General features: G+C 42.2%; 35 protein-coding genes and 2 long non-coding RNA genes across 102 annotated transcripts; 20 read left to right on the top strand and 17 right to left on the bottom strand.

The window, feature by feature from the left end:
- Positions 1 to 3,481: 3,481 nt before the first annotated feature.
- On the top strand, positions 3,482 to 18,901 carry VPS37B (VPS37B subunit of ESCRT-I). Of its 2 annotated transcripts, XM_049805987.1 has the most exons (5): positions 3,508 to 3,618; positions 9,752 to 10,040; positions 12,540 to 12,711; positions 13,362 to 13,444; positions 14,585 to 18,901. In XM_049805987.1, the coding sequence occupies exons 2-5, from the start codon at positions 10,026 to 10,028 to the stop codon at positions 15,083 to 15,085; spliced, it is 771 nt and encodes a 256-aa protein (XP_049661944.1). In that variant the 5' UTR covers positions 3,508 to 3,618; positions 9,752 to 10,025; the 3' UTR covers positions 15,086 to 18,901. The 2 variants fall into 2 exon arrangements, with proteins under 2 accessions (XP_049661943.1, XP_049661944.1); XM_049805986.1 differs by lacking the exon at positions 9,752 to 10,040 and having other exon boundaries at positions 3,482 to 3,618.
- A 5,080-nt stretch (positions 18,902 to 23,981) lies between these two features.
- HIP1R (huntingtin interacting protein 1 related) lies at positions 23,982 to 61,306 on the bottom strand. Of its 3 annotated transcripts, XM_049804950.1 has the most exons (43): positions 61,264 to 61,306; positions 60,833 to 61,006; positions 60,394 to 60,586; positions 59,637 to 59,800; positions 58,775 to 58,876; positions 58,270 to 58,441; positions 58,083 to 58,184; positions 56,848 to 56,936; positions 55,789 to 55,889; positions 54,444 to 55,193; positions 50,428 to 50,605; positions 49,665 to 49,796; positions 37,824 to 37,887; positions 37,252 to 37,394; positions 36,849 to 36,905; positions 36,507 to 36,587; positions 36,295 to 36,371; positions 35,928 to 35,989; positions 34,650 to 34,790; positions 34,109 to 34,166; positions 33,935 to 34,010; positions 33,576 to 33,713; positions 33,426 to 33,484; positions 33,282 to 33,354; positions 32,731 to 32,914; positions 32,568 to 32,656; positions 32,150 to 32,266; positions 31,580 to 31,681; positions 31,146 to 31,340; positions 30,744 to 30,891; positions 30,335 to 30,421; positions 29,917 to 30,027; positions 29,398 to 29,534; positions 28,513 to 28,623; positions 28,329 to 28,387; positions 27,973 to 28,003; positions 27,778 to 27,840; positions 27,226 to 27,326; positions 26,488 to 26,593; positions 25,519 to 25,642; positions 25,299 to 25,360; positions 24,922 to 25,110; positions 23,982 to 24,831 (listed from the first exon to the last, which is right to left on the bottom strand). In XM_049804950.1, exons 2-43 carry the CDS (start codon positions 60,866 to 60,868, stop codon positions 24,808 to 24,810), a joined length of 5,088 nt encoding a protein of 1,695 aa, XP_049660907.1. In that variant the 5' UTR covers positions 60,869 to 61,006; positions 61,264 to 61,306; the 3' UTR covers positions 23,982 to 24,807. The 3 variants fall into 3 exon arrangements, with proteins under 3 accessions (XP_049660907.1, XP_049660908.1, XP_049660910.1); XM_049804951.1 differs by lacking the exons at positions 49,665 to 49,796; positions 50,428 to 50,605; positions 54,444 to 55,193; ... (7 more) ...; positions 60,833 to 61,006; positions 61,264 to 61,306 and adding an exon at positions 43,070 to 43,225; XM_049804953.1 differs by lacking the exons at positions 49,665 to 49,796; positions 50,428 to 50,605; positions 54,444 to 55,193; ... (7 more) ...; positions 60,833 to 61,006; positions 61,264 to 61,306 and adding an exon at positions 43,070 to 43,225 and having other exon boundaries at positions 29,917 to 30,024.
- Positions 61,307 to 62,191: 885 nt separating this feature from the next.
- Positions 62,192 to 70,346, bottom strand: DENR (density regulated re-initiation and release factor). 2 transcript variants are annotated; one of them, XM_049806370.1, is made up of 8 exons: positions 70,178 to 70,346; positions 68,769 to 68,883; positions 67,748 to 67,767; positions 67,402 to 67,486; positions 66,655 to 66,738; positions 64,436 to 64,552; positions 63,256 to 63,395; positions 62,192 to 62,470 (listed from the first exon to the last, which is right to left on the bottom strand). In XM_049806370.1, the coding sequence occupies exons 2-8, from the start codon at positions 68,872 to 68,874 to the stop codon at positions 62,426 to 62,428; spliced, it is 597 nt and encodes a 198-aa protein (XP_049662327.1). In that variant the 5' UTR covers positions 68,875 to 68,883; positions 70,178 to 70,346; the 3' UTR covers positions 62,192 to 62,425. The 2 variants fall into 2 exon arrangements, with proteins under 2 accessions (XP_049662327.1, XP_049662326.1); XM_049806369.1 differs by lacking the exon at positions 70,178 to 70,346 and adding an exon at positions 69,903 to 70,167.
- A 159-nt stretch (positions 70,347 to 70,505) lies between these two features.
- On the top strand, positions 70,506 to 74,913 carry GPN3 (GPN-loop GTPase 3). Of its 2 annotated transcripts, none has more exons than XM_049805680.1 (8): positions 70,506 to 70,656; positions 70,759 to 70,867; positions 70,948 to 71,115; positions 71,576 to 71,700; positions 72,379 to 72,494; positions 73,150 to 73,246; positions 73,781 to 73,909; positions 74,656 to 74,913. In XM_049805680.1, exons 1-8 carry the CDS (start codon positions 70,609 to 70,611, stop codon positions 74,716 to 74,718), a joined length of 855 nt encoding a protein of 284 aa, XP_049661637.1. In that variant the 5' UTR covers positions 70,506 to 70,608; the 3' UTR covers positions 74,719 to 74,913. The 2 variants fall into 2 exon arrangements, with proteins under 2 accessions (XP_049661637.1, XP_049661638.1); XM_049805681.1 differs by having other exon boundaries at positions 70,537 to 70,616.
- Positions 74,914 to 77,048: 2,135 nt separating this feature from the next.
- ARPC3 (actin related protein 2/3 complex subunit 3) lies at positions 77,049 to 82,776 on the top strand. The gene is made up of 8 exons (XM_049806924.1): positions 77,049 to 77,166; positions 77,425 to 77,630; positions 78,782 to 78,881; positions 79,969 to 80,045; positions 80,329 to 80,397; positions 80,683 to 80,809; positions 81,358 to 81,452; positions 82,257 to 82,776. Exons 1-8 carry the CDS (start codon positions 77,049 to 77,051, stop codon positions 82,317 to 82,319), a joined length of 855 nt encoding a protein of 284 aa, XP_049662881.1. The 3' UTR covers positions 82,320 to 82,776.
- Positions 82,777 to 83,859: 1,083 nt separating this feature from the next.
- ANAPC7 (anaphase promoting complex subunit 7) lies at positions 83,860 to 93,385 on the top strand. 5 transcript variants are annotated; one of them, XM_049806077.1, is made up of 11 exons: positions 83,860 to 84,076; positions 84,999 to 85,185; positions 85,690 to 85,809; positions 87,608 to 87,719; positions 87,960 to 88,113; positions 88,222 to 88,364; positions 88,630 to 88,747; positions 89,205 to 89,401; positions 90,711 to 90,935; positions 91,364 to 91,514; positions 92,340 to 93,385. In XM_049806077.1, the coding sequence occupies exons 1-11, from the start codon at positions 83,976 to 83,978 to the stop codon at positions 92,527 to 92,529; spliced, it is 1,698 nt and encodes a 565-aa protein (XP_049662034.1). In that variant the 5' UTR covers positions 83,860 to 83,975; the 3' UTR covers positions 92,530 to 93,385. The 5 variants fall into 5 exon arrangements, with proteins under 5 accessions (XP_049662034.1, XP_049662036.1, XP_049662035.1 ...); XM_049806082.1 differs by lacking the exon at positions 83,860 to 84,076 and adding an exon at positions 84,114 to 84,148; XM_049806079.1 differs by lacking the exon at positions 92,340 to 93,385 and having other exon boundaries at positions 91,348 to 91,453.
- Positions 93,386 to 103,543: 10,158 nt separating this feature from the next.
- On the bottom strand, positions 103,544 to 151,970 carry ATP2A2 (ATPase sarcoplasmic/endoplasmic reticulum Ca2+ transporting 2). Of its 3 annotated transcripts, none has more exons than XR_007506651.1 (21): positions 151,009 to 151,969; positions 149,907 to 149,924; positions 149,734 to 149,816; positions 142,579 to 142,683; positions 139,416 to 139,554; positions 127,528 to 127,608; positions 125,642 to 125,727; positions 124,256 to 124,720; positions 121,431 to 121,519; positions 118,031 to 118,133; positions 117,481 to 117,612; positions 117,267 to 117,389; positions 116,859 to 117,077; positions 115,250 to 115,585; positions 114,719 to 114,939; positions 113,454 to 113,656; positions 112,080 to 112,165; positions 111,551 to 111,684; positions 110,374 to 110,491; positions 108,706 to 110,256; positions 103,544 to 104,668 (listed from the first exon to the last, which is right to left on the bottom strand). XR_007506651.1 is itself a non-coding variant. In XM_049804922.1 (21 exons), exons 1-21 carry the CDS (start codon positions 151,124 to 151,126, stop codon positions 104,655 to 104,657), a joined length of 2,994 nt encoding a protein of 997 aa, XP_049660879.1. In that variant the 5' UTR covers positions 151,127 to 151,970; the 3' UTR covers positions 103,544 to 104,654. The 3 variants fall into 3 exon arrangements, 2 of the variants coding, with proteins under 2 accessions (XP_049660879.1, XP_049660877.1); XM_049804922.1 differs by having other exon boundaries at positions 110,136 to 110,256; positions 151,009 to 151,970; XM_049804920.1 differs by having other exon boundaries at positions 103,544 to 110,256.
- A 6,012-nt stretch (positions 151,971 to 157,982) lies between these two features.
- Positions 157,983 to 229,271, bottom strand: IFT81 (intraflagellar transport 81). The gene is made up of 23 exons (XM_049805848.1): positions 229,182 to 229,271; positions 228,656 to 228,820; positions 227,767 to 227,870; positions 226,943 to 227,123; positions 224,201 to 224,290; positions 223,063 to 223,128; positions 222,634 to 222,744; positions 221,290 to 221,374; positions 212,544 to 212,707; positions 209,757 to 209,852; positions 207,575 to 207,721; positions 198,936 to 199,085; positions 196,909 to 197,037; positions 195,698 to 195,787; positions 194,608 to 194,694; positions 192,947 to 193,018; positions 192,773 to 192,858; positions 187,920 to 187,965; positions 185,055 to 186,976; positions 179,002 to 179,159; positions 171,949 to 172,050; positions 161,944 to 161,996; positions 157,983 to 160,089 (listed from the first exon to the last, which is right to left on the bottom strand). The coding sequence occupies exons 2-19, from the start codon at positions 228,797 to 228,799 to the stop codon at positions 186,794 to 186,796; spliced, it is 2,031 nt and encodes a 676-aa protein (XP_049661805.1). The 5' UTR covers positions 228,800 to 228,820; positions 229,182 to 229,271; the 3' UTR covers positions 157,983 to 160,089; positions 161,944 to 161,996; positions 171,949 to 172,050; positions 179,002 to 179,159; positions 185,055 to 186,793.
- A 4,201-nt stretch (positions 229,272 to 233,472) lies between these two features.
- On the top strand, positions 233,473 to 249,370 carry P2RX7 (purinergic receptor P2X 7). Its single transcript, XM_049806922.1, is given in 19 exon segments — positions 233,473 to 233,489; positions 233,989 to 234,039; positions 235,776 to 235,909; positions 236,448 to 236,515; positions 237,369 to 237,401; positions 237,403 to 237,442; positions 238,386 to 238,482; positions 241,573 to 241,653; positions 242,227 to 242,356; positions 243,303 to 243,409; positions 246,826 to 246,919; positions 247,381 to 247,408; positions 247,411 to 247,440; positions 247,575 to 247,657; positions 248,252 to 248,290; positions 248,293 to 248,355; positions 248,832 to 248,878; positions 248,924 to 249,201; positions 249,204 to 249,370. Coding segments are annotated over 19 exon segments (1,587 nt in total).
- A 2,257-nt stretch (positions 249,371 to 251,627) lies between these two features.
- P2RX4 (purinergic receptor P2X 4) lies at positions 251,628 to 258,811 on the top strand. 3 transcript variants are annotated; one of them, XM_049806477.1, is made up of 12 exons: positions 251,628 to 251,828; positions 252,544 to 252,691; positions 253,716 to 253,787; positions 253,882 to 253,954; positions 254,442 to 254,538; positions 254,718 to 254,798; positions 254,901 to 255,042; positions 255,369 to 255,505; positions 256,945 to 257,038; positions 257,125 to 257,190; positions 257,323 to 257,376; positions 258,094 to 258,811. In XM_049806477.1, the coding sequence occupies exons 1-12, from the start codon at positions 251,698 to 251,700 to the stop codon at positions 258,124 to 258,126; spliced, it is 1,128 nt and encodes a 375-aa protein (XP_049662434.1). In that variant the 5' UTR covers positions 251,628 to 251,697; the 3' UTR covers positions 258,127 to 258,811. The 3 variants fall into 3 exon arrangements, with proteins under 3 accessions (XP_049662434.1, XP_049662433.1, XP_049662432.1); XM_049806476.1 differs by having other exon boundaries at positions 257,281 to 257,376; XM_049806475.1 differs by having other exon boundaries at positions 257,281 to 258,811.
- An 896-nt stretch (positions 258,812 to 259,707) lies between these two features.
- On the bottom strand, positions 259,708 to 278,799 carry CAMKK2 (calcium/calmodulin dependent protein kinase kinase 2). 9 transcript variants are annotated; one of them, XR_007506711.1, is made up of 19 exons: positions 278,036 to 278,148; positions 273,467 to 273,593; positions 272,567 to 273,056; positions 271,765 to 271,812; positions 271,288 to 271,341; positions 271,078 to 271,129; positions 270,853 to 270,986; positions 270,176 to 270,212; positions 269,340 to 269,361; positions 268,964 to 269,052; positions 268,523 to 268,722; positions 268,379 to 268,432; positions 267,839 to 267,912; positions 267,179 to 267,266; positions 266,837 to 266,932; positions 266,169 to 266,297; positions 263,474 to 263,574; positions 262,772 to 263,101; positions 259,708 to 261,672 (listed from the first exon to the last, which is right to left on the bottom strand). XR_007506711.1 is itself a non-coding variant. In XM_049805631.1 (18 exons), exons 3-18 carry the CDS (start codon positions 273,005 to 273,007, stop codon positions 263,026 to 263,028), a joined length of 1,695 nt encoding a protein of 564 aa, XP_049661588.1. In that variant the 5' UTR covers positions 273,008 to 273,056; positions 273,467 to 273,593; positions 278,671 to 278,799; the 3' UTR covers positions 259,708 to 263,025. The 9 variants fall into 9 exon arrangements, 6 of the variants coding, with proteins under 6 accessions (XP_049661588.1, XP_049661589.1, XP_049661587.1 ...); XM_049805631.1 differs by lacking the exon at positions 278,036 to 278,148 and adding an exon at positions 278,671 to 278,799 and having other exon boundaries at positions 259,708 to 263,101; XM_049805632.1 differs by lacking the exon at positions 278,036 to 278,148 and adding an exon at positions 278,434 to 278,657 and having other exon boundaries at positions 259,708 to 263,101.
- Positions 278,800 to 280,371: 1,572 nt separating this feature from the next.
- ANAPC5 (anaphase promoting complex subunit 5) lies at positions 280,372 to 295,136 on the bottom strand. 3 transcript variants are annotated; one of them, XM_049806232.1, is made up of 17 exons: positions 294,863 to 295,136; positions 294,694 to 294,773; positions 293,733 to 293,842; positions 293,137 to 293,332; positions 291,870 to 291,936; positions 289,983 to 290,084; positions 288,636 to 288,826; positions 287,644 to 287,725; positions 286,797 to 286,886; positions 285,668 to 285,849; positions 285,052 to 285,187; positions 284,740 to 284,814; positions 283,820 to 283,941; positions 282,537 to 282,644; positions 281,862 to 282,009; positions 281,094 to 281,256; positions 280,372 to 280,693 (listed from the first exon to the last, which is right to left on the bottom strand). In XM_049806232.1, the coding sequence occupies exons 1-17, from the start codon at positions 295,064 to 295,066 to the stop codon at positions 280,479 to 280,481; spliced, it is 2,271 nt and encodes a 756-aa protein (XP_049662189.1). In that variant the 5' UTR covers positions 295,067 to 295,136; the 3' UTR covers positions 280,372 to 280,478. The 3 variants fall into 3 exon arrangements, with proteins under 3 accessions (XP_049662189.1, XP_049662190.1, XP_049662191.1); XM_049806233.1 differs by lacking the exons at positions 294,694 to 294,773; positions 294,863 to 295,136 and adding an exon at positions 294,402 to 294,669; XM_049806234.1 differs by lacking the exons at positions 293,137 to 293,332; positions 293,733 to 293,842.
- A 3,613-nt stretch (positions 295,137 to 298,749) lies between these two features.
- On the top strand, positions 298,750 to 308,679 carry RNF34 (ring finger protein 34). 5 transcript variants are annotated; one of them, XM_049805975.1, is made up of 6 exons: positions 298,750 to 298,772; positions 302,599 to 302,817; positions 304,193 to 304,582; positions 304,906 to 304,962; positions 305,209 to 305,410; positions 306,852 to 308,679. In XM_049805975.1, the coding sequence occupies exons 2-6, from the start codon at positions 302,614 to 302,616 to the stop codon at positions 307,037 to 307,039; spliced, it is 1,041 nt and encodes a 346-aa protein (XP_049661932.1). In that variant the 5' UTR covers positions 298,750 to 298,772; positions 302,599 to 302,613; the 3' UTR covers positions 307,040 to 308,679. The 5 variants fall into 5 exon arrangements, with proteins under 5 accessions (XP_049661932.1, XP_049661929.1, XP_049661933.1 ...); XM_049805972.1 differs by lacking the exon at positions 298,750 to 298,772 and adding an exon at positions 298,814 to 298,893; XM_049805973.1 differs by lacking the exon at positions 298,750 to 298,772 and adding an exon at positions 298,948 to 299,254.
- A 429-nt stretch (positions 308,680 to 309,108) lies between these two features.
- KDM2B (lysine demethylase 2B) lies at positions 309,109 to 434,992 on the bottom strand. 11 transcript variants are annotated; one of them, XM_049806146.1, is made up of 23 exons: positions 434,772 to 434,992; positions 427,191 to 427,335; positions 423,751 to 423,829; positions 416,290 to 416,336; positions 398,474 to 398,652; positions 395,426 to 395,532; positions 385,777 to 385,870; positions 384,712 to 384,865; positions 373,131 to 373,246; positions 366,617 to 366,743; positions 358,088 to 358,542; positions 349,935 to 350,021; positions 326,910 to 327,134; positions 323,103 to 323,246; positions 318,249 to 318,335; positions 317,452 to 317,721; positions 316,410 to 316,448; positions 314,090 to 314,763; positions 312,464 to 312,627; positions 311,815 to 311,976; positions 311,447 to 311,548; positions 310,903 to 311,121; positions 309,109 to 310,369 (listed from the first exon to the last, which is right to left on the bottom strand). In XM_049806146.1, the coding sequence occupies exons 1-23, from the start codon at positions 434,790 to 434,792 to the stop codon at positions 310,188 to 310,190; spliced, it is 3,879 nt and encodes a 1,292-aa protein (XP_049662103.1). In that variant the 5' UTR covers positions 434,793 to 434,992; the 3' UTR covers positions 309,109 to 310,187. The 11 variants fall into 11 exon arrangements, with proteins under 11 accessions (XP_049662103.1, XP_049662100.1, XP_049662101.1 ...); XM_049806143.1 differs by lacking the exon at positions 434,772 to 434,992 and adding an exon at positions 428,628 to 428,721; XM_049806144.1 differs by lacking the exon at positions 434,772 to 434,992 and adding an exon at positions 428,628 to 428,721 and having other exon boundaries at positions 317,452 to 317,712.
- On the top strand, positions 428,671 to 452,102 carry ORAI1 (ORAI calcium release-activated calcium modulator 1). 6 transcript variants are annotated; one of them, XR_007506746.1, is made up of 3 exons: positions 428,671 to 428,751; positions 432,716 to 432,846; positions 433,173 to 434,778. XR_007506746.1 is itself a non-coding variant. In XM_049806161.1 (3 exons), exon 3 carries the CDS (start codon positions 448,757 to 448,759, stop codon positions 449,315 to 449,317), a length of 561 nt encoding a protein of 186 aa, XP_049662118.1. In that variant the 5' UTR covers positions 428,688 to 428,751; positions 432,763 to 434,127; positions 448,751 to 448,756; the 3' UTR covers positions 449,318 to 452,102. The 6 variants fall into 6 exon arrangements, 5 of the variants coding, with proteins under 5 accessions (XP_049662118.1, XP_049662119.1, XP_049662115.1 ...); XM_049806161.1 differs by adding an exon at positions 448,751 to 452,102 and having other exon boundaries at positions 428,688 to 428,751; positions 432,763 to 434,127; XM_049806162.1 differs by lacking the exon at positions 428,671 to 428,751 and adding exons at positions 430,975 to 431,027; positions 448,751 to 452,102 and having other exon boundaries at positions 432,763 to 434,127.
- A 668-nt stretch (positions 452,103 to 452,770) lies between these two features.
- MORN3 (MORN repeat containing 3) lies at positions 452,771 to 463,918 on the bottom strand. The gene is made up of 6 exons (XM_049806166.1): positions 463,831 to 463,918; positions 461,830 to 461,985; positions 460,995 to 461,152; positions 458,719 to 458,914; positions 455,842 to 456,026; positions 452,771 to 453,364 (listed from the first exon to the last, which is right to left on the bottom strand). The coding sequence occupies exons 1-6, from the start codon at positions 463,838 to 463,840 to the stop codon at positions 453,296 to 453,298; spliced, it is 774 nt and encodes a 257-aa protein (XP_049662123.1). The 5' UTR covers positions 463,841 to 463,918; the 3' UTR covers positions 452,771 to 453,295.
- A 2,558-nt stretch (positions 463,919 to 466,476) lies between these two features.
- On the top strand, positions 466,477 to 468,970 carry LOC126040995 (uncharacterized). The gene is made up of 3 exons (XR_007506749.1): positions 466,477 to 466,565; positions 467,468 to 467,626; positions 468,218 to 468,970. It is a non-coding gene; the product is annotated as an uncharacterized LOC126040995 (long non-coding RNA).
- A 3-nt stretch (positions 468,971 to 468,973) lies between these two features.
- TMEM120B (transmembrane protein 120B) lies at positions 468,974 to 490,080 on the top strand. 2 transcript variants are annotated; one of them, XM_049806157.1, is made up of 13 exons: positions 468,974 to 471,451; positions 472,637 to 472,736; positions 479,046 to 479,164; positions 480,136 to 480,252; positions 481,080 to 481,139; positions 481,714 to 481,809; positions 482,875 to 482,964; positions 485,066 to 485,131; positions 486,099 to 486,160; positions 486,397 to 486,489; positions 486,914 to 486,978; positions 487,166 to 487,234; positions 488,192 to 490,080. In XM_049806157.1, exons 2-13 carry the CDS (start codon positions 472,707 to 472,709, stop codon positions 488,303 to 488,305), a joined length of 981 nt encoding a protein of 326 aa, XP_049662114.1. In that variant the 5' UTR covers positions 468,974 to 471,451; positions 472,637 to 472,706; the 3' UTR covers positions 488,306 to 490,080. The 2 variants fall into 2 exon arrangements, with proteins under 2 accessions (XP_049662114.1, XP_049662113.1); XM_049806156.1 differs by lacking the exons at positions 468,974 to 471,451; positions 472,637 to 472,736 and adding an exon at positions 474,567 to 474,690.
- Positions 490,081 to 490,764: 684 nt separating this feature from the next.
- RHOF (ras homolog family member F, filopodia associated) lies at positions 490,765 to 503,309 on the bottom strand. Of its 4 annotated transcripts, none has more exons than XR_007506748.1 (6): positions 503,075 to 503,309; positions 502,855 to 502,942; positions 495,414 to 495,523; positions 494,509 to 494,643; positions 492,382 to 493,099; positions 491,616 to 491,728 (listed from the first exon to the last, which is right to left on the bottom strand). XR_007506748.1 is itself a non-coding variant. In XM_049806164.1 (5 exons), the coding sequence occupies exons 1-5, from the start codon at positions 503,237 to 503,239 to the stop codon at positions 491,564 to 491,566; spliced, it is 663 nt and encodes a 220-aa protein (XP_049662121.1). In that variant the 5' UTR covers positions 503,240 to 503,309; the 3' UTR covers positions 490,765 to 491,563. The 4 variants fall into 4 exon arrangements, 2 of the variants coding, with proteins under 2 accessions (XP_049662121.1, XP_049662122.1); XR_007506747.1 differs by having other exon boundaries at positions 492,382 to 492,695; XM_049806164.1 differs by lacking the exon at positions 492,382 to 493,099 and having other exon boundaries at positions 490,765 to 491,728.
- Positions 503,310 to 506,176: 2,867 nt separating this feature from the next.
- LOC126040997 (uncharacterized) lies at positions 506,177 to 514,719 on the top strand. Its single transcript, XR_007506750.1, has 2 exons — positions 506,177 to 510,258; positions 510,351 to 514,719. It is a non-coding gene; the product is annotated as an uncharacterized LOC126040997 (long non-coding RNA).
- Positions 514,720 to 521,127: 6,408 nt separating this feature from the next.
- SETD1B (SET domain containing 1B, histone lysine methyltransferase) lies at positions 521,128 to 578,335 on the top strand. 5 transcript variants are annotated; one of them, XR_007506745.1, is made up of 19 exons: positions 521,128 to 521,751; positions 522,064 to 522,218; positions 522,691 to 522,789; positions 523,292 to 523,562; positions 526,752 to 526,864; positions 529,672 to 530,847; positions 553,578 to 554,348; positions 559,494 to 559,664; positions 560,610 to 560,697; positions 561,610 to 561,827; positions 562,077 to 562,227; positions 562,967 to 563,419; positions 565,211 to 566,761; positions 569,106 to 569,272; positions 569,559 to 569,690; positions 570,335 to 570,454; positions 570,832 to 570,969; positions 571,717 to 572,197; positions 576,803 to 578,335. XR_007506745.1 is itself a non-coding variant. In XM_049806141.1 (18 exons), exons 1-18 carry the CDS (start codon positions 521,679 to 521,681, stop codon positions 571,888 to 571,890), a joined length of 6,021 nt encoding a protein of 2,006 aa, XP_049662098.1. In that variant the 5' UTR covers positions 521,128 to 521,678; the 3' UTR covers positions 571,891 to 572,346. The 5 variants fall into 5 exon arrangements, 2 of the variants coding, with proteins under 2 accessions (XP_049662098.1, XP_049662099.1); XR_007506744.1 differs by having other exon boundaries at positions 573,348 to 578,335; XR_007506743.1 differs by having other exon boundaries at positions 573,076 to 578,335.
- Positions 578,029 to 584,107, bottom strand: HPD (4-hydroxyphenylpyruvate dioxygenase). The gene is made up of 14 exons (XM_049806155.1): positions 584,050 to 584,107; positions 583,775 to 583,801; positions 582,912 to 582,974; positions 582,052 to 582,156; positions 581,808 to 581,850; positions 581,633 to 581,715; positions 581,413 to 581,502; positions 581,184 to 581,287; positions 580,943 to 581,020; positions 580,615 to 580,777; positions 580,197 to 580,268; positions 579,329 to 579,451; positions 579,069 to 579,185; positions 578,029 to 578,913 (listed from the first exon to the last, which is right to left on the bottom strand). The coding sequence occupies exons 1-14, from the start codon at positions 584,050 to 584,052 to the stop codon at positions 578,803 to 578,805; spliced, it is 1,182 nt and encodes a 393-aa protein (XP_049662112.1). The 5' UTR covers positions 584,053 to 584,107; the 3' UTR covers positions 578,029 to 578,802.
- A 1,027-nt stretch (positions 584,108 to 585,134) lies between these two features.
- PSMD9 (proteasome 26S subunit, non-ATPase 9) lies at positions 585,135 to 588,923 on the top strand. The gene is made up of 6 exons (XM_049805989.1): positions 585,135 to 585,301; positions 585,409 to 585,511; positions 586,336 to 586,529; positions 587,009 to 587,110; positions 587,644 to 587,732; positions 588,088 to 588,923. Exons 1-6 carry the CDS (start codon positions 585,188 to 585,190, stop codon positions 588,113 to 588,115), a joined length of 630 nt encoding a protein of 209 aa, XP_049661946.1. The 5' UTR covers positions 585,135 to 585,187; the 3' UTR covers positions 588,116 to 588,923.
- Positions 588,924 to 591,466: 2,543 nt separating this feature from the next.
- On the top strand, positions 591,467 to 613,402 carry CFAP251 (cilia and flagella associated protein 251). The gene is made up of 22 exons (XM_049805988.1): positions 591,467 to 591,545; positions 592,121 to 592,285; positions 593,968 to 594,363; positions 594,517 to 594,657; positions 595,127 to 595,236; positions 595,718 to 595,826; positions 596,254 to 596,334; positions 596,841 to 596,918; positions 597,444 to 597,488; positions 597,811 to 598,028; positions 598,629 to 598,823; positions 600,666 to 600,913; positions 601,006 to 601,154; positions 601,944 to 602,117; positions 602,429 to 602,613; positions 603,133 to 603,247; positions 603,456 to 603,619; positions 606,469 to 606,559; positions 606,769 to 606,912; positions 609,610 to 609,838; positions 611,666 to 611,767; positions 612,720 to 613,402. Exons 1-22 carry the CDS (start codon positions 591,516 to 591,518, stop codon positions 612,869 to 612,871), a joined length of 3,321 nt encoding a protein of 1,106 aa, XP_049661945.1. The 5' UTR covers positions 591,467 to 591,515; the 3' UTR covers positions 612,872 to 613,402.
- A 1,286-nt stretch (positions 613,403 to 614,688) lies between these two features.
- Positions 614,689 to 635,596, top strand: BCL7A (BAF chromatin remodeling complex subunit BCL7A). Of its 2 annotated transcripts, XM_049805963.1 has the most exons (7): positions 614,920 to 614,989; positions 618,914 to 619,022; positions 622,649 to 622,730; positions 626,118 to 626,214; positions 628,197 to 628,364; positions 631,321 to 631,442; positions 632,435 to 635,596. In XM_049805963.1, exons 2-7 carry the CDS (start codon positions 618,988 to 618,990, stop codon positions 632,504 to 632,506), a joined length of 576 nt encoding a protein of 191 aa, XP_049661920.1. In that variant the 5' UTR covers positions 614,920 to 614,989; positions 618,914 to 618,987; the 3' UTR covers positions 632,507 to 635,596. The 2 variants fall into 2 exon arrangements, with proteins under 2 accessions (XP_049661919.1, XP_049661920.1); XM_049805962.1 differs by lacking the exon at positions 618,914 to 619,022 and having other exon boundaries at positions 614,689 to 614,989.
- Positions 635,597 to 639,909: 4,313 nt separating this feature from the next.
- Positions 639,910 to 693,742, top strand: MLXIP (MLX interacting protein). Of its 3 annotated transcripts, XR_007506598.1 has the most exons (18): positions 639,910 to 640,321; positions 667,379 to 667,485; positions 667,843 to 667,928; positions 669,181 to 669,270; positions 669,547 to 669,588; positions 670,877 to 671,048; positions 672,029 to 672,118; positions 673,008 to 673,099; positions 673,253 to 673,916; positions 677,351 to 677,472; positions 678,192 to 678,378; positions 679,192 to 679,316; positions 681,260 to 681,358; positions 683,215 to 683,342; positions 684,394 to 684,517; positions 687,367 to 687,496; positions 688,203 to 688,560; positions 691,341 to 693,742. XR_007506598.1 is itself a non-coding variant. In XM_049804218.1 (17 exons), the coding sequence occupies exons 1-17, from the start codon at positions 639,951 to 639,953 to the stop codon at positions 688,322 to 688,324; spliced, it is 2,751 nt and encodes a 916-aa protein (XP_049660175.1). In that variant the 5' UTR covers positions 639,910 to 639,950; the 3' UTR covers positions 688,325 to 693,742. The 3 variants fall into 3 exon arrangements, 2 of the variants coding, with proteins under 2 accessions (XP_049660175.1, XP_049660176.1); XM_049804218.1 differs by having other exon boundaries at positions 688,203 to 693,742; XM_049804219.1 differs by lacking the exons at positions 677,351 to 677,472; positions 678,192 to 678,378 and having other exon boundaries at positions 688,203 to 693,742.
- On the top strand, positions 691,394 to 711,832 carry LRRC43 (leucine rich repeat containing 43). Its single transcript, XM_049804220.1, has 12 exons — positions 691,394 to 691,461; positions 704,433 to 704,708; positions 704,991 to 705,101; positions 705,240 to 705,379; positions 705,993 to 706,231; positions 706,998 to 707,164; positions 707,565 to 707,688; positions 707,908 to 708,047; positions 708,206 to 708,295; positions 708,582 to 708,782; positions 709,320 to 709,401; positions 711,672 to 711,832. The coding sequence occupies exons 2-12, from the start codon at positions 704,550 to 704,552 to the stop codon at positions 711,830 to 711,832; spliced, it is 1,614 nt and encodes a 537-aa protein (XP_049660177.1). The 5' UTR covers positions 691,394 to 691,461; positions 704,433 to 704,549.
- A 792-nt stretch (positions 711,833 to 712,624) lies between these two features.
- Positions 712,625 to 714,535, top strand: B3GNT4 (UDP-GlcNAc:betaGal beta-1,3-N-acetylglucosaminyltransferase 4). The gene has a single exon (XM_049804221.1). The coding sequence runs from the start codon at positions 712,625 to 712,627 to the stop codon at positions 713,741 to 713,743; it is 1,119 nt and encodes a 372-aa protein (XP_049660178.1). The 3' UTR covers positions 713,744 to 714,535.
- A 2,742-nt stretch (positions 714,536 to 717,277) lies between these two features.
- DIABLO (diablo IAP-binding mitochondrial protein) lies at positions 717,278 to 721,571 on the bottom strand. Its single transcript, XM_049806541.1, has 6 exons — positions 721,501 to 721,571; positions 720,524 to 720,644; positions 720,036 to 720,167; positions 719,204 to 719,314; positions 718,952 to 719,048; positions 717,278 to 717,944 (listed from the first exon to the last, which is right to left on the bottom strand). Exons 1-6 carry the CDS (start codon positions 721,545 to 721,547, stop codon positions 717,730 to 717,732), a joined length of 723 nt encoding a protein of 240 aa, XP_049662498.1. The 5' UTR covers positions 721,548 to 721,571; the 3' UTR covers positions 717,278 to 717,729.
- A 4,737-nt stretch (positions 721,572 to 726,308) lies between these two features.
- VPS33A (VPS33A core subunit of CORVET and HOPS complexes) lies at positions 726,309 to 736,676 on the bottom strand. 2 transcript variants are annotated; one of them, XM_049806073.1, is made up of 13 exons: positions 736,545 to 736,676; positions 736,392 to 736,457; positions 736,161 to 736,288; positions 735,411 to 735,600; positions 734,460 to 734,576; positions 733,579 to 733,753; positions 732,668 to 732,861; positions 730,766 to 730,892; positions 730,517 to 730,584; positions 729,795 to 729,932; positions 729,261 to 729,398; positions 728,931 to 729,099; positions 726,309 to 728,350 (listed from the first exon to the last, which is right to left on the bottom strand). In XM_049806073.1, the coding sequence occupies exons 1-13, from the start codon at positions 736,644 to 736,646 to the stop codon at positions 728,157 to 728,159; spliced, it is 1,806 nt and encodes a 601-aa protein (XP_049662030.1). In that variant the 5' UTR covers positions 736,647 to 736,676; the 3' UTR covers positions 726,309 to 728,156. The 2 variants fall into 2 exon arrangements, with proteins under 2 accessions (XP_049662030.1, XP_049662031.1); XM_049806074.1 differs by lacking the exon at positions 734,460 to 734,576.
- Positions 736,677 to 737,025: 349 nt separating this feature from the next.
- CLIP1 (CAP-Gly domain containing linker protein 1) lies at positions 737,026 to 810,748 on the bottom strand. 4 transcript variants are annotated; one of them, XM_049805444.1, is made up of 28 exons: positions 810,649 to 810,748; positions 797,363 to 797,558; positions 796,340 to 796,908; positions 782,678 to 782,802; positions 781,380 to 781,596; positions 777,991 to 778,188; positions 777,512 to 777,615; positions 775,293 to 775,353; positions 774,098 to 774,130; positions 769,797 to 769,901; positions 767,333 to 768,277; positions 765,878 to 765,994; positions 764,808 to 764,865; positions 764,484 to 764,567; positions 763,275 to 763,431; positions 762,462 to 762,627; positions 762,152 to 762,367; positions 758,812 to 761,097; positions 757,439 to 757,576; positions 755,604 to 755,710; positions 752,382 to 752,502; positions 747,020 to 747,072; positions 744,582 to 744,602; positions 741,573 to 741,690; positions 741,135 to 741,294; positions 740,293 to 740,342; positions 738,758 to 738,882; positions 737,026 to 738,039 (listed from the first exon to the last, which is right to left on the bottom strand). In XM_049805444.1, the coding sequence occupies exons 2-28, from the start codon at positions 797,454 to 797,456 to the stop codon at positions 737,817 to 737,819; spliced, it is 6,651 nt and encodes a 2,216-aa protein (XP_049661401.1). In that variant the 5' UTR covers positions 797,457 to 797,558; positions 810,649 to 810,748; the 3' UTR covers positions 737,026 to 737,816. The 4 variants fall into 4 exon arrangements, with proteins under 4 accessions (XP_049661401.1, XP_049661402.1, XP_049661403.1 ...); XM_049805445.1 differs by lacking the exons at positions 744,582 to 744,602; positions 758,812 to 761,097; positions 774,098 to 774,130 and having other exon boundaries at positions 737,031 to 738,039; XM_049805446.1 differs by lacking the exons at positions 744,582 to 744,602; positions 758,812 to 761,097; positions 774,098 to 774,130 and having other exon boundaries at positions 737,031 to 738,039; positions 781,410 to 781,596.
- A 7,349-nt stretch (positions 810,749 to 818,097) lies between these two features.
- On the bottom strand, positions 818,098 to 832,730 carry ZCCHC8 (zinc finger CCHC-type containing 8). 5 transcript variants are annotated; one of them, XM_049805400.1, is made up of 14 exons: positions 832,505 to 832,730; positions 831,383 to 831,425; positions 830,680 to 830,754; positions 830,071 to 830,176; positions 829,245 to 829,322; positions 828,824 to 828,927; positions 826,988 to 827,053; positions 824,971 to 825,034; positions 824,360 to 824,502; positions 823,438 to 823,580; positions 822,545 to 822,660; positions 821,330 to 821,413; positions 820,367 to 820,481; positions 818,098 to 819,609 (listed from the first exon to the last, which is right to left on the bottom strand). In XM_049805400.1, exons 1-14 carry the CDS (start codon positions 832,686 to 832,688, stop codon positions 818,801 to 818,803), a joined length of 2,130 nt encoding a protein of 709 aa, XP_049661357.1. In that variant the 5' UTR covers positions 832,689 to 832,730; the 3' UTR covers positions 818,098 to 818,800. The 5 variants fall into 5 exon arrangements, with proteins under 5 accessions (XP_049661357.1, XP_049661358.1, XP_049661359.1 ...); XM_049805401.1 differs by having other exon boundaries at positions 824,971 to 825,031; XM_049805402.1 differs by lacking the exon at positions 832,505 to 832,730 and adding an exon at positions 831,971 to 832,494 and having other exon boundaries at positions 831,383 to 831,587.
- An 894-nt stretch (positions 832,731 to 833,624) lies between these two features.
- On the bottom strand, positions 833,625 to 849,094 carry RSRC2 (arginine and serine rich coiled-coil 2). Of its 3 annotated transcripts, none has more exons than XM_049804411.1 (10): positions 848,968 to 849,094; positions 845,747 to 845,903; positions 845,093 to 845,136; positions 842,252 to 842,442; positions 840,980 to 841,123; positions 837,141 to 837,263; positions 836,961 to 837,040; positions 836,109 to 836,341; positions 834,799 to 834,888; positions 833,625 to 834,270 (listed from the first exon to the last, which is right to left on the bottom strand). In XM_049804411.1, the coding sequence occupies exons 1-10, from the start codon at positions 848,971 to 848,973 to the stop codon at positions 834,091 to 834,093; spliced, it is 1,248 nt and encodes a 415-aa protein (XP_049660368.1). In that variant the 5' UTR covers positions 848,974 to 849,094; the 3' UTR covers positions 833,625 to 834,090. The 3 variants fall into 3 exon arrangements, with proteins under 3 accessions (XP_049660368.1, XP_049660369.1, XP_049660370.1); XM_049804412.1 differs by lacking the exon at positions 848,968 to 849,094 and adding an exon at positions 844,090 to 844,167 and having other exon boundaries at positions 842,252 to 842,464; positions 845,747 to 845,814; XM_049804413.1 differs by lacking the exon at positions 848,968 to 849,094 and adding an exon at positions 844,090 to 844,809 and having other exon boundaries at positions 842,252 to 842,464; positions 845,747 to 845,792.
- Positions 849,095 to 849,185: 91 nt separating this feature from the next.
- Positions 849,186 to 890,822, top strand: KNTC1 (kinetochore associated 1). Its single transcript, XM_049804410.1, is given in 65 exon segments — positions 849,186 to 849,309; positions 849,674 to 849,811; positions 849,923 to 850,043; positions 850,455 to 850,570; positions 850,912 to 850,984; positions 851,605 to 851,682; positions 852,202 to 852,236; positions 852,471 to 852,581; positions 853,485 to 853,578; positions 853,931 to 853,983; positions 854,263 to 854,375; positions 855,088 to 855,142; positions 855,789 to 855,887; positions 856,974 to 857,017; positions 857,131 to 857,196; positions 857,295 to 857,370; positions 858,041 to 858,166; positions 858,260 to 858,349; positions 858,901 to 858,966; positions 859,457 to 859,518; positions 859,955 to 860,066; positions 861,389 to 861,532; positions 861,742 to 861,798; positions 861,881 to 861,982; positions 863,135 to 863,251; positions 863,747 to 863,890; positions 864,188 to 864,286; positions 864,738 to 864,841; positions 865,000 to 865,105; positions 865,412 to 865,546; positions 866,649 to 866,768; positions 867,569 to 867,638; positions 867,714 to 867,781; positions 868,380 to 868,672; positions 869,353 to 869,525; positions 869,719 to 869,816; positions 870,752 to 870,893; positions 871,838 to 871,894; positions 872,394 to 872,557; positions 873,106 to 873,210; positions 874,094 to 874,222; positions 874,865 to 874,981; positions 875,398 to 875,507; positions 875,741 to 875,951; positions 876,626 to 876,715; positions 877,073 to 877,244; positions 877,672 to 877,730; positions 877,860 to 878,076; positions 878,601 to 878,674; positions 879,618 to 879,828; positions 879,936 to 880,045; positions 880,711 to 880,760; positions 881,139 to 881,217; positions 881,901 to 882,019; positions 882,872 to 883,007; positions 883,983 to 884,078; positions 884,965 to 885,021; positions 885,486 to 885,540; positions 885,620 to 885,683; positions 886,726 to 886,855; positions 887,843 to 887,932; positions 888,480 to 888,625; positions 889,454 to 889,544; positions 889,815 to 889,850; positions 889,852 to 890,822. Coding segments are annotated over 65 exon segments (6,693 nt in total). The 5' UTR covers positions 849,186 to 849,306; the 3' UTR covers positions 889,867 to 890,822.
- Positions 890,823 to 891,429: 607 nt separating this feature from the next.
- VPS29 (VPS29 retromer complex component) lies at positions 891,430 to 895,739 on the bottom strand. Of its 3 annotated transcripts, none has more exons than XM_049804414.1 (5): positions 895,603 to 895,690; positions 893,432 to 893,506; positions 892,811 to 893,002; positions 892,108 to 892,343; positions 891,430 to 891,803 (listed from the first exon to the last, which is right to left on the bottom strand). In XM_049804414.1, the coding sequence occupies exons 2-5, from the start codon at positions 893,468 to 893,470 to the stop codon at positions 891,686 to 891,688; spliced, it is 585 nt and encodes a 194-aa protein (XP_049660371.1). In that variant the 5' UTR covers positions 893,471 to 893,506; positions 895,603 to 895,690; the 3' UTR covers positions 891,430 to 891,685. The 3 variants fall into 3 exon arrangements, with proteins under 3 accessions (XP_049660371.1, XP_049660372.1, XP_049660373.1); XM_049804415.1 differs by lacking the exon at positions 893,432 to 893,506 and adding an exon at positions 895,030 to 895,041 and having other exon boundaries at positions 895,603 to 895,682; XM_049804416.1 differs by lacking the exon at positions 893,432 to 893,506 and having other exon boundaries at positions 895,603 to 895,739.
- A 108-nt stretch (positions 895,740 to 895,847) lies between these two features.
- On the top strand, positions 895,848 to 905,967 carry RAD9B (RAD9 checkpoint clamp component B). Its single transcript, XM_049805184.1, has 11 exons — positions 895,848 to 895,894; positions 896,795 to 896,865; positions 897,792 to 897,941; positions 898,464 to 898,578; positions 899,572 to 899,671; positions 900,612 to 900,718; positions 902,682 to 902,788; positions 903,260 to 903,324; positions 903,902 to 904,024; positions 904,456 to 904,723; positions 905,046 to 905,967. The coding sequence occupies exons 1-11, from the start codon at positions 895,861 to 895,863 to the stop codon at positions 905,172 to 905,174; spliced, it is 1,269 nt and encodes a 422-aa protein (XP_049661141.1). The 5' UTR covers positions 895,848 to 895,860; the 3' UTR covers positions 905,175 to 905,967.
- An 84-nt stretch (positions 905,968 to 906,051) lies between these two features.
- On the bottom strand, positions 906,052 to 928,519 carry PPTC7 (protein phosphatase targeting COQ7). The gene is made up of 6 exons (XM_049805183.1): positions 928,151 to 928,519; positions 918,617 to 918,796; positions 915,625 to 915,823; positions 913,270 to 913,393; positions 911,112 to 911,241; positions 906,052 to 909,710 (listed from the first exon to the last, which is right to left on the bottom strand). Exons 1-6 carry the CDS (start codon positions 928,350 to 928,352, stop codon positions 909,652 to 909,654), a joined length of 894 nt encoding a protein of 297 aa, XP_049661140.1. The 5' UTR covers positions 928,353 to 928,519; the 3' UTR covers positions 906,052 to 909,651.
- Between the last annotated feature and the right edge of the window lie 3,044 nt (positions 928,520 to 931,563).

Here is a 931,563-nt window from a genome sequence, read left to right as displayed (position 1 = left end):
AACCAGTTTTTCCAGGAAAAGAAAAGAAGTTGTTTTGAAGGTGACTTGCAAAATATGTCTAAAGCTAATAAATATGCATGGGTACAGTGCTACTGACCGTAAAAGGATATGAGGTGACAGAAGGAAATCCAAGATCAAGTTTAAAAAGAAATAAAATCTAACATCTAATTTAAACTAGGCTGGATGCCAGTTCTCCCCAAGACTGAAGCCTGACTCGTTATTCACCGTGACATGGTTTCCACTGTAATCTTCCCATTTTTTTTGTTCCATTTCTCCTGTAATAAGAAATCCTGACTGTACTTTGCCTGCTTACAGTTTTAGTGTTCATGAATGCTGTCACCCTTCAAAAGGATTTCAGCAAAGGCAAATAGGAAGTGGGGCTAGGTAGCTGATAAATCTCAGTTTGCAGCACTGCAATATTTGATAATCCCTGTAGTCTAAAATCCTAGTTTATCTGCAATGCTTCATATTCTGTCCAAGTGATGTGCTGTCACAAAACCTTTATCTTTCATGAAGGCTGCTGAATGGAAAGGCACTTTCCTACCTGTCCAAATAGAATATATAATTATACAAAAGCAGCTGACCCCTCTTTTGTCTCTCAACCTCAGCTGCTTTCCTGGCCAACCTGATAACTCAATCACACGCAGATGCTGATCAAAGTACTCAAAAGCAGACCAGATGTTTAATACAGACACTTCTCTAACATCGCCAGAACCCAAACATATCTACATAGGGAGAAGTGGTATTTTCAATATATGTTGTACTTGAGCACAAATGAGTTATGTTCTCCCTGTGCATTTTGTGAGGATGTAATTGTTCTGCATTATGCAGTTCCTAACTTTAATACAGATTACTGTTGACTAATTCAAATAATCCATTCCTTGAGCAGTAAACTTCCATCAACCCCATGCAACATAGACAAAAATTAGGTAGTTACAAAAAAACTCCTTAGGTCACTGTAAACCATCTTTCCCGACAGCATATTGACAATACAATTGTTATCCTACTGTAGTGCCCTTCACCAGAGATACTCACCCAGAGCACCTCTACAAGCATTATTCAGTGTGAATTTTTCCTCTCCACCCTCACCTGGGACTGAGCAGTTGTTATTATTCCTCTTTTTAAGCAAAAGGCACTATGGTTGAAGGAAGCTGAGAACACTCAGGATCACACAGAAAGGCAGCGGTAAAACTAGATTTACAACATGAAGCTGAGTCAGACTCTTCTAAACCACGCTTCAGCCCCCCCCCAACCAAATTATTTACCTATGCTATGAAGTTAAAATCACTGACGTTCTTGGGAAGAAAGGGCTGCTTTTAATCCCTCAACTAATTCCTCTAGTTGTGTTTGTGTGTGTATGTTTGCATGTGCAGATTTACAATCCAGTTTAACACAAGGGTGTAACTCTGTCTTTTTGATGGGCATGTGCACATACGGTATATGATATCATGTTGGCATGGCAACTATCTACTGGTTTTAAATAACAAGGTCCGGCTGTAGTGGCCGTGCAAACCCATGTCACTGCCAAGGGATAGAGCTGCTTACTCATCTGTGATCCGAGCAGAGCACCCCGCACAAGCTGGAGTTCAGCACATAGCAACAGGCAGGTCCGTCAAGGTGGATGAGTGGACGCATGCCCATATCACTAATCACCTTCTCCCCACCCCAAGCAAGCTCAGCTCAGCTTCCTGACACACAAACGTCACGCTCGTACCTGCCTCTGAATACACCTGGTTTGCATCATGGTTGTACAGTGTCTCTGCACTAGGCAGCCAGAAGGCCAGGAAGCCTTCCCCTAGCAGTGTCACATTGTTGGTTTTTATTACCTGTGGCTAGTAATGATGGAGGGGGCTCTTAGGGGGGTGAGAGGCATGGAGAGCTGACTTTAGTTATAGGACAAAAGAACATATAGCTGTCATGTCTTCATTCAGTTCTGCCAGGAAGCATTAGGTCAATTCCTGAACGTGACTGTTAACATCATTACATTTTAATAGCATTACATCAGAGATTGACTCAGTTCATTATATTGATTTTATTTTTTTTTCTAGTTAGATCAAAAATGTCAACTACAGAGGAGAATGACCACGTGGCCATTCCCTACCCTGTTCCTTTGGCTCTTGTGCTGGTTCTGGTTCCCTCTCTGGTGTTACACACACGGAAACATGCACACCCACACCCACAATCCCTTAGGTACAAAAGCAGGCCAGAAAGGTGGTGCACGCCTAGGGATGCATACAACTTAAGCTATGTTAATGCAATTAATTGTTTGCAGGCATAATTTTCTTTATCAGCTATGCTAACATTGGTAGTAATTGGGGAGCTACTGCTCCAAAGTGTTACCAGAGAGTGCCTAGTCAAGTGTTGGTGACTTAACAGATACACATCAGAAGAACAAAACGTAGCTACGATGCTTTAATTGATGCAGAGCCTTTGCTACATTACATTTCAAAAGTATTTAAATTCACCATAAAATACAGCTTTGATAGCAAGATCATTTCTTGACCTTCACTCTTGAAGAAGAAAGTGCTTAAGATGGACAAAAAGACCTAGCACCAAAGCTTGGCAAGATACAATTTTTAGCTATTTTTAACCTAAATAGGTATTCAGCCTAGGCTTGAGACCAATAATGCAGTCACTCTTTTGAGATTTACTGTAGCCAAGCGCCAACCTGGTAAGGAAGTGCAAGTTAAATACTTCTACTGATTTTCCTTCCTAATTTACAGCTGTGCAGTTATAAACAAAAGGAGAACACGAGTGCCTACAATACTTCCAGGCAGGAGCATTGTAACTGGTTGCACCTGGTGCTGGTGGGAAGGCTCAGAGCTCAGCTCTCCACGTCTCCCAGGGCATAGGACAGAGTCCACTGCCCGTGCGGGTCCGCGGCCAGCAGCATTAACTGTGAAATGGAACCGCTGAGCCCCGGCCATCCCAGCGAGGCGTTTGACCTCTCCGCTATTGCGGCAGCCGCCATCCCTCGGGACACCGAGGGCCTCGAGCACCGGGCGCCATCACATGAGCGAGGCAGACAAAGCACGCTCTGTGAGGGGCTCCGCCGGCCGCCCCGAGGCCCCGAGTCCTTAGGAAATGCTACTTGGCCTCCCTCGGCCGGCAACCTTGACCAGGCCAGGCTCCGCCATCCCGGGACCCTTCTCCTGCCCTGCTTCGGGCCTGGGGGATGTGACCCCATGGAGGGCTTCATCCAACACACAGACCCCTAGACTGACTCCCCCACAGCCCCCCTCTCCCCCTCCCCACGGTCGCCTCAGGCGCCGAGCCCCCGCCGCCCCCCCCAGCCCCCTTTGGTACCGTCCACCAGGGCCCCCCGCTACCCCCCTGCCACCCAGCCCCCCCTTGGTACGCCCCGCCCTGCGCGCCGCCGCCCCGCCCCCCCGGCAGGGGGCGCCGAGGGCGGTGCCCACCCCGGGCCGGGGCGACACCTCCGCGGCACTTCCGGTTGGCGGCGGGAGCGGGAGCGGGGTCGGGGGGAGCAGGGCCGGGCCGGGCCGGGCCGGGATGGCGCTGGACGTGCGGCGCCTGGAGGCGCTGAGCCTGCAGGAGCTCAGCGCGCTGCTGGACGACGAGGAGCAGCTACAGGACATGGCCCGCGAGATGGAAGAGGTGAGGGGCGCCCGCGAACCCCCCCCCCCCCCCCGCCCGGGCCGAGGCCTCCCGTCGGGCCGCCGCTCCCCCCCGCCTCAGCTCGCCGGGGCGCTGCCCGCGGGGCCCCGCGGCTCGGGGCTCGCTGTCTCGCCGCCTCCATGACCACTTGCTATTTGGGGGGTGTTAATGACCGCCTCCCCACCACCACCACCACCACCACCCCCCCTGGCGCAGGTGACTCCCTCCTCCCGGCCCTGCTCGGCGGTCACGGCTCCGCCATGGAGTGGCCGGTAAATAAGGAGCCCCTGTGCTACGGGAAGCGCTGCCTGCCCCTCTTCCTCCCCCTCTTCCTCCCGGCCTTTTGTCTGCTGGCCCTCGGTACGGGGGGGGGGGGTCCTGTGCCCGGGCACTTCTGCCGAGCGCTGGGTGCCAGAGGAGGGGGGCTGAGGGCTCGCCGTGCTGAAAATGCTCGGTTTGTACTAAATTAGGAGACACTGACGAGCCGGAGGTGGGATCAGTTTTTCCATTAATACAGCCCTTGTTTTGTGCTTTGGCCACGATGAAGGATTTTGTCAGGGTGAAGTCGGTCCTATTTGTGGTCTCGATCTCAGCGCAACTTTAATTCAAAACAATATGAAAGAGATTTCTGTGTGCCCGAGTTGGTATGCCGGGTGCAGTGAAGGCTGTCAGGCTTTCTGGTGCTTGTTTTGCCTAGTTGAAATGTCTTTGTCAGTGTACCAGACTCTAAGCTGTGCTTTTGGACCTATGCTTATTAAAACAAAATAGAAGCTTCTTTTCTTCCTGCTGCTGTGATTGTCTTTTACTGGTTTTTCTGTATGCCAGTGGACACTGTGTGTTACAGTTCTGATAGGAGACTGTTCCAGGTTTATTTGACCACACATGTGCCTGAAAGACTCTGTGTAGTTGGCTAACAACAAATAAGATGAAACCGTTTATGTGAAAACTTTAAAAGAAAGAAATGTGCTGTACTTTTCTGGGTCTTGTGTTTATTGGTTTGGGGTCTTTTTTAAATTAGAGGACAAAACCCCAGGAAAAAGAAAAAAAAGTGTCAATATATTCTAGAGAAAGACGCTTAGTTTATTAAGTAAAATCAGTTACAATTGCTTTCCCTCAAACTAAGTATTCCTGCCCTTTTGGTACTTCAGAGGAAGTTGTTTTGTATCACCTCAAACCAAATTGTCAAAGTATTACAGAGGAAGAGGCCGAGATAAGAAGGTATCCTAGGCAATTTACATGCTGCATTATGCAAGAATTTGTATTTTGAACTTTGTGTAAATAGATTTGTGAGAGGGGGGCAGGCATAATAGCATTTCATATGAGCTTATATTTTGAGAACTTAAACTGCTGAAGAAACAGATGTTGCTGTGATAAGTAAAGCATGCAGAGATCTTAGAGGCACCGTGGTTTACTGGGGGGCAGGGGTACCCTTCTATATAAAACCTAAATATATAAGGAAAGTCAACAGGTTATAAAGGGCTTAACTTTGTAAAGATATAAATGGGTGCAGTATTGCTAGTTTCAGTGTGACCTCTGACAAGGTACATGAGCAGAAGGCCTGGGTCAGTAGGCTCTTTTTTTATTACTTATTTGTCAATACGTGCTTAAGAGTGTAGGTCAGAAGTGACAGAAAACTTCATGACCTTGGTAGAAAAGATCTTCTTTTACTGCAGAACTAGACCATATTCTCAATTTGACCCTCTGGTTTTCCTCTTTAGTTGGCAACAGAAGGCTTTTAAATTGTAGAGTGAAGTTCTCTGGGCCTGAGGGAATATTTTGTGGTGTTTGGAAAGTGTGGCTAGGTTTGAAGGTATTCAAGCTGTGTGGAAATACGGCTATGCTACTGTCTGGTATAATCCTCTTTTATTGTGTGGAGAGGGTTTTACTAGAGTCTGTTCAACTAGAAATGCATTTACCCACCTTGGAAGGAATTGGCCATGCTTGAATACTTCTTCCTCGTTCTGGTTTTGCCTCCACTGAATTGTTTACTGTTCGAGTTTGTGCTACTGGGTCCTGAGTTTTCACTGTGAAGTATGTCGCAGGAAGAGCGAGAGAGTGGTATCCTGAACATTAAGGAGGACCCATGGTGACTTCACTGCTGTTTGTGTAGGTATTTGGTTGCCAGTCTGTATGTATCTAGGTTGCAGGGTTATTCCAAAGTCCTTAGATTTGTAATTTCATTGTGGCATGCCAATTAAATCATGATTCCTGAGTCAATTCTCTGAGGTCACTTGTATTTTCAGTGGCAAAGTTGGCCAAATCTGATTATTCTGTAATTGAAAAAAAACCTTTGTTCTCCTTGTTGCAAGGGAAACCCAGCTCAAAACCCAATGTTTTGTTCACAGAGAGGAGGGTTTGGAAAACCACTTGGCTTTCTTGCAAATAGCTAAAAATAGGCACCTTCCAGCCTTAAAGGGAATGTATTCCTGTGCAGCATTTGAGCAGGATTTGTCTGTGTCATTGTGGGGGTGTATATATATATATCTGTGTGTGTGTGCTCAGGCGCACATTCATATTTCGCTGAGGTAACGTGCATATACAGTGTCCTTCACACTCTATCCCTAGGTATGTGAAAATGTGGCATCAAAGAGCTAGGCTGCTGCTTTTTCTGTCTGTACCGCTGTTTTTGAAGCCTCTGGGCTTTTAGCACTTGAACAACGAACATCTTGTCTGATAGAAAGAGGAAGGAAGCCAATTGTCTGGTACTCCTAGTCTTTTAAAATTGAGGGGGTTTTTTTATAATCTTTTGAGGTTAATATCTGTAGTTCATCTACAGTATTCATCTTCATGAAATATAAGTACATTGTTTATAAAAGTCAATCTTGGTGTGATAACTCTAAACAGCACAGATGGGAGAATTTGTGACCTGATACTGGTGGTAGCTCGATGGATTTCTCCTGTGAAAATGAGTTTTCTTTTTATCTACTGGAACATCACTTTAGTAACAGTGCAACATTGTGTTACTGCTGAAGTTCTACTGCCAAAAATTATTTGCTCTTCAAGACCTTAATTATATGAAATCAAGAAATCAGAAATGTATTGCCTTCCCCTCATTCCAGGATTTCAGAGTACACTGGCAAGCACAGAACGGGTTTTCAAGTGTAGTCCTTTTCTCAAAAGCTGATTGAAAAGATCGGGCAGTGCAGAAACTCCAAGTTAAAACTGTGTGAATGCATGCCCAGATTTCTTGGATTCCCACTCCTGTCCTAAAACCACATTGTGCAAGTGGTTATGTTCTTGTTTGCCAAACATGAAATTTAGTTACAAAGTTAGGAATTAGACTTGGTGACAACTACAGGTTTTTGTCTTCCAGCTAAGCATCAAATGAGTAACCTGCCTGTGCCTGATGAGTGCAAATTGCAGTTCTGGGTGTCTCTCTCCTCTGCAGTAAACGTTTAGGAATTGCAACTTTCCTTTTAATCTTTATTTTGTAATTTTTAAAGCTAGTACTTAGGTAGTCAGAAGATCTAAATTTAGCAAATCTAATTACTTTGGAATATGTATTAATATTTATTACAGATGTTAGAGGATGTATTATCCTTCACTAGTGCCTGATGAAAAGCACTCTTAAGTCTTCTTCCATAAAAGAAGTCTCTATTCTCCTACCCTGCACCTGTCAGCTCCTGTTTCAGGGGTTAATTTGACACTCCAAATGTGCATGGTTATACTTCCGCAGTGTAACTGTGCATTTTATTCCTAATTTACAAGTATGTTTAAGTGAAAGAATATGGGAATGATAAAGGCTAGAGCAAGACCAGAGAAACCTAAAACTAACATGGGTGTATGCTATGTATAAAGCAATTAAATGGTGTCACATAAAACTTCTTTTTTATTTATAGCTCCTTAAGAGACTTTTTCTGCAAAGTACTGAGACACTACTTGCCACGGTGCTTGCCAAAGTAAGCTTATAATTATAGCAGCACTTGATGGACTTTGTGGGTAGTTGGGATTTCAGTTGCTCAGACTGAGTCTCAGGAGGCATCTCATCTGGAATTGTTCTTCTGGGAACGTGCTTTTGGATGAACAGCAGTGACGCTTCTCAGAGACGTTTTGCCCCAATAACTCTTGCTGCAAACCGTTACTTTGGAGTAAATAAAGAGTAAAAATGTTGCTAAGCTAGTACTAACTTCTGTTTTAATTTTATGCAGCATTTTTGTTCTTTTTTTTAAAGTGGGATGAAACGAAGCTGCAGTTGGATGAAAGTAGTAGAATATCAATTCCCAAAGCAGTTGGTGCTGCCTGTTCTTGGAAGTGCTTATTAAATCCTTGAGTAAAATTGTTCAAATTATATCTGTTAAAGAAACTCGCTTTTTAAGCACCTTAAGTTCTGGAGCGCTGCTAAATCATGATTTTTGTCTTTAATAACTTCTGTGTGTCTATGGCTTCATTTTTTTGCAGTGTGCACAACTTAGAGTGGTCTACTCAGTGGTGAGCAATCCTTCTGCCATTAAAATCGTTTTATAAGCAGCTCGGTATTGTCACCCCATTTGTCCCATTCATAATTCATAGCGAGAGCTTAGCAGTTAAAGAGAACATACACTTTTTTTTTTTTTTAATATTGTGCTGTCTTATTATGTCTCGTGATTCTGACTGGTATTTCTCATCTGTTTTCAGATTAATGTTTCCTGCCTGTTGAAGTGTCCATGACCTCAATAGTCTTGTTAGCAGTTCTGCTAGAGTTGCATGCTGCTTGCTTATTTCTCTTTACTTTTTTTCACTGCACTTCAGTAGGCAGGTGAACATCTGATACAGTAGCAGTTCTCTGCTAATACACATTTTTGTCACACAACATATCTGACAACAGAATAACTTCTGTTGGATTTATTCCTTGGTTGGCTATTGTCTTAGGCTTGTGGAAAGCTGTGAATGGATGCTGAAAGCATGCTTTGTTCTGCGCTGATAATCTTAATAGACTGGTCATGCTGTACTGTGTTTTGACCCTTGGATGATTTTGCAACTATTTTTTTGTTGTTTTAAATTAGTGGGTTTTAGAAGTTTTTCTATAGGGCTTTTCAGGCTAACTTCACAGTGTTTGTTTTTCTGATTCCTTGAATTAACTTCTAAATGCAGTGGAACAGTTACAGAAAAGTTTGTGACGCGGACCTTAACATCAGTGCCAGAGATTATTCTGGTTTGTAAAATTTGACTGTATTCAAGTTGCATTGCTTTGGGCTTATATCTGTTCTGTTTGTTGTGAGATAGAATTCACTCGTTCTACAGATTTCAAACTTTTTTCAGTGACATGAAGCATTTAAATGTCCTGAACAGGTGGATGGGTCTTCATCAGCTCCTCCTTAAGTTTCATTTAACATCATTCCTAAGTTTACCTTGTATTTGAGGAACTTGTTCTTCTCATGGTTTTGAGTAAGACTCAAATTGAGTTTCTCATCTCTTCAAATGTCCATTTTTTAAAGAAATTTGACACAGACATGCTGGAAGTGAAGATTTCAAGAGTGATACTTGAATTGATCATTAAATGTCAATCATGTTTTTTGTTCAACTTCTGTAGAAAAAATGCGCCCTTCTTAGAAGTGCTATAATATGGAAAAAGTTGAGTCATTAAGTCTTGTATAATTTCAAGCCCTGTAACTTAAAGTGCAATTATGAATACCTTAACTTTTTTCAGTTTTAAAACAAGTATTTTTAAGACTTTTGCTTAAGTTTAGACTAGTCTACAGTTGCTATATATCATATACTAAGGACAGGAAAGGATGTCACTGTGTTGGATTTAGGTAGGTCATAATATTAAATTATTTTTTTTTTCTTATTTTACAAGTCAGGTACATCATGTCATGCTGATATTTATTCATCTTTACACATTTGAAATTATTTAAAAGTAAGGTTATTCAGAAAATTATTGTAGAAAGTTAGGCATTTGCTTCCTCTTTCTCTCTAGTCCTGTTGAGAGACATTATGATACTTGAGGCAGGAGAGTCATTTAAAAGTAGTGTTTAAAAACACCACAAAAGCCTCATCTGACTTAAGGAAGCTTTTTCTGTTATTCTGTCTGTTTACCTGGAGTTCTTCCTTCTCCTCTTTATTATATATGATTTCAGTAAGAGGTTCTTTTTCCTGGGATTTGTGCTCTTGAAAGGTTTACAGGTTTGTGTCCACTGGCTTTTTTTCTCTCTAGAGGAAATGTACGTGTTCTTCATCCTGAAGAAGGATCAAAGTTCACTCATAAAACTGGTCTTCCCAGACTGACTGTGCAACTGCTTTGAAATGAGAATATCAGCCTTACGAGCAGTGAAAATACAATCACCAGATCAAATTGAAGTCGCTTGAAGGAAGTACTTTCCTCATTAAAATGGTGAAAGAGGAGAGGCATCAGAAACCATGAATCTTTTTGCACGCAATCTTCTTTGGCTGGCAGTTCAGAAGACAGCTAGTTAACAAAGCTTGCGGTGATGGCAGGTGATTTGGTAAGAAGCTGGATGCCAGTAATTAAGCAATTAAATTGTGTGTATTTTAGTTCCCTTCATAACTGTTAGAAAAAAAAATGTAAAATAGGGGGACTTAGGCTTTCTGAAAGCAACTGTCTTAACAGCATTGGATCACATGAGAAGAAACAAATGGAGGCAACCAGTTTAATTAACGTTATTTTGCATTGGATTCAAAAGTGAGAAGAGAGGATTTTCTTTTTATTCTTGGAAAGGATTCAAGTTGAACGCAAGCATAGGGCTGGAAGCTTGTTTAGGCTTGATGTGAGAATCTTGAGAAGACAAAACAATATCGCGAGTACAGTTTCTCTGATTTTCACAATTTGGAATAGAATTTCATTTTGATTGAATGAATTTAGGATTCAGCATTATCCTTGACTTGATTTTTTTTTAAAGTGGTTTAGCAAGAACAGGGTGAAACAGAGTAAAACTTAGGTATTTGAAGAGCAATATCTGGTGACAAAGGTATGTTTAAGTAACATTAAGCCAATTTTGAATTTAGTAGATTAAAGTAGTGTATAAATATTTCAAAAGGAAGTAGTTGCTTTCAAAGACACTGTTGCTACGCTTGGAAAATATTTTTACTTCATGAACCCAGTTTTGTGCTCAGACTGCCAAGAACACCTGAATTCTGATCCTGTCCTTTTCTGGGTCTTTTACGTAGCTCATTTGGGTTTCCTCTTCCTGTTTCTGAGGTGTGGCTCTCCTATATCGACCCATGAGTTCGAAAGGAAGAAAGCACTGTACTCTTCATGTTTGCTCTGGATTCAGTGCAATTGTCCATAAATAAGATCTGTTACAGCTAAACAGGGATGGTGTGGCTAGAAGGGGCATATTAATGTAGGAGATCGCAAAAAATGTACCAAATGTTTCATTGATTTTGAAGGCAGCTTAATAGAATCAGGCTGTTGTGCCATGGGAAGACTATCCCACTTGTTGATTCAGACTGAAAATCTGAAATTGGATCCCTTGGTTTGTTTTCTTTTTTTCCTTTTGATGTCTGAATATTTTAATGGATCTAATGTGACATCCAGGGCAGACTTCCCCAAACACTCAGCTTTCCCAAATCTCATGAGGACTGTCTTGATAAAATTGTGTGCATGTGTGTGTATGAGCAAACTCGGAATCTTGCTGAATCTTAGTTTTGCGAAAATTGTCATTTGTTCTTTAGGAACAATGTCTTCAGGCTAGGATATGTTAAGCAGAAGGATTAAACTGAAAAACAAGCTTTTGGCATTAATCCAGGGTTGATTTAACATAGTTGGGGAAGAATATTCTGGAGAAGGAACAGTAATGATGCAGTCCTTGTTTTTTGCATTTTAATAAGATAGGGGATGACGTTCTTCTGCAGTCTTACTGCATCTTACTGCTGGGATTCAAAGATTTTTTTTTTTTTTAAGAGCAACTATTGCTTTATCTGTCAACAGTCATTATGGGGGAATAGTAAGGGTGATGTGTGAGGTGGGGATGAAGAAGCATCTATGTTAAATAATGGGTAAGAATTCATACAAAGCTCCTTCAGGTAGCAGGGTGTGAATGTAAAAATCTGATCTCACAAAGCTGTGACAGCCAACAGGTCAGACCTCACATAAATTTGTGACGGGAATTAGAAGGAATTCGGGTGACACAAACTGTGCTCCTCTGCCACTTAGCAGAAATGTCTAAGGGAGTGCCCAAAGACTGCTCTCTACACAGTAGGCACTACCGTGCTGCTGAAACCTGCCTCTTGCAGGCAGTTTAGCGCAGCAGAAACCGTGTTCCTGTTTGGAGCAGGCAAAAGCTGTTCTGCCTGCAGGAGCGTTCACGGGCATCTCTGCCCCTGCTTAAAGGAGGCGGGTTCTTTGAGTCCTTTCCCACAACACAAACTCTTTGAGTAACTGTCATTTCCAGCTTGGAGAAGAAAACTGTTTAATGAGCTCTCTGCTGCGTGTGGAAAAAAATGTGCAGGAAAGTGACTTCAGGTCAGTATTAATTCCTGTTTAGAAAGTGATTCATTCACAGGTGCTCATAGCTGAAAGAAGAGATCCTTACTCTCAGTGCAATTTCTCTGAAGGTCTTTCCCCCATGAGCTTCAACAGTCCATTGTCATTTTAGATTATTTCAGCATGCTGTTTGCGCCATAGACCTTCTTATTCCTTCTAGATGATACACTAGTAAAATAGTGTATTAGTAGAGCAGTAAAAATACAGCTTGTGAGAAAGGATTTTGTGTAGCAGAAAAAAGAGATCGTGGGAAAAGAGCGCAGCAGCTGAACCTGACCATGCCCACCAAAACAGTAAACATTCCCACTGTTCATAGAAAGTCCGAAAGTATTGTTATTAGTTGCAGGTCCAATACCACAGTACTAATTTTTAGAGACCTTACTTTTGTTGTTTATTTAGAAGTGTTGAAATTCTCATATTGTCTAAATAACCGTTAGTCTTAATATATTCACTGACATTCCATGCACCTTTATTTTTTTTATTTTTTTTTTATTTCCAGGCCCAAAATGTTCAACACAGCAAAGACATGACTCTTGCCAGCAACCGCAGTCTGGCAGAAGGCAATCTTTTGTACCAGCCAAAGTTGGAGTCTTTGAAATCAAATTTGACTGAAAAATATCAAGAGCTGCAAGTTCTTTTTGAAACATACCAGATAAAGAAAACAAAACTAGGTAACATTTTCTGTTGACAGTTATGATTTGCTGTTTTCTAAGTGAATGTAAATCTGTTGCACGTTTTTTGTTTGTTTTTTTGGTGTCTCGTTTTTAGCTGTGTGAATTGGGGTATAAAACGAAATGTCATTCTCATGTAGTTCTGAAATAGATCATGCTCTAATATTTTATTAAATATCCGTTACACCTAGTAACAGATACTGTGGATTCTTTCTATTGCTGTGTGGTTACCTACCTGTTGTTGACCTGCTCTTATCTAAATGATCAAATTTGTTTACCTTGCTAAAAAGCAAAAAATAATTTGAATTTTCAGTGATTAATCATAAATCAAACAGAATATTGCATTTAACTTTCTGATTTCATACTGAATTATGAAGTATTGTACATCTGATACTACACTTGCTGAAGTGCTTTGTCTTTCAATATTGTAAATATATCATTGTAATTAATTTTCAGCTTTTAGCACTCTGACAATATTCCTAAACTACTTAATATATTTTCTTACTGCAGATCATCCTGTCTAGTGCAATGGAGTATGCTAGTTGTACATATGTGCCTTAGAAATTTTTATGCTTGCTGTAGTTATATAGCTTCAGTTAGAAGTCACTTAGAGCCAGCTGTTATTTACTGTTCTTTTCGTGCCATTACAGACAGACAATCCAGTAATGCTTCACTGGAGACACTGCTAGCACTGCTTCAGACAGAGGGGGCTAAGATTGAGGAAGACACAGAGGTAATGACAGTACACTTCAATTCTGCCACTTACACCCATTACCGAAAACTTCCAATGTACACAGCTGCAGTGCAGCGCTGAACGTGTAATAGACTAAAGGGGTATTTTTAAGAATATGGTCTTGTCTTTGCTTTGAACTTCAGTGAACAGCCATTTGGTTTCAGTGAGAATTTTTTTATCTGAGTAATTTTTTTACTCTTAACATCTTTGAAGTTTAAGAGAGAAAACACTCCTTTTCAGAAGAGACAGCCAAACCCTCTTAGTTCCTTGGCATTGCCTTCAAACTCATAGCATATAAATCTGGAAATTTTTTTTAATGGTGTTTGCCTGGTGAATATATATTAATCCATTACAAATGTCAATTAGTAACCTAATGAAAAACTGTGCCTGCACTGTTTCTTCTCCAGCATTTCCGGTGAAGTATTCCATTATGATTTCAATGTATCTGTCTAGGTGCCAGTAGTCACCACTTGCTGTGATACAAGTGCTTGAAGGGTGGTCTGTTTTCGGAATAGTGGAAGTTTTTGGTTTTATTTGCTGATTTGCCTGTAGGACATTCTCTATAACTACATAGCATGTTAGAATCAGGGAAGAAATCTGTTTATTGGCCCTGAATTGTGATCACAAAAAGACATTCCCAGGACAAGTTGAATTTTGTAATTATATGTATGGTCACCTCTCTTAGTTATTAAACATAATTTACCTAAAGCCACAAGTAAGCATGAGTATTAAACCTGGCTTAGCAATAATCTGCCTCTCTGTACTGAGTCTTGCAGAGTTCTCGGTGTTTCTCTTGGCATTGCAAGCAGTACTGAGCTGTAACTTGGCTTAGCTGGCAATCTGGAAAGCTGTTTAACTTGATTCGTTCCCATCTCTGATGATCAGGGGAATGTTCAGAGCTAGATTCAGATGTTCTTACTGCTGTTGCTTCAGTATAAATTTAAGCAAAAATTATATTTATCTCCCAGTGCTTCTGAGTAATAACTAACTCAAAGTTCTGCTCAGAATTCCTAGTATGCCAGTCATCTTCCATATGCAAGCTGGAAAATCACAGGCAAAATTATGCTATTTTTAGGATATAAGCCATTTAGATTCTCTTGCAGTATGCCGTTTTCTGAGAGATTGTTCCATATTTGACAGAATATGGCAGAAAAATTTCTTGATGGTGAAATACCACTGGATTCCTTCATTGATGAGTACCAGAGCAAGCGTAAACTGGCTCACCTGCGACGTGTGAAAATTGAGAAGCTCCAAGAAATGGTGCTGAAGGGACAGAGACTTCCGCAGGTTCAGCCACAAGCTCAGCCCAGAGCACCTGAGACAGCACCAGCACCTCAAGATTCCTACACTTCGGATGCAAACACTCCTCCTTCAGTTGTGCCCCGACGAATACCACCCCCTCCACCTTCTTCAGTCCCAGCAGGACGCTTTCCTACTCCGTTTACTGCAGCCATGAGTTCAGGACCAGCTCTTTCTTATCCAGGTGCTCCGTATCCTCCTCTCCCGCCTCGACCAGGAGTTCAGTCTGCAAGTCAAATGCCACAGATAGGATACCCATCTCAGTTTGTACCACAGCATCCTCCAGCTCTTCCCCAAAGACCACCTCGCCTTCCACCACATCCTGGCTTTATCCTCCAGTGAATATTTTGGTGCGCCTAACTTATGTATTGGTGCTTATATTTCCTTTTCTCCCCATCAGAGACTTAATGTAGGCAATGGAAAGCCTCTGTTTTTTGCACAATAGAGTACAAAATTTGAGCTGTGGCACAGAGGTTTGCAATTGCGTTTGGTAAATGTGATTATTTTTGTTTTCAAATATCAGTGACAACTGATTTTTCTAGGAAGGTGATAAGGTCTAAATTTTGTAAATCCATCAGATTGTGAAACAACATACAGTGGATTTCCTGACGTTACAAATCGAATCACACTCTGAATTCTTTAGTGGTGGTAAATCAGCATTCTCTTCTATTCCGATGTATTCCAATTGCAGCTGAATGTATGTGTGGCAAACTAGGAGCTATTTGTGTCTCTAAAGAATTCTCTCAGTGCCGGTGTTTGGATAGTAACAACCATATCTCAATACTGGGCAAAGAGTTGCAATGGACCGCATCAGCATCCTTTGCAGTGTGCCCACACAACGGCATTTGTGGCCAGGTGCACAACATTTTCAGACCTCACTGAGCTGAAACTCTTGAAAATGTTGTATGGTTTTTAGATAGTAAAAGTTACAAGAGTTTCATTTCTACATTTCGGTTGTTACCTTAGACTTTTCATAATAAAAGTACACACTCCTCCCACTCCTAAATAGCTTGATATCCTGAAAGTCCTGGTCTCTTGAAATTAAACTAAACTGTTTGTAGAACCAGTTTAGAGTTTTATAGAAACTTTACCAGGCATTTTTATTTCTTTGCCTATTAAGACTCTTAGGTTGGGGTTTTTTTCACCCTTGGATACAGAAGTGATTTTTTTACACAGGTGCTTAGCTTTTGATATCATGTGATTCCAGGAATCTAAGCAGGGTATTTTCTTAATCAAATACTATGTTTTCACATCATGTAACTGCCCACTTGAAGCTCCACAATTTCATTTTATCCCTCAAATTCAGTCTCTTGCTTGGCAGAACTATTTTTAACTTTCCCATTTCCTTTAGTTTTGCAGGTTTTGGCGTGCGTATCTATCTGGAATTTGCAGTTAATGTTTTTCTGCAAGCAGGCAAAACAGAAAAGCTTTTTGAACTCCACGGTGGCTGTTTGTATCTTACATAATCCATTCTTGACTTCTAATGCCACTGGAGGCGAGGCTTTTTAAGGGAGCTCAGATTTCACTCTCAGTGAGACTCTTAAAGGCTAAGGTGCAGACACATGCTGGTATTTTAATCTAGCATTGGGGGAGGCAAATCTTAGCACTTTTTGCTTGTGGAGAATGTGCCCATAAATCCGTTATCAATTTTTCACATCGGCAAACAACTTTCAACTAATTCATGGTAATTTAAGAAACTCATAGTCCAGAATCTGTCACAGCCCCTGCATTATCTCAAAACATTTTCATATCATTGTCCTGGAATGCACTACATTGTTTGGAAGTCTGTACTACAAACAGCATCAGTCAAAATAGAATATCTTTTTTTTTTTCTTTACGTAAGGCTCTTGACTGTCCCTTAATCATTTCCTCTGGAGTGTGGTGGTTGCTAGCAAATACTAATCTGAAATTAAGCTCATAACAGGAAGCTCTCTATTCTGAAAATAGGGTTATTTGGCTTGTTTTGCCTTCTGAAGACAAAGAGCAGAAGGTTGGTCAGTGTTACTGGCATCTGAACCAATTCCCCAGTGTAAGTCTGGAAAGTTTCTATAGATGGGAGATTTTGTGAAGCAATGTGCATTGGATTTGTTTGCAAAGTGTGTTTTTTCTGTAATCTAGTGATGGTACAGGATGTGTTTTGTTGTTGTTTTTTTTAAATAGTGTAATATCTTTTCTTGATATTATTTTCTCACTGAAGCTTCGTATAAGCATGGTTAATTATGACTCGTTTCAAAGTAATTTTGCTGTGCTATTAGTACTGGTATTTGGATGGCAACTGTTGTATCTGAATGCTAAACGTAAGTCTGCTGTAGAAATGATTTGTGTCCTAGAAAGAATTAAAGTGGGTGGGAGCTACCAGGGTGGTGACTGAGTAAAGAAATTCGTACTTTGAGCCTGCTACACAAAAACTCTAAAACACTCTCAAATTAGTTTTGCTAACATTTAATAAAAAGAACCAGGTATATTTTACACTTATCAAGTGCCAACTTTTTTTCTGAGGGTTGAAAATCCTCAGAAGTGATGGAGGTGATAGATAAGTGTATTGTGAATTTGCACTGCATTTTATGTATCTAACTTTATTGGTATTAGTCGTCCAAAAATATTTTTATTACTTGTTAAATTTTCTGTCTTTTGGTAACTTTTGTGATAATATGACCTTTCAGGGATACTTTATCTAGAAACAAACTCTTGTGCAAACTAAATACAAAGCTAATGCAATTTTTCTGTCTGAAAGCAAAACAATGCATTATTGCATATGCATGTGGCTGATGTGCCTTAGGATCACTACTTGTGATTGTAATACTAGGATATTAGCATTTTTATCATTTGAATGGCCATTGCTTAACTCTAAGGGCTCTTCAAGAGCACTTTCTTTTACAAAAAAACTCACATATACTTCAGAAAAAACAAAGGCTGTATCTGCTATTTGTAAGCTTATAGTTGCCTTCACTGATGGGTAAGTTTGGACATAGATAATGTAACTAATGTGATGTTTCAGTTATAGCAATCTCATAACTGAAATCCAGCTGCTCATGGAAAACGTTTTGCCATTAATTGTGTGTGTGTGTGCACAACCTGTAAATATATACTTGACTGCTGGTAATGTTTAAGGGTAAAGGAGAAAGATGACTGTGGAAAGCTGTTTAAATCCTTTCAGAAACAAAAGTTACAAGACACTAGCCTGAGTGAGTCAGGCAAGAGTTACGTTGGTGCTTTTGACCTGTTGCCCTTCAACAGCTTCTCCTGTTCTGTTATAGCTAATAAATAAATTCTGCTATGGCTAGGATGTTTAGAATAATACTAATTTGCACTGTTTATAAGATAGTGAGATTAAAATGCCATAGGCAAGCTGAGAGTTGAGAGGAGGTGGCTCAGTATGCTTGCCAAAATATATATATTATAGTGTTGTCTTGAGGACTTCTAATGTCTGCTGCAAATAGCATATACTTCCCCAAAGCAATTGGAGTGGAGAAAAATCTTTTAAATAATGATGTGTAACACGGCTTTAGAGTGTTGGTAGCTTGGAAAATGCTCTCTTTGGATGGCATTACTTTTGCCAGTCTTTTGTATGCAGTTTTGTAAGTTATGACTAATTCAATTGTATGTGGTTAGGTTGTTTGATTGATGATCAGCATTGAATGGTTCTAACTCAAGGATGAGTTTCACTGCACTTCAGTGCTGTCTCCTGGCGGAGTCAGTTATTCTAGCACAGCTGGTCCACACCGGTCACCTCTGTACCGGTGACCCTGGAGGGACGATATAGAAAATAAGCTTTCCTGTGATGTCAGGAGGCAGAGCCCTGGGCACAGTCTGGTCGTGGGTAACCGTTACGTTTAGTGCCCCAACTTCCACAACCTCAGTCTCGACCTCTTTTGGGACTTCTCTGCCTTCTCAAACTGGAATAATGACTTGGATACAGAGCTCAAATCAACAATTTCTTTAGCCTGAATATAGAGCTACTTGGCAAACATTGAGTTCAGAGGAGGTAGAGTCGTCCTGCACCTGAACAGTTCCTCTGTGTAATCCTGGACAGTCTAATAAAGGGGCAGTTTTATATGCCTAGCAAGTTGTGAAACGTACAGTGGATTTGTTTGCATAATAAGTCTTTCTGTAATCTACTGTGGTCTGATTTTAAATAAAATAGCCTATCTCTCTTGGTGTCGTGTTCCTATTATGGCTTCATTTAATCATGGTGGAGTTACGTTAATGTTTTTCAATACTAGTGGTGGGTTTTATGCAGCAACATAAAAACAGTTGTGTAGGTGAATGTAGAACATGAATTTGCAAGAAAATAACTTTAATTATTCATAGTAAATCTGTTGGCCATGTTTTTAGTGACTGGATATAGTGACTCCATTTTGTATGTAGCTGATACAGTATAGGTACACTCAGAGTAGATTCTGCATGTTGCGATCATGGCAATGAGGTAGGTGAGCTGTCTTCCCAGGTGGAATCCCTTTGCTTTTTCTTTGGCTTCCAACAATTAGCTGGAATAGTGGAAGAGTTCAGAATCTTCACCTGGAAAAGCTGAAGAAAGGGGGAAAGCCACTTTTATTTGTTAAAAGAGGAAGAACATAGATTTCAGCCAAGACAAGTTAGGAGAAATGAGTCAACCAAAGTTGTTTAGGAATATGAGTCAGAGAACAGAAAAGACCTGATGTAATTCTCTGTGGTATCTGTCACTTTAATAGCAATGTGAAATAGAAGTCCTACTGCAGAATAACTAATACAATATGGAAGAAAATCCCTTTTTTAATTGTCTCTTGATACGTTCCATTTGTGGTTGCTACGGAGCTTTGATAACCTTCTGCTGATGCAGAAATGGGAAAGTACAGATGAGGAAAGCTTGCTGTGCTGACTCAGGGCAGGTGGGCGAGGGAAGGGGATGGTATTATGTAAAAGCTGCAGTTCCTCAACTTGCCTCTTCTAAGAATTTGCAGAAACACCTGTGTTTTGCAGCTTGAAGAAGGTGCATGCAAAACTTCCAAGTGCCTGTTCCGGAATGGGTTTGGATGGCCCTTCCCATGGCTCACATGCACCTGGAGATCATTCTGGATGGGACCGTTCCCTGTGCAAAGGAGAGAGAACGCAATATGGTCGGACTTTGCCAGATAGGGGATGCACATGTTGCTTGTGTAAAGGATAACAAAAAAGACAAGTGGTATGTCAGTGACACACTGGCAGTATTTCATGTGGTCTTGACCTGTCCTGTCCCTTTGGAAACTGGTTTTGGAGGCCATGCAAGCCTACACAGATCTTTCAGTAGCACTTGTTCTTGTAATTTGAGTCCTCTTCTGGTTGTATATTCATCAGCTCTGATACAAGTCTTTTACAGGTATCTCTATTTGCCTCTCCGAGACTTTGTCACTGGAAACAAGACGTGTTGCTTTGAGTTGTTTTGAGACATTTTTGTCTCAACTGAAGTTTTAGAGAAGCCTTATTGAGACACTGGTGCCCCAGCTGACATCTTGTCCCTGAAGCAGGCTGTCCCTGGGCAGCCCATGGTGGGCTCTCAACCTCACCTGAAGGCAAATCTTTTTTCTCCTTACCTGCAGGACAAATCGCAGACTGCTGAGGCTGGAAGAGTTGCTGGTGCATACCTTGAACCCTGGATCCTGCTGTAAGCTAAAGGGTATCTTTTAGTGCTACTTACCATCTCCAACCTGTTCAAGGGTGCTTTTTCTGCACTCTTGTAGATGATGAGTAGGAATTATTTTTTCCTTCAAAGCTAAAAATGTTTCTTCTCACCACATAAGCTAATTCCACACCTTGCTATGTGCCCTTAAAGTTGCACATTATTCTAGCCACCACTGCTTGGGATGGGCTAATTTCTGAGAGATTCATTACTCTTGAAAGAAGTCAACCGCATCCTATAGAGGAGGGGAGGTGACAAAGTGACTGCAGTTCTCAGCACTGGAACGAGACCACCTGGTTGAGGAAAAAATGCTGATTGTGGAGAAATGTGAAAATGTAATAATGTCCTTTGGGCTGGTGTATTAGTTGTCTCGTGCTACCAGATGTGATAGGTGGTTTGTAAGGGGAATACGTGCCATCTTTGTATTTTTCTGTTTTGATGTAAACCTGCATACCTATGAGGCATCTGTTAAATGATTGCATTAGCTGATATTTCTGTATTTCCCAAGTCATTTTTCTGATGGGGTTATTCAGGAAGTACTGTTGCTAAAAATAATACTGCCCAGATGCATGCAACTTCTGCCTTAGTCACTGCTATGGGCAGGTTAGGCACAGAAGGGAAATATCCTACCTTGCAAATGGGTGGTTGCTGCTCATGGCTTTAATTAAGGGCTCTTAAAACCATACTTCTACGGAAGCTGTTTTTACCTGACTTCCAAGAGCATGTAACAGTAGTGTTTTCTATTCGTGTGCTTGATTTCAATGGACTTTTTTTTTTCCCCAGTGATCTAAGAGAGACTTGTGTTTTGTAAACTTTGCTGTCTGTAGCAATGCTGTTACTGAACTTCGGCTGCTTTGTGTGCTCATGTTCAAACTAATTTGTGGTTACTGGAGATTTGGCTGCTTGAGGGAGCCAAAGGGTGGGGAAAGGAGGGGTTTGACAACAGGCTGTTTGAAAGCTGCTTCAAGAAAAATAAATTGTACTGTACTAACCTTGGTGGAAGGTAGCAGAACATAATATTTCACAACTTTTGCTTGGTTATTTCCCATTGCTTTTGTTACAGGTGCTGAGTAAAATTTGTTCTCAGTAGCACATCAAGTTAAACATCTTCCTCTCTCCACAGATAAAATAATGATCTTTAAAAGTCATTAACAAATTGGATCCTGTATAGCAGGATGTCTTGACAGAGTCTTAAAATAAACCTTTGCATACATAGTTTGCAGTAGTGATTATTTTTTTTTCTGCTACGAATAGCAAATACTTTCCAAAAAGTGTAGGAGTTAAGAAAATCTTAGACTGGACAGTAAACTTAATTTTGGCATAAAAATTACTTTAGCACATGGGTTATACTTTAAGTGGCCTTTGGAGCTTGTTTTTATTTTTGCTGTTATTTTTTGAGACTTTGTATGTGCTGGCCTGGGTTGTTTTACCTGCAGCCTCTGTAAGTATCCATTTAAGCAAATCATAGTGAAACAGCAGTGGTGTTCAACAAGTTACATTTACCCATAGCATCATTCTTAAAGCCACGTTTTACTTTATTTTTGAATTCTTTAAATATATCTGTGGCTAGACTTACAGTAGTGAGATTTTAAAAGTTAGCATTCTTGATTAATCAGTATTTCCATTACAAAATCTAATGCAGTGAGTGGTTAGGATGATGTCAGTCTCCCAGCAAATAGATCATCTTTATCACTATCTATAAATAGATGGCAAGCTATTGCAGAAAGTGCTTCCTTGTACCAAGAGAAAAGGTTTCTTGAAATGAAACTCAGTATGGAGCTGGGCGCCATTGCTGCTGTATCTTGATAGATATTGTCACTCGATGTGACAGCGGTCACCCAAGGGATGTGGCTGGGTAACCCTCTCCCAGCTCTCCTCTGCTGTAGATAAGAAGTTCTCTGTAGCTTAATGGAAAGGCTGAGAAGGATGTAAATCTTTGGGTTGGAGATGCTCTCAATGTAACTTGCAGGATTAGACCAGCTGCTTGCCTTGGCCAGTAATACCAGTATTAATGCCAAAGCCTTTTAATATGGTACACACCTTATACATAAAATTGGTTGGGGAATTAGAATTGTTGCTTGCTACACTGCCTGTAGCTCATAAAAACGTAGTCTGTTTTGTGACGTGTAACCTTGGAAATCTTAGGTCATCATGAGACTGCTATGTAACTAAAATAAGTAATAAAATACCTTATAAATGTGTTTTCCTGAGATAGCAACTTACAGTTCCAGTTAACTGCTTTATAGCCTATTGTTAATCATAGGAATGAAAAGTCATGGTTTTTACTGTGGCTTGTATGAAATTTGAGGAATGTTTTGGAGGATGAAAACGCTAATTCTAGACTTTTTCAAAAGGATCCTCACAAATCTCCTCTTAAATACAAGGGAGCTGTGTTCACCCTGTCATGGGCATTCTTGCTGAGCTCCAGATGCTTCAGTCTTACCGTTTCATGGGTGTATCCAACTTGCACCAAGAGGTGCAGTGACACTCAGCCCTGCAGATAGTCCCAGTTAATCACAGAGAAAATGTTGCAGGTGTGTGCCAGTGGTTATGAGGAGCAGCTGTGAGGCTGCAGGTAACAGCTGCCCTGGAAGCTGGAAGGCAGCATTGATGCTGCACTCATGCTGCTGTGGCTGGATTGCTTTTTATTTATTTAAGCTACTTACTTTCAGTAAGGCTGCCAGTCACCCTGGCTGCCAGTAAGAGCCCTGTGGTGATTATATGCTGCAGAAATTAATGTGCTACTCTGCCTTGGTGAGCTGCTTGTGCTGGGCAGGGGGCTGGTCTTGCTTTAGCACTACAGCCATACTGACAGACAACTGCATAAATAAATACAGCCATATACATATACGTAAATGCTTTTTGTTTTGGCAGGGGAATATAAATAAAATATATATATGCAGACATATATAGAGATGCACACACATATATACATAGAGATAGATGACTAGCTATATAGATGTATATCTATATATATGTGCATACATACACATATATGCCTAGATGCATATAGACATGACTATAGCACCTCTATCTAGAGTGATACATATGTGTAGATATAGATACACATGTATAGACCTAGATAGGTGTAGCTATACCATTACATAAGTACATAGAGGGAAAAGCAAGATATACACAATATAACATTTGATACGTAGCTCTGTATAGCTATAGCTAGGTAGCTATAGAGCAAGATATATATATATATTTGTGTGTCAACTTGTGCATATACATAGGGTGTGTGTGTATATATATATATACACAGACATTTGTATATGTACAAATATGTATATCCACACACCCCTCTGAATAGCTGTATCTATACATACGTGGGTGTATACACATACACACACACATCTATATATTGAGAGATATTACACCCTCCTCCCACCCCCTCCACCCATGCACTCACCTGTCAGCAGCACAGAGCCATGTCACACATCCATCTCCCACACATGCCACCACCATGGTGCTTTAGCTAATTATCTTCAAGGCACTTTATTGCTGGCCTCTGCCCTGCAATTTGGGGCTGGCTTGCTTCAACCATGGCCCTAGCAGTGGCCCCCTCCCCACCAACAAGCTGACCAAGCACCACAACACCCATTTTAAATATTGCTTCTTTAATAATCTACATCGTGGTAGTAGCTCCAAGGGAAGATACAGCTGCCCCTGTGTCTCTCCACATCAGTAATTCCTTATTGCTGCAGACTTCTCTATCCCCTGGCTCCCGCAGGCCACGGTTAGATTTAATTCTGCTAATTATTTTAAATATAAAATGTAATGCAACTGATCCTGACATTGCTGTAGTAATAAAAAATAGAAAAGAAAAAAAAAAAAGTTTGTATCATTATTGCCAGTGTGTGCCAGTAACTGCTTTTCCCCTTACAAAAGCCTTGTTCCTCGCGCCGGTTAAGGCCAACGTCTCCCTCTCTGCTGAGGGCTGATCCCAAGCCGAAACAAAGTCAAATTATTCCTCAAGCTGAAAAAGGGGAATTTAAAAAAATGGCAAGAAAAGCCCAACAGCTTCCTACTTCAAAAACAGTTCAGTTCTTTGAAAGGGTCTGAGCAGTGCAGTAGAGAGCTACATTTACTGAAAACTTCTAGTGCTGATAAAGTTTAAAAAAAAAATTTCAACCCAAACGAACTCCAAATTAAATTAAACCAGGAGAGCCAGTTGGCAGGCCAGGAGGAGGAGGGAGGGCATCCCATGCCACTTGGGGAGCAGGCAGAAGCCCCCCTGCTCTACGGATAGGAATCAAATGAAGAAAAACAAAACAAAACAAAAAAAGAAGTATTTTTTAAAAAAATATCCAGTTTTCCAGGCCGGGTGGTGAGGAGACCCCTGCGCATGAAGGCACACCAGCGCGAAGGCAACGTGATCTGTTGAAAACCCAGCCAGCCCCCGCTAGAAGGTCACCCCGTGAGGTGGCTACGGGCCGGCGTCTCGCTCAGGCTGAAAGGAGAAGGGGGAATAAAATGAAATATCAGTCACTCGTGCTGTGAACGCACCCCACCATGTACATTTACCCCCTGGGGACCCTACCTCCCCAAGGCTGGGTTTCTGGGCCAAGGGGGGCTTCTTGAGGATGCCTCGCCTCGGGGCCGGCGCCGGCTTCGCCTCCCCCTCCTCCGCCGCCTCGTAGGCCCCGGCCAGGCCGTAGTGCTGCTTCCTCAGCTCGCCCAGGCGCACCCGCTCGCCCTCCAGACGCTTCTCCAGCTCCAGAACCTTCACCTGCACCCAAACAGCCAACTTGGTTCCTGTGCACCCTGGGGGCATGATCATCCCCCCCCCCGCCCTGCCATCCCTAGCGCCATGCTGGGGAGTGGAGGGGCAGAAGGGAACCTGCCATGTGCAGGTCCGGATCAGGACCTCAGTCTGGCCCAAAGACGGCAGCACCAAATCCACCCTCATGGATGTACCTGTGTTTCCATCTCTTCCTTCTTCAGCTTGATGAGGGACATCCCCGAAAAGTCCATGGTGTCTGTGGAGAAACATGGGGGGTCCTCGCTGAGCGCACCCCTTGCAGAGGACCCTCATGTGCCAAAGCAAAGCCAGATGGGCACCTCGGGGTGTTCGTCAGGCCAGGAAGGGATTTGGGTATTTTTTTTTCCCCCTCCCCTTTCCTTGCAAAAACCTCACCTTTCTCCTCAATCTGCTCTTGCCCTGACTTGGTGGAAGCCACCACGTTGGCTGCCATCTCATTGACGTTGCGTGAACACTCCTGGAGCCGGGCCAGGTTCCTGCTGCTCTTCTCGGCTTTCACCTGCAAAGAGCACGGGGGTGGCTATGGGTCCCTGCCACGGCACCACCACACGGGTGCTCGCTGGCTTGAGGGATCCCCCAGGCAGCCATATTCTGCGTTAGAGCAGAGACACCGAGCACACCACGTCAGAATGGTCCTTAGGCGTGAAAACCTGGGGGCAGAAAGGACAGATGGACAGATGGACACATTTATTCTTGATGATCCCATCACAGTCAGACAAGGTGACCCCTGCTGCAAGGCCCTTCAGCCCCAGGACACCAAACCAGCTCTGCTCCCACCTGAGCTGAGCACACGTGGATAAGCAGAATCAGTGAAGACAGAGCTATATTTTTTTTTAACCATGCCCTTAATTTTAAAACCATGTGCTGTAAAAAGCAGTACGGGTCCTCCTCCCCCCCCATCTGCACCCACATTTGCCCACTGAAACCTCTACCCATCACTTTCACCCACACAAATAGGAAAGGTGGCAAGGACCAAAAATCCATCATTCTCAATGCTGGCTCCTGCAATTGCTTATTTGGGGTTTCTCATTAGTTATCAACATTTTCTTTACATAATCAGCTTGACAGGAGGAAGACAGGAGGTTTTACACATCTTCATTTCCAAGGCAAGCCCTGCTAGGTGTGGGAATATTAATGCAGGTGAAGACACATGGATTAAAATCACAGACTGACTTGAAAATAGTAAGAGCTTCCCTTCCTCCCTGCTCTGGGAGGAGGCTGCAGGACTGGCTGACAGGACAGCCATGCACCACTGCCCAAAAGCATCCGTGGGACAACAGTATGGGAACAAAATGACTTAAAACTTGATGAGCTGTATGCAGATGATCTTGCTGGGATACTCACCTTGGAGGCAGCCACCAGCTGGGCCGTGCTGGCAGCAATTTCATGGGAGCAGACGATCAGTTCTTCATATTTGCCCGTATGCAGGACAACTCTGTCTGCTGACTCTCTGCGTTACAGGTCAGAAGGGAGATCATGTTAGACGTACTCACCATGCACTATGAAGCAAGTGCAGAGTATTTATCTCCTGCTATATACCCTTAGAATTCAGCATCAGACCTTGAGCCAGCAGCTTTGCCTGTAATTATTTAAAGCTCATTTACAAAGCAGGTACTCAAAGCCCAGATCCAGAAGTTTTAGATGGGTGTGAAATATCAATGGAAGCAGGATTGTATTTCTGTAATGAAGTGGATGAGATTTTTTAAGCTTTGTCCAAAAAGACGCCCACATTTCCCGCACGGGCATGGGGATTCCCTGCCCTGATCCCAACCATCCCATCCGTGACCATCTGAACAGGAACCAGGACGTGGAGTATTTGATTGTAGCAACTTTCACACTTTGCAAACAGGGAAGAACTGGCAGTCCCTATTTCAGTGACTGATTTTGTAGCCGGTGGTCCAACCCAGGCTACGATGCTCTTTAAAGTACTAGCAATAATGCTCCGTGCAGACTCAGCAGCGGGACAGTTTAGGGTACAGGCTGATGGAGAAGCATGGGCCAGCCCCGGGTGCAAGCATGCAGAGCCATGCTTGGAGAGAAGCCTCCTGCAGTAGCCGTGGGAGAGGTCGCAGGGGTACCTACACAAGCTGTGTGGCTCCCCAGCCCACCGCCTTGGAGGCAGAGATCAGACCTTCGGTCCAGCGTGAGTTCTTGGCATAAAACTCCTGAGTTGTTGCTGCCCCCTGTTGTTATGAGAATATTATGGCCTGTATTAACTTGTTTCTAATATACAATATATAAATCCACAAAAAATATCCATATAAAATATAACAATATATAAATTCATATATAAGTCATAATGCAAGGGATTGGCAGCATTTCTGTGCCCTTCAGGCCGCTCTTACTGGCCTGCTTAAATACGCATCAAGAAAACTAGCTTTGGAGACCCCAGCCAGTGAATTTGGGCTGGGTTTAAAACACACAGGTTTGGGCCATCTTCTTTAGATGGACTTTGCAAAGGTGACACCGATGTGTGCAAAGAGCACAGGGCTGGGCAGCCCAACTCCAGCAAGCGAGACTGCCAGAGTACTGCTAACATGGGAAAGCACAAAATTCAGCAGGTGTTTCTGCAAATTGTGGGAAATTGTCCTGTATATCATGTTGGTGCAGAGACGAATGTAGCGGAGGACTTACCCGGCCACTTTCTACTATCTCCTTCTGTAAGTTTGTAGATGTCGTTACAAGAAGTCTAATAGCCTGCAACGAAGCAAAACAGGTTTTGGTGTTTGATAGGGATTTTATAGAGAAGGATTAATGCTGCCAATGGTGGGAAGTTACAGTTTTGCACAGTCTTTGACACCCCAGATGATAGATTTCTGCAGTACTGACCTTCATTAGGTCCGTGCAGGAGTTCAGAATCCTGTACGGAAACAAGAGATAGTGTTCAGTGACCTCTGATGCCGCATCCAGGGAAGCAGGCTTTGGCCTCAGTTAGAAAATGGGTCTTTTTTGGAGACCAGCCAGCCTGCAGGTTACTTCTAAGCAGCCCACAAAGCAGCTGTGAACAATTGGCTTAACCATGCAAGAGAAAGGTCCACCCTTTTAATGAGAATTTCATGGTCAGCATCAGGATGATGCAGCACCAGGCTGCACACGGGGCTTTGGAGCAGAGCACAGCCCAGCAGGTTATGGGCACGGGACAGAAACCTGCCTGCGGCTGTCACATGCTGCCCCTCAAAACTTACCGCTCGTTCACTTCAAGCTTAACACCGGAGCTCTCGTTTCTGGCTTGGCTCATCATCTCCTGTTGGGAAACACAAGAGGAAGGGTTGGACGCCACGTTGCTGCGAGGGCGAGCAGGGTGGAGGAGAGATGGATGCTTTGCTGCCCCAAGGCACCAAAATGTCCCATCCTGCAGCTTCGTCTCACCTCTATGCGCCTGACGGCATCCTCAATCGCCTCTGAGGTGGAGGCCATCTCCTTCTCAACCATGTCCCCCAGCTCTTCCTGCTTGATGTCTAAGCTCTTGGGCCTCAGCTCCTGCCAGAGGAGGCAACAGCCGCCAGGAGGTTTTAGGCAGAAGGAGAGAAGGGAATATTTGTAAGGAATAACACCAAACCAAGGTATCCAACTCCTTTTTTCCCCCTAAACAAATAAAGCTGCAGGAGCAGTATTCTGCAGACCATGAGGGTGAAGGCCCATGTACCACCAAGTTGCAGCAAACATGGCACAGGGACCTCAGAGGTAAGAAACGTCTCAAATCAAGGTGACAAAACTTGATCACAGGAGCAGTTTCGGCAGGGCAGGCCTCCAGAGAGCTGACAGCCTTTGAATTAACAGCAGTTTAATGGAAAAGACTAATGGGGGCTTCATGAGAAGAAATATCTTAAAGTTGGGAAGTTTTATTCTGCAGGGATTACTGGGCTGAAAGATTTCAGCTGATCTGAGGGTGACTGTCTCCATGCAGCACCAGGAAGGGTCTTTGGCACATGAAGCTCAGATGGCTCAAGGAAAGCACCGGAACCTGTGGGTATGGGTGACCAACCACCCCAAAGTGCTCACTCCAACCCAGTATCTCCAATTTCAGTTCTGGACAATGGGGAAAGCTATGGTTTGATTTTTATTTTTTAAAAAGCTGTCCATCAAGGTGCAGCCAGAAGTCTGTGAGCAAACATCCTGCCTTGACAAATGGAGGCAATGTCCTTCTACATTAACTGCCTGCTGATTTTTCGCTTACGAAATAGCAATACTGGTAGATAACCCACCCTGCCAGATGCAGGTGGGAAGGTGGGTGCACTGGGCTCCATCTCCTACCTGGGCCAGTTGCAGGACCCCCCGCAGTGCCTGCCGCACATCCCCCAGCTTGGCATGCCCCAGCTTCTGCTTGTCCTTCAGCTCACCCAGGTAGTCCAGGCTCTGCTGCCCACAGTCCCGGCATGTCTCCATCAGCCCTGGGGTGAGGATGGGTTGGTGCTGGGCCCCTCACTGGGCAAGGGGTCCCCCTTCATCCCAGCCCTGCCACCCTCCTCTCTCTCTCCTCCCCTCGGCCACGGAGATGGTGCTGAGCATCTGTGGCATCCAGCAAATTTCTTAAAGAGCATAAATCAGATTCCAGGAGCAAAGCTATGTTCCTGGCCCAGGAAGGGGCACTGGAGAGGAGGGAATGTCAGGAAGGGGAGCATGGGGAGCTGGGGGGACCATGCTAGCCCCTGTATAGATCTGCCCGATATCCAGCCCCTGGTGGCAGCGGCTTTGGCACAGCCACCCCAAAAACAAGCCCCAAGAGCATAAACCCCCCTCCCAACACCTGCTGCATCCATGCACGGCACTCACGGTCAGCATGGTCGGTGGGAGCCAGGTGGGACGTGGCGCTGCCGTTCACAATGGTGTCGGCCATCAGGTGTGCGAAGAGGGCCAGAGCCCCCACTAGCCCTGCGGCGTCTGCTGGCGAGAGGACACAGTTAGGCGCTGCCAGCCCAGGGCACTACTGGCTGTGCCCTGGGGGCTGTAACCCACCCTCGAAGGCACCCAAGGATCAGTACAAGGACTTGGAGAGGTCAGTATTGACCCCTCCAGCTTGCAGTGTGCTCCTTGAATGAGGGCACGGGGACCCTCCAACTCCATCCCCCATGTCCTCCCATCACCAGGGCATTGCATGCTTGCCAACAGCCCCCAAGCAGCCGGGGGCTGCTGGATGTATAAAAATAAAAGCAAGGTGCAAGCAATGCCACCGGTCCCCAGCCCCAGGTACCTGCCATGGAGGCCACGTACTGCGCGTGCCCGTTCTCCAGGGCGTCTGTGGACTCCAGCGCCGCCTGCGCCCGGCTGAGCAGGTAATCTGCAACAAATTTAGCTTCATTAGCATGGTCAGGCTGCCGAGTGTCTGAATGAGCATGAGTGCTGACTGCAGGAGGTACCACTGAGTGGAAGCCAAGACAGCTCAGGTCCTCGCAGCTCTGGCCAGGCAACAGCAGTAAAATCTGAGCAAAACAGTGCTGAGAGCAGAGCTAAAAATTCAATCCTGGGAAGTCTGACCCTAACCTCCTTGGGCATGATGTTTGGTAGGAAAAAACGCCTGGGGGAAGCTGAAATGCAATGTCATCTGTCTTGGAGGGAGAAGGGACTGCGGGTTGCAGCCCCCGTGGTCACGTGGGACGTACCTGGGGAGCTGGTGCAGCGGACATGCAATGGGTCGTCCAGCTTGGCCACCGCGTCACGGAGGATGTCCTCCACCTCCCGCACCGTCTCCTGCAGGATGCCAAACTGCTCATCCAAGAGCTTCTGCTGCAGGCTCTGCTCCTGGTTGCTCTGTGGGGCGGGAGAAACAGATGAGCGGCACAACTGGGACACAAGACCCCACCATCACCAGCATATCCCTCGAGAGTCCCTTTGCAGGATTAGACCCGAGCATCCCATTATTGCTGCTGCAAGTCATATCCCACCAGCTACATCAGTGATGGCTCGGCTGAGCCCCCCTGACTGCTCAGCACCCCCCAAGCCCCCCCCAACACATCTTGCCCCAGCGAGTAGAGGGGCAGTAGGCTCTCCACCCAGCACTGTACCTTCTCCAGGAGCCTGCCCTGTAGCTCGCGGATCTCCTTTGTAGCCTTGTCCACCTCCTGGCTCCGCTGCAGCTCCTTCTCCTCGATGAGGCCACGCGTGGAGAGCACCTCGCACTCCTTCTCGCTCACTGACCGCCTCAGCACCTCCTTCTCGGCATGCAGGGCCTCAACCTGGGCACTGAGCTCCACGCCTGCCTGCCAGTGGGGCCAGGAGACCCCTTGTCACCTGGTTGCGAGCCCAACAGTTACGCAGGGGGGAGCTGAGGACATGCCCAACTCATGACACTGATGGGGTGGACCCACATTCAGCCCAATGACTGCTCCCTGGGCTGCTGTTTGCACCGCTGGCTTGGCAGTGGTGGCAGGCACGCTGTCTTGCATGACAGGGATTTGTGATGGGGATTTGGGCGCATCCTGCACCTTCGGCATTGTACCTGCTTGGCGTGGCTGAGCGAGCGCTGCACCTGGTCCAGCTCATCCCGCCGGGCGTCCAGCTCCTGCCGCAGCTGCTCCATCTGCACACTCTGGTCCTCCAGCTGCAACCACACACCCATGCTGGGGACTCAGCTGCTGCAAACGTGTTCTGGCCCCACTCAGCACCGCCACACAGCCAGGATGATGGGAACGAGCCCGGCCATGTTTTGCAGAAGAGGTTTTCAGGGTCTCCGTGCGGGAGTCTCCTGAAAGGGCTCCTTTCCCCAGAGCAGGAATTTTGGGAGCAGCCCCTAGCTTGGGCCCCGGAGAACAAAAGCACCCAAACCATCAATCTGTACCATGGCATTTTCTTGGGGGACAAAATGGCAGATTTGGGCAAGAAGGAATGACGCACGCATTAAATAACACCCTCCTGAGGAGCCAGGGCAACTCCTTCTCAGACCAGGGACGGATACCAACAACCACCCCTACCCCTTGCACCCAAATTGTGCACAGCCACCACGTTCCCCAGGCTGGGAAGGGCTCAGTGCCAGGCTGGTGGGGCCAGACTTGGGACCATGGTGGCTTACCTTCATCTCGGCCTCCCGCTTGACCTGCTCCACCTGAAACGCCAGCTGTTCCTTGACACGTGCTACCTCCTCCTGGCTCTGCTGCGTGACTGTCAGCTGCTTGGCAGTGTCGGCGTTCTGCATGGGGACACGAGGATTACTGGGCACTCCGAGGAGGGACCCTCGCCACCGCCATGCTCGTTCTGCCCAAATTCTGGCTGGAAGAGTAGTTTGGAGATGCCTTTTTCACAGCATCCAAAACACTGACCATCCGTGGACATGAATTCAAGGGGTGCCCCTCACCCGGTGCTCAGAGATCCCTGGGTGCAGGACGATGGGACCAATACGAGGTGGGGCTGGGCATGCACGAGCCACACCAGCGGTGGCTGAGGAACAAAGGCAGCAGTTGGTTCCTGCCTGGCACAGGCAGCAGCGTTACCTTCCTCAGGAGCTCGGCGTGCGTGTTGATGAGCTCACTGTGCTTCTCCTTCAGCTTCGTGTAGCGGATCTCGGTGGCATTGGCTTTCTCTGAACAGGGTGAGAAAGCGTCAGCAATCGTGGCACAGGTACCCCGCAGCCGACACACGCTGTAGGGCACCTACTTTCCGCTTCGGCGCAGAGCCTCTGGGACCTGTCGCTGTCCTGCTTTGCCCTCTGCAGCCTCTCCAGCTCATCCCGCAGCTGCTCGTTGTCCACCAGCGCCTTCTGCTTCTGCTTGCGCTGCTCCTCCACTTCACCCTCCAGGCTGTTCACCTGCGCCTTGAGCTGCATGATATACCGCTGCGCCTGCGGGACACCATCAGGCACTTGGGCACCGATACCAGCAATGACTCTGCCCTCCCCAGCATCCCTATCCAGGTGCCTGGCTGTGATTTGGGCAAAGCAGCTGTGAAATGCATAGGAAAGCTCTCCCCTCGGTCCCTGCAGCCACTCTGTCCCTGCTGCTAACAGCCGGTCTGGACAGCAAGGGACAGGTCACACATGCCCCCACCCCATCTCCATCAGGAGTCAGGTCCTGGCACTGGGAGAGGCCCCAAAACACAGTGCTGGGTGCCAGGACCCCGCTCCTACTGCATCCCATCAGGGTTTCCATGCTACAGCACCAAAACCCACCCTGCTCTCCCACATTGGCTGCTCCCCGGCCAGGCTTTACCTCCAGTTTAATCTTCTCCATCTCTGCACGGAGCATGTCCACCTCCTTCTTCAGGCTCTCAATCTGCGCATCCCTGTGGAGAAAGGCAAGTTGGTCTCATGTGGCAGCGGCCACCCCACCTCTGCCACTGCTAGACCCCCATACCTGTCGTCCCGAAAGCCGTTGGGTGGCCCGAAGGTTTGCTCAAATATATCTGAGGTCACCTGGGGAAGACAGAGGGTGCAGGGCTGAGCCAGGCTGTGGGTGCCTGTCTCCCACCGTCCCAGGGTCCCAATCCCATCCCCGTGCCCCCACCTGTGGCTCCGTGGTGGAAGCCGTACTGATTTCAATGAGGTTCTCTGGCTCCTCGTCCTCAGGGGCTTCCTCAGGTATGACAACCACTGGCTTCACATGCTCGGCCAGCGCAGATGCCCGCAAGAAGTTTGGGGGGCTCTGTGGGGACAAGTAGTCATGGTGGCATCGCCTGAGGTTTTGGGGACCACTGCAGGCAGACTGCCATGGGGAGGGAGGCAGCTATCCCCATGCTGCTGAAATGGGTCGGTGGGTCCCTCCACAGTGTCCCCAGCCCCCGAACCCATCTGTGGGGACACTCTCATCCACCCTGAACTCACAGGCTCTCTAAAGCATCATGTATGACCAAAATCCCACCATACCTCTGGCAGCCGGGGGATCTGGATGAGCCGCTTGAAATACAACATGTCGGATGCTTTCTTGAAGAAGTTTTTGAGGCTGGAGAAGAGGGAAAGAAAAACCACTTGCAGGGGAGGTGGTGGAGGGGCTTGGCAGGAGGGAGGGGACCCTGCCACCCCACCTCGGCCCCAGGTTACCTGCGAAACTGCTCATGGAAACGGTCTCGGTGGCCCTGCAGCGTGTCAGCCGGCAGACCTGCGGTAATGGAGGGGGGGACAGCCATGACTGATCCGGGGCTGCAAATTTATTCACACGCACCCAGATCCCTCCAGCCGCAAAAGTCAGCGGAGTAAAAGCCAGGTGGGAGTGGGATGGGAGCGGTCAGGACAGGAGTGGCATGTCCCCATCCCCAGTGTAGGCACCAGGGATGTGACACAGGGAGAGGTGGGCGTGAGAACCCCAAAATACCCACACAAGGCCCCTGGCACAATGCTGCCCAGCAATCCCGTGCAGGGTGCTGGCAGGCCAAGGCATATCAGTTTGACTTCATCACGGACAAGTCCTTCTAATTCTTTCGTCTGGGATGTCTATGTGGGATGGAGTGGGTCCTTAGAGCCCGGCTGGGATAGAGGGACATGGCAATGGATGCATCCACTCACGCAAGCCTGATCCCCAAGAATCCAGCCAGAAGCCAGACCCAGGAAAAGACCAGCATGGGGCACATCCCCAGAGACTCACAGGAATGCAGCTTGAACATTAACTTGACAGCATAGTGGTAGAGGTGGCTGCAGTCCTGGATGACCTGGATGAGGGGGGCCAGGCGGCACTGCACTGCCGACATCTGCGAGACTGCCATCGAGGTGTTGAGCTGCCTGAAAACTGAAGGTTTGAGCGCAGTGAGGTGCCAGCACCCTGTTTGCAGAGCCGTCCTGCTCCGGGCCACTCGGCTTGATCATTAACCACGACGGATGTGGCTTTGCTGGGACATGAGGTAAATGCCAGGGTTGCTGCCCGTCCTGTCCCACTGAGCTGGGAAAAAACCCCCTCCGAGCAAGAAAAACACCCAAAGGGACCGCAGTGGCAAAGGGAAGTGGTGCTCAGCTCTGCCCCAGGTACCCCGACCCCAAAAAGGAGGGATTTAACCCCAGGCTGATGCAAAGGCAGGACGGCTGCCCTCAGGAGCTGCCGCTGCACGACGTGGCCGGGGAAGGCCAGGGGTTTTGCTCTGCTCCATTTAATTGTGCGGGGAGCTGGGAGAGGATCCCAGGTCAGGGGACGGGCCCACTGGCACCGCAGCCTCGCCTGCCCTGGCTTGGAAACAGATCCCTTCCCTTGGCAGAAATCCAGCCAGCATATCCACTCTGGCTTCTTCCCTACTCAGCTTTAAAGTATTTATGAATATAAATTCTCTGTATAACTGGGTCAGGAGGAGAAGCGGGAGGCTGATGAGAGCCAGGGGCACAGTCTCTCCCACTGTGCCTTGTTTTCCAGGGCAGCTCTGTGTTCCTGACTCGCAACGGAGGAAGAAACCACCGCATTTTTAAGCCATCTAAAAATTCCTGGAGAAGGAAGCGAGAGAAGCAAACATGGGCAGGGGCCTCCAGCCCTCCACAGAGGTATTTCAAAAAGGGGAAATGAGTATTTAGAAAGAGGTACAGCCCCATCCTTTGCTTTGGGAGGATAGAAAGGATTTGGGTAACACATATGAATAACATGGTTGTACCAAAAAAAGAATTAAAAAAAAATATTTCAGAGCAGCACTGCTCTGAAACAACAGTCTGCATTGCTCAGGTGGGCTAAAACCAGCCACGTTCCTTAAATATTTTCCTACAACCACCTCTACAGAGCATCAACAGGGGAATCCGGCTGAGAAATGCCCTCAGAAATCTCATGGGAGGAGGAGGAACGTGAGTCTCCAACCTCAGCCTCCTGAGCTGGAACTCCATTCCCGACCAAAGAGCGAAACTATTGCTCAAGAGCCTCAGGGCAAGCGGGAGGGACCTGCCGCCTCCTCACCTGACTCCGACAGCTTCAGCTCGCAGTCCAGGTAGTCAAACAGCTCGACCGTCAGCTGGAAGCTGCCAAAAAAACCAAAACCCCATCACCTGGTGGCAGACACACCTTTGCTCTAGCTGCTCATGTTCGCTGCAGGTCCCTGTGCCGGTGAGGGCTCAGATTGACAAGAATTCGGTGGTTTTCCTCCCTGCATTTACGCTCCTCACCACTCTGGGGATGCAGGAGGAATCAGGCACCATCCAACCAATTTATAAAACACTGATGGCTGCCCTGAACAGGAGCCGTTTCGATAGCAGGACGCTGCCAGCTGGGAGGCACGGAGCCAGCAACCATGCACCGCGTGCTTTACTCCTGCCAGGACACTCACATGTTGTTCACATCTGTCCCCGCAGTCTTTTCCAGCACCTCATCTGACACTTCAAGGGCCGGAGGGAACTCGGGATGCTTTGTAAAAGGGGAAAAAAAAAAGACAAAAACAAACAGCAGTTGCTGTTAATATTTTTGCTGGTGCAACACGTGCCCCGGCAAAGTCCCGTCCCTGCTAGCACGACAGGGTGGAGAGGCAGCAGAGGGTCTCACCTTGGTGTGGAAGGAGATCTTGGTGAGGAGGAGCCGTGTGTAGATGCTCACCAGCTGCCCGTACCTGTCGTGCAAATGGCCCTGCCAGAGACACAAGGGGAAACGTGGAGAATCCAGAGTGATGTGACCGGATCCAGCAGAGCCTGCATGTGCCGGTCAATCTGCACCAGCCTTACAGCTTTCACCCTCTTGCCCTTCACCATGTGCAAAACCATCACCCAGCAGGGTCAGAGATGACAGGTTATTTCAGGTGGTGCTTTGCCCTCCCTGTGCCCACAATGTTTTTCAGCACCCCCCACCAAGCCCCCTGGAAGGCACAATTCTCCGCCTTGCCCCACTCACCCACAGGTCCCCTGTCTCTCGGATGTTGCTGCGGTACCTCTGGCAGTCCTGGAGGACCTGGGGACAAAAATGGAAGGGATGTGGCATGGGGGGGCTGGCACAGAGCTGGACTAGCGCCTGCCTGCCTGTCCTGAAGCTGGGGAAGAGGATGGATCCAGCCCCTTATGCCGCTCCAGCTTTGGGAGAAGTTTTTCAAGCCCTTCAATGGCAACCAGAGGTCAGGGCTTTGCATGGGGAGGTTTCAAAGATGTGAGATAACAGAGTGCTTCACAGCCCCATGGCCTGGGGAAGGTGGCCGGGGCAGGGAAGGAAACCCACCATCTCTGCAGAGGGACGTCAGCAAGAGCCAAAAATTTCCCCCCCGTCAGCAACGCGGGAGGGACATTTCAGAGGGGACACTCACGTTGGGGTGGCCGTCACGCAGGACCTTGTGCAGGACATGGCAGAACTTCCAGCTGAGGATGGCACTGCTGGGCAGGGGCAGCCCAATGGCGTAGGACCAGAAGGTGAATGCTCCCTTCTCGTGGTGCGTCCCCAGGATGATCCCTTCCCTGTGGTCAAGGCCAATCGGACACACACAGGAGCAGGGGACATGCTGGGCTGGGCACTATTCCTGTTCAACTTTCATGAAAAAGGAGACATGCACCGAGTGTACTGCAGGCACAGAGATCACCAGCACAATGCTGCACCTGCAGATAAAACCCCCATTTATTTTTTTCTGGTGCACCCTCCCCTGCTGCAGGGTGCACTGGGGCCCTTTGCATTTTATTGCCAAAGAAATGCAATTTGATTGCACTGCTCTTCTTTGCATTTTCACTGATAGACAGACCTACATGATACCATTCCCCAACCAAGGTCTGCGTGGGTCTCCTGTCTCCCAAACCTCCCACTGCTCCAGCCCCATGGGGTGAAACCCCTCCTGCCTTGGCACCGGATCTCCTCCATGCCATCCAGGAGAGCCGAGTGAAAGGATACGGCGGGCATGTTTCTCCTTCACCGGTGCTTCTTGTGTATTTATGGCTTTGCTGATGCTGACGGCCTGCGAGAGGAGGAGAGAACAGCTGTCAGCAGTGGCACAACCCTCACAGTCCCCAGCCCACCCACCAAAACAAAGAGCTGGGTGCGCTGCCAGCTGGGAACAGCCCAGCCACCCAGTGCTTTTGGGGAATACCTTAAATTTTATAACACATTTGTCACCTCAAAGTCACTTGTGACATAGAAAACCAGATGCTTTTATCCATGATCAAAGCAGCCGGTTAAAACCCCCCATTCCCAGCGCAATCTGTCGGAGCTGGGCACTGCCGGTGCTCAGCTGCTGATGCTCCCTGCTGTCACCATCCCAGGAAACAAATGCTGGAACTCAGCGCCGTGCCCGGTGAGCGTTAAAGCACAACAGTGAGATGCCAAATTCCAGGGTTATTTGACTAATCACAAGGAGCCTTTGAACTGGGGGGTGGTGGGTTGTTTAGGTGTTTTTTTTGACGGCGTTGCTGTGTGCAAACAGCGCGTGGGGAAAATGCAGCCCCCGAGTCAGGAGGGAGCGGCAGCCACGATGCCCATTTCAACGGCGCAAAAATCGAGAGCAATGGGATTACCAGAGGAGGGTTATCTATATTTTAATGTGTTTGATCAAGCACACTTTAAACTATGAGTTTATTCCAAAAGACGACCCCAGACAGGGGTCGGTCGCATGTCCCACGTGATGACGGGCTGCAAAACCGAGTTCTTGTGATCCATGAGGCTCTTCCTCCTCCTCCCCAGGTCCCTGCAGACTCAGCCGAGCTGCTTCGCCCTCCCACAAGCGCTCGGGCTGTGCCCATCTCTGTGAGCCCTCAGTCACCAGTAGAGGAAAAAGGTCCCAGCTGGGAAGGCAGGAAGCGGCCCTGCCACTGGCGCTCATGCCGGAAGAGAAACCCGGTCCCTCCCTGCAGCCCCACAAGCCGTAAAACCTTATAAAAAAATCTTATCTCCCCTCCCAGGGAAAGCACCTGCTTTGACACGGCTGCTTGTCCAGGGGATGCCTCCGAATCGAGGCGCTTTCCTGTGGGAGGAGGAACCTGATGCCAAGTTATCGGGTGCTCCTGACTTATGCAGGAGGAACCCGATGCCATGCCAAAGGGGCGATGCCAAAGATGTCGATGTACCAAATCTGCCTCAAATGAGCCCACGAACCGGGCACGACAGCAGCAAAACCACCGTGAGTGCATTCCAAAAAGTGAGCCTGTCCTGAAACGCTGAGCCCAGCTGCTGGGAAGAGGGGCTTGTTTTGCATTTCCCACACCGGGGAAGCCCCGGTGTTACCCCGCCATGTGGGGCCATAAAGCAGCAGTGGAATTAAGCTGGCGACTTCCTGTAATCCTCTTATCCCCGAAGGTTAACGAGCCTGGAGTGCCCAGGAACAGGCTCTTGAAGTGCAAGACCTCTCCCAAAGCACCCGGCACCTCCGCAGCCACCCAAAAGCCTGGAGCCGGCAGAGGGACTGCACTCTCAACTGCAGCTTGGCCAGAGAGGAGATGTGCCATGGGTCCTCAGGGCTGCCGGCACCTGCTGGTACGACATCAAAATGATGGTTTATTGACAGAAAGCAAGCTTTATCACACACCAGAGCGCAACAAACTGACAGTTTTGCAAGGAAGGGCTTAGAAACACATCTTCCGGCAAAGAGCTGCTAAAGGGGGTTTATTGCATCTTGCTGAGGTGCTTTGCATGGCAGGGGGAGTGGGGCAGACATCTCCCAAACCTGGATTTTTACCACCCGCCGTGTGCAGGAGCAGCACAACGCACTCGTCCCAACCCATCACGCTCGTCCCAACCCATCATCGGGAGCCAGGCTCAGCCTTGACCCCTGCAGGGCTGGGAGGAGGCGCAGCCAGAGGTGGCCAATGTGCGAGACGAGGGCAGACCCCAGGGAAAGGAAATGTCGTCCCACGTCGGGAGCTCAGCCACCAAGTGCTGCCCGGCAGGACGGGGATAGGGCTGGGACCCAGCTGGCCTGCCCCAAAATAGGGCTGTCGTTCCCATTGGTGCCGGTGGTTTTATTGTGTTTATTGCCCATAATCTCATTTCCAGCCCGACCAGCCAAAATTCAGCCCGGGAGCTGCTGGGGAGGCTGGTTTCATCCTTGGTGATTCAGCGCAGTGGTTTCAACTGAGCCATTTTACGTCCAGCACAGAGGAGCAGACCCATGCAGGGGCAGCCCCCAGCCCAGCTACAGCACTGCCGCGACGGAGACACCGCGTCCAGCGTGGTCCCAAATAAACCATGGTGGCACCAAACCAATGCCAAGCCCTTGGGGCTGCCAGCTCAGGTGTGTTTTCACTGGCTCCAAACCCCGGTCTGGCCAGGAGTTCTACAAAAAGGGGATGGTGGGACCAGGGATGGGCAGAGGGCGATGCTGCAGCCTCGACACGCGTGCCTTCAGGATGTCCCTGCCGGCTGCCTGGCAAAGCCAGGCCGTGGAGGACAGCTCTGAAACAGGGAGATTCACCCTCGATCCAGCTGCTTGGGACATTGGCATATCCGGAGATGGGCAGGTCCCGGTTGTCACTGCAAGTGCGTAACCAGCCTGGCCGAAACATTCATGCCACCTGCGGATGGTTTCCCATGGCCGCCGGGGAGCGGTGCAGCCCCAGCCCTGCCGGCGGGGGGGTCCGACCCCAAAACCTGCCCAGCCGCGGGCTGTGGGAGCCCACACGTGTGCAGCCCTCACGCCTTACTCACAGCCCTCACGTACCAAGACGGTGACTAAAGCTGGGATCAAAGCACCCAAATGAAGGAGCACAGTTTACATCCACCCTTTCTTTCCAGGCTGCTTTTAATTACGGCGTGATCCTCTCCGCCCACGGCTCCCCAAAGCCCCAGCATCCCACAGGGCCGCAATCCCCACCCGGCAGGTGGATGCCGGGTCCCGGTGTGACGCCGTGGCGGGGAGTGATTTTTTGGCAGCAGGACGTCGAGCTGGAAACCTCGCCGGCTAGGCAGCGCGAGGGTTGCCAAATCAGCTGAACTGCAAACGGCTGCTCCGGAGTTCCCTTCCTAATGCTTCTCCTTCCCAAATTACACCGAAAAAGCACCACTCGGTACTCGCGTACTGTATTCCCGGCAGCTCCAGAGCTTGTTGGATTTTTAACCTTCTTGTTCAAGAAAAGCAAAAATCGGCCACAGAAAAGGGCAAGTTTTGCCTCCTGCCAGGCTGCAAAGCGAGCGCCCGCTGCAGGACAGCAGCTTCCCACCTCCCATACGTGGCAGCTCTGAGGGGGATGTCTGCACCACCCCAACACGAGACCTCAAAAAGCATTTTCAGGGAAAGCAGGTGACCTTCACATCACCTGCGAGCACCCAGGATCACACCAGGGCTGGCAACCCCCATCCATACCCATCATCCCAGCCTTCACCAGGGCAAAGGAGATGGGGTGCTTGGTTTCGGCAGCATCATTTTTCAGGGTGGTGTGAAATCCTTGGCTGGCGAAGGTGCGCAGAGGAGACATGCCACTGGTGTCCCCACGATACAAAGGCAACCGGCAGCATTGCTGCTATAATTAGACGTAAAAGGCAGATCAATACCCACGTACTGACACCGGAACATTTTTGCTCTCACCCAAAGCACTGCTACAGGAAACCACGTTAGGATAAAGCTCCTTTAGGACAGTTTTTCAGCAGTTACTGGAAAAAAAGGTGACTTCCAGGTGGTGAACGTGACCATCAGCCAGTGAGCCTGGGGTTTAGCTCTAACAGAGAGCGACCACCCACTCGCCCTGTACGCAGTGCTGCCCAAGGCACCTCTGCGACTGTGAGCAAAGTCGCACCTGCGCGGGGCACAAATTCCACCGAAAAGCCCAAAAGACCGTGGAAAGGCAGGAGGTAGGAGAGACACGCTCGTGCCCAGCCGGCGCAGGCTGCCCTTCGGCACACAAGGCAGTGCTGCTGACATGATTATTTATCAGCGGTGCCCAGCGGGACGATTGAAGGAGACACGTCCAGAAGGAACCGGAATTGCCGGTTTTCTCGTGTTGCTCCCCAAACCCAACAAGCTCTGTTTCCTACCTAGCATGGCCGAGCGGCACCGTGACCCCGCGAGTCCCAAAATCGCCACTTGCCTTCGCTTTGGCACTCTCCGGGGCCAAACCAGCCCAGGGGCTGGGGAAGGATGAGCAATGCAATGGGGCAAAGGGGAAAAATATCTGCGGTGAATCTGCAGCCTGAAAAATCAGAAAGGTCAGAGAATGCGTGCTGGGAGGTCGCTATTATTTTTGCTGGGGCAGCCGGTGAGCCCGTCCCTGCTCGTGCTGTTGGAGTAATTAATTTCCCATAAGCTGTATGCCAGCCCTATGGGTTGGCATCGTCCACCTGGCGGAGGCCACCGAAAGGGCTACCGACACCCCTGTCCGAGCCGGACACTGCAGGGCACAAACACGTCTGGGCTTTCTTTTCACTCTGCCACCCTCTCCAGGCCTGGGTGCCCCGACCCCAGCGGGAAGACCCCACATGTCCCCCGCAACTCCCGTGGGGAGTCACCCATCCCCGCTGCAAAACACCTCTCGGTTTCGTTGGGGCAGCCCGTGCCGCCACGGGGCCGGCACCGGGGGGCACCGCCGGGATGCCCGTTACCAGTGCGGTGGGCACCGGGGGGGGGACGGGACGACAGCCCCAGGCTCTTGCCAGCGGCCGCCCCCGGGCTGGGTCGCGCTCCCGCCGGCACGGCCAGGGCTATAAAACTTTCCCTGTTTGCTCTCGGCCGTGTTTACCTGCCGATAAGGCCCGGGGCTGAGGGGTGGGGGTAGCGGGAACTGCCTGCCCGGGGCTCGTGGTGCCTGCCGGCGCACAGCGCGGACCCGGCCGCGGGGGCGGCGGGGCCGGGCCGGTCCCCACGCGGGACCGTCCCGGGAGGAAGCGGTGGGGCAGGCGGGGGCGGGGGAGCGTGCGCCGCGCCGGCAGCGAGGACAGATGGACGGGAAGGCGGGCGGGCGGACAGACGGCGGCGGCACCGCGCCGCCCCACCGGGGGGGGGGGGGGGGTCCCCGGAGCCCGGCGAGGACACCCCCCCCTCCCCCCCAGTCCCCATCTCCATCCCCCGCGTGCAGCGTGCCCCGAGGCGCTGCTCAGCGGAGCGGGCGGATCCCGCAACGCGCCGGAGCCGGTACCGGAGCACCTCCACCTTCCACCTTCCACCTCCCCCCCCCCCCGCCGCCGCCGCCGCCGCCGCCTTCCTCCCCCGCCCTTGCCTGGCTCTTGTCGAACTGCTCCCGCTCCGCCTCCAGGCTGTGCCCGCCGCGGCGGCTCAGCACCCGCGCCGGCACGCTCTTGATGCTGTTCATGGCGGGCCGCGCACCGGGCTCCGCGCACCGGGCAGGCACCGACCGGCTCCTCCCGGCCGCGCACTGCGCCGCGCCGCGCCCGCGCCCGCGCACCAGGGCGCCCCTGGCGGCCGCGCCCGGCCCCGCGCGGCCCCGCCCGCCTCACGCCCAGCGGCGGGCAGGTGGGAGCAGCGGCGGGGAGCGGGGCGGAACGGAAGGTCCGAGAGCGGCCGAAGCCTCCCGGTCCCGCTTCCCCCGCGGGGGCAGAAGGCCCCGGGGCTCTTCCCCGGTTCACGAAGCAGCAGCAGCAGCAGCAGCAGCAGCCGCGGGGCAGGAAAGGCGACAGATGCGGTGTCGATCCTCCCGCCCTGCCGCGCTTGCCTATTTCTGAGTCCACCTCCTCTTTCCAAGAGCACAACAGAGCCTTTCTTCATTCGTCTCTAAATAAACGCTGCAAATACACACACGGCACATTTAGGAGACTTGGAGCTTCATTACTACCCGCTTCTCGGTCTTGCCTTTAGAAAAATCAAGCGGCGCAGAGCATATCCGCCCCTGCGGAAAGCAGGCCAGAGCTGAACAGAAGCTTTGTTTTCTTTAATAATAATTCAGTATGACAATACAATAGCAAAGGCGCTCCCTGGAGTATTTGTAATGCTTCCAGAAATAAAGCAGCCGAGTTTGAGGCGGCTTGAGTTTCGATACGAGCCTCAGAGCGTGGCAGATAATGCAGTTGCTTGGGAAGTCGCTTGGTGCCCCGTGAATTAACCCCAATATTCCCCTTCTTCCCATTCCACAAATCCAGGGCAGCCCTGACACAAAATCCTAGGGCTCTGCAGATTCTTACTGCTTCGCTTGACCTCAGTTTTCTGTATTGATTTTAAAGCCAGCAGTAGAGCATTTCAAATTCACAAGAGGTTCAGCAGCACGTTCATCCGCCAACGCTGAACACATTTAAAGTGGCAAGCACAGCTCACGCTAGGAAGTTGAACCAATTTCTCTAGGGCTTGACATACGGTTTAGTTGCTGGATGCTTCAGGGTGAGCATTGTCGTACTGCCATCGGTGGCTGGGGGGGGGGGGGGGGGGGAATTTTTGTCATACCCCCAGCCGTGGATTTTGACCATGGAGCCTGTGAAGTTGCTCTGCAGGTAGAGGAATCAAATGCGCTTTCAAGGCTTGTGGAAAACTTGGAATAAAAATGAGAAGCTGAGAAAATGAGAAGCTGAGATACCCTCTGCGGGTAATGCTTGCAGGCGGGGAAGGAAAGAGTTTGGAGGACAGCAGCTAGGATCAGAATTGGTTGACTAATTTTGAGGCCATTAGTACATGAAGGAAAGCAGGCTGTCATTTAGGTAATTAAAGAGAAAGCGGAAAATTATAGGAAAGAGTTAACAAGGGGAAACCATGGTGCAAGTGTTGTATTTCACTGCAATTAATTCATGGCAGTGGGTAGAGCCAGAAACTCCCACCCCTTTGCTGCCCCCACGCAGCGCTCAGCGGTGCAGACTTGGCACGGATGTCCCAAACTGCTCACAACCCGCACGCGACCCAGTGGCCCACTCATGTCTCTGGCAGTTGCTGTCATATGTCCCAGAGAACTATTGTAAACTAAGTACCAGATGTGTTGGGCTGTGTTAAATAGGCAAGAAATATCCTCCAGAAAGCCAGAGAGGGACTTTTTACAAGGGCATGTCATGACAGGATGAGGGGTAATGGTTTTAAACTGAAAGAGGGTGGATTTAGATTAGATGTAAGGAAGAAGCTCTTCACTGTGAGGGTGGTGAGGCACTGGAGCAGGTTGCCCAGAGAAGTTGTGGATGCCCCATCCCTGGAAGTGTTCAAGGCCAAGTTGGATGGGGCAGGGCTTTGAGCAACCTGGTCTAGTGGAAGGCGTCCCTGCCTATGGCGGGTGGGGGGTGGGTGGAACTAGATGATCTTTAAGGTCCCTTCCAACCCAAACCGTTCTGTGATTATTTGATTCAAAGATACAGCAAAGGTGTCACCTTTATTAGCTTATTTGACTTTTAGTTAAAAAATAGGTTCAAAGTGCAATAACAGAACGTCTTGCCCAATAGTCAAAGATAAAAACAGTTTAAATGCTAAAAAGCCGGTCACATTATGCTTGGCTGCTGCTGTACAGTGTTAACAGAGCCCCTACACACACCTGATCTCGTTATAAGCTTTTGTTAGAATAAATAGCTCCCGACTAGGGAAGCGTTGTTTTGCCCATCTTGTGGGTGACAGTTCTCCCATTTCAACAATGTAGGAGGCAGTTCCTGGTTACAACACTAATTGGGAACTTCCTATAAACATTATTCATCTCTCTCTACATGGCAAGAAATCCAGAACAGAAACAACAAACTAAGAAAAAAATGAATGATTGGTTGTGTCATACTCTATAAATATTTCTGAGCCACCATAAAAAAAAAAGGTAAGAAAAATAGTTACTGTGTCATGACTATTACACACTTAACAATCTTAAAAAACAAGCTAGTATTTAACCTGAGCTCTCAGTTATAAAAATAGTTTTGTTAATCTTGGCATAATTCTATGTTTTATTTCAAGATAAAATATATGCCCACATAGTCACATCTTTTTGCCACTTGTGAGTCTTTCAAACACTCAGAGAACCATGGAAAAAAAATCAGGTAACCTTCCATTGTAGCTGATGGGTTGATGATCTTCAGCTCTCAAAATTAATTCTATACTGGAAACTTCTTCATCCACTGCAGAAAATTATATTCGTATTAGAAGACAGGAAAATTTCCTCTAAAATCTATTAAGCAATCACATATGTGTCAATTTACTATATAAATTTTCACACTGCAAACAGAATAAAAACATAGACTAAAAATATAAAGAGGAGAAAGGTAAACAAAGCACTTCACAGAAAGACAACAGTCTCAGGGACACCACTGGAGTGTTATGAAATAACATCTTTCCAGTCTGTTTTGCAAAAAGGAGTGATCTTTGTGCCCTCAGCCAGCCACTGAGTCACAGTTTATGAGCAGTGGCACATGGTACAGTGTCCAAAACTTAATATATCCTTTTACTCATTGCTTTCCTCCTTTGTTCTTCAACTCTCCCCCACCCAATCTCTAAAGGAAAAACAACTGACTGATGAAAATGGCTAAACCACTGTCAGCTAGTTAGGAAATTAACCTAATGTTTGTCAGTGCACCTGCCCTCAAATAATTTCAAAGCAATTAAAAAAAAAACCAAACCAACAAGCCCAACCAAAATCAATTCAATCACTTCTCTATATTAAATTGAACAAAAGTTTAGTTATTTCTGGACCTGCTATCAACTCTGCAAAAACTGCTTTGGATTTAACTGATCATGGTGATTCAGTTCCTTTTAATAAATGAAGAAAATAAGAATTACGCAGCAGCCAGTGACTTGCACAAGTCACTAATTCTTGTCATGGATCTACAGTGAATTATAGGTACGTTTGTTTGACCAGTTCTTTCTCACTTGAAGCAAATGAGATTATTTCTGTAGGCTAAGCGTACGCTTACCGCTTTGCTGTATCAGCATGGTGCTCAGCAATTTTGGGGATTTGCTCCTGAAACCTTTCAACATCAGTAGTTTCAGGATGCAAGTCACAGTGCTGGCTTTGATCTATAAAACCTCCAGCTTCTTTTACCTTTGAGCTCTTTTTAGGAAAAGAAGAGGTCTCTACATAGGAACATTAAAGCAGCGTTAAGGTACAGCATTCCAGCTACTCAGCATCCATTTCCTGCGAGAGCCCCATTAGCGTGCACTAAGCAGACCCAACTTATTTTGAAAGAAGACTTAGTGTCTCCAAGACTTAATGCAGAAACAGCAGAACATAAGGGTGCAACAAACCAACACCATGCCCCAGGGGCACAGAGGGTTTGGCTCCACAGGAGTGAAACAGTTCAGGGACTGCAGTTTGAATATACTGAGAGAGAAGAACTGAGCACCAGCACCCCACCATATCGGAGTTGATCAACATGAGAAATCCAGTGCCATGCAGCTTCATACTCCAGCTTGCTGTGTAATAACTTCCTTTTGCAGACATGCGCTTGGGTTGTGTCAGCACTGGAAGATTTTTTTTTTCTCCTCGATTTCTCCCCCTATTGTTGCTAGTTCTTATTCAGTTTCATGTGGTGTTCAGTATTTTAACCATATCTGGTTACTCCTTTGTCCTCAGAACCAGACAACATGGTGCCTATTGCAACCATCCAATTCACATTAGGTAGAACAAATAATCAGAGAGTGAGAAATTTCCGATTCAAAAAGAAAAAACAATCTGCTATGGGCAAGGCTGTTTTTCATATTCTGAAACAGCTCTATTCAATACATTCTACTTTTGGAGCTCTGAGCCCAGGAACAATATGCTAAAACAGCCCTTGGCTGCGGCACTGAAAAACACTTCCCAATCTCTTACTCAACAATGTTCATATCCTTGATCCTGTTATCTGTAACACACAGAAGGATTTAAACTACAATAAGCAGCATGCAGGTACTTGGGAATGGAGCTGCAACATCTGACTGCCCAGAAAATGAGGAACATGCTTGAGAAAAGTTTAATTATTTGACTAAAGGAATTACTTGCTATCGTAGTATCTGTTTGCTGTTACAGTACTCACAAGAGCTTTACTGGAAATGCATTCATAGCAGCGCACTTAGAAGCTTGGGCCAGGCTCATCTCAGAAGCCCGTAACTTGTATTAATATTGCAGATGCATTTATAAAGAGGGAACCAAAAAAAAAAAATCAAGTTGAAAACACCTTCATACTCACTGAACATCATAGAGAAAAGAATGGAAGCTTAGCACCTCTTTCTTCTGCAGCAGATAACTGGGTTCTGTGAAGAGCTTCTGCAAGTTCTGCTGTCTATATTGTAATGCAAAAACACTACATGGAAATCAAAGAACTCAGATAATAAAAATTACAGAGCTGCCAGATTCAAACTGGCAAGCAGCAAGGATATACTTTTTAATTCCCTCTTCTCTTCCCTCCCTCAAGCAGGGCACAGCATCCAACAGGTACAAATACTGATTAAATTCTCAGGGTTATATTTGATATAGATGATGTTTTAAAGCACAGTTTAAAACAGCCCCAGGTAAACCTGGTTTTAAGCACAGATTAGTTGGTCTGCATAGATTAACTAAAACACGCTGGACAAGTTTTTGCCCAGAACCGCTGTGAAAGTAGATCAAAGTTCTACAGATGTGGTTCAGGAGTTACCCTCACCAGTAAACACGAGCCTGCTTTATTTTCTATCCACTCAAGCAACTGTTCCAAATGAGAAGCTAATTTCTAAGCTCAAATATGCAGTATCAGGTTATACAGCAGAGTCATGCCTGCTACTAAAGGACAGCCAGTTTAGCCAAGCTGTGACGTGCCAACCAGTAAGCAGGAGCCAGACAGCTGATGGGGCTGGGCATGAGCCACAAGCAACCACTGTTTTGTAGAGAGCTTTTCAGGAATCCCTCCCACAAGATACTCTTTGCAAAAGACTACACTGCTGCTGTCTTTCACGCTGAATGAAATCCTGCAGATGAACTTCTGAACAAAATATCCTTTCAGTTTATGCAAACACTGCCACACAGCCTTTATACATTGTCAGTCAGTCCCAGCACAGCTAAGGTTTTATGGTTCTACATGTTATAAAAATTGCTTTGTCTATTACTTACAGTAACATTGTTCTGGTCAAGTTCATCTAAGGATAAAAGGAGTGCAACATTTTTAGAGAGAGGTAATACCTTTCAGGAGAAAGCTGAGGTTTCAGCACGCAGCCTTCTCATTAGGAGTCTGCTTTAAAATCAAAAGTCTGAATTCTCCTTTTGTGATATATATCAGCAGAAGTTTACTAATTTCTTGTGACAAGTGGTACAATCTCCTTGTCAAACAAGGTAGAAATTCTTAAGGATATTTATGAAAACAAACAAGTGACCCCTTCTCCAATTACCCCTATTGCCGACATACTCAGGACAGAAACTCCCTATCAGAGTTCATGCTCATAAAATAAATTACCATGACAGCTATATACAGGTTATTTTCTTTGACCATTGACTATGTTCTCTGACCCTGCAATGAAGAAACTAAAACTATGAGCCCACAAAAACTCTAAAGTTATTTAAACTGAGAGTCTGGTTTAAATTCACATACAAAACTGTTCTATGTATCACCTATTTCCTATACTGTCCTCCTTCCACAAATATACCTAGCGTAATAAACCAGTTCTGAATGTAAGTCATACTTGTGTTCGCTTTTCTCTAGACCTCTAACAGCTTGCTCCAAAATGACTTCTTCTTTCCATCTGTTAGACACATGCAAAAGTCAAATCCTGTCCTGACCTTGAGGAGCCATAAAGAATCCTATAAAAAAATTCATGTATTTCATGCTAAGGCATGCAGGAATTTTCTCTTTAGCAAAGCGTGAGGAAGATATTGTTTATAATGTCATAGCACAAGTCAAGCGTAAGGGAAAGGATGTTCACAGTCACTATTCCTGGCCACCTAAATCTAGTCATGGGAGAGCAATATATACCGTATTAATGTTGCTGCTGTTTGGACTGCAGCGAGGGCTCGTGTGGAGGAGAGTGCTAAGCTCCAGATCAGCAACCATCTGTCGAGACTCAGCCAACACATGCTGCAGCTTACTTATGGGGGAACTGGTGTCCTGGAAGAAACAGAAAGTGAGTCAAAGTTATGAAATAATCTTTTTAGAATATGTCAAAGGATTATAACATACCAAGAATCATCACTACCATTTTGAAATGTCTCACTTCAAAATAGTACAACACTGCTCCAGACTCTAAATGCTGATATTTCTAATAAACACAGAGGTATTTCCTAGTGTCAGCTTTTTAACAGATTTTCATAAGCATGTATATGTAGCACACACAACAGCAGAACTTCAGTGATAAAGGGGAGAATAAACAAAGACATGAGAAAGAGGGAAAACCAGGCAGAACAAGAACGAAACAGAGTCCAATAGCTTCTACTAATTGTGTCCAAGTGTAGTCAGATATTGTGCTTTACTGGAATCACCAATTAGCCAGCATCCATAATGCTAAACCCTTTCATTTCAGAAGCTTATCTTTCTTTTTTTTTTTTAACTCACACTTACGCTGCCCAAGACATATTGAGACAACAAGGATTTAAAAAAAATATTTTACCACCTTTGTGTTAAGCCTGCTGTCTCATCATTCGAGTCCCTAGTTCTTCCACGCCAGCTGACATTTCTTTCCTACCATCAGTCACAATTCCACTTAAAATTAATGAAGTACATTCTGCAATAAAATACTGACTTGGTCGATGGTAGCATTGCAGCATCTATTTGTTGGCTTAGTCACTGAAAGGTTATTGATTTCCAGAGGGAGGTCTTCACCAGAGAATTTCTCACATCTTTGAGGCCTGTCTCCTTTCTGGGTGGATGTCAAACAGGGAGAATCCAAGTGAAAAGAGTTCAGATCCACATTTTCTTCGCTGTTAAAAAAAATTAAGTCATTGCCAGAAAAAGTATCACCATCCTTTTTCAACTTTCAAAGGAAAATCATGGGACAACATAAATAATTATGGGCCCTGAGCCAAGAAAACCATCAAGCCTATGAGATTACTCTGTTCCTCAGAGTGTTTCATTAGATCAGTTTCATCCTCTGAGGACAACAGTTTGACATTTAACCAGTTTCAAGATCAGCTACATTAGCATGTGCTTGAGTATCTATTTAAACACACAAAAAGCACACAAAAAGCAATACCTAGTTCCTCCCAATACTTTGGTAGTCTTTCTTCTCTCATACCCTATTCCCTACCCCCTTTTTTTTCCCCCATCAACCATTAGGCAAATTAATATTTGTAGGTGTACTTTTCAAGGGAATTTCGCAGTCTTTTAAAGTCACCATCTCATTTCAGACATCACAGAAGAGCTTTCCCAAAGAGGTTTTACTATATTTATTTTTAAATACAGCAGCAAACAGTAAAGTTCTGTTCAGACAAACTGTGATTAAACCCAAAACTCAGTTGCCTGACTACCATTTCAGTGTGGAGTTGAAGCATACGAACTATTGGCACACATCTTCCCCTAGGTTTTAAAGCAAAACAAAATACTAATTTAGCACTGGGTATATCTGAGTGTATTTAGGAGTATCTGAAAAGCAATTTAAATGACAGTAAAAGCAACAAATCATACCCTGCACATTATTACTCTCCGAACAGACTCATAGCCATCCCAAGCTTGTCCTAATACAAAAGGTCTTTAGCTTTTAATATGCATGACAAATGATTGAAACTTTTCTCTTACACCTTTCCCACACTAAAAGTTAACTTTATTATAGCCTACCCCAGAGAAAAACAGTTCTCAATTTCAATGTCTTGAATCACGATTTTATCAAAATGTACCAAATCCCTCACTCAGCTCCAGCACCAATTAATCACAAATTAAGACCAGAAATAATAAAAGCTGTAGCATGTTTGAAATTATCTTGATCATCTACTCTAGCAGTACAGGAACCCAGCAGCACCCTAACGAAGCCCTCTGTCCCCTGTGCTGTGTTTTCATACAGCGGCGAGTGCTGTCTGTGGCTTGCACAAAGATGTGCCCTGGTTTTTGTTAGCAGTTTCAAGCTATGCAGTGTTTGTTTTCAACTGCTAATTTCCACTTCATATAGTTTTTAAAAAGTAAATAAAATAGCGACCATCTCCCCAAAATAAAACATTTTTGTATTCATCACACTTCTGAACAAAACAAGCGTAGCTAGCACTGCCTGGATTGGGTAAATAATTGAAAAATTTATATAGTTTAAAGAAAATACTACCTTCAAATTTGCAACTTTTCATTAAATATTCTTCAGGTACTTATTTTGGTGGAACAACACATTCCACACCTGGCAAGACTGTTACAAAAAGGTTTATTTTTAAATGACATTCAATCTAAGAAAAAGCCCTCATGAGAGATGCCAGCTCAAAAGTGTCTGCTGTGTCTCATTTCACTTCTCTTGTAAAACACTTCGATACAACAGGCTTTCTTTTAAGAGAGAAAAGCTCATGTTTGTGTGCTTCTGACAAGGAAAGGCTCTGAAGAGATGTGAGGGAACAAGCTGTAGCAGCCTAGAACAGGGGACGTGAGGAGATGCAATGAGCACAGCCAGTTCTGAAGAACACACAGGTTGGGAGGGAGGGGAGGAAACAGGTTTGATTTTGAGGCAGGGAGACAGCTCAAGGAACGGGTGGCTTAGTCCAGCAAGAGCAGACTGAACAAGCAAGTGCTGACACTCCATCTTTAAAACCAGAACAGAGATAAAAATCCAAAGGCAGCAAACGATGGTCCAACATAAATGAAGTCACTAAGTCAGACCACACAGAAATGATTCCTGTACTACGGTATTTCACAATCACTCTTGCAGTTGGATAAGGTATTGGGCTGCGTTAATAACCTTCTTGTTGGCTGTTCCAGAATTCAAGAACTCATGTCAAAAATATTTGCTGGGCTGACAGGGAGGTGCCAGCACCCTTCCCTACACACAAAATACATCATCAGCACTACGAAGCCAGCAGTGGAAAACTGGAGGATCCAGATTCAAGTCCCAGAAAGACCGCTGTGTTTGGTCTCTGCCATTAATGTCCTAACAGCAGCCCACACTGAAGACTGCAATGCTACCACCTTCCTCCCATTTATGGGGCGAGAATTTATTCAGTGGCAAATCAGAGTCAGCAGAGGCTGGAGAGCAGACAGTCTGGGATTTGCACTGAGTCAATCTATCTCCAATTCGCAGGGCTTCTAGGACCAAATGTGGGCATCAAGAAAACTCAATAGCTCAGCAGCAAATCCCAAATGGGTAGAGCAGCCCTCCCTTACTGAAGAATCTGCTCTATCTGCATTGCCCAGGTTGAATTTGTTCCTTCCTTAAAATCCCCCTAAGGACAAGACAAAAAGTGAAAGTAGTTTTCATGAGTCAGCCTCAAAAGAGATTTGGAGGGATGGTAGTGTGTTGTTTCTGCTGCCGGGGGAGTAGATAAGAAAGGTCAGGGTAGACGTAAGGGGAATGGAGTCTTTTTAATGATTTGTGGACAGGGGAAACTAGAGATAGTCCACACACAGCATGAAGCTCAGCTAAGCTGTGTGGGAATGTGCCGGGACAGCATTCCTTTTCAATGGCTGCCCATTCACCTTGTTTCTGAACAGGTCTGTCTCACTGCAGTAACAATTTCTACAATACTTTTTTTTAGAAAGCAACACAGAATGAAAGCATCCCTACATCAGATATTTCCATAACATAACATTAATTTGTTTGGACGTTGGGCAGACCTGCCTGCTAAAATTCTTAGCAGGTTTAAACAGCTGTTCATTTACTGTACTTGTCAAACTACCAACTGAAAAGCTACTCCTCCTCTTCTCTGTCTAAAAGGCAGCTATGAAATTTCTGTAAAACTTCAGAAACCCTTCTAAAACTGAGCTGGTAAGTCAGTCAATTTTTTGAAAGGAAACAGAGGAACGAACACAACAAATCCACAGAAAGTCACAGCTCTGAATGCCCTTGCTTGAGCAGGCATAAAACCACTTCTATAAACGCAAAGGAGCATTTCTATCTCGGATACCTTCCAATACCACTAAGATACCTGAGTATTTTTACAACACTTCTCACCATTAGAAATCTCATTCTGCTCATCCCCAACCACATGTCCTTTTTCCTCCCCCAACATAAACACAGGGATTGAGTCCCATGAACAAAGATGTACTGGAGAGTGGACAGATTGCTGTCCTTTAAATCTTGCCATCTCATTTTCTTGCCCTGAGTGAGGAAAGCAGCCTGTGCGGAAGAGCCGTGTCCTACATTCTTGCCCAGCCACTGTGTGATTTCTCAACAGAAATAACACAGTTACTAAAGCATCACACAAAATCTAGGTTTGTTTCTTGCCTTACAGAAACATCACTGTAGAAGTCCAACTCTGGTTAGAACATATTTTACCCACCAGATTTACAAGCAACACCTGGGATTTCCAAAAATCAGAAGATTTATAAAAATCTGCATTTTTTTCTATTAGTTTATTTGGCAAGTTATGTGGTATTGCAGATTATCCCCAAGAGCTGCGTGGGTAGGGGAAGAGATGTGAAAAAATAAATGCATAGAAATAGAATCATGATACCTTAGAGCTATTTTAACTTATTTTAAATTTACTACTTTTCAAGTTGGTAGACTAATTTTAAAACAGCAGTTACTTTAAACATCACTTGAGATAATACAAATTATTGACAGCTTGTACACCCAAGTTTCTACGTAACTCCAGCTTGTACCTATCTATTTCTTAAATGTAACAAGCACATAACCTTTTTGAGCTGACACATTTCATCTCTTGTGCAGTCTTGAGACAGCTGCAATCTTTTCCATGCCATATACTTCCATCTCCTTTTATGGGTTTGAAAATCTTCAACCATTCCGGATCTGATACTGGCTTCCACCATGCATCTTTTTCTATGATGAAGTTATTACTACAGGAATCCGATTCAGACTTGTGAATTGCAGCAGGAGCCTCTCTACTTTTTTGGCCAAACAGAATTCCAGTTCTCTTTTCCCAGGTTTTATTTTCATTATCAGTTTTGTCAGATGTGACAGTGTTCTGGACCAAAGGACTTTGTGAATCTACAGAAGAATCGATGTTAAGCCAATGCTCATATTCAGGTAAAGATGACTCAAAGCTTTGCTGGTCTCTGCTTTCCACTCCATTCTCAGAAATTTCCCTGTTTCTCAATGGCCTTGTATTGTTTGCTTCACAAAATACTTTGCTGCCTAGCTCATCAGAGCTTGATGCAACATCCTGCTTTTCTTCTTCTTCTGTAAGGACAGCCAAGGCTTTCACAACTTTTTGACACCCGTTTAAGTATGCTGAGGTAGTTTCCTCCAAGTCTGATGCATTCAGTAACAGTCTATTATCTACTTTGCACATCTCAGAGGTGGTTTTTACCCTACTTTTTGGAACTTGTGCAGTTCCACACTCCTCACACATCCCGTGGGTACCCTCAGTCCTAACTGTGTCTGTCTTGCTGTTGCTTTCAGGGGCAGAGAATGCCATACCTATGCTACAATATCATGATAAAGAAAACAGTCAGAAATACTGCATTTAAAGAGCATACATAACTATACTCAAGGTTAAAGCTATACATTAACCAGAGGCTGTAGCCATGGTTCTGTGGTAATTCATATACCAATACACAGCTGTATCCTGCCAAAACCTGACAGAAGTCTGCTCAGATTTGGCTGTTACTTTCCAAAATCAGTCTGAGAGTTCCCGCATGTTTCATACAGTGTGGTGATTCTGTCTGAACCTCCAGGTTATGCACCAATTTCCTAATCTGAAAGCAAAATAAACTTTGATTTTTAAACAAAAGTAGTAGCGGGCCAGATTAACACCCCTACCACTAGACTACTCCATTTTTTGATAAATCATTAACTGTCTGGCCTGCATAGAACACTTTATTCTATGACTGACACTCATGGGGTCTCCTAACAAGTAAAAAAAGGTATCTGACAACTTCATTGGATGTTTGTGGTTGAGTCCAGCAAAGCCATCTTGACATGCACACACCCCTTTTAAGATGTTAGTTGTGGCTGAACAGTGAAGTCTCTCTCCAAGAATAAACTACAAAAAAAAAAGAAGGAAAAAGATTATTTTACCTCCTTTCATGTGCTGCCTTTTCATGCTTTTGCCTTGATTCCTGAGAGCTCTCCAAATTGACATGAAGAAATTGCAAGTCACGCTGCTGTTTTACGTAGATCTGTTTAAAGATAGTAAAGCGCATTATTGAAAGTCCGGAGCGCAGGAACATTGTCATCAGGCACTAACACATTGCTTGTCTTCCCAAAATATCCTTAAAACATTTTTATAAACCAATAACTGTAGTCAAACTACTGTCAAAGCCTTCCAAACCTAAGGGGCCATCTCTGCATGCATTTAAGAAAATAATGTTTTGCAGCAATAAACAGTATTTCTGTTAGAAGGCTGCACTGGTCTTCTAAAATGGAACCACACTGCACCATTAATACAGTATCATTATTTTTATTTGATATTTAATACACATTGTTATTATGTTGTTCAAAGTTATGCAGAATTACAGGACACGGAATGGTCATGGTATTTGGCTTTCACTGCAGGGGATTTTTTGTAAAGCTAACATAGAAGATAACACACTGATCAATTATTTGCAATTAAAAAAAATTGAACATGCCTTCAGAACCTCAAATGAGTGCAGGTGAAAACATTGGTTTTAAGTCTCTCTTGAAAAACAGATTTTTCAGTACATCATGCCCCTCTACATTGTGTGAGTTCACCTTGGGCACGTGTGCAAGGCAGCCTGCCCCACTCCCACACCTTTCACATGACTTCTTGAACCTAGCACTCTCTGGTTACACACATGCACGGATGAACTGTTATCTCAACAGGGTGCTCCACTTCACTGCTATGAGTGTGGTATTTACTCACTGTAGGACCAAGTAAATACAATTATACAAAAAAGTCTAAAAAGCACAGGTAAATACAAGGATTTGTAGCATGGAGTTTTAATTTTAATTAAAAAAAAAAAATCAACATTCTGTAAGGATCCCAACAAAGCAGGAACAGCAAATTTGATTATTTTTTTTTAATTAATAATAGCTAGATCTAACTTTTTTATACTATCTGATGTTACTGAAAAATGCCTTCATAATCTCAGAGTAGAAACACAATTAGGGTTGCACCTGTCGCAAACTTGATAGTTCTGTGTCAGTCCGTGCTTGTTTAGACTTGGCAAACTGAAGAAGTTGATCCTTTCTCTTTGCTTTCTCAACTGTTTCAAAACATACACAATTTTTTAATTACTTAAAGTGAATAGACACAAAGCAAGTACATTCTTTAACATGTATGTGTGTAGCAGTAGAAACAGGTACCTAACCAAAACAAAAGCACTTTCATAAGGTCAACAGGATCTGTTTCCCCTCCAAATAAAAACAGTACAAAAACCGTATGACAACCAAAGAGATCAAGTATTTTCCTTGGACTTTTCACCAGCACCTAGCTTTATTTTACTAGTAGCAATATCCTGCTTCATTGACTGATGTATTTTACTTTTTCATGTTAACATTCTTCCATGGAAAAGAAATTCAGTAATTAATTCTAATTCAGGCCTTATACTGGGAGTGCTGGGAAATACTTCCCATTACTATTGTTTTTAAAATAATGAGACATAGGATCAATATTTGGCAAAGGTAATGGCAGATAAAAAGTGACAGGCAAGTAAATAATCTCACCGCAGAGGACAACTTTGGTCACCTAATCTTTCAAGGTACATATTGCTTGTCTGTAAGAATACTGCAGCAACCATCAGCCTGCCTTTCTTAACCATCGCAGCACAGAAGAGTTCCTCTCTACCCAAAACCAAAGTGAAGATGCAAGCTGCAATTTACCCAGTCTTGCATATTAAACCAGTCTAAGCCAAAACCATCAGTTAAAGAAAAGCTAGAGAAAAAGCGAGTTTCTAAACATACTACTTCCATACAAACACCAGAGGGAGTGGATGGGCTGGTAATTTCATAGGCCCTAAGCTTTAGGTTTTGCATGTGGCTTCTTTTCAGTAGGTCACCATTTTCTATGCAACCTATGTCAGAAGGGAGAATGCCACCCCCATTTATTGTATTAATACCACAGGAGAGACGAAATTCTCAAAAATTTTCAAGAGAGAATCCTCTGAGCCATTTATGCCTCCATGTATAATCACATTGGTGAACTTTGTGCTTTTACAAAATTTTATAAACTGTCCCTGCAGAAGCCCTAGATATTGCTTTCATGAAGAATGACACACAAAGGCATATACCTTTATGAAACTGCAAGAAAGGTAGATAAGAAGCTGCCTTTCACACATATTAGTGAACCGATTGTCTAGAAGTCTCTGAGCTGTTGAAAGCCAAGGCATAAAAATCCAACTGCCCACACTTACCAATAAGTGCGAGCTCATTCCTCAAGCAGCTGTTTTCTTGTTTGAGGTGAATGATTTCTTCCTGCTGCTTATTATTTTCTTTCATCTTTTCACAGAGGTCATCTTTAAAACAAAATGTAGTATTTCCCAGAATGAAAAGGAATCATGCTGGTCTACACTAAATTAGGTGCCCAGTATAAACATTTACCTTTCAGCTTGTTTATTTCAAGTATTAGTTCTTTCAGTCTCAGTTTGAGGTCTTCCTTTTCTTTGTTGAGACTGAATTCCTCCGTCTTTGCTGCACGCAATGCACTTTCCAGCTTTTTGAATTTAGATGTAAAGTCAGTAATGTGATCAGTTGTTTCAAGTATAGCCTCGTCCTGAAATATGAAATAGAATGTATTCTCGATTATTGTTTTATCTTATGTATGGATTTTGATGAAACAACAGTACATCTTAATGCAGTAGACATAGCTACTTCACAGATTTTCTTCTGAGCTCTTGAGGAAAAAAAACAAAAATCAAAGCCAGGAAACAAGCTTGTTTATGAAAATAAACCAGTTTATTGTTTGCTGATCACTTTTCCCTTCTCAAACAAGCCTAAGAATTAAACAGCAGTGAGATCAACGGTGACTAAACCACTGTGGTACAGTCACCAATAACTGCATTGCAGTTTGACCACATTTAGTGCCTGATGAGACAACAGATGTTACCTTCAGCCTAAGCATAGTAAGAAGCTCCTGTTCTCTCGCTTGCAGCTGGCCTGTTTTAGCAGACAGTTCCAAAACTAAGCAGTGGAGACTTTGATTTTTCTCCTAGTGAACAGAAATAAGAATGTCAGCTACTACTTCAATGACTCAAAGTTACTATCTTTGTGTGCGCAACTTTATTTAAACATCATGAATGGCAATGTGGGATTCTGAGCAAGCTGTGAAGATCTGAAGAGGACTAGAGTAAAAATTGGTCCCCAGTTCATTACAGCCAAACTTGCTTGTTATCAAGGGTCTTAATAACCTCCATGTCTTAAGTCAAGCCGATCAGACAGATGAAAGTGCGCAATACTGCTTTACCGTACTGCATATGTGGGAAAAATTATCCCAATAAACACATCATTGCCAATTCACTTAAAAAAAATATCTAGGACCCTGGAATACCAATTATTTTCATATCCTTAAACCAGCTTCAGAATGTTACAGTTCATCACAGTAATCAAAGTTGTAAATAAAACCTTCTGGAACTTCCTAACCAAGTACCAGTACTGTTCTGGGGGCCAGCACTGCCTTTTGCAATCACATCGCCTGACATTTCTGGAGGCAAGCTGGTTCTGAGCAGTGTTCCCTAAAACTAGGCAAACAAACAGCAAACTCCAAATCCTAGGTTAGGAAAGTTTTTTTGCCTTTTCCCGCCCCCTGCAACAAATCAGAGCTATACCTTAATCTAACATTACTGCAGTAAAAGACAAATGCAATTCAGGAGCCTTAATATGAAATATCCATTCACTAGTGAACCTCACAGATGCCACTGGCATTCTGTACATGCCTGGACTGCAAGATCAGACCATTACTCAACTCCTACCTCCAAAGCCTGACAGTGAACAGTTGCATCTGTTACTTTTTGAGACAGCTCCTTAAACTTCTGTGGTGTATTTTCAATTGTCTTACTGTCATTCTGCTGAGATTCTAAGAACTTTAACCTTTTGGTCAGTGATTTTACAATTTCATTTCTCTTGTTCAGCTCATCTGAAAAGAAAGGAGACAAGGCATCTCTGAGAAAACAGCTCAGATACTGTCACGCAATTTTTTAAATGTCAGAAATAATTTAATCCAGTGTTTTAAAATCATGCGATTCAGAAATGAATGCTCGTGTTGCACACTCTGAAGCAGGATTCCCTAGCTACCCAGGTCAGATGGAATACAAACTCTGTGGTGACCTCTGTACTATGGCTGTCAAACAAGACTGTTCAGAGCTGCCAGGTGATTAGCTGGGTGGCTTGCGGATGATGTCAGAGCTGTGCAGCAGAACCTCAGAGCACAGGGCTCTGCAGTACACCAGCATGTTTGCAAATTGTTCTCTTCTTCCACATTGATTTAATCAGATATTTTTTTTTTTTAAATCCACAGAAGCAATTTACATATTCAAACGAAGAGGAGATATCTGATTATCATACCCCCTTCAAAATCAGATCACTTTAGTACCATCGTGGAAGTTTTGATCTCACACAACCAAATTTAAGGCTGATTTCTTATATGATGCAGAACTGTTACTGAGGGGTCTAAGCACCTGAACGTACTTAAAAGACCAGGGTCTTATTCTTTATATGCACAATACTTACTTTTTAATAAGTTGCATCGTTCTGCTAAAGTAAGTATTTTTTGCCGATCATCTTCCCAGGCTAGAAGCTGCCTCTGATGCACTGCAACCATGTCATTGAGCTCCTTATCACGATCTTTCAGTTCTGCAATTAAAAGCTGGAGTTCTCGCTTCTGCTTCTGAATGGTGCTGTCCTCAAAGCTTGAGCTAAGTTTCTATAAAAGGTAACACATGGAACACGTTTCAATTTAAAGAAGCAGTGACAAACTCTCCGATAATAAACTCGGGGCTTTAATTTGTTAAAATATTTTTATATTATAAACAGAGACTATCCCCAAAAGTTACTCATGCTTGTGGTAGGTACCACCTGTGGTCCCTGACTGAAACCATTAGCGGTACAACACACCCTTTCACCTTAAAAACAGAGCGCTCTCGTTGTTAACTGTACTTTCATTTTTTACCTGGGGCGAAGCAGAATGCGGCAGTGATGAATTCATAGGGGTCTGGGGACCACAGCGCTACCAGGCATCAGCGGATACTGGTAACTATTTATGACCGTAACATTCATCGTGGAGGCCGCCTCCGATTTAAGCACTACATGGTTACCCGCCGAGACCGCTGCTGACCTGGTAACCCTGCAGGAATGACAAACGCAAACCGTTGAGAACCGGCCGAGGTGGGGGCACGGCCCTGCGGCCTCCCACAGGCGCCGAGGCCTGAGGGCGGGGCGCCTGAGGGGCCGCCGGCTCGGGCGAGCGGCCCCCCCCCTCCGCCGACCGCTCCTGGGGCAGGCCCGCCGGCCCCCCCATGCCCCCCCGCACGGCCGGGCCCTGCCCCCTCGCCTCGGCTCCGCCGCTCCCGCCCGCCGCTCCGCGCCCCCCGCCAAACGCACCGGCGCCCTCGCCCCGACGTCGCGGCGGCGCCCCGCCCCCGCCAGCCGTTGAGTGGCCGCCGAGCGGGGCTGTTAGGCAGAAGCCCCGCCCCGCCCTCGCAGCGGCGGAGCTGCCGGTTCGAGGCCCGCGCCCGCCGGCGGCGGCCGGAGCTGCCAGGAAAAACGTGACAATTAATAATATTGTTAATAGGAGACGAGTAAGAACCCGACCGGATGTTACAGGATGAAGGTAACTACCCTGCTCAGCTTTTAAATGGAACAACTACAGAGATAGTTATCTCTTTATGAGCATACACCAATCTCCACTAAACCCATCAGCTTATAAACAAAAATCACAGAAAGAAAGAACTTTACGGTAGAGGACAGGGTGTATGATGCATCACCCCCTTGGCTTTGACCTCACCTAGGTTTTACAGTGACAGGAGAATGTCAACTCCAGGACTCTGCTGCCAGGGAGCATTTAATGTTATTAAATGGAGCAGTGAAATACAGAGCACCAAATCGATGCTTGAGGCTGTTTGCAGGAGTAGAAGACCTAGAACACCAGCAGGATTAGGAGACTGTTTGCAATTATGACAACAGGCTAAACATTTCAGACATATTCACACGTTCCTCAGTGTTTCCACTTAACAGAATAAAATTATTCAGTTGGCACGCACCTACAATGATCACCTAGTCCAACTGCCTGACCGCTTCAGGATTCATCTTCCTCTGTTAACAAACCCTTAGAACGCTTGTCCCATTCTGATTTCTAAGATTTTATGCAGGTCAATGAGAGGTATGCGTTTCTGTACATTAGCAACATGCGTTATTCACTTAAGTTTAGCAGAAGGGACAGCAAATGAAAAATAATCTGTTAACGACTTAAAGCATCATTTGCCTGTAAGATCGTTAGAGGAAAGTAGCTGTAAAGAAAACAGAAACTGTCTTCAGTGAGGAACAGTAATTTTATTTAAATCTACTTCATGCGTAAGCATGATAGAACCCCAATTTAACTTTGGCAAATATCACAACAAAAAAACCCAAGCAGCCTATACAGAACAGTGAAAATGCCAAGGATATGGGTTCTCCACAGATTCACTGCAGAGCAAATGGATTTAGAAGCCTCACTTTGGCTACATCATTTATAACCATACAATTAAATAAAGGTAGTCTTTCACTATCACTTCTTGACTTCTCCAAGATCTTCAATGCTATCATCATCCACCTAGGGAAAAAAAAAAAGCCAAAACACAGCATATTAAGTATATTTTCTTTTTACGTGTCTCACTCAATATTCACCACCGTACATGTAATGAAGCGTGAGAGAAGTACACAGCACCATTCGAGATTCCCTGCTGTAAATTCTACGTGAGTGACATGTGCCTATAGGACACAGCTGAACCTATGGGGCTCTGAATAAAGACAGGCCTAGAGAGTTATTCCAGAAAGAACGCCAATACCAGAAATACCAGAAAAAGGGAGAGTCAAAGAAACTGCTTGTGATTACAGCAGTGCGACCAAACCTTTCAACCATCAACATTTCAGTCCAACCCAAAATTAGCTAATCTCTTCTTCTGAAGCACAAGTGGTTTTTGTTTGTTTTGGGTTTTTTTCTAATTTTGCAATATTTTAAGAGATTTTGAAAAATAAGATGGCAATGTAAAAATACTTAGGCATTCATCACTAAGAGTCACAAAGAAGCCACAGATATTTGACAGCTGGACTTATTCTGCCATGCCCTCCTCACCGTAGTATCCACAGTAACAGCACTACATGTTTAGAGAGCTAATGTTTCTTGGACGACAGAAGCAACATTTGACTTCAAGTTTAATCACTCTTTAACCTAGTCATTCATAGGTGGGAAGGCAACAACTGGTCTTTTATTTTTGCACAACAATCTGTGCTGCACAACCATCTGTGCTGCCAAAGATGAAACCCTTTTTCAAAATCATTGGGAAGTCACAGGCTATTCTGGAAACTAGAGTTCTGACAGAAGAAAGGGTTTATTACCTCAGGCCACTTCTCCTGGATTACATCGATAATGTCATCTGTAAAATCCCCCTGAATGATGATTTCGTCTTCTCCTGTTACTGAGGCACCGCAGGAAAATTTCTGAGCAAAAAACCTTTGTGCTTCCTTAAGATCAATTTCTGTTGACAGGAAAATGGACAGTTTTTAAGTACAGTCATTTCATACAAGTATTTTCTCAAGTTTAAAACCAAAATCTTCTTTTAACTCTTGAAAAACTAGTGGCAGTTTACAGTTAAAGCTTTGCTACAGTTTCCATTGAAAGCAAAAGTCTGTTGTTTACATACAAAACAACTGACTACAAATCTAGCAAACTCCTCAACACAAAAATTGCTGAATGTCCTCTACACATTCTGTTTACACAGGCCTGTGCTACACACACTTACCAGAAAAGCACATGCAAAACTGACTGAAAAGACCCTCCAGTTCTGAGTAACTTCCATAGTTATTGAACAAGTTTTTCCATAGAAGTGCTTCAGTATATTCCCTTCAGAAACACATCCCAACAATTTTTGAGATTGGTTTCCAGCACGAAGATACAGTTCAGATCAAGCTAGTGTGTATTACTGATCCCTCAAGAAAACTGACAATACACTCATGCAGGAAATATGTAACATATCTTGTTAATACAATCACGGTTAAAACTTACCTTTTTAACAGAATTCATGATCAATCTGGGAAGTAAGATGTTGCTATAGGTATAAACACCAAGTGGATGTTTGCAGCTATGTAGGACAAACCAAAGCTATGCAGGACAGCATCGTTAGTGTACTTTGGTATGATTTGACTGCCGTACTAGAAAGGCAGTCAAAGCCTTTCTTACTCAGTCTCAAGAACAGGTAAAATTAATTGTCAATAACATTTACAAGTTTGATGGAAATAAGCATCTTTTTGAAAATAAATATGCTTATAACCTGTTTCAAAAACCCCTGTAACCCTATTTGTTTGCAAACACCATGGAAATAAGGATTTCAATGATTTATCACTGAGGGAAGTCAGTGTACCTTTCGCATGCTTTGGAACTGCTAAAAGCACCTTGGGACTTTCACCTCGCACAGAAGGAAGCAGATTACTCAATGTCATACAATCAGAAGAAATATCATGAGGTTAAAGGCAAGCACATCTAAAACCAAGAAAAAACACATAACAAAAGTCAACTCACCAAACGTTGCAAGGCCACATACTCTTGTGACATATTTTTTCTTTGCTCTAGGAATTTTAGCTATTGTAACTTTCTGTGGTACAGTCTTCTTTTTCTGTTTTATCTGACCCCTTCCACCTTTAAAACAGAGTATAAGGTTACATGATTAGTTAAATGATGTCACACTTAATCAAAGAAAAAAGCATGTAAGGTCAGATTTCATCCCTATAAACAAATAAACTGTTATCTCCCCATCTGTGTTGGTAAACAAAAATGTACCTTGTACATTGTCTCACATTCAGGTTTATTATTATTTAAGAAAGGTCCCATGTCATCAAAGCGCAATATTACAAGAAGTAACAATATACACATGTCAAATGTACATTCAAGTACAGCTTGCATAGCAGACCCCACTACAAGTATCAAAAAAGGGAGGGGCTTTCCCCACACTTTACTAATCACTGCATTTGGTCTACATTTAACCCCTCCTTCAGGAATTGTTCTTTGGCTGTAATCCTAGGAACAAATTGTTACTTTAATGTTTTTCATGAGTTTAACATCCTTAGGGTTTGTGTCCAAGGCAAAGCAACTTACGTCCATTTACTGAGGCCATGAGGACATGCCTACTCAGGCTGCTGGGTTAAACCGCAGATTTAAGTTCTAGACCCCAGTATGAACCATATATCTATGAACGTGCTAGCTCAAAACATCGGGCCTCTGAAACAGAAGCCAGCTACAGTAGTTGACTGCCAAACTTCCACATGATTTAACATCTTCTTTCTTACTGTCTGTTTCTAGGCCAACCTGAGGGAACACTTCACATATAAGGCATTAATCTGAGTAAAGCATGCAAAAGTTATATTCCACTCATTAGGATTCTTAAGTCAGATTAAGATCTCGGTTTTCTTTGTATACAGTCATCAAATTACTCCAGGGTAACCAAAGTTTCATGTTCTTGAGCCTTGCCAGCATGAAAACCTAAAGAATTTATGACAAGCAAACTAACCCCTTGTGACTACTTCCTTCTCTAACATGCAGAACTTTCAATTCTACATTACTATAAACTGATATCCAATAATTTAAGACAGTAAATTTCTGTCTTAAAATGTCTTCAGTAAATTTCTGCAGTGTTTTAGTAAGTTTTCGCTTGTTTTTCCTCACCCTCTCTCTTATGGTCAATCTTATAGCATCATAGTTAACACTATACCATAAGTTTTAATGAAACTTTAGATTCTAGGAAAAAAAAAAACCCTAAATATTTTAAACAGTATTATTTGAACCAAAAACCAGACTGAAAACTAACTATACCACCCCACACAATAAATTAATGTTGAAAGAAAATCTCCTAAAGTCTCTGGGAAAAGCATCCAAGCTACAGAACATAAATTACTGTTGTCACTACACATAGCCTACTGACAAGGTAAACATAACTGGTTACCAAGGCAGACACAAAAATAAAACATCTGCAGTGATATGTGGCTTAAAATCTGAATCTTACTGGGCTATTAACCATAATTTCTGAAGCACTACAGACACCACTGACACTCCACAGGCAAATGCATATTAACAACCCCAGCATTCTGATTTACAGTGGTAAGTATGTTCATTAATTAAACAGAAAGAACTCCAACAATAGAAGATAAAAATGTGTTTAAATTGTTGCATATATTTTATATCTTCCAAAGTTGGTTTTTGAAAATGTTTTTCATTAGTATTGCTGGGAGAGACATAGCTGTTAAAGGAGACATAGGTCATAGTGTTAAAAGCATAAAACCAAATCCTGTTACGTGAATACAGAGGACGGGTGGAAGGAAAAAAGGCAAAAGCAGTGTCATGAGGCATTAATGGAGGAAAGCAGTCTTTGTTCTACTCTGCAAGCAACCTATAAACTGCTGTTAAACAGGGCAGAAACAAGTATTCTGGGAGGCATGCCAGCTGATTTTAGGTCTAGAAGAATTACTCCCTGAATAAGTACAACAGCAATGACAGGAACAATGAGACACATGATGCAGGTCACCTTTCACTTGCTATTCCTACTATCCAATTCTATCATCAGCATATATCACCACACCAACTCTGCTACCACTGGAAGAAAGATATTCGGTATGTTTTGTGCAGAGTCAAAGCGTAGCTAACAACCAAAACACAAGGAATCCATGCCACAGTCCAGACCAGCAGTGAGAAAGGGATGCCCCAAACTGCTTATATGTCAGTACCGCAATCAACTATTTAGACCTTGCCTCTCTTTTGCTTCTTCTTCTCTTCTTCTTCTCCTGCAGTTCCTTGGCCTTCTCCAACCCCAGCTTCCTGTTTAGGTGAATTTTCTTAAATGCATCAGAAAGGAGTGGGGAGAGGAAAGAGAACAAAATTAGTGGTCAGACAACCACAGCCTTACAGGAACAGGAAGTAAGGTACAGTGGTATTTTGCTAAATTCGTAAATTCTGTGCTTAAGTGCAGCAGGCCCTTCACTGATGCATGTTACATCTTCATGAAATAGTACTTATGCAAATTAGACTTCAGAAAAGCCTTAGCTCAAAGATAGTTACAATTTCAATACAGCCTCTTCACATAATTTCCACAGAAAGACAGAAATTAATGATAGTGTTAGTATTGAAATTCCAAATGCAAATCAACAAGTTCCCTATTACTAATGACCTTTATTCCAGCCATTCACAGTAGACTGGACACATATAAAATCCAATAAACTAACTTTGATGGGAAACAAGTACATGGATGACTGGTTACAGCAGGAACCTTAAGAAAGCTCAAACATTATTACTAAAATTACACATTGTTCATTCAGTGTTTTCTGACACTATCAGGCATATTTTCACAGCATCCAAAAGCACAGTAGACTCCTAAGAAAATTATTAACTTTCACATTTGATACAGCAGGAAAAGGGAAGAGATGAGAACTGGACAAGCTCAAAGATTTCTGAGTATGTCTAAGGGCACATACCAGTTAGAAAATAGAAAAGATTCTTACCTACTGTGAGTTTTGCAAACTCATCTGGAAAATTCTTTTCTAACCATTGTCTGCATTTAGTCACATCAGGCATATATTCGCAGTACTAGAGAAGAAAGGTCATGTGAATTTGGTATCAATGAATCAAAATATATTTGCTATTCAGCTCAGCCACTTCTCCTTAAGACGACTGAATACGAATACTATACTAGCAACATAAGAAACCTTGTGTCATCCTAAAGATGACAGTGGCTGAAGCACAGAACTGCCACAATTAAGAAAAGCCAGAAAAGATCAGAAAGGATTATCATAGTCTGTAATCATAGGACAGAAAGAAGAAACTCGGACAACAAAAAAATTAACTCACCTCTGTTGGCAATGAACAGACTGGAGAAAGAAGGGAGGGGAAAAAAAAAAAAAAAGAAGAGATTACAAAAATAAGTTCTCCACTTACAGCCTTAGCATTAAATTCAAAATGGTATTTTAAAGTTAGGGATGACTTCTTATGTCATAACTTCTGGTTATAACCACACATTGACTCAGATTACTTCATTGATACCACTCCACATTTTAATTTTTTTCTCAGTAGTCATTTGCTCACACACTCTGCCTTAGGATAAAACTATCCCAGCAAGAGCACCCAGTCAATGAAGGAAGGGAAGGAGATGCCTACAGCTTTGGGAAAAGTTACAGAAAGAAACACCAGTTCTATCTGAGGCAAAAGATGTACCTAATAAATTACCACGTGATTTGGTTAGCTTTTCTTTTTCCAAGAGCTGCCAATGTCCAGAAGAGGGGCTGCGCCCCAGAACAGACCCAAACCAATTGTGCAGACTTTCACACACAACAGGGATTATTTCCTAATCCCCTGCAACTGTATTCAAGCCCAAAGCAAAATAACCTATCTATCTAAAAAAACATACCTGTCAAGATTACTTACTTCCCTTTAAATTTCATCCACGTAACTACAGATGTAATGAGTAAAGAATCCTAAACACAGTGTAAAAATTACTTTCATGAATTCTAACTTTATTTCTTATTGTCATACTAATGCTCAGACGCCTCTTCTGTGCTAAAGGCTTTACTTGCGTTCTGCAGGAAAAGATCTCTGCTCAACAGTTCACAGTCTGAGCACCATTCTTGCTTCTTTTACACACAGAATGCTGTCAGTACCTCCATCTCTCAGAGGGAAGACCCCTACATTTCACCAAAAATGCTTTAGGTAAAATACACAACACAAGCTATTTCAGAAAGATTATCATAAAGGTCTAGCTTCTCAATAAAAGCTGACCAAAAGAAAATCTCCGATTCTCTCATTCTTTCTGCTAGGCTGCCCTCACAAACAGCACATTGTAAGAATCGTGGACAACTGCCCCTTCAGCACTTGCCTCCACAGTAGAGAACCCGAAGAGGATAGTCGGCATCTGACCTGGCACCGCTCCTTACGTCTCCTCTGCAGTCAGGGACCACAGGCTCAGCTACATCTGTGGCCATGTCACAAGCCTGGAGATCACAGAATGAAAGAATCAGGACCTAAGTTCTGGGTTAAAGTTATTCACATCTTTCCTAACTCAACAAGGATCCCAAAGACTGATGAATCCCAGAGAAAATAGGTACAATCGTAAGAAAAGCAAGAAAAAAAAAGAAAGAAAAAAAGAGGTCAGGAAATAATGAAAAAATATGGGGAAAATGGCTGAAAAAAATACCAGGCAGCATGGAATTCTAGCACATAAGGGGAAGAATCCCAAAGTGCCACAAAATGCTGTGTGAAATGAAGAAAGATCTGCGACAACACCACGTGGAATTACAGAACACACTGGGTTAAGCAAAATGTGAAGTATCATGCTAAATCGGTGGCATATGAACAGCAGGTGCACTGGGGGAGTGGGGGGAGGTACTGCCACTATACTAGCAAAGAAAAGGGGTCATTTAAATCAGCATCTAAAGGATTACAAGCTGATCCCAGGACACTGGCAAAAAAACCCAAACACCACAAAACGAGCAAACCAAACTTGACCCACTGATACATTTAACAATGGTTTACACGCACACATTCTCGGGCAAGGGGCTTAGAAAATAGGAGTCAATAGGGAAGGAGTTTGCAACGCGTAAGTCCCCCAGGATCATGGGAGCAAGCAGGCTATGCGTGTGGAAGAGTCAGAGTCAGGACGCTGTACAAGCTGTGCCTGGGCAATGAAGAGAGCTGAGGGAAAATGCCAGAGCGCCAGCGGTGGTGGGGTTCGCGGCAGGGGGACCTCAGGGAAAAGCGGTAGACGGTCGTAGCGAGGGGAAGGATGCTGGAGATAGAGATCCCAAATGGGGGAGGAAGGGTGCTGGGCAGCAGGGGGTGAAAGCGGGGGCTGGTCGGGGGGAAAGGTGCTGGGGATGGGGATGGGGATCACAGACGTGGTGGGATGTGGGGGGCAGAGCTGAGGGAAAGGAGGGCGCCGGGTACCTGAGGAGGGGCGGGCTCGCAGTGCGGGGAGGGTGCCGGGGCTGAGGGAAAGGAGGGCGCCGGGTACCTGAGGGGGGAGGATGCTGAGGTACGAGAGGCCAAGGAGTCACTGCCAGGGGAGGCAGAGCCGCGGTACCGGAGGAGAGGGAGGGTGTCGGAGCTGAGGGAGGGATGCTGGTAGCCGGGGGAAAGGGGGGGGGGGGAAGAGGCCGCCCGCCCGCCCGCAGGCGGGACGCCGGGGCAGGCCGCCCGCCGCTGGGACGGGACGGGGCGGCGGCGGCGGGGAGCGGCTCCCACAGAAGGGGGCGGGGGAGCCCAGAGGCGGCAGCGGCGTGGCGTTACCCGGGAGGCCCCGCAGGCCGCGGCGGTGGCGGGGGGGGGGGGGGGGGCGGCGGCGGCGGCGGCGGCTCCTCCTCCTCCTCCTCCTCCTCCGGCGGCGGCGGCGGCAGCTCCCACACACCGCGCGGCACGTGCGCCTTCACCAGCGCCGCCGCCCTCTCGCGAGAACCGCGCGCCGCCGGAGACCGCGCGGCGTGACGGGGAGGGGCGTGACGGGGAGGGGCGTGACGGGGAGGGGCGTGACGGGGAGGGGCGTGACGGGGAGGGGCGTGACGGGGAGGGGCGTGACGGTGCGCGCGGTTTGAGCCCCAGCTGTCTGAAGCGTGCGAGCCATAGGCTACCCGGGGCGCGTGACTAGGCGGGCTACGGGGCGCCGGAGCGGCCAGTTACCGCCGCTTCGCCCTGGCGGGGAGGCCGCAGGCCCGCCCGCCGCCATGCCGCGGTACGCGCAGCTGGTGATGGGCCCGGCGGGCAGCGGGAAGGTGAGGCCGGGGGGGGGGGGGGCGGGAGGCGGCGGGGAGGCGACAGCGGCGCGGTCGGTCGGTCGGTCGGTCGGTGCCTGACGGCCTGCGTGTGCTTTGCAGAGCACGTACTGCGCCACCATGGTGCAGCACTGCGAGGCGCTGGGCCGCGCCGTGCAGGTGGTGAACCTGGACCCGGCGGCCGAGCTCTTCAGCTACCCCGTCATGGCAGGTGAGCGGCGGGAGGCTGCCTGCGGTCACCCTTGGGCACCGCGGTAAGCGAACGGCACTAAAACCGCCTCGTTGTTCCAGACATCCGTGAGTTAATCGAAGTGGACGACGTCATGGAAGATGAATCCTTAAGGTTTGGTCCCAATGGCGGCTTGGTGTTTTGCATGGAATACTTTGCCAATAACTTTAACTGGCTAGAGGAAAGCCTTGGGCATGTGGAGGATGACTATATATTGTTTGACTGCCCAGGTAAACAAATGTCCATGTTTTGGTATCGTTCTTCACGTGCAATGTGAAATTTGCAGTGCTTCTGTTTTGTTGATTGTAATCATTCACACGTTATTTTTTTTGCACTATTAACAGTTGTCAGAGTCGCTTTCAGATATTTCAGAAGTGAACTTGGTCCCAGGCTAGTCTGGGCGACTGCACTGTCATCTGACAGCATCATATGGTGTGGGAACGCTATGGCAACTGCTAACTAACGCTCACTGGAGGTCAAGGGAACAGGAAAACCCTTTTATTTCTTTTCCGCTTCACCACTATAAGTTCACCCAAATACAGTCAAGAGTTGTCTGAAAAGAAGGAGAATACTTTCTTTATCAGCTTTTATTTATATCAAGTGCAACAGCCCTGTCTATATAATTGATAACTGTGAACTGTTCCTGTTAGCTTCACATTTCTGCATACTAATATCCTAAGTGTGCCCTAGGTCAGATCGAACTCTATACGCATCTGCCAGTGATGAAACAGCTGGTGGAGCAGCTTCAGCAGTGGGAATTCCGCGTCTGTGGAGTTTTTCTTGTGGATTCTCAGTTTATGGTGGAATCTTTTAAGGTATCCGTTTCAAATCTGTTGTAAGAGTTAAGATTGATAAAGAAAAGGAAATCTGAGCAATTTAGGGAGCTAGGTTTGTTTAGCACAGAGGGAAGATCTCTAGGCCAGGGGAGAGCTGATTGCTGTCTTCAGCTGCCTCAGACACAGGTTGCAGCAAAGAAAATTCCAGTTGGATGTAAAGAAGAAAATCCAGCACTGGTCAGGCTGGAACAGGGGCACAGAGAGATTGTGTATTGTACGTTCTTGGAGTTGCTCAAAACTTGACAAGGCAAAAGCCCTGAGCAACCTGATCTGACTTTGACGCTGGCTCTGGTTTGAGCAGTTGTATGAACCAGATAACTTCTAAAAGTCCCTTCCAACCTAAATTCTTCTGTGATTCTGAGAGCTTTCTCAGATCTGGAGAGAGAGCAGACTGCTTTCCCTGTCTAGCAGTAAGAATTCTGAGATGGGCTTTGAGTTTTGTAATGGCCTTTTCAGTGGCAGATCCAGATTGGAAGCTCTGGAAGTAAGATGGCAGATGGGAAGCTCCGCACCTCCCTTTTCCAACAGAGATAAGGACTCCCCACTTGGCCTCGTGACCATGTTTCATATATTCACTAGATTTGGTCTGTGGTGGAGTGTGCTGCACGTTTGTATTTTTTTCTGTACTTAACTACATCATTTTTCATATTCCTTAAGTTTATCTCTGGAATTCTGGCAGCACTCAGTGCAATGATATCGTTAGAGATTCCACAGATTAACATCATGACCAAAATGGATCTGCTGAGCAAGAAGGCCAAGAAGGAAATAGAAAAGTAAGTTCCACAAAAATTACTTACTCTGTAGTTTAATATCTGGAGGTGAACTTCACTCAAAATGTTTCCCACAGTTAAAACATACTTTTGGAATACAGAAGATGCATTTGTTTTATATCGAACGTAGTCTTCAAGTCTGGACCAGATGCTTACAATTTAGTCAGAGATAGAAGGCTAGCTCCATGTTTGTACATGTCTCTGGATTTTTCTGTAAATAATTATCTTGAATCACTTATGTCATTCTGAATGACATTCCAGAGTACTGTACTTCAAAACCTAAACCGAAGGTGATCCTGTCAGTTTTTCTGATACTGAACATACTGAATTACTTATGTGTTACTTTTGCATTTGTGCTAAAATTACAAAATTAAAAGTTTTTCCCCATGGTCTTCCTCAAAGCCTTCTTGAGTATACGAGTGATTAGCAAAAAGAAAATAAAAAATGCTTCAGTTGTTTCTACTAGCAGTTGTAATCTGAGACATTCAAATACTTAAAAAACCTGTTTTTAAACATTTTAAGTTCTCCTGATAGGAAGTTAGTTTATTCAGATCACAGAATGATAAATGGTTTTGGTAGCTATCTCAAAGCACAATGATTCATTTGCTCTGTGGCCAAGGATTCTTTCAGTGTTAATGATGGCTTTATTTCTTCCCAGGTACTTGGATCCAGATATGTATTCTATGATTGAAGATTCTACAAATATATTGAAAAGCAAAATGTTTAAAAAGCTGACTAAATCTATATGTGGATTGGTAGGTATATTGTTTTTTAACGACTACCCTTAAATTCAGTCCTGTATTTATAAACCATACTGTATGGTTGCTGAGTTCATTGCTGTTATACATACTGTATGTACTATAATAATTCTCCCTTCCTCACCCCAAAACTATGTATTTACCTACCAGGCTTAATTAACAAAGCCAGGATCTCAAAGATTCTCAGGCACTCGAGCATTTTATTTGTTGCCTGTTTTAACTCAGCTTTTGATTTTTTTCAGATTAGCACAAGATTCTTGATACTAATTATTTGGATTGTAGCCAATAAGTTTCCTGTGAATTCTGTTCTGTTAGCAATTTTGGAAAGCAGCTTTAGCTACTGTGTAGAAATTAGGACTGATAGCCAGGGGTTCTGACTGGGGAATTGCCACTGATTTGCAGCAGGGATTTAAATGGTATTTTAGCAGTCCAGACAAGGAATATTTAAGTTTGGTTTAAGGAAGGGGCTTAGAGTGATTGGAACTAATTTACTGTGTTTTCTTACTAATGCCCTTTGAATCCTTTCTCTAGATTGATGACTACGGTATGGTTCGATTTCTACCTTTTGATCGCTCTGATGAGGAAAGTATAAATATAGTGCTGCAGCACATAGACTTCACCATTCAGTATGGAGAAGATCTTGAATTTAAAGAACCAAAGGTAAGGTACTTCTGATGGTAAGATGAAAATTTAAAAAGGATCCGTAATACCAGTAGTAATATGAATATGTTCTTTGCCTTGCTAATAAATTATTGTCTTAGTATGGTTCAAAATAAGCTATTGTCTTTTGGTGACAATGCTTACATTGTGTTAATTTACAATTACAAAAGTAAAATTCTTTAATATCATCTTGCATATGCAGACTGATCAAATGGTTGTGTTTAAAAGTAATGCTTTGGTTTTCAAAAATAATGGCACTTTAAACTTCAAAGGTCAGAAAGGACCATTAAGATCACTCAGATTTCTTCCTGCATGACTGTTCAAACTCCCCTGATAATTCCTATGTTGAACCCATGTGTTGTATATGAGACATAGAATTTATTCCTAATCTATCATGTAAAATACGTGATAGAAGACTGCTGTGTTAAAATCTGTTCCAAGCCTGGTCTAGTTTTATTATTCAGCTCATAAATCCTAAGGAACAAGTCCAGTGCTTTTATTACATTTTTTAATTCAGTTTTGTACTCTTAAGTATGCAGAATACCTGGATCTAGATTTTGACATATACAATTTCAATAGCTCTAGAAACAGATTGCTTTTCAGAAAGTTGTGCTGCATGTTTTATGGAACCATATTAGAGAGTGTTCCTGTTGTGGTTTCTAAAATAAAGCATCACAGAACAGACAACATACAACAGCCACTAGGGAAAAGCCAGGTTCTATCTTTTTTTGTTTTCTTTTTGGCAGGAATGCGAAGAAGATAAATCTGCTCTTGTGGATGAATACTTTCAAGATCATGTGGACGAGTAAAAGCTGTGTGTTCAAAAATGGGAGGAAAATACCCGGCTTGTGTTAAAAAAAATGTAAAAAAGAAGATTAAACATGTAAAAAAAAAAAAAATCCACACAAAGCTACTTCTGTTTTGTCTGTAAGATAACTAAAATTTATAGTGAGAAGTGAGTTATATGACCTCATAACTATTTTAATAAACATTTTTTATTCTTACGTGTGTGTGTTATAAAATACATAGGCTAGCATTAGTACATACCAAAGTTCCCCACATACAGATGTATCTCATTTAAGCATAGGAATGCTTGAACAAAATCTAGTAATTTACAAAAGAGGCAAAGGCCAATACAAGTATGTTACAGATATTTCTCTCAAGTACTGAGTAATTAATTAGTTTCATTATTAGCTGAGAGAAAGAACTGTTCTAAAGGGTGAAAATTGTATTTCATGAACTGAACCTGTATCAGGTGAAGACATTACTGGCAACTTCAAAGGGACATCTGGTCAGTGGGTGGTGTCTCACCCTTCTTAAAAAACATTAGTATTTTACATTCACTTTGGAAGAGCCCAGATTTTAGACCTTCTTAAGGCTGTGACTTTAAGTACTGATACATTGATAACATCTTGAACACAGCACCACACTTAAATAAAATAAGCTTAAATAGATTTCAGTGATGGTCTTGTGCAGTCACTTTAAAAAGTGTGTTAGTTAATGAACAGTTGAGCAACCATTAAGCAAGCTCCTTTCTTGTCCTGAATAGAGAACTCATACCCCTACTATGTGACCTATTCAGAGAAGCAAAACTTCACCCCATTATCTCCAAAGAACATAATCACCTAAGGAAATAAAGGCATGTAAAAATGGTCCTAAGAATTTTTCAGGGAAGTAGCATCAATTTTTTAATTGGATGTAGCTGTTAACAGACTGTTCATAATCAGATAATTCAAGCCATGTGTGAAAGTGTACAGCTGAATTTACCCCTCACTGTTTATAGTTCTTTTATGTATACAGGTGTTCCTGGGTCGTCTTGAGTGTTTCAAAATATGTTTTATTGCTTCTCCTAAAACATCTTAGACCAATTTATTAGCTACATTCAGCTGGATTTTAGGATGTGCTTCTCTGCTGCTCGTGTCAAAGTACGTATCAACCTTTCCTTTTCCTTAACCCTACGAAATGACATTTACTCATGGTGTCCTTGGATTAAAATATTTATCAAAAAGGGCCTCATGGTTATGAAATGCTAAACATCAGCGAACACCTATATGTAGGCATATCATGTCTATATAGAATACATAGTTCATGTATTAGAAATTAACCCCATCCTCAGAACATACGAGCAGCCAAATGTTTCAGTAGAATAAGAACAATTGATGTCATTTTGTAGGAGCAGCTTGCTTAGTTAGCTGATGTCCAAGTGCAGGGATACCCCTTAATGGAAACCAAATCAAGGATTGAATACTTGGAGGCAAATGCAGTTACCTAAAGCTGGGGTATAATAGCAGCCTGGCACCATTTTGTAGTTTCTTGCTTCTAGTCAGGAAGGTGTAATTTTTTTTTTTACTTATCAGTAGGGTTGTTCTTCATGTCTGTTTAAATAAATGGTTAAACTGTCATACCGTTGATAAGGAGCTTATTTTTGAAGTAAGGATCTGCTTTTTCCAAAGCAGAACTAGAAGAGGCAGAGGGGTTCAACAGACCAGCAAATCCTGCACATCTAGAGGAAAAGGGCTCCCCAGAATCCATATGTGGAGGTCAGGGAGGATCGCATGGGAACTTTTAAATGGGAACAAAGAAAAAATGGGTAATAAGATGTCACCCAAGAGCTATTAAAAGGGTTTTTCAAAGCCAGGTTTCCAAAAATTGCCAGCCTTATGACCTCTACAAGTCTCGTGATACTCAGCATTCCTAAAACCTTACTCCCAGCTCCAGGCAATTAGTGAATGCTGAGACCTTAGTTTCAAGATAGTCATTGCGGTCACCAGGAAGAGGTGAAAAAAAATCAGCTCTTTGGAGCTTTAAAACATGGGGCCAAAATCCCTGTATATATTTGGGTGTTAATAGTCATGGTGTAGGTTAACCTCATGATGGGGCAAGTCTTTATGCCCACACAGAGCTGATCGCATCACGGCAGGACCTGATCTGGCTGAATTAAACCACGCAAACATTGGGAAAACTTTGGTGGCTTAACTCATCTCCAGACTGGCGCATCCTTGGGACGAGTCATGCTTGTGGCGTGACAAAAGGACAAACCCCAGCCCTGCAGTTAGATTATGTTGACTCACCTTCCATAGCTCCTCATTTTTCCTCCCTGACTCATGCCGTAAGTCATTTAGCAGGGGACAAATTCAGCATGCTGGGTCACGCAAAAGGTCACGGCTTGATACTAACAGGAGCGCACACCTTAAAATACTGCATCCCTCCAAATGCAACACCTTTGGACGAACAGCTGGCCGCGCTTCGCGTGTCGGGTCAGAGCAAGCGCTGCCCAGGGCCGCTGCAAACACCCAGGAGAGAAAACCGGCTGCGAGCAAAGCATCCCCACCCGCACTCTTGTCAAGTGCTGACCCTCGCCCGGGACAGGAGCTCGCCTCTGCCAGCGAGGAAGCAAGATGCCAGGGTGGCTGGCACCCAAAAGGGCAGCACGCGGGGTCCAAGGAGGGGTTACCTGGAGTGCCGGCCGCAGCAACGGCAGAAGCGGGGGAAGAGCAAGCAAGCCCCCATCTGAGCGCGCTTTCCAGACCCCCTTGCCCGCGCTGGCAGCGCTCTCGGGGCGGTGCACGCCGCAGGCCTCGGCTCCGGCTTCCCCTCCTCGCACCGCCTCTGCTGCCTCATTTCCTGCAGCGCAGGCAGAGGAGGAAGGTTTGCTGCCAGCTTCTCTCTGCTCCCTCCCTGCCCGGCCCCGCCGAATTACAGCCTGCCCTTCGAGATGCCGGTGAGGGGGGCTTCGCGGCCGGCGCTTGGCTCTGCCCCTTAATGGCGGGGAGAGAGGGCAGCAGGGCTTGGGGCAGAGGGGCCAGGCCGGGGCGGGGGTTTAGGGGGGGGGGGGTGCGAGCCTGGGCTGAGGGAAGAGGGCTCTGCTGTCGGGGTCCGGCCACGGGCAGCTGCGTGGGGGAAGAAAAAGGGGCTGCAGAGTGTGGGGAGCCCTGCTGAGAGCAGGGAATTGCTGTGAAGGGGAGGCTGGTGGAAGGCCAGCGCCCTCCTCTTCCTCTTCCTCCTCCTGTCGGGGAGCCGCCCGCAGCCGGGAGGGTGGCAGCGCCCGGCTCCAGGGAGGGAGAGGGTGGTAAAAGCTGTGCTTTGTTCTGGTTCTGTTCACACCATCTTCCTCTGAAATAAATCGCTTTTCTGTTAGGGGATGCTTTTTACACCCACCCACCCACACACCCCATTTACATCACCCTCTCCCCTCCTGCAAAACCTCGGCTGTGAGGAGGTGAAGGATTCCCAGTGGCCTGGCACGGCACAGTGGGAATGTTTGGAAAGTGCCTAAAAGCAAACTCATCAGTTGTTAAAAGTCGGTTTCCCAGGAAGAATCTGTCATATGCAGAAAGATTATTTTTTTCCCCCCCTTAGACCAGTCTTAGAGTGCACAGAAACGTCCTTTTTTGAGTGTGTGGGTATGTGTTAAGCCTGGCTTTATTTAGTATTAGCTAATATTACTAGCTAGACATGGAAATAAAATATAATCTTTTTTAATGGCCAACTAAGTTTCAGTGAACTATGCAGCACCCCATAACTTAGGCCGGAGAGCAGGGCTGTTACCCCCTTGGTGCTGTGCAGAATGGGGTTAGGCAGCCTGGGGATGAAGCAACACCTGCAGACCAGCCATACCAATTTTATTATGTCTCCCACCACCGCGACCATAAATGGTGCGGGTGATGATACTTTCATGGTCTTCATCAGAATGGCGCTGTGATCTGGTGCTAATTAGAAAACAGCGATTGTTTGTGCAAGGAAAAATTGCTGGAAGCATCACTAACGAACTCGACTGGCTCCTCTTTCATGAAGACATGGGGGACACGTGATTGGACATGGAGAGGTCTGTTTTCAGTAGAATTAATAACCAGCCTTCCCCCCTGTCTGTAGGCTTACCACTCAACTTTAATGGACTCCGACACAAAGCTAATTGGGAACATGGCGCTGTTACCCATCAGAAGCCAGTTCAAAGGCCCAGCACCTCGGGAAAGTAAGTTTATAATAACCTCTGAAAACCTGCCTGTATATAGCTCATCATCATCTCACGGTTTGCTCCAAGCCAGCCCTAGCAAGAGTGATGAGAGGAGTCACGTGTTGGAAGTGGAGTGCTTTGCAGTTTATAGAGGAGGAAAAAAGTTCTCAAATACTTAAGTTGTGCAAATCGTAGAAAGTAATTACACACAGATAAATACGCACCATGCTCCAGCTAAGTCAGTTGTTTCAGTAATGAAAGCCTACAGTAACTGTTCTTGTGCTTTCTCCTGTGTCTCACTGTGTTCTTCAGTAGGTTTTGCGGAGGACGTGGTGGTGTGAACCCTCTGCTGTCAGAGGAAGTGGAGGTTTAGCTACAGAGAACTTAGGCTTCGGGTCTGCAGCTGAAGAGACTCAGCTGCTCTTAAGGACAGGCAGCGCTTTAGGGTATAGGGATTCGGAAATTGAAATGAAGTTATGGGTATCCCAACAGGGTCCACAGGCAGGCTGATACGGATTCCCCTTTAGCATGTGAGGTAGCACTTCCCAGGCATGTTGTCCCCCGGTAGTGTAGCAGTTCAGTTTGAGAAAGGAAATGTTTCTGGATTTAAGCAGTCTCGGATAGCAGTGAAAGCAGGTGAAAGTCACAACTAAGCTTGCCAGTGTGTGTTCTGCTTGCTCACCCTTCCTTTTTTTTGAAGCGGATAATGAAGTTTGTCTGATTGTGGTGTTGTCCTTTCTCCAAAAACATTTTTGTGTCCTGAGAAGACTTTTATGCTGTTAAAACTCTGGTGAGTTACTCAACTGGTAGAAAAGTGGGGAACTGCTGAATTGCTGCCGTTTGTGAAGTGAGAAATCATGGGGGAGGAGAAGAAGGGAGTTAAAGCTCCTGCTAAGAGTAGGAAGCTTAAATATTACGGTCTGAGCTCACCAGTGTTTCACACAGCAACAACTGTTTTCTGTTACATAGTGTTGTCGTCTGCTTTTTGTAAATGCCAAGGTTTTGCCTTTGCAATAATCCTTATTTATGTATTTCAGTGAGTAAAAGTTATGACCAAATGTAGCGTAATGGGGCACTGTTTAATTCTGTATTTCTTTTTTGTTAGCTAAGGACACAGATATTATAGATGAAGCCATCTACTACTTCAAAGCTAACGTTTTCTTCAAAAATTATGAAATTAAGGTAATTTTTTGAGATACTGTGCATATAGTAGTTTTTTGGAGGGTTGGTGCTGTGAATATACATTTATTTTCAATGAAGTAATTCTGCTAGATAACAAAAACTCCTCTTCCTCCCACTTAATTTTTAAAGTTGGGTAAATGTCATGAATTGCAAGTCCCTCTCTCCTGGGGAAATTATAGGCCAAAATGTCTTGAACTTATTCCTCTTTCAAACTTTTATCAGTTCCATAAAGTCTCCCTTAATCTAAGAGTGGCTGGGCTCTGTGCTTGCTCTTGTTTTGCAGAATGAGGCTGACAGAACGCTGATCTACGTAACCCTCTACATTTCTGAGTGCTTGAAAAAGCTGCAAAAGGTAAGAAAAGTAAATTTCTGTGCAGGAGGGACAATCAGTCTGTTCTGGGGATTGTACTCAGGAAAGGATTTGCTGATATTCTCCTCCCAGTGGCACAAATAACCCTGTTCACCCCAGTCTTAGTTGTCAGAGCCACAGATACTCCAACGCTGTGGATCTCCAAAGAGACACTGTGTTGCTATTCTTGATGGGTTTTTATGTGTTACAGATGGTAAAATATTTGAGTTTAATGCTCCATCAGGTTTTGTTATAACTGTTAATCTATTGTTTGCCTGGTTCTTGCAGTGTAACTCCAAAGGCCAAGGAGAGAAAGAAATGTACACACTAGGAATCACTAACTTCCCAATTCCTGGGGAGCCTGGCTTTCCGCTTAATGCCATTTATGCCAAACCTGCCAACAAGCAGGAGGAAGGTAAGGCTGATCCAGGACCTCTGAAGGCTTCCTTGGGCTCATTCTTTACTAGCTGCTTTTTTGTGACTGCAACTAGAAAAATTACTGTTAAAACTGAATCTTCTAAATCTGAAGTTCTGTCTTCTGAGGGCAGCAGAAGCTGGATTTTCTGGCCTCGGGGGCCCAGTGATTCCCCTGGATCCACAGATCCAACAGAACAAATTAATAGGGGTCTGAGTCTGCCTTTTGCATCAACATAATCACTAGATAAACCCTGTAATGGGGCCCAAGCCAACTGCTGCACTGGCAGAATAGGAAACCCACAATAATGAGCAAAGGTAACTGAGAGAAGAAAACAGTTTGGATGATCCTTTTTACTGGTACAAATAGCATAAAAATCCCAAGTATGGCTGTAAATTGAGCAAAGCAACTCAGCCAGCCAACAAATACCTGCAGATGTGAAAACTCACTTTCTGCTTTCAGCAGTGATATCTGATGCTTCCCTGTTAAATTCAGTTTGACTTGGTGCTGCCTCAGTTTATGCTGGTTTTTCCTGTGCTGTGTTTCAGAGGTGATGAGGGCCTACCTGCAGCAGCTGAGGCAAGAAACTGGTCTTCGCCTTTGTGAAAAAGTATTTGATCCTCAAAGTGACAAGCCTAGTAAGGTAAGGGTTTAGTGCGATCATCACAGAGTTGAGAGGCTTGGTGTGTTTTTTCAGAAATATGTGGAGAGAAATGAGATGATGGGCTAAGTGTGGGTGACTTCGGTGCAAGCTTCACTGGTTTTACGTGGCTAGTGAAATAGCAGGCTGCAAGTTATCAATAAATTTAATCTGTAATGTGGTAAGACAGCGAATGCCAATTTGGGTTACTTTAAAAAGCAGGACAGTAATAAGTGGTGTCTGGTTCAACTCTTCAAAGTATTGCACATCTGCTGTTGGCTGGGTTTTCAAATGGAAATTCACAGGCACAAGAGACGCTGTTTATCTTCCCAGGAGGTTCTGATTTGATAGCTTCTTTGAAGTAGACCATTCTGCCTCATACCCAGATTAACAAAAATAGCTAATCAATGAATGAATTGCCTCCTGACTGATCATATGTTTCATGTGCAAATGTGACTGCATTTAGTATTGAAATTACTTAGGCTAATTTAGTTTCAAAGGCATAGCTTTCTGATGCATCCCTTGTTTATAATTATACTGGAATAAGCAGTAAAAATAAAATAATAGAAATAAGAGAAGGTAGAATGTCCCGCTTTAATTCAAAGTCCTATATTATAAATTCATTGGGTCCACTCTTGTCCTCTTGTTCACCTAAATTCCAGTAGAAACCAGTGTGGAAAACTGTATGTGCAAAACTGGAGCCTTGACACTTGTTATTTGTCAGAGGTTGAATACTTTGAAGTCACTATTTGGTTTATTGCATGGAAACCGCTTTTGCGTATTTTCTGACTTTCTTTCCTTCTGCAGTGGTGGATCTGCTTTGTGAAGAGACAGTTCATGAACAAGAGTCTGTCAGGTCCTGGGCAGTGAAGAGGCAAAGTAGCAGCAACATTAAGCATTTCCACAGCAAGGTGTTTAAGTATTTTGCCTTTGTTTTGGATACATTTTGTACCAAGAAAGAATTAAGTGTTTATGAAGAAAAAAAAAAAACAAACCAGTCAATGAGGGATAGAGGGAGGGAGAGCAAACAGATAATTTGAGTAGTGTAAGCAGTAAGCAGATATTATTAAGCTGGTGCTTAATAAGTGATTTCTAACATGCTGTTTCAGATGCAAGCTGCTTTATGATCAGTGGCTACAGCTAGCATTTAAAACAGAGCTTGTATTTAAGAGAAATGGGCTTACCTGTGGGGTAGGGGGAGCTGTGTAATTGCTCTACTGGCTAGAGTCTCAGCATCGTGTATGTCAACGGAAAACATACCTCTCACGCTGTGTTGTCAAGTGCAGTGATTTTTACCTTGTTTTCAATAAACTTAGCTTGTAATTAATGTGGTAACTACTTTATGTCTTATGGATAGCCTTCAAACAAATCGGAGATATTTTTTTTGTGAAAAGACCATCATCATTGTGTAATGGTAACCAGAAGGAAGTGAATCATTCCCACTGAAGACGGGATTAATACAGGAGCTGTAGTTTGCGGCAGTGTACCTGGTTATTCAGCAGGTCTGCCTTTGCAGAGCAGCGCTCCCTTGTACCAAAATGCCTTCAAAGGGTAATGCAGGCAGATTACATACAGCTTAGTCTGAGGCTGCCTTTGTGATGGCAGATTCAGTCAAACACAACCATCACATGCTGCTGTGACTGTTTTGATCAGTCAGATGACTTCTTGAAGACCTGCAAATTCAGGTTCCATTTATTCCAAATTGTCTGTTTCCTTCGTTGCAATGCTTGTTTTGCGGTCATCACACAGTACCAACAGTGTTCAGTTACTGAAGTCCAGTGCTTGGCATGCTTGGCTTTTGAGAGGTGTATTCCTCTGCAGGCAGTAGTGATGGCGTGTTCAAACTGAAAGCTCCCACCTATTTGATTTGTAGTAGTAGTAATAGAAGGATAGGCATGTTTTGCATTCTTTCTGTAATAAAGGGGGAAAAAAAAATTCATTTCTCCTTTCAGTCTATGCCTTGTAGTTAATGGCAGCCCTAGTGAGGCGTTTCCCCTGATTGTGGCCCAGAAGAAATCTACGTTTTGAAGGGTCTTTCTTCTCAATCATCTACTTTTATAGGCAGGAGCTTCGTTATCTCCGATACCTGTCACATTTAGCTGCCGCAGCCAGCAGATAATAAAGTCTCAGAAAAAAAGGACCAGACTCAAGTGCTGCGCAGGCACAGGGAGTGCGTCTCTTCCATAAAACGACAGTGAGCCCCGAAGGGAGTGCTCCAACGCTGTGTAGAAGGCTGCCTACTCCTAACGCCTCGCTGGCTCCCTCAGCGCTCAACAACGCCTCTCCCGCCCCGACGCTGCGCAGGCGCGGGGCTGCCGGGGGCCTGGCGCGGCGCGCACCGACCCGGGCTGCCCTTCCTCCCGCCTGTCGGGCCGCTCGTCCGCCATGAAGGCAGTGTCGCGGGCGCCTGCAGGCGGCGGCGCGCGAGGACCCCCCGGTGGCGCCATTTTGGAGTGCCGGCGGGCGGCGGCGTTGTCTGTTTCTTTGCCGTCTGTTCCTTCGGCTCCGCGGTTTTCCGCCGCCGGTATGAGTGTGGTGGAGCACGTACGAGAGATGGCGTCCGCCGGGCTGCACTCTAACGTGCGGCTCCTCAGCGGGCTTCTCCTCACGATGAGCGGCAATAACCCGTGAGTGGCCCTCCCGGGAGAGGGCGCGCCGGCTGGCTGCGGGCTGACAGGACCGGTGGTGCTGAGGGAGAGGTCAGGCGGGACCTCTCAGGGTGGCGGGGGGGAAGGAAGGGGGCTCGCTTTTAGAGCTGTCCCTCCTGCCGGGCTTTGCGGTGCGGGCCCTGGGCTCCTGTCCCCGGCCCTGTCAGCCCGCCTTTGTCCGGGGTTCAGCATGAGCAGCGCAGCCCGTACCCTTCGGGGTACACGGTACAACGTGAGCGTCTTGGGAGAGGTGGAGCGGTTTTCTCCTTCCAGCGGTGCCCTGTGTAGGTCAGGGCTTTTCCCCCGACTCGAAGTGATTCCCTTTATTTTTCAGAACTTTGCTGTAAGGCGTTGTTTTACATTTTGGATGGGTTTTGATGTACTAATTGAAGCCACAATCCCTTTCTGAAACCCTTAGCTCTTCAACACTTCTGCAAACATACTGGAAGTGTTATAAAGGCGGTTTGTAAAACGTAGGAACATGTGGATTAGGACCAGGATAGCTGTATAATAAGCTGGGTTGCCTTGTAAGCTTGAGTCCATTCAAACAAAATGTCCTTTAACAGACATTGACAACTTGTGGTTTGTTATGGGGAGGATGGGGGCTGCCTCATTATGGAAAGCAGTGGCCCAGCAGCTAAACATAAGATGTTGTTACTGATGACCTGTCAGGAGTAGCTATTACATTTGTTTGTATGCAGATAAAAGAAATGGCTGAGATAATGCCTTTGTGAGGAGGTAGTACCTGTTACCCAAGGGCCCTTCCAGTGTAGTAAGGAAGCAGCAGCAGCAACTGGAAGTTGAAGCCAGAGAAACAAAAGCTGCAGATACTTTGGATCTGTAAGGCTTTCGTTCTTATGCAGTTAGCTGATCTCAGCATTTCTGTTTGCATTTCTTCTAGGGAACTGTTTTCACCATCTCAGAAATACCAGCTCCTTGTATACCATGCAGACTCTCTCTTCCATGATAAAGAGTATAGAAATGCTGTAAGTAAGTATACAATGGCCTTGCAGCAGAAAAAAGCATTAAGTAAAACTTCAAAAGTAAGACCTTCAACTGGGAATGCTGCATCAACTCCCCAAAGCCAGGTATTTAAAAATTGACTAATGTGCTGCATAAAGTGATCACGTTGCCCTTTACAATTAATGTTGCTGACTCAATATTCATAAAATCATAGAATCATTTAGGTTGGAAAAGACCTTAAGATCATCAAGTCCAACTGTTTAACCTAACACTACCAAAGTCCACCACTAAACCATGTCCCTAAGCAACACATCTACATGTCTTTTAAATACCTTAGATTGTGGATTTATCATGTCAAATAAACCTGACATTTAAGGCTAATTTGTTTTGAAAATACCAGTGTGGTTTTTTATAATGCAAAACTTAATATGTTCTTGAACATGAGATTTTTCTGTATGTGTAGTTCATGCTTTTCATTTGAAGACGGGAACATATGAGCTAGCAGTAGGTTGTGTTGTTAACTTTCTTGCACTAGATTTTTTTTTTAACATAGTGTGTTTAATGAAGAAACCTTATTCAGATTTTTTACCTGACTAAACCAACATTATACTTAAATATATTTTTTTCAGTGTTTACCATCAGAAATTGAAGTGAAATACAAAATGGCTGAATGTTACACAATGCTGAAGCAAGATAAAAATGCCATTGCTATTCTTGATGGGATTCCTTCCAGACAGAGGACCCCAAAGGTTAGTTCTGACAGATGTTCGTCACAAGTCCTTGGTCAGTCTGTCTTGAATCTGTAGGCCAGCATCTAGTCAAAAATGAATGTAGCCTGTAGGTATAATGGCATTGCATCTTGGTATTTGCTTTTGTATTAGTTAAATGTTGTTTGGAAACACTTCCTAATGTTTAAATTAGTTTAGTTTATTTGGCCTTTTTTCTTTAAAATCAGACAATTTTTTTTATTCCCTCTGTTAGAAAGAATTCAGAAATAGTGAAAAGAGTTAAATGTTTCTGTGCCTCTATTAATTCGTGTGAATTACTTGGTTAACTCTTTAGTACTGCACACAGACAGTACAGGATTTTGCTTGTGTACAAGGATGTAGAAACACTATTTTTTTATTTTATTCTAGAAGTCCATACATAAGGCTTGAAATCTGTATCATCCATTTGATAGTTCTTCTTTGCATGTTATCATGAATAGTTTTTGTGGGGCAAAGAATAATGGCTGTTCTAAACAAAAGCATCTACCAGGAGAAAAATTTATGTGATTGCAAACAGCTGAGTTACTGCGAGTTAGTAAGCAATTGCCAGACACCTGACTGAATAATATTCTGCTGTTCTGAGTCAAACATGTGAATGTGAGAGCCAAAGCAATTGTTTAAATTAATGTACTTTGCCTGGCTGTAACCACAAAGTGGAGTCCTAGTCTCTGTGGAAGAGCTATGTATCACTGGACAGGAAAGGCACGCTGTCACCTGCTCAAGCTAAAGGGGAGACTTGTAGCCTGATTGTCTCACAAGGTTGACTGTGCTGTGGTGTCTTCACTATTAGCCTGTCAACATAACTTGCTACATTGTGATTGCTCAAACTGATTAAGTGTTTTAATATACTCTTGAACTCAGAATGTGTATGGAATGGCACTTCATGTCTTATTGTATAGTTTGAGCAATGTGAGATCCTTGAATGGCTGAAGACTTTGGCAAGTAGAAGGAATGCCAGTGCTCCATCTTTTAAAATCTTTTCATCCTTTTTAGTAACAGTTTAGATAATGTTAAATATTTAGATCCCATTGTGGTCTGCAGTGTCAAATACGTTGAGTCTTTGCTTGCTGGCTTTGTTATGTCATAAGGGCTTAAAAGATTAATGAGCACATCAGGTCAATCAACTATGTTTCATGTTAACAGTATTCCTGTAGTGTGCTAACAGTGTACGTGGCTTAGACTCTATTAACATCAAAGCATTCTGTTTAAAGACCAACTTATGGAACAGAAAAAGAGGAAAAGATTGAGAAAAGCAAACTTTTTACCTATACACACTAATAAAGTATTGTAGCAGAAACCAGCTACTTTTGTTGTGTAGAGCTCAAATTATTTCTGTTCTTTTATAAATTGTGACTTCATTCAGAAGCTAAATAGAAACTTTCTCTGCCTTCCTAAGCTAATTCTCTCAAAGACTTCCATTGATATGGAGAGATCAACTGAAAGAAGGCTAATGTAATGGATATACAGGTCCCTCTTGGCATCCTATATAAACGCTTGCCCATCTTTTGACTTCTTGTGTGCAAAACAGTGAGATTTCAAGATGCACTATGCAAATACAAAAGAATGTAACTTTTATCTTTGGACTCAGCAAGGAGCAACAGTTTTAATTTTATACTATATGCTACTACAGTGTTCTCGGAAGAAGAGCAGGTAATTTTATCTCCTTCCCAGAACAGGAGGGAGGGAGGCAGGCATGCTTGAAGACAAAGTTGTGACCTTTTCTTAGTGAGGATTTCTCCTTTCTCATACTTGAATCTACCAACATTTCTGTTGCTTGTAGATCAATATGATGTTGGCCAATCTATACAAGAAAGCAGGTCAAGAACGCTCATCTGTTACGAGCTACAAAGAAGTACTAAGGCAGTGCCCTTTAGCACTTGATGCCATACTAGGTACGTGTCTGCACACTTGGTATTTCAGTATTAAACAGTATTATAATTTGAATTATGCTTGGGACTAGGTAACTGTCTTGCATTTGCATGTAATATGTAATGCCTACATTATGCAAAAGCATTGTAACAAGTTCCTTGTTTATGCTTGTCAAAGGATGGAGTTTCTTGTCTTCAGACAATTAATTTGTATTAATAGCAGTTTACGGTGGCTGAAATTGATGTATATACCATTCTGAATAGGCTTGCTCTCGCTGTCGGTGAAAGGTGCAGAAGTGGCCTCCATGACAATCAATGTAATTCAGAGTATTCCTAACTTGGATTGGCTTTCCGTGTGGATCAAGGCATATGCTTTTGTCCATACTGGAGATAATACAAGAGCAATAAACACCATTTGGTAAGAGTTCAAAGAGCATGATGTAATCAAATAATATATTAATATTTATATATAATTATACTTAAAATGGCACTCTATAAATAACAGGCATTTTTTTTCCTCTTAAAGCTCTTTAGAGAAAAAGTCATTACTGAGGGATAATGTAGACTTACTGGGGAGCTTAGCAGACCTGTATTTCAGAGCTGGAGATAATAAAAACTCTATTCTAAAATTTGAACAAGCACAAATGTTGGATCCTTACCTAATAAAAGGTGAGTAAATACTGAAAGAAAGTTTACCTAGTGTAATGATGTGATGAGTAACATTAGAGTAGCGGCTGCATGCAATCAAGCATGCAGTAGAATGTTGTATGTTGTTGTACCCGGCTTTCAATTTAGAATTTACATTCAGAAGCTGTGTATCTTGAACAGTTACTGGTAGTTGCACAGTGTAGAGTAGGTGTTTGTGGTTTTGTTTTTGTTTTTTTGTTTTGAGAATGAGCTTTCCATTTCTTGATGATTGATCTTCAAACTTTAGGAATGGATGTATATGGTTATTTATTGGCACGTGAAGGTCGACTAGAGGATGTGGAGAACTTGGGCTGCCGTCTCTTCAATATTTCTGATCAACATGCAGAACCCTGGGTGGTATCTGGGTAAGTTGTTTTCTTTCCTTTCTTACCTCAGCTCTTGATTTGCTGCATATGGTGGATTACAGTTGATACAGTGGATTCGGCTTTTTTGTTCAGAAGCTGCTTTTATATCCTATCTATTCTGTCCTTGGGGTAACTTCAATTAGCTATCCATAAATATCTATTTTGGTTATCTTCTGTATGTTTAAACCTACTAGAGTTACCACACTTCTGCAATAATAATGATATATTAAATAGCTGTAAAAGTTAATCTTCATACTGCTTTTTTTTTTAAACTCCTGAAGAGTTTTTTTCCTGAACATAAATTCTTAACTTCAAATGCAAGAAGTTCAACAGTTGCCTGTAATTTCTTTTTTTTTTTTTATTTTTTATTTACTTCCCCCCCTGCTTTTAAACCTCTATGAATGAGCACAGGCACCACAGGCAGTACTTGTTTACAATCTCTCTTGTCTTTCCATAGGTGTCACAGTTTCTACAGTAAACGATACTCTCGTGCCTTATATTTAGGAGCCAAAGCTATCCAGCTTAATAGTAACAGTGTTCAAGCTCTCCTGCTGAAAGGAGCTGCTCTTAGGAATATGGGCCGAGTACAAGAAGCAATTATACACTTTCGTGAAGCAATACGCCTTGCGCCTTGCAGGCTGGATTGCTATGAAGGTGAGTGAAGTTAAACTACTCACATGTACAGTACTGGGTTTGTGTGAAAGTTGGTGTCATGATGGTGATGGTTAGGCAAGGGAATAGGCAGGAGTTCTTTTCTCCTGCTGACTTTCTAGTAAATAAATTATTATTACCTGAAAACCTATAAAGCTCTGGTAGAAGTAGTCAGATGAAGGATACTAGAGAATGCATGTATTTCTAAGAATGATTTTCAAAAAGGACTTTTTTTGTTGTTTTTTCTTTTGTTTAATCTCTGTATAAACACACTTGGGTGTTTTGAGCAGATCACTCTTGGATGATGCCATTAACTGTATGGTTAGTTCCGCTGGGAGCGTCATTTTGTCATACTTTTGTCATGTGTATTTAAATCTTGTTGATCTTGTCAGCAGCTTCAAATAAATAGTGAGTCATGAAGAGTCCAGGTGAAGTATTAATATTTCAGTACTGGAATTGGACAAAAATCTTAGATGAGGTATACTTAGGGGGGGGGGTTTGGTGTGGTTTTTTTTTTGTATCTCCCCATAAATGAAAGTGATTAAGTCAATTATCTGTAGAATGGATATGTTAAAATGTAGGCTTATGAAAATATACAAAAGCATTTTATGAGAGGTGTTAAACCTTGCACCAGTTTGTAATATGGTGATGCGTTCTAGGGTCTATTCTCTTAGGATTTCCTGGTTCTCAGATTTTTTTTTCAGTGGTACTTGTCTGTCTTCTGTGCAATTATTGGTTAAGTAAAAGCAAACTGGTTGTGCTGTAATATTTAGCAGTGAAATTTTGAGTGTTTGTTTGTTGGGTTTTTTAAATTCAAAATGGAGAGCGCTAATCTGATTCTCCTGGCTTCTCCAGTTCCATATATTGTACTTTGTGGTGGGCACAGTGCTATAGATTCCCTGCTAAAGTGAAAGGCATGCATTTAGAAGTACTGTAATGCAGTTTTATATTTGCTTGAATAGTTTTGCTTCTCTTGCAATTAAGGAAGAATTGTGTTAACATGTCACAACTTAGTCTTTTGTCAGATGTTGGTCCTGGGAGATGGTCATCCATCTCCCTTTGTCTTAGGTTCCCTGTAGAGCTCTGTGCCATTTTAATATTTGTGTCCAAATTTCCCTATTTGCATGTTTCTTTGACATCTTTGTACTTTGAAAAATGTTGGGTATAGTGTCACTTTCTCAATTGCAATTTGTATTTGCTTATTGGAGTGTCAGGTGTTTGGAGTCTGAGTGCTACTAAGTGCAATTAATTGAGGAGGGGTGAGTGTAGTGCTAACTCAAAAACGGAAGTGTTTTCCTTTTTATATCATCAGGTCTCATCGAATGTTACCTAGCATCCAACAGCATCCGTGAAGCTATGGTTATGGCAAATAACGTGTATAAAACTCTGGGAGCAAATGCACAGACACTCACGCTATTAGCGACCGTCTGTCTCGAAGACCCAGTCACGCAGGAAAAAGCAAAAACATTATTGGACAAAGCGCTAACGCAAAGACCTGATTACATTAAAGCCGTGGTAAAGAAAGCAGAACTTCTTAGTAAGTTCCTTTTTTCTCCCATGTCGACTTACTTAAAGCATACTGTTTTACATGGAAGAGTGTTCTGCAGCCTCATTGATGTGAAGAAAGTAATAGTGATGTTACAGCCCAGGGATTTATCAGTTCTGTCCTGAAGGAAGAATCATGGGAATTAATTTCATCTAGCAACTGATATTACACCAGCACTTAAAACAATTGCAGACAAAATGTTTTGACTTCAAAGCATATATAATTGTGAGTGTAGTGGTTGTTGCAATAAAAAGCCATTGTTCAGAGTTAATCTTGCAAAAAGTATCACTACTATCCCCCATGCTGACAGTTCTGAAGAAAGAAATAGTCTTGTGTTGTGATAGCTCTTTGTGTACACTCTGACTTCTTAGAGATTTATCTAAACTATTAATTAAAACTGTAGTTTTGCATATAAACAGGTAGAGAACAAAAGTATGAAGATGGAATTGCTTTGCTGAGGAATGCACTGGCTAATCAGAGTGATTGTGTTCTGCACCGAATACTGGGAGACTTTCTTGTAGCTGTCAATGAGTATCAGGAAGCAATGGACCAGTACAGTATTGCTCTAAGGTAAAGCAGAGACTCTGAGATTGCAGTATATTAATAAGAACCAAGACTAAGTAAAAAGTTGAGCCACTAATTGATTAGGATGTGCATCAGAGGTAGCTTTATATCATTCTCCCTTCAAACAAACAAAAACATAAGAATGATGTTCTGTTAATGAATTTGTTGGTCATAAGGCTTTGAACTGAGAAGTGCAAAATTTAGGGACTGCATGAATAATAAACATGTCACTAGGCGTGTGATTCCTTGACTAGCGAAAGGATTAAGGTATGGATTTATTTATAGTTACTATATAGTCATGCATCTTTCAGACTAGAAGGTGCTATATAACAATGAGCTATTAAGTAAATTTAAACAGTGTCATTCAATTTAATGTAATCTGTTATTTTTAGGGTGTTACCACATTAAATGTTAGCATGTTTTGATTTCAACAAGTTAAACTTACCTTAAATCTAGCACACTGTGTCCACTATAAACCTATGTATCTTAAATGTCAGCTGATTTTGCTTGCATATAATGTGTTTAGTCATAGTAATTTAAATTTTTACTGCTTTTATGTTACTTTAGTATTGTCTGGAAGAGTGTGATGTTTAGATAAGTGCATTCCTGGGGATCAAAAATGTTTTATATAAACATTTAATACTCAGTGTTATGGTCAGCCTAAAGTGAAGTTGCATCATCTACTAATTGAACTTCTTGATGATGTTAAATAGGAAGTGCAGACAACAAGATGAGATTTTTTTTTTTTCCCCCTTTCCCCCCCTACCCCCCCCAATATAACAAGAAAAAAAAAGTTTTAGGACGATGGTTTCTTTTTCTTATTTTCCTCAGCTTGGATCCAAATGATCAGAAGTCACTAGAAGGAATGCAGAAAATGGAAAAAGAGGAAAGTCCAACAGATGCAACCCAGGAAGAAGATGTGGATGATATGGAGGGAAGTGGAGAAGAAGGGGACTTGGAAGGCAGTGACAGTGAAGCAGCTCAGTGGGCAGATCAAGAACAGTGGTTTGGCATGCAGTAATGGCCTCTCATCCTGCTGCTTGTTTTGGCACTTGAACATACCACTAGGGCCATTCTTTGAAGAACACAAACTATGATTTTTGCAGTAACAAAGGACTTTTTTTTTTTTATTCTTTTTTTTTTTTTTTTTTTTTTTTTGAAAAATAGACTCTGAAACCATTTAATAGTTCTATGCATCTCAATGCCATGAAGATTCTTGATGCTTCTTATTTATTAAGTGTAAGGGACTAACTGTGTTGGAGGTTATTTGCAACTTTCATTTCAAAAAAATCCTGCTAAAACTAAAAACATTAGAATCTGAAGCGTGTAATAAGCCTGTTTATGATGAAAACAATGTCTAAATTCTGTCCAAGGCTAAGTGTGCTTGATCGATTTGTAAATACAGTGGTTTGTACTCCTTTGTGGAAAAGGTCTTCCTCTCTTGTTTGTATGCTACCATTTGGGCTCACGCTCCTGTTGAAGTCTGGAGGAGTTGCTTGGGTGTGGCTGCAAGCAGCACTTTTCTCTTGCTGTGGTTGTTGAATTAATTTGTCTGTTTATAAGGCATTACATGTGCTGTAAAGGAGAAGTTTGATAAGCTAGGCAACTTTGACTTACAGGACGCTTTTGTAAGCTGACTGATTTCTATGTGTACAGAACTGAGCCAGTGTTGGAGAATTACAGTCATTTCCTCAATCCTTACTAAACCCTGTAATCACTTAAAGACTGTACATGAACATTTATTTTTAAATGCAGTTTAGTTTTATTTCAGTATGTTACTAAAAGGTTTTACAGCGGTGACTCAAAGCACTTCACATTCTGTATACAGCACTGACATTTAAAATGATATAAAAAGAATTCATGCCTTTTCACTTGCATTGCTGTAGAAATGTTAAATTATTCAAATACACATATTGTCTTGGTTTTGCCATGTTTATACACTTCATGTTTTTGTCAGGTAATATTTGAATTCATTTGTTTTCCCTCACCTTTTGAAGCAAAGTTACATTGCTTCATGTACAAATTCTCAACATCGGTCTTTGAAGGGTGAGCGTCTTTGTGTAATCTAGAAACTCTTTCAGTTCTGTGGGCTTGATGTGTGGGAAGAGGAATTACTTGCTCTTATTTTTCTTATAGTTCTGATTTCCTTACTTTTTACTAAAACATGCATTTTTATATTGGCAATTTGATTCCTTTTGTATTTATTCTGTTACAACAGGTATGCTGCAGCACACAGACTTTTTTTACAAAGCTAAAAAGTAGTTTTGAGTATCAGTTGGAGGAAAAATTTGATACAAATACATGACATGGAGAACAAGCTTCCCCCTAGTTGCAGATGTATAATGCGGATAATGGTAGAATATCTTTCTTTCTGTATGTGCATTGTATCAATTAGAAAAATGCACAACAAAAAGAATAGGCAGATTACTTCTATTATAGTCCATTTTGGAAATACTTCAGTATGTCACATCTTAGGAGGAGTCTAATAGTTTATCCATTTGAAAAAAGAAAACAGCTGGGTATCTCTTCTCTGGAATTTTGTGGGCTTTAGACTTTCCAAAATATCAAATTGAATTACAGTTATTTGAAGACTTTATGGGAAGAACAGAAAAGCATATGCTGCTGTCTTAGTTATTGAATTGGCATAAGCGATTACTGCTCTTTCATTAAACAAATACACCAAGTGGCTGTATTTCCGTAAGAGCAAACATTTTGTTAATTGCATTCTGGCAGATGAGAAGCCTGATCCTGTTCTTCTCTTGTGAAGAATCTGTTTATACCATTGCTGTGTGGTGCAGTGAATAGATTTCAGCTTATTGCACGCCTTTCAGAACAGAAGGAAATATACATGTACAAGCAAATTCAAAGCATCTCTTTTGTAAAAAAACCTGCTTTGTTTTCTCCTCACACTCGAGCATTCGTCGGCTTGTATTCTGCATCTGAAAGTTGGGTAGCTTCATTAGCTTTCTAGTTGTATTCCAAACCTCTGTTGTGGATGAAAGAATGGAGTTCTGGATGTTATTAAACTAACAAAAGGACACATTTAATTTTGCTGAGAGAAGTGTGTGAGGTATGTGATGTATATTTTGCAAGCTGCTCAGGCATTTTATTCTAATGATTCCTCTAAATAGGTCGTTAATCGCAGATGAAAACCACTGGCCTTACGCATTTCTCTGAAACATTTGCATCAGATAGGAAATTGGAGAACCGCAGTTTTACTAAAACCATTCTGTAGTATGTTTGTAGATAATCTGTTGATCTTTCCTTTTAGAACAGAAGGGAAGTTAAAACTACTTCAAGATGAGCGTGCTGTAAAGAAAACACTAGCGCGCTTATGTGCAGCTTTAGCAAACCAAGTCCAGGTACACTTAAGAACACCTAAAGGTAGCTGTCAAAATAGAGTTGTTTCCTCGCTGCTTTGTTTTTCTGAGAACTTGACTCCTTATTGAAAATGAAAAGTTCAGTTGGATCCTGCAAATAATCCCTCTGTAAGTACCTGATGTATTGGGGTTATAGAACTTGTGTATGGTCTTTGCTAATATATGTATAGTAAGCAAGTGAGGAACTTTAAGATGCCATACATGTAGAGTGCATTTGAGATTATATAGATAAATTTAGCACAAGCTTCAGAATTCTAGAAGGATTCTTGCCTATTAATGAGCTTTCATTAGTGCTCTAATTTTAGATGTGATCTCTGGTTTTGCTGAGATCTTGTACTCTCAGTTACTGGCATTCTAGTTCAGGGAATATAACAATTAGCCCATAATAAGCAGCTGACCTCATTCCATCCCTTAATCATGTGCTGTGCACCTTAGAAGAAAAGATCATAAAGGCAAAAATTGAAGTTCAGACTGTGTCAAATCCGTGATGGAAGGTCCCCAAAGTGAAGCAGTTTGTAGGTGAGGCAAGAAAGCAGTTGCCACCCAGTTGTATTGTACAGCGGTGGTGTGTCTGCAAGCGCTAGTCTCTGGGGCTGGGTAAAGATAAGTGTGCCCATGGTTGCTTGAAATCCTTGAATTTAAATCACAGATGTCATTAGTAAGTTTTAATTTTTTCCTACTTTGTGATAAGAAAGACGCAGAAGTGATGCAAAGGGACAATTTCTTTAAACCCTACATAGACTTGGGTAAGGGCTGAAAGACTTAATTTACTGGAGTCTAAAAGCAGCAGACATTCATGATGTGGCTAGGAATTATCTAAATAATACATGGTCTGTAGCAAGTGATTTGCTCACACTTTATTCTGTAAAGTGCTGATAACACCTGAAATACTGGCAGTATTTCTAATTCTGATTTTCAGATCTTGGGAATCCAAGAATTGTGAAGTAGAGATAATAGAAGGAACTGAGGACTGCTGGCCAATATAAATGTTTTCTAACTGAGGTGCTTTTTCCTTTTCTGTTACTGCTGATTATAGAGATTTTTTTTTATTAACTAGGACCCCACCCCCATGCCCCCATTCAATAGCTGTCTTCCTCATTAGGCCTGTTTTTCTGGGGTGATTCTTCCCTCCTTGCTTTTCAGGAGCTCAGTGATGTGGAAACTGATCCATCCAGGGCAGAAGCAGGGAGTATTTCTTATTCAGCAAACCTTATTTCCTCACTTAAATCTCAGCTGTAAAGAAGTCTCAAAGGCTGTGTCTGCCATTGTAATTTCAAGTTACACAAATACAATCTAACCAAATATCTTAAAAAAAAAAAAAATTAAAAAAAAAAAATCTAATTCAGTGCAGTCTCCAGGAGTCTTAAATTTAGTGACCTTAGCTGGGCTTAAACTCAGTATAAACCTGTGATTTCAAACTAAATAGCCTTAGACAGGGCTTAAAGTAGCATATTCTATCTAGGTAGTGTGTATTCAGTACTGCCCATCAGTACATTGATAAAACTTTATGTAGTACCCAGCAAAACACAAGTACATTGCAGTTGATTTCGCTGTAGTTTCTTCAGCGAAAGGATCTGGTGTGGGTCTAAAAAACGATTCCCCTACCCATTCTGTTCCTGTACTGCCAGGGTGACAGTTTGTGAACTTGATACCTGAACCTACCTCAGAAATACTCCCACTCCTCTCCCATCCTTCTTTTCCTTTTTTAACTCTGCAAACCTTTTGCTGCTTTTTTCTACTATATTTTAAAATCCTTTATCTGTTCACTGCATAGCCCTGCAAAAGGTTGGTTGTTTTAAGCATGTTGAGGAGGAGAGGGCAAGAACTGTAAAGCTGTTGTTGGATTGCTGGAGCCCTGGCCCAAGGCCTCTGTGATAATTAATGTCTTTGTGTCGGTCCAGTAACCAGAGCTCGGAGGGAAGGGTAACAGGGCAGGAGAAATGCTGGCCTGGAAAGGGGGAGGAAGGGGCTACTGCTGCAATTCCTGCTGCGTTCCTAGGACTGGCGGGCTCGTTAAGACGTCGTTTGAATGCTGGCCAAGAGGAGGCAGGGAGGTGCCCAGGGCTGGGTATTTGGGTGAAAAAAAACTTATTCTGGTGCAAACACAGCTTGGGGGAGAGTGTTACGCTGAATTTCCCTGTGTGAAAGCTTTAATTTATATGTTAAGTCAAGCCCTTTGGCTAGTCCATGTCTATCACTGACGAAGACAACAACAAAACAGAATAATCTATGTTTTCACTTACTGTCTTGAGCCTTGTGCTTACTTTGTGAACATTAATGGTTGTGTAATGCTGGGTATGGAATGTGCAGGGGAAGCCTCTGCTGCGGTGGGTCACTGATGGATGTTTAAACTGTAAAAGCCTCTATTTCAAATAGCTTCCCCAGAGAGGCCAAGGACTTGGTAAGTCTGGAGATCAGATTCCTTTTCCTCCTTTCTCTTTATCATCCCATCAAAACACCAATGTATGCAAATAGAGTGATGGTTTGGGGGTCTAACAAGAGCAGTACAGCTCCTGACTCAGGTTAAAAGAGATTAAATTTTCTACATCTGGCCTTTCACAGACAGTACCGTTTCTTAAAGGACAGCGGATGCCATCTACTGAGCTGCCTGCCCTGCGGCGTGTCCTGTCTGCAGTGTGTTTGACTGTGGCGTGGCAAGGAATACTGACCTTGCGTTCTGAACGTTTGCCTGTGGACCCTTCAGCTATCTTTTTTTTTCAGCTGTCAGGTGTGTGTTCCAGAGCACTGTGAGCCTTGTCTAGAGGACAAAGGGGAGAAAAAAAAATCCCATGTCCTGAGACTTGGACTTGATATAAATTTCTTAAATATTTACAGGGAACAAAAAGTCCAATTACCTCAAAGTGGCTGGACGGGCGGGCAGCAGCGGCAGCACACTGCTTAGCTAATGGGGGTTCAGTGATTTGGAACATATCCCGGTTGGGCTCCCTGGGCTGGGAGAGTAATGGTTGGCAGAAATGAGGTACTTACATTGGCAGTTGATCCAAGAACTTGGGTTGATCTGGAAGCACAAAAGGGCCTGTTCCAGTGCTGGAGAGGTGGCGTGTTGCCCCGTGCTTTGCTATAAAGGCTGTTAAGATGCCAGCTCTTTCCCTGAACTGTTTAACTCTTTAAAAATTCCCTGAATTTTTGTTGTTCCTGCTTTTTTCCTAACTTTTAGCGTATAATATATTGTGTTATTCCTTAACATGCAGTATGGTTTGATGAGTTGAAGGTGGTAACTTGGCCTTATCCTCTTGGAATACTAAATAGTTTTCCGGGAAACTTAAGCGTGATGACATCAGCAGAGCAAGAACAGCAATCTGTGGATATGCATCTTCCTCAGACTAGTCTGTGTAAGCTGCTGTCCATGTGGTTCTTGAGATGAATGTTTGTTGGGAAGCCAGTAAAAAGCTGTGATCTGTGACCGAGGAGCTTTTTTTCTTCCTTGTAAAACTTGACAGGGTTCTGGTTAGCCAGCGACAGACTGGGAAGGCGGTGTAACCACTGTTTCTGGTTTTCCTACTGAGGTCTGTAGTGAAAGTGAGATGGGAAGAATGTTTGTATGGATTGAATTGTCTCTGTCGATCTGGTAGTCCCATGTGGCCTGGAGCGCGGGTGTCTGTTTAACTAACACAGGGAAAGTTTGGCATTACTCTGAAAAAAACAAGAATTCTTTTATTAGCCTAAGTTCTAGCTGGCCTGGGTAGCTAGTGGATTCTCGCGTTGCTTCTGGCTGTTACAAGAGGAGGAACAGGGTATGGAGACAGACTTCAACCTTTCCTCAGCTTGCCAGGATGGCTTTTAATAGGTAGGAAAGCAGGTGGTGGCTCCAGCGAACTTTCATGTGTGTTCTGTGGAGGATAATGTCACGCTGAAACTCGGTCAATTCGAGAAGGCTAGAGGTCAAGTGTTTGCTCACCTTATGGAAATATTGGCCTCTGAGAAGTTTTAAGGACCTTCTACCCAGTAATGCTCCAGCCCTGGAAATATTTGAGTTTTTGCAAAAGGGGTTTAACCCCTCCTGTGCTGTGCTTTGATTTCTGCTTTTGTACCTGCTGCCTCTATTGCCTGAAAAGGGTGATTAGGAAATAGATGGGTTTCATCTCCCTTTGCACTGTGATTTACCATCCATGCCATGAATTCAGTGGCTTTACGTGGTGGAAAGAACATCAATCATCTGGCCTTAGATACATGTAGAGACGGATACAACTTCCTACAGGGATTCCTTGGGTCAGACACCAAGCTGCTGAGCATGCAGCCATGGCACAAAGAGAAGCATTGCCTATTGCAGGAAGAACTTGGCTATTCCTCTCACCTGCCCTGAGGGGAGGGGAAAGCCTACGACCCGTTCCTAACCCCAGTCTAGTCCCAGTGCCAATCCAGTAAGCATTGCCTTTCCACTGGGCTGTCAGCGACAAGAGGAACTGAGTAGCTTGGTGGGATGCTGCCATCGGAGCTTTCACCAAGATGGAAGTGTCTTGATAAAGACTTCAAAGACCAACGCCTGCTGTGCAGCTGGTGAAGGGAGCTCTTAATCCCATTAGGCTAGGCTTTAAGATCAGAGCATCAGCAGCTCCTTTTTGTGAAAGGTTGGATGTTGTTAGTCTTTCAAAGTACATCTGTTGGATAAAAGCCTTTCTGGTTTAGGTAGAGACCTCCCTAATGAGCACGTGGAACCTGATTAAGGTGTAGGGAAGAGCTAAATGCTGAGCTGGTCCTACAACTGCAGCTCTGAGTAGATGCAGAAAAGCGACTTCAGGAGTTAGAGCAATTTCCAAGAAGAAGAGAGAAGTATCCTGGGAAGTCTGTGTGCTCCAGGGCCAGTGTCAACTTGAGAAAGGAATTCAGGACTTCAGTTGTAGGTGCTTCAACACCTTTATTCGCTCTGTCCTTCAACCTGGAATAAAGGAATGAGCGCCTGGTTTCCCACTGCGGTAGCCAGCCACCGGCAGCAGTAGCCTTTCTCTGGTTTAGTTATATGTGCTGATATAGATCTGGTGCTGTGCAGCACGCACATTCATTCTTCAGGCTCGTTTTGGCATGTCACATACAGCTTTTTGCTGTTTTTTTGTGGAATCTGGTTGACACAATGCTGGGATGTAGGCAAAAATGTCAGCAGTGCTGCTCAGGCATCTTCTGTAAGTCCGGGAGGCAGAGGACTTGTTAAAGCAGGTTCTGTGTGCTTTGGAAACTTGGCCTTGGTTTCTGACAGGCCACCTACTGTTTGCATGCCTTGTCTGAAGGAGTGGAGATCGAGTCAACGCTACAGTGATTTCCTTCTGGTTTGGTTTATTTTTGTTTGTTTGTTTGGTTTGGGTTTTTTTTAATCTATGAGAGGCTTGGGAGCTATGAGCAGGAGCAGCGTGGAGTTTGGAAACCAGCCCATCATGAGTCCGTACTCTCCGGTTGAGGCTGAAATTTCCAGCACCTGACGGCTGGTTTGTGAGCATGCATGAGTGGCTGTGGCTTGGGTTCTTGTGCTGTCAGTTCACCGAAGGTATAAAGCCCCTTGGTGGGATGTCCCGAGAAGCTGACAGTGGCCACAAACCAGAGGCTTAGATTTTTATAATGGTACAGGATTTGGTATCCGTAACTTATAGCCAGAGGTGACCTGTGTCCACAGCAAAGTGGCCAATGTAAAAGAGGACCGGAATTGCTGATTGCAGCGTGGTGAGGTGATGAGTATTTGGCAGGAATCCCTGGAAAGCTGAAGAGCTCCACCATGAATCATTGTAGGCACGGCAGCCCCCCCACCCCGAGTCAGCCTGGCTATGGACGGTGAGGTTGTTCTTCCAGGAAAGGAAAGGACACACATTTGATGAGTTAAGGGATGGTGGGAGCTTTTCTGCCCATGGTTTGCCTGCTGCAGGTCAGTCTCGTATCTAAACTGAAGGTCCGTGTTCATGTTTAAGTCACGGCGAAGGGCAACGACAAGAGAAACTTCTTTTCAGTCACGACTTCTGTCTGGGGTGTCCTGCCTCGCTGCATGCGGGGCAGCAGCAAGCGCAAGATAAAAACGCTCGGTGTTTTGCAATCACGGTACGCTGGAGCTGCGTGACTTGGTTACGAAGGCATGAGCTGGTTGCAGCTTGATTGTTGTTAGCCGCTGATGTTATCTTACCCCGGCAGTAAAGCAGTGTTCCTTGCCTGCCTCTGTAGGAAAAATTGACTCTGCCACCTGCATAAATAGCAGCGGGTTTGTAGCAGGCTGGGCTTATCAGCTTTTGGGCATTTGTTGTTTCTGAACTTTATTTCAATTGATCTCTGCTTCAAAGAGAGGATGAATGGGACACACCAAGCAGTTTTTGGAGGCTGACCGCCATTCAGAGTCAGGGGGCCTGTCTGCAGGGACGTGGACAATCTCTTTGGGCTGAGTGATGTGCGAAGGGCAGCTCACACCACGTTGTGTTGAAAAGTCCCTGTCTCTCAGCTGCGTTCCTCAGGCTCCTGAACCTACACGTGTAAAATTGGCCTAGAAGCCCTTTCCTTTGCCATGCCTGAAGAGCCAGACTTCTTACTTCTTCTCTTAATGTTGCTGCTGTCAGCAAAATCCTGTGTCTGGCTTATGTGCAAGCTGGCACTGCCCCAAAAGCACTAATTCAAATGCAAGTGTCTAGGTGCTCCCATCATACTGCACATTCCCTGCCAGCTGCTCCAGGCGGGGGAAGGGAATAACCCTTCTAGATTCAGTTATAAGGGGATAATCCTTCTAGATTCAGTTCCCACTGTCTTTATTTAAACAAAGGGCAGGGACTTGACCTGATTAGGCAAATAGCCTCAGCCTGCTAAACTGATGGCCAAAGGCTTCTCTGCACTTCCACACGGTTAAATTGTTGGGATGAAATATTTTAGAAGAGCTCTTCAAGTGTCCAGAGCTCTGCCGACTGAGCAGAGGGTGGATTGCTGGTCTTTCTTCTGCAGTCCTGTGGCTTTTTCCTATCTGAGGTTGCGAAGAAAATTTGCCATCTCCTCCCCCAGACGCTTTTCTCATTTCTTACCCACCTTCCTGGATGTGGATGTCAGTTACAATCGTACACAAATTCACCTTAATGTAAAAACAGGGCTATTTTCTCCCCTCTGTATTTAAAGTTTGATGTAATTTGTCTGTAAAGCCCAATAACTTGAGGTATGGGGAACCGTATCCTTGCTCTGTGGCTGTCAGTGGGCTCATCCATGCACCACTTTAGAGCCAGGGGGTTGCAGTGAGAGGAGGAGGAGGAGGGAAAGATGAAGCTGTTTATCTCAGCATCTCTTACCACATACTCCTGCACTCAAGTACCTAGCAACCCACTCAACATCACGTTTTCTTCATATGGCTGTACTCCAAAGTGCTGCTTGCAGTTCATTTGGGTGACTTGTTATGAGTTAAGCTTGCAGATCATAATTTAAAGAAATGTTTAAAAATAAGTTATGAGCTTGGGCTCCGCTCACCAGCAAGGTGCTGTCTGAATGCAGAGATGCTGAAACCATCCGTGGAATGTAACAGACTGGGAGCGAGAGCCATTTTCTGAATAATGACTTCATATCATCACTAATCTTTACATCTGGTGCCAGCGCTGGTGAAAGAATTTCTGCAAGTTGAAAAAAGGGGCAGCAGATCAGCTGGGCAGCAGGAGCAACTTTCACACAGATGTGTTAGTACAACACAGGCAAGTGTAGGGCTGAGAAACCAGACTTGATCTGCCTTCTGCTGAGAAAGTGAGGCTCACTTTTCCTCTCATTGCTTCCTAATTGAAGCAAGGCTAGAGGTTATGACAAGGGAAGAGGTGCTAATGGGGCAGTTTTTTCCACTGTGTTCTGGACAAATGACTTTAATAATTTAGCTCAGGTGTCTGCATAAGCATTAATGAGAAACCTGCCACTGCCTTTGGGTGTACTGTCTGCAGTGGACGAGCTGGGACGGTTTGCTGGTGACAGGGCTGTTGGTGTGTGCTGAAGACTGGCTATAAATAAGACAGCAGGAAGAGCTGCAGCTGTAGATAACAGCCGAGTGCTGAGCTTGGTTCTGACAGCTCCAGCCCAGAGGTTAGGAGCAGAGCTCAGCTCGCTTACAACACTACCATAGTAGGAAGCAGCCACAAGCACTTCAGCCCTAGGTATTAGTGCATCCTCCACCATGCTATAGTTCACTGAACAATGGAATTCAACCCCAGTATTTTTAAACCTCACAGGATTGTGGTTGAAGGGTCTCCGACACATCACCTCATTTGGATAATGCTTTGCTAGCAAGTGTGCTGGTATCACGCACTGGAGGTTGAGAGGCATTACATTTAATTTAAAACACATTACTGAAGCTGGCTGAAGTTGAGAGGCTCCCCTTCCTCTTACTCCAAACAAAACTTAGTTTATGGGCTTTGGAGCAGAGCGTTACAGGACACTTACTTACAATATCCAGCTTTCGCCCTTGGGGTGCTTTAGTCTTGCCAAAGACTTAACACTGAGCCTGCACTCTGAGCTTGTCACAGGAGCTGCGCTGCTGCAGAAGAGCCATGGTTTGGGGAATGGAGTAAGCCGTAACATACAGAAGCACTGCCAGCAGGCTACTTGTGGTGTGTGCTTTATAGTTCTTCCTTTTGCCTATGGACAGGGGAAGAGACTAGCAGCTACTTCAGGTTGGGGCAATTTAGAAAACAGAAAAGGACAAAAAAATAAAGATGTAGTTGGGAAAGAAATGTTTATTTTAAGTTTCTCAGAGGGATTTTACAAACAATGGAGCATTTTAAAAAAACTTGAGTGATCAAAGTACTTGACAGTGTCCCTTACACACACACACACACACAAGCCCCTGGACAGAGGAAATCACACCAGCGAGGAGGTCAATACTGCCGGAAGAGCAGCTGGCATCTGCATAGTTCTAGGAGGAAAGATTGCAATGGTGTTGGTGCTATTAAGTGTCATCCTGGCATTACTATAAGAGAACGCTGAAGTATGTACGCATGTACCTGCAGAAAACAAAGTGCATAAAATAACACGCAAAGTATGTATTGTAGAATAAATTTATTTACCTGATACAAATGAAACTAGGTGTGATGCTTCTTGCTGACAGCATGTAAATAGACAATTGATCTTATTTACAACTTCTAAAGGTCATACATGCAGTTGTGGTAACTGGCTAAGTCGGTTGCTGCTTTTTAGATAAATGCATCACAATATTTTGTATTGCACCAACATCTGTCTTACTGCCTTAGATTTAAATAAGTTACATTGCAGTGCAAAAGAGGTTGATTTGCACACATGATAAAAAAATCCAAAGTTAGGAACTGGAGGCTTATGGTTTAACATTCATCTGTAATCTTTTCAATTAATTTTATAAATAGGATAGCATTGTACATAAGCTGTTCTAGAGTAGTATGTTTGGATGATACAATACAGAGAAAGATTTGTCTACAACCAAAGGCATGCATTATTTTGATATTGTACATTGTATAAACTTGACATTTTACATACAGAAATATGGAAAATTGGCTGACAGCTCCGCAATTCTTGTTCAAGGATAAACAAACTCTTCTCCATGCAGCACAGAAACCAAACTTCTCTGGAGAGAGTTTCCAATTCAGTAAGCTATATTGCACGTTTGTACATCTGTATGATGAAGTCCTAACAGTACCACACATTTCTTCCACAGAGAACACAATGAGTTTTGTTTTAGGGAAAGCAAAGAATCTTTACACATGATACATGCAGAAGTTTTGGCAGATGTGTTGCTAAAAAACACATGCACACAACAAAACAACCTTACATTTCTGCAAAATTGTTTAGGAAGCGATTACTCCAGTATTGCTGAAAAGGAAAGAAAGAAAAGGCATCAGTTAATGAAAGGATGAACGCTAAGTATCATTATACAAGCAAGACTAAGATCAACAGTGACAGAGAAAGAATGTTAAGTTTGGTAACTAGCTGCTCTGTCATTGAAGGGACACTCTCAGGTTACTTGTTCTTAAAGCCCAGAACCCTCTGGATTATGGCTCAGCTCTTCTGAATGCAGCAGAGCTCTCTATCATCAGCAAAGCCAGCACTTCCTACAGAAGACTGTAGCAAAAAATTCACACGTTTAGAGAGCTTTTGCCTTTCTCTGCCTGACTAGTGGCAATAGACAAGTCTCACTTATTTGTAATTTTTACTTTCAAGTTCCATACTACACAGTTTGAGCTCAAGTTAAGAACTGTAGGAGTGTTTTTCTAATCAAGGCATTACATTACAAGTTTGGCTCCAAAGTGACCTAACAATGTCCCTTTTCCATGTTAGGCAGCTTATTCTGGGAAGTAGTAGGAAAGCTTTGAAGAAGTCATTAAACTACACAGATGAATGCATAGGCAAAGGGTAGAGTACAACGTAATAAAGCTCCTACTGTACTTTACCCCTAAAATACAGCAAAAGGTTAGCCTTGCGTCTAGGAGAGAAGAACAGTGTACTCTCATTCCCTAGAACTTGATGGTGGCTCTTCAAAACACTGCTTCAACACTATAAAATTTAGGCTCTCCTGCTAAGATTTGAAAATGCATATTAATGTAATTAAGGATGTAATTAGCAGAGATTAGGGAAACAGTTAATGGTTAGAAGTGCAAAAAAGTAAACAAGACAGGTGCAAGAGACAGACAACTTTGTATCAGTTTTACCTCCCTTCATCTCAGCAAATTCAACCATCTTTAAGCTGTTTACCACATATATTCTGTGCATCAGCTGTGTTCTTGGAACAGTGACAGAGGACTGCTGTACTGCATTTTATCATCAGATTAAAACCTCATTTTCTTACAATTAGCCTTCTCTAAAATAGCCTCCCTACAAACATAAGCCTCATAGCATTTTGACAGACTGGCATATATTTTTCTGCAGCCTCTTACAGACTTATTTGCAATAATAGTTTGGGAAACCAAGTATGAACTATTTTTATTGCTTGGATGCCAGCACAAAGTAGCAGCTCATTGTGTAGCTCTCAACAGTACTTTGAATCACTCTGATTTGAAAACAGAGAAGGCCTGAGGCACTATGAAGATAAAAGCCCCTGTCTAAATATTTGACCTATGACTGCAGCTGCCTGACCATTTTCTTTGCTCTGATTTGGACCAGGCTACGGAACACTGAATTCAGGAGGAGCTGCTCTCATACCAAACCCCACTGGTTTCCCAGCATAAGCTGATATCCTCCCTGCTGTTCCGAGCATAAGGTAGCATCAATCACATGATTGATACTAGTCTTACATACCTCTCGCACTAGAAAATAAGTTGATATGTGAGGACACTAAAAAAAATCCAGAACACAGTGGAGATGAAAAAGCTCAGTGAGATGAGAGCAAAGGGAAACAAAAAGTATAAAGTTATTTTCTAAAAATGGTGTGGGAGATAAAGCCTGGGTAACTCTGAGTTATTTCTGCTTAAATAAGTGCTTCCATTTATATATTCACAGGGCTAACACATTAAAATAGGAGTTACCTAGTTCTATCCTCAGATGACCCTAGCACAGTGAGGAGGTTGGGGAGGAAATATGTCAGGAACAAAGAAATTAAGCGAGAATTTCAACTTTGACATCTTGGCAAGTAAGTCTATTCTAAATCGAAAAGTCCTCTCTTCTTGGCCTCCCTAGATGAGGACTGACAGCTAAAGAATGGCAGGATCTACACAATTAAGTATAATAATTTTAGTTCACGTTTTCTTGCAGTGCATTACTAACTTTGCACTGTATTTCCATAGTTTCTATAATTGAAAAGCCAAGCCATCAGTTGCCTTATGCTATTCTAATGTCAGAAATGCAATCAAGCAACTATCCACAGCCTACTCAACTGAGAAAGTTTAAGACCAGATCCACAGCACTCCAGCTCCAAGATCATAAGGAAGCTTGCAACAGACAGCAATTTCAGGGCAGGATGCTTCCCTGCCTAGGAGGAAGCTCATGGCAGGTCTTAACATTTGGCCAGCCCAGACCCCACAAGGCTGGTATTTACCAGGGAGTGGCAGGACTTGGAAAAAAGAAGAGTACTGAAAGCGTAGCAACAGCTGCCATTGAACCTGAGATAAGTAAGTGCTCATCTTAGGGAACCCTATTGCTCCATTTCTACAGGAAAATTTAGACAACAAGACTGGGACAAATAGAAGAAAAACAGGGTATATTAAGATGCCTGGGCTCTTAAGGAACACCTTCTAACACTTGACTGTTCCCATAACCTCAGGAGCCTGTAGGGATGAATGCCACTCCATTTAGCCACCAGTCATCCAGCTTTCAAAGGCAAACTCCAAGAACACAAGGCCCTAATGCAAGTGCCCCCGAGACATGCAATACAATTGAGCTCCCAGATGTCAGTAAGGAATGACGCAGTAAGATTTATCTTCAACACAGACAGAGATCCAACAAAGTAGTTGTTGAAGACTGAAATCTACTTATCATCATTTTCCCCTTCGGCTTCTTAGAGACAGGGAAAAAGGGGATGTATAGCAGGATTATTTGGCATAATAGACAGGAATAGGACTGTACAAGAAGCAGAATCGTTCATGGTGACAGTCAGATATATGGCTTTAAAAAGCCCACCAACATGGTGCTCTGGAGGTTCACTCCGAACCAGTGTTCAAAGATTCAGTGGCATTCCTGCCCTGGAAAAAGTTTGTCCATTATGTTGGGACCACATACAACTAACTTGCTAGTATTTGTTTCCAATTTGTACATATTTTGATCTCAAGGAATCCTGACTCACGTGACCTATTAGTTTCCTGTTTCAAGAAAGAGGGACAAGTCTCAGATTGCTCATTTATTATTGATACACCAAGTGGCCAGTGCTGGCCATTGATTTTGTGGTATGCAAAACCTTAGTCTGGCAAAGACAAGTTCTTCCACACTAAAGAGGGCATTCAACAGTATTTAAATGCTTACAGTTCAGCAACACATGTACTACATCAAAAGGTCCAGCTCCCCTACCCGAGTCACTTCAGTATCAACTTAAATAAGTCAAAGTCTATATAAACAGTGGGTATTCACAATGCAGTGGAATTTCAGATAGGGACTGTGTATTTTGAGGTTAGCATCTGTATTAGAAAGCTTGAAACCTAGAGAATTATCTGTGCTCACTGGATTCCAGCTGGCACCAACACAACATAGCTTTTAACTATCATTCTCCTCCATGAGGAATCAGAAAGCTGTTTGAATTTGGTTACTAAAGCAGACTGAGCCAGCACAAGATAACACAGCACCTGCTACTCTACAAAGACATAATGACCCCAGTACAATTTTCAAAGACTATCCTGTTAAGCTGACACTGTTCTTTTGTCTTTTCATATAACCATTGTACAAAGTGTTTCCACTTACTGGAAACGTTAAGCTGTTGTTGCAAAGAGGAGTGCCAGCACTTTGAGCACTGCAGATATCAGAGACCAAGGGAAGGGTGGTCAGCTCCGAGGGGCATCCCCTATTTCAGGGCAGGAAAAAGCTTTGGAGTAAACCAGCACCTGACCACAAGTACCAGAGTGTTTTGGACACTAAACATTCATGTGAACAGCTGTCACTGTCTTAAGTTACAGATTTGTCCAATTTTATCTCAAACTTAAGACCAAAAGCTTTAAGATCTTGGGGCACTAAGGTTCCTGGGTGCTATAAAACAAGACCTGAAATACACTAAACCAAAAGCAAGTGCTTTGCCTTTGAAATCAGTAATTTGAGCTTCAGACCACAAAACAAAGAGTCTAAAGTGGTGATAATAATGTAGCACAGCAGAGTTTGACAAAACACAGCATGGGAATGAAGGAAATTACTATTTATTCTTCAACATGTATACAGCATATGCTATTTTACAGCAAGTCACCACTGGCATGGTGAAATGGAAGAAAAATACTCACTTTAGTCGATGAAAGTTGGAAGGCATTGGAGAAAAACACCACAGTTAGGACTGTTAATGACTTACACATTGTTGATACAGGACTGAATTTGAAAACATGCTTTAACATTTACTGTAATAATGAAGGTGGTTAGTGCCACATTAAAATAAAAATAGTTCTATACAATATGTTCAATTTGGTCATGTGCTATTTACAGATTTTACAAAAAACACACACGAGCTTGTTACTTCAAGTCAGGCTAACAACAGGCCAGCAGAGTAACTCCATGTACACAACTCTGATTATTAGTGCCCCAAGTGTAGGAAATCCAATTTCTAACTATGCAGTGCAAGTTATTTTTCCAGGTCTCATGACAAGGTTTGATCTTAAAGCAGGGGGGTGGGGAAGAGAAAAAGAAAGGATCTGACACATGTAAATAAGGTATTAAAACCCAACTTAAACCCTCTTTTGGAATTAAAACAGATTGTGTTTGTTAAAAAGGCTTGGTTTAGATTTAAGTAGATAGAAGTAGCCCTCCCTATCCCTGCATAATGGGCAACACTGGCAAAATAAGGTCTGTTACAATAAAATACAATAGACACTTAAATAAATAATCTTAAAAAAACAACCCTATGTGTGTTGAAAGTATGGAAGAACCCCAGCAGGCTGCACCTGGAATGATATTTTCTGCACGAGCAAGATTAGGCATACCTCATACAGAAACTGGTGTAAACAAGGACAGTCAAGAACCGAGAGTGAGGAACAGGAAGAGGGGAACCCAAGAAGAAATCCTGACTGAGGTAGCAGTACTCTCTACCCAGTGCAGAAAGTTCTGCTTATGAATAAAACCTGACTTTATGACATACTAAGTTTGGATGATCATGCAGAAGACAAACAGTTACATGCTTTTTTAGTTTTACACGACACACATTCATTCCCTAAAATCTGCTGCCAATTTAGTTTGATAGTATCCGCTGGCTCAAAAAAAAATTTACTTTTTTTACATGATGAATAGACTATTGAACAGAACACTGTACATGCTTTTCATCTACAAAAAAATATTTGCATAAAATAGTGTTAGTTCTCTGTACATGTCAATGGACACTTTAACTGTGTATAAAAGAGGAATATATTGCCCCCACTGAAGTCAGAAAAAGCAAAAAACCAAAATCTAGATTATGAAACCTCCATCACCGGCAAATATGTTCATGTGAAAATTCAGCAGAAATAGACAGTTGCTCTAAACAATAAAAAAATTAAGTTAAATTTTTTCTTTTAATGTAAAACTTGTCACCATGTCAGTCAAGACCAGAACATATCACTAAAGTTAGTGTCTGTGCTGTAAAGCCAGATAACCAAGGGCATAGTAATGAACACAAACGGCCAGGAAACTCCTTCGGTGCATGCTGACAAAGAACATGGTTTGGTGGCAGGCCGCACACTATCTTTACCAGGTTCCAGGTAGTTACGGGCCACATATTTAAGTGTTTCATCCAGCAGAATGACAGGTAGTGAGATTTTCAATACCATGAGCCATTGCGTCACATTCAAAGGTGTGATCTGGAAGATAATCTGAAAGAAAAGCCAAGCATTACATCTTCTCTCCCCCTCCATCCCTTGCCTTAAGCTCCAGGCAAGTTTTTGCTCTATCTCCAAGTTCAGGGATGGGTACAAGATACATGGACTTACTGGCAGCGGTTCCACATAAAGGATAAGGAAGTGGAGTGACATGGACAAGCAAATAGCGCCCACCAGCCAGATATTTTCCCATGGGGGCATCCTCATCAAGGACTGATTTTCTGATAGACTGCAACAGAAACATGGTACACATGTACATAAGACATCAACAGAAAATTCAGTACATCAGAAAACTAGCTGGAAAGAAAACCAGCATGCCAAGTCACAATTATCCCAGTCATTAAGGAAAGAAATAGATAAACCGTATCTTGGCATCTGTGTTGCAACTTTAAACTACCATGGAAGTCTGCTTAGCAAAGCAGTCACAGTTCAGCCTCACATTTATTTTTTGAAAGCTTTTGTGTGTTCTGCTCATTGTTGATCTAGTCTACCTTTTTCACTAAGACCTGACATCCTCTCCGTGGGACGGGTAAGGCAAAGATGGGCATGGCAGCATAAGACAGAATCCTTCCCAGTCTACTGTATGCTGGGGGACCTAGTGCATCCAATTCTGAAGTTCACTTAAAGACTGGATATACAGAGGGTCAAGTACTTGCACCTTCTTAATGCTTGTTCTTTAATTCTGCTCTTCAGATTCAAGCTGCATTTAGGCTATGCTGCAGAAGAGGCTGAGATCCAGAACATCAGATGTAGAGCAATATCTTACTATGTAGGACTACTGCAGTACACTTGTATTTAAAGTTTATTTGTTTTTAAATTAACTGACCTCTAAGCTATCTGAAGAAAAATACCCTTGACATTGTGCTATTTAGTGGTTTCCATTTATAATCTAATATTAATTGGCTAAACCCACACTCCCTTAGGGCAAGAAAAACTATTTTCCATATCTTCAGCATTCTTATTTTAGTTCTCCTTGGTATCACTTTATACCGACATAGGAGGGATAATCTGATTGATTAAGCTTAGATTAGAAATAACGGAAAATATTTCAGTTGCTCATGCTTAGTACAATACCAGAGTGAACTGGCAGACTTAAAAATATACCTTATGATAACAGATCTCAAATGTTATCTAAGAGTAATTTTGTTTGCACTACCAGGATTCAGAAAGGAAGTATGACTCATTCTTCATTAGTTGAGCTGTCCATACACCAAGAAACAAATTGCACAAAAAGTAGGATTTTGGATAAGCTAGCAGAAGCTTTGCTTTCCTATTTGGATATACAAACCTGTTGAGAGCATTGCACATCTCTATGGTGACAAGTACAGAAAGAGCCATTGTCATTGGATATGGAGACTCAAAAACCACACAGTCAACACCAGAGAAATCTGGATTGTCCTCTTTGCACTGCAGAAAATGGCTCTAGAACAGAACAACGTGAACTCAGTTTTCACAGCTTGTTAACTTTTACAATGTAAAACAGGCAATTATGAAATAAGCAGCAAGTATTACAAAACCAAAACTTTCTAATATGACTCCTAAAAGCACTGGTTTTAAACTTCTGCCAGCTTTAGAAAAACTCCCTTTAGTCTTTTACTTACAAGACAACAATTAGTCCTTCAAACTGTTTAGAAGCTCAGGTATTCCACCTTTGAGCTTTATTATTAAGACTAAGTATGATGAAGTTTTACAGTAATAAGTCTGAAACCATCTCATTGTATAAATTTCTGTAACCTACTGTTTTTCTACAGTTAAGTAACTATGAAAGAAGCATGTACCTCCCCTCTCCCCCCAAAGATATTAAACTGAGCAAATACCAGCTGATAAAAGGTAACTCTTGGACCACCATCAGCAGCAATAAACCACCACGCAGCAGCACCCACTGTGGCAGCGCCAACATAACCTTAAAGAAAAAAAAAAGTGCTTTTTTCAATGTTGTGAACTGCATGCAAGATCTCACTTGCCACACTTGAACTTCTATCTCAAAACTTCCAGTAGTATAAAAAATATTGTAATTAATTTATCTCCTATGCAATAAATCTGCTCCACCAGCTGTAACTTAACCATTAAATACTGTACTGTTGGACAGATTCTATTATCTGCTTATGGAAGCCGACAGCTAGAATTTAAGGTAAACAAGGGTATCACTTGGAGTAATCAACCTGCAATTTTTCTTTTTTCCTCCCAGAACCCAATGTGTCTGTACTTACGTTAACTAATACTGAGGTTTACTCACTTCAAGATCTACGAAGTCAGTTAGGAAAATTAAGATGACAATTTCAGGCATGAAGACAGTGTACAGTAAGTACCCACATAGATACTTATTCTAGCTTTACAGTACTATAGCTATATTTAAGGTTTAAATCTATGTTCATTGATACAATAAGTTGATACTCCTTTATTTTCCCCAATTATAAGCCAGGCCAGCAAACCTGTTGTGTTGTTCTACTTAAGCACAAAAATGCTAGGTTAGATACATGACAGTAGCCATTTTCAGATTTAGAAGTAGTTCTACATACAACCTCAACAGCTAATGCAGGTGCGCATTCACTAATGGCTGGTCTTGGCTCTTCACTCCCAATCCCACAACATGCTCATCTTCCTAAGGCTGACAGTTATTGCATGGACAAGCTGAAGTCTGCTGTCTCAATGCTTTGAGCTAAAAAGTATTTCAGCCTGGAATGAGGCAAATGGGAAAAGGCAAGTAGGTGGCTTCTTGAGAACAGAGGTCAGACTTAGCCCTAAGTTCATCTATTCCTGAAGGCCTTCTCTCTTTTGAGGACAGTAACACCATCCACCATGAGACAATTTTGAAGGTCTAATCCACTACAGCAGTCATAAAATTTCTAAGGGTTTCCTAGTTGTCAAAATCAAAAGATTCTGATGAAGTGGTGAATGTCACACTGTTGTTAAACAACTAGGGCTTTTGATGCCTCAGTTGCTACCAGTGGAAAAAACCCCAAAATAAATCATAACTTTACTGTTCCTATTATGGCACTGTCTGCAAACATGCCAAGCAAAAGTGTGAATCTCAAAACAAAACATAGGAAGAATACCAGTTCCACAGAATATCTATTGCTAGCTTTCAAGATTTCAGCATAAAAGGAGATTAGACAAACTGCTTTCAAGTGGATCTCAAAAAAGAAAAAAATTACCTTCACTTAAAAAACCAAAAAGCTGTTACTACTTACATCCAATAGCTAGGTAACGGAAGAAGAGCCATCCACTGATCAGTGGCTCTTTAGGGTTGCGTGGTGGCTTATTCATGATATCAAGATCAGGAGGATTAAATCCCAGAGCAGTAGCAGGGAGACCATCCGTCACAAGGTTTACCCACAACAGCTGGACAGGAATTAGAGCTTCAGGAAAACCCAGGGCAGCAGTCAAGAAGATACTATAAAAAAACCCACCAATTATAAGCTTATTCTTGTGCATGTAAATGAGTCCTTTTAACGCTTAAGCCTAAGCCTGTAGCATCACTTCTGTTCTCTCATACAGAGTTATCCATTTAATATCAGAAGCTAAATATTCACATTCAGAAAACTGAAAACATACACAAGAGCAAACACTTCTAACCACTAGCATATAAGTTTTGAAGCATTATCTTCTTCTGGCAACTTCAGGAATTGACCAGTGTCTGCTTTAGCCTTGTTTTTTTCCCTGTTCTACTTGTCTGTATAGGTAAATGTATACATATGTGCATAAAGGCTTGTAAGCCACTTTCTAGAAGACACTAGAGCTTTTGCAGACATAATAGCATTTTAGCTCAAATGACTAAGCTTCATTTAGCTAGATTACTAGTAGTCCCTGCAAAAATTTAATGAGCATGTAACTTTCATGGCTCCAAGCCTGTGTGAATAAACAGAACAGAAACAGGGTCTGCAGCAAGAGCCATATGAAGGACAGCTTTAAAGTTTACAAGAAACAAGGGAAGACAATTGCTGCATTACATTCCACTCTGGGAGAAAGTCTGCTTTGATATAAGTAACTGTTAGGAGATCAATATTTACATTCTGTTACCAGAAATACATTCTGTGGCCTTGGGTCACCATTCCTTCCAAAGACACAGAAGACACATTCTTCTGTAACTTGACATTAAACAAACATCTTAGTTGTATATGTGACTAAGTTATCTGAAATACCAGATCTTGTAATATTTGATTAAGGTTTTTATTTGCCTATTCTAGAGAATTATTCCAATCAGAAGTGACTGTAAAGCATTTAGCCACCTACTGAACTAGAACATTATATGCAATGCAATGGGAATCTTTTGTGGTATGCTAAAATTCTCCAGTAAAGACTAGGCTAGAAGTGTGCAGACTTCTGCATAATCACAATGATCAATTACCTAGAGAACCTGTTTCTCTAGTTTTAGTGAGAAATACTGGAATTAAATGAATAACAGAAGATTCATCATTACTATGCTAGTTCAAAGAAACTAACATTTTAAACCTACCAAACAACTTCTCCAACATTGGAGGAGATCAAGTAACGGATGAACTGTTTCATGTTGTTATAAATTGCACGTCCTTCTTCCACAGCAGCTACAATAGTTGAGAAATTGTCATCTGCTAAAACCATTTCAGAAGCAGTTTTAGCCACTGCAGTACCAGAACCCATAGCAATTCCAATTTCTGCTTTCTTCAATGCAGGGGCATCATTGACACCATCACCAGTCTAAAACAAGAATTTAAAGTAAAAAAAACCCAAACAACAAACAAACAACAAAAAAACACAAAAAAACCCAACAAAACAAAAAAACAAACAAACAAAGTGGGTACTTAAATATAGGATCAGAAAGGAATTTTGCACTGGGTGTGGTTTTGGATCTTTAAAAATCACTTAAATGCAGAACTATTCTGAGGCTTTGAGTTCAGGGAAACATGGAAGCAGGTGTTTTCCAGAACAAGGTATTAGTCTGAAAAGGCATCAATGGGGTTTAAACACAGTGTGCGCCTTTCAAACAAGTAAAAGTTCAATTACTTACCATAGCTGTAATCTCATCAAAAGACTGCAGAAACTCAACAATTTTAGATTTGTGGGAAGGCTCTACACGAGCAAAGCAACGGGCATGGTGGCAAGCATCTCTTTGGGCAGCAAGTGAGAGTTCATCAAATTCACGACCAGTAAAGGCTTTTGTAGAAACATCTTCATCTTCCACAAAGATACCGATGCGACGGCAAATAGCTACTGCTGTGCCTTTATTATCACCAGTAATCATAATAACTCTAATACCAGCTTGTTTGCACAGCTTTATAGATGAAGCTACTTCAATTCTTGGGGGATCCAGCATACCCACACAGCCAACAAAGGTCAAGTTGGTCTGAAACAAGACAGCACCAAGTTTTAGTGCAAGATCCTATAGATTTCTCATCTGACATTAGTGAAACAATAATTTTGCTTGCATGCTAAATATCTCTCAGCGCAGTGACATTTGTTTTTACCCCTTGTCCACAATATTATGTGGTTCTACATTGAGCAATTAAGACAGAGGCCTATGTCATCCTACCATTTGGTCAAACCCAGGGTATTATTAACAATATAACTTGCTCTTCTGTCAGGTTTTTTTTTTTCTCCCCTGAAAGGGTTACTTCAGAAAGGTTATCTGTTTCACCATACTAAGTCTTCACAGAACTTCATCTCTGACACTGAATTCAGACAGCTGGAGAAGAGCTGAGAAGTAACAAATCTACATGCACATTAGCAAGTAAGAGGAGGTAAGTAAGAATTTATTGCTTTTGGAATCACAATGCTACATGGTACCATCTACACGATGAGCATATGGGAGGACACGGTTAATTCCCAACGCATGACCACACTCTGAAATTGGACCCTACCTTTCCAAACATATCTTGCTACAAATGCACTCATTTTATTAGTTAAAATGTGCTCTGGCTGTCAGCCTCGCAAATTCAACCTGCAAGCAGTCAAGTCTGTCTTTTTTGTAATCAGTGCCAGAAGCACTGAGCACAAGCCAAAAACTCTCATACAACCGTTGTCACCCCCCCCCCCAAATCTCAGATACAGATTTCATTGGAAAATTACAGAGTAGCTAAGATGATAATCATGGACTGAGCTTTTGCAGCTGACAGCATGGAGGCAGGGAAGTGAACTTGAGTCTTAGAGCACAGAATGGCAGGTATGTTTCATCATAAAATCCCCAAAGAGGTCTTGCAGTTGAGCAATTTCAAACTGAAAATCATTGAAGCTGAAACCACAATGCAATTTTTGGAATATTTTTCAGAGTCAGTGTCTGAGAACAGTTTAATGTGTTACGATCCCGAGGACCTTAAGTACTTATGTAAAATAATACAATTCACAGCTAGCTGTAACTGGTTTCTTCTTATACTTTTAGCCAAGCAGCAGCATCTATACCAGCCATCAAGAACACAGTTTCTTCAAAGACACAAACAGTCTCTTCTTAAACTGAACATTCCCTCCACACACATGGCTAACTATTGCATCTGACATCAAAAACACCCAGGAAGAACAAGTTTTCAGACATAACTTCCTCAAGAAATAATCAAACATAAGGAGTCACCATTCTCCAGTCTGGGAGAGAAAGAAGCATTAAAAGGATATTTTACTAAACTTACCTCATAGTTAATGAAATTTGAGGAGTCCTCAAGATTCATTTCCTCTTTTCTGGGTGGATTGTCATGGGTCGCCAAAGCCAAGCAGCGCAGTGTATCTCTACCAGTTCCCCATTCTCTAATGACAGACATTATTTTCTGTTTAATTCCTGAGGTTAATGGTATTTTAGCATTTCCAACACGGACATGTGTACATCTGTCAATTACACCTTCAGGAGCACCCTGCAGAGGCAAAAAAAACCAACCCCAAACATAGTTTAGCTTAATAAAACCCTTTGCATTACAACATTTGATCAAATTACAAAGTCCTTCCTTCAACTTCAAGCTGCAGTTAGTTGAGCCATAGTTTTTCAGTGTTGTGCTACCTTTACAGCTGTTCCACAGCTACACTTTCTCAAGGGAGGAACTGACCTTAACAAACATCTTACTCATGGATGTGCGGCTTGGTTTGTTTGGTGTACAATAGACAGACATAGACTTCCTGTCTCTTGAGAATTCCAGAGTGAATTCTTTCTTCATGAGTTGTTTTATCACCTTGTAAAAAAACAATAGTACAAAACCGCATTTAAATAATACATACTACAAAACTCACTCCCCAATGAATTCCAGGTAAAAGAGTACTGACCGAGTTGCAAGCATTTGCACGTTCAATTCTAGAAAGTCCTTTCAAGTCTGTGTCAAATACATTCATCTTTTCAACCAGACAGGTAAGTGCCGTTTCTGTGGCTTCACCGACTTTTTCATATACTCCCTTAGCCTTTAGTTAACACAAAGCAAACAAAAACACAAGACTTACTACGGCTTACGAAACAAGCAAACCTATTTTTAAAAAGCAGCTTTGCAGAGCAGAGAAGGATGTCAGCACTTTATCATATCATCAAGCATTTAAGTCATTATGAGAGGCAGCAACCTTAAGAAGGCGAGGCAAAGCAAGAAAGTAGCAGTGCATGCTACACACCAGGAGATCTCCAAGTTCCAGATTACACTTGCTGCTCGGCTTTAGTTTTCTCAGTGTTCAACAAACAAGTCACCCCCAGAATTAATACTTAAGAGGACCTAAATACACTTGCACCTTGACTTAGAAGGGTATTTACCACTGAAAGGAATTACCATAGACAGATCAGAACAAACATCCTCATTCTCACACTCTGCTCTGTTCTAGTATATGTACTTACTTCATTGTAATCCAAAGAGGAATCATTACAGAGCGCGCAGATCGTTGCAAGTTCCACAAGGCCGTCATACTGGCTACATTTAATAAGTTTGTCATCTTTATGCCTTTCCAAGGAAAGAAAAGGGGGAGATTTAAGTTAGTTATTTAGTATTAGCATCTCACCTTTTCACCTTCTTTAATCCCTTTACTGTATTTCCATATAATACAATGCTTGTTAGCTATGGACTTGGAACTACAGAACCAGAAATTGTTGAGAAGAGGTTTGATAAAGGTCAGTTCTGAAATTTAGATCAGTCATGAACAGAATGACACGATTGTCAATGAATTACAAAACCTTATTTCCTCCAGTGCCAATCACATAGCAACGTAGAAGAGAAGTGAAGAGCTCAGTGAAGAGGCAGATGAAAGCAGTGTTAGAGTATGTGCAGGACTTGGAGGGGAGTTCCAAGTAGGAAAGGCATGTTGCTGGATACCTTAGGAGTTTAGCTTCCTTAACCTTACTGCACATTCTGCAAATTTACTGCCATGCATGAAATGCATGCACTGGTCAAGCATAAAAGCAGATTTGGCTTCCTTAATTTCTTAAAAATTAATCTGTACCATATGTGAACCTCCTAAACCAATGAAAAGCTAAGTCATTTCACAATATGAATTCCACTAGAAAAGAAACACTTTTTTCTAGTAGTCTTATACACTTAATGATGAATATTTGAAGTCTCTAGAAAGAAGGAAGGTACATTTTCCTCAAGTAATGCACCATTTAGATATCACAAAAAAGAAGCACCTTCTTTGCTTTCACATTTGGAAATAGATAATAAATGAATTCATTTTCTGGAACATTAGCATACTTCTAGAGTAAGCATAAAAAAAGCAAGACAGTGTTCAATACTGTTATTTCCCCCCCACCAAAACTAGCAACACATAACTCATATACAACATCTTTCATTAAAGCTCTCAAGGAGGGAAAAAAGATCTGGTGGTAGAAAGACATGGATCACTACTCCATAAGAATTCGTAACATAGACTATGACATGTCTGATTATGTAAGCTTTTGTTCAGTCTCTTGTAGTACCGCAAACAAATTCCAGTGTTGTGTAACACAGCATGTGAACAAAATGCATATTAAGAAAACAAGTATGCTTTTAAAGTTTCATTTTGCATATAATTCTACAGCCATAAGCAGTGGCTTTAAACTCTCAACTCCTTAAACATCCCAGCAGCTCTCAGCTTGTCACCTCATCTATCACAGCTAATGCTTTCTGTTATCACCTGTTCTGAACTTGAAGGAAATCAACATATTTGAATATCCATAACTTGTTATACCAGGTTTGTTCTGTTTGGTTGTTTTTTTTCCCCTCTTGTCTGTGTGCTCCTTAACAATTTCTGAAGAATGGCAAGTGCACATGGAGTCTAAGTTGCTGGGGTCAGTTCTGGATAAAGTTGGTTTTTTTCTTGAAACTTCAGGCTTTCCAATTAGCTAAAGATGAACTCATCTGAAGGTCAAATGCAATCTGCTAGCTTTTGCTGCAGTTCTCAATTATTGTTAAGTTTTATGCTCTCAGTTTGCAAGTAAGCATGCACACTGCATGTGCTGAGACCTGACAAAACTACTCCAAACTGTTCAACAATCTCTTAACATCCCTGGGAAATCAGTCAGTATGACATTTTAGTTTTTCAGTAAGAAATATTTGTAATTTTATATTCTGAATGCATCTTAAGGAAAGTTATGTATCAAATAATTTAAGAGTAAGTGAAAAATTTTTGATTTATTGCAAAAATGCTTAATGGTTATGAAATACAGTAGTCTGCCTATACAGCTGTGGAAGACAACAGTATCCAAAGTTAAGTACAACAAAGAAACATCTGTCATGAATGGTTCATATCTAGAGCAGGTCCTGCTTTGGGTAGTGCAATGGACTAGACTGCCTCCTGAGGACCCCATAAAACTGTTCTCAGCGACAGTCTGCAATCCAAGGTGAAGTCAGTCACCTTACTTAAAATCCTTACAAAGCCACTCATTTAAAATGCAGAAATAAATCAGCCCTCAAGGTTTGAGAATTTAGCTATTTGTTTCCTTATGCTCCAATAACAGCCTTTCTATCGTAATTTCCCTTTCACAGAAAGTTCTTTAAGTACGTGAATGCAGTGCGATTAACATGCTTGTTCACATTTCCCCAATTTCAGCAAGTAAAACCAGAACATTAACATACATTGATGACTGTCTTATTATACTCGACATCTGTCACCACACTATGTTTTATTATTTTATCTAGAGCTCTTGTGAGATCAGCTAAACTATAACAGCTAGATGCTTTACAAGATCTAGAATGTCACCTTGCCATCTCCTGAAACAAAAGCATAAGCTTTTGACAACAATTAGCTTTGAAACAAAAGAGAATTGGGGAATTAAGACTTCAAGCTGCTGAGAACACCATGGTCTTGACTGGTATGAAAATTAAACAGAGATAATTACTACTGAGATCGGTGAAGATTGCATGGAGTCAGAGACATGCATGTGAAGCTCCACAAGGCTGAAATGTTTACAATAATTGAATCTCAATTGTACTTCATACATAGTAGAATTCTTTTCTGCAAGTAATACTGAAGCAATAAGATTAAAAACACCTGAAAGACTGGCCAAGTAAAAGGAGCTGTAACAATCCAGTAAGAAGCAGCTCTCCTTCTAGAAGCAGAGCCCTAAAAATTCCTGAAGTTGTCAGGATGAACCACCTATCCTACTAGAAGAGACTCACAACTGAAAAAGTAAACCAAATGTGTAATTCCTTTCCTAAGGGAGTGGGTTTAACACCAGCTCAAATACCAAAGGCTGAGACAAAACACACATCTATTCAAGTACAGATGCACCGAGTCCAATAAACTACTGAGGGTAGGGGACAGGAATTTACAGTATAAGAATTTAAGAATTAACTCCAACACATTCATAAGATGCTTTAGGAAAAAAACTCCTAACTTCTGAGGCAGGGGACTTGGAAACATTGTGTTCACAGATGAACAGAGGCTTACCTGTGCAGATTTATGCAGTTTGTTTCAAATACAAAAGTAAACCTCAGTTTGAAGCGCTGGGATAGCTAATCTCAGTCCAGTAAGATTTCAGTTAAATAAATCCTCTCAACTTACCCCTAATTTATTTTTTGATTATCAAAAGGAACATTGCAATATTGGAGACTATATTAAGTTTCATGAAAGTTTACTTTTCTAGAATTTAACTTCCTTTTACTGTTAATTACTTCCCCCCCTAGTCCTTCAGTGTGCATTCTCACTGGTTGAGCTTTCATTTATTAACAACCACTATTGTATATTACTACATGCATCACTTTTCAAACCTAAAGTAATAATCAATGCATAAACAGACAAATATTTAACTTCAACAGAACACTTACACTTCTCCCATGGGAGCATAGGTTGAACCAGTTACAGTAAATTCATTCAGAGAACAGCTATCTCCTTCTACTCTGTCCAGGACAAACATCTGAAATTAGAGTTAGAAGCATTACTATCTTTGAACAATAATTAATGCGAAAGATTTAAACAGGCCTGAAGCAAGCAGGTACAAGAGGCAAGTTCAGGTTGAATAAACAAACTAGGCAAAACCAGATACAATACTCTGCACTTCGATCCCGTATGTTTGAACAGCTCCCTATACTGAAGCTAGAAGTACAGAAAAAAGCACTTCTGCTTAACAGATCTCATTTGAAAACTAAATTGTGCCACAACTACATCAGAGTTGAAAAACACATGAACTATGTATGCTTAACTTCATCTGTGAAGACCACTCAGACATCCGCTTGACAATCCTGACTATACCCAAGATCTTCCCAGGCTTCAGAATTGTAAATTAATTCTCGTGTACAAGGTTGAAACAGCAGTTCCAATCAAAAGCAGCACAGGGGCAGCTTGGAAACTGACAATTCTTGCCAAAGTAAAAACAAAAGCATCCACAAACAGAAGAAGCTTCTAGATCTAAGAGGTGAGGTTTTAGGCAAGAGTCAGACTATAGCCAGTTTCCCTTAATACCAGCCACTAAGTGAAACTGCTTCCTGTCCTCGTTTTCTAGCTATAAGCCACTTTGCCATCCAGTAGCACGAGGTAGCTTGAAAAACATTCAGACAGCTCAAGTTCCCTTCTAGCACGGGCTGAAATGTTACTTGCAAATAAAGACATCAATTTGAAGGACGCAGTTGTATCCCATAAGACACCTGCATCTGTCTTTCCTTTGTTTGTTTCCTTTCTAGAAGAGCTGCAGGCAGAACCACATCTGGGAAGACAGAGATAAAAAAATCCCACAGTGCCTGAAGCTGTCATACTCTTATTGTGACTTGCTAAAGTGGTAGTAGCGAAGAAAAGAATTTCTCACTAATTGATAGTATATCTTAATGGAACTTCTTACCCATTAGTTAGTATAAGCCATTTTGCCATACCACATTTTAGCAATGTCTTACTTTCCCCTCACTGTGCTGCCTTATGTTTTAGGCAAGCATCTTCACAAAATACAGCCTAATAATTAGGTGTTCTGTAACTGATCTGCATCAACATCTGGAGACCCTATAATCCTCAGAGTGATTTTAAAAATCAAAAAGCTAGACAAGCTGATAAATTAAAAGCCCACAAAGCAGAGTAAGTTCATTCTCAGAGGGAGATAGCACAGGAAGACATTAAAACAATCCTTCAAGTCTCCTCCTAAAGCAGTATCATTTCTGGTTGAAACATTTTAGTATAGGGTTCCTTTGGACACTTGGGAGTTACTACTTAACACGAGAACTAAAACTCCAAGTGGAATTACTGTTGTAAACCAGTCTTCTTAGAAAGCTAAGCAATCTCTCAGAGTAAAACCAAGAATAAGCATATTGTTTACAGGTATTAGGATTTTGCTACACTTTGCAAAATCTTGCAATTAAGGTTATTCTGTAGCTGTCAGAGGTTAACAAGGAACCAAGGAAGCTGTACTGTACAAGATATAAAACATTTAGCCCTCTAAATACAAGGAGTAGAGCATTTTGAGCTTTTAAATAAACAACTTAAATGATGAGTTAACCAGGAAGTCTTCTGCTTTTTGCATCTGCATGATGAAAAATCCCTGCAAAGACTAGGGCAGTTATGCAACTCTACTGCAAGTAACCTCCTCTGGAATACTGATGAGCAGCTGCTTTGTGTCTCTTGGGTATAAATACTACAATACCTAAGGAAGTAGAACAAGTCAACCACCAGTTAGAAAGAAAAAGCCATCAATCACATGAGAATAAAGCGCTTAAGGCTTACAAACTTTTGCCACTGGTGTGCAGTGCTCAACAGTTACACATTTGGAATTCTAACCCAGTGTAATGACTTTGAACATTTGATGTCATAGAGCTCCTATGCCACTGAACGTCTACAATTATTAGAGGGAAGAACTTGTTTTATCCATAAAATTCCTACACAGAGTATCAAGTATATGGGAAGCACAGAGAACTGGCAACTGAACAAGCATTATGTTAAGTAACTAGCTATAGAAGTCCCAAATTAATCAACACCAGAAAGAATACTCGGGTAAGGGAAGAGGGGCACATAACTTATGCTTACCTAAAAAATATGCCATACATTGAAGATGACCCTGATGACAGGGTCAACCACACTTGCAAGTTGCCAGTCATGCAACATTGCACATTAAAAACACTAGTGATCTACATCAGAGCAGTAAGAGCTACTGAAGATAAGATAACCAAATAAAGGTAGAACCACTCAGTAGTGAAAACACCTTAGACTATGCAAGTTACTGTAACAGATCTTCTACCTTTTTCTCATTGCTACGTTTCTCCACCGTTGTCAACTTGCTAAATTAAAGAGGCAAGTGTTTTACACTCGCACACATCCTGTTTCTACAGTGTAACTATTATCCTGTTTCAGAAAGGTAGGAATCATACTAAATAATTATCAGTAGACTGAATGGCTTACAGACAAATCAATGGAAAGCTGCTTGCAAACAACTTTCTCTTCCATCAAATGTGGGTACAGCTATTTTTGGCCATGACTAAATAAGGGAAGAGATAAAAGGCTTAAACACTACACAGTGGAAAAATGAATTAAAAGTGGAAGCTTATCTTAGGAAAATAAAGCAAGATTTTGATGATATGAGAACCAAAAGACTTGCCATCAAAAGAATTCAAGCAATGCTGACTATTCAGAGTGGCTGAAGAGAAAAAGAAAAACAGAAGAAGTTAGTTCAACATACCCTGCAGACTGACATCTGATTCGTGGTCAGTGTACCAGTCTTGTCAGAACAAATAACTGAGGTGCAACCCAAGGTTTCCACAGAGGGAAGACTTCTAACAATAGCGTTCTTCTTGGCCATTCTCCGGGTTCCAAGAGCCAAGCAGGTGGTAATGACAGCAGGCAGACCCTCAGGAATAGCAGCAACAGCAAGAGCAACAGCAATTTTGAAGTAATAGATAGCACCTCGAATCCAGGAGCCACCATGAACTGGATCATTGAAGTGACCAATATTTATTATCCAAACAGCGATGCAGATAAGTGAGATGACTTTAGACAGCTGCTCTCCAAACTCATCCAGTTTCTGTTGGAGTGGGGTTCTCTCTTGTTCGGTAGCCACCATCTCATCACGAATTTTGCCAATTTCAGTGTTTACTCCTGTTGCAATAACCACTCCCATAGCTTTACCAGCAGCAATATTAGTACCCTAATGTAAATAAAGAAAAGGTAAGAGAACTTGTCAGTCTATAAACAGGTTTTGATGAAGAAAACAAAAACCCCCAGAACCAAAACCCTTATACAAGTCCAGACTGTGTTTCAGCTAGGACATAGAAAAAAGTAAAGAGGAAGAGAATGACATTGCCCCAGTATCTGTAAGGGAATAAGTGTAGAATTTCTGCTCACAGAATGGGCTCAAAATGAATCAATATTATCTATTATAAGCAGCATAGTCAAACCCAGCTGCTGAGTAAGCAGTATGTATTTCAATTGGAATCTCAAGTGTGTTTTTCCTTTTTTTTTTAATTAGGACTGTATTTTGCAAGACTTAATGCTATTTACTATGAGTAACAGATGTGTTCTCTGGGGCTTCCTGTGTGAACATACTTAACATGGAAAAGGACAAGATTTTCTACAAGGAGCGTACCAACAATAAAGAGAATTGTTATTTTTGTTATCTGAAAGGCATTCAATGCTTCCTTTAAACAATTTTTAATAAAATGTTTCATTCTCATATAGAAAGCTAGTTCTCAATTTTAGCAACACAATATCACAATTTGTGTGGGCATTCTTATCAGTCTTTAGAACTATTACTTTAGAAAAGTAGTATAGAAGTACTTTAAAAGTGCATGTGTTCCACCCTTCAAGACTTTCTTGTGAAGGACAAAAATCAGTTTCCTCATATAAACTGGTTTCAACAAGCATCTTGCCTGAAGACAGCTTTTATTAAAAGTTACTTCTAATTTTGAAATCTTCCAGTTCGATGTATATGGAGACATGCATACAGATGCATATAGAGAATACAGCAAAGAAGTCATACAGCTTTTAGGTGAAGTCCTGAAGTTCTGCACATTTGTTTATCAGCTTCAGTATTCTAAGAGTTTTGAAAATTTCAGAACAAATAACTTACAGAAAAAAGCATGTTCTTCTTGTCTTGGTTTACAGCACGAGGATCAGGCACAGGGTCAGTGTGCTTAATAACTGACACAGATTCACCTAAAATAAAGACAGTAGTCTTAAGAGATTATACATGTATCATCTTGAGTCCTGTAGGGAATCAAAAAGTTATAATCCTCAGTCCTAAAATTTTTTAAGATGTCAAACTTCTTTTCTCAAATTATTTTATTTAATTGTTTAAGTGAAACAGGAAGTATTTCAGCTGACCAAAAAGACTGAATGGCTGGCTTTTAATGAAAACAGGAAAGGATTTAAGTAAACATTTTACATAGTCAGCATACACATCTTTGAAGGAATAAGAAAAGTAAGCAGCTGGTACTCCACTCCTCCTTTTAATGTAGGAAGATCTACTGCATGAATTAGATGTTTTGTATGCTTCTTATGCAGAAACGAGCATTTCTATTGTCTATGCACTGTAAGAGGTATGTTCTCATTTAAATAATTAGATGTTACCACAGTTATACATCTGTGATGGTGTACATCAGTTTTACTGGCAGAATTATTTTTTTTCAAGTGTCATGCAGGCATCTGTTAGTTAACTCCTTTAGTTGGAAGTCTTCAGAGAACTCTTCCATAAAGACCTTAAATATATCAATTTCTATAAACATCTCACACAGGTATAGAAACTTTTCTTTTCTATAAAAACAGATGTTAATTACATCAGATTTCACAAGGTGGTAACTCAGTGACTGAAGTCAAGAGCACACTACTTTTTGTAAGCTCAGGAGAGCCAAAGCTTCCTACTTATAAAAGCTTTGTTAAGTAGCATCTTAGACTTCAGTCCTAATTTATTGCTTAGGAGAGACTCAAGCATCAATTTAAAATAGGCTGAAAACAGAAAAGATTTTCTTTAAAAAATAATTCTGTTAAAGACAAGGAATTATTCCCTTTATGTAGGCTTTTGGTGGATTTCTTCTACTTATTTCAGTTCTGATAGTTTGACAAACATGGAGTGCCTACATTTTCTTATGCTAAACATAAGTAAGCTTGATCAGTTCTGTGCTATTCAGGATCTGTACTGTGAAACTTTGGGGTCTGTTTCAAGACAGATTTGAGGATCAAAAATAGGTTTCTTACAAATACTTTACTGTTTTAAAATTCAGGACTAGTTAACATTAATTTATGCTACCAAAACAGGCAGACAGATCTTCATGTTCCAGCTGAGAGAAAAATATTATAGCATGCTTGGTTGATTCCTAGCTTCTTTCCTATATTCAGAAGTACTGCTACTTTATTTTGTTTTCAACAAATCTGAAAAGTGCTCTAAATATAGGTCCTGCACTTGAGAGACGGTACCAGAAAACATGAATGTGCATGCAGAGAATTTCAGCAAATAAGGCTTTAGTGTGCTGAGTCTTTAGTAACAGCAGTTTAAAAGCTGCCTGTATTTCAAAAAAGTTACTCTCTTGTGAGAGAAAATTGGTAACTGTTACAGAAGACATTTAGTAAGACTTCCATACTTTCATATTTGAGCAGTAACAAGATGTTCCAACCTAGAAGGTTGCATAAACTAGAATAGAAATTCTTCATTTTTTATTTTAGTCTCCCACAAGTTACTACTGTGTGTCTCAGGGCGGCGGAAAAGACAAACCAAAAAGGCATTACTAGTCTCACTAAGAATGTTTGTCCCACTAAAGTGAAGATGTAAAGCCAATAATGATGAAGTAACACATTCAGCCACTCTAAGAGTTAAGTTACTAGATCAGAAATTTACTGCACTTGAATGCAACATAAGGCTTGAATAGCTACAGGCTTCTTTCTAATGGATTATTCTAAACAAACAGTGAAATGGCACTTTCAATTATGCACATAATTATCCAAAATTCACAGAAATTATACCTGTGAGAATTGACTGGTCTACCCTTAGAGTTGTAGATTTGATAGAAGTAATTCTTATATCAGCAGGAACCTTGTCTCCAACTACAAAGAAATGAACAAGACAAAATTAGAATTTTGCTATTTGAGAGATTTCTAACCAAGCGTACTATTACCTCTATCAGCCAGGAAAATGATTTTCCAGTAACCTTAAGTCATCTGAACAGTTATTAACAGCTTATCACTGCTTTTGTGGTTTGCAATATTCCAGTTTTCTGACTATCTGATATACTTCAGCAATTTAGATTTGCCTTCAGGATCCCTACCCCTACCTAACCTCAAAGAAAGAAGTTGCAAATCACCGGATTTTCTAATCATGTGACTACCACTTGAGAGCAAAGAGAAAATATTCTCAAGAGAAAAATCAATTTCAGAACATGTACTTATAAACAAGCAAAACCCATAGCCTAAGGTGAATCAAGTTTCCTCTTCAGAATGACTGCTCCTGGAAAGTCTTCTAGTTGTTTTCTCTGTGCCTAAAGTCAGTCCTCTGCTCTCCAAATATCAGAGTATTATCCACATTTATTTATTTAAAAACTAAAAGAAGTTGTATTTTCCTTTTCTTTGGCACCAATTGTGAGAATAACATGCTTCTGCAAATCTGCTCTTTTAATGTTATGCTTTGAATACTGCCAGGTGTTTCAGAGTTGGAAGTTAATTTCAGATCATAAACTAGCTTTATTTTTCAGTAATGCTACTCTATTAAATATATCACAATCCTTATCCCATTTAAAGTTTTCACAAAACTCTATGCTACATTTATCTTGTCATCTGTATTTCTACTTTGCAGAAGACAACACTGGAGGGAAAAAACCCAACCAACCAACCCACAAACCAAAAAATCTCCACTAGGCCAGTGTCTGAGACACCAAGGCAGCAGATGGCAGAGAATAATGAAGTCAGTTGCCAGAGCTGTGTGGCCAGTTTAGCTCCACCATCTCTACCATCCCTGAATTAATTCTTCCACCTTCTTACTTTCTCTTATCTAGCTTTTCCTGGTTTTTAAGAAAAGAAGTAAAGCTCCACCATTTTGTGACTACTGCAAATAAATGGCTGCAAGCAAATTAACTGGCTAAAGCATATTAATCAGAGTCACGTTTCTGACTCATGGGGGGGTGTGTGTGTGTGTGTGTGTGTGTGTGTGTCTACATTCTGCGTGTCAATATTACCAAGGAATGCATATAATCAAACAATCCTAACATAATTTAGCACTGTGAGTACTCAACTGTCAACTTCCTTTTTATTATAAAATAATGCAAAGAAACAAAGAAGGGAGAATAACTAGCTAAAAAGAGCTGGTCTTCTCCCTAAATGGACTGTGTCCCTGCAGTAAAGTTAAACAAGCTGCAATTCCTGCAGGAACTGCTTATGCAACTAACAGCAATAATGCACATTAACAAATAATACCACGAAAAACTCTGCAGTGGTGTTACAGCCTTAGAACATAAAACCACTCACACAGGAAAACTGTGGAACAAAATGCTGAAGAAAAGAGAATTAAGTGCTACTTCAAATGTTAAGTAAACTTGCACCACGTCACTTTTTGTAAGGTCAAGGAAACCCCAACCAGTAAAATCAGCAAAAGATTGCTTAGTTTTGCTTGGAGACTTAGACACGTGTTTTTGTAAGCATATGTATATGAAGGGATCCAATAAATAGCCACAAATTCCCTTTTTGTATTATAGCATGTGAAAACTAATTTAAGCCACAGTGCCCTTGAGCAGCAAGAGAAAATAGCATTAGACAAACCGTGACCTAGGCCAAAAATGGCAAAACTATTCAATATGCTCTCCTGATGTCATGAGGAGGTTTGTATGCAGACATATAGTAGCAGCTGGTTTTCAGATATCACTGAACAACAGGCTAATACCTCAGTGCGATGTGGTATAACGCCTGTCAATCCGCATAAACATTTTCAAAGTACTTAAAGCAGCTGGAAAACTACAGCCAACTCAAATACATTACCACATTTGACAACGCTGTTAAAGACTTAATCACTCCATAACACAAAGAAGCAGCTGTTAAAAATATAGTCTTAACAGATTCAAGTAACTGGACAGAACATATGGCAAATTGTACAAGTAATTTTCCAACCTACTTATGAACAGCTCCAAGTTGTTCAAATTCAAACACAATATTCACAACACCTGAAGTACTAGGAGGGACCCCTGCTCTAGCAGACTATTGATATTCAAACATCAGTATTCCCATAAGAACTACTACTATCAATTGCCTGAATCACCAGAACTGAAGTGTTAAATTTATTATGATACTGCAGCTTTAAGTTTATCTCAACAATTTAAGATAAGACACATTATTCACTCACCATCTCAGTTTGAGAAGGCTGTAGCAAAATATTCAAGGCATTTCCAATAGCAAGGAAAGCTGTACATCAGGGTCAATTACAGAACTATTTTAAACAGCTCTTTGCAAAATAACAGCTATGACATTAAGTCACTTATAGTCTTGAATATACTTTCATGATCATAACTGAAACTGAATATAGGTAGGAAAACATCCTATGACAGATAGGAACCCACAGGAAATTTTCAGTGAGCAGTCTAGTGCAGATTGCATCTGCAAGTAGCAGGTTTTTTCCATACACTTTAACACTGGAAAGAAATTGGGGGTTTTGGGGAGGGCCTTTTAAATTCAATTACATTTCAGTCCACAGAACCCACTACCCAAGGCTTGAAATACAAGAAATTAGAAGGTGAGCATGCATTTGCATTGCTCAGTACAGAGCTGCTACAGTCTAAATGAATATAATCCCACAGTTATACATCTAAAACAGCAAGTCAGTTGCAGAAGTGTGTTCAATCATTATTTTAACCAAAGTTTTTAATCCCAAATACTCACCTGATTTCTACAACAGCTCTGAAGAAATAAAATAAGCTGCTTTCAAAACTGCTCAGATACATGTTCTTAAAGCACAGTTTAGAGAAGTACTTAACTACTGATTAAAACAGCCCTCTAACTGTAAAATTGACTGCTTCTGGGAAGAGCAAGAGCAGGATTTGGTTCAAATCATTACAGCTTTATTCATAGAATCCTTTTATTCACGCAAAAGATAATATTTTAGAATTTTAATACTGAACTTCAGCACATAATAAAGGAATCTATTTTAAAAACAACCTGGCCCCCATATGGGGGTAAAAAAAAAAATAATCCATTTTATTTAACTGTGGATGAGTATATACTGAGGCAGACAATTTAGTTTCCACTTTTTGATAGAAGCTGGAGTGGCATTTAGTTGCAGTACGAATTTGAAGTTTATGTCAATCATTTTAAACAAGCCATATGCTTTCACTAAAGATACAGACAATTTAATATCTGAAAATAGTGGGTTCTTCAGCTACCTATAATTAGCAATGTTATCTGGCCAAGATCCCCACTGATTATACCCAACACTCTAGCTTTTCTTCTCAAGTTCAAAGCTCCCCACATTTTATCCTACTCCTCCCAGCATTGTGGCAATATTATAGGTCAATTTCCACTCTATTATGTACAGTCATTTACATATATGTTTGATTTTAAGCATAGTACAACCCTACTTATGAACTGAGTACATCAAGCAAAACAGGTGCGCACTTGCAGAAATGACTGCAGTTCCCCACAAAGGGGCTTCCTTATGAACAAAAGTCTTTAATTCCAAGACAGCAATACTACTAAACATTTAACTTCAGAATTCTGTCAGAATATCATTTGACACACTCACTGGGAGTCCTCTACAGCCAAAATGCATTAGCATGTTGCAGGCTAGATCAGCCTGTGGTTTAAACAGCCCAGGAATATGGGTGGAAGTGATAGGGCACATGTTCTATGAACAGTGAAGCTGGAGGGAAAATAAACTATTAAAGCTGCATGGATTTCAGTCCCTGTTACATAGTTTTAGCTACATCTTGGTATCAACAAAGAACTTTAGACTACAACAGGGCCATACTTATCTTTCAAGTCTCAAATGATGTTCTAGATCTTCTAATCAACCTTGTTGGTGATGGCAGGCTCAGGAAGCGATATTAACTTTATCCCCTCAAAGCCACCATGATACACAAGAGTCCTCAAAACAAAACTACTACTTTAAACGTATACTTTGAACACAGATATCAACTCCCTTAACTGCGACTGATCCCTCCCACAACTGAAGACTTGCTAAGAGGAGGTTTACAGACAGGTACATTACAAAAAGTGAAAAGTTTTGCTTCTTTTATATGTTAATGTGCTAGAAGAACAATTCATCTTCTTAGGAAAGAAAGTGATCTGTTTGCAAAAAGCTCCTCTAAGCAATCACAGTAAGAGAGTAATTTTTCCTGTAGAAGTCAGAATGGTTGTTCATACACAACATGTACCTAACCCCTTATTTATGTTTATCATTAACCAAAGCTAGTGTTGACCTATATGTGCTATCAGCAGGTTGGGGTTGGAACTGGACTTTTGTAATAAGGATTATCAGTACAGCTCTAAACTATTCTGCCACTGTTGTCCAATTTGATAACTCTTCTTTAGGCAAGTTCTGAGGAACTGGGATACTATTTCAGTACATGGTTGAACAATTCAGAAACACAAACAGTTCCTGAAAGTAAGTAAAAACATCCCCAAAACAACTTCCATAAAACACCAAATGGAGAGGAAAAATATTTTTTTAAAGTATAAAATTGTGTTGTTTCCCCCCTTTTAAGTGTCTTAACAGATTAAGGTTCATTGTTGACACATTCCATGTATTTTCATTTTTAAGACACTATGGTCTTTCTCTTCTTTATTAGGATGCTCTAATTTCATCAGGCTAGGGTAGATACACTATCAAATCCAGCAGATATAACCTACCACGCTACTATTAGAACATCTCTGATTCAAAATACACTATGCATGAGTTTTTATCCTCAAAAGGGAAAAGGAATAAGCGTTAGCAACTATTTTCTTTAACTGTTTCAACATTACATATTATTATGTGTACAGTTATTTAAACCACTTTTCCTAATGTGATCTTTAGCCTCTTGAAGAGTTAGTTATTTTCAAGTCCCCTCTGGCCCAAAAATATGTTTCTTATCCTCTAAATTAGAGGACACACCATTGTGTGAATATTTACTAGTAAGGCAATTTAAACTTCCTACATGAAGCATGGGTATCACCTTAAAGTTTAAGAATTGAAATGAATAAGCTTAAAATAACACATACGGGATGCTACATACTTTGATCAACCAGAACTGAGTATTGTTTCTGCTGGGCAACAGTAATAGTTAAAACTTACAGAACAGACTGCTTCTATTTAGAAGTATGGCTGTTGCAGCACAACTGGTTTTTTTGTATTAAACTTCCGTAACATGAGATCAACTTAGCTCCCCTTCCCTGCCTTGCATGCACACAATCTAGTCTTCCTATTGTGTTTGATTTCCTTAGACCATTAGTAACTTAATTTTTCTTCCGTAGTAACAGGTTTTAAGTATTTAACGCTTCCTGAACAGGGTATAATAAAATGCTACCAAAAATCAGAAGCTCTACAAAACAGAAAGATTGAGTCCACCTACACTTTAATATAAGGCCAAGAGTGTCAAATTGTCAAAATTTGAAGAGTCACAGTGAAACATTAAGTCTGAGTTTCCACTGCAAAACAGTAAGATTGATTTATTTTCCAACAAGACAGATTGTAAGAGCACTGATCCATTCAGTTTTAACCATACTAGTAAAACAGCATTTGCTTTTACTGCCAAGATGACAGAACAATACATTTGAATACATTCATTCTTTGCATTTATGATGCATGCTACATATTAGAAAACATTCATTAAATAACTTTATCATATGCTATTCTGCATTCTGGACAGACAGAAAAGATCCACAGAGCTTACAGTGCAGCGTAAGCAGAAGTGTGGTTATCTTAACCTAAGAATTGTCAGAGGTAGAAGCTAAAAAAAATTTCAAACAGAACACTTACACATAGTGCAGTCTTACCAATGAAAATGAAAAAGACAGACAAAAAGCTTAGCCTTCTGAGAACAAAATATTTTGAGGTCAGAACTGAGGGTTGTATTGATAAAAATTGATATACTGTTATTAAACAGTACATAAGACTTTAATTATTCCTATTTTATTTCTTCTCATTCTGTAAAAACATAGTTTTAAGTGTCATTCACTCTGAAGAGGGCACCAGAACATTAAATAAGATGCATCAATGGACAGGTACCCTGCCTCTAAGCCTGCACTTACTTCTAATCTCAATTTGTCTAGCTTTAGCTTTTAATCAGTGAATCTATACCACTGTCTTCTAGATTGAAAACTCTTTTTATTATCAGCCTATTAAAATATCTAATAGCAGAAAGAACAAACTGCTAAGTTAACCTTCAGCTTTTGCCAGATCAGGTAGACAACACCACTGTCACACCAAAGCTGAAGTCCTGTTTCCAAGTTAGGCTGCATTTGGGTAACGGAAGAACGAACAGTAAGAACTCTGAAGTGCAGCATAGCTCCAAATGCAAGCTTTCTTTAGCCTTTAAAAAAAATGCTTGCTTTGACAGGGTGATATGGTATCAACAGAACATTATCTTGATGTTCAAGCATTTTGTTCAGTACTATTTGTGCTTATAATAAAACCCTGTTGCACTATTGGTTCTAATCAGAGTATAGAACATCAGATATGTTCTGAATTCAAACAACTAAAACAGAATTAAGTTTCACTATTTTTACTTAAAAGTTTGGCAACTCTGGAGGAAAATGCTACAAGAATTGGGAAAAAAATTGGAGATGTGTTTAAGTTTTCAAATGTGTGTTTAAAGTGACACAAGTTTAGGCTGTGCCCTGACTTGAACCTCACATAACTCCAGACTTCAGTGGAGTACAGAATGGAGTTTGGACTCCGGTTATCTCAAATCTGTCTCTGATGTGTTAAGAGTTTGACAGCCAAAATGCTCACTGAAGCTCACAGATTTGTGCACTACTCATGTGTATTTATTAACCACTCCTACTTTCATTTTTTTTCTGGTTCAAAAGCAGTACTTTACAGAAAAAGCAGAACACATGCTTCATCTTTAAAAAAACAAACCTGACAATTTGTACTAGGTAAAAAAAAACCAACCACAAAACCAAAACCACCACAAACCAACTTGCAGTCAACTTTTTTCCATATCAAGAAATGGTCTCAGCAGTATGCTTTTAGAACAGCCCCCAGCAGGTCACCATTCTGGACTTAAGTCTTACTCCATCCTTTTCACTATTTTTTTTTCCTGCATCTCTAGTACCAAGTCTGAAAATCAATTCTAGTTATTAGAAGAGTAACACAGGCACAAGGACCCAGATGTTTTGGAGCAGGATCTGCAACATCAACATTTGTTGCTTATACTATCAGAGAGAACTTGTAGCTCTTCATAACCATACTGGAGTTTGACGTAATTCACCTGAAGACTCTTCCTTCCCAATCTTCTTCACCCCAAAATTTATCTTTCCTTAATTATAAGGCATCTATGCTTTAGGAAGAGTCTTAAAAGTGCTCTACAGTTAGAATTAAAAGCCTTGGAATGTAGTTCTTGCACTCTTTATGCCAGGTATAAACTTAAAACTAAGTCTTCTGGAATACACACTAATAATAAGCAACAGCTTCTGGGAACTCTGTATTTTTAAGCTGTTGAGTACTTACAGATGTAACAACAGATCACAAGAACCATCATCTAGCACTTCAGGGAAAAGAAGAACTACTGTAACTCCAGTTTGGTCACTTACAGATTGCAACTAATGAACATTCATTTATTAAATTACAGAAAATCAGATATGCTGTATCTAAAATAGAACATTTTAGACAGGAAAATACAACGGAAGCGAACAAAGCTCATTTCTGCTCCCAGATTTGTCAGACTGGACTTCATACAAAACTTCTAAGAACTAAGGCCATGCTGGTTTAAGTTTCTCTTTAAAATGGTACTTTAACCAAGGCAAACAAGAACTCAACCAAAACAAAGGACATCTTTAATCTATTAAGACAGCCACTAGTTACAAATTTAGAGTGCATCCTCCAATAAACTTGAGCTTTTATAGCAGCGCAATAATCCATTTTAAGACAGGCAAACTGAAAAGCCATTTGAGGACAGCATCTGGATTTTTTTTTTTTCAGTTCATCAATCCTAAGAAACAAACAGTGTATCTTAGTAACCCTTACACACTACAGTTCTGAGAACTATGCCCACCAGAGGTCTGCAAGCAAATTTAAGGCATACATACCAAACCTGTAACCCCAACTTCATCCCAAAGAGTTCCTGTTGATTGTACAGTATCTTTTTCACCATCTCTGCTTAAGTGGACATGGAAGAAAGCCTTCCTAACATATACAGTTAAGAAATTAATGTCTGCACAGTCTCTGAGCAAACATGGACTACAGTGTCTGCTAGTACACCTGCAAAATTTTAGTGTAGTATTTATGTTGAATTTGTCAGCTACTAGGCATAAGGACCAGTAATTACTCATCAAGTGTTGCACAGTATCTGTATGCCCACTGATGCCCAAGAGACACATAAGACAGTATGTTATCTACCACTTGAGGGATAACCTGAATTGGATTATTCCATATTTACTGCAAGGTGACAATGCAGACCTGCAGTTTCCCCCTATTACTTCAAGTCAAATAAACCAGCATCTGTTTCCTCTGTTGACAGATCAATTAAAGAAAGTTGTCTTCCAGAAGCTTTATTTTAGAAGGCCACAAGGCAGACTGAATAGTCTATATAATGAACGCAGTCAAACTCTACAAATAGCCTACAGAGCCAGAATAAAAAGTAATAGTATAAACCATTATTGCACTGTCTTTGGGTTATGCTAAGCTGAGCAGGTTATCTTTAATGGGTTCAAAGCTACTGAAAATACCAAACGGTTTTGGTAACAGTTCAATGCTACTTATTCTCAGGGAACTCTTGCAATGTAAAGAGGCAAATATATTCCCCCAATTCCCCTGAACTGCAATATCAATCTATCAATTCCTACAACAAAGAATTATCTATGTGTCAGACCCACATACAGCTACTTCAAATTAACAAAGCGTTAAATACAACTATTTTGTAACGGAAGACCTGTAGAAAGTTGTTCCAAATTAGATATCAGCATAGGAGAGAAACCTATCACCTGGTTATTTATGCCACTCAGTTGAAAGATATTTGCCTGGACACACAAATGTCATTGGCACTTTGCCTAGAATTCCATACCCAGATATGTATCCTAGTATGAAGTGCTCTGTCACTTCCCTACATGGTCATCTTTTTGCAAACACCATGTCAAAGGCCATCGCAGCACTCTTACACTTGAGGCACAGGCATGCACACAGTCTCTCTCACCTCCAGGTCTTGACACTAATGCTGGTACACAGTGTATTGCTCTTCTCTACTTGCTCAGTAGCTTTTCTGAGTTTGATTACAATTAAACTTTCATCATTGTCTATCTACAAGTTAGAATTTATTGTTTCAAGCATCAGAGTTTGTATTATGCCCAAGCACTTATTTCTGTATTAAGTATCCACATGACTTACACTTAGTTACCTTCACTTGAAGCTGCAGTTGATTATATTTGCCAATATAATAAAAATATGAAGAGAGATTAAGACTAGCTTGGGACTGTTTGACCCACCAGTTTAAGTGAGTATTTTAACCAGCATAAGCTTCTACAGTCAGTTAACAAGCTAGACCACCTATCTTCAAGGAGAGTCATGAAAGTTGGATAATTTTTGTTTCTCCAAGTTTGTCCTTCTTAAAAAAAAAAATAAAATCAGTTCTACATGGGTTACACTATCAGACACTGTTCTACAAGCAGATTTTAAAACAATGCAATAGTAATCCTATGAAAAATAGGGTACTGTGTTAAAGACAGCCTAGTGTTATAGGTACAATAGCCAGCAGTTTATTTCCAATTCATTTCTCTCCTTCAGACATAGGCCTTTTAAAGAGATGGCACAACTAATTGATTTTATTGATAATATACAGCAAGGTAATTAAAAGCCCACACATCCCCCATGTGTTTCACATAAAAATTTAGCTTTGTCTTTTTTTTGTGAGGTGAAAATGCAACCTCCATTTCTTCTGAAATAGCAAAGAATCAGGCAGAAAGTTTTCTGTGCTCTAGACACCTGGCAGAGGAGCAAATTCCAGCATTTTTCCTTAATGAGATATCCCAAACCAGTACAAAATACATAGTCAACAACGTGCAGTTCTACCAATACTGCTTTGAAGCACCACAGAACACAACCCCAATGTACTCCCATGATGTAAACTGCTTCCAAAACGACAATTCTACTGCTGACATTTAAAAACAGGATGAAGATTTGTACTAGACATCTACTGCAGAATCTGTAATTTATACAGTTCTGTTTGCCTCAAAAGGGCGCAGAATATGTCAGCTGCTAAAACAAAATCTCATTGCAGAACTCAGGGATTTGACTGTACAGTGCAGTAATAGTGAGTCAAAACAGCAGAGTTAAGTGACACTGTACAGTGCAGTAATAGTGAGTCAAAACAGCAGAGTTAAGTGACAAGGTATCATAATTCACCCTTTATTTCAGCTATCAGCACTTTGTATTCGTACTTGTTCTTCACTAACAGATGCTAAGAGGAAACCAGCTTCAGCCTTCATGAGATTCACACTCTGAATTACCCTACCCAGAGCTGCTGTAGCTGAATCATCCTATGCACAAAACAAAGGCTTGAGACAGGGCTCAGCAAATGTTGAAGTTTCTCAAGAAATGAAAGCTGGGCAGCCAGCCAGCACCAACTTCATTTTGAGTGCATACTCCCTCTGCCTGCTAATTAAAATAAGAGGATAGTCAAGTTTAAGGGTATATATTTACCTTCTCTTGAGACAGCTATGACCTCTAAAAGCAAAGTGACCCTAGTGGAAAGAAAGTTTGATGTACACCCTAAATTGTTCCCAAAGGAACAATCACTTGGTTAACAGTTGATAATGACCTACAAAATACGAGTATGCAATCACTCCTGACACTTAACAAGAACCACCTAGTTTTATCTGGGAAGGAATAGGAAACACTAAAGTCACTGACAAGTCCAGTTTAGAGAAAAAGTTATTGGCATGGCAAAATGAAGGAGATTTAGCTATACGATACTTCTATTTTTGCACTCCTTCCAAATAAAGGTACGCCTTTTAGGGCAAATCTAAGTTATTAGAAAGCTTGATGCAAGTGTCCAATCTTTTAAGACTGGTATTTCAAATGCTTACACCAGAGATATAGGAAGATCTACTTTGTATAGTTCTCCATTTGCGGTCCCCTATACAGCAACAGGCAAAAGAAGCAATAAAGAATTATGAAAGATGAGAAAACAATGATGTCACATGGCAGTCATACTAACTGAGAGGACAGAGAAAGACATTCATGAAGAGAAGTTGAAAGGCACTGCTACTACAAGAATTGGGAAAAACCTTCAGATGAAATTATCTTTCCTTAGATAAAGAACAGAGCACGACTAAAAAAAAGAAAAATCTCTGCATTCCAGAACCTAAGGAAACTGAACATGTATAAAAGCAAGGAAGAGTATTTTGTGATACAAAACAGACAAGTTAAGACACTCTGAAACCAGACTTCAGAAAAAAATTTTAGAGTCATGTCAAGCGCTAAAACCTGTACTCCAATTAAGATGCTTTGCTTTTAGACCTACCAATTAAACTAAGCAGCAATTTGAAAAACAATCCCCTCAGTGCAAATGCACATTTAAGGTAATTACAGATGAACAGAAGCAAGATTGTTCATAAGTGAAGCATAATACTTAGGCATCTTTGAGAACTCCCCCCAGGGCCTCAAATCATTAAGACAAGGCCCCACAACAATTTTACAATAATATGCTAATACATGTATGTACTACATAAATTAGTCTTACCTGCCACTTCTACAATATCACCTGGGACAATGTCTCTTGCTTTAATCCTCTGTACACTTTTTCGGTCTTGTCGATATACTTTGCCCATTTCTGGTTCATACTCTTTAAGAGCTTCAATAGCGTTTTCAGCATTTCTTTCCTAAAAGACAGCAAAAATGTGTAATTTTAAAAGCCTTCAAGGAAAAATACATATGTCAGATCTGATTTTTCAAATGCATTATCATAGGAATACTACTGATGCATGTCAGCTACATTTACTAACACAAAAATTATGTGACGCTCCCCTTATGAGGTTGCTGACTGGAAATCATTACAAAATAATTCAGATATTAGTGGGCATTTAGAACCTAGAAGTTATTTATTCAAACCCTGCAGCATTTCCTATGAAGAATATCCACTGTGTTTTGTTACAGGGAGGCCACACAAAGAGTTCTATGTAACATATGGATGCTTTTTGACATAAAAAACCCGCACTAAGCAGAATAAAGACTCATGGATATAGTCTTGTCTTGGCTGTATCTCACTAGCTCGAACAGCGTAGACTCAGACTGGAGTGGACTAGCACTACTGAATTTCACTTACTGATAGAAATCAAGGGTCAAGTTAATACACTGTTTGAGTTTTGCCTTAACAACTTTTGTTTCAGCAAATCAAGTCACACTAAAGCAAAATTAGAGCATACAGACTAGAAACTTCCCTAGAGTCTCTTAACAGTTTACAAACTTAAATGAATTCCCGCACATGACAACCTTTTTATTTCCACTAACACCAGCACAATAGCTTTCCTATCTCCCTCAGTTAAGCACTACCAGAGACTGATTATCAACATCATGATGCCACCTAGATAAAAGACAACATAGGAAACCAATAGCTTATCAGTACTCCTTCCCCAGCTCTTGGAGAAGTAACTTATTTTCCATTTTCCAGCCTATTGACAAGTACAAACGTTATACAGTCCTGATGATTATAGATAATGGTAAGGGGGCACATGGTTTATAGAATGTCTGCCCTTCAAATATATACCAGCCTTTCCAGATAATAAAAACTTTCTCCTGTATGTATCAAAGCAGAAACCTAATCTCCAAAAATTCAAAGGCTGAGGTACTAGGTACTTCCACACAACAATGTAGCTGAAAACCAGCGTTACCAAAACTAGCTTGAAGGACCAACATTTATACGGGACAGCTCAGTGCCCGGCAGCGCAGAGATACCAGCACATACCCATAAAGTTATAATTAGTACTAGCCTCATATTCCACCAGGTAAAAGAATTCTGCTCCTCAGCACAGTAATGCTGATCTTGCTTTTCTGTGGATTAACTAAGAGTTAACATTAGGCAAAGCCTTAAAGGTCCAAAATAAAGTCCCACAAATGGAAGGTTAGTTGAACAGACTTTTCCTTCTAAAAAGGAGAAATAAGAAAAAATGAAACATGATTCAGCTAGGATAGCCAGCTCAGTGTGTTAGACTATCTTTTTGTTCCCAGTTTGCTCGAAGTTACGTTACTTAGACTATCTTGCCAACCACTGAAGCACTAGCAGATGGCACTTTGGGAAAAGTGCATGTGACAGGAAAGGTTGAGGAAGGTAGAGCTAAGGCAATGACTCAGTTGCTCACATCTAGTACCTGTAGAAACAGATACATTTATGGGTGGAGACTATGTACTGTGACTTATTTTCCATGCCCATTAAAACAAGGCAATGAGTCATTTAATCTGTACAGCGATTCTGTTTCACAATTAAGTTCACTGCATATATATAGAGATAAATATACAGGTATTTTGCACACCAGCATGTGTAAAAAAAATTGGTTATTTCCTACAACAGGGTACATAACTACACAAGAAAATCCCCAAACTATACAGATAGCTTTACCTTACATTTCATGCTTAAAATTACTACATGCAGAACCATAACTCAGTTTCAAGTTAAAGATTAATTCTCGTACAACTGTGTTACAAAGATCTGAATAAAAAATGACCCTTAAGGGGGCAATGCTGTCCTCCCTTGATCGACATTACCTCTTCCCTCCATACCAGCTCTAGCAGTTGCACAGCAAGGTGGGTAATGCTAAAAACTGGATTTTTCGATAGTTAATCTTCAGCCAGCTTACTTGGGCTAGCACAAAACAGAGCGCAGGAACGTGCAGCAATGCCACTCAATGCCACTTCTGGTGGCTTCCAGTGTGTCTACTACTCTCTAACATTTTTTAACCTGTTAAGAGGGCTCCTCCTCTATTTTTTTGGTTATTTTGGATAGGTTTGTCTGGTTTTTTTAAGCATGAAACCTAACATGCTAAGATAGCAAGTAATTATGTCACACATTAACACCATCCCTTTAAACAACAAAACCAAAACTAACCTTACAAAGAACTTAAATTACCCTAAAAATCCTAGAATACTTTTTATCTGCAGAAAAACAGTTCTAATAAACTGTGCCCTGTCTGAAGTCATCAAATTAGTAAACTGAAATTATATGAACAATTCTGTTTTGGCATCTTAAGAAGTGTTAGAATATGTTACCAATATTACTGCTGATACAATTTATAAAAAGCCATCCTATTAATCTCACAGCTGATAACATAGGAAAAATTTCATGGTATTTAAATGTTTTCAGAAGAAGCTTCTGCCTTTTGACAGACGTGCAGTCTTTAGATGTACACTTAATAGGTACTATAGTAATTGAACAGCAAGCATTAATACTGTATTAAATGTATTAATAAATGTACTAAAACATAGCATTTGTCTCAAGAGGAAACAGACAAGAAACTAGATTACAAGGGTTCTATCCTTTGTTCTTTTGTTGGGAAAAAGTCCCTTTTATTGCAAGCTGATCCAATTGATTGTTTGTTAGTTTTGCAAGATTTATTTCCTGAATTCAGGCCTTCATTCTGGACTGCCTATTTCATGTGTTTACCCGTGTGTAGCCAAACACACTGATGGGCACTTTGCCTTTTTGGCAATACTTCTGAAACTTCATTTTACCTTTAAGTCAACACTTTCTGTCCAGAAGTTTCATAGTATGTTGACTCTCAATAATCTAAAGTTAGCAACACATACTACCTGCATTGTATGAAGCACCTGACACTGCACTGTACAGTCCTTCCTGTTAAACCAAAAAAAACCCAGAACGTCTGTGATTTGATGTTGTAAAAGTATCTGCATACCTGCCACACTCCCACAATTGCATTGGCTACTAATATAAGTAAGATTACAAAAGGTTCTACAAATGCTGTGATTGTTTCTTCACCTTCTTCAAACCAGGCCAGGACCTGTAAGAGAAACAATGATTTAAATTACTAACTGATTTACACAGACACATGGCAAACTTAAGACCTGGTAAGTTTCAGCTTGAGATTCAATGCTTAAGACTTCAGCAATTTTGGAAACCCATCTATCTTCCAAGGTATAGTTTTGTAGCTCATGAATGAGTTGGCAATGTGCAATGGAAAAGGAGAAAAAGAATCTGTAATAAAGTAGTAGTACAAAGTTCGTTTCCAAGGCTGCTCCTCTTTTAAAGGAGCATGCTATTTATTTGGGAAGCATATTGCTACTTTTGCTTCCCAAATGTAGCAGAACTTGTGACAACAGCTATGGCAGTGAAAAGTTTAAAAAGAAAATAATTTTCATTATTGTATAAAACAGGATGCAGACAGATTAATTTGACTACTTAGAACACTAATAATTTGCCAGAATCTAAATTTTAACCAAGTTAGTTGTTCTTCACCAATAACTTGCACAAATGAAAACAGCTCTACAAGTTTTCAGTGAGTACATATGAAAAATAAGCATCTACCTATTTAAATCCAAGTAGTGTCTTATTGAAGCATCTAAGTCAATTGTATAGTTACATCTGAAGTTGAATTCTGAGCTGAGTAGCTGATAAAACTCAAAACTGGATTTTGAAAAGTAAGTCAAATTGAAGACCTGCATAAAAGGCTTCACATGAATTTTATTTTAATTAATTTGCTTTAGAATTACACTCTAGTTTTAGGCTTCTGCCATTCACTTGACTTGGATGAGTATGTGTCAGGGCCTCTGCACAGTTCTGTAGTTACTGAAGAAGAAAGTCAAGCTAACATGACCAGAGAGGAAGAACTTTTTCATCAACATGTTGAGCAACAGGAAGCCTGGAAAGTGACAGTAAATAGGAACAACGTGTTGAGATAATTAAGGCTGGTAGTCAGGCAACAGCACTCTGAATCACTAGAAGACTGCAGCAAGCAAACCGTTACTAAAGCAAGCACTGTAATTCCACCAACATGCTGCTCAGAGCTATTGCTCAATTGTGAAACACTCCAGGATGTTAAAAGGAAGGAGCAGCAGCATGAAAGCCTCAAGCAGAAAACAGACTGTCAAGCAAATCCAATGCAACAACAAATTTTTATTACAAAAGGATAAACTCATAAGATCCAGGTTATGATTAATAAGACTTAAACATTCCAACTGGCAACACAACATTTTGAGGGTCTGTGTAATCCCTCTGGAGAAGAGATTTAGTTGGGGTCTCTTACACTCTCTAGATTCTCAGTATTTCTTCCCTCCTCCCACACCACTAATCTCCAATCCCCAGTAGCAACTTCTGCCCTTTGACCTGCTAGAGCAGTCATAGTCTAAATTGTAGTCTTCACTCCACACATTACCCCTTATATCACAGACAGCTCTTACTCTGCACCAGCACTGTTGCCCCCAGTGGAGCTACAGAAAAGGCAAATGGTACATTTCCAGTTTTCTTAGCATATACAAGGTCACAGACCGCCATCAGAAAAGCTGCTTACTATCTGTTTCTTCCCTCCCTTTATTGGAATTCTGTAAAGCCCATTTTGCTTCCAACAAAGCAAGTAAATTCAATCATTTTGTGATGTTCTTAACAGAGCAGGTACCTACAAGGCTAACTGGAATAAAACATCTGCTTTACACAATGCTAAACCATAATCTTTTAAGATTAAAGACCACGTGTGTTGTAAAATAACATTGAGAAAGCCTGCAACTTTTAAGAGGTAAGGAAAGAGGCAAGGACAGCAAGATCCAAGTATGTCAAGGAGAACCAAAATTAAGTTTTCAAGGGATCTTTTGTTTCAAGAGGAGCAGGTGAACTCAGATTAGAGATCGTGACAGTACAGATCTGTTGTTTTAGATCTTCACTGTTCGGTTTGTGGCAAAATTATCAATCTGGGACCAGATTAAAATGAAGTATCTAGCTAATCCAGGAACCCCGCAACACACATTTCTCCCCCAAAAAGTTTCCACACAATTACTAACAGTGGAATGATCTAAGCTCTAGTTCTAGAACGTTTTAGTAAATAACAGAAAACATTGAGTTCTTGGTTTTGTTATAGCAGACTACAGCTATATTAACACCCCATTTAGGACACGTGTGATACACAACACACATTGCTATAACAGATCAGGTTGATAGTATCTTGAAGTAAAAACAAACCCACAGTAAAAACCAAAGAGAAAGTAGAACAAGGAATACAAGTATTTAACTAGGCGTTTTTAGTAATAACAGATATATGCTGAAGCCTGGTAGAGACTAGGTAATTCTTGTCGAAGGCATCTAATCCTTGTCAGGAAGTTTCCATTAGCACACTTTTAAGACCTTGGAGAGGTTTACAATGAGAGATCTTTTATCTGACTACTACTCAGAAGGGCCCCACCATGTTTCAGCCCTAATCACTTTAAGACTCACATGTAGAACAGCTTAATTTCCAGGTCATTGATCTCCAATGTACTGTTCAGGCAGTATGGTCAATAAGTAAAGTTACCATGTATTTAAGAAGCTTAAAAGAGTAGGACAAAAAAAAAAAGAGCAAGATAATGCCCCAAGAGAAATGCAAGTCTGAAAATATAAGGGCAATTAACAGCAAGACATAGAAGTCCCATACCAACAACCAATGTAAGCAGCTTAAAGGACAACTTTCATTCAGCATATTTGCTTGAGGGCTGCTAGAGCTATGGCTTGCAGAAGCTTATTTTAATCAAAGCCTAATGGGGTGGACCTGCAGGACACTAAGTCAAAAAATACACAATGACAGGCAAATAGCACTTAGTTTGAATGGTTATTTGTAAAAAGGGGGCAGAGGTACAATGCGTAAGTCAGCCAGCAGTAAGGTGACCACTGATGAAAACAGCTAGAACAGAGGTGTCCTTATAGCTTTTTGCACTTCTACAACTTAAGTATCTCTGTATTGTCAGGCAAGTCATGGAAGCAAGTTGTCTCAGATACTATTTATCATTAAGTAACAAAAAGAGAATTAAAGAATAGAAGTTTCAAGATAGAATTCTGTTGCCCAGCACGCTGTACCCACTTACTACTAACAGAGGAAAAGCAGTTTGTTGTCAGCAACCTAACAAGGTTTTTGTTTATTTTTCATTTTGACAATGGAAACTTGAAAGCAAACTGGAAGAGTACGATCTCATCCTAACAAAAAGTAGCTCTGGACTAATTAAAGCAGGTCATGTAAACTATGGACTACTTTTAAGGGAGCTTTCTTCTCACAGGATACTATGAATTAAGATTTAGTATATTTTGGATAGAGTACTGACTACTACTCAGAAAACCCTCTTTTAGCAATTTCTCTTTTCAATACATATTACCTTAAAATTAAGCAGACGCAAACTATTATATTAGTCCCGATACTGGTTCCTTGTCAGTTATACTGAACACCAGGAAATGCTAAAGAAAAACCTCCCAATTTTAGTTCCGTTATTCAGTAGATTTTTTATTTGCTACCCAAGGAAAGAGGAGGAAAAAACAAAAAAAACCCAATGGATCTTGACCACATGTATAAGTACAAAATTAAGACTTTTACTGGGTTAGCAGATTTTAAACACCCATCAGATATGCTACTCCCTATTTCTGAAAATAAACACATTCCTGTGTTTAGTGTAGTAGTAAGGAAAAAAAATACATAGCACCCACAGGTTAATTTCTACAAAGTAAAATGGAATCACAATTACTTCTCACAGTTTTATCACCCCTACCCATCAGCTGGTATCTCAGGTGCTACCGAGTAATCCGAGTTTAGGTAAAGCATGTCAGTGTGATGTTCTACAGCAATCCTTATCTTGTGCCACATACTCACTGCTACTGACCTCAGCAGGTAACTTTTGGGGTGATTTCAGGGCAAAGCCTGCAACAGTTTTACTGGCACATCTTACTTTCTCCAAGAGTAGCTTTGCTCACCTTTTAACACAGATTAGATACTCATGCTAATTTACAGGCTATAATAATCTCTGGACTAAATCACAATATATTGTTTTAATCTAAACATGGATATCCGGTATTAGAAAACATTCCCAGAACATTCACTTCTAAGTCATCTTAGGAATCAAAGAAATAAAGGGCTGGGGGAAAGAATGCTCTTAGGATGCTGTATTAATACTTAAGTTTTTAGTAGAGTTTATAGTCTGCTGCATCTTGTAGAAGAAAATTCACTATAGGTGTGATGCAAAGATAAGAGTGCGGGGTTAAGCATACATCACTGTTTAAAGCATATATACTTTACCAAAGAATTATTCTACGTCAGATGAACAGTTAACATCATGCAACTTGTCAAAGTCATTCATACAGCAAAGAAAGCTGTTCTTTATGTAAATACTGCGGATCTCAGTACATGATACACAAGTAGCAAGAATTAGAAGCCACAGCTCATGGAAAATTAAACATCCTCTTACTTGCAACCTAGAAAGTCAGGCTATGAAGGCCCTTGAACTGCTGAGATGCACTCTACAGGTTTATTTCTGCATAGGCTTCACAGATTCAACAGAACACTGAGACAAGGTCCAAGCCTATATGTAGATCCATTTACTCACCATCAGAAATTATTCATATTGTTTCTCTTCAAAAGCCATACTTAAGGCTTTTTCTAACTAGGCACATCTGTAACAGCAGTTCTGACTTGGAATGTAGGACCTACAGCCAACAAACATGCAGCATGTGACCCCTACAATCAGCTAGGGTGACACAGATTCAGCTGTTAGTCTGATTTATTTTACTGACACATACCTGACAGGGGGTGTGGGATCAGAGGACACTAAAGGCACTTTGAACACAGAGGTTTATATTGTGTGTAAGATGTGAAGTTTCTGCACAAAAATCTAATGCAGATCTCAATGTTAAAGATGGCTGTTTCTGTGCCGTCCTAATAGTAAGAATCCAATACGATTTATGATCACAACACAATCACCAGAAAAGCTTCCACAACACAGAACAACAATCTATATACCTCAAGATCCTCTCCCTCATACCTGAATCCTCAACATTTTTTTTAAATTGACAACGTACAGCTGGTAAAGAACACCAGAACTTAGGTGAAGTTAATTACATCCAATTTTTGCAGCAATACATTCTTTATATCAACATACTCAACAGTTCCTTACAGCTACTACAAAAGTCTCCAATATGCTTTCATCAAAAAAAAAGTTAAAATCCAAGAAAAACAGACAACAGATGACCACCTTCTGAGCAAGGAAAAAGCCAGAAACAAACACAAAGGGAAGTGCTTTTAAAGTACCAAAATTACAATATATTGAGTTTTTTCTTTTAATTTCATCAAAAGGAGAAAATCTTTACTACTAACATCAATTTATAGTAGGTAGCCGTAACTCTTAAAATAGGAGACAGAAAAGGCAGAGCAGTAGCCCAAGGTCATATATCATGCCGGTTGCACAGAAGCAGAGAACCCAGATCTATCCCACACTCCATTAGACTACAGTCTCCTCTTAATTAGACAGGAAAATTAAGCATACTGAAAAAAGAAACAGAACACAGTTACTAATCAAGTTTTCGAAGAGGGCTTGGCAGTGTACATTCTTCGGCCTCTGTCAGTCTGGTATTATACTTACTCAGATTCAGCAATGAAAGCTTAAAGTTCAGTCAATTTGATTTTTCACTTACTTGGTTGTAATAAAAACAAGTAACGTACCTTGGCATGAAAGGCTAACAAACTTCTGTACTGTCATTTGTCTCATGAGATGAGAGAAACACTCCTGTCTTTTCAGGAACAAAAATACATCCCCTTTTCACCCTCTGGGAGGGGAAAATGGGAAAGAGGAGGAAAAAAAGGATTTTGAATGACCTGTTTATTCAATTTTCTATAGCCAGCCTGATTTCCTCCCCAGGAAACAGAAGAGCAAGTAAGGCACATCTGTCTGCACGGTCAAGATCAATGCCACCAATCATTGCTCACCTGGTAACACTATATGCATACCAAACCCCAAAGCACTTTGAAAGGTGTCAGTGCTATAGCTGAAGCTATAGCTGTAGCTGAAGCCTCTCTTGGTGGAGGATCAGCAACACAGTATATACTGCAGCAGTCAAAACAGGGCAACCCTTCCCCCACCATACAGAAGAGCTTCAAAGTACATTCTCCTCTGCCCATCCTAATTAGCTCGCCCTTAGCTAAAGAGTCACCACAATTTCCACTCCCCCCAAGAGCTGCAGCATTTATTTTTTTTTTAAATTAGTTAATTGCAACTACCAGGGCAAAGTCTACTATAAACTTTTACTTCTGCCTAAACAGTTTAATATTCTGCACACTTTTGTGTTGTCCAGCTCCCCAAGACATACAGCCTTCATCTTCCACCTATACTTAGCCTTTGCTCAGTTTTCCAGTTTTTCAGCAAACACATACCCTTTACACATTATGTAAAAAGATTGCCTAAACATGCTTTTAAAAAAAAAGTTAAAAGTGTTCTTGTTCTTTTAATCCTGTATGCAAAGCAAGATGTCCATTTAATGACTAGACTATCCAAAGGTCAGTTACCAAATTTGGTCAACAATGGTGCCATCACAGCCGTCATCATTCTTGTCACTGTCAAAAGCAACAACTGTCACCTTGCTATTATCAGGAAGGGAAGGCAACTGGAATATTCGCCATGTAAATTCTATTTACAGTCTGCATTGCATCCAAAAATGTCTTCCAATGATTATACATTGAGCTTGATAACGATTAACTCAAAGGCAAGAAGAATGTCCAGTTAAACACTTACTCAAGGTTAGTTTTCAATGCCAACAAAAGCATTGGGAAATCCCACCTCAAAAAAGCAAACTGGGTTGAATGAGAAGCAGTTTTTAAATACCTGTCTAGTGTAGTTACGTACTCATGACTCATGCAATGAAAGATTCCCTGAGATTTTGTTTCCTAGCATACAGAAACCTCTTCACAAGGCAACTAATTTGAGAGATAGCAATTTACTCTGCATCTTATACTTCTACCTTTTGAGAAATAATAACTTCAGTATGTACAGTTCCTATACATTGTAACATGTCATTCTGTGATACAGAAGCCTATGAAATAAAAAAAATTCATACTTACAAAAGATATGCAAGCTGCCAGCAACAAAATTCTAACTAGTAAGTCTTCAAATTGCTCAATCACAAGCTCGAGTAATGTTTTTCCTGCAATATGTAACAAAGCCATTTAGTTATGCATATTTAAAAAATGATGAATTATCAACAAGAATTAGCAGATTTCATGAACATGCTTACCTTCCTCAGCCGGTAACTCTGTCAGTGAAAGATGTTTCCAGGAAGCATGTCAAAGAAAAGAAATCATTGAAGAAACACATTAGAGCACTGTAAGGCATCCACCAGATATTGTTTCTGAATTGCACACTCAACCTGGTTGGATTTGACCATACTGAAAGCCCCGTTAAGGTGGCTCTTTTCATTAGAGCATCTCAATAGCCTGGTAGTTTTGCATTTTAAGACACATACAGGTTAGCCAGAATGTGCTAAGGGTTATCATTCAGCCAAGTCATCACTCCAGCCAGCTGTGGGACTTCTGCTGTTGCTGCACACAAAGGGTCAAAGGCTCAAAACGCTTTTCAAACGATTTCTGACAAAGGTTTTCCTCCACATTCACTTCAAAAAACCAAACCACCAAACTTGGTTCAAAATACTTCAAATTCTTTCCTCCATTTTAAGGATATTTTCTTATTTCTGCTCTCCCTTTTATCTCCCCGCAACTAGATTTAGTAATTCAAGAGGCACAAAAGCACTGTTAAAGCTAAAAAAACACCCCACCGTATAATCTTCTCATAGCTTTTCATTTTTACACAACGGCATGGGAGTTCAAAAGGGACTAGGAAGGCCAAGCAATAAGGATTAAAAAAAAAAAAACCAACCACCTTACAGGCTGAATTCTGTGCCCCGACTCGAGAGAAGAATGTAAAATAAGGGACAGAAAGGCACTGAAAAGCAGGGAAAAATGAAGGTCAAGACGGACAAAAAATACACCCCACAGCGCTTCATTCCAGAATGGAAGAAGATTTCCCACCGTTAAGGTGAAAGGAAACGGAGGTGACATCCTCCTTCCCAAAGCAGCCCTGTGAGCTTGGGGTATGAAAGAAACCCACGAGGTGGAGTTCAAGTCAGCCATCTTCTCTCCCTCGCTCCTATTCCGGGTCCTGTAAGAGATGCCGGCTTTGCAAATACACACACGTTAGGCCTTGAAACAGGGCCCCGAGAAGGATGAACGAAAAAGAGAAAGGGGTGGAAAAGGGAGCAGAGAAGGGGGGAAGACGACGAGTGCCAGCGACAGCATCCCCGCGGCGGAGGGAGGCGGGCGGCGTGGGGCCGGTTCACCTACCGTTGGAACCCCATTTCTCCTTCAGCTTCTTGACTTGCTCCAGGCTGAGCCCGGTGCTTTCGTTGACGCCGAAATAAGCCAAAACTTCCTCCACAGTCTTTGTGTGCGCGTTCTCCATGGTTGGGGCAGGGAGCAGCAAATGGTGCCTCGCCTCTTCCTCCTCCTCCTCAGCGGCGGCGGGCGCGGCGGCGAGCCCCCTCCTCAGCCCCTCGCTCTTTCCCCCACCGCCCCCGTCCTATCACCATAGACGCCCTCCCGCAACAGAGAGGAGCCCCCGAGCCCACCTCAGCACCTCACTCTTCCCGAAGGAGGCAGGAGAGGAGGACAAAAAAAGAAATTAAAAAATTTTTAGGAAAAAAAAAAAGAAGGAAAAGCCGTCGGAGGGGGAAAAAAAAAAAAAGCCCCCGCCCCCCTCCCACCCCACACGCCCGCCGAGGGAGCCGAGCCGCCTCTCCGGCAGGGATGAGCCGGGCTTCAGACGCCCCCCGGCCCGGGGCGGGCAGCTGAAGAGAGGGAGGAGAGAGGCGCGGGCCCCCGGGGCCGCTGTCGCCTTAGGGGCGCGGGAGGGCGTGCGGGGGGCTCGGCGGCACCGGCTGCGGGTGCCTGCCCGGGGATGGGCCGCGTCCAGGTGGCCGAGCGGCCTCTCCGTTCGTCTCCTCAGGCTCCGAGCCGCCCCCGCGGAGGGCGATAACGGCACGCCTCACCCCGCTCGCCTCCAGAGGCGGGGGGCGGGGGGGGTGGGGGGGTGGTGGTGAAGAAAAAGGCGCAGTTGCCCCGCTGCCCGCCTCGCCTTTGCCGGGAAGGGTCGGAATCGGCCCCCTCCCTTCAGCAGCCCGATCCCCCGCCCTCGCCGGCCCAGGCCGCTGTCGCCGTCACGGCTTGGCCTCGCTCGCCCGCCCCCCGCGCCCGGCCTCGCCGCTGCCTCCCGCTCGCTCCGGTCGCGCACCGGCGGCGGCTGCTCTAATGTAACTTATGGGAGCTGGGCCGCCCGGGCCCCTCTCGCCGCCGCGGCATGTGGACGCCGCTCATTGGCGGGGCGCGCGGCGCGGGGCGGGGGAAAGGCGCGGCCCCGCCCGAGGCGATGAGGCGGTGGTAGCGGCGCCTGGCGCGGCCCTGCGCAGCGCGGTCGCTCGCTCGCCCGCCCTCGGCTCGGAGGAGGAGGAGGAGGAGGCGGAGGCGGAGGCGGGTGATGCAGGCCTCTTGCGGCGGCGGGAGTGCTTCCGCTCCGCAGTGGGAGAGGCCCCGCAGGTGGGGTGTCCGCTTTCCCGCCCCCCCCCCCGCCCCGGCGTGAACCGCCGCGGCCGCCCTCTGTCCCGGCCTCAACCCGCGCCCGGTGGTGGCTGAGGGGGGGAGCGGGGCTGCCCTGGCGGCAGCGCGCGCCGGCTGAGGGGAGCTGCCCGCCTCCCGGAGCCCGCGCTGTCGCGATAGGCGTCTCGGCGCTGGGGGGGGGGGGGGGGGGGGGGAGGGTTGGCGCGGAGCTGCCCCGGCGCATGTCGTGACAGGAGCGCCAGGCTGCCTGTGGGAGCTCCCCTCGCTTCTGACGTGAGAGGAGCCTCATCCAGCCAAAGGGGGGGCGTGGGGCTGCCCCCACCTCTGTCGTGGCAGGAGCCAGTCATGAGTGCGCCAGAGGTGAGAGAGGTGAGGACTGCGTGCCTCCATGCTGGCGCTGAGGGGGTTCATTCCCCAGAGGTCCTGCCCCTCCTCTGACGAGGCCTGCGCTGACACTGAGCAATGTGTTTTGCACAACTTCCTTCATTCCCGTTGCAGCCATCACACGCTGCCCCGCCGGCGTAACAGTGACACAGACACTCAGCCTTGGCTTGCACAGCGATAACGTAAGGAGGTATAAACTGCACAGTGTGATTTCAGCAGCGTGTGTGGTGTGAGATACCAGCTTTCCTCAGCACAGTATCTCGGTAACTGAAACAGACTTGCAAACCAATATAGAACACAGAAACTGACTGATTTAGCCATCTCACCCAATAATTCACAGAAACTTCAATGAACACAATACAAACAGAGAGCAGCGCTAACTGACGTTAATGGCACCTGTAATACCTGCACGACACATAGCAAGCAATTCAGTACGCAATATAAACACCTTCGCTTGAAAGTGCTTGGTGCCAAGCAATGTTCTTGTATATGCATGTGCAAATATAAAAGCTGAACTCTACGTGTGTGCTGGCTTACATAAATGTGATCCTACATACAATTTGCATATCCATCACTTACAAACCACCCACAAGTACCACATTATAAGAAACTGTATGTCTGATCTAGAGGGAAAATATCTTAGTCTTACCTCTGTATTAGCAAAGGAGTAAGGAGAGAGGACAGCCAATATAAACTCACAATGTTCTAGGGTATGCGTGGCCCTATATGCTTTCTAGCAAAATTACAACCTCCCTAAAAGAGACTCCTCTGTAATTAGCCAATGTCCAGATAAGGATAACTTGACAGCATGCCTACATTTGACAGTTCTGAATAAAAATTCACGAGTTAGATCTCTGATGATCTAGTTCAGGTGTGACAATGACTTATTTCATGTGTTGCCTGTATTAATTTTGTCTTGCTTATCAGCAGGATTAATCAGCATGGCCAAATGTTGCTTGAAGACAGTTAAGTTTCTTCTCATACTACTACCTCACGCTGCATGTATATAGACATACTCTAGCTGTTAAAGAGGTAAAGAATGTCAACATGACAGGTTTATATAGTTTACTGAAAGTTTCTTACCTGGTTTTAATACTTTTCTTGATACTGCATGAACACATGATCCCATCATCCCCAAAACATAACTGGTTACAAGGTGCACATACATCCAAAATTAATACTCTTACAAAACAGTATGTCTTCAAAAATATGCACTCAATGCCAACAAAACCACTGATCAATGCTTGTCACAGGCCCACCTAACCCACACCAAAGTTTTCAGCATCCTCTAACACACAAGTGTGTACGTATGCAGCTCTGTCTTCAGACACCTCTGCATGATACACTCAATGTCAGTCCCCATATTATGTGCATATGCAACATGAAAAAATATCTAATTTCCACAATCATATACAGAATAACACCAGCTACTTGAATTAACATATTTCACTAACAGCGGAGCACATCTATATGAGTAGTTCCTTCCCTTCTACCGCGTTAACACAGCCTGCATTATATGTAAGCTTTTTGTAAAAATACATTTACCACAGCAATGTTTTTACACACGAGCAAATTTTACTAGCCTTCATATACAAGAGCACCTGTAAAGGACTTGAAAGTCCTGCATTTTATTTTCTTACTATTTTTAACTATTACTTTTAAATGTTATAAAAGAGCAGTACAATTAAGCATCAGTAGCAATTTTTAAAATAAACCGGTATGAGAAAGAGCCCGGGGTCATATTTCATATTATTTCTCCCTGTGATATACTTTGTATTTCATTGTTGGTTTCCTTTTTGTGCCTGTTTCCAAAAAGGCTTATGGAAAATTATTTTAAGCGTACCAGAACCATGGCATGGGCAATTAGAGCTTGGCAGAGTGTATAATAAAGTAGATACGGTGTCCTTTCAGTCTAACTTGTTAACAGGCAGAAATGCTGCTAGGAAGGCGAACAGACTTTGCATTCTAGTGAATCCTGGGGAACTCTTGGCATTCTCTGGGATTCACTAGTTCAGTTACAGTTTGACAACTCCACTTCCATTGTTTCTCTCTCATCCATTAAGAATAGAGGACTTGATTCTTCCTCCTTTTTTCCATCTTTTGAACATAGACCCTACTTAAAATCTGGAAAGAACCTGAAAGCATAGTCCTCTGCCTGTGTTTATTTCTGTCCTGTGTTCTGTTATGGCTCAGTGAATTTTGAGAAAAGAATGACTGAATTAAGGGGTGTTCTACAGGTCTTTCCAGAGCAGAATAAAATCTGCATTTCCTTCACAGTTGCTTCCCTGTTTTTCCACAGATGTGCAAGACCAATGCTAGCTGACCAGTGGGGATTTCTTTGCAGGTGATACCCTCCAAATCATTAAAGATCTTCTGAGAGCTGCACAGTTGAAAAACATTTGCAGATACAATGCTTGGTCTGGACAGCATAGTGCAGAATGAACTACAATATCCATGTAGCTAATGCAGCAGAAGCAGTACCTGCTAATTTGGGCATCACTTGATATCATACAAATTTAGAATTGTGTATTGAAATCAGTGTTATTTCCCATTGCTATACAAGGATTCATAAGGTTGCCTATGAAATTTGTCTTGTCTCTCAGAGAAGATGGTTATCTTGACCCAAATCAGAATGATGGCACCTCAGCTCTGCCTTAAGCAACACAAGCCAGTGAAAGCTTCCAGGTGATTAATACTTCCAGCAGGTTCAGATAGCTTTACATTCTCCATCTTTAAGGAAGAAGGAAAACAATTTATTTTGCTGCTGCAAAGTGAAGTTGCAGTTTGTTTTTAGAGTGGAACACCTTAGAGTGGTACCTTGGAAAGAAACACAACAAAATGGGCCAGCTTTGGCCTTGATGAAATTCCATTCACATAATGGAAGTATACCATTCATACATTTGGCTTACCATCTTTTTTTCACTGTAATATATTAGAAGAAGCAGCCAACATGTCAGGCAGCAGCATTAAAACAGTTCCTGTAATGCTTACTAATTGAAGTAAATGGGAATTTGGCCTGAGAGAAGACTGCAGGATGCTTTCCTTCAAATTGCAATAACATTAAGTCACCCCTATTGCTGCAAAGCAGATTCACAGTAGAGTTACTGGTCATAATGTGAAGTGTCTCTTGCTGTACACAAAACCATATGTTTTGTAGCTCAATTTTCAAAGAAGATTAATAGATTTTACTGGAGCTAAATGCAGCACAGAAGGGCACTACACAAAATGCCAGTTTGTTGAGCCAATACACCTGAATGCTGACCTGCAGTAGTCTTCCTATTTCAGGCCTGGATCTCTTTCAGTGGTCATAGACAAAAGTATACTATTCTGCTTAACTGTGCCAAATTATGTCATGATTTTTGCAGACTGGCTAATTGCCTAATGGGGCTTAGGTTGAGACCACCAAAGTCATTGCTTTTATTACCCCAGCTGATTTCAAATACAAGTCTTCATGAGTGACAAATGGGGGCATTGTTTCTTCCTCCCACGGTACTATTTTATTCCTCCTAAATTGTGGTTATTAAAATGTTTCAGCCACTTGAAATCTACTAAGACATATTAAAATACTGCAAAAGTGCTGTATCAAAGTGGAAAGGTTTTAAAACTGCAGTTCTGTCATAGGATAATGCAGTTTAAATATAGTAACTGTTTTTTCCAGTCAGCTTGCTCTTTGATTTCATGGTATTATGTCAAGGTTGGTTTTTTTTCCCCCTCTCCCCCTTTAAGAAGCTTATAGCTTAAACAGCAAAATGCAAAAAATACTGAGATGAAACAGTTACACAAACCCAGTAGAAAAATCAGTGTTAAAATATGAGTTTGAATTTTGATAATTAAGATAATTTGAGTTTGTTCTGAATCATTTTTATTCCTGGGCAATATGTGTTCCTGTATCAGCAGCAGGTAGAATTTGACTTCCACTGAGACCGAGAGACTGTGAATACAAAGGATAGTGTTGCTGCTGGGAGATTTCTAGAACTGGATCACTGTTCCTGCACAAAGCAGCTGCATGCTGCTTTGGTAGTGTAAAAGAGGCAGTGAGACAGATTCTGATCTCAGTGACAGTAACTATAAGAGATCACAGTTTGGCTTGGTAGATTTCTTCTTTTATTTCTGTATCCTACTGGTAGTCACTTGGTTTGTCACTGAAGACTCCGTTAGAGTATTTGCCACAATAATCTCCATTTCCTTGTTTGGAAAAATCTTTCTGCCTATCCCATGCTGACATCAATAGGAGATCTAGAAGTATGGGAGAGAGCAACATTACATCAGAACCAAGATCCATCATGCATATCTGAAAAAATAATTTATCCTTATGTGATGGCCAAGTCATTTCTCTTAAAGGGAAATCAGCTTGACTGCTATCTTAAAAATGCACAACAACTTTAGAAATAAAGCACTGGTTGGTGCCCACGAGATTTGAATTCTTATCTCATCCTGACCTCAATTTTCCATCTAATTAAGGTCTAATTCTGATTAATTTGGCAGCTAGCTGCCATTTGTTCCTGTGTAAATATCCCTTGTGTGCTTCTGGGTCTCAATTTTGCTCTCTCTAGAAAGGATACTAACAAGCTTATAGGGGGCTGTGTGGTCTGGCACAATATTTATAAAATGGCAGAGTTTGTTGTTTTTAAGGTGTTATAAAATTGCCCTACATTTTATATCTGTAACAGGTTGATGGCTAATTGGGATGTCATAGCTGTGATCATACTATATAGTACTTACCTGTAGAATGTAATAGTGCAATGAAAGTTGAATTACTTTGCTATAGGACATGGGCCACCAATTCCTGAGCAAAGAAGTTGCTTCAGTTTTGAAGATATTGGTCAAGAGAACAGTAACAATTTGAAGTTGGACACATAAACACACAACACAGCCTTGTTTCTTACAGTGTTAAAACTTCAGTTAATTATTTTGGATAGGTTCTTTTTGTGATTCTTAAGTATGTTAGAACCAGAAATGCTAACGTGACATTTAGAGTTTACCTTGCACTCTTCAACATGTAATGCATGCTGGTTTATATTAGTCAGGTTCAGGTGAGCTAGCCTGGTACTTAGCAGGCTAATGACAAGTCCTAGAAACTACCAGCTACAAGGTAGGGCAATAATTACTGTAGATTAATAGTACTATTGTATCCCTCTCTAGGGGCACTATCAATTCAAATTCTTTTCCTGCTTCATAGGTATTTATGGGGATGGAACCAAAGTGTTGTACACTGAAAGCAAAACAGAGTGGATTGTATTCATCCACAGTGCTTTGCATGATCCTGTCTGCGATAGGATGGATGAAGTAAAGAATGTCCAAGAAAAGTCCGTAAACAGCAACACTTTTCATATGTTTTATTGGTCTGTACATGTTGATGTTTATATTCATCTGAGAGCAGCAATGACAACCAGAATGTAGCTCAGTAATGCCAGTTTTTTATCTTTTCACCTTCTATTTACTTAGGCTTTGTACAGTAAGACTCTTTGGTTATAGCAAATCATCTGAAATACTTGTTTTTAAAACTTTTTCTTTTTTCATCTCTTGACCCTCTCAGAAGATGTAATCAAGGTGGCATAAAATATATATTTCTTTTTTTCAGTGTTACAATACTGTACCATGAACAGTTCCACCATGCAGCGAATGTCTGCCATTTTATGTATTTACTGAAACACAATGAAAAGTCACACTCTCTCTGACTTTTCAAGATTGAAAGGAAGACATCCAGATGCACTCCATGTAGGTGAGTAGCAATAATGTAAGATTGAAAAGCTTTTCTTAGTCATGGAGATTACTTCATTTTCAGCCATTGTTTGGGACTAATGACACATAACTACCACTTTTATTAGACTTGTGACATTTTGTGATGTGACACAAGCTGAAGTTACTTTCTGTGTTTCTTATGGATGATTTCCTCCAAACTTATAGATAGTTATTAGTAACATAGTGAAGTAACACACTGCAGTTTTCAGACATTGATAAAATTATCGTATACCATCAAACAAGCTCTTTTACTGGTTTTGTGGTATATTAAACAGATTTTCCAAAATTCTATTTAATATAAAATTGGTTTATGTTGAATTTTTTTCTCTCATGAAATAAGACAAAATGAGGGATTGAAACCAAATGCTCTGTTTGGTTTACCAGTTAAATTCTTCCAGTCTGAACCATCAGAAATCCATGTAACCCACAATCCACATGGGTTTTGTTTTTTAAAAGTCAGTATTTCTGTGGTAAGATTAATGGGTGCAATTACACTGTGTCTGTCACCTTCCCCTATCTTTCTTAAGGTCTTCACACCTGCTTCCTAACATGGGCTGTTCAGGAGAAAAAGAGTAACTGCTGGACTGTCTTCATTCTCTATTAATGTGACTCTAACCAAATCAGAACACACTTTCCTTTAGTAAAATAAATGCTATATTGATCTTCCATGTTTCCGCTTCCTTACCTCATTTCTACCATTCAATACAATCTATATAGGTATTTCACAAAAATTATAGATTTTTTGATGGGGCTTTAACCTCCCAAATTACCCGTGATAGTTTTTGGTCACTCACAGAACAAAAATTCTTACAATTAATCTGTCAGAGCTCGAGGCTTCCAATGTGAGAGATCTGGTTTTCTCTGTTGTTCATGCATAGATTTCTTATATGTCAGTGGTGTTGCATGTGAACTCAAATTATCCTGACCTACAATACTTGTTCTGTTTCAAGGTTCTGGATTTCTAAAACATTGTTTAACTCCTGTGTGCTTTTGGGTTTTTTTGGTGTGTGTCGTTGTTATCGCCCCCCCGCCCCAGTTTTGTTAGGAAAAGAAAACCTCTCCCGAGTCATATTTTAAAACTACTGCTAAGCTCTTAAAGCTGCTTCTGCTCCTATGTCACAAAGCATTATTGAAAAGATACTCATTTTTACCACCTACAATTGCTCAGATGGAGAACTTAAAGAATTCTTTTCCACTCCCATGTTGAAACTATACCAGCAGCATTCTTATTCCTAGAAGTGAGCTACAATGATCTTCCTGCTATGTGGAGGTTGGGCTTTTTATGAGAACAATTGAACTTATAATTTAATATTAATAACATTAACAAAATAATAATAATAATAATAGTAATAGTGATGACAGTGTGATTACTGTTACTTGATTAATAATTTGCATTTGCAACTTCTAATCAGGGATCTCAAGCATTTCATAAATCTTAATGAAAATGATATTATACAATATCCCTGAGAGAACAGTAAGTATTATCATCCCTGTTTCACAAAAATGGGAGCTGAGGTTCAAAGTCATAGTCACACAGTCTGTGGCAGAACCAGAAATAGAAATAGAAATAGTCTCCTGGCTCCCAGTCCTGTTTCTTCTTCAGTCACCCTAAATAGTTTCTAGCGTAGTTTTGTAAGACATTTATCACATGATTTTCAGAAATCTTGTCCTCTTTGTTAAGGAAAACTGAAAAAAAAAAATTAAAAATTAAGAAGTGATTAAAAAAGGAAACTACCTAATTTTTGAATGAGGTTGCTAGAATGATTCTATCTGCTTCATGTGCAATGCCATCCAAGTTTCATGAGTTAATCCTGACCCTAAATACACCTAAAATAGATATCTTTGCCTCCAGCTAATCAACAGGCTTACTAAGATTGCCTAAATAATTTATGTATAACCAACTAGTGGAAACTAGATCTTCTGTGATTTCCCTAGATACATATTCTGCATGTATCATGTATATCCTTGTCTATTTCTGATATTCATTTGAAATTCAGTTGGGACATTTCAGAACATTTTTGTACTCCAGCTGTATAGCTCTAAGAAAAAGCCAGCTGGAGACATAATACAGTATCTCTGAACTGGGCAAAATAAGGTTTTAAATCCAAGTGGATAGTAGATGAAGATTCTGCATTTTCTGTTAATGAACAGTGGATTAGAATTAAAGAAACCCTCAGTTCTCACTCTAACACTGGCCCATGTGGATAAGCATTTTATCTCTCTGTGCCCTATTTGTACAATAAAAATAATGGCATTTAGCAACAACATTCAAAGACAATATAGTGATATGCAGACAGATAAAGATGAGGTATGAGAGGATGATAAAATAAAATGAAAAACGAAATAATCTGATTTTCTTGTTTATAGCACAGAAAATGTGAAAAACATGCAATACCAAGTTGTGCTTTTTGGACACAATTGTGTAATGTTCTCTTCAATGGACTAGTGAAATGAAGCTTGGATTAAAATTCACTCCACTATGGAGAAAACAGATTTTATTTTCCAGTGTTTGCAAACAGAAAGCAAAAGCATTAGCAGACATTGTCCTACCTTGTTCTGACTGCAAATTCAAGAATCTGTTTCATATCTGTAGCTGAAATGGAAGGTACAGGTACAAACTGTCTATCTGTAGTTCATAACTTTAATCCAGAATTCATAACTGGAAAATATATTCTGTCTCTTTTGGATAGCAAATGCTAAAAGACAATTCTTGCTCACGTCTGCTCCACTGTGCCAGGAATGCTTTGGACTGTTTACTGTACATGTTGAGACTAGCTGCAAAATTAGACACAGGTTGTAGCTTCAATCAGCCATGCAGGAGGTGGAGGAGGAGCACCAGGTATTCCAGGAATAATTTAGGTGTGGCAGCCAGAAATTTTGCAGCAGTCACTGAAAGAATACAGCAAGCATTGTTGCTACCCCACATTGGCTTGGCTCTGCTGTACTGGTTGGTGCTGCCTTTGTCTGGGGAGTTTATGGCAGCACTGAAGTAGAAAAATGCTTGTGTAGCTCTTTACACCTGTGCAAAACGAGTATGAAGCACCATCATTCCAAATCATATCATTTTACATGCACCTCTACCTCCCCATGCTATTGTTATCAATCCAATAGTGACCATCTATTCTCACTGTTAGTAATGTCACTATGTTCCTCGAATTTCTGTCTTTGCATATTCCATCTCTGCACAGTTGAAATTCCTTCAGGCCTGAGCCTCGGGGCAGTATGTTGAGTTCATGTACCATTCCCAAATGTGAACTTGATTACCTTGCACATACAAGAGTTTTCACATTTCAAATGTCACAGAAAAGACCAAGAAGAAAGATGAATGAAAATCTCATTGAGAATGGTAAAGACATGAATTGTTTCTGGCCTGTATTCATGTAGCACCTGTTTATGACAACTGTAGGAAGGGATAAGCAGATTTGCTAATTCATATTTGCTGTGCAGAACTCCATACTGCTCTGCAAAGCTGGAAGATCTCCACTGCTTAGACAGACCTTTAAAGGCAAGTACCACTTTTTTCAAAATGTCCACACTTACCGAGCCATGGTGATCTGGTAGGTATTCTGTCAAAGCCTGTGGATGCTCATCATCTATAAGAAAACTTGCAGCATTCAATATTCTTGTACATTGAGACAAGTTTAGGGTGGTTCTACACTGTGATACCTGTTAAGGCCTCAAATTTTAAAACTGGGCATTTTATAGCCATTTTGTGCTGAATATGATGTGCTGGAGCCATTAACAACTTCTATTGCTTCGATGTTTCTTCATTCTTTACAGACATCTTGACTGATAGGAAAGAGAAAGACCTGTATCTTTCCATATGACTAGGGATGTATGCAACTCACCTCAACTGTTACTAAATGCTATGTCCAACTTTTTGATTAAATCCCTTATCTCCTATACATTTACAATTTTGGCTTGAAAAGCAGTGGTCGCCACCTGAAACCATGACTTTCCAGTTAATCCTTTTGTTTGATCCTGGCTTACATATATAAGATTGTAATTTGTTATGGTTCTGTACATTTTAATTCCTTCTGAATCATCCAGAAAAGAGGCCTGAAGACCATTGTAAACTGAAGCAGTACCAGTAGTTTACTTTTTAGCTGTTTTGGCTCAAAGAACAATCAATTCAATTATTCTGATTAGGAAAGAGGCTCAGTTAAATTTATTCTTACTTCAGTTTGGTGAGAGGATATTCTTCCTTTCCTATGATGAAATAAAAAGCAGACATTGAAGGTGTCTTTTTTATGAAGGGAGTATACAAATCTTGGGCTATAAATTCACCATGACAGTAAAAGATGTATCAGATTTTTTGATGGGTTGGCTTTGTGCCAGTCAGTAATGTTTACGCTAGAACATGTTGCCTACATGAACCTTTTTTACTTGATGCTGCTAGAATCTTTATGTGTCTGTCCTCTCATAAGCTGAATAAATGTCATACAGTACATTCTGTCCCATTTGTCACAAGTGCTATTGTGTGTCTACCCTGGATCCATACTGAATTAGTATTGATGAGAGATCCCAGGTACTTTATACAAAGAGAGTATCAAGGAGGATGTATAGAAAATACAGATATAGAAACAAAGCTCAAGTGCTCACTTTTGGAAGTAGCTGCATTAAAACAGCCTGCTGAAACATGTTTTGGAAGGTCATTTTCTTATTTCAGAGAAGTTTGGGAGGGGTTTGACATTTTTATTAGTAATTGTTTATTCTTTGAGGTGTAAACCAGCTGTTGTGGCTTTCATGGGACTAAATATGTAAGTACCTGAGATAAAACTTCTAAGTAATATCCTTTGAGAAAATTCTAGAAAAAGCTGTACTATACATAGAAATGCCACAATCTCAGATCCTCCCAGGCCAAAAAGTAAATGATACCTAACTGGCAAGATAGGAATCTCCCTTTTCTGAAGGCATAAAGTTTCCACTTTTAGCTCTGGAGGTTCATGGCCTTCCACCTGCCACTGGGCCAGAATGATGACCATTTGTTGGCTTGCGGGGCAGTGTCATTTCAGAAAGAAATTCCACTTGAAATGGAGAAAGTGAACATTTTTGTGAGGTATATATCCAGTTACTTACATGACAGCTGTTTGAAGAAAGAAGCCAAGCACTTACAAGGATGATTTTAAATAGGCAGAAATTCTCAACAAACCATTCAGCTTTCTTTTAACTGGATTCATACAGAAGCAGCAAAAAATTAATTGAGGCCAAAATACATGTCATACTGAGTTTGCATTAGCTGGAGGGTTTGGAAATAATTAAGAGCAAAACTGTTAATACTCCATTTAAATAGCTGCTGCCTGTCTGTCCAGTATGAAAGCCCAATCTGTTGTATTCAATCAGCTTTCAGCTGCTACTTGCCAGCAGCCTAATTCCCCAGTCTTGTCTCTGTGCTGTGCTTGTGCATTCCACTACCTGCTAAGTTAAACCCTGCTGTCCTGCTTCTGCATGGAGATTTCTAGTGCTATTCAAACTATCTGCACTGGTTCAGAATATAGTCCCCAAACCTGGAGGCTGTGTGAGTATCCATACAAACATGCCTGGTTTCAGTGGAGCACCACATGGGTGAAAAGGGGAGTCAGCAGCTGTGTAGCTTATCTCACAGGATTAGGACTGGCTTGCTTCATACCATTCTCTATGCATTTATGCAGTTTTGACAAGCTGTTGATCTGCAACATTTCCACCTTAGGTCCTCTTTTTTTAAGTGATGCAACTGACAATGCAGAGTAAGTTGCTCATCCAAACTGCTATTAACCATTGTCACACTTCAGGTGATTGATAGCATATCTCAGTTTTCCTAAATTTCTGCATTTGTGTTCAATACATTGGCTAATCGTTTATATTGCAAAAGGATTCAAAAATCAATAACTGAACTCCTTATGTGCTTAGCTTGTGCTAGGTTCTGTGCAAATTGTGAATGAACACTACAGGGAATTCTCTGCTTAGGTCTGACAGTTACAAAGCTATATGGGTAGCATTAGAAATACATTGCGATGAAAGGTATTTTCAGGTTAAGAGGCATTCTAAGCCTCAAACCTGTACCACCAGTTCGTTGCTGAGAAATCTATATTAAAAATGGCAAAGTTCATTGCACAGGCATTTGGAAGGAACTAGAGAGTAGTTCATTGACCTTTGCAGATTAAGTAATGCATATTGTCATAAGGAAGTGATATTTGAGTAACAAACAGCAAATGTACACAATTATCTTTCATTAACCTCTCAATGGAGGAAATCAGGATTTCCTGATCCTAACATGTTTAGTGTTCTTGGCATCTTGAATATATGATTTCTGTGGTCTGTGGACACATTAGTTCTCTAAGCATGTCAGAGGATGCTTAGTGCATTGCCTGCCTTTTTGTTGTTGTTGTTCTGAAAGCATGCATATGCAGGAAAGAAGAAAGGAGGAAGAAGGCTAAGGAATGGATGTGCGCATGGAATACTGAAGGCTCTGTGCTTTGCTCTCAGGTTTAACTGAAGCCTCAATGCCTGACTGTGTGCCTCAGTTTTCACTGAATTAAATGGGACTGAAGTGTTTGCGTAATACACAGAGAAACTTACTTCCACTTAAAGGGCTTTGAGGTAATGAACAGTAACAGAGCAACAAAAAGCAGTTTCGCTGCTTTTGCAGAACATTTATATTACTGAAAGAGGACATCAATGAAAATGAACTATGTGTATAATTCAAAATTTGAATGCAATAAAAGTTAAATATGTTCTTTTTTCTTTTGTAATTTATTAGCTCAAAGGATTTTTTGAAAATTTATGGGAAAAATTTATAGGAACCTTTTTTTTTTTCTTTCTTCTGGAGAATGAAATAATCTGTTCAAGTGCAAATGATTATGTTACATTCTTACGTGATTTGCAAGAAGATGAATTAGTGGGTCTCCTTCTCCAGCCTTTCTTCCACTTTTCTAATTCTACATAGAGATTATTTTCAGATTCACTGTGTTGGCCTTTATGTGGCTTGTTGCACACCAAAATAAATTTGCCACGCTCTTGCTAAAGCAGTGTTTTTAAAGGTACTTCTTTTATTTAGAAATTCTTGGTACAGCATTATATATTTTTGAGAAATTACGTTAGTGAAATAGAAAAATTTTCTGTTCATCAGTCTTAATGTTTGAGCTCATAATTGTGTGGCAGATGAAGGGAAAAAAAAAAAAAAGGAGCAATCCAGAGCCCCTGGACAAGAGAATCACTTTACTTCAGGACACTGAGATAATTTATCTGGGTGGCTTAGGAAAAAGTGCTAGATAAGACTGAAATTTGGAGAGGCTGAGCACGCCCAGGCTCAGCCTTTGGATTATCAAGAAGCGAATAAATCCTGCAACGAGCATCTGAATATGTTAATGCTGTAGATTCTAGCATGGAAACAGGAAACTGTATTTATGAAGCAAAAATTTATCAGAGATTAATTCAGTTCTATATATAATATATACATTTTACATATACAAAATCTTTGCCAAAATATGAATAATTTGCAAGCACACTGAAGTTAGAAAATGCCAGAATAAAGGTTGCCTTTCCATGTATATGCCCTAAAGTAATCTTTAATTACATGATTCCTGGCTTCTTTTTCTAAGCCTGAAATTTTCTAATTTCAGTGCATGCTTGATTTTGCAGTCTTAATACTTTCTCTTTTAAATAAAGACTTTTGGGATGTACTTCCCCAAGTTTTCAAAAAAAGCATTTGAAAACAATGATGTTCCATCCTACTAACATCCAGATGGGTCATCATCAGATTGTAACCTTTATCTGTCATCCTAGGAGACTCCTGAGTGGCTATAACTGATGTTGGTGTGATGTTGAAGCCTAAGCAATGATGCCGTGTCTGTCATGTGACATAAAGCTATAGGTGTCAGACAAGAGGACTGTAAGGTAAGGGAGCACCTGAACAGAGTTTTAAATAAAGTACTTATTATTGCTCTCTCTCATCCTTTTCTATTCATTAGTACTCCATATTGTGCAACTGTTAACAACCTTGCTTAGACAGCGGTCACCTAAACTTCATCGATCTGATTCTGTATTGCCTTGTTCTATATGCATGGTCATTTCTACTTATGCAAAATGAATGTAAAATGTTGATTTCTGATTTGCTAACATTTTAAAACTACTTTGCACTCAGTTTATGCAGCTGTGAATGGTAGCACATAACACTACAGCATGCAAACCCAGGGCCCATATGCTGAGGAGGGTTACACTTTAAACTGATTTTTTCACCATGGTTGTAAGTCAGAGTAGTCTCCTCAACAGCACAGAAGTTGGATCCAGTGTGCTAAATCATTGTGCCTTGTCTACTTCTTTCTATTGTGGATTGAAGAGTTTTGATCAATAGTGGCAGCATGCAAAGCCTTAGAAAAATTGTTAATTTCCTAAAATCTATTTCCATGCTTAGGCATCCAGTCTTTTGTATTGATAACTGAGAGGGTAATATTTCAAATCCCTCTCTGTGCACAATGGAATGCTCCAAAACTAGTATTCACCTCTGCTGCACTGAAAAGGCTGTGCAGTTCCAAATTCTAAATTGTCACAGAAGATAAGCTTTCAGGACTCGGGAACCCGACTCTAATGAGATAACTTAGAGGTAGAAAAAGATCCTACCTGTGAAGATGCAGACGGGGTGTGAGAGGGTTAAATACTTCCTGTATGTTACTTTTTAGTTGGTTAATTTAAGCCAGGACTATGCACCTGGTGCTGAAACTGCAAACTGAAATTTCTCTAAGATCTGGAAACAGCAACAGGCTGGCTTCCATAAATAATACTGGAAGTTAAACAATGATTTCACAAGGTCCAGGACATAGTATAAATAAGAAAGCATAAAAATCCAGGAAATCCTTAGTTAACAAATATTTTGTTTTAAACATTATATGCTTTTCTTGAGCTTTGAGAATCATCTTCACAGTAGACACTAAACTGAGGGTAGTAAAAAAAATTTTTTCTCTGACTTGAGCAAGATATTTTGACATACTGAGAGCACAGTCTGTTCTCAAGCTTTTCAGAGTTAACCCAAAAGCTCATAGACCTGGAGAAAGGTAAGAAACCAATCTCTATTAACAAGAGACCAAGCTTGTGTCAAAAAAATGCTGCATACTGACACCAACCTTTATGGTATTTGGCAACTGCAGGAGATTGGATTCGTGCAATATTTTGAATTGAACAATCCCAAAGGACGTTCTAGGCATGTTGGGCCAAATTCAGCCAGGAGATAACTGTGTCAATTTTACTGGATTTATACCCAGGGGAATTTGGTCCTTTTTGTTGTGGCCAAAATGCTATGATCAGTTTTAAATTGAGCAGCTGTACAAAAGTTGTGACTTCTGTTTTAAAATTATTTATTTTAAAAGTCATCCAGTTATTTCAGGTAAGCACAGGTACTACTTCAGATAATTGATTTTGCTGGTTTCATATTTGGCTTCTAGAGCAAACTGGGCTGCTGAAAAGTGAAAAGGAGAGAAATGGGAGCAATTTTGAGAAAGTTTTACTACTTATGGTGTACACTGATATTTGCTGTTTCTATGCCCTGATTATCCTCAGTCCACCCCACTCTAGATTCAGGACCTGTTTAGGTCACAAGTGTTCCCGTTCTGTCTAAAGCATCTTCTCTGTCTGGTATTTATTACATGGTCCAGTGAACTGAACGACCTGTGAGCAGGCCAAATGCCAGAGGAAAACATGCACAGGCTGGAGACAGCCAAAAAAGTACTGGACAGTCATTGAGAAGCCATGAGGGTTTTTGTCCTGTTCTGCTTTGTTTGTTTTTTCGTAGCTATGTTGTTTTTGAAAACCATAAACTCTAGTCTGGAAAATACATATTTTGGCTTTATAGAGGTTTCTATATTCTGTTCAGCCCACTCAGTAGTATACTAACTTTTGTCATATGATTTGTTTTTTCTTTTACCGTCTCCATGGGAAAAAAGTGTTGGAACTGTAGTCCTTGTTGTGTGCTGTTTAGGTTTATTATTTCTATGTTTGGATTACGTGCAAATGAGGAACTACGTATTGCTTTGGAGGGAAAGGTAGCCATCGGTTCCTGAGCAAGTTCAGGAAACCTGGTGCTTGTATCGAGCTCGTGTAAAAAGTGTGGCAGTGGGTAACTATTCTGTATCAAAGGGAAGGATTTTCCTTATCCTGCTTCAGAGCAGTAGGGAGGCATTTCAGCAGCCATTACAATAATTTCTGTATCTCGGGAGGCTCAGAGTTGCTGTAGCAACCTTTTGCTAGATAGGAATTTGGCTGGTGAAGCCCCACAGGAATCTGCTCCCACTCTCAACTAACCTCTCACATCACCGGTCTCAACTGCCAGGGAGAAACCCCAGCTGCGAATCAGACGGGGTGAGGGACCTCTTTCCACAGGTTCCTCACAAAACCTTCCCCTAATTACTGGGATCAGATGCTTTTGGGCAGTTTTCCCATAGCTTTGCTATGGGTACCGAGTTCTCTGCCTGAACCCAAATTGTAAAAATGGTCATAGTAAATTTTGTGCATACAAACAAGCCCTTATTCATGCACTTGCAGATACGAAAACTGAACATGCAAAAGCAGGGAGTGCAGTTTTAGAGACCAGTGTGGGAAGTTTGACTGGGAGGCAGCAGTAGTTCTGGTGACACAAAAGAAGTATTATAAAGTCACTGAGGGGATCAGGCAGATGGGAACAGACTTGAGTAGGAAGTAATACAGGCAAGGTCCCCAAAGCCTGTTACTTAGATTTGGATAAAAAATGAAGTGTGAAGTTGGTCAGAGCATGAGGGGATGCATCGCTGCTAAACCAGTTCCTTCAAAAGTGTGAAGTAGTTTCTAGAGTAATGAAAGACAGTTTTTTGGCCTTTCAAGCTGCCGTATGGTTAAGAATAATATTTGGAAGATATTAATTTATAGATAATATTTCCCAATGGTTATAGAGAAAAGACAGTTATTTTGGACTCTTGGCATTTATTTTGAATTATACAGGTGATTGGCATTGTCAAACCACAGGACCCTGTATGTAAAGCCTAGAAAACAATAAGTTATATGATAATTAAAACAAGACTTTGAGATAATACATAGTTCAACAAACAACTTAAGCTGCCCCACATCTGATACTTCTGCCAAAAGAAGAAGTTGTGATCACACCTTATACCTTGATACTGGTTTCCTCCCCTGTATCCTCCCTCATAGTAAGGGTACAGGCACTGGAAACTCATCCAGGAAGGAAAAAGTTGATTTTAACCAGGTAGATTCAGTGTTCAGCCCTACAAGAAATTTTACCAGTACAGCTGACAGACAGGTCAGTCACACTGTGAACTGAATGCTGAACGAGGCTGTCTGCACGTTTTTTCCCTGCATTACTTTTCAGGTGGACAGCTCAGTGGCGTGGCTTGCAACTCTGCTGCATGAGCACTGGTGCCAAGAGGACTGAGGGATGGCACAGCTGCACAGGGGCACGGACAGCAGGAGCAGGGAACCGAGTTCAGTGCCTTAAACCCAGTCTGAGAGTTCAGAACGCCAGCTATAGCGTCAGTCTTTGGAGGGTTCAGTTAAGCAAGCGTGCCCAGAGCTTATCTGACAGCTTGTCAGATAAGACCGGGTCTTCCTAGGACTGTGCACTGCCTTCTGTTGTAACTCTGCTGGAGGAGGACGAGGAGATGGCATGACTATCCTTTTCCTTTTATATATTGTTTAGTGATTATTGCTTTGGAATCAGGACATGTAGGGCCAGTTCCTTCCCTGGTTTCCAGTTCCTACTCCCAGATCTGCTTCTGTAATTCATAAATAGTTTGCTTAGACTAAGACATCAAACAGTCACAGAGCAGGTACCAAAATCAGTGGTAGTTTGAATTAATATTCCGAGCTGGAGAACTAGATGGGTGAGGAGCCAGCCTACACTCATTTTTGCCAGCTGTGTTGCAGGGCAGCTTCTTCTGGTAAGCAGACAGCTAGGGAACTTAAATTTAAAATTGTCCAACAAGGATCACCAAAGCTAACCTCGAAGCACTCTGAGGGTCTTTCTGTACTAGACGTGTACCAGCTTAACATAATGGGTTGTGAGTCTATGAGGTTAAACCAGGTCGAATCCTTAATGCTAATGCAAAATTTAACTCTTGCAGATATTATTTTAAGTTGTACAGACAGGTCACTAAATACAACTAACTGTGAAAAATATTGTTTAAATTATTTTGAATTGTGAGTGTAATGATTTTTGCTGGTTTCAGGCACAAGTAAAGCAGGGTGAATTCCAGAAAAAGGCAATCTCTGGGTTTGGGGTTTTTTTTAAACCAAAAAGCCTGAAGCACTCTTTAATTATGCAAGGAATAACACAATGTATAGTGTCTTAGGCTGCAGACAGATGTTAGGTCTCAGACAGAAAGTGGGCCCATGTATGGTTATAGGCAGCTAAATGTGTCACTGAGTGGCAGTAAGAAAGGCAAGTGGGCTTTGGAAAGCTGACTGATCTCTGTGCACCAGCAAAGTAATCAAAACTGAATAGGGACTGTGCCCTAGTTAGACTTATTCTAACTATTCAAAGCTGTGTGTCATTTCATGCAATTTGGGATACAGCCTGGGCTCTGTTTCGGGGGGGTGTGTGTGTGTATGTTTTTTACTGTATATTTTTAAAAAGAGCACCCAGTTCTGAGGAATCTATTCCCAGCTAAAGCATACAAGCTCTGGAAAGGTCAGAGAGAGGCATCTCTAGCTTTGGTAAATAAACAAATCTCTTCTCTGTGGCTGGGATGTTGTATTAATAGCAGTAGATTTGGTTTCGCATTGTGGAGCTCCTCCTGTTTCATTGCTATTGAAGATAAGAGAACACAAAATGTTCTGTCACCCTCCCTATGAGAAAACAAGCCAACAGGCAGAGACTATTATGTTTAAAGATATTACTGAGGCAAAGACTTGGAGAATGCAAACACTCAGGTTTGTATTGAGTAACTACTGGATACCATAGCTGGCACACCAGTAACTTGACATTATTTAATGTCTTCCATGAAAGAGTTTGCAAGACAAAATCACTACAGTAGAAATAACCTAACAATAAGTGTTGAGCCTTAAGCAGATAGAGGTTGATTTTTCCCTTTTGCATTTTTCTTAGTGATTCAGTTGCAGCAAAAAGTAACAGGTCTTTCCTGCTTCTTAACCTATTCACCAGTCTGCTACAATCTGTTTTACTTCCGTTTGTAACCTGCAGTTATTCAGACCTTCATTACAGGATACTAGGATTGGAAAAGTTTCTCCAAACAGTTCCTGAAAGGAAAAGATTTCTTGTGAAATTGTAAAGCCCTCTAACTTGGCAGTAAGCATGTGTAAAATAAATTAACCAAGCTGTACCCTAGAGCTTCTCTACACAAGTTACCTGGGAATAATTAATTCTAAAATTCCACATGCGGAATATTTTACCCTGGAATATGTACTCCTTAGTGGAAGGCAGATTTAGCCTATGTTAGCTAGTGGATAAGAAGCATGATGGGAAGAAATGAAGAATTTATCCTTAGCTAGGTAACATATATGACGCATACAATTGGTTTTACAACACTAGGCACCTATTACATTAGCTAATACATGCTTAAGACATACCTGTTGTCCTTAGTGGCACCTTTTCTCCAAATCGGGCATCAGTCCAAAAAGGAGATAGTCTTCTCTTCTGCATATAAGCATCTTCTGTTGGAGAGCAGATTGCTAGATATAAGTAAAAATAAACATGAGCCAAATCAGATAATTCTCCTCGGAACAATTATTTTCCTTGCCCTTGAAATGTCATCAGCTACAGATTTATTTCTTTCCCTGATGCTCAGGTAGAGAATCTGTTCAGAGGGGAGTTCTTCCTGCATGTAGAAGGCATTTTGTAAAACTACACCTCTACATAGTATACATAAACAAACCAAATGACTCAACAGAAAGAAGAGTTACATGCAGTGAGATGTTTTCCTCTGGGAATATTTTTACTGAAGGAAAATAAAAATATTGGCAGAAGACAAAGACACTGAAATCACCAAAATTGTGCTCTCCCCAGTCCGAGTCTGACCGGTCTGGAACTTAATTTTTGGATAAGGTGCCTGATCTGGCCCTAAGGTAGCAGTCCACCTTTCTATCTGTAGTGGGAAAAAGACAGTCTCGGCTGAGATTAAGATGCTGCTTACATGTAAGTGTTTGTAAGTGAATATCACTTCCAGCTGCTATACTCATTGCATTTTACAAAAAAAGGATTAATTATTTCTTCTATATCAGTACCTATGCAAGTTCCTCTAAAAACTTCATAAGAAATTCTGGGCAGAGACAATGGACTTATTTGACAGCTACCCGTGACTCTTTAAGATGATTATAAATGTTCAGAGAAAGTAACAGTCTCTGTAGTTAGGAATTAAAAAAAAATGGTAATTGTTCCATATTGTAGCTTCCTTACCATTTGAGAACAACCCCAAATTTAATTCTGCCATCACAGGAATTTTGGCTGAGTTAAATGTGAGAAAAGATTTCAATTTTGAGCATGAAATTTCTTTTAACTGTGATTTCTTATACAACATATGCCATAGAAATGAGGAAAAAACCCCTGCAGTTAGTGTGAGGGCCTTCTGATCTTGTGGAAGGATCCTGTGTGCCTCAGGATGTTAGTGCTTGGAAGGATTTAATATAGATGTTTTTGGAAAGGAATGAGTTTTAGTTGTACCTGATACCAATAAGGTTTTCTTTTTCAAACAGATTTAATAGTCATCAGAGCTGTGCTGTGAATAACATATTCTAAAGAAAATTAAAATTTTTGCACGTAACATTCTAAATTTAATTACATCACAAGCTACTAAAATTGAAATATTTAATTTTACTTTAAGAGATATCATTGCAAAATTTCAAAGCCATATATAACACACTACATTTTATCTACTGACCACTGGAAAAGCTGCGCTAGAAACAGTGTACCAGTTTGGATTATTCCAAGAATATCATGATCTTAAAAGCCAATAGACATTAAACACCCAATACATGAGAATACTATGGAAATTAATTCTTTTATAACTTCAGTATTGCTCCAGGTTTTTTGCTTTCTAAAAATGGATTTGTGTAAAGAATGTCTTTGCAGCTGAACTTTTGTGTAGTGATTTTGGCAGATTGAACCTAATATTAAGAACTTAAATCTACTTGAACAGCACCTGAATTTTCCTGCAAGGTATAATAAAAGGCAGCAAGCAGACCCCCAATTATATAAGCGATAATGTAATTGCTGTTCTGCTTGACAAGGTCATAATCTGATTTCTGACTCTATATTAACAGCAACAAGTCAAGATACTTCCAAGAAGATGGATATCCAACATCATTATTTCAGTGTTCCATGTGTCTTTTAAAAATTTCTCTTTTCTTTCAAGAATGAAGTCTGTTCTCTGAGTTGCAGCTGAAGAATGAGGGCAGCTCAGGCCACCCCAAATCTCGGGAGAACAATAGTGTTAGCAGCTGATGATCTAATTATGGATTATTTGGGTCGGACTCTTTTCTCCTAGCTAGGTGTGACTTGATTGACTCAAAAGAGGTTAGTTCATTCAGTTCATAGGGGTTATAGCATGAGTGAATCATTCCCCTAATAACTGCCATCCTATTAATCATAAGGAGAGTCTAACATTTCCTATAAACAGACATTTTGATCTTGTAAGACATTTTTTATGCATATTTTAATGATATTGCATGAATTGCTGGCAGTTATGTATGTTATTATTACAGCTGTATTAGTTATGTATATTTTTAATAAAGCTTAGGATGAAAGCATTTACTCAGAAAAATACTGTTATGAATATTTCCTTTGCAATGTATCTCTCTCAATTTTGCAAAGGCATATATCCAAAACAGGCTGTTGTAGTGTGTAATCATTCATGCGCTCATACCTTAAGCTGACCATAAACAAGACACATGATGATGTAGGGTTTATTACATGTTTTAAATTTTCATTGCTTAAGAGATTGAAAAATATTGTCTACTTGAATTACATAATAACCCATAACTGGTCTCCAGTATTTTGGATTTTTCCACAGTTTCTTGCATAAGCATTTTTATAATCTCCCTATTGTTCTGTTTTACCTCATATTAGCTATCAGCCTTACAGAACATGTACAATGTGTCTGGGCATTAATGTAGCACTCAGTAAAACTCATGAAGTCCTGCCTTACAATGAGCAAGGCAGGTACATTAATGGGGTACACTAATTAGGACAGTCTATTTTCTCTTTGGTTGTTCCAAAATCCTGTTTAGGAGATCGGAAGGAATCTGTCCAAGACATTACATCAGGAAAGGGACTTAGGCTGATTTATACCATCATGTAGGCAGACAGATTTCCAGAACTTTATGTTCTAGTTTAACAGATGCATACGTTCTCTGAGGGGAGAACAATGAGTTTATGGAGGGAAAAGCATTCCCTGGAAAATCAAAAGCCAAGGCGGTCATTCTGCATCTTTGTATTTCATTTTTTGAGAATCACACAAAGGAGAGGAGCAAAGCTAATCAGAAGTCATGAGTATTAATTTCCTGCCTTCCAACACTGATTGCCTAGTAAGCATTTCTTAAATGAGAAAATATTTCTGTCTTGTTTTTTGTTATTTAACTTTGTGATTGCTCAACATCCCGTGAGGGGAGTAGGTTTTGATGAAGGGGAAATCTCGCCTTTGCTTATGAGCTTTTTAATAAAACAGTTGTTATTTTTCTAATTTGTCTTCAGACTGTCTTGAGCTGATCCCTGAAGCACATCGAGGACAGTAGGAACTGCAGACACAGGTGCAGTTCTGCAAAACATTTTCTTTGACGGCGAAGGCAGTTGAGGATGCTCCGGGCCCTTGTTCTCTGTGTCCCTGCCCACTTGCTGCCAGCTCCTTGCCTGCTGCTCTCTACCCCTTTGGTTGTGCTTTTACAATTATTTGTGGCTATGAACTGAGTAACTGAGTTAATAATCATCTTTCACCAAGAGACTGTGGTAAGCTTGACCGTACAGCCCCACAAAGAGTTGTGTCAGCACAACCGAAAAAAACATTTTCACAGTAATTGCGAGCAGGTTTAGACTATGGTACTACAGAGCAGGCCAGTCTCACTTCTTCTCTCAGGCTACCAGTTGGTTTTTTCCTAACTATTCAGTGGCGTGTGTCACTGTGCGCTAGTGTAATCCATCAATGAATACACTAACATAGAATTTTTTAAGTCATCTGGGACAGGATTCTTTTGAATGCAAAGCTGCTGTCTTTCATAGGCTTTCTCTCCAGGCAGTCTGGGTTTTCTTTACAGCCGTTTTGCTCCACAGGCACTATAAGGGGGAGTGAGTGTGCTCTGCCCGTGACTTAGCTTCTTGCGTGTTCTTTAACTAGCCCACTCATCTTAGTGTAGACCCTTCTAGATTGTTGACGGCACTTAAAATAATAATTTATTTTTAAAAAATTATGCAACAAGCATGAGCCTGTATACAGCGTCTTACACGTATCTTACACAGATACTGCATTTGTAGACCTGCTTGTCCACAATGTGTGGCTGCAGACAAGCCTTGAAAAAGGGGTTTCAGATGGGTCAGTTCTCCAAAACTCTTAACACACAGTCAGTCATACAAGCAGTTTGCTGATGAAGCACAAGGTGGTTACAACTGGAGGAACATGGGTGTAGGGACTGGTTTTTTTATCACTGGTGCAGCAATGGCTATGAAACAACAGTCCTATGCGAAAATAATTTTTGATGTAGAACATGTTTTCCGATGGCTCTGCTTTGGGCAGACTGGCTGGGATTACTGCTGGCTCTGGTCTAGTGGCAGGAGGTGTGTGCGTGTGTGGAGTGCACGTATGTGCAGCTTCTCTTTTGAAACAGTGTTTTATGAATTTTGGTTTACTGTCTGTGCCTTGTAAAGATAAATTGTACAGAATGCATTAGTATATACCAAGTAATGATTTCAGTTAAAAGCAGAGTTCTCACTACTATTTTACTGGAGGGATTTTGGTTTTGAAGGAGCTTTGGCTTAAGTTCCATACAGTCTATACAGCACCCTGCAATTAAGAAGCTCCATCTAATGTTTTTTGGCCTTCTTTTAGATTCCAGGTGCAAACTATTGCTGGATTTAATCTCCTGGAACCTACATCCTCATTGTATTCAGGGAGCAACCACAGTATGTGCAGTAAGAGGGCAGGCTTAATCCATGATTACTTACGCTGTGCTTTATCTCTAGCCAATAATCACCCCCAACTTAATTAGCTAACAATGTATTTAGGTATTCAATATTTATGCATCAGTGAAGCAATACATTGCAAACCACTCTATTTGTTGAACGCCTTTTTATAAAAACTGGATGTACCCACATGGATTGTTTCAAACAAAAATAAATTGCACCAGCACTATGTATTTGCAGGTAAAATTGGCTCTGATGCAGCTGCTGTATCAAAGACAAATTTCCCTTGTTATGAAACTCCAGGGTCCACGCCTTTCCATGGAGAATATAATACTGTAAGCATTGCTGAGCCTGCTGTGAAGAGTTCATCTGATTCTAATGAAACTACACAGTAACAGGCTGTACATCTTGTAAGTAAGGAGAACATTTCCATCAAAGCTATTTGAGTGGGTTGTATTTTTTTGTATTGACTAAACAACCTTTTTTTTGGTCCTTTTTTTTCAAAAAGTGTAAGTTTTCTTTTGAAAATTTTAACTTTGCATTAAAAAGCTGTGGATTATTTAAACATGATTTTTCAGTTTTTTTCAAGAATGAATATGAACATTTAAGGTTTTTTGTTCTCTTGAGACTGAAATTTTTCATGGGGAAAATGGTTTTACTCCCCTGTGCTTGTATATGCTCATATCAACAAAAGTTCAGTTTTTGTTTAAGGCCAAATTTATCAGACTGAACAGGAGTTATCATCATTGACCAGGCTATTTGTTAACTGAGGTTACCCTGGATTTGTTCTCACATATAAAAGAAAAATTTAGTGCTCCAGTGATAAATCTGCTGCCTTTCTATTTGAGGTCTAATTCTAACCAATTCCAGCATGCCAGTACACTGAGGAGTAGATCAAACAAGCAGAAGCAGCAGCTTTGACCACAGCTGCCTGGGGCAATAAACCAGAAGCACAAACTCTCTCGTCCCTTACCATGTTCTAAGCCAGCCAGTTTTTCTCTTGGAATGCTTTCACATTCATGCATCTTTACATTTTTTGAAGACGACATTGAATAATATTCAAAATCTATTAATTTCCTCTAGATGTTTAAGGGAAAAAAAAATAGAATTTCCTGTTATTTCTGTGCTAGGTTATATAATCAATGTGTTTCAGCTACAACACAAAGCAGACACTTGTAAAAAACTGAAAATGTACACAGAATAGGCACACAAATAAAAAGTTGCCCCAGAGTGCTGTATACTGGTTTATAACTGAGAGACCTCATCTTTGTTTGCATGCACGCACATGCACACACACAGTGGTTCTATTTAGGACTGCTTCTCCTGATATTTATCTTCTGGGGTTATAAAAAGATCTCAGGGTAAGAGGAAATCTCACGTTTAGTTTTGTTGACTCCATTAGCTCAATGAAGGTAGCTGTGATGCTTTTTACGTTTGACATTCCATGTTACAACTTAATTAAAAACTCCTTCAGGAATCGGCTTTACATTTGTCTGTATCATATTTGTTTACCTGTAGCTGTTATGACCTTTCCGTTACACATTTCAATGAATAATCTCATTGCAAATGTACAGACATTCTACTTCTGAATTACTTTTTGGGGAGTGGCAGGGGTCAGACGAGGATACTCGAAGCTAGGACACTGACTACTGCACTGGGAAATTCTGTGACATTTGCTTTATCATTCCTTTATGTTCAAATAAACCAAACCTCGGGCTAGGATGAGGTTTCAGGGGTCTGAACAACAATATAAATAGCAGCAACTTCTTTTATCTGGCTATATGGTCAACAGACTTTACTAAGAGTTGTTTGTAAATTATTTTGAGATTCTATGATGAAAGTTGTTATACCAGATAGTTTATTTTAATCTGTTTTGTCCACATGCTAATGTAGTGACGTTCACATACATATAGGTTCACAGGATCAGTTAAGAGTTGCTTCTTTTAAGCTGTCCACAACTACTTTACATGACAATGCCATAAAATCAGGGAACTGGATATTCTAAAGTTAGAATTTGAGCCATCGGTCATAGTAAGTGTAAAATAGAGCTACAAAAATATGTATTGACACTAAATGTGATCAAATGAATATAAACAATATACTCCCAAGTAGTACATTTACATCTGCATTTGCATATACTGGCAGGTCTAGATCTAGTTTCCATATTATACTTTGTATTTGATCATTAGGTAACACCAGACAACATTATTGTTGTAGAAATATTGTACAGGATAAATGACAAGAATACTGTACTCTGTCAACTCTGTTTGTATTCACAGCAGCGAAACTGCATTATCATTGCAACAAACTAATTCCATTTTGTTAGAGTGCAGTATGCCTATTAACAGAGTAACACAAATGAATTAAAATATATTGATTATATAGAAAATTAAGTGCAAACTATTTAAAACATCTTAAGTGATTAGATGTAATAAAATTTTACAGATACAATTGCACAGCTGGCAAACCAAAGTCAGAAGAAAACACTTAGATGTACCGAGAACCTGGCTCCTAACCTTGGCTTTTAAACTTGAAGCTTGACAAACAATATTTCTCCTGTGATCTGGACAGGTGGCAGTCCCATCATAGAGCATTCGCCAGCATTACCACTCTCCTCATTTAGACTTTACATCAAGTCTGTGTGAGCTCTGGCTTGAAATCAGATTCTTCGTGTCTATAAGCAAAGACAAAGGCTAACGCTTACTTATTAACACTAGTTCTAAAGAAGCAAAGGTATTACATAAAGGACCACTGTTCATTTAGATGATTACACAATATTTTTAAGGGACATGTGATACATCAGAGGACTATTTATATGTACAGTTGAAAGTAACTGTTGTTTACCTAAAATAATTCTTATCCTAAACAGATCAACACTTCGAAGAAGGTACAGAAAAACAGCTCTACAATAGCATAAAATAAAACTGTCTTATTTGTGGGTACGCAAAAGGATTAAAGAGTATAATTTTACTCTCTTAGACCAAATGAAGTCCTAAATTGGAAAAGCAGCTCCATCCAAGGTCGCCTCTGTTGTTTCCAAAAATATCTTGAAACAAACGCAAGAGGGGCACTTTGTTGGGTGTTATCTAGACATATATAGTTTCAATCAAATTCTTCAAGAAGTGTCAGAATAAAAGTCGAACATTTGTTTGACACTGCCAAGTCACTAGCAAGTGAATCCCTTCAAAGATTGAAAATAACTTTGATAACAGAATCAAGAATTATGGGATGTTTTCTTTACACTTAAAAAAAAAGCCACATTAATTTGGAATGGAATTGTAAACACTTTTTAGACATTTCGTAAAAGGATTGTATAATTCTTTCCGCTACACGGGGTGAAGTGTTACGAGGTTGTGTTAATGATCGCAGGAAAATATTTATAGTGCTTTTTCCAGTATATGAGTTCTCTCTTTCCCTCTCGTATTTTACGATCAACCTTCACTTCATTCAGTTAAATCAACAAGCAGAAAAGAACCTTCAGTGCATATAGATTTTAAAGTGATGCATTTCACATACAAATGGTTGAAGTACAGTGTAACAAAGAAGAAATACAAAAGGAATAGTAAGCACAACAGTAACAACTCACTATGAAGTATGCCACGCTCCACCTCTTAGAAGAATTTAGATTGCTTTCTAGTTATCAGCTGTGGGAGATATTTTCCTAAGGAGACTTAATTTTGAGATGATGTTGTCATTGCCCATGAAATAATAAATGCCCAATTTTCATTACTGTCTTCTGAACATTAACTAGATCTCTCACTGTTTCATGGCTCACTCATGCAGATACCTGAGCAGTCTAATCAGCCTACGTAAAATGAAAATGAAGTAGAGAAATCCTTTAGAACAAAAGATGCAACGTGAATGTAAAATATTAGTGGAACAGGTTGTCTGTGGGTGACTTCAATGTTCTGATAGAGTTCTGTTTTCTTTTTAATATGCTATAAAAATATGGCATGCTTTAAAGCACAGAATAAGGGAGATGGGTACAATGTTTTATAAATACTTAAAACAATATAAAGTTTTTGAATGCTGCAGTCCACAGAATGCAGTCTTGGAGCAAGGCATCATTTAAATAGCAGTTGACAGGCAATATGCATAATTTTCATGTGATTTTTGATTTTTAGATTTTCAGTTTTTAGAATCCCAAATTAATCACCCCTTTTGCTTTTGGTAATTCTGCACTAATGGCTCTGAGATTTCTGTGATAACTGAAAAGAAATGCTTAAACACTAATTTACTTGCCAGAAAATGCTGCAATAGTGTAAACCAAGCAAACTGCTGAATTCTTCACATTTTATAACCCTAGAAATTCAACTGCTATTTAAAAAGCAGTAATCCAGTAAAAGAAAAGCATTAAACCCCCACAAATTTTATTTTAATTGCAGAAAATCTCAATCAAGAATTTTGTGGAGTTTTCTTCAGTATGAACCAGTTGTAAAATTTATAAAGAAGAAATTGTGAAATTAATTCCTTCATTATTTCCCTTACATGGTTATAATTTGTACATGATGTATGCCTTTATGGTTTTGTTGTTGTTGCTTCCTAAGTGCCAGGCATATTTTCTATTCCATTCCAGGGGAAAGAAGTAGGGAGAGAGAGAGGAATTTGTCTTTGAAAATTGGTAAGATTCCATTTTCTATACTCCTATCAACTGCATTTTTTTCTGGTATTAGCAAAATGTGCAGGATTTGGTTTTATCCTGTTTCAAAAGTAGACCTAATTAAGTGCTTATTCTATAAATGAGTGTTTTTAAAACTTGAGCAGTTGCAATAAAATTTAGAAGCTTAAAAATGACATGTTATTCTGTAATGACAGTAAACTGAAACAGTATAATAGACATTGCCTTGAGTAGATCCATTTGCAGAAGAACTCTAGTTCTTGGCATTCAGCAAATGCTGGCTGTGTGTATCTTAATTTGCAAAACCACACTTTTTTTCAAAACTGAGGAATGGAAATGCAAAAAAAAAGGTAAAAATATACTTCTTTTTTATAATAAATATAAATAATGCCTTTAAATACAAGGTAATGCATAAAATTGTGTTTTAATGATAAACACTATAAATACTTCAGCACCAGATTTGAGCAAGACAGCCTCTCCTAGATGTCTAATAAAAATCAAACCATATTGCTAAGGACTTGTGTGTTTTGATTGTTTGTGCTGAGAAAAACTTGCACACACATTTAATTTTTGTTATAAATTAGGATGTGTATAATGGAACATTGATTTGTCTTGGATGAAAGCCATTACTTTAGATAATTACAGTTCTTTTTTATTCTGTGTGTCTTATAAATCTGATGCTGGCCCTTTAATTCCTGCTTGTTCTGTCGGGAGGAAGAATACAGAGCTAAATCCAGCAGACCTTATTTTGGCAAAACTCCCACTGAAGTCAGTGAGGGTTTTGTGAAAGTAAGGACAGCATGAGTTGTCTCACAGTTCCTGCTGATTATTTGGAACATGTTTGCTCCCCCCTCAAACACCAGAGCTCCTCACCGAGTTTGACATCACCACAGCACAGTGGCTTACAGCGGTTTTTTGTCTGTAAGCTAGAACCAGGAAAATCAGTGTAATGCAATTGTGAAAAATACCCTTTTCACCCAGTGACCTTGGAATAAAACAGACTGCTTTGGGAATTTGGAGACCGCTACTGTGGAACTAAGGCTACAGAAACAGAGACACTGAGAATTTGGAGAACCGATTTTAAATTCATGCTGAGAATTTAAAGAACTCTTTAAACAAGCTGGAAATTGGTCAAATTCTGATTGTTAAAAAACAGCTACCCCATTGGGTGTTGCCTAGACAGGTGGTACCTTGTGATAAAAACTTCTGATTCGTGTAATATTTCCTCACTGGCATGCCCATGAAAATTTCAATTCTGTTTCCACTACAAATTGCAATAGAGAAAGGCAGCTGAAGAGTTACAGCGTTCTTTCAGCAGGAAATCTACTGCTACAAATGATAACACAGGGCACACCTGCAGATTGAGTTCTTTATTTTTTTCTCTTGAGTCTGTGCAAATACAAGGCCAACGAGAAGAACCAGATCAGCAAGCATCAGCGCTCTCCTCATCTGCAGACAAGATGATGGAGTAATGGCTTCCCACACTCTGCTGTGTCAATGTGTCGTGACCTTTCTCCCAAGGGGACACCTTTCGGGTGACAGCACTTCAGTCCCCGTGGTCTTTCAGTCATACGGTGGAAGCTGGCTCCACGCTAGCCAAACACTGCCAGAGTGGTGATTTAGGAATTGGACTGATACTGCCAAATTGCTCTGCATAGATCACTTGCTGAGGACAGCCACCAGGTAGGTAGTTAGCAGGGAGCTTTCAGCTGCTGTTCATCTGGGCTAGACATGAAACAGTGATCTAAGGAGAAGCAGCTCTGTACTTTATTTCCAGTTCCTGAACCAGCAAGTCACTCAGAGAACAGATTTCATATTGCTTATTGGGTACTACACTATACATGCTTACTAATCAGAACATCCTCATTGTGAGGACATTTTCTAGGCACTGAACTGTTGCTGAATAATTCTGCTGTATTGTGTTTGGTAACAGTGAGCAGCGTCATAATGTAGGAAAGTCTTATCAAGAAAGCTTCGGAAATCAGTACATTTAAACATAATAGAATCATTTAGGTTGGAAAAGACCTTCAAGATCATCGAGTCCAACCATCATCCATGCCCACTAAACCATGTTCTGGAGTACTTTGTCTACGCGCTTTCTGAATACATCCAGGGATGGTGACTCAACCACTTCCCTGGCCAGCCTATTCCAATGTCTGACAACCCTCTCAGTAAAGAAATTTTTCCTAATATCCAACCTAAATCTCCCTTGCCGCAACTTGAGCCAATAAATACAATAGCAAGGCCTAGCTTTTATGATTGTGGGCAACTAGATGCATATGACTTCATTACTAGTAATATTCATGTGACTCAAGATATACAAGTAAGTATTCCGAGATTTGGGCTACTTAAGGAAGTCTAAGAACATTTCTTTTATTTATTATAGTTCAAATGGAAGTAAAATGGTACCACTAACATAAACAAAATCTGATATTTTGATGGTAAATATAAAATATTTGATATCCAGATGGTAAAATGGCTGGTCATATAACACGGTAGATGTACTGTTTTCTCATGCCTGTTTCTGATGCCTGTAACTATTTCATCTCTTAAGTCCATGTGGAAATTGCCTGTAGCTCTAAGGACATCTGAAGCCAACGTGACTAAGTAACGCAAAGCTGCAGAATACTCTAGTAGTTCTATAGCTGGAATACTTCCTCATCCAGTCCTTGGTAAAGACAAGGAGAAGCCTTCTGAAACAAAGTAAGCTGCTGTTCATGAGTGACTGCTCGGATCAGTGTTCTGACTGGAAGAAATTTGGTAAGAGCTGGAGCCCCAAATTTAGCTATGCACATTTTTTATTTATTTAGACCTTCACAAGGAAAAGGCAGGTATTTTTCCATATGATATGTTTAATCTTATTAGTTAATCAGCTAGGCTATTAATAATAACAAAGTTAAAAAATCAGAAGTAAGCTTTTTGTTGCAAGTTAGGAAGTAAAGATAAAACTGTGAAATTGAAAGGTTTTTGAACGCTCCCATCAAATCATGGACTAGGTGGAAAAGCCAGTGAACAGAATCCATTAAAGTTGCATTTATTAAATGTCCACTTGTATAAAAAGCTAAAAATAGCATTTGAGTTTTTCCAGTTTTCTTTTCATAACAGTTATTATGATTTTCTGCTTCATCTCAGAAAGTAATTTTGCTGCTGCTGTAGTGTATAATCTGTGTGCCCTTTCTTGGAGCAGTACAAATGACAGAACACTAATCAGATCAGAACAACAATCACGTCATCTTTGAGTAACTAGCAATAAAGTGTTTTTACAAGGAAGAAAGATGAACTATTTTTAGGGTAACTCCAAAGAGAAAACCAGAAAATTATTATACTCAATCTTAGTCTACATCATTGCTATGAATTTCAAAAGCATTGCTTTTCCCTGGGCAGCAGGCTAATCCATGTAATACACCTTTGCGTAAATGGTCCAAATCACATAGGGTTTCTAGGGTTTTGTTAAAAGGTTTTACTTGACGTATATAAAATCTCCTTTCTCATGGTCTCTCTGGTGACTCTGAACCATACAGGCTGGTTCTTAAGTAACCTAAATGCCCATTTTTGGTGATTATCCCATGTTTTCAGCATGTCTTTCATCTATTTGTCTGTGTTGGTTTACTATTGCTGGCAAGTAATCAGCAAAACCCTCCTTTGGAAGTCCAGGTATGTGACTACCATAACTTTCTTCAGCTCAGCAGGCCCTACAGTGCAATTCAGATGAAGTATGGTAATACAGGGCTAGCAGGGAGAAAAAGGTATAGCTGTCTCTGGAGATGCCTGTGCCCATACTACATAGTCTGTATATGTGCTTTTCCTGAGCTGCTTTCTCCCTTCCAGATCAATATGGCCTCCCTTCAGTGCCTTACTAAAGCCCGTTCTCCTGCCGTGGAAAGTAATCAACTCATGCAAGCAGCGGGTGGTGGCAGTGGTGCACATTCTCCCCACCCTGGCCAACTCTACCTGTGCCTATGTCCTACACCACAGCTTTCCTTCCACACTCGCCGAAAATGTGCGTAGGGGAAAATGTGCTGCTTCTCCTTGTCCTGGGAAAGATTAGTGTGCAGCTGTTGAGAAAGACTATCTTCAGCTATTCAGCAGCGTGGGAGGGCTTACATGAGGATGTCCTGGGATTCCATGGATCTGAGACCCACTCCTTACACATACACTGCAGTTTTGAACCCTTTGGGGGCACCTGAAAGAAATTTCATTAAATGACTCATTCAAACCTCTTTTTCCTGTGGCCCAGCAAGCTACTTGTCACTAACAATTTACCTTCTTTCACCTAAGAAATGGAAAAAAAAGAATACCATATAGTCAAAATGTAGTCATCAGATTTAATTTTAGTTCTGTTAACAAATACATTTAATGCAAAGGCAAACTAGGAATGATATATAATTACCATACTCTCTCTTAATATAGAAAACAGCAGAAGATCTCATAGTTAGGTACCAGAGAAAGCAAAATTATTTTTTATGTCCTGAAAAGACATTCTACTTCAGGCAGGAAAAATCCCAAAAAACCCCAACCCTATCTAGAAATTCAATAAGCCAAGAGACTAAAGAAGAATAGCAAGAGTTCTGGTCCCACAGACTTATCTCTCTGCTTCTGATCTTTGATTGTGGCTAAGAGGCGCTCATCCGAGATGATGAAGCGTGAGGGACAGTTTCAAGCCTCACCTACTTTCCTCTTGCCCTGGGTCAGCTGTGGGTCTCATGATGCAATTTTAAGGGCAGTGACAGTTGCCTGTAGCTCACAGATCAAAGCCAGAGTACACAGCAGCCTTGCCTATTTACCTCTTTTGCATGCCCTAATATATGCACGAACCCCTGTGCCATATTTACATCCATCAATAACCCTCCATCCCTGGGATGATCCTCTTTGGGTAGCATAATCACTTTTGAACCACACTGCACAGACAAAACAGCACAAAATGTCCTCAGTGGAGAAAGCCATTAGTCAACCACCATTTACACTTTCACATGGGCAACTCAGCAAAATTAGAAGAAGGTATATGTGCAAGAAAAATATATTTGTTAAAAACAACAACAAAAGATAATGGAAAAAGTTCAGAATCCAAGTAATTGTTCTCCGAACCTACTCCTGACGCTGTAGCAAATAACTGTCTCCTGGAAGCACAATCAGTTTAATTCAACCGTGCAAGGAAAGTATGACTAGGAGTGTGCAGGCAAGGTCTGTGCAGCTCAGAGTGAAAATGGCTCCATTCTTGCCAGTCACACTAGATGAATAAAGACAATAGGGAAGGAGAGGGCCAAGCCAGGAGGTCCACAATTATACAATATCAAGTCCCAGGCCTTGCAAAAATGTAACCTTAGATGATACAGAATAAGGAGCAGAGCAATTACATAAGTTTTCTGTGACCCTGGAGAAGGATTTCTTTTCCTTTGATCTCTCTGCAGATGCATGCCATTCCCAGCCTCATAAAACAAAGATTTACGATGAGGTTCACCCTAGTGCAGCTCTCGTAACAGATCTTCCCAACCGCGTTATGTTGTCACTTAAACAATGGAGGAAAAGCTTCGTAGAGTGGTTAGTTGTGCTCTTTGTTTATCCACCAAAACCAAATAATGTACAACAAATATATGTAGAAATGATGAAAGCAGCAATATTTAGTAAGAGGTTACCTTTAAGAAGCCAACACGCTGTCTTCCTACTTTATGTTGGTATCAAGAAGGAAGAATTCATAATACAAGCCTATCTTTACCTCCCTCCTGAATGACTTGACCAATGGCAGTTTGATTTTGTTGTTTCAGAAAACATTCTCTCTTACATTCCATTAACTGCTCAAAATCCTGCCACATTTTAATTTGCTTCATGTTTGGCCCATGACTTTCCCGTACAACTTTCTGCTTCTCTCGTAATTTCTGTTAAAAAGACAAAAATATTAGATTTCTGGAACTGTTCCAAGCCACAAAAATTGCTTACATGGGCAGCTTGGAATGACTAAGATTTTTATATGCTACTGAAGTATTATTTTGTTCAAGTTTGTAACACTCCTTGCAAGTGATAAATGCATTAGCGCCTGGGACTCTGATATCTGCTTTGTACGGATTGACAACTATTTTTATGTTTTAAAACTGTCTGAATAGTAGTCTTATCTATTTGAGAAGTTATGCTAAAAATCTGAGTTCACTTACATACAGAACTCTTGCAATATCAAGTTGCAACCTGCAATGGATTCATATAATGATATTATAAACATGAAATCAATGTTTTACAATTAAACCTGCTACTGATTATTAATAGCCCAAACCTGTAAAAATCGCTCACAGACTGACTCATAAGAAGGAAACTAATAAAAGAAAGATGTTTAGTGTGAATTGGTAAGCCTAACCTCATCCATGCTGATCTGAGCTTCATACAAGATTAAAAATGGACAACTGCTTTTGTTTAACGCTGCTGCGCTGATGATCCCCTGGCCTTTAATAACAGTGATAAGGCTGACAGGCTCAAAATTTATTGTCTTCAACAGGTTGCTTTATATACAACATAAAATTTGAGCTGGCACAGTTTGTTATGCCCATGTTTCAGTTTCTTATCCAAATGGTTTTCAGGGAATGTGCTGTCACGTTAAGCTGTTTGACTATCTCTTACAAGCGGCTCATGCTATACTCTGCAGGAAATCAAGCCCTGAAGAGCAAGCATGATCTCTTTTCAGGGTATTAGTTACCAATGCCAGCAGTAATGGAATTTGCTTTGTAGGCTGCAATATGCTTTTTATAAAAGACTGACCACAGTCTTTACTAATAAGCCCCACAAAACTATGAACTGTACAATGTTTTTACAAGGTAAAAACCTCATTCTTACCTTCCCAAGGTTTTCTTGTTCAAGGATCATCCGTGTATACTGTTCTCTGAAGGAAATAGAAAATAATTTTGTTATGATTTTATTTGGTTCTATGTAATAGGACAGAACAATGATGCAAGCATGGAAAATTAGGAAAGTATTGGGAGGTACATAAATGAGATAGAAGAGAAAGCATGAAGAAACCTTTTTGTCATCGGACAACATATCCCGTGACATCAAGGGTCAGATCTCTCTGATTCTCTCAGTTGTGCAGTTGGGAAAAGTGATATTGGATAAGATCTCTTACATTTTTGAAGCAGGCATGATTGCCACTCCTTCCAGCAAGGAACAGCAGAAAGATCATTTAGGTAAGATATACTTGATCCCTTTTTAATAGTGCATTTATCCTGGTGATATTCTGAGGTCAGCCAGTGGCCTCATTTGTACAAGCGTCAGAGTTTACGAATCCACAGCCCTTAATTGCTGTGAATGTGGTGTTAGAATGAGTGGGAAAATACAGGAATGAAGGGGAATAGTATTTCACCTCAGGTTTGACAAATCCAGTGACTGCAATGGAACTGCTGCGCGTTCCTCGCTTTCAGAAAACAGCCGTCACATTTAGGTGCCTAAATATAGGCTTAGAAGCATAACTGATGACATTTCATTATTAAAAATCTTGGCTGTACACCTTTGTCTGTAACAAGTGGCTGGATCACTTTCTGACATATGCAAACTTGATACATGAAACCTGACAATATAATATGCAAACCATAACAGCACGATTCAGATACATTACTATGTACTTATTTTAAAATATTTTGAAATGTGACAATAAAAAAATCTCTTCACTGATTCACTTGAAAAAAAATATTAATTACTACATTTTGTGTGTAACAGGTACACTTAGAGGTTGAGAGTTTGCTAGCGGAATCCAAAATAACCCAACTCATGTAAAGAACTTTCCAAATTGCTCAGGGTAGGAGAACATTGCATAGAGAAATCCTAATTTCCAGAAAGAAATATCAGCCGTCATGATACCAGGGTGTGAAGGTTTGCTAAAGCATGGTGAGAGTCGTGCAGAACCAATGCATTGTGTTTCTTATATTCCTTCCATTTCGACTCAGTATGCCAGGCTTTTGACTGGAGCACTTGGGCCCCTGGCCACCTGGGCCCTGCCTGCTGTACTCCCTGCAGAACAGACATGCAAGGAACAAAGCTGGATCATTTTCTGATCTCGCGCTCTTGGACAATTCTAGCCAGAACAAATCAGAGCTGTCTTGAGGCTGCTCCAAGTGCTGTGCTGCACAGCTGATCCCTAGCAATCCTCACCAAATCAAAGAGACGGAAAGCCACACTGAATCTTTGTATTTCCACTGGCACACAGCGTATGTTCACACACATTTGGCCTCAAGAACATACTTTTTTTTTTTTTAGAGTTGAGTTTTCAAAGTAATCATCGGAAGATTAGATGTCTTTCCTAGTAAGTTTTTCTTTACTATTTATAATGATGACTGGAAAGAATGCAACTTAATAACTTCATTAAAAAAACACTACTTTCTATTTTTAGAGAAGATTTAGAGAAGAAAATTAACTTTTCACATTCCTGAGAAGTGACTCCACGGAACAGAGTTTATATTCAATAAAGAGGGTTGGAACTGAGACATTTTTTGTTCAATACCTTGTTAGGAAAGTGCTGTTATATTTATGGTTCATTTTTACTCCGTTTACATTCCAGTGCCTGCTGAAAAATACATTCACATTCTAAAAGGATGTCTAGAAAAAAAACATTATTGTCTCATTTTATATTTTGCAAAGTCCTCTATACTGAACTTTGCTGTAATTCATTCAAATGCGATGGGTCTGTGACATCTTACAGAAGGTCAAATATGTGTATAGTCACTGTGAGAGGATAATTTCCCTAGCTTCTGTGCCCACAGTTAGCAAGTGAAACAGGGACAGCGGAGAGAGTGGTAATGCTCCGTTCACATTCTCCTCACCATACCTGGAATTACAGAGCTGGACTCGCGCTTAATTCCAGCATTTGGCTTTGATGGCTTGTCTGTGTGAATACTCACATTGTGGATGTTCATTGCACACGTATTTGAGTTAGAGCATTTTTTGCTGACCATCTGTGAATAAACTCGGACCCTCCCCTTCCCTGCGAGGCCATAAAAGGACAGTGCCTGCTGTTTGACCCGCATTTCCTCTCAGCTGCTTGGCTGAGCTGTGTTGCTTTCCATACTAATGAATAGTCACATAATCAATAAGATTTTCCTCACAGCCACTTCTCTTTTCATCCTGCTGCTTAATTTTGCTGTTTTTTCATCTTTCATTAGATAAATCTTTTATTTCGTGCAGCTTTCCACTATTTTGTAAGATAAAGAGGCTTCTTAGCCTCCACTCACATTCTATCTCCTCCTCCTTTTCTTCTCCCACCCTAACATTAGTAGTTTGGATTCTTTACTTACTCTTATTTTTCCTACATTGTTCACTACATAGTGTTTAAATATTTCCATGCCTCAGATCCTTACAGAAGGTCTCTGTGATGGAATTAATCGAGCCCTTCATTTCCTAGTGATCTCTGCCTCATGTTCTAGAACAGCAGGAGATGCAGCTCCACTGGTGCCATCTGGACAACTTCTAGTTCATGAAGGATCTGATGGAGGAAGACAACCTCATCTCTCAGTGTCTCCTGAGGGAATCCCTGGAGTTTTCTCACTCAGACACATCGCTATCCCTGTCAATGGCCCCATTCCAGAGCCCGTAAAATCTTAGCGGTCAACTACTGCCTTTTTTTCACTCCACAGTGAGTGAAGAAATTGCCTCTGGTGATACTGAATGACATTTGATTATGTATACTACCAATTAACGGTGCTTCCCTCATTGCCACCACTGCAACAGAAAGGTCCAGAAATTGTTCTGAAAGGTAAAAAGTCCTAAGAGGACAGATATCTTGGGAAATGAATTTATTCTTCCACCTCCTTTGAGAAGTGGCAGACAACTACTGGTTCTCTTTTCCTGTTGTGATGTCAGCACACTGGATGGTCTGAAGCTTTCAAATGGAGTGTAGAATGATTATGAATTATCTAATTAAGCAGCTCTATCTTTGCTTTGCCACTCAGTCATGCTTTTAAATTGTTTTGTGAATGGGACAATTTTCTGAAGCATTTTGGCACATTGTACAGAAGACTGTACATGAACCACAGCTCTGACATGACAGATTACACAGATCTCAAGCGACAATCTGTCTTGTCACTGAAATACAAATGCAGAAATCTAAGAAGAGGCCTCACATCAAGGAATTATATTGCTGTGGCTTTTTAAAGCCTAAGCAATAAAGCAAACTGTAGGAACGCTGACTGATGCAGACTGTGAGATGGAGAGGAACCAGGCAGAGCCGATGCCCCCTCTGCACTGAACTAGGAATGATATACTCTGTGGAGATTCCTTGGCACAGTAATGACTACACCTTTAAGAAGACCCAAAAGCTGCTTTCAAAACATCAGAGTGTTTTTCACTCATTCCATTCATTAAAAAATAAACCAAAAAGAACCCTTGATCAAACCCAGCAAACATAAATTTTAAAACTACTGTTTTGATAAATATTTTCATGACTGAGAAATACTGTGGTGTGAAAGCCAAAGATGACTTTGTAAAACTAGTGACGACAATTTAAGCTTGTTTATTTTGTCGACAGCTAGGATCTAAGATTTTTATTATTTTTTTTTGTCAAAGATAAAACTAGCTGGAAAACAGAATTTCTATTTCATGCAAAATTCTGAAATTTAAAAAACCTAATTACGCAGAATAAAAAGCAGGTATTTTGACACTTTCACCAAGTGGAAATTATAAAAGTTTTGTTTTGGATTTTCCTGATGTTTCATTTTGATGGGGCTGAACCAGCTTGTTGACTTTATTGCCTGAATTTTGTTTCAACTTTTCTATTGTATTGGAAGACTGAACATATTCAAAATTTTAAACAGGATACTTTTGCAAAAATATTTAGTATGCAGTAAAGTGTAAAAAATCCATATGACATGGTAACATTTAGACTTCTTAGCACAGATAATTAATCCAAAATATCTCATTCTCAGAAAATGTTTCGATCTTTGGCAGGACTGCAACATTTAAAATAGAAAACTACACAAACAAAAATCATAATCAATTCATAATCTTTTCTGCTTCTCTCCATACCACGCAAAGGCAAGGGGTCCTGAAAAAACTGACAGGATGAAGCAATATTGGAGTAAATTAAATTGAATGTAAAGATGAAGGTTAGTGTGATGGTGCAGAACAGCATTCATTCTACCTTCAGTAAGAACGACAAATGGGAGCAAACCAAAATCCATTTACGATGAGTATATGCAGTCCTCCATTCCTGTACCTGTAACAGCAATAGCTATTATACTTGAAAGAAGAATAGAAGATTTGCAAGAAATGGCCAGAATCTGAGGGCAGCATATGGTTGCTCTCTGAGAGGTGGTAGACCTTCTACTCCTGCACGCTGGAGTCTCAAGGGGAAACTTGGCAGAGGTATTATGTCTGGTAGAGCCACACTTCCTGCAGGACCTAGCTGAAGCACAGCTTCTCTGAGCTTGTGCCAACAGGGACTGCAAGTTAAAACCACTATCTGGGGCCTATAATCTCCAGCAGGAAGGGAAAATCTTTTGGTATGTCTGAGACAACTCATAGGTTTACAGCAGTATATACTGGAATTCGAGATGCTTATTTTTAGATTATTATAGTGTTTCTAAATTTAGCAGGTGAAGTCCTCCAGTTCAAATGCCAGTGAGAAAATTTCTAACTTCAACCTCAGTTTATGAATATCCTTCAAGTTAACACAAAGGAAACACAAAACACATTAATACACTTACCGAATTGCCTTTCGTCTCTCCTGTGGATCTGGGGAGATGTATGCCTTCATTTCTTCTTTAGCACGCTGCAGCTGTATTTCTAGATTCTGTAAAGAAACATAATTTAAAAAAAATATATATTATAATTGCTATTTAATTTCACAATGAACAATTTGGTCTCTCTTGTGATCTTACCCTTTTCATGCAGTTAATATAATGGTAGTTGCTTTCTTCCTGGACACACTCCTCAAGAAGTCCTTTCACTTCCTGTAGTACAAGAATGAGATTTCAAAGGACATCGTAAGTGAAAGTCCACAGGAGAAGCCTTGTGTTGCCATATAAACCAGGAGAGTCCATAATCGAAACAGGCATAATACTGAATTGATCATTTCTTAAATATTTATATAATTGGGCTTTACAGAAGTCTCTTTTAAAGACACTTGATTTTTTGAGATTTGCAGTTTCAGTCACAGTTAGAGATGTTAAATGATTGTTAATAGGTGTTTATTAATACGACTGACTTCTAAGAGACACTTCACAAGTGCTGTCAAGACTCTTGTTCCTAAGCACATCATAAGTGCTAAATACAGTTGTGAATAAGCATTTCCTGGAACACATCTGCAAAATGCATGCTAAAAGCTACAGACGTGTTAATAGTATGTTAATTAGTAATCAATAATTATGTTGAGGAGTGTGGAGAAAGTGGGTTATTCCCATCTCTAAATGGTCCATACCAAAAAACCCTAATAATCCAAGTGGAATTCATGTACCCCAGGTCACACAGCAGTTGTCAACTCAAAGCTCCATCACCGTGTGCTTTTCAGACCATCAGCTGGAATACTGAATTCTACTGTTCAACTGCAAGAGTTTGCTGACACTCATGTCCAGCTTAATCAGTGGATGTGATTGTCATCATGTGTTAGAAAATGACTTAGATTTGTGTGCCAAGAAAAAAAGCCTTGATTGCTATTGTAAAATAGTTCTTATGGAAGGTGTACTTCATAGTAGGTTTATCTATAGATTCTTTTATTTTGCTTGGATTAAGCTATACAAAGGTACTTTTAGTATAGGAAAAGAATTATCTATATATCCACCCACACTTTAATTGTACACCTTTTTTATTTTGAAATATATTCCTTATGTGTGCAAGACCTTGAAAAATCAAGTCCAGACAAAATTCACAGGAGGTGATCTAGTGAGATAAAGCAGATTCATATCAACTTATTAATACTGACCCCACCTTAAAGGATTGCGCTGGTTTAAGTACCTTCCCTCCTAAAAGTGCTATAGTTCAACTAATGCATAAACTACATACACACAAGCTCTTAGCTACACCTGTATGGTTGTATTTTTAAAACACTGTTGTATGCAAGAATACAGGACAGTCACATTTAATGATGTATCCTTGCCATCAATTTCAGTGCATTAATTATGCATTGGATTGGTTGCTAATTTAATGAATCTGCTAAACAAATATGAAGATTTGTCTTCATAAACTAATCCTCATTTTATAGTCAAATTCTTTTCCAACAGATACTCTCCAGGTCAGAAGGATTTCTGGCAGATGTGTCTTCTTTTACAATATCCTTGCTAATCAAAGCTGGACATCAGTGGATGGATTGATATATCACTGAGTTCATTTGTTGCTATTCAGAAGAGGAGATTTGTGTGACTGCAGCTCGTCCACAGCAGCTTCAGGCATGATTTGCATAGTTGTGGATCACCATTGACTCATTTCCACCTGAAGTGGATTTGTACTTTCTGTATCCAGAGGGAAGGCAGGGAAAATACTGTACCATACTAAATAACAGGTTGCACAGCATTTATTAATATGCATGAACACGCCACCATCTTACCTGTTCCAGTGTAGAGCGATTGCTCTCTAACCCCGCTGCACAACTGTCGTATTGGACTTTTTTTTCATCACATTCTTGAGTTAATTCCTTATGTGAAAAGGGCAAAAGGGTACATAAATGAAATCTTCAATTGACTGACATGTGACATTCAGGCAGACTGTGTTCTTGTTGGTCCCACACACCAACCTCAGCTATTGGCACACTCACAGACACTTACATAAACCTAGCAGGCACACGGGTATTATTACACATGGGGAAGCCACTAGCCTCCGCTCGCATACTGGAGGATCAGCTGTATACACCACAACATAGCATGCAAATTTCCTCTTTACAGCCACATCCACAGCTTTAACGTGGTAGGTTAATAGGGCAGTGTTTGCAAGAAGAAAGGAAAAATAATTATAAAAATAGAGATTAAGAAAGGATCAATATACTTGCTACCTATGAAAAGCCAGCTTTATAGTAGTACATAACAAATGCCTTAGCTGGGTTTCATTTGCTGACACTTACTAGAACCATTAAAAATTTTCTGGAAATGTAGTTGATAGATAAATGGATAGCTCTATTTACTTCTATGGCAATGAGCCAACTTACAGCAGCTGTGGACCTGAATTTTTTTTTTTCAGCTCTCTATAAAATTTTGAAAACAAATGGATAAATCTGTCATTCCTACAGACTAATATAGGAATTAGATCAATGTATTCAACTATTTGGATATTATTTGCAATCCATTTAAAAAGGAGAGCATTAGTTGAGATCATTAGTGCTGAGATGCAGAAAAACCTTTGAAACCAATTTGAAAACTAACTTTGCTATGGTTTTGAACCATGATTTTTATATTTTCCCCTGATGTAGTAATTTTTTTAATTACTATTAAGGACAGCATGGTTTTGTGCCTGCACTGTCTGCTTTTACGAATTCCAGTCTTTAACAAGTTGCCTGTTGCAAATCACTGTTGACCCATTCTGCTATTTCCAGCTTTTCTTCAAAGTTGATTATGTCCTTGTACAGCACTACAGAGATCCTTAAATTAGACTTATTTGTGATTCTGACTTCATTTACATAGAATGAGAGAAGTGTTTCTACTAACCTGGCACTTTTGACGCAACTGCCTCAGTTCTTTGATAACAGGAGCTAGGCTTGCCTTCTTCTCTGCCACCATAATGTTAAGTTTTTTTACCTGAAAGAGGGACAAAATAATATACATTAACACTATGATACTAATAGTACATTTATATAATTAGGAATGTGAAAAGAAAGGGAAAGAAATCAAAATATGGAGAGAAAAAATGTCTAATGAAAGCCTGAACTATATATAACATAAGTTCAGGTCTAATTAACAAAGGGAAAGAGCCCATCTTGCAGTGGGGTCATTACCACAAATGAGACAAACTCTGCTCCCATTGTTTCAACTGAGAACATCACAGCGAAGTCCAGAAGCATCTGTGCCAGACACCTAAAGAGCTTAAGGAGTAGGGGAAAATGAAGGAGTTGCTTAGAGGTGGACTGAGAGAAAGGAAGAAATCCTTAAGAAAACAAACAAACAAACCTGCATAGGTTAAATAGAGTTTGAAAATGCTAAAACAGAGTCACTTTAAAATATTTATACTAAAAATTTGAATTTGATCCAGCTTTCTATTTGAGAGTCATTCTGTTTTAATTATACTGCTTTATTTTAAAAGTGCCCTCATGATTTCAAAGAATGCTATTTTGCTTTTTGCTCTTTTATAATATTTTCAAATTAGAAATTCAAGTTCTGTCTTGCTTGTATGGCTATGTGGGAAGTTAAATTAAAACATGACATTTCTAAGCGCAACTGAAAATTAGGCTATAGAGAAAAAGACAAGATATTTAGCTCTTTAGACATATTAAGTATTTTTTAACAAATGCTTAACTCCAGTGATTTATAAATATTTTAGAAAAAGATTCAGTTAAAGATTCAAACCATTCGTCTCTTTCAAATAATGTGCAAGAACAAATATGAAACCACTTCTGAAATAAAAAAAAGTAAAAAACCAAAGATGACAAGACTTGATATCCCTTATATTTCTGAAGGGGAGGAAAGTAGGATTTATTTGTAGGATTTATTTTTTTTATAATTCTAAACTAAAAGAAATGCACATTTTAGTAAACTTTTTCAAGATTACCTGTGCAGATGTATACTGTTTGAAATTTTTTTTATTATATAAACATAGATTAAAAGAAAATTAAAACCCCAAACAAAAATATTAAACTTAGTTTCTATGCTGAGGAACCAGATACTCAAATTAAGGAAATACAATAGTTTAAGATAAAAATCACCATTTCAGACATGTTATCTAGTGTCCGGCCTTTCTTTTCATCCATTTCACTCTTTACTGCAGATACTCTTTCCAGCTCCTCCTGGGTGTAACTATATCCAGAAATACCTTTCTTGTCTTCAATAGCTTGCTGCAGACACAGAAAATAAATGCTGAGTGTGAGTTCATTAATCAAGTAACATAGCAAATTCCTTCATAGAGCCAAAATATTGTAAGAAAGCGGAAAAGATAAGTACTGTAGTCAATTTATTTTAAAAGTGATTAATAATCTAGCTGCCAGAAAAACTAACTTTTTATCTAGTGCCTGTACAGTAGGATAATGACAGCTTTCTGTAAATACACTATTTGGTCATCCAATGTCCAGTGAAATTACCAGGAAGTTTCCACAAAGTGAAGTGGTCTTTAGGTCAGGCTCTGAAGAGGTTCAATGTGTAAAATCCAGATGCTTAATCTGAAGATGTAGCTAACTTATTTTTTAAACAACAGTCAAGTAAATCTAAGTTAATTATTGTATTCATTTTAGTAATACTAATACCATCTTACCAAATTCTAGCATTATATTACATAAACTTTACATTTAATTATATGTTGATGTAATGGTCTTTAGCAATGCTTGCTTATTAAGTACGTAAGGAGGGTATTTTCTGAAATCTGAAAGCTAAGTGTTGATTTACGTATGCACAATTTGTTAAAATGCAAAACATTCCTTCTTAAAAATGCCATGTGTCTATGAACTCCAAGTCCATTATTCTCAAAAACCTTTTACAACCATATGTTTAAGAAAAGATTTAACTCTACTAATAGCTACTGCTACCATGATGGGAGCATTTTGTAGACTTTAACAGCAGTGTGTAGTTTGACAGGGCTTGAAAAAGTATATTTGATTCTATGGGTGGTAAGAACTTGATGAAGTCAAAGCTCTGTAGTTTTACTGCAAGGTAGTTTAGAAAAGGTCAGACTTGAATGAGAATATACTGTTGACCATGTGTAGCCATTTCACAGAAAAACTTCCAGTGCTTTGTCTCTGCTGTGATTTTCCTGTGAGATGACTAGTGTACCTTAGTTATCCTGCTATAAATAAACACTTCACCTTCTTTCTAGTTGAGGAGCAATCACGAGAAAAAGCTCTGATCCTACTGCTTAGGTGCTTCTTTCTACCCAGGTAGCAGTTCTGGTTTTATTTTTTAATTAAACAATGAATGCCCTACTGAAATAGCATGACATCATCCACTGCATCTATGGGAGCATCTTTCCAAAGTCTATCCCATGTATTTTCACACTTCCAATTTTCTTTTAATAAGGTAAATACCTTTATGTTTAAAAATGCAAAATAAGTACATTTAACAAACCAGATATAGATGAAACACAATATTTTGATAACAAGACTACTGGTATTGGAAGAAAATACTACAGCAGTAGTATTGCATTTGGGATGCATATATATTCCCTGAATGTTTAGTTATGCATAGCAGAAATCTTTCTCCTGCTATTCTGGTTTAGAAAAAGCATTCATCTGGTTTTAAATTTTTCACTGACTGCGAAATGCATTTTCTTCTAAATATTCTGGGGTTAGAACATTTCCTTCCTGTCCACTCTTTTTTTAAATACTATTTCTATATTTTTTTCAGCAGTAACTTGAATCCTGCTTGCTGCTGATAATTTTCAAAGCCCTTACTATGTATGTGGATACCAAAAACTAATTTAAGAATCCAGCCTTGCTGTAACTGGAGTTAGTGAAGATTTACCATTGACTTTAAAATGCAGGGTCAAGCCCCTCAGTCTAAAAAGAAACTGCACAACAGTCCTGACTGCCTGTAAGAAACAGTTGCTGAACATGAAGTACAGCAGCTTAGCATAATCAACAAACAAAAATAAATTTTATACCCTAATGACTCTCTTACTAATGACAGCAGGAGAGCTGAGGATGATATACATTAGAATCTAACAAAACAACATTCATCTTATTATATAGCTATTATCAGGGAAAGAAGGGTGATGGACTGTGGGAGCAGTAAATGCTTGTATTACCAACTGCTGCTGAATAGCCTCGTGGCGCTGTTTTAGAAGTTCTTCTGTCCTCTGGAGGATACCATACTCAGCTGTAATTTCTGCTATTTCCAGTCGCTTCTTTTTATAAAATGTGTTCTTGCTCCGGAGCTTATTAACATAGTGTTTAAACTGGAAAGACAAAGAACAGAAATATCATTTAACTTAAAGCAAAAAAGGACCTTATCGCAGGCTGTTGCTATATAAATGTAATTATCCTATTTGGACTGCATATTGAAGATTAAGTGTTTAGAACAGAGGACTGGAATTCAGGATTCCCAGGGTCTATTTATTTTCAGCTCTGCATTTGTTCACTGAGTGAGATCAAGAAAACCAGCTCTATTGCTTTCTGTCCCAGCTCACTCATTTGTAATAGTGAGATCATTCAGTTCTGCTTACCACCATTTGACAGTTGGAAAAGTAATTACTCTTTGCAAAATGTTGTGAGAATCATAGATAATAAAAAAATGTTAATGCAATAGTAATTTGCACTTGTAACACAGCACCACGTCAGCAGTGTGTAACCCCAAAGAGCTCTGCGGACTAAGAAACATGATGAGAAAGTGCAGAAAAATTGGAACAGAAGAGGGCCTGGGAAAAGACCATCTTTCTTTTAAAATGCTAGTTCTCAACAGTTAAATTTTGTTGTTCTCTTTTCTTGACTCTTGCAGACCTAAACAGTATCACTGGTTAAGTTTGTAAAACCAGGAAAATAAAAGCAGAGTCCCTGCACAGAAGCAGAGAAGTGCAGTATCTATTTCACTCAAAATCTAAAAATGGAGAATTTATATTTTTATTAAAGACTAAGTAAAATAATACATATCCTCACAGATCAACAGCCTTAGCTAATTTACATCTGAATCCATGTGTGCTCAATTTGTAACACATATGAAATACCAGGTGTTGAAACAAACATGTAATATTTTTATTTGCCTTAATGTTTTCCATCTGTCAGACAGGCTTAGCTCTTATTCTTATATTTTATGTGAGAGCTATGAGGCAAATGCCAGTCACAGCTCAAAAATGCATTCAGATCCAGAGATGGAAAGCAAATAAAATTTATTAGAGTAAATGATGTAAGAACAGGCTTCAGAATGTTCCTTGATGAGGAGGGCTTCAGCATGTGCAGACTGAGCATAAAACAGGCAGCCCCGAGGAGAAAATATAGTCCCACTATCACTGATACAAGTTTAAAACTCAAACATAAAAGAACTTAGATTTTGAAATTTACATGAATTTTTCTTTTTGCAAAATTATGCCTCTCCCTTCTAAAGTATAAATCCAAAAAACCAATGTGACCACAGCCTAAGAACCCCCAGAGTAACTGTATGTTCTATAAAAAGTGTCCTGGGCAAAATGCCCAAAATGAAATCAACCCTGTTCATCTGCCATCCTGTGCAATATCTAGGCCAAAGCTGCTTCTCTCTTGCTATGCTCCAGAACTATTTTTAAAGCCAAAAGCTATAAACGTTTTTGGTGAAAGAACAAACCCACAAATTACTCAATGTGCTCTATGCAGATTGGACTATGTGTGGCTTTGGAATACCATTTTACATTGTGCGTACTACCTAGGACAAGGATAGACAAGGTCACCTAAGCCACAGCACTGCACAGCGGCGGCAGTTCTGTTACTGTCATACTGTCTTTGTTATATTACTGGCACACTTAATATAGTATTACCAGAATTAATTATTTTTCATAGCAAATTCAGGTATATCCTCTTAGTTAATACAAAAGGCTTTTTTTTAAATTGCTTAGACAATACCAAGTTATCTGTGATTTTCAAGAGATTATAAAAGTATAAATACAATCTCCAGTTAACTGAGGAAAATTTAAGGGAAGCACAGTTGTATGTCTTGATCGAGTAGTTCCTGAGATATTTCATTTGACCAGTGTAATATAGTAAAGAACTATGTAAAGGATTAAACTTACTTAATATGTGACCACATAACAGCTATCAAATCTGAACGATTTTCTGTCAGTTTATCCCAGGATGAAAAGCAAACTATTATCCACTTCTATAGCTACTTTTAAGGTCTTGAAAATAGCTCAAGTGGGAGGTAAAGTATTTGCATATTCAATATTCAAGGCATAATGTATTTCACAATGGAAGTCAAAGGATCTTGCTGATTAAAGAACTGATTCCACCGATGTTCTATTATTAGTTGATTAAGTTAGGACTAGATAATAAAAATTTCATCCAAAACAAACTACAAGTTACTTATATTGACATGCAAAAGCTATTCATTTTAGGAGATGAATGTTTATCTTCTACCACAATCTTTGGCTTTTTAAAAGCAAACTTAACCTTTCACATAGCTTTTATTGCAGCAAACAAGGTAAAACAAGATATAAACAACTGTAGCAAAATGATAATATATGTAGAAAATCAATCAATAGCTAGGCAGAATTTTCAAAAGACTTCACCTACTCCAAAGGCAGCACAGATCAGCCCCTCAAAATCTCACTAACTGAAGGCTTCTTTAGATCCAGGGCCAAATTCAGAGCTGGAGTTACTAGATTTGACTACACTTAAATCAGCAGCTCGTAGGGGTCTTATAGCAAAATTAGGTTTCTTCAGCCTAAAAGTTGAGAATCATTCCGTAGGTTTCCAAAAATTGAAAATAAGCTTCTTGTAAAATACTAGTGCTTTCACTTGTGTAAGCATAACTTCTGAAGCTTTATACATCTCACGCTCCCATCTATATGTAGATGAAAAATCAAGCCCTTAAAATGCTATAAAACATTGTATTTTACTGCCATAAAAGGTCTTTTAAATAATTTGAATAGTTCACAAAAGAATAACATTGTCTAGCCATATCACTTCAAAGTTAACTAACCGAAAGGAATCAATTTTTGTGCAGCAGCATTTTCCCATAGACCAGGTCAACCACTCCCTGTGTAGAAACTCAGCAGGCTCAACCTACAGAATTCCCATGGATCTGTCAGTACCCACAGTGATGTGCCATTCAAGGCTATGTCCACTAGTAAGCTTTTCTTTCTCAAGCAACTTAACACAAATAGTTATTTAAGCTTCAAAGATTAAATGACTGGACAAGAACCAAATGCTGGCACTGAGTTAGCAGTTAAAGTAAACAAGCCTGGAAACCCATGTTTGCTAGCGGAGTCAGAGCCCCCTGAGATATAAAAACGATCCAAATGAAAGCAAAGAAAGATTATGCTTTTTGACTTGGCTATTTTTATGGGTGACTGTAACCTAACAAGCGTGGAATCTAGATTATGAAATAGAGTGAATGAAAACAGGACTTTGATCTCTCATGTAATGTCCTGCAGCATGCAGGTATCGAGCATCCCTAGGCAGATTTCCTGTATTATGGTCCATTTTTACTGAAAGAATCCACCAATGCTAGTACTTTATGCTTCTCCATTTACTACAGTCTGAAAGAGATCACTATCACCAGATTAAGTCTTACCACACTTTTGTGAAGTAATTAGGTATTACGACAATTCTAAATATGACAAAATCAAACCGTGGCTATTAAAATGGCTTCTCCAGGACCATGCAGAGTCTGGCAGGTTACACCCCCCTCAGCCCCAAGGAAAGAACATAAGCATGTTGACCACATACTTCAGTGCATTGCTGCATTGGGGTTGAAGCCCAGTCCCTCTAATGCTTAGTCTTATGCTTTCACTATAAACCCATCATTTTGTCTCCTTAAAACTAACATTTGCCCCATGTGAAGTTTTCATAAGTTCCTTATTCTAAGATTATCATTAAAGGAGAAAATAGATAAGCTTGTTTTCAGAAAAGAACAAATCCCAGATTAATCCCTCACTTTTGAGTCAATCTTAAAAAATAGTATTTGCTGGATTACTGTATCAATTTGATTGTGTTATAGTAATCAAAATATTCTTCATATAAAAGTACTACAGAAAATAAAGTATTAACTGTAAGAAAAATTCTTTCTGAAAAGCATAATCTAAACAAGGTTCCAAATAAACCGTTTTGTTAATACAATTATTTGTATAAGCACAATAATTGCGGAAAATCTTAGCTGACTATTTCTATTTTTATTAAGACTTGAGAACAGATGTTTTAATTTTCTAACTAGACCAATTAATGGGATACTGGCTGTCCAAAGTATTAAAATTCAGTTAGGAAAGTTCCTGACCATGACAGATTTTCAGTACCTTTTCCAAAGAGCCTCTAAATTTAAGCTAGTACAGCCACTGTGGGATATAGTTAATAACTCATACATAGAAGGACAAACTTCTAGAAGATACGAGCAGTATTATCTCAATCTGTTAAAATTGAAGTATCCTACAGCCTGTTCATTGGACAGATCAATCAGGAAAATTCTTCATTAGCATTAAGCAGGATATCTCTTCTAGGAGTACTTGCTTCTGGTCGGGAAAGAAGTACTGAAGTAGCCATTACTAATAATTTGGATCAATCAGAATATTTATAATGAAAAATTATTTTCAGTTATTACTGAAAATGCACAGATCAATAAAATTGATGATTTATTCATGCCAGTGGGTGCTGAAAGAGCATCCAGTTCAGTTCAGTTTTGTCTGAATCACTGTATACATTTGGCTTAAATTATGGTTAACTTCTTACAGCAAAAAGCTTCTGGCTTCTGTAAGAATCCTACAGATTTGCCACTTTTGTTCTCACAACTTGACTACCAGCTACTCTCCTATTTTCGTGCGTAAGGAGCCTTTGACAGACAGAAATATAACTGTACCTAGAACCTTAGTGAAAAGTTGAGAGAAAGATAGCAAACTGATAGGATAATATAGGCTGGGTCCTCGCTTAAACCACTTCATGTTCAAGTTGTGAGCTCCTTTGTAGCTACTCTCTTAGAAATCCATCCACCTGGTTTGGAGCTCGATAACTGTTGCTGGTGGATTCAGATGGACCGAACAGTTTTAGAGGAAAAGTGACAAGATCTATTGTCCAAGACTGACTGTTTTCTTTGTTTGCACATTGAAACATTTTTTATATTGTTTTACCAGGGGGCAGGTAGGCATGGATGAGCATTTGTATGAAAAAAATTAAACTCCTTACGTAAATGAATATGCAAACCTCACATATCTGTTAACAAGCTGATAGAACTTTCTATGCCACGTTCTCGAAAACATATTCATTTCAACTACTGTAGCTAATCACAGCTATGATACTATTCTATTCTGATACCTCAGGAAAGTCTAGGTTCTTGGGGCCCTATGCTGAACTCTGAAAAGTACAATGCATTGTGTAAAGAGCTAAAAATATCACAGCTTTACCTAGGATCACTTGTAATTGAACCATCTAGCCTTCTAAGTGTCAACATTTGATTCCCTAATTTTCAGGATCTGACAGCTGCACCTAGGAGCCTGCCAACTGCCCCATGCTCATTGTACTTTGTTTGAAGTACTTAAAAAGATTTCATAATCCCTGAAGCAGACGATTTATTCCTACCTTTTTGTGCTCAATGTAAATGAATTGGTTATTCCCTGCTCTTTCTTCTAAGTCGTATCTAGGTGTACAACCTCTCCAACCAGCTGGAATGCTCTCACATTCCTTTTTATGATTAGAGGAGAAAGCAAAACACTAGCACCTAAAAACTTAAGCCAGGATTGACCTTTTGGTGAATTAAGTGCTAAGAAGACTTCAACTGGAGATCCAAATACTGGTACAGAAGCGCAAGCTAGGAAGGCACTGATTCTTTGATTGCCAAGCCTTGTGAGTGCCATGATATGAGAGGATACAGCAAAGCCAGACAACGAGAAGGTGAAAAATACTGGGTATAGGAGAAAAATAATTATTTAACTGTAGCATTTAGATAGGTTAAACATGGCAGTATTAAAAGCCTGTTTTAAACTTAACACAGCAAAACTATTTGTTAAAACCCCCTCTTTCTTCCTTTTTGAAAATGGAGGAACTAAATGTAAAATGAGTGTGACTGCAACAAGAAAGCATAAGGACGCTCTCGGTTGTCAGAGAGTGCAGAGTGAAGGTTGAATGGACAACCTCTTTCTGTCCCCATTGGACACACGTATTGCAACAGTGACTCACCGCTACTACATTAATCAAGCATTCCTTCTGTATTGGCTCTAAGCTGGAGTAACAGAGCACTGAATCAGAAAATACAAATTTAAAAGCATAACATATCAGAAACAAATCTATACCAAAAGGTTGTCTGGTGAGCGATGAACTGAGACTTTTACTGATGAGAGATAACCTAGTCACTTCACTTTTGCATCATCACCTCTTCCCTGCCAACTTACTTATCTCATCTATCAGTCCTGTCTTCTCACAACCTAGACTCTGAAGCAGGACTATTTCTATAAAATACGTTTGCAATGTACTTTAAGGAGATACGAAGACCATAGTACCAAGGTCCCATGCAGCATTTTTGGCAGCAGACATTTACAAAAGAATTCAATATCACTATCTCCATTTTCTAGATGAGGAAACTGCAACCTTTGAAAAAGAAACTGTCAAAATCATCAAGAATTCAAATCCTTTCCTAGTTTTTAGCCATAGGAAACACTCTTTTTACTGCTTTACACTGGTGCCCATGAGTACCACTATGGTGTACCTAATGAAGTAATAAACAAGACCAGGACATGGATTGTATAATACTGGCTTCCTTGGGCCAATGTGCAGAAAGTATTTTACAAAACAGGAAAAGCTTCTTACAAAAAGACAAACACTTCTTATTTTAAGCTGATGGTTTTGTCCAAAGTGCTCAGCCATTTATTCTTCACTCCTCAAAATGAAGAATTGAAAAGGTTTAAAATGTCAAAAGCAGAACATATTTGAACAAAAGGAATGCAGGTTATGTTCAGAATAGGTCTTGCCTTTTTTTCTGTCTTGAACCTCTTCCTTGTGTCAGACAATTAACTTGAATTTTTCATTAAGACTCTTACGAGGTTCTGTAACCATGTTTCCCTCCTATCCAGCTCTCCTTGAATTACTATGGATCAGAGTATGTTGTCCCCCTCAAGAACAGGCACAACATGAATTATTTCTCACCTTACAGTGCATTTACAGATAATGTAAAACATGTATTGCTGTCTTGGTAATGCATTCTTGTTGATTAATTAAACACTTCTTTCCCATCACATGTCATGGAACACAGATTGTCTTTTTTTTGTTTTTATTTTTATTTAAAAAGCTGTCAAGGACTTTAGCAACATGCCATGACCACTGGGGTTAAAAACCTTGTAGTGGAGGGAAATCTAATGCAGTGGTGGTCTTACTATTGCTACCTATGGAACACCTATGGAATATATATAGTATGTTATGGTAAGAGAAATCAACATCTTAATTCTTCAAAGCCTCTGTGCCCTTGCTTCCACCGGTAGTTTTCATCTTGATTTACAGAAGGGAAGAAAGGCAAGGAGGCACAAGTGAAATTTGCATGTATTCCATATTATACAGGAAGCCTTAATGCATGAGTGTACACATCCATGTTTCCATACTTGATTCACTCTTTAGAACTCCTCTAAAAGAAAATTGATTTTTGTGGAGCAGGCATGGGATCAGGAAGGGAGTTCCTTCTACAAAGGGCGTTCCCTGTATTGAGTAGTATGTAAAAAAAGCACAGAAACAGACAAAGAAAAAGAAACCGAAGAGTGTTACTCTTGATAAATGATGGCAGTGCAAATTAACACAATATGGAGGAAATGAAAAGATATATTAAGTCAGAGAAAGATGCAGCTAAAATACTCTTTGCTTTAGTGATTCTGCCTGTAAGTACACTTAGCAGGCTTTTTCCAAGCTGAAAGAAATGATTGTCTTAAGGAAAGTCAATTCATTTTGATGACAAACCACTACCCAGCTGCAGCAGCCTTATTCTTTGCAAACTTTTGAAGAAGAAAAAGCTGCTTTGATAAATACAGCTTCAAATATAACTTTGCCTGAGCTACGCTGATTGTGCTAGTCAAAGTCTGTATGGCGGATAAACTTCAGGAGGGTCTGGGAAATTTTTTTTTAAGGAAAAACTTTTGTGGGTAGTAAATACAACAGGATTAACTGCGTTTCTGGTAATTGCTGGTATTATGCTTTATGACCATATATCATATAGAGAACAGATAGTAAAGCAGATTTTTATTATACATCAAATAATAAAATTGATCTACCTGACTTATCACTTGAACTCCTAATCCCTTCATTAGTCTCATTGACTTTTATAATTAGTTATTTACCATCATACCATTGTGATGATATTGACATTATTTTGACTCGGAGTCTGGGATGTTAAGACAGCCCAACATTAAGTCATCATATGCCTTGCAATCCATTAAGTACAATGTGAAGAACTGAAATTATTACTTTGAAAATAGCTACAAATCAAGCACTGCTGCCGTATAAATATTGGAAAGCATTTGAAAGCACCGGACAGCATTGTAGTATCTGCACATTTAAAAAAAAAATCTTCAAATATGTTAACTTTGGAATTTGATGACAAAATATGTGCATTAAAAAAACAGAGGCCAATCTGTTGCAATGCTGAGGCCATGTAGTTTGACAACATACTAGAAAAAAGGATAAGATACTGTAGAAGCAGTTATTGCAATGTAAAGTTAAAAGGAAATTGTGAGTTGTTAAAAATTGATCCATCTCTTAAAAATTTCCTCTTCCTTATATCCACTGTTATATTGCATACCTCATCCCCTTTCAGAACTTCAGAGCCTTCTAACTCATGGGCCTGATTGGTCTTCTGCAGCATCTGCCTTTCAGCGCTGGCCATCTCTTCCTTAGCAGCCTGAAGTTCTTCTGCCTTGGCTTCCTTTTTCCGGGAAATTATAGATGCCTGCATGATCATTAAAAATGCATATGGACAAGTAAAGTAAAAATTGCCTTGTTTAATCATTAGTAAAACGTAATCCATTACATTTCAGGCATTGCACCACTGAAACCACATTTTAACTGTCAGAAACTGATTTTCATTAAGAAATGTGAGCATGTCTCACTGCAAAGAAAAAAGCATCGATTACACATTATATATAGTGGGTTAAACCACAATTTCTTTCAAGCTGATTGCAGACTCCCAACTTTCTTCAGTATGGCCGAGATTTCAAGCATACCCTTTTTTCCTGCATTCACGTTGATATATTTTACATTTTAGATTTACATTTCTTCACCTCATTTTTTCATTTTCATTGAAGAAAAAGGTAGGCATTTTAGCAGCTCCATTTCTTCTGCTTAGTCCCTTTTTGTGCATATGTAAGATACACCAACATGGCTTAACTGGAAAGTTATCCAAGATTTCACAAATGCCATAATACAGATTTTTATAACTCCAACCTACTCCAACCTACAGAAATATGTTATACTAACAGCAGAACTGAGCCACTAAATCTTGGCAAATAGCTAGAAGACAATGAATAAAGCAATACAGTACAGAAATAGTGTAGATTACAGATTATTCTTTTTTTTTTTTTTGAGTCTAGAAGATAAAGCATTTAAAAAATAATATTTTTTAAAAGACGGAATATTTAATAGTACCTAACATTTGACCAGAAGCTAACAGATTTGGGAACATAAGTATACATTAGTTCAGGGGGAAAAAAAGGCATTTTTATCTTGCCAAAGTATACTATTTTAAAATATTTTAAAATAACACAACACATTAATTTAGATGCATGTGCATGAATTTGGAGGCATGGTTAGTTTCTTCACATGAAAGGGAAAACTTAAGAAAAAATGAAGCAAAATACACACTGGCTTTCTCACACTAGGTTAAAAGGACCAGCTTTATTTCCAAAAATATACCTAACAGAATTCTGCTGGGGTAGTATCTCAGCTCTTTGCTTCACAAGATATCTGCAGTGACAAATTGTGGTACAATATATATGATTATTTTGTGAAACAGAAGCCCGTCCCTAGCAGAACAAAGCAAAGACCACCATATGCCTTCAACTCACAGCAGCAACCTGAACTCCTGGAGTGGTTCCTCCATTGAACACTGAACATAATTATATCACAAGCCAGTTGGTGCTTTGGTACCAGCACATTATTGTAGCAGGCTTTTCTTTAGAGAAGAAGAGCATCTCTTACAAAACAAAATGGTGCGTTTCATATTGCATATGTGATTGAACTGCAGTATATATTTTATCACAATTTTTTTCTTCCCACTGATACATTTTACTTAAGCCTTTTTATTTTTTTTAAACCATCACCGTATCATCATGAAAATCTTCAATAAAATTAGCAGCGGCACAGGTTGCCTGGAAGAGAAACCACTTACATTTCTGCATAAGCTCTGAAAATCTCAGCGTTCATAAATCCTCTTTATAACTTGTGAATTTCCTAAGACTAGACAGCCTATTTTATAGAAAGACTATTTTATAGCCTCAGGATGAAAAAATCAAAGAATACCTTCTTAATAGATGCAATGGGAAAAATAGCATGTGGTCAAACACAAGCAAGGGATATAGCTGAAAGCAAGCCTTGCATCCAGGTCTGACTGCAGCAGTCAGCCCACATGCTGCCTTTCAAGAATCTGTCCACAGCTGGAGCTTTACCAAAATAGCTCCTCTAAAATGATCCTTCCAGAATTACTGTGATGCAGCTGAAGGGCAACACCTAACAGCTTAAGGGCAACACCTAACAGCTTAAGGACAGCAGTCAATACAAACTCCCTAACATGATTGAAAGCAATTGTTTGACTCAGCACTAAGCTTACATATGTTCAACAGCTATTTATTTTCTGTCTGTCTTCCATTATTACGTATTTCTACTGATTTATGCTAAATAAATTAAAGAAAAAAAATCAGCATAGAAGACGATCAGTGACTGAAATTGCTCTACTGCTTCTGCTTAAAAAACATCTTGTTCCTTCTTACCTGTTGGCGATACATAGAAAATTTACTATCAATTGGCTCATACTTCATCATTCTTTTCTCAATAAGCTGATTAATTTGTGCGTTCACTTCATTTATCTGCAAGACAGAACAGAAAACTAAGGAAATGGAGCTTTATTTCTTTGTCTTCTCCAAGAAGAATTAAAGGCTTTGCAAACGAGATTTACAATCCAACTAGTTCCATTTTTAAACCAGAGAAACAAACCCAAAAAACTCAATGAGTCATTAAGTGTTGGCCAGGAAGAGGTTGTGTTTTTGGATTTCCAGTTCTGTGCCTTTGTGATAAGGCAGAAGCATGACGTTGGCCCTGAAAATGAAGTAAACTGGTGTACGTGGAGAGAAAAATGCATGTGAATTGGTGTGGAGAGAAAAATGCATGTGAATTGGTCCAGACAGAAAAAAGACTGATGTCACATTCTATGTGAAACATGTAATTTTATCAATATTAACTAAAAATCCTTTTCACTCAACCATTTATCAAAAGTTTAAAGGGGAGCAAATGAAGGCTAAGTGATATAAAATTTCATCAATGTTTTCAAAACAGACCACCATATTCCAGCTCTATGGTACCTTCTTTCTACTGCCGCAAAATGCACCTGTTTGTCCATAATCTCAAATTGTTGATCTTCATTCTAGCTGAAGCTTTAGAGCCTACTGCATCTGGAAACTCATAAACAGCTACACTAGTGTACTGACTCCAGCTTTTCCAGTCCTGACTTAATGCTACACTGGGACTCTCATCAGCCATGGAAACCACAGCCCTAGCAACCTTCCTTTAATTCTCTGCTAACTAGATGAGTGCTGATAAGCAAGCAGTGTAAATATGTACTGAAATCCAATGAAGTCAAAATGTAACGCAGGTACAGTGCTGGGCATTACCCTAACATTTCTATGAGCAATATCCGTGTACTTTGAAAGCTAGGTATTTCAAATAAAATGCTCAATAGGACTAAAAATACTCCAGCACCTGGAAAAAGATATCTCCTGTAAATTCTACTACTTTACAAAAGCCTGTAAGTGGTAGAACAGGCCAGAATTTGAAGATGGCATAAGAATACCCTTCCGTGAATAAATTCCTGTTTTACACATTATAAAACGCATGATAGTAGCATGCTTAGTGCAGTTCAGCTCCTTTTTAATAGAAGGCTGACTTTAAAAAAAAAAAAGCTGTCTAGGCCATGCTGTGATAACAGCCAAGTATATGACATATTTTTATTATCTATTAAGAACATACTTCCAAAATATAACAAATTAAAAGGTTACCTCATGGAGAAAGAGAAAAAAAACCCCTTGATGTTCTTTAAAATATTGCCAAAACCCCAACAATACTCTTGGAAAAGAAAGGTGCAAAACAGGGCTTCAACTATGCCTAAAAGAAGCTACTGCAACCACAAATATTGTTTTGATTAGAAGAAATAAACTACGAAAGCAAAGGCTGAATCACAGAGCTAGTTTATTATTATTGCAGACCTGATCTACCATTTAATAATGCTGTCATCCTTAGAAGTATAATGATCACAATACAAAATGGCATTAGGCTGTCACTGATTTTACTTTTGTAAAAAGTAGTCTTAACCTTAAACCAGAATGTATTCTTGATGACACCTGACTGCAGATTCTTGTCTGATCCAAAAAACCTGTGGGCATTTCTTTATTACTTTGGCATGTTCTGTGTGTGAATGCACAAGCTACTATGATGTTGAGGAAGTTGCTGAACCTCTCTCTGCTTCAAGACGCAGGAAGAATGGTGGATGGCAGACCTCATGCCCACAGGTAAATCATTCTCTGATCTATTACAAATACTCCTTTTCCTCATTATCTATATTTCACAGCAAAGCCTGAGTTGGAGATCCTAAGAATATTAAAAAACAACTGGTAAAAGGAGAAGATATTTAGACTGAGCATTGTACCTAGTAGTTGTAGGACTAGTCTTCCTACCCTAGCTAACATTGTTGTAAATCTTCATCATCACCAACAGAAATACTAATAATTAGCATTCCTCTAAATTCTTCTAAAACATAGTATTATGTATTTAATCTTTCATTTAGGATTATGCAAATATGAAAACTTCATTGAGTGAAGTGTATAAATGTACTTCTGTGGCAACAAATCCCTCTGCACAGTTTGGATACATACTACAAATAAGGATTTTTGGTCATTCTAACACTATTTGCTTTTAACTTCTGAAAAAATCTGGAAAGGTAAATCAAGTATTTGATCCCCAAATTTCCTTTGGTCTTGCCAACTAAGACAAATGATGCAGACCTATTCCAAACACTAAGGAGTTCTGAGCCATTGCACATTGATTAACACATAATGTTGTGAAGATGTATCACTTGGAGAATATTGTTTACCACTCCATAAATACTCTCTATAGAGAGTATTGTTGGTATAAACTCCCTTGATGTTAGTGAGTTTAAAATAAGTGAAATCTGAAGAGAAGAAAAATCAAACCTTTAGTGCTAAATTAACATCTCTACTCATACCATAGCAAATTGCTAACACAATTTTCTAAATAGCATTTAAGGATAGGGTTGGGTTTGGGGTTTGTTGGTTTGTTTTTGTTTGGTTTGTGTTTTTTTTAAAAAAACTTATCTGAGAGTTTACATTTAGTGATTAACACATCTTTTGTTTTACAATTGAAGGGATGTTCTTTTGGGAATGACACATTTTCGCAAGGATATAAAGTAGGGGTAAGAAAACCACAGCGTACAAGAACCTTAGACCATGCTACGGAACACAAATTAAGCGTGACCTTGGTCAACTTACCTTGATTTCAAGTGCATTGAGATCAGATTGACTCATAGCTGGCTCTGCAACCACCTTTTGTAGGAAATATGTTGAATTCTTCTTACTTTCAAGCTCTCTAGGTATTTTTTCAGTAACCAAGTATGAATTGAAATTTATCTCCTCTTCTAGTTTCTTCATTAAACCTTAAAAACAAATTAAATCAGTGTGTGTCTATAAAAGTAATGTAGCAGATAATTAAGTGTGATTTCACCAACACATTAAATTTAGCAGCAATTACAATAACAGCAGCATAACATTTGAGACTTCTTTTCAACACTTAAAGAAACAGGTAGTTACTTGATTTAGATTTTTAATCTGGATGTTCAGCAATATAATAGGTATTATTATCCATCTGTATCTCTAACACATAACTATTAACTCCTTGACAGATTCTTTTCATCAATAAACAAGTTAAACCCATCTTACATGAAACTCTAGCTGAATCAGATGCAAAATTCAACATGCAGCATTGATATAGAAAGCCATTAAACCCTATGTGTGTCTTACATCAAGATAGTAGGCTCTATGTTACATTTTTTGTGTTGCAAATTACAGTCTTCTGAAATTTGAGAAGTTAAGAGCTAGACTTTGGTTGCTTATGCACTTGCAAGATGAGGGACAGCAAAGCAGATCACAGCTATGCTAACTTGCTCAGAGATTTAAGCTTGTATCCCTTGGAATTTCCTTCGCTGGAGCAGTGGAGGAAGCATCCTGAAGCTGATCCTACTCACAGATTGCATGGGTCATTGTTTCATGTGAATTACTTCATTTACAGACAGAAATTATCTCTGTGTGAATCCTTTATCTGTACAAAGATCTTCATTTGGCCTAGCTCATGTATATATTTGTTATATCCTTGGAAACTATCCCCTAAAATAAAACTTTATTCTAATCTGGCATCTAAAAAGGCCTTACAATGAGCAAAATTTAATGTATGCCTACTTTAAGGGTCTTTTACATTGCTGGAACACTTATAAATTGTCTCTGTAAATAGCACACTGTTTTTTCCTGTAAGAATAAGTGTTTAATCTCAGGACAGTATATAGACTGAGAATGCTGAAAAAAATAATAAAATAGAAAAAAAAAAGAAGTAACGTCAAAAATTCTGTTGAGAAAAGCAACCATATTTATAAATTTTGCTCTACACAAGCCTGATGCACACTGCATCTTACCATGCTTATGACAACTTGGCTCTTGTTAAGGAGGCTAAATTACTCTACTTAGCAGATAACTTTTAAGTAAACACAGGTACATTCAGATAAGAACAATATACAGCTAGAAAAAATGCAGCAGAATAGAATAAAGCATCTATTTAAATTACATTACACAGTCTTCACTGACAACAGGCAGTTTAGTGCAATTACTCTTCCGAGACACCTGTGTCAAGGATGACGGTAAGATTTGGAAGTTATATGTCAGATGAGAGTAGGGATAGGTATTTCAGAATATTTTTTGTTATCTAGATGACTAAGGGGTAAGTATCCTAGGAACTTTTTAAAACTACTTGCTAGATTTGGGGTTTTGGGCTGAGAGGATTCTCTCCATATTTGGGAGAATATGGAATTGGCATGAAATGCCAAGAAAACCAAGAAATTCACAATCTCTGCCTCTTTCACATACTGCACAAAAAGAGAAAATCTTGAGTACAGAGATACAATAGTATATACAGCTGCTGCTGCTGAAACAGAGATGGGAAGGGACGTAGGTGAAAGCAGAGTTTTTGGTTCTCTGGCTAAAAAGCCTGCTGACCATACCACTGACCAACAAAAGGAGAAGGTCAGAACAAAGTGAAATACAAGCCCAGGAAAAGGGCTTCCATTATTCTGCCACTATTTACCTCTAGAAACACTGTACTGATAGATCCTCCTCACCCTCTGCTCCCAGCTCAGACCGAAAGAAAAACTACTTGGTTTAGCTGCCAGAGAGGAAACAAACCGTTAGTTCTTGAGAAAGCCTCAAGAACTAGAAGAAAGAAAACAGACCCTAGGGAAAGCAGTGTTGCTAACAAAGTCAAGTCAACACAAACTAAAAATGAGTGGGAATTCCTCTTTTCCAGCAGTTTAGTTTGTTGATTTCTGTGTTTATGAAGAGCAACACTACCACATGATCTTTTCCCCTTTGTGGAAAGCTCATTTATCTTGTGCGAAACAAACAGCATCAATACTGGTTTCAGAATGGTAAGTGGACTTACTCCATGTATGCAATAGCCATCATGTACTTGGCACTACAGCTATACCCCGAGAGACACACTTGGACTTACTAAGAGAGAATTCCCACTTCATTCTTCCAGAAGCCCTTGATTCCAGTCTTCCTCAGCCCATGACAGAGCTGGGCAGGAGGGACCACATTTTAATGTCTAACTAGAAATCTACCACCCCTGCAAATGCAGCAAAGCTTCCCACATACACTGTGAGCTGAATTATCGCCTCAGAACTGACTAGGAATGCAACTCCCAATTTGATATTTATAACCAAGATCTTTGGTGTGGAAATCAAAGTGATATCAATTAAATTATTCTGATATTAAATATCAATATTTTTATTTCATCAAACTAATTTCTTATTTTCCTCTTAGTGGCAAAAATAATCTGCATACATAGGCTATACTTTATTTCTTGAACTACTCCAGTTTTCTTATAAAAATGTACATGACTAAATAATTTATTGTAGCTATCACTTAACTCAGGAAATAACCACACCTAAACAATTGCTTTCATAAGAGCAGGGACCTTCTGACTTCACAGGGTATAACCTTGATCACTATCTAGATTTATTTCTCAGATAAGCTGAGTGCTATTACCAACTTCTTTTAAACAGACTGGTTCTACATCATGCTTACTCTTGACAGTGCAACAAGCAATGAAGCGAGTTAAAACTTGACATCTCGATGGGGAAAGACATGATGATGTCATCATCCCTCATGACTAATGTGGTTTCATTCCTAAATACCTTGGATATATTTTTCCTCCCCTACAATTCAACATATGGAGAAGTAACTACCTAAGAACTATTTTTGCTGCTTAACAGAACCTTAAAAAACAAAACATAGAGAGCAGCTCTTGTTTTAATTTTTTTTTCAGTGAAAAACATTCTTTTATCAAATTCCCAGGCTAGAGGAAAGAAAAGCAAGCATACTTTAAATCTTTCCATTACACATATAAATTCTGTTTTTAATGTTTTAACATTGACTTATGGTTACAAAATCTACATACGTAAGCTGCACAGAAAGTCTGGCTCTGTGCCCTAAGGTTATTTTAGCAAGGTTCTGCCAACCACGTATTTACATGTGGGGAGCTATTAACAGCAACTCCTCATGTTTTCCATTCAACTTTTTTTATTATTATTATTACAAAGAGAGGGATGGGAGAAAGAGTTTCTTACTGCTTGCTCAGTCATGTAGGAAAGAGGCAAGTTCCTCTGCATAATTCTGCTAATGGATCTAAAACTTGATTCACCTTGCACTCAGATTCCTATTTCTTCTCCTACTTTTCTCTCTACAGGCTACCAATTGTGCATCCTATACCAAAACCACTTGCAACAATTACCGATTTTTTTAAAAAAGGGGAAAAAAAGAAAAAAGAAAAGAAAGAGAACCACTCGTTTTATAGACTATCTGCCAACACTTCGTTTAATATCACATAGGAAGGCCATGACAAAGGCAGGTCTAGAACAGACTTCCGCAGGGCATTCACTTACATCAAAGCCTTCACTTCTCTTTCTGCAATCATCCTCAATAACAGAGCATTGAAATGATTCCATCCACAGCTTCCAATGATACAACTTCCAATTTCCCTGTACTAAACAGAGGTCTGGGACATGCAAACACTGACAGATGATGATCAAATCATCCCTTTGATATCTCCTTGAGAAACTAAAACACTTCCTGAATTTGCCATTCTAAGTTACGCTTTCCATGTTTATAATTATTATTGATGCTCTCTGGAATCTCTCTGACCTTTCAATGTTCTTCTTGAAGTCTCATCAATGGACAGTGTTGCAGTGATGGACATATCAGAGCTAAAAAGAGAGGTAATCACTCTCCTATTCCATTTTCTTCCATAAATAAATGCATGGATAGCACCAAATCTTTGACACTTGGAGCTCCAGTTCTACCATTTTTACACCATGACCCACAAGTCCTTTTCAGAGTCACTTCTTAGGGAAGAGTCCCGCATGCTGTAACTACATTGCGTGTACATTATTCCTAGAGGAATACCATAGCATTTAGCTATTCCTTAAAATACATACTCTTGGCATGGGCTTGGCTTCCTGTACTGGTTTCGGCTGCGATAGAGTTCATTTTCTTTCTAGTAGCTGGTATAGTGTTATGGTTTTGATTCAGTATGAGAAGAACGTTGATAACACACTGACGTTTGCAGTTGTTGCTAAGGAGTGTTTACACGAAGTCAAGGATTCTTCACCTTCTCATGCTCAGCCAGCAAGAAGGCTGGAAGGGCACAAGAAGTTGGGAGGGGACATAGACAGGACAGCTGACACAAACTGGCCAAAGGGGTATTCCATACCATGTGATGTCATGTCCAGTATATAAACTGGGGGGAGCTGGCCTGGGCGGGGATCGCTGCTTGGGAACTAACTGGGCATCAGTTGGCAAGTGGTAAGCAATTGCATTGTGCATCACTTGTTTTGTGTATTCCAATTCTCTCATTATTATTATTATTATTGTCATTTTACTACTGGTATTATTATCATTATTAGCTTCTTCCTTTCGGTTCTATTAAACTGTTCTTATCTCAGCCCATGAGTTTTACCTTTTTCCTTCTGATTCTCTCTCCCATCCCACTGGATGGGGGGGGAAGTGAGTGAGCGGCTGCATGGTGCTTAGTTACTGGCTGGGGTTAAACCACAACACTTCTTAAGTGATTAAGTTCACTTTGAATCAACAGTCTGCCCTCCTCTTTATTCAGTCATTTCCCCAATTTTAATTTCATCTGACAATTTCACCATTGATCATTTGCCCTTTTTTTTTTTTCAGGTATCTGATGTAAATACTAAACAAAAAAAGAGCCAAACACTGATTTCTGCATGTCCTGATTAGAAACACATCCACTCAGAGATGATTCCCTGATTAATTCCTTTCCAAAATTTTCAGTTTCCTTTTAGTCCTTTTAACACAGGTCATGTTGAATTTTTGCTTCCTTGTTTGTTCTTCAAAATGGGGTGCAAATAAAGAGTCAATAGTCTTAAGAAAAGTCAACCACAGCAATACTATTATCTTCCCAACCAGACTTGTATTCTCATCAAAGATATCAAGTTAGCTTAAAAGTGCTTTCCCCCTAACCTTGCAGGAACTGATAGTGATTTTATTTCCATCTCTAAATTATTTTATTTATTATAAAATTCCACCTAAGCCATTTTCCTTTACCAAATACACCTATAACTTTAATTGTAATGTGGTCTGCAGTGTTAGTGGAGATCATTTAAACTTGGAATTTTAGGGAAAGATAGTTCTGTGGAAAAGAAGAATGTTTATGTTTTCATTCAAATGGTATATTTGAATAATAGCATCCTAAATGTCTATTTTCATCAAGTGTTCAGAATGACTTAAAATAGACATCTGTATACAGCAATTCCTTTTTGACTGAAGAACTTTGAAGTTCTCTGTGTTCTAAATCTATTACTACATATTAACTTAATGAAGTATATAAATTATACATTTCACTGTTTATCAACAACGATCATCTTAAAGCATTCTTTTAATCGATATTTTCAAGCTAGTCATCCACTTCTTCATATTTCTGCCAATAAAGTGAACAATAATGTTCTGTAAAATGGACCGAGATCAAGAATTTCAGTAATTCAGTTTGCTTCTTGGCGTTAACAATTTGTGTTTGTGCCAGCAGAGATAATCAAAGCAAAAAGATGACAATCTTGCTGAGAAAGCATGAGCTAGGTTATTCAAACTAGTGGTCAGTGTTAATAAAAATACTACTCATATCCAGAACAACAACAAAAAACCCAAAAACTGCAAATTCATGTTACTTACTGCTACCAGCAGCAACTGCCTCTCTATAGGCAAACAACATACTGAGTAGTACTGAAGTTGTTAAACAGGGAAGGAGTGTACTGTGGAAACCAGTATGATTAATTCTAGTCTACAAAACATCTCAAATCAACTGTTTTTCATGATACAATAGAAAGTCTTCTAAATATTATATTTCTAAGAGTTAAAAACCTACTAACCATAAGCTGTATTTTCCTGGCACAGCTAAAGCAGACTGATGCTAATTGCATGTTAACAATACTCGTAAATATGTGCTAGTTCCTAAAGAGTTCCTTTACATGTCTTTAAAGTACTTCATCCTAAATTCATAATAAGATTAAGTAACAAAAGGAGCATGCATCTGTAAGACAGACAAAAAAGCTTCTACTCATTAACAACAACTTTTACCTTGCTTTGGAAGCAAAAACACCTAAAGTATGAAAAATGTAAGAAAATTATTTTAAAGGAAAGTTCTAACTTCCAGTGAAAATCCACACCTACCAACCAGCCATTGAATTGTTAGCATACAAGCTATACTGATACAAGCAGGCAGTTAAGGTACCAAACTGCAGCCAAAAGGAATTTTTAAAATAAAAATAAATTGTGCAAACTATAGACCAACAAAGCTTTTAAAATAATTTGAATCTTATTCAGTGCACTGCGGTCACCTAATTTCAATTATTTAAAAAACACAGTTGGCATTCTGTAATTGCTACTACAGACAGTGTCTTTGTAACTACTACGGGGAAAAAGCAAAGTCCTGAAGTCTTTGTTTGGGCAAAATTTCAGCACAAGTTTTCTTAAGTAATGACTCCAAGTTTTTCTTCAGAACATTTAAACACTTCTTTCCCCTGCAAGCAGGACTTAAGGAAATTAGATATGTTAACTTTATCTTTATTTTCATCTAAATGATTAAATGACATATTTACTGGCTTTTTATTATGTTACCTTTGCTTCTGTGAACTGAACCCATCAAGTTTCCATTGGCCTTAAAAAAAACCCAGGAACTGAAATAGAAATGTTGACACAGCTTTGCTGTATAAACTCTCTGATAGCTACTGCAAAAATGGAACAGTTATAAAATCCACTGCAAGTCCCTTTGAGTAAAGAAGACAGTTCAGATACTCTTTTAGGTCCATTTGTGGTTCAGTGGCTGATGAGGATCGTAAAAAAATTAAAGTAAAATCACGAAGTAATAACAAAGCAACGTGCTGGTGACTGAAAAAAATTCTCTAACTCAAAATAGCTGCCAAAACAGTTATGTGATGCAACTGGAATATTAAATGTATTTGAAAGAGTAAGACAATGACCTACTTTACTAAGTTTAAATCAATAAATAGTCAGATTCTATAATTTTGGAAGTAATTTATACATACAACAAAAATTGTTCCATGGCATTTTTTTTACCACAGCCACTTAGAAGGCAACTGGAAAAGCCCTGTGAAAAGGACCATTCAGAGTCTTATACCTTCACACTACTTTACATACAGTAAATTATTTCCCTATAAATCAACCCTAAAGAAAACCTCTATCAGTCCTGTGATGTGTTATTAATAACCAAGTACAAGAGGCAAACTGAAAGGGGTTAAGTGAATTGCCAAAGACCACATATATCTGAAACACTGAACCCTAAACTGACTCCCAGTTTTGTTGTCAAACTGCCAGGCTAATCCTTGTTACATTTTCTTCAAAGTGATTAAACCATCAGGAACCTAGAGGCTGTAAAATTGGAGACAGTTAGTTACATATTTATCTAGTAACTGCAATTCCTTCCCACCTGCTATTTTTATAAATGATCATAGACTACTAACTTACTTCACAAGTAGCATAATTTATTTTGCTGAGGTTATTTGCAGACTGAGATATCACTGAAAACGAGGAGAAGCAAACTTGCTGTTATTAATGTAATACAGCAACATACAACTCAATCGGCTACAGTTGTATCATGAGAACAAAGTATTTTCATATGTAAACAAATATATTCATATATAAATATATAGGCTTTAATATAGATTATCTAGTATATATTATATATACTTATAATTATATATAAGAATGTGTGTGTGTATATATAAATTTATATAATCCATGATCTATAAAAAAAGCTTAATTAGGAAGTAGCTTTATTTGTGGTACCATACAAAACTACAGCACAAAATTGCACTACAATAAGAAACAGGCCTTAAAGCTTTTCAAAGAAATATTTTATAGAAGGCAGCTAGAAAAACAAGTCTACACTGAATAAAACATAGTATTCAATTTATTTGTACATTCACTGAGAAAATTTTTAAGCGGCAGTATTTCACCAATACCCAATTACAAATACAAAACGCGTAAAACCTTTGGAAAGACAAACTTCTGATTTAGTAAGAGGCTTCTGCTTTTTCCAACCCTTTGTAGTTCCAACTTTTCTTTTCTTTTCTTGCAGATCATTATGGTTAGTGTTCAGTATTTAATTGTTTCAAGAATTTTTTTAAAAGTGGACCTCAAAAATATGACTGATACCATCTTCCCTTGTGATTGTCTCCCTGGCTTTCTGTGGCAAGGCACATTCAGCCTTACGGTCTCCAGCATGTGCCTTTAGAACACAAGTTATTTCTTTCTTTAGATTCTCTTAAGTTCCTATATGCTTTTTGGCAGTACCGTATTACTGACAGCCATCCAATTTTTATTTCATTTCTAACAGAGAAGTGTAAACCCCCAGCCTTTATAGATTACTACTTACTTTCAGGTTTTGAATCCACTACTGCATGATGCATCTCTTTCAGCTGGAGCTGTGCTCTTTGCAGTCTCTGCTCTGTGTGGAACAACTTTTGAGAGAGAATTGGAGACACATAAGATCATTTCTTTGAAATGCATATTCAAACAACTAAAACAAAAAAGTATCAAAAAGAATCCAAAATATAAAAGAAGGTAGCTATAAGCATCTGGTGACTATCTGTTTCAGAAGGGAACATGCCAAAACAAACTTTCAACAATTAGCCTGAGTTTACTTGATATTCTCTAGTGTTAATTGAGGAAAGTATTCTTGTACCCCAAAGTGATATTTTCTCTATGGCAGAAATTCATTAAACAATTTTCAACCAAAAATGTGAGTGGCTTGAACATTAGAACAACAAAAAGAGACAGCAAGAACCAGGACTGCAGCAGATAACTATTCTTATACTGCAGTTCTTTAATGCAGCTGAATTGTCGCAGCAATCTACTGTCCGACTTCAGAGCACGCTGGAAAGTTTGTTGCCAAACAACACCCAAGTTGATTAGCGTTTTTATGATTTAGATGAGTACTAAGAACTGGAATTAGCTGGACATCACCTTCATTTTACTTGTGATCTCTCTCAGGTTCAAGTGAAGACCCAACAGCTTGAAAGCCTACTTATTCACATTGATTCCAAATCCAGATATAGACTGCAATACTAGAAATCTGGGATTTTTTCCCCTTTTAATACAGCGTTGAAGTTCATGCTACTGAATTCGGTGAGATGATATAACAATATGGCAATGGATTTTATTAAAATATCTTGTTTTGACAACACAGCTCAGGAATAAAACCCACCCTTATATTCAGATTTCAGCTGCTTCCAGTGTTTCCCAGGATGTCATTTTTCTCAAATTTGGGGACCAAAATCCCAAGGCTGCTCTTGAATATATATTCCCCCAACTCAGTGAAAAGCTGAGGTACTCGCTGTGTTACTCAACACTTGAAATCTTAGTGCAGATGCACAGAGATACAAATCAAAGTAAGGAACACATTTGCTCACTACCATAAATAACAAAGAATTCTCTTTGGGTGCTACAACAGTAAGTCATGGAACATTTCCTAGGACTGCTACATGATGATGTCAGTGGCAGCTGAGGTAGCCGAGTACCTTGAATGAGGTGTTCAAAACTTGCAGGGTTAAGCCTCTTCCATAAATGTAGATAAATATTTCTATTTTAAATTGGATTTAATTTTCTGATGTTGGGAGAAACTCTGTACTGTTGTTCCTGATGTACTTTTTTAAATGCATGATTGCCAAACAAATGTCTACAACTATTTATTTTAATAGGTATGCTTTTATGTCAGTACCTGATTTTTTTGTTCTTGTTTCTGTTGAGCCAAAGATTCTTCTCTCTCTTTTTCTAAGCGAAGCTGTCTTGCTATTTCAAGCATTCGTTGATGATTTTGTACTGTCTCCACCTACAGCAAGTGGATAAATAGTGCATGTTACTGTCAGATAGTTGAGAAATACATTAAAGAGATCATATGTCTCACAAGCCCACTTAGCACTTCCTTTCCATACATGTTACTACTCAGAAATGACAGCAAAGTACCGGACTCAAGATTCTTAAAAGCTCTGGATGAACGCCTAGGGAGATTCCCTGTGGGTCAATTAGTTATTCGATTCCTTCCTAGACATACAGTATGTTTATCTTAATCCTTGTTTGCATTCCAAAATCAGAGTCGCAAGCCAAAAATTATGACACTGAAATGTAACAGCGTTACTTCTCTTATTACCCTCTTCTTAAGACGCTCTACTCTTTTGATGAGTTGATCCTTCTCCTCTTCCATTGCACTGATGTCCTGAAAAGCAGAAAAAATAGACAAAGAAATGTTAATTTATTTACAATATAATATGGATTGGACTAAATTCTGTTAAAATTAATGTGAAAACCAGAATTATTCTCCGAATACACTGAAGCGGTTATAATTTTATTGATCTATGATCAGAACATCCAGGATTCCAATCTCTCTCTTCTCTCTTCCCCCACAGTTCCCACTCTCTTTATGCTAACACTCCTTCATCTGCATCCTTGAGTATTAGTGTGAACATTTAAAACAAAAGCAGGTGGATTTCTCTAAAATAAAAACAAACAAACAGAAACAACAAAGCAAAAATCAGCATGAATTCAACACCTGATGCAGTCTAACGTATGTTCTTAATGTTACCATCATTACCCACCTCCTGGGAGACAATTTTGCATGAAGTTGCATACAAGTGATGTTTGCTGCCACTTTTTGTATTAAAATTGTGTTAAAAAAACCACTTTCTAGTGCTAAAACATGTATCCAATTATTATTCTCCTTTAATCCTATCTAAAACAGCAGGATTCCAGAGACTGTTATGAGAAAAAGAGAAAGAAATTCTCCAAATCTAGGCCTTATCTCAACATTTGCTTAACTTGTCCATATGTCTTACTGGAAAGCTGTACCCACGCTTAAATATTTTGCTGAAACAGGGCAAACATCTTTACTTAATACTTTAGCCACACAGGATCATCATTTTTATTGAGTTAAGCTCTTAATTCTTTCAACACCCTCTGAAATTATTACCCTAAATCAGTAAAGCAAAAGGCTTTGTATCACTTTGCATTCACAGGAAAAGGGGTTCTAATATTTGAAAATCATGCAAACAGAGTCTTGGCAGCCTTGTTTCCCAATCTGCTTCAGAAAGCGCAGTTCTAAGCATGAGCAAGGACTTTCTAATCTGTTTGCCAACGGAGGACAGTTCCAAAAAGGCAGCTGCAGTGCCTACTAGCTCTGACCTGTGCAACTTATACACTGCAATGAGTCCACAAAACCAACAAAAACAGAACTGACATTCAAAAAAAACCCAACTAAACAGAAGTTGTGTAATTTTGTCAGATTTTTTTACCCTTCTTATTTCTGCAGTAGATAAACCAGATGTTTTGAGCTGCTCACACTCCTTATGTAGGTTTTTAAATGCTTCCATCAGTTCTTCATACTATAAAATGAAATAAAAACCATGCAGAATGAGCTCTGTGTCTCAGGACTTTCAGATCAATATGTTGCTTTTCTACTAAGACAGTAAATATAGAAATAGAAATATGGTGAGAACAGAATTAAAGGCATTTTTTCATCAAAAAATCTTCTCAAATTATAAAGCAAAAATAAAAAATTACAGCGAATTGTTTTCCATTTGAAGGTACACTCAGAAGTGTCACAATTTCTTCAGTATTTTCACCTCTTCCCTTGTAATACATAGTGTATTTTCAAAACAGGAAGATAAGATGTTATCTGAAATGGACAATGCTATATTAACAAATTATTCTCTCTTACTATAAATCTATGTATATCACATACATAAATTTATCAGCCCCCAAAGGAAGAGCTTGATCTAACAACATGCTTGATCAAAGCAGTGGGGCTTGAAATTATAGAGCACTTAGCTTCAATCCAGCAAAGCGGTCCAAGAGCACACCTGACTTAACATGTGAGAAATAGTTTTGACACATTGCATAATCATGCCCTCAGTATATTACAGAGACTGATATATGTAGTTCGGTAGTTAGAAAGAAGTAGACAGTGTTCTACTTCCACACCAGTACATTGCCCACCAGTAATCTTAAACTGAGAGGCAGTGTGAAAGTCTGTGTGGGTAGAGAAATAACAGGGGACAGAAAGAGTTTAGAAATATGGATAGGAAATAAATTTAGATTCAACTTGGAGAAATGCAAGCTGAGATATAAGGAAAGATAATCTCCACAGAAACAGCCATTCAATGAGACAGAAAAATCTAAAAAGAGAGTATCAAGTCATTTTTTACTTCCTGGAAAGAGCAATCGATATGAATGTTGAACACAAAATGGCAACAGCAAAGGCCAGTTCGAACAAAGGCATCATATCTCTGAGCAGTGAAGCACCAATTCTATTCTATAAAAATCTGGGGAATCAGCATCTAGAATGCTCTGTTCATTTCTGGTTGTTTCAATATCAGGCACACACTGACAAGCTGGAATGCATTAAAAAAAATAGCAATAAAATGGCTACTGAGAAAAAGATAAAATAATAGAGAAAGAGCTTGATTAAATGGCAAATAAAGATATGATAAGGTATGCACATGCTGGATAATGAAGAATGAGTTACAAAAAAGTAGGAGTAAAAATGCAACTGGCCTGCATTATATCACTTATGCATTATAGAAGTACTTTAACAAATCTGAAATAGCAGGTAGTCTCTGAGCAACTGTATTCATGATTGCTGATGTCCAACAACTTTCCTTTGTGTGGATTCTCTACCTCTTTCAAAAGGGGACCTTAGTAAGTCTTCCTTACTGGGACACAAAATTTCAAGACCAATGGCAAGATTCAAACAAGGGCACAGCAGTTTGCCAGATCACACCAAAGGGAAGGTTTCTCACTTTCACCAAATAAGCTCCAGCTACCCCATGTGCACCTGAAATAAGTGACACACTCAAATGACCAAAGAACACCTATAGTGGAAAGAAAGATACCTGGCACCTAGGGCAACTCACTGAAGACTGGACAACTAGAGTCGTGCCTGAAGTTGCTTGCTGTTTAAATTATATACTGCAGCCAATCCGATGTCTAAATCACAGCACAGTTGGGAAGGTGGCAAGTATTCTGAGTATCTTGTTTAGATAATTTACAAAAGTACATTTGAGCTTGATTCTATACAGCCATAAAACTTGACCATGTTCTAAGATTTCCAAACTCTCATATTTGAAATGTTTCTCTTAAAAGACACTATTGCAAGCCTGTATATCTAAATAATTTAGCCTCAGTTCTTTAACTCATTAGTATCTAAATATTTGCATTGTAAAGTTAAATTACATTAAGGCAGTACATTACCCCAGCTTCTGTTTTGAATTAATCAGCAGGGTATTAGTTTAATAAGATGGTTATATTACTGTAATCCCAAAAAGGAATACATCTTACGTAACGGAAATAATAGAGCTGGATATTTACACATATTAAGACTGTGACATACTGAAAAAACATACAATCTGCATTCCTTTTTCTCTTTGTTACTTCTGTTTAGTTATTCCAAGTTACAAATCCAATATTGTTAATGCTCACAAAAGAAGTGGGAACATAATGAGTAGGAATGTCAGCCCAGGAAAAAGAAATTTTTTACTTATTCACAAAAAAATAAATGGTTGAAGCAGAATTGGGATAAGGCTAATACAATTATTGGGTACTAAATACTGTACAATCAATTGACAGTTGGCAGACATTGGCTTTTGGTCATAACATTTTCTGGACTTGTTTGAGGTGGTAATTTAGAAAGTTAAAAATACCCATCTCATAGTTCATAGGAAAAAAAAAAAGTGCTTAAAAATTAAGAAATAAAAATCTGTCTTGGCCAGCATGGCTCTGAACATTATTTAGTACCCCATACTTAACAGATCTCAAACCTCTTAATTCAATGCTACCTATTAATATACAATTTCAGGGTCATTGGAAGAAAGGTGGTCACATTACAAATATCGGCTCACCCTCGATTCCAACATGCTCTTAACATAACTTACTTGAATACTTATCTCAACAACTTAACTCCCCAATTCATTTATCCCTCCTCCTATTGGCACTTTAATTAATTAACATAAAATGTTGGCATTCATGAAAAATGGCACCTGTTTGTTGATGTCAGCCACAGTATCATCCTGTAGGAATTCCGCTGGCACCTCCAATTTTACTAAGAAACGTGCCAGGTAAGCTCTTTTCTTGAGTTCATTGGTCCTCTGAAGAAGCCAATGTAAGACAGGATGAATTACAGGTTTGCTTCCAGTAACTAACCCTTGGCGAAATGCACTCCTATACGAAAACAACAACAAAAAACCCAATAAATCTTAAACTAAAGAACACTGGCTTGGAACAAACAATTTGCAATATTTTGACATTCCCTCTCCACTTGCCTAATGATATTCTCAATGCTGTTAAAAGAGAAAACACTCGTGATGCCAGTTTGCTATTTATGATCCCAATTCTGCTACCCTGAAACAAATAAAAATCTTGTAATACATCAAAAGGCTAAAGCCAGCAACAACGACTCTTCCTTTTCTGCGATATTCTTCGGGAATAAAGGCAATGTGGGAAGAGTGTGGGTTTTCTGGGTTATAACCTGGCACAGGAGGGTGCAATCCAGCCTCGGGCAGCTGGTCTGAAGGGATGGAGAACGGACTGACCCTGCCAGTCATGCGGCACCCTCTCCTGGCTGACTCTGCAATAGCAGCTGCTGCAGCAGGGCCCGAGGGGCAGCCTACGTCTGCAGGAGCCTTCTGCTGGCATCCCCTATACCATACTCTATAGGGACAAGGGAGGAGCTGCCTTCAAGGCTTTACACATACCCACTGGGATAGTGGAGGTCCAAAATACACACAACTACTAAATTAAAGGTCGTTACTGTATAAGCTGTAAAAGATGTTTTACTGTGATTTGTAGACAAAAAGATACTTACAAGTCTGATATACTTCCTGGAGGTTTGTATTTAAGGATACCAAGAAGACTCAACATTCTTTTAGCTGTTTGTTCTGGCAGCTCCTCTCTAATGTCAACAGCATGCTAAAGAGTAAAAAAATAAAAGTTATCCACTGTTTGTCCAAGTCATGTCAATTAACTAGCAACACTGAAAGAATTGACTTTATCCATTTATCATGATACATCAATGAAGCGAGATGCTCCATACAGAACACCCTTTTTATCACCAAACTTCCATTCTCTTCTAACGGATTGTTCTCCAACATGTGTATTCAAGTAAATTTATTCTAGGTATACATTCTCCCTGTTCATGGGACCTCATCTATGCAAATGGATTACCTCCACCAAAGAAGTCAGATATCCTAGCACATGTTATCTGCGCCCCAGATGGATGAACAATCCCTTCTGATCTTATACACACTTCTGGTAACCTCAAAGGAGAGAGATTCAATATCTACTGCAACAGCTAAATCAAGAGGTTCAGTTCTTGATCATACCTGTGTATGTGTGCATGACAGCCTGACTTTTGACTTAAGAACACGATGGTTGTCAGTATGAACCAAGTTAAGATCTGTATCCTGATTCCCAAGGAGAAAACATACAGTCATCAGTCTCTGAGGGACAGGGATCCAGTATCCCTGGCCCAAGAAACATTTCCTGGTTTGCCAAAAACACATAGATGTATAGACAGAACAGATTCTTGCCAGGCACATTTATTTCCAGGAAGATTCATACAAGCTATTTTGGTAAACCAAACATGCCACAAGAATATACAGAGCCAGACCTAAATAAAAGCAAATTTCTGCGTCAGGCCCATTTAAGATGTTCACAGTTACACACATGTGAGCACCTCTGATTGCCTTCCTTACCTTTGGGTCAATCTCCCCCAGAACATCATTGAGCAGCTGCAACAGCTGCATTGACTCCAAGGAGTCAAACGTGATTAAATTGTAGTTCTTCCTGAAGGGCTCCTGATTGAGCTTCTCAACAATAAACTGGATTTGATCACTCATAATCGTGTCCTGGAAAAACCTCTGCAGAAAAGACAGAAGAGATGACACGAGGCCTCGGCGGGCGGAGGGAGCTGGGGGCTGTCGGGAAGGCGGGTGAAGGCACCACCTCAGCGAGGCCCACCGCAGCCCAGAGACGGTGAGCTGGCACAGGGCTCGGCGGGGTCCAGCCCAGCCGGCCCCGCTCAGGCCCGGGGAGGGGGGGGGGGGCGGGGAGCGCCCCGCGGCCTACGAAGGAATATCCGGCCCCTCACAGAGACTACGGGGGGAGGCGGCCGGGTCCCCACCGCCGGCCGGGCCCGCCCCCTCTCGACCGGCAGCGCCCTGAGGCGACGGGGCGGCCTCGTCCTTCGCCCCCCAGCGCGCGCGCGCGCCTCCCCGTTACCCTGGTAACGGTTGCCAGGCCAGGGCGACGGCGTCACTTCCGACGCTACGGCCCGCTCCTGCTAATGCACCCCAACGGCTGGAAACGGGCCCGAGCGAGGGGGCGCCCGCGCATGCGCAGAGCGGCGCCAGCGGCGGGGAGGAGACGGGGGCGGAGGGCCGGTGTTGGAGAGGCGCGGCCGCCCCGGCGGGACGGGACGGGACGGGACGGGCTCGGTTGTCCCGGCGGAGGGTGGACCCTTGCCCTCTCCTCCCTTGTTTCGCTGTCCTCGCAGCCGGCCGCGGCCTGACAGGAGGCAAGGCGGAGCAGCAGGCCGCACCGAGAGGTCGCCGCGGCCTGCCCCGGGGAGCCCTTCCCGCCGCGCTGCTTTGCCAGCCCCGTGGGCCTCTGGGAAGCTCAGTCTCCCCCCCCCCCCCCGCCCCTTCCTGCCCCGAACTGGGCAGGAATTGGGATTTTTATCTCCAGCTCCTGACCAGAGGGCAGCTGGTGGCGGTGCCACAGCAGCAGGCTCCGCCCGGTGCCATGGTGTGAGGCAGCACCATCGCTAGACATGGGTTGGGTTTCGCAGTAGGGCAGGGTCGTTGCCGCTTCGCCGTGTGGGAAGCGTGGCTGTGGTCGCTGGAGGTGATGCTGGGGCCTACGCGCCATAGGCCACGTCTCTCGTGGGGCTTCTTCACAGCACAAGTGCTCTTGATGAAAGGAATGGCAGAAATAGGTTTGAGATTCACCCTTTAATGTATATACTTAGCTTTGCGGTTTCTTAAGAGGGAGGCTGTTGTCGCATGTGTAGGAGATGTACAAACAGATTGATGCAGTTACCCAATTAAGATTTCTGGCAGTCTTTGACAGCATAAAGAGGTGTCAAGCGTGGCTGATGTACGTATCAGGTGAATGGTTACTTCATTTCTTTGAAATGGAAAAATGCACAGAGAACCCTTGTGGAACAGGAATGCTGGTCCCGTGTCCAGGCTTCGTGAGGGGCAAATGGCAAATTTATGTCGCTCAGGGTTGAACATAAGTTGTCAGTGTGCCTCAAAGTAGCGATAAATGTGTAGTGCTAGCTAACTACACTAAATCTGAAACAGGGATGGGAGCTTCAAAAACACCAATCAATCAAAAATAGACTATATATTAAAGTGAAAGTTGTTCATGAAACGGGTATCGCTTGATCTGCAAGTCTTTTGTTGCACATCCTTCAAAACCCATGCTTGGACCTTAAATAGGTGGATTTTGGAGCCTCTGCTATTGCAATTAGCTTCTTGGATAGTCTTAGAATCCCATGTGAGTCCACAGATGATGGATTAAAATATGCAGTGAGTCATATTAAATTGGTGCCAATTGAAATGCACAGGTTGTAAATCACTGCAGAATTTGACTCAGTAAATAGCAATCATAAATGTAATACTTTGCAATTCTAAGCACTGCGTCTATCTTAGGTTAGTTCCTTTTTCTTTCTGAGGAACAGAAAACACTTCATAAAATACTGATTTACTGGTCTTTCCGGGAAGCCTGGAAAGTGACACTGCATTGGTGTCCTAGCTTTTAACTGGCTAAACTAAGTTATAGGGGGGTTGGATGAGTTGCTTCTGATTGTGCATGAAAGCTGTGGTAGAGCCAGAAACATAATCCAAGTCTCCTGACTCCTGGGTTTGAACTTTAAAACCAGATCATGTTTCCTTTGTGCTTTCAGTCTGTATACTGACCTTTAGGAATCGTATTTACCTACAAGTTCCCAGAAGAGATCTACTTTCTCTTGACATGCTTTCCTGGTATCAATTACACTTTTCTTCTGATGAGTATTTTGAGCATATAGAATACACGGAGAGAGCATATGAAAACGGAATTTCCTGTGGGGGCCAGGTCTGCTCCCTGTAGACTGCATTAATAGGTAATAGGAAGTGGTGGATGTGGATCCACCACTTAATGCTAAAGAAACACTGTTTCCGTAAATACTTATACACATCCTTCCTTCAGACCTCGCTGCAGAGGAGGGAGTGATGGTGCCCACAGTGCTGAGGTTGGAGAGGGATCTGTGCTGGGTACAGTGGGAGGGTTCTGCTCTGAGATTCTCCTTTACATCAGACTATTTCAGTCCCTACACCTTCCAAGAAGCAAAGGACTGTTCCCCTCTTCTCATGTCTCTGTAACATTAAAGAGGAAATAGATAAAGAAGAGGAAGGATGTCTGAAAACTTTAGAAAATGCCAAGGTAAGAAAAAAAGATGGTGAGATTTTTACACTCTGTCGTGGTGAAAAGCCATGAAGTCTGATTGTTCTGGCCCTTGGGGAAGGAGACCTCCATGACCAGAAGTCATTAGAACTGAATTGGCTGAGCTCTGGCTTGCTGACCTGTTTGAAAGCTCAAGTGATTGAAGGCAGGAGCAAAATCATACATTGGAGCCCAGTTCTATGGGACTTCCCAACTTGGGGAAGGCATGGGGGATCCTGTGTCATCCTTAAAGTTGTATGTTTTCATGATACTTTCTTCCAGCGGTTTTGTGCTATTCATACGTGCAGCCCAAAGTAGCCATAATGCTACCCCAGGCTGCCTGCCTGCTGCTTGATATTTACAGTCTGTAGTGGTGTCTGAATTTTCAAACTTACTGCTTAAGAAAAATGAGGGCTTAGCTCAGTGTCTTGACCTCGGTATCACAACAGAATCTTCAGAGACATAAAAGAGATGATAGCTTTCAGTGCAGCCTTGGGTAAATATTACAGGAAGCAGCTGAGATATTTATTTGATGCTTAACTTGTCTTAAATTATCTTAGTTGGGGTATTGTGGTATCTGGATCAAATCTTATGGAATCAAAGGCCAGTGTTCATATATATTTGTTGTATAATTCTGGGGTCATTTTCCAAATTCCCAAGTTAGTTTGCATGGAGAGTGATACAGGGTTTCAAGCAAAGTTTCCTAATGACATGAGTGTTATTGTAACAGTTTGGCCATATAGTTCCATCCAGTTGTCTGGATAGGACTTATGTTTTATATTGCTTGGGAAAGGCTTATGGAAGCTGCTTATTGAAAAGCCATCATGCAGAATGTGCGGAAGAGAACGGAGCCTGCAAATAAACTATCCAGAGCTCTTTAGATCTGCAGGCATGGCTTCATTACTCCCTCCTGACTTTCTCCTCCCTTTATAGCTACTGCTGTATGGATAACTGCCTTGCAAAACTGTGAGAGAGCTCGACCGTAGAGGCCAGCAAATCAGAGTGGAAAGAAACCTGAGCAAATCAAAATCAGGCTCCACGGGCAAAGAGAGATCACCTTATATGGGAACATCATGGGCAAGAAGATGAATATGTCCGGCCGAGCTGCTGAGGTCAGATCCCAAACAGATGGAAGACGTTAATGTGAAAATGAGAGCATTTAGGAAGAGAAGACAGCACTTACTTCTGCTTCACTTATGCAGTCTGAGCCCTCCTGTTTGTCTCTTTTATTGTCAATATTGTGTTGTGTGTATGTACACATAGGTCTGACAGTGTTATATTAAAAATCAATTTCTTTGTGGCTATTCTAGCACCTAAATGCATCCCAGGTCTGTTTCTGGCTCCCACTTGCAGCTTTTTTAGTTGTTATTATGTAGCAGGATTTTGCTTGCTGAAGTGTCACTAATACCAACCATAGCAGTATGGACCATGGTCAGCAAAAGCCTAAGGAGTGATTACTGATGTCTCAAAAAATTAAGCCTGTTTGTGCAGAATGTAACTTGTTCCTGTGTGCCAAAGCATTTAAGACAATACCAACAGCCAAGAAGCCTGTCCGGTTCTGAATGTTTTGTCATGACTACAGCCATAGGTAGCATCCTAGGTGATTTTAAATACTGAAGGATTGGAAGAAAAACATTAGATCTGTGTTTGTAGGGTTTGTATATTTTGTGCCTCTATGTGGGTCTTCTGTTGCAAGAGAGGGGACCCTGGTCCTCTCAATCTGGGTCTAATGGATTCTGATCCAAACTTCTTGTCTTTCAGACTGAGCCTGAGATTTACAGGTCCCACCTCAACAGCTCTGCGTCTTTACAGCTCCACCTCCTGTGTTTACAGTGTCAGATGGTGGCCTCATACCTGCTCCTTGGCCCCCTTGGACTGGATGCAAATAGTTGGCTTGCAGCACACTGACCAGCTCTGGCTCATGCATGATTCTGGGGAGTAGGAGAAGCTGCAGCCAAAGTATGTGCCATGTATTGGTTCTGCTGAGAGGAGTAGTGGCTTTATCACTCCCTTTTAATCCCATGACCACTACAATACAGATACATGACCAGTTGGATACAAAACCAATCTAAGACCACATAGGATGGTGTCCCATGCAATGTGAGATAACCTGGAGATCTCTGTGGTCACTGATGACCCAAAATCTTGCTTTACCATTGCTCTGTGCCTTGCATGGCCATTGCGACTCCTGCAAAGTGGATGTTGCATGCATCTGCCCAGTCCAGAAATGCATTATACCTTCTTTGCGGTGGTGCAAAGTGTTGGGTGGTGGAGAGTCAGGCCCAGAAGAAGGTCAGCATGACACTGGCTTCCATCCGTTTAGCCCCATCTCTACAGTTGTCCCAGTGTTACTTCAGACTGGCAGAGACAAGTAGTACTGAGGAGAGATGGTGCCATCAACAGAAGGTGACAGGAACAGTGCTGAGCAATCAGTTCTGCAACTCCAGGGTGAAATTTGGGTTTTTTTCTGGGAACAAACCAAAAGACATGGCTCTTCAGGCAGTTCTTGATTCCATCAACTGCCGTTCTTTAAAAGGCCTGTGGTACCATTCTTATACAGGTTTCTGACTGTGTCTTTAAGTGAGGTGGCCTGAGAAAGATGCAAGGGTGGAAGAAGACAGCACCAGGCAGCTGCAGTTTTCAAAAGCCAGTAAGTCACAGGAAGTGCTAGCAATGGGTGTACATGGCTGGCTGGAGTGCCTGACTCAGTGTGACTCTCCGAAATACATACACATTCAGAGTGTTACTTGTGGATGTGTGAAATGTTTCCTGTATACAACTGTTGCTCTGTCTGTTTGGTAAGTGCATGGTGATGGAATGCTGTGTTACATGTGAGCAAATGCTTCTTGTATTGGGAGTTGTCTGGTTACAACTTGGCTTTCAGCACTTTGAGTTTTGTGGCAGCAAAAAAGATCATTGATCTGGTGTTAGACCATTCTTGGAAGATGGATGTGGTAGTGGGAATTTTGTGGTGGGAGTGTGGCATAGGATGTTACCTATCAAGGTGGGGTTGCTTGGACAGAGTTAACTAAGCTTCCTCTAAAAAACACTTGCAGTTTTATTTGTTACCATGTCGTCTGTTTTTGTTTCTTGTCTGAAAAATCCAAAATAACTCCACCAAATAATCACAGATTTACACCAGTGTTTCTGAGATTTGAGTCTGCTCTGTAGAGTTTCCTATTCAGGGTCAGATGAAATGGCAAGTCACCCCTTGCAGCAGACTTCAAGAACAATGAGATGTTTTAGGAATATGCAATAACTGATTGCCTCTAAAGGGCAGATTTTCCTCTTTGCTGCCAAACTAGGGCTGTTCTCAGTGATAAGTGTTTGCTGAACAAAGTCTGCTGAAGTTCATAAAGTTGGTTTCATTCTCATGGGAGGGCAGCAAGCCAGGACATTGAGCGCACTGATCCCAATCTCATAAAAAACCAAGTCTGCAGGAAATTCAAGTTGCCTTACTAAGGTACTATACCAACCTACTGCTGCTCAGAGCTGGGTTCCCACTGCCAGTTTTCAATACTGTTTCAGTACTGTTCTCCAGAAGGAAAAGGCTGAAATGCTATTATAATAGATGGTATAAATAAAGGAACATTGATCAGTTGCTTTGTATTTCTGTTCTTCACATACTATTTTACCCCCTCTAGACAGTCTGTTAAATGGAAATGGTGCTAGCTCTTGTGGCTTGTTTTTCAAAGCAAACCTTTTATATCACTTTTATGTAGTGTGGAAAGTATCTTCTGAACATACCATAGCTTTTCAAAGTTGACAGTGCTTTTTTGAGTTAGATGAGCTAGATGACTTTCCTGTCAGCTTAAAAACAGAGGTGGTGTTCCTCCTTTTATTAACACATTCAAGTCATGAGAAAGTGGAAACATTAAGCAAAGGTTTTTGAAGCACTCAGCATGAGGCACAAAAATAGTCACTCTGGAAAGCTCAGGACTAAGTATTTTAAGCTCTCTTAAAAAAATGTAGAGAGGACACTACTGTTTGTGACAGAAAAAGTCAAAGTCTAGGTACACAGCAACACGGCATGGGTGGAAGTTTTTGGATGACATCAAGCCCTGTTGCAGCTAATTGGTATTTCACAAATGGCATCTGAAGGGCCAGAATGTCACTTCATGTTGTCTATATAATTTTGGATGGGAAATAGAAATTCTCTTCTTGCGTGTATCAATTAATTTCTGACAAAGCCAAAAGTTGCAAAAGTGAAACCATGGCAGACTTCGGTCCAGCTGATGCATGTGTCTCACACAAAATGGCTCTCAATTACTTCAAAATGTCCATCTGGCTTATATTTTTCGGTGCATTTTGTCCAAGAATGATACAAAGAAGCTGACCAACTTTATTCTTATGGGCTCATTTGTCCTTTCTGTTTTATCTGGCCAGTTGTATACTGATCGCTTACAGACTCTATCTGGAGACGGATGAAGTTAACAGCTCAGTTTGCACTACTGTGAAGGAAGTGGCTTACACAAACAGGATCTGGGATACAGCAGAATACACTATACCGATGCAGACAAGTCGTCTTCCATTGATATATCTGGTTGCTTTCCTGACATGTCTCTGTCCTACCACTCAATGTGATTACTTTACATTGGAGACAGCAATGTTTAAAGCCACATCTTCCCTTCCTCCCTTAATATAAGGAAAAAAATTTATCCTCTTTTATGAGATTTCTGTGGTCCTATTTGTTACACAATTTTTACATAATCAGTTTAGTATTTTGGCAATAGCAAACCTAAGAACAGATTCACTCCAGTATAGCTGTATGAAACACAGTAGTGTTGTTACCAGTTAATGCTAGTGTATCTTTCTAGATTGTAAAGCCAGTTTAAAAAAAAATAAATCAGTGCCTTCTTGCCTCTGGCTGCTCATTCCTGCCCCGATGATGTCCCTGCCTTGTCCTGTTTGAGCCGGGAAGAATCTGAATGTCTACCAGGGGGAGGTAGAGCATGAGTAGCCTTGTTGTCCTTCCAGGTGATGTTCTGGAATGACTGAGGTCTGAATCAAATATGTGAAATTTCAGTCAGATTCATATTCTTTCCTTCATGTAGGCAGTAGACTCTTTTTTCGTGATGTCCAACACCACTGAGACAGAGAATCAGCTTGAGCAGAGGTGCCCTGAGGTAAATATGTTTCGTGATTTATACTTGGGATGTATTGAATGCATGTTGATGTGAAAGAGTGGACTGTCCTTGGAGCAGTCCGGTACAAGCAAATACTGTTGCTCTTTATGTCTGTATCTCAGCAGATAACATGCAAGATCTAGTTTAATTGCTCCTTTTCTTTCTTGGGGAATCAGCTGGCAGGTGTGACTTTGCCTCACACCAATGACCTTGCAGCCAAATCTATGTGCATCACTTTCAGGAGGTGATGACATTCAGGCCAGTGATTGCTGTCCACCTTCTCTGGCATTGCTGCTGCTCTGGAGGAAAACCTGAAGGAATGATGGAGCTACAGAATTGCTATCAGCTTCTCTGCTAATATGGTGCTCTCACTATTACTGTTGCTTATTCCTACATGCCCCTTTCCTTCCTTTCTGTAGGTCAAACCTGGTCATCAGCTGTAGCTCTCCTTTTCATTTGCTTGGCCTAGAAGTGGGACCTTGCAGAGTAGTTCCCGAATACATGTTGACTTTCACTGGCAAAAGTACATGGGACTGTTAGTAAACAAAGAATTAAATAGCCCAGTATTAAATTTATTGTGCTTAATAGTATAGGAGAGAGTGTGAAAAATGGGAAAAGACATAAATAATAAACAAAAATGTTATTGTAAGCAAGGAAGGGTTTTTTTCTAGTTTTGCAGGTAGCTGAGCCTTTATCTCCTATACGCCAAATACTTAGTAAGGGTTATACCTCCTCTGCATTGTTATTTTCTCTTATTAGTCAATATTTTTACATTGAAGCTGAGTAAGACTTTTTACATAGGTGTGCAGAGGGAGATATTTATATTGCTCTTTTAATGTAATTTTTTTTCAAGTATCACTTTGCCAAAGCTATCTGCTCTGCAGAACAAGTCCTGTGAAAAAGGGAGTGTAGATATCCACAGTGATGGTACGTAAACAGCATTTTCAGATTGAATTTTTTTGTGTGTGTGAGTACTATCTTCTATTGCATTATTGACCAGTGTAGCATGTGCAAGATCCAACTTGGAGAATTGCAGTAGAACAGTACAAAATCCTAAGAGATATCTAAGAACATATTTTCAAAACCACAAAACTGAGTTCTTATCCCTTACTAAAGGGAGAAACAGTGAGAGAGAGCAGAGGAAGGGGAGATGTGAAGAGTATGGACTGGTGTGAATGAGGGCTGATATCGTAGTCACTCCCATCGAAGTCCATGGCTGCTTAGCAAGTGGAGTGACTCGGGATCTGTTTGAAGTCTGTAATGCCCCTATGATGGTTAGGTAGTTCTCAGAATAAGTCAGGGAACTTGTGTCCTTTATTTGGGACCAGTTGTCCAGAAGGCATCATACTGCTTTCATGAGCTATGTGAGTTCTTTGTAGTGCTGAGATTCCCTGAATTTGGACTGCTGGCTGGATTATCACTTTCCCTGGTAAAGAGTAAATGCTCACAGAAAATGCTGAATTTCCAGGAGTGCAGAAAAAATTAAGGTTTTCTGCCCACCTTTATATCCTTGTTTAATTTGCTTATGTTGTAGAATTAAACTTCTGACTGAAGGAATTGTTTCTTGATTTATCCCAAGACTCAGATAAGTAACTTCACATAAAACTGTGAAGGAAATTACTTCACCCTTAGCCCAAACAACGACAAGTACTGTTGACCCAAGCAAACGGCTAAATAAGGATTGATGAGGTGTGGCAGGACCATGGTTTGGATAGTTCTTCCTACAGCTTCCTCCTATAGAAAGCTGCAACAATCTGAAATGTCAAGCTCCCTATCTTACATTTGAAGAGGAATCCACTGACATGTTGAAACTGTCTCTAATTAGCAAAACACTCTTGTCTTTGCTGAGTAAGACCTTGTTTCTCTACAGGAATTCAAACAGGAAGATGTATGAATTATAATGCAACTGTTAAAACCTGTGAGGTCAAGGCACAGTGCGCTGTGGAATCCATGGAAAAACCTCCTGAGTAAGTGAAAGAGATACCTGCATTATTTTTTTTATCTCAAAGAAGGATTTACTTTGACAAAGTCATGAAATTTTAGGATAAACCCTTTGCTTAGACACATACAGATCTCATGTATGTAAAACAACTATTTCCTTCATAGCCATACTGTTAACACTCATTATAATATCTAAATAACTTACTTCTAACAACCTGTCCTGCTGTATGATCTGCAGTGAAGTCATAGCCTCCAGTTTGTATCATCATGCAGCTGCCATAGAAACAGTTTCAGATGTCACAGGCTCATCTTGAATTCACTAGAGGCATTTGGCTCATTAATTCAAATGTCAAGGAAAATGCATCAACGTTAAGGTAGGTTTAATCGGTGTCAGAAATAAAAGGTTTCCTAACTTGGGTCTCTATGGTGTAGAAGTTCTTTGTGGGTTCATTTATCACAGTGAGGTTGCTTCCACCTCCAAGAACAGTAGGGGTAGATTGATTGTCTGTACATTGTTTTGCAGGCTAGTGTTTGAGGATCCACCTCAGGCTGAAGAACAGTGTCTCCATCCTCTCTGGGTAGACGATGAAGACCTCAATGCTGGCAATCTGTAATAGTGAGCTGAAGAAAACTCTAGGAAGAAGACTCCACAGAACAATGCTGCTTAGACCTAGAGAGTAGGATGGAGGGGCCTCATAGCCATCTTTTTTTGTAACCACATGGCTGTACGGTGTTCCAAGATGAAAATGTTCTATTTCTATTCTGTATCAGCCAAAGCATGAAAAAAATTTATAGAATATTTGATTTCAACTGAAATGATGGAAATTATACTCTGAGAGCAAATTATAATCAGTTTTAGCTCCTCTCAACTAGCTTTGAAATATATCTGTAAGAAACTAGGTCAATTATCACTTTTATTAACTCATTGCTTTTAAAAGATAGAAGTGTGATTCTATGTATATATCCCACCTTTCCCTAATTCAGTTTTCTGCAGAGACTGAGCAGTTTTTCCACTGCCAGGTCTCCTTCAGAGCCCACAATGCCTCCTACAGCTCCTTCTGCTGAGGTTTTTTTCAGCTCTTTAAAGGAATTTCCATTCCCTTCTCCCGTGGACAGAGTTGTGATCCGAAAAAGGGTTTGTCCAACAACAGGAAGGCTGTAATTGTTCATACAGTATCCGGGAAAGATATGCATGAGCTTCCTGAGTTAATGAAATCTTAGGGGTTTTTAATAAAGTTTCAGTGACTGGCAGTCATTTTTAAATGTCACACTGCGTAGGCTCACTGCTGCATATGTTACAGAGGGAATTTTGCTTTTAATTACATCGCACCATTGACACATTCTGTCTTGTTTCCTAACCTTCCTCTGAAGTGCCAGTAGTCAATACCAGGGATCAAAAATAATGGATGAGAGGCTTGATCCAAACCTCTGATGTATGAAGTTCCTTCACAAGTTCCATTGGCAAGGAAAAAATGAGGAATCACTAAAAAACAAAGCTGAGTGTTTATTTTCTACCAGAATGATACATAAGACCAAGGTCAGAGCCCAGGAAGCGTTGCTATCTGGTTGAGATACTGAGGTAGCAGCAGCAATGTAAGGCTTTGGTTACACCCATGATTGTCTTTATTGTTCAAATTCCTTTGAAAGGTAAGTTTCATGAACTATACAGGAGGCCTCCTTTTCCTTCCTGTTAGTTATGGCAGGAGCTGAACAAAGCCATTGCATGTTGGCAAGAAGATTCCTTTATTTTTAATAGTTCATTTCTGCCTGAGGCTGGGCACAGTTGTCACATTAGCTGGCTGAAGGATAGGTGTTTGCAACACCTTTTTCAGAAGACCTTTGGATCAGATTCCGGACACTTCCCAATGGATGAATTATGGGAAGTTTCACATTACAGGTTCACTCATTTTTAGTTTTTCAAAAATCAACATTATTAATGTCCTGACTGTTATACACTGAAACTTATCAGTGACTTTTGTGTCCAGGTAGCATCCACAAGTGTTAATCTGGTTTGCAATCACATCTCATTCATTGACTTGGTTTAGAAGACACTCATGAGAAGTCCCCCATGGAAGCTGCATGTCATCCAGCTAACATGCTTCTTTTCATCACAGATCTCTGATGCAGAGGCATTGCTCGAAATACAATGATAGGAAAAATATTCCCTGCTTAGAAGCACTGTCCTTTATGTGGATGATTACTTTGAAGACTGGATGTCCCCCTTGGAATGGCTGTCTTGATAGAAATTAAAATATTCCTGGCTCATTCTTAAAATGGAACAATGCCAATATTCCAGTTCAGCATAGTCCCTATGCTAGGCAAACAATATTAAAAATTGTACCTTTTACTTTCCTATAGCCCTGGAAAGTCCTGGAGTGTAGCAGAGGTTGGCTTACACAGTCTAGGCTGAGGTTACCCAGCTGGCAACTTGTGGGAAAACTCCTTCTTTCCCACCAAATTAGCTTCAGAGAAATCACTCTTTTCAGGAAGGGTCAGACTGGCAGCTGCTTTCCATTGTGTTTGCATTCCACCTACATATTTAGTGACACAAACCACTGTGACACAGAACACTGCAGAGGAGGTCCTCAAGCCAGTATCTGCTAGGAAGGCAGGACAACCTTTGGTGATGTGATTGACACCTGACTTCCAGAGACATTCTCTAGGATTTGAGCTCATGGCTCATTCTTTTACTCTTAGTAGCTGTGCAGCTCTGGTGTAAATGGCCACCTGTCTGTGGGGACCAGCAATGAAACTGCCACTTCATTGTGCAGAAATCATCAGCTGTCAAATGGTGTAATTTCTCACTACTATTCTATAGCAGGATTTATATGAGAGGTCTCCTGAGATCCTAATTCAGCTGAATGTAGAGACTCTAGTTAGGTTTGGCCCACACAAACAAGTGCAATAGAGAACAATTTATACCTAAAACTAAGAAAACCACCTATATCTTTCTTGATCCCCTGAGCCACCTAACTCCCTGCATTTCAGCATTTCAATCTGTTATTCTTAGCAACATATTCCTCCTACTGACAGCTTTCCAGGTAATAGTAAAGTAGCATAACATTAACTGATGTATTTAAGTAAAAGAAGTTAGTTAATTTGATGTTTCTTTTTAGGCCTGCTGTTCTGAGGAGTTCTGAACACTTCACTGTGCTAATAAAGAACAACATTCACTTCCCAAAATTTAATTACACCATGTAAGTGCAAACATTCCCCAGTGCTTTCTGAAAAGTGAGTAGTTGTGCTCTGAAAAAAAGATTGTATAAATTGGCACCTTGTTTACTCAGAAAGGCTATGAATTTAGGGCTGTATCTCCCTGACTGACAAATACCAGGTTTCTATAATTCTTTAGCCCTATTAACCCTTCAGGAACCAAGAGAAATAAGGAGAGCTTGGGAACAGAGCCTTCCAGCATAACTCTATTTCTCTCATGCACTGGACAACAGAATTGTTCATTTAGATAAACTGGTTTATGTTAGGGTAAAATTACTAAAATACAGCACAACAGATGTGTGATTCAAATTATAAAGTGAAAGTGTTTCATTCACACAGGTAAAATTTTGCTGGTGATAATATCCAAAGAGTAAAGAATTCATCTTGATTCCCAGACCCCAGTTAGGGATATATAGATCTGGTAGCTACACAACCAAAAGCTTGAATACTTACAAACCAAGCACATTTTAATGCAGGTTCTACTAAGTGTGAAGTCCCTTACCTGTATCTGCTACAGCTTGTTTTTAAGTTTAAACAATTGTGTGTGTTCTTCACAGACTAAATATTTCACCAAATTTAAATACTTCCTATACATACAACAATATAACTTCCCTGCTCTGTCCAATTTTCCATCCAGGAGATATCCTTCAGGAAGCAAAAGAGAATTTTTCTGAAGTGGCAGTAAAGGTCTGTGATATCACTGTTTTTTTCATGCTCAGTGTTAAATCATTTGCTTGATTCTCTTCCTGCATGTTTTGCTGTCTGGCATATAATGGAATTGTTCTAGGTTTAGAAACTGATTGTGTGAGAAGCAAAGTAACCCCAACTTTCAAGAATGAAATGTTCTTAACATCTCACAGGATGGGACCCAAGTTGACAGAGTTGATATTATTTTGTTAGTATTGTAGAATGCAGAACCCCTTTTACAAAGCACAGTGCTTTTAAGTAGGTCGTATACAAGTCTGTCACTCATGGTCATCTTTTTATTCTACTCAAGCAGATCTTAAATCACATTGCTTGGGGAATCATCCAAAAGTCAGACTGGCACAAATGGCAGCTTACGTTCAGAGTCAAAAAGCACTTATTTTTGCCATTACATTTTCCTTCTGTTCTTTAGGGTATTGAGCCAAATGCCCTTAACACAGTATTCAGCGATACCTCTAGAAAGTCAATATTATCAGATGGGTAGAATAGAAGTAGAGACAAAGTGTCGTGCCCAGAGTCATCAACTGAGCACGTTTATTGAGTCTCAGCCTGGCATAGTGCGTTTGAGATGAAATATTTAGACTGGGTGCCTACAAATCTTAGGCTTGCACTCAGGCTTTTGGTTTGAGCTTATATGTAGTTTGAAGCAACGAAATGACAGTCACAGTTGATTGGCTACATCCACACTTGTGCTACTAAGATGAAGAAAAATAGTCAGAAGACAGGAATGACTGGTAGCTTTTAGCTCATGTAACTAAGTCACTTCTATAGAAGACTGCTTGATTGGCAAATGTTGCTTATGAGTTAATGCGTCTGTAGAGATACATCCCTGCCAATGGCATCCCTCAAGTCTCCACTGATTTTAACTGCAGTTTAGCACAGGCAGCAACACAGCACTAGTCCCTAAGCTTACTGTGTCTGTTTCTAGGGAGGAATCATTGCCATTGAGATTAACTAGGACTGTAACTTGGACAGCTGATTTTATGACTGCAGTCCAAAGTATGGTTTCCGCTGCCCTGATGACAAAAAAATAAAGCCTGGATTCCACTTCAGTTTAAAAACATGTTATATGAAGCAAGTAGCATGTTTTTTGAGTTGAAGCAAAGATGTGATGAGGTGTGGGGAATGATGACTTGGAATGACAAGACGTTTGATTCTCCTTCTTCACTCTTGTAGTCATGTTCTTAACCTGCAGTTACTGCAGTTGTATGGATGTATCATCACAGTCATCTTCCAAATGAGCATGCTTGTATCGCAGGAGATTTTATTTCTGTGTTGAAAGGCCTAGAAATTTCCAACAAGTATTCTGGGAGCTAACACAGAGAATAGTTTGGGCAGATTCCACCATATGGCAATTGAAGCTTGAAACTACCTAAACTTGTGAGTTTCCCAAGGCAATTAACACAAATAAAATAAAAAAGTGTTTTTCTTCCATCTGCGTAGCCCCACAGTTCACTGAATCAAGATTTATTCAACAGCAAATTAGAGCCTTTGGTTCTGTGTGCATATAGCAGATTTATGAGAGGCTTTGACAAAAAAATCTTGATGTGACTCCAGTTCTAAATAGTTACACAAAGCATTTATCAAATGCTTATCAGCATGTTTAAAACTAAAGTTGTGCCTCAGATCTAGGTCAAAACTCTTGTGTAACAACACTCTTTTTTTGATTCACAGCATGATTATTGTGACATTATAGGTTTTCATACATTTGTGATGCTAACATGAATGCCAGAACTCTCTAGGAGCTGCCAGCGTATTCCAAAGCTGCATTGTGCTGTAGCTGTGCAAATGAAGAACAAATAAGTGTTCCCTCTGACCTGGCAACCACAGTCAGGAGGTGAGGGAGTTCACAAGGAAAAAGCAAGACAGTGCTGTGAGGCTGAGGCCAGCAACCTTTCTGTTGAATACATTTTTGTAGGCAAAGCAGTTTCCGAGAAGGCTTTTGGAAGAAGACAGTGGAGTAGTTTTGAGGATGTTTAGTGTCAGATTAACAGCTGGGGTCAAAATGCCAAGAACGGGTTTGCCCAAAGTTTGTTATCTTTTAAGCATCAAAATACCAGTCTGTAGCAAGATTATTTTGCTGCAATTCAGCTGAAATCTCTGCTGCAGGAAGTGAGTCTGGTCTGAGAACATAGGCTGCTGGGAGAGTGTGCATGATGTCAGACCACATCCTGGTGGCGTGACTCATGTTAATCAAGGGGTTTATTGGAAAAGAAATGTCATTCTGTAATGTCTCCAGAATTTAAAAAGAGAAGCAGAGTAGTTCAGTGCAGCAATTTAAAAAGCAAAGAGTGAAAGTTGAAGAGCAATGAATAGATTGAGCATAATACTATTTAAAACAAGCATGGATATTTTGGCGAAGAATGTGCACAAACCCTGCCACACTCTTGAGCTAGTGTATGCCAACTTGTATAAACAGAGCTGCTGATTTCAGTAGAACTACCCAAGTGAGTAATGGGGGGAGAGCTAGAAATGATCCTACAAGTAATATATTTCAAGAAAACTTTTTTGACATCAGTGACATGTCATAAAGAATGTAAAATATATCAAAGGTCCATCCAGCCCAGTGTCCTAAAGCTCACAAAGATCAATAGCAGGAGAAAATTTTGGAAAAGAGCATAAGAAACAGGGCACATAGAATGCTGCTTCCCCTGCAGTCTAGCTGTCCTAGAAGTCAGGAAAGCTGCTTTGGGAAGCTTATAACCTCTGTCTGCATGGAGCCCTATCGATTTCATCCCAGTTCCAAAGCAATTTTGTGATAGACTTAAATGGAAACAGGCTTTAGACTTCCAAAATAAAAGAACTACTTGAGGTGCAAGGGAGCAAAGCTTCAGCCAGTGATCAAGAAAGCTCTTAACAGGTCAGGTCTAAGCACAAAGCTGTTACAGAGGAGAAGGCTTCTATGCCATTAAGAGCAGATGTGAAATAACCTCTACCCTGAGGGCCAGAGAAAACTTCTAATCCTGTAAAGAGTTAAGGAACACTTTCAAATAAAACCTAAAACTGACCTGCAGGCTTCAGAGCCTAAAAGCTGGCCAGTAAAATATGTCTTGGCCACAGACTGTGGAACCGTTCAGCCCAGGAAAAAGGGAATTTCATGTCTGTGCAAGCAAGGAGAAAGCAGAACACATTACAATGTGTTTTTCTGAGTGACTCACTGCCTTCAGAGAATACAAATCATATCGCGGTGAATGGGAAGCAAATGATCGCATGATCTAGGGAACTCTGATTAAAGGCACTCTGAAAGTCTGCCAAACTTAGCTTGCAGTAGGATGTGCAGGGGAGAGTGGAATCAAGTAAAAGCTTGCTCTGGGCTGGTTTGTTAGCATCAAGATGGTAAAGAGCAGCAGGGGCTGAACCCAAAGAAAAAGGGAAGGACAAAAATGTGTTTTTCTTTAGATGTCCCTATCATCTGAATGAGTACCTGGAGATGCTAGAAAGCAGAGGGCTGAGCTGATGGCATTTACACTAGACATATCCTCTTAAACAGTTTATTTTTTTGGTAATTGAACAGGCAATCAACTATGAAACAAATTTTGATTAGCAATGACAGACTAATCTGTGAGTATCTGCCACCCCTGGAACTGACCTTCTTTCCCTTTAGCTAAGCAAATTCCTGTTCAAATTATGTATCTAAATGAAGGAGAACAGGACTTAGAGATCACTCAAGTAAACCAGCCAAGAACAATACAGCACTTTAAGTCCTAACAGTGTGTCTGAGGCAGAAGACATATGGGTGGTGTTATCAGAGGTTGGATATTAGTACCATTGTGTGGTTTAGTATGTCTTTGAGTTTAATGTAATGGTTTTGTCTGTACTGTCAGCTTTTCATTCTCAGATTTAAAAAGATCTCTTTGTTCCATGCTCTGTGACTGCTTATTGATCCCTAAGCTGATGTGAACTATGCATCAGGAGGGTCATGCTCTTGATAGAATAAGAAACTGGAAATTAGTAAAGGTTCACATGATTCTTGCCACTCTCTACTGATCAAAGAATGGAAAATGGCTGATATCTAGCATGCTTAAGTGTGCTCAGGAGTTCAGAGCTGGTCTCGGGTAACATGATATTAAAGCCTTCAGAGCATGAGCAGTCTTGTCATTGCCAGCTCCTTACATATCCTTGATGGGTTTTCTATCTGCTTTACCTGTGATTGAACTTCTTTCTGCAGCTTCAGGTTCCAATTTGAATTGAGACAGCAAAACACTCGTTGGACATTAGTTGGATTTTTAATTTGCCTAAATCTCTATATATGTATTAATTTAGTTTAGACTGCCAGGTCAGATGCTGGGCAAAATACTGTTCATCAAGCTGGCCTCAGCACCTTCATTTCAGAAGGCTGAAAGGGCTGGAGGAAAAATAGAGCAGAAACTACACTTCTTTTTGTGTTCTGCAGTCTCCTGGCATTATATGCCCCAGGGAAGCTGCACAGATCTTAATTTACTGTTTTGCAGATATGCAAGGTACTACATGCTACCACATGGGAAGGAGCAGAGAAGCCTTTTCAAAGTCTATGGAATACAGTTTGATGTCCTTGTCTTTGGCACAGTAATGCAATTCTTTTTCCTTGTAGAGGGAGAAGAAAGCTTGCTATTTCCTTAGCGCCACTTCTGCCATATACCCTTCTTCTTTCTCCTGTCTATCATTCTGGGATGGAAGTCATGTCAGATGAGTAGATCTAAACTGAACTGAGTAGCATAGGAGAGCAAAACTGAGGATAAAATGGCAGGGCTGGGAGAGAAGCAGGATTGTTGTTTAAGACTGAGACAGTAACAGGTATCATCATGACATGATGTTATTGTCATTAACCCCATCTGTCACCACTGTTTCCCTCTCAAGTTGTTTATTCTCCCCTGCAAAGTGTCTGACATGGTCTATGAAATGTTGTGATTGATTGAATTATGAAGAGACAAAGATACATTGTGAAGAGACAAAAAGAGAAAAGCCATTAAGTTGAATGAATGGTAACAGATCTTGCCTCCCAGTTACTCTTTTCTGCTTTCTTTAAGGGTAGAAAATTTAATGGCATTGAACTCATTAAAACATTGGGTCCATGATCTCCTGTTTTGGTTTGGTGAGAGACTTGTTTTTTGTGTTAATAAAAACAGTTCTAGAGACACAGTCTCATTAAGAAAGTGGAATCACTACTTGCTTTTTTTTCGTGTGCAAGTTGTGAGTGCCATTGAAATTGCTATTTGTGTAGGTGATGGCTCCAGCTGCAGCAAATCACCGTTCTACAAAATTTACAACAGGAAGAAGTATGAGACTCTGCTGAATCCAAGACAGGTAAAGAATGTAAATTGCTGCTCTATGGATATAAAAATGCAGCTGATCCAAGAAGCTTCCATGGAGCTGTGCACAGCATGCACTGCATGAGTGCAGTGGGCTCTACACACAATCTTGGCATGGCAGAGTCACACCAGCTCTTTCGCAAAAACCTGCAGGGAACAGTGATCCTTCAAAACAGCAGAAGGATGTCATGAAAAGGTTGTCCATGTAAAGGGCATTGCTCAAAGCCTCTTCCTCTTTTTCAAGACATTAATGATTATTTCTCTAGGCTGCCTCTACTAATCCCCCAGCATTTTAGACACACATTTTTAAAGAAGAGTGAAGAGGAGAGTACCTAAAGGCCCCGCACAACCACATTCCTGCAGTTAATTCCATACCATCTCTTCCTCTTCCCTCTGCCTCTGCAGGTCCCCATGTTTTTGCTGTCCCAGACACTGGAAATATGGGCCCTTGCAACATGCAGTTGCAGGGGGATTGTTATTGGAACACAGACTGCAGAGCCCAAGCCCTGAGGTCAGATGTATGCTGTGTTTGTTCCCAGTTCTCCCTAAACTACTCCAACTGAAAATGCTCATTTCTTCTGCTGCGCAGGTGATGTACGTGTCCTGTGTTGATGAGCCACATCATCAGTGGTTACCGTGATAAAGAAGCCTCTGAAAACAAGCTTGCAGCATGCTCAAGGCAGCATTTTTGAGGTACAGACAGACACTTAACCTTTGGGATCCTCTCTTCAGAAGACAGAACTGTGGAATGTCATTCCAAACTGATTTGGGTTTCTGCCACACCCACCTCCCCATCTTTCCAGATTAGATTCTGAGGGGCTAAAACTAGATTCCTATTGTCCGCTTCAAGTTAATAGGTCCTGTGACCAGAGGATGTATTTTCTGGAGTCAGCTAAAAATTGCTGCTTTCCTGTGGTGTGTATGTGCCAGCGGGAGCGCGTTGGTGTTGAAACAACTTGCGAGGTGTCGATTCGATTTTGCTAGGGTGGGCGTTGGCAACACAGAAAGACAATCCTCCTCCAGATCTGCTGATCTATCGTCATTATCCCTATTGTGCTGTGTCAAATGAAAAACCCAATGGTGAGGATCACTGTTGTGAATTCTCTCTGCAGTTGGATGAAGCAGCAAATGCTGTTTTCTTTAATTTATGTTGGGAATTGTTGTTGCAGAGCCACCCTGTGAAATTCTGTGATGCTGGCAGCTGCTGCACCAGTGAGTCTGAGAACCATGATAATGAAGAATCCTAGCCAATGCGCACCAGTGAGTCCAACAAGAACCACAATAATGAACAATGTGAGCTGGGACAATCTCTTAGACAAGGGGTCTCTTCCCCAGACTGCCAAAAGTGGTGCTTCTGTGGCAAATGCCAGACAACACAGAAGTACCATGAGCAGCTCTGCTGCCGAAGGAAAAAACGGTAGTGCCTCACAACCTCCCATTGGTTTCAGCAGCTGGTGCTGTCCAGTCACACCCTGAAGAAAGCCCTTCTCTACAAAGACCCCTTTCTGGACTTGACGGATGGCAATATCAACAACCAGCTGTGTCCCCTTCTTACAAGCAATGCATTCACTGGCGCTGTGGCTCTTTTGATCTGGAAGACAGAGCTGTCATCCCAAGCTGCTGCAGGTGGAAAATGAGAGATACTTAACCCAAAGCTGTCAACAGCTATACTGATTTTAAGATGGAAGGAGGATGTAGCACAATTTGAGCTCACACTGTGACTCACCTTGGACATTTAACCTTTGTTTTCTTTTCTTTCACAGACCTTTTAAAAAAAAAGAGAAGAAAGCGTGTGACTTCCCAAAATTGTCTGCAGTACAGCTCAGTTCTTGTATAGTGTCTTTGGAGAGGCACAGTTGCCTGCTGCTTAGCACAGAGGAACAAATACCTTGAACTAAAGCGCTTGCTTCTGCCTTTGCTTCTTTCTGTGAGTTGCCCCACATGATTTGGAAATGTAGGCTCTGGGGTAACTTCTTAGGGCTACATTTTAGTGGGAAGTTCCAGGCCTCCTGCATTTGCACTAGTGCATACCAGAATCCCAGCGGAGTCAGGAGGTGACCAGCACCCTGAAAATAAGATGGAGCCAAGAGTCATCTCAAAGCAGGACCCCTGAAGGAAGGAAGTCCAAAAGAGATATCACTTGAAAGCATGGCCCTGAGCATTTTTCTCCCCCAGCCTCACCACCTTTCTGCAGTCCTGCATCAAGAGGCTCTAGGAAGAGGCCACTGAGCACGTAGTTTCATAACTCACCGTTGAAGGCCTCACAGTCCATCCAGATTAAACAGGCTCATTTTAGATGATTTCGGTGACACAGACAAAGCATTTTCTGAAAAGCCCAGCTGTTCTCTTTGTACTACTCCTTTTAGCTTGAACTCAGGAATTACAATGAAAAGTACTTTTACTGTCTTTGTGTAATATTTTTGGGCATTTCATTCATACTCGTTGAAATGGTATTGTTGGACTTTGGTTTGCGCTTAGCTTCGAACAGGCCTTGCCTCTTGTACCTCCTCTTACTGAACTTGGCACAGTGCGAGTTGCTTTGTGCTATGATGCATAAGGCCAGAGTACAGCTGAGGAGCAGGAAATTCAGGGTAGATTAACCTGTGGTCTAGCACCTTTTTGGTTCTTTCTTTTTGTTACACTTGGACATGTTCTATTTTTGTAGAAACAAGGTGAGAAGGATTTTAACATGTATATTCTGCACTCCTTTCAACTAAGCTTTGTTCTTCCTGAGCTAACCCATCGGTTTGCCATTTCCATTTCCCACATATATTTTAAGTTATATTGCTGGCAGATTATGCCAGCTGTATTTATATCTTCAGTTGTAATATGCATTAATCATATTAACATTCATATTGCAGCATCTTATGTATCTAGAGTGGGAAAACATTACAGTTGGCATTAATGCATTCCTGTTCTGACACATGAACCGACTCTCCTTTTGGGAAGAATTACAGTGAATATTCACTTAAGACTGTGATTTTAATCTCCTTTCACATTTGTATATATGTTCTTCCTTATCCTCTCCCCTCCCCCTTTTCAGTCCTTTCAGTTTTGACTGTTTTTGTAATAAATAGAGCGTTTTACTAATCTACAGCTGACTCAAAGTCTCTTTAATAAAAGTTTCATACTGTCAGAAATTCCCACTGCCAGTTTGTCAGTTGGCTTCATCTCTTTCTCATTATTTACCTGCTGCTATCATGAGGGTTATGGTAATGTTTCTGAAATAAGCACTCTGTTGGGCAGCTCAGCATCAGGTGGAAGGTGCATGAATTAGTTAGTGCAGATTTCTGCTTTTATAGCGAAGATTCATTCTGCAAGAGGATAAATAAAGGATTTGCTCATTGGGGATGGGAAGGTGACAGTCTTAGATATGTCTCTGCTATCTTTTGCAGGCAGGTGCTCTGTCCCTGCCCTGAGCTGGCTGCAGGTTATGTCTCAGTGTTAGGATGGCCCTTGCCTGAGGTGATCGGTCCAGCTTTTGTATGAAACTTAGTAGCCAAGACTCAGCATATAGCTGACAGCCGCAGACTTCCAGGTAACGGCTGACTCACGTCTGGCCAGCATGGAGGTGAAAAACTGCCCATAAACTTGCTAACAATGAGTACCATAGGAAAAAATCCCCCAGATTTAGCAGCTAGGGTGAGAGCATCCTCCTCAGGATGACCCCCCGCCTGCACCTCCCGACCCCGTACCGAGCACAGCAGAGCCACAGCAGCGGGGAGGCCTCAGGCCAGAGCCTTGCCCTGGCTGCCGAGCCCCGCGTTATCCCGGGCAGCCCCAGAGGGGTCAGGGCGGCGGTGAACCCCTTTTCCCAGCCGAAGAGAGCCGGGGGAGAGGTTGCGGCTCCTCCGAGCGGCGGCCGGCGTGGGTGGGGGCCGGTAATCAAGAGCCCGAGCCGGTACAAGCCCCGGGGCTGCGGGAGCGCTCTCCGGGCTCCTCGGGGCGCTGTGGTTCCGCGGGGCTGCGGCAGCCGCTGCCCGGCGTGCGGGGGTTCCCTCTCGCCCGCCGTTCCAGGAAGCCGCCGCCGGCGCCATGGTGTCGTGCGGGGCTTTTCACAGCTTTCTTTTCGAGTACGATACCCCCCGTATCGTGCTGATCCGGAGCCGCAAAGTGGGGCTCATCAACCGCGGGGTGCAGCTCGCCATCCTCGCCTACGTGATCGGGTGAGCGGTCGTGGTGAGTGGACGCCGACCTGCGTCCCCTCCCCGCCGGGCTGCGGCTGGGGGAAGCCCGCAGCCCCACCGCGGCTGTAGGCGGGTGAGGGGGGCTGCCGTGAGGGAAGAAGGGCAGCTCCTCGCTGGGAACCCCCGCGGGGGCGTGGGGCTGAGGGGCGGCAGCCGGCCGCCTCCTTCAGGGCGAGGCGGGGAGACAGCTCCCGCCTGCCGGGACCCTCTTTTCTGTCAGGGAGACGCGCGCGGGGCTGGGGTGGCGGGAAGCGTCCGCCGCGGGGCTGAGGGGAGGCCGGAGCTCCCCCGCGGGAGCCGTCGTGGGCGCCAACAGCAAGAGGTGACAAGCAGGTGGGGGGGCCAGCTTAACTGGGCGGCCTGAACTGGGATTGTAGGGCTGCTTAGAGGCAGGTGCAGACAGGACAGGACCCTTCAGGAGCAGAGACCGTCCCGGAGTCGTTCACCCGGCGGGGGTGTGCATAAAAACAATAATTAGTCCCTGCCAAACCACTCTGGGTGTAAAAAAAAAAAAAAAAAATCGGAAGGGAGATTGCTAATCTTGTGACCCTTTTGTAGGGAAACACTATGAAACTATCCGGACCGCCCCTTTCGGGTCACAACTGAAAAGAGGAGAAATTCCCACTGCCTGTGCTGGTTTATGGTGTTTACCTGGTTTTTTTGTTGTTTCTTTCTTGCAATCGTTTCCTTGCAGCTGGGTCTTTGTGTGGGAGAAGGGCTACCAGGAAACAGACTCTGTGGTCAGTTCTGTGACCACAAAGGTGAAAGGAGTAACGCTGACAAACACATCCACCTTGGGAGCCAGGATCTGGGATGTAGCTGACTATGTTATCCCTCCTCAGGTATCAATCACCTTCACATGCAGAAGGAGGGTTTTCTAACAAACAGCTACTGCTCTGCCAAAGTCCACTGAGGTCTGGAGCAGCTTCGCCTCTAGCGTGGTCTTGATAGGAGAGAATGAAGCAGCTTTGCTTTGTTGCAGATCATGCTGAGCACCTGCACCACTAGCCCTGGGGAAGCTTGTTTCAAGACAAGTGTGTCTGTGTGTGTGCTTGTATAGGAGGGACAATTTTGCAGGCTTCAGGAAAATGTTGCAACCATAGCTGCATGTCCTCTTTCTTACTGCTTTCTTAAGCAAACAACTCAAAGTTAACTTGTTGGCAGAAACCCCAGGAATAGCCCTGCAAGTCACTTGATCCGGAACTGAACAGGAGGTATTGCTGTAGTTACTGATTGTGTCTGTGGGAATCTGCGCTGTGTGGGCAATATGTGGCGGCCTTCAGGGTTGGCAGGCGTGGCCAAGCTGCTTGTCCTGGGTCACTCTGCGTGAGATGTGGTGCAGAAAAAAGTGACAGATTTAGCCAGATTTTGGCAGAGTGATCACATTTGTGTATCAGTGGAGCAGAAGCAAACAACAAATCCTGAATCGTACAGACCTGCAAATAATGGAAGTGGTGTTCCCTGGAGAAACAAACCAGGACTGGTCAAATTTCTAATAGATATATTGCAAAAAAAAAGAGTGGGAGTTGTGCTCAGACTTGCAGCTGGAGCCTTATTTCTGCTCCTGCCTTGTGAGTCCCCTGAGGAGCTGTGTAATCTCTGTTTTCATAATGTGAATGAGGAAATTTGGACCAAGTGGGAGGACAGAAAGGGTTGCTAGTCCAACAGTCCTTCTTCTGCCTAAAGGGAGTAGCATCAGGTAATACATGTGGGAATCTGCTCCTTTAGTGCTATACCAGCACTGTCCAAAGGAAGCTCCCGCTGCGGTGCCACTTGGGCTCTGTCAACAAAGACATTTGGGGCAGTGCCTTGGATATTCTTTGCAGACTGTCACTCTTGAATTTCCTTCTTGATTTGCACATTCAGGAGGAGAACACTGTGTTTGTCATGACCAATGTGATACTCACGCTGAACCAGCGCCAAGGCCGCTGCCCAGAGGTAGGTACAGGATCTGCTTTAATCCTGTGTTGTATGTGTTGGAGCGCTGGGGAGAGAATTCGTAGAGTTTAGTGTAATTATTGTTCCTCTCCAGCTTCCAGATGATAAAACAGAGTGCAAGGTGAAGAAGGACTGTGTTCCAGGATATATCAGCACCCATGGCAATGGTAAGAAGCCTGCTGCAAGGGCTCCCTTCAGTCTGTGTTGTGATACCTCTGTGCTGCGCCTTCACTCCTGTGAAGGAAGCAGCATTTCACTTCAGTCTCCTTGTTCTCATTCTCTCACACCAAAGGGAACTAAAAGGGAAGCTTGCATTTTTCTTCTCCGGGTGAGCAGATGGGCTTAGACTGTGTTGGGTGGATGCTGGATAGATGTGTGCTTTGGTGAGTTAGCAAACAGTGTGAGGGCTTTTTCAGGACCTTGAGTCCATGAAGCAGTATTTCACGTAGATGAGGATTTGAGTCAGAAAAAGGACCTGATGCTTCTTTCTCTGAAATTGCACTACAAATTGCAATGGAAGATAATGGGGGCCTTGGTACTAGCACTTCACCTCTGAGCAGATTGCTTTCACCTTATGGAGTGAGGAGATATCACAGGGCAAATACTGCCTCTGTATCTTTGCTTGCTAGTACCTCTATTCACATGTCTTTCCAGGCATCCAGACTGGGGAGTGTGTACCTTACAACAGCAGTATTAAGACCTGTGAAGTCTTTGCATGGTGCCCTGTGGAGGATGACTATCATATACCCAAGTGAGTGCTCTGTCTTCCTACTCTGTGGTGGCCCTCCTGAGACGAGGTTAGCAGTATGCAGCTGATGTTTCTCCCTATGAGGTACTATTGGGAAAAGCTGAAAAGGTGATCACCAAGGACTCTGCAGAGTCCTGTTTGTGAAAATATAAGTGAAACTTACTTTTCCTATTGTTTTGTAGGCCAGCGTTCCTGCAAGAATCTGAGAACTTCACCATTCTGGTGAAGAACAACATTTGGTACCCCAAGTTCAACTTCAGCAAGTAAATAGTGTGTGGGGCATTGCGCTGCCTGGTCTCTTGGACAGTAAGGGGAGCTGGAGTGGAAGAAGATGCAACAGATCTTCTCTCTCTGTTTCCCTGTAGGCGAAACATCCTCCCCACTATCAACTCCACCTACCTCAAGAACTGCATCTATGACTCCCAGACAGATCCCTTCTGCCCTATCTTTCGTTTAGGGAAAATAGTTGAAGCTGCAGGGCAGAACTTCCAGGACATGGCTGTGGAGGTATTTGCAGACCCTTCTCTTAGGCCTCAGCTGTTTAGAAGAGGTGGTTGTCCCCCTCTGCCTTGTGGCACGAGCCACAGGACTCAACAGTAGCTGCAGAATGGAGAGCTGCTCTGGCCAGACAGACTGGAGTCAATTCTACTTAACAAATAATTGGCCCTGGCTTGTTTGGGTGAGGTTATGTGCAAGGCCCTTCTGTAGAGGGAGGGAAAGAGTGTTTGACTGGGACAAGGGCCAGTAAATCAGGGTCCTGGTCAGCAGAGAGCCTAGTGCTGGGCAGGCCAGGCACTTGGACTGCTCACCTTCTCCTCTCCTTCACTTGGCAGGGTGGAGTCATGGCACTGCAGATCAACTGGGACTGCAACCTTGACAGAGCTGCTTCCCATTGTGTGCCAAAGTACTCCTTCCGGCGCCTCGACAACAAGGACTCTGCCCACACCGTCTCGCCTGGCTACAACTTCAGGTAATGTGGCTATGGAGGGCACCTGGTGTCCTTGCAGCTCAGTCTGCCACTGGCACAGTGTTACGGGCTGCCTGCACTCCTCTGGCAGTTGCAGGTAGTCCTTGGACTTTCAATGGTGCTGTAAAACTTGGAGAGTTTCTCTGATGCTGTAAAACAGAGCAGGTCGGATCCTCACTGGGTGCAAATCACAGCAGAGGGGGAACGTCAGTGAAGCTCCACTGATTGCATCAGAGTGTCTGAGTCATATTTGCATTGGCATCTGGGTGGCCATTTGGGCCAGCCTCCTGTGGCATGGCAATGTGAGAACTGACTGTTTCAGGGTGTGCTGATAGGGCAGTATTTGAGGGCGCTGGGGTGTGGGGGTGGGAGACTGAAGCACCTTCTTTGCTATGCATGAGGGAAAAGCTAGAAAGTGGCTCTGTCACTTGAAGACCGTATCTGCACCAGGAGTGTCCTTCTGGCACACACCACCACATATATGTTCTGGCCAGTACGGATAGGTCCAGCACTTCCAGTAAAACCACCAGTGCAGAGCTGGGTAGCTGGCTGTATCCAGACTCAGAGCTATAATAATATGGATTGGCTACTTCGCCAAGATCCTTGCAACAGTCCTGCTCATGAGGAAACATCACTCAGGGCTATGCTTGTTTCTAGAAACACAAACTCTTACTTAGCACAGGGGATCTCTTTTGGTGGAACTTGAATGAATTCACTGAGAAGCTGCTGTCATGCAGACAGCACAAGTGTGTGTTTGGGAGGTGCCAGGCCTGCCAGGTATTGGGGTGTCAGGCGAGACTGGCTGGAGGATATTGCAGCCCAGCTTGTGCGGGTTCTGAAGTGCTCTTGCTAATTCCAGACCATGGTGCAGCCCCTTACCAATCCTTCCTCTTCTTTTCCACCCTCTTCCCTGCTTCCTCCTGGCTTAGTCAACCATGTGGCGGAGTAAGTCTGATCTCTTTATTTGTTCTCATCCCTTTTCCCTATCCTTTGCCCGTGAGTCACATTGTGCGGGACAGGAACAGCCTTTGCCTGCCAGGCTGAGCTGTGCTGCCTCCCCCGCTGCCTGCTCCCGCCCCTGCCCTCTCGTGGCTGCCTGCACTCCTGCAGCCTCCTGCTTGGCTCTGTCTGAGGGGGCCGATTCTCATGTGTAGCTGAATTTCTCCTTCTGCTCCACTACTAAGGTTAACTTTCTCCCCTCCCTATGCTTTGCAAGTTTCCTGATTTGGCTTGTGCTAACTGCTGTCGTAAAGTCGCCTGTTCAGGGCTTTTCTCCTATATGTGATTGCCTGCATGAAATCTCCCTCCATCATTTGGGGCTTGTCTATGGAAGTACTGATGTTCAGCCCATCCTCTTGGGATGGGGGACACACCTGGATGTTGCATGATCACATAAGCAACCTCAAAATTTCCAGCTAAGTTCTGACCTGTCTTTTCTCCAGGTTTGCGAAATACTACAAGGATAGTAATGACACTGAATCACGGACACTTGTCAAAGCTTATGGCATCCGCTTTGATATCATAGTGTTTGGAAAGGTAGGGTGACTTAATTCCTGGAGGTCTTGTGGTGAGGGCTTTGAGAGATGCTGAAAAACATATTCACCCTTGTCACTGTCTTCTAGGCAGGAAAATTTGATGTAATTCCTACCATGATTAACATCGGCTCTGGCTTAGCGCTGTTTGGCGTGGTAAGTGACACTGTGTGCACTTGGACTCAATTCTGGATTAGTGCCTCAGTTCTGAGGATCATTGTCTCAAACTCTTTGAATCTCCACTAGGCAACAGTGCTGTGTGACATTGTTGTTCTGTATTGCATGAAGAAGAAATACTACTATCGGGAGAAGAAATACAAGTATGTGGAGGATTATGAACTGGTAAGCATCAATGAAGGCAGAGTGAAGGCAAAGTTGCTTCTTCCTCTGGCTCTGGAGAGATTCTGAAACAGGATGTAGAAAGTCCACATCAAACAGGGACTTTGAACCACAGCTCTGAGGAAACTTTGTCTTCGTCAGAGAAGCTAATTTTTACCTCAAAGCTGTTGCAGGGAGGAGCACTAGAAACAAATATTGTCATGTTTCCTGGGCAACCACTCTTGGAGAGGGAAATGTATGTTCAAGAACTTGTCATGCTCCCACTGCACCACTTTTTTGGGTTGCAGTCCTTGGCAGTTGCCTTCTGAGAGCTGCAGACAACAGCTCTGTCCCCATCAAATCCTTCCTTCTTGGCTTTTGGCGGTTCCTGTTGCTGTGATCGAACTCATTTAATGGATTGGTGTTTTCTGAGACTGGTATGCTGACAGCCACAGCTATGGCTCCCTCCAGGATCCAAATGATCCATTTGGCCAGTAGAAGGATTTAGTGGGGTAGTAGGGTTGCTTGACTGGTGCTGAGGGTAGACCTCAGCCCTGCAGCCCTGTGCCTGGTGGAGTGTTGCTGCAGAGGGTGGATTTCTGAATCAAAAGACCTTGTGGCACTGTAAAAGTAAAGTCTGGATAGTGGACAGTAGCTTGCCTGTGCAGAGGGTTTTATGTGAGAGGAAGGGGGAGAAAGAAGAGTTTTCTGGCAGAGAACTGTAATCTCTCATCTTTGCAGGGAGTCAGTGAGACAGATGGAACAAACTCCTGACCTCCTGCTGCTACAGCAGCAACTGCTGCTGTAAACTGCTGCTGTGAATGTTACTCTGACCCTGCCATGAGACCCACCCCCTCTTCACTGGAAGGAAGAGGGGAACAAACCTGAGAAAGGGACCTTCTTCACTACTCTTCACTACTTTTGCTGGCTGGAGCTAATGCTCAAAGAGGAGAATGGGATCTGTTGTCTGCTGTCTTTCCAGGTTAATTGCACTAAGCACACAGGGAGAATTGTGCTTTTATGCCAGGCCGCTGCACAGGCTAAGCTTGGGACAGGGACTGCTCTGACATTGTCATTTTGACAGTCCTCCTTTCCCCGAGCTCACCAGTAGCAGAGAGCAAAGGGTAATAGATACAGATTCTTCCTTACAGTGAACATGGTCCCTTGCCAGGTGTTGCCTAACCTTGGGAGAGCAGCTCCTTGCTGTTGTTAAATCACTTTTCCTGGCCGTGAAGGATTGTGATGCTTAGCTGAGCCTATGCCTACTATTTAATGGTGTCTCCAAGCTCCAGTGGCCACAGACCAAGACAAAGCAGTGTCTGGTTCCATTGTACTATGGTAACTGGCTTACTGGTTACAGAATATTTTTTTTTCTGTTTTGTCTAATTCTTATGGTACTACCTTAAAATTTATTTTCTTTTTAATAAAATATTTCTCTCTCAGGCCTCTTGGAATCCTGCGAGCTGGGTTTTGCTTGTTTCTTTTTTCTCCAGGGCTGGTGAAGGTTGGGGTCGGTGAACTGTCTTCATTTTACACAGGTACAAACAGTTACTGGGAAGCTATCGAAGCCAGTGCTGCTGTCAGCTTTGCCTCTTGGTTCTCTTGGCAAGAGTACTGCTGCAACTACAGCTTCTCTTCCACCTTGGTTCTCCTAACACCTTGTCTGTGTCTGTTGCATTGAAACCCTATCCAGGGGAAAAGACTTGAAACTTAGAGGCCAGGGTGGGTTAGCCTAGCATGGCCTAAGCCAAATGCTAGTACCTACTGCTCGGAAGAACAGATCTCTTATTCCATGGCATACCTCCCATGGTTTTCACCACCACACCCAGACCCTGTGCCTGGGCTGCTGCATTTAATGGGTTTACACAATTTGATTTAAGCAAATTTGTTGGCTTTTATCTTCACATGGCCTTGAGCACCTAGAGTGATCACGCTGGCGTGCAAGGTACAGCTCTTTCCTTTCTCTGAACCATTTCTAGTATTACAGAGCCCTTGGATATATTCCATACCTCCAGCATCCTGACTGGGGCTTTGCTGCCTTTTTCCAGCAGCGCAGTGAGTTTGCTACAGCATTACTGTTCTGTTTTATTCTTTATTTGCCTACTGCTGCTGAGCACTAAGCTGAGTGTCCCAACTCAGATGGTGCCTTTTCAAGAGTCAGCACTCCAGTCTGTGCATGTGAATGGCTCAATTTGGATTATGCAGTGGCTACAGCTACTGTGGTCTTGTCTAGCCCAGGATCCCCAGTTATGGTGGAGCACCAGACTTCACTAACACAAGAAGGTGCTTTCAGGCTCCTCCTCCAACAAGCAAACTCTCATAGCTTGATAAAGTCAAACATCCAGTCAAACAGGATAATCGTTCCACTTGATCAACTAACTCTGGGTTTGGTTGCATGTCATTTATTTCAACTTGTACAGAGAAGCTTGAACAGCTGTGTGGAAAAACACTTAATTGTTTTTTTTTTCTTTCTTCTTAGGTAATATAATTTAAAAGTGGTAAATACACAGTATTTAAACTTGATACACCTGATAAAGTTAAATGCATAATAAAGGGGTAGGAATGAACCACAAGCCTTGGTCATTAAACAAACAGTATAAAAATCAGCAATAGTTCAGGACCTTAGAAAAGAAACAGATCAATTGCCTGACAGGTAAGAGGGGACCACCAAGAAAAACTACTCAGACAAGAGGCCTGCTTTCCCCTTAGCACTTTCCTGTGTGCCTTCAGAGCCAAAAAGGCTTAGTACCCAGCATTAAGCCTACAGTCAGCACTGGGCTTGCTTGAAAGGAAGGGAGTTGGGGAAATCAAGCTACAGCCCAGTTCCAAGGCACAAGCAAAATATTTACTTCACTATAAGGAAAAAAAAAGCTAGCTTCACTACTATGGAACAGCAGCTAGGGAACTGAGCAGATTTATAGATACAGTACAGCTTCTCTAACAGGTCATGCATTTAGATAGATCTTTCTCACACAGCCACGCTTTATGCTTTCAACAGAACTAATCAACAAGAAAAATCTACTTTGAGTTTCTTTCAGAAATGTGCATTTGGCTGCAGCCCTACCAGAGCTGGCACTGAGACAATCATTTTGGAGCACGCCTTAGGGAAGCGCTGAGCTTTAAGATCCTTACAAACTAAGCCCGTGCTAGCCATAAGACACTGATCTATGGTAACATCTGAGGCCCAGTGACTATGGGGCTGGGCATTGAGGAACTGGTACAGCTTATTCTGTTTAGAAGCTGTGTTGCACCTGCCAAGCCTGTTTGGTAAATGTAAACTGTCTCGCTAGGCACCTGACAAATCACAAACCAGAGATACACAGCACAGAGCATCTCTACAACTCACCTTGAACAAAAGCACACCACACACGTTACTATGCACCAGCTACAAATAATCAGATCCCCTATTTTTTTAATTTTTTTTTTTTTTTTTTTTTTTGGCAGAACAAGTCCATTTACAGGGTTAGAGAACTAAGCTGCCCACTCGCACACATTTCCGCAGTGAAAAGTCCTGTTTAGGAAAGGGCGAGCAGGTGGCTGTAGTAGTGCTGGCACCCAAGTTACCTGTTTGGTTTTCCCATAGCTGAAGCTGCAAGGCTTTGGCATAGCCTCAGACTAAAATGGGAGGAAAACAGTGCATGTCTTATGGCTCCAAACTCCATAGTACTGCTCGTAAACCACAAACAATCGTCACTGGCTTTAGAGAGAGGCCAGGAGCACAATGTTTCACTAATAAATTGCCATTTAGGGGGAGCATTGCTTTAAGTGATCAAAAGATGTAAGGAACAGTTTGTGTAGGCACCTGCGCACTTGCTAACGCTGTCCTGGCTTTAACAACGACCTGTCCCAACTAGGAATTACCCCAGCCAGATCCAAATACAGCGAGGCCAAGGACCTCAGCACACTGCTGCTTGCGATGCCCAAGATGAAGGAAGACAAGGGGACAGTCACTTCCTAAAGGCAGGGCACCCATGACCAGGGTTAGCAGGCAGAGATCTTACCATTAATCAAAATACTTGGGTCTCTCCTACTGCCTTCTTCCTTGGGGCAAAGAATCATGCCTTAGCAGTCCCTTACGTGCTTGGGACATTTGAATCTTCTCCCTCTTTCAGGTACACCATCCTTTTAAATGCCTCGTTCAAGGTCACACAACCACATCAGACTAAAAAGAGAAGAAGTCAGACCTTTCCCCCCTCCCTGTCCCACGCTCCATCCTTAAAACAACTGTACTTACCGTGACCCCTTTCTTGAAGCAAACCCTGACTCTTCTCCAGCTCACCCACACTCTGCTGTTCTCCAGCTTTATCCGAGCACAGAGAACTTGGGAAAGTGAGTCAGGACATCAGAATCTCTCCCACCACACGGTAGATTATTATTTTTTTACAAGCACCACAAAATAATCAGAGTAATGTGAAGGTGAAAGAGCTTTTCATAAGAAGCAACCCGTGAATTAGGTATACACTTAATTTACTAACAAGCCTCTGATCCACAGGCATTCACAAATTACTGGTAACGAACTTGCAAAAAGTACATAGCATTGGCCCCAAAATCCAGATTAAGAGTTTGGAAAACAAAAGTTTATTTGAAAATTACTAGCTAATCTAAGTATTTCATTAAGATCTTAAATTCTAAGCAAGCCCTAAGTCTATACTTAAAAAATAGCATAAGTTGTATTATTTTTAATTGTAGTAAACCATGTAATGTACATGGAAGTGAAGGATTTTACCCTGAATTTTATATTTAATAATATATCTACCTCAATCAAGTAAAAGATTTAGAAACAAACTGTTACTAGTGCTTCCTCTGCTGTTCAAAACAAACATTCAGCTAAACACCACCTTTCACTCATATATCTGCAGCAAAAATAGTTCAGACTGAACTTAAGCCCTTAAATACCTTTTCCCTTCATACACTGAATACACAACCTACCAAGCCCTAGCCACGCCAAGACCTTAGAAAAGGCGTTAATTACCTTAGAAGGTAATTAACCTCACTTTCTGAATATCCCAAAGATGCTGTTTAATACAACTTGGCTCACAAAGGTAGGCATTCTTTAAAAAGCTGAAAAGGTGGGTTTTTGCTTTGTTCCCATGCAGTTAAAAAGGTGTCAATTAAAAACAAACCAGAATGACGAGAAATAGATACAACAACATTTCCGGTAGGTTGTGAACTCTCAAAGTGCACACGTGTAGTTTTACTGCTGTGTATGCCACTTAGCAAAAGCTTCACCCTTCTGCGTGTGCCCACCAACTATGTGATGGGCGTACAACACCCCTGGGATGCTGGCGTTAGTCCCCAGAAATTATTTGGCATTAAAACCAGGTAAAAGCAGTTCCAAATGCTGTTTCGTTTGGTTGGTTTTTTGTTGTTTTGTGGGTTTTTTTTGCAAAGCACTGTTGCTGCTCACACGATAGCTCACCTTTCTGCTATCAGCCAGCGCCTTTCCCACAAGAAGTCAGCAGTCCAAGCGATTGGAGATGTTCAATGTTTATGACAAGTAGTCGGATGTCTTATAACATGCTGCTATGTAAGCTCTACATCCAGCATTACACTGAAATAGCGCCACGTCATGCTGTGTTTGGTGTAGGCTCTGTTAATGTCGCTCATCCTCAGCTGCACACTTTAACAAGGTGCCCTGGACCAAGTTGCTCAACAGAACCATAAAGCCGATGTTCACGAAAGAAGTTCCTCCTCTCCCACGTTGGGCAAGTCGTTACACTTCAGATTATCTTCACTGCCTTGTTTCCTGCTTTAAAAGGAAATAAAGCAGTTGCTGAGCGACTCGGAAAAAGGCAAAGCAAGCAATGAGACACCATCACCTGCCCTTTCCCACCATGGGATCTTTGGGACCCTGAGCACGTGTCATCTCCCCCCAGCTCCCCTGTCACATGCTGGAGGGGCCATAAAAAGATGCAGAGGGGCAGGATATGCCACAAAAATCATCCCACAAAGCAGTTACGGGTCAGACAGAGGGTGTGTGAACATTGCCCCCGCGCCCCCCCCCAAAAAGATTCAAAGCCCAACTCCTCGAATTCTCCTCCTGTGCTCTGCAGTGATTTCCAGAGCATTAAGACAAGCTGCAAATATCTTTTTTGGATGAGGGCAAGGTGATGACACTTACGGCAGCAGGTTCCCGGGGGCAGACAACGACCGCTCCTCCCTCCTGCTCCCCTCAAATGGGTTCCCAAAGGATCGCTTCCGGATCATCGTTTTCACCAAAATCTGCAAGACCAGATTGGAGTTTGTCAGGGATGCTTCCCTTTCACTCAAGAGCAACAGGAACATCCAGCCCTCATGCCCAAGTAATTAAGAAAACTAGTGAAAACAAGTCAAACTTCTCCTTTTAAAAAAAAAACAACAACAAAAAAACAACAACAAAAAAACAACAACAAAAAAACCAGAGGGAAGTGTGTTTACAAGTCTCCAGCTGCTTAATACAGAGGCTGTATCCTCATCTGAAACCCACGGTGCAACAACTGAACACGCCAGTGAGAGCTACACTTAGGTGTGAGAAGCTGGAAAGGAGAGCAAAGCCAAGTCTGGGAAGATTTTCTCCTCCCCAGAAGTAGGTTTTACTGATTACTGCATCCAGAACCTGCAAATTCCCAGTTCCCCACAATTACCTGGCAGAAGAATTCATGGGAAAGAGAGAGGGGAAGGAAGGAACCAGCACAATTTTGCCTTAACGTTTACCAAAACCAAGCTGAAAAATTGGCCGTTTGTCTAGCTTTGGCTGCAAAATGCAGAGTTACCCAGCCTCAGCTGCAGTCAGAGACTGCCAGGAACAGAGCAAGCGTCGGAGTTCTTCCTGGGCATCCCCCAAATTATTTTGCTGGTGGGAGCAGAGAACAACATGAGCAGCACTGGACCCTGCCTCAGCATGTGAATCCTGCTCTGGGAACCCCTGGCTTCATTTGATATTCCTTCTTGTCCCTCTGTGCCCGATTTATCTGCTCACGACGGTGCACCGAGAGCCCTTACACATCTGAAACGCGCATGCCAGCAGGGTCCCGCAGGGGAAGGCATTTTATGCGAGAGTCAAAGCCACGTGAATCTCGTACTTGAGCGCTAACGCCTGCAGCTGGATGCACAAAGATCAGGCACCGGAGGATAATTTTGAAGAACAAATGCAAATGGGAAAATACCAGATCTGCCTGGAGGTGGTGCATTATTTAAGAGGCAAGAGTCACAGTAAAAGCTCATTTGCCCTGAGCTGTGCTAAACACACCTGGATTATCAACAGGGCTGGGAGCACTGAGGCGTCCTCTGCTGCACCCCTGCAAGTCACCTCCAAACAGGAGAAAGGGGAAACCCCTTTCATCAATGGTGATGTCTTTAGAGCAAGATCTGCTTTTTCAGCTTGAGCCGCGCAAGGCACATTTGCATATTAACGTATCTGCAGTTGAAGAGACTTCTGCAGGGTACCGAAGCGGGAGTGTCCTGGTTTCAGCTGGGATAGAGTTAATTGTCTTCCTACCAGCTGGTATAGTGTTATGTTTTGGGTTCAGTATGAGAAGAATGTGGATAACACACAGATGATTTCAGTTGTTGCTAAGTAGTGTTTATACCCAGTCAAGGATTCTTCACCTTCTCATGCCCAGCCAGCAAGAAGGCTGGAGGGGCACAAGAAGTTGGGAGGGGACACAGCCAGGGCAGCTGGCCCAAACTGGCCAAAGGGCTATTCCATACCATGTGATGTCATGTCCAGTATATATATAAACTGGGGGGAGCTGGCCTGCGGGGGGATCGCTGCTCAGGAACTAACTGGGCATCAGTTGGTGAGTGGTGAGCAATTGCATTCTGCATCACTTGTATATTCCAATCCTATTATTATTGCCATTTTATTATTGTTATTACTATCATTATTGTTTTTTCCCCTTTCTGTTCTATTAAACTATTCTTATCTCAACCCATGAGTTTTACCTTTTTTTTCCCCTGATTCTCCCCCCCCCCATCCCACTGGGTGGTGGGGAGTGACTGAGCAGCTGCGTGGTGCTTGGTTGCTGGCTGGGGTTAAACCACAACAGGTAGAGAGCTCCAGAAATGGAGCCAGATGTGGGCACAGCTATGAGATGGAAAAGGAGCTTCAAAGGGAGACCTGTACTTCCAAAAATCACAGCCTGGGTGTCTACAGGCAGATAATGCCACACCAGGGAACTGCAAATGGTCGCTTGCTGTTTCTCCTAGTGTAAGGGCTAGTGGGCACCTAAAGAAATCATTAGGTTCAAACCCCAAAAGGATTTCACTTTCCACACAGGGCAGGCTTACACTGTGGTTCTCACCACCACAGCGGGTTGCAGAGAATAAAAATATGAGCTTGAAAAGAGATGAGATGAATTCACCAAGAATAGCTCCAGGCGGGGGCTGGTGCACGCCGCGGCCCAGATAAAACCTCCATCCCGGGAAGCTCCCGCAGCCCCTATGGCCGGCTGGGCGGAGCAGGGCAGGAGCTCCTCGCGCCTGGCCGAAACACCCCCTTCCCAGCTGCGGGCAGGTCCTGGACCAGATGCTCTTTTACCCTGAGCAAATGCAGCAATATTTAGGCAGCCAGCTCAAGCATGGAGACTGGCAACCCACTGATGGGTCCCTTTGGGACTGCTCTGAAATACCGCCCCACACTGTGGGGTACGGCCACCTCCAGCGAGACACTGAGACCCCATCTTGCAGCGCTTGTTTCTGAGAGAGGGAAAGTTTTTGCTCTAATGCTGCCCAACGCTTCTGCCCTTCAGCAGCAACCTCCGGCTGCTCTGGACCTACCCAGGAGGCAGCACGGACCCTGGTGTGTGCCCACGGACCATCACCTCCCTCATACTCACCACAGTGGCCAGGCTGGGGATGTGCTTGACCGAATTCTCCACCTCCTCCTCCGTCACCTCGACGAGGGTGCAGTTCTCATCCTCTGTGGGCAGCAGCTCCGCTCCGTTCTTGGTGACCCAAGGGTGCAACTTCAATTAATAACACAGCCTGTCAGGAATGATTTCCTCTTTTTTGTAACTCAAACAACACAAGCCTGGCAAACGCATCTCCTCGCCCAAACTATGGCCCCTACGAGCTCCTGAAATACCAGGGAGCAGGGGAGAGACATGCCATTTCACTGGTGAGCCAGCTCAGCCCGGCACCGCTGGGAACGGCTCAGCCTGGAGCAGAAAATGCCTCGTCCAGAGCCAGCACTGGCCCCATCTACACAACCGAGCAATAACCTCGGTGACCTACAGCACTGGGCATCTCAGTGGGTTTTAGAGGAGAAGACCTATTTTCACTCTCATCTTACGGATGAGACAGCACCAAGAGGCAGGAGCGATTTATTCCAGACCGTACGTATGAGCAGTAGTGTGGGGAGACCCACCAAGCCCTAGTCTTGGACCTGAAAATCCATGACAGAAGGCAGAACCCCCTCCTTCTCCTTGCCCACACACCTGGCGTCTTGGGCAGCTGCAGGAGCACAAAACGGTTCAGCAATTCCCCCGCAATCCTTTCTCCCTACCTTAGTCTCCATTTTCTCAGCTTCTCGGCCCTTCCAGGCTCCCGCAGGGGCAGAGGACCAGAAATCTCCTGCGAAAGGCTGTTGCACAGTACTTTCCTGGTAGCAGAGGAAATACTGTACTCAGGGGTTTTCCTTTTGCCTGTGACTTTTGTAGGCACCAAAGGTCCCAAAGCTGAGCAGGTCCCGGAGCAGGGGAAGGAGCTGGGACTTACCTGCCCAGGGGCCCTGGGCACAGGGGGAGGACCTAGCCTGGCGCGATCAAACTGACTCCCAAAAAAAGCCGAGCAAGGAGAACCCAAGAGAAGTGAAGCCACAGCCAACACCAGGGGGTTGGGTCAGTACCTTGATTTCTGGGACCGAAATCCTAGATTCGGGATTTTTATCCAACATCCGTGTAATCAAATCCTTCAAGAAGTCTGTAACTTCTGGCCTGGGGAAAGGAGAGGGGAGAGATGAGGCGGGGAAGGGGCCGGATGCTGCCTCCCTTTTTCACCCTGGTGCCAGCTACTGCGGGTCCTTCCCAGGCAACTTGGGGCTGGATGCCAGCCCTGGCAGGGATGCGGCTCCGGGTACTCGTGCACCCAGGTGCCACGCAGCCCTTCCACCCAAAACCCCCCAGGGAAGCAAAATATCCCCTTTTTGGGCAATCCAAAGCATGATCCCATATGTACGGGGCTGGGAGAGCCTGACACCAACTCCACCCAGACTGAAACCCAACAGGCAGCAACTGCAGAGGTTAATCTATTCCCCTAAACACCTCTGCAGCTTCAATCACTCCTTCTTTGGCAACTGCAAACGAAGAGACATTGCCTTCCCATTTAATGCAAAGGAAGTTTTCCAGGGCCGAGGGCCAACTGAAGGGCTCAGAGCCTGAGTTTTGCAAAACCGCAGCAGAGCAGGGCCAGCCCCACCCAGGCAGTGCCTGAGAAATGGCTCAAATGAGCTTCAAAATAAAGGCTGAGGGGTTTGGGTTTGTTGGTTGTTTTTTTTTTGAGTACTTACTGGTCTGGGAACTCCAACGTTTGGGTCTTGATTTTGTTGTGTAAACTCAGGATCCTTTCATCCATAAAAGGGCACTACCGCCAAGAAAAAGAGCAATGAGAAAAGCAACAACCTCTGTTAAGAAGCAGCAGTGAGGCGGCCAGTTGAGCATCAGGATCTTGTAGGGTTTGAAGGAGAGCAGGGAGCCAGTTATAGGGAAATACCAGAAGATTTCCTATTATATCAATGACTTCTTTTAAATGCAATGAAAACAACATTTGACTAAAAATGACCAAATTACTACAACAGCTCCTTTCCTAAAAAATCTGGCCAGGCACAGAATTTCCTCCCTGGAGAAAAAGAGAAACATGGCCCTTTTGGCTGCACCCATCCCACGGACAGGCAGTTTCCCATTTCCACCCACAGAACCCCATCTCCCCTTGGCAATACGCCATTGCTCTAACAGGGGTGTGGGAAGCAAAAACCGTGTACCTGGCACATGGGAGGCATACGCCAACCCCCCCCGGACCACCAACAGTGCTGAAAAATCCATGTCATTACCTGCCCAAACACGAAACAGTACAGTGTGATCCCCATGGCCCAGACATCCAAAGCCTGCAGAGGAAAGAAAGCATAGTTAGATCTGCAACGGACAGCCTGTGCAAGGAAGATTAGTCCAAAAACCCTGAAATTGCTATTAAATACCTTTCCAGAGAAGATTTTCCTGGTTTCCGAGAGCGTCTCCGGGGCCATGAAGGCGGGGGTACCCACCGTGTTGGTTAAGAGGGCATCGGCTCCCTTGAACTCATTGCTGACTCCGAAGTCGGCGATCTTGACGTGCCCGTCCTCCCCGACAAGGAGGTTGGAAGGTTTAATATCCCGGTGGATTATCTTTTGATAGTGCACTGCAGCCAGAGGAAAAACAAGCAGTTCAGCAGCAGCACTGGACTGCAGTAAAAGAGCCATGAAGCCCCTGCACAGGTTTAAGCCTTTCTGCTAACATCACGACCAGCCCTAGCTTCAAAAACCCCTGTGCAGTAGCATGAGCCACCAGAAACAGCACCGCACACCAGCAGAAAGTCCAGCCCCAGGTTTGAAAAAAAAAATAAAAATAAGAAATCCCATCGTTTTTGCACAGATACTTACAGTATTCAATACCCTTGATCAGATCCTGGAAGTAGAACCGAGCCAGGTCCTCACTGAGAGGTTTCAGGGTTGGGATTTCCATCACGGGGCTGCAAAGGCAACAGAGAATGGAGCTCGTTCCCCATCTGGATGTGCCAAAACAGGTCCTGGAGGCTTTGCCGCCACCCAGCAACAGCATGCAGCCCCGAACGCAGGCACATACAGGGTGTACACAGCTGTAACTGGGTAGAGGAGACCCAAACCCACAGGGGAAACACCATGAACCTCCCCATTGCCTCTGCACCCCGTGCCCACCTCAGGTGGTCGAGCTGTGTCACCCACAAACCCATCTCACGTTCATGCTTTAGTAGGTTTAAATCTGGAATTCAGTACTCACCCTTGCTTCACCAGTTCAAACACTGAAACACAAAAGAAAAAGTGGTTACTGATCACTTACAAGTTAGACCTCCTGCAAGGACAGTCCCAGCACAAAATTTTATGACAAAAATGATGAAAACAATATAGGTTTTTTTAAAAAATGAGATGCTATATATACTATGCAAGGCACATGCTGTTTTGCCTGCTTCTGTCTCCAATTAAGGCGATGCTGCCAACTACCTCCTCTGTGCTGCAGCTTCAGCGTCACGAAACACCCCCTGCACGGCACCCTGAAACCCTCAGTTTGCCTGCAAGACCAAGCCAGGCCCACCCCTCGAGCAAACCTCTGCGCTTGGCCACGAAGGCATCGCACGCTCCTCCGCTAGTATGGGCTGAACATAAATGATGGAAAAAAAATGCCTCCTCCAAAAGTGTGCGTATTTACATCAAGCAAACAACTGCAGTCTGCAAGACAGGTTGGGAAGTGGTTCATCTGTACCGTGGCTAATTAACATGCGGCCTGTTCTCGAAGCCAAAGAAATAAAGCTACTTTCTAGCAGCCTGGCTTCAAAGCTGAGAACATAAATGCTGGTGCCTCTCATGGCAAAGCTTGCCCTGATGTCAAATTAAAGCCTATAAAGTGCTATAAAGCACTCCTGTCTCCTTTCTGAACCCAGACTGGATCCCGTTTATTCTGAGGGGACTTGATCCTCCAGCACATCCAGGCCATACCTGCTCTGGAGGAGAGACCCAACCCTGCATGCAGCCACCCCAAAACACAGGAGGAACCCTTTGGCCCAGCAAACCCTCATCCCGCTGGCACCCTGCGAGCACCGCAGGGCAGTGGGCAGTTACCCATGTACAGGTGGTCCTCGCTGGGGTCATCCAGGACCTGCCGAAAGAAGCAGAAAGGCAATTAAACAGCACCAAAAAACCTTGCAAATTAAACACTGTGATTTTTTTATTTAGCAGCCATGCCAGTTCTGCACCATCTGCACCATTAGCACGGTCTGCTAATCTCCAAGTTTCTACCCACAAGGGGTGGGGAAAAAAAAAAAGAGGCCAGAGATATAGCTGTACTTCAAGGAAGTAAATATTTAGACTACACAGGAAGCATCATCTGACTCATGAGTCAAATACACTCCAGCCTATATATCCTTAATTCTTGATTTTTGGACCATTTCATACAGTCGGTGGGCAGAGGGCAGGGCTGCTGCACTGCAGAACCCGCAGAAACACCAGTTCCTCCCCAAAACCCGTTTGAGCACTTGTTTCCTCCAAGGAAGCAACATTTTGCTGCATTTTCCTTTCTGGGCAGGGAAGAAAAAAAATCCTCTTTTGGGAGGTGGGAATAAAAAAATGTTTTAAACCAGGGAAAAACACGAGTCTCCCAAAGGCAGGACCTGCCATGGTCATCCCAGACCTTCTGTGGTCATTCCCCTCCACCCAAGCCAACATGTAGCCCATCCCTGCAGCATCCAGGCTCCTTCACGCTCCGGGTGGGTTTTGGGAAGGGGCTGACCGGCGCTCACCTCCACCAGCTTCACCACATTCGGGTGGTCCAGCTTTTTCAGGATGGCGATCTCCTGGTAGACCTGTTCGATGGGCCCTTTGGGCTGCACGCAGCCCTCAGAGGCAGCTTTGGCCCCCCGGGGTGGCGGGCGGCCTGCGGGAAAGGTAAAGATGGGATATCAGTCAGGAATGAGCTCCTGGGGTCCCCAAAGCATCCCCCACCCTAACACTTTTGTGCCACTTACGGGGGAAGCCCGCCTGTCTCATCAGCTTCTTTTTGGAAAGAACCTTCATTGCCTGCAAGAGGGGAAAAAAAAGTGGGATTTAGGGCAAATCAAGGATAAAACAGGACCGGCGGGATGGGGCTGGCAGGGAGCCGGGCAGGGAGTCAGTGGAGAGGATCCATCCCCATCCCACCCACCTCACTGCAGGCTCCGGGGCTGTGCGCTACTCACATAGTAGGTGTTATCATCCTCATTGTAGGCCAGCTTCACCACCCCGTAGGAGCCCTAGAGAGGGGCACAGCCATGGGGAACCAGTTAAGAACAGTCCAAAAAAAAACCAAAAACCACCCCAGCACCAAACTGGGCTCCAGGCTCCTCTGCAAACCCAGCCCCATGGGGACCCCACAGAGCTGGTGGGCGACACTGGGAGTAGCAGGGTGTATGGTCTGGCATCCCACCACCAGCAAAGAAAAGCTTCAAATGCCCCTTTTCATGGGAGGGAGGGGGAATGGGGAATATGAATAATAATTTTTTTAAAATATACAATTTAATTGGTACCACCCAGAAGAGACTGGTGTTGCAGCGAGGAGCCGGCTGAGCTGCGGCGGTGAGCGGCTGAACTTGCCATCTCACCGGATGGAAAGCAAGAGTCCAACACCCTCCTACCCTGAATTCCCCCGTCCCACCCCAAACCCGGCCATTACTCACCTTCCCGATCTCATCCTTCAGCTTGTACTGGTTGAGCTGCACACAGTCCTGCGGGGAGAGAGAGGTGGGGTTGAACACGAGCCACAAAACCGTTTGCCTTTGCTCTCCTCTTTTTAAATCCCCAGCAAAACTTTTCTCTGCAAACTCACGCCCTGTTCTGCTCCGCCTGGGCACCCGCTTGGGGCTGGGCAGCTTTGATTCATGAGCCGTAACCGCCAGCTGCCTGGCCACGCGTCAGTGTGTTTATAGATGGCTAATTGCGAACGTTAACGGCCGGGCGGGCAATATCGTCCGCTCACGTGGAACAAGAGCGCAGGACGGGCAGGCGGTGGTGGGGATCAGCAGCCGGGAGAGCCCCGGGGGGTTTAATGCCGGTGACCCGGTGCAGAGTATTTTTATTTCTTATGGGCAAAGCAGCTGCTTGCTGCCTGGTTGCTGCCAGCGCTGGCAGGCTGGGGGCAAGCAGGGCCATTTTCTCTTTAGATCTCAGCGGGTCTCTCTCTTTTTTTTTATTTTTAAGGGAGAGAAAAAGAAAACCGTGGTACACCGCTGGCTCCCCTGAAACGCAGCTGCCAGAGTTGGCAGCATCTGCCAAAGGCACGGAAGGCCGTGAGCCGTTGAGACCCACCTCCCCGAGGGCTGTCCCCCATGGACCAGGATGGACCAGGACGTCCTGCTGCGCATCTGCGGACACACCGCAGGGTTTCATCCCCAAAAAACAAGCGAAAAGCAATGCCAGGGGGACAGAAACCAGGCGGATGGGGGCAGGAGAACCGTGGGAGCAGCAACGATTCCCCCTCACCTGGAGTCCCGTGATGGACACGCGGTTCGACTCCACCGTCGGCCGCCGCGGCAGCCGCGGGGAGGAGTGGGGGGACGTCACCGGAGAGTAAGGGAGGGATGGGTAGATGAAGCGTTCGTTGGCGCCGTCGCCGGTCCCGGGCGAGCGGGCAGGCTGCGACCGCTCCTGCAGGGAGAGCTTTCGGCCGGAGAGGTGCAGCTTTGCCCTTGGCTCCCGGCCGTCCCCAAAACCCTCGCTGCCAGCTGTGTTCATCTCCTCCTCCTCCTCACTCGCGCTCCCCGTCGCGTCGTACTCGGTCACCACGATGAGCGAGGCCATGCCGGGGCGGTGGGGGTTCAGCGGCAGGGGGTCCCGCAGCTCCCCGGGTGCTCGGTGGCCACAGCCTCCGTCACGGCAGAGGGGCCGTGGGGTGGGCAAGCTGCCGGGGACGCATGATGGCATGGTGCGACCGACAGCCTCATGCCGGCCACGCTGCGATGGGGAGGCGCGCCTGCAAACACAGGGCGGCTCAGCCGGGCTCCCCTGGAAAGCGGGATTTCCTCCCGCCGGTTGTTACCCTACACATCAATTTATTCATCCCACAGGGGATGACGGTAAAGCCAAGGTGCAGCGGCGCAGGATGGCACCGGGACGTGCACCCACCCTGCCACAGGGCAGACCCCAGCTCCTTCCACCCCCTTGATTTAAACACCTCCAGGGAATAACAACCCCATCACCTCCGCTATGGAAATACCCCAAAAGGGGTATTTTACAGGGGCAGGATCCAGCCCTGCACTATACTGGCATAAATACCGCCTGCTTTCCTGCTTTACTGCTTGGTCCCACAGTTGGAGCAGGCACATCTCTGCCACACAAACATCCCCCGAATGAAGCAGCTCAGGAGCATAGGGACCTGCTTACCAAGCGCGGGGTGCAGGATCAGCCCCCCCGGCTCACTGTCTCCTCCCGCAGCCCGTCACTGCCAGCGATTTCTCTTCCTTCCCCCAGGTTCCCTACGGCCTCCTGTGCAAAAATCAGGTTCTTGAACCTTGAGATAAATGAGAAAACAAGCCTGTTAGCAACAAAGAATTTAAAAAAAAATAAAATAAAATCAAACAATTGAATAGTAATTTAAAAAGGGGAGAAAACTGTGTTAATTCACATATGCCAGGTGCCCCACAGCAGCCAGGGCAGCTCATTGGTAGTTTGGTTGTAAACCACCACTCTTCTCTGCTGCGATGCTGGTGCTGTTTTTAATTTCTAGGTTAACGAGCTGCCGCGGAAGCAAGTGAAAAAAAAATATCCCGAAACAAACAGCCCAGAAGCAGGAACAAGGTTTGAGGCGGTTTTCTGCCTGGTTCCCACACCTCAGCGAGGCGGCCGGTTAAAATTAGCTCTGCTCATCTCCATTGAAGTTTCCGTGATGTACCCGCAGCAATACCGCTCTGAATCAGCCCAGCAGAAATTACGGGTCAAGTACAGAAATCAAATTGTCTTCCCCTTCCTTCAGGCTTCACAATGGCCTAATTGCTGTTTTCAACACCAATCTATAAACTGGAGCTTTTTTTGCCCGAGTGGGATCGGCCCGGAGCTAAAGCCGACCTGGTGCCGCTTGCTGCTTCGAGGCACAGAAAAACGCAGGGAATGGGAAGGCTATAAATAAGCCGACGAACAGCAACAAGGACAAACTATTTCAGAAACGCCGCGTTTCACGGGACTGAATCCGTTCCCGACTGGGGCTTTGCTGGGCAAGAGAGCCGGGAGCTGCCAGCCAAGGCAAGCCGGGGCTCTGCGTCTCGGGCATCGTGGCTGCAAAACTCCCCTCCCGCCCAGCGCTGCTGGTGGCCACGGCAGCATGTTTTAATGCACTCCCAAAATGGATTAAAATAAACAGGCAGCACACCCCACCCCCCCCACCCCCCCCCCATTCATCCTGAACCCGCAGGGATGCATCTTGAGGCCAGTTGCCATTTGCCTGGCTTGCTGTGGGCACCCCGCCAGCACGCACATATAAATAGCTGTCCCCCAAAGCCGATCCCGAACGCCGTGGCCTCTACCCTCACCGTGTGCTGCGGCCTCACCAAAAAAGGCAGCTCGTCAGGGCAGCCCCACGATGAAGCTGCCCCAGGAGCATCGCTGGCTGCAGCACCCACCGGTCCCCGGCAGTGGCACAGCACGGCCGGGCATCCCGTCCTGCCCCCAGACCATTGCCTGCATCTGAATTTGCAAGGGTTCATGCTAAACTTTGCCGGGCTAGAGCAAAATTGAGTTATGAACTCCCCGCCACACTTGAAAGCCAAACGTGCCCTGGCTGGCAGGAGTTAATTGGCTTGACCAGGATAAACATATCAAGGCTGATTAATTCAAGCAGGCTTGCCCAGGCTCTGTAAACATGCTAAAAGTCATCCAAGTACCATCGTAACATCGGCTAGGGTGGAAAATCAGAGGGTTTTTTCCCTTTGCATGTGTGCTTTGCACAGAGCTTTGCAAAAATTGCCCTGTGAGATGATACCTTCCCCGAGAGAAACTCAAAAGTGGGATCCCACTGTTGAACACCGCCACTTGGGACGTGGGATAACCCCTAAGGATAACGCAGCCGGTTCTGCTTAATAAGCACACAGGGAGGCTGAGGAGAAGGAGAAGGAAAACAGCCGTATTCCCAGACAGAGGGAAAACTAAAATAGCTGGAATGGAGGGAATAAACCCTAAGAGGGGAAATACAGCCTGGGGGCTCAGGCTTCACCAATCCACCCGGGTCCTTGCCTGGGGAAAAGTGGCACATTCTGGTATGAACTCCAGCAGATCCTTATGTAAAAGCAAGCAGCACATGCCCACAAAATCCTCAGGAAATATAACAGCCTGGCGTATAGGAATGATTTATCGGCACGGCTTTTGGCTGCAATCCATATATAACCCATAGCGGCTGCGGCAGGATTATCGAAGCAATCAGTCTCGCATCTAATTCAGCAAGGAGAGGGATATTAAAATGAAAAGAGGTCTGTGAAACCCTGGCAGAGGCTCTCCCTCTCACTCAGCATCCACGTGGCTTTACCGGAAACAAATGGGAGTGAAATTGGCCCCTTGCAAGGGTGAAGTGATTTTTACAGCCCCCTCCTGCTGCCCCAGCTCTGCTGTGAGCATGTGGTCCCTGCTGGGATGCAGCCACCTCCAGATGGGAATATGCCGACCGATTTCGGGGGGTGCAGAGGATGACACCTTCTAGCCAGCGCTGGCTGCACAGATTTAAATCAGAGCGCACGGACGCTTTGGTCTGTCCTTCCCTCCGTGGAGCTGTTTCCCTACCCAGGCGCAGGGTGGGCAATGGGACAGTGCCCCCGGTTCCCACCGGCTGCCACACACTCGCCTTTCCCTCCCCTACGCGCTTTCCTCCAGCAAGGCCAGACACGGTGTCAGGGTCAGACCCTCCCAAGGAAGTAAGACTTGGTGGCAGCTCCATCCATTCTTCCGTGGGGGTCCGCTCACGCACTGCAAAAAAAGCTGTTTACAACAAAATTGAACACAAACCACCTAAACCAAGGCTGATTTTACTCCCAGAGGATTCTCCCCCTGCTACGGCCGAAGGTCTGCGGTTAAAATTTAACCGGGGAGAGCACGCAGGGCAGTTATCGGCTCTTGCTGGGCAGAGTCCAGTGGCTATTTTGCTTTCCCTGGTCACTGTCAGCGGTGGAAGCGGCAGTGCCAAGAGCGGTGTCATCTGCAGCAACAGGGGCATCGATCACAGTTTCCCTTCCTACGGGTGAGCGCAGACCTTGCCAGAAATATATTAGTCACTGTAGTATACAAAGACCATATGCATCCCTGCCTGACTTTTAATGGAAAAAAATCTCTCAGCGGCTTCTCTAGAAGTCAGAGGACACCCAAAATAACGAGATACTGGAAACAGGCACCCAGCCCCCTTCTACGCCGTGTCCCTGTGCCCGAGCAGAGAAGATATTCATTGTCCCTGGGGTGAAGAGAAGAGCCTTCTGTGCTGCCTGGCCCATCCAACACAGGGTGGAAAGAATCGAGGAACAAATGCAAAGCTGGGCTGGTAGCATTGTAACGGTACCAAAACCCAGTGGCAGGTTTCAGTAGAAGTCAAAAAACACCTTTAACCAAGATTTTTTATGATCTTGACGATACCGCCTAATATTGCTTAAGCAATATAAAATGAACCTTCCAAAACAAGAGCGTAAGCGCTGGACATGGCATTGAGTACGGGCCGTGATGAGCTTAGGGCACCACCATCACCTCGTCCAGCGCTGCCGAGCGGCTCCCGGCTCTCCTGGAAACAATGGCTCCAGCCCGCACTGCCCACGAGAGAGGAAACGAGAACGGCGCTGCACTTTGTGAACACCACTTAAAAGACATTAGGGCTGAGCTGAAAGCAAAGCCTCCTCCAAATTACCTCCCCAATCTGATAACAGCCGCCTTCAGCGCTGGGCGATCAGACGCCCCTCACGGAGCTCTCAGGGGTAGGCTCTTGGGTTTCGTTGGCTGTTTTTCCCAAAACGAAGTGCTCACGGAGAGGGGCCAGGAAAGGGACGGGGCTCCTTCTCGTGGGAGAGGGGCTGCCTCTCCGGCTGGGGGCCACGAAGGCAGCTCCAGCGCCCACAGCCACCACACATCCCCTCCCCAGCGCGGTCCCCCTGGCCCTGAGGACAACCTGGTCCTGTCCCCAGGGATGGCATCATCGCAGAGCCGTGCGGTCAGCCCACAGCTCCATCGCACCAGCTGCCTGCCATCATCCCGCCGCCGCTTTTGAGCTTTACTGTTACCTTCGTGCTCCGAGCTGCGCACGTGGCCGCAGGGCTGCGTCCCACCTCCTAACCACGCTCGATCGCCCGCAGCAACCCAGCCCGTGGCTTCTCCTAATGAGACCTGTCCCCTGTACAGTCGCTCCACCAGCTCCATCCCCTCCATCCGCTCCTGGCCTCTCACTTGCTCCTTGACCTCAAAAATCCCCTCCTTTTCCCAACCCCACGGCCTAACTCTGCCCGGTCCCCTGCCCCGAGCCCTCGCCTCCCCGGGCAGAAGCCCCGTGGGGTCTGTGCCACCCCTGGTGTCGCGGGGACGGCCACCACCCTGCCGCATCCCCGAGCCGGGGATGCTGCCGGCCCATCCTTCTACCACCGGCACATGCCGGGGCTGGCGGGCGGCCGAAGGCGAGCGGGAGCGGGATGCCGGCGGGGCCCGGGCGGCCACAGCGCAGCTCCCTGAAGCGGGATGGGGGGGGGGGGGGGGGGGGGAAATGACAGCACGGATCCCCGAGCGCCAAAATCCTTGAGCAGGCCGGCTGCCAGCCCCGCGGGAAAGCCCTCTTTGAAGGAGATGCCGTTTCTGCTCGGAGGGCATCTCCGGCCCCGGCCGCCCGCTCCCGGTCGCGGTCCCGGCTCCCGGTCGCGGTCCCGGTCCCTCCGGGCGCGGCTTTGTCTCCGCAGCCGCGGGCGCATCCCCCGCCCGGGCCCTCCCGCACCCGCAACCACCGACCTGGCGGGACGCGCCGCTCCGCCGGGAGAAGGGAGCGGCCCCCGCAGCCCCCGGAGCCGCCGCCGCCGCCGCCCGCGGGGCCGGAGCGCGGCCGCCGCCCGGCGCCGCCTTCGCTTTCGGTTCCGCTCCGGCGGCGGCAGCGAGGGAAGGAGGGAGGGAAGGAGGGAGGAAGGGAGGGAAGGAGGGAGGGAGGGAGGCCCCGCTCCGCCCCGGGGAAGGGGAGGTTTCCCCCCCGGGCACCCGCATCCTGCCCGCCCACACCCCCCACACCCCCCCTCCCGTAAGCCGTTCTTTGGGGTGGTGGGGTTTGGTTTGTTTGGGGTTTGGTTTTGGTTGGGGGGGTGTGTGTGTGTGTGTGGTGTTTTCTTTCCCCCTCCGGCCGCGGGGCCTCGCCTTACCTCGCAGCGCAGCCGCGGGATGCAGCCGGGCTGCCCCGAGCGGTCCCGCTCCTCCGCCCGCCGCGCCGGGACGCGGCCCCGGGCGCAGCCGAGCCCCGCTGCCGGCCCCCCGCGGCCCGCAGGGACGTAACCCACGGCATCCTGCGTCCCGGTGCTCGGCCGGGGCTTCCTCCCCTCTGCCCTTGCGCGAACGCAGAATTTCCAGCGTGAGGTCGGCCGGGTGCAAAACTGGGTTACCTGCGTCAGCTAAGCGGTTGCTCAAGGATTCCGAAATCATCACCTAAAGGGGGGTTTAGAAAGCCCTTGTTTGGTAATGTCACAGTGGCCACCGAGCACAGCTCCTGCTCAGGTTGCAGCTCTGCGGCACCGGGATGGAGGCAACACTGCCGCACGGGCACGGCCTTTAACTCCCCAGGTGCCACCAGCCCTTTGTAAACATCTCCCTTACTTTGTCCTTGATAATTATTGGGGTTTTCTTACCGAGAATGTTCCCATCAAGCACCGTTCTTGCGCTGAGCTCACCTGCGGTTTTCTGATCAGCTCCTCACATGAAGCAACACCTTCAACCTTGACCAGATGCGAACGCCATGGCTGGCGCAAACCCTCTTCCTCGTTGTGCCTTGAGACCTGTTTGCGGGCAACGCTTCGACATTGTTGAGCTCTCCAAAGTAGAGCCATGCTTCCATGCGAGCTTTAGGGCTAAACACAGCTATTTTGACCAGGATCTTGCAAGCCACTCTAAAAATCAGGTTTATGCACTTACTGTAAAATAGCAGGTCCTCCAAATGTTTTCTGGATTGAACTCCTCAGCGCTGATTAAAACCTAGCTGAGAGGCGGCGAGCCACCAAAACTAGTGTTGCCGCAAAGCTGGGTTACTCTTCACTGTTAGAAATACAGTCGCTGTTTTAAAATCAAGGCACTGATTATCTGCCAACAGCCATGTTGCAACACTAATTATGAGATGGGTAAACTAGCACTGGAATACCCTCCTTTCAACCACATCTTAGACTTTCTCTCTTCCTGCATTACCTGGCAGGGCTCCAGCAGAGCCACGTTTAGGTCTGGTCTTGCTTTCTCTTTGCTAACAATGCCACAGTTTAATCTAGTGCTTCCTGGCAGGGTATCTATCTCCAACAGTTTACACTAATGATGTTCAGCTTTTATATAATCACAAGGTGAAAGGGACTGGCACCCCCAGCCCCAAGGTTCACCCACAAAAGGTTTACACTCACAAAGTGCAACCCTGTCTGCCTTGAAATACCACACTACACCTGAAATGAAATTTTCTTCCAAAATGAGGATCTAATTACTAGAAGTCAACAGCAGCATATTGGATATTGAGTTAGTTGTGATGTTCATTTATCCACCCATAAAACCGGAGCAGGTAAATTATACACAGCACCTATGGGAGAACACATACAATAAAAACATTTCAGCTGAGCTGGGGCTTTTGTTTAACACTCTTTACTTTTCCTAGCCCCTCCTTGCACAAGGGCACGTGTAACAACAATGCCGGGACTTTGCACCGTTAGACCTCTCCAACTGAATCCTGTTTTTTCCCCTTCTGCCAGCACCATCTGTTTCTACAGAGTAAACAGTGACTGTAGACAGGTTAAATGCAAGGACAGGTTTTAAATAAGACTCCCCGTTCCATACCACTAAAAATGAGCACAAAGGAGCTTCGCCTACATTTTCCACTATTTTTTATACCCCAGCGTTCATAAAGCCAGCACCGATCCTGAAAATGTCACTACTAAGAACAGATATTATTTCATCGTGACTATGCTACTTCCCTCTGCGTGTTTATAATGCAGTCAAGAGAGTCTTTTTTTTTCCCATTCGATTCTTATTCTTAATTTCAAGTACAGAATAAAAGTGAAATGGGTGGAAATCTATGTCTTCCCTCAAGTCATTACAAACAAAATGCAAGGTTGTTCAACAGAAGACCATGATTTATTGGCAGTTATTTTGAAACACGGATGACTGAATATAACAAAAAGACATTTGTAAAAAAACAGGAAAACAAATCTCATCTTTAAATGCATCACTTGAAGGCATTGATTAAGGGGACACCATGTGCTGGCAGTTCCTGGTGCAACTGACGGAACAACATGGCACATTTGTTCCTTTCGTGGGTCTTGCCTAGGGCGTGGAACAGCCGGGCTTGGAAATAGAGAACATCTCTGAGCTGCTCTTTGCTGTCCACTTTGGCAAAGTAAGTCTTGGCTTCATTTAGATTCAAGATAGCAGATTCCAAAGCTGTCGAAAAAAGGGGGACAGTCATATTTAAGATAATATCACAGTAACAACGCCAAGCAATATAGCTCAATTCTAAGGAGCCCAATTATAAATTCCTCAGCTTTTCAAAACAATTCGTGTCTTAGCAACATGGTCTTTCAGCTAGTTTCTGTTATCAGCCTTTGGTGCAAAATACGGGTGTGAAAGTATGCAGATAAACAGGATTCCATTATAAACACTGCATCTGTTGAATAACTAACTAATTCCAAATTAATTTTGCTATCTGATAACTAGGTAACACACTATTGTATCACTTCAACTTTTTTTAACAGTGATCACATAGTAGGACTCCAATATATACAGTGGTTTGCACTTCTCAGCTTTTGAGTGCAGTTTCAGGGAGAATTACTCTTCACACTACCTTCAATCTTCTTTTGTGGAGTGTAGGAAGCTGCAGAAGCCACCTGACACTTGGCCACCAAGAACATGGCGCAGCCTTTGTCCAGGACAGCTCCATGGGCCAAGACAGGTTCTATTGCCGTGTGCAGAATATTCAGGGCTTGTTCAGGAATGCCAAGGATCAGCTGAAAGAGAAATACTTACTGGTCTAATACTGGAATCCACTGGTGAGAGCAGCTTCTTCAGAGACCAACATAAGCCACATCTGTTTCTAATAATGCAATGTGCTACAGACGAGGATGTAAATCCCCCCCCCCTCCCCCCCAATCTTCTTTTAAATCAAAACTTATTAGTAGAAATAAGCTACCATCTGAAATGATTAGGCATGGCTTCTCCATTGCAGTCAGTGCTGACAACCACGTCTCTGCCAGCTCAGAATAAACAATATAACTGAACTCCATTACAAGCATTATTTTTAATTCAAACACATGCCAAACTGTGCCACGAGAAAGCCAAAATACTAGCAGAAAAGATAACAACTGAAGCAATTAAGGCAGGCCCAATTTATGCTTGCCTGCTTAATTATATGCAATAACTACATATCTTAGTGATACACATGAAACTCAACTTTTATTATTTATTATCAACATTTAGAATAGACTTCTTCAGAATCAATAATTTAATTCCAACAAGGTTGTGTTCTTAAATCTCACAGGAATAAAAATGGTATCCAGATCTCCCCAGAATAAATGTTGCCCTACAGCCCTGCGAAAACACAAATCAGACATACCTGGGAGAAAGCCAAGTTCAGCACAGTTTCAGAAGCCAAGTACTGTAGACTATATTCTCGAGAGAGGGCAAGAGCCTGCAGCAGGACAGGCAATGCTATGGTATGACATGAAGATCTCCAGTAGAGCTCTGCTATTGACAGCAGTACGCTAACCAAAACAGGGGAAAAGAATTACAAACATTTTCTTTTGATCAAAAATGTCCGCTTATTTCCTCAACAATTATTCCATCCATAATAGTATTGATTTTTTTGTGAATTACATTACTGCATATACAATAAGCTTCAATTACACTCTTAAGAGGAGATGTCGCCAACATACAAAAGATTAAATAACACCGTAACTACTCTGAAGTTTAGCACAAAGGTACAACTACACATATACATTTCTATTTCCTGTTTATTTTGGATGCAGTGTTTCCCTCTTCCGTAAGTCTTCATGGAACTTTAAAATAAGTTTACTACTTTTTAATTTACATATTAAAGATGACTAGCTTTCAATTCCACAATATTTTGAGGATTCCTCCAGACTATGATTAATAAATGAAATTATTTTGTAATCTCCAAATCATAGTAGGTAATCTGAAGACTAGTGAACTCTGAACACAGACAAATTGAAATGGCTGATTCTGATCACTGCATAGTGGCTTTAATACTCTGAAAATGAAACACTCTTACCTAATCACCATCTCGGTGTTCTTGATTTTCTGGCAGTGGATCAACAACTTCTGCAAAAGTTTGTGTGCCTCTGACATTTGATTTTGGGCTTTCAATACAATGGCTTTTCTGCCGTGGTAGAAAGAAAACATCACCGATCGTATTTTTATATTTTAGATACAATTCTGCTCTTCGGAACACAGTAAAATAGGTCTCTGTTTTGTGACCTCTGTTTCTTGTAACCACAGAATGGCATTCTGGCAAAGTGTATGCATGCTATACACACCAGCAGGGGAAAAACAGTTATCTCTGAATCCAACTGGACAACTCACAGCAGAAAGGATCAAACTCCTAAACCAGCTTTAGACAGAAAACAGGGATTGCCAAAACCCAAGGCCAAAGAGGCAGCAGAAGTGGGAGGGCATGCACGCTGGAAAGCACAAGTAATTATTTGTAAGAAAAACAGGTATGAGGTAAAGTAGCTAAAATTGGCTTGAGCTAACAAGGATATGGAGCAACAGAGAAAAAGCAAGAAAAGGGAAATAAGAAACAAATAGCAGTAGGGAATGCGTACAAATGCCCTGAACCCAGACACCGAGTAGACTATTTAAAGATCAGGGAAATCACAAACAGTCCAATTCCAGAAGGACAAGCATCAGGTCCCACAGCTTGAATACTGATCTTCCGGCTTACTGGCATTGGCTATGTTTTTAGGTGTTTTGCCTCACTGAAAATCAACAACAAATTGCTTTTAACAGTAAGCTGTTTTTCATACTCACCAAATAACAAATTTTAACCCTACCCATTTCTAACATGTCATTCTCATTTAGAAACAAGAACCCATTAAGGCGAGTGAAAATCATATCGTTCCATTTTGTAGACGTAGAAACCAGGACACAGATGAAGACACTCAAGCTCTCTTACCATAACAGAGTTGAGACTAGGCCCGAGATCCCTAGCTATTTGACATAAAATTCTGCTTTGTGCTTAAGTTTGAGTACAGTCACCACGGCAGATTTTGAAGAAGTATTTTGTGTTCTCACAACACATCTACAGCTCTAGAATAACACCAACTTCAGCAGTGCTATTCCAGTTCTTAAAATGTCCAAAGAAACAACTAGACATTACTATTGCAGGACATACTCTAATGGAATAAGCACTACAGGTTAGACAACATGACCATAATTAGTTCTGGAAAGGGAAGAACATGTAAGCACATGTGAATGCCAGCAATTATTCTGCTAATTTTTTCATTATCTTCATGGGACACACCTGCAAGTGTATGCAGATTCATGATTTCTTACCTGTATACGCCTTCAATGCTGTTAAGTGCTGTAATTCCTGCTACAAGAGAATCTGCTATATGGTATCTGCCATCGTTCATGGCTCTCTCAAACTGTATTTTCTGATCAAACAGCATCCAAAGCTAAACAAAGAACATCCAGGAACAAGTTTTAGAAGTTGTGCCTGCTCATTTTCTAATCCCAAATTAAAAGTTACTTTTTATTTTCCCCTATGGATATTTACGTCTAGACATAACTAACTCCACTGTCCAATTATCCAATTACTGGATTTACTAAATTACTGTCCTCAGCGGAAATGCTCAGGTCTGGATTAATGTTTCAATACCAAAGCTCACCTATTTAACTGCATTTTAAGTAAAAAAGCTCTTTTAAATCATTACTAATGCTTTGAAACAGTAGACCTGTTCTGTAATTAAAAGAGAAGGACCAAACTATATTTAATGGAATCTTGAACATGTCAAGGTAAATACTATCTTATAGACTCAAGAGTTAATGTGGTTCCCAGAGTCACACATAAACCAGCCTATTCTCTCAGTTATTCTGGGATTGTAATATGTCAAAATAAGTAGCACTAAACAAACAGAACTTTGAAGCTTCAAATCAATGCAGAGCATTTAATTCCTGTATGTGCTTATGAGGGACCTGTATATTCCTCTGTCAATAACATTTCTACTTAAAGAGCTTTTTCTTAGGAGCCTATGGTGAGATAAATGTCTCGCCAGTCTTAAAACAACAGAGGCTTCTTTTTCATGCTTTTGTAGAAAAGTTTGTGCTGCACAGCTTCCTGTGAGGTCATGAGCCAACTGAAATTAGCAAATGTATAGCCCAAGGCAGATGGAGGAAAGAATTCAGATACAATGGAATTCAGATCCTGTTGTATAATAGTATATAATTCACAGGCTAAATTATAAATATTCTACCTGTGCATGCTGACTGTTGGGAGGGAATCTTTCCTTTAGGTGTTTCAATATTTCAGAAGCAGCTGCAAAGTATCCCTGTAACACAGAAACAGCACTCTGATTAACATACACTAGGACAAGCACCACTCCCCTTGATTTCAACACAACTTTCACAGAAAGAACTTGCCAAACAAAACCGCTGCATTTTATTTGCCCCCAATACAGCCATTAAAGGCAGAACAAAACACGAGCCAAGTCTTGCCTTCTCTGTCAATAACACCCACACATCCTCTCACCTAAATGACATTTTGTGCAACTAGCCATAAAACTCACCTGCTCTGCATGTAGCTCAGCCAGGTGACACAATACCACAGCAAAGGACTCTGTGTTATTCTGCTGAACGCCCACGTTCACAGCCTCCAGACTGTTCATGCTCAGCAGTGTTTGGGCTTGTTGAAGTGCCATGGCGCTTGTGCAAGAGAAACATCTTTTAGCTTTCAAGCAACAAACAACAATCATTTTTTATCTATGGTCTTGTTATGACAACAGTCTATGTTTTCTGGTAAGCCAGAGGCCTTGGGGAGAATGAAAACTTGAAAAACAACTGCCATCCAGGAACTCTGGACAATGCAGGCACACCGAGTACTACATACCGAAAGCTGCACACAGACTAAGCACTGAGATGCTGAAAATGGGGACACAGGAACAACTTATGATCTACTTGCCACTATTAAATGGGAACTCAATCTGTTCTCCAGTATGAGTTTTAAAGGAACACAAGAGAATGGAAATAATTGCATTCAGTCTGTACTGAATCACAGCCTGATTGCTTTATTTTAGTGCACTGGAGAGACACAGTCACTTGTTACACCTATATAAATAACTCAAAAAGCATTATGGGCTAACAAGTACAGTGAGCTAACCCAAGAGTTCCAAAGAAACAAAATACCTGCGGCCGTATAATCTCCAAATGGCAGTCTTCTGTGCTATACTAATATCAATAAGCTCTGACAAGCTGTGTTTCCAGTGCAACAGATCAGAATCTTTTAAGGCATCCATTAGTTTGTTGGCAGCCTTTCCTGCAAAAGCTCTTTGCTGAACCAAGGACTGTATTCCCAGGGAGGCAAGGTACTGGGAAGAAGAAAAAAAACCCAAAACAACTGCACTGAAAAATAGAGTACAGGACAGTTTGCAAATTACACCAGAGCAAGAGTTCTAAACTAAGAAAACACTCCCAAAGAAAAAAGAGGTGATGTTATTCAGCACAGACAAAGGAACACTGCTCCAGGCATATCTTTAAATACCTACTTATGCACACCCACACATATGTGAATGTCATTTTGTTAGATGTGAAAGGTAATTTCCACTCCCCCACACAGAAGTCTTAAAGAGGATGACAGGACTTGTACCTGAATTTCTCCAATGATGAAACAGCTGTGAAAACACAGAGCCTTCCCTCCCCTTCCCCACCAAGTGGCCATGTCTGCTCTCACCTCCCAACATCAGCAGTTTAGTTACTCTTAGAACAATTCTCTTAAACAGATTGCAGATCTTGGGGAAGACAGAAGTAAACATTAACGGCCAACAGATTGAGGGCACAAAACCATCTAAGGGGAGGGCTGCCTTGCAAGGTTTCACAGCTGGGACAGAGCCATACAAGTAAATGTGTTCAAAGCCCTGCCAGAGGCATCAGCACTGAGTTTTGGGAAAGGCGGAGGCATAAGAACCTCCCTCAAGCACCAGCAGATTGCGCTATGGGCCTAAGGCTGAAACGGTGCATGGGGCCATGCTAGTAGCCACAGAGAGTTTTTCTGCCTGAAAAACAAAGAAGTTAGAAGGAAAAACAGTAAGCCTTGCAATAATGCACTGGCATTAAAGCAACTGAACTCTGGTTTGTTAATATGAAGAGTAAAAATAATAGAAACAGCTAGATTTTGGAGTGTTAAAATAGATTTGATTAAATTCAGTTACATATTTTGAACAATGCAGCCACAAGACCCAAAACCCTATCATGCACGCTCCCCTTGCCACATGTGATTGTCCTAGAATAAAGTTAAGGATAAATGAAATGGACTTACTGGCAAACCAAAATGTAAAGATTTGTTTACAGAGTGCTCCAGCAGAACACAGCTATCAAATATCTTCTGCTCCAAGATGTACAACCAGCTCTAGTAAGGGAAAAAAGTTAAAATCTCATTGCAAATAGCTAATGGCTATAACACTTTCAACTTCTCTTACTTTTTGCACAGAATGCACAAAAATTCACTAGAAATACAAACCACTCTTCAGAATTAGTATGATACTAAGGCAACTCCTATTAAATGCTGCACAGCAAAATACATCAAAAGTGCAGCTAGAGTGGGACTCTGGCTTGACAGCAGTCAATGCTGGAGATTCACAGTAATGCACAGAAACCCCATTATACAGTTAACCGTGGAAAACAGTATCTCAGGAGTTTGATACCACTGATGCCAATACATTACACCAATAATGTTAATTACAGAACAAAATACAGAGGAATCCAAGTCTTTCCCTCCTCCTTTCTGTATGTTTAAAGGAAGGCCGATTACTCTTTGAGAATCCAACAGACAGTAAAGAGGAAGTTTATGAAATACTTTGTCTCTTTAAAACGTGTAAGACTAAACTTCAAGGTTAGTACTGAGATCTTAGTACTCTGGGATCACAACTCCTGTTTAAGAAAGTAATCCTGAGTTGCAACAAAACCATCCCATGATCTCCCTACAGTTTGTTGCTCTGCGTGACCCACCTGCCAGAAGCACCCCACTGTTGGACAGTCATATTTAAATTACTGATGCATTTGATGAGATACTACTGTAAGAGCAGTTCTGCAACAGTTCACTGAGCAAAGGCTCAGATAACAGAGACAAAGGTGACTTAACCCTCATTTCAACACAGCTACCTTACCAGGCAGTGCTGCAAGCAAACGTGGTCGTTAGACTCCTGTGCAATTCGGATGGCTTCCTGAAGTGCAAGTTCAGCCTGTTGGCTATCAGCAAACAAAAAGGGAGAATGTATTAGTACTCCCACAGTGCTTAAAATATGACATTATAATACAGAGGTATATTAATCTAAATTATGCATATTGCACTCAGAAGATAACTGATTTAACAGACTGCTGAGAAAGCCTGTATTTTCCTCCTAGCACTTCAACAATATATTCTATTCTTGACGATAATAAGCAAGACGGCATCTGCAAGCCACTACAAAAATGCAACTGTAACCCCTAAGTGGGCTTTCAAACCCTGTACGTGCCAATGTGCCAAGTTATTGTTTGTACAGGGGCAACGTTAAGTATCTGCCTGTGCAGAAAATGTTGTTGCTCTCAATTTTGCAGATGTCCTTCCCATCTCCAGTCCTTTTACATGATGCATCCAGGCAGCAGTCAATAAATGCAAACCATATATGGAGATGGGTAAGCCAGCTTTATCAATAAAATAACACTGACCACTATGGCATTTTAAAACAAAAAAAGCTGAGATGGCTTTTTTTTTTAATTATTCTTTTTTCCAGATCATCAGCTCTATGTTGATTTGAATGTTAACAGAAAACCAACCACACTTTCTTGAGAATATAGCTGAAAACAGGCATTCATGTCCACTGACCTTTCTGAGGTCATGGAAACGTAGCAATTGAGAACTGGACACAGACAAATGTCAACTCTTACCCAGCTGTAGATGGCTCAGTTATATGGAAACCAAATAAATGTCAAAATAAAAACAAACCAAAACAAATCAAGATTCCAAGAAAATCCCAATGCAACTATAGCTCTTATCAAACTACATAAAGTCCCTTCTTCTCCTGAACAGATTTTCAGAATGAACAAAAGGTCTACCTATCAGCACTTATGAGATGCAACAAGATGAATTTTAGTTGTGCAGTACAATATATTAACTTACTAATGGCCAAACCGACAGTGCAGTGCAGCTAGATTCAGAGCAGCATATCTCAGACTCCGACCATAACCTTCATCCCCATTGCTTTTGCTTTCTGCTCCAGTGAGAATTAAACGGTCAAAATAATGAAGGAGGCTGTGTGTTGAGCTGAAGACATCTTGCACTCTGAGACTATTTAAGTAGCTTAAATAATGCTAAAAATTGAAGCAAAATCAGCTTTAACTATACAGAACAATTAAAACAAAGGTTTTGTTTGTAATTACTATATGTATTCTTGCTGGGAAAGGTTGCCTAACAAGTGCAACCATGAAATACTGTATGGCCAGGAAAGTGCTTGATCAGAAGTTGCAGCGTTACTGATACTACCCATGCAGAATTCCTGTAAATCTTGGATAAAATTGCTCTTTTTCCCTAACAGGATCTTCCAAATGGTGTCCCATAGGCCAGGGTCTGGCCGTCAGAATTATCCCACCCTACACAGGTAGAATCCCTGTATTTATGTGCTAAGCAAGAGTGGGAATGGAGGCGTGACTCCCACTGTCTGCACTCAGGAAGATACTCAGAAGCATGAGCACTGCTTCCAAATGCCGTGCAGATAGAAAGTAGATGCTAAAACTATGTATTTTCTTCTTGGCATGGAGACCTGGGCAGGACAACATTTTATGTCAGACAGACAGAACGCTGGAGAGGACTTCTGCAGTTGTGAAGTCCAGCCCCTGCTATGGCAGCCCTTGTCTCCAAACGAGAGCAAGGAAAATCCTGTCTGCCTCAGCCCAGGGCTACTGGGAGGAAGAGTTAGAAAGTAAGGCAGGAAAGAGCTGACTGGGAACTCATGGCACTTGCTCAAGAATGAGCTGTTGAAGAACAAGGCAAATGCTCACAGCATAGGTCTGGAACCAACTCTCAATGCGAGTTGTCTGTTGCTTTCAGTATAAATTGCTATTAAGCACCAGAAGTAAACTGAACACCAGTAAGCAAATCAACAGATATTACACTTAATACTGATTTTTAAACTATGGGAGTATGAGGCCTGAAATTTCTTAGGAAAGCATGTGTAAAAAGAAATAAGTTTTAGATTTAGTTGAACAAGGCGGCAATCACATAGTCCCACCAAAATTAAGAGGATTATATCTGTACATAAAGCTAGACATGTGGTTAAGTACTTAGCTTAATTAAGGTTTCTGTACCTTCAGGAGTTTCAGTCTGAATTACTAAACATTTACATGCAACTTACTCACATTTTTATCATCTGCTTGTATTTCAATATAGAATAAATTACTCCCAAATAATCCCATCCTAGAGTTAAGAAATCCCTTTACAACCATTTTGGATGAAGAAAAAGATACTTACTGCTTCAGCAAAGTCTGGATTAAATTTTAACAAGTTGTTCAATTCCTTTTGTAAAGATGCTGGAGTAAGAGCCTTTGTTTCATCGTTCTTTAATAAAGAAGCCTGGAATAAAAATCGAAAACTAAAAGTAAGATAAGTAACTCAAACTGGAGGGTTACAAATATATTTTAATACATGCTTGTCAGTATGTTATCTGCTTGGAGAGAACATTAAAGAAGATTTTGTAACAGCTCTGTCTACTATGACACTGAAACATCAGTGGCAGTTTTATTCTATACTACATTATAGCATTCACCTTCCAGAGATCAGAGAGACCAAGTAAAAGAAAAGCTTATTCAAAGGTACTTAAGGAATTCTGTCTAAGTTTCTCTTTGAAGAACTAATACAACAGATCACTCACTGGAATTGCATTTATCTTCTCACAAAGAACCCAGGAAACGAAATAAAAGTAAATCCATAGTTTGCTTCGGCAACTAGACCAATTAATAAAAAAATCACAACAATCTAGTTACTAGAATAAGCATTACTGAATACTGAATAATAAAAAGACTTCAAATTTCAGACCCCTCCTAAACATCCCGATTCCCACACAATATTCTAATTAGGAGGGAAGAAAAAAATTATACATACCAGTAACAAATACTCTACATAAATCACACCAGCTAAAAACCACAATATAAAAGAACACCACTGCAGTTTAAATCCATACCCTGACCAGAACACTGCACCCTGTCTTGTCTTCTCATTCAACCCCATTTCTAACTCTACTCTTGGATAAGGGGTCCCCTATTCCGCATGCGTGTGTTTATGGAGGTTGAAGTACCAGCAACTGGAGCTAGATCACAGGGGTCTGTCTGCCTGTGGTGCCAGCAACTGGAGTGGGGACCACAGGGCACAGAGGTCCATGTGTCTGTGGTGCCAGCAACTGGAGCAAGTGAAAGTGTGCATGTCAGTGGGTGACCGCTGGTAAGCTGGACTAGGTAGAAAGTAGGATAAGCAGCTTGAGAGCCAAATATTGAAACAGCCGTAAGACTGGGCCAGATATGTTTCTCTGAACGAAACAACTGGAGGAAGTCCAGGCCAACCAGGAGGTCCCAAGTCAACCAATAGAGAGACTGTGGGGCCTTTGGGTCAACTGAGAGATCCATTTGTACGCGTATCATGTCTTTCTGTGGAGGCAACTGGAGACAAGACAATCCAGGGACCAGTTACTTGATAAACTGAGTGTATAAGCTCAGTTATTGGTGGAATGAAGAGAGAGAGTACATGCACGCAAGAGCGTACACCTGTATATATTTCACACTAATGGACCTTCATCCTCATCAGCCGGAGAGGGGAATGGGATAACAGACAGCATGCTCAGCTTCAAAACTGGTTGCACTGGGGGCCATGGAGCTGCAGGAGCCTTGCCATGATCAGGCTACCAGATTCAACAACTCCTAACAGTATAGAGCCTAATGGAACTGAGAAGTTGCTTTGAACTTTTAAAATGTATATGAAACATCACATATTATATGTATTTTGGTTTTTTAGCAAGCTATTATAAGCATGCAGTGCATTCACTGACATTTGTGCCCATCAGTATTTCTGCTCCATTTTGTATTTACCAGCTGGAATAATCAATAAAACTGCACATTTCACAGACATCAAATCTGAGGCGAGTAGTCAGAATGGACGTGACCTTCCCAGAATCAAATACCATCATATGACGTACATGTCTAGATAAAATACTTTTAGCCCCAAGTGCTCATACTGAGCAACTACATGCAAGATATCAACAAATCTTTAACAGATCTAAGAAAACATTGTGTCTGACACTGTGGATAAAATTGAAGGTGAAATTCATGTTATGGATCATTTAGCCAACTTTATTCAGAAATAACATACCTGCTGAGAAAGAAAATACTCTGCTTGTTTCTGGGAAAGAGGCCCACTGCAAGATATCTCTTCTTCCCTGATAAGAAGCACTCCGGTTAGAGACAAGGGCAATGAAATAGAATACAAGGAAATACATTTTATCAGACACTCTACACTTTTGCTTTATAAAGTTTTATGAGATATTATAGCTCAAAGCATGAAAGGAAACTAGGAGACAACTTAATAAATAATGAAATCTGCTACATCAAATTTAGTAATTCAAATGATTTCACACACTTTAGTTGTAATCTTCAACCTGCAGAGATGGTAGTCAATATGAATGTTACCCTAAATACACGTGAAAACCCAAAGAAAAACAGCAGACAGAAAAGTTGAGGTTGACATATTCAAATGGCTTTGTTCCTTTCTTCTGAAGATAGTCACAATGAAATGAACTGGCACTTTGGCCACATATATCACTCCAGAAAACAGCTGCTCTGCAAGAGCAGACAGAAGTTTATTCCATGGAAAGACAGCAACCACAGCATACAGCCAGATTCCAAAGGCTGTTAACTGACTCATGCTGTAGCAGAGCATGCACAAGCACAAGTTTATATAAAGACTGTTTAGGAAGTACGTTTTAAATATATGGATACACAAAATGCTTCTAGGATTATTCTTACAGTGGAGCACCTCTCTACCAGGTGAAAAGTGTCAGTATTTGCTTCTCATTTTTGATGTAAATAGACGCGAGTTTTTTTATTTGGAGAAGGGCGAAAAGAGAAACCAAAAACATTAAGCTCAACTTTTTCCTTGTTGGAAGCAAGAGTGACCTCTCCAACAGCTTTAGCACATCAGAGACTAGCACAACCAGAGAAGACATTCAGCAGCGGGCGGTACTGAAGGAAACCGTGGGCAGCATCTGGCCTTTAGCCTGCGATTCCCTAAAAGGACAGGGTACTGGCCATCTACAAGACACGGAGCAGAACTGTTGCCATTTACAAGTGTTACCACATGGTGGCACCAAGGAAATGGAGAGGCCACCCAGCTCTGCCAGTGTATGAGGCTTAAAAAAAATACAAGATTACAGTACACTACATCTCAATATCGCAGCTGAAGACGTTAGTGATAGGACATGCATGGGGCCCAGATGAGCATTTGTGGAGTTTGGGAGGTTTAACAGGAGTAGCATCTTGAGCTGGACAAAGCTTAAGTTTACTCTGATGTGTATAGAAGTAATCTGAAATAAGACTAATTCTCTTACGAATTGGGAAAGACTTTAATATTAATATATCACCTTAAAGGTACATCAAGTTCTTCTTTCTCCATTTTCCCCTCCAGTTCCTCTGTATTTGTCAGTTCCATATCACTCTCATCAATTCCATTTTTTTTCTCATCGTTTTGAAAGTACTGCTGAAGTGCAGTGCAAAGTTTATAGACCTGACTAAAAGAAAGCTTATTGTATGCCAAGATCATATGGCGCAGAAACAGACCTGCAAAGGAAAACATCTGTTATGACAACTGTCTGTAAGGGTGCTGTTTCAGAGAGGAGACTAGAAATCGTAATAAGCAGAAGCTTAAATCACATTAAATTTTACTTAAGTGTCTCATCTCAGCCTACCAATTGATAAAAGTCAATTTTGCAGGATGTAAATCTGGTATTAATTAGTGGCAAATCTAACAGACTATCTGATCACAGAAAAATTGTTAAGATTGGTAAAAACTGCACAATACACAAAGTTATTGGTTAATATGAAACATCTGAGCAAGAGAAAAATCATATTATGCAATCTCTACACCTCCCCAAAGAGAAAAAAAAAAGCTGTATCCTGAATGAATTACATCAGTGATAGATACCACATCAAATATAGTGTATGGATAACAATTAGTTACCTACTACACTTGTTTTATGAACTTCCGGCTCTGTCCCTGTAAATGAATCTGAAAGGTCATCAAAAAATTGTTCCATATCTTTCAATTCTCCTTCTGCCATAAGTTTTAACCTAAACAGGGAAAGTAAACCACATTTTTTTTTAGGATATTAACAATATGCATCAAATAAAATATTCTTCTATTTCAGGTATAGATGAGTGAAGAGAAACAGAACCAAGTGGTAGCTAATTCATGACGCCCAGAATATTTTTATACATGAGCCAAATCAAAATGTATTGAATATTAATAATAAGCAAAATAATAATCAGGTTTGGTTTTTTTTTTCTTTTTTAAACAGATCTTTTAATAAAGAGAACAATTAGAAAATATTGTTCTTCTTTCGATGAAACAGTTAGGAACCCAAAATAGACTGGTTTTTTAAACTGTTGCTGTTTAGCAAGTTAGCTTTAGTGAGTTAGTTAGATCTTCCGTATCACAGCAACCTTAAAACTCGGACGCTTGGCTTGTGCGCCTTTCAGAATGTATTGATGAAAACTAAGAAAACTGCAGAAGTACATTTTTGCTCCCAAACGTATGACATTTTAACTATACATTTACACATTTCAGAGCACTTCTCCACAGAGACCAGAGTAGATATGGGTAGCGCAGAGCACGCATGTAACAGCTCACCCATCTTTCACAGAAATACTGGCTGTGGAGTTTTCACGTTTGCAGTACAGGATACAGAAACCACACGAGGGAAGGGATTCACTGAACGACGCAAGCCTTTCCTCGGCCTCCAGCCGCAGGGAAGCCTGCCTCGCTGCGACTTCGTGCCTCCCTCCACAGCGGGGGCCGGGGCCCTCAGCCGGTCTCCTCTCCTCTCCTCTCCTCTTCCCTCGCCTCGCCTCGCCTCCCCTCCCCGATGGCAGGGACACGGTTTAAGGGTTTCCCGAGGGCGGGCCGCGGCCCCGGCGCCCACCTGATGTGCACGGAGCTGGCCAGGTGCGAGCAGGACTCCTCGATGGCCTTGAGCAGTCGCGACAGCGGCATGTCAGGGCCCTGGGGAGGAGAGCGATATGTCGCGACAGGCCACAACACAAGCGGCCCCCTGGGGTCGCCTTCCCTCCCCCTCGGGGCCCGTCCCCGACCTGCAGCAGCGGCAGCAGTAGCCGGTTGAGCCGCCGCCGCTCCAGCAGGCCGAGCTGCGCGCCGGCGCGGCCCAGCTCGCTCAGGAGCACCAGCAGCGCCATCTTGTAGGGGGTGACCCAGTCCTTGATGCCGAAGACATTGGCATGCACCACACCGTTCGTCATCATCGGGTTGAAGTAGAGGCTCTCGTGCACGCTCGCCATGGCGGCAACCGGCCGCCACCGGCCGCCCGCCCCGTCGCCCGGGAAACCGGGCTCGCCCGCCGGCCAATCGCCGCCGCCGTCGCCATGACGCGAGCAGCGCCGCGGCCAATCGGAGGAGGGGCTGTGCGGCGTCACAGCGGGGCCGGTTGTCGGCCCGAGCCCAGGAGAAGCGTTCCGGGGAGAGAAGGATCCGCGCGGCGCCGCCTGGAGGTAAGCGGGCGAACGGCGGGGGCGGCCGCGCAGGGCGGTCGGGCGTGCTGCGCTGCACCGCACCGCACCGCACCGCACCGCACCGCACCGCAGCCGTCCACCAGGCTGTGGACTGTGGCGAGCTACGGCCAGCGTCTTGCGTGGGCTGAGCCGCGGCCCGTTAACAGCCGCAGGCCAGCGGCTGGTCACGGCTCCTCCACCGGCACCGGCCTCCGCGCCGCTCCCGACGCAGGGACCGCGGCCGGCGGCTCGGTGGGGCCTGCCACGGAAGAGTCAAGGAGGGGATTCGCCGGGCAAAACGGGGAGACGTGACCCGGGCTCTGATGCGAGCGTTTGCTTGGGGCGGGCGGAGAACACCGGGGAGTGAATTCGCTCCTGTTCGATTGGGTTTCTTGCAAATTAATTGTGATGAGATAAAGATACTTCCACACATAAGTTTTTGTTTTCTCAACGATTTGTTGAAGTACTTCATTAAGGCATCGTGTTCCCAAAGAAGACACTCCCGTTATTGTAATAGTTCTAATTTTTGTAAGCGAGAGCAACCCAAAACTCAGTATTATTATAGATCTGCATGTCCCCGGGGATTTCAGTTGAGTTCCTCCTGATTCTCGTGCCTGGGGGTGGTGAGAGGAGGAAGAGGCGAACCAAGCGTGGAGTAATTTTCTAGAATACATTTACATTTAAGAAACTTAATGTTGTAGTTAGTTGTCGCTGGCATAATTAATGATAGCTTCCTAGCCCTCAATGAACTAATACTCATCAAACTATATCTGAATATAAACCCCGGGAAAAAACCCACAGCTATTATGTTACAAAGGTCAACTTGCTGACATTTCCTGAAAATAAAGTATGACGGTGCGGGCAGAAACACCAAAATGGTGGAGTGGCTTGGCGGGGAGGGGCGGGAGATGAGATAAAGGCCGGGCTGCAGCCAACATGTGCAGAACTTGGAGGAAAAAGGAAATGACAGGCATCTGGTTCTGACATTTCCATGTAATTCTCTGAAGCCAACGTGCGAACTCTGCTGACAATCCTGCAGGGTGTGGTACAGAGAACATTTAGACTATGGTTTTTAAGCATATTTAAATAAACTCGCACACCTAAAACCCAGCTCTCTAAATAAGCAGCAAGAGATTATTTTGGTCATATTAAATTCAAGATTAGGTGATGCAATTGAGTAAGAAATCTTTTATCTTAGCAAAACTAGGCTCAAGCCCAAGTGACGTGCCTGAGCTTATAACGTATGAAACAGCTACCGTCTGGGTTTTGGGGATATTTAGCGCAATGCCGAATCTGTTGAACTGAGTCTCTGTAATCTGAAAACCTTCACAAAGCTACTTCCAAAGTACCGTGCCTCTCTGGTATAAAAAGTGAATACTGTAACGATTCTTCCTATAGGTATTAATATCCAATCTGAAATTCCCAAATAAAGCCCAGCTTTTTTTTTTTTTTAAACTTTACTACAAAATTTTGCAAATTGTTACATGAAAAACAAATTAATATTCCTGGTAAGAATCACTTCTCTACCTCGCTCTCTCATGATGTGTAAAACCTTGGGGGATTACCAAGCTGCAGCGAGTCATCATCACTTGTTATTTCATGGCAGAAGTAAATGGGACATCTAGCATTAATAGATTTAAATCTTTTAATGCTTCTTTGGCACAATCCAGAAGGCTCAGTGAGGGCAAGTCTTTTATTAATAGAACCTCTGCAAATGCTTCTTTTCAGCCACAGAGTAGCTGGCGGAGTTAAAGATCCTTGTTTAAAAACAGTCTATGTGGTTACAATTTAGACACGCTACTGCGTTAAAAGTGATCTCAGATCACATGTTATGAAGATGATTCATCAAGATCTGCCCAAATTAAGGCGGGAGTGGCAACTGCAGCTGCCAGCACAGTCACCAGATCTCGGCTCTGTCAGGCCCACGTTACTCCCTAAAACATCTGTGTTTGGGAGGATTTCTTGTTGGCAAGCCCTTAACAGAGCTAAAGGAAAAATTTTAGACTTTGCTTGGTTTGGCTCACCTGTGGGACAGAGCTTTTACCCTGCTTACAGCGACTGCATGAGAAGCTCTCCTGTTTTAATGTAAGATTATTAACAAGAATATGTGTATAATTTGGTACTTCAAGGGTGACTCTCTGAACCAACAGAGTTTAGGTGACAGAAGTTTTTAAAAAAACAGACTGTACTGATATTTCTTAAGGTGTCTTAAAGCAATCTCTTGCATAAGAAATGTGGGAAATGTGCCATTGCTTGTTCCAACATTGTATTCACAAGGCTTTTCTACTATCTTTTCAGTTGCTTTGACTAAAATTGCAAGCTATTATTGGGGAAAAAAGCACCATTTTTTATTAAATAATGTGTAAAAGTTCATAGCATATCAAAAGCTTGTCGAGGAGCATAAGAATTTCCAAAAAGAGATGACCTGATTTTGAATTAAGATATGGTGTCAGGGCAGAAGTTGGACTGCATGAAGTATCTGCTCTTGATGCTAACACTGCCAAGACTGTGCCATTTTCGTGGCAATTACATACTGATTTTTTTGGACTCAGTTCTTGTATCTGGCTTGCTCTAAAAATAGATCCTTTCTGCAGAAATTAGTAAAGATTGCATGCAAGCTTTTGTATGGGTAGATTTGATTTGTGGTCAAAATTTATTTTCAGCCACTTTTGTCTGTCCCTCTTTTTGGCAAAGGCCTCCTTTGTTCTTGGCCCTGTGTGCTCTTATGTAAAGCTTTCCTGAAGACTCAGTCAGGTTTGTATTGTTGGGGTTTCTTTAATGTAATCTTCTGGTTAAAAGCTTTCAGTTCTTACAACCTATGTTTGGTTTTTTTAATGTATCCCACTCATAGCGTAGAGAAAATAATAACGGGATCTAGAAGCTAGCTGAAACTGGAATTTTAAAATAATAAACCTTCTATTATTTAAAGCTTATCACCAAAGGGCTTGGTAGAATAATCACCACTTTGGCCTTTTGCCTACAGCACCGAGGCTTTTAACTACCTTTGTGACAAACCACTGCTTGTACGCAGAGGTGCCAAAACACCTGCATTTTGGCAGGTGTCAGATCCGCCCCCAGACCCGCGGGGGCACAGGGCTGCTGCCCGACCCCTTTACTCCCCACTGAGCGGATGACAGCCGCCTTCGTTACGCTGGCATGTACTTCTGCTTAAATACACAGAAAAACCGCAAATCACCCACAACCGTGAGGTAAAAGTCCTCTCTTATTTCAGTGACATCACTATTTACGCACTTACAGCTGTCAGTGGCCCCTTCTTTCCGTGTCTGAGGGGTATTTTCGCGACACCCACCGAACCTCCGCGCCCGCGGAACCTCCGCGCCGGCCCCCGCCAACCCACTGCCGCGTCCTCTCCTCCCATTGGCTCCGCCCGCTCGCTGTTGGCGGCGGGAGAACCAATGGCGTGCGGCGCAACGGGAAGGCCCGCCCTCCGTGAGGCGGCCCGCTGGAGCGCCGCGCAGGGCGGGGGCCCGCTCCGGTTAGCGGGGGGGGCTGGGTGTGTGTGTGTGTGTCGGGGGGGGGGGGGGGTGTTGGTGCCGGGGGCTGGCCGCGGCAGACGGCGCTGGAGCGAGAGAGGCGGTGGTGAAGCGGCCATGAAGGTGAACGGGGCGCGGGGGGTTCGTCCGGCCGGGAGAGCGTCTTTCCCCTCGCTGCGGGGAGGGGGGCGAACCGGCACGTGAGGGACCCCCGGTGGGATAGGCCGGGCCGGGCCGCCCCTCCCTCCTCGCCTCAGACCGCCCGGCCCGGCCGCGGCCGCTGTCCCTTCGCGGGCCTGCCCCGTTACCGAGGGAGACCCGGACCGGGGACCGCCTTGCCGAGGAGCCTCCACTGACTCAGCAGCCGGGCAGGGCCTGGTGCCGCCGCCTGAGGCGAGCCCCCGCCCCCGTCTCCACACACCGGCCGCAGCGGGGGCTGAAGGACTGACGAGGCTTCCAACGGGACGGAACCAGGCTCGGGGCGGTGCGTGGGGGTTGTGCCGGCGGTTGGGAGCCGGACCCCGCCGGGCCGGGGTGGGGGGGGCCGGCGGGGCGGCCCCGCTTCGGCCGGCCGCGGGGTTCGCTCTCCAAAGGCGCTTCTTCGCCTCAGGGGTTGTCGTTGTGGTTTCGGGTCAGGGCTGAGGGTGGTGGTGCCCGGAGATCTCCCGGTTCGGCGGGTTCCGGGGGGTGCTTGATCTCTGAGAAAGCTTTGCTTGTTCTCGGGGTGGGTGCAAAGACGAAATTTCAGCTAAAAAAGAATGAAATACCCTTCTGCTGCTCTGGTTTTGGGCTGCCAGCTTTGATAGCACATCCTGCTTGGACAGATGCATAAGGAGCAGCATACAGCCTCCCAGTTTCTTGGGGTGGGTGTCTTTCTGAGGTGGTAGTCTCATCAGGTTACTAAACACCCTTAAAGCCAAAAAAAACCCGAGAGCAGAGAAGTTCAATCGCAGTATTTTGCCCCTGTGGGATCCACATAAGGTATATAGAGAGAAGATAGCTGATGGCAGCTTGTGAGAAGAGAATACGGAAGTGGTGACTGATGTAGTTGGAAAGGCTTTTGGTGCAGAAATTGGCAATGTTCTAACTAATTCTCGAGGGAGGGAGTTTTTGGTTTAGTGTGTCTCACTTGTGTCTTGTGTTGGTGGCTTTCAGCATGGTCTCGTTTCCTTTACAGAGTAATATGAAGAGTCTAGACACTGTAATTCAATTATTGGTTAATGACACTAGTGCATAGAAAGAATCCACAGCTGACTTAGGTTAAGGAGAAAATTAATGATGCCCACATTGGCTTACCTTTCACCTTAAAATGACTGAATGCTTGGCAGTAAGCGTAAAGAGGCTTTCTGTTTGATACTAACAATGCTCATGTATCCAAAACAGGTAACAAAAATTCCCTAAGTATATAGTTATTTAGTGTTGGCAGTGATGTCTGAGCAGTTGTTACAGGCTCTTGAATAAAGTAAGTCTAAGACGCAGGTGTTAAACTAGCAGGCAAGGGTTGTGGTAGCAACTATATTATGTCCTTTTAGTCATCGCGTGTCCTGCTGCTGCTGTGACCCCCTCAAAAAACCATAGTCATATAATGAAGCAAGTTGAATTCTGACAGACCCTTTTGGTTCATTGTTTTATTTTTTCTGTTAATTTGTATGCGGCTATTTTTAAATCTTTACATATAAAGCTAGCTCATCAGTTTTTAAGAATAAGTGAAGAATTAATGTTTCTGCAACTGACAACTTTCTAAGACGAGAAAAAATACTTTTCAGAAGTCCCAAGTTTTAAAACTTGGAGCTCTCTTGGGTTAAGTGATTGGTTTTCATTATGTATTTCTGAAAAGTTAGTTACTCTTGCCTAATAAACTAGGATAATTATGCATAATTTGTTTTGCATAGGAAAAATTAATACTGATCTGTTTCCAATCTTTGTTATTGAAAAGTAGAGAACAAGTCTGTTTGATGATAGTTTAATGATTGTCACAGAAGTCTGTGACAGGCTCCAAGCCCACAGTGTACCTGCAAGTGCAGCTACGTGCTGGGGCAGCCTGTGTCTTGGCTGGAGGTCAGGGAAGGGCCACTGGAGTTTATCCCCCTTCAACTCGGTTTGCAGGAAGCTTAGGAAGATTTTCTCCTATGCGTGGGGTGCGCGCTGCGTGGAGGTTTCTTGTTATGCCTGAGATGAATTTTGCTCTTGAAATGCCTGTAAAATTAGACTAGTGACTTTAAGTTGTTGCACATACATTTGATGTTATTACTGCACACAGTGTTATGTGTTGTACAGCTTAGAACCAAAATTATTGTGTTTGATATTTCACTGTATTGCAACACTTTTAATGTCGGCTCACAACAGTAAAAGTGCATGTTTGTGTGGGTTGGAGAGATGCTTTTGATGTTCCATACTTAAGGCACTTACATGAAGGTGGTGGTGTAGAACGTGTTTGGTCCCATGGCGTTGTTTCTCACAGCTGCTCTCTAAACCACAGCAAGGACTCTTCTTACTTCTTGTGCTCAGTGGTTTGAAAGGAGACATTCTGGCATAACCCCAGGTATTGTGTTGTTACCACAAATGTAACAGGACTGTGTTTGGTTCAGGGGAAATGTGCAATGTAATATCAAAATTAGTCTAGTTACTACAGAAATTAAAGCACCATCATTACTGAGCTGAAGTGCATGTTCTGGTTGGTTTAGATTTTACAGCATGAACTACAAGTCTCAAAAGCAATTATTTTGTATCTTCATGCTTTGCAAAAAAAAAAAAAAAAAAAAAAAAAAGATGCTGCCCTGGAATGAAAAACAGAACAGTTCTAACCAGCATAGTTAAGAAAAAAAGAATGAAAAAAAATTATGTTTAAAGGAAGTTGTACCACTCAGCTTCCTGTCAGAAAGAACCTGATGCAATTCTGTTAGGTTTTTGTTGGTGGTGTTTTTTTTTGGGGGTGGGGGGGGGTGGGGTGGGGGGCGGTTCAGTGAGCCACATGAAAGTGATTAAACATGTGACCTGAACAACTTGCAGTCCAAATTCCAACTTTAAGTAGAATATGCACTTTTGATAGAGAATCTAGTGCTAAAAGCTTTCAGGGATAAAAAGTAGCAATTTATTTATCTATTTGGAATTTTTTATAGTGCTTTGAGATTAAATTGTGTGACTCAAAACTGAAATCAAATCAATATAGGATAAGTTCATTTAGATTTATTTTAATTTTTGCTAAACATTTTGTAAGTCGTCAAAACAGCAGGATTAGGGAGGTCTTGAAAAACATTTCCTTCTCAGAGAAACTATACCATAGGTAGTTTCTAATGAGGATTGGTTTGTTAGTTTCAAGTTTGAAAATCCAGAAATGTTGTTTTTAGAGAGAGTTTTATTGTGAGTCATGTAAGAGCTGAATTAGTTCTGGAGAAGTTCCTGCCGGGGACAGCTCCACGCTAATTATGATAAATTGTTGTGTTGCTGCTTGTCATCATTTTGGGTTTTGCCCCTCACCAACGACTGGCTGTTAGTGTCTTCCTTCTTTGCTCTGCTATTGCATTACCTCCTCAAATTCCTTACCCTTTTTTGTGGAACTCTGCTAGAAAAGGAGTTGTGAAAGCGAGCTCCTTGTGCCTGCGTGAGCTTCTTGGAAGCAGATCTTACCTACTTTGGTTTGCAGCTGGGAAGTGGGGATTATTGGGCTGTTACAGACATTAGTGTGCTGAATTCCTGGTGCTCTGGGAATTCACACCACGTGCTTTTGGGATGATGACAGATGGATTGAAGTAGCTCTTCAGTAGCAAGTGATATCTGATGTGGGCTTTCAGGTATTAATTTTCTTTCTTGCTTTGTGAATGTTTTCAGGCGGGAGCTACTTCCATGTGGGCTTCCTGCTGTGGGTTGCTGAATGAAGTCATGGGTACTGGAGCTGTCCGTGGCCAGCAGGCTGGCTTTGGGGGAGGTGCTGGCCCATTCAGATTCGCACCAAATACAGACTTCTCAGCATACCCATCTCCAGCTGCGGCAGGTGCTAACATCGTTTGCAAAGCCTGTGGACTTTCCTTTTCAGTTTTTAGGAAAAAAGTGAGTATATTTCCTATTACATAGTATTTTTACTCATATGAACTAAACTGTAGGCACACTGGGACATGAATTTGTATTTTTCCTTAGATAAGGAAACCTGAGGCAGATAAGCCAGGGAGGGAGTAAGTGCCTTGTTGTAGGTCACAGGAAACTAATGTCAGACAGGATTAGAAGTTAAGGGGTCTGTTGTTCATTAATTGGTGACACGTTGGATCTGGTCTGACCAAAAATGAGTGGATTTTAATTTGTAAGGTACGTGTTTTAGCTTCAGAATCTTAAACATTAAAACAAATCTGGTTTTGAAGATGATACCAAACATACTGGTTGAGTACTGGAATGAACCAACGGGGTGATGGAAAAGCTAAAAACTTGCAATACAGTATCACAGCTTCTTTCTGTGAAATACTTGTGGAATTCTGTTTGTTTCCTAACCAGGTTTAGTTCTGTTAAATGCTATTGCACTCCAACAGCCTCTTGCTTCATTTGGAGGCAGGTTGGTGGGTTAATGCAGATAAATAAAATTGAGATTGTTAATACTATGTCTGTTATGACTGTCCAGCATCATTGTTTTGCCCACTCGGTTCTCTGCAGCTCTTTGAGATAAACACAAAGCCTCTTCCCTCAGTTTGTGTGTTCAGTTTCCCCCTTCCTATGCATCCTGTTGTTCGCATGGCAAACACTTTGTTGAATTAAGTGTTGTGTAGGCATGTTTTCTGAAGTTAATATTAATTTACTAAAACCCTGAAGAACTTGGAAGAGTTTGGATTTGTTCACAGTGGATGAGATGACCACTTAAAATCACTGCTGAGAGTCTTGCCTGTTCTAGCTTTTGTATGTTTTAGGGAGTCTTTTGAACAAAGCTCTCTTCAGAAATGACATCTGAGCATTTGGGACCATTTACCTACCATGTGATTCATCGCCTTTAAGGCCTACTTTGAATTCTTTGAATCAATGGAGGAAGAAGTATGTTGTTTAAAGCTTGGGGATTATACTGCTTTTTACACAAGTGAAAAGAGCAGTGACACTTAGTATATTCAAAAGTATTTTAATATACCATAAAATTGACTGGCTTTCAATTTTGTTTATTGTCTAAACTACAATTTGAATACTTTATTCATTTGTTTATTCATAATGTTTTTTCACTGAAACGTCAAATCAGCATACAGTAGTGCTACAAAAGTGATGGACTGCCGTGGAACACCTGCAAAACTATTTGACAGGGCAGTTTTCTAGACTTAAATCCTAAAAATTATGTATGTCAAAATTGATGATGGAAAGACTAATAGTAAATTACATAGCCTGGAAAAGGAAAGAGCAGGGTCTAGATTTGTTTCTGTGACATCGAGCTGAATGGTTATTTTCTCTTTCTCCTTAGCATATGTGTTGTGACTGCAAGAAGGATTTTTGCTCAGTTTGTTCAGTCTTACAAGAGAATCTCAGAAGATGTTCCACTTGTCACTTGCTGCAAGAAACAGCCTTTCAGCGCCCTCAGTTAATGAGATTGAAAGTAAAGGATCTGCGTCAGTATCTGATTCTCAGAAACATACCAACAGATACTTGCAGAGAGAAAGAAGACTTGGTGGATCTTGTGCTGTGCCATCATGGATTAGGTTCGGAGGAGGATATGGACGCTAGTAGCTTGCATTCCTCACGGTCACAGACTTCGGGCTTTTTTACTCATCCATTTTCTATGTCTGTATCGGTGTCGTCTCAAGGGGAACTCGCAAACAGAAGGGGAAGCACAGGAAATGGAACACCTTTACGGGTACAATAATTAACGTGTTTTATGGTATAGCGCAGTGTTGTTTTGTTTTGTTTTTTTAATAGGTATGCATTGCTTTAAAATAAAATGCCAGTTGGTACAGTTCAGGGTGGCAGGAAAAATGCCTTTTGTATCTCTCACCTGAAAACAGAAGATTTCTAGATAAGATTACTAGTTTAGATGATAGAGGTGACTTAAATCGGTAATGATTAATAGCAATTGAAACTTCCAAGTGTCATTGTCATCTGTGATCAGTTTGGTACAAAGGGAAATGTTTTATAAGGGATAATGTGGTTTTGTCCTGATTAGTTTCATTTTGTACACAGGGACAAATGGAAACATCCTCTATAAATAATGAAGAAGAAGAAAGTGCAGAAGAGCAGGTGAGAGATGAACTATCCAAAGAACAAATTTTTGGCATGTGACATCATAAAGTGTTTAGATATCTGTGAACATTTAGTATCATGGTCTAGTTCTTGCAGTTTGCTGTGTCTAGCAAAGTATATCTGCACATACTTGCTTTAAAAAGAATAAAACTTTAGCCAAGCTGCTGCAGCTTAATGTAGCACCAGATCTGGTGCTCTGAACTTGCTGGGTCAGTTAAAAACCATACAATTTATGTGTTTCAGACCCCTGGATTGTCCAGAAAGCGAGTGAGGGCATCTTTGTCTGATATTTCAAGTCTGGAAGACATTGAAGGGTTGAGTGTTCGGCAGCTGAAGGAAATACTTGCATGTAATTTTGTCAACTACTCGGGATGCTGTGAAAAATGGGAACTTGTGGAAAAAGTGAGCAGACTATACAGAGAGAGTGAGGAAAACCACAAGACACGTAGGTTTATATTTAATTCTCACTTTCTTAAGACTACTTATTTTCTGGTTTCCAGTGGCTGGTTCTGCCAACAGGAGGACTTGGTATGTAACTTGTTCTGCTCAGCTGGAACAACTGGAAAGTGGATTTTAACAATTCAAGTTGCACCTAGAGTAGCTGAACATGGTTCTAGTGAGTCAGTGAAACTTTCCAGGATTGGGCTGGTTTTTTGAGACTTTTTTCCAAAGCTCAGAGAGCTCAGCTTTCAGGGTGAAGGTAAAATTGCACAACTGAGAACTGGTTCCTCAGAGAACATGAAACTTGGCACCTCCATGTCCTTTATTAGGTTTCACAAGGCATTAGCGAGAGCTGCTCAGTAGCTGTCAACTGACCAAAGCAAGTCAGGTCTTTTACTGTGGTACAGAATTAAAAGCTACAGTGGCAAAAGTCCAAGTTCGAGTGGTTTGGTCTCAGTCCATGTTTTTGTGATAAGGTGGTTCTGTGGCTGCAGCTCAGTGATGAATACTCTTCTCTTACACTCAACAGTTGGGGTCTGTCACTTGCATGACTGTAGTACATTGACAACAGACAGATTCCTGTTCACAAAGTATCATTTGAGGAGCAACTCTTTGATGTCATTACCAGCTTGAAAAATGCCTGCCTGGCTCATCATTCCTGCACCCAGCAGTCAGGCTGTAAAGAACAGGGGACTGTGGTGACTGGAAAACTGAAGGGCCCTGGGCCACTGCACAGACAGGTTGTGCCAGTCCATAGACCGCAGGGACTGTGGTAATCAATCAGGTGTGAAATAATCAGCTAATTGGGGGGGGAGAAGGGTTGTGAAGGTGGGGGACTGTTAGTGAATGTCAAAACATGGTTCAAGTGACACCTTCAGTTTGGTCATAAACTAGAATTGAAAACCTGTCTCAAATCAAGCTTTAAACTTACGGGTTTTTTTTTTCAACGTGGACTGACAGAACACTTGGTTATTGATAAGGGGATGTTGTCTATTTGCAATGAAACTTGACAGGTTTTATTCAGTTCTGCCACCTTTACAGCCTACTTAAGGCTTCCGCTTCTTAGTCTGCTTTCTTATTATTGTGCTTAATCTTCTGAGGAAAGTGTTCTGCCAAACAAAGTATGCTCAGAGATGGAAAACCAACATGCTCTGAATTTTAATCCAGCATGTTATTTCACAGTCATCATATTCTGAATTGAAAATGGTCTCTGAGTTTAAAGAATGAAGCCAAATATTGGATGTTCACTTATGAGCTTTCTAGTTCTTGTTTCTTTGCTTTTTTGAAGGAATATAGATTAATTTTTAGCTGTGGGTTAGAAAAACTATTGCGAACAGGGAGCAGCAATACTTCATGCTAAATTAGCTGTCACTGGTTGCCTGGGCTAGAACTTAACTGGTTTTCCAGGGCCTGAGTGCATGACCTCCTGCTCTGTTGCGTTTCAGAGGGTGAGAAGATGCAGCTGAACGACAACGATGATAACCTGTGTCGGATCTGCATGGATGCCATCATCGACTGCGTCCTGCTGGAGTGCGGCCACATGGTCACTTGCACCAAGTGCGGCAAGAGGATGAGCGAGTGCCCCATCTGCCGACAGTACGTCGTACGGGCCGTGCATGTGTTCAAATCTTAAACCAAGACCAAAACCAGATTTTATAGTCACCCTTCCCGGATTTCTGTGGGCAGCAGTGCCGAACCTTGGGGCGATGTCAGCTTTTTAGTTCTCAATAAACACAGCATTTTGAACATCAGCATCCAGGAGTTTGTGAAACATTTTTCTACAGCATCCTGAATCCCATGGTTGGGCAGTACGATACAATGCCTGTGCGTACAGTACTAGTGCTGCCTGACTGACCTACCTTGTAAATCCACAAACTCTTCAAGTCAAACTGTTTACAGCAGTTCTTGCTCTCTTCTGAAGAATATCACCTCTAATGGTTGCATTCAGGACTCAGCAAGGGGTTGGAAAACACCTCTGCTTGACTGCATTAGCGTGTTATGTTGTCTAGTGCATTAGAAGCAATGAATATATCAGTTGAATATTCAGCTTTTAAGTAATTATAGAATGTAACTGTTCTGACACTGTCCCTGCAACAGTGTTAACAGTATAAAATAGGACTGTAGAAAGCACTGCCATTAACTGTACCTGCACAGAAGCCCTTAAGCAATCTATTTTATGCTGATTGCTCCGTTCTGAATGTCTGTCATGACATGTGTCATGTCTTGGCTATTCCTTGTAAATGTACAGAAAGCTCTGTCGCTTTGCAGGTCTCTGCCACATGCTGTCCAACTACCAATTACTAAGTGTTTTTTAGTTTAGGAATAAAATATTTTTTTAAAAGAGGGGTATAGTAAACCATATTGTTGTGGTCCTTAATCCACTCATGCCTCTTGTGACTATTAATCTTGTGTGATGATTGTATGCCATGTGCTGACAACATGATGTTACTGTGAATACTAATCAGGGTCATGAAACTATTTGCTGCTAACATGTGGAATGTATGGTGTTACTAATCTTAAAGGGGGAGGGAAACATGGTCTTTGTTTAAAAACCTCATGTTCACAGGCTTCTGACCAAGGCTAAGCCACTATTAACCATGCTTCCCCTTGGCTGCTGAATGACCCCTGTTGCTGTCACCCCTTGCTCCAGTATCTGGCTGGGGTAAGGGCCCTCTTGGAGCAAGAATTTCCATGGTCCTTGCAGGATATCTGTGACAGATGACCTGGGGAACATAGCGAGAAGCAAGAACCACTCGTGTTCTGGGGACAGGCTGCCTGTGGCCATGACAGTGTCTGATTTGAGTTCACTGTAAAAAAAAAAAAAGTGAGGAAGGACCTAGTCTGGCCAGGACACGTAGCCTTTAAGGGGAGTTGATCAATGAAGCTGCAGTTTCTCCTTTTAATTTCCCACATGCTAGCAAAGTAACAGAGACAGGGGCATCTTCTGCCAAGGCTGTAGTACCCAGGAACTCTTACCTCTGCTGCATTGTCATGCCTGCTCTGTCTTATGTGAAAAATTAAGCTGGTGTGAAAAAGAGAAAGTAGCTCCTCCTCAAAATAAAATGCACAGCTTGGAGACACTGCTGGTTATTTTTCAGAAGGGAGCAAACCTCTCAATGGCTTTATTTTTTAGAAGTAACTTTTTAATGGTACTTAATTCCTCAAGTTTCTGTTCAGTGGGTAAGCTAATGAAGAAAAACATGCCCTCCATGTTATTTCCATGCTGATCATTAGCCACACAAGCTTAATAAAGATTTGTGATGGGCTTTCTCAGCCTCTGCCTCTTTTCTTCACCAACTGTAGGAGCACTGCTGGTTACTCAGCTCAAGCTTTAACATTCTTCTGGAGATGTGTAAGTAAGTGTTCCTCTAGACTAATCTGGGCCGATTCCAGCTGAAGGAAGGTACAGATGGGTCTTTTATTCCCTCCTCAGTATAGATGTACTGAACACACCAACTAGAGGCACAGGACAAAGACCAAGTGCTGTGAAAGTACTACATGTATAGCATGACGGCAAGAGGGGCAGCTGCTGTTAATGCTGGCTTGCACCAAGGCTAGAAACCAGGACCTGCTCCACACACAGAACCCAGCTGTAACCCCACGGGGCTCACTGCAGTCATGCCACACACCCCTAAAGCCCAAATACAGCTTCCCCCCTCCCAACAACCCCACATTGGAACAGAAACCCACAGAGCCAGCACCTGGTTTTGTACAATTGTTTATACAAATTCAACAAAGGTAAAACTGCATCAGGAAGGTCTACGAAAACAACACCATACAACAATGGCACTTATGAATGCAGAATTTTACAATCAGGAAATAACCATGTTATAAACCTTAAATGAGAACTCAACTCACACTTCAAAGAAAGAGAGACTACGTTTGACCATTTATTCTACAGCTGGACTCACTGTATAAATTAATTTTATATTGAGTACAAGAGCTCATGCTACAGAGTGAAACCCTCCTATGTGCAAAAGCTGAAATTGGAATTTTTTAAAATTTTGAGAAAAAGGTGATTTCTATACAGATAAAAGTGTTTTACTTCAACTATAATTTACACCTTATTTCCACAACATGCTTATGTCACTTCTGAAGTATACAAAGCAGGATATAAACTTCCATTAAAACATGCTTGAAGTTGAAAGTATTAACCTACTTTTCCTGACCTGGGCACATTTGTAGATAGATACTGTCTACGAAGTATAGGTTAAGTTCTCGCCTACCATAAGTAAAGATAAAAATTGGCAATCAAAACCGAAACACTGGTAATGCATTCAAACATTGCATAAATAATTTTTAAACAATTTTTGTACAAAAATAGTTCTGCATAATGTAAGATGTAACAAAACAAAACGTGTTAAGAAGGCAGAAATGCAGTGCGTGGTCCACTTCAATGACACCAACTTTTTTGTTGTTGTTTTAAGAAATGAAAAGCAGAAATCAAATTTACACTACCAAGCACATGCTGTGGTACTTTAAATAACAGTATTTCTTGGAGATCAGTCGTCTTCCGGGTGTGAACAATTATCATCAATAACAGTCGCCTTATGAATTTGCATAAGAGCCAGTGCAGGACATCCATCCCAGGTAGACTGAATTAGTGGCACAAGTTGAAATTCTTAACATGGGTAGTTTCATGTTGTTCTCTCCTCGACAAGAGTTGTAAAATCCAATCGCAGTATTTTCCAATATTCCAAGTTCCCAATTGAAAATAAAATCCCTACGTGTTCTTAGTCCCACCCCCCCACCCCCCCCGAGTATTTACACGTGTCCTTTAACTAACTCAGTTTTTGCAGAAGTTTTTCTTCCACTTGCCCGAACTGAACACTTACTGACATTTCCGCTATGAACTGCTCACAGCCTTCTTTTGTCACTTGCTTGCAGTACCTCAGATCAATCTGGCAGATGTTTCCACAACGTTTGAAGTAGGACAGGCACTGGTCAGTAACCTTATTGCAGTCTGTGGGGAAAACAAACAAACAAACAAAAAAACGAAAGGGGGAGAAATTTAACAGCACTTCTCAGGTTTGTTCTCCAGCACGAGGAGAATTTATCCGGACCGCGGTAGGTCCTTCCTGCTCCTCCCGTGCTGTGCTGCCAGTGAAATCACCCTGCCAGCCCCATCGCCGCTCACTGATCCCTGTCACTCTGTTGTGTAACCAATGAGATAAAGCAAAGGACGCCAGATGCGCAGAGAAAATCCCCTGTGGAGGATGAGCGAGGTAAAACACATGGCTCCTAAGCAGGAGGCGGCCGGCCTGGCAGCTGGTGGAGGGCCTGGGGAAAGGCTGGGCAGCTGTGGGGTTATTTACACCAGCAACACATCCAGCTGCTTAAATGGAATTGGGGGGGGGGAGGGGGAGGGGGGAAGAGTTACACCAGGGGCAGGGGAAGAGCTGGGTAAAACCCCTCTCAGTGATAAGTGTTTCACACAAGCCTAACGCCAACAGGCAATTCCCGTCCTTCCCCCACCCCTGCACTTCTGTTGCTTACCTGATAAATTAATTTCTGTTAATGAATCCCGCGTGGTGGTTCCAACTGCGGTCAGCAGGTTAATAGACTGATCTGTCACATGATTACAGTAACTGAGATTGAGTTTGGAGAGCAGAGGCATGTGCCTTATGATCAGCCGCAAAGAAGCATCTGTAATATCCAGGCCAGCCAAACGCAGCTCAACTATGTTCCGAAGTTTACTCCGGTTGTCGATCTGACCTGGAAAGCAGAGGCAGCAGGTCACTCCCACAAGTCTCACCCCGTGTTGCAAACATCTGCAGATCTATATGAAATGCACTGTGACACACAACACTGCTGCCCTACGTCAACTTCAGACGCTTTTGCCTGTCTGGAGCTTTGGAGGGGACATCAGCAGGAACACTTGTCTATTTTTGGAACAGGCACATGGACAAAGCCACCTCCTGATTTCAAAACAAAAGGGATGAAAGTAACTGCAGGGGCCCAGCAGAATTACAAGTCGGGAATAAGCAGTAGGCTGTGCAGTGCATGCCAGAAAGCAGATCTGATTTGCTCAAAATTTCACCTGAGCTGATATCCGGGCGAATGTGGCATGACCCACAGAACTGCTCCTTCCCTGAACTGGAAGAAAGTGTTTCCATACTCTCTAAAGTACACCCGTTGCAGCCTGAAGAGAAGAAAGTCAGACAGAAAACCAGCACAGTGGCTCAGATGACTGTTCAGCAGCCAGAGAACATCACTCGTTACCCAGTGGCTTCCAGCGAGGAGGTGTTGCAAGTCACTACTTTGAACACCTCGCACGTCAGCAAAGCCCAGAACCCCGCCGATGCTAGCTGCAGGGGTTTCTGCCCGTTTCCTCCAAGGGGGACTAGCAGCAGAACATGCCACAGAACGTCTGGGACAGGTCTCCCGCATGCTCCTCTCGCCTGTTACCTGGCCGGTTATCTGTGGGCGGCGACAAGAGGTCTCTCATTTGTGCGTCTTTCAGGCCTTCTGCCCACTGCACGTCCAGAGTTCGGAGTAAAGGACAACTGGAACTACAAAGTGCCGACACTGCTATCCATGAGCACCCTGATAACAGCAGGTCTCGAAGACCTGCAGATACAGAAGAAGTTGGAGCACATGGCCTACCCAGAGAGACATCCGTGGTGATCTCTGCTACCAGGCGCAGGCTGGGCAAAGCCCAGTGCCGCTCTGACGAACAATCCCAGCACGCCAGGGCAAGCAGGGACCCCGTAAGCCGCCTCCTGCCCAGCTCTCCATCTCCCCCACCATCTGGAACTTCATTACTGTGGGTGACATCAGACCCCTTCCACCCCCTCCGCTAATCATGTCAACACAGGCACTTTCCACAGCAACTTTACCTGTTGACAAAGACCTGCCTCAAACTAGTTTACCTAACACATCAAGTAGTCACAATGTAACTTATTTTGGACCCATTTTAATTCGCTGATGCTTCATTCCTACTTATCTACTCCTCTCCTAGGATACCTGGGTCCCTGCAGATGTTCCTCAGAGATAGCAGTTTAGATACAAACTGGTTTGCTGAATTCAGTGAAGTGGTCAAAAAAACATCACTTACCTGGCAGTCTGTTGATAAGCCAGCTCAGCTGCTTTTTAGATATATTTGTCCAGCTAAGATCAAGGGTTACAGGCTGTCTCCTAATAATGCCACTAAGCATAAGCGGAGTGATGGATTTACAATGGTTTAAATCTATTTTGGTCCATAATCTTTTGTCACAGCACCTACCCCAAAAGAAAAAAGCCAACAGCACTTAATTTGGCACTTGTTTTGATTTCTGCAAGACTTTAAAAGGTGTCATTAAACAGTAGGAAGAACTACAGCATTTAACTGAAAATAGCAAAAATAAGGCTGAGCGATGCTAAGATAAACACAACACCATGCAACAGTACGTAGGTTTTAAGTTTCTCCCTCAAATGTATCATGCAATAAAGCATGGAATTACTTCCACACAATTACAAGCATCAACAACTTTGGATCTCATTTTAAGTCATCACAGCACTTAATAAAATCCATTTTCTAGCCTGAAGAGAAGCCACACCTTCTTGCTTGCCTTTTGAATATGAAGACTTTTTTTTCCAATATTACTGTCCTGATTTCCCCCATGCTTTCCTTGCTTAAAACCAGTGAACTTTGTAAAACAGATCCCCCCCACTTCCTGTTCTCTGTTTGTGTTATTCCTATCTACGTGGCTTATGAGTTTTTACACTCTCTTTATGGTTCTCTAAGGGCAACAAGCAGGAAGTCCTAATGAGTGCAAGATCCTGCATTTTCTCATTTTTTCCAGTAGAAATACTGCACTTAAGTGGAAAAGGCATTTACCAGCTTTCTGTGACACCAAGAAGCCCATGGAGGAGACACTCCACACACATCTTCTTGCACTGAATTATCAACCTCCCAACCTTTCTATCATTTACCCAGTTACTACACTGTGCTAGAAAGGAGTCTCTGTTACAATTTGTCCGTGTGTGTGCACATTACAGTTGAATCCAAGATGATGGCCAACAAGAGACTTCACTGCAAGTTCAGTGAAACATATAAGTCTGTCCGCTAATGCTTCCTGCTGCCCTACAGTCACCGACTGTGTCAATGTTCACACTGTGGTACCCCAAGCACCGAACAGACACACTGTGAGTAAATACAATTAACAAAGGATTCCTCCATCAGCTCTGCTGGTACGGAACACAGCGAACAGGATCGCTCTCCATGTACCCTCTACAGGGGAACAATCAGCACAGACCTTCCGAGAACACCAAGGACACTGGGAGGTCTTTGCTCTATCTCTATAATAGATACTTAATAGCTGAACTGAACAAACAACTGCATTAGCAGTCAGCAAGTCCTCAGGGCAGCATGACACCAAGACTTTGCATGACCTAGACTGCCCATTCTGGCAGGCAAGAACATTGTGGTGTCTAACGACAGAACAGGCTGCTCTGGGGTGCTACAGTCCCAGCAGGCTGATGCCAAGGCTGACACACACACGCTCTTCCCATCAGAAAGGCTGGGAACTGCTCTTTCTGAGAAAGCACCAGAGGACATGCTACTTTTCCAGACGCTACTGGTCACCCCTTCTCCTTGGGCTCAGCAGAGCTTCAGTGACAACCTGCTGCCTCTGTCACCCGCTTCCCTTTCAAGTCAATCCCACTACATGTTAGACCTAGCTGGGTTTCCTGCCCTCCTTACCATCTGTTCCAGGTCTTGCAAACTCTCATACAGATGCACAAGTCTCTATGACTGAGGTAGCTAAAGACAGCCATCCAGACTTCCCTCTGCATCACGTGGGCTGCCCCATCATCCAGGGGGAGTGAGTCCGGAGGGGGGCTGATGGGAGGCGGCCGGATAACATGCCGTTCCATCTGAATGCATTTGGGAGGAGAGAGCGAAGGCGGTGGCCGGGTTATTCCCCGAGGTGCGCTTCGCAGGCTGGGGATGAGCTGGTGCCTCAGCTCCCGGGGAGTCCCGTTTAACCCTTTGCTGAACCTATGGAGTCTCTCGCTGTTGTTCAAAGCACGCTTAGGTTCCTCATTCTCGCTCTCAGGTTCAGATTTGATGGGTTGATGATTCTCATTGGCAAGGCTGTTCTCGGTTTTTTGGATCTCCTGGTTAAGCTCCTTGCTGAGCTCCTTGCTCAGTTCCTTATTGGGAAGCCGCCTTTTCCTCCTCATCTTGAACTTCTTCTTGTCCCTGGGCTCGGCACCCTCTGTGCTGGGACCCGCAGTGGGTGAGCTGGACCGTGACTGGTCACTATCCTTGGACCTGGGAGGTGCTTCTGGCAGGTCATCCTCTGGCTCCTGCTTGAGGCGCCGCAGGGGTTTGATCATGGCAGTTCGGTCATCTGGAGCCTTCCACGATCGCCGCTGAAAAGGAAGAGACAAGGGCTGACTATTCAAGCAAGAACATACTCAGCAATACCTCACATGCTGATGCTCCACACAGGCAGCCCTGCCTGGGGGGGTCGGGCTGCCTGCCAGCTCTGGGCCCCACCCATCTGAGCACAAGGGTACATTCACCGGCCAAAGGTATCAAGTTCAAGTGCCATCATGGATGAGGAGTCCAGCTATTGGCTTCTCTGGACTCCCAGCGAGTGATAAATGCATTTATTCACCATGCATAATCCTGCAGATTTAAGGGCCTTATTCATTACACAGCAGACAGTTTATATACAGAAGATAAGCAGCATACTATAGACAGCTTTTTCCCCAGCAGGCCAGAAGAAACCAGGCTTGGGACACATTCACTGGGCACCCACTTTAAACACTGGCTGACATGCATTCATGCCCAACAGTCAAAAGGTCAATTTTTGAAACCTCCTGAATCGCCATCACTGACTCACTCTGTGGCTGTGCTGTTGTGGCCCTTACTGCTGGATACTCACACCCTCATTTAATTACACTTCAGCTGCTCCTTTACATCCCACTAAACTCTGCTCGTCTTCTCAAGCTTCCCCCAACTCTGGTGCATGTGCAACAGGGAATCTGACTGACAGGTCTGACACACCGCTAGCCTGACAAGACCTCATACTGACACGATCTCCAACGCAATGCAGGCTGACAGGGGTTAGCTGGCACCTTCTTCCCTGCCCCAGTCATTGTTCGTAACAGCAAACTGCACTTCACTTGCTTGCATTAATCAAATCTCGCTTTGATGCACACCAGACAGAAGTGTAAGAGACGTACAAACTAAGACCAGGGAAGACTTCAAGTCTAATCTGATCACTACAAGCAAGAAAGAAGACACCAACTGTTAAAATGAAATAGCTCTAATAAGAAGAGATCTGGACTGGCAAGAAATGGTGAACTGCTGTGAACACACTTGTTATATCAGAAGGTCTATGCTTTCACAATAAACTAATTGATCAAGGCAGTGGATGTGTTCCTATGCTTCAGGCTGCAGCGCACAGCAGAGAAAACTGATCACCCTGTCTTTAAATTAATATATTCTAAAGGGAGAGGTCACAGTAAGTTAATGACAGGTTGGAATAAAAAAATTACAACATCAGACTACTGGCAGCTTGCAGCATCCTTCACACTGGGTACTGACAAGCACTTAGTTTAAAGTTATTGGACTTCTGTTATCATGGCAGGTGTGTGAGACGTAATCAATACTTGTGTGCCAGGTCATCCCTGGGGTGTCAGCGGGGACTCCAGGGATGGGCTGTGGTAGAGACTGCTGAGGGGCTGTGCGGCTGGGGCAAGATTCGCAAGAGCGAAACATCAGTATAGAAACAGAATTTTATTCCTCAGGTCATCAAAACACAGCTTGCTGCTGTATTTTAATATGGGACACTAGGACAGAAAACTAAATCAGACGCTGCAGCTAAACTATCCTGGAGTGTAAAGGTTTCCATGAGAGAGATCTCTGTAATTTCAAGATGTAAATGGAGTAATAAAAAAGCCTGCAGTGACACAAGGACATGACTGATAGAGAAACTGGCTCACCATTCAGCTTACATGAGAAAGGATTAAAAGGGATTCAGAACACATCTATTAAAAAGGCAAAGTACCTTCTTCCTGAAGAGTTTGTCTTCTTTTCCAAGTTTTAGCTGTTGGAAGAAAGAAAAGTAAAAACCCCAAAACACGACATTTGTTGTGCTGTCCGATGAAGGTTTGGTGATCCACAGTGCCTTCCTCACACACTGAGGGGCTTTCATGGAGCAATTCAAACCATCCATAAACACTGCAGTGAGTCCGACGGGATGGGAGAAGGAAAGCATGGCCAGAAAGCAGATATGCATAAACTGGTATTGTGAATTTTGCGCTCTCACTCCATCAAAGCAACACCAATCACTACATTTACCGTACTGTAGCGTTCCCACCGTCAAGCCTTGCAGGGCGGACTGACTGCCACTCCTCATGAACTACACATGCAATACAAAACCAGCCACTGATTCCAGTGTTAAAGCCATCGGCCATTTACTCATGAGACACATTAAATCTAGGTCCTCATTTCTACCCCTTCAAACAAGCTTTTCTGTATATCCCAAGTACCATATTTTGTAATCCACATGATAATTTATAATGTCCCTGCCTGGCCCAAGGGCTCCGACTGTCAAATTCTGGGAAAAGCTGTCTACATTGCTGTTGTGAGCAGCTCCTCCTCTCTGCAGGCTACAGAAAGTGTTGTTTCTAAAGGTCCTCTGATGGGTTATTAGTATTGTACATCACTGAATCAACCACAAAACAAGCTGCCATGCGCCACCAAGTGGGTAGAGATGGAAAAGAAAAGTTTCCATTAAAAATTTTCATCTTGATCCTACTCCAAGCATCTTGTAAAGACTTTTCAGTTAAAGTGGGTTTTCCAGTATTTTGAATAAAACAACAGCCACAGCCCAGTGTTTTTGGCCTCTGAACATCAACCCAAGTGTCACTGCTCAAACTACTGTCCTGTTAGACTAGCAGTTTTCAGAAAGGAAGGTAAAACATTGCAGTTTCTTTTGTAACAATCTGGGATTTCAAGATGAGCTATAAGCCAGAAGGCAAGAGACATCAGCCCCAACCAGCCCACACGCATCTGTGTAAGCACATGAAAAGAGTGTTTTGTCATACCCGCTTTCTCATAGTGGGTTCCTGGGGTTTCTCAAATTTCCTTTTCCTCCACAGATGCACTTCGTCTGACTTTCTCCTCAGTATTGAGTCAACTTGAGTCTTTTTGGAATGTTCCTCCGATTTCCGCCTGGGAGTTTCTTCACAATCCCCTTTCCGTTTTGCAGCATCTGTTACTTCCTTATTGTCTCTGTTAATTTTCTGTTCCTTCAGCAAGGAGCCTGGGAGATTTGATGCGTATTTGAATCCTGGTCCGCGCTTTTGCTTGTACGCCAAAGAGACACAAAACACAAACAAACTTTATATCTTACGCCTTTCTCAGCTCTTTATCTAAGTTGCCTCCAACACTCCAACATTGGTGGGTTGATTGCTTTGTAACAGACAAAATTTTTAGCAAGGAGTTAAAGTAGTTTGAACCTTCTTGTAACGACACACTTGCAAGTGTCTGTCTTAGTTTGCAAAGAAATAATGTTCCACTAATTCCAACAGACACTTCAGGCTTTGCATAACTGCCTCTGGATTTTGTTTTTTTAAAGAAGTATTTTCATCTTAGAAATTAACATGCAGCAGTGCACAGAACTAACCTAAATATTCCCTAGGTTCTAGGTGAAGTGTTGGTACATGGAACAAAAATACAAAAATTATTAAAGAATAGAATGCCATCAGCTTATTTCCTTCAATTCAACTGAATTAAGCACGAAATCAAAAGCTGGTACTGGGAAAAATTGTATCCACAAGCCAGAGGGAATGCCTGAGATTTTGTATCTCATTCCAGCACCACTTATCCCCATTAAACTCACTTTTCCAGTTTTCCCTGCATGGTTGCACTTTGGACACTCCCAGCAGTTCGGCAGCTCATCGTTAACCACACCATCCGATTCCTTCACCTGGTGAAAGAGAAGTACAACTGCAAAAGTCTACAAATAGATCATTTAAAGGCATTCTGTACAGCTCATAATTTTCTCTGATTGGCTGCTGCCCTCCCAATGGCTGCAGAAAAGGAACACAGATCACCGCAGGTGCTGCACTATCCTGCTGGTGCTGAGCAAGTCCTCAGTCCTGCACAATTACCCTTATGATGATGTCAGCACGGGAGGAAAGCATGCTAGCCAAATTGGGTGTTTGACAAAGGGTTCAGGTCTGGCCTTTTTATGAAGGTCAATGACAATCCCAATTAACACAGGGCACGTTCTGCTCTTGCAAAAAACCAAAACAATAAAACCCACCCCAACAACCCAAACCAAAACCATGGACTGGAATCATGCCATCTCCAAATGTCCTCCCACACCACTTATTTGCGAAGCTCAGTCCTGTCCAGTCCCCTCACAGAGTAAGGCACAGTCCGATCTTTTAATAGGAAGGGATTTTTTCCATATGCACATTCTCACATACATTAATACTGTTCAGCATTTTTAGAAGCATAGCACCCTCCACTGTAATCAAGTGTTCCTTAAAATATTTTTCTTTATGGATTAGAACTAGCAGTCCCATGTCTCCAGCCCTCAAGCCCATGTGCCAATAAAAATGATGGTTGCCAAGTCAGCTAGAGAACAGGCGCTTTTATTCAGAAGACTGGACACATGAAGGCATTTTTAAGGTTTCTCACACCCACAGTTACCCAGCTAGCATGAGGAAGAGAAATGCTTACTGCTTCACTAACTCTGAGAGACTGTGACATTTTGGGTTTTGAAAGAGAAGATGCACACTCGGTGTTGTTACACTACAATAAAAGCACAACCCTGCCCTACGTGGTTGAAAAGCTGCTGGTTTCTGAATTTCCATACAGAAGCCTGCATTACTTTCCAAACAGGAGATAGGTGTTTCTGAAAAGACATTTCTGTGAATGAAACTGAGGATGAAAAGTAGAGCCGAGCTAAAAAGACTCTCCACACACATGCATGCTCACTGATGGCACATTCACATTTAAGGGTTTAGTTATATATTCAGAAGAAAAAGCCGGGGGGGGGGGGGGGGGGGGGAGGGAGATTAATTTATTACTATTGTAGACAACAAAAACATGCTTCTGTCAAGACAAATAGCTGGGCACTGGCATCAGCAGCACAGTAGCAGGAGACTGCCGCTGAAACAGGCAGGGGCAGAGATCTGCAGATTTTTCATGTTTCTGAAACATTTCCTCCTCTCCTCCCAGCTCCGTGAAAATGCACTAGCTGAGCATGAGCAAGCCCTTGGTTTTAGGGGAATTGCTTCCTCAAGTCCCTGAGCCAGACAGCAGCCATTCTAGTTTCACCATCTAGCGAGACTGATAACATGTCAGTCTCTCTCACCAAGTCTTCTGGAGTTAATAAATGAGTAAATGAAGTGGGCAGAATTTAAATACTGGTTTTATCACAACTGTGTGCCTTTGAACCTTCTTTCCCATGGTAGGTGTAAGATACTCCAGGAGCTGTTGTATACATCTCTGCCTCAGGGGAACAATTCCTGGCCCAAGCCCAAGTTGGGAACAAGTTATTTCCCGCACTGAATATAGAACAAATGCTACCGAAGGGAAAGCATTGCAGCTCTGTCCCTTCTGTGAAGTTCAAGGAACTGAACAGATGTGAGGAACTGTAAGAAAACTAATTAGACACATACAGACCTGCCACTGAATCTGTCCCAAGCCTTTCAGGCTGGGTGGGAGCCAGTTCTGAGTGTTTGCTACAAACAGCAGGTGGTTGTCTGAGCCACAGTGTGAGGCATCTTCAGAAACGTACCTGCAGCACAAGGTCAGCAATTCAGAAAGTCTAAACATAAGACCAGGCTACTGTGAAGTCTTCTTGTTAGGGAATATGGAGACCCCAGGATGCTGATCTGACATCACTGAGAGCCATGAATTCTGGCAGTGCCAAGACTGAAACAACACAGGCAGCGAGACACACCTGGGCTGAAGCCATGGGCAGCAGTGCAGCTGTGCTGGAAAAGGTCTTTGTATTTCTGCTCCTCTGACAAGGCACCTGAATATTCACCTTTTCCATCAGTATCACTATATCCACCTAAGATGAAAAAGAACAGGCTCCTACTGGGGAAAAGAAACCCCTTCTCTTTAAAGAAACAGCATCAGATACTGCACTCGTACATACTAACCAGCATTACTAGCTATTTGAGATGTAGCAAGAAAGAAATCATCAATATTGGTTCAACTCAAACGCTCTGTAACAACGAAAGGCAATATTCCTCCAAAAAATCTCACTAGCTCCCTCTGGAAATGATGCTGTGATTGCAAAACGCTTGCCAAGATCATTTTCATACGAAAGTCTTCAGCAAAACGAGCATTTGTATTGGTACTGTATTTTCAAGGAAAGAAGCATATCAGAAACCTCCCATGACACTTCTCATGGAACATCCTGGCTGTCCTTAGGATGGTTCCAACACAAGCACCTAACATGCTCTGGTACCCAGGGCTCCCCCAGCAAGAGGCACCCACAGAAGCCCCTCAAGGCTCCGAGTGTGTCAGAGCACAGATGCACCTGAGCTACCCTTAATCTCCTCACAGAGGTCATCCTCTGACACCTTTTTCGTGGAGAAAACCCACCACAAACATGTACAGCCAAATCAGGAAGCTGGAAGAGGATGGACTTCAAACCAGGAACAACCTGCCCTGGAGTACAAATTAGCCACTGCACGTGCTAAACTACTCCACAAGCTTTAGAGATGTGTCTTGGAGAGAGTTCACTCCACACGGGATTAAGTCAGGAAAGGACACTCCCTTCACTGATCCAGTTTATATCAGTCTCCCCCAAAAGTACATTTGACAAACATTTAACTGGAGATGACCAACAGTTCACACGGACTACTGCCTGTTTACTGAGTAGGACAGAAAGGGACTTTCTCTTGGTGGACAGCTGAAGCAGCTGCCCTGGGGCTGTGTCTGCATTCAAAAGCACTTCCCACAAGGACTACTTATGGGCTCCATCATCTGGGCTTAAGCCCATGTCAAGGGCTTGAGCAAGATGTAAACATGGCAACATATTTTTGTCTTGCAGATGATCACGGAACCTGGGAATAAAGAGCAAGGAGGGATCCAAGGAAGAGGCTCCATTTTCCTTTTGCTGTTCCACTGTGCATAGTCTCATCTTGCCTTCCAAGATGATTCTGAAATCCTACCAGTGCCCTTTTGTCTCATTAAATAAACAGTACCAGTTACCCCACCATTTCAGCTCAACAGAAGCATTGAGAAATAAAAATACAAGACACACAAGGCACGCTGTAAATCTCCTACTGCTTAATTTTCAGAAACACCCAAAGCAATATTGTTCCTATTACCAAAACAGCACTCAGAACACCACACATGCATAAAAGAACAAAGAGCACTTGCTTGATTTCACAGATCTGACCCACATCCTGTGCAACTAGTCCCAAATGTGGTACAGGGAGAGGAAACCATACTTGAACTGCCACTAGACAACAATCATGTTCTCTGAACTTAGCCATGAAGTGTCACTGACACTGCAAAGCGAGAGATGGGAGAGCACAGGGCACTTTCAGGAAGGACTGGAATAGCAAACCAGCAGCTACAAGCCAAAACTGAAGTACCTCTGAAAATGAGCAGCTCCTTCCCTTGGTTCATCAGCCCCTGAAGCCTTGTTTTAAGCAGAGCCAAGCAAGCAAAGCTCCCTTTCAGAGCCCATCTGTGGCAGGAGCTGTGAGCACCAATTTCATGAATCAAGGAGACAGCTACAGTTCTGGTTTGCCAGCTACCTACTTTCTGCTCTAATAAACGACACGCACATAGCTTGGTGCAATACTATGTACAGGGCAAGAAAAATAACAGGCCAGGAGAGCAGCAGCCTGGGCCTGCATGAGGAACAAACCTCTCCTCCCAGAAATCCCAGAAGGGCCAAAAGCTGCCTTCTGGGGCATGGTGTGTCAGAATACATTTGCTTTGGCAATTTGCTTTAACCATAAACAAATCAGCAACAGGAAATGGCTGATCAGCTGAAACAAACCAGCTCTGGAGAAAGGAGGCTTCTAAATGCTAATACACAAAGATATGCCCAAAATGACACTTTTGTTAGCAGCAAAGAATACAGCTGCTCACAGGACTCAAGTCAGCCAAGGGTGAGCACTCCTGCAGCTTGAAACTTGCTCAGTTTGTTCTCTAGAGCTGCAGTTTTCCTACTGCAACATTTGCCCGTAACACCTTTAAAGCCAGCTGCCACCGAGAGGCACATCCATGCCTGGACAAACACAAACTGCAAACTACTCATTTGTACTTCGTGGGACACAGGAAGGAGCTACCGATACAAGGATTGTGACTAACTCATCCTAAAGTACAGGCAGATTTCCCTGTCCTCTTGAGCTTCCCATACCAACTGAAACTCCTCACTTCCTTAAACAAGAGGCAAAAAAGAAAGAAAGAAAAACAAAACAAACAAAAAAAAATCCCACAAGACATTTGCATGCACACACATTTCAGAGGCTGTCCAAAGCAAGAGTCTCTGCTTACAGGGCTTGCTGTTACATCAAAGCATCCCCGCCTGCCAGTCGGGGCTGCGCGTGCCATGGCTATCACCCTGCTTCTCACACCAACTCTTTGCTCACTTAAGTTTCCAAAGATGAAAACGTGAAAGCTTTCCAATTTCTGTGCACTACTTTTACATTAAGGTGGTAACTAATCCAGTTTTTGTTTCCAACATGTATCACATCGTTGTACTCACCTTAAGGCATCCTGGGTGTATGATTTCATTACAAATGGAGCATTCCATTAGCATGAGATTAAACTTGCTCTCCTCCTCTTCCACAGTGTCCTCTTTCCCAGCTTCTCCACACACCAGACACACAGCAGTATGAGGCAACACCGGCTGTTTACACAGATCAGAAAGAAGTCTTGATCAGGACACGGAAGACATAATGGAAACAGAAGGACTCAATGTGCATTTACAGTATCCTCATTTCAAAGAGGAGATAAATAAGGATTAATTGTGAAAAACTGCTGAAGGCTGCAGCCCAGCAGAGCAACTAAAGCAAGAAAAACTGGTAACAATTGGGGCTGGGTACTTGTATCAAGCATCACAGGACATTCATGGAGTCAAAGTGCCCTCCCTTTAGCAACATGCATTCATGGGGCACCCCAGGGATGGATGAAAATGCTTTTTTGTGGGTCCCTTGAATCTGTGAGCTGACTCAAACATTGGCATGCAAGTCACTTCACTAGTGTACAAAGGGAGGGAAAAGAAGCAACCTAGAACATCACTATTCACATCCATTAAGCTTCACAATCTGACTAGCAATTTGGCAGCTCCTCTATTTTACAAGCAGAGCAGACAGATGTTATGGGACCCAATCCAGGTCTCACAGCAAGCCCACAACAGAACCAAGAACAGACCTTTTCCTGACTGACAGTCTATTATCTAGGGCCCTGCTCCCAACCTGAGCATTGCAAAAAGCACTGCACAGACACTTAAAAAGAGAATTCCTCTCTTGCAAGTGTCACAAGTGAGAACTGCGCTGATTTTTTTTCTGTCTTTTGCTCAGGCAGAAAGGGAACTGCAGCACCTCACATATCTGTCACCCATGTCAAAGCACTGAATGCCAGTCTAATTAAAAAGCCACCTTTGCGCTAATAAGGAACAAACTTCTGGTTTGCAGCAATAAAGCATAAGCCTCACTACAAGAAAGAAAAGGAAGATCCTCATAAGAACCTGGCCATAATGTGCAATGCAATCGATTAGGTTGAAAGTGCTTAAATATTAAGCAGCCAGAGGCAGAGTTGTGGCTTTTCACAGCAAGGATGTCTTAGAGATTTTATTCACTGTATCTACAAGTGGATACTTGCTCACCAAACCAAATCTATACAGCAACAGTGCATCCTTCGGTAAGTTTCAGATAGGAAAAAAACCTAGCTATAGTAAGCCATTACAGAGTACAGTGTGCTGCCCCACACACCAACATCTGATACATTAGCTATGGCAACACTTTCCTGCTTTCTCATGCCAGTACTTACCCACACTCCATTTTAAAAGCATTTTGCAAATGCTATTTAATTCCCACCCTTCCTCCAAGCACAAAATAGAATTCCCCAGGATCCCATTCCACCAGCAGGTAAACCAGAGAAAAGCTAAGTTGTCCAGAGCTATAAGAGGTCTGTCCACTTGTTTTGTCTGATCTCCCACACAACAAGTATTTATATCCACACACAAGAACAAACACCCCAGGAGCAGTACAATTTTTCTTGCTGGGAGCAAGGGTATCTAGGGAATCTCCTCTGTGCCCCAACTAGCTCTGTCCCACTGACAGGCTAGAACAGCAGCCATGCTGTCACAACTTGTCCTCCCAGCACAGACCCCCACACTCCCTTCAGACCTATCCAATGCAGCATAAAGTGTCCCAGGTACTCCTGTTTCCTTTCTTGATTGAATTAGTGATGCAGAGGAGTTTCCTGTTCTCCACACAGCAGTACAGGCTCTCTTAAGGCTTCCGAGTTTAATGGAAGTCTGCATCTAGTTAATATTGTCAATGTTATTAACCAGAGGAAAGCACAATTTCAGAACTGTAGGGATCATTACTTCCACAGAGCCTTGCTTTGGTGTTTTGGACTTTTTTTGGCTGGAAGCTGTCGGATAGGTACCACAATATATTACTACCACAATTGTTAGAGAGCATAATGAACAAGAGTAAAGACAATAGGACTGCTTATAGAAATGTAAAGCACCCTTGAAATTTACAAGAGTTCAACTTTCTAATTTTCTATGCTTTGGCTGCTCTTAAAGTCTTTAATACTTCCCCTGCTATTTACACCAATGGGAACCTAAGAAGGGCAAAGATGTCTTGAGTGCATGCGAGGGTGGGCCAAGGAACCAGAACACATCAGCTACCAAGTCCTCTGCACTAACCACAGCTTCTGGAAACAAAACTGCAGATACCCAAGAAGAAAAATACTTCTTCATTAGAAGACAGGGGATGAGAGGATGACTACACTCAGCCAGAAGAGAACCCAGTTCATCTCCAAAAGGCTCAGCCTGTGTTATCAAGAATAAAACAGCTTAGTATGAAAGCTTCCTTCACCAGTCAGGACAAGAAAGAACACTGCAGCCCTAATTTAATCCCTCCACTAAAAAGGCAGCACCATTTCACTATTTATTCCCCCTGGAGAATAATAAATTCTTCATCCACGCTGTTCCAATTCATGCCACACTCCAGGAAATCAAGTGTTCAAAGAAAAGACACTTGAGCTGCAAAAGCACTCTGCGGAAAGGTAGATATTCTATGTACTTTACTGAAAGATCCAGCAGAGCTGAATCCAATCCTCTATGTCAAGAACAGTGCATGGCTTGGAACAGGACACAGAGCAACTACTGGAAACCTTAAGTGCTTATCAGTGTTTTATCAGTATCAGACCAAGTCACTTAATGCCTCCACTTCAGTTTCCTCATCAGAATTAAAGAAAAAAAACCAACCCTAAGTGAAAGGAACTGTAACAAGAGTTAAGAGAGAAATCAGTATAGATGGGCTGATATTTCAGTTATGAATAAACAACATTCCTTTCCTTAAAAAAAAATAAAAACAAACCAAAAAACACACACCACATACCCCCCCAGAAAACCAAACCCTTAACAAAAGCATAAACAAGACGTTCCAAAGAATTAAGATAAAAGCTAAAGCTAATTTTTACCCTTGAATGGGGGCACTGCAGACATGAGACCTGAGGAGAAGCTCCACAACAGTCAGTATGAAAGCAATGGATTCAAAAGCTCCTTGGACAACTTAGCGGAAGATTAATCTGTCCATATTTGTTAAATACAAAGCTATTGACTCAAGAAGCTTCTAAGCAATGTACCAGAGGAGCCCAGGAAACTGTCTTTCACTGCCTGCTTATCCTGTTTTGATGCTCATCCCCTGACAGCCATTTCCAGTCCCTGAGGAAGACAAGACCCTAGCTTGATGGCTTGTTGGCTCATCTGGATCAGACTTCCTGCTATATGCCTAAGTAACAGCAAACAAATTGAAATTCAGATCTCAAGTAGCCTGGGGCTGCGGTCACCAACGCCAAAAATCTTGGAGGATGCCAATCAAAGATTTCTCCACATCTTAACTTGGTTAAGTAGTTAAGACAGTAAAGATAGTTGCAAGGCAGTTTTTCTCAAGAAATTCAGAGATCCAAACCAAACAGGCCTCTTCTCCCTTTGAATGAGAACTTCCCACTCTTCCCCTTCTCCCCCAAATCCCAGAATGTCAGTGTGATTTCAGTGCCAATTTGTGGTGTACTAATAATCTCCACTTCTATATTGCTGAGAATGAAAGCCGTACTATTAAGTTTTAGTAGTATTCTGGTTTAAGATTTGGGGAGGATGAAAAGCAATGGGAAGAAGAGATCTGAACTGGGAGGGCAGGGATTACACTGTTTTGTCTGATGCACTTTAGAGCCTACTCATCAGAGCAGAGCTCTCAGATCCACACCTTGTCACCAGGAGACACGGATATAGGAAAGAAATCTCCGAACAAGCTGTAGCAACAGGTACACTTACTGCGATACACTGCCTCATAATGCAGGACTGTTTCATCCTGCCAGGTCCCCCAAATTTCTTCATGTCTTTGCAAAAGTGACACTCGCCGCACTCTGTCCGCAGACACGCTTCGCACTTGCGGCATCGCGTCCTCCTCCGACGTGCTCCAGCGGTTGTCCGATTAGCTGCAAGCTTCACCGCAGAAGCAGTGCCCAGCTTCCCTTTGGGCCGTCCGACTGCCCTGTTCTGAAAGAGCCAGACACACAAGGTTAACCGCACATCCCGCTTGCCATCTAAACTACAGACCTTCCTTGGACAGGAGTTCTATACATCTTAGATGTAAAACTGACAGATGTATCAGAACTATACACAGATAGGTAATACTCAGCAGATGCATACAATCACTCCTGTAGCTAAAGGGGTTCCATTACCTTTTCAAGAAAAGATGTGTTGTAAAAAGACAAAGAAACCAAGGTATAAATGAGAGATCCCAAACCTATAGCAAGCCTACTTCAAAAGGAGGGCAGGGAGAATCAATTTACACACAGCTCAATGCAGGACCAAGTCCCAAGTGACATGCTTGGCTTAGGTCAAGAGATGATCTGCACTATTGCTGAGCTCTGGGCTAGGGAGCTCTTAGGATTGTGCTCAGGTTAAGCCAGAAGGCCTACTTTCCTCCACTGGAAGCGGAAGGATCCAAAGAGGCAGCAAAAGTAATTTTGAGGTTACGTACAGCAGCAAAACACTCAGCAGCAATGGCTCAAGCCACAGCAATCTCCCTAAAAAAAACCCAGGAGAGTATGAACCAAGTGATGCCAAGTGATAAAATATGAAATATAACACAAATACTACAAAACACTTCCAAAGTAGCTCTCCTCATATCCAACACTAGCAAGTGGTCAAAAATAGTACACTAACTGATGCTATGCAAAGGCTAAAAAGGGCATCCCAGGTCTAGATTTCAATGACCTTTAAGCCAGAAGCTAAAGGAGCATGAAAAGATTTTAAATGATTAGGGTAGCTGCAACATATTCACTCTGGGTATCTAAATTTCATGTTCTCATCAGAAACTCCCTGTTATACACAAGAACTTACAGCTCAAGCCAAACATCGCTAAATACCATGTTAATTGTATGGGGCTAATTACACAAGAATTGGTTTGGCTCACTCTTAACCACTGACAGCTTTCTCCATAAAAATGATAATAATAGGACTGCAAAGTTCATCCGGTTTAGCATTTATACAATTTTTCCACCTTCTGCACACCTCAGCATATGACCAGCAGACCAGCCAGTTTCACTTTCTGTTCCTGCTGAATTCTGGGCAATCACCAAGGCAGCGACAGGTTGGCTATGAAAAGTCATGCAGAATTTCCACTGCAGTTTTTTTAAAAGGATATGGAAACGTTCTACTCAGTACTACAAAAGCCTCCCTAAGTGTCCTACTACACAACACTGAAGAAAAGCCACTTTGCTGAGTATCTGATCTTCCTCCCAGCTGACTTAGCAAAGCTCCAGTGACTTTCTCTAAGTTGCAGAAGAACACTGATATTTTAACAGTCTCCATCCCACAAACCTCGATGCTGGGACAGCAGAGAAGCCACGAGCTAGACCTCTTAGCTTTACTCTTCCACAGACCTAGTATTGTAACTGAGGTGGGAGAAAACATTGCTTAGTTGACGAGGTTACACAGATTTCAGCAAGTTTTTAGTTATGCTCCTCTAGAACAGTTTTTGTTTTGCTTGCAGGTTGAATCACACTGTGCTGTGTGACCACAGACAAGCATAGCATCCTTCCCATCAGCAACCACACCAGACACCGGGATTTCAGATCAATTTCAGACACTCTAGAGAATAAATATTTACCTTTTAGACCAACTTTTCAGCCTCTCAAGGATAAAGTCAGCTCTGGGAGGACTGGCTTAGAGACAACCTAGATAAGAGATAATTTCCTTCTTGAGCATGAATCACTCCTCCGTTCTCTCTATTAGAGGCTCTTTCCACTAGCAAGCAAAGCAAGACACGCAAACCAAAGGCTAAACAGCAGCATGAACAAGTTAAACCGAAGTACATACAACCACCTGGGCAGTTCCCCTCTGCCAACAGCAAGTGGAAGATTCTGCGTGAGCATCTGATTCCTTCCTACTAGGTTTGAACATGATTAAGTTTTTTAAGAAGGCAAACAACAGTTCTGACACCATCAGAATTGTCTTTTTAAAATGCAATCTCTTTCAAGGAAAAATCAAACTCGGTACTTTTCCAGCTGAAAGACAGCTCCTGATTCTGCCACAGTAATAGGAGCCAAGTCCCAATTCTGAGAACAGCATCTTAAGCACCAGGACACTGCAAAGATGCAAGCAGTAAAAAGGCATTGCTTGAACACAGAATTTGAGAATCCTGGGGGGGGGAGGGGGGGGCCGGAAGGGGGGAAGGCAGGAAGGTGAAGGTACAAGAACAAGTCTCAAGCCAGACCCTTCCACATAACTCAGATTTCCTTACAAATCATCACCACACAGCAGACGGTAGAGGCACAGACCTCTGATCTGACTGTATGTAACATTTTTTACCTACCCAGACCTCTTCGCTGCTCATTAGGAAATTCAAGCAATTGTACTAGCTGGGTTTGTACTAATTTACCAACCCACCAATCCTCAATCCAAGCCACGTTTTCACTCCAGGATGTCGCAGCCAGCAAGGCTAGAGAGGCCTTACAGGAATTCCCACTAGTATCTAGTTTCAAGGGGCTCCAAAGTGGTCGCTTAAAAACCTCCACAGAAGAAAATCTGGCCTGTGGGTTGCTATCCCAGAAAGGGGCTGGGATTCAAGGGGGTAGAAGGAGCCTCCAACATGACTTGGGGTTTATTTAGCACATGGCAGACAGCCAGGTAAATTCCAGGTCAATGTTAGTGAAGAGATGCTGCAGGATTTCCAGCTCAGACTGCAGTTTTACAATGTACAAGCCCTGTTAACAAAACTAGGTAAAGATTTCCTTCCCAGCTCCTGTTCCCATCTCTCTACTGCAATTTGCCACCTTCCTAGCACAACTCTGTGGAGCTGTCTTGCAAATAATAAGCAAGTGGTAAGGGATGGCATTCCTTAACCTGGGTTTACCATGGTGGCCAGCAAACAGCAGCTCCACAGCCTCAAGCTTAGGACTGGGTGACACACTAAGCCCTAAACTAGGTTCTGGACCAATGCAGTCTCCCACCTGCATAGCATATCCTATCATATCCTTCCCCCAAGGAGATGAGCTGAGACCCTCAAGCACAGCTTGGCCTGCCGACTCTGTAGTCACCAGCAGCCACCTCTCAGAACTGTCAAGAAAAGAAAGATTATACCAAACCTGAAGAGATTTTTTTTCTTAAATCGTACAACAACCACCAGGGAGTTGAGACAGAGCCTGTCTGAAATACTATCACAAGCAATCCCCTATGTTCTCCAGGACCTCCACAGAAACTGTGCCCACAATTCTCTGGCCACAGGAGCAATCTTCAAAAGAGGGGCAGAAGGATGCTGAAGTGATGACAACCACTCTCCCAAGCTCCTAACAAAGGCTGTGCAAGCAGCTGCTGAAATGTATTAGGGTTAATATACTAAATACCTACCTCTATTACACTGAAACCTAGAAAGCTGGTGGACTTGCACTGCCCTCTAAAACAAGACATGTTAACAGTGTTGTGGTTTTTTTTTTTGCCCCCCCCCCCCTCCCCCCAGCTATGCAACACCCGAAAGTAACTACTCCTGCCCCTGAAGCAGACACAGCACGGCCTCTACAGCACCTTGGTACTAGGAGTAAACTTAGGCCATCAAATGTAACACACTATGAACTACAAAGCCATTTACAAATCATGAATTTGGGATCACCCTCCCATGCCACAATGGTTCAACACACCCACTCCTCAGACAGAAAAGGGGACAAATTTGCAAAGTGATTTTCAGAAGTGCTGAGCTCCTACAAATCCCATGTGGACAACACTTAGGGGACTGGGTGGGGTGGTCATCAGCAATTCAAGTCTCTCAACAGGGCTGTGTAGATCTGGGATTAAGCCCAGGTATGACGCGTCCAACTCTAAACAAAACCCTAGGAAATGCTGGAACATTAGTTTATCTATGCTATGGACAAACGTTTGGCTGCTGGGAAGTTTTCACTGCCTGCTTACAGGTACCTTAACACACTTTCACCGTATGTCATTTCTGTGCTCGGCAGTCACAGAAAAGCCACCCACCATCACCAGGGTCAGAAGCAGCAGAGGCACTAAGGGCCTCTGCCCTGAGCACAACTCTTACTACAAGAGAAACACAACTTTGATGTTTACAGCAACAGATTTCTAACCTTCACAGTTGTAAAGAATAAGTCAAAAGACCTCAGGTAAACAAAAATACCTAGAACATCAAGCTTTTGGAGAGAGCACTTCAAGAGCTATTAGCTGTTAAATGCATCATTAAGTAGGTGCTGATGTTCCCCAACTGCTATCCCAACACCAACCAGGCTCTGCTGAAGTTGTCAACAGGCAACTTCACATACAAACTCCTCTGCTCTGGCAAGGACGATCAGCTGACTGGGTGACTAAGTCCAGGAGGAAGGAGGTTCTGGCCTTAAAGCAAGGACAACAAAACCTGTAGCCTAGAAACAAGCTCTTCTGCAAGTGGCCTTTACCCGGGCATGGGTCTTGTTCCACCACTCAGCTTCAGTGACTGGCCTAACGGCTGCCAGTGACACCATACCGTTATTTCAGACTCAACATCTCCAAGAAAAATCCAGGGACACACGCAGTGCCCTTCTGAAGGACTTATCACATGGCCAGCTCAGTGAGACCCTGAAGCACTTCACTTCCTAACCAAGTACAATCTGAACAGCTTATGTATCCACTGATTAAATCTCTCCAAGACAAGACATCTTACACACGTAGTGTTCATTGCTTCAAGATGCTGTGCCACATAAATATATCCCTTCCATTTGCAAGACGGGGGTGATCTCCTTCTGTAACATGTGGACAGGTTCTTATTATTCTGATTTGCTGTAGTCTGACTGACTCCACGCGACCATATCGGCACCAAAAGAAAGATGAGGACCCAGAACTTCCCGGGTGCCAGTCCTGCACTTAGACCTTTATATGGCACCACATCCCAATAAAATTGTTTTAACAGAATTGGAACAGACAAATTTCATTACCAGTTGTTTCTTTATAGCATCTGATAAACACTAGGGGAAAAAAAAGCCACACACATCAAGCCACAGTTCATAACTGCTGTCAGCTAAAACACCATCCTAAACATGCTGGGTCATGTGCTGATACTGGGCACTGGAGAATCCCACAGCAAAGACTTCTGGTCCATTATTTCCTTGCCTCTTCCTGTAGCATCAGAGGTGGGCAGACACAGAGGTGCATTTTTCAATTCAAGCAGTATGGAAGTTCTGGAGGACAAGGCTCTCTGCTTGCTGTCCAAGGCCAGCAAGCAGCACTGTCCACTAGTGCTCCAGTGACATGTCCCTCTCCTGGCTTCCTAGGCATGTAGTTTTGGCCTTCCTGCCAAGAAAACCAGTCAAATTGACAACTACCAGCAGTGGTGTAGACCAGCAACACACATACCAATGCACTGGACTGAAGATCCACCAAAGTCATTTTACCAGAGGTCTCCGAAACAGACACTGTCATTAACTCTACATTAACCATGAAATACGGGCACTGGCATTAAAACGCCTGGCAGGCTGACAGCCTTTTACACGCACACTGTCTTGCACGAGAGAATCACAACCAAGTCAACAGTTCTTCAGCATTAGACCCTTACATCTCTTCAGCAATTAACAGGAACCCTTGTCAAAGGAAGAACATAAAAGAAAGGAAGAAAGGACAGTACCATGTGACTGCAGGAATTCAGTGGGGACAAGGAAGAAGCTAGTTTAAGACAGCAAAAATCACACTGATGCCAATAACCATCCTTAAAAGCTGTATTAACTGAAGAGTGCAAGCCAACACCACAGATCTAACATGTCTGACTAAAGCATATCTGCCCAAAAGTCCACACACGCAAACCCCAGGAGAGTTGCTTTCCTCTAGCAGTGATGGTTTACAAGAGTCACATCACCCATCATCAGCATACACTCCTGCCAGGGTGGAGGTGTCCTGCAAGATAAGTCCAAGGTCCTCCATTAAGCAAGCAGCATCAGAGGGAAAGAGAAGGTGGTGGAAATTTTTCAAGCCCAGCCATCCCCAAACAGGATTAATCCTCTCCACATGTCCGCTGCCACCATCTCCTCCAATTCATACCTATGAACTTTCTTGTCCTCTTCTGCAAAAAGCAATGTAGCTCCTAGTGACCACTGCCAGGTGACCACACAGAGCTCCACTATGGAATAAACAGATCAATTTCCCACAAGTAAATATAGAAAAGTTTATACCTCACAGGTTGATCTGGGCATTAGTGACACTCCAGCAGCTTTTCTGCCAACATAGCTATGTTGTTTAGAGCGTGATAAAACTGTCACGTCAGTGCCAATCCAAGTGCCCTCGCTTATTTTCCTCTAGTGGCAAGGAGGTAGAAGTTAGGCATGGAGGGTGGAATAAGATACATTGGCAAAAATATGCTTTTGTAGATAAGCTGTATCCAAAGTAGGAGCTCTTAAAAAGAAAGACACCAGTAAGTTATACAGACTTGGGGCACCTTGTGCAAATGTAGCTTTTCTTCTTACCACTACTTCAGGACAAAGCCCCCTACCCCCACCCAGGAGCATTTTTCTCAGTCTGTTTACACATGCTGAAGTTAAATGTCACAGTCAGAAATCGAATTTCTTCCTACCCGCAGCAACCCAGCAAGGCTGGTGGGCTACAGCACGGTGCTGTCCTCCCCACAGCCAGCACCAGGCAGGACACATGCCCCGGCACCCACACACTTCCAAGCCCCCAGTGCCGACTGCAACTACTGCTAGTGCAGTAGTAAATCCTATCTGCTCTCCTGCTGGGAAACCTGACAGTCCTTCTGCTGCCTTAGTTTAGATATAGACTAGGGAAAGAGGAACAAAAGTCAGAAGAAAGTCGGAATGACAAAAACTGCAGCTCCTACCCAAGCACTGATGTTGTACTGTTCAACTACACCTGTAGAGCTGAAGCCTTTCACCTGTTACATACCAGGGACTATCGTGGCAGAAAAAAGCTACGTGATACCTATTTGATAAGTCCTGTGTAGAAAAATGCAGTAACTACACAAGCTAAAGCAGGCTTGTATGAAAATACAGTTGGATCCACACGAGGCATTTTACCACTGGAACAGTTTTGAACAAAAACACTCCACAGGTCTTTGCTACATAGGTCACAGCGCTGTAATTTAGGATCAGACCAAGCCTTTTAAGAAATCCCACAGGAAGGATCTCCGCTTTCTTGCACTAAATTTTGTTTTAAACTATTAAGACATAAAAACTCTATCAAGCCTCAGGTTTTAGAAGAGCTGAAGAATCTCAGAACATAACCAATCAACTTTTCAAATTCATCCAGCAATAACTAGCACCTCCAGCAGTGATTTCACAGCTGGTACAATGCAGCTGAGACCAATCTGCTCTCCCAACAATTACTTCTTTTTAAAAAGAATACAGTAATCACACCAAGATATAGACACAAGTGGAAAAGGCCTGGCATAGGACAAAGTTTAAGAAAAGGAAGGGGGCTGGGACATTTTAACTACCAGGTCTGGGAGCTGAGCAGTGAATTGAGCGGCAGCACAGGCCTGCACATTCACACAATCTCCAGAAATAAGTAAAAGCTTAATAAAAGTTACTCATCTAAGACCCGACTCGGGTTCTTGGACTGACACTACACCAGGCCAGTGCAGCACATGAACATCTCTCAAGGTTTCTGCACCAGATCCACCATGCCTGGGGAACACCCAAGGCACACCACCACCACCAGCCCAAACTTTTTCAGCCCTGCTTTCTTGGTACAATTATGAAGCAAAACATAGTAAAGTTATTAGAAACAAGATGGGGTTTGGAGGACAGACCCTACACCCGGCCTATGTAGAAACTTGTCTCTCAAAGCAAATTATTAGGCTATTTTAAAGAGTAAAACACCTTGAGTTCAGAACAAAACTATCAAGTTTACGTTTAAATTGCATACACAGGTCTAATTCTATTCCTGGTGCATTTTTAATTGCTTAGGCAGTTCTTAGAGAGTAAGATACGCAATCTAGAACATATGTTCTGGATTATTTTTCACAGATTACTTCATAAATTTAAAAAGTTTATTCTCCTTCCACCACAGGAAAAAAACCAAAACGACACAAAACAACACAAAAAAACCCAAAAGCCCACCCTTCAGAGAATAAACCCTGGAAGCATTAATAAAAGTTCTCTTTCCATTTCAGCACACGTCCTTCTCTTTATTCCACATCCCTCGTCCCTGGGAATGGAAAGGAGGTTTTGGCTATAAATCAAACTAAGACAAGGTAGCCAGGCTCAGCATCAGACTCCCTCCTGAAGTCCTGCAGCCCTCTCAGCTATTTGAGGAATCTTATTAGACGGAGGGGAGGAAAAAAAAAAAGAGGAAAAAAAAAAAATCGCGATTCTGGAAAACGACAGGGAACCCCCCCCGAGAGGAACGATCACGCACTCCGAGCCCGGTCGCCTCCCAAGCGGCGCGGGGCCCTCGGAGGTGCCGAACTCCCGGTGCCCCCCCGGGCGCCCACGGCGGGCGAGGCCGTGCGCCCCGGGCCGGCCCCCGGGCGGGAGGCTCCCGCGCCCCCGCTCCGCGCCGGGCTCCGCGGGCAGCCCCGGCGGCCGCGGACACGCCCGCAGCCCGCGGCGCCGCCGGGTGCAGCCCCTCGGCGGGCGGCGCTGCCCCGGGCCGGGCCGGGGCCGCTCCCGACCCCACATTGTTCCCCGTCCCCGCTGCCGGCGCGGCGCGGCGCGGCTCGGCGCGGCGCTGCCCGGCCCGGCCTCCTCCCCTCCCTTCCTGCTGCAAACTTCGCCGCCCGCCCCGGACCTGCTCCGGCCCCAGCTCGGGCCCCGGCCCCGGCTCGGGCTCCGGCTCCGACTCGTAGTCCTCCTCGTCGGCGCTCGCAGACATGGCCATGGCTCATGGTGGGCCCAGGCGGAGCCGAGCTGACATGGCTGGAGCGGCGCTGCTGGCGGAGCCCCGCTCCCCGCACACACACACACACATGCAGGAGGAGGAGGAGGAGGAGGAAGGGGGGCCGTGCATATTCATGCCAGGCAGCCAGGAAGGGGCTGGCCCTGCCGGCACGGCCAATCGCGGCCCGCTTGCACAAAGCCGGCCTGCGGGGACAGCGGGGACGGCGCGGCCGCTCGGCCGGGGCAGCGCCGGCCGCCCCGCCGCAGCCCAGCCCGGCCGGGGCCGGGATAGCGCAGCGTGGGGGGCGGGGGGAGGCTCTAACGCCCTGCTGGCAATTAGCCCCCTGCTGGTAATTAGCCCCGCGATCTGCCGAGGGGGCCGGCGGGGGCGGGCCGATGCTCGGCCTGCCTGGGTGTGCCGAGCGGGGCTGGGAGGGGAGGGGATGCGCGGCGCTGGGATGCGCGGCCGCCCGCCCGCGGGGTGCACGGCGCTGCACGGGCTGCCGGAGACAAAGGAGATCGCGCACAGACAGACAGACGGACACCCACACCCAGCCACCCCTCTCTCTACCTCGCTACCTGCCGGCTCGCCTCCCGCTGCCGGGATCGGGACGGGAGGAGGAAACCTCCATCCCTCGGGAGGAGGAAGGCATCGAGCGAACTTCGGGATTTCAAGCGATGCCCCTGCTGCGGCAGAACCGGCGCTGGGATAAGATGGGATACAAGGCGACCCGGCTTGCAGAGCTGTTCGCATCTGGGCTCAGGCTGCTCCCCGTGCAGGCGCCCCATTTTTTTGCTTGCTCCTGAGGAACCATGTGCAGCCCTACTCTGAATGTCCTGACCCACTACTGGGGTTTCACAATAAAATATCCTTCCTGTAGCATGAAATGTTTCTCATCAGTCAGCCAGGGACCTGTTCTGGATCCAAAGGTCACAGTAGGGCCAGCACCTGAACACAGACGCTGCCTCCACCCTCGACAGCTTGCAGCTGAGGGTCAAGACACACAGGCCTGAATTTGAGTGCTGAGAATTAAATTTCCCATTGGTTTTGTGGGCTAGCTTTCAGGGGAAATCCCGATTCCATTCAAGTTGTTAGGATTTTGCCTCTGGCTCCTACGCCCACAACACAGAATTAAACATGAGATTAAATATTTGCATGTGCTGAGCAACTAAGAAGCCATAAAGAAGCACATCTAATGGTCCTTGCATCAGGATTTTTGCCAAACTAGTTTCAGCTCCGTTCCCTGGTCTGAATTGCCACATGGCCACACAAACACTTTGGGTAGCCCAGGAGAAGAGGCAGCAACAGGCAGGAGCTGGCACAGGAGCAAGCAGCGATGCTGCCTTATGCCTGCTCACAACCCTTGTGACACCATGATCTACACAAAGCCTGGTCGCTCAAGTAACAAAATACAGTCTAACTTTAAACACGTATTTACAAGCGACTGGTGATAAAGCCAAGTGAATCATGTAATTATGCCCTTTCCTTAATTTGAATACCTTAAATATCCATTTCTTGTTTGTACTTCTGTCCTCTCGCCAACTCAAACTCAAATTATGGGTATGTGATGGTATTCTCCCAATCCTGCTCATCCGCGATGCCAGGAGCGAAGCATTTACTTGCAACACATGATGGGGCTCTCCAGAATGTGATCGGGTATGTTCAGCCTGTCTCCTCGGGTTTCTCTCTTCCCGCATTGTGTTCGTACACAACCGGGAGCAGGAGCAGATGAAAGCTGAGGCACGAAAGGCATGTGCCTAAGGCCTTGGCTTTCAGAACACAAGGTAGTATCAGAATCCAATGTTTTCTGGAGGAGAGAGGAAGGGGGGGGGATACATGTCTCACGACAGGCCTACAAAAGAGAGCTTTAAACTACGAAACAAGGATAACTGACACGATTACAGCAGTGTTTGTGGTTCGATTATACAGTTGGCCTCCAGCAGAGGCAGGGGAACAGATGAGATCCGGAAGGAAGACGCCTGGTCCCACACCTGCCCATGGGCAGACCAAGTCTCCACTAGCCTGCGCTGATTCCACGCGAGGCTCCGTGTAACCTGGCTCACGCTTGTTCACCCCTCCAGCCTTTTGGCTCTGTAATCCAGACAGGAGAAAAAAAAATAACTTGTGACATCCCCCAAGGACAATCCACCAGCCACACCACAGTGAAATGTCATTCACAGCAAATTAAATCATGACATAGATCATCCTACTCCTCTCATCTGCAACGCATACTAGCACTCTTGATATTTGCATTAGCCTATCTGGGCTACAGCAGGTCACCAAGTGTAACCCACATCAAACCTTCACTCCGCATCCAGCCCTGCCATGGGAGAGCGTGTTCCAGGCTGCTGCTTACAACAGCAACACAATTGACAAATGAGCTCTAATTACCAGGCCTGTGTTAGGAGTGAAGATACACATGCCAAGAAGATCTCAGAATGATTTCCAAATGCTAGGTAAACATTGCCGAGATGGTGTTTAAAAAAAATTGGATCGGATATGATATAAAATAGCAAATTGGGAATCAGTGGGGAGAAAACAGCACAATAAAATAAACTTTTCTGATTATAATTGCTCTCAAAAAAATCTCATCTTGTACAAGAGCAGCTAACCATTCAAAGAAATATTTAATACACAGAAAGAACTATTAAGAGAGCATTTTCCAGCTCAATTCTTTCAGCTTGTCTACACTAGAGAACACTAAATCACGACAAATAGTGAGCAACCCTTGTGCGAACAGAGTATATTTGACTAGCCTGGTACCGTTTACATCAGCTTAGAAAACAAAATAAGCAGCACTGACCCTAGCCATGCCTGTATTGGCATAACTGTGTCCATACTTCAGCTTTGCGTGATATAATTCAGTAATAAATAACATCCTTAATTAAACTGTTGAATAAGCCTTAGTGAAAACTGCATGAAACAGACAGTACCTTCTATTCTGAACTGTTGCTTTGATTGCACCTCACCTGAAGTCATATATAAGTCTCATCAATATCATAATCTTCTCCACAGAAACCAATTATGTTGTCACAAACTGAGACAATAACCTCAAGCGAAGAATAAACAGCAGGAGCAGATGAGTGCCAAAGAACCAGATTTTATTCTCATGCAAATATCCTTAAGTAGTAAAACCAAGATGGGGGAGGAAGACTACAACCCCTGCGCTGTGCTCACTTGCTCCCAAGCATCTCTTGTACCAACAGATTTCAGCTGCTGCTACCAGTGCTAAACAGGATCTGTGTTTTCATATTAAGACACTAGAGTTTATGATTCTATGACTCTCAGTATGAGGTGAAATAAAGTTTTTAATGTGGCACAAACACACCTTTGATTTAACCTTCCCTTGAAACTTTTTATGCATCTTTATGGAGTAAGTATTATATTTAGCTGGTATTAGAAAAAATATTTACATGGAAACAATTGGAAAAACAACCTCAAACTGGTTTATATTCAAGTCCTTGAAAAAAGATCTTGTGAGTTGAGCTGCTGCTGCTTTCTGCAGGCCAGCACATATGCTTTTGACAAGGAAACCCACCGAGATGTTTATGAACCACGATTATTGACCTGCATCAGAATAAGAGAGTTACCCAATAGCTTTCTAAGGTTCATTGTTTTGGTGTAAGTGTCCATTCACATGAAATACAATCTTAACTGTTGGGCCTGGGCAAATTTCATGACACTCTTCTCAGGAGTTCTAGCCAATATTTCAGTCATATTCTCAACACTAGCAGTGACATTCTGACAACCTAAATATCCATCTAGTATCGTGATCCTACTACTTCCTACTACCTGTTTTATCTGAACTATGACATAAGAGTACTCATCAGATGCACTGAGTATCCATCACAATCTCTTTAATAAACACTCTGATGGATCAACCTTAGATCAAATAAAGTAACTCAAGATGAAATAATATATTGATTGCTTCCTCCACGTAATGCCTACTGCACATACTTTCCCTAACCAGTATCCAACACAGGAGAAGCAAAGGCAGCAAGGGTTGTACGACTATCTCCTGAAGGACGACAACCGTGCACTATTACAGTGCAGTAGAGGAGCAGCACCCAAAACAGCAAGAGCCCAGACAGAATGTGCGGAGAGTAACTCACTCCATCTTTCTCACAAGCCTTAAAAACAGAACACCCCCCACACCCCAATCCCCTGTCATCTTAAAAATATAATAAATAAGACTGCAGAGTAGTCATCTACCACACAAGACAGGCTCTTCTCTACAGGAAGAGCCATGGCATGATTGGGACTATCCACTGGGAAATGAGAGAAATCCTGCCATGATTCCTTCTTCCACAGGTCCTTGTGCCACAGAGTGTTTCCACAGCACAGTTTGTGTCTCCAAGAGCCATGTTCTGTCAGTAAATGCAAAAACGAGTGAAATAGGCTCCTAAGAAGATAAGAAGTGACTGCCACACTGTGGAGGAACATGCAAATAGATGTGGCTGGTGGCTGAAAGAGTGGATTAACCAGAGCATGTAACCTGCTTTCCTGTAAATTGCTCAGTGCACTCTAACACACAGCACAGAATGCTGTAAGACAGTCAGTTGTTTTCAACATGTGGGCAGCAGCTTTAAAATCTAGAGACCAAACACAAACAGTTAGAGGCAAACAAATGGTAAGCAGAGGAAAAGCTGAAGTACAGTTTGCCTCATGAGAGCTCAGGTGCCCTGCTGGCACCTACAAACCTGACCTGGATTTGTAGGGAAACATCCAGGACATAAACAATCAAACCATGCTAGACTAAGTCTCAAAGCTACTTCGCTTTTATCAGAATTTAACCATATCTTTTGTTGTATTTGCTAATTTTCAAAAAGGAGAGCACTTCTGTACCTCTTCTATCTGGTATACTAGTGCCTGCAGGAAAGTCATAAAGTTGAAACAAGATCTCATTTATATTCTCAGCAGACTTTAATTTCAATGTGCTATAGAACTAAAAGGAAGCCATCTTCTCAGGGACAGAACATACAATTCAATTTTGTTCTGAAAAGTGCATGCAGGATTAATGTCCATAATTGTGCAGCACATACTGTGGAATGACAAACGCCTTCCCCATTGCTCTGCCAATGTGCTTCGATCCAGAAACAAAACTATTAAATCTCAGATACGTAACTCAAAGCTTGAATGGTTTTAATGTCGGGGTGGGGGAGAGCACAAAGATGCTGGAATACTTAAACCAGGTTCAAACCTTCGCTTTTTGTTTGGTTTTGTTGGCCAACTCAGCAATGAATGTAGGCAAGCTCCTGGTGATAAAATTTGAGACCTGTCAACTCATTTCACATACACGATCTAAGAAGAAGGTCTTAAGACTAAAGTAGTTTTCATCAGCACTTTTACTGTCATGAAATAAAGAGAAAGCTGCTATCTTGAAAAATGGCAGTCAAGACATAGCTGGGAAAAATTCATGTTACTGAATATTCATGCATATGGTAGAAGAATGACAATGGGGAAGAATACATAAATCTTCTCATGATACTTGGAGCACAACAGTTTGAAAATAGAGATGTCTGTTCATTTTTTCCAATCCGTTCAAATTTCTAGTCAGAGTCAAAACGGCTCTAATTTACCTGTTTGATGTATTAATCACATAAAGCCATTGGTCAGATTTCAAAGCAAGTGGCTGAGAGTTGATAAGAAGGGAAAATATTAAGTCAAAGATGGAAGATTAAGAAGGTGCTCATTCAAGTCCTGCTATTTATAATTAGTCCCCAAAGGGACACAATATTTCAAGTACAGCCTCTTGAGGTGAGAAATAATCTGTCAAGTCACCAGGCAAAGCTTTTAGAAAAATACTGAGGCAATACACAGTGAAGCTCTTTGGCCATGTTATGTATGATAGACACACACCAAAGCCTGAAAACTCCTCTGGCCTGCATGGAGTTACCACAGAAATGAATTTGTCTTGAGGACTAATGTTTGTAAGAGACTGGAGCAGTGCTCAGAAAAATAAACAAGTCAGGCAAGGAGCTGCCTTCCTCAGAAGTGCTGCCCCAGGAAAGCAGATGCTTGACAGAAACTCCCAGTAGCTTCAGCAGCTCTTACTCCTTTGCACAGTACCTGAAGAAGTCTTTGGTTCTGGTGCATCAGGATTTTTCCTGCTCCCAAGTGTAGTTAGCAGGGAAAGGGCTTAGTTTTCTATGTGTACAGCTACAGTGGGAAGTCCCCTAAAAAAAAAAAAAAATCCCCCAAACCTCAACTATGTGGGTTTGTTTCTTAATAGATTTGTCAAGAGCCAGAACTGGGACATCTTTCTGAATAAATTTCAGCTCTCTCCTACCACATGGCATCTACTATCCTACAGTGTAAAAGAACAGAAATTATTCAAAATTATTTAAATCACTGATTCCAATCACAACTTAAATCAGTAAAGAGAAAAAACAAATTTAAATTGATTTTAATCCTCATTTTCTTTTGTATTTAAGTTATTTTCTGGAAGAGAAATTAATTATTAGCATCTGATAGCTACCAAGAAATGTCCGATATGTAGATTATGAACTTTATAATCAGGATTTTTATCAACAAAAAGGATTCACAATACACACGTATTTGTATATGCAAATCTTCTTGCAGACTGTTGGCATTTAAAATTGTTGTTGACACCAAGCAGAGTTCAGGCAGTGCTGTGTGAGATCACTTCAAACACCTTTAAGCTGGTGCCTGGCAAGGATGAAATGTGACAGTTTAAATCTCCTTTTTGCTCCTGCGCCACTTGGAATGACTGATGTAAAACTTACTTGAGTCTCAACCAGAAAAAATACATCGTACAACCATTTACACAGAATTGTTTTGCTGTCTTTCTACCTTTTTTTTTTCCCCTTCCCAGATTTTTTCCAACTCTAGGATGACTCAATTTTTACTTTGATTCTTAAGTGCTTGTTTTTAATTGTCAGTATTTGCTTTCTAATACATTCGTATTCCCACAGGAAGTACCCTGAATAGATCTCCAAGGTCTGGTCTGTCTGAGGGAATTTGGCAGAGTTTTCCCACTGCTACTATGAGGAATGTTGCTCTCCTGGTGGTAGCCCCCGGGCAGGCTCCTGAAACTGATGCTGTTTTGATGTTGTGCCATTTATACGTGCTGAGATCTGTTTCAAACACCACTCTGGTTAAAACACTAATTGCTCTAAGTAGTATCTCACTGCTCTTGCTTCTATGGGTGGAGCTGGCCTAGCGATAGCTATGGTAGGAATTCTTAGTAAGCAAGCAAGTAAAAACTGGAAGTATTTATTCAAAGGTTTTCAGGAATGTTCTTTGTCCACCTAGCACCTCTCCCTCTGAATTTAAAGAAAACCTGATGTAAAACAATGCTCAATGCTTCTGAAAAATCACATTTGTTACAAGTTGAAGTTTATCAAAACACTTGAATTTATGCTTTTACACCCTAATTTCTGCATACAATCAAATTTATTGTGTCCACTGATTCTTAGTCCATTTACTTACTATTTCTTAAGTTTGCATTATACCAATGCATAATGTTGCATATATGTTCATAAAATTGGAGCCATACATAAGGGAGCTCTGTTATTAAAATCTGGTAGATCTTCTTCCCTTTCCAGCATTTTTAATGTGAAATACCATGAAAAGGGAAAAAGGTTCCTTGCTGGAAAATGGCAGCAGACACATGAATGTGCCCAAGGACCTCTATGGGCTCCAGGTCTAGAGATGGTGACTAATACCACTGTCTTTTATTATTTAAAATACAAGTTATTTCTAAGAATCTAACACCCTTTTCACCACAGCTGTCCACTGTTTTTTTGTGTGTGCTGTTTAGTTCAGACTATGAACAACGATCACAAATCTTATTTCCAGCCTAAATCTATTTATGGTATGTTTATACTCACTTGTTCTCATGCCAACATCATCCATTAGCTTAAATAACTCTTCTCCTCCCCTGGTGCTTATACTCCCTGAAGTACTTACACAACAATCATCTCCCCCTTCAACTTTGTTGCGCCATTCTGAACAAGACATGTTCTTCTAGTCTCTGCTCTTAAACATCACATCTTGAATACTATATGTGGTTGTGGAGTCCCATATCCACACTCATCTCAAAACTACCTATAGTGGAACTAGAATAGAGTGAGAAAAATTATTAAACATATGGTACGGCTTGTGTACCAGAAAAGATTGAATTTACTGGTGTTTTCAGCTTGGGAGTAGGGGGGTGGGAGTGGGAAAGATTGAGAAGCAGTAACAGTGACATAAAAAAATCATTGACAGAACAGAGAAGGTGAACAGAGACTTCATTCAAATTTCTCAAAATGCATGATACAGAGGGCATGAAGTGTATTTATGATATTAAGGGACAGATTTGAAACAACATAAGAAAGTACTTTCTACACAGAGCTTTATTAAATTGTGGGAGACACTGCCACAGAATGCTATAGATGTGAAAAAGATCAACAGGTTCCACAAATTATTAGGTAAATTCACAAAGGAAAAAAAATTCTACCAAGGGACACTAAACACAAAAGATGAAGATACAGTCTTCTAGCTTAAATGGGAAGATAAACAAAGGAAAGATTGCTATATGTCTGCTTTGTTCTCACAACTCTTTTAATAGCTGTGACTGGCCTCCATCAGAAACAGGACACCTGGCTACAAGGACTGTCTGGTCTGATGGAGTATGACTAGCTCAACCTTTCCTCAATCACACCAATCAGCCTTTTGCTTCCCTCTCGCAGATAGTTCTTTCAAGTTAATCTTCCTTTTTCAGATACATGGATGTATCTGTAGAATTTTACAAAAAGATATTTAGTAAATATAATGGGGTAAAAAATAAACTGCTATAAGACAGAACTCGCTAAAGATTGGAATCAGATGCTGCCCATAGTAACAGGAAAGTAGAGTCAAAACCACAGAAGGTCCCTTTCAACCCTGTGTCCACCCATCGCCACCCCCCAACACAAAAACCAACAGCAAGAAAACCAGCCTGAGATGTCTCCCCCCCCCCCCCTTTTTTTTAATCATCACTTTTTCTTCTTGGTTCTCATGCACTGATACATAGCTATGAACATTATTTGCATTACCAATTGCAGGGAAGGTTGGTTTTTTTAAAAAAAAATAATCCAATTAAAATTTCAGTTTGTGGCCTTTACTAATTAATAGTACTCCTTTAAATAAGAGTGTTACCATTTCCTTATTATACTTCTCAAGTATCCTCTCTTAAAATCAACAGGTAAAAATTACATGGAAAAAGCATATCAACGGGCATCAGAAAAACAGCCACATATTGCAGCATTGTTAACTAGCTACTGAAAATTACAGCTTCATCTCCTGCTCACAGCCAGACCTATATATATTTGGATACTTGCTATCATTACAAATGCAGTGGCTTTAGGTTTGTGCCAGGTAAGAGAGATGAGAATCTGGCTCACAGTCTGCATTTCTAACTCTTCACAGAACAAGAGAGTCCAAACATATTTTAGTTCTTTATAGCTGCTCTTCATAGACAACTAAAGTTCTTTATCACAATAAAAACAGAAGGCACTGCCACAGAGTGTAATTACATGCTACTATAGTTGACTGTTGTTTTCCAGAAATAGGAAATGGTTTGAAAAATGCATGGTTTCTGCTTGGGCCATACTCTGAGTTCCTTAAATAAAATGCTACCTCTAATCCCTGTGCAGATAAAATGGGAACTCTGGTATTGTAGGGCTGAGCAAATCTTCAGAGTTGGCTTCAAGATTTGGCTTGACGATAGTCAGCTTTCTGCACCGGTGATTAGCAATGTGTCGCCACAGTGGAAAATCAGGTTTAGGCCCTGCTCTCTTTTCACACCACCCAGAAGTTCATGTCCCAGGGATGGGGAAGGACTTAGCTTGTTAGGATTATTTCTCACTCCTCTTTAGCCACTTAAGAACGCAAAATTTCAAGGCAGCATACCCTACGGCATTCTTCTTTTTGGACAGCAGACTACCATTGCAAAAAAAAACCACAGATAACACTCAGCACCACACCAAGCAAGGACAACTTACTGTTGCACAAAGCCCTGGCAAAGGAACGCAGACGGGGTTTACATATCCACAGCTGCATCCATGCTTGGCAGCCAGCTGGGAAAAATGTGCTGCTTAGTCTGAAGGTACGTAAACTGTCAGCCAGCCATCAGGACAAGTAGGTTTCGAATATCCACTCGGTCCCACGTGCCTGATTCCTTGAAAAGGTCTAAATTAGGATTGTTATACGTTTGCTAGGATCCCTGGCAAAGTCAAACATTTGGGTAAATGAATAATTATCAGAGATTTCTTTTGAAAATGGACTGTTTTCTCTCACTCTACAGCTGAAAGAGAAGGTTCTTGCTTCTTCTGAAAAAGCATTTGCAAAAAAAAAAAAGGTGCCTACTAGAATGTAATTATTGTGCCAAGTAATTATCAATAAATTAGAAAAAGTACAAAAGACTCAAAAAAGCTCCATAAAGATGAGTGAATGTGATCTGGAAGAGGTGCCTATGAATCACACGCCATTTCTCTATTACCATAAAATAATACTGTTTCATGCGTTTTACTATGAAACTTTCTGCTGAAGATGTCACAGATTTTTATAAACATTAATTTAGCCTTGCAACCTCCCAGGATGGGAAGCACCATCTCCATACAGAAAAGCTCAGGCAGCAGAAATGTGCCATTCACCTCATGCAACACAAGGAGGCTGCAGCAGAGCTGGGAAGAGAATGCAGACCGTTGCCTCCCATTTTGTACACTAACCACAAGATCATCAAATGTCACCCATTTATTTTACCTCCTCAGAAAAACATTTTTGATCATCTGTTTCTTTTCTTAGTGAGTAATTTTTTTTTTGACAGCGAGCTGCACTATAACTGACAGCCCCAAATGCCTTTAGAAAAGGTAGACAAGGGCGATGCAGCACAATGGGGCCACAACATACAGACGGGTCTTCCACAAACTTAGTTAAATGTCTTGCCCATTACACCTTATCCACTGTGAACTATGATTTAACGTGAGTAAAAATGTTTCTTCCCTAAACCCCACAATTTCACAGTCTTCAAGCAACCGTTTTGCAGTATAGAACCGTGCACACTGTTGGCACATCACACTAACAAAACATAAACTGTGACTCAATTTTAAAGTGAAATATTATTTGCTGCTGAGAAAATAATTCAGGTTATTAAAGGCATGTTCTTTCAAAAGCAAGTCAACCTAATTAAGCCCGCCCTTCCACAGCTTGGGTTATTCACATAGTTTAAGTCATTCCCTGTCCCTACTCCAGGGATCTTTTACTTTAGTAAGAGCTCTCCCCCCCTGCTCTCTGCTTTTTCCACTCCATCCCTTTTCAATACTTGCCTCTCTCCTCATCCTGCTCTCTCGCCATTACTAGTCTCTTCCCCTCCTTTCTTTACAGTCATTTCCATTTTCTTTGAAATGTTTTGGCATTTAAAGCTGGCTTTATTCTTCCTTCTCCATCTGCTGCTCTTGTCTTTCTAAATCTCTTCTGGAGCCTTCTCTTGGGAGAAAGCAAGAGCCACATTTTCCATTTCTTGCCTTCTCTTTCTGGATTTCAGTTCCCTTCTTTTTCTTCACGGACTTGGAATCAGACAATCCTCCTCTCCCTGGAAGCTGATATACCAGCTACAATGTGTTCTTACCAGCCCCAGGATAGCTGGCACCATGCTGTACTGTATCTGCCACTCCCTTTCAACACAAGTATCTCAGGAAAGGCACTGTTAACTATTTGGCATTTCTCCTATATACTACAAGAGCAATAGTACAGAAAGCAAAATTACTGGTAGGTTTTACTCCCCTGCCTTCTACTCAACATTTGTGGAATCTCCTGGCCATAGAGACTTTGCTCCACCAGCTACAATCCAATTTTAAAGGGAGTTTCCCCCTCCTTAAGGGTTTTCTTGTCTCTAAAATCTTCTATTTCATTATCAGGACATACAGGCAACAAAGGAGAAATAACCAAGCTTAACTACTAACACTGCCTTTACACAAATCTCCCCTATATTGTCTTTCCAACAACATATTTTAATTTGGGACTCAAAGGCTAAACTCTTAAGTAAGACGTGTCTTCCTAGCCTGCTCACTTGGCCTCTGTTCCCAGACAAGGGAAATAGCTGTAACAAGTAAGATGATATGGACATTTGCCAATTCGAAGCACAACAAACTCCTTTTGGGAAACATTCAGCCATAGCTGCATGTGTACCATTTAACTAATACATAAGACATAATAAAAACCGATCACAGATTAAGCAAAGTAAATATGAAGAGAACAGTGAAAGGATTTCTTCTGTTAAAATTTTTGTTTATTTCCAAACTTCAATCTAAAGCCTGACTTTCTGTGAAATTTTTCCTCATATTTGTTATTAGCCAATGTATTTAACTGTTTGTTATTGTACCTTAGCACTGGGAATGATGCCTTCTAAAAGTTTTTGCTTTCAGAAAGCCTAAAAGAAAATAAACACCTGAAAGTTAAAAAAACCCCAAACAAAAACCCTTGCAGCCAGCAAGATGGATTTTGCAAAGAGGGATAAGATTTAAGTCACAAAAAATACAAATCTTTTACAGTGACAGTTATGTTGCCAACACACAGAAATAAAATATAAGAAATGAACCATTTATCAAGGATTCCAAAATAAAGTGAACAGGAACATTAGCAAATGCCAAAGCCTATAAAAGCCTCAAAACATTAAGATCCTCACTTCTACCACAAACTTAAAAGATACAGCACAACAGTCAGTTGTTTCTTAGTTTTGTTTTATACATTTCACACACCAGCTTTCCTCTGGTCACAGAGATTTTGCTTTATTCAATGCCTAGAGTATATTTGACTGATGAACGAACAGCAGCTACCAAAGCAGTGGAGTGGAGAATCCGACACCTATTTCTCTCAAGGTTTTCCACTCTTGTTTTTAAACAAATGTTTTAAACACAAAGCATATTCCCATGGATTTATTACAAGCTAAAAGGGAAATACGTATTTAACAATATATAACTTATCTGAAACATGCTCAGCTAAAACCCAAAAAGAAACCAAGAAGGAACACGATATGCTCATTCTGCCCCACTCTCCTCTGGCGGTTTGATGTTTATGGTCTCCTACTTCCCATTTCAAAACAGCAAATTCTCATGGCTACAAGCGATTATATGCAAAACCATGGCAAGTGCACTAGCACAAAAAGTGAGAACAGAGAAAATAATTCACTCAGTTAATTATTTGAAAGTTATTTACAGTGATAATAACAACAGACCTTCAGATAGAAGCCTGATTTAAGCTGACTCTTTCAGCATTTCTGAAGAAATTATGTATTATAAAACTAATTCAGTGAAAAAATAAAGTAAAAATAGAAGCGATGAGACATCTTCTAAATAAGCAAAGCTGCTTTTACAGCACACTGAATAACTGGAGTGTGGTAAACATACCACTGTTATAAATAACATCCAGCCTTTTGACATTATTCTTGAGTTAATTATTTTGAACTCTTTATAAGTATTAATGAAGCAAGCCTCATGATTCCCCTGCAAAGTGAATTACTCCCATATACAGGAGGAAAAATTAAGACACAGGGACAGAAAACAACCCTCCAAAGTTACAGTGGCACACTTCTACAGAGAATTCAGGAGGTCTCAGTATAAGAGAAAAAACATCCTCTCATCCAGATGAGAGTGCTTACTAAGTGACCAGTTTGTAGGATTTACACATCATTTAATTTTACACAAAATGTTGCATCAACATTTTTAGATATAACCATGACTAGTAAACGACCAAGACATATCAAAGTTTTACACTGGTAAGTAAGGCCCAAACAAATTATTTTTAAATGGAAATTATTTCTCCCTGCTGAGGCACTTCCGTGTTCTGCTTCAACACCTAATCGCAAAACCATTAAAAATAACATTTCATGTTAAAAATGCTGGCAGCTGCCAAAGTACCATATACACCACTTTGTCAGATTATAGATAAATAAACACCAAGACCTAGCACAACAATGATTAGTAAGTAATTGTGTCTTATTACCTTTGTAGTCTTCTTGGGCCAGCTGACCACAGGGACACCCGAAATGGCAAGATTTTGGTCATCATCAGCATGTTCCTTCAGTATGTTCTGTTGCAAATGAAAAGGCCTTTATTAGCCAGAGAAATACTTCTCAAACTGAAGAGAGCAGAGACTTACAGGAGAAAATGCTCCACTCTGATGAAGGATAGAGTGACAAGATCTTTGCTGACTTGTTACATCTCTGCAAGTTACTTTTGCTTCCAAACTTCCAAACCACACTAAAACTCTTGCACCTGTCATTAAGATCCAAGATGTGAAGTTTCTTGCAAAACAGACAGCAAAATCAGCCATTAATCACCTCAAATATTAGAGCCTTTAAAACTGGTGTGTCCAAAAGACTGGTGTTTTTCTGCTGGTATCAGTCCAATACCAATATCACTTCCCCCTTTAAACTCTAGCTCACTAAATCCCAAATGACCCCACCAGTCAGCACAACCAACACCTTCTCTCCTCATCAAGTCTACAAAAGACCTGAGAAACATCTGCTCTGCCACAATTATTTCTGCAGTCACAGGGCATCAGCTGCGTAGTTTAGAGCAATCAATCCTCAGATGCCTGAACATTCAGGTAAATCTAGATATAGAAGCCTGTGCACTGCAACCTTTCACCTTTTTGCACGTGGCAGTTCAAGACCATCATCATGTTCAAGAGCATCATCATTTCCACTGGCCACCTTTCCACACTGATGGGCAGGCCAGAGCTGTTGTAATCTACTTCACTTTATGCGATCAGGTAAGGCAGGTTCCTCAGTATTCACTAGGAAAGGATCTGACTCTGGACAGTACAGTATTAAGGAAGAAAGATTGTTGTCCCCTCCCTTCCACCCCCACCAAATCCCTTTGCTTTGATGCACTGTCCTAGAAATTTCATGAGTGGGTTGCACTGGCTTACACAGCTTTTACCGCTGTGAATCACTCCCATGACCATATAACTCAAAAGAGAGGTGTAAGCGTACTCAATTGTGCAGTTGGGAATAGTCCACGCTCACTTCCCATGACTCTCTATGTACTTACTAACCTAGCTACAGAGCTTTTCATTTGGAGTTCAGGTAGCTGAAAAAGACAACAAATGAAAACAAAAAACTAGTTGGAAGGAGAATTCTGCTGTGCTGCTGAAAACTGAAGCCCAAATAAGCACTAACAGGTAGAAGGGGAAAAAATGCTCCAATAAAACAAACAAGAACTGCAGGTTGGAAATTACTTTGTAATAGAATTTAGGAGATAACCCCAGACAATGAAGTTCAATGGTGTTGCTCCCAAGTACATCGACTTCTTGAAAAAAGCTTAATTAGACAACAATAGGCACCAGGCTCTGTCAGTCCCCAGTGTAGAGCTTTAATAATTAGAAATTTCACACACTGTATAAAAAAAGCTTAAAATACAGTAATTGTTTTAATACGAAGGGCACTTGGAATTCCTCAGTAATCACGCAACTGAAGCCTGGCGTACGATAGCATCTTGCAGGCCCCAAGAGCCTGAGCAGGCAGACTAGCATCTAAACTAGGGTTTGGATGAGTGTCCCTGGGGCTGGCTTTCTCTCCCTGGAGCTCAGGCAACCTGCCAGATTCAGGCCAATTCGCCCGTCTGTGCTTAAATGAGAGATGCCTTACTAGAAGACACTATAGCACCAGCACAATGCTGCTTCTTCAGATACAATCATGCTAGTAAGGCTGTTCTGGGTACTGGTTAGTCCAAAAGCAGCACCAATGACCAAAATAAGCAATACCAGTACAAGCCCAGTTTCATCAGCCTGGCACTGTGGCTGCACTCAGGAGCTTGCATAGGCACAGCTTGGTTAGTGAGGAGTACAACACAGCTTGCCCCAACCTGACCGTGATGGGACAGTCTGTAGCATGCCACTCTTCAAGTGAAATGGCTAACAACTTTTACACATGGACTAGTCATTGGCAAATTAACTCTTGGCTGAAGGTAAGTGAGCACCTCTTTTCTCATGTCCTTTTTGAGAGAGTGATCACTACATTAGCTGCACTGTGACCACATTCTGAAAGTTAGTTTTCAATCCTAAAAATGAAAAGATCTTTTTTATTCTCATAGCAAAGCCAAAATTCTCCAGAAAAAGGTAGCAGCTTGAGAGCCATACAAAGGACAAATTAATCCCTTTTTACTTTGCTACTCTTAGATTTGAAAGCTTGTAAGACAGAAAACCTTAACATTTCTACTAACGACTGTCAGAGACTCCGAGTTCAATAGAAAGCAGAGTATATTCCAAGAATTTGGCAAGATAGTGAAGGTTTGTTATCATATGTATCACGTGAAAATATTATCCAAGAAGAAATGTAAAACTATGGCAGTTTATCATCTCAGCCAGCTGAAAACAATGGATGTCTGAGCAGCAGAATCATAACCAAGCCACAGTTGCAGCGACTGTAGTGTCAAGTATCAGCACACAACAAGCTGGAGGAGGCAGACTTTTGTTCACCTGCTTAAAAAAAAGAAGATAAAGAAAAGCCATGGGGCTCCAGTCAGACAAAACAATGTGATGCTCATGCAGCACAAGGCTGCCCGATTCATTACACTTGAAGGCTGTGGTGACAAAAGCAGGTATGAAGGAAAGAAACTGATTAAGTATGTAAGAATTCAGCTTAGCCATTAATTTCAAAAGCACAGCAAGCAATGACTCTCCTGAAATGCGTTCAGTAGAGGGAGTTTTTTTCCTGTCATCAGAATGAGAAGGGGGTAAGATTTCTTGGCAAGAAAAAGTAAGAACATATTTCAGTAGATATCATCTGTCTTGCACAAGAATCTTCTCCTGCTGCCAAGGAGTTGCAGATATTTGACAAACTTTGCTCTTCAAACTGAGTTTCTTCTGCCCTAATGGACTTTCACAGTCCCTTCTGAAGAAGAGCAGCATTTTTGCTTTGAAGTGGGGAAGGTCTGTGGCATTATTAGGAGGCAGATCTCACAATCCTCTTCCCCAACAGCAGCAAAGGAATTACCATCCTGCTGGTAACACAACAGAAATGTTGTGTGCTGAAATCAGAGGCTGCACACAGACAAGTATCACTGGCAAAGAGTGTTTAATGTGGGATGCAGACTGTCACAATCAAAAGTCTGCTCAGCTTTACCCGTCCTGTGATGTGGGGTGCAAACTACACCAAGGAGTAAGATGGTTACCGCTCTGTTCTCTTCTTCCTGCATAAGTCCACCCCAATTGCATCTTTAGTAGACTGCCATACTCTTTGGTAGCTAAATATGAAGTGGAGAAGCCACACAACGAAATTCTTCCAATCCCCAAGGGAACCATCTAAGTAAAATTACTTCTCGGTTATTTTTTTTCCTCCTTTTCTTCCTTGTCAGTGTAGGTACTTTTCTAACAATTCAGCTGCTACTTAATTTTTAAATTGGGAGCCAGAGTTGTTGCACTGTTTCATATTTCATTTCAAGGCATGTATATATGGAATGTATACTGCAGGCTGCACGTGCCTCCAACAGGAACACCAACAGCAAGGATCTGAGGGCAACAGCCGCACTGTCTTCTGGCTGCTCACCCTGCCAACAGTTATACTGCCAAGCCTTCTGTCCTTCTGCAACTTGGGTCAGCTGAGCACTCTCAGGCAGTGTATGTTTATCTGTACAACAATTTCCCCTCAAATTTGCTGCACACACAGCTCACACAGAGCCCATCCGCAGACATTTGGATACAGAGAGTATTGCATCTCCTTGGCCGATTGTTCAGATGCCATCTGCTACAGAGTGAACGCCCCTGTCAGTAATTGCTGTTTGGAGGCCTCCGAGAAGCTCCTTTGGTGGTGAGCACAGGTCTCATGCGATACAGTGCCCATACAGCAGAGCTGCAGCCGACAATAATTTAATTCCTTGTTTGAGCTGAGAGAAGAGCTGACCCGCTCCCCAAGTGAGGCCTGTGTTATACTCTGCAAATAAGCCTCCCTTGTGCTGCTGCACTCCATCGATCACAGTGATAAATGGGTTCTCAATCTGCAGAGGCATTAGCTTGGCACTTCTGGATTGCTGTGTCCCCACTAGATAGTCGCAGTTAGTTAGGAGCTTAGATGATGTGTAAGGAATTTACACAGGCTTAGTTTAGTTTAGTTTTCAGTCTCCCTTCTCATAAGGAAAATAAATTACTTTATTTCAAAGATCTCACCTGCTTGACATTAAATAGCTGTATATAGCTGTAGTTGTATTCACCCCTAAGAGCAGTAATCAGTTGCCCATCCTTCAGTGTATTCTTGCTTAGATAGGAAAGCATGGATTCTTTGCGAGTTACCCTGATTTCTTCTGTGAAACTTCACATCACTGAATAAAATGGTTTCTTTTCTCCAGTTTAGCTACCCATATCCTGTGTTCTGAAAACATTAATTACCTTACTGAAGCACAAAGACAGACCTGAATGTCATACAGAAAAGTTCCTAAGTGTATTTCATTAAGAAATAAAACTGCTGCAATAAACATATTTATTTTCTTCAGGAAGAAACTTGTTTAAGACTTCCCAAGCAGAGCAAAAGCTTTTAGACTTTCTGTCAGTGTATGTTCTTGCTCTGCATTTGTTAAAAATAACTCCCAAATGGGTGCACAAAAAGGGTACTTTTTATAGGATGTATTATTAATACATCACATGCCCAAAAGTCAGGTTGCCCATGAAATAAACCTTGTGAATATAGCTGAATACAGTCACAGCATGTATGATCTGCACAGCTTCTTCTGCACGATTTCTGTCTCCATTCAGTCCCACAGATGACTGGTGCTCTGGATATTCATCAGGGTGAGGTAAAGGTGCCAGGCTTCTGCTCACTCTACTGCTAATGCTATCAGCAAAATCCCCACATTATTTTCTGTACAAGTTGGAAAACTAGTAGCAAAGTAAGAGGGAATATGATTTAGTGGTCAAGGAGATAAATACCATTCTGGAAAAATGGACTGTATTTCTTCCTCTGCCATTATGTCTCTATGTGACACAGGGCAAACCTTTTAAATCAAGTTTCCAGAGGCAGTCATGAATTTTATGATCCTACGCTTCCTCACACCTGGCTTGGGATCTGGATGTTAAAGATCAGAACTTCTGCTCTGCAGAAATGTTAAGCAATTACAGTTTCAATACCATTAAAATTATCTTTTGCATGTATCATTCTTAAATAATGCTACCTTTTCTGAAAATCACATCCACGGCACATAAAGCCAGCATCCAAAATGATGGTCACTTTTATCTTAATCTCTTTGCACCCTAGTTCCCTACCTGTGAACCAGATAACAACAGCTCATCAATTACCACTTGTGAAGCACATGACTATGGTAGTGATGAGTATCACTGGGAACCCCAAGGGAACATTCTTATCACCATGTTCAGCTAAGGGTCTGAACAGTATGACATACCTGAGACACACTGAAGAGCAAGGACAGAACAAAATACTGAATAGCTACATTCTGCACAGCAAGTAATACAGGAATCCTGCAAGGACCATTATGCTAGATGTATGCTTAAGGGGCTGAAATCAGTCACTTGGCAGCTTTTCCATCAGCATGCTCTATCCTTTGAAGGTAGAAGCCGTAAACATACACTGACACAATTGGTTTTGATTTGTTTTTTTTAAAGCCAATAAACTGAATAAAACTTTGTGCTTTGGTATCACATGGGTTACAAGAAGATAGGATGCTTTGACTCCACTGCACTGTTCTCCACCATGTCAATCAGCACAGCAGCAGAAAGCAGTAATGGGTTGTTGCATCCAGGGTCCCAACTCTAGATAGGAACAGGACACACCTTGTCAGTCGCTGCCTCAGAAAATTTGCTGACGAGCAAAGGGAAGGCCTGTGTGGGGAGTCCTAGGCTCCACTCCTGACTTGAGAGGAAGTGTACTCAAGCAACCACTGATCTGAGTATTACTCACCCTAACTGGCCCAATTCCTTCAGAGCACCAAGCAAGTGGATCATGCAGCTGTAGGGAGAGTAATGGAGGAAACAGACTATATGAGCTTTAATTAATTTACTGTGCTGTATTGACTTCCATTCTCTGAAAATTGAGGGCTGCCTTAAATGTGGGCCAACACTGTAAAAGAGATGGGTAAGAAAGTTCTTTAAGAGTTCTTTAGACACTTCAAGGAGATGCTTGAGTTAACGTACTTTTAAAAGGTCTTGTTCTGATTGATCAGTCACAGCCTTGCCAAACATAGAGGTGATTCCAGAGAAAACAATTCTGGAGCATGCATGATGTTTAGATGTGGTCATGGGCTTTTTAACCAGCAGGGAACCATAAATATCCAGATGCTGGACTACATCCTGATAGTTACAGTGTGTGCTGGCAAGGAAAGAAAGTTTAGGAGCAGGCAGTTATCAAAGAAGATGGAACATCAGACTGCAACTCTGCAAGATGCACAAAATAAACTGGCAGATGCCCACTTAATACCAGTTAAAGCACAGTATCACCAAAAAGGGCACGACTTGGGCTTTTTTCTTAAATGTCCATTTGCAGTTTTCCATCTCTGTAGCTAGCGAATCCACTGCTCTGGAAAGGAATAAGAAAGCATATACTCCTACACGGTGCTTTAAACCAGATTCACATATGGTATCTTGCCATGTTCTACTAAGATGTCTCACAGTGCATTGGAGTATGTCATCAAAAGAGCATGCATGATCATATTCTGAACATCTGCACCATCTATTACATGTTGTACCCTTTTCTGGGATTGCAAGAAGGGGCAGTTTATTTTTAAGTGAAACTTGGTCTGTGCATCACGCTTGGAAAAGTTACCCTACCGTTCTTTCTCCTTCATCACAAATTCAACTCCTGGTATCGAAGCTTCATTTTGATTTCTGATTAGAAGATGACTGATCACAAAGCAAGCCAGTGAATCTACAGCCACAACTTTGGGCATGTGCGTCCACTGTCATACACAAAGTGGCTGATTTTGCAAGAAGAGACTCTGAGCTCTTGCAGTTTACCAAAATGAGTGCCATGTACCATAATTCCAGGCTCCAAGATGGTGGAATACGGTTCCACTGCACACTGCATATGTTCAGTATTCTTTAATTAGCTTTGAAGCCATTTCTAAGCAGCTGTTACACTACTTGCACTGAAGAAGTACAGGTTCCCCTTTTACCATATAAACATGTATTTCTCCCCTCAGACTGTGGCTTACACAGCTCTTGTGTATAGAATGTATATAGCTGAAGAACCACATTATACACAGGAACAGCGCAAAACTAGCTGTCCAAACACAAGACCATGCATCACTACTCATAGTTCCAAATCAGGCCAAATTGCCATGGTACTGGACCCGTGGAAGAAAGGCTGACAATCTTAGCCTTATTGGCCAAGTCCCAGCAAATTTACAAGAGTATGCTGCTCTCCGCTTTGTTGAAAAAAATAATTAAGATGCCTACTTTATACAATGTGAAAACAAGACACAAAAAAGCTAACCAAGTAGTCCAAAGGGATGCCACGGATCAGAGGCAGGGTTAGGACTCGAAGTAGCAAGGCCATGTTGGTTTTCAGGAGAAATCTATCCCCAAGTCAGATGGGCTACCACCTTCAGTATGCTAAAAACCTAAAAAGAAGTTCTGTCACTAGTGAGCATTCACTCCTCACACTATCTCCAAAACCAGTGTATTGTACCAGTGGAGAATAATTATCAACCTATAGAGGGCAATGGAGGAAAAGAAAATGAAAAAGGTGAAAGAAAAAAAAAAAAGCAACCAAAAACATTAGACAATGTATCTTCTGAATTACAATCAAGTATTTACATTTCCTGTGTCAGTTAATCAGATATACTCCAGAAAGACACTAGACCAAAAAGGGCAGATTAAGACTATAAATATAAATAGGCTTTTTGAGGTATAGTATTTACACATGGGACATAACAAGTGCTGAACTATGAGAGGATCTAAACTTATGGCCATGGCTACGACAGTCAGAAAGGACTGCATCAATTAAATCAGAATGCAAACAGCCATCTCCCCAGAGTGGAGATGGCTTTTGTAGAAGGCATAATTTCCCTCTCTGTGGCATAGCAGGCTGATATGAGCTGGTCACTACACAAGCTGCCATCCCTCTGCTGCAGAACTTGCTTTCTGATCTCCTGCTGTCTTCTATGCCCACAGAAAATAGTTTGTGTGTATCAGCAAGCTATCACACCCACCTTCATGTCCTCTAGGAGAGCCTGCGGATCTTCGATGCCTTCTGGAACACACTTCTTGTTCTCTGGGAGAGATTCAAGCTTTTCCACCAGGGCTTTTAAACCCTTCAGTTCAAATTCTGTGAGGTGAGTCCATTTGGTTGAAACTTCTGTAGCTGGAGACCCTGTTGGTGTTTTGGGATAGTCCGTGGGGGTCGTTGATTTTACACTGTCATCCGACTCATTAGACAAAGTTCTTTTTAGGTATCTCATTACTGTGGATTTTTGTTTTCTTTCTGCACCCTCCTTCCCTTCTGAGTGTGTGCTGTTGGGTGAGGAGGAGCCATCCACCAAGGATTTAGAGTTCTTATCCAAGCTGTCATCCTTCTCCTCCCGGATATGGGCATCACAAGATTCTTCATCCATGTCTAACCACGAATCTGATGAATAGCTGTCTGTGCTGCGTTTTCTTTTTGCATCTGTATGTTAGAAAAAGAATGCTGAAATTTTACCCGATGTAATTCATAGCTTAAACACTTCTCTACCACTGGGGCTAGGCACTGCCTATTTAAAAGGGCACTCGATAATGCCTACTAAGTATGTGACAGGAATGGGCTCTATTCAGCTGATTTTTAATTTGGATGGGGGGGGTTGTTTGTTTGTTTGTTTGTTTTAATGCTGGTTTTCATTAAAATCTACTCAGTTCAAATGACTGGGAAACATTTAGGGAAAAATTATGCTTTCTTCAAAGCTTCACTCCTCTATGCCTTCAATTAAGAGTAGGCAGAGCTCTTAAGTCACACACAATTAATTTTCCCGCAAATCCGAAAGAGACCAGATTCGGCCGCCTTACAGCTTTAAGAGGAGAGTTAGCACAGAAAGAGGAGGGGAAAAATGATGGGAGAATGCATGTTAAAATGCTGTACATCATCATTCTTCCAGGAACTCTGCACGGCAGAAAATCAACTTCTCAATACTTTTCCTCTTTGCAAGCAATGGTTGGTAAAACGAGAACCTAGTGCGTGAATACTCATTGCTCTTCTGAGACAAAGGATTACAATTATGCTTATTTTACAGACAAGAAGCCTAAACACACTGAGAAATGCAAGGATTATCACAGAGTTGCATGATACTGTTTTTCTTAACACCATCCCTGATACATTCTAGGTACTTCTCAGGAAAATTTAAAGGCAAGTTTCTGAGTCTAAAGAACTGTTAATATTATTAGTTTAATACTAGTTTTCCCCCTAAAAATCCCAACTGCTACCCAACTCCATGCAATCAAGCAGTGAAAGCAATATAGGAAACTAGTGGCCAAAGTTCCCTAAAGCACACATCTTTTTTTATTTATTAGACACAATTTCCTTTACTAAGTGAACAACATTGAATGCAGGCTAGCAACAGCAGGAATTTCTGTGGAAAATACAGTTAACACTGGCAACACCCAGTTAAGTCAATGTGAATTTTAATACTGGCTGAAATGGGTATGAGATCAAGCTGCAAACAAAAACACTCTGCAAAGGAAATAGAAGTCATACAGAAAAAGTGAGTGAACAATTAATGAAAAGTTCCTTTCACAGCTTTCATGCTTTGCAATGCAGTAGCTTTGGACTAGGACAATGTGAATTATGCTTAAGGAATGATTAAATGAACATTAAAGAAAAAGCTCAGTATCCGGTTGTTTAACAGTGAGGTTCAAAACAAACACTGAAGCCCAGTTCCAAGCTGGCAAATTCATCCTTATCACAGAGAAGCTCCTTGTCTCTTGCATAGTCTATACCATCTTGCAAAATACACGTTACTTGTCAGCTGAGTAACAAAGATGCAACAGGTAGTGGCAGAGTAGCTATCTGAGGGCAGTTAGCCTAGCTGCTTAGCTTTGCAGTTTCAAATAAAAATTCTGTAAGGCCAGGTAGACCTCTGCAGGTTAGTGCCCAAGAGATACGAGTTAGCCACTTCTCAGGGCAAAAGTGCTGTTGCTACAGTGTCTGCAAAAATCAAGCATATCTGTGACTAGTCTACTCCTTCAGTCATGTTTGCATTTTTCCTCAGAACCAAAACAGCCATAAAATTACTCCTGAAAGGCACATTTAAGCTGAAAAACCTGTGAAAAGATGGCAGTCACAAAAAATACCAGCTACCAGCAAGGCTGGTCACAGCCAAATCCAGCTCTACATCCACAGTGCGGGCTAACATCCTCCTTGCATCCCTCCAAAAAAGCTTCACCATGAAGTACAGCACAGTTTGTGTGCTGAGGTGGTAGCATGCAACACTCCAAAGCAGCTCCTCCTCCCTGGTCTGTGCTAATACACCCCCATGCTTCTCTTCGAAAAATAAACAGGATTAGAAAATATCTTAACCAGAACATTTAAAAACCACTAGGTTATCCAACTTTTATTTAATACTGTTTTCTCCTTTGTCCACAGTAGCTAGCACACTTACCCACCTCAAAGGGCTATATAATCAGCTTATGTCATTCTCCCATTTTACAGCTGAGGAAACAGATGCTTGGGAGAAAGCACGATTTGCTCATTGTCGCACATCAAATCTAGGGCAAAACCAGGAATCAGAATCCAGGCTCCTGGATCCAGGGCTGGAGCCCCTTCTCTAAGCCACACTGCCTTGGTGAACTATTTTACAATTGACTGAAGCACAAAAGCCCAGTCTAGATGGGAGAAGATGCCAGAAGAAGGTGAAAGCAGATACGCTTCCCTACGCTACCAGTACAGCATCGTTAACAGAAATTGGTATAAATCTGCACAAAGAAAATTATGTTTCTGTCTTCCTATGCTGTGGCTCTGCTGAACAGGAACTAATGGCTGTAACTGGGGCAAATCACAAGCGTAGATAAGGCCTAAAGAAAGAGAGGGAGATCACGTTACTCCAACTAATGCTCTGGTGCTAAGAGAAAACAGCCTTCGAGAGAGATCTCCACTTTTTGTCTCTTGCTCTAATCTATGGAAACAAAAGGCAAGCGAGGAGTGGAACACCACAGCATACTGGGGGCCTATTCCCATCAGAAACAAGCACACGGGGGGGGGGGTGGGGGGGGGTGGGGGGGGCAGCAATTCTGTTCTGCCAGCTGCCACCGCTTCCCTGCCACCGGCTGTCTGCACAAGACAGGCCCTGCTGTGCCAGCGACACCTGGGTATGGACAGACAAAACCCAATCTAAATCTAACCTCAGAATGAGCCATCACCAAACAAGTTTCCTGTGGCCTGTTCTCTGCAAGCCTGGCAGTTACCTGATGCCTTGCCTAACTTTACATCTGGGGACAGGGCTTGCTATTAACCTGAAATGTATCAGTCTATTCTGGAGCACTAGGGGATTACAGTACTGTTGCACTATCAGATTAAGAGTGGACTGCTTTCAAAAGACAACAACTGTCTGCTACTGCTGGTAATTAAAAAAAAAAAAAAGCCAAGGGAATCAATAATGGAAGGATAACTTCAAGGTGAGGAAGGTTCAATCTTATGTTTTCAAGTGTTTTGTAGTAATGCAATATACCATTATTTTTATTTATTCATTTTAATGCAAACAGTATCTGACTGAAAGTTACTATGCTGGAAGCTGAGGCCCTACATAAGGATAATCTGCATTTATTTTGTCAAGAAGTGCATTTTTAGCAGTGTATTACCAGGGTTCCACTGACTTGGAGGTTTTTGGTTTAGAAAGTCTCTCCATGGGAAAGAGCTCCTGCTAAGTGCAACCGTGGTTTCTTTTGAGTCAACGCACCAGCCAATACCAGGTTAGAACTCTAGTTTTAGAGTGGTTATCCAGTCTGGGCTTCCATACCACTTAGTGCAAAAAGACCTTCACCCCTCTCCATCTCAAAGCAAATAAAACCAGCTTATACAGACCAGTCAGTGACATAACTCAGTGAAGAGGAGTAGCAGCACAGGCTTGACCACAGGACAGTGAGCTAGAAATACCTTTTTTCTATAGCAGTTCACTTCCCTGTGGTTCTGAGCAAATCACTTAACTTTCCCCACAGTTATCCACTTGTACAAGAAGGATAATTATACACAGTTTCTTTCCTTGCTGAAAAGCAACTTGCTGTATTACAGAACTTAAAAGAAAGGGAGAGGTGTGAGGTATTATGAAATCTTTCTAAACTCTTTTAGTAAAAACAGTTCAGTGTGTAATATCTATCTTGCCACTCCCAGCTCCAAACCCTGACACTGTGACTTGGGAGCAGCAGTTCCTATTGGTCTGCTAAAGACAGCAATGACATTGTCATTAGCAGAAAAAAAACCCTGAGCATACTGGAAATGTATTACTGCATGGAGCACCCCACACAGAAATCACTCAATAGTGACTGATAGTCCAGTACCTGTCTATCATAAGCAAATCTCTTCTATCCCCTGAGAAGAGGGAGAAAAAAAAGACATGGCTCCTTCACCATGCCAGAGGGCATATTTTCTTCATCCATCAGGCTTAACATATAGTTAGAGCCATCCTGTTAAAATTTTAGCAATGGGAGTCTTAAAAGCTGCAGGCTACAGAGAAAGCACATTTTTGATAGCCCAGTATCTTCTCCCAATTACTCTTTGTCAGCTCACTCTCAAGATCCATATCTCACTGAAGGTCAATTGTGATTGAAAACATGCAGTACAGACTCATTCATGGTAAGAGTAAAAATAATGAAGACATATCCATCCCGAAACAGTGCATATTCAAATCTAGTAGGAAACCCAAATAGGTTCTGTTTCTGATTTCAGCCAGCAGGACAAATGTCACAGTTGAGAGGGACAAGGAAAAGAAAAAAGGGAGAGAAAGAGAGATTGTGTGGTTTTACAGCAGCCTGGGATTGCTGTCATGTCATCATTCCCCTGAGTGTTTGCCCTTCTGCAGAAGAGATCTGAAAAGAACGGTCTCACACACTAACTAGGAGGCAACTGCCTGAAAACTCAATTCTGGGCCTGAAGACTGGGTAAGGAAAACCATGGTCATCATCTTCCAACTTATTTAGAAGGGCAGACGTCTTTTTTTGAGGAGCGGGAACACTCAAGGTTTTAGCATTGCCTATAGTGAGGTGTTTTCTTCCCCCCCCGCCATTTGAAGTTTTTTGAGTCAAGACATTTAGTAAACAGAAATACAAGGAACAATATAAAGTGCTATGCTAGCATGCAACTATCAGGACAGAGGTAAAACAACACAATCACAGCAATACATTTTCATGAGTAGGCAATGCCTTGAAAGAGTCACTCTGAATTTAGCAACCTTCACGTCAAAGCAAATAAATACTGTGTAATGACAACATACTATGAAAAGCCTAAAGATATCTTTAAAACACAGTTGCTGATGAATTCAGTTTTCTGTGTTCTCCAAAGATGTTCTCTATCACCACAGTAATCTCCTTTTTTTCACGCAGGAGAACAGAACCTCTACCAGTTCTATGAGAACTACCACCTTATGAATCCCAGAGACCATGGGCAGCATCCTGTGCTATCTCTGGTGGATGTCCTCCTCGACTAATCATCACCTGTTGCTTCTTAGCTTCTGAGATCCAGTAAGACCACTGTATCAGAAGGTATGTAAGAAAAGAAAGCAGCACAACTCAAGAGTAAAAAATAGCAAGTTCAAGCACCCAAAAAGAAAGGTAGAAAGTAGACATTTACAACAAATTATGTCAAGGAAATTATTAAAAAAAAAAAAAAAAAAAAAAAAAAAAAGGAGAAACATTAAGATTATTCAAGAGGAATTTCTGAAAATGAGTATAAGGATGTGAAGAATTTTTTCTTAAACTAAGAAGGACAGAAGACAATTAAATCTATTGAGGAGTCTGCAGAGAAGTTAAGTACTTTGTTTCATTACTCTTTAAGGAGAAAAATGGGAAATTCTTTGTCAAGGGATACTCTCTCATGGGAAATTAAGAAATTGCTTGTAGATAGAGAGGTCTCTAAGGAAAGGACAATTTAAGGACCTTAGCAGTTCTGAGGAGAAGCTTAAAAACAAAGCGGTGGGGTTTTAGAACACTGACCTCATTTGGATCTCCTATCCCACAGCAGGTGAATGATATTAAGATACAGACACTGCAGAACAAACAAGTGTAATTCAAGGATTACAGTTCATAGAGATTTGAGTCAAGAGGCTGGACACTGAGACCAGTCAAAAGAAAAGACAAGCAAGTATTTGCACCAGTATTACTCCTGCAGAACAAAGCAACGCAGCTTTGTAAAGGTAAATAATGTACCATTACTCCTTTGAATTTGACAAATGCCAAAATGAAAGATCCAGTAGATATAACAGATCTGGGCTTTTGAACCACAATCCCCAGTTCAATAATTATTTTAAGGTTAAGATTCTGCCAAGAAATAAAAAGCAAGTTTCTGGCAAAAAGTAGTACACATCTGTCTCTCCTGGAGAGAAAGGCCCTGGATCTCAGAGATTTTATCAGCACGCTAATACTCTGAAGTCAAGAGATAGCAGTCAGGTGGATGAACTACACACTGTCAGTAGATATCACTTAGGTAAGCTGAAAGTACCAATCCATTCCAGACAGTAACAACAGCTTAAGATCTGCCCACCCAGACGCTTCCACCACCTACCTCAACTTGGCACCCACAGCCATGCAGTAGGGCTGCAAGTCACATCAGCTCATCAGTCCTACTGATAACAAATATATTCATTTTTCAATAGGGTTAATTTTCAGTCAGATAGCTGAACTGATTCAGCTCATGGGGCAGCTGCTCAATCTCTAGAGTTCGAGAAATGGAATAGTCTTGTGAGAGCAGCATGTTTCTCACAGTAGCTTGAAATAACCATAAGACCATGCCCAAATAACAGCAAAACAGCTTCATATTCACTTTCCACTAGGCCAACAACTGAAGCCACCACAGGAGACAACAACAAGGCCCAGACAATGTGGCCACCAAACCATTTTCCAAATAGCCAAGCTCCTTTTCCTGATGCCTTTGCAGCTGGCACTCTTTGGTCATGCAAAACGATTCTTTTCCCTCTAGACACTGGACATCTATGGTTCCCAGTGAGCTTTTATATGATTTTAGTATCTCTCAGCTAGTAACTGGACTGAGGCATATTTCATCGGGATCACCAAACCACTATCAGTAATTACTGAGTTGGGCTGAAATTCCCACTGGTGATTTAGCTGGGAAAGGTCCCATCTCAACATCCTGAACCATTCACTCTCCGCATCAAAGTTCTTCTGCAATTACACCTCAGCGATCTGACACCCCCATCCTGCCTGCAGGACAAGCCTCCTTCCATGCCAGTGGTTTAGACAAGAGGAGGTTGTTCCTTTTTTACAATCAATGCAGTCATCAGAGTTTTGTCACTGCTTTATGAAGAGCTGATCCAAGAGGCTAATTCATCCCTTCCTCCAGGATCATCTTCTATAACAAGAAAAACTTCTCCACACTGAGCTCCTGCTTAACTAACCCTTCTGACCGGGGTCTCACAAAGCTAAGAAGAGAACAAACTGTGAAGTACCCAATTTCCCTGTGACCCCAAGAAATTTCCCTGGCCTATCTACACAGACTATTAGGTTCCTCAAGTTAATCTTGGTCAGTAATACTCACTGGAGAGTGATGTCTGCCCATAACTCCTTCAATCCCTTCTACTAAGAATTATTCTCGTAGGTGATCATTTCCCCAGTCTGTCCAGAACCTGGAGCAGTTCCAAGCATGCCAGGTTCACTCCAAGTGGCACCTCAGGGAGCAGGAGGTGCAGAAATACTTTAATCATCCTCCACACTTAACATGTATCAGTTAAGATTTAGCTGGCGCTTGTGCTACTTTCAGCCATTCTGCACTTAAAAGCAGGGAGGCAACATGGCCCACCGTCTTGTTCCATTAAAAGGAGGAAAAACAGGGCAGTTCAGCAAGGCAACAACTGGAATTGTCACACACTGATGTAAAGCTCACATCAGTGCCAAAGTAATGCCTTCCCGCTTCAGGCATATCTATCCATCTCTGCTATGGTCCATTTTCAGCTATTGTTGTAAAGGTTTCTTTGACCTCCCTGCACTTAGGTTATAGATCATGTAGATTTGTGTAGGTGTTTTCTTGGTTTTATTACTCTGCAGAACTAGAAGGCAGTCACCAAACAGACAGAACTAAAGTAGAGATTAAAGAAAAGAAAGGAGAGGGAAGCCAGGTTTAGTGACCGTAACGTATTCTGTAGAGGAGATGCTCTATAAAAGGACTAAATATCCATCCCACCAGAGCACATTTGTAATGCACACATTTCTGGCTACTAAGGTACTGTGCCAAACATAGCAGTAAATCCTCAACTGTTTGGCAGATCATCTCAACACAAACATTACTGAAACCAAAGAACAAATGCATCCAAAAATTATTTTTCTGGGATCCACTTGCTAAGGGAATGCTCAATAAATATAATTCTAAGTAGATTGGTACTTCATGGAAATGCTTAAGAGTCAAAACCCTCCCCACCCCAAAATAAAGAAAGTTCATTGGAATTTCTACAGTTCTCCAATTCAATTTATAACCTGCTTTGCAGAAACCAAAGCAGTAACTAGCCTAAGGTGCCAGCATCAGTTCTGAATATGCACTCAAAGGATTCACTCACCAATTAACATTGATTCTTTCTGGTACTCTTTGCTGAGGTGGCAGCGCTGGGTCACACAGGACACGTATCTCTCCAGAACATACCAGCACATTTCATAGTAGAAAGGATAACGGAATTTAGCATGCACCTGAAAGCAAGATCAAGACTGTCAGTCCATGGGGAAGGGAGAGAAGTTTGCAGCACAAGGGCCAGTCATCATTCTCATCATGTTATCAAGAGCACAAACAGTATGCAGGAGGGGGAGGGGAGAGAGGGTGGGAGCCGAGTGAGATGTACGCCTTCAGCATACAAAATGAGGAGACTGCCTGCCTGCCTGCCATGATAGCATCATTTCTTGGTTCACTAATTTGTATCCTCTTGGGGTGGTGGGAGAGGAAAGGGTTTGTGTTCTTGTGAAATCATGAAACTGATGGATGGCCCCTACAGTATTATTTACCTACTGTATAAACATAGGGTGGTCACATACAGATGTTAGTCACTAGAACTCAAGTTAAAATAAAGGATTTTAAAATTTTATTTCCCAAACACTATCACATGATTTTTATCAAAATGGCAACATTACCTAAAATGAGTCAAGCAGGAAATACATTTTTTCAATTATGGTCTTCACAACAATTTGATTAAACAAATGAACACACAAATTCTCAATTATTGATAACTACACATTAAAAGTAAAAATCCCTTATGTGGTCTACACTTAACATTTTGGTAGCAAGTTAGCTTTTGCCACAAACAGAATAGAAAAGCAGGATTTTGACAAAAGATCCTGTCAAGCTGTGCACTTGTTCTTACATCTCAGACCTGTTGTTCTCACACAAAAAGCTTATTCTCCAACACTATGTATTTGTGAGATTATTTCAGATTCAAAAGAAAACAAAGTGGGTTTCCTTCCTTTCTAACACAGTTTTCTATCTATAGGAGGTCACTGTACCAAGCAAGAATCTGAGAAGCTCCTAAAATGCAAGAACATACGTATATTTATTGTGATTTGTTAAAAATGGATGCCATGCATCTTGCATGCACTTGTACTTACACTGTACACTTCTTTCTCCTGGTGGCACCAAAATTTGCATTTTGCAGGCTTGTGTGCATGCATTGCACTGGGATTATAGGAACTGCTTTAAGACATTCTATGAATATTAACTGCTCACCTAGCCAAGAGGTGTCCGCCCACCTTTAATGAAAAGCTGGACTGTACCATAAAGGAGCATTATCTTAGAAAGCCCATTTTTAAAAAACAAAACCAAAACACCACCCCACCCCAGATCACCCAAACCCCCAAAGTCTAAAGAGAGCCACTAACCCAGCACCTGGAAACTCATTCAGCTCTGCAAAGCAGGCATTGCCAAAACATCTGTGTGGTGATAAAAGCATCCACTTGAGCATATCAGTGACTTACTAGTATGCCCATATTTGAAAACTGTCCCCAAGGTGGACAGTCAAAGAACTTGCCTCTATTCCCAGGACACAGGAAATGCAAACACTTTTAGCCATAAAACAAAATGTAACAAAGGGAAAATACACTGTATTGTCCCACTAAATGTATCACAGTACAGGATTTAAATATTCCATGGCAATTCCCAAAAGTTAAGATCTCTTAAATTCAACACAAATGTAGCTGGTAAATCTGAAGTGTATGTTGCTATGGGTCACGCATCCAGTGATGATGCACGTTCCCAAATGTTTCCCTGTGTTGTTTGTTACAAAGCACACATACCAAAAAAAAGAAGAAAAAAAAATAAAAGGAAAAAAAAGCAAAACCCAACCAACAAAACAACATCCCCCTAAATGTGAGAACATTTAACCCCAGGGCCTTTTTGGATTGGAGAATATTTTTCCTTTGGTTTAGTTATTTGTCATAAAGAAGAGATCGAGTCACTTATCACTATTATGGAACACAGGGGAAATTAGCCATGCTAAAATATATGCTAATAAAGGAACTCAAATTTTTCCAAGAGAGCACTGCAGGAAACAAAATTTGCAAAGAATTGACTTACAAACAGGAAGCCGCCTTCCACCCCTCAGCCTTCAAAAGGTTTTCAGCCACATGCCTGGGAATATTAAAGACATCATTGCTCAACATTTGTTGACAGATTCTGAGCTTCACCAAATTTAGTTGTTACCAATGTTAATTCAATGTGAAAGACAAGGCAGTAATGCATGCAGTGCTCCCATTATGTATATCAATCTTTAATATTCAATTTGAGTTCCTAATTGCCTCACTATCAATGTTCCAACCCACAGCAAATCCCTTCATGCCTCTGTAATTCACTATTTTCCCAACAAGGCCCTGCTTTTACAAACCTTCAGAAGTAAGAGCTACCATATGTAGCAAGAGATACTGTGCAAAGATCTACAGCCTTTTGCCAGTAAAGCAAGTCTAACAGTGCTTTAAAAATCTTTTAAAGTTTGTCTTATGGAAAAGTATAGAGGAGTACATCCTTTATGATATCCTTGGACATTTATTAATTATAATGGATGTAAACTGCATTATGTACATGTCCGTACTTTTTCCATTGTACACTTATGGTCAAATGAACTCTATGGGGAGGGGGGAAGGAATAAAAGAAAGAAAGAAAGAAATTAAAAATGTCTGTGATGAATTTAAAGTGTAATATCTGATACAGACACTGCCAGAGGACTAAAACCCCCACCAGCAGGGAAATACACTAGATCATCTAATAGGCATTTCCAGCTCTAACTTCTGTGATTAATAATTTACAATCCACTGAATAAATTTTTTAATTATTCCTGTACAGCAAGAAAAATCCTCTCTGGAATATGATCCATTTCTTCAGTTCAAAGTGAAATTATTTGAGAGACTTATATCCCCCTCCAAAAACAAAACAAAAAACCCTAAGCAAGTAAGGCACACATTTTCCTTAAGAAAGTATTAGTCTCTTCCACAATGCCCATTAAAATCATTACAAACCCCACTTGTGTTTAATCAATCTAATCACAATACTGAAAAACAATTTCTGATTATTTACAAAATAATTACTCTATCCACTTAAAATATTATCTTACATTCCAGAAAACAAAATCAGTAGCAAACACCATCATCTGTGAGTGACCACCTTACGTATATATTGTGAGTGCTTTTGTCCCTATCTGTGTTCAAATATTTTAACACAGTTAAATTTAGATGAGTTGGGAGTAAGTTTGACACATTCTTCCTCTTCAGTAATACAGAGCTGTAACACCCCTGTGCCAAGATGATGAATCGCTGCATGGCAGCCTGCTTTGCAGTTATTCAAGCTGGTCTAGCAGAGAGCTAAACAGCTTGGCCTATTTGACTAGCTGTTAATTGGCCTCTAGGAAAGCCAGACTGCAAAATGAGAGTCTCTACAAACTGTAAGGCTGGAGAATATTTGTTTACCTCAATTGCACATTAGGAGCTGTTTCCAACAATAGACATGTTTTTTATTACTCCTTAAAACTATTTTTAAATGGCTATAACCCTCTTAAAAAGTCTCCCAGGGATATGAGAAATTAAGCTAGAATAAGCATGACAAGTATATAAACTAGGCAATTTTATCAGGCTGTAAATCAGCATTACCATTTCAACCATGTATTTATTCTTGTCTTAGATGCTAAGACAATAACAACTACACCTAGCATAAAAATGACTTTGAATATCAGCAATCAAAGATAATTAAGCATTATATAGCAGGTTTAAACACAGTGAAACCTCCATAAAATTGCTCTGTGCAAAATGAAGAGGGGAAACACACCTGTATTACACTTTGATTTGAGTGTGGCAAATTACTTCGTCAATCACATCGTGTAATTTACTTCTGTGCTATACACAATGGAAAGATCAATACTGATGAGAAACTCATTTGCAGTATGTTCACACTGGCAAATTTGTGTGAACTACATACTGTACCGAGTCTGCTATACTAGCCAGTGTATGAATAGAATTATTTGAACAAAGAAATTACTTGCTTTGCCCATCAAATTTTGCCAAGTAGTACACACTAGAATCCTATTTTGAAAACATTTACCCCTTCAAGATTCCTGCATGATATTTTTAGGTTGGGGGATGGTGGTAGTGGTGTTATTATTTCTAAATAGCATTATTGATTTTCCTGCCTTTTATCAAACTTCTGTATGCCTTAGTTGCACAGCTTATATTTTGTTTCTGTCTAGAAATTCTTGCTATTCTTCAACCGTTCACACAGCTTTGTTATTATATGGCTGCCTATGAGCACAAGTTTGTGAACACAGGTACCGGCTGTACATAACACATTGCTTGCACACAGCAACATGCAACTGCTGAAATTGTTTCTGTGAAGTCATGGAAATTCTGGGCTATTGGCTTTCATTAGTCTTTTTTAAAGCACTTTATTTTTGGAGGGAAAATGATAAAGAACTACACAGACTTTGAAGAAAATCTAAACTAACACTGAGAAGACTAAAGGTCTGATCTGGGACTTCCAAATGCTGCAGGATCCTCTTCCAAAAAAACTATGACAGGACATTTTCAAAGAGGCAGATACCAACTCCCAAAACCTCCCCACAGGCTCAGGCTGCTAGTGACTTTTAAAAGGCATTTCAGTGTAACTGGCTGGTAAATTCCTGAAAGTTACCAAAATATTTGACTGTTACAGGGAATTCTGCCTCTTGGTATAAAAGCTTAGGAGATCAAAGCTGCACCCAGCTTGCCAAAGAGAAGGGCCTGACATGAAGCACTACTGAGCAGTTACAACCCAAGGTGTGTGATCTTGGGTTGCTCAAGTCCTCTGGGAACAAAATGTCACCTTTTATACAACTTCAGGAAAAAGAGCATTTCCCTCCCATCTTCCCCATAGACATCAATAGAAATAACTAGTTTCTGGCATCAATCCTTCCTCCCAGTCTCCTCTTCTCCATTCTCCATGCCAGTTGCCTGTGCTACTATCCTTCCTGGCAACAACACACCCTCCCCTTATGCACCTGCAGCATACATACCCAGCATATACTGCTGGTTCTTATTTACAGTCACTCTGAAAACCTTCCTGTGCCTAGCACCTCTGTCTAGCCACAGTGAGCCCCTTCCTGCTTCTGCCATCATAACTCTTTCCTGTCCAAGTCCCTTTACGCTTTCTTAAGACACTTGACATTCTTGCCTTGGGACACCTATTCAAAGCCAGGCTGAACTCCACTCTGGTCTCTACTTCTGCTCTCAGCTACATTCCCTCTGTTCCAGTTCCCCTGAATTTCAGCTTTTGTCTTCATCTCTCTTCCACTAAGAATTAATTTTTCTGCTTAATATTCCTTCTCTTCATTAAAATCACTCCAGGAAACAAACTGCTCCCGCCAGTGTTCTGCAATGTGAAGATTACCAGGCCTTGTACCCCCTGTGAAGTAAGGGAGGCTGGAGGGAGGACACCCTTCCTCTCACACAATCAGAGATGTACTTCAAAACAATACATATTGCTTCATGCCTATGTACTCTCACTGCAAAGAAAGCAATCTGGGGTAAAAGCCCACTTGGAGCCAGAATTGTGCCCTCTTGTAGAGGTGACCAACAGTGAATTGTACTGATGTCCAAGACATACCATTTTAAGACCTTTTAGCGAAGAATAATTGCTACTTCCTGCCATTTTGCCAGTCCAAGTCTCCATTACCACCACAGCTGGCAAGCATGTCAGTGATTTACCAGCACTGCCTCAGTGCAATGCCTCCAAAACAGTCAGCCACAAAAAAAAGTCCCCATCTGAATTTGCACATACCACTGGTCCACTTTTGCATCAGAATGCTACAACTTCCTGGCATAGCTTATTTAATAGCCAACTAAACCAATGGCACTTCCTTCAGATTCTGCTACTTTATGAAACTGCAAAGTATATGACGACTAGGTGTCCTGTTTATTAATCAAGGATAAAATTTTCGCTCCCAACAAAGAGGCTGCACAGTAACCTCCTCCAACATGTAATACTCTTTCCATAAGGTAGATGCTACAGCCAGATGAACACCACAATGTTCAGATTAATGTCCCACCCCAGATTCTCTTTGTTCCAAGAATTCCTGCACAGTATCGAGTCATTGTAGAAGAAAATCCTGCAAAGTATAGAAGACGTCGTTTAATACGCAACTTCTGTGCAGCTTTGTCAATTCAGTAGACAGTAGAACCATCCTAGTCCCATTAGTTCTCCAGGCTCAGGTATCCATTCCAGGTGTGCACAGAGAGATGATAAGCAGGGGGTTACCAGAAGTACCAGTACAAAGGTCTGTAAAGCCCAATATGTTTTTGTGCAAAAGGGAAGGTGTTTTACGAAAGTTTGACAGGCAGACAAGAGACACAGAAGGGACACATCTGTGGGAAGTAGGGAAAAACAGATGAGTAAATCCCACTAAAAATAGCCAACATTTTAAAGTCTCCTTAATTCACGTTTACCTCTTGTTTCAACGACTCTGACACGGAGATCCCATCAGTTCTTGTTTGCCAGAAGGGAATACGAGGAAGAGACTATGAGAGATCATAGTCACAAAGAACTGTTCAGTTAAAAAGAGAATCAAGTATCCTTACCCTTGTTCTGTCCTCAATTTCATAGATGCGAAGCTGCATGGGAACATTAAAGCTATGCAGGATATTTCCACCAAACACCAGAGAATCTACTGGAGTATAAACCGCGTGTATCCACCCTAGAGAGGGAAAGCAAAGAACTGAGAATGCCTCATGCTATGTAGTATTATAGAGCAATTTATCATCAAATTTTAACAACCCCAGGAACCCCATTCTGCAGGGGATAAGAGGTTAAAGCAGTGAAATGTTAAATGGTATGCTCGTAGCCACACTTTAAGACTAGTCATAGCAGGAGAATGGCATCTTATGATGTACAGTCTTACAACCCTCTGTAAATCGGGTTCTTCTATGTATTCACAGAACAGTTACAGTATTTACTGAGAACGCGCAAGCTTGTGACTCAACCACATCCATGACTAGGAAGTAAATTCAGTCTGTTCGATACACTTGGCTCTCCAATGCTATCTAGTGGCACCTCCAGTAGGGTTGCAAATCATGTTAGCAGTGGTGTGGGCTAGGGCTGTGGAACTGGACTGAGTCACATCAAACTTCTTTCACACCAGCACCAGAGCATACATCTTCAGATGTCAACAATTTCAAATTATTACCAGCCCTCCTTCAGAGGTGAAAGTTTCATATTCTATTATCAGCTTCCTGAAACTACCAAAAAAATCTTCATCACTGCAAGCCCCAAGTTAGGTGATTTAACATTTCCAGTACTAGAGCTGATGAGTCTGTTCTGACCCAATCCTGCAAGGGACTGAATTCATTTCACAGGCTCCAAAGCAAGGGAAGAATTTTCTATCACAAAGAAAACTCAGGCATAGCAATTCAGGCAGCCACACACCAGCTCTTCTGCTTCTGCATTGTTTGCTTGGTATGTCAGCAGCTGAAGGACTGGCTATGCAAGACTGTAGCCTCTGATCTCTGCAGTGAAAAAGGAATTGATCTTGCTAATGATCTGGAACCCACAGAGACCTGACACTTTTTTTTTTTCTTCTTTTTTAATGAAAAGCATTACAATTTATAAACCAGCAGACAGCAAAGCAACATAGGGGGCAGTCAATTTTCTCCTAACTGTGCAGTACTTTCCACTAAAGCTGTGGCAGCTTTCCTTCACTTCAAGATCAGTGAGGGAGCAGGAAAATGCCCTTCAGCCTAAAGGGTTCTCCAGCTAGCAGCCACAAAAGCTCTCCTACGCAACAATCTTTAGATGGCAAATGCCTGCAAAGCTGCATCTGAGAAGTCCTTGAGCCACAGCAGATGGCAGAACTGGGGCTTTCATTTAAGGGCATATTGGTAGGAGAGAGACAGGAAGGAAAAGAAATCAGCACTAGAATTTTCTCCCTGGAAACACAAGCTCATCACTCGGGATACATTCTTCTGAATTTCAGAATCACAGAATGGTTGAGATTGGAAGAGACCTCTGAAGGTCCAACTCCCCTGCTCAAGCAGGACCACCTAGACCCAGCTGCCCAGAACTACGTCCACGTAGCTTTTCAGTATCTCCTAGGATAGAGACTCCACAAACCCCTCTGCGCAACCTGTTCCAGTGTTCAGTCAATTTACAGGTCTGATTCCATATGATAAATATGACGCATATAAAAAAACAAGTGGCTCATAGCTCTGGCAGCTCTTTGTATTATTGAATCTTTCCTGCTCCAGTTAGTATAATTTCAGTTACAGAGTAGCTCACAATGATCCAGTCTGTTTACTACTTCCAAATCAAGAACAACCAACTAGAGAGGAATTTTTTTCTCATGTAACAATGGCGCGGCAACTACATACATCAACACTATACAAACTTTTCGCAGCTGAAGTAGTTCACCACCTCACATGAAATACATCAGTCTGTACTAAGAGCAAACTACTGGGAAAATAAATGATCTTCCCGATCCTAGTCTTTGGGAAGGAAAAAAGATCCAAGGTCAATGAAGTTGGAGCCGCTGCTTCCACTAGGTAATCAAAGATTTATGTGGTTGGGGGAAAGAACGGAAACCACGTGCTGAAGCAAGCCTGTTGGTGGGTTCCCAAAGCCAACTTATTGGATAGGTGCTGAAACACAGGGTCACTTTGTGTAACAATTCACCTTAATTGTCAGTTTTAGACATGAACAAACTGAAGATCAAAAAAGTGAAATGACTTATCCATGGCCACGCAACTGAGTGGTAGCAGAAGACAGGTCAGAAACAGCCAAATATCAGCAGAACATCAAAGAGTCCTCACTGCTACTTCCCACTGCAACTCTCCCAGCACAGATCAGTCAATGTATAAACATACTGGAGCTGGCAGATGCAACAAGTTCTTTTAGTGGAATGATCAACAGCATTCTAAATACAATTTGTTACCAAATATTTACAACTTAAGTAAAAGGAGTAACTGAGCTGAAACCTGGCTTTCTAGTCCTATATGAAAGGTAGAAAGGAGATATCCTTCATCTTACAAAAAATGAAATTAAATCCCATCAACGCACTTGTTCCTCAAATGTATGCTTTTACTACCACCACACAGTAGCCTCCTCCTACAAATTATATTTCCTCAGTGAAAATTTCACACTGGATTGCAGTTGGTTTCATTGCTTCTTGCTCTTTGGGTTTCATTCTCATCAGACCTCCCCTGGCCTCTTGACTCTGCTCCCACTGGACGCCAAGGGTCTTTATGTTAATACCTGCTAGACTTCCTCGGTAGTAGTCTCAATATTTTTGGGAGAAATGTGAAAGGATCTATCACTGGCTTGAGCCAATGCTCCAACAAATGATGTCCCAGACATGACAAACCCTCAAGAGAAAGATTAACAAACATGAATATAGATTCAATCCTGTATTGTTGAAGAGCAGGTAGAGGTACAAATTCAAAGTCTTCCTTAAAGTAGCTGAGACAACCTCTGGTTCTGCAGATAATGTATGTAATTCCCTACTTACATTTATAATCCAGGTCTAAATTCATCTTACAGTTAGTACCTTCGACTCCTAACTTCTGAACTAACTAAACACTAAGTCCTTCAAGATGAATGTATTTCTAATAACAAGACTGAAAATACTGCTTTTTGTGAAAGTTCTCAATAACAAAACCCTGTAATAATGAAGCACTAAAATCCATCAGGGTTGGGAAAATAAAATTAAAAATAAACCAGAGACCAAGCAACAAACAGAAAAGTCATTAACTGTAAAGTCCTTGGAATTAAAGTTCCTACCCCTAGCCAAAGCAGGGTGTAGGATGATTTCCAGGCATAGCTCAGAGATGGGTAAGAACGATGCCTGTGGGTACCATCCCTTCACTGTTGAACAGCATTGAGCTAGGCACACTGCTAAGTCCCAGGGAATCCCTAGATCTCCAGCAGTTCATGTGCTCCCACATGCAGGATCCAGCTCACAGTCCCTCTGCCAGCTACAGGACAGAGCCCTGTCAGAGGAGTCACTGGATCATAAAACAGATTTTGGCCACTCAGGTCTACAGCATTTTTCAGTTATACTGCATCCCAAAATAGTTTTGACTTGCCTGAGGAACATACATGCAATATTGAAACTGCAAAGACACAAGCACCAAGAGATATTCCAGAGACATAGGACACTACAGGCAAGATAAGGCAAAAAAGATGGAGAACTGAAAAGACAGAAAACCACAGGAAGATCGGCACAGATGTTAAAAAGAAGAAGAAGAAAAAAAATCTCCTGTTCTAATATTAACAAGGCTGTGTATGGAGAAAAACTGAAGAGGCCAGCACCAGAAAAGTAGAAGTAGGAGGAAACAGAGATGAGCAGAAAACAGGAAACAGTTTCCATGAGGGTAATATATTGTGGAAATGAGCTCTGAGAACAGATAAGCTTGGATGGCACATTCAATTCATTCCCACAGCTTAGATACAAGCACAACTCAGAAATAAACTGAGGAAGATGAATGTTCACTGTGACCATTTGCAACCAAGAACACCCATCTTCTAAGCTTCCCAATTACAAAGGTTTTTCAAGAGGAAGAACAGACCTCCAGAATAGGAGCAAGCTGCACGTATGCGTAAGACAAAAAGGATGGCCAAGAGGATTGCTTTAGTATCATCCACACCAATACATCCCGCCTGTCTCACCTTCAGCTATGCTGTAGATGAATTGACAGGTCTGTTGAAATGTATGATCAACTCACTCTGTGCTGGACAGCTTGTCATGTCTGCTCATGTATGTCTGCATCATTCAGCTCTCACAGCAAAAACTTGCCACAGCCTCCAATACAGACACCTCTGAAGCGAGTGTCATCAATTCTCTCCTCAGTGACTGCTTTCTACTGTTTACATAAACCCTGGTACTACTGCAAAACCCTACGTTTCATGGGTTAGTGCAAGACAGGAGATAACATCCCTCCCTTTGGTAATACTCTCAAAACCTGCAATATTCTCAGAAAAAGGAAAGCAACACAGAATAAAATGCTATAAATTTAATTTTATCCTTAATGCCAAAAAAAGCACTGGAGTAATATCAGAACAAATGGATTAAGGACTGAAAAAGTCAAAAGTCAGTGAATAAGATATTGTTCATTTTTGGCTGAAATACACACAAAAAAGCACCTGCTAAACATTATCTAAGGCTGCAATTAAATCCTACAGATGAGAGAAAGACATACACTGTGTGGCTTCAAGGTCTAGTCATGAATTAGAAAGCTCTTCCTCATGGGTGACCAGTTTCAAACCAGCCTGCGTTGATAGTGGTAACGACTGAGTGAACGTGGAACCAGCCCGTCCTTCCTTCGCAGGCTGGTCTGACAGCTCGCAGCTGGAGCTTGCTCTCAGTGCGGCAGAGCGGCTCCTGCACGGCCACTGCACAGTCCTGCCCCGTGAGCAGGGTACTTCAGAACACACACCAGGCATGCCAGCAACGAGCTGAACTAAATGGGAATAGATGGCTTTGAGAGTACAGGCACTGTACACTCACTACTCACAACCCCCATTTCAAGCCTCAACAAGAAGACCGTCCACTTATAGTTCTTCTGAAGTTGATCTTTTTTATTTCAGTTCTTGGTGACTAATGAGTATTTTTTTCCTTCCCAAAACAACTGTAGTTTATGAAGCCAAGCCAATATTGAGCAGGAATTCTATTCAGGAGGCTCAGAAATACTCTCAGCTGATTTACAGTTACAAATTATTCCACCACTCCTAAGATACACTTGAATATTTAGATGTTATCATCTCTAGTAAATCAAGAAGGTAAAATTAACAGTAACAAAAGCTTTTCTGAACAGTTAAAAGAAAGATATGATCTCATTATCTTTTGAATTTTATAAAACAAGTATTATTAAACATGGCAAACTTGTTAGAAGATTTCAGGGGCCTGCAAATTCTTACTGTACCTTCAAGGATGCAATCATCCATCTGAGAATAATAAAAAAGAATATTAACTTATAAAGTTATGGGGCAAACAGACTACAAGCTCCAAGCCAAAACAATGGTGCATCTGTTTCCATTAGTAACTGAACAGATATTTTGCTTTGTGACATAGAAAGCATACTTATTTTCTTGCAATTCTACAGCAACTTGAGGTGGAAAAGGTGAAATATATATGTCTCAAAAATAAAAAGTGACTGAAGAGATAACCTTGGAGTGGGCACTGTCAGCAAATGAAACATTATTTCTCTCATCTCAGAAGAGGAACGATTGCATCATAATAGTGCCCACAACCAAATATATCAAGGAAACATCACGTTTACATTTTAAAAGTAAAAAAATTACTAATTTTGCCCTGGTAGTACAAGTAATACATACAGCAACTCTTACTCTTACATCATTTGATAAGAATTAGGTAGAGCACTGCAGAGGAATGGAACTAAAAATCCAACATTATGCTGTCACCTTCTATCTGAAAACAGACACCCAAGGCAAAAAACCGCTCGTCTCTGATCCTCTCCACTGATCTTCACCACTTGGTCCCTAAAGGTTCTAGGCATGGAGCTTCCATTAATGCCAGTGAAAGCTCCCAAAATGGGAAAAGCTAATAGCAACCAAAAATAGCCAGGCAGCTATGCAGCCCTAGCACAACTCCCTGAAAAAAATTTACCAGTCAGATTTTAATAGTCTGTCATTCTCTTTGATATAAAGACTATATGCTACCTTCTGGCCCCATTACGTAATAATTTATCAAATACTGACTGGCATAGCAGAGGTGACCTAAGACCACACACTTGTAATAGGCAGAATCCTACTGTTAACCACTGATACAGTATTTGAAGCACTTTGAATCCTTGCAAATACCTGCCTAAAGTCTAGCACAGAACATCTCTTTCTGTCCACTTTCCTTCCCAAAAACATTCATCTGAGAAAAGTCATTATTTCTGCACTTGACTGGAAACAAGAACTTTGGAGCACTCTCATGTTACTGTACTAATCACCACAGACCAATGAAAATATTTTGTTAGACTGGCTCATTCTTCAGCTCTCAAGAAATTAAGAGAGACTATAACAGCATGTTTCCATGTCAAAGGCCCCAAAAGAACATAAGAAAAACCAAATAAAACAAACAGCTTACTCCTCCATGGAACACTGCCAACTCCAAGGTGAAACACAACTCTTATAAAATAGCATGCAGCAACACTAGAGAGAAGCTTGAAGAGGAAACAGAAAGGAACACCATGTCCAGTTGACAGTAAGTTACCCTGTCTGGATTTTGATCATAGGAATGTCTAATAAAGCAGCACTGCCGAAGTGCTCTACAGTATCTAACGGCAGTCCATTATTCAATTTTCAGAAATAATAAATGCGCAGTGGCTTCTTGGACCATTATTTTATGGACCATGTAGTGGTCTATTACTGAGACCATTCCTGTCAGATTTAAAAAATAGACGAAAGTCAATCAAAATGCCCTGGCTACTTGAGGATTTCTGCTCCCCCACAAACACAGCTCTCTAAACTACAAGTTCATACACATCAAAACATCTCATCTCTTCAATGTACTCACATTAAAGCTACGTATTTCCAAAGCCTACAGTAAGAACACCCATGCAGAGTCAACCCAAAAACATACCTGCTCATGAGTCTACTGCTTCTGACCAGCAGCAGAGGGTCAGAAAAAGACTGTAAGAAACAGAGGATTATTAGAGTAACCCTTGGTAGTATTAGCCGCCATCTCCCAAAGGAACCAAAACCAGTATTTTTGCAAACTTTCTTAGACCAATCACACTGCAACCCTGGAATCAAACTGTATCCACAGTAACTGTGGCGACTTCCTTGGAGGTCAGTAAAACTGGTCTTCACAAAAAGAGAAGAAAATCCAAGTTTATCTGTATTCTGGCAGACTACATTATCAGTAACAATCCAGAACTGGCTCAAGTTTGCCTTTTCAAGGCAACGATTACTACATAATGATTATACTCTTACTTCACAATATTAACAGAGACAAATATTGCAAGACAAATTTTCCACAAGAGACTACTAGTTGGCCTGCTTCTGTATGTCCCAATTTTGCATGCATAAACTCTCTTGAATTTGAAGTGCAAGTGTCTACACCAAGCATAAATACACATGCATGAAAGAAAAGGTCATTTTTTTGAAAGAGAGGTCTGGTAGGAAATTGAGGGAAAAAAGCAAACAAGCTTAACATACATCAGGCTACTGCAATATCTTGTTTGTAGAGGACAACAGGGAAGGAGGAGAAGGAAAATATCCATGTCAGAGCTCCATCACTTACCATCAAAATGACATATTCAGCAAAAGTAAAAGACCCAAAAGAGCAACTGGATTGACAAAGGATTAATTTTTCATTTTGTGTATGCTTAATTTTGAGCTTGGGTTTAGGTAACAACAGTGATGTTTAGGAGTACACAAGAGAAACTAATGTGATGTTCAGAGAATCAAGACAGAAGGGAATTAGATGCATAATGCACCGCTTGAAAACACAAGTGCAAGGATAGAACTAAAAGATGGTTTACAGAGCATGAAGACTGGAGTGGCAGGTGAAGGGCAAGAGGAGGTGGGAAAAAAGGTTCCAGCGAAGTTATGCAGTGATGTAAAAGAAGAAAAATAATTAAAGTAAAAAGAAAAACACTGAAGATATTAAAAAAAACCGAGTAATACATTGGCATTAACTTAGTAAGCAGTATTTCAAACAGGCTGTAGGGGAGCAGCCAGGATGTAACAGAACAAGTGGCTACATGCAAGCCAGAAACATGTGCCTAAAGTAATCCTGAGCTATAGAAATCTGAGGGATGCTGCTCAAACACTGGTTCTGTGTGTCCCTAGCACAGTGACGAGAGGTATCCAAACTACTTCTCTGTAACACCACCACAATGGACTCCAAACACTTCACACATCCTCCCTGCCAGTTGTCACTGGACACACACAGAGTACAGAAGAAAGCTACAGTGGAAATAATACTGAACAAGCTCTAGATTTGATTGTGACTGATAAAATTTGTTGTTTCCTTACTGAGACAATAACTGAGCACTGAGATTATGCTTTTCCTCTTCCAGATCATCACAATTTATACCTGAAAAGAGAAGCTCACTCTGTAAAGACTTTCCCTTCTATTTGGCATGTGGGTCAGATACGCAGCATCCACTGTCCACTGTACCAGATGTATTACCTTGACCAAATTTCATCTCTGTTGAACACTTAACCATATGAAAGATTAAACATTGCTCATGGTAACATACACAGTGCAAACACCCTAGGGCCATAGCATTCTTTAGTAATGTCTTCCTGCATAAAGACAAGTTCTCTCCCATCCGGGGAAAACAGCAGTCAGATTTCTACAGAAAAAAATAAACATTCACTGACACTGGTAGCAACTATAGCTTCCTGCCCTTTTGAACCTTCAGCTATTTTAACATCTTGAATCTACATCTGGCCATAAACCTCAGCATGGCACAATATGGTATATTTCTCAATCAACAATTACGCTGACATCAGTTTAGACAATTATATTAATTGAAAAGGCCAGGTTCCTAGTTGATTTTATCACTTTACCGCAGACTATACCAGAGTTGATCATCCTTGACTCATCAGTGGGAATCGGTGAAGTGGGAGGTGAGAACTTGTAACGGTGCATTGCTTGTTTGGAGAAGTCCTGTGGGGCCATCAGAAATACAGCTCGGCTCCTACACAAGGCCCCAGACACAGCATCCTTCAGAATCCCAGCTTACTTCCCCCCACCCCATACTTAGGAGGGACTCGTAAAATGCTGCAAAATGCACCTTGTCCCATAACAACTCACTATGCTGACAATACTTAGCTCAATTTCTCCTTGATACCACAGCTGTGATCACGCCTCTCAGTGCTTTGCAGGGTTAGAAGCACAGGTAGAAATTAACTGGTTTAAACTTAATCCTGAAAGGATGATGGCAGTGATGGAGAGAAAAATACCCTGAGGCCCTGGTGAGCACTACAATTATGCCTTCTGTAAGAATAATTCCCATTCTTGTCCAAATGGTTTGTAGTTTCAGGGATTTACTGGATCTAATGCTGATCCTAGTTTCTCAGAGAAACCTTCCATCTCCCACAAGCCTATAATCTCACTCCCTCATGTGTCTTGCTACAGTTCTCTCTACCTACTTCATCCTTACATTGCTACGGTGTAAGAGCATTTCTAGGACCACCCCCAAAAACTACCTGAAAACAGGAGCAGAGCAGGATATTTTATGAAAAAGATCCTTTGCTGAAATGTTCTCCATTCACAGTCCAGCTGAGCACTAGCTGTACCACTCTTGTATCACTTTCTGTGACCAGAACTCTAATTAGAAGGTATTTTCCTCATGGATGAGTTGAGACTGGTCAAGAGTTTAACAGGCTCAATTGAAAGTATGGGACACCCTGGTTTTACAGGCACCAGTTATCAAAACCTAAACACTATGAACACTTATAAAGTCTGTACAAAACACATGCAAACATTAACTAATGTGATACACACACAAACCAGAGTAAAGAGGTCATAGGAATTGACCTGTTTTACACAGCTATGCTCAATTCACTGACCTGGAATAGCCTTTAATTAGGCATTTCCATACTCTTAAAACAAATGTAGAAATAATGCCCTTTCACATAAATAAGAGATTTGCAAATAAGTTTTCCAAACAAAATACAGCAAAACCCCCTAAATCCATGAGGTGCTTACAGAGAAATTATTCATATCTGCCTCTCAAATATGGCATGGAGCCTAACACATCTGAGGTATTGGCATTTCTGTACTTTGGGCTTTCCTATGAAAACAGAAACTATAGTCAAAAACCACATTTGGAATCACTCCACTTCAGCCACCATGTTACAGTTGTGTCCTGCACAAGCTCCCACAACTTGCTGTATTCCAACTGCTGAGCATGACTAAACTAACATACAGAAAGTCTTATTCGTAGGAGGCTGTTCACAGGGGAATGAAGATAAATACGAAGATGCAGTAACAGGATCTAAGCAAACAGCACAGGCACACTCAAACACCCAGTTCAAACAGTAACAGCACATTCTGACCTGTTTCAAGGGAAGACCTAATTCGTTTAATGGATTAACTCCTCCACCCTCAAAGTCATTTTGCCTGTCACCTCCCAGGCTCATTCTTACCAAATACTTACAAACGTGCAAATCTGTGGCCTTCAACTGACACTAACAACTGCTGCCTAGTTGGCAAGAACATTGTCTCTGTCTTCACACAACCTGCATTTTCTCCGTCTCCAGGATTAAAAAATAATTATCCTATCTCCACAGAGTAATTCTAGAGCTGAAAAACTGCCAACCTATCTTTCTGTCATGTAGAAAGACTACCTATATTTATTTCCCTGGTAAGATCTACCAGACAGAGGCAATGTGTTATATCATTATAAACAAATGTATGGTCCCATAATAGTCAAAGAAAGCAAAGCCCAATATCATCTTAAATGAGGAGTGTTACAGATTGCATCATCTTTAATCCAATTTAGGCAGGAGCAGAAAGGGCTGAAGCCACCAGCCTTCAAGGCAGCAACTATTTGGTTGCTTTGCAAGAAGAGCCTGAATCATGCAACACAGTTACTGAGGTGGGCAGTACTGTAAAAATTAAGTGTGTCTGGGCTACTGGAAGATGTCCAGATTCAGCACAATCTTCATCAGCAGAAATTCTGAAGAGTTACGACAATAAAATAAAGTTGTTTCCCCAAGAAGCAACCCTGAGAGAGCACAGCACCTGCACTTCCATGTACTGCAATCTCCACTGAGCTCCATCAAGGAATTGAGACCAACCTCTGGCCAGAGACAGAGGCAAAAAAGTAGGTTACTGAACTGCAAGTGAAACCTGCTGGAAGAGATCACAAAAACAGAAAAATATTTTTCCAAGAAAGCTACCAATAGTAAAAGTATGACTCTGATGAGAAGTGGTAGACTGACAGCTCCAGACACCCAAGTCCTCTCTCCTTTTCCCCGGTACAGCACAAGTGATTACTGCATACACTTCCTCACAGTACATTTTTCATCAGTCTGGATGGGTCAATTTCTGGAAAATTAAGTGCATTCAGTCCCTAGCCTTTCTTTTGCCACAGCAAATAAAGAGGTCAATATGGGGTTTACATATGAAGAATTGTTTTACAGAGAACTGTTAGTCAAACACAATTCCAGCAATTCCAAAGCCAGTTAGTTAACAAGGGATACCTGAAGGAATGAAGAACGTATAGCCCTGTTTCAGCTCAATTCTTTGGCATCGTTCCACCCTGTCTCCCAGAAAGATATCACTTTGCTTTCCTGAGAGAACCCATTCTTCATAAAGTTCTAGATTCTGCAGAGTAGGCGGAATCAGCCAGAAGATCTAAAAATTAAAAAAAAACCATTTAACTATTACCAACAGTCAACAAAAATAGATCACTGAGAGATACCAACAAGGTTATCATGCGTTAGACAAACAAACACATAACACCAAGCCTCTTTCTGCATAAAACACATGTTTTCCAGGTGTTGTACACAGAGGCACACAGCAGACAGCAGCAGCAATTAGTCCATGTGCTGGAATTGGCAAGATAACTGTCAGTTGTCATCTCTCTTCCATGAAACATCTTATTCAGAAGATGCCTGCACAGTTTACTTTCAGTTCAAAACAGTGCGTTGGTATAGTACAACTTCATTGGACTATACAGATGAACAGTATCTGTGCCACAGAGATGTTCAATCTGCTGTATTTATTTCAGTTCCCACCATACGCTGTCTACACTAGCATTGGGAAAAGCAACCTAAAACAGTAAAGATATGAATGTAGCCATACATGCTGCATATTTTAACGCTTCTGTAATATTTCCGTTCCGGCATGGTGTGCATGTGCACACTAAAGGAACATGGAATCTCTAAAAGGGAACAGAAGCTCTAGCTATAGGAGACTTGTGAGGGCACTCTGACCCAACAAGGGTATACACAGCCACATACTCGCTGCAAGACACTTCTAAACCATTCCGCAATAGCAAACCTAAAAGCACCACCACCAGCAAGTAACACATTTGATATTTCAAAATAAATCACTCGTTTGTTTCATAAAGGTGAATGGTGTCCTTCTAGTTCAGCAAACTCCAAGTTCATGGACAAAGCTAGGTGAAACAGACTGATCACTGACTAGCAACCCCACCCCACCCCAAAAAAAAGAGAAAAAAAGGAAAAATAAAAGAAAGCAACCCCTCCCCTCCATAAGAGACATAGGGGAATAAAAACAAATATCAAGCAAGGTTCACCTACCTTCCCCCCACGGAAAACGTGATACCACACTGAAGTGCCACCAAAATCAATATGAAAATCAGTGAAGCATCCTTTCACGCTCATCAAACAGTACCTGTAAGCAGAGTGAAGGACAAAAATGAATTAGTCTGAAAAAGGTATTTTTCACATCTTAATTTGCAGAGGTTAACTGCATGCGCGATACTGTTTCCACCCATTAAGTTTCTGCATTTATAATACTGGGATTTGTCTCATGAAGTAACTATAACTAGGTTTCTGCTGAAAAATTCATATCTCCATATTTGAGTTTGCTATTCATACAACTGGAGCGAAAGCTTTTAGAGTTAAGGAATGGAAAAACATTAAAAGTTACGCTGTTCAGAAATATTTCTGATGCCACTGCCAGTCCCTGGGGTGATCTGTTTAATGCTCTCCTCTGCTGCCCACGAGACATAACCTTCACCAGAAGTTGTACACAAATTGCTTCAAAGAGCAAAGTTTCGAAAAATCTAATTTGCTTAAAAATCCTCCTGAATGTTCTTTACCTACTTGCCACTAATGCCATTTCTGCAAGGACTGGGGGACGGAAACATCATTTGGCAAATTAACTCCTTTTTGTTCACATTTCTAGGCATTTCTGTATCAAAATACATAAAGGAACCAGCTGGCAGCATCGCTAAGTATCAAATCCACTATTTTTTATGCCGTCTTGATTCAGGTTTTCAAAGCAGTTTAAAGTCGGCATCACTGGTAAGAGATGCAAGAGCTCTCATCTCGCTGCATGAATCTCGAGTCTCCAGCCACCATCTGTAACTAATGGCCGAATTACAGCCACCCTTCTCGCTATAGGCACCTTTGCAAATGCAGGAAACACACACCACTTAACCCACTAACCTCTTTTCCTTGTTCCGGTCTCCGTTTCATGGCTTTTTTTTTGGGGGGGGGGGGGGGGGGGAGGATTATGGAAACAGTACCAGAACGGGATTTATAAAAAAAAAAAGAAAAAAGGTTTCATTTAACTGTGTCTTTTTCTCATCACATTCAGGTAGAGAGAATCTCAGCAGTATGCAGACGGCGTGCAAAAGTCCCTCTAGATGATAGGCTGGAAAGGACCTTACCATGTGTCTGCAGAAGGCTGGCAAATCAGAGAGACTATAGGTACATAAGAGCCCGCTGCCTAGCAACCACATCCCGAGCCGGAGTTGACAGAATGATACGCAATGCTGTCATGAAGACAGTCAATTTGTGGGCTTCAAAAAAGGTCCTGCGCCTTCATCTCACAATTAAAACCTCTCCTTGTGCAATTACACGTCTCTCCTCTTGCCCACTCTGGAATTTTTTTTTTTTTTTTTTTTTTTTATCCTTCAGAAGCAGGAAGAGAGCTTTTTCTGCCCCTGGGGTATTTCAGATGCTTCAAAAATCACAGCTAGCCAAGAAGCTGTCTAGACTCTCAATATGCTCCATTTCAAAATATGAGTCCTACCCTCCCAAACACTTTTTTTTTTTTAATTTCTCCTTTTATGTTTTCTCTACCAAGATGTTGTTGATTACAAGTCAGATAGAATTTAAAAACAATAAAAGAAGCCCAGAAAGGAAGTTGCCTTTCTTCCAGCCAAACTGCAAAAAAGTCACAGACTGAATAATTGCTCACAAAACAAAAAAACAAGATGGAAATTCTAAGTTTGTGGGCAATGTTGAGTATTAGAGGTTCACGTTGTTTTAAAGTAAAAAATTCAAATCCTTTTGGAATCGTTTTCAGTTTCTAAAAGGTCAGATGTAAAATACATCACAGTAACAAAAATTTCCTAAGACAGCGCTACCTACCAACAATTATCCATTCATATTAAGGTATTCTGAAAGAGCATAAATGGCCTAAGCATTAGGTAGTTTTATTTATTCCTCAGTAGTCAATGATTTAAAATTGAAGCTGTCGATCGGTTTGTGTTCAGAGAGGAAATAACAGGATTGAATTATCTGTCAAATCAAAGTGCTTAAAATTAGTTTTGTGAGAAAACACCAAGGAAATATAACTGTGAACAGGCAACGCTTCCCCCCCCCCCCCCCATCTTGCTTTTCCCCATTTTCCCTCTGTTTTCTTGAAACTCCTCTAAACACAACAACTTCCATTCCAATAAAGGTGGTTTTAGTGAAAGAGCCACATATGGTGATTAATAAAAACCTACAAAGCATTTGGGAAAAAAACAGTTTTTCTTCCCATCCACCAACGAGCCATGCCATTTAATTTCTGTTGTTAATTTTACAGGGCTGCTTTTGTCCAACCCCAACAGCTACCGAAAGGCTCAGGAGCCTGAAAAAGCGATCTTCCGCCATATAGCAATCTCCCTTGTTGCCAGAGTCTGGCACAATGCCTTTGCATTGACCTCTACAGCTTCCTCTTCCAATGTACACCGCAGTCACATGGTCCCAGCACAGCTCCATGCCACAGCTAATCTTATACACCGCTCAGCTCCAACCTCAGCAAGCGGCTTCTCATCACTAACAGCTGCTAATTTGGGGAACGACTCAACTTTTCAGGTTTTTCCATGACCAAATAAATAAATAAATAAAGAGAGAGAGAGGGGAAAAAGCCATAACACAGCATCCATGTTGAAAGACATCTAGAAACTACATCCCACTACGTGCTCTGGTCGCAGCTCTCTTCCTTCAGCACCCTGGGCCAGAGCTGGTAAAGTGGGTTACAGGAACACAACCCCAAGTAGGGCACGGGGGGGACAATCTGACCAGAGTTACACCTTGAAAAAACAGGCGACGCAAAAGATGCCCCAACTTTAATTTTTTTTTTCGCAACTGCTAGCACACCCAATCCCTGCATACTCCAGTTTATCTCCCTGCACAGCCTCAGCTAGGGTTTTAAAACATGCAGCTGCTTGTAATCTGTTGTGGGGGAGCTTCCCTTCCCCACTGAAGAGTTTGTTTTATGCTCTCCACAAGCCTGAAATTGTTCAAGTTAACGTATTGTTATTTTGGAGGAAGGATTTGCGGTGCGGGGGAAAGGGCAACTTTCCCCCCCAAAAGCTAGGGACATTTGTTAAGAGAAATGATGCGAAGAAATATGGAGTAACTTGCGAACTCACAGGGAAGAGCAAACAGAGAGATCCCCCCAAAAAAACGAGAGAGGGAGATGATACAAACGAAGCTAAACCACTAAGCAAACACAGAGAGCTGGGAACACAGAAACAACACAGAGACACCGCTCCATAAGCCAGCGCAGATACCACACTCCCAGGCAAACCCACAATGCACTCGCCACGCATAGCTACAAACCCGCAAGCAAACAGAGAAACAAAGACAGCGACGGACACGCCGGGATGCGAACGCGCACACACACACGGAGGCAGGGGAACGCAGAGGCGCAACGCTACATGCACATGGACTCGGGGGGAAAAGACGCGCGGGCACACGCAGAGGCAGCATTACCCTGAGCTTAGCTCCTTTTCTCTCGCAATAGGTACAGCACACCATACGGCTCTATTCCCTCTGGCATTGCAAGGGCTCCCCTGCCACTGAGCTCAGCCCATAAACCACTCCCAAACCCCAGCAGAGGCTTCTGTTTTTTGTTCGGGCCAATGAGAAAAGTATAGCTCACTCTTCCTTCCTCCCAGGAGCAGCGCCGGCTGGTTGAAATCCCTAAGCCTGAAACCGAATACCACAAACCCATGAGCCAACTGCAAGTGCCAAAGCGGGGGAAAAGGAGCAGGCCCCGCTCTCTGCGTTCGCTCCCTCCTCTCCCCCAGGCGGGAGAGAGGTGCTGCCAGGCGTCGGACGAGGGAGGCTGCGGCGGTCCCCGCCGGCTCCCCGGGGTCCCCCCTCTCCCAGGCCTCGCCTCACAGCATCTGGAAGCGGGAGCTGGACGGACACAGCAGGAAACAATAGCTACCTTTGGGCGACTCCGCACGCTAACGGCCTGACCCGCACCGAGCAACGCTCCCACACTGGGGCCCTGTAACCGAACGCCACAAATTACGCCGCAAGACAAAAGAAACCATTGTCACCCGGGAGACACGGGGCCAACCCGCCCGGCCCGTCTGCCGCCCCACCCCCGCCGCCCCCCGCCGCGGGGCTCCCCGCCGGCAGCGAGCGGCCTCTCCTCCGCAGGGAAGGCCCAAGGGCTTCTCCGCGGGGAGGGCGCCTGCAGCACCCACCTCCGGCCGCCGGGGCCGGCTCTGCCCATCGAGGGGCCCTCCGGAGCCCAGGCCAGGGTGGGACGCACGCCCATGGCCCCGCCGGGGACCGGCCTCCGCCGCCAGCCCCACAGCCTTCCCGCAGGCACAAACGCACCCGGCCCCCTTCCCCTCCTCAGGAGCGGGGCGGCCCGGCTGTGGTCACCAGCGCTTCCAGTAAAAAACCGTTCAGCGCTTCCAGCCTGAAGTAAAAGCAAACCACCACCTATCGAGACCGAACAGTAACTAATCATTAAACAGCGTGCGCGTACCAGGCGCTTCAGAAGCACATGAAAAGACCCGGCTCCTGCCCCTGAGGGGGTTACGATCTGAGTCAGTCAGACAAAAACAACACCCGAGATAAGAGAAAGCCTATTTTCTGCGATGCGCCAGAGATGTTGTGAAGCGACTGCAAACTGTGCTCACGGATCACGCTGGGACTGAAGTAAGTGGCAACGCTTCCCTCGTCCCGCCCTCGCCCAGGTCCCACCCGAGGTGAAACGCCAAGATTCGGTGTGCGCCGGGTGGGCTCGCACCTGGGCCTGCCGCTGCCGCCAGCGGGGACCTCACAGGGGAAGCGTTATTTACCTTCCAGCCGTCAGATTTTTGGCATTGACAGCCCACATAGAGCATCAGCAGAACTGCACCCAGCTACCATCTCAGGCTGCCTGCAAACCTCGTTGCTGCGGCGTATGTTCAGCTGATGCTGGGAAGGTTACCTTTGAACTTTAAAAATGAAGAGGCCTCTTTTTTTTTTTTTTTTTTTGATTGGAAGCTTAAATTTCTGAGAAGGCACCCGCCACCACGAGGAAACGAACCAAGCTGCCAATTCACAGCGAGTCGGGGCCGTCTGCCCCTGGAATGGCAGTTTGGTATCGGTGAGAACATGACTTGTTTCTCCATCCTTGTGACATGGCTGTTCATCTCCAGGCTCACCACAAACCATTTTAAATGCCGGTGCTTATTTCAGTTACACATGTGATGCTGCAAATCCTCCAAGCTCTACACAAAGGAGGATTTGAGACTAACGCACTGACTTAAGTTAAATTTTATTTTACTTTGCTAGCTTGGAAAGTTTTCATGAGAATTTAAGCTTATTGGTCTAATTTTCTTGTACTTAATTATATTTATAGACTGCTTTTGTATCAAAAGCAATTCACAAATGACATACGAAGTGCATATGAGTATCTCGCATGCATAAAACAGTGTTGGGTTGCGTTGTGGGACCTGTGAGCTCCCTCAATTCAAAGGGCAATCTCTGTCTCCAGAGGCACACCCTCAGCTTCTAATTAGACCAGAGCTCAGCAGAGCATTTTAGCATCTGTTTAAATCCATCCCTACTTAGTAAAGGAATGAATAGAAAGGAATGGATGGCTGAATAACAGCCTAGGAGAGGGAAAATAGGGCTGACTACATGATAACAGACCATCATCCTTCTGTGAACAGGTAGATGTTTCATACAAGATACCCCATCCTTAACTGAAGGACAGCAGCAATATAAAGACCTATTATAGCAGTGCGTAGATATTTTAAGTAATAGGAAGAATTTTGAAGGTAAAAAGTGCATTGTAGCGACTGAGGCTTTCGTTTATCACTTGTTCCATAGCACAAACATTATCAAGTTCTTAGAAGTGCCTGTTGCTATTTCTATACCTGTCATGTCCTGGCACACTAGCTATTTCGCTGCCACTGCTTTGCAAATAATCTTGCAAGGCTACGAACACAAAACCTCATAAAGAGGATAATAATTTCAGCAGGGCTATCCGTTTTGATAAACAAGAAATCAAATTAGTACTTATTTTTGTTTTGTTTGGTTCAGGTTCAGCTGTATCCAGATTGCTTCTGTCCTGGTTGAATTTAAACAGAAAACTAAATCTGAGCTTGTTTTGAGCTACCTGAAAATGGTTATGGTGCACCATGACGAAAGGAAGCAGTTCTGAGTCCAGTTCAGTTCCCTTTTGTCAGTTTCCTACCCTTAGGATTTGTAGTACCACAGATGTGTGAGGTGACATAACAAGCTTCTGTCCCTAAAAGCTGATGTTAGAACAGCACTGCCTTTTCCTCCTGCCCTGGCTCCTGGTTACACAGCACGCTGCCTGCTCTCAACCAGGCTCCCATGTTTGTGAGGCTCTTTGCAGGAATTTGCACCCAGGGATGTGAAAGAGGGGAGGCAGGAGCAGGCTTCCTCGGTAGCAATGAGCTGCTCGCTCTGCTCACCCGGTGTCTTGTGGCCCTGCACCTTGCGAGAAACGCAGAAGGGGTTTGTCAGTGATCCCACTGCTATGTTTTTTTCACACTTCTACACTGCCCTTCAGTTGGCGCAAGCATTTATGCAGCCATGTGGTGGTTTGGATGGCCTGAAAACTAACCATTTTTTCTTCTTTATTCCCGAGTCGGTTTTCAGCCAGACCAGTCCCTAGTCCAGTTTACTCTGCAGCTGCACAACAGCATGTTCTAGCAATGAGGATGGGACAATGTGGGCATGGGACTGTTTTTTCAGGGGCAATGCCAACTTACATCAGTTTGAGGTTTGTCACGCTACAATCTTAGCTAGCCATCCCCTTATTTTCTCATGCTGTCTTACTGCTTAAGAGGTAGTACTTGGAAAGTTTTACATATTTTTGACACAAACTGTTTCCCCACTTAATTCAGTCCTCTAAGGCTCCTATTAGGTATGTAGTCATTTACTTACAGACAGAAAAATAACCTCATTACCCAGAATTTTTAAAAAAAGTTAATGGTGCAAGTCCAAGTGAAAGCCAGGGCGGTCTCCAGTGCATGTAGTGCTCCTGGTAACTAAAGCAGCGCAGCAGATGGAGCGTTCTCTAACTTCACTCCCAGCACGGAACTTGACGTGCAGAAGCCAAGACAGACATTTGTGTCTGGTAATGCCATCTGTGTCTGCAAAACCGCAACGCTTTCGCTGGAGTGCTTTTTGTTTGTAGGGAACACGTTAATGGTGGGTATTGCATACTGCAAACTCTTAGTATTATGAGATGCTAAGAACAAGAATGAAATGAAACAATCCCATTTCTGAGCAACAGTCATTAATAAAGCATATGAATATTGATGATTCGCATAAAAGAATGGGCAGCATGAAACAAGTGACAGCACTGACATTTAGCTCCACAATTGAACACGATCTCTTTAATAAGGGCTTATACCCTCTGGGTACTCACAGCAGTAGCTGTGACTAGTATCTATACAGGAAAGGGTCAATCTGAATTTCCAAAGATGGAGAAAGCTAATCTCTTGAGGAGTTCATATTAAAACTGGACAAGTTCATGGAAAAGAAATCTCTTGAGAGTCACACACACAGAAACCACTTCCACCTCAGGACAGCCCCTGCCTGGGCTGCAGACAGTGGAAGTTCAGAAGATAATTTTAAGAGGTGGCATCATTTTATGTTTACTCTGTTCTTACACTCCTCCCAGGGCATCTATGACAGCACCCAACAGCAGACAGGTTACTGAGCGCCATGGATCTTTGTCCTGATCCAGTACAACTTCTCTTGTGCTCTAGACTATCAATGTTTGCTATTGCTTTGTTGCTTCTTCAGACCGATGAGGGTTTTGTGCCAACAGTGCTGTAAATCAGCTTTCTCTAGTCTTTATGCTAGATGATGCTCACTAGCAACATCCTCATCACTCCAGCTGCATCACCCTTGCCTTTAACTCTCATGCATGGTAACTCCTTTTCCCCACATCAAACTCTGTCACATTTCAAGCGCTTACAGTCTTTCACTGTTTAGCTTCCCTCTACCTATCACATCTACTAGTTTATCAAGCTGTCAACCTCCACCTTCACTTTGCCAGTGACAGCAACCTCAATGGCTCTGTGTCTGCTTCTCTATCAGGCATCTCCTTCCTTTCTACCAGGCCATCCCCCACACATGGGAATAGCTCCACGTCAAAATCTGTTGAATTGCTACTTCTCTAAAATCCCTCTTTGAAACCTACCATCTGGCATTTCATGATGCAAGTAGTGAACTGCAAGAATATACTCTGCTTTTTCTGCTAAATTCTGTTAGTCATGTTGCTACCTTATCCTTTAAACCATCTCTGCCTTACTTTGTTTACTTGCTACATTTTTTTCAGCATCTGGAGTGTGCCTACTCTAGGAAAAGGATCATTTTCTTTACTTCTTACCTTGTACAATCCATGAATCCTGAAGCCCTGAATCATGACTCAGTTTCTTAGCTCTAGCAGGTTATAAATAATGTTATTTAGTAGACTAACTGCTTGAGAAGCAAGTTGCCTGAGTTCTATTTTCTGCTCTGCCACTGGCTTATTGTGTGACCTTAGGCAAGTCACTTAGGACATTTCCAAGTGCATACGTGAAATTTGGCACTCTTATCCTTATCTAGTTGTCAAAACAAGCAGCTTATTCTTTTCAAAATGATAGAGTATCTTTAACTTCCATTGAAATCAATGGTGCTGAGCATATCATAGGATCAGGCTTCCCCATGATGCCTCCCACAGAGGCTCTTCTATTATGGAGACCTTTACCTTCCAAAATGTTTATTTTTACAGAATGAGAGTAAATGCTGCATATCGCTTTCTGACTGCACACTCCTTTGTATATGTTAGTACCAATCTATTTTAGACATTACAGTTTTGAAAGAGTTCTGAGCAATTTGCAAAACACTAGAGGTCAGTTCAACAGCAGAGCCTTGGATGCCACCAGCATTAGGTCTGGCCAATAGAAAATGCCTCTAAAACAGAGACAGCAGTGAAGGGCTTCCAGGATTATATGATGTTCATCAGCCATACAGGTCAATAGCTATTATAGCATTGACAGTAACCCCTATCTCAGTTGTACTAATTCCTATGAAACTTACAGTGCACATTTTCAGACCCCCAAAATAGTTCCTTCTTCCAATCATCATATAAAAATTTTCAAGGAAGACATTCAAACAGAAGGAACAGTGAGGTGAGGCTATGCTATCACAACTTGCCCAGAAACTAGAGCCAAGATAGGCAGAAGCAGGACAAACTGCTCGTGTTCGGTCTCAAACCTGCCCTGAGTGGGTCCTCTGAAACACAAAACACAGCCCATATAGTCAGTCCAGTATTTGATCTTGCTGTTGAAAAAGTCAAAAGTAAACTGGCATGAAGGGCATTGACAGAGTTTTTGTGGAGAAACACTGCTATTGAAAATGGACTTCAGGTTCATTTCACAAAACATCTCTCAGCTAGTAACTTTTCAGCCATTAGTAGTTTAGAACCTGGGAGGGATCTGAACCCAGCCTACAGAAGGACTTTGACTACACTGTGTGAACTGTATGACATATCTGTATCCTGTGAAGTGATTTCTTTGGGTAGCACTTGTGGAGAAAGGTCAGTCTGCCATTTTCAAAACAGAGTTGCTCAAAACTAAAAAATGCACTTTTCAAAGAGATTTGATTAAGGATTCTATTCAGCAAACTGTAAAAGGAATTAATCAAGGAGGTCAAGAGCAGAGTTTTTAAAAGACTTAAACAAACTTACTTTTTCACTTTGGGGTATTTCATCTCTGAAAGAGCATTGGTAGCATCCGTCTGTCTCTCCTTCAAATGCTGCGGCCACATATTATCCACCCAGTCGACTAAGTCCACCTGAAAGCCCCACCAAAATCAACTGTTAATTACTGAACACATGGTAGGATATACTCCTGTTGACTAAAACTCTAACAGTGGCAGCAGCAGCAGACGCTCACAGATAGCAAGAACCTTGCTGTTCAGCAGAAGTCCTATGGACCCAACTTGTTAAGGTGCAGCACTTCATCACCACAACTCAGTCCTTTGCAACCCAGAGTAAGGAGAGTTTTGCAGTCAATTTAACTGGGTGCAAATTCTGTCCTGTAGGCAACTGTGAGCACCGTCTCTTGCAGCATCACCTGGCTGTCTGTATTCAAATGCATTTTTGTAGCCAACAGCCTAGAAATTGCATTTATGAACATTAAAATACAAACATCAAAGAGATTATACTATTCCAATACCTTACATTTCAAGGAATATTAACACATTGTTCTGGCCAAATTCTGATTTGAGTAATTACTGTATTGCCTACTGTGCACTTTGTTCATTGTTCTACTTGTGTATAAAATTCACCAAAGTTCTTGTCCAAAAGCCAAACTTTTAGGAAGCGTGGGCAGGAGAAAACAGCAAAAGCCAAGCAATTGGAAACATACTGCCAGCAAGGTGAGGGAGAGGTGCAAACTGAAGATTGTTCAGGGACATTGAAACACAGCTCCTGCACTGTGTGCCAGAGCACAAACCGCAATCTGTCCGTCACAGCCACAGCAAGAACAAGCCTGTGACTCATTCTTTGGTTTGTTTTATGATGGAGCCTGTGCTAGATATCCTTAACACTCCCCTCTGGTTATGCAAGTGGATCACATGTGCCAGGTTTCAAAACAGGGGAAAACACTAGTCAACTTGGGAAGTCCAACAAAGCAGGCTGTAGTGCTGCATTTGGCCACAGTGTGGCTGTACATCCTGACCCAGCTCAAAAAATCATGATGTGTGAATGAACCTCCATTTATGAGTCAATAAGGGCTGTAAGACCTATCCTAGGCATTGGTGACAAAGCTGTCCTCTGACTGCGTGCAGCAAGAACAGAGAAGTCCAATTCAGTCATGGTTAGCACCCCACTTAGCCTCCTGACTGCTAAATCTTTTTAAAGGCCCAGCCAAGAATGTTACTGTTATGAGGCAACTCAACTGTTTGTATCCCCAGAGGACTTTCATAACAGGGCAATTAGCACATGAAATTCTTGCAGATTGGGGCTGATCCCTATCTATTTTTCCATCTGCATCAGGTACTGTTGATAACACACACAGTACTTTGAGAAGAGGCAAAAGGAGATAATGCAGCCAGTAGAAATAGAACCAATTCCATGAATATCACTGTTGTATGCAAAAATAAAATTGATGGTTATTGCCCTGATTCTGAAATAATTCCCACATCCTGACATTGCAACCCACAGTCTTTACACAACACAGAACATGAATCAAGTATTTCTGCCTTATGTGTGCTCAAAAGAGCTCTGCAGAATTCAAGGAAACCACTTATATGAATTCCACTAGTATCTGACTTTATGTACTGGACTTCTTCTCAGCACCCACTTCCCCAGCACCCTCTTTTCTATTCCCAAGTACCTAGTGGGAACGCAAATCTCTCTTTCAGTGAGATCTAAATATTCCTTGGTTTACAAACTATTGTGCACTCAGGCCATATTAAACAGATATGAAGTATTAATTTACACTGGTAACGGGTATCTAATTGCATTTTTCAGTTCTGAGCACCCAGGAAATTTGCACAGATGTTTTTAAAGCTCACTGAGCATGATGTACTTGGGAAAACCAGGATCAGTTGAACACCAGAAACTCCCCAGAGAACTTCCAAACTGTCCGCTAGCATCTGAATGACAGCAAACACCTGCACAAACTCCTAAATATGTGCTTACTATTCAATTTATGATATGTGCACAACAGAACACAAAAGCCTACTTAAGAATTACTTCTAGAAATCAGCAATTAGAGCTGCCATCTATTTTTGACCCATTCAGACAGAAGTGTGGTGTTTATATTGTCCGCATAGTCAAGAGATGGCCTCAGTGAAAAAACTGCTTGTGTAACTAGAATAGCATTTAGAAATGAGGAGAAAAGCATCTGAAAACAAAATATCATTGAGCTATAGTTTCACACCCAGCAGTACCTTCAGCATCCAGTGCCACGAGTAGATATGGAGGGAACAAGCAGCATACACGTTCTACTTTGAGAAGTCCCTTTGTTCCCTGATCAACCAGGACCAATGCCCAGACTCTCTGCTGAGTGTTCTTAGAAGACACTCTAACATCTCCAATGCCATTTCCTCCATCACTGTGTATTAGTGAGTTGATGCTCTAACCCTTACCCACACATGGCTACGTTTTAGTGATGAATGAAATCATCTTTATTAGTAAGGTCATGGTTTCACTGCCAGTGACTCCATTGGGAAACAAAGTCATAAGAGCCCTCTATCTTTAAAAAATGTGAACAAATCTACCCCCTTCCTCTGACATTGTCAATTCTGACATAGCAGTGATTATGCTGATTTATTAGTATTTATTTAATGATGTATAAATTTCTAAATTTAATACATGTGTTTTCAACTTTTTTGCATTGGAGCCCCCTGAACATTTTTTAGCTAATAGGAAGGTTCATATATAAGGAATTTAAGCTTCCTGATAATTGAAGCTTTCTTAGAGGAGGAAAAACAATTGATAGGTATTTAATTTTGGATGGAATTTCCCCTAAATATCTTGAGAGGAACTGGGTTATCTGTGCACATTGCATGATTAAGAGCTGATCAGGTACCTAATTCCTGTAAATTAAGTTCCACTGTCAAGGAGACCAGCTTTCTACCTGGGTAAAAATGAGATCCTAACACCAAATAGACAGGAGTTACAGGTACTTCATATCAGCTTGTTTAAACTCTATGTTTTATTTCTTACAAAGCAACCGGTGACTGGGAAGAAGCTGAAAATAAACACCATCACCACAGGATCCCTTACCACATTGGGGCGTTTGACAATGTTCTCCAGCTTCGTGTGACTGAACTCCAGGCTGATGACATTGTAGAGTTTTTCACGCTGGGCCTCTGGTGTTTCATAGTATCTCACAAATTGAGACATGCTCATTTCAACACCTTTCTGTGTGTTCACATCCATCACATCCACTATCCGTCGGCTTCCTGCAAACACAGAGAAACCGTCTCAAAACATCTTCCTTGGCTTTACTTATATATATATATATATATATATATGTATGTATATTATTTTATATATATATGTATAGATTCTCAATAACTGCCAGGAAACTGTTATTAGAGGACAAGAGACCAGCATCAGTCCCTCCACAGGTCCTGAGCAGCTAAAACAATGAGCAGGAAACTAACTTGGAACTGGACCTTTTGCCCAGTATGACACTGAACAAGTCAGCTGGTGTCTCTGCTTCACAGAGATGGAGAGAGTAGTTTCCTCCTTTACATGAATTGACATGAGCAGAAGTACATTAAAAACTATGAAGAAGCAATATAAGATGGTAGCAGGGAGCATGCATGACAAATAGCTCTGCAAATCATACTCTGCAATTTTCTAAACATCCATACACTTCTCAAGTTGCTTTTACTCATGTACAAAAATTATCCATAAAGAGCAAACTGCCTTGCATCACCGGATGCTATAAACTGCTGAACACCTTATACAGATTGCTGAGTATTCTCAATTCCAGTCATCATCAGTGGAGATGAAAGCACTAAATGCCATAGAAGAGTGAGCCCCCACTTTGGATCTCTCAACAAAAACTACAGGACATACTTTCAGCTTCTCAAGTGGCAGACATACAAGTCTCATTAGCACCAGAATGTTGAACAGCAGTTTTAGTCGAGCCTTCAGCTTTACACAGATTAATCCACAATCTTCTCTTCGGCCAACTGGAAGGTTTCACCTCTCCCAGCAATTTCATCATCCTAATTAGCAGTTCATTTGTGTGTGAGCAAACGGGAGCCCATGAGAGACATGCCTCATTTCCAGGAGAGAAGGATTCCAGCAAACAAACTCACACTGCTTCCAAAAAATTATTCCAAACCCATTTTCACTGCTGAAGAAATAACTCAAAATAAATTGCATTAAAACAAAATGGAGGGCCGATATATGCCATCAGAGGGAATTATTAATAATTACAGCACCTGGCCTATTGTGTGCTTGGGAGCAGTATTTCAGCAAGAATGATAGTTTGGATTGCATCACTTCATTAAAAACATCCTTAGCCACTGATAGCAATGACAGTGACAGATGTGATAATGATTCTGGAAAGGAACTCAAGACCATAAAGCTTTGTAATCAAAAAGAAAAATTTATACAGTGTAAATCCCGAATAGTCCTACTGGCCTGTCAGTCAAACTCTTCACTACAAGGCCGGTGAACAGGATTTCACCCTTAGTCTGAGCTCGGGACTGTACATCGTGTTGCCACCTTGAGGCAGGATGGGGAGAAAGTTTAGTTACATGTGAAAAAGCACAAGAGTCCTTAAATTTGGTATTTACATGTTTGAAACAACATACATAAAATCTAGGTTTGGGGTGGGATTTTTTGTTGTTGGTTTTTTTAACTGTTAACTTTACTATCTAGGGGGAATAGTCTTTTTTAAACTCAACAGGTTAGCAACTGGGGTGAAGTACTGTTAAACAGCTCCTGAAAAAAAGCCAGCCTAATTTCTGGCCTCCAGTGCGTGGGGTTTAAAGCAACGGCTACAGCCCAGAGGGGTTAAGTACACAGATACTGAAAAATTATATTTGAAGGACTGCATGGCAGAGTCTGGGATCTGCCATATTATAGTCTAGGTTTGATCTCAGCTTTGCTGGAAGCAACCTTGTACAGCCTCTCAATTATGCTTTCTGAAAGAAAAATCATCAGTTACCTGATGAATTAAAAGTATGAGGCACAGTTCAATAGCGGGTTTGTTAAACGTACACTATTATCAATTACAGGCAGAAGAGCTAAGATTTGAATTAATAGTCTCTTGACTTCCAAATTAAAGAGTAATTTGAGAGGATGTTTTTCTCTTAAACCACAGTACTATCAAACAAGCCCATACATAATGTTTCCTGGAGTACTGCTCACAAAATCTGAGACGTATAATTACAGGTTAACAGCCTCGTGCTCGCTGCCCACTTTCTAGTGGTTCTGGCTTACTGCCAACTTTATCTCTTCTTTCCTGAAAAGATTCAGCTCTTTCTTCTATCTCCTGCCCCTAGGAGAAAGTTAAAAAATCTCATCCAGAAGGAGAGACAGGTAAAGAACAAGGGAAAGAAGCACACAGAGGCTCCAAAAAGCAGTGGCAGGCTGAGGGATCTCCTGTCAGGCTAGATTTCTGAACATCTCCAACATGCCTTTTACTTGATGTACCATTTCTGTTAACGATTTCCTAGATACCCTCTTGCTACAGTCTCATCCTGTCCTGTAAAAAGAGACCCCACTCAATCAAGCGTGACGCAGCCCACCAAGTCCCAGCAGGATCACAGTAACCCTGGCAGCCTCTTGTCCTCGTACAGTCCATATTCCTTGCTTCAGCTCATCACTCGCTGTGCATCGATTAACATACACCTGGCTCCCTAGCTGCCAAAAAGCATCTCCTACTGCGGACATGGGAAGCTTCAGTACACTATGCATCACCTCATCCTTGGCTTCGCAGGATTTTTTCCAATATAACTCTTGACTGGAGAATGGCTGGACAGTGCAGCGTTAGGAGGAGTTGTTTCCTCTCCGGCAGCAGATGTGACTCAGAGGCAAAGTGGTGATGCTAGGGTTCACTGGAGGAAATGTCTTCCTCCTCTACTGCTGCTTACTCATCAAGCACAAGTGAATCCCCAAAGGATCACAAAGACAGTAACTAAGAAACAAGCTAGCGCCATCTTCGACAAGAAGAACAGACAAAATCAAGAAGGAGAGGGAAGAATCAGTTGCAGAGACGTAAGCTGGAAAATAAAATCAATCAGGAAGAGCTACTTAAGAACTATGCTTTATTTGAAACCTTAAACCAAAAAAAATCAAGTTACTCCAGCCCACATATTAGTAAAATCCACAGTAAAATTAAGGGGGAAATAGCATATGTAATATCTGTTCCCTTTATTTAGAGGCCTAGTGACCAAGATGCTGTAAAGGTTTTAACAGGTTAAATCCTACAACATTGCTATATGCTGCAATATCATTATTTTTTTACATAAAAATGAACACCTGGAGGAAAAATGACTTGTGCAGAGTCCTTGCCTCCCATTGCCCACCCTGTACAAGTTGGTTTGGTACAGAGATTTGTACCTCTCTCTTCTGAACTTCTTGGAAAAAAATACTTCGAGAGCAACAGAGAGGCAAATCTTGTTCTCCAGTCAGATAGAGAACTGCACTTCATGAATGCAGGTTACATAGGTACCTTCCCCACATCAGCAAGCACTTTCACAAATCACAGCTTCACCAAGTCCACCCCAGAGACTTCAGGAGTGACAGGCTCCAGCTCCAAAGTCATTCAGCAAAGCGCTCATTGATCATCCCTGCAGAATTCGCACCCACACTTTGCTTCACATATAGAATATTGTAACAATTTGCCAGAGAGGGAAGAGAGAATGGGGAATTCTGGGACTATAATAATCTTCTCTGGGGTCCACCAGTTGCAATTTCCCATTTCTAAAAAGGTGAAGCACTGCCTTCCCCTGCCTTGACCTGAAACAGCTTCAGACTTGCATTATCCAGGCTACCAGACTCCAGTCTTCCAAATAGCCTATTCTTTCCCCTGACGTAGACTTAGCATTGATATTAGGAGCAGTGGGAGCAAGAGGTGGTCCATAAGTAAAGCAAACATGAACCACACAGTAGAATATGGGAAATGCACAGGGGGCGTGAATCAGAGGTGAAAATTACACCAGTGTTTTCTAGGCTGTTGTCTCTTCCGCAGCGCACCACCGGCAGGAAAAGGTGCAACTCTCCCACCACAAAGGAAAGACGAAATGTCCTTTCTGTAAGAATGATTATCAAGCCTGTCCATTAAGAGGATAAAGCTACCTTGGGGAATTATTTTAACCCTTTGTGACTGAGTTAAGACCTGTGTCCAAGGTACAATACAGCGTCTACAGAAACCAACCTCAAATGCTAAGGAACAGACCTGCAGGTCCTTTCTAATCTTTATGCTTCTTACTGGGAAAAAAGTCCTTGGTTTGTAAAGCAGGATTTTTGGCAGATCCTTAGGAAATCTGCTAGCTTCACTAGTGGGTTGTACCTAAAGACTGAGGCTTTGACTTGCATCCCAGTTAATCCCTCTGGAGCTCCCGGAGCTGGAAAGCATGTATTCTTCTGCTACCCACAGGAGACTATTATGATATCCCATACTAACGGGGAGGGACGTAAAACAGAGCAGAAAGTCCTTGCTCAAGTGGAGCTATTCAAGACGTTCCCTGCATTTCAGACCCAGGATAAGAACAACTTAAAGAGACACGTACCAATACCATCGCTCCCAGATCCACCAGAGGGCACAGAAGAACAAAGGGAAATAAGAGTCCAGCTTGGACACTTGCACACATCTCTCCTGCACACCTCCTAGTTAGTTTTCTCACCCAGCATTTTCCCCAGCACAGCCTGGTCCACCATGAAACAAGTATCCCCAAGTCATCCAAATCCCCCTTTGCAGTGCTCTCTGCCTTTCTTCTTTACACCCCCTCGCCCAGGTATCTGCCTGCCCCCCCATCTCCCCAGCACATGCCTTGCTGGCTGCAGAGCAGGAGCGTTTTCAGTAGGGTTAAATTATTTCCTTCTTATGGAGATGTAAAGCTAGGAGTACTTGACATGTACCTTCCCCCTTCCTTCCCCCTCCTTCCCCTCTTCAGTGTCTGCAGCTTTATCATTTGGTATAAAACTGACAAATTGCAATAACCCACATTATTAGTTTTTTTCACGCAACAAAAGGTAAGGTATTTAGAGCATGTCCACAGGAAGAGCTTAAGCCAGCAAAAAGTCTTAACCCTTAATGCTATAGGACTAGACTAAAGAAAGGCTCCCGGCAAATAATGTGTTTTAGTGGCATTATATAGAATCAATTAGTATCCTTACATCTACCCAAAACATAAACTGTAATTTTCAGTGATTCTTTGAAACTTCAGCCAGTGAAAACCACACGGGGAATAAAAAATTCCATATACAAAGAAACATTTTACTTTTAATTTTTATATAGTATCCAAATGCACTAACCTATAATATAAGCATACTCCAGGTAGCTGAAAAGACAGAGCTAGCACACAAAGAACAATTACAGAAAGGAAAATAATACAAGTTCTAAGGAAAGTGGGAAGGCATATAACTTTGCTGAAAAACTTATATTTTCTTTATCTGTCAAATCTATTTTAAGACCATTGATTGTTTCCTATCTCAACATAAAACATATTTAATAGTAACAGATAAAATACAGGAAAAAAGTTATAAGAATTATATAATTTCACGTTAATAGCATTTTATAGTATTGTATTCTACACTATCAATAGCATCTTTGCATATGAAGAATCCTACAGAAATTAAATTATTTCATTAAGTTAATCTGGCAATAGCAGAGCAGTTTCTGGAAGACAAGTACAAAGCAGCATTGATTGGATCAGTGCAATCTAGTCTCATTTTATTTTTAGGAAAGCTACCTCTGATGCAGAAGGACACCCCAACAAGGAAAGGACAATTCAGGTTTTTATGGCCTTATTTACATTGTAAATTCCAAGCTATAGTTTCTTGTGATATGCTCCACCAGTAATATCAATGGTGGAAAGAAGAGCGTAGCTGTGCCCGGCATCTGGCAATAGGACAAAGCTGAGGCCGCAACCCAGCATCCAGCTCCGAGGGATGGAGCATGCCTCTCCATCAGGGAGACATTTTGGGAGATGGCTGAGATGATTCAAAAGCTCCCTGCTCCTCAAAGGTCTCACCTCCCCTGCCTTGGCTGTGCAGCCCTGACCTTCTCTCACTTTGACCCTGGCACTGCTCTGACTTTAGGGCAAGCAAATGGAGATTACTAAAATTTCAGGAAAATATTTTCCTTTTTCTGCTGATAGTATGAACTGCATCAGCTCACTGTGGGATTAGGCAGGCACCAAAGCTGGCCCAGGTGAAGGACCTCAGGATCAAGAGCCAGCATGGCACAAGCAGGGATGGAACAGCCAGAACTGGCAGAGAAAGACTGCCTCTTTCCTTAGATTGCCCTTCTGCCCTCCTGAAATCTCATCATCAGCCCAAAATAAGAAACACTATGACCTTGATTTTCCTGATACTTGGCAATTAGGAAATGGAAGATGACCTTCAACTACCATTCATGTTACCAATTAACGTGTGAATTATATCAGCAATCCCGCAGCTCTCCTTTGGTCCAAACCGGTATTCAAAGATGACCTGTCAAAAGGGTTGGCAACACCACCACACATCTAGTGTCCACACTTCAATGAGGACATCTTAAGATTTATATAGCTGTGATTACATCAGATCTCCAGAACATGCTGACATTAATATATATTTTTTAGGTAAAGGCATAACTACACTCGAAGGTCATTTTGGACTAAGGTAAATTATGACACTAAAGCATAACAACTACCATGAAATACTTAGGATTTTGGGTGCTACTCCTCCAGACAGCTCTCTTCTAATTTGGATGAGCTAAAAAGCAGGGGATGCTTACTGCAGAAGAACAGGGTGACTAGGGGGAGTTATTCTAAAATAGCTGTTCTGGTTAATTTTCCCAAGTGGACAACTCATTTTTAAATCCACTTGTAGACAGAGGCTTTGAGATGACCGTGACCACATCAACACATCAGTTCAATTTCACTTTCATGTTTTGACATCATGGAAACACATTCTTTTGAGAGGTTGGATTTTTATTATAGTGTTCATTCAAAGCGGATTTACTGCTGTTTATATCCAGACATGAACATGACTGTTTTTAGCAAAACTGCCCCAGTTTAACTAAGGTTTTTTTAAAGAGTTTGACCAAGTTAGGCGAAGGACAAACTTAAAGACAGCTCAAACAGGAAGCTCAGCTCTAAAAATAGAAATGGTTCTACTTCCAAAATGGCAAGTCAGCGGACATGCTAAACATAGGCAAGGGAGTGTTATAATATTTCATTTTTATTTCTAAGAGCCAAAAAAAAGCATAAAGAGGGAGCATCAAATACCTTCTTTTTATTTATTTTATTGCACAGAAGCCCTAATCGTGGATCAAGGCTCACTCACCAGGCACTCTTCTGATGCAGAGCTCCCCACTGGAAACTCATGACAGAGGTAGAAGGCTACATCCATCATGTTTTAGCCCAGCATTGGTTACGGCCGAGAGCTAAATCAGCATTACAAAAAAAATAAAAACAGTATTTATATATTCCTCCCCCTCTCTGCGAGGGAGGAAGACAGTGTGAGTTTTCTGCTGATTCAACTTTGTGAACCACCTCACTGCAAGAAAGAGCAAAGCCCATGCCAGCTCACAGGAAAGGGATAGGAGAGCAATGCCAAAAGTGGGGAGAGAAGGATGAGAATGAACAGGACACCAATTTAGACTTGCTTAACTGGTATGGCAAAAAAGCAAGTTGTTAGATGCAATGGATAGTACAGGGAATAGAGACACTACAGCAGGGCACATAGTAGGCAGCAACAGCAAAAACTAGAGGCCAGTTTAGATGACAAAAAGATGGTCTGGCACCAGAGCACAGTACTGGAATTAGAGGGACAAGTTTCTATTTCCAGACTATCAGGAACATTGGGTAAGTTTTAACCTCTCTCTGCCCTAGGTCCTGGTTTCATGATACAAACTGTTCACCAATACTCAAGAAACTGATGAGGCTTAAATAATTTTTTTAAGCGGGGTCAGCTCCCTGCCTGCTTCACAGCACAGTTCCACAAACATCAGGGTAAGGGATGTGCATCCAGCACCAGCGCCAGCAGCTGGTGTGGAAAATCATACAGTGACACCGAACCATAGCCCCAGCATCCTCTTCTGATATTACAGACTGGAGCTTTTCTCCTTAAACAATAAGCTGTTTAAGAGGCACAAAACCACTGTGTGTTAAATGAAGCAATGTCCTCTGAAAGTCTGCAATACGCCACTTTAATATAGACAGATTTCCACTTCATTCGTGCACTGCTCCACCTTAGTATCAGTGGATGCCAAAGTCCCAAAGGGTTGTTTCAGAGCTGCTACAAACCGCTTCAATTTTCAACAAATTAGGTAGAGCCCTCAGACCATAGGAAAATCACTAATGTAACCTTCACTTGAAAAAAAATCCATTCAGAAAGTCTGAAGTCTAGTTTCTAAGTTTAATTCTGCCCAGGAGAGAACACAGTGCAGCTCCGCAACTTTGTAATTCTTCCTAGTCCAGAGCAAACAGGGAGCAGAGAGAGAAACAGTTCAGAAATCACATTACATACACGACTAACTGCTGGTGTCCCACAAAGAACTAATAGATCCCATGATAAACAAAACAAAAATCCATCTGTCAAGTCCTACTGGTCCTGCTTACAGTAAAGTATGTTGCTCTATCATTATTGGTTCTTGGTTGGTAAGAGTATCCTAATAGCACTTGCTCAAGTCTGGAAGGATTTATCTGTACTTCCTCACAAGCTACTATGAGATTAGGGAGTAAAAGGAGTTCTGTACAGTAGCCTCATCAAAGAAAGAGGGATACAAAGAAAACAGGAGAGGTCGCTCAAGGGAAAAAAAAGAAAAAAAACAAACACAAGAAGATGAACCAGTAAGTCTTCAGTGCTGTACTTAGAAAAGAGAAACTTGCTAGATAGAATCGGAATAAATCACTTCACTAAAACAGTGGGGTTTTTTTCTTTTTTTTAAATTGTCCAGATGTTTCCTCTTTGTAGTTCTCACATTTAAAAAGAAACACAATAGCTAGAAGTCTGGCCAGCTCACACCAACAGTACTTATAAACCCCTTTGTTGATAGACCATTGGTTTGACTCCATCCTAGTTAGAGGCACTTGGAAGTTCATTTTCAGCGGTAATATTTATATGCCAATTTTAGTTGAGGTCTGACTTAGCAGATTTCCCAATTACAGAGAAGCTTCAGAGCATGAAGAATGTTGGCAGTCCCAACAGCATGACTGTGAGGACATTTGGAACTTGATTTTAAAAACAAAGTGTTTTTTAAAAAATAGTGGGAGATTTTAAAACAAGTTTTGGCCACAAAACAATATGATGGAGGAACTGTTTGTTTTTACAAAGACTGAATCTCAAGCACATGTTGCTGTAATACTGCAAATAGCCTCATAACATCTAAGACAAATCACTGGCCTTGACATACACCGCTTTCTGATTTTCCATTTTTTCCCTTGAAAAAGTTTATAGCCAGGTACATAACTCAGCTCCCTTAAAGCACACATTTTGGTTTTGTATCCTCAGATCAATGGGAATAGCACTGACATGCAATCATTTTACAGTCACTTGTAAGGAACATCCAAGCTCATCCTCATCCTGCAAGGAGCCATCCTTATCTCCTGTCTTCAAAACGCTGTTGGGATCCCCCTGCTCCTCTCAGCCATTGGAGAGATATACTGTCTCTTGTGGATCTGAGTCCCTTGATGAATTTAGGGTGTAACTTGCTGGATCCAGAGACTGAGGTACCCTCAATCTGAATCCTCACAAGCTGAAGAACATGTTCACAAGTTGTTTTTTAAAAAACTACACATACATTGGCCTTCCAAGCCACAAGAACAATGAGGATGCTTTCATTAACTCAGCTTTGGTTAATACTGCAACAGTCCCACTTACATGAAAAGGAAAAAAGCAGAACCCAGAGAGCAAGCCAGGCACAGATCACACCATAGGGCACAAAAGAAACCCTGAGCAACAAGAGAAGAAATCTTACAATGAATGGAAATATTTCATACAAGTACCTCCCCTCCCATGGGATCAGTGTTCACTCCTCTCCCCTAGAAGAGCCTGGTCTACTGCATTTGAAAAATGCATTATTTAGGCACTAGGAACAGAGCAAAGACCTCACTGCTTCCTCCTTATCCTTCCACACAAGACTTCTGGAGATACAGCAGCTAATGACTCCTGACACAGCTCTTCTGCTCTTCCAAACGTGGCACTTGCATTCACAGGACAAATCCCCACACACGGGAAGAAGCATACATCTTAATAAAGACTTAAATGCAAGTCTGAGGGCAGACTTTTGCACTTCCTTTGAACAGCCTGTTTAATTTTGGGAAGCACTCCTTACAACAAAGTTTCTCTAATGAGCCTCCCTCCTAACTCCTCTTGGTCTCCAATTTCACAACTTCCTTGAAACAAATGGAGCGTTGCTCTATAGAAAAAGCAACACTAGGTCCCTATTCAGCAGAAATGATGGAAAGTTTTCTGAACTGCAGTGTGTGGCTGCTTTGTCCTTCTTTTGTATCTGCACGGCTAATTTTCTTTCACAGGATGGAGAACTGTACATTGATTAAGACAAAATTTCCCCTACTTGCCCACAGACCACACTACAAGCCTCTCGACTTGCTTTGTACTTTCATGTGAATTCAACCATGATACAATTTTCAGAGCAGATCAATTTGAGAGGGGGAGCAAACACACAGGAGGAATGAACCAAAAAAAAAATCACTAGGAAGCAGTTACTCAGAGACAGTTACCTGGTTTGCTTTTAGCTTTTTTGAGTAGCCAACAAAAAGCTGAACACATTTGCACAGCCAGCTCGGGAACCATTGTGCTAACACACCACAAGAAATGTATGCTAATATAAAAAGAAATAGTTTACATGGTCTCTGTCCTCCCTCCCGCCTTTACCCACCTGATCTGCAGTCACCACCACCAAAATTTTCTCTTCTGTGGAAACACCACTTATGATTCTTGATTCAGTACTGAATGAAATTTATACATATGTATATGTATACATTTATAAATGTGTGTACAGTTTTTAGTATATATTAAAAAGCACATTTTATAATCATTACCTACAATGCCTGCATCTCTTTCCATTCCCCTTTCATTATCACCTACTTCCAGAAGTATAGATTAGGGGGATTCTTGTCTTTCTGTGAAGTACCTGATGTATATATTCTAATTTTAGCTGGAATTCCTGGGGACTACAGCAGTATATGTATTTAACAAAACAAAAATGGCTAGATGAAAGATAGGGAGCCTCACACAGCTGATGGCTGCTACGTACACTTGACAGGCAGTAATCCTTTCTGTCCTAACTGAATTTAAATTATTTAAATCAGCCTGCTTACCTTAACTAGTAAGGGAATTTGTTCCACCCCATTGCCGTCTCCTGCACAGAAGAGGCCATGGCTCGCCACATTCAGTACATCATTTATAGTTTACAGGAAAACTAGCAACTGAGACTCCCCAAATCCTGTCTTCCGCACCACTCTGAACAGGGACCTGAGCAGATCATTTCACCTTTCAGCCCAGTTTCCACCTGGGAAAAGAAGGCCACACTATTTACTGTGCACCATTACACTGTGGAATAGCAGCTACTCCTACAATGGGCAAAATGTTGCGATGCCAAATTTCAGAAAACTTGCTTAGCTCTCTCCCCTGTGAAAAAAAAACTTCACAGCCAGTGAAATACTCCTCTGCGGGTCTAATTTCTTCCACTGATGTTAAAGAAAGCTCAGTTGCTCACTTCAGTGCGGTACGATGAAGTCCTTAACATCTTATCCACTTAGTCAATAAACCATGAGCAGATGCATGATGGCACACAGCATCTCCTCCAGAACTGATACTTGTCAGCAGCACAAGGGAAGGCTGACATGCACTTGCAGGGCCAAACCCCCCCATTTATAGAGCTTTTCCCTTGCAAACGTCTGGGATTTAATGATGTAATTTATTCTTTTATCTTTCTCCACTGACACCATGATTATAAACTCATAGTTGAGGCAGAGACCTTCACACATATTTCTTTAAACACTCAATTTGCAACAGAAATTTTTGGCTCAGCTCCTGTTCTTTTGGTGTTTCTAACGAGAAGGCAAAACCCAGCAATAATCAGGTATCTCTTCAGCTACTCCCAGCAAAGAAAGCAACAGAATATATAGAGCCTTGGTGTTCCTTTTACCCTTTGTCTTGGAGATCAAAGCCTCCTGCCAGGTCCTCAAAGATTTGACAGAATCACAGAAATCAAATATTGAAATGATCTATTAGGTCCCATCTTTTGCATCATCTCTTTGGGCCAGATGAGGATTGCTCTCTGCAACAGTTTTCAAAGCTTTGTCATGTTTGCTTTTTACTGCCATATCTTAATGCACAAATTTTATCACAATTAAAAACTTTCAACTGCTGCTTTCAACTTTACTCGGGTTCTTTATACAAGACAAGAACACCAAAGCCTTTCAACACAGTTTGTGAACACAGCAAATAAATTAAGGGAACCAAACATTTTCCATCTATCTAAGCATTATGGCCCAGTCCAGTCTACAGCATCAGATTTCAATAGCAAAATACATGGCTGATGATGCATTGTTCTCTGCTCCTACACTTATTTTTTTAATTCTATAAATAAACCCTTAGTGAGTTAGTTAAATAAAATCAATCAGTGAGTTGATGTCAGTTGTTAGACCACCCCATGAATAGTATAAATCCTGTACTTGCACTGTTCCCACTGATACAATGCCCAGCCGGGTATGGTGAATTCCATACAACAATGCTGCTGATCCTGCAGAAGTGACCGCGTGGTCACAACTTTAACCTCTTCAGCCCAGGGATCACAATAACTGAAAGTCTCTTTTCTTTCTGACAATCCTCAGCATGTTTTGAAATTGTCCCTTTTGCCACTAGCTGGGATTGCAAGCTCAACTTTCGGGGTGTATAATACATACCCTGGCACAGAAAGCTACACCAGCCCATAGAGAGAGGAGGCAATGCACATTACAGACCCAGCAGCACCACTTAGGTTTATTTAGTGATTTATTTAGTTTATTTAGGTATGAGTATAAAAGCTGGGATTTGATGGCAATAGACCACCAGCCTGTGGCAAGCAAACTGAAGACAGGTCAGCTAAAAATTAAAAATAAAAGCAAATATATCCAGACTAGCCATTACTGTTTACATATAGACACCACGCTTGTGCAGGGACTCCACACCTACCCAGGGGGCTCCGGGCCAGACTGTGACAACCCAGGAAGACAAAGGCAGTGCAGACATCAATTACAAGTCAAAGGGCGAGACACTGCAGATGCCACAGAAAAGCAGATACTCTTTTAAATTCAATCAGTGCTGACCCAAGCAAACCACCAAAAAAAAAAAGTAATCAAAGAAAGGAGCTCAGACTGATAGACTGATGCACACATTCATGTATGCTTCCACTTTTTCTCTCCTTTACATGGTTCATAGCTTCCAAAACTACTCAGCGCTCCCTTCTTCAGATTCTATGATGTCTGTGAAGAATAATATAATGACAAAAATCAAACAAACAAAAAAGTGGAATGCTTTGGCTTTCTGACATCAAAGACTAAAGCAAATGATTGCATTCAGTCCTTGAATTTAGGAACAGCAAAGACTAGAGATGGTCAACAGCAATGACAGAAGCTCTGGCTTTCAAACAGCTTGCTGAGCAAGGCAGTTAGTTACCTTTCTCCTTGCTCAGTCCTAGGTTATCCCTGGCAAGTGTAATTCACTTGTTCTTTAGTTCATTAGCATAAAGCATTCACACAGATATGTGTGTATGGAGATTCAAGCAAGCACATCTGGAAAAACTTGCTTTTTCTTTTCTGCCCATCTATGACAGACACCTCTCCGTGCTGCAGCCCAGAAGCGCTGTTGGTAGAAGAAGCCAACACAAGAGGCCTGGAAAATATAAATGATTCTGTATAGCTGCCTCTTCTGGGCATGAACAATAAGTCACTCAGAATCACACAGTCTGAGGAAAAATTAGTAATAACTATTGTGCTGTCCCAACACTTGGCACTTCACATACCCGTTACTCCCCATTATCAGTTCTTCAGCTAACCCCCCCCCCCCCCTTTTTTTTTTTCTAAAGACACTTCTGGAGTGTTTCTAGGGAGCTTTGTGACTTACATTTACATGACTAGCAGCCAAGGAAAAAAAACCAGTGTCTGAGAGTCTCACCAGTAGCCCTGTTTGGGAGTATCCTCGAGATACACTGTTTACCGGCTCAAAGACTAACTCTAGTTACAGAGAAGAATAAATGGACAATGGGTATAAGTTCTCTGAACTTCTGGGAGCCCTTAAAACAAGGGAGTAGGAGAACATGAAAGAAAGAAAAAAAGGACATAAACCAAGATACTATGCAGATCTAAAGACAACAATCACAAATGTGCAAAAAGGTTTGGAATAAAACAAAGCCCCAATACTTAACTAGCTACTGCTGTGCACTTGTTTTTCAAGTAGTCCATATGCATATGCTAACACGACCAATAAACCAGCATGGCATGCCAATAGGAAAAGTAAGGATTCTGCAGAAATAACACTTACCAAGCTTTTAGTGCAGATGTGGCAGATGTTTAAGGAGACATTAAGAGGGCCAATGACCCTCTTAAATTTTAAATCAACTTATGAAGAGATGACAGTGACATTCTGTCCTTCAGAATTAGCAATCAAATCTACCTTCAACAATGAAATTACAAAGCTTAATAGTTATTAAATTACAACAGAGTTTTTCTTCTTTCAAGAGTTGTCTCAAGTTCCTAAGCAGGCCAGTAATTCCTCTCCATTTCTCCATTTGTATTCTTGGCTCACAGCCATTTCAGAGATCAGGCAAATTCCAACTGCTGAAATTAATCCACTGTCTCAGGTTTAAAGAGTATCCAGGATAACTTTCATATGGAGGTAGGAGTCTAGTTGTAACCATTACTCCAGCTGTGCAGTTTGAAGTGTTTGTTCTTTAAAGTAAAGCTACTGTACATGAAGAGTATTTCATCCATGCACATTATACATAGGTGTACATTCATGCACACTAATGTGCAAGTCATAAACAGTAGGTCATAGACATTACCAAACTAAATTACAGCTGGTATCTGCATTTTTTGAACAATGAAAACAAAAAAATCCAACAAGCAATGGCAATGTTTCTTCGGAAGTCTGCTGAAACACTGAAGAAATATACACTTAAGCCTAAGTAACTACAAACGATGATCAAAAAACCCACCTTTTTTTCATCCTTATTTTTGCCACAGACTAGAGTTTTCAAAGGGAGATGAAAAAAGCTAGGCTACCAATTGTTGTTATTTCCTTGTGACTTATAGGTACTCAAATATGGAGATGATACAACAACCACGTTAGAAATAGAAAGTAAGATTTCAGAATAATTTGAGACCAAAGGCTCAGTAACTTCCTATGGAATTTATGTGCTTTGGAAAAACCCAGCACCATCTCTTTAAAATGTTCTATGACAAATGTGTTTCCCCTGATGTGAAGAAGAGAACAAATGATAGGTTTAAATAGCACCAGCATACTATAATGATAAGCCCTTATAAAAACAACAAGTTTACACAGAACACAACATTTTTCAAGCTATGTTCTCTCTCTGTTGACTCCCACGCACATTCAGATGCAGAGAGTTATGATCATTCCATTTCACATTCACAAAACATCATTCCCTCCCAGGTTCAGCAGTAAGTTTTGAAAACACTGTGCTTCAGAAACGCAGACACCTGGAGGTTCAGTCAAGATCTGAGGAGTCTGCTAAAAAAAAATGCAGGGACAATCACAGGAGATATTAATAAAACAAGACTCTTAATCTGCTTTATTTGAACATTAGATTGTGAGTGTAACATATATATTAACCTAAAACTAGAAAAAATTATCAGCAATGATATGCCATTAGAAATTGCTCACCAGTGTTTCCTGAAGTCATTAGTAGATAATTTAGAAATTTGGCATGGAGACAAGAATTGCCCCCATGTGCTGTCAGTGTCAATGTGGCTCTTATATACAGCACAAATTCCACAGCAACAGAAATTATTTGCCATGAGAACCATGAGTTTTCAGGTATAACTTAGAGTCCATTTCCCAAATATTTTAGACCTTTTGAATCAAAGTTTCCACCTGTGATGCCAGAAGTCAACTACTATATTAAAAACAGAGGAGGTGACAATGCTCTTGACCACATTTCAGGATCAATACAATGACTCCAAAGGGAGTTTGTCCAAACACATTAAAAAAAGACCCATGACGTGCAGTATCTGGCCAAGAGCATATACATAGATTGCTGAACCAGCTGTGAGAAACGGCACACTTTTACATTAAAGTTAATCTCACAGTTAATTGCAATTGTTATTTCTGCTCCATTGTTTTATAAATCTAATTTTATTTATAAATATCCTCCCAGTTTGCTAGCCATGTACACAGGAATTTCCACCCCCCTAATACTTCAAGGGACATCAATCTTGAGGAAATGCAACTCCCACACTTTGACTGTTATACAGGAAAAACAATGTTGTTATGCAACACTACACTGTTCCAAAACATCTCAAAGTCAGACCCTCAACTTCAGCAGTTTCAGAGATAGATGTGGCAGTTTATCAGCTATGGAACAAATTCACAGAAAATTGCCAACAGGGTCCAGATAATTACAAGGTTTATGCACAAGGCTCCTCTGCAGCAAGACGAGGTATTCCGTACCTACAAATGTGCACTTGCAGGTATTTAGGAAATCCTTAAAATTTAGGACTTCCAAATACCCTCACATTATTTCCTAATTTAACTGCAGATTGACCAACAGAAATCCTACAAATAGCACTTCCCACACCACTTCCCTAACATTTTCTGCCAAAGAGTTTTGGGCCTTTTTTCCTTCCAAACTTACAAATGATCATAAATTAAGCAACATTGCCAAGTTTTGTTTGTGAAGGAAGGTTATCAGAGATAACCCTTCTCTCACAGATAACCCCAAGTGAGCAGAAATGAGGCACAAGTTCCTCTCCCTCGTTTTTCTTAACTACATCTTTTCCAGACTTGATATTCCCATTGATTATTAAACTCAAGAGTAATTTTCAAAAATTTGCCTTTCAGAATGCAGCAATTGGGCTAATTTAAAAGATAACTCCTGTCATAACACAGGTAGATAAAACCAGTAAATTCTAAATAGCAAGAATGCAGTTAAAAGTCTCCGTGGAGGACTGCAGCTAACATCCAAAACTCAGCTAGCTCCATAGTGACAACTTCACAGAGCACAGTATCACTATTCAGTAACAATTTCAGATAAACAATAAATAACACATCCATCTTCAGTAAAAGCAGATTTCAAAGAAACATACAGTATAACCTCCTATTAAAAATGTAGCTTTTCTTAGAGTTAAAAAAAATCCTTTTGCAAAAATTGCTAGGAAACATTTGATGATTACAGTCAGCAATTCTCTGGTTTGTGTCTTACCAAAAAGACAGACAGTTTGCAAAGCTTTGTGCTCAGTCTCTGTTAGCAACCTTTCCTCAAAGCATTGATCTGGCCTGACACTGGTAAAGACTGTGGGGAGAGCACAGGCAAAAGGTGATACGGCTCCAATCATACCTTTTACAAACAGATGCTCTACAACAGATTGAAAAAAAAAAAAAGGGAACTTGATCAATAGAGCTGCCGCTTTCCAGGATCACAAAAGTGTTTGTAGGACACCTGTTAAGAGCAAAAGCATTCACTCTCTTTCAAATGGCCAATTATCCAGCATAAGATCAGAGTCCGGTCAGCACAACTACTAATTAGGGTTCTCCCAGCCTTTTTAATTTACAAATTGCTTCTCCATGCCTTCTCCCAGATTCTAAGAGTTATCACAAATGTCTACAAACACAACTGGACAAGTATTTCAAAGCAATTCTGTTCTGTATAGACTTAATCCAGTGCATTCAAAATAACTTACCCACTAATAGCTTCACATCTCTGACGGTGAAATCCGGGTCAGGCATTCTATAATTAGCAAAGAAAGCAATGTTAAATACCATCAAGATAAGTATGGGTACACTTTCGTTACCATAATAAAAGAGAAATAAATGTATAGTGCTCTTTGTCCATAATGCAGTAGGTGGAATCAAGCAAGGCCTCTCTGAAGTGTGGACAGTGCAAGTTTTAATGGCATACGTAACATCTTTGCATTGGCAAGTGTACAAAAGTTTCTCTACTCATAATGAAAGAGGAGAAGAGGTGTCTTTTCACGCACTCTCTAGCAGCGCTGGAGTGGGAGGGAAGGGAAGGGGTTGGGAGCGATTTCAGTAAAACCCTAAACCTTTACAGCTTGTTCCTGCTAAGCAACTCGCATGGTTTGCAACTGGTGGTGCCTCATGTATATTCCCCAAGGTGAGCGTTATCACATTTGCCAGTGGATATAAACTGAGGCATAGAGCAGTAAACCAATTTGTTCAAAGGCACATCATCACAGGTTGGATTCACTGCTTAGAAATAAAATATAAAAAATAATGAACTAAAGCCCCTTTGTTTTAATGACTATTCCAAACTTCCTTGTCTGGCAGAAGACAACCTGGCTGTATTTGGTAGGTAGGGAAATTGTTGTTCAGTTCAAACTGGGCTAATTCAGAGCTAAATTAAATGGTAGCATAATTGGTTCACCAGTGTCAATGCATTTATACAATCACTTCTAACACAGGCAATGTTGTGGGGGTTTAATGTAATTAGACAATAGCCTAGTACATCAAGTGAGTGAGTTTTACATGTCAGGTAGAGACTAAAATTCTGCAACGTATAGACTGGACAGAAAAAGAAAACAAAAACAGTAGTGGGGTTTCAAAGCTGATTGACTTCATCTTAATGACCGCATTTCACCCTTCACATTGCACAAAAACTGACTAAGGAATTGTAATGAAAAACAGCCCTGTGGAACCTGCCAGCTAGGTGCTCTGTCCCTCTTGTACTGCCCTGGGTTGAAGATAAACAACTTGCTTCTGGTCATAAAGGACTTTTGACATGATTCAGTTAGAAATCAGAACGAACCAGCCCATAGGCAAACTTTTAGAGCAATAGTTTTCATTATTAAGAAAACACTGAAAGGTAAAGTTAAAAAATGCATTTACTGTTATGCATATATCTGGATAACTATTTGCCAAATTCTGTTTGCCCACTTTCTTTTACCCTTACCACCTTCCTCCGGTGGGATGCAGAGGCTGGACAATATCTTTTGTTAGTTCTCTGCCAACCCTCACATCTTTGCATTTAGCTGCAGGGGCCCCACAGCTTTGGAATTTACTCCCTCGCTGGAATGAAACAGCCTGAATCTACTGACCTTCAGGGTTCAGTCAGAGCTCATCTTTTTTCCAAGCACTAGAAAGTCAGAAGTAGGGGAAGAAGGAACTATTTGTGGGAGACAAGAACATGCAAGGCTTATCTTCAAATGAAACAGCTTGCCTGTATTTTGTCAGACACATAGAACAATTAGATGGCAATCTTTTTCACATTTGTATCAACCAAAATAAAAATCAACCACCAAGATAGGCAACAACCCTAATCCAGAGGCATACAAGCAAATCCAGTCTTTCCAAGAGGTCCCACAGCAGCTGATAATAAACATTACTCAAACTGGAAGAATACAATCGTCCCTAATAATAAAATTGCATGTTTAGCTCTTTGGAGAGCACACCTGGCATATCCTTGGGGTGTTTTCTCTGCAATCTCAGGATGTATGATACATTCGAGAAAGAGTACACCAAGGGAAGAATTTCAGGCTTGAACACAGCAGGTTTTAAGTACAAGAACCCATTTTGCGGTTGGGTTGCCTTGCGAGGTCCAGCTTTAATTTAAACCCATTCTGCTGTCTGCTGAGACCATTAATGACTGTACTTCTTCGTCTCCAGTCCCACCCGGCATAACTGCCACACTCACTGTTATACAATTAGGGCTGGTTTGCTACAGCACGATGATGGCCAAAAAAAAAAATTATTTGCTTGAATGTCACTGGTCCTATACTAATCACTAAGTGTTGGTTCATTCATTTTTCTGCATATAAATCCAAAACACCAACAATGCAAGAACTGAGCAGAGGGGTTTTTTTTCCCTCGCTGTTACGCAATTTTCAGGCAAATGCATCTTGCATAAAAACACTATGAATGCTTCCAAAGATTTCATACATCATAAGAAATAGTTGAAGAATAGTATAGAGGGCTGCCTTGACTTAACACCAAAATATGGCTGACTACATTTGAGATTTTCTGCAATTCTGTTACATACAAATCATGTTGCCTCAAACAGAAAAGAAATGCAAGCACCTTAGTGTTGCACTGGATGCAAACTTGGATTTTAGTAAATGTTTAAAGACTTGCTAGAGAAGTCTCCTATTCAAATCCTCACGAGGATGAGCTCTGGCTAGCATACATATCTGATTAACCACAATACAATGCAAGATGACTGTTGTTCAGATAAAAGAGACATCTCTCCAAACAGCATTCTCTCTCCAAGTTACAATCCTGGAAACAGACGAACAACCCTCTGAGAAAAACAGCTCCTCTTCAGCTAAGAGATCACAGGTGGACTTTCCTGCTTCTAGCCATACAAGTAACAGCTCCGAAATATACAAGAAAGCAATTTTCAAAGTTTCATTATAATAATTTTTTCCTCATTTATCTCATTCCTTGCCATTTCAGAGTACCTCCAAGCACAGTAACCAAACTGTTCAGCTACGCTTTGTACATCTGCCAGGCATAGACATGGAAGCTGACTGCTTAACAGCAAACAGAAGTGGAAGCACATATCATCAGTTATTCAAAACATCAGAAGTCTAAAAATCATCTTCTATCATATACTTTATAGACTACTGTATCTCAAAAGTCACCCTACACACATGCAGATCACCTAATTTACTGTATAATGACACCTACAGCCTCCTCTGGACAAGAGACAGTAGTGCTAGAAAAGATCCAGTAAAGCATGATTTCCTCCAGAGCCTGAAGTGGAATGTAAGGTTCCTGAGTCTCATCAGCAAATTACTCAGATCCAAAGGCAAACTGTCCAGTCTCCCTCTACTGATGGAAGAAGGCAGGCTATGACACTCATTAATTCAAGCAGTAAATGTCAGGATGATGAGACTAAAGGTTCTCAACATTTTGGATCAGTTAGGCAGGTGTCAATACTATTTTGAGCTTGCTGGAATACAACGCACACAGCATTTATGTATCTACACATCCACAAAACTCATATATTGCATGCCAGCTACTTTTGATAGATACACGTAAGAAGTGGAAATGTAAATAAAATTAAAACGTGTTATCCTGCAGAGTGCCAAATAGAAAAGTTTGCTCATGCATTTCATTTCTGTCATTTAAAATACACATAAACCATTTTTCTAGCCTTCTCTCACTCTAGTGACATTTATGCCCAAGTGCGTACAATTTTTTTACAACATCATTTCAAACTACTAAGTCATGCTCATTTAAAGAAAAAATATTAGAATGTTGAATGTGCTGTAAGAGATTACTGATCTACAAATTCTAGTATTTTAATCCCCCAGAGCAGACAGTATTCAATGATTCAGCAGAGAATGGGAATATAAAAACAATTCACCCAACTAACTGTGAAATGGAGAATTCGACTGATTCCATGCAGGAACCATCCAAAGCTCACATATCAGATAAAATTTGCTCTTACTTTTGTCAGCATACTAACTCATTAAAAATATCTTCAAAAGAAACAAAAAAGCTTCAGTATTTTTACTCTCTTCTCTGACAGTGAATTCCAGCAAGAAGAAGAAGTTGCACACAATGGATCACAAAAGGGAAAAAGGGAAACAGGCCTAGAAAGGAGGAAAGATGTCAGAATAGTATTACAATGATACCATCAGTTGGTAGGAAACTGAGAAGCTGGCTAGTCAAGCCTGGCTGCTGAGACTGTTTTAAGCTCATCACAGCAAACTGAAACACATATTTCTCCTTCACTATCCAAAGTATTAGAGTGTGACAGAGAGCTGGGTAAGTGACTCCAGAACTCTTGCAGTAGATTAGCATTTACTCCTCTTCCACTTCTTCGCAATCCAGTTCAGAATTCAAAAGACACATTATCCTAACTGCCAGAGCTGCAGAACTCCAACTGAAAATAAAGGCAAGCAGCATTCAGTCCTGCTACTTCTTCACTTCCAATACATGTTCCAAAACTGCTATTTATTCGACTGCTTTGATAATGCTTACAAAGAGAGGTACCTGATCTTCAATGATCATCTTTGAGGCATGGTCATCTATACATGGATGCATGCTGTGTATGTGCACGTACACATAAGCATTTGAGACCAGGTCTTTTTTTTGCCTCAGCGCAACACAGAAGTACATCTATAACCTGGTCTGTCTGTGCACGTGGCGTATAACCATAAAAGGGGCAGGTACAGAGCCAAAGCCCTCCCTTCTTCAAGGTCTTAAACATTACTGGTGGCTTCCAGGAAGGAAGAGGAATAGGAAGGCTGACTGTGAATGCATCTAAAACCAACACATCTTGAAGAAAAAAAGCCAACACATGACACAAAAAAGCAGATTACTCATTACATGATCTCATTAGCTTGAGGACGCTCTGAACACCTGGATCAAGAAAGACCAAAGACCACGCTCCAAAGGCCGTATCACACCAGGAGGCTTCAATGAAAGCACACAGCTAACCGAAATTGGAGGGGAGTGCCAGGTGGCAGTTCTCCAGATTTCAGGCACAGGAACAATGGGGAAGCCAATGATGACGTGTGAGCTGAGATTCCAGTGTTAAAATGTCAAAGGTGAAATTACCTCATTACAGAATCCTAAATAATGAGCTATCAAGAAGAAACAGGTATTACATCTTGTTGTTATGGACACCAAGAAACAAGGTATCTTTGTGAAGGATCTTGTGCAACCTTTACAGCACATCGGGCAGCCTGAGTTCTGAGGGCACCACTGTCTGGTACAGGCAGTGGTCCCAGGCTGGGGTGCTCACTATCCATCTCTGATAATGCCCTGCCATTTGCAGCTGAGGACCTGAAGCACAGTAATGTTTGTGTCCATGGGACGTGCTCTCACTTCTGCACTTCTCTGCTGATGGAGCACTAGCTGAACAGGTACTGTTGGCACAGTAGGAGCTGAAACATCTCCACAGTTTTCTTCTTGTACTGTATGGAATTTGTGAACTTCCTCACACACAGGAGGAAGATCTGGCTGCTAGGAAGGTGCAGCAGTATCTCTGGCTCCTAAACACTCCCCAGTTTCACAGAAGAGCTGATGGCTTCATCCAGAAGAAATTCTTGAAGCTTTTATCATTTGCCCTTTAGAAGCAGCAGTTTAAAACCAATGCATATAGAGAGAACAGTTGTCTCAGATGATTTTCCACCACCTTCCACAGTAGATATGTCTTTCATTGGACCCCTCCAAGAGAAGCATCTCTTGAAGAAATAAACTGAACAAAAAAGTAGCAACAACCTTCAACAACAAAAAAACCACCTCCCTGCCACATTGACCAGAGAAGCCAAAAGGAGGGTCAGAAAAACAGAGGCCCCAAAGCAGCAGGAAAAATGGTTCTAGGAAGGAGAGCTCCTGTATTTGGAGGCTGAGAGGAAGCGAGGAACTGGAATGCCGAGTTGGGTGAGTAGAGTGGAGAGCACAACCCTTAAGTGAGCAGGAATTTCCTGTAAATAATAAAGCTCCTGCTGAAGAAAAAAATTATTTAGCTTCAGGCGATGGTTACATATATACATACAGTGTAAATATACATTCGGACAAGCACTCAATCAATGGAGATGTCATTGGCTGTCTAGGAGCTAGGCTAACCAACAGTGTCATGAGTGAACATAGAACAAATGGTACTTTACATTAAAGAAACTCAGCTGAGAAGATAAGAAAATGATTCATCAGGAAAGACGATACTATAGTCATGTAATATATAAGCTAAGATTAAGGAGGTGGCTTCTGCAGGTGAAGCATAATTAAGCTATGAATATGGAAGACTTTTCTCTGCTCCTCAGGTTTTCATATGAAGGTTATATGTAGACTTCAGGAATATCAAAACAGATGCTTTTGTGTCCCCTCTTGTCCACAAGGAGAACGGGATTTAAGGATCAATGCTTTCCACTCAACCACACCTTCTTTCAAATAATACGACAGAAAAATTAGGTTATTCTTCTACGACACCAAATAGGAGCATAGAACCGTTTAGAAACTGTAAGAAGTGACCAGCCTTTCTCACTTAATAGCTAGGGTTTCTACCTATCTTCTAAAACATTACAGAATACATGCACATTTTCGTCACAAAATTAGGATACAATCTAGGAAAGGCTTTGCACAAACAAACAAAAAGATGGTATCTTGGTGTTTGCATTTCTTTTTTTAACAAGAAACTAGACTATGTATCCAGGACTAAGTAGAGAAATAGCTGGGCTTAATAATCAAAGACAAAAATATCCTGGTACAACATAATAAACATTACTGTAATTACTAATGAGTACCTATTAAGTGCATCTTGTTCAGAGTTCAACATATAAAACTATTTTACTGCATCATGAGAAGCATCACAGCAGCTTCTCTTTGCTCTTATAGTAAAAGGACATATGCTTGTCAAATACCCCAAACACTACTTCTTCTCTTTCTCTCCTTAAGTTATATTGGGGTGGCTTGATTCTTTTTAATTAAATAATTGGGACTCTTCAGTTCCCTAAACTTTGAGGCGTTCCAGCTGAAACTGAGCAAAGTAATTATGCTTTCAGAAAATTAATTTTTTTTCAGATATAATCAGTTACACAGTCCTAATTTCCAAAAGTATCAAGGAACATTTATCTAAACTATGGATTATGTGGCTAATCAAGTACATCATTTTAATATTTCTCTCTTAGACACTGTCACTTTTACAAAGAAACCTGCAGGATTCTCTTATTAAAATACCAAATCCTTTATGACTGGACATTAACAAAATGCAACCTCAAAAAGACTCTAATAATACCATGTTTTAACTAGACATTATTAACTATTTACAAAGCTATAACATTCTGAAGAAATACAATTATAATGGAAAACGACAGGCATCGTTAGACATTCCACCTGTAACGCAGAAAACAATTGATAAGTCAAAAATTGAAAGAAGGTTGTTCTGTCATTACAGCATGGATTGGATGCAAGGACCTTTGAATTTTCTTCCTAGTTTTCATCACTGACTTATTTTTGATTGTGTAGTACTATGCTGCATGCACTTAGCTTTTATAGACCTCATTATCTGCTTGTTTATAAGTGGAAAATAATAATTTCTCTTCTCAAGGGTGCTGACAGTCTTACTAATTGCAATACATTTTGAGATCATCAAAAGAAATACCACATAGAAGTGGACAGCATAATGGTTATTTTAAAAAGCATTTATTAATCATCAAGATTTGGTTGTAACTTACTTAATTCCCAGTCCATCCTTATTTCTGAAGATAAGGGGAACTCTGAGAGCTTCTCTTTGCACATACTCAAAAGTAAAATCTGTTTGAATAATGAATAAAAAAAAATCCAAAATCAATTACAACGCCATTAGCACCTCACATTACATTTTCTCAAAACGCTCCCCATTTCCCTTTTCTCACCACAGAACTCCACTGTCACGTAAAGAAAAATATAAAGAGAATGCATATTTATAGGTCCAAACCGGAAACCAAATGACAGACAATGCTCTCCCAGCTGCTCTCTATTTTTCCTGTTCACTGATGCACATAAAATAGAATCCAGTCAGAGTTTGTCAATTAAGGTCTGGGTTGAAATACCCAGGCTGTAATGAAATACCAAATTAACAGTTAAAAGATAATCCTAACTAAATTACTGCAAACCAGCCTAGTACTTTTGGGGCAAATGTGTAGTTTAAACTGGATGTTTAAATTTACACATTCTAAGCTATACATTTCTACTTAGAAAAAAAAACATGTTTTCTTGTGAGCGTTATCCGAGTATAGCAGAGAGCCCTAATTCTGTGAACAAGTAATTTTCTTTTTATGTGAGGGTTACTGTTACTTTCAACAGGGTACTTTTTTTTGTTAATTAATCAGAAACGTAACTGCAGGAGCTGACAGACAGAAATCTTATACAGCTCCTGGCACTTAGGGAGATGGTGAAAAAAGAATAGATTTTATGTGGGAGTCACAGTATAACACACAAGCAAACTGAAAATTAAACATGTTTGTTATGTTAACACTGACCAGTATCACCTTGTTGCTTCACTCTGAGGATTACAGAGAACTGGCCTTTCCTGGGGATTTCTTTATGCAATGGTCTGATACAATAGCGGTGATTTGGGGATTAGAGAGGAAGTTACAAGGCAGCGATTTGGGTGAGCTGTGCCTACAAAACCCTACACTCCATTTGGACCCTTCTGCCACAGAGAGAAGAGGAATTCCTGCAGTGGCCACGTACTGTTTCTATGGTTCTGCTATTCCCCCTTTCTTACAGGAAAAAAATGACTTTTATATAGCATCCACATGCTACCTTAAAATGGAAAACATTGCTTGACTCTTTAGCACTACAAAATACACTACACGCTGCCAAATAAACTGTACACTTTATGTATTACAATTCAGGTACACACAAGTAGTTTAACTTCTTCAAGATTCAGCCAGCAACGTACACGCTTCCTAGGAGAGCATGAGAACCTCAGAGCCGAGCTTATATTGGTAATGTTTCTCTGCTGTAAAAATCCATACTGAAAGAAACAGGGGAAACAGAGGCTAAGCTTCCATGGCTGCAGATGCACTTCCCTCTATTTTTACAACTTTTTCTTTGCTGTATTCAGTTAGTAATTATGACAAGTAGGGATATAATATTCCTACTTAGAGTTACCAAATCAGAGCACTGTAATTATCCATTTACAAAAACATTAAAATTACAGAAACTTTATTGCTACTAGTCTCAAAGTAAGTGTAATGAATACTCCAATTAACTAAGGTTACCAAATAAATATTTCTGAACTAGAGAAATCTTCATTCCCATTAAAACTATTGGCTTTAGGTAAGCAAATAAATAAACCACTGATATTTAAGGACACTCATCCACAACAGAAAGTCAACAAACATCAAGAAGAGTATCGGAAACATCAAGAAGAGTATCGGTGGAAGCTGAGGCAGCTATATAGTCTAGCAGACTAGAGAACAAGTAGCTATGACAAACTGCATTCAAGCCAAAAATCATGCCACTGCCTTGCAGCACCTCGAGGAAAACCTCCAACCCACATTCCCGGCCAAAAAAAAAAAAAAATTAAAAAAAAAAAATCAAAGAGGAGTAATCGTTAAAAGTAAAACAAGGACATGGGAAATAAAAATAAATAAATATATCGCTCAACCAATTCCATGTGTTCATATAAACTGACTTTTTTATTCTTACTAACCACTGTCATTGTTTTGCCTAGATTAAACTCCTGGATTTATAGAAAAAATAAACCAATAGTAAAAATAAAACCAGAGCAAATAGGAAGGCAGACTCTTTCTTCGTAATACCCCAACAAAGCATTTAAATCCCTTGTGGGGTCGAACAAAGCAGACACAGACCACAACAAAATAACAAAAGACAGTCATTTATTTTCAAGTTCCCTAGAAAGGAGAAAGCTACCCAAAGACTGTAGAGCTGCTGAGCTAGGGAAGCTGTGGATTGTACTATAGTTAGCATGTAGCAATAGCAACCACTGGAGTATTTGGAAGTTGAGGGTAGAATGCAATTATTTTCTGGAAAATTAATTAACATTTTCCAGCTAAAAAATAGGTGTTTGTGTTTTGTTTGGAGGAAGAGGGGTCAGGGTTGAGCTTATCTCCTAAACAAATACCTTCCTAAATAAGATAGGTATTTAATTTCTCCACCACATTAACTTTTCTAAAAGGAGCTTAAAATGCTCATGCAAAACTAAGCCTAGGGGAGAAAAGGAAATTTTCTAAACTAGATTAGTGGCTCCACAGTTATAGCCATTTCAGGAGGATTACACCCAAAAGTACTCTTTCCTGAGAAAGCCAGCTCAGGCAGGGAGTCCTCAGTAAGGCCGAGTTTTGGTGATAGCCATCTGGGATTCAGGATCCGTTTCAACAATGCCGCAGTAAATAAAGGTGACTTGCACACACCGCCCGCCCCCCCCGCCCCGGCCCGTTTGATTCCCGGGCAAACTGCTCTCCTTCTCCTTCCTGCCAGGCCACCATGCTGCAGAGCTGGGCTGTCTGGCTTTGCTTACCGCTCCGAAATTTAAGTCACCTAAGCAAACCCAAGAACTTTGGGGAGGGGAGCGTTGTAATTTAATATATGATAGAAACACAAAGAAGTTATTGACTTTAAAGTCCCCAACCCTGGCGAACAGGCTCATCAATCGCACCCTTTCGGAAAAGGGGTCCTGGATTCAATAGGGGGCGGAGGGCGAGCAGGAATCACCTCCGGCTAAGTGGGGGCTGGGGTTTCTGCCTCTCCTTTGCCAGGACCTAATTCCTGAACACCTCGGTGGTGCGCTGGGGTCACGGTAGCGGAGCACGTTGGAGGCGGAGGGAGCGCAAGGCTCTGCCATTTATCACTACGCCGCCTCCCGAGCACCACGTCGGGGCACAAACAGCCCTGCGGGGGCGGGGGGACAGGATGGGGCGGACGGGGCAGCCCCCCGACGGTGAGGGCTGCAGGGCCCCGGTGCAGCAGCCGTTCCCCCCTCCCTACCTCCCCCGCCGCTCGGCCCGGCGTCGTCACCGGATCCCCGGGCAGGGGGGCGCGGGCGCGAAATACGAACCCGGGCGCGGAGCTACACGTGGAAGCTCCGGCGGCGGAGAGAGGCCGGGCTGGGCAGCCCCCGGCCCCGGCCCCGGCCCCGGCCCCATCCCCGGCCCCGGGCAGTTACCTTTCCCGTCCATGGCATGGACGAAATCCCCGTGATACATTTTACTCTTTAATTTCTCTTCCAAATTGAAACTCCTGATGCTGACAATTTCCTCCACGTCCGAAAGGTCCTCGTTCTCATCGTATCGCCTTCTGCCAATAGATCGCTAGAAAACAAACAGACAAACAAAAAAAAACCCCACATTGTCCGGAAAAAAAAAAAAAATTAAAATAAAAATCGGGGTCGGTAGGGAGGAGAGTGCATGGATCGTGCAGGACAAGTTGATAAACATTTGGGGGGAAATAATGAGGACGGCAAGACACAAACTGAACAAAACCTAAACCCAAACAAGCTACAACACAGCTGCATGCACAACCTTTTCCATCCCGTGACACGGAACTAGACAAGAATAACAGGTGTTTGGCTGCAGGAAAACTAAAACTTGGGCTGCTGTGCAGAAGCTGGCGGTTAAAGGCGAACAGGAGGCAGGCGCAACTCGCCGAAAATTCGCAAGCTACAGCACCGACGTGCTTTGCAATCCCGTAAAAAACCGTGAACGGCGGCTAACGCTCGTTAGCAACCGGATCATTTTTATTATTACTATTATTTTTTGCACGTGAACACAAGATAATTCCCCGGGGAAGGGAAGGGGTGCGAATCGTTTAATCCGAGGCATAGCATCCAGGTTTCGGTATTTACATAATCCGAGTGTTTCCATAGTCACACCGGAAGCCGCGATTTAAAAAACAGATCGCTTTATGTAACGCCGCGATGGATGCGCAGCCCCCACACCGCTCCCCCCGCCCCCCCTCCCGGAGCCCCGCACGCTGCTCCGCCGCGGCCGGAGCCTGCGCGCTTTTACAGCGCCGAAAGCGAGGGGGGTCCGGGGACAGGAACGAGTTAAATGCATGGGGGGGGGGGGGGGAGGGAAATATGTGGGGTAGGCCCGGTGGAGGCCGGTGTCGCTCCCCCGGGGAAGCTGCGGCGGGCGCGGAGCCGGGGCTGGAGGCGGCGGGCTCCCGCCGCACGCCGCCGGTAGCGGGGGACGGTCGGCCGGGCACAAAGGTAGGTTCCCCCCGGTGCGGGGAACGGAACGGAACGGGGCGGGGAGAGGTGGTGGGGGGAACCCGATGCACCAGCTGCCGCCGGCGGCTCTGCCCCTCTCCCCGCAGATCTCTCCCTGTAAATCCGTCCCGGCAGCCAGCCCTACACAGACACGCGGTGGATAAGCACAAACCCTTACCCACAGGAGAGAAAAAAAAAAAAAAAAAAAATTATCGTCCCACCCTCTCCTTCCCCTCGGTTAAATTCCACCCCCTTCCCCAGTGTCTAAGCTGCTCTCTTGCAAACTAAGTCGCTCTGCTGCCTACGTTTTACATGCATTTCTCCCTTTGCAAACAATTAAGCAAAATCAGTTAAAAGGCACAAATAGGAAATAGACAGAAGCCAGCTACACACCAATCTTCTTCCAGAGTCTTTCTCTGCCTCCATTTTTTTGGAGAGTTTCATCACTTAATTGTCAACAGTTCCTGTCCTGCATTTTTGGCCCAAATGGGGAGGAGGAAAATCAAAAGCCATCCAGGTCTCTCTAAAGTTTTGCAATTTTGCACCAGCACTTTTTTTTTGGGGGGGGGGGGGTGGTGGGGGAGAGGAGGGGGAGGGAAGGGGAGGGGGGCGGCGGCGATGCGTTTTGCAAAGTCCTAAGGAACCATTTTCAGGCACTGCGTGCGGAGCGGGGGCGCAGGCGTCGCAGTGCCCGGAACGTAAACACTGGCGGGGCCGGAGAGGGGTGGGGTGGGGGGGGGGTGAGGCGGGGGTGGGGGGGGGGGTGGCGGTGTCCGGGGGCAGCGGCGCGGTACCGGCGCTGGGCTGGCCGCCGGCCCCGCCGTGGCGGTGTTTAGGTCACGAGTGCGCAGCGGGCGCGGCACGCAGGCGCTGAGCGGCAGCGGCGGCGGGGCAGCGCGGCGCCCCGCGGGGGGGGGACGACGACGGGGACACGGACGGGACGGGACCGGGAAGGGCACCACAAAGGCGGGGACGGTCCCTGCGTGGGTACCGCAGTCGCCCGAGACGTGTCCTAAAAGTTGAGCGGCTCTGCTTAACACGGGGGGGGGGGGGGATTGGGTTCAGCGCCGGCTGCCCAGCGTCAGGTTTTAAACCCAGGCGCAGTTTTGGAGGATTCCTCTAAAGAGTGGGGAATTAAGTGGGGAAAGAGTGGTAGCAAACACTGGAAAATAAATCTTCTAATATGTGGAGTTGCGGTTAATTACTGCGTTTAGTTAAGCACGCTGTTTTACATACATACACTTGGGTTTGCTGTGTCCCTCTATCACGCGTGCGGCAAGTAGCTCGGCAAGGGAGCCCGACCAAAGGCAAACACCGGCCGGTGCGTAAAATGCTCCAAGATCTGCACCTACATCTGTCTTGTGGGAACTGGTTCTAATATCTATAATGTATTATTCGGTGTTAAATAAAGCAAAATTGCCTTCGTAATAGGCATGTACAACAGGTAGTTAGAAATCGCATCAAAAAGTAGGTAAAAATTACATAAAGTAGCTACTGATACAAAAAATCTTCAGTATAGCCATACTGCGGGTTTATAAGACTATCAGAGGGCTTCATTTCTAGAACACCAGTTCACATCCACTCTAAATTGATGCTGAGCAAATATTAGGACCATCTGATTGCAATAGCAGGGTCAGAGTGCAGGTTTTGAACAGCCTCCAGGTTCCAAAGTGTGGCTCCTCTCTGAAGTGACATCCTTTACCTCCCCTCCACACCCCACACCACCCCCCCAGAAAGGGAACATCAAAGCGTACCGAAACCCAGGGCTGGGGGCTGATGGCTTTGACAGCGCTCCTCTGGTTTGCTTTTTGCAATTTTTGAGATTGACATTGAGAATAATTGTGTTTCTACCTTCAGTACAGTACTTGTTCACTGTTGTCTCTCTCCTGGGCCAGCAAAAATTGGGAGTGCTCTGATCTAACCAGTACAAATCTCAGAAGTAAATTTTGAACTGTCTTTCCATGGCTTTAATTTTCAGATCAGTTAAATGGAGACTGAAACTTTTCTTAAAATATGGCATTTTTCTTTACTATTGCTGTCTGCTTCTACCAGCAGAAACGTTTTCATACAGCATGGAGTTGCCCTTTGCATACCTAACCAGTTACGTTCTAGGTACTATATGAAACATATTACATATTATGCAAAAGACAAAACACTTTAAAATTCAACTTTGCGGGCCTCACCAGTCATCTCTTTGGAAAGATCCGTATTTTAATGAACCATGACGTGGATAAAGGCAGGAGAGGTTAGAGTTCTAATTTAGGATTTAAGGTAGTGAGCTGCTCCTTCTGCATCTGCCAATAACTGTTTGCAGAATCTTGAAAAAATCATGTAATCTTTCTCTAACATCTCCCTATTTGCAGATGATTGAACTTTATTATCATATAGAAGCGTTGTATAGGCTATATATTGAAGTGTGGATTCCAGATGTCTGTTACAGCAAGTGCATTATTAATCCATAATCCTGAGATGTAGGCATATGTTGACCTCAGCCAAGATTACTCAATCTTAAAATTAAATGCATGTGTACATCTGTATGACTGAGGCCAGAGTACTTGTACAAGATAAATGGATGTTACTAGAGAATCATCAGACAAAAAAAACACATAATCCATCCATTCCACAAAAGTCCACCAAAAAAGACAGAACAGGGACATAAAAGAAAATCAACTCATTTTTCTAAAATTTTTTTTTTCTTTTTTTTTTTTCCGGACATGAACAATCTGAGACTCTTGGTGTATGAAGCAAACCCAGCAAGGACTGTATTAATCACATACACCTGGAAGCATGGAAGTAACTATGTTTCAGAAATATTACAATTTTAATCTATGTATCTCCAAAAATAGAAAACATGTTTTTAACTTTGTTTTTAAGACAGAAATGATTCCTATTAAACTACAATTCATGTTACCATTGAAATAATACTGTAATCTGTGTATTAATAACCAAAAACCTGTCTCAAACTTAAAAGAACTGGGGGGGGGGGGGGGGAAGGGGGGCAGGGTGCTAGGCTGTGGATGATGAGAATATCTACAGCTGCATTAGATAGGATAAAAACATTTAGAAGCAATATTAAACCCGTGTGCTTCAGGACACAGGTTAAGTACTGGCAGATGAGGGTTAGGGCTCGTTTCCCCTCTAAGCAGGTCATGCCGCAGGCTTCCAGCAGTGCCTGGAGCTGGGCCCTGTCAGGGACAGGCCAGGGCTGCCACAAGGCTGGGTTTCTTCACAGTCAAAAATACAGGAAAAACCACTTCAGGTATAAATACTGCAAAAAGTGAGTGGTTATTATTGAGAAAGGGGCTAGTATGAACTGTCTTAAAAAAAACAAACAAAAAAAAAAACAACAAAAAACCAACCACTAAAACTTTTTTGCTGGATGTTATTGTAACAAATTATTTAAGATCTAATTATGACAATGTGCTGGATCCTGACCTTGTTAGCTTGAAACTAGGAGCTGTCATTTAATTAAACTTCTACTGCAGGGCTCATGCTAAAATAAGAACTATAGTGCTGTGCTTGGGAAGGCTGTATGAAGAAATGGGTTAATTTCACCCCTACTGAGCTTTCAAACATGGTTGTTTCCCATTGGATAGAATGGACTGAAATAATCTTAAAACATTTTAAAAAATATCTTTTATCCTGTAAGACCTACCATTCTATATATTACCTTGGGTTAAGATGGAAGACTAGATATTTAACCATTTCATTGTTTTATGAAGGCAGTTAAAAATGATACACTTTCTCTAGACCTGACAGATCAAAATCTTTCCTCTGCAGAAATTCCATCAACTAAACTTTAAGCTCTACTTTAGATAAGATTTGCAGAGATGCTTGCCTTAACCTCCTTGCTGCTTGGGACTGCTGACAAACCTTTATTTGCCTTTTGCAATTTCTACTTCTAATGTGTTGTTTTTTAATGCAGATCTACCATAATTTCCATTTTGTGGCAATCTGATTTGATTTTGGTACAATAACAGGAACAAATGGAAGTGGCGATTTGCATGTGAAGCTGGAAATATGTTTTAGAAAAACTGCTATGCAGAGGGTAGCACCTTTGCATGCTCAGTACCGTATCACATTAATCATATGGTACTCAGGGAACCTATTCTTCTTACTCAGTCCTCCTACACAAAATACAGAAGTACATTTTTAGCAGAAAAAAACCCCTATGAGTACCCTTGTGACAGTGTACAGATTTCTCAGGGCTTTCTGGAAAGAAACTTGGACTTCTGCCACCAGCTCCAATTGTGTTCATGCATAAATGATCCAGAGAATGGGTTGACATTACCTCTAATTAGAGGTAATAACAGCCTGCTGCTGAAAGAGCCAGTTCCCTTTCTCTTGTGTGTATGTCCCTCATTTCTCCTGCATTAGGTCTAGTGTTCAGGCAGCCACAGGGTAAGTCAGTTCAGTGACCTGATCCAGCAGAAAACTCACCCATTAAGAAAAAAAAAAAAGTTGGTTTTTTTTTTCATTAGGTCAATTCACTGAAGCTCTGTAACCATTTGATCGGTGTAATCTACAGGATGGAGAGGACGGTGGGATGAGATGAAGGAAGAGTACAGGACTACACCCTTTTGGTGGCCTTCCGCAATTGCACTGATCTGAGGTAACATCAAACCACAGCTTTGAACTCCAGCATGATTTCAGAAGAACTCCCTGAAGCATTTCCAAGAGTTAATTAAGCATGACTGACTCTTTTTGTTTCAGCTAACTCTAGAGTGGCAGTATAGAGGTGTGTAAAAATGAGTAATTAGAGTTGGAAAGAAAAGAATTTGTCCTGTTTAGTTTATACCTCAGAATGGAGCTGTAAAATGGAACATAAAGGGGGAAAAAGGGTACACTGCTATAGTCCTGATATTTTAGTTGCAGAAGAAGGCTTCGTCCTTAATTTATGTTTTCCTATTTAACAAACTGATTTTTTATTTCTGATAGGAAAGGAAATAATGCTTATTTTAAAGCTACAATGCTGGGGGTCTTGGAAGCTTAAAGTTACACATGGGTTTGGTTTGGAAAAGCAGATGGGATGAGATGAGATTTCTTCACTGATTCGGTAGGTCCTTTTCCGTACTGTTTCTTTGAATGAAATATGAACTCAACAGTAAATCAGCATGCAATATTGTTCTATCTTTCTCAAAGCCCTTCCTGATAAACAGGAATAGGAGTGATGGACAGAAGAATAGAGAAACAGTGAGTTCAAAAAGTCTATTGTAATACAGTTGTTTAGAAAGACACTTGAAGTCCTTCCCAGCTGTATGTCTTGCAGGCTTGGGAGTTTTTTCTGAGAAATCCGATTTTAGAGAACAGGTCAAGACCTAAGTGTTATTTGTGCAGTAGTGCTCACCCATGATGTTACAGTTCAACTGTAATTTTGTGCAGAAACGAGGAGAAATAGTGAACAATGAATCATGGTTATGTACACGTACATAAACATTTTTCATAGCTTATGAGAAACAATGCAAAATATTTTTAAATGTATGATTCTGCAGAAGTTACATGACAGAGACTACATGCTTGCTTGAGATGTACCTTACTGTTTTTTGATGGTTACCATTTCTCCCAACTAAAATGTGGTAATGAAATCACAATATGGTTGTTACTCATTGCTTTGCAATGTGGTGCTCAGACTTAGCCTAAGGCATCAGTGGGAGACAGAGAAAATGCTGATTGTGGTGATGAGGTCTTCTGCTTGGGTTTTTTTTGTTGTTTTGGGTTTTTTTAAGAATTAAAGCACACTGAGCAAAGAGTAGTATTTTATAATGCTAACATATGCTGGACTTTCACTCAAATAGATCCTATGCAGTAGTACTGTCACCCATCGAAGAGAAGGAAGGTGGCGAACACTCCATGGAGTCATTTATACAACAGCAGTGGCGTTTATGGAAAGACTGTAAGTCAAACTGATTCTTCTACAGAGGTGTTTTAATACCCCTGTAGATAAAAATCTAACCAAAAGTCATTTATAACAAGAAAGCTCTGTTTATTTCCTGAGAAGGGAATGAGATCAAATCTACATGGTAAGAAAGGGTAGTTTCAGGGAATGCCTCTGAAGACTTCAAATCGTTAAGATTTTTTTCGTGGGTGCTTCAGCTAGTCTTTTTTAAAAAAGAATGGCATGTTAAAGAAGAGCATTATGTGATGTATGTTGGTATAGATTGTCATCACCTTTACTGTGCATAAGTAAATGAATGACCTTGCAAATCAGATAAAGGTGTGAAGAGAAGAACAAAGCAAAAATGTGGAAGACAATGTGCCGCATTTTTCCTACTTGTAAATAAGGTGGAAAATTTCAACACAATAGAAATTCACCAATGCTTTTGATTTCTAATGGAACGAGCACTGCAGGGATTCAGCTCCTAGGTGACCATCCATGTGCCTGTAAATAGTAAAAGTATCCTTGTCCAGTAATATTTCTATTGCTAAAATCGTATTTTTCTTATTAGAAATCGATAGCAACAGGTTCGTTTCTTACATGTCCCTTAATTCTCCAGACCCACAAGTTTGAGGTGGCACAAGCACTGTGTTAAGTCTCACCTTTTCAGAAATCATCTTCATAACTGTGCCATGTATTTGCTATGGAGTTCTGCTATATGCCTCATTTTCCCCTCTGTAAAACACAAAAAATAAATAGTGGTTTAAAGGGTTTGCACGAACACGGTAATAAAACCAAAAAATCTTTCAACGCTGGCATACAGATCTGTTGAAATGTTCTGCTTAATCAACTGTATCAGCTGCCTGCTAATAATAAACCGAGTTTATCAGGCGCTCTGGGTGTACAAAATGGTTATGAAGACCTTAAATACGCGACAAAGGGTAAGGTCTATCAGTTTTAATTGGAAGTGAGGGAGGGTGGGTGCTCAGACTGGTTTTAGATCCACAGGACAGCTGTAGATTAAACGATTAAGCTTTTTTTAGGAGGGGCGGCTAATGAAGGAAGTAGTTGAGAAATGGCCTTGTGGTTGTGTTTTGAGGGAAGGCAGCAAGGAGTGGGGATGGAGCAGGGGGACACCCCACACCTTTCTGCCCTGAGCGGAGGGGGCACCTCTACGCGGCAGGGCACCCGCCGCCGCACAGGGGTACGCAAAACTGACTGAGAAAATACAGATTCCCGTCAGCTACGCTCCAGCCTAACACTGCTCACCCGCCCCGCTGCCGCAACCACCCGGAGGCCGCCCCCCGCCCCCGGGCTCCAGCCGGGCCTTGCTGCGGGCGCTCGCCCTCCACAGCCCCGCTGAGGGAGGTGGGGGACGGCGGGGCCGCACCTCCCTCAGGGGCAGGCCCCGCTCACGGCTCCCGACGGGCGGCAGCGAGGAGGCCGCGCCCCCCTCAGCGCGCCTCCCCTCTCACCACAGCGGCGGCGGCGGCGGCGGGAAGCGGCCTCTGGAGCACGACGCCCGCCCGCCCTCGGGCTCCCTCGAGGGGCTGCCGGGAAGCGGCCGCGGAGGCGCGGGGCTGGGGGCCGGGCCGGGCCGGGCCGCCCAATGAGGCGGCGGCGGGGCGGCGCCCGGCGGGCGACGGGCGCGCAGACTCGCAGCGCCGCGGCGGCAGCAGCAGCAGGAGCGGCCCCAGCGCCGGCAGGAGCCGCCGCCGGGCGCTATGGGGTGTTAGCGCAGCTGGTGCCCTCGCTCTGCTCGCCGGAAGGAGCCGCCGTTACCGCCGTGTGCTCTCCCGCTCCCCTCCGTTCCTCCGCCCGCCGCCCCCGCCGCCCGGAGACCCATGAGCCTGAACGAGCACTCGATGCAGGCGCTGTCCTGGCGGAAGCTCTACCTGAGCCGCGCCAAGCTGAAAGCCTCCAGCCGCACCTCCGCGCTGCTCTCCGGCTTCGCCATGGTGAGCGGCCGGCCTCGCCCGGCGGGCAGGGGACCCTGGCAGGCGGCCCGCGGCCTCCCCGGCAGCAGAGAGCCGGGTGCGGGGAGCGGTGCTGCCGCTTCTCCCTTTTCTGACCGGGGAACTCCCCGTCTCCCCTCAGGCCGGTGGCTGCAGCGGAGCGGGGCGGGGCGGGGGGGACGACGACGAGCGCAGCCCCCTGAGGCGGTGTGTGGCACCCCGGGGCGGCGGGAAGCGGGGCGGGCCCTGGCCCTGGCGCCTTTTCCACAGACAGACCGGCCCGCCCTGACCTTCAGCCCTCCGGGCAGCCGGGGTCAGCGCACCCGGGCGGCGGCCGGGCCGGAGGAGGAGGCCGCCCCGGGCGCAGCGGGGCCGGGTGGGGTGCCCCGGCATGCCCCGGTGGGCTCGTATCGGTAGCTCGTTTTCTGTGGAGAGCTGTCGTGCCGCAAGTTAAAAGCTGCCTCGCGGCTTTTTTCTCCTCCGGATAGCTCGGGTACCTCGTGCAGGACCTCTGTTCGTTGCTTATTTTTCCTGCGGAGGATGCTCGGCACGCCAAAAATCACGCTTGGCGGGGCGTTCCTGCCGCTTGCTCTTGTCGGAAGCACCGTCCGGTGCTGTAAATAGGGAGGTGAGCGTATTGGGTTTCGGCGTTTCACTTCGCTCCGTGCTCTGGCGTCAAGAGCAAAGCGGGCTGCGCACAGAAAGTCCACAGCTCTTCCGAGGTTGTGGTACTTCGCAGTCCCATTCTTCTTCCCAGAACACAACCGCACGCGTTGTGCAAACCGATGCGCGGGCAGGTGTTGCACTGGAGCTATTTTTAAGTGAAGGAGGAAAAATAACTGATTGAAGTTGACGGTGTCCCCCCGATTCATTACAGCCATCATTACACATTTGAAGTTGCGATGTTTCGGTTTGTTTTGGTTTTTTGGGTTTTTTTTTTGGGGGGGGGGGGTTGGGGTTTTTTTTTTAAGGAAATCTTGAGTGTTGCTTAGTTTGGAGTTTTGTGCATGTTTTAGAAACTTCTTTTTTTGTTAGCCTGTTTTTTGCTTTCACGTTTGATGCAGAAACGTAGTCTAGTAATCCTAATTGTCTCAAATGAAGGTTCCATATAGATTGAAATTTGGTAACTTACAGGTTTCATCATACGTCCAGTCCTCTAATGTACTGAGCTGCTAACTATGCAGTCGGCCCCTTTATTCATTCGTGTTAAAAATGCTTCATAGTTGTAAATACCGAATTATGCAGCTCTGACTTGCTTTGCTTTGATTTTTGCCCCGCTTTTAACAAGGTATTTTCAGCCATAAGTTGTATTCCCCTTAAGAGCCATTGCTCTAATTAGAGGATGCTGTTTGAAAACATAGCAGCCGGTCTGCAGCAGCCTTCTAATGGTCAAATAAATGTCACTGCCCTCCTTTAATGGCTAAAAACAGACTACAACTCTTCAAGGGTGGTGGTGGACTGCTATTCATTTGACTGACAGGCGACTGTGTTAGTGCAGCGGCATATTTGAGTTGGTTCTCCTTGGGTAACATGCACGGGGCTGGTAGCTCATACTCTGCTGCTGCTAACGAGTTTTCCTTATTGTATGCCCGTTCTCCTGTGTCAGAGCAGTTTGTCAGGGCAGTTTCTTGAGTCAGGCTTTTACACTGAGAGAGACAACATGGGAAAAAAACCCTGCAGTTTTGGGGGTTTTACACGTTTTCATCTAAGGGAGGTTGCATCTCCATTAATAAAAATACCATTATTTAAAAGTCATAGTTAATCTCCTAAATCCTTTTGGGTTTTCTCTGTATGCTATGTGGACTCTCAAAATCCCATGGATGTATGAGGTGAGGCTTCTTCTACTTCCTTCTTGATTCTCTAGAAGACTTCTAGCAGTTCAGTGTCCTGCAGTTGAAAACTGCTGCTTTTGAATTTATGTTGTTTAGGGTATTTCAGGAAAAAGCCACTTTTTTCCGATTAACAAAATCTCTAGTTGCCAAGAATGTTACATGTGAACATTCATTGTATTTTAATTTTCCGGAAGTAGCCCCTCAAAAAAATCTACTTTTTTTCCTTACTTTAACAAGATCACGCTGGAAATCAACTTGTAGCCTCATTGGTTTTGCTGTGACAGATAGTCCTCTAGCTGAGACTTCCTCATTATTTTCAGAAGAGCTGACTTAACTTTCAAGTATTTTTAGATTTCTTTTGAATAACTTTGCTTTCTTTTAAAGTTGTCCTTCTGCCTTGAAAAGCAGGGCCTTCTTTCTGCTGTCACGCCTATGCATTGTTTACTAAATTCAGCAGATTCTTTGGCACCTGGTATTTGAACAAAATGCTCTTAAAGTACAATCTAGTCTTGGATCTAAAGCTTACAACAGCAATTAAGCGTAATTGTTCCTCTGTTTTCCCTATCTATGCAAGGAAGAAAGAGCCTAAATGACATATCTAGGACCACCCTGCAAATTGATGGGAATTGTCAGGAGTGGAATGTGCTTGTTTCCAAGCCAGCCCCATTGATCCTTGCTCATTAATGAAACAGTACTTGCATCCTCTAGTATGAGCTAAATTTATCCCAGCTAAACTGTTCCTTTATTTTGGACTGATTTTGTGTATAACTGCAGCCATTTTGCAAAGTTTATTCCCTCAAGATTGGTTACCCATACCCTGGTTAAATCATGCATGCCAAAGTCAAGAGATTGCCCGGGTCAGTGATGTGTAGAGTATGAAATGCTCAGCCAGGTTGCAAACTCGCAAGTGTTACGCTTCCACAGAGAGTTTTGTTTTAGAGCTACACATCACAGTTTGCCACTGTCCGGTAGCTTCAGAAACAGTTGCAGTGTCTGGTTATAGTAAACTGATGTTAGAGCTAAGCTCCCACAAGTAAACCTGAGCGTTTACTTTGTGCAGGTTTCCATGGATGCTATCGTCCAGTGCCATAGGTCTAGGAGGAAATCTATGAAGCTTATAATCTTGCATTTAGTATGCTTTTCCAATTTATGGGGCCAGCAAGTAATATCAATCCCCAAAATTGTTAGAGGTAAAGAAATAGGTTGTAGGGCATATGTAGTCCATGAAAGAACAGAAGATTCCTTCCATGCACTGGCGGAGGCATGAAGTATTTCTCACTTGTGCGTTATATACCAGATATTGATGTATGGTGTGTTGTGGTTTTGTTTTGGTTTTTTTCCCTCCATGTCTGGCTTTATCTGTTTTTATTTCTTAATCCAGTTTATCTGAATGCTGGAAATATTTTGCAGATTGTATCCAATATTGCAAAACACTAGCTCATCCACACCTACAGTAGCAGTATCAAGAGCTCCAGTGTAGACAGGCTGCTGGCAGGTTATTTTTGTTTGAACAATTAAGCTGACTTGTTAGCATAATTTTGTCACCAGGGATGCATCATGCAGTAGTATAACAACATCACGATACTAGAGTCACAAATGTTAGGGAAGTTGTTATATCCCAACAGTTATAAAACTGGAAAACTCAAAACATCGCCTGCCTCCACCAATCAAGAGCTTTGTGAAAATACCCGAGCCTAAACTAGGGGTCTAAATTATATGCTATGGTTGGCTTCATTATATCTAGGATTTGGAGAATGTTATTTACCAGACAGCACAGTTTTCTTTCAAATACCTCTAATGATTCAAGCTGGCTAGACTGTTGTCTAGATGGTAATATATGTGCTTCAAATATTGAGTATCATCGAAGAACTGTCAACTCTTGCCTTTGAAATATAGCCAATATGGTCTTCTGAAGACAGCCTCAGTCATGTTTTGTAAAAGACCGACTACACTGATAAATATTTATGAAACTAATTTCCATAATAACAGTTGATGTTGAATTGAAGCAATGCTAGGTAGGACTCTGGCCCCACTGCTGTCAGTGCTGTACAGATACTCAAGACAGCATGGTCCTTGTCTAGAAAATGTTACTCTGTGGTTCTAAGTACTAAAATGGTCTCTCTGTAGAAGTTGTTCTAGCTGTATTTAACTGGATTGCTGGTAGGATAACATGAAACAGTGGCATTTTGTAACCTGCAGGAAAGCATTACAAGCCCAGTTTCATGGCTTCTGCCACCGTTTGCCTTCTATGTTAGTATCGCACTTATAGATTAGAACTGTGCTCTGAAGGATCTTCCGCCATGTGAAAGGTTTCTTGTGTTTCAGTCGTGAAAGCAACATTTTGTTGCTCTTTTGAGCATCCCTGTCTCAAGGTTATAGATGACCAAGGCAGTGTGGAGTATTTGGGGCTCTTGGCATTCTGTCTTCTAGCAGCTGTGAGTGGCTGCTTGTGGCTGCTGTAGTTTGGAGGATGTGCTGTTTCTTCTCCCTGCTGTACTGTCTAATCTGACCTTGTACTAATTGAATAGATGTACTGTAAGTAACAGCGTAGAGATACTACCTTCTCAAGATGCAGTTACTCCTATTATATGGGTATTGCCTTTTCATGTTTACTAGCAAAATAAAATTAAATCCCTTATTTGTATTCCAGTGTTAGCTTTAGCAAATATTAATGTGTTTTGCCATTCTGCAACATATAGTAATACACAGAGTAAAGATTCTAGACTAGTGGATAAATGATGCTTACATTCTTTTCTGTATAAAACAAGTATTAAGATTATTATTTTGACTTACCTTTTTTAATTTCCGGTGACTGATTCTGGCTCATACAGAGTCTTTCTGTGAGTTGTTTATAACTCTTGATGAATGGTGCAGACACTCTGTGAGAGCCTGGCTCTGCGCCTCTGTCTCTAGGAGTGAATAGTACTGTCAGGAAAACAGAGACCGGCTGACCAACTCGGGAGCTGAGGAGACAGCCAGAGGAGTGCTAATTTCCAGTGATGCCACGACACCCATCTCGTTCTCAACTTTCCCCTGTGGTCTCACATACAGACAAGTAATGGGGTAGAAGATGGAATTTGTTTTTGAAATAACCATGTGATGTGAACCTCCAGACTTGGGAGAAACCACCTTTATGTGCGTGGGTGTTTTTTCCTGCTAAGAGTAGCGTGTGCTATGAAATGTCACTTGCACTTGTAACTACACGCAGTCAAGTCTAGTCCTAGCTGCAACAAGTGAAGGTAAGAAAATATTTCTGCAGATAGGTGTCGATGGAAATATTTCAGTGATCACCATGTGCCATTTTACCTTAGAGTGTGTTGGTCCAGCGAGGTGAAGGTGGTGTAGCACTGATACGTTTCTTGAGGTAAGATTCACAACCTCCTCTCACTGTGTGGATGGACTGTTACAAAATGCAACTGTAATGTCTGATCAACACAGCTTTCTTTTAAGCCGTTCCTGACATGCTAGACTGTATAAAAGTTCTTTTGTCCTTTTAATCAGTTTCCAATTTGGGAATGGTAGCTGTGGCTAGGGAAGAGGAGGTGAGAACAGTCTTGCAAGGGTATACAGATAGTTCTAGACTTGTGTTCATTAAGAGGTGGTTGATGTCTTGAGTATGACTGATGTTTGAAGCTGACATTGTCCTTTCTGAAGGGGTTTTGCTTGTTACAATCTGTGAGGCAGCTGAGTGGTAGACATAGTAAGAATGTGATCATACCAAGAGCCAGCATTTCTCAAAGTATTCCATTAAATGGGTCATTACAAGTTTGTCTATAGTTAAACCTAGTAACTTCTAATAGGATTGGTTTCTTGCTCTGTGATTCTTGTCTGAATCTGTCAGATAGAAAGGGCAGGAGAGCACTTGTGGTTGGAGCTTTAGGCTGGTCAGATAGCATCTTGTGAGGCATGGGAGACAAATCTACAGCTATCTGTATCACAGGGCCATCAGTAGTTGTTGACTGTAGCCCCCTGGTTACAGAACGTATTTAGCTAAAATCAGGTGTCTAGTGGAAAAGCGGCGAGGTGTTTGAATTAGCTGTGGCTCTGTCCCATTTGAAGCTGTTTATCCACAGCATGCTGAACTCAATTGTGACTCGCAGCTCTGTGTTAATGCTAGTATTTGATACTGTGAGAGACAGTATGGCAGTTACAGCGCAGGCTCCCGGCCCCTGTTATGTTCCTGCTGACCAGAGCTCAGAGTCATCTTTGCGGGGAAGGGGAGGAGAGGAAGTAATCTATAAATAACTGATACAGATTTACTTGAGATAAGGTATTTTATTTCCTTTTCTCTACAGCAGTGGCTACTGACTCTGAAAAAGATGTAAGCCTGTGATTAAGTCAGAAAGCTCTCAGATACCGTGTCTGCTGCAGTTGCTATTACACATGGTAACAAAAAGCAGTTACCTTTTTTCGTGTCTTGAAAGTCTTGAGTTTCAACATGACCCGCTACATGGGTGGCTCTTAACTACAGTTCTTCCATTTGTTTTTCTTCTGATCATTGTCTGTAATGTTTTATTTTCCCTGGATACTTCTTATTTCAGAAACCCCTATCTTAAAACAGTAATTGAATTTGAAGCTTGCATTATACTGGAATTAAAACCAACGTAACTGTCTGGTAGCTTATAAGACTGGGGAATCATGCTAAAATTTGAAGCAAGTAATTAATTTCTGTCCTGCTGCTGTGGTAAAAAGGAACAAGTGACAAACCAGGACAGTTGTTTATCCTGCATTGCAGTAGCAATATGAGCTTCATTTGCAGCTATGTATGTGACTGGTTCTTTGTATTAATTGTTATTGCTGGTGAAAATTGTTTTATTAGTGTATCACAGCTCACTTCTTGCGAAGCAGTGGAGTTAACATTTGTCAGAGGCACTGCATAAGTGCTCTTGTATGGACAGAAACCTTCAGAGCATTCAGGATTTTGATTTTCCTTTAAAAGCAGGAGCTTCTTGTAAGCCACTCTGGTCTAATAAGATGTGAAAACATTATACACATGTAAGTGAAACGAACTTAATTCAGGATAATAAACATTAAATAAAATTGAAATACAGATTCTTCTAGACAGCAAGCTGTTAAATTTCTTGCACCATGGTCATATTCAGGCTGCCATGACTCTGAAAGCCAGGGGTGTCGGAACCCTTAACATGATCCTGTCCCCAAATTCAGTTATCTTTGAAAGCATCTGAATGCCCACCTTCTTTAGGCTTATGAGAACTTCAGTCCTGCATCCTAACATCATGAGAGTACTCTGATTTTGTCAAGAACCATATTTCAGATTTACAGCTTTGTCAAGGGCTGTAGTAAGTCTGTCAGTCATATCTGCAGGATGATCTGAAGTTGAAGTTAGCTCTTCTTTGAGCCAGGGATTAGACTAGATGATCTCTTGAGGTGTCTTCCAACCTACGTTATTCTATGATTATGTAGCAAGGCAGGTTGCTTGCAGCTTGATAGCTGCACAGTAGAAAACATGTGGCAAGTGTTCAAAGAAGCTTTGAAAGTGGTGATGGAGAAGGTGCTGAAACGTTATATTGGACGCTGTGCAGACATCAGTGACCTGCCCTGAGGGGCCTGTCTTCTGAACCAGCGTAGAAACCTAATAGACAACACAGGAAAACATCCTCCTGTGTAGAACATCAGCATGTACTTATGAGTTCAGGCTTTGGATGGATTTGGATCTCATCAGATGAGCTCACTGGGGCCCTATTTTTGCAAGCGTTACGTTACAAGAGCAGTTGTGATCTGTGTGTTTTGAAATCACAGCATGAGCAAAGGAGAGAACTTCTGATGCTTTGCTTCACTGTTTGAAAACAGCCACGGGGCCTTATAATGAAAATGGAGCTTTTTGTTTTAGGTGCCTGGCTCAAGCTTGGCCCAGGAAGTAAAGAACAGAGGCTTGCAATTGAAAAGAGTTGGCAGTTTTCTGCTGGTTTATAGTGAAAAGGTTCCCAAATTAGCTTCCTTGACAGCTTAAGGAGACAGAAAACATGAACTGATTTTTTTCACTTATGGGTCAAGCTGGAGTTACATTGCCAAGTGTGAACACAGGGAGGCTTTGCTGTGCCCCCCTGGAGACTTTTCATCAACTTCAGTAGACTTTGAAATCCTTCAGGCATTCTGCATCCTACAACATCCCCAAAAGTCTCCCTTTGAATTGAGTACTGAAGTATCTATTAATCCTGAATGAATGGGAAAGATATGTGTTTTCTTGCTTCCCACACTCCTGCTTTTAGGGTGTTTCTAACACCAGTGCCAGTTACAACTGCAACTTAATGCATTTTCTCTTATGCTGGACAGAGACACCTGTAAGCAAATTTTTTCCCGTCCTGTCTGTGAAACTCTTGTGTCTTTTGTTTCTTATGCACATACCCTCCAGTTTTTATCACATTTTGTCACTGGTCAGTTTAAGAAAAACATTGAAATCCCTTGCTGGAGAATTTGTGGTCTGCAAAGAGTTGTCAGTGTGTTGTGGAGATGGACCTAATGTGTCTGTCTTGTAAGTATACCCTGAACGTTCAAATTGGTGGTCTCTTACACTCACCCTTTGGAGGGCTGAGCCTATAAAGCTGTGATTACTTCAGCATCAATAGAAGGTTTTTTCCAGCCACTGTAGTCTCTCAAGCTGCTAAATTGTGGTGCTTTATCTCAAAGCAGGTGGATATTTTCTTCCTTTTAGCATTTCTGTTATTTACTTTGGTGTAAGATCTTTTCTGGCCCAGCAGTTGATGCAGCTAGTACACTTCCCTTTTGTTCCAGCTGTGGAGAGGAGGTCTTGAAGTCTCCTTTGGGAGCTTGCCCTCTCCTTGGTGCTTTGCAATGCGTGGCCTCCCTCCTGCAGCTTTCAGCTATGTGAAGGTGTACATGAGGCTTCAAGGTTGGGATGGCTGACTGCCCTGCTTCTGCCTTATTTGCACATTGTTAGCATCCCAAACTGGGAATAATTGGCAGTGTGTATTGTGGTGGCTACTCGGCTGCCAGCTTATTTTGCATGTTAGAAGACTAGTACTTAGGTTACCTTTCAAGTGATGTTGATGCTACCCATAATTATTCTTATAGAGAGAGTACACTTGGAATTACAGTAAGTAATTGCGTGGTATGGTTTGACTTGAAGGAAGTCACACCCTTCCTGCTTGTGGGGTAAATTGTGGCAAGTCTTAAGTTACAACTGCAGTCTTGCTGATTTTCAGAAAACTCTTCTGAGAGATGATTTGGGACCTACCTACACAACAAGCTTCCTGTGCAAAGCAGGTCTGTATTAGTGTATTTGTCAGCCATGTGAACTGAAGCCTTGCTTGTGTAGCTGGAATGCGGGTTTAAGCTGTTCCATCAGTGTATAATGGTTGTAGGTACTCCTGGGTTCACCCTTTTAGGGAAACACCTAGCAATATTAAAATGAAGTCTTTTTGACCCAGGAAAACTTGGATTCCTGGTCTGGGCGTTTCCTTTTAATAGTTAGTTGTCCCTATGATTCTGTCAGTGGTTATCAAGGCACAGAGCTATCTGAGTACCTGAATACTACTTAAGTTGGTTTCTTGCAAGATTTTGTTTGGTTTTGCATGTAATTATAGCCAAATCAGAAATAGGTACATTTAGATTAAATGTAATTATTTAGCATTTCTTTTTAGCTCAGGCTAGGCTAAGAAGAGGAAGAAAATATTTCTTTTTGGTACTCTCTTGAAATGGGAAGAGAACAGTAGCTCCAAGACAGCTGGTACGTTGGAATTAAGAGAGTCTGACTGAAGTTTAAAATCAGATGCTTGATACCATTTTTACATGGAGACATTGATTAATGGAAATATAAAATGTCTTCAATAGTGTTTTTGCCCTGAAAGTTGGGTTCTTCTACCCAGTGTGCAATAAGCCAATCAACACATTGAGTCGAGATATTTGTCTTTATTGCTGTGCTGCAGTATAGGGTGCCAGGTCTCCAAATACCTGCACACCTTTAGAAAGAAAGGTTAAGGTTTTTATACAATTTTGTTACCAGGGAACACATACAGCAAAAATTGTGATAGGCTACACAGACTTATATAAGAAAAAGATCTTTTGAGCATGGCATGCTCTTGTCCAGTTCATTATACTAAAGTGGTCTCACATTTACATACTCATTATCAACAAGTGGGTGTTGATTTTAGTATAAAAATGAAGCAAGGTAAGGCAAGGACAGGGTCTTTACTTGATTCTTGTCCAGCACTGACTAATCTACCGTTATCTATTCCTAATGATTAAGATGTTCTCGGTTCTACATAGCGCACATATTCTAACTCTCTACTTATCTTAAGTTTACATGATCACCTAGCAGCATCTCCAAGGTAATGCGTTTCTTCATACCAAATATTTCAAAGTTTGTTAAGTTTTGCCAACTTTGTGAGTTCATTCTGTGAGTTACTATAACAGTGTCGTGGTTATGTTAACATAATAAGTACCAGGATAAAGGACTAAAATGTCTTGCGATGCTGGATGGTTTTGAGTCTAAACATACACCAGAATTTACAAGAAAAAATTTTTGATAAGTATGGAAATGAATCCTCAGTGGTGAAGGATTCATTGTTCTGTGAAAAACACAGGAAGCCCAACATGCTACGAGTGCATTGGGACTTAACAAACAATCCTGCAGAAGACAGACCCAACGACCAAATATTTATCCTCTCAACTGTGAAGTTTCCCACAGTTGGGAAATGGTATTTTTAAATCTTCAGGCAATAATTGTATATGCATTAATGTAATTTCTTCTTGAGTTTCTTGTAATGTTTGGAAACTGTTCGCTAGTTGGCTGGGTGGTTCAGCTTATGACGATAAAAGCCTTCAATAAAGGAATTAAAATATTGGCAAATGGCCTTGAATGCCTGTTGAAACATGTCTGAGCAAAACTCTTGGTTGTCTTAATATTTGGTGTGTTAGCAGTTAAGAGTTCTGGTGTCCTGGAACATGCTGGTTCTGGGAGTGTAAAAAGATGGGATCCCAGACTAGGTGTAGCTTGGCTCAGCTCTTGCAAAATAGTGAGGTTTGAATATTCTTACTGTTTTTGCAGCTGTCTTTGGGTACTGGTTTCTATGTCTCCCAGCATCCATACTTTGTGGAAATTTCTTCATATCAGCTTGATAAGAATTGGGGTGTATGAAACATATGCTATAGGCTGAGTAATGTCCAAACCATTAATAATGGCATGTGGTAATGGGCTAAACCTGTACTGATGGGACTCAAAAGAGCTGATTTGTTTTAGGCACTGCGTTGTATGACCTGATTTCTTGGTCTTTTTGACGGCAAACTGGTGTGTTACAGGAGAGCTAGGCTCATGGTTTAGTGCTGCCAAGAGTCTAAGGTCCTGGTACAACCGCTTTCTCCTCAGTTACGTGGGCCTGTGCCAGCTTCATTGTTCATCAGAGGCATTGCAGAAACAGCTCAGCTTACTAAACTAGCAGATTACCACTTAACCAGGTTAGCTTTTGCTGGGCTAGCAAGCTGAGTCATTTCAACAAAGGATCAAGACTGGGCAGCGAAGGTGCAGCAAGGGCTGGCGTGGATCAGTCTGAACTGTACTGAATGGCAGCTTCTTCATCTTCCTTCTATGGTGCACGTGTCTATGTTTAAGATTGCCATTAGCTTTTTTTCTCTGCATTTTAAACATATTTTGTCTAATGAGATCCTTTGAGAAACAGCACTAAACAGAGGCGTTGTTGCATTATTCCCTCTTCAGAACTGTGCTTTGTCTGAAAGGCAAATTTATCAGGAAAGATTATTTTTCAAGAGGGCTGCTGGGATTAATGTCGCTTATCAATTGTACATGCATGAAACCACCTGACAGTTTTAAAAACTGTTAAAAGGCATTCTAGTTAATTTTCTTTGTCAAAAATATTTGAGCTGGGTTTATGAGTTTCCTCCTGCTGTTATTTAATGCTAATTTCTGCTCCTTAAGCACAGGCATGCTTGGAGATCTAAGTTTATAAAAAGGGTGCGGCTGCATACAGTAGTGGAAGACTGGACCTTGGAGCATCTTCATGAGATAGCACTGCTTGCCCAGAGATGAGGCTAGACACAGCTTCCAGAGTAAGAGTAGCTAGTGCTACCTGGGAGCATTCTATGTTATCTTTTCTGGGAGACAACTGTTTGTCTTTCCTCCAGCCTTGAACAGGCCTGTTTGGCTGCCATGGACATTGTGGAGACTTTCATGTTTTGGATCTGCATTCTAGAGTCTGCTTAAATAATTATTTTGAGTGAAAGAATATAGTTGAGAGCCCCATGGAAAGGTGACCTTCCAAATGAAAGCCTCGGGCTCTTCAGAACTTAAAAAAAAAAAAAAAAAAAAAAAAAAAATATCCAAGGAGAAAAGACCACCAAAATTGTGACAGATGGTCTGCTGCCTTCGCAGGCTTTCATCCTATACCTACTTCAAAATACTTCATACGGTATTCATTCTACATAAGTATGGGAACAAAACATTTCCTAATACCCAGCAAAAGTTATAACCTATAGTGATAGATCAAAAGTTGCCTTTGCAATATAACCCAGGAAAGAAGAAATGTTTCACTTTGTGATCAACATACTTGGACTCTAAAAGTTCAGCTGTTTTCTTGCAATAAGCTGGAGGTGGCAAGGTGGTTATGCTGTTAAGAGCTTTTATGCATACTGATGGTTTGCTCTACAACAGAACAGTAAGTATGAAAATAATGGCCTGTGCTCAGACCTAAATTTGGACCTAATGAAAAAAGCGCAAATTGACATGAAGAGAAATTTAAATGCAAGCTATTATTTTGTCTGGACCAGATGATCTTCTGGAAACAGGATTTAAACTTAAAATAGTCTATAGTCAAATAATATGTAATGTAGGTAATTGCATCTCTTTTCTTTCCTTTTCAGGTGGCTATGGTAGAAGTTCAGCTAGATATAGAACATGACTACCCTCAAGGTCTCTTGATAGCCTTCAGTGCCTGTACTACTGTCCTTGTTGCAGTTCACCTTTTTGCACTCATGATAAGTACCTGCATTCTTCCGAATATAGAGGCTGTTAGCAATGTGCATAATCTCAACTCTGTAAAGGAATCTCCTCATGAGCGTATGCATCGGCACATTGAGCTTGCGTGGGCATTTTCTACTGTCATTGGGACTTTGCTCTTTCTGGCAGAGGTGGTGCTACTGTGCTGGGTGAAGTTTCTTCCTTTAAAGAAGAAAACTGATAATCCACTCCAGGGCAACAGTTCTACCATCACATCAGGACAGGCAGCAGCCATTGCATCAACGTCTATTATGGTTCCCTTTGGATTGATTTTCATTGTGTTTGCAGTCCACTTCTACAGGTCACTGGTGAGCCATAAAACAGACAGGCAGTTTCAAGAGCTGAATGAACTTGCTGAGTTTGCACGGCTCCAGGATCAGCTGGATCACAGAGGTGATACTATCTCCTCAGCTGTTACCCATTTTGCGTAAACCTGTACTTAAAGAAAATAAACCCACTATTCTGCTTCTGCCATGTTAGATTGACTCCCCTGTGGACGAACTGGTTGAGCTGTTGATTATTGTTTAAGGAGAGATTATGATTGTTGTTCTAACCCTTTAGAGAGGAAAAAAAAATGTTCCTTTCATAAAATTTTGGCTATCTGACATCTGCAGGAATGGATGGTGGGGTGTGCTTGCACTTCATATGTATCCCTCTTATGAACACTGTCTAGATTGCTTCTTTTTAATGCTGAATGGTGGCTGTATAACTACATGGAAGATAACATTGTAAATTTGGGTATTTGTTAGAGATGGGTAGAGAAGCTTTTTTTTTTCTCTCTTTATTTGATGTTGGCATTTACTAGAAGATACTGCTTGTCCGATCCATATTGCACGGCATGATACAAATTACTTGGGATATGCAGTAATTAGCACTTGGTTTCAGTGCTAGTGCTGTTCTCTCTAGAAAGCCTGACAGATGGTAGAAGCGAAAGCTTTCCCACTACTTTCCCCAGTATGTTTTGCTGCCAAGTAATTATTACGTTACTGATTTCTTCAGCGCCTTTTTCCCGTGGCAGTTACACATTTTATAACTTGCTAAACACCCATGACTAGTCTTACTGCGATGTGGTATGGCCACATGAGTAGGAATGAGACTCTACTCTACTCTTCCTTGGAAGAAAATAAAAGCAATAACTGTTTTAAAGTTCTCACGAGCCGGCACATATTATCTGGAGAGATAGACTTGCCTGTTTCCCATTTAGGAATCTTTTTTTAAAAAGAAGGAACTAGATGGAGATTATCACTGGATAATTTTTTTGCTTGATAATCAGAACCACTGCTGTTTTTTTCCAAGCCAAAGTAGTAATTATTTTATACTTTTATATTAAATATATATTTTTAATAAATCCTCAGATACAAGCAGCAAAAGGTGCTTTCTCTGTGTTGGATTCCCAAGTAATTAGATATGCCTTGGTCTTCCTTGTTTAGAAAAAGTTGTCTTCTTGCTGAAGTGTTGTATTTGATAACTTGTTACACATTTTTGCTTCCAAAGGATCTGGAAGACTACTTTTCTCTATGTATATTTATTTATGAAAGGAGGTTATTTGTAATTAATATTGCTGCTTACTTTCAGACACACATCTGTGACAGCGAGGCTACTGTGTCGTTTTTTAATTTCCTCTTTAAACAAAAACTTCCATTTGGTCTCTTGGATAAGATGTTTGTCCAAGAAAGATTGCAGCAGTTGTCCTGGGCTGCTTCAGAAATTCTAGCTATGTCTAGAAGTGGAATGTTTTTCGAATGCATTTTGAATGCAGTTCTTCTACGGAGCAGCTTTGGGCTTTACTGGGTAAAAGCTGTTTTTTGAACACAAACTGAGGCAGGTTTCAAGTCTAATGGAACAAAACTTGACCTCCCTATCGTAGCTAACACTGTGGAAAAGAAACCTGGGATTTTGAAATTAGACAGGAATGAACGTGACAATACAGTGGAGCTGTACCTGCCTGAGCCTGGGCTGAACATGGTCTCTCACACCCAACCTCCATCTCAGGTTATCCTGACATATTTACAAACTGTAGGATGTGTCTACAGAGTTAGAGTGGCAGAGTGTGTTTACTACTGAAGCAGCCTCATGAAGCGAATGGGACTGATTTCTCATGTCAGCACCACCGCAGTGGAAAGTGTTGACAAGGTTACCCGTGGTGCGTTTGTATGCTGAAAAATAACTGTAAAAAAACCTGCTGGGCTTTTTTTGCAGCAGCATTCTCGGTTCACCAGCAGAAAACAGCTTTCCACTTGCCCTTTTCACAAGTCCTTCTGGCGTACAGAGGCCAAACTGGATTTTCTCTAGCTCTGCCATTACATTATGCTTCAAATATATTTTATTACTGATGTAAATCTGCTGATGGTGAGAATTGTGACTACAGTCCCACAGGTGTTCATTCATGGAGCACTGGAAGGATTATGTTAGTAAAGGCATTAATGAAGCAGCATTCTGAAACATTAAATCTTAGTAGTAGGCACAAAATGTATTTTCTCATCCTTTACTGGAATACTAGTCCTGTATTGAGGAAAGAAGACTTTTAAAAACCCTCAGTAAAGGAAGAAAACCTGACTCAATATTCATACTAGAGCAAATGGTTGAAAGGGTGCTGTCAGGCTTAAAAATTATGCTTCTGTCCATAAATTGTGTATTTAAACATTACAATGTTATTTTGAATGGAAGCCCAGAAAATAGATTTTCCAAGTTTATTTTGTAAGATTACTTGCTGTCCTGGATAAGTAGCTGAATTTCTCTTTATTTTGTGGATCTTTTACAAAGTGACAGAGAAGTGTGGGGTTTTTGGTTTTGTTTAAGAAATACAGAATTAGAAGCTACAACCTTATTTTTACAACCTTATTTTTAACTTTCTCAAGCTGGTAGGTTCTGAGCTAATGGTGCTGTTATTACAGCTGTTTTTCTGACTATTTTCTGCACTTTAAGCTATGATATCGAATATGTTTCTCTCATTTTCCAGCTGTGGAAATGGTCATGAAAGTTACACCGTGGGCACAGCCTCGTAACTGTGTGCCAGAGGCGGTAACTAGACCCAAACACGTGGATCTAAACCTTAAGAGTACACTTAGAAATTTTTTTTTTTTATCCCTTATTTAAACTAATGGTATTATGCATTCACCTCAAGCATTTTAAACATTGGTTATTGTATATCACTTATTTAGATATAAAATACTTCAATGAAATAAAATATACTCAATTGTTGCTGATTATTTGTTATCTAGAGGCCTAAAATATGCTTATTTTCTCTGTCCCTTATTTCTTCAGCTAGATTGTGCTAATCCTAACTGTGTGTTTCTGAGGATCTCTTAAATATGTTCAGTTACTCATTTCAGTCATAGCAAGATAAAACTTCCTGTTCATGCAGATAGGTGTAAAGAATATAATGTAGTTGACGTGCTTTCCCTCCTGTCAGCACTCCTTAAATCTTGGGACTAAGCATGTTGTTTTGTTATTCTCTCCAAGTGCTTAAATAGAAAAGTAGGTTATCTTTCAGCCTAGAAAACATGAAGAGTCAAGGGATCGAATGAACTGGATAAACAAGAGGTGATGGCTTGGAAGCACGGTATTAATCAGGTGAACTAACAACCCACTCACCCACGGTTTGTTTTTCACCAGCCAGCTGCAGCGTCACCTTCCTTCGGTCTTATGGGTGATGTTCAGCAGCACGTCGCAGATCAGAACTGCCGTAGCTCTGCGTGGCCGGCACGTGGTCCATGGCATTGGGTAGAAACACGCAGTGCCATTGAGTGCTGGGAGTCCAGCACGTGGGCTGGCCGAGGAGCAGAGCTGGGGTGAGGTCTGGTGCTCTGCATTGTTGCGGGTTAGGGAGGAGAACCAGCGTCACGTTATGGAAAATGCATGGAGAGGGCAAGTAAAGTATTAATACAAAAATTGAAACATGATCTGTTATAACTTCAAAAGCCATCTTGGGTCACAGGTATGTATTGGACTAAATTTGGGGGTGGGTGGAAGGGGGCAATTATTTGGCTGTACTTTTCTAGGGCTTTACTTTTATAGCATGTAATAGAAACCCTGCTGCTTCTCTATGGCAACGTGAAAGACCTTGAAACCAACAGGAGTGAGATTTCTTTACTGGAGGAATAAGTCAGAGGAGCTGGGCAAAGGCTCACTCTGGCTTGCAGTGTTTTGCTGCTTGTGGTTTTTCTCTCTTCTCCTTCCCCCCGCTGCCTTCTTTTTTTTCCCTTTCTTTTCCAAAATAAGGGTGGGGGTGGGGGGGTGGAAGGAGGCTTCTGAGCAAAGCCACCTGCAGAGTGAAGCATACATAGGCAGCCTTTACGGAAAAATGAGGCAGACCATGACACGATACACCACTGTGGATTTGAGACTCAATAAGTAACCCAGGATCATGTTCTTATCTTCCATCTTTTTTTTTCTTCAGCATCCGGTTATTAATTTTGGCTGTCATCAAACATCGCCTGGGTCTCTGCTAAAACACCATCTGGATCAGCTAGTTCAATCTAAATAAAAAGAATACAAATCAGTTATGCAGTGTAATTGAAGAAGCTTAAGGTTTTATAGATCTTGATTACTCAAGCATTAACAGAGAAGCTCTCAGGTATCAGGACTCTAGTTTGTATTGCAGCCTTTCAATTACTGTTTTAGAAACATTGCTACACTTTCCTAATTTTATTAGCATATTGAACATCGCTTCATCTCCTTGAAATAGCTCTGTGTGGACTAGACTGATTCCCCTTCAACAAAACACATCCTTAGACAAAACTGGCTTTGATTTGTAGTCTGTCGGGTCTCACCTATAGTTTTAAAAGGTGAGTAATTGCAGTCACCCAAGTGAGCGTTAAAGGTCACATGAAAGCAGGAGACTGGAGTCATGTAACCTGCCTGCAACTGGACGCAGATTCTTGAGCAGGAAGTGCCAAAGCCCTGCCAGGAACTTGTCATCTCTGACCTGATTTATGTCCTGATGCTTTCTGGGGGGTTCATGTGTGTGTTCTTCCAGGCAGAAGATGTCCAGTCTTTTTCTCATTTATTTTATTATGCTTTCTGAAGCCTTGGCTTCAGTAATTGTAATGGCAAATATCCCAAGTCCACTGTGTTGTGTCTTTCCCCCTCTTTGCAGGTATGTTCAAATTCTGCCTTGATGCAACCCCTTCATCTACATACTGGATTCCTTCAAAGCTTATGACAGTTGCTCTCTAGTTTTCAGCCATTTTCTGTCCTGTGCATCCCCACCGTTTGTTCCTTTTACCTGCTAATGAAGACACACAGTGATGCTTCTCCCGTGCAGAAGCTTGGATCCTCACTGTTAGCCTCTTGCCAGGCAAAAGCTGACTATTTAGTTGCCTGGCTTTGGCAATTTCTAATGCTCACCTGTCATCTACTTTTCTCTTAACAGCTGCTTGCAGCAGTAATTTGACAGAAGGTTTATGAAAATCTGAAGTCAATTTTTCTCCTTTTATCTGTTCTTTCCCTCATATTCTGAGATCAATAAATCTCTTCCCATGGAAAGCACAATAATGTCAGTGAAAATTGATGCTTTCTTTTTGCCCATAGAGCAGAAGAAAATTGGGTCATAACTTGGTCTTCAGGGAGTTAAACAAACAGCCAGGCTTCAACATCGTGCCTTAGTGAAATGGCAGTTCATCCCAGGCTGTTGGGCTGGGTTGCGGAGGCTGTTCTCAGGTGACCTTTGACAAACCTTGTAAGGTAAATATTTTTAGCTTCAGAAGTACTGCTCCTTTCACGCTTTTTGCAAAATAGAGATTGTTTTTCCCTGCCGAGTATTTGGTGTTTATTATTCTGCACTGCCGTGGGTGCCTAGTACTTACAGGATTAACTGGCTTGTCAAAAATGGCTGCGCTCAAAGAGCCCTTGCTACAGAAACCGGATTTGAAAAAAATAAGGGAAGCAAAGATGTAACAGCTGTTCGCTTCGGTAGGCTGTGTGTACTCAGTATCATTTGCAACAACCTTGTCCCTGGAGCAGAGGAGGAAGGTAGGTAGCTTTACCTGCCACAGGGCCATGCTGTTCCCTGTGTTCCGGGAGAAAAGCGTTGTGCTGTGGTTATCCGGTGAGGTTCTGCTAGGCTCTAAGCAAAGAGGAGCTTCCCCACCCGTATCCTGCAGTCACCGTCCCTTGGAAATGCAACGTCTTTGTGTTTCTCGGGCGCAGACCGTGGGGGTTTGAGCTGAGACTCTTTTGGCCAGCTGTTTCGCTTGGAGCCATGTCTCTTCCCTACTGGTCCCTGTTCCCTGCCCTCCTCCGAGGACACGGAGAGGGGGATAGGCTCTCCTGTCCTCCGGCTCCTGTGTCAAAGTGATGTGCGAGGACACGGCAGCTGCCAGGGTGATGGCCCAGGGTGTCTGTGTGCCCAGTCGTGCATCTTGCCGAGTCTTTGGGAGGGGGACGGGGACAGGGACAGGGACTGGCTCTTCCTCCGCAGCCTGTGTTGACCCTAAGTGAAAAGGGGAGTGGAGGATGTCGGCTCTCGGACACCCACCTGCTATACGCATGTCCCTCTATCCTGCTGGACACGAACGAGCCCCTGGACAGTGCCCAGGTAAAGGAAATAGCGGATCTTAGCTCTGCAGCTGCTCGGGTTTCAGTAAGTTCTAGTCAGCTTCAGCAGTTTGGCTTGGCGAAATCATTTGATTTTGACGCAAATCCCACTATTGTCTCTGCCTCTATTGTCCCCATTTCCTTTGTGGTGCTTCAGGTCTCTAAGCAGTTTTGGTGCATGAGAACTGCATGTTTTCAGATGTAGGCAATTAAGAGGCTCCAGCAGTGGCTGGGTGGGCCTTTGGTCCCTGTGGGGCTGTTGAGGACACTGCTGGCCAAAAGACTCTGAGCACACACCCTGTGAGCTGGGAACCCCATGGGGGTAATCGCCTGAAGAGGGAAATGCTACCTGGAGAGCTTCCCCGAGCACTGATGAATGCAAACATCACTAGCAAACCCCAAAGTTCCAAGCAATTACCTTTGGGATTGGATACTGAGTAGGGGCAGGAGCTTCATCTCTGCCAAAGTCAATCAGAATTCCACATTTTGGTATATCTGCTGCCCAGATACCTTCAAACAACTGTCCCTTGTCCAAGTAGAAAAATTTCCCTGGGCCATGCTTCTTTCCACCTTTCCAACCTCCTTCGTACCGATTTTCATTTGCTGCAATCAAATACATGAACAGATAATGAAATTTGCACTGTTTCGTTAAGGGGCTACAACTGAAACCGATCAACACAGCAAACGGACAGAAGAGGAAACAATTTCTTTGGCTTCTCTTATTAATTTCACAGGGACTGCGGCATGGTGTGTCATTTTGCTTTCGCAGTGCTCTATTTGCTGTGCCGCAGAGGGAGAAAAGACTGTGGAAGGACCCCACGCTTGCCCACTTGGAACAAGAACTGCATTCACCTGCTTTGTTCCTTTCACGGTGACATTAATTTTTAGCTGATATGTGGAGCGAGTGAGCTTGGGGTAAGGGACTAGTCGGTGAGTCACTCTTCACAACATGAAAAATTATAGGACACGTGTTGGATTTGTCACTGCAACAACTCACACAATCTCTGGCTTGAAGAGGTTTGTTTGTCTGGGCAAGGAACAGCCGCACTGTCTTGATTGTTGTCCAGTCAAAATAATATTGATTTCAGATAATACTTGTAGTTATGTTTTTCCTCAATGAATTACAGGGCAAGAATTTCTGTGAGTGTATGAATGTTTCAGGCGATCAGTTACAGACTGTTTTTCCAGCTGTACTGCATCTCTTGGTGTTTTTCTGCAAGTTGAGAGAGGTTTTTTGGGGCCCTCTGCTGCTCTCCAGGAATCCATCCATCCATCACCAACAGGGAAATCAGCTGCAAGGGGAAGAGAGCAGCCTCATCCAGGGACGCTGGTTCAGAAGGGGTGTCATACCCACAGTGATATTGGGGCTGGGATACATCCAGGCCACCCTGCTCTCACTGGGGGGAATCCTCTGCTGTCCTCTTTTCCTACATACAGTGTTTCTAAGCCAAAAACCATGGGGATTTCTGACCAAGTTACTTAGTGGAAATATCTTTAGTTCTCAGCTGAACTCTGCCATTCTTCATGGCAGGAGATGGCTGAAGTACCAGGGTACCCCGCAGAGTGCTGCAGAGAGAGCCGGGGATTGCCAGAATGCTGTAAGGCAAGAGGGGAAAAAACAAACATGCTTCTGGGGAGCGTGGCTGCTGGGCTCTTCAGGCAGGGTCTGGTTTACAGGTTGGAGCCTTGTCTGTGGTTATCGTCAGCTTGCATCTGGTGGTGTGCTTATCTGCAATGCTGACCTGCTCTGCCCACTGTTGGGAGCAGCTCAGCTTCTGCTCTTCAGCCACTGACAACTCGGAAACCACCAAAATCACAGACCCGGCTCTGACGGAGGAACCATCGAATGCCCTGGCTGCACAGCGGCGCCCGGCTGCTCCCATCCGCTCTCCTCCCGCAGCATCTGAGAGGCTGCGTTGCTCACAGCCAAGATCTCTGCAGCCGTGCAATGCACTGGTTTAAAAGCCATTCGGCAACGGGCTGTAGCAGAGGCGGCAAATCGGCGCGGTGCTCCCAGCCGAGCTCACCCTCACCGGGCGTGCTGCCACTACAAGCAATTTAATCTTGAGCTGCAGCTCATCGTGACCTCCGCTGAAGAACTCCTTTTCTTTCACCATCGCAAAGCTGCTGGCATGTGGGCACGCTTCCAGCGGCTGGGCTGAATACATTAAGCTTGTGGGTATGAAATAATTGCTCTGGCTAATTTTAACCAAAAGGAATCCAGCTCGCAATCGGTTGCAGGCTATGCCGGAGGCAACTGGGCTCTGAAATGGTGCGTCGGCCGTGTCTCGGCCCACAGGGGCCATCAGTTTATAACACCAAGGGTGTCTTTGACAGGAGTGAAGCAGATCAGTGGAAGGAGTTACCCCTGGAAGCGGGTGCTGATTTCATCTGGATGAGCCATCTGTCCAAAGTGACTTTACAGTCAGCAGAGAGAGCGCAGTCGTGCATGTGATGTGCAGTGAACATCGTGCTCGTTCCTCCCTGCTGCTTTGCTTAGCTAATTTCTAGCCTTGAGATCATTTTCAAGCAAAAAAAAATAGAAGAGATGAATAATAATATGGAGATAATATTTCTTCAAATGTTCCTGGAATGCAGGGCCTTGTATTGCAAAGGATTGGGATTCTTGGCTTTGGGGAAAAATGTGTTAAACTCCAAGCAAAATAAGGGGAAAAAAATTTCCAAATTTCTATTTTTGTGCTGAGATTGCCCCCGACATTCCCAATTCATGATGTGCTCGGTGTTATTTCTGGGATGGGATTGTGTACTAATGAAACCCCTGTGTTCACTCAACGTGAGCCAGTGTCGGAAGTAAGAGAGGGGATGGAGTGAACTCAAAATGGAAACTTCTCCTTTTTTTTTTTTTTTTTTTTTTTTTTTTTTCCCCCTGTGCTGGAAAGTGGACTCCTCTTTGGTATGCAGCAGTTAGAAAGTATGTCTGGCAAAGTGCCTGGCTTGAAAAGAAAGATTTGCTCTTCTCTGACCCAACAGTATATTATCTCTAACCCTAACCATCTCAGTTATTTAAATGTAAATCGCAGCAAAAATAAGCTGTCCTGCGTGTGGGCTTGAGCAGCGCAACACCGGTCCTTGCCCAGCCTGTGCTTCCTCCAACACCAAATCAGGAGGGGAGGGATGACGCAGGGGAGCAGCCGCAACCCTGCCGCAAGGCTGTGCGGGAGATGTGATGTAGCATCCAGAAATCTGGACAGCAGAGGCGTCTGAAAAGCAGCACAACACCAAACACCTTGAAGGGGGCAGGCAGGCACATCGGGCGAGGGTGACGGGTACTTACGCAGCCGCAGCATCCCCTGCCCGTTGGGCTTGTTCTCCAGCCACTGCCCCTCGTAGATGGAGCCATCTGGGTAGTACATCCGTCCCCAGCCGCTCCGCAGCCCACCGCTCCACTCGCCCTCATAGCGCTTCCTGCCGGCGTAGAATGTCACCCCATAGCCCTGGAGAGCAGCACAGAGATGGCCGGTTAGGAGCCTCTGTATTGAAAGGCGTCAATGTTCGATTTTGGGACATTACTTTCTTGAGACACTATTCCTTTGCTTATTACTCTTATACGTGGCTGCTGGCAGCCCAACTCAGTGGCCGTTCTTGCGTTGGAGGAAACAAGAGGTGGCGGTACGGGATTTTTTTTGGCAAATGATTTTGTTCCCATGACAAAACCTCAGGTTTATATCTCAGTATGTTATTATTGGCATGACTGCCGCTAATATTTAGCTAAAAGCAGGTTTTACTAGAATATAAAGCTGCCTGGGAATAGGCAGCATAAACGAGACCTGTCTCTCAATGTGGGGATTTTATGCCTTTCAACCCTGACGATGCTTCCTACAGCCCAGCGTGTCCCAGGCTGGGCAACTCCTTCCCTTGCCCCTGGGCAGACCAAAGATCTCTAAGCGATGCTAACCACAGAAACAGTTTTGCCGCCTTCTCCATCCATACCCCCAAAGAGCTAATGTCCTAAACAGCCCCTTGCCTCGCTTTCTTCCTCCTTTACAAGAAACTAAAGGCAGTCCTGAAGGCTACCTGCGGCAAGATCGGCAGGCTGCAACGCCACCCGTGTCTCCCCGCAGCCAGGCACGGGGCCAGGCTCCCCGGGGTAGCAGGCGTCACACCGGCGGGGCAGGTGAGGCTCTGACGTTGAACTGTCTCCACTCTTTGCTTTTTTTCCTCAGGCTCAATGCTGCTGGCAGGTGTGGTTGGTGAACTTCTGAATTAAGACCACTGCGTGTGTGCAAGCCGGGGATCCCAGGAGGTGTTGGTGTTACGTGTGTGTTTGCCATTAAGAGGAGTCCAGAGGTACCCCCTATTCCGGGGAGTGATAGCAGTAAGAAATATTTACATATTACTAATCAGTTTTCCCACAGGAATAAAGCGTTAATTTATCTCTGAAAAAAAAAATGCAATCAGTTCTGGAAATAACTGATTTTTCTGAGCATTAATTTTATTAAACTGCATGGATGTAAAGGGGAGACTTCTGTAGGAGAAAAAAAACAACCCTAGTTATATTCGGATGTCATTATAAATCTTTCACCAAAGCCCAATTGTGCAAAATATATCCTCAAAGAACGGGAGGGGAAGCTCCCTCCAAGAGACTGGAGCCATAGAGCCGCACGCCTATTAGAAGTGTAAGAGGAAATTAATTTAATTTAAGAGCAGACACAAAGATGAACACAAGGTTTCCATTGGCGGATCAGAAAACATTCCTACAGGGATTTTGCACATAAGATTGCAGTCATATTCACCAGATGACTTCCTCATTTTGTTCCTTTTAGAAAAAACAGTGATTTATGTGACAGGCTTAATTTCCAAAAGAACTCGCGTTACTTGTCTGATATGCTGTAAAACTCCCAGAAGAAGGTACATTTTCCTGCAGTGCTTGTGATAAAGGTTCCTCTGACTGCTTCAAGGATGAGAGGAATGAAAGGGATGGGTAGGGAGGATTAACACGCAGGACGTGAAACCTCTTGTCCTGCTTGGCCAAGCTGCAGGTGAGTCTGAGCAGCGATCGCTGCTCTGCAGCAGCTGGTGGGAGGTCGGGGCTGTCGCCCGGTCACCGGTGGATGGGTGGCATGAGTCCCACTCCAGCGAGGAGATGGCGGGTGACAGGGCACTCTTGGCCACGCTTGGCTTTTTATGAACGATGGGTTTTTACTTCTGAAGCTTCCTGGGCTTTCTGCAGGTTCAAATTAAGTTTTAAAGAGAGCCCAAGCCTGGAGGAAAATCTGTTCCTGTAGCTTCTGCCTGGAGTCATGCTGCTCCTTCCCTATTGCCGGCTGTGGGACACAGTGCAGCTCCTACAGCATCTGACGTGGAGAAGTGAGTAACGGCAGGAGCAGCGAGGTGGGGGAGGGCAGGGGGAGAGGGCTTAAACACCAGAGCTTTTGCTCTTGCTTTCATTGTCTTGTTCCACACATTTGTTTCCCCATAGCCCTTCAATTCAGCCTCAGTATTTGAAAAATCAGCATTTTAAGTGACCTTTTTGCATGTGTGCACCCAACACTTCCCCATGTTTTGGGGCACACCGCCTCACCGCTGGCATGCACAGGAAATCTCACTTACGCATTTTCGGTCATTTTTCCACCAGCCTGTGTACACCTTCTTGTATTCCTTGGTTACAGGGTCAGGAATACTGTATGAGCCATAACCATCCCTCTTCCCAAACTTCCAGTCACCGCTATAAATAGCTCCAGTGCATTTCCATACCTGGGTGCCTTTACCTGTTTAACAAAGAAGAGGAATGACCATTGCAGTTGTTAAGAGAAGGGTTGGGGGGGCTGCCTTCCTACAGCTCCATCCCAAGCAAGGCGGTGCTCCCTGCACCGAGGCAGGTTTATGCCTGGGATTCAGTTTAGCTTCCTGAGTCGGAACCATCGTTAATCTTGATCAGGGGCTTCCTGTGTGGCCTTTGCTGAATGCACTTAAATCTTTCCAAACCCTGGTTTACCGTTTGTAAACAAGCCTGTCCTGATCTGGCTGCTCAGGGCTCGGTCAGGGTCTTCTTCCTCTGCTCTATCTTCTGCAGCACCTGCCACAGCTTGAGGATAAATGAATATTCCTGAAGCCAAGTCAGGAGCCGAGAGAGCTCCAAGGACTGTGCAGCCAGAGCACGTCCAGGTGCATGGAGCTGACTGCAGTTTGCTGTGTTTGCAGAGGATTTTTTAACATCTATTGTCTAGATAGATCAGATAATTGCCCCTGAGTGCATGCAAAAGCTCTTCAAGTTACTTATCAGGAATATTTCTGAGTACATTTTTGCATAACATAGATATATCTATAGTCATACATGAATGAATGGTCTTCCAGCAGCATATACAACCGCTGACCACTCCCTGCCCCTAGGAACTTTTGTAAAGACATCTAAATTGGTACTTTTTCTCAAAATGCTGTATCTTACCATGCTTCAAGTTGTCCAGCCATTCGCCGGTATACTGATCCCCATTTACAGCATAGACCGTGTGTCTTAATCCACATTTCTGTGCTTTCCTGTCCCATTCATGCCAGAGAGGCTCTGTAGCCCTGGGGTATTTTACAATGGGCATATTGTTCGCAGCTGGAGAGGAAAACAAACGATTGTCAGCAATAAATGAGAGAGAAATTACTAAGGCAGGTACTGGCAGAGCAGTTTATTTGTGAGCTATGCTTTAATAGGCACTTGAGTCAGTAATTGATGTCTGGCTTTGGAGGGGTAAAATAGAGATACAACAAACAGAAGGTATCTAAAAATACTGAAGTACAAAACAGCACTATCTGAAAATAGGCTTACAGCATAGCCTGGGCTGTTAGGAAGCGTTAAATAAGTCTCAGCAGGTCAGGTCTGTGGTGGGCATTGGTCTCTGCACCTGCCAGAGGTCTTGAGGAGCACAGGGAAAGGCAGCCCCTTCTTCATACAACCAAAACCCTGCCAGGCTCCTGGCAAGGCAGGAGCAGTCGTTTAAGCAAATTAGAACATTATTTGTTTGCTAGGAAATATCTCAGGACATTGGAAGACATTCACAAGGTGGAGCAAGTCAGAGAGTTGGCCGATGTCCCTGGGGTGCACCAGGAGCTGGGACACTTCATATCTCCAGCAGTAAAGTAGCTCAGGCTCCTTTACTGCTAAAAATACCAGTCCTGTAGGTGTCTTGTTAAAAGGCATCGAAACCACAATGTTTCCATCTACCAGGAAAGAGGGTTGCAGACTTGCCCAGGGCAGGACAACCGCTCGTCAGTCAAACAAGCCACCAAGGAGGTGGCTTCCGAAGTGACGTGGGTTTTAAAGCATGAACGGCAGGCAGGGGATGATGGGCACTGTGGGGGGTGGCGATTCAGGTGTCAGGTCTGGAGGGAAAGGGTCAGCGTGGGGGAAGAGACAGGAGAAGAAACTGGTTTGGCCCATCAATACAGAGAGGACAGCAGCAGAGTATGGGGTGGTGGTGATTTCTGGGCATTGCCGATGGAACGACTCGTGGTTCGGCACAGCGGGAACGCCAGCACAGACTCAGAGGTGAGAGTGGTCTCCTATAAACCATAAAGAAAAGCCAAAAGCTGGCTATGGAAAGAAAAAGCAAGTGTCTATGAATGCCTTCAACATCCAGAGCTCGGCTGGAGCCCGGCGGGGTGGGATGCTCTCTGATATTGTCTCCTGGGCTCCCCCTTCTGTCCTGAAGGGGGGACACTGGACTGAGACATGTCGAGGGATTTTGCTGCCCTTCTCCCTTCTTGGCAAGAGCAGAGCTCCTGTTCCTCCTGTGTTCTGGGTGCCAGAGAGCCCAGTGTGGGGGAAAGCATGGAGCTTGGGAGGAGAGGGGAAAGGAAGGTGCTTCGGGTCCTTGCTAGGGAATAAAAGCTAGAAATGACAACTATAGTTAGCGTTCATCCTCAGTTCTCCACATAGCTGTAGGAAATGGTCATTCAACAGCTATTTGGGGGGATATCATTGCTAAAAAGAGTACTTCTGTCTCCAGGATGAGCCTTCCTCCCCAAAACACAGCTGTGTTGTGTAGTGCACGTCTGACATGGCTCCTTACCGTGGGGCTCTGGGTAATGCAGGCAGGGCTGGAGGAGCGCAGGCAGGGCCAGGGGGGCGCAGGCAGGGCCAGGCGGGCACAGGCAGGGCCAGGGGTGCTCAGGCAGGGCTGGGGGACCTGCCCGGGCACTGCATTGTGAGCTCGGATCCAGGGAGGGGACGAGGGTTCCTGCCAGGCTGCAGTGGGAGGAGAGGGGCTGGAAAGCGAGTTCTCAGCTGGTCAGTCCCCCTTCAGCAGTTGAACACAGGTACCTCCTCCACCGACCTCAAGGAGAGGTGGGAAGGCGAAGACGACCACATCGCCAACCCTTGAAGCGTGTGTTTTGGGGACGGAGTAGTCTGTGAGGGCAGAGGACTTGACAGCTGGAGTCCCCTGGCCATGCCACTCACCTGGGAACATCTTGGTTTGAGGACATCGAGGGCAGGATCTGTCTCTCGGTATGACGGAGTCACAGCCCACTGCAGAGGATGGTTTTTCTGCAATGCAAACACGGGATACAGCACAGCTGCCAAGTTCCTCCTTCGTCTTCGAAGGCTGCAGCCCCCAGAGAGGGGGATCTCACCAATATTTGCCAAGGGCTGGGGGCTTGCAGGACACAAAGCCACACGTTGCTGGCTCGTGTCTGTCCTCCCCTTGCTGGGGGAGCGGAATAGCCAAGCTACACCCATGTGCATCCACCCTGACACCAGCTGCGACCTCTGAGCAGCTCACGGCTGAGAAGAGATGTCTCCCTGCTGCCCCCACCAGATGGGAGCATCACCGTCCCATTACCACGTCCGACCACTTCTTTAGCTCAAAGCTTAGGATTTAAAAATCCAAGGGAGGATTCCCAGCTGCAGGGGCAGCCCCAGCACCCTGCTGTCTGCTCACGGTCCCCTCCAAGGCACAGCCCACGCGGAGCACCCAGGGTAATGCTGGCTGGCTGAAGCCACCTTCATTTGCTGAATCCCCTTGCAAATTTAAGACAGTGGTGCCAGCTTTGCGTAAGTGATAACATAGTCGGTATTCATTGCCCTGGATGTTTTTAGCCACCTGCTACAAGGGTGGGAAGGGGCTGGCAGCAAGAGGCAGGTGGTGCAGAGCTGCTCTGGCTGCAGCCTCCCAACAGCGACTGCAGGTCTTGGTGCTGACGGCTAGAGGCTGCTGCTCCCATGCGTCTCTGCTGCTGCTGCTGCGTTTGGGGATGAGGATCTTACAGAGTTCCGCGTCCTTCTCTAGACACTGCTCTATGCACCTCAGAGTTTTGTCAGGTTTCTGGCAAAATTCAGCTTTAGTTGGTACAGTTTTCCCCCCCTGGCCCTTCACAGGACTCCAGAGCAATGCAGTTTAGCTACGACTATACTTTTTTCCAGCTGTACGTATTAACTTCATAAAGAGTAAGGTGGAAAATTCAACCAACTGCAAAGAAGGGGCTGCTGGCTGTCCCCGGCAGCACCCTGCCTGCCACCTCGCCACATCCCGTTGTGTAATCTCCGCACCAGCTCTGCCGGCACAGCAGCACCCTGCCTGACCGTCACCCAGCCCCGAGAATGCCCTGGGTGAGTTCACCCCTTGCATCGACCCCTGCACCATGGCACCGCCCCGCACCAGGGTCCCTTTGCCGGCACCCTCCGGTGCAGCCGAACCATCCCCAGCCCCTCCTCGCCCTCACGGCAGTGTCTCTGAGCGGGGTGCTCAGGGCACCTTTTGCTGCTCCTCCCCAGCAAGAAAGAGCAGGGTGCCAGAGCAGCGATGGGAGCGGGCGACGGGGAAATCTCACATGCTCGGTTTGCAAAGCACCCTCGAGTTTGGCCCGCGCTGTCCTGCCGTCCCCCACCCCAAATGCCACCCCATGGACACCAACCTGCGATCGATCGGTGCTGGCTGCATGGGCAGGGTCGTCATAGCAACTCTGCCAAACTCCTGCGCGAAGGGTTATGGGAGAGCTGCCGGAGAGCCGGAGGACCGAGCGGCTGCGGGCAAGAGGGATGCTGGTGGGACGGGGGCTCACCCTGCGCGCTCCACGGTGAGCACGAGGGATGGAGCCGGAGCCGGGCTCTTCCGTGGAGCCGCCGAGCGCACGCTGCTCTGTGAAGCTACGTGTCTTTGAGTTAAGGATTATCCAACAGAATATAAAATGCTGATAAGCAACGAGTGTTTCACCTCTGGTTGGGTTTTTTTATATGCGCAGCAGCAGAAGGCTGGAAATGAAAGCACTGATTATGGTACTGATGAGTGACAAATAAATCAGCCTTGCAAATATCAGAAGAAAAAGGAGAAACCCCCTGAAAATGCACGTCAGAGGTCTTAAAAAGAGAAATCTGAATAATCCTGAACTAATTCCCTCACCCATTATGTTTCTTCCGCAGGCACGATGAGCAGGGATTGCCATTATGTTCCTGTGGGTGTCTGTGATAATCTTCTCTAACGGGTACTTAACTGTGCACATTTCAAGCATAAAACCAAAGTTCTCGTCTTACTCCCATGAGCCAAATGTATTTGTTTATTCTCATCCTTTAAGCACATTTTTTGTGCACAGCGCTGCAGGCTGGGTGGTAAACATTTCGAGGTAGGTGAGGAACCTTGGGTTGAAGAAAAGCACCTGCCTCTGCAGAGGTGAGATACAGCTCGGTCTTCCCTGATGGGTGTTCGTTTGCCATCTTCCATGTTTGTAGCATTGAAGGTGGCTTAAATGCTGCACCCGTGCTCGGGTAGACAGAGGGCGTGCATGAGGGGGTGGTGACTACCGGGGTAAATGTCCAATTTTCGACTGCAAGCAGGGAAGGATCTTTCAGGTTTGATGCTGAGTAACAGCGAGTATCAGGGAATATAGCAAATAGTGAAACAGTAAAGCTGTTTCACCCAGAACTGCCTCTGCTGCGGTCAGTATGGGCAGGGGAAGAAAAACACCTCCTCCCTGGACTTATTCCAAGTGTGAGTGTGACTGAAAGTCAATATTCCATTTCCTATGCCATGCGTTGAGACTCGTGGAGTGGGAGGAGGCAACGCCGCTACCTGGGAATCAGAGGGAGAAGGAAAATGCACCGGGGGGACGGAAGAGCTGCTCCACACCCAACCTCCAAGCTGGCATGGAAATGGTGAAGAGAGATCTGCACTACAGGAAAATGCAAACACGGAATTTCTGGTACTGAATTAGATGAATTGGGATGACGGCAGCCGCCGGGGAGCAGGTCCCAGCACCTCTCTGGCTGCAGGGGATGTGCTGACCCAGGCGGGTGGCTCTGCATGTCCCTAAATCCGGGGATCTAGGAGAGGTGGAACTTACAGAGTCTCCCTTAAGCAGGAAAACCAGACAGAGAACTATGGAAGTTGACCAAGTTAGGAAATACTTATACAAGAGAAAATATTTCCTGTTATTAAAAATGAGATGAAGATGTTCAGGAAGGATTTATTCACACTCGTTCACGTAAATGCATTCTGCTTTGGGGCAGAGCCTATTTATTACCAAAGACAATCGTTCCTGTGTTTTCCCGTGGCCAGTTGTATGGGGCTAGAGTGGGGGACGGGGTTTGTGGAGGAAATGAGAGAAACCCAGGAGGGAGAAGAAAAAATGCTTACTGCAGCCCAAAACCTACAGCCTTAAATTACAACCAGAAATAGCCCCTTCTGGAAAAGTATTAATTATTTTGACTATTTCAGCCCCTATATTGTACCACACTTAACTGAAAATTTGTCAGTTAAAAATAATTAGCTAACTCAGACAGTTTCACTTGTTTATTTTTAAACACCACAGGTTGTCTGAGGTTTTTGAACTGCAAGTCCAAACTATGTATCACCTAACCACAGCTTTTGCTAAGCACAAGTTATATACACATTAGAAACAATATATATTTGAAACCATTTTAGATGCAATAGAGACTTCAAAAGGATTAAAATAATTTGGCAACAAGTTAAAATTCACAAATTGGGACCAAGAACTGCCCCGCAGCTGCCTCTGCAAAAGCCTTTATATCTGGATGAGATGGAAGGAAACACTGGGTGATGTCTCCATTTCTGGGTCGCTTATTTTAAATCCTTCTACTCCAGGTCTCCATGTGTTTGTTATTTTACCTCCGTGATCCCAGAGTGGGTTATCAGCACCGGATGCTCTCGCAGACCCTCCTGGCCCCACCAAGGTGGCTTCGCAGAGCCATTTATCTAGGAAGAGGCCATGCGTGATTCCCATCTACAGTTTTCTTAGTCCAGGTACAAATATCTGAATTATATTTTATTATTTTGTCACTCATTATTATCATTCTGTACCTTTTTGTACTACAAGAGTACAGAGTGGGTAAATGTAAGTGTACTCTTCTCACAAAAAAAGGCAAAATTAGACCATCTTGAAGAGAAGGTGGTGATATTTGCAGCTTTACCAGAAAGTTCTTTTGACTCACTGAACTGAAATTTAATTAAAAAATGTCATTCCACTACAAGAGAAGGAATCCCCTTAACAAATAAGAAGTGTGGATAATTTTTGTAAAGGGTGTCGGATATGCAGAATATGTAATTCAGCCAAAGTGTGAGGTATAAACCCGAAATGACCTAGAAATGCCCCAACCAAATCCCTTTCTTCTCCCAAAGGCAGTCATTTCAAGACACAACATTGAGGCCACTATGAAAAGTAGGGTCAAAATCCAGGTTACGATGGACTAGGAGGAGAACTTGTTTTTTCCTTGATGCAATTCCCCTTGTTCTGGCCTTTCCAGCCAAAATTTGGCCCCAGATCTCCTTCTTGGCTTTTTTTTTTTTTTTTTCTTTTTTTTCTTTTTAAAGAGTTTTTTCTTTTTACTCTCACAGACATTGGTCACTGCCACTGAGGAGCACCAGCAAAGCCTCTTCCACTGGGGAGTGACGGGGTTTCAGTTCTGTTGCTGTTCATACGGTTGTTGGTTCAGTTGTCTGGCATTTGATTAAACCTTACATTTATTAAGTCTGAAAGGAAGCTGTTAAATCAGTCAGTGTAAATTATGCTTCAACTTAGCCCATTATGCTGCCAATACAATTTGTTGCAACGGACTTTTAGCTTTCCACTTTCTTCCAGTTCGGACATACCAAAGAGCTAACTAAGCAAAGGGAGGATGCGTGAGGAAAACACTCGGAAACACGCCATTTGTGGAGCAAGGTCCCATGACATGGGATGTGCCTTGATTTTTCTGAGTTTAGAGAGAAAGATTTTTTTTTCTATTAAATAAAGCCAAAGGACCTCAGTATTCTACATCTGAAACCAATCATTTTTGCAATGAAAGGAGACAGCTGCTCTGAGCTGAGTTTGCTCTCACAAAGCTTGGGGAATCACCCAAGTGAAATGCCCAAACCAACCGAAAACTGTCAGAATCAATAATTTAAGTTTATTCTGGGAACTTTGTAGAATAAATAGAGAAAAAAAATTAGAGAAACATATGTTGAAATTCTTTAAAGGTGAAGAATGTGACAACAACATACTGTGGAAGTAGGATGCTCAGATGTGTGTTTTATTGCTGCTATATTCAAAAGAAAAGCCAGAGGAAGTGGTGGGAGGGTCTTGGACTCCGACCAAGCGTGTGTCGGGTTTAGCCGGATGAGCAGAGAGTGGGTGCAGTGCTGAAGGAGCTTCCCCACTGCTCTGTTTCTACGAATTATTATTAGCACGATTTAGGAGGGATTGAAGTGAAAGGTTTGAGATGTAAACTTCACTGGTTGACTTCGGCTTAAAGAGGCAGCCTTGTGGGAAAGCGTTTCTTTAAAACTCTTCCCTCCTTTTTGCTGGGAGCAGCTCTCTCAAGATAAAAAACATGTTGGTTTTACATCAAAACAACCTAAAGTAAGAACCCTAGGTTAGCTGACATGTTCAGGTGCTTACATATTCATGCAAAGTGAAATGTTGAAGTCGCTGAAGCTGATGCTTATGACATCCTTTCCCCAGGAGTATCTTTTGCCACAGATTTACAGCTAATTGTCTCTACTTAACTACCTGCAACAGGACTGTTCAAACATAGGCTTCTGTTGTTAATTAGCGAAGTCACCGAAAGCTGAGAATTATTTACTGCACAACTGTAGAGTGCTTTGCAGGGATACTGTTTTAAAACAGGCAGATCACAGTAGGAAGATGGCAGCAGATAAATTTGGCCCTACTAGAGCTAATGCGTCACTGCAAGTCCTTAACTGAGGAATTAATCCAGATTACAAAATGAATCAGCAGTACCAATCTCCAGTAGAAACGTGTAAAGTATTTTATTTATCACGGCTTACTGTCACCTGATGTTAGAAGAGGGACTTACCCACATTTATATTTTGTCCTTTCAAGTTTGCACTGTGCTGGAAAGAATTGGTATTTCTAGGACACGGGGAAAACATCTAAGGAAACAGCCTCAATTATCTTAAGAGAAAAGAATGAATGGAATCTGCATTCAGAAATAGTCTGGAGGGTGAAGGAAAGGAGCTCACATGTGACTGCACATATATAACTACATGTTCTCGAACAAAATTTAACATCAGAAGAACAAGCAGTCACAATTTTGCTGTGATCCTTAACTTGATTTATTGACTCAATGTCTTTGATACGTTTTCTGGCAGTGAATGGTTGATGAGGTGGGATTAATTAAGGTAAAGGCAAAACAGAGATTTCAAATTTGTAGATTTGCTGTGCAAAGGCCTTAGAAGATCTCTGGCAGCAAAAGCCAGCCATTCAAAAGCTGGAAGGTTAGATTTGCAAGATACCTAAAAAAATGTTGTTAAAATATTCAAATTCAAAGGAAGGGCACCATTCGTCATGTGTTGACACAAGTGAAAGACATATTTTTATAGCCTTCAATCTAGAGCAGCTGTCTCCTCCAGAAATTCAGACTGATACTGTGATGCTGGGAAACAGGGAAGGAGCCCTCACAAGCCTCCTCCTGGCCAGCCTGCTGCTGGGGGCAGGACAGAGAAGACCAACTGACCAACTTCATGCCCAAAAGCAGATGAAGAAGGAAGAGCCTGTGCAATGCTCTTGGCCCAGGTAACACGGGTACGACAGTGCAGTGCTGTTGCGTGAAGATATTGGAGTCTTTCTGTACATTTTAAATTTTGGGGTAAGTTGTGTTTAAGGCACCTTCTTCAAGGAAGCCAGGTACCCTCTGTTAAGAAGCCTCTCACTGCTTAAACCTGCACAGCAGCATTTCTTGCCTCTGTAGAATAGTAAACTGAATCAAAATCTCATCTAAGCTGTTGGAGCAGAGGGAGGGATGGGGATGCAGCCAGACGAGGCAACTGCCCAGGTTTTGTTTGCTGTGGTGGGTAGGGAGGCATCCTTGAAATTGAATATGACAACTGTACGTGACTGGGTTAATTAGCTGTTGACCAAAGAACATATGTGGTTTGTTTAGCAGGCTGTGAGGAAAGATACGCAGAAAGAACAGAGGAGGCTCTCCTGAGATAAACCAGGCTCCAGAAAACAAGGCAGGGCTGTGAGAGCCCCATCCTGGGGTGTGTGCTCGGAGGAATTTACCCCGCGCTCCAGCTGAGCTGCAGAACCTGCTCCTAGTGCCGGGCAGGACAGGCGAAGTGTGGGAAGCCCCAAGTGCCGGCTGCTCAGAGCCCCTCTCGCCATCCAGGGCCGAGGGGTGGGAAGCTGCCAGAGCTTTTCCGGGCTCCTAAAATTCCCTCTCTAAATCCTTTATCCAGCTGCTAAAAGAACTTGCACTCCTATAAGTCCAGTAAGGTCTTTGATTGTCCACTGGGTGCAATAGGTGCAGATCCTTAGGGGTATATTTTAGTCAGACAGAAAAAAATGAAACCTCAAGGTATATTATTCCTATATATCTTTTCATAATGAGGGAACCTTAACTATATTTTTCCCCCAAGATAAACATTTAATCCAGACAGGACATGTAATGTGCAAAGACTGGAGTTTTAAAATGTCTTTTCTGTAGGAGTTGCTCCTAGAGGCAGAGAGGGACACTGGCCAGCAAAGCCTTACCAGACACAACCCCTGCTGCCCTTCCAGCTGTCCCTCCCCTGTGTCCCCAGCTTCAGGCGCAGGAAGAGCTGACTTAGGTCTACAGTTTTCCACAGGTATCTCTGGGAAGGCTTTCCAGATTAGTGCACATCCTCTTACTTTTTGCAGGATCCATATTAAGGAGACGGCCAATTTGAAAACTCAGTGCAAAGTTAAATGGATGAACATTTATAAAGATTTTTTGACTCTCTTCCTTCAAGAAATCTAGTTTTGGAGCATGCTTTAGAAATAAAAATTGCAAAAAGCCTGAAAACTGCAAGAGAAGTTGATAGTTAAATAAAATGAATGCCAAGAACGTGGATATGGAAGCTTAACTTACTCGGGACCATAGACTGTGATATATATTATGTGATTTTTTTTTTATTTTATGACTCCTAACTTGGAAATTAGAGTCCTTTTAAAATTGACAGATCTAATTAAAATCTGCAGTTTCCATTCTTAGCAATTAAAGTTATATCCACTATAATAAACAAATTCTCTAGTTCTAGTTTAAAAAAAAACCCAAACCACTGTTATCTTACCTTGCTTTGGTTTTATTCACAAAGATGTGATTGAAATAATGAGATTATACGAACAGCTATAATCTCCCAGGAGGTGGAAAGACAGGTAATTCTGAAATCTTTTGTAAAAACGCAACATTAAATACTGCTAGAACCAGCTGTATGGCCAGTCGTGCTACACTCACATTATTTGTGTTTAATGAAATTCTTTTGTGTTTCAGTTTTAAAGAAAATACAGATCTCTTGAATGAATATTAATAATTAGCATATCTTAGTTAGAAGACTTTGCAAGAAATCTTTAGAGGCTCTAATTATACACAGCCTCAATAGGCATAAGAATTGTTCCTTGTCAAGAGGTGTAGGGAAGAGGTAGGAAAGCTTTGAATAAAGGTCTGGTGATCCCTTGGTGCGAGGCTGTTCCCAGGGCGAGCATGGCTCTGAGTGGGAAATGCACAACATTTCCTGCCTTTGTACGCACAGCACCTGCAGAAACACAGACTGCGGTCCTCATGAACATGTTGTCAGGCTGCAAAGTTATGGCCCAGGGCAAATATCCACGAGTGATATTAGGAGCTTTCTTCTGTTCTTTTGAGGCTTATATCTCAGGAGTGAAATGAAGAATTTTAAGGGTTATTTACAATTAAGACGTATTCTTATAAGTACCTCTTCTTGAATGTTAGGATTGACACAAGCTGTCCTACAAATGTTGAAGTGTTTTTACTTAAATGTTTTTACTTAAAGGAAATAAAGGTGACATCCACAGAACCACCTGCTTTTAAGCTGACCATTCCTGCTAGCAGCGCAGACCAGGATGTTTGCTCTGGCCACGTGCAAAACACAGGTGAGGCTCAAACCTGCAACCAACAGCAGCAGTCCCCCAGCTTTTTAGTCAGATCAACTGACATCTGTCAATCTCCTTGAGCACCTCGTGACCCCCCGAGCACACTGGCACCCTCCAGTCTGGATTCACTCAGGTCTGCAGGAGGGTGTCAGCACCCCAGCTTCCCCTGAGCAGGAAGGGGTAAGTTATAGCTGCATTTTTTTAGGACTTGCTCTGCTCATTACATCACACACGCAGAGCGCGCTCCGTTCAAAGAGTGATGTAATGAGCAGAGCAAGCCCTAAATAAATGCAGCTACATCTTAGGGGTGGCTCTGTGATAAACTGAGCTGAGACGACAGAGTAACTGCAAAGGTGGAGGGATTATTTTCACATGGGAAGGGAAAATAATTTTGCTGGTAGGGACTACTCCAACCTTGTGGTGAACTGGAAAGTTTCAGCATGTATCCAGCGCAGAATTAAAGCTGTGGCCCACGATGTGATTCTTTCTCTGTAATCCAAAATCCTGCAGGCTTCCTGTAACATAAGGTCCCGTCACACAGTATTGTAGGTAAATGCTAGAATCCAGGGAAAATTTAACACAGCCATAACACACTCCTGCAACATTTATACCACGTTTATTAGTTTATTATTCTACTTCAAGATTATCAAGGCCTGCCACAATACATGTTTGATCTCTGGACAATCACAGACCTCACTGGAGGAACTGAAAGGACAATGCGATGTCCCTGTGGTTGGTGGCTCTTAAATCAGCAGAAATCCCCAATCACTGCAAGTTCTGAGCAGGTTTCTCTGGAAACCGAGCGCAGAGGCAGTCAGCAGGTCATCGACTGCATTTCAGGTGTCCACCCACACATGTATGAAAAGAACATACAAAAAGGGCATGAAACGAGCAGACAGCACTAATACAGACCTTGAAAAGGACCAGAGACAGCACGCACACTGAGGAGGGTCTCTAGACCATACGTTTTCGGTTGTTTGTGCCAAATCCAAGGAAAGGGGATCCTACAGATACTCTTTGTGAAAAGACAGCATTGCACTCAAGTTTTTACTTTAGCTTCAGTCCTCCTCATTGTACCTTTTCTTTTTAATTGCTTCCTTTCCCTTCCTTTTTCCTTCCACTTTGCCCATTTCCACCCTTTTGCAACAAACCCACATCCCAAGAAGCCCAGTACCGACGTTCGCAGCCTTTGCACCTCCCGTGCATCACCCCCCCGCCCTGGACCTTATTCTCACCCTGAGCTACCTGGACCAGGGCTGCCCACTATTGCACTTGTACAGCCCAGAGCCCACCAGGCCCGGCTCCCGGTTTGCCAGTCCTGCCGCCAAGCGGGTTATTATTATTACAGGAACAAAAAAGATGAGGCATCGTCTCGTCACTTTATCTTTCTGATAGTAACGACCCGCCGCGCCCTGGCCCCAGGCAAGCTGCCGGGCTGGGTCCGCCTCAGCCCAGGCGTGTGGTCGCCTCAGCCAGCAGGGCCCTCCGAGGGGACCGTCCCCGCGGCACGGCGGCTCCGCCGACGCCACACGGAGGGTTTTATCTCCACCCTCAGCCCCACCGGGCGCTTCAGGCGCTGCCACAACACGAAGGGACCCGGGAGAAAGAGCGGGGGACCCCACGGGGGCGACCGGGGCCGGCAGAGGCTGCGAGGACGGCGCTGAGGAGAAGCCCTCGCCTCAGGACAGGACGGGACGGGACGGGGCGGGGCGGGGCAGCGGGTGGCGCGCGCCACCACGGCGCCGGGCCCAGCCCCGCGCGATGACGTCAGGGGCGCACGTGGCCCTCCGGGCCCGGCTGCGGGCTCGCGCCGCCGCCGGCAGAGCTCCCGCCACCGGGTCCGCCGCACCGCACCGCTCCGCACCGCACCGCGCCGCGCCGCGCCATGAGGGTGCAGCTGGAGCGGTGCCGGGGCGAGTGGCGGGAGCTGGAGGAGGAATTCCGGCAGCTCCAGGTGAGGCGGGGGACGGGGAGGAGGTGTGGGGCACCGCGCCGGTGCGGTGCGGTGCGGTGCGGTGCAGCGCTGCGGGGTGTCGCGGTGGACCCGGCTTCCCGTCCGCCGCTTCTCTCGCCCTGCGCTGCCTTCCCCCGCTTTGCTTTGCATCGCTTTGCTGCGTGAGGCGAGGGCACCGCGCCGGGTTCGCCCTCAGGGTTCCCCCCCCCCCCCGCGCCCTCCCTGCTTCCCCCCCGCCGCGCTGCCGCAGGCCGGGAGGGGGCCTCGCAGGAGCGGGGCCGACAGCGTGGGGCGGGGTGGGGGGAATCCCCGACGCTGACCCCTTCCCCTGGCAGGTACCCGCCTCGGGGCAGCCTCGGCAAGATGCTTCCAGGGGTGCGGGAAAGGCTCGCCCCCTCCTCGCTGCACCCGGGAGAGGCCCCGCGTGGGCACCGGGCCGCGCGTGTACGCCGCCTTCGCCGCAGACCCCGGGGGCCACGCAGGAAGCGCAGCTGTGCGTGGATGCACACGCTTGCACAGCACCCCAGAAACGTCGCTGGGCCCCGGTACCCCCGAGGCAGGTGGTACGTGTGTGCGTGCGACATCCCAGAGCAAACCGCGGCCGTTCCCCGTGGAGGTCTGACGAGGCACCCGAGGGGACGCGGTGCAAGGATGGGAAAGGGGTGGGTTTGCGCACCCGTAGCGTGGCAGAAAGAGCAATGGCAGTAACACCTGTGCTGCGAGCATCTCCTGGATGGAGTCTGATTTCACGTGGTGGGATACAGGGGGCTCGAGTGCTGTTTATCCGTCTCGCAAAAGTGTGCGGAGGGACAGAAAGACCTCGGAGCAGCGGCTGAGAGCTGTTTCTGCAAAATGCTTTTACCTCCAGGAAACCTTCCCTTCCCTGTATGTCATCAATGCTGCACCTATACACACATGCTTTAGATCTTTAAGCCAGTTTTAAAACACGACCGGCTGTTCTTGCCCTGTGTGGCTGTTAGCCTCTTTTAGGCTGTTAAACAGAACGTGCGCCACAAAAAAAAAGAGGTGTGATTTCCAGATTTAGCTCCATGTCTTAAAAGTCAATTGGGATTGTACGCTTGTTAACAGAAGGAAAGGTGGTGGTTGGGTGTTGGGGGGGAGCAGCAGCTGACATGGTTTTGTTGATCACTTCTTTGCTGTATGTGCCAACCAGCCTTCTCACTGAGCATGTTGCTTAAGTCTGACCTAAACCACAGCAAAATGTCAGACTTATCCCTGCCTCAGTTTCCCCATCCATAAAAGGGAAGTAGAAACACTTCTTGGTGGGATAGCAGCTGCTGGTGGTATGATGTATCATTGCCCAGTGGGTAGTACTGTAGAGGTGAAAAGTTGGAATAACATTCATTATATGAGAGCTTCAGGGCTCACAGAGTTTGTATCTGAATGCAGCATTGCAGAAGAGGGGAACACGGCACTGTCACGATGACATGACTTGCTCCAGCTCTGTGAGATGCTGGTGGTGCTTAAATGTGCTTTGGAGGAAGGCTCTGTGCTCCCAAACTTGATTCAAGTCAAACTGTGATGTGTTGGGATAGAAAACCTAACTCTTCAGTAAGAAAGTACTTCAATATGGGTGTCTGCTCGTGCTTGCCCTTGCACGTAGCTTTTTGGACACACTCACAGCATCTCCTGCTCTTGAGGAGCCTAGTTTTCCTGGCAGCAGCTTGACCGCCCCCCTCCACGCCTGCATCACCCCTTCAGTGCCCTTTTTGGCTGGCCTGACTCTCCTCTCCGGCTGGAAATGTTGGTCTGGGGTCATGTGGGAACTGCTTCTTGCATTTCGAAGGAGCTCCCTGTCGGCGTTTTTCAAGGTATTTTGGTCAACCCCACTGAAAGGGTCTCTTGTGCAATGTCAGCAGGGAGAAAAATGGGTGGTGGGCAGATTGTGTGTTGAGAGCAGTGCCGGCCCCGTGGGGCACAACGATCTCTGTTTCAATTCACTCCTGCCCTGTCTTGTATTTTATAAGTGCATTGTAAGTTCTGGGTCAGGGGCTGTGTCTTCCTTCTCCTGTGGAGGAGGACCTTGGACTCTGGTCATAGCTCCTGCCCCTGACGTGCTGGGTGGCTGGCATGGGGCTTGTGGGGCTGTGCTTGTATTTGGGGAGCTTGAGGAGCTTTGAAGGGGCTGATGCTGCCATGCGGCAGCACTGAGCATCCCCTTGGGGCAGCGGGGACCAGCTGTGAGATGGCGTTGGGGGACATCCAGGTTTGCAAAGCACTTCTAACCAGCCACATCTGCAGATTTTTGTTGTTTGGGTTGCTAGGGCAGCGCCTCAAGCTCGGGGCTGTGGGGCGTTGCAGTTTTGGGGCACGGACATGAGAAAATGCAAGTTGCTCTGCAACAGCTTATTAATTTAAACCCTGCATATGAACATATAAACCAGATTTTGATTAGAAAACAGCGCTGAGATAGCTCCCTGTGAATGTTGCTTGAGTCCTGCAAATGAACAAGCGCTGACCACAAGCAGGGCTGTTGTGAATGCAATGGAAAATAGACCTCGAGGTAACTACACAAAACATCAAGCAGTTGCAGCGTGGGGCTGCCATGCTGAGCTGCTGCCTGCCCTTAGTCTGTGAGCAAATTGGGCAATGCAATTTCCTCTTGCAAACTGGGCGATTGTGGTCCTGGCGCTGTAAAACATGTAAACTCAGGTGCAGAGACAACTCATGCCCAGGAGCTCTTCAACTCGGGGCAAAAATACTCCTCTCTGTGGTGCATGCATCCTTTGTTTTTTCAGCATGTGTTGTTCTCTGTGTGGAGAGCGAGTTGTGGCCAGACCTGACCCTCCGTGCACGTATCTGGCCTGTGGGTTATAAGTGTTAATGTAAAGGCAGTGCTGAGCTACCTGCGCTGCCAGTAAGTCCCCTTTTTAAGCAATCGCCTCTCTTGATGAATAAATAACTTCACTACTAGCAAATGTTATGTTCTTCTAAATACCAGTGTCATTTTGAAATCGTTATCCTGATGTTTTTGGCTAGCGGTAAAAGTTACCAGCTCTCAACTCGCCTGTTTGTGTTTCCAATAAATACTTGAACACTGTTTTGGCGAAGAGCTTCTCACACCCTTTGAACCAGTCTTTTTAAAGATGCAATTGCATGACATCTAGAGAAGCAGAAGTTACTGTGCAGTCCAGTGAGCCCCGAAGTCCTGCCCATGCTAAGCAAAGCCAAACCCATCCCATCCTGAAAGGATGAGAGCTGCGGTGCCTGGACATGGTTAGTTTGGTTATTAATGTTTTAAAATCGGACACCAGAGCTTGTTTTGCATTGCTGCTGTAAATAATGAACCGCTAACAGGCAGGGCCCAACAAGGAGGAGAGCAAAGATTTGTTTTGTATGGTTTTACCACCATGTTTATGCTTTGGGAAAACTGGTGGTAATTTTCTGTGGTCGTTGATGTGCTGGTAGATAAAGCAGCCGTGCAAATAGCCATTAACCTGTGCGTTCATTTGGCACTAACTCTGCAAACTCCATTTTCCAAGTTTTTATAGATCTTAAAATTTGCCCTGAGGGCATTGCTTGGGGTCTGGTTAGCCCTTCCTGAGGTCTCCCTGCACTTGGGAAGGTGGTGAAATCACTGCAAAGGGCGGAAAAGCAGAGCATGTTTATTCCCATGCAGAGGGAAGGGTGTGAGAGCAGAGGCACCTCTCTCAGTGGGCTTGCAGTTGGTTAGCGCATCCTTGTTACAGCCACTAATTGGGGGCTTCAGAGGATCAATGAGCTGTGATAAAGAAGTTCTCTCTAAGAGCATCTAATGCCTTAGCATCCCAGGGAGGGGATAGGTTAAGCTCTTAAACCAGAGTCAGTAGGTTGCTTGAACATACATGGGGTCAAGATGGCAGTGGCGGCCAGGAGACATCTGAATCCCCAGGCATGGATTTGTGGCTGGTTTTGTGTCTTCCCCCCCCCACACCCCGGGTCCTCATATTTCTTCTTTTTTCCCCAGATTTAATCTGGCTGGGAAATCAGAGTTCCTGCTCTGAGATTTAGCCACCTGTTTGATGGGGACAGATTGGAATCACACAGAGGATTAGGGGCTTTGTTACAGAGTGAAATGGGAAGGAGGAGCTCCTGAGTGGGAAAGCTCCTTAGAAAGAGGAAATGAGATGAACATAGAGAGGATGCTCTTCCTTTTGCAAGGGTTTCATTAGTGTCCATTTAAGCCATGTTATATCTGTGCTGGTTTGGCATCGCCCCCTCCTTGCTTGTTCACAGGGGTGCCTGTTGGGTCCCAAGAAAGCAGGGGTTTGCTTGCTTCCTTCAGAGGCAAGGACCAAATGCAATGTGTAACCTAGAAGGGCTCTTCCTACCGATCATCTCCTCTTCTCCTGCAGGAAACACACAAAGTTTACAGGCAGAAACTGGAAGAAGTCACCAGCTTGCAGACAGCCTGCAGCAGCTCCATACACCGGCAGAAGAAGACACTAAGGGATCTGAAGCACAGCCTGCAACGGTAATGGGAGACCTGGAGGGTGGAGGAGGCAGGGATAGGATCTTTCACTTTCCCAGAGGGCTGAAATGTTTAGATTTTTAGCATTTTAATATGCAATCTGTGTTGCTGTTGTAATTTTGCTCCATCTTATTCTTGAGTCACCTCCATCTATCACAGCCAGGTAAAATGTTTGTAACTCTGTGAGAGATGAAGTCCTGTAAATAAAGAAGATCTCTGAGGGAGCCTGTGTGGGTTTGCATCCTTGCAGTATGTGCCATACGCTGCAGGACTGTGCAGCTTTTGGTCCATGTGTTTTGCTAGGTGAGCAAAGCTTTGCTCCGTAAGCTGTGCATCAATCCTTGAACCTGAAGGTGTAACTTGCTCCTGGGTAGATTTACAGGAGGGAACTGTCTCTGGCTGCTCGGCTGATCCCTGGGAGCCACAGGCTAAATTCCTTGTGTGCAGGTCTGAATACACCACATCCGACACCACGGGTTGTTAATGCCACTGTGCACTGCTCTCTGTTTTACATTAATTGGTAAAACCTCAGTTTGTCAATAAATCATCAGCTGTGTGTTTTGTTACATCCTGAAATATTTCATGCCTGATGAGCTGCAGCCTCTGCAAGGCCAGGGCCTGAAACTGCGCACAAAGTTCCTAAAGTGGAAGGAGTTCCTGCAAAAAACCACAATATTCCCTAAGTGCTCTGCTAGGGAAGAAGTACGCAATCCTGTCACTGAGCTGAGATGAATAAAGAAGCTGATTTATAAACCAGTTGGTTGAAATAGCCTACAAGGACATAAACGAGGCACTGAAATAAAATCATGGCTAAGCCAAATGGTGCTGCACAAATACAGGAGTGAAGTGTGCAATGGCATCAGCTCATGCAGTTAGTTTTTTAACAGCATGGATTTTATGATAACGTTATTTTCCTTTAAATAAACAGAAGGTAAAAACATAAACAGGAATATCTTGTTTCTGCGTTCTTGCAGGTGCAAGCCCAGAGCAAGTCCTGAAGAGTTTGCTCTCATTCAGGAGATCAGCACCCAGATCAAGGAGAGGCAAAATGCCTTCTTTGACATGGAAGCCTACTTGCCAAAGAAGAATGGGTATGTGCTTTGCTGGGGAGGCGTGTGCTCCAGGAAAGCTGATTTTTCAAGTGTTCACAGCAGTGTTGTTCCCGGAGGATAATGTGCATGTTGAACAAATACATGTAAAACTGGATTAGTCATAAATCTCTTGCTGAGCTGCTGTGTCAGTTGTACACAGAATTCATTAGCTGGAAGTATATGTAAATGTACTGCATGTAGGCAGTACAGGGGTTTTTGTTAAAATAAAAGTAACCCTGCATTGGCGAGAAGTCATGCAATTCACTGTTTCACACTGATGTTTTTCCACACTGTGCTAATTTTTTAAAGACTACATCAGCATAGGAATTTTCTCACTTTTTTTTTAAATAGTGCTTATAACTGACTTAAAATTTTTACTTTGTCCCCAGTGGGGTTGCTAGAACATATTTCTTTGAGTTGTCAAGGGCTGTGTGATGCTGCAGCCCCTTGGAAGTTTCTGTCAGAAACTTTGAGTTGTCAGGGGCTGTGTGATGCTGCAGCCCCTCGGAAGTATCTATCAGAAACTTTTCTTCCAATTTCTCCTTGTTATTTTTGGTTTTGGACTACATATCTTGCCCTTAGACTGTAGTGCAGAAAAGGGACCAGGAAAATAAACCTTTTCTCTAACTTCTTGGAAATGCTGACCAATCTTCCCACATTTAAATTCTCTTCTGTAGTCTCTCTCTCCAGTTTGCCTTAATTAAAACCTACAGCAAACGTGGCTTTGGCAGATACACTGGTCTCTTCAGCTCTGATCTGGGTCATCCTGTGGCATTCAAATAAAATGACTTACTTGGGTCTGCTCTTGGTTTTTTTTTGTCTTCCAGCTTGTACTTAAATCTGGTGCTGGGAAACGTGAACGTAACTCTCCTGAGTAACCAGGCAAAGTAAGTGAATGTTTCCACACGTGTGAATTTGGGTTTCTCCAGGGCCAGCTGTGGAGATGGACTGAAGTCCAGAGATGAGAATGGGTTTCTCTTAGATCTGATAAAAGATGAAATGTCAAGGGTGAGCAAGTTGGACTGTGACACGGGGCCAAGCTAATGCTTCATGTAGCTCCAGTGCATTCTGTCCATCACTTGCTTTTAAGCCCGGCCCAGCCTGTTGCCTTAATTGGGGGGGAAGGGGGGGAGGGAGGGTTGCGGTGATTAATGGTATTGCGACTTCTAGGTATACAGTGCTCCAGAAAATGGAGGTGTTGGGTTGTTTTTTTTTTAAATCCTGTCATGCCAACCCGGAAACCAGTTCTTACGGATTTAAGCTGTTGTCTTGAAGTATAATGGCCATGCAGGCAAAATGCTACTTTTTACCTCTGTCGGTTGGTTTTCTAAATGTTTCAAGCAAAACTTCTGTCTCTGTGTTGGCATGTGGATGTGTATCTGGTTTGAAAAAAAAAAAAGTGAAGCCACGTTCCGGTAAAACACCCATTTGTGTCCGTAAACAGTGGCTCTTCCCTTCCAGGTTTGCCTACAAGGACGAGTATGAGAAGTTCAAACTTTATCTGACAATAATCTTGTTACTCGGGGCCGTTGCCTGCAGGTTTATTCTCCACTACAGGTAAGCCTGCATTTTTACTTTTAATCAAGTATTTTGAATAAAAACGTGCTGGGTTTGAACTAACTGTTCTCTTCTGTTAAGGACTGTGAGACAGGCTCTGGCAATGTTTAGGCTTTGCGTAGTTGGACAGCAGGATAACTTTTGCACCTCTTCTTCAACACTGGCAGGCCCTGTATTTTTGCTACTTGCTTTTCCTTGTTTAACTTTTTTTGGAGTCTCTTGTAACTAAGAGAAGTCCAACATCACGTTTCCTGATCTGTTGTTTTTCTGGAGTCGCGCTGTGCTTGGGAACGAGCAGTTGGTTTTGCTCACGGCTTGTCCCAGGCAGGGGCCGGTACCGTGCTGCAGCTCTGGGGTTGCAAACACAACAAGGGAGGATTTGCATTAAATGATCAGACCTGAAATGTTATCTCTAGGTCATGATAAAGTATCTGAGCACCAACAAGCTTCCATTATTCAGTTTTGCTTAAAAAACAGGAAAGTGTTGGAGCCAGACACTTCCATTGAGGTCTCTCTGGGTGTGGGGTGAATGCAGGATCATACCGAAGAACAGTGCTGCCGTACACAGAGGCTGCCCTGAATTCCCTGAATTCAGGGGTTTGCAAATGGCAAAATAAAGGGTTTCCCCCCCCCCCCAGAGTGTAATGCTCTTCTGCTCTTTTAGTTGATTGGATTTATATAGATCTCATGGAATCTCCTCATTGAATTAGCCTGGAAATGCCACTCTAAATTGGATCATCCGCTGCTTCCATGGTGCTTTCTCTCCTTCAGAAGGAATTAATGTCATCTCTGCATACCTGCTTATCAGCTCAAGATCTGCAGTGTTATATCACAGGGCACTTCCCAGAGGAAAGGACTCTGAGCCTGATGGTGCTGTCCATGTGTGCAGCTCTGCCTGTGGGTTAGAGATGTTCAGGACCGGGGCTTTGTGTCTGTAGCCTCACTTGGGCAGGTTTTCATTCGCCCAAGGGGAAGGAGGAAAAATAGGGATTTTTTGAATGTGTCTTTATAATTAACAGGATTTTTAAATATTTTTTTTTACTGTGTGTTTTTTCTGTTTAACAGGGTGACAGATGAAGTGTTTAACTTTCTGTTAGTGTGGTATTACTGCACGCTGACGATACGGGAAAGCATTCTCATTAGCAATGGATCAAGGTACCGTGCCACCTGCAAAACTATTTAAAGGACGAAAAGAAAAAAGAGCAATAAAAGGGGATTCAGCTTGGTGCTGAAGCCCAGCAAATCCAAGATGCTGATGCCTCTCTGCAGGTTCTCTTGTCTCCGTCCCCTTCCCTGGCCGCTTTTGAGGGCAGATGTGGTCACCTGAGGCCACCTGGGGAGGGAGGAGAAGGAGCAATTCCTAAAAGTCCATAAGCTCTTGGTCCGAAGTGTTGGATATTTTTTGTAGCTATGGGTTAGTTGTAGATGTGGTCTGGGGTGTAAGTGTGTACGTGTTTTTGGTCACTGCCACATCTCATGGAGTGTGTGACTACATTACAGTTGTATCGAGGGAAAGTTGGCGGTTAGGGGATAATTGTATAAAGAGCTGGGAACACAAGTAGAACCCTGGAAGAAGTTAACTGCAAGATGATCCTTACCGCAAGCCCTCGTTTCTTTATGGCGCCCTTAGTAGGCATATCCTAAGGCAGGGTGGTGAGGTCCTGCTGGTAAATCGCTTCTGGAGTATCTCCCTTGGGTCTGGGTCGACAAGTTGCCTGAGTTTGCGCTTGTGTGCAACCTGGAGTCTGGTGTCAGATTTTAGCAATAACATGATGGCTGCATGTCCCTGATTTTCATCATCCAGATAGGCTGGTGTGGGGAAACTGCAGCAATCGCCACGTCTCTTCCCGTGCATGTCAGTTTGCTGCTGGGTGACTGGCTGCTGCTGCTGCAACATTTGCAGCTCCCTGTACCGTTAATTAATGGGGCTTCTAACTTGTCTTGTTTGGCACCTTTCGGGCAGCCAGCGTCATGTTAGCGCAGCTTCCCACATTCATTCTTGTTCTGCATGCTGCTCAGAGAACTTGCATGCTCCCTTGTAGTGGTGCTTGTACAGGGGTGGACCAGCACTTGTGTTAGTGGCAGGAGTCAGTGTTGTCCTAATTAAGTAGCATTATCTAATGATCAGCTGGGAGCAGCTCACAGCTCCTTGTTTCAGCCAGTCACTTCCCTCTCTGAAGCCAGTTGCTTCCATGATCTCCTTGAAATGGGGACGGGAGGGAGCACTTCTGGGATTCTTGTCTTGACATCGCTGGCTGGATGCTTGTGGTCCCCACTCCTGATGCAAGACAGGGTTTGTGCCTGGAGGCAGGCACCAGAGTGGCATGTGTGGCGGGAGAATGAGGCCCTTCCTCCTTTGTCTGGGGGCAAAATCTTAAAAATGGGCTGATGTCTGGGAGCTGCTTGAGGACACAGTGTCCAGCGCTGACTGTGGGCAGCAGGGATGAAGCAATCTCTTCTGCAAGCATGGCTGTCCCCAGGGCTGCTGCAGGCGTGATGTCTTGTTTTGGGGTGCTTTCCAGAGAGGAGGAGGGGGATTGCTGTGGGGCTAGAGACAAAGAGGAAAAAACAAAGCATGGGGATGTAAAGTTGCTTGCCTGAGGCCAGCAGAGAAACAGCTGAGCCTGGGCTTGCTGTATTTGCAGAGGTTGGTCACAGCAGCTCAGGTGCTGTCTTGTGTTAGAGGTCACACACCTTTGATTGGAAATGCCCCAAATTAAGCCATCGTGTTGGCTTAGTTTGCAAAGCAGTGCCATTCCTGGGGCAGCTCTTCACTTCTTGATTCTGCCTCGCCACATCTTTTGCTCACTTTACTGTAATTTTCTGAGCTTTCTGCAGCTTTCATGTCTGAAAGAAATAGCCACCTCACAGGAAGGACTTGGAAATGTCACTTATTTGCATGGCACGGGAAAAAAAAAGGGTGTGTGGGCTGAAAGCTGTGCATCATTAGTCACCGTGGTGCCTCGTGCTGCAGGGACTGCTGCTTCTCGCTGTGCTGGAGAGCTCGTGGGAGCACGCGAGATGTGCGCTGGTCCTGAGCCTCCCTCTTGCAGTTGTGGATTCTTGCCCCCAGCTAAGCCATATTGCCAGGGCAGTGCTCCACAGCACCCCTTTGGCTTGAGTTGGGCCATCTGTTTTGTTCCCTGTCCTTCCTCCCCCCCCCCAAGTCAGGGTAATTTTTTTTGTGTCTGTAGAGCCAGACTTACAGTGCTAAAATCCGTGTTTCTTGTCTAACTGCCGTGTTTTTTCTGTTCAGGATCAAAGGCTGGTGGGTGTCTCATCACTATGTCTCCACATTCCTGTCTGGAGTAATGTTAACGTGGTGAGTCTGCTCTCGCCTCCTCAAGGTGCTTCAAGCCTGTTTCATGGTGTTTGCATCATCTGAGCATTTAAATTCAGCATGACCACGAAGCTGTGGCCACATGGCGAAGCATCAGACTTAATATTTGTCTGATGTTACAGGTGTTTTCAATGATAAATACAACACTGCAAGTTTGTATTTACATTGCTGATTTCAAAAAAAAGAAAGAAAGAAACCCAAACGCTAAGCTGTAGTTGTGCTGATGGTAGCAAAATCTCTGCAAGTCTTTCAATTTCTGTCTCTGTAACTAAGCAAGCAAGCAGCACTTTGCTTTAGAGGGAGGACACCGCAAAATTCATCTGTTTGGTGCCTTTACTGAACCCAGATTACAAACAGAGTATAAAGCCAAAAATGCAAGTTACCTTCCCATGGGTGGTGGTGTTGGTCAAACAACAAAGCAATGCACCCTGCATATGGTGCCTGTGCAAAGTGTCTCAACTTTGGCATGAACTGATTAGTTAATAATTAAAAATTGTTTTAAAACAACAAATGTTTCTGCTCCTGAATCTGTAAGGGGACAACATCATGGCTGGAGCACAAGTTCCCCTGTCCTCTGTGTATCCTGAACTACCCTTAGGATAAGGAGCACAACCACCCCCTGCTCCACCACTTGGATTCTTGATGCAGACGCTGCTGAATGGCTTTGATCGCTGCCTAGAGAAGAAGGCAATAAGCAAATGAATAAAAGGAGGCAGCACTTGTACATGTTGGAGAAGGGAAACCTAATTGATGAGAGTGTTTCTTACATGCCAGAGTTGTGATGTGCAGCTGTAGCACCCTCTCTGGGCTCCCGATGGGGTGGAGCGGGCTGGGTACCAGCTGCTGGCTTCATTTGCTAATGGGATCTGGCTTGGCAGTGAAGGGGAATAGCGGGCTGCATCATATGCTTTTTATCAAACAAATTGACCTCCTTTATATTTGCTTTCAGGCCAGATGGACTCATGTATCAAATGTTTCGCAGTCAATTTTTAGCATTTTCAATATTTCAGAGTGAGTATATCTTACCTTGCTAATTCATGGGGTAAAATAGTTTGTATGGTACGTGCTTAGAAGAAAACACTTCTGCTTGGTAAATACTAGAGTATTAAACTGTAGAAATATAAAGATAGCATACAAATATAAACAATAATTAAATGCTGTTGGATTAAACATTATTAAAATAGTTTGATATGTTTATCATACTTCTGAATAGCCAATGCAATGATGTTTTATCTCTCCTTCTCCAGGTTGCGTTCAGTTCCTACAGTATTATTATCAAAGGGGCTGCCTTTATAGACTCCGTGCTTTGGGGGAGAGAAACCACTTGGACCTTACAGTAGGTGAGGTTTTCTGCAATACTTTCTTTGCAAAGTTTTTGCACAGGTTTTAGATGCGGTGATAGGGAGAGGGCTGTGTGGTCTTCTGAGAGCGAGCTTTGCAGAGCTGCCACCCCCCTGCCCTGCTGCCTATGTCCTAAGACAGGAAGGGGAGCGAGGCTTTTATCCCCCTCCTTGGGTCCTGTGGCTCGGGAGCAGAGGGCTCTGGTCTCCGTCAGCTCTTGAGAAGGTTAAGATGGAGGTTTTGGTCATCCCCATCTTCATCCTCCTCCCATTACTACACCTTCAGGTTTATATTTTAAATTGGTTGGTTATTGCGGAGCTGGATGGGAATAGCCCTTATGGGGTGGTCTGGGTGGGGAGGGCTGCAGCTCTGGTCCTGGCTCTTCTGTGCTCACTCTCTGTCTCTTCTGTTAACCTTTTCCAGAAGGATTTCAGTCCTGGATGTGGCGGGGGCTGACATTTCTCCTTCCCTTCTTGTTCTTTGGGCACGTAAGTTGGGCAATCCTCTTCCCCCGTCTGCGGTGCAGGGCCTGGGTGGGTCTGCCGCAGTGGTTGCAGCACCATAAAAAGGTGCTTTGGATCACACGCACCCATGGCAAATGTTTCTAAGGGGGTTATTTTGCTAGTAATGAAATTGTGGTTTTGGTTTTTTGTTTGTTTTTTTTTTCCTTTGTAGTTCTGGCAGCTATATAATGCAGTCACGCTTTTTGGATTGTCGAGGCATAAGGAGTGCAAAGAATGGCAGGTGGGTGTTGGTTCTGCTCAGAAAAAGCACGGAGCAGGAGAAGAGGGGGTGTTTAACCACATCCTTAAAGGTACTTGGGTATCTGACCCCATCTAAATATCTCAGGATGATGTGGCACAGAGCCTATACAAGAGAACTCAAAATAAATGTGAGTTACTGTAGGGAAGTTTGCACCCACGGGTGACCACACAAACTGAAAGGCAGAGCATGTAGGGGAAGAAAATACATGTGGGTAAATATCTTTCCATATTGTTTGTGTATATGGGCATTTAATAGCAATGGCTGTTCAGTTGCTGGTGGTTCTTTATGGCTGATCCATGAGTTACACATACAAAAATATGATGACAGTGGATCACTTTAAAAACATATTATCCGCTTTATTGCCCCACTTCTAGGGATCCTTCCACTTGTTTTCTCAGTTGCTGTCACCCATCAAACATGTCTATCCCTTTCCAGCTATACAGTTGCTCCTGTAGATCCAGATTGGACCACATCACATGTGCAGTGGTGCATTTACTGTGACGGTCTTTAATTTGGTCAGATCTTGCTGTAACTTGTGTGCTCACTTTGTTCAGGAGGAACACACCTTCCCGCAGAAACGGGTTATTCCCTGACACCTGTGCCACTGCTGTTCAGTGCATGTGCTTGTAGCGTAATGTTAATCCGTTAGATTGGACTTAATGATTTGATTTTACTGTCTGGTAGAGTCAGCGGTGTTGAATATAACCTATGTTGTAATATTAAAAAGTAGTAAATGCTACTTAAATAAGCATGATAAAAATATACTTCCCACACAGCTGGATGCATGGATGTGTATTTGGCTACGATCTTCTCTCCTCGGATGTCCGTGCTGACAGATCCCTAGACTTGTCAACCAAGCTGCACCAGAGCTCACTTGTATGTGGCCAAAGCGGTACCCTCAGCTCTCACCCTTTTTTCCCCTTCTTCTCCCCTCAGGTTTTTGTTTTGGCTTTCACATTTCTGCTGCTCTTCCTCGGGAACTTCCTCACTACTCTCAAAGTGGTGCACACTAAACTCCAGAAAAACAAAGACAAAATGAAGAAGCTGTGAACCCCCCGTCCCCGGTGTGCTGGCTGCCATCCCCCTGCCCACAGCAGGTGCTGGGTTTGGGATGGATCCTGCTAAAACCCAGCAACACAATGGATGGGCTCGGAAGGACTCGTCTGTCCCCGTGTTTGGCGAAGGATATGGACTCTGCCAGCACAGACTCATTATTAATGCAAGCATGGCTCTCCAGTCCGCAGTCCTGCTATTTATGTACATTTAATACAAAACGTGTTTGCTTTTGGGTTTTTTTTTTTCTGTATATAGAGCAGCATACACCTGCCTGGTGAAGTGCCAGCATTGGGGGAATGTGGGATCTACTGTAATTCCAATTCTGGAATGATATTTAACACTTTGCAGTTTTATTATTTAAATTCTGGGTATTGGATTTGCAAAGGTTTATGAACACTCCAGGTTGATCAGTCATGCAGACTGAATGCTGTTTTAAAGGCATTTGTTGAAGGCATATTTTCAGTGGCAATACTAACCTGTGTGTACTGTGAAAAAAAAAAAAAAGCCCATCTTTGTACCATACTGCTGCTATATACACTTTTAAAAAGCTATTTAAAGAAATCTGCTTTTGAAAACAAAAACAAGTGAGCAAAAGCAGTTTTTAAATGGCAGGGAAGTCTGCTAGCCCTCTTCCAGGGAGACCAGGTCATCTGTCCAGGCCTGGAAAATACCTAAAATAAACCATTCAATATGCCACTGCTTCAGCCTCTTTTTAATAACAAATACACTGCGCTTCGGGTTGTTTTTTCGAGACACTATTTTTCTTTAAAATATCCTTGATCAGTGGCAGTAAGTGCAGTTGCACTTCAGTTTCTGTTTTCAGTACTGTTTGTTCCCAGTGCTGTTCTGGAAAGGGGAGGACAGGCTCAACAGAAATATTAAATACTTTCTTTAGATGCTGCACTTATACCAGTAATTAAGAGAATGTAAACACTCATTCAGGAGGATGGCAGAGGACAAATACTGACTGCCATCCTGCTTAACTCCTTGTGCTGCTTGAACTTAAACTTAACTCATTCCAATAAGCTTGTTTTGGGTGCTGTAACAGCTGTACCTGCCAAGGCCAGCTGCAGTATTGTGAGCTGCTTTAGGCAGCATCTTTCCCAAAGGTGAGGTGTCGTGGTTCCTTTGAGCTAGCACAAAGGCCAAATTGGGCATATGCTTTGGCAGAGTGATCTGAAAATGATGCCCTTCTCCCAGTTAGTGTGCTCATGAACAAATATATATGCACTACAGACTTGAAATGGTTTCATCAGCTCTTCTGTTGATGCGAGGCTAGCAAAATTACCTTTACAGTGTCACTGTCCTGTGGGCATGAACAATAAATTGCAATTTGCATATTTTGAACAACTTTCACACTAGCTGGGCTGTATCTTGCTATGTTAACTTTCAACTTTTGCATACCCTGTGAGGTTTTTTTAATCCTTTGAGCTCTCCATTTATGAAATGTAAATTGTTTTATTTTTGAGAGCGATGCTGGAACCTGCTGGATCTGAGCAGTGGACCTGGTTCTCCAGGGGTGGAGAGCTCTGCACATGGTGAGTAACTTGAGTTCTGCAGCATGAGAAACTCAGAATAAAAAAGCAAGGAAGATTCCTGCCATGGAGCCGAGGGTAAACACAGTAGCTTCCTGCGCATTGATGTTTCAGTTTCGTACTGGGTAAGGTGATGGGTGGTTTGCTGTGTTTTACTGACAAATGTTTTCTTGTGCACAACTCTTCAAGATTTTTCTGGAGTTGAAGATGTGCACAAACTTGTAATTTTTTTCATTTTTTTTTAATTTTCCATTTTAAGTTGATAGGGACTGACAAACCTAATGAAATCAAAACAAGTTAGGGGAAGAAAGAAAAAAAAAAAAAAAAAGTATGATTTCAAGGATCAAGATCTCTTTACCCTGCATGTAAAATAATAATGATGGCTTGCTCCAAAACAGAGTTTTTCACCAGCTGGTCATGTCACCAGCAGAGGATAAAGTTGCATGAAATCTCTACAATGTACAGTTAGCAGGCTCTATGTGCAATGTTTGTCTAACAGTAGACTCCTGGCCTGCACTGCCTAAACTTTTTGACAAAAGGTTGTATCTTGTTAACTGTTATGTAAGTCCTAGGTATTCTCCCTTAGGATGGGCTGTAGTTTGCCTTACACAGAAAGCTTTCAGCAACACCTGTACTGCAGAAGCCTCCTTCCCCCTCACAGGTTTGGTTTATGATGGCCACAAACTAGTGATTGCTCCTGAAATCTGAGATCTCACTGCATGGGATGTGCAAAAGAACTAGGAGATTTGAGGCACATGTGCTACATTGTGCAGTGGGAGCATCCCTCATCCTTAAACAGGCAACTGACACTTTCATCACAAAAGGGAAAATTTTAATTTCTAGCAGTAGAGATGACTTCATCAGTTAATGCACGAATTAAGTATTTCCACTAGCATGCACCAATACTTGCATCTGTCATGTATTAAATAAGCTATGTAAGTTTATTGTAAAACTGACTTTACATTACACATAGTAGCTCCTTGGAGTACTTTGAGTGCTGTAAATTAAATATTTACCATGATATGCCATTTCTGAATTGGAGTAACCGATGTCTTTCCATTGATAAATACTGGTTTCTATTACAGCAGCAGGCCTTGCAAGGAGACCTCTAAAGGTGTAGCTCTGCAAAGCTGGCCCAGTGGTACAGGGCGAGTAGCGGGTGCTCTGTCTGCACACTCTGGGGGCAGCTTGGAGCTAGCTCATACCACTGCCACCAAGTAGCTTTGAAAACGTTAAGACAGAACTTCATTTCTGTCTCTTCAAAGGCGCCTGATAAGCTGCTCTAACATCACTTCTTCTAAAAGATGTGGCTTTTCTGCTTGAAAAAGTAAGCTGTAGCTGTAACATGCCACAATTATTTTGCAGAGGAAAACCACGCTAATTAAGTCATACAGTAGCAGTCGCTGTTCATTACAATTTAAATAGCGAGTCCAAGACCTGACTGGTGGTCATTTGCAGTTGGGAGCAAAAGCCAGATGGACAAAGGCATGCAGCATCAGTTAACCTTGATAAAGAGCTTTGAAAACTTGTGAGAGCAGTGCAAAGAAGTGCAAAAATAATAAAAATAATTAAAATTTTAAAATAAAAATTTTTCTAGGAATACAAACATGTAATGAAAAAAAATGGTCTTTAAAGTTACACTGTATTTAAAATCTGAATCGCCTGGCACTCTTGCAGTCAATGCTCTCTTGCAGTCTGTGCCTTCTTGCAGTCCAGATTATAACACTGAGCACACTGTCCGTTTCTTTTGGCGCTTGGCTTTTTTCATGGCATTCAGTGCAATGGTTGTTGCTTCTTTAAAAACATTTTCTATGTTTTCACGACATTTTGCTGAGCACTCCAGATAAACTTCTGCATTAATCTGCTGACAAGCTGCTTCACCCTGTAAAAAACAAAAGGTAAGAAAAGATGTAAACTCAATGTGTGAGAGAAGGAAGGTGAGATGGGAAAGAAAGGGAATGATTTTGTACATCTTCGTATCATGAGGTCAGGAAGAAAGACGCTGCCTGTGAGTATAGTGTTAGAGTGTGGGTGGCGTTGGTGATAAACTGAGGCACTGTTAAATAAACTAGGTTTTTTTCCCCTATGTTGATCTAGAGCCTGGCCTAACAGTTCAGTGCATTAGAGACTCTAAGATGCAGACTGCTGATAGTGTAAAAATATTCTCAGTATTAAATTTGTTTAAAAGAAATGCTGAGGTAGATACTTAAGTGAGGATAAGATGTCTACACAGCAGTATTTTTTCAGGCCTGAACATAACTATTATGTGATGTCACCTTTAGTAATTAATGTCACTTGCAAGAGCAGAATCTGGACCAATGTCTTGCCTTGTTTTGCTGGTGCACATGCAGGAACCCTGACTTTTGCTTTGGAGCATTGCAAGGCCTCAGCCCAAATCCTCATATACACAAACGTGTGCCTGTGTTTCTCAACCTCACCCAAACGCATGCAGTGGGAACAGACTAGAATCTAAAACATTTGCGTGCAATTCTGGTTGTGCGAAATCACTACAGACAAAACACAGTGATTTCTTACTTTGCTTGTGATCCTTTTCTTGTCATGGCAGAGTCAGCCCCCAGTTTTGAATGCTTGTGAGCCTTGGAGTTTGAATTCCAGGTCTGCAACACACAGCTCACAAACTCTGCATTTATTCATTATAAGCCCTGGGAGTGGGGTCACTTGAGCACTCAGGCTTCTATAGGGGGATTTTTCTTCAGCACATTTAAGCGAAGTTTGTCTCCTTCCAGTTGTTTGCAAGCTGCAGTGCTGGCAGATACTGTTCAGCTCCTCTGTGCCTGGCATTGGAAGCATCACGTCGTGTGACTCAAGATGCCATCAGCTGTAAAAGACTGAGGTAGTGTATATTTAAGGGGAGAAAAACCAAGCAGGAGGGCTCACATAGGAGACAAAGTTTGTACATCATGTGGGCCCTGAAATTTAATTGCATGAGGCCTCAGCAGACTCATCAAAAGTGTCTGTTACTTGCCCTGAACCTCATGTGGGAGGGTGATGAAGGGAGTTATAAATGCAAATGAGGGACAATCTGCAGCTGTTCACAAAGTGACAGGATGGACATCTCATCTTGCATGCAAGGAAGACAAGGCAGAAGTCCCAGCGTGGTTTAGCGGTGATACAGTTGCAGTTTCTTTTCATGCCATTTAGATAAAGTAGTGGTTCAGTCATGGTCTTAGCGCATTTAATCTTGTTCCCCGGACTTGTTTTCTCACACAGTTCGAAAGCTGCTGTTCTTGCTCTGAGAAGAAGGATGGATGGCTTTGTAGTTAAAAAAAACCAACTGGGAGACCAGAAAGGTCTCACGTGACATGGGACAAGCTGTTCCATCACTGTTTCTCCTGTACCTAGGACAGCTATGCCAGTGTTGTAACACTAGTTGTAAGCCTCACTGCTTTGTAGTACTTAAATTGAAAATATCTAATATGTTGTGCTGGTTTTGGCTGGGATAGAGTTAATTTCCTTCACAGTAGCTAGCATGGGGCTATGTTTTGGATTTGTGCTGGAAACAGTGTAGATAATTCAGGGATGTTTTGGCTATTGCTGAGCAGTGCTTACACAGCGTCATGGCATTTTCTGCTCTTCACCCCCCAACACCAGCGAGGAGGCTGGGGGTGCACAAGACGTTGGGAGGGGACACAGCCGGGACAGCTGACCCCAACTGACCCAAGGGATATTCCATCCCATAGGATGTCATGCTCAGCATATAAAGCTGGGGGAAGAAGAAGGAGGCAGGGGGACGTTCAGAGTCGATGGCATTTGTCTTCCCAAATCACTGTTACGCATGATGGAGCCCTGCTTTCCTGGAGATGGCTGAACACCTGCCTGCCCATGGGAAGAGGTGAATGAATTCCTGGTTTTGCTTTGCTTGCGTGCGCAGCTTTTGCTTTACCTATTAAACTGTCTTTATCTCAACCCATGAGTTTCCTCACTTTTACTCTTCCAATTCTCTCCCCCATCCCACCACAGCGAGTGAGAGAGCAGCTGTGTGGGGCTTAGTTGCCAGCTGGGGTTAAACTATGACATATGTAGATTTTTTTTAAAAAAAAGATTACTTCAGAGACTTCAAAGAAAAGTCTCTTATGTTAGAGATGCCTTACAGATGTTTTTGCTATTGTCCTTGAAAGGATTTATTTTCAAATAGGGTTTGCAAAACACGTTTCTTCTGGAATCGTCGGTATTTTTAATCCTGTAATGTGTATCTTAGCATCTCCAGTCCTTATCACAATCCTGGTCAAAGTACCAGTGATGGAAGCAATGTATGCTAATGAAAATTACGAAGGGAGTCCAACAAACTTGTCAAGGCTTACCAATTTGTAAGAGTAATAACCTAGCTGTGAAAGGAAACAAGAATGAGATGTAATGAGCCTAGAAGGCATAGCTAGTGTCCTTTCAGACACCCCAAGGTTTGCAAAACACTCTTCAAATTTCTCTTTACTTTTGTACTAAAAATAGGTGTTGGTTTGGCCACTGCCAAGAAGGACTTAGAAACCCCTGTAAGTGCTGACTGTCAGTAATTTCTTTATTTGGACACTGTGATCACATCATTTTGGAGTATCTGTGATTGTACTTGTGAGGAACAATGCCACTGAAGTAAGTGTGCTTTATCTCTTGCAAAGAGGACACCACTTTACACGCACTTGTATTTACCTGGTTGTAAGTAATGGGTTCCTGCTTAGAAGCCCTGAGTTTGCGCAATTGTTCTTTGTCTTTCCGAAGGTCTGTCTTGCAGCCGATCAGTACAAGTGGGACACCTCGGCAGAAGTGATTCACTTCAGGATACCACTGATGGTAGAAAAACAAAACTTTTACATCTGGCTTTTTTTTTTTTTTTTCTTTTTTTAATCAAAACAATAAAGCCAAGGAACAGAACCAGCATTTAATATATGCTGCAATTTCAGAGTTTTGAAAGTTGTTAATTTAGTGGTAGGGGCCCAAAATGCACTATTTACATCACAGAAACATTTAAAAGTCCTACCCAAAGTCAGTTGCTTTATAAAAACATAGGTGGCATCTGTTGTTATGCCAAAGTGCTTATTTAACGTCTGTTTAAATTCAGAAGAGCTCCTCTAAAGTCGTATTTAAGAGCAGAATTTGGACCAAGTCTTGGTTTGTTTTGCTGGTGCTATGTATAAGAATGCTACCTTCTACTTTGGAGCATTACAGAAATCCTAGTACAAGCAAGCGGTTGCTTACATCTTTCCTCTATAGTTAAATGCGCATGTGATGGAAGTAGACTTGAATCTAAAATGCTTGTATGCAATGTTGGTGGTGTGACATCGCTACAGATAAAGTAGCAGTTTCACTGCTGGTGTTTGATCTTTTTAGTGTACTGTGGAGTCATCCCCAGTTCTGAGCACTTATGAGCCACGGAGAGGTGAGCTCCAGGTCTAAGGTCTGCGACCTGCAGCTCAGTGCATGATTAGTGATCTGTGCATCTACGCACCCAGGGTACAGGACACTAAAAGCATCAGCTTTTTTATTCTGACATCTTGTCGTATATAAGGCATATGTAATTAATTTAAAAGGCTGAAGCAATTACGAAAGCCTCTTACCTTAGCTGCTACATTATCATAGCTAGTGGGGTTCATGACATCGTAACAAATTAACACGACATTTGTGTTCTGGTATGAAAGCGGTCGTAGCCGATCGTAGTCCTCCTGCCCTGCAACACAGAGAATGTTTTGGATAAAAGAAATCTGTCCTTAACAAGCAGTATGATGTGAATATGTAAAGATACATACTTGAGATCAAGAACAATGGTATTATAATTGCACAGACGGTGAGTTTTCCATACTTGTACAATTCCTTCCCTTAAATGCAGGAGATTCCTCTTCCCTGACAAAACTGATGCTTTAGAATTTAAAACGTCCTTGGCAAGATTTAATAAAAGGCCTTCTTTGTCAAACAGCTAAGTACTTAGAAGCAGTTCTAATCACCAATTGCCAAGTTGCTGCTCACAAGCAAGATCAGCAAGAGGAATTTGACAGTTATCGATTAAAACATTTGCAGTTTGGCAGTGGCTCCATTCTCCCAAACACATTTACACACGCGACCGACGCTGTAAGAGGAAAGACTGAATTTGCTACAATGCTGAAGTAAAAATCTTAGTGGCAAACTTGCTTTTCCCAGCCCAGTGAGCTGAGAGGAAGCAGTGATTAGCACACCGTGCCTTTAGCACTGCTGCTCACTGTAGCAGCACGTACATGATTTTACAAGGCATGCTGCAACATGAGCCAGGCTCAACTGGTCTTTGAAGCAGGACTACACAGCAGATCTTAGGGATGCTGCTGAATTCTGGAAAAGTAGGGGATTTGTCATACTTCTGATTAGGGATATTCTAGCATGTGATCTGACAAGAGGAAGCTAATTTGCTTCAGACCTGTACTCTTCCCCTTGCTGTACATACAACTTAGCTGTAATCACCATGCTGGGGTCTGAAGGTGTCTTTGAGAGGCTCAGTTCAAGAAAGCAGTAATTACCAGATATAGTTGGCAGCTGAGGAAAAAAACCCCAATCTTTTTCATTTGAGTTTTTTTCAGAGACTTAATAAGGAAGAAACAGCGATTTAAGCAGCCTGTAGAAGATCTATTTGCCACCTGAATGCTGTTCCCGGAATCAGATATGTCTCTGATGCACCAAATTTCCAAAACAAGAACTGGGAACGCTGTTCCTTCCCAGTCACCACAATGTACACACAGCTCAGAAACTGCCCTACAGGTAAAGTTACGCATCTCAGATCTTTGTATTGACATTTCAAATGAAGGGATGCTAAAAATTTCAGCGTGCCCCAGCTTTATACCAACTATTCCTGCCCTGGCACCTGGCTCAGCCCCACTTCATGCACTCATCACTCTAGCCAACATGTTTGCCTCCAGCTCCTATCTGAAGAATTGCAGATACCAGAAGGCCAATAGTTTTGCAATACTTTGCTCCCCTCCTTAATTTAAACGATGGATTGAGATACAGGTTATTAAAAGGCAAACCCTACTGGATAAGCCATTGCTTAGTCTGTCTGAGATGTCTGTAACAGGAATCTTAGGTTTCGATCACTCTGTATTTGAGCTTCCACAAGAGCAGCATGCTCTGTGGGTGAGGTGCAGAACAAAGACGGATTGATCCCTCAAGGTTTAATCCAGAAATAATAGACAATTGACAAAATTATGGATGTTGTATAAACATTCGGAGCAAAGACTGTACTGCTTAGCCCTTCTTATTCTCCCAAATCCACCTACTTGTTTGCAACCGATTTACCATTTTGTTGCTGAGATAATCCTCTAAATGCATTAAACACATCGGGTGCCAAACTTTTTTTTTTCTCCTAACTTCCTCTAGTGTTATGTACTGTGTATGATTTTCCCTGTTCAAATTCATGCCTCTGAGCTTCTACCAATGTAGCTTGTAAAATCAAAAGGTCCTCCAATTTATTCCTGGCAATTTGTGAGGCAGACAGGACTGTCCCCTTGGAAGGAACACATTCATTTGTTTGGAATCAGAACATACAGCTAAATTCATACTCTCCTGGATGGAATAACTGAAGAGGTGTCTTCAGTGGTGTGACACAAATATGCTGTATTGCAAGTCAAAAACTATAGATATGCCCCACTGAACTGCACCTTCATCTTCAAAACCAGCTGTGCAGTTATGTTTTTTTAAGCAAACTGAGAAAATAAATGCATGAGAAAATGCTGCTGTATAAAACGCGGCTCCATGCATATTTGGAATTTCAAATACAGAGCACAGAACAAGGTATAGTGCAGAGACCACAGGGGGAAGGTTAGATGGTAATTGCTTAACTTGTATTATGGTTGGATGATTACAGCGCTCACTTGGAAGGAGAGGAAGCTATTCTTTAAGAGCTCAGATGTAGTTCTTCAGTTGCTGAGGATGTAACAAGACCCAGATCAAGCTGTGTCTAAATATCAACATCCCTCTCACTGAAAACAATCCCTTTCACCCCCTGTCCTTAAGTGCTGCTGATGAAATGCAAGAAAGGGCCTGGGAGACTTTTTCTCTGTAAAGCTGCTCAGTCTGTGGTCAGAGCTAATTTGGCAGATTTAGGTCTTCTACTAGAAGAATTTTAAAATGAAGGAACAGGGCTGAATCTAAGCAGTAACTGAATGTATATGCAAAGCCCCCGAGTGTGCTTCCTCAAGCACAGGTAGCTGTTTTCTTTCCCCAATTAACAAAAAGCATGCTGTGGAATAATTGGTTAAATATATGCCTACATGGGAGCATATCTGACTCTCTTCTGCCTTCCTCAATTCATTGTAGCATCAGAGACCCTGTTTGGTTTTTGGTTTTTTTTTTTTTCTTTAAAAGAAAAAAAACTCCATCCAGCTGAATTCACCTAAAATTTGCTAATTCTTTGCAAAGATCACACTCCTGCATGCCTCTGTGACATGCTGCGTAACCCACATCACTGCAGTTGGGCCCTACAGCAGGGTGGGACCTCAGCCTCAGGTGATGGTTGAGTGTGAACAGGGAAAGAAGTGAAACCACAGGTCTTGGTCTCACATCCACATTCACCTCTGTCCGCTCTTCCTCACCCCTTCACCAATTCACCACCAAGGAAGTGCCAGCCTGTGTGTTGCTCAGTCCATAAAGGAGCTCAGCACCCACTGCCATTGACAGGAGAGGGTAAACAATAGAGTCAAGACTTGCCAGCCTAGGAGCCTAACAGTACACGGTGTCCTAACGTACAGCAGCGCTGTCCATCGCCACCAACTGCCAGCGGCTAAGGAAGAATGTAATAATATCCTGCCACCCGGTCCCAACCAGCCCACCACTTCCTACGTATGGCCATGTGTTGACTGTAATACTCCACACTTGTGGTTTAGGATTGACATGGAACCATGTGATGGCAAGCCCTCACAAGCATGCAGAAATGCACCCAATTCTCTTTGATTTCTTAGTCTGCAGGCTCCATGGGAATACCATGGTTATTAGCTTGCCAGCTATGTTTTTTTCACTACTCAGTTTAAAAAAAATTGGGAAACAGACATTCATGGCAGGAATAAAACCAGTAGCAGAGGGCACTTGGAGTTGGGGGGGGCACACTTCAATTAAAAAAAAGTTGGGGTTTGTCTTCCTCAGGCGTGCCCTTCCTTTCAAAGTTATGAAAAATTACTCTTGCATATACTGGCTTTTAAAATTTCTCTTAAGGCCTCAGACTGCCGTGCATCTGTCATTACAGACATGAAAAACCCCACTGGAGGCTTTGCATGTGCTTCCTGCCAGTCAGAGCGAGCACCCGCAATGATGAAGCATTACTTCCTCCCCAGCCTTCCCCAGCCCAGCAGAGGTCTTTTCTTTGGTCTGAGAAAGTCCTGCACTCAACAGCATCAGAAATTGAACTGTGTTTCTGCACTGCAGCTAAAGCATCAACACTGCTCCCTTAGTATGTAAAAAAATACAGTTAATTTACCTCTCGGTGCCTTTGCCTCTATTGAGCACAGCAAGAAATGGAAACTTTTAATTGAATAAGCAGCTGCAAAGCCTGTTTGCAGATGAGACAAGTGGTATTACAAAGCCTTTACACATTGCGTATGTATACCACCAACTTCCTGCAACAGCAAGAGGTGTCTCTGAGGAAGACAGAGTAGGATAGTATGAAGTCTCACAAAAAACTGTTATTCTAGCATATTTTAGGCTAACTCATTAACTTCATTTGTTACCAAAATTCTTGTCAAGAAAAAAAATACCTTTTGTAGCTTGAAATGTTTGATTGTTAGGCACTTTGTGTCCTTCTTCAGTAAGTAGGACAAGCTCAAAGTCTCAAGCTGCCCAGGACTTGACAATACAAAGAATCCTCCTAACTTTAAATAGCCCATGGAGCTGAACCTGTCCTTTACCTTCCCATGACGCTGAAGTACATGCAGTTCTATTCAGTGTTGCTCTTAGCAAGATCCTAAAAATATCAAAGTCCTTCCCGCGGTGGGTGCATCATGAAAATCCAGTGACACCTTTCAAAACAGCTTTGCCTTCTGCTCCCTTACACTGCTACATGGCACTTAGCTGAAGCCCTTCAGCTCAGAAATGATTTTACATCCTTTTGATCCCACTTGAATGGTTTTATGATAATCTGAATTATTTGGGAACCTTTCAGACTGATAAGCAAAATACAAATGTAAAGCTGTCTTACGATTTTAGAGAAGAGCAAGACCAACTCAAGCAGTTCAGTAAGTCAGAAGATGATTCACAAAATATGACTAATATGCTGCACTGTTAAACTACTGTACTTCCAGCAATAAGTTATATGTTTAGATTCCTCTTTAAGCTGCGGTTCCTGCTGTACACCCACCCCAGAGCATCATTGCCCAGCCGAGAGAGGAATTTAATGAGCTGCTGCTGTATGATATGACAAAAGCAAGTCAACATAGTGAAACACTGATTCCAAAACTGCATCTCCCATGCTACATCCATGTGGCAGAGGGACAGAAGCCGTCTTGTCTCCTGAACTTGACAGTCCCCTTGCTCTTCCCTTCCTGCACGACTTGAACTTAGAGGACAGGACATGACTTTTGGTCCTAGTCTAATCCTTAAGGAACTCAACATCAGTTTTGTATTATTAAAAACAGGATGGGATTAACATGTGTGCTTAAGTGAGTTCTTCCTCTGGCATAACTTCCAGCTTCAGAAAGAGGATGAAAAGCTGCTTGGATTATGGAGTATGACACAGATCTGTAACATAAAACTATGTAAGCAGCTTTGAAACAGAACCAAAACTTAAGTCTTTCCCCCTCCCAAGCAAATGCCTTAACCAAGGTGGCAAATGTCCACCCTTTCTTTGCACCTGATAATCTTGATGTGTGTCATGCAAAGCAAAAGAAATTTGACAGGAAGGGAGGAGACAAGTGTCAGCAGCCTCTAGCAACTTGTAGCCTGGTGGCCATGACACTGTTTCGGGAGGTGAAACATGTTGGTTTTCAAGGTTTCCAGATGACAGATGGAAAGCAATTGCTCTTTCATGGCAAAGAGCTCTGACAACTAGGCAACAATGGCATCCCCAATTCCCAAAGTGTCTTTATGAGACACAAAATACGCCCCACACTGTTCTTCAATGGGGCAGCACTTTGGTCCCAAGATAGTATTTATAGCTATGAACTAAATGTGTAAGAGTAGACTCTTTCTGCTAAAGTTACATGCCTGAACAAGGGAACAGGGTAAAATGGGGGACAAACTTTTTAGCAGGGCCTGTTGCGATAGGACAAGGGGGAATGGTTTTAACCTAAAAGAGGGTAGATTTAGACTAGATATAAGGAAGACAACATTTTACAGTGAGGATGGTGAAATACTGGCACGGGTTGCCCAAGGAGGTGGTAGATGCCCCATCCCCAGAAACATTCAATGTCAGGATGGACAGGGCTCTGAGCAACCTGATCTAGTTGAAGATATCCCTGCGCATTGCAGGGGCAGGCGTGGACTAGATGACCTCTAAAGGTCCCTTCCAGCCCAAACTGTTCTATGATAAAATGATAAGCCACCCGCACCCGGTTCCGCGAGCACTCTCCAGGCTGCTGGCAGCTGTAGGTCTTGCACAGAGCGGCTCCCTGCATGACGCAAGGAGCTGGGCACTTATGTCAGGCTTGCAAGAGTTCAGTGCTGCAATACTGAATTTGCCCTACCTACCCCCATTTCTGGATCCAGCCCATGTTCCTTAAAGCTTGGAAGAGACTCCAAAAGCAAATGTTGGAAGCTGCAGCTTGATTTTAAATGAGCCAGCCAAGTATCAAGAACTGTGACAGGCAAAAATTCCACACTGACAGTGAACAAACATAAAAACTCAACAAGTTCACTGTGGCAAGTTCTTTGTGCCAATACGCTATATTAAGGAAATCCCTCTGTCACACTAGATTTCAGCCCTTCTCTCTTCCTTTAAGACTTAAACACAAAAGCCTTGCCATTCAGTAGAAGTTACATTATCCACATTACTGGATTCAAGTACAGTAACATTGACACAAGAAGATATATTGGCAAATTGCGTGCTCAGGATCTTACTATACTGCAGTAAAGATTAGCAATAAAATACACTTTTAGATTAAAAACCTTTAAAATTATCCATTCAGATATCATGTACACATGCAAGAAGTTAAGTGTGGTTTACTACTATTAAAAATTAATATGGACTGCATTCAGTTATTTGTCTTGGTGTAAATTTGGAACAACTCCACAGGCTTGAACTGAAACAGATGATTTACACTGAGCTGAAACGAAGCACGTGTCGATTTTAGGGTTCGTTTAGGAACACAGCTGGATAACAGAGCCTAGGAACTTTGAACCATTTCACAAGTTCCTGAAATGAACCTGAACAAACTACCAGTATTTTCAAACAACTTTTACTGTTACGGTTTTTATATTTTGAACACAAACTGGCCTTTTTCCCCTTCACTATTCGATCACACGTGGCAGGAGATTAAAATATTTTCCTGGTTGATATAATTATGCTTTGCATCTGGGAGCTGGGTTTTTAATACCTTCAGATATGTGTGATATTTGATGTGATTTTCTTAATAAACTGGGCTGTTAAGATAATGAAGGAGTCCATGGCTAGAACTGCCATTAGACCAGAGACCCTTTTTTTTTCTGGAAGGCACATCTATGCATGCAACAGGTAATGGTTGTTGTTCAGTTTGTACTTTAATCTCTAGCAGTCTGAACCGTGATATTACACTAAAAGTATGCCAGTAGAAAAGCAATTTGAAAATATGTCCAGCTTTACAGTCTTCAAGTTTCAGTCTGGTTTAAGTTGACACAGCAAAAGCTGCTGGAACAGAAACACGGGCGCTTTTACAGGGGCAGCATTTTACACCAGTAAAAGCAATTTCTCCTTATTTGTCCGAAATCACAAAAGCCCTGGGGCTGCGTTTGGGCTCAGACCCAGGCCAGTGCCCCAGGGCGGTCCCATCCCAGAGGCCGCACCGAAACTGCCTCTCGCAGCCCGGTACTGTTGGGATTGGGAAAATGGAAAGCATAATGTGAAAAAAAACCCCTTACCTGCCGTATCGTACAAATTCAGGGTGACCTCCTTTTTGCCCACCGTAACGCTGGTAGTATATTTCTCGAAGACGGACGGCGCGTATTGCTGCAAAGGGAGGAGAAGCAGCTCTAGCCAGGGACAAGCAGCTCGCAGCCAGCACCGGCCGCTTTGCCGGGCGGCTCCCTGCCCCTTCGCACCCCGACCAGGCCGGGCCCGGCGGCGGGACAGCCCGCTCACCTCCGGGAAGTCTCCCTTGGCGTACACCATCAGCAGCGAGGTCTTCCCGCAGCCGCCGTCCCCCACGATCACAACCTTCACCTCCTTCTTGCCCGACGGGGCGGCCGCGTTGTCGCGGGAGCCCCCCGCCGCGCCTTCGGGCAGAGCCCCGTTGGTCGCCTCCATGGAGCGGAGCGGAGCGGGGCCGGGCTGGGCCGGGCCGGGCCGGGCCGGGCCGGGCAGGGCGCAGCGCCTCCGGGACGCGGCTCCCCACAACCGCCGCCGCGCTCCGGGCGCCCCGGGGCAGGCGCCGCCCGCGCCCCGCCGGAGATTGGCCGCGCTGCGGGCGCCGGCGCCTCAGGTACCTCAGGGCCCCGCCCGCGGCCGCGCCGGCGCCTCAGCCCGTGTTAACACCCGGGGCGGTGCTGGGTGCTCTCCTCGAAGAAGCCCCCTCGGCGGTCCGCAGCGCCCGCGGCATCGGCTCCTCACGGGTCACCCGTGGGGCCCCAGCGCTAGGGTAGCCCCGGTGGGCACGGCAGGAGCCCTCTCGGCTCCCCGTCAGGCCTTTTCCCTGCCAAAACCCACAGGGGCTGCTCACCCGTCTTCCCGGTGGGCCTCCAAGGCCTTCATCCACCTGGGGCCGTTAGGCCCTGTCGCCTTTGCACTTCCCATCGACCCGCCATGTTACCCACGCTTGGGTGCTCATCCCTGTCCAGCAGCTGTAGCACCAGTGTCCTCCCACCCCTCTTCCCAGCCCTCGTTTATTCCTCTTTTGGACCTCAAGCGCCATTTGCCATTTTGGTTTATCCCAGATCACCAGCGGCTGAGGGGATGCCTTCCCAGTTCAACTTCAATGTCTGCAGCGGTGGATGCCAGTCCCAAAGGCTGAGGGGAGAGCGTGCAGCGGGTGCCATGCCAGCCGCAGCAGGATGGGAGGCAGAGACCCCCTGAGGTACACCCTGAAACGCGTCTTGTTGCTGGTACTGGGAGCGGCCGTGACTTGCTGCTTGTTTTCCACTGTATTTATAGCTCAAGTAGGAACCGACAGCTCTGCTCATTGTTTATTCACCCAGTGCCACCCATTCAAGGTGAGCTGCAATGAAAATAAACCGGAATTTTACACTTTAATTGCAGAGATGTGGTAGCCCCAGGCACCTACATGGCATTGTTTTGTACCATGGAAGGCAGGGGATCACAACAGCTGGATACGTTTGGCTCCGATGATACCCATGTCAGGGGAGTGATGCTGTGTTCGTGACAGACCTGCTCAGGTGTCAATCTGCCAGCATTCTGCACAAAAAATCGTGTTTCTTTCCTGGCAGGGGCTAACAGTGTGCTCCATCTCAAATAAACCCTATCACTTCTTAAGAAATCAAAACTGACTCTAAAATTTTTGACATACCACTTGTGGGAATAACAACAAACCCCCAAGGGCATGCTTGAGTGTAGCAAGATCATTTAATTCAACTAAAAAAAAAATAATAATCACAAACAGGGTTTTACATTTTCTCCTGCACAGTTGTGTCACTAGATGGCCTTCCAGACCGAATGCAAACACAACTGCACTCTATCTCTTTCAAGGAAGACCCTGCTTTGTGCAGAGGGCAAACAAAAAGCTAGAAAAGGATATTTCAGCGATAGGTAGGAGGAGGGACGTGTAAATACCCAAAGAAGTATCATATAATTCAAATAATAATAATAAAAAGCAGCCAAATTCACACCTGTTGAAAGCTAACCATTTTACTGAGGAAAAAATTGATGCAAGCATGTAGAATATACAAGCTGTCAAAAAGATTCTTTATGAACCGCAATTTTATATATCTTATCTGGAACACAGTAAAAGCCATCAGCTCCTGTCGACTCTAATGGCTGAGGGCATTCCAGTATCACACAACAATGAATGGTCCAGAAAAGAATTGTTTTACCCTGAAACAATTTATTTGGGCCTGGCTCAAAACCACCATCACACTGTGTATGATACCATCAACAGATAGACTTAGTAGTCTTTCTGTAACTGAGTACTGTAATTCAGGGGTTTTTTTCAAGTAAATTATTGACATATAAGTTTTTGGGGGGATAAAAGTATTTTGTGGGTCATTGTTAGGTTGGGTTTTTTGCTTTTTGGGGTTTTTTTTTGCAAGGCTCACAAAACAATCTTTACATTTCTCACAGCTTTGTCTCCTTTTACATTTTATAGTTAAGAAAACTTTTTAGATTTGTACACCTTTAGATTTGGGATGAAACAATATAAAATGAGTAGATTATAGAATCAACTGTAAACAATCCAAAGACTGGTTTTAAGTAATGAATGTTCTATTTGTAGTGAGTCAACTTAGTATTGATGGAATATAGCATTTCATGTCTCAGTTAGTTATTTTTAATTAACGGGTATGCAGTGCTTTAGGCATATAAAGTCCTATACAAAAGCTAAGCATATTTTGCTGACTCCGAAAAAGTAAAATCTAATATGGAATTCTGCCACTGATTTAAATGGAAGAAGATTCAACCCTCTATTAGTAAAATTCAAATCTAATCATTATTAATTGCAAGTGTCCTTCTCCTACTTCTGTTTTGGCCTGTGTATTGATTTTGGCACGAGTTCCATTTCGTCAAAAGCTTACGTCAATATGCATATAGAGATTTACAGTGACTGTACCAAAATCAAGACTTTAATGGGGTATGGTAAATACCTGTGTTCCAATCTTGTTACCAGTTTGGTGCTCCATGATTGCCAAGGAAAATTATAGGAAGAAGTGAAATGTTAGCACACTGTCTAGGAAAACTGCTCAAAGTTTATGATTTTTAAAAGATGCTTTAATACTTTGGATGGTATCGAGGAGTAATTCAGGTTAGTTATGAGGACACCCAAAAAAGACTCACAGATTAGGTTTAATATTGAAGCTATGACTTTTTAATAATACAGGGTGATGAAATAAGTTGATACTCCCATTTCTCAAAATACCAAGCCCAGGGAAAAATGCTTGCAACCTCCTGGACAGTTCTGGTGCAATGGAAGAACCTCAAGGCATATCCTTAGCCTGACCTCCTAAGAAAACACCAACGTGCTTGTGCTGCCTCTCTTTGTCCCTTGTGGTGCGCTTGAAGAAGTCAAGGAAACTGAGATTTAATAATATTAAAAGCCCATCAGTTTTGTGAATATAGACAAGTGAGGGAAGAGAAGCATAACTGTAAATCTTTCTGCTCACAACATACTGTTTTAAGTAGTAAATATGTTAACAGATTTGACAAAATATTCTGATTAGCTATGTTCTTCTGTTTGGAGGAACTCTGAATACTGTAAAAATTTTAAGTTTCCAATCAATTAAGCTCTATCATAGTGCATGCCCTTAGGCTAAGAAGCATGGCTTGCAGTAATGGAAATTTTAATAGAAAATTCAACTATTTTAGCTAACCAGCAAGGTCTCAGACTACTGGTACTTCCTCGTAGCCACAATTGCAGAGAGGAGTAACAGCACACGCCATCTGCTGTATACTTGTATTATTAGTTTATATGGTAATATAAACTAGACAAGAATGAGGACCTGTTCTTTCTAAATTTCTTTAGAACTAAATTTTTTAAATACACTTAAGAATTTTCTTCTTGATAATACAGACCCCAGATTTACAAAGACTTAACAATAAGAACAAGTAGCCCATTTATGCCAAAGGAAATATTCGTAAACTTAATTAAGAATGTGCATAACAAAACAGAGCCTTAAATATTTATTTTTTAACATTACCAGTGATATTAATTATTTGTGTTTTCAGCGATGAATTCCCTCTACAGCATGTACATATAAAGCAACAGACAACACCCTGAAGAGTTTACAATAAGAAAGACAGACCCTAAAGAATGGGACCTACCATGTAAGTAGAGTGAATTTCCAATAAATTTCAGATGTTACACAAGGGCAACAATTGTTTGTCATATGCACAGACCCTGACTGAAGCACTGTCTCTGCCCCACAGAATTTAGTGTAAACTGACAGGGCAGATAGGGAACGGGAAACTGCAATGTAGGAGAACTGAACTGTACCTTACACACACAAGGAAGTTATGGGTGACAATATCAGTGTAAGAGGAGAACCCTACGACAAAGCTAGGTATATACTCACAAGGTAATTAACTTAGTTTACAGAACAACTGTACAAAATTGTTTTTTCAGTTCTGTTTTTGCTTACAGTGCCAACACTCTTTTGACGCTCATTCAACCCTGGCAGTATCTTTTTTCAAAATCAAAGCTCCCAGCCACCTTGACTTTCAGCTGCTTCTCAGTATCCATTTCTGTAGTGTTTCTTGCTGTTTCTCTTGCACATGCAGAGCTCTGCCATCTGGTCCTCATGGCCGATATTTTACACACACGCCCCCACCCTGAAAAATCCCTTGGGCCACATGATTCACCATGTATTCAAACCTTGCCATGTGCCTGTTTTTTGTGTAGTAGCCCCTACTGATGTAAATCCCTTGTTTCATAAGGGCTCTCAATTGCCTTTTTCACTGAAGGCAAGGTGGCTGTGACACCTGCCACTTTCTAAGATATTTAACCAAACCTAAAACATTATTACACTGTTGTTTGGCTGAGTGGGAACCATATTTTTTTTCCCAGTGGGAAGTGCTGCCAGAAAGGTATTAAACTTTCTAGACTATTAAGTAATGTGGAAAAATTATATTTCAATAAGAAAATTTCCTTTATGCCTTTTCATGCCTTAGGAATACACTTCCTGTTTCACTTGGCTCAAGTAGCCCATGCACTAAATCAGTGCAAAAATCTTTCAATAAACTCTACATAGAATCTGTCCAAATGCTACCATAGAGTTCAGAGGGCTATGAAAGAAAACAGGACAATGGTCTGCAACAGAAGGTGTTAGCCAAATTAGACACACAACTCAGCAAAATCAGGCAGCAAATATTCAGGCACTTTGATGTAGTTTGGACAGATTTTGTTCATAAACCACTGCTACCTAGAGAGCAGCTATTTATAGGGAACACATACTGTTTCTTGGGTTATTTTCTCTGCTATGCTTTAAATCAGGGGTGCCAACTATGTGGGCCAAAATGGCCTACCTGATATATGCACGGCCAGTGTGCTGTATTTTCAATCTCACCTTTCATTAGAAACTGAGCCTTGGCTTTGCAGTTGTGGGGGGAAAAAAACCCACTTTACAAACTTGAAGAGCGTATAAATCAACATGGTAATGTCTCAGCCGGATACAGTAGGTGCTGAGGGGCAGTTTCAAGTTTCTGTTCCTCACTGAAGTGTGAATTCTCAAGCCAAGTTCTTTTATAAAAAATGGGTAACACAAGGTTAAGATCATCCTATGCTTTTCTGGAACATCAAACACAATGACTGATCTCTGAAAAGCATGAAATGAACAAGCAAGTGTCTGCCAACACCACCATAACTCTGCCCCCATGGATCTGGGCGATATGTGTGTCTCCCAGATGTGCTGGCACGGCTTCACTGAGCGATGGGGAGGAATTTGTCAACACAGGCTGGCAGAGCTATCATAGTGATGCTGGATCTCATCTTCTACCTCTGTGCTGAGAAGCGAATCTGGAGATTTGCCGGAGAGAGGGATTCAGAATTCCCTGTTTCAGGCAAGATCTGCAGATTGTGTTTGCGTTGGTAGCTGTGCTTGGTTTTACCATGGGAACAGTCAGAAGCAGTGGGTTCAGGAGTGATGCACAGGCTTGCTCGTGGCTGAGTGAGAGCACAGGGCTCTGTGACAGATCTGCATGAAATTAATCAGCATCAGATGCTTTTCTGCATCCAGATTGGCAGCAGAGAATAAATCCCATCAGGAAGTAATTTTGGAAAATGTAGGGAAAGGGCCTGTAAATAGCTTTCCTTGCAACACAATGTGTTTTTACCCAGTATCCAACCCATCTCTTTAGTATACACCCCTAAAATCCCTCTGGTTTATGCCTTCCTGTGTCTTCATTACCAGCAATCCACCTGACCCAGCAAGAACTGAGATGTTATTTTTTTCAAAATTAGAGCACTCTTTGCAGTGTCTCCTTTCTTCAGATTACTCTTTCCCCTTCTCCCATTCCCAAACCAAGTAATTCCTGGTAGAGAGAGATATTTTCTTTTAATGTACTTGCTGGTTTAGAGACAAGGGAGGATTGAACCAATAGGAGTGTATGTTAATTAGGATGACCACAGCACCAAAGCTGCATTCAGCTTCTTTAGTTTACATAGCAGGGATAAGTATGGAGTAGGTGACTCCACCGTGGGTGGCCAAATCTGGGTTACACTCCCCAAAAGTTGGTTGGTAGATTCCACTAAACCTGAAATGTATGGAGTTGTACTTTTTTGTGAGGCTTTTGAGAACCTGAAGTTTAAATGATCCCAGGTCTGGCTTGCTAAATACGCTTTCCAATATATGAGCTACAATGCAAACTGAACAAGCATGTGTTTTTCAGAGCCATTAGAAGAGTCAGGCTTTGATCAACACTTCATTGCTGCATTGGTTGTGCAATACCCATCACTCTTGCACCTGGCCCAGGCAGGAAGCTCTCAAACCTTTTGGACAAGAATGTGGGGAAACTGTAAATATTCATAGGAGGAGAAAAAAGGATGGCAAAGTAGGCTGTAATAGAAAGGACTGTGGATGAAACAGGGGCAGGCTTTTGCTGAGTAACATATGGCACCAACATTAAAAGGCAGTTAACGTGAAGTTCGAGTCTTCCCCTCTGGTACTTGTGCAAACTTCCTACAGAAAGGCAGCAACTGCAGACTGAAGAGATGATAAAATCCTCTGTTTATATCCCTATGGGAGACACCATAATTTCTGCCTGTTTTTGTTGAGTGCTAGAAGTATGCAGAGAGCTAAGCAGGATGCACTTGCTCTGTCATTGTCTGGCTGGGAAGAAGCTCATACATAGGAATGGAGGTTTGGCAAGAGCCAGAGAGGTTTGTGGCTTCACTAGACAAAGGACAGGCCCAGACTGAGTTTATCATCTCAGATGTAAGAGTAGCCATTAACCCAGCCAAAGCAAACCCTGCAAAGACACAGCAATGCTCAGAGTAGGCTAATCGGTAACTTGAGGCGCTGGAAATAAACCCAGTTGTAATTGTGTCATGTTTGCTTAAGAGCTGTGATTTTTGGCCCCTGCCGTGCTTGTGTGAGCTGGATGGGTTGATGGTGCAGAGTGGCCTGGCTGGAGGTCCTCACTGTGAGCCACCGGAGTGGGTCAGGAAGGTATTTGAGCAATTGTGGCGGTGGTATGGTCTGGTGTGCAGAGTGGGCTGGCTGGAGGTCCTCACTGTGAGCCACCAGAGTGGGTCGGGAAGGTATTTGAGCAATCGTGGCGGTGGCATGGTCTGGTGTGCGCAGGCACATAGAGGGCAGCAACCTGCCAGCGCTGCTCCAGCCCACAGGTCATCGCCAAACACGGACTGGCACGCTGCCCTGTGTGAGCTTGACACTGCTGTCCTTGACGGCATGTTTCCTGTGCTTTTTCTCCCTTCCTACACACATTTCACCCTTCCTGCCTCTCCTTGTAACAACAGGCACACTGTCAAGTTCCCAGTTGCTTACTGGGATTAACATAGTAGCTCCGATTTCTTAAGGCGGGGAGATTTCCTGGTTAAAACCATTCTAATTAAACTTACATCTCTCATAATGCTAAAAATGCCCCTGTGTAAAAGGCAGCTGAATACTTGTAAAATGTCAGTGCCCCTAGACCTTTAATGGTCTTAGGAGTCTAACAATAGTATAGACAAGTGCCTGTTCAAAGATACAGAACTCCAGACAAATGGAAGAAACAAATATAGCATCCCTCCAAATCAGACATCTTGACAAAAATCTTCCAAGTACGATACATATCTGGCTGCATATTTGTCAAGTTTTTTATTGGCTTGAAATACACACACACATGCAGCCCATAGCAAATCCTTTCTACTGTAGATCTGGGTGGGCACCTCTGTTTTCCTTTTAGGATTCAGTTTTGGACCTGGGCAAAAGTGTTCTCACTGAACAGGCCTCCAAGCCAGCCAGGGCTAGCCACAGAGGAGGGTAACAGCTGCACGAGCTTTAATTCCTCTCCCCACCCTCCCACACAAATGTGCCCCTCAATCCTCTGTCTGGAGAAGCTAGAGAGAGCAACATATAGCTCCCCCACTTCCCTGCCAGCTCTACTGGCATTTCCTATTATGCGGCCAATTGCATGTTAGGCACTGAGACCATAAAGTATTTTTTCATGTGGGCAGCTGAGCGGTGGTAAAACTACACTCTCTTTTGGTCACACACACCCCCCCCCCCCAGATGTTCGTGACACTTTTTTACCCCCCCTTATGCAACACGTCAGGCATTTGTGATAATTTACTGCCACAGGAACCACTTCCTGCACACTGCTAGCAGCAAGTCTTCCTGGACTACTGGCAGGCATTGTGCAGGAAAAAGAAAAAGCAACATGGAGGGGAAGACGTTGGGAAGTAAAGGGAACCCCGTTCTCCATCAGCAGCTCCCAGAAGAGAGAGGGGGAGAAAAGTAGCAATGGCTTTGTGGATTTAGTGGAAACTAACTTCAGTTTGGAAATAGCAATGCCCTGCCCTCTTGAAGGTTAAAATAATTAAAGTATCTGGCAAAGGTATTTTAAGACTTACCTTGAAAAACCAAAAAAAGCTAAAGCAAGTACGCAAATAAATTAGAAACTAGGCAAAGATAAGAAGAGAGCCTGTGGGAATCAAGTCTAAACAAAAGGCAGGGGCTACACAGCGAGAAAACCACAAACGGCAGGGGTTGACAAGTAAAACCTACAGTTCACTGCAAACATGAAAGATGCAGTTGTATTGCGCACCTCCTCTTCCCAGGTGTAGCTGTCTCCACAAGGTGAAGGGCAGTAATGAATCAAGCTCCTTCCCTCTCTTCCTGTATTTTCTATTCAATTATTTGCAGGCTGTGCAAGTTCTGCTTTATTTCCCCTCTCCATATGCTGCACTCTCCTCCTGTTTTTTTTTTTATTCTGAATGGTGCATTTGGCCTCTCTCCCATTTCTTTCTCCTCAGTGTGTGCCCCCTGCTCTGCCAAGATCTGCTGTCTTTGTAACCTCCGCTGTGCACATATGCTGGCTCTCCATCTACCCTCCCTGCCACCCCCTGCTTCTGGGCCATCAAGTGTCCCTTCGCTTCACTCCAGCATTTTTGCCAGGGGGCCCATTAGCCAGCCAGAAAAGGAACAATTTTGCTATGGCCGCTGCTCCCGTTTTCATGCTGCCGGCTCCTCTCCACCGATCAAGGGGAACCCATGTTGCTCCCGTAGTACAGCTGATTGGTAGCGAAGGCAAAGACGGCTCTGCAGCTGCTTAGCAACTGGGAGCTGCTGTTATGCAGCAGCACAGAAAGGCAATGGATGGCACAGCATTCCCTAATTCTGCACATTCTGGCCCACTCAGCTGAAAACCATGGCTTAGTGGACCAGCTGGGGCACTCCCAACTGTCCTGTCAAAAAATAAATCAACATAGGGATCCTTAACTGCAGATTTGAGAGCAATGGCAACAATGTCAAGGGCAAAACTGTGTTGGTCTTGTATCGTACATTGTTTGCATCACACCAGTTAGAAGAAACTGCTCCGATTCCGAAGCTAAACTCATTCCATTCGACCTTTGTCATCGCTTTCTGGCTGCAACATTTTATACTTCGTCACTTAGAATGTTCCCTGTATGTGCTACATTTGTTAAAAAGGCTCACAGCTCTCCAGCTACCATCACATCTAGACTGTTTAATGATAGGTGTCCAGATACACAAGTATTTCAATGCATAAAAATCCTTTTAGATTACTTATCTGTATCTTCATTTCCTTTTGATGCAAGCTCTGTGAGTGCCCAAATTCTTTAAATGGTACATTCTTGTCATTCTTTTTTTTTTTTTAAACTGTACTGTTTAGGCCATGAAGCACTGAACTGAAATGTTCTATAATTTGATGGGTTTAGAATGTTGATTAGAATTGCCAACCTTCTTGATTTATTTCATGATTTTTATAAGCTTGAAAGTATTCTAAAAAAATAACCGGTTGTACATTCTGATGGAATCATAGCATTTAAATAGCAGCTGCATTTCAATAGGCAAGGAGCAACACAAAACATTCTCCAAGTCAGGTGTTGAAACAGCTTCTTTATTCCTGTATAGCTCAAGAATTATTAGATCTCTGAAAGCACTCACTACCTATCTTACGGAGGTGGCTTTGTCATAATACTAGCAGAAATAAAATGAACAGATACAGTTTAAAAAGAAACCAAAAACCCCATCGCTGGCAAATATCCAACATGTCCATCAAAAGTTGTATGGATCTTGAACAAAAGAAATGTTTGTTCCACTATTGGGTATCACCATACATCTCTCTGCACCCAGGCAGCCAAACAACACAGCAGACTAGTGATTCCCCATCATTGTTCAATGCTTACATCCCATGCATCCTCAAAGCATGCTGGGACACAGGTGAAATCTGTCAGGAGGTTGCTTCTTTTGGCTGAGAAATTCCCTAGACAGATCATCTGCTGTTCTTAGGAAGAAATGAAAAATTTCATGGCAAAAAAAATGAGCAGGCAAATACCCTGTCCATATTCCTACTCAATATTCCTTTGATATTCTTAGCCTGGTTTCCTAAAAATAAAACAGTCTAATGTGACTGTGTTGTTCTGTGTCATTTTTCCTCTCCTTCCTCCAATCTCAATCAAATAAGGCAGTGGGGAAGAAGTCCCAAACGTATTTAGGTCTTGAACAAATAGCTGAGTAAGAGTACATAGTAGAGGCACCACCACCTCGGTCTCAGTGAAAGGCAGGCAGAACTCGGCCCTTGCCCTTACCAAGGGGCAGTACCACTGCCTGGTTGGCCCCTGTGGAGCTCCCAGCCAGCACATTATCCCTTGCTCTGCCAGACAGGGCAAGCAAGACTGGGAAAGAACTGGAAGATTTGTCAGGGGGCATTTATGGACCCAAATCCATGGGAAACAAAGCTTCACGCGTTTAGCTGCCGAGAGAGAAACTGTTTTAAGAAATTGCAAGTTTTGGTGGTAAATGGTAATAGCACTAGTAGGAAATGTCTGCAAGAGGGCTTATGTGCCATACTTCAAGCCCTGTGAAGCATTTATGTGATTATAAGTAGGAGAATATAAGAGCAAGACAGCATAATCAAATGGACTAGAATCTGGAGCGGGCTGCGCTGCACCCCGCCAATGCACCGGGGGGAGAGAGGCCACCACTCCCTGCCGCTCATCACATGGCTCTTTGTTTGAGACACGAAGACACAAAGGTCTCAAAATGCAGTTGTAACCACTGTGTCCTAGAGCTGTCATCGTTCTTTTATGGGCCCTGCAACTACCTGTTTTGCACCCTAAATTATTTAATGGCTACGTTGTAGACAATAGGGCAGGCAAATGCTGCAGTGTGCCTTCTGGCTCCCTTCCAGTGCCTAAACTGGGCTTTCTTCCCATGAAACTGGGGTGTGGCAAGAGGATGGTGTACATCCAAACCTTCTCCTGACACAGTATTGACACAGCTGAGGTGTACACACACCTGGAACGAGGGAACTCCTACAGTGGAGACAGCAGCAGTTGTTTATCTGGAAGAAAATATAAAATCATTACCAATCAAGTTTGTAGGTGACACTCAACAGTAGCAGGAAGGGGTATTAAAAAAAAAAAAAGCCATTGCAAGCAACAATGCTGTCTACAGACTTGGCCTTTTCAAGAGGGCCAAGCGTAAAGCCATACATGCAGAACAAAGGGCACAAACCAATGGGACAGGGGTGCCATCCTAAGAGGGAGCAGATCTGAGAGTATGTTAGGAGCCATGCTGGGAAACCAGCTGAACATGGGCTGGTGTAATCCCTGGATGCCTAACAGAGACATCTCAGCCAGGAGGGCTGTTGGCGTGGGTATGATCACCACTCATCACTCTGTCCCCTTCTGCCCAGATAAAAATGGTGAAAAACTGGAGTGTTCACAGGGAACCACGACAGGAGTGACTACAGGATTAGTTAAAATGGACCCAAGGGGGAGCTCTGCAAGTCTGCAGCTGGACTGTTACATGCTCAGTTGATCTGTCTGTACACAACATGGGGACAGAAATCTGGTCATGGAGCACTCCTCTGTCAAGTAGACTGAGACACAGAAACATCCAGAAACTGAAAGCAGAAACTAGACAAGTTTAAAAAGGTATTTTGACTTCTAGTATGTCAGGTAGATTTTGATGAAAACAACTTAGCAACTCTTATTTTACTCTCTCTCTCACAGCCCATTTAAAAATTAAAATCTGATGTTTTTCTAAGATGCAGGTATGCTGCAGTTACATTCTTTCAAATGAGAAAAAGCAACAAATTCACGAAGATCTCATGACCTGCATAATGCAGGAAGTCAAACTAGATGAACCTGGGTCTCTTTTGTCTTTCATAATCTATTAATCTAGTTGCCTTGCACAAGCAGTGGATTGTGACATGAAAACCTTCAATATAAAGGATTCTGTGTACAAGCCAGCCTAAAACAAAATGTTGTAAACAGTCACGCTCATTGTTTGGCAGAACAGCTGGATATTTTTTATTTCACTTTTCTTCTCAATCTAATTTGTTCTTGTTGCAACACTTTGCCAAAGAAATTAAATCACTTCTTATTGATAACAGACAGTGAAATAATTAGCATAAGAGTTTTCCACTCAACAATGCAGGGGAGGGACGCTGTGGGCAAGAACAAACCCCTTTGCTTCAAGAATGTGCACAGAGTCACCACAAGCTGTTCAGGGAAAAAAAAATGGGTTTTTTTTTTTTCCCTTTCCCCTGAAAGATCTCTTTCTTTCTCTAAAGAGTCTCACACAGTAAACCAGGGTCAATCTAACTCAAGTATGAAAGTCTGGTTTGACCTTTCTGGGATTTAAACATGCTGTACCAGAACATTTAGCTTTTCAGATACAAGGTTCAGCCATGAAACCAACCACTCTGAGAATGCAACCAGTCTCAACTGCCTTGGTGACTTTTGAACTACATTGAACATTACAGTCATTGAGAAACTCTAAAAACAGAAAGAAATTTTCAGCTCAGACTTACAAAAACAATTTCCAGAAGTGCTGAGGACCCACACAATTCACTGGGTCCGCACGGTGGGCTCGCTGTACAACGCCTGCTGCCCCAGCAATTTCTGGCCCTGGTTTGCACATATGCGGCGCTAGGCACACGCTTTAGGACCTCTCCCAGCTGGAACAGTTCATGGATTCTACCATCGGGAACGGCTGTCCTGAACAATGATTAATTGCAGACAAAGATCATAGTCCTAGAAAAATGCGCAGAGAGGTGCAAGTACAGACAAAGCTGTCTAAGCTCCCACAGTATTATGGTCTGGCTGAATCGTTTCAAAGCCTGTGTTAGGTAGAGCTAGTTTGCTTCAGGGTTAAACAGACCAACGTTAAGGTTTAAATGCAGATATTACTAATATCTAAATATTTATTTAAACATAAAATTTAAATCCCAGGAAAGTTAATAGCCAATGCTGTTTAAATCTTTTTCTTTTAATCACTTCACGTGCTGACTTAATTCATTATGATGCAAACTGCAGAAACGTTTTCATTACAGTTCAAAAAATCCCTACAAAACCACGAACAGACCTACACCGTACTTTGATCTACACGTCGCCTGTTTCAGCCATTTCCAGGAAGCCAAAATGCTTTTCACCTCTATTGAGAAATAGCAGAGGAGCATTTTAATGGTGTTTAGCTAAGAATAACGTCACCGTTTCTTCCAAGTTTATTAGCAGATTATTATTTAAAGCAATGGTAAACCAGGAAGGCAGTCGCGCTGCTGGCACGAGCGAGGGCCAGGCGTTTAAAGAGGGCCCTGGCCAGACAAGGCGCATCTTGCAGGGACCGAGCGGCGGGTCTGGCGGCCGCGGACCGCCATGGCTCCCGCAGCTGCACCCCGAGATGAGGGCACAGAGCGAACAAGTAGCGTTTTAAAGCCAGCCTGGCCATGCGGAGACTTTTTTTTTTTCCTCCCCCTCCATGGAAACGTGTTATGTTTTGTGCGGACGGTTTGTCGCTTGTTCTCGACAGAGCCTGACCCGGTGAGGACCGGGGCGCGGGGGGGGGGGGGGGGGGGGGGGACGGACGGGACGACGACAAGAAATGAAGAGATGAGCGTAAGCCCTCGCGTCGTTGCGAAAGGTGCAGGCTGCGGTGCCTCCTTCGCGGCAGCACCCTGCTCCCTCGCAGGAAAACACCCCTGAGCCTCGGCACATACCACAGCACAGGTTTTACAAACCCACGGAGCGGCTGGTCCTGAGCCGCAGGTACTGGCGGGCAGGGCGCACCCTGCCCGGCACATGCCGCTCCCGCAGGCAGCCTCTGCCAAGCAGCCACTTACCTTCTCCCTCCCACAGGGTCCGCAGGACGGTCCTGCTCTAGCCTTACCAGGGAGGCCACCTCTCTACAAGTGTTTGCTTTTCCTCCCTGTCCTGCCCTCTGAAGTGGTTGCTCAAGCCAGGCTTTCCTAGCTCACCTAATTTGGGTCTGCAGTGGAGCACAAGGTGCAACTCCCCGCAGAGCACAGCGAGGCTTGTAAAGCTCCGAAATAACCCCCACGCCTCCACCCAAAGCGAGCTGCAGGAAAATCTGTTCGGGGGAGAGGAAAAAAAAAAAAAAAAAAAAAAAAGGAAAAAAGAGAAAAAGATAAAAAAAAAGAAAAACAAAACCAAAACAGGCACATGTAACACCTCGGAAGGCCATGGCGACTCGCACTGCAGCACGGCAGCCGGCTCCGCGCCAGCCCCGGTTGCGGGCCCGGGAGCTCGGCGCTGCAGGCCGGCCGGGCCGGGCCAGGCCGGGCCATCCCACCCCGGCTGCGGGCGGGAGGAGGCAGGGCAGCGGCTGCCCCGGCGGAGCGGCTGGGCGATGGCGGAGGGGGGGAAAGCCCAGGAGGGGCAGGAGAAGGAAAACAACAAAGAGCCATGTGACGAGCGGTGGGGAGCGGCGGCCTCACTCCCCCCGGCGCGTTGGCGGGGCGCAGCGCAGCCCGCTCCAGGCGGGGAGGCTGGCGACGCCGCCCTGCTCCTCCCGCGGCCAGCGCTGCCTGCTCATTTGCCTGGCTTACCCCCCTCCATCCCCCACAACTGCCTCCTTTTTGGTTGTTTTCTTTTTTTTGAGGGGGGACGACGACGACGACTGTTGTTTGTTCCTCTTAATTTTTTCTCTCTTTCTCTGCATTAGGCTACTTTCATCTTTTGGTATTTATAAAAGCAAGCAAGCGGGAGGCTGCGGCGGGGGGAAGGGAGGAAGGCGGGCGGCTTTATTTATAGGCACCCAGGGCTTCGCCTGCATTATGCGAGCTGCCTTTGTCCTCCCCCCCACCTCGTCCCCAGCCGGGCTGGAGTGCTGCCAGCCCCACTGCCCGCAGCGCTGCCTCCCGCTGCTGCAGGGCGCTCCCCGGCGCGGCCATGTTGTGCGCGGCAGCCGCGGGGAGAAAAAGCCGCCAGGCGCCCCACTCCCTCCTCGGCTTCGCTTTTCACAACCCCTCACAAAGCGGTGGGGGAAGGGGGGGGCGGGAAAGGGGGGAGAGAGGAGGGAAAAAAAAAAAAAAAAGACAAAAAAAAGGCCATTTCCCTCCAGTGATCGGGACGCGAAGCGCCGCCAGGCAGTGGGGGAGAGCCCGCCTCGCCGCCGCCCCAGCCCTGAGGAGAACGCGGCGCCGAAGGAGAAGCCATGATGGCGGCTACCCTCACACAACATGGAGCGCGACCGGGAGCGCCCTGCCCGCCGCCAGCCGCCCCTCCCGGCGCCCGGGACACGGTGCTTCCGCAGGCTTTCACATAATAAAACCACCAGACTTCGGCGGGGAGGCCATTTCATGGGCTGGGTGGCTGCACTAAAGCACAACTGCTGTGAATATCAACTGCGTCACGGCTCTCCAACTGTAAAACTCAGGCTGCAAAGGGTCCCTCACTTGGAAGGAAACTCCCTCATTTTGGATTTACTTCCAGACCTCCTTTTTTCCCCCCTCTCTCCAAGTCACTGCCTCTCGGTATGAAGGATTTTACAGTGCTTTTTAGTGAGACATCCGCCATTAAGACTCACCGTCTTGAAAAAACACCCCCCCCATTTTGTTGCTTTTTTTTTTTGGTTCGAGCTTCTGTAATTAGACGGATAAAACATGGTAGGGATCCCTACCGCCACCACCACCACCGCCTTTTCGCCTTTTTTAAAATCAACCTCAGTAACATCTTACTGTTCGCAGGCAGATTTTTTTTTTTTTTGTGCGTTCAATTTAACAGTCACGTAACGCCTGCAATGGATTCACGGCGTCTCTCCGCAAAAAAAAAAAACCCAGGGCTGCGGACGACCAAGCGCTTTGTGCAGAAAGAGAAATCCCTCCCTGAAAATAGACGTTTCAGAGACGCTGTTAGATGTATCTGAGGAGAAGGAGATCGCCACCGCTCATACAGACGACCATTAGGATCTTTCCGCCCAGGACAATAACATTAGCCGCACAGGCCTGGTCTATATGTTTCTCTGCAAGGGCAAAAGGGTTTACTTACCCGCGCACCATAGTTGAATGCAGCTCTGAAGGTGAAGTTGTTACGCTTTTTTAAAATAACGGCTATAAATATATATGATCTGTATCACCACTTCTCTCGTAAGTTTGCAAGTCAAAGCAGATCTTGTTAAGATAGTTACAGATCTTTGTATGGCAGTGGTCTAGCATCCAAAAAAAAAAAGGGGGGGGGGGGAAGCTATAGAGAAAGTTGTCCAGCTATGTTGACTGACCGTACGCAGTGAGGACTCCTACTCGAGGCTTAAATCTACCTTCCTGTGGCAGATTTACTCAGTACATAAAAAGGACGTTCAGTGTTTTTCCACAGAGCACGCAAACACTAAAAATATTCTCCTAAATAGTTTTAGGAGGCACATGTTAGTGTGAAAACACCTGGTTAACATTTACTGGTTGTAAACAACTTTTAAGCATCTCTTAGCGAGATTTTTGCTTTATAACTAAAATATTTCAAAAAGCATAAATTGGTTTAGATAAACAGACAAAAACATAAGACATGCAAATGAAGGCTTAGCAATCAGGACCACTTCAGTAACATTAACATGAAAACTACACTTAGCAAGGACAGAATGGATTGGGTACTTACAACGTAAGAGGAAAGAAAGAAAAAAAGCTTATCATAGTACAATTGCCTTTTTTTTTTTGCCAGAGTTCACTATTCCTATGCCTATATTTAAAACGTTACCTTGTAAGCACCAAAGGAGTTAATAAAAATGGCCAGGATTCAAGTGTTTAATACAGGAAATACTCTCTAAAATTTATTGTTCGGTCATCAGAGAGCTGTATAAAGCTTAAAAAAAAAAAAACAAAAAAAAATTAAAAATAATGTATTTACTTTTTTTTGGCATTCGAAATTGTTAACTGCTGACATAGGGCGTGCCATGACCTAGTTACACAAGACAAAGATGGATCCCGAACCATAAGGGAAAAAAAAATCCGCACTTTTTTTTAAAATTTTTTTGTTTGTTTGTTTTTAAATCTTCCTTCTTCAGTGAGTCCTCTACCATGGTGCCAGATATTAACACCACCCCGAGCGCTCCCCCGCAAGTGGACGGTGTGGATTCATATGGCGGATCCCCCTTTTGGAACAAAGGAAAAGCCCAGTTGGCCATTTCGCTCCATTGCAGAAAAATGGCTGCCTGATCTGTTGGCCTCTCCTTAGCTGTCTGCTGAAGGATGTTTTTACACCGCCGTCTAATAACTCAAGCCCCATGGAAGCTGCTCGCCCATTGGCTGCGGCCGCCCCGCTGCCTTTAACCAGCCAATTGCCCGACCGCGGCCGAGCCGCCGCGGCCCCGCGGACCGAGCGCAGCTCGCGCCATGCGCCCGCCGCGCTCCACCCGGCTCCGCGCCCCGGCGAGCGGCGGAGGGACCGCGCCGCCCGGCCTTTAATACCTAAAACAAAATGGAAGCTCCCTGCTGATTGGCTGCCGCCGGCTCCGGACCTTTAATAAGCAAAACTGCTCCCCTCCTTAGTCCCCCTCCCTCCCTCCCTCCCTGTGTAGTCGCCGTACGGTGGCGGCGGCGGCCCCCCTCCGCCGCCGCCATCCCTCCCCCGCCGCAGCAGGGCGGCGGGCTCCGCGATCCGCCCGCCCCCACGGCCGCCCGGTCCGGGCTCGCCGAAGTCTTCCCCTAAAAAAAAAAAAAAAAAAAAAAAAAAAACTACTTGTCCCACCTATAGGTCCATCTTGTTTAGAAACAGTTTGCGCTAAGGTAAATGCAGCGGGCAGATTCCACTCACCCCCCCGCATGCTGTTAACCCCGGGGCGGGGAGGAAAAAAAAATAAACCCACCCCGGCGGCAGCCCATGCGGCGGCGCTCGGCGGCGGCGGGGCGGCGGCGGGCGGCCGCGGGCCGGGGGCTGCGCGGCGCGGCCGCCGTGAATGTGCAGGCGGCGGAGGGCGGTTAGGCGTTCGCGGCGCTCGCAGCGGTGTATTGTGGGAGGCCGCCGCCGCCAGCAGCGAGCACACACAATATGTGGTGGCTCGCGAAAACGGGAGGCAGGAGCCTGGCGGCCAGCCCGCGCCGGTAACCGGCCCCATGTGAGACGGGAGCTCGCCTTTCGCCGCCCGGAGACGATCGGCCACCGAGCGCGATGTCTTTCCGAGAGATCAAGGCGGGGGAAAAAGCCAAGCACCCTGAAGATCATGGCAAAAAGCAGAGTTCAAGTGAGATTGGGTCTTTTTTTTTTTTTTTTTTTTTTCCTCCTCCTCTCCTCCTCCTCCCTCTCTGCCTCTTGTCTGGCTGGGGTGGAGGGGGGGACCCGGCTGGCAATTCCCCCATTTTAGGGCTCGCTTCGCGGTGGATTTCCTCCCTGCCTGGGTGTGTAGAGCGGGCGGCTTGTTTAAAAAAAACCCAAAAAACCGAAGAGGTCTTTGTTGAATATTTTTTTTAACTTTATGGTTTTCCGTGTTTGTTTTTTTTTTTTCTTCTCCCCTTCCCCCTTATTTTCCCCCCCCCGCCCCCCCCTCCCCGTCCAGGTTGGATCAACGGAATGGAGAACAGCACGCAAGCCAGCACTTCTGTCGAGAAAAGAAATCACCATTGGAGAAGTTACAAGTTGATTATTGACCCGGCTCTGAAAAAAGGACAGCACAAACTCTACCGTTACGATGGGCAACATTTCAGCATGCCTGTGAGTGGGGGGGGGGGGGGGTCGTGGGTTTCCCCCATTGTGTTATGCCCCCCCCCCCCGCCCCGCCTGCCGGCCTCCGTCTTACCGGCGTTTTGGGGGCTGGGGGTCCCTCCGGGTCGTGGTAATCCCTGCCGTAGCACATTCGTGTGGGAGGGGGGTCTGGGGGACACACATGCAGTCACCAAAGTTACTGCCACCTGACACTCTGTATTCAACTGTCAGGAGCCCGAGAAGGAGCCCAAACCTGCGGCTTTATTTCTGTGGTTCCAATCTGTGTGCGTTTCCCAGCAGTATTGCAATTTGACACGTGTGTGTGTGTGTGTGTGTGTGTGTGTGCGCTTTCCCCTTCCCTTGAGACAGCCCGTGCTTCCTTGGGGTTTATTTTTTCTTTTATTTGTGTCTTACATTTCAAGCCCTGTTATTGCTGGTTTTGTGCTTTTTCTCCTCCTCCTTCTCCTCCTCCTCCTCCCAGAACTCTGGAATCGCTCCTGTGGATTGTGTCAGGGATCCCAGAATAGGGCGAATATGGACCAAAACTAAGGAGTTGGAGCTGTCTGTCCCCAAATTCAAGGTACTGCCCTGACTTTTGGGTTTAGCTCTGTATTCTTGTTTATCTGGGAGTGAAGCTTCAGTTCCAAGTAGTTTAATGGACCGTTTAAATGACAGTCATATTCCTATTAACATTATTATTTGGCAGACTGTTTAACAATAATCCTGTTCTATAAAGATACAGAGAAATCAGTGCATCTGTCTAATGAGATCACTTGGAGGTTTTGGAGCTGTGTCTTGGGGGCTTCTCGGGCGGGGGGCAGTGGAGGGGGGCTCTCTGCTGACAGTACTGCTCAAAATACATGTTTGTAGCCCAGAAAGGAGCCGGTTTCAATGAACGGCTGCAGCAGCAGAGGCTCTGCTCAGCTCCGGGGTTCATCCCAGAGCCTTGGAGGCAGTTTTCTTTCCCCAAAGTTTGCAGGATGCTTTAACCCTCTCCCTCCCGTGCCATCCTTATGCCCTCCCTCATGCTCGTTAATGATGACGATTATTTTTATTGCCTCCCACCTTGTGCCTGTTTCCAGATTGATGAATTTTATGTGGGGCCAGTGCCTCCCAAGCAGGTCACCTTTGCCAAGCTGAACGACAACATCCGTGAAAACTTTTTGACCGACATGTGCAAGAAATACGGCGAAGTGGAAGAGGTGGAGATTCTCTACAACCCCAAGAACAAGAAGCACCTGGGCATTGCCAAAGTCATCTTTGCCACTGTCAAAGGTGCCCGGGAGGCCGTCCAGCACCTTCACAACACCTCCGTCATGGGCAACATCATCCACGTGGAGCTGGATACGAAAGGTGAGGGGGCACATTTCGGCCTCACGCGTTTGTGTTTTGCAGTGCCCCTGCCCGTCCCTCTCCCAAGACGAGAGGCTGTTGCAGATCGTAAGGGCCCGGCAATTAAAAATACGGAGGGAGTGCTCTTGTCCCCCTGCAAGCGGGTCTGGTTTCTGGGGCCTTTGCAAGTCACGTGGAGCCAAATGTGTTGTCTGTTGCTAGGAGACAGCCCTGTAATTTGCAAAATGCTGCCATCCTGCCTGTCCCCTGCCTTCACCCTGCCCCGTCCCCTGCTCTGAGAGGCCTCCCGTGCCCCCCATCTCCGTGTCCCAGGCTGGCCCCGCTCAGCCACCTCCCGGGGCTGCTGGACCCGGTGGCGCCTGGCTTTTGCAAACTTGGGATTTTGGGGCAAACCTTGGGCCTTTGCTGGGACCCAAATCTCTGGCTTCTGGCGGCAGCAGTGGGGCTGGGTGCTGTCCTGTGCGTGCCTGGCATTTCATTGATACTTAGCAGCAAAGTCGAGGCTGGCAGCAAAAGAGTGCACACGCAGCACTTGTCAGTGTGTGTGCGCGAGTGTGTAAGTGTGAGACTGTCTCTTAAAGTGACAGGAGCTCCGACTCCTGGAGGTAGCCAACTCTCGGCCCCAGACCTGAGCCCTAGGCAGCCCAATAAAATTTCTGGAAGCATGACAGCATCGCATTTCACCGCTTTGTCTTTTCTCTTTCCTCCAAGCGTGTGTTAGTGAAGGGCTTTGCTAAAATGTGCCCGAATTTTAGAAAATGTCTAAAGCAGAGGAGGCGTAGATCAGTTGCTGCTTGTACTTCTTCATTGCAGACATGGCATTTCTAGTTTAAAACTGACTTGCTGCACTCTTTCTTGGGAAGAGGATGCTGTTAAGACCATTTTCTTAAAAATGCTGATATTTTTGTTCTGTATTAAAAATGTTCAACAATTTAGTGCACAACCTATACAGCAATTGGTGTGCCACATGTGTTAAAAGGGTATAGTAGGACGTTTATTGACATTACTGGTCACTGTTAGAAGAAGTATCACAGTAGTAGTATAATATTTGATATTGTGAGCCAAGCTTGATCTTACATATGTATACTTGGAAATTCTAGTATCATTAATTTTTATAGACAGGCTCCTTCCCCTGCTTACTTTGAAATTTGAAGGTAAAAATTACATTTAAGAGCAAATTAACCATTTGTAGATTCAATAGTGTAAGCTAAAGCAGGCTCATAAGTGGTGGACTTCTTAATGAGAGGCATTTTAAACAGGCTGATTGTACTACATTCGTACTTGTTCTCCGTTTATAAACTACTCTGCAAGTCTTGAACAGGCAGCTGTTCAAGAAAGTTAGCTGTGCATCAGGAAAATGAGGGGGGTTTATGCTTCTGTTTCTTGGGAGAAAACACTGAAGTCTTAGTTTCAAATTGTGTTTTTGTTTTGTTTCCCAGCTGTATGCTTCTAATGGTTTTCTTTTTCCAGAGTTGCATCTCTTTCATTCTTAAAGAGTGAGACTGTCAGTGTGCTATAGTCTGTCAGAATCAAGTAAAAATGTTATTCCTAAAATAGCATTAGCAGGTTAGGACATTTTTAAAATACATATGTATACTTCTCAACATTTCTTTCTAGTATTCAGCTTTTCAAGAGAATGAAAGGTTGGTTAAAAACTTGATTTTCATAGTCTAGCAAAATAAGTATTAGGAGCAAAAATGTCATTTTATCTATCTGGCCAGAGCACAGGCCTGGGAATCTGGAACCAATATATCCAGTCTCCTCACCTAAGACAAGCTAGTTTAAAGCAACTTCTCTGCCTCAGTTTATTCATCTACAGAATGGACACAATAATTACCTGTCCTTAGAGAAATAGATAGGAATCATTTCACATTCATAAACCTCTTTGAAAATGAAATTTTAACTTTTACTGTGTTATATTGAGTTTCCAGAAAGAATTATGAAACTTTTAAACGATTACTTTGTATTTATTTGAAAACATGTAAGTAAGCCTAACACTTCCATATCCACGGCATTGTAGTCTTATGGGGGGGTGTTGTGTGTTAATATTTCAAACATAATATTTCAAGCATCTCTTCAAGCTCTTGTAGTGAAGAGATCTATTTTGTCATGACTTTAGTTGAACTAAAACAGTTAACATAGTTGAGGATGTGTGTCAGGACTTTGTGAAATGAGATTTGATAACCAAATAACCTGATCTGCAGCATTTATTCAAGATAAATTAATGTTTTCCAGTATGCAGAATCATGCTAAGGGGTGCTTTGCTTTCAAATTGCACAGAGTGATTCACAGGGAGTTTGGGGTTTGATCCTGCAGGAACTCCTCATGAAATTAGTCCTGTTTTGGGGGAGATCTTGTCTGAATTAATTTTCTGGGCTCAGGTGCTGGGTATGTCCATTTTTCTGTGTATTCTTTATCCTTCCATGTGAAATTGAGACAGTTTTAAGGTCTGATTCTGTTGCCCTTGAAGCTGATGACAGATTTCTTACAGACTGCAAAATAAGTAGGATTGGGTTTTTGTAGTAATGAAAAATCCAATATTAAGAAACTGGGTCTTTGTAGAATTCAGGAATGTAAAGGCTAAGGCTCAGTAACAATATATGGGACAGTTTGCTTCTCTGGCTTTTATTCTTCGAAGGATGCTGCTGAGCACACCTTAAACTAGGGGGCGGAAGGATTAGTCAGTGTCTTTTTGGGAAAGCAGTGTTAAGGGTTTTGTCTTCAGAATTCCCATGCATCGTGTTTGCATTAATAACAGCCAGTTTCTACTAGCAAGGTGTATTGGGAGAGGTTTCTGAAGTGGCTCTGGGTGTTGGCAGAGGCTTGTCCCTTGGGTGAAAGTTTCACTTCTCAAATCTGCAAGCTATTTGCCTGGCATTTTGGAGAGGAGGTAAACTGCTGCTTTCCAGAAAGCATGGTGAAGACCATAGCTGCCAAGCAGGCTAAGAAGAGGAAAAAGGATTTAGAAACCTCCTTGTCTTGGCTGGAGAAGAGAGTGTCTGACTTCACTTGGCCAGCAGATTATTTAAAAATGATCCCTGTGAGCTTCAGGGGTGATACCTGCTCCTCTGTTGTGTGGATGCAGCAGGCTGGGAGTGGGAGCAGGGTCATGCAGGTGTCAAGAATACGTGTTTTTACATCAGCTGTGTTGTTTCTGTTTAATGAACTCTTCCATTGTGGTCTGTGCAGGTGAAACCCGCATGCGATTCTATGAACTGCTCGTTAATGGTCTTTACACTCCTCAGACCCTTCCTGTAGGCACCGAACAGGATGTATCGCCAACTGTAAATGAAACTCTCCAGGTATGTTTGCTTAGCTTTTTTTTTTTTTTTTTAAGAGTAACTTTCTAGAAAATTCCAAACAAATGCATCATTAACATTAGCGTTTTAACACTTTTAATTTAGCCTCTTTTTTTTTTTTTTTGGTCTTGCCATAGTTTCAATGGATATTACTAATCCACATTTAATATAACTTGGTCATAATTGCCATAGCAAATGTAACTCTCTGTGAATGCAGTGCATGTGGCTAATCTGTATGCTGGTGTCTGCATAGCATGGTAAGTGCTTTTTGGCTTTCTGAATGAAAAATACCTACAGAATCGACAGTATGTGCCCTATTAACATTAGAAATTCCTGCAGTTAGGACTGGATCAGATTTGTCCCTGAGATGAGATTATTCCCTTGAAGTCAGGGGGAATGATTTACAATAGTACCTTTGGCCTAGCGTCTGCAGTATGTAATCCTTAGTGCGTACGTTCTTCAGCCTTGCTTAAAGGCTGAAAGATGGAAGGTGTCTGATCTTGAATAGTGGCATAAATTTTCCAGACTCTTAATTAGTCACTGGAATCAGTTGTTAATAAAAGTGGACAGAATTCCTGACGGCTTCCAGGGGTCTGTCGATATCTAGGGTACAATTCTCTAAATGGCTTTGTACAGTTACCTGCTCCCCTGTGAACCCCACTGGGGAGGACGAAGAGAGGATGAAGGGTAAGTGAAGCCTGTTTGTGTGAAGTTGTCAGTCCCCTTGGCTTGTCTAAATGTACTTTGGCTCCTGATTGTGACTTAGGAGCTCACTTCAAGGCATCAAATTTGGAAGAGATTTGGCAGAGATTTTTTTCTTTTCCCCCCTTCTCTCTACTTCTCTGCATTCTTATGACTTCTTAAAATTCCATAAGTTCATTAATTCTGTGGGCAGATGTTTTCAGGACAGGTAAGAGTTGTACATTGAACATGAAAATCCCATTGATCTGAAAAAATAAAATACTCCTCCCACCAACTACCCCAACAGCAACAAGGCAAAACCCCAGTATCCTTTTAACAAAATCATAAAGGGATTGATTCTTCCTTACCTCCCAGCAAGGTGTTTATAAAGGCAGGAGGGAGGCAAATAATGATTTTGCTGGGAGCCCTACTATGAGCTGGGCCTGGCTTTTCATTTCTGCTGGTTACACATCTGAAATAAAAATGGACAGATTTGTTCTTACTCCTTCTTCAGGGTTAACAGCAAAACACTTAATTGGTGGTATCCCCCAAAGTAGTCCCTGCTGTGATTATCTTTAAGATTGTTTCTCTAGGATATTGTGTTCATGTATTATATTATGATCCGGAATTGATTTTTTTCCCCAATTATCACCAAAATTATTGCTTTTTGGGCAAGTTTAACTGTTTGCAGCATGTTCTTGTCACTCAAATCTGCCAACAAACTTGTTTGCTCTTGTAGTTTTAGTAAAATAACTCCTGACATTTGCTTTCCACCTCATGCAGAGCAGCAAGGACCTGACAGTTCTGTGAGCCACAATCCTTGCCTCTAGGCCATATCCAAACACATAGTGTTTGGATCCACTGAAAAACAATCCATATCACATCTACACCAAAGGCGGAGAGATGTGGATTTTAGCAGGAAGCACATGGCTGGTTCCTGACCCTTTCTGTGGGTTTTAGAACTGTTGAGGAAGAAACTTTCCTGATGTCCATGTGGTTGTGGTTTCTAGGGGGTCACACCAAGAGCAAGTCCACACTTGCTCACTTGAGTGGGTGAGATGGGTGTGAGCGTAGCAGGCAGGTGAGAGCTCAGCTTGAGTTTGATGGTGCTGGCATGTTTCAAGCAGGTCTTTTTAAGGGTCTCTCTACCTACCTGTGCTTGGGAGAGGAGCAGCCAGCCTGTAGTCTCACCAGTTTGCTATCCTGGTGTGCTTCTGGGGAGTTGGAGCTCAGTCCTACCTCTCTTACTACCAGGAAGATTCTCTCTGAGCTTTTGCTTTGCGTTATGGAAAATTGGTTCCACCATTGATGATTAGCGTGGCACTGTTATGACTCAGCAGAGTCTCAGTTGGAGCAGGACTGCTCCTAGAAACCCCCTGAATCTGCCTGTGAAGTGAGTTGCAGAGCAATTACTTGGCTGTTCTGTAGGCTTGTAGAGTTTCAGTTTCAAATGCCATTATCAGTAGTGTTCTACCTGAGCATTTGTCTTTGGGAAGGGGTTTAAAATGGTGTTTCTGGCAGTTGAGAACTTTCTGTGCCTTTTATACCTGTAGCCTTCTCCCTTGTTGTCACAGATGAACATTTGGTAGAGAGGGTGTTGCGTCAGCTTCCTCAGTTGGACCAACACAAAGCCCTGCTGCCTAGGTTTGGTTGCAGGCTGGGAGTTTGCTGATTTTTATGTTTCGATTTGTTCACAAAAGAGATAAAATGATAATTTCGTATGTCAGAATTTTCATAATTATCTTTCCTATTTGCAATTTAGACAAGCCTTACATAGTTGATAGAAATTGAAGCTCTTAGCTAAAAGTACTGTGCAAGTCTCCTGCTCACCTGATGCTCTTGGGTATAGCTTATAAGCAATACTGTTGTATCTGCTTTCTTCTTCCTACTCTTATAGACAAGTTCCTCTTTGCTTGACACCTTCTTTTAAATCAAAGGGAACTGTTAATAATGGATAATGGCTTGTGTTTTCAGGGATGCTGTAACCTTTTTTTTTTTTTTTTTTTTTTTTTCCCATCAAAATCGGTGCAAACTCCTGGGTACTCAACTCCTCTGAAAACCAACTGGATTAGACAAATATCTTTTTAAAAGTGTGTGTTTAGGTGCTTTTCTCTCTTCTGTTTTTATAGTTGACGGATTCTCTGAAGCGCCTGAAAGACAGTAACCTTTCTTCTGCGGGATCATCTGTTACCCCAAACAGTAGCACGCCATTTTCCCATGACACAGCCTATTCCAGCTGTCGGCAAGACACCCCAAACTCATACAGCCAATTTACGCCACAGTCCCAAGGCACACCTCACACCCCACGGTTAGGGACGCCGTTTTCCCAGGATTCCACCTATTCTAGTCGTCAGACAACGCCTGTGTACCATTTTGGGCAGGACAGTGGGTACAAACCCAGGAGACACGAAACAAAATTTACAGATGCCTACAACCGTCGACCAGGACATCACTATGTTCATAACTCGGCAGGTGTTTACCGAGGGACAGAGCATCAGTTTAGTACGTACAAATCCCATCAGCAGGAGCCAGTTCAGTTCTCTCACACTCCTCCCCTGAGCCACTCTAGTTCTTCGAGCTACAAATCTGCCTTCTCTCCCTACCAAGCACCAGCTGTATTTCCCCAATCTGATGAGCAGCAGTTTCCCCAAACTTCCAGGGAAACAGAGTACCGAAGACCTGTGCCACCTCCCACTGAGATGGTTGTGGAAAGCAGCACTGCCACTAACATTGATTTTGTCCCAGTGAAGGAGAAGCAGGAGGACCCTCCGCCCTTGCCCGATTCAAACTCTGTTCCTGAACCAAGCACAGCATCCTTCTCTCAGACTCCAGAGAGAAGTGAGACCCCTGGCACCCCCACCATGGAGTCTGAAATGCAGCATAACAGTTTAGACTCAAGGATTGAGATGCTCTTAAAAGAGCAGAGAACAAAGTTACCCTTTCTTAACGAGCATGACTCGGATAATGAGATCCGAATGGAAGGTAGCCCTATTTCCTCTTCTTCTTCCCAGCTCTCTCCCATCCCAATGTACAGTTCAAACTCTCAGCCCGGTTACAGAGGTCAGACACCTTCGTCGCGCCCTTCCAGCACAGGCTTGGAGGACATTAGCCCAACGCCGTTACCCGACTCTGATGACGAGGAGCCCATCCCTGGGACAGCTTCTCTGAGTCAGAATTCACGGGGGACATCGGAGGCCAGCATGACTCCCATTGATCAGCTGAGCAGGACCTCTAAAATTGAGACCTCGGAGGCTAAAGAAATGGTGCCTGGTGACCAGACTCCGACGTCAGAAAAAATGGATGAGGTAAGTGAACTGGAACTGAGTTATGAAGCTCCATGCATATGTGCAGAGCTGGACAGGGCAGGGAGTTGCTCTTTTCTTTTAGTGTCGTTGGGGTGTAGGGTTTCTGGTGGCTTTTTTCTTTTACTCAAGGCAGCTGGAAATGAGTTAGACGTGACACAAAGTGATGGTCTTAATCAACTTGCCAGTCTCCAGCTTTCCTTGTTTATAATAGCAGCCTGCTGCAATTTATAGCTTCAGGAGAGCTCAAGGACTGCACAAGCCACGGAAGTTTGGCCAGTGCTCATGCTGTGTGAATGTCCTGAGTGTCGACAGACACTTGAGCCACTAGAGGAGCTAATCGAGCACTTTCTGCCATTGCTTTGGTCCCTGAGCGTGGGTGTGTATGTATGCACACACTTGCTTAACGGGGCTTTCATGTTATGCCGAAGTATTGAATGTATACTTTGATAGCTCTCCAGCTATTTGTGCCATCTGGTTTGAACGGGAGACAGTTGCTGGGTTTTAATACTCGCTTTGCTCAGTTGGAAGGGGGAGGTAGTTGGCTTGTGGGGGATGTGCTCCACTGAGTCTTTCAATAATGGAGTGGAGCTTGCTGCCTCTGCTGGGGCATTTGTGGCTGAAGGGACAGTGAGAGCTTAACTGTGTGGAATGGTGCCAGCAGACAGAGAAATTACGTTGCATGGTGCGTCTGTTTGGGAGGTCTGTTGCAACAAGTGTGAGTATTGCTGCAGTGGATGTGTCGGTCCTATTCTGCTGTGTCAAGGAATGGTCAAAATACAGGTCTTTGCAAATGCCAGACCCTTTCTCCTCAGCTTATATAATAGTCATGCAAGCAAATAAAACTGCTGTCCCTGGTGTGCAAGAACTCTGCAGTAAGGGGTCCTCGACCGTCCTAGAGGGCTGGTCTTGTGTAAATGTCCCAAGTGTGGTAGATCAATTTAATTCACTCATGAAAGTGTGCTGGGGTTAAGCTGGCAGAATGGATTTCCCTCCAGTGGTCTGCAGTTGTGAGGTTTTCACCTGAGAAGCAGCTGCATTTCAGGAGAGGAGGAGCTGCTCCTGTAGCTCTAGGGTTTGCAGAGTGCTTAACTGGAGGAAAAGCACTGCAGCAGTAACATAGTGCAGGTCTCAGTGCTAAACAGAAAAAAAATTTGTAACTGTACTGGATATTTTGTTTTTTCTACATGCCTTTCCAAACCTGCTTGTCCTTGCAGTTGCCAGTTTAACCTTTGAAACAATTCAGCTGCTTGAGGTCTCATTCATCATCTAGGCTGGCCCAGGCTCCCCTCTTGGGAGGCGAGTCCCTGGCTAGTGGGACCTGATGATGTATTAATTAGGAATGGAGTTTTCATTCCTTGAGCTCGGTCTGGCAGGCTTAAGAGGGGATACTCTTAGTTTGTCTAAAAAAATGAGAAAGGCATCCCTCAACTCCTTGCCATTCTGGGCTTGTATCTGCTGTCCTTACCCTCGTGCAAAGAGGGTTGCAGCTGATTTTGAGCATGTTTAGGAAGGTGGATGAATGCCAGCATGGTATGTGGGGTCAGGCACTTTCTGTAGCTACGATCAGCATTGGGGGACTGGCTGGGATGTTATATTTGTAGGTTGTGATATGGGGCTGCGGCATGCTGACGTTGAAGCCCATGTTAAGTCTTTGTCTCCCCTTAATGAGACGCTGGTGTCAGAAGTTCACATCGATGGTTCTGTGATACAAAATGATACAAATGCCTCCATCCTCTGCAGAAGTCAGAAAGGTGGTAGCAGTGTCGCCATGCAGGTCATCGCTGCCTTAATTGCCTCCTCCCCCCCAAAAAAAGTTTGATGTTTGTTGTTGGAGCTGTTTATTCAACCCTCCTCTTGGTTACAAATCACACTAAGCTATTCTGGCACGTTTGAAAAGTTGCCTGTGCCTTTCATTGCTCCTTCTGATGCACAAAAAACGATCTCCATGTGTTTTTTCTTCCTTCCCCCGCCCTTCTCCCCCCCTCCCCCCCAGTTTTTTGCTTTACAGAAAGGCTCTCCTGGCTTCCCTTTTGCTGAAGGAACAGAGCTGAACAGTGACTTAACATAGGCTGAAATTTGAGCTGCAGCTTTCCAACTGAGTTAGAGAGGGGCATTGAGTCTGTCTGAGGGCTGGAAAGCTGAACCTCCGGCTTCAGCCTATTGTGATACCACTATTCAACTTCCAGTCCTTCAGAGAATCCTTCAGCAAAACAGAGGGAAGGCAGACAGGAATATTTCTAGTGACTGTGTGGCGTGGGGAGTGGAGCAGAAATGATATATTAGCGTAGGGAGGGCTCATTAAGTATCATAAGGAAGCAATAAAGGGCAGAGAGTTTGAACTTGTTATTTACTTCATATTTGGCTCTTCAAGGGTTGGAGCAGCCCCAGGCCAGCTCTCTTTGGGCGGGTGCTCTAGCTGGGAAAATCTCAGGATTCATAAGGATGCCAGCAAAGTTGCAGGGAAGCTTTTCCTGAGACAATAGGTGCTCTTCAAGGACCTACTCCTGTTTCCCATCAAAACAAGCACAATTTTTGTCAATGATTGCTAATATGGTAACATTTGTTCTATAGGTGAAGCGCTGTCAAATAGTCAGGCAAGTTAACCACCCCAGACTTGCCATAAGTAAAGGAAGTACAGCCAAGCCCCAGCAATTGCTCTGATTTATCATGCAAGACCCCGGAGTTTGATTTCAAGATCTGGTATGATACTCCTAAGCCAGAGCTTGGCAGGGAGTTTGGGTGTGGGAGAGGAAGGGCTGTGCATCTGTCTGCAACACCTAACTCCGACTAATCTCAGAGCAGTGATTATGGTCTGCAGAGAAAGTCCTGCTAAGCTTAGCCAAGGGACAAGCACTGAGAGGTGGAACAGAGCGGGATGTGGGCAGTACGAGGTAAGAGGAGAAAAGGGATTCTTTACAAACAGCACAACCTGCCAGCCTGGAAGACAAGGCAGAGAGGGCTTTTTCAAGAAACTAGAAGATGGCAAGGAAAGAAAACAGCCGGGCTGCATTGTTATTTTAGGAAAATTTTTGAGGGTAGCAACATACAAACTTTCCTTCCTATGTTCCTGAGAGATAACAAGGAAAGAATTGTAATAATTTCTTTTTCACAGGATTTTTGCTGTTTCAGAAGTGCAAAGGTTAAGTAAGTACAGTTTGACGTTTTGACATCCCATTTGAGCCAGGTCTTGTTTTTGCTTGGCTTGTTACAGGAAGAGGCCCTGCCTATGTGTGCTGGGGAGGGTGACAGACAGGATTGTAACAAGTAACTTTCTTGTATATTGATGATGCCTTTCATGTCTCAGTTTATGTGAATGTATTAGTTTGTGTGCATAGTCAGTGTATAATAGGAAGTCTCTATGATTGACAATGGTATTTTTCTAGATTTATAAGTACAAATGTACCTTTAATTGAAGGATCAACAGACTCCTGTCTTCCTCGTAGTTTGGCTAAGCACCTAGTTACTGTGGTGGGGTGCCTTAAAAATGCCAAAGATAATAATAAAAATAAAGATCCTGAAACATGAATGAGGTGAGAGCATTTCTCTTGCTGCTCACTGTGAATTTTATCAAATAGTTTGGGGAGCGAACTGGAAGTGCACAGTGCACAGCAGCCCGGCGGAGACCCCAAAAGCCACTGCTGTCACCAGCACCCCTCAGTGTCTCACTCAGCTGTTGTAAATGTTTTTTGCCATGCTAGATGGTGAGGTGCCTCTTGCAGGACAGCTTTGGCATCCCTGTTACAAGCGATGCATATGCAGCAGATCCTCTGACAGTTACCCAGGGAGAATTTCTGAGCTGTGCTTACACATAGATGAGGTGGGTCAGGCTCAGCCCTGTGGTGAGCTCTGCTGAAGTCCCTGAGGTTACATCTGGGCTGAATTTGCACTTCGCATTGAAGTATCTTTGGGTTCTTGTGTGGTCGTGGCCAGAACTGGAAGAAATTTATGTTGAAGTGTCACATTCTCCCTCCGGAGCCTTAGCAGGATGTGATGACATTCTCTTCAAGACACTGCATCGTGTCTTGTGCCACTCCATGCTGCTGCATCGCCATCCAGACCAGGCTGTGTTTCAGTAGCTGTTAAATGATTCCCCTTTCCTACAGAGCCAAGTTCAACCTTTAGTTGTCACGAGCGCCTGTGAGAAAAGGCAGTGCCCCGATGTTGTTGAAGCAGCGAGAGGAGCTGCAGGGGGTTTCTCTGCCAGCAATACCTGCCGTGGTTGCCCCAGGAGTGGTCGATGCCCCTTGGAGCTGTGCCGCGCAGGAACAAGTCAGTCTCTGCCTGCAGAAGGGCGCTCTCTCCTCCTGTAAACTGCTCCCATCCGTTGTTTGTGCGGGGTTGGCGGCAGCCCCATGTTCCTGGGACATTGACAGCAGCTTAGATGGAGCCTCCTAAAGATGAACCCAAATGCACTCTACTAAAGGATGTTTCTGGGCTGGAGAGTGCAGAAGTGATTTATTCAAGGTAAATGCACATTAAGGTTGAGAAGGTAGAGTCTTAACAGCCAGGAAATTTGATACCTTGGTTTCCACAGTAACTGTGCAAGAGCCCTTATGCCCGTAAGTAGCTGTTATGTATGTATAATATATATGGGTACGCCTGGGATCCAATTTACAGCCAGAATGGGATTCATCATTTCTGGAGGGAGATGGGGGGAGTAGATGTGGGGTATGGTTGCTCTGAACGTATTTTTTTAATTGAAGAAGGGAGAAAAACCTGAGAGCTGTGATTTATGCCCAGTCTCATAAACACTTTTTCAAATTTTCCTGCCTCCTGAGCTCTTGCAAATGCGATCATGCCTGACAGAACCGGTTCCTAATGGAAACTCAAAAAATAGGTATATGTTATGACCATGAATTTCCAGAAATGCAGCCAGCCAATGCCCAGGCAGGAAGGATTTGGATGACTGCTGTGGTTTTACATGTGAATTACCAGCCATACTAAACCTGTGAAATTAAAATGAGAGCAAGCTGCTTTAACTGTGGGTTCAGTTCTGCTCTCCCTGACCTAGGCACAACAGCAGCGAGAAGCCACAGAGACTTCAGGGGATCTTGTGGAGTTTAAGCTTGTTCAGAAAAGAAAGGCAGCACACAAATCCCTCAAAAGGTGATTTAAATATGACACTACACTGGACCCTTTTGAGACCTCAGAGTTCTGTTCAGCCTCCATGCCCAGAGGAGGGAGCATGTTGGGGCAGGACTGCAGCCCTGCACCTTCCCGAGGATGCTTAGGGTTCAGGGTCAATTCCTGTATAACCTGGCCACGGTGAGGATATCTGGCTCCCGAAGCAGTGGAAATGCAGGGTTTTGTTATCTTAACGGGGTTTTTTTGGAGCTGATACTGGAAGACCACAGGCAGGGACTGCTTCCTTGTACCTCTGATTAATTTACCACATGATAACCTGCTGTTCCTACAAAAATTTATATGAAGTAGAGAAGTCTCTTTGTGTTTGCTAAGCTGTATTTGACTTTTGACTTTTTAGATTTGTCTCCAGTTTGATTCTTGGGAGTGCTTGCAAAACTGGTGGTTAGCAATACAGAGGGCTTGACTGGCCAAATGTGTTCAATATAGGAAGCACTGAGAGGTAACAAGCCCCGTGTCAGTTTTTACAGTTGCTTTTTCAGAGCAGAATTGCATAGGATTCACCTGCTGTTCCTGGTGATGCACCTCCTCATACAGGTATGCTCATCATGGGGAGCAGGAACTAAACGGGGAAATACTTGACTGTTTACGGTTTGGGTTTTTTGGGTACCTAACAACTTCAGTAGAATGAGAGAACTTGTCTCTTGTTGATAACAGAGCTAGAAATAGTGAAATGCTCTGGAGTGTAACTGAAAAATAGAAAGCAGGCTGTGGTTGGGAGGCTGAGTGGTTCTTTCACTCTTTCATACCAGGCCAAGTCTTTGAGGCTTTTGCATTTTGCATACCTGATAGAAATGACATTGCCATCCCTTTTTATAAATCACTGTTGCTGATTATATTCTTGCCACTAGCTCAGTTCGTTCTCTGTTTTGTCACCAGTGACTTTCTGTAAATTCTCAGTTCCTGGTGGACTGGGTATATATAATTAAATTGTTTTTCAGTAGGTAGAACACTGCTTACTTTGTGTTTCTGTAAGCTCTGCTGCTCTGGAAACTTAGATCCAAATTGCAATGTTTTAACCATAGCATATAGATTATGGCGGAATAATATTTGCAAGTCTGAGCTCTGCAGACCATTTACGGTTAGAGAGCCCTTGACATCTTCCTTTTGCTGCTTATAGAGTTGTTCCTATTCTTTTCAACACTCAGGTTTTAGCAGTGACGATATTGACTGTTCAGATGTCATAAATGCAGGCCATGAAGCCTCACATTGAAGTGACACGTTTTCCTCACAGTTTCTCCAACCCATTATCATTCTAGTTGCATTTCGCATCTCATTGTTGTGAAGAGTGACCAAGGGAATGCAGACAAGTTACTGGATGGCAGTATGTGTTGCAACATGCAGTGACACTGAGAAAATGTGCCAGTGTGTTAGGTAATCAGTAGAAATATTGAGAAAATAATTGCTGTTAACATATTGTGCTGGCAGCCACCCGAACAGCACTAATTTCTGGGTCTGATTTTGAAGAAGATGGAGCAGCCACTGTGTTCTGTATGTGTCTGTGTCTGACACAGAGCAGTGAGCAGATGAGTGCTTATTCAAATTTCTGCTGGCTGTTGCCTTTCCTGGAATCCTCTAAATAGATGCAGTTCATCAGTTGAATGTTTTTTCTCTATGCATCAATTTTGAGTCCCATGACTTTGCCATCCCCCTTCTATTAATTTTAGTTTTCAGTTTGGGGTACTTGTTTGTACCTACCGAAGACAGGGCAAAACTCAAAATGAAACCCATGAGTTCGTTAACTCTGCGCATCACATACCTGCCCACGAGGGCTCCTTTGACCCAGACATGTTACTGCTGTCTCAGGCTTTATTATGAAAGTGCAGTGCTTGCTTTTGGAAATGTCCATTCATTGTGAGAAAAAGGTTGCTCAAATTTTTCAGCTCCTAAAACCAAAGTATTTAAAAAAAGAAAACAAGTTTTTTAAAAGGTCTTTTAAAATGTTTTTTATTTGCTTAGTGCTAAAATAAAGCCAGTGGCCACTTTCACAAGTTTCCAGCGGTGCAGACAGGCCTGATGAGGTCGAGATGCATATAAAATAGCAAGATGGCAAATTGGGGTTTCTAATTTCTCCCCAGATTGGAATAGGTTCACTCCTGCAGGCGTTGCAAAAGTGTTGCTTCAGGAGCAGTTTGAGTAAAGGAAGTTGTTCGTGGCTTGGTCTTCGGCAATCGCTCTTTGCATAGAGGGCACTGTGAGCGCTGCGCAGGCACGGCATGGGGAGGAAACGAAACTGCTGCTTGAACTCAAAGCTGGCAGCAGTTCTAATGGTTTGGAGGTTTGGTTGCAAAAGGGTCAGACAGCTGTAGCAGAACTTCCAGTTTTCACTTGTTGGGACTTGGGTGTTTCGACTTAGGTACTTTTTAGTGGCATTTGGATTTGCTGGCTGCTCTGAACATGTGTGTTTTGTGGAGTATGTATTTATGTGGAGTTGAAACTTTACGAAGTGCAATTTATTGCACATCTTTGACCAGCTCACCTGTGTGTTCCCCAGTATCTCTCCATATCAGGTGGTAAGTCAGGGAGTTTGTTAGGAAAAAGGCTCTGAGAATGGTGAGAAGGAGAAGCAGAGATGATCCCACCAGGGTCCAGTCCTTCCTATCTTTCCTCCTTGCCTGCACCTTCAAGCATTCAAGGTGGGATGTCCTCAAACTCATCGCTGCCCAGATTCCCTGTATCCATGAGTGCAATGGCATGGAGCCTTAGGAAGAAAAGGGCTGAGGATGGTGCAGGTTGGGTGATGAGAAGGAAGGACTGCAGTTTGTTTTTCCTGGGGTTGAAACAGCCCTTTGCTGGCCTGATCAAGGAATCAGATGTCTGCTGCTTTTGTCGATGGTGTGGAGTGAAGAGTTGCTTTCTTACATTCAGATTTTTCCAAAAAGAGCTGTGTGTCACAGTGAGCAGTATAGTTTTGTGCTTATGTCCAAGTGGTGTGTCCTCCTCCTGCTGTGCATGATTAACATGCGTTGCACGTGTTGGGGAGAAGTTCCCTCTGGAGCCCGGGGAACGCCTGCTGAAGTAGGTGGCTTCTTTCCAGGTTTCCCTTCTCCCAGAGGAGCTTGTTATTTCTGGTGCCTTGTGTATCCCAGGCAAAACAAAATATATGTGTTTCAGGTGATAGCAGTGTTATTTGGTGGAAGCAGGAGCTGGTTTAATGTTGGTGCATAGCTCTGAGGATAGTTTCCCAATCCAGTCCTTGTTGCTAAGTGGTTGCCAAACGTGGTATTTTGGTCAGCAGATGTGGCTGAGAGTTTCCAGTGCAGATAATTGAAATATTGTCTTTGAATGATGCAGATAAATGTGAGCAACTGTTATCATGGTGCTACAAGCATTTTGCTATTGTCCAGGAAAAAAAATACTTGGAAAAGATGAAAATCCTTAGTACTGTATAAAATTATTCAAATTACAGTAGAATATAAAGGGCAATCTACCAGTTGAATATATGCCATGGAGGTGTGTGTGAAAGGATGCATTTTGACATGGGTGTCTTAATGAATTTATTTGCTTGTTAATATAATGTCAGGTGGGATGTATCTCCCAAATTAATCAGAGAAGTGGTAACAGCAGATGTGTTTGCAAACCTGAGGTGTATTCCAGGTCAGTGAGAAGCAGGTAGGAAGGTGGTGTGGGTTTAGTGGTGAAAGGCAGCCTTGCCCTAGCAGAGCCCTGATGGAGGATGGAGACCCAATGCTGGAGTTGTTTTTAAATTCCCCAGGAGCTGGTATTGCACAGGGAGCACCCAGCCCGGCTGCAGGACACCAAAAGTAAGTGGTGATCCTTGCTGGGTTGGATGCTCAGGTTTCAGCTTGAGAAAATCTTGTTGCATGATTTTGTGTTGGCTGGGAGGCGGGTGCTACAAAAGGGCTGTGGCTCAAGGCTGTAGTCAGGTAAGTGCCTTTTGGCACGGCTCTGTGAGTACACGGTCCTCTGAGGGGACCCTGGGGCAGCTTTTGCAGCCCAGCTCAGCTGGCTGCGTATCGCTGTGGGGTCACGGAGCCAGGGGAAGCAGACAAGGGAGACATGAGGAACTGCGCAGGTGGGTTTGCACTGGTTTTTTGGGGTCAGTGACTGTGCGGTAGGTGCAGCTTCCACATGGCCTCTGTCATTGCTCTGAAAGTGTTTGTGTGGATCTGCTTTCAGTGTCCAAGCTGAAGAAAACCTGAGCTTTAGATAGTACCATGCCTTTAAAAAAACCCAAAACACCACCAAACAAAAAAACCTGAAGGGCAGTTTATAGTAGTCTCTAGACTTCTGAATTGGGATGGAGATTGTATTAGGACTAGATTTTATTGTAAGTGAATTTGGGGCTAAATGTACAAACTGACTTGTAAGAAGGATGAATGTTGGACCCTTGTTATGACCCAGTTTTTGCAATATTTTTACTATTTTAACTGAGCTCTGGTATAAAGAATATTGCACAGTGTAACTGTGTTCTAGTGAGGCACAACCTTAGTATCACATCCAGTAAGTGAGATGTATTGAATATGGTACATGGTATAAGAAGTACTGTGCAGCTCTGGTGCTTGAGAAGGTGCTGAGGCTAAACTGTCCTAAGTAGAAAACTATTACATGCAAACCACCAAGCCAGCTGTTCTTGTGCTACTGCTAAAAAAAAAAAAAAAAGATGCCTGTGCCTTCCACCTGGTCACCTGGAGCAGCACACGAAGGGCATAAGCAGAGAGCCGTGTTCGGTTGTTTTTGTGCCTTTCTCAACTATTTCATGCAGCTCTTTAAATGAGTAACCTGCCTTTTAAAGAGTTCATATGTAACTTCAAACTAAGGAACCAATCTAATGGGAAAGATGCTTTAAAAAATAAAAATAAGAGCTGTGTGATTGAGCATGGTTTAGATATGTCTGCTCAAGTATGGGCCGTAGAGAAGCTGTACTGCTGTGTGCTTCTGCAGGGCTTTGCACTCGTCTTGATCATTTTAGCAAAGCTCTTTAAAGCAAGTATTAAGGAAGTAAAAGAAGTGTCACCAATATGGGGAGGCCCGAAAGAGCCTGAGGGCTGCAGTGGTCAGTCTTGGAAACGGCACAGGTTGCCTGGCACTGGCTGCTGCCACTGAATGGCTCTGCCCGTGTGCACGCAGCCCTTCTGCTTGAGCGGTCATCTATGGTAGACCTTTTGATGATGGCTTTGCTGCAAGAGAGAACAGAAAGAGACTTTGGACTAACTCATGAGTAAGCAAGGAAAAGGCATGTCTACCTTTCGACATGTCTTTACCTTTTCTTGGTTGTCTGTGTTGTTGGGGGTTATTTCCTCTAGGTTACTGAAAAACCTTCAGTGGGAGGTCAGAGTAGTTCATGCCATGCAAAAACCCCAGCAGCAGCAGGGCTGTGTGCGGTGGTGCTCCCCTGCTACTTAGGGCCAGCAGATTAGGACGTGATCTTGTTCAGTAGTTGCTGGTGGACCTGTCTTCCACAAATGTCTAATTCATTTTTAAACCCATCTGCACTTCTGAGTCTTTGCAGTATCTTGTGGCAATGAGGTGTACAGCTGAATTTTGCTCTAGATGAAGAGTGTTTCCATGTGTTTGTTTTAAACCTCCTGCTTGCTAATTAGGGGACAGGTGGGGAAATCAGCATACTCTACCTCTTGTCTCTTTTTTTGAATATTTTATGCCTGCACAAATGGCAGTGGGAATGCAGCCCAGCTGTGGGGTATTTCCACTCTGGTAATTTAGAACAGTTGCGGTTACACAATTTATTTTGCATATAGTGGGGATAGTTTAATAGCAAAAGTTTGCTATCTTCCAGCAGGCCATGAGAAATGCCATGTTCTGCACAGAGATTATTTTGTTAAGGGATCAGTCAACAGTTGGCGGCTAGAAGGGTTATGTTTCCATCACCCAAGAGGAGTGGTATGGGGAAAAAGTTGCCTTTCCGTCACTGAGGAGGTTTTGGAGACAGACATCTTGAAGGTATTTCTGGCTGGATATTGCTTTAGGCTTTGTCTTAGAATGAGAAAGATTTTTAGTGTTTTAATTAATATGTTGCATACCTCAGCTGATGTGCTTGATTCTGTTCTCTTTGACTGCACTTGGTTAAATCAGAGTACAGCAAGAGAAGGAAAATCTAAGCAGGAAATAAAGCAGTGAAAAATTCAAGATGCCTCCAGAGAGAAGATCGGTAAGAGAAGAGAAACGTTACCAAAGGGGAACTGTTTCTTGCTGGCCTCACCCTTACTTTTGAGGAAGAACATCTCTACTCAGCTGCTTTAGCTGCTTGAAATAGGCTCCCTGGAGTGAAGCGTCTCCTGCGGTCTAGCTGGGTTTTAATACGTCTAAGGCACTTTGCTGGGAAGGACTTGTTAGCTTGTGTTGTAAGGCTCAGAAAATGAGTGGAGCCTGCTAAGCTCGTTAGGGTGCCAGTCATCATTTGTGGTCATTGCTGCAAAGGGCTCGCAGTCTGGCCACAGCCAGTTAGAGAGAAGTTTTTGTCTTGTGAGCCTCGTTCCCCAGGGTCATTCTCTATTGCTGTGTTGCAGTAAGCCTGGAGCACTTGCACCACCTGCAGTGGGGGCTTCATCCAAAGTGGTTAAATGCTTTTTGTCAGACAGTCAAGACCAGGTGGACTGGCTGAACAGTCTTCTCTGCAGCAGTTTTGCTGGGAATTTCAGAAACACAGCAGATGTCCTATTGTCCTATCTTGGGATGATAGCAGCAACTGTCTCCAGAACAGAAGGACACAAGTTTTCTTATTTGAAACCATACTGTGTTGCTACTGTGACTGTGCTCAAGATGATAACAAGGATAACAAGGTCCTAAAGACCTTATTAACAGTATGTTCCCTCTTTCATGCTTTCTTATTTCTTCTCAAATAGTTGGTACTGGGATAGTAGAGAGCTCCTGGGAGGAGGGTAGTGCTAAGTCTGTGTGACCTCCCAGGCCAGTAGTGGAGTGCTCATGAAATCTCAGCAAAAGTGTTCAGGAAAGGGAAAGGTTCACATAAAAATCAGGACTTTAACTCTTTCCCCTTGCTCGTTCCACACTTTTTGGAGAGTAAAAGCTCTACTTGTTTGGAAAGGGCTGTTCTGGGCTACATCAATCAGCTGTGGGCTACAGGCTCCTGGGTTTTCTTGCAGGTGCCAAAAACAGTTAGGCCTCTTTGCTCCCCAGCTGCATGAACAGATCAGGACTGCACCCTAGAAATTCAGGGCAAGAATAGCTCAAGCTCTTGGAGAGCAGAGGGAGAAGCCAGGCTTATCATACCTCTTGAGAAAGAAGGCAAGTATCTGAACTGCTGACTCGGGATATACTAATGGCACCTGGCTCTGAGAGCAGACGGCAGTGAGCAGAAGAACTTTAAAAGATGGTACTGATGAATGATCTAACAAAAGCTCTTCTTTTTTTCTTTTGCCTGTTGTCCTTCAAGACCTCAATTCCTTCATTTCTGCCCTCCCTTCTGAGGAGACTCAACATTGCACAAGTTGTGTTGCAGACGTCCAGGTCTTACAAATGAAACTGCTGTTGCTACTAATCCTGGAAATGCAGAGAGCACTGAACAGAGCACTGAAAATGCTACCATAACAGTAATAGCCATGTGATTTCAGATACTCAAGGGTATAGTAGTAGTATGTAAAAGGGGAAGAATATCAAATTGGCCTAGTTCTGCTGATTAAAATGTGTTTAAATACAGTATGTGTACAACCTATTCTTCAATAGACTGATATCAGCTGGGAAGCTAGACTGTTTTCCCAGCTTATCTGCTTTCTTATCGACCTCTTGGTAGCAAGATCTGAATTTGTGGCTCCATTTGACCTAAGGTTTAAGTATGAGGGTAAGCTCAGGGGATGGCGTATGAGCTCCTGCCGGCCACTGAACTGTAAGGTATTTGTGTTCTCTGCACACTCAGTTACTTTTTTTAACTTATAGATGGACTCTGATCTGATGTTGCCAATTGCCTTCTTTATCTTCAGTTGTAAAGTACCTTCTACTCTCTAGAAATGTGGTTGTGTTTTTGCACACCAGCGTGAAGAACAAAACAGAGCATTTCAGAATCATTTGGGAAATGAGTTCTCCATATACTGTGTGTTTTCTCCTAAATTCCTTGCTTTTCTTTGCAACTTTAGAGAGGGAGATGCTGCCTCAAACTCTGCATCTTTTGTGTGTGGACAAACCTTAGAATAAAATCTACTGATAATAGCTGAGATGGCAGAAATTGAGGGAGAAGCCCATTGCGTGCTTACTGCTGCCTTTCTCTTTTTCAGAGAGACTGTTTAGTTCCTCTGTTGGATTTGGCTGGTTTGTTCCCAGGACTCTGCATCACTGAACCTGGTGTCTGAAAACGGCTTTACCTGGGTAAAGTCAGTCTGGCTGTATGAAAGTCTTTGGGAGAAGCAGAGAACATTCCCTGACTAATTTATCTGTAGGGGGTATTTTCTTGCCACTCTACCATCCTTTTATGCATGACTTAGCTTCCCAGCCGACTAAAGCCTTTGAAGTTAGATTGCAAATAGCTCTTCAGCTATCCCTTCCCCCCATCTGAAATAGGGAAACCAGAACAACCATTGCTGTGGAAAGAGCCTGCCTTGTTACATGGCTCCCCAATGTTAACACCCCTCTCTTTTCCTCCTTCCTTTTCCCTACCTCCTCCTCCCCCCCATAAAGAAACCTTTTTTTTCCCCTTAATAAGATCTACTTAAGACTTGAGGGAAAAGGCCATGGTTCCATGAGATGGTAAATCCAATTTTAGGGTGTTTCATATGTAATGAAAAACACTATGGCCGCATGACGCAGCCCCTGAATTGGCACACATTCGCCCTGCCAGTTCGTATTTGTTCATATAATGCAGAAGGGGCGACTGTCCAGGCAGGCTTCGCATTGGGGCACGCACGGGCTGCCCGGACATCCCTGATCACGGGCTGGGGTCCAATGACTCCCTGTCTCATACTCTTACTGGATTTTGTGATCTGCCTAGTTGTATGTTAATGTTTGTCTCTGCTCAAGTCTGTGCAGTCAGGGGATCTGGAAGTTTCCAGTCTCAGCGTTGATGAATGTGGATCCAAAGGGTGTTATGTTAGTCTGCACTCTTCCTAGAGCTGACCCTGCAGACACCAGAGAGTCTCTTGTGCATGCTGGAAGCCCAGGGGTAATGTCTGGCTTCTCCAAATATCCCTTCTTCGGTGATCTTGCCAACAGGAATGGTGTAACCGTATAACCACATCATATGCCATGAAGCTTGCAGGTCAGAGCCTCCTTTCCCTTTTGGAAGGGAGAAAGACCTGAATTAAACCACCCTTTTTGTGGAAGGTAATCCACTTGCTAACAAACAGAGAAAAACCCTTGGCAAGTTTTTGTCCTGTCTGCCAATTCTTCTCTTCAGGCTTTCTGCTCAGGCAAATCTGGCAGTTGTTTTCCCACTGGCTTAATTTATGGCTCTGAGGACTGCTGTCCTGGGAAGCTCTTGCAGTGGCCTCTTGAAAGTCACGTTGAAAACTGAAGTATGGTGCTCTTTTGCCAAGAGAATGGATTTTTGAAAGTACTGAATACTGGTTGAATCTTCTCCCATTGGGATCACATTTCTCAAGTCATCTTGTTTCTGGATCAGTGAAGATCTGGTTACCTCAGACCACTAATGACACTGCATTTGCTTCCCATCTCTGTCCTCTTTGCTTCACCTAGAGTTTTCTGTCCTTCCCATGATCACTTGCTAAATAAAAAAAGTTCTTAGCCTTATGGAGATGCATAGAGGCTGCCTAAGTGGGTGTTTCTTACTCCAAGATCCATCTCAACCTTTGGAAAGAAGAATCCATGCATTGTTTCGTACAGCCACTGGAGTTTCTAGGTACAATCAAGTGAAAATAGCCTGAACCCCTCCTGTTCAATTGTTTCATTTATTTTCTCCTATTTTTCTGTTTTTTGTGGCCCATTTCATGCCCTGTGTCACATCAGGGTCTTTGCTTTGGGAAATACTGACTTAAGCTACTGCTCTGTTTCTTTCCTTGGAGACATTGATGTTCTTCCACTGTCCTGTGGGGAGAAGGCAGAGGATAATCCCCTCTGGAGTCTGAAACGGTGCCTCAAAGTGTCAAGACCCATCTCAGATGCTCGATGCGTACGAGGGCCTGCAGGAAACTGGCGGTGCAGATTTGCATGAGTCTGGGAATACTGTCTTTGGCACTTCTGCCCATTGTACAGGAGTCATTTTAGCTCATTTTGTCATCTTAATTCACTAGATTTTCTAATGGTGGCATGGACCATTGGGCAGCCTTCCAGCTCACCTGCTGTCTTTAAAACACAAGTCAATTTACAAGTTTCTAGTGTCAGGAAACACTGGAAGTGAGTGAGGAGATCTTTTCCCTTTGTAAGCCTTAGCTCCATGTGCCTCCCCTTCTCAAGGGCCCTTTCTGCTGTGCACTGAAAGCCCAGGTGAGCTCCGTCCTCGTATCCTTCCAAAATCCCAACTTGTGGCATCTCCCCATGTACAGGATGGTCTAATTAGGGACCAGCACCTGAGGCAGCACATTGTGAGAGACAAACAAGCACCATGGTGGCATTTCCTCACCCCCGTTCCCCTGTTCTGGGACCGATGGGGAATTCTCCCTCTATCCTTCAGTGGTTTGAGGTATTGACTTAAAGTTCCCTCTTGGCATTAGAAGAAGAAAAGAAAGTGGCGTAAGTTAGGCTGGTGTTTACAGTGCTGTTTGTTTACAATGAGCACCTGAATATTATTGTCACTTGTTTTACTTGTTGCACAGCCCTGTAGGTGTGGGGAGAGTTGTCTGTGCCAAAGAAGCGCTGCAAATAAGTACCAGACCAAAACACAGGCTGAGCCAAGACAGTGTATGTGTCAGGTAGGGTATTATCATCTCATGGAGCTTGAATGTTCTTTTTCAAGTAGTGAGAGATACTTTAACAATCAATAATAAAGAAATCAAAACACCCAAGTAATGTCTCTCCTTTTGTGAGAAATCCCTGCTCCACTGCAGCCTTTTTAGTGCCCCTCTTTGTGGGGGACAGCGGTGAGTCTATTGCCCTGATCTGTCTGTGTTCTGCTCTGCTTTGTTTGCAACATTTGCCTGTGAGTTAGATTTGCAAAGTGCTGTATAAATATACAGCTATATAAAAATATTGCAGTCTTCTGTTCTTGAGATGGAAATACATGTTGTTGAAGATACTTACAATCACTGATCTGTAATGTGTTAATCTTTCCATTTGCCTGTTACTGAGCTAGGAATTTTACTGTAGTGCAAATACACCTGAAAGCTGTCTTTGTCCCAATTAAAAGCTGCCATGATTGCAATTGCATGCTCTGACAGCAGCACGAGGATGGGTGTTCTCTTAGCTGCCCAAAGGAGGTAGAAAGACGTGACTAACCAACCCAGGGCGTCCGGGGAGGAGGCAGTAAACAAACTTCACTGTAGATCCAGGCTGCAGCGGTGGTGTGCTGGCCCATGCAAGCCACCATGGGTGCTGATGATGGCACAGTTATCTGAACAGGCTTGAAAGCTCACCCTGGAAAGTGCAGGCAGCGGTTTGCTCTGGGTTTTTTTGCTGCTGTAGCTAAATGGCTGGCTAAGCACCTTGAGTAGCTCTGCCCTCCTGTACTCCACTTCTGCAACACCAGCAAAGTACCACCCTTGTGTGTGTTCTTTCAGAGGAAGAGCTATAATTATAGTTAACAAAGTAAAAATATTTGTATGTATTGTAAATATGGTACTGAGTCTGCCTTGTTCACGCCTGACACCATGAGGTGTGAATGCTTAGCACGTTCCCTCTGCCATGTCATTGTGCTCAAGTATTGCACTCCCAGTAAGCAAAGAGGGCAGTTCAGAGGCATGGCTCCTCTTTACAGGCTTTGCCAAGAATGTGTAGAACCTGCAGGCTCTTTGCTAGCTAAAAGCAGATTGAAAGTGAGCAAAGCAATACTCCCAGAAACCCTCGCTGTGCTCTGGTATGTAGATTTTGGACAGCAAGAGGTATTTCACTCTGTTAGCAAAGAGGATGGTGGGATTCTCTGGGCTGAACTTGAATGGGCTTGTATTTTTTTTAAGGAGTTTTTAATTGAAATTATGTCTTTGAGGAAGAGTTGCAGGTGGCTGGTTTGCATCCTCAGGCTTCCGTTTTGTTCTGGATGGTGTTGTAAGAAATGTGGCAGGTTTGAAATGTGGTGTTCATTTTAATGTGCTCTGCTGAAGGAGTCTGGGAAGAGGAAGTTTTGTGTTAGAGAACTCAGGCTATTTTCACCCTGGGATCACAGTGTATTGCACTAGGGCCGTTTTTCTTGTCAAATGCAAAGCATGGTGTGAGCTCGGTGCGGGAAGGCAGCTGGAGCCAGGGAATAGGAAGTCAGAGGAACCTGGAGTCTATTCTCAAGTCCCATCAGTGACTTGCTGTGAGACCCTCTTTGGTCAGTTGTCCTCTCCCCCTCACCACTGAAGGCTTTTCTTTCCCTACTTTTTTGTAAGGATAAAGGGTGAGACTTGCTCACTTAAGAATTTTTTAGACCCTTGGATGGACTTAATCCAAAAACAAGTGATGACTGTTTGACCAGGTTATGAAAACTTTTTGTCCAAGAGCCACTTCTGATTCTAGTTCTAGCTTTATTGAAAAGCTGCTTCTTAACATTTTAAATGGCAAAGATTTTCAGTATTTTAATATGGAGGTTTTGAAGTTTTAGGGCTTAGAGTGAATTTTTTTGTTCTGTTTTGGTTTCTGTGAGTGCAAGTTGCAGTGGGCTTAAAGGTTTGCTGCTTCTTGCAAGCATGGGATGCTTCACTTCATTAAAGCTAATGACCTCGCATCGAGCTGAATGCCATTAATCCTTCATTTCATTATTTTGATGTACCAGAGCTCAGCCAGGCCATGTCAAGAATAGTTGCTATGTTCAGTGATATAAATTCCCTACCTCAAATATAAGTAACTTGGTACCCAGCAGAATATTTAAGTGAAATTAGCTGTAAGCTTATGGTATTCAAAATACATTCTGAAATTCTGAGTAAATTCTTTATCAGATGGCCTTTTTAAAAGGAAATGAAAGCATGTGAAGTTCCTCTGCCCGTAGGAAAGGTACCGAACAGCATCTATGATGAAGCTCCCAACCGCTGCCACAGTGTCAGTGCTTCTCTGGGTCGGGGAGAGAACAGCCTCTTCACATCTGGAAACTGCCAGTTCTGCATGCAAATATTAGGATTTAGTTTCTTTTTTCTGCAGGTATGAACATTTGCTTGCTAAATGCTGGGTATTGCTCTGAGATAAAACTGATACCCTGCATTCAGTGGCTCTCTACTCTGTCACTATTCAGGCTGATCCAGGAATGAGATCTCAGGATGTTCCCTTCACTTAACTCAGGAGGCTCTGCCTGTGCTAAAACACACTGTACCGGTATTAAAGGTGGCAGTTAGCATTTTGGGTGAACAATGAATGAGGCCATTTGTAACCAGTTATGCTGACGTGAATCTCTCCCAATGAATTTGCATCATTAAAACACCTTTGGAAAAATGTGTCATGCATATAATTAAATACCTGTTTTGCTAACTCTTAATTTAATTAATGCAAAGTAAAGATGGCAGCACAAATTAATTTAGTTGGAAATGGCTTTTCTCTCAGTGGGCTGAAGGGAGGTTTTCTGGAGGCGTTGTACCAGATGCCCTCAGAAACAGGCAGGTGAACTCCAGGAGTGATTGCCACAGTTTTTTTGATAGTGATGGCCATGATATCCTCTTAGCAGTACATATGCCATATATCAGCTCACTTTTTCTTTCCCCTTGTGAGAGCAAAGAGGGAGGCCAGCTGGAAGGTGGTTTCTTTGGGAGGACAGTGTAGCTACTTTTCAGCTCTACCCTGAGAGGTATTTGGTAGCAGCCACAGTAAATCCAGGTTCCGACAGGTGAATGAAAAGAAATTCATATAACAGAGGATCTTTCTATGTCTCCTCTTGGTTTTTGCTTCTGTACCTTGATCTCTTTCACTCGGTGCCCATGTTTTCCCCCCTTACATATGACTTTCCTGTAACTGCTCATCCGCTTTAAATATTCATTCCACTTAACTTTCTTTAAAGACTTCCTTGTAGACTATCTTCTTCTGGTTTGACCTCTTTCCTAACCTTGTATATTCCTTCCCTCCTCCCCCCCCCCCCCCCCCCCCCCTTTTTGATCTGTTTCTCCCTGCCATTTAATCTCTTTCCCTTTCCTTTGCTTGGGATAAAACTGGAGCACAGACTGTGTTCACTGTACATGTGCAGGTGAGTTGTCAGCCCAGCATTGTAGGAAGCAGGGAATCTGTTGTTGCTTCCTGCAGAGCCATCTGAGCACCAGAAGAATTAAAAAAAAAAAAAAAAAAAAAAAAAAGTCTTACAGTCTTCCAGAAATGCTAGATATTGCTTTAGCAGTTCTCATTTCAGCTTAAGTAAAAATAAATGCATGTATGAATGAAGACAGCTGCTGTGCACTACAACATGGAGTCTGGCTAGTCCTGCCACCTCTCTGCAATTTCAGGATCAGCATTTTCTATCTGGTATTTCCTTCAAGAGGGAAAACCAACCTCATTTATCAGGCAGGATTCTTTCGTACTGAGACTGAGTAAAGGACTGGTGCAGATGAGAGAGGGCTCTGGGTGATGGGCAGGAGCACATGGGTCTCCTGCAGCAGGACTGGCTGAGATGGGCTGCTCTGGGCTGGTGGTGCTCCAGGGAGGGAGGATGTGTTGGTTCGGGCAGGCACTTTGGGACCAGTACTGTGTACTCACCACAGACCGATCTTGAGTGGTGACTCAGATTGGTGTTGGGTAGCACTGGGAGGGTGTAGGATCCTGCAGGAGGGACTGGGGATTGGGGAGGATTTGTGGCTTGGAGCTCCCTGTGACATTGCCTGGTGCTGGTGCTCCACCAAGGCTTTGTGGGGTGACTTTCCTCCATATCCCAACAGATGAAATGAATGTAAATATGAAGCTGATTTTGTCTATCTTTGGTAGCCTGAATACTCCTGACTTCCTATCCAATGCTGACCTTCAGCATCATCCAGCTTTTGCAATTGGAGCCAGTGCTTTTAACAGTGCCTTTTATGTTCACTTACTGAAAAACGGGGTCTGTTTCACAGGAAACTTGTTTACACCTGCCACAGTCGTCATCTTTGTTCTTCTTTTGCCCCTTTCACTGGAGCTGCAGTAGTTGAAACTGCAGAATGTCCTTTCATTCCCCAGCATCCTCAGTGGGGGATGTGACTGCAATAGAGCAGCTGGGGAGAGGATGCAGGGTGTGAGACCCACTTAGAAACGTTGGCCAGATGTGGACAGCTCAATGAGGAGATGGTACGATTAAGCTTTGGAAAGACTCAAGTGTGATGGATTATTATTTCTACTTCTTTTGTAGCTGTTCATTTTGGGGTTTACAAAACAGCCCTCGGAGTACCTCCCTGCATGTACAGATGCACTAAAGCAACTCTGTGAGAGTCCCCTCTCTGTTACGCTTAGCAGGGGGTTGATAGCACTTGCTGCAGGGTTTGCCAGGCTTGTGCTTTCAGCTTTTCTGCAGGGGTAAATGGTAGTCTCCTTGTTGAGCTGAGGGGTTGAGCATTTTCAGACCACTAAAATTGCGAGTGGCTTTTTGGGGGTGACCCATGTGGTGCATGAGCCGGTGGGTTCATGCTGCAGCAGAGGAATGCGGGGAAGCCAGGGTGAGGGGAGGTGCTAGGACAGGAGGATTTGCAAAGCTGCTGTTGCAAGCGTTGTGCTCAGCCTGCTCTCTGGTGGTAGCTGCTGTAGCAGAGATGACCTTTGATAAAATGTGAAGCATTTGGTTTGATTTGGATAGTTGTGGTTGCTCAGATTCATACAGCTACAGTTCATAGCAGAGTCATCAACTCTGCTTTTGTTCCCTTAACCCTGTGCAAAATTCACAGGTTAAAAATCAAATCACAGCATCTTCAGGATGAGAACTGCCAACAAAGCCTGCTTCCTAGCGTTCTCCCCAGTGTAGGTTCTCCCCTGTCTGGTAAGGGATGACCTCTTCTGCTTTTTTTTTCAGACTGGGGAGACTAGTAGGAGAGCAGACGGAAGAGGTGCCTGCTGGCACAAAACATGGAAGAAATAAACATCTTTGGGTTCTTCAGTCAAATTTGGCTGAAAACAGCCAGCAGGTTCCAAAACTCTTGCCAGGATTGAGATACGGAGAGGCACTTGAAGAACACTTGATCACGATCTTGTACTGCCTCAGATGGGCTAGAGCCCGCAGCATCCAGGGCAGGCAGGAGAGCTCTGGCGGAGGTGGAGCATCACTGGTCTGCTCTGTTGAACATGGGGATGCTCTTTATTTAGATCAGCTGGTGGCAACTTGCAAACTGTCTGGTTGTTTTGTGCGAAGCTGTTGTGAGGAAGGAAGTGCTTGGTAAGTTGTTCAAAGGAGGCAAGCCAGTCATGCTTGTAGAGAGCCTGGGAGAGAAGGTCATGATGAGTGCTTCTGCTTTTCAGTCCTGAAAATAGCTGAGGGATGTTTGCTGTCACAAGAGTGGTGGGTTTTGATGATTTTAGATGGAAGAAAAGAAAGAATGGGAGAAATAGTTTTGGAGAAGGTTGTTGGGACCCTGTCCTGTCTTTGCTGACATCCCACTAGTTAAAGGTCAACCCCATTTGTGTTTCCTAAATAAACTGTCAGTGTGTTGAATATGTCTTCCAGCAGTATTTTGTTGCTGTATTTCTTATCAGGATTTGTTTTAACAATACCTGAGGGATGTGACAGTCACATGTGTGGCTTCTTTGTGCTGGAGACACCTTCAGGACTGAAGTGCCTGTAGGGCATGGTGTGCATGTGTGACCATTTGCTGTTGAGGATGGAGCTAGCTCATGAGGCTTTTCTGTTGTATGAGACCTAATCAGGCAGCTTTGAGATTTCAGAGCAAGCAGGCACCCTCTGTTTTAATCCAGTTTCCATCCCTTTGACAGTCGAGGAGGGACATCGTTTTAGCATTTTATATAACTCTGTATTTTTCTTGTGGCTAGTTAAGTATTCATTTTGCCCAAGAATATGACATATACTATGTCTTTGAATCCCAGCATTTATGACTCTGATGTTTAAAGTCAATTTAAGCAGATTTGGGGTTCTTTTTTTCCAGGTGAATTGCTGTGGTCTAGTCAAGACAACTTTTAGTAGCAGCAACCATGTGGAAGTATTGTCTTCCCACAATTAGAGATTAAGAGTTGACAGCGAATGAGCCAGAGATTATAATTAAAAAACAGGGTAATTCTCTGTGTGTGGTGAAAACTGAGGAATAAAAACTCATGGTGTAATGCACCTGTCAGTATTAGATGCAAATAAGAGATAACGTATTTTGCAGTGAAAGACATCTGGATTGTGTGTTTCGTTAAGCACGGGAGCAATTCCTCCTATTCCATAGAAGCTGAGGGTTTTGTTCATTTGGTACTGATGCTCTTTTAGAAAGTTTTTACATCTCTGCTTCCTGAGGTCTGACATGGAAAAAGCTTCAATAGGCACTAGCTGCTCAATGGCCCCTGTCTTTTCAAAGCATAGCTTGCTTTTCTCCATTCCCAATTAAAATGTGTGTTAAACTTAGTTTTTGTTTGAAGCAGCCAGCACTGTGGTATTTAATGTAAAAGGAATGTGCTCCTCACCTTTTCTCTCTCTTTTGTCGCAGGGTCAGCATTCTTCAGGGGAGGACATGGAAATCTCTGATGACGAGACCAACCCTGCACCCATCACCAGTGCAGAATGTGCCAAAACCATTGTGGTGAACTCCTCCGTCAGCAACACAGCCGTGATGGCCCCGTCAATTCCCCCCATGCCACCACCAGGATTCCCTCCTCTTCCTCCTCCACCACCTCCACAGCCAGGCTTCCCGATGCCTCCGCCGCTACCTCCGCCACCTCCACCCACTCACCCTGCCGTCACCGTCCCCCCGCCTCCGCTCCCTGCCCCTCCTGGGGTCCCTCCACCTCATATCTTGCCTCCGCTTCCTCCATTCCACCCTGGCATGTTCCCTGTCATGCAAGTGGACATGATAAGTGTCTTGGGCAACCAGTGGGGTGGCATGCCAATGTCCTTCCAGATGCAAACTCAGATGCTGAGCCGCATGATGCAGGCGCAAAACACATACCAGTATCCACCTTTCATGACGGGCCGGATGCAGTTTGTGAATCTTCCACCCTACCGCCCTTTCTCAATGGGAGCAGCTCTTGGTCGTGGACAGCAGTGGCCACCACTGCCCAAGTTTGACCCCTCGGTTCCACCACCAGGTTATGAGCCGAAGAAGGAAGATCCCCACAAAGCCACCGTGGATGGAGTCCTCCTGGTCATAGTGAAGGAACTAAAGGCTATCATGAAAAGGGACCTGAACCGGAAGATGGTTGAAGTGGTAGCGTTTCGGGCATTTGATGACTGGTGGGATAAGAAGGAACGTCTGGCAAAGGTAGGCTTTCACATACTCTGTGCTGGATCCCAGGGAGAGCTCTTCATAATGTTTGTGGCCAGGGCATGGGTAAGAAGGGGTTGGAATTGACTTTAAAAAAACTCAGAACCCTAAAATGTTACGGTAACTAAAATAGAAGCAAAAGGTAAAGTCATGGAATAGCTTTGCTGTGAGAAACCCTGTTGCTTGAGGCTGCTGAAATTAAACGGGAGGCATGCATGTCGCTGTGCCTCACCTGGCTCCACGCCTCCCCGTGGGGCTGGTCTTTGTGCTGCAGCAAGTGGCAGGAGTGTGCACTGGGAGCAGCAGACCTCAGCCTGCAAATATCTAGAAAGTGCTCAATCACTACAGGCACCTTCCTCAGGACAGGTTAGCACCTGGGTATTAAACCTGGCTTGTTTTCCATGGTGTCACTCCATATATGCAGGCATTTCATGCTGCTTTCCCATCAGAACAAACACAGGCTGGGAATTTTAGTCCTTCCTAGTCACTGACGGAGGTACCCCATGCAGAGTTATCTCTGAACGTGTGGGGAGCCATAACTGCTCACCTAGGAGTGAACTGCTGCTCTGTCTCACACCGTCCCACTGATTTGAACGTGGGCCTGAGTAAGAAGTGTTTAGTTCGCAGTGCTGTCCCTCTGCTTTGGGGTGGACCTTCTGCTCGTCCCCTCCAGCTTTGGGGCCAGCTCAAGGCAGCCCTTTCCCTGCGAGGGACTAAGTGCATCTCGCACCTTGTGAGGGTCTCGGAGAGCATGTTTGTCTTTGTCAGCGCATTGCCCAAGCCAGCCTGCATGGCTGCTCGGTTCGTCTTGGTGGGATACACTAGCCATGCTGGGGCATGATCCAGGAGGGATCTGCAAATGAGCTGTTTTTTCTGACTGTGTTTTGGAGGGCTGTAATGTCTTTACACAGGTGTCTCAGAAAGGGCATTGCTGCAGCTGCTGCTGCCCCAGGGCATGGTCATGGTCTAGGTGACCTCCTGAGTGGCACTGCAGCCCTATGGTGCATGTTTGCAGACTTTCTCTGCTGGGGGGAGGGAGGGGCTTGCACGCTGTGTTAAAGCTGAAGTCCACCAAGCAGTAGTCATAGGATGAAGCTAGCTGCTTTTACAAACAGAGCATGTACACGTGGGAGAGTCCTTTTTACTTTGCTCCTTTCAGGAAGACTTTCAAGAGTGGGGGGGGCTGCCCATGCAAAAGCCCAGGGTTATTCACTTCCCTCCTCATCTCCTTTCCCTTTTCCCCCTCAGTGCAGTATTTCCAGGGCCTGAAATTTGAAAAGTTTAGCTGTTTTGATTTTTTTTTTTTTGTCATCTGGGGCACTGCTGGCTGCCTCCAGGAAGGGACTTATAGGAGGAAGTGACCTTTAGATCAGGAGACAAATGTGAAGAGGCTTCTTGCATCTCAGAGGAAGCTGAACTTTAGCTCCAAGCTGCTATTTGGTGTTCCCCACTTTGTGTGATGAGATCCGTGGGTATTTCCAGTTCTCTGTGCTCCTCCCACCTCCCCAGTGGTGCAGCAGCAATTAACTCAAAAGCTGAACATTGGCCAAAAACACGAGGAGTTCCAGGGATTAGTTAAGAAAACAGCTTTGCATGAATTGTCTGATCCTTTCTCAGCCAATTTAAGGCATACGTTGGCCAGCAAGCAGCTCTGTGATCTAATATGTGGTGAAGTTGTCACTACCAAAAATAACACTATAGGAAGGTTCATGCAAGCCAGAAATCTGCTATTACAATGAATTATTGTAAAAAAACCCCAACAACCAACCAACAAACTAAACCACAACCTGCAGATACATCTTCTGTTTCAGATGCCAGTTTTCAGAGCAGTATCTTTACCACCTTCTTTTGTAAGCCAGTTGTGTGTTAACTCTAGCGCCTGGGAGAGCTCCTTAGCTTTCCAGAGAGGTTGGTAATACTGCTGCTTAACAGCTGTTTTATGACAGTTTAATTTGCTTTGGCTTAGAGCTGGCTGGCGTGATGTGTGGCAAGAAACCTGGTCCCTCTTCTCCTGACTAATGCTCAGAGCTTCTGCCTCCTACCAGCAAGCGTGAGCTGACAATTTTGGAGGAGGCCCCTCAGTTTCCAGGGCAGTGAGGGAAACAGATCTAGCAAATAGTTGAAAAAGCAGCAATTGGTACTCAAGGAATTGTTTTAAACAAGACATCCGCAGTGAAGAAGCAGAGACAAGTTGAAGCAGATCTTCAGCGGTTGCTTGGGCTCTTTTATATCCCAAGCTATGGCTGGATTTAGCATGTTCCTCCCTCACCTGGAATTTGTAACCCACATTGGGAAGGGAAGCTGACTGTACCACAGCAGCTTGCCACAGTCCTTGCCACAGGTTATGTTGGATATGAGCAGTCTAATTGAAAATATGAAATTGCTGCATGGAAAAACACTTGTGCTTTCTGTCCAGGAACAGAAATGCCAGAACCATTGCTGCTTTAGGACCCTGCCTGGAGAAGCCTCTAGCAGGGCATTTGTTCCTGTCGCATGCAGAAAAATCTCATGCATTTCAGAGCCTCCTTTCTGCTAGGACTGGGCACCCTCTGACGTTGGTGCAGGACAGGATTCCTTCTTAGTCATAAGCTTCCTGCTTTTGCCAAAGGAAAACAAAATGTGAGTATTCAGCTTAAACTGCACCTTCCTATTGCCGATGTATTTATGCACACCTGAGGATAAGCCGTCTAGCTCCTTGGCAGCTGGAGGTCAGTTCCCTGTGTACTTTGCCATCACACTGATTTTTCTAGAATGGACCAAGACCTCCAGGCACTGTTTGAGCTGAAATGACACTCCAAAACAGACCCTGCATCCCCATTTCCTCCCTCCTAATGGTTTTAATTGGAGGTCCTCATACTTTTTCTTACTGATTGACAATAGTGAAAGAAATTATATTATTTTCAGAGGTTTGGAAGTATAAATAAGACAACATATGTGCTTGTTTACATCTTTTTTCTTTAGAAATAAATGAGGCAGATTTGTAGGGAGAGATATCTTTTAATAGCTGCAGGAGCCCTCCTGTTATTTCGCAGGAGACATCAAAGCTCATTTTGGAAGTGCATGAGCTCCACTGTATGCCAGTTTCTACAGTAGGTATGTCCCTCTGGTCAGAGGCTTTGCAGGTCTGCTATATCCCTGACCTTCCCCAAGCATAAGAGCAGGAAGCCTTGTAGGTTTCTTTTTTCCCCTGACTGACATACAATGTTCAAGTTTAGTAGGACAGCAAGTATTATCTACACAGTGCTGCTGGCAGCCCCTGAATCTTCACTGATGCACAAGAAGGCAACACGCTTGTCACCTCCTGTGCCTCATTTCTCTCTTTTTCTCACTTTTTTTGGCTGCTATATTCCATCAAAGGGATCGACTGGGGTAGCTGACTGACTGCCAGGAAGTATCATGCCATAGCTAAAGGGTGGGAAAGCTCAAGAGTAAAGCTGGTGTCCTAGGTCAGGTGGGATGGAAAATGTATGAGGTGAAAGCTGCTAAGGAGCATGTTGCTAGGGAAGGCAGCAAGTACCATGGACCTTGTCTGCTTGAGCTAGGGGAAAGCTTTTCCCTGTTCCTGAACCTAGTGATGGGTTTAGGTTTGAAAGCCCGAGTAAGATGCATTAAGCAGAGTGCCAGGAATAACCAGCCATCCCTGGTCATGGAGTCCTGCTGCCTGGATTCTCTGCTTGATATTCCCATTAGTCTTGTCCCTTATTAGCAGAAGAGCTGAGCTTATGCTTCCTCTTCAGTGATTACAGCCAGCTTCGTCAAATTAGCTCTGTTAATATCTGAAAGAGAAACCAACTTCTAGACAGTGTTATACCACTGGCTGATGTGAGTGAACGTTACCTCCAGTGCCCTTCACTCAAGAAAAGTGTGGCATGCCACCATGCGTGATGGTCTCCCCAGCTCGTCCGCCTCTCCAGAGCTGTAGAGATTTGAACTCCTGCTCTTCCTTCACACCTTGGCTCTGGTGAAAAGGGGTTTGTTGTTGCTGAGCGGAGATGAGGCTGCATGTCTAGTTACCGAGTTTTGTAGACCCTTAGGTGTTTCACTTAAATATTTTGATTTTCCTGTTTCACAGGACTGGAGCCTTCTGACAGTTTTTCTGGACTTGGGCTGTGGTTGCTAAGTGAACACATGGATGTGTGTGATTTTTGACTTGCTATATTGTGCCTTACACTAAAAAGGAGAAAGTTCTTCCCAACTAGAAGGTCTGAAGTTGCTTTCAGTTATGTGGGTTAGCAAATGAAGGTAGATAACACAGTGTTAGGCTAACTTGTCTAAATCATGCTTGAAATACTTGTAAGAGGTATATGTGTAGCTCTATTTCTCACATAGCTGTGACCAGACCAGATGGGCTCCTGCAGTGCTTGGGAGTTTGGGGGTAGTGGTGTATCCCAGCTCCTTGATTCCCTTCAGAGTTTAGAACCTTTGTACAGTAGCTGCTTCTTGGCACTTGGCAGCTCCTGCTTGGGTGGAGGAACGTGTTCCCTTGGGCTGTTGAATCCTGCATTCATGTTTGCACGTTTTCTTCCCCTTTCATTTCTCCTTTTTACGGCGTTTGCTTCTAGCATCTGCGTTGGATTCTGGCTGTTTGGAACATGATCACTGTGGTCCCCACACCAGGTGCTTGAGAGACCTGAAATGAGCCATGGGGGCTAATGGCCCTGTTCATTTCCCTTGTCCTTTCTTGTGAAATACTTTGGCCTATGTTAAGCTGCATGTGAAGAAAATTGAGATCATGTTTTAAAATACTCAGTGGAGAAAGCAGGAGTGTCTACTACCTACCAGTGTGATGGCTCCAAATGCCAGATCACTTAATGTTCCATGCTAAGCCACTGTTCTGGGAGTCCCAGCAGTTTTGTCTTGATCAGTTTTAGTGCCTTGTGCAGAGAAAATAACTTCTTAAAATGCAAAGGGGAGAAGGCTTCTCAGAAATGGAAAGGTCTCGTTATCAAGAAGAGCTCTTGCACCTTCTCCCTTTCAAGTGTGTGTGGCCATGTGGTGCATCTTCAGATGCCCTTGCTTATAGAGAAAATTATGCTTGGGCAAGGCAGTGATATTTCACAAACTTTAACTGTCTAAATGGTTTCCAGAGTTTGCGTGCTTCCCAGGAAACATTCTCTCTCAAGTGTGCTTTCTCTGTTGCAGGCGTCTCTCACTCCAGTGAAGTCTGGAGGAGAACTGGAGGAGAAACCAAAGCCAAAGGATCGAATCACATCTTGTCTTTTGGAGAACTGGAACAAAGGAGAAGGCCTAGGATACGAGGGCATTGGCTTGGGCATTGGGTTACGAGGGGCCATCCGGTTGCCATCCTTCAAGGTAAAAACAAAGATCAGTCTTCATTATGCTAATATTCCCTAAAGGAGTATTAGGAGGACAGACCTCTCTAGGTTTGTGCTCCAAAGCCCTACAGGCTGTTAGCCCCAGTCTGTGTTCACTTACGGGGTTGCTGCTGACAGCATCACCTGTAACACACCAGTATACTGTAAGAGCAAGGATCCTCTTTCCCAGCCTTAGCTTTTCATTTACCACTTGTGTGAATTATCTGTAAAGGATCTCCTTGCTCTGCAAGGTAAATGGGACATTTGCGTGTGTTTAGGACACAGTGTTTCAGCCTGATTGTAAAATACGCTTATGCTCATAGTGCTTTACACAGTTATCTCTTTGCTTAGAATGTCTTGCAGTTTGGCAGCCGAGTCTCACCTGAAGCTTGGTTAAAAGTGTTCTCTGCCTCATGTGAGTTTACAGAATCAGACTTGCAATCATAGGGTCACCTAGTTTAAAGAGTATTTGCATAAAAAATGAAAAGTATCTTAAAAAAAGTGTGCAGTGGGAGAGGGTGTGGAAAGGTGGAGAGCTTCCCTGAAATTAGGGTTTTGAATGCACAGAAGGTGCAAGTAGAGGTTTGGGATGAGAGATTCTACAGTCTTCATTTAGAGTAAAACTTGCTTTGAGGTTCAAGATGTTATAGGCTCAGGCTCTCTTTCTGTTCTGCTACATCTTGGACACATGGATTTGTCAAGTTTTCTCTGTCATCTTCAAAGTGATGGTATCCACAGTGTTTTGATGCAAATTGAAGGGGTAGAATTTCATTCACAGTGAAATTCTGTTTGCAAGCAAATAAAGGGATCAAGAGCTGGGGAAGTGGCCCTTGGTTACTGGGTGTAAGTCACTGTGGGGAAGTAAAGCAGTAGCAATTTGCTTAAGAAGTTGATTTCTGCTGTTTCTAAAGTTTTAGAAATGCTAATTGTGTCTTTTGTTCAGGTGAAAAGAAAGGAGCCACCTGAAGCTGCCTCAGCAGGAGATCAGAAGAGAATACGGCCTTCTACTTCTGTCGATGATGAAGATGAAGGTTTGCAAAGCACATTTGTTTGAAACTCGAGCAGATGCAAACCACGTGCAAGCTGAGTTCTTTTAAACTTCACAGCAGCGTGCTCACTTACAGTTAGAAACAGAGTGAAGGATCTGAGCCAAAGCCCTGCTTCTCACAAAACTGGATCAGCTGGGAGATGTCTCCTCTGGATTCAGTTATCTTAAATTCACTGGTGGGAAATTTAAAACCCACATTTTATGAATAACTTATAACTATTTTAGTTCTGCTGATGCAGAGCTGGTCACCCAGTAGAGGGAGCTCAGATGAGTTCATGGACTGTTCGAGGGGCGTGCTTGCAGCTCAGTGGGTACATTGTGGGAGAAAGCACATAAGAGTTTGCCCTGCACTTGATTTTAAAAACAAAACAAAGTTATTTGCTAGAAAAATCTATTTGAAAATATTTTAACAGTTTTTCTAGAAGCAGGGAAGAGTAGAGGTAAGACAAAGCTTCAAATACCCTTTGTTTTGCATAAGAAAGTGGATTCAAGCTAGTTGTGCCATAAAGTTGATTCAGACTAACAACTGGTTTTGAAGTCAAAGTACAGAAGCAGGGTTTTGTAAAGCACTTACATAAAACAAAAAAGCATTAAATTCAGCTTACCTGTTCTGACCTCTGTCGTGCCATCTCTCCTAGCTGCTCCGCCTATAGCTTGTCAGGTTTGGCCACCCGCATTTTGCCATCCTTGGCATTTCAACACCCTGCATCCAGTCTCGCCCTCACTTGCACTGTGAAATTAGTAAGTCCCTGTAAGCCTGGGAACTCACACACCACATGGGCACGTTGCCCTTAACTTTGATCTTCCCAAAGAAAAAGTTTCCATTATGTAGTCAACTCTTTCCCTCCCTTGCAAGGTATTTGATGGCAATTTCCTTACTGTTTTTGCTCACCAGAGTCAGAAAGGGACAGGGATGCTTCCGATACAACATCTGACCTGTCAAAGAAGGATGCAGAAGCAGTGGGGCTGAGGCGGCGACCAGCAAGGCCGCTGGAGCTTGACAGTGAGGGAGAAGAGGGAGATGAGACATCAGAGAAAGAGGAAGAGTCCTCCTCAGAGAAGGAAGAGGAGCAGGAAGAAGGAGGAGGCTTGGTGAAAGCAGCACCTGGCAAGGTGTGTTGGTTTGTGATTGCAGTTTTGAATGCTGTCATTAAAAGGGGGCCTAGTAATTCCATATGCCAAAGTTACCTTCTCTAGAAGATGAGCGGTCCTATTAGGGTCTGCCCTAAGAGAACCTCTGTAAGGTTATTCCCTCTTCAGGTTCTCTGATCAGCATCTCTGAGAGTCACTGGTGGTTACTACAGTGACAGCCAGGTCTCAGAGTCAGACATTCTTCATTTTTGGCAATGCTTTCTTTCAAAGGAGGAAGAGGAGGATGAGGAGGAGGAGGAAGATGATGATGAGGATGAAGATGATGATGATGATGAAGAGGATGATGAAGATGATGACGAGGAGGAGGAGGAGACAGGCATAGACACAAGTGACAAGGAAGAGGAGCAGGACTCTGAGGAGGGTAAGCAGTTCCAGTGGAAGCAGCAAGCATAGCCTTTGGGTCAGGTGTGGTCTCCTTTTTGTACTTGTGAGCTGATTTTTTTATTTGTGCACCTTCTTTCACTGAAGGCTGATTTTATACAAGATAATGCATACAGTTATTTTTAATTGTTACCTGCGAGGCTTCCATGATCCCTCAAGTCTGTGGATCCCTTTGCAATAGCTCTCCAGCTCCTGAGTGATCTCAGCCCAACTTGACAGAGGGGCAGAGGTCTTAAAGCCAGCTAAGTTTGTGCTTGTTTTATGAAACATGTGTGGCTGGGAGGAGAAGGGACCAGATTTCAAACAGGGGTAGTTTAGCCAGTAATAACTTTCTGTCCTATCAATCAATTCCTGCTTTCTGGAAGGTGGTAGTTTTCACATTTTAAAGCTGTGTCTGAAGGCAGCAGAAGATCTTAGTACAACTCCTGTAAAGGTGTAATCCTCCAAGAGACCCACATGGGCAAGGTGCCAGACAGTGCTAGCTCTGCTGCTCATGGAACTGCCTGTTGTATGGTGAATGTTGTAAACATCCAAATACATGGTTTATAAGTCTCTGCAAAAATAAATTAATTGGGAGGCAACTCCTTCAAACCCACACACTGCTGTTGATGCTGTTTCCATGCTGTTACAGTGTGGAAGTGATATTTGCTCCTGTACTAGACCCTGATTGTTTAATGGACTCAGAAAGCGGAACTAATGGTAATTTGTTCTTACTGTAGATGCAGCAAGTCCCTCGTCTTCTAAGGCTGAAGTTGAATCATCTGATGAAAGTGAGGACTCCTCTGAATTTGAGTCAAGTTCAGACTCAGAGGATGAGGATGAGGATGATGAAGACGAGGAGGAGGAAGAGGAGGAAGAGGTGGCTGAAGATCAAGACAGAGAAGCCATGGTTGCTGAAACAGAGCACGAACCTGCTGGTCATGAGCTTCCTGATGATGAGAAGGAGACTATTTTGGAGCTGTATCCTGTGGATGACTACACAGATCCAACAGACTTGAGACTCACAGAGCCAGCTTTGGCAGTGAAAGATGAAGGCATGGAAGAAATCAAGGCAGGGGAAAGTGAATGTGGTGAAGTCCCAGAGGCATCTATTGCTGCTGAAACACTGAAACACTTGGTTATGCAAAGAGACCAGGAGACAAAACTTGCACTGTCTCCCATCTGTGGGCCAGGTATGCCCTTCCATGTGGTTTGGAATTTTTTTACCACATTTCCAAGTACAGTGTTCTCACACCATCCAATATGTATGGTTTTGTATTTCCCTTGTTCTCTTTCTTCCTCCAGTCTTGGCTCTAGGCTAGGGGTTATCTGTACAGGAAGGAGGTCTGTGCTGAACTTCCCTTTCTAGAAAGGAGCTCTACACAAGCCACCTGCTACTGAAAATACTGTGGTTATTGTATCCAGAATCTTATCCTGGGCCAGTTTAGTTAGTGTCGTACAGGAACTGAACAGTTTTTGTCCAGGGGTGACTGATTGGATGGTGTGGTGCCTGAAGCTCAAGATAGAAAAGTCATGGCTGCTAAAACAGAACAGGAATCTGTGCTTAATGAGTCACTACTGGCTCTTTTTTATTTTAATACTGAATGAGTATGTGATTGGGAAGCTATATGGGACAGGTGAATGGAGTCTCAGAATTATATCTGGTTCCTAATATTACTGTTTGTGGTTTGTTTGGGTTTTTTTACTTAATCCTTTTAAATGAGTGATACTCCCTGTTTTTCTGGAAGAAGAAAATTGTCTTCATTCAATGCAGAGTTGTATTTAAACCAAGGAAATTAGAAACCTTTCACTAGAACAGGAGTGAGATGCATAAAGCTTGACAAATTCTGCAGCTAGGGGGGAATTGAAAAGTTAAAAACTGGAGCCAATAGGGAAAGCACATCTAGTGTGGCCTGCAGTGTGAGCCCTGGGCAGGACTGGAGTCTGAGGACTGCACCATATTTTGCCACTTGGAGAGTTGGAAATCCAGTCCCTGCACAGGCTATAACTCCTTGGCTGCCATAAAATCTGAGAGCTGTAAAGAAGCAAAATGTTAAACTGGGCAGGGCAAAGAAGAACCTATTTTGCACAGATCCTTTCTGGAACATGTCAGTGTGCAGAAAGGACATAAATTTGGGGAGACCTGCATTTGGGCACCTTGACATGTGGAATGAGCTTTACAGGTAAGCTGTGGGATCAAGCTCTGACTGTAGCGTTCTTGTGCAGCCCAGCCCAGTTGTACAGGAGTTACAGGGATCTGACCCTTCAGCACAAATGGGGAATGCTTCCCTTCCAACTCCCCAGGCATTTTCACCTCATTTTGCTCTCTCACTTGAAAATGTTATTTTGAGCTGCCTAACAAGAAATCACTGTTGATTCCTTTTGGCCCTGGCCCTAAGGGGGTAAATAAACTCCAGACAAATGAGTCTGCTGCAGAGAGCGCAGCATATAAATTGCCTCATTGATACCATCTGAGTGTCTCCTCATTCATTACAAGGGCTTCCCATTCCCTTCATGTGTTGTTCAAGAGTGTTATGCTCCTCCCTTCGCTGCTCCCTCCTTGGAGAGCTGAGGGTGCTTCTTAGCCTTGCAATTAGTTTACCTTCCCACATTAGAAAAGCTGATAGCTTGGGGCTCTGACAGCTCTCTGAAGTCCTCGCCCCACAATCCGCTAATTCGTTTTATGTCTGTACAAAAGGTGGTCAGGGGTTTTGAAAGCAGAAAACCGTTGTTCTGGCCAGTGTTGTAGCTAATCCTCAAATTAATAGTGCATTTTTTTTATGGTCCATTAGGGATGTCTGTGGTAGCATCTAATTACTCCACACTCTGTGCCTCCAAAATGTAAAGCATTGGAGTTTTTAAAGCCTCCCAGTGGAATTGAGCTGTTCTGTAATTGCGGAATCTTAAACATGCCTTTACTGGCAAGTGGCGAGTAACCGAGTGGAAGCAAAGCTCCTGATTCTCCTCTTTTTTCCCCCTTTCAGAGGAAGAGTCTGAACCCGCTACAATGCTGGAGCCAGAGGCGCAGGAAGGTCCAAAGCCTGAATCTCAAGATGAAGTGCTCTGTCTCTCGACTCCAGTGGGAGTCTTCGGAGAACTTCTGCCCAATAAAAGCAACTTCTTTAGCAAGTCTGACGACAGCAGCTTAGAAGCTCGTGTTAAAACAAAGCTGCCCTCTGCAGCAGAGGAAGATGAACGCGTGCCTCGCACACCTGGACGGGAGGTGATGATCCATTCGGAGACTGATACTCTTTTGCTTCCAGCCCACAAGGTGCCATCCTCCATGCTTCCCTTGCCACCAACTCCTGGTAAAGAAGAATCTTTAGTCCCTCCAGAAAAGTTCCCTGAACAATTAATGGTGACCAAAATGTCTGTGGAAGAGGAGATTCCTAGGACGCCTGGGCGGGACATTTTGGCCAAGTCTTCACACCCCCTTGCGAAGTCACAGAGCACGGACACTGTTCCAGCCACGCCAGGAAGCGATGCTTCCCTTATGGGAAGCAGCTTGACCCTCAGTTCCCCTCAAGTCCCAGGAAGCCCCTTTTCCTACCCATCCCAATCTCCTGGCATTAACAGTGGCATTCCTCGGACTCCTGGGAGAGATTTCAATTTCACGCCTACTTTCCCAGAGGCTGGTGCTACCATTCCTTGCCTTCTGCCTGGCAAGAAACAGTCAGAGGATGAGCTAGATGAGAAACCCTTTAAAGAGCCTCTTGGTGCTTCCCTTACGATCAGCATGAACAATGTTCCTTCCCCTATTCCCTTTGCCAGCCCCCCCCAAGCAGATTTCCACACGGACATGGGTTTGCCACCTGATGAGCCAATACCTGTAGCAGCCCTGCCATGCATGCATGGAGATGGAAGAATGCCCATTGAGGAATGCAAGGCAGAAGTAAAATCTGTTTTGCTCTCACCAGAAGTACCCACTGGTGCTTCTGTTCTTCCTCCCCCACCACCGCCTTCTGTTCTTCCCAAAAGGAGGCCAGGTCGGCCAAAACGGTCACCACCTTCTGTCCTCTCGTTGGATGTGTACTCGGGCAAAACCATAGAACCTCCTCCTGTGCCAGTGGCCTTGGTGGAAAGTACTGTGGGCAAAGAGCTGTTGAGTGGACATCCTGATGCTTTCTATGGACTTAAAGACCCTGAAGCCGTCACCCTGGACTTCAGGAATGATGGTTTCCATGAGAAAATAGGAGCTGAGACAGTTGCAGAGAAACTGCCTTTTAAGGAACTGGAGAACCAGTGGAATGAAGACTACAAGGAAGAAGAAGCTCACGCGAAACCTAAAAGACAGTGGCGAAGGCAGAAGAAGACACCCGAGGACCTACCAGTGATTCCTTCCCCTGAGTATTCCCCACCCCGGCCTCAGTTCAGGCCACGCTCTGAGTTTGAGGAGATGACCATTTTGTATGATATTTGGAATGGAGGCATAGATGAGGAAGATATCAAATTCATGTGTATCACATATGACCGCTTGTTACAACAGGACAATGGTATGGACTGGCTCAATGACACCCTGTGGGTATTCCATCCTTATATCCTTTCTCACTGGCGCTCTGCGTTACACAGCACATGTAAGATGCACTAGATGGTCATTGTGTAGGACTTAAAATGTAAAAGATTTAAGTTTGGTGGAAGAAGCATTTGCTTACTAGAATAGCAATTGCTTATATCAGGAGGGAATTTTAGCCTATTCTGTTCCCTGAAGCTGCAATACAAATACTGCAGAAGTGGCTGTTCTTGCTGCAATTTCAATCTAGGACTGCAGGGAAAATCTGTATGCATCTCTTCTGGGGAGATTTCCTTGCTAGTTTGAGAAGCTTCTGTCTGCATTTAAACCAGACTTTTTTTCAGCTTGCCTGTAGAATTTCTAGTCTGCACATACAGGGCTTTAACTTGGGGCTAAAACTTGCTGTAAAAATAGTCTCACCATCTGTGCCCAAATTGATGAGTTACTGGTGCTAGCAGCTTTAACTTGCTTTAGTTTGAAATACTAATAAATGCAATGGTTTCTAAGTGGCACATCAGCCACCCCCCAGGGCTACATGGGGGAAGGTACTGCTAGTGCTGCAGCAAGGAGCGTGTGTAGCACTGGCTGGTGCTGGTGGGGCAGGGTCTGGCCCCATCCCCTTCCTCCCTGCCCACAACCTGGTAATCAGCAGCATAGGCTGTAGCTTTGAATCTTTGGGAGCATTTTTGGGACACACAAGCTGTCTCAGAACAAGGCTCTACATGTGTGCGGCCACCAGTAGTGATCTCCAGAACAGAGCCTAAAAGGCTGTTCTCATAACCTCTGAACTCTATAGTAATGGGGTTTAGGAAGGATATACGGATTCATATGTTAAAGACGACAAATGCACCACCTCGTGTGTTGCTAGAGATTGTGTGGAGTTAAAGTATCTCATCCCTTACTCCCTGCAAGACACAAAAGCAAAAAAGTCCAAACCACTTAAAATAGTCAGTGATATGACACTAACAAAAAGCAAGTGGAGCTCAGTGCTGAGCTGTGCATTTTTATCTTTTCTTTCTCTGCATCTTGAAGGGCAACATGTAAGATTAAATTTATAATTTTCATACCAGTGCAATAGTCTTGAAATAGGCTTATTTAATTGTTTAAAGGAAATATTCTAAAAGGATGATGAAATGCATCATCCCCAGTAATTCTCAGTCTATGTCTGCCTCATTTGGGGAAGCCATTCCAAAACCAAACCAGTTTCAAGGTGGGAGTAATTGGCCCCATAGTGGTGGGGGAGCCATAGCCAGGGAAAGGCAGAATGGGTTGGGTGAGGGCGGGGCTTGCATGTGACCCTGCGCTTAAATGTGTTTGCATTTGGCATTGTGGAAATATTTGAAATCTGTTTCCCTGTTGATAAGGACTATTGTAACAGCAAATTTACAGTCACTTTTTAAACCATTTAAAAATCATCTGCAGTCAGTTGCTGGTTCATCCTGAGCTACACTGTGCAATACATGTGAAAGTACCTACAGGGTTCACCTGCTTTGCAGCAAGCTCACACCTCAGCACTCTGATTTCAGGGCCATCACTTGCTTTTTATGGTCCCTTTGCTTCAATTTTCTGGTGTTAAGGGTATGTTACGACTCACAGAGAGCATTTTTGGGTAGATCTCAATTGTCATGGGCTTCATGGCTGTGTTTTTGGGGTGACCTGCCAGCAGTAAAGCTCCACTGTCCTTCCAGAAGCCAAAGACCTGAAGGTGCCTTCTGCCTGCTCAATGCAGTGCATCCTTGCCGGGCCAGCTGCAGGTTTTCTTGACTGATAGGACAGTGGGGTTTGAAACATCTGCACAGGGTCTTACCCTTGCCATCAGAGTCTGAAGGAGCTGATTTACTGAGGGCGGTGAGAACAGTGTCTCTCCAAGCCCTTTGGGCTGAGGAGCATCTCTTGCCCATCTGTGCTGCTTCTAGCCCTAGACAGTGGGGATGATTGCTGCCATGAGATCGGTGTGGCATCTGCAGGGAGTTTCTGGAGGTAGAACAAAAGTGTGTCACTCAAAACAGAGAAAGCGATACATCCAGATGGCTGGGCAGCTGCTGTCTGTGTACATAGTGGGTGCTGTGGGGAAATCCTTTCTCAAACAGGTTTCTCTTGACAGTTTAACCTTTTTATGTTTAAATTTTCATTGTCTCTTTACTTTAGTTTCCCAAAGCATGCAGCTAAGAAGGAAAGATCATGCTTGGTTTTCTTGTGGGCATTGGGCTTCAATTATGTGGTTTTTTATTTTTCAATAGCATTGTTATTTTGTGCAACCCCCCCAACCCTTCCTAATTTTCCAAGCTCCTGGCGTTAGCTCCATGTAGCTGTAGCAAGTTTTGTCTGATATCCACTGGTGGCTGTGTTTCTCCTTGACTTCTCTCCACCTACTAGCTTTTCTACCCCCAAGAAAAAGAAGCGGGATGATGGGATGCGGGAGCATGTGACAGGCTGTGCACGAAGTGAAGGCTATTACAAAATTGATAAGAAGGACAAACTTAAATACCTCAACAATAGCCGAGCTTTTGCAGAGGAGCCTCCAGCTGACACGCAGGTGAGGACGTGTCCTCCACTGACTGCAGGGGTGTGAATGGATTTTATATGGTGTCACACAGTGGATGCTTCCTGCCTTTTGGCAAGGAAGGAGGTGAAGCTGTTGCTGTGCCTGTGTTGAGTTGGTCATCTGGGAGCTGCTAGGGAGGTGTTACTGTTTGATGTGGGATGTGTTAGGAGGCCACGCGTTCTGTGGTGATGTGTTGTAGCACAAGGGATTGCTTACAGGGAGGCTGCAGGGTGTTGGGTCTGTTGGGTCAGTTTTGATCACCCATTTGTCCTCACAGGGTATGAGCATCCCTGCCCAACCTCATGCTTCCACCCGGGCTGGCTCTGAGAGGCGGTCAGAGCAACGCAGGCTCCTCTCCTCCTTCACTGGTAGCTGTGACAGTGACCTGCTCAAGTTCAACCAGCTCAAGGTAGATCACCCCGTGGATTGCTGCTTTGCCCAGGGGCTGGCTGGGAGCAGGCTGAGGCCAGGGCAGGGGACCTCCTGCCAGTTTGGTCTCACCTTTGTGATGGCCATCTCAGCATTGGGCACTGCTGCATGTGCCAGAGGATTGAATGGTACCTGGTTCTCCTGTACTCCTTTGTAATGCGACTTGATACAGCAACACAACTTAATACAATGTGTAATACAAATAATTTACTTAAAGAAACAGGGAAAACATGACACTTAGTCCAGTGTGCTCACTTGTGAGAAGCAGAGACATGAGCTGGCTGATAAATGACTATAAATAAGTATATGATAATTATAGAGCTTGAGCCCTACTCAGAACCATCAGGGTTCTGCAGAACAGAGACCAATGGCCTCAAAGGGTCTGTTCTCCCCAGTGTCTGGTCACTGGTAAAAACCCAGGTACTGCAACTCTGTAGGACCTCCCATGACTTCTGTCCTGCCTGCCTGTCACAACAAGACAGAAGGAAACTAAATTGGGTTGAAGTACCCCAGCACTGCTTGTGGCTTGGAGCGTGCTGCAGATGCTGAACCCAGGGAAGGCCTTTCCCTTTCTGTGCTGTGGCTAATTCAGGGTTGGGGTTTTGGGGTGTTTTCTTCATGCAGTTCCGGAAGAAAAAACTAAAATTCTGCAAGAGCCACATTCATGACTGGGGCCTTTTTGCTATGGAGCCCATTGCAGCTGATGAGATGGTGATTGAATACGTGGGTCAGAACATCAGGCAGGTAAGCTGGACTGTGGGTGAAATCTGAGCAAAAACTAGCCCTGAAAGAAGTGCACGAGTATGACAGCTGGGGTCAGGGTCCCTGCTGTAAAGTGTTAGCTACGTGAGCTAGGCGGAGGTTGGCATATGGTTTGGAGGTACAATGGTGGGATTTTCAACAACCTGTAGAAACTAAGCACTCAAATCCTTAGGGGATAAGCTCTAAAGAAAGTCCATCCTGAACTTCGGTGTTTCAGTTAGGTCTGTGTTCTCTTGGGGTGTTTGGGATCATGTATCTTTTGAGTGGCACAAGCACAGCTCAGGGGACTGTCGTGTAGATCTCTGCTCACAGATCACTTTTGCGGCATGTCCTGACGCTACAGATGGGGTTTTCTGTAGGTCATTGCTGACATGCGTGAAAAGCGATACGAGGATGAAGGCATCGGAAGCAGTTACATGTTCAGAGTCGATCATGATACCATCATCGATGCCACGAAATGCGGAAACTTCGCCAGGTTTATTAATCATAGCTGCAATGTAAGTATCATGTTTTTGCATGTAATTGTACTCTGACATACTGATAAACCCACTGAGTCCTTGCTAACTTTGATTGGGGCCATGTTCGGAAGTAGCAGGGGGTCACAGGGTTATAATTAAATGTTAATGAGCTGCAGCGGTTCAAAGCAGAATCTAAACTAGTGTAAAGAGATTTAGAGACCTGAGAAATGAAACACACAGTGAGACAGAGCGCACTCAGAATCCTCCTGACTGTGTTGGGGGATCCTGACAGACACTGTTCAAACATATCTAACAAGTATTTCCTTAGAACAAACCAAATTTTAGCATTCTTATTCTGTGGGAGCAGTCTCCTTCTTGTGTCCACATGGGAAAAGTATTCTCTGCCCTGGCTGGTAGAGAAGCTGCTTTCCCCTCTGCTCTCTGCTGCAGTCTACACTGAAAGACTTGGCTGCCTAACCAAATTATTAAGCATTAGTTGAGCTGCTTTTAGTCTGTGACAAACTTGATTGAGCATCATTCAGGCTCTTTTGCACCACAAATGACCAGAATGTGGATATTTTGGAGGAGCACAAGGAGGGCTGCTCTGTTTTCTGGCTTCACACCTGCCTGCCTCAGCTTCCATTGGGTCTAGGCTCTGGAAGCATGGCTGAGGCTATCTAGGGAAAGGACTACTCTGCTCTGTTTTAGCTTGGAATAATTGTGTGGAGGCTGGGAAGCCATGGCCGCTGGGAGCCTAAATCATTACCTGTTCTGTCATCCTTGCAGCCAAATTGTTATGCTAAAGTGATCACAGTGGAGTCTCAAAAGAAGATCGTCATCTACTCCAAACAGCACATCAATGTGAATGAGGAAATTACCTATGACTACAAGTTTCCAATTGAGGATGTAAAAATCCCATGTCTATGTGGCTCTGAGAACTGCAGGGGAACCCTGAACTGAACTCGAGGTTTCTCGTCACACTTGCACCTTCGGCCATGTCAAAACTGTGGTAACCAGGTGTGGTTGCACTTTGCCAAAAAAAGAGAAAAAAAAAAAAAAGAAAAAAGGAAGAAAAAAATTTTAAAAGGAAAAAAAAAAACTATTAAAAAAAAAAAAAACCAAGAGAGGAAAAAAGAGAAGAAAAAAACCAAGCAAGTTTCGCACTTCTGCCAGGATCACGAATGGAAGCAAAAAGCGCACATGCTTATGAGGACTGTTCATGTTTCAGGTGCTCTTTCCTTTTCAGATCCAACACGCACACAAAAAGGTGACTACCATTTTGTGGCATGGTCTATCCAAACACTAGCTTCTCTGTTCAGTCCCTACATTAATGCTCCATAATGGGATAATGGTACCTTTTTTAAAATTGTCGTTATAAACCTTCATCTTTTCATAAATGCTGCTACCTTTTTCTCATCAGTTTTGTTGGTTGAAAAAGACATTCAACATTTAAATGTGAAGCAGAGACTGAAAATGCGATATAGGATTTGTTGGGAGCTTGATTGGCTGAAATTGCACAGATTTCTCAGAGTAAGCTGTAAATAAATGTAAGATTGATGTTACAGAGCAAGCCAGAGGCTTGAGGGTGTGTGAATGGGTGGGTGGGTGGGTGTGCTTGGGTGTGTGTATGTATGGAGATGTGTCCGCAGTGAGACTATAGGTGAACTGTCCTGCCTTTTTGTTAGGGATGAGCCTGAATAAGTCCCCTAAGCCAGACGCCCCCGGGGAAGAGTCAGGTCAGTCGCAGACCTCAACATGGCACCTTGGGCTCGTCTCTAATTTTCATATGCCATGCTGGTATATTGGGGGATCAAAACCTCTGCACCCATACGTGAAAAATACTTGGATACTGCAGTCAGTAAGAAGTCGAGTCAGTTGTGTAGCTGTAGCATCGTGGTATGGCATGTGGCCTTTGGGGATGCCTGTTTCTTGGAGATTGGTTTGTCTTGCATGCAAAAAAGGCTGAGGCTGAAATTAAGTGGACAATTCAGCCTGCGTTTACGCTGTAGAAATCTTACCCTCCTTGTAAGCATACACTACGGCCCACATTTATAAGATGATTTTCTTCCTGTAGGTAAGAAACAGGCTGATGTGTGTCTTGTATTAATTTTTCTCATTTTTGTCTGCATTTCTCTGCCCTTCCAGCTTTTTACGTGGAGTATTTTCTCTGTCCTTGAATATGGGAAATGCCTCCTGTGATAGGAACGAGCTGTGCCACGCCATTCTCCTCCCTCTGTTACTCAGTAACTTGCCCTGACATGGTCACATCCCTCCAGTAAGAACACAGTAAAAGTGTCCCTGAGAGCAGGCTGCAGGAGTAATCCTGTCCTCCCCCATCTACAGCATGAAAATGAATGCTTCTTTAAATTTGGAAGGCATATTTTGAAATGATTTTTTTATATGTTTTGTCCTTGTAGATGTGCTGAGGTGAAGGTTGCAGTTCTTTGAGAGGTTCTGTTTTAAAATGGGGCAAAACACCAAAGAAATACTTCTTTGGATGTGATCTGGAAATGTTACACGACCGTTCAGGTATAGACAGGATCAGTTTTTCAACTTGCATTGAATTTCTCCTGTTTTAAAAGTAGAGATTAGTTGTACTAAAACCTTCTTAATTGGCTTATAAGGGGAAGTTGCAATGTCATTATGAAATAGGAGGATTATCTGCATAACTAAATGTCTTCTCCCCACAGAACAAATTGCTCAGCTGTATTCTTGTAGCCTTTCAAAATCAGTGATAATTGTTGTATGACCACAGCTCCATGATCAGAGGTTACACTCTTGCAAAAGAGTTTCCTGGAAGTTTTTTCATCTGTTACATGGAATTGCCAGGCCCGCACTGCGGAGCGGAGCTTGTAATGTAGGTTAGACAGCTGCATCTGCATTTCTTCTTCAGACAAAAGGCCTGAAAGAACAGGAACACAGAGACTGCTACAAGCTGCCTTAATACCTCCTGTACTGCTGTCTGAGGGTGAGGAAATTGTCACTGAGATTGGACAGTCCATAGTCTCATCTTTGTTTTTGTTTGGTTTTTGTTCTGTTGCCCCCCTTGCTTTATAAATCTCTCCAGCAATTGGGTAATGGTGACCCAGAACCTAAAATTATGAGAAGCACAACTAGTTTCTGTCGTTGAACGTTGGTTGTAACTGCAGCAATGGCAGGAGCATTTGGGAGTTAAACCAGCTGCTCTATTTATTTTATTTTTTTTTTTAAATAAGGTTCATCTTGTTGTGTTGACGCTCCAGTTGGCATCTCTACAGCTTGGCCTTTTACTTTCAAAGCTTTGGGAATGCACAGAAGTTTCCTGTGTCTCAGAACTGAAGCAAGCCCCTGTGTGTGGCAGTTCTGCCAATGTCCTTGGCCTTCTTTCTCTCTGGTCCATCAAACCAGTGCATTAACAGTGGTTTTGTGGGGGCAAAGACACCCCAAATGGCCCAGCCCCTAAGTACATGCTGACAGTTTTGTATTTCCCTGCATATCTGTGTGCTTTGGATGGGATTAGCCCCTGCAGTTTGCCTTAATCTTTGTTGAGGAGAGGTGGGGAGGCAGGTCACCGTCTTCTGAAATGAGACCTACAGGTTGGGAGGAGTGCCAAAGGCATTTGGGTGCCAAAGGTGATGAGCACCTAAATCACTTGGGTACTTCTGAAACTGCCTGTAACTCATCCCTTTTTAGGATCCCAGACAAAGAACGTGAGTTTTTGGAAGAGCTGAGCTGCCAGTAGCCCCTGAGGAGGAAACGGAGCTGTTGGACCCACAGCACTTCTGAAAAATCACCTTAGGCTGGTCTCAAAGCCAAACCTGAGGCTTCTCTTTTCTTCCCCGTAAATCTTGGCTTGCAGGGTCCTACTGTACAGCTTTTGTCTCAGACTGCGAAGCTGCCCCATCCCCAAGCCCGATCATTTTATGGTGAGGATTATAAATCTGGTTTAGTGATTTCTGTGAGCTGCTGCAGTTGCCTGTGGCTGCTCTGTCCCTGCAAGCCAGTGAGGTCTCGTTGGGGCGGGGGAGCCCTGCAGCCGCAGTTTTGGAAGGCAGCCCTGCGGAGATGCCTTTCTAATACCTCCCAGGTACTTTGGCTCGTACTTAGAAAGGGGGATGATGAGAGGAGGAAGGCAAGTGTGCAATTCACACATCAGCCTGCATCAGACCCAGTGCTCGCCTCCCGCGGTCAGCACCCCATGGAAATAGTGGCAAAGACTAAAAAGAAACGTCACCAGTGCATGGTGCTTTACAGAGAGATTTACTGAAGTTATTTTGTTGACTGAAAAGCCTCTCCCCAATTTATTGTTACTTAAATTGAAACCTAAGACAAGAAAGAGACAGACATTGACTGTGCTCCCTGCAAAATTGTATCTCGCTAGGTGGAATGACCCAAAAGAATAGTGCAAAAGTTTTGGAAAAATAACTTAAATCTTTAGTTTCCCAATGTGAAGCTGGCTTGAGTTCAGGGTGCAGATGCCTCCGCACTTGGCATTTTTAAGAAGTGTGCTCTCTGGTTGCAAATTCCACCTGCCGCTGCCCAACACCTTCATTTATCCGTCAGTTCACTCCACTGTTTGCAATTCCAGGTTGGTCCCAGTAAGTGGTCTGTGACTATCGGGGGTCCAGGAGGGGAAGGGGCTCATCTTCCAGATATTTATATTGTATAGAGCAGCTTATTTCTACAGGAAAAAAAACAAACATTTTTAAACTCCAACAAAGTATACAGTAATTTCAGTTCTGGTTTTTGTGACCTTTTCAGGGATCATTTCAGTGCATTTCTGTATAAAATAAAAATTTAAGGAAAAAAGATTTTGAAGTATATAAAAAAAAAAAATGCATCTTCTGTACATAGGCAAACTCAAGAATCTTCTCTTCAAACACTGTTTCTTGTAGAAACATGTTGAAATTTTTTTGCTGATTTCTTTGTACTTCAAGAGCATGTAAATAATTTATTAAAAGTGACTATTGTAATTTGGAGTTCTTTTTAAACAGATTCCAGCTCTAAATCATGTTGAGGAGATGGGGAGGAAGAAGGACTAAGTATAGCAAAGGAGCTGGTGGCATTTACAGCTTGTGTCAAGCTTTGTATAATGTAAATTCTGTATAAATATGTTGGGTTTTTTTTTTTTTTGTCAAATAAATAGATGGAATTAGAAGCATTAAGAAACTGAAGACAAAAAATTGCCAAGTCAAGGCTTCTTCTTTCCCCCCCCACCCCCGACTCAGTCTGAAACCTAATGTGCAAAATCTATTTATTTCAAGCGAGGAAATGTGTACAGTCTAATAGACAACCTAAAATGTATTTAAGCGAGTTTGCAACTGGATTTTTTCAATTTAATATTTGTTTTGTTTTTATGAGTTTCCTCCTTAATTGCCACTGTAGTATTTGTCCAAGTGAAAAGAAACACATCGTAACGGACACTCTAAAACAAATGGGCAGTTTTAAAAGCAAAATGGAAGAACACCTGGCTCCCAATCATTGCAGTTTTCTGGTTCTATAAACAGGTTGTTTTAATTCACGGTGTGAAAATAAAGGGCCTCCTTTAAAAGGAGGCGGGTAAAATGGTTTGCAATAAATGAAACAAAAAATATTTTCTTTTTTTAAGTTCCTTAAAAAAACAACTCTGCTTTGAAGATTTAGGATTTCTGCTTTTTCTTTCGTTAAGCAAATTTATAAATTTAGGGATGTTTTGTGCATATAGAATCTGTCACCAGTATGTATCTTGTTTTGAAGAAAGTGTTTTTGTTGTGGATGTGTCATGCTGTATATATTTGTTCATATTTTTGTGAATTGAATACTATGTACCATTGTATTATAGTAACTTTTATAAAGCAAACCATAAATATACTGACTTTTCTTACAGAAAAATTATGTTGTGCTTAATGTATAGCCAGGGCAGCTTTTTGCTCTTGGACCCGTGCTGGGAACCGTGAGAGCTCAAGGAACCAGATCCAGAAAGAAGCAGTCCAAAGAACTGATTTTCAGCAAAGTTTACTGAAAATATTAATTCTGGTGAGCAGGAAGTTACTTTAAGCAACATTGTATTGCATGAAAGAAATATGTGTGTGATTTAAGTTTATAAACTTAAAGCAAATTTTCTTATTACTAAAAATCCTTACAACCCTTAAGAGGCAAAGCATAGCCAGGCGTTGGCCCCCTACCATGGTTCTGGATGTCCCTAACCCGTCCAGCCTCAGTGGTGCTGCCTGGGCAGGTGAGGGGTCCCTGCTCCTGCAGCCTCTGCTGCCCTGGATTTTTCTGAGTTCACATCCGTTTTTTTAACTTTATGGAGGCAAAAGCCCTTAACCTACGAAGTGAGGCGTTAGTGTTGCTGGTTCGGGTGATGCTGTAAGGCTGTTGGGGCCAGAGGCCCTTTTTTTCTTTCCTTTAAATCAGTTTATTCAAATCTGAAATGAATTCTGTTACCTGTGGTTTACAGGAGGGGGGACCCAGGGGAGCCGCTGAGGTTTGATGTGGATGAAACCACAGCCTGGAGCCAGCCATGTGCCCCCACCCTCCCTTGCTGGGCGCTGCTGCTGCGAATGTAGTGGTGGCGGTCAAAGTGGCTTCTCCGAGCTTTAGAAAAAGAAATACCTGGAGCAGAGACCAATGGAGTGGTGGATGGTGGAGGAGGAGGAAGTGGAAGAGACAGGAGAGAGCCTGCCTGCAGGCAGCTTCCCAGCTCAGTTCTCGGCTTCTATAGCTGACCATGGCAGCTGAAGGACTGCGGGAGATGCAGGACAGCCAACCCTTGCAGCGCTGGCGTGGGCAGAAGGCAGCAGAGCTCAGCCTGGAGGGTGGCTGGATGGGACAGGGGCTTGTGGGCTGGTGGAAGGACTCATGTCCAAGGAGCCTGTCCTGAGCTGAGGGCTTGGCAGGGGCTTTGGCTGCTTGGGGTTTGAGCAGCTTCAATGCTGGGGAATGGGTGCACCGGGGCTTTGGAGGACAGGTGTGCAGCAGCGGGGAGACCTGCAGGCACCAGAGACCCCGAGATGTTCTTCAGCAGTCATGTACTGAGGTCTGCGGACTTCTTGGGGAGCGTTTGACCTGCAGCCACAGCGAACATGGGGTAGAGGGGCTCCAGCCCTGACACATTAACTTACCAGGCACTCAAGCTGTGACAGAAAAAGGTTTTATTGTGTCGATGAGGAAAGTCCCCTTGCAAAGGACAGTGACGACACCAGAGCAATGCCCAGAGGGGACTTTGCACATGCAGCTGGGATCTGAGCCAAGGAATTGCTGCCAATGCCAGCAATTACTTCTTGAAACATGGGAGAAACCCCAACCCTTCATTAATTGAGGAATTTACAAGTATTGGAGCAAGACTGTGTTGCCTTGGGAAGGCTGAAATACATAAATTTGATTCTTGTTCCAGAATAGCTACCCTAAAACCGAGTGTTTAATCTCAGCAAATTCAAAACTTGAGTCTAAAAGCAATTAAAGTAAAATCTTACAAAATGAGATGCAGAGAGGCAAACTCCTCCGTGCTCTCCTCTCCCATCTTCCCATGTAGCTAAAATTAACTGAAAACTTGCGATAGACTAAATTTAAGCACTCCAGTTGTTTCTTCTGTCTTCCTCTGTAGCTGCGTGTCTTTGGCACATGCCTTAAATCTGCCCTTTGTTAAGAATTCGGCGGTTTGGATCAGATTAAACTGCTTTTTAAGAGTGTTTTTGCTATTTCCCATGCTCCCTCTCCCAAGAAGTCACTGGAGGGCAGCATGGGGGCTGGGTCAGGATAGGTGTCGAGTCCTTTTGCATCTCCAACTTGGCAGCAGCTTCCCTGGGTTTACGACACTTAGACCTGGGCTATTTACCAAAACATCGGCCGTTTCCCGGTTTGTTTGTGAATCAGCTTATTAGGGGCAAGGGCAGTGTTTTCTGCCATCCTCTAGATGCGCTTGGTCTCCCCATTGGGCTCCAGGATGGTCAGGTTTCCTCTTGCGTCTTGATCCGTTTCTATCGCTTCAAACAGAGACTTGAAGTTCCCAGCGCCGAAGCCCTGCAGAGACAACAACATTACAAACTGTGGGGACGGGCAGCAGGTTCGTCAGCTTGGAACTGGCTGGGAAAGAGCAGCACTGAGCTGGCTGGGTGACGGTACTTGACGGCCCTGAGGTCTCATAGCCAAGATCATCATGAAATCCTCAAACCAACCTGGTGGTTATGCCGCTGGATGATCTCCAGAAAGACTGTGGGTCTGTCTTGAACTGGTTTCGTGAAGATCTGGAGCAAGTATCCTTTCTCATCAAAATCCACCAGGATTTTCAGTTCCTAGAGAAAAGAAACGGCAACAACTCGAAGACCCACAGAGGAGCAAGGGGATCTGTCTGCATCGCCCTCATCCCTGCAAAACACTTTGAGAAGCCAGTCCAGCCATGGGCAAACCTTTTCCCTCTCAGGCTGGTCTGACTCACCGCCAGCTTGTCGATGTTCTCCTTCACTTTGATTTTGGCAGTTTTCAGCCTCTCCCGCAGCATCTGGTAGTAGCTGGATGGTACGTCCATGAAGTGCACACCTCGCTGCTTCAGGCTGGTGATCTGCAAGGCAGGAGAGACCCTGGCACAGGTCAGGCTCGGGACTTGTTTGTGGAGCAGTTTATGCCAAGAGGATGGTGCAGGATGGATGGTGTGGGGATGCAGAGCGATACTTTCCCATGACCAACCAACTGGCCAACCTCGTGCGTAGGGACCTGTCCCACCCTCTTGCTTTGGGCACCAGGAACTGGGGGGGGGAGGCAAGATGCCCTCTCCAGGCAATGCAGAGAGCTGGCCACTGTGCAAGGATGCTTCATCCCACCCTGAACCCTCAATACCTCTGGAGGCCCTTTGGTCTGGAGAGGAGTCCAAAACCAAGTGCTCAACAGCAGCTGGGCTTGATCCAGACCAGCATCTGCCCCAGACAGAGGTGGGTGATGTGCTATGGTGGCTCAGCACAGCAGCCTGGGCTGCCTGAGCTCCCCACCATCCATCCCTCAAGGACAGCAGGTGCTGTCAGGGTCCCTGCAGACCCAAATTGCTTTAAGCTGGAGGGACGGGCATCTGCCAACAGCTCGCAGGTGCAGGCAGATCCCTTTCCAGTGACTCGCTGGACAGTTAATCCTGGTTGTAAGACAACCATGGCACAAAGCCCGCTCAGCCTGCCTGTGTCCTCGTATCCCAAAGGGGGTCATAGTCCACCACCGCCCCGTGATGAGGACCATGCCTGGTGGGACGGGGCAGAGGTGGAGCAGTGCTGGGGCAGGACGAGCCAGGGAAGGGAGCTGCCTGAGGTTGCAGTGCTCACCGCTGAGATGATGTCAGAGGTGTTCAGCGCAATGTGCTGGACTCCGGCCCCTCCGTAGTAGTCGATATATTCCTACAGGGAAAAAAAGTCACCACGTTAGTGACGGTGCAGCTACAGTGTGCAAAGGGCTGGGCTTGGACCTAAAAACATAAAAGCAAAATTGGCTGAAGGACCACAGAATGGAAAAAAGGACAGTATCGATGAAATCAGGGGTAAACTAGCTCTGTCCCGGCAGCTCTGCAGGGTTTGACAGCGCTTTGTAGACACAAGCAGAGCCAGGGCTGCCTTCCAGAGAGCCACCTTTGCATAGCACGTGTGCACCAGCTCCAAACCACTGACTCCTTTGTCCCTTTTCTTTCACTAAAGCCCTGCTCAAGGCGGTGGCAGCCTGATGGATCAACCACAGGTGTGTGCTCACCTGAATCTGGGATTTCCTCTTGCCGAGTGCCGGCTCATTAATGGGCATCTTAATGGTCTCTTCGTAGTTGGTGACAACAATGGAGCGCAGGGCGCTGAACTCGGTGTGCAGCTGCTTGTCATCCACTGACCAGAATCGGTGGAAGAGCAGGTTCTTCTGGTACCTGCCCAGGCCACAAAGGGCACAATCAAGTCCCTCACTCCATCCCCGCACAAACGAAGTTCTGTTCTGGCTTAATTAGCCTCAGCCACCACTGTCAGAAGTGGTGAGATGAGCAGAGTGGTGCTGCTGCTCCATCCCATCTCCTGCCAGCCCTCCCCACTCTTACCAGTCTGCTACTGGGACCATCTGGAGGTCGGGCTGGTTCCCCACGACATGGTCGACAAAGTTGAGCTTAGTGTTTGGTCTGCAGGGGGAAGACGGGGGCGGCTCTCAGCTGGGCTTGGGGGCACCCCATGGCATGGGGGGCTCTGGGGCAAGGTAGTGGGGACCTGTCCAGCTCCACACTGGGACATCCCACTGGCACACGGGGGCAAAGAGCTGGGCAGGACCCTCTGCAAAGTACTCACAGCTTTGGCAGCAGGGGGTCCTTGAAGAGGGGCGGGTGGTACCCGGGTAGGAAGAGGCCCTTGTAGTTGAGCTTTTCTATCAAGGTATGGGTGGTGTCACCGTACTGCGAGAGTGTGGAAAGAGGTTGTGTGGTGGCCCCATTTTGGGGGGACCTCCTGGGTCCAGTCTGCTCCTGCAGACCCTGGCCTGGCATGGGGGCTCAGCCTCCGCAGCTGCCCTGCCGCTTACCGTCTGGATCACCGCGAACTTCACCTTCCCAAATTTGTCCTCCTCCACCCAGGGCTCCTTCACCACCACGGCTCCGCGCTCCTTGGCTTTCTGGGCAGAAGGCAACAGATCCTCTCCTGCTACAGCTCCCCTGGGCTGGTGGGAGACATCCCCGGGCCCTTCCCCACCTCCCCTTACCATTTTGGGGTGCTGTGCAGGAGGGAGTAGAGGGGCTGCCTACCTGCACGATGAAGTCACAGTCCTCCACTTCAAAGGCGACGTCCTTCACCCCATCACCATGCTTCACCAGGTGCTCCCCCATCTCTGCCCAGAGCAAAAGCAGCCGCGAGCATGAGCAGAGGTGCTTTGCTCCACCACGGCCATTTCCCACTCTGTCCCCTCACCGTGGCACCTACCCTCATTCCCTGGGTTGAGAGCGGACGAGAGAACAAACACGATCTGGCAAGGAAGAGGAGGAGAGGTGAGGGATGGAGTCGTGGCGGTGCAGCTGCAGCCCCAGCTTGGGGCAGAGACACCGCAGGCGCAGGGTTTAATGGTGCAAATGAGTTTTGGCAGCACCCACATGCCTGGCATCGTTTCGTCTTTCTCCAACCTCCACCCTGGCAGTGGCACCTCTGCAAGGCTCATCAGCCCCCTTACCTTGTCCTGCTTGATGACATGTGAGACCACCTCCCTGCTGCCGGTCTCCAGTCCCCGGTACGCCAGCTCCTCGAAGCCCAGCTTGTTGCAGTAGTAGGATGCAGCCTGCGGGCAGGTGAGAACCACCCCAGGTGAAGGTGCAGTGCCAGCGGACCCCGGTGCCCACAGGGCTCCCCCCGGCCAGAGCAGCACCAACAGCTCGTGGGGAACGGCCACGGTGGCATATGCAAGTCACGCTTGTGCACGTGTGTATGGGGAGCAGCTGAGCTTTTCTGCTTCCCTCCAGCAGACCGGGAGGAGCAAGCAGAGGCAAGAAAGGGCCCACATTGGGGAAAAAAATCCCAAATTCAGTGGGAAGCACCGTCTCCAGAGCCCTTCTGCACCCAACGCAGCCAGGGTCAGGCAGGGTGCAGCGGGTGCAGGGGGAAACATTTCTGCCCATCTCCCATTCATCAGCCAGGTTGGGCAAAAAAGCAGCTCAGGTTTGGAGCAGAAGGATTTTTAATTCGCCAGCAGCGAGTGACGGAAAGCAGCTACCACAACTCCTTATCGCTGCAGACTGGTGACCGCGGCTGGAGCCCTGCCACGTGTGCCGGTTTGTATTTTCCGGGCCCACCCCACGCACACCCCCCGGGCAGCCGCCCCTCACCTTGTGCAAGGGCCCCCAAGGCCATCGGCCGAGGCCGTGCCGGTGGGCATGGGCGCTGAGCCAAGGACAGGCTTTGGGACGCCAGCACGGCCATGACCTGGTGGGCTGCTGGGATGAACCACCCCCCCCCCCCCGGCAGCCAATAACCAAAGCATCTGCACATGGGCGGACGCCTACCGCCACACGTGCCCAGCCGGCCGCAGCCTCTCACCTGCTTGGCATTGCCGACCCAGAAGGTAATGGAGTGGAAATGGATGAAGCGGCCTCGCAGGGGCTAAAGGGAAGGGGAAAACAGGGCTCAGAGACAACGACGCAGCCTTTCCCGCAGTGCTACTCATTTCCAGAGCAGGGAGAAGCGTCGGCCACGACCCTGCAAGTGTATGTCCCGCGACTGCATCCAAATTAACCGGATGAATCCCCAGCTGCTGCCCCAAAACAGGGAATTTCCAAAGCAATTTACAGTCAGGTCCTGCAGGATCCTGCTCTGCAGGGCGGAAGGGGCAAAGTCCCAGCTCGCCTGGGGTCACAGTGGTCCTGGTGCTCCCCACAAGCGGCCCCCCCAGCAGGCTGCCCACCCAGGAACCTTGCTGTGTTAAAGATTAATTCTCCCCCGAAACGACCTTACACAACCACCAATGCTGGGACAAATCCCCCTTGGCTCTCTTCCCCACTGCCATCCAAACCTTGGCATCAGGCACCTGGCCGTGATGTGCACCGGCGGTTTGGAAAGCACTTTATAGGGGAAAAAGGTGGTGAATAGGTCCAGCGTCTGGAAATTAATGTTGCAAGAAATGAGGATTCTGCTTAGGCATCAGGGTTGGCTGAGAAATACCCATCATCTCCCATTTGTCGCTCTCCTCCCAAACCACAAGGAAAAAGGAAACGAAAAAATTTCCATTATTAACGATGATTTACAATGAGGAACCACATCCTATGTGGCCCAGCCAGAGAGAAGTTTTACTTCTGATTTTACCAGGTAATCAAGGAGTAAGGAATGAGTATTATTTGCTTTAACATGGCTGATGTTTCGCACCAGGCAGTGGGACAGGACTGTGTACATGAAACAGCTCTTACCTTTTCTCCCTTGTCTGTGTAAGACGTCTAAAAGAGAGAATCAGAAAAGAGAGGTGTTAGCACTTCAGGAAGGTACCTCAGGCCCCCCCCCCCCCCCCCCCGCCCCCAACTTGAATCCAAAGGTCAGTGTATGAGGACAGCTCTTCTACACAACTTCCAGCACCATCATTAAAAAGTCCAAATTCAAGCAGAGATTAAACCCGGTAAAGCTCCTGAGACATCCCATGCCATTGAGCCCTGGCCATTTAAATTAATTCCCATCCTCTGCTCCTCACCATTTTTGTGACCTGGCGATGTGACCGTGGCAAAGAGATTGAGATTCCGGGAGGACGTTTAATATAGTGGTGGGACAGGGGAAGCTCCTCCTCGGCTCCACCCACCCCCAACCTGAAGCATTTGTGACCCAAAGATGTGTTTGGTTTGGGCTGGGAACTGCTGGCATCGTCCCGTGGGTGGCTTTCCGGGGCTGTGTCACAGGGTCCTTTGCAGTCCTGGCTGTGGGTTAAAGGTGGGGTGGTGAGCGTGCAAGTGTGCAAGCACGTGAGGCTCTGCGCCGCGGGAGCCTGCTAACCCCGCAGCAAACCCTCCCTGGTCCCACGCGTGCCGGGGCCACAGTGGGGTGATGCAACTAGGGCAGTACGTCCCCCCCAGCCCGCCTGCCTGCCCCTGGGGATGGTGGTCACCCCTTCGTGGGGACGCGTCCTATCCCGGCCAACGGTGAGCCGGGACAGTTTGGCAGAGTCCAGCCGTGGGTACGCCGTCTGGGCCTGGGGCCACGCAGTGTCACCGTCAGCTCCGGTGACCCCAGTGCTGCCGGTGCGCACCAAATGTGGGAGCAGCAGGAGCAGGAGGGCAGGAGGGAGGTACAAACACCCCACGGCTGGGAGCGGTGGTAAGCCGAAGGGACCAGCAGGGCCGGGGAGGATGACTATGTGGGGCTTGGGTGGGTGCCAGTGTTGCGGAGGACAAGCGTGGAGGTCTGGTGGTGGGGCTGTGTCCCCTGCTGTCACACTCCCTGGGGGACATGGATGCCGTGCATCGCCCCGGCAAGAGTGCTGGGGCACAGGCTGGAGAGGGGCTGGCAGGAGGGACGGGGTGACCCCGCGGCACCATCACAGCTGTACGGCCCTATGGCAGTGACGCTGCCGTGCCACCACACCTCACCATCACAGCTCTGTCACCTCATGGCGTTGCCGCCGCTGGATCAGCCCACGCCGCTACCCTCCCCGCTGGCCCCGCCCCCGCGGCGTGGCCCCGCCCCCCGCTGGTCCCGCCTCCACAGTACTCACCCCGCCCAATACTCCCCCCCCCGTAGGCGGTGCTGCCGCCGCCGGCCCCGCCCCGCTGCCCGTGACACCTTTTGCCCCCTCTCGGCTGCCGTAGCGGCCGGTTGCGGCGCGGCCGGTGGCGGCCATGGCGCAGCCCGGCGGGAGCCGCCCCGTCACCGTGAGCGACGTGCAGCAGCTGGTGAAGAGGAAGGACGAGATCGAGGCGCAGATCAAGGCCTGCTACGAGCTGCTGGAGGCCGTCAGTGCGGCGGGGCGGGGGCGGGCGGCGGGAGGGGGGCGGCCGTGGGGCGCGGGGCCGGCCTGCGGCCTCGGCTCGCAGCCCCACGGCCGCTTCTTCCCTCACAGCAAAAGGGCGTCGGGATGAACGAGCCGCTGGTTGACGCGGAGGGGTTTCCCCGTGACGACATCGATCTCTACCAAGTGCGCACCGCCCGGCATAACATCATCTGTGAGTGGGGATCCCGGCTGGGGGGAGGCAGGGGAGCGTCCCCCTCCTCCAGGCGTGAACCAGCAAAAATGGGTTGTGGGGGAGGGCTACAGGCTTCTGCTGCTGCTGCTGCAGTAAACACTCCTGCTAGTACCTGTGCAGCCTTTCCAGTATCTCAAACGCCGGGTCCTTCTGCCTGTTCACTGCAGTTCTTCAAAAACTGGCAGCCAGGGTTGGTCCGAGTTTGTTTTTCGGTGATTTTGCTCTGTGCTCATAGCTGGTGGGGATCGGCTTCGCCAGTAAACCGCTTTTGTCCACACGTTGTTGCAGCAGTGTTGAAATTCTGCATCTGCTGTGGAGCCATTTGGGATTCATGAGATACACTCATGAATCGTTTTTGCGGTGGTGTTAGTAGAATGAGCTTTGAGTAAAAAACAGTGTGGCGTTTATCTCTTCCCAGGCTTCCCCTATGCCCCATCTTTGGGGATGGTTTTTGCAATACATACGCAACATATGTGACTTGATGGAAAAAAGACTTCAGCTGCTCAATGATTTCTAGGTGATCGTGGGCCTCCAATCCCTGCTTCCTTGCGTGCTCACCAAAATTCGTAGGGTAGTTATCTCTGTGTCTAACCTCTACCGATAAACATCTGCCGGGCTGTGTGAGCAGGCCTGGCACCGGGACGCAGCAGATACACCAGCAGAGGTTATTGCTAGCCACAGCTCACATCCAAGACACCTGGAATACCATTTTCTGCACAGCTGGGGAGGAGAGCGTGTGCTGAGAACAAACCCTTAGATGTAACTCACTCCTGCTCCTTGTTTGCTAATGGTGTCACCGACAGGTTTGCAGAACGATCACAAGGCCCTGATGAAGCAGGTGGAGGAAGCTCTTCACCAGTTGCACGCCCGGGAGAAAGAGAAGCATGCCAGGGATGAGGCAGAGGCATTGGCCGAGGCAATGAGCCAGAACCAGAGCCTGCCACAGGCTTTTGCTAAAGTGAACGCGGTGACTCCAGGATCTCCGGCGAGTATCTCGGTAAGTTGGTGGGGTCTGACAGCTCATAGGGAAGGCTTCTTCCGGACCCAGAGAGAAAACATAGCAGGTGGCTTTCTCTGTCTCTTGTTAACAAGTGGGAATAAGTTGGGGGTTTGATTAGGGCCTTCCTCCCCCTTTTTTTGTCACACTCGGATGTCCTGTGATTATACAAGTTGCTGTACAGGAATGAGATGAGTACTCTCTTCTCAGCTGTATCATTGCACCACACAGCTCATGCCAGGCCTCACTGACCATTCTAGCCTCAGTATTTCTCTTTCCGTAAAACAGAAGAGCGGAATGAGTACTTACCTCTTTCTAAGGACATGGAGAGGGTGTAACACAGTTCAGTTGCCTGAATGGTGAGAACAGTAGTGTCGTAGCACATCTCTCTCCATGAGGCTGGGTAAAGGGTGATGCTCCTGTGATATGAGCTGTCTTTGGAGAAGACAGGTGCTCATCTCTCTTCTGTCTCTGTCCAGGGACTTCAGGTCGATGATGAGATTGTGGAGTTTGGTTCTGTCAATGTAAACAACTTCCAGAACCTGCAGAACATCGCCACGGTAGTGCAGCACAGCGAAGGGGTGAGCTCCTTTCTGCTATAACTGCAGAACTCTTGCCTGTCTTTGTTAGCCACAGCTTTTTCTATGGAGCTTAGGTCTCTGGGATCATCATTTCCATGTCAGAAACAGTGTCAGATTTAGTCTGTGCTGTTGTAGCCCTGTTCTCTCACAGCATCGAGCTAATTCCTGCTGGACAGAAGAGAGCTAAGAGGTGTGTGTTCTTTGCTGTGAGCATCATATTGTCTGTTCTCCCCTGGGGACTCTCTGCAGCAGCAGGCTGCGTTGCTATGCCACCTTTGTGGACTGGCCAGGGAAGCTGCCACAGCCATCGACTGATTTATAGTGGAAGTGAGAGATCTCCTGGAGATGTCTCCACACAAACCCCTCTCTTCTTTCAGATCTAGTCACAGGGATGGGAATGGATGCTGCTGAAGAACAGGTCCCCTGGGCCTAATGTTCTTCTGGTGCTTCAGCAAAAGAAGGAAGAAGAGAGTTGACTTGGTGATGGAAAGTTGCCACCTCTTTTTCTTTGATCTTTTTTTTCTCCCTTTCAGAGACCCCTGAGTGTGACTGTCATCCGCAGCGGCAAAAAAGTGCATGTGGGGCTGACTCCAAAGCGCTGGGCTGGGAAGGGCCTCTTGGGGTAAGCTGCTATTTCACTTACTAGAACGGATGAGGCTTTCAGCCAGCTCAGAGCACGTTTCCAGCAGCAGGGCCAGCTTTGTGCTTTGCTCTCAGTGTGTCTTGCTGCCCATTCTGACGGACTTCACTGGCAGGTACCAGCTGAGAGCTGGAGGCTGACAGTTTTGCACAGCGATATGGGGAGGCGAGTTGCATCAAACATGAGCACAGGGAGGAAGGTCTCAGCGGCTAGCATGTCCCATATAGGAAACCGATGGAGGAGGGTTGCGGTGGGTCTGATTTGTGCCATGTCAGATCTTCTATGCCTGTTTGAGGTCTGAGATTTTAATGTTTCCTTCTACCCTCTTCTTTTTCAGCTGCAATATTGTTCCCTTGCAAAGATGACCATTGCTTGGAAAACAATAAAGCTGAAGCTTGTGCCTGCCTTCTGGACTCTGATCTGGTTTGAACACTTCCCTATGTGTTTTTGCTGAAACAAATGTTTCGGAGGCTGTGATCTCCAGGTGTCTGACTTGCAGAGTCTGAAGCAGTTCTGATAGGGCAGGGCCTGCCTGCAATTCAGAATTGCACTGGTTCATCAGGAGCAGCTTGCAGAGTTGCAAGATGTGGCTTCTCATCTCTTACACTTTGTATCAGTTTGGAATGAGACTACAGAGAGTCCCAAACTTCACTTGATACAGGCTCTAAAGAGCATGAAATACTCTTACTTGGTGATAACAGAGCATTCCTTTTTTTCCCCTGTAAAATTCCTCACTGAACACTTTGTAATATATGCTAAAAAGTCCCAGAGCACTTTTTGGTGTCTATAATAGATGACAGTCAAGAAATAGGCAAGTTTGATACTTCATCTTCCCCATGTTACCACAACTTTTGAAGTCACTAAACACAATGAAAGAATTTTTGGAATGCCTAATTATTTTAAGTTAATGAGATAAGGAATAGGGGTTTTAATTCTACTTTGATTTACTTTTAGTAGTTTATGTAGTCGTGATAAAAGTACTCCTAATCTGGCTGCTTCTTTTTTTTTTATTTTTTTTTTTTTAAATTTGTTTATTTGTGGTATGGTAGTTGGTTTTAGTGCATATAAACTCTTTGAGGGGATTTTGGGTATGATTGGTTTGTTTTAAGCTTGTTTCCAGTTCAACTTCAAAATACTCTCCCAAAACAATAAAACTGAGTAATGCTTCTCTCCCTTCTCGTATCAGTTATTATTTTGGGCAATAATTGCAGGCCAAGTTGGGTGGGTTAAACGCAGATCTGCACAGACACAAAACCATGACCCCCTGACCTTCCAGAGCCAAAGCCCAGGTAAGGTGTGAGTATTCACTAGCGCTTCACAAGCAGGTTGCGGCATAAGTAACGCATCACATGTAATGAGCAATTTTGTTATAACTGTTATTAACCATACCTGAAATGGGCTGAAAAAGTGGACTGAACCCCAGACTTTTAAATCATTCACACAGGGCTCTGTTTTAAATTGAGTAGGTTTACTTTTTTGGTGTTTCAAGCGTTTGTGTTTCACCATACAGTCCAACAGAGCAGATTCTTGCTGTAATGGTAAAGCTTCAAAGCAAAGCTTCTTGCTTGGTGATTCCTGCAGGTTTCACAGTTCTGTGGAGGAAGCATTACTGCAGCAGCCCATGGCAGTGTTCCTTGGATGAGATTGTATCTAGGTAATCCCCATCAAACGCAGTCTCACCCTGGTCTTTCAAGTAATTTTAAAAGTGCTGAAACATGGCACTGTCTGCTCCATCTCTTTTCTTGAAAAATAGCAGAATAGGAGGTGTTTTGGGACCTTCTGTTGCATGTGCATCCTGCCTTGCTTTGCCTGAGCAGTTCTGAGGCTAAGCCTGCACTGCTGAACTTCACCAGGTGCTGTGACCCACAAAGGACACTGCATCTCCTAAATCCCCTGTGAAATCCCACTAGAAAGCAGTGTCATGTCCCTGTCTGTAGTTACAAGGTAAGTACCTCCGTGGGGTTGTTCTGTAGGAGGGCTGAGTCTGTGCATGGGACCACAGTGTCAAAAGACTTGTGTAAAACAAGGTATTTTTTTTTTTAAATGCATCTTGTATCAGGTTTAGGAGCTTTGTTTTTTTTGCAAAAGGGGTTTTCGTATTTGTAGGTGCTGCTGCAGTTTTTAAATGTGTGACTGTCCGCAAGCTGCCCCTATCTTCTGTCCCCATAAAATGGAATGTAGGTGTAAGTATGTGGATAAATTTGGTATCAATTGGCAGCTGTAGTGTCAGGGGCTGGCCTTTGCCATGTGTACTTGGGATATGCGTCTAGGTATCCCAGCTGTGGCTAGCTTTTACCTGAGCTGCAGATGAATCTGGGTCTAGATACCAGTCCAGGAGAAGAAAAGCTTGCGGGACGCATCCTTCCAGGCCTTTGCATTTGTGCCTCCTGGGATGAAATGATCTAGAAAATCCCAGCTTTCTGTACCGCTCTTGAAATGAGGTTAGGGGGTCAGTCTAGCCCCTTAATTCCTGCTCTGGGGCAGCTCATTTCCCTTTCCATGTGGAGGGTGTCTGCACGCTTCAGTTGGCTCCTAGCTCTGCGAGGCTTTTGTAGAAGTGCTTCCTGTAACCTTATGTCCTAACCACTGCGTCCCCAGCCCCTCTGATTGCGTGTCCTGACTAGAATGGGTTGAACAATCCCAATGAGTGTAATAAACACAGATTATGTTGTGAAACCCACTGTGGGTAGGTAAGGTTTGGGCTTCTTCTTAGACCATACTCAAACCTCTGCCATAGGACCAGAGCAGAAGAGGAGCTGCTCTCAGAATCAACAGTATTTTCATGCTGGAGAGTAGAGGTGACTCTGTGTATTCTGTATGATCAGGGAATGTGGACTGGATGCTGCTGGGCGGGAGCAAAAGCACCATGTCTGAGCAAGCTTGATGTGCAGGTGCTGATGCACTGAACAAGGCTGCCTTCTTGCACCTAGCAGAGATGGGGCTTAAGGATCAAATCCCTGCTCCTGAAGCCATAAAACTCCAAATCGGAGCAGCGGGTTGTGCCACAGAGGAGGAGTTGAGAGCAGCCGCATTTTGATGACCTGCCTGCGCAGCAGCCTCTTCAGGTGGAGGAAATAATGTGAGCTGATAAAAAAACAAACAAACAAACAAAAAAACCCCACACCTCCTTTCCTCTCCCAGCAGGGTATGACGCTCTCGGTGGGCAGAAGGAAAAACAAATTAGATTTAGAAATTATTATTTGAGCTTGACAGCAAAGTTGAAGTCAACAGTTGGGAGTGCTTAGAGCTCATTATCTGTGGTAGTGAAGGCAATAGCTGGGAGTGATCCCTGGGAATGGGGTCCCCTGTGCAAGTGCCATCCTGGCAGAGAGCTGGGGACCATGGGGGGACCTGGCAGTGTTTGGCAGCTGGTTTTTCTTGCTTTGACTCTACTGGTCCTGCTCAGCGGTGCCAAGGGAGCGGAAGCTGCCCACAACCCCCCGTGAGGGGGCATCGTGCAAAGAACCCTCATCCTCTTCCCCACGCAGAGCGAGGGTTCAGTCCCAAAGGAGTCCGGCGATGCCAAGAAGGGCTTTGTCACAGCCACGAACAGGATTTAGGCTTGGGCATGGCGTGGGGCTGAACGTCCCCCAACACCACCAGGTTTCTGCTTTGGGCAGGGTTTCAGCGCTGCCTCTCCATGGCAGCCGGTGGGGATGAGGAGGGTCCCCGCTTCTCTCGCCATGCAGCCCCGTGCTTTCCGGGCTGTCGTTGGCGCAGCCGTTGGTGCAGCCGGTGGAGCCGTTGCTTGGGAACAGCGGTCGGATGCAAACAGAAGCAGGGACTGGTGTGCTGGTGAGCTGTGGGGTCCCCAGGGGGTCCCTCGGGGCAGTGGGAGGATGGGACAGTTGGGGAGGCACCAAGGCCTGGATGGGGCTTGGGAAGAGCTCGGCAGTGACCCCGGTGAGACCCGTGGGACTGTGGCTGTCCCTTAGCACCCGTCCTGCCTGCCAGGGCCAGAGGGAGGGGTTTTTCCCAGGGCCCCCTTTCCACTCCTGTGAAAGCTTTCTGTGTGTAAGGTTTTGGTGCCGGCTCAAAGCCAGAGCCGTGAAGCCAGAGATGAACCAGCTGCTGCCCAGGAGTAGCCCTGCTGCTTACAGGGACGGTGACAAAACCCCATCTGAGGGGAAATGTCCATGCCCAGCGCAGCATGCGGACAGACGGGGAGGGAGCCTGATCTCAGCTGGAGTAACCAGGGCTGTGCTGGGCTGGCTTGCATTCAGTGGGAGCGTTGCTGGGGCTGAAAAGGGGCTCTGGCACCAGTTTCCCAGCTTCACAGGTGCCCTTTCCTCCGGTTGCGCCAAATTCCAGGTCGTTGTGCAGCCAAGCCCTGGAGGGGGTATGTGGGGGGGTGTTTGTATGTATTTCAGAGCATCTCTGTGCCCCAGCTCCCTGGAAGGAGGGTGAGGATGGATGGTTCACATGAAATTACACTGGAGGACCCAAGCGGGGGAAGAGATGGAGTAAGCAGCGAGCCCAAGGAGACATCCCAGGACAGACAGACAGCTGGGGAGATGGCCGTGCTGCCTGAGCGGGTGAGGGCAGCTCCGCCACAAACCCTGCCTGGCACAGGGTTGGCGGTCAGGTCCTGATGGAAGCAGAGCCCCTGACTCTAGGACCAAGGGGTAATGTCTCCCAGGCATGGTTTCTCCTGAGACATCCCTGGGGAGGCGGAGCGGGGACCCTGCCGGCAGGGCTGGGCAGATGCAGTATCTCTGTGTAGTCTCAGGCCAGCCATCAATATTTGCTGAGAACTTGAGCTGCCCAAGAGTTACATGAGCAGGAGGGAACCCAGCCTCGTCCCCATGCTGAACAAAACGTTATATTACCTCCCTTTGAAACAGAAATGGTATCCAAATGAGGTTTATACCTTGCATGAGAGATTGCTATAGGAAACCAAGTAGTCCTGGGGGCAGAGGCAAAAGCTGATGTGGATCCCAAGAACAAGAATTAAGTGGCCAGTGCTCAGACTGGGGAAAGCCTGTCTGGGGGCTGCTGCAAGCTCTGACACCCCAGGGCTATTTAATACATTTATTAACAGGCTGATGAAGGGCCGAGGAAGGTGGTGGTGGGATTTTTACCCTCGCTTTCTGTATGTTCACTGGGCAGTATGGCAAGAGGCACTGGCAGCAGAGCTGGGATTGCTGCAGAGCCCTCTGCAGCCATTTCAGCCCTGGTCCCAGGACTTCATTCCCCTGGTTTTAACCTCAATTTGCTATCACTCCCTTTCCAGCTGTTGTGGTTTAACCCCAGCCAGCAACTAAGCACCATGCAGCTGCTCAGTGACTCCCCCCCACCCCCAGTGGGATGGGGGAGGGAATTCGGGGGGAAAAAAAAAAGGTGGGTTGAGATAAGAACAGTTTAATAGAACAGGAAGGAAGAAACCAATAATAATAATGATAACACTAATAAAATGAAAATAATAATAATAAAAGGATTGGAATACACAAGTGATGCACAAGGCCCAGTCGGTTCCTGAGCAGCAATCACCCCACAGGCCAAATCCCCCCAGTTTATATACTGGACATGATGTTACATGGTATGGAATACCCCTTTGGCCAGTTGGGGTCAGCTGTCCTGGCTGTGTCCCCTCCCAACTTCTTGTGCCCCTCCAGCCTTCTTGCTGGCTGGGCATGAGAAGCTGAAAAATCCTTGACTTGGTGTAAACACTCCTTAGCAACCACTGAAAACGCAGTGTGTTATCAACATTCTTCTCATACTGAACCCAAAACATAGCACTGTACCAGCTACTAGGAAGATAGTTAACTCTATCCCAGCCAAAACCAGGACGCCAGCCCATGACCATGTGCCCCCTTGCAACAATCAATAACTGTTCCACGGGGAATAGTAAGGGCATGGAGAGCAAAAAGGCCAGACTTTCTGCCTTCAAAGGACCCATAGGTTAGTTTTGGAGAATAAACTTGGGCATCTTAGCCCAGGTGACAGAAGCTGCCTGGAAGAGGTTCTAGTGCGAGATCCAGGATGCTGTGGATGTGCAAAGAGGGCAGGATCAGATGTGCAGAAAGATAAGCAGCGACTGGTGGGAAACTTTTCCCTGGTACAAATCCATAGGCAGTTTAAGAGCAGAGGAGTATCTTGCTATCAGAGCCTGCCCTGAGTGATGTAGGTTGGATCTGAGACATGCTGGGGTGCATTCCCGTTAACTGCAGACTTGCCCGTGAGCCAGTGCGCACTGAAGCCTCTCTCCCTTTCCAAGGACCCCCTCGCTGCTGCCAAGGAGAAGAAAGGAGCACCAGAGGGTGCTGGAGCAGATCCTTTGTTGGGTGTCCTGTGGTCTCCTTCAGGGATGGAGATCCCAGACACCCTGCCCAGCACCTGGGCTGCGAGGCAAGACACGACCGCCTTGAGGACTTCCCTGGGAGAAGACACTGCTGGGACAAGACTCTTGGAGGGTGCTGGACCCCCTGGACCACACCCAGCACTGCCTGAGCCCAAAGGGACCATTTCCAACCCTCGCTCAGGCTGCAGGGAGCAGGAAACACAAGAGAGGAGCGGGGAGGACGATGGGTGCAATGGCTCTGCCAGCTTGCTGTGGGCAGCCACGCCAGGGATGCTCTTCCAGGAGGACAAGCAGACCAAACTTCACCCCCTCGTGAGTATCAGTGGGCACAGTGCCATCATGATGGTCCAAACAACACACGGCACTCCTGCCCAGCTCTCTCCCATCACCGCAGAGGCATTTTGTGGCTTTTTTTTGTCCCGGCTGCTAAGTGCCAGGGACAAAAGCTCTGCCTCTTCCCTGCAGAGCCTGTCCTGGGTGTTGGGCTACAACAGCAGCCTGGCCGTGCACAGCCTGATGGACGGGGAGGACCTGGTGCTCCTGTATGTCTCCTCCCACACGGTGGTCATCCACGATGTCCTGGGGAATAGGCAGTCCCACCTGCAGGTCTGGCACGCAGCCCGCGCATCTTCCTCCTTCCCTTCTCCCGAACTCTCTCCTTCTGTCTCTTTCTCCTGGTGCTTAGGTGTCACCCATAACGGAACCAAGGAGCAGCCCGTGCAAAGGAGTCCATCGTTTTGCTTGCACGCCTGTTGCAATTCCCAGCACGTGTTTGGTGGAAGGCACTTTGTGTTGGATTGCAGCGGTGACAGTGAGCGGCACATGCAGCATGGCCCCTCCTCTCCGCTGCTTCTTGTCTGGGGGAGCTGCAGTCAGTGCAAGGCACAAGGACAGGGTGATGGGCTCGGAAGAGCCTGTGAAAAATGGGATGCAAATGTTGGGCTGGAAGAATGAGAGTGGAGGACCCTTGGGAGGGAAGACAAGGGGAGCTCATGAGCAAAGCGGTTTGATGAATGCTTTAAACAGCCATCAGGTCTGGAGTCTTCGAGGCACTTTGCTGCTTCTCTTTCCCCAGGGCCACACGAATGTCATTTCTTGCCTGTGCATGAGTGAAGACAGACGCTGGGTGGCAACCGCCGATCGAGGGCCAGATGCTCTGATCATTGTGTGGGACTCCTTCTCTGGGTAAGCTCCTTGGAACCTCCTCTTTGGAAACCTCCTGTGTCTGGTAAATCACTTAGGACACTCCAGCCTCAGCTGAGAGTGAAATGGGAGAAACGCGGGGATGGGGTAAAGTGGCCAAGAAGCCAAAAGTGAACCAAGGGCTTCATCATCCTCATATCACCCATACCCACGGGACACCGAGATGGGGCCGAGCTCCCCCAGTCTAAGAATTACATCACGTCTCCAGGCTGTACTATTTTCTTAGAAGACCACTGGTGACTTGTTTCCCAGAGCCATTTACTTGGGAGGAAGGGATGGAGAGGATGCTCAGCACCAGCTGCGGTGCTGGCTGCTCCCACTTCATGTGCGGCAACAGCGCCGGTGGTTGCAGAATTCCTCCCCACCATGCAGACCGGGGTGGGCTGTGCCATAGATTTGCCAAGCAATTGCCGTGAACCCACTGTGTTGCCATGAGGCCCTCCATGAGGACTTTGCTCCGTAGGATACCGGTGCGCACCATCTTTGAGAGCCATCCAGAGGATGGGGTCAGTGCTATTGCTATTTCCCAGGATGCAAAGTATTTGGCAACCATTAGTGCTGGTACAGTGCAGGTAAAGAAAATATCTCCTCTTTTGTAGCCTTGCGGGATAGATCCCTGAAGTTTTTCCTAGTGCAGTGAAGGGTGGAATTCAGCTGGGGAGAGCAGAAGAGAGGTGGAGCACGTTTGCAGAGTGATGGCTTGGTTTTGCCAAACCATTGGAAGGCAGACCTGGATTTCATTAAAGTGAATGCTGTGGAGTTAAGAAAATGGATCTTAAGCTAGGATAAAAGCTTCTGAATCCAATGCTTTTCATTGAAGCGATTTCTAACATTATTTCCTGAAATTAAGCTCTGTGCTGCCAGGACATGTTGGGTTTATCCTGCTCCAGTCTTCTATACCCTCCCCATCCCCTGCAGCTGGAGGGAATGGGCTTCACCTGGCTCCCCTGAGCTCCCAGAAAGCCACAAACATCCCTTGGGTTTTCCCTTCTCTGCTAGAGAGTTTGTGTTTGGAAGTGGACTTCGCCCACAGAGAAACCCGTGTGCAGCACGGAGCTGAGGCCTGAGTTTGGCCATCAGGTGAGTGACTGCGGCCGAGGGGTGTGAAGGATTGTGACTGGGCTGGACTGGGCAGCCCTGTCCTCACCTGCTCCCCCCTCCCCGGCATCCCCAGTGCTCCCATCCAGTATGGGGCTGCTGGTAGATGCTGGCTGGAGATCGAGGCAGGATCACACCCCATCCCTGCTACACCCCAATGCAGCGGAGCGTCTCGGGGCTGTTACTGCTGCTCCTCTGCTGCCTGACAGACATGGGACGTGGAAGGGACCCTGCTGGCATGTCCTCCACCACAGCCCTGGCACTGGCCAGGGCTCATGGCAGGAAAAAGTCCATGGCCCTGCTGGCTTGTCCCTGCTCACAGAGGAGAGAGCACAGCTCTGGTGTTTCGCAGGGAATTTGGCCTCTGTTTTCAGTTCAGTGCAGGTGGTGAAGTGGGCTTTGGATAAAAGCAGATGTTTTGCATGAAAGAATAAGCAGAAAGCATTGCTTAGCTTGGTGTTAATACGATTCTAATCTTTTAATTTCAGGATTATGTAATTTTTAACCCTCAAAATCCCTGTGAGTTTGTTAGCAACAGCAAAACTCAGGTGATATTTTACCTGTGGGTAAGTAGGGACATAGGAAGTTGTATTTCTGGTGCCAGACGCGCTCACAGAGGGTTGGAAGGTGGTGCAGGGGGCTGCACTCTAGCGAAGCCGCGTGGGCTGCGGAGCTGGATGTCTGCCCACGACTGGGGTGTCACTTTGTTTTGCAGATCTGCCCCTGCCCTTGTCCCCCTCGACCCTCCCCACCCCCTGTCCTCACTAGACTCAAAGGTGATCGGGGCAGACCATTGCTCTCCCTCCACTCCCACATTGGGGTCGGTCCCAGCTGTGGCAGGGATGCTCTCCGCCTCTGCCCCCCCTGATTTCCCATGGGCCCTTTGTGTGCCTCGTGCCAGTCAGCAGCTTTTGGGAGAGGAGAGGGTGTTTTGTGCTCTCTGGAAGGTCTTGGAGCATTTCTGCCCCAGGAGCCCTGCTCTGGTTACCACGGTGCGGGGCCAGTGCCTGGGTGATGGGGAGGGGACACGCTGGCACTACAGAGCACAGTTCCAAAATGCTTGTCCTGGATATTTTCTCCACTTTCTCCAGGACGATGCCGGTTTGCAGTACGGAGCGCCGCTCCTGAGCAGCCAGGTGAGCACAGGGGGGACCACAGTGTGTCGCCCTCTTGGCTTTCCTTCTGGCAGCAGCACTGTCCCTTCCCATCCCCTTAAGCAAAAACAGTGGCCATGTCCCCAGCCTGTCCCCCTCGGTCTCCTGAAGGGACAAGCCAGGATTGCCTGAGCTGAGGTCAAGAGGGGCTTTCTCTCCCAGAGATGCCCTGCTGCATCTTCTCCTGGGGCTCTTGCCTCTGATGACCCTGCCAGGGACAGGAAGGGAACATCACATGAGGGACCAAGCAGAAATGTCCCTGCTTGAGGAGGATGAATGCATGGCCTCGTTGCTCTCTCTGCAGACCTTCAACAGTGTGGTGGGACACTTCAGCCAGTCAGTTTTTCATTTTAACAACTCCCAAGCTCTGACGGGCACCTCTGCTGGGAAGCTGGTGGTGTGGGATGTGGTCAGTCCCCGCACTCCCTCCAAGGAACTGCAGGCCAAGCCGCACAGCGTGAAGGCCACCAAACTGGTGCCTATGCAGAAGGACAGCCTTACTGTGCTCAAGGTGTTTGAGAGGTAATGGGATGGCAGTTTTCAGTAGCCATAGGTACAGTCCTCAGACATCCCAGTCGTGGGAATGGCAGAGCTCATGTTGATGAACTATGGCCAAGTATTGCAGGTTTAAGTCACTTGGCAGCCTGTGAGGACCAGGGAAATTAATGCAGGAAAGTGCTGCTGATTTATGAGTCATTGCTCCGGCTTTTTCAAGCAATGATTTTGGCTGGGGTGGGGCGGGGGGTGGGGGAGTAGGTTGAAAACTCCTGGTAATGTGATCCCAGCTCTGCTGGAGTAGCTCAGATCACTGGATTGCCACGGTCACGGAGCATCGTGGGTGAGTCTTCCTCAGTCTCCTGGCCTTTACCGGCAGAGGGAGCAGACAGCCACCAAACGCCTTGACAGCCTTGGGGACAGAGCAGGGGACATTGCAGGGACACAGCAGAGCCTGGTCATTTCTGCACAGCCCTGGGCTTTCCCCCTGCACATCTCTATGGGGCTTTTCTCATGCACTTGTGCAGAGAAAAGGGGAAGAGATTTGCTTCTGCCCAAGGATGCTATCCGAGAAATATTTGGGAGTTCTCAATCACTGTGTTGATTAAAGCTTTCCCTTCCTTGTAGCTGCATAGTAACAGGTGATGTGAAAGGTCAGGTTAAATTCTATGACGGGCAGCTGCAGCTCCTCACCTGCTACAGCCACAGCAAAGTGGGTCCCATTCGGTCCATCTCTTTCTCCAAAACCCCTCCTGATCCTCCCAGTGCCTCCCCAGCCTGCTCCACCTCCTGCATTCCCAGCAGCCAGCCCTTCATCATCAGGTGAGTGTCCCTTTATGAAGCCAGGTCTTCTCCTGCATTTGCCCTGCAGCCTGAAAGCTGGGGAGGTGGTCATCTGAAAGCTGTCCCATGGGCTTCTGCCTTGGCCGGAGCAGGTTTCAACCCTGTACTCAGGCTTTTGGGCAGAACAGGGAGGGAACATGCCCCTTTATGCTCCGCAGGTTTTCACTTTGGGTATTTGTCCCACCTGGCCACCAGAGACAAGCAGGGGGATGTCTCCTGTGCAGCCCGCCTCTGCCCGCACAGCCCCCAGGCATCTCCCACCAAAACCCAGGTGGGGCCCAGCACATCTTAAATTCTGAACTTGATGTGATGCCTTGGCACAGGTGAGAGAAACGTTAACACAGGCACGGAGGTGAGGTGATCCGCTGTTCCTAGGGCGCACGGATCCTCTGTCACGTACCGGCACACCAAGCAGTGCTAATGCCGAGCCTCCGGCTCCAGCTGGGCCCCTTAATCCCTTCACCCCCCCCCCCCCCCCCCCTTAAACCCCTCCGGTGGATGGCTATTTCCAGTTAGATTTTATCATGGCTGGGCAAGATAATCGGGGCAGTGGCAGTGCAGAGACTGCCCCAGCGGTCATGGCACCAGTGCTGGGTTGTACCATGTGGACCCAGGAGCTTGGGACAGCCCCAGCCTGGTCACCAGCCCCTTTCTGCTCCTCTGTGGGACGTAGCTGTGTCTGAGGATTTATAGAAAGTCTGCAGGCCAGACGAAGCTGTTCTGTGGCTCGATCCAGCCTGCAAACCATATGTCTGTCACTCCTGTTAAGGCTCTCCTGGCAACGTCTGTCCTTAGCCACACATGTTTTCCAAAGAGCCATATGGGACAGATTCCTCTCCAGCCTGGAGCAGCGCCCTGGGGAACAGTTTGGTTTTCCCTGTCGGTCTCAGTTTTCTTGTCCCTCTTTCTGGGTTGCTGCTGCAGCTCCTGCCGCTTGCAGCTGCTCTGGGCAGCACAAAAGGCAGAAAACCAAGGGGGAAGCCTTGAGCCTGCTCATCTTACCAGGCTGATGGGATCAGGTATGGCTGAAGTCCCCAGCTGAGGCACGCAAGAGGTGCAGCATCCTTCAGTGCCTGGGCCAGAAGCACGTAAGCCGATGGCCGTCACGGGCCAGCTAGCAAAGAGGCTGCCGTTTCCCGACTCGTGCTGCCTGTGTGATGCAGCCATGCACATCTGTCTGTGCAGCTCCTAGATCTCTGTGTGGTCCTCTCTTGACCCTTTAACTGCACCCAGACTCTCAGTCCCCAGGCGAACTGATGACTATACCTATTTGTTCTGTAATGTGCATAATTATTCAGATGTCAGCTTTACATGTCACCAATTATGCAGCGGGACCCTCTTCACTGCGTTATGGTTGGCGCGGCTGAAAGAACAGACGGGCAGCCGCTCCGTATGTGGTGCGGGACTGAAACTGTCCTCTGACCTTGTCCATGCAGTGCCGTCAACATGGAACCACTGGCAATGGTGACATGGAGACATGTGAAAAGGCTATTCAGAGTATCTTCAATTGCTCATTTGTCTGTCTCACACACCAGTGACTTGCAAACAGCAAAAGCTACACAGATATCATTCATCTTTTGGCTTGTCTACCCAAGTAGAAAATGGACCTGGCTCCAGTGCCTTCCCATGGAGATTTACCAGGTCATGAATACAAAGTGCCACCTGCCTTCCAGGTCAGGAAATGTTTGCATATTGCTTATTGCAAAATATAAGTGATTGTCCTGCTAAGTTGCCAAAAAGAGACTAATGTGTAATGTAGCTTGGAGGGATGTGAGCCAGCTAGTCTGATTCATCAAATTCTGTTTCTCTCACACTAAACAGGAACTTTATCCTTTCAACCTCCGACGCAACTGTGCTCCGTGTTGCAACAGACAGGACAAACTTTGAAAAAGTCATGGAAGAGGCGAAGAAAGCTGTGAATGCCATTGCCTGTCACCCCCGGCAGGCACTTGTTGCTGTGGGGAGTGACTGTGGGCTGCTGAAGGTGTGGGACTACCAGCAGACCAAGCACCTCGTTAGCAGGATATTCACTGAGGCTGGCATCCAGTGCTTGTCCTATGACCCTCAAGGTATCCTGGCTTTGTGACCTCCCCATGTGCCAAGCACTGGGCTTCCCGGAAGGAAGGATTGTGTTGTGAGAGTTTTTGGGCATGCTTTTCAGGTTATTTTCTGGCTGCTGGTTTTACTGATGGAAGCGTTTACATCCTCGATGCCATTTCCCTTCAGTCTAGCTGCAGAGAGTTCAAGTTCTCACGTGGTCCCATAACTCATATTAGCTTCTCTCATGATTCAGAGTACTTCGCAACTGCTGTAAGCTTGTTTTTTCCTCTCGGTGATTTACGTGCACAGCTTGTGGTGCAGCTTTTGGTGGGACTGGGAATTGCCAGCCATCCTGTGAGACGGGGCAGAGCGAGCAGTGCAGAGGGCTGTCCCTCCCCAGGGCCTTCGTGACTCTGAAATGCTTTTCCTGGCTTGAAGAGTCACTCTGTAAAAATGTCACCAGTCACAGCCGCTCCACAGACCTGCTGCTGGCAGCGTCCCATCACTAACTTCAGTGATAAGCCTTAGCTCTGCATCCATCTGTAGAAAGGGCTGGAGCAGGGATTTCCTCTTGGCTGGTGCACTGCAAGGGGGGTTGCTCCCTTGGTCCCATGTCTCAGTGCAGAAGTGTTCAGGCAGTGTTGAAGCAGTTTGGCACAGAGGTTGTAGCAACTGGGGATGATCTGTAGAAAGAAAAAGTCTCCTCCTTCGTGCAGATGCCAGGGCACAGCAGTGGGAAGCATCTTCCCTGTGATTTCTGGGGAGTCACTGAACTCTATTTTCTGCCCTTCTGCTGTGAGAGCATGGCAGGGAATGGCCTCCAGCCAGCTAGGATGCTCTGGCCAGGCTGAGGACCGCTGCAGTGCTGCCCTTGGGAGCAGCTGCCCAAATCTGTCTGACCCAGTGTTTTATCCTGGCTGTGACTCTAACCCTCCTGGTGGGACTCACAAAACTGAAAGGGCTGAGTTAAGCCTGGAGGGAACATGCAAAGCTGCCTGCTGCCAGCCAGGGGATGTGCACAGGGATCATGGCTCATTGACGTCTGCGCTGTCATTCCAGGATGAGAAATACTCAGTGACTGTTTACAAGAGTGTCCTGCAAAATGGGAGCAGATGCTGGGAACACCTAGCGGGGCTGCGCTCCCACTACAAACCCATCCGGAGCATTCTCTTTGGGGTCCAGTTAGACAGCAACGAGCCCAGGCTCCTGAGCCTTGGAGAGGACCGGCAGCTGGTAGGTCGATGTGAAAGTCTAAAGGGCAGCGGAACTTTGTGGGTAAAGTGGGAGGCTGGACAAGGGTATCGAGGGAGACGCTCAGTCTTTGGTTCTGCAGCTCCTAACCCCCTCCCCACCAGCTCCATTGCAGGGGGTTATTTCTCAGCCTGGTCTCAGGGCAGATCTGCCCAGGGTTCAGGGCTGAGGCTCTGCTACTGGGGGCTGCTTGCTCCAATTGGTGTGAGAGATGCTAGATCCAGTTAATCCACAAGGTCCGAAGTACTGGCAGACCACAGGGGAGTTGCCGTGTTTCCTTCTCTTCTCTCCAGGTTGAATATGACCTGAACAGCAGCAGCAAGGACCACTTGGTGGTCTTGCACAGGGACCGCATAGAGCAGATGGCTGTGCCCCTGTGCTTGGCCTGGTACCCACAGCTCAGCACCGAGTCCTTTATCCTCACTGCCAACAACTGCTACAAAATGAAGCTCTACAACACGACGACCAAAATGTGCAGGTAGAAGAGAGATTCATGCCTACCACTGCCTGGGACCCCCATCCTGACTCTGTTCTCCTCTGTCTAATGCCTGCCCTACTCCCACCCATGAGCATGTGTTTGCCCATCTGTGATGCAGATCTTGAGATTACTCTAGGGCCCCCAGGTTGCTCCATTCTTGTGTCCACTCTGCTGTTCGCTAGCGTGTCATCTAGTAAGGTTGCGGCTGCAGGTGTGTCTCGGTCTGCCCAGCATGTTGGACTTGAGACGCAGCAGTTGGACATCAGATAAAGAGTCAGGAGCCTACATGAGCAAAGCACAAGGACTGAATGTTCCCCGAGTACTAAATTCCTTTCTTAGCACCAGTGTGGTCCATACTAGCCAGGGCCCCTGTCCTATCCTGTCCTCTCAGCCAGCAGCACAAAGCCTTTGCACCCACAACACCTCCCCATATCTACCCATCCTTGAGCACAGCGGCCATTCAGAGAGGGAAAATGTTTTGTGAGCCCTGGAATGGATGAAAATGTTGTTTGCCTTTAGAAAGACCCTTTTGGGACCAACCTATGGCTCCGCGTTGGAGAAGATACAAATCCTCCCACCAACAAACTCTACGGACCCCCAGAAACGCTATCTGGCATACATTACAAAGGACAAGGTATGGAACCCCATCCGCCCCAGCTGCACAAGAGCCCCCACTTCTAGAGGTGGTGGTTCCTGGGGGACTTTCACTGCAGACAAAACCATGCATAGACTGGTCCTGCCCAAGAGCTAAGCGAGCTCCTGGGAGGAGGATGCAGTGCTGCCCTGGCATGCAGCCCTCCTGTGGGACCCCCAGCTCTCCCAGGCTCCCTCTTTCCTTACAGGTGGGCTTGCAGATTTTGCCTGTCGATGGCAACCCCCACAAATCCTCAGCTTTCACTTGCCACCCGGATGGTGTCTCTGACCTTGCTAGCTCCTATGACGGATGCTACGTCTTTACAGTGGGGGGGAATGACCGCACTCTTATGAAATGGGAGGTCAACCTAAAGTGAGTACTGCAGGAAGGAGAACAGAGTCTCGTTATGGCTTTCCACAGCTGCTTGGCCAACACAGCTGAAGCAAATGTTCACCAGCATTTACACTGAGAATGGGGCTTTTGTCCTAAGAGGTCCCTGTTTGTGTCCAGAGGCGTTAAAGCCAGTTTTCCCAGCTATTTCTGTGCTTAGCCCAGTGTATAGGGTGGTGCCGCACCCATGGGGCAACACAGCAGGGTGCTGCATGGGGAGCGTTTCTTTGCAGGGCTTTCTTAGCACAGGTCCTTTTGGGGCAAGTGACAAAGCCGTGCAGCTTCGCTCTTCTTCCACAACACCGTGCCCGCAACCAGGCTGACAAACTGCATCTGGCAAGGAGGGTCACAGGGTAGAGGACAGGTCCCAGCACTCGTGCAAGCAGGAGACCAACCACTTGCTGAGAGGAGGATGAAGTGAGGCTGGCAGCATCTTTGCTCAACCCTGGGGGGTGCCAGCTCTCGGTCACCTGGCCTGCAACTGGGTTAATTAATAGTGGAGCCTCATGCCCTGCATTCACACAGGTTCTCCAAATGCCCTGGCTCAGCACCTACAGACAGCATGTACCAGGCTGGGATGGTGGCATGGCAGTGGGGTCAGCTGGGATTGCAACAACTTGTCAGGCCCTGAGAAGCTACGTGGTATAGCAGCTGAAACAGGAGGGACACAGTCTGGCGGGGGGGGCTTTGCTTCCCTCTATGTGATGTAGCCACATAGTCAATAGGGGGGATTAAATCAGCAGACCTCGCAGATGGTGGCCATAGCACCTATAAAATACTCCAGTCTGGGAAATGGTACCCAAATGGTAAGAAGTTGAGCAGAGGATTTTCTGGTTCTTGTGAGGGCTTGGCCAGTGTGATGGGGGATTTTCAGGGTTAGGCAGGGGATCAGAGGAGCGGCACTGGCTGCAGGAGGAGCATATGGGGCAGCTGCTGATACAAAAGTGTCTGCTTTCCAAATGGGATAGGCCAGCATTTGCTAGGAAATCCTCCCTGCATTTGAAGACTGGATTTAGGACAAGCCACCTTAATCCTATAAAGCTTTGCTTACATGAGTAAATGGACTGCAGTAAATGGGATGGCTGGAGGAGTGAAGGCTGCTCTTGCAAACGAGGATTTCCAGGCTCTGGCCCAGAGAGTCAGCGATAAACCCTGCCAGGTTTCTTCTGCCTTTCTCTGCAAGCGTGCAATTTCCCTTCTGCCAGCTCCCTTGGGCAGCGGTGCCAGACGCGTGCTCCCACGTGGCAGGCGGGTAACGGGGCAAAGGCAGGATATATATTTTGGTTTCTTTGCACGTCAAGGACCAAAGCTGCTCATCGCAATGCGCCTGCAGGGCAGAGGGCTCTCCTCTCCTGAGCATGGCTGCAGGCACCCCGTAGACACATGTGTACCTTGAAAGGGAGCAGGCAGCTGTGAATGGGCTGAAAACTGCCAGGCCAGTTCACCTTCACGCTTCAAGGACTGGAAAGGGAGCTTAGCCCATGTTGGAGCTCGAAAAAGGTAGATGGCATGGAATGGTCTCTGTCGGTCTGTGGTTTATTCTGCATGTCACCCAGGTTTCTGGCAATCAACCCCACGGGAACTGGCTTTTAGCCCTCCCTCCTGTTTTTGCCTTTTGGAGTGCACCTGTGAAACACCGTTGCCCCTCGTCTTCCTAGGACAAAGGCTTCGTGGTTAAGACACAAGCTGGTCCTGCGTAAAACATTTCTTGTAGGTACTGCTCACTCCAAGGAAAGCCCAAAGGGTGCTGAGCCAGCTCACCTTCATGTGCCAGAACAAAGGAAACCTGAGTGGGAAAGCAATGGGCTTATTTATTTTCTTTTCCACTTTGTGTGGCTTAAGCGGTCGGGGGTCAGAATAAGCGACATTTTAAGGAAGGCAATAGAATATAAATGATCCTTCTTTATAATGGTTGGCCAGGGTCCAGGCAACATTGCATTTCTATGTAATTTGTTTTCGGAGCGAAGCTCTTGATGAGCTAATTATCATTTTATTGCTGCTTCTGGCATCTTGTGCATCTCCACTGTGTTTAATACCCAAATAACTTAATTATGAAAAAAGCATGAAGCTTGCAAAAAACCCCAGTGGAAGCAGCACTACAGAGGTGTGCATGAAAGCTGCAGCCTTGCTGCCAGGCGTGGGGTATTATGTGGCAACTCTACGCCATGATTGCACTACCAGGCTTGGTTTCCTTTTTCATCCGCACAAGCCGAACGGATTCTTTTGGCTCCAACTGCCTATGAAATTGAAACAAAGAGGTGGTACTCAGACGCTTTCAGTTTAATGTAGACTGCACCTGCGACACAGTCACCCACCACAGCAGAGGAAGTAGAGTAATGGATTGCACTGAGTTATTGGGGAAGAATGTGTTAGATCAAGGAACAGGGAGCTTAGGTTTGTGTGGTTTATTGCAAACACCAAGCCCCAGCCCTCTCTGCATGTTCAAAACGCTGATCTAGCTAATTCATCTCCCTCAATGTCTCTATAAGGAAGCAGAAAAGCTAAATGCCAGACACCAAGCTCAAGTCCATGGAAAAGCTCCTGGCTCCCAGCCCTGTGCTCATTCCACTAAACAAGAGGACCATTCAGTAATAATTAATTCCCACACTGTGCTATTGTATGTAAAACCTGGGTATGAAATATGCTGTAGAAGTGCAGGCTGATGATAAAATAGTATACCGTTCAAGGCAATGCTTTTCTTTCCTGAATTCTGAGGCCCAGGGATTTTATTTATTTATTGAAAGTGTCTGTGAACAACGACTAGAAAGGGAAACATGAAATCTCTCCTCACATGAACCCTTCCTGTACCTTCTTTTCTCTGCTTCTGCCAGTGCCTTGGATGCTGCTGCTTCCCTGGGTGGGGAGGACTTGATCCCATTCTACAACCTACTGGATGGCGGCAGAGAAGGCGAATTCTTCAGGGTAATTATGCTCACCGTGAACGCTGTCTAGCAACATCTGGTTGGAGTTTAAGATTAATTTATACAGGCCTGACATTTCTTTATTTTTTGTCCAGCTTGCCTTTAACAGCAATCTCATTGATATGCCTGTTAGTAAATCTTAAAAGAAGTCTTATCTTCTATGCCTGTTGGTAACTGAACTTTACAGTATCTTGTTTGAATCCCTCGCAGGAACTGGAAGACTATTTTTACTATGCACAGCTGCGCAGCCATGGTATCGATACACTGGAGACCAGACAGGTGTCAACGCATATTCCCTTGGAGGAAATTCCTTCTGTAATGAGAGCAATGGGATTTTATCCATCAGAGGAAAAGGTCGGTCCGTTGTTTTTATTGTTGTTATTAAAAGAAAAAAGAGCCAGACTGATTGCATTTACCAAGTGCCCCGTGGGTCAGATTCTGACTGTTGGGATGCTGGATGGCTCGAGAGTTTATTTGCCGGCTTTCAATGTATTTAACCTGGTCTGCATCAATATAGCAGTAGTCAGAATCTGGCAGCAAGTTCCTCAAAAAGTAATGATTCCTCACTAGAGAACAGGGCAACTGCAGGGGCAGGCTGAGCAAACCTGAAGCCTGATGGTTCGAAAGTGCTCAACAAAAGCTGACCTCTGGGTCTTCTGGAGGTTGAGTGTTCTGCCACCACTGCAGAGGTGGGTTTCTTCAGAAGGTGAACTGAGAAACTTGAGGAATGAATCTTGCTTCGGGCAAGCAGGCCTCCAGCTTTCCAAAGTCCATGGGCTAAAGTGCCTTGAGTGCAGGCAGCGATGTGCTTTGGTCTCTTTGTGACTTCTACTAGTGGCTGAGCTGCTTTACATGCAGCATGTGGTTGGTGGGCCATGGGCTAAGTCCCTCCAGGTCAGATGGAGACTCAACCAGAACGTCCTATGTGTGTTACCAACGCGGGTGGGAATGTCCAGCTCCATGCAATCACTCATTTGGACATTTACAGAGCCTCTTTTTTCTTCTGCCTGGGACTGATGAAAGCATGATTTTAGATGGAGACAGCAGCTTTTATTCCCACAGAACTTAAAGCTCTTTCATAACTGATAAACTCTGCAGAAGCTCTCTCTGAGCTTGCCTTTCAGGTTGCAGCAGTGGAGCTTCCTATCAAACATTTCTCAAGAGCTTTTAGCTTCAAATTTTACAGCAAACAAAGACAACTGATTTAATAAGGGTGCTGCTTCTTCCCCTTTTGTGGCCGTTTCTACAAGGCCGTTTGTATTGTATATAAACCTCATCTGTAATGTTGTAACCTGGCAAAAGGTTAATTAAAGCACATACAAAAAAAATTAGTGAATCTAATGCAAGGAGATTTAAATAATGACCTCTTTGCAGCAGCTACAGCCCTTCAACGCAGGAGGGGTTCTCCCAAGGGAAGCAGTACATTGCTGTGCTCCCTTCATCTTTCTGCGGGGGAGGCCGCATTCATCTCTGCCATTGCACAGGAACCCCACAGGCTGCTGAGATGGTGCTGTGAGTCAGTGCCACCCCATCTGCCTGGGCATACTCTCTGCCAGGAGAGCCAGCAGATGGGAGGCAGGACCTTTGCCACAGCCACCACCTAACAGACTTGCTTTGGAGTCCCTGCAACCAGCAAATGTTCATCTGAGCCGTGACTGCTCTGCCCTCGTGTCAAGCTGTGGTGTTATCCCCGCGTACTTTGTTAGATCTTTTCCTTGGGTTATTACTTTTTCACCTCTTGGGGAGAGAGAGAGAACATACTCCCCTGGGAAATATCTCTGGAAGAATAACTGTTAACCCTCCCCTCCCCCAAATCAAAATGAAACCAGAATTTCAGGCATGGAAACAGAGGTGCTAAGCTCTTGTGAAGCCAGGCAACCTACAGTTTGCTTCTTGAAGCAGGCAGGACAGTACTAAAATCAAGAGAGAAAGTTCATCTCTCTCTAGAGTGTTTTAATAAAGAAAAAGCAGGAAGGAGAAAAGGCAGCCTGGCCTGACTAGCAAAGCTTTTGGGAATTGGTGTTTTTCTTTTGTCGTTCAATGGGGCTGATATAAAACCTAATCGCAGATCAGGCGGAGCCGAGTGAAAATTACTGTTCTTGCCTGGTGTGACATTCGCTATGGGGAAAAATATAAGGCTGAGATTTCCCCTTTCTCCATGCTTCATTCAGTGGAAAAACTTGTGACACAAGGACAAAGGCCCAAGGCTGAATGCAAAGTCCTCCCCAGGGAGATCTTGCATCAGCTTCCCTTCCCGGGGAGCAGCAGGCTTGGTATGTGTTGGCAGAGGGAATTCTCCAGCATTTCTCTGCTGCCCATGTATCTCCAAAGGGGCTCCCTCCTGAAGCATGAGTACAATGAAGGCATGGAGCAGATCCTGCCTTTCAGACACACATCTGCACAGCTGCCAACTGGGCTGACTCACAGCACCAGACTTCGGGAAAACCAATAGTATCCAGCACGGCCAGGGCTTGCCCACTTGCCTGAGAGAAGAGCAAGTGATCCAGCTGTGCAGGAAGTCAGCCCCACTGAGCAAACTTCAGATTTGGCTTGAGAAGTGGCAGAACTGCACCAGACCATGTCGGATCAGTGGGGGCGGGGGCAAGATTGCTTATGCTGGCCAAGGTGTGTATATACTGCATGCAGCCTGGTTACGTCAGGACATTCATGCGTGTACTTTTGTAGCAGGGCGGTATATTTACTGGTTTGTGGTTTGCCTGCCCACTGTCCCCAGAGCGGAGACACAGCTGTGGCAAAGGTTAACAGCTGCAAAGTCACCAAGTGCCTAGCATAAGAAAATAGAGGAAATCCAAAATGACTACATATCTGTTACCCCGTCTTTACCTAATTTTGTCATGACAGCAAGCGCGTAACTGTTAGCCATGTCCATCCTCAGCTGCTGAGCGCTAGCTTATTATTGGGATATGGTCATGGCATCTGTGGTACCAGTATGTGCACAATTATGGTACGTTGGCATTTATGAGATCGGAAACTGGCCGGATGCTCTTCAAAAAGAAAACGTGTAACGATCTGTCTTGCCTTGATCTTTAGATTGAAGAAATGATAAATGAAGTAAAATTCAGCGAGTATGTGGATACTGGAGAACAAGTGACAAAAATCAATTTAGGGGATTTTATCAAACTTTATATAAATCATCGACCTGCGTTTGGCTTGTCAATGAAAAAAATACAACAAGCATTTCACGTTCTTGGTTACGATAATGAGAATGGAGACAAAGTTATTGACAGAGGAGACCTACTGTTGCTGCTTCAGTGCAGAGGTGAGTTATTTCTTTTCTAATATTAGTTTTATGCTTGCTAGTTCTGCCTTCAATTTCAGAACGTATTCACTGCAGCAAAATACTAATCTGGAACTATAGCCTGGTAACCAGGGCAGGCGTGTGGAGCCACCTGTCTTAAGATTTTAAATTGAATAATCACATCTATTGTCTTAGCTGCACTACTTTTACTGCTCTGGAAATTTCTGCTGGCCTGAGGTATCTTGTCTGTCAAATGATGAGTATGGATCTTCGTGAATTGCATTGTTCTTCCAATATACCCTTATCTGAATCATTGTTCCCTCTTCCAGTCACGCAGTCTCCAGAAAAGTAGTATAAAACTGAAAAAGAAGGGGACAAGAAAGGAGGAATGAAACTGGTCAGTCCTGGACTGCATCTATGTGTCAAAGACTGAAAAGATGGGATGGTTTAGTTCAGGTGAATCAGGGAGAACACTGTAAAGATGTGTGTAAATATGCTTAAGGCCAATGCCACAGAGAGGTAAATAACAAACTTCTATTGTCTTGCTCCTGTCGCAAAAGTGCAGTTAAGCATTAAAGCAGGTAAAGGGAAATGCTGTTTAACACAGTATATCACTGTCACGGTTTAACCCCAGCCAGCAACTAAGCACCATGCAGCTGCTTGCTCGCTTCCCTCCCAGTGGGATGGGGGAAAGAGTCGGAAGGGTAAAAGTGAGAAAACTCGTGGGTTGAGATAAAGACAGTTTAATAGGTAAAGCAAAAGCCGTGCATGCAAGCAAAGCAAAACCAGGAATCCATTCACCACTTCCCATGGGCAGGCAGGTGTTCAGCCATCTCCAGGAAAGTAGGCCTCCATCACGCGTAGCAGTGATTTGGGAAGACAAATGCCATCACTCTGAATGTCCCCCTGCCTCCTTCTTCTTCCCCCAGCTTTATATGCTGAGCATGACATCCTATGGGATGGAATATCCCTTGGGTCAGTTGGGGTCAGCTGTCTCAGCTGTGTCCCCTCCCAACTTCTTGTGACCCCCCCAGCCTCCTCGCTGGTGGGGTGGGGTGAGGAGCAGAAAATGCCATGACACTGCATAAGCACTGCTCAGCAATAGCCAAAACATCCCTGAATTATCTACACTGTTTCCAGCACAAATCCAAAACATAGCCCCATACTAGCTACTGTGAAGGAAATTAACTCTATCCCAGCCAAAACCAGCACAATCACCTGGTAAAACTCCTTGCTACAAAGATCCTTGGAAGCCAAGGATTGAACCAGCGTGGGAAAGGTTAGTTATTTATACAGATGGTGTGAATATCCATAAATAGATACATTAGATAGAACAGTTTCATAACAGATCTATAACCTTATGCTTCGGGGCATGAGCCAACCACTAACTGGGAACAAGTGCTATGTCCAGGTTATTCCAAAATACTAGATCAAGACTTTCCTGCACCTTCCTCTTCCTCCTCTGTGTGGAAATGGCTACAGCCATGGACATGGGGCTACACGGGCTGTGGTCTGCCCTGTGCCAGGAATTCTTCAGTGGGAATAGAAGCATAAGCCCCTGCAAGTGCAATGCAGCCTAAAGAGCCATCTGCATCAGAATTTCTCCCTTTGCTAAACATTTTTGCCCCAAATGCAATATGCAAGAACAATTTTCCTTAGAATCAACATTTTCCTGTGTTGGGATGATGCATTTTGATTGGTGATGTGTGTATCTCTATCTCAGAGAAGCCGAATCTTCTTTCAAACTTTCCTGTTTTGTTTGTACACCGTCCTTGTTCAAGTTGCCTTCTAGTTTTTGTGCTAATGACACCATAACCCAAGAGGCTGGTGTTGCTTTGCCATGTACAGGAGAGCATATGACAGAGGACGAGCTGGTGCAGTGTCTGACCACCCTGCTGGGCAGGCGTCCTGCAGGAGGAGGATCTGAACCGGACACCTATGATCCCTCAGGTACAGGATTAGCATTCCACACAGCACGGAAGCAGGATCGCTTCAATTCCCAAACAGAATAATTTAAATTGCAAACCCATTACCCTGTTAGGCCAAGAGCTGTCAAAAACGCTCAGGTGGGATTGCAAAAATAGTCATAGAGCTATAGATTGTCCCTCATCCATGCAGCAATTGCATGGGTGTATCTAAAAATAAACGGACAATGAAATGTAACTGGGACCTGACAAGATTACATTGCTGTTTATCTGCTGGCTTGGAACTGAAATTAGAAACACACAGTGGAAGGTTTACATGCCAAAGTCCACAGGCAAAAAGGAATCCTACAATATGCAAATTACAGTGTTGATTTCATCCAGGCGGCAATGCCCATTGTAATGGAGCTGTTGATAACTACCGCATTTGTCTACAATTTATGTCCCAGTCTACACCAGTCTAGAACACCAAATTACAGCGTTGATTTCAGCCAAGTGGCATTGTCCATTGTAATTGGAACTGCTGACAAGTGCCACATCTTTGTACATTTCATGTCCCAGTCCACACCAGTCCAGAACTGCATCTGGTTAGGGCCACTGGCAACGGGCCACACGCAGCAAAGGTACAGCTCCTGAAGGAACTGCCTAGCACTACAAACTGACTTTGAAATCCCTGGATTCCTTGGGATCCTAAAATCACGTCAAATCGCCGGTGTGTAAAAGTTGCATTTGACCCCTTGACTCTTCTGAGGCACGGACCTGCTGCAAGGTGAGGCTCACAGCCTTGCAGATTCAGCAGATTCGATCCCCGACAGGAATGCATCAAGTATTAAGCTAGTAAACCAATACTTTTTTCATGATTACTTTGTACATCTTTAAAAGCATTCCATCCATTTACTGCTGCTTATAAATTTTACCGATCTGGAAGGCCATTTTTACATTGCTGTTGTGTGTTTTGTGTTGATGTTACTGCTCTCCAGGTGCAGCAGCTTTGACTGAAGAAGAAATTCCAGCTGAAATCACAGCAGCGATATTCGCTACTGACATTCTTGGCTTACCTATTGCTGAACCAGAAGAAAAGAACAGAAAAGAGAGATATGAATCTTTGATCTACGAAGACTCAGAATCATAGCTGCCACAAAGTTTTCTACTCGTTCTTGCTTTCCAGTCTCCTCTCCTCAAATATCTGCAAAATTTCTATTTTGTGTTTATTACAAAGTAAAGGTCACATAGTTTCATATTAATCAAACTCTAGAATAAGCCCCCAGTTTAGCACATGCCACAAACCTATGAGATCAAACCTGCGTAGGGCAACACTGGGGTGGCTGTAAAGAACGAAGCAGTAGTTGCTGTGCTGCCTTCTTGCATTGGCCACCCCGTCCTTGGCTGGAAGCTTCCTAGAAGTCGTTTCAGGTGGGCTTATGCCAGATGCAGTCTATTTGCATTACATTAAGACAGTATTTATTTGTGAAACTTGACAGCAAAAGAGCAATCGAAAAGTATTGTATTGATTAAATACACTGATAAATGTAGTGTACAAAATGCTTGGATAGGTTAGAATGGATTTGCAATTATAAATCCAACGGACCTCAGTAAAAAAAAGGAATGCTGTGATATACATTAAAACCAGATTTCCATTTTGGCCTTTAAAACTTACTTTTTCTTTCTGAAAGTAGTAGTTCCAATTAGTAGCGTAATACCAATGGGACAGCATCTTACTGTGTTTGTATAAACAGCATAATGAGGCTGATATAAGTTGCTGTAGAAAGATCAGTCAAGTGCTGTTGAACAGGCTTCCTTCTTTACATCATCCTCAGCATCAATTTGAATAATAATGTAGGCCCTCAAGAAGCGTTCCTTTCAGCGGCAATGTTTTTTAAACAGAGATCGCTGTTATGTACCCTGAAAGTATCTGTGATAGTAGAATTAGTACAAGCAGCAAGGTGTGCACTAGGTGCAAGTTAATGAAGGAGTCCAGCGGCACCACGACCAGAGCACACCACGTATGCAACAGGAGAAATTTTCTGCAGACCATGGCTTTGCATGTAACGCTCTGCCCATTTACTGCTATGTTCATGTACTTCCATAAACTGGTGGCAAAGCAGATCATCTGCTACTTAAAACCACCCCGATTCCACGGAATTATTTTGGGCAACCGAGAAACCTTATAACCGCTACGGAAAAAAAAAAAAAAAACAAACAAAAAAAAGCAGCATATTATGGATTTATTAAGCGTCCTGTTTATCGAGGCAGATGTTCTGCTTAACAGGAAGCATTGCCAATCCCCACGCTCAAGGTCTGCAATGGTGCCACGGCGACTTGCACAAGGGCTGGACGGGGTTGTCACTCCTCAGCCGCCTGCCCGGGAGCGGGGCTCTGCTCCGCCGTCCCTGCGCCGCGCACCGAGCTGAGGGCGAGCGGGTCCCGCGGCTGCCACTGCCGGAGCCCCCTCCCTCCCCGCGCCTTATCCCCCCCCCCCCCGGGAGCTGCTCCGCTCCGCATAACGCCGCGGGGACGGGGACCCGCCCTCCCTACCAGCGGGCTCACACAGCCCCGGCGGCGCCGGGGCAAGACGGAGCCGCGGAGCCAAACTCTTCCCCCGTCCGGCCACCCTTCCGCGGGAGGACCCGCCGGTCTCCCCCGCCCCGCGGCGACGGCGGCGGCGGCGGCGGCAGCTCCTCCGCGGGCCCCAGCCGGTTTGTCCCCGCGGTTCCAGGGCGGCTGAGGGGCCAGCCTCGGAGCCAGGCGTCCGGTCCCCTTCCTCCACCCCGCCGCCGACGGGACCCAGGTGCCCGGTCCGGTCCGGTTCCCCACCGTCGCCTCACGACTCCCGTCCCGCGCGCGCCGACCCCTCCCTTGCCCCGCCTTTCCCGTCCCGGCGCGCGCGGGCTGCCGGCGGCGGCGCGGGGCGCGTGCGCAGTGCGCGGGCCCCGGCGGGCGGGCGGGCGGGCTAGTCGGGGCGGAGCCGAGCCGCGCCGAGCCCAGCCGCGCCGTGCCGAGCGGAGGGAGCATTGTGAGGGCGGGCGGACGGACGGACGGACGGAGAGAGAGAGAAAGAGAGAGAGAGAGAGAGAGACGGACGCCGCGAGCAGCGCCGAGCGCCGCATTCCCCGCTGAGGCCGCCGCCGCCGCCCCCCCCTCCCCCTCCCCCCAGCAGCATGTCGGGCCGGTCGGTGCGGGCCGAGACCCGGAGCCGGGCGAAGGATGATATCAAACGGGTGATGGCGGCCATCGAGAAAGTGCGCAAATGGTGAGCGGGCCGCGCCGCGCCGGGACCCCGCGCCCGCCCCCCCCCACCCCTCCCCGCTCCCCTCGCCCCCCATCGCCACCCCCACCCCCCCCTCCCGCCCGCCGTGCCGTGCCGTGCCGTCCCCTCACGGGGCCGGAGCTCGCCGGGCGGCCGCGGGGGGCGGGGAGCCGGCGGCACCCAGAAGCCATTTCGCTCCTGCGAGTCACATGAAGGCGGCGGCGGCGTGTGAGGGCGAGAGGCGGCTCCATTGTGCGGCCGAGCCCCCTCCCCGCCGACCCCAGCCCGCTCCCCGCGGCTGTCCCCGCTCCGCCGCACCGAGGATCCCGGGCGGCGACGGGGGCGGGCGGGCGGGTCGGGTTGGGTTCCTCCCGCCGCCCTCCCCTAAAAAGGGCCCCGAGGAGCGGGCCTGGGGGAGCTCCTCCGCCGGGTCTGTGTGGAAATAGTGCTCAAAGAAGTATTAAAAAAAAAAAAAAAAAAAGGGCATTAAAAATACCCCTGTAAACCGCCCGAGAGGGTTTTTTATTATTATTATTATTGCACGTTTATTTATTTATTTTACCTTACAAGTTCCCGAGGTTCGCAGGTAAGCACAGCAAACCCGAGTGGGATCGTCTCCCACTAAGGCTCCGGCGGTTGTAAATGCCGAGCGGAGCAGGAGAGAGCGCGTAATTGCCGCTGGAATTTGTTTTAAATGATATAATTGAAGGTTGTACCCCCGGTGAAATAATTCCCTTTTGTTAGGCCTTAAACGTGTTTTGGCATTTTCCCGCTTTTGTCTTTTTCTGCTTTTGTTAGGAAAATCAACATGAGGTGTTTAAACAATACAGTAAAACAGTCAATGCAATGTTCTGCACAGTCGGTTCAGGGTTTTGGGATGGGATAAAGAACAGTGCCAGTGTGACTGGAGAGCAAATCTTTCTTCCAGCAAGTTGGCTGACTGTTCAGTAGTCTTTGTGCATGTATCTTAAAATACTTACTTTAAACATTTGAAATCCACGGGGAAATCCCTCGGGTTAGTATTAATCTGCATAACTCAGCTGTTTTGAACGTGGTAAAATAAGGGGACACTTTTATTGCAATCCACAGCTAATGCTTCGCTTTCGTTAAAAGGAGAGTGAAATGCAGAATTAAACGTGTTCGTTATTCGGGTGAAATGGATTGTTGGGTTTTAAATGGCCTTGAGCACATGAATGGGCCCGTTGGCTTGAGCTGGACAAAGAATCGGGACGTGTGTCCAATAACGCAGGGCACGAGATGGGGATTTCAAAGAATCCAGCCATTGTGTAGGGAGCCGGAGCAGCCGGAGCACCACAGTTCGGTTGGTTTCAGGAACTCTCTTCTACTCGGGTGGTGTTTTTTAAGTGCTGTTTGCTGACTGCTGGGCCAGCTTTGAAGGGTCAGAACAATATATAGCGAGGTGACAAGACTTTTGTTCAAACAGGAGCATTGTTAGATGTGTGGGACTATTTTGTCTGTAGGTATTTCATTCATGAGCATAGCATACTTCCTTTGAATCCTAGTTTGCGGATTTCAGAGAGGAGGAGAGGCAGAAGCTTGGCCATTCAACAAAATGTCTAATTTTTTATTTTTTTTTTCTTGGCAAGGGCTCTCTGCCATCATGTCAGTTGCTATGGCTTCCTCTATAAAACAGAAATCTTATGGTATAAATAGATTTTTTGGTATGTTTTAACCCTCCTGAGAGATAACTTGCTCTAAAGGGTTCCTGTACAGGATCATCAATGTTTCTTTTGATTATTGTCAGAAGTGTTCTTACGGCTTGTTGCGTGTGCATCTCCCAAGTATTTATATAAGCCAATTTTCTTATTTTTAAAGGAATTGTAATTTGAAGGTGAATCTCATGATTCCCCCCCCCCCTGCAGTTGAGTATAGTGGGAAATTAGCAAGAGAGATTCTGTGTCTTGTGGTTTAAATGTTTTGAGAAGACTTGGCTTGTTAAATTGAACTTTACACACTAGCGATTCCTGCATCTTCAGAAGAGCCACATAGGCAATTTCCAAGTGTGCAGTTTCATTTGCATAATAGGGGCAATTTGTTGCCATCCACAGCTTTTCTGTGGAAATGCAGCCACTGAAGATTAAAATACCTTGCATCCAACATTTCATAGAACAAGAGTTTTCTTAGACTTGTGCGCTCGGAGCGCTGCGTGCCAAGGATGAGTAGAGAGGCAGACCAAACTGTAAACTCTTCCGAGCGGACAGTGGCTCCTGCGTGTGCTGCCTTATGCTTTATCGATCTGTGAAGGTGTGCAGCAGCCTTGCCGTGCAGTATTACTGAATGGCTGTACTGCCACGTCTATGAACGTGCCTATTGGAAAGCAGTTTCCACCAGTGCAGACTTTGTTCCTTAGAAAATTGTTTGTTCTTAGACAGTGAGCCCTTTGATGCAGGTACCCTATCTTCATGTGTGTTTGTAGAGTGTCTAGCACTTCTGGTATTACTGGAACTTAGTAGTAAATAGTGAAGTTGTTACATTTTTATCTGAAGATTAGTGTAACTGTATCTCCTTTGTTTAAACCACTCTCATGAATGAGCATCTATTTCAGAAAACACATAGCACGTGTCCTACAGAATACATGGTTGTGTTGTATTTGTGTGGCAGAAACATTAAATTTCCTTGGCTAAGAGGGTAGTTCTACTTCTTTTTAACAGTACTTAGAATTGTTCTTTCAGTCTGTTTTAAAAAATACTCTGAGATAAATTTATGACAATGAATTGTGAAACGTACAGGATTGTTTTTTGTCTTTAAAGATTGATGGGTATGCATAGATTCTAAATGGGCTCTTAAGAAGAGGCAAAAACTAGTGTGCCCTCAACCAGCATTAGGAAAATACTGGAAACACTCTTGTTTTATAAAAGTCTGATTTATTAAACAAAAGAAAATGCAGACGTTTACTAAAAGACAAGTAATGGGCAGCAGACAAGTGTAAGTGGTAGGACATCTTGGGAGGCAGTGAAATAATTTGCATGGGTACATAGCACTGCTGAGCTTTTGGACAACTGTGCAAACATTTAAGGATGGAGGTATGGTGTGGCTGATGTGCATAGGTACCGTGATTTGGAGAATGTTGGTCTCCATTCAGACTTGCTAAAATATTTTTGCGTGGTATGTAATGCTCTGAGATTGAGCTTCTGCAGGTTTTGCTGCTCATGCTTCCTTCTTAAAATAGGCTTTCACTCTGAAAAGTAGTTATGACCTAGAACTCCTTAACATGATGTCTTTGGAAAAAGACTCCTTGCTACTACCAGATTGCCACCCTAGTTTAGTCTGGCTACGTTGGCTGTGTTTGATTTCCTGCTAAGATTGTAGGTCAGGTAGCAGCAGCTGAAGTACCCAGTGTACGTGCAGGAACCGTCCTGAAGTACTGTAGTGGCCCAAACACACTGTTATCATGCTTGAATTACGATACATTTTTTCTGGCGCACGATTATTTCTTTTTGAGCCAGGACATGGTCTCGGACTTTAATGGAAGTTGGGTGTATGTTAAAGGTAGAGTTTTGTCATATGTAAGCCATGTTTCTCTTTATTGTAAGAAAAGGTGCTTGTTGCAACGTGGAACCTAGCAGAACTTGCTTAAAAACAGGCTGACCTGTGTAAGTTAAAGGAGACTCTTGTAATATACCCTATTTACATAAACTCAGACAGAAGGTGTCCTTAACTGTTAGTCTTTGTCCGTTCATGCTACATGGTGTTTAATTGTATCTGCAGGGTGGTCAAGAAACACCATATATATTTGGGGCTACTTCGCAGTAGTCACTAGACAAACATCTACATAGCAACAGGCGTGCTCTGAAAAGCAAGCCTACTTTTCAAAAAAATTTTTTTTTGTGCATCTGACAGCCCTTTTTGTGTATAATAATGGCATTTTCTTTCCCATTCCCCTTTCTCCTTTGCTTGATCCCACAGGGAGGTCATAATTCTGTGATTTTCACCAAACTCTGTTGCAATGCAAGTGAGTGTGATGTGATAAATTCAGCATTATGACGTCACTTCGTGATCATCAACAGAAGATGGGGTATGTGGGAGCAAATCCTTGTGTAAATACAGATCACTGTGATAAATGATAGTCACGGTAAAAGGCCAAATAAGTGTGAAAGCCTTTTCTTGAATTATAATATATTGGCAGTAAAGGCTTTCTGTTTCTTTGCCATCAAATGTTTCTAGCACTCATTGCAGCTGCAGAAGCTGCCTTGACACTTTATGTATAAGTGTAATATACACTGTTGCATTTGCTTACCAGTATATTACTTTTATACATGGAATTTGATAGTAATCTTTGGAGCTTTAGTGTTAATATACAAAATATAAATCTATTTAAGAGTCTTGGGCTATTTAGAATGGGGAATTGAGTATGTAATTATGTAAGTTCTAGGATATTAGTATGCCTCAGGCATAAGCACTAAAGAAGTGTTGATACTAATGCTTACCCTACGTATCCTTGGCTGTCCTTTAAATGCTGTGCAGATACGGTTTGGAGTTTAAAAATGCTTTAACACAATTTCAGATAAATGTAAGGGTTTGTTTCTGTTGCATTGATTAGCTTCTGTATTTACTATAACTAAAGTATTTAAGATACTTTTCAGCATGGAAGATTAAAAGAAAAAAAATATTTTTATATATATTTTAAGTTTTGCCATTTTCCAGTATTGTTATTCCTGAGTCATTCATGGAGGAACAGGAGAGGTTTGAAACCAGAAAAAATGTTTTATTTGTAAAGCTACGGAGTTTGTCAGCTAGATGTGGGCAAGTAAAGTAGACAATTGCCACGTTTTTAGCCTGATTAACTCTCAGGTTGATGGTGTTCCATCAACCACCTTTTCCAATCCACCAGTCAATATAGAGATCAACCTATATAGTATAACAGGGGATGGTGTAATAAAAATATTGCCTAGTGATCACTTAACAAAGGTGGAATAGGGTTAGGGGAGTGGAATTCTGATCAGGGTCTCAAGATGAGTGGGTTCAACAGTAGATCCATTTTACAGCAGGAAAATAGGTGGAGAAACTACTTAAGGTTTCACAACAGAATGGGCACGAGATTTCATTAATTCCTCGTTCCTACCCTGGCATTTGGTCAGCGAGAATATTTTGTAGTTTGTGCAGCATTTAGCAAACTTATTGTTATGGGCAGCATCAGTAAATTGTCAATTCTAACTAAATGAAAAGGAAAGTCCCTGATCAGCAGGTTGGGATGATGTCTTTGCACAAAAGATAAAAAGTGAGTGTTCAGAGTAGAAGTGGTTTTGGGGATTTGGGGGGGTGTTGTTTGTTTGGTTGGTTGGTTTGGGTTTTGGTTTTTGGCTTGAAATGGAAAGGCAGTAAGTATTACAGAAAATATTTGAAGCTTTATTTGCAATAAAAATCTTAAATCCTGAAGTTATTTTACCCTGTTGATCTTAAATGTCCAAAAGTCATTACATTTCTTTGTTAACAAATTTGTGTTTGTGCTGCCAATGATTTTATTAAGTTTTAGGGGAGGTTGTCTTCTTTTTTTCTTATTAATACTTGTATGGTCTTGAACCTTCAATACTGTAAATGCTTACACATGTAAAATATTTGAATAATAGCAGTGTGATGTTGGGTTTCCTTTTTAGCCATAAGTGTTTGCAGGACTGGGATGTTGGTGTACTTCCATCACACAATATCCTTATTCCCATTATTGTCTGAATTTACTGTGTATTGAATTCAGTAAAAAAAATCCCTATAGCTGAGGGTTATCAAAACTTAAGTGGTACTTAAGAAGCTCAAAGAATTAAAATGTCAGGACTAATTTTAATACTAGAAGGAAAAAGTTACTAATATAGGTTTCCTCCTGTGTTCTACAGTCTGTCCAGTGAAGATGCTGTGTGAGGCTGCTTTGAGATGCTAACAGGTATCTTGAACTTTTGGTTTTCCAGTGCAGCATCTCTAAGTAATATTTTGCTGTAGGAAAAGACTACAATCTTGGGTTTTTTAAAGCATTTATTCACCTCTCCCCACACCCAAAACAAAACCACAACTGGTTTTATTTCCATAATTTCAAAGGTTTTCCTAAGTAGAAATAAGTTTAGTTTGTCTTATATCCTTAAAAAAAAATAAAATTATATCATTATCATCTTTTCACAATTAAGTATGCTTTCATAATTGACATGCCCTCATCTCCACTGTCATTTTTATCACATCTAGCAGTAGAGCTCCAAATTAGCGTAAAATCAGGTTTTGACATACTTTAGCCATCTAGCGTACCCAAATGGATGTATCTAAACACATTGAGGAAAAACGGTGCTCCAGGAAGAGCAGTGGGAAAGAAATGAATCTGAAATAGTTTTGTACTTTAATTAAAATATCCTCGTGGACAGATCCAATCTTATCAAATTGTCATATATAGCTTTTTTAAAAAAAAAAACCAACAAAAAACCAAAAACAAAACCAGGAAAGTGTCCCCTCTAAAGGGAAAACAAATAAGATTGGCTTTAGTAGCTAAAATAAATAGTCAGGAGGATGTTTGTGGCATTTGTACAATGTGGCTGCTTTTGATTCTGGAAGCCCGTTCTAAAAATGGAGCATCACATATGTATATTTGGAGTCACATCCAGCTTCTCCCATCCTGCAAAGAACATTTTTTTTTTTTAAATCTATAACTGGGTCCCAAATCTATTATTTAAATGTGTTTTTAAAAAAGAAAAATGCTTGAGATCTCATGCCAAATTAATTTCAGATGTTCCTGAATATTTAATGGAATTGGTCTTTGTTGTTAACTTTTAATCGATCCATTTGCAGACCTATATTACAAACCCAGGAACCAGCAGTGGTAATCTGTGACCTGAAAACTGATCACAGAAATGTGATGAAATTTCTCTGGCATTGTGGACCTTCTTTTAATATTCTGATGTAAAGAGGTCAAGGAATTCATCCCTTAACTAAGTGTTCAACATCCTTTCCATCTCCACGCTCTGTGACTGCATGATGCCCTCCAGCCAGATTTCCTTCACAATTTGTCAATGTCACAACTTCATGGCTGGCTGGCAGGGGTCTGCACAGAGTGCTGTAGGTTATGCTTTTTCCCTCTCTGATAGCCTCAGCCTTGCCTTTCCAAGAGAGCTAGGCTCTCCAGAGTCTGAATTCTGCATCACGGCACATATTGCTACCAATAAGGCTGTTGGTTCTAAGGCTAGAATTTCAGAGCTGTCTGACAGGAGTGTTGAGTGAACGTTAAATTGCTAGCAGCAAATTTCTACCCAAAAACAAACCTCAGATGGTCAAAATGCATTTAGATTTCTAAAACCATTAAACAGCTTCATGACAATCAAAACACTGGTCTGTCTAAAACCTCTTCTGCTCTCTAGAAACTTAAGTGAAAATTGTAGGCATTAAATCTGCATTTTCAGTAGCTGTTCTTCTTAACTGTATGTTTAATCCAGATCTTATTACTGCTACTGCAGTTACTCACCTACTCAAGTAACAGCCCTGAGAAATCTGGAGGTTAGCAGTGCTCTAACAAGTTTCTGAAATGCAAAGAACAATTTGCACAATGCAGTACTAAAGACGATGTAATAGAGATCATCCTACTTAATAGCCTATTTAAATCCTTGACAACTTACAATAGTAGATCACTTTCTTTTGAATCTGAAGTTTAACTTCTCCTGCATTGTAATTTTATAGGGAGAAGAAGTGGGTGACAGTTGGCGACACATCCCTAAGGATTTACAAATGGGTACCAGTAACAGAGCCTAAAGTCGATGATGTAAGTATCCTGCAGATATCTTGCTTTTTTCAAGATGTAGACACTCATGTTTAGGGACAGTCGAGAAAAATGCACTCTCTATTCTTTGAGCCTTTAAGCTAAGACTGGTGTGGGTCTTGCAAGCGTTTGAATAGCAGAGCTCTAGGGAAAATGTTGATCTCTACAGAAAGTGATGGTGATGGTTCAGTGGGTGGCAGTCTTTCTGGAGTCAACTTGGATCAGTTCTCAGATAACTTAAACATTTGGCTTGAAACTGATTTTTGAAACCTTTCTTTAACATAATAATTGGGAGGTGGGGAGGGAAAGCTAAGACATCAATTACTTTTCCCCTCTTTCTGCCTGATGCTTTAAAGGAAAGTAGCTGGTTTGGAACTGTGCAGAGAACGTATTCTATCTGTGCATCACTGCTGTTTTGCTCAAAAATAGGTACAAAGCACTGAAGTAAGCGTAGGGAAATCCTGTGGAACTGAGATCACTTGTATTAAAATGTCCCGCCCAAGCAACACAGCAGACATGCTTCTGTTGTAATGTGTATTTTCTCTTGATAAATGTTTTGTGTATGCATCATGTTTACATTCTCAGTGTGCACTGTTCATTTGCCATGATACCATCATGTGGCATAAAAGTAAGTGTAAAAATGAAAGTTGATAGGGCTTACAAATTGTTTTTCAAAATGAACATTGTTCTCATTTTATAAATTGAAATATTGTTATATAGAGAAAACTAATCCATGGTACCACAGTAAATTAATGATACAGTAGAATAGATATCCTAAGTTTGGTATTCCTTCCTTGGGCTGTCATGTGCTTTTACTTTATTTGAAATATGAGTTAAGACCTATCTGGAAGATAACTGCTCTGTTAATAAATGTGTAAAATGATGGGTTTTTAGACAGGACGTTGTCATGATCTTGTCTTATTCAAAGTCCAAATTCAAGACCTATTTTTGATTAGTGTTGTTTTAACTGTGTTTGTTTCTTTCTGTGCCTTTGGTTGTACCACAGATTTCAGTGACTGTCAGAGTTGCGGCAAGCCTCTTGTATTCTTCAAATGCTTGAGCAGCATCTGTGTGAAGTAACCTGTTGTGAACTGGGAAACCTTTCCTGGTTTCTTTACAGAAACTCATTCTTTCTAGCTGCCAAATGTTTGGTTTTATTTTACTGTTTAAAATACATAGGGGGGGAAAAGCTGTGCTATCAGAGAGAGAGATAGATGTAGGATACTTAGGCTCATGGCTTCTGAAAATTGTCTTCCCGCAGTTAAGGTGTGCCTGAATGGAACTTTGAAATAGAATTTTTAGTGAGTTTCTGGATGAATTTTCAAGGTGCTAGTACCTGAACTCATTCTCTGTTAAGAAGAATGGGTTTCTATAATGGTCTCTATGTGCAGAGCTTAATTGTATTTTTTGAGCCATCATCTTTAGGTTTAGGCTCCAGATTTGCTGAAACTGGGACACTTGTTCAAGACCTGTTACTTTAGTGTCCTACAGTCACATTCTGGTCATTACAAGTAGAGGCCGTTGTGCAGCTGCAGTTGTTGCAGGCTTGATGTCATAAGGTTTCTGTCTTTTTGCTCTGGAAGTTTTCACAATTAAACCAAGTGTATACATTTTAAAAATAAATATCAGGTAGGGGTCATTTTGGCTATTTAATTTTGTTGTGGACATCCTTTCATATCCGATTTCATCCACCTGTGAAGGAGTAGACAGTATACTTGTTTTTTACCAGAATAGGAGAACGGGATCTTTTTTACTGCTTCATGTTTCAAATGGAAGTTGTCTTTGATTTTACTGAACACAGGTTAGATTACTTCCCCCCCCCCTCACATGTAGTTCCTAAGACAATTTGACATTTCTTTGAACTAGAATTAGGTAGGCTCTTTCCTCCTACTAGTTTTGGAAGGCTGTTGTAGAACCTCACCACTCTGATGGTTAAACATTTTAAAAAAAAACTTTTCATCTTAAATTGCTTGCAGTCATTTTTAAATATTTTTCTTGTGGCAAAAATGTCCTTTTTACCTTAAAAAACCCCAAATAACCAAACCTGAGAGAGATTATGTCCCCTCTGAACTTTCATTTTGCAAAGGTAAAGAAGTTCATGTGCTTTCACCTCTGTTTCACATATTAGGGAATAAATCTGGCTTCTCTGAAGTAAAAATACAATTTAAAAATAAGCCTAATAATTTATTTAAAATAGAGGGAAAAGTCCTTCCAGATATCACTTGTTGAATTTCTTCTGCAGTCTTAGACAATATTTGATTGTGGCTTTAGTTCCTTCCCTCGTTGGAGGACACTGTTTTATCCGAATGGATGGGTTGCCGAGCATTCTTTGTAGAGTCAGGCTTTTAATTGTCTTCTCAGCAGGCACGCAGGATCCTCCAAAAGCAGCGCAGCTGGCTCTTTTTCCTATGAGACTGATTACGTCACCTCTTAATTGAAAATGCTGCATCCCTTAGCAGACGCAGATTTTCCACGTGATGGATGCCACTGTCTCTTCCTTTGTTTTAATGCTTGCAGTCCATACTGTTGTTCGGTCATGAGCATGTTGTGACCTATTGTTCACGTAGGACTGTCTTGCTTATGCTCTTTGTTTTAGGCCAATCTGATTTTTCTTAATCCATCTTTTAGTTTTAATGAAGAAACAGCATTAGTTGTAGAGAAGGAGGAGGTCTCTGCAGTGTTGGTCATTGAGAAAGAGGTAAAAAGTTGTCTCTTTAGTGTTAAAATTTTAGATCTGTTATCATTCCTGTTGTGCATGCATGCATATTGTCTAGGTGTATTCTACAAGCTTTCTGATATGGAAGGGAAAATGTATTGAGCTTTGTAGCAGAGTTACAAGCTCAGAAATAGGGTAGTTTCATGAATTCTAGCCCTGCCTCTGATCAGTGATGTTCTTCTCTTTTCCTGGCGTAGCAGAGATTCTTTTGACCTTGCTTTTGTAGCTCTTTGGACCAAGTACAAAGTTAGCAGCCAGCACCACCCAGGTTCTCCGACTCAGTTTTAGCAAGCTGTTTAATCACTGTGCCTCAGATTCCTTGTTTGTAGAATGAGGGGTATTACTGAGTACTTCTGCATTTTTTACAAAAATTATGCAGTTGTTTGAAGATAAAAAGCCATGTTTAAGTGCTGACTGTTACTAGAATTTCTGGATAAAAACCTATATGTCCTAGTGTTTTGTGTCATGAAGAATACAATTAGAAAAACAGCCCTGCAGTTATTGGGACTAATGCATTATTGATAATGTCAGTTATTATTACATTGGCTTTATTTCTCACTTGAAATTAAGAGAGATGGTTACAGAAGTAATGAGTGGGAAGGGTTTTATATTGCAACATGGATTTCTCTTCATGGTGGTAGTCTCATTTGTTTGTGGTACCTTTTGTTTTTCAGAAAAATAAGAATAAGAAAAAAGGCAAAGATGAAAAATGTGGCTCTGAAGTGACCACTCCAGAGAACAGCTCCTCTCCAGGGATGATGGACATGCATGGTGAGTGGGAGAAGGTCAGCCCCAATTAGCCTGTTACACTGCTATGAAGGTATAAGCAAACAGTGTCAAATTCTCCATTGCTCAGATGTATGGACAGCACAACTGAGTCAAAGTGAATACAGCATCAGATACTCATTTGGTACTTTGGACTTCTCTTCTGTGGGTGTACTAACAGTTGTTTAAATGCCATTTTTATTTAGGCTGTGTGTAGGGAAAAAAATGTTAGTGGAGCTAATATGAAGATAAAAATAGAAATATTTACCATTCAAAATACTACACTCAGATGAAGTAGTAACTGTCAAAATTGCTGCTTGAAGAACCACAAGACCCCCCCAAAGCCTCAGTGGCACTTTCTATAAGTTCTGCAGGTTTTGTACTTTTTAACTCTGTAGGTGATTCAGGTCAAAAGAATTCTGCAAGAGCCAAGAAAGTGAGCTCTGGTTCTGAGGTGTCTTCCTTCTGCTTCAGCTTGATGAAATTAACTGGTTAAGAAAATATTTTTTCGCTTGCCAGTCAGGCACTATTAGATCAATTTTTTATTATTATTTTTATTTTTTTAATGTCAACTGTTGAGTGTTAACCTGGTGTTTATTACAGAGGAGCTTGCACAGCTCAGCTCCGTTTCAATTTTTTACCTTCTAGGTGTTTGGATAACATTAGTTTGGATAACTTATGGCTGAGAATGCAGCAGTATTTGAGCTGATAAGAGGGCATCACTTTTTAGTGGGTTGTAAATTTTTCATTTCAATTTTACTTGCATTTGTATTGCTTCCTGGTTGGTTTTTGCAGTGTTCACAGCAAGTATGGCCTTGCAATTAAAGGATTGAGCAGAATTTTCACAGATCTTGATTAATTTTTCATCTGATTCAAACCTCTTAGCTTTTGACTTGGTCAGATAATTTAATTTTCTTAAGTCTTGTTTCTCCCACTCATGAGGTGAATATACTGCTTGCTTTTTTTTATCATATCTCACTTGCGTTTTTAAGCCATTACTGTACAATTTCATGATAAACTTAATCTGATCTGACTTCAAGCTGCTCTGAAGAGAGATGGTCCCATCACCAGCTGTGTGTTTCTGAAGTCCTTTGGATGTAATGATTATACAGATGCAGAGGGAGGTGGATCAACTTGCATGCTAGTCATCTAACTAATAATGTTTTGCTGGGTTAGTTTTCTTTAGGGAGCAGGAGCTTCCCTTTTGGTTACCCGTGGTTGTTAGACTGGCTTAAAGATTGCAGGAAGTTGCACCCCACTGCTATCCATGAAGTATTAGCTGAGATACTTAAACCACTGTCACTGGTTTTCACAGAAAGAGGGTACAGGCAGAATATTTCCTGTTAACTAGAGAGACACAATCTGTGCTGCAGAAAGTTACTGTAATCCAAGTTTTTGGAGGCTAGAGAATATGCTGCACAATTACCACTTGGAAACTGTTGATAGCGGGACTGGATGTTACATTTTACCTTGATGGGCTTTTGTTGTTTTTTTTTTGTTGGGGTTTTTTTTGACCTTCAGGATACAATTCAAAAACTCTCTGCTCATCTGAACATTGTAGTGATGGGTATTTGTAAATCTGCAGCATGAACACTTAATTAGCCCTGGATTATATGAACTATAAAATGAAGCTGTAGCTTCAGTTGATCTGTTTTACTCATTTTACACAATTCTGGGTTCTTTTGGAAGAGATCTGAGTAAAACACTCTTGGTTTTATTGTATAATAATAGTGAGATCACCTTTTTTGCAGTTTTCTATTTTTTAGTGACTGCTAGAAAACTCCTGTATTACAGCATAGGCTGCAAGAGCAAAAATTGTGGTGGTGTAGAAAAAGGCTAGATGTAGTGTTAGTCTAAATGCTTGGACTTGATCCCCAACAAGCTAGACTGTATCATAATGCATAATGCAGGAAAAATACGGAAGAATTAAGGTGTGCTTTTTATCTTGTCAAATTAGACTTTCATAGTTTTAACTCTTTTGTTAACAGATGACAATAGCAACCAGAGTTCAATAGCAGATGCTTCTCCAATAAAACAAGAAAACAGTAGTAATTCAAGTCCAGCACCAGAACAGAACTTGGCAACACAAGCAGACGGCACTGAAGTAAAGTCTGATGAAACTCAGACAGAAGCAAAGGAGCAGCCTGGTTCAGAAGGTAAGCTGAAAAGACCATCTTCAAAGCCAAATAAAAAAATGTTATCCTTTAGTGTATCATTTACTTGCTTATCCATTCTAAGAACTGAGTGTTAACAATTTGAAAGAAATAGTTTCTGAATTCTTAGCATTTATGTGACAATGGACCATAATCTCTCTGGCCTACTGGTGATCCTTCCATAGAACTGGAAAGGTTAGATTGACATTCAGGGTCTTTTCAGAGAGGAAACAAAGAAAATACTTGGTTTATTGTTGTCATAATCTCGGTCTTGGAAGAAGAAATAGTTTAAAATCATCTTTAAAATGGCTGCTACCATGTAATCACACAAATCCTGGAAAGTATTACTTTTGTAGATCTGTGAATGTTTGCTATCTAGTGTGAAAGTAAAACAGAGGTGAGATACTTTGAAATAATTTTTTTAATTGTGTAAACTTTAATATAAGCTTTCTTTTTTCTCGACCTGCTAGTTACTTATTCAAAAGTTAGCTCTGCATTCTGTCCTAATTTTCTCAGTGTTACAATATTGTACTGCAGTTGTGCACAGATTAAAAATACATATGAGTTAAGAGCTTGTTCTGAACCTCACTCTTTAAAAGGTATTTTGAGTAATTGAAACATGCTCTGTATTTATATTCTTGGGAAGATAACTTTCTCCATCCTATTATAACAGATAAAAGATGTCCTTAACACCATTCTAATGATTTAGTTGCAGAATTCTTCCCATAGCAAAGCAATTAAATTATGCCCTCCTGATTTAGTTCTCAGCTCAGTAGATCCACTAACCAATTTAAATTTAGAGCTTTTATCTTGGTAATACCAGAATGGTTAAGTATGTTAAATGTTGTCATTTTAATTGCGGTTAAAATTTGTCAACTGAATCATCACCAAATTGAAATAAATCAGAACACTGTATCCTTCAAAGAAAATCTCAACTATTGTATTTGGTCACGGTAAATGGTAAAGACTTCCTCCTAGGTCTAATATTGTCTGAACCTGCTTGTGTGAAGTTGTTACATAGCATGCATGCTCCCCTGACTAAATTTAGGTTCCAGGAAAATCATACCAAGTTCTCTGGATTAGTTCCAGAGCCAGTTACTGTAAAATGAAAGGGAGAAATAATGGCAAAAAATACCTGTTATTAATGTGTTTTTTTTCTTTTGGTTATATGCTGTGTTTAAAAATGTATTAAATAATTATTTATCTACCAGAGTGTATGATCAACCAAGCCCCCGGAACTGTGACGTTATTCAGCTGGAGAGGGTTAATGACCTTGTAGTCTATCTCATGTTACTACACTGAAATCAGGGAGGTTCCTTAAAGCTAGGGGACAGTTTGGGTGGTCAGAAAAGCCTAATGTGGACTTCTTAAAGAAACAGGTACATTCAAAACATTTTGCTGCGTAAACAAGTCATTGCAGACGTTGGAATAGCTTGGGGCTTGACAGTTTAAAATACGGAACCCCATGCCCAAAGGCCAGCAGCAGCTTGAGCAGTAGCTGTCAGTAGCACTGGAAGAGAGCACAGCAGCTGTGAGCTGTCTGTTGTGGAAGTTGCTCTAGGTGTGCTTTTTTGTCATGAGGTGATGGGCACATCACAGAGTGCTCCTTAGCTCAAGTAGCAATGTATGCTCAGACATACACAACAGAAATTGAAACTGAAATTCCTTCTGACCCTTGGGTCTTGTTTATCAGTATGAACATGCTTTTCTGGTGAGACATGGAAAGGAAGACAATTCTGTCTGAGTTTGCTGAATATGATCTTTGAGACTGCTCATCATAGGCGTCGCTTCATCTTGAATTCAGTCAGAGAAACTTTCAGAAATGCTTGTGATCCTTTTCATACAGTACACCACAAAAATATCCATTACTCGCTGATTATGTCATCTTCATTAACCAAAGTTGTAAAAAAATTTTTTTGATCTTGCATTTCTCATCATCTAGCATAAATTTGTTTCCTGGGTCAGGGACCTGTGGAAAGATCACTTCATAAAACTTGACTCCATGCATACTTCTGAAAATTCATTCAAGTCAAAAAGGATTTTTGAATGATGTGAAGGAAAGAATGGGTTCCAGTCCTTGAATGTGGGACTGTTCTTGATGTGGGTAGTGAAGGAAATATAACTGACCTTTTACAGTCAAAAGGGGTTTGGTTTCGGGTGGTGGGTTTTTTTGTTGTTGTTTGTTTTTTGTTGAGTCTCTGCTTCTGGATGTACTGTGTTAAGTTTCCAGGGATCTTTAACCTGTAAAGACATTTTAAGTGCCCCTATCCCCTCTGTAAGTCTTGGGGGGGTGGGTGTGTGTTTAAAAAAACAAACAAAACCCCCAAACCAAAACAAACCCCAGAGCTATAACAAGCTGGAAGACTTCTCCACAAGTATGCACCAGAATTAAAAATTCTACAACTTTAATGGTTAAGCTAGCTAGCTAGCTGAAGTTCTAAATTTTATCTTAAAAGTAGTATCAAGCAAAAATTGTTTTTTAAATACATGTCTGAATTTCAATTCAGATAACTTATTCTCTCTCCTGAGCTACACAGTTTTAGATCCATTAGTTATAACAATTCAGCCCTTTTTGTAGCTGCCTTTTACTTCTGGTTTGAAGCAAGCTTCCTTGCGGTCAGTCCCTTTGCAGAGTTTATGTTGAAACTTGTTTGCTAATAGCGTTGACATCGTTCTGTGTCACAGGGTGTGCGGGAGCTTAGCTCCCTCTAGGGAGCGATTCCAGCAATTGTATACTACCGGCAGCGTGAAGGCGAAGGTCTTCTCAGCAGCCAGTGGTTGTGGTCCTGGAGTTTGGCCTTAATTCATTATATTCATACAGTTGTTATGTATCTTATCATTAATGGTTACACGTGGGTGAAATTTATGTGTTTGAGATGTTGCTAATGAGAAGACATCCTGAAAGCTCATGCTGAATGCTTTTCATTTGTTTGTTTAAAATTATTTCTTGAAATTTCAGATACCTCTGATGAACAGAATTCACAGTCTTCAATGGAAAATTCCATTAATAGTTCAGAGAAAGCAGAAGTTCAGTCCTCTGGAGAAAATGATATAATTACAGAGGCATCTAAAAACTCTCAGGTAACTTTAAGTGCAAAAGCCCAGTTACTTGGAATTTGGAAAAGAGTATTTTTACCAAATAGCAGATGTAAGGAGGCCAGTTGTGTATTTAGACTCATTTCCAAAGGTGAGGACAGTAAAGCAGCTGTAGAGTATTAAGTGTACACGTATCTGGTTCTGTGGTTAATTTGATTGCTTCTTGCATTTCACATAATATGAACAGTAAGACTAGATTGGTCTGATTTATTTTTCAGTTTCCTAAACCAGTCTGTGTTAGTTTTGTAAGGGAATATTAAAATTTCATGTTGATAAAATGTTTGGACCTAACCTACTGGACAGGCCCCTTTAAGGAGCATTCGGAAATAAAATACCTTCTATAAAAGTAAATGCATATAGCGGTCAGGAAAGTTAATTTTTTTAGATTCAGTGGGTGAGATGTTTGGACTCTTACTCACTGGTATAGTGAAAAATTCTGTGTGGGTGGGAGAAATAACTTAGCCTTGCAGTTGTCCCCCTCCACCAAGATCCTCAGGCAGAGCACTGCTCAGTCCATTGGTTTTCCTGTGGGTGGTTGGCTTGTTTCAGTGCACACCTTGTGCTTTCCAAACCTTGCGTGTTCTGTCCTGTAGAGATTGCTTTGGCTATAGCAGGAGAAAATTCGTGTGCACTTGGTGCGGGTTGTGCTCGAGTGTGGAGCTGAGGGAAGTCCAGGTACTAACCATGCATCAAGGCTGTTGCTTGGAATATTCACTGTGGTTTTTAGCCTGGAACTAGAATTTTGCCCTTTGTCGGTAGACAACAAGTGTAAAGATGTTGAGGTAAGATGTAAGTAGAGGACTGATTTCAGGAAGCAAATGCACTTGGTCATGTCATTCTCGCATCCAGGGATGCTTTGCTTTGTATTTTACAAATGACACACCAGGGAATTTGTTCATGTTTTTTGTTTGATGTTTATGATGCCTGAAATTCAGTGCAATGATAACGTGGTTGTTTTTCTTTTCCCCCTCATTAAGGACTCTGAAGGAGTGCCACCTTCTAAAAAGATGAAAGTAGAGGCTTCCCAACAAAATGTTGAAGAGATTTAGACTATAGATTTTTCTGGTCAGTTTTTATGTAAGGTACATCAGTGGGCTTAATTATAGAACAACCTTACTTAAGCATCTTCTCTTGGATGAGGACAGAACTCCTAACTTTTCAAGTTACCAAGCAAAAATCCAAGAAAGCCTAACAAAGGTTTAACTTCTCAGACACTGAAAACTTTTTCCTGTGAAACAAAACATTGAGAACTTTTAAGTTACTGTCTCTGAAATGGTTGGAGTAAACAACTCAGGAGGGGTCTACGCACTGTTTCTAAAGTCAAAATTACAATTATGTTGCTGCTGTATTTTTTTTTTTTTTTTTCATTTCTCTATTTAACATTGTAAGATATTTAAGGATGGTACAGGTCAGGTATTAGCTTTCATGTGAAGTTCATTGTTCTGGCGTGATGTCTGCTTTTGTTTTGTGCCTTGTGTTCTGAAAACAGTGCTAACTTTTAAAAGTTGTTTTGCAACTGTCTCCTTTGCAAAGTGGCCTATGTTTGTATAACGCCATGTAGTAAGGCTTTTTTCTTTTCTTTTTTGTTTGGGGTTTTTGTTCTGTTTTTAATTTTTAAATCCCTGGTGCTTAAATTTTTAACAAATACAGATCAGGAAGCCATTTTCACTCTTGGAGTCCAAGGAGAAAAAGGAGCTTGATATTTTATTTTAGCAGCTATAGTGGAGATCTTTTATTGAATGCATGGCATTCGCAACTGTAAATTTGGTCTTCTAAATACTTAACTTCATCAGAAGTTAACATGATCTGTTTACCATTTATAGTCCAGATCTGAATATATACGATAACACAGCAGTTAAAATACTTACGTATTAGGTCCAGATCTCTGTACTGGGTACAACTTGCTTTACAGAAAAGTTCCACTATGTACATAAATAGGATCAAAGGGATTGATGCACAGTGAATTTATTTTCAATTGGTCTTTTTTGATACCGTGTTTTCATTGAACTGGATTTCATTGTACTGTTTCTTTATAAGATGTTTACTTCTATGTTCCAGGTTAATACTGTATTTGGGGTTTCTTTTTTTCTTTCAGCAAGTCTTGTAAATAAGCCTTGTTTCCATAGACCCTACATCATTGTTAGAAATGTTCCTTCTTTTACAATTATGTTGAAGTGTGCTTATGCTAAACTTGATTGAAAGGCACGAAGTATGTGCAACTCCCTTCAAATTTGTGGCATGTAGAAGTGCAGAACCATTTGCATCAGGGCACAAGGGCCTGATCTTACAGTGGGCTTTGTACTTCCAGGGTGAGCTCCCAGTTGCAAATAGCTGGTGTTGGTGGGAACCGCTTATTTCTCACCTCAGTACGTGCACATGTGTGTACATACATACATACGTACAATGCCAAGCTGGATTGGGCCCTTAGTCTGTCTTCACTTTGTGTGAGAGATGGAACTTGTAATTTTAAATATGATCTCACAGCTATGAAAATGGTTGCATATAGTTTGTAAGCTAGGAACTGTAAATACTTTTTTAAATGAAAAAAAATTGCTTCCAGTTGATACATTTTCATAATTAGCTCTTCATTAAGCTTATTTATTTCTGAATTCTCCAATAGTGAAAATGGCTTGCACTTAGACTACTGCATTGCGTTTGCAATTACCACTTTATTATGAAAAACAATGGGGAAGTGGGGGGAGGGAATAGAGGGAGGGAGGAGTGGGGAGCCAATACTGACCTTCCATAAAATGTTTGTAGGATTGAACTCCAAATAACGTATGACACTCAGTTTCGGAACCTTATGTTGAAATAAAACTTTTTGGATTTTAACTGAATAAAATTTGCAAATCATTCATGAAAACAGTGTGCTCCCTAGTAAGTTTCTGGGATTTCTGGTCTGATCATGAAGTCCATTAACATTCTGAAAATAAAGAAATGAGGAGCCAAAAACTATATTTGCACAATATATGCAATGAAACGGTAGAATTCTCTCTTGAATTGTGTGTATGCCTAAAATGTGGATAACTGGTCAATGACGATTGATTTGTATGTATATTACATTCAGATTTAAGTGATATTTTGTGAGAAGTTCTATTGATATATTAAATGGGCAAATCTAGAAAGATTCAAACTTAAAAATATTTTTGGTTTACTAACTTTTTGTTGTTTTTAATGCTAAAACAAAACAAATCTGATGCCACCTTTGACAAGTAGTCATGTTTACTAATCCCTATCTTCAGGTGCATCGCAGCAAGTTTTTAATTTTAATTTTGTAGGTGTTTCCAAGGGAGTAAATAGACTTTTCGTTTAGAAACTAATTCCTGTACTTTAGGGAAGAAAGAAAATATATAAATAGCACTAAAAATACCTCAAATTTTTCATTAGATAGAAGCATTTATTGGCATTATTGACATCAACAGGTTTAACTATAAACTTCCTTTTCTCTCCTGTGGCTTCTGCTCAGAACTGTTCATTGTTCTGTGGCTTACAAGACAAGGCATCATAACCATATTCCTAGAGGCTTTATTTCTAAAGTAGTAATGCTTTATTTACAGCTTATACAGAATACATTCAGAACTTTTTTTTTAACCAGAGATTCTAGTGACAACAGACAACTGAACAAGCAGATAGATTTGGGTTCCTTAGACCTGTTATTGTCAGTCTCTAAGGGAAGAGACTTTGACATTATCTGGTATGAAGAAATCCAAAATAGTGTATAAGACTGTTATTAGTCTTTTTTTGAAGTGCCTGATAACATTTATGGGCCAACGGATGTGATTAAACACATTTTAATGCCAGAAAGTACAGATGGGACCAAACCAGAACATCAAATTCAAATCAACCTGAGGTTTGAAACCAGATCTAAATCCAGCTTTTTTTGGCTTGGACCTATCTCTACCAGAAACTTGTTTTATGAACTCACTGTAAAAGGGTTTATTGAAAGCATTGAGACGTGGAGCAGACGGAGAGATGTAATTTTTTTCAAGACGACTGAAAGTTCTCATACAGCTAATGTTTTAGAAGTAGTGCAAATATCAAGAAGTGCTTCCTTGCTACAATGCTGAATGTTGGAGCTTCAGTTACAAATAAATACAAAAAAAGAAAGGAAAAATAAAAAAAAGAAAAAAAAAAAGAAACTAGAAGCAAGCAAGTAAATTAGCTGAGTTTGTGGAACATGTGGGAAGGCCTTCCGAATAAGCGATTTACTCAGCCAAACATTTTATAGCAGAACTATTCCTTGGAATTTTTATGCTTGGGAAAGTAGTTGTTAAACATTCCAAAAAGTGCTGGCACTTACAAAACAACAAAAAATAATCAACAAGGCAGTATAAAATATTGGTTTTGGGTGGCTATCTTCATACATAAACATTGTCATGTTTTGGAATGTTCTTTATATCTAAGGGCCTGTTAGAAGGTGTAAAGAATTTTGTTTTCTTCAATACCTAATCGTTTTCCATCTTATGATTTGTGTGTGTGTGTTGTACAGCAGTATAATTTTTCACTTATTTATTCCATCGGTAGTTATGGTTTGTACAATGTACAATGGTTTCATTTCAAAAAATAAAATAAAAAATCACAACATGAATGCTGTGTGAATAATTTTTATCAAGAAACTTAATCTCCGTTTGTTTTTTTAAATTTACAATAAATTTGTTTTTATAAGTGGTATTTTTAAATGTGCATTCTATGGTGTTGTCTCATTTGGTAACATGTAAAATGATTCACCTTTGAGTGGACCAAAGGTGTCTTGATACTGCAGCAGGACACTGAGCAGGGTGGGGGCAGTTTGTAGTTATTGTAACAACAACAAACAAACAGATATGGCCAATGTAATTACAGCAACCTGCAGAATAACTCGGTAATTTAAGGTGCTTACTGTTGGCTGGGTACTCAGCTAATGCGTTGTGTTAACTTAAATTGGAGGGAGGAGGGTGGAAACATGCTTCAGTTCGGAAACATGCTGGAGTCTGATGCTAGCAAGGGTGAAACTCCTTAAGAGTTTTGGAAACATTCTTTACATTCAAGATGGATATAAAGTGTCCAGCTTATTTTTAGTGTTCTGTGTGCTCTGTCCCGAAGCAGCCTGCAGTTCTACAGACAGCTGAACTGGTCTGCTGGCTTACCACTACCAGAAGGGTGAGCCACAGCAAGCTTGCCTGCTCCCAGCTTGACTTTGTTGCCTTCTTTGCATTTACTGAGGTGCTCATCGCATCCTCTCATCAACCACTTAAATTTGCTAACCTGGGAAGAAAACTACCCATTGTAGTTAGGTTTTTTTTCTTCTCTGGATTAGTGAATTAAATCAGGAGACTTCTACAGAGGAATTGTATATAGGGTGGAACTGGAGACAGAGGAAAGAACAGGTAGAAAGGAAGATGTAATTCAAGGCAGGTCTCAGAAGGAAACACCTCTAAACAGGTAAGGCTTGTGCCAGTAAAGGGTGAAGGAGTGAGCAACAGCAGAGGCTCGCAGAACGGCGCGGAGCTGGAGGTTGGCCCTGTGGTTTGCCTGGGAGCAGGATGGGCAGAGGAGCCGGGGGAGTGGCAGTGGGATGGCTGGACTCCCAGTGCCTGCAATCAGCCCTGCAGTCTGAGGCCGTGAGTAGGATTCCTTGAGCTCTTGCACCTCATCAACATGGGAATGCTTATCTTCCTGTCTGTAGATTTAGGAGGATAATCTCTTACCACTAAGTGCTGTGGAGTACACTGCGGGTATATTTTTAAATAGTTTGAATGTCTCTCTGTTCAGTGTGTATTAAAGTTGAATTCTAAGTTGGTAAATGGCTGTTCCTCCTGTGCTAAAAGCCTGTGCTGTTGAAGGAACATCATCAGAAGATGGTGGCCTACCTTTCACCTTGCACTGCAGATTGCTAAAAAAAAAAAAAAACAGTAAGAAAAAAGCATACTCAAAAGATGCTGCTGTGGCCCCTTAGTGTTTGCCTTTGCCTCCCAGAATTCCTTACTGTGGAGGAGGAGAGGATAGCTGGGAGTCTTCACCTGTTGCTGATCACCTAAATGCCGATCTTAAAAAAGACAAACCAAGAGGTCTGTCTCCAGAATAACGATTTATTTTAAGGGATGCCTTTTTGGGTGTTTGCACTGAGGATGACTAGAGGAGAAAACTCTGAACCGCATCAAAATGTTAGTCACAGCTTCAGACTGCTACCCCTAGTTTTAAATGATGGTTTGGTGTACTGCTAACTCTTCTTAGAAAATTGCATTGCTACTTAGTGACTTTATTTTAACAAGTGACCCCTCTTTTCACACAGGAAGAAGCAAGTGTGGCTTGCTTATAATTTTGTGAGGTAAATGTATAGGCTGTTGTCACGGAAGAACTGTATACAATGCTGTTATTGATGTGTGGTTGTGATTTTTTTTTTTAGTCCAGGTTTAGTTCTTTGCAAACTACATGTAAGACAAAATATGAATGTTGTTTTGAAACGCTTTCATTTTTTGTACCTCGCTGGGAGATAGCATTGCCTTTTTTTTTCTTTTTTTAAAACAAACATTAATATAAGGTAGCAATAACCAGCTTTGAAGCTAAATATGACTATGGCCTCTTCTAAGAATTTTAGTCATATGTGACGCTGACTAAGAGGTGAATGTTAGTCTTGATTGCTGAAGATTTCTACTGAGCCCTCACATGATGTGACCATGCCTTACTGCTCCTTTCATGTGTGGGGAAGTATTTGACTTCCCACTCCTCCCATAAACACAGTGATCTGTCCTGATTTCATGCTCTCTAATGGAGATCCCTGCAAGGGCATAATTGTGGTATTGCAGGAATGTGTCTTCCTTCTGTGCCCAAGACTTGCTATCTCTTATCTCTTGAGTTTCCCTTGATCTTATTTCTGGTTTTACAAAGCAGAAAAAGTAGCATGTGGCAATTTAATGTTTGGGTTGTTTTTTTTCCCTCTTGACTATGTAGAAGAGCCTGGGTTGTTGGGGTTTTTTTTTAAGTATAAGGTCCTACAACTGAGAGAATATAAGCAATTTAGTATAAATGCTTTGGAGTATGCCACCTAGAATACAATTGCTCTCCTGGTGACAGAGGTTTGCTCTGCAGGGCAAGCTGGAGATCTCTTCTCTTGACTTTGTATATACGTATGTACGTATATGGGGGTTTGTGCTGTAAGCCGCTGTTCTCTCCTCAGACTAATACATCTACTGGCCCTATTGCTGTGCTTTCATGATGACCTACAGGATCCATTGCTTCCTTTATGCTTTTGAGAAGGATGAAATCCAACCTTTACTTCCCCTGGAACAATTGTGCCTATTTTTTGCGCATTACCGAGCAGGTATGTGGGTTAGGTGTGAGCAACCAGGCTGGCAGTAGAAGCTCCGTGTCCTCAGTTTTTCTCTGCAATGGCAGGCTGATCCCTCCAGCCGTGTTTGCAGCCTGTCTGCTGCAGGTCTCCAGCTACTTCTGTAGCTGCCCTGGCTTCTTGCAGGCTGCTTCTGGAAAATAATAAGCAATTTAAATCCATGAAATATTTCTAGCACAATCACTCTCTCATCAACATTCTTAAGCCAGTTTCTGGGCTGTCCTCTGCATCTTCTCGTTTTCCTAAGAGTCCCTTAAGTTTAGGGGTGTTTTTCTGAGGAAGCATATTACTGAAAACAGGCAATTACCTCCTTGTGATGGTTCTGTTCGAGTCACCACAGCCTCCCCAGGCCTCTTCCTAGTCTTGAGGCTGGAGTTGGTTATGCATTTTTGGTCGAGGCTTCCGCGCGTGCCACTTCACGCCCCACAACACTGTCCTGCTGGGTGGAAGTGCCATGCTGGATCGTTTAAACCGTTGCTGGAGGAGTGGGGACAGGACAGCAGTAGTAGCATGGCACCAGGGCCTTGGTGGCAGCGATACCTTCCCCTTTCTCGGTGAGGCTGGTGGTGACGTGAGGTGTCTGGCCGCCCCGCGGGGCTGTTTCATGATCGACTGGTGTTAAGGGGAAGGATAAAACATGGTGGGTGTCACTTATGGCCAAGAACTGGCCTGGTTCTGGGTGTGTGGGAGGAAGCGGGATGGTCCTGCCCTTTCCTCCGAAGGAGGTCTCCTCTTGTAACCAACGGGCAGCAGGCAGAGGGAAAGCAGCCTTTCACCGAGGGGAAAACGCCCTCTGGGGTGTTTCCCGGTGGTCTTCAGGGTGGCGGCCCGGGGGCTCTCCCTGAGGGGACGTTGCCTCAGGGGCGGCTGGGGGCCGCCTGGAGGGAAAGCGGCCTCGGGGGTGCCAACAGCGGGAGGGGTGGGCCCTTTGCTGAGGGAAAGGGGCCGTGGGCCGGCGGCCCGGGCGCGCTCCCGCTGTGGGAGGCGGCCCGCGCGGCTGAGGCGGGAGCGGGGAAGGGGCAGGCCGCGGGGGAGGGGCGGCGGGGGCGCTCCGGCTCCTTTAAGCGGCGCGGCGCGGCGCGGCGGGGGCCGGCCCGGGGCGGAGCGGGGCGGTGGCGGCGCGGGGCGGGCGGCGGGCTCGGCCGGCGGCTGGCGGCAGCGGGGCCATGGCCGCCGACGTGTTCATGCGGCCGGCGCGGCTCCTCGGGGCGGCGGGGCCGCTGTCCCCCCGCACGGAGCCCGACGAGGACTCGTCGGACACGGACGATGGGGGCGCCTCGCCGGGCGGAGGGCGGCGGTGCGGGCCTCGGCGGGGGCAGCCCCCGGGCCCCCAGATCATCCACTCGGGCCACTTCATGGTCTCGTCGCCGCACAGCGAGCACCCGCCCAAGAAGGGCTACGACTTCGACACGGTCAACGAGCAGACCTGCCAGACCTACCAGTTCGGGGCGGCCCGCGGCGGCGGCGGCGCCGGCGGGCGCCTCAGCATCGACGCCTCCCTCACGAAGCTCTTCGAGTGCATGTCCCTGGCCTACAGGTACCGGCCACCGCCCCCGGGCAGCGGGGCGGGGACCGGGGGCGGCGGGGTAGGGCGGACCGGGGGCTGGGGACGGTGCGGAGGGGGCCGCGCGGCTCCCGGGGTGAGTCACGGCCGCGGGGAAAGCCCCGGCTGGGCGTCGGCGAGGGGGCGGGCCGGGCCGGGGACCCGAGGGCGCGGGGGGGGGGGGAGCGAGGCCTGAGGCGATGGGCCGGGGTCCTGGGGACAGCCGAACGTCGCCTTTCGGCGGTGATATGCGACCTCTCCCACCCACCCACGCGTGGGTGTTCGCGTCGCTTTTGTTTTCAGTGAACTTTGGGGCTCCTAGCGGGCACCTTCCGTAGGCCTGAGATCACGGCGGCAAAGCGTCGCCTGAGCCCCTCGCCGGGAGTGGTTTGGGGTGAGCGGAGGGGTTGTCATTGCGTTTTCGCCGGGGAGGGGAGGGGAGGAGAGGAGGTTGGGTTGAGGGCGTGAGGCGAAGTGGGACCTCGTCCCCCGCGTGGGAGTGCACGCTGCCTCTGCAGACTCTCCGTGGCACTAGAAAATGCTCAGCATCTCACGCTCAGGCTTGAAGTTAGTGGAAACATCTAGTGCTGAAGAGTCTCGGGAGAAATCCTTAAAGGGCAAAGTAGACGTTTGTGCCCTGCTCTGTGTGAAAACCGGCCAATTCCGCCCCCCCCCCCCCCGTTTTATTTTTATAACAAATTCAAGAAAGCGACATCTGTCATTGTTTCCTTTGTTCCAGTGGTTGCAGCTGGTAGTAGCACTTCCTGGGTTTATCTGCACCTTTTGCTCAGACTTCAGTTTTGCTTTTCATCTGTTTAATAAGGCATTATATTCACATTTATCCCCTTTGTCTGTCATCCAAAATGGAGGCAGAGCTATGGAATAGAGGTGTTTTGAAAAGATGTATGCCTCCTCGAGTCTTTTGTTCCATGTGATATAGCAGAAATTGGATCCAATCTGGTGTTGTCTATTGAGCATATTTTGGAAGTCGATTAAAAGGAATGATGGAAAATGCCTCTGAGCATATCAACGTAAATCCTTATTTTCATTTATAGGAACCATATTAGCTTACTAAAAGAAAATTAACTTTGCCCACTCCAAATTCCTCTATTTAAGTATTGCTCAATGAAGAGGAAACAAAAGAACTATCTGTTCTGTATGATTAGCGAGAAAATGTAATGTAAGTAGTCTTTGCATTTTGATAATTTTTACCAAGCAAGTTATTAGTTACTGGCAAGAGAGCAAATCTTAGATAAGTTGCGTACAACAATGGACATAAATTCTTTGTGTTTACAAAAAAAGGGAAAATTGAAAACTTAAGTAAAAATTAACCAGTTTGCCTTTATTGTACAAGCTGAGAGGAACATGCAAAGGAACCACAAGTATTATGAGGGACAGAACTAGACTTCTCATGCATATCTTCACATTAGCCTCTGTCAGCTTTATTTCATGTTGTGCTTCCACCAGTGTGTCCTTGGGCTTTTGAAACTGAGGATCACATCTAATGCAAAGAAATAATTCTGTGATGCTGATTTGACAATCCTGAACTCTGATGTAGATGCATAAATTGGCCACCAAATCTATTTTAGGAGAAATAATTTTATCCTGCTTGTTGGTGGTAGTTTGAGGCAAGGCACAGAAAATATCTTCTTAGAGGCTACCAAAGAAAAGCACATTCTTAAGATTTCTGTACGTGGATACCTTAAGGTTTGCTTAGTTGCAACCATGAAACATCCTGCCCAGGTTCAGACTGCTTAGTTGATGGCTTTGTGAGAAACTTTTTAAATCTGCCTAACAAACCCATTGTAAACTTGGGTCTAAAAAGAATTAAAATAATTTTGGCAAGCCTAATTTGGGGTGATGAATGTAGGTATGAAATGAGGAGTCATTGCCATTTAACAAATGATTGATTAAGCATATAGGTTGAACCTTTCTACCTTAGAAATAGTCTCTCAGTCCATATCCTACTCAGGGAGTGTAGGACACTTGGGTAAACAGCAGCTGCCTTTTGTGCTGTGCTTCAAGTTTGATTTGAACTTGGTTGGTTTATGGGGATGTTTTTGGTGCTGTTGCCTTTGCTGTATCTTTCCTGTTATTGTCTATCTGATCTAGCACTGACAAAACATGCAGATTCTGTGTTTTATGTTTTTCATACTGCCTTTGCTGGATAGAAATTCACTCTAGAAAAGAACTGGGGGGTGCGGAAACCAACACCAAAAACAGTAAAACAAAAAGGTGAAGAAGTGCGGGTTTTGCTTTGTGGCTGTTGCAGAACCAGCAACAAGGGGTGTGAACTAACTCGTCATGTTTCTATAGCTGGGGTGATGCAGCTATGTTAAATACAAAAACAAGGAAGTTGCTGTAACAGAGTTCTGTGTGTAATATTTATTTACACTTGACACCCATTGCTAGTATTTCAGTGTTTAAAGTTTTAAAAAGAAGCACTAAACTGTGAGTTATCCATTAGCTTTACCAATGAGCTAGAAAGCAAAGTTTTTGTAGATTACCTAGGTCATTACCTAGGATGGTTTATGTTTGAAAGTGACCAAATTTATGCTGAATCACGTTCACATTAGAATGCACAGTGTAGCCTGGGCTCTTTTAATTGTACTGTAATTTTTTTTTTAAAATATGGCTTTCTGCTGTTAACTGTCAAACTTTTTATGATAAAAAAAGCTATTTCTGATCATGAGGGAAATGATTCCCTCATGCCTTTGAGCAGTACAAGCTAACCTGATTTTAATTTTCATCATAGCTGTTTCAGTCATGTATCCAGTTGCGCAGGTTAAAAATCCTCATTTCAGATGAGCCATTTCACAGGGGAAATTATGACCATAGCATATTCCTCTGTACAGTTAGGAGATTAAAACAATCTTCTAAATCAATAAGTTATTTACAAACACTGTTTACAACAGGTATCACACGGGCTGTACTTTATCTAAATGTCACCTGTTTTTCTGATGAGATTGACTGAGGGAACTATACCACACTGGCTGGTTTTCCTCTTTTAGTCCCTTCATCTCAGCCGTTTAAAACAACGTGACCTTGCAGATCTTGATGTGTGTAAGTAGGTATAATTGACCTATGTCAGGCAGGACACTAAAGGCAAAAAAATTTTTAAAAGAATGTGCTTTCTGACCTTTGACGCTGTTCCTTCTAATGAGAAACTATGCTAACGGTTATATGGCCTAGAACGGTTATTAAGCAGAATTAAGTCAAATAATACATAATCTTGATGTTTAATTTAGTAAAGCCCTTTAATAACTTTACAATTATCCAAATAATTACACTACCCAAAAGTAACTTCCCAAAACTGAACTGTATTCTGAAATGTTCTAACCACAGCATATCATGAAGGTTTGGTGTTTTGTTTTGGGGTTTTTTTTGAGATTGGGACAGAAGAATTTTTTCTTTTCGTTTTCGAGATCTGTTGTCTTCAGCAGAAGAATAATGTTCAGCTCCTTGTAGAATGCAGGCTGAAGGCTTATGTGAAGTGAAAAATTATGCTTTATGAAAGGGCACTGTAAACCATTTATTGCCCTAACATGCTGGAAGTATGGGGATTTTTAGACTTCCCTGTAGAAAGCTCTGCTTTGGGAACAGTGACATGTAGTTTGTTTAAGGTTCAAGACCTGAAATATGCACTTGGAAATGCAAACCTGCATATTCTACACTCCACATGTGGAGCTCTGAAAAACGTGCGGTAGGAATCAGTGGCATTTTGCTAGTTTATCTCTAGGGTTTTGATGCTGAGGTCTTAGAGAGGTAAATCATGCTGGAATGACTAGTGTAATCATTGCAGGGAGTAGGAAATACAATGTATTACTCCTGGAAAAAGTAGATTTAAGTCGATGCTTTAGTTATTTTCTCGAGTTGTAAAATGGATAAGTTGACAGTGCAGACTTCAGGTAGTACTCACCCAGTGTGTTTTATTCATGCCCTGTAAAGAAATAAGAGGGTGATGAGGCTCTGGAACCATGTAAGTCATTAATTTTCTTTATGAAGGTTCCCCTCTTGCGCAGTGCTGGGGAGACGATCTCTGCAGTTGAGAGAATGGGCTAGTCAGTTGTGCATGGTCATCTACATCATGTAAACAAAGCACAAGCTTTATTTTAGGAATTATTAAAGATGCTACTCACACTCGATGTGGGTGGTGTTCTTAAACTTCTGTTATATATTATTATGTCAGTTGATGTCCGTCTTACTTAGCGGTAGGGTATGATAGGCTAGATGAAGATGACTTTGTGGGCTCATTTATTATTAAGTAGGCTCAGAGTTCTCTCACCTTCTAATAAGAGCTTAAGGAACATGCCAGGTGTTGTACTTTAGGTAAGAGTGTTAATGCTGGCATCAGATACTTGTCTAAAACCTTCTGGATCCTGGTTGTTAAAGTTGCACAGAACAGGAGAGTGAGGTCTGGGAACTGTGACGAATGCTACCTTTTGAAAAGCTTGCCAGGTCATTTCGAGATCTCATCTCTCCTCTTTAGCAATATGACCCCTTCACTTCATCTAGATGTAAGCCAAAAATACTCCCTTCACCAGTGGACTGACATTAGGGATCAGCTTGTTTCCAAAGCACCTTTGCCACATATTCTTTGTTAATGCAGCATGTGTTTTGGGAAGTTCTCAGTAATGGTGATACCAGGTTTGAGACAAAAAAACTTCCAGAATTTAGTTATATATTTTACATGCTGCTTATAGAAACTACTCTGATAAAACCACCTATATTCATCCTATGAATTAAGTCTTACTTGAGCAGAGTTGCCGTGTTGTAAGTATTCACGATTAAGGGGCATTTCAAAGCAAAGATGCTATATTCAGAGTGCAATATGAATCAGGACATTGTTACTGAGCCTCTTACCTTGCTTATGTCAAAAGCTTGATATAGTCACAAGCTTTTAAGCTCTATGTAAGATGCACTTTTAAATTCCACCTTGACAACCTTGAGCCTCAGAAAGGTTTGCAGAAAGATTACTGAGCTGTTCTCATTTCAAAGATGCATTTCTTTTGCCAAAGTAAATATTTAGTACTGATAGCAGGAAAAGGCCTTGGTTGAAATTAAGGTTTTGGTGTCTTCAGGGCTACACATGACTTGTAGGAAGAAAAGACAAATTCTGTAGACAGAAATTTAGATACAGGGACACGTTTTTTTGTTCTGCTCCTGGGTATTTTGGTGGCTCTGGCCTGGCTGTGGACCTGGCTGTGTAGGGTGTTACTACAGCGGTGTGGTGCACAGTCATGACGTTTTTTTATAAAAAAAGCACATCGTTGCTATCGTGTTTTGATTTAGCATTTAATCTACGCATTTTGTTGCAGTTCTCTTGTCTTGTGTTTTCACACAGTAAACATGTTATTTTCTGGCTTAAAAACATGGATTTCATAATCATAATTTTTGGTGGCTTGCTGAAATAAGGAAGAGGGAGCTAGTTTGTCCTCAGATTGCCAGTTCTCAATAACTTTTGCATGGTCTGAAAAAAGCTTGGCTGAACTGTGAGATTTGGAATTACTTTTAGTGAAGTTTTTTGTGTTGCATGATTATGATGTGCTTTGAATGAAGTAGAGTTTGATGGCAACAGAAATTAACACATTCATTTCCAGTTCTCTGCCCCTTACCTGTTTTAATTTCTTGCTGCTGAGTGGCAAGAAGAATTAAAGCCAAGAAACCTGAAATTCAGGTCTTAGCTTTACTCATGTTTTTCCACATGCTTCTTTAGTAGGTCACTGAATCATTCTTGTTTGTTATTCTCCCATGTGGGGAAAAAAAAATTCCATTCTTTTGGAAGGCAGAGTTGATATGCAGTCACTTGAGCAGCTGCTTATCTGTCTGTGTGTCCTTAAGCTATGATTAATCTTAATCAAACAAAGGGGTATCTAGTGGTGCAGCAAGCTGGAAAGTGGTGGGGAGGAATAAAGGGAGCTTTGTAGCCATACTGAGCTGATGGCTGGGCATTTCTGAGATGTCAGAGAGGCATTTTAAATTTGCACAGAAACTGACAGGCTTGAAGTAGAGAGTGAACTCTCCAAGTTGTTATGTGATGTGTGAGTGGAAATTTTCCCCTAATAACAGTACTCGGAGATCTGTTACGGAAAAGGAAGGGTTGAGAGGGCAAGGAGTGAGGCCGGAAGCTCACTTGAGACTTGGAGTAAAATGAAGAGGATCCTTGAGGAATGCATCGAATGAATTAGAAGGGCCAAGATAAAGCCACACGGTGGGCTGATGATGTTGATAGAGGAGGTCACAGGGGTGGAAACGGGAAGGGAAAAAAAAGAAAAAAATACTGTGAAGTTCAAGTCAAACAAATGACCTTTCAGCTGACTGGGTGGGTTTGAGGCAGGGTTACAAACTCCCTGAAGGCGTGAGTGAGGAAATGTTCAGCAGCAGGGCTGGACGAATGGCAGCGAGGAAAGGGAAGTCTCTGAGGATGATAGGGACATTGTGGAGAAGAAAAGAGATTAGAGCTGTGCTTAGAGGAGATCTGATAAAAAAGGACAAAGGTGAATGGATAATGATGAGTTGGGGAGAAAAGAGGATGCTGGTGTCGTGCTGTTCAGGGCAGAAGAAATGGGTATGAAAGGGAAGACAATACGGAAAGTAAGGGCAGATGACTGAAGGTGTGGCTGGAGACAGGGAAGTCCAGCATTTCTTCCCCGAGCTTTGATCTACCATGGGAGATGTAGATAGGAAGCACTTGATGAGGGTGTGCCTGATAAAGGGAGAGAATGAGCGAGATGGACCCGGATATGGAAGTCGTGGATGATCTTGCAGTAAAATGGGGGCAGGAGAGCTGGGGTTCCTGGTTTGGCACTTCTAATGCTGCCTTGCTTCCTTTTGCTGTTAGAGAGAAAGGTTTGTCTTTTTAAAACAAAACAACAACAATAACAAAAAACCTTATCAGTTTAGAAACTTGGACCAGTTTGAGTTTAATCTGGTATTTCATTTTTAATTAACAGACTTCAGGCTATATGCTTGCTACTTCCTTTCCTTTGTATGCAGAAATTAATTGCATTTACAGTTTTCCTCATCTGTCCTTTGATATTTTAACGTCACTGGCACAAGCAGTTTCTTTAAAGACAAAACTTCTAAGCTACTTCTGAGGAAAAAAGACAAGCTTTCTGAACTCTTTGATGGCTATAGAAATATTTTCCAGCTTTCATACAATTCTCCCCTCACTCGGGGAAGGAAACCCTTAACATGTCTATAAAACAATTATGAAGATGATTAGGAAAAGTACTTGTTTCAGTTGCCTCCAAAGAAAATAGAGTTGGTTCTTTGTGTTTCGGACAGCGATGGAAAAATCTGAATCCAATTGTTTTTAGTGCAAGCTAGAGTTACACTATTGTCACAGTTTCTGAAGCAGGAAGGCTTGAAAAATGGGGTTAGGAAAAGCTAGGTTTTCCAGAAATTGCTTCTAATAGTACTAAAATAGAAATTCTAAACATGGTCTTTTCAAAATAATTTTTGTTTGTTTGCTCAAATGGGAATTGGAAGGTCATTTTTGATTGTTTGTTTTGAATGTAAAACATGCTGTCTTGGTGCTAGTCATAATATAATTAATATAGACATCTCTTTTTAAGTAAAGCAGTAATCGCCATTGGAAATGTTCTAGTGTGCATTTGCCACAGCTTATGTACTTTGTGACAGAAGCACAAAGCTTTTCACTAGCCCTTAGTCTCTCAGCTTGTTGATCTTAGATGAATCAGTTAACTGCTTTTTCCTCCCTTTCTCCCTTCTAAAAATGACCAAAACAGTCTCAATACTTCAGAGACCCAGATGTGTGTACTGGCCTTTTTGAAAGGGGGAAACAAAGGCATGAAGTTCAGAAGTGGGCTAACACAGGAGTCTAAAAGGAAGCCGTATCAAAGATGACACTTCAGCTACAAACTTAAATAATAAAGGAAAGAAGACAAATGGAAGAAAGATTTAGGACGGGAAGAGGAAGAAGATGTGGAGCTTACTGACACCTCTGTTAGAAAAGCTACTGGCCCTTCTAACAGATCAGGAAGTCTACAGATGCAAATTACAGGGTAATAAAACCAGGCTGGTATTTTAATGGTAATCATAATGCTTCTGGAGGGCAGTGTTCTGCTAACTGCCTTTGGCATTCGCTGAACTGCCTGTGAAAAGCACCTGCTCCCTGCAGTGACTGGTAGTTGTGTTTCGGAGAGGCATCATTGCTTTCCTCACACAGTCCCCAAGGAAGCTTGAATATCTGGAGCATCAGCTCTGGATTTCCAAGTCTGTTGCTGGTGGTGGCCTTCTGGAGCATCTAGAAAACCCTCCGGCTTTTAGAACAATGGGAGCTGTATTATTCATAGAGGAATTTGGATTTTTCACCTGTGGAGAGTTGTTTTGTTGGGCTTGGAAGTCTAAACGGCATCAGCCTCCCTGAGCTGTCAAATGCTTAATTGCCATGTGAGGCATGACTCCTTTCTGCAAGAGAGATTTGTTGAGAAGACAAACGTGCTGCTCCCATTTGCTGAAGGACCCTGTCTATTAGGGAACTGTCTTTACTCTGCAGGTGTGAAAGATGAGGGCTCCTTGTCTGCTTTCCTCCCTTGGCTTGATGTGCTGCAGCTGCTGGACTCTTGCCTTGCTGTGTTAAATGTAGCATTGGATTGAGCAGATGTTTGTCTACTCAAACTCCTGTGGGGATAGTGTTTATCTTGCTGTCATTCTCATACATGTGACGAACTATTATAGGTCTCTTACAGGCTTAATGCCTCTGAGGAACTAGTGTTAAAAGGAGAGCCTGAATGACACCTTGGCCATTCGTTCTGTTCTGTTGTGGTGTGAACAGTAGGCTGCAGGGTAATCACCATTCCCTCTCTGTTAAGTAAATTTCAGTTTGTGCCTTAAGGTATTCAAACTCTGGGTGCTACTGAAGAGCAAGCCCAGCAACAGTTACCTTTATGAAAAACTAGTATTTCTGAAGTTGGGCTGTCCAGCTGTGCTGTCAGATGGATAATAGAAAATGGGATTGGAGATGACCATAGGCCCAAGGCACAGTGGAATGGTTCCTTCCCTTGGTCAGTTATCCAGACCATGGCCACTTGGAAGGTACATTAGAGGCACAAAGCTCAGGGTGTTACGAGTGGTTCTCAGAGCTCCTTTGTCTCCTTTGAGACTGTAAAACAAAAGGTGACAGGCCAGATGGGAAGGGCCTGCAGGCCACCACTTGGATTATCATATAACAGGGTATTAGTGAAAGAATCTGATTCTCTTTAATTAGTGATATGTGTGTTTTGGCCAGACCGCTGCTGACCTACAGATAACCCTTTTGACATGATGCATTTTGTGATGTATCATGATGCTAGGAAAAGGGTTCAGTTGTTTAAGTGGCTAACTGTGCTACTTAATGAACTAAACACTTTTTATGAAAAGCACAGAAAGATTTTCATGACTTGTTAAATTTTAATGACTTGTTAGACATGTTTTTGATCCTTGGTTTTGTTTTCACAGCAAATTATCTACAACAGTAATGCACAGTTAGGGACTTTCTCATCTCACTACTTCTAGTTTAGCTGATGGTGGAGTGCAAGGAAGCAGTGGATGCAGTCCTTTTTGCTATATTTAATGCCTTTTCCTACTTGAATTTTTTATATGTAGAAATGTCTTGCTACACACAGAGAAAAATACCTTTTTTTGATATAGTGGGAGATTTCTGGATTTCCAGAGATATCTTTTATTGCTCATTTATACCACACCAGAGCAAGCAGAGGATATCTTTATGGGTAGAGTACCTATATGTTGTTAATGCTTCTCTTTACTTGCAAATTAACAATATTTCCCTATGCGTTCTCTCAATGATTTGGGAGCTCGAGAGATCTACCCCCTTCAGTCCATGAAGAGTTGTCCTTTTACAAGTACAGGGATCTGATGCTTGCTACAGCTTTGTTTCTGCATGAGCATGAAAACACTTCTTCCATCTCAGTTTGGAGATGAAAGGGTGGTCTTGTCTTTGTTGGTGTTAGGTGGTGTTTACTTGTACCAGGGTTGGCTTGTGAATAAGAGCAAGAATTGAAGAGTTGAGCCTTAAGGGTGACCGAGAGGGTAAGGAGAGGATCCAAATAGCCTTGCTCTTGTGTAATAGGTTCGCCCTTCTTGAGAAAGAGGATTGATGTTACTAGTTTTGGAAGTGAGACAGCAGCTGCATTGTTTATACTTGGGTCTTGCAAATGGGGGGGGGAGGTGGCAGCTTGCAAGTCTGCCCTCGTCTGAACCCTCTGTGTGATACACATGTGGTCCTCTGCACTGCTTGCCTCCTAGGCCATATCTACCCTGGTATTCTTCTAAAAGAGTCCTGCTTATGTGGATGTTTCAGAGGTAACTGTGTCAAGAGCTTGTGTGAACACCAGAGCCTTACTGCCATTAGAATAGGTGTGGCAGATACAGGAACTTGGTCCTGGGGCTAGGTGCAAGAGGTATACAAGTCTGTTCTGTCCTGAAGAGTTTGTGTTGCATCTTATAGTGCTGCTTAGAACAGATCCTCAGAAGCATACATACATAAACAGGATGAGGCCTTTTCTTTTCACTGATCCTTCCAACAGTGAAGCCTGTTAGTTCTTGGTTCTCATTTATCAGCAGGGTTTTTTTTAAGTGATATGTCTGCGTAACAAGATCCAAGCAAACATTGCAGAGGCACAAAGGACACTTGCTGCTGGAATCTGTCAAGTTCATTGTTTTCAGAACTCTCTAGCATGGGTTGTTTACTTGAAATCCTGGTCTCTCTTTGCCTCTGCCACTTAGTTTACTCTCCTTTCCCTCAAGGTCCCATAGTAACGAGTGCTCTGCCTGCAGCAGTTCAAGGACACGTCAACTGAAGTGACCTTGGCCAGCATGGCTATGAGACCTCTAGCAGGGCTGCAGCGAATGCAGTTACTTCTCTATCCAGCAGCCAAACACCTTCCCCAGCCCACGTGAGCTAGTTCTCCGAAACACTCTTCTTGTCCACGTCACCCTGTCTGTGCCAGGGGCTTTGTCACCTTGGCAGCAAAATTCTAGTGTGGGGCAAGGGTTAGACTCAGACCATCAAACCAGGAGTGACAGCGGTGGTGTATCTTTGGAGCAGCTGGAATGAAGTGACATTGGAGTTTCACAGTAAACCTAAAAATAACTTAGGCACACTGCATTTAGTTACCATCTAGCAACTGTACATTCATGTGGATGTGCACGCGAGCCATCACAGGCTATTCTGCTAAATTGTTCTTGCTGCATCTTGCATCCACATTTTAGGCTGCTGTTAAATCTATTCGCTGTTTGTCTTCACTATTGACACCATTCCCAAAGGGACAGGGACCAAACGGAGCATGAATTGTGGAAGAGCTTCTCCGTTCTTTGTGATTCTTTGAAGTCCATGACTGCTGTTCATTATCATCTTATTATTATGCAGACTTTTGCTTTTGGTGCTGTGGTATGACACTTGATGTAGCCTGTGTTAGTTATTGAAAACTGTTACTTCACAGTGTGTCAGAGGTGGAAGTGATCAACAGGGTAAAGAAAGGCATGCATGTAAAAAGGAAAATTAAAAAAAAAAGAAGTTAAAAAGGAAATACCTGGGCTGTGGGCCTGACAGCTGTTAGAGAAGAAGTGCCAAACAGGAAGAGGCCAGTGGAAGGTCTTGTATTCCTGATCTGCCAATCAGTGGATATGGATGTTATCTGCTGCCACATTTCCCAGAGCAAAGAATGACATCATCTGTTATTTTCTAGGATGGTTGGTCTCTGCTCATTCTGATGAATTTCTGAATGTTTGTATAGAAGCTGTAGCTGTGTGAACAAGCTTATCCATGTCAAGTCAAGCTCTGCTAATAATATTCACAGTGACAACTGTCTGCATCAGGAGAACTTGCTGTATTTGAGTGAGAGGCAACACAATGAAGTCCTGGTTCTGCTGAGCTGCATTGTGGATTCAGGAATGGGCTCTGAAGTTTGCTTGTCTGTTAGCAGCACATAGAGGTCTGGATGTTACATGTCATGACTCTCATGTTAGCTCATTCTGTACGGTGTCCAAACAAGGTATAAGTGTCTCCCTGAATACATTCAAACTCCTGCATATTGGTATCTGCACAGATACTTCAGCTTAGTTCAGCTTTCTGTTTGCTTGGTAAACATCTGTCCCTGACAGGGTGGAGGTTGAGAGAGCTTGAATAGAAAATATGGTGGTGGCATGCCAGGTATGGGAAAGCGTGAAGCAGCAAAAGGGAATGATCAACTTGCTTTTGCTCTTTATAACGCAGCTTTTGAGAAAGAAAATTGAGAGGAGGGTTGTAGTGGGGGGAACAGGTTAGTGACCTGGGAATACACAGAAAAATGACTTTTCTGGGTTTGAGGATATAGAACTTCTAGAAAGGAAGGACTAAGTCAAAGGATTCAGACACGGTTGTGAAATACTTAGATCTGCAACAGAGCTGGAGAATTTCTTTGCGTGTTGTCAGCTTATTTTTAAATGCACCTAGTGTTGGAATAGGAGAACTGACTTGATCAAAGATACAGATGTCCTCAAGGAGGAAACTGCACTTACTTCAGGTAATTAGTAACCGTGTTTGACACCTAAAACCTGTTGAAAATAGAAAGCAGAGATTTCGAAATAGCTGAGAGCCTGAAGCAATCTATCCAAAAGCTGGGGCATCTGAGTTGTTGCAGTAGTCACCATAGTGGCTGTTCTCTATGAAAAATGTCATTATCCCTCTCTTTTCAAAGCAGAGACCTGCCAAATCAATACACATATTCAATTCACCCAGGTATGGGGTGGGGGGGAAGGCCTATAAACACAGCAAAAGGAGAAACAGTGTAGTTCTTCCAATTCACTTTTAGGGAGTAAAGTTAATATAATAGTTAATATCATTTTCCTTTATAGTTGAGAGGGGCTGGAGGGAGTGTCATACAAACACGCTCGTCCTGTTTTCACTCTTTGCCAAGCACCCACTGGCTTGTGTCTATTGCTGGAGATGGAGTACTGGGAAAGCCCGGTACTCCCATGCAGGTTGGCCCAACCTGTATGGGTGTTCTTACAGCACTTGCTAAAGCAGGTGAGGTCTGGTGCCAAGTACTAGAGTGAGCTAGACAGCGTTTTGGTATCAGCTGTGAAAAAATTCCAGGCAGCACTTTCACTATTTGCTAACACTTTTGTCTTCTAAATAAGAGATTTGTCTTTCGCCTCATAAAAATTACAGCTTTAAAGTGCTCTCATTTTATAGCTTTTGCTTGGTACAGAACCATGTTTTCTTCAGGGCAGCGGGGGATGGTATATATCAGTGGCATTTGGGTCTGGAAGCTTGAGATAAGCTCAGTTTGTGTTGCTGCATGGCTGCTTTCTGCGATATCAGTCTCATTCTGTGCAGCTGCCTTCCCTAACCGGCTGCCTGAAGGTACTGGTTATTCCGCTCTATTGTGAAATCGGAGAGTCAGTATGTTTGTGACTTGAATGACTCTGTGATCTGAGTCATTCCTCTTATGACTGAGGGGTAATCTGTAATCAAACTGCAGGGGAACAAGAGGCATTCCCATATTCTGGTCTGTCTCTTGCTGTGTGAAATAGTTAACCCTTCATAGGAACCATGTGATTAGATTTTGCTCATTTACTTTACCAAATCAGCAAATGTTATTGAATAGCACAGCTCAACTTAGAGACTCTGTAAGTAGATGCACAGAAATCTGCAATAAAAGCTGATTCATTACTGTTTCTAATAAAGTTTTGGTCTGTGAAGGCTGTTGTTTAGGAGCCCAGCATGGATCCCATCTGTTTTCAGTATCCAGTCATACAAGTAGAACACTCAAAACTCCAGTAAAAATCTTAGCGGAGCTTAAGGAGCCTAAAATTTTTATTAGCAGTTTTTATTAGCACATTAGTAGGCTTGGGGTCTGACCTCTGCATGTGGTGATTATAGGCTGTGTGGATATAGCAGGCTTTTTAAAATGGGGAGACAGATCATAGGAAGTTTAGAGCGTTTGCTTCTCTCTGTAGCAATAAACATGTAAGAAATGTTATTTACCTTTCATTTGAGCATTCTAAGGGACTCTACAAAGTGAAGGTTGAGGCTGGTTTATTGTGATTTTGGCACATGAGAAAAACATGGTTCAAAGAAGAGACTTGTGTGAGGTTCATTTAGTGATTTTTGCTTTGTTTGTAGTAAGATGCAGGAAAGTGCTGATACTGTCATATGTTTTACTCAGGAAGTCACCACTTGCTTTGGGACATAAACCATTTTGGTCCATTTGAAACTGTGTTCTTCCTAAGGAAAGGGGATAAGTCAGTCCAGCTGTGTCTTTTAACTAGTGCACAGGTGAATGGTGTCAGAATTGCTGAACTGTTATGCTGGTAGATATTTAAGTGTGGTGGTTACTGTGAGCAAAGGAATGACTTTATAAAGTTATATTGCGATAAAACCAAGGTCTTTCTCCGACACTCGCTGCTTATAGTAAGGTTAAATATTGCTTTATAAAGTTAACTGCTAAGAAACATTGGTCAATACCCTGTGCTGTGGTGACCATAATAACCATAAACCACCCTCATTATAAAGTAACAAACTTTACTCTTCAGCATGACTGGAGCCACTTTCCTGAGGACAGGGCTCATGTTCTCTCCATCTGTGTGTGGGAACCAGGCATCTCCCTTGGCCTGTCCAATCCCAAATAGGCAACAAGAGCCATCTGGCAAAAGTGTGGTGAGGACTGTGTGTCATGAGCATTAGTATGCTCCCCACCATGTCCCAGTTAATGAACGAAGGGTCACTTTCACAGCCTTTCCTGCAGTGCTGCAGAGAAGTTTCCACAGCTCCTGTTTGAGCTGGTGACCCAGAGGTGAAGGTCTCTTTTCCACTATTCGTTGTCTGAATGTTCAACCTTCCTAGGAGGCTGTGGTCTTTGAATGGTGAATCCCAGGGAGTTTCACTGCTGTGCTTTGAGATGTGGCTGCTGCTGTAGCAGGGGCAGGAGGAACTGCTGCTTCACAAGTCTGTGTGACGTTCACCTCTAATTGAAGGGCTGGTTTTGGTGAAGGCATTGTCAAAGCATTTGTTTGCGCATAGATCCAACAAAGCTCTAAGTAGAGACTTGTCCTGTGAGGTGTGTGTGGCCTTTTAGAGGTGCTTTTATTTTATTTTTTTAAGTCCTTTTTTTTCTTCATTCCACTCTGGTTTATGTTAACCCTGAAGGGGTTTTCTCCCTACATTATCTTTCTATGGGATTTTTTTTTTTTTTTGATCTGTCAGTAGCCTTTGTAGTAACACAACAGTGCCTTTAGTCTCTTTCTGTCTGTTGTGTAGTTTCTGGTTCAGCTTTTATGTAAACTTTGAATAAACTGTACATGCTGTTGCAATCTTGAGTCTTTAACTGAGTTTGGTAATAAGTCTGCTGTTCTTCATGCTGCAGGGAGTTGGTTGCAGGCAGCTGGTATGAAAGCTTTGTTTCACAAGGGGAGAGGTGGGGGAGTGTCTCTTCTTTTTAAAACACTTAAGTCTCTTTCAGAATAAGATCCCTGAAGTCTTGCAGTGTATTTATAGGTTGTAATGTTGCGCAGAGAATGTTACACTATCCTCTGTGGCAGAAGTGGTGGTTTCGGGTTTCTCTGCCTGTTGAGCATGGTAAACAGCTCTGGGTTCCTGTCGGTATGTGTGCTGCTCAGAGAGCTGTGCTGATCTGCCACGCTGATACGGTTTGTTTGGGTTTTTCAGAAGCTCTGTGTGTGAAAAGTCTTTGAACTACAATTTAGGTGCTTAAAACAAAGTCCCAGATCATCACATCTTGATCAGTTTATTAATCTAGGCTAAGGCCTTAACATTGAAAAGGATCCTGACACGTTCATAGCTCTGTACAAGAAGGTCTTTGCCAACAGCCATCCTTTTAAATGAGAAGGAAGGTGCACTGGACAACTGTATCAGTTCCTGATCATCTGTATAGGAAAACAGCTCTTTGTAATGAATATTCTGATTCTGGGAAGGTTGATGAAAAGTCAGTGGCAGAAATCAAGTTTTAGGAAGAAGTGGAAAATTTCAAGACACTGTGACATAAACGAGTAGGATTACTTCCCTTTATATTGAAGCTGCTCTAAAAATGACACTTCTTACTTTTTACCATTCATGAGAGCGTACAGTAAACACTTAAAAGCCAAGGAAAAACAAATGTATTGATCTGATGTGAATTACTTTGTTGATGTGTTTATCAATACAATGTGTTGATCATCATCATCATCATAACAGTTGATAGCAGTAGGAAAGTTCCTTTACCTCCTAGTGGAGATTTTGTAAGAAAAGATCACAGTAGAACTGATAGCGATATCCTTGTTCTGCCACCTGTAACAACACGGGTAGGTATATATGTTTCCTTTGCCTCACCAAAACCTTCTAAATCTTGTTTGAGCAGCAGGGAGGCGAGATGAAGAGAAGGAAGTGATGAAGAGAAGGGGTGCACTGAGTGCAGTGGCTGTTTTCTAAAAGGGAAGCATGCAGCAGGGAGGTAGCTGAAAAGAAAGCTGTTGGTAAAGATGATGCAGCAAAGACAAACTGATAACTCTCACAGCCCTCACTGCTGCTGATCACAGTGTTCGTTACTGGTGCACCTTTGTGTATTACAAAGTTGCAAGGTATGTTAATTGAAAGGTCTCCAGCTTGTTGTGTTAAAAATAGTTTTGACAACTTTGTGAATAATGCTGGATACTCATCTTCTGGTCGTTCTGCAGCAAGGCACAGCACTGACTGAGTTATGTGAACCTTTCAATCCTAGCACCAGAGAGAAGGGGAACTGGCAAGGGGTGGGATTTGAAATTTTACATTTCTAGTAGATTGACTTCAATACTTGGCCCGCAACTTGCAGGTGGAGAACAGCTGTCTGGCATTCTGTGAGAGGGTTTCATGCTTACTGCTTTAAATACAGAGGTAATGTGATCGTTTTGTTACAAGGGTGAGTCCTTTAAAACATGAGGCATTAAGCTATGCTGCAGAAAACATTAAAAAGAATTGACTTCCCACCCTCTTACCCAGCAATTACAGTAGGCAACACTGGTATCATATCCTGCTCTTAAAGTTGCCCACTGATTCCTAATCTGTAACTATACTTCTGGTTAACTGTTTGATCTGAACTTTCACATGTCTGAGTATATGATTTTTGGATGAAAAGTTGTTTGAAGTGGTTCAGTCTGTTCCACTAATAAAGCTGAAACAAAATGTATTGCCCATGTTAAAAAGAATAAAGGAAAACAAAGAAGTTCCCATCATTTTTCAAGACTATATTACCCTAAGGATTGGAGCAGGGCCTTGAAATTTGGTGATGGGGTGGCCCATGGAGTGCTTTGGCCAGCAAAACTCTTTTTAAGGTTGGTGAGATGAATTTTTTATAAAACTGGAGGTGCTAGTCAAAGCAGTGACTGTAGAGGTGGCCAGAGCATTGGCTGGAGGTCCATCTGGCATGGTGAGAGATCAGGAAAGGGAACTGGATGCAGTTTTGCAAGCAAATGCAGGCATATAATCTCACACTGGCCAGATCAGAGAAGTGGATAATGAAATGTTAATAAGTCTATGCCTCAGTTTCTCACCTGCAAAATGAGGGTGAAAGCACTGTAGAAAAGCTTGTGAGGAATTTGTTAATCCTAAGTAATAATCTATAAATCAAGGTATGAGCACTGAAAAGCAAACAGCGTGAGAGGCCACCAACGGAAGTGCTAAATATTCAGGATGTGCTGCTTACCATCTATTCTGTACACGGAGGCTTTGGATGTGGACAGATTGCTTGTGATCCTATAATAAAGCTTTTCATCATAAGAAATGTGCACAGATACCTACATATAAATTCAGATGCTTCCTGCCTTTTATAGTGATTGTGTATGCTACCATAATTTTCCTTTTATGTAGGATTAAATGATAATATTAAACATGCATCGACGGTGAGTTCCAACTGAGATTTGAACTCCCCTGTATAGAGTACATATTAAATCTATACAGTATAGGTAAGTCCACACTTGAACTACTGGTTCTTACCTCAAAGGAACTTTTTTTTTAAACTGAATACATACAAACTGTGATGATCTTAATTTTGTATGCTTTCCACATCTACATCTAATCTGCCAGGAAAATAAATGACAGATTGTGTCTCTTAACATTTTACACCAGAATAGAAACTTTTGGTTGCAGTGTTTATTTAAACAAAAATCAGAACAATTACAAGTGCAGTTTATTTTTTAAATAATAAGCCTGTATTACTGCAAAAAAATTGTAACTCTCTTAATTGTAAGATTTTTTTTAACTGCTGACAACATTTACAATGACGCTTTCTTCTAAAGGAAGGTTTGAGGAGATCTGATGTTTTTACACACACTGATATCTGAGTAACAGATGTGTTCCTAGAAGACCCCAGAAATAGTTCAGAAAATATTAATATTTTAATGTTTATTTGTAAACTTTTGCCACAGAGAATAAAAATGGATAAAAATGTCTTGATTTTTCTAGCCAAGTGGGAGAAAAATTAAGACTTCTTTCTTCTTTTTCATTGACCAGACACAAGCTGAGAAACAGCAATGCCAAATAAAATGATAATGCAGGTCAGGTTAATTCTTACAGTGTTACATTTATACCATTTTCATACTGAGCATATTAAAATATTTGATAAATTATTCTCTCATGCTGGGGAATGTGTAAATTGAAATATGTAAATCCAATCCTTGCTAAAACTTAGTTTTGCTAGTAGTATTTCTAGTACGGGGTCTGTGGCTGGGATAAGATTGGCTGGCATTCTGTCCTCACTTTGCCACTGACATACTTTGTGGCCATGGGCAAGCTGCTCTCTGTCTTGGCATTTCAGATTTGGGCAAATGAAAGTAGTGGTACTCGCCTCTGACCTTGGATCTCAAAACATTGTGTAAGTTCTGTATGTCAGTGTCTTTTTTTTTTTTCATGGTGGTATCTGGTAGTCCTTTGAAGAAGGCTTTGATTTTTTACAGTTGAAATATGTGACATTTTATAAAGTTTTAATGCTTATCAAGTTTATAAAGTACATGGCTTTTGTAGATGGGCACACTTAAGTACAACAGGGATGAAGAACAGGTTTTGATCAAGAGTTAGCATTGGTAGTTGCAGTTAAACCACAACAATGGTGATGGTGAGGCCTGTTTCTCAGTCTTTTGACTAAAATATTATTGATGTTACTTTCAAAGCTTTTTCTGCTTTCTTGCTGTTTCAGCTCTGTAGTAAATGAGTCAATATTGGACAAATGTTGGAAAAGCAGGAATATTTTTTAAAATATCCTTTGATTTCTGACTGGAAATGCAAAACTGTCTAAATATGCTGAGTCTTTAAATAGACACTGGCTGAAGGACACTATAGCCTCCAAGTCTCCTTGATATTTGTACTGGTCTTTATGTTCCCCTTCACCCTGCGCTGTTTCAGAGCTCTTGTCACGCTTTCATACCTTGCATGAAACTTGCTTCTGTTGAAAGCGTTTCTCCAATGGTCCTTCATAGCTGTTGGCAAGCCTTCCTCTTCACGTAGCAGCTCTTGGCCATATTATGTTTGGCTAAAACTACAGCATGAAACTCCTTTCCTTGATCGATGTAATGGTGGTATAAAATGCTGTCAGTGTAGATGCGATAATACTTTCAAAACGTGAGTTTTTCACCTTTTGCTTTTCTCTCAGGAGGTTGCAGTACGTTACCTTGGCAAAGCACAGGTCTGCTGGCGTAAGCCAGGCCCTTGCAAGGTAGCGTTCAGCATGCCACAACACTTAACTGGTCCATTTGTGAGTTGCCAGTGTAGGTATGGTCTTGTATCAGAGCACAAGCCCAGACTCTGTGAATCTTCATTTATGCAAAGTAAGTTAAACTTCCAAACTTCGCTTAAAATATGTTCAATTTGTAAAATAAATAAATGAAGGTTTATAGTGCATTCATTGGGGCGGAATGTTTGCTTCTGGTGTATGACTGATCTTCTACTTTCGTGTTCCTTTTTGGGAGGTGCATACCTCAACCTTCCAGAGTGAAGTCAGTCTAGATAACATGTTCCTTGGCAGGTGTTGCAATTCCAATTTGCCAGTGGATAACTTTGATTTTTGTTTTTTATTTTTCTAACACTTCTTAATCTATAATGCTCATGATAGAGGAAAAATGTCTAGTATCTCTGTCTTCAAGGTTGAAGTATTATTTTTAAAAGGAGATGAATCAAACAGTGAGGAGGGTTTGGTTGTTTTAAAATATTTGATATAACTTCAGCACAAAGCTCCCTACTGACATTTGTGGAGTGTGGGCAATATAACATCCCTCCGCACACCTGGAGTCCACTGCTACAGGAGGATTTCAGGTAAGGAGGATGAACTAGGTAACCAAGAAAATGAGCTACACTAATGCTTGCTTTTAAAATGAGCTCTGTTGGGGATTAGTATTCTAGGGCTGCAGCTGGGATTAACTCTGTAGGTACAAACAGTAAGATGCTGAGGCGTGGCCTCTTTGCAAGTCCTACACATGTTCACTCAGTGTAGAAATGTTTTTGTTTCACTTGCCTGCCTCTTTGCTCCAGCACACAATGCATATAATCTGATTCTCTGAATGAACCTTTGTTTGGGGAAATACTGTTAGTTTTGGCTCTTGGAGAGCTGAGCTGACAGGCCCAACTCTCCAACAAAACAGATTGGAGATTAAAAAACAAACTAAAACCACGCCTTCAAAAAAAAAAATTGCTGGGGAGAAGCCAGAAAGTTCCTTTTCTGTGTTGCTGACAAAGCTAATCTATTTAGCTACTGTAATATCAAATCACGTTGTTTTTCTATTGCTTAATAGCCTCATTACCATCACCTGCAATAAAAGGAGAAATCTTAGTCTACCTCAAAAGAATGCATCATCATGTACAGGAAGGAATTGGGCGGAAAAAAGGCACAGAGGAAGTGGGTTTTGAGGCAAGAGTTAACGAGGCAAAAAGGTCTTTTAGCACAAGGACAGTGGGAATCTGTTAACTATACAGGAAAATGCAATACGTTTTTGTAGCTCATTCCTGTAAACTGAATTTACAAACTTCAGATTTGAAAACAAAATAATTTGCTTACAACTGTAGTACACAAGACCCCTGTGGTCTGTATGAGAAGTGATTCCTGCAGGTCTGCAGTAGCTGCTTTTCAAGGTATCTTTGCTGTGTTTGCTGAGAATATATATTTGGGCGGCAGGGTCAGGCCTGGGGAATCTGAGCTGCGGCGGTCGAAGGTTTATGTTTAAATTCCATGTACGATAGATCTAGGCCAGATGCTATCTGAGTGCAAAAGAAAAAAATAACTCCTCCTGAGCTAGAGAGCCAACTCTAGCCAGAGATTTTCCTTGTCCCTACATACCAAAACAAATGAAAGATGAGAGGGTGGAAATGAAGGTTTTACATGCAGAGTATGGTGGTATGTCAAAAAAAATAAAGCTATGTCCCACTTCTAGTACTGTCACTCACGCTTCGTAGCCATGAGCATATAAATCAGTCTCACTGTTTCCTTATTTTTAAGCAAGAGATCATGCATTTCTTCCTTCACAGGGTATTTTAAAGACCTCTTACTTTGCGCAGCATTTAGTTCACTACAATCGCAAGATAGCTTGCCAGCTGAAATTCCTTGCTCAGCAACATTTACATGTCATGGTGTGGAGAATAAACTTAATTTTTTTCTGAATGAGGGAAGGAGATTTTTCAGACTGGTATTTACAGCAAAATCTTCCCTATTGTATTCTATTAGAAAAGGATTTGAAACATAAAGCTATGGTACTGTTTTGACCATTTCTGAGGTAGATAAAAAATGGGGAACTGCAAGTTGAATCAGGAACAGCTTAATAAAGCATTTGAGCTGTATAAAAAAAAGTAAGTTCTACCATACTGTACTACTTTCCATTTAATCAACATGTATTCAACCCACCTATTAAATGGAGACTATGTAAGCTGACCAGACCAGCCTTCTGAGATTGTCTTGGTTTGGGTAGAATTTATCTTAGTATTTAAAACTTCCCTTCTCTGCTCCTGCAGTACTCTTTGTAGAAATCGTTGTTTCTTAAAATGCTAGCATTTCTTAATGCTAGTTAGTAATGAAAAAAAACCCCAAACTTCTGGGTTTACACACAGATAAATTTCCCATTTCCGTCTAAATCCAGAGGGTGGTTGCATCACATGGTTTTATGCTGACCGAAGTCCATCTTAAAATCCTCTGATTTAAGAGAGGAGAACAGGGGATTCTTCTGTTGTGAGTCATATCAGAGCTTGATCATGCTTCTGCTGATGTTGGCAGGAGTTTTTCTGTTGAGTTTATTGATTGAATGGTCTTTCACTGTTATAGGACAGCTTTAAATTTGAAGTCATCCTAACAGCTGTGAATGGCATCTCATGTGCCCCAGACCTGTTAAGGAAGAAGGTCACCCATTTGCCTTGTCCCTACTGAGTCAAAAGCATCACTAAAATATGCTGTAAGATCATTCATTAACTGCTTTTCTAGATAATATTTGTTAGCCATATGCTTAAAATGCTGTTCATCACTGATCACCATTGGAAGGCAGCCCTTTAACATACAGTCTTTAACAAAAGCCCATGGAGACAAGAACAGAAGAACTCTCCATAGGTACTGTTTGCCTGTGTGTGCCCGAAATGCTTTAATTTGGGTGTTATTAACATAGAAGAAAATTAGGAGATTCTGGGAGGTGAGACTTTGCATAAAAATGGACATTGCCAGGGTAAAATCTGTTTTGTACCATGTTAGAATACATACCTTCTCCCCAGTTATATTTCAGTTGATTGGAGAAAAATATAAAAATAAAACATGTTTAAGGGAATTGGGTCACACTCTCACAATGGGTATCCGCTTCTTGTACTTTGCTGCAAATCTTGTGATGTTTGAAGGTTTGTAATTGTTTTTAAAACACAGCTGCTTTCACTAGAATTTTAAAAATGGAGAGAGTCGTGTTACTCTGACAGATCAGTGCTGTGTTGTGTGTCTGCCTGCTTGGATCTCAGTTGCCTGAGGTAGTTCCTGAGCTGAGAAAAAGTATGTAAAAAAACTTGGGAATGGACTCCAGCCTCTCTGGGCATATCCAGGACTCGTAGGTGAAAGCTGCAGCATATGGAAGTGGCAGCCTCAACTGTCTGCAGCTTCTCTTCTGAAAATACTGCAACTTCTCCAAAGCATGTTGGGGCCCCTGGGTCCAACGGGAATTCCAGCTCTGTTGGCTGTTCAGCTGAAGCTTTTTTAGTTGGTTTGCTGTGATCAAATCACTTGAGGACATTTGGTCTCGGGAGGTGGAGATTTCTACATGGGAGACTGAACTGAGCTGCTGGAATGTATTGCACAGTATCCACCAGATGGTTTTCAGCCAGTTTGATTTGACCTGTGTTTGATAGTGATGAAGATATGAAAGTGACATGTTCCTCCAGCATTGCTTACATGAGCCTGCACATCCTGGGTAGCACAGGCAGGCTGTGCTTCTGACAGCAACAACCCCTGCAGAATGCAACCGAGAGCTTAATTCCCTCTGCGCTCATCTCCTTGGGCATCGTCTGTGCAGCACCAACATCCTCTAGGTCATGCTACTGGCTGGTGTGGATGCAGCTGTCCCAGCTTGTACCATGCAGTGTTTGGTCCATGCCTCCCTTAGGACGCTCTCCTCCTCCCCTCTTTGGAGCCAGCACTCCTGCAGAGTTGCAGCAGCCGTTGTAGAAAGAGCGAGGACCTCGTGTGCACTGATGTTTTATGCTTGCAGGTACATTGTGACCATCTATCTGGTCGGCAAGTTGCTCTGCATTTCTTGTAGGAGTTGGTGTGGTCTTAGGAGACAGGGAGCTGGCAGGAGCAGCAGCCAGTGGTCTCTCCACTTGGGTGTTTTTGGTTGGGTTTTTTCTGCTTTAAAATCTGAAGATGGGTTTCAGTTAGGCAGCTGCTCTCAGTCACAGTGTCGTTCAAAGTAATTGACTTTCCATTGGCTTTGGAACTTGGAATAGAGTCTAAATATTGTTGTCAGCTTCATGCTGATTCCTCTCTACTGAGGTTAAAGTCGTTTCATTTATGACCTCAAGCTGGACTTGTGCTTTGCTCCCATGGGAACTAAAAATAATAATTATTTTAAGAATAGGTTCTTAATCACTTCCTTCTTTTGATGCAGTATTTTGTTTAGCATTTTGTAAGAATGTAATAGAAAATGTTTTAAACTATTTGTGTTTTAATTCCAGTTTTAATTGGCTCTTTGAACATGCAAAGACTGTACAAGAATTAATTACAGTTCCTTTTAGTTTTTTTGTAGAAAAGTGTTTGTTCTTGTTATTCTGAGTGAAGACTCTAAGAGTTTTGTTGCTCTGGCAAACTGTCCAGTCACACAGAGCTGTGAAGAGATGAACATTAAGTTGACAGATTTCTTAGTCGAAGGCATGTTGGCGTTTTGTCACTGTTGGTGATGCATCAACATGTTAATCTCCTGTTTCCGAACTGTTAATGTACATATGAGAAACATAAAAACATGTGCTTTAATCTGGGTTTAGAAGGAATGATAAGACAAAGTATGCAATGATTTTGAGGCAGAGCTGGCTGTGCAGTGAACACTGAAGGTGATGAGAGTTTGCAGAGATGGGGAAATTATTAAACAGATGGAGATCCACTTTCTGCCGTGACCCACAGTAGCTGGATAACAGTGAGATAAAATACTTAATTTGGAGATCTTTCCATAAACTGAAATAGTCTTGAAACTTAGAAGTGGGGTTTTGGGAGATGTATTTCAAACAGTGGCATATGGGTGCAAAAAAAAAAAAAAAAAATCCAGAAGAGCTTTCATAGACTTCAGTGAGCATACAAAGTGTGGTTGTATTGAGTGTCTTAGAGCCCAGCTACAGAGAACAACACAAGTACATTAATAATTGTTTTTCCTATTCCTTGCTAATAGTTTACATGGTTTACTATTACTTCCAGTCAGTGAAGTTGCTTGCTTCAGCAAGTCTACTTGCCTTAGAGGCAGCCAATGTTCTGTTTTGTGTACCAAATTTTGTTTGTACTTTATTTCTTCTCAAGCACCGTAGTCCCAAAGGCTGCAGCAGAGCCTTGCAGCAGAGCCTGGAGGGCTCAGCGTACAGCATACACCCTGAAAGGGCAGTGGGGCATGGACCGTGGTGAACACAGGACTCACAAGCTTGTCACTTGTCTGCTCTCATGCTGCTGTGAATTGTCCTTCTAGCGCAGTTGATATCTGGTCTCTACACCCACTTGCCTATACGTACAAAAGCATAACAGTTTATTTTTAAAGAGGTTGAGGAGAAGAAAAAAATAATCTTTTTACTGTCAGGCATCAGCTTGCCTGGTGGTGATTTAACCTATTGCTACAACTGGCATTATACATAGTAGTAAAATTGAAAGAGCAGACCTGGCTTTTCTTTACCTGTCACTTGGCTGAGGTCTGGCATTTGCTCATCTGTTACTGTGACGGTTGTGGGAATACCTGAGTGGTAACAGCAGCGGTGGTGCTAGCAAGGGAGAAAAGAAATGAGGAGCCAAATACTTGAAGTAAATGGTAGTTTAATATCCTACTATTGGCAGATCTGGCATGCTGGCTTCTTTTGTGTAGGCTGTGAGGACTTTTTACTTGTTTATAGTATTACAAGTTCTCTTAAAAAAGAGCTGCTATCGGGAGGTTTCCCAGACCAAGTGGGAAACTGGGAATCAGCAGTTCTCCAGCTTCAGGCCTGCCTCTGCATGGCCTTGGGGAAGCCAAGGGAGGTGCCTGGCACTTCTGTAGGATGTAGTTTCTATTCTCACATTGATTTTAGAGCTTAAGTTTAAAACGGGGACATTATAGGAAGAATAATTCAACTCTTTGAGTTAATTTGCACTGAATGTGTGATAGCAAATACATAGTGCCCTAGCACAGGCCAGTTCTAGTACGTCTCTCTAGTGCCACTGCAGTTCATGGTAGAAGTCACTCCTGATTGACCAGGTGCTCAGTGACGTTTTCTGAGAGGGCAAAGCATCTGGAGGTGATGTTACTCCTGTCACTCATTTGGGTACTCTTCACTGCATAAGACCTTAACCTCTTGACCTGATGCTCATAATTATTTCAAGATGAAGCTGTTGCCTTTGCAAGTGTTGTCCTACTGATTGCAGTTTGTATTGCTGGTCCGCTTCTGTTGTAGCAAGAATGCATGAGCAGCATAAAGAGACGTAAACTAGGGAGATGTATGGCTAAAACCACAAAAAATGAAAGGGAGAACCTGGGATGGGAACAATACCTACACTTAATTTGTGGCTTAAAATTTACTACATTATGAATGTTTCCTACTTCCTCTGCTCTGTCAGTAATATGGATTAATGATTCATAAAGCTGTGTTTTAAGGGCTGGCTAGTTTGTGTTTATACAGTGCTTACTGGAGTCCCTGTTGCTTCTTCCTTCTGACTCCCTCCCACCTCCCAAAATTGTTCATACATAAGCCATTTCTCTTTGCAGCCTTCCCTTTCCTTGGAGAAAAGTTACTATTTCTAGCCTGTTGGTGATCCTTTGTGCCCAGCCGTGTTTACCAGCATTGTAGAATTGATGGGTGATGGTTTTTCTTGGGCCAGAACTGGCATTTCAGTCTTCTTTTCCAGTGTTACCAGCCTGGAAAATCAAATGAAACTGTAGAAATGAACTTGTGTTGACTTCATCCAGCTCCTTGGCAAAATCCAAGCCAAAACTATATGTGGCCAAATGTGCAAAAACCTCTAGGCCAGGTTTGGGGCTTAATTTTGAGCAATCTTGCTCTCAGTTGATGGAAGCTCATACGCTGGTGTTTGAGAAGGTGGGATTCTGGCAAGGAGAAAAGCGTGAGTGAAATGAGTTTCAGTCCTGCTGAAGATGCGTGTGAGACCAATTGTGACAGTTGTTAGCAGGCAGATGAGAACATGAAGGAGTCTTAAAAACTGGACTTGCTTCTAGCACCTAGATCAGTAAGCCGTGGACAGCATATGGCAAAAGTTGTCACTGGCCAAACGTGGCTGCTTGTACTTCTTTCTGTTGACAGTTTGGCAGTTTTAGGGGGATGCTTTGTCTTGAAAGGAGTGGGAAGAGAAAAACTGAAAACAGAATGATTTGTTGTCTGTTTTGTTTCAGTGGAAAGCTGGTTTCTCCAAAATGGAAAAATTTTAAAGGCTTGAAACTTCAGTGGAGAGATAAAATCCGTCTCAATAACGCCATCTGGAGGGCATGGTACATGCAATGTAAGTGTAATGCTTGGTTGCGTGACTTGCTATAAAATACTTCGTGAGAGACTTATATGTAAGAAGCAAGAGAATTTAAATTACCGTCTAATGAAAAGCTCAAAAATCTGCTGAAGGCCCAGATGTCTCAGAGGTTGTCATGGCCCTGCCATTGGATCAGTGTGCTTTCTTAGAGATAGATGTCCACAGAGAGACTGTACTGATCGGTCCAATCACAGCCTGAGATCTCCCCATTTCATGTTGGTTATCTGGAGGGAACCCTGGCTAGATTATTTTTTCACATCTTGCCATTGAAGTGACAGAGCTCTCTGCAGAGTCTGCAGAGGCTGAGCACTCGCATTTTCATTCTTGTTTCAGACCTGGAGAAGCGCAAGAATCCAGTGTGCCACTTTGTGACTCCACTGGACGGATCTGTTGATGTCGATGAACATCGTCGGCCAGAGGTATCTAAAACCTGAGGAACAGACTAATGAGCTCTAGAGTTTATAACAAGAATTTCTAGTCTGCTAGATATGAGAGCAGCATACAAATTCTTTGCTCTGTTGTCTTTATTTAGAAAGAACCGTTAATGTAAAGCAGACTGATCCCATTTTTGGAAGTTTATCACATTGAGATGATCAAGGTGCAACCAGAAGGACATTTATTATCTGTGTAACTTATGTCTATATTCTAGTTTAGTGAAGCATAAGTCATAGAAGTGCAATTTGAATAGTTAAGATCTTGACAGCCACTGCTGTCTTCTGGCTGGATATGGCTGAAGTTAGTGGGAAGAAGAGTGACGACTGTTTTCAAGATTGAATCTAAGTGACCCTGTGAGAGTCTTCTGTATTTTATTTAATTGATGAGGGGTGGTTTCAAGACGACAAGCAATTTCTTTTTCTCTGTCAAGGTAACTTCACAAAAAGAGCAAATACAAGTTTGTGTACTTGCATTTTTGCAGAAAACCAGTGGGGCCCTTGATGTGGCAATATGTGACTCCTATACTGCATAACTCTAGAATAATTTATAACTCAGAGGAGTTCCAGATGAGTTTGTGGAACTGTCTCAGGTTTTTTGAAGGAACAGTGTTGATGTTTGTGCTGAAAGATGACCCCTGAACACAAGAAAGTGGTTAATGCTCTCATTAGTCTGCTGTCCCCAACTTACACACCGCTATCTGTGATACATTAAAGACCCACATTGGTCTGATCCTTTCGTTGCTATTAGTATGTAGCCTGCAAGGTCACACTTCTCCTTGAGCTGGACATCAGATTTCTATTGCTTCATGTCATTCTTAACAGCTTTTGTGTATGTGTGTGCATGCTCATGTAACCTTGTGAAATATTCTTTGCCTGTTTTATGCAGAACAGGGTATTGTATGCTTTATACATTATATTTTAGTAAATTTATTTTAAAGGGGCTTTTATGTGATTTCTTAGCTATTGGTTATGGTTGAACTGCTGTGGGAGATGCTGACAGTGTAGTCAGACATCATCTCTTGTTTGTTTATTGTGGGAAAGATGAAGTTAGTACTGTCAGATTTGCTCTGTGATAGCTGAACTCTGCAACAGTGTGGACTGCTGATACATGAGCTCAAACAGAATTAACATGCTTTCTTTTGCATTTTTTTATGCCTGAATATTTGCTTGGAAATTTATTGAACATTTAGCCATTATGTGATTCAGTGTAATTCGTGGTATGTATTTGTGTTCTCAGGCCATTGCAACAGAAGGGAAATACTGGAAGCGAAGAATTGAAATAGTCATCAGGGAATACCACAAGTGGAGAACATACTTCAAGAAAAGGGTCTGTTGGTTTACATAGTGAAAGTAGCTTACTTGAACTTGATCAGTATGTTGTTGCTTTTTGAATTTTGATGTCACTTTTGCTAGCAGGCAAAAATGCTTCAAACAGATGATAAGCTAGTACAGGCATACTCATCTGATTAGTCCCACTTAACTAAAAATTATTGTGCAGCAACTAATTGTGCATGATTGGATCTTAAAAGTTTTGCAAAATACTACTTCTACTGGCATATACAGGACCTATTCTGACTTTAACATCTGTTTTGTTCTTTTGCAGTTACAGAAACATAAAGATGAAGATCTTTCAAGTTTGGTCAGGGTGGGTAATGCCACTGATAAGTGGCAGCATTTATGCTTGTAGAAGCTGCAATAAGTAACAAAGCTGTAATGTGCAGTAGCGTGAATAGATTAAAATCGAAAGACAAGCATCTTGCTTAAGCTTTAATTAAGGTTAGACACCTTAAAGTTTCTGTGCCTTAGAGAGCAATGTAAGATTTGTAGCTTAAATTGGATGGAGGAGAGGTTGAATGTAAAGTGCTGTGACAGAAGAAATGAGAATCAGTATTGGGTGCCCAGAAAGATCAATCTCTTTGAGGGCTGGCACACTATTTCATCTTATTACTAAGTCGTAACTGGCACTACTGCCTTGCTTGTGTAACTGGATCTGTGAAGATGTGTGTGCTACATGTTGCAGATCTTCCTGCTGCCCACAACATGGGCAAATAATGTGCCAGGATCCTAAATAAGGCAAAATGTTTAAAGGAACAATGGTATCACCATTTAGTATGCCCCCTAAAGCCATCAAACCTACTTTGGGCATATAAACTGATGATCAGAAACACTGTTCTGATTTTTTTTTTTTTTTTTTCTTTTTGGAGCTAAGCATAAGTCTGGATCTATTCCAGTTTCAGAAAACTCTTAGCTGTTTTGGCCATGAGCTCCAATGCACCATCATGGTATGTTGGTGTAGTTACAGTTACATGTTGGCTCAGCCACAAGATCCTGACCATGTGTGCTTTTAGTCTGCAGCAAATGCAAGGCAATGCAATTTAGCCTAACCCGTAGTGAAGGATCAGTAAGCCAAGTCACATTATATTGTGTTTTTCACGGGCTAAAAGTGCCCACAAGAATATCAGCATACCTTGTGCAAAGTCAGATTACAATTACACTTAACTACATTTCAGAGACTCAGATACTCTTCACGATAGGAGTTGTTTGCTTTGAGTTTTTGCTGTGCATGTTATTTTTAAATCTTTATTCAAACCATGGGATTGTTAAACTGTAGGTGCAAAAATATACGTACAATCAATGAAACTAGAAAGAGCTGATGAATTTATTTTGTCTTATGTCCTTCTAGTCAACTTCTGGTTTTTGGGCAAAAACCTTTTCCAGAATGTTGTGGTATTTTCTGCCGTTGCTCAAATCAGTGAGCTGAAGTTGTCGGTATATTAGAAGTACCACTGATCTGCTTCAGTCCATTTGCATGGCTCCTAAAGGAGAGTTTCTTTCTCTAAAAATGTGAAAAATGAAGACTGTTTTTATATATCTGCACCAGACTGCTTTAGGATTGTCTAGGCAGCCTGACTTTTCTTCTTGTCCTTTGGCAGGATGATGATGTGGTTCTCTGGCAAAAAAGAAGGTATGGCAGAGAAACTCCTGTCCCTATGGAGGAAGGCAGCCTCTTGGATGCAGATATGCTTATGTCTGAGTTCACCGATACGCTGTTCTCCACACTGTCTTCACATCAGCTGGTTTCCTGGCCAAATTCCAGGGACATAGGTATTTGTTGGCTGTTAGCTATGTTGCAGTGGGAACCTCTAGGTGAAGTCTGGTTTGTTGCTTTGCTTCTCTTCTAGCCTTGCCCTAAGAAATTTATCTTATTTTGCTGACACAGATAAAAATAGGTCAGAGAATGCAGCTGTCTTATGCTTTATAGGTCATGGAATCCCAGTTATTCATCCAAATTTAATTTCTGTCTTAGCTTCTTACGTGCTGCTCCTAGCATTGTCCTCTAATGTTGCTCTGAATAAATCTGTAATGAGCAGTGTTTGGCTTTATCAGTGATGAAGGCATTGTTACTTATCTCAAAGCATATATGTATGTGTGTGTGTTTTTAAGGGAGTGCGTATGTGTTTTTCTTTGGATATGTCCCTTAGAACAAATGCAAGTCACATCTCCTCTAAAAGCCATCCCAAGAGCTATACAGTTCTGTTGAATGCTCTCTAACTGAAGGCTCTGACTGTCTAATGGGACAGCAGATGTCTGCTATGCATCATCTTTGCTGCATGGATGTCTAAGCTGTCTGAGCAACTCCAGAGCAATTGTGGTTTACATGAAGTGTACTTGAGGCAAAATGAAATGAATGACCGTTTATTTTAAAATACTGTGCTATGAGCTGTGGTGGTTCAGGTTGTACTTCCTAGCAAGTTTATGTATTGTGCAGCAGGAGCAGGACAGGACATTTGGGAGCAGGAGGCATCCAAACTTGGTAGTCCCCAGTTGTTAGTACCTTCAGGTTTCACCTCTTCCATTTTACTAATTGAAAGTTTCATTCTCCAATGGTTTTGATTTCAGAACTGTGCTGTAGTTCTGAAGAAAAGCAGATGCTCAGTTGATTTCAGCAGCAGTTTTTCTGTAAACATCCTGGCCAAGCCTGGCTGTGGAGTGTGTGTTGGTGTTCTAGCCAAATGCTATATTCCTATTGCTGTTACTGTGCAAGTGATGTGAAGCTAATCTAATCTGTCTCCTGAATTTTGCAGCACACTTAGGAAATGCTGACATGATTCAACCAGGGCTTATTCCTCTCCAGCCAAATTTTGATTTTATGGATACTTTTGAGCCTTTTCAGGGTAAGAATCGTATATGTAGTCAATTAATTTCTTTAAAATTGCAGTGATTTATGAACTAGTTTTTAACAGAAGATTAAACATTGCAGATATCTACTCTCTTCAGAAGGCAGGAGATTTGAGTGAAAGGTGGAGAACACTTCATATATGTTTTCATTTTTCATTATTTCAAACAGATGCATATGTGGGTAGACTCCGTTGTTACTGTGACCCCAGTCCTTTACTTACCTTGGTTTGAGAGTCACTTTAGGATTGTTTACTCCAAGGTTTGAACCTGGTTGTTAATTTGCCTTTCAAAAGAATGGCATTTAGACCTTAAGTCATTGAGTAATTAAAGATAGAACATCAGATGTGGACTGGAGAACTCACAAAAATCACTAAGGTTTTCCCATTTAACACTTCTTAGTGATGAAGTGATTTAACACTTTGTTTGCCTGGGAACGTTTTCTGGTACTCTCAAGAATTACATATGACATTAAACTACTGCTGACAAATTTGATGGTTACGGATCTTCATGGAAGTCAAAAGTCACATCTGTTTGCTGGGCCTGCATGCAGTCTGCATCAGATAAATTAATTTTGTGGGACTGCATTGAGAATCAGCTCTCAGATATCTGTGTGTAGGTGAACCTTAAGCAGCAGACTGATTTTTTTTTTTTTTTTTTTTTTAATTGTACTCAGCTTGCATGAAAGTTGAAGAAGTTTCCCCTGAAGAGACCAATTCCTCTGGAAGACAATTCATTGCTCAGTCAGCAGCAGTTCTATGAAGCAAAAATCTTGTGGTTTCATTATTTGCTAAATAATTTTGATATTCCTGTGATTTTTAGTATCCAGCAATGCTGTATCTTGAGTATGAAAAGTAGAAAATTAATAGGTGACTTCTCATGTTTCAGATTTATTCACGCCCAGTCGTTCCAGTAATTATTTCCCTTCTGTGTCTGCTGTCAGCTCAGCTACAACAGACAGCAGCAGCCATTCTTCCCAGGTAAGAGAGGTTCTCAATGTTTAAAACAGCCTTATCTCAGACATGTATGTGCTATGAAGACTCTTAGACATGAGCCATGTCCTTCTCAGAAGGAGTTCAGACAAGAGTTTCAGGGGTCATGTCTGAATCTGTAATATTTTTCTTTTCTGTCAGTCTCCTGTCCTGCCGTCGGGTTCATTGCCCAACACACTTCCAGCAGGGAACATCAATGATGGACTGATTGCTTCCTCAGTACCTGCTCCTGTCATTCCTGATGTTGGCACTGACCAGTGTTCCAGCATTAGAAGTGGGGGATCTTTCATCCAGCCAGCAGACTTCACTCCTGACTCGTCTCTCAGCGGGCCACAAACTTTTATGCCAGTGTTTCAAACACCCTTGCCACTGCTTCAACCTGCGACACAACAGCACCAGTCCCCGTTGCCTGCAGTGCCTCTGAATTCTAGCTTAAGCTCTCCGCCAGCTGCATTTGCTGCACCTGAAACCCAGAAGTTTGGCCTCTGTGAATCTACAGTTATCACCCACACAGCTTCTGCTACATTGACCCACAATGCCCCTGCCACCACTTTCAGCCAGAGCCAGAACCTTGTCCTGGCAACGCAGCAGCCAGGTGCAGGAGTGCCTTGTAACCTGGCTTTCCAGACTACTGTCCTGCAGGGGCAGCCCCGGCCCCAGCTGCTATCCCAAATGACATTTGCACTCCCCAAAGCTGTTCCTCTGGCCAGCGCTGGGACAAGGCCCAAACAGTCACAAAAAATAGTGCCTGCTCCGAAGCCTGAAACAGTGTCCTTATTGTTAAAGAATGCCTTCATCACCCCAGGTGAGAAACACTGATGGGGTGATGTTTTTCTTTTCTGAGTGAGACTAGCAGGAGGGAGAGACCTTCTTGCTTTTCTTGATTTACATAATAAGTAAAAATATAGCTTCCTGAGGGTGTCCAAGGAACCCCTTAATCCACTGGTGTGTGGCTACGCTGTTTAATGGGATGCTCTGGACTGCTGTGAGGATTGGAAGCAGTTTGGTTGTGAGTGTGAAAAGCTGACTTGCGAAAGAGGGTATCTCCTTGTAAAATTTGTGCTGGGCTGTACAGATGCATCAGCACATGGGATGACTAGATCTCTGTGCTCCTGCCCCATAGAAACCTTGGTTTTGATGTTTAATGCTGTTCTGATTAACTCTACCCCTCAAAGCATTCAACCACAGTAGAGGAGAAGATGGTAGCGAGATAGTTTGGGATGGAGAATGGCAGATCTGTCTCTGTCATTGACTCATCTGGTTGCCCTGGACAAGTCAGTATGCCTGCCGGTATGTGATCGCACTGTGTAATACCAGGGTACTAGTGTACATCTTTGGATGTATTCTGACTTTTATCTTAGGTGTGCCTGAAACTCTTTGAGACTGAGTACAGTGTTGACTAGGGAGCAGCTGTTGAAGTGGACCACAGCATTGGTCCAGATGGAAGCATGGGAGTGTGCCTCTCATCCACCATCAGTGGTCCCTAGCAGGACCAGGGTGATAAGAAATCAGCCCTTCCAGTGTGGAAGTGCTAAGAACAGGCAGGGGGAGCTGGAGATCTTTGTCTCAAGCAATCTACAGACTTGTGATGCAGTCAGGAGCACATGGTCTTCAGTTCAGAGTATGAGTGCCTAACTGATACACTGGGACTTCCACACTGAGTATGATTTGGAGCCATTGGCACTGCACAAGGCTAAAAATAGCAAGCGTGAGCAGAGAGAGTTTTGTTTATGGTGGTTCTTGTGGGAAAGCTCAAGGCAAGAGCAGGACAGGCAGTACACTTTTTCTTGGGATTGTTGCACACTGGTTTTAGACTTGTGCTGGCTGCGGACCAAATTGACTTCAGCCACCTGAAGTGTGCAATAATAATCCAAGAAAAACCCTGCCTGGAGGAGTATTGTTAAACAGGCTTTACTAAGGAGTATGTGTGTCTGCCAGGGCCTGGCATTGTGGTTACCCACCAAAAAAAACCCAACAACAACAAAAATCACTGTTCAGGAGTAGAACAGACCCAAGGATCTAATTCTGGCATGTCAATGGGAACAATTTGGCCCATGATTAATAGTGCTAGGTTTTTAATGGCAGTGTTTTGGTCTATAGTACATTATAAAACAAGAGTCCATATACCTTCAGCAGTTGAGACACGCATTTCTCACGTAGTAAAGCATGATAGGCAACTCTTGTTTTCAGAAAGCCTTTGCTCCTAGCTTTCTTAGTGCTTCTTGGGTTGTTCCTCACCCCATATTTCACTTTTCCAATACATCAGTTACTTCTGGACCAAAACAGCAAATGGCTTTGCTTCTCATCCAGATTTAAAATTGTTGCTGTTTTTCATTCCTGGCAGTGGCATGTGTTCAGGGATCACTGTGCTCCTAAACTACTGGGATACCAAGCTCAGAGGTCAAATCCAAGATTTTATGTAAAGACTGGAGCTTTATTTTTGGCAATAGAATAAACATCAGAACTTGTAACTAAGGCATTTACACCTGCCATTTGTGTTCAGGACAAACAAATCATCTCATGACTATAAAATAAATTGCATTATAACCTGTGTTAGAAAGAGATGTGTGACATTTGCTGCTCTGTGATATAAAGACTCAAAATTCTGCACAGATTGTCTCATCATGTGCTAGACTTCACATGGGAAAGAACTCTGCTATCACCACTTCAGGATAATTGTTCTGATTTTGAGAGGAAAGTCTGCAAAAGATACATGCATAGGATAGAAACATGAAAAATATAAAGGGGCATCTAAATATGTGCTGATTGTTACAGTTACCCAGATGTGGTAAGTCAGAAATACTAAGTTTGTGCAGTAGCTTTAATACACTGATAAGAGCAGGCTATTTAGCTCAATAGAGATGTCTTAAGTCCGGCTGAACGTCAGTGAACAGTGGAAGGGTTGTCATTCCAGCTTTATATCTGGGAATGCTCAGGCAAAGAATGAACTCCCTGTATCAGAGTGACAGCGCTCTCTGCCAGATATACCCACACAAGGGCTGACACAAGGTTTGTGCAATCCACAGGCCTTTCTAATAAAGGCTATACAGAAACTTCAGTTGATTCAAAACACAGTTGTTAGTCACAGATGACACGGTAGGGGAGAGGATGTCAGATATCCTGCACTGTCTCCCTGTTCTGCTGTGTATGTCCTTTGATACCCTGATGCTAAACTGCAGAGGGGTAGGTTGGCAGCGACTGAGCTACTCTGACACTTATCATACGTTATGACTTTATTAGTACAAAGGAGAGCTGAAGCCAATACAGGCTAGAATAAAACTGGCTAAGTTTAGTTTAGTTTTCTCAAAAAGCATACAGAAGCTGTGTTTTTGCATGATTCTTCCTTTAGTAACAATATAGGATGGTTAGTGATGTTCTCTCTAAAGTCTGGGCAAGAACAATGTCAACATTAATGCCATGCCAATAACTGTACATCTGCATTCGTTAAATTGAGGCCTTAACAGATTTATGTTAGACTATAATACTGTAGTGGTGAAAAAAAACTTTAGAGCAAGGATCCTGATTCCTGTCATGGGGGCAAGCCTCCTGTACAGACTTTTTCTGAGAATTTTTTCTTACTTTCTCTGTGGAGACAATTGCTGCTATTCACGATTATCTCTAGCTGTCTAACACTGCAGAACTCCTGGTTCTTTAGCCTGTTTTCTGGAATTTTGATGTGGATTCCCCATCACATTTGGTTGTCTTGTGCTTGTGTGTCATGTAAAGCATCTGTAAAAACAGATAGTGAAAGAAGCTAGTAGAGTGAAGTGGTGAGAAAGATAATTTAATATATATACAAGGAAGCACAAAGTATTGAATATGCATCCTGCAGTTGGTTTCTGTCATTGACCCTTTCTGGGTCATCAGAGCAAGCCTGAGATCCAAGAAGTATGGACGTGAGAGGAGAGGTGAAGATGATCCTCCTGCGAAACCCAGCTCTAATAGAATGAAGACACTTTGCACCTCCCTGATTCACTAGGTACCTCTGTAAATTCGCCTTGAAACAGTGACAGTGGTGCTAGAAGCCTCAGAAATAACTGGTGTGTTAGAGTCCTTTGTACTGGATACATGGGACTGAGATTATCAGAAAACTGGTGGCACTTTGTATTGCAATGAAATAGTACCAAATAGGTGCCCATTAATCCATTCCTCTGTTCAATGACACATTATTTCCTACAAAATAATCTCCAGCGCTTTTTTTTTTTTGTCTCATTAACTATTCTAACTTGTGTTCTTCAGCTGCCTTTCAGGGACAGTCCAGAACTGTGATTGTAACTCCAGCACCTTTAAAAAGAGAGGGGATTTTGACGCCACCCACGTCTCAGTCTAATGTTGCAATTGCACCAGCTGGAATTGTCAGAGTAAGGAGAAGAAAAACAATTTTTTTTTGTTTTTTTAAGGCCTGTTATTTGCAAGTAGTTAGAGCCATAATGTGCTTAGGAGGATAACTAAATCTCACCTGTTACCCAGCATATGCATTTGTGCATTCAGCATTATGTTTGCTTATTTTTAATTTAGCTACTTTATGGGTCTGGAAGCACTATCTATTCTTCACAGACTCTGTCTCACACAACAGTAAGATTATAAAGAGGCATGTATACACAGTACCATGAATGGGGGTGGTTTGTGCTTTTTATTAATCGCACAGAAGCTAGAAGGAACCCAGGATGCTCACCTTTTCATTTACATATTGGAAAGCATGCCTTGAGTATATGAGTGGGTTTCCCAATACATTGTATGCAGGAAGATGGTAATAGTTTTTAGTATATTATGCTGTTGATGTGTTGTAATACTGCTTTAAGTTATGAAAGGATACTGGTCTCCTGCCAGAAGTCTGACTTCAGTGCCTGCCAATTCCTTATATATTCACGCTTGTTTCATGTCATCAGATTGTTAATCATGTATTAATTTGCTACTTATAGTGAAAGGCAAGGTAACAAATCTCTCTCTCTCTCTCCCCTCCCCTCTCCCCCTCTTTCTCTGTTCTTTCATCCCTTCTCTCCCTCTGCCCCCATCCCACCCTTCCTGCTCTCTTTTTCTTTCTCTGTTTTTCTCTGTGCTGTTTCTATGCTGTTCCCAGGCTCCCGGGGTGACGGAGTTCCGTAGTAACATTCTGGTTGGTCCACCACAGCGAGCACCAAGTAGTCAACAAACCCAGTCCACAGTCTCACATCTCTTCTCTCCTAGTGTAGTCCAGGATGTGTTGGTGAAAGGAGAGCAAATCCCTTCCCACAGTAGCAGTTCACAAGTTCCCTCACCTACACCTAGTAAGTTAGAAAGCTATAAGTGTTCTCTCTCTCCTACACATGTAAGTGTTTCCATTGGTTAGGCAGGGTGTAAAATGGCCTTGAGGATCCCTGGATAATTTTTGAAGGAAAAGCTTTTTTAGGGCCTTCTACCCTGCAGCTTCGGTTGCATCCAGTTGTTTGCAATTTTTGTCTTAAGCTACTGTGCAGCATTGCCACAAACTGCTATTTTGTGCTTCCTGTAAGTGGCTCCTTTCTAAAAGGATGTACTGTCATAGTCACCAAGAAATTAAACCTGTTTGAAAGGCATCTGTGTAGAAAGTGTGGAATACGTTTGTTGTTCAGGATCATAATTTTGATTGGAGGATCTCAGACACAATCCTTGTTAACAGTAGGTAAGTGCAAAGACTCCTTTTGCATGCATGTTGATAGAGCAGTATCTGGGCCGGTTTTAGAGACATATGCTGGTTTTGCTGGTAAGTGGCTTATAAGTGTTACTACCATCGTGTCCCAGACCATTAGACCCTCAAATGGGGAGTCTAGCAGGACGATGGAATTGCAGCCTACACGTTCAACATGCCTTTGCTGAAATGTGTGTGTGTGTGTGTGAAAGGAGTATTGCATATCGCTATTTGGGATGTGTTAGCCTTATGCTGTGAAATACTAAGCTTTCCCAGCCATCTTAACATTTTCTAGCATGCGGTTGCTGCATCAATGAGTATAATTTGGTTGCCGACGGCATTTCAGTTCAATTCTGAATAGAAGCTTCTCAGCAGTTATATTTGCTACAGAAAGTTGTTTGTTAATGTGACTTGTCTTTCTTCCTTTATGAAGGCCGAGACTGTCAGAATTCAGGCCAAGCTTCCCCCTGCACCTCTGAGCAGAGCCCCAGTCCACAGTCTCCCCAGAACAGCTGCTCAGGAAAACCTGCCACTGACCCTAATATGGCTGCACTTAAGGTGTGTCTCCTTTCCTTTGAGGTGCTTTTCTTTGCCTTTGTAGCTACTTTTCTGCACTGATGTTTGAGCATGGACTAGAGAGTAACTTGTGCTTCAGGAACAGTGGATTACTTGTGCCTTAGGCTTAGCTTGCACTGTGTCTGTGCTGCTCTGTTCAATTTAAAATGTCAGACTTCAATAATCTACTCTGCTCCTCAGGGATGGATCACCAGAGGGGCCAGGCTTAACTGTACCTCTGCAGGTCCTTATGGTCATGACAGCAGTTCCTGCTGTAGGTCACAGAGATGTTATGACAGGTCTCAGTTTACCTGGTCAAAGGTTTCAGTTTTCTAAACCATGGCTTTTTGCGATTGTTCTGTTGGGGATCTTCAGTCTGCAGGGCTCTGGCCATTGCTGGAGGGGGAGTTCTTGGCCTGCTGAGTTACACATCTCCAGTGATGCTATGCTGCTCCACAGAGAGCAGGTCCACAGACTCTACAAATTACAGCTGTAAAACACTTTGAGAATTATTGGGGTAAGAAGTTGGCAGTCTAGAGAAAGCATCGGAAAGCTGGCTGTACCTCATATACAAGCTGACCTTGTCAGAACGCTTTCTGTGATGGTATGAGAAACTTATCTGCAAAAAACAACTAATGCATGACAATCAGCTGTAACCCTCTCATTCATTCTGTTGTGAAAGGGAGTGTTACTTAACCATTTTGCAAGTGCCAACCCCTTTTTGGCTTCTCTGTCTTTGTATACCTTATGAGTTGATGTGGGCTTGATTATTTGCAGGGCAGAAAGGTAAGTTTAAACACTTGCAGCCTGTGATTGCACTCAATTCTAGTTCCGTTGCAGAGAAGATTCAGAAATGCCCCTTGCTGAGCATGCTGCAAGTTGCTCATGAAAGTTTGCAGTTACTTACTTTGCATAACTGCTCACAATCAGTAGTTGCAGCCTGTTCTTGCTGCTAGAGGACAAGTTAACAAAGGAATAAATTATTAGGACTGGCCAATGGTGGGAAAGTGGCCACTAGATGGAGGAGTGTCCTTAAAAGTAAGGACACTGCAACGAGATAGGCTTTATAGCCATTTAAACTCACCTGCTTTGACAGGAATTGCTTTGGATGTGTACTGTTAGTAACTCTTTCTCTAGATGTATGTTCTTTTGCTCCTCTGCATTGTTAAACTAAACAGATCTGTATTGCTGGGTAACGTTTTTTCAGTTTGGCAAAGCACAGAAGGCACTGGAAATCTCAGTTCTGCTCTTGAACCTGCGTTTTCTGTGGTTTTGGGCAGCCACTTCACTGCTTTATTACATTGTTTTCCTCCATTATAAAATGGGGTGACGGTGAGCTACTGCTGGAAAGCCTAGCTCTGCCAAGAATGCATTCTCAAAGTGCAAGCTCCTTTTTATTTTTTCCCAAAGATTTTGGTGAAAACAACTTATAAGTTTTTAATGCTACAAATGAAAATGTTAATTCCTGACAAAGCCTTTATCCTCAGGATAGGCCAGAGATGTGGATTCTTTTTTTCTTTTTGCAGACTGCCTGTTTATATCAGTAAACTTTATATATGTATTAGAAATAAATGATATGGACTGTTTTAAACTTAAAGGCTTCAACAAGATCCTAACTAATTACATGCCTCAAAAATTGGAATTTGACTTCAGAAAAGGAAGTTGTATAACAGTCAAGTAGGAATTTTTACTTCAGTAAGAAAACCTTACAATGTTTGGAATTTAATTTAATCCACTGGACACTTCTTTTTAATAACTTATATAACTTTATATAACTTTAACTTTAATCATTGTTTGCAAATTTATAGTCATGTGGCTTTGACTGGAAAGACTATGAATGCCACAATTCAACAAAAACGACACTGTGAATTTGAATAGCTGAAATGGTCATAGCAGTGGAATGGTAAAGGAGAACAGCATAGACTGAGCTAATTTTATTTATGCAGAATCGAAGAATGAAGCATATTTCAGAACAAAAACGAAGGTTTAACATCAAGAATGGTTTCAGTGCTCTGAACAGCTTGGTTTCAGCTAACTCCAAGTCGGTAAGTAACTTGGCAGCACTAACAGTTTAATATGGTATATAAGAAAGAGCCATTCTAAAAAGACTTGTTAATAAATTTAATCTCTTCACTGCTGACTGAGAATGCTAGTTAGTGAGTGAAGTTACTTAAACTGAGGGACTTGGAAAGGAAGGGTTATAAATCTGTGGCTTACAGTCAAAAGAGTGTGTGAAAGTGCTTCATCTTTTAGACATTGTTCTGATGCAGCTTCAAACATTGAACAAGTCTTTGTCTGATGACATGCTGCAGCTTTAAAGCCAACAAGGAAAGGAAAACTGGTCTTTGCAATCCTTGCTCTTGGGACCCCAGTAATGAAGATTTTTGTCATGTTTGGAGCATAAGATGACTTTGCATCTACTTTCTTCTGACATATTGGCTTTTTATACCCATTCTGTATGGGTTCTGTTCCCCATAGCTGGACTTGAAAAAGCTATGGTCCAGCCAGTATTGTAAGCTTATCCTGCCTGAACCACAAGCCAGCCAGAAGCCAGGTAGATGCTGTTGGTACAATGCTGGGCCTGGCTTAATATACCTTGACATTTGGCCTGAGCTAATATACCCACCTATGAGCACAGCTTGTTAGCTTAGGCTTTGTGCCATGTTAACCACAGCTGTGCTGCATTTGGTCAGCTGAGAGCATGGCAGAGCAACCATGTGTGCCTGCAAATACTGTTGAAACATGTCAGTGAGCCAAAAGAAGAGCAAAGGTCCAGTGAAACTTCTAAAAGTTCTACATTGATGAAGTCTGTACCTCCCAGGAGGAGTCAGAAGCCTGGCCAGTTCATATGGTTTTGAAAATCCCTCTAGGACTCTTTACATCTAGTATCACCCAGCTGCCTTTAAGAATTTGGCCCTGCACCTATAGCCTTGCAAATATTCTCAGGGCTTTTTTTTCCCCATCACCTGTCTTTTGTACGTAGGTTTACAAAGAAAAAATTTCCCAACTGACTTCTCATTGTGAAATGATTTTGTCCAAACTGAGAACATACTCTGGCTACACTAGTTAACTTGGTTCACTAAATTGAAATCAGAATAATTGAAACATAGACTTGTCTGCACAACAAAATTCTACATGTCATTTAAATACTAGTACCTTTTGGAACATGGAAAATATGAAAGCTTGTTGTGTAGAATGTTGATTTGTTTACGTAATTTTTATAGGTTTTTTATGTTTAGGCCATAAGTTATCAGAATTTCACTTCCTGATTTGAATAGCTTATTTGAAAGGTAATCAATTAAGAAAACTCAGCTTTAGTAAAATGTCTGATTATTTTATTTCCCAAGTACAGATTTTTAATTCGTTCCTCAGAACTGAAGAGTATTTTAAAAAAGATCTGTGACATTGTTTCTGTCTCCTTTGGTGGTAGCTAGACTGTGTTACCTTCTGTTTAATAACTTCAGGTTTCCCAAACTGTATAATCTATATTGTCAACTTCAAACAATGCTTCTAACAGCACTGGGGAAAGTACATCTTCATCAGCAGATGTACTTCAGTACTTAAGTAAGAATTGTAAATATTTTTAAGAGGATAGAAAATTAAATAAAACATTTTAAATTATTAAAACACTTCTTTCAACAAAGTAGCAAAAATATAATTTGTGGAGGAAAACAACCACATTTCTCTGTACTAGTGTGCAAACATGAGTTGGAGAAATTAACACTTTAGTATTATGTTAAGTGTTTCGCTCTGCCTATCTGTGTGCTTTTGCACACAGTGAAGGAAACTTAAGAAAAGGGGCTGAAGTGCTTTTTTTGGGTGTTACAGCAGGTTAGGGGCAAGCTCTTCATTTCTCTAGCTTTGTTCCAGAAAGTGAGCTCTGTGTTTGTGTTTGGTCTAGATCAGCCATGCAATCACGCTCCAGAAAACAGTAGAATATATCGCTAAACTACAGCAGGAAAGAACACAGATGCAAGAGGAAACCAGGCGCCTTCGGGAAGAAATCGAGGAGCTAAACGCTACCATCATGTGAGATTTGGGGAGCTTTCTGTAATGAAGCAGAGCAGCTTGAATGTTGCTTTGGCTAGCAACAGGGAATGTTTGCCTCGGATGTCATGCCAAACAACAGATGGGTATTGAACAGTAGAGTTGCTACCAACTTCCAGACAAAAAGCATAGTTGCTGTGGGATGGGCATTGGTAGCAAACCATGTGGATTTTCAGCAAGCTCTTAGCATGAACGCACAACAGTGGCAGCATCAGAAAAGGTGCATCAGGTCAGTTAAAATAATTCTAAGAAGCCACTGATGATGGTTTTTTAAAGCTAGGCTCACTGGGTGATCAAACACTCTTACCCTTCATGATGGCTTTGCTACAGCTTTCTTTCCAAATGTAGTCGATCTTTATAGGAAAATATGGTTGAGTACATAAGACACAGGACTTTGAATCAAGGAGCTTGCCGCTGGCTGAACATAGCTGTGATAAGTCACTTCACCTTCCTGGTGCCTCAGTTTCCTCTGTGGCTTTACGATAGTTATGTACTATTGCAAAGCATGTTGAGAACCCCAGTAGTTTTTCTTCCATCTACAGAAGTGTTAGGCTTAGGCATTACGTTAGACTTATCAGCAAATCAAAATATTTTTATTTTTCTTTAAAAGTATGATGATTTCTGGTTGTATTTTAAATTGATCTGTTTCTTAAGAATCTCTGTAACATTTTCTTCTGTAACATCGCTCAGGAGTAACTCTCTAAATTTTTCCTTGACTCTTAATATGCCTTTTTCTAATTGGATGCCAAAACCTACTTTGTTCTATGTTATACTTCGTTTTCAGTTTTGTTGCTTGTAGTAAGAAGTGTGTAGCAGCTTGAGAAATCGCTTTGCTGTGTGAATATAGACAAAACTGATGAGAAAACAGTATGTATTCCTGGCTGTAACAATTACATTCGGGGGAGGGTCATACACTGGGAAGCCACCTTGGTCAGGGATATGGGGGATACACACTTTACTCTTGCTTTAATTTAGTCTGGAAGAGAAGTGTGTACGTTTTGGTGGGGATTCTGACCTCAGAACATCTTTTCAGTTCTTGTCAACAGCAGCTCCCTGCTACCGGAGTTCCTGTAACATGGCAGAGATTTGACCACATGAGGAGGATGTTTGATGAGTATGTGAGAAGCAGGACCCTGCAGAACTGGAAGTTTTGGATTGTATCCTTTTATATCAACCTGCTGAACTTTAGGTTTGGTACTGATATATTTACAGCCAAGAACTCTGGATTCTGATGTGACTTTAAGCCAAGTTATTTAAATAACTTATGTCCTCAGTTTTCATTCACATCTGTATACGGATATAAATCATTGCCTTATAGGCTGTTGTGAGGCAGAACTTGAAGGGAGGTACCTTGAAAGTAAAACGCAATACAAAGGCAAGGTTTTCCTGGTGGGTTATTAAACTGCAAGAAAAGTTTAATGGACTACTTCTGCAACTGTAGCTCTTATAGTCTTCTGGAAAAACTGCACAGAGAATAACAAAGATTTCAGGAGGAAAAAGAAATTATTACAAATAATTACTGAAGCTGTTGCAATGGCAGTGTTAAAAGCTTCCACATTTATCTTTTTTTTTCTTTTTTCTTTTTTTATTTTTCTGATTGTCTTTTGTTACAATGGTGAATCAACTTAGTCTCTGTTTGCTTCTCCAATGCTAGCAGCTGTGCTTGTAAGCGAATGATAATGCAGGAGGCAGAAAAACATAAACTGAATGAAACCAAGTTAGCTACATTTGTGCTGTGCTGTATAGACTTATCTAGTTTGGATCAAACATTATTAGCTTGAATCAGTTTGGGGATATTTGTAATTAGCAATGAGCAGTAGTGTTTACCTTCCCTTCCCCCATTAAACTTCATATGTTCATATAGCTAGCTATTTGCACTTTATATTTTGTATGTCTGTGCTGTTTATTTCTCTCTATAACTACCTGGATAACATAAGTATATATGTGCATGTTTGTGCATGCATGAAGTACAGCATTTTTAATACTTTGATATGTGAAAGTGCTTTCTTTGGTGTTCTCTGGTTTATGTTGGCCCTAGAAAGACACTCTTCTTTTCAGCATCCTTTTAGGAAACGATTCTTAGCAAGGTCTCACACAGTCTCTGATAACTTAGAGCCGGTGCCACTGTTGAACCTCTGGATTCTACAGCACTATTAACTCTGGAACAAGTTCAAGTGAATTACGAAAGTAGAGGTCTTTAATATAACAAGGAAAATAATTATTTAAAGACAGTCCTACACGTGTTTGCTGATTGCATAGTATGTTTGTTTTATGCTGCTCCAAAATGTTAAATAGCTCCACAATTTGGAAGTGAGACACTTCTAGAAAGTGTCAGAGGTTATCACGGATGAAGATGCAATTTTGGGTAGCTAGGTTTTGTAGTGTTTGGGGAAAGGCAAAGGCTTTTGTAGTTGGTGAAAGAGAAGGTTGATGGCAAAGTAATGTTCCCAAACTTCCCTTTACAAGTCAGGATGTAACTGTGATGGAACAGTTGTTCTAACAGCTGGATTGAATCCTTAATGCATGCTGACATATTTCAGAATGTCTTGCGGTAAAAGCTGACAAAGTCCACGGGAGAGTGATGATGATGATAATAATTAATAATAATAAAAAAAAATCTCCTCCTTATGAAATGACTGTAAGAGAGAGAAGGGCAGTTCATTACAAATATGAAAATACCATAGTTTCTGTTGCATATAGGAGGGAAATGAGTAATCTGGTCTTGAGCTACTAGAGATAACCCAAGAATAGAATACTCTTGAATATTAGAATATCAATAGAATAATACCCATACTGTTCCTCCAGTCACTCTGTAAAAGTCTGTAAGGGTATGCAAATCCCCTCAAGTATTCCATGCAATTGTTAGATTTATCTTGATTGTCAGCCACAGTGAGAAAGATGGGGGCACATGACTATGCTGAGGTTGATTTGGGCCATGTTCTCACATGCTGCTGACTGTGGTCATAAAATCCCATCTGGAGTAACATGGTAAAACCACAGAATCTGAGCCTTCAGATGAGTTTATTGTCCAACCAGCTTCTGAAATAAAGGTACCTGTAAGCTGGAATCTGCTTGGTGAATTATTGTGGTGATGTTATAACAAGCTGTTTTGAGTTCAAATATGGTGATCAGTCCAGGAAATGTCATCTGAAAGCCTGGGAGCTGGGGCCAGCTGAGGCTTGTGGTGGTACTCTGTACGTTTTAATACACTACAGGCTAAGGATTTTGTCTGCTCCTTTTCTGCCAGGAAGGTTATTGCCAACGCCAGGTCTATCCTTCCAAGCTGTGATGATAGAGAGCCAAAAGAAAAGCCAGATACTCCGCAGCTTGCTACCGTTCTGGTCCACATAGATGCAGATCAGCAAGTCTGGTCATTGCTGTGGGAATCCTTGCCCTGCCATTAAGCATCTCTGAAAATATACTTACGTACTTTGAGGTCTTTGTTTAGCTGCAGTAGCAGAGAGCTTGAGTGTTTGCTGAAAAATCTGCCTGGGAAATTGGCTGAATACTTGCACTGTTGACCTGTGCTAGACTCGCTATTGCCAGGCAAGACTCATCCAGGTACCCCACCTTGGATGCATCTGTAGCATGCTGTGGTGGTAAGTGATGTGCCTACCCTAAAGCTTCTATATCCTTTTGCTATGAAAGCATCACTGTTATATGAAAAAGGTGGCGATGAAAAAATTGAATGTTTTACATGTATGTAGAAGTTTCAGATACTCATGTGCTTGCAGTGCCACAGCATGCAGCTGGTTTGTAGATCAAGTGAGTGTACAGGAATTTTGCAAAAAACAATGAGTATCACTAGGGACTGAGGTTCAGTTTTTTCCTTTGTCTTAGTGTTACAGATTTCAAAAAATATTTTTTTAAATGTTACAATCCCTCTAGTAGCTGAAGTCCATTTAGAAGTCTATTGTTTTCTCTGCAGACTGAGCTGTAGTAGCCTTTGCCATAGAATGTTTTGAACTCCTCCTGTGTTGTCTTCCTTAACATTTGATGATTGCAGTTCAGCATTATTATTAAGCCGTTGTTTGAGTCCTTCAATAGGATGGTTTCCACAACAAGCTTTAAGGATCTGAATCAAACTGCAATGGCCTGGTTGGATCAGCACTGTTCTCTTCCTGTTCTGAGGCCAAGTAAGTAAAGTTCTATCCAGCAGTTATTCTAGATCATAGAAAGTGAGTCCATATATAATACCATTTCTTGAAAGTCAGAGGATGACAAAGAAAGCACATGATGCTGAGTATGACTTCCAGTTCCTTTTTATTATCTCAGTAGAAAAAGAAGAACCCTTTTTGACTGTGAAGACACTTGGTTGTATGCTTAACACTGAACAGAAAAAAACCCTAAATTGCTGTATATAGATACCAGAATTTAAAAGGTCTCAAGCTGTATTTAAATTTCAAATACTCTGCTCTAGTTGGAGTAAGTTTGGCAGTGTGATATATATCTCATTATGAAGGAAGACTTCAGAGATCTGTATTCCATTTTGGAATGACTTTCTGTTTGGGCATGATTGCTCAATCTTTCCCCCTTGCAATTCAGCGCGTATTTATATTTGCAGTTACAATTGCCAAGTGGTACTCTCTTGTAGAAGAAATAGGCGTGTTTGTTCTTTTTTTTTAAAAGTCCTAGATCTCCATTCCTTGTTCCCTGGGCAGAGTTCTTGCACATCTCTGTTTATTGCTCTCGCTGTGTGTGGAGGAGTGCCTGTTTTTCAGAAGTATTTCCATAATTCTGTCAGGCCTAACAGCCTTGCAGTACCTGCACACTATCCTGCATGGATCTGTTTGCAGTCAGACTAATGGCTTTTCTTGATGCTTTTCTGACTTTTTTTTGTAGTGGTGCTGAATACCCTCCGGCATCTAAGTACAACCACCTCAATTCTGTCGGATCCATCGTGCCTGCCAGAGCAAGCCGCTGAGGCAGTTATCAAGATGAACAAAACAGTTGGTGAAACCTAACAACCAAAGACAATGAGTTGCTTATACAAGGTGTGGAGAACCTGCCAGTCTAGTAGCCTGGTCTCCTTTCAGTTGGTGCACTTTAGAAAGAATTCTCTCCATCACCTGAGACATTGTTCAGGGCATCTGGCTCTGCCTTCAGAATATGTGGAAGTATGATGCAACGTTGTCATAACGTTTTGATTCCTCTTCAGTGCTGTGCTGTACTCCGTTAAGTGAGAAAACACCAAGCTCAGGTAAATTTAGCAGGTTTGAGTCCTGCAGGCAGCAATATATCTCCATCAATGCAGCATGCATCTATATGCAACAAACATATTTCTATGAAACAGCTTCAAGTACTAAGTTTTCTGAAGTGTAAGTCTTGTACACCAAGGGATGTTTTCTTCAAGGGGAAATATACTTTCAATTTCATGAAACAAAATGTGCTTTTTATTTTGTTTTCTGATATTCAGTTCCATTTGTTTTACTTGAATAGTGAAAATTGTTAAACAGGATCATATTAAAAACCAAAGGAGAAGAAGAATCCGTCAATGATGTCAACTTGTGGCAAAAATACTAGAATTAAAATCTCAGGCCGTGTTTTGTGTATTTTTATTTTAATGAGTGTATCATTGCATGTGATCAGTTTCAAGAGATGCTTTATTTTCTAGCAAATAAAGTAGCTGATTTTTATTCTTTTTCCTGACACAGCCATTGCAAGTGAGTAGCGGGCTGTGCAGTAAGTGCAAGAAAGCAGTTTTAGATTGCATAGACTCTGCAATTAGGATAGATACATCAATTTCATACCCATTTAATCTGCGAACTGTTTTCTTGCACTCTGCAGAGTTCAGCTACCTTCCTCATAAAATATATGCATATAAAACACATGCATAGATAAACGTAATAATGCTTCAGAGACAAGAATTGAGTTTGTAATGTTAAGAAATTGGCTTTTTTATCTCAAAAACTGTATCAAACCATGTGGATTTGTAGTCAGTTCTTTGCTTCATCTTTTTTGCTTGTTCTTTTTGCCTTCTGTCTGAAAAACGTGAAGGACAGCTAAATTTGGTCAGTATGGGAAGGTTATGTTCAACATTAATTATAAAACATATAAAAATATGTTTAAAACCCAAAATACTGCATAACATTCTTCTGTGACAGTCTTAGCAAGTACTGTACTCTGCTGCAGATAAACTTAGTCTGGTTACATCAGTGATAGTCTGTCCATCCTGAGGCAGCACTGGGATATTCATTCTGGCTGATTGTTCGCAGTCTGGAGTTATTTTATGACCCTTGTAATTTCACTCCTTACTTGATTCTGATTCTTAAGAGCTATGCAAACTGTGGGTAATGTTTCTCTGGTACCTCCCGTGAGTAGTTTTCCTCCAATTTCAAAGGCAGGCTGCCTCGAGGTGATTAGCAGGCTATCACAGTGCTAAAAAGAGGAGCAGCTAAAACATTTGGGCATTCACATGCTGAAATGGGGTCAGTAGGTTCTCCTTCGGAAGCTGTAGTTTTTATCAGTGTTGTCCCTGGTCTTCTCCACTTGGTGGGCCTAAGTTTAAAAAGAAACAATAGGCTTGGGGAGTAGGACTAAGCATGGGGAGTATTTTTCTTTCTTCTTTGTCCTAAGATTTTGCAGCTAATGGCTTTCATTGCAGAGTTCACTTATGTTGGAGCAGGACTGTAGCAAAAAGAAAGCATTAAACGTTAACCCCAGGGCCCTCTTCCTGAGCAGAGGTACTGTGAGTTGAGGAGTTGGGGGCTAAAGGGGACTGCTGGGGGGGAAGGAACCTAAGAGGAAGACAAATGGCATGATCTAAGTACCAACATGTCTTTCTGTAGCTGTGCAGACAAATGAGGAGATGCTCTGTTTTTTCTTTTTTTTCTTTCTTTTTTTTTTTTTTTTTTTACAGTAGATAGATCTGACATCATTTGAAGTTTGTGGTACATGTGAAAACCTGTGTCCCTGTGACAGAACCAACAAAAATCCAGGCCTCAGCTAAAGAATTGTTTGTTGAAATAGTGTATAAAGGTTGTCATAGTAATTAAATAGTGAGTAGATTTTCTGGGGGGACCTGTATCTAGGTCTTTCATACATAATGTTGTAATCAATTAAGCAGTATTATTTGGGATGCATCTGGATAAAAAGCGTTGACTAAGCGTAAATTCTTTTTTAAATCAGTGCTTTAAATCCTCCCATTTTTATCGTTGATTGTGAACTTGATTCCAGTGAAGTCATTTAACACTGTCATTAGCTGGGGAGCGTCCCTCAAGTTCTTTCTTTACTGGGCTATCTCATTGAGATGCATAGATATCTACATGCGTATTTGCATGTTAAAAATATGTATCCGGTTTTCTAGAAAGAAATCAGTAGGCAAATTGTCCAAGAAAGACCCACTTGTGTTTTTGCTGTACTTTTCAGATGAACAGATTCTGTAATGCCTCCCCTGCAGTGTGGTCTCCTGCTTGTCAGGCAGTGATTGTGCTTGATTTTTACCATTACTAGTATCAATGACATTAGAGTTTTGTCTCAACAAGCAAAGTGTGCTACAGGCATACTTCAGAGCCCAGGGAATTCTGATAACTTCTAAGCTTAAATCCTAACATCTCAGATCTCACTGAATGGATTGGAAGCTGAAAGGGACCTTACAGGAATAAGAAGGGGTAATGTGACTGAACTGCTAAAAGTTTTGTCCATTAGCAGTTTTTATCTGGATGTGGATGCAAAAATCATCCTGCTCTTTGCACCATGAGCTGTTTACAGTTGGAGGTAAAGTGCTTATTTTAATAATTTGTGGTGGAGAAACAAGCTCATGGCACTATTAAAAGACTGCAAATCTTAACATAGTAAAGAGAAAAAATTTATATCAAAAAGCTTACTTAGGCAAGAGTGTAGGAGGGAGAGAATGAAAAGTGAAAAGAAACTTTCCACGTAGTGCAATTACCAGAAACGATGTGGTTGCTCTTTGAAGCAGTGATTCAGTGTATTTTTCTCATCCTATTATTGCAAATCAGAATTCTTTTCTCTTATCAGTCAACCTTGTGAGGGGTGTGATTTCACTTCATTTGGAAACACAGGAGGAAAAAAAGCTGTATGATGTCTCACATCTGCACAGTGGAAGTACTGAGGATTGGTATGAAAAGAGATTGATCACGTATGTATTAATTCCTGCATAGTTTTCCACTTTGGTTTATATTTGAACTCCTTAGTCTTGTCTTTCTTATTCATTGAGGAGTCTAAATACCGTATTTGTTAAAAAAAAAAAAAAAAAATTGGTAACACTTTCTCCCCTAATTTAAGTGGTCTAATTTCCTCAGTGTCACCAAAGTATACTTAAGCAAACAAAACACACAGTGCCTATACTCTACACAGAATTACAGATGATGCACACCTGTCTTCAGTGAATTGGTGCTGAACTTTGTAAAGAATCCCCATATAATTGAATACAAGTCATATTCAGTCAAATCCAATATATTTCACTCAATAAGGGAATGGCTAGATAAAATGTTTATGGACTGTGATATGCACAAAGTCAAACTGAGATTGTCTAGTGGCTCCTTGTGACCTTGAATTCTATTAATCAGTATGTTGTAGATGGCTCCCACCCCAAACACAAGTTTTGGAGAACTTGTGTGTTATCTGGTATAGTTATTAGGCTTGTATCATGCTCCCTGTTAGCAGGAGGAATAAGTGACGGAAGTCCAGGAGCAAACTAGAGTTGAAGGAGTTAATGAGTAGTAGGAACAGACACAAGTGCGTGCTTCATCTTGACAGTCTGATCTCTGCACAAAACCAAAGGATTCTTAATTAATATCATTTGACCTGATGGGCATGTTCTTCTGTGCTTTTCTAGACGCCTTGGGAAGCCTTCCTTGAAGGGAGACTTACTAGAATGTTTCCATCTGTGCCTTAGATCTTGGCATCCTGTATGCATTTGATTTATCTTAAATCATACATTCTTCCTCCTCATACAGTGCAATGTGGAAAATTCAGTGAATTGACAAAGTGGGGCTTCCCTGGGTTTTAAGAGGATTTTATCTGTGTGGCATTACTGTGTCCCTTTGAAACTGAGGTTGTGAAAAAATTTGTGTATGTATGGAAAAAATTGCGTCTTTCCTGCTGACTTCACCATCCTCCACTCCCATGTACACAAGCACATATGCACACGTGTATGTACTGTCATACTAGAACTTTGACAGAAACCCAGTAAATATGCAAATGCTTAAATCTCTAAGTCTGGAATGGCTTGAAAAGACGAAGGGCTGTCAAATTGCATTGAAAAATAGCATCCCTTTACTTTGTGTCTTCAGGGTTTTTTTACATTCCCTTGAGAGAGTGTGTGTGTGTGTATGTGTATGCATGTGTGGTAGAGGTGACAGGGGCAGGTAAATTTTGTTTTGTTTGCTTTTTTTAAAAAAACTGAAGAGCAGTTTAAAGAGCATTAGAGGGAAGCTCACTGCAAAAACATTCAGTAAGATAATGCTTTTGTAATACAAATTATTTGAAAGCTATTTCACTTTCTGTGTTTCTGGAGTGGATAATTCTGGCCTCGATGTTGCCAACTAGAAGATACTGCTGAATATAGAATGGGTTGTTAACTATTTTGACCTTTTTCTTTCTTTTCTGGTTCCTTTCCACCTTTACTGCATAGAAAAACACCCAAAATCCAAAGGCTGATGATACCTGGTTTAGGTGCTTTAGGGATTCAGTCATACCAATCTCAGAGGACTATGGACAACTGTTGATGACTCTTATGAGTTTTTTTGATTAAGTGAGACAACAGGAGTTTTCCTGATACTCCTCCTCAATTTATACAATTGAGTTTCAGAGGAGATCATTTGGTTTGGGTTTTTTTTCTTTTATAGGGCCCCAATATTGTTCCCACAACATCAGTTAAGGCCTCAAGTTTCCTTTTGTTTCATTCTTAGTTGGATTTCATGCTCATTTACTGTGTTAGAGCAGAAGTGATAGTGCGGAGTTGTAGATTGATCCGTAAAACTTGGTTCAGTTACAAAGAAACACATTTTAGGTATATAATAGAAGTAATTTTCTAGCCACTATCTAAACTGCTTTTATGTCTGAACTTTTCCAACATGAATAAGGTTTTGAATCAAAAGATATCAATGTTAGGAGCAAGCCTTTTAATTAACAATACAATGAATAAATTGCTCTTTTTCTTCTTCTAATCTTGTATTTAAATGTGTTTAAAGTGAATGGAGTTCATTCTTGTTAAAAAAAGGCAAAAAAAAAAAAGAAGCTTGGAGGTATGAGGACTTCAGGTTGTGCTCTTGCTTTGCCTAGGTTTCCTGTTCTGTTGCATGACACAACTTCTGTTGTGCTGTTGATATGTAGCACTTTTCAGTAGGTCTGTTAAATTGTGCAATGCATTTTTTATATTTACAACCAAAACAATAAAGGTTATTTTTTGGAAGAAACTGGTTGTAATGCCTTTATTTTCTAACGTGATATGGGGAAATGTAAGCGGAATTGTTCCTGGACTAGGACAGCACTTGCCATCCTTTTTGCAACTCTGAAAGGCGATAAGGGCTCATTTCCCTATTAGCAGTGCTGAAGATACACCCCTTTGGGATCTGTGTGTTTGGCTTTCCCATTGCAAGGCAAATATTCTCTGTTGATCTTTTGAAGCTTGGATTCCCTTTTAAGGAACTTGGTGTCCCTTGGGCCCTTCTTGTCTGAAAGAATCAGCTCACTCTGAGCTTACATGGAGCTTACGAGTGATTTCTTTATCTCATGCATTGGCCACCGGGCTGTATTTGCTCTGTGCTGGGTTGTTGCCTGTCTCACCAGGCTAAACGTTAGCCAGATTAGTAAAAATTGAAAATTACCCTCTGTAGTCAATTCTGCTCCCCTTCTCTGAAGCAGCTTAGAGACTGGAAATGAACAGGTGGGTTAAAGTGTAATCTCCACAATTCCAGGTGTCTTCAGACTGTACATGTTTCTTCACCCTAAATAACCAGTGAGCCTGCTCTTCCACATTTTGCATAACAATTTTCCAAACGTATTGACCTTCTGATGTGTTCCTACAGTGATCAGGCCCTTATTATTGTTAATTATATTAAGTACAACAGTGAGAGCAAGCTCTTTTGACAAAACTAAGCAGGCAAACATCTATTTATTTCTGCACCTAGTTCTAAAAGGCTGGTAATTCAAAGGTAGTCCTGGTACTTCTCCAAGAAAGGTACAACTCTTAAGCCTGTAGGGGCTGCACCAATGCCTTGAGCCCTTCTGATCTTATTTTCTTGCAGGCTTGGATTTGTGGCTCTTGGCTAACATAGTGCTTGGACGGTGGACGGCACAGACCAGCACTGAGATTGGATAACATGGTATTCCCATGGAATTGATGTCAGTGTTAGGCATTGAGCTGCTTAAGTCCATTTAAAAAATGAAACAAATAGCATTTCATCTTTGCCTTTAATGACTGATTTTTGTTTTTTCCCTGGTAGGACACTTCAGCTCTCTGTGCTTCAGTTGTCACCTCATTGCTATATTGGATTTTCTTGCCTAGTGGAAGCAGCACTGGGTGACTGAGGCTCTAGTTGAAGTGAAAGGTAATAGATGAGTGAAAAGAGGGATTTTATTTTAAAATCATTGCACAAGAGTTGATGCTGGTTAATCTCATCCTTGTGATTGGTGGCTTTGACTTAATATAGCTTATGAGAACTTTTGATGAGTCAGGTCTGTGGTTCCAGGAGAAGGTATGGCATTTGTGTTTGCATTTAATTTTTTTTAATATCTCTAGCTTAATCTCACATAAAGCATTTTGGTAGAAGGCAGTGATTCTTCACTGCTATTTGAACAGCGATAAACCAAGACTTCAGCCTGACTTCACTCTTAACCAAGCATACAAATGCAAATGTTACTGCAGTGATGCTATCAAACTTCTCTGGGAGGAAGCTGTGGCTGAAGAGCGCTGTTTCTTTACTACTGATTTTGTGGCAATTTCAGTGAGGCTGGTATAACTGTAGCTGATACGCCAAAGGACAGTTATTGAAATGGCTTATTTTTGTGGCTGATTCTGCTAAACTGTGAACAGTGCTAAGAAGTGGACCTACATTTCTCTATGGAAATTACACCAAATGAAATCACTGTTGTAAGGGAATTGGTACTTCAACAGGCAAACAGCTCAGAGCTCTCTATATGTAAAAGAATGGTAAGCAATGCTCACTAGATTTTTATTATTTTATTTTTTTAACCCGTATTTACCCTTAGGAGTTCTTCTATGCCTATTCTTACCACTGAGGACTTTCTCCTCCTGAGTGTCCTAATCACCAGGAGGTGGGCAGACAATGAATAGTTGGGTGTTGGGGGAGTTCCCTGTGTGCAGATACAGAATAGTTCGTGTTGCCATCCAGAGAGATGTTTAACATGTTCCTATCTTGGAACAAGGTGTGTGTATCACAAACCCCAACACCTTTCCATCACAAAATGGAAACAAACCCACAAAGACTAGACTCATCACATCGCTAAGTCCTGCTGCTGCCTGCCCTTTTGTGACCCTTCTTACAAAGCCCATCTGTGACTCCTCCATCTCAACTGTAAATTCCTCATAGGCCTTGAAAGCCAACAGCTACATTTTCAATCAGGGTAAGTGGGGAACTGCTTGTCAAGAAAGCTTTGCTGGTGACCTCCTCATTATCACAGCAGAGATGCACGGTGTGGTGCAGGCATATCCCCCAACTTCCAGCCTTTCAGGGCTGAGGAGGATTTATCTGAGCCCTGACCATCCTGCACCAGGCAGGAAAGCTACAGGTCTGCAGATCTGTCTGGGACTGGCAGCCTTCTCCTCTTGGGAGTGACTTGTCTGAGCCTTTCTCTTTGTGAATGCTCGTGTCATCTTTTGAGAATCTCTGGGCTTCAGGGTGAGCTTTTGAGCACCCTGCCTCGGGCGTGAGCAGCAGAGGTCTAGACAATCTCTTGCGAAGGAAGCCATACAACCACCTCTGCATTAGAGCTGGTGTTCGTTCTCAATTCTTCTCCTTACTGTGCAGACCAAGGTCAGTCATCCAACACGTGACTCTCACCTGTTTAATATCCCTCCCTTTTCTGAAGCTGCCCCATCTTCTCAGAGAAGTGGGAAGAGCTTTTCAAGGAAGCCTTTACATGTGGCTGAGGTTGAAAGGGAACCAACCATATCAGGATAGACAAAAGGACAGTACCTGAGCAGCCACACATGCATAGGCTGCCTACAGAACCTAAATAAACTCTCCAACATCAGTGGCTGTTTGCTATAGGAGCTTGCAGAAATGAGCATAATGCAGATGTCAGAAGTGCTTTAGTGATACAGGTGTGTCACTGTGCATCAGACTATCTGCAGTCACTGTTTCTGTCTTGCACTCTCATTCTGACTATTCAGTGAGGTGCTGGTCATCGCTTCCTGACCTCAGCCCTTTGAAGTTTGATGTTCTGGTATCAGCCAGCCTGCCTTGCTGCATCCCGAACGCTTGTGGCAAAGCACTACTCTCTTTCAAGCACGTGTGAGGACAGCAGCTTGCCACAGTTTTGCATAAGCCTGTGTCTCCCTACTTTAAGTGTGCATCCTGCGTGCATGAGCTCAGACTCTTGAGGGGAGCTGAGTCTGCAGGGCTGGCAGCACAATTTTGTGCCCCCACGGGGAAGAACAATGCTGCTCTTTTTCAGGTTGCTCCTCCCATTACATGAATTGGGTCAGACCATCTGACTCACTTTAACATCTTGTTTGAACTTCTGAGGAAATCTGTTTCCTTTTCCAAGGCAAACACTTTCATTTAGCTATTTACATATTCGGAAGGTGAAAGAAAACATGTGCATGACAGAGAAAACCACAGGGAGTGGCCCTGTATAATTCTCTGGTTCAGCAAGGTTTAAGTGGTTTGTGTCAACCATTGGAAATGGTGATGTCTGAGCCCTCAGATGTAAATGTCTTTCTGCTTGTAGTGGTTTGCTGACCCTACCTGATAAGGTCAGCAGATGTTGCTTCTGCCTTGGGAATAAGCACATCCACAGTCAGTGATCCTTTTCCATTCGCTCTTCTTTCTCTATTAAAAATTAAGGATATGAGGTTGGAACTGCACCTTTTGGACCCTGGAAAAATTGGTAGAACTGGAACTAAGCAGAGTAATTTGAGAGTGTGCCCCAGCCACCAGTGTTACCCCATAGGGGTTAGCACTGAGACTTCCAGGACTGGTAGTTGACTTTATGATGCAGAAGGCATGAGCAAATACCCACCTTTGGACTCGCCATGCTTGCACGAAGCTCACACAGGTCAGAGAGGTGGTTTATTAAAACATTCTTTGAATTCAGGGCGTGCCGATATGCCACTAACAGAGAGAGTTGTGCTACTTGTGTTAACGTCAGAAACCACAGTAACAGTCTCAGATCTGTCCCCATCCTTCTGCCTGTCAGCACTATGTGACGCCTCCATAGTGGTGTCTGAAATTGATTCCATTTGGGAGGAATTCTTCCCCGGCTCCAGCAAGGAGCTTGGTCCCCCCTGTTCCTCTTGGAGAAACTAGAATACTTTTCTAGGAACACCCCCCGCCCTGGCCCCAACTGGTGCTTTTTGGGGACTGGCAGTGACTCCGTTGATGTCAAGAAGCCACTCTTCCTAGAGAAGTGTGGGTAGAACAGGGCCAGTTCTCCAGCAATGGGAGGAGGAAGGAGCTACAGCGGGGTCGGGACTAATGGCACCATCTTGAAGAACCACCACAGCACAAGGGCGAGTTGGACACTGATGTATTTTGCATTGAGAGCATTTGAAAGGAGGATGGGGGAGATGAACTGGTAGCAAAATCCCTTGCTCCAGCTCCTCTTGGGCTTTTCACAGAGCGGAGAAGGTGCACTGGTGCCACTGGGATGCAGGGGTTCAATCCAGCTGCAATTCCCTGGACATTCAGAGCACAAATGTGAGTACTCTTGAGCAAAGTCAACCCTGCACAGGGCTGTGTGCTGGTGTGGACCACCATCAATGAACTTGGGGGATGGCAGCAGAAAGAGGAGTAAGCCTTTACTTGTGTTTTAAGTAGGTGTTTCAATTAATATTTTTTTTTTCTACATAGATAGATAATGTTAATTTTTGGAACTGATTTTTTTAATAGAGAAATAATGTTTATTTTGGAACTGATTGTAATGCTTAGACTGGCTTGAGCTTTGTATGGTAATTTAGACTAAAATAATTGTGTTATTATTATTAACCTTCCCGTTATTTGGGATAATCAGGACTTGATATGAAATAAAAGAAAAACAACTATATGACAAGTCCTATTGCTCCTAGACCATTTGAGTGTCTTTGCTCTGCTACCAGCTCCAGGAGCGGTAATTAGCTCAGCCACATTTTGGTGTGGTGGTTGTGTCTGAGCTAATCCAGCATGTTTCCAGCAAAGCTGGTGCTGGCCATGAACCATGAAAACCTGTAAATCTAAACCAGACTCTGGAGCTATGTTGAAGAAGCCGCAATAATTCAGCCTTCAGAAGTGGGGGCTGATTAGAAAGCAATTTACCTACTGGTGGATCCAAATGAGAAAACAGTTAGGAACTTAAGAAACAAAACTGCTTCATGTCTATGAATAAAAATGGATGGGAAAGGAGAATATGTGCTGTTTCTAGTACTTTTAACATAAGGACCAGAAACAACTAGTTCAATTTGCTTTTTAATAAAACACTAGGTTTTCAGTGCAAAAAATATTGTAAAAAAAATTATTACACAGTTAAAAGAGAATCCAGCAATATTACTTTTCTTTAATCTCATTTTAATTAAATTCCAGGTTCTATCCAAATATAATGGCAGAAAATGAGTAAAACCATTCACCTACTAAGTAGCAAATAAATCATTCGTCCCTTTCAGTATCAAAATATAAAAGTTAAAAATCTGAATAAATATATATAAACTATATAATTGCTTAAATAAATTTATAAAAATAGATGTATTATATAAATTAATAAATACAATTCACTAGCAGAGAGAGGTACAAAATCAGTCTACTGACAACCAACTTTTCTTTTGAAAAATAATTGCAAGGTAAAAATATAAATAACATGAAAAATTACTGAAATCATGCTTTCCTGTTTGCTTATTTATGTCATGATTGGTTAATTAAAACACCCTGACTTATATTACTCCATCCTTTTTATATGCTGTTGCAAATAAAACAGTATAAATAATTTTATAATAAATACAATCAATAACTTAAGACATTCACCCTTTAAATATTAAATTAAACTAGATCATATAGTTATAATATGTAGAATAGCAAGTACATTATCAATGTTGTTCCTGGCATCAAACCGATCACATAACTACTGATAGGTCACATTTAGCCGAGTCTAGTATCTTAAAGTTATTTTTTCATCCTGATGTGTTACATTTCTGCTGAGGAGTACATTTTTGTTGTCTTTCGCATAAGTTGTTCGTATCTCTGTAAAACCCACCAGATGTATGTCTTCTTCTCTGCCGTTTTCATCCTCTGGACCGGGCTACGATCCATCTGCAGAAGGTCTTCATTCTTGCAGTTGTAATGCCCAGCTCGTTCACTCAATGTCGCATTTAGCTGATTGATATTTGCATCGACAAGCTGAGTTAAAAACTCACCACAGATTATTTCCATATCGCTTCTCAGGTTTTGCAAAATGTTGTAAAAAATGTGGAAAAAGCAGCAGTCTGCGTCAAAAGCTGGGCATTCGGGTATTTGCTTCACCATGTCTTTGGCCTGGGAGTCAGCAGTTAGCCAGCTGTCAGTTTTGGGCATTAGAGAGCTACATGCATTCTGTAGGGGAGGAAGAGGAGAGAGAAATTATCAGTCTTTTTCATTTACATCTTTCCTAGTAGTCACTTCACGTTTGAATGTCTAGGTGCATACACACCTGTCTTTCAGTTTGTGCGTGCTTGGGGGGTTTTTTGTTATTGTTCAATAGCTGTATTAACACCTACGCTCCTTTTATCGAATAGGTATTGCACACTATCGGTGGCTGTGATTGTGCAGTACTTTCTATCTTAATACCCTGCTTGCTGCTTGCTTTTTTTTCAGCTTTTTAAACTCTTTTCTTTTTTATCTTCGCCATATGGGCAAAATTTACTCATGCAAGAGATTTGCTTTGGCCTGAGCATATTTTCATCTGTTTCAGCAGAGATGGTTTTGATTTCAAGAATGAATTCAGGGGAAACGTTTACGTTGGTTTTTATCAACGTGCTCTTGGGAACACGTTCCCCAGAATCAAAATTTGTCTGAAACATAAACACTTGGGTTCAGTGCACATTTTACCATCTCCAAGGAAAGGATGGGTGAGCAGGATTTTTGGCAGAAGTGCTCCTGACTGCTCTAGTACTAGGATCAGACTGAAAAGCAAGGCGATTCTATCCATGTTACCAGTGATGTGACTAGTTTCCTCCAAAAAGATGCCTGTTTCAAGCCCAACATGACTCGGGAGACTGAGAAGGAGCAACGCATTTAGTCTGGAAGATCAGAGCTAGCAGTTAGCTGAGGCAAAGTTGCCCAAGCTTTCCCCAGCTGTCCTAGACATTGCTCCCAAACTGCCCTACAGTAATGCAAGGTAAATGCTTTCCTTCTTGTATGGAATACAGAGAAGAGACTGTTCCTAACCCAAATATTTCTTTTCTGACAGTCTTTTTAGTGTTTTATAATAATTTGAGAGATTTCTCCACAGACATAGACACAACAAATGCAAGATAGTACACTTACGTAGTTTTTAAACAAGGTAGTCACTTGCTTTTCTATCACTGATGCTAAGGGCTTTATTCTGGTAGTAAAATGCTTCTGTCTCTGTCCTGTAGTAGATTTGCTTTCTTCTGAGGTGGCTGTTGGTGCCAAGGAGGCCAAAGGAACCAATGAACAGAAGAGGAAGATTGCAAACCTGTTGATCTCTGATTTCAAATGAAGAGGGGAAAGAAAAAAAAAAATACAACGATCAGTCTCAAACCTCTACATCACTTTTGCAAAACTTTCTGATATCGCGCAGCATGCTAAATTTCTGAGGCATATAGACATTAAGTGGCTGAGCTAGCAATGAACATCAACCAATGCAGCCTTACAATGCATAGCAACATTAAGTCAGACCCACCTGCTCGGCGTTTCATGGCAGGCATGGAGAGCAGTTGACTTGGCTGAAAGCTAGCTGAATGTTGGTGTTCAAGCTGCTTGTTGTCTGGAGTGCTGTAGATGTGGACAGCCAAGCTGCATTTAAGTACTGTGGAGTTTTGCGTCAGTGGCTCCTCCATGGTTTTTTTTTTTTTTTGTGGGTGCTAGTTTGGGGTTTTTTCTTTTTTGAAAGATTACATCAAAAGTTAGTTCAAATGCGTCTTCACTGATTATGATCTAGATGCAGTTTCAGACTGACACAGATGGTGTCCTGTATCATCTGTTTGACTAGGAGCTCAGGACACTTGGCTTAGCCATCCCATCTTAGCCATCCCATCTAAATCCTTGGGCTCTCTAAAATGTAGGATTTAGAACATAAAACTCTGTTGTTGTTTTTTTTAAAAAACATGGTTGGAACATGCAAGCACATTATTGATACCCAAAGCCAGCAACCTTCTCCTGCAGACTCAGTGTAAGAGTGGGCTAATGCAGGGAGTGAAAAAGCCATGAGGGGCTCGTGTGCAAGGCAGGCCAGGCCTCCAGGTCAACATATAAATCCTTTTGCTGGATGTCTGTAAGACCTTGTCCCCGAGGTGTGGCCCTATCGCATAACCCAGCAGAGGATGTCCAGGGCCCCACCTCCCCATCTCTGTTGCCCGTCTCTGTAGCTTCCCTGAGGCTATTTTCTGTTTCCAGTAACTAAATGTAGGAAATTCCCATACACACAAAACCAGAGAAAAATTGCTCCTAGGATTTACAAGTATGAGGCTGTGATCAGAAGAGGACCTGCAGGACTACTGATGGGCTAGGACAGAAAGGAGGGCAGAGAAAACCCCTATGAACATACTTTTGTGAAAATGCCAAGTGACACATACGCACTTGTACTTCCCACCTCTGTGATAAAAGATACACCTGAAAGGTAGTCATAGATTCAAAGATGAATGTGTGTCAAGTCACCAGAAAACTTTTAGGGAACAACATCTTGGTGTCAAAGTAATCAGTTTTGTTTTCTATGTGAAATAATCTGACTCTGAAAATAAAAAGCTTGGTGTGCATGTGAGCTCCTCTGGAGTGCCTGGGACTGGTACAAGGACTGTTCTCTTGGCTGAACTGATTCCCAAGGCTTGAAATGGGAATGGACGCTTCTCTTGTACTATGTTGCACTGGGGTCCCACCAGCCTGTAACTTCAGGCCTCAGTTGTTTGCCTGAAGCCACAATAATGGAGATTCACAAACCGAATGTGGTTCTGCCACTGTGCTGCAAGGGAGCTCTGGACAGCCAAGCAGAGGGATGCAGCCATCCCACAGGGATGCATTTCTTCTTGCACAACCCATGTTCCCAGGTGCTAAATAATGCAAAGAAAGAGAATGAATTATCATGGCCTATGGTATGAGGCAGCAGACAGTACAGCAGAGTGCTGGAAGAGAACCAGAAAAGGACAGTTCTGGCAGACACTTTTTTTAATTTGAGGGTTTTATTATGATTTGGGGTTAAAATGGAGAGAGAGAGGGGGAGAGATGTTTCTTTGTGCAGGGTGGCCTTTAGGAACATCCCTACAAAGACAATGATGGATACAGATGGCTCCTTTCAGGTAGAAGGGTGATCTTGGCAGGTTGCTTGTTTGCAAGCACCAAAAAAGCACAGAGATTCAGCTGGTAATTGCCCCACAGTGCATTGCAAGATGTGTGGAAGGTATGTGAGCTTGCACATACAAGAGACGATTGGGCACCGGGCACTGCCAGTCCCCTTCCAGCTGCCCCAGATGGATACAGCCAGGGAGGACAGACAAGGAATTGCAGCCAGTCTTTCTCCTAGAGCAGGTAACATCGATTTGTGCAGCATTGATGGCAATGGGGCCCAACTATTTGTAACAGTGATAGAAATAAGAGAAGCAGCATTCTTACAGCTTGGCTTTTCCACGAAACACGATTCAACCACCAGTAACACTCTTTCAAAGATTTTTAGAAGATTTGACTTAATTTTCTACTGAACTGAGGGTAGCAGCTTGCCTGGTTATTCCACTCCATGGCATGCCACTATCTCTTGGCGTATGCATGCTCTGCATATCCTTTCCTATCTGTACACAGCTGTGATAAGCTGCTGAGCTGATAGGGTAGCAGATAAGCATCTGTCCTGTAAAACCCAACCCGAGTGGAAGTTCAGCTTTCCACCATGTAACCACCAGATGCTGCAGAGCATCTGCAATTCATCTGGTGAAATTTTGCTGACACAGGCTGCTCTGTAGTCTCCCTAAAATGGAATTTATAGCCATTGCCTCAATACCTATCGCTGGAAAAAGCAAATAAACCTCAGAGCGTGGAGACCTGAATCTGACCTAAGATAGATGGCTTTTGTGCCTCAGGCTCATCTACTTTTTCCAAGTATAAGAGCCGTTATTTTTAGCTGTGAACTATGTTTTCCGATGGCCTCACGCTACTGTGGCGGCGGTGCCCTCCACGCCAGTGAACAGCACTTTTACAGCTTACTGAGAACCTGACTGCTTCCTCCCTGAAACCTGAGTGACACTCAGGATGTAGATAAGTGAAATGGCAAATGCCATGCCACAGACCCTTGTCCAGGGGACAGTCCTGATGCTGCACCCTGCAAATGCTGTACGAGGCCACCCGCTCTTTCCCTGGTGGGGAGCAGGCCCCAGAACCCAGGGGGAGATCCAGAAAACCAGGCATTTATTCCCAGCCTAGGGAGCTCGGTGCCATCCTAGGCTCAGTCCATGGCCCCGCTTGCAGAGCTTGGTCCCCGGTCCCCAGTGCGTATGTGTCCCCGCCATCTCCTAGCGACAGGGACGCGTGCTGCCAAGCCAGGGAATTCTCTGCCAGGCTGGGGCTGAATGGCAACGCCCGGCTGCTGCAGCGTTTCAGCTGCTTTTTGGGAGCACCTGCGGCACATGGGTCTGCAGGACTTCCCCTGTGGCATTGGCAGCTGGGTAGGGGACCAGGGGGGCACAGCTGTGGGACACGGCAGGGGGTCTGTGGTCTGCAGGGTTCTTAACTGCTTCTCTGCTCTCCCTCTCTGCAGAACAAGTCCCGCTTCAATGCATGCACGAACCCCTGTGGAGGCCAGCTGGGGCTGGGGACAGACCCAGCCAGGCAGGAGGAGACCGTGCCGCTGGGTGAGGAGAGCCCCGATGTGCTGATGGAGCTGCTGAGCGACCGGCACAGCCCCTGGGCCTTGCTGCCGGACTGCAGCCCCCAGGACCAGCACCTGCGGGAAATGGCTGTGCTGGCACCCGAGCTCGTTCATGGCTCCAACATCTTCCAGGTCCTCAGGTCCCTGCGGATCGTTGGCAAGGGAGTAAGTGCAGCTGCTGGTGCCTGTAAAGCTACCCATCTTCAGTCCAGGAAACCATGTCTTCCTGTTGGGAGGGAAAATATCCTGGGAAAAGGACACCTTCGCTGTCCCAGCATCTTCCCAGATGCCACTGTTGCAGCTGGGGTAGACCTACTGGTCCCCCCACCCAGTGTGTTGCACTGATCTGTGTTACACGTATGTCATGTGGATCAACACTACATGTTCATGTCACCCTGGGCCACAAGGTGGCCCAGGGTCACATTGGCCAAACCCAACTCTCTGCAGGTGGAGGAGGTTGACGAGGGTCTGTTGCAGTTACAGCAGCTGGAGGAGCTCATCCTCAGTACCAACCAGATCAGTAGGATAACCTCGGCCAACCTTCCCCGGACACTGAAGGTGAGTGAGTGATGATGCCGTGCAGCAGGATGGGGAAGGAGGTCCTGTCTGGGAACGCAATGCAAGCTGAACAGCTCAAGGGAGTGCCAGGAACAGCTCATTGCAAAGGGTGTTTGCTGTTCCCTCTGTCCTGGCCAGGTCCTGGAGCTTTGTTGCAATGTTGTGGCTGATCTGCAGGACCTGTGCGCTCAGCCTCCTCCGGAGCTCCAGCACTTGGGGCTTGGATACAACAGGCTGTGCGGCCCTTCGGAGGACAAGTACCTCACTGCGGCCTTCTGGTAATGCCACAGGCTGAACATGGGCTCCTGAAAGGGAGGTGGGCAGCTGTGAACAGGTGACCTCAAGCCATCAAAATGCCCCCTGTTAGGAAATTACAGCCCTTCAGCAGGGTTGTTTCTTTGCTCTGTGTCCCCTGCCTGTGCAGAGCAGTCTGTCTCCATTTGCTGTCTTCTGTCTCATGCTCAGAGGTTGTCTTGGTCCGTGGCCAAGGTGTGGAATGGGGAGATCACCTGGGGAACTGCCTTGACACCCTGCTCACCACAGTTCCCCTGTCCCTGGGCAGTTTCCTTTTTCCATGCCATTCCCAAAGGCCCTGCTGGGAGTCTGCCCTGGGAAGGATCTAAAGCTTAGGTTGCATCACTGAATGATGCAGTCGGGTGGCTAATGGATGCTAAAGAAACATGATTTTGGGTTGTGGGGCAGGCTGCAATGGACCATACAGCTCAGGAATTGGCTTCTTGAGATTGTACTATTGGATTCCCCAGTTTGACCCAAACTTTGTGCTGGGGAAACACAATTTTTGTTTCCTTTTTTTTTTGACCCAGGTTAGTAGCTCTCTATCCTCAGATAGGTGCTGTTTGCCTAACCTTCTTCTCTGGATTCTCTTCTTAGGCCAAATCTTGTCTCCCTTGACCTGAGCTTTAACAACTTCACAGATCTGCTGGGGCTGGTCTCCCAGCTGTCCAGCCTGCAGAAGCTCCGCATCCTGCTGCTCCAAGGGAATCCGCTGGCTCTCATTCCCACTTACAGAGGCTTCCTTGTGGACAGCCTGCCCAGGCTTTCTATCCTCGATGACATCCACATAGGGCCTGAGGAGAGGCACCAGTTCCAGGGTTTGGCGAGACAGCCAGGTGAGCCTTTGCCTTTGAACCTGTCCGTGCTGACCCCATGAGTCAGAAGGTGGTTTCATCATGGTTGAGCTAGGAGTCCTCAGGGCAAACTCTGGATGCAGTATTGTCTTCCTTCTTGCCTCTCCTCAAATGGAGATCTTTCTTGGTGCCTTTTTACCCCATTAGTACAAGTGGGGAGACAGGCAGAGGACCCTGTAACAGTGTAATTACAATTGAGGTGGGTTTAGCCTTAGGTCCAAAGATTGCAAGAACAACCTAGTCCTAGCACTGTCTCAGCGTCATGGCCGGCCCCCGTCTTCGCTTCCTAGACACCCTCTGGTTTCAGACCGTGCATTTCCCTCTTGAGCTGCTGAAAGAGGAACATGTCCACAAGGAAGATGCTCACATGGGTGCTGCACTGTCTGCATGAAGCAGTGCCACCCCTGCAGCGTGGCACATCCCCGAGTGGGACAAGAGCAGAGGGCTGGGGACACCCGGGGATGGGAAGCCCCTCTTGATGGCCCCTGCTCAATGAGTTTATGCGCTGGACATGCTTTTTGGAGTCTAAAACGTTAACCAGGGAGGCAAAGCAACCAAGCCAGGAGATGTTTGCGTGGCTTTGGACTGACCCCATGTGGCAGTGGCTTGTTACAGCGCTAGTGCAGGGCGGCATGGAGGGATGTCAGGTGGTGGGACACGGCGTGCTGGAGGCTTCTGCTTGCTCTGTGCCTTCCTCGCTCTGGAAGGAGCATGCTCCAGCTTCATAGCAAGATTGTCTTCTTTTTAGAGCTGATCAGAAGCGAAGCACAAGTGGTTGTGAGCATTGGGGAAATCAAGGGAGTCCCTGATCCCAGCACTCGTCAGCAGCTGGAGGTTGGCTCTGAGGCTCCGGTGATCACCTACAGCTACTGTGTGACGTACAAGTTTGTGGAGGGAGAAGAGATCGAGGATGAGGTTTGTGCTTAACTGAGATGTTGAAAGCAACAGGCAGTGTCAGGCCACAGCAAGGGGGACTTCACCTCCAGGCTGCGAAGCCAGACCATTTGTAAAGGACCTGGCGTGGGCGGCAGCAGCAGTACTGGGGACAGAACTCACACGTGGCCACATCTGGCAGGACAAGTCCCTGCTGCCCACATTCCCTGTCCCTCTCGGGGAGCCCAGTGCTGCAGCACGTAGGAGTGCGTTCACACATCCCCTCCCGCTGGCTGCAGCAGACCCCTTCCCTGGCGGTGGCGCCCCTTCTTCCCATGATGAGGGTGGGCTGGGGAATGGGATTTTGGAGGCAGCTCTGCCCCTTGGTCCTGATGCAAACACAACCAGACATGCCTTGCCAAGAGATCCCTCTCTGTTCCAGGTAACAAAAATCCATCAGCGTCCCGTAGCGGCCACCTTGGATGTGGACAGCTCTGTTCAGGACACGAGGGAAACAAAGTGCCAGCAGGAGCCTGCAGCCATGGAGGACCCCAAGGCCCACTCTGGTAATGAGGAGTTATAAACCCCCTGCCTCATGGCTCAGGGCAGGCTTAGGGCTCTTCCTGGCATGTGGTAGCATCAGGACATCCCTCACAGGGTTGGCTGCAGCTGGGCTGTTGCTGAGACTAATGGATAATGAATTGGCACTGCTCATGTCCCGGGGGTCCTTCCTGTCCTTGGGAAGGAGAGGTCTGTCCTCAGAGCTTTTTTGTGTCCCTGCACAGTAAAGGTGTTCGTCACCCCTGGAAAGCCCTGGGCAGACACCATCGACTGCAGCTACAGGAAGGAGCACACTGCCAAGGACTTAGTGGGCCTGAAGTCCTACCTGGCATGTGGAACGATTGTCTCAGTCATGGAGGAGAAGGTGAGTGTGTGGCAGAGCTGGATGAAAGGGGAAAGAGCTGCTGGGAGGCCCTGCAGCGGCAGTGTTCCTGCTGGGAGGCAGCCTGGGACGCCAGTGATCCCGGACGAGGGTCCTTGGGCATCCCAGCCGCTGCAGCACCAGCTCCTCTCCCCGGGCAGGTGCTCTCATGGCCTGTTGATGCTGATCCAGAAGAAAATACAGTCACGAAGGGGAAGGCAAGACAGGGTCTGCAAAAGGACAGTGCCAAGGTAGGATGCTGGGAGAGAATGATGTCCAAACACCGAGCTGCAAAAAAAAATAATGGGAGAATGAGGGCCTTTCTCCTGGGCCAGTTTGGTGTGTCAGAGAATCTCCCCTCCATGCCAGACCTCTTGCCAAAGTCCCCCCTTGCTACGGGAGGAAGGCAGCAGTGGTTTTACACACATCTCAGTCTGGATGCAGTGGTGGGCAAGGGGCTGGGTCGGGGTTGCTTGCTGTCTGATAAAGAGACCCCAGCCCTCTGCTGACGCTTGTCCCCATGCTGGTGCCCTGCAGGTTCCAGTGCCCAGGGACAAGCAGAAAAAGAAGGAGAAGCCATGTGAACTCCGCAGCAACCCTCCCATTCGGAGGACCCTGGGCACCCAGAGGGTGACCCTGGAGACCCTGCTGGCCACCGAGGACCTGGTGGCAACTGTGTGTGACTTTGGGATCCTGATCACTGAGCAGCTGCTGCAGCCACCAAGTCTGGAGGAGAAGGTAACGAGCATGTCCCAGGGCAGGGTGGTGAGGCAGGGCTGCCAGGGACGGGCAGCGCTGCAGGCTAGGGTTCAGCATGTCCTGCCCTGCAGCTGGCCCAGGCATCCATCCTGTCCATCCCTCAGTTCTCCTCTCCATAAAATGGGGCTGAAATAATCCTGTCTAGGCACCATCCATCACTGCTGGTATAGTCATTTAATGTTGATATTAGCGATGAGTACTGCTACTTTTTATAGGCCAAGATTAAGAAAATAGATGAGTTTATTTTTCCATCTGAGACTGTGAAAAGCAACTGCTTGTGCTTCCTCTGATGCTCTCTCTCCCTTGGCATGGCAACATGCACCAGCTGTACCGACACTTTCTATTTCCTGGATTCTCTTCTCTGAGCAGCCCTGTCACTGTGCTCCTGCTTCCCCTCACCCTTTTCCTTTGCCCTTTAAATCCTGGTGACAGAACCCCGATGGTGATGGCTGTCACAGGACTGAATCCGGGCAGTGAATTAAAATGGTCTAACTATGGAAACATCTCTCTCCACAGGAGAGGAAAAAAGGCAAAGGCAAGAGCAAAAAACCAAAAGCAGAGAGTCAGTCCAGCTGGAAAACCGCAGCATCTACCAAAGGTGACAGAGACTAGAGCTGGCTGGGCAGAGGGTGGTGTGTGCAAGAGCAAACAACAGCGGTGCCCGGCCCGAAGGCAGCCACAGGTCCCTGTCATGCTGCCAGCTCTGCTGAGCAGGGCGCTTACTCATATCCTGAGCTTCAGGCTGTGAATGCATCCCATTGACTGTAGGGGCTGTAAGGTTAGACACATGCCCGGACACCTTGTTGAATTGGTGTCTGAACAAGCACCAAGGGTGGGCTGACGGCTGTCCTGGGAGCGACACACACCTACCAGCTCTGCCTGCCAGGGGAGAAGGGCAAAGCAGATTTTTGGGTGAAAGATGTGCTGCCCACTGTGTCGGCTGCCAAATGTGGCTGGTGGTGCGGGCTGGCACAGACAGCTGGGAGGAGTGCTGTCTGGGATGCATAATAAGGTCCTCATCCATTTCCAGCTCACATCTCAAAGCACTTTGCAGAGGGGATTTTTGTTCTTTCTGGTTTAGAGATGAGATGCACAGAGAGCGCCAGGTGCCCCAGCCAGCTCATGGTGGGGCTGGGAACAGACGTGGATCTGCTGTCACTCATGAAGGGACCACCCTGACCCCTGACGGGTGTCCCCTGCCTCTCCAGTGCAGAGGTCACAATCTGCTCAGCCAGCAGCGTTGCTTAATCCACCGGAGACAAACCTCACCCTGCCTCTTGCAGGTTATTTTTCCAGCAATCTTGTTTTGACTGCAAAAATAGCAGTGCCAGCACATTGGAGGGGTGATGCAAGAGCAGGAGGAAGGTGGGGGTGGGGAAGGGGTGGCAGGGCGATGCTGAAAAGCTGCTCATGGGTTGAGGAGAGCATGGAGCGGGCCAGGCCTCCCCAGCACCACTCAGAGCTACCAAAGGAGCCTCATGTCCCCGCTCTGCCATCAGGTTTAGTCGCTAATTTAAGAGAGCAATTAACCCCCTTCCCCAAGAGCTCTGGGAGGCTTTTCAGGACCCTGCCACCCACGGTGAGGGCCCCATCTTTGGGGAGGATCTCAGAGCGCTGCAGTCCTAGGCTGTTTCTGCGCTTGAGGAAGCCTGATGGCCTTCCCAGCTACCTAAAAAGAAGAAAAAACTCCTTGAATTTTTGTTCCCCACAAGAAGATGTGCATTTGCAATATAAGGTCAGACTGTTGCTGAAGCAGGGACCTGCTGTCAAACAACTTAAGTTTAGCAGTGGTGTTTTTTACTTCCTTTCCACCCCATGGCCTGTGGTCAGTGTGAATGGAGGAGGTCTTCCCTTCAGCTTGAGCAAAAATGAACCCTTTCTGCAGGGGGTTCTGTGGCTGGAGATGGTTTTGCATGCACAGAAAGCCGCTGCTGATGCAGGAAACCCAGAGCGATTAGAGACTCGTGCTTAATTTGGTATCCCCTTATGCCTGTGGATGTGGAGGCAGGCCAGCTGCACAGCAAGGCCACTGAGTGCATATTTCAAAAAGATGGTGTCTAAAAATCAGCTGCCCCCACAGCTGGCTACACCCAGTGCCGGCAGTGTCCCATGGCCATGCACTCCACTGTGACTCATGACTCACAATTACACCCCGATTGCAGCTGAAGTGGCAGGTGGGCTGCTCAAGCGCCGCTGCACGCAGTGTCTGCAAGCCCTGGCTGCTCCATGAGTCACCAGATTGCACCGTTTGGCACTTGCTCATCCCCTGGGTACCACGTACCACCTTGGAGCTGCGGCAGTGGCCATGCTCTGAGGCATGGAGGCCGGCTCCCAGGCCTCGCTCTGCTGCAGCCGTGCATCCAGTGAGGCTGTGCAGGGACTGGCACTCTCACAGCCGGGAGCTGAGGCTGATTTGCATCCCTCCGTCGGCAAATGCACACAAATAATAAGTCCTCTCAGAGGAATTGGGATCCCTTCCAGATGGCTCAAAGAGGAAAGGCAGCAAGCTTTGTCTCGAGCAAACAATTTGCCCAGACATTGAAGGATGTCTTCGGAAGTAGTCTCACGTAGGTCTCATTTTGCCCCACACTTGATTTTCCAGGATCCTTGAAATGATTTATTTCTGCATCCTTCTTTTTTTCCTAGGAATTAGAGAGGAGTTTAACAACAAAAAGCGAAGTTCCATCCAGGTCGATTGCCTGCTTAAAGATGGGGTTTTGGGCTTCTTACCTGAATTCATATTCAAATAGATTTTCCCTCAAGGCCCAGGAAGCCGGTGCTAACACAGTGGGCATTCCCCCCCTGCACGCGGCTGGTTTAGGGTGATTTACTCTGTCAAGACAGTGACAGATTTACTTCTTTCCACAGGAAAAAGAAAAACCAAGGACTCTGCTGAACTGGAGGAGGGTCGAGGTCTCCAGCTGGTGCCACTGACGGTGCAATTCCAGATGCAGCTGGTTCGGTGGCCCTCAGCAGCCGGTACCCAGAGCCAGGAGAGCACGGCCGCGGCAGTGGGGAAGGCTCAGTAATGTGTGCATAGCGAAAGAGTGAGTGGCAAATAAAACCCACGGGGATGCTGCGTGGATCCTGGTTTAGCTGACTCGCCAGAGCTGGGAGATGCCAAGGGGCTGTCGTGGTCGTCTGGGGCTGCTGCTGAGCTTCTGCAGCACACGGGGGCTGGGTGGGCTGTGCAATGTGCAGGGCTGCAGTGCCCGGTGCCGGTGTGCAGCTCCTGACACACGCTGCCCCGGGGGCGCAGTGCCCGGTGCAAGCCCCCCCCGGCCCCGACCGGCGGGGCGGGGCGGGGCGTGGCAGGGCGGGGCGGGCTCCTCGAGAGGCGTGTCTCTGCGTCGCGGAGCGGGGGCTCCTGGTAAGTCTCGGCGGCGGCTTTGCAGAGGGAGGGGTGACGTGTTGAAGCGGGCCGTGCCGGGGAGCACCGTGGAGCGCCGGGCTCCGAGCCCGGACTGGAGCGGCCCGGACGGGGCGGACTCTCCTCTGGCCGGGGCCGGGGCCGGGGCCGGGGCCGGTGCGGCTCCCCGCGGGTTCCCGAGCCCTCCTGGGGGCGAACCCGGCACAGTGGTTTTCGTCCTCGCCGGCAGCACCTGGTCTCGGTGGGACCCAAAAAAAACCTAACGGCGAGGGAAAACGCCGAGACCCGTCCCGGTGGTTCCCCGGGCTGGGTAGTGCGTTCCGTCCCTGCGCGACGGCGGGCGTGGGAGCGTCGCGAGCGCAAGTGGAAAGTGTAAGTATGGAGGTCTAAGTCACAAACGGCTTGTCTTCCTCTGACCGCGCAGGGCCTGGATTCTGCGTTGGAGATTGCCATGTATCCCAGGATTAAAAACCTTGTACTTTACGCCTTTTCGATCATGCTGCTGGCGTGGGTTTTTTACATGAAGAAAGAGGCAAAGTTGGCAGCGTCGTCGGCAGACCAGAACGTGGATGTAGCGCATCGCAAACCACAGTCTTTGGTTCTGGACAATGCTGAACCCGGCAAGTGTTTGCCAAACTTGACCCTTGCCAATTCTTCTCTCACCCTCCCAGAGCTTCACCGTGTTTTCTTAACATACAAGCACTGCCGGAACTTCATGGTTCTGCTGAAGCCTTCCAGGTGTGGCAAAGACACGTTCCTCTTGCTGGCAATCAAGTCTTCCCCGATCAACATAGACCGGCGAGTGGCAATCAGGAACACGTGGGGGAAGGAGGTCTCCATTGGTGGCAAGCGCATCAGGCTGGTATTCCTGCTAGGGCGCTTGGAGGCCAAAATGCAGGTACAGCCCCTGCACCAGCTGCTGGCTTACGAGAGCCAGGAGTTTGATGATATCTTGCAGTGGGATTTTGTTGACAACTTCTTCAACTTGACCCTCAAGGAGCTGCATTTCCTCCGCTGGTTCATGGAGGACTGCCTGCACACCAGGTTTGTGCTGAAGGGCGATGATGATGTCTTTGTCAATACTTATAACATTGTTGAATTCCTCCAAGAACTGGACCCTGAACAGGATCTCTTTGTTGGGGATGTGATCACCAATGCCCGGCCCATCAGGAACACCAAGGTCAAATACTTTATTCCAGAGTCCATGTACAGAGCCCCCTTCTATCCTCTCTATGCGGGTGGAGGGGGCTATGTGATGTCTAGAGAGACAGTGCGCCGCCTTCAGAGCACCGCAGAGGACATGGAACTCTTCCCAATAGATGATGTCTTTGTGGGAATGTGTCTGGCAAAGATGGCAGTGACCCCAAAGAACCACGCTGGCTTTAAGACTTTTGGGATCCAGAGACCTTTCAATCCTTTTGATCCATGCTTGTACAAAGAGCTGATGATTGTGCACAAACTAAGCCCAACCGAGATGTGGATCATGTGGACGCTGGTGAAGGATGACAGCATTAGGTGTGCGGTGTCAGTAATGCACAGCTACAGAAGGGGTTGGAAAAGAAGCTACTGATGAACACACTGGGACTGTGACGGGTGACAGATACAGGGTATTTTTAAACTAAAAATCAGGTTGTGGTAGAAACGTGTCCTCTACTAACAGTCTGTACTTGAGCCATAGCGGTTTGTTTTGCAGTAAGTCTTTTTCTGTCCGTGGGTTACTGAAACAGTGGAGTTGCCACAGGGTGGGGACGGGGCTGGTTGGCAGCTTGGTGAGACACGGCACAGGGGACTCGGCTCAGTTCCTCCCAGCCAGGCTGGAGCCAGAGGAAGTCACAACTGCCACAGGGACGTGGGTGATGGGCTGCCCGCTATGGAGGCTCCGCAACACCAAGGCTGGTGTCTGACTGCCAGCCAAATTCAGTCTCGTGTAGGAAAGCTGATGATGACTAATGGGTGACAGAGCACTTGAAATTACTTGGAAGGGGTGGAAGAGAAAGGCCAGTGTGTGCTGCTGGGTCCACCGCAGTGCAACTCCACTGTTCCAGGCCATCCAGCAATCCCACAGGTCCTACCAGACAGCAGGAGAAAGGGAGTGGAGTGGGGAGAAAATAAAATGCCTCAAAAATATATTGCCTTAACACAGCATGATGATCCAAGGGACTGGGCTCTGACTTGAGCCTTTTGGATTTTACAGTTTATTACAGGTTTACTTGCACTGGAAGCTTTTGCACAAACACTTTCTGTTTGGGTTTTAGCAGAGCAATATGTCTTGAATAGTCACAGTGGTAGTTAGAGTGGCTGTAGCTTTTCATGTTGTGTGGGAGGTGTTTGGGTTTGGGGTTTTTTTTGTCGTTGTTGTAATGTTGGGTATAAATAAAATAATACAGTTTTGAAAAGTGTTTTCACAGGAGTATTCTTGGGTCTCCTAAAAGCTAAGAGCACTGAAAGCCGGAGAAGGCTGAGCTCTGGTGCTGGACATTTGCATTAAGCAGTCATTGATATTGAAGAGGATAAGGTTATGTGGAAATGGATACTTGCCACTTCTTTGCTGTGAGCTGCTGCCGTTCTCTGCCCCTGTCCAGACAAGATGTATTGATACAGAAGCGATTAATCTATGAGTGTGCTGGAGCTGCTAATTTGAGGAAAGATCGAATATGAAACTAAGATTTGGTGATACTTTTGTGAAGCTCGTCAGCTTCAGGGCGTCTTGCTGCTAGATCAGAAGCTGCTGTGCTGTGTGTGAACAGGAAGCAGCCTGGAAGCTTTAGAAAAAGGTAGTGGGTAGAGAGGAAGTGTGTGATTACAGAAACCAGCAATTTATGTTGTGCTGTTGTCATTGTTGTCTCTAGTGCCAGCTGCCCAGCGTTCAACACCCACTAGATGTGAGCTGGAGCTTTCAGAGGTGCCCGGGAAGTGCTTCCAGGAGATCCTTACTTGTACTGCAGATAGAGAGACAGAGGACATCCCAAGACCAGAGGTGTGACAAGCTCTTGGGGCAGGCTGGCTGCCCTGCCTTCCAGTGGGCTGGTGCAGTGCTGTAGGACCTCAGGCTGATGGACTCCTGGCAGTACTTGCTGCCTTGGCTTTCTAAAGCATCTGGTGTAGTTCTAGCTTAGCACTATGGCGTGACCCAGACTCTTAGGGAGGGAGCTGCCACTCTCATGCGAGCTGTTTCTGTGGCAGATGCGAGTAGGCGTTTGTCTGAAAAAAGGGGTCTTGCAAGGGGCGAGCCTGTGTGTGTCCATCCTCAGTGTGGTCTTGCATAAGCTGCTGCTGCATCATCTCACTGCAGCCCTAATAGGGATTAATTAGCTGTATTAGCTATACCTGAGAAATGGTCTGCATATAGTTTCAGATATGTTGGCTTTGTAAACAAGGCTGAGTATCAGCAGCAAAACCTAGTTTGTGGGCACTGTTCTCTGGGCACCGCTGGTAGTTCCAGAGAAGAGACTGGACAGAGCGGGTACCATGGTACCCCGTGAACTGCTGTGGCAGCATTTTTCTGATCCACTAGATGATTCCAAATGCAAACTCAGTAACATAATGTAGAGCGTGATGTCATGTCTGTTGTGGGCTTAGGTGTATGGGCTAACCCCCGATAGGCAACTGTCACTTCCTAATCAAGATGTCAGGCTCTTTTCCACCCTATTTTGGAGACGATATGCCACTCATGCTCCTCACTCCCATTTTGACTCAACTGAACTGACTACTTTGTTCCTGTCACATCTCAAGTTTGGATGTGTGTGGGTACTGCCTGCATCTTGGCAAGTAGGAGCAGGGTGTACAGTGAAACAAGAAGTGGGGCAGCAAGGGGGCTGGAGCAGGCCCTGAAAGGGGAAGACTGAGTTGCTTTGCAGACTCCTTAGCAGTGTTGATCTGTCATAAGCCACATCTCTGCCATGCAAGCATCAGAGTAGGGTTATTGTGGCATCCTGAAAGGAACACAACCTGTATGTGCATTTGGGTCAGTGGCTTGGCAGATGTCCTTACACTGGAGCATGTAACAAATTAGAGCAGTTGTGGTTAGAGGCTGACCTGAAGTTGCATTTGGCTCTTGAGGGGTGTGGTTGTGCCACTGCTGCAAATAATCCTCTCACGATAGTGGGGTTTTTTTGCTCATGCTCCAGCCCAAAGCTGTGGTTAGCACCTCCTGACTACAGGCGCAGCAGACCCTGGCACCTTCCTGTGAGCTTGAATTCTGGACTGTGCCATTCTCCTTGGATACAGCAGCACCCAGTGAGGATCAGGAGCAAGGAAAGGTGGTTTGTTAATTCCTTTACTATTTAAGCTATAAATGTACAGTGCTGTACAGCTGAGATGGCATTTGTTCAAAAGGCAGGCAAAATGAGACACAGGCAGAAAGTCTTATAGTACAGCTGAAAAAATTCTTCGTCAACCACAACTTAATTTAGTAACAGCAACCTTGACAAAGATGTAGTGCATCAGATGCTAATTTGTGGTGAAAAACCTATGATTAATGTGTGTTTTACAAAACCTGATGAATAGGGATTAACTGACTCAAATCAGCAGTGATAAAGTTCTAGCGGATGCTATTCTACAAAGCAGTGTCAGCTTAAGTTTACATTGTCTATACAGTTAATATTGCAAATTTCACATTAAGCTGTCAAGTTAGAAAGTAAACACAGTGAAAGACCCCTGTGGTTTTGAAGCCTGCAGTGAAACATTAGGCTTGCAAAAAGAGAGACTTAAGATTACTTTCCTGAAACTTGTGCTGGAAAGCATTCAAATATGTAAAACTTGCTTTTCCTCACTGCTGTGTAAATAAGTACGCAGCAGTTGCCACAATGACTTTGTTTATAACCACAGTATCTTGAAAATCAAATCTCCCTTTGCTTCCTGGGGAAGGCAGATGCCTTACAAATGCTGACTCTTGGGTCAAAGAGGCTGCTGCACTGAACTGCAAAACTTCACTAAGAGCAGCGTGGGTAACTCCATAGAAGTTTTCAGCTCTACAGCAAATGTCTCCCCTGATTGCAATTAAGTGCAATTTGATGCAGCTGTCACTCAGCTCTATTACAAACTTTTAAGTTCAAATAGAAAACAGTGCTTAACCTCTTATCCAAATGGGCACACCCACAACAGATGCTTTTGCACAGTTTAATAAAGGTATCTCTTAACAGACATCATTTACTTCACAGGTTAAAAATAATGACTTTTAACTACACTTCTTTGGCTGATAACCTAGTTAGTCTCCAAGTTAGAGAGCTCTCACAAACATATCAAACAAGCAGTAGGACCCTCCCAGCAGAGAGACAATTAACAACAAGCTATCCTTGATAGCAATTTTCACATTTGCATAGTTAAACATTGAAATAATTGAATCCATTAAGTATTACAAACAAGATAAGTTACAAACAAGATCAAGGCCTTTCAGATACTTGGAACTGACTTGATTTGTAAAGCCATCCTGTTTGGGTTAAAAAATGGAATCATAGGGTTATTGCAGCAGTTTCCCACTATCCCACATTTAAAAGTTTGGGACCTTTCAAGTTGTGATTGATTCTCACATATTCTATGGTGACACCGAAGTTCTTTTCAGTCCTCCCGAAGGTAAGGGTCCTCACCTGCGTCTGTACTTCCCAAAATACCCTGTGGCAATGAAGATTCCTCTCCTTGAGCTTTTATGAGCTCTTCTGTTTGAGCTTCAGCTAATTTGGTCTCTGCTTTCTGGGACAGCTGTCGCACTTCTTGCACCTGTGATTTCACTAGCTGAATGTGGCTGCGGGCTGTCACTGAGGCTTGGTCTGCACCTGAAATGTAATAATTTAAATATATTGGGTTAGAGGAGCACTCAGCAATCCTTCAATTAAGGAAACAATTGTCTATAATTATCATCTGCTTTGCTAAGTGTTTCAATGGCTCTTGGGCTATGTTAATGCTAAATGCATTTACTGCTCATTTACCTTAAACAACAGTATGCCTACTTTGAAATTTTTTTGCCCCCTTGAATTCTTCCCACCCAAGTGGGTTACAGCCAGTGTCTGATCGGAGTGATCAGCTTGTCCTAGTGGGTTTGAGAACTAAGCTCAGCCCAGTCACCATGTGCCAGGAACTCTCAGTCCTTGTCCTGTCCTGTCCTGGCAGCTACCAGCAGTGGGAATGTCTGTGGCACTGCTGAACTCAGAATCCCTTCTCCTCCCATACTCCTCCCGAGCTCCTACATATTCTGTGTCTTTTTCAGGCACTTAAGAGTTAGGGTGTCCCTGTATATTCATCGCTTTCCTCCCCTTCTCCACTCCAATAACCATAAATCAGCCCAGAACTCAATCTCAAAGCTATCAAGTCTCTAGGCTTTTTGTGAAAGAGTATATACAGGGAGAAAAGACCAAAATTAGTATACTTCCTGAGTGAAAGGCAAATATTCTCACTCTTTAATACAAGTTAATCCAGCTAGAAAGACCCGCTGGACCCCCATAGGTAGCCTTATTTCTGTGGCTCCCAGAACCATGTTTGAACACTTTTAAAAGTGAACGCATTTAAAAATGACTGAACACTTCCTTCAAACATTTTTTTGCATGATTGGTCTTGATCTAAACCACATGTGAAGTTTCCAGGCCTAGTTCTCAGAACAATTCTACTAGACCTGTAGCCAATAAAAGAATGTAAGTTCTCAGCGTCTCTAAAAACCAGGCACTAGTTGTAAATTGGTATGTTAACTGAATGTATATTCTGTGTTTCTCCCAACTCCATTCTCATTCAATAAATACTACCTAAATGCTAGGGAAAAGAAACTCTACGTATTTCTGCTTGTGCCTACCTGATTGATATGCAGCTTCTGCTGCCATCTCTGAAAGACGTAACGCTGTCATCCAGCTGGATTCCAGCCTTAGGTACTCCTGCTGTTTTGTTGTCATCTAGGAGTAAAACAAAGTATTACTTAACTAGATGTAACAGTATCTGAATGCTTTTCCGAACAGTGCCTTTGTGAAAAGGTGAGCAAGTGAGACAAGAACTTTCTGAGCAGAGTTTTAAGAGGCAGATTGCTGACTGAAGGGAGACGATTGCTTACATCAACTCTGGCTCCTATTACCACCTGCCAGACTGCATCCACCTCTTCTGAATTCATTTTCCCAAGAAGATTTGCGTATTGCTTGTAGAGAGACACCAGTGTATAAACTGCCTAGAAAGGAATCATTTCACACAATTACATGACAATCTGTACATCTCTGATGTTGTGGCAGTGTTAACTGGTGTTAATTAGGAAAATTGCTGAATGGCTCCAAAGGTGCTTTGTTCTCAAGTTCACTGCAATTTTGGAGGCAGTGACATATTTGCTGTCTGCCCACAGTAGTGCTGTGGATAGCATCTCTTTATATACTTGCCGTACAAATAAGGAAGTAAACTGGAATGCCAATACTTTACTCAAATTGGCACTCTCTTATAAAATTAAAACTGTATCTTGTTGTTTCAGACTTAAATATGGCTCATGCCATTCTTCTTATGAAACTCAAGTTCATGACCCTGGAAATGGGCACAGAAGGTAAATACCTAAGAATACAGGGTGGCATATCCTACTTACTTAGGAGACAGGTATCCAATAACTGCTCCAAATTTCTTTAGCCCCAGTTCTGGGATGTGGGTCATTTTGGCTTAAGTTCAAGCTCAAAGCAACAGTCTAACAAAGCTAAAAATAACTTCCATGATCAATGTAGTAGAACAGTGAGCCCTGCTGCACTGTTTCCTAAGGACCTGACACTTTCAAACCCCCAAACCTCTTTTACTAAAACTCATAAAAAACCCCCCGCCCATTTTAAATATGGTTTACCAGGTGTAGGTAGTGCCAAATAATTTAGTATTTCCAGTATTGACTTGCTAGCAAAGCGTGTAATCTCTCAATTTACCTTTGTATATTCTGTCATTGCTTCAATCAATGCATATGTTGTTTGGGAGAGGAGTGTAGAAGTACTGTCTGTTACCAAGGAAACTGCTCTTTTAATCAAGGCATCGTTACTGAGAGAAATGGAGTTCTGTTTCTGAAAGACAGGACATTTGCGTGATGTTTACACTGACTATCATATGGATGTTATTAGTAACAAATAACGGTAAGGAAAAGCACCACTGTTAGTTATCAGATTGGACAGCCTAATCCTCACTGCTGTTTTGCCACTGTAAAACAAGGCAACTGTTTCTGCAAGGTGTTATTGAAGGCAGACACTGTCCTTCTCATTTCTCTTCCTTAACAACTATGTAGCTTAAACACCTGTGATCCCCAAGAAGGAATACAATTCTGAGGGCAAGTTCTAGTTTGTAAAATGTTAAGCAAGTATTTTTGAATAGTAAACTGTTTCTAACAAGCCATGCTGTATGTATCTCACTCCTGATACATTACCTCCACAACTGGAACTGCACACAAGGCCACTCCCAGCCCCACGCCCACCATTTGGTGCCATCCTCCGTTCACCCTTGGGAGGCAGCGTCTCCTAATATTGGCCAGAACAGGGAAGTTTTGTCTGGAAATGCAAGAAACAAAGTTAAGTGCAAGAACTAATCAGTGTGTGGTGGGAAATGGGTATCAGAGGAAAAGAACACCTAGAAGCTGTTCTACGTGACCTAGTCTCTACCAAGCTTCTGTAAGGCAGCTGCGTAATAATGAGTAAGTTTGGTTTAAATTCTGTTATATATTACTTAAGTGCAAGAAAAAAAGACAGGCACAGTAACTAGTGCATTACTAATCCTTTGAGAGAGGAAATGTATCTCATCTAGTACCAACACACTGTTAATATTCAATAATATTGAGGAACAAATTAAAAAGCAAGCTGAAAAGTGGTATATGGTACATGCAGCTGAGCAACATGACTGGTAATAGTTTGCTGCGATCCAGTGACACTTTGGGCCGTCTATAGTCAGTTTTATTTACATCCAGTGTTGTCTGAGTGTCCCTGGGATCACCAAAATACTCGAGCAGAAAACCAGAAGCACCAGTCATGAGATTTTTTTTTTGTTGTACAGCAATTTTCTGAAAATAACTGGCCGGCTTCCCTTCTTTCACGCTGTGTACTCTTAAACTACAGACCACCAGAGGCAAGCCCTGGACGGGTACCACAGCTCCTACTGCGTGTGCTCTTCCAGCTGTGCCGTGGCATCTGGAGGCGGATGAGGTGCATTATAGCCCTTTCTGTGACCCAGGCCGCCGCTGTCTTGATAATATCGGGGAAACAAAGCGGCTGGGGACCGACCCGAAGGGCTGACTTCAGCCCCGTCGGCCGCGCCCGACCCGCTCCAGCCCCGGTGAACGGCGAGCGCGGCTCCACTTAAATGCCCCCGCCGCGCCCTCGGGACCCGGAGCGGCGGGGCCGGCCGTGGTACCTGAGGAGGGAGCAGCAGCTCCGAAGCCACCGGCTGCCAGCAGCCATCTTCCGACTGGCCGGGACGCAGGAAGTGACGTCAGCGCGTCGCGGCGTGTGTGTGGGAAGGAGGTGTAGTGGAGTGGGCGGGGTTGGGTTCCCGGCCTGGCGCATGCGCAGAGGGCGCGCACGTGGGGCGGCCGGCCGTTGGGTCGAAGGCGGGAGCGGCGCGCGCGGGGCTGCGAGGGCGGCGGGAGCTTGAGGGGGGCGGCCGTCCCCTCCGGCTGCGGGGTCCGCTGCTCCCACCGCCCCGGGCTGTCCCAGCGGCTGCTCTGCCCTTCAGGTAAGAGCACTCGTCCCCGGACACACCATCACGGACCTGTTGAAGCAGAAATGGCGTTAGGAGGTTTCAGCTTAGGCTGCGCTTGGCTACTTCCTCTGTGTTACTCTGCTCAGAGACACCTGGCAGGCCAGCCCGGCTCAGCAGAGAGCAGCCTTCAGCTGTGTGTCAGGTCATCAGCAGAACTGTTAGCTGGGGTTGCACTGACTGACTGCCACAGGTTCTGCTCCCCACCTTCCCGATGCAATTCATCTTTGTTTCCCAAGAGTATATGATGCTGCTTAGCTTTTGGCTAGTTCTGCACTAGTGACAATCCCTAGCTTCTCCAGCAAAGGTTTTCTGTGTAGTTCCACATGAAAGGCCTTGATCAATTAAATCTATTCTTTTTATTTACAGCAGCAATTCCTGTCCAGTGAGGCTCAGTTTACTCAGCACAGTTTACTTCCAGTGAGGCAGCGCTGTATTGCAGGCACATCTTTCAGCTAACTCCATGTTTTAAGCATTTGTTGAAAAGCGTTGCACACTTGAGAGTGCCAAATAATAGGCCTGTAGATAATGTGGTGTTGATGCCCCCACCCCATGAAGTGTACCTCATAAAACCATAGGAAGAGGGAAACCTTGTGCTGATTAGAAATGTATTTTCCCCAAAAGACTTTAAAAAACCCAAACATTACAAGTAATTTCTGTATCTATGCCTTCACACCTTTAATGAGGCAGAGTTAGACAAGGCAGGACTTGTTTACTTGAGATGCTGGACATGTTTGAATTGTGTCGCATCCCTCCCATCCCTCTGCTGTGCTCGGCAGACTGCTGTGCTCTTGAGATGGCGCATGGGGTGGGAATCTCAGGAGAACTGCTGGGAGGCTTTTAAATACTTTGGGGAACAGGGGCAAATGTCTAGAAGACACAAAGAATCTGCAAGATTGCCACAAAGATGGGTAAAGTGCATGTGTGTAGATACATTTTTTTTAATACTTATTCTTTTTACATATGAAAATAAGATTGTGATTAGGCAGTAATGAAACAAAACGCTTGCAGAATTGGCGCAGGAGGAAGGGACCGCAATCCTGTGTGCTGAGCAGACATGCAGGACGAGCTGCACGGTGGAGCCTGTTGCTTCTGGCCAGCCTGTGGCTGCAGGAGCAGAAGAGGAGCTCTCATTTAAGCACCAAGAAGTACGTCGTCCAGCCGGCGAGCAGCAGCGCCCCGACCAGCACGGTGTAACTGAACAGCACGAAGGCCAGCAGCTCCTTCAGCACCTTGAGGAAATGGACGGCGAAGGAGTCCGGCATGGTTCTCCCCGGCGCAGCGGCAGGTAGGGTCTTTGGGACTGCTGCCCGGCCTGAAGCAGAGGGACAGAGTGAGTCTTTCCCAGCAAGGAGGCTGCAGAGCCGATGGGGTGGCTCTGCCGTTGGGAGAAATGGCTGGGTTCAGGAGGGTTAAAGGCCACCCGTCCTTCTAAGAAGGTTAGTGTCAGGTTGGACATGTGTGTGCTTGTTCAGAGTCCTGTACAGGGTTGCAAGCTGCCCAGTGTTGAAAAAGAGTTTGGGATCTGATCAAAGTCTCCACATTAGGACTGGTAACTAAGCAAATTAAAATATAGACACACAGGCAGCGGACACTGCCACGTTGGTAAGGGCCAGAGGCCGTTACAGAGTCCAGCTGCCTCCTGGTATCTTTCCCCCTGTGTCAGTGGCTGTGCATCCAGGAAGCTTCACGTTCAGAGCGGTCACTGATGGTGCATTACCAACAGTGTGTTTTGATCAAAGTGGTCAATTCCTCCAAGGAAGCCACCATTAATATTTAATGATATAATTGCATCTAATGGAGATACTGGCACAAACTGAGCCTTTTGTTTAAGAATGATGAAAACTAGGGCTTAAATACAAGTTTGCACAGGCAAATATTTATATCTCATGTTAAAAATAACCTTTAAATGGGAGACACGGGATAAGATGCTTTAGAATTCATCATCTAGCTGTATTTTAAAGTCATACTTACACATCACTTTAGAAATGATTGCTCATTTGCTAGTTTAATATAAAATCTGAACTCTTTCACAAAAGTTGTTGGCTCCTTAGACTTAAAGCTGTGAAGACCCATCTAAAAAATTCTCACCAATTTACATGTTCTTGTTAATTTTGATCATAACTGTGCCTGATTAAAAATATCCACACTCTTGGTCAAGCACATAAAGGGAATATAAAACCAGGCTTAAGATAAAGCTAACCTAAAAGGTTTATTTATCTTCTAAACAGTCTAAAGCCAGCCAAAGTAAACTGAATTCCCATCCTGCCACTTAGAATATTTTTTTTAAAGTGCTCTTGTGATAAAGAGTTCACTTTTTGGTCTTATTAAAGAGTTCAGTCATTTAATACTAAGCTCAGGCACAAGTATACATTATAGGAGCTATTGCATTTTAAAACCAGCCACAGTTTCCCAGTTGTTCCAAGTGTTGAAGTTTTCTATCTATCTATAGGCTTTACATGATTTCTGATTATCTAAAAAGATGTTGATAAAGAAATAAACTGCTTACCCCGGTAGATGATGGGCTCTACTTCGTAAAGTTCCTATATCTCTCTAGTTTTGTTCTGCAGCTGTCCCTTGAATTTCTGGCTTCTAAATGGTTTGTGCTGTAGTTTGATCCCCTTCTGATCTGCTCCTCCGGGAGCCAGGAGTAATGAGGTTGTGTTTGCAGCCTACAAGAAGGACTAATGCACTAGGTGTGGTCAGGACCAGTTATTATATGACATAGCGCCTTTGCACTCTGTGCAGCATGGCAGTACAGAGCATGCCAAATAGATCCTCTTCCCCAGCATGCTTTTGTCAACAGTATTTTGTGAATTTAAGCACCATGGCTTACTGTTACCATGTCAAAACCTGCATTTATTTAAATGTGAGGGTTTTTTTGCTCTAAGAAAGCATTGTGCTATCTTACACTTTTGATTCTGCAGCTAGCTGGAAGGCTGTTGTGCCTCTTGCTCCATTCTCTGAGCCCCCTGTGCTTCTGTGGGCCACTCGGGGAGGAGGATGCTCACATATGGCTGGGGATCGTCCCGGAGCAGCAGCACATTACAGGGTGGAACTGTGTGGGCTGAGTTGGGCTTTTTTTATCAAAAGAGAGCGAGTGCTGAAGACAGCCTAATACTTGCTGCACTGACACTAGTTAACTGCTCACTAGCTTCACCCTTGCACACCTAAGAAGTCATCCCTACCTTTTAGAGAGCGAGCGCTACAACTCTTTTGCAGCACGAGGGGAGGAGGGAGGTAAGCTGTATGTTTATTTTTAGCAAAACTGCTTTCTGATAATGTTACGTGAAAAGTGAAAGTCTTTTGGGGTGGAGGTTGGGTAATGTTTTCTTTTTTTCCTTGTAAACCAGACAAATACAGACAGCAGAGAGAAGGAAGAGTATGTACTGCAAATCAAATCTGTTACCTACAAAGATATTATGATGTAGAAAATGGCCCCTTAATTTAATTAGGCTCTCTTGTTATCAAATTATTACCCGCATGGTCAGCAAGGCCTTAGACAGAAGCAGAACATAATCAAGCTGCTCAGGAAGCCTGTTAAGTAGTAATTGCTCCTCCAGAGAATCGATCAACGTCAAGATGGCTTTTATTTTTTGCTGTTGTTGTTGAATAGTTCCAGGAAGAGACTTTGTCTAGTTTGAGTGTCCACACAGCTCTAGCTTGGTGGTGGTGCAGGCTACAGTCTGCAGAAAAATATGCAGCAGTGTTGTTGATTAAAATTTGAGTTTACCAAGTGTCCGGCATAAACTGTTTTCCAAGTAAGTTTTGCCTCTAGTGTTACTAATAAACACATCTGCTGGGCCAAGTGAAAGGTAAGCAAGCTGTTGAATTGGTGCTTTGTGTGCTTTCGTTTATGCACTTGTGGTGTAGCTTTTACATGTCATGAGTTTAGGTCACAAACTAGGCCAATCAGTGCTATTAATTTCCTTGCAATTAGTTCAATTTTTAAGATTTAAAAGAAAAACCACAAAACCTGGTAATTGTGATAGTACAAAGACCCTCAAGGCCAATCCAAGGACACTCTGTAAGGATTGCACTGAATCACATTGTTTCTTGTTTTTTTCTGCACAGTAATGTCTAGTTTTTGATCCAAAGCTACTTCGATTTTCTTTTTAAATACTGTGAAATTACCTACTTTTTACAGTGGAACTGTGGAACTAATGCAGAGCAAGGCAATCGACATTTGCTCCTTGAATTGTCAGTTGCAGCATGGTTTTTTTTCTGTAAAACAAGTCTGCAAGTTGCCTACCCACCTGAAGTAAAAACTTTCAAATGATTAAAAATATGTTTTTCTTTAAAAGTCAAGAAATCCATAGATATTTCTGATGCAGGATGTTAAGTGGTAGAACAGAATGTAATTAATGTAGAAGCTTAAAGAAAAAACATCCAGATGTTAGAAAAGTAGTTTCATCTTAACTCAGTTATCCTAGGGCAGGGGGAGAAGGATACAGCTACCACAGTGCAGAGTTTTATTTTATTTATTTTTGTATTCCAGAGAGAGAGAGTGAGCAAACACTTTAAAAAAAAAAGATCAAATACATTTTTATTTTACTCTAATAAGCCAGCTGGAGTTAAACGGACACAGGGGCTCTGTGAAGGAGCTGATTTGGCAGAACTCATTCTTACAAAACAAAACAATAGATTTAAACCAACAGTCATAACTGTAACAATTTGGAAAAATGAGGGCCTTTTGGCGGGGGGACATATTGTGTATTATGCATGATAACCAAGAGCAGAAATGTTTGATAAGAGAGTGATTTAAGGTGTGGGGTGGCTTTTTTTTTTAGTCATTTTTAAGAGTGAAGTGCAATGTGAAACAGAATCCCCAGTGGTTGCTGTTAAAGCATTTGAGTATAGTGACAGTGACCAGGGAAAGGGCTGAGGCGCAGTAGCACAGGCTTTGGCAGTGGGCAGCTGCACGGGCGTAAGCAAAGACCCCTGGTCTGCCTTCCCAGCCTCTAGCAATTAGCAAGGCTGAGTCTTCTGGAGCCAGAAGCTGCCTCTTGTACACGCTGGCTCAATACCACCAAGACCATGGAAAATTCCATCTTAAAATGTTGAGCTCTACAACAGCTCGTGGCAGCAAGTACCAGAACTTATAAACTGAACAGAGGGGGTGAAAAAAGTGTCTGTTTTAAACCTGCTGTTTACTGGGTCACTGACGTACCTATTTTTGGCCCGAGTCCCATGCAGGGAATGTTTGTGTGTCTTGAAACATAAGCTCTTGACATTGATGTCATTCATACTCTGGAGTTGCCTTCCAGAGTCAGGTGGGTGTACCCAGCACAAACAAGGCACCTCACACTGATCCCTTTAGAGGGCAACTGAAGTAAAAGGCTCAAGCAGCTCCCTCGTAACTTGGGTGTGGTTGGTTGTATTTGTAGTCAGTGCTGTTGACATGCATGTGGATAGTTCAAGGTTTAGCTGTTGCTGCAGGAAACCCAGTGAATGCCTTGGCCAAAGCATGCAGGACAGTGGACTTGAGCATGTCCTACAGGCAACTAACCATAACATCTTGTTACAGTACAGCACAGGCTAAGCAGGTCCTGCAGGTGCATTATTCTGGATGCCTGAGAGCCATGAAGTTTCTAAACCTATGCAGTAAAAAAGTTAGTTTCCCCTTTACAGCAGTTCTTTTTCCATTGTACAATCAGCTTCCAAGGATGTGAGAAAACTTAGCTATTGTGGCCTGGCCCTTGCCGCTGCCTGTTGACGGGAATGTGCTGAAGCTGGGGGAACCACAAGTTCCTTGGCTTCATCAGAAAGATGAGCAGGAAACTGAACCCTAGGTACAGCTGAGTACAGATCTCTGACAGAAACAGACCCAGTGCATCGATGGAATAGATCAGGCACCAGAGAGAGAAAGACAGACTGGGAATATTGGTATGAAATCAGGAACAGAAAACATCCTGCCTCCTCAGCACCTTAGGAAGGTAAAAAGAAGTAATCGCATCTCCCACTAAAATTAAACTGAAGGAACAAAAAGAAGCAATTTGTCAAATAGAAGGATCAGGGCAAATCCCTGCTCCCCCAATGCTTGTTTGCCAATTCAGACCACGAGCAGGAATCTCTCTTTCTCCCATTGTTTGTTTCATTGTTAGTGCCTTTCAGCACTGCTTGTCTACTAGGAACTTCCACAAACAGTAGGAACGCAAGTGCAGAGAGGGGTGAGGGTAACCACATCATGAGCTGGTCTCAGGAAAACTGTCGTGTTTCTCTGATATTCAAGCATCCATGCTAGAAGACCAGAAGCTGATGTGCCTGCATCACACAGGGTCTCTCACTTTTACTGTCTCTTGCCACAGACTCTAGAAAGGGGCAGGCTCCAGTTTTTCCATCAAGGATTTGATCCAACTTGTTCCATTGATCAGTTTTGTAGTGGCAATGATGTACTCTGTCCCTCCATCTTCCATTTGGGACAGAAATCTCAGTGCAGCAATTTCTGCGTATGTTACACCTCCCAGGAAGAACACCAGAGTGACTCGGTTCTCACCATGTTGACCTGTGTATTTAGAGAAATTTACAGGTTGTCTTGAGTTTTTTGTTTTGTTTTTTTTTTACATCTCCTATCCATCAGTCAAACTCAAGATGACCTGAAACTAAAATAAAGATAGCAGCTGAATTAGAGGAGAAACCTATTGGGTGGAATACTAGACTGGGGCCCAGAAATGCAGACTTTACTTACTCCCAGCTCTGGAGTCTCTTTATAGGATGTGCTTCTGCCTGCCCAGGTGCAATACTAGGAGACTGATGCTGACCTTCTTTGTAAAGTAATGTTACTTATTAAAATCCCAATGTAAGGTTAGGGTTTATCTTAGTACTCTGATGAGAAGTTAAACGAATGTACAGCTCTTAGTACACATGGTGCTGTGCATTAATAGCAGGCTGAATATGTGACTGGACATTTTAAAGAGGCCAGAAAGCTATCTGTCAAAAATGGGTTAGGTAGATGTAATACTGCAGTGGGACAGGGAGATGAGATAGATGCCTGGGCTCTGCCAGCCCTGATTTCAGTTTGCCTTATTCCAGCCTAAGAGAAATGCACCCCCCTTTAAAAAATGGGAAAACAAATCAAAACTTACGCTTTTTCTGAAGGCCAGTAGGTAACTGCTGCCTCTCCTCAAAATGGGGACCCGGCAGCATCTTTAAAACCTCCTCTATGCTCCGCCACCCTGGCCGAGCCAGTAGCTGTGCCAGGCGTACACTCAGCGGAGCGTAGCCACTGTACACGTAGGAGATATCATTGGGGTTCTGCAGGAGAGAGCACAGTGTGAGCAGCAGGTGCGTGCTACTTCTTGCTGCAAAACAGCACCACAGAAATAAGTAAAGAAAAAGAAAAAGATGAAGGTGTTCCTATGGCACCTCATTCTGTATTGTTAGATGTAATATTTACTGCTGAGGTGCCTGTTTACCTGTTCATTAACATCATCCATCCATAAGCGCAGGGTTTTCCTGATCGTTGGGTAGTTATTCCTACCACTTGTCTGAGGTTTCAGGAGTCCAGCCTTTTCTAAGTTGTTTAAGGTCAATATATGTTCATAGCCGTAAGTCTGCAATATGAAGAATTCACCTTTAATGCCATGTCAATAATCCGTGACCAGAGTGTTAAAAAAACAAAAAAAACCCAAAAGGCAAAGATGTTAGTTTAAAAAAGTTTTTTCGTTAAGATCTCTCTAGAGTGTATCCCATTTACAGTGTTTAAACCATAATAGTAAAAAGTGCAATGATATAAATCTCTCTGTATCTACACATTGGAAAAAACATATAAGCACCTCCTGAGTCACTGCCATCAGCCCAAAGAGAAGCCTCAGCCCTCCACCTGTACACACTGGAAGTCAACACTACCCATGTGTAAGATGCGTCTGTCTAGAATGCAAGTGTTGTAGCGCTGAGGCCTTGATGTGGATTTTCTCAGAAATTTATCAATCCAAAAGTTACAGCCCAACCTGGAGAATCTCTCTTTTGTAATGGTCCAGAACCTTCTGCTTCAGTCCACTATTGCATACAGATTGCAAGCAAACGAGACGCAAGATCTTGATTAATGGATGTTTTTGAGCTATGCAGTCTTCAATATAATTGTTAACCTATTAAAAAAATTACATAAGCCATTATTTAAAGACCTGTTAAAGTATCTAGAAGACCTGGAAACAAAGATCTAGTTTTGTCTAATATCTCCAAAACAGCAAAAAAGTGGGTGCAGCTGCTCTCTAGGCAGCTCAAGACCATCTGTAAAACAGTGATCCAGCAGTGGTTCCACCTAGTGTCTTTCTAAAGCACGTCAATTCCACAGTCAATAGCTAGACTTTGATGCACTGAAAATATTCTGATTAATGGTCTTCAATCTTTCACTGATCCCTCATGGCACATAATGCCCCTGTACAAGTCAAAGCACCCCAGCTGTATATATCTGCATTACAGGCAATGGTAGGTGATGGGAGCCCGGCAAAGCACACAGTACAGCACCGTCTCCAAGTACATTCAGCGATGCATGTCGCTTGGAAAAAAAATGCACATGTGCAAGGAGACGTGAGAGCTCACAACCTTGACAATGGAAGGAGACAGACATCATCTAAACCAGATGTTTCCTCTCTCAAAAAACCCAAATGGAAAAAACCCCGGAGAAATACTTTGGGTTTTTTATCAAGACAGGAGTCACTAATTGTCTTACCTTGTCTGTGTCTATTCCAGACATGAACTCTTGTTCCACTGTTAAATTATCAAAGAAATCTTCAGATGCTTTGGGAAAAGAATGAAAATCAATACAATAGCAAGTGACAACTTCTTTTCTACATTTAACATTTCAGCAGAGATGCACTGGATGGAGCAAAACCAATTTTTGCCAAGCTGAATGATGTCCATCAAGTTGTCTTGCATCTTGCTATATTTAAATTAGTCAGACTATTCAACAAATACTCACTGGTGATGTCTTTGATGAGTTCTGCAATGGAGGTGTGGTTTGCTAGGGAACTTCTTGCTGCCTGCATGTGTGGCAACTGTGAGACAAACTGCTTAATCTCTCCAACGGTTTTTGCATGGTGTCTTTCCTAAAGAATTCCGTTGCTTAGGTTAGATCTTGTTCAGATTAATAACACCAACTAGATGAGTTTATAATGAAAAAGGTTTTTACTGCACTCACTGCAACAGCAGATACTGTTAGAGATATGCAACCTTTTAGACAAAAGACTTTACATGCTTATACTAAAGTCACAGCATTACCTGTAACAGCACTCTGATCATTAGAAGAGGCAGCACATGATACAACAGGATCACTAGACTGGTTTTGTCCATTATACCGGTGTTGCCAATCACTTTTCTCCACCTTTGTCCGACTTCAGCCATCACTATTTACTCCTCAGTTTCTCTACCAGCAAAACTACCTTTTTCATGCAAAGATGAATTACTTTGCTAGCTGCCAGTAAACATAGAGCTCTAAGCAAATGCAGTCAGAGATGGGGGACATTCCCCCCTCAAAGCAGTAGTGAAAGGTGCTGAGGAACTGGGTTGGCAGGGTCTGTGTCCCTCATGAGTGGAAGCCTGCCATTCACTGTACCTGGCTGTAACAATGGCCCAGGTTTTGAGCAAGGATCTTATGAAGCACAATGCAGACTTCGGCTCTCAGAGCAGTCCAGAGGTCTGTATTTCATTTGGGCTACTTGCCTCTTGCTGCAACTTGGAATAAAAATAATAATAATTTGACTCATATGTGAAGGATTGAAATGGGCAAGTACAGGCAGGAGAGCGATAATGATGAAGCCTGCAATTTAAGAAGTCCTCTGCTGCCAATATGCTACTGTTTCATTATCACCTATTCCCTCTGACAATTTCTTAAATTTCTTTTTTTTTTTTAACAACCAGTATGAATAATCCATCTTTAGCACCTTGAGCACTAATATTGCAGTAATAGACATTTACTAGGAGATGAGGCTGAGCACACAGTATTTCAGTTAAGTTACTGCTACCTGCTCTTAAATGTGGCAGAAATGAAGAGGCAAAGAAAAAAAATCAAGGAAATATAATCAAACAGCGTAACAAGTTCTCTCAAGAATTACCATGAAGTCTGAAAGCAGACATACCAGATCTCAAGTTTTTTATGAATCATCAACAGGATGTTTTCAAACAAAACCACAAACACACCCCACAGCACTCTCCAGTTTTTTCTAAGGTGACATGTGAGCATGAATTTACAGGTCAAATCTCCTGTAAGACAACTGTCTTTTTCACATTCCTATTGTTTTTTATGCCAGCCATAATACTCTATGAATGTACATTCTAGAGTTTTATTTCTTAAAACTTTTCTCAATGAATACAAAGGGAAAAGGACCTTTCAGTTAACAGGCAACAACAGCAACCAAGTGGAATTGATCAGTACGTTAAAATTAACCTTTGCCTCTTGCAGAGGGAAGCAGCACCTGACTGTTCTGCAGACTGGAGAAAGCTATTCCTACGATGGAAACTATGGGCTCACACAGCAGAAATGTGGTTTAGGCTAGCTCTGAGACAAGCTTTTAACAGTGAGGATAGGAAGAGCCCCAGAACAGAGGTGTGGGAAGAAGAGACGAGAGGATCTGCATTACTGCAGGATTCTTAAGAGGAGATTTGACCAACACCTACTCAGAACAAAGTGGAGCTGATCTCATCCGAGGGCAGGGGAACAGACTGGAGGGGCTTATTAAGACTACCTATTTTTTATCTGGCTGGGGGATTACTCCATGGCAACAGCTCAAGCTGCCAGTCACAGCCCTGGCCCTGCTGAACGCAGATCGAGACCTATCTGATGACAAGAATGCCCAAGGGACGCACAGTTGGACACAGGCCTCACCTCAAAGGCTGCTGAGATGATCTTGGCTTTCTTGCTCAGCACTGACCCCACAGCATTGAAGTTCTTGTCTCGGATTTCAGCATACAGCTCTTCAGCAGAGTTCAGCTGGAGCTTCTTGGGTTCTGTGGGGAGATCTTTTCCACCTTCACCCTGCTTCTTTGGGGCAAACTTCTCAGGAGGCAGTTTCACATAAGCTACCAAATGCAGAGAAATAACCCTAATAAGCACTGGAACTTCACCACCAGAAGTTAAGACAAGCAGGCTGTGGAAACACGTCCCCTGAACTGGAAAGAGTTCTGAGCAGCAAAGCTAGTATAAATGCCCAGACGACTCAGTGCATATGTGTTAAGTAAGGAGGGTCTCCCTGTACTCACCCAGAGACCTATACAAACATACACGATCAGAACCCAAGTGCTAGCTACCCCGCTTTCAAAAAAGTTTGGAGGCAGCCTTCCAGCCAGCCTTCAGTACAGCAGGAGGGTTTAAAACCCATAAATGCCTCTCTGGAGCGTTCCTTACTACTGCCTGAAGAGCAGGAGAGCACGCTGAATAGCCTTTCACAAACCGTTCCTGTCCCCTCAGTGTGGCACATGAGCCAGCCAGGCTGGAGGGTGAAGGCATACGCTAACATTTCTACTCCCACACTATGTGTTCTGTGTCACTGCATCTGCACCCAGCCAACATCCAAAATATGCCCATTCAATAACCATGCGCTGTACTTGGCTCCCCTTCCTAGGCAAAAAGAGAGCGAGAGCTGATCTCGATGGGCCTTAGCTTGGGACTGAACCATCCAGACACTAAGATCAGGTGAGCTGCTCCCACATCACAGTTTAGTGAAGGAGAAACCCACCTGACACACTGCAACCTGCACGAGCATGCCAGAGACCTCCCCCTTACCCAGCAGTACTCACTGTTCTGAATTCCGTAGATTTCGTCTATCAGCCCTTCATACGTCAACTGTGTAGCTAACGGCGTCAGCAGATCGACATTGCGGTCCAGCAACAAGAGGGTATCAAAGACGGGAAATATCGAGTTCTGGCTTCCAGGGAACTCACGCTTCATCCTGATCATCATATTAGCCACGTGCTGAAAATACATCATGTTGGTCTCGTTATGGCGCAGGCCACAAGAGATGGATTGGACTCCTAGGCCCTACAAACACATGCTCATGCAAGTATGGGGCACAGCCCTGTATAAAGGAAGAGAATGGCAAGAAGTACAAACTGGGTGACAGATGGGGGCAGGACAAGACCAAAAAAAGAAAAAAAGTAGTCCTTCTCTGCTGCTTTCCGCAGCTTAGCAAGACAATGACTGGCTGAAACACTGGGTTCATTTCAAGCCACTCCCTCGTTACAAAAGGTACCAAATAAACCATAGATTGATCAGAGAGAAGAAAAAAGGGCAAGTGAGTTATAGGGAGAGATGAAAAAGCTAAGGCACGACAGTAGGTTACACATTCCCACTTCATTTAGCGCTTCTGATACCGACAGAACGGCTAAGTGTTAAACTCTACAGATAAAAGAACTGCTGAAAACATGAAGGCAGTGCACCTTTGAGTAAAAAGCATACAAAATTAGATAAATCATCCTGACAGTAAGACTTATGGAATAGCAAAGATTGTTCTTTTGGCCAGAGATGAAAAAGACCTGATGTCCATGATCCTGAAGTTCCAATATGATAAGAAGGGTCTGTGGCTGGATTCAAAAAAACCCACGGGTGCATTTAACCAAACACTCCTTAAGACAGTTCCAAAGAACAAGATGCATTTTTTCAGCAGCAACATTTGCCTTACCCGGGCACACTCGCCCTTCCCAAAAATCTGTGGGATGGTTCCGTAGAGAGCCTGCAGCGTCATCAGCCCCTTTGCCGCATGGTACAGACTTGTCTGATCGCTCTCCAGGTAACACTCCTAAACAACAAGAAGGGTTCCCGATGGAAGGTGTCGATCTGACACAGCTGCTTCCACACCAGAATGTGGTCCATGTGCACAGTTCAGAGGTGACACAGGCTAGGCAAAAACTATGGTGGTTGGCAAATGTGGACCTTATCTCTGCTGTTACTACATCAAATCAGTTGATCAAACCAGACACTGTAATATTTCTGAACCCCACATGCTACTCGAGTTTGATGGAGAGGAGGAAGAGCCAGAAAGTGACTGCAAATAGCCTCTCCCTCTAATGAGGCCAATGTGAGCATACACCACCTCATCCTGGTTGCTGACAAGCAGCTGCAAGCCCTGACGCGTCCTCTGGGCTACATTTAACAAAGCAGAGATGGCCAAAGAAACTCTCAAACCTTTCTGTCCCCAGACGCAGCATTCTGAGAAAACAGGATACACAGCTGGTAGGTGACAGCTGTCAATTCTCAGTGCAGCTTAGCGTGCAGTATTAACCACTGTGCGTGGCTCTATATATTGACACAAACTGTGCTGGCTCTTTGTAACGACTAAGTATTTTAAGCCTCATGAATGAATTTGTGAAAATAACACCAGCAGTTAAAGCTGGAGGAAATGGGGTGCAGCCTGGTGTACTGATTGTTCCTTCAGCATTTAGTCAGAAAACACACAGAGAAGTTCGGGCTCAGTTCGGCTCTCGGGATCAAGCCACATGTGCTCTGCAAGGCCCTTCCCTGCTCTGTGGGTGACCGAGAAACCCTCCGAGAGCAAGCAAGCCCCTGTACCAAACCTCAACAGCCAACATAAAAACACACGGCGTCTTTCCTCGAAGTCAAGAGGAGCGCTTACTTTGAACGCGCTCTCAGACTCCATGGAGAGCAGGTCTCCGTCGAAGGGTATCAAGTCCAGGCTGTACTGCTCTCGGTGGATGAAGGACCCCAGCACGCCCTGCTCCTTCAGCCACTGCTCGCAGAGCAGGCTGCGGCGCGGAACAAAGAGGATGTGGAAGTCCCTCTGGGGAGAGCGGCCTCTGTCTTCCCTGGAAGAGTCACAGGCAGGAGCACAGCAAACGGTAACTCAGCTGCACAGGCAACCAGCACAGACCGCGGGCTGGGGGCACTGAATTCAAAGGAAATAGGAATGCTGCATGTGGTTATTATTACCACCTTCCGTTCCCGGCTTTGCACTTCAGAATATTTTTTTACCCAGTCGTAGGCATCCGCTGCCACAGGTCTGAAACCAGGGCACGGTGACTTGGTTTTCCTGTGGTTCTCAAAGAGAGGGTCAACCAAAGCATGACTCGTTCCAGCTAATTAGAAGGAACGTACATCCTCTTAACGAGGAACGCACCCTCTGCATTGCCAGCCAAAGCGAACCCCTGCCTCGCTGCCTTCCCAGGGTGTCTTGCACCCCGACCCGAGCCCCCAGAGCACCTGCGCGGCAGTTCCGGTGTCCCCAGGCCATTCCCCGTTTTGGTGAACCGCATGGCACTTCCAGGCCAAACCTGTCCCCTCCTTCGGCTGGCGCCCAAGAAAAGAACCACGGGGGGACCCCTCGCAGCCGCTACCGCCCCCCCCCCGCCGCCAGCACCGGCTCTACCTGAGCACGTTGTCCGTAATGATGTCCATCAGCTCTAGCTTGGGCCTGACGAAGAAGATGATGTTCTTGACGTCAGCCTGAGGCAGGCGGCCCGGCTTGAGCGTGAACATCTTTTCCACCTCATGCTCCTAGGCGGAGGCAAGGGCCTTAGCCAACTGCGGGGAGCTCCGGTGACGAGGCCCGGCAGCTGAGGGACCCCCGCCGCCCCGCCGCCGCCGCCGCCGCGCTTACCTTCAGCAGCGAGTACTGCGCGATCAGCCCGAAGGGCCCGGTCAGGTACTCGTCCCAGACGATCGCCTGCGGGACGGGACGGAGGCGTCAGGCCCGGGCGCCCCGCCGGGCGGGCGGTCGAGCTGACCTTCCCCTCCCTCGCCCCCCGCTCACCTTGGAGCCCGCGCACTTGTCGAGGAACTCGCGGAGCTCCCGGCGCCCCGCCTCGCGCAACGCCGTCAGGTTGACGCGCCCCGAGCTCAGGTGAGCCGCCATCGCCCTCCCGCCGGCGCCGCCCCTGCTCACGTGACGCCGGCGGTCAGCCGGCGCCCGCCACGTGACGGCCGAGGCGGAAGCGGGCAGCCCGGCGGTACGGCGCCCCCTGCCGGGCGCCACGCGAACCGCGCCGGCACCAAAGCCCCGTTCTTTGGCACCAAATTCTGCGTCTTCCACCGGTTTGTTGAGGTCAGCAACGTCGGTCGGCCGCTACCGAACGCGTGCTGCGGGAGGGCTCGCGTAAAGCCTCAGTAAAGACAGCCCACAACGCTGCTATAACCTTTTTCTTTCTGTTTACCGACAGTGCAGTCACAGGGGATGTTTGTCCCCACACAGAGCCCACGATAGTCCTAACCGAAGGGAAAGGTAGAAAAGAAAACACTTTTTTTTTTTTTTTTTCCAAAATATAACTTTAATATATATATGCATATATACACACACACACACCACACACACTATATAGAAGCTGAAAGAATGCAAAACAAAAAAAAAGGATGTCCCACAAACTGTCTTAGGTGTGCATAGCAGATGGATTTCTAAAAAACCCCCACAGCAGCTCCGTTTCTTACCTGCTTCAAGATTTCATGTTTCACACTGTTGTCAAACTGCAACCCAGAGCTCACGTTCACTGAGCTCATGTTCACGTTCACAATCAAATGAGTAAATGAAAATAAAGATGAAATATTTCTCAACCCAGTCCAGTGTCAAAAAAAGCTTAAAAATCTAAATGTACAAATTCAGCCTTAAAATGGTTTAGTGCAAATATGAAAATTAACAGCATAATTTTAAGGTATTTAAATAAGCTTTAATATAACTCTAGTGCTTCGTTCCTATATAGCTTTTCCCATCAACAGATGCCACAGCACGGGGGCATTTCTTGTTAAGAGTGGGGACAAACCCAGAACCTGGGAAGAAATAGCATAAAGTCATTTGTTAAATCATTCATTTACATTTCACTTAAGTTTATTAAAGGGAGATAGGGTATTTATTAGTGGAGGAGCAAAATATTTATCAATTTACTGATTGTGGAGTGGATGGGCAAGGGGAATTAGAGAGAGGGAGTCAAGAAATGCTGTCCCTTTTCCTGACATTCAGCACACACAAATGCTGGTGGTATAAATCGTCCGATTCAGGTGCACAGACAGTCCATCCTCCCAGCCATGCGTTGCATTAGAAGGTCTCATCGTCATTGCAGTCAGCTGTCCAGTGCCCGAACATCTCACAGGTATCGCAATAGGGGCGTTCTTCTCTCCTGCTGCCATGGTAAGCTGAGTGGGGCGGCTCCTCCAGCATCTGTGCCTGAGTCGGACAGTCTTCAGTGTCGTGGAGATCAAAGCAGCCGCAGATATCGCAGAAGAGACGAGGTTTCTTCTTTGACAAGCTTTCTTCCTCACTGCAAGATCAGCACCAGCCCAAGTCAAGCAGGCCTTTCTCCTTTCTCCTCCATAAAGGAGAAAGGCCTGCTTCCCTGCCCTGACACAATAAGCTGTACCGTAGTTATTGAGACTCAAGAAACACCAGTGGTCAACAACAAAAAAATAAATTACAAAACCCCTTCTGAAGATCTTCTGACATCTCTACTACCTTGCAGTACCCCCATAATCCCTTACACTGTAATATTTACTAAACAAACTGCTCTGTTGTGTAAATCTTTGTACAAATACAGACATTATTTAAAAAAGAAACACATGGAAACTTGTTTCTCTTTTCTCTTTAGAGAAGAGATCTGAAGTCACAACATATCAAACAGGTTTTACTTCTATTTCTCTGGACTGGATCTCCCCATCGCGATGCAGCTGCCAGCCTCTTGAGAGCAAAGACTCATCTACTTAACTCGGGAAGGGCCAAACTCAACCAATACTGACAACAAATATGTTGCGATACATCAGTGTTTGCGATCGATAACTACAGAGGATCATTTTGCACCACCAGATACACCGTAGTAATGGACCTAAAAAGAAGGCTGGATTCATTCACTCTAAATTCACGAGAAAGCTATGTTTGTCCTTCCTAACAGCTGAGATCAGGCTGGTGCATTGTGCAGCTGACAGAACTGCCTGCTGCCAACAGTTCCCAAAACACAAGCCAAGGTTTTCCTTTAGGATTTATACCTGTCATAGTTATTGATCTCCTCTTCATTGCCATTGAGGGATGCTTCACACATTCTTTGTATTTTCAAGTTCAATTCTTCGTTTCTCCTCTGCAGATCTACTATCACTGAATTCAGGAAGTCAATCTATGATAGTCAAGAACAAGGACAGTCAGCAGGTTGAGGACTGCACTTGAGAGAAAGCGAGTAACCACGGAATAACCCTCAAACTGACACGTGCAGATCTGCATTAACTTACAACTGGATCGTTGTATTACAGAGAGCACCCATGGACACTGAGAGAACAAGGGATAGGAAGGACCTAGGATCCTCAAAGACCAAAGGACCTCCAAGACCCTCAGTGTGATTTCTGTCCAGGGAGCTAGGGAGTTCTGCCCAGCCAAAACCTCTGGGACATCGGTGGGTCTCAACCCACCACCAACAGATCTTCTAATGTTACATTTTTAACATAAATCCCATTGTGTAATTCTGATCAAAACAGCATCTCTGTTCCTCTGAACAGCTCTAGGGGATACTCTCAGAGCTGTCCTGGCAGGGCAGTGGGACAGCGCAGCACACCCATCGGCATCTCCCAAAGCCAGAGCCACAGAGATCAGTAACCAGCACTGCAGCAGCACTGCTGAATGTAACCAAGTAATGCTTGGCAAATTAACATAGTGAATAAAATAAAGGAACCCAAGAAGTGGAACAAACCTCGTGCTGATTGGAAGGAAGGGTTGCCATCAGGAGGTGAATTCAAGGAGGCAGAAAAACAGAAAAATGTTGATGTATGTTAATTACACTATTTCTGATCTCTGCACAGACTAGGAAGGACATTTTTTAATCAATGTAACTGACATAGTGATCTAACAAGGACTTCTATAACAAGCAGAAGGTGCTTCTAGTCTAACTGTGTTTCTAGGCATTTGTTGTCACAGGCTGCCGGTTGCATGGCAGTGCTTCACACGTTCATTACTATTATCGTACTCTTTGATACACATTTCTCCTGTTACCAAGCACATGCTAACTGAGCAACTTCTGTGCTCCATTGCTGCCAACCCTCATTCCAAGTAAAGTTCTGCAGTTAAGAAGCAGCAAGGATCAACATGTTCAACTGCAGAAGCTTAGAAGTAGCATGGAGCTCAGGTAGCGCATTTCTCCAAGATGGCAAGCACCACAGATTCAGGTGGGCCACACCTTATTCCTTGTTCACATCCAAGAAACCTCTGGAAAGAACGCCAAAGGAGCAGTTTATGAGTGTGCTCTGCTGGGCTGTACCTCACCAACAGGCTGCAGGTCAAAACTTGCCATCTCTGCTTTCCTGCTTGCTTCCTCATGTTCCGATAACCTGAACTATTTCTCCAGTATCACTTATCACTTGATTCTTAATATTTACTGTCATTAATATTTTCCTTCAGAAGCAGAAGGCTACAAGATAAATCTGCCCATTATAATTCTGATGTACAAAATCTGATTAGGAACAGTCTCTGGAAATATATTTCACTCTGCCTACAGACACGCTGCTGTTTTAGCATGCTGATGTTTCAGATCAAATACCTGCTTCTCTTTTGCAATTTCATCTTGAAGTAGATTTGCAGCAATGTCACCTTTAAAGAAAAAAAAACAAACAACAAAACCAAACAAGGCATAAGTATCCAGTAATCTAAATTATGAAACACACAACAGCTTAGAGTCTGAAATAAACAGTCTCCAAAACATCTTACTCTCACTGCTTTCTAATCACTCAGTATAAGCTTTGATAAGGGTGACTTCTTTGGGGAATTTTTCTGACCACTGCATTACAGAAGCATATTCAATACTGCATGTTACTTATTAAAATACAAAAAATGTACATATAGGTGACAGCTGAAGTTCACAGATCTGCAAAGGAATGCTCCTCTGTTGAGAGATGAGGCTGTAGTGGTACAAAACTGAAGAAGCTCAGCATAAGGTAAGCACGAGTGTCTAAAATGTCAAATTCCCAGTCCTGTGCTCAGCTCAGGTAGGCGGTTTTATTACGATGCCTACACTATTCCTTACTTTGCAGCTACAGCAAGGAAAAACTACACCAGCCTACAAGAGGCTCTTGCACACAAGCCATCCCATAGGGTGGATACAGGATTAAGTTTTATGGCTTATGCACGTTTCATTTCAAGTCAAATTGCCCCCCACCCTGGTGGAAATGGGGTTAACTGGCAATGTTGGTAGCTTTCACATTTTGCAGCTGGCCAGAATTTCTTCCTTAATTCAAGTCTTAGATGTGTCCTACAACAGGAAAGTCACATTTCTCAGGAGGTTCAATTAGTTAAACCTCCTTATAACTATTTGGTTAACAGTTGCAAAAACCTACAAGACTAAAAATGAAGGCGGAGAGACAGTAAAGAGGCTATTTCTTTTACCTGAGGAGCTAGTTACAGTTAAAGGCTGTTCGTTATTTTCCTTGAGTTTTTGCTCCAAGTTCTTCACCTTTTCCTCAAGTTTCAATTTATCAGATTCCAGTGACTTAACCACTGACTGCAAGGTTTTTGCAGAAGCATTTTCTCCACGGAGTACTGTGATCTGTAAGAATTATTGGAGAATGCTTAAGCCTTCCAGAGTGAAGTCAGAAGCACCAAGGCAACATCCTTAGTAGTAAGGGCTAAATAGCCACCAAAAACATATGCTAGAAGTCACCTAAGTAGGCACAGATACCTAAAGATTTAATTCTAAGGTTTAACTATGCTGAATTAATAAAGAAAAAGAATTAGCCAACTCTTCAGTATCAAGCATACAAAGCCATATGCTTCTAGCCATAACTTGATCCGAAATTAAGCAGCATCCCACTGTTCCTCATTTACCTCATTTCTGAGTTTTTCCAGTTCCTCATCTTTTTGTGTGATCAAGGCACTAGTAGCACTGATGGATTTTTGTAAAGATGCTCTCTCTTCATCAATTTCTTTTTTTAATGTTGATTCTCTAAAAGAAAACCAAATACATCCAGAAATCATCTAAAGAATAGGTTACTGTAGTCGCCTAAAGAAGTTTAATTTAAAGTATTAGACTACTCTAAGGAGTGGTTCTTAAAAAGCAAATTTCAGTTCTGTACTTGACTAAGATTTTATATATGTGTAAACATTTCAGATGTTACAGCTGTGGAAACAAAGCAAAAACTTTACCTAGGTAGTACATTGCAGAATCTGCATATCATCGTATCCATTTGAATTTAAAGAAGCAAGTTAATAGACCGGGGAGATACAGGATAAACAAACACGTTGCACAATGTTCCACAAAACCTAACTTCAGAGTTTTGTTACTTCTTGAAAATTATTAACAAGCAACAAAACATACATGCAAAGCTCATCGTACAAGTTGTCATGCAAAGCATTGATGATGCTGGAAATATCAGCTGGTCCTCACTAATTTCAGTGACATCATTATTTCCTAAAACACATACTTTTGAGAGTTTCTGGGCTTTTAACAACTACTGTTTCAGCAGAAAGCCATGTGTGATTTGTTTTCCTTCATGGAAGAAGGGTTAAAAAGAAATCCTCCAGAGCAGCACAAACCCATCTTCTGTTTATGTATGTCCGGTTTTCCCAACCTTTTCAGCTGATCTAATAAGAGACATGACTTCTGCCTACAAATCCTGTCCTGACAGTGATCTTAAGGCATCATAGCTACGACATCCTCTAACTGATGCTAACGAGTCTTCCCAATAGGTCACACAATACACACAGATGAGTAATTATCCTCTGATGCGAGGACTATTGCTACAAAAGTTCCTTACAAGCTGAAAGGTTTTGTTTGTTTAAAAAAAATTTTAAAAATATCATTACTCCAAAATCTATGTTTACTTATCTAGAAAAGAAACTTGCTTTTCAGAGCACCAAGCAGTGCCCAGCAGCTAGCTGTCAATTCCCTGAGCTTCTGCAGGCGTAGCCAGTTTCCTGAGGAATTCCATACATCTCGGTTTAGAAGACGCCAGTCTCACTGCCACAGCAGTGCGCTGCTTGTCTTCTTAATAGCTGAGGGGACTGAAAAAAACCTAGGCTACCTGAATGCGTACCCACTACACAAAAAGCACGGCATAACCAATACTTCAAAGATACCAAATGACACAACGATTTCATTGAAGTACCTAGACAAAAGTACACTCTCTTAGGACTGTTCGAGGGATCAAGAGCGGAACATGTCCTTGTGTGACAATGCTCAGTAGGTAGGGAATAGCTATTAAGTTCAAATGGGAAAGTTTTCATATCCACAGTATCTATAGTTAGTGAGAGCCATGATACCCAGACCATGAAATACAATAAATTTCACTGACTCAAGATAAACAGGAAACTCAACAATGAGAGCACAATTAATGCAATTCTTTCATTGTTAAGATTATACTTGGGAATGGAAGCAGCAAGTGGAGAATCTGGGGTTTAGAGAAGCTGATGCAGCTAACAAATGAACCAAAAGGTTGGTTTTGGTTTTGGTATATTTTTACAATGAGAAAATTAATGTAAGCAGAAACACAACAAATTGCAGACTGCACGATCTTGCCTTCAAATACAAGTTATACTCCTGTTAATAAAAACCAAAAGGGCAACACCATTTAATAGATCTCCTCACCAACCCTGATTCAGCAAAGCACTAAAAGTGTGACAGCAAGCTCTGTGTTCTTCAGCAAGATTACACATATGCTCTTGCCTAACCCATCTTTTTTACATGCTTTGCTGAATTGGATCAAAAGCATAAGGGTGGTGGTGTGGGAAAGAAATGTGCCACCCATGCATGGGACGCTGCTCGCAGAACACAGCCTCCCTCTCCAATCCACAGAGCTGCAAATCCAGTATTTACTGGAAAGTACATCTGAAAGTTGCTGCTCACAAGCTCTGCTGTACCTGAGCCTTCACCCGGGCTTCCCTTTGCTATATACACAGCTGTAGAAGGGCAGATGGAAACCCCAGCGACTCATCATCTCATGCTCAAGAGCTTGTTATTTAGCCAGTATTTCCACTTTTTGGTCAGATCTTCATCTCTGAGATCAAGACGAAACATGTTTTTTATACAAATATGGTTAACTGGCCATTTATTGGACTTTGTTTCAACCACCACAAGCATTTAGGTGGTTGAAAAAGGCAAAGAGTGTAAGCATGTAAATATATATTTACAAATTCAATATAGGAGTCTAGAATTCTATAACACAAGGGGAGAGAAACAAGAGAAGAAAAGAGGAGAGAAAGCAAGAGGGGCAAAAAGGTCCCTGTACCATAGCATTGTTTTTTCTCTTTTACAGGGCAGTCTCTCCAGGAATCATGCTTTACAGCTCCAGTTGGAGGCCCTCTAAAATGCTGAAACTGGAAAACCTACAAATATAGTAGGTATATGTCACTACTACTTATATGTAAGTGTGGATCACAGTTCACTTCCAGCATCAGCTGAGAATCTACCCCACTGATGCTCTCAGCTTCAGTATCATTTGTGGTATTATTCGTATGAGAGATAGTAAATGTAAGAAGCATATGTTGAATGTGAAATAACTACATAGTGATAACTTGCAAGAAAAATCTTGTGGAAACTATTAATTTTATTGGGGGAAAAAAAAAAAGGAAATAGATTCTGTGAACTTAGACTTTTCCCCTGCCAATTCAAGTCCAAAATATCTGCTTGCCAGCAGGGATTAAAGAAAAACAACAAAAAAGACACTGTCATTTCACACACCATTTTAAGATTTCACATTCTTGAGGAGGTTAAACCATGTTTTAGGCAGTGTGTGGAAGTCATGGGAGACAGGTTTTTGTTTTGTTTTAACATTAAAAAAATCACCCAGATTCTTCCCTTACTACAAAAATAAGAAATTCTAAGAATGAAGCAAATACCTTAAACTGTTACTGGGCAAGCTTTAAAAATGCAAGATAACAAGAACCACGTTAGAAACATGGAGTAGAAATGCAAAATACTGTAAGGAAGAACTAAATGTGCACCAAGGCGCTTTTCTGTTTTGGTAAAAAAATATAGACTTTTTTATATATATGTGTGTGTGTATATATATATATATATATATAGCTGAGTATTTTACAAAACAAAAGCAAGACACCAAGGGACAAAGGCAGCCAAAATATGTACAACAACTTTACTTAAAAAAAAAAAAAAATTATTTATTGTAACGTGGATAGACTTTCTTGAGTCTTACCATTAAAGACACACAGATATAGCAAAGGAAGCAAGGGTAGGAAAGGGAAGAGAGAGGAATGAAATGAGTATCGATAAATAGCGCAAGCTTAAAGACAGTAAGACAGTTAGCAACCCACAACGAACCTAATGAGCTGAAGTAACATAGAACCCCCTTAGATTCATAAATATCAAACTCCTGTCACTCCTAACTGGACTATTTCACAGAGGAAGTTGCTAAAGTAGAGGAAGAGAATTCCTGTGGGTGAAAGGAAGGTGAGAAAACTGCTTCTAAAGATTTGACCTAATTGAAACAAAGACGTCTCTTTTTCAGTATCTCAAGTTCTTAAGACAAAAGGAAGAAATCATTGCTCATCTCATCACCAACTTCAGTGGAATTTGGGAATTTAGAGAGACTCTTATTTAATGGGAATTCAGAGAGACTCTCTTTCATTTAATTAGTCCTTCAATCAGCCTGTTTTGTTAGCAAATAATGTCATATACTGGTGTATGTTGACCCCTAGTGGCCTGCAGTCTGCTTCAGTGAGGCTGACTGTTTCTGTTACTTGTTTTATCCTTTCTATTTAAGTTTATTCAACACTGTTGAGGAACATCATAAAGCCAGTCACAAACTTGGGCATCTCAGTGTAACCAACTGAAGGTAAAGTAATCTCAAAATTCACTTTAATGATTTCATAATTATGTAGATTATTTCAGGCAGCTCACATGGCATAAAAACAGAAGGAAAAATCAGAGCCACACACCTTTCTTTTTATAGCTTACTAAAGAATTTGTCTTTTAAAATGTATGCTATGAAACAGAACTGATGGAAAGTACTGAATGGATCTTGGGTCCCCACTCCCTCCTTCCCTTCCTCAAGTAACTTTCAGGACTTACACTATTTAAAATACATGTTTTAAAACATGTTAAATAACAGGCTATAAACAGCATTCTAAGCTGTCAGCAGCACTAATACCCTCCTTTTCCCTCCCTTCGTCTGCATCAAATATGCTGGAGATGATCCTCAGTTGGTGTAAACATACTAATTATTGTGGATGTTGAATGGTCTTTACACCAGCTAAAGATTTCTCTCTTTATTTCTCCTTCACCTCATCTTTAAAAAGTAACTTACACTTACGCTATTCTATGCAGGTAAAGGCTGAGTGATGCAGTTCATAAGGTTGGTTAAAGCTGGACATTCAGCTGTTCACTTGCCTCTCTGTACAACTGATCAAACTCTTACATTCTCTGACGAAGCCTTAGCTTGTGTAACACCCTGCGTGCCTGCTGTCTTTTAGAAAAATGTGAGATATACCAGAGTATGACCCACCTCTCAAAAACCAGATTATTAGGGAATAAAAAATGAATCAGCGTATAATACTGAGTAGCGAAGGATGTGTATGAATACCAAAGTGCCATTCACTGTTCTTTGTTGCGACCATTATAAATTCAGGAAGTTTAACAGGGGTTGGTTTGTTTTTCCTGGAACATGCTTGGTGTCATGGAGAGCTGTGTCTTTTTCTAAGGATTTATATAACTATTTTTGAAAAGCCCACATCTTCCTAAAGGCATTGTGGCACTTAACCAGTTATTAGCGTTCCATACACATATTGCAGAAAGACAGTACGTTTTGTAACTTGGGACCATTTATTGAACAGCACAGTTTACAAATGGATGTCCTGGTCACCCAGGACAAATCTCTTGGTATTTAAAAACAGTGCTGAATGAACTGCAATAACTACTGCCACAATGAACAAAATATCCCAAAATTATGAGAACAATCCATTCAGTACTGAGTAACTGCATCTTTTCTTTTTCTTTCAAAAAAACCCCACCAATCCTTAGCATCACTGTATTTTTCCATTATTCCTTAAGAACCAGACACTAACTGGTTACTGAAAATCAAGAGAACTACTACAATGCAAGAGGTGTGTAACTTACATTAGTACAGTTACATTTCCTTCTCACTTTTAATAAAGCGAATGTGGAAGATGCCATCTATAATCCAGTGTGTCTAACAACCTCAGCACTTTTAACTATGATACAGTAGAAAAGAACCGCTTTCTTAGCAGTGTTTTTGTATTATGTTTTCTGAAGTCTTCTGTAGGACTGTATAGTTAAACACGCATCAGAAAGAACAACTTACCTCTTTTTCATCTCTAGTAACTGGTTATTGAGTACTGATCTCTCCTCTTCCAACTAAAATGCAAGTACAAAAAGACTACAGTTAATACACCAAGGATTGTTTCCTTAGTATAATATATCAGAGCATCACTACCATCATAAAACAAACGTGGGAGAGGCTACAGAGCCTAAAAATCCTCAAAGTAATCGATTTTCTACTAGGACAACACATGCACACAGACACAAATTTTTCAGTGACCCAGTGTATTAGCTAGTCAGGGGCTATTACTGCTTTATATAGTATTTTCATGTCCTGTGCACACAAGAGAGGCGTGAGGTTTATATGATATTTCTGGGCCCCAGGCACACCAAAGAGAATCGTAAGCCTTTGTGAGCCTGGCTATTAAGTTTAGCCCAGTATTGGTGAATTACTGGATTTGCTGTTGTTCTGACCTGGATAATTGTACTACTGATCTGTATTTGTTACTGTACTGTTATTTAGAGATAAATTATTGATCCCTAAGGCTGTTGGTCTGGTGTCTATTACTGTATCCTGAACCTGTAACTTGGCAGAGCCACTTTAAACCCTTACAACTAGTAAGGCCTTCAAGTGAAAAAAATTGTTGCTGCAGTTTGTTGAGGTCCAAACTGACAGGCACACATAGGTTTAGGAAAAGCAAAACAAAACCACCAACCATAATTTGTACAATGAAAAAAACCTGTAAAGCCCCACCACAGAAACATGGGGGTAACTGAACTTCTGATAAGGTTAAGAAATTAAGTATTTTTCAGGCCAATTAATTATTTTTCACCATCTCCTCCTTTCTTTTTAGTCAATGGCCAAAGTCAGCAATTATGGCCCTGCAGAACTGCTTATAGTAGCAACTACCTGTGCCTTGACTTGAAGGCAATCTCTGTTTAGATTTCACAAGCTTTCAGGGCTCATCCCCAAAGTTAGCAAGACATACATTCATAATGGAAAACTCAGAGCCCCAGAACAACAGCAAATAGTGTCTTCTTGACTAAATACTTTTAGCACTTCACAGACAGGCATAGAAAGCATTAAGCAAGCTGCAATGAGAAGGCAGCTTGCTGGCCAGCCTCCAAGATTAGGTTAAATAGAGCTTATCAAGATAAATTGTCTTCTCCATATTTTCTGACAACTTACCTTCTCCTTTCATGTCCTGCAGTGCTGGTAAGCCTTCCAGGTTTAAGATTAATTAGTATCATTTTGCTGGGGCTTAATCAAACAACTTTATTGGCATGAAAAATATATACCAGAAGGGTGTAGAGAGACTTATATTAAGAAGTCTTAAAGCAAATCAAAATGTCTCTCTCAAGGAAAGTAACCACTCTAAGACTGCAGAGCAACCATAGTACTATGGGGGTACGGCCAAATTTTTCCTGCAGGCAAGTCAAACCCAGCAATTTCACCAGCAGCACAAAGTACATCCCCTGTTTCCAAGAATTTTTGTCTGCTTCCTACACAGAAGCAACCTATATGATCTCCTTACATCTGTACAGACTGATGACAAAAAAAAGAGAAGGAAAAAAGAATACGAAAATTCTGAGAAATGTTTCACTTGTAAATCCCAGTGAGCTGCACGCTATTCAGCTGCCTCTCTAGACTGCCCCCCCCCCCCCCAACTATTTTATATGGCCCCCCTCCTCCCTCAGACTCATGCTGCAATCTCTTGTGCATCACACTTTTCCAGCTGGGTTTTTTGACTACTTTTCCTCTACCACCAGCACTAGCATTTCTCTGTGTCACACTGTGTAGCATTAACCTGGCCACGTTCCACAAACAAGTCACTTCATTTCACCCTAGGCTAGCTTAACTTTCTGGTGTTTATGCTCTTGACTGCCACGTGCAATTGGAAAAACCTCATACTGAGATTATTCACCTTCTGCTCCCCAGAGGCCATGTCCACAGAGCTCCATGATGCTCTCTTCCCCACGCCCCCCCCCCCCCAAACACACCCCACCTTTTAATCTTTTTCTTTTAGGAAAAGGTTGTGGTGCCTGTTTAACTTAGAAAATCCTTCAACGTTTGTGGAATGCTCCAAGATTGTGAGCATAAACCCTGCATCTCTCATCCCTTTTAGTTTCCTGGTTGTCTGTGGAGAGATGAATGATTTTTGTACAGACTGAGATAGAAGTGGATTTAAAGGAGAGAAACGTAAAGGAGAACAAGATGTTAAGGGAATCAGGCAGCTTCTAAACCCCTGTTGGAGCTGCACGAGTCATGGATCAAGCCCTGAGCAGCTTTGTGGTAGAAGGGGAGACAGGACACCCCTTCTCTCATCAACATTTCTCCAGCAATCCGCTTACTCTCTCATTAGCCTCAGAACAGACTTCTCACATACCTTTAATAAAAGATAGACCAGCTGAGCTAGTAGATGTTTCTACACTTTGTCCAATTAAATTAAAATGCCCGGGCAGGTCTGAGGCTCCCGAAATACCACAATGAATAATTTGAAGCCAGAAAAGTTCCCCGAGTTCAGTATCTATCTGACTGGGAATCTTTAACTAATTACAGCAGCTAATTATTTATGGATCAACCAATATACAAAAGCACCCCTCAGCATCTTTAGTACAAGACACTTTAACCTTTAGATGTCAGGATAAATCATTCATGAAGGAGTATTCATTAATTTTGCGAAGTGTGTCACATGCAGCCACAGATTCACTAACCCAATTGACTAACACACTTGCTAGAATTTATATAGTCACCATAGCAACTGCTCAAAATACTTAAAACATATGCTTGCTACCTTTCTTACTGCATTTTAATAGGCACATGCACAGAAACTCACACAGACAGAAGTACTGCTGCGTTCTGTGCTTCCCTCCCTGCTGCACAATTTTTCAGTATCCACTACATAAAATACAGCTCCATGAGCAATCCTGCTCTGTGTTAAATATCTTCATTGCCACCATGGACACTTGTTCTCTAAAATCTAATGGCACCATTCTTCATAGTAACATTTTTTCCGCTCCCCATAGACAGCCTGAACCAAGGAAGCCCAAAGCACGCTGCAGCTTGGTGCCTAGACATGGTGTACATTCACCTGAGTGGCAGCAAAGTGGAAGTGGTGGTAGGGATCCCTGAGACTGTGCTAGCCCAAGATAGGGTGGGCTGTGTGATAATCCTCAAGGCCAGCTGGTTTTCTTGCCATTTCATGTAGAGAACCCAGCAGAGTCAAAGGCAGAACAAGGGGGCTGTAAGTTTAGGTTGGGTAAGATCTAAAGAGAACATGAAAAAAGGCCAACCCCTCGGGGGAACAGCAGGTTTCTATCAGACTGAAAAGGATGGTTAGTACTTTACAGGCTCCAGATGAGACAAGGAATGCTTTTTAGGAGCAACCAGGACATACGACAGTTCTGGGCAGGTGGACCACACGTTTCACCAACGAGCGCTGAATGATACTGCTCTGAGAAGAGCTGCACTCGTTAGTTATGTGACACTTGGCAGGAAACCTGCATTTTAAATGACACCATTTTGTCTTTGTTCCTTTTGCCACAACAGAGTTGCCTGGAACACCAAATGCCTCTTCCAGTCTTTTAGGAGGCTGTGCAGTTCACTAGACCTAAAGACACCATAGCCCAAATACTATGTTTAGACCATGCAACAGACAGCATTCCCACGTTTCCAAGATTCAGATTACATCTTCCTCGCAGAAGAGGACCTAATGCAACACCAATGGCTGAAGAAGGCAAAAAGACTGTTTCTCCAAGCTCTAGCAGATCTTCCAGATCTTTGATCTTGGAGCCATCTATTCACGGGCAGAAAAGGCTATGGTGCAAGTGAACTGAGAATACTCCAGTTTGCAAGATGACCAACTAACCCCTGTGTTTCACAGATTACAGCTGTCTATCCTGGCAATGAGAGAAGGATCTCTGCTGACAGATCCACAGTAGGCAGGATGCAGACAGCAGGACTCCTTCGCAAGCTCATCTGGAAGCGACAGAGGCCACAGAATGAGACTGCAGTGACCGCTGCCAGCCTACGCCTTGTGGGCTGAAGGGTCGCTTCCTTTGGACTTCCTGAGTATCAACACTGACTACATACAACAGGCAGAAAGGTTTGACCAATGTTGCTGAATCCTTTTCAAGTTACAACTCCTTCTGAAAATAACAGGTTGCCTCAAAGATTCTGAAGTAATTTAAGAAAACATGTGGGAGTGGAGAGCAGAGCTCCCACTGGCTGTTTAGGATGACAGCGTTCTCTTGCCACACTACTCAGATGCAGCATGAGTCAGTGGTTGAGCCCACACGTCTGGGACTCTCTTTAATCATCTCTAAAGGCTCTTTAGGATGAAGCAGCCATGCGTTACTCCCATCAGCAGCCAAAAGGGTTTAGAAACTGGTCAGATCTGTAGTCACCCATCCTCAGTATTTCCAAACAGGACCTTTGGGGTAAAGTCAGCCTCCTGGCTTTAAAAATATTAGGCTTTGTGGCAGGATGGAAGAGATCTGTTCCACTGTCACTGGGGAACAGGCATACCCCTCTTCTGCACAAGAGCTGTCTCAGAAAGGCAATATATAAATCCACATCATCTACATTCTTGCTTTTGGACAAGATCTTCCAAAGATGTCTTCATGATGTGGCTGTCATCAGAACTGCTCCACAAGAACTAAAACCACTATACTTAAAGGCTGTAAATCTAATTTATCTTTTGGCAAGTACCAGTGTTATAAGCTGTGTAACTAAGCCCATGCTTTAAGATTCCAACAACATGTTCAAGTCTAATAGTAAGAAATAAAAAAATAAAAATTAAAATTTAATAGAGTCTTTTTCTTCCCTATAAACTATGACCACAAAACACACCTTACATTGATTCTGGTCCTCCAGTACCCACTACCTGGCTGCAGCACTGTTCATGTACATGCACAGTATGAAGTTTAAGCAAGCATACATGTGCAAAGCGCTTTTTAGAGACAGAGTCCAACCAAGGAGTTTTAAACAGTATTATGAAATACATCCTTAATACTCTTCTTCTTCGTGGGAAAGGAGAGCAGGAATAAGAAGGAGTATTAAATAGATAGATTTCCTTAGTACTGGGTAGATGGAGATTCTCACAGTTGTATAACAAAATTACTACCGACAGAAATAGCAAGTGTCTGTTAATACATTTGGCTAAAGCAAATTTAATTTACGCTTACTCCCAAGCCTCCTAAGTATCCTTCACAGGTTACATAACCTTCTGTTAGCCTGCAGTTCTAACCTCCCAATGCAGGTGGCTTCCAAATTTATTTTAAAACGTTCTCAGAACAACTAATCTTTCAAGCACAAACATGCAGTGCAACGTCACCCAGGCATCAGCGGAAAGAGCACGCACAGCACTTTCACCATAGATCAGGAAACGTTCCAGCCACTCTACCTTCTGATGACTTGTGACTTCGTCCCTGCTCCTGCCCAGCTCCTCAGCAAGTTTCACGTTCTCCTCTTGCAAAGCTGCAAGCTGCTGGGACTTCTGAGCTGCTGCCAGCTTCAGCGCTTCGCTGTGAGGACAGAGAGTGCATCGTTACCATAGGAACAAGAGAGGCAAGAAAAAACTGTGGGAGAGATTCAGCTTCACAGCTTGGAAAAAATACATCTAGGTCACGTGTCTAATGGGATCTATAATAAAGGTGACAATCTGTACCTCAGATGCACAGGGATAGGTTTTACCCTGAAAAGCAGTAGCAGCGCACAACTCCTTTTCCTTTAAACCTATCAGATACTCAAAGAAATGGAAGGTAAGTTCAGACTGCTAGCTCTGCATGCTTCCAATGGTTAGCAAATGCTTGGGTTTAGACAGACAGGGTAGGGATTGACAAGAGTGTTGGCATGGTTTATAGCCTAGACTTTCTCAGAAGTGAACTCTGGAGCCAGAGGCAAAAGATGAGAATTGGTTAAAAAATAAGGAGCTTACAGATCCCCTTACTTAAATACTCTGTACAAGGTCTGACACCCAAACATACAAGAATGTGCAAGATCACAGGAGGCAAAACAGGAAAGTAATCTATTCCATTACTTTTAACAGATACAAAATTGAAAACGAAACTAAACAATAGCTGAAGAAAAATAATGGATTTGCAGGTTTCATTAGCCTATGTTGCTACTAATGTGTGGTTTCCTTAAAGTAAGTTTATTTTCAACAAATTTTTGAAAAAAATATTTGCATGCCTGCCTGTAACACAAATGACTAACATAAGTTTTCATAAGATTTGACAATATCTTTCAAAAAATAAAAAAAATAAGCTTCATTTCACTAAACAGTATTTTTTATGACTGTGTTTTGTTTTCATAAAAAGGAATCTCAGTACTCCTATGTGCCAATATCACATAGAGTTAAACCCTGACTGGAATATTAAAAATACTTTTATGACTGTGGGAGACAGAAGAACCCATAAGTCAGAAACTTATTCAAGCACTTCAAAATACAAGGACTCTATGGTCTATTACTGGACACATTTAAACAAAAGGAAGTCTGATTTACTTTTTGAATTCAGCATGTAATATGACTAAGATTTCTCAACCATTTCTTCTATCTGGTCTCACCTTAACCAATTTCCAGTCCAATCCACCTAGACTGGATTAAACATGCTAGCTCACATCACTGAACATCGATTCAAATTATCTTGTCATGAAGCTACTTGCTGATGCAGGAACATACCTATTTTTAACCATGATTGTTTGCTGAACTGCAGTACTCACCAGTTCTCCTCTTTTTGCTTTTAGCATTAAAGTGTAGATTTGGGGCATTGTAAAAAAAAAAAAAAAAGCACACAAAATACTGGGGTCAGTTTGTGTGAAATGCTCTCCTGTGTTTAGTGCCAAGGAACTTTAAACTGATAGCTGCAAGTGCACTTGACAGTACACAGTACTAAATGAATACATGATGTCCAGCTGCTATTTCTGCTTTTCTTCATCCTAGTTTTACACAGAAGGCTCTTTTATGAAGGACACCAATGTCACTGTAACATCCTCCCACCTCCAAAATGCACTGCTCTAGAGGCAGCAGCATGGCCCTACCTACACTCAACAGCTCCAGTGGGCAAAATTTTCCTTCTGCTCTCCTTTGCAGAAGCAAGGGGACTACCTTCACCAACTGATCTCTCAAAGGTGTTCTCTCTACCCACATCACTGCTGATCAAAAAGTGCCTATTACCAAGCTAATTCCTTACTCCAATTAAAACAAGGCAACACACAAAAGAATTATGACAACAAAGATCAATTAAAAACCAACTAGAGAAGCTTCTACTTGTCCACTGTCTCTTATCACTGATGATTAGAGGCCACATTCAGCAACAGTCTATGATGTAAGATTAACCTTAAGAAAAACAAAAATAATTTTAAAAACCCACAGAGTGGTCAGGATCATGAGAACACCTTTCAGTGCTGAAGATTTTCAAGGAAGTATCTTCTATAAATAACTTCTGCTTGACAAATTACAGTACAATATATTTTGTCTTCCCATGATACCAGAGTCTACTAGCCCCTTGCTGTTCCAGCATTAGAGCAACTAGTCTGGAAATAATTATTCTGCTTTGGCATTTCTTAGGAGCACTGAGGCAGGTAGGAATTGCTCATGGAACAAAATCCTGCCTTTTCTCAAAGTGGGCTGCTGTCTATACGAGCATGCAGTTTTTTAAAAGCAAGCAGCAAAGCTCATCAGTCATGCAGAAACTTAGTATTAATTCTGTGTGCTGATTTCCTTTGTGCCCTGTCTTCACCTCAGAGCAGTGATTAAGAACTGTCACAAAATGACTTATGGACCTAACAATAATAATAATTAGTCAAAGCTGCTCTTAGCTCTCAGTCCAGGTTCCAGCTCTCACTCCATGAGTCAATAAATTCTTCTTGGAGCACAGGTGGGAACAGAGATTTGTGATTTAATGCATTACATCTCTGAAAGTTGGGGGACGTGAAGGTACTGCAGGGTAGCAATAAATAGGGTGGATTTTTATTCATGGTGGCACACCAAAAGCTTTGATACAACGAGATTCCACAGGACAAATTACTTTACTCCAAATCCATTGCAGTTAATTTGCTTGCATACGGTGTTACAGATCATTAGTTTGGAGTACCTAAGAGGCAGTTTCTCAAACAATAAACGATTAACTCTAGTTTTACATAGTATATATGGCATTTGTATTGTACCAGTTAGAAAATAAGTGCACAGTGGGGCAACAGGCATAAACCGGATAAAGCCGTCAATGAAAAATGAGAGCAGAACCAGGTTTTCTGTAAATAAAGCCACTTAAAACTACTTACCACTCCAAGTGTACTTGTAATTAAATCCAAACAGAATTTCTTTACAATAAAGCTTTTAAAATAATCTAGTGCCCTCAGGTGGCAGAACTCTGTACTTCCTGCAGCAAACAAATTATTTCAAACAATGCTTGGAGTGAAGGATTTTCTTCAACAACCTTCAGTAATTCAGGAGCAACATTCTGATTTCATGTTTTATACATGTCAAACTAATATTTAAGTTTGACCTAATACCTGCTTTATAAGTGCAGATACAGGACAGGTACTGAAAGGCAATTTTTCAAAAAAATGAAAGGTAAATAATTACAAAGGAATGGTTTAACAGATTTAATATTGAAATACTTACAATTCTTTTCTAAGTTCTTCCACTTTCTGGTTCTCCAGATTTAGAAGCTCTTTTGATTTATTAAGTTCCTCTTCATTTTTCAGGTTGTTTTGTTTAAGCATGTCCAACTTAAAGAGGAAAAAAACCCTCATTATACTAATGAAAACTATACAGCTCTTAGGTGTAGCACTTGGAAAAGATACTCAGCAAAATGGGGGCCTGAGCTGAGCTGTTCCACTTTTTCATCTTTAGTCCTTAGATTAATTCAGTCTGTTTGTACTGAGAAGCATTTATCTAACAAAAAATTTTGAGACTTTCTGCATTCAAGTCGAGCTGCACAAAGAATTCAAAGTCCACTGAAGAGCAGCTGACAGTAATCTGATGTATATACCCTGATATAAAAGGTAAAGCTCCAAAGCACCTCTGTTTTAAATGCTATACAATTCAAAGCACCTTTTTTTTTTTTTTTTTTTTTTTTTAATTCGCTTGTTGCAAAAATTAGCTGTTCCCTTGATCTTTATTCCTCTAAGGTAACAAATAAAAAGTTCTGCTTTACCATACCTTAATTTCTGAGAAACAGTAGGCTGAATGTTGTGCTTGCAACCGTAAGAAATGAACTCCTTTCAGAGATCTTGTTGCATGGGACAAATTGCTGTATATCAATTTACTGAGCTTGCATCTACCACGCAAACACAAGCTTGTGAACCTTATTTGTTTGCATTCAGCAACACATTATATTACATAACAGATAATCTTCAGCCATTCTCATGGCATTACAGGACCCTGTGGATTTTTTCTTTAATCCAGAAAGTGAAGCCCTGCCATTATTAACGTCATTGCTTTTAATTCTCAAGTCATCAGATCTCATTGGAAATCATTACTGTTTCAGCACAAGCTGTGGCATTTAGGTTAGCCCAGCTGTCCACTACCCATTATTACAGGAGCTGCAAAAGATGGAAGCCATCAAAAAGAGGCTGCTGGGTGCTCAAGATCTGCAGAAAAGATGCCAGTTCAACGTTAGACTGGGGCAAAAGTGTGAAAGATATTAGTAGGGACATCCTTCCCTTCTTGAAATCCTGAAGTATCACAAAGTGGTGGGAGGACACAGACTGAAAACAGGTCCCTAGAGGAACTGCTGTACATGTTTGACTCTGAAGTTTTTTGGGACCATTGTGCTCATGTACAGTGCATAGCTCAGCAGAATTTGTACCTTGTCACACCACAATTCTGATTAACAGAAAAGTGGAAAAAAGAAATTATAACATTACACATGTCAAGATCACAAAGAAGATGTACAGAGCAAGGAGTGCATTATTGGTGAGAAACAGAGCGATAACTTTTGTGGATTAGGAGCACTGCTACTCTCTCTGCAGCACTTCATCGGAGTGTGAAGTTGTACCCCATGCTTACAGCCAGGGAATTGAAGCAGAGTGGTCACATCTAAGCAACTTATCCAAAGCTATACAGCAAGACTGATTAGTCCTCAAGTCAAACCCATGTCTCTTGATTCTGTGATCTGCAAAAGCTGCTGTAGCATCCAGAACTCCTATTACATAAGATTGGTTTTTTTTTTGCTGCACCAAGACTTAAGGGACACGAATTTACATGCTGTACATACGGTATTTAAAACCACATGCAAAATACAAAAGAACACAGGTCATACGGCTATATAAAGCACCTAGCTTTTGCATCAATATGCACTCATCTACTAAGTTTTCACAAGGCAGTCAAGACTGAATATTGTGGTGGGAAAATGACAGAATCCACTCTTGCCTAATCTAATTCTCTGTAATTCAACAGTTGTTCCTTACAAACTGGGCAAAACTTTTCATATAAAAGCATTTAAATGTGATTACTTCATTCTGTAGCTTCTCGTTTGTCTGTCTAGAGTTCTCCAAAGAGGCCAAAGTTTCAATCTTTTCTTTGTGAATGGCATCCTTCTCTTTGGTCACCTTCTCCACAGTCTGGAAAACATCTTCTGCCATTTTGGCAGCCTATATATAAAGGAGGGGGGGGGGGAGGGGAGGGGAAAAAAAAAAAGGTATTACCCAAAGGGACCTCTGAAAGCAAAAGATGAACCACAATACTTTATGCACAGCTCCACGGTTTACCAGCTGCTTTCCAATTAAATAAGGACTTCAACTGGGAATTTCTTTGCATTTTGAAGCTGCATAAAGTATAAAAATAAAGGGACATGAGAAGATTAAATTCCATGCGGAAATAGATCATAACCCCATGCTTGTGTCACCACCGAGGAAGCCCGTTTCTTCAATTCCTGGATTTCTCATTACCACCACTGTGATTGCTCTTAGACTTCTAACCACTTTAGACAGTAGTAGTTCAACAGATATTCACTTCCAACAGACTGCTCTATTTTCAGAAAATGTGGAATTATAAAAAGCTGTTAAAAATTTGAAAAATAATTAAAAATTAAATAGGAGATAAACCCAATTATCACATTATTTCAGTGTTGCTCATTATGCCCTCATAAAAGGAAACACTTCACAAGAATATTAAAATACTTAGGAAGGCATAATGCATTCCTACAGGATATCTTGATTCCAATTTGTATTCAAAGTGATTTTATGGGCTTCACGCCCCACAAACCGAAATTCAAAATACTTCACAGAATTTGTTGGTGGTGAATACAAAACACTTCTGTGAATAAAAAGAACACCAGAATTGTCAATGTCTTTAACAGACTGAAAGTCCTATAATGTAAATTTAAATGGTTCTCTTACACTGTTTTTTATCCAATTACATTTACAGGAGGAGTACATTGTTTTATATTTTTTTGAGTAACTCAAATCTGTAGTTTGTTGTAATTTAACATAAAATTGCACAAAGATCTAATCTAAAACCTCATCTATTACTACTCTAGCTTTTAAGCTGCAGAGTACTTCAACAGGAGGTGCTCAATTTCTCCCGCCAGATTCAGGAAACAAAACTTCCTTTTATTCACAGTTTACATTGTTTTCTTGCAACATTCAGCAACAACATAGGCTTTTATATTTAGGAATTTTTTTTTTAAATATTAAAGTGTCTTTCAGACTCACAGTTACAACTTGGAAAAAACCCCAAAGTAATATATTGAGAGAGACCATTATTCCAGTCTGTTTATACTGAGATGAAGTGCTGATTGTGCAATGAAGTGCAGAGAGGAAACCATTGTGTTAGTGCTCAGTATTAGTAAAACCATATTCGATTGTTTAACTATGTGTTTCAATACCTCATTTTTTTGTGCTACTGTTTGGGCCTGGAGAGTCTCAATTTCTTTTACTTTCAAAGCCAGATTGTTCATCTCCTCCTGCAGCATCTGATTTTTACCCTGACAGACCAGCAATTTGCCTGAAAGGTCACTATTAGTTTGTTCTAAAAGTGCTACTTCCTCGTGCAGTTTATAATAATCCTTGGAGAATTTCTCCTTCTGTTTTAGTATTTCTTCCTTCATGATGAGCAGACTCCTCTGTTCAGCAAGCAGGCTGTCATTTTCGTGAAGTAACTTTATTCTCTCCTTCTCTGTCACCTCGTGCTTGTGTTGAAGATCATGTAGCCTCTCGGAGACACAGCTGTGCAAGTCCTGGAGCTCCACTTTTGATTTAGACAAGGAAGCAAAGTCACTCTTCAGTCGTTCGATACTGGAAGCAAGCCGCTCTGTCTCTGCAAAGAGGGTTTCTTTTTCTTTAATTATTTCCACCAGTTTAGTTTCAGATTTTTCTTTCTCCTGAAATAGAACTTCTTTCTCAGTCAGAAATGCTTTATTTTTGTCTGTCAGCTCCTCTATCTCCTTCTCCAAGAAGCTGATGTTGCTTTGAAGTTCCATACGTTCCAACAAAAATGATTCCTTGTCCAGTTTTCTAGCTTCCTTTTCTATGGTTAAGTTTTCTTTCATAATCGCAACCTCGCCATTTAATTTCTGACACTTATCTTGCAATTCAGTTCTCTCTCTGGTCAGCATTTCCCTATCAGAGGAACAGGTTTCGAATGAAGATGCCAGGACCTGCTTGGCATGTGACACAGCAGCTAGTTCATTTTCTAATGTTCTTTTGGCATCCTGGGCCTCTTTCAGAAGATCTGAAAGGTCACATTTACAGGCTATTAGCTCTTGATTTTCTAGAGTCTTCTTACTTAGGTCTTCCTTGAGGGTTTCAATAGAATTTTGGAGCATGGTATTCTCTTTGGCCAGAGCTCTCTTGGCTGAGACGTCCAGTTCATGTTCTCTCTTCATATCAGAAATCACATTTGCAGAAAACTTGTTTTCATCAAGAAGTTCTAAGTATTTGTTCTGCAATTCATTCTTATCTTGGAGAAGAGTTTCATTGTGCTTTTCAAATTGCAACAACTTATGAAAAACAGATTCCTTTTCCAAGTTCAGTTCGTTTATTTTCTCAGTGAAGACTCTCTCAGCAAGCACAGCATCTGCTGTGGCCTTAGCAAGCTTTTCAGCAACTGCCTTATTTTCATTTAAAAGTTCCTCCCTTTCAGCCAAAAGCCTTCGTTCTGATGAAGAAAGAGCCTCTTTCTCTTGAAGTAATTGAACACATTCAGAATTGGATATCTCTCTTGAGGCTTTCATTTCCTCAAGAAGACAAGAGAGACTAGCAAGAGAATCCTTCAACTCCATATTGTCTTTCATTGCTTTTTTAAGTTCTTTATGTTCAGTCTCAAGTTCTGTTTGCATCTTTTCCCTCCTTACTTTTAATGCTTGGTTTTCACTAACTGTATTGTCTAAACTCACACGCAGCTCTTCTATGCTTTTAAGGAGCATCTCCTTCTCAGACTGCAGACTCTGACTTGTCTGCAATAGACAGTCCATTTCATTTTTTAAGGCTATATGTGTATTTTTAAGATCTGAGTGTTTACCTATGGCTGAATCTCTCTCTGCAGTCAGAGTTGAAAGTTCTTGCAGTAGCTCTCTTTGATCTCTGGCCAGGGCCTCACAAGAACTTTCCAGCTTCTGAATAACATCATCTTTGTCTTTAACAACTGCATCCTTCTCTTCCAAAAGTTTCTTCTGATAATGGTTCAGTTCTTCCCATTCTTTGATATGTTTCTGACATACCACATCCACAGCATCTTTGTTGGCCTGAAGTTCTTTCAGCTGTTGGAGCAAGGTTGACTCTGAAGACTGGAGAGCATGATTTTCTTGAGTTACCTTCAGGAGGTCTGCCTGTGCTGCCTCTACTTCAGAAAGTAATTTGCTTTTCTCAGAAATTAGGGCTACCTTTTCTGTGCTTTCCTGTTGGCTTTTGGCCTCAGCTTCTTCCTTCTGCTTCAGGATTTTTTTGTTTTCTGAATTAAGTTCTTCATTTATTGTCCAAAGTTCTTCTTGGTCTTGTTGCATTAATGAAATCTTTGATTCCAATTCTAGAAGTTTTGATAACAAGGAACCTCTCTCTAATTTTAAAGTATTCCCCTCCTGTGCCAAAGTCTCTTTTTCTGATATCAACTCCCTCATCTTGTCTGACATTAGTTCAATTTCTTTTCTGGCTGATGCTAACATAGAGCTTAAGGACTAAAGAAACAAAGTCAGGGAGAAGGGAAAACAAAAATGGAGTCAAGCAGACAAATGAGAAACATGGTTTAAGGGCAAATAGAGCTATTGTAACTTAAGTTTTAAAAAAAGTGTATACACTGACACACAGTCCCTGTGCGAACTCAACTGTTGACAGCCACCCCTGATATTTCATTACAAAACACCCACCATCCACAAGAAAACTTTACAGTGGTTAATAAAAATAATAAAATAATAATAATTTAAAAAATGGTTTAAAGATTCCTCCACACAAGACTCTCATCTTGTTTTTAAAACTACTCTCAACAAATTTTCTCAATGTAAATTACTCGGAAAGAAAAGCCACAAAATTATTTCATGAGAATCTAACTGAATTAAAATGCAAGGAGTTATATTAGATACTGACTTCCAATTCTCAAATTCACCTTCTGGAGAGAATTCTCCTCATGATTCTGTCCAAAACATTGTCATAACCCGTTCAAAACACCACATCAGTGGTGTATTTAAAGTTAACCTGTGTGCCAATTTATACACTAAATATTTTGCTAAGCATAAAACAAAGAATATAGCAAATAACTAACAAGGGATGAAAGCAAGCAGTAATGTCAAAGAAACAGGAGAAAAAATTTACTAAAGTCAAGCTACACACTAAATAGTTGCACATAATATGGGATCATAGTATTGAACAAAATTTCAGGTGTGTAACACTTTAAAATGAGATAGTTCATAACATATTTTAAAAAAATTAATGCATTTAAAAACCAGAGAAGAACACTTGGCTCCAACTGATTGTGCTGAGCCAGATATCTATGAATGTAAAATGTTAACATTAAAGAACTGTATTTCATGGATTCTTGTGTAATCTAGAGAAGACAGCCAGTTAGTCGTGTATGCTTCTTTTCCCTTACCAATATTAATCTACCCTGGAAAAGTTCAAAAAAGAAACACTGCAAAAATCTTACTATGAAATGGTGAAGCCAGGCAAAAAACAGTGATTCACCAGAACAGAAAGATTTAAACTTTAAGTTACTTGCAAAGTAACAGATATACATACTTTGGCCTGTTCTGCTTGATTTTTCAGCTCCTCCGCCTGTTTTTCTAACTCATCATTTTTCTTTTGTGCAATTTTCAGCGCCTCTTCTGCATCCAGCAACTTCTGCTTAAACCCTTGGATATCTGCATCATGTTTAGTGATCATCTCGGAAGTTTCTTTTTCATACTTTGCCTGAAGATCCTTATACTGATTCTGGCTAGTCTCGATTTGCTTTTTCTGAGAGAAGATAAAACAATTGGAACACAGTTAAAGAAGCAGTGATACAGTATTTTGCACATAGTTAGCTAGTGCTTTTTAAAGTTGTTCTTACCATGTCTGTTAGTTGATCCTGCATATTTTTCAGTTCTCCTTGATGAATCTTGAGAGTTTCTTGCTGACTCTGCTCAGCTTTCTGTGTTGTCTGCTCCACATTTTTCTGAAGCTGAACAGCCTTTTCATTTGCTTTTGTAAGCTCAAGTTGTATTTGGTCCAACTGCCTAAAAGACCAAATAAAAGAACATTACTTTTTGCTGACAGCATGACAAGCAGAGAGATGAAAGACTCTAAATTATGCTGAAGTTCTATATTCTGTCCAAGTATTTAGAAAGAGATTTAATTACTTAACATATAGAGAATATTCTGCTAAATTAAATATACACAAGTGAGACTGAGCACTTGCTCGTGTGCAGACCAACACAGCTGACAGTTACTTTGCCCCCAGGGGTTTTGTAAAGGTAAAGAACAACTATTTTACATATAATTTTTATTTGAAACAAAACACATTTTCTTTTGCTAGACAAAAATGTGATGCAAGTCTTTTATATATCCAAATCAACCAACCTTATCAAGTAATCAAATAATTAGGAAGCACAATCACAAAACAGTCTAGATTTTTAAAAAGGTCGTTTACCCTGGGCAATGAGAAGCATGTTACATAAGAATTTTAGAATTATAAACATTAGATGCTCTCCAAATCACTCTGAGGAGACTGTTTTGATTAACTTAGTTTGATAGAATAAGTTCACTTGTCATATCAGTGCGACACTCAGGAGCATCTTGTTCAGGTATTTACAAAAAGATAAAAGGAGAAGCTGGGAGTGCATGAGTAAAGAAATGTGAAAATGTTCTGACAACAAGGGAATACCTTTCTTTTAACCGAAGCTCATCATTCATTTTCATAAGCTGGGCAGAGCTGTCTCCTGAAGACTTCATGATCTCCGCAATATCATTTTCAAGTTTGGCTTTAGCTTCAATCAGTTGCTGTTCTCTCTCTTCTCGCTCCTTCAATTTCTTCTCCATCACTGAGCAACACAAAGGCTGTTGTTAGACTAGTAAATTTAAGAGAAAGGGTATGCATAGACTAGCTAGAAAATAGTAAAGAATATCAACAGAGCAATATGAATGCTAAAGACCTTGCAAATTACCCCTTTAAAATTAAAAATTATGTTTGTTTGAACTTTGAACTGTTAACTGTAGCAAAAGGTTAAGAACTCTTCAGAAATCGTAAAAAAGCAACTAGTCAAGAAATCTTTCTTTCAGAAGTGATTGACTTAACTTCAGGCCATGAGAAGTGGATACGAGTTCTAACCATATCAGAGGATAATCAAGCAATGTAATAAGAGAGGTATGCACATCTTACAGGCGAGACAACTCACCAGCTATTTAGTAGAGCAGCAGAAGACATAATGCAAGCAACATGAAGCTGCAGTGAAAAAATTACTCAGTCCAGGGCAGGCACTGCCACCAAGGGCAAAAGGAGCCTGTGGGATGACTTCTACAGTCCCAATCGCACCTTGAAACGCTTGCTTACGGGGTACGTAATCATTCTTAATTTCTTTCTACATTGATTTTAAATTGAAATGTATAACTAGACATATACACCAAGACTCCCTCCTATGAGATAGGAAGGAGGAGACAACCAGACTAATGTACACTCTTTTTTATGTCCTTAAAAAGAAAACACTACTTATGGACTTAATTCACTACTGTGAATTAACTACCTTACATTTGTCATGCTTCAGTCTGGTCCCCAAGCCTTTTCCTGGTATCTGACCATCACCCCAGCATGACTTTACTGCAACGTCAAACAAGAATTTAACTATTGATTTGGAATACAATCAGCCAGGAAGTTGTCTGCTTTACTGCACTGTTTCCTTAACATTATCACCATCTTGCTACGTCAATATGCACAGTGCCACAAAAGCTGTTTTCTGCCTAGAAAAAAGTCTTTCTTTTGAAGGCATATGCATTTGTGAAAGCATTATACACTATGATGTGGCAAGCTGAGCAGGAGGCATACGAAAGCACAAAGCTGATGCACATTTCAAACCATTCCATTTTATTACTTCCTTACCAGTCAAATTAGACTTCAGCTGTTCCAGTTCTGAAGACATGAGTGCAAACTGCTCTTCTTTTTGGTTTAGTTTTTTTATTGTTTCTATGCAAGTAAAATTTTGAAAACAAAGTTAGTATCTACTTAGATACAGACAATTCCACCTCCTTGCAAGGTATATTACTCTTAAGAAGAGAGGCTGCAAGTAGTCCTGTCCTTTACATAGCTGCTGAAACTGCTGTGCCACCAGGTGTAAATTTCAAAGTGCATTTAAAAACCCCCTTTATTTTGCAGCATTTATTTTCTGCAGCCTTTCAGTTCTTTTAAGTTCAGCAGCAGACATACCTTGCATAGTTTGTTGAATGTTTTCTGCTTCATCAGCTGCACTAGTAAACTTGTCTTTCTGAAAAATGGATAAAAACTTAAGGTAAGATTTGGTAACAGCAGTATAATTCAGCCACTGAATTTATATTAGGTGTTTTTCAAGTACAAAATAGAACAGTCTTCACTCTAATCATAAATAGATCTGAAGTTTTTGAATTACAGTTTAGCATAGATATATTCGGCAACATAAAGCGAGAATTTTCCCTTGCCTTGGTTGCAAGCAAGTCCCTAAATTTTCAAAATAACTTCACCATCAGCTAGCATAGCAACAGAACTGCAGCCACAGAGTCCAGTGTAGGAGATGTGATTTCTGGGCTTCTCAACACAAGAAGCTATCCATGCTGCTCATAGGCTGCACAGTGGACATCTGCAATATTGTGATCAATCTCATACCAGTGTCTTCCAGCTTTACCAGCAGGAATAGATACTAGACTATGAAGAAAAGGGACGATACTGAGGAAGACAAGAAGGAAGACTCTTCCAAGTCCAAATATTTGCTACGGCCATAGAAAGATTTTATCACAGGGACAGTAAAACCTGAAAGCATGTCTTTTTGTTACTGACTCTGGTGTAGTTTCTCAGGAGAATCCCACCCAACTACACAATAGTTGCAAACCTAATTACATTTGCAAAATGAGAAATCAGGTGAAAAATGTATTAAAAAAAAATTTGTAAGACATGCATATAGTGAGCATTAACTTGTACAACATTTATAAACAAGGCCCACATGCTCCTTAATGAGTAGTCTAAATTTAAGCTACATGCTGCTTTTGATTTGATTTAATATTTTATCTGAAATCCATAAACAGGTGAGTTCTATTTAGACAAAACACCTGATAACACAGAACTCAGGTGAAATGCTCTTTTCATTCTGAGATGGATCCTGTTAGTCACAAACCTTTGCTTTCTTTTTCATGAGTAAAATAGCTTTGAAGACCTTTGCTCAGAGTTGATCCTCAGATTTCAATTGCAGTCTCACCATGAAAACCAAAATCCAAAAGATAAAGACAAAATTTTGGGGTATTACTCACCAAAACTTGAAGTTCATTTTCCAAAGAATCTTTAACTTGATTTACTGCACTCAATTTTTTCTCAAGGTCAAGAAGCTTTTGCTCTTTGCCCTGCAGTTCTTTGGCCAGATTACTAGCCTAACAAAGATGATGAAATGGAGTAAAATAAAATTACAAACATGAATGTAAAAACAGGAAAATTAAAAATAGAATCTGAAAGAAATAACTATAATATTAAAATCACTGTAAGATGAAAAATAAAAAAAACTGAAGAAGAACAATGTGATGTATTAACTGAGTGAAGCTGATTTCCACCGATGACTACATCACAGTACTAATTGCATCTTGCAATATATTTGAAATCATTAAAATTTGGTTCTCTTGGAATTAATGGTGAAAACATTATTTAATGGCAGACATTTCTGAGTACATTTAAAATTTCCAAAGTTACAGCATCAGTTGAATTAACGTTCTTGGTTCTTTATTGTTTTAACCTTTTTTATCTGATAAATTTAGCATTTATGTTTCAACTGGCTATTCAGACCAATACACATACGATGATGTAATTTTTCAAAAGGCTCTACCACACCAAGGGGTAGTACAGAAATCCAGTGTGACCTCAAAAATAGAGTCAAAGGTCTGTAGAAATCCAGTATCTTGGAACCATCTGTGAAGAGTTTAGGAAAGCTATTTCTGTTTACTTTCCCACTACTCTTAACAATTAGAGCTCAAGCTTGTTAGGTCATGCATAGATTGGGGGTGTGGGGGAACTCCCAAAGTGAGATTATACCTTAGCGCTTTTATTCCTAGCTGCAGTGGTGGAACAACTTTCAAGTACTGAATGCCATGCTATCAACTTTAAAGAGATATTTCATCTAAATCCAAGAAAAATCTTGGTAAGATGTATCACATTGCAGTCTGTGCTTCAAAAATACTGTGAAACAGTGCCTAGCAACACCACTGCACATCCTTGACTTAAAGAAAAGTTCCATCAGGATCTTTTTTGCTTTCTTTTATTTTTAATAGCCTCTTCCATCATCTTGTTTGATGAGATGCAAAGTAGTGAAGGTACAGAGGAAACACTTCCTCACTGAGCCCCAAGTCACTTTTTTTCTGAATACCTCTACCACCAAAGGTTAAAAACTTGTATATTAAGGTATGTGGATTCTTCTCCAAAACAAGTCAAACTAACTTTTCCATAACACAAAGCTTTCAGCAGAAGCATGCCAAAGCTTGCAGCAAGAAAATGCAGAAAGAATTTCTTTTTTTTTTTTGCTTAGTGGTGCTGACTGACCACTAGAAACCTGTTTAGAGACATGACCCAGTTAACACTTTTCTCTAAACCTCCTCAGATGGTACTATGATATGCATTCAATAAAACTTGTTTTTTCTGTGATGTTTGCTATAGCAGATTAGAACAGTACAAATGTAAAATAAAAACAAAGTAAAAATAAAAGGATGGATGTTGATACAAACCTTGCTACTTCCATCAACCTTTTCAGTCTCTAAATTCTGAATTTGTTTCTCAGCTGCCTCAAGCTGCTTGCTAAGTTTCTGGATTTCCAATTTACCTTCAGAATTGGCTTTCTGAAGTGCAGCAAGGTCCAAAAGCTTTTCTTCAGCAGCTTTGATCTGTGGTGTAAGACTATCAATAACTTTGGTTTGTTCATTGTACTTGGCTTGCAGTACCTCTAGCTCCTTTACCTTTATTTCAGCTTCCTGTAATTTGTTTAAAGTGTCTTCCATTTCTACTAGATGCTGATCTTCCACACTTTCCAGTTTGGTCTTCAGGCTTTCCAGGTTTTGCTCTTTCTCCTCTGTGACTGCCAACAGTTTTGCTTTCAGTGATTCAATCTCTTTTAAATGATGAGATTTTTCATTTTCTTGTTTCAGTTTTAAATTTGACATTTCATTTTCATAGTCTAACTTAATCTTCTCAATCTGAGTCTTTAACTCTGCAAATTCTGCTGTCTGAGCCCCTACACCTTTGCTGAAAGAAACTTTTAGTTCTTCCATTGCTTGCTGATGGGAGGCAATTGCAGATTCCAGCTTTGACTTCCATAGCTCTATTACATCTGAATTCTCCTTGTTGGCGTGATCAAGCTTAGTTTTCAATGATTCATTTTCTTTTGCCATTCTCTCATTTGATGCTGAAAGTGATTTGATCTCTTTCTGCAATGCTTCTTCACTAATTCCAAACTTCTCTTTCAGTGAATTCATCTCATTCTGATGTTCTTTGCTAACTGCTGCCATTCTTTCTTGCAAAGAACTTATTTCTTGTAACAAGGAAAGAGAAGTGTCCACATCATCCATGTGTTTACTAGACTCTAATCTCCCTCGAAGCTCAGCTACTTCCTTCACCCGCAATGCTAGATCTCTTTCTAGTTCCATGATGCGAGATTTTTCTGATACCGTGGCCACCTATTATTAACAGCATATTAAGAAAAGAAGAAAGAATTATAAAAGATAAGTTTAATAAAAAGACACTTAGGCCTCACTGAAAAGAAACCACCCAGTGTTGCAAACTAACATCATTAGTGTATTCTTACCAGCAATTTGGATTAGAATACCTTTGAGTTTTTGTCAACACCTATTTCTGTGGAAATTCTAAAGAAACCTTAAGTAAAAGGAAATGCTGCTTTTACATGGAAGGCTGTGAAACAAGACCAACCATTGTTTCACTTATGTATAAATGACTGCTTTAAAAAAGGAAAAATGTCCACATCTTCATATTACATGCATATTGTGGTCCTCTCTAAAGGTGGAATTTAGTTAAATTAATTTTTCTGAAGTTATCTAAAAATAACAACTTGCTAAACAACTTGCAAACTACGCTTATGTATATTATCAATGTTTAACAAAATGTTCCTCAGAATCATTTAAAAGCAGACTGAAAAAGAAAGGAGAACCCTGAGGTCTTTATTTGTTGAAATAACTGCTTCCAAATTCATCTCATGCCAGCTATGGGACTGTCAGAGAAAAGTACAAACACATTTTTAGCCTACAAATCCTTTGAAACTCCTTCTATATCCACTCCAATTTCCCTCTGAAAAAGTGTCCTCACATTATCTGAGCTTTCACTGACTGTTGAAGCAGCTTGTGGAATGGAAAAGCATACAAAGCTACCATAATTATTTCTAATTAGGAAGCTACTGTTTCAACCTCCTTATTATACCAACATCCTGAAAAAACTATTACTTACCTGCAACTCCTTTTTAAAAGTACTTATTATAGAGCACATTCTTGGTTTTATAACATTTATCCCTACCTCAACTTCAAGGAAAGCTGCATGTATGAGCGTGAGTATATATATAATCTCCTTAAGACCTGACATCTGCTGAACTTCTGACTTGGGACAAAGCATGTCCAGTAATATTTTGACAGGCAACAGCATTACTAATGCTACTGGGATATCCATGAAACAATTATGTCACGAGTGGAAAAAAAGAACTAAAAAGCCACTGCAAACCATGATTTAGCAAAGCAAGTAGTACCACAACTATTTAAGACCTCAGAAATCAAGCCTCAAATACTAAGTTTATGTTAAAAGCATTGGCACAGTCGATCTTACTTTTTTTGGATTTAATGAACTTTGCTACTTCTAAAAATGAACCACTGAACACCACTTTATGTCAATTCACATTCCCATTTGCTACTTTTGACTTGGAATCAAGTATTAATTTTGCAGTTTTAAGACATCTTACCTGAATTCTTCTGAAGAAATGAGTATACATATACAGGCATACACACACGCAACACATTTGAGCAACAGCTCAAAATGAATGCTAATTTTTAAAGTGTTCCAGCTATATCTATAGCAGGTACTGATCACGGCAGGAGCAAGGATCTGTTTCAGCATGTGTTATACCCAGCAGACTGTGTCATCAGAATCTTCCACAACACAAATCAGTCTTGTTATTTAAATAGTGAAAACCATTACCCTAGTGTCTTCTAACTCTCTCTGGAGTTTGTCAGCTTTGGTCTTTTCAAAGAGCAGGCTCTGTTCAAGCTCCTTAATGCGGGCATGCTCCAGTTTGGTCTGCGTCTGTTAGTAAAAAGGGAAAGGAAGAGAACACAACGGTGCCACCATCACATGCCAGCACAAGAGGAGGAAGCCACATGCAGGCCGTGCTGCCAGAATCTTCTACCAATGATGAGCAGAGAAGATGCAGTGGATAAAATGAACAGGGAAATGCTATGGATGAGAAAGATGGACTGAAAGTGTAAATGGACTGACGTGTAAATAAAATAAAAAAATGTAACAAAAATAAATCACAAACGAAGAAATATGAACAAAAAAGTTTCATGCAGCCGAGTAGAAGTTATTTATCAGTACATGAAGTTTTCAGCACAAATTAGAATAGTTATGTAAAAAAATATATATGCGTATATATATCTATGCCTGTTCTAAGAGGATATTAAGTCCCTTTCCTTGTCATCCCTCGTAACTTTTTTCTTTAATGTATTTGGCTTAGTTTACAAATGGTTTAGTTATTAACCAGGGGACAAAAATTCACCACTGAAGCTCATGTGACAAATCAAAACTTATAACTTTTTTTTTTTTTTTTTTTAATAGTAGCTGTATGTCAGATGTCAGCCATAAAAATCCTTTTGGACAAGATCTGGGAACATTAAGGTTCATTTGTCACTATGGTATGAATTATTTGAATAGAAAGAATGGTTGTCTATAACTGCAGAACCCTCTTAGTTCTTCCTCCTCCTCCTCTTTCAGGAAGGAAGCAAACAACAAGTAAGATTCTCTAAAACCAGGTAAAAAAGTGATTCAGTCTGGTTGCTCTATAGTTACTGAAGTCTAAATACACTGAACAAGATGTGGATGTAAGGGAAAAAAAAGTAAGATCTTTATAACAGGCTCCTAAAGAGAAGCAGGAAGCAGATGAAGCTAAGTGAGCAGGTACCTCCTGCCTTTTGCTTATAAAGAGGTAGAATTTTTAGCAAGAACACAGAATATTGGATATTCTGGCTTGATACCCAGATACTCCCAGAGGCTCACAAGAGAGCTTGAAGTTTGAGAGATGCAGGTAAAGTCCAGCAGCTAGTTCAAATCTGACCTTCGCCTCTGAAGTAGGGAAAAGGTGGGTAGGGGAATAAAAGAAAAATACAAGAGGTAAGGACCAGGTGCCATGCTTGTTTCTGAAGTGCTGAGATTCGAGTATTTTGTCAATCTTGACAGGTCACTTAGTTTAGGTTTACTAAACAATTCAAATTAAAAGGATTATGAAAGTCTATTGTTGCTTCACAGTATCTTTTCCAAAATGAGCAGCTTTTCAGGGCTTGGCATATTGAAAGTAAGGTGGATGTCCAGAAGACTGAATGAAGTTGAAGATTTGTTTATCAACTGAAAAAAGTTCCATCCATCAGTCCCGATGAAAGTTCTCCACACAGCTTTACTGTAGACGTTAATTTACTGCAGAACAAAGTAACACAGTAACCCAAAACCCTATGAACTACTATTAACAGAAGAGAGTCCTGCAACCTGAACAGCTACCCATTGAACACTGGATTGAAAGAAACAAAAAAGGCAGGAAGACGCGTGAATAATTCCAAAGCCACACTGCTGCCAAAGCCACAGTGCAGCAGTGTGTGCACAGCTGGCAGGACACTGCTGCTTCTCTGATCTTTGTAATATGATATTTAAAAATCCCTACAGAACCACGTTATTTATAGAGTGACAAGCTGATTAGTACTGCCTCCAAACCAGCCGCAGCAGTTAAAGATCTTATGTCGTTTCTGCAGAGCAAGTGGGATGGGGATGAGCCTCTTGTTTTGCTTCACGCCTGTTCTCCTCCAAACACAGTATTCCTTCTGACAGCATCAAGTTATCTTCTTTCCCAAAAGCATGCAGACATCTGGTGGTTTAATTTTTTAAACATTTTTCCAGCTGAAAACAGTTGGCTGTTTTACTATGTAGTTACTAGGTCCAAAATACTAAAATCCACAAACACTAAAAGTCACTTCTGAGATTCGTCTATTTTTTGAAATTCCATAGCAGATTTGTTTCTCTATCGGTGGAAGATCCTCAGTGTATATGGGGAAAAAACCCCCACGAGAACCCATAATATTGTTTTTGCCTCCCATAGCCTTTGAAAATGGAACTAAGCATTCTAACAGAAATAACAATGTTTTATAAGTGGCTATAATTCAGTTTCCTCTCTGAGACAGGTATCAGTTCCAATCCACAACAAAATTTTAAGTCTGAAAAGTAATCTATTTTTTAAAATTGAATATTCATACCTTCCTTGCTCTAATTCACCAAAGGGATCTATTAAAACCCAAGAAACCCCAAACCTGATAGTTGCAGGATTCTCCCAACATGACTTTGCAAAATATGCTACCTTAAGTTTTTCTATGCTTCATAAAACCCAGAATATTTTGATCATTAATTTTATAGACATTGCTTTACTACTGCAAAGGTCAGATATACCATCACTGATTACTGGGGATTTTTTTAATCCCATCTCTTATATATTACAAAGGGAAATAAGTTAAAATCCTACCCTACCAAAATGGGAATAAAATTAAAAAAAAAACAACCAAAAACAACAAAAACAAAACCAAAAATGGCAGAGGTCTTTGCTAGACACCTTTTTCCCCATTTAGGGCATGAGGGATTATCCTTTAAACAAGTCTGATTTCCGAAGGACAGGTTCCAGTTTCCCTGAGGTAAAAATCACTGCAAAGTTTTGAATCACTCAAATTTCTCTCCTGATCCTCTAGAGAGAAATGTCTAAATAATTATGTTTCTCTTTGAGGAAACCCAGAGCACAGTAAACTGAGAAAAACAGAGTACTACAAAACGAAGAATTTGATTGTAAACCTTAACTTGGATGGAAAAAAACAGAAAAGAAAAAAAACCAACCACCAAACCCAACAACAAAGGAAGCATCTTCACCTTCTCCAAAGCTTTGCAGTTAGAGTAACAGGGAAATGGGACAAGCCTTACACTGCCTTGAACCTTAAAGTGTTCCACTCAAACTTCAGAGACCAGTCATCAGCTATTTTCAGCACTTGTATATTCTAGATACTCCTTCACTTCAAAATAAACCTTACTGTTAAGTTTTCCATCTATAGGTCAAACTGTGAAATTGTGCTGAAGCCATAAATGCTGATAATCAGTTCTAGGATAGGGGCAAGACGACCTTCAGTCCCTTCGTGCAGGGATAACAATCACAGAACATGACTGAGATTACGAAGCATTAGCCTAGAAACTAAGTGATCACCCACTTCTCTCCTTTAGAGAGTGAAGATATCAATTTATTTATGGAAAAATTAGAATAGGGAAATCAGGAGTAAAGATAGGATTAAACAAGGAGTGCACAAAACAAGAAAAAGGAAGGGCACATGCAGATTTACTTCTAACACACCGTGAGCCTGATTGGAAGAATAGAGGAGACCCAGATCGCTGAAGTAGCTTCGCAAAAGGAACACCTAAGAATGCACAGCAGGAAACCAGTTTTAGTCTTAAGAACTTCCTATCTTGGCTGGGGATGCAGGAGAGGTGGCAGCCTGGGATACATTTTCCTGAGTCCAATCAAAGAGAGGGCTTTTAAATTCCACTATTCTGAGCTATGGAAGCAAGAGGGCTGCTTAAACGTCTTGTAAGGCAATTTCTGTTATCCAGTAGCATATATTTTTCCTACATAATTCAAAGAGAAGCTACATGAAGATACAGTAAAACCAGACAGCTTTGTACACTAATTCTTCAGATATTTTAAGCCATCTCTCCCCTTAGAATTTCATGCCAAAAAAAGGAAAAAAATAAGGGGAGGTGGGGAACATACCGATTTTTTTTTTTCCTCAGAAAAATTAATCGGCTAATTGCATACTGCATCTATTGAAGAGCAGTAGGAGCTCATAGGAAAGCATGCAGAATTTTGTGAAGAAAGCAACTAAAATCCTACATTTAAATAAAAGACATTTCAAGATACTGGACTGTCATTTTCTACAAGCTCCTATACTCTTCAATTAGTTGCAAAGTTTTTGACCCTAAAGAATTCTAATGACACATTTGCCCTCTCTTCAGTTAATGGGGATTACAACGTTTAGTCATTACACACATTCTTTTTGATAAATGTTGTAATTGCTCTGAAAGCAACATGCACACAAATACTAGAGTCAATGTTTCAATAACAGATTATGCAGTTAGTGAATAAGTATAAGCATTTTCTGCACACAATCTGTTAACATGGGACATCTCTGCACATTTAAGTGCCCTCTTACATTTTCTGGGTCTTCCGAAATCTGCCTCTTTCGCTATCAGTAAAATTAAAAACAAACAAACAAACAAAAATATTTCACCTGCAGACTTAGCACTATCATTCCAACACAAACAACAGGATACATTTCATTATCTTGAATTCAGTTTAAACTCTTGAAGTTATGCAGCTTGACAAACCAGAGTCTTTAAGATGGTTTGCCATGACTATCAACTGATTTAACAAAAAATAAAAAATTAAAATTTTCCATGAACTAAGCAATAAAAGGAGCATTCTATGAAGAGTCTAGGTAGGTATCTTAAAATGAATGGAAGACTAAAATAAAAGAAATGTTATATGAAATGAATAATTTTCATAAGGCTAGCACTTTGATCATAAATGGTTCACAGGAACACAAGTTAATTAAGTTTGTACTTTATGTTGTGCAAGAAGTTCTACGATTTTTCAGATTGGACAACAACAGAGTAGAACAACTAAAAAGGATCTTGCTCTTTAATTTGAAATTTGGGATAAAAATTGGCAGGGTTCAAATATCAGAGAGTAATCCTTCATTTAATGTTTCCTATTCTGATTGTGTAATAACGTACTGTGTTTTAGCCCAGCATTATAGTTACACAAACAGTAGAAAGATAAAAATTGCACACATTAATTGCTGTTTAGATTTTGTGTACAATGACTCTCAGGACAAAACATTCTTTGGTAATCAATCTTCCCTAAGGAAAGCACAGGGATTATTCAAAAAAATGATTGAAGACTAACAGAACTAGTCTTCAATATTAATTTTCAAAGGCATAAATATTAACTTGCAATGTCATAACTTCAAAATGATTTTTTGTTGGTGGTTACTTTTAAGCAATTTCAGAAACATCAGTAAGATATAATGTAAAGTATCAAAAAGTAGGGTTTTCTATGAATTAATTTAATTACTTTAAACAACTACAGCCATTTCACAGTACAACCCTTGCTAAAGTGTGTAACTGAATTAGGGGTGCAATCCTGTAGTTTCAGGACTGTTAGCTTACTCCAGGACTGCAGAACTGGGAATCACTTTCATGTGCTTTACATATGCTTGGACCAGTGTTGCATCTATTAACCATTCCTGCCCTTCTGTTTTAGAGAACAGTAGTACACTTAATCTGAACTGACAGCATTTCTGTGTCCTATTATATATCCTGTTTACAAAGCTGGAGATGTTTTACCTCTAGGTCTCCTTTGGTAATGGATTCTTCTTCCACACGGAACTGAAGGTCTTCAACTTTCCTGTGGGGACAATTAATTAAAATTCAGATAACTTTGAAAGAAAATGCTTTCAAGCTAATATTTCAGTGGAAATCAGAACTACAGCGACATCATTCTCATTGTACCAGAAAATTGCAAGAAACATTAAGGAGAATTCTCTCACAGGAAGCATTAGAGAACAGGAAAGCTGCTGTCTTTAAGACACACCCACTGACAAAGTAAGGCATCAGTCTTCCTGCAGCTCTACAAAGGAAGTATTTTGTTGCATTTTCTGGTGAGTTAAAAAGCAAACCTTTAAGTCATCACTGATTCTCTCATTCCTTCACCCTTCTGCACGTCCTCAAAAGAGGAGAGCTAAATGAACAGTTTGATCTCACATTCTGCATATTCTACCATTCACCTAAGAAACAGTCAGAAAGTTAGGACACATCCAAGAAACTCATGGGCTTTCTAGAAGCATGCTCGTCAACTTGCATCAAAACTCTAGCATAGAGAAACATGTTAGGTGTCAACATGAACTGCAAGATGCATAATGGGAGCGCAAGCAAGAACATTAACTTGCCTTGCTCATACAGGAGTCTTAGAATGAGAAGACTGAAGTGAGAAGCTACTGTCTGACTTAAAATTTGCAAGCAATTATTTCTTCCCTCCCCTGAGTCTGGTATACCCCAGTGAACAGGAGGACAGATCTCTTCCTTTTCCCCTTGATCCTTTCAACACTAAGATGTTGCAAAGGAAGAGACAAGCATGTCATCTTTCCTTGAATTACACACGTTGCTGGTGCCTGCAGCTTGGCTGACAAACATAGAAATCATTGCATCAAAGGGAGTTACAAGTGATGGATGTCTAAAATAAAAGGACAGCAAGAACTTACTACTGGAAGTGGGTCTCACCAACGTGCTTTGGGAGACAAAGGATTAAAGATTATTTGACTTCAAGTCACTGCTGAGACTGACTTGAATACATATAACAGAGAACTTTCAAAGTAAATAAGTCTACAGTGGTTAGGAGGAAGGAGAAATATTACACCGCCGAAGCCGTGAAATGTGAAATGTTTTCCCGGCTGCAGGATGTCACTTCGGTGAATGGGTAGCAGGCGCAGAGCAGCACTGCCACGCTGCCTAGCAACATGCTGAAGGTGAGCTCAAGGCCATGGAGGATTGCGGTAAAACAGCCCCCCACTGACCTGGCATTCAGCAAAAGTAGGTCCACAGCCAGGCTACCGGAGGTGCTGCAAAGCTGCTTGCCTTTTCTTTTTTTCCTTTTTTTTTTCTTTTTAATTTTTTTTAATTTAAAAATCCACTGCATTTTTTCATAGAAAATAATTCCAGACCTAACTCTACTGCTTGTTCTGAAAATTCAGTTAGAGTGGGTCCCATAAGAAGGCAGCATCAAAGTTGTAAAGGAATTACCCCCCCGCCATTGCATTTTCTCATCTCTGATTTCTAGTTTTACGTTGACATCTGACTGATTTCAGGGACACACACAAGCCTACACAGCAGACTCACAATGTGTTTCTAAAGACTCTCACTTTTCAAAAGCATTCAAATCCACCAAAACAGTGTATCAGATGATTTCCTCACCCAATCTTGTCCCAACAATTTACCAGATTATTTCCTTTCCTAACCTCACCTTACCTATTTGGTAATCTCAGTTCCTTTCTTCAAGTGGTTACAAAAGGCAATTAAAATAATGGCTTTGATGATCTTCCTGTAAGAGACAAACCCTACCTAGAAGCACATGACTAGTAGTAATAAATTATTCACAAGAGAACTAAACTGTAAATTTTTAATCTAGCACTGTCAGGAAATGAGATTATAAAAATTTTCATTCTGAAGTGGAAGAAGAGTATTTCAAGAAGGTCAGGCATGATCCATTCATTTCATATGAGTAGGAATAAAATCCTTCATAACAGAAAGCAATTATAAAAGGAGTTGCAGGAAATTAAGCTATAAGCAATAGTTACAGCTTCTAAAAGAAGTCCACTTTCTTTGCCTTTCCCTCCCCAAATTTAAGAGTTTCTTTCTTAGTATTAATTTTAAGAAACTGCAATATGATTTTATACAATAATTATCCCTATCTGCATTATTTGTAATTTGTTTCATATTTCAAAGTCACCACAGCATTTGCTTTTAATGGAAAGTTTATTAACAGTTATACTAATACAGTGTTCAGTTACCTTTTCTCTTCCTCAAGCTGATTGAGAAGCTCCACTTTCTCCCTATCAGCAGCCTCCACCATAGCTCGTAGCTGATCCATTTTTGCTTCCATCTCCAGTACATGCTAATTAGCAAGAAGAATAAGAAAAAATTCTTGGAAATTTTTTCCAAGTTATGTATCTACACCTCAGTAATCACAATTTGGTAAAGTGATAGGCCAAGGCACAGGAATGTTATAATATTCAAATATGCATATAATGAAAGAAAACCATCGCTTATTGAGATGTGTGGAGAAGTTCAATCAAAATTAGTTAAATGAAATAGATTTGCTATCTCATCAAGCCAAAGCTCCCACAAGGAAGATCTCATAGGTATGGACTACTTTAGTTTTAGAACACCATCTCTTACTCCCAGGCCTTTTGAATAAGAGAACACAATTTTGGAAATTAAGTCAATTGTCTTAAAGCCTCTATTTTAAGAACAGCAACACCACTCTTACCCGATCATGTCCATCGCGAACAAGTGCTAATTCCTGCTCTATTTCCCCTACATGACTGGTTGCTTTTGCAACTTCTGCCCTCTCCAGGTCCCTTTCTGCCAGGAGCTGTTCAATGTGTTGCTGCTTCTCTTTCAGTGCCTCCTGTAGGGCTGTGGTACCAGAAATTTTTCTTGCATACCGGGAGGATGTTTCTGTCAACTTCACAAAGTAAGTAAGTTAAAAAATCATTCTGTATCAAGTGAAAACAAGGGATATCTCCAGACTTTACAAACATTGGGTTAGTCAAGCAAATGCTTTCTGTGACCTACTGTACCCTCTCCTTTTACATTTAAATTACTTTATTTTCTAGAATTTAACAATGGCCATATATGTGTAGTAAGACTGCTTTGTAGCAATCAGCAGGTAGTGTGTAGGAGACAGAAGGGTTGAAATGAAAACAAAAGGCTAGCCTCAATTGAAGGTGTGCTTAGTAGACTCACACAAAGGCTAGCTCATGTTTGTAAGCATCTTTTTGCATCAAAAAAAGAAAGGCAGCCTTTTAGCAAGTTAAAAACATTGTGCCTCTAGTTACAAAGTCATCATCTTGGGTCACCAGCAACAGTATAACATTTCCAAATGCTCTATCAAATGCTTTTGGAGCTCCAGCTAGCATTTTGCACCTCTACTATGGCAATAAGACATGGAAGATGAAAAGCATTTACCTTGACTTTAAAAGCCAGCCCTACAGGTAAAAACTTGTGAAGAAGAACAATTAATATCTGATTAAAACATAAATCACTTGGAATTACATTACTTCTGGAAAAAAAATCTGAAAGACTAAACTTAAAGAATAGAAGTTAAAATGAATCAGTCTGGAGAACTATAGCTAAAATGAACCCTTAGGGTTTTCCTTGACCTTGCATGATCTCTGCTCCACTGAATGGAACCAATGTCAGTGAATATTCAGCATGGCCCTGTCTTCTACTTTCTCAAGAGTCTTTGAGCTAGAAGGGAAAGTAAATAAACTGGAATTATGTAATAAAAGTGGACAAGACTTGTGAAAACAGCAAAAACTGAACAAAAAAATCTGATACAGCTTATAAAAACCAACTTCATGCTTAACAGTTCAGAAATGTCTAAGTATTAAATGAGAATGACATCTTAACTAAAGTCTTACTTAAACCAAAAAACAATAAACAGAGGCTTGCTCTTCTGTACATTAACCTTTAGCTCTGTCTAATAGTATTGCGCAAGAATAGGAGCGCGTTTCTTCCATGATCCTTTCAGAGATCAAAATGTTGAACAATAGTTGCCATATACAGCCTGGAATTCTGGCATTGGACAACATCCCCAACAGAAAGCATAACATGGACATATTCTCCTGCCATCACAAAAATACACTTCCCCTACTGTTACCATGATTGCTGCACAATCTTACTAACTTGTCTAGCCACAGCCTTGAATGATACACATCTACAATCCATTGCAAATGCTGTATCAAGTGACTCAAAAGGCATGAGATAGAATAAACCATCTTTCACTTTGATGCTTAGATTAGTTGTTTCAGATCCTCTCAGTTTCAAGAAGATATCTCATTCCAGAACGTATTGCTTTTTAACAATTCTAGCTCTTCGAATCAAACTTGACTTAACTCCTGATTCCAAAAGAAATCCGAAAGAATCCAGAGAAACATCAACTTTGTTCAGACTGCGCAATAAATACAAATTGCAACAGGCAGCCCTCTTAAATCATTAGATTACCTACTTTGACAGTTGCTTTTCTTACACAGGAAGAAGAAAACAGCAACAGACTTGAATAATTGAGAAGACTATGTAGGAGTCCAGCAATTTCCAGATAAATTATAATTTTCCTAGAAACTGGAACAATAAAAGTCTGCTGTGTCAAAACTGATTTCAGGAAATCCTGTGTCTTCAGCAGCTTAACTTTTAAAGAAGAAGTGTCAGAATTATTGTAACAGTTCTTTTAACTTGGATGGCAACCAAATGCTCACATTGCCCAAGAAAGAGAGTTGGAAGAAAGCTGGAATTTTAATTCTAGAAAAAATGGATTACAGAAGCTTTGTATTTTATGGCCCAAAACATGCAAAAGCCCTGGGACACAACACAGAGGGCAAAATAAGAAAATGTATTGTAGACATTTACAATGTGTAACTGTATTCTCTTGTTGCTTAGAAAATCATAGCATATGGAATAAAATGTAGAGGTCCATATTAATGCTTTCACCATCAGCTCATGAGTTCTGCCCTGAACCTGAGGTAGCACCGTATGTCAGTGCACCGATTTCAAACTAGGGGGCACTCTGCAGCTAGAAGTGCAACTTCCAGAATGGATTAAGTAATGAAGTCCCACTGTTTGTGCCAAATAAAAATCCCTTACGCTTTTTGTGATAAGGAATTAACCCTGCTGCCCTGACCAACTGTTGACCTCTGTTCGCTTGTAATCTGCTTCAGTTTTGAAGGACTATGGTAAGTCATCTGCACCTGCTGGTCAGTGGGACAGTATGCCAACTAACCAGTTCCAGATCAGTGGGAGTGATCTCTTTCTAATTAGATGTATTTATGTACTTTGGTTTAAAAAAAGGAAAAATCTAGGGTGACTGTGGAAAAAACCCAATTATTTCTATGCTTTTAATTGCCTTAAAAGAGAGACTTTTTAAAATTCAGCTTTCCCTGAAGATTTCCATTTTACTGCTGCAACCCAAGATTAGGACACTTATGTAACAGAGCAACTTTAAAAGAATCCATAGTAAGTGTATTAGGTGGAATTAGTACTGTGTTAGAATTCACCTGAGCCACTGTACTTTGCAACATTTAGCCTTTATGAATTTATAGGATTAAAACCAAAACTAAAAGAAAAGAAAGAGGCTTCTTGTCAGCAAAGACTTGACAATTGCTACTTCTGTATTTCTCAGCTGACTCATCTCTTTAACAGTAAAAGAAAGCCTTTTACATTTTAGACAATTTGAAGCTTCCTGCTTAATAAAACAAGTTTGATCTATGGAAGCTTTAGTGCATACCAAATCCTCAAACACAAACCCCATATGACAGAGGTAGTGCTAGCAAAATGAACAACTAAATGGAGATTCCAGTCAGAGAACACTGATGCCTTTTCAGTTTGTTGGCATCACAAGCCCCTTTCTTATTGCAATAACTCAGTTAGCCTGCATTAACTGTGTAAAATTAAATATTCAAGTATTCTGCTACTCTTCAGGGCTAGTTAAGATTTCCTTCCTTCATGCATGCTTTGAATAAAAAAGAGAGCACGATTAAATGTATATTGTGCTCTGCACAAGATCTGTTCTATTCTCAATTTATGCAAGTAGACCACAGGGAAGTACCACGTGGATTCCTGCTTGGGAACGTAAAGCATGCAATAGAAAAAGAAGCTTACTAGTCCTGTACGGCTTGGCTTGCTGCTTACTGAAGATGCCACAGAACTGAGAGAGCTCAGGGAAGATGCACTTGGACTACGTTTCAGGGCTGTGGGAGTCGCAATCACTTTTCGCACAGTTGTCTTTGCTTTTGCTGGTGTGGTTGATGGGAATCCAATCTTCGTAACTTTGTGGACTGGAGCAAACAAACCATATTTTGGCTGACACTGAAAATACCTTTAAAAAAGCAAAGCAGACAGGTGAGAGTACTAAATTAACTTCTGTCTTTTCAGATACACAGTATGGCTTCACAAAAAATGCTAGATCAATAGTCTAAAAGTATTAAAGGACAGGGTAACAGCTGATGACAAGCTAATCCATATTAGACTGCATTTTTCTTTTTTTAACACTAGATTTAGAAAGGGGACTTTGAGAGGCTGAAATAGCCTGATTATATCAGATTTCAGAAATTCAGAATGAACTCTTGAGCTAAAGCTCCATTTCCTAAAAATTCCATTCAGATTCAAAGTTTAACATGCATAGCTTTCCTCTTCGATACATTCCTCTGAGCTGCCAACAACAAATGTGATAGCAGTGAGTTAAAAATAAAAATCAGATTTTAATTAAATCAAGTAGTTTTATATTTTATTACATACATACCTATAAACGTATGCATATTTGATTATACAGAACACATACCTTTGGTTATACATAAACAAAATCCACTTAAATCTTAAGTTGTGATCACCTATGTTAAGGTGGCACAATCCTTGTAAAACCTCTTTTTGATGAGTTAAAGGACTGTTCCTTATACCAAATGAGAAAGAAAGTTAAATTGTCATGTGGATTAATGCTTTCTAAGTGTGACTTATTGGAGGAAGCACCTATACCTTTCCCAATCTTTACAATGAGGCAACTGTTGGTATAGGAGCTTTCAGTTCCTGTAATCCTGGAAGATTTTCCCTCATTTCAGCTATTAAATACCCAGAGATATTTTCTTAACTGAGCATTCATTCCAAGCTGAGAAACCAAGCAGAGCAGACATTCAAAAAGCAGGAAATTGTGTTTTCCATTACCAGTCTATGAATAAAACTCACATGGAAGTAGGAGACATCAACTAATCCCATAAATGTGGGGTTGATGCAGAGTTTCAGATACGTGTTGGCATCATATATTCAAATCAGCATCTAACGATCCTCCCACACCATCAGCAGACAGTCAGGTTTACGGCCTACCTCCCTCCCTTGATATAAAGTTTCATGTAAAATATTAAAAAAGCAAAATCTTTAAGATGGCTGCTATCCAGTGATAGACTAACCTTGTTCCAGCAACAGCTCCATCATTTTTTCCCAGAGGTTCATCCAGTTCTACTCCACACCATTCTCCTTTAGCAAAGTCAGTTTCTCCCAAGAAACGCACAACTCCAGCTTTTGTTCCACCAACCTAAAGCATTAAGACACACAAATGCATTTACTGCATTTCGAAATTAAAATACCACATAATGAAAAAGCGTTGAGTATAATCATGTTCACAAAGCACATTAATGATGTGACCAGTTCTTATTTCAAGCTGCATATTCTTTCTTTGCCTTTAAGTTTGTTTTAATGTTGAACAGATCTTTACAACCAAATTGTTTACAGATAAAAAAAAAGAAAGAAAAAAACCCAAACCAAAAATTAATTCCCTAGCATTTAGTTCTGTCCAATTTGGTATTCAGCAATTTTGTCATGACTGAAATCCACAATTCTATTAGGTGACTTGATATGGCTGTAAGATTAAAAATACATTTAAGATGACTCAGTATAACCAGCATATTGAATGCAATAGATTGGTACTATTGTTTCACCCAAATTTCTAACAGCAAATAAGGATTTCTAAGAACTGCTTATTTCTTATTCTAATTCTGTGAGGAAAAGAAAAAGAAATGAAATGAGAAAAAAGTCTTTCATATTTTCTCTAAGGAATAGTTCAGATAAACTACATTAGCACAGCCCTCTTGCATTTAAAAGATTGATATAAAACATGATGCACAGCACTTTGCAAAACTGTAGATGCAAACAGCTATTTGAATTCTTGGGGCGGCGAGAATCATTTTTTTTACCTTTACTTGAAAAAAACCAACAAACCAACCAACCAAACCACAACCAAAAACCAAATACTCCTAAGTGGAAGACCAGAAATCGGTTGTTTTCAAACTTATAATATTAAGTATTTGCAGCCATTCCAATTACTTGCAATGCCTGTAGGATACAGCTTTTCATAATGCCCAGGGGAAGGAAGAATTAAATTATGTGAAGAAGCAAAAGGTGTTCAGTGTGGCTGACACTTGCCAAGAAGGGCCACAAGCCAGAACTGCAGGATTCTCACAGGTCAGAATGACAATATGTTGTGTCCTATTTGTGTGCAAATCTGTTCAGCCTGTACCTAGCATTATGAAAACAAGCAAGTGTTCGTGAAAACCTCTTAAAGAGATTCACTGAATTCAACATGGACATTTTCAGGGCCATTGGGTTTTTTTTTCCCACTTGTGTTTTCCAGCACATGTAACACAATGAGGAATATTTTGTAGCCTTGGCAGAGAGCTTGGATGTAACCTGCTAACACAAAGACTGTAATTTTCCTTTTTATATACTAAAAAGTAAATTAGGATTTCATATAATTTTTACATCACACATTCTATTTCTTGGGGGGAACTTTCCAGGAAAACTAGAGAACAACAAGCTCCTTGTGCCATAAATTAAGGTGCAGGATCACAGTATATTAGATAATTCATATTAATACATTTGGGAAGTGTTCATACGAGGTTAACTGTGAGGAATCTAGGAATAGAGGACATTATCTTGCATGAGAGCACTAAGTGTCCACAAAGTACTAACTTAGTGCACAGTAGCTGCCACACACATTTGTGCTCTAGCTTCTGGCTCACCAACTTCCCAGAGCTGACAGCTCTGTTAGCAATACAAGGCTTCAGCTGGTGAGGAAAAAAAAAAAAAAAAAAAAAAAAAAAAAAAAAAAAAAAAAATCAAAAATCGTAATCTACACTAACCTCAGAAATTCAGGGAAGAATAATTAACCTCTTTTGATATTACTAAAATAAGAAAGCTGACAGACAGAGACATCTTTCGTCCATATTTAAGGTGGCAGCCTCCTTCACCGGTCTCATTAGAGGCAGTCTTGAAACAACGTCTAATCTGCAGATCACCTTTTATCTTGCTTTAAGTGACACTGTAGCAAATTATTACTCTTCATGGAATAAAAATACACAAAGTTTACAGTTATCATGACTCAGCCTAATATAGTAACTAGTAGAAGGTTTGGTATTTGGTGTTCTTGGCAGAGAACAGACAAACTTCCCCCCTCAAAAAACAAGCACGAGTATTGTCTTAGAAAAAAAAATAATTGTAACCAGCCAAAAGAGACACATGGAATCCAGATCTCTGTGGCACAGTGGTGAAGAAGGAATATGCAACATTTGTTAGAAGTATTTCCTGGGAAGAACTATCCTTTAAGTCAACACATTATTCACACTCAGACATGATCTACTTTTTCTAGAGGATAAATATAATTAACCTAAATACAAACACTAAAATTTAACTGAGCAGTGTGAGAGAAAAACATGCACATGTCTGTGCTATCAGTCCATACTAGGTCTTCCAAGTCGTCCTTCTCCTTATTCATTTTCCAGCCAGTTTGGGGAGGTGGGGGGGTGTTGTTGGGTTTTTTTTCTTTAAAGATAAATTTGAAAGATATCTGTAGGTGAAAAGACTAGTTAGTTCTGTGCATTCTGTTTCCCTACAGAATTTTGTACTGTTGTCTGCCTGAATAAACAGACTTAAATCAAAAAAGGCTGTAAAAAACCCATTAAATAAATTAGACAGGAAAGCTAGAACAATAGCCTAGATAAAGAGCATTCCTTCAAAGACAATAGTCAGGTTTGTGGTTGCACAGAGGGAATCCTCAGCTCCCTTTACAGACTGTTTAGCCAGGCCAAGGAATTTTATTGCAGTTTTGTGGAGCGGTGGTTATTTTACATAGTTATGTTGTTTATTTTAAAACAACAACAACAAAACAAAACCAAAAAACCCAAGTCAATTACCAAAACACACACCACACAAAACTTTTCCATAAGAAGGTACGTAGGGTAAGCAAGATAAGAGCTGTCTGAAGCTGCGTAGCGGAAAAGGATGACTACATGCAAAGACTCCCAGAGACAGGAAAAACTTGCAATCTCTTCCCCCCAACTCAAACTGTAAATAAACTTCTAGGTAAGTAATGCTAGCTTCAGGATAATACAGATTAAACTTGGGTGCAGAATATTAATTCCTTTTTGTTTCATACCTTGGCCCTCCTCATCTTCCATATTTAAGTAAAAAATGTATGGCATTTATTTTGAAGACATTGCATCCAAATCACAAACCAGGAGACACAATCTAGTAGAAAAGCTTTGGCAATGACTAGTGCCCATTGGACCTGCTACAGCAATCACATACAGTGTATCTGCATGGGATTGCAACCCAAGGCCCAGTAGGAGTGAGCAAATGGAGGAATTCATATCCCAAGAACATATGAAGATGCACAACACGAGATCCCCAAGAGAAACAGCAATGTGACTAGTCTTGTAACCATGGTACCAGGGTTATTTTAAAACAAGATGCAAGGAAGAATGCCAAAGAATTTTTGTTTTTTTCCAAACCTAGTCAAGCTTCTTTGAATAACCAGCTACTACATTTCTGCTTTCTGCAAATACTGAAATGTGTATCCTTACCAGTAGTAGGAATCGGAGTACACTGAGGCATCGACGAAGGTCTATATATGCAGTTTAGCTCTGTTTCAAGCAAAAGCCTGCTAAGTCTTCAGCTTTAAAGACAGGGTCAGCATTGCTCTATAAAGCCTGAATATATTGAAGACTTCCAATCATTCACAGACATCTGCCTCAAACAATATATTTATGTCCAGCTGCAATTAAGTACTCTGCATGTGACAACACACCTACCTTGAAAGCATTTAATAAAATAATCACTTATTCCCTTGGTAGTACAATGTGAGGTGCTACTGTACAACACAGTATGGTAAAGGCTTTTCTATGCATCAAAGTTGCTGTACATATACAGACTTACACTTAGTGGTCTAAAGGGCAAAAAAAGATTAAGACATGATTACACTAAACTGTATATATCACTATGAAAAAAGAATTGGTACTTACAGAATTATAGCATTTATTAGAAAAATTATTAAAAATTTTAATTATAAGAATTATAGCAAAAAATGTAAAAAAAACCAACTCAAAAAACTAGTTGCATTTGCCAGCAGATCCACTTCCCAGTAGTGCACAAAGGACTAAAAAGAAAAAAAGCCATTTCTAAAAGAAACAGGAAAAAAAGTTTATTAAAAAGTTTCTAAAAGCTATATGGAAAAATGGGGCATCACTACCACGAAGACAGTTTTCCATGACCTTCATTCATGCTATGGCAGGTTACTAAATAATAGATCAGAGAAAAGAACTGTCAGACCTTTTTGTAGTCAGTTACCACACTCAATACAGTCAAGCTGTAACATATAAAGCAATAATAGGCCAGAGAATCTAGGTTAGGCTACAGGTCATTGTGGGGTGAGGAAATTTGCTTTGAATTCACTAGTGTTATGTCAAGCACATGGGAAAAGTGATTAAATTCCATTTATCAAATTATAACTAAACCTACATTAATTTGCTGTAATGCAAAGTGAAGTAGCAAAATGGGTTTGTAAACCTGAAGCAGTTAAAAACCTCCTGATGAAAGCACATCGGGATGAGCACATCAAACTTTGTGAGAACCTTTGTAGAACTGCATTTCCAAAGATAAGTGGAAGCAGAAAACAAATAAACAGTGTAATCCAGGGGGGAAAAAAAAAAAAAAAAAAAAAAAAAAAAAGGACATGGTCTAAAAAAATGAGACTGCTATTGAAACAGTATTCATTGAAAAATACAGATCTCTCTGAAAAGAGGACAGCCCCTGTCTGAAACTGTCAGTGTAACAGTATCACTTACTCAGACCAGCTGAGCAGAGTTAAAAGATGAATAACAATTGCTGTCTCCCTTTCTGCCTGAGCACTTATTTATAGTGACTCTTGCAAAGCATTGCTTGGGTATTTGTGTGTCTCACATAGACTGGGCATTTTCACCCATTTGCACTCATAATACACAACACTTGAAAAAGCAAAAAACATCCAAACAAATATGGCCTTTGAAAAACCTGGTATCTAATCAGAACCTTCTTTCTCTTTCTCAAAATTTAGAGGAACCATTTCCAGCTGGCAAAAGCAACTGTATTTAATTGATTGTTCACCCATTCAAAGGCAGAGGGAACCATTAGACCATCTCCTCTGGCTCTCCTGAAACAGGTCTTTACATATCACCCAGTTACATCTGTAATTAACCCTGTAACTGTACTGAGCTAAGCTGTATGTGTTGATGTTTTTAGATCAGAGCTGATATCCATCAGAAAACATGCTTCTACTGACAGTCTATTTTCATAGTTAATCACTCCATTGTTAGAAACGTATTTAAATTTGAAATAAAACAAATTTGTGGCTTCTAGCCACTGACTCTCATTATGCTTTTATTTGGAAGATTATAGAGCTCTTCAACAACTGGCATTCACCATGCAGGAACACAGGTTTTAAGCAAGACACCTCATTTTTTCCCTTCGTAAATGAAACTGAGTTCTTCAAATAGTTTATTGCAAGATATTTTCTCTTGCTTGAGTCATTTTGCAGTTGTGTTCTGAATTCTTGCCAATGTTTCCGATGGGCTTTTCAAATAACTATATACAGTATTTGAGTACTGACCAAAAGCATGATTAGCACCACTTAGAGCATCATGTATTTTCATTGGTCCTTCTTCCATATCAACCCATGAACTCCTCTTCAGTACCTTTAGCTCCTGGATCTTCTTTAGTCACTACTCTTTCCAGTAGACAGCTGCCCATGGCTGTAACACAGCTTATGTTCTTATTCTTTGGCTTATAAACTCTGCTATTGAATGCAAAATGCAACGAACGGCTTGGCCTGCTGGAGATGAAAGAACAAGTTCCCCTGGACTGCTCCGTGCATGTTGTTATTTACCCCTCTGACTATCTGGAGATTTCATCTGGAATGATTTACAATTACTTCCAGAGCATGGATCAAAGCACCAGATTAGCTCAAAGAAAAACCACACTAGTGACCATATCCAATGGTGGTACCAAGCAAGCCACTTTTTGGGGGAGTGCGGGGGGTGGGTGTTTGGCATCCACCCAGTTCTTAAATATATCAATGAAGTCCAATGTAATTTTCAAGATAGACTGTTAGATAGTATTCAAAATCAAAAAAAAATAATCCCACCACACAACGGAGTTTTCTTCATTAAAACTATAGTTTCACAGCAGGAAATAAAACATGTTTGACAAAACGGCCATGTTTTAGTTTGTCAACATCTGGTTCCTCTGTCAGTTTTTGCCTGTCTTTTTCTTCCTGATATTAGACAGTCTAGCTTCAGATTATCCTATTTCCTTTTAGAAATATCTGCATAACACCAGGCACTTGATCAAGGCATGACTGGAAGAGTGCTAGAGTATCTGCTAAACTTTAAACCTGCCTCCCTAATTCAGATTTTTCAAACCAGCAATTCTGTGAATAGCAGGATTAATGATGTCAGTTTTCCTGTGGCATTGGATACGATGGTCGAGTGACTTTGCAATCTAAAAATGCAAGAGTGATTACAGCTATTTCTATTGATGGGAACAAACAGTATTTAGACAAAACCTTGATCATGTGGATTCTCTGATGTGCAAGTATCTGTGAAGGCAAATTGCAGCTTTTCCAAAATCGGTGGTTAGGTTCTCTACCTTCCATTGGGCGTATCTCTTCCCATGAAACTTGTTAAGAACTTATCTTTGAAACCTCTACACTTCTACCCAATTTTGTTGCAGTTGATTCGCAAGTTCAAAAGCAAGGACAAAGTGGGCAAAAGAGCTAATATATGCAATAGACACACAGACACAATGCTATCACACTTGCGAAGAAAATAGTTTAATAATTAAAAACTATGCGCTACTGACATTCAATTCATTCAATCAACTCATTCAGTCAAAAGGAAGCAATAAAAAAACCCACACCTAACAGCAATTCCATACTACAAAAGCCACATGTGAATTTGCCACCACAAAAGAAGCAAAGGCGAAGACTAAAATAATAAATAAATAAATAGTTCTTTCGCTCATCCTGTGTTGAAATGAACAAGGACAACATGTTCCTGGCTATCACACCCCTTGGGAAGGCAGGGGAAGGGACACAGGGAGTCCACACACACACACAAAAAACACCCCTTCTTGCATGAACAAACTATTAACAAAGCCCCTACTGCTGCCATTATATCCCAGTAACTCACATGCAATTTTAAGTTAAACAAGGAGTTGCCAAAACAAAATGACTCAGACACAACTCATACCTTGCTGCATTAAGATAAATTTAACATCTTATTTGTCTGTGAGCAGATAGGTAACATTATGTCCTCAAAAATGCTTAAAAGTAACATTAAAAGAAAGCTGCAGTTTGCACAGAGAAAACAGCCTAGATAATGAATTACAGACAAAGCCTCTAGATACCCTCTATCCTTCAGCTATATTCTCATATTTCATGCTGTGGCAACCACTTTGCAAACTCATCTACATTATACTTTACAGTACCCAAAATACTATGTCTAAATATACATAAATAAATATAAGAATTACTTTGATCCTTGACTTAACATGACAAAGCCATCAAAATACCTTACAGTCAACTCAGCTTAAGTATAAAGCAAGTGTGACTGAGCAGTTAAATATTGTGGTACATTTGCAGTTACAGTAAACTAGGCTCAGGAGATGACAGCCCCAGTAGAGCACACAACAATTGCATGTTCTCAACTTCCAAATTTTTCTTCCTTTTCTATCCTCATATGCATTGTGGCAAGATATTTTTGCATTGTTTTAACTGTAACAATCCCAATTAATATTTGTTTTTCCTAACAGTTAAATACTATTATAGATTTTTAAACAGACTAAACTCAGAAGTGCATTTTCTATTAAAAAAGTTACAGAAACTAGAAAATGGAAAACTTAAAAATACCACATGGACAATACAGGATTACTTCTAAAGGGAGAAACTTATCTCTACCCGTGAAGTTTTCTTCCCCTTTGTTGCTTTTAAGAGCCCTGGAATTTAATCAGTTGACATCCTTACATCATGTTTACTTGAAGACAGGTTACATGAGTGGAAACAAATCTGACAATAATCTCCTATCAGTCTTTGCCCATTACATCACTAAAGAACTCAGTAAGAAACAATGAAGCAAGAAGTTCACCTACAGTAAGCACTGTGAAACAGACAAAAAGAAGAAATTACACGTCACTTCTGCATAAAGAATAACTTTGCAAAAAGGCCACATCAGGATATGACTGTAAATCTAGTTTGCAACCTTTTGTGAACATATGGACAGAGGCCCAAGTTACAGCTTTACAGCTCAGCTCCAGAAGCATCAGATTTGGCAGACCATGATGAAGCTGTAACTGGTTAAATGAATGAAAGCACTTTAATCCCTTGAGAAGGTTAAGGCCCCTTAGGTTGATAAGATTTTTTTTATTTATTTAAAATACAGCATCTGGTCCATCCAGGCAAAAGCCTAAGATGCTCTCAAAGCTGCTTCAACTTTTGGTAGGTGCAACGGTTGTCACACAAAACAGGTTTCCCCCTTTTATTTCAAAAAGCTGGATTTTTTCGGTTGGTTAGTTTGGGTGGTTTTGTTTGTTTGTTTTTTTAAATCAACTTAGCATTGGACTCTTAAGAAATCATAAGTGTTTGCAATACCAGGGCAAACAGGTTCTCTGGCTGCAACTCAAACGAAACAGAAACTGGCTTAGCCTGAAAGTAATTTGTTTTCTGAATTAATTTTCAGTTATTCTTTCCCCATCTGGTTTAGTACGTAGCGACAACACTTCTTCCAGTGGCACAAGAAGGGATCACTTTTTGCATAGGAATTCTTATTCATATAGAAGGTTCAAAATGCTGAAGCTGTAGCCTAATTTTCAGCAGGCAAATCAACTACAGTTGTGTTAAAGACCTTGCACTCTGTCATTAACCCAGTAAAGGCTGGATGAGTGCAATGAGGGAAATGCAGATTTCCACATCAACACTTCCTACTTTACAGCAATCCCCTAATACGAGATCAGGCTGCCCAGAGTTAGTGTCCTCTCTCTAACAACTAAACTATATCCAGATTCCAGAACATACTTCAGATGTTAAGAATGGAAATTATGGCTAATACAGAGCTATTTGAATTACTCTTCATATTAATAATTTTTTCTTTGGTTTAGCTATATTATTTTCTTCCAGTAAAAGTTATATATCAATGCAACAAATGAAAAGCTGAATAATGAGTTAAATGTCAGAAACCACAATTCTTTTAAATAAGTACTTTATCTCCTTATATTTTCAACATTGCCACATATTAACGTGAAGTATTTCCAAATACTTGTTAGCAAAAGGAAAATTACTGCTCAGCTTCAAGTCAACTACACAATTAAGTACATGCTTGCTGAATATGGTTCAGACATACCGGAATTTGAGGGAGACAGACTTCTTATCAGAGATTTCCAAGACTGCAGAGGGCTTGCTTGCTGTTCTAACCTAATCATCTTTGAGAAGGAGTAAACTACAGAAATCTAAAAGACCTCTCCTTTTGCACTGGAACATCCACTATGGGGTATAGTACTTCAGCTCGTGTATTCACTTCACTTGGTTTGATATGCTTTTGATTTGCTTCAACTCCTCCAGAATCTCAAGAAAGAGAACTTCTAAGAAAACACGACAATGTGAATTTCTCCATGATTATTATATTTCCCTTACAGACATTGATGCCTACCACGAGCTATTTTTCTGATGTTTACAACTCAATTTAATGGCCTGGAACATGACTTCTTCAAATTGGGGGGGGGGGTAGGGGTGGGAAGAAAAAAGTTGTAGCTGACTGTTGCAGCAAATCTACAAGTATTTTTCTTCAGGCATCCACAGTAACACAACTCAGCTGACGTATCACGTACCTTGAAGCACTGTCTGTCTGTTTTGATGTTAATAAAACTTTTTTTTTTTAATCTACAAGGTCTTTTGGAAAAAGATGTTTTCTGCCCCCTGAAAAAGCAAGCCTACTTGCTTTTCCATCTTTCCATCTCCACATCCATTGCACTGTTCAGCACAACCTCACATGAGATACTCTAAGCAAGCCTGCATTTGAGAATATATAGGTGATCACCTCACAACTCTACTTGTTTTTTGCAGTGGAATTTTTTTTCTCTGACAAGCAGAATGAGTGTCCCAAACGCTTAGTTTGCATGTAGCCACTATTTTTCCTAATGTTATCTGAATTAAGGAAAGATCCTGTAGGGCACCTGTCTTCATATCCAAATAAATCTGGGATACATACATTGGAAGCTTCCTTTATTACTAAATCTATGTATTTTTTAAAGACATCAGTTCTCCCATAGAAGTCTGGGGGGACTGTACATATGGGACCATGTAGCCTTAAATAATTTCTAACTTTAAGTGCAAAAAAGACTGGTAAAACAACTAGAGATCAAAGGAATAAGAAAAGAAGCTTAAGACATTTTTTCTATCCACACAAAAAAATACAGACCATGCACTACAGCTTTAATTATCTCTTCCAAGATTTCTTTGCAAGGACGGCCTTTAATCAAACTACCTCATCCCAACACCACTGGCTATGAACATCTGACGCAGTAGTTTGCTGTGACAGAATGCAGAAGCAACTGTGAAGAGCTGACAGCTTGTTTTCACATAAAGGAATAGTACTAACATCTCGGTAGGAACTGAAAAATGTTCCAGCAAAGCTTAGCTGTTGGGAAATGTCAGTTTGTCAAACCTGAAATGCTTTGAACCCAATATTTCAGGTTCAACAAACTTGTGTCAAATTTACATTTGTGTAATTTAAAAAGAAGACAAGCTGAGGTGTGAATTGGTAAACGCACTTCTCTGGCATTTAAACAGTTGTCAGAATGGCCTCTTGTTTCTTGATAATCCAGATTGGGCAGGAAAAAAAAAGCCATATGATTTTGCCTTTTTTGCTGAAGGTATCATCCAAAAACAGCCAGTTGCCAAAAAAAACCCCAAAACATATTGAACAGACCGATTTAAGGCAACTCCTATTAAGTACATTCTAAAAATCAAAGTTAGAGGAAAATATTTAACAGATTGAAATACTCCAGTGTAAAACCCCACTCTAAGATCACACACTAAGACCAACAAAGTAGAGCCACATCTGAAGTCCATTCTAGAATGTAATCTTAGCTGATGTGCTATGTCTTACCCCTCTATGAATTTGCCCTTAAGGACATACTTTTCCAGTTAAGTATTTTAATAAGACTCCCAAATGAGCTTTTGTCTATCATGAATTCATTGTTCTGCTGAACTGCAATTCTACACTGCTGGAGGCTCACCATTTTCAAGATGCAATTCTCAGCATACGTTTTCCCCATATATCCATAATCATCATGGCATTGCTATTACTAAGAACCTTCATAAAGTGTTCAATAGCGGTCAGTCCAAGCTGCAAGAACCAACGAATGTGGGCAGCATTTAGTCACTAAGAGTTCTGTAATGGTACAGTCAGACTGGAGCGTATCTCAGGCTTATGATGCTACATTGTCACTTAGAGGGAAAATTCTATGCTGAGGTGGGACTTAAAAATTCCATCAAGCCTCTTATCCTCTTGTATAGCATATTACTGAAAAGTTACTGCTGTCAGAATAAATAAAATACAAATGACATGGAGCAGTCCAGTTGCATTTGTACCTTTGATGGAGATGGAATGGCTAGGCAAGCTATGGTAAGTGACAGGCAGGTCTTTCACAACAACCAGTGCTAGCTGTAGGCTCTGAGGATAGTTTCCAGCAATTACTCAGTAACAGCTCAATTCTACAGTCCATTGTGCTGGACAGGAGTTCAGTGGCAGAGAAAGAAAAAAATTAACAGATGAATGGGTTATTCAGCCAAGTTTACTATTATTTGCACTAACCTGGAGATTTAAGATATTTACATCTGAAATTATTTTTAGATATGACATCAGCAGAGTCTGGGATCTACTACAAAAAATTACCATGGGACCCAAAATGGTTAAAAACCAGACGACAAGAATCCGGTCCATTTAACATTTGTATTCCTGTGCATATGCTGTGTTAGACTGGCATATAAATTACAGATATGCATCACTGACATGCTGTGCTAGGAATTATACCAAAACCTCAAACTACAATTTGATGATTCAACAGGAAGACTTAAGGCAAACAGAGGAAGTAGGGAGAATGAAACACTAAGTTTAATCTCCTATACTTAAACAGATTTTGGGACCTTATTACTATCAAACTGTGGCAGTTAGGATATGCTGCTCCTGTAATTTGCACTAACAAGTTACAGAAAGTTAGAGTGATTCCTTCATAGGCATCAAAGAATTTTCCCCCACAAAGAGGACATCCCAGAAGATCTCACAAAGATCCTTGAGAAAAAGGCAAACAAGTAGTTAAAAACCCGACACTGATTGGAAGATGACAGGGCTCTAGTCTCTGACAGAAATAGCTAGGGATAAATCGGGAATCTTTTGTTTCCATTGCCACTCCAAGAAAACAAATCTCAGCCCAACTCTAGCTGTCGGTCAAACCCCGCCCTCACTTCACCTTAGTCTCCTTCATACTTTCTTCAATTTCGCCCCTAAGCTCTCTTTAAACAGAAAGAGGAGTCAAATTCTTCCTTTAAAAAAAAAAAAAAAAAAAAAAAAAAAAAAAAAAAAAATCACCTTCACTACAGCATCATTATCTGGTGGGGCAGTGCAGGACAAACAATAAAATCTGTGAGATTTTTTTCTACGCAAGGTTCTCATGGTAACCCCAGAAATGCTTTCTATGCCTGGGTGTTCATTTCTGTCCTTGTTTTTACCTAATGGAAATCTAAAAAATTATACTGTAAATAAAAAAAGATTGCATTGAAGTAACAGCAAGACAATTATTCAGCTTAATGACACATGCAACTAATTCAAACCTAAAATCGGATCTTAGTTACAGTGGTTGTAGATCTGGTGGACATACAAATATCATTCTGGTTATATTTGAAGGCTACATACATAGCCTTTAAATAAAGAATACAACATAAACAATGTTATTACCAGCTTTCTACAGCATTTTCAAGCAAGGGCTACTGTTTCAAGGCAAAGTTTCCCACTTTGTTTAGTAGGTGTATGTCAAATCAGTTATCAAAAATGACCCATGCTGTATTACGTTGATCCAAATATAAAAGGTATACAACATAATTATTTTAAAAAAAAGTTTAAACTAACAAAACTTAACTCCCTTTTAAAAGGGTGAAATGATACATCAGCAGAAACATTTATGGTTCTGAATTCAGGAAGGGCAGCCAAGTAACATGGCACATCACCAACAGAACATGTAATTCCTGGGTGATCAGTGGCGTTATGTGACTACTTCTGTTGCTGCCTATCACTACTCGGGAACAATCAATTACTGAACCGTTAGCTTTCTAAAGACATGGCCTTGAGTAGGGCAAAAGAACCGCATGGAAATCTCACAAGCTTTGTTTTTATTTATCATGACTGTAGTTCTTGAAGTTATGGAAAGCTATGCTACAAAAACGTTGTTAAAGACTGAATGTCTTTTTTAAATACTGCCAAAACACAGTAGATTAAAAACTGCCAAATCAACCATTTTATCTTGGTAATGCAAAGATCTTCCTACAGTATGCAAAACTGCAGCAAAGAGCTTGTCTACAGAAGACACTGACGAAAAGTAAGCTAGAGCATAAATTTACATTACCTTGACCAAGGAAATATTAGAACAGTTTTGAGTATTAGCAGAAGTTACAATTCATCAATCAAAATGCAAACACAGAGGCTGCAGAGGAATCTTACCAGAACTCGATCTCCAATTTTGAGCTCCCTTTCACCTTTCTTTAGTGATCCGGCTTCAGAGAGATTTGATATAGATTCACTTGCAGTTTTTGAAAGATTGGTAATCTGAGGAGTTGAATGCTCCTTAGCAGCAAGTGGTGAAGTTTTTTGTGGAATTCCTGAAGGCGGAAGTGCAGCTGCAGATGAAGACACCATACTAGCAGCTGATGTGGAAGTTGGTGATGTAGCTCTAGAAGCATGAGCTGTCTGTGTACCATTGGCTTCATCTTCTGTCAGCACTTTTCTTGTCAATTTTGATGGTCTTGTAAATATTCCCCTCAAGGGTTCACACTGGAAATAGCGAACTCCAGCCACAGAGCCATCATTCTTACCAATTGGTTCATCTAGAACAATCCCTGCCCACTGTCCCGGGGCAAACTGTGTTTCACCAAGGAACTGAATAAAGCCAGGTTTATTTCCATTGACCCAAACACGCTCTCCAACTCTGAAATCATCCACAAACTCTTCGTGTGCATCTGCAGTGGTTCCACTTGAGGCCTTTTCACCGGAAGCTGCTTTTTCTACTGGAGCTGGAATCAAGCACAATGAGAAGGCAAATAGGCTAATATTCCAGAGAGCATCACTACGTAGTTTCAACATAACAAGCATTTGGAAAAGCATGATTTCTAAAAGGAAGAGCACAATTCCAAATTTTCTTACTTTTGTATCTGTTATCTCTAGAATACAGTAATTCAAAAATCTAAGGACAGAGACACTGAATGAATTGAACATAGGTTTTGGTAAAAAAAAAACACTACCCAAACATTTTTATCACGACAAGGTTTCTTCAAGGAAAACTGCTTGATCAAATCCCAGTTAGTAACTTCAGATTTATTGCATGTTGTACACATAACGTTTTTAGATCAGAAATAAAAGCAAAAATACCTCGGTGTAAATAGTAAAAATGGTGTATAATCATAGCTTTCAAGGTACTTTTTGTTAGAAGATGGAAGGGAAAAGTGAAGATATTTAAATATTCCTTACCAGCTGCAACAGATGCCGGTGGTTTCAGCAACGTACTCCCATGCTTGATAGTCTTTGAAGGAGCCTTAAGTCCACTTGGTTTTAACATACTCATCTTTTTGCAATACCAGTGTTAATCCTCTTCGTCTGTAGCAACTATCTTTTTCCAAACATGGATAAAATATATTATTTGAGTTTTTCCAATTCTGGAATAAACCTGTATATAAAAATATTAGATGTGAAACAAAAGATCAGTATTTTAACTCCTGCAGAAGAAATTTCTATACATACACAGTCTCTGTATGAAATGCATGATAAAAGACGCTTTACAATAACAACCAGAAGAATTTCCCAGGATAGCATTTACAACTCCTCATCTTTTGAAAGCCATTTCCTGTTAAAAGCCACCAAGTCTGAACCTAAAACATCAAAATAACTCACTTCACTGAATGCTGCTGTATTCATCTTGAGCTTTAAACTAAACAGCTATTTTAAGAAAGAAAAACAAAGCCCTTAACACAGCATTACTAACATTACACATAGATATAACCCAGCTACGCACCCTACTGTTTTCAGTCACATTTTTCAAGTGTTGCAATATCCCAGCAAAAACAACTTGAGACTAGAGAACTAACTGCAAGAGAAATCAAGAAAACCAGGAATTTCAGAATAAAAAGTTTTTAAGAGAGATTGGAACTGAAAAACTGAAATTGATCAACAGAGTTAGATGATGACAACTAAAAAGTAAACATCCACCTCAGCTGTATGTGATTCTTTTAGATCACAAGATACACTGGCTCGCAGTCCCCAACACAGTGCCCCAGCTATGCTCCCCTGGCAAGAGGAGGAGGGACTCTTCCCTACGTTGCTAGGTTAGAGCCCTGCTCTGACTTGGAAGCCAGCTATAAGCTTTTCAGGGAACTAAGTCATGAGGGTTTTGCCACAGAAGGCATCTTCCTTCTGATTACAAAAGCTTTAGAAATGCTTTTTCATCTATAATGAAAAAAATCTGGTTTTTTTTTCCCCTCAAATATGAATTCAAAGCCAAACTGTAAGACGGCTGGTCTCCCCTCATCTTCTAAAGCATAAACTGTTCTGCAGGAACACAGCTTGGCTGTTTGCTAAGGCACTGACAGAACAGCTATGCCCACTTAAAAAAAAACCAACAAACAGCATGCATCTAAACAAAAACCTGAAGCAAAAAAAACCCCACCCAAAACATAGACATGTAGCAATAGACTGCTTGCTTAAGTGTTTGCTCAGAACATGACAAACAAGAACTGCAAAGCAGATCTCAGTCCTGCCGTTTACTCAGCATTTTGGCACCAATCAGTACACATGCACAGGCAGAAAGCAATTGCAAACTTCCCAAAACCATTATTAGCAGTGCCCAGGTGCGTGCACAGTGGGTACAGTACATTTAAAGGCAAAGCAAACACTACTGAAGGAGAGACTGCTATGCTACAGGAAAGAAGACTAAAGAGACAAGCCGACCGCATCTTTTGCCTACCAGTATAAGTTTTACCCCTCATGTATTATTAATAGCCAGAGCATTAGTGTTCCTAAAAATCAATTCACTGTGGAAAAAAAAAAAAAAGAAAATATCAGACACGCTGCTTTGTGAACCTAGATACCAAAGTGAAACATTTCTTACGCTATTTCAAGATCGGCCATGCCAAATTCAAGGCATTTTCTAAGAAGTCTGCAAAAATGTTATACTTTAAAAAGCATTAATTACCACCTTGGATGTATGGTCTACAATTTAAGTTATGCTCTATGAAAACTCTGAAGTAGCACTGTGAAGATTTCTGAACATTTTTTCTAGCATTGCCAGAAGTTGTCACCCACCCATCTGCAAAGTTATGACTACTGAAGAGAAAAATTTCCCCATTGTTTTTGCAATACGTATGCCAGTTTAATTTTTAAGTGAGAGCTTTCATGTTAATCAACATGAAAGCAGAGTTAGCTCTCTAAAATCAAAGCAGAAGGACATGCATGAAATATGACTAAGCCATGAAAGAACTGGGAGGCACACAGTTATACAGAAGAACAACTAGAGGATCACATTAAGAGATTACTTTGGACACAACAGGAACACTGTGGGTTTTTTTTTCCCCTCCTACTACATACCTGCCCTCCCTGCTAAATCTGAATGCATCATATTTCCTCATATTTTGTTTTAGAAATCTTCTAAAACTGCACTTTGCTCTTACACGTCAAGGACTTGAAAAGCCTTCCTTTCTCTCTTATACACATGCTACCTACCTACTCTTCCTCAAGCTGCAGGCCCTATTCCCTCCCCTACAGTGCCAGGATCTCCATGCATGTCTCCATTACTTTCCTCGACCCATCAAAATCCATGGAATGGAAAAACTGTACATGATAAAGAAGGATTTGGTACAAATACAGAAATGTGAGAAGTATCAAGGTCAGTTCTCTTCAGTTCACAGTCTTCTCTGTCAGTGCCAAACACCAAATCTATGAAAATTCAACCACCCCATTTGGGCCAGAGCAAGTCCCCCTTAAGAAAGGCTGCCTCCTAAAACCAGAAAGCTAGAAGCTGTCTTACAATATTCTGCCATTCTTTTCCATATACTATCTCTCTTTTTGCCCCCAAAGAGCATTCCATCACCATACAGGTAGTAACCATCTATATCATGCAAGGGTAGGCATATTAAAAGAAAATAAACACTACATTACTCCTCAAAACTACATTTTGCCAGTTTCAAATAATTATTTATTAATAGATGTTTAACAAACCTCTACTCAACAGAAAGTTAGAATGTTCTAATATTGCATTTCTTGGCTCGGGGTACTCATCCTACTCATCCATATTTTAATCTTGCTCTCCACAGTCATGGTTTATATATCTGCTGCGTCATTTGCTTTTCTCAACATACAGGCCTTCAACTAGGCCAGAAGTAACACAATCCTTTGTGCACTGGTTTCAGAGTTACTGAAGCGTAGCTCAATTCAAAAAACTGCTAAAATATAGGCAACACATTTTGGTAAATTACTACCTTACTGCAATAGTGAAAATGCAACTTTTGGTCTTAGAAAGAGACAGGACATTCACAGTAGCATTTCCTAATAGAATTTTTAAGACACTGAAAGCACATAAATTTGCATCAAGTGATTTTAAGCATTACGCACTCCACCGTTTCCTAACAGGCTCCAGATGTCAATTACCTCATTTTAGTTCTCATAAGACAGAGCAGCTAGCTACTTGTCTCGATTTGTTCTCTTTCCTTCCTTGAATCTGTCTCAGCTCTCCTGAAAAAGAATCTTTATAGCCAATAGGCAGTAACATTACGTTTCTCAAAAGATCATATCAGGAATCTAAAGAAATGCCCAGAAAGAATATGATAATATACATTACTTAAGTGTTCAGAAAGCCACAAGTTCTACCAATACCATAACTGAGCATAAAAAAAGAGACTGTAAATACAAGCTTTACGTTTGTGCCATTACTGGGAAATATATGATTTCATACAATATGAAAATGCATTACATTCTCAAGCAAGCTGCAATTTTTTTGTGTGTGGATGACTACTAAAAATTTTCAAATGCAAACGTGAATCCTTGCATTGGCCCTTTTAGCTGATTAATAATATCCTTATTCTTATTTGCCTTTTACAGACCTCTAAGTAGTGCATGAATTGAAGCAATCCATAAGCAACAAGTTGAGAACCATTGGTGTAAGAAAGTAAATCCTACTAATCTGATGAATCTGTTGGCAAATTGAGATTAAAAATAAATAAATAAAACTTAACCACATAAACCTGAATTAAAAAGGCACAATATTTTCCAACTGTCAAAAAGGAATTCCTGTAATAAAAATAAAACAGCTATCCACTACTGTTTCTTTCAAAACTGTCTTTCAACAACTGGTATTCCAAAAAGAACTAAACCACAATTAAATAAGAAAACAGGGAAAAAAAGTAAAGCCTCAGCTCACTCCACTTAAGTACCTTATAGTCACAAGAACATTACAGTACCAATAGTTCTTTAAGCTTAGTTGATGCTGACAAGCATGCTGCCACCATCACACTCTCCTTCCTCAGCACAGGTAATGCCATAATTAAAAGTAAAAAGTTTCATCTGATAAAACATTTGAAACAATGACTTGACAATTTAAGGAAGAAACATTTGCTAACATCACTACTCACAACTACCACAAACAGATGCAGTGTTTCCATGGAGAAAAGTAAGTCGTCTGTCCATTTGGTACAGAAACAAAGAGGACATTCTAGAACAGAGCAGCATAATGTTTGAATTGACTCAAAACAGACTGCATAATCTCAGTCTTCTGCATGCAGACACACGCAGTCTGACTGCGCAGTGTACTTTGAGGCTGAAACCCTACTCTCACGGTTTATTTCTATAATGAAGTGAAACAATTATTTTAATTGATGATCACCTGCTATCTGTCCTGCACGAGTTCTTCAAAACATTTCAAATTTAAAAGATTAATTTTAAACTTAGTTACCACCATTAAGAGACTAAATACTGTTGGAAAATGCCTTTCAACGCCAACACATTTCTAAGCTCAAGAAAGAGATCACTTCCAATTTGTTAATTCTGCTAAGTATACCAGTGCTTTGCAAAATACATATAAAAATTAAGACCAATAGATACAGAGTAAATATTCTAAAAGGGTTGTGTGGAATAGATAACTGCTGAAAATATCATATGGATCTATAAGCAGAGAAGATCATATACAATCCCTGTGTCAGTCAACTAGTAGGTATCTAGAAAACAAATTCTGACCATACCATGAAAAAAAAATGTAACATGTACAAAATAAATTAGAAAATCCCTTCTGTAGAAAAGTGATATGGAAAATACATTTCAAAGACCACCCACAATCCAGTAAATTCACTTTTCTGAGAGAAAAACAAAACTCACCACATGAAGCACTATGTTTGAAATAGCAGACTGAACAGCATTTCTTAAATATCTGTTTCATACTCTCGATGTTCATACCACTATGCCAAGCTTTCAGAAGCTCATGAATCATTCCTCAAATATCCTCACAATGGTTTAGAGAAAGTAACTTGGAATTTTGAACCTGGAAAGTTTTCTCTCCTGGTCCATGAGTTACTCCAAGAGCTCAGACCATTCACAGTTACAAATGCTTACAACTCCTAAAATTACTGCAATCTTAAAACTTTAAAGCCTATGAGCATCTTCTGTATGATTCAGATCTAATCCTTATTACAGCTCTAAAAGTTGTATTTGCAGTCTCCTGGGCTGGTATTACATTTCTGTAAAAATTGAGTATATATATTTCCAAAAGCACTTAATGTTTTTAGTTGAATTTATAGGCTTTTGAAATTCATACACAATTTAAAAATACAACCACATTTTAGCTTTGAACAAAATAAATGCCTTCACATTGCACTGCTATTTGCTTCTTGCTACCTCTTTAAGAATATTTCTCTCTGTGAAAGAATGCGCCAGATCACAGACACCAACTTCTAGAAGGTTCAGATAGGAATGAGATTAATTCATCCACAGCAGGTCCACAAACTGACCAGACTAGGACATATCCATCAACATCCTTACTAAAACAATTCTGGATGAGGTAGACAGAGGGATAAATTGCAGAAAACAAATAGCCTCACACACCCTCCCTAAATATCATTTCCTATTTGTACCATTTGGTTTTGTTTTCAAGGAGGAATACAAGTATAGTCCTTCACTACCACATATTATGCAGCCAGATTTCTCATGTTTTGGAAAATTGCAATGTCAGCACACCCAGAGTGTGAGAGAGGAGCTGCGTCCTAGAACAACAGTCTTCCTGAACATGATGCCTCCTCTGCCACATTCTGGGTCTATTGGAGATATTTCATATCAGGCAACCAAAAAGACTGAATCACCATTTTGCAAGCACTGGATTACATTTACAATGAAATAATTGCACAGCACACAATATCCACTGTAAATGTCACACTAAGCTTCAAAGTCAGTTCTGTAACAAAAGTAGCTAAGCCAAAAAGATGGGTTTGGAAGCCTTCATGAATTAACTTTTCACAACTTCTCTTGTAATGATGCAGCACACTTCATACTCCTAGCCATTTACTACTTAAATACAGCCATTTTGGAGCTATGAATTTGCTTCAAGGTCTCTTTGCATTTAGCCACTGGAGCCAATTACTGAAATGGGAAGTGAACTTCTCTCTGAACACAATGCTTATGACTTAGGTGCATGTTTTGTCAGCTCCAAAGCATTTACTGAATGAGTAGCAAGTTCAGACTGAAGCAAGCCAGAAAGCACTGTAGGCATTTGATAACAAAGCAAGTCACAAACAGCAAATTGTTACGGTACTGATATAACAGCCTCTGTAGTAGTCACTGTCAAACCAAATTCATTAACTGAATATTGCTCAAGAATTTAACTGTACTGTTCAGTGATTAAAGACTGTGGGATTACAGAGGCATCTTCAGCTATCATTTAAGTTGAAATTAATAGAATTTAAGGAAGAATTTATATATAAAACAGAAAACACAGAATTAAGAATTTAAGATTTCAATAGAATAAGAGTTGGCATTTTGGAGTCTACATTTGATTACTCATTCAAAACATAGCAATTAGAAGAAAGGGAGCATTTAAAAGCATGACTTCAGTTTTATTTTCTCTCCCAGAAAACATGGATTTTGATGTCAATTAATCAAGTAATATGATGATCTGAATATATTCTTCAGTTACATCACTACCATAAGAAAAGACACCAGAACAATATGCATCATTTAATTAAATGTTTATCATGCTAAGTGCCATCGGATCATATTTATTTGGCTTCCTAGATGCTCTGCTTACTGCCAGCATCAAAATATATGGGCTGGTATGTGCCTATCAAACCAGTGTTTTGTACCTCAGTTTTAAAGGCAGAAAATATTCTGCATTTAAACCCCAGCTGATCAGGTGGAAAATAAATAAAAGGAATCTAGACCTTTTTATCAGATCTCTTTGCAGATGCTGGTATAGGAAATAAAAATTTACTAAGAAAATAAGCAAGAATGTCCCCTAATTTATAGAAGATCATTCTTTTGATGACATTCTACTTCAGCTCATTCTAGCCCAATCCAATATAAATATCATATGAATTCTAGACAGGTATACCCTTTACAAAGGCAAACACTCATCTTACGTGAATCACAGTGCCTCAGTTTCTCATACCGTGTTCTTAACATAAATATGAAATTTGTAAGGGACAGATTCTTGAAGAAGTGCATCCCTGTTTATTTTAACTAGGCATAACTATTAAATTAACAGAATGAAAGCAATCCTTTGCTCTTCTGAAGTGCCTTCAAAGTCACTACCAGGATTACTCCAGGAAATTACTGTTGCATGCAAGTTTTAGTATGTCTTTCATCTAACTCAAAATACAGTTTACTTTTGCTATCATAAAAATACAAAATCAAAAGCTTGTAGTAAGTTGGGAAGTATGCCCACTGGTATGACACAGCTCTTTTGACAGCGTCATTGATTTGATGAACATAACTTGAAACGAAGAGTGGCTGACAAATTACTCAAACTGAATCATATCTATATGATCACTAGCAGAGGTCCTGAAATATCTTTCAACTCTATTTTAGAGGGCATTTGTTTAGATAAACATTAGTCTGAAGCAACTAGTATGTTCAGTGAAACAGACACCCAGAGGATATTTAAGACAGTCCCAACTCTAACACAAACACTATGCCTTGTCATCACTCATACCCCTATCAAGCTTTATACCACAGCATAAGGACATACCCCTAAATAGCTACTGGTTTTCTGTACTTCAAAGAGTGAATCTCTGTTTCCTTAAGAACTCAGAAGACACTCCTACTTTCTTGTACACTTAGAGGGACCGGGGAAGAACAAAATTTGTTGTTTCGGAACCAATCCAAACACCCCACGATGCTGTCCCTCGTTAAGGACATGGCTAATATAGAGCTCAACAAGCAACTTTAGATTTGTTTCTTAACTGAGATAGATAGTAGATGCTCTATTTCTGTATCATGGAGATGATGTGAACTGTTTCCCATGTGAGTTCACAGATCCATAGCACAGTCAGGACCAAAGACGTTCAGATTATCTTTCAACATCAGGGCTTTTATGGCAGCCAGGCCTGCATACAGATCTGTATTTCTCCTTTGATTTAACATGCTGGGTAATTTCAACTAAATAAAAGGCAGGAGAATTCTAAAAAAAAATTAAAAAATCTTATAAGTTTCACAGAAGTAGGCCAACCAGTAGGAGGAAGACTTGTGTTCAAAGTCTTGAGCTTCTCCCCATAAGTTTAGATCAGACCACTAATTTCTGAAGCAAAATGGAAAACCAAATTTTTGCCATCAATACACTTGGTAGCAGCAAGTTATTAGTATGTTTGGAGATAATATAGAATTTGAATATAATATAGTTAGGAAGGCAACCATTATGAGATGCAAACCCACTGAAAATTAGAGGGTTTTAGAGACATTGCTAAGTTGGTAAAGACGACACATGGCTGGTTTCCTACCTTGGAAAGTACAGGATATTGACTGCAAACTGGATAAACAGGATTCTCTCTGCATATGTTTGGGAAAGGGAAAAGGCAGGGTAAATTCTTATAACTAAGAAACTGTACTAAGAACAAGATGAATCAGATCAAAGATAGTAAGAGGCTTAGGACCTCAAACCATCAGTCATATTACAGCAATGCTATGAGGAAGGTAATTCAGTAAAGCTTCTGCTCTGCTTATGGATTTTAATTCTGTGTTAAGGACATTTTAAGTCACCTCATCTTACCATTCTATAACTTGCTATGCTCATTCAGATTCCTAAGTGCCTCGAGATCCTCAGTAAAAAAAAAAAATACCATTGAAACACAAAGACTTAGACTGCTGACTACAAAGCCCAAATAAGAGAGGATGTCTGTAACAGTAAAAAACTATTTTGGGCTAGCAATCATAATTTTTTCTCAATCTATGTTGCTATTTCTAAACACAGTCTGTTCAATTTTTTTAAAAGATTCCCATCTTTAATTAATAAGGAAGAGCTGGTAACTCTTTAAAAAGCTTAAAAAAAAATCACAGAAAATATGATGCAAACTCTAACACTTCAATTTGCTACTGTACACATGCATTATAAAAATGTCGCTGCTATAGTCTATTAAAAGATCAGAAGGCACATGATCCTCCCAAGCACACATCATTCTCTACAGAATGAGTCAAGGATTGAGAAGTACAGAAAGTTTTCAAGAAAGTAAATAATTGCTACCTCTTCTGGTAAGCCTACTATCAATACTTGCTACTTTTCCTACATTTTTCCAGGGAAAGTCTTGCCCTTCCCAAAAGCCCTCCATTTTGATAACAAGAAGAGTAATTTGTTTAACTGTATGCACTGACTTCTGATGATAATGTACTTCAACCACCCCAGTGAGGGCATTCAGTCCACAATAACAATTATGATTTTAGAATTAGTAGAGCATCAAGTTTAAGTTACTGGGGATCTAAAGTTTAAATGAAAGTTTGAGAAGGAAAACAGCATTTCCTGTCAGCCTCAAACCCAAATGCATATGAACAAAGACACAGGGCTTCTCCCTAATATAATTACAACTGAAACACCTGAAACAAACATGCTGCTTTTTATAGGAAGAATTTAATTTTGATAGAGTTGGGTGAAACTTTAACTGTTTCACACTCTTTGAAAACATCAAGTCAGCAACCTCTTTTTAGCTCTCCATGTTCTTAGCCTTTTAAATTAGCACCATGCCTGCTATACTGCTGGCATATAATAAAGTACAAATACAGAACTTAGGTAAATATTGCTGTGACTGAGTGGCTGCTGCTGCCAAGCAGTGAAGCAGAATGAGTGTCAGAGAAGCTAACTCCGTACCGAATACTGAGTTTCTCTCTCTTTCCCCTCAAAATAAGCAAAAAAATATAGCCAGTAAGATTATAAAGATCAGGAAAACTGAGCGACTTTTAATGGTGTTTCTCTTTGAAATGGTAGAGTGAAGACATATCTTATAAATTAAAAGAACATATGCTACTATTCACCCAAGAGTCTTCTGTCTGAGTTTGTAGAAACTATTGATGAGACATTCCAGGTGGAAAACAGCTAGGCGGGTGCTAAGGTAGAAACTTTGTACAGTCTGTTCTTAGATACGTCTTCTACATCCTTTCCAGCCTCTCGGACACCACGAGCTAGATACCAGATTTGTGGGTATTTCTAAGGGTCAGTTGTACCACTATAAGTCATGGTAGTGCAACATCACTCTGCAAAAATAAATGTGTATAGAGGACAGACACTTGGACAAGCACAGACATATTAGTAGATGTTTGAAATCATCAGGGACCATGCTGCTGACAGAGCTGGCTTCAGCTCTGCTGGTCAAGAAGAGTGAAATGGTTGCTCCAGCAGAAATTGGCATCTAGCTGAGGGCAGCTGAGATTAGAGCTAATGCAGTATATAATTGCCTTTCATTAAATAACAAAACACCATCCATCTGAGGCATTTCTAAACATGCCAGTCCAATAAGGATTCCAGTGCGTTACTTTTTATATGTGCCAGCAGAGCCAGTAGTTCCTAAGGAATGCCAAAAGATTAAACAAGAGCTGCGTTCATTCATGGTCATCATGTTCAAACATTAGAAAACTTGCATTCAACATACAAAGTTAACATTTGACCTGAATGTTTTAGAGAGAGAAAGGAAAGCAGTTTTGAAAAATCATATTGGCAAGACAGATCGCTCTATTTCTTTTGAAGGAAGATCTATTTTGAAATATTCTCAGTCACTCCCAAGAAAAACTTTAAGAGGGCTAAAAGGATAAAGGGAGGAACAACTAAAGGAACTATCCAATCTGCCCAAGCTAAGTAAATAAAGGCTGTCCTGGATATTCACATTCAGAAGATGGTAAACAGACACAGCCTATAGCTCAGACAGAAAATCTATAGGAGCACTAGAAAGTCATAGCGATCAGTACATATGAGCACTGCTCCTTCCTACAGTATAATCACATGAGGAAAGAGGTTATTTCCTACAGTACACCTCTGTGGTGAGGATACCAGACAGCTGTTTTTCTGCCCCTCATTAGAGAGTTGAGATCTTCTCTTTAAAATAAACTATACAAATTATACAAAACTAATTTTTTTGCCAAATAAAAATCTCCCTTAATCCCCAAAGATATGGACATTTGAAGTCATATTTCCAAGCTTTTCTCTTTCAGCCAACACACCCCTCTTCTTTCAATACACAGAAAGATTTAGTGCACTTTAGAACAGACAGAAAATCTTCTAGCACATACAAGGATGGACAGGAAGAGAACCCTGAAATCTCCTAATTTTTAACCAGGAACTAATAAACCTCTGTACATTTTTCAGTCAATCTACACTCAGTATGTAAATAAAGAAGTTTTGTACCTGAACAGTTATACATTCCTTAGACTAAGATATATTGCTGTTGGGGGGATAGGAGGGGGTATTTACTTTTCTTCCACACTATCTAATTTGCTATCTTGTTACATGTTGTAGCAGGTGCACGCAGACACATATTTAAGAAAAATCACTCTCTGACACAGCTAGTTTCAGAATTATATGCCTATTTCTGTTCTTTAAATAAAATTCTTCATGAAGCAGCCAGCATAAAGGCATTTCCTCTTTTGTACTTCTTTTCTTCCTTCTTCCTACACATTAATACAGCTATAGCATTTTAAAATCTTTCTGCTCAAAGATCTCAAAGCAACCTGTGAACTTCCATAAAACCCTACCCATTCAGCACACTGGGTAAGTAAGTGAAAGGGTGGGGAGGAAAGAGTCTTCATTTCACAGTCATATTTTTAATCATGAGCAGTCACAGACTGAATTTTCTTCCCCATGCTACGTTTCAGAAGAGAGTTTTGCGGTGCTGGCTTTTGTTTGGTTTGGTGGGGTTTTTTAAAATATTTTTTAGTTATTTAAAACACATACACAAAGATGTTATAATGAAAGGGAAAACTAACTCCTAATTTTAATGCAGCAGGAGCCACATTAACATGTGAGTAACAGCAACAATTACCATGTGCCCCATGACAGCTGAGGCACAGAAAAGAGAACACTGAATTGCCTCAGGTAGCAGCACTAGTGATATAGCGGAAAGCAGGAGGGGCCTACAGCATAGCCTTTGCCTGGGGATCCCACAGGTCTAACGCTGGCTATAAACATGACAGTAAACTCTAGCTGAACCACCCGGAACCGTGGGGCAATACAAGAGCAGCTCACCTGCAAACCAGTAGCTTTGAAAACAGCACAGGCACCAGGAGCAGACATAAAACAAAAACAACAACAACAAAAAAGCCAAGGCAAATCATAAACCAAATCGTTAATAGGTAAACTATCAGCGCCTAAGTGTGGGATGCTGAGAACTGCAGGTCAGCATTTACCGCTTAATATTCAGACCCCTTCCCCCCAGAATCATCCACTCAAGCCACCAAGCACAGCGCTTACCCATCTTCTAAGAGTAAGACTGGAGCCGAGAGCGCATTCAAGACCCTCACGTCCCTACCTGCTCCTCACGAACCACCAAGACACCCAAGGGCTCTGCGCGGTGGGAGACGTGACCGGGGAGGCGCCCAGCCCACCTGGGATGCTGCGCCCCACAACCTGCCGCGGCCCGACCCCCTTCTTCCCCAGCAGCCTCCGACTTCACAGAGTGCAGCTGCCCCGGGAGGACGGCGGGCAGAGAGCCCCGTCCTCCCGGGGGCACGGCGGCGGCGGGAGAGGGTTGTGGGCCGGGGGGGGGAAGCCACACATGAGCGGAATGAGCCCGGCAAGCCCAAGCACACGGCTCGGGAACCGGCCAAACCGGCTGCTGTCACCGCGGCCCGGGCAGGCCGGTGGGGAAGCGCGGGCACGTGTGGCGGAGGCTAACAGCTCCCGGGGGGGTGGACTCCCGCCCCTGCTCCGGGGCCTCGCCCCACCCAGCCCAGCCAGCATCGCCCCTCCGGCGCTGCCCACCGCCCTACGCCCCCACTCAGGACCCTTCAAGCTCCTCCACGCAGGGTCCCTCAGCGCTCCACAGCCACCGCCACCCGTCCCCTCACAGCCCGCCCTCCCAGCGCCCCACCGCCGGCCGCGCCGCCCCCGCGCCGTCTCGCTTCCTCACCGCCCGCCGCCCCCGCCCCGCAGCCCGGCGCGGGTACACTAAGCGAGGCGCCCGCCAAGGCGCACCGGACGGGAAGCGGAGGCCCCAAGACGGGAGGCGGCCGCCGGCTCCCCCCCGCCCTCAGACGGCGCCATCGCGAGCCCGGCAGCGCCGCCGCCCTCCCCACGCGGGCCCCAACGGCGGCCTTACCGCTGCCGCCTTCGGCTCCGCGCCGCCGCCTAGTCCCGGCCGCCGCCAGCGCCGGGCGCAGCTCCTGCTCCTACTGCCGCCGCCGCCGCCGCCTCCTCCTCCTCCTCCTCCCCCTCTGCAGCGGCGGCGGCGCCTCCCCGGCTCACAGGGGGCGGGGCGGGCAGACAACGTCTGCGCCCGGCCGGGCCCGCGGCACCGCGAGGCGGAGACTGCAGCAGCGGGAACCGCGCCTCCCTCCGCGCCCCTGCCTCGCTGCCGCTCCCCCGCGGTCTCTCTTCGCCCCCTCCTCGCTTCCTTTTCCCTTTGTCTCCCCCCCCCCCCCCCACCCCCCCCGGCTTTGTTCCCCCCGGGGCAGCCCGCGAGGGGTGCCCGCCGCCGCCGGGCAGAGGGGGGGAAGGAGCGGCTGTCCTCGGCTCTCGGTCTAACCCTGCCGTGCCGGGCGGCCGGCAACCAGTCGCCGCCGGGAGGGCAGGCCCCGGGGGGGAGCCGCCCGTCCCGGCAGCCCTGCGGAGAGCCGGTGGAGCGCGGAGTTTGGCTCGGTGCGGAGGGTCGTCGTCCGCCTCCCCCTCCCCGCAGCGAGGAGGGGGCCCGAGCACCGGTAGCGCTGACCCCTCGGGGAATGCGCTGCGGCAGCCGGCGGGTGCGAATGGGGAGAGGGGGCGGAGGAAGGGAGGAGAGAAGAGACAGGGAGGTACGAAGCACATCGCTGTTAATGGATGAATAACTTTACTGTCTGCTGCTTTTCTGCATTTTCCTTTTGTCCTGATGGCCAGAAATTTATCGTTCCGTCTCTTTCTCTAAAGTACTGAGCATTTTGATTTGCATTGCGTTTGTGAAGCAACACATTGGAACCTGGCGTTATCCCGTTGCTAAAGTTTAAACAGCTGTAGCAGTAGCTCTAACACCATCATCAACCAAGGCTGAATCGAACAGCTCTGCTTCGCTTCTTTACCTCTTACAAATAAGCAAGAAAGCCCAGCCAGAGCTGGCCCATAACTGCTGAATTCATCACAAAGCAAACCTCAGTTTGCAGTCTCATAGATCATTTAGTTTCTGCATGATGCCATTCAAACAAAAGGGTGATGAGAAAGCAGTTCCATTGCTGGAGACGGATTGCAATTTGTGTTTCATTTTGGCTTCATTCTTTGGCATTAATCCAGCATGGTAAAGCATAAAATGCTCTGACGCTGTCCCCCAAATAATAGGTTTCAACTAGATCAGCATTTAGCAATGTTTGTTAGAATTTCACTTCTTAAATGTTAAATAGAATCTCTTACCGTGGTGTGGCCATTAGATGTTGTAACAGATACTCGAATCCACGTACCCTTCTTTCTCCCTGCAAAATATGATAAAAGTTTCGCTGAATAAGGACTTCAGGATTTAAATATTAGTTTGTATTTATAAGCGCAGAGCCAGCAAATGATTGCTTAAAACAAAAAATTGACCCTGCAGCCTCTAGCTATGGAAATAATCCCTAACACAAAAATTGCAATTAGGGTTAAAACTATAAAGTCAGACTAACTTTACAGAACACTTGCCCAAAATATCTGCTAGCTTGAGAGCTACAGTTGTGAACCTTTGTGTTGTTCCGAGTATCATAGATTTGAGCTTTCTGAATTGATCTGATGCTAATATAGAATTTGTTTTGTTTTGATAAGTGTATAATTTTCCATCATTTTGCATCATTAATTTGATTTTTTGTCTTACAGTTAATTTGTTACCATGTAGGTAGATTTCAAGAGTATGCAGTTCAATGCACAACATTAAAAGTTTTCATAAGCAGTATTAGACTGATGTATCTATTACAGAGCACAGCAGCTTGAAGACAGAAATGAAGAGTCGCAGCTTTGCGCTGTTCTTGTACAACTTGAAGTGCTAGCAGTAAATAACAGTGGTGAAATAATAGACGAAATACTGTTCAAATCTGTAAGTAGCTTGCTTTACTCTCTTGCAAGGCTAAATCTAAAAGTGTCTTGTTATTAAAGCAAGACTTGAGAATGGTATCGCGTAGATCAAAAGCTTCTACCTATAAAGTGAATGTGCCATTGATTTTTCATGTAATTTCCTAGTGAACAGAATCATAGCTTCAAGATCAAAGTAATCTTGTAGGAAACAAGGGAGTTAGTTACCCATCATTAACCAGTATCAACCTTCATACCATGAAAAAGTAGCTTTAGAGCAACTGTAACTTAAGTTCATCCCAATTAGAAATGATTGACTTAGCTTCTGTGTACCAGTCTACACTTAGATGGATATATGCTGACTGTGATAACAGTAACATGTAGTATGTTCACAACCAATTTGTAGCAATCATTATAAAAAAAGATGCTGGTACTATAAATCACAGTACTATAAAGGACTAAATATGACTGTGAGCCAGAATATCTTTGATTCCAGTCCTAATGGCTCTTTTCTGAACTGCATGACCATAATATACAGATGTTTTCATAACCCTATGAAAACAGGAACTGCTGGATGCTCCAGGGAAATTCAGGATGCTGACATAACTACTGGCATCCTGGCCACAAGTATAAGGCCTACTTTAGAATTAAAATTGTTCTCTTCAGTAATGTGGGAACACCAGTTGAAATTGTTTCTGCCCTTTTTCAGATGTGAAGGGTCCAAAATTATTGAAGCTTTCAGAATAGCTAAAACATTGTTCTTTAAGAACTGCATTTAAGGATACCCTGACTTAAGAGATACATTTTTATATTCCATGGGACATATCCATACAAGTATAACGATTCTGCGTACAGCATTTTTTTTTCCCCTGAATGATCTCTTCAATGAGTACATTTGGCAGTTCCTATACATAACTGATGGTCACACCTGCTTCAGAAAAAGCAACTAATTGTTTCGGTTTTGGTTTTTTTTGTTTGTTTGTTTGTTTTTTAATCATGGAAGTGCTGCTTCAAAAAATCCGAGCACAGAAACTTGCACTATTATTTTCTGTAGTTTTTTGTGGTTTTGCAAGAACACAACAGGATTCCCCCCATATCTTTTAACCCAAGTGGTACATTTTGCTCATCTATTTACAGCTATATTGATTCTAAAGAGATTTAGTGTCCTGAAGCCTCAAGCTTACTCTAATTATTTCTGGCTTTAAATTTATGTCTCTAAAACTGGCAGTCTTTGACTGATAGATTAACGCTATTAATTGTCATGTATGCAACAGTTCCAGAAAAATAGTGCAGGCGCGGCAGTTACTTTCACAGTTTAGTGGATTGAAAGGCTGCAAGAAGTCTTTCCATTCTTAATGTACTTACTGTTTTCCTTCTCTAGGGTCAGCCGTACTACCCAGCAGCAGTAAAAAAAGCTCTGCAAGTCCATGTTTGTTGGTGTGCTACACAAGACAAACTTTCATCCAATTTTACATTATTTATTCTACCCAACATGGGTTAAACAACAGAAAACAGTATTTAAACAGTATTTAAAGAATCCTTTCCGCATGCCTGTTTAAACAAGGCGCTTAATTTAACAATAATGATCATCTTAAGAATGTTTCTTTTCACAGATAACTGAGAAACCATAGTCTATTAAAAAAGATGGGACTATGCAAATCATTCTACCACTTATGTAAATACCACCAAAAGCTGAATTCTCACCTACAGAGAAGCAAAGCAGGTCTTCTGTTCCTATTGAGAGCACTGCCTTCTTAAGAAAGGGTAAATACATTTTTATTCAGTCATTGGATGATAGCTAAATATACATTGTAAAAAATCTTACATCAAATCTTTGTTGGTTGTAGTTAACTAAAGTTTAGGAAGTGTCCAACTGTCACACATTAATTACCATGTTATTAAATCCATCCTGTTTGTAAGCTTCTCCAAGGATCAAGACCAATTCTGACCTCTGACTCACCCCCTCCTACCCCCCAAAATGCAAGTATGACTCTACAATGTATTCTTAGGAACAGCATCAATCTTCAATGGCATTTACTTACCAGAGGCAATACAGCCGTGTTACAAAATGAAGGTACTGGAGAGTTCCATGGAAACTACCAATGCATTTGAAATGCTTTAATTATATTTGAGCTTCTTCCTCCTTTTCATTTTTCTTTTTTTTTTCCCCAGTTATCCTGCCTTACAGAGTTTGCAGTAAAAATAGTAACTCTTAGCAGCTAACGTGTCTTTCAGATATCTTCTAGAATCTCAGCTATTTCTCTTTCCGTGACATTTTAAGCACTGTGAATTAGATTATAAAAATGTAAGTTAGAAATTCAAATCTTTTTAAGAGACAACTAGCCACCTGACCAATAACCTGAATATTTTGCACAGATTAGATATTTTTAGATGTGCATAAGCATTTTAAAATACTTTTGCTGTTCCAAATGCTGTAAACAAACATGAGTACTATGCCAACAGGAATCTGTGGGAAAATTTGAGTGATGCCTGCTCACACTGTACCCACCTCATTACAAATTTTATTACTCATTCATTTTAGCAAACTCTAATCTAGGTTATTATGCCACACCCATCACCATGGGAATGTGACTTAAAAGTACCAGCAATACTTTGCTATTCAGCTTTTTCTCAGACCTTGTAGTGTGATCTGATTGCAGTTTCAATATACAAAAACTATTTGAGTAGTTACACCTGACAGATTCAAAAAATTCAGTAATTACAAGCATCTTCAGCAGAGCAACAATATATAGCACTTGATAGGAGCAGTGAAGTATAGATAAATAGCTAAGAGATCAAGATTAATTCATTCTTAACCATGAGAGAAACAGCAGGGGTAACTCCCCATCCCTAATTAACTGTCTTACAGCAGGGGTAAATACAGTAGGAGTTTTACTTACTGGTTCTGCTCAATCTTCTCGGATCATCATCCATACTGACCGCCACCTCCATAGAAAGAACAATTTAAAAGACAAGTTTTAAAAGAACAATTTGGATTGGTTTGGGTTTTGGCAGCCTCAGACTTTAAACATCTACAGATGATTAAGATGGATAGAGTAAGAAAAAAAGGAAGAAGAGTTTTCAATATATGGTATAGGTGGTCTAAGTCTAACAGTTCACGCTCTAATTCGTAACAGGATTCAGGGATAGCCTCTAAATACCATATCCAGACAGCCCAAATGCCAGGCAAGGCCTAGTAACCCACTGCTTTCCACTGACTAGCTCCAATCAGCTCCTGGCTCAGCAGTTTCCTAGTCTCCTGCTAGCAGTCTACTGAAGTGCCTACTTTTGTCTATCAATAACCAACTCATTATACAGATTTTGACTATACAAGAAAATATTTGTGCCACCTATTTATTAATTATATTGATAGCATCAGAAGAGAACGAGCAGTGGTATCAAATGACAATTGACTTGCACCCCAAAACATATTCAAGACAGATGGAGATAATACCAAGACTAAAAGGAGCAAGTCTAAACACCTCCTAACAGTTTTGCAAAAGAAGCACAAAAGCAATATAAAAAAAAATAATTCTGAGCATGCAGACAACTCAGTATTTACAAAAGTCTAGAGCCTTTCATTACGTTAAAACCCCAAGATTGTTAAATGGAAACAATCCCATTTGTGGGAATTTTAATTCAACCATGTATGCAAGTGTAACAGCATGGGACACGTGCTTCCAATTGTAGTAGACTACAGGTGAAGGACAAAAACATTTCCTGGCTTGAACAACTAGTCAGTCCAGTCACTTTGGACAAAAATTTCAGTGGATATAAAGTGTGGACCCAAACATAGTCCATTCCTGCCCCAAGCCCTGCCCCCCCAATAATACTTGCTTTAGATACCAGAAGACATAATCTTCCAAATATGAAAAAGAGCTGTATCTCCAAGTAGTTTGTGTGCAGCAAATACAAGAATGACCAAAGTGATAAAAAATGCTGAACAATTTAAAATTCAAAGCCTTATGAAAATTAAAGATTTAACATATTTAAACTAGAATTTACCATTACATTAAAAGCCGTGTTGCTGAAATGACTTCACTTTACCCTTACTCTAATACCTTCAATATAAATCTTGGAAACAATAAGTTAAAAGCTACTTTAATGAGAAGTCTGAGAATTTGTAGAAACAATAAAGACTTATCTATTCTGACCAGTTAGGTGGAAGGGTGATTTATTATGAATTTGTCAACACACAGAGCACTGTATGGGTACTGAGCATATGAGGATGATTTTCATCTTGCGGATTCTGTAAGCAAGGCAGAACTACGCAGGTGCTCCTGTAAAGTTTAGGCTGCATGTCCTACTAAAGCAGTAGCATTTCATAAGAGCTATTAAAAAAAGATCTTCCAAGGTGTGGAGAGAGAACTACATGTTTAAAACATGAGCACCTCAACACACCCAAAAGGTGTGTACACTTGAAATCATTACCTCATGCCCTGCATCACATTATCATCCACGTGTGAATGATGCAGCACACAGCACATAATGGCTTGTGTAAACTGTCATTACTAGCTTTTAATGCCATGGTAGGAGATGGCATGGAGAAAGTACAAGATCTCTATATGCTTCCCAACAGAGATTTCTTTCTAAAGTGTGTGGAAGCTGGAAGCAACATACTATTTCACTATCCATTCCTCTTACAGAAAGTAATACTATTTCTCCTATAAAAAGTGGGGTGGGGGGGAAAGCCTTTTATTTTAGCACATACAATGAACATTTACCTTGACCACTGCTTTCCAAATGCAACCAGCTAAACTGAATTGGCATATGCTGCAAGAAGTTTTTTTAGCCTCTCAGAAGACAATCAGTTCATATGTAAGACACTTTGATTTTCCCTTCCTGTAAAGTTTAGAGGAAAAAAAGGAAATAAATATAAAAGCTTTAACTACAAAAAGCCTGGGGTCTTCTTAAGCATTCAAATGCAGAGCATACTAATATATGGATCTTTGGGAAATACGTACTATCTGTAAAGCCATGAATTTTAAAAAGTAAGTTCAGTCTCTGAAGTTACCTTATCAAAAACACCTTTGAACATCCCCCCTTCACAAGTCTTTTCTTAGACACCTGAAAATACTTTGGTTTACTATGCACCTCAGTTGGCTGGGAAGACTTTTTTCCTGCATTTATATAAGGACAAACAAATGCTTTACCAGCTCCAGAGAATCCTGTTAAGTCAATCTAGTACTCCCTCTGTTGGCAATGCAAATTATGTACAGTCATTTCACCTGCAGATGCCCCTGAAGACAATTTTAACAGAAGGGAAAAGTGTTAGAACAATTAATCAACAGAATTATAACACTTTTAAGCTTTTAGGCGTGGTCAATTCTTCAGATTATGAAAACTGAATGATATGGCAAGGTTCTATTTAAGTAGCTAAAATAATTTTAACAGTTTCTTGATTATGAAAACCTGAACCCAATAGTTGTGACCCTTCCTAAAATATTTAACTTTATTCACCCTCTTTTTAAACAGCTTTTCTAATTTTCTTCAGCAGCTAATTTTCAAAAATCAGCAGTTCCGAGTGTTTAGGACTCGAAAAAAAATCTTTATATAAAAGCTCATTTATTAAACATCTGTACACAACAATGAACATGTATGTACAGCAAGTTTACATGAAGGATGATGTTACAAAAGATACAGTGGTAATTAAAACTGACCCACATAAATAATTTATAAAAATATTTGAAATGGTGAAGATAATGCTGGTAATCCCTGATTATTTTCATCCAATTGTCAGGATTTTGATGATGTGGGAAATCTTTATGTTAGACCTTTTTAAAAACATTCTGAATATATTAAACTTATCTACAGGATAATTAGCAAAATGTATAAAGTATAGATTATTGTACAAAGGACAGATATTAAAAAAATCACCAATCCACGTGAAACTCAAGGACAATATAAATCTTAGCCAAAGTAATGAACAGCAAAACACAAACTCCTCTTTTTATTGTTTCATGTATTGGCAAGTAAATTGCTCTTAACAAATCAACAGTCCTACTATTCCTCAGTGGAAGGATGCAATCTGGGAAAACTCTGTATTTTCTGGCTGCATTGGTGGTCCTGGTCAATACGAAAGCCCTGCACTGACTTCAGTTCCAAAGAAAAACAGGGCAGAGCTGTTATTTGTCAAGATTTTTTCCTTCCCACAAAAGGATAAAGAAGGTTATCCGAGTTTGTAAAATTGGAGGAGGAAAGAGAAGGAAGCAGGGATTTGGACATAAGAAACAAAGGAAGAATAGTTAAGACTAAGTCTTTTTCTTTTGCTGGTTTCTTGGGGAATTTTTTAACACACTTCTTATTCGTAGATAAACACCTGTTGATTCTGCCATATTTTCAAATTCAAATGGTGTTATGCCTGCAGCAAACTTGCTCATATCAGGAACAAGACTGGAGTTTTTTGCAGATGATTCAGTGCTTGTTACCACTTTATTACTGCCTGTATTTTCTCCATCATTAACCTCACGGTTGGGAGCAGGCATGGTTTTATCCAGCAAGCCTTCAGAATCTGTATTATCAGGATTTTCCTTGAAATTAAGTAAACTGTCTTCTGGATTAGGACTAGTTATAGAACGTTCATTTTCTGTTATCTGTTCACTGATGTTGGAAAACCTAGTTTCCACTGTAATCACCTTATCTGATGATCTTACTTCTGCAACAAGATCTACTTCATTCCTAGATGGTGATGATGTAACAGAATTTCCAGTTAAAGGTGTATCAACAGGAATCTCAGAGTCACTGTTTGTGCTTTCTGCCTGCTCTAATGCTGCCCAGATTAATCGCTGCTGTTCCTCTAGCTCTTCCAAGGTCAGAGTATCCTCATCCATTATCGAGTCCACTATTTTTGGCTGAGGAATATCACTGGAAGGATTCAATGGTGGAGTAGTCCTAGGAAGGGGAGGGCGTGTTGGAGTTGAAGGTTGAGGTGGTGTAAGATTTAGTGGAGGTGTTCCTCGTGGTAAAGGAGGAGGAGTTGACATCGATGGATGTCCAGGTGGCAGTGGAGGTTGGAACTGAAAACTGTTGTGAGTTTGAGATCTTTGTGACACTTCCAGGTCTAGAAACAGATTAAAAGACTTCTATTAGAATCTGAAATCTGATGAGGACAAGATTCAAAGTGCCAATGTTCTGATTAACTAGCAGACTTATGTCTTTTCATCCTTGGTTTTCAGCTGAGAGAACAAACTTTTTGAAGGTTTTAATATCCACTGAAACTATGTTTTTGGGGATTTTAGCTCTGCTAGCCATTCAAGGAAAAAAAAAAAAAGATAAAATACTCTTGAGGGTATTGAGAACAAACTTATTCCACACCAAGGCACACTGAAGGATTCCCTCATAGGAAATCCAAAAGGAAAGCCAGAAGTTTCTCTAGCTATTCTAACATTTAAACAATACTGTAAGTCCTCCTGTGAGTGTGACTCATTTTTAAGATGTTGTCAGCTTGTAACTTCCTACATTACTTCAAATATTTAAGGATTTGGAGATCTTCCTAACAGATGTTTCTTTAGGATACATTTGAAGTAAAGAGATCAGAATTTGTAACCTAACATTCCAATTGCTCTGAGCACATTTGAAACCTCCTTCTTGGTACTGGAAGATATGACAAGCACAGCAACAGAGAATGCTTATTATAGAGGCCCAAATAAAACTACAGTAGGACACTGCTAGTATATGTTAGCATTTACATTAATTACCACCATAACAAATATTAACATACTGGTTTCTCTTCAGGAACACTGACATTTCAATTCAGAGCAAGTTATTGTGAAAATAAAAACTGAAATTAGAAAAAAATAATTGCAGAATAACTATACCAGAATCTAGGTCCATGTCAGCTGCTGGTACCTCCAAATTGTCATCTTTTGGTCGTTTAGAATGATGAGACCTTGACTGAGATGCAGCCCTTTTATTGCTAGATTTTGGACTTGGCTGAAAAGAAATTATCCAGGAAAACAAAAGATATCAGTATTAAATTCTACAAGGTAACATTTCCAGCTATAAGAATATACTTAAAGCAATTTCTAACTATACAATCATTTGGCGACCCAGCGTGTAAACTAGACACTGAAGTTTGAGAGACTTAATGCAACTGAATAGAACTGTAATCTTGTTCAGGTTTAAGTGGCAAAAGAAAAGACTGTCTGCATTCCAAACACAGGATTATGACCAAGTCCCCACCTGGACACCTAGATCTTATGAGACCATCACAAGTCAAGTATTGCACATCCCTTTCTGGCAGGCTTAGAATTTATTTTTTTAATTCCATATAGCATTACACTTTGGGACTGAGAGCATAGCATGCATCTTCACCCTTAACTCAGAGTAATGTACAGTAGATAACACTGGGCTAGAGTCACATTAGCGAAGACCTGAGAATGATACAAGACAGGACTACCGTATCTTTTCTCAAGTCACTGTAATAAGGTTACTGTAAATCACAACTACACAAGTAAGCTTTTCACTTATTAGGGAAGTCTGGAACTAAGACTGGTTTTAGGCTGTAAAAGTTTATAGCAACCTTTTTTCACAACTGTTTATAAAATATTGCACACTTGGGATCTGCTTATATTAATTGAAATAATGGAATTTGTTCTAAACATGAAGCTCCTTTTTGTTAGAACAGGTAAACCAAGCATCAGCATTTCATGCCTGGTAGCGTCAGTAAGAAAGTCTATCCCCTTGTGCAAAAAAGAAGATATAAACAAGAGGTCATCACTGGCTATGCTAATTACAAGACTACTTCTCCCACCCCCCCAATAACAATGAGATATATTCACCGCATGAAAATTTGAAAGGTAGTTAGCAAAAACATCCTTCTGTTGAGATGGCTGCATGGGGATGGAACCAAATATCTGCCATTCCTACAGGGGAAAAAAAAAAAGGAAGGAAATAATGTTGCATATGGTTGGCTAGTAACACAACAGTAAAACTTAAGAGAAACACTTGAGAGATTAACAAGCCAAGATGAATTCCAGTTCTCATCAAAAGCCTCATTTATTAGAGTAAATAGATCTTTAGTAGAAACTTCTGGCAAACCAAAGTACTCTCACCTGTGAACACAAACAGCTGATGCAATGCACTATGACTGGGTAGTAGGAATAGTAATTTAAAGGAAAAAAAAATCACCTTTACAAAATGTTGTTAACTATTTCATAGCAACTACTCTTCAACATTTGCAACACAACTACAAACCTCCCCTTGAAATAACTGTTCAGACAAAAAAGGCTTACTTTGAAAAACTTAATTTTTAGTCAAAACTAAAAAAAAACAAAGACTGAACTTTGGTTAAGAATACTGAATGAAAAAACACATTTGGAAGCCACTAAATGGGCAAACGTAAAGCTGTAAAAGAAAATGTACAAGTGCTTCTTTTCAATGCACAGGCATTAACATCAGTGATGAAGTTCACTACTAACAGCAGGTTAAAATGCTTTTGAAGATAAAAAGTTCAGCAGCAGCAGCCACAGGAGATTCCTTGTGTGCTCTGTGCTTAAGAGGGCACCCACTATGTGGGTCTTCTGATATGACTTGTTTTGTTCTAGCTGTTACAAAGCTTCCCAGAGGTTGTCCACTGGTCTGATGTAGTTTTCTATGGTTGAAATTATCTTTATGATAACACCCACAGTAATTTTCACATTCCAAGAACATTCAGAGAATTTAGATGTATGAAGGAACAGGCATTCATGTGTGAAGTTTTCTGTAAAAAAAAATAAAAAAATTCAAACTATCCTTGTAGGCTCCTGTTGGTCTCATAACGGAAATAATCACCACAGAAGCACTGTCAGACCCTACCCACGAGAGTTGTGACAGCTATCAGATAGATGGGTGTCATGTCAATTACCTCAATGGCCCCTAGTCCCAAAGCAGGTGCTTAAAAATAAGAGCCTGTTGAAAGAAAATTGTCATATGCAGAATATAAAATGTTAAAACTTGGCTAAAAGTAATTAATGTTACTCAGCATGCTGTTTAGAAGGCAGAGGACAGCCACTTACATCTGGGATCCCACTTGGAGTAGATATATTAAAGCCTGGATAGTTTATCAACTTGGAGACATCGTAAGTGGTGCGTTTTGTTTGGTGAGATCCTTCATCTTCCATTCCACCATCACCTATAATGAAATATAATTATTATTGATGCTAATTAAGAATGTTACCAAAAAAATCCACAGGATTTAAGAACAGGGTTTTGGGGTTTAGAATGTAAGTATTGATAGAAGGCTTTGTAATCCACAAAAGCAATAACAATGACCAAATCTATCAAATACATACGTGAAGCTTCCCCAGAAACCTAACTGGGTATTCATAATAATACTACTCTTCATGAACCATTACTAGCCTCAGAATTTGGCATCAGGACTGTTCTCCGAGATGCAGCATAAATGCTGATCTTAGTAAAAAGCTGGTAAATTATTTGGTAAGTTGGGTTTCAAAAAATGTATTCTCTGCTTGTTGGTGATCTTACTCTTACTATATACGAGTAAGTTACTGAACTTCAGAAAGTACTATGGTTTCTTTCATAAAACATAAGAAAAGAGAAGCTTATTAAAAAAAAAAGGAAGAGGAAATCTGACAACAGGCTATTTGCAAGTCTTGCACAGTTTCACAGGAACTCTGTTCTAAGGGTTGATGAGAGTGAAATCCCACTGACAAAGAGTCATCATCTATGCAATCCAATCATTATAGAAGTTGTTTCATTGTCACATCATAGCTAGATGAAAGGGGAGTATTTTTACATTACTTTAGAAAAGAAAATTTCATTTACAACTTCCTCTCTCTCCCATGAGGAAGATGAAGGTTTACAAACTAGGTACTTTGTCTCCTGAATAGGGTGCAGCCAGTAAACAGCCTGCATTCTGAAAAATGCATTCCCGCAACACATTCCTTACCTTTGCCATCGTAAAGCGCAAGTCCCGAGTACTCCATTTCAGCCTCCTTGAGCCAGCCAGGAGGATAACCGAGCTGACGCATGCGATATATAAATGGAGGAAGACTTTTATCTGTGACACCAAGTGCATCTTGAAGTTCCCCACTAAGTTAAGGAAACAAACAAAACAAAATGTTCTCCACTAAAATCCATGATTGATTTCTGACAAAAGGAAGTTATGAATATTTTGTTGAATTTTAAACTGTCAAGTTAAAATAACTTAGTGTTAGCTCAAACTATATTGCCTGTCAATCCCAAATATAACAATTTTTGGTCAAAACTAGCTCTGCTGTTATAGGTAACTTTTAACACTTTCATTTCTCTATGCTTAAACATTTTGTGAGAATTAGTTCTATGCTGAGAACAACTTACTTGACTTGTTACTTCCGATTCATGGCCTTAACTGTAACTATATTGTCAGGAAGGGTGGAACTTAACACAACACTAAATTTACTGGTGATTTCTTTGGAGACTGCTACAGTCATATTATGGTTTTTTAAAACATTTTGAATAGAGAGAAAAAGAAAGGAAGGGATACTCAAAGCTCAAAATTTTCAGAATTTTGCATGCATTTTTAGTTTATTAGGAACCTAATATATTTGCAATTTGAGTAGCCGAAGAGTAACATTTATCTCCCTACATTAGGGAAAATGCCATGGGAAAGAGTAGGACTATAAAACTACCAATGAGTTTTCATTTGAAAACTACCTGTGCAATTTATTCAACAAAATTTTATTTAGCAAACAAATCTGACTATAATACACCCACAGTTAAGAGTAGCAGATAGACTTAATAGAACTCTGGAAAGTAACATCTGGCACTCCAAAGGTAGAAAAGGTATTCCAGAAAAGCAGTGCAACAGCTAATGGAAGGAAAAGAGATACCTAATTACTCCTGGTTTAAATTTTCCAAACCTCTCTTCTACTTCTTCTGCATGATAACGCTGCTGAAAATTCTGATTGCTCGCTTCACCACAAGCTTCCATAAACTCCTTTCTCTTCTCACTTATACGAGCTGCATTTCGTGGCTTAAAGATAACACAATTGGGAAGTTTAGATTTGGACAATTTAAAGTTTATGCACTCGTTCACCCAACATAAAACTGATACTCCTTGCCCTCAGCATGCTTAATCATTTATCGCATGGCCATGGGATAGAACTACAGTTGTAATGAAAACTACATAGCAAAAAACTAAGAGTATTTGCATTGGATCTAGCAGAGCTCTGAAACAGGAGGAAAGACTCTTCAAACTGAAAAAATGTCCCTCCATAAATTAGAGGAGACATTAAAACCATTACACTACAATATTAATTTATGTTCTGATTTAGTATGTTAGAATTTATAAGTATGAACAGTATAATCTCATCAACAGAGATGAATAACCATTTGTACATCCTGTCCCCAATGCATCTAATTCTTTTTTTTTAAATGGTGCAGTTACACTGAAACATTTCTTCGAGAGCAGCAGTCTTTTGAATACTTATGTAGACTTTACCTTTGGGCAATCTTTCATTTGATGGTCTTCAGAACCACAATTGAAACAATGCGGTTTTGGCCTGCTTAAAAAATGCACAAGAAGTTAAGCCTGAAAATCATTTTGCAATCTTGAATGCACTTAATTATTTTAAATCTTGTTAGATTTTTAGACTTGGAAAGAAAAAAGGTAAGCATTGCTTGCTGACTTCATATGCTGTCTTTTGCTTCTCTTAAATTGACTGCATAATGTTAAACTTCAAAATAGACTAACAATATTGTTTATTTCACAGTCCTAAGGGGAACACAAGAAATGAGAAAAACACAGGCACAGCATTTGGTAGTGGGGGGGAAGAATACATGACGGCATGTGGAGAGAAGGACAGGGGAGAGAGAGAGAAAGCGAGAAAGAGAGTGAGAGAGCAAGCGAGGAGAACTAAAATTACAGTGGAAAAGTAGTACTTCCAGGCAGAAATGGAGTTTTTCTATCCCATATAATAGAGATCTATTCCTTTAAGAGGGAATAGAATAGTCATACAATAATTCAGGCTGGATCTCAGGAGATCTCTAATCCAGTTTCTTAATCAAAGCTGGGTCAGCTATGAGATCAGACCAGGTCGCTCAGGGCTTTATCCAGTTGGGTCTTGAACATCTCTCAGGATGGAGACTGCATAACCTCTCTGGGCAACTTGATCCAATAGTTTACTATCCTAAAGGTGGAAAAGCTTTTCCTTATATCATGCGGCAGATAGAAGAGTATTCATTGAAGGATTTCTGATTAAATATGTAAACATTTACATAGATAGTGTCAATAAATGAAAACAAAACCTACATACTAAAGCTTACGCTATGTCCAGAGGAAGGAAAGTGAAGATGTTAAAACAATACCTTTAACTCTAGAGCACAGATAAGGAACCCCTCAATTTAATATGCCTGTAGTACATTAATACCTCTATTTCTCTTTTTATTCTTGTATCGTCAGAGGTCTGATCCTTTTCACAATACTAAGAATCAGTTACCAGTAGAAACAAGTAGGAGAGCACGGCTACTTCTTTGGAAAGTCCTGGTCCACGGTTTGAACAAGTTATTGCATATTGTGAAATTGTGCACTGAAAACCTGGAATGGAACTGCAGCTAGCTTCAAGCTTATTTTTCCTTGTAAATTCATACCATGGCAGCAAACATTTTCAGCATTATAGGGAGGGAAAATCCCAATCTCTTACCAGATTTTAGAGAAGGATTTCTTATCTGAATGTTGGTTTTTTACCGAATTAGGATGGGAACCAGAAGTGGAGGCAAAAGGATGACACAAGAATGAGTGTCCAGGGTAACCCCCCCACACGCACACACTCCAACCACTTCAAGCTTCTAGCAAGCTAAAGTGAAGCACATCTTCTGCTTCATCTTTACATAGTATTCAAACAGAAATCTGTGGTGATCCAAGTTTTATCATCACCCCTTTTCACAAGCACAACCCTTCAATCTGCTTTCCATTCAGATGGTAGTATTTCTAATCAAACCAGAGTTTAACTCAGCATGCCCCTTTATCTTTGAAATTCCCGCTAAAAGCTTGCCTAGTCTTCATTGCATCTGAAATCAGCGACTTTAGATGCTACAAAGACCACACAAGCTGTCAGTTGGATACATGATTTGCTTTACTTCTTACCTCCCATAAAAACTATACAATCAACTCTAAGATCAGTCTGTCTTAAAAGTCTATAAGTCAGACAGCAGTTGTTCTACAAAACAGGAAGAATGATGGTAGTACACCAGTGCAAGGATGACAAAGCAATCACTAAAAAGGCAAGCAACAGAAGAACTGAATATAAACTTCAGAAAGTTTTTACACATTGATTTTAGGCCCTTCCTAAAGAAAGTCATTAAACAAGAGAGACCCATTGACTGCAAAGCTCAGCACTGGTTTACTTAATTTAAACTCATTGCTCAAGTATGTTCAAGGGTTTAGTATACTAGGGAATAATCACAGTGTACATCTGAACTTTTCAGCTCAAAACTTTATATTTAAGAATAATACAAACCTTTTTGGTTTTACTTGTATTTCTTGTCCATCTAGGGAGAGAATCTGGCTGAAAACTTGCTGATATCTTTAGATTTCAATAAGGAACTGCTACTGGATGAAGCAAAATTTCAATCTTGTTTAAAATATCAGTGAAAACCTAATAGTGCTTTGAATAGAATACTGACTCTTCTGGATTAAGTTACAGATGGGTCCTTGACATGAAGTCCATAGTATAAACTACAGAACTGTATCTACAATAAACTATTTTCTAAGATGGGCTTGCGTTGCTTCCTCCTACCCAATTTCTATCCAATAAGCAATTTTGTTCTTTATCAGCACTTGCTAAAACTACAACACTCTTGTTTATAGGCAAAAGTTTCAAGCTGATAATTCTGATATTCTTCACAGCAGTCTTATTAATAACACATTTTGGTACAGTTTCAAAAATATAACTTGCTTCTCAAGTATGTGGAGACAGGTTGCATCATACTACTTGTGTTTGCTTTTGGACTGCAATGTGTCAGCTGCTCTGCCCATTTGTCTAAAAATGTATGAGGAGACAATAGAGCCGCAAGCAAACCTCATAGTAAAGACTTAACAAGATTCAGTAGAGTTCAGAAGCACAGCAGTTTCCAGAATCTAACAGTTGCTTTTAAAAAGAGCAGATGCCAGATACTAGTCGAACTGACACGTTAATTTAGTGCAGTACTTCAGTCATTCAGAAGCACGGTACCCGATATACCACTTCACTCAAAAGTAAGTGCTATTTTAGGCTTAACGTCATCTATGGAGCTCTAAAGAAAGATGCAGTAAGTACATTTAAAGAACAGTATCAAAGCTAAGCTGGCAGACATGAAACTTTAGCCACACTTAACTTGGCATTTTAGGAGAAATTCCCCTATTAGGCATCTACTTCCTTAATCTAGAGGTTGGGAGACAGTACAAATATCATTCAGAGAAAAAGATTGACTTAATGAACTATAACAGAGACAGCTTTCCAAAGGTAAAAATTACAGCACAGTGCATACACAGTCAAAGGCAGGCACAAGAAAACCCAAGCTAGCCAGCTTATAAATTGGCAATTTTTGTTCATATAGAAGTAATTTTTTTAACACTAGGAAGTGACCTTTACTACAAGCCTGATAACTAGATATTGCAGAAATGAACTGTGAAACTGGTTCTTGTCCTGACTCTTTCTGGGGCAGAGAAGCAATACTGGAAAACCGGGGAGATGAGATTACTTGTGAAACTTCTTGTCCAATTTCTTTTTGTCATGGAGGACTAAAATATTAAAAAACACTTTTCCCAACATTTCCCTCAATCCCACCTTTCAAATACTGGCTTTAACAAACAGTAAAGAACCAACTTTAAAATGGATGCAAGTTAAGAGCATTCCATAGTTAAATTTTATTACAAGACTTTCCCTCTGGCTCCCACATTTGGAAAAAAAACCACCTTACAGCATATTGGAGTTTGCCAAGCCCTTTTCTTCTCCCAAAGAGCAGATTTTACAGTGGAAGAATGCTTATTCGTTATCTGGAATGAGCTGTCATTCCAAACCTGATTACAAACTGGCCCAGGAAATTCCTAAAGTCACAAGATGTATTTATAAGGATAAGGCATTCACTCTTCCCAAGCATAAGCCTTCTAAAAATCAGCAAGCCAATCATATCAAAATACTTACAAGTTTTGAGTAAAAAAAGCTATTAATGACTCATTAAAACTTTTCATCTATAACAACTGATAATAGTTTAGATATTACAATCTACTGAACAGAATCTGAGTTCAATTTACCCACTGGCATTCTTTGGATTTGACAAACGGAAAAAAACCCTTGTTTTAGTAAACAGGATACTTAGGTATTTCCCATCCTTCTGTCAGCTGTGGATTCTCATTTAATATAGGCTGTCCCAGTTTATCGAGACAAAAATTGGTAAAATACAGAACACTTCCTACAACCTGTAGAAAAAAAGTCAGAAAATTGTCAGAAATGTGTCAGCATTTAGGTCAGATTGGTAGCATTTCTATAAATTTACACTGCTTGAAATACTTCCAGGTTTTTTTTCCCCCGCTCTGTAAGAATTTACAAATAATACAAGCCCACACCTGTACAAATAAGTATTTTTTCCAGTGATGTAGCCAAAACATGCTGAACTTAACTGCTATTACACTGATAAATGAAATTTAAGATGATCTTATTTTAATGGCAGTGTATACTGAATATGTAGAATGAAGAGTCAGACCTACCATTGAAGAGTACATAGTCAAAAACTTACACTAAAAGCTTCTTTAGTTTTTTTAACAGAATTCGAGCTTGCTGTTTTACAGTCCTCTTCCAAAAGAACACTGGAAGGCTGACATGAAAAGTAAAAATGCAATTAATTAATTTAAAATAACAGGAAATAGAAGAGCTCCTAAATTACTGAACTATGTAAAAGGCACAGAACATGGAATACAGCTGCTACTCATTCATACATTAGTTAAACAGTAGGATGGAAATGTCTACATCAGTTGTGATGCCTTCCACAGTCCAAAGAAAGACACAGCCCATTTTTAATGTTTTCTTTGATGAGCAATATGCTGCATAAGAACATCTTTATTCTTACCTCAAAAGCTAAGAGAAAGATAGGGAGAAATGTGCCATTTCACCCTTTTATTGAAAGGGAATTCTAAAAAGTGAACGTTAAGTAAAACTCAAAATTCTAAACTAAGAGAAGAAAGTAGAAATTTCCAGATTCTGTTGTTCATCTACACTCTTATATATACTCAAAGTTGGGCCTGTCAGAACAGGATATGTTAAGTTTGTACCTTATGGTCTTTTCTTGATTATTTAAACCAACTTATTGCTTTGCTTTTACACAAATTTCACTAGGAACAGTTTTAAAGAAGCATTTTCATAGGCAGAAAGGCTATTTTCTTTGTCCTGGTCCTCTATTTTTGGAACAAATAGTTATACAACATCTGCTTGAAAGTTACTTGATTTGGAATTAAACAGGAAAAATATCTAGAATTCAGCTATTTAACAGTATTTAGTATTTCAATATTCCTGCTATAAAGATGCAAAAGAAGGAGCACCTACTAACAATTTGAGTTTTAAAGTACCTGTGGCTTAACATTGAAATGCGTTTTTTCTTGTTCACCCCTCTTCTGCTCTTCGTATTTCTGAACTAAATTAAAAACAAAATCTTCAATTTCTTGACGATACTGCCTGTAACAGAGTGAAGTAGTATACAGAGATGAAGACTTGAGGAAGACTGAAACATATGACAGTTGTCTTTTTTTTTAAGCTTTTACTGTTTACTGAAGAACTTAGAAAAGGGGCAGTCAACTTCTTTCCTATCCTCCTCCCTCCCAACCCCCACCAACATGAATGCAATCTATTATTAGACAGCACCCTTACATCAGGGTGGCAAAAAATCAGAGGCAGGGAAAATTTAATTTACTATATTTACCCACAACACTCATGAAACTCAAACTGCTATTCAGACTCACTCCAAGTTCCTGGAAGTCACACTTCATGATAAAAACGGATATGAAAGCAACAGGCCTGCTGTCATATTGCTCATTATCCCTTCTCCCCTTCAAGCTTAACAAGTTTATGTTATTGAATAAAACATATATCCATCCTTTGGGGAAACACTAACATAGCCAAACAAACAAACAAGAAGTCCCATTTCCTGTCAGGATTGCTTTTTCTTGGAAAGTACTTACTTAGAAATTACATTGTTCATAAATAAAATCTGTAACAGAGGTCCATCAAGTTTGGAGTTGTCCACTGAAATTCCACTAGAAGAACAGAACAGAGACACAGACAATGGTTACTGTACTAGCTTCACTGTAAATATTCCCTATCCATTTTATCACAGCAAAGAGTCTGTAGTCCACAGAGAGAGGGAGGATTGGCTAATACAAGTTCTGTCCTTTTAAGAAGTTCCAATTCACTTAAAACAGAAATCATCCTCTTTCAAGCAAAGCAGGTTGCCTGGTGTGAAGTGGAAAGAAAACAAAACAGAACACCACACTACAGAAATCTGCTTCTAATTGCAGTAAACTGTTATAAAATACGATCTCTTATTTATTCAGCCATTTTAATTTACTTGTTCTCACTGCTGAACTTTACAAAAACCTGTTTTCCTAAAGGCCACGTAAGTTTCATAAACAGATAGATACACACAAATAAATAAAGTTACAGCAATACAAACTAAGTTCTTGAAACTGAAGTCTAAAAGACTTTTCAAGAATGGCAATGGCATTTTAGAAAGCCAATATCTGAGCAGGGACAGGGACATAGAAACAAGGTTTCTAAAATATGTTTCTAAAAGACATTGTTACCTCAGGCAGCTATTATCTCAGACAAACTCTATTTCAAACGCATACAGGTCATAAAAAGCATTTTACATCAGCATTAACATACCTAGGACGAGTCAGAATATTCAGCTTCCTTTTAAGTTCTTGATGTTAGTTTATTGTTAAGGAACATTACTTTCTTCAGAAGACACAGACCCACATCTTAATTAAAGGATCAAAACAAACAAGAAAACACCTAACAAGAATTCCACACAATAACTGATGGGGGTTCCTTTTCACTGCACAGAGGATTATTTAAAATCCACCTGCCGCTGAAGAAACACAATAAAATTAAAACCAAACAAACAAAACCCCCAAAAATACCAAACCCCCAAACCACAAAACCCCCCCAAAAACCCTAAACAGGTGGAAAAGAGGACTAGCTGTGACAATCCATATAGTGTAATTTATTACATGTACTATGGTTGAATTGTCAGCTTTATAGTATTTAATTTAAAAAATACCTACAATCATCTCGAAAAAAGTCAACAGTAAGACACACATTCTTGTAAATAGAAAATAAACTGTAAAAAACATTTCAGATTCCACTCTGCTGCAGTATCGAACCCAAAAACCGTTTAGGGTACCAGTCACAATTTAACAGTTTAAAATTATTTTTAGCTATGTTAAAGATGGATTTTCAAAGTGAACATACATCTGTTTCTCTTCTCTAGAAAGGAGTCCAGAGTCAAGTGTTTTAACAGCCATCCCAGCACCAAGAACTCCGCTATCTCCTGGGCCAACTTAAGTGCAGCTGCCACGGACCTGGACGTTCTGAGAATCAAAGTTTTCAGAGAAAACTTCCTCTTAAGCGACGGAAGCAGAAGCCAAGAAAAACCAGCCACCGCACCCAGAGGCGGGCTCGCAGCGGCCCAAGGCGGGAGCCGCCGGGGGAGGGGGGAGGCTGCCCCCCTGCCTGACAAGCTCAACAATCATCGTCCTCAGTACGCGCCAGGGCTCCGGCTGCCAGGCAGAGATTGACAGGGCCTTTCCCCACAGAGGCACAAGGCCCGGCCTCACGGAGGGAGGCGGGAAAAGCCGGAGTCCCTCACGGCGGCCGCGGCCGCCAGCCCCCGCAGGGCAGGCGCCAAGACTGGCCCGGAAGGGAACGGGCGGCAGGAGCGGCGCCCGCCTCTCCCCGCCCCGCTGCGCCCTCCCCGGAGCAGGCCCTGCCTCTCCGTCAGGATATTCTCCGCCCGGAGCCGCCGCACCGTCTCCTCGCGGTCCTGCAGCCGGGCGTACAACTCCTCCAGGGCTTTCTCGGGTCCCTCCTCCTCCTCCTCGAAGCTGAGGCGAGGCGGTGGCGGCGGCCCGTCCTTTTCCTCGAGCTGCTCGAAGAGCTCGCGGTCCCCGAAATCCACCTCAGCCGCCATCTTAAGCTGCAGCAGGAAGGGAGGGGCTAGGGGGGAGGGAGGGGGAAGCTGCCGAGGCGGGGGCAAAGGGCAGAAGGAGCCGCCGCTCGCAGCGGGAGGCGCCGGGCGGGCGGGCCCTCGCCCCGTTGCGGAGCCGGAGGACCACAACTCCCAGCATGCAATGGCGGCAGCCCGCCATGGCGGCGCCCGGCCTGCGGCACTGGGAGATGTAGTCTGCAGCCTGCGGGCAGGCGCGGTGCGTGCTGGGCTGTCCGCGGCGCACGGCGCGCCGGGAGCTGCAGTTCTGCGGAGAAGAAGCCTCCCCAAAATGGGGGGAGGCCGGCAGCTTTCTCGAGAGACTCTCTTGGCTCCAGGAACCATCTGCCCCACTGCTCCTTTTTTGTTGTTGTTGTTTTTATTTTTTTCTTCCTCGGGGTGAGAGATGGAGAAAAAGAGGGCAGCAAGCAGGGTGCAGGACAAGAGTATTTTTAAGTAGGCTGTCTGCAGCAAGGCCCCGTCCAAACTGCATCCTGCCCTGGAACTCCAGGAGTCACACTCCTGGTAAGGCTCTACCTCCTGCATTTAACATGCCCAGATACAGCTGTTCTGACAAGACAAGCTTATATAATCTACTACAAAAAATCTGAACACACTTTTAAGTATTGGAGTATTAACAAGGGGCTCCAACATCCTACCTTGCTCACCCAGGGTTTGGTTATCCCTCTCTCCTAAAATTTGCTAGTATCAAATTGAAAAAAACCCAAACAAACACAAAACTAGTTCAGCATTCATCACCATGCATTGTGCTCCATACTGCAAACTTCCTTATTTTAGGAAAAACTTACTTCAAAATAAGCAAAGCAAAACAAACACTGTGACTGCTCAAGTTTTCTTGACATACCTTAATTAGCTCCCTTAGAGTTTGGCCCAAAAGACAACTTAATGTAAAGTAAGACCTTAGAGAAAAAAATGTCTTTATTATTAACCAGGTTTTTTTGCACTGGATTATGTGCCTATTGGCCCAGACCGCTAAATAACATCTACACAATGTTTCTTTCATGTTTCAAGAATTGGAAATAACTGTACAAGGTTAAAGTACAAAAGTACACAAGACAGTGGACACGAAATATCCATGTATGAGTTTATCCCATCTGCTGCTTGGTTTGAAAAGTAGAACTTTAACTAAAAAATACTGTCCTCCTATAGTTCTGTCAAGTTTAATGGAAGTGGGTATAACCTGATTACAACACTAACACCAGTATCACTGATCTGATATTTACAAAAAAATTGTATTTTTCAATAAATTAAAGTCAATGCAACACCCATGCAAGCTAGAATGCTAGCTTTTTGGTGAACAAGGACCCAACATTTGAACAAGAACCTTCCATAGTCCCAAACTTTAAAACTGCCTTTTTTTTTTTTTTCAAACTGCATCCATTCCTCGCATTGAAGATGTAAACCCCAATCCCATTCCTCTTTGCGTATGAGTCTGTGATCTTGCCATTTCATACTGTGCATCTAGATTTCTGAAAACCTCTTCCTGTTGTTTCAGCGTTTTATAACTCTCTTCATCAACGGAACTACAGCCAGCTTCATCCTCACTCTAGAAACCAGACAGAGGAAAACAAACATTAGGTGTGTAGGAAGTAGTGTTTTCATATACTACAAGTGTCCTAAACATAAGAATTTTGCTTTGTAGTTTTCAAAAGCTAGTAAGAATTCAAGCATTTGGTTTTATTACTGGAACATTCTAACATAGCTTCCCTCTCACCGTCAAGAAACATGTAGAGACCTTCAAGCAGTTCCTTGTTCTAACTCATTCAAATAAATGTCTCCAACTATCTATACAAAGCAATACTGTTTTATAACATTATGAATATTGGTTAGTTACCACTGTTGTTACGGATCATAACAGTTGCCTTGTTAGCCAGAAACATAATGGAATTCTGGAATTTGAATTGAATTCAGATGCTGCTTGTGACTTTAATGAGAAATACTTAAAGTTCTTAACTACATCAGGTAGTATCAGGTTCACTAACATCTTTACTGGTTAAGGTACACTTTAAAATAAAAAAAAAGAAATCACTATTCTACAATTAATAAACTTAATTACATATTCAGAACTCTTTACCTTAATGCCCATGAGTTTTCTGAATTTGACGTTTTGGTCCTTGTTTCCAAAATTTAATTTTTCCCATATTTCTGCAGACTGTGATTTATCCTGTGCAAGTTAAAAAAAGATATATCACCTTTTTACGTAAGTTTCCATTAATATCACCATACCAGTAGTAAGCAAAAAAGCAGTATTAAGAATAAGCCCATTGTGCAGCGCTAGCACAGCTGGAAGTAAAAGGTTTCCAAGTCACATCTGACATTCCTGCAGCATCCTCACAGAAACTCTTTGCAAGGGACATCTGCTTAACCATAGGTTTCAAAATGGAGGCATATTCTTTACTTGGGTAGATTGCACTCACTTCCATAAAGTTTGGAAACCTTGCCAGAATGCACTGCTTCAATTATAGAAAAAACGAATTTGCTTATTCCAATTAATCAATATAAAGCACAATTCAGGAAGAACTGCCTAGCATTCAGGTTTCTTCTTCCCTCCCTTTCGTCTCCCATCAATGCCACATGAACCAGTTTCAGTTTTTCACATCTTACGAAATGGTCTGTGAAAACCTAAGTAAGCTTGTTACATAACAGACACATGACGATAATTAATGTAACAAACACACTTTTATACTAGCATATCAAAAGACAAAAATACAAATATTAGAAGCACCATTTTTTCCATAGTATCATCAGTTAAAACCTGTACTCAAATCCAGCAACTTTCTGAAAATGCAACTGCCACAGGAGCCTATACTTGGAGGCCTATACTTGACTAATTGCAAGAGCATTTATCTGACACAGCATAAAAGCCTGAAGGCTTTTTGTAACTTTTGTTAGTGTTAGTAATGCACTACTCTACTCCTGAGAAGTTCGTAGCAAGGTTAGCAGACTTGTTTTTGAAGCCTAGAATTGGACAGGATACAACCAGCAAAGGAAAAATCTCTACAGTCACAGAAAGGAGTAGCCAATTACAGCTCTATACCTTAGCCATCACTTTTCAGTAAAAATAGACCACCTGTATCTGATATTTAGTTGTAAGCTGTAGGTAAACTGACAGAAGTAACATTAAGATCTAATTATACCTCGTAAGTTTTATGACATTAGGGGTTTTACTAAGGCTTGTGTCACAACTATTTGCCACTGAAGGTCGTTATCTTAGTCCTTTCATTCCTGAAGTTTTGTTTTACCTTGGGCTGCTATTAATAGGGAAACTGCTGAACAGGTATGACAGTAATTTTGCTGGAAATAACATTAATAAGGATCCTTAAACGGTGTGAGTGCAAAATGTTTCCAAACAAGTTTTATGAAAGTAAGAAAAGACAACATTACCCCTTCCTTTTTGCCTTGCCAAAGCATCTTCCGCTTTTTCTCTTGCTCAGCGAATTTCATTGGATTCACTGCTGCTGGGTTATAATAGCTAGGTACAGCTATTCCAGTCTCTGCTAGTGCTTTTGCTTGCAGTGCTGCCATTTGAGCTGCCATGGCTATTTGAGGAGTCACTTGTGTTCCCGATGCCAGAAGGGCAGCAACATTAATAACGGAACCTCCAGTGGCTGCAGCCGCTGAAGAAGAAAGGTTACTTGCTATAAGACAGTGAGCTCTGACTTCTTTTGAAAAAGAAAACAAACAACATCCCACTCCCCAAATCAACAAATAAAACTCCCAAACACTCCCTTTATCAGAAATAAGTTGAAAATCTCTGAATAACAAATGCATGATAAAAATACACCATGTTTGTAATTAAGAAATAAGTCTCCAATGGTTTTAATAAACCAGAACTAAAAGTGAAACTAATGTACCTCATGCTTCTAAATAACCCTGAGCTGGCAACAGCTTTCAAACTCTTGCTTAATGATGCATAAAAGAAGGGTCCAATGACCATCATGAAATAATTTACCAGCCTAACATACAACATTTCTGTTGCATACTCAGTAAGTGGTAAGAAATCCTGATCGTTTTTGTTGGGGTTTTATGTGGGTTTTTTTGTTTTGTTTGTTTGGTTTTTTCCTCAAATGTTTCCTAGTTCCAGTTGTGGTTCTTATATACGGACCAAGTTAACAATTATACAAAGAAAGACCACCTGCACATTTTTTCAACAGGACTGTAATACTCAGCACATAAGCCTGCAGTATCTTCCACTCACACTATCGTTTGGGAATTAATATAATATACATGGACTACCTGCAGCCATTTCCTGTTGCTTCTGTTTTTCAACCATTTCTTTCTCTCTCTGTTCTTGCAGTTTCTTTGCTCTTTCCAGTCTAGAAGTAAGTACATGAGAATAAAAATATTTAGACAAGCAAAGTCAACAGCAGCAGCTTATTTACATCACATATCATCAAAATCATAACAACTTCTGACCTTCTGGCTAATGCTTCCTGTGCATCCATAGCTGTATTTCGTCCCCGAAAAGGTGGTGGACTCGGACTCCGGCTGTGACTCCTGCTGAACCTTCGGGGCTTTTCAATTCTTTTCTTTCGCTCTCTGTAACCAAATTTAACAGAACTGCTAAAACAATGAAAGTACACATATACCTTAACATTTCATAATGTGTTTGATCACAACTCTGAAAAATTGCCTGATGATTAATTTGGACAGCTCTGAGATTATATTGTAACAGCGTAATAGTCACACTTGACTTGTAGCAAGACAGAGCTAAAACCCAAGACTTCCAACTGCAAGATGTAACGGCGTGTGCAATTCTGGGTGTTCATTTACCCTCTTATACTTAGTGTTTAGAACAAATAGATCTGCTCTAGAGATTTTAATTCTAAAACTTGGCAAGAAAATAACATCGTGTAACTTTCAGTAAAGTCAATTGCAAGAAAACTGTAAAATGGATCAAGTTGCAAGAATGCTTTAAAACCATAAAAGACCTCACAGCACTATAATCATATTAAAAATGAGCATTTTAAAGAGGCCCGATTTAAGAACTGGAATAGTACTTATGGAAATTAGTATTTCTCTCCCTTCTGCATACTCTTCACTAAATGTGCTTTGGACAACTGTTTGAGGGAGGCTATCAAGCTAAATGGGAGAGCTGGTTTAAACACATGTGATTTGTCTCACATTTGCTCTTGAGGATGGTACTGTGCAGACAACTATGAAGCATGCATTATCTGGAGCCTGACAATCTGAAAAGAATCCAGTTAAAATGTATTTTTAAGCAAAATATCAAAATAATCACTTAATTTCTCCTTTAGTAACCTTCTCCCCACATCCTCACTAGTAGAACTTGTTCTTCTGACATATACATCTAGTCCCATCTAAGCAAGAGCTGCTCAAAATACACATATAAAGTACTATTAGCAGTGTTTCTCTTTGCCAGGACCATTAATATCTACATTACAAGAGATATGCTTTATCCCTGTTTAAGCCTCTGACACTGATGTTTTTAAACAAGGAAGTCACAGATACTGGAAGTGTCCAATAAAGCTTAAATTACTGGAGATATCGCTCACATTTTTCCCAGATTTGCCATAAACAGTAAGTTGAGATGCACAAAGATGTTTCTGCAATTTTATACTTAAATGTTATTATCAACCATTTGAGATAATAGTTAACTTGACAACAGCCACTTTAAATGGCATTCAGATATTCTGTTTCTTCTGCTTGCAACTTGGGCAGCATCTACAAACATCATGAAACGTAGACTGAAATTACAAAAAGTGATCCTTGTTTACATGACAAATCTGGTAGAATACAAAGGAGGCAAAACTTATCTTTTCATAGAAGATGACAAGATGCAGATTCAGGCACTGGGAAGTGACAGATCTGCATTCCTGAGATAAGATGTAATGCATGTTTCAAAGATACCTTCATTTTTCCCGTGCTGACTATTGTAGTTTGGTCTTGTCTTTGGTCTGATGCTTTATTGCACTGGTAAACATCAAGGAAATAAATATTTGAGCTTTTGTATTTAAGTATTTCCATTTGAAACAAGCAGATGGTGTCATGTTTTCCACCTAGCATTTAATCAGAGCCATGCTAAAAAAGAACTGCCAGGAGGGTCTACACGCTCACAGAACAAAAAGATTATAGTTTAAACGCTAGTGAGGACAGATCACTTGAAAACATGAGCTTGAGATTATTCAAAGAACCATCAAGAGAAGCTCAAGCTCTACTATTTACAAATGCTTCTGTCATAGCCTGTTAACTGTAACACAACAAATATTGCATTTCACGAATGAGGGAATTCATTTCACAGTTGAGTTTTAACAGGGTAGGTTTCCACATCATGTTTATCTGGTTTGTGAAGAGATTTCATTGAGGCTTGCGCCACAATTCTCTTTCCAAAGGCTTCACCTAAGCCCACAACTTGATGTCTAGCTACTGTTAAAAAAGACTTATGCCTCACTTATTTTCCTTCTCTAGGATTTGCGAGGCAAAAATAGTACTGAAAAGAAACTGATTCTTGCAGTATGTCCATCACTATCCAACAAGGCATGTATCTAGCTGAAGAAATTCCTAAGCTCCCTTACTTTTTCTTCCCACATTTGCTGTTCTGTTTTAGGTAATGTGAATTACACTGCAGAAGCAGAAAACTATTCTGGGATGTGAAGTGTTCATGGAGCCATTAAACGCAGAATGTTCAAAGTGACTTTTAGAAACAGTAAATGCACATCATCTGTAATAACTGAAAATAATGGGGAACTGAAGCCTTATACATCATGCTGAAGGTGGCTTAAATACCATTAAATGCAAGTAACATGTATATCGACTGGAGACCCAGCTCTACTCACCCCAGCTGAAAGTTTGGTATAAAGTGCATGCCAAAATAAAGTATGACACAAACCATGTAATTCAACTAGTTCTTCAGAAAGAAGTCTTCTTAACAGTTTCGCAAGTGATGTTGTAGCATTACATAAGTGCGCTATATTCTAAAGTCTCCAATGATCCACTGTAATGTTGAGGAGTCATAACCAACTTCTACATCCTTTAAATATGCAATTTAAAATACTCTAGTGAAAATACTACTAAATTAACTGGAACACTGGCAACACTTTCTTGGGAGCTCTGAAGGGACACCAATTTGCATTCAAACTATGTGTTTTACTTTAAACAAGTAGGAGGGGAAAACCACAACTGTAGTAGTCATTAAGTCATATTTCAGCTTACTCATTCAGAAAATCCTACAGGGCATTAAGAATGCAAAGCTAACACATACAAATAGACTCAGAACTCTACACCAAAATACTGAATGATTCATCAGTATTGGAAAACATCAATTTCTATGATAGGTGATGAAACTTCATACGTGATGAAAACCTCAACTCTAGCATATTCCAGGTGAGGCACGGATCTCAACTCTGTCAAACAGACCCAGAATAAGCCAGTATGTATCTGGCTAGAGTGTTTCAATAAGTTTAAGGAAGAAATGGAGACACCCAAGATAGGGAGGAAAAATTAACATGATAAATATTCTCCTGTTGAACTTGACAAAAAGGAGTTAGTAATCACTAACACGGAATAGTACAAATCAGAAAGTCCATCTGACTCAAAATTCACCTTAACACTACACTAACCATGCTAGATAACAGACAAGACAAATTTTTAAATGAACCTCATGGAGCTGATCAGGATTAACTTCTGATCAGTGTATCTGCTATGGCAGCCAGTGACTCCCAGTTAAACTTCCCTTTTATGATATATACACGAAGAGATAAATACTATAGTATTTTTAAAGTAGTGATTTGCCAACCACACTACTCTCGTATCAAACACACAAAAGGGTTAGTTGTATCTTAGTCTTCAGTTTTTCCCACTTAAGTATCATTTAAATATCCTATTTAAAATAGTAAATTTAGTTGTGGTCTAAGAAACCAAAAAGAGCTTGAACTGTGGTAATCATTCCTAGGCAAAATATTATTTACTTTCCTTCTATTTTATCAGTCAGAAGTTCTAAAATGGTGGTTTTATAAGATACCCACAAAATAACTAGTAAAGCATTTCTAATTACTAGCAAGAATCATGCTGTGAAAAGCCGAGAATCTGAGACATTTAAGCTGTCTAGGACAAATGTTTCTGTAAATGTATGCATAGTCGTCCTTAACCCACTATATCAAAACAGCTGAGAAAAAGCCAAACACATTTAGTTACACTGAATAAACTGGCAAACCCATTATTTTTCTATACATCAGCCTGTCACAGAACATTCAACCAAACATCACTACTAAGCGTATAAGGAAGGTAACACTCACCTGCTTCTACTCCTAGTTCTGCTTTTACTTCTGCTTCTATGTCTGTGTCTAGATCTTGATCTAGAACGAGATCTTATACGTCGTTTTCTCTCTCTGCTGCGAGATCGGGATTTTTTCCTATCACGACTTCTACTACGATGACGTCTGAAACACATGTCCCAAATTCTTACATATATTCTCATGTTTAAATTCAGCTTCTACTTAAGGACTTACACACAGGTTCATCACCACAGGGCAAAATGCATCAGGCAGGGTGGGGAGACTGCAAACTACACACGAAGAGGTCATGCCTGGAACAGTTTAAGTTGTAAGACCAGAAGATGAAATGGTAAAGGAACCAAACACTACCACCAGCCACAACAGACAAGTGAGTTACACAGAGTTTATGTAAACAGTCATACTCATCAATATAGCTATTTTTAGTTGCTCGTAAAAGCGTACATCTCAAAACAAATACATGGCCAAACTAATCTGATGCATGAATCTTGAATTCAAGGCAACAATACTCTCCTCCTCCCCATGATATTCAAGAGAATCACAGAATGGTTTGGGTAGAAGAGACCTTAAAGATCATCTAGTTCCAACCCCCCTGCCATGGGCAGGGACACCTTCCACAAGACCAGGTTGCTCAAAGCCCCATCCAGCCTGGCCTTGAGTACTCCAATACCTTCGGGAAGAGATGCCCAAATTTCAGCTTGTGAGTCACACATGCTCCCTCATTAGCTGAAGCTTGTTCCTTGTCATCATGTTTGCTACAGATCCCTCAGCTATGAGCCGAACTTGCTGAAAAGTTCTGCTGGCAGCAACCTCTTTTGTCACAAGCAATTCTCCTACCACAAGTGTGCTAGGTGGCCTACTGTGCAAGGCAGCTTAGACAGCATTGTCCCTGGATAAACTCTTGATATAGGAGGTAAAAAGCCATGACATTGCTAAGGTGTATGTATTTTCTTTACCGTCACTGAAAACAGGGAACATTTAATACACTCCGTTTATAAATTTTCTATACTCTGTAAGCTAACTATAAACATGAGACAGATCACCTATATAAAGCCTTAGAGATATTTTGTACTTTTACTCAGAACCAATCTGAAAAAAAAAAAGTAGTAGCAAATGCACTAACCAATGAAAACTGAAACGTGCAATATAAACTGATGCTTTACAGTTAAATTAGATCAGTAATATAATTGAGCTGTACTTCAGAAGTCTACGCAAATTCCAAACACTGCTTTTGCAAATGCACTTAAAAGAGAATAATCATGTAAAACAACTTACCTTTCACGAGACCTCGATCTTGAATGACTCCTCCCTCTTGATGATTTTCTCTCTTTGCGTTTATGTCTATCCTCACCATTTTCAGATGAATTTAGGCTATCTCTTCCCTTGTCAGAAGAATGTTCTTTGTCATTGTGGTCTTCAGATTTGTGCTTCTTGGAGGACTTCTCTTTGGATTCATGTCTTCTTGCCTGTTTTAAGAAGAAGTTGGTTCTTTCAGGAAAATAGTGCAACAAAGAGAGTTAGTATGGGTATCAGAAGACAAAAAATGATAAGTTGTGATGCAACATTAGTAACCTTAGGAGCGTGACTCAATCATGAATGATGGCTATTTTACCTAATGCCACCAACTATCCAAAGTTGCAAATGCACACTATCATTTTTCCCCCTTTTCCCTCCTCCCCACTTTCTAAAGGATTTCTAAAGCACCCATCAAGGTATCTTTACAGTGTTTCCACATAAGAGTTCACAGCATTGTAACAAAAACAACTGTCATTCTCAGTTACTGTCTCCATTCCAAACACATAAGAAGTATCTATCTTGAAGTACCTGACAATGTATGAACATGCATATATATATACACACACTCAATTTGGAGTGAATATTTAGTATTTGCCTAAGCCTACCATGTAGAAAGTTACTAAAATCCAAACATAGATGCAGACTTGTACTATCTTGCTTTTAGCACTATAACAATTTTCTATCCATTATTAGGTAACTAATTTTTAGAGCAAAACTCTCTTTAGTCAGTAACTTCCGACAGTTTTTAAAAAGCAGTAAGTTACATGGTTGTCATCCCATTTTTAGTATTTAAAACTAACATGCATCACTCTGAGACCTCCCACAGTAGTTTTAAATTAAAGAAATAATGCTCCACTATACTGCAATTTCTTCCTGCAGTGCCTCTTAAAAAAAAAGATTCCTTTTTATAGCCGCAATGCCAAAAATACTTAGCAAGGTCAGGCCTGATTTTTGCCAGTGTTTTCCTTAGAGACTAAGTCATGACATCAACACCTTTTCTTAGTATATCCAGTTTATTTTGAAATCTTTCTAGCACAAAAGCATAGCCCACTTAAGTCTTAAGGTTAAATAATGTTTTGTTTCAAGTCACCATTGAAGCGCGATACATTCATCTTAGACCAAAACCCAATTCTTCGGTGCGTTTTTTTGCTTATCTAAATCTGTTAACTACTCGTAAAACCTTTCCTATAATCATAACTCTCTCTCAAAAGAAACAAGTCTGGAGAAGATGCTATAATTAGCTTATACGCATTTACCCAAGCCTTTCTAACTGCTTATTAATATATATGTTTCTAAATATATTTGATTATAGTTCTTCAAGTATACAATAATGCTATATATTTTTCCTCTTGCAGTATTTTATTCTTAACTCCTTGAATAATCAGTTGTTACATAAAAACACATCTGAAGTTTGAGATGTTAACCTGTACATTAATTTTGTTTTTACGCAATTCGTTGTTCCAATATACATATTAAAAATAATTACTGATATTCAGTATTTAGTCTACAAAGAGCTTAATCTTGCAAATGAACGAACACAGTAAATCTACTGTGGGACATTGTTCCTTATCTGTTCACTCTGTGAAACTTAGAAATTGCTAAATAAATTGTGTAAGATTAGATCCAACAGCATGGCAAAACACTGGACATAATTTTAAGCGAGGACTTCTTTTTTTAAAAACATTAAAAAGAGATTTTAATTTTTTTTTTTAAATCACGTCTTCCAGGCACACACTTAGTAATAAACCACCATTATATCCCATAACGGATTTAAGATATTTTTAAGGGAAATATGAGTTTGAATGACTAATAGTTACCTTATCATGAAGTAGGCTTATAATTTTGCTATCTGAGTCTGCAGCGTCTTCAGTTCAGTCTCTTCGCGCATTAGCACGCTGAGTATGATTTATTATAGAAATGTTATCATGTGAGCTAAACAATATATTCAATTTCACAAAAACTCTCCTAGATTATTTTTCTTTTCTTTTTTTTTTTTCCTCCTTTTTTAAACAGAGCTTCCATTGGAAAGGGGGAAGGAGAAGTTACTGACCCAGGTTAAAAGTTGAAAAGTCCCTCATCTGACCCAGCCTGCTATTGCCCCACACAGCTTAAACTTCTTTGTGACTATTTCAATGCTCCTGGTTTGCTTGTTTCATCTCCTCTCTGGTGTGTAAGCCAGTTATTTTCAAGGTATTACTGATGCTGTCTCTTCTTGCTCCCCTATATATACACACAGGTATTTATTTATTTATTTTTAAATAGAGACAGCCCTCTGGAATTTTTTGCTCCTACTGTCACGTTTCCAGCTGACTCAGCTTGTTTGTCAAGCTAGGACAGTCTTTACAATTAAAGGATGCAATAAACAGAGCTTGGTCAGGTGGGGAATTATTTTTAATACACTTAAGTAGGTGGGCATGTATCACAGAGTCCTGAACATTGGCCAGGAATAAAGCCACCCAAGGCTTTTGGTTAATGGAAGCTCTGTGAAAGTCATCAAGAACACCATTCTACTTCTCCACATGAATTCTTTCTTTTGGCTGTTTCCAAAAAAAAAAAAAAAAAAAAAAAAAAAAAAAAGACAAACATTAAGTTACTAGTTTCTGAAAGCATTTTTCTATAAAACTATTACCTTGTCAACATGATGGCTGCAATCATGCTTCACTATGAAAGGATCTCCATATCCATTTTTAAGCTTAAAGTTTCCAATTTCTCGTACTTACCATAAAGTCATTTATATACGTTTACACATATGTGCATTACTACAAGATACTTTTAAAGATGTATTGTACAATTACCTAAACACTACAAAGTGTTAATTACCTCTTTGCTTCTGCTCCGGCTTCTGTGTTTTCGTCCTTCAGTATCTGGAGAAGAAAGCATTATTGTTATTTATCAACTTAAAGAGGAGACCAGCTGGCTATAATCTTTCTAGTTCCTTTCAGTTATTCCACCCCCAAAAGTCAAGAATAGAGATTTAGAAAACAGACAGCAGTATTTGAATATCTACTGCAGAAAGCAAAACTCTAGCTGTTACTCCCAGTTCTTTGCTTTTATTTATGCTCTGACAGTGAAAAACTAGCCCATGTCTTACTCCAGTCACATTCTTCAGCCAGGTAACCTTGTTTTTGTTACAACCATGCAAAAGTATCCTAGTCTAAGCATATGTAATTAAAACGAAGACAAAGTAGTATGGTTTTCTGTTTGGTGTTGTCCCCTGTCCACCCCATCCATCATCTTGTGAATGAACATTCACAAGACCTTTTTCCTTAGCACTTCTACCATTAAAATGGAAAAGTTTCAATAGAACACACTTAAGATACAAAATCAAAATTAGTAGCTTCATTTTTTCCCAATTCTAACAAGTTACTAGAGCTAAGTCTGTTCATTTTTTCCAAAACGGCTTTAAAGAGATTTCAGTTCTACAAGCACAGATCAGAATATTACTAAGCAACTTTGCTTTTATGAAGACCATACCTGACTTCCGTCTTCTTTCCCTTGACCGTGAGCGTGATCTTGAATAATGATGCTTTGATGTTCTGGGAGAATTAGAGGCATCTGATTGTTCCTTTTTCTTTTCTCTTTCTGGAGAGGACTTTTCTGGGGCTACTCCATCTCGTTCTGTATCACTACCCTACACATGAGGACAGAAAGTTTAAAACCCAAAAACTTAGGACTGAAAAACAAGAAAAACTATTTACTTAGTTCTTCCTCTGAAGACACACTTAGAACTATTTTCTGGCAATCTCTTGAGTAGCCACCCCATTATTAGTTAAGCAATAGCTTGATAGACTTAGAGTGAACTGTGTAACTGCATACAGATTGATTTTTCAAGACTTTATTAAAAGACAACTAATACATAGTAACATTTTGCTCTCCCACTACATTAGACCGCACTTTACTTTTTCCACACGCTTTTGAGAATATCAGTAAGCCTAAACTCTGATCCGCAGTTTTCACTAAATGGTGCTGTTTGTACGTCAATTACCTTTTAACATTTACATGACTAAGATTACTTAAGGTCAATATTGTCCCAACAGATCTAAGTCACCTCACAAGTTAGGGCGTTACTGAGGCACAGCACAACCCCCCCACAGTATTCTGAAGTACAGAATGAACTTTGAAGAGAAATGAAATGAGGTATACTGTACTAGTGTTAGACAGCTAACTTCGGAATAAGAAAAACTTCAAACAGTATCTCTATGCAAAAATGTGTATTTGCATGAGAGTACATATAGGTCACATTCGCCTGTCCCAGCAATTTCTGTATCACATTTTTCTTAGATGACAAAAGCCAAGAAGTTCCCTCCGTTCCTTTTAAACCTTGATCTAGGAGGACTAAACCCAGAAACTTACCATGTGTAGAGCAGTCAAGACTGCTTTGTGATTCAAAGCTGGGAGAAGTAAATGTGTGCAACCAGCGTACAATGCAATGAAAGGAAGAGAATGGAAAAAGTACACACTGAGAAGGTGAATGTGCTTTCATTAGTGCCTTTATAGATTCATTTGTCTCTCTTGTTCTGATCATATAAATGGCAGTTATAATCAAACCTTCTGAACATTGTGTGGCTGCAGAAGATTTCACTAAGGAGATAATTTGGCCCAGAAATGCTGTTCATGAAGATATTTTAATGTAACAGATGACTCTAACTTGCATGGTTTTCTACCAGCTGCAGTTTTATTTCCAAACTGAACAAGAAATGTGAAAAGCTCTCAAATGCTGATTTATATTCATTACTTTGAAAACAAAGCTGCTAGTTTTTCTTAAACCACAACAGATATTACAGATTGTCATTAATATATTGTGTATTAGTGGTAGACTTTCTTCATAACTTGCTACAGGTAAATCTTTGGATTTCTATTTCAACTACTAGCGTTTAGTCTGCACAATTCTTTATTAATTTGCATCTGTACAAAGATATATCTACAGTAAAATCTCTTTAAGAGAGATAAAGAAGCTGTTCGCTTCTCCATTCACATGGTATACCGATATCTAGTTCAAAACACAGCAACATATGGACAACAGCACTGACCACTTAAGATTGCATCTGCAGCTTAGCTTTAACTATATCATCTCAGTGACACTGAACACTATTGATACACCACCCACCACCCTGAAAACTTCAGAACATTAGATAAAGAGTAGGAACTGACTCCCCTATTTGTGATCTTAGCCACCACAATCCTTAGCATTCCACATCTACCCATCATCTGCTTATCTACACTTCCCCCCCACACTTCTACTCAGTCCCTCACTTCTCCATCTAAGGTTTCCAAAAGACTCAGCTAGCAGAAGTTTCAAAGGAACTTTGAGACTTCTATAAATTTACATTTCCAAGGAACTTGTGAAGGATAAGGAGAACACCAGCTAACAATCTAAGTTAACTGGGGTTTTAAACATAGAACCCAATTGAAATTGAGCCCACTGCCACATTTTCCAAGGCTACCCTCATTACTTATACACAATGCTGCTCATCAATGCCCTTGTGCACTGCACCTTAGAGAAATCTCTCAGCTCTACAAAAACTATGGCAAAAAAAGGCTAACAGACTCCAATGAGACTGTTCTCAGTTCTTAAAGTACATGTGGGATTGGCCACAGGCTATTTCATTGAAGAAGCCCCTCACCTACTGCTTCAGAGGAACCTCAAAAAGAGTGCCTATAATCTCGGTGCAAAACTACAAGTCCATAATTCTTCAAGTCCTCTTACAGAAAAAATACCCTATTCTTAACAGGTTAAATTAGATAAACCGAAAATATGTCATAAAAAAAAAAAAAAAAGAATTTGCTCCAGAAGTTTACAGTCCTCTTGAAAGTTTGACCAGTGGTGAAACAGAACAAGACAAGAACTTAAAAAACTAGATTAAACACCACAAAGTACTTAAGTCAACTTTGAAAAGTTTTATCACTTTAGAGTCTGGTTCGTTTGGGTTTGGTTTTTTTTTTTTGCCTTCGAGACTTCAATAACTTTTGGAAAAAAATTAACCGCATTGGGTTTGATAACTACTCTTATTGGTTCTTCAACTCAATTACGGAACAAACACCTTTATATGTTAACAAGCCACACAAATTCTAACAAAAAATAAAACTACACTCTTAGGCCGTGTATGAACATAAAGAACAGTGATAACTACAGCACAGGCGTTTCCTATCCATAGTAACCATAAAAACAGGAGGATGAGGGCAAATAATTAATCACTGAGTGCAATAAGATGCTGAAAATAGCAAGCCTGTGATCAAACACAAAGAAAAATAATAGGATAAGGAAAGCTACATGAATGAAAACTGAGCACGGCCCAACCGCCAAATCGATCCCCTCTTCCTCCCGTCCCAGGGAACCTGCGCCCCAACGTCCCTCTGAGAAATGCCTGTTCCTATAACCACAACACTTCTCCCCCCGGCCAGGAAATGATAGGGCCTCGGCCACAAGGCCTCATCTCTCCTCTCCAAGCCCAGAGAAATGAAACAGAAACTTCTGGAAACAGGGAGAGAAGTAATGGGTGAAAAGCGGCCACCCCCTGCCCGAGGCCCATCATGGCGCCGGCAAGCGAAGGAGCGGCGGGCGCCATTTTGTCTCTCCGCGCACACGGCTTCCCGACCCAGCCCTCCCCATCTCACACGCTCTTCCCTCCCGCCCCGCGGCAGCCCCCTTCCCAATTCGGCTCCCTCCAAATATCCTGGCAGCGAACACCGCTTACCGCCATGACCAAACGCCCGGGACGTCGCTCCCCTTCAACGACTCCTCACAAGGAGCTCAACCGCCCTCAGCAGCCGCGGCCGTAGCGCTCGCGAACCGAGGCGAGGCAACACGCCCCGCCCTCCCTCTCCCTTCAGGCGCCCGGATGTAACCATGGGGCGGGGGAAGGCGGCAGGGAGCGAGGGAGCCGCGGTGCATCCTGGGTGCGGAGAAGGATTAGGGGGTGTCTTAGCAACGGTGCGGTTCGCGTTCGGAGGAAGTTTGGCCTAGGCTGCGACCCGTAGCGGTAGCCAGGGTTCCCGCCAATTTGAAAGCCTGAAGCGGCTGAGGAAGTGCGGTAATGGTTTGTCACAGGCCTGCGGGGTTGCGGTGAGGAGATGGGAGGACGGCTCGCGGCCCTCGTGGGCAGCGGTGTCCGCTGCGTGGCGGGGAGGGCTCTGTGGCACTGCGTTTCCTTCAGTCTGGGGAGCGAAACCTGTCCTCGCCCGGCTGCGTTCGGTCAGGCCCGCTGGGGACATCAGCTGGGAGCCTCGTTGCTCTTGTGACTTAACTTTGGCTTTCCTAAACACGCGATTTGCCTCCGGAAGGCTTACTGTACTACCCTTCCTCCTAGATGCAGAATCATGATAGAATAATAAAATCAGTGCGTGGTCATGTAACTTTTTTAAAGCTCTCTGCCTTACAGGTTCCTTAAATGTTTATCATAGGTAAACATGTGGAATGATATTGAACTTCTTGCGAATGATGACACGGGGAGTCAGCAGCTCCCTGTAGGCTTAGGACATGAATGTGGAACTGCATTGTACCAAGTGGATACGCTACTTCAAATCACATCTTCAGAAAAGGTAGAATTCGTCAAAGCTGTGTTGTTCTTTTTCTTAATAATTACCAGAGCTTCTTTATCATATGTTCTAAAGTGTCTCAGTTATTATATATAACAACCTTTTTCTTCCTAGGTCTCCGTTAATCCACAGTTGTATGCATGCAGCTCAAGGGATGGCAGTATTATTGTTGTTGACAGATCGGTGGCACTACTGGACAGTACTGGGCAGTCTCTTCAGATGCACATTCAGTTTGGTAAGTTCATTCCTTTGGAATCCCACTGGAAGTTAAAACTGACTTTTAAAATATATATGTTAGGTTTGTATAGGAAAATATAGCAAGTATCTTGCATATCTAACTAGCCTATAAAAGGAAGTATTATAATAAATACCTAAGTAATAAAAAGTAATTGCTGATTCTTTGTCCAATTAACTAAGTATTTCTGTACAGTTTAATTAGAATGCTTGCTAACTTTTCACTGGAATGGGAATAATGGATACCAAAATCGCTCCCTGTATGCCCTTTCCTCTACTTTTGAATAGTCAAAAGAAATAATTTTGAAGAAATCTGGGACACTGTATTGTCCAATTCCTGTGTTTCAAATATGAATGCCTAGTAATAAAAAGCAAGTCTTAATATTTGATATTTTGCCTTGGAACTTTTCAGATACTAATGTGGATGTAGTTGGTATGTGTCAAGAAAAACTATTTCTTGTGGTCGGTGAGAGAAGTGGCAATTTCCATCTTATTCACATACCAACAAAACAAACCTTGCTAACCAAGGTACAGTAAATTTTCTATTCTAATTTTGCTGAAAACCTTTTGCTCTCAGAATTTCTTGAGTTGTTTTCTTTCTTTCAAATATCAAAATAGAAACATTCATGTGTTTTGAACACATCTTCTAGTTTGAACAAACAAACAGATTAAAGGGACACTTTTGTTCCCATAAGTAACGAAGAAGCAAAATATATTTAGGAATGGCATGTATACACAAGAACTAGCTCTTCATGAAAGAAAAAAAGTTTATTAAAGTTTGAACTGATGATCAGTATTTCTTTTTTGTTTCTTTTCCAAATAAAATACAAAAGAATAGTCTAATAGTCTTTATGTTGATTCTGTTTTAGATTTTGTTTGAAAAATCTTCAAGTGAAAAGACTTACTTAAATCTCTTTATTGAAAAAGATAATGCAGATGTAGGTAAGAACTTGATGTTATTTTTTTTTCCTTGTCTCACTTTTTGTGACTTTGTTCCCCTTTACTATCACTCAGGGAAAGAGACTACAAAATAAATAATCAGATACAGCTTTACTTTGCATTGTACACGTTAAATGCACTTTTCTTAATGCTTTCCTGTGAAGATATTTAGCTCATTAATTACTTTTACAAATGTCATAGAAAACAACAAACATACAGAACTCAATACCTCTTTCTTTTGAGACTGTGCTAAACATATGAAAATACTCAAAAAGGAAGGATTCCTTCTTCTTCTATCAGACTTCAGTGTTTGGTAGTTCTTGTTCTTCCATAAGCTCCCAGTCTTGTTCTGTCACAATGTATTTAAATGCAGTTTTGCCATGAAAACAGAATTTGCAGTCTGATGGATGCATATAAAAATAATAATTTCAAACAAAACTCTAAGATGTACAAACTTATTCTACTCTTTGTTGAAGTTGACAAATTTTTGTTTAAAAATAGTCTAATATATTGGTCAGGGGTTTTTTTTGTCAGTTATTTCGCTGTCCTGTTCATAAGCAAGTAGTCTTTTGATGGTTATTGAATACTTAAGTTTGAAATATTTGTATTGGATTTTTATTTAGGTGTTTATCATATGTTCATTCTCACAAGCAATGGATTCTTCTGCATTATGTGTCTCCCACTTGCTAGAACACAGGAAGGTAGGATGATCTACAAACCACTGGGGATTTCCATTTGAACAGGAAAAGCTGTATTAAAAAAGTTTTTCCTTTCATCTTACTAATGGGAATAAGATATTGAGTTGGGATTTTCTGTATAATCTTCGTTTGTTTTTCAAGGGAAACTGATATATCTAGTTCTGTAATAAAATTATTTTTTATTCTTCCAATAATTCCTCTATCTTATATAGTTTCTCTGAGTCACTGCTTTAGAGAGAGTACTGAATACTATGGAAGCAGGATTTTAAGCTATAATCAGTCTTAACTGTACTGAAGAATATTGGGAATAATTTAAATTTTTAATGCTGTATAAGTATAGTTATTAGTTTTCTGTAACTCAATACTGTGATCAATAGAAATAGACCCTGTTAAAGATCCTGACTAAAGTGTTTTTTTGGCATAGTCACATTAGGATTAAACTATCCTATATGATGTTTATTGACTTTTTTCAATTTTGAAAAAGTTTATTTAACACTGATTTTATTTATTTATTTAATCTAGCAATTGACAAGATGGATATGATTACGGCAAAAAAAGTAAGAAATACCTGCTAACTTGTAACATATGTGTTAAGTGCAAACCTTATAACAAAACTTTGCTCTGTACATTTCATTGACTACATACCAGGTTATTATTACAGTTCATAATTGTGATTATTACTTTTTCTGTACATGGAGAAGTGAGCAGTTCAAGGTTTTATCCACTGATTGTATAAACAACTTTTTTTCTTCCCCTTTTGTTTGCTTTCCCTTCATCTTCCACACCACAAGTTACAAGGACAGATAAAGACAGCTTTCATTTCCACAGAAGAGTATCACAGCCTTGGCTGTCAGAATTTTGTGATAAGTAACTCCGTGAACAAAATCCATTTGATAATTGGGGTAAGTACCAGGAATGTATTCATAACAATTATTATGTGATCAGAGATGGTGTTTTTTGATCTGCAACAAAATTTATCTCTAGCTGGTTAAAAAGAAGGTAATAAACTTTTTGCATTAAGACTTTTTGTCTTTCATTTCCTTCACTGTAAATTTAAAGGTTATCAGTTGTGCAGTCTGTCCATAGCTTTTGTTGTAAGGAAATAACTGTTGTGATTTCAGAACTTGCTCTGTTAGGATGCATGGGGGAAAAATATTTTCACCCTGGTTGCATGACCTTAGTAGATCCACTGTGGTTCCTAGCCTGTACAGGCTAGTCTGTTAATAGTCCTATCCTTGAGCTCAGAGACAAAGCCGAAGTTGGCAAGAGTCTTCTAATCAGGTTCACATTCAGCAGAAGCTTGCCAAAGTAACAATTAAGGTCCCAATTCAACAAAGCATGAATTAAGTACAGGAACTAATAAAAAAATAAAAAAATAGACATATTTTGAAATGTTATTTTGGACTAGAAACAAGTTTTCTGAGTTCATTGACTGAAGCCTGTTGAATTCAATGCAGTTTTTCTCAGTAGTTTCAGTGTACGTTTCATTCAGGTTTTATGTTCTATGAGAATGGAAAGTGGATGTTTTGCAATATGGCATGTTTTTAGAAGAGCCAAAAATGTTTAGGGAAGGTGACTGTAACAGTTACTGTAGTAAAGGCCATTCTTGAAATGAGAAAGAAAAAAGGCTAAATTAAAAAAAAGAAAAAAAAAGTCTTTTTCTGAATATCAGCATTCACTGGGAATAAAGTTTGTTTTGCAGCTTTGCAAGTGTGTTTATAAGTTAAAGATCAGCTGAAGAAGCACATCTGTCAATGGCCAGATTTCTAATGTATAACCCTATTTTACTTTGCCTTTACTAATAGGGTAAAGGCGATTATGTACTCTCCAAATGGGAGGTAGACACTACCAATAACCTGGTGTCTGTTCGAAGTTTTGCTGATTCAAGTCTGATCAAAGGTAAAGAAGAGGGTTTTTTCTTTTTATAGACAAGTGTAGAATTCATATTTAATTGCAGAAAATACTAAGACATTTTCAGTTATTTCATTGTTTTTGGTAAATACGCATATACCAAATGGAACACTTCTTGTAAAGGTAAAGCCAAAGTGTATGCTTCAAAGTTGTTGAGTTTAACTTAGATACGCAAATCACAATTCTGTTTAAGCTGAACTTTTCACAGTCCTAGGAAGTTCCATGATTTTAAACACCTGTAGGTTTCCAATGCTTGGTTGCACATTTTAGTAAGTTTTTGCTTCAAATACATTTCTCAAGAAAAATAATAGATTTTATGTGACTATGGATATTTTTTTAGATGCAGTGAAACTTCAAGTTCTTGACAATCTGCTGTTTGTTTTAGATACAGAGGTATGTGTAATGATTTGGTTTCGTCTTCATTTTACAATGCTCTTGAACCAGCTTATAAAAATATTTTTTACAGCAATAGCTTTAAAAAATGTTTCTGTAAAATAAATATGGTTATCTTTACAGAGGATCTTGATCTTGCTGTGGATTTTTTGTTCTATTCCTAGTCATTATTTAGGCTATGGAATGTGTTAAAATTCTGCTCAAAAAAAGACAAAAAATGTCTTCTACGAAGAAAATATTAAATCCACATCTGATTATTATTATTTTTTTTAAATCTAGAATGTTTTAAGCATGTGGGATGTTTATTCTCTTACTCTAATTTGGGATTGGCCTTTAATACATATTGAAGAATTTCTTCTAAGTACAGAGTCAGATTCTTCTCCAGTCATATGGTAAGTAAAGAGTTATAGCACCAATTCTGAAAAGTGAAATGTTCTCTATCATTACAAGAAATATGCCACAAACACTTGATTTTCTGTGGTAGTGAATTTTAGAACCTTTGTTGAAATCTTTCTAGTCAGTAGGACAAAATAATTGGACTGTAGGTATCCTTAGCTCTGTATTGTAGAAAAGAAAATCTTGGTGCTTTCTGCTTTCTCTTGTTTTTATCTATTGTTACTGCTAAGGAATCTTGCATGTAACCTGTATCATTTAGGAAATGCTGGTCTAAAATAAGGTGTATAATATGGCTTACAAGTCTGATGTTATAAAAGATCTAGTCTGGTTTTTGGATAGGTAAATAGATCTTCATTCTGCAGATGGAGAAGCCAAAATCTGGAGATGCATGTATTGGTTAAAATGCAAAAGAATTAATGCCAGTTAAGATTAGAAGGCAAGACTCTTGGCTCTTTCCATTGCTCTGTGCCAGTTTAAAAAAATAATAATCAGATCCATTTGAAAAGCTTAAAAACATCAGAAGTTAAATGTATGTCCTCTACATGCTTAAAACACTTGTTATTTTTGGGTGCACTGTAGGGTTTTAAAATGTACCAGTTTCCATGGAAAACCAGTTTTCTGAAACTCGGAAGCAAGAATATTTTACAGTTCTAACATAGAATTTATACAGTATATTTTGCTTTCTTGTTTCTCTTTCTTGTTCTGTAGGCAAGGGCTTGCCAATGTTAAACTGATAGTCATGACAATACCAGATAACAAACAGGTATAATCATTTTATCTGTGTTCTGTTCTTCAACTGTTATGTAGTCACTCACAGAAAGGGGGGGTGGGGGGTGGGGGGGGAGAAAAGAAAAGGAGATGGCTAAATTTTTGGAGCAGACAGAATTCTCAGGAGCTCAAAGCCAAAACTAAAATGTGACCATCTACATATTAGGATATAGCGAGTGAGGGACTACTGCATCGTCTTACAGTGGCGACCAGGGCAAGCTGCCCTGCTGTTTGGGTTTTTTATGGATTGTTTGGGGTTTGTTTGTTTGCTTTTTTTTTTAATGATTGGCAGATAGTGAAGAGCAGCAAAATTTACGAATGTCTTGCATACCTTCACAGATTTCTTTAGACCAGTATCTGCTCCATGTACAGTCAGTGGAGTTAACTGAAATGGAATGCCAGGATGAACATTATACAAATTTTTTAAATGAAACCTGTCTACATATAGAGGCAACATCTAAAGCTTCATTAAACTTTCTCAAATTGTAGAGACCTGCTTTTTACATAAAAACTTATGAAAATAGTGTCTTTCATCTAACTCCATAAGAATCCAGAAATGATTCTGCAAACATCATTCTGTCACCAGTGTATGAAGAAAAAAAATTTCTGATTTGTTTGTTTGTTTTCCCCTTTTTTTATAGATGAGAAGTCTAATGGTTTTTGCATTGCCCACTATGCAACCGCTCTATTCTTTGGAAGTATCTATTGTTTCTTCACTTGTTCAAAGTGGGATTGGCACAGTATGTTTAGATTTTTGTTGTTGTTGTTGTTTGAAGAAATACAGTTGTCTTAATGGGTATAATTATTAAAGAGGGTACTGTGTTATTCTTGTTAGATTAGAAGTGATTTGTGCTAGAAACTGTGCAGGAACTGTACGAAGAAAGATTAAATTATGTTCCCAAAGGAGGGAGAAAAAGATACAATATATGGCAGACTGAACAGTTTAATTCCAGGCCCAGGTCTATTGCAATGTTTTATACTACTGCCAGTTGGTTTTGCTGCTGTTACAGCTAAAAGCTGTATGAACTTTTAAGTTCTCTTAGCACAGAAAAAGGCTCTGGATTTATTTGGGATTTATTTAAGTTTAGATGAGAGAATTACTTCTACTGTTTAAACTGCTTCCTTATAAAGACTTTAATAAAAGGTCAAAAAGAGAGTGAGAACTTTATGAATTAGGAGTGTTGTAAAGACTGGTGGGTGAAGTGGAGTGCGTGTGTGAGAGGATACCAAGTCAGAAGTCTAAGCGGTAGCTCTTCATTGGAATTGTGAAAGTGAATGTAGTAAGCTCTGGATCTGATATGCAATAAAATGCAAAGCTGATGAAATTGCTTGCCTTGTGTGAAGCACTTGGCAGAAAAGATCATATATGCAGCTACACAGTGGAGAAAATAATGGCTAATATATCCCTTTTCTTTGATCTGAGATGATAAAGTCAAGGTGGGAAATGCCAAGACATATATTGTCTGTATGGAATGTAGCACAGAGATCAGATTCTAAAAGATGTGAAGATGTGAAGAGGTGTGACCTGCTTATGACAAAATGAGAGTGTAGTTTTGAGAAAATGATTCACTCGTGGAGGGTGTACTGATGGTAATTCAACTGCGATAGCAGAGTGGTTTCAGTCTGTTCAGTTAAGGCTCTCAGAAATTTTAGGCTGTGGAAACTATCCAGGAAATAACATGGTAAGCATTTAAAAAACCCAAACTTATCTGAGAGAAAAGCAGTAGTTTGTTTCTAGATGAAGAAACACTTAATGCATTGCAGTTGTCCTTTCTTACGACTGATTTCCCTTACAACCTAATGATTTTTGTTATTGCATGCCACAGGATACAATATACTTCTTGGAAGGAATTCATGAAAAACATCAGATGTAAGACAACATTTTGTTTCTTACTAGATCATTATTATATAAAAATGGCAGATTACTTTTACATATAGTTGTTTCATAGTTGATAAACTCACATAGTTCCCTCTCAACCTCAGACCCTCTGAAGGCCCAGTTTCTATTGTTGTGATGAGAAGTTTAACCGAAGCCTTGCCAGAAAATAGGTACTAGTTTCCATGAAACACTTTCATTATTTTATTTTTTTTATCTGTGGTTTGGCACTTCTATTGAAGTAGTATACTTTACTATATTTCGCCCCTAGACTAAGTCGCTTACTTCACAAACACAAATTCACTGAAGCAGAGAATTTTGCTATTCAGTTTGGACTAGATGTTGAGGTAAGTTGTCCATTCTTGATAAATACATTTGGACATTAATTAGTATAACTGATCTTACTCATAAGGTTCCTGGCCTATAGTCCAACAGAAAGTATTAAAAATATTACACATATAGTAGAATGTTACCTTACAAAGCAACTCGCTATACTTGAAAGCTGATTCAAAATTAGACTACTACATGGTGAGCTATGTTTTTATTTACAATAACTAGCAAACCTTGCAATGAGAAGTGGTGCAGAAGTACAACTTCTGATCAAAATAAGCGCTGCTGGATCAGGAGAAGGCACCTTTGTCCCTTTAATTAGCAGGAAACAGTGCTGCTAAAAAAAAAAGAGAGAATTCACTTGCATTTATTAACACGTAGTCTGTCTTCATTAACTGATTTATTCAAGTAATGCAATTTAAATATTCCCTCTGCTTTTTTGTTTTGTTTTGTTGGGGTTTTTTGGTAAATAAAAAAAAACAGGCTTACCTGGTGAGATAAAATGATACCACAATTGTTAGGGGCTAATTGGTAATCCATTTCTGTATTTAAATCATTCAGTGTACATGGACACACTTTATTTCAAAAACATTGTGAACAAAAGTGTAGAGTCGTCAGTTCAAGACTGTCTACTTAAAACTTAATTGCATCAAACTGAAAACTATGGTTTTGGTTTTTTTAAAATAGCTTGTATACAAAGTGAAAGCAAACACTATTTTAGAGAAACTAGCTTCAGCTTCTGTTGGGAGTTATGGTCATGAAGTCTGGTTGGATCTTGTGAATGAAGCCAAAGAAAATTTGCAAAAAATTCAGGTAAGTTTTTATTTCTACTCTCTTTCTCTAATAAAGTAATACAAATTATAAAGGACCTTGGAATTCATTTCAGTTGTTTCCTTATGCAAACAGGATAGCCAATTTGTTGTGGATTACTGCATAAATGCTCCATGGCCACTGTACGAAACCACTCAAGAAATGTTGAACCATGCTAAAGTCAGAGTAAGGTGTTTTATTTGTTTAAATTGCTTATACTCATCCATTCCTATTACGTGGTTCTGTACAACTTGAGAGGGGGGACATCTTCAAATGAGTTACAGTTATTCAAAAAGTAAATGCATTATAAATTGTATGTTACCAAACATGAAGAAGAAGCAAGGCTTGTTCCAACCTCGTTCTGTCTATTGCTTAAGGACAAAAAAAGGCTTACAGTTTTATTTTCACGCTACAAATCAGGCTTTAGTTTTGAGTAGTAGTCTTTTTAAGTACCTTTTAAATATCAATTTTTAGGACTAAAAGCTCAAAATGTTGTCTTTTTTTTCTTAATTATTTTAGTCTTTCCTGCCTTATCAAACAGAATCAGAGAGATACATATTATCCACCTGATCCTGCATGCATATAGAAATCCAATCAGAGTCTAACATTTAAAATAAAGACTCTAGTTTATAGACATACTAAGTTTTTGCTCATGTCTTTATTAAAATCACAGTACTGTCTGGCATGTTCTGCATGTACTGAGTTGTCAGCCAAACCATTTCGTGCATTTGTTTCAGATCTTGAAGAAAGACGATAGAACCATTGCTACACCATCTGATGGGGCTCCGGTATCCATAACTGAGGTGAGGACAAATTTCTTGGCCCTGTAGTATCATATGATAAACAATTATGATTTAGAATTTTAAAAACTGTACTACTGTTGAACTTTTTAAACAAGATTATATTTTATAGTATGAAAGAGGACCACAGTAATGACAGGTTTCAGTAATAAGCGATTCCTTCAGTCATAGAAAGATTCATTTTCAGATGCTCCAGAAATTGAAGGAAGAAGCTTTCTTAAGTGCTTTAAAGTATTTAATTTTGTTTCTTATTTAGTCATGTTGTATACTGGACAGGCCTCATCTGCCTTCAAGGAGACTCAGTGTAAAGTGCTTACACAATTGAAATTTTTCATTAATGCTTTATTAAACAAACTTACACATGTAATTAGCTGAAACTTTTGAAAAGTCTTTATTTTCCTCCATTATTCCTCTTTGTGGTGGTTATTCTGACCATGTAATATCACTGTTTGTTAAGCCAGATATTGACCTTAAATTTCTTGTCTGCATTTAGGTATTGAGAGCTCAGGCAAGGCTTACAACTTTTTATGGAGCTTTTGGACTAGAGAAATTCAGGTTTGTTTCTGTTTGTTCATTAAGATTTAAAGTAAATTTAATTGTACTAGTTAAGGATGTGCCATTGAAATTAAGATTTTTTTTTTTTTTTTTTTGTTAAATTTGAGTTCATTAAACTTTGAACCCTTCCTTCTCTTCCTGAAGTTTCCCATACTCTACTGTGGAGAAGGGAGAATGCAGAGAGGCTGAGTCATCCTTTATGTTGAAAACATATGTTATCTGTTGCACATGTGCTACTTTGTATAGATTTTTTGTTTGTTTGTTTAATGTATATAGAAGGGGGAGGTGATTTTATGCACACACGATCTATCACTACTGTTGTCTCTTACACCATATAGTACTAGCCAGCCATAAAAGATTTGAGGTTCTCCTCCCCAACTTCTTTAATATTGACATATAACAATAATGGAATTTCTTTTCCTCCTCTCACTTCTAGTGGTATTGCTTGGACAGAATTCTTGAATAATGAAGACATTTTCAAGAATATCCTTTTTCAGCTAGAAGAAGGAAATTTATCTTGTGCACAGTACCTCTGGCTTAGGCACCAGGTGAGATGGCATAGACATCTCTTTGGTATTTGTGGAGGATGTTAAGTCTCTTAAATTTTCCAGCCCTATTGAACAGAATTAGACCAATATGCTTACGAAACAGCTTGTCATGGTTTAACCCCATCCAGCAGCTAAGCACCACTCAGCCGCTTGCCCACTTCCCCCCACCCAGTGGGATGGGGGAGAGAATCAGGGGAAAAAAAACCCAAAACCTCATGGTTTGAGATAAGAACAGTTTAATAGGACAGAAAGGAAGAAAATAATGATAATAATAACAACAATAACAATAAAAATAAAAGAATTGGAATATACAAAACAAGCGATGCATTTTGCTCACCGCTTGCTGACCACCCAGTTAGTTCCTAAACAGTGATCCACTCCCCCCCCAGCCAACTCCAGTTTATGTACTGGGCATGACATCACATGGTATGGAACACCGCTTTGGCCAGCTGTCCTGGCTGTGTCACCTCCCAACTTCTTGTGCCCCTCCAGTCTTCTTGCTGGCTGGGCATGAGAAGCTGAAAAATCCTTGACTTAGTATAAACACTGCTTAGCAACAACTGAAGACATCAGTCTGTTATCAATGTTATTCTCATACTAAATCCAAAACATAATGCTATACCAGCTAACAGAAAGAAAATTAACTCAGTCCCAGCCAAAAGCTCCTCAAAGAAGCAAAGGTCTATGCCAGAATCTCATCTATTATCACAATGATTACCTCTTCACCTAGCTCCTTAGAAGGCTGAACTTCTTATTGATTTAGGAATAAACCGGTATTTATGATGTCAGAATGCTTATTTCTAGGTCTGAAGGATGACAATTCTTTGATTTATTCTGTGGTGGTTATCATATTCCATTCACTTTCTTGCAAGAACAGCTCTCAGAATTTTTAATTGGACATTTGCTGGCTAGCTTAAAATCCTTTAAAAATGATCATATAGACTCCTTACTCTGAATGACACATCCATAGTAGTGGCTATGGGCTATTATATTCATTAGTGCAGGAATTTCAGGTCCATGTCTGTTGTTTTCTTTCTTAAGACAGAACTACAGAGCAAGTCCTAAAGTAATAAGACATGATCCTGCCACCGTAATTTCCAAAGAAATTGCTTCAATTAGGTCTTGTTTAAGAAGACCAACCTCTGGTTTTTCTGAACAGGACTATATTTTTTTTTTTTTTTGAATTCCTGTCCATGAGTACTGAGATTTTCTCTTTGTATTTGTGAGATCTATTGCTTCTTCCTATTAGTGAAACAGCTTTATAAAGTATCAGATAAACATATACTCCATTTATCTGTAATTGTTCTGTTTTAATATTTTAGCCAGATTTTGAAGGCAGCTTTGATGAGAAAATGCTGGAGAACTTGCTTAATGCCATTCATTTTGCTGTTCCTTTGAAGGAACTATGTTTGTGGCTTAGAAATGTTGTGATCCCTTTCGTAAGAAGAGTTGTGCCAAAGGGACAGGTAAGACTAATTTTCTCAGGCTGAAATAATTTTATAGTCAGACCTACAGGCTTTTATTTTTTAATGTCAGAACCTTGTTCCTCTGTCTTTTAAAGCAGCTCCTTTCCCTGCATTTTATATTTTAAATGATTTCTTATAAAACAAATTTCTAATGGCAAATTTTGCTTTGATAGAAATCATAACTCTACTTATAACTGTATTTTTTTCAGAAAATATTAGCAAAATGGCTGGAACAATGTTCTCGAAACCTTGAATTAACTGATAAGGTAAGTCACACTGCAGAAATGCTGCATGTCTTGTATTTCTATATGTATAATACAGTTTGTTAATATCAATTATTTTGGACAGGCAAATTGGCCAGAAAATGGACTCCAAATGGCAGAGATTTTTTTTACAAGTAAAAATCAAGGTGAAATGGGACTGACAACTTTTGGCCAGTGGACTCCTTTGGTAAGAAATGTAGCAAATATAAGGATTTGGTACTAAGAGACTTCAGAATATATGCTCTGTGCTAGACTTGGAGTGGATGATAACTAGGTCACTTTTGGTTTTGGTGAAGATTGACTTAATTCCATCAAAGGAAGGAATTGAATTCTAATCTTGGGTTTAAAGATTTAAAAAAAAAAAAAAAAAAAAAAAAGTCAGTGAAATATTAATAGCCTTTAACAGATGTATTAATAGTCTAAATATGAATAATATTCTTGAATATCCTGTAGTACACAAATCAACCTGAGCACTACAAAACACTTAAATTTCAGTAAAGATACTCCTTATGAACTTAAATTAGAAACATGTCTCATCTCTGTCGAAATTTTTGGAAATTAATTGCAATTTACCATGTGTTAAGGCCTGGAGAAAAGAGGTATTAAAAATCAGCTAGCTGTAAGGTTATGAATACTGAATTTGTGCGAACACAAATAAATTATGTATGTTATATATCCTAGCTATACTGGCATCTATAAAAGTGGTGGTACTATGAAAGTGGAGAAAGATAAAGCTCAAAGCTAATCAGCTGTTCATTTAAAAAATTGGAAACATTGACATTTTGTGTTAGATCTGCTGTCTTAAACTTCTGAATCCCACATTCGAAGTGCGTAATGGAAAGAAGAGAAATTTACTCTGTTAAGTCCCACTTTCAACATGTACGTGATTTTCTTTGTTGTATACCATATAAAGGTAACAATTCAGCATATATATATATATATATTTATAAAAACTTCAAGGTTGCAAGGCATCAAAAATTGTTTGTGAAGTTTCTTGGAAAATCACATGAAAAATAGGGTTCTGACTTCAAATGACATGTTGGCTGTAGGTACCTTGTTCCTAGCTGTTTGTCTTACCTGTCCTTAAGACTTTGGTGAATGAAATGCTCACCCCTCTTCCCTGTGCAGGCTCTAATAGTGCATCGCTGTCTTTATATTTAGAAAGAATCTTTTCCTAATATCTTACCAGAATCTTCTTTGCTGCATTAGAAGTCAACTACTCTTGTTTTATACCAGAGGTGTGGAGAATGATTTGTTTTCTTCCTGTTTATGATGGCACTTAATGGTGTTGAAGATTATAGCAAGTCTTCTAATGTTTCACTTCTAAACACTGTTTCAGAGATGTGATGACTATGAAGAGGTACATAGGTTAAAGAAGCTGGTAAATGATTTACAAGAACTGATAACGCTGTACAGAAAATACAACTGCAGGCTGGCACTCTGTGATTTTGAAAAGGTAATTCTGCAGACACTTCAGAAAGTGCTTTTGAGTAGTGGATTCTTCTAAGAAGGAGAAAGATCTTGTAGCATGCAATTTAAAGTCAGACAATAGAGGAGTCCTGATGGATTGGTTGGTTGAACTTGTGTTCATAAGCTGCTAAGACTATTTGATATGTTGTGTTTGTTATAAATTTTGTTTGAACCGTGGGTATAAATATATAACGTGACAAGAAACTATGAGAAAGTATGGCTTAAACTCCATGATTTCCCATTCATTATAGATCATATATTGTGGAGCAAGCATTAGCAACAGAAAAATTAGAAGTACAACTGAACAATAAGGGGCTTTGTAAAAGAAAGCTTTTATCTGAGCTAAAAAAGGATGCTAGTTCTTGAAATCATTCAATTGATTTCAATGGACACTGGATGTTGAATTATTTATTAGAGACATAAAGGTTCGGTACTAACATGTGTGATGTTCTAACATGGCATTGTTCTACTTGCTGCCCAGGAAAATGCAACTACTATTGTGTTTCGCATGTTTGATAAAATTTTGGCACCAGAGCTTGTCCCATCCATTTTGGAGAAGTTTATAAAACCCTACCTGTGTGAACATAATCTACAAAAGGATGAACTTCTTCTACAGTATATAAAGGTATTCATATTTTCTTTCTTTTGAAGAAAGCTATTTAAACATGAGTAAGCAGAATACAAATCTGATGACCATTTTTATTTACACTTGAATTTTAGGAAAGGCTTTCAGATTAGCTTACTCCTGTCAATGAATTTATTGATAGGTACTATTTCAGTAATAAGGCATTAACAGATACAAGGGAAGATAGCTAAATCTGTGCCTTAATGTTCAAAAAACTTCTAATTTTTGTTTATATTGTAAAATATTCCTATCTTTTCTGAATTCAAATATCCTTATAATCTTTACCAAAATATACAGGATTTGCTAGAACGTTGTCGTACACGGTCAGCTTCAGTATTTGAAACTGCATGGGAAGCAAAGGCAATAGCTGTCATTGGCTGTATCTCTGATACAGATGTAAGTATATTTTCTGAAATAGGCATCAAGTGGCTCTAACACATCAGTTCAGAATGAAACACATAAATTTTACATAAGCGTAGAGTACGTTTTTACAAGTGGTATGAGGAAGAACAAATCGTATGCTGTCCTTTTATTCTGTCTTAGTAATCTTCCCCCATGTGATGTTCTTTGCTTGAGAATTTAATTGTAGTTTTGATGTTATCACGTGGAAAACTCACCAACTTTAATATGTATGAAACTCAAGCTCTACAGTGTCGTAAATTACTATAAGCATTTTCTAATCTAACATGACACGTTGTATTATGATAATGGATGCTCTTTATGCAAGTGGAGATTGGGCCAGGAAATAAAATGCTTGCCTAAATGAATCAATCACATGTGAACAATACTTCAAGAGATTACCTTGTAACTTATTTTGACAAGTAAGCTCTTTATGTTCCTTCTATAGCTGAAATTTGATGCAGTTCTACAGATAATGCATGGTGCTATGGTACCATGGAGTGCAGCAGTGGAGCAGCTGGTAAAACAGCATTTGGAAATGAATCATGTCAAGTAAGGCAAAATCCACAGTCCACCTCAGTTTTGTTTGTACTTTAAATTAGAATTCTGCTTTGGGGGGGGCGAAATACTGTGTATCTGATGTAGTATAATGATTAAATCACATACCTATAGGTAGCAAATAAATTAATAATAGTCTAATTTGTCCATAGAGTAAAGTTACTGCAGGAAAGTTATAGACTGATGGAGATGAAGAAGCTTTTGCGAGCCTATGGGATAAGAGATACTAATCTTTTAAAGGACAAGCAGATGATAATGGTAAGTGATCAACATTACTCTTACTTCTATTAAACAAAAGTCCCTACGCTACCTGCATGTATTTTCATGGGGTATAAGAAGCCAGACTTTTCAAAAAATCCTAGCAACTGGTAGTTCTCACTTCTTATCAATATCTGTTTTTCTTGTCCTGTTGGGACATGTTTTTTGCCTGAAAGCCCACAGCTTCTAGGTAACTTGCTTGGTACAAGCTGTACAATTACAATGAAGAAGTAGCATGTATAAATTACTTATTTTGTTATCCTATACATCAACAAACTAAAGTCCATATCTGTTTTCTTCTTACAGAGGCTAGTGAAATACATTCTTAAACAAGATACCCCTACTTCTTTGGAGGATGCTTTGAAAATTGTAGCAGCATATATGCTGCCCCCTGTGGAAGTCTATATTCTGAAGATGATAGACCTGATTGACAAAGAAAGGGTACTAAAATACTTCATGTCAGTTGATCTCAGAATTTAAAGACACTGAGGCTTATTTTCAAAACGGGCAAGTTGTACTACTTGCTGAAATCTTATACATGGTTTACATATAACTTTTTTTTTAAATTATGGTTCTATTAATTGTACACATAACTGCCTATACTTAACATTGAAAATGAGACCCTTGTCAGAGTTTTAAACATCATTTGTGGCAAAAAAGGATGAAATTTATGACCCACAATATACATGACAAGTTTGGAATTGAAGACTCTACATGTTTTCACATACTGTTTTTGCTAGAGTTGTTTTTGGGCAAGTTGCTTTCTTGCCAACAAAAAAAAAAAAGAGACTCTTTCTTCGGAGAAATGCTTTCTTCTAATGCAATGATATTCCACATGAGTACAGACCTGCCCCTTTAGTATTGAGAGCACCTGAATGTTTGTCTTGCGATACAGGGTGTTGAATGTTTATCTATTAGTATGAATTTTTCTTCCAAGTTAGTTTGAAGTCTCAGTTTAGCAAAAAACCCCTGAAGTTATCTTTAAATTACATTGATATCCTAACTAGAAATATTTAACTTTGCTTGCTACATTATAGTTGGTGTGATTACTTTTATACCGTGTGGTTTTCCCTCGTTATGTTATTGGGATCTCTTTGACCTGAAGACAGGGAGGCATTTTGATTAAAGGAATCAAATTAACTCCCCTGCAAGATAGTGTTTCTCATGTTGACATTTGTTCTGCCTTATTAGCACATGGTATTCTTGATAATCATACTCTTATAAAACATTGCATAATTGCCAATGAACAAAACTGCATTTTAATTTGCCTATTAACCTGTAGTGAGTAAGCACATAGATTTTACTGAAAGCCTCATCGATTTAGTGAAAACTATTCAGGGAGTTTAAGGAAGTCATGTCATAATAAACATATTTTATAAAGAGACTTGAAATTAATCAGCAGAAGATTAATCTTACCCAATTGGCCATCATGCAACCATTGTATCAAAGCAAGGACATACACATAACTTAGCTTCTCCAAAAGCAAATGCCCTTTCCTTTTGATTATTTCTGGTTTGCTTTTTATTCATTTTTTTCTCTCCAGGGAGAGGAATCTCTGACTTTGTTAAAATCTCTGACTCTTGCTGAAGCTGAGAAAGTTGCAGAGAGATTGACTGTGTGGGGAACACTGGTATTACAGAATAAAGCAGATAATTCTGAAGAGGTATCAAGTCATTTCACATCATAAAGTGTGTGCACAAATTATTCTAAATACTATTCTTACCCAGATGCTTAAAAAAATGTAGGGGATGCAAATGTAAAAACTGTGCCTTCCAGCAAAAATGAATGATGAACTGGTGCTGCTTAGAGCAAGAGGTTAGACTAGGTAACCTCTTGAATCCTCTTCCAACTTGAGTTTATTCTGATTCTGTATACAATACAATTACTTTGTGTAATTTAAAGGCATCTCCACACAGTGGCATGGCTATCTGAATTCAATTAATAATTTATAAATCCTACTGCATTATTATACCTCTACTTCTATGTATTTTTCAGTTCTTTATTTAGTTGCTTGGAAAACATCTATTTAAAAACTGGAGGTGTGGCTTTGCTATGCACCACAGTGGGTTGAAGCTTCACAGTTGACAGTACACATTACTGTCTTGCAACCACAGAAGAGAATTTTTGTTAGCGGTTGTTTTAGGGAGTTATTCTGGGCAATGGAAGGAAGAACAAAGGCAGAAGGGTGGGTATTTTCAAAACTTCTGTGAGAGCTAACAGGCCGTATGGAGTACATACATATTACAGCTATAAAATATTTACTATTTCTAGAAGGGATGTATGTTTACAATACCTTTCTGTTCCCTTGCTTTTCTACTGGTTGTATCTTAGACTTGATAACTGTTGCTTAAGAAGTTTGTAGAGCATTGCATAGTATTTTAATGGAGTGGAAGGCTGAGTGTCACTGTTTGTTACTGGCAGCATTTTGACCAAACAAAACATTAATCTCTTCCTTTCCTGCAGCAAAAAACACAAATGTTTATGACTAAGACGCTTGTGGAAATCCTTAAATTCCTGTTCAGCATTCAAAAAGGTAAGTTACAACTTAAAAATCTTAAATTTTTTCTGTAAATGGAGTCAGGAAGTAATTGTTTTTTTCCTCCAACAGATAATCCTCTGAAGAAAGATGAATGTGAAGCAAACCTAAAGATGTTTGAAACACTGGCTACCCTGCAGGTAGGTGTATTTATAGTTTCAAACCGCTTTTGATTTATTGTTGTTATTCCAGTTGTTCTTATATCATGGATGATGTTAAAAATTAATCGTATTTACAACTTATGTGCAAAGGTTGTTTTTATTATTGACTTCAAAGATATTCTGAGGTTAATCTAGCAATTTAAATAGTGCCTGGGAAAGTTCCCAATTACTAGAACTCAGTTGTCCATTTAAACCAAAAAATTAGATGCTCTCCCAAAAGTCTTAAGTGCTAACACTTCAAAGATTTCATGATAGAGTATTGTAATATTTTATTAAGATCTTATTATGGTTTGTAAACTTAAATAATTTAATACAGCATTTGAGCATGCAGTATCCTTCAGGTTTTTTTATTTTGCTTACCTACTGCCTAGCAAAATTCTCTAATTTATTATGTAAATCAGTAATTGGCAGAAACTAGTAAAGTCAACTTCATACTCAAAGTATTCCTCTAAGAGTGAGACAGGAAATAAAAACATTTAAACAAAAACAAAAAAACAAAAACAAACAAAAAAAAACCCACAACATTTTTAAAGGAAGTTACATGAATACAAATATATAATCTTATTTTTTGTTGCAGGAAGATTTTGATATCTTTCTTTCAGTCGAAGAATTTAGGAATCCTTCACTGATGTCTAGGCTTCTTGAGAATCACATAAAAGCTTATGAAACTGTCAGATCTCTGTCAAAGTCTAGAAAAGTGCAAACAATGAAGTGTAATTCAGAAGATGGTAAAACCAAGAACCGTTCTACTGAATCAAGGTTGTATAGACTGGCTTTGCTCCTGCAAAGGTCAGAGCAAGAACTGGGAGAAAAACTGGCCTTGAGAGCGCTAGATGCTGGAAAAGTTGAAGATGCTGTAAAAATATGCAGGTAAAACTGCAGTGGTTTTTAAGATTATAATTTCTAAGGGGCTTTTCTGTACTATTTTTGATACTTTGTAGAAGAAGTAGATGTAGAGCAAAGGAAAGGGGTTTTTTGTTTTGTTTCAGGGTTTTTTTTCTAAAAATGAGTGTTAAGCAATGTGCTTATATTGCTTGTATGCAATATTAAGTTTAGAATTAAGTTGTAGTCTCTGAAAATTGCCGTTGTTTTTTGCTACAACATGATTACTAAGTAAAAAGACTCCCTACAGTTTTATAGTGAGAGATAGGTAAGGCACAATATTAAATAACCATTATGAGAGCTTTTCAGCTTACACAGGTAGAAGAAAACTATTGTATGCTGACTTTACATACCATGTCAAGGTTTCTAGCTGGTCTCTGCCTCATGCTTAGGTTGTCAGATAATTCAAACTTACTACCACCTCTTGCCAAAAAAGATGGCATGAAAATGTTAAATATATTTCTTATTATTAACGTGTTCTGTGTGCTTCAGTATATATTTCTAAGGTAAGCTCCATTGTATTTTTTCACTTTAGTCACTTCAGTTTTAGTTGCAGTGAGTCATATAGGTGAAATAAGTAAGAGAATTAAATAATTAGAACAGAATATGGCCTAAGTAAAAGCCCTAAGGACTATTTTTTTTTTAACATCCTTTTTTTTTTTTAATAGGGAGTTCTATGAAAATCACTGTAATGAAGAAACAGGGAAGCTGCTGTTTTCAGCATGTCAGAGGCTTTGTCATATGTTGGGAGCTGATGTTCCAATGATCACTCCTAATAATATGAATCTTCCAGCAGTGATCTATGAAATGGCTTGCCAAGCAGCTACAGTATGTAGTCCAGGTAATTGCTATTATCATGTATTTGTGTTCATGTTGGGAATCCAATTTTCCAGATAATATTTAATGAACATGAAAACAAAGTGAATTTCTATATATGCCTCTGTAAAAACAGGTGCTGTAAAAAGTTGTTTCCTTTTAATAGGACATATGAACCTTCCATTCATAGTATGCTAATGATCTTAGTATTTTTACAGATTTACTGTTAGATTCTGTGGAACTATGTAAATATACTTTGGCTGCCAAGGAAATTTACAGACAGTGCCAAATAGAAAACTATGGATTTCCAATAAAGGTATTTTCTGCTAACTTAAATAAATATGTTAAAAAAATATAATGTCTTGATTGACTGAATAGTGTTCACTGTACATACTTTTTTTCTCCCATTTCTCCAGCAATATTTAATCAGCTTGTTTAAAAAGCAAACACCCGCCCCCAGCTCTACAAATAAAAATTTTCCTGAATATGTCTGTACTTCAGCATCAAGAGTAATGTGATTTGAGTACTAAAAGCAGTGCAGCTGTGGCACAAACACAAGTGGCATTCTCCACTTACGTTTCACTATAATAAATCCTGCTAATGTGACTGAAAATATTAGTAATTTTGTTGAATAGCTGCTAGCAGGACTGCTAGAGAGCTGACTTCAAAAAAGTTAGTTTTGGTTTTTTTTAAATAGGTAAAATATGGCAGGGAGGCTTTGATTTTTAAATGCATGTATTATGTGAAGGCATTTCCAGCAGTTTTGTAAAACTTTTAAGATGGATTGAGTTCTTGAATAGGGTCTTTGTTTTTTGTTCAGGTCAAGCAGTGCTTTAGGCTACTTGAAATGAATGGGCTCTTACAGTTTGAGTGGAATAGATCAAAGTGGCTAGGCAAGCATATTTATGCACTGAATGTTATTTTTCTAAAAAAAAAAACTATTTGAAAAATGTTTGCTTATCATATTTGGCTAAGAATGTTTATGAAAGCCTCCATTAAATTAATTAAGAATGCATTTTGGCTGTACAACTAAGTAACTGCAACATTAAGAGAAATGTGGCCACTCTAGGAAATGTGTTTAATGCTACTGGCCATTTAACAAAAAATTGTATAGTAGAATCCATTTTCAAATAGAAGATCACGTTCTATTCCTGTATTTGAAAACTGGAATCTCTTGCAACACTTAGTTTGTTAGTAGACTTGTTAGCTGTTCTTTTTATTGTGTGTACTTTTGACAATGTTCTTATTTAGACAACATCTTTTGGAGGAGATAAAGATCCTTATGAAGAGTGGACTTATGATGACTTTTTTAATGAAGATGGGATAGTTCTTGATCCACAGATAGCTCTTCCAGTTGCATATGAAACCATTTCTTCTCTCCTGCCTGTTTGTGGTAAACTTGCTTTCCTGAACATTGAGTAAATATAAAATCTGTATTTCGTATTAATTTTTGTCTAGGAATATAAATAATTCAGTATGTGTATGGAAATTATTGCCTCAGAAATCTCAGTTAGACAAACTCATGGAAGAAATATCCATTGGTGGGGGAGTATAGACTGTAAAGATGACTTTGTTTTTTGTTCTGGTTCAGGAAGAATCTGAATGACAAATACCTGAAAACATGGAGAATGCTCTGGATAAGTGTTACTATAAACTTGCCCTGTTCTTATGATCTTCTCTAGACATCTTCTGGTAGTCACTAATGGAGACAGGATTTTATCAAGATGAATTTCAGTTTATTCTAAAAAGATTGTCCTTGTATTATATACCATTGTAGATACACACAACTTTTTGAAAATTTCAAGTATTATAAACAGAACCTTACAATGTTGTAGATGCTGAAAAAAGACACTTCCAGCTCTCTAAAAAGAAGCGCTGAATATTTTAGAATTATTTATTTTTAATACTTCTTAATGTAAATGCTTTCTTTCATAATGTGTCTTTGGTGTATTAAAAAGCATGTAATTGCAAATACTGTTGCATAGTGCTAAATCTACCTATAAAGGATATGCTTATTTGATTGATTTGAATATTTATTACATTCACAGCTAAAGTGTTTATGCTGACTGTCTTATCAAGACAAAGGGATTTACACACAAAGTAGTTACTGAAAACTGTTGGTTTGTACTCCTTTGTGCATTTGAAAATGTATGTATTCCCTCCTGGAAAATAACTTCTGATTAGGCACAGTTAAAAACAGCAATCCTGGCTGTTGGAGTTCATGTGTGTTTATTTTATGCACTGTCTCTAAAGTATAGTATTTTTAAGGTACTTCCAGTCTTCATAGTGTTGCTGAGATCTTGGTACACTGCTGATTTGTATTTGTCTGTTTTTCAGAGAACAAGCTGTATCCTTTGGACTCTACAAGCCTGGCAAACTGCGCATTTGTTAAAGGTATCATGATGGCAAATTCACCACGCTAAAATATAAACCAGACCACTAGAAAATGTGAGGTTTAAGTTAAACCTATGCAAGCACGCATAGTTTTTTAAATAGGTGCTTAGGTGTTCCACTTAAAGCCATATTCTAGGGGCATAGCTTGGTTCAGCACAGAAGACACCAGTTTGGATGATAATTGCTACCATTCAGCCATGTGATTTTGAGCATGGTGTCAAAGCCTGTACTTCAGTACAGAAGTTCTACCACTGTGAGCTGGGATCCATTAGAGCCTTTCTAAGAAGGTGACCAACTTCTGGTTTCTGAACTAAAATGGGAGTCTCTATTAAATTAAAAGCCCTGAAAATTTAAGGTTTCAAAGGGAACTAAGGCTGATCTTGTGTCACAAATTTAATGAAGAAAAAGAGAAACTGCTCTGATACTAATTCGAAGAACGATATGCTTAATATAAAGATACTAATTATTTTCTGGGGTTTGTTTTTGAAATATATCACAGGACAAAACCTTCTGCTGCCAGCTAGAACTCCCATCTGTGCAGTGCTACAGAACCTCATGGAGTGCAGTCAGTGTGAGTTAGCTTTGCGGCTAATAGTCTGTTCATTTGGATCCTGTCTTCAGCATGGTGTATCAAATAACATGGATTTGTCCCTGAGTGAAAAGGTATGGCAAGGATGATGCTGAATTTTGACAAGAGTAAATCTTAGAAGTATGCCAACTATTAACAAGTTTAGAGTAGTTACATAAGAATTTGATAGCTTTGGGAGAGGCTTTCACCGTGACTGTTCAAAAATTAATACCACTTGATCAGATGTTGAGTCATTTTGTGAAAGGAGCTGATAGTTTCTTCCCTGTTCTTCATGGTCCTCTGTTTCTCTTTGCAAAGTCTGTTCAGAACTAAACTTCTAGTCTCTGCAGGGAGGCCAGAAATAAAATGAATTTTAATAATGGTTTCTTACGTTCTTTCACATTGTTTTATCATTGGTTAGTATGGGAAATGTTACAAGTAGAATATTCAAGAAACAGTCCTCAGTGAAAAAGCACTTGGAAACATAAATCCTTTTTCTACCTAGAAGAGATCTTTATAAGACCTTAATTAAACCTGAAAATACAATTACTATAGTACCTTGTATTATGCTATAAATGACAAGAGAATTTGAAGGCTTAGAATTTTTTAACTGTGTGCTGTCTTTTTTCTTTTTTTATGATAGCTACACGATGGCAATATGCTAGCTGAAACCAAAAGTTTTCTCATTGCTATGAAACAGAAGTGTACTTCAGTAATTATGACCACTATCCTGACCTTACTACACAAGGTAAGGATGCTCTGAAAAGAGTAAGAGTGAGCCCCTTCTGCTCTATCAAGAAAGATGCTACCCTCCTTATTGCAGAAGCCCATTCTGAAATTGTCATGTAGCCAAATGCCACAAACCCCACACATTCTGGAAAAATCACACACCTTGGAAAACCGTAGAGAAGGTGAAGGGAAGTACTGACAATATTGCAGTGGTGGGAAGGGATTGGGTTCCACAGCCTCATGTCTCAATACCAGAACGGGGTGTTGGCTGGATGGTCTGACAGCGTTGGCCTCTGCAATCCCAGCTGCCTTGCTTCTTACCACAGCTGGAGCACATGTTTCTGAATAGCTTTTGAACTGACTCCGCATCGCTGGCAGCCACACATTGTAGCCCTGACGTATTTGAGCCTCTTGTAGACTATGGCTCTTTGATCATACACCAGTTGCTCTGCCTGAAAGGTTAGGTACAGTGGGAGCTTAAATCTTTGTAGGATCCTTTAAGGACTCCTAAATTCTAACAATGGCCTTTGTGATCTGTAGGTATTCTCTATCTCATTTTCAATCCTGGTTTCATTTTAGATTTGTAGACTACTTCTAGTTGAGGAGAATTTTTAAAAAAGTTATCTGTAAAACCTGCAATATACCGTCTTCTAAGGCAGTTTAGACTAAGGGAAGTTACTTTTAGCTTCAGTATATTTAGATTTTAAGTTCTAAAACCTGAAATGCATTTTTACTCTTTTTTTCCCCATCTAACTTGAAGGTGCAATACACCTCTAAATTACAGAGTACTTTTCATGTATTACACTTTATACACAGAGACCTATTAAAAGAAATTCCTAAAGTTTATACCTTGTTCTTTTTTTTCTTTTTCTTTTTTTTTTTTTTTTATCCCTAAAACGCAGGTATTCAACTGTCGGCTCATAGATCAGAACCTGGCATTGGGATATTGCACAATTTTGCCCAAGGAAGATATGTTCAATAAGCTGTGGGATGTCATAAACAATACATGGCAAAATTACAGAAAAGTTTTGGTAAATTCACAAGGCAATGTATTTCTTCAGAAAATATGAATGTTAAAGAGTTTCTTTAAAAAAGATATCAGCAATATCATATGGAAGTGGAATAGTTTGCCATTATTAAGGGTATAACTGTTTCAACAAGTTCCTCATTTAGGGCACCACTGAGAGAGAAGCTACCTCTCTTTACCACAGTGTAAGATTGTACACAGGCAGTTGCTGTGAATAGTTAGCATGATCTAAATCTTAAGTATGGGGTTATCTCATCATGACTTATTCCAAAGCTCGAAATTGTTTATTTTAGGTCCCACCCTAATTTATACCTACATTATATTTTGGAGAAATTGTTCTCTGACAGCAGTCATCAAGAATGGAATGAATAAATAAATACCTTTTGTATTAGTTTCACGAGTACAATACTAACAAAACATTTTTGAGAAAGAAACTCAATTTTAAAGCAGATTTGAACTGCCAACTCAGGAGGTGGGGTAAGCCTGATACTACCTAAAACCTTCTGTGAGGTTTGTTTTCATTTTACACAGTTATGTGATCATCTATGAATTTTTTTTAAGTTCATCTAAGGATTTAGACCTTAGGGTTCCCAATTTTCAAATTATTTATTATACTTGTATTCACTTCCCTTCTCGCTCCTTTTAGGCAGTAGCTCTGGTTGGAGCACAGCTTGCTAACCAATGTGGTGAAGCAGAAGAAAATAAAAAATTCCAAGAATTAGTTACTGATGCAGAATGGGGTATCCAACTCAGTAAATTTGGTGTAAGTTGTGTGTTTTTTTTTTTTTTTTTCCTTTTTTAATTATTTATCTTAGGGTTTTAGTAACTGATTAAATGTCAGTATATTTAGAGATGTATTGTGATTTTTAGACAGATTTCCCATTCAAATGTAAGGAAAGCTGGGGGGTGGTTTTGTTTTTAATTTTTCATTCTGCTTGTTGTCTTAAATAAACCTCAAACTGAGAAATGCAATAATTGAGAGTGCTGTAAAAGAACTTTTGAGTGCCTAAGTAGTATTTGGCACAGGGCATAGTCAGCAAATGCACTGCTTTTTGCTGCTTTAAAAATCTCTGGATTGAAACTAAAGAAAATGTAAGAGGTTAACTATATAAGGAAATAGTCTTGATATTGCCTAAATGACTTCTTTGGGAAGAAGATATAATGTTTATTTATCTGTAGATTTCTTTTGAGACTGTATTTAGACAACCACCAGTAAGGAAGAAGGAACTCATAAGAACACTGGTACAAAATCCAAAAGTAGACACAGATCTCATATTGAATTACTGCAGGTAATAATTGAAGCAAATCAGTCGTATTTAATTGTTGCTGTAATAATAACAATGCCTACTGAAATCTATTTTAATTTAAATAGATCCTAATTAATGTGATATGCAAATTGTTCCTTTTTTTTTTTTTTTTTTTAATATTAATCACAACACATACTGGTCTCCTGGTGAATGTATTCACAAGGAGATAAGCACTTTGATGACACCGGAGAAAATAATATTCTGTCTTCTTCTAGTACTTTCATGCTGGACAGTGATGCCGCACTGCAGCTTTGCATTGAAACACTTCTTCTCCAGAATGCTAATACAAATCATGTTGAAGATGACTCTGCAGAATACAGTGAGAAGCAACCTCATTCCACATTACTAGCTAGAGCACTAGAAATAATTCCTCTACTGAAAAGCACAAAAGACCTGGTCACTAGCCTGAGTGGAATATTGTACAAGGTAAAAAATAAATTAAAAAAAAAAAGACAAAAGAGAAAAACCCACACCAAAACAAGGAAAAAGAATCCCTGAAATATGCATCTAGTCTCAGATGTCACTTGAATGACAGATTAAGAATTCCACAGAAATTTGGAAAGGTTATTTTTTTCCAGTTTTGCTAAAGAATGTAAATGTTAAGCTTCAGTTTTCTATGTCTCTAGAACAAAAAATAGAACAACATATCTAATTTTCTTTAAAGACAGGTAGAGTCTTTCTTCCCAACTTCCCTTAAAAAATAACCAGAAAATAATCAAACAAAAAAGTAATTTCTAAATATCATAGCACACTAGAAATATTTTGAAGTGTATTAAAAATAGATAGGGGCAAAAAAATTTATATCTTGGGGTTTTTTTGTTTGGTTGGGTTTTGGTTTTGAGGGCTTTTAGGATTTGTTGGGTTTTTTTCTTTTGATCACTTCGTATTTGGTCTTTCTGCAATATCCTGACAATTTTTTTAGGATTTAGGACTATGAAGTGGAAGTCTTTTCTTTTAGAGTGTGTCATAATGCTTATACTGTTTCTTCAGTGTAATGTCAATATAGTTGGTATTAAAATTGGAAAAAGTTAACTCAGTTACATGTTTTTATAAAGACAAATCATGTAAGATCTTATAAATGAGTTCGTTATTTTAAACAGCTTGATCCTTATGACTATGAAACTATTGAAATTGTCCTGAAAGTGATACAAAATGCTGATGAAAAGAGTACCAGTATCCAGCTGAATCAGGTATGTCCAAATATGTTGCTATTACCTTGATAATGGCATCTGTATTCTGTTCTGTCTATTTATTAGCGTAGTTAATCTGAGAGTCTGCTGAAATTAATTGAATTATTCTATCTACACAGCTCTCATTCACAGAATAGCATTCAAGAAATAGTCATCTCTAACTATTTATCAGCAATGGCTCATAGCAGGGATAAAAACTCTAGATACGTACCAACTTTGCCAAAAAAACCATATGCCTCCAGGACTTAAGCATGTTTACTGGGGGGGAGAGACAAATGTAGTAGTCTTGGTGCTTTTTTGCTTTTTCATTGTTTTTTTCATTTTCTTATTTCTTTTTCTTTCTTCCCACCCCCCCAGGCTTTGAGCCTCCTCAGACATCTGGAATCTTATAAAAGAATTTCTCCACCTGTAGACCTAGAACACCAATATGTTTTAGAGCATGTGATTCCCTTATCTCCAGCTGCTCAAACCAGACTGCCTTTTCATCTGATATTCTTTAGAACTGCACAATGTTTCTGGAATATTATATGTACGTTCAGTATTTCTTATGGCTAGATATATGTATAATTCCATTTCTCTGCTATCTGTGAACTTTAAAGTTCTACAGTATATATTTTATATTAATTGTATTTCTTTACTAATGCAGTTTTCATCCCAAGTACTTCTGAAAGCACTTGTGCTCCCAAATTGCTACTGGTGAGGTAACTGACTTTCAGTGGAGCTAAGGCGATATATATAATGCAGAATTCTGTCCTCAAATTCTTTTGTTAAGACCTGTCAAAGACAAAAGTAACCTACATATCTCACTTCCCGGGCCAGTATGGATAATTAAGATTATAGTCTTTCTCTCCCAATGGAGGTCTGCATCTAACAATGAACTGAAAGTGTTTAATTTTATAGAGAAAGCTGCAAGTGGACTGTGACACTATCATAGGCAGCTGTCTTTTTCCTTTCAGCTGCAGAGCTCAGTGAGGAATCCTTCCCAACACTTCTGTTGATTTCTAAACTAATGAAGGTAAAGTAGCATCTTGAAAGAATGTATTTCAAAATTATTCTTCCCGCCACCCAAAAAGAGCTTTTGTCTTTCTTTTGGCCTCACTATAGACCTTCAGCTAATTCTTAATCTACATTAATGTTTTTCTAGGTTTCACTGGATACTTTACACATGTCTGCAGCTCGACATGTCTTTGAAAAAAAGTTGAAACCAAAAATATTTGCAATGCGAAACGCTGGATATACATCAGTTGTTAACAAGGAAACAACTAAAACCGTGCAGATGATTCAGTCGTATCTGCTGTCTATCATTAATCCAGAGTGGGCTGTAGCTATTGCTCACAAGATTGCACAAGAATTTCCAACAGGTAAGGTGCTATGTGATTCCTTGAGGGGTGAAGTAATGGGAGGACGAGAATAGGTTTGAGAAAATAATAGCTAGCCTGTGACCAAACATTTGTTCAGTGTTCTTGGATAAAACATGGGGAAGTTTGAGAATAAAAATGCATTTGTCTCCTACATCCAATTTTGAACAGTAGGCTAGAACAACAGCCATTTTATAACACAGCATCACTATTAAATCCTTTTTGCTCTCTTTTTAAGCCATGTTGTCTACCTTAAAGTTTCTACATGTTCATACCATCTACAGACAAGTTTTCCAGCAGAAGCACATATTTCAGCCAAATTAAAGCTAGCTTCTCTATTATCTGAATCCAAACGGGTCATATTTTTTTTGCTCTTCAGGCACAAGAGCTTTCCTAATATTTTAAATAGCTTCTATTTTTTTTTTAAATTCTTTGAAATAAAATAGATATACTGTATAAAGGATTAATGAAAACTTACTTTTTTTACTTCCTCGCCCCCCCCTTTTTTTTTTTCTTTTAAAAAAAAGGTCCTGACCAGATTCAGGCATTGAAATTCTGTCTCTATCTGGCTGAGAAATGGCTAAAGAATACTACAGCTAAGGTAATGGTAAACTGCTTGCAAGACTGTTGTTGTATAGTCAGGTACTTAGGTTAGTGTTTTGTCTTTTGGTGTTTTGGCTAGTGGTGTGTAAATTGTACCATAACCAACCCTGATACAGAAAGTACTTTCTTTTGGGGAAGTGACTGTGTAAGTGACCCCTCAGAAGAACCCTCTGTCCAGTTATATTCTCCAGTTTACAATCTAGCAAAAATTAGGCTTACAGTTCTTGGAGGTTGGACAAAAAATATACAGTTTTAAGGAAGAGTAATTTGTTCTTTCTCCTGTTCTGTGCATTTTTCTTGCTGCGGGAAAATGAGGTGGAATCTGTTCCAGCTGTTAGATCAATAGCGTTATTAACTTTTGCTTTGAGCAAAAAGATTCTTTAGCTATTTGTAGTAGTATATATAAAGAAAGTTTGCTTTGACTTGATTCTCAGGCTTATGTTTACATGGTTGGTAGGGAAAGGTGAATAAGAATCTCAGCCTTGCTTATAAATATCGAGCTTACTATGGAGTCATTGAGACATAATGAACACTGAATAGTCCTCTGACACTTAGTCACATCTTTGAATAGAATTGTGCCAAAATTAAACTGTAATTCTAGCAGCCAAGGCTTAATATTAAATCTTTTTTCTTCTCCATCTTACCTCAAAATGTCTTAATTTTACATACTGGTGCATGTGGTACATATTTTATTTGGCTTTTTCACAACATATCTTTGCCTACAATTTTTTTTCAAAATATGTTTTCTTGCTAGAGCAGTATGGTTAATAGTGTCTTTTTACAGGAAAAAATACCTGTAGATACAGATATGCAGGCACATCTAAAGAACAGATCTTGCTACCCGGTTCACTGTTTTAGACTATTAAAAGTTAAGATGATTTTTCTATTGTTTTTGAGTAAAAGGATGTTGTTTTATATAAAACTGTGGTGTTTTGCTAAAGGATGAGTCACATGAAAAAGCCCGAGTCTTACAGAAGAAATTATATATGCAGTATAAGCGATCAGCAACAGAAAATGTTCTAATAACGCATAACTTGAACACTGGAGAGCATTTGAAGTCTATTGGGAAACCAGCAAATCTTATAATTTTACTATATGAACACCACAGTATAGACCAAAGAATCCAAAATCCAACTGGCAGAGACTATCCTGGTGAGTATCCATAATCTAGTTTCAAAGGAGTAAAAAGTTGTTCTTTAAAAGATGCTAAGCAAGATAATACTAGTTTGTAAATATATTGTCTCTACCTATTTATGTAGATATCCATATGGCAGCTAAGGAGATAGCAGAAATTAACGATTTGGATATGAACAAAATTTGGGATAAACTGCTGGATAAATGGCTGTGTCCAAGCACACTGCCCTCACAAGTAAGTCCTCACTGGAGACTTGATTTTTGGAGAAAAGTGGCCAATTACATAAAATATGTATATTTTTATCACTTGTTCAAAAGACTAATGTTATTTTGCATAATTTGCCTTTAGTACTCATGAATTTATTTAAGGTGCATCTGAATTCTGAACACTAACAATTTCAACACGAACAATTTCTAATATAGTTGCACACTACTGTCTCTAGTGAGAATGATTTGAAATGCTTTCCCTTCTCTGTACAGAGATTAAAATCTTATCTTTGGTGCTACATTAAGGTTGTGTAGCCAGCCTAAAGGAGTTGTAAATATACTAGCCTCATCAAATACTGATTCGAGAATCAGAAAGAGAATGAATCTTCTCCTGTTGTAACTTAGCTAACAGAGTGTTAATTGCTGTCTATGCAGCGTACAGCTGGGTGAGAAAGGGCAGGGGGCAGGCATTACCTCTGCTTCAAAATGCCAGTTAGCAGGCTGAGGAATGGTGTTGACTGCTAAGCATACAGTTAAATAAAGAAAGGACTGATAAATCCGGAATTCCTTTCCTTGGCTGCATTAGCAGGGGTGCCCAGGTTTTAAGACTGGGTTTAAGTAAGGATATGACCTAGCTACTTATCCAAACAATTTAGAAAACTCTTACAACTAGATTTTCATGTCTTTTTAAAGAAAACTCAAGCAATCTTTCCAGATGTACAGGAAGATGAAGAACTCCGAAGGTATGTGTGTTGTCTTGCATATAATATGGCAAATTATTGTTAACTTGCAAGTTTAACTATACCTGGCTTTTTCAAGAAAGCTAACAGTGTGTGTGATTCAGAACTCACTGTTGTGTTCTTATTTTTACTTTCTGGTGACATCAGTTTTGAATCATCAAATACTTCATTATGCAATGAAATGCCATTTGCAGTAACTTACCGATGTAAGTAAGTGCTTAAGAGTAGCTATTTGGAGGTTTTCTCCTTGTTTTCTATATCCTTGGAATCTCTTATCCTTAATCTCTTTTTGACAGTGAACTATAATTACATTTGAATGAATATTGATACATTGTATTTCAATAGCTACACTATACTTGCCTTAAAAATGCATTTTTGCAGAGTTATATATCTACTTCAGTCACGGCCAATGGATTATAGTTCAAGAATGCTTTTTGCAATTACAACGTCTGCCACATCTGTAAGTTTCTAAATTCTTATTTTTAGCTTGCTATTTATGAAATTTTTATCTCTTATTAAAATCAAGTGTTGTCTGCTTAACTGTATGGGTTTCAGCCTAAGGCCTATGTATCTGTGTTTTTGATAGAGCTCATACAGTATATAAACTATGTTTCTCTCCCCGACCTTTGGAGTGAAACTATGGTGTTCATTGAATTTTGCTATTGACTGTCAAGAGCAGCCCTTAAACTCTGGGTCTTCTAAATTTAGTGTTGATATTATCCAAAAATAACTTCATTAAATGTTTTCTAGAATGTGCTTTAAGCTGGTGTAATACGTTGGCTCACTTTGGGTGGAATTAAAGCAGAGTGGTAAAATTATTTTAGCAGAACCTTAACCTTCAGTCTTTCACACTTACTAAATGTGTTTCTGATACTATATATCACAAATATTTTTCTTGCCTGCATTAATAGTCTTAAATCTAGAAAACCACCTGGTTTAGCAGTGTTCTTTGAAGTTCACAAATATTTCAGCTGGTTAGTATAAAAGCTGAATGTGAATCAGTCTCTTATTTAGCTTATATTTCCACTAAATGAATCAAAAAATCTTAGAAGGGATCATACGAGACATATATAACCCTCTTTCTACTTGTTCAGCCAATTGTTGTGTTTTTTCACTGTGTTGGGTTTTTTTCCCCCCTCTCAGCCGATTGGTGTTACTCAGCTGACATTTGCTCACAGGAGCAGAGCACTTAAGTGTCTGCTCTACTTGGCAGATACCAACACTGTGGAATCACTCTTCAAGAAACCCATTGAGAAAGTAAAGTAAGATGATTTTTCCTTGAGGTGTTCCTTAATAATGATGTTTTGTTGGTCTTTAACAGCCATTGGAAAAATATATATGATATTTGGAGAATTTTTTTTTTTTTACTAATCGTTTTTTGAGCTTTGAAAATCTATTTCTGAAGAGCATAATTAGATCTTTTAACTTCACTGTAATGCAGTCCAGTACATCACAGTCCTAATTTGTAAACCTGAAAGTAATATGACATCATGTGGAAAATATTTTGTTCCATTTTGCATAGGTTGCAGTTATTTCTCTAGCAACTGAAGCATTTTCTCCTACCCATATATATATAGTGTTTTGTTCATCAGTTTGGAACTGGTCATCTTGCAAAGACATAGTCCTCTGCAAAACTAAGGAACCAAACCCCAGCAGAATAATGTTTCATTGAAAATATCTGTAGAACTAACTAGCCTAGAAAATATCTAGAATAGTTCATATGCTGGTAATCTGGAATTAGGGGCTTTTTAATTGAAAGTGATGTTTTCAGAGTACATCATACCAAATAGCTACATATGGGTTTCTGTAAATATGCAGTCTCTGTGCATGAATGAAATTTTAGTTGTAAGAGTTATTGTAAGTGGTTTATCTTTAGAGATGATCCAAGGCATCCATCATTCTGGTGAATGAGGTTTCCCTAAGCAATTACCAGAAAGTTTTTTTACTTCATTAAGATCTCCTTCATAAGTACAGTCTATGTAATTTTTTTTTTTTTTTTTAAACAACAGAAGAATACTTTTCCAATATTATCCTGAGCTTGATTATGTGAACTATAATGTAGTAATCACTGTAAATATCATTAACTCCTGGTTTTGGGGGGGACTTTTTTGCAGGTATTTTCTAAAATGCTGCATTTATCTGGCAGAGTTTGAAACCTTGAATATTACATATACTTATGAATCATTTCATAAGAGTCCTAAGGAAGGAATGATTAAAGGGCTATGGAAGAATCACAGCCATGAACCCACGGTATGTTTTTTTTAAAATCCGTTATAATTTTTTGTTTGTTTGTTACACATTGTGTGAAATGTACACCTTTCTATATACCACATACATATCTAAACAGATGTTGCTCCAGTGTACTCCGTCCTGTTCATACACAACTCATGATACAGTACTTAGAATACACGACTCACGATTATATTTAAAAATAGTAGTGAATATGCAGTTACCCCAAAGACTCTCCTCTTTCAGAGTGACCGAAAAAAACCCAACCTGTTGATGTGCTGACTACTGCCCATCACATAATTATTCCCTGGTACTTGCCCACCTTTGTGTACCCATACCTTGTCTCTTGTCTGGGAAGCAAGATCTTTTTTTTTTTTTTTTTTTTTTTAAAAGATGCTTGGATTCATACCTCATACTTTAATATTAATTAAATATTAACAGAATACACCTTTAGAATAGCTGTTAGTTACCTACCTAATATGCCAGGGATAGATTTTAAGTTTTACTCTGCTTAGGAATTTGACAATTGCTTTGTGTTACCAAGTATGTTTTGTAAGCAGCTAACTTAACACTGAAGACAAGGGCAGGTAAATGAGATTTCCAGGTAGGCAATAGTATGTGACAAAAAAAGTATGCTATTATCTTAAGGCTTCAATGGTAATACTTCTGACATATAGCCACAAAATGGAAGTGATCTGTTCTTTGGTTGAAATTATACACATGCTAGTCTAAAGTTTGAAAGTGACAGATTAAAAAAGCTTTAGCCTTCCTACAATTAGAAAATAAAGTGTTATCATGTATAGGTTGATTTTTTGGTTTTGTTTTAATTCTCCTCACATCTGTAAAATAATTCTGAAAGTGGCTTGGTTGTGGTCTTTCAGGAGTTAAAGCAAGTCCCGGTAATGCTGTAAAAATCTAAAATTACACTGGCAAGCAGTAAAGATTTGATGATCATGAATGTATATTAAAATACAGTGTGTGCTTGCCCTCCTTTAGGCTGTTAGACTGATGACAGAACTTAGCCTAGAATACAAAGTATATGATTCTCAACTATGGAATGGCCTCCTACAGAAGCTCCTTGGTTTCAGTATGGTAAGCAATTTTTAAGTATGAAGTTCTGGAGCGAGGTGAGAAAAAGGCTTTTTTTTATCCACTGATTTCTAAAGAATGGGATAGATACATAAACTATAAACTTACTGTGAACAATTATTCATCATTTATTTGGTTACTTTGGGCTCTTAGATGCTGAACTGATGAAGCTTTGATGAATTTGTGTTTTAGCAGTACTGCTTGAGAATTTTGATCTTAAATTGTTCTAGTTTTATTTTTTTTAAAGGCACAAAGCCTTTCAGGTGGCAAGAGTAAATCCTATGATAATAAATTGAAAAACTTCTTCATCTTATAATTTTACAACATAATATGCATACTTTTGTGTGCAAATACACACATATGCACAAACTGTTCATATATGTGTATACTTATACACACACAGAAAAATATTACTCCTAAATTTTTTTTATTATGATAGTAATCCTGATTTTTGTCATTCAGAATCTTAATTACTTCTGATTGTCAAACTTTATGTAATGTTGCTACAGCCTAAGGAGGTAACAGATGTACATGGTAATGTGGTTTTATCAGGGGCAGGTCTTGAACCTAGTATTAATCTAAAGAGATTTAGGTACTAATAGCAAAGAAGTTGGGATCATAAACTTTTCAGCACCAGTTGTATTAAGACTACCAGAAATCTTGGGTATTTACTGACACATATATGCTGCTGCTGCTTGTGATAATTCAATTTACTAAACTATAAATCATATTTCCATATGCATCAGTTACTCCTCCCAAAGAAACATGAGTATCTTGAGGAATTGTAAGTTTACATCCTGTAGGCAAGACAACAAGCATGATGCAGTTCTGTAGATTATCACCAAATCTTCAAAAACACTGTAGCATTTTGTGAAAAAATTTTTTTCAGATTCAATATCTAAGAAGAGTTTTGTTAGCAATTACTGGGATTCATTCATTATGGGAGGTAAGCAAATATTCTGTGACTTCTCATCTTTTTTCTTCACTTAACAGGAATTTAGCATCCTATTTGTTTGTGTGTGTGTGTGTGAATGGCAGCCATCTATGCCATGAAGTGTTATGCATGAAAATACTCTTTTTGAATTATTATTTTGATGACAATGCAATATGCAGATGAGCATCATTATTAATCACTGAAATAGCATATTTTGCATTTTTGGTTCCTTCAGTAAGCACTTGGAGGGTTTTGTAAAGTTGGACAGAATAATTTTGCCATCAGTCAAAATATGGCTAAATCTTAGACTATGAGATGAGGAAAGCAATGTTAGGCAATAACTCATCCAGGATAAAAAGAAAAGAAAATTGACAGGCTTCTTCCACCTACGGTGGGTCAAGGTGTTTGTGTGTGTTTACAAGTACGCTTAGTTACAACTGTGTTTGGCTATTACTTTAAGACTTTGTTGTCAACAGATTCCCAACTTCAGTCGAGCTTGGCGAAGTATAGTTCTGTCACCATTTCTCACAGGTAGGATTGTTACTAGCTATCGTACTTGTATAGTAACTTGCTTATATATTTACTTTATCACGTTTTCTTTATTTCTTAGCTTCATGTCCACCAAGTCCTAAACAGTTAGAGGAATGTTGTGAGTGTTTTGTGATTCTGCTCAAGTAAGTAGATAGTACATCCCACATTTGTATTAGTTTGAGTGGGAATGCCTGTTTGTAATTTCTCATCTAACAACCTGCCCTGGAACATGCAAGGGAGCTCTGAACACTGGGTAATCTGAGGCATGAGGAAGAACCTTTTGCCTCCTGTGGGAAGGACAGGATCAGGGCACATATCCAAACAGAAATTTTGTGCATGGCTGCAGACTGTTGTCAACATGTGCTGTAAGTCTGTACCTTGGCTGTTTAAACTCTACTGGGAACTGCTCTCTGAACTGGGGCTCAGAATCAGCAGCACAGACTGCTGAAAACCAATTTATCTGTCCAGTCACTGTCCCTATGAGGGATATCTGTTCCTGTCCTGACATTTTTTAAAGGACTCATGGTGAACCCTAGAGTCCAGTTAATACCTTTCTTAGCCCCAAATATAGCACATTTCCTAAAACATTAACACAGTGTAAGATACAGAGAATTTGTTTTCCTACAAAGAATAAATCTGACATGCCAAAAATCTAATAGCTGCACATCTATAAATGTGGTTAACCTATGGTATTAACGTTCCAACACATTCTGCATTGCCTTTACAATGTAAAAAAGCACAAGAAATCATTATCTTATTCACCACAATGCTCTGACTTGCTCAAGAGAAGAATCTGAGCTCAAAGCGCCTGACTCAACCCAAAAGTTAGGAAATACTGGAAAGGGATCCAGCTGAAGAACATGCCTACACTACTATGCATATACATATGTACCAAAGCATTACTCTGGGTGGTTGGCCAACACTTCCCCTCAAAATAGGACCTTGGGTGTTTAGAAACTGGAGTTAGTTTTTTGGGGTTTTTTCCCCAAGCTAGAAAATTGTCATGCATTTGTATTCTGTGAAACTTCCACTCACATAGCTTGGCCATTTCTGAAAATAAGATGAGGTAAAAAAATGTATTGTTCTATCTGGCGTAAGAATCTCAATGCAGTTTTGTTGACAGTATTAAGCCATCCAGTTACACGTATCAGAGTTGAGAACTTCACTCCTAATCTTCTTCTGAAGGTGTCCAGTTCTGGCTGACTTGGATGTCATTGGAATAGCTAAACAATATGCACAGTTAGACCTTCCAGCTTTTGCTTTGGGGTGCCTGTTGCTAATTCCTCAGTCTGAGAAGCGACAGCAGCAAATTCAGGTAAATAATAAGTTTTGTGTTCTATCTGTGCAAGGGAAATATCTTTAAGCATGTTATGTTCACCAGAAACTGTGAAAGATAGTGACTTAATTCCAGCTTATTTAAATATGTTACTGCTGAAGCTGCTCTGAATTTGTCCTTCTGAAAGGGGTCATGTGAACACTGCCTCTTGTTTTGTGCTTTTTTTTTTAAAAGCAAAACCAGCTAGCTTAAAGTCATCCTCAGCAGCTTTATCATATGACTTTGTCTTATGACTTTGCGGCTATTTTATGGGATCCCACCCATAAAACCCATGAAAAAACCTATAAAATCCAAGCCATAAGCATATTCCTGCCCGGGCAGCGTGAAGTTGATGATAACATATATAATTGCTGAGGAGCTACTAGTGGGCTAGTTTCACAGCAGATTGTAAGTACTGAATCCTACTTCAGAAAAGTGTTGAGTGGAAAGCTCCTGACTTCTTAGAAAGGTGCTTGATATGCATTACAGCTTCTGCTGTAAACCATTTGCCTTAAAGCCATATCCTTGCTATGCATGTATCTTGACAGTTTCCTTTCTCATCTCATCTGTTTCCATTAATTTATGCTCTGCACTGTTCTCCCAGATGAAGCATTATAGGCTGTTCCTATATTTGTCATGAGCAAACTAGCACTAGTAAAGGCATCTTAAATTCTTAGACTTCCAGTCATTAAAGTTAAGCTCAGAAAGATTTTCCCAAATTACAGCATTAGTGTAAGACATGCAGTCTGCTGGCAATGAGTCAAACAAATCTGTAACAGCTACAGCAAAACACCCATTGAGAGTTAAAAGCAATGAGTACTACTCTTTCAGTCAAACTGTACAGTTCCTGGTTTGATAATTTCATGTTTGTACCTAGAATTTCAAAATATTAATTGTTCCTGAATAAATCAAATACTTGCTGTGAAGGGAGAGTTTCTACTTTAATCGCTCACAGAATATTAATGTTTTGTAATTTATTTTTGCAAGGGTTTCTTATCGACATGTAACACAGAAACTGTGCTGCAACAAATAGATGAACACATGAACACTGGAGAAGTAGTGGCATTTGCTTCTCAGGTAAATAAAATTTACTTCACTTGCCTTTGACTTGGAGACTTTTTTGATATGTAAGTGTACACAGAACCTTTTTTTCTCTCTCTCCTGATCTTGCCAAGCATTAGTTGACATAATGCACACTTCTAAACTATAGCAACATTTGCAGGGATTTTTTCATTTTTATTAATGATATGCAACTGGAAAACTTCTTGTATGTACACACACAGTGCTGTGGTATAGGCCGCCCCTAGTTGTAGGGCAGCATTGTTTGCAGCAGTGCTACTTTAATTTCCTAAATAAACCTTTTAAGCAAAAAGGTTAAAGGGTTTATGAAACTGCACTCTCTCCTGCCTTGCCTTGGTCTGCCTTCCTAAGGGCAAGTTTCTTAATTCATTGCCCTATCTGAATCTCAGACTAGTCTTCATAAAATCTGCCATTTCACAGCACTAAAAAAAAATTTTTTCAAAAAATCCTGCTTTATGGGAGTCTGAGCTCTTTTCATTCAGAAGTAAAAATTTTTATCTTTAAAATATTAATACTTTTCCATTACTAAATCTTAAATCTACAGATTAGATCTTTAGTTTTGGACAGTATCATAAATGAGAAGAAATATGAAAAATTCTTGAAAACTAAGTATTTTCCACTGTTGAAGCAACAACTGATGAATACTCACCGAGTGAAAGAACTGGTGGATTATTTTGCCGAAAAGAACTGGTAAGTTAGTTAGACAGGTGATGCGTGAATGATAACAATTACAGAAATTTAATCTCTCCTTTATTTTATTTTCATTTATTTGAAGTCTTGGAGATTTGCTAGTACTTAGTCTCCAAGAATTTTTAAAGGATTGCTAAGTTAATAAATAAAATAAAAATCTTACCTTACCACTTTGCATACTTAGGGTAGAGTTTTACAGTGTCATGCAAGCCAAAGTAACAGCTTGTTGAGCCTCGACTGGCAAGCAGATCAAATGCAGTTAAAATAGAAGTAACCTGACTGAAGAAACAAATGTTTTTGCTTTGAATCACTTCGCCTTACCTTCAGATGAATTCAGCTTAGCAGCATCATGGAGTCACACCTTCAGCAATAAGAATACTCTGAAAAAATAAATTAACTGCCTGTACTCAAGACTTAGGAATTAGTGGGTTTGCTTCTGTTTTTCAAGAGTTAGAAATACCTCTTATGTTCCACTTAAGTAAAACAAAGGCTCTTGCCACTGAACCTACTGCCGGGCAGTTCTCAATCAGCACTTTCACTTCAGACCCCAAATACTCAGTATTTCAAGTCACATTGTTACCAGTTATCCTGCAGTCAAAATGGGACAGGAACCAATAAATAACCATTTAAATTCTAGTATATATTGGGTTTATAAACAGCCACAGGTTAAATCCTAGGCTTGTTTTCCTCTACCAGGAAATGATAGAACCTGTCTGACTTCAAAAATGTAGGGTCATACCTTATTTTTATACTTCAGTGTATGTAGTCTAAATACTTGGCTTTTTAGAGAACTTGTTGACAAAGTTGATAAACTTTTGCCTCCTACAGCATTGATGATGCAACAGCCCTAATTCAAGAATATCAAGAGAAATGTGGAAATCCCATTTTGGTAGATACACCATCATCTGATCTTCTGAAGGTAAAACAAACCACTTCTGTATAACGTGCAGTATTTTCTCCTTTTTTTCTAAACTAAGACTTCACTCAACTTCTAGCAAAAATACTTGTTAGCCAATTAATTTTAGTAAAATACATTGTATATAATAAAATATACCTTTATTAATTCAAATAATTCATTTTACTTGCACCAAATCTGTGCCATGCTAAGCCTTACACTTTCAAGCACTTTCACAGGTCTTAGATTATATCCCATCTTCCTAAGCCCTATTAAAATTATCTTACCTTCCAGATGTATCTGAATGGACCAGAGGAGACCTGTGTACTAGAATTGTCATCGATAAGGTCTTGATTTACCCTTTTCTTTTCTCCCTCTACTGGCAAGACGAGGGCCATGCATCGAGAAGGCTCATCCCAGTGAAGTGAACATTTAAACTAAAACCTCAATGCTCTTTTACCAAAACCTACCCTGAGCTTTTCAAGTTTTTTTAACTGTTCTAGGCTGTTTCTTCTCCATACTCTATCCTCATTGAAGCAGTTAGATTTACAGCAGAATTCCCTGTTTCTGTTCAACAGTAATGTTCATATTCAGCACTTTGATTTTAGGAAGGATTGAAGTTTATTTGCTTTACTTCTGTATTTCTCCATGTTTAAGTAAGTCTGCTGTCAAGATTGCTCTAAGATTTCTTTCACACAAACATAACCTTCCATAATCGTGATAAACTTTTTTAAAATTGTAATAAGTGGTATACTTCATGTAAAATACACTTTGTAGACAAATTGTAATTTTAACTATAGTAAGCACAAATAAACAGACTTACGTGTCAATTTTGGCCTTACAGTGTTCTAGAAACCTTTTTTAATTATGAAGTTGTCAGTAAATTGATCTTCCAGTCAGTCACTAACCTTCCTTGAATAACGTTTGCTAAGGTTTTCTTTTCAACTTTGTTCTTTCTGTATATCTGCAGCAGGATAAAGCAATAGATGTATGTTTCACTGCATGAAGTAGCAGTTAGCCAGAGGTTCCCGAGATACCAGGCTGAAATGCTTGGTCTTCTTCTAAGGTAAAGCAGGTTTATTTTGAATAGAAATAAGTTATTTAGTCAGCTTATGACACACAAGTAAGGGTTCTAGCTGATCCCTTAAGTTCTATGGAAAACATTAGTTTAACTCAAACCTTCATGACAAATAGTCCCCAGCTTTTTGTACAGATACTGCACTGGAAAAAGTCATAATACAGAGGCCGACATCTGCAGAGGAAACAGGCCACCATTGTAAATGTTCTTCTGTAGGAGACAAGATAAAACTCTGTTTTTAATGGAAAGTTAGCAGTCACAAGACGTGGGAGCTGTTAAAATACATTCAGTCCCCTGCAGTCATGAGAACAGGAGAGCCAAAAGGTCCAGTATTCTTGAACAACTAATGTTTTAGTCTTCAGTAGTAGTACAAATGTCATATGGAATTACATTATTTAAAACCTCTGTACATGGGAGCAAAGCGCCTATACATGTAGTGTTCAGATATAAGCCATAAATAAAGGAAAGCCTCTCTTCACTGTTTATAGATTTAATGAGACCATCCCTCATTAAAGCGTAGTGGTATTTGAAACTGCTTTGATTATAAAAAGACTAAAGCTAAACTTTCTACAGTGAAATTACTACTGTAAATGATGATTTAATTATAATATTTTCAGAATCTATGTTAATCTTTTAACTTAATTGGGAATGTTGAAAAAATTAAATATCAACTGGCTTCTGAAGCAAACGTAACATGGCCCCAGAGCCCTCAATCTTTTTGTTCAAGCCCTTTATGAGTATCCTTTAGAAGTAATTCACCAAACCAGAGCCTCAGGCATTTTAAAATCAACTACAACTGCTGTATTGTTTCCCAACAACAGTTCATAAAGCTTAGTTTTTCTATGAAGTGGAGTTTATTACAACATTAAGGAACAGTATTTAAACAGTCATTTTAATGGAGTATTTTACAAATCAATTGATACAGAGAAAAGCAAACACAATGTTGTTTTAAAGTTATTATCAATAAGCTACATTGTTAAGCTGTTAGCAAGGAAGTGTATGTAGTACTGTAAACTAGCAATCAAGTATTGTAGTAACTTGCAGTTCAGAAGGAGATGGTAAAAACACCAGACAAGCAAAAACATTTTTAAGATTTTTTGTACTCAATTCTTTCTACTTTCACATCATCTCCAATTAGTTGATAGACATATGTAACTACTGTAGAAGCCTGGATATCCATCAGCACAAATGAAGGAATGATGTTACTGGAAAGAGAGGAAAAAGTTGATATTAATTGTGCATATATAATCAACTTAGCAGTGTTTTGCCACAACTTAACAGAAATACTCTAAGAAAAATGGATGTGGATTTTGTAAGCACAGTACATCAGATCTGAAGCTTTAAGTATTTCACTCACATCTGTTTCAGTCAAGGAGATTTAGCAAGTACTATCAACCCTTCCTCTCCCCAACTTTTAGAATGCAAACATTAACCTTCATAATGAGTTCTGTAGTTCAGTTTTGTTATCAAAAAGAAAATCCCCACAGATACTTCCCATACTTCACTTACTTCTCTAAGGCATGATAGGCTCCTGTAGCTGATCCTGGATTGATATAGAACTTGTTTTCATGTTCAAATGCCTCAAATTTGTGTGTATGTCCTGAAATTAGGATGTCCACATCAAATTGCCTTTGTAGCAGTGCCAGGCTGGCCATGTCACCCCAAGGAATAACCTGATGGCCATGAATCAACCCAATTTTGAACTGTCCAACAGTTACAACTTTCTGTTCAGGATAATTAAGGTTCTAAAAACAAAAAAACCACACAGAGATCAGATGTACAGATTTATATTTAAAAACAATTCCGTGCAACACCAAGAAGAGAGGGGGAAAGCTTATGGAAATATTCAATGTCATTTGTCCTACCACTACAAAATGTGAGCTATAAAGCTGCTTTTATGAACACTGTGGACAGTGTGGTAGGATGCAAGGGACTTAAAAGATCTGACAACAGCAGGTCCTGTTTGCTGAAGTCCTAGGCATAGCCAAGTATGCAAATTACTTTTATTCATACTGATGACAGATGAGAACTTACTGTGCAATTCACATTATTGATTGTAACCCCAACTCTTTTTGCCCAGTTTGCTTTTCACGTGACCTTAGTACTACATAACCTCAGTCTGCCCACTTTTACTTAAATTACAAATAACCCAAATGTTGCCTTTTATGTAAAAGATGCACAAAAAAGCGTCATTATCAAGAGAGGACACTACCTCATCAAAGTCCCCTCTGACAACATGAACATCCCCAGCCAGAGTCTTGAGGTAGTCATAAGTGTCCTTGGTGCAGAGGTTTCCTGTGCAGAGGATGTGTTGGATCTTTCCCGGAACCAGCAGTTTTTTGAATTTGGCTGGGAGGCTGTTGCATCGATGTGGAATGTGAAGATCTCCTAATACTAACACCAACTTATCAGGTGTCAGGACAGGAAAGAAAGATCGTTACAGATACTTATTAAGACAAGAATAATTAGGCAACAGAAAGCATTGCAATGTTTTCTTCAGTTTCATAACTTTGCATTTTGATGTAAAAGCTACTAAAATAAGAATGAAATGGTGATGGAATATTGCCATATTGAGGGAAAACAAGGGCCCTTCCTAACATAGAGCATTATCCAGAGGAGGGCCTTAAAAACAGAACAGTCTACAGATTTATTTTTTTCATTTTGTTGCTGAAAGCCATTGCAAGGTCTAACAACAGAAATGCATTATTACTTGATGTATTTTACACATTTTTGGGAACTACCATAAACTATCCCACTTTTTTTTTTTCTCCTTAAACATCCAAAAAAAACCCCAAACATAGGACATCTCTAGTACATGTTCTCAAGCACAGACCTGGCTAAACTGTGGCCATTTCCCTTTAAAACTCTTCATCCAAGTTTGTTTCTACTTTAATTAACTGTTTTCTTCCTTATTAAAAAAAAAAAAAAAAAAAAAAAGAAAAAGCAGCACATTTGCAACACGTGTTAATAGCTGACCAGAATAGGAAGCTTGTTCAGGGTCTGTATTGTAGGAACCACTGAACAACAGCATAATATTAACAGTTTAAAAAAAAAACCAACAAAAATAATTAAAAGGGGGGCGGGGGGGGCACTGCAGAGAAGATAAGCCAGACTACTGCACAGTGGTTCTATTACCAGTTCTATTTAATTTCAGTACAATAGATGCAAGGAGAAAATAAATTTAACAGGGGCTTCAAAATTAATGATTCAGATGAAGTAAGACTGTAGTTTAATATCACAGGCTTTAAATCTGCAAATAAAGAAATAATTAATGTGAGCAACACAGCAATAAATTAATTATGCAAAAAGGGCAGGAAAAGCTCTATAAAGCATGGGATGTTATGCCACTACACTGTAAAAACACTGGATCTAGAGACAGTCATCCCTGTTAACTTGATTAATAGCTCCATTTTAAAAAAGAGACAGTTTATCTTCCAACCATAATGCTTTGTTAGTAAGACAGTTCCTAAAATGACAGCCATCAAATGTGTTTGTAAAAGACACGGCCCAGACAGATATATATAAAAGCAGTAGTGACTATGCTAAAAAATTACCTTTTTTAATAGTTGCTTTTTAAATTTTTAGGCTGTGCAGCTATCTTCATGCTAACAGTCATCAAAAAAGGCAGAGGCAACTTGGGTGGGGTTTTTGTTTGTTTTTTGGGGGGTGGGGTTCTTTGGTTGGTTGGGTTTTGGGTTTTTTTAGATTAAGAACATCTCAGTGCCATCATCAAAGCCATGCATCTTTGGAAAACAGATGCTTGAAAGTATCAGTAAAGCAATACAAGAGTTTTTTAATCAAGGAGCTACCATTTTAAAACTAAGCCAGGAGAGGGGAAAAAAGACACATTTCTGATGGTCTTTCAAGAGTTCCCAGTGAAAAATACCCTTACTAGCATCAGTCTAGAGATGATACACCTCAATGCAAGTAAAAAATGGGTAGCAAGCGATTCTGATTATTAAAGTGGCAATAGATAGATTCTCTTAATGACACTTAAGGGGCTTACATGCAACACTAGTTATGTATTTAAGGCTTAATAAAATTATCCTGCCACTTAAAACAGATAACCCCACTGAAGTCAGCAGAGTGTGTGCTTTCAACCAAGATCACTTCCTTTGCTGGCAAACTGGCAAGCCCCATATTTTCCCCCAAATCACGTCCGAGCTCCCATTAAAAGAAAAGCTCGGCAAGCTACAGTAACAACAATTAAAAGCACTGAAGTGTGTTTAATAATCACAGGTATCTGCAATGTAAAATAGTGGCAAAGAATGTTACAACATCTGGATTTTAGTAGGAATTTAGGTGCAAATCCTGAGCGTGGCTTGGACAGCAGCCCCTAATTCATTTGTACCGTCTGACGTTCATATAATCTAGTAACATTAACAAGCCCTTACCACCGGTGTTAGCAACAGCCAAGAGGAGTAAACTTACTCTGTGCCCAGCCTTATTGGAATGGAGAAGTTGATTGCAGACAGGGGGGAATGAAAAACAGGGCGAAACATGATCAATGTTAAACAAAAGAAAGCAACAGAAAAGAAAATATAGCCAAATGAATAGGCAAATAATAATTAATGGATTGTTGATGTTATGAGAGAAGCGTTAAAAATAACTAAATAACTAACTAAATAAATATATATATTAAAAAAACCGGCTCCTTCGCGCGGCCCCGGCAGCTCTCCCGCCGCTGACAGCCCCTCAGCACGGCCTCCTCACCGCCGGCGGGCCCTCACCTCCTCTCCGCGCTCCCCTCCCGCCCCTCCCTCTACCTCAGCTCGGTATTAGGCGGATTTTTGGGCGGCGACTGACAGTAAACGTTCCCCGAGCGCACGTTCAGCACGGCCGTCGGCCGCGGATCGCCCTCCCGCCGCACCGCGGGGGCCCCGCGCCCACCAGGCCCGACGGGCTGCGGCCGGAGGAAAACGAGCCTAACGCCCTCCGGCGCGGCGGGGCGAGCCGCGGGGTGAGGGGCCCGGGGGTGGGGGACGTGGCGGCCCCGCCGCTCACCATCCTGCTCAACGCCGCGCTCCCTCACACCAGCCTCTGCGGCTCCTCCCGGAAGCCAGGCCAGCGCCAACCACCCCGCTACGGCGCCTCCGAAGGGCCAAGCTAGCCCGAAACGCGTTTCTCCGCAGCCATTCCCCACCTCCAGTGACATCCGGGTCTCTGAAGAGCGCTTGGCCCGCAGAGGGGGGGGAGTTCCCGCCTTTTTTGCAGTCGTGTGAGGGGAAGGGCGCGGTGGAGGCGGGGGCTTGGCAGCCGGTCATGAAGTGTGTCATTGCGGGGGCTCATCTCAGAGGTACCCGTGGCCCCAGGGGAGGCAGAAAGCCTGGGACAGAGAGGGGTGTGTGGAAGAAACAGGCGCTCCAGAGTGGGTTCTCAGCAGGGCCTGCGGTCATGGGGATGTGTAACTGGCCTGCTGGCACCCTGGGGTCCCTGGCACTGCCCTCAGCAGGCTTCCTCGTGGGGGCTTTCAGGCTGTGCAGAGTGGGACACGAAGCACTGGGAGCTGCGGGCAGCCCTGCTGCGGTCACAGCAGAGCTGAGGAGCTGCCTTTTCCTCATCCCCAGAAGGAAAAAAGCATTTTTGTGGGGCAACATGCAGGCTCTGAAAATTGTTCAGGTTAGAGAGCAGAGGCCTGGATTTGTGGTACTTACTGGTGGAGAAGCCATTGCTTAGCTGGGTGCCTCCTCGTGCACGCCGTTACACTTCCAGAGGCCCAACTAAACCTCCTGTGCGCAGCGTTTCACGCAAAGTGCTGTGCTGCCAGTGCCAGGGTGGGCAGAGGCAAGTTTTGAGTCCCACTGCTGATTTCTTCTGTGTTTCTTAGGGCTACATCTTTACAGATGCCCAACCACTTACTGCTTGCACAAACTTGTTGCCATCTACAAAATGTAATTTCTAACCTCGGTGGTGTTTTGTCCAATTAGATTGAATTAATTCGTAGTGACATAGGTCATGCCAGTTGCTGCAAAGGGACAGATGACATTTGAGGTGCGCCTTGTTGGAGGCAGCTTTTGGAAACATCAAGGTGTTTGTGCTACTAAAAAGGAAAGAGTATATGTTTTCTACCATACCATCGGTTTTCTTTGAAACATGTAGGAAATTTGTAATGTTTCCTCTTAAATTATTCTGGAGAAAATACAGTATAACTTTTTTTTTTAACTTTGCATATTGCACTGTTTTCTTTCCCTGATAGTGTTTGGAAGAGCAATACATGCCATAGCACGTATTAGTGATGAGTTTTCGTTTGACCCCATAGAAAAAGGTGTAAGTGAATTTGATTTATTGTAATTTGAAAATCTTTCTCAGAAGCATAGTATTTATGTTGTTGGATATTGTGTTGTTTTCCTACAGGTACCCTTCAGTCTGAGCTACGTTTTCTCTCAGCTTCCTCCACTTTCCATATGGACAAATGCCATATTTTCTTTAATTGTAATTATGCAGATTACATTATGGAAGATTCATTCCTACTCTGCCCCTAGTATTATTTGGTTTTTTGTTACCCAAGCTGAAGCTTGTCCAGGACATCTGGATTAATACCAAGCAGTTTACTTCTGTTGTCATGGGTCAAAAGGTTTATGTTTTGTACCACATCAGAAGCTGCCTCTAAACAACATGTTTTTGTGATGGTATGACTCAACAGGAAGAATGCATCCATTAATACGCCTCTGATTAATCAAACACCATTTCCAGCAGAATTAGGGTTTTCTCTAGAGGTTTCTTAGTTAAAAGCAATCAGCTCTCCATAACTTGCTGGGAGGCTGGAAAATCAGAAGTGGAGATAATTTCTTTTCATACCTGAAGAATTTTTGAGGTGCTAGTAGTGTCTTTCCTCATTTGTACCTATCATGTGGATGGGTGTACAGGAAGATTGTTTTAGAATAAAGTCCAGTCCTCCAAATGCCTCAAATGCAAGCTGAGCTGTAAGTGTTTGGGTAACTCACACTTCAGGGCCATTTAAATGTCCATAGATTGGATTCCTATGCCTGTATTATACCAGTGACTTCTGACCACTAATAATGAAGGTGCTAAGTTTGAACACGATTGTATCCATAACGCATCTATAATTGAGAGGTACATATTTAAAGGTTTTGTGGTTTAGATATCGTACTAAAGCACAAAGATGGCTTTTTTGTTAAAGGTTTGGTATGAAATAGTTTTGAGTTAGTAAATTATTTTACTTATATTTTCAGCTTGCATTAAGATCAGTGAATTCTTCAAGGTCAGCATATGCATATGTCTTCTTCTCATCTATGTTTTTTCAACATTACTGCTGGACAGCTGTGTCTCAACCATGTCAGAAGGAAAAACAGTTATCCCTCCCATGTAAATTGATAATTAAGGTACATTTTAATGGATTGTTATGCACAGCTTTGTAAGCAGCAAATTAGCCCGATTTCCAAATGAAATTATAAGGGGAGGCTCATAGAGGCATGTGGATGGCTCTAAACTCAAGCGCTTCGGAGCAATTCCGCAAAAGGGAGCATTAGTATTTAATTATGTTTAGAAGTTTTACCTCCTGAGCTGTGCCCTGCGGTTCCCAAAGTCTGAACCAGCTAAATCTTGGTGTGAAGGAATACCACATTTATGCCTCTGGAGTGTTTCTCCTGTAGCTTTCAAAAACAGTATGAGCCAGGAGAGCTTTGACCAGTTGTTTAGCAAACAGATCTGTTGGCCATGTATTGGAATAGCGGGTGAGGATGGCAAGGATCAGTATCGGCTGCCTCAGTGTCTGCTTACAAAGCAGTTTGGGGAAGCCATAAAAGCAGGAGCTTGAGATAAACTGTACGAAACTAGGGAAATAATATTGCAAAACTGCTTGGTGAGTAACTTCTGCACTGGTTTTTATTTTACTTTTTTTACAGTCAGTTCTTCCTGTATTTAGATGTGTAAATGTGCTGGAAAGGAATGTAGAGAAATGCAGCATTTATACAAATATTAATGATCATCACGTAACTTTTCAGCTCCTCTGCAAATACGGTAGGTTACACGTGAAGTGACTTTACAGAAACTGAAGCAGTTAAAAACAGTAGGGCAACACAATATTTAGTGTAATTAACTGAATGTTAGCGATTGAATATTATACCAAACACTATTACGCCAAACACTTTCAGCCTCTTCACATCATAATTTATATTTATCATGTGCATCACCTTGTTAAAATGAAGTTATAACAGGCTTTATCAGATGAATGTTCTTCACTTCAGTAGTTACTACATGATATGTATTAATTGTCAGCCTAATGCTTACAACATTTAGAATTAGGCTGGAGTAAATTCTGAAAAAAAACCCCCACATTATGGAAAGGGAGGGAAATCCTGTTTTGGCAGGTGTTTGAACTAGAGGATTTACTGGGTCTTTCTACTTCTAATACTTGCAGTTCTTCAACACGGTAACAGGTCTGACATCCTTAGTCCAGCAGAACACCAGGTATATTCATCGGTATTAGTCTTTGTCAAACTCATAAAGAACCATCATCTATCAACATAGCTTGCTGAGCTGTGCTGTGTAATAGGCAATGAATTATCTTATTAAAAATCTAGCTTGTATTACTAAGATGATATATTGAATTAAGTCTCAAGACAATTAAGCTCTCTTAGCTCATGCTTATCTAGAAGCACATTGAGATCTGTAGGGTTTGCCTTTTGTATTCCACCACCATTTATATTGTTATACCAGTTAAATATTGAAGCCTTTTTTTCCCCTGCATTTGTTGCACTTGTTGCTGTTCACTTATTTCTTGTGGATTCTTAAAAAACTCAGATGCTGGAGGGGCATAACTAATAGGATGAAGGAAGTCTTAGAAGGCAGGTTAATTCAGTTTTCTATTTGTGGGTGAGTTATTTCCACATAGCTAGACTAAGTTGCTTGGTTACTTTCTCCATTGAGATTTCCTGAAAGAACAGTTAATACTGAAAAAACATTTAAAATTACAGACCAGCATTGATTTTTGTTCATATCCTTTATACTTAGGTGTTGTAAAAACGTATAATCTGATGTGTCAAGAATGTGATCCGTTGCAGGCTGTTTTTGCAAAGCACATGTGTCCAAACATACTTAAAGTCCACTCCAGGTAATGAATACAAAAATATTTTTTCTAAGGAGAAAAAAAAAACCCAACAATCATACAGGCAGCAATACTGCTCTCATAGTCATTAACATAGTGAAAATCTTATTAGGGCACAGTAAAAAATGGCAAATTCCTAAATCCTGTATCCTAGTGCTTGATTTTTCACTTTACAACTTAAGAGATCACTCTGCCATTAATCCTATTCAGTCTAACCTTGAAAAGTGTGAAATGTATAATTTGAATTCACACTTTTGAGCAACTTCTGCCAATGACAAATAAAGTACTGCTTTAATTTTATAGGCGAAGAGTCCGGTGGTAAAAGTACAATTTTTTTAATGCAATAAGGCAATGTTCTGCTTTGAAAAGCAGCTCCTGGAAGAATGCAAGATTTGGCTTGTCATTGCAAGCAAAGGCGAAGAACAGTTAGACTGTGCTTTTCCTGACAGCATTTCTATTAAAAGTGTTTCTTGTGCACAGGACCTCTTGTCACAATAATCAACCATTAAAGCATTAAAGGTGTTTAAAGGTATCACTGTATAGATACTAAGTCTTGTGTTTAGAAAAAGATTATGCAATTTCTAAAACTGCAAGCTTTGGAAGAAAGAGTGTAGAATACCGAGGTTTGCTCAGAAATGTGATATATACATAAAGAAAAGTAGCAGCAATGTATATATGTGTAAGACTGATTTGGCAGCATACACAGGCATTAAATATAAACAAATTTTCTTTTGTAATTACTGGTTGTATTCTTAGATTTCTTATGTACCTATTACTATACAAATCAATTAAAAGGATATAGCTGACTTTAAGGGGTGCGCTTTTCAAAGGCAGTTTTTCAAACAATATTGCCAAGTAACAATTTTAATTTCTAATGTGAGTAACAAATGCTAGCTAGTAATTTGTGGCAGGTAAAATTATTTTGATGTTGAATGACATTTTGTAGGCTGCTGGCTGATGTAATGATTCACTTTCCGACCAGTCAAGAAGAAGTAACCTTATCAGTTACTCCAATGAAAGTTTGTTTCAAGAGTTACACCGAGGAAGACACTGGTAAGGAAATGCAAAATATGAACAATATTGGGACTTCAAAGCGGGTGAACTAAAGGAACAATAACTATTGCAACATAAACAGAGATTGCATTTTATGGCTGAATGAGATTTTTAAGAGAGGGAACATATATAGAGAGATTTTTAAGTCATACTGCCACCCTCTTATTTTAATATATTTTAGAAAGTATGTTTTTAATAACATTTTCCTGGTATCAGTGGCAGATACCAGACTCAGCAGCCAATTGAAATAAATTATGCCACTTGCTGTAGGCTTAAACAGAGGTAATTACTGTGCTGCAAGAGCAGAAGCATGGCAACAGACAGGAAAAAGGAGGTAATTTTATGTTTTAAAAAGGAGTTAAATCTGAACACCATAATTATAGAATTGATATCATTACGGAGTGTATTTTAGTATAAGGGCAATACAGTGTGTTAGCTGGCCTAACACTGTTACGCTACATGCTGCCATTTTCAGATCTCCATCTGAGATGGAGAACAATCTAGATTCTTGGTGTGTGACTCAAACTAATTTTAAAGATACAATTGTGTTTCTGAAGTATAGGTTCTTGTATATCATATAATAAAGGGATGCTTTTCATGCTTGCTTGTGACCAAAGCTGAGGATAATGACCTAGAAAAAGATGACTGCCTAGAGCGTAGGGGTGGGGATTGTGCTAAGAACAGGCTAAAACAGTGGAGAGCAAGAAGGATTAAGTGGTGGAAACTGACTGGAGCAAAATGGGGAAGAAACTACTGAAAATAAAGACACTAAAAAGATTACATTTTGAATGACAAATTTTGTTATTTTAGAAACATACAAGTGTTATTGTAAGAAAGAAAGTGAAGAAAATAGGAGGTAAAAAATTAATGAGATACCAAAAATACAAACAGTCAAGGAGAAAAAGGAGGAATTACAAAGCATTGTTCTTGTTGTATAGCATGTGATGCAGTATACTGCCTGCAGCAAATGTTCTGTATGCCCTGAAACAAAACGTGTTCTTTGAACATATCATCTGGTGATGGCTTGGGTTTTTCCACATTCAGGTTTAATTTTCAAAGAAATAAATTACACCTTCTGCCTAGACTTGTTTTCATTTGCATGCGGTAGGCTCTGCCTTGCAGAAGCTGGCAGATGTGTTTGTTACAAGTATGTATTTCTAGAGTTTTAAGGAGGTTTACAAGAGTACATTTGAACTGACAGTGGGGCCTTGTTGAAGGCTGAGAGGCAAAAAAACCTCTTGAGCAGAGAAACAGAAGACTGGAACAGTTTGTAATACTTTGTTAGCAGCCTGGCTTTGGAAGAGAACTGGATAGGTGTGTACTGTTTAAGCTGCTGTAGAATTTTTCTGAATGCCTCTTGAGACCATAACGCATCATGGAAGTACCCTCTTGCTTTTTTCTCACATACCCAATAACAACTATGGACTAATCTAATGATAACAAGCGACAATAGAACACCTGAAACTGAAAAGCCTATTTCCTGTTGCCACTTACGTATCAGGAAAAGATTATAATTTAAAACAAAGACCCTAAGTCTACCTTCATTGTCCTCTGATGATTGTCAGCAATTATGATTAATCTGTTAAAGTCATGAGGCATTTTGGTCTTCCTATCTATGCAACAATAAGCAGCCGGTAATACTATTTGTGATGAACGCCTGTCGACAAAGCAGCTTTGCAAGAATGACAGCAGGTATCAGGTTAGATTACACAGTGGAACATAAAATAGATTCTGTTAAAAGCCATTTAAATCTACATAATATACTGTAAATAAATAGAGGATTTTATTTTACTTAATTATGAAATAAATTTAGATAAGCTAAACATTTATTACTGTTAGTCACTATAAAATACAATTATTTGTTCAAACAATGCTGATGTAAATCCTCATGGTTATAATCATAATTTTGTTGACTTCAAACTTCACTCCTTTGAGTCCTTGCCTTGCTTGTTATTTTAAACAGATTTTTCGAAGACGATGCTTACTGAAATACAACTAAATCCAGATGAATTTGACTACTTTCAAGTAGGAGTAGATTCTGAAGTGACGTTTTGCCTTAAAGAATTGAGGGTAAAGTAAGAATTTGTCTTGAAAATAAAACATTTCCCATTAATTTGCCTGACTTGCTCAGGACAACGCAGAATGGCCTTGGGAAGTGTTCCACCAGGCCTCCTGACCAGCCGCAATGTTTCATCAGCTGGTTGAGGATTAGCTTTGAAAACCAGGATCTTCAGGACACTGTGGACTCCCTCACAGTTGCATTTGAAAAGCAAGCGAAACATTTTTAAAACAACAAAAATGTAGTTTCAGTGCTGGGCAGACACACTATAACCGTACTGGAGAGAGCACCATGGCTACAGAAGTTCTCCATGCAGAAGCTCCTTTGGCAAAGCTTCAGGCAGGGAAGGCAAGAAACATATTCTAGAAGCAGTAGACTTTTACCCTCTTTTTGCCACTAAACAACAGCTGGGATAAACCTATATTCTAATATTGATCTTCTGTTTTTAAAACAGCACTTAACCACCTACCCCTTCTTTTCAGGGACTACTAGCATTTTCAGAAGCTACCAGTGTTCCTGTCTCAATCCATTTTGACGTATCTGGAAAGTATGTTTTGGAACATACCCAACTAGAACTACTGCAGTTACAACTCTACAGTCAGTTTTTGTCTGCAGGTTACTCAATGAATATTTAACTGGAACAGTAAAATAGATTTTCATTTCATACCAAAAGCTGCATTTCTAATCTGCGATACAGGGTTAAGTAGTTTGTTATTATGCATAAAGTGTTTAGCATAGGCACCAGCATTACTAAGCTAGCCATGCCCACTAACGAGCACCTACATAGAAGTTACCTGGATGCTTCAGGTTCTCAGTCTAATGCATGCAATTATTTTATTTAGTAGTCTAAAGAAACAATATATTTTCTGTTTAAAATATAATTTTAAGTTACATATTTGAAACTATAATTTGACTAAGTATAATATTGTATAGTGTTTACTCAGTGCATTTAAATCTGTAACAGGGAGCCATCTCATATTCTTCAGCAGCAAATATATTAGATTTTCAGCTTTTCACAGAGGCACTTTTTAATCTTTATGTATAGAATTGCATGAGCTGTATTTTTTCCTACAGTATGTGTCATTATACATGCCGTCTCTTAGTCTCTGAATATTTGTGTTTAGACCAATTGCTTTCAGCATTGAAGATATGGTGCTGGAAGGCAGCTTCATTTTGGCTACCTTGTCTGATGTTGAAAAGGAGACAGCTTCCCAGCAGCCTTCCGACTTTTCACAGCGACAGGAGAGGTGACAGTGGGCATCAGGGGTGGGTGAGGGAGGCAGACTGCCTTCAGAGGATGAAAAATTGAAATTTAACATCTTCCAGCCAAGTCAGATTTAAGATGGAGAGGAAGCGATCTGCTCATTCTTGCAGGGTATTGGTAAGCATTGTACAGATCCTGGAGTCTTTGTTCATAGGAAAACTGTGAACTAGACCAAGTTTAGGAACATGCTGACATCACGTACAGCAACAGAACTTGGTGCAACAGCAAGCACTCCGTGCTAGCTTCTGCTGTCCTTTATCTCTGCAGGGTTCTGTTGCAGTAGGACAGGAAGGGAAGATACTTGTTAAGAACCTGTTCAAAAGCCATGATGCTTTTCATTAACAGAAAATAAAGACATTCTAACAAAAAGACATAAAAGCCAGTTACTAACCTGACCTGCTCTCCCCAATCCAGCTCGAAGACCAGTATGGGTAAATCTGGGACAAATTCCATGGATAAAGACAGCAATGCAGAAGCAGTTACTTCCAGAAAGCCACCGTGGGATGGAATCGCACCAAACACAGAGCCCGTGAAACCTCCAAGTCTTCTGGCAAAACAGGAGATCAAAAGTATTCCCAGAGTCATGATGAGAGAGGTGACAGGCATGGAAGGAACAGCCTTGACTGAGACAGAGGGCCATGCAATGCTGGGAGGAGAGGCAAGAGAGTCTCATTATCAGAAGGTAAGGAGACTCCAAATTTTATTTACAGTGGAATACCTCAGCTAGTATTTAGCAGAACGCTCCGTGTAGCCTGGGGGTTACTGCATGTTGATACTCAGTTCTGCACGTGGTGTTTCAGCGGAACTGGCTTTCACAGCAGCACAGCTGGCAAAAGAACACCACTACCACATTTAACTGTAATGCTGGAAATATTTGCAAGTGGCAGGTGTATTTTACTAGGAGACACTGTAAAGATTTTAAAGTTGCAAAAGCTTCAGAAATAATTAACCTCCAAAATCTGCATCATGTGGTTTCTTACTTCTATAAACATTGCATTTTCCAGTTTCATTCCTTATTCTTTGGAGCAGTTTCTTGTAAGGAGGATGCCATCAGCCACACCTTCCATAGTTTAGCAACAGCTAGCGACACTGAAGAGGATTTTGGCAATGTGCAGAGCTCCCATGTTCTCTAGTGACATGAAGTTTCTGAATCCAAGTAAAGACTATTGGAGATTGCCTTGAAAGATAAAAGTGTATTTGACATGGTAATTGTGGAGCCATTTCTAGTTATAGAAAGAAGTTTAATGGCAGTTCTTTAGGTTAGAACTCAATGGAAACTATTTGTATTCTGAGCTTGTGTAGTAAACTGCGGTTCACAAATACCTATTCAAGTCTGGAAAGTGGAAATTCTGCTCAAGTGGTGCCTGTTTCTTTTTTCTGCAAGAGCAATACACAAAAAGCACAGAACTCACTTCAGTACCGAGTACTTTATCAGTTTATGCTCTGTCAGTACACATTAAGTGTTTATTCACTGTTACATTCACCACCACCCCGGGTCATTCTAGAACTGGGAGCTGCGGTCATCATGCAATATAAATTTAGGTCATGATTGACTAGGTTGAGGTTTGTGTAGTATGTATTCTGTAGGCAGACTGCTTTGGATGTTCAGCTCTCAGTGCATTCACACTGGAGAATTCAAACTGCGTTACCACTTCAGGCAAATTAAGCTGCTGTTGTAAAGTTACGAGGGCTGGGAAAATAAACCCATCCACCCTGCCACAGCCAAACACAGCATTGCTGTAGAATAGCCGGTATTTTCACAGAAAGTGTGTAGAAGTAGCATTTGACTGAATAACCAGAGGTGTTATAAGTCACACTGGAATAAAATACCAGAATTTCCAGTCTTTGGTCCATTAAAAGATCGTTATTCTGTCTGCCAAACTGTTACAGCTGAGTTTTATCGTGTCACTCTAATACACCTTCTCTAAATGAGAGCCCAACACCCCAAGTCTTGGTGCATCACTGTATTAACAGAGTTTGTGCAATCAACTTTACTTTAAAAAACACATCTTAGTATAAATACTATATTTATTAAATATCTTTACAATTCATTTAAATGTATTTACAGAACTATTCCTGCATAAGTTATACCTCAGACATGAAATTCACATAATCGCCTCTTAGGTAAGCATAGATGATAGTCTCATTTTAACAACAACAAAAAAGCATCCTCATTAGATACAGACTCAGATTTGCTTCGTTATTTCAGCTATCTTTGTAAGAAACTACTTCATACAGTCAGTTTCTACACAATCAACCGAGTTTTCTCCCTGGAGAAAGGATGTCCATTACTGAGAGACAGAGATTCCATCACAAAATCCTTCACATCTCTGCCAGACCTTTGCCTCTCCCTTCTCCTTGACTCAGTCATAACTGGTCCCAAAATCTGTTTTTTTGTGGGTTTTGATTTTTTTTTTCAGCCATACCTTCTTCATAAACACAAAGAAAGTACATTTCAAGTGAAACTGTATGTTGCAGGTCTCCCAAAGATAGCCATAAAAGTAGCAAGGAACCACAGAGTTTTTCCAATTCACCACATCTTAGCCCTGTATTACCCAAATACCTAGTAACGCTGCTGCAGAAATCCCAGCTCCTGCCAGTCCTGTGATGTTAACGCAGTTACTGGTGTGTAAAACACTTCTTTTCCTTCAGGTGGCTGCTCCCGATAACACACACACACCCCCTCTGCAGCAGCTGAAAGCCAACCTGTGCTCCACTCGCACACACTTCCATTTCACAGCACACCTTTCTTGTATGCCTCTCATGAATAGTCACAATAATTCCTAGCAAGTGTTACTGCTTCATGCATCATTTAAAATTATTTTGATAGTATGGGCCCTGTCATTTCCTTTTCCAAAAACTGGTTGTGCGCAGACAGCTTAAGTTCATAGGAAGAAATTAGGTTTGATATGTTGAGTGCACATCTTTTAAAAGAAAAAAAAAAAACAAAAACAATCAAGCATGTGATAAAAATATCAATTCTTTATAATACAGTATTGCTTTATAAACAGATGGAAAAGCTATAAGCTTTACTGGTCTTTGGTGTGTCCGGTGAGGGATAAACTCATGATTTGCAAAACAAAATCCAAATTTGTTCTTTATTAAAAAAAAGAAGAAAAAAATCACAATGTGATATGAGGCAAACGGCTTTGTTGATACTGCTCAGCTAAGAACGGCTTTAACAGAGCGCCAGGCTCGGCGCTGTGCCGCCAGGCAGCACAGTTCAGCTCCAGAGAAGCCAGCCGAGTCTCTCCGCTCGCTTGGGGATTCCAGACCCCAGCCCAGCAGCGGTGGAGTACAGTGCACACAACACCTCCCGCAGGGGTAAGCACCGTCGCTGTACTCATCTATCTGATCCACATACATCTCCCAATGTATAGTTCGGGGGGGGGGGGGGGGGGGGGCGGGGGGGAGCGGCAAATAACAAGGGCTGGGGATGAGCATGCTGAGAAAGAGGGGTCAGACTGCAACACAGTCCAGGTCTGCAGGGGCATCATTGTAAGGTAAGTTCAAGGGAAAGAATCATTGATCAAATCTGCTCTAATCAAGAAGCGTGACAGTGAATACTGGAGAATAAAATGTAAAGACGCCCAGATTTGAGAGAGAAATGCCCCTCCCAAATGCTAAAAACAAAGCCCTATACTGCAGCGTGAATACATTCCTTCTAACAAGACAGCTAGACACAGCTTGTTCAATTTAAAAAAAAAACAAAACAAGGACTGACAATTTGTGCAAAGTTATCCACCACTCACTGCTCCATGGATCGCAAAACTAATTAATTTTCTTCATTAATATAATCCTCCCCATACCCTCACCAAAATAATATTTTGGTCAAGTTCGGGTAGTTAAGGCATTTTGACAAGTAGTTACAAGGTGATTTAAAATAGATAGCTAACATTATGCCAATTTAGGAATAGCAGATAAATTACTGAAGAGCTTCCAAATTAATCACTTACTCTTATTATAAATGAAATGCCTGTTACAAGCATGATGCATTGAAATATAGTAAAATGACATGTACATGGTACATGTTAAATGACCTTAAATAAAAGCTTAACATAGTTACGCAAATATACAGTACAAGTCCACAAAAATTCTTTAAACAAGTTGAGGTAACCTCAAACTTAAACAGTTTTAATACAATAAACCAGGTAGTAAAAATCTCCTTTTGAGAGCAGGTAAGATTACTTACTGACCAAGTTTAACTGCACTCACCTAAACAGCAACATTACCCGACTTTTTATATATAAAAACATGGCTTTAATTTATTTCTACATACTTTTCTACCAGCAAAAAAGTTAAAGAAAAACTGACCAAAAATATATATATCTTTACAGCTATCAGCTTTTTGTATGAACCTCGGGAAAGAAAAAGGAAAGCTTGCTGGAACAGGGGGAACAAATGTAAGCTACTGTAATTCAAAAGGAAATGTAATATTGCAAAGTGGCTGTTAGATAACTGTAAACATCATTAAGGTTCATTCCGAAAACCCTAAACTTTAGTTACTGAAATGTAAGTTTTGCTGATTATTCATTAATAGTTTCCATTTATGCACTTAACTGCTGCTGCCACAGCATAATCGAAGAGGTGCTTGTTTGAGAGTCAGAAAGATAAGGATCAACTGGACTTCAACTGGTGCAGCATATTCTGTTCTACACAAGCAAGAATGGCAATTACTAACACAAATCATGTTTCATTAATAACAGAATTATCTACCAAAAGTGAAGACGTTCAGAGTTGAGGATGATCTGTTCTTTGTGCAACCTCCCACTGTAGCATTTATGCCATATCAGCCCGCACTGGTGAGATGGGTTAAAATGCTGAAAGGACCTCAACTTTGGCCAGCTCGGCTTTTTGAAACAGAGTTAAAATTTTTGTTAAAAAAAAAATCATCCACAGCCAAAACATCCAGATACCAGGCCCATTACGGACAAATGATCTGCAGAACTTTTAAGATCACAGTTAAGCACCTGAAATCACAAAACACATTTGCATCCATATAACTTGAACTAAATATGGTTTCTGAAATTTTGTACTAGAAAAGGCTCCTAGGCTGACACCATGTATGGCAAGAGCAGAATGTTTACAGCAGTTATAAATCTCCTGAAAACTGGAGCTTAGAAACACGAAACCTCAGCTACCACTGTAACAAGACTATGCTTATGAAACTGTGTTCTGTAACATACCCTTTAATGAATAGTGAACGTTTCTAGTAAATAGAGTAATATGCCCTCTTGTAGAGGTTTTATCTACTGAATCTAGTTTGAAAGATGATAAACCAATCCTACTCCTTTGAAAGTAAGTCACATTTCAAATGCAGTAACGACTTGGGATTGATCTCCCCCTTTTAAGGACAATGACTAAGCTCTGAAAAGACATGCTTCAAGCCTTGAGCTTCTTCATTTCTTGCTGGCAGACAGAGACCAGTGTACTACAAGAGTGGTTCTTAACAAGGACTTCAGTTGCGTCTCAAGACGGGCAACGAGCTGGAGAACCAGCTGCTCAGATCAGCTGCGAAGGAAGAAAGCAATCCTGCCAGCAGGAAACCGTACATGTGAAGCTAGGAGCTCGGGGATAACGAAAACATCAGAAGCTGACACTCTGGGCAGATCAGTCTGTATACTCGGCTACAATAGAAAGAAGGACGGTGATGTCATCTGGTTTTCCCCCTGTAATATAAGAAAAGTAAAATTATTTCTTCAAACCACAGTGGGTCATCTTCTTATAATCTGTGACATTCCCCCATGGAAAGCTCTTTAAAAAAAAAGTTTAAATATTCAAAAACTTGTTTTGTGTAGGCACAAGAACTCTGCTCCCTCTACCTCCTTTCCAAAATGCAAATGAGGGTAGCAATGACATTTAACACAGCAAAAAAAACCACTCTCCTTTTAATAGTTTGTGATCTCACTGTAGCTTAAAAGGAGTACAGAACCTTGAACATTGTTGTTAGCAAGTAGAGCAGAAAGCCCGGTTTTTAGCACACTATTTATTTAATAAACATACAAAAAAGCTGACATTGTTTTGTTACAAGCAAGTGGCAACAAAGTCAGTATCTTCTCAGGAATTTCTACTGTAAATCAAACACCTCTTTAGCATCTTCTCCAGCACTATATTACTGCATCTCTTTCTAAAAGCTACTTAACGTTTTTAGTAGTCGCTTTTCAAACCTCAACAGCTAGAGCAAGACACTCAAATCCTACAGAAACGGCTCAGAGAAGAGGGATGGTGTTATGTAGGAAGTCAAACCAGTCCTTTGGACTCAGGAGATCTGCAGTTTCATTACTGAGTGACTGAGCTCTGTAGCAACGCAGAGCCCAAGCTTTACAGCTATTGTCTCTACCCTTAAGAAAGATGCTTAAGGGTCTTGCAGAAAATCCTGTCCTCCTGATACAGAGATAGTGCGAACATCTTTACCAGCAGAATTTTATTTATTTATTTAAAAGAAGAAAGGGGGAGGGGAAAAAAAAAAAAAAAAGGTGTTTGATAGGACTCTGAACTCTGCCAGGTGTTAATATCTTTCTAGAGCACAGCAAGTAGAACCAATGGAGAGGTCAGGACGGGGATGCTAATGGTACAAGGATCAGAAATTTCAACCCCCCAACAAAACCCTACCAAAGAATGGGCAGAATCCCAGCTAAAAACATCAATAATAGAAGACCTTAAAAAAAACAAGAACAAAGCCACAAAAAACCACACCCCGCCCCCCACACACCCAAATCCAAAGAACAAGTCAAATACAGTTTCCCCAAGAGCCTGGAGAACTCGTATCAGGCAGGATTCCTGGGGCAGGAGTGTACATATTAGATTTAAAAAAAAAAAAAAAAATCAGTTCTCTGCATTCCAGCTGCTTCCCCACAGGAGGCTTCTGATCAGCCAGGGCCTGCCATGACCTACGTCAGGAGCTGGGGTCCTTGCCAAACCCAGCACGCTAGCTTGGTGCTCTACTGCCAACCGCATTTCTTAGCACTCTGTTCTATCAGATCTGCGAACAACAGAACTTCACTTTGCTTAAGATTTCTCAAAGATAGCAGGAGTGGGAGGAAGAGAAAAAAAGAAAAAAAAAATCTTACCTCTCACATTCAATCCATTGTCACATGCAAACTGTGCAAACGGCGACATGTAAGTGGGATCATATGCCAGCTCATGAGCTTGTTCAGCAATGCTTCTTGCAGTCTGCTGTATACTCTCATAGTTGGAGTTCTAAATTAATGAGGAAAAAAGTTTATTCTCGTAAGAAAGTCTACCCGTAGCCATTTTGCTGATGCATGTCAGTTTTAGAGATCCCTGACTGCTGGACCTCTCTCACAGATTTGGGCACTAGTTATCACCTCCACTTCCAAATGGAACCCTCACCATCTTTCAGGCTTTACAGATTTGGGTTAAAACTGCAAATCTTCACAACTGAAGTCCAGACCTCTCTTGCCTACCAGCAGCTACAAGACTTGGTTCTGGAGGATTTGCAGAATTTAGAAACTTAGAAGGCTAATACTCAGAATAGACTAAAGTGTCTCACCTGAGGGAAGCAGGATATTTAATAGCTACAGTAGCAGCTCACACTGGAAGAACCATCCTTCCCTCACAAAGTAGGCTCTGTTGAAGTAATTATGTTTTATCTTGAATGGAAAGTCTGACTTCTCTGACCCTCGTACCCAAATTGACAAAAGCACACTTGGGGAGAAGGGGCAGTTTAAAAGTTAGATGAGAAAAAAATTTATTGAGCGCACACACACTTTCTAGAGACTGCATTTTAAGTGCCTTTTTTTTTTCCTGTTTCAGTAACTCTGCTGCTTTACTCCAAGCCTTTTCTTACTCAAACCAACATGAGATGACAACCAACCACTCTTTTTGTTTGTAACTATTTTAAAATGCCTTGCCATTTCAAGAGCCTTCCCTGCCGTTTGGGGAATTAGCAGGCATTTACATGATTAACTTTTGGCTGAACCTCACAGGGAACTTCAGTGCCTATCCCAAACACGCCAAAAGGTGGAGCTCAACTTTCTTCCACACGGGAATTCCATCTCCAGTGTCCACGCAGGCTAACCTTGCCTCTGCATAGCAAAAGGGAGGCAGGAGGGCAGCAGACAGAGGTATGATCTGGCTATAGCATAAGTAACCACCACGCAGGTTAGCAGCCAGCCTGCCAGGCCCTTCCAAGCCATGACAGCATGCTGATACAACTTCAGTGCTGTCATTACCTTTGCTAACCAGATTAAAGCCTCTGTGACAGCTTGTGCTCTCTTTTTCCATTTCACAGCACAGCTTCTCAATTTCAGACCTGAATATTGCACCGAGAAGAGAGTGATAGTGGGGAGTGCAGAGAGGGGGAAACACAAGGGTCTGCCTGATGTGCAGAGGCTGGTCAGACATTTTGTCTGTAAGGACCCATTCTCTATCTGACACCACCTCTCAGTTATGTAGCTGCAGGTAAGAGCAGGCAAAATTTTTTTTAAAACCACACTGTAATTCTGCATGTTAACCTTATTTGCATTTCATAACAAAATAGTTTCCTCAGGGAGGTTATACATATTGATATCTCCTAAGTACACTTTCCTTTCTGTAAGTAAATAGCCTTAAGCTAAGTGTTCTCATCCAAATTAAAATATTTTAATGTATTTTTACTATTTAAAAAGAACACTTGTGGTTGCTAACCTAGAGAAGTTGCCAGGGAAATTTTTTTTACAGAACACTGAAGATTTTCAAGCACACACAACCCACAATTCAGACAGCCCGCACTACTTTACAGTTACTGTTTTATAACCCTTCAGAAAAGCTTCAAATTACTTTTAAGTGTACAGCTCACCCCCTCAAATAACCCAAGAGAGAATGCTGTATTTTCATGTATATCATCTACAACCTGCAAGTACAGATAAAATAAAGTTGCGTGGGCAGCTGGCCAAGGGCAGTGCCTGCTATTGAACATCTCCCCCTTCCTCCTCTCCCTCCCATCACTAGTTAGTGACTTGGTACCAGCTGCTACTTGGGAAATTTATGCCCAAACTGCTGCTTCTGGATTCAGCCTAGGTGCAGATCCAAGAGATGGCACTTCGGGGGTCAATGTCCCTTTCTATTGCTCACATGGGGTATTAACTTAAAAGTCTCTAAAAGGTAGCACTTTGTGGTGGGTCTTCTATATAAAATACAAAAGTTACATGCCTAAAAAGTAATAGGAGTAACTATGATAGATAACCAGTGCAAAAGATGCAAGAGATTCAGAATACATGCACGTACCTTCAGCTTTTTTAACTCCTGCAGAATCATGTAGTCAGGCATGTTGTCAAACAGTCCGTCTGTTGCAGTCAAAATAATGTCTCCAAGTTGGACATCAAAAGAAGTACTATCAGCAGCATCAGGGCTGTGGAGATGACAGATATGTTAAAGAAGAGGACTCCAGCTTTCACTAAGACACCAAGCAATGTCAAACCAGCACACCAACAACTTTTGTAATTCACTACTGTTATGTGTTTTTCTGCAAAAGAAAGAAATAATCACTAACTGGAGCTTTTGCACCAGGATGGCTTGTCAAGAAAGCTACAACAGAAGAACTGTGATTGTAAACAGGTAATGTTCCAGCTATTACACAAAGGATTTGCATTTAAAATTCCCAGATGAACAATCTTGCAAACTAATCTGCTTCACAAGTGTATCTCCATGGAAACCATTAAGTAGAATGGCAGCTCAGGGCTTCCTTCTTACTCATCTTAAATATGTTAGAGAGCTATACTTGAAAGGACAATTCATAACAGGAACAGCTGAAACACTTATGGATTCTGAATCACTTTCTAATGCAATGGAAGATGAAAGGTGTCTGAAATGGCTACCAGGAGACCATAGCCAGTTGGTCTACTTACATCTAATACATTTTTCTCTAATACCGAGAGGAGAAAACATCTATTTTGGCCATGAATATTGCTGCAAAATCTGATTCTCAGAAGCAGCATAATGACAAACGCTTCATTTTTAAAGATTCTTCAGGGGTCTTTAAAAGGAAGAAACTGCTGCATCCCATACCATTCGGCTATGCCAAAAAGCAAGAGCTGCTTTGCTCAATGGGTTTGTAGCTGCAGGAAAGTTAAAAGAGTTAAGATTGCCTGCGTAGTCCCATAAATAGCCAAATTTAACATTTTACTGGGACAACAAATAAAAAAAGTAATGGAGAAGTATTTAGACAACATCCATGAGTACTAATTAATGTCAAGAACAGTGCAGAAACTAGCCAGAAAGCTATAATCATGATTCAGAATTGAAGTGTGGAAGCTCATTTATCTTGCGCTTTCCTTATTGTGTGATGACTCAGATTACTCTGGTTTCCTGACTTCCACTGGACATTATCAATTATCCCTGTGCTTGTTTTTTGTCTTCCCATGGATGACACAGAATCTCAGAAAAATTAAGATTTTTAGAGCTCTGGAATCTCAATCATTCATTTAATTTTAGTCTAATAAAGAGGTTAGATTATTTAAGGGTTCTAATTTCAGAGTTCTACCCTAGCTTCCTCTCTGCAGTCTTATGATGAAGTAATAAAATCACATGCAATAATGGTCAGGAGGTTCAACAAATTAACCAACATTTTAAAAAAGATCTATTTTGGCATTGAAGTCATAACCCTTACTGCATCAGCCTTGATATTTCATAGAATCATTTAGGTCAGAAAAGACCCCTGAGATCATCAAGTCCAAACCTTGTATCAAAAACTTAAGATGCCTATTGCATTCCCTGTATGCTATGGTCACTCTCTGAGGATCCTTTATCATCTTCCTGTATTCAGAAGAGGTATATTGCTTTAACGAGCATATAACCATTATTTGAGAGCTGTATTTTAATATATATTTGAAAGCTGATTTTTTTATTTTTTTTTAATTTCTGGTGAGACTTCACGAAGTCAGAGGATGGATCAGCCTGACACTCTCAGAGAAAGACAAGTACAAGTCTGTCTTTGAAACAACTAATTTCTGTGAACAGATTGTCCTTTCCTAATACTCTCATCTCCCAGCTCGGTGTTCCGCCAAACAGTTTGTTGCGCGTTTTGGTCAAATACAATATGCTGCGGGAAACACAGCTATTTGGAAACACAAGTTAGTCACATGTCCCTCTGCTCTATTCTTCAAGTACTTGCTACCTCACTGCCAAGATATCTAAATTAGCGTGCTCCAAACCAGTCTCAAGAGAGTACAGACAGGGACTGGGAACAAATGCTACTGGTAAGACAAGGCACTCATGCAGGATGACCGGCACATATACCAGCTGCAGTTTTAACACAGCAGCTTTATTGAGCAACGTCTTTCCACAGATCAGAACGTGCCTAGTGCACACCACAGACTATGGGAATATGCCATCATGAATGAATAACCATTAGCCCAATAAATTCAGACTGTACAACAGCATACAAAGTTTAATTACAAGGTAAGAAATGTTCACATTACCTAAAGATGGGGAGGCAGGTAAAAGACCCTTTGATTGGATACATGCTTAAATCCCCACACACTACGCTGCACTATATAAAGAGCACCAAGGCAGCGAAACTGCAACCTTTTGGGAGTTGATCACATACACAAATTAAAAATTTAAGATCCTCTCCCATCTTACCTGTCACTTAAGACAACTCCTTCTGCTTCCGGTGGAGCTATTGACAGTTGGAACGGAGTGTTGAAATAATGCTGCTGCTCATCAGATCGATGTACTACTTCTCCTCCTCTGACTACCAAAAATCCAGAATCCCCCAAGTTGGCTGTATGTAAACGATGACTTGTTCTGTCCAGAACTACTATACAAGCTGTACTGCTTCCTGGAAAGAGAACATAGTAACTGGAGTCAGCCTTACACAAATTGCCTATGCTTTCACCGATTTGATTCATAGTCCAATTATTCAAATATTTATCAAAGCTTACAAATCAGGAGAAATGGAAATAATAATGCCAAAATTAACATACACTAAGACAGCAAAATGTTAGAAATCTTTGCAACACAAACTATAATTTTTGTATAAAACTAACTTTTTCTGCTTTGATCTTGGTAAACACGTTATGCTGACAAATACCTGTTTTGTTCCACTTTATTTACAGTTTTCCATCCCAACATATGTCAGCACATTCTGCTATAGGACTGCATTTACAGAAGTCACATAAAATACTGAAATTCCAAAATCATTCAGATAATAGGATTCTAGTAGCATCCATACAATGCTGGGTGCTCTCCACACAGTTTCACTCATCAGCTGTAAATAAACCATGCCAAGTAAAGAACTGCTTGCAATTAAGTATTAGGTATTATTGCATTACTATTGTCAGAACATTAAAATGCTTTTCTTCATAGTATGGCTCTGGAAAGCTATCTTCATGTCTAAAAAAATAATCATCCTGTCATGTCTTCAGGATACTAACTTCACAAGTTTAAAGAAAACACGTTTCAGAGACAAATACTATTTGATTAAAGTAAGACAGAACAGAAACATATCTACTTGTCAACCGTGCTCAGAACTATCCCAGCCATGCTTGAGGGCACTGAGGAATTCTTGATTCATTCACTGGGAAGTAGCCACCAACTGTGTTTGGTTGCAAGCCACAAAAAAAAACTGTATTGCAGAGATACCCATCCACAGACTAAGTCCTTCACAGCAAACAGCAATCACAATTTCTGCAAACAGGATAGCACATCCACCAAGAGAACTTTCATTCCTGAAGAAGGTGAAACACAGCTAAAGCATTTCTTCTTGACTTCTGCCTCTAACATAAGTCCCCGTATCAGCAGCCAGTGAATAGTCATCTTCTATCCTAATGTTCTTTCAGCAGAAGTTTCCAAGCACAGCTAAATGTTGGACAGACCACAAGCTTGCAATGAGCTAAGCTTACAATAAGGCTTGCTAGTGCAGAAGTCCAGCTGGCTCTAGGCATCACCTATTCCAGATGTTTCCCTTCCTAATACAGGGAGTTCTCTGCAATACACTTGCACTTAATTCGTTCTCTAGTGAATATACAGGACCTTCTCCACTCTTACTGAATGGTAAGTCAAAGCAGTATCTTAAGAAAAATTCAGATTTTAGATGTGACAGCATCCAAGATTGTTCTGCAATACAAAAATAATGTTTAAATAAATAGCACAGTTTCCTCTCATTTCAGTTTTATTTTAAAATATTTGCTAGGTTCAATTCTGATGAACTAAGTATCAAGACTTAAAGCATAACAGCAAGAAAAAGTTATTGCCTAGTGAATCCTCCTTAATGAAGTCCTCTCCCTTCGCTTTATTTTAAATAAACTCTAAATGCTCATTGCGGTGGTAATTCCAGGGGTTTACTTCTCCTTCTAAAAATACTGTTCTCTGTTAAAGCAGAAACACTAAGGATCATTAGTTTCAAATTCTAACTCTATTAGCAGAGTGTAACTAGGAGGCCATGTGTGGAATGCAGATCTTGTGACTCAGCATATGCTGCTTTTCAGAATTCAAAAGGTCAAGCCAAGCAGGGCTGCGTCCGTCTGCAAAGCCGTTGTGAGCACTCTCACCAGTGGCCCACTTTGTAGTTCGCTTAGAGCTACATCTGCTTTGCACAAATAAGCACTATCAAACACAAAATCCTAATGTAATTACCGACCACTGCTATTTTAGTGATACTTAAGGTCACTTCTGAGGTTTGAACCTATTCTTTAGGCATATAATGTGAGAACATCTGTTCTGAAGCTCAGCAGACAAGTTAAATATAGCTTACACAGCACTCTTCTGGCACAGAAGTTTAAGGTCAGGTGAGAAGCACGCGTAGCATGCACAGTAACACTTTCGTGGCGCATAAAAGGTCACATGCCCTTTAGAAAAGTATTCCATTTTCAAGGTTGTCAGTTGAGGTCAAATGTTGCCTCTCTATCTGCTCACCACTCCCAAGGCAGCTGGATGCCCTGTCTAAAATCAAGTTTGACACAGAATATGCTAAGCATCTACTTTAGTTTGCTTTCAAAAAAATCTGTAATGAATCCCCCACAAAGAATTATAAAAATAATAAACAGTACCAGTGATTGTATGATATAAACTACTTAAGTCAACCAATTAGGTTTAAAGTTCATTGGACATAAAAGGCAACAGGAGCAGTAAGGCAAGGAATGAACAGAACTGCATCCAGTTATCGTCAGAAAATATTTTTGCTTGCATAGCTTAAGCGAAAAGCCACAACCAACCATCAAGGGTTTTCAACGGAGAACAGTTATTTGTATGTACATAACAGAGAGAATGAGTGCATGTCATAACATATTCTACTGCAGAACTCATTTTGCAAACTCTCTGCAAGCACTGGTGAATTACCACTCTTCACACATAAAGGCTCTTTGCCTTTTTTTAAATATATATATATATATATATATATATAAAAATATACACACACACACAAACATTCCCCGCATTACTGAATGAATCAAGACAGTTTTTAAACATACAAGAGAAAATACGGATGCTACCAAGACAACTACATTTCTACCTTTTTTGGTTAATTAAAAGATAACTGCCTGCAAATTTGTTGTAGAAGCTGACAACAGATTTAAGCAACCTTGACCAGATAACATACAACACAGATCCAATTTATATATTTTTGCTCTCTTACCAAGCAAAGGTACTTTGTTCTGCAGCAGCTCACAATAACCTGCGGTGAGAATCCCAACAGGATTGCTTGGTACAAACCGTCCTTCTTTTACTAAACGTTCACATGTTCGCATTAGAGTCCCTGAGAACTGAGAAGGGTCAACCCCATAGTCTCTCCAGCCACCTACACCATCTGCTACTCCTAGAAGAAAACAGAAAATGAGAGTTATATGAACAGAAATGGTTTCCAAAACAAGGTTTTTAATTTTTGCCATCACTTAGGACATTCAGTAACTAAAAAGTAGGACATAGCACCTGCTTAACAACATTTTTTATGACAAAAGATATTTCTAAGCATTTGTAAGAACTTCTGACATCAGCTCCTAGACAAATCTCTAAATATAATCTGAATTGCTGAAGAGAAGGTAAAAGTCTAATGCCGAGAGCTCCTTGAGGAGGCTGACTTCACTAGAGAACAAGTAATGGGGAATTTAAGGGGAAGAGGGGGATTCAATCACATTAACCTTTGATTAGTCCATAGAATTAAACAAATTCTGCCAAAGCTTCGGAAGCTTCTGAGCAACCGCAGAGGCACATAGCAAAGACACACACAGAAAAGGGGGGTGGTCAGAGGGAGGTAAGCAGCAGATATGATAGTCTACTGACCATTTGGGTAAAGTATTTTGAACTTCCTCAGCTGGCCCTAATGACAAAAGTAAAATACTGTCTGAGATTAAAATATTTCTACTGGGAAATTTTTCCAAAAAATCTTTTTGATCGTCAGCATGTAAGGACTAACCATTTCAAACTCAGGTTTCCATAACGTATAAAGCTAAAATAGTATGTTCATGATAAAAACACGAGCCAATTTCAGAGCTCAGGTTGTGCTGAAGAACAACAGCCTCCTCAGAAAAAAACCGCTGCTGTTAGCAAAGGCAGGAAAATTTGACTGAGAAGGTAAAACTAAGTTTGCCTCATCTACAAATGCCCTTCACATCGGACACCATCTGAAACTGAGATGGAAGGTTTAGAGCTGAACCTTGGCACGAACTATAATCTGACAGGAGGTTATAGCCAGATTCTGAACAGCCTATCAACATTAATCAGATTTCTCCCAAAAATAGTCCACAACCTTTTAGACACCTGCTTTGTCCGTTTGCTTTCTTAGAAGAACGCTGTAGGAAGGCAGATCCCTGTATTCATCCCTTCAGACCAGACCCTGACAAGAAGCCCATGCAAAAGCAACCCTGGCATTCTCGAAAATGACATTTCTGGTTTCTTCAAGAACAAACTAATCCTCTCTTTACAGGTCCCACAACTTCAGGTTAATACTGGATTAACCCTTTGCTTTCTGTTGCCATGCAGACAAGTCTAGAATAAGAGATTACCGAGAAAAAGTTCTAGATCTAGAACTTGAAATAGAAACCATGCGACAGTTTGGATAATGATGCTTGCTTTACATGAAGTTATCAGATGAGCGGCTTTTTTCACTTAAGGATGAACATAATCCACGTGTACTTTTGTTAGCTGAGTACAGCATTGCTTCACCGACAAGAGAGTTAATGCAATGAAAAGATGATGTTTGACAAATACCATCCAAAGCTTTTGGCTCCCAAGATGGCTACAAAACAAGCTCATCAGAAGTTACCGGTGCGCTCTCAAGTGATCAGTAAACCATTTTTGCACTAGTCTTCTTGGGAAATATTTTAATAGAAACACTACAGCATTAGTATACAGTACAAGAAAGCCATCACAGCAAGCACCTGATAAGGTTAATTATCAAAACCTATTCCAATTTTTAAAGCAAAAATAAGAGTATGCCACCTGATTTTCTTTGCTCACTTCTTACTCCAGGCAGGAAATCTCAATCTGTATCATAGCAGCAAACTTCATACTATCTTGAGCCATGAAATGGCTTTGTCTGTCTGCCTTCCCGTCTGCTTTTTGCAAGCTATGAACAGCTTTAAGTACATTCTACCAGTGCCTTCCAAAACAGTCATCCTCTAGACAGTCCAAAAGTCAGTCCTCTGACTTAGCTTTGTGCCATACTTAAGAGAACAGATTGTCTGCTTAAGAATCAACAAGGCAGTTGTACATTCCTTCTCCATTGCTGGCACAGAAGCAAACAGGACCATAGCATTCATGAGCGGGCCTTGGAGCATGCTTCCACTGTAACACCTCCACATCAGCTCACTAGCTCACATACCACCACTGGCACTTATTTCTTAATCTTGCCCAAAATGGACAACATGAGGGTTTTTTGCAAAGGTTTGTTGGTGGGGGGTTTTTTTCTCTTTTTCTTTTTTTTTTAAGCTGTATCTCAAATTAGATGAACTGACTTAGTGGTTTTTAAAGTTAAATGACCTTGCTGGCTTCCAAAGCATGGCTCATGAACACTGCCAGAGCAGTCAAATGCTTCCTCCTGCATCAGCACAGAGCCAGGAATTACTGCTGCCGTCGAGACCAATGGCAGTACACAGGCAAAGCACATTCAAGAAGCCCTATACCAAACAGTGCCACTTAGAAAACATTGCCTTGATTGTTTTTGCCTTAAAAGAAGATTTTTACATTTCCTAAGATCTTCAGCCATCCTGTCCTACCTTCAGCGTGGTTTTAAAATAAAAACAGTATCTTTACATTCTACATTCTCAACATAAACTAAACAGTTTTATGGGAAAGGAATACGTGATTTTAAAACAGACTGAACAAACTGCTACTGAAACAGATGAAATGTCAATGAGAATAAAGTTTAAGACAACTTTGTGGTATTTGATATACAGCAAACAAGGAGAAAAACTATTTGTGAGATATTTCAAACTCCAGAAGCAGCAAGAACTTAAAACTCAACTCAAAAATGAACTAATTTTTATGTAATAGCTTGTTTCCCCGCCCCTGTCATGAAAGGAAAATTCAAAGGTACTGCTATTGGCGGTATCACTGCCAAGGAGTAATGCCAAGCTCTATTCATTTATATTATCTTTGTTTTCATCCAAGACAAAAAAAAAGGTAAATATCCAAAACAACTACTGTTTTAACAAGTGAAAAAGATTACTTGGGTTTTCATTGTCTTACATTTCATCATAAAACATTAAATACTGTTTTCCAGTATCCACCATTTAACTTGAAATACCCGTCTTACAAAATATGAATCACTGGACATTTAAGACAAACTGCATGGCTGAGAAGAATTGCTGAAATTGAACGGTTTACAATCCTTGATTTTTTTCTAAGCTATGCAGTAAATCAGAAAATTTTATAGAAAGAATACATCTTTGAATATTCCCTGTTCAAGCCTATGCAGAAATTACAGAAGTGTCCACCTGACACAGTGAAATGCCTGTGGCTAGATGAACAACCACTGTAAATAAAGCAGTTGAAAATTTCACTATAAATTACTTCAAAAGAATAAATGCTTCTTGAGTATTTAACTATATTATGGAGACCTTTCAGAATCTTTGAGAGTTAACACTCCACTACATTGCCTTCTGCTGGAAAATACACAAATACTACTGCCAGATTACATATTTGCTGCATGTGTCAGTCCAAAACCTGGCTCTTTCTAACTTCTTAAAGATTCAGTTTATCAAGATTTCACATAGAGAGACAGTTGCAATGAAGTTTCAAGACAAAGCACAAGTGACTGATGCTGCAGCACAGAAAACAAGCAAGTGAAGATACTGGCACTGAAACTTGTTAAAATTTATTTCAAAATGCTAAAAGCACCTGCGATAAAAATACCAGTTGAAATGCAAACATAAAGTTGTTTTGACTGCCAACCCATAAGGTTAACTGCAGGAGCCCAGGCAACAGCCAGCCAATGCCAAGACTAGTAATATGTGCTTTTCATCACACACTTTTGTAAGTCAGATCCAGATGTTATATCTAATCCAGAGCAAATATAAACTAAACAGGCTTAAAGTTCAGAACAAAACCACAAATACTAATCAAACTCTGTTTAACATAAATAGCATTATGAGTGGAAGTTCTGGCTAGCTGGCAAACTAACCTGCCCATGGTCAGAGTCCAGAAGTATCACCCTGTCCCAGAAATATCTTGAAAGATGGAGACTCTCAAACCTTCCATCAACAAAGAATAATAATCTCACACAGAAGCACCAGGCAGGCACAAGTGTGCCGGCAGGAATTGCTTTTGCATGCAACCACAATTAAGTTTGTAAGACACTCCATGCATCCTATTGAACTTTCAATTTCTTGAGATCCTTACCTGAATTAGCAATGAATCACTGATGAAAGAACATCAAAAGGATATATTTGTCACTTAATTTTTTTTTGCATCAACTACAGAAGAAAGGCTAAAATGGTAACAAAGTGCAACGTGATGCACTACACGAGTTTGAAATACAGCACCTAGTATTTGTCAACATACCAAAATTGAGATTAACTGATAATACTTCTTGTTTTATCAGCAATAAGATAAATCACACACCTACAGAGGTTCTCCATCCAAAACAAGTCACATGCTCAAAGCCAGCACTAACTCTCCTAGCAGCTTCACTGGCAGCATGTATGGGATCACAACGTTATAGCCAAATGGTGTCTATCCCCACCCCCCCCCCCAGGTTTTGACAAAGAAATAACCTAACTAAATACAAATCCCTAAAGGCAGATTGTGTGTGACTGATAACTAGTTACAAAAGGAAAGATTACTTATTCACACTGGCCATTTTAAAAGTTACAGTAGACCTTAAACTACCCTTGCATAAAATAGAAAAGTACTGGAAGAGTAACTGGCTAAGTGATAAGAAGGAACAAAAAGCAAGAGGCAAAGTGAGAGATGATGTTGAAGAACAAACTTAAGGAGAAAAAAGGAACTGGAAGCATTAAATTGTGCATCTACTTCCAGGAAAAAGCAGCAGTTCCTTTTACGTTTTTCTCCCCTGCTACAATACACTGTTGTTCCTGAAACAGGTTTTTACCAAGTAGATCTCTTACCTGTTTTATTTAAGCCTGAGAAATTGTTCAGTGGATTTTGGGGGCTACAGTTTAGGAGAACACTAAACTATTACTTATTTCTCAAAGTTTTGTAAAAACCTCCCTGCATAATCATAACTATTTAATCTCTCAAGGTGTTGAGCAACCACGGAACGAACTTTCATAGCTGAACTGCTACTGGCAGTTGGCACTTAAATGATGAAAAGGAATAGGTACTGTAGACAGACATCAACCAAGCTGTGCTGAAATTACTTACAGCCTGAATAATCTCAGGCTCACAATATTAATAGTGCAGATGAACCAAAGTAAACAGCGGGAGATTTTTGCAACATTTCCTGCAACATAGGTATGATTAATGCCTCACCTACTGTATTGTGTTCACTTTTGCTTATTTCCTTCTGTGATTTCTGACAGAACCTGCTTTTCGTTCAAGCTCAGATCTGCATATGAATGGAAATCAATGCTACCAACAAGTATCAATAGCACTTACAATTAAAGTAAGTGTTCAACTGCAAATTCTGATCAGAATACACTGCGTGCAATGCCCTTCCAGAAACTGTGGTCAAGAAGAATAACCAGATTTTAGTTTCATTCTCAGAAAGGGAGCTACCACGTTTCTAAAGGTTACCTTCAATGCTACTTAAAAAAATAGCTCTGCTGACATTTGGATTAGCTGCATTGACAAGAATGTAGGTGAATATGATTGGTAATGGGATGTTTCTCAATCTGTAGTTTCTCTACAAATGACAATACTTATGCTCCCATGTTAAAAAGAGAACTTCATTTGGTCTATTACAGACTAAGACACATGCACAATTTTTTTCAAATCACTGATTACTCCCCCTACAACGTCCTAAGTTCTCCCAAGAGAGTAGGTGAAAGGCTACTCTGAAGCAAGCAGACAACTTGCCTTCTTTAGTGTGATAAATTGTGATAAGGCATCAATCTCTTTACCAGGTATGATATCAAATAAACCACTTAACATAGTCTTATATGACCTTCAGGCATCAAAGCAAGAATCTCTTCCTCCTCTATAGTTTCCAGAACAACCTTGACATTTCATCTACAAATCCTTTTACCTTTTGTAGTTTACTTTTCTTGATGACAGTGAGACTAACAATATTCCAGGGGCTTTGTCACTCTAGTTTTACATACCTCCTATGCAGGCTGCTGACAAACTTAATTTCCAAATAAAGCACAATTCCAGCTGCCCCACAACAGCACACACCCCCCTCCAAAAAAAATTAAAAATCAAGATTTGCAGCAGATGGAACAGTTGCCAAATTTTAACCTTGCAATGGACAAACAGTACCCTGATGCTAGACATTTTCCTACTACTGCTGGGGGACAGAAATAGTTTGGAAGACTAGTCAAGTCACACTGGCTACACCCAAACTTCTACCCAGCACAGACATTGTATAAGTGATGCTGTCACGGGATGTGCATTGGTTGCTGTAATGTTTCAATAATGAGTCACGCAACAGCTTGGAAAAATCTGTAAAAAAAACTAGCAAAGACATCAGGAGCCTGATAAGGCAGGAATAAGCAAGAAAAGGCAGATCCCAACAATAGAAAAAACAATCACCAGCATGAGACATATCAAAATTTATAAATGAGCTTCAATGTTTAGTTTTGTTAAGCAAGTGAAATGTTTATATAAAGTGTTCAAGTTCATTTAAAAAATCTGGGTTTGCTCCCTAAGCACTAAAAATTCTACTCACATGTTAATTAGGAAAAAACAGAGGTGTCACTTTCTGAAGAGTTTTGTTCTTCAGCTTTGAAAAACAGTATTTCTGTCCTCAAAAGCTAAAGGCATGCCTTCAGACATGAAGTAGTACTTAATGTCTACCAAGTCTCAAGAAGATATTTGAACATTCTGAGGATCCGGACAACCAAGACACTGACAGCAAACATATAGAAAGATACAATATGGTACAACCAGCAGCAAAAAGAAACCATGGGCCTGAATCATTAAAGTTCTAGAGATTAGTATTAGTAAAGCCATTTCCTTTTCTCAGAGAGATCCCAAAGGAAACACTCTGGTTCCGAGTTTCTTTTTTCTCCCTGTGCTCAGAACGGGAACAAAACATGCAAACTTAACAGGTATGTCCCAGACAAAAGTAGAAATAAGAGACAAAAGCCCCAAGGATTCAAGTACACTAGTAACAGGCCTTATCAAGTCTTTAACAACTATGGGAGGACTGGAAATAACATGAACCTTCATAAGCTGTCTTTGATCTTACTATGAAAGGATAAAGGATGGACTAGAAGACACTGTTAACAATTTTCAGCCTTTAGACGATACAGTATACAGATAACAAAAGAGTTGTTTAGCATTTTTGTATCTGCTATAAACACACTGCCTAGTCAACTTTTGTTTGACCTAAGAAAATGAATCCCCAAGCACTCATGCCAAATGGCTGGGAGTAGCTCTTTCACTGTTACACCACACCCATATCCATCCCACACAGGCATGCTTCCCATATATTGGTTCTAGAAAAGACTGGCACAGAAGAATTTTAGATTAATTATCTGGCATGGCTTTGTCACTGATGACTACTAGGGCAGACTAACTCAAAGTGATACACTTGAAATTTACGGTTCTCTAAAAGCACTCTTACTGTGTTTAGTGTTCACTTTGGCTAAAACCACATGGGCCTCTTCATTAAACTAATAGTGAAAAATGAAGCTTGAAAAGCAACAGTTCAGCTCAGCCAGTTTTGTTGAGGTGCACAGTTAGGCAGTTATCAAGATAGTACAAAATTTATGAAGGTCTTTAGAAAATAGCTACGGAACCTCAGATTTGTGATGAGCTTAAGAGGAATTGAGGGCAGGAAAAACTAGTGCTGAAGCTCTTTTTCGCAGCAGTGTAGAAGAGCTGGTTGAGAAAGGGACAGCAGAGATGATCATAGTAGCAGAAACAAGGAAAAAACTACTATACCTGTAAACTTAACAACTATAGATGAAGAAAAAGCATCAAGTTAGATTGCATCAAAACCCATCCTGAGTGTTACTGTTTGCAGAACATACACTGGTGTTAGCTTTTTGGTAGGTATATTAAAAAAAGCAACAGAGAACTAACATAAATACAGCTTTTCAGGGTGGTGTGGGGGGATAACAACAGCTTTTCTATTTAAATTATTTTCTTCTTGGTACTCAAGACATCCTGGTCTGAAGCTTTCTTTGCTGTGTGATCCTTAAGTGGAGTTACAATTCTGTTTGTTTTCAAGTTGCCATGAAAATTAATAGACAAGCTGTAGGTCCACATATAGGAATTACCAAATATGGCCAAAAACCCCGAAACATCATCAAATGGTCTAAATCCACCCGCTTCCCCGTGCAAAGAGTCCACGTAACTAAAGCAGATTCCGCATTTCTCTTACGGGCAAATACCGATTGCTCAGTTATTTATCAGTGCTGGCCTAGTATGAACTTTAAAGGCAGCCAGCCTGAGTCACATGTTCAAATAAGGTTGTCTAACAGCTAATTCGAATAGAAAAAAGTTTCTCTGAAAGAGGCACAACAGAAAAGATGCAGAGTATCTAAAATGCATTGACCAGTTTTCCACATCTCCGTGAAAGTTGTAGCATCACCCTTAGAGTAACAGCTCCCTTGAGAATAATCTGCAATACTGTTACCTAGCACCAAGTTACAGCTTCCTGAAAAAATCTCAGCTATATTAAATGGCAACCAAGTTACAATGACAGCACAAAATTGTGAAGAATCACCAAGCATTGTCACATCATGAGATACTGCAGTGCAATCCCACCAGTTTTAAATTAAAAAAAAAAACAACAACAAAAAAAAACCGCACAGGCAGGGGAGAGGAAGCTTTTTTTTAATGTCAGTTTTGGTGAAAATTTACTTCTGTCAGTTGCTCGAAAACTAACTTTCGCAGAGCGTCAGCCAAATTCAACCTTGACTACACATGAGAAAGGTCAAGCGCTGCCAAAAGCAATGCTGCTCATAAACTGAAGATTCCAGTGATTAGCTGTAATTATTCACTACTTTTAAAATTTGAACCCTTAAGATTCATTCTGCACATGAATCCAAACCAGAGAGCGTAATCAGGATAGAATAAATACTGAAATTGAAGTTTGACATTTGAAACCAATCTCAATGTCACTTTGCCTTTCACTTGACAAGGACACAGCACCCGCTAAAATCAGGAAATGTCCGTTTCAATAATCCTTTCTGTAGAAATGCAACACATACACACAGGGCTTGGTTCAGCTTTAAAGGCACACAGAAAGCGAGACTCACTACATGCTGTTTCTCTGGCTTTCGGAGCCACTAGGCCTTACAGGCACCTACAGGTGAATCGCCAAGGCTGGGCAGCAATGCCCAGCACCTACCCCACCCCAGAGGCACGCTGAAGCGAGGCGCGTGTCGTGCTGCAGCAAAGAGCACGAGACCTTTTTCTGAAACCGGAAAAAAAAAAAAAAAAAGAGAGGACTCACACTGACATTTACAGGTGGAACCAGCTCCTTTGTCTGCAACCCAAGACCGAGCCACTTCGCCATGTGTGGCTCGAGGAGGCGAGGTCGCGACACCGACGCCAAAGCCGCCTCAGCACCCCCGAGCGGGGCCGCACCAGCACTTACCCAGCACATCTGCCGACCGGTGCCGGGCCACGAAGCAGGCGTCATCCCCGTAGCACATGCCTTTCTTGAGGATGCCCTTGCGGAAATCTTTGCCAAAGCCACAGCTGGCTGTCACCAAGCTGTAGTCACGGGAGTCCGTCTGCGAGAGGCCGCCCAGGACTGCCCGGGCCACCAGCCTGCCATAGGAGAGCACCGAGAACATGGCGTGGGGCGCCCAGCAGCCCAGAGCCAGGAACGCGGGGAGCCACCGGCGCAGCCGCCTCCTGACCTGCCAGCGCCCGCCGCGGGGAGCCAGCCTTCTTCCCCTGCCCGCCGGCCGGCTCGCCTCAGCCTCCGCCGGCCCGCGCTGCCCCTCCTCGGCCCGGCCCCTCGCCCTCCCACCCACCCCCCCCCGCGGGCCGCCTCGCCCCTCCGGGCCGGCTCCCGCCCTCGTCCCCGCCGCCCGCGCTGCCCCTCACGCCCCACGCGCCGGCCCCTCACGGCCGGGCTTGCCGGCAGCGCCCCCGCCTTCCGCGCCGCCACCACAACCACCACCAACCCCCCCCCCCCCCCCCGAGGGGGGCTCTGCCTCCTCCCCGGCCGGCCGGCGCTGCCCCGCAAAGGCCTCCGGGCTCCCTCCCGCCGCGCCGTGGGGTGGCCCGGTCAGAGCCGGCGGTGCCCGCTGCGCCGCCCCCGCACCCCGCCGGCCGCAGCCGCCATCTTCGCCGCGCGTGCTGAGGCCCCGGCGCTCGGCGAGCGAGCAAACGAGCGGGCGACGAGGTCAGCCCCGCCCCGCCCCGCCCCTAGCGCGCTTGCGCAGCAACCGGCGACCGCCTCATTGGCTTCCCGCCGCGTCTCATTTGCATGTTGCGGGACAATAACACCGGCCGGCTCCCGGCAGCCCCCGCGGCGGCGGCGGCTGCGGCACGGCCCGCCCCGCCCCCTTCCCCCCCCCGCCCTTTCCCCTCAGCGCCCTGGTGAAGCGGCCTCGGAGCCCCGCGGCCCTCAAACGGGGGCATCGGCGGGGTCCGGGGGAGACGGTTCTCCGGCTTGCTGCGTTTTCCACCTGTAATTATCGCAATTACGTTTTCAACAGCCGGGCGAGCGAGGCTGCGCCTAACCCAGATACTTGCCCTCCACGCCCATATCAGGCCGCATGTCTCGCGTGCTCCAAATAATTCGCAGGAACTCGGTGGCCGTTTGTACTTTCTGGCTATTAAGGACGGTTATGTGAGTCATAGCACACAAAAATTTATTTTTAAAGGACAACTCCGCCTGTCTTCCCTCGCGGGGTGCAGGTAGGGGTAGAGCCAGCTCGCTATGGTGCATGATGTTTGCGGTTTCTGGGGAAATTCATGAAAGTGCAGCACGTTAATCCATTTTGGGTAAGGGGCGTGAAATGCCAAACAAAACCCTCATGAGAAGACCATTAGTATGTGGTCATCATACAAAAACCACTAAAATTATTTTAACTGCAGGTGAGTGTGATACGAAGGCAGCAAGCCGGCTTTCAGCTGTCCCCCCGGACAACTGCAAAAATACCAACAACTTCAAGGCATCAACACTTTAAAGATCCACCGTGTTTCAAAAAGACCCAGTTGCTCATCTTCTGCAGCTCACTTTTCTGTGCCGCTTGTGGGTGCGCAAAGTGGCTCATGCCCGTGGAAGTTCCTAGCAGGTAGCTCTGCACAGTGTGCGCAAATTCGTTTCGTGCCTCCGCACACACACAAGCGCAAAGAGGCTGCGGCTGCATTATATAACCCAAGATACGTAAATAACAAAACAACAGACGGGTGTAAATAAAGCAGAGGTAGGTGTGAAACCTGAACCCCAAGCTGACTCCAGTGAAAGGAAAAGCCGCGCGGCATACTCCACGGACCCAACCCACGGGGAACATTATTGAAGCACGTCATTATAATAGTGTTAAGAGGTGGCAGGCTTTTCACTTGCTGTGTGTCTTGACGGAGACAATATTCTTCCCCTTTAAACTGCTAAAGGCTTAAGCAATGCATGAAAATTTTCCGCCTGAAGCTGAAACTGTATCCAAACTGATTAAAAAATTAATCTGCCCATTAGAATAGGGAGAAGGAAAGTGCAGGGAATACAAAGATTGGCCCGTGCCCAGCCATGGTGAATTAGCCGAATTTGCCAACGTGCTGGAGATAAGGGTTTGCTGCTGCCAAGGCCCGTCAGGGTGTGCGAGATGACAAACAGCGCTTGCAAGGTAGCTCTCTCCTCAGCAGCAAACACTGCTGCCTCACCCCTGCCCGTATCTCCAGCAGGAAAGGGAAGTGCATGTTTTCAGAGGTTCCCCCACAGAGTCATTCCTTCCCTCCCCTCATTCTCATTCTTCCTCCTTCTTGTCCAGGTCCCTTCTAGGGTAAGTTCAGCCTGCCCTAGCCCCTTCAACGCAGCTGATTTCAATACTGCCTCCCGTGCCAGGGTGCCCTGAGGCAGCCCTGGTTAGTGCAAGGTGATGTGTGCTACGCTGGCTGGGTCTGCATTGCTTCTCAACCTCTGATCCCCCACCGCACTTCCAAGTAAACCTGAGTTCTCCATGCCTCATCACATGTTTCCCAGAGCTGGACGGAACACTCTCTGTACTGCTTTGCCAATCAGCCATGGCTCACAGATTGAGAAACTCAGGAGGAGAGCAAGGCCATCAAACACACCTGGCAGAGCATGACTCCCTGTTTTGGTAAGGGCTCCCCAGCATACCATGAGCAGTTCATCCTTCTCCAACCCTGGTCACCCACCCAGGTCTGCCCAGGCGGCCAAAGACGACTACATCATTTACATAACAATTAGTAACCTTTGCTGAACTCTTTCACTCCTGCACGATGACGTTGTACCCAGATGAAAAATTGCTATTGGTTTTCATTCACAGGATCACTCAGCTCCTCTGAGACAAAGAACAACCATTTTTAATGAAATAGGACAGAGTTGGTTTTCCCCACTGTTCAGTATCAGTCCTGATAGATCTCCCTGTAAATCCCTCCCAGTACATGCCCTGCTGTCTCACTCAGTATTATTCTTGTACCCCGAGGGTCAATATCCTGCCAAGTGCCATTTGTTTAAAATTCTCAAAGGCACAAATTTGGCACAAAAACTGGGGCAAAGGGCATCCCCCTGGTTACTGCAGCTGGGTGGAATCTTCCCACCTCAAAGTCCAGGATCCATTTACATCAGTTCGTTTAAACTGCAAAACAAAATGAACTCTTCCTGCTAGGCTTGCTCAGACAGACTAATAAATGCAACGGGGAGTGCTAAACGTTAAGTGCTGTACAACTGTTGAAGGCACAAGCAGTTTTTCAGCTTGTAGTGAGACTGATTCACTTGTAGCTGACGTCAATCCTCCCTCCCTAGTATCTTAGCCTTGGAATTGGAGTATGATAAATATTACCTGTAATGCCATCTGCCGTACAGAGACAGCC

Source organism: Accipiter gentilis, chromosome 7 (assembly GCF_929443795.1).
Source record: "Accipiter gentilis chromosome 7, bAccGen1.1, whole genome shotgun sequence".
Lineage (NCBI taxonomy): Eukaryota > Metazoa > Chordata > Aves > Accipitriformes > Accipitridae > Astur > Astur gentilis.
Note: the sequence above shows the minus strand (reverse complement) of the source record. Positions and strands in the feature narration are given on the sequence as shown.

Coding starts and splice junctions, on each gene's coding strand:
- SETD1B (XM_049806141.1), top strand. CDS start 521,679: ATGTCTTTCCGAGAGATCAAGGCGGGGGAAAAAGCCAAGCACCCTGAA. Junction 522,219..522,690: donor GGCAACATTTCAGCATGCCT/GTGAGTGGGGGG, acceptor TCCTCCTCCCAG/AACTCTGGAATCGCTCCTGT. Junction 523,563..526,751: donor CGTGGAGCTGGATACGAAAG/GTGAGGGGGCAC, acceptor TGGTCTGTGCAG/GTGAAACCCGCATGCGATTC.
- VPS37B (XM_049805986.1), top strand. CDS start 3,514: ATGGCGCTGGACGTGCGGCGCCTGGAGGCGCTGAGCCTGCAGGAGCTC. Junction 12,712..13,361: donor GATAAAGAAAACAAAACTAG/GTAACATTTTCT, acceptor GTGCCATTACAG/ACAGACAATCCAGTAATGCT. Junction 13,445..14,584: donor AGATTGAGGAAGACACAGAG/GTAATGACAGTA, acceptor CATATTTGACAG/AATATGGCAGAAAAATTTCT.
- CLIP1 (XM_049805444.1), bottom strand. CDS start 797,456: ATGAGTATGTTAAAACCAAGTGGACTTAAGGCTCCTTCAAAGACTATC. Junction 774,131..775,292: donor TTACCAAAGGAGACCTAGAG/GTAAAACATCTC, acceptor TTTTACTGATAG/CGAAAGAGGCAGATTTCGGA. Junction 769,902..774,097: donor TTTCGGAAGACCCAGAAAAT/GTAAGAGGGCAC, acceptor TTTTACTAACAG/ACGCAGACCAAACTGGAGCA.
- IFT81 (XM_049805848.1), bottom strand. CDS start 228,799: ATGAGTGATCAAATCCAGTTTATTGTTGAGAAGCTCAATCAGGAGCCC. Junction 222,745..223,062: donor TAGAGCGTCTTAAGAAGAGG/GTAATAAGAGAA, acceptor CACTTGCTGTAG/GTGGAGACAGTACAAAATCA. Junction 195,788..196,908: donor TAGATAACATGTCTGAAATG/GTGATTTTTATC, acceptor TCCCTCTTTCAG/GTAAAAAAACTTAACATTAT.
- RHOF (XM_049806164.1), bottom strand. CDS start 503,239: ATGGAGGCGACCAACGGGGCTCTGCCCGAAGGCGCGGCGGGGGGCTCC. Junction 502,943..503,074: donor CCAAGGGAGACTTCCCGGAG/GTGAGCGGGCTG, acceptor CTCCCTTTGCAG/CAATACGCGCCGTCCGTCTT. Junction 491,729..494,508: donor AACCCATTACTTACAACCAG/GTAAATACAAGT, acceptor TGTTTTTTACAG/GGTGAAGCAGCTTGTCAGCA.
- MLXIP (XM_049804218.1), top strand. CDS start 639,951: ATGGCCGCCGACGTGTTCATGCGGCCGGCGCGGCTCCTCGGGGCGGCG. Junction 673,100..673,252: donor GCAGCAGCCATTCTTCCCAG/GTAAGAGAGGTT, acceptor CTTTTCTGTCAG/TCTCCTGTCCTGCCGTCGGG. Junction 681,359..683,214: donor TTTCAGCTAACTCCAAGTCG/GTAAGTAACTTG, acceptor TGTTTGGTCTAG/ATCAGCCATGCAATCACGCT.
- VPS33A (XM_049806073.1), bottom strand. CDS start 736,646: ATGGCGGCTCACCTGAGCTCGGGGCGCGTCAACCTGACGGCGTTGCGC. Junction 729,933..730,516: donor CTGGAATAGACACAGACAAG/GTAAGACAATTA, acceptor TTTTTTTAATAG/GTTAACAATTATATTGAAGA. Junction 728,351..728,930: donor TACTGGCCTTCAGAAAAAGC/GTAAGTTTTGAT, acceptor CTAAATACACAG/GTCAACATGGTGAGAACCGA.
- TMEM120B (XM_049806156.1), top strand. CDS start 474,622: ATGAGGGTGCAGCTGGAGCGGTGCCGGGGCGAGTGGCGGGAGCTGGAG. Junction 474,691..479,045: donor AGGAATTCCGGCAGCTCCAG/GTGAGGCGGGGG, acceptor CTTCTCCTGCAG/GAAACACACAAAGTTTACAG. Junction 479,165..480,135: donor CTGAAGCACAGCCTGCAACG/GTAATGGGAGAC, acceptor GCGTTCTTGCAG/GTGCAAGCCCAGAGCAAGTC.
- PPTC7 (XM_049805183.1), bottom strand. CDS start 928,352: ATGTTCTCGGTGCTCTCCTATGGCAGGCTGGTGGCCCGGGCAGTCCTG. Junction 913,394..915,624: donor GGAGTTGTCTTAAGTGACAG/GTAAGATGGGAG, acceptor TCATCTCCACAG/CCCTGATGCTGCTGATAGTA. Junction 909,711..911,111: donor CAATGGATTGAATGTGAGAG/GTAAGATTTTTT, acceptor CTTATATTACAG/GGGGAAAACCAGATGACATC.
- HIP1R (XM_049804950.1), bottom strand. CDS start 60,868: ATGAATTCATCACTGCCGCATTCTGCTTCGCCCCAG. Junction 34,167..34,649: donor AATGTTCAAGCTGCATTCCT/GTGAGTCTCTGG, acceptor CCATTACCGCAG/GTCTGCCGGCTGACACGCTG. Junction 28,624..29,397: donor GGGTCCTGCAACTGGCCCAG/GTAGGAGATGGA, acceptor CTCCTCTGGCAG/GAGCTGAGGCCCAAGAGCTT.
- ANAPC7 (XM_049806077.1), top strand. CDS start 83,976: ATGAGTGTGGTGGAGCACGTACGAGAGATGGCGTCCGCCGGGCTGCAC. Junction 84,077..84,998: donor ACGATGAGCGGCAATAACCC/GTGAGTGGCCCT, acceptor CATTTCTTCTAG/GGAACTGTTTTCACCATCTC. Junction 88,114..88,221: donor AGAGCAATAAACACCATTTG/GTAAGAGTTCAA, acceptor TTCCTCTTAAAG/CTCTTTAGAGAAAAAGTCAT.
- ATP2A2 (XM_049804920.1), bottom strand. CDS start 151,126: ATGGAGAACGCGCACACAAAGACTGTGGAGGAAGTTTTGGCTTATTTC. Junction 142,684..149,733: donor TGGCAGCTTGCATATCTTTT/GTAAGTATGAAT, acceptor TTTCTCTTACAG/GTCCTGGCCTGGTTTGAAGA. Junction 110,257..110,373: donor TTTATGTGGAACCGCTGCCA/GTAAGTCCATGT, acceptor CTTTTCTTTCAG/ATTATCTTCCAGATCACACC.
- BCL7A (XM_049805962.1), top strand. CDS start 614,898: ATGTCGGGCCGGTCGGTGCGGGCCGAGACCCGGAGCCGGGCGAAGGAT. Junction 626,215..628,196: donor AGGGATGATGGACATGCATG/GTGAGTGGGAGA, acceptor TTTTGTTAACAG/ATGACAATAGCAACCAGAGT. Junction 631,443..632,434: donor AGGCATCTAAAAACTCTCAG/GTAACTTTAAGT, acceptor CCCCTCATTAAG/GACTCTGAAGGAGTGCCACC.
- PSMD9 (XM_049805989.1), top strand. CDS start 585,188: ATGGCGCAGCCCGGCGGGAGCCGCCCCGTCACCGTGAGCGACGTGCAG. Junction 587,111..587,643: donor TAGTGCAGCACAGCGAAGGG/GTGAGCTCCTTT, acceptor TCTCCCTTTCAG/AGACCCCTGAGTGTGACTGT. Junction 587,733..588,087: donor GCTGGGAAGGGCCTCTTGGG/GTAAGCTGCTAT, acceptor CTTCTTTTTCAG/CTGCAATATTGTTCCCTTGC.
- B3GNT4 (XM_049804221.1), top strand. CDS start 712,625: ATGTATCCCAGGATTAAAAACCTTGTACTTTACGCCTTTTCGATCATG.
- RAD9B (XM_049805184.1), top strand. CDS start 895,861: ATGAAGTGTGTCATTGCGGGGGCTCATCTCAGAG. Junction 895,895..896,794: donor TGCGGGGGCTCATCTCAGAG/GTACCCGTGGCC, acceptor TTTCCCTGATAG/TGTTTGGAAGAGCAATACAT. Junction 902,789..903,259: donor TTTGCCTTAAAGAATTGAGG/GTAAAGTAAGAA, acceptor CCTTCTTTTCAG/GGACTACTAGCATTTTCAGA.
- VPS29 (XM_049804414.1), bottom strand. CDS start 893,470: ATGAAGAGTTTTAAAGGGAAATGGCCACAGTTTAGCCAG. Junction 893,003..893,431: donor AATGGCCACAGTTTAGCCAG/GTCTGTGCTTGA, acceptor ACACCTGATAAG/TTGGTGTTAGTATTAGGAGA. Junction 891,804..892,107: donor GCCTATCATGCCTTAGAGAA/GTAAGTGAAGTA, acceptor CTCTCTTTCCAG/TAACATCATTCCTTCATTTG.
- MORN3 (XM_049806166.1), bottom strand. Junction 461,153..461,829: donor GCTGGACAACTTGAAGCATG/GTAAGATACAGC, acceptor TTTGTTAAACAG/GTAAAGGCACCCAGGTATGG. Junction 458,915..460,994: donor GGAAAAATGACCGAAAATGC/GTAAGTGAGATT, acceptor CTTTCAATACAG/AGGCTCCTAACCGGCCATCT.
- LRRC43 (XM_049804220.1), top strand. CDS start 704,550: ATGGAGCTGCTGAGCGACCGGCACAGCCCCTGGGCCTTGCTGCCGGAC. Junction 704,709..704,990: donor TGCGGATCGTTGGCAAGGGA/GTAAGTGCAGCT, acceptor AACTCTCTGCAG/GTGGAGGAGGTTGACGAGGG. Junction 708,048..708,205: donor TCTCAGTCATGGAGGAGAAG/GTGAGTGTGTGG, acceptor CTCCCCGGGCAG/GTGCTCTCATGGCCTGTTGA.
- RNF34 (XM_049805972.1), top strand. Junction 302,818..304,192: donor TTTCAGTTTTTAGGAAAAAA/GTGAGTATATTT, acceptor CTTTCTCCTTAG/CATATGTGTTGTGACTGCAA. Junction 305,411..306,851: donor TGAGGAAAACCACAAGACAC/GTAGGTTTATAT, acceptor GTTGCGTTTCAG/AGGGTGAGAAGATGCAGCTG.
- ORAI1 (XM_049806158.1), top strand. CDS start 435,954: ATGAGCCTGAACGAGCACTCGATGCAGGCGCTGTCCTGGCGGAAGCTC. Junction 436,068..448,750: donor TGCTCTCCGGCTTCGCCATG/GTGAGCGGCCGG, acceptor TTTCCTTTTCAG/GTGGCTATGGTAGAAGTTCA.
- DIABLO (XM_049806541.1), bottom strand. CDS start 721,547: ATGGCTGCTGGCAGCCGGTGGCTTCGGAGCTGCTGCTCCCTCCTCAG. Junction 720,645..721,500: donor AGCTGCTGCTCCCTCCTCAG/GTACCACGGCCG, acceptor TTGCATTTCCAG/ACAAAACTTCCCTGTTCTGG. Junction 719,315..720,035: donor CAATGACAGAATATACAAAG/GTAAATTGAGAG, acceptor ATTCCTTTCTAG/GCAGTTTATACACTGGTGTC.
- CAMKK2 (XM_049805631.1), bottom strand. CDS start 273,007: ATGCCATCATGCGTCCCCGGCAGCTTGCCCACCCCACGGCCCCTCTGC. Junction 267,913..268,378: donor ACTGTTTCGTGTTTGGGCAG/GTAATGACATGG, acceptor TCTTGGCGGTAG/TGCCCTTTTATGGATGAAAG. Junction 263,575..266,168: donor TCCCCAGCCTGGCCACTGTG/GTGAGTATGAGG, acceptor CTGGTCTTGCAG/ATTTTGGTGAAAACGATGAT.
- RSRC2 (XM_049804411.1), bottom strand. Junction 842,443..845,092: donor GCCGGAGCAGAAGCAAAGAG/GTAATTAACACT, acceptor TTCTTAAAACAG/GCAAGAAGACATGAATCCAA. Junction 834,889..836,108: donor GGCAAGGCAAAAAGGAAGGG/GTAATGTTGTCT, acceptor TAACTTGCACAG/GATAAATCACAGTCTGCAGA.
- ANAPC5 (XM_049806232.1), bottom strand. CDS start 295,066: ATGGCGAGCGTGCACGAGAGCCTCTACTTCAACCCGATGATGACGAAC. Junction 286,887..287,643: donor TTTGCTTGCAGCACTGCCTG/GTAAGGTAGCTG, acceptor TTCCCTTACTAG/AGCTGGTTGTACATCTTGGA. Junction 285,850..286,796: donor CTTTACATTTTGGTTTGCCA/GTAAGTCCATTT, acceptor TCTTCTTCCCAG/TACCTTGCCTCCCTGGGAAT.
- GPN3 (XM_049805680.1), top strand. CDS start 70,609: ATGCCGCGGTACGCGCAGCTGGTGATGGGCCCGGCGGGCAGCGGGAAG. Junction 71,701..72,378: donor TTATGGTGGAATCTTTTAAG/GTATCCGTTTCA, acceptor ATATTCCTTAAG/TTTATCTCTGGAATTCTGGC. Junction 73,247..73,780: donor CTAAATCTATATGTGGATTG/GTAGGTATATTG, acceptor TCCTTTCTCTAG/ATTGATGACTACGGTATGGT.
- ARPC3 (XM_049806924.1), top strand. CDS start 77,049: ATGCTGGGTCACGCAAAAGGTCACGGCTTGATACTAACAGGAGCGCAC. Junction 77,167..77,424: donor GGCCGCGCTTCGCGTGTCGG/GTCAGAGCAAGC, acceptor CCCCCATCTGAG/CGCGCTTTCCAGACCCCCTT. Junction 81,453..82,256: donor AAAGTGACAAGCCTAGTAAG/GTAAGGGTTTAG, acceptor TTCCTTCTGCAG/TGGTGGATCTGCTTTGTGAA.
- ZCCHC8 (XM_049805400.1), bottom strand. CDS start 832,688: ATGGCGGCTGAGGTGGATTTCGGGGACCGCGAGCTCTTCGAGCAGCTC. Junction 831,426..832,504: donor GCGGCGGCTCCGGGCGGAGA/ATATCCTGACGG, acceptor CAATAAACTAAC/ATCAAGAACTTAAAAGGAAG. Junction 827,054..828,823: donor GAAGGATGGGAAATACCTAA/GTATCCTGTTTA, acceptor TGAAATCTAAAG/ATATCAGCAAGTTTTCAGCC.
- CFAP251 (XM_049805988.1), top strand. CDS start 591,516: ATGCAAACAGAAGCAGGGACTGGTGTGCTG. Junction 595,237..595,717: donor GTGTGGGACTCCTTCTCTGG/GTAAGCTCCTTG, acceptor TTTGCTCCGTAG/GATACCGGTGCGCACCATCT. Junction 609,839..611,665: donor GTTGCTGCTTCAGTGCAGAG/GTGAGTTATTTC, acceptor TGCCATGTACAG/GAGAGCATATGACAGAGGAC.
- DENR (XM_049806370.1), bottom strand. CDS start 68,874: ATGGCCACAGATGTAGCTGAGCCTGTGGTCCCTGACTGCAGAGGAGAC. Junction 66,739..67,401: donor GTTTGCAAAACTCACAGTAG/GTAAGAATCTTT, acceptor GATGCATTTAAG/AAAATTCACCTAAACAGGAA. Junction 63,396..64,435: donor ATGTGGCCTTGCAACGTTTG/GTGAGTTGACTT, acceptor TCCTGTCAACAG/AAATTGATCTTAAGGAAGCA.
- KDM2B (XM_049806143.1), bottom strand. CDS start 428,678: ATGAAACTCTCCAAAAAAATGGAGGCAGAGAAAGACTCTGGAAGAAGA. Junction 373,247..384,711: donor TACGTTCTTCATTCCTTCAG/GTATCCCTTGTT, acceptor TTCCCTCTCTAG/GGTGGATACACGCGGTTTAT. Junction 314,764..316,409: donor ACAAACTCTTCAGGAAGAAG/GTACTTTGCCTT, acceptor CTTCCTTTTCAG/CGGCGATCGTGGAAGGCTCC.
- HPD (XM_049806155.1), bottom strand. Junction 582,975..583,774: donor ACACAGACAAGGGAGAAAAG/GTAAGAGCTGTT, acceptor CCTTCCCTTTAG/CCCCTGCGAGGCCGCTTCAT. Junction 581,021..581,183: donor GACCCCCTGCTGCCAAAGCT/GTGAGTACTTTG, acceptor TTCCCCCTGCAG/ACCAAACACTAAGCTCAACT.
- P2RX4 (XM_049806475.1), top strand. CDS start 251,698: ATGGTGTCGTGCGGGGCTTTTCACAGCTTTCTTTTCGAGTACGATACC. Junction 253,955..254,441: donor TATCAGCACCCATGGCAATG/GTAAGAAGCCTG, acceptor ATGTCTTTCCAG/GCATCCAGACTGGGGAGTGT. Junction 257,039..257,124: donor ATATCATAGTGTTTGGAAAG/GTAGGGTGACTT, acceptor ACTGTCTTCTAG/GCAGGAAAATTTGATGTAAT.